We start from the raw sequence: 1,153,433 nt of genomic DNA, 5'->3' as shown, positions 1-1,153,433 counted from the left end.
AAAAATCTAAGTATTAATATGCTCAAATTAAACCTGAGTTATCTATACAAATACTAATGAGCTATGTTTAGGTTTTTCTTATTTACTGTTTTCCATATTATTTGATTTGACCAATTATTATCCCAATACTGTTGGTGATGATGATAATGATGATAGTGATGATGATGATGATGATATTTGCGGTGATTTACACATATGGGATTTACTTTGATAATGTGCAAATCACTATTTAGTGTGTAATACAGTGCAATTTAGGATATAATACAGGCATAATTTCCCTTAATCTTACTGAACAGATAGATCATATTGAGTTTTCCATAAACGTAGCAGTTCACTCAACTAAAGTCTATAGAATAGAATGTAGATTGAAAGAATAATGTACTGTAGAAAATCAAAGAACAAAAAAAGGCTTATACAGAATCAAACAGGGCTAGAGAGTCCTTAGAACAGGGAATTCTCTCCAAGATACCCATAGAAATTTGTTACCATTGTGAATGTATCATTGTTCAGGATACTCCCTTTATTTTGTTTTGAGGCTCACAAACCTGACTTTATAGAAAATATTTTAGGTTTGGGCCAATGTTAATCCAATTTGTGAATTTCGTACAATAAACCCACATGTTTATTTATTGTTTTCACATCAGGGTGTGTTACTGTAGCATGGACTCCAATTCTCATGATGGTATAGTACATTTTTTTTTCCATTAAAAGCAGGATGTGTTGGCTTGAGATCCTCAGAAATGAACTCTGAGATAAGAATCTGTGTATAAGTGGTTATGAAAGTTTCCTAGAAAAAATGAGCCAGGGAGGGAGAAATGGTACAGGGAAACGGGGAGACTATTGATAGTCTCTCAAAGAAATTTGGGGTGTGCCGAACCTCAGAATTGCCCCAGCTGGGAAAAAGGTTTCTGGAGCACCTGTCATTGCACACATCAATCACTAGTTAAGCTCAGACTTGTAAAGATGCAAATTCCCAGGCAATTGTGTTCTCCATTCATACTAATAAGGGCTCCCATGATCCTTGGGCAGCCTTCCAGAAAGAACGAGTTGCAGCTACTGACTGTTGGAAGCAAAATCACGCAGAAGCTCTGGGAGTATACAAAATGATTAAAATGAATCCAAGTGGTCTGGGCAGAGCACCAGTATGGTTCTCGTGCACAGAGGTGTTTAGGAAGCTAAACCATGATCATAAAGTTTTGTGAAAGCAAACTAGAATTAAATTTTACTTACAGACTGGATGATTTCATGTTACCAGGTAAAATAGTCTGGTACATCAGTGTTTACAGGTAGTATAGTCTTTCCCACAGGAAAGAAGCAAGTTGGCAAGGTTTTTTCTCTCCCGAAAAAGTATGCAGAACTAATGGAAAAGTTTGTCTTTGTGATTACATATACTTTTTCTTCTTCTTTTTCTTTTCTTCTCATTTTATTTTTTTATACAAATAATCAATCCCTGTCAGAATATCTTGTTCTTTCTTTGGAAATTTCAATAATCTTAGTCAGAATACAGTCAAGATTATCAGGCCAGCAATTTATCCTATAGTTCTAACAGTTTGCAACACTCTCAGGAGCTTTTTGTTATAATCTCAGACCAACTGGCATAGGCACAAGTCAGGAAGGGACTGAAAAAAGCAGCAGCCACTCCGAGTTGGCAGGTGGAACTTATAATAAGCAGAGATTTTACACAGGTGGCTTGTCTTGGGTAGCAGCTAGATAAACAGATCCCCATATCTGCCCCCACATCTTAAAAGTTTATAAAGAAGCCTTCACTGGTTTTAGTCACCACACACAATGCAGATGTTTTCAACATCATATACCTTCTCAAGGTTCTGTCCCAGAGCAGCCTCTGAGAGTGGGAAAGGCAAAGCAGAATCACATCTCAAGGACAGGGGAAGGGATGGAGAGCCTCTATATGCCCACTAGCAGCACCCAGGTCAATCTGCAATCATCTCTCTTTAACGACCTCTCCCCAAAATTACTGTATTTCTTTTATGTTTAAAGTGTAAATTTCAGAGGGCAAAATTGTTTCCAAGTTATTAGTAGAGGCCTATAGTGTTCAAGTACTAAAAACATATACTGACACTACATGAATTCAATAAAACTAATTTAGTTATTTTACTTTGATCAGAACAAAATTAACCAAATAAGCAACAAATACAGATGATATGAGAATTTTAACCCATGTTGTCATAACATACCTAAAGTTACATTAATAAAGAATACTTCTAAAAAAAAAGCCAAATAGACACTTCCAGTTTCAATTTTCTCATCTTTAATGAGGTGGTTCTAGCTATGATGGCATTATCTTTCCTCCTGCTATAAACAACCAAAGCACTGGGCAAAATATATGATAAAACCTTTTCCATGTGTCAGACAAGGGGCACACAGGACTGAGATCCATAAAGAAGGAGAAGGAAGGGAGCCCACAACAGTGCTGGCTCACTCTCAGAGGCTGCTCTGGGCCATAGGGCAGTATGGGAGAATGGGGGATCCCCAAGGGAAGTGCCATGCTTCTCTGAGCCCCAGAGGGTTAGGGGAGGAGTCAGGGGAGGAGGAGGTGGATGGGATTCAAGTGCTGGAGTAATGAGGAAGGAACTCTGCAAACAAAGAAGCCCAAAAATCTGCATAAAGAACCCTTAATACAGAGTCTCACATCAGAGTGAAACATGTTGCAAGCAAAAGAGGGACAGGAAGTGTACTAATTGCATCAGCTCTCACATCCTAGGGAAAGTTTGTGTTCTGATCAGCAAGGTCAAGACTCCTTGTTAAACCCCTGGGCATTCACTCCAGAACTGTAGTAGCAGGGTGAAATTTCCCTCCCAAAACTACACTGAGAAGCAAGAGTTGTACTCCACTAGTTTACTCTTGCTTTCTTAAGAAGCCCCATGATGTAAAGTCTATGTTACCAATCATTTGCAATTTGTACTAGCTTTTTTGTAATTATCATATCTTTTTATGATTTTACATTTTTGTATTTAATATTATCCTACTATCTAGCCACATTGGCTTCTCTAAGTTATACTAGAGTAATCCTATTTTCATTTTGCCTTTCTACTGTTCTTTTAGTGAAAAAAAAATCTGTATATTTGCCCCTGTTTTATTTAATCTACTTCTTGTTTGCCAAAAAATCAAGTCATTTTGTTTTCCTTAACAGAGCCACATTTGTTTATAATAATAAATGATATATTGTTATCATGAGTACATATTGTAATAAGTCAATGAGTCCGTTTATTTTTAGAATAGTTTTGATCAAACTACTTCCTTTCTGTTATATTTCACATGCATGAACCTCACAATGATATATGAGTTCTTGCCTTAGTACTTAAAATTGCTGGTGTATTCATTACACACGCAGTGTTTTTCCTTATCTCTTTGCCTAGAAAACAATGCAATTATGGAAAATATAGTGTTTGCTGTGCATAGTATTTCCCAAATGAGAGATAAAAGTTTACATTTCTGCCATGATATGGTTATGTTTTCTCTGAAATATTTTCATATTCATTAAGTATTATGTGCAGAGTTGGGTACATATGAATATAAATGCTATATGCCTTTCTCTAAATTTAATGTCTACAAGTAATATAGCTCTTTATTTAAAAAAATATAAAAAGTGAAAAAAATTATAATTTCACCATTCTAAAAACCATTCAAAAATATTTTTTTTCGGGCACCCCGGGTGGCTCAGCGGTTTAGCGCCGCCTTCAGCCTAGGGCGTGATCCTGGAGACCTGGGATCGAGTCCCTCCTCCGGCTCCCTGCAGGGAGCCTGCTTCTCCCTCTGCCTGTGTCTGTGCCTCCCTCTCTCTCTGTGTCTCTCATGAATAAATAAATAAAATCTTAAAAAAATATTTTTTTCCTAAAATATATAACATGCACAAAACAGGAGCACAAAATACAAACATAAAGTCTAAAGAATTATCATCTTAGGAAAACAATATCCTGGCCAAAATATTGGATATGACAGTATCCAGAACTTATCATAAAAATCACTGTGCCTTTGTTTTCCCTGAAAGTACCTACTAATATAACTTCTAAACCTCTATTCTACTAGTTTTGTGCTTTAGCTTTATATAAATGGAACTATAAAGCATATATTATTTTGTTTCTGGCTCCAGAGGTTGGATGCGGCCATGCACACTGCCATCATACAAGTTTGTAAGCCGAAGATCACAGCGTGGGAAGAGCCTCTGTGCCCGGACAACCCAGGGTGGAGCAGAGGGCCAGGTCTAGCGAGCAAGGCCCCTCCAGCCCTGCTCTGCCTCCCACTCTGCCCCTGGCACGCAGGGGTCTTCATGCTCTTCTGCGATGGGCTGGGGGCAGGAAGAGGGCCTTGCGTGGAGCAGTCCCCAGCTCCTGGGACAGGTGCTAGGACAGCACAGCAGAGCGGCCACCCCACCTCTGTGCGGGTCAGGCTCTGGAAGATCCTGGAGATCTGTAGCGCGACCGGCTGGTCCCTGGGTCGTTCATCCACCGGGTGCTGTTCAGGGGGGTTTCAAGCATGTCTTCCAATGCTAGTGACATTCCCAGGTTGGTCAGGCCCCACTGCACCACCGGGTTATCCAGGATGGCTTGAAAGAGAGGCCTGTTGGGGTCGACGTCCAGCTCCTCGGGGAGGGTTCTGGTCTCCCAGCGGCATTCTGCTGGTGGCCGTTCACTCTCAGGGCATCTCTCACTTCCTTCTCATCCAAGCCCATCTCCATCAGGGAAATGACAGCCCGAGCATCAGGCCGAAACCCCCTTTTCCTCTGCATCTTCTTGAAGATCCCCATGAGCTCGTCCCTGGGCTCCGAGTCCCTGCAGCCTTGGGAGCCGCCTCGGCCCGTGCCCCTCCTGGCGAGGCCTGGCCCGGAGGAGGCGAGTCGATGCCCGGGTCTTCCGCGTGCTCAGTTTACCACTCTGCGGCCTGGGCACCGACCCGTGGTTCAGCCGCAGGGCCTCGGCGGCCCTGCTCTCCGGGAAGCCCAGCTCCGTGCGCCCCCGCAGGGCCGCCTCATCCACTCTCCCACCTTCCTCCTTGTCCAGCGTCGCATTCGCCTTCTCACACAGTCCAACGGCGTCTGGGGTCGGTGCTAACAGCATCTGAGGCACCAGGATGTTCTGGAGACGTCTGATGTTGGTCTGGACCTCAGCCCGGTCCCTGTCATAGGACGGCAAGGTGGCAGTCGCTCAGAAGATAGTATCTCCATCTGGGCCTTTCTGGCCTTGCTTTTTCTTCTCTTCTGCTGAGACGTCAGCGCTCTTAGGAAGCGGAGCCCGAGCACACTGCTTTATCGACAATAAGACATCTTGGTCTTGGATTTTCCCTCCCAAGATTGTTTTGGCATCGTTCTGCACCCTCTCTGAAGCAGCGTGTGTCAGTTTGTGATGGGTCACACTTTTGGGGTCTTCTAAGCTCCCCTGGGCACCGTGCTTGGGGCAGCGCTCCTTGAGCTTCTGCACCGACGTGGCCTCGGCTGCCTCCTGCAGCCCCTCGGCGCCGTGGGACGCGCAGATGTGCAGCCGCAGCACCTTTGCCCGCGAAGATCTTCTCCTGCACGAGCACCGCGCCTGGGCCCTGAAGGTCACTGGGCCCGGCCAGGCCGCCCCCGCCCCGCCCCGGCTCCCCTCGGCCAGCAGCCCGTCGCTTGCGGTCCCGACTTTAATATTTTAAGGCAGAAGAATCACATGAAATGCCACAATTCTGGTGATCATCCAAAAAGTGGGATGGGAAATGAAAGCACCAAGAATGGCACCTTTTAAGAAGATGGACATTGGTAAGGGACATGGAGGTGAGGAGGCAAATCTCCTGGGAAATCCAGGAAGCTAAGTGAGAGAGCTTGGTCGCTAAACTAATGTGAGAAGTATTACGGTTTTTAATCTGAGCAATTGATACTTTTAATCATGACTAAAAGCATAGTAGAGGGGAAGGGGTAAGGTATGAGAAATAGAGCGTTCCATCCAGATTATATAACATATAAAGTACTTGTTCAACTTCTAGTTGAAGTAAGGTATAATAATAATAAGCATAAAAATATGTGTGCAACCATCATAATAACCCCCTCAGGCAAGAAAAATGCCAGCTTTCTAATTTTTCCAATAAAAAGCAGAATTAAGAATGTCTCCATGACTTATTTTCAGCCGCATTTCTATAAAGACTTCCAATCCCAAACTAAAATTGTTCTGCCTGATAACTTGCCAGTGGGCTTAGGGATTGCATGGCCTTTGGAGGCAGCAAAATGACTTTCACATACTGATCAGAGAAGTGCATTCTGCTCTTCCATGTCTGTACACATCTCTTGGTATTCTCTTTCAAGTCTGGGCTTGAACACCGTAGTCACTTTACAGTGAGTAACTATATCTAATCTTATACTTCTCCCTTCAGCGGTTCTAGGCTTCATAGATATATCTCTAATGGTCTACACGATATCTTCTTTCGTACACTACTTCAGTTAGGCTTTATTTTCTTATAATTTGCAGAACCATCAACTTCAGATGGCTTAGGCAATAAAGGACTACGCATCAGAGTTAGAAACAGCTTCAGGGTTGGTTTGATTTAGCAGTTCAACAGTGACATAGAAACCTAATTTCTTTCCATATCTCACTCAGCTTATTTTAAGACTAGCCTCCTCTCAGGGTCACAAGATGAATGCTAGCAATTACCTTGGCTTTCTACTTTGTCTTTGGGGAGAAAAATCTGCATTTATTCTCTCGGACAGCAGTGGAAAAGTGCTAAGGTCTTTGGAACTTGACTTTATCTTCTCCTATTTCAATTACTCTTGGACAGGTTCCCAGTCTGCCAGCAGTCATGCTTCTCGGACAAATGAGAGCTTTGTATTCCTGAGAGGAAGATGCTTCAGTAGACACTCACTTGCTGATATTGACCATCTACAGGTCATTTACATGACAGACATTAAGACTGCTCTTTAGTCTTTGCTAATATGTGATGACAAAGATTTAGTATAAACATTGTTCTCTGACAAAATTTAACTAAATAACATGAGTAGTTCTGGTAACACTTTTCTTCATCTAGAGAGATGTAGAGTAGCTTTGGAAGCTTTCTCAGACAGGAAAGGAAGTATCATTCCCTATAAACCGTCACTAAAAGTTTTCTCCAGAGGGGCACTGGGTGGGCTCAGTCAGTTAAGCATTGGGCTTTTCCTTTCAGCTCAGGTCATGATCTCATGGGTTATGAGATGAAGTCCCACATACGGGCTTCACACTCAGAAGTGAGTCTGCTTAGAGATTCTTTCCCTCTGCTCCTTTCCCCCCTCATGTGCTCATGCACACACACACACACACACACACACACACACTCTCTCTCTCTCTCTCTCTCTCTCTCTCTCTCTCTCTAAAATATATAAATAACATCTTTTAAAACAAAGTTTTCTCTCTGCTCATTGGTTAAAAATGGGCTCCTATCCAACAATGAAAGAATAAATGGTAGCAAGAAATGGGAGTTTCTGACTAGAGTGGGTCTGGGTTACATCTTGGAGCCAGAAGTAAGGATAATTTCTTGGAACCATTTGAGCTGTTGTTAGGGAAGAAGGGACCTGATCAACAATTTAGGATCCTTATGAAAGAAAGGGATTTTTGTGTTGAGAAAATAACACCCAAACAGTAAAAAAAAAAAAAAAAATAGACAATTCTTACTTTATAAATCTAAAACAGGATGTTGCATTTTTTCCCACAATTAGTCTTTCTCATCTCAGTTAATGGTAACATAACCTAGTGCCAATTACAAAAAAAGAAACAAAGAAGGGAAAAGAAAAGACAAATAAAAATGAAAATCCTAAGAGACACTCTTTTACTTTTGTATCATTAATACCCCAATGTGGTTTAAGCACATCCATAGGGCTCTAGATGAAATCTAGTGTTCTCTCTCCATGCTCACTGCAGAGCTTCTTTAACAAGATCTTTCAGAGGCCACCCTAGTATGCCTCCACATCTGCTGCTTTGTAGTCCACTCCACAAGTGAACATAGATTCTTTTCCTACCTCGGGCTCACGCACAACAGTAGGATCAAAATGTGGAAATATAAGATGTATAGAAGTACACTCGAGATATGAATTACAAATTTACCTGCTATTCCATCATTTCTCATGCAATAAATAAAAATGGCATTGTCTTCTGTCCTCATGACTGACTTCTCACTCAAATGAAAATCTGTCAGTAAATATATTCCACCTGATGGGAGCTGTTCAAGTTATCAATCAATATATCTAGGTGATTTATTTGCAAACTTTATCAATGATGAAAGAAGGTCTCTTTCTTAAAAACAGCTTAGCCATTACCTAACTGTGAAGCCATTCAGAAATATTTACTGGGTTTTAGTTGTAAATAGAAAAATAATTAACTGTAGACCTCAACAATAATTACACAAGATAACAACTGTTATCAAGGTAGATAATAAAAGGACATCAATACTGACTAAATCAGTAAGATAAGTTTCAAACTAATATTACAGTAAGTGAAACTGACTCTGTTTAGGAGGTGAATGTGTATTTCAATGATTTTACATCTCTGTATATTTAACAGTGCTGTAATGATTGCTTATGCATCTATATTTTAATGACTATGTTGTTATTCATCACTATTTTTTATGTCACTTAGAATTCTAACCCTGGCTTTGTAAATACCAAGTGGGTAATTTAGAGCAATTTGTTAAGCTTTTCTGAAATTCAGCATCTATAAATGCTTAGTTTCCAATGTTGTTGGGAGACAATAAATATCTATTATGTTTAAACCTAAGCAAATACTGAAATTACTTTGAAATTAAAGTTTTCATATTATACCAAAATTAGAATTTTTGATAATTTATATCATTTTTTACTCTTCAGGTTTTTTTTTTTTTTCTGGTTTTTCATCCCTAATCTACTGAGCACATTTTTGTTAGATTATTCCCCTTACTAGCCATAAACAATTGGATGAGGAAGGGGAGGCAGAACTAGGTGGGGTCCCTTTACCTTATGGTCTTTTAATATGCAACTAAGAGAACTTCTTTTAGAGGTAATTCCAGTGTGTATCTTCAAGCAACTTTTTTTTTTCACTTCTATTGCAGCTGTCATATTTATGTTATTATGTAAACAATGACTTTCATTTTTTTGTGGTTAAAAAAAAAGAATGAGAAAAAACCTGTTTGTGGGTTTACTAATATGTTAGATGTTTCTTTTTTCTTTTTTTTTTTCTTAATTAATTTTTATTGGTGTTCAATTTACCAACATACAGAAAAACACCCAGTGCTCATCCCGTCAAGTGTCCCCCTCAGTGCCCGTCACCCATTCACCCCCACCCCCCGCCCTCCTCCCTCTCCACCACCCCTAGTTCATTTCCCAGAGTTAGGAGTCTTTATGTTCTGTCTCCCTTTCTGATATTTCTCACACATTTCTTCTCCCTTCCCTTCTATTCCCTTTCACTATTATTTATATTCCCCAAATGAATGAGAACATACACTGTTTGTCCTTCTCCGATTGACTTACTTCACTCAGCATAATACCCTCCAGTTCCATCCACGTTGAAGCAAATGGTGGGTATTTGTCATTTCTAATGGCTGAGGAATATTCCATTGTATACATGAACCACATCTTCTTTATCCATTCATCTTTCGATGGACACCGAGGCTCCCTCCACAGTTTGGCTATTGTGGACATGGCTGCTAGAAACATCGGGGTGCAGGTGTCCCGGCGTTTCATTGCATCTGAATCTTTGGGGTAAATCCCCAACAGTGCAATTGCTGGGTTGTAGGGCAGGTCTATTTTTAATTCTTTGAGGAACCTCCACACAGTTTTCCAGAGTGGCTGCACCAGTTCACATTCCCACCCCAGTGTAACAGGGTTCCCTTTTCTCCGCATCCTCTCCAACATTTGTTGTTTCCTGCCTTGTTAAGTTTCCCCATTCTCACTGGTGTGAGGTGGTATCTCATTGTGGTTTTGATTTGTATCTCCCTGATGGCAAGTGATGCAGAGCATTTTCTCATGTGCATGTTGGCCATGTGTATGTCTTCCTCGTGAGATTTCTCTTCATGTCTTTTGCCCATTTCAGGATTGGATTGTTTGTTTCTTTGGTGTTGAGTTTAATAAGTTCTTTATAGATTTTGGAAACTAGCCCTTTATCTGATAGGTCATTTGCAAATATCTTCTCCCATTCTGCAGGTTGTCTTTGAGTTTTGTTGACTGTATCCTTTGCTGTGTAAAAGCTTCTTATCTTGATGAAGTCCCAATAGTTCATTTTTGCTTTTGTTTCTTTTGCCTTCGTGGATGTATCTTGCAAGAAGTTACTGTGGCCAAGTTCAAAAAGGGTGTTGCCTGTGTTCTCCTCTAGGATTTTGATGGAATCTTGTCTCACATTTAGATCTTTCATCCATTTTGAGTTTATCTTTGTGTCTGGTGCAAGAGAGTGGTCTAGTTTCATTCTTCTGCATGTGGATGTCCAATTTTCCCAACACCATTTATTGAAGAGACTGTCTTTCTTCCAGTGGATCGTCTTTCCTCCTTTATCGAATATTAGTTGACCATAAAGTTCAGGGTCCACTTCTGGGTTCTCTATTCTGTTCCATTGATCTATGTGTCTGTTTTTGTGCAGGTACCACACTGTCTTGATGACCATAGCTTTGTAGTACAACCTGAAATCTGGCATTGTGATGCCCCCAGATATGGTTTTCTTTTTTAAAATTCCCCTGACTGTTCGGGGTCTTTTCTGATTCCACACAAATCTTAAAATAATTTGTTCTAAGTCTCTGAAGAAAGTCCATAGTATTTTGATAGGGATTGCATTAAACGTGTGCATTGCCCTGGGTAACATTGACATTTTCACAATATTAATTCTGCCAATCCATGAGCATGGAATACTTTTCCATCTCTTTGTGTCCCCCTCAATTTCTTTCAGAAGTGTTCTATAGTTTTTAGGGTATATTTTGAGAACCATTTGAATGGTAAATGGTTCTCCAACCTTTTATTTTCAGGTTGTAGGTGTCCTTCTGTCTAAAATGAGTCTCTTGTAGACAGCAAATAGATGGGTCCTGCTTTTTTATCCATTCTGAAACCCTGCGCCTTTTGATGGGGTCATTAAGCCCGTTCACGTTCAGAGTTACTATTGACAGATATGAGCTTAGTGTCATCATGATATCTATTTAGTCCTTGTTTTTGTGGATTGTTCCACTGAACTTCTTCTGAAAGGGGAGTTTTAAGAGTCCCCCTTAAAATTTCTTGCAGAGCTGGTTTGGAGGTCACATATTCTTTCAGTTCCTGCCTGTCTTGGAAGCTCTTTATCTCTCCTTCCATAATGAATGAGAGCCTTGCTGGATAAAGTATTCTTGGTTGCATGTTCTTCTCATTTAGGACCCTGAATATATCCTTCCAGCCCTTTCTGGCCTGCCAGATCTCTGTGGAGAGGTCTGCTGTTACCCTAATACTCCTCCCCATGAAAGTCAGGGACTTCTTGTCTCTTGCTGCTTTAAGGATCTTCTCTTTATCTTTGGAATTTGCAAGCTTCACTATTAAATGTCGAGGTGTTGAACGGTTTTTATTGATTTTAGGGGGGGATCTCTCTATTTCCTGGATCTGAATGCCTGTTTCCCTTCCCAGATTGGGAAAGTTTTCAGCTAGGATTTGTTCAAATACATATTCTGGCCCTCTGGCCCTTTCGGCGCCCTCGGGAACCCCAATTAAACGTAGGTTTTTCTTCCTTAGGCTGTCATTTATTTCCCTTAATCTGTCTTCATGGTCCTTTAATTGTTTGTCTCTTTTTTCCTCAGTTTCCCTCTTTGCCATTAACTTGTCTTCTATGTCACTCACTCGTTCTTCCACCTCGTTAACCCTCGTCGTTAGGACTTCTAGTTTGGATTGCATCTCATTCTATTGATTTTTAATTTCTGCCTGATTGGATCTAAATTCTGCAGTCATGAAGTCTCTTGAGTCCTTTATGCTTTTTTCTAGAGCCACCAGTAGCTGTATAATAGTGCTTCTGAATTGGCTTTCTGACATTGAAGTGTAATCCAGATTTTGTAACTCTGTGGGAGAGAGGACTGTTTCTGATTCTTCCTTTTAAGGTGAGGTTTTCCTTCTAGTCATTTTGCTCAGTGCAGAGTGGCCAAAAACAAGTTGTATTGGGAAAAGGAGAAAAAGAGAGGAGAGAAAGAAGGAAAGAAAAAGAGAAAAAGAAAAAAGAAAAAACGAAGAAAAAAGAGAAGAGAAAGAGAAAGAAAAAGAAAGGAAAAAAAGTGTGGGGGAAGCAAACAAATCAAAAAGAAAAAAACGCAACAAAAACAAACAAACAAACAAAAACCACGGGGGAGTATCTTCTGATTCTGTAGACTTTAAGTCCCTTGACTTCCCCTGGAACTGGTCCGTCCAGCTGGTCTTCTGGGGGAGGGGCCTGCTGTGCTGATTCTCAGGTGTTAGCACTTGGGGGAGCTGCTCTGCCCCTGCCTGTTGCAGGGCTCAGTGGGGGTTGTTCACCCCGTGAGGCCCCAGGAGGAACAGCCCCAGTGGTTACGGCAGCTCTGGAAGCCTGGAGTCAGCCCCCGCAGTCACCACGGGGCTCTCCGTCCGCAGGGCCTGGAGGCTCCGGGGTGGGGCCGCTGATCTGCTCAGCTGGGGCAGGAGCGTCCTCGCTGTCCTGGGCCCTCCCGGCCCCTTCCTGTCCCGGGGGAGGCCGGATCCTGGGCTGTGTCCCGGCGCCCTGTGCTCCGGGGCCTGCGCTGTGGGATTCGCGCTCCCGCCCTGCAGCCCCCTCCGCGGAGCCGCCGCCCGAGCCCCTCCGAGCTGCTCCGGCCCCGCCGTGCGCGCTGCAGCCCTTAGGGAGCTCGTTGCACTCTCCCGGGGCGCAGGTGTCTGTTAGTGTCCCCGGGAGCCCGAGGGCATCCCCGCCCTCCTGGGTCCTGCTCCAACTCCCTGCGGGCCCCTTTCCGCCCGGGAAGGTTGGTGCAGCTCCTGCTTCTCCGGGACGGGGCTCTCCTGTCCTGGGGACACTCGCCCCGGCCTCAGCCCGGCTCCTCGCGGGGCCCCTCCCCCTCGGAGGCCTTTTGTTCCTTTATTTCTTTTTCCCCATCTTCCTGCCTTGATAGAAGCGCGAACTCTTCTCCCTGCAGCATTCCAGCTGGTCTCTCTTTAAATCTCAGGCCGAATTCGTAGGTTTTCAGGATGATTCGAAGGTTATCTAGGTAATTTTGGGGGGACGGGTGATTTGGGGACCCTGCTCTTCCACCGTCTTGCCCCTCCTCTGTTAGTTGTTTCAAAATATTTTCTCATACAAAATAATTGAAATGTTCTAGATAACTTAACAAATCATTGTTTTTTTTTTCTCCTAACTTTTTCCATAACTCTGAACTAGTGTTTTTTTGTTTTATGTGTTTTTTTTTTTTTAGTTTTTGACTTGAATGCAAGAATGCTTTATCATTTTTTATGATTCTGAGAATTTCAAAAATTATAATTGGCACAGGCCTTCAAAAACACAAATATTCATTATTATTTATTAAGTGCTTATAATATGTCAAGTATCATTTGATATGACTTAAATGTTTTATCTTGTTTCATTTTCAAAATCAACACATTAAGGGGGTATTGCTTTTCTCCTTATTTTGCAAATGGTAATGATTTAAAAAGTAAATAAAAGAAAAAGTCCCAGGGTGATTGGGTGGCTCAGTTGGTTAAGCATCTGCCTTCAGCTCAGGTCATGAGGGTCCTGGGATCGAGCCTCACATTGGACTCCCTGCTCAACAGAGACTCTGCTTCTCCTTCTTCCTCTGCCCCTCCCTTCTGCTCAGGTTCTCACTGGTTCTTCTTCCTCAAATGAATAGATTAAAAAAATAAAGAACGAAGAAATGAGTCATGTAAATAATATAATCTATTCAAACTCATATATACTCTGAATGACAGTGCCATGCTGCCAACAGTAAATGACTGTATTTTCTTATTTTCAGATTTTTTTAGTAACTAGAAATTCTATTTTATTTATTTACAGTCCTACAGATAACTATTAAAATCCGTAAAATACGCTATCCTATCAAAGACAACAACAAAGTAAAAACAAATAAAAAAAGAAACAATACTACCCTGCAATTAAGAAAATTTCATAATCATCCTACTTAGGCAGTAAAAAATAATGGGAAATAATTGCTTTTGTTTCATTAAAATAAAGAAGCTGGCCGGATTATGTCTAAAGTCCTCTATTGCTCTAAAATTTAGGATTCTCTCTTTGAGCCATGAAAATTATGTAGCTTTATAGAAATCCAGTATTGCTAAAAAAAAAAAAAAGTTATCCATGTAACCAAATAGGCATTTCATCATCCCAGGAATTTCCCCTTTATTGTCAATCACCAGCCCTCACCATTCTCAATCATGCTCTACATACTCTTTTATGTTTGGTTTATTTTACTCAACATTATTTCAGTGACATTAGTCTATGTTGATGCATTACCAATAGATGCATTGAAATATATTCTGGCCTATTTATGACAGTTTATTTTTCTTTTTACATCTTGTATTAGCTCAGGATGCTGTAACAAAACACCATAGACTGGTTAACTTACACAGCAGAAATTTAGTTTCTCAGAATTCTGGGGGCTCAGAGTCTGAGATCAGAGTGCTAGCATAGTCAGTTCCTGGCAGAATTTCTTTCTGGCTTACAGATGGTTGCCTCCTCTCATTGTTTGCTCACAAAGCAGAGAGAGAATGAGATCTCTGGTGTCTCTTCTTAATGGACATCAAGGACATTGGAAAAGGTCCCCCTCATATAAAACCCTCATTTCCTTAATTATCTTCTTGTTTGCCCTACCTCCAGATACAGGCACATTGGGGGTTAGGGATTCAACAAAACTTGGGGGACACAATCCAGTCCATAACATATTGACCAACAGGTGGTTTCTAGTTTGTTTTTTGTTTTTTTTTATAAATTATTTTTTATTGGTGTTCAATTTACTAACATACAGAATAACACCCAGTGCTCATCCTGTCAAGTGTCCCCCTCAGTGCCCGTCACCCACTCACCCCCACCCCAGCCCTCCTCCACTTCCACCACCCCTAGTTTGTTTCCCAGAGTTAGGAGTCTTTATGTTCTGTCTCCCTTTCTGATATTTCCCACACATTTCTTCTCCCTTCCCTTCTATTCCCTTTCACTATTATTTATATTCCCCAAATGAATGAGAACATATAATGTTTGTCCTTCTCCGATTGACTTACTTCACTCAGCATAATACCCTCCAGTTCCATCCACGTTGAAGCAAATGGTGGGTATTTGTCGTTTCTAATGGCTGAGGAATATTCCATTGTATACATAGACCACATCTTCTTTATCCATTCATCTTTCGATGGACACCGAGGCTCCTTCCACAGTTTGGCTATTGTGGACATTGCTGCTAGAAACAATGGGGTGCAGGTGTCCCGGCGTTTCATTGCATCTGAATCTCTGGGGTAAATCCCCAACGGTGCAATTGCTGGGTCATAGGGCAGGTCTATTTTTAACTCTTTGAGGAACCTCCACACAGTTTTCCAGAGTGGCTGCACCAGTTCACATTCCCACCAACAGTGTAAGAGGTTTCCCTTTTCTCCGCATCCTCTCCAACATTTGTGGTTTCCTGCCTTGTTAATTTTCCCCATTCTCACTGGTGTGAGGTGGTTTTGTGGTTTGTGGTCATTGTGGTTTTGATTTGTATTTCCCTGATAGCAAATGATGCAGAGCATTTTCTCATGTGCATGTTGGCCATGTCTATGTCTTCCTCTGTGAGATTTCTGTTCATGTCTTTTGCCCATTTCAGATTGAATTGTTTGTTTCTTTGGTGTTGAGTTTAATAAGTTCTTTATAGATCTTGGAAACTAGTCCTTTATCTGATACGTCATTTGCAAATATCTTCTCCCATTCTGTAGGTTGTCTTTTCGTTTTGTGGACTGTATCCTTTGCTGTGCAAAAGCTTCTTATCTTGATGAAGTCCCAATAGTTCCCACCAAAACGGAGAATTACAGGCCAATATCCCTGATGAGCATGGATGCAAAAATTCTCAACAAGATGCTAGCCAATAGGATCCAACAGCACATTAAGAAAATTATTCACCATGACCAAGTAGGATTTATCCCTGGGACACAAGGCTGGTTCAACACTCATAAAACAATCAATGTGATTCATCATATCAGCAAGAGAAAAACCAAGAACCACATGATCCTCTCATTAGATGCAGAGAAAGCATTTGACAAAATACAGCATCCATTCTTGATCAAAACTCTTCAGAGTGTAGGGATAGAGGGAACTTTCCTCGACATCTTAAAAGCCATCTACGAAAAGCCCACAGCAAATATCATTCTCAATGGGGAAGCACTGGGAGCCTTTCCCCTAAGATCAGGAACAAGACAGGGATGTCCATTCTCACCACTGCTATTCAACATAGTACTGGAAGTCCTAGTCTCAGCAATCAGACATCAAGAAGACATTAAAGGCATTCAAATTGGTAAAGAAGAAGTCAAACTCTCCCTCTTCGCCGATGACATGATACTCTACATAGAAAACCCAAAAGCCTCCACCCCAAGATTGCTAGAACTCATACAGCAATTTGGTAGCGTGGCAGGATACAAAATCAATGCCCAGAAATCAGTGGCATTTCTATACACTAACAATGAGACTGAAGAAAGAGAAATTAAGGAGTCAATCCCATTTACAATTGCACCCAAAAGCATAAGATCCCTAGGAATAAACCTAACCAAAGAGGTCAAGGATCTATACCCTAAAAACTATAGAACACTTCTGAAAGAAATTGAGGAAGACACAAAGAGATGGAAAAATATTCCATGCTCATGGATTGGCAGAATTAATATTGTGAAAATGTCAATGTTACCTAGGGCAATGCACACGTTTAATGCAATCCCTATCAAAATACCATGGACTTTCTTCAGAGAGTTAGAACAAATTATTTTAAGATTTGTGTGGGATCAGAAAAGACCCCAAATAGCCAGGGGAATTTTAAAAAAGAAAACCATAGCTGGGGCATCACAATGCCGGATTTCAGGTTGTACTACAAAGCTGTGGTCATCAAGACAGTGTGGTAATGGCACAAAAACAGACACATAGATCAATGGAACAGAATAGAGAACCCAGAAGTGGACCCTGAACTTTATGGTCAACTAATATTCGATAAAGGAGGAAAGACTATCCACTGGAAGAAAGACAGTCTCTTCAATAAATGGTGCTGGGAAAATTGGACATCCACATGCAGAAGAATGAAACTAGACCACTCTCTTGCACCATACACAAAGATAAACTCAAAATGGATGAAAGATCTAAATGTGAGACAAGATTCCATCAAAATCCTAGAGGAGAACACAGGCAACACCCTTTTTGAACTTGGCCACAGTAACTTCTTGCAAGATACATCCACAAAGGCAGAAGAAACAAAAGCAAAAATGAACTATTGGGACTTCATCAAGATCAGAAACTTTTGCACAGCAAAGGATACAGTCAACAAAACTCAAAGACAACCTACAGAATGGGAGAAGATATTTGCAAATGACCTATCAGATAAAGGGCTAGTTTCCAAAATCTATAAAGAACTTATTAAACTCAACACCAAAGAAACAAACAATCCAATCATGAAATGGGCAAAAGACATGAAGAGAAATCTCACAGAGGAAGACATAGACATGGCCAACAGGCACATGAGAAAATGCTCTGCATCACTTGCCATCAGGGAAATACAAATCCAAACCACAATGAGATACCACCTCACACCAGTGAGAATGGGGAACATTAACAAGGCAGGGAACCACAAATGTTGGAGAGGATGCGGAGAAAAGGGAACCCTCTTACACTGTTGGTGGGAATGTGAACTGGTGCAGCCACTATGGAAAACTGTGTGGAGGTTCCTCAAAGAGTTAAAAATAGACCTGCCCTAGACCCAGCAATTGCACCGTTGGGGATTTACCTCAAAGATACAGATGCAATGAAATGCCGGGACACCTGCACCCCATTGTTTCTAGCAGCAATGTCCACAGTAGCCAAACTGTGGAAGGAGCCTCGGTGTCCATCGAAAGATGAATGGATAAAGAAGATGTGGTCTATGTATACAATGGAATATTCCTCAGCCATTAGAAACGACAAGTACTCACCATTTGCTTCGTTGTGGATGGAACTGCTAGAGGGTATTATGCTGAGTGAAGTTAAGTCAATCGGAGAAGGACAAACAGTGTATGTTCTCATTCATTTGGGGAATATAAATAAGAGTGAAAGGGAATAGAAGGGAAGGGAGAAGAAATGTGTGGGAAATATCGGGGAGGGAGACAGAACATAAAGGCTCCTAACTCTGGGAAATGAACTAGGGGTGGTGGAGAGGGAGGAGGGCGGGGGGTAGGGGCGAATGGGTGACGGGCACTGAGGGGGACACTTGTTGGGATGAGCACTGGGTGTTATTCTGTATGTTGGTAAATTGAACACCAAAAAAAATTAATTTATTATTAAAAAGAAGGATCTTACTGTCTGTAATTCCTTTTAGGATTTTCATGGTTTTCGGTCTTACATTCAAGTGTGTTATTTATTTCAAGTTATTTTCTGCATATGTTTAATGAAAGTGCTCTGGTTTCATTCTTTCTCATTTGGCTTTTCATTTTTTCCTGCACCATTTACTGAAGACTCTGTTTTTTTCTCCATGGTATATCATTGTCTCCTTTGTCATAAGCTAATAGTTTCTATATGTGTGGATTTATTCGGGGGCTCTTAATTATGTTTTATTGGGCAGTGCTTAATGCCACTACCATACTGTTTTGATTATTGCAGTTTTTTAGTATAGTTTGAAATCAGGAGCATGATTCCTCCATCTTTGGTCTTTCTCAAGATTGCTTTGGCCATTTGAGGTCTTTTGTCATTTCATACAAATTTTACAATTATTTTTTTTATTTCTGTGAAAAATGCCATTGGGGTTTTGATATATATTGCATTAAATTTTTAGATTGTTTTGGGTACTATGGGTATTCTAACAATATTAATTTTTCTGATCTATGGGCACAAAATATCTTTTTGTTTATGTTTATCTTCTGTAATTACTTTTATCACTGTTTTATGGTTAAGTGTTGATGTTTAAAACACAAAACAACTAGGGGCGCCTGGGCAGCTCAGTAGGTTGTGTCTGATTCTTGATTTTGGCTCAGGTCATGATCTTAGGGTTATGAGATTGAATCCCATGTCAGGCTTCATGATGAGTGTGGAGCCTGCTTAAAATTCTCTCTCCCCCTCTTCCTCTGCTTCTTCTCCTCCTCTAAAACAAAGCAGCAGCAGCAGCAGAAACAACAACAAGCCCTGAAAGTGACATTAGTAAGATGATAAAATAGAAGCCCAGGTCCTTGTACCTCCATGGAGAAGCCGACTTAATATCAATATATGGAATGAATTATCTTTATGATATTTCCAGAAATAATTTTAGAATGTGTAGCACCTCAGGCAAACACAAAACCAAAATCCACATCAAAACAGATAAGAAAGTTTATTGCATTTGCCAGCTACAGCCCATTCCTCTTCCCTGGAAAAGCATGGCATGACTGAGAGAAAACTACCAACCCCAGGAGGGAACAGAAAAGTGAAATGTGCATCCAACTTTCTGGCTTTTAAGGGGGCTGCCTGAAGGACTTGTTTCTGCCTTGCCTGACTCAAGCACTAAGGGAATAGTGGTATTAGTTGGTCACCCAGGTGGGGGCCACTGAGAACAGAGATAAATGTGACAGCTTAGCATAGCACCAAAAAGTCTGCAGTACTCCAGAGAGACACCAGAGGGAATAAGAAATTATGGGCACTTGGAAACAGAGGCAAAACTCCTTAAGTAGGAAGTTAACTGCATAAGCCCAAAGAATGTAGGCCCATAGAAAAGGTTTGAAAGGACTTCAGAATCTCTAGTTAGTCTTAGAGACAAAAGTAATTACTTGTGTGAAGCCAATCCGTAAAGACTGAGAAGAGCAACTATCGTTCAAACAATAAGATTTCAACAACAACAACAACAACAAGAGAATATCAACATAGAGAAACCATTTTTAAAAAAGAGTCATAAAGGGGATCCCTGGGTGGCTCAATGGTTTAGTGCCTGCCTTCAGCCCAGGGTGTGATCGTGGGGTCCCAGTATCGAGTGTCATGTCAGGCCCCTTGCATGGAGCCTGCTTCTCCCTCTGCCTGTGTCTCTGCTCCCCCCCATATATATCTCTATCTCTATCTATCTATCTATCTCTATCTATCTATCTATCTATCTATCTATCTATCTATCATCTATCTATCTATCATCTATCTCTATCATCTCTATCTATCTCTATTTCTATCTCTCGTGAATAAATAAAATCTTTAAAAAAGTAAAAATAAAATAAAAAGAGTCAAATGAAAATTCAAAAAAAATACAGAGACTTAATTGAAAAATTTACTAGAAGCATTTAACAGCTGACTTCATTAAGCAGAAGAATTGGCAAACTTAAAAACAGGTCAATCGAAATTATTGGTTAAGAAGACTACAAAGGAAAAGAATGAAGAAAATTGAAGAGCCTGAGGGACTTACAGGTAATTAGCAAATAAGTCACTTATGTGTTATAGAAGTTGCAGATAGAGAAAAGAAAGAGAAAGGGAAGAGAGCCCATTTGAGAAAATAATGGCTGAAAACCTCCTAACTTTAAGGAAGGAAAGGGACATGCAAATTCAAGAAGTTCAATTAGCTCTGATGAGGATAAGTCAAAGGGGCTCACACTGAAACATATTTGCTTTTCCAAAGAAGAGCACAATTTCCTAAAATAATCTTTAAAATGTGAGAGATTTTTATGAATAGTTGCTAACATCAACCAAATCTTTACTGATTACCTTAGTTAGAATGTTAATATCACTATCTGCTACAATTTAATATTTATGGTTTCTGTGCTTAGAAAAATATTCCAAAAGGATAATACATATTTTTAAAAAATAAATAATAGCTTTATATAGTCTATTTTTAATCTAATCATATAAAGTTATAAATTATTCAGAAATAGAGTAAGTATTATCATTCTAAATTCCCTTTGAAGATAGCCACCTTTGCTCCACTTCCTCTAGGTTACTATTAAATTAAGATAAATATTTAAATAAATTTATGTTATTTACTAAGTTTGGTAATAAGGAAAGTATTGAAATTTCTATAGATCTGTATGACTAATTACATGAGAATAACAGCCAATTGAGTAACATCTTTTGCTTTTGACAAGTTATCCTGTCCCACAATTACTAATAAGAAAATTATCTACATATTCTTAAATTAGATTGTAAAATATTTAGCCAACTTCTTGATGAACTCCATAGCAGGCGATTTTACAGATTGATGAGTATGAGACTTAATTATCACATTTTAAACTTTATATTTAAAATATCTCTCATTGTTAAATGAAGAAAAATGTGCCTTCTTTTACTGTGTTATCCTTTTTTTATTATTCTTTATAGTATGTTACAGATACTTTGCACATTGTTCTGATAAACATGCCTGGATCCCACATCAGTTTCCCCACATGGAGTCTGCTTCTCCCTCTGCCTGTGTCTCTGGTTCTCTCTCTCTCTCTGTGTGTCTCTCATGAATAAAAAAATAAAATCCTAAAAAAAAAGAGACATGTGTAACTTGTGCATTTTCATTCTCACATATGATAGAGAAGTTTCAGTGTTGGACACATAAAAGCACAAGTTTGGTTCCACGTAGCCTATAGGAACAGTCTAATGCCATCAGTTTAGCAAATTTCTACACAGGCTGATCAAGAGGCTGGCAGCTGGACAAAACGGTAGCAGCAAGCGGTGGAGAGCTATCACAGAGTATCCACTGGCATTGTCCTCTTTATGAATGATTTCCCATTCCTTAAACCAAAGGATGCTAGCTTTGACATTGGTGTATTTTTACCATTTTAGCCAGAAGTTGGCATAGATGCTACTGTATTAAGGTTGTCACTAATTTTCTTAAGGTAGATTCTGAGTTCCATAACACTTTATTTGTTTTCTTTGTCCCTGAAGAATAGAGTGATTCAATGGAGTCCATTTTGTTAACCTCAGCAATTAGTTGTTTTATACCCTTTGTGGAATCCATAAGAGCATGCTCACAGATCAGCCTGTTCCTGGGGAGGCTATCTTCAAATTGATCAACATCAGTTGTAATCTTTTTCCTGGTGAAGGGTCTTGCCTCCATGTTGATAGCTGCTGACTGATCCAGTGGTGGTTGCTGAAGGTTAAGGTAACTATAACAATTTCTCAAAATATGAAAATAGTGAAGTTTTCCACATTGAATGACTCTTTTTCATGAATGATTTCTCTGTAGCATGTGATGCTGTTTGCCAGCATTTCACCCAATAGTAGAACTTATTTCAACACTGGAGTCAATTCTTTCAAATTCTGCTGCTGCCTTATCAACTAAGTTTATGTAATATTATAAATCCTTTGTTGTCATTTCAGTAATCTTGACAGAATCTTCACCAGGAAAAGTAGGAGTAGAAGTAGATTCTACTTCAAGAAACTACTTTCTTTCATCATCCATAATAAATAGCTTGGTCTCCACTAAAGGTTTATCCTGAGACTGAAGAAATTCAAATATAATAATAATGAAAAAGTTTGAAATATTGTGAGAATCACTCAAATATGACACAGAGACATATAAGTAAGCAAATATTGTTAGAAAAAAATGGTACTGATAGACTTTCAATGCAGGTCTGCCACAAATCTTCAATTTCTAAAAAAACACAGTATCTGTGAAGTGCTAGAAAGTAAAATGCAATAAAATGAGGTATGCCTGTACTTCTGCATATATTATAACTAGAGCACACAATGCTCTTGTTTTATGCTTTCAGTAATCAGGTATCTTTTAGGAAAACTAGACACGGTGGGAAAATCTTTTCTCATTTCCAGCATTTTTTTTCTTCCTATAAATTCATTTCCTTCAACCCTAAAAACATCTTTTAGTTTTTATTTTGTTTTTGTAATGTAGGTTCATTGAAAAGAAATCTCCATTTGGTTACCAGAAAGTGTGTTTATCTAACCTGCATTTTGAAGTGCACTTTCCCTGGATATGGAATTCAGTTTCTTTCCTTCAGTCCTTTGAAGATGTTACTCCATTGTCTGGCCTTTACAGTTTCTATTGACAAGTCAACTAAAATGTATCATTATTTCTTTGTGTATAATGTATTTTTTTCTCTAACTGATGTTAACACTTTATCTTTTTCTTTGTTTTAAATCATTCTATGTGTTTATTGTTACTCTTTCTTTTAATTCCTTAATTATTTTTTTTCTGTTCATTCTATTAGTTATTATGAAAGGATCCACTATGTAGGTTTATTCTTCTTAGAAAGAAACTTCTGGTATGTTCCATATGTAATTAAATCCATCTGTTAGCAAAATCAATTTCAAACGTATTTTTTCACTTCTAGATTTTTCTACAGATTAAGATTCTATGGTTAAGTTCTCCATTCCTTTATCTATATGGTGTATCTTTTATTTTCATGAACATATTAATTATATAATTATAGTTAAAGTTTTTATTTGTTAACTTAGATACCCAGATTGGTGGTGACTCCTCCTATTTTCTGTTTTATTCTCTTACTATTGATCACTTGGTCTTTCTTCTTTTAACGTCTATTACTTGTTTTTTCTTATATGCTAGACTGTGTATCTGTAGGTGCTTCAGGTGGCTAATGCCTGTCTCCTTCTTCCTTTGGGGCTAGTCACCTCAATCCAGTTATCGATTTGGTTGGATGGGGATGCTAGTAGCTTTGCTAAAACTCTGTCTTCAATAATTCTGGATTCTATAATGCAGCTTTCCAGGTCTTTTAGTTGAGAGTCTGTCAAGTTTCATCTAGTGAGCCTTAAATGTCTGTAGAGGAGACTTCTTCCTTTCAGAGAAATTCAAGTTAGCTCTTTAAGCTTCTATTTCACATATCCTTTAGTTTTTCAATTGTCCTGAGTGGAAAAGTGGTTTCATGTGTGCCTCCTTAAGTGTCTGAGCTTCCCACTCTGGCCCAGATGAATATCAGTATCGTTGTTCGTTTTCTGTCCTACAGGGATGCCTTTTACTCAGAGCTGAAAGCCATCTTTCCTCTTCTAGCTATACCCAGAATTCTTAAGTTCCTCTTGGTAAAAGTTAGTATAGGTCCTCAGTATAATTCACCACTCCTTAATGATTTGCCTTATTTTGTTTCAGGATCATGCTTGTGTTAAGTCTTTGTTTTCTGACAAGAGAATATAAGAGGCTTCTCTCTGATTCCTGGAACTTTTCAGGCCAGCAGTGGAGATCTCTGTATAGTTTCAGAGTGCAGTAATGTTTTATGGTGAAATGCAATGCTTGGTAGAGGTCCCTCAAAATTTCACAACCAGCCAGATAACCTCAAAAAGTTGGATGGCTTGTCTTCTCTATAGTAATGGTCCTTTCCCTGAGCCAACTCTTGATCCTTGCACATTAGCTAAGAAACTAGCTGTCTCCTCAGCTTATCTTGGAACTGTTCCTGTTTTTCTATAATCTAGTCTATCTTGTCTTCATAACTTTTAAAGCTCTTTCAAACCTTCAAATAAATTATTTTAAATTTATCTGGCTTTTCTCTTTGATGTTTATGGAAACATTGACCTTATTACTTCTTACCCAGAAGCAAAAATCCCTGATCTGGAATGTATTTCATTTGAAATTAGCATTGATACTGACATTTTCATGACCATCTGAATTTAGAGGGAAAAATTAAATTTGTAGAAATGTATTTTTTTCCCTTGATTGCAGCACTCTTCCTTTCTGCTCCCTGAAGAGGAACTACAAGAAGGTACTACAAATTCCCCTTAATTTGCAAAAGGTTACAAGGCTCATTTCAATAAGTTTATTTGGGAAATTGAAACTCAAAAGTGAGTCATAGTTATTTATTTTGAAGACATTAAAAGAATCCCCTCACTTTTGGAAAGAGAGCAGAAAAGTTCCAGTTACACTTTTTTTGGCCAAGGAAACTGAATATCTTTCTATTTGGTACAATATAATGGTTTTCACCAGTGATTGGCAAAAATTTTAAAATAGATGGTAGATTAAAAAAATAGATGTAGATTTTTTCCAAATGGAATATTCCAAAACAGATTATTCAATAGAAGGAAAAAATGTGGTGGCCTGAGCCTGCACTGTTCTTTCCCATTTACACTGCATCTGGTTCTTTCCTACTTGCTTCCAACCACATTAACCATAAAGGAGTTCCAAGCAATAACTTTGAAAAAGGCTGCCTAAAACTATTTTGATTTTATGTTTCATTTATTTTTATTTTCCTTTTACTGGAAACAAAGAAAATATTGGTTGTGTTATGTTATACCTCAAGTTCAATCAATGCTCAGAGGAAGTAGATGAGAACTTCTGATTCTTGAGATTACTATCTTCTCTCCTCCCCAACAGTTGTTTTGGTGCTAAAGCAGTTTAGAGCCAACTTTAATTTATATGTTAATAAGATTAGATTATGGGTTAATAAAGCCACAGGCAACCATGATTAACCTAACAGTTTCAAAAGAATTTTACATGCTTATTTAAACTGTCTTACTACTTCAGGTAATAATAAATGTTAAGATGACAAGAAATGGCTATTACATTTTTTTTTTACTATTGATTAAGAAAACATTCAAGTCAAATACTAGAGAAAATTCACTTGATTCATGATATTTTTTTTTAAATCTTAAGTTAGGTTTGAACAGAGTATTTTTCTAATAAGGCACTTTAGCTAATGCTGAAGGCAGTATTGAAATGCAATTTGCCTTGTCTCTGAGGATCCTGAATATCTGACTTCTATTACACCTTCTATGCTGTTGGAGGAACTCTGGGAGGAGAGAAATCACTGGCAAACACACTCTATTAGACTTTTATCCTGGATCATCACATCCTCCTTATAAGTCACAGTGGGAAAGGGCTACATGTTGCGGGAAATCCCAAAGATATTAATAAAATATTTTCCCTGTTCTTTTCTCTTATGCCCAAATTCTTTTATCTATCCAATAGCATGGAAGTTAACCTATCAGAATAAAAAATTATGCCATATGAGAGCAACCAAGGGAATCCAAGTGTCTCTGCTTGAGGCTCAGGAACAGCTAGCCTACTTTTCTGTTTTCTTGTCATTTGTAGAATGAAGTACTAAATTCTCAACCCCACCAAAGCTTTAGAATATGAGCCTCTAAAATTATTATTTTTCATCATGCCTATCCCAATAGGGATTGGACTTCTTTTCTTAAACTTGAACCAGTTAGATTCGGAGGCCCAGATAGTTCCTCCCCAGTTGTGGTATGGAGTGATATGGTCTGAACTCTCTGTCCTTGGTTACTGACTGATTCTGAGGATTATACTATCAATGATAACCCAGAATCATGCTGTTGTGCCCCCTGCTCAAACAGGATCAAATGTGTTTGTACGATCATGCTGCTAACAAAACCCACACTCCCTGTGTCCCTTTGAACATTGTATTTTACTGGTAGGTAATGGGAGTAAAAAGCTTCACAATTTCAAATGTTTAAATGAAATCTTAGAAACTGCAAAAACAATTGGATTGTTATAAGAAAAAAAAATGTTCTAACAACAATATTGACCTCAAAATATGCAAAATCACTCAAGCCACTACAGTGTTCACAGCTCACTAAAGAAGTCCCCCAGTTCCCTGTCTTCCCACCTATTGACTTATGTTATTTCTCTCATTAATAACCTAATGTAGAATACAAACTTTTTTTTTTGCAAACAAGTCTCCTAGTAGAAGCTAAACAGTTATTTCTTATTAAATTGCAAAAAAAACCCACATAGACTTATAAAGACTTATCAATTTCATATTTATACAAATAGTCATGTACTCTTTAGAATCTTTGAAATATGTAAGAAAATAAAAAAAATAAATTCAATATATAATTATGCTAATACTATTTAATTCTCAGCTAAAATGTTGTATCTATTATATCTTCCATTATATCATCCAAAAATATAGTTAAGAGTGTCATGTTTGATCCGGTTGGTGGTGAAATGAAATAGAGAGGCCAGACATAGGTGGGTGGAAGCAAGCTTTTAATGGAAGCGCTCTCAGATGAGGTTCCACGGCCTGCAAGGGAGTGAGATTGGGGAAGTCACAGGCTGGGGAAGTTGCACTCGGGGATGATACTGGCAGGCTCTTATAGGGAAGGGTAGGGTGGTGCCAGTTTAGGGTGATAGCTGCTTATGTCTATATATGGTAGGGGTTAGGCAAGGTTCAGTTTCTGTTTTCTGCATAGGTCCTGTTTTCCCTTGATGACGTGTCCTTGGGGGGTCCGCTAGTGGCGGGAAAGTCCCAAGGCGAGGGTGACAAGACGGATGTTGGTGGCTACCGATCCCCTTGATCCTGCCGGCCCAACAAAGAGATTATTCTTCTATTTATATATTTACTCTGACATTGTATTTAGTGTATATTTGATTACTTATCTAATGTAGACTTTGATATAAGTGATCTCAGTGCTTCTGACAAAGCAGTTGTCTAAAACATAATTAATTAATTAATTGTAAAAATATTTATGGAAAGAAAGAGGAAATTAATTCTGTTAAATGATTTAAATGAGACTTATGGATTTTTTTTTAATAATATACTTAAGTACATTTCTATGAAGGCTCTTTTCTTTCCTGATGGCTATATTTAGGCAGAATATCAATAGGACACTTCTCCATAAGGACAGCCTATCCTAAAAACAGAATCACAAGAGATCAATTCTTTAAAACTTCTAAGGATTTCTGCCCGAAGTCATTATAACACAAAGAAATTTTATCTTTATTCATTCAATTTACATTACATGGAGAATTACATTATTTTAAGAAACAAGTATCAGTGGTTTTCTTATAACCTAAACATTGAGTGTGGCCAAGAAAATGTTAATAAAATCTGTTCTTCATTAGGCTTTATATCCTTCCTAATTTTTCCATAAAATTGTTCTCTGATAATCATTTTTAATATGTTTAATTATTCTAGCAAATATATCCTCCTATAGCTAGAAATTAATAGAAACAGAATTAATAGAAATCAATTGGATTGCAATCCAAAGTATAAAATTTTTAAAATATTTAATTGTATTAAATAATGAAAGTTTCATAGGATAAACTGCACCATATACAACTACAACACTCAAGAAAAGGATATTCTAAAAACAGAGAAGAATATACCATCAAAGAGGAGCAGAATGTGCCACCTCAAAATTTGTCAGTTTGGCATAAGAATTATTTTGAGATGATTATTTTTCTAAGAAACTACAGACTCAAGAGAAGCTCTGAAAACAGAAGTTACCTTTTTGTAAGAGAAATCTACAGTTATAAACAATTTGCATTAGGAAAGGAGAGAGCAGGGGGATCCCTGGGTGGCGCAGCGGCTTAGCACCTGCCTTTGGCCCAGGGCGCGATCCTGGAGGCCCGGGATCGAGTCCCATGTCGGGCTCCCGGTGCATGGAGCCTGCTTCTCTCTCTCTCTCTCTCTGTGTGTGTCTCTATGAATAAATAAATTAAAATATCTTAAAGAAATAAAAAAGTAAAAAAAAAAAGATACTCAAAAAAAAAAAAAGGAGAGAGCTATTATCAGAGATAACTTTTTCATTTATCTGTAAGACCTGCAACCTTTGTTTAGCACTCTTCTCACCTTTGTGAATTGCCTTCCGCACTTTGAAATCCAGACCCTTATCTCTTTCCTTAGCTCAGGATGGTATATAAGTCTCAATAATCCACCGCATTTTGAGTCTCATAACTTTGTGAGGCTTTTATAAATACGGAATTTTTTTTCTCCTGTGAATGTGTCTTTTATTACAGAAGATTTCAGCTGAGAACTTTCTAGAGTAGAGGAAAAATTATTTTTCTTCCCATACTCTGTGCATGTCCTAAATCAGTTGTTAATACGTTTAACTAAATGAGCCTTTCGTTTGCCTTCCATGTATACAGATACTTTATGTGTCATGTCAGCATTTCACCAGCAATTACTGCTCTAAGGGAAAGCCAGTAATAATATTCTGAAAACAAGCAAAATAAAAATGCCTTTCGATCTTATGGAACAATATAAAATACTTTATGTGAATTATAGTATAAACTGATATTTGACTTTTACAAAATTATGAAAATATCTATAAATAAAAATGATGTTAGACTTTTAAAGGTATAGCAAATAAAAATGTGCTGAATATTATTATTAGCAAAACAGTGCTACAAATGTATAATATAAGGACTTACATGTAGATTTCATCTCATTTCAGATTTTTGAAAATGTACAGAACTATGATTTTTATCTATAGTTACAAAATTTCTGGCTAAAAATTCTTTTTTAAAAAGATTTTATTCATCTGACAGAGCCCGAGAGAGAGAAGCACAAGCAGGCTGAGCAGCAGGCAGAGGGAGAGGGAGGGGGGAAGCAGATTCCCCACTGAGCAGGGAGCCCATAAGTCAGGATCCCAAGACCATGGGATCAAGACCTGAGTGGAAGGCAGACACTTAACAGACTGAGCCACCCAGATGCCACCTGTCTAAAAATTCAAACAATTGTCAATTCTGTCATAGAAGACAAAGTACTTCAAACTGAGAGATGCATTTCTCACAAGTTCAGCAGGCTCTGTACCAATAGCACTCATTAAGCAGGTTTTGGGAAAACCCTACATCCTGCTTCTTCCATGTTGCTGGTTAATTTCTCCACCAAGAAGCTTCATGAAGAATTTCAGAGATTTACTCTCTTTTACTAAGAAATTCACTATTTCTTCACTTTAATTTTTTATACCTGTGGTGATAATGTTGTTTTAGAAAAAAACATTTATGAAAAAAACAAGACTCTTTTGGTAGGATAAATTGAAAAATAGAGTAGAAAATGAAAGCCAGAGTTTTGTATCCCTAGTTCAATCTAATTCTGGCAAATAAACACTGCTGATGCATTCAAAGGCCTGCAGCTATGTGTAGATGCCAAGTACCTGCTGTCCATGTTGAGGTCACTTTTTAGGAGGGGGACATAGCATTGTCACATATCTCTTTTCTCTCCTGTATATATGACTGCTCCCTGTACTCTGGTTTGTTCTGATGAGAAAATGCCTTTCCTGAAGATTTTTTTTTCTTTCAATGTATATAGTCAAGGACTCCTGATTCCTTTATCTTCAGTATAAACCTCTCTCTAAATTCCATACCAGAATGGCTACATATCTACTGGAAATATATTCTTGCACATTCTACAAAAACATAAAATTTCCAAAATAGACAAGAGTTAAGATTCCTCATCTCACCCAAAGTTATTCTTGCTACTGTAGACAACATGCATCCAATGAATGGACCAGTTGAGGTCTGTCAGATGATACTGCAGAAAAACAACCTCAGAATTTCGGTGACTGAATGCAACAGTTTGTTGGTTGTTTATGTGAATAGTCCCACACACAAGACATTCATAAAACCTTCAGTATAAGTTTACTGAAGTCCAACTTCTCTTTTCTTTTACAAGTTCCAATCATCACTTGCAAAAAGATTCACATGAGGTGGACAGGACAGAATTCCACAAGGCAGGATTCTATGACTTGTAATAGTTGACATTTGACAATAAAAGTCAGAACTATGGTAAAACTTAGCATGGGAAAGTTCAGAGATTAAATTCCAGGCACAATATTGAAGGATGTACTGTAAAGGCATTTAAAAGAGCTTTTTATTTGAAAATAGTTTTGAATTTACAAAGAAGTTGTGGAAATAGTGCAGAGAGTTTTCACACACCCCAATCTAGTTTCTTGTGTTTCTACCATCAAAATATACATTGTGGCACAGTTGCCACAATCAATGAAAAAAGATAAGCAAACAGCTGAGGAAATGAGAATGAAGTATGGAATGTCACTGGCATATTCCAGGATCCCATCCAGGTTTTCACAGTACATTTAGTCATCATGTCTCCTTAGGCTCCTCAAGGCTGTCACTTTCTCAGACTTTCCATATTCTTGTTGAGCTTACCTGTATTGAGGGTTACTGGTCAAGTATTTTGCAGAATGTTCCCCAAATGGGATTTGTCTGATGATTTCCTCATAATTATACTGGAACTATAATGTTTTAAGATGACTAGAGATAAGGGCATTTTCATCACATATCAAGGGCACACTCTATTGACATGACTTATCACTGTTGATACTGACCTTGAACAGCTGTCTGGGGCAGTGTTTGTCAGGCTTCTCCACTGGTAAATTACTCTTACCTTTTCTCTGTCCATGCTGTATTCTTTGAAAGGAGTGTCTATGTGCAGCCCACCTTCAGGAGTGGAGAATTATGATCCCCTTAATGATCAAGGATAAAATTATTTGGCAATCTTCTGTATAAGAGATTTGTCTTTTTGTCCCTATTTATTTATTCAATTACTTATTTACATCAGTAGGAACCAACAAATATTTATTTTATACATTTTGTTATAATTCATAGTTCTTTTCAATTCTTTTCTTTCTTTCTTTCTTTCTTTCTTTCTTTCTTTCTTTCTTTCTTTCCATTCTTTCTCCTTCCTTCCTTCCTTCCTTCCTTCCTTCCTTCCTTCCTTCCTTCCTTCCTTCCTTCCTTCCTTCCTCTTTCTTTCTTTCTTTCTTTCTTTCTTTCTTTCTTTCTTTCTTTTCTTTCTTTCTTTTTCTTTCTTCTCAGATGTTCCAGTTTCGTCATGGGGAGCTCTTTCATTGGCTCTCATATTCCTTTGACATATCCATCTTTTTTTCTTTGTTTGTTTACTGCCTTACCTTCTGGCACTACAACACTCCACAATTACCTTGTTCTCTGTCCCAGACCTCAAGTGAACCATTTCTCCAAAGGGCCCTGGCTTCCTTTATTGGTGAGTGATATTAAAAACCAAGATATATAAAGTAGATGGACTTATCTACTGTGGTATCATTGCTTGTTAGTCTTTCATGCTGATAGAGCAAGAAAATATACGTGTATTTCCAGACTTGTGATTATTTATTTATTTATTTATTTATTTTCTTAATGTGTATTCACCTATATTTATGTTGGATACACAGGTGTTCATTATGTCATACACAGCTCTAATCTTAGATACATGGACCAATCCAGACTCCCTTTTGTATGTCTAGGATTTCCCATTTCAATAATGAAAATCTTGACTTCCACCATCTGCCATCCAATTACCTAATTACTTTACATTATAACACTATAACACTATACTATAACACTTTAACAATTCATCAGAAGCAACTTTATCTACTATACTAAAGTGGTTATAGGTAGTTTCTCTTGCCTATAATTGTATAGACTACACTCATTTCCTATGCTACTTAGGTCAGCCCCATCCCCCACTCCCCTTACCTTGGGTGAGGTAGTTTCATATATTTGTATTATAGTTAGATTAATTGTCACATCTGCATTCCATCCTGGAATTCCTCAACATCTTAAATGTCTTTTTAAAAATTGTGGACATTAAGGTTCCTACTTTGTGCTTTCTATGGCTTCTGAAAAAAAATTGAGTTCCTGCCATTTACTTCAGCAGTGAAAGTTCATACTAACACTCATCATGTTAGTGAATGAACTGCTGAATTTATCAATGAAAATCTACCTAACAAAGCATCTAGTGGTGATTGCAATATAGACAAGTGTAAATTATCTGCCAGTATAATCTATAATGTGAGATTTCTGATATAATACTAGCTAACCATCTCTATACTATGAATTTTTTATTAGTAAGATGGACTTAGGTTGGGGCCAATTAAATAATAAATTCATAATATCACACAGTATAATGCAGTATTCTAAATGAGAATTAGAGACTACGTAACATATTCTCTAACATTTATACAGACTTTCTTCCAAACTAGACATTTCATAATAATTGAAAATATTTAATATCTGACAAAAGTAAACAACGAGCTTTATAGTCCATAAGAAATTTTAAAGCAAATGAATTAATTTAAAATGGATAGCCTGAACAAAATATTTATTTTTATTTTTATTTTTTATTTTTTTAATAATAAATTTATTTTTATTGGTGTTCAATTTGCCAACATACAGAATAACACCCAGTGCTCATCCCGTCAAGTGCCCCCCTCAGTGCCCGTCACCCATTCACCCCCACCCCCCGCCCTCCTCCCTTTCCAACACCCCTAGTTCGTTTCCCAGAGTTAGGAGTCTTTATGTTCTGTCTCCCTTTCTGATATTTCCCACTCATTTCTTCTCCCTTCCCTTCTATTCCCTTTCTCTATTATTTATATTCCCCAAATAAATGAGACCATATAATGTTTGTCCTTCTCCGATTGACTTATTTCACTCAGCATATTGCCCCCAGGACAAAATTTTCCATCATAATTGTTCACCAAGGGCTGTGCTACTTCAGTAGAGACTGGTGTTTGGTAACTATAACATATTTGCTGTCATAGAAACCTGAAGTGGTGTTTTAAAAAATAATAAATATATCCAACAATTCACTCTACAGTAAAAATTACTATCTTATAAATATAGTGCTTTTCCCTTTCTGAGTTTCATGAGAGACAAGCGATTAGGCACATTGTTATGTTTCATGACATATGAGTGAAGTAAAATTTTTCATGAGTTTTCTACTTTAATTATGATAGATAGCATTGCAGGGGTTTAGATAAGATATTGAAACCTGGGCATATTGGAGATAATTTAACTTTTAATTGAAAATTTTTTTTAAAAAAATAGAAATGTATGTGAGTTAGGTTTGAGGCATGTACTGCATGTAGAAACTACTTGATGTATTTTGAGTCCCTAAAATAAAGGCTATAATTCTTTAAATCAATCTTCTTTAAAATTTACATTAAATTTTCTATCTAACATTAAAAGATTACCACCCTTTTTACATTCTGATAACCTAAGGGTGGTAAGAAAGTTAAGAATATTAATTAGGTGTGATTTCTCATTTTCTTTTCCCTTACTAGGTACCTTCTATTGCCGAGAAACCATAGGAATCCATAAAAAAACCATCAGGAGAGTCCTTCACTTGGGCAAAAATTTATTATCAGGTGTATTTTAGAAACGTGGAATGTGGACCAGAAGATAGAGGAGTTAACTTTTTGTTTCATTTGTTTTTGGATACATCTTAATATCCATCTTTTCATTAAATATTGATGAAATCAGTGTTTGTTGCTTTGGGTCAGTAAAGACATGAAACCATTACTACCTGGAAAAGCTTATGGTATATTCTATTCAAGGACTTTCTGTAAGGTTGATATTGATCTGCAGCTTGTTCTGTCTATAATGAACACATGATCACAATTCAATTTGCAAATAACTATACTCTGCACTTTTTAAGTATAGAAATACATTACACAGTGCTGTTAAGAGAAAAAGAGAAAAATCAACATGTGCTGAAATTAAACATGACTTTTGAATGTCAGTGTAGAATTAGAATAGCAAAATTATGCAAATTTAAATAATCAGGAACAAACCACCCTAGGAACAGTTTTTGAATTGTTTTATTGCTAACAATACATTCTGCATGTATACTGTAGTTATTAAATTGCAAGTCTGCATTACTAAAATGGAACTAGAAATGTGAATGTGTTTTATGAGGCATTTTAGCCCTTGGATTCAGAAAGGTATACAATAGTTAATTACATGAAAGGTCGGATTGTAAATTATACAGGCTGAAAACCGAGAGGCATAATATGAATACTTTAAAAGATGTCTCATTTCAAGGTACCTGAGAATCAAAAGTATAAATTATAAGAGCATTCCCTCCGACACTTTAATCAAAATACTGCTGCAAAGGAAGAATTTGTAGCACAGAAAAAGGGCTTAGAATGGAACAGAGCGTTACTGAATTATCTACTACTTTAAAATCAATATAAAGTAAGGTGGGAATCAGTATGAAAAATGTGGGTGGCATGGTTTCAAGGTAGTGAAGTAGTTCCCACAGCTGTGATGATCCCAGAAGGATGGAAAGAGTTTCAGAAATAAGGCATAGATTCTGTGTTCAAAGAAGAAGAAAACAGAGAACAGATGGTTCTCTAGTCAGCTGGTGCATTTTGAACATCATGCTTCCTGTTGTGTGATCTTGTCGCTGTGTTGAATTAACTGAAAGCCAGTGATTTAAATACAGGACATTTTGCAACCTTGGTGCGGGCCCACCAGTGGTCAGTAGGTCTCCCAATCATAGTGACAAAGTGGTCCCTAAACATGAGCACAGGAGTAGGTAGGAGCCTCCTTAGATTAGGGCTGCAATGCAAAGAAAGCAAACCAAAATGTCATACTTAGAATGAACATATTTGCTTTTGCATTTTTAACTTTTTAGTTTTAAACAATTTTTGATCATAGGAAACTGCCAGACAAAGTCCAGAGGGGTCTCATATGCCCTTTACCTAGTTTCCCAATATGGTTACATTATACATGATTATCCCCAAACCAGGAAAATGAAGTCCGCATGATGTCTGTGCTTAGTTCTATGTCATTCTTTCACTTGTATAGATGTGTGGAAGTACCCTTGAAATCAAGATACGTATCTCCTTTGTCACCACAAGATTCCCTGGTGCTAGCCCCTCAGTTACACATGACTCTTTCCCCCAAATACCTACTCATTGGCAATCACTGTTTAATTTTCCATCTTATAATTTTGCCATTTCAAGGTATTCTCAGTATAAATAGAACCATACATATGTGACATTTTCATGTAGGCTCCTATTATTCAGTGTAAATGCCTTTGAACTCCATTCGGGTTAGCATGTACAAACATCTAGGTACTTTTCATTGCTAGTAGATTCTGTGGTATAGATGTGCCACAGCTTGCTTATCTACTCACCTTTAGACAAATTTTGGATGTGTCCACTTTGGGTTATTACAAACCGTTGATATGAGTAGTCATGTGAAAGTTTAGTACAGAAATAAGTTTCCATTTATCATCCAGTACTGTGATTGCTGGATCATGAGAAGTATCGTTTCTTAAGAAATTGCCTATCTATCTATCTATCATCTATCTATCTATCTCAATTTGGCTTTTCCACTTTACATTACCATCATTTATTGTAAGCACTATTTTTTTTTAGTGTTAACTAAACTGTTCTAATAAGTGATATTTCATTGTACTTTGCCAGGTACTTTGGAAATATTTTTCCTCAATGTTATTCTGATTTTTTTATCCTGTTAACAGCTATTTTCATAATAAAAGTTTTAAATTTTGTGCAGTTCAATTGAAAGATGGAAAGGAAAAAGTAAAATTCTATTAATACATGATGTAATTGTCTATGTAGAAAATCTTAGGGAATTGACAAAAAATACCTAGAAAAATAAACAAATTTAGTAAATTAAGAGATTGAAATGTTAAAATACAAAATTCAATGCAAAATATTGGAAAACTGAATTTTAAAAATGCCATTTACAATTTCATGAAAAACAGAATAATTAGGAATTAATTTGATAAAATTTTGTAATATGTCTGCACTGAAAACATTCATTAAAATAGTATCTAATAAAAAGATGTATATTTTGTTGATAGATTGAAAGATTCAATATTGTTATTTTGTCTGCTGTCCCAAAATTGATTTAAAAAAATCAACGCAATCTTGATCAAAATCCCTACAGATTTCTATCTTAGAGGTTCACAATGTGGTTTCATAAAAATAAAAATTTTTAAATGGGTCTCTAAAAATTTTTGTTCTCTGTTTAGTTTGTTCTGTTTCCCTTTTTTTTTTTTAGTTTTCTGATTTTTTTGGATTATTTTTTATAAATCCCTTTATGTCCTTTTTATTTTGCTCTTATTTGCTACAACCCTTTGTGTATTATTTTAGAGCACTCTTAGTACTTGCCTTCTACACATTTAACTTATTAAGATCTACAATCAAAGATATTATGTCACTTCGCATATAACTTACAAAATACATTTTCATTTGTCTCCTCTTGGCCTTTGTGTTTTTATCGTCATAGACTTTACAGTTATCTCTATCATAAACCTGACACTGCACTGTTGCCACATTTTGCTTTAAACAGACAATTATCTTTTTTAAGATTTTATTTATTTATTCATGAGAGACACAGAGAGAGGCAGAGACACAGGAAGAGGGAGAAGCAGGCTCCATGCAGGAGCCCAATATGGGACTCGATCTCAGATCCCGGGATTATGTCCTGAGCTGAAGGCAGACACCCAGCTGCTGAGCCACCCAGGCATCCCAATAATTATCTTTTAAACAAGTTTAAATACTCATTTTTATCCAAGTAATCACCATTTCAGTTGCTCATCATTCCTTTGTGTAAAACCAGATTTCCATAAGGTATCATTTTCTTCTGCATAAATGGCTTATTTTATTACCTACTAAAATGCAAAAAAAAAAGTCTTTAATTAATTCAAATTCTTTTTTCAAGGATATTTTGTTGGGTGTAAATTTTCAATTGACTATTTTTGTCTGTCATTGCTTTAAAGATGCTCCAATGCCTTCTGGCTTATACTCTTTTTTAATGATACTCTACTGTCATTCTTATCCTTGTTCTTTTGTATATAGTATGTCTTTTTCCTCTGGCTACCTTTTATTTATTGCTAATTTTGAGCAATGTATTATAGTTAGCTATGCTGTATAGTTTGTCTCCATGTTTCATCTGCTTATATTGCACTTAGCTTCTTGAATCTATACGTTTTATACCCTTTATCAATTTGGAAAAATTTTACCCATTATTTTTTCAAATATCTTTTCTGTCTCTTCCTCTTTCTATCCTTCTTTTGAAACTCTATGCACACAAATTCTGATTTTCTTGATCTTTCCACAACATATTGCTGCTGTTTATTTTTCCAGAATTTTTCTCTTATTTTGGATTAGTTCTATTACTCTGCTTTCATGTTCACTACTCTTTCCTTATACAATGATCTAATCTAGTGTTAATTTTGTTGACACAAATGAACAAATCCTTTTTTTTATTAAAAAAATGGAGAGTTTTATATGAGCCCAAGTTAGGACAGCTGTCTAGGATATACACTCTTTATCAAAAAAAGGAGTGCTTTGGGGAAGGAATATTTAGAAAAGGGTTATATAAATTTTTTCATTAAGAGTTGCAAATCATGACAAAAAGCATTCTAGAAATTACAGATCTTATAATAAGCTTTTAGTACATGAAGGAATGCCTGGCTCCAATCTTATGGGGACTAGGAAGGTTTTACTCTTCATGTTTGGAATGTTTCTTTTTAGGTTATTTGTTAATGAAGCATATATATAATACGTCCTCAGGGCAGAAATAGAGGCTATGCTTTGAGGTTTTCCTGACTCTAGTAATGACTGAAGTACGGCTTCCGTGAGGGTCCGTGAGCAGGATCTACAAATATTAGAAGTCAAAAATTTTATCAATTCCATTCATCTTTTTTATTTTTAATGATCTTACACGTGTTAATATCTCAAGAAGTTAGTATCTCAAGAAGTTAGTTCAACTTGGTCTTTTATATAAGTTCCATGTGTGTAAATAACATTATTTCCTCTAACTTCTTCAATATGTGAAGCAACATGTGAACATATGAAGAATAGACACACATGGTAGAAGTAATTGAAAGATTAATTATAATGATATTCTTTTAACTAACTTTTCAATTATTTCTACCATGTGTATCTATTCTTCATCATTTTGTAGTAACTGATTTTCCTTCCTATTATTGATTGTGGTTTCTAGCTTCTTTGTATGCTTAGTAGTTTTTGCTTAGATCCCAGATATTGTCGATTTAAATTTTTGGTAGTTTATGGTATTTTTGTATTTCTATAAATACTCTTGATGATTTGGCTTGTCCTATTTGTATATTCCATGAGTTAAAAATAGTTTTTTTATATATTTTTAAAGGTAGGCATAAAAAAGACTACAGCTAGCCCTCAAGATATAAAAATATTTACTGGATGGCCATTTAGAGAACAGGTTTTCGGAGTCCTGCTCTACCCGATGCATTACAAATTTGAGGTTTTCCATTATGGCTGGTAGAAACATAGTTTTGTTTCTTTGTTTTGTTTTGTTTTGTTTTTAAAACATATATTCCTCATTCTATCAAAATTGAAAAAAAAACAGCTCTAAGTAATTCAGAATCACTTTTGTGGCACAAAGACAGTATTGCATGGATTGTTATTGATGCACAATATTTTTTCCTTCTAATTCTCTAAACTGTGTTTGCAAATTTCTATAACATTGGCAAAAACACTCAGGTCATGATAAACTGGCATATTTTTCTTATGGCTGATCTTAGGGGGTGCTTCTATAGTTTCTTCCTCAGCTGAAATTCTCAATAAAGGATTTTGGTATATAATCTTTATAATACTAGGATATTCCCTCTCTGCTCCTCATTTGGTCAGAAGGTTTATTATAAGTATTTATTGAATCTTATCAACTACTTTCTCAGTCTATTTGACACTGTCTCCTTTGATACGTCAGTGTAGTGAAAACAGTGATTCATTTTTTTCTGCTCATGTTCTTGAAAACATGCCTTTAAAGTGGAGACTTTATTAGGACTGGGTACAGATCATGGTACAGTAGTCCAGGATTGGTGGCAACAACAATGCCAGGACTTAGAGATGAGGAATTCTGGAAGTCTTATAGAAGAAATTGTCTACTGATGGTTACCATTAAAGAGTTTATGAGTCTTTCCTGAAATAGCTGGTATAAACAATAAAATCATTTGCTTAAGCTACACTGAAAAGAAGTGCAATTGAAGACATCTAATAGCAATATCAAGTTAATGTAATCAGTAAGGTGTGGTTTTGGCATTTAGTGTCCAGACTGAGTGAGAATGATAGTTTTGGTCCTCAAATTTATTCCCTTATTGTTACTCCATATCAATGTTTCCTCATGTCAATATACCTTTTATTTCAGAGTATAGCAAACTCACTAGTCCTTAAGTTTGATTATTTCATTATACAGAGGATGTTAATTCACTCAGTAATTTTCTCTTTTATCTTGTGCCTGCAGACCTAGAATTTTTATGTGCTTTGTCACACAGGAAGAAGGCCCTAGAGTAAGACACATATCAGGCTACATTTTTTTTTCAAGCTACATTTTTTATGCAAGTCACCTAATGTACATATAGATGATCTCCATACACTTGTTCCTTCACTGGTTCCTGAATACATTGATCACATGTGAGTTCCCTGTGGTGACTTAGTTTCTGAACTCCTGGTCCATGCCACAGGAGTCACCAGATGACTCCGGATCTTTCACTTTAATTTCATACTAATTCCTTGATTTGCTCTGTTGGATTCCAGTGTTTCATCCACAATTTGTTCTCTTCTATTATAATACATATATATCTGCTATATCCATTAAATTCCATTAGAATTATACATGTTTGTCTTTTGCCCTAATTTTCTGGATTCTGAGAGTTATTGCACACTCTGAACAATACTCTACTACTGTTTCAAGGAAGACATTATCAGCTAACTCCGAGAAATATTTTCTTTTCAGGGAGGGGAGAAACTCTTAAATGAATTGAAAGTTTTTGTGATATTAGATGCTGTTTAAATTATTATTTGCTTTAGTAAGTTTTTCAACTTTTAAATGAGTCACAGTAGTTTGTCAATATCAGATATAGATAAGACTGTTTACTTGTTTAGTCTTCACATCATCTACTTAACAAAATGCAAAAACACATTGGGTTTTTTCCTTAAGATTCATTTATTTTTGAGAGACAGAGAAAGGGAGAGCACATGAGCAGGGGGGAGAGATTGTGGGAGGGGAGAGAGAAAATCTCAAGCAGACTCCCCACTAAATGCAAGGTCTAATGCAGGGCTGAATTTCATGATCCTGAGATCATGACCTGACCTGAAATCAAGAGTCAGACACTAAACTGACTGAGCCACCCTGGCAATGTTGTTGAGTTTTCTTAATCCATCATTCTGGGATGCTCAGAAATGTATTTAAAGCTTTATTTTTATAAAAAAGACAGAAAAAGATGTCTCCTTGTACTCTGTATCAAAGAAGTACTTGTTTATAGAAGCTTATTGGAGCTCACACAGTTTAGCTCATTTGTTCTCCATCACAGCCTTTTGAAGCCAAGAGGGTATCATGACCCTCTTCATGTGACAATTCTACATACAAACAAATAAGCCTCTACAAGTAAGAGATTATGTGTTTTGTCTTAACTCCCACAATAAATGATTTCCAAAGCTAGGACTGTGTGTTAGACACTAATTTTAAAACTTAAACACTGCACAAGATCAGGACCATATACTCTTCCCATTGGAAAAAAATGTTTTCCAAATTTCAAAAATTTCCTTTCACAGGTAAAAAAATAAAAATGAGCAATAAAATCTACTTAGTAAGATTTAGATTATTCTAATTTGAGAGGCTTAGACAATGTTTAGAGAAGAACATAATTTCCCTTTGTTAGATTAATGGCTCCATTTAAAATCCTAAATTTTGAGCAAATGCCTTCAATTCTGCAAAATTGCAAAGAATTAAAACAATTAAACTCTTTAATCCACTGCCAAGCCAGAATTTAACATAAGGCATTTTAAATTCTACCATTGTTTACTGTTGCTCAGATATTTTAGTATCTTCACTTCTAATTGCTATTGCTTTACTCAGAGCACATCACTCACTTTACGTCCTAACATAATCAGCATGGCATTTTCCCTAGAATGTGCTAGGTTACATTAAAAAGCAATGATAGCAACTATGTGATAAATATTCGATACTTTAGTATCATATATTCATAGCATTTATCTAAAAAGCTGTTATAAAAAATATATGCCTCTCAAAGTATATCACTTACAATTTAAAAAGAGTATCAATTTATCCTGCTGCCCATACATTATTCCTAATAGTTATGCACACCACTCTGTAACTATGACTGGAAGGTAAGTGCAACTATAAATGACTCTGGGTACTTAAAAATATTTCTGTAGAAGTTAAAACACTTAACTTTTTTTTCCCCTGAAAACTTGTAAATGTGTTATTAGAGTAGGATTGATTATCTGTAGTTTGAAAGTGTGGATTATTATAGATAAGAGGTATCCACTATCAACACTAAAATTTAGACTGGTATTATGACTGCTAGCATTGATTGTGAAGATGTGCATCTTCCAGGAGACAGATCACTGGTATCTCTTCATATTTCCAGCAAAAAAGATTTGAGGACAGCCTTCCATGTTATTTGAGAGAGAGGAAGTAATCACCATGCAGTGAACTTGCCCCATCCCTACTGCACTGTCCTCCTCAAGGCTAACTCTATTAGTCCTGGGACATAGAAAACCATCGTTCAGAATATGAAGAAGATGCCCAGGAATACGCCTCATGTAGTTTGACAATTTGGGGCCTAGTTAAAAGTTGAACTTGTAAAAAAAAAAAAGTTGAACTTGTGGTTCAAAGGGGGAAAAAGGGGACCAAAATTGTTTTCAGTTCACCAAGTACTTTCACATTTTTCCTCCCACTCATCTGTCTCATTGGTGATGCTGTGGAGAGGCTGAGAGGGAAGTTGAAGGGAGCAGACTACATTTGACAGGCAGAGAAAGTATGGAGTCCTGGGTGCCCCAGAGGAGTTTGCATCTATTCTGAAGCAAAGGTGGAAATAAAGCATTATTCCTCCCTCATCCGCCACCGGATTGAACTAATATGCTTCCCTAAATGTCTACTCAATTTCAGAGTTGTGACTCAGCCACCAAAGGTAATGGACTCAAGGACATTTTAAATCAAGTTTATTGCTTCAACCTTTAATTTTACACTCTAATAACATTATCTTTTACTTGCAGAGGTAAATATCTTATTGATTCTCTTCAACAACTTTACACCTTTAGTTTACTTCACCTGTATCTACAGATGAGCACAGAACATAAAGTGATTAAAAGTCAGGACATATGACTGGATGAAATAATCTGATGTTCAATTGTGTTTCACATGAAATAAGTTAAAGCCATCGATTTTACCATGAGTTCTTATAAAATATTCATTAACAAAGTTCCGGATATGAAGTATGCCATTGTCAAAAAAAAAAAAAAGTTTAGAGAGTGCAAATTCTGTTCTAACTAGTTACTAAGAACATCTTTGGGGTATCTTGTTTGTCTGAAATCACAGGGCTAGCTATGCTTTCCATGCCGACAGGATAAGGCTCTGACCCCTGATTTTGGCTCAGATCATGACCTCAAGGTTGTGACATCAAGCACCATCTCAAGCTCCACACTGAATGTGGAGCCTGCTTAAGATTCGCTCCCTCCATCTCCCTCATCCTCTTCCCCCCCTCTAAAACAAACAAACAAATAGGAAAATATTTGCTTTATTCATTAGCTTTTCATAGTGACTAGGTTCATATCTGGAACAATGCAATAAGATTTTGTATGATGCAGCCATGTGTTGAGAAATACAGCTGTAGAATGGGAAATTGAAATTAAGTTTGTAAAATGAAGTTTTCAATGATTCTGAAACAGGAAGAAGAAAATAATAAGCAATAATCCTACTTACAGTTTTTTCAAATGAACATTCTTCTCTAGATATGAAAAAGACACAAATAGGAAAGGACAAATCTAGAAAATATTTTTTAGTAAAATCTTGAGAATGAATGTTTGTCTATTTACATCCTTTCATTATTATCTTTTATTATCTTCCCCAGAAAGTGTCTGGGGATTTTATTTATCATGTCACACATGCTATATTTTGTACTTCTAGGAATATTTTTCCTCAATAGTGCTCAGTGGAGAGACAGTAAAATGAGATTCAATATTTTGGAGGTAGTTCCAGGAGATTTGGATGTAATGGGATGAGATTTGGAAGAAAGTCAGGCAGGGACAGGGGAACCCCGTCCTGAGAGGAAACCACCCTTAAAAGGATTTTACACCATCTTGGAAGGAGCCCTCCACCCTTTCCCATATGTAGGTAGATGACAAAAACCTGAGTGGCTGACAGGCTTTTGGAGGGTTAATCAGATTAAATAGCCCACCAACAAGCCCATAAAAACCCTTAGATTTAGAAACTCCCATACAACCCTTTCAGGTCCCCTCCCTCTTTGGGAGTTTTATACTATCACTCAATAAACTTTGCTGGCCATCACTCTTCTTCTGGTCTACCTCTTTGTTCTTTGAAGCTGCGGGACCAAGAACCTTGGGCACCAAAGGAAAAGAAATCCTGTGACAGTTACACAGAAGAAAGACAAATGGAGGCTTTCATAGAATTCATGAATTTCATGAATTTCATACAATTTCATTGTAATTAAAAATGTGACTTGTCATGGCAATATGTAGTCCAATAAATAGAAGTTATTTAAGAAATACAAAACTAAAGTGAAAAAAGGGAAGGAACGAATCACTAAGATCTGAGAACCTGTTAAACATTTGCAGAGTCCCCAGCATCAGTGTGAATTACCAGCTGTGGTTGTTGTTGTTAAAGGCCTCTCTTCCAGTCACTAACGCAATATGATTGATGTCTCTTCTGTTGACAGTTTGCTTACCACCATCACACATTTGGTTCATCCGAATATATATTCCCTTATAGTAAAGATTTGATATCTACTATTCTTCAAAGAAACCATGATTCATGGCAAAGAAGGCAGACAGAAAAGTAAGCTATTTTTGGCCAAAAGCAACAACATAATTTTCAAATTGGAAAACGATGATTACAAATGAGTGGAACACATATAACAGTGGCAAGATGTGTGAGCAAGGTTGATTCAGGATATGATGGGTTGGTTGTGAAATAAATATGAGTTTCTAATTTGGGGGTATATTAAAAAATATAAACTATGCAAAATATCTAGTGTACTATTTATTGAGTAACTATTAGTATATAAAAGGCCAAAATCAAATAGGCTGTTCCTATAAAAAGAAAGTATAGTATTCATGTAACTGGTATATTAACATATCATATTTTATTGCATTTAACCATGAATACCAACTATTTTTCAATAACTACACCCCTAAAATGATGTATGGAAAATATTGCCTTTCTCCTATTGAGTAGTAGCTCACTAAAAAGTTAATTGCTGGAATCCATCAGCTCTTAATCAGTTTTGATTATTATAATTTACCATGTAATTAATAACTACACCATTTCAAGTTTTAACTCCAAATTTGCTTCAAACCTTGCCTCTTCCTCTTTACCTTCTCTCTTTTTTCTTTCTTTCTTTCTTTCTTTCTTTCTTTCTTTCTTTCTTTCTTTCTTTCTTTCTTTCTTTCTTTCTTTCTTTTAGAGCGTGAGATCATGAGCAGGAGGCACAGAGATAGGGAGAAGGAATCTCAAGCAGGCTCTGAGTTGAGCATGGAATCCAACCTAAGGCTCAGTCTCACAACCCTGAGATCATGACCCTGAAATTACAAACTAGCCAAAACCAAAAGCCGGACACTCAACTTCCTGGGTCACTCAAGTGCCCTTTCACCTCCTCCTTTTTAAACAAACCTTCTAGGCATTAGGCATAGGAGGAGAAGCTTGACCATATAAAAGAATATATGTTACCTTCACATATGATATAGTCTTATCATTAAAAGGAGATGAGTTTAAAGACAAATCCAAACAAGAAATTTTTATTCTTTAGGGAATTATTGTTATCTTATATAAATGTTCCTTTAAATTGAGCATATATGATGAAATTAATGAAAGGACAATATTTTTATTTATATTTTTATTTTTATTATATTTTTTAAAGGTGTTCTAATTTTTTTTTAATTTTTATTTATTTTTTATGATAGTCACACAGAGAGAGAGAGAGAGAAAGAGGCAGAGACATAGGCAGAGGGAGAAGCAGGCTCCATGCACCGGGAGCCCAACGTGGGATTCGATCCGGGGTCTCCAGAATCGCGCCCTGGGCCAAAGGCAGGCGCCAAACCGCTGCGCCACCCAGGGATCCCTTTATTTATATTTTTAATACCCAAACCACATATTTAAGTAGCATTGTATTTCTAAGTATATACAGCCAAATACCTTTCTGTTTAATTGAAAGATGCAAACATCAACTCTAACAAACCAAATAAGTCAATAATAATCAACCAATCAATTGTACCTATATTAACTTAGGTATTTTTATTCTATATTTTTGCCTATTTAAAAATCTTAGAAAACAATATATACATATTTTTTTCTTTTTTTCTGTACATTTAATGCCCTACCATATCAACATACCACATTTTATTTATTCTTTGCCTACTAGCCAATTTTTTACTATATATGCTCCTTATCTCATGTGCCCTTAGTGCTTCTCTAGGGTAGACACAAGAATTATAAATATGTAGATACAGGATATGCCCAGTTTCAGTGTTACTACATTCTTCTAAATTATCCTTCGAAGTGATATACCAATTTATATCAAAGGCAAAAGTACCCATTTTCTCATCACCAGTACTTAATATTGTTAAAGCATTCATTTATGTTGACAATAGACGGAAAAAGTTTGCTCATTACAATTTTATTTTTAAAGACTTTTTAAAAATTTATTCATTCATGAGAGACACAGAGAGAGGAAGAGACGTAGGCAGAAGGAGAAGCAGGCTCCCAACACGGAGCACGATGTGGGACTCGATCCCGAGACTGGAATCACGCCCTGAGCCAAAGGCAGACGCTCAACTGCTGAGCCACCCAGGCATCCCTACAATTTTAATGCCTAATATTCTTGTGTATAATGAAATCAAGCAAAAAATAAAAATAAAAAATGAAATCAAGCAACTTTTAATTATAACATCAGCTATTTAAGAGCCATTTTGTTCTGACTTGCTTCATCATAACATTTGCCCACTTTTCAACTTATTTTAATTTGATTGCTTCTAATTAACTTGAAATGCTATAAGACAAGTTTATGAGTTTTTTGAAGTATTTATGCTCTTGTTTTGCTTTATTTGTCTCTAATGCATAAGTCTGTGTGTCTTCTGTATTCATGTGTGTAGTTTGTTCAGTATATTTAGTGTGTGTATGTGTAGTCTATTTAACCGTTTTCAACATAGTTTTATGAATAAGGTATTCAATTATTTCAAAATGATTTATTGGGGAATATCATTCTATTTCTTTAAATAGATGCAAATTCCTGCTGCAATAGATAGGATTATCAAATCACTCACCCTACCTGTCTTTATTTAACTTTGAATTCAGCTTATCCAAAATGAGACGAAGTATTTGACTGCATAATCCTTGTGGAATCAATGCTAAGAACAAATAGAACTGCAAAATAATAATAATAATATAATAATAATAAATATTTACAGTAATCATATTGTTAGTGGTAGCATTGGTATGTTTGTTTTCATTCTTTGATTTATGATTTTTTGGGATAAAGCAAATTTAGTAATTATCCTATCATCATTGAGAATGATAATTTTCTGCAGAGGAGATGAGAAAGGTGTCAACTCAAGGTGGGTGAGATTATGCGAAAATACTCTAGTCCTAAATTTGACCTAGAAGTGTCATTATGAACTCATGATGTATAATATCACAAATATACATGCACAGAAGACTTTCACTGATAGGAGGGAGAAGTCTTTGGCAAGCCAACCATTATACCAAGGATAACTCAAAAAGTAGAATAAAACACAAACATGTTTGCAAATGTACAAGATTTGCTGAATCAATAAATGCTAAAGGGCCAAGAATCTACAGGGAGACCAAGCTGAAAAGGTGAGATCACAGTCTTCCCTGCTTTTCCCTGAGGACATTTGCTGACATTGATCACAACTAAGCAGTTGAGCATCCAGATTTTCACTAATTTGTCCAGGAACAGTCACTGTTGGAAACAAGAAACCAAAAAAGAGTTTGACCATCTCTCAAAGAAGAAAGACAAAGATGAAGACCTGGACATTTCCTCTGAGACATTTGCCAAATTCTGTATTCTCTAAAAAAAGATCAGGGCAGCCCTGGTGGCTCAGTGGTTTAGCGCAGCCTTCAGCCCAGGGTGTGATCCTGGAGACCCAGGATCAAGTCCCACATCGGGCTCCCTGCATGGAGCCTGCTGCTCCCTCTGCCTGTGTCTCTGCCTCTATCTCTCTCTGTGTGTCCCTCATGAATAAATAAATAAAATCTTAAAAAAAAAAAAAGAAAAGAGGTCAAAGCTTTGTGGATTTGGGTTAGGGTTCAAGGTTTCCAAGGGAAGGGGCTGATGTGAGTAGCAAGAGGAGTAAATCAGCCTAGACTGAAATTAGCTAAGTCATGAAAACATTTCTAAGACTAACTTGACTGGACCTAGAATGGAGAATTGTGTGCCTACCAATCATGGTCTTCAACTAGACACACACTTTTGATTCCTAGTCATGGGGCCAGTGCAGTATAAATCAGGCAATGTTTCTATGATGTGGATGCCTTAGGAACTTGTCTCACAGTTACTTGGGCTTTCATTGTCCCCAAGGCCTATTGTAAAGTATTCAGTCATTGGGCCAGTATCCTAGCCAAATTAATTACAGAACAACTGAAGTTTTCCACAGAGTTTTACCATTTCTCAGTCTTGTTATAAGCCATGAATAGAGTAATCCAAAGTTTGTTCTGACATTTCTTCCATAGAAGAGGGTTTCCTCTCTCAGAAACACTCTTGCATCTAGTAGTTCACCAGTCTAGTCTGAGCTCAGACTCTAAAGTTTGGGTCTTATGATCCTAGAAACCAAAAACACTAAGCAGTGGAGGGCCAGCCCTATTCAGGGAGAAAGCATGGTTTTCCATTGTTGTTAAAAATGTTAGCATCTGGGCAGTCCACGTGGCTCAGCGCTTTAGCACCACCTTCAGCCTGGCCTGATCCTGGAGACCCAGGATCTAGTCCCATGTCAGGCTCCCTTCATGGATCCTGCTTCTCCCTCTGCCTGTGTCTCTGCCTCTCTTTCTCTCTCTCTCTCTCTCTCTTTCTCTCCCTGTATCTCATGAATAAATAAAAAAAATGTTAGCATCTGTCTTTGTCATCTTGGACTGCTGTAATAGAATACTATACACTGAGTAGCTAATTAAAAATAGAAGTTTATTTCTCACAGTTTCTGGAGTCTGGGAAGTTGAAGAGCAAGGCATGAACCAACTCACAGATTGGGTGTCCGGTGAGAATCTACTTCCTGATTTATAGTTTGGCTGTGTCCTTACAAGGCAGAAGAAACAAGGGAGCTCTCTGGAGTCTCTTTTATAAGTCACTAATTCCATTCATGAAGGTGGAGCCATAGATTATCTTTCATACAGTTCATATTGGACTTTATCACATGAAAATGTTATATATAAGCTGTGTTTGTTGATCTGGAATTATTCTGGTATTGCAAGTATTTTAAAGGAATTAAAGTGTTTCAAGGAACTAAATATAGCTGTTCATCTAAAACTCTGAATTTTAAAGCTGAAAGAATATTAAAATTTCAACTAATACCTGCATAGTAGCCAGCACCAAACCAGGATGTGTTCTGGAGAGTGTCAGTGAAGGCCATGTGTCTCTTGCTCTGTTGGAATAGCTTGATGCAAAATGCTCCCACTAAAAAAGAATAAGAAAAATGAGATAAAATGCAAAGTAAATAATAAAAATGTCCTAGCTATCAAAGATATTGAGAACAAACTTATAAAGAGATGTGATTAACATGTTATAAAAGACAGATTACAACATGAAGAATGTAATAATAAGTGACTCAAAGGATGGATTTCATAGCAGAATGAACACAGCAGGAGAGAAAATTAATGAATTGGAAGATAGGTACTGAACATGTTTCCAATAAAATCTATTAAATTTCTTTAGCTATTACCAACACAGTGAATGTAATTTAAGAAAAATTAACTGAGATTGTGGATTTGTATATTTTACTTGTTTCTAAAGGATTCATATTTATCCTTCTATTGTACTAAATCACCCTGGATTTTTTCAGAAAGTAAAAGCCATACATAATCCTAAAAATAATCATTTGGATGTATATCTATATACAGTATAGATCTTTACTATTTTAAATAATAATTTAATACCAAAATATCATAAAATATGTATGACCATATCTTCTACTTAATAAAACAAATTCAAGTTTGACTACAGGTCCATATAAAAAAGTCAAATTTTTCACTTGGCCACTCCATTTAGTGACTTAGTACATGATTTTTCTGGGTTGTTGTTGTTTGTTGTTTTTTGAGACATCTTTTTTTAAGAATGTATTTATTTATTCATGAAAGACACACACACACACACAGAGAGAGAGAGAGAGAGAGAGAGAGAGAGAGAGGCAGAGACATAGGCAGAGGGAGAAGCAGTTTCCCTATGGGGAGCCCAATGCGGGATTCCTTCCCAGGACCCCGGGATCATGCCCTGAGTCAAAGGCAGCGTTCAACTGCTGAGCCACCCAGGTACCCCTTGAGACATCTTTGAATCCAGTCAAATTATTTACTTTATCTTAATTTTAACTACTCAGCCACTTCAAGGTCTATTTGAATAAGTTGCTTCATTTATTTCTCAGAATTATACTTGTTCTTTTTGTATCTTATTTCCATTTACTTTCAGTTTCTGTTCAACTTATGATTCAAGTGTTTCTCTATTTTAAATCAAATTTAGCACTCTGAGCTTTCACTTTTATCTTTGTGTCTGAGTTCAGGTTGTGTCTTTGTCAGTTTGGCCTGCTACAACAGAGTACCATAGACTGGGTGGCTTAAACAACAAACATTTATTTCTCATAGTTCTGGAGGCGGGAAGACCAACATCAAGGTGACGACAAGGTAGAGTTTACTCAGATGCCTCTTTATCTGGAATGTAAGTGGCCACCATCTCTCTGAGGGCTCATATGACCTCTTTTTTTCTTCTTGTTTAGGGAGAGAGAGAGTGAATTCTGACTCTTGTCTTCTTATAAGAATACTAGCATCATCAAAGAAGTTCTACCTTCAGGACCTTACAATCTCATGACTTCCCAATGGCTCAGTTTCCAACTACTATTGATGTAGGACCGAGTTAGGGGCAGATGGGGCTAGACAGGGAAAGATAGGGTAAAGGCCCCAGAGTTAGGTTTCTGCCCATCCCAAGAAAACACAGATCGGAAAGTAAAAACAAACAGAATAAACTAGTCTCCCTAGCTCCAAAATATTAAGTAGCATCATCCGCCTTTTAATGGCTACTAAGAGATCATGGAAATTTGTCATTAAGGTAATATGAATAGTCCCTACTCAAACCAAGATGACACAAGAATCTCAAGGCCTACCTGACTAGTCTCACAGAAATCCCAGATATAGTAAAGTGTTATGGGGGAGATTTTTTTTTAAAGATTTTATTTATTTATTCATGAGAGGTAAAGAGAGAGAGAGAGAGAGAGAGAGAGAGAGGCAGAGACACAGGCAGAGGGAGAAGCAGGCTCCATGCAGGGAGCCCGATGTGGGACTCGATCCTGGGACTCCAGGATCACACCCTGGGCAGAAGGCAGGCGCTAAACCACTGAGCCACCCAGGGATGCCTGGAGGAGATATTAACCAGAGAGAAGGGAATACCTTGTATGGGCCATTATATTTACAAAAACACCTTGTTTGTTATTATGATAGTTACAAGTCCACAGTGTTTGTTCTAAATATCCACCCTGATATTGACAAGAAATTTACCAAGTGCTCTGGTCAGGTTCCTATAAAAGAGACCATAAAAGCCCTCAGTGGCAACTCTGTCGGGACCCCTCTCACTTTTGAGAGCTTTCTCTGTATCTCTGTTTAATAAACTTCTATTGCTTTGCTCACTCTCTGTTGTCTGCAAGATTCATTCTTCAACTCCATATGATAAGAGCCAAGCTCTCCCATATCATTATCATATTGGGGATTAGAGCTTCAAGATATGAAGAGAGGTGGGGCAAGTCACAAACATTTAGAAACTAGCACACTTTCTCAGTAATTTGGCCTATCCTTCTGAATTTTCTAGATTTTAAATAACTGTCAGTAAATTCAAGCAGTTGTTTCAGCTATTATCAACAATAGACTAAATTTTCTTTAATCCTTCTACGCTTGTAAAGCAAGAAAGAAAATAAGCAGTTTGCCAGTTTAATGTGCCTAATAAAGATAAGTTGGATAAATTCATAAGATATTACTTTGTTAGGAGGCACATTATTAAGTGTTCAATTTAGGTCAAAATTAGCTGGGCTTCAAACATTGTGTGGGTCATTGATCTAGGTAACACTTCGTGTCATTATTAAAGTCTTTGATTCTGTGATTCCCTGAGCACTTATGATGACCACAATACTATGACCCTGGAAGAATAATAGAAAAACAACAAATATTACTAGAATTAAATAGAAGTGTTGAAATGGATGCACACTGGTGAAGTATAAGCATACCTCATTTTATTGTGCTTCACCTTATTGTATTTTGCAGATACTGATTTTTTTTTTATTACAGACTTAAGTTTCAAGACTTCAGTAATTGCAGATGTGATGGAAATAGCAAGAGAAGTAGAATTAGGAGTGAATCTGAAGGTGTGACTGAATTGATGCAATCTCATGATAAAACTTTAATGGATGAGGAGTTACTTCTTATTGATGATCAAACAAAGTAGTTTCTTGAGGTGGAATCTACTCCTGGTGAACATGCTGTGAATATTGTTTAATTGATAAGAAAGGATTTGTAATAAACTTAACTGATGAAGTAGCATCAGAGTTTGAGAGGATTGATTCCAATTTGAAAGAAGTTCTACTGTGGATAAAATGCTATCAAACAGCATCACATGCTACAGAGAAATCATATGTGAAAGGAAGAGTCGATTAGTGTGGCAAACTTCTTTATATTCTTCTTAAAATAAATTGCAGCTTATCTCATGGGACCTTGGGAAAATGTGGAGGAGGAGTACCCTAACTTACCTGGACTCCTGTTTACAACTAGATATCACCTATACCAAAGTCAATAAACTGAAGAGCAATCCAAAGACTGGAAGGACAATCTCCACATCTAAATACAGAGAAGAAATTTCCTCTGAATTATTAAAAGGGAAGGTCAGAAAGGCATAAGGAGGCTTCCCATAAAAGGGAGGGAGTTGCATGCACATAGTGGCAGAAAAATGGGCCCTCACATCAGCATGCTCACAAGGAAGCCTAATACCCCTAATATTCAGCTTTAAAAACCAGAGGGGCTGAATTCTGTGAGTTTGTAAAAGCAGTGGGACTTGGAGCCTGGAACTTTAAAAGTCAGTTGACTCAGCACTGGGTGAGCCCAGACGGTGAGTGGTAGCTGGGTATCTACCATTAAAGACACAGAAGCCTGTGCTGGGAGGCAACATAAAGACTATAATTTACACACCAGGAACAAATGGAAGATAAATCTCTTCATACAGATTTCACAGCATCACAGCATCTTGGGCAGGAGAGACTTTCCTCCCTGCTCCCAGCATAAACACAGAACCACCTGCAGGAAGTAGTGCTGTGCAGACACTTGCTACCTAACATGCCAGCAGTGAGTAAAGCCTATAGATTCTCCTGAGGACTCACCCACTCCGAAAATTACTGTTAGACTGGCCCTGAACTATAGCAAATCTGTTAGTGCTTGCAGCATGCTCTCCCTCTCAGTCCACAGCTGCCTCCATGCAACCTATGCAGTTGCCAATCAGCTCCCTGCCACTGCATCACACCCAGCCTTGCACCCCCAGTTACTCCAGTGCATAGCCCCCAGGAGTTGCACAATTTCAGGAAATCTGGCATAGGACTAGTGGCCCAATGGAAATTTTGCTAATACCACCAGTCTGCTCCCACGTTCCCTGGTGGGCATGTTCCCTTAGAGCTAGCCTGTCTGGGTCCCACTAACACCACAGCACAGTCCATAACAGGTAAAGAGTCACTGCAGACAACTGCACTGAAAGGAAAAGTGACTCAGACACAATAGCAGGGAATAAGCAACAAATGTAGGATATTCTCCTGAAGTGTCAGGGTCTGATGATCAGGGTTATACTGCATTGCAGGGCACTCTAGGATCTCTTCTTCATCAAGTCACCACTTTCAAGAGCAAAAGATAATCTGACTTTCTTTCCAGAGATAAACAGACACAGAGAAGCAGACAAAATGAAGAGACAGAAAAATGTATCTCAAATGAAAGATTAGGATATAGCCAATATCTAAGCAAAACAGATATAAGTAACATGCTTGATAGAGTATTTAAAGCAATATACATAGTTAATGTAATCCCTATCAGAATGTCAGCAGCATTTTTTACAGACCTGGAGCACACAATCCTAAAATTAGTATAGAACCACAAAAGACCACTAGCCAAAGCAATCTTGAAAAAGAAAATCAAAGATGGAAACATCACAATTCCAAACTTGAGGGTATATTACAATGCTGTAGTCATCGAAACAGTATAGTACTGGAACAAAAATAGACACATGGATCAGTGAAACAGAATAGAAAACCCAAAAATGGACCCACAACTCTATGGTCAACTAATCTTCAACAAAGCAGGAAAGAATACCCAATGGAAAAAAAGGACAGTCTTCTACAAATGGTGTTGGGAAAACTAGACACCTACATGCAAAAGAGGAAAACTCAACCACTTTCTTATACCATACCCAAAAATAAATTCAAAATGGATGAAAGACCTAAATATGAAACCTGAAACCATAAAAATCCTAGAAAAGAGCTCTGGTAGTAATTTCTCTGACATCAACAGTCTTTTCTCTTTTCATTTTGGTGAGTCTGGCTAGGCGGGTTATCAATGTTCTTCTTTCAAAGAACCAGATCCTAGTTCCACTGAATCTGTTCTATTGTTGTTTTGCTTGCTTCTATATCATTTATTTCTGCTCTGATCTTTATAATTTCCCTTCTGCTGGCTTTAGGCTTCAGGCTTTAGGCTTTATTTGCTGTTCCTTTTCTAGCTCCTTTAGGTGTAAGGTTAGGTTGTATAAATTTGAGACTTCTCTTGCTTTTTGAGGTGATCACTTTTGTTTAATCCCAAAAATTTGCTGCCTCCCCAAAATTTTGGGCCATCATGGTTTCATTTCCATTTGTTTCCGTGTATTTCTTTATTTCTCCTTTAATTTACTAGTTAATCCATTCATTCTTTAGTAAGATATTCTTTAACCCTCATGTATTTGTGGTCTGTCCAAATTTTTTCTTGTAGATGACTTCAAGTTACATAGTGTTGTGGGCTGAAAATATGCAAGGTGTATTTTCAAAATTTTTGTACTTTTGAGTATTTGTTACCCAGCTTATGATATATTTTGGAGAATCTCCAGTGTGCACTTGAAAAGAATGTGTATTCTCTGCCTTAGGATGGACTGTGAAGTTCATCTGGTCTAGTGTGTCATTCAAAGCCATTATTTCTTTGTTGATTTTCTGCTTAGATAATCTGTCCATTGCTGTGGGTGGGATGTTAAAGTCCCCTACTATTATTGTATTATTATCAGTGTGTTCCTTTATGTTTGTTTTTAATTGATTTGTATATCTGGGGGCTCCCGAGTTGGGAACATAAATATTTACAATTGTTAGACTTTGTTATCCAACCCCTTCATTATGATATAGTTCCCTTCATCATCTCTTGTTATGGTTTGGTTTAAAATATGTTTTGTCTGATATAAGAATTACTACTCAACCTTTATTCTGATGAATAGCCAAAGTAATATTGAAAAAGAAAAGCAAACCTGGCAGCATCACAATTCCAGACTTCAAGCTTTATTACAAAGCTGTAGTCATCACGACACAGTATGGTACTGGCACAAAAACAGACACATAAATCAATGAAACGGAATAGAAAACACAGAAATGGCCCCACAACTATAAGGTCCTTGACAAAGCAGGGAAGAATATCTGATGGGGAAAAAAAAGTCTCTTCAACAAATGTTGTTGGGTAAACTGGACAGCCACATGCAGAAGAATGAGACTGGCCCACTTTCTTACACCATACACTAAAATAAATTCAAAATGGGGACCCTGTGTGGCTAAATGGTTGAGCATCTGCCTTCGGCTCAGGGCATGACCCCACGGTCCTGGATCCAGTCTCACATTGGCCTCTCTGCAGGGAAACTGCTTCTCCCTCTGCATATATCTCTGTTTCTCTATGTATGAATCTCTCATGAATCAATAAATAAAATCTTTAAAGAAGTAAGATAAATTAAAAATGGATGAAACACCTAAATATGAAATAGGAAACTATTGAAATCCTAGAGGAGAACACAGACAGAAACCTCTTTGACATTGGCCATAGCAAGTTTTTACTAGACACGTCACCAGAGGCAAGAAAAATAAAACCAAAAATGAACTATTGGGACTTCATCAATATTAAAAATTTCTGCACAGCAAAGAAAATAATCAACAAACCTAAAAGGTACCCTATGGAATGGGAGAAGATATTTGCAAATGACATATCTGATAAAGGGTTGGTATTCTGATATGCCTGAGTGGCTCAGTGGTTGAACTTCTGCCTTTGGCTCAGGCCATGATCCCAGAGTCCTGGGATAAGTGCTGCATCAGGCTCCCTGCATGAAGCCGGCTTCTCCCTCTGCCTGTGTATCTGCCTCTCTCTCTGTGTGTGTGTCTCTCATGAATAAATAAATAAATAACTTTACAGAAAAAAGGGTTGGTATCCAAAATCTGTAAATAACTTATCAAATACAACACCCGCTAAACAAAAAATACAGTTAAGATGTGGGCGGAAGACAAAAACTGATTTTTTTTTCCAAGGAAGATGTACAAATGGCTACAGACATATGAATAGATGCTCAACATCACTCATGACCAGCAAAATACAAATCAAGGGATGCCTAGGTGGCTCAGTTGTTGGGCGTCTGCCTTTCGCTCATGGTGTGATCCCAGAGTCCTGGGATCGAGTGCCACATCAGGCTCCCTGCATAGAGCCTGCTTCTCCCTCTGCCTATGTCTCTGCTTTTATCTTTCTGTGTCTATCATGACTAAATAAATAAAATTTTAAAGAAATGTTTTTCAAATCAAAACTACGATGAGATACCACCTCAGTCAGGATGGCTAAAATCAACACAGGAAGCAACAGCTGTTCGTAAAGGATGCAGAGGAAGGGGAATCTTCTTACACAGTTGGTGGGAATGCAAACTGATGCAGCCACCCTGGAGAACAGAATGGAGGTTCCTCAAAAAGTTAAAAATACAACTATTCTATGATCCAACAAGTGCACTACTAGGAATTTATCCAAAGGAAACAAATATGTTGATTCAAAAGGACACATGCACCCCAATGTTTGTAGCAGCATTTTCAGCAATAGTCAAATTATGGGAAGAGTCCAAATGTCAATTGACTGATGAATGGATAAAGAATAAGTGATGTATATACACACACACATACATATATAATGGAATATTAAACAGCCATCAGAAAGAAATATCTTGCCATTTGCAATGACATGGATGGAGTTAGAGTGTATTATGCTAAGGGAAATTAGTCAGAGAGGGACAAATACCTTATGATTTCACTCATATGTGGAATTTAAGAAGAAAACCAGATGAATAGGGAAAGGAAGAAAAAGAGAGAGAGATGGAGGCAAACTATAAAAGACTATTAACTATAGAGAACAAACTGAGGGTTTACTGGAGGGGGGGAGTGTATGATGGGCTAAATGAGTGATGGTATCAACAAGAGCATTTGTGAGGAGTACTGGGTTCTATATGTAAGTGATGAATCACGAAATTCTACTCCTGAAACCAATATTACACTGTATGTTACCTAACTAGAATTTAAATAAAAATTTGAAACAATGAGACATGGGTGGTTCAGTGGTTGAGTGTCTGCCTTTGGCTCAGGTCATGATCCTTGGGTCCTGAGATCAACTCCCACATAAGGTTACTACAGGGAGCCTGCTTCTCCCTCTGCCTGTGTCTCTGCCTCTTTCTGTCTCTCATGAATAAATAAATAAAATCTTAAAAAAACTTGAAACAAAAATAAAAATAAAAAATAAGAATGAAAAGTAGGCAGAAGACATGCACAGACATTTCTCCAAAGATATTCAGATGGCCAACAGACACATGAAAAGATATTCAACACTTACCAACAAGAGAAGTACAGATCAAAAGTACACGTGTCAGAATGTCTAAAACCAACAGCACAAAAACCAAGTCTTGCAAGATATTGAGAAAAAGGAACACTCATGCCATTGGTGGCAATGCAAAGTGGTGCAACCACTATGGAAAACAGGCGATTCCTCAAAAAGTCAAAAATAGAACTACCCTACAGATCCATTAATCATACTACTGCATATTTACCCAAAGAATACAAAAATATTAATTCAAAGAGATACATGCACCCCTATGTTTATAACAGCATTATTTAAAATAGCCAAGACAGAGAAGCAGCCCATGTCAATTGATTGATAAATGAATAAAGAAGTATATATACATACATACATATATATATGTGTGTGTATATATACACACACACATACACACACACATATATGTAAAAAGAATGAAATCTTTCCATTTGTGTTGACATGGATGGAGGTAAAGATTATACTACTAAGTGAAATAAGTCAGTCATAAACAAATGCCATATGATTTCACTTATATGAAACCAAGAGAAACCAAGAAACAGATTCTAAATTATAGAAGACAAACTAATGGTTACTATAGGAGAGGGGGTAGGGGGATGGGTAAAATAGGTGTTGGGGACTAAGGTTGGGTTGAACATTGACATATAGAAGTACTGAATCACTATATTGTATACCTGCACTAATATAACCCTGTATGTTAGTAATTAGAATTAAAATTAAAACTTCAAAAAGAGTTTTTCTCTCTTTTTTAAAATTTATTTTAGAGAGAGAGAGAGAGAAAGCATGAGTATGAGGGGTAGAGAGAGATGGAGAGACAGAATCTGAAGCAGACTCTGTGCTGAGTGCAGAGCCCTATGCAGGGCCTGATCTCATGATGGTGGGATCATGACCTGAGCCAAAATCAAGAGTCAGGTGCTTAACCAACTGCATAACTCAGTTGCCCTCTCTTCCCCCAGAAAACACTTATCTCTTCAATGAAGGAAAACAAATAAATAATAAATAAATAAATAAACAAACAAATAAATAATAAAATTGAAAAAAAGAAATCATCATAGCTTCCTCAATCTTTAGCCACTACCATCCTGATCAGTCAGCAGCCCTAGATATCGAGGCAAGTCCCTCCACCAGAGGAAAGGTCACAATTCCATGAGCTCAGAAGATAGTTAGAATTTTTTAGCAATAAAGTATTTTTATTTTTTATTTTATTTTTTTAATAAATTAATTTTTATTGGTGTTCAATTTACCAACATACAGAATAACACCTAGTGCTCATCCCGACAAGTGTTCCCCTCAGTGCCCGTCACCCATTCACCCCCACCCCCCGCCCTCCTCCCCCTCCACCACCCCTAGTTCATTTCCCAGAGTTAGGAGTCTTTATGTTCTGTCTCCCTTTCTGATATTTCCCACACATTTCCTCTCCCTTCCCTTATATTCCCTTTCACTATTATTCATATTCCCCAAATGAATGAGAACATACACTGTTTGTCCTTCTCCGATTGACTTACTTCACTCAGCATAATACCCTCCAGTTCCATCCACGTTGTAGCAAATGGTGGGTATTTGTCATTTCTAATGGCTGAGGAATATTCCATTGTATACATAAACCACATCTTCTTTATCCATTCATCTTTCGATGGGCACCGAGGCTCCTTCCATAGTTTGGCTATTGTGGACATGGCTGCTAGAAACATCGGGGTGCAGGTGTCCCGGCGTTTCACTGCATCTGAATCTTTGGGGTAAATCCCCAACAGTGCAATTGCTGGGTCGTAGGGCAGGTCTATTTTTAATTCTTTGAGGAACCTCCACACAGTTTTCCAGAGTGGCTGCACCAGTTCACATTCCCACCAACAGTGTAAGAGGGTTCCCTTTTCTCCACATCCTCTCCAACATTTGTTGTTTCCTGCCTTGTTAATTTTCCCCATTCTCACTGGTGTGAGGTGGTATCTCATTGTGGTTTTGATCTGTATTTCCCTGATGGCAAGTGATGCAGAGCATTTTCTCATTCCGAATAGCCAGGGGAATTTTAAAAAAGAAAACCATATCTGGGAGCATCACAATGCCAGATTTCAGGTTGTACTACAAAGCTGTGGTCATCAAGACAGTGTGGTACTGGCACAAAAACAGACACATAGATCAATGGAACAGAATAGAGAACCCAGAAGTGGACCCTCAACATTATGGTCAACTAATATTCAATAAAGGAGGAAAGACTATCCACTGGAAGAAAGACAGTCTCTTCAATAGATGGTGCTGGGAAAATTGGACATCCACATGCAGAAGAATGAAACTAGACCACTCTCTTGCACCAGACACAAAGATAAACTCAAAATGGATGAAAGATCTAAATGTGAGACAAGATTCCATCAAAATCCTAGAGGAGAACACAGGCAACACCCTTTTTGAACTTGGCCACAGTAACTTCTTGCAAGATACATCCACGAAGGCAAAAGAAACAAAAGCAAAAATGAACTATTGGGACTTCATCAAGATAAGAAGCTTTTGCACAGCAAAGGATACAGTCAACAAAACTCAAAGACAACCTACAGAATGGGAGAAGATATTTGCAAATGACCTATCAGATAAAGGGCTAGTATCCAAGATCTATAAAGAACTTATTAAACTCAACAGCAAAGAAACAAACAATCCAATCATGAAATGGGCAAAAGACATGAAGAGAAATCTCACAGAGGAAGACATACACATGGCCAACATGCACATGAGAAAATGCTCTGCAATAAAGTATTTTTAAATTAAGGAATATACATTGTTTTTTAGACATAATAGTATTGCACACACACCAGACTGCGGTATAGTATAAACATAACTTATATATACACAGGTAAAGTAAAAAATTCATTGACTTTGTTGTGATATTTGCTTTCTTGTGGTGGTTTGGAACTGAATCCACAATTTTTCAGAGGTGTGCTTTATAGTTTATTAATATAGTTCTAAGAAAACAAGAAATGTTGTTTCTTCAATTTAAAAAGTCTAAGAATAAATTGTTATGTTCCATTGTGGGAGTTCTATAGCTTACACAAATATCAGTATCATTTAATAAAGTTCTAATTTTATTTGATATATTTGAAACACCACATTTGATTAAAAGGTAGCTAGAAGCTAGAACGGTAGCCTTAAATATTAATAAGCTATATAGATGTTTATATGCAGATTTATTGCATACACTATATACTAGAAATAAGCATTCTGGGCCATTTTGTTTTTTTATTTTTATTTATTTATGATAGTCAGAGAGAGAGAGAGAGAGAGAGAGAGAGAGAGGCAGAGACACAGGCAGAGGGAAAAGCAGGCTCCATTCAGGGAGCCCGACGTGGGATTCGATCCTGGGTCTCCAGGATCGCGCCCTGGGCCAAAGGCAGGCGCCAAACCGCTGCGCCACCCAGGGATCCCTCTGGGCCATTTTGTAAGCTTTCCTTGGTGTTAAACATTTAATTAAAATTTATCAAAGCCTAATTAAATGGTTGGATTTAGATGATAAATGGAAATTCAAGCATTATCTCATCAATGCAATTCTGCAAAATTTAATATATGCCCACACAATACATTTTTAAAACTACACACAAGAAAAGATCTGATTTACTTGTTTTAGTCTGTGAAAACTTTAACACACTGTACCTTGAGAGAAGAGACTGGATAAGTAGTAAATATTTTTGTCCACAGATGTCCCCACATGTCTCAGTCATTGGTAGTGTCTTCCTTCATTATAAATGTGATGACCCACGTTTCCTATCCACATTCAACATCAGCAAATTCAAGGTCAGTTTATTCTGAAATAATTTTGAGTTTTCCTCTAGAGCAGACCAGGGAAGGGTATTCTCCTGTTAGATGTGACCTGCCACAGAGGCTGCTCTATTTTCATGGTGGTCTTGGGCTTCTCTTTGATCAGGTCTTTCTCTCCATACTTGCTCTCCATTTCACACTGCTGAGAATTTATCCTGAGCCCTCAACTGTCTATGCATACTCCCCTCATGTCACAATTAACACGTCTGACAACAAAGAAATATTTTTAAGGCGTTTTTAAAGTACTAGGGTAAGGAAGAAGCAGAGATAACAGAAATTATCTATCCAGAGAAGGGAAAACAAATTTAATGGTTCTTCATTCATTCAGTTCATTCTATTCATTCTGCCTCCTATGGGTCAGCACTGTGGCAATAATCTGCCTAATGATGGTCATTATCAACATCTATAAGGAAGAAATTGTTAGTACCACTTACAGTGTTAGGTGTTAGAGTTGTAAGACTTGTGTCAAAAGTTGGGTCTCCCACTGTCAGCTCTTTGACCTTGAGTAGCTTATTTAAAATTCCCAAACCTAAATAATATTTCCCGTATTGGTTAGTGATGCCAGTAAAAGCAATCTTGTAAGAGTGTTAGGAAAAGTAAAGGACATAATGTATAATGTATTCTTAGCAGTGTCCGCAACAAATTAACATTTCATAAATGTTAGCTGTTACTGTTATTTTATTTTATTATTCTAATAAAAAATACAGTCATCATTATATAATAGATGCTGGTGAATTCCTTTTGGTCACTGGTTTTCTACTGTTAAGTTGCATGCATGAGTAAATTGAACAATATTGCTGGCTATGTCAGCACAGAGCTCTAAGAATAGGGTGTCCTAGACAACTAAAAAGCCTTAGGACCTAGCCAAGAATCTTGACTTAACCAGAGGAACTTTCTAAGTTGATCCAGAAAATAAACTGTGCCACAACAGTCCATCCCATCTACACAGGTGAGCTGTAGACATATATGTATCAATAGCAACAGTCACTTCCAACAACCTCCTCCTTTGTTCATGTTCCATTTGGGTCTTTTATTTATCTCTTTTTAGTCTTGATTTTCCCTTCTGATTAACTAGCCACACCAAGTTTTTCTACCTTATCTCTGAAAACTGTCTCTAACTCAAGCTTTGGCTCTTTCAAAGGCAACTTAGTTGCTGTGAGTAGGATGTTTTGCCCTGTTTGAGGTACTTGTTATTCAAATCTTGGTCCTAACTCTTATGAATACAGCTTAGGTCCCTTAGCCATGAATGAAGAGGTAAGGATGGTCAGGCCATAGCCACTGCTTCCAGTGAGATTCCTTTCCAACATAGCTCTGTTTTTATTCAAGAACTAAACCTTTTATTTTTTTTGAACTTACCAATAATTATCTCTTCACAAAATTATCCATAACAATACTGTATATTCTGTGAAGCAGAGACTAGTAAAAATACCCCTTTATAAACTCACCTATGTAATATTTGTCCTTTTGGTAAATGACATACTGTAACATTTGACCAACCATTAAGAAAGTTTGTGATGAATAATAAAATATATACAATTTCTCATGTAAACATTACAATTGAAATACAAAAAAAATAATTTAACTTAAAAAAATTCATATCTTAAAAATTACCAAAACTTGAAGAAAATGTTTGTTGTATACTGTTGGCAATAACCAATTTTTCAATAGACACCCTCTTTGTTTTTTTTTTTTTTCTTACCTTATTTCTTTCATATATGTTTGCCATTATAGGAAGCAGGACTCTAGATTCAAAGTGCTGCTGATTATTATGCTCCACTCTATCAGTTTACATATTCATCAACCTTTCCCTCCTTGTCTTTCATTTCACAGTTCAGGAGAGGAAGCATCCATATACAATGCCCTCAGAGTGCTGGTTTAAAGTTAACCACAATATCCTTCTTTATTATGGTAACTTAATAAAATCAACATTAAGTTTAGCATGGCAACCCTGAGTAAATGACCTGGAGACCCACCTCCTTTGCTCCTGCCCCTGCCCCTCCTGGCACTATTTGTCGCACTGTGGTGTGCCTTTTTTTCCGCATCTGTGCAGAGTAAAGATAGCAGGGTCTGCTCACAGATCCAAATATAAACACTGAAAAGTGTTTGTAGACAGTGCTAGGTTTTCTGGTTGGTGGTGTTATTATAGAAGTGGAATAGAATACAGTTTTAAGATAACCAGCATGATGTCCTCGATTTCTTCAAAGAAACTTGCTATCCAGAAAAGTTCAATGATCTGAGTGTCAGAGGGAAATAAGTAAACTTATGAGTAATGAAAACAAATTATAGTGTTGTTCTCATCTCATGTTACATTTATTTGTGAATCTCTTTTCATCAAGAAGCTTTAAAATGTCATGAAACATTTCAAGTATATTTTATTGACTCCTTACATTTTGCATTAGAAAGATTGACTTGAGGGCCAATTCCTACATGTAAGGAACTAAGGAACTAGCTTCTCACCTAAGGCCATCAGTAGAAGCATTGGGAGCATTTTGGATCAAATGGAAACAATGCAACTATGATATGTTTTGAATAAATGAATAACAACTGGGAAAAATTAAGAAAACTAACTAGCACAAAGAGCTAGAGCTTATGAGAAGTGAATTTGAATGTGCATTCTGACACTAGCTGGTCAGGTCAGAGTTGATATTACACCTGAATACATTCTCAAGATAGAAAAGGAAACTGCCACAGGAGAAATACTCCCATTTCTTGAAGGCTGCTAAATGTTCTGTTCCCTCAAAACAGTATTCTGCAAAGAAAAGCCTGTGTGTGGTAAGGAGAGCAGATGTTGTTGTCAAAAAAAACATCCAATTACATTTCATATGCTCCTGTGTTGTAGAAAATTTGAGACTGTTTTGTAGGTTATGTGGGAAAAAGGAAATAGAAATTTGCTTAACTTACCCTCTGGTCTAATGATTCGAAGTCTACAAGCCTAAACTCATAAGAAAGAAAATTAAGTAAACTATGTATGATAATGATAAATGAACATAATGCTAATTTTCACCATTTAACCAATGTGAATAGTTAAAGACAGATATAATATTTGATGGTTTAGCAGTGACAGAGTCGTTACTTTTCAGCAGATAATTTATGTATACCAGCTAAGTAGGGGAAAAAAGTCATTATTTTCTTTGATGAAAAATCTCATAAAGTCAATATTATACCTTTTACAAAATTAAATAAAAATATTTGAATGTGCCCAGTTTGAAAGTGGAATGGCATATTGCCATTCACATAAAGCACAGTTGTAACTGGCTTTTTAACCAATTGAATGACACACACAAATATTTTTATCTGACATGTGGTTCCTGTGTACCATCACTGACCCTGAATCTTTGATTGTCTGATAGCCACTGAAGACGCAGGGCTCTATTAACACAGGCATGATTATCCCAAGATATAGATTGTGTCTGTGAATAAAAAGAAATAAAATGAACCCCCTTAATTCAAATTAAGATATAGCAAACAAACCACATTAAACTGTCTGAAATAGTTATGAGTAATATAGTAAATTTTGGTTTGGCATGGCAGTCTGTTATGTTATCAATTATAATTTGTGTTTTCAATTAATGAGACAAAAATGCTTTATATAACTGCTACAGATTGAATGCTGTATTAGGTACAAATGGGCAGTATTTACAATACACACTTACGTGTGCACATATCCATACAAGTACTAAAATCCTTTTGAAAAGACAAAATATACACATATTTCAAGTGTTAAAATGATCAAATTACCATATTAATATTGTTATTTCTATATGATTTCACATAGGTTTGATCTTCAAACAAGTAAAGGATCTAACACGAATGCTGTATATAATTAAGTAGACATGTAAAATAAATGCATTTTCTTATTTAATTCAGTTATCTTTCCATGTTAATCTCTGTAATTACTTCCTAGCTGTGAGGAATATCAAGAAACTCAATTTCAGTCATAATTAATTTTATTTTTTCTTTTAAAGGTTATTAGTTTCAAAAAAATGTGTTCCTGCACTGGCCATTAAAAAAAATCAATATTTCACTTTTTAATGTAATATTTTTGGTGTTTAAGCATGTCAGGACCACAAAACTTGAGTCTCCTACATCTGTTCCAGATTGTCATGGGCCCCTGAATCCACGGATTGAGACGTATAGCCTGCGAAGTTAGGAAGGATGCCTCTGCAGGAATTGTACTGCTCCTTGGCATAAAAGAAATAGCAACAACAGCACTGTGGCATCCAGTACTGATTTCTGTTTTGCTTTGGATGCTACACTTGCTACCCCATGTCTTTGCATAATTTTCTTAGCATCTATAAACTTTACCTGTTTCATCTGTAAATGTGAAATGACCTCACCTGCTCATTTTTCAGGGTTTCATGGGTGTGACTGTCAAAGCATGAAAATCTATCTTAAGGTGATTAGTTTGTCCTCAATAGAATGTAAGCCTCACACATGCACAATATGTGGAATATAAATGTTAAATCATCTAATTTATTAAAATTCGAGTCACATGGGAGAGTGGCCTAAACCATTTGTGGATGAGGTTAAGTTTATTAATTTAGTTTAGGATAGGAATGCTAATCATATATCTAAGTGAAACAGTAGAATTTTCTCAGTAGGCAATTGGATGTGTGTGTGTCTGAGATAGATAGAAAGAGACAGAATAGGGAGAAAGAGAGAGAGAGAGAGAAAATGTATACCTGTGTTGTTTGTTCTAAGACTAGAGGCAGACACTGGAGAGTCATTTGCTTTTAAATGATCATTGAAGCTGTTGAATGATATGAGAAAGATTTGGCATAGAACCTTAAGAAACATCAAGACTTATGAGATAGATTAAAAGAAAAATATATGAGAAGATAAAAAAAAGCATGTATATCAGAAACAATGCAAAATTCAAATTTTTCTTAACAAGAACTGGTCTGTAATGTTGAATTTGCTGACAAGTTCTATCAGTGAGGATAGGCCAGGTTATGCTGTGGTAACAAGGAGCATCCAAATCTTTGTGGCACAAACAACGAAGGAGATACATCCATCCCACACACTTACTTGCTGGTAACACAGGCCTGGGAAACATCACCACTTCAATGTTAACTTGTCACCATACCAGAGAGATGCAAATGCTCTTAGGTTTGTGCACAAGAGAAGCTGTTTACCCAGAAACACAAAATCTCTTTAGCACACAAATCACAGAATCCCACCTGACCACAAAGAGCCCTTACACAATCCTGACCACGTTCTAGGAAGCAGATGATGTTGAAAGACAAATTTTTAGCAAAAAACACAAGAACCGTCATGGTCATAGAATAAGATGTGCCCTTAAAAATGTACATTGGATTGAGTGACACGGAAATCACTAAAGACAATGGGGACACGAGTGTCCTTAGAAAACTGTCCCTGACAAGGCTGATGAAGTTGGGAATACATTCCAGGTCACTGGCTAGACTCAGGGGAAATAACCTTGTCTACTGAACCCAGAAGGAAGAAAGAACAGACCTGGTGGCAGAAAATCAAGACCAAGTTTTGCTTATGGATTACATTGTTCTGTGACGTAGATGGTTCCTTGAAAATAAGCAAAAATGATCACAAATCTGAGTATTTTATGGAATTTTGAGTCACGTGGAGGATAGAAGAAAGAGAATAGTAGGAATTGCAATTTGTAAGAATTGCATCAGTCACATAACCTGTGAAATATTGAACAGTCTGGACATAGTGTTCTCTCCTGTTTGGCTTCTCTCAGTTACTTTTTAAAGTTGTTTTCATATCTGCTTCCACAATACTTAGAAAAGTTATTGCATATAGGTTTATCAGCTTTTTTGCAATGGGTGATAAGATTATTTTATGATTACATTTTCTTCTCAGCAATTTTTGTATATGATAAAGTTTTATTTGCATTTCATTTAATATACATATATAAGGTCATATATTAATTCTAATGTTTTTAAACAATTCTATAACTTCTTTTCTTTTTAATGTAAGCTCTACACCCAACGTGAGGATTGAACTCACAAGTCCAAGATCAAGAGTTTCATGCTTTACTGACTTACTGACTGAGCCCTCTAGGTGCATTTCAACAAGCCCTAAATTACCTGACGCAATAGTAATCATCTGAAAATTATAGTTGTGCCTCCTTTCTGATGAATATATCTTTTATTTCTATGTCATATTCTTTTCTACTGCCTGAAATTCTAGGCCAGTATTAAGTAATTATTTGGATAGAATATATATTCTTGTTCCTGATAATTATTTGAATGTTTTCATTAGTTCAGTTTATTTTTAAGTAGCAGGTTGAGGATGTATCATTGTATTCTTAGTAATTCTTAGTAATAGTCATTGACAATGCAGACTAGATTTTATTGCTTTCATCTCATCTCTGATAGTTTATGTGTTAGATACTTCTTATAGTTCTAAATTCTAGTATTTAGTAAATATTTATTACCCAGCTGTATACACATATACCCATTTTTTTAGTATCTTAGAATTATCCAACTATGACCCAAAAATATCTTCCCCTTTGAGATACAAGAAATAATTTGGGGTCACTTTCAATACCTAGATTCCATCAATTTCATCTTTTATTAACAGAGATTTTTATTTCTCTTTCTCATCCCCTCCCTTTTTTCTTCCCCTCCCTCTCTGCCTCTCTCTCTCCTTTCTCATTCTAAAGATGCAGTTTTCAGGTTTAGCTTTGAATTTTATACCCAAGTTTTCCCTGATAGCTAAAACTGTGTCTTCCCAGTGAATTATCAGGAGCAATTTTTGTCAGTGTACCACTGCAATTGTTAAAATGTGTGATAATCAAAAATAAATGTATCATATTCCAATTTTATAAAATTACTTACATAATAAATGATGTTCATCATTACTATGATATTTTGTGTTGCTTGGTTCACCATAGGGAGTATCATTTTTGCACAATTGAGTAGTAATGAAACTTATAAGCTGAAAAATACAGAAGGAGATATCATGTGAAAACTAAAAATGGATTATTTGGTCAAATATTTTGGGAAACACGGGATGAAACAAAATTGAACAGGATTCTTCATCCCAGAATTTCTTAAACCCTTCATGTACCAAGGTGACTTTTCAAGAAGAGAAACAGATTAGTAGGGCCTCTTAGTAGGAGTAGAGATGCTCCATTTTTTTTTCTTTTTCTTTTAAGACCATCTCTAAAAACCAATGTTCTGGAAAATCCACTTAAAAATAATTAGAATGAAACATTTTATCTTATTTAGATATTTTTGCTATTGACTGTGTTTTTCTAACCAGGAGTTGCCATTATTAAATTCAATTATAATTGTTTCAATTATTGTAAAGTCTTTATTTTTATTTTCAAAATGTTACATTTGGATATCATATTTCATCAAGACTGGTGAATTCCGGGCAGCCCGGGTGCCTCAGTGGTTTAGTACCTCCTTCAGCCCAGGGCATGATCCTGGAGACCAGGGATCGAGTCCCACTTCAGGCTCCCTGCATGGAGCCTGCTTCTCCCTCTGCCTGTCTCTCCCTCTCTCTCTCTCTCTCTCTCTCTCTGTGTGTGTCTTTCATAAATAAATAAAATCTTTAAAAAAAATAAAAAAAATAAAGAATAAAAAAAGACTGGTGAGTTCCTTTTTGTAGCAGCAACTTATTACTGCACTAAATTTCTCTTTTGTTATTATTATTATTGTTGTTGTTGTTGTTGTTTTGTCATACGTTGTTGGGAGAAAGTACTTTTTCTTCTTCCCACCTGGGTTCTACCAATTATGGGCCTGCAAATTAATGAGGATGAACAGATTAACAGGCGAAAGGGCAAAGTCTATTTAGGTGTGCCCATGGGAGTTGACTAATGAGTATCTGACTTGCTGAATAGGGAGAGTTAAAGATTTATATGTCAGCTGAACAAGAAGGAGAGCTGGAATTTCAAGTGGATAGCACAGGAGGTTCTAGTGAGCTTTTTTGAGACCAATGGTCAGCTGACTTCTTACTTTTTGATGCTAGGGCTCAGGCTTTTCCCAAATTAGGAAACTCCCCCTCTGGGGACAGAGAGATGTCATCAATGACAGTTATATTTCCAGGAGGCTTTGCTTAAGTATAGATATTTCTTTCTATGATTGCTGATTGTTCAGATATTTTCAATTTAATTTTCATGTCACTTTGATAGCCTTTTATTAATTTGTTTAGCTTACAGATTTTTTCTTTGATGATGTTTTTTTCTTTTAAAAAGTCATCTGTCATAAAATTAACCAATAATCAAACTCAATAAAAACACATTCCAAGAGAACAAATGTAGAATTGAGTAAGTCACTAAAAAATTCACAATTGATTTTGGTACCTTTACCTTCTCAAATTGACATCTGAATGGAGATTATCTGCTCATCGGTGCATCATAGGCTTTTATCTGTAGCACATTAAGGGACTGAAGACAAAGGTTTTGTCCTCATCATCAGGTTCTATGACATAAAGAAGATGATATCCATCCTAGAAAGTCCAGGACAGGTTGTTGTTGCCACTTCCTCCCCAAATTATGGTATTAGTGCCTCTGCAAGCCCATTCCTAGAGTTCCAGAATTCCTTCATCCCTGCTATGATAGGCAGAATTCTAAGGCATTCCCATAACTGTGTCAAAGTGTACAAACCCTGTTAATTTCCTGTCATGGTGTGTAAGGGAAACTTGTAAATAATATGGAATAGCATTTTTATGGTTATGTGATATTATTTGGCAGAAGGGATTTTGCAGATGTAATTAAGGTCCCTGATCAGTTGGCTCTGAGTTAATACAAAAGGAGATTATCTTGGATGGGTCTAACCTAATTCAATAAGGCTTTAAAAGGGGTTGGAGAGATTTGGGAAGTGAAAGAGACTTCCCCTCTGGCCTAGAAGACAAAACCGTGTCATGAGGGGAGGGGCTATGTGGCAGGGATCTGGGCAGTCTCTGGGACTTGGTGGGGTTCCTGGATGGTCATAGCATGAAAACAAGGGTGTCACTTATAAACCTGCAAGGGAATGAATTTTGCCAACCCCCAGTGAGCTTTGAAGAAGACCTCAAGCTTCAAATGAGATCACAGCCCCAGCTAACAATTTGATTTCAGTGAAGACCCTGAAAAGAGCCTTAGCTAAGCCATGCCCAGACCATTGGCCTATGGGAACTGCAAAATAATACATTTGTGCTGTTCTAAAATACTAAGTTTGTGATGATGTGTTATGCAGCAATAGAAAATGAATATACTTCGTCTCTCACCTATTCTTTCTATATCCCTCAGTCTCTGACTATATTCACGTATATTTGAATACTCAAATGGAATGGGAAATTGGTGGTAACAGATTCATATTGCCTCAACATGTATTGCCATGCTTGAAGATGAGGGAGCCAACTGGCAAAATTTTGTTACTTAGAATTGTCAGCTAGTAACACCAATGCAGTTGAGCTTTACATTTTATTTCCCAACTTCTGCCTTCTTAGTACCAATTATATTCCTGAACTTAGACAATGAAGTTAGAGAACATTTTCCAATATTATGACATATAGTCAATCTATTTTTCTATTTTCAGTAGTGATGCATGTGTATACCCATGCATGTGTCTATATGTGTATTTGTCATTTTTAATCAATAGTCTAATATAAGATTTACTTATTTTTATTTTTTCCTTTAAGATGAATATAGAACAGAAGCATACAAAAGAAATGTTCACATCCAAAATTGTTGAAAAACAGCTTCAACCTACCCAGATACTAGGTGTAATAATTATGGAAGTGAGAGGCCATGCTGCCTCTTATTTACATTATACCTCGTTTTTCCACCACAGCAAGCTGTACAAACTTAAAGAGCTTCTTTTCCTTATGATGCTAGTTCATGCCATCATCAGCTTGGTTTTTGTAGGTGGAAGCACCTCCCACATACCAGTTGTCACACTGAACCCATGGGCAAGCAGCTAAGGAGATTTGTCAGTTTTGGTGTGTCACATAGCCCAAATGTTATTTACCTTAATCCTAGTTCACTCTTTAAGCTTACATTTCACATACAATTTCTGGTAGCTGAATTCATGTTGTGATGATTGATTATATGTGTCAAATTGGCTGGGCCACAATGCCCAGATATTTGGCCAAACTTCATTCTAAATTTTTCTATGATGCCATTATTTATTGTTATTCTTTGGATGAGATTAGCATTTCAATCACCAGACTTTGAGTAAAACAGATTACCCTCCATGGTGTGGGTGAACCTCATCTAATCAGTTGAAGACCTGAAAAGATCAAATACTGACCTTCCCCCAAGCAAGAAGGAATTGTGCCCACAGACTGCTTCAGGACTCAGACTGCAACTCTGCTCATTGACCAGTAGGTTGGACAAATTTTGGACTTGCCATTCTCCACAATTCCGTGAGCCAATCCCTTAAATTTGGCAGCTCAACTTATCTAGTATTTAGCTTCTATGTTAATTATAGTAAAACAGAAAATTACTTAGAGGAATATATTGATGAGTATTTTGTCTAATAAAATTTCAACATATATAATATGTAGGTACATATATCCATATATTTTATGTGAATATATAATTTGTGTGAAAATATATACTCACGGTAGCCGCATAGAGCCTTGTGTTCATAATAAATACTGTAACTACGTTTCTGGATTTGAGGAATGTTAGACACTTTATTTTATTTAAAATTTGTATGTGGTAAGTTTTACCTTTATAAATTGTACAGTTTGATGCCTTTTTAAACAAATATTAGAATATCTGCACCACCATCTGAAGTGTGTCTCCTGCCTTTTTCAGTCAAAGCCTCTTACCTAGCCTTGGCCCTCATCTAATACAATATGGATTAGATTTTCTTGTTCTACAATTTATTTAAAATGAAATCTTACAGTCTGCATGTAGTGTGCTTTTCTTCTTTGTTAAGTAAAATATTTGAGTCCTCCATTTTGCTGTGTCCATGGAGTTATTTCCTTTCTTATTCTTGAGCAGTTTCCATCATGTGAACACAGGACAGTTCATTTATTCCTTGCCTGTTAAACAGTTGGGTTTTATTTTCCAGGTTTGGGCTATTAAAATAGAATTCTTATAAACATTTTGTAGAAGACTTGTGTGGATATACATTTTCATCTCTTTTAGGTAAACAGTTATAAGAATTGTTGGCAGCCTGGGTGGCTCAGCAGTTTAGCGCCATCTTCAGCCCAGGGCCTGATCCTGGAGTCCTGGATCGAGTCCCACATCCAGCTCCCTGCATGGAGCCTGCTTCTCCCTCTGCCTGTGTCTCTGCCTCTCTCTCTCTCTGTGACTATCATAAATAAATAAAAATTTAAAAAAAAATCAAAGCCTTATTTCTTAAAAAAAAAGAGTTGGAAGAAGCAAAATTACAACTAGTTTTGCAAAGATAAAGGACTATGTACAATTGTAGGCCAATGAAATGGATAACTTATGTAAAATGAACAAAGTTTTGAAATGCACCAACTACCAAGATTGAATAACAATGAAACAAAAAATCTGAATAAATCTATAACCAGTATGGAGATTGAATAAGTATCAAAAATCTCTCAACAACAACAACAAAAAACCCAAGGCCAAATGGCTTCATTCTACTGAGTTTGAATTCTACCAAACATTTAATGGAACTAAATAGAGAGCCCCAAAATAGCCCCATGCAACATAGTCAAATAATTTTTTAAAAGCAATTTAATAGAGGAAGGCTAACCTTTTCAACAAATGGTGCTGGTGTAATTGAATATCCTTAAGTTTTTTTTTTTTAAAGAGATGATATAAACTTCACAAATTAAAAGGAGAAAATTAAGTTGTTTATAGTTTTATACATAAATGTAAAACTATAGCACTTTAGAAGATAACGGGAAAAATCCATGGTACCAAGCATGTATGGCCTGGTGAAAAGTTCTTAGGCATGACAACAAAAACATAAAGTACATAAAGCAAAACATTTAATAAACAAAAATTCATTCAATTAAAATATTTGATCTACAGAAGACTCTTAAAAAGATGAAAAGACAAATTAGACCCTGAAAAGATATTGTGAAATTACAAATTTTACAAGGGACTCATTTTTAGAATAAATAAAGAACTCTCAGAATTAACCATAAAATAACAAACAACCTAAATGGAGTACTGTTAGATGATATACGTAGGTCACTCTACAGTGTATATCTTATATTTATAGCACATCTCAGTTGAGATTAGCCATACTTCAAGTGTTCAAAAACATGTGTGGCTAATCGCTTCCATATTGTACAAAGCATATTTAGATCTTCCATAAACATAGCCCCCTTCACTTGGCAAACATTTTATTCATGCTTTAGAAGAGCCATGTTTCTCCAGAATAATTGATAACTTCCGCATCACATTCCTCAGCCCCATGCCCATCACAAATGGATCACAACACTCTTTATGCTATGCCAGGATATGGTCTTGGAACCTCTCCCAACTGCCCTCCAGGCAGCAGAACAACTGATTGGTATGTTACTTGGAGAGGAGGCCGTCCTGAGAAGCAATGGAAAGCAGGGTGCAGATGGTGACTATGAACATTTTTCAGGTCTTTTAACTTCAATTGTTTCAGACAGCTGTCTTTTTGTATTCTTTTCTCCTCTCTCATACTTCCTTTCATATATGAAGTGCTGTTGGAAAGGTCAAGGGCTTTTGGGGGACCGGGGAAGCAGAGCACATGTGATTACACGTAGTAAATGACAGGCAGATAAAAAGCCCAAACCAACTGTGTTTAAGCATGATAAAATGACTCTCAAAGCCCATGGAGCTGAAACAACCCTGATTAGAAGTGTTATAATTCTCAGGGGACCAAACATCAACTAAATATTTAGGGTAGGAAACGGGAGTCAGTGAAATTGTATAATACCAATCCATAAGTAAACTTGAAACTTGCTACATAAAAGTACATAAACATATATAAGTAAACATTTGCAACCAAAATTCAAGGTTGTATATGTAAATAATTCATATTTTCCACGGTTCATTTTATGTTCAATATAAATGGCTCTTCCTCCTCCCTTCTCCTTGTCATGTACAATTGGAGAACCCCATAGAATTATAAAGTCAGCATCCTAACTTATTTTCTTATCTCTTGTCTTGCCTCCCCATCCCACTTCCCACTCCTGCTTACCTCATCTTCTCCCCCAGAGAGATGTGAGATAATTCCATGTTGTTATCTTACCTAAAGTTCTTGAAGAAGTCTCCGTTGTCTAACATTTCTACATTAAGTAGCTAATCATTGTAGAAAAAACCTTAGTAGGAAGATTCCAAGTTTCCTTTTCAGTTTTTCTTCTAAATTCTAAAAACATAACTCTACATTCTGCTTCACAGAAATTACCAGTAGCTTTTATGAAAAATGCAGACACATAAAAAGCTCTCAATAATATCTATCTGCTTGTACCTGACATAACTGTATTTCCCTTTAACTTTTCCAGTCTTGAGAAAATTCATTTGTCTGTGATCAAGTACCATTCTTTGCAAGGCATTTCAAGAAAAAGTGTCTAAATCCCCTCCTTTTCTAACATATGCTAGAGCAAAGAGCCAGCTCTTCCTGTGTGTTCCTCAATTTTTTATAGTTACTGTGTAGGAGCAGTTTTAATGTTTAATAAAGTGAGTATTTGAGTACCCTGCACTAAACATTATTAAAGGGTAGGCCATTTCTATTCATATTTTACTTCCATTACCCGGCACACTGTTCAATAAATATTTGCTAAATGAGTAAATGTGTATTGAATATGCCTCACTATGGACATGACATAAATTTTTCTCTAAAACAATATGTAAAAATGACCTATGACAATAAATGCAAGGCCAAGAAATGGTGATTTAGTACTAGGACATATTTTATATCTTGTACAACTGATGTCTTTGCTTCCTTTCATCAATATTGCAATTCATTTAGATGCAATCATATGCTCTATAAATCTTAGTTTTCTGAAGTTCATGTAACAAATCATGGTCTCCAGCTTTAAATATTTTTGGTTTTTATCCCTTTGCAACCATAATTCAAATTGCCTCTTAAAAACATTCAACACTTTGAGGATAAAAATGTGTATTATTAGAAGATTCATGATTACAAATAGTAGCTATGATCGATGTCTGATCTTTCATAAATGAAGAGCTATCCTTACCAAACTTATGATCTAATCATTTCCTAACTTTCAAAATTTAAACCTAGCCACTGATATACAAACACATTTCTTTTGGTGTTAATTTAAGGTCATTTCCTATACCAATTTCGATTATAGGTAACTTAATCATAGCTATTTATACAATTAGCTAATTTTAACATTACATATTTTCTAAATTTCTATAATTTCATATTTTCATTATTAAAATAATAATTATATAATTAATAACATAAAATAATTTAAAATAATAGAACAAATGATTATTTATTTGCAGATTATATATTTAATATGTAGTTTAGATATTAAATATAAACATATTTTTATTTATGCAACTATACATTATAAATTATAAAAATAAAATATATATTAAATTATATATGTTATTTCACATGTTATTCATATGATTTAATATATATTAAATTATATATTAAATATGTAAAATATATTTATGAATAATAATGAAATCATTCAAAATAAAAGTAATAAAGTAAAATAATTATAATAATAATAATTCCATATAATAATCTAAATATAACATAATAATATAAATTATAAATTTTATTAATTATAAAAAAGATTTTTATATTTATATGTAATATGTTATATTATATCTAATATTTCATTTATTATAATATGAAATGTTTATATTTTCATATTTAAAATTATACATTTTATATTATAATATAATGTGCATTATATATTATAAAATATATTTTATATACGTGTAGATACACATATATTTGTATATGTGGATATATACCTATATTTGTACATGTATATGTATATGTGTATATCTATATATATTTTATATTTGTATATATTCATAAATTTATAAATTTTAATTATATATAGTGAATTAATTATAGTTAATTTCAGAACCGAGATTTTTTTATTTGTTTCTGGGGAAATTGTGATTATAATTCCATCATTTTTAGAGCAGAAAAATGCTTTTGTGTACATGGCTAGTGCTGATATCTAATTATCAGGTAAGCAGTGCTTACTAATGAGAAGAACAAATCCATAGCCCTTCAGTGATTGTGGAAGTAAATATGGAAATCTAAAGCTACAAGATAACAGAGTCAGGATGCATGAGTGCACTGCAAATAGTTCAAGATACAAAACCACATAGTAATTCAAAGAATATCAGATGCTTCAAGGGAAATATCAGTACGAAAAGAAGACCTGTGTTTGTTGAATCAATTGACAAATATTTTGGATACATTTTCTCTTTCGAATGTATTTAGAATAATCACAGAATTAGATTATTTCCCATCTGACTGGAGTGGTTTCCTTTCCTTCCTCAGTCTAGTAACATACTGCTTTCCCTTTGCCATACACTCTGAGTTTCTCCATTTCTTTCACTTTCATATGATTCTGTTCATATTTCTGTTATAGCACTTAACACCTTTTGCTGCAAATTATCTGTTTCTATTTCTGTCCCTCCACCATTATAATAAAATCTCTTCAAATTTAGAGACTGGATTTCAATTAAAAAAATCTAAGCAAATCCTAGCACTGTGCTGTTACATTGCTAGCACTTGGTTCTTAATAACACTTTGTATTTTTTGTTCGAAGCAATGATTGGTGTAACTCTGCAAAGTGCACAGATATGGTCAACTATTAGCTCCTATAGGAAGTGAAAATGCCACAGGTTAGCTGCAAGAGAACTCCCTGAATTTCAGAAAGTTCTAGTCACAAGGTGAATACTATATCCAAAAGTCTTAGATTTCTAACACCTGAATTATTAGAACCCAGCAAATTGCAAAGTTTCTTTACTCTAAAACAGTTGTAAAGGATTCCTTTACAATGACAAAGAATCACTTCTGAAATTAAGTGTGAGAACATGCTAGAAGAAACATGGTTGCCTTTTTCAGAGAGAAATTTCTCAATATGAATACATTATAAGAGGATATTAATGGAAAGCAGAGACTTAGATACCAAAAATTCAAAAGAATATGAAAGCTCAAAAGGAGGTTTAAGACCACAAGGCAGAAATTTCAAAGTAATAGGACAGAAACCATTTCATGGGCTATAAAACCCAAAAGGAAGATATAAAGTGGTAGAGAGTAGCACTGAAGGTCTATTCTTTGAAAATATCTCTTTGCTTAAAGAGATAATCTATACCTAAGTCTCCTCTCCTGCCCATCAGGAAGGAGAATAAGGGATTCTGTTCTTTTTTTTTTTCTTTTTTTCTTTTCATTTCAAGTCTAGAAAGAAAATAAGACCACTAGGGACTTATCCCTACAGTTTGGGGAGGTAGTGGACTAATGTGTGACTCACAACAAATCCGAGAGAGCAGGACTAGCCACTTTCTCTAACACCTGAGTATGAGAGAGATGGTTTAGCTGGGATTTTCTTGCACTCTAAATGTTGACAGGGCCAAACACGCATAGGTGTAAGTGGTGTGGGCAAGGAACAGAGCCCATGGACACCCTTGTTAAAGTTTGTATGGGGACTTTCTGAAATGGTAGCATTAAAGAATAGAATGATTGGAAGGGCAGGGGCAAGGGATCCAGAAAGAAACCTCAGGAAAAAAGAAAATCATTCTTGTACCTATAGGGAAAGAATTAAGCTTTGAGCTTCTGCAGGCTGGAAGTGTAGGAACCCATTTTATGATGGGCCATGTCAAGAAAGAATATTCTGACCTTTAATTTAAAGTGGGATTGGGAAAAAAAATAAAGTGGGATTGGGGAAGGAAGTGTGTGAGAATAAGAAAATAGGTAATAATGCTTGTTTCTAGAATTATGTCCCCATTTACAGTAAGCTTCTATGTGGAGAAAGGGAGTCCGCTGGGACAATGAATGTAACTTAAAGCTACTATGGAGCTTTTATTACTTGAAAGCAAGCATAAAAGTAAGTTATGCCACTTCCTGGAACAGGTTAGATGAAGACAAAAATAAAACTAATTTCTATTTACATTTCTCAAGTTGTGCTTTTTGGACACAGCAGGTACAGTTTGCTTTAATAACTAGCTAAGTGATTGTTTAAATACTATTTAGTAATTTAATATGAAATCTTTTATGTTACAGGGAAAGTTGTAATTATATCGTTCATGTGCTTTTGTAATAGAAATTAAATCCAGACGAACATAAGGCATTTTAAAAGGCAAGAGTTTCTAACCTCGGTTTGTCAAGGCTCAGCTCAAGCGTTAGTAGGAGGATGTCAGCCAGGTTTGCTTAAGACTGCCCCCTGGAGAAAGAAACTGCTACATTCCATTTCTCTGGACTCATAGACAAGAGAAAGAAAAAACTTCTGTTTCCTTAAATAATTTCAATTGAAAAATAGTTTATGTTCAGTGAAATTCAGAGATCCCAGATGTACAATTCAAGCAGAAACTGTTCTGACAAATTAAGTAAAGAAGAAAGTAATCTGATCTTTTTTGTGTACCCTAGGCTGCTTTTACTCCACATTGTTCAGTTTTTAAATGTGTTGCTATTCTTATTAATTACTCCCAGAAAGTTCATTGTATTTGTACCAGCAACTGCTCAAATTTCTTAATTAGAAAATAAACATCATCATAATACAGCTGACCTTTGAATAACGCAAGGGTTAGAGGTGCTAATCTTCATCTAGTTGGAAATTCCACATATGACTTTTGACTTCCCCAAAACTTCTAATAGCCTACTGTTAACCAGAAGCCTTACCAATAACTTAGTCAATTAATGCATAATTTGTGTGTTATATTATTGTATACTTTGTTCTTGTAATAAAGGGACCTAGGAAAAAGAAAATGTTATTAAGGAAACCACAAGGAAGAGAAAATACATTTACAATAATGTACTGCTAAAAAATAAAATTTCCCATAACTGTTGAATCACTGTATTGTACATAACACTCTAAAACTATACTAGAATCAAAATTTTAAAAAATAAGAGGCAAAAAAAATCCACCCTATAACTGGACTGCATAGTTCCAACCTCTGTTGTTCAAGGGTCAACTTTACATCATGACAGTATTTACTTGTCAACATGAGTTTAAGTATTGAATAGGGCCAGCCTATCAGTTTCTCTGTTTCTCTTTCTGTTTAGGATGTTAGTGGTATATGTCATATTGAAGCATAACTCCATTATTATATTTTTATAATATTTTTTAATTATTTTATTTATTTATTCATGAAAGACAGAGGGAGGGGGAGAGAGAGAGAGAGAGAGAGAGAGAGAGAGAGAGAGAGAAGAGGCAGCAGGAGAAGGAGGCTCCATGCAGGGAGTCCCATGTGGGACTCAGTCCTGGGACTCCAGGATCCCACCCTGGGCTGAAGGAAGGTGCTAAACCACTAAGCCACCCAAGCATCTACAGGATTTTTTTTTTTAAGATTTATTGACTTATTTATGAGAGAGAGAGAGAGAGGAGAGAGAGAGAGAGAGGCAGAGACACAGGCAGAGGGAGAAGCAGGCTCCATGCCGGGAGCCCGACGTGGGACTCGATCCCGGGACTCCAGGATAGCGCCCAGGGCCAAAGGCAGGTGCCACACTGCTGAGCCACCCAGGGATCCACCCCTTTTTTTAAAAAAAGATTTATTTATTTATTTATGATAGAGAGAGAGAGAGGCAGAGTAGGAAATATTTTTTGATAGAGTTAAGGGTATAAACAAACTTTCCTTCCATTAGGCTAAGATATCAAGGTTACAACAAATTATTTTTGGTAGAAATGGTAAATATAGGCCTGATTGGTTTGGTTTGCTTTTATTTTTTTATTTGCTTTTAATATTTATTTAATATTTAATACTTTATTGAATAAAATGAATAAATTATATGTAATAATTTATAAGTTTAATATGTACAGCATGTTATTTTGATATATTTATATATTGTGATATGATTGCCATGATAGCAATATTAATTATATTATATAATTATAGTTCAATATTGTTGCCTATATTCATTACACTGTCATTAAATTTCTGTGTCTTGGGGATCCCTGGGTGGCGCAGCGGTTTGGCGCCTGCCTTTGGCCCAGGACGCGATCCTGGAGACCCGGGATCGAATCCCACGTCGGGCTCCCGGTTCGTGGAGCCTGCTTCTCCCTCTGCCTGTGTCTCTGCGCCTCTCTCTCTCTCTGTGTGTGACTATCATAAATAAATAAAAAATTTAAAAAATAAAAAAAAATAAATTTCTGTGTCTTATTACTACTCATTACAGTTACACCCTTAAACACCATCAATCTTTCTCCATCCCCTCATCCTCTTTCAACTAGCATTTTACTCTCTGTTTTTTTACAGGTTTTTTTTTTTTTAGATTCCACATATAAGTGATATCATAGATACTTGTATTTTCTAGAGGAAGAGAAACAATTAACAAAAAGCAAAGAATACCTACAAAATGGGAGAAAACTTTTACAAACCGTATATCATTTAAGGGGTTAATATCCAAAATTTATAAAGAACTCATATAATTTAATGAGAACAACAAAAACTTGATTAAAAAATGATCAGAAGAACAAAATAGACATTTTTCCAAAAAAGATATACAATAGCCAACGGGTACATGAAAAAAAGCTCAACATCACTAATCATCAGGGAAATGCAAATCAAAACCACAATGAGGTATTACCTTACACCTGTTGGGATGGCTATTGTCCAGAAGACAAGAGATAACAGATGCTGGTGAGAATATGGTAAAAAGAGAACACTTAAACATTGTTGGTGGGACTGTACATTGTCCCAACCACTATGGAAAATAATATGAAGTCTCCACAAAAAAAAATTAAAGATCAATCTATCACATAATCCAACAATTCCACTTTTGGGGATATCGTCTAAAGACAAGAAAACAGTATTTCAATGAAATATATACGAATGAATCTTTTTTGATGTGCTATATCTATCAATGGAATATTATTCATCCATGTGAAAGGCAGATATCTTGCCATCTGCAACAGTATGGATGAACCTTGAGCACATTATAGAGTTCTCTGGTGGACCCTGAGCTGAATGAGGTAAGTCAGACAGAAAAAGATAAGTACTGATTTATTTTAGATTTTATTTATTCATTTATGAGAGACACAGAGAGAGGCAGAGACATAGGCAGAGGAAGAAGCAGGATCCCTGCAGGGAACCTGATGCAGGACTCGATTCCAGGACCCCCAAGATATACAACATGAGCCAAAGGCAGACACTCAACAACTGAGTCACCCAGGTGGCATATATATATATATATATATATATATATATATATATATATATATATACCTTAGTAATTTAAATGTATAATGTTGATCTTTCTCATTTTAATTTTTCTACCTGTCCTCCAGGGATAAATTTAGACATCATGAAGGAAGCAAATGTCTTGGTGAGTATGACCTAACTATAGTTTGGGGTGAATGGTAATAAGTGTATGAAGTAACAATCTCTATAAAAGAGAATAGAGCTGAAATGATGGGATAGAATCCAGCAATAGAGAAGACTATAAGTCACTAAGCATTCCCACTGTATAACAAGGATAATTGTTGTTTATGAGGTTCCATCTGCTGAACTTTTGGGTGGGAAGAAAGCAATTTAGAACACCAAGTATGTATTAACATTAACACGTTCATATTTCTAATTTCATTTCCTAATGTTTCTTCACAGGTTTTTGTTTTTTTTGTTTTTTTTTGTTTTTTTTTTTTTTTTGCTTCAAACGTCAGCTATATTACACAGCTGACCCTTGAACAACATGGGTTTCAATTGTGTGGGTATACTGATACATAGATTTGCTGTATTTTCTCTTCTTTATGATTTTAATTTTCTTTTCTGTAGCTTACTTTATTGTAAGAATTCAGTATATATAGTACATATAACATACAAAATATGTCTTAATGGACTGGCATCCACCTGAAGCACAAACTATTCTCTGGAGGATAAGACAAAAATGAGTAAAATACGTAAGCTGACATTTCTCAGCAACAGAAATGATATCATCATATAAACATGATTAAAATGCTCAACCTTTACTGTGAAATTATGAACAGAGTAAGATATTATTTTACAACCAATATATTGGCAAAAAAAAAAAAGGAAGCATGGTACAAGTATACATATAAAAACCAATTTAGCACACTTTGCAAAGCATGTACAAAAATAGCCCTAACAGTATTCTTCATAAAGACCAAGAATGGAAAACAATCAAACATCAATTGCTAATCCAGTGTATGTATAATTAATGATACTGTTACAAAATGGCATGCTATAGAGAAGTAAACATTATAGAGAAGCAAATACAGTACAAGTACAAAATAATTGCACAGATAAATCTTTTTTATTATTATTTGAGAGAGAGAGAGCAGAAGTGCAAGTAGGAGGAGGAGCAGAGGAGGGAGGGAGAGGGAGAGAATCTTAGGCAGACTCTGCGTTGAGCATGGAGGGGGCCCAGTCTCATGACTCAGATTATGACCTGACCCAAACCAAGAGTTGGACACTCAATGACTGAGCCACAATGGCTTCCCCACAGCTCACTGGCACAGATAAATCTTAAACATCATATCTAAACAAAAATGAAAACTACACTCAATATGATAGCATTTTCTAATGCTTAATATAACAAGCTAAACAAAGCAATATATGCTTTAGAATATATACATACATGATTGAACTATTTTTTAGCAAGACAAAGAATGATAAACACAAAATCAAGATAAAGTCACCTGGGAAGATAAGATTGAGAACAGCAATCCAGAAGGCCAAGGGAGGGGGTACCATTGTAGTTCTTCAACTGGTAGTGAGTCAATACATGCTCATTTAGATTGATAGATGATAGATAATAGATGATAGACATCGATTATAGAGATGTGTCTCTCCCTCTCTCTATAGAGAATATATGAGAATATATATAAGATATATAATATATATATGTGTGTGTATAAATTACACACTGTAATGTAATGTATCACGTATAAAATTCATTTCTATGTACAAGTTTAATAAGATAATTTTACTAAGAAGGCTTTTAAAAAGATTGCCTTTTTAAAAAGAAGAGAAAGAGAAGGAGTACTATCTGAAGGCACTGCAAGGATAGCAGGTTACTAGAGCTTTCAGATAAACTACTATTCCAGCTGGAAGGAAGAAGCATATCAATAGGATGCACCAGGTTTAACTTTCACTCATGGCCTTCATTTTATTTTCCTTTTCTCACAGAGGGAGAGAAACAGACCCTGGCAGGCATGCCTCCTCCAGTCTGTCAGTTTTCCCTGCAGTTTATGGGGGCCTAAAGGAATGTCCCAGAAGAGAACGTTAGCTACAATGTATGGGAAGATGATACCGAGTGGGAAAAGCTGGAAACTTTTATATGTTTGTAGCAGAGATGAAATAAGCCCAGAGACAGCCATTGTTGCAAACCTCTAAGAAACAAAGCAGCTTGAGGCCGTATATTGCCAAAGCCATTCCTGGAGAAGTAGCTCTTTGAGCACCAGAATGACAGACAAACAGTCACAATTCTGGAGGAATAAAAATGCAGTGAAATTATAACCAAGCTGAAGGTAACACTGTAGGTTTAATTTAAAAACAGAATTGGTATAAGGGTGTATTTGCCAACTTGATGTCTCTCTCTCTCTCTCTCTCTCTCTCTCTTTTTATCTTTGGCATTCTTGATCAAATAGGAAATTTCCTCTGAAATTTTAAAGAAATTTGAGTTATATAACTATTCCAAAGAAACATGCCGACTATAAAAGCTCATTTAAGATTGACAGTACAGGGATGCCTGGGTGGCTCAGTTGATTAAGCATCTGCCTTTGGTTCAGGTCATGATCCCAAGGTCCTGGGATCAAGTCCTGTATCTGGCTCCCTGCTCAGTGGGGAGTCTACTTCTCCCTCTGCCACTCTCCCTCCTTGTGCTTTCTTTCTCAAATAAATAAATATTTTTTTAAAAAATAAAGAAAAAATATAATTTTTTATTTTTTTTTATTTTTTTTTTTTAATTTTTTTTTTTTTTTTTATTTATGATAGTCACAGAGAGAGAGAGAGAGGCAGAGACACAGGCAGAGGGAGAAGCAGGCTCCATGCACCGGGAGCCCGACGTGGGATTCGATCCCGGGTCTCCAGGATCGCGCCCTGGGCCAAAGGCAGGCGCCAAACCGCTGCGCCACCCAGGGATCCCAAAATATAATTTTTTAAAAAAAGATTGGCTATATATTCTGTGAATGGTTATGGAATTTCTAGCTGTCTGGCATAATTAGTACAATGTATAATATACTAGAATTATCAGTACAATCTACAAAAAAAAGTCATTTTCTGGCAGAAGTCATAAACTGTGTCCTTAGAAACTCTCAGATTCTTAGAGGTAGTCTCAGAGATTAACTGAGGGATTAACTTGCTTAAGTATGACCATTCCACCCTTATCGTTTATAATTCACTTGGATGGACTGTTTTGCTTCAAACTAGTCCCCCAAGGAGGAGTCAGGCAGCACAGCAGCCAAGGTAATGACAAACCTGAACTCTTCAAAGAATGTAACGTAGCATTCACTCATTCAATGTAAGCATTCACATTTTTATGGACTGTATAGGATATGTCAGGCAAACTAGTGGGGACCAGAGAAAATGATAAATGTGATATGTTGCATATTAAATGTCATATTATCACTGTGTCTCCGGGAAGATCATACACTATTCTGAGTTTATTTTTCATTATGGTTTTTAAAGTTGGATGTTGATTAAACACCACTGCCCACTACATAGAAATATGATAAAGATAAAAACATCATACTTCTAACTTGCATCAGTTTTAGGAAATGTCACAATAATGAATTTGTTTCTAAGATGTGGAGTAATTTGAGAAGATACAATGGAAAAGATAGGTCTAATGGAAACTTCAATAAAATTTGTCATTTCTCAATCACATAAAAACAAATAAATGAAGAGAATTCATATTTAAATTAAATTAAATTATATTTGAGTATTCAGCAAGAAGTTGGAGACAATGGAATAGATGTAATGCATGTATAGATGCAGAGAATTAATGACTTGCATTGGTGACAGTGTTTACCTAGTTAGAAAAAAAAACTGAATACTGACAGTGATTGCCTTATGACTCCATGCTATGAAGCTGCATGTTAATAGCCAAGAAATTCCACATATTATTCCAGGCAAGCAGAGCAGAATATACCATTTCAACCTTGAAGCCAAGAAGGGCATGTCTTGTTAGGGAAGAGCATTAGTTATTTCATCTTCCACATAGTGTGAGCTGTATATATTTCAAGGTTTCACATTTTTCTGATTGGATGGAAAAAACATCCAATTGTATTGGCATCTGTTTGCTTTTGCATATACTTGTTGATTTGTTGGGGGAAAATAACTGCTTATTTCCAATATTTCTGGAAAATAAACAGTAAACCAGTAGTTAAATTCAGTAAGACCTAGATTATAACATTTTAATGATCCTCCTACATTTTATATTTTAGTGATCCTCCACTTTAGAAAATGTCAATGACAGTAAGTAAATAATGTGAATAGATCTAGATCTTTATTTATACCATTTGACATGTGTGCAATGAAAATATATACAGATGGCCCAGCTGACATTCTAGGTCTAACATACTGCCCTCCTTGCCTCGATATAGTGCTTAGCATTCTAGGCAGATGGTACCTTTGGGTTCTGAGAGATGAATGGACGAAATGGATGCATAAATAGAAAAACTTTAGAGAGAGGAAATTGAACAAAATCAAGAGAAGAAAAAAGAAAAGCATAACTATTTAAAATAAAGTCAGACAAGTGCTAGAGAAAAAGATATGAGTATTAGAAAACAAAGTGACCCCTGAAAAAGCTTTGTGAGCAATATATTGAATGTCAGTCCAGAGCCAGGCTTTGGCACAACTTACTGAGGCAGCTACTGTTAGAGGGTTATCAAACAAGTACCAGCAGGTCATTTTAGAACAGCTGACCTTCCATGTCATCATTTGGGTCCACATTTAAGTGACACTTTAAATTAATGGTCTCCATGTCTCCCCTTAGGTCCTCTGAGAATTAGGAACCCAGAAGATACTCCCTGTGCAAGAGATTTATAGGGAATCCCAGGGTTAGATAAAATGAATGGGAATAGGAGTACACAGGGAACCTGGAGACTCCAGTCAGGTGTAACTCCTGTTAAAGATAAAGGAGAAGAAGGAAGGTATGATAGAGAGATCTTCCCACTGCAATGCCCTTCTTTAAAAAACAATTATTTATTTATTCATGAAAGCCACAGAGAGAAGCAGAGACACAGGCAGGGGGAGAAGCAGGCTCCCTGCAGTGAACCCATTGTGGGACTCTATCCCAGGACCCCAGGATCATGCCCTGAGCCCAAGGCAGAGTCTCAACCACTGAGCCACCCAGGTGCCCCTGAAATGCCCTTCGGAGACAGTTCCCCAGGCCAATAAAAAGTAACCCTCAACGACTGCTGTTGAGCCCCCATGCAGGGCAGAGTGGCCTGACTCTGCCATCCTGCCTTCTTGGTCAGTGCCTAGGAGGGTGGCCTCTGTAGGATCCTGAGCCAGCATGCTCCCTACAGTTCATTTACAGATGCACATGTGCTCTTGCAGAGTGCCTTGGACAGCCCTGGCTCACCCACAGAAAATAAAGACCTTAATGCAAGTGTAATCAGGATGCACAAGCCTCATGAGAAGTGATACAGAAAGGAAACTATTGAGTAAGGAGTTAAGCCTAGATGTGATCTGTTGGTGTTGGTCAGGTGACAGGTCACAAAAACACAATGTAGACTAGTTTGAGGAAGAAGAAGTTTGGTTTGATCATGCTCATGTGGGTTGAGTGGATGGAGGCATGAGAAAATAAATGTGTTTTTCTCCACTTTGGTTACATTTTCAAGTGGGGTCTCTCCATCTATCTCTTGTCTCCCAGATCCCAAAACCTCAGCCAAAGGCTATGCACCACAGGTGGAGTCACAAGCTCATTCCTCAACAATGAGAATTAGACCAGAGTGCTCTGATCACACCACCTTAAGTCAGAGGGAAATATGTAATTTGCACAAAATTAGAGGACTGGGATGGTGACTAGAGGGAAGGGTGTTTTCTCTAAAGAGAAGTTTTCATGGCAAGAAAAAGAAAAGAGTATTAGATATGGAGGGTGGAATGAGGGATTTTTTTTTATTTTATGAACAATATTTGTTAACAGAAATCAAAATTACTGTCCAAAGTGATAACATATCAAAGAAATATATATAAAAATATTCTGCCATTATTAATAGTCTTTAACATCTTTATTGCATTTACAATTGTGGAACATTATAGAGATTTACAGTAGAGGCCAAATATCCCAGCCCTTAAAAACTGAGTAGGAAAGATTGAATGAACCATACATAAATGTCTTTGAACACAAGCATTAGAGACATACATATGATTATAATTTTATAGGCTTATACAAGTAACTGCTACATGTAATATAACAGGCAGGAAGGATAAAACACAGTAAGAAAGTCACTAAGGTGTGAAATAGCTACAGCTAGGCGGTGCTAAACAAAAAGACAACATAGAAAATGTGATTTGTAAAGGCTAAAATGTCCTGCAAAGACAGAGCTATCCCCTATCACAACCATGAGGTAGAATTCTTCCCACCCTGTTTTCGGGTTTCTTCCATCACAGTGAAAGACCCTGAGTACAGGTGTTGTGTGTGTAGAAATCACCAGATACCTGCGGGTGCCGAAATAAAAGGAATGTTGGATGAATAGTATACAGGCTTGAGAATTTTTTTCTGAAGATAGTCCCGGGAGACATAAGGTGGGACGTTGGCTGACTTTTCCCTGAAGTGACCAGTCCTGAGAACACTGCTCAGTGAACAAGATAAACTCCATAACCATTTATTCCATAGGCACTCTTACTGAGTTAATAACTGCAAACATTGCCAGAAGGTGAATCTGTAATCAAATCAAGGGATCTACCCATATCTTACCATATAGAACTATACTCAGGAGAAAACACCATCAGATCTCCCACCTCCAAAGAAAAGTAAATAGAAAAAAAAAAAAAAAAACACTAAAAACCAAGTCCAGATTATAATATTGTCAAATAGAAACAACAAGTCAAAATCTAAATAGAAGACAGGAACAATGCATATGGTTGTATTGTTTGATAATGTGACACACACAAAGAACTAGGAACTTGGTTTTCAGTTTATTTTAACATTGTTATGCCCTTTTGATACTACAGTGATGAGGCAATTGAGCGACTAAACAAAATAGATTCTCATACATAGACTAGATGACTTAGAATTGTTAATTTAATTTTAAGTAGGGAAATTTTGTTCTTAATTTTATAACAATGTAACATGAAAAAAAATTAATTGTGAGAAAACCGTATTTCCCCAAGCTTCAAAAGAACAAATATATGAAAGAAGGTGGAGGTAAACTCAGCTTTATCACTGTGGGTAGCCGTATTAGTCAGGTTACAGGAGACTACACCGCAGAATAAATAAAACTCAGAATTGCAATGGCTTAGTATAGCAAATACTTATTTCTCATTGACATCACAACCTTAAGTAGGCCAGAGACGATTGTCCCTTACAGGCAACTATTTCTTTTCCTCACATGCTTCATCTCAAAGTGTTTTTGTTCCAGCTGTGAAGACCTAAAACAGAGTATATGTGAATTTATATCCACTTCAAATGGGCTTATTCTGAAAGTAACACACATCCCTTCTGCTCATATCCTATTGGCTCAAGGCCTGAACCTAAATGTAAAACAATCTGGGAAATGTAAGAAAACACTAGGGAATCCTGGATCATTTTCCCTGCTGCAGTACCAATCCAGAAAAATTGAGCTTAATTTTTCCATTTGACTGGAAATATAATTAGCAATAAGATGTTTCCATAATGGAATTATTTATTTTCTTGTGCTAGTTTCTTAAGAATGTTTTTTTTTTTTTTTTTTTCGGGATCCCTGGGTGGCGCAGCGGTTTGGCGCCTGCCTTTGGCCCAGGGCGCGATCCTGGAGCCCCGGGATCGAGTCCCACGTCGGGCTCCCGGCATGGAGCCTGCTTCTCCCTCTGCCTGTGTCTCTGCCTCTCTCTCTCTCTCTCTGTGACTATCATAAATAAATAAAGAAAAAAAATATTTTTAAAAAAAAGAATGTTTTTTTTTCTCTGGACACCTGGGTGGTTCAGCGGCTGACCCTCTGCCTTTGGCTCAGGTCATGATCCCGGGGTCCTGGGTTTAAGTCCCACATCAGGCTCCTTTCAGGGAGCCTGCTTCTCCTTCTGCCTGTGTCTCTGCCTCTCTCTCTGTGTGTCTCATGAATAAATAAGTAAAATCTTTTTAAAAAAAATGTTTTTTCTCTGTTTTTTTTTTCACAAAGTGACCTTTGAAATAATATTTTTAGTCATGTGTGTAATTATATATCAAATAAATATGCTATACACAAACATATTCCATAAATGTGCATGCAATATATTGAAATGTAAAGATAAAAAGTAGAATGAAAAAATCCACAATTCTAGTTTGACTCATTTATTTAATTTACTTGAAAACCTGAAGGCTTTTGTGGAAATACAATTCTATTTTTAAAGTTACAAGTCCACAGCTTATTGAAGGATTGGTCCTAGGGCAATTGAATTACTATGAATAAGGCTTGTTTATTGTTTTTATTTAATCTTAATTTTAATATTACACGCATAATTTAACATAGTCAATATGTGTTTTCCAAAATTATTATACTTGACATTTTACATTTTATTTTATTTTATTTTATTTATTTATTCATGAGAGACAGAGAGAGAGAGGCAAAGACACAGGCAGAGACACAGGCAGAGGGAGAAGCAGGCTCCATGCACGGAGCCGGATGTGGGACCTGAGCCGAAGGCAGATGCTCAACCCCTAAGCCACCCAGGTGTCCCTATAAGTATCATTTTAAAATATATCATCATAGAATAAAATGCTGAGACATTAAACTTCAAAAACCATCAGGGTAGACCATACATGCCCTGGTGGGGACTGTCTATGCCATGCCCAATTTCTGTCAAGCACCTATATATTAGAATATAAGATGCCAAACACCTGGGCATTTGGAAACATCAGCGACCATAAACCTTTTAAGTGTGACAAGAGAGAAAAAAGATGTGATAGGGAAAATCATGAAGAATCGTATAAAAATAATTGAGAGAAAGACAAAGACAGAGGCAGAGAATACGTTAGACAATTCTACAAAGCTCTCTGTTTCACCGGCTGTCACTTTAGAGTGTCACTTTAGAGGGTTTGCAAACCCCGACGCGTATCAGCATCTCCTGGAAAGCCAGTAAGAATGCGGAGAGCCAGGTGTGGCAGGAAAGCGTGACCTAGGTCGTGTGTCTCCAAGGTCCTGCAGGGGCCTGCGGCGCACCGCAGCCCAGAGCCAGCGCGTGGTGTGGCGCCGGGGGTGGCCGAGGGGCAGCCCCCAGGGCCTCCTTCAGGGATGGATGTGGCCAAGGGGGGCCCCTGCGGGGCTGCCGTCAGAGCATCAAGAGCCGTTTCAGGGAGTCATGCGTCGATATAAATCTAGTTCATTCATTGTGATTGGCTTTTTTTTTTTAATTTTTATTTATTTATGAGAGAGAGAGAGAGAGAGAGAGAGAGAGAGAGGCAGAGACACAGGCAGAGGGAGAAGCAGGCTCCATGCACGGGGAGCCCGACGTGGGATTCGATCCGGGGTCTCCAGGATCAGGCCCTGGGCCAAAGGCAGGCGCCAAACCGCTGCACCACCCAGGGATCCCGTGATTAGCTTTTAATTATCCCTGTTTGTCTCTCTCTTCATCCCTTCCGTCTCCGTTGGCTTCCCCGTACCTAGACTGTCAGTAGGGGTTCGCAGCTCGGTCCCCGCCTACCCATATGCATAGGACGTTTATATCACATAGTTCGAGATCCTTCAGCTCAAAAAAATCACAATGTCCTACCTAATCAATGTCTGATATTGACTTGATTGCATTTGAAAGCCTCTTGATTGTCTTTGAAGTGTAGAAAATTTTGATTCTAAATTCATAGCTCATTGTAATGCTTTAATAGAAATTACTGGGGTAAAAGTCTGGTAATTACTGGGTGAACTGGCCTATTATGAAGATGGATGTACTAGAAAATCAGGGCATTTTGGGGCCCCTGGGCGGGCCTGCGGGGGGCTCTCAGCTCTTCAGAAAGTTTGCCTCTCCCTCCCCTCTGCCCTTCCCCCACGCATGCCCTCTCTTTCACTCTCACTCACTCACTCTCTCAAATAAATAAATGAAATCTTAAAAAAAAAGTGCATTTCTTTATATTTCACTGTTTTTTTTTAATATTACGAAATTGTTTCTTTTCTCTGGTTGTAGGAAGTTGGTTTCTTACGGTGTGATCTTGGATTGTCTGTGGTCATCACTAAATTCTTGAATAACATCACTGAGTCAGTGAACTCACAGTATTTTCCCTCTTAGACATAAGGCTGAGCTTAGCGTTCTTAGAGTAATATAAATACACAAATAATGCAGATATATCTATCTTTTTAAGTATATAAACTCTTCTACAGCTTATATCTTCATTCTCTGTAATATAATTGCAATGCTAAAACTTACAAACAAAAGTAAAATAGATACTATTAATAATTTTTTTTTTTTTTTTTTTTTTTTTTTTTTTTTTTTGTGGGGCACCTGGGTGTGCTCAGCAGGTTAAGCATCTGCCTTTGGCTCAGGCCATGATCCCAAGTCTGGTGCCAGGCTCCCTGCTCAGTAGGGGAGCCTGCTTTTCTCTTTCCCTTTGCTTGCTGCTCACCTGCTTGTGCTCTCTCTCTTTCTGTATGAAATAAATAAGATCTTTTAAAAATCATAATTATGATATTTCCTTGTTGGCTAGTTGGTATAGTCTGAGTTCTATTTTAAGCCATCCATATACATTATTTCCTTTCTTTCCACAGTCCTGTGAGGTGGGCTTAGAGATAAAGAAAGTGGTGTTGTTCCTACATTACAAACATAGGAAGTAGAAGAGCAGGGGTAAAATCAGGCTTTTGGACAAAATAGCCGCTGCTCCAATCACTGCGGCACATGCTCCAAATCCAAATGTTCATTGAATGAAACAGGCACATCAAGGACATTGTCAGTAAGTGGTAAAAGGGAAATATCAAACTACTCTTGCCTATAAAAAATGACTGGTATATCTACAGTAAGCTTTAGTTTAAAAATTATTAATTAATAAGAATTAAGCTCTATTTATCTAGTGTGCTTAAATGACATGAGTTAATTCACTATATTTGCATTTATATTAATATAAAATTAAAAACCACACATTTTATATATTAGATCTTTATATCTATTTTTAAAATCTGTAAAACTATAGCTGCTCACAATAGTAAATAAGATACTAACACTATAAATTACTAATGAGTTGTTAAAATTTCAGAATTTGAATACTACAGTATGCCATGTTTTAAATAATCATGTGGTCTTTATTCATTACATGGATTTCAAGTACCACAGAGCTGGAAGGTAGACAAAATCATCTTCACAGTCTGATGAGGAAGACTGAACACCTAAAGAAAATGTCCATATGTACCTATAGAAAAACATGCATGATTGTAATGAATAGTGTAAAAGAGAACTCTCTTAACTGGTTTTATAATAAGGATGTCTGAGGAAACAAACTTAAGATAAAATCTTAAGGAAAATCAGGATTATTCAATAAAAAAGGGAGGTGGAAAAGGGAAGTATCATGGATAAGGTTATATTGACAGAAATATTTCAAAATTAAGAAATTGCAGGAAATACTTGTGGCTATATTATTATAAGAAAAATTGTGGATTAGTGGTGGGAGGGACATATTTTAAAATAAAGCCATTTCGGTCACATCAAGAAGTCTGGCAATGAGAAGCCATTGGATAATCTGCAAGATGAGGAATGGCACAAATTCAATGTACTTTTTATAGTGATCATCTGAATGCTCTCTACATGCCTTTGAGGGAAGCTAGACATCGACTGCTGGAGAGGCGGGGAATTATAGCAATGGGAAAAAGCAGTAAAATCTGAGAAGTTTAGAACTCTGGTTAGGAATAAAATATTGTCAAGTCTTAGTTTTAATATGAAACAAAGTTTGACTGTGCCACCATTTTGTTGTCACTAAAATAAAAAGGCAGATAATTATGTTTGGGAAAGATCATAAATTCTGTGGGAGTCTCTGAAGAAGAAAGACAGTAGGGCTGAGTGAGTGGTCCAAAAAATAATGGCTAAAAACTTCTCAAACTAAGTGAATGATACAGACCAACAGATCTAAAAAGCTTAGTGAAACTTGTACAGAATATTCCTAAAGAAATCCATGCACAGACACATCCTAAAGAAATCCATGCACAGACACACCATATTAAACTTCTGAAAAAGCAAGACAAGAAAAACTCTTGAAAACAGGCAAAGATGAATGATATATTACTTATTGGGAAATACCAATTTGAATAAAAGAGAATCTTCATCTGAGGCCATGGAGGCCAGAAAGAAGTACACACGCTTTTTACAATAGCAAAGGAGAAAAATTATTAAACATAAGTGCTTTACCTGCTGAAATTATTCATCAGGAACAAAGGGAATACAAGAAGAAAAAAATGAGGGAATTTGTTACTAATAAAATGACTTTGAAAGATTGGGTAAAGCAAGAACTTCAAATACAAAGTAAATGACTAAAAATAAGAAAAATTAGCAAAGATTACAGTGAAAGAAGGAACAGGTTTTGTTTGTGTTTACCTTTTGACTCCATTTATCTATTTTCTCCCACCTTCTACCTTCACCCCTACCTCTGGCAACCACCAATCTGTTCTCTGTACCTATGATAGTTGCTTTTATTCTTTTTCACTCCATATAAATGAAATCATACAGTATTTGTCTTTCTCTGCCAGACTTATTTCACTTAGCATAATATGTTATTGCAAAGCACAAAATTTCATTCTTTTTTATGGCTAAAGAATATTCAATTATATTCTTGGAATATACATATATATACATAATATTGATATCTGATTTATCTTGCTATTGATATCAATAGAAGTTTTTTTTTTTCCTCTTAAGTTCTAATTTTCTTGGTTCCTCACAAAGGGTGATTTTTTTTTTTCGTTGTACTCTATCACTTAGTCTATTCTGTTTGGAGACTCTGGTCCAATTTGGATCTTTTTATTTTAGCAGGTGCTCATTATGTTTAGGTTCACTCTGTAGTCCAAGCCTTCTTCTGTGGGCTGTGGTTTGGAAAACAACTTAATTTTCAGAAAATTTCTGATTTTGTTTGGTCTGCTTGTATTATCTGGTGTTGTTTAGTCTTCCACTGGTCCCTCTGGCACTACCTGCAGAACAGGAGTTTCCCAAGGAAAGATAGATGAATTGCTGCAATGGGGAATGAGAGCCTTAGACATACAAAAATGACGAGTCTCTTCTCCATGGGTATTTGTAGTTCTTCTGTTTATAGTATCTGGGAGTATTTCCCAGGCCAAGCTGCCTTCTGTGATGGGATTCTTCTTGCCAGTGTTGCTTGGCTTTCCAGTATCTCTTGCTTGAAGGTGGGAAATCTCAGGTTGGTGGTAGAAGAGAGCCATTACCCTTGCCGTTTATTGTAATCAAGTCTCCTAACGGATCTTCCTACTAGTGGTTGTGGCTCACCTGGTGTTGTCAAAAAAAGTTCCATCCTACTGAGAAGGTGAGCCTGCTGTTGCTAGCATGGATGTCAAAAATTCTATGGTCTAGATTGTCTTCTTTTGTGAGTGAAGGGATGAAAGGGAACCTGCTGCATAACTATTCCTCTTCTAGGCTCCCAAATACATTCATCTTCCTCTACCAACTTGTAAGCTTCCCCTTTGATTTCACCCCACGTTATTTCCCGGGTTTATAGCTTTGTTTCACAGGAAGAGCAGAGAGAGTCAGGTCTATGTCATTTTATCTAGAAATGAAGTCTCCAATGTGGCTTTAATTTGCAGTCCAGTATTTAATTTTCTTGCAGACCTCTCATAACTCATCCAAATCCTCTTATATCCTAGTTTTACTCCCTTTTAGCCCCTACCTGTGTCTCTTTTCATAGCTCTTTCTGTTACCTTCCATATTTTACTTCTGAGTCCTTTCTTCCTCACTTCTACTCAGCAATGATTAAGTAAATACCTCCTGGTGCTTCTTGTATTCCATTACCAAGCGATTCCTTTCATCTTCCAAATATCAAGAATAGATTAAGGCATGACATTTTCTATCCAATTCCTAGGTTCTAACTGTACCTCTCTTGTGATGTTCACATACCAGTGTCATTTCCTCCTTTTTGACTTCCTGTACCAGCAATTCTCTCATCTTCCTTCCTAAGTGTTTCCATCAGAAACATTCACCAATTGGAAATCTTACTCTCACTCCCCAACTATTGCACTTTAAGAATAATATTCTCAGATTTTAATTACCAGATTTTCACTAGAGTTTTTTCATTAACCCATTTCTGGGATTGGTAGTATTATCTTGGTTTTGGGAGATGAAAATAATAAATAATGAGATGGAAAAATTGTAATATGTTTTCCAGAGGAGAAGTTCCCATTTTGTTTTGCTGTAAGATATTTCATCTCTAGGCTTATAAAACTGATTTTAAAAAACATGATCTTGGCTGTTTTACCTTTTTTCAGACAATATTGTATCACATATTGAAGATGGGGTTTGCTCTGAGGATGCCTGCATAGATTTATAGCAAAATAATGACAATTGTCTTATAGTTAATACCTTTATCCCAGATATTGTCATTAGTTTATTCATCATTTTTCATGTATAAAAATAAGCGTTTTCATCTTTATTATGTGTGCACAGTAATACAAGGACAAGTTAGAGGAGGTTTCATTAGCAGAGGTTTTATAGGTAGATATTGTTTTGATTTTGAGGCTTTGATATTCATTTTGTAATTATGTAGCTTTTCTTGTTTACTTGTTTCTTTTAATTTTTCTTAGTGAAGTAAACTGGTATGCAACATTCATTAGCTTCAAGTGTACAACAAAATGATTTGATCTTTGTGTACACTGTAAAATGAATACCACAATAAGTCTAGTTAACCATACATGATTACCGACTTTCTTTTATTGTGATAAGAACTTTTAAGATTTATTCTCTTAAAAACTATCAAATGTACGATGCATTATTATTAACTTTGGTCACCACACTATATGCTATGTACCCAGATCTCATTTGTTTTATAACTGGAAGTTTATACCTATTGACTACCTTTACTTTGCCCAGCCCCCCACTCTCAGGCCCCAGGCAACCAGTAATCCATTTTATGTATTTATTAGCTTGTTTTATTTTATTAGATTCCACTTATAAGTGAGATCATACAATATTAGTCCTTATCTGCCTGAGTTATTTTCACTTAGCATAATGCCTTCAAGGACCACCAATTTCACAAATGGCAAACTTCCATCCTTAATGACTGCATAATATTCCATTAGGTACATATCACATATTCTTTATCCATCTGCCACAAGTGAGCATTTGTGGCTTGTTTCCATGTCTTTGCTACTGTGAATAATGCTTCAATGAATATGAAGTAGTATATATATCTTTTAAAGTTAGTGTGTTTATTTTCTTCACATAAATACCCAGCGATGGAATTGCTGGATTTGTATTTTTGACTTTTTGAAGAATCAAAAATCCTCATATTTTTGATAGTGGTTCCTCCAATCTACATTCCAACCCACAATGTACAGGGTTCCCTTGTAAAGAAATTATGAACTGGCCAACATTTGTTATCTCTTGTGTTTTTTTATAATAATCTTTTTAACAGGCATGAGGTAATATTTCATTTGGTTTTGGTTTATATGTTCCTAATAATTAATGATGTTGAGCACCTTTCACATGCCTGTGAGCCATATGTATGCTTCCTTTGGAAAACATCTACTTAGACCCTCTGCTCATTTTTGAATCAATTTTTTTGTTAGTTGAGTTTTATGAGTCCTCTATATATTTTAGATACTAGCCCTTTATCAGATATAAAATTTGCCAATATTCTATACCATTTAGTAAGTTGTCTTTTCATTTTGTGGATGATTTCCTTCGTTGTGCAGAAGCTTTTTAGGATAGTGGAGTTATCCTTACTTATTTTTGCTTTTGTTGGTTTTGCTTTTCATATTGGGTGCAAAATATCATCACCAAGACCTATGTCAAGGGGCTTACTGCCTATGTATTCTCCTGGGATTTTCATGGTTTCAGATCTTACATTCAAGTCTTTAATCCATTTTGGGTTAATTTTTGTGTATGGCATGAAATAGTGGTCTAGTTTCATTCTTTACCATGTGGCTGTCTAGTTTTCCCAACATTATTTATTGAACAAACTATATTGTATATTCTTGTCTCTTTTGTTGTAAATTAAATGACATATATGCATGTATGGGTTTATTTCTGGGCCATTGGATATCATGGATGTGCCTGTTTTGATGACAATACCTTACTCTTTTAAATTACTGTAACTTTGTAACACGGTTTGAAATCAGGAAGTGTGATGCCTCCAGCTGTGTTCTTCTTTCTCAAGATTGCTTTGGTATTTGGATCTTTCATGTTTCCATATACATTTTGGAGTGGTTTTTTCTATTTCTGAGGAAAAATGTAATTGGAATTTTATAGGGATTGCATTGAATCTGTAGATTGATTTTGGGTAGTATGTACATTTTAATAATAGTAATTCTTTCAATCTATGAACACAGAATATTTCTCCATTTATTTGTATTTTCTTTAATTTCCTTCATCAAAATCTTGTAGATTTTAGTGTATAGGTTTTTCATGTCCTTGGTTAAGTTGATTGCTAACCATTTTATTTTTTATGCAATTATAAATGGAATTTTCTTAGTTTCTCTTTCTATAGTTTATTATGATTCTTTACAATTTTTAATGACTTTAGTTTAGAGAAGTTTTAGGTTTATAACAAAATTGGGAGGAAGATCTAGAGGTTTCCTTTATGTCTTTTAACCCCATATGCATTGCATACTCCATCATCAACATCACTCAATAGATGGTACATATGTTATAATGATGAACCTATATTGACACATCATAATCACCCACAATATAGTTTATTGTTTACTCTTGGTGTTGTACATTTTATAAGTTTATACAAATGTATAATGAATGTATGCATCATTATAATATCATACAGAATATTCCTACTGCCCTAAAAATCCTCTTTGCTTCATCTATTCATCTTTCCTCCCCTCAACTTCTGGCAACTACTCAACTTTATATCATCTTCTGTAAGCTTTGCTATTTCTGGAATGTAACTGAGTTGGAACCATACAGTTTTCAGCTTTTCAAATTGGCTTCTTTCACTTAGTGATTTACATTTAAGGTTCCTCCATGTCTTTTGATGGCTTGATAGTTCATTTCTTTTTAGTGCTAAATGATGTTCCATTGTCGGATATAACATAGATTATTTTTCCACTCAGCTACCAAAAGACATTTTGATTACTAAATGTTTGAGTTTTTCTTTTAATTACACTTATGCACATTCACACCACTAGTAGTGCTCCAGCTTGGATTTTAATACAAGGAACCCCATTCTCTTAACTATACAACATACTGCCTCATCCTGGATGTATGAATTTAGGGCCTTGGTAACAGTTTCTTATTTTTTTCCTCTTCTTTATCTTATTTCAAATATTTATTGTAGTTAATTCTACTTTTATATCTCTTTATCTTTCGTAGGTTAGCAGAATGAGGTATTCTAGATTGAATATAAACATAATGAGATGATGTTGTATGGATTTGGAAAGTCTAATTTGTAGGTAAGAGTCCTCATGATACTTATTAGATATGCAATAGTCAGATTTCTAAAATGACTGTAAAAGAGGAATTTGACATCTTTCCACATCAGTTGAGAAATTTCACTCTTTAAAAATTAATCTATAGTAGTCAGTGTTTCCTCTTTTACTTCTCTTTCCCTTCTTTTTGGCACTCTTTCTCTTCTTTTTTTTCCCTTGAAACAAACATTTCTTTAACTATTATCATCATCCCAGAATAATTCTAAATGCTTGTATGGGAAGTAAATATTAAGAATAAATTCTATTTGTCTTTCTCTGACTAATTTCACTTAGGATAATATTGTCTAACTCCATCCATATTATTGTAAATGGCAGGATTTCATTATTTTTATAGCTGAGTAATATTCCATTATATTAAAACAAATGAATAATTGGTGGAAAAAAGGAGAGGAAACCAAGAAACAGACTCTTAACCATAGAGAACAAACTGATGGCTACCAGAAGGGAGATGGGTGGAGGGATGGGTTAAATAGGTGGTAGGGATTAAGGAGGACACTTATGATGAGCACTGCGTTTGAATTTGTAAGTGTTGAATCACTAAATTCTATACCTGAATCTAATATTATACTGTATGCTAATTAGAATTTCAATAAAAACTAAAAAAGAAAAAAAAAAGGAAGAAATCCTAGCTTCCCAAAGCTTTGAATTTTTATGTAGGCAAAAATAATACTCAAGTACATATTAAATTTTTTTGTTTTATTTTTATAAAAAGTACATTAAGGAAATGAAAACAGGAACTTGAGTTCGAGAAGTCAAAGTCTTTCAGAGTATGGTAAAGTGAGCAGATCCTAGAAGAATATATAAAATTTAATTTATACATTAATCTTTTCAAATTTGTTTTAAGTACCAATTATTGAACTAGTTAGCAGAGTCTAACTGCTAAAGACTAGACATACAATCATGAAAACATAGTAAGGTCACAGTTTAATGATAAAAGTAATCCTCTCAAAACATAGGTGAAATGGAGTAGTACTAGTGCTGTTTGGCTAAGATGTATTGACTGAATATGGTCAGAGGATATGCATAGTTGGCCCACAGGTGAATTAGCAAATATTAAATATTTTTCCATAAAGCTACCCTGTGTTTGTTGCTACTATATCTGAGCCTATGATCCTTGTAGGTTTTGTGAAAACATCAAGGGTATGGATATTAACGTTGTTTTGGGAGATAAAGCAAATCTTCACATCTGCACTAGCAGGAGCTGGATATGGAGATGTGCTGCCTAGATCTTCTTTGCTGAAGCCCAGTTCTTCAGAACTGCTGGGAGTGCTGTTTGTAGACAATCTTCAGGGCCAGCCTTTTCTAGACTGTTTGAGATGCAGAGAACTGCCTTGTCCAATGATTGATGACTGACAACTTGAATGACCTGGCCTTCTAGCTCAATGAAGAGCAGCCCCAAGTCCAGGTCTACTCATGGAGTTACACTGCAGTTCAACTTATCCTCTACCCAATCTGGCTGCGTCCTTTCTTCCCTTTTGATCCCAAGGAAATTCTTTAATAAATTCCTTGCCTGCTAGACTCCAAATTGGAATATCACTCTATGGATTTTGGAGTTAGGAAGAGGACAATAAGACAGTCAAAAGGCAGCTGTAATCTAGTCTCACATGCAATGGGAGTTTTGTTTTGCTTTGCTTTGCTTTCCTTTGATTTGTTATTAAGAAAATTTAACTAGTATCTGTGTGCAAGATTAATTAAGTTTAGAAATAATCAATGGCAAACAATGCAAATTATGGAAACATGAGATGATGAAAACCTGGGAAAGTCATAGCAAAAGTAACCTATAAAAGAAGACATGTATGAAAAGGATGACTATACTTGATTTTAAATAAAGGAGGAGAAGATTTTAAAGCTTCCTCTAAATTCATATGCTAAGAAAAAAGAGAGTATTGTCTCTCTGACAGAAAAAAAAATAAACAAAGGAAGTGAAAATCTTATAGCCAAGGGAATTATTAATATATATATATATATATATATATATACACACATACATATATATATATATATGGAGAGAGTGGTATATGCTCAGAAGTGTTTCACTTTCAAGCATATAGAATCAAAAAGTTTGGACATGGATAGTTTGAAGAAGTTTAGATGTCATATAGATTCATGTTTCTCAATAGCATCAGAATTTCCTCAGTTGTTAGCAGAAAAATGTAGGCTGTTGATTCTACTTTGAAAGCTACTTGAAAAGAAAAGTAACCCTAGAATCCTTGCGTTAAAGAAAGTTTGAGAATCACTGCTGAAAAAAATTGAAAAACACATGTTGTGCCTGTCCTTGAAACTGTCTAGTATCCTTGTTCTAAGTTTCTCATAAAGTACACAAATTAAACTTGCAGATAGAGCTTATTACATTTAAATCAGTTCCTTATAAAAACGGTTAACTAGGGAGCAGGAGAATTGGAGCGTTTGTAATGAGACCATTAGAATCAGTTGGCCACCTTGGTGGAAGGTGAATAGGTCATTAACTTGAAAAAGAGAAAAATGAAAGAGAGAGAAGAACATTTTGAGCTTAAGAAATCAGTTATTGAGGAAATCTATGTCTAGACAGACAAAACTGTTTATCCCATTAAGGGAAACATGCATATTATAAATTGAGAGACTTCCCCTGCCTCTTTTCCAGGAGACTAACATGAAAATGAAATGATACTTATAAATTTTAGAAAAGTTCTAGAATATTTTGGTTGAAAAAAGCAAAGATTAACATAAAAGTAATGGCTACCAGAAGTATTATTAGAAAAAATAAACTAAAAATATAAGAAGGAAATAAATGAAACTGAATACTCTTGCTTCATTATTTTAAAATTCTGGCTCCCCAAAATATCACCAAAGCAACTTTGGAAGGATAGTATTGAGGATAAGGTGCTAGTAGTATGTCAGAGTGAAGGGCAAAGTTGAGATATATAAATATGACTTTAGTGTGAGTTATAGTGAGTCTTAAAATGTAGGGATGTAATTAGGATTCACACAACATAGTGAAGATTCAACGGGTCCTTTTAAGATGTCCCTAGAAATTAGGGCACCTGAGTGTCTCTGTCGGTTAAGCCTCTGTCTCTTGATCTCAGCTCAGGCCTTGGTTGTGAGTTTAAGCCCTGTACTGGATTCCATGCTTAGTGTGAAGCCTACTTGAAAAAAAGAAATTCCTAGAATGAACAATAACATTGTTTGCAATGTTTATCTACTGTGTTAAGTATTTCCTGGAATATTAAAGTTACATTGGTGAAGGCAATGGAATAATAAAGTCATGTTAATATAGAGTAGACAATAGAATAGTTTACAAATGGGTTTAGTTTCCATAATGCATAAGAATTTGTAAGCTGGAATTCACCAAACGTTCAATAACTCACTTTGTTGTTAGGGAATGATATGTGAATAGAATAGCATTGTGAATTAGCTAGAATAGAGAAAAGGTCAGATTAAGAATACATAATCCAGTAGGATTTACTGTGAATTTAAAACTGTATCCAAAAAAAAAAAAAAAAAAAACAAAAAAAAACAAAACTGTATCCGAGGCTATGTTGAAGTGGAGCTAATAGTTCTGAAAGATAAAACACATTGGACAATTAAAGAGATGACAACTAAGGCTACAGCAATTTATATTTTTTAATAAAAAACATCTAAAAGAAAAAGAAGTGGCCCTGATTATATAGAAGCAGGTAGTCAAAGTGTCATCCAGATGAGAGTCATAACAAATGATGGAGACTGAGTTTATCTTGCAATATATAGAGGCATGAGTGTCTTTTGTAGTTAGCCATTCCCTGAAACAAAAAAAAAGGGTGGGGGGTGAGGGAACTTATCAACTTTGCTATTTTCTGAAAACACAGGGATCAGGTAAAGTTCACTGTTAGTATACAGTGTGCTTATAAGCAAGGGAAGCAAAATATCAATATTTTGCAATCACTATCTTGAAAGCCAAGTAATTTAGTAAATAATAAACTGTGGCAATCAGAAGGCTGAATTCTGTGCTGACTGCAAAATATGATAATATTCTGAAATCAGAAGCAGAGATGATAGATCTAACTGAATTCAGGTTTGCTAAATGGCAATGTTCGACAAAGAATGGCCATGAAACAATATTAGCCTCTGCATAACAACAAAAAATATAAATTAAATTGTTTTTAAAAAGTCAAAGAGACAGAAGCAATGAATAAAGAAAAATTTTGGAGAAAAAGAAGTGTACATGCTGGGAAATTATAGAGCATCATTAACATTGTCTCAGATACAGACCAGAAAAGCAGGTTCCCTATTCATTTTTAAATGGATTTATAAACTCTTATTAGTACAGGAAGTATCTCACACAGATTCATAAGATGCCCTGCAGCCTGACAATTGAATACGGAACTGATTTCTTACATTTAATTTGTAAACATTAAGTAGATAAATAACGACAAAATTAAATCCTTCAGCTCACCTCCTTCGGATACCAGTTATTCTTCCATAAATTAATAGACTATGTACAATAATAAGTGCTGGGGAACACTATAACTGTCTGCAGTTAGAATTGAAACAGACAGGGGATCCCTGGGTGGCGCAGCGGTTTGGCGCCTGCCTTTGGCCCAGGGCACGATCCTGGAGACCCGGGATCGAATCCCACGTCGGGCTCCCGGTGCATGGAGCCTGCTTCTCCCTCTGCCTGTGTCTCTGCCTCTCTCTCTCTCTCTCTCTGTGTGTGTGACTATCATAAATAAATAAAAATTAAAAAAATAAAAAATAAAAAAAATAAAAAAAGAATTGAAACAGACAGATGAGATTATCTCAGCAAAAGTAGAAGAAAGCTTTAATAAACAATGGAAATAATTCTCTACGTCAGTTCTCTCCTATAACTGAAATGCCTCCTTTATTAGGCAGGTTGATTTTAACAGTGGTCAATTCCTATAATTGTATATCATTCTTCTTATTACCGTACCATTGTGTGAATACATCTCAACTCTATTCATCACTTACCTGGTGATAGGCACTTGAATACTCGAAAGTTTGGGGCAATCATAACTAGCACCACTATGAACATTCTCACATGTGTTTTAGTAAATATATATATATATATATATATATATATATATATATATATATATATATATATATCAGTTTCTGTTGGGTATTTACCTAGGAATGGAATTTCTGTTAGATTGGAGAGTATATTCAGCTCTTGTAGATACTGCCAGCCAGTTTTCTAAAACATGTTACCATCTTACACTCCCACCTGTGGTAAATGAGACTTCAATCCAATCTACATGCTGCAGGATTGGAAGAGTTTATAGTATAAAATTTAAGAGAAAGAAAAGAACATTTCCCAGAGAACTTAATTTTTTAGTTCTGTGCATTATCTGAATATGACTTTATGTTATCTTCTGAGGGGGAAGAATGTGCCTGTGATTTTGTATGAGACAGACCCTCTGTAATACCCTTCCCATATGTTTTCACAGGATTGTGCTCTCTGAAATAGCCCTGGCACTTAAAAAATTTACATTTCATTTTTAAACTTTCAAGAACACACTGAAATACATTATAACGTGTGATTTTCAAAACAGGTGTTGATGTGCCCAGAGCTAGAGAATAAATAGTGTGAAGGACTTCCAGAATAGCAACACAGTCATCACTAGCTAAGACAAGTTCTGTAGATATAGACACGTTGCCAGAACAATTGCTTGATAGTCCATAGAGTATGTGAGCTTCTTACAATAATATGAGAGGACAATAATTCCAATACTCAAGAAGTAGATCATACCTTGAAAAAAGAGGCAGTAAAAATAAATAAATAAATAAATAATAAATAAATAAATAAATAAATAAATAAACAATAAAGAAATAAAGAAATAAAGAGGCAGTGACTAAAAAAAAAAAAAAAGAATAACAAAATAGGCCTATAAAAAATTAGAAATCACAAAGAACAATGACATAGATTATCCTGGCCAGTTTAAACACTACATGCACTTTTGAACAATAAAAATAAATTTTAAAGAATTTATTTGGATTTCAGATAAAAGTTATTTTTACCTGGCAGGAAAAAAAATGTATAGATACTGATGTATTATTAGTTCTGAAAGCTTTTGTAAGATGAGAGCAATTTACTTTTTTTCTGATTAAAACCTAGTTCCACAAGGAAGTGTGAATTATTTAATCATTTAGCCATCCATAGCTTTTGTAGTACCCTTGAGAACTATTTTTTCAAGACTAAATTACCTTAGATACAGATATTTTTCTGTTATCATTAATCTTAAAAGGAAAAATTTATTTCTTTAGCTCTTTTTTCTTGAGGGACAGTTGACAATTGTGTATAAGAATCCCAAAGCTAATATCTAAATCAAAATGGTGGCTGAAAGGACGTTGTGTGAGATTTCAGTGACTTGGAATATTGATATTGTGGATCTAAGGTTTTAAAAATCTATAATGAGCTGCAACATTTAAGCACTAAGTAGTTTATGACTGTTTAGAAGTCACAGAGGTACTTCTGGATATTTAATGACTGACAGACAATTCAGAAACAGAATCTATAGAGAGAAAAGTCTTAATATGTATATTTTTATCATTCATTGATAAAGAACCCAACTGAAACGCATTGTGCTGGTTCATCCTTTAACTTGCTTTTTAAAAATTCAGTAAATATTGGGGCACCTGGGTGGCTCATCAGTTAAATGATTTCAGCTCAGGTCATGATCTAGGGGGTTGTGTATTCAAACCCTGCCTCAGGCCCTGCACTGTGAAGCCTGCTTGGGATTGTCTCTCTCCCTCTGCCTCTTACCCCCCTGGCCCCTACTGTCTCTCTCTCTCTCTCTCTCTCTCTCTCTCTCTCAAAAAAAAATAAAAATTTATTGAACATCTACCAAAAATGCTAGGAATAATGAGAGGAACTCCACAACCCGGATTCTATGAAGAGGTGGTTCTCTACCAGGTGCTAGATGTTTCTAGTAAAAACAGTGTCCTGGGACTTTAAATAATCTTGAAAGCCTAGGGCAACCCAGGAGTCTTAAATGACTGTGGTCCCTATTGTGAACCCCAAACACCAAACAATGCCAGAAATGGATGAGGACAGTAGTCTGAAATAAGATTATAGGATCTAAAAAAAAAAAAAAAAAAAAAAAGATTATAGGATCTTCACGTCCAATCTCACAGCCTTCACCCTAAATATGCACCAGACCAGTTAATGCTGTTAGGATTTCTGAGATATATTCTAAAGCAATTGGTCTCACAGTATTCAATATATTTCCAGACCTAAAAGTAGGCATTAAATTTATTATTTTTTATTTTGATAGAACACATATGTTGATTGGTGAATTTATAAATGCTTCATGGAAAACCACCTAAAAGTTTCTTGAAAAAAGACACCTAGGGGATGCATACAGTGACATCCTAGATACTACTCTCAAGTTGTCAAGCATGTGTCTTCAGAATCTTCTCTTTGCATTGTTTCTTCCCCTTTAAGATAGCACTTTGTATTAGCATTTGTTAGCATGTCTTTAAATACATACACTATGGCATTAGACCACTGATCAATACTGAATCATGCTGAATGTAGAACAATACCCTCACTCCATAAATGGGCAGTAGTGGGACAGAAAAGCATGGGATGCCACACAGTTAGTGAGATACAGCTTTTTTTTTTTTTTTTTTTTTTTTTTGGCTAGATACAGCTTTTAATAGGTAATCTCTAGAAATGACAGCAGACTCCTAAGAACTGAGGTTTTTTTTAATAGTTTTATTAATAGTTGTTTATTTCATGAAATTTTAAATGTTTAGATCTTGCAAGGATCTTCATGATTATTTAGCCTCATCTCTATACAGAAATGCAGTGGCCTGGACATTCAAGGCCTTGTCCAAAGTCACAAGACTTTTTGCTTTTAGGAGAGAGCAAAACCTGCTGCTTTGACTCTGACTCAGGGGTCAGATTAGACCAAAGTTCTTAAAAATGTACTTATTGAACTGAACAGTGGGGAAATGACTTATTACATCTGACCTTGTATTGTAAGCATCTTGCTATGAGAAATGAAAGCTGAAAGAAACCACACTGGTCATAATAATGATAAAAAAATGTTTATGTCCAGATCATGTTCCATTTCTAATTATGATCTTACTTGACCCTTATGTCCACTATTAAGAAGGTCTACTTTTATGACAATTTTACAGATGGGGAAATTGAGGGGCAAAGGCATTAAGCAAGGCTTAATTGCACAGCTATCAAGAGGCAGATCTGAGAACTGAGCCGAAACACTATGACTCCAATTCCTTTGTTCTAATTCACTGCACTATATATTATGGTTTTTTGGTTCTGTTAAAAATAAATAAAACAGTCAAAGACATAAAATGGGAAAGACTATATTACGTTTAAAGAGGTATCAGAAATAGAATGATTTAATTTTAGCATTATATGCAAAACTATTGTTTTATCTTAGCATTTAAGACAGTCTTTTGTATTAAACATATGTTACAGAAATATGATCCCATTGAATTACTATCATCAACGTTGCCCTTCAAATGCTTGTAGATTTTCCCTACATAAATATATCTAGAAACAAATCTTAAGTTAGAAGTCATATTTCCTGTATGATAGATAATTTTTAAACTAGCTTTATTGAGATATAATTGAAACATAACATTATAAAAGCTTAAAGCAACCAATGTGATGATTATATGTATATATGTAGTAAAACAATTATGACAATAAAGTTAGTTAACACCTTCATTCCCCCACATAATTAGTTACTTTTGTGTACGTGTGTGGCGAGAACATTTAAGATACACTCTTAGCAACTTTCTAGTGTATAATGCAGTATTCTTAACTACAGTGTTGACCACAGCATTAACTATGCAATACTATGCATTAGATCCCCAGAACTTATCCATCTTCTACCTGGAAATTTGTACCCTTTGATCAACATTTCCCCATTTGCCCACCCCCTTACTCCTGGCAACCATCTTTCAACACTCTGCTTATCTGAGTATGACTGCTTTTAGATCCCATATAAGTGAGATCATGCAGTATTTGTCATTCTCTACTTATTTCACTTATCATAATGCCCTCAAGGTCTAGCCATATTGTCACAAATGGCAATATTTCCTTCTTCTTTGTAGATGAATAATATTCTGTATATACATACTTTTTTATCCATTCATCTGTCAATGGACTCTTCCGTTATTTCGGTGTCTTGGCTATGGTGACTAATACTGCAATACATGGCAGTATAAATAGCTCTTTAATATCATGGTTTCATTTCTTTTGTACATATACCTAAAAATGGGAATGCTAAATCATATGGTATTTCTGCTATAAATTTTTTGAGGAAATTCCATCCTGTTTTCTATAGTGGCTACACCATTTACATTCTTATCAGCTGTACCCAGGAAAGGGTACATTTGGTGTTCCTCACCAACACTTTTTATGTCTTATCTTCTTAATGACAGCCATTCTAACACTGTGAGGGGATATCTCATGGTGGTTGTGACTTGCATTCCCCTGACGATTAGTGATGTTGAGAATCCTTTCACATACCTGTGATTCATTTGTATGTTGGAAAAATGTCTTTAGAGAAATGTCTTTTCAGGTACTCTCTCCATTTTCTTAAGTAGGTTCATTTTTTAAGATTTTATTTATTTATTTATTTTTAAGATTTTATTTATTTATTTATTCATGAGAGACACATAGATAGAGGCAGAGACACAGGCAGAGGGAGAAGCAGGCTCCCCAAGGAAGAGCCCAATGCAGGACTCAATCCCCAGATCCGAAATCAATGCCCTGAACTGAAGGCAGACGCTCAACTTCTGAGCCACACAGGAATCCCTCTGTCCATTTCTTAATCACATTGTTTGATTTTATACTATTGAGTTATAAGATTGCCTATATATTTAGGGTATTAACTCCTGATTTCACACTTGGTTTGCAAATACTTTCTCCCACTATGTATATTGCCTCATTGTTTCTTTTGCTATGTATAAACTTTTTAGCTTGATACGGTATCACTTGTTTGTTTTTACTTTGGTCACTTTTACTTTTGGTTTGGTTTTGGTTTTTACAAAACCAAATGTAGCCAATACCAATATCAAGGAGCTTCTTCCCTGTACTCCTCTAGGAGTTTTGCAGTTGCAGGTCTTCTGTTTAAGTCTTTTATCCATTTAAAGTTAGTTTTTGTGAGTGGTGTAAGATAGGGGTCCAATTTCAGGGCACCTACGCAGCTCAATGTGTTAATTGTATGATTTTTTATTTTGGCTCAGGTCATGATCTCCAGGTTTGAGATGGAGCCTGATCAGGCTTTGCACGCAGCGTGGAATCTGCAAGAATTTTCTCTCTCTCTCTCTCTCTCTCTCTGCCTTTCCTCCTGCTCTCTCACCCTCTCTAAAATAAATAAAAAATATAAATAAATAAATAAATAAATAAATAAATAAATAAATAAATAAATATTTTTAAAATCTAGAGGTCCAATTTCATTATTTTGCATGTGATTGTTAGTTTTCAGCATCACTCACTGCAGAGACTATCTTTCCCACATTGAGTGTTCTTGGTTCCCACATCAAATACTTGTTGGCTGTATACAACTGGCTTTATTTCAGGGTTGTCTATTCTGTAGCATTGACTATATGTCAGTTTTTATGCTATAATATCATTCTGATTACTATTGTTTTGTAGTATAGATTGAACAGGAAATGTGTTGCCAACAGCTTTGTTCTTCTTTCTCAAGATTGCTTCAGCTATTTGGGATCTTTCATGTTTCCATACAAATTTTAGGAGAGTTTTTCTAGTTCTATGAGAAATACTATTGCAATTTTGATAAGAATTTGACTGAATCTGTACATTGATTAGTAATATTATTTCTTCGAGTCTATAGATATGGGTATTTTTCCATCTGTTTGAACTTTTTTCAATTTCTTTCATTGAAGTCTTGTACCTCCCAGTGTACAGATCTTTCCCCTTTTGCTTGGTTACATGTATTTCTAAGTACTTTATTCTTTTTGATACTATTGTGAATGAGAATGTTTCCTTTATATTTCTTTCAGATATTCCATTTTTAATGTTTAGAAATGCAATTGATTTTATATGTTGGTCTTGTACCTAGACACATTACTAAATTCATTTATTATTTCTAATACTTTTGGTATAGTTTTTAGGATTTTCTTCATAAGGTCATGTCACTTGAAAGCAGGCAATTTCATCTTTTTTTTCTGACTTGTATATTTTTTATTTCTTTGTCTTACCTAATTGCTCTGGCGAGGACTTCTAGTACTTTGTTGAATAGGAATAAAGAGAATAAGCACCATTTATTTTATTTTATTTTATTAAGATTTTACTCATTTATTCATTAGAGACAGAGAGATATTAATGTGGTGTATCACATTCATAGATTTCCATATTTGAATCATCTTTGCATCCTGGCAGAGATAAATTCCATTGATCATGGTATATGATCCTTTTAATGTACTGTTGAATTTGCTCTGCTGGGAGTTTCTTGAGATTTTTGCATTTATATTGATCAGGGAGATTGGCCTATAGTTTTCTTTTCTTGTAGTGTCCTTATCTGGTTTCGGTATTATGGTATGCTGAATTCATAAAATGATTCTGAGGATGTTCTCTTCTATTTTTGAAAGAATTTGAGAAAAAATTATATTAATTTTTTCTTTAAACATTTGGTATATTTCACTAGTGAAACCATCTAGTCCCAGGCTTTTCTGTGTTAGGAAGTTTCTGATTACTGGTTCTATCTACATAGTCATTATTGATCTGTTCAAGACTTTCTATTTCTTCATGATACAGTCTTTGTAATTTGTCCTAGTAATGTATCCATTTCATCTAGGTTGTCCTAGCTGTCCAAAATCTGTTTGCATATGATTGTTCATAAGAATAATAAACTCTTGAGGATCCCTGGGTGGCTCAGTGGTTTAGCTCCTACCTTTGGCCCAGGGCCTGATCCTGGAGTCCCAGGATGGAGGCCTGCATTGGGCTCCCTGCATGGAGCCTGCTTCTCCCTCTGCCTGTATCTCTGCCTCTCTCTCTCTCTCTCTCTCTCTCTCTCTCAGTGTGTGTGTCTCTCATGAGTAAATAAATAAAATCTTTAAGATAAAAAAAGAATAATAAACTTTTATGGTCCTTTGTATTTCCATGGTGTCCTTTGGAATGCCTTCTCTTCAATTTTTAGATTCTATTTATTTGAGTATTTTCTGATTTTTTTTTTTTTTTTTTGGTTAGTCTCTCTAATGGCTTGTCAATTTTGTATACCTTTTCAAACAACTAATTCTTATTTTCATTTTTTTTCTATTTTCTTTCTAGATTCTATTTCAGTTATTTCTGCTCTATTTTTTTTTTTAAGATTTTAATTATTTGTTCATGAGAGACACAGAGAGAGAGAAAGGCAGAGACACAGGCAGAGGGAGAAGCAGGCTCCCTGCAGGGAGCCCGACGTGGGACTAGATCACGCCCTGGGCTGAAGGTGGCGCTAAACCGCTGGGCCACCCGGGCTGCCCTCTGCTCTACTTTTTGTTCCTTCTACTAACTTTGGAATTAAGTTTATTCTTCTTTTTCTATTTCCTTGAGATATAAAATTGGGTTGTTTTTATGAGATCTTTATTTATTCTTAATGTAGGCATTTATTGCTGTAAACTTCTGTCTTAGAACGTCTTTGGAGTATCTCATACATTTTGGTATGTTGTGTTCTCATTTCTATTGGTCTCAAAGCACTTTTTTGTTGTTTTTGATTTGTGTTGTTTTTTAGATTTCTTCTTTCTTCTATTGGCTTTGTGTGATTTTTTTCAGTTTTCTTCCCATTATTAATTTTTAGTTTCATACCCCAGTGGTCAGAAAAATTACTAGGTGAGATTTTAATCATTAATTTGCTTAGATAAACTCAAAATGGATGAAAGATCTAAATGTGAGACAAGATTCCATCAAAATCCTAGAGGAGAACACAGGCAACACCCTTGTTGAACTCGGCCACAGTAACTTCTTGCAAGATACATCCACAAAGGCAAGAGAAACAAAAGCAAAAATGAACTATTGGGACTTCATCAAGATAAGAAGCTTTTGCACAGCAAAGGATGCAGTCAACAAAACTAAAAGACAACCTACAGAATGGGAGAAGATATTTGCAAATGACGTATCAGATAAAGGCCTAGTTTCCCAGATCTATAAAGAACTTATTAAACTCAACAGCAAAGAAACAAACAATCCAATCATGAAATGGGCAAAAGACATGAACAGAATCTCACAGAGGAAGATAGAGACATGGCCAACATGCACATGAGAAAATGCTCCACATCACTGGTCATCAGGGAAATACAAATCCAAACCACAATGAGATACCACCTCACACCAGTGAGAATGGGGAAAATTAACAAGGCAGGAAACCACAAATGTTGGAGAGGATGTGGAGAAAAGGGAAAACTCTTACACTGTTGGTGGGAATGTGAACTGGTGCAGCCACTCTGGAAAACTGTGTGGAGGTTCCTCAAAGAGTTAAAAATAGATCTGCCCTACGAGAAACGCCGGGACACCTACACCACAATGTTTCTAGCAGCAATGTCACAATAGCCAAACTGTGGAAGGAGCCTCGGTGCTCATCGAAAGATGAATGGATAAAGAAGATGTGGTCTATGTATACAATGGAATATTCCTCAGCCATTAGAAACGACAAATACCCACCATTTGTTTCGAGGTGGATGGAACTGGAGGGTATTATGCTGAGTGAAGTAAGTCAATTGGAGAAGAACAAACATTATATGGTTTCATTCATTTGGGGAATATAAAAAATAGTGAAAGGGAATAAAGGGGAAAGGAGGAAAAATGAATGGGAAATATCAGAATGGGAGAAAGAACATGAGAGACTCTTAACTCTGGGAAACCAACTAGATGTGGCGGAAGGGGAGGTGGACAGGGGGTTTGGGTACTGGGTGACGGGCACTGAGGGAGGCACTTGATGGTGTGAGCACTGGGTGTTATTCTATATGTTGGCAAATTGAAAACCAATAAAATAAATTTATAAAAAAATAATTTACTAAAGCTTGCTTTATGACTCCACATATTACATATCCTTGAGAATGTCCCATTTGAACTTGAAAAGAATGTGTATGCTGGTGCTGTTGGATGGAATGTTCTATTTATATCTGTAAAGTCCATCTGTTCTATAGAACAGGGCCTGATTGACCTGAGTTATTCAGGTCTACTGTTTTCTTATTAATTTTTTTATTTGGGGTTATCTACCCAATTTTGAAAGTGGGATATTGAAACAGTATTATTATTGTACTATTATTTATTGCCTCCTTCAGTTATCTTAATATTTGCTTTAAACATTTAGATTTATTAATGTTGGATGCATATATATTTATAATTGCTGTATCCTCTTGATTAATTGACCCCTTCGTCATTATAGAATGATCATCTTTGTTCCTTATCACTGATTTTTACTGAAAATCTATTTTATCTGTTAAAAATATAACCACTCCTGCTTTCTTTGGTTGCTGTTTTTGTGGAATATCTTTTTCTATCCCTTCATTTCCAACATATGTGTAGTTTTAAAGCTAAAGTTAAGTCTCTTGTAGGCAGCTTATTATTGAATCTTGTTATTTTATCTATTCAGACATTTTGTTTTTTTATGGAGAATGTCTCCCAGTCACCTTTACTTTTTAAAGATATTTTATCCATTTATATGATAGAGCAACTGGGTGTAAGGAGAGAGAGAGCATGAGCCATGAGCAGGGTGAAGGGCAGAGGGAGAAGCAGGGAGCCTGCTCATCAGGGAGCCTGATGTGAGGCTCAATCCAGGGGCACTCCAGGATCATGACCTCAGCCAAAGGCAGACGCTTAACTGACTGAGCCACCAAGGTGTCTCATTAAACTAATTATTGGTAAGTAAGGACTCACTATTTTCATTTTTTAATTGTTTTCTTTTATTTAAAAAAATGTTTTATTTATTTATTCATGAGAGACACAGAGAGAGAGACAGAGAAAGAGAAAGAGGGGCAGAGACACAAATAGAGGGAGAAGCAGGCCCCATGAAAGGAGCCCAGTGCGGGACTTGATCCCAGGACTCCAGGATCACGCCCTAGGCCAAAGGCAGGCACCAAACTGCTGAGCCACTCAGGGATCCCTTATTTTTTAGTTGTTTTCTGAAAGTTTTCCTTTTCTTTCTGACATTTTTCCTGTCCTTTTCTTACTGAGTTCCTTTTTGATTAATTGATCTCTTCTTATCTTTTATGTAATTACTATAAGTTACTTTCTTTATGATTACCTTACTAGTAGGCTTACATAAAACATCTTATAGGGATATTGGTCTGTAAGCTGATATTAATTTACCTTCAGTTGCATGTAAAAACTACACTTTGACTTTTCCCCCTTCCATATTTTGTGCTGATGTTATGCTTTACAACTTTTCATGTAGTGCATCTGTTAACAAATTATTAAAGCTATAATTGGTTTTAATATTAGTGTTTCTTAACTTTTATACTAGTGATTGATTTATACAACACCATTACAGCATTATGGTATTATGAATTTGACTATATATTTACCTTTACCAGTGAGTTTTTTACTTTTATATGTTTTTATGTATTACTTAGCATCATTATAACCTGGAGAAATCCCTTTAGCATTTATTATAATACTAGTCTAGTTATTAATTTTCTTAGCTTTTGTTTATATAGGAACGTCTATGTCTTTCATTTCTAAAGGTGGGCTTTGTTGGGTGTAGTACTCTTGGCTGGCAGGATTTTTTTTTAATTTTTTCTTTTACTATTTTGCAAATATCATTCTACTCCCTTCTGGCCCACAAGGCTTCTGCAGAAAAATCCACTTAAATGTTAATGGAAATTCCCCTGATAATTTTTTTTTTCTAGCTGCTTTCAATTTTTTCTCCTTCCTTTTTGATACTTTAACATTTTGATTACATGTGTCTCAGAGCAATTTTATTTGGGTTGATCCTGCTAAGGGTTCTATGGTATCCCTGTGCCTGGATGTCCACATTGCTCCATGATTTATGAATTATTCATCTATTGATTCTTTATATAATCTTTCTGCCCTTTCTATTTCTCTTTTCCTCTGGTACTCCTATGATTTGAATGTTCACTTGTGTGATGTTTTCCTGTAATTAAGATAATTGATCATCTTTCTTCACTCTTTTTCATTCATTTTTCTTTTTTGTTTTCCTAAGTGGCTAATTTCAAATTTCTTTTCTTGAAATGTGCCTGTTTTTAACTTTTCTGAATGATGAAGTCTTTCGTTGAAGCTCTCTTTTGAATTTTTCAGATCTGTCATTTTATTCTTTAGTTCCAGGATTTCTGTTTTATTCTTTTTAAAGTTTATATTTTGGGCATGCCTGGGTGGCTCAGTTGGTTAAGAAGTTGCAATTGTCTCAGTTTGTATTCAGGGTCCTGAAATAGAGCTCCACATTGGGCTCCCTGCTGGATAGGCAGCCTGCTTCTCCCTTTCCAACACTTGTGCTCTCCTGCTCTCTCTCTCTTTCTTAAATAAATAAATAAATAAATAAATAAATAAATAAATAAATTACATTTTTAAGACTCTATATTTTTTATTAAACTTTTCATTTTGTTTATGCATTGTTTTCCTGTTTTGTTTAATTGCCTATGAATTATTGAGATGAATAAATGAAGATTATACAGAAACAGAAACTTTATGCTGAGTGAAGTAAATCAATCGGAGAAAGACAAACAGTGTATGTTCTCATTCATTTGGGGAATATGAATAATAGTGAAAGGGAATATAAGGGAAGGGAGAAGAAATGTGTGGGAAATATCAGAAATGGACACAGAACATAAAGACTCCTAACTCTGGGAGACGAACTAGGGGTGGTGGAGGGGGAGGAGGGCGGGGGGTGGGGGTGAATGGGTGGTGGGCACTGAGGGGGACACTTGACGGGATGAGCACTGGGTGTTATTCTGTATGTTGGTAAATTGAACACCAATAAAAATTAATTAAAAAAAAGAAACAAACTAAAATAACTTTTCTTATTTTGTATTTCATATTTTAGTAGTCTAGAAAGGGCATTAAAATGACATCTTAGAAACACAGTCAGTTGAAAATATAGGTGGCATAGTCATCGTATATTTTTCATGCATGAAAATATTTCTGAAGATAAAGAGAGGCATCATTGACCTTGGTTGTAAACTGCAACAGACAAGGATCAGATCACTAATTGTAGGCTAAATGTCTGTTTCATAAGTAGATGATAAATAAAAGCACAGTAGTTCTTAAAGCTTAGGTTTTATCTGCATTGGATTGGTTCTATTTCCTTTCCTTTCCTTTCCTTTCCTTTCCTTTCCTTTCCTTTCCTTTCCTTTCCTTTCCTTTCCTTTCTTCTTTCTTTCTTTCTTTCTTTCTTTCTTTCTTTCTTTCTTTCTTTCTTTTCTTTTCTTTTCTTTCTTTTCTTTTTTTCTTTTCTTTTCTTTTCTTCCTTTTCTTTTTTCTTTCTTGGCCGGTTACATCAGTATAGAATTCTTTCAGTTACAGTTAATAGACATTATACAGGAATGACTGACTTTTCTGGATCTTGGTTCTCCACTATGTTCCTAGGTAAAGGACATGTACTTTTGAGACCACATCATAGTCCTTTTTATTGTCAGGTACAGTCAAGGGCCAAAGGAACTGCATCTGAAGAAGTAATACCTCACTTTCTTGCAACTCACCATCTAGGAGGTACTGCTGCTCACAGCAGCCACAACTTTATCATCTGTATCCTGTCGGCAACATACTACAATGAGTGTCCTCAAACCAAAACAGCATAACACCATCCCTAAGCATTAGTTACAGAGGAGACATTATACAAGAAGGACCCCTTCCCTAGCTAACTCTTCCAAAGACTTATTTGGTAAAGCTGTTATATCTAAAATTCCCCCCAAAAAAACATAAATATCAATCTCCATTTCCCTTAAATGCTTCATAGCAGCAGCACCACCAGAAAATCTCATGTAAATTCTAGTCACTGACAAACACATTTTTATCATCATTTCCTAACAAATTTTGTTCTCTTTTAAAGATTCTAACAGCGATTTACTGAATGACCTTTTGTAATTTCAAAGATCTTATTTGAGGCAGTCAGTGTTCAACATATTCTTTCTCTAAAGCAAAAGAATCTGTTTTCTAGTTTTGCTTTTTTAACTACTGTGTAGCTTACTCCATGCATAGCATGGCCTTAGGAAATAACTTGTATTTACCTCAACTGTCAGTGTTTAGTGAGAAAATGTAATGTAGAAACTTATACTCTATATATTGAATTAGAGCACATGATGATACAGTTTACTGGTTTTGAACTAACGAAAGGTATTTCTCTCTTTATCTCTTTATTCTCACACAAAAAAGTATATAATCACACATATAAAAATTAGTACATTAGTGAAAGAATATATTTATCAACAATGGTTGATAAAATAGAAGTGATTCAGAAACAGACCAAAGAGTATATAGTCAACTAATTTTTGACTAAACACAAGCAATTCAATGAAGAAAAGATAATCTTTTCAATAGTGTTGAACAATTGTACATCCATATGCACAAAAATAAAACTAGATCCAGGCTTTACATCTTATAAGAAATTTAACTCAAAATGGATTTTAGATTTAAATGTAAAATGCAAAACCATATAACTCAAAATAAAACACAAGCTCAAAGCAATTTTGGATTTGCTGATGAGTTTTTTTTTTTAATTTTTGTTTATTTATGATAGTCACACAGAGAGAGAGAGAGGCAGAGACATAGGCAGAGGGAGAAGCAGGCTCCATGCACCGGGAGCCCGATGTGGGATTTGATCCCGGGTCTCCAGGATCGCACCCTGGGCCAAAGGCAGGCGCCAAACCGCTGCGCCACCCAGGGATCCCCTAGTGATGAGTTTTTAACTACAACACTAACAGCACAGTCCAAAAAAGAAAAAAATAATTTTTTATCAAAATTAGAACTTCTGCACTGTAAAGTCTCCATTAATAGAAAAGATAAGTGACTTACTGAGAGGAAATATTAGCAAATTATATATCAATTAAAGGGCATGCATCCATAATATAAGAACAGTTAAAATGCAACAATAAGAAACTAAATAAACAAAATAGGCCAAAGATCTGAATGTCTATCTACCAATGATGACAGATTATATAGATGATAGATAGATGATAGATAGAGAGCTGACAGAAAGATAGCAAATTAGCATATAGAAAGATGGTTCCTATCATTTGTTATTAGGAAAATTAAAATTCAAACAGTTTTAAGATGCTAATACAAACCTGAAAAAATAATTAAAGTTTAAGACTGAGAATACTAAATCTGGTGAGGATGTGGAAAAACAAAAACTCTCATTCATTGCTGGTGGAAATGTAAAATGGTACCACCACTTTGAAAAACTATTTTAGAATTTCTTACAAAGCTAAACACTGTCTTACCTTGTACTCTAAAAATGACATCAACATGTATTTACCCAACAGATTGGAAAACTTACCAGAACAATCTGTGCAAAAATATTAATAACATCTTTATTCATAATTACCCTACCTAAATGCAACCAATATCTTCTTCAATAAGTGAATGAGTAACCAAACTGTGATCATCCATATTATTATTCATCAAAAAGAAAAATAAACTATTGAGCCTCAGAAAAACATAAAAGAATATTAAGGAATCTTAAATGATTATTGATTAGTGGAGAAAAATCTAAGATTTATTTCTATTTATGTGGTGTTGTAGAAAAAAGGCAATAAAGATTTAAAACAGGTCAGTGGTTGTCAATGGTTTACAAATAGGTAAAGCACAGATTTTCATTAGGGCATACAGTGTAATGACATTGTAACGATGTGTATATGATTCAATGAATCTCACAAAATCCATAAAACTTTACAGATAACAGTGAACTTTAATGTATGGAACTTTTAAAAATAAACTAGTGCAAATGATCCCAGAATGGAATATAGACCATGAAAAAGAATCTCACTGTGCTACAAATGTATGATATAATCTCTCTGAAGCGGTTGGGGAAAAAGTGTGGTGCTGACTTAAGTGACTTTGGATATGACTGGAAACTCTAAGGCCAAAGACAAAAGGGTTTGTATATAAACATTACACTCTAGTTGATAAAGTTGTTTCTTACCAGGATATGTTAAAAACCTCAAAACTTCTGTATATGCACACTGTAATTGAACACATAAATAAGTGCATGATTGATAGTGATGGCCAGGTAGTGACAGAAAGAAAGTGCTTTAAAAAACAAAATAAGCAAAACAAAAACATACAAGGATAAGGATGTGTCAAGGAGACATAGGAGTCAACAGGGAGAGTTACCTATGGACAATGTTGGAATAAATTGAGCAAGAAAATAAATAATATTGTATTGGAATATAACTCAAGTTACAAAATAAAATCCATGTGTACATAGTGATATAGATAATTGATTGAAGAAAGAAATAATGGGAAAGATGAGATGTATTCCATGGTATAGAATATTTCCAAATAACTATTGTTGTTTCTAAACCCTCAAGGGTGGCACTTCTCCTCACCCCTTACATGTGAGCTGTTCTAATGACTTTCTTCCAAAGAGTAGGGTAAAGAGGAAGAAAAGATTGATTTTATAGAAGACAAACCTGACAAACCTACCTCAGCCAGGTGGCCAAAATTAACATCAAGAGTGAGAAGTCATATTAATAGCATGTGTCTTGGCATAAAACTATGATGAGAATGACACTTTACTTTTGTGGCCTCCATCCAAAAATCCATAAGCCTCCATCTAACCTTGAGAAAAATATCAGACAAACTTAAATTGGAAAACAGTCTACAAAATATCTGATCCATATTCCTCACTACCATCAAGGTCATAAAAAAAAAAAGAGAGAAGTCTGAGTAACTGTCAAAGCCTACAGGAACCTAAGGAAACCTGGTGAATAAATGTAGTATGGTATTTGAGATGTGCAGCTGGAACATAAAAAAAAAAAACTAGATAAAAACAAGGGGGTTTGAATAAGGTATGGATTTTAACTGTTAGTAATCTAGTTGCTTTTTTGAGACAAACATACCATTAGTAATACAAATATTAACAATTCAGGGACATCTGGGCGATTCAGTTGGCTGAATGTTTGACTCTTGATTTCAGCTCAGGTTCATCTCAGGGTTGAGCCCCACATCAGGCCTAGTGCTCAGTACAGAGTTTGCTTGAGATTCTCTCTCCCCTCTCTCTCTCTGCCCATCCCCTTGCTTGTGTCTCTCTAAATAAATAAATGAATAAGTGAATAAATAAATAAAATATTTTAATATATGTTAATAATTGAGGAAACCAGGTGTAGGATGCATGGGAGCACTCTGTACTATCCTTGTTACTTCCTATAAGTCTAAAATTACTTTCAAATGAAAAGAATTATTTTTAAAATGCATGCATAATGTTATGAATAAATTCAAAAGGAAAGTGATGATTTGGAAAATTAGTTGGTTTCCTGTGCAAAAAGTTGAAGAACTAAAACAGTAATAAATTAATGTGTTTAAAAAACATAAATTAATTAATTAATGTGTTTTTATTGTGGTAATTGGAAGATTAGGGCAGATGTTAGTATGTTCAAGTTCTTATAGAAAGTAATTGAATGATTTTAGTGAAGAGCTCAGCTATATCTGAGGAACTCTATTCTTTGAATGATTTTAATGTCTACAAAAAAGGACCAATTTTATTTTTGTTCTCTAGAAAAACACATATTTTTAATTTTTCTAAGGCAATGTCTCAAAATAATTTTCTTATCCCTATACACCTAATCCTTTTCCCAATATTTTTCATGTGCCTTCCTAAAGAGAAGGCTTCAGAAGTCCTTTTTAATAATTAATTTATTCTAGAATGTTTAGGGGACCACTGCAAAGTGACAGGGATTGCTTACACTTTTAATATGATTGCATGATTGTATCTCAGCAAGGAAAATTCTGTACAAAAGCAAAGTATTTCTTCTTCCCTAAGTGATCTCAACTTAGAATGCTCCAGTTGACATACCACCAAAGGTTATCCAGAGATTTCCTTTGTTTTCAGTATGTAACCAGGTTTCTGGATTTTCTCAGACAGGATTACCACACACTTTTAGTTAACATCTATCGCACTTAGTTATATTTTTTTCTTGTAATGTGAACTTTTAAGATCTACTCTTTTAGCAACCAGACAATGTTATTATAAATATCCTTAATTCATTGTGCTACTCCTATAACTATTTCATGCTCAGTTCAGGTATTTGCTTGAAGTGTGAATTAGCTCTACCACTTCTTGTTAGTTACATTGGAAGGGGCACTGAGAACCATTTTGAAGTCCCAAACCTACAGATCATTAATCAATGGTAACGAAGCCTCTATTTAACCATTCTTTTAACTTATATTTATTGAGAAAATTCAGGACCAAAAACAAGGACTCAAAAATAAACAGTGCAAAATTACTAAATCTAGAAAAGGATAAGGTTCATAAAATAGAGTCATAAGAGGCTATGCAAATGTTTACCTAAGAATAAATACTGCTTCAGTAACATCTCGGAAAAATAAAATAAAATGGCAATACCTAATCTGAATTTTTTTTAATTTTATACTGAAAGTAGAGACATTTTAAAAAGAGAGAAGAGAAAGAGTATAATAGAGCAGATAAATGCGATGTGTAGCAAAGATAAGGCTGAGGCACTTGACTTAAAGAAACACACAAGCCAGGTCCAGGAGTTTGGAATTAGCCTGCATATTCACTTGCCAGGGCTACCACAAAATAGTACCATAAACTGGGACTGGGTGACTTAAACAAAAGAAATGTTATTTTCACAGCTCTGGAGATTAAAAGTCTGAGATTAAGGTGTCCAGAGAATTGGTTTCCTCTGAGGACTCTCTCCTTGGTTTGTAGAGGCAATTTTCTCACTGTGGCTGCACCTGGTCTTTCCCCCATGTATGTCTGTGTCCTAATCTCCCTATAAGGACAATTGTATTGGACACCCTAATGACCTCATTTTATCTTTCAACATCCCTTCCTCCGAATGCAAGCACATTCTGAGGTACTTGGGGTTGCTATTCAACATACAGAACTTTGGGGTGGGGTCGCAGTTCAGCCCCAAATAGCCTGAGAGTAGAATTAGGAAAGAAATGAAAGCCCCATGAAGGAATTTGCAACTCAGAACATACAGCCCCATCATGGTAGGGAGGATGAAACTGAGATCAGACTTGATGTGCTACCAATGTGATTGAGGCAAAAACAAAATAAATAACCAGAAACTAAAAACAGTTAGGCAGCGGTAATTTGAGACTCATATTAATAGTTAATTATCATGTCATGGTAATTCATTGGGTGTGGAGGTGTGGAGAAATGATAGTCTTTAAAAGAATCAGTAAAGCTAGTGTATGAAAAAAAAAAAAAAAAAGATCAGGAGGTGGGAAGAAGCAAGGATACCAGAAAGGAAATTGTATTAAGAAATACCTGATCTGAATTCATTAAATATTGACCCTGCACTACCTAATTTTGAGTTTAATGAGAACTCTCAAACATTAAATGCGTTTATTTATGTGTGAACTTTCCTTTGTGTGGTAGTCTGAAACCTAACTGAAGATGAAGCTTATCATGATTTAATAGATTTATTTTGGCCAGGAATCTCTTTTGTGATAATTTGCATGACATCTTATGAATATTTCAGTTGACTAAGAATCAATACAACAGCTGCATATGATCATCTCAAAGATATCTGGTTATTGTGTCTTAAGGAATTCAGTTTTCCAGGGGAATATGGAGCTATCATCCAAATGCAAAGTGTTACTTTTGTTATTTCCACTACTACAGGGGATATGCTTCCTCTAATTATCCACTACAGGTTACATTTTTATGAGGAAAAAAGAAAACAGGACAATATTGTTGAAATCACTTTACACTAAGCCTTTGGCATAGGCTAATGTACAATTTATACATCACAAACATAGTCTAGAGATGTATGCCAGAGTACAGAATTTGAATGTTCAGTTCATAATACAGTCCCTGGTTATTAATCTTCTCCTGTGGTAAGTGGTTATTCCATTTCTAGTTAGTATGCATTAAAAAATGAATTTCTCTCTTTTCCAATCTTGAAAATAAGAATTTATACTTTCATTGTGTCATGACTGACATAATGATAAAATATCATGAAAGTTTAAGTCCTAGGTCTATTAGGATTAACTATAATGACAATGAAGCAAAAAAGTTTTCTCTCCCCAAAATATTGTAATGTACTATTCCAAGCCTATATAATTTTCTACAGATATTTTAATACCATAACCTTTAGGCATGAGACATTTAATAATATGCATGTTTGTGAGTATTAAAAGTTACAACACCATTTTCCAAAAAAAAAAAAAGGAGTTAATTTTCCCACATCTCTTTAATGTGGAAGTGTAAGACTTAAAGGAAAATAATAAAAGAGTTTATAACTAGAACTATAAATGATATAAAAATTATTCTGGCAAACTGTTCTCTGCCCAGAGCACAAAAGTAAACCTTGAAAGTAACATTAAATTCTCCCTCTCAAAACAATGACTTTAATTGTGAAAACAAGGCATTTGATTTCCTTATGAAACATCAGTAGTATTTAAACCTAACATATATGCCTAGAATACAAAGCTGATTTAATTGTCCAGTCACATTAGTTGTTAGAAGCAGAACCATGAGTTATGGATTATGTTTTATTAGTTAATATTAAGAGCCACAGTAATTTATCTGTAAGCCTCCACAGGCACTGATGTATCCAATAACAGCAAGGAAAAGAAGAGTATGCAAAGCTATTGTAGGTGATCATTCATACTCCTAGAAGAGCTCAAAGATGTTATTCTTTATGAATATTTCACTAACTAGGCCAAAGATCACCACGTTTTTCCTCTCACTTTACAGAATTACAGGTTTTCATATATACATGTGCATTACATACATGCATGTTATAGACCTGGAGATAAATATACTGTTCTGATTGTATTCAGTGAAGGATGTGCCTTCAGTAGACAGCCTTCAGCTCTCAGCTACTTGAGGATCTGCCTTAGCTGCAGATTGCTGTTCCCCAAGCTCAGTCCCCTGAGCAGCCTGCATCAGGGGACCATGCAAGCCCGCATGAAGGCCTGGCCATTTCAGTCCTATCTGGCCATTCTGCTGGGCTGCACTCACACCACATTGGCTGAAGCCCTTATCGGTGCTGCTTTTCAGACTGACACTGGCTTCCTTTATCTTCTCTCTCTGCTTTTTTCGGGCTTTGATACCTAATAAACATCTTACACCCTCAACTCCAACTTGGTGTCTACTTCTGGAGAAACCAACCTGTGATATACACAGCCAAATAAGCACAGAAATACTAAATAAGAATCCATTGTTTTAAATATTAAAAATAATATTTTGAAGTCAATTGAACCAAGGGGAAATAAATTGCAAATCCCAAAGATTTAATATTTATGTAGAACATAGTTGACCAACATGGCGTGTATATATAAAGAACTTTAATAGATGAGTGTCCAGTTAGAATCAAATCATAAACCCTGTTACCATTCCAGACAAATGTATAAGAGAAGTCATAAAGTAGGAATGTGGAAGGAGGGATAACTGATGAGGCTCCTTCAGAGATAGAACCTAAAAAGTCCAGTTGTTTCTGTACAAGAGACATGTGTGGTCTAGAGCAAGTTACCACACCAAATACACTGTATTTAAGCTTTTTAATCACACCAGAATTCAAACTCTATTCTGAATTATTCCAAAGCTCTTAAGTTTTCATCTCGTTATGCTTTGCCTTTGAAGAGATTGTGTACCCCAGATTATAGAATATTCAAATGCAACCAAGATGGTAATAGAGTAGAATCCCATTGCAGCCACATTTGGACGAGATGTCTGGAGCATCCTATCTTGCCAGAAGCAAGGAAGTGCTAAAAACAAACAAACAAACACATGGAAATATGTCAAACACAGTAGGACAAGTAGCCAACTGAAGAGCTCCCAATAGCAAAAATAGGAAAACATTTTTTTTTAGCTTTATCCTCAGTGAATTGTGTTTTTTTTATTGTTTCCATAAGATTTTTATTTTAATTCCAGTATAGTTAACATACAATGCTATATTAGTTCCATGTGTACAATATAGTGATTCAACAATTATATATATTACTCAGTGCTCATCCTAACAAGTGTACTCTTTAATCCCTGTCACTTATTTCACCCATGTCCCCTACCCACCTCCTCTCTGGTAACCATCAGTCTGTTCTCAATAGTTAAGAGTCTCTTTCTTGCCTTGTTTCTCTCTCTCTCTCTCTCTCTCTCTCTCTCTCTCTCTCTTTTTTCTTTGTTCATTTTCTTGTGCTTATTAAATCCCACATGAGTGAAATCACATAGTATTTGTACTTTTCTGGCTCAATTATTTCACTTAGTATTATACTCTCTAGCTCAATCCATGTGATTGCAAATGGCAAGAGATAGATAGATCGATAGATGATAGATAGATAGATGATAGATAAATAGATAATAGATATAGATATAGGTATATAGATATAGATATATAGAGATAGATATATATTGCATCTTCTTTATCCAGCCATATATTGATGGATACTTGGGCTGCTTCCATAATTTGGCTATTGTATAGCCAGGGGAGAGTGAAACATACCAAATGGGTGATGTCAGTCAAAAGACAAGGTGGCACAGAGTATTAGTATTCCGACCAGGTCTCAGAGATGTGGCATATTAGTATGTGAAAAAGGGGTCCCGAATTTATGTAGAAGGGAAAGTAGACTACGGTGAATACACAGACAAAAATAATGTGAGGCAACAAGCAACAATAATCATAGCTGATAACATTATATTTCTGAGTGACCAGACCAAAAAAAAAGGCAGAGAGTGGACGATTCTCCTTTGGCCGTTATTTGGTATAGCCTCATTTCCAAATCATGTATAGTCTTTATAGTTCCTAAGGTCAAGAATTAAAATATAATACTGTTGTAAATAATACTACAATAAACATAATAAACTAATAATAAACTAATAAACTAATTCCCTTTAAATTAGTACTTTTCTATTTTGCAGGTATCTAGTAGTGTAATTGCTGCATTGTAGTATAGTTCTGTTTTTAACTATTTGAAGAACCTCCATAATGTTTTTCCACAGTGGCTACACCAGTTTTCATTCCAACCAGCAATGAACAAGGATTCCTTTTTCTCCACATCCTCACCAATATTTGTTTCTTGTTTTTTTTTTATTTTAGCCATAAAAGATGGAAAAATAATCAATAAAATAATGTAGGATGACCAAAGTATAAAATAAATATCCATTTATATATTTATATAAATAAATAACTGAATAAATTAATAAATAAATAAGACAAATCTCCTATGTAGAATTCCAAATAATTAGTATAGATGTTCCATTTTCAAGGAGGTAGGGTATTAATGCTTTATCCCTTAAATATTGGGGGAACATAATGACTTCACTCAATAGGAAATGATGTGCATAAGAAGGGAGTGAGGAAAAACAACTTTACAGTGAAGAGAGCTGAAAAAAACTATCTCAGGTAAGCAAAGTCAAAATCAACAGTCATAAGTCATGTTAGTAATTGGTACCTTTATAAAATATGACAACATTGGCATTTTACCTCTATGATCATCTTATGAAGAATCTCTAACTTTAGTATAATCATGATAAAAATAAGTCAGACAGATCTCAATTGAAGAATAGTCTACAAAATGTATAACACATACTCCTAAAAACTATCAATGTCATCAAAATCAAGGAAAGTCTGAAAAAAGTATCACAGTTTAGAGGAGCCAAAGGATACATGGAGAATATGTGAAATATGGTATCTTAGATGACATCTTGGAGCAGAAAAAGTATATTGGGTGAAAGAATAGACTTGTTTTTTGTTTGTTTTGTGGCTTTTTAAAAGATTTTATTTATTTTTTTTTGAGTGAGTGAGAGAGAACAGGAGAGAGAGAGAATGAGTGGGGAAGAAGGGCAGAAGGAAGGAGAAACAGGATCCCCACTGAGCAAGGAGCCTGATAACCCCAAGATCATGACCTGAGCTGAAGGCAGACACCTAACTAACTGAGCCACCCAGGCACCCCCAAAGTTTAGACTTTGTAATAATACATCATATTGATTCACTAGTTGTGACAAATGTGTGTTTGTAATATAAGATATTAATAATACTGGAACTTGGGTGTGGGTATATCAAGTACTCATGCTATCCTTTTAACTTTTGGTAAATCTAAAACTATTCTACATTATGAAAAAATTTCTTTAGAAAAGTGAGCATTAAAACAAAACAAAACAAAACAAACAAAAAAACACATGCTCACTTATATGGTCACTTGAAAAGTGTTCCAAGATTACACAATGGGTAAAAGACTGTTTCTTAGACAAATATGCTGGAAATCAGGATATTCACATGCAAAAAGAATGAAACTGGATCTTTGCCTTAAATGATATACAATAATTAAATCAAATGGATCTATGGCAGAAACATAAGATTTAAAACTATAAATCTGCTAGAAGAAAATATTAGAGAATGTTTCATGTTAGATTTGACAATGATTTCTTGATGACCCAAAAGCAAAGCAACAGAGGTAAAAATAGATAAATGGGGCTTCATCAAAATTAAAAATTCCCAGCACCAAAGGAAGCAATCAATAGAGTATAAAGACAACCTGTGGGATAGGAGAAAATATTTGAAAATCATATATCTGATAAAGAGTTAATATCTAGAATATACAGAGAATTTCCTATAATTAAACAACAACCAAAAAAAAACAAAAGCAAAAAAACAGATTTAAAAATAGGCAAAGATCTTGAATAGACATTTATCCAAAGAATACATACATAATGTCAACAAGCATATGAAAATGTACTCATCATCACTAATCATCAGGGATATTCAAATCAAAATCACAATTAGCTACCTTACATCTGTCAATATTACCACTAACACCACCACCACCACTGACACCACTAACAACAACTAAAACAGAAAACAAGTATTGGTAAGGGTCTGGGAAATTGAAACCCTTATGCACCATTGGTAAAATTGTGGAAGTGCTATAGAAAAATATGGAGTTCCTCAAACAATTAAAAACAGAATTACCACATGATCAAGTAATCCCACCTTTGGGTGTGTATACAAAATAATTAAAAATAGAATCTTGCACACCTGGCTGCTTCAGTCAGTACAGAATGTGGGTCTTGATTTTGGAGTCATGAGTTCAAGCCCCACACTCAGTGTAGAGATTGCTTAAATAAATAAACATTAGAAAAATAGAATCTTGAAGAGATATTTGCATACATGTTTATTGCAGTGCTAGTCACAATAACCAAGAGGTAGAAGTGACCTAAATGTCCAACAGATAAATGGATAAAGAAAATATGGTATACACACACACACACACACACACACACACACACACACACCAGAATATTATGCAGCCTTTAAAAAGAAGAAAAGGCCATCATACATTACAACAGAGATGAAACTTGAGGACATTAAGTGAAATAAGCCAGACACAAAAAGACAAATACTGCATAAATTCCACTTATGTGAGGTACCTAACACAGCCAAACTCTTAGAAACTTTATAGAAAGTAGATGGTGATTGTCAGGGGATAGTGAGATAATAAAAATAATAATAGTAATAGTAATAATAGTAATAATGAGAAGTTCAATGGATAAGAGTATCAGTTTTGCAAAATGAAAGATCTAAAGTTCTAAAGATCTTCTCTACAACAATATGAATATAATTAGCCTCAATTTCATTAAGGGAGTGGGCTTTCCCCCCAAAATCTGAGAAATCTATTTTGACATCCTACCTTGCAGAGCCTAAAGACTTGTCTCCTGTCTCAATCATAGTGGTTGAATCAAGAAGCTCTACTTTGTCTGATACCAGCAGCTACCATTACAGTATACTCAGATGCATTCATTGCACATTATTCTGATTTTCTATTTTTAATATCTGAGCATATTCCTTACTATCTCTCAAACTCAGCTGTGATGCATATTTTATTTATACTTGATCTATAAGTTTTTGTTATTTCTGCTGTGAGAGTTCTCTAGCTATCCAGAGCAACCCATATTGCCAGAAATATAGCTCCTTTGAAGTCCTAGTCTTCAACAAATTATTTGCAACCACTTTTGTCACATTCTTAATTTCTTCCCTTTCTTAAAGCATGTCTGAAACCTAGGATGTGCAATTTTTAGCATGTCTAAAGGGTTTTTCTTCTATCATTAACTGTGTTTGGATTATGAAAACTACTGTATTCATTACAGTAATCACTATTTTATTTTTAATTATATATTTATTATGTAGTATACATTTATAAACAATAAAAAATTGTTTTGTACGTCTAAAAACACAGACAATTCTATATTGTCAGAAAGCAAATGTCAGGACTTCCAAAGTAGAACTGTTGAAAGTCGAAGTGAGCCAAAATTAATTCAATGATAATTCTTTAAAAAGCAAATCTAATAAAGCAAAACAATTCAATCCAGGGGAAAATAAAATGAATAATGGGTATATTTGACTATACTTCACTCAACCAACACGAACACATTATGCCAGTCAATTTTCTATATAATTTCTAAATATTAACTGATTCATTTAACAACTCAATGATAAAACTGAGTCTCAGAGAGGTTCGATAACTTGCCCCAAATCCAGGAGTTCAGGTAATATATTTAGGGTTTCAACCTGTCTTGTCTGGCTCTAGAGTTTATATTTTCACCTCTACAGCATGATATCTCTTATGTATAAAAGTTTTATCTAGTCTAATTCTTGAATCTTTATGTTTCCCTTATGAAAGCACTTTCAGCATTTAGAACAAAATACATTTTGATTCCACTCATTTTATTTTAAGAATAAAATGTCTTTAGGCTTTATAACCATATTTTGGTTTAGTTGTAAACAGGAAATGACTAACAATGAATCTGATATCTTACAACATTCAAACGTTCAAAAAGGCTTGAAAAGAACAGCTTATAAAACAGCTGTTAGACTGTCTAAGGTAAAACTCATGGATGTATATGATTCTTTGCTATAAGATTACTTATAAATGAAATAGTGCTAGGGAAAATAAGTGGATGCAATAAAAGATAAATTAAAAATCAAAGTGAAAGGTACAATTTAAACAGCTTGATATACTTGAATTCCTAAATAATAAGATTTCATTGACTACAGTTGGTGTGTTTGGTGTACTGTAAACAGCACTGTCATCTCTGCCAGTTGGGTGATAGTGGTCCACCAGTATGGACTGATACTAATAAGGCATCAAACAGAAGCCTTTTTCTAGACATGTTCATTTGGTCCTTCCCTAAGGTTACAAATTAATTGGCAATTATGATACATGGAAAATGACAAACTGTTGTTAAGATGTCAAATATCTTCCTAATGCAGAAATTTCTCTCCAACAAGAATGGAAACCACATTTAAATGAGATTTTTTTCATGAAAGATCTCTTGTGGCTTAATGAAAAAAAGCATTTCAGTTCAGTATGAGAAATTCAGAACATGATGACAAAAAATAACAATTATTCAGTCACTGAGAAGCAAAGAATACTTTTTCATAAAAATGTTGAGAGGTGTGAAAATAAAAACTATTCCTCGGAAACTACACAAAAAATATTGAGCTTTATATAAACAAAGCATATTATCTCTCACAATTAGTTTGATGTTTGACATCCTTCCTGAAAAGTACTGTTTTGCATTTTAAAAAGTGATTGAGTTGTGTTTTCTTTAAAAATTACCCTTCTGAAACTTGCAATTTCTGTGATTTTGTAATCTTCTATGTATTTATATATAAGAATAGTCTTATCAATAAACCCTAATAACTTAGAATGGGAAGACTTTCTCTTTTACAATATAATTTTCCCCCTTAGTCCAGAGATTGATATTTTATTTCTGAAATTGTTTATTATAAACACAAATTGTTTGCCAATTAGTCTCTACAAATACTGTGTTTCGATTATGGTTTCTACTCTGTCTAGGTGTTTAGAATAACCTAAATTGGCATTAACTTTCTAAAAATTTTCTATATGATGAGACATTGTTTCATTGGCTCTTAATATTCCTACCATTGCTATCTCGTATACATCTCAGGCTCAAGGAAACACCTAGTGTTTGGAAATAAATAATATATATGTACTGTATAGAGCAAACCAAAAACTCCATGAGTATCCACACAGGGTATCAAAATGAACTTTGTTGAACATTCCACATTGCTTTGTGTGCTTCTAAAACAGGTCCCTCATGGGTGGCCCAGTCAGTCAAGTGGTAGACTCTTGATCTCAGATCAGTTTGTAATCTCAGGTGGTGAGATCAAGCTCCAAGTGGGACTCCACACTCAGCACAGAGACTGCTTAAGACTGTCTCCCTCTCTCTTTGCCCCTTCCCCTGAGCTCTCTCTAAAATAAATAAATAAATAAATCTTAAAAAATAAAATAAATAAAAGAAGACCCATGAGTGTATATGGCAACAGTGTATAATCTCTATACACTTGGAGTTACTCTGCGTGAGAAAACTTGTTTTGGTCATTTAGAGGACACAATATAGTAATTTAAATAAAGGATTTGAAGAAAGTCCACTTCCTTAGAGAGACTAACACTCCTTACCAACTTTCTCCTCCCCTTCTTCCAGAAAACGTCATAGAACACAGCTATTTTTTCTGCTCTTTCTCTGTGCTTTATTTTCACCATATCTTCTAGTAGATTCAAGTAAAAATCAATAAATTAGTTTAACACTATGTACTGTACTCAAAAATATAGCAACACCTCTGTTATCTGCTGAGGCTATAATATATATGGAGGAAATTATGATGAACAAAATTTGTTTAGTAAGCAATAGTTCCATTTTGAATAGACAGTCTCGTCACTTTTTCTCATAGCATCAGCAACTGTCAGACTTCAAATCATTGCGCACTCAACCCTCTTATATCACAAAGAAGTCCATTTCTGCTCCATTCTGCCACTCCTATTTTCCTGTCCAGACACTATTTGTCTTATAAGACAACTCTTATGGGAGTATTTCCTGATTTCTGTTTCCCATCTCCAGTAAAATGGACTAGTCACTATGGTACATGTTTAGGTGTATTATTTTACATATTATACTTTATATTTACTCAAAATGTATTTGCTTCTAACCACTTTTTCCTAAAAATCCTATGTTAAAAAGTTCAAAACTAACCTGAGAAAAGTTACAAGAATAGTACAATGAAAACCCATATAGGCAAATATAGCAAATAATTGCTTTATCTCTTATTTGTTTCTTAATATTATGTAATAATTATAACTATAATAATAACAGTTATTATTATTACTATTATAAAATCAGCTCCCTTAAAGCATGTCTCCATTTTTCTGATGGTCCCTGCAATGGTTAATTTCATATGTGATCTTGGCTAGGCTATGATGCCTCAGTGTTTGGTCAAACACCAGTCTGGATTTTGTTTGAAGATATATTTTTAGATGTGATTAACATTTCCATCAGTAGGGGAGCCTGGGTGGCTCAGCAGTTGAGGGTCTGCCTTTGGCTCAGGGTGTGATCCCAAAGTTCTGGTATGGAGTCCCACATCAGGCTCCCTGCAAGGAGCCTGCTTCTCCCTCTGCCTATGTCTCTGCCTCTCTCTGTGTGTCTCTTATGAATAAATAAATAAAATCTGAAAAATAAAATTTCCATCAGTAGACTTTGAGTAAAGCAGATTACCATCCATAACATAGATAGGCCTCATCCAGTCACCTAAAGAGCTTAAGAACTAAGACCAATGTTCTCTGAAAAAGAAGGTCTCAAGACTGCAACATGGAAACACTGCTTCAGTTTCCATCCTGTCATTGTGTGGAATTTACACTTAGAATTGTGATATTGACTCTTACAAGTCTCCAGTCTGTCAGATTGCTCTACAGATTTTAGATGTGCTAGCCCCCACAATCATGTGAAATAGATAGATAGATAGATAGATAGATAGATAGATGATAGATAGTAGATAACCGTATAAATATAAAATATATTTTATGTGAATATACATATATGCAGAGAGAAAATATATAATCATCACATATTTATCACACTATATATTACATATATTTTGTATTATATATAAACACATTGTACTATATACATTGTATTAGTGAAGGTTCTAATCCACACTCACACCTGCATGTCATATTTTCCTTGTTCCTCTGAAGAGCCCTAACTAATACAATTATATTACATACATATTGTGCACATACATGTACAATATTTATATATTTTATTAGATATATATTTTATATATATTTATGTGCATACATATCTTGTTGCTATTGTTTCTTGAAGAGCCCTAACTGATACCATCTTTTTTTTAAGCTTTTATTTATTTATTAATGAGAGACGCAGAGAGAGAAGCAGAGACACAGGCACAGGGAGAAGCAGGCTCCTCACCGGGAGCCTGATGGGACTTGATCCTGGGACTGCAGGGTCACGTCCTGAACCAAAGGCAGACGCTCAACCACTGAGCCACCCAGGTGTCCCCTAACTGATATGATCTATAAGCCGTTATTATGTTCCCAGGAGACAGTCAAGATATTGGCACATATTAGGAATGTAACAAATACTGGTGAATTAATTACCTGCTTTTTAGTTGAATCTTCTACAAGACTTGAATCTTCTGTAAATAAAGCAGGTAGGAAGAGTAGAGCTAAAATCTGTGTTCTATGGTACTCTCTGGAAGATGTATAGAAAAAGGAATAAGAGAAATGCTAAGAGATGTTAAAAGGAAGTGTTTTGAAGGTACTAGACTTAATTTCTTTAAAGTCCTTTATGATTTATGTTCATTCTTTGCTTACTTTTTATTTTTCTTGCTGCTACATTTGTTTCCCCATTCTTTCAAATCTGTTTGAAGCCTAGCTTTGTGTAATAACTACTCAAGGTTTCTTTTATTTTATAAACTGAGTAAAAGACAAACCAGAAATCTGTATACAGAAAAGCAAAAGTGCAACTGTAATAAGGCACTTGGAAAGATAATACATTTTCATCACTTATGTGACAAAGTATTTCCTGAACCTCAGTTATTCACTATGGTAAGATAATCAGAATCAGCATCCAGACCAAAACACAGACACCAAGAAAATGGAGTATGCAATCAAGATATGGATACTGTACTGTGTATGCCGATTGGTAATTGTTCACCAATTAGTCTATATAAATATTGTGTTTCAATTATGGTTTCTACTCTGTGTCTCAGTGTTTAGAATAACCAAATTGGCATTAACTTTCTAAAAACTTTTGACTAGATGAGACATTGTTTCATTGACTCTTAATATTTCTACCATTGTTATCTCTGTGTCAGCAATTGCATGAGAGAAAAACAAAGAAAAAGATGCCTAGAAATCAAGTATGGAAGGGTTTTGAGAAGACGGGGAAGTTGGGAGTAAAAGGATTCTGTCTCCCCACCTAGACAACAATTGCACTAGCAGAATCCTTAGGTCTTAACTATTTTGGAATACTGGAGTCTGTTAGAAGGCTTGCAACCTCCAGGAAAAGGCTTGAACAGTAAATGGCAGTTGATTTCAGTCAAAATCAGTTCAGCAGTGGCTACCCATTCTCCACTCCCCCACCCCTGTGGCAAGCATCCATCCATGTTCTCAGAGCAGCTTCCACATAGCTAGCAGTATTCAAGTTAGGCATAGGAGACCCTATTCCCCAAATATTAGAGATCTGTGTTCTCATTTCTGATTGTTGCTTCTGAACACAGAGGTAGGCAGTTGTCACAACCGTCTTCCTGCTGTTGGAAATCTCTCTCAGTTGGACTGAAGTCACTTTCAGGGGGATTTAAAAAGCCAGCTTCTCCTCCCTCCTCTCATTTTCATTTTATTTTTTCCTTTTCCATTTATTTTTCTTTTTTCCCTTTTCAGGGACTAAATATTTAAAGTGTAGGACATTAAAAAGCAACCATATGCACAGGGAAATTTAGAAAGTCACTGCATATGCCTAGAGAAAGAAGCCCAGTACCTTAATTTTACCCCTCAGACTGATACCCAGTACAGAGATAGCCTGCAATAATGCAAACACAAGAACAAAAACCAGTCAACATGAGAAGGGGGATAATCTGATTTGCAGAGCTACAAAATTATTTGATACAAATATCCAGTTTTCAAAAAGAGATAAATCACAAAGCATACAAAAAACAGAAAAGTATGGCTCATGCAAGGGAAAAAAATTAAAACAACAGAAAATATATGTGAGAAAGACCAGATGGCAAGCCTAATAGAAAAATACTTTAAAACAACTGTCTTAGGGATGCCTGGGTGGCTCAGTCAGTTGAGTACCTTCAGCTCAGGTGGTGATCCCAGGGTCCTGGGACAGAGCCTTGCTTCAGGCTCTCTGCTCAGTGGAAGCCTTCTTCTCCCTCTCCTCCCCACTTGTGCTTTCTCTTGCTACCTCTGTTTCTCTCTCAAATAAATAAATAAATAAATAAATAAATAAATAAATAAATAAATAAAATATTTAAATAATTTTCAAGAATAAAACAATTCTCTTAAATATGTTCAAAAAACTAAAGGAGGATGTGGAGAATGTCAAGAAAATTATGTATGAATGAAATGGAAATACCAATAAGGAGATAGAAAACCTTATAAACAATTCTAGAACTGAAAATAATAGTAACTGAAATGAAAATTTGTGATAGGGATTCAAAGGCAGATATGACCAGCAAAAGAATCAGTAAACTTGAAGATAGGACAATGAAAATAATCAAGTTGGAGGAACAAATAGAAAAAAAAAAAAAGAAGAAAAGTAAACAGAATCTAGGGGAACTGCGTGACACCATTAAGAAGACCACCATGCACATTGTGGGAGTTCCAGTAGAACAGAGACAGAAAGGGGCAGAGAGGTTATTTGAAACAATAAAGGCTGAAAACTTCCAAAATTTGATTAAAGACATAAAAATAAATATCCAAGAAGCTCAAAAAACTGTAGGCTGAGCTATTATAATCAAACTGTCAAAAGACAATGACAAAGAGAGAATCTTGAAGCCAGAATGAAAGAATTTACTCTTCATGTACAAGGAATCCTAGATAAGAATATCAGACAATATCTCATCAGAAACTTTGAAGGCCGGGAGGTAGTTAGCCAATATATTCAAAATGATGAAAGAAAAATCATCAATCAAGTATCCTATATCTGGCAGAACTATTCTTCAAAAGTGAGAGAGAAATTAAGATATTTTCAGATAAACAAAAGCTGAGGGAGTTCATCACCACTAGACCTGCCCTCCAAGAAATGTTAAAGACTCCTCTGTAGATTGAAGTGAAAGGACACAGACAGGTTACTTGAAGCCATACATAAAAATAAAGATCTCAGTAAGGTAAATACATGGGCTATTGTAAAAGCTAGTATTTTAACTTCAATTTCTACCTTAACTTTCTTCTTCTTCATGATTTAAGATACTAATACATTTTTTGCTTATGTTGTTTTTTTCCCTAACTTTTTTGAGGTATAATCAACAATTAAAATTGTATATATGTAAGGCATACAATTTTATGATTTGGTATATACTGTGAATTACTACAACCAAGATAATCAACATAAATATTACCTCATATAATTACTATCATTTTAATATATTTTTCAGCATTGTTGAGATATAATTGTCATATAACACTGTAAAAACTTATGGTGTAAAATGTGAGGATTTGATATACATATAAATTGCAAATGTTTACCAAAGTGTGGTTATTTATCACATCTTTCACCTCATAATTGCCATTTCATTGTTGTCGTTATGTCAAGATATTAAAATTTTCCTTTCACATCATCTTTTTAGTATACACTACAATATTGTTAACCATCATCACCGTGCTGTACCTTAGATCTCCAGAACTTATTATTTTATGACTGAAAGTTTGTATCACTTGATCAACATTCCCCCATTTCCACCACCCCTAAATCCTTAGCAACCACAATTCTACTGTCTTCCTATCAATTCCAGCTTTTAAGATTCCACATATAAGTGATATACAATATTTGTCTTTCTCTATCTGATTAATGTCACTTAATCTAATGCCCACAAGTCCATCCATGTTGTTGAAAATGGTAGGATTCCTGGGGCACCTGGGTGGCTCAGTGGTTGAGCATCTGCCTTTGGCTCAAGTAATGATCCTGGCATCTTGGGATTGAGTCCCATATTAGGCTCCCAGTAGGAAGCTTGCTTCTCCCTCTGCCTCTTTCTGTGTGTCTCTCATGAATAAATAAATAAAATCTTAAAAAAGAAAATGGTAAGATTCCCTTTATTACTTTATATGAATAATATTCCATTTTATATGTTAACCACATGTTTCTTATCCATTCATCCTGCTATGGACACTTATGCTGTTACCATGTCTTGACTATTGCAACTAATACTGAAATAAGCATATGAGTACAGATATCTCTTTAAAATTCACCTAAAATTTAATTTCCTTTAAATATATACCTAGAAATGGGGTTGCTGCATTATATAGTATTTCTATTTTTAACTTTTTGAGGAAACATTATACTGTTTTCCATAGGGCTGTATCAGTTTACATTCCCACCAACAATAAATCAGAGTTCCCTTTTCCCCACACTTTTGCCAGCATTTGTTTTATATTGTGTTTTTGATAATATCTATTAAAGCAGGGGTGAGATGATATCTCATTGTGGTTTGGATTTCCATTTCCCTGATGATTAGTTATGTTGAGCACAATTTCATATATCTTTTAGGATTTGTATGTTTTCTTAGGAGAAATGTCAATTTAAGTACTCTGCTCATTTTTTAAATTTTTAAATTTATTTTATTATTATTTTGCTGTTGCTCTGTATGAGCTCCTTGTATATATATATTAGCTATTAACCGTTTACCACATATTGCAACTATTTTCTCCCATTTTTTCTCCCATTTTTTAATTATTTTGCTGTTGCTCTGTATGAGCTCCTTGTATATATATATTAGCTATTAACCGTTTACCACATATTGCAACTATTTTCTCCCATTTTTTAAGTTACTTCATTATGATGATCATTTCTTTTGCTATGCAGAAGTTAGTTGATGGAGTTCAACTTATTGGTTGTTTTCATTGATTTTGCTTTTAGTGTCATATACAAAAACTTATTGCTAAGACAAAAGACAAGGAATATTTCCTATCTTTTAAGCTAGAAAGAAAGAATTTTATAGTTTCAGGTATTACCTTTAATACTCTAATCAACTCTGGGTTAATTTTTATAAGTAGTAAATACAGGAGCCCAATTTCATTCTTTAGCATGTGTGTATAATTTTCCCAACACCATTTTTCCATCTTTTCCCCATTGAATATTTCCAGATCCCTTGTGAAATATTAATTAACTACATATGCATAGGCTTATTTTTTTGTTACAATTATGTCCCATTGGTCTATGTATCTGTTTTTCTGACTGTATCAACCATATTGTTTTGATTACTATAGCTTTGTAGTATAATATGAAATCAATAAGTAAGATGTCTTCATCTTTGTTCTTCTTGCTCAAAATTGCTTTGGCTATTTGGTGGTTTTTGTGGTTCCATACAAATATTAGAATTTTATTATTTCTGTGGAAAATACCATTGGAATTTTTATAGGGATTTCATTGAATCAACTGATGGCTTTGATTAGTATTTATATTTTAACAATGGGTAGGAAATATTAGAAAGGGAGACAGAACATGAAGGCTCCTAACTCTGGGAAACGAACTAGGGATGGTGGAAGGGGAGGAGGTTGGGGGGTGGGGGTGAATGGGTGACGGGCAGTGAGGGGGGCACTTAACGGGATGAGCACCGGGTGTTATTCTGTATGTTGGCAAATTGAGCACCAATAAAAAATTATTATTAAAAAAAAGAAAAAATAATTCTTCTAATACTTGAATACAATGTATCTTTCCACTTATTTGTACCTTCATCAACTTCTCTCATCAAAGTTTTGTAGTTTGGGGATATAGATCTTTCACTTCCTTGGTTATTTTTAAGTATTTTATTACTTACATTGCTGTTACAAATTGGATTACTTAATTTATTTCTTTTTAAATAGTTTATTTCAGTACATAGATACACAACTGATCCTGTCGTGTTGATATTGTAGCCTGAGGTTTTATCGGATTTGTTTATTAGTTCTAATATTTTTCTGATGGGGTCTAAGATTTTCTATACACCAGATCATGTCATCATGATTTTTCCCTAATTGTTCTGGTGAGGACTTCTGGTACTATATTGAATACAAGTGATGAGAATGGGCACCCTTTTCTTATGCCTGATCTTAGAGGGAAAGTTTTCAACCTTTCACTATTGAGTTTGATGTTAACTGAATATTTTCTTATTTATGTATTTTATTATTGAGGCATTTTCCCCTAAACCCAATTTCTTGAAAGTTTTTACCAGAAAGGCATATTGGATTTTGTCAATGCATTTTTTTTCCCTGTAGTATCACCAATCTGTTCTCTCCTGGTAATTATTTGCATAAAGTACCTTTACTTCATGAAGTAACCAGAAGAGAGCAGGGTAGTTACACTAATATAAGACAAATAGACTTTAATTTTAAAAGATTTACAAGATGCGTGCCTGGGTGGCTCAGTCAGTAAATATCTGACCTTTGATTTCAGCTCAAGTCATAGTTTTAGGGTCATGAGATTGAGCCCTGAGTCAGGCTCCCTCTCTCTTCATCTCCCTCTGCCCCTCACTCTCTGCTCTCAGTCTCTCTCTAAAAAATATAAATAAATAATAAATAAATAAATAAATAAGTTTATAAGAGCTAAATAAAGATTATATTTTTATATAAGTTTTCATACAAGAGTATATAAGAATTATTAACAATTATACCCATAATATCTGACCATCAAAATATATCAGGCAAAAATTTATAGAATTAAAGGGAAGTAGATATTTTTACAATAATAATTGAAGACTTTAGTACCTCACACTCAATAATAAAGAAATACACAATAAAGCAACTAGATGTAACAGATAAATAGAATGCTCTACCCAACAAGAATGGTATACACATTAGTTTCATGTACGCATGAGATACTCTCCAGATCTCCAGACTCTATGTTAGGCTAACATTTAAGCCTCAAAAGATTTAAAAAGATAAAGTAGCACAAGACACATGAGTGGCTTAGGAGTTAATCTTCTCACTCTTGATCTCAGCTGAGGTCTTGATCTTGAGATTGTGAGTTCTAGCCCCACACTGGGCTCCATGATAGGTGTAAAGCCTACTTAAAAAAAAAAAAAAAGATAAAGTATCTTTTATGATCACAACAGGATTGAAGTAAACATCAGTAACAGAAGGAAAACTAGAAAATTCACAAATTTGTGAAAATTAAACTACATGCTTAATCAACTAATAAATCAAAGGTAAAATCACAAAGGAAATTAAGAACATATTTAGAGATAAATGAAAATGAAGTCACCACATACCAAACAGTATAAGCAGTGCTAATGGGGAAATGTATCGCTATATATATTTCAGCTTTATTCACAATATCCAACAGATGAAAGAATAAGTAAAATGTGGTATATACATACAATGGAATATTATTCAGCCTTAAAAATGAAATTCTGACTTATCTTGCAACATGGGTGAATATGACACTAAACTAAGTGACATAATCCAGTTAGAAAAAGACAAATACTGTATGATTCTACTATGAGGTACCTGGAATAGTCAAACTCACAGAAACAGAAAGTACAATGATGGTTGCCAAAGGCTGGAGGGAAGGGTGAATAGAAAAATATTATTTGATGTGTATATAGTTTCAGTTTTGCAAGATGAAGAGTTTTGGAGATGGATGGTGGTGACAGTCACTAATATAAATGTATTTATTACTACTGAACTAAACCCTTAAGAATAGTTAAGATGAATTCTATACTATGTGTATTTTACCTCAATAAAAAAAGTTTTATTTAGGGGCACCTGGGTAGCTTAGTCATTAAGCATTTCCTTTGGGCTCAGGTCATGATCTCCAGGTCCTGGGATCTAACCCTCTATCAGGCTTCCTGCTCAGCAAGTAGTCTGCTTCTCTTTCTCTCTCCCTCTTCCCCTCCCCACTGCTCATTCACTCTCTCTCTCTCTCTTTCTCTCTTTATCTCTCTCTCTGTTTCCTAACTCAAATAAATGAATAAAATCTTTATTTAAAAGGAAAGAATAAAAAGGGAAAAAATTTATTCTAAAATTACTCAGGCAAATTCTGAGAATAAAGTTAGAAAAATAAGGGAATTACCTACTGAATGGGAGAAGATATTTGCAATGACACATCCAATAAAGGGTTAATATCCAAAATATATAAAGAACTTATAAAACTCAGCACTCAAAAACCAAATGATCCATTTTAAAAATGGAAAGAAGACATGAAGAGACATTTTTTCAAAGAAGACATTCAGGTGACCAACAAGCACATGAAAAGATGCTCAACGTCATTCAGCATCAGGGAAATCAAAAACACAATGAAATATCACCACACACCTGTCAGAATGGTTAAAGTAAAAAACGTAAGACAGAACAAATGTTGACAAGGGAGAAAAAAGGAACCATCATGTACTGTTGGTAGTGCAGCAGTGTCAAAATGAGTGTCAATATGTGTCAAAATGCAAAAATAAAAAAATATGCAGCACACTGGTGCAGCCACTGTGGAAAACAGTATGGAGGTTCTTCAAAAAATTGAAAATAGAACTACTATATGATCCAGTAATCACACTACTGGATATTTACCCAAAGGATGTGAAAACACTAATTTGAAAGGATTGCACCCCTGTGTTTATTGTAGCATTATTTACCATAGCCCAAGTATGGAAGGAGCTTAAGTGTCCATCTACTGATGAATGGATAAAGAGGTGTTATATATGTATATTATATATTTATATATATCACTATATATATTCTTTTATATATATAAATATATAATACACATATATACCACTTCACATATATATAGTGATATATACCACTATATATAAATATATAATACACATATATGCATATATTGCACATATTTTACACATATATGTATATATACACATATTATGTATATAGTGATATACATAATATATATACATGCATATATGTATATATATAGTGATATATATTATAAATATATATAAACATATAATTCAGCCATAATAAAGAATGGAATCTTGTCATTTGCAATAACACAGATGGAACTAGAAAGTATAGTGCTAAGATTTTGAAATAAGTCACTCAGAAAAAGATAAATACCATCTGATTTCATTCATTTGTGGAATTTAAGAAACAAAACAAATGGACAAAGGAAAAATAAAGAAACAAACCAAAAAAAGCAGACTCTTAACTATAGAGAACAAACATGGTTACCAGAGGGGAGGTGGGGAGGGATGGGAGAAATAGGTGATGGGAATTAAGGAGTGCACTTATCCTGATGAACACTGAGTAATGTATAGAATTGTTGAATCACTACACCTCAAGCTAATATAATGTTGTATGCTAATTATTTTGGAAGAAGAGGAGAGGAGGGGGAAGGGAGGAGAAAGAAGGCAATCACCACCTGACCTTCAGGTGGATTATATACTTATGTGTCAATACCCACTTTGTTCCCAGCATTGTTTCTTAGGACACATCCCTTCCAAAGGTTTGGGTAACAACACTGTACTCAGGGCCATAGTTTTTTAAGTGTCTGAGGGAAATTCCAGTGCCAAAATACAAACAGAAAACTGCGAACAAAATCAGTACATAGTAAAATGTCTTTATTATAATTCATTATATCAACTAGTCCCTGTGACAACTCCACTTATAACTACCAGCATATAAAGCATAGCTGCATGTGGGATGGCATGGATTAAAAAAAGTTGATGCCATGGGACAAAGTTCCCAGGAGTAAGGGTCCAAATATCTACAGGGTTCCTGAGTCTGTCTCAGAGACCAATGTCCTCATGTCTGGTCCTGCTGCTTTCCTATAGGCACTTACAAGTGTAGCTCTTTGTAAATAAGAAGACAAAAGTGAGATGAAGAAGAGGAAGAAAGAAGAAGAAAAAGAAGAAAGGAAGAAGAAGAAGAAGAAGAAGAAGAAGAAGAAGAAGAAGAAGAAGAGAAAGAAGGAGAAGAAGGAGGAAGAGGAGGAGGAGGAGGAGAAGAAGAAGAAGAAAGAAGAAGAAGAAGAAAGAAGAAGAAGAAGAAGAAGAAGAAGAAGAAGAAGAAGAAGAAGAAGAAGAATTAGAGAAATCAATGCTTATTCTTATGTTATATAGGTGAAGTCAAAGCCCTTGTGCAACACAATGTTTCCAGATCCATCAGTGCTCCTGCCAACTATGCAAGATAACTTAAGATAATTGGACTTTTGCATTCTTTAACACTATCAACTCTTAAACTTTTAAAGAGAGCTTTGTGAGGATAGGCCCACATGTAAATTAGAAAGATAAGTTCATTTGCCTTATTTCCTGACTGAATGTCTGGATGAACACCAAAGAAAGGAAACATTGAAGAAGCGACCACGATTGTGCATGCATAGGTGAAAATGAACTAAGTAGGTGTTTGATGAATGTGGTGCTGATTGTCCAGCAGGACAAGCCATTTTGTTTATTTGATAGTTTGTACAGAATGTATTTGCCTTTGAAATGTTTTTAATTTTTTGGCAGCTGGAGCCTCTGTCTCTTGCCTCTAATCCCAAGCATTTCAATATGATCATTTAAAGATGGGAGCCAAGATAAAACAGGCATCTTTGGGATAAAAATTAGCCAGCTGCCAGGAAATAGAGGGTTTTGCAATAAACAAATGAGAGTGCTGTCACTTGCACAGCCTGGAGACTGTTCAGTGAGTCTGTTAATCATTTTCCCAGCCTCTACTGACATTGTCCCCTCTATCCGGGGTGGCCATCTATGAATTCCCTGAGGAAAAGGGGAAAACCAACATTCCATACCACTGTCTAACACTGTTCAGTCTCTGTGCTGAAAATGTTAGAGCTTCTGTCAAATTATATTGATTAAAGGCATAGCACTTAATATCACAATTACATTTTGTTGGGAAACGAACCCTTTGATATAATCAAATGAATAAAGTGGCACTGAGTGCCAGTGAAATTATGTGATATCTGTGAAAATACCTCAAAACCTATATTCTTTAATTTTTAAAAAAGCATATTCTACAAATAAAAGTATTTTTTCATATTAATAGGATCAAAAATCTATAAGAGGCACAGGCCTGGAATTATGGCTTCAGTTTTGTTATTTTATATTGCATCTACATAGATAATAGATAATGGTTAACACCCTTTAAAGGCATAGATAAAAGAAACTATTACAATAGAAGCCATGATAATAGGTTATAAAAATAGTTCTGTGAGAAAGAGCAATAAATATTCCTAAAATAAAAGCATTAAGATTTACCGGATATATCATTAAATTGCCTTCCAAATGACAATAACATTTCTTATTTTATTAACATACTTTCCAACATAAAAATATTTTATTATTCAACCCACAAATTTCACTCTGAGGTATTAACTCAAGAGGTTTAAAACACACAGATATGTGTGCATGCTTTCAGATCACAGGTGCACACACACACACACACACAGCTTGTAATGAATACTTATAGAAGTGCTTTGCATTATAATTCAGAACTGGAAACAAGACAAATATTCACCAACAGGTGAACAAATAAAAAAATTGGTATAGTCATAAAATAGAATACTATTCAGTGATAAATAAGAATAAAATATAAACACACATACACATGGATGAATCTCTAAACATATTGTTAAAGAAGCCAGACACAAAAGACAACAAATGACTTCATTTATATGAATTCCTAAAATAGGCAAAAGTAGCCCACGGTGACAGAAGGCAGGTCAGTGCTTGGAGGCAAGGAGGAAGAGACTGACTTCTAAGAGGCACAGAGAAACATTTGGTGTAAGGCAAATGTTGTATATCTCAATTATGTGATGCTCATTACTTGGGCACGTATTAGTATATTGGTGTGAACAACCCTAAGATTAAAGGTTCAGCAGTTAGGTTAATAGTAGTTTTGGTAAATTTCAAAAGCTCATTGGAAACTTGAGAAACTACATATAGCTAATTCGAATTATCTAATCTACAGAGCAATTTTGGCAGAGATTATCTCAAAACCATCCTGTGGCATGTCCCCAAAACGTCCCTTAGTCACCCATATGTTCTCAGGAAATGCAGACCTCTGCTTGTTAAAACCTTAAAGGAATTATAGGGTGAACTTAAGTGGGGGTCCTCATTTTATCCTGCCAGACTATTACGACTTAGACAAGACCCATCTTTGGCTAATAGGGGTGATTTGGATTCTCCCAGTGGCTTGCAGAAGTTTATCTTCATCATGAAGAATTGTTTTTTTCATATAATTGCTTGTGATGGATTTATTCCTACTCCATGTCATCCTGTCCAGTAGGAAAACTGCCTATCTCACCACATGCTGATGTGTATGCTAAAAAACACCTTGTTGTTTAAGCCACTTTTTAAAAAAGTCACACTCTCTTGTTAGAGCTATGCTGTCAAATACAGTAGACACCAGCCACATGTGGCTATTTAATTTAAACTAAAATTAAATAAAATTTTAAATTCCTTAATTGTGCTAGACACACCCCAAGCATTATGTGTCTAGTAACTGCCCAATAATGGTGAAAATATAAATAATTTCAACATCACAGAAAGTTCTACTGTAAAATGCTCCTCTAGCACATGGATGAAGACTCTTCAAAACTTCTTGCCTTTTAAGATTATCATCATTGAATTGTGGTGCCCAAGGTCAACTTCAGGATAATAATATTCTAGATTTCTAATTCTATCCTTTTCACAGATCGAGTATTCTAGGTATAATTTTAGCTATAATTTCATAGAAAGTAAATTTCTTACTCCAAATATTTTTAGACCTTAATCTTTTATTATCTGAATTTAGTGTATCACCAGTTCTCTCTAATTGTACATTTTTCAGTGCTAAGTCTGATGTGATCCTCATGTCTGTGCAACAACAGGAATCTTACAGAGGGATAATTCCCTCTTTCTTCAATACCAGCTGGTGAATAAAGGCTGTTGTACAGCCCTGAGTTCACCATAATTTCCCTCCAAGTTTACAATAATACCACAGAGACTTTGCAATTTTTAGGAGCGAGGCAGAAAATGTCAATTATATCAACCACAGTGGATGACATAGAGTAGAAAAAAATACTTTTTATTGAAAGAATGAATAAATGAATGAATGATCAATTCTTATTGTGTTATGACTGTCCAATACACATTATGAAGACTTCCAAATATGTTTTTAATGAAATCTTTGTTAAAATCTTGTAATTAAAGAATGGGATCTTTTCCACAATTATCAGCTTATGGGTGTACGCACACACACACACACACACACACACACAGCTAACTTGTACAAGTTTGTATGCTTTCATATCTTCTGTTAGGAGGAAAATATTAAATTATCATTTGGATTTTCCCAGGAAAATTCCTATCCTTAATTTGAAACTGGCTCCCCAGCCAATATTTAAGAATTTATAGTGGTAAAAATTGAAATGGACGTGACTTCTCACTTTTACAATTGTATAACAATGATAAAATCCAATCTTTGGAAAAATACATTAATCTTTAAAAGCAATTTCAATTTTAATAAAGTGTTCCCACCATTATCATTCTTCTCACATGCAATATATTTGCCAACTGGTGGCTTTAATAGTTTGTCAGATAATGGAGTAATTTATATGTTTTATTAATATGTAAATTAATCCTGATGTGCTCCAAATTAGGAAACTTGGTAATACAGAACTTCAAAAGAAAATCTGACATTTTCAGGTTGAACTCATACTATTTCTAAAATGTTACTTAAAACTCAATTACTTCAGATCAAAGCAAAGACAACTCCACATATACTTGAAATGTTTGCCATATCAGAAATTGCATATCTGGACTGATAAACCCACGGTTTTTATAATTTACTTTTTAAAATATTATAATTTTAAAAAATACAAATTAATTGAATTATTTTAATAAGTCCATATTTTTATCACTAAAGGTTTACAAGGTATAATTTGTACATGTAATAACTCAATCCAACAAGTTTTTAGTGAGTAACTATTTACTGCATAGTAATGTCCTAGGCCTTGAGGAAGGGGTCCAGTAAATGAAAGACGAAAATCCTTTCCAGAGAGTCCCGTGTTCCAGTAGGCAGGAATTGGAGGTGGTTTGGGATCCAGATGGCAAAAGGTAGCTTATGATATATTTTTACCAACATATCATGTATTTCATAAATAAGATACATGTTCAGATTTTCCACTGAATAGCCAAAAAGAAAATCAAAGATATTGCTATTTTTTTATTTTTATTATTTTTATTTTTTTTAAAGATTTTATTTATTTATTCATAGACACAGAGAGAGAGAGGCAGAGACACAGGCAGAGGGAGAAGCAGGCTCCTTGCAGGGACCCCGACGTGGGACTCGATCCCGGGTCTCCAGGATCACACCCCAGGCTGCAGGCAGCGCCAAACCGCTGCGCAACCGGGGCTGCCCGCTATTTTTTTATTAAAAGAAGCAAATCTCTAAACAATTCTCTAGGGAATTCAAATCTTGTTAATAGTATTTGCTGAACTTAACTGAGTTTTAGATGACCCTAGCCCTGTAGTGAAGAGATCAGAAAAAGAATGCATCCATGCATCTCTTCCCTCACTGAAAGATGTCAAACATCATCAACTTTCATAATCTCAGAAACTGCCTCAGGTTTCTCTTCACTGACATGGGCTTGTCTTGCTTCCATGACCACATGAGGAGTTGGATGATATAAAATGTCATTCAACAAATATTGTGATTCTGAATATTTTAAGGGTAAGTTGTATGTGACCCGATAAAAACAAAACAGCCATAAAGAATTTCATTTTTATCTTAGGTATGGTCCAAACTTAATATTGAATCTATAATCACTGCTATTTCAGTAACCCAAGATTCTTACTACCTCTGGGCATGCAGTCCCTTCACATCTACATTATATTCTTCTGCTGATGGCTGATGAGATTGAACTGTGACCATAACACAGCATTTACTATTAACCAAAAGGGGATTTCAAGAGACAGGTTGACCTTTGGAAATATCACTGGCTTAGTACCTTTTAAAATAATTTGATCTTACAGTTTTGTTCACAATATATAGGGGCCACCTATAAACAGAAAACTGTCACCAGTCTGCCTCTGTAACCAACATACCCAGACTTGGGGTGTTTGAGCCATTGCTTGCTAATGATATTGCCTGTCTAAATAACAAGATTTCAAAACGTATAATTGAGACTCTATTTATTAAAACCTATAAATGAGATGCAGCCTGCAGATAGGAACCTAGAAAAACTGACAGAAGCTGGCAAAAGGAAGAACACTTTTATTATTATTATTATTATTATTATTATTATTATTATTATTATTTTAAGATTATGTTTAGTTATTCACAAGAGACATGGGCAGAGGGTGGAGCAGGCTCCCTGTGGGGAGCCCAGTGTGGGACTTAATCCTAGGACCCCAGAGTCACGACCTGGGCCGAAGGCAGATGCTCACCACTGAGCCACCCAGGGGCCCCCAAAACTATGAATTCTTAACAAGACTAGTGCTCCCAGGAGTCTGTGGGGCCTCAGCGAGAGAGACAGTGTACCTCATGGATTGCCTGCACCAGAGCTGGACTGCCCCATGCCTCACCTTTGACTGGCCTCTACCAGTCACTATAACATTCAAATAATCCTGAAAACCTACAAATTTGGCCTGAGATTTAAAGAGAGAACAGCTAGAAGGCTACAGAAAGAAGGGTTTGCACTTCTAACAAGTACAACTTGCTTTAGCCACTCCGCACTGAGCAAAATGACTAGAAAGAAGAACTCACCACAAATGAAAGAATCAGAAACAGTCCTCTCTCCCACAGAGTTACAGAATTTGGATTACAATCCAATGTCAGAAACCGTTCAAAAGCATAATTATAAAGCTACTGGTGGCTCTGGAAAAAGTCATAAAGGATTCAAGAGACTTCATGGCTGCAGAATTTAGATCAAATCGGGACAAAATTAAAAATCAATTAGATGAGATGCAATCCAAACTGGAAGTCCTATGATGAGGGTTAATGAGGTAGAAGAACAAGTGAGTGACATAGAAAAGAAGTGATGACAAGGAGGGAAGCTAAGGAAAAAAGAGAAAAACAATTAAAAGACCATGAGGAAATGTTAAGGGAAATAAAAGACAGACTCAGAAGGAAAAAAATCTACACTTAATTGGGGTTCAAAGGACGCTGAAAGGGACAAAGGACCAGAAAATGTATTTGAACAAATCATAGCTGAGAACTTCCCTAACTAGGAAAGGGAAACAGGAATCCAGATGCAGGAGATAGAGAGATCCCCCCCTAAAATAAATAAAACCCATTCAACAACTCGACATTTAATAGTGAAACTTGCAAATTCCAGAGATAAAGAGAAGATCCTTAAAGCACCAAGAGACAAGAGATCCATAAACTTTATGGAGAGAAATGTTAGGTTAACAGCAGACCTCTCCACAGAGACCTGACAGGCCAGAAAGGGCTGGCAGGATATATTCAGGGTCCTAAATGAGAAGAACATGCAGCCAAGAATACTTTATCCAGCAAGGCTCTCATTCAGAATAGAAGGAGAGATAAAGAGCTTCCAAGATAGGCAGAAACTGAAAGAATATGTGACCACCAAACCAGCTCTGCAAGAAATATGAAGGGTGACTCTATAAGAAGGAGTAAGTCCAAGGAAACAACCCACAAAAACAGGGACTGAATACGTATTATGATGACACTAAATTCATATCTTTAATAGTAACTCTGAATGTGAATGGGCTTAAAGATCCCATCAAAAGGCACAGGGATTCAGACTGGATAAAAAAGCAAGACCCATCTATTTGCTGTCTACAAGAGACTCATTTTAGACAGAAGGACACCTACAGCCTGAAAATAAAAGGTTGGAGAACCATTTACCATTCAAATGGTTCTCAAAAGAAAGCAGGGGTAGCCACCCTCATATTAGATAAATTAAAGTTTATCCCAAAGACTGTAGTAAGAGATGAAGACGGACACTATATCATACTTAAAGGGTCTATCCAACAAGAGGACCTAACAATCATGAATATTTATGCCCCGAATATGGGAGCTGCCAAGTATGCCAATCAATTAATAACCAAAGTTAAGGCATACTTAGATGATAATACACTTATACTGGAAGACTTCAACATGGTGCTTTCTACAATTAATAGATCTTCTAAGCACAACAGCTCCAAAGAAACAAGAGCTTTAAATTTTACACTGGACCAGATGGATTTCACAAATATTTATAGAATTTCACATCCGAATGCAACTGAATACACATTCTTCACAAGTGCACATGGAACTTTCTCCAGAATAGACCACACACTGGGTCACAAATCAGCTCTTAACTGATACCAAAATATTGGGATTGTCCCCTGCATATTTTCAGACCATAATGCTTTGAAACTTGAACTAAACCACAAGAAAAGTTTGGAAGGAATTCAAATGCGTGGAGGTTAAAGACCATCCTGCTGAAAGATGAAAGGGTCAACCAGGAAATTAGAGAAGAATTAAAAAGATTCATGGAAACTAATGACAATGAAGATACAACCATTCAAAATCTCTGGGATACAGCAAAAGCAGTGCTGAGAGGGAAATGTGTTGCACTACAAGCATTCCTCAAAAAATTGGAAAAAACTCAAATAGAAAAGCTAACCTTGCATGTAAAGGAGCTGGAGAAAGAACAGCAAATAAAACCTGCACCCAGTAGAAGAAGACAGTTCATAAAGATTCGAGCAGAACTCAATGAAATAGAGACCAGAAGAACTGTGGAACAGATCAACAAAACCAGGAGTTGGTTCTTTGAAAGAATTAATAAGATAGATAAACCATTAGCCAACCTGATTAAAAACAAAAGAGAAAGTACTCAAATTAATAAAATCACAAATGAAAAATGAGGGATCACCACCAATACCAAGGAAGTACAAACGATTTTAAAAACATATTATGAGCAGCTATACACCAATAAATTAGGCAATCTGGAAGAAATGGACAGATTTCTGGAAAACCACAAACTACCAAAACCGGAACAGCAAGAAATGGAGAAACTGAGCAGGCTGATAACCAGGGAGGAAATTGAAGCAGTCATCAAAAACCTCCCAAGACACAAAAGTCCAGGGCCAGATGGCTTCCCAGGGGAATTCTATCAAACGTTTAAAGAAGAAATCATACCTATTCTACTAAAGCTGTTCTAAAAGAAAGAAATGGAATACTTCCGAACTCGTTCTATGAGGCCAGCATCACCCTAATTCCAAAACCGCACAAAGACCCCACCAAAACGAGAATTATAGACCAATATCCCTGATGAACATGGATGCAAACATTCTCAGCAAGATACTAGCCAATAGGATCCAAGAGTACATTAAGAAGATTATTCACCATGACCAACTGGGATTTATCTTCAGGATGCAAAGCTGGTTCAACACTTAAAAAGCAATCAACGTGATAGATCATATCAACAAGAGAAAAACCAAGAACCATATGATCCTCTCAATAGATGCAGAGAAAGCATTTGACAAAATACAACATCCATTCCTGATCAAAACCCTTCAGAGTGTAGGAATAGAGGGAACATTCCTCAGCATCTTAAAAGCCATCTATGAAAAGCCCACAGCAAATATCATTCTCAATGGGGAAACATTGGGATCCTTTCCCCTAAGATCAGGAACCAGACAGGGATGTCCACTCTCACCACAGTTATTCAACATAGTACTAGAAGTCGTAGCCTCAGCAATCAGGCAACAAAAATAAATCAAAAGTGCATTCAAATTGGCAAAGAAGAAGTCAAACTCTCCCTCTTCACAGATGACTTGATCCTGTACATAGAAAACCCAGAAGACTCCACCCTAAGATTGCTAGATCTCATACAGCAATTTGGTAGCATGGCAGGATACAAAACCAATGCCCAGAAGTCAGTGGCATTTCTATACACTAACAATGAGACTGAAGAAAGAGAAATCAAGGAGTCAATCCCATTTACAATTGCACCCAAAAGCATAAGATACCTAGGAATAAACCTAACCAAAGAAGTAAAGGTTCTAGACCCTAAAAACTATAGAACACTTCTGAAAGAATTTGAGGAAGACGCAAAGAGATGGAAAAATATTCCATGCTCATGGATTGGAAGAATTAATATTGTGAATATGTCAATGCTACCCAGGGCAATTTATGCATTTAATGCAATCCCTATCAAAATACCATGGACTTTCTTCAGAGACTTGGAACAAATCATCTTAAAATTTGTGTGGAATCAGAAAAGACCCCAAATACCCAGGGGAATATTAAAAAAGAAAACCAGAGCCGGGGGCATCATAATGCCAGATTTCAGGTTGTACTACAAAGCTGTGATCATCAAGACAGTCTGGTACTGGCACAAAAACAGACACATAGATCAATAGAACAGAATAGAGAATCCATAAATGGGCCCTCAACTCTAGGGTCAACTTCTATTTGATAAAGCAGGAAAGACTATCCCTGGAAAAATGGTGCTGGGGAAATTGGACAGCTATGTGCAGAAGAATGAAACTAGACCATTCTTTTACATCGTACACAAAGATAAACTCAAAATGGAAAGATCTAAATGTGAAACAAGAATCCATCAAAATCCTCGAGAACACCAGGCAACACCTTTTTTGAACTTGGCCACAGAAACTTCTTGCAAGATACATCTATGAAGGCAAGGGAAATAAATGCAAAAATGAATTATTGGGACTTACTCAAGATAAAACCTTCTCCCCAGCAAAAGAAACAGTCAACAAAACTACAAGACAACCTACAGAATGGGAGAAGACATTTGCAAATGACGTATCAGATAAAGGACTAGTATCCAAGATCTATAAAGAACTTCTTAAACTCAACAGCAAAGAAACAAACAATCCAATCATGAAATGGGCAAAAGACATGAAGAGAAATCTCACAGAGGACGACAGAGACATGGCCAACATGCACATGAGAAAATGCTCTGCATCACTTGCCATCAGGGAAATACAAATCAAAACCACAATGAGATACCACCTCACACCAGTGAGAATGGGGAAAATTAACAAGGCAGGAAACCACAAATGTTGGAGAGGATGCGGAGAAAAGGGAACCCTCTTGCACTTTTGGTGGGAATGTGAACTGGTGCAGCCACTCGGAAAACTGTGTGGAGGTTCCTCAAAGAGTTAAAAATAGACCTGCCCTAGACCCAGCAATTGCACTGCTGGGGATTTACCCCAAAGATACAGATGCAATGAAACGCCAGGACACCTGCACCCCGATGTTTCTAGCAGCAATGTCCACAATAGCCAAACTGTGGAAGGAGCCTCGGTGTCCATCGAAAGATGAATGGATAAAGAAGATGTGGTCTATGTATACAATGGAATATTAGAAACGACAAACACCCACCATTTGCTTCGACGTGGATGGAACTGGAGGGTATTATGCTGAGTGAAATAAGTCAATCGGAAAAGGATAAACATTATATGGTCTCATTCATTTGGGGAATATAAAAATTAGTGAAAGGGAATGAAGGGAAAGGAGAGAAAATGAGTGGAAATATCAGTTATGGTGACAAAACATGAGAGACACCTAACTCTGGGAAATGAACAAGGGGTAGTGGAGGGGGAGGTGGGCAGGGGTTGGGGTGACTGGGTGATGGGCACTGAGGGGGGCACTTGATGGGATGAGCACTGGGTGATATACTATAGGTTGAAAATTGAACTCCAATAAAAATAATAATAATTAAATTCAAAAAATAGATTTTCTAAAAAGTTAAAAAAAACAACGTATAAATGAACTCTGCAAAACTGAGGGTTATGTGGTAGAGTAGAATTTCTTGAAGTCTCTTATCTAAGAACATCAGCATCACCCAGGACTCAGGCAAGGCACATTCTCACATCCCACTATGGTCCTACTGAATCAAAACTTCAGGTCTACCAAGAGTGTAGGTGATTCTGATACACACTCAAGTTTGAGAATCACTGGACATCATAAGTGTCCCAAATTTGACACCCATCCAATGCTGGGGTGTGTTCAGGACAATTCCTCTTTCTTTGCTATTGCTAGACATCTCCAGGGATGTGGAAGTCACTGTGTCCAAAATAACTCATTGAATCACGGGAGTACTATTAAAAACATAGAAAAGCTTATTCCCATGAGCCAAAAATCTTTATAACCCAAGTGAGGATCTAGTCATTACAGTTCCATTCTTAGGTGCTTAATTTTAAACAATGTGTTCTTAATTCTAGTTGAAAATGATTACCGAACCCACCATTCTATTTTAATTACCTCTCTCGGGCAGCCCCGGTGGCGCAGCGGTTTAGGGCCGCCTGCAGCCCAGGGCATGATCCTGGAGACCCTGGATCGAGTCCCACGTCAGGCTCCCTGCGTGGAGCCTGCTTCTCCCTCTGCCTGTGTCTCTGTCTCTCACTCTCTCTTTTTCTCTCTGTGTGCTTCTATGAATAAATAAATAAATAATATTTTTTAAAAAATAATTACCTCTCTCCTTTTAGAAAATATTTCTCACGTTACCTTTTTAGAAATATGTCAGAAATTCACTCCATTTGCAAATAATTCTTGGTCTTCACTTGACCCGTGGGTGGCCTTAGGTAATAACAACTTTAGGGCTACCTTGGACAAGACTGAAGAAGCACAACTTTCAAGGTCATTGGGAGGACTAAATGAGGTGCCACAACAGGGAAGTTGTTTAGTTCTTGACAATAACAGGGTGCTATTTCCCAGTGTGTTTACCTTCCCTGGCTTCCCTCAATTACTTTTCTTTTTAATATTCCCACCAACTCCAAGAAAAAAAAAAAACACCTCTATTGTTTTCACCTTCTTGATGCTAATCTAAGTTTCAAAATCTCTCTGGCATTTTTGGGAAGTATAAACTCATTTTTTTTAAATTTCGTTATCTGATAAACACTACTATGTAGATGAAACTTGAAGACATTATGCTAAGTGAAAAAAGGCAGTCACAAAAAAGACAAATGTATGACTCCACATATATGAGGTACCTACAGTATCAAATTTATAGAGACAGAAAGTAGAATGGTAGTTACTAGAGGCTGAGGGAAATGGGGAATTACTGTTTAATGGGCACAGAGCTTCAGTGTACAAAGATAGAAAAAATTCTGAAGGTGGTGATAGTTACTCAAAAATGTGAATATACTTAACACCAAAAGCTGAACACTTAAAAATGGTGGAGTTTTTGTTATGCATATTTTACCACAATAAAAAATTTAAAAATTAAAGAAAATATAATTCATGTATTTCATGTAAATATCTGTGAATTATGTTCCCCTGAAGCAAATACCACTTAAAGGAAAATCTTATTTTTAAGGAGAAAATAGTATTGAATATTTTATAAATCACCCAAAGGCAACTGAGGTGAATAAAAAACAGATAATCATAGCTTTTTCCAACTGTTTGTTCATAAGGATTTTTAATATGCCTGTACATTACACAATCTAACTTTGAAAGGAGACAATATTTGCAAATATTTATTCTAGTTCATACTTTCCTTTACAGGTTTAAATATGGGCTTAAAAGAAATATTAAATTTATACCAAAGGGACCTACATGCTCAATTAATTGGCACACCTTTTGTCAGAGGGGGAGAAGCTGTCTCACAAACAAGCCAGCTCGAATTGGCTCTGCAAACTAACCAAACCAACCAAGCTCCTGCCAAATGCTCACCCTCTGTCACTAGCATTAGCCATTGTTTCGATGCATTTCAATCAGCTTTACTTTGCCATTATAAAAATATTTTTAAAGCGAAATAATGAATTTTAAAGCATTTACTTGGCAACTCTACTCAGAGACCCATACTTGGGCTATGGTCACTCCTGTATGGGTTTGTTTCCTTCACCAAGAATTTATTCTTCATTTTATTTAAATTTGATATACAAGCATAGAAAGGACTACAAATATAGATATATTTCTGCAAGCACAATACATAGAAGTAATTAAAATATTTAACTTTCAGATAAAATATTACGCTAGCATTAAAAGGAAGCTAGGAATGCATTGTTGTATTTACATATATGTGTCACATTAGTATAACAATTCATTGAAAAAAATAGAGCAATAGTCTACTTTTATAAATTAGCTCCGGTTACAACACTTTATGTAAGTGGAACTTTTGTATAAATAAAGATTTTAAAATATCAAGAATTAATTAAAAATTATTTATTGGGGTAGCAAAACTGAGATTGAACTTTTTTTTGAAAACCAATGAGAAAGCACCCTCGCTGAACCAGTGCTATTTTCTTAGAACTGTAGATACCCATGCATTCAATTTTCCAGGACTTTGTGGGCTGTTTCACATCACTGGTAGGAGCTTTCATGTGGTCCTGGATCCCCTGCGCTCTGTGTTTCTATCACAGTTCCACAGCCAGAAACCTCCTAGTGGGGATGATGCTGCCTGCTCAGAAAAGATGTGAATGTCACCAGTGTGCAGAGGCTGATAGTCTGCACTTGCTGTGCTGAGGATCATAAGATGGCCCGCCACAACCTCACCGAAGCCGTGAGAGAAGTTGTGCTCTGTGGAAAGGAGATCCACTTTGCAGTATCATGTCACATTTTCCATTCACACTATAGGCTTCTATTTCTGTGTTACCAGACTTTACCCATTTTCCAAATCTAATTAAATCTTGTTAAATGTCTCTGTTTTGAAAGCAATGTATATGAAGTAGGATTTGTGTGAGTGCAATATTGCATAACTTCATAAAGTTCTCTATTTACTAATTAGTACTATTTTATTCTGTTCCTCCTGTACTGGTCTTGAATAACTAAGTTATTGGTAAGTTTATTGGGTGTGACAGACATCTCTTCCTAGAACGATGCTCTCTTTCCAATTCTGTGACTTTAGTTTCTATTTTGGGTGACTCTCACCTGCACTGTGAAACTTGCCATCCAGACATGCGTTCACAGCCACAGCTTCAAATCTTCATGAGTGAGCCTTGATTCAGAGAAGTGATCTATATTGTCTATGGCTATTAGACAATAGCACCTCCATCCCATAACTACCCAATGCACAAATTAGTTCATTTGAGGAGTGATAATGATGTGCATTACATCTAAGGCTCTTTTAAATCTTCAAAGCATTTCACAAGTACTAATTAATTTTTCTAGAATCCCTACCAGGTAGGTGTTAGCATTGAGTGTCACTTCATGCAGTGAACTATGATGAGTCCACAATTAACCTCAGTTTGCAAAGCAAACATACACGAAAATTGCAGTGGGTGACTTGCACTGAGGATACTGGTAGCAAGTAGAGAAAGAATGACTTGTTTTTTAAAGATATTTTTAGCTAATGGTTCTGCAATTTTTATTATGAACTTAGAAATCACTTCAATAAGTGTCAGCGATAGCAATTATGGTAAGAGAAGGAAGTTTTCTATTAAACTGAATTACTAATAAGGATGTTTTACACACTATTTATATTTCTTATTTTATCTTATCTTTTTCCTTTGGTCCTTTCCAATAATGTGAATTCAAACTGTTATTTACCATAAGAGTATAGAAGTTTAAATGAGACTAACTCAAATGTTGGTAGAATCTAGACAGTCTTTATGTAGATCACACCCAATCATTTTCTGGGCACCTGGGTGTCTTGGTCAGTTGAGCATCCAACTCTTGATCTCAGCTCAGTCTTGATCTCAGGGTTGTGAGTTAAGGCCCCACATTAGGCTCCATGCTGGACATGGAGCCTACATTAAAAATAAATACATACATACATACATACATCCATATATAAACAAACTAACTAACTATCATTTTCATTTTTCACCTAAAATATATTGCTACTAGTAGGATGCTTGATGGGCTTTTTAAAAATAGTTTTCTAGGGGAACTTCTGAAATTAGTATCATCTCATCTGTAGAACACAATTAAGTAACTATCAAGCAATTCTAAATACCCATAAAATCTATCTGAGGACTGACAGAACAAACTGCACACCTAGAGGGAGAGAAGGAGCCGTATCAAGAAAGGTAGGAAGTGTGGAAGGTGGTTTAGAAGAGAAACAGATCACAGGTGCTGTGAAGAGGAGAGAGTCCTGGTCAAGAAGAAAGCCGAGAGTAGAGCACACAGATATTATACACACAAGGACACACAAAGAGAACATTTCCCCAAAGTCATTGGCTGGAAAATTAGAGGGGTTGATTTTTGTGAGTTTTTGTAACCAGTGGGTCTTGAAGACTGGAGTTTTAAAGGTCAGTGCCTTGGCTGGGATAGAGCCTTGAGGGTGTTGCCCTACTCCTGCAGAGAAGGCGGGCAGGTAACCTGAGGACAGATGGTGCCATCTCAGGAATACTTAAAGAGCATAGCCTGGAGACTGTTCGCTTTTCTTGGAGGGGGTATTCACAAAGGTGCATCTCAAGGAACAAAAGAGCCAGCGGACACCATTTCCCTCCCCTCCCCCTCAGCATAGACTTGAAGACAGCATAGACTTGAAGCCACACCTTCTGAGGGTGGCTTACCCTGACACTGCTTGCCTAACCTGCTTGCTCCAAGTCCCACACCCTTGTGCTCTGGCCCAACTGCCCTTTTCAGTCAAACATGATGCATCCGAGCACTGCTAGACCCTCCCCCAGAAGACCAGTAAAGGCCCCACTGCAGCATATCCCTAAAGTTTGGAGTTTTAGAAGTCAACAGGCTTGACTATGATAGAGCCCAAAGTGCATTGCACTGCTTCAGGCAAGCAAGCAACCCCGAGATTGACAGCATGAAAATGGTGATCTAAGAAATGCCTGGGATGCAAAAGAGGTAATTATTTGCTCCTCTGGGTGTGCTTCCCTGAGAGCAACAAGAATGGAAACGCCTCTCTGGGGACAAAGGAACTTGTTAGTGCCATTTCCCTCCCCTCTGCCCCTAGGCATAAACACAGAGCCACCTGTGGAATGCAGCTGAGCCCTGTCTAACCTCCTTACACAAAGTACTACCCTCCCACACTCTGCTGGTACTGTCCTTCTTGGTCAAATAAGCCTAAATCCCAGTGGAACAGGCTCCTTCCCCAGGAGACAGGCAGAAACCCCTGCATGCACCACATCTCCTGAAGAGAGTTCTTCAGGGCCTCAGTTCTGGTAGAAGTAGCATCAGATCTCATTTAACAAGCCCATACTTAGATAAAACTCAACACAAACTGACCAAGGTCTAAACACTGATGAGACAAGGAGGGCCTGATGACTGGTCCAAAGGATAGATCAGCCAAAACACGGTGGCAGAGTGCACACGCATACCAGAAACACTCCCTGAAGTGCCATTTCCTGGAAATGACACAACCCCTTCATATAGCCATTACTCTCAGGAGCAGGGAACATAATAGGCTTTTCTAACACAGAGAAGAAGAGAAAGACAAAATGCAAAGATGAAGGAATGAATTCCCCCCCCCCCCAAAAGAACAGGATAAGGTCTGGGCCAGCAAACTAAATAAAACAAAAGTAAGTAATATGTGTGATGGAGAATTTAAAGCAACAATCATAAGGATGCTCACTGGGTTTGAGAAAAGAATGGAAAATTTCAGAAGATCCTTACAACGGAGATAAAAGAGGTAAAAAAATCATTCAGAAATAAAATCAGTGAATAATTTTCTTAATGTGTTGTTGGATCCTATTGGCTAGTATCTTGTTGAGAATTTTTGCATCCATGTTCATCAGGGATATTGGTCTGTAATTCTCTTTTTTGGTGGGGTCTTTGTCTGGTTTTGGAATTAAGGTGATGCTGGCCTCATAGAACGAATTTGGAAGTATTCCATCTCTTTCTATCTTTCCAAACAGCTTTAGTAGAATAGGTATGATTTCTTCTTTAAACGTTTGATAGAATTTCCCTGGGAAGCCATCTGGCCCTGGAGTTCTGTGTCCTGGGAGGTTTTTGATGACTGCTTCAATTTCCTCCCTTGTTATTGGCCTGTTCAGGTTTTCTATTTCTTCCTGTTCCAGTTTTGGTAGTTTGTGGCTTTCCAGGAATGCATCCATTTCTTCTACATTGCCTAATTTATTGGCGTAGAGCTGTTCGTAATATGTTTTTAAAATCGTTTGTATTTCCTTGGTGTTGGTAGTGATCTCTCCTTTCTCATTCATGATTTTATTAATTTGAGTCTTCTCTTTCTTCTTTTTAATAAGGTTGGCTAATGGTTTATGTATCTTATTAATTCTTTCAAAGAACCAACTCCTGGTTCTGTTGATCTGTTCCACAGTTTTTCTGGTCTCAATTTCGTTGAGTTCTGCTCGAATTTTAATCAACTCTCTTCTTCTGCTGGTTGCAGGGTCCATTTGCTGTTTTTTTCTCTAGCTCCTTTATTCACCATGACCAAGTAGGATTTATCCCTGGGACACAAGGCTGGTTCAACACTCGTAAAACAATCACTGTGATTCATCATATCAGCAAGAGAAAAACCAAGAACCATATGATCCTCTCATTAGACGCAGAGAAAGCATTTGACAAAATACAGCATCCATTCCTGATCAAAAGTCTTCAGAGTGTAGTGATAGAGGGAACTTTCCTCGACATCTTAAAAGCCATCTACGAAAAGCCCACAGCAAACATCATTCTCAATGGGGAAGCACTGGGAGCCTTTCCCCTAAGATCAGGAACAAGACAGGGATGTCCACTCTCACCACTGCTATTCAACATAGTACTGGAAGTCCTAGCCTCAGCAATCAGACAACAAAAAGACATTAAAGGCATTCAAATTGGCAAAGAAGAAGTCAAACTCTCCCTCTTCACAGATGACATGATACTCTACATAGAAAACCCAAAAGTCTCCACCCCAAGATTGCTAGAACTCATACAGCAATTTGGTAGTGTGGCAGGATACAAAATCAATGCCCAGAAATCAATGGCATTTCTATACACTAACAATGAGACTGAAGAAAGAGAAATTAAGGAGTCAATCCCATTTACAATTGCACCCAAAAGCATAAGATCCCTAGGAATAAACCTAACCAAAGAGGTAAAGTTTCTATACCCTAAAAACTATAGAACACTTCTGAAAGAAATTGAGGAAGACACAAAGAGATGGAAAAATGTTCCATGCTCATGGATTGGCAGAATTAATATTGTGACAATGTCAGTGCTACCCAGGGCAATTTACACGTTTAATGCAATCCCTATCAAAATACCATGGACTTTCTTCAGAGAGTTAGAACAAATTATTTTAAGATTTGTGTGGAATCAAAAAAGACCCCAAACAGCCAGGGGAATTTTAAAAAAGAAAACCATATCTGGGGGCATCACAATGTCAGATTTCAGGTTGTACTACAAAGCTGTGGTCATCAAGACAGTGTGGTATTGGCACAAAAACAGACACATAGATCAATGGAACAGAATAGAGAACCCAGAAGTGGACCCTCAAATTTATGGTCAACTAATATTCGATAAAGGAGGAAACACTATCCAGTGGAAGAAAGACAGTCTCTTCATAAATGGTGCTGGGAAAATTGGACATCCACATGCAGAAGAATGAAACTAGACTACTCCCTTGCACCAGACACAAAGATAAACTCAAAATGGATGAAAGATCTAAATGTGAGACAAGATTCCATCAAAATCCTAGAGGAGAACACAGGCAACACCCTTTTTGAACTCGGCCACAGTAACTTCTTGCAAGATACATCCACGAAAGCAAAAGAATCAAAAGCAAAAATGAACTATTGGGACTTCATCAAGATAAGAAGCTTTTGCACAGCAAAGGATACAGTCAACAAAACTAAAAGACAACCTACAGAATGGGAGAAGATATTTGCAAATGACGTATCAGATTAAGGGCTAGTTTCCAAGATCTATAAAGAATTTATTAAACTCAACAGCAAAGAAACAATCCAATCATGAAATGGGCAAAAGACATGAAGAGAAATCTCACATAGGAAGACATAGACATGGCCAACATGCACATGAGAAAATGCTCTGCATCACTTGCCATCAGGGAAATACAAATCCAAACCACCATGAGATACCACCTCACACCAGTGAGAATGGGGAAAATTAACAAGAGAGGAAACAACAAATGTTGGAGAGGATGTGGAGAAAAGGGATCCCTCTTACACTGTTGGTGGGAATGTGAACTGGTGCAGCCACTCTGGAAAACTGTGTGGAGGTTCCTCAAAGAGTTAAAAATAGACCTGCCCTACGACCCAGCAATTGCACTGCCGGGGATTTACCCCAAAGATTCAGATGCAATGAAACGCCGGGACACCTGCACCCCGATGTTTCTAGCAGCCATGTCCACAATAGCCAAACTGTGGAAGGAGCCTCGGTGTCCATCGAAAGATGAATGGATAAAGAAGATGTGGTTTATGTATACAATGGAATATTCCTCAGCCATTAGAAAGACAAATACCCGACATTTGCTTCAACGTGGATGGAACTGAAGGGTATTATGCTGAGTGAAGTAAGTCAATCGGAGAAGGACAAACAGTGTATGTTCTCATTCATTTGGGGAATATAAATAATAGTGAAAGAGAATATAAGGGAAGGGAGAAGAAATGTGTGGGAAATATCAGAAAGGGAGACAGAACATAAAGGCTCCTAACTCTGGGAAACGAACTAGGGGTGGTGGAAGAGGAGGAGGGTGGGGGGGGGGTGAATGGGTGATGGGCACTGAGGGGGACACTTGACGGGATGAGCACTGGGTGTTATTCTGTATGTTGGCAAATTGAACACCAATAAAAAATTAATTTATTAAAAAAAAAGAAATAAAATCAGTCACAGCATAAAACACTCAAATTTGTTTCTAACTGGAATAAAATAGTAAGGACTACATCACTTGCCTTCATTGGTATCACCTGTCCCTTGAGCTAAAGGTCACTGTGGCCTTTTGGCCTAGTAAGTGTCCTGTGTTCCACCTTGTTTAAGCAACAAGAAGGGCCTGCTGAAGGATGTCCTCAATCTCCCACCACCTATTTATTTGTACACCCACTCATGGCCACTAGTTTTATATTGGACTCAGACACTGTCAGTTGGTAAATCAGGTCAAATTATTGATTTCATTCATCTTTTTTTGTTTAAAGCTACAGAAAGCACAGTTAAATAGTGTGCTGTGGCCAAGAGAGGTTTCTTATGGAACAATTGGTTCAACTTCAAGCCTCAGTTCCAAAGAGCATTGATCAACTGACTAACACAATTTGGGAAGAATTCACTAGATGTGAAGAATGTAGTGAGATTGCTTTATATTTTTGAAAAAGGGGTGTGATAACCAGGAACCACATCAGTCCATCAAATAAACTGTCATTGTAACATAGGAAAAGTCATTATTTATTCTATGTGTGGCTTTATGTTTCTAACAGGAAACAGATTGTAAGGTGAAACACTTTCAAATATAATTGTACACTGTCCCTGATTATTAAAGGCCCTGTACGGAATGCGGCAAACTTCTCAAATTTAGTTTAATCCATCAAAACTAATGATTTAAGTAGGAAGCCTATGATAGCTATTTACTCTCTAACACCATACCCACTTTTCTGAGGCTTCTGCTTCTGATCTTATTTGTATCTAAATAGACTTTGTGAGTTGATTAAAGTTCTAGAGATCTGAAAATGTCAATTTGGAAATATTTCTTGGCACACAACTTTATGCTGACTCCTAAAATGAGCATACACATTTAAGAATCACACAAAGAGATGGTAGGTCGTGATGTAGAAGAAGAGAATAAAATTTATTAGTGAATGATTACAAACAGATTTGCATATAAGGTAGAAAGAAAGTGCAAATTTAGAACAAAACCTCATATGTTTGTTTGCTTGTTTTTTTAAAGATTTTGTTTATTTATTCATGAGAGATACAGAGAGAGAGAGAGGCAGAGACACAGGCAAAGGGAGAAGCAGGCTCCTTGCAGTGAGCCTGACGTGGGACTTGATCCTGGGTCTCCAGGACCAGGCCCTGGGCTAAAGGCGGTGCTAAACCGCTGAGGCTCCCGGGCTTCCCAAACCTCACATGTTTGATACAGGAAAGCAAAACAAAGAATGACTTTGTTGTCTCCTCTGTTATGTCTCTTGTACATCTCCTGAGACACCCTAGGCTAATTCCTGAATTGCATTTTTTACCTATTTGGTCTGTGTCCTTGGAGATACCTCTAAATTGTAAAAACTGGAGACTAGGCTTAATCCGGGAGATTTATCTCTATTCCAAAGGTAAGTGTAAGGACTCCAATTCACTGTTTCTCTAAGGAATCATTTGAATAAAGAGGAGAAGAAATCATTTCTTTGCCCTTTGAAAGGGGAAAAATAATTTTCATTTATCATTAATCTTCCTTGTAATTCATTTTCTCTAAAATGTTGCAGTATTACTGTCCTATTATATACCAATATTCTACTTCTATAATTTATTTTGCAAATAGAACTTAAGTTATATACAACTCAGCCCAGTTATAGTTGGAAGATAACTAATATGAAGAGCTTTGTTTTCAAACATATAAAAGAGAGTTTATTTCTCAATTAAGAAAAAGTCAATATTCTATTGTAACTGATGATTAGCTCAGTAAAGAGTATAGATTTTTTTTCACATTATTTTTCTGCAAATGGATATTCAGTTTCAAGGAAATCACAATATTGAGCCCCTCATTTGCTCTCAGTCACAGTGCTTTAGATATGGGGACAAATTCTGGTGATCAGCAAAAATGGTTCAATTCTAGGCCAAAATTAATCTTATAAACCCTAGAGAAAAGATTTATTTCTAAGTTAGCTGAAAAAAATAATTTACTCTTTTAATCAAGCCTCTAGTTTGAAGCATATTTTAGAACCAGTCTTACTTCTCTTGTCCTTTCATACTGAGAGACAGAACAGTAAAAGCAAGAGATGAAATTTTCTCCCATTTCTTTTACTCTCTCATACAACTCACAAACATCAAGGTAATAATTTAATAAATTATTGATCTTGAGGTAGAAGCATGAGATATATAACCTAGCTTCTTCCTGCTATTTACCTCTTTATTCATATATTCATCACAATGCAGTTTTAAGAAGAAAAAATAATCTCTCTCTCATTCTCTGTCTCTTGGTCTCTGTCTCTGTCTCTCTGTCTCTGTCTCTCTCTCTTTCTCTCTCTCACACATGCACACAACCTTAATTCTATCTGCAACAATAACCAGGACGCTTCTGTTATCAAAATATTCTTATTAAACTGATGTCAGGGAGATCTCAAGAACTAGAAAGTAAGGTAATTTCTAGAATCTGCCTGGATGGGTATATTTCTATGGAAAAGTATTAAATGTGAACAATTATTAAAATATTGTATGTGGACCACATGCTCCCAGTGGAAAGTTTTATCCAATTGTAGGACTGAAGTACTGGGTTTGTGTGTGTATATAGTTGGTTTATGGGGGTGTTTTAAAGCAGTGCTTTTATGTGCGGATATTCATCTGTGTTTTAATTAAGAACATCACATGAATCTTTAAAATAATTGTCAGAGAGGAAGTCTTACTTATGTCAATTCTATCTAGATTTCAAATTAAATTCCTTTACTTTAACTAATGATCATTATTTAATGTAATCTACCTGATAAGTTATTAGCTATGGTGACTATGTTACCTTCTTTATTTTTTATTATGTACATAATATTCTCAAACTTAATCTGCAAAACAATTTCCGTTGGTTGATTATAAAATTTTATCTGCACTAAAAATGAAAGCCAAAGAGATTTCCAATTTTCCTCTACTAGGTAGAAAAATTAATAACTTTTATTTCCTAACTGAAATATATCAGACATTCATAATTAACCAAATTAAGTTTGATTCATATCATATTTTATACGGCAAAATAACCATAGCTATTTTATAGCCACAATACAAAAGAGTTAAAAAGAAAAGGACACTGTCAAAGAGTAAAGAAAGATGACTAGTATTTTATTGTTTTTAACTCATGCAAAAAAATATAGGCTGAATTCAAAACAGAGGCAACCATATAGAAGAAATAAAAAAGACTATCTAGCACTGTCTAATAATACCCTATGAAATACAATGGTGGAATCAGCTGTTAAGTGCAAGGATCCTTTTTTTTTTTCAGGAAAATGTTCATAAACATAAAGATTAGATATATAGATATAGATAGATGATAGATGATATAGATATAGATGTAGATGCCTACACTCTAGAAAAGACAGACTTTATTTAATTGCTATAGTTCTAAGGAGAAACCTTAGGTCTATATGAATTCTAAAAGGAGGAGATGGGCAATTCTGTAAAGCATTGTAAAGCATTTACCATGAGCTTATCATTTACCCTGGTTACATTTCTAAGGTAATTGATCTGTGCAATATGAATGTGGCAAATTGAAATCACTTGACTCAGCATTGTTTCACTAAAAGTACGTTAATAATTTTCTCAACAGGAAGAATTTTGATGACCTGAATATCAAAACATTTGGATTGGCTCATAGTTAAAGTAGGCTTGCTGACCATAGTTCTACAGCAATGAGGAGAGGTTTCTTTCTAGTAATGGAACATGAGTGCCATTCCTGGCCATATCCCAGTCAATATTTCTATAAATGAACTAAATGAAGATATTCATCAAATTTATGGAAATAAAATAATAAATTGTATAGCAATATCAGAATTCAGACATTTTAAGCCTAGAAATGTAGACAGAAAGATAGTATTTAATCAATATTCTGTATTTACTAAGTCTCAAAAACTTTGTAAATCTAAATCTAAGTGGTAGGGGCATATCATTGGTGAAAACACTTTAAGAGTTTAGTATAAGCAAGCTCAAGATAAAATAGCAATGGATTTTAGCTGCCAAAAACTAACATGACTATAAGTTACATTAGTAGATGTATAGTCAGTTCCTATTATTCACAGTAGTTAAATCCTATAAAGTCACCATGAACACTGAAATAGTGAACACTGAGCACTGTTCTCAGGAGAAATATGGGATTAAATTCCTGTGAGTAGAATCTAGTCACAATATTTTCATCAACCAATAAATATATAACTTTGCTTTATGTGTTTGTTTCTTTAAAGACAGCTTATTTAATTTTCATTGTTGAATCATTAACATTGAACTCAGGGACAACAGCACTGTAACTCATTCCTGAACAAAGCTTATCTAATCCATGTTTTTTCTCTGTAAACTACATCAAAGCCTTCTTGTGCTTGCAAACACTAGACAGTACTTCAGCACTGTGCTTCCAGGCCATTTTAAATGAGAAATTGACAACAAAAAGTACAGAATCATGGCATTAAAAAGGATACTTATTTTAGATACGATAAGAAGGCAGAGCATTGCCTTGTTCTCTACCGGAAGAGGGAACATGCATACCAGGCAACTCAACTTTTTTTTTTTTTTTCCACTCTACACACTTCCACAAAAAACCATGAAAGTGCTATGAGTATATATTTGAGGATTACAAAAAGTTTTGGCTACAGGAGAATTCATAAATACAGAATCTGTGAATAATGAATGACTATATGCAAACACACCTACTTTTACTTTCTCTTTGTTTCACCTTAGAAAAGATGTAGATAAAGTGCAATCAGAAGAAAATGGTGAAGATGATAAAGTTCTGCAAAACATGCTTAATGTACAACACCTAAAGGAAATAAGAATGTTTAATCTAGAGAAAAGATCTGATAGGAGAAAAAAAGGAAGGAAAAATAGATCTGTTTCCACATGTTAAAATCGTGCTGAATGCTTTCTTACTGTTCTCTGTACCTGAACTCAGGCATGGTCTCCTGCCAACAGTTCCACCCCACCTTCATCTACTAAAAAGGATCTTCACATCAGGCTGACAATCTTTCCAGCTGGCCTTTCCACTGTGTCCCCAGGGATGAGCAGGACCTATGACCCAGCGGGTGGCTAGGACACATCCCTTCCTCTCTAACGATTCATTACAAAGTTTATGGGGCTAATCCTAAATTGAAAATCTGCTTCTTGATATTTTATTGCAGTAATCACTTACATTCCATTGAATAAATTCTGAATATATTCTGAGTATATTAAAAAGCATATATTACAAATTATAGTAATAGAATTATCTAATTTTTATTTTTTTATTTTTCTAATCATAAAAACAAATATATTCATTATAGAAAAGCTGGGAAAGAGGGGAGGTGGGGCAAGATGGTGGAAGAGTAGGATCCCCAAGTCATCTGTCCCCACTAACTTACCTAGATAACTTTCAAATCATCCTGAAAACCTATGAATTCGGCCTGAGATTTAAAGAGAGAACAGCTGGAATGCTACAGTGAGAAGAGTTTGCGCTTCTATCAAGGTAGGAAGATGGGGAAAAAGAAAGAAATAAAAAAGCATCTAAGGGGGAGGGGGCCCTCGAGGAGCCCAGCTAAAGCCAGGCAGTGAGTGCCTCCAGGGGTTCCCGGGGTCACTAACCGAGGAGGTGCGCCTGGGGGAGAGCTCGCCACACACCATGGGCGGAGCTCTCTAAAGGGCTGGAGCATACCTGGCGGGGCCTCGGAGCAGCTCAGGTGTCAGCTCAGGCGGTGGCTCTGCGTGGAGGGGGCTCCCCGGTCCCGGGAGCACAATTCCAGCAGCGCAGACATCAGAGCCCAAGGAACCAGGGGACACAGCCCAGGATCCGGCGCTCCCCTAGGGACAGGCAGAGGCTGGGAGGACATAGGCAGCGAGGACGCTCCTGCCGCTGAGCTGCTCCAAGCTGTGCAAATCAGCATCCTCCGCCCCCATAGCATCAGGCCCCTGTGGACTGGGAGCTGACTCCAGACCTGGAGAGCTGGCCGTCGCCACTGTTGTTGTTCCTATTGGTGTCACCTTGTACCTGGGACTGAGCAGGGGCCTCACAGGATAAACAGCTCCCAGTGAGCCAGTGCACCTGGCAGGGGGAGGGGCAGCTCCTCTAGGAGCACACTCCTGAGAATCAGTACACCAGGCCCCTCCCCCAGAAGACCAGCTGGAAGGACAGGGGAAGAGCAAGTTCTTGAGCAAGCAGCCCTGGAACGTTCCAAGGGAAATCGAGGGATATACAGTATACAGAATCAGAGGATACCCTTACTTGTTTTTTGTTTTTTGTTTTTTTTTCCTTTTTTCTCTCTTTTTCCTTCCTTTTTCCAATACAACTTGTTTTTTTTAATTATTTATTTATGATAGTCATACAGAGAGAGAGAGAGGCAGAGACAAGGCAGAGACATAGGCAGAGGGAGAAGCAGGCTCCATGCACTGGGAGCCCGATGTGGGATTCGATCCCGGATCTCCAGGATGGCGCCCTGGGCCAAAGGCAGGCGCCAAACCACTGCACCACCCAGGGATCCCAAAACAACTTGTTTTTAGCCACTCTGCACTGTGCAAAATGACTAGAAGGAAGAACTCACCACAAGTGAAAGAATCAGAAACCGTCCTCTCTGCCAGAGAGTTACAGAATTTGGATTACAATTCGATGTCAGAAAGCCATTTCAGAAGCACAATTATAAAGCTACTGGTGGCTCTGGAAAAAAGCATAAAGGATTCAAGAGATTTCATGACTGCAGAATTTAGATCTAATCAGGCTGAAATTAAAAATCAATTAAAACAGATGCAATCCAAACTGGAGGTCCTAACGATGAGGGTTAATGAGGTAGAAGGAAGAGTGAGTGACATAGAAGACAAGTAGATGGCAAGGAAGGAAGCTGAGGAAAAGGAGAGAAACAATTAAAAGATCATGAGAAAAGGTTAAGGGAAATAAATGACAGCCTCAGAAGGAAAAAATCTACATTTAATTGGGGTTCCAGAGGGCACCGAAAGGGACTTCCATAACATGGGAAGGAAAACAGGAACCCAGATCCAGGAAATAGAGAGATTCCCTCTAAGATCAATAAAAACCATTCAACACCCCAACATTTAATAGTGAAACTTGCAAATTCCAGAGATAAAGAGAAGATCCTTAAAGCACCAAGAGACAAGAGATCCATAAACTTTATGGAGAGAAATGTTAGGTTAACAGCAGACCTCTCCACAGAGACCTGACAGGCCAGAAAGGGCTGGCAGGATATATTCAGGGTCCTAAATGAGAAGAACATGCAGCCAAGAATACTTTATCCAGCAAGGCTCTCATTCAAAATGGAAGGAGAGATAAAGAGCTTCCAAGATAGGCAGAAACTGAAAGAATATGTGACCACCAAACCAGCTCTGCAAGAAATATGAAGGGTGACTCTATAAGAAGGAGTAAGTCCAAGGAAACAACCCACAAAAACAGGGACTGAATACGTATTATGATGACACTAAATTCATATCTTTAATAGTAACTCTGAATGTGAATGGGCTTAAAGATCCCATCAAAAGGCACAGGGATTCAGACTGGATAAAAAAGCAAGACCCATCTATTTGCTGTCTACAAGAGACTCATTTTAGACAGAAGGACACCTACAGCCTGAAAATAAAAGGTTGGAGAACCATTTACCATTCAAATGGTTCTCAAAAGAAAGCAGGGGTAGCCACCCTCATATTAGATAAATTAAAGTTTATCCCAAAGACTGTAGTAAGAGATGAAGACGGACACTATATCATACTTAAAGGGTCTATCCAACAAGAGGACCTAACAATCATGAATATTTATGCCCCGAATATGGGAGCTGCCAAGTATGCCAATCAATTAATAACCAAAGTTAAGGCATACTTAGATGATAATACACTTATACTGGAAGACTTCAACATGGTGCTTTCTACAAGTAATAGATCTTCTAAGCGCAACATCTCCAAAGAAACAAGAGCTTTAAATTTTACACTGGACCAGATGGATTTCACAAATATTTATAGAACTTCACATCCAAATGCAACTGAATACACATTCTTCACAAGTGCACATAGAACTTTCTCCAGAATAGACCACATACTGGGTCACAAATCAGCTCTTAACTGATACCAAAATATTGGGATTGTCCCCTGCATATTTTCAGACCATAATGCTTTGAAACTTGAACTAAACCACAAGAAAAGTTTGGAAGGAATTCAAATGCGTGGAGGTTAAAGACCATCCTGCTGAAAGATGAAAGGGTCAACCAGGAAATTAGAGAAGAATTAAAAAGATTCATGGAAACTAATGACAATGAAGATACAACCATTCAAAATCTCTGGGATACAGCAAAAGCAGTGCTGAGAGGGAAATGTGTTGCACTACAAGCATTCCTCAAAAAATTGGAAAAAACTCAAATAGAAAAGCTAACCTTGCATGTAAAGGAGCTGGAGAAAGAACAGCAAATAAAACCTGCACCCAGTAGAAGAAGACAGTTCATAAAGATTCGAGCAGAACTCAATGAAATAGAGACCAGAAGAACTGTGGAACAGATCAACAAAACCAGGAGTTGGTTCTTTGAAAGAATTAATAAGATAGATAAACCATTAGCCAACCTGATTAAAAACAAAAGAGAAAGTACTCAAATTAATAAAATCACAAATGAAAAATGAGGGATCACCACCAATACCAAGGAAGTACAAACGATTTTAAAAACATATTATGAGCAGCTATACACCAATAAATTAGGCAATCTGGAAGAAATGGACAGATTTCTGGAAAACCACAAACTACCAAAACCGGAACAGCAAGAAATGGAGAAACTGAGCAGGCTGATAACCAGGGAGGAAATTGAAGCAGTCATCAAAAACCTCCCAAGACACAAAAGTCCAGGGCCAGATGGCTTCCCAGGGGAATTCTATCAAACGTTTAAAAAAGAAATCATACCTATTCTACTAAAGCTGTTCTAAAGACAGAAAGAAATGGAATACTTCCAAACTCATTCTATGAGGCCAGCATCACCCTAATTCCAAAACCGCACAAAGACCCCACCAAAACGAGAATTATAGACCAATATCCCTGATGAACATGGATGCAAACATTCTCAGCAAGATACTAGCCAATAGGATCCAAGAGTACATTAAGAAGATTATTCACCATGACCAACTGGGATTTATCTTCAGGATGCAAAGCTGGTTCAACACTTAAAAAGCAATCAACGTGATAGATCATATCAACAAGAGAAAAACCAAGAACCATATGATCCTCTCAATAGATGCAGAGAAAGCATTTGACAAAATACAACATCCATTCCTGATCAAAACCCTTCAGAGTGTAGGAATAGAGGGAACATTCCTCAGCATCTTAAAAGCCATCTATGAAAAGCCCACAGCAAATATCATTCTCAATGGGGAAACATTGGGATCCTTTCCCTAAGATAAGGAACAAGACAGGGATGTCCACTCTCACCACAGTTATTCAACATAGTACTAGAAGTCGTAGCCTCAGCAATCAGGCAACAAAAATAAGTCAAAAGTGCATTCAAATTGGCAAAGAAGAAGTCAAACTCTCCCTCTTCACAGATGACTTGATCCTGTACATAGAAAACCCAAAAGACTCCACCCTAAGATTGCTAGAACTCATACAGCAATTTGGTAGCATGGCAGGATACAAAACCAATGCCCAGAAGTCAGTGGCATTTCTATACACTAACAATGAGACTGAAGAAAGAGAAATCAAGGAGTCAATCCCATTTACAATTGCACCCAAAAGCATAAGATACCTAGGAATAAACCTAACCAAAGAAGTAAAGGTTCTAGACCCTAAAAACTACAGAACACTTCTGAAAGAAATTGAGGAAGATGCAAAGAGATGGAAAAATATTCCATGCTCATGGTTTGGCAGAATTAATATTGTGAATATGTCAATGCTACGCAGGGCAATTTATGCATTTAATGTAATCCCTATCAAAATACCATGGACTTTTTTCAGAGACTTGGAACAAATCATCTTAAAATTTGTGTGGAATTAGGAATGACCCCGAATACCCAGAGGAATGTTAAAAAAGAGAACCAGAGCCGGGGGCATCACGATGCCAGATTTCAGGTTGTACTACAAAGCTGTGGTCATCAAGACAATGTGGTACTGGCACAAAAACAGACACAGAGATCAATGGAACAGAACAGAGAATCCAAAAGTGGACCCTCAACTTTATGGTCAACTAATATTCGATAAAGGAGGAAAGACTATCCACTGGAAAGAGGACAGTCTGTTCAATAAATGGTGCTGGGAAAATTGGACATCCACATGCAAAAGAATGAAACTAGACTATTCTCTTACATCATACACAAAGAGAAACTCAAATGGATGAAAGATCTAAACGTGAGACAAGATTCCATCAAAATCCAGGCAGAACCCTTTTTGGACTTGACCACAGCAACCTCTTGCAAAATACTTCTATGAAGGCAAGGGAAACAAAAGAAAAAATGAACTATTGGGACTCAATCATGATAAAAAGCTTCTGCACAGCAAAAGAAACAGTGAACAAAACTAAAAGACAACCTACTGAATGGAAGAAGACATTTGCAAATGACATATCAGATAAAGGGCTAGTTTCCAAGATCTGTAAAGAACTTATTTAACTCAACAGCAAAGAAACAAACAATCCAATCATGAAATGGGCAAAAGACATGAACAGAAATCTCACAGAGGAAGACACAGACATGGCCAACATGCACATGAGAAAATGCTCTGCATCACTTGCCATCAGGGAAATACAAATCAAAACCACAATGAGATACCACCTCACACCAGTGAGAATGGGGAAAATTAATGAGACAGGAAACAACAAATGTTGGAGAGGACATGGAGAGAGGGGAACCCTCTTGCATTTTTGGTGGGAACGTGAACTGGTACAGCCACTCTGGAAAACTGTATGGAGGTTCCTCAAAGAGAAAAAATACAACTGTCCTATGACTGAGCAATTGCACTGCTGAGGATTTACCCCAAAGATACAGATGCAATGAAACGCCGGGACACCTGCACCCCAATGTTTCTAGCAGCCATGTCCACAATAGCCAAACTGTGGAAGGAGCCTCGGTGTCCATCGAAAGATGTATGGATAAAGAAGATGTGGTTTGTGTATACAATGGAATATTACTCAGCCATTAGAAATGACAAATACCCACCATTTGCTTCAACGTGGGTGGAACTGGAGGGTATTATGCTGAGTGAAATAAGTCAATCGGAGAAGGACAAACATTATATGGTCTCATTCATTTGGGGAATATAAAAAATAGAAAGAGAATAAAGGGAAAGGAGAGAAAATGAGTGGAAATATCAGTGAGGGTGACAAATCATGAGAGATACCTAACTCTGGGAAACAAACAAGGGGTAATGGAAAGGGAGGTGGGCGGGGGGGGTTGTGGTGCCTGGGTGACAGGCACTGAGAGGGGTACTTGGCAGGATGATCACTGGGAGTTATGCTATATGTTGGCAAGTTGAACTCCAATAAAAAAGAAGAAAGAAGAAAAGAAGAAAGGAAAGAGAAAGAAAGAAGAAAGGAAAGAGAAAGAAAGAAGAAAGAAGAAAGAAGAAAGAAGAAAGAAGAAAGGAAAGAGAAAGAAAGAAGAAAGGAAAGAGAAAGAAAGAAGAAAGAAGAAAGAAAGAAAGAAAGAAAGAAAGAAAGAAAGAAAGAAGAAAAAGAAAGAAAGAAAGAAAGAAAGAAGAAAAAGAAAGAAAGAAAGAAAAAAGAAAAAGAAAGAAAAGAAAGAAAGAAAGAAGAAAGAAAGAAAGAAGAAAGAAAGAAAGAAAGAAAGAAAGAAAGAAAGAAAGAAAGAAAGAGAAAGAAAAGCTGGGAAAGAGAAAGCAAATCTTAAGAGCAAAATATTCCCTCCTGATCTCACCACCTACAGGTAGCATTTTTTTAAATTGTGGCAAAAAACACAAAATTTACCATCTTAACCATTTTTGTGGCATTCAGTACCTTGTTGTGTAACCATTGCCTCCACGCATTTTCAGAATTCTCTCCATTGCAAAACATGAAAATCTGTACCCAATTCTCCCCTCTTCTCAGCCCCTGTCCTTCTGAAAAGTAGCAAATTTTGACATGTAGCCATTTACCAGGTAATGATTGCCATTTGATGTTTCTTTTTTTTTCTTTTTTTTTTAAGATTTTATTTACTCATGACAGAGAGAGAGAGAGAGAGAGAGAGAGAGAGAGAGAGAGAGGCAGAGACACAGGCAGAGGGAGAAGCAGGCTCCATGCAGGGAACCTGACATGGGACTCGACCTGGGTCTCTAGGATCACACCCTGGGCTGAAGGCAGCGCTAAACTGCTGGGCCACCGGGACTGCCCTCATTTGATGTTTCTTAAGAGCTGAAAAAAGATTCCTCACATTACAGAAAGATCTAAAGGGATAGGATACAGTTTTGACACTGATTAGTATATCATGATGCCCATGGTTAAATTCTGCCAATTTATGCAAAAGTTATTTTTGACACTCAGCTTGTGAATTATCATAATACCTGATGTCAATTAGTTGTTTTTGAAAACTAATAGGAAAATGTTACATATTTATGTTTAAAAAATATGTTCAAATTTTCTGAAACTCTTCATTTAGAAGAACTTTAAGCTAAAAATTTCCATTTATAATTTTTGAAATTTTACAAATATAAAATATTGTGTGTGACATTGTTTACACTAACAAAATCACAAAATAAGAGAGATATTTTTTCAAGGGGCACTTGGTTAGGTCAGCTAAGTATGGGACTCTTGGTTTTGGCTTAGGTCATGATCTCTGGGTCCTGAGATCCAGGCAAGTCATGCCTTCTGCTCAGCAGGGGGTCTGCTTCCCCTCTCTCCCTTCCCCTCTCCCCTTCCACCTACTCACACACATGCTCACACTCTCTCTAAAAATATATAAATAATTTTTTTTTAAAGAAACACTTCTAAACCTCTATAATTAAAAACTTTCTCCGTATCATGACCATTTCTCTCAAAAGCAGTGATTAGCAAATTAGTAAATTTTTTGAATAGCAAATTAGTAAATCCTTTTCTTTGAGATTTTCCTTTTTCCTCATTAGTGAATGACAGCCTGATTTTGTTAAGCTTGAATGAGTATTGATTTAACAATGAATAATGATCTACAACTAATAAGATAATAACATTGAATGTCAAGATCATTAGAACAGATGGAAATAAACTTGTAGATTCTGGTCAAATTTGATCTAGATAGTATTAGAAAAATTCAAATTATAGTATTTATGTGAAATTTGAAAGATTATCTCAAGAATAGAGGAAGTATAATGTGTAACATTCAGATAAGATTAGGATAATTAAAACAAACGCTAGACCAATATAAAATTGTAATGAAATATTGATCATAAAATGACTTTAAGATTTCCCAGAGGATCCCTGGAAAATGCCAAAGGTTTATTTTTTTCAACTTGTAAAATGAGAAGGTTCAGATAATTAGACTTATTCGGGAAGTTGAATTGTATGAAAATCATTGTCAAGTAACAAGAGATGCCTAATATGTTCCTAAATTTCATATTAACTATTAATATAAATATTTCAGGAATTACATGAAATTCCTAGAAATCTGTGTTCTCTATGTCCATATGTCCTGATACTTGCTTGCATAATGTAAGACAACAGTAATGCTATTAGTCATAATTGCAGTTATTATATAAAATGTTGTATGCTTCAAAAGCCACCTAATTTTATTGTCAAATTGCATTATTTTTAAAAATGAACTCTCATCAGATCTTTAACCATAGCTAAAAAGGATTAAGCCTGACTACTCAGATCCTTATTGGCACTCTAGGTTAATGCAGTTGCCCTTTTCCTAAACACATGTGAGCTAAAATTGGGTGAATTGATACAAACTGGAAAGGACTCTTCACCACAAGGGTCTGGCCACTCAAGAAGTTCTCCAGAACACTTGTATCTTCTATTCTCTGGAAAATAACCATGATTGTAACATTGATGTTTATGCCATCACCAAATTCATTCAAACTACAAACCAGGAAATCCTGCAAACTGCAAACCACTGCCATCTTCACACCAGTCATCTAAAAATACTTTGAATCCATTCTTAAAAAACTATTTCGACTGGGCTTAACTCTGGACCCAAAAACTGGATTTGTAGTCTGCTCTGACTATTCTTTATTTTTCTTTCTTTTTCCATCAAAATATTCCTCATTAAATTCCTCATTACTCTTACCATCCAGTAAACACCCTCTACTCCCAGACCTTGAAGACTGATTCATATGTGATAATGAATATGTGATAATGTTTATAGCTCTGGTCTTCCCTGCTTATTCATCTTTGTTCTAATTTACATTCTTATTTCACTTTGCAGGTATCTTACTTCTGAACTGAATCTTCTCTGTAAAAATCGATCCAGATCCTTCTTTGTAAAACTTTTTGGGAAGTCTTAAATTTAAGTCTTAAATTTAAGCTTGTGCTTGAACAGATTAACAGCCCACAAGAGTAGTATGAAAATTACTTTAAGCTGAAAATGTCTGAACAAGCAGCAGCCACAAAAAGAAACATCACCTAATCTTGAGCAGAGCCTCCCAAAAATATGCCTGCCACTGATGCCCCTCTAAGGGAGTTTTCTGTTTAGAAGAAGATTGACCCTTATAACCAGGAAGTGCAAATTCAACTACTTACTAGTATCAATAAGCCAAATAGAACCTTCCATACTTTCCCACTGAAGCCATAAACCCCTCTCCTGTTCTTCTGGTAAGTTTATGTATAAACCTTTACTTCTGGCTATTCAGGGAGTCATTACTGAGTATTCTCACATGCATGTGTAAATAAACCTTGTCTTTTCTCCTATTAATCTATTTTCAGTGAAATCCCCAGCCCCCCAGCCAGTCAGACCAAAGTTGTCAGAAAGGTTTTTCTTCCAACACACAGTTGACGACCAGGTGGAACAGATGGGGTACTCAGGAGGGGAGGGAGTTCTCAGTCAGGACTTGGCTCTAAAGTCATGTCAGGCACAATCTCTTTTGGCTTTGTCCTGTGTTTTCAAATCCTCTTCCATATCCCTTACCCTTTATCTAAGAACTTTCTAATAAGGAATTTAATCGGTTGCCTTCAGTATATTTTGGTCTTCCCCAATTCATCCATCTGCCTTTGTTGTGTGCTTTCCCACAAATAAAAGCAATTAATTCTGAAGGGCAAGGTTAAATCCCAAGCCTTCAAAGGGAGGGCTTCATTCAAAACTGAGTTGACAGGGAAATCCTCAGACTCCTTTGTTCCTGGTCTTCTTGAAGTACTTAGTATCTGCATCATATATTTTTACCCTTAATTACGTTTCTTCCTTTATTATTCTATTTTCTTTAAAGCTGTCCAATTTCCTTCTTAGTTTGTGTTTTTTAAAAACATTGACCTCAATCACAATGATTTCTCTCCCCCCATTCTTTTGTCATCTCTTACTTCCCCTTCTATCTCCCTTTTTTCAGTTCTCCTTCCATCACAACATAACTAAATGTATTTCTGAAACCATAGGAGTAAATTCACAACACCTCTTAAAGGAAAGTGTCATTATTACAGTATTATGTGATGAAGTTTTGGAAGTATAGGTGAGGTCTGGAGCCAATGACCAAGAAAGAATTCTTGAGACATCTTTGGTGCAAAATGGTGGTGTTATTAAAGCTCAGGGACAGGACCTGTGGGCAGAAAGAGCTGCTGCCCTAGGCCTGTAAGGGGCAGCTAATTATATAACTGGGAGTTGGGAGGAGTTTGAGGACAGCTGTACTCTCTAAGGACTTTTGGATGCAAGGCTTCCAGGACATTGAAGGGGCTAGCTATTGCTGGGAAAAGGTCACTTATTACCATTTAATAAAACCTGAGTCATGAGACCCTTCAGATGCAGATGGATGGGCCATATGCTTGGGGGATGATTGCCAACACATATCTTTGGGAGTAGAGATAAAGAAAATCTCTAAAGGAATTTTTATATGTTAAAGTAGATTTACAGACTCCTGGGGGTCTGGCTAGGATTGCCTTCTGCCCTTAAAGTATGAACATCCAGGTAGCCAAGTCTGTAGAGGAAGGTCCCTCTGCCTTTTTCAAGAACTTGTTAATGTGCTTCCCAGGCTTGTGCTTTATCCTCAGTTAGTCCTCTGTTCCCCCATCATTAAGTGTATGGTAGTGTGATGATATATGAAGAAATGTACACTTAAAGCTGAGGTCACTTACTACACAGGTAGTAAAACATGGAGTCAGTATGTCAACCCAAGCTGATCTGATACAAATCTTTCTCAAAAGCCACTCGTCTTGACTAATTTCTATTAATGGATTAAAGACATTCAAATGCCAAATAACTTAAAATTTTCCATACTAAACTGCTGACTATATGCTCATATTTCAATATGCACAAAATTCTCATAATCAACATTCTCATTTTAGACAATAAAAAGGATTTGTTAGTTTAAAGTTTGTTTACATGATCATGTAGAGAAAAAATGTGCTTCATTGTTTAAAGCATACTCTATGGGGTTATTTGTTTTTTATTCTGATTCTAGGGGGCCTCTGTGTCTTTCACTGCCCTGGAGCTATTTTGCAACTCTGTAAATTATAGACGGAGTGAAGGAAATGCAAATGAGGCTTGTCTATTGACATGCAAATAATTTTCCTTCTGGATGACGTTCATTGACTATCCTCCCCACCCCTTCTCTGGAAAAGCGAATTTTATATCCATTTGCAAAGCCTTTCAGAATTTGTGATCTATATATACGCTTCTATTTTGGTTTTCTCCTTTAAACTAGTTGTCAAATATAATAGATTCTCTCATTAATAGCAAATTGAATAAAATCTTAAATGTGTTAGTTTCATATCTATATGAGAATCACATTTTATGCTTTAGAAATTATGTTTAACAATAAAATTATAGAGTAATAATCCTACTTTAAAACACTCTTGAGGGATGCCAGAGTAACTCAGGGGTTGAGCGTCTGCCTTTGGCTCAGGTCGTGATCATGGGTCTGGGGATGGAGTCCTGCATCAGGCTCCCTGGGAGGAGCCTCATTCTCCCTCTGTCTATGTCTCTGCCTCTCTCTATGTTTTTCATGACTAAATAAATAAGATCTTTAAAAAAACACTCTTGTAATGATAAATTAGAAGAAATTTGAGAGATTTATTTAATACCCTTTAGATTACTAAACTAAAACATAATGCATTTGATTTGTCCACCTACCTTCCCTTAACTAGTTAATACCATAGCTGCAACCAAATATAGGTCCTCTGACTAGATACCAAAATCCAGTGTTTTTCCCACAGTTGTAACAAACCATTTTCTTATGAAATAATTCCCTTAAGGAGCCTGTCTTGAGAAAAAAAAATAAACTGTCAATTCATGAATAAAGACATTCATAGAAAATAACATATTTTTGAGTAATTATTCAATTAATTTTTAATATATTCCCTAAAAAAAGGGAAGGGAGAAGAAATGTGTGGGAAATATCAGAAAGGGAGGCAGAACATAAAGACTCCTAACTCTGGGAAACGAACTAGGGGTGATGGAAGGGGAGGAGGGCAGGGGGTGGGGGTGAATGGGTGACAGGCACTGAGGGGGGGCACTTGACGGGATGAGCACTGGGTGTTATTCTGTATGTTGGTAAATTGAACACCAATAAAAAATAAATGTTTTAAAAGAAAAAAAGCACGAGTTGCAAAATTATATCCAATTCTGATTGCAGCTACATAAATAATATAATTATATATGAAGATAGACTATATAGATTCTATCAAAAAACTTAATAATGTCGCAACAGCAAACTAACAAAAAAAGATGTGATAACATTTTAGTATTACTTGCAGTATCTACTTATAACTTTTGTAAATCATGGTGATGAATAATTTGGGGTAAGAGGGAAGCTCATCTGGGTTTATCCCTTTCCTCTAGGTACTAGCTGTATAATCAGAAATTAGTTATATAGAAAAGAAATTAAAAAAAAAACATCTACTGTCTATCGCTTATCATTCAAAGTTATCAGATTCTGCAGATTCTGTCCTGTCTGGTAGCAATTTTAACTGATTTTCCACTTGAGAAAAAACAAATTTGTTCCATTTGTAATTTGTCTCAACATTTCCTTACTTCACATAAATTTGTGCTAATTTTTACTTTTCCTTTGAACAGGCTATATCAGCTGCCTGGCTTCCTTAAACTATATGAATAAATTCTTTGACATTCACTTATTTATATCTCAATGAGAATCATAATTTTACCTTTTCCTGAAATTTCTGTTTAATAATTCCTTACTCTTAGCCTCTAAAAGATTTTGCAACTGTTAAATTAGATAATGTATTCTATGTTTCTGGCATAATATATGTTTCTGGCATATATTTATATGCTCTGTTAAATAACAAAAATTCAACTGAGTAAAATTAAAAAATCTAATAGGCTTTATTGGACAATTCTCTCAGCTAGCTAAATAGAAAGGAGGCCCTAAGGGTTCTAGAAAGGAAAAGGTTTTTAAAAACAGGACAAGGAAGTCATAACCAAAACAAAACAAACAACAATAACCAAAAAAAGAGTTATTTCAGGCAAGATCATCTCCCTTTGGAGACAAAAGTGTCTTATTAGCTGAATAACCTCACCAGTGCTAACCAGGAAATTCCAGATTGACTGGTTAGGATGCCATTTCTGTGAAAGATTAAAACCTCAATTACTTGGTATTAAGCTCTGGTTTGTTGATATGGGCCTAGGATAAGTAACTCCACTTTGGATCTATGGCTTTTTAACAAATTCTAGTTTCCTTTACAGTATAATTAAAGATATCTCACTTTTTTTAAGATTTTATTTATTTATTCATGAGACACACACACACACAGAGAGAGAGAGAGAGAGGCAGAGAAACAGGCTGAGGGAGAAGCAGGCTCCATGCAGGGAGCCTGATGCCGGATGCGATCCCTGGGTCTCCAGGATCACACCCTGGGCTGAAGGCAGCGCTAAACCGCTGAGCCACCGGGGCTGCCCAAGATATCTCATTTTTATCTGTTAATATTACTCAGCAGAAACACCATTAATGGATGAGCATTAGATAATATGATATTTATATAAATAAATCACATCATTTCTTAGCAGATCCATTTATCAAATTTTATTTTATTTGTTGTTTCCTTCTACTAGCTTTGAACTATGTGGTCAGTTTTAACAGGAAACTCCTTAATTTGATTATCGGAGCAGGTAGTAAAATATAATGCCAGTAAAGTCCACATTCTTTGGAGAAATACTAATTCTAGGAAAAGGCTTTGCATAGTCATGCCTCAAGCTTGCAGGTTTTGGACCTCTGGGCAACATAGGCTAACAGGTTGACAGGCTTTAAGCCAATTCCAAAGCATCAAATAGTTCTAGGGAGTGATGGTTATTTGTAAAGCTGCTTAGAATACTTTCCTTTATCAATCATTTGGCCCAATCAAGGAAAACAGCAATACAAATTTACAACAGAGAAACCAAAAAACTTATTTTCAATACCACTTCATGATCATAGAACATTAGGACATGTCTTGAATTCTTAACTCTAGGAAATTTTTGCTTCGTTCATTTTCCTCCCCAAATGTTCATCATCCAATCCCATTCTGTTTCATGAATATTTCCCTTGATGCCTAGAAAATATTTTGATCTTAAGCCTAGTTGCTATTTCTACATCTTTTCATCATACTCAGCAATTTAAAAATAAACATTTATTCTCAAATTTAAAATCAGTAATAAGAAAAGACAAGTATTTATTCAGGATTTTTAAGAACTCCTCCAGATAACATTCTCAGTCTCAAGTAATAAAAATGGAAATAAAACTGAATTTCTTCCAACATGCTTAGGATCTAGGGGTTGGTCCATATTGAGAAATCTGTTTCAACGGTGAAGACGCAAAGTTTGGAGATTGGGAGGGGAAGAGTGAAGTTTAGGATTGGCATCAACGCTTCTAAAAATATATGCCCATAATGCAGAAAAAAAATCTTTTTAAAGCAGCAAGTATTTCAGATTATCAAACACTCATAGGCTGCTATGAAATAAAAACTGAAGCCCAGACAGGTTATCGAACTAGAAGAGGCATTGAGTAGCATGTTCCAGAAGCCCTCAGCCATTCATCCTCAAAGAGTAGAAATGAGTGACAGAACCCTGAGTGGTCTTGTGGACAGGGAGTGATGTGGTCATGTGATTGAAGTTCAGATTGTTTACTCCTCAGAAATCAGAAAGATATTAAGACAAGTCAGAGAGCTGTGTGAAATTCTTTGCGAATGGTCTAACAAGGAGGGCTCCCCACTAGAGCCCTCCTTGTTAGACCTAAAAACTAAATGCAAATTTTCAATATTCAGGAGATAGGACCATTTAGACTTGAGGGTGTTTTGTTTAGATATTGGTGATGGTGTGTGTGTGTGCACACTCGTGCGCACGTGCACATCAATCTAAGATCCCCAGTTTCTTGAGATTGAAGAATAGAAGACATTTGAGGAGCCTGTGGAACATCCAAATGATGGTGTCCAAAAAGTCTGGGGATTTGACGTCTGAAGACCATACCTGGCAGCAGGGATCTGGAAGTCATCACCATGTTGTCATTTGTTAAAACTCAAAGATTCAAAGAGATTATTTAGAAAAGTCTGAGTCTATAACCCTGAAAGAGAAATACAGTTTCCAATAACTATTGCCTAAAATTTAGACTGTCCCTCAAGTAACATGTTATTCAGCCAAAGCATTTAAAAATAAACTTGAATACCTTTATATAATTATTTAGTAAAAAAAACCTTTGTCACTATTGTACAAAAACTTCAAGATTATTCTTCACATTCTAATACAAGGTCAATAATTAAATTTGCACTCAGCACACTTGCCAATTATGAGTCTTAAACATTTGCAAATTTAGCTATTGTAGCTCCTTGATAAGCAAAGGACAGAGAGAAAAACTTGCCCTTTAGGGAGCTGTTAAACTTTTCCAAGTTCTTCAAGTAGTCCCCTGTGGAGATTGTTATTGGAATACAGTAAAACTGTTCTATGTGAAAGACTAATTTTCTTGGTGGTTAGAAAAAAATGATGTCCATGACAAATATTTCTTCTGCCATGAGACATAGAATGATTTTAATTTACTCCTGATAACAACTTAAGTAATAATATCAGAATGATAGAGCATTAATTCTGACATTTGGATCTTAAACAAATAAATATTAAAATGAACATCAATAATTTAGAGACACCTGGGTGGTTCAGCAGTTGAGCTTCTGCCTTGGCTCAGTGGGCAATCCCAGAGTTCCAGGATTGAGTCCTACAACAGGCTCCCTGCATGGAGCCTGCTTCTCCCTCTGCCTGTGTCTCTGCCTCTCTCTGAGTGTCTCTCATGAATAAATAAATAAAATCTTGAAAAAAAATCAATAATTTATATCTTTTCCTGAATTGAATCTGTGTCAAGGGAAGCCATTTTCACAGCAAGAACCTGTATTTAATGATGTGGTTGATTATGGTAAATTATTTGTGAAATTGCTGTGTCTTTTTTTTTTGTATAATATTTCTGTAATTAATGCCTTGGACTGTTGAAGTTTAGGGCAATGACTTCTATCATGTTTAACTAATTAAATTGTTACATAACTTTGAAGAAGGACAACATATTTTCACTTCAGGTTTGCAGCAGTGTTTCACATGATAACTTGGGATTTTATTATATTTTGTAAACATCAGTTAGGTACTTAGTGTCTCCTCAATGGTATGTCTGCATTGTTATCCCCATTTCAGAAATGAGAGAACTGAAGTGCACCAAGAACATGGCACAAAGTCCTGTTGAAGTTTACTTTTCCTTTACTCACTTAGGACTCTCCTATGCACATAGATTCTATTTAAGTCTGCTACCCTGGGACCCGGAAATGGGCTATTGATTTTGTTCTCTTATATGAAACTAAAAGCACAAGCATTACTCCCTCTCTATAAGAAAGACATTTGGTAGGGAGCTTGGGTAGCTCAGTCAATTAAGTGTCCAACTCTTAATCTCAGATCAGGTCTTGATCTTGGGATTGTGAATTCAACCCCCTACTTAAGAAGGAGAAGGGGGAGGAGGAGGAGAAGAAGAAGAAAAGAAGAAAAGAAGAAGAAGAAAAGAAGAAGAATAAAGAAGAAGAAGAAGTAGAAGAAGAAGAAGAAGAAGAAGAAGAAGAAGAAGAAGAAGAAGAAATAGGAACCTCCGAAGAAGAAGAAGAAGAAGAAGAAGAAGAAGAAGAAGAAGAAGAAAGACAGATGATAAGTTTTGAATTAGATGGTGTAATAGGAAACCCCAAACATGTTTTCCTTCAAAGACACTGACTTAATGATAATATGCAGTACAGAAAGCCTTCATAAATACTCCAGAAACAAGTTATAAGGGCCCAGTACTCCAGAAAAGTGCATAGCTGCACTGAAATCTGTTGTTATGTTTCATACCAATAGTCACACACACACACACACACACACACACACACACACACACAAGCTGGCACAGCCTAGTATAATTAGGAGAAAACACACAGCTCATGGTGTCTCTTTTAAGAAGAAAAAGTGTAGAACATACACATCCAATATGTTGACTTTTCAGGGAACTGACCAAGACTGGTTTTTGCCTCACCTGATGCAGAATGCTAACTGAAAATTAGAATGTCTGGGGTCCACTAAAAACAGGAGAGTTCAGTGGCTTGTTGCAGGACCAAGGAACCTATAGCACAATGGACAGAAAACAGAAAGAGCAGGAGATTAAGAATTTTTAGAAAAAAGAACAAAAAACTAAAAACTAACAAACTTCTCTACTTGGGAGATTGTTTGCATAAACTCAGAAAATATACATCCTCAGAAAGTGTTTGAAATGCCTCCAGAATCTCTATCCAGGTTGATTGATGAAGATCTTCCCCTATACAAAGATGATCTTTAAAGACTAGGATAGGTGATGTTTTTCAAATATCCAAATCCTAGCAAAAAAAAGAAAAAGGATTATGAAGAGAAACATGACCCAATAAAAGGAACAAAATAAATCTCCAGAAAATGACCATAAGGAAATGATGATTTTTTTAATTACTTGAAAAAGAATTCAAAATATTTTTAAGTTATCTTAAAGAATCTCAATGAGCTACAATTGAATACAGGTAACAAAATGAAATCAGGAAAATGAAAACATCAACAAAGAAATAAAAAACTGGGGAAAAAAAGAACCAAATAGGGATCCTAGAGCTAAAGAGTACAATAACTAAATTGAAATTTCATTCTAAAGATTCAACATCAGACTTGATGCAACGGAAGAATCAGTTCAGACAAGCCATTTGAAATTATTTTATCAGAGGGAAAAAAAAGAAAACAGAATAAAGAAATGTAAACAAAACCAAAGAGAGTTATGGGGCATTAAGAAAGGATCAAGTTAAATGTTATAAGAGTCTTAAAAGCTGAAGAGACAAAGAAAAGCACATTCTATAGTAGAATGAACTCAAAGAGCTCCATACAAAACTATATTGTAATCAAAATGCCTGTTATAGACTAGGTTTGTGTCACAGGGACACAAAATTCATATGTGGAAAACCTGTCCCCAGTAGAATGATATTAGGAAGTGGGACCTTTTAGCACTAATTAGGATTAGATGAAATTTTATAAGTGGATTTTAAAAGTCATAAGAAATCTTGCTCTCTTTGCTCTCTTCCATGTGAGTATACAAGAAGTTGACAGTCTACAACCTGGAAGAAGTTACTTAGAACATCCCACCATACTGGTACCTTCAACTCAGACATTCAGCCTCCAGAATTGTGAGAAATAAATCTTTGTTTTTTATCCACCCAATGTGTGGTCCTTTGCTATGGCAGCTCAAACTAAGACCAAAGACAAAGAGAAATTCTTGAAAACAGCAAAAGAAAGGTGGCTAATCACACACAAAGCTACATTTATTAAGATTATCAGCAGAAACATTATAGGGTTGAACTCCAATTTAAAAAAATTAAAAAAAGAAGAAAAGAAACATTATAGGGTATAAGAGAGTAAGATTATAACTTAAAAGTTCTGAAATTAAAAAGCAAAGAAACAAAAAATGTCTGCCAACCAGGAATACTACATCCAGCAAAACTATTAATAAATAATGAATAAGCTTATCTTTTCCAGATAAGCAAAAACTGAGGGAGTTCATCATCATTTTATCTGCTCAACACACACTGCTAAAGGGAATCTTTCAAGTGTAAATGAAAGGGGACCAGACAGTATCATGAAGGCATACAAAAATATAAAACTCTCCACGAAAGATAAATATATGGACAAATTCAGAATTTCATAATATGGTAATGTGTGTGTGTGAATTATTTTCACCATTGGTATAGAACTTAAAAGATAAAAACATGCATAAAATGTAACTAAAAAATTTCACACGTTAGTGTGAAAAATATTTTATTTATTTATTTTTTATTGAAGTTCGATTTGCCAACATATGGTATAATTATAATACTCAGTGCTTATCCCATCAAGTGCCCTTCTCAGTGCCCACCACCCAGTCACCCCATTCCCCCTCCCGCCTCCTCTTCCACTACCCCTTGTTCATTTCCCAGAGTTAGGAGTCTCTCATGTTTTGTCACCCTCTTTAACTTTTTCCTCTCATTTTTCCCTATAATCCCTTTCACTATTTCATATATTCCCCCATATGGGTGAAACCATATAATGATTGTCCTTCTCCGACTGACTTACTGCACTCAAATATTTTAAAAGATAACATTGATAACATAAGTGGAGTGGAGATAGATGTAAATTGTAGTGGATTTGGTATGCAATTGAAATTAAGCTGTTGTCAAGCTAAAATTATATTGTAATAGCTATAAGATGTTTTATATAACCCTCACAGTAAAAAATAAATTAATAAGTATAGAAGACACACAAAAATATGAGAAAATAATTAAAGAATGTCATAAAAAGACTCATGAAGGCCAGAGGAAGACAGCAAAAGAGGTAAAGTGGGTCAAAATAACTATAAAACATACAGTAGACAATTAACTAAATGGCAATAGAATGTCCTACCCTTCCAGTAATTACTTTAAATACAAACAAATGAAGCTCATCAATCAAAATATAGAGAGTGATTGAATGGATGAAAAAACAGCCAACTATGTGCTAGCTACCAAAGAGTCTCTTTAGATGTAAAGACACACATAGGCTAAAAATGAAAGGGTAGAAAGATGTATTTCATGAAATATTTATCAGAGAGCAGCATTGTACATACTTATATCAGACAAAATACACTTTAAGTCAAAAACTGTCCCAAAAGACAAGGAAGATATTATAAGATGATAAAAGTATCAATTCACCAGAAAGAGATCGCAATTATAAATATATGTGGACATTATAGCAAAGGACCCAAATATATAAAGCAAACTTTAAAAGAATTAGAGGAAGAAATAGACAGTATACAAAAATAGTAGATTTCTGTATCACACTTCCAATAACAGAGAGAACAATCGAACAAAAGATCAAAAAGGAGAGAGAGAATCAGAACAGCACTTAGACTAAGTGGAACATAACATATATATATATAAAGAACACTTCATCCAATAACAACAACCTACTCATTCCTTTTAAGGAACATGAAACATTCTTCAGGATAGATTACACATTAAACCACACATAACACTTAACACATTTAAGAAGATTGAAATTATAACAAATATCTTTTCTAACCACAATAGAATGAAACTAGAAATCAATAGCACAACAAAAATTAGAAAATATGTGAAAATTAAACAACATACTCTTGACAATCAATACGTCAAAGAAGAAATCACAAGGGGAATTTAAAAATAACCTGAGACAAATGAAAGTGACAACATAGTATGCAAAAATATATGAGATAAAGCAAAAGCATTGCTAAGAAGGAAGTTATAGCAGAAAACATGTACATTAAAAAGATACATCTGAGATCAACAACCTAACCTTATACTTCAGAGAACTGGAAAAAGAACAAACTAAGCCCAAAGTTAGTAAAAAGTTACCTGATCTAATAAAGATTAGAGTAGAAATAAGTGAAATGGAGAACAGAAAACATTAAAAACAAAAACAAAAACAATGAAACAAAGAATTATTTTTTTAAAAGATTCACACACTTGACAAGTCTTAAGAAGACTAAGAGAAATGCCAAAAAGAGACAAAAAAATCAGAAATGAAATCAGAGACATTCCAGTGGTCAAAAATAAGAAAGGTCACAAGAAACTACTATGAACAATTACACACCAACAATTTGGTTAATCAAGAAAAATGGATAAATTCCTAGAAACATACACTCTCCCAAGACTGAATCATGAAAAATTAGAAAACCTGAACAGATTGAAAACAAATCAGGAGATTGAATCAATCAAAACCTCCTAACAGAGATAAGACCAGGACCAGATGACTTCACTGCAGAATTCTACCAAACATTTTTTAAGAATTAACACCAACACTTCTCAAACTATTCCAAAAAAACTGAAAAATAAAGAATACTTCCAAATTCATTTCATGAAGCCAGACTTACACTGATACCAAAACTAGAAAAAAATATTAGAAGAAAACTACAGGCCAGTATCTCTAATGAATATTGACATAAAATTGAGGAAACTGACATCTGCAGCACATTAAGAGGATTATATACCATTACCAAGCGTGATTTATTCCTGAAATGTAAAGGTGATCCAATATATGAAAATTGATCAGTATAACATACAGAAGAGAGGGCAAAAAGTGCAGTCATGTGCACTTTTTTTTTTAAAAGGGGTTGCATGGAAGAGTTTTATTTTTTTTACAAGCTTAGGGGACTGATGACAAGGCCTCGTTTTCTCCACAGCCTCAAGGGGTCTCTCTGTACTGTCTATACAAAGTAAATCCAGCTATGCAGATAGGTATTTAGCTTACATTACTATGTCTTTTCCTTTCTCTGAAGTCAGAGATTTTATGGCATAACAGGATAAGGACAGGGTATGTTTGGGTCTCTTGGAAAGAACAGGGAGATAATCTACCGTAAATCAGCTCTGTCCTTGGTCCAGTTGGGCTCCAGCTTTACCCCTAGTGCAACAGTGACACTGGCCACTCACCCCCTTACCTCAGCTTGGGAAGAAGTCTTTTCCCAGTAGAGGGAACCTAGGTACCCTTCTTTGTAATAATGTTGGAAGGTTATGGTTCAGGCTTGGCGTGTATGAGAGCACACAACCTCCCCTCTCATTTTTAACCCTCAGAGTGCCCTGTTTCAATTGCTTTGTCTCAGGCAGGGACATACTCTAGTATGCAGAAAATGCACTTGACAAAACTCAATGTCTTTCAGAATAAAAATACTCAAAAAAACTAAGAACAAATGGAAATTACTTCAACATAATAAAGATCATCTATCAATAATCCACAGGTAACATCACATTTAATTGTGGAAAACAGAAAACTTTCAGGACTACAAGGATGCTCACTCTCCCAACCTCTATTCAACATAGTACTGGAAATCCTAGCCATAAGAGTAAGGTAAGAGAAAGAGAAAAAAGGAAGGCATTCAAGTAGAAAAGTAAGTAATAAAATCACATTTTTTGAAGATGACATGATCTTATATGAAAATTCTACAAAATAAAAAATAGTTAAATCTAATAAACACATCAAATTTGTATGTTACAAATCAGCACACAAAAAATCAATTGTTTCTGTGCATTAACAATGAACAATCTGAAAGACTAGAAACTTAAAAGCATTGCTGAAAGAAATAAATACAAATACATGGAATGAAAGTCTGCTAATGGATTAGAAGAATTAATATTGTTAAAATATAAATATTACTCAAATCAGTCTAGAGATTCAATGTATCAATCATTATCCCGGTGGAATTTCTTTACAAACATTTTTTTTTAATTCTAAAATTCGTATGGAATCTCAAAAGACCTTGAAAAGCTAAAAGAATCTTGAGAAAGCAAAAGAAAGCTGGTGGCCTCACACTTTCTGACTTCAAAGCATATTGCAGCTAATATTTGAATATTGAAAAGGAAATCAAGGACACTGCATGGACAAAAGACAGTCTCTCCAAAAATTGGTGCTGGGTCAGCAAAGAAAACAGTCAAGAAAACTAAAAGGCAACCTACAGAATAGAAGAAGATATTTGCAAATTCTTATCAGATAAAGGGCTAGTATCCAAGATCTATAAAGAACTTATCAAACTCAACACCTAAAAAACAAATAATCCAGTCAAGAAGTGGACAGAAGATAAGAACAGACATTTCTCCAAAGAAGACATAGAAATGGCCAATAGACACATGAAAAAATGTTCAACGTCATTTGGCATCAGGGAAATACAAATCAAAACCACAATGAAATAACAAAACCATTTACAATGGCTAAAAGTAATAAATCAAGAAACAACAAATATTGATTGGCAAGGCTGTGGAGAAAGGGGAATGTGAACTGGTGCAGCCACTCTGGAAAACAATATGGAGGTTCCTCAAGAAGTTAAAAATAGATCTACCCTATGACCCAGCAATTGCACTACTGGGGATTTACCCCAAAGATAAAAATGTAGTGTAACGGTGGGACATCTGCACCCCAATGTTTATAGTAGCAATTTTCACAAGAGCTTAACTATGGAAAGTGTCAAAATGTCCATCAATGAATGAATGGAGATTATATATAAAATGGAATATTATTCAGCCATCAGAAAGGATGAAATTTTACCATTACCTTGATGTGGATAGAACTGGAGGGTATTATGCTGAGTGAAATAAGTCAATCAGAGAAAAAGGATTATATTATTTCACGCATATGAGGAATATAAGAAACATTGCAGAGGATCATAGGGGAAAGGAGGGAAATCGAAATGGGAAGAAATCAAAGAGGGAGACAAACCATGAGAAGCTCTTTACTATGGGAAAGAAATAGGATTGCTGGAGGGGAGGTGGGTGAGAGGATGGAGTAATTGGGTGATGGGCATTAAGGAGGGCACGAGATGTGATGATAACTGGATGTTATATGCAACTGATGAATTACTGAACTAATGTTCGATATATTGATTGAATTTATTTTTTTAAAGAAAAAATGGTGCTTGGAAAATTAGATACTCACTAATTTTCATTCATTTAAAAGAATGAAACTAGACCCTTCTCTTATGTCATTCAGAAAAATTAACCAAAAATGGATTCAAGATTTAAATGTAAGATCTGAGACAATAACACTGAAAATAGGTGGTAAACTCTGCAAACAATTAAAAATAGAATTATGATATAATCTATAATCTGGTAATTCTACTTCTGGATAAATATCCATAAGGATTGGAAACAAGAATTCAAAGATATATTTTCATATTCATGTTTATTACAATATTAATATCAAGAGTTGGGAAAGGATAACAATCTAAATGTGTATTGATGGGTGAATGGATGGAGAAAAATTAGTATATACTTACAATGGAATATTATGTAGCCTTAAAAAAGAAGGAAATTCTGTCACATGTTATAACATGGATGAAACTTAAGGACATTATGCTAAGTGAAATAACCCAAATCCAAAGAGGAAATACTGCATTATTATACATATATGAAGTATCTAAATTAGTCAAACTATTAGAAACAGAAAGTAGAATGAAAGCGGCCTGAAGATTGGGGAGGGTACAAATAGAAGCTTCAGTTTTACAAGATGAAAAGCTCTAGAGATCTGTTGCACAATAATATTCTAATATAGTTAACATTACTATACTATACACTTAAAATGGTTAAGATGGTAAATTTATTTCACTTTTTACCACAATTGTAAAAAATAAAAGGTAGTTATTGGAGCTTCACTTATATGTTCTTTCAGATTATTAAGAATGACTCTTGTCAGGCACATAACTTCAGTTTTATAAAACTATGTTTATTAAGTTATGTTTTGATGCTTATAAATTATGAGGATCCTCTACTAAACTCATACCAAGGCATGTTCTTTTTTTTTTTTAAGATTTTATTTATTTACTTGTGAGAGACATACAGAGAGAGAGAGAGAGAGAGAGAGAGAGAGAGAGAGAGGCAGACACAGGCAGAGGGAGAATCAGGCTCCATGCAGGGAGCCCGAAGTGGGACTCAATTCCAGGTCTCCAGGATCACGAGTCACCCGGGCTGCCCCCAAGGCATGTTTTTTTTTTTTTCCAAGGCATGTTCTTGATGCCTGCCTGTTACCACTCAGCTGGGGGACGGAATATATCTTTGTGAATACCAAATGCTTAATAATAATAATAATAATAATAATAATAATAGCAAAGCAAGTAGTAAAACACTTTTTTTTTTTTGTAAAACACTTTTTAACATTTACTTAGTGCCACGTACAAAAACTTTATGTATATTTTCCCATTTAGTCCTTGGAGCGTCATTTATCCCTCTAACAAGCAGAACCATTATAACTTCTCATCAACAAATAATATGTTTATGTTCAGAGTAAAATATGTGGCAGCAGGTTGTGATACACATTACTTGTAATTCTTTATTTGCAATATCTTTTCAATCACATCACACCTAGACTTGTCCTTATTTAAAAACAAGCCTTCTAATTAAAATATATTTTATTCCTTTAGGCATAATCAATGTGACACCTTCTGAATATCCAACTATTGTATTTATATATTTGTTAGGACAAACTTACTGTGTGAGCCTGAAAAGAGCTTACAGACAGGGGTAAGGTTCTGTTTATTTCCAAATCCCTAACACACTTGGTAAGAGAGCAGAGAATATTATTAACATTATTAATGTTTTCATTATGAATGAATATATTACATGAAGAATGGCTTCTAGTTTCAATGGGTTTAGAGAAAGTAGTGTATGGCCATAAATGATGAAATGATAAAACACACAATACTAAGGGCCAGATACACCTAACTGATACAGTGTCCATGGATACTACCACCAGAATAGAAATAAGCTTCTAGTTTCACAAGAGTGGGGGTTGTGGCAATAAAAGTGTTGGAAATAATGAAAGAGCAAAAGCATATGAATTGGCTTTTAAAAGGAGGGTAAGTGATCTGGAAATGAGAATGACAGGATTTCAATTAGAGGAAAGCAGTGTGAGTAGAGGTACCGGAGAGGTATGCAATTGTTATAGGTTAGGGACAGTGGATGAATATTTTTGCTAGCTTGCAATGTCAGTATGGAGGGATAGGGATAATACAGTGTAAGGTTGGAGATGTATAACTCATTTATACCCAGATTCTAACTTCAAATTGTCCATCCAAAACACTCCACTACCAACCTATTTTCTTTTTTATATCTAAGATAAGTGCATTTCATTATGTGCTTTTGAGTGGGCATAACTAGCCCAGTTGGGAGCCAGAGACAGTCTTTAAGATCGAATCAGGATTACACAGTTAACAGGCTATTTGTTTTTTAGGAATTACTTATAATTACAAAACTTCCATTTCTTCAGCCACAAGAGTGATAAAAATACACTTTTATAATGATTGCTGTGAAAATTACATAAAATAAGGTGTGTAAAACTTTTGGTACTCTAGCATATATTAGATACACAATAAATATTACTTGCTTATGTTTTTCACATTTATAACGTAATAGACTTAGGAGTAATTATGGATGAGCCTTTATCTAATTCTCTGAAATTACGTAGATCTGCACCTATAGTATGATTCAGAAAAGGGCTGCAGATAATATTAACATTTTAAGAAATTAGTTCTAAAATGGCTGATGATTTTATGTCTAGTAGTATCCTCACTCCCAAAAATCTCTAGCAGCCATGAAAAGAAAGAGTGATCCATCTGTGTGGATAACTGAATGAAAGAAGGCTAGATACCAAGAGTGTGGCTAATGACAGTCTAGCAGCGTACAGAATGAGGCATTTGGTTTTCTCTCTTCTAAACTCTGAGCAGAAGTCTAAGATATATGGCATTCGCTACATTGTTCTGTGACCCTTATAATTTTGAGAGTAGTAATGTAAGCTAAAAATAGAATGGCTAAAATAGAAGAGGGTATAATTGTTGATTACTACTAATATTCAGGAATAAAAGTTGTAAGGCTCTTGTAAGATTCATTTTTGTTTAACTGTTTATTCCAAAATATTTTACTGCAACTATATACTTGTCCTTCCCTTCCTTTTTCTTTTTTATCAGATACTGTTCTGGTGCTATTCTGATTGCCAGACATTTTATTATACTATTATAAACATTTTAGGGATGCCTGGGTGGCTCAGTGGTTGAGCACCTGCCTTTGACTCAGGGTGTGATCCTGGAGTCCCAAGATCGAGTCCCACATCAGGCTCCTTGCATCGAGCCTGCTTCTCCCTCTGCCTATGTCTCTGCCTCTCTCTCTCTCTCTCTCTCTCTCTCTCTCTCTCTCATGAATAAATAAATAAAATCTTTAAAAATTATATGTATTTGTTAAAGATTTAAATCAGGTTAATGTTTAGGCACAAATATAATGAGCAAATAAATCAACTAAATTTGAATTAATATGCCTATCACAAGGCATAGTCCTGTGTTAAAGAAAGCATTAATTGTGGCTGTTTTCAATGGCTGCCTGGGTCCACCAAAACAAGTGTGCATTACAGAATGCAAGATATTTGGAAATGCAAATATAGTTTTTCATGTTTTTATTAAATTAAAGCTTTGATCAAAATTGAACAAATTAAAAGTAACACATGCTAAGCCTTGTAAATTAAGGCAGAAACCAAATTTACTTATCTAGTGTTAGTTATTGTATCCTCTTCAGATATTAGCCAAGGTTTATTTTTGAAACCAGGAAACTAAACAGGTTGACCCACTTGCAGTTATATAGCAATAGCGTAAATCTGAAATAAAATAAAAGCTCAACAAAGGAATTCTTACAGTCTTTTCTGGTGGTATGTTTAGCAAGCTCTGATTGTTTTCTAGGAGTGGATTTCCAGACACATTATCTTTGTTTCAATATCTGTAATAGCTACTATGTGGGTTTCTCAGAGTTTGCTTCTTAGGATCTTAAAGTGAAGGAGACTATCTCCTGCACTTCTAAAAGGAGATTATAATATATATATATATATAATATATATCATAAATATATATATGGCTTCCCATCTCATAAAATGTTTTATATAAAATTTAAAATGAATACTCGTCATCTCATGTGCAGGATTTATTATATATGGCCTATTTATTTGACAGATAGGACCAGAATTTATGGACAGGTATTTGCATGAGTGGTGAAACAGTCTGGCACAATTTTTGCTATTTTACAGGAAGTGTTTGTTTGTTTTTTGTTTTTGTTTTTGTTTTTTTTAACTACAGGAGATTGAATGAGAAGACAGTGTTTTTTTTTTTTTAATTTGCAATTGATTGTTGGGTAGTTCATCCAATTATCTATCAAATTTAGTACCACTCAGATATCCTATATAACAAATATGTTTTGTATTTCTGACAGATAACTGCAAGCAGCATCAAGATCAAGAATATATTGATTTTGAGAGTTTACACACAACTTTACACTGGAAGCCAAGAAACCTGAGCTCTGCTTCATCTTGTTTACTCACTTGCCATGTGATGGGTTGAAGGTGTACCCCAATAAGATATTTAGAAGTTCTAACTCCTAGTACATTTAAAGAATCTGACTTTATGTGGAGACAGAGTTTTTATAGAGTTAATCAAGTTAAAATGAAGTCATTAGTGTGGACTGTAATCCAATATGATTGTTGTCCTTATAAAAAAAGGAAATTTAGATACAGACACACACAAGGGGGAGGAGGCCATGTTAAATGAAGACCAAGGATGGAGTGATGCATGTATAAGCCAAGGTAAACAAACAATTGACAGCAAACCAGCTGAAACTGGAAAAACACAAAGAATACTTCTCCTCCAGGTATCCAAGAGAGCATGGCCCTGCTGACATCTTGATTTTAGATTTCTTTTCCCCAGACTGAGAGAATAAATTCTGTTGTTTAAAGCCACTCAGGTTTTTGGTATCATGCTATGGCAGCCTCAAGAAACTCAGATACCATGTGAACTTAAATAACATTTCATTTTTGAGGGGTTTTTAATCTATAAAATGGAAATAAGATGATGATAGCTATAATCATTTTTTAAAGAGTTCTTTGGAGAATTAAATGAGACATTATGTGTCAAAGTGATCATGTGTGTATGTACATTCTAAGCATATGTATTTGACAATATGTGTCAAAGTTACTGGATAAGATAGATACATATTTCAGCTTTAACTGTATGTATATATGTGTAGATATATCATATTTTAATATACAATACCTGAAGAAATTTTCCTTATGAGTTCCTAGAAGGCAAAGATAGAAACCTTTTCATTTTTATATCACCATTACACACCATTGGGGTCATTTACCTGAGTGGAAATTGGGTGCAAATTCAATACATTATGGTTGAATTATATCTGTAATATTACCTACCTACAAATAGATAAATATTACAAAACTTATTTTTCCCCATAATTAATGCTAAAGGTATTAAAGATTTAGAGCTATCATTAGAGAAGAGCATATATGAAATTAACATGAGTATGACAATCCTTAAATAGAAATATTTTATTTACATTAGGGTTGGAATTAGATTTTCAGTACTTTTTCACTACTGATGTAGTAGAAATTAATTAATTTGCAGATAAAATTGTCAATAACCTCACCGAAATAAATTTCCTATCTTTGGTTGCATGGTTATCAAAAAAACTCCACAAAAAATTAGAATTACAACTTAAATGATCATGTGTTCTTTAATATTAGTTGCACTGTTAGTTATTAAACATTTGGAGCTTTTAAACTATGTGAAAATTATTATGATTATATTTGTTATTGTTTATTTTGGCTTTGGTGCATTCTTCATCAAACTGGAATTTAAGGAGACTGTAATTTATAAAAGTATGATGATACTGGCAATATAGAATCTACTTCATGGCAAGAAGATGTAATAAGATGAGATGTAATTTTATTATTAATCTTATAGGTCTTTGTGTAGAATTTAGTGAGAACAAAAACAGAGTGAGTGATCTTTATCTCATAAATAAATATTATTTTTAACATAGTTGTAAAAGAAATTATTTTCAGGCTATCATAATTAAAGTTACCCTTAACTGTAGTAAAGGTATAATCAAGAAACATATGTATGTAATATAATATCATTTTAAGTATCTTATTTTCTTTGATTTTTTTTAGTTTTAATTCCTCTATGAATGGAAATAAGGTTTAAAAAAATCAGAAAAATATAAGTACAATGGAAACATGTTAATGATGTCCGTCTTTATCATACGATTCCATTTCAATATACACAACAGCAACTAAAGCCATAAATTATAAATAATATAAAATATATTTGACAGACATAATACATTCCTCTCTTCTTAAATGAAATATCTTTACTGTTTTGTAAGATTGAAGGCGTCCTTCTTTTTGTAAAGAAATTAAAAAAAAGAAGAAGAAAGAAAAAGAAATTGTTGATTACTATTTAAGTAATGTCAATTTGAGAAAACATATAAAAATGAGAAAACAACTACAAAAGTGTAGCTGCACTGTCAGAATGAGTATTTTACACCTTTTTTTCATGTATGGTATTGAATTACTTCTCTGGCTTTCTAAAAGTGAATCCAGGGCAGCCTGGGGTGGCTCAGCGGTTTAGTGCCTGCCTTCAGCCCGGGATGTGATCCCGGAGTTCAAGGATCAAGTCCCACAACAGGCTCCCTGCATGGGGCCTGCTTCTCCCTCTGCCTGTGTCTCTGCCTCTCTCTCTCTCTCTCTCTCTCTCTCTCTCTCTCTCTCTGTGTGTGTGTTGTGTGTGTCTCTCATGAATAAATAAAATCTTAAAAAAAAGAAAGTAAAAAATAAACTAAAAGTGAATCCAATAAATTATTACATTGAAAAATGCCTCAAATAATTAATTATGAACTGCACAGTGTCAATAATTTTCCTTTCTTGGGGATCCCTGGGTGGCGCAGTGGTTTAGCGCTTGCCTTTGGCCCAGGGCGCGATCCTGGAGACCCGGGATCAAATCCCACGTCGGGCTCCCGGTGCATGGACCTTGCTTCTCCCTCTGCCTGTGTCTCTGCCCCTCTCTCTCTCTCTGTGTGTGTGACTATCATAAATAAATAAATAAATAAATAAATAAATAAATAAATAAATATTTAAAAAAAAGAAAATTAAAAAAATAATAATTTTCCTTTCTTTGCATTTTATTTTATTGAGGTATAATTGGCCTATATCTTATTAGTTTCACATGTACAACAAAATGATTTGGTATTTATACATATTAGAAAATGAACATCACAGTCAGTCCAGTTACCATTTGTCACCCTACATTGTTATAAATTTTTGCATGTGTGATAACTTTTAAGATTTACTCTCTTAGCAACTTCCAAATATTCAGTATAACTATAGTCACTACTATCTATAGTCATTAAGTTGTATAGTATATCCCCAGGACTTATTTACTTTGTACTTGGTAGCCTGTATCTTTTGAACTCCTTCACCCATTTCACCCAGCTTCCACTCCCTATCCCTTCTAGCAGCCCCCAGTTCATTCCTTGTATCTATGAGCTTGAGTTTTGTTTTGTTTTACTTTGATTTGATTTGTTCATATGTTTTGTTCTGTTTTTAGATTTCACTTATATGTGAAATCATACAGTGTTTATTGTCCTCTAACTTGAATGAAAGATCTAAAACCATAAAACTCCTAGAAAATAACATGGGCAGTAAACTCTTTGACATCAGTCTTGGTGATGACATTTTGGATCTGACTCCAAAAACAAAGGCAACAAAAGCAAAAATAAGTGGAACTACATCAAACTATAAAGCTTTTGCACAGCAAAGGAAACAATCAACAAAATGAACAGGCAATCTATTAAACTTAATATCCAAAATATATGTAGGACTCATACAACTCAATAATAACAGCAACAAATACAATTTAATTAAAAAATGAGTAGAGGACCTGAATAATCATACAAGCACAAGAAAAGATTCTCAACATCACTAATGATCAGGGAAATGCTGATCAAAACCACAATGAGATATCATCTCACATTAGTAAGAATGTCTAAAATAAAAAGCACAAGAAATAGCAAGTGTTGGCAAAGACGTGAAAAAAAAGTTATCCTGGTGCCCTGTTGGAGACATAAATTGGTGCAGCCACTGTGCAAAACAGTATAGAAGTGACTCAAAACATTAAAAATAGAAGTATCATATGACCCAGTAATACCACAGCTGGATAAATATCCCCAATAAATATCCTAAAGAAAATGAAAACACTAATTCAAAAAGATATATGCATCTCTGTGTTTATTGCATTATTTGTAATAGCCAAGATATGGAAGCAACTAAGTGTCCATTAGTAGATGAATGGTTAAAGAAGTGTAGTATATATGTACAATGGAATACTATTCAACCTTAAAAAATATTGTAATCTTGCCTTTTGCGACAATATAAACAGAAATCGAGGGCATTATGCTAAGTGAAATAAGTCAGATGTAGAAAAGCAAATACTTCACTCATTTCTGTTTGGAAAAACCTTACAGTCTTGCTCTATAAATCTTGGAACCAGACATTTTCCTTTAAAAACAGAAATCAATATTAGGAAAGTCATTATGTGGATAAACATAGGTGGATAGAGTAATAAGTGACTTCTATATTGAACATCTTTGGCACTGACCAAGCTTTCTTTTAAATTACACTAAATACAGTTAAATCATGCATAACATCTTGACTTACAAGACATTTTCGAATCTTAAAACGTTATTTGAAAACTTCAAGTGGATTTTAATGTCTCAGGCCAAATATATAATATGACTATCTAAAACTATAAGTGATAATGTTAATTTAATTGAGCTCATACAATTTGAGCCTGATTATCCCTTTTAGCAATCTATGTATACATCAATTTAATAAATGTTAAATGCCAATGTCATGATGTATTTATAAAACATCAAGTAATATTTTCCCTTTAGATTTTTTTCCTGCCCTCCTTCACTCTTCAGATTCATTTAAAATTTTTTTCCTTTTAAATTAGTATTTTGTATTCTATGGGTAAATACCTACTAATGCAATTATTGGACCATAGGGTAGTTCTGTTTTTACTTTTTTGAGGAGACTCCATACTGTTTTCCAGAGTGGCTGCACCAGTTTTCATTCCTACCAACAGTGCAAGACAATTCCTCTTTCTCCATATCCTCATCAATACATGTTGTCTCTTGTGTTGTTGATTTTAGCCACTCTGACAAGTGTGAGGTGATATCTCACTGTTGTTTTGTATTTTCCTGAGGATCAGTAATATTGAGCATCTTTTCATGTCTCTGTTGGTCATCAGTATGTCTTCCTCAGAAAAATATGTATTCATGTCTTCTCATTTTTAAATTGAGTTGTTTTTTTTGGGGGGGGTGTTGAGTTTCATAAGTTCTTTATATTTGGGGATACTAACCCTTTATCAAGTGTGTCATTTGCAAATATCTTCTCCCATTCCATAGGTTGCCTTTTAGTTTTGTTGATTGTTTCCCTCACCATTCAGAAGGTTTTTATTTTGATTAAGTCCCAATAGCTTATATTTGCTGCTGTTTCCCTTGCCTTATGATACATATCTAGAAAGAAGTTGCTATGGCTGATGTCAAAGAGGTTACTGCCTGTGTTCTCTTCCAGGATTTTTATGGTTTCAGGTATTGTATTTGGGTCTTTAATCCATATTGAATTTATTTTTATGTTTGGTAAAAGAAAATGATCCAGTTTCATTCTTTTGCATGTTGCTGTCCAGTTTTCTGAACGCCATTTGCAGCATTATCTACAATAGTCAAATTATGGAAGCAGCCTAAATGTCCAACCACTGATGAATGGATAAAGAAGATATGGTACATATAGTATGGAATATTACTCAGCCATAAAAAGAATGAAAGCTTGCAACATGGACGGACTTAGTATAATACTAAGCAAAATACGCCAATCATTGAAAGGCAAGTACCATATGATTTCACTCATATATGGAATTTAGGAAACAAAACAAATGAAAGATAAAAAAAATAAGAGGGGGTGGCAAACCGAGATACAGAGAACAAACTGATAGTTACCAGAGGGGAGATGAGTGAGGGCATGGGTTAAACAGGTGATAGGGATTAAGGCGTGCACTTGTTATGATGAGCTCCAGGTGTATGGAAGTGTTGAATCACCATATTGTACTCCTGAAACTAATATCACACTGTATGTTAACTAAACAGAATTAAAATGAAGACTTTTTAAAATTTTGCAACTAAAAAAAAGCTTTCTTGTGAGTATTGGGATTCAAAGTGTCAGAGAAGGTGGTCAACACCAAGCAAGTGAAAGGAGATTATACGTAATATTATAGAAAGTCTAAAGATATTCTGTTTCTCATAATAAAGCTGTTGCCCTTAAAAATATAATATTCATGTTAGTGTAATGAATCAATAGCATTCTCATTTTAATGTTGCTTATCCTTAGCACATTTTCTTAGTGTTTCATTAGTTGTGCACTGTTTGAATTGCATGTCACCAGTCCATTATTAACATTTTCTCAGAAGAAAAGTAGGCTTTCCCACTTTCCCACCTCCAGTTTCAGCGGTCATGGTAGCAAACTAACTTCTTAAGCCCACAATGCCAATTGTAACTGCATTGAAATTGCAAAATAAAAAAGGCTGTGTTTGCATATTCATTAAAATAATTTAAGTCTGAGTTATTAAATATAAATTGTAATCATGGTCATAGAGTATAAGATCGCAAAAAATAATTTGATCTTCTGATCATAATTGCTCTGTCCCCTGGATTCTTTCTTGGGATATATTAGCTTCTCTCATTTTTTATGAAGCATTGAATCCTTCTTTTGCATATATGATAATATATGCAATTTGTATAGTTAGCTAACTAATTAGCATTTGTATTCCAACTTGTGTTCATTTATATGGAAAATTTGAACTTTCTGGAACAATAATGCTTAATAATTCTTGCTTCTTCATGTATAGACAGTCACCTGTCAGTATTTCTAAACTCCTTGTATGTGTGTGAGGTTATAACACCAGCACATATAGAGCGAACTTCTCCAGAGGACCTGAGGCCAGCTGGAATTGGACTCTCATTCCTCAAGGCCCATGCGCAGAGCAGCCACTTCCCCCAGGTGACCCTCATTTCATAGTGATGGCATTCCCAAGGAGCTCTGCACCTCTGATCATCTCTCTGTTCCATGCCCATCCCCTTTGTCAGATACTCCTGACAAATCCTGCAGAGCAAGGCTGTCTCCACTCTCATCTTCAGTGAACACTCACAGCAGCAGTCCCAGGGAAGTGAGTGACATAACATGTCTTTTCTGCTGTGCAGTATACTTAAAAGTGCTCTTTGTATCTTAATAAAATCGTCCTGCATTATTTTCCTCTAGTGCCTCCCATCACAGCACCCACAGATCACAGCCTGAGTAGAGTACCAATTGTGAAGCTGATCCCCTTTCTCTCTGGCCTTAGTCTCTTGTTGAACATGAGTTTTTGTGTGTCTTCCCAGTTTGCCAGACTGTCCATACATTTATAGGCCTGAGTTTAAGTATGTTAGGAACTTATAGCAGACCTATTTGTATATATTTTAAAACAGACTCACTTGGAGTCTCCTGGGTGGCTCATTCGATTAAGCCTCTGATTCTTGATTTTGGCTCAGGTCATGATCTCAGAGTCCTGAGATAGAGAGCCCAGCTTTCTGCTCCTTCCTAAGAGGGGAGTCTGCTGGAGATTCTCTCCCTTTCCCTCCCCCTCTGCTTCTCTCACCTGATGTGTACACGTGCTGTTTCTCTTACTCTCTCAAATAAATATATTTTTTTAAATAGCTTCACTGGGTTTTCTTCTTCTCTCTTCATCATAGTACTTAGTCCCTTTTGTTTTCTGCTTTAAAAAAGAGAAGAGCAATGAAGGAAGAAAGGAGGGAGAGGAGGAGGAAGGGAGGGAGGAAGATATCATTTGATATACAAGCAATCCCCAAAATTCATCTGTATTTTAGCATTCCTCATGTCCCTTATCTTCTTTTTTTAAAAATTTTACTTTTATTTAGGCTTTTAGCAGCTTAAACTTACAAAGTAATTCATTCAGATACTGATCCTTTCTTGTTTGCTATGCAGCAACAGATAAATAGAAATAGAAAGGCTTTTCCTGGAAAAAAAAAATAGAGTGTTAAGGTTCTTCGCCCCAGTGTAATTCCCAAAATTTGTATATGCTCCTTATTTAAATATTTCCTGAATGTAGCCACCTTGGAGGATTTGGTAGGGCAAGCCTAAGATTTCATATCAATCTGGTGGATGGAGATAAAGCCAAATTTAATTAATTTAAAAATATGATGGTCCCTGACCTTGGATAACAAAGAAAAAAATCTATATCCAATATCCTATATGACCAATTAGCTTCTTAAATCCTCTGGCCTCTAACAATTATGCACATTATATAACTAACAGAATAACCAGTTACTTGGCTTTTCCAAGACAGAAAGGCCACACCTACTCTGGACAGGAATTTGTAGTTCATGGGAAGAGTGAGATTGAGAAGATCTTAGAAGCCCACAGACTAGATATGACACACTTTACCACTTCAACTTCATCATCCTTAAAATGGAATAAATGTTATTTATTTCATATGATGATTATGATAATGTAATTAGTATATGAAAAGCATTTAGAAAGTGTTTGTTAAATATTAGTTATTAACTTGATTTAGAATTCTTGATTTTCCATATTTGATTCTAGCCATGTTTACTTTAAACTTTCCTTAATTACACAACACTGATCTATTTCTCTTGTTTTATTATTATTCATTATAGTACATCGTTTTCCACTTTAAATAGTAATCATTGGGGATCCCTGGGTGGCTCAGCGGTTTAGCACCTTCCTTCCGCCCAGGGCATGCTCCTGGAGTCGTGGGATCAAGTCCCACATCAGGCTCCTTGCATGGAGCCTGCTTCTCCCTCTGCCTGTATCTCTGCCTTTCTTTCTCTATGTCTCTCATGAATAAATAAATAAAATCTTAAAAAAATAAATAGTAATCATTATTATTATTATGGTAATGTGCTAATTATGTTAATAATGAGTCATTGTTTTCTATGAGTTCCCTAAAGTCTTTTCATTAAACAAGTCAAAATGTCAATTATGTCTGTTGATTACAGCTTGCATTTATTATTAATCGTATCCCTTGATCAGTGTTCACAGTAAACTCAGGAACCTTTTAAAACTCTAGCTAAAAAAAAAAAAAAATTAAAATTAAAAAATTAAAAAATTAAAAAAATAAAACTCTAGCTAAGAATGCTATCCCATCCATTTGGGCTCATTACCATCATGAGCTCACCAGTGCTAAGGAATTGGCTATCTTATGAGTTTGTACTTCCAAATATGATGACCATTTATCAATAAATCAAAAGTTAACCAAAGGGGACACCTGGGTGGCTTAGTGGTTGGGAATTTGCCTTTGGCTCAGGGCATGGTCCCCAAGTCCGGGGATTGAGTCCTACATTGGGCTCCCCTTGAGGATACTGCTTCCCCTTCTACCTATGTCTCTCCCTCTCTCGCTCTTTGTGTTTGTCATAAATAAATACATTTTTAAAAATATAAAAGAAAGTTAACCAAAGGATAAATAAAGAATAAGATCTTCCAGATGAACGTTAATTTGCTGAGATACATATGGCATACAAAATAGTATTAGAATTATTTTAGACTATATCAGCACATATTTTAAACTATTGTGTATGTGTGTAAATTGTGCAATATTTCTTTTTTTAAGATTACATTTATTTACTTATTTATTTTTATTTGAGAGACAGAGGGAAAGACAGCTCCCACAAGTGTGAGATCAGAGGGAGGGGCACAGGGGGAGAGAGAGAGAATCTCCATCAGACCTCCCCCCCACTAAGTGCACAACCACCTAGGGGTGACCCAGGTGCCTCAGTTGTGCAATTTTTCTATAAAACCTATTTTTTTCAATGTCATTAGGTATCTACACATGGTCACTTACAGGATCTTTAGAAAGAGACTTCTGGCAGATTTAGAAGAGTATTTATGGCCTTAAAGTTTTGCCCTCCAACTTTTTGGAGTATATATGGACCCAGATGAGCTAACACTTTCTTATAGGCAAAATCACTTTCTAACCCACTACACACAGTTTGAAATTGTAATTTTTCTAACAGACACATCTTTTTTTAAATTTTTTTCAGACACATCTTTTAAAGTATGATCTCACTTACTAATCCTAATCATAATACATACAACTACAATTTCTGTCTATCTGGTTTTCATTTTCCTAACCTATTTTGAAATATTTAATTTTTAAAACTTAAAATCCTATTCCAAAGTAGGTCTACTTTTATTTCTTTTCCTTCCTTTCTTTTTCTTTTTTCAAATTAGTGAAGTGGAAAGAATAGAGACAGTGTCATCAGAATTCCAATATCAGCACTCATTCAATATGTGAAATTAGGTAACCTACCTGGCTTCTTGTGACTCATTTTTATTCTCTATACATGGGGAATAATTCTTTCTACCTTCCAAAAGTATTACAGCTGGGCTCTAAGAAATGTATGTCATGAAACTTTCATTATTCTTATTTTTACTGTCAACTGTCAGTATTTAGAGGGATGACAATAAATACTTGATAATCATGCAGTCACTACTGCTAAGTAATACTGAATATTATTGAAATATGTCTAATGATACTTTGAAATTTTGTTATTTGTCCATCCTTTTTGGGGTATCTGACTCATTTAGTTGGTAGGGCATGCAACTCTTGATCTCAGGTTTATAAGTTTGAGCCTCACCTTGAGTATAGAGATTACTTAAAAATAAAATTAAAAAAAATCTGCTTTATAGTGTATGCTTTTTTATGTTAGTAAACTGTCCTAAGTTAATGCTGTTGTCCCATATATTATAATCAGAACATCTCTGACTTCTACTAGTGTTTCCATTTGTTCAACATTTATTCACTGAGCAACATTTATGTTCTTACACTCCTCTAGTTACACAAGTGAGCCAGAGAGGTCTATACCCTTGAGGATGTTAAATAAACTCTTTGAAAATAAAAGGAAGGTAAGCAAAGAGAATTTCCTTTTGATTCCATATGACAGATACAATGATGAGGTAAATAAAGGATAGTAAGGAGCTATAGAGAAACAACATTAGGATTAGCCAGGTTGGGGAGGAGCAAAGGAACCCTGATGGGTGGATGTAGATGATGAGAATTTTCCAGGAATTTACACCAGCACACCTTACCTGGGGAGAGTGGGACTAGGCATGACTTATGGGAGGTCATACAATAGAACTGAGCACTCTAAAAAGTCCACTTTCACACAAACAAAATGATGATCCTAATGTTGCACTGCACGATAGCTTAATTTTCTTATTAAACAATCACAGTATAGACAGGCATTGCTTCCAGAGAGCCACCGTTAATTAGGAATGAATGACATGGAAAGTAAGAATTATCTCTGGTTGATGGTAAGTTATTTCTTTTTAGTTAGCATTGTGATCAATTTTTAGATCAGCTTCATGGAATTCAGAGAACACCCAGAAAGTTAAACTCATGGCAAATCAACATCCATGTATCAAAGAACAGATTGGCACAAGAAGCCTGGGGTAATTGGTGCATCATTTGACAATGTAAGCACAGTACAGATGCTTGAATAATCTAGGGAAGTAGGGGAGAGGAGAGGATAAATAAGGGACAAAACCCCTAAAATGCACAATACTATTGCTGCAAGATATTTGAAAATTACACCGTCTGTCCTTGAAATCAATTTGATTTTTATCATTCTATCAATTTCTCCTCATACCTATTATAACATCCAGATTTCAAATGTTTGTGGACAGGAAAAATCTTGTGTGGTGGTGAAACTAATAAACCAAATTCACTAATTTCTATGATCAGTTCCACTTTTCTTGTAGATAAGCTTATTATGTGGGATATTAATACCTATTGAAAGGAATGGCAATTGCATTGATTGCTAACCTGAAAAAAATGTACTCATATATCTCTTTTCTCTGCAATACACAACTAGACAATATAATCAGTTTGAAATTGTGTGAAGGCTAACAAAAAGAAAACTCATGGATGATGTTCAACAATGGAGTGCCTCAGTTAATCTCAGTTCAAACTGAAGAGTTCCACAGTACCAAAAAGAATGACCTATATCAGGATGAAGCAAATGGAGAAGTCCATTTTCTTAAATAGCCTTTAAACAAGGTTTTGTTCTCTTTATTTTTTCAAATAGAAGCCTTTTACAAAAAAAGGAAGGGGGAGAAAAATGATACATAACAGTCAGTGACTTTAATTTTCAAGCAAGTCTAAAGATGAGATGTAACCTTTTTTTTTTCTTTCACAAAAATGGCATGCTGGAATCCCCAAGATTTATGAAATTCTAAGAATGATTTGTGTTCTATCAAAATAAAATATATATACTTACTTTAAAGAAAAGAACCTTTACCAAGATTATAATGATTTTCTAAAGCAGGAATTTAACAGACTGCTTTTAGAAGGAATCTATAGGGGACATCATGGAGCAGAGTTCAGTTTTCAATATTTTAAAATCTTATTTACATAAGTGCTTTTTCCTGTACTAGCTGGTATCGGAGTCTAACATTACCACTTAAGTGACAGTCCATACAGGAAGCCTTCATTGCACACCTTCTGTGTCCAAAGGCTTGAGTGACCACTCTTCAGTATAAAGCTGGTGCGTGTATCCGTACTGTGTATATGACAATCATCTGGCATATGTGACCAATCCTGTTGGTATGAGGACAAACAGGAGGTTTTTGAATCCACAGTGACTAGTATGTAATAAGCACTCAATTTCACATACATTAAATTCAGGTTTTCTCCAGTGGAAATGAGGCACGCTCCTATTTCAGGAAAAAATGGAATTTTATTAAAATAGAAGCAGAAAGGGCAATTTATCACTTTTTTATAGAGGAGTTGATATTTCAAGTTGATTATTGAGTTAATTTTTATGCATGGATGGCTATTAAAGCAAAGTGAAGGGATAGGCTTCATATTCAAAGTGAGTTTTGCTACTATTCAGTTTTCCGTATTACTTAAGAGAGACTGTTGTTAACAAGACAAGCAGACTCTGTGCCCAAAATAATGATAAAAACAAAAACATTTAGGGATCCCTGGGTGGCGCAGCGGTTTGGCGCCTGCCTTTGGCCCAGGGCGCGATCCTGGAGACCCGGGATCGAATCCCACGTCGGGCTCCCGGTGCATGGAGCCTGCTTCTCCCTCTGCCTGTGTCTCTGCCTCTCTCTCTCTCTCTGTATGACTATCATAAATAATAATAAAAAAAACATTTAATGTTCTATTTCAACTTCTCTATTTTCTATATTCTCTATATTTTCTTTATCATTATTTATAAATATTTATTATTATTTTAGAATCTCATGTACTATTAAAGGTAAGTTTGTGGTTTTTGTAGGAAGGAATGGCTTTTAAAGGTTAAAATTTTCCAAATAACTCACTTGAACATTTTTCCTTCTGACTGTCCAAACAGAATGTTAAAGAGTTCTCCACTCTCAATGGGCTGGGGGAATAATGAGTGTCACCCATGATATTTCCCAAAACATTAAGTGTTCCTTTAAAGCATCACTTGTCATGTACCCAGTATTATAAAGACAACACAAAAATCCCTCCATTATTATTTTTAAGTCATGTTTTGCATCATGATTTTCATAGAATTGAATGGACTCACTTTAAGTGTACACTAAAATTTAACAAATTCATTCTGTGTCACCACTCACACAAATCATGATATGAAATATTTCTATTGCTCAGAAAGTACTCCCGTGTTCCTTAGCAGTCAATACCCCACCCTTGGCCCCAGGTAACCACTCACTTACTCCCTATCACCACGGCCAGGTAACCACTGAACTACCACCTGTCACTATGATTGCCTTTCTAGAATATCGGATAAATGGAATCACCTTTTGGCTTGATTTTTTCCTCTCCCCATATTTTATGGTCCATCCAGATCATTGCAAGTATCAGCAATCATTACTCCTATTGCTCAGGAATATTTTGTTCTTCCTACTGTTTAAGTATTCCACAGTTTGTTTATCCATTCACCTGTTGAAACATTTGCATTATTTCCAGCTTTTGGCTTTTTTTAAAGTGTATTTATTTTTAGTAATCTCTACACCCTACATAGGGCTCAAACTCACAACCCTGAGATCAAGAGTGACATGTTCTCCCTACTGAACCAGCCAGGCACCCCACAGCTTTTAGCTTTTTTGAGTAAAGCTTCTACAAACTCTCTTGTACAAGCATTTGTATGGATTATATTTCACTTCCTTTGGGTATATATTTAAGAGTAAATTTGCTAGATTATATGATAAATGTATGTTTAAACTAAAGAAAGGGATCAGCTGTTTACCGAAGTTTTATCATTTTATAGTCCCATCAGTAATGCATTAGAGTATCAATTACTACACATTCATTTATTTCATATTTCTTTTCTTTTTTAAAAAATATTTTATTTTTTTATTTGAGAGAGAGCATGAGTTGAGGGAGGAACAGAGGGAGAAGGGCAAGCAGACTCCATGCTGAGAGCAAGCCCAGCATAGAGCTCAATCCTGTTACCCCGCGAACATGACCTGAGATGAAACCAAGAGTTGGACACCCAACTGACTGAACAGCCAGGCACACTTACTTCTTTTCTAATGTCTTTGGTGAGTTTTTAACTTTGATGATGTTCATTTTATCATACTGCTAGATTTTCATTTGTTTTTTTTCCTAAGAAATCTTTGCATACTTTATTGTCATGAAATGTTTCTCCTGTTTCCTTTTGGAATGTTACAATTTCAGAGTTAGTTTTGCCTTAAGGTGTGAAATAAGTAGGGTTGTACTTTGTTTTTTCTTACTAATAGGAAGTTATTTCAGCACCATTTGTTGAAAAGACCATTCATTTCCCCATTGTTAACTTTGTCTATTAACTTTGTGAACACTTCATTCCCTATTGACACTTTCATTAGAAAGAAGGTTCTAAAGCAGATAATATATGTCTTTTGTAAATTTGAAAGATCAAGTTACATTCAAGAAGTTTTGGCTATTCTACATTTCTCCCATACAAATTTAAGAATCTGCCTCTCAATTCCTACCAAAAAAGCATCTAATAGGATTGTGTTTGAGATACCTCTAACTCTATTAATGAATTTGAAGACATTTGCCATTTTAAATTATTGAGAGGTATATGAAGATCTCATAAACTTGTTGTCATTCTAGTTTTATTTCATTCTTTAATATTTTGCTCTATGTTTAGTATAAAGATTTTGCACTTTATTATTTTTTCCTAAAAATGATATTTAAAAAATAAATAAATGTTATTTTGCTGCTTATATGTATTTTGGGTTTATTTATAATATTTATACTGCTAGCTTATAAAATATAATTATTTTTATATTATTCATTCTGTGACATCACTAGATTTCCTTAGTATTTCTACTAGTTACTTGGCATATTTATTAGGATTTCTATAAAAATGACTATAACATCTCAAAAATCAAAGCAATTTTATTTCTTTCTTTTGTATTTTATGATTTTTTTTTCTTGGCCTACTTCACATGATAAGTGAATTGCAATTATTAATAAAACTGGTGAGAATAGATGTCTTTTCCTTGGTCCTAACCTTAGTGGAAAGGCACATAGTTATTTCATTAGCTTTATTTTGCTTATTTTTAAAAGTCCTTAAATCTGTCACTGTAATAAATTATTTTGATCAAATATTAAATTAACCTTAAATTTCTTGAATAAAGGCAACTTGGTCATATTGCATTTTAATAAAAATGCATCATAATGCATTAGCAAATATATACGTATAAATACAAATATACATAAACATATATATAATTAACAATATATATAATATTGTTATATATATAATATATATAATATAATAAACATATATATATAATTAACAATAGCCAAATCATGGAAAAAACCCAAACATTCATCAACTGATAAATTGATAAAGAAGTGGGATACAAACACACACACACACACACACACACACACACACACACACACAGACACACACTGGAATATTACTCAGCCATCAAAAAAGAATGAAATCTTCCCATTTGCAATGACATGGATAAAGCTAGAGTGTATTATGCTAAATGAAATAAATCCATCAGAGAAAGACAAATACCATATGATTTAAGTCACATGTGGAATATAAGAAACAAAAACAGATGAACACGGGGGAAGGAAAGAGAGAGAGAGAGAGAGAGAGAGAGAGAGAGAGAGAGAGAGAGAGAGGCAAACCATAAGGGACTCTTAACTATAGAACTATAGAGAACAAACTTAGAGATGCTAGAGGGGAGTTGGGTGGGAGATGGGCTAGATGGTGATGGGGGTTAATGAGGGCACTTGTGATGAGCATTGGGTGTTATATGTAAGTGATGAATCACTATATTCTACTCCTGAAACCAATATTCCACCATATGTTAGATAACTAGATTTTAAATAAAAGCAATATATATATATATATATTATTTTAAATACATATATATATTTGCTAATACATTGTGAAGGATTTTTTTCATATAACATGAATGATAATATTCTATAGTTTTTTTTTTTAATCCAGCAGTGCCTTTGATTTTAATGTGAGATGATGCTAGTCTCAAAAGAGACTTACAAGATATCTTCTACTGTACATTCTGAAAACATTTGCAGTCAATTGATGATACGTCTTAAGTGTTTGACAGAATTTATCATTCATTAATTCTGGGCCTGGAATTTTTATTTGTGAGTGATATATGTGGGCATATATGTGTATTCAGGCTTACTATGTTTCGTAATTTTTGTCTTTCATAGAGTATGTCCATTTCAGAAGTTATCAAATTCAATCACATAAAATTTCTTCTAATATTCACTTATTATTTTTCTGTGCTTGTAAGATCTGAGTTAACACTCTTTCATTCCTAATGTGGGTAAATAGACTTAATTTTTTATATAGATTTAATAAACTTCAAATCAGAACTGCATTTTTATTTATTTTTTTCCTATTTGGGGATGCCTGGGTGGCTCAGCAGTTGAGTGTCTGCCTTTGGCTCAGGGTATGATCCCAGTTCCGGGATCGAGTCCCACATCAGGTTCCCTGTGAGGAGCCTGCTTCTCCCTCTGCCTGTGTCTCTGCCTCTCTCTGTGTGTCTCTCATGAATAAATAAAAGCTTATTTTTTCCCATTTTTATTGAATAAATTTAACATACACTTTGTGTAAGCTTAAGGTGTACGGTGGTTTGCTTTGATACACTTATATGTTGTAATATGATTGCTGATGCAGTGCTAGTTATCACTTAACTATAATAAAATATTATTGTCTGTATTCATTATACTGGTCGTTATGTCTTATTTACTACTTGTTACAAACTTGTATCCTTAAACACCATCACTTGTATCCCCTGCCCCATCCAACGATAGCCACCATTTTACTTTCTGTTTTTTACAGGTTTAGCTTTTTTTAAATTCCATGCATAAGTCATATTATATAGTACTTGTTTTACTCTGTCTAATTTATTTCACTTAGCAAAATGAGCTTAAGCCCATCCATACTGCAAGTGGAAGGATATTTCCCTTCATCTTGGCTGAATAATATTACATTGTGTTTGTGTATTGTGTATATGTAACACACTTTTTTTTTAATCCAACAGTTTTCATCTCTTGGATATTATGAATAATGGTGTGATGAACATGGGAGTATATATATCTCTTCAATATCCTGTGAAATAACCAGAAGTGCCATTGGATTGTAGGGTAGATCTATCTTTAATTTTTGACAAACGCCCACATTGTTTTCATAGTGGTTGGAAAAATTTACATTCACAACAGCAATATACATTCATTGATTTTCATATATTGAAGCATCCTTGCATCCCAGGAATAAATCCCACTTGATTATGGTGTTTAATCCTTTGAATAAATTCTTGAGTTTGGTTTGTTAATATTTTGCTGAACTTTTTGGCATCTATATTTACTGGAGATATCTGTCTCTAGTTTTATTTTCTTAGAGCATTCTTACCAGATTTTGGTGTCAAAGTAATGCTGGCTTCATAGAATGAGTTTGGAAGTGTTCTTTTTTCCTCTATATTTTGGAACATTTTGAAGAGTGTTGGTGTTGATTCTTCTTTAAGGATTTGGTAGAATTTTCCAGTGAAGCCATTTGGGGAGTTTTGTTGTTGTTGTTGTTGAGTTTTTTTTTTTTTTTTTTTTGATTATTGATTCAATCTTATTACTCCTATTTGTTCAGATTTTCTATTTCTTTATCATTCAGTCTTAGTAGGTTGTGTGCTCACGACGTGTATTTATTTATTCTAGGATATGTCATTTGTTGTCATATAATTGTTCATAGTAGTCTCTTGATCCTATGTATTTCTGTATTTTTGTAGTATCAGTTGTAATGTCTCCTCTTTCATCTCTAGTTTTATTTGAGTCTTCCCCCTTTTTTTTTCTTAGTATTAGCAAAAGTTTTGTGAAGTCTTTTTGTTTTCAAATAACCAACTCTGAGTCTTGATCCTTCTTATTGTATTTCTGATCTCTATTTCATTTACTTCGACTCTGATTCTTACTTTCCTTCTTTCTTTTACATTTGGGTTTCATTTATTTGTTTGTTTGTTTGTTTGCTTTTTCTAGTTCCTTGTGTTATAAATTTAGGGTGTTTATTTGAGATCTTTCTAGTTACTTAATATATGCATTTAGCTATAACATTTTCTCTCAGAACTACTTTTGCTGCATCCCACAATATTTGACATTTTATGTTTCCATTTTCATTAGTTTCAAGAAAATTTTTTATTTCCCTTTTGATTTCTTGTTTGAATCAAGAAATCTCTCGTTTGAATCCTGTTTGAATGGTTAATTAGAACTGTGCTGTTTAATTTCCACATATTTGTAGATCTTTTTACTTTCCTCATTATTGGTTTCTAGTTTCATACCATTGTGGTCAGAAAAGATAGTTAGTATGATTTCAATCTTTTAAAATTTGCCAATTTTTGTGACCTATTATATATGATCCATTATGGAGAATGTTCCATGTGCACTTGAGAATATTTATTCTGCTGTTATAGGATAAATGGTCCATGTTGGCCTATTAAGTCTATTTGTTCTAAAGTATGAGTCATTCTTTGTTGGTGCTTTGTCTGGGGCTTTTAAAGTTCCCTATAATCACTATATTGTATCTATTTCTCCCTTAAGACCTGTTAATAATTTGTTAATATACGTCAGTGTTTGGGTGATGGGGGAAGGTATATTTATGATTGTTATATCTTCTTAGTGTACTGGTCCCTTTATCATTATATAATGACTTTCTTTGACTTTTATTTCCTTTTTTTGGCTTGAAATCTTTTTTGCCTGTTGTAAGCATGGCTAAACTTGCCTTCTTTCATTTTTCCACATATATGGAATGCCATCCATTCTTTCACTTTGAGCCTATATAAGTTTTTAGAGCTGAGGTGAGTCTCCTTCAGAGCCTATAATTGGGTCTTTTTTCTAGCCACCCAGCTTCTCTAAGCCTTTTAATTAGTGAGTACATCCATTATATTTAGGGTAATTATTGATATGTAAAGTTTTAAACTGCCACTTTATCTTTTCCTTCTGGTTATCTTGTTTTTCTATTTTTTCCCCCTTCTGCGTCTGTTTATCTTTGTTAGTTGATGGTTTTCCATTGTGAACTGCTCAGTATCTTCTTTTTATATGTTTTGTGCCACTGCTCTAGATTTTGCTTTGTAGTTACCACGGAGTTTACATAACATTAGACAGATAAAATAAACCTTTTTTCTGATGATAAGAATTTATCTTAATTTACCTATAAATCTTCCATCCTTTTATATTTTTGATATCACAAATTACCTTCTTATGTTGTGATTTTATTAATAAGTTGTAGTAGCTATAGTTATCTTTAATGTTTTTTTCTTTAAGTTTTATAAAATAATTAAGGGTTTAATAAACTATTCTGAAATAAAGGTAAAGTTTTCTAGTTCTATTTATCACCTTAATCAGTATTTTGTGTGATTTTGCCTTTTCACCTCAGCTTGAAGAATTCCTTTCAACATTTCCTGTAAGGCAAGTTTAGTGGTGGTGAATTCCCTAGCTTTTGTTTGCCTAGGAAATCTTTTATTTCTTTTTCATAACTGAAGAATAACTTTGTCAGATAGTATATTCTTGGCTGGTAGTTTTTAATCTTATAATATTTTGAATATGTCATTCCACTATCTCTTGGCATGTCTCAGTTTCTGCTGAGAAATCTACTGGTAGCCTCATGGGACATCCTTTTTAGGTTACTTTTCTTTTTCCTTGGCTGCCTTTAATATTGACGTTGACAGTCTTAATACGTCTTAGAGAAGGTCTTTTGGCACTGAGATAATATTATATTAGCTTTGTGGACTTGAACATATAGTGTCTTCCCCATGTTTGGGAAGTTCTCTGCTATTATTTTTTTTTTAAGATTTTATTTATTCATTCATGAGAGACACAGAAAGAGAGAGGCAGAGACACAGGGAGAAGGAGAAACAGGCTCCATGCTGGGAGACCGACGGGGAACTCGATACCGGGTCTCCAGGATCACACCCTGGGCTGAAGGTGGCGCTAAACCGCTGAGCCACCCGGGCTGCCCTGCTATTATTTTTCTAAATCATCTCTCTGCCTTCTTCTGCTTATTTTCCTCTGCTGGTATACCCATTATTCTTATGTTGGTTTTTCTATGGAGTCTGATAGCTCTCATAAAGTTTCTTCACTTTTTAAAAATCTTATTGTTTCTCCTATTTCGCCTGAATTTCTAGATTCTTATTTTAGAGATTGCTAACTCTCTCTTCCATTTGATCTGCTGTATCACCAGTACATTCTAATGACTACTCATCTCATTTATTGAGTTCTTCCACTCCAGAATTTTTGTTTAACTCTTTAATAGAATTTCACTCTCTTTGTTAATACATTCTTTTTGTTCATTGATTTTATCCCTGAGATCACTGTATTGCCTGAGTTCTTTTGTAGCAGGTTGAATTTTTTCATAGCAGCTATTTTAAATTCTTTATTACAATATTCCATATATTTGAGTTAAGTTGCTAAAAATTGTCATTTTCTTTTTATGATACCATATTACTGTGATTTCTTTCATAGTTTCGATGAAAAATGTTTCTGCTACTTCTTTTTGAAGTAGTCATCACTTTTCTCACTTAAGGCAAGGTTTTGTGTACTTTGATTCTGACAGTTGAATAGATTGATAATTAGGAGCCTTCCTATTTTTCCCGAAGGTGGCGCAAGAGCACAAGTTTTTGGTTTCTCTTACCAGCGGACTTCCCATTAAGGTTAGGAGTGCACATTTCAAAAAAATGGCAGAGGAAAAAGATGGCAGGAGAGTGGGGAGAGATTTGTATTTAGCACTTGGGGCTTTGAGTGTGCCCACCTCCAGCTACAGAGGTTCTGCAGTGGGGATCCCAGAGGTCTGTGAGCGGTTCTATTTCCAGAACCCAAGTACAGAAGACAGGAGACACTTTTCTGAGGTGCCCTTGGTCTGCCTACTTTCCTTTCATTTCCCTCCCCCAGTCACTGTGGTTTCTTTTCAGAGAGAGCAACAGGTCCCTCCAGCTGCAGAACAAATGCCCAGCAGAACTCACTCCTTCATGCACCACCTTCTCTGCCTCACCCCCTGTGCCACCACCAGCTTGCCACCACTCCCCTTGGCACTTCTCCGCAGGCCCATCCACCCAGTATGGGGGACACAGAAGACTGGATCTTCAGTGTTCTGGCAAGCCCTGCATGGTCACTTTTCTCAGTTATGAACATCCCATTAGTTGTAAGTGAAAAGGGAAAGAGAAAAAGGAATGACTCAGGCTGACTCAGCTGCCATGATGTCATGATGTCACTCTCCAAATTTACTTTTTTATAAATGAATCTAACCAGAGTTACATCAAGTGCTGTATCTTTTCAAAAGATTAAAATTTTATTTCATTGATTTCTTCCACATTTTGTCATTTTAAATTTCATTGATTTCACCTTTATTTGAATCATGTACTTCATCATACTTACTCTGGATCACTTGACTTTTCCTTACTTAATTTCTTTAGATAGTATAATAGAGCATTTAATTGATTTTAGACCCCTTCCTTTTCTATTATAAATGTTTAAAGATCTAAAATTTTGTCTCAGCACATTTAGCTACACTCTTCCACCTAATGTCATTTCATTTTATTGGTTTTCCCTGTGATCTCTTCTGTGAGTCATAGTGGGAATGTGCATGTAAATTTGTTTAGTAGTGTGTATAATTTACAAATATGTGGAGATTTTCAGATATCTTACTGTTTTGAATTTATATCTTATTTCAATTTTGGTCAGATAATACTCTGTATGATCCTCGTTCAATTATTATCGAGTCTGCTACTTGGCCCAGTATAGTCTATGTTGTTAAGTATTCCATGACCCTGGAGCATATGAACTCCACTGTTGTATAGAGGTCTCCAATACTGTCAGTTAGCTCAAGATTATGTAATACTGTTCTAGTTTCATATTTTCATTCTAATTTTATGTCCACTTTTTAATCAATAACTGAGAGAAGAGTTTTGAAATCTCAAATTAAAATTGTAAATTAGTCTATTCTTTTGCTTTTGATACTTTTTGCTTTATTTATGTTTAATTCTGATTCTGTTTTTTTTTTTAAGATTTTATTTATTTATTCATGAGAGACACAGAGAGAGGCAGAGTCATTGGCAGAGGGAGAAGCAGGCTCCTTGTGAGGAGCCTGATGTGGGACTTGATCCCAAGACACCAGTATCATGACCTGAGCCAAAAATGCTCAACCACTGAGCCACCCAGGTGCCCCTAGTTTCTGTTATAGATAAATTAATAAGTGTGATGTGATGTTATATATTCTTTTTAAAAATATATTTATTTATTTGACAGAGAGAGGGCACAAGCCGGAAGAGCAGAAGGCAGAGGGAGAGGGAGAAGCAGGCTCCCCACTGAGCATGGAGGCCAGTATAGGACTCAATCCCAGTACCCTAGGACCATGGCCTGAGCTGAACGCAGACACTTACCTAAGCCACCCAGGCGCCCCAAGATGATGTTATATATTCTTTTTTTTTTAAAGATTTTATTTCATTATTCATGAGAGATACAGAGAGGCAGAGACATAGGCAGGGGGAGAGGCAGGGTCCTCACAGGGAGCCGGATTCAGAATTCAATGCCTGAGCCAAAGGCAGACACTCAACTGCTGAGCCACCCAGGCATCCCATTGTTATTTATTCTTAATAAACTTTTCTTTCATCATTACAAAATATTCCTCTGTGTTTTTCTTTACATTTCTTGTTTGGAAGTGTGCTTTATGGATATTAATGTAGCCACTTAAGCTTATGATTATTATTTTTGTAGTATATTATTTTCCCTTTTTGTTTTGACCTATTGTGACATTATATTGAAAGAGCATTTCTTTTAGACATGATATATTTGAGTCTTGATTTTTTTATATCAAGTCTAATAACTTTTGCCTTTTATTTTATTTTTTTAAGATTGTATTTGTTCATGAGAGACACAGAGGGAGAGAGAGAGGCAGAGACACAGGCAAAGGGAGAAGCAGGCTCCATGTGGGAGCCAGATGCGGGACTCAATCTTGGGACTCCAGGGTCACGCCCTGGGCCGAAGGCAGGTGCCAAACTGCTGAGCTACCCAGGGATCCCCTAGTTTTTGCCTTTTAATTGGAGTCTTTAGATGGTGTACATACAATGTCATTAATAATAGTTGGGTTTAAGTTTGCCAATTGTAATTTGTTTTCTATCCAGTCTTTGTTTCTTCTTTTTTTCTTTTATAAGTGTTTTGATTAATTATGTTTTTAGTATGACATTTGATCTCCACTTTAAATTGCCAGATAGATATTTCTGTTCTATTGCTGGTTTTTCTGGGGTTTATAGAATGAACCTATAACATCATAGTAACATTTAAATTATATTATACCATTTCACATATAAGAACTTAATCACAATATATTGTCATGTCTCCTCTCTTCTTTATTATTTTCATATATTTTACTTTAATATATTTTATTAACCTGATGATATAGTTACTAATTTTTGCTTTAATCATTTTTCTTTTAAGTAAAACTTTGAAAGTGAGAAAGCAATATTTACTCATGTTTCCATTTCCAGCGTTTTTCATTCTTCTTGTAAATCAAAGTACCCATCTGGCATCATTTCATTCAGTCTGATGAACTTCCTTTACATTTTTTTTAACTCATGTTGCTGACAAACATTTTTCTTAGCTTTTACTCAGTTGAAAAGTCTTTATTTTGACTATATCACTTCTCAATCAGAAGTAGAATTCTCAGTTGACAACTGAAATAAGCAAAAAATGACATTTTTACCTAGAATTACAGCTCCCCAACTTTTCTATTTTAGGGTTTACATTTTCTCCTTAACAGTGAAAGATGTACAAGTTTATGAAAACACTAAATCAGACACTTCTTAGTCAAAGGCATACATTTCCCAGGTTTTTCAAGTTCTTTTGAAAGGTCTCCATATATTGATAAGACTTTTTCTTAATTGTGTGAGAGTTTGATGTTTTCCACTTCAAAACTGTAGCACATTCTGAAAAACTATATGAGCAAACATTATTTTCCTCCATACTGTTATAACTTCTGTACCTACCCCTCCCTAATTAATTCCCACTGTAACAGAACAAATTCTAGTATACAAAATACAAAGCATAAAAACATTTTCAAGAAAAATGAAAGCTATAAAGGCCATAGAACATATCTTATTCACATATTCTTTGTTTTTAAAAGGGAAAGAGTCAGTTAAACCAGATGCGCCATACTCTCCTAGTAACTGGGTACCTAGTCCCTATGTTCATGGTGAAGAAACCATTATCAGATAGCAAATTGCCACCAAGTATCCTTGGCCTGCTGTGTAACAAAGGATCCTCTTATAACTAACCCAGTTTTCAGTAGTTCCAGAAAAGTTTTCTACTTTTCCTCCTTCTTTCGATATTTCCCACATCTATCCATCCTCTTCCTTCCCTTTTATTTTCCTTTTATATTTAATTCCTTTCTATTTAAACTGGAACTGAAACAAGAAAATAAACAAATATCCAAAACAAAAGATTTAAAGCAAAGGTACACAGCTTTTATTCAATGACTCAAATCATCCAAAATTTTTGCAAATATAATTTTTTTAAAAAATACAATAAGTCCCTTAAATTACAATGTATATTCCAGTAGGATACCTAGTATAAACACACACCCACACACACACACCCACACACATATACACATTTCTAAGGACTATATGCCATCATTATGGTAGTGCATACTGTGTAATTTCTGTCCCTCTTTTTACAACTAAAAATTGGCAGCCATGCAAAAACAGAAACAACTCTGTGGGAGTTGTGGAATCTAGCACTATATGTCAAGGAACCTGAGAAGAATCTTGTCCATCTGTGTATTGAATAGTGAGCAGATGGAACTTAGTGTGTGCTGTGAAATCGGCTGACACTGGCAAACTGGTTCCATCCTTCATGACTACAGTTGGAGAAAACATGGCGAGTGCTGGCTTGGGCAGAAACCCATAGATAAGAAAGACTATAGAAGTGTAGCTTTCCTGGGAAGAGACTCCAGCACTCTGTTAGAGAACATAAATAAATAAATTTATACACATTGTTTATATATGTGTATATACACAATAAATATATACACATATAAATAAATTTATACGCACTTACACACATTGGAGAAGGGAAGAGGAACTTTGCCAACACTGCTCTATTCCCTAGGGGCATAGTGTGGGACTGAACTAGCCAGTGGTAGACTCTATCATAAGGGAATGGGGCAGTAGTGAGAAAATATTTGGCTTCCACTATTTGGAATGCTGATAGAAACACTGGAGGAAGAGAGATGGGCATGAAAGAGACAGATATGAATATCAAAGTGCACTAAAGAAACATGGTCCCTGACGACTGTGTTAAGCAATCCAGCAGGAACCCTGCCAATGAGCTACTGATATAATATCACTTGAAGATTCCCTCCACTTGGCTCAGCGGTACCCCCACACCCCAAGTGCTAGACCCACACTACCCAAAATTCTGAGGCAAGGTCCTTGTGCACACTCACAAGTGTGACAACAAGAATGAGCTCTCTTGAGATGTACTCAAAATTCAGTCCAGGGTCTGTGGGTAAGGGAGCAATCATCTTCTAGAAAACAAAAAAAAGATGTTACTAGCTCTAAGAATAAGAGGGAACAAACAAGTTTAATAATTTGTCCACAAGAGGGAGCAAGAACTGGAGAGCAGGTGAAATCATAAAAGGTTGGAGAAAATGTCAGAAATAAACAGGAACATCAAAAAATATCCCCAACTTAAAGACAACTAGTTAAGATCTGCAGAAATAACCACCACTTCACATGTGAAAACAGCAATGCAAAATTCAAACATAAAGACTCAAGGAAACATGTGGTCACCAAAAGACAATCATCATTCAGTAACAGAACTCAAAGACACAGAATCTTATGATTTAGTTGATAAACAATTCACAATTGTTTGGAGGAAACTTGGCAAGCTATAAGAAAACATAGAATAGAAATATACTTCAATGAAATCAGGAAAGCCATGCATGAACAAAATGAGAAAAATAATAAAAAAGAAAGGTGAAGAATTTAATAAATAAAATTTAAAATTCAATAAAGATAATATACAACATAATAGAACAAATGGAAGATAAAATGAGTGAGCTACAGAATAGGACTTAGAAATAATCCAGTTAGAGAGGGACAAAGAAAATGGATGAAGAGGACTTAAGAAAGCTTACATGATCTATGTAACATCATCAAGCATTCAAACATTAGAATAATTGGAGTTCCTGAAGGAGAGGGTAGGTAGAAAGGAGTGAAGTTTTCTTTAAAGAAATAATAGCCAAGAACGTCTCCAAGCAATGGTGGAGGGGAGGAGAGGACTTCGATATTCATGTTCAGAAAAGTAAAAGGTCAGCTCATCATCTCAATGCAAAACAATATTCTCCAAGACACATAAATGAAACTGTCAAAACTCACAAAGAGAGAACCCTAAAAGCAGAATGAGAATAAAATATTGTAATTTATGATGGAGCTCTATTAGTCTAAGAGAAGAGTTTTCAGCAGAAACTTCACAGGTGAGGAGACAGTGGAATGATATAATCAAAGTGTTGAAAGAAAAAAAATGCTGAGAATATTCCATCTGGAAAAGTAATGTTTTATATATGAAGGAAAAATAAAGACTTTCCAGTGAACACAAACTGAGGTAATTAATCACCACTAGACCTACCTTGCAGGAAATGCTGGAAGGAGTTCTTGGAGCTAAAATGAAAAGATGTTGCTGAAAAAATAGAACACACTGGTAAAGGTGAATATATAGTTAGATTTACAGAACTCTGATTCTGTAACAGCATATTAACCACTCACATATAGTGTAAACTTAATACTTAACTATAGTATAAAGGTTAAAAGGAAAGAGCAATACAAATATTTATAGTTAGTATAATTTGTTTAAAAATACACAAAACAAAAAGAGGTAAATTGTGGCATCAAAAATATAAAAGAAAAGTAGAAGAGCAAACTTTTTGTATGGATCAAGATTAAGATACTTTCAGCTTAAAATGGGTTATTCTGTTTATAAGATGTTTTATGAAAGCCTCATGGTGATCACAAAGAAAAATTAAGTACAAAAAGAAAAGAAAGGGGAATCAGAGTTACCACCTTGGAATATCACCAATTCATAAAGGTAAGAAGTAAAGAAAAGAAGAAATGATGGAAGTGCAAACAGCTACAAAACATTTAATAACACGGCATTAGTAATTCCTTACATATTAGTAATTATTCTAACTGCAAAGGGATTAAATTCACAATTAAAAAACACAGAGTGTCAGGAGGATGAAAAAATAAGACTCACTGTATGCTGCATACAAGAGACTCACTTCAGCTTTAAGGACACATAGTATCAGACGAGATCGGGCGCGTTCAGGGTGGTATGGCCTTAGACGGACACATAGTATCAAAGCAAAGGGATGGAACAAGATTTTCCATGCAAGTGGCAGCCATAAGAAAGTGGGGATAGCTAAAGATATAAGACAAAATAGATATTTAGTGAAAACTAAAAAAAATAAAAGAGACACAGTAAGTCATTGTGCAATGGTAAAGTGATTCATTTATTAAGAAGATAAGTATAGGGATCCCTGAGTGGCTCAGCGGTTTGGCGCCTGCCTTTGGCCCAGGGCGCGATCCTGGAGTCCCGGGATCGAGTTCTGCGTCGGGCTCCAGGCATGGAGGCTGCTTCTCTCTCCTTCTGTGTCTCTGCCTCCCTCTCCCTCTCTCTGTGTGTCTATCATAAATAAAATAAATAAATCTTTAAAAATATATATAAATCATTAAAGAAGATAAGTATATATGCACCCAATATCACAATACTTATATATTAAGCAAATACTGATAAATCTGAAGGGGAAAATAGGCAATGCAATGATAAAAAGACTTCAGTAACTCTTTTTCTGCAATGGATAGATCATCCAGATGGAAAATCAAAACAGAAACACTAGACTTAAACCATAATTTAGACCCAAGGGAATAGACATTGATAGGACATTACATCCAACAGAAGTAGAATCCACATCCTTCTCAAGTACACATGGAACATTTTCCAGGATATGATTGGCCAGAAAACAAGTCTTAGCAAATTTAAGATTGAAATCATATCAAATATGTTTTCTGATTATAATGGTATGAAACTAGAAATCAGTAACAGGAGGAAACCTGTAATTCACAAATACATGGAGATTAAACAACATGCTCCAGAGTAATCAATGGGTCAGAGAAGAAATAAAAAGGAAGAATAAGAAATATCTTGAAAAATAGATTAGCCAAAATACAATACCAGAGTGCATACAGTATACACTGAAGATACTACCTGAAACATTAGGCCCTGGGCACTACACGAGCTCTTTTTCATAAGGCCATTACTTTCAGGAGCAGAAGACATAACTAGCTTTTCTAACACAGAGAAGAAGGCAGAAACTAGACAAAATACCAAGACAGAGGAACTTATCCCAAATGAAAGAACAAGATAAAGCCACAGCTAGAGAAACAGATACAAGTAACATGCCTGAAGGAGAATTTGAAGCAATGATCATAAGGAGACACATTGGGCATGAGAAAAGAATAGAAAACATCAGGGAGACCCACACCAACAGAGCCTAAAGAGTTAAAAAAAGAATAAATCAGAGATGAAGAATGCAATAAATGAGATAGGAAAGAGTCTTGATGCAATGAACAGAAGGCTGGAAGAAACAGAGGAACAAATTAGTGGCCTAGAAGACAAAACAGTGGAAAATAACGAAGTTGAACAAAAGAGAGAAGTCCCAGGAGTTCCAGAAGAAGAAGTCAGAGAAAAGGGGGTAGAAAATTTATTTCAAGAAGTAATCACAGAAAAAATGCATCCCTAATCTGGGTAAAGACATCCAGACATCCAGATGCCTGAGGGACAGAAAACTCCCATCAAAATAAACAAAACCAATACCAAACCATTGTAATTAAATTTGAAAAATATAGCAACAAAGAAAATGTCTTAAAAGCATCAAAACAAAAGAAGTTCCTAACTTACGAGGAAACATCCATTAGGCTAGTTGGAGATTTCTCCAAAGTACTTGGCAAGCCAGGAGGGAGTGGCTGCTCAATGGGAAAAACCTGGAGCCAAGAATACTATATCCAGCAATGCTGTCATGCATAACAGAAGAAGATAGTTTCCCAGATAAACAAAAACTAAAGGAGTTCATGGCCACTAAACCAGCCCTGCAAGAAATATTAAAGGGACGCTTCGAGTAGGAAAGTAGGAAAAAAATGAAAAGACTAGAAAGTAACAGAGAAAAACTCCAGAAACAACAAAACAAATAATTAAATGACATTAAAAATATATCTGCGAATAATTACTCTGAGGGGCTCCTGGGTGATATAGTCAGTTAAGAGTGTGACTCTTGGTTTCAGCTCAGGTAGTGTCTCAGGGTCATGAGAACTAGCCCTATGTCAAGCTCCATGCTCAGTTCCTGAGTCTGCTTAAGACTGTCTCCCTCTCCTTCTGCCCTGGTTGCCCCTCTTCTTGTCTAAATCTTAAAAAAAAAAAAATGTAAATAGGAATTGTGAGAGTGGACATCCTTGTTTAGTTTCTGAGTGTAGGGGAAAGACTCTCAGTTTTTCCCCCCTGAGCATGATATTAGCTGTGGATCTTTGGTATATGACCTTTATGATACTGAGTACAGGAGAGGAGGGGCAAGACGGCGGAAGAGTGGGGTCCCCAAGTCACCTGTCCCCACCAAATTCCCTATATAACCTTCAAATCATCCTGAAAATCTATGAATTCAGCATGAGATTTAAAGAGAGAACAGCTGGAACACTACAGTGAGAAGAGTTCGCGCTTCTATCCAGGTAGGAAGACAGGAGGGGGGGGGGGGGGTAAGAAATAAAGGAACAAAAGGCCTCCGAGGGGGAGGGGCCCCGCGAGGAGCCGGGCTGAGGCCGGGGCCAGTGTCCCCAGGACGGGAGAGCCCCGTCCCGGAGGAGCAGGAGCTGCACCAACCTTCCCGGGCGGAAAGGGGCCCTCAGGGAGTTAGAGCAGGACCCAGGAGGGCGGGGATGCCCTCGGGCTCCCGGGGACACTAACAGACACCTGCGCCCCGGGAGAGTGCGCCGAGCTCCCTAAGGGCTGCAGCGCGCACGGCGGGGCCGGAGCAGCTCGGAGGGGCTCGGGCGGCGGCTCCGCGGAGGGGGCTGCGGGGCGGGAGCGCGAATCCAACAGCGCAGGCCCCGGAGCACAGGGCGCCGGGACACAGCCCAGGATCCGGCCTCCCCCGGGACAGGCAGAGGCCGGGAGGGCCCAGGACAGCAAGGACGCTCCTGCCCCGAGCTGAGCAGATCAGCGGCCCCGCCCCGGAGCCTCCAGGCCCTGAGGACGGAGAGCCCCGTGGTGACTGCGGGAGCTGACTCCAGGGCTGCAGAGCTGGCCCCGCCACTGGGGTTGTTCCTCCTGGGGCCTCACGGGGTAAACAACCCCGCTGAGCCCTGCAGCAGGCAGGGGCAGAGCAGCTCCTCTAGGTGCTAACACTTGAGAATCAGCACAGCAGGCCCCTCCCCAGAAGACCAGCTGGATGAACATGTTCCAGGGGAAGTCAAGGGACTTACAGTATACAGAATCAGAAGATACTCCCCCGTGGTTTTTGTGTGTTGTTGTGTGTGTGTGTGTGTGTGGTGTGCTTTTTGATTTCTGTTTGCTTTCCTCATCCCCTATTTTTCCCTTTCTTTCTCTTTTTCTTCTTTTTTTCTCTTTTCTTTCCTTCTTTCTCTCCTCTCTTTTATTCTCCTTTTCCCAATACAACTTGTTTTTGGCCACTCTGCACTGAGCAAAATGACTAGAAGGAAAACCTCAACTCAAAAGAAAGAATCAGAAACAGCCCTCTCTCCCACAGAGTTACAAAAATTGGATTACAATTCAGGATCAGAAAGCTAATTCAGAAGCACTATTATACAGCTACTGTGGCTCTAGAAAAAAGCATAAAGGACTCAAGACACTTCATGACTGCAGAGTTTATATCCAAACAGGCAGAAATTAAAAATCAATTGAATGAGATGCAATCCAAACTAGAAGTCCTAACGACGAGGGTTAACAAGGTGGAAGAACGAGTGAGTGACATAGAAGACAAGTTGATGGCAAAGAGGGAAACTGAGGAAAAAAGAGACAAACAATTAAAAGACCATGAGTATAGATTAAGGGAAATACATCACAGCCTGAGGAAGAAAAACCTACGTTTAATTGGGGTTCCCAACGGCGCCAAAAGGGACAGAGGTCCAGAATATGTATTTGAACAAATCCTAGCTGAAAACTTTCCCAATCTGGGAAGGAAAACAGGCATTCAGATCCAGGAAATAGAGTGATCCCCCCCTAAAATCAATAAAAACTGTTCAACACCTCGACATTTAATAGTGAAGCTTGCAAATTCCAAAGATAAAGAGAAAGTCCTTAAAGCAGCAAGAGTCAAGAAATCCCTGATTTTTATGGGGAGGAGTATTAGGGTAACAGCAGACCTCTCCACAGAGACCTGGCAGGCCAGAAAGGGCTGGCAGGATATATTCAGGGTCCTAAATGAGAAGAACATGCAACCAAGAATACTTTATCCAGCAAGGCTCTCATTCAGAATGGAAGGAGAGATAAAGAGCTTCCAAGACAGGCAGGAACTGAAAGAATATGTGACCTCAAACCAGCTCTGCAAGAAATTTTAAGGGGGACCCTCAAAATACCCCTTTAAGAAGAAGTTCAGTGGAACAATCCACAAAAACAAGGACTGAATAGATATGATAATGACAAAAAACTCATATCTGTCACTAGTAACTCTGAACGTGAACGGGCTTAATGACCCCATCAAAAGGCGCAGGGTTTCAGACTGGATAAAAAGCAGGACCCATCTATTTGCTGTCTACAAGAGACTCATTTTAGACAGAAGGACACCTACAGCCTGAAAATAAAAGGTTGGAGAACCATTTACCATTCGAATGGTCCTCAAAAGAAAGCAGGGGTAGCCATCCTCATATCAGATAAACTAAAATTTACCCCGAAGACTGTAGTGAGAAATGAAGAGAGGGACACTATATCATACTTAAAGGATCTATCTAACAAGAGGACTTAACAATCCTCAATATATATGCCCCGAATGTGGGAGCTGCCAAATATTTAAATCAATTAATAACCGAAGTGAAGAAATACTTAGATAATAATACACTTGTACTTGGCGACTTCAATCTAGCTCTTTCTACTCTCAATAGGTCTTCTAAGCACAACATCTCCAAGGAAATGAGAGATTTAAATGATACAGTGGACTGGAGGGATTTCACAGATATCTACAGAACTTTACATCCAAACTCAACTGAATACACATTCTTCTCAAGTGCAATGGAACTTTCTCCAGAATAGACCACATACTGGGTCACAAATCGGGTCTGAACCAATACCAAAAGATCGGGATCGTCCCCTGCATATTCTCTGACCATAACGCCTTGAAATTAGAACTAAATCACAACAAGAAGTTTGGAAGGACATCAAACACGTGGAGGTTAAGTACCATCCTGCTAAAAGATGAAAGGGTCAACCAGGAAATTAAGGAAGAATTAAAAAGATTCATGGAACCTAATGAGAATGAAGATACGACCCTTCAAAATCTTTGGGATGCAGCAAAAGCAGTCATCAGGGGGAAATACATCGCAATACAAGCATCCTTTCAAGAACTGGAAAGAACTCAATACAAAAGCTAACCTTACACATAAAGGAGCTAGAGAAGAAGCTGCAAATAGATCCTACACCCAGCAGAAGAAGAGAGTTAATAAATATTCGAGCAGAACTCAACGAAATCGAGACCAGAAGAACTGTGGAACAGATCAACAGAACCAGGAGTTGGTTCTTTGAAAGAATTAATAAGATACATAAACCATTAGCCAGCCTTACTAAAAAGAAGAGAGAGAAGACTCAAATTAATAAAATCATGAATGAGAAAAGAGAGATCACTACCAACACCAAGGAAATGCAAACGATTTTAAAAACATATTATGAACAGCTCTACGCCAATAAATTAGTCAATGTAGAAGAAATGGACGCATTCCTGAAAGGCCACGAACTACCAAAACTGGAACAGGAAGAAATAGAAAACCTGAACAGGCCGATAACCAGGGAGGGAATTGAAGCAGTCATCCAAAACCTCCCAAGACACAAATCCAGGGCCCGATGGCTTCCCTGGGGAATTCTATCAAAGGTTTAAAGAAGAAATCATACCTGTTCTACTAAAGCTTTTTGGAAAGATAGAGAGAGATGGAGTACTTCCAAATTTGTTCTATGAGGCCAGCATCACCTTAATTCCAAAACCAAAGACCCCACCCAAAAGGAGAATTATAGACCAATATCCCTGATGAACATGGATGCAAAAATTCTCAACAAGATACTAGCCAGTAGGATACAACAATACATTAAAGAGATTATTCATCATGACCAAGTGGGATTTATCCCCGGGATGCAAGGCTGGTTCAACACTCATAAAACAATCAATGTGATTCTTCATATCAGCAAGAGAAAAATCAAGAACCATATGATCCTCTCAACAGATGCAGAGAAAGCATTTGACAAAATACAGCATCCATTCCTGATCAAACTCTTCAGAGTGTAGGGATACAGGGAAATTTCCTCGACATCTTAAAAGCCATCTATGAAAAACCCACAGCAAGTATAATTCTCAATGGGGAAGCACTGGGAGCCTTTCCCCTAAGATCAGGAACAAGACAGGGATGTCCACTCTCACCACTGCTATTCAACATAGTACTGGAAGTCCTAGCCTCAGCAATCAGACAACAAAACGACATTAAAGGCATTCAAATTGGCAAAGAAGAAGTCAAACCCTCCCTCTTCGCCGATGACATAATACTCTACATAGAAAACCCAAAAGCCTTCACCCCAAGATTGCTAGAACTCATACAGCAATTCGGCAGTGTGGCAAGATAAAAAATCAATGCCCAGAAGTCAGTGGCATTTCTATACACTAACAATGAGACTGAAGAAAGAGAAATTCAGGAGTCAATCCCATTTACAATTGCACCCAAAAGCATAAGATACCTAGGAATAAACCTAACCAAAGAGGTAAAGGATCTATACCCTAAAAACTACAGAACACTTCTGAAAAAAAATGAGAAAGACAAAAAGAGATGGAAAAATATTCCATGCTCATGGATTGGCAGAATTAATATTGTGAAAATGTCAATGTTACCCAGGGCAATTTACACGTTCAATGCAATCCCTATCAAAATACCATGGACTTTCTTCAGAGAGTTGGAACAAATTATCTTAAGATTTGTATGGAATCAGAAAAGACCCCGAATATCTAAGGGAATTTTAAAAAAGAAAACCATATCTGGGGGCATCACAATGCCAGATTTCAGGTTGTACTACAAAGCTGTGGTCATCAAGACAGTGTGGTACTGGCACAAAAACAGACACATAGAACAATGGAACAGAATAGAGAACCCAGAAGTGGACCCTCAACATTATGGTCAACTAATATTCGACAAAGGAGGAAAGAGTATCCACTGGAAGAAAGACAGTTTCTTCAATAAATGGTGCTGGGAAAATTGGACATCCACATGCAGAAGAATGAAACTAGACCACTCTCTTGCACCAGACACAAAGATAAACTCAAAATGGATGAAAGATCTAAATGTGAGACAAGATTCCATCAAAATCCTAGAGGAGAACACAGGCAACACCCTTTTTGAACTTGGCCACAGCAACTTCTTGCAAGATACATCCACGAAGACAAAAGAAACAAAAGCAAAAATGAACTATTTGGACTTCATCAAGATAAGAAGCTTTTGCACAACAAAGGATACAGTCAACAAAACTCAAAGACAACCTACAGAATGGGAGAAGATATTTGCAAATGACGCATCAGATAAAGGGCTAGTTTCCAAGATCTATAAAGAACTTATTAAACTCAACACCAAAGAAACAAACACTCCAATCATGAAATGGGTAACTTTTGTTTTTTAAAAATATCTGATCAGTTTTTCCCAATTAGGTGTGCATATAATACTATTTCATTTTGATCTTGATTTGCATTTTTAGTCATCTGTGTTTGCTGTTCCATGAAAAGTCTGCTTGTTTCCTTTGGTCATTTTTCTAATAGGTTACCATTATTATTTATTAATGGTCTCACTGTAAAATGGATCCTCATCTTGTGTCAGTTATATCATTTCCAAATATCTCCAAATTTTGTGGCTTATCATTTCACTTTCTTTATGATGTTTCTAAGATCAGTAATTATTAAAACTGTCTAATATTTCAAATATTTCCTTTATTATTTGAAATGAAGTGGGGAAGGCTGTCTTGATTTATAACTTAAGGGCTAAGTAACCCCTTACAACTGGCAGTAGGGGTGTTTCCAGAAAGCAGTGAGGGACAGTTCAGCTCATCTACTTCTCTTCACATCCCTCCTTTTACCAGTCTGATTGGTTTCTCTTCTTCCCCTTACAGTATTAGAATAATAATAGTAATATTTTAATTACTCCCTTCCCTTTACTTCTTTCATATCCTTATTTTGTTAATTTCACCTCCTGCCCATTCCATGGCATCTTCTGAAATCATAACTGGATGCACAGCATTAATTTTGTTTTTGCCTTTGTTTTTATAGAGTGGGGATTTTAATCTGGTATTTCCTAAGCAATTTATTTATTTTTTCTGTGTTACACTGTTATTTATCCCAAGCTCAGTGCGAGTGTATATGCATGTGTGCATGTGGACAAAGAAGGTCGGGATCAGTTCCTTCCCTCTCCATAGCTCAATGTTCCTAATAACTCACTCATAACAGGGGAAGATTACAACTGGGGTCAATCACATCTTTAAGCTTGCTCATGAGCACATACTTAGAATGGTAATTTTTCCTGAAAGCAAATATAAATGGGAGTAAGAAAAGATAAACTACATGTACTTAGAATATTGATAAAACTAATTATTAGGGGATCCCTGTGTGGCTCAGTGGTTTAGTGCCTGCCTTTGGCCCAGGGCCCGATCCTGGAGTCCCCAGATCGAGTCCTGCATCGGGCCCTCGGCATGGAGCCTGCCTCTCCCTCTGCCTGTGTCTCTGCCTCTCTCTCTCTCTCTATGTCTATCATGAATAAATAAAAAATAAAAAAAATATTTAAAAACTAATTATTAGACTGTTATAAATATCTGCTTGACTAAACAGTGTCTGAAACTATTAGATTGTATCCACCTTGATTATCTTGCCTTGATTATCTTGTGTGACACCAATACTCCCAAGTGATTCAAAACCTCAAATGTGGGGCACCTGGGTGGCTCAGCTGTTGAGTATCTGCCTTTGGCTCGGGACATGATCCCAGGATCCATGATTGAGTCCCACATTGGGCTCCCTGTGAGGAGCCTGCTTCTCCCTCTGCTTGTGTCTCTGCCTCTCTCTCTCCCTGTGAGTCTCTCATGAATAAATAAATCAATCTTGAAAAAAAACTCAAATGTATTTATCCTAATCCAGTCTAGTTTTAAAAATTAATCTTTTTGCCTAAATTCTGGTTTATTGTGTCACCATGAACATATCTGAATTACTTTTCTCCAATTGTAACATGAGAAGTTCTAATCAGTACATTTGATGCTATTAGAGTCCAAAGATTTTTATTTTCAAAGAAGTGTGAATAAAAAAAAAAAAAGTTCAGGGGGATTCCTGGGTGGCTCAGTAGTTTAGCGCCTACCTTCAGCTCAGGGAATGATCCTGGAGTGGGACTCCAGGATGAAGTCCCACATCAGCCTCCATGCATGGAGCCTGCTTCCTCCTCTGCCTGTGTCTCTCCCTTTCTCTCTCTGTGTCTCTCATGAATAAATAAATAAAATGGTTAAAAAAACAAACAAAAAGCAAAGTTCATATGGCCCTTGTTCAGAGGCCCTTCAGTGAAACCTCAGTGAGTGTCCTGTTTTCCTAGTTAGATTCTTCATTGACATTGTCTCAACACATTGGCTTTCAATTCACCTTTTCCCATTATGACATGATCTCCATCCTGATGCCCCCTGCAGGCCCAAGTTATCACCTGAGTTCCTTGTAGCCCTCTGGCTAACATATCACCTTTCCTCCCATCAGGGTCTTGTCAGCCACACTGAAACTGAGCAACCCTTAGGCCCAAGCAATATCTTGGCAATTGCCATTCCTTCTGCAACTGCTTTTTTTGGAGGTAGTAGATGTCCAGTTTCCATGCTTTCTAGGAAAAAAATGTTTCAGAAATTTGCATTCTGTTTTTTATTGTTTTTACTGAAGTTCAGTTTACCAACATATATTTAACACCCAGTGCTCATCCCATCAAGTGCCCCCCTCAGTGAACATCACCCAGTTACCCCATCCCCCTCCCTACCTCCCCTTCCACAACCCTTAGTTCATTTCCCAGAGTTAGGAGTCTCTCACGGTTTGTCTCCCTCTCTAATTTTTCCCACTTATTTTCTTTCCTTTCCCATTTATTCCCTTTCACTATTTTTTATATTCTCCAAATGAATGAGACCATATAATGTTTGTCCTTCTCCGATTGACTTACTTCACTCAGCATAATACCCTCCAGTTCCATCCACGTGGAAGCAAATGGTGGGTATTTGTTGTTTCTAATGGCTGAGTAATATTCCATTGTATACATAGACCACATCTTCTTTATCCATTCATCTTTCGATGGGCACCGAGGCTCCTTCCACAGTTTGGCAATTGTGGACATTGCTAGTATGAACACTGGGGTGCAGGAGTCCCACCATTTCACTGCATCTGTATCCTTGGGGTAAATCCCCAGTAGTGCAATTGCTAAGTCCAAGGGTAGCTCTATTTTTAACTCTTTGAGGAACCTCCACACAGTTTTCCAGAGTGGCTGCACCAGTTCACATTCCCACCAACAGTGTAAGAGGGTTCCCTTTTCTCTGCATCCTCTCCAACATTTGTGGTTTCCTGCCTTGTTAATTTTCACCATTCTGACTGGTGTGAGGTGGGATCTCATTGTGGTTTTAATTTGTATTTCCCTGATGGCAAGTGATGCAGAGCATTTTCTCATGTGCGTGTTGGCCATGTCTATGTCTTCCTCTGTGAGATTTCTCTTCATGTCTTTTGCCCATTTCATGATTGGATTGTTTGTTTCTTGGGTGTTGAGTTTAATAAATCCTTTATAGATCCTGGATACTAGCCCTAGCCCTTTATCTGATATGACATTTGCAAATATCTCCTCTCATTCTGTAGGTTGTCTTTTAGTTTTGTTGTTTGTTTCATTTGCTGCCTGGAAGCTTTCTATCCTGATTCAGTCCCAATAGTTCATTTTTGCTTTTGTTTCCCTTGCTTTCATAGATGTATCTTGTAAGAAGTTACTAAGGCCAAGTTCATAAGGGGTGTTTCCTGTGTTCTCCTCTAGGATTTTGATGGGTTCTTGTCTCACACTTAAATATTTTAAGCATTTGTTTATTTTTGTGTATGGAGTAAGAGAATTGTCTAGTTCGATTCTTCTGCACATGGCTATTCAATTTTCCCGTCACCATTTATTGAAGAGACTGTCCTTTTTCCAATGGATAGTCTTTCCTGCTTTGTCAAAAATTAGTTGACCATAGAGTTGAGGGACCATTTCTGGGTTCTCTATTCTTCTTCTTCTTTTTTTTTTAAGATTTTATTTATTTATTTATTCATGAGAGACACACACACACACAGAGAGAGAGAGAGAGAGAGAGAGAGAGAGAGAGAGGCAGAGACACAGGCAGAGGGAGAAGCAGGCTCCATGTAGGGAGCCTGACGTGGGACTCAATCTCAGGTCTCCAGGATCAGGCCCTGGGCTGAAGGCAGTGCTAAACCGTTGAGCCACCCAGGCTGCCCTGGGTTCTCTATTCTGTTCCATTGATCTCTGTGTCTGTTTTTGTGCCAGTACCACACTGTCTTGATGATCACAGCTTTGAAATACAGCTTGAAATCCGGCATTGTGATGTCCCCAGCTCTGGTTTTCTTTTTCAATATTTCCATGGCTATTCGGGGTCTTTTCTGATTCCATACAAATCTTTTTAATAATTTATTTTTTACGATTTTATTTATTTATTCATGAGAAACAGAGAGGAGAGAGAGAGGCAGAGACACAGGCAGAGGGAGAAACAGGCTCTACACAGGGAGCCCGATGTGGGACTCCATCCCAGGTCTCCAGGATCACACCCTGGGCCAAAGACGGCGCTAAACCTCTGAGCCACCCAGGCTGCCCTGACTCCATACAAATCTTAAGATTATTTGTTCCAACTCTCTGAAGAAAGTCCATGTTATTTTGATAAGGATTGCAGTGAAAGTGTAAATTGCCCTGTGTAGCATAGACATTTTCACAATATTAATTCTTGCAATCCATGAGCATGGAATGTTTTTCTATCTCTTTGTCTTCCTCAATTTCTTTCAGAAGTGTTCTGTAGTTTTTAGGGTATAGATCCTTTACCTCTGTGGTTAGGTTTATTCCTAGGTATCTTATGCTTTTGGGTGCAGTTGTAAATGGGATTGACACCTTGATTTCTCTTTCTTCAGTCTCATTGTTAGTGTATAGAAATGCCACTGATTTCTGGGCATTGATTTTGTATCCTGCCTCACTGCCAAATTGCTGTATGAGTTCTAGCGATCTTGGGGTGGAGTCCATTGGGTTTTCTATATATAGTATCATGTCATCCGTGAAGAGGGAGGGTTTGACTTCTTCTTTGCCAATTTGAATGCCTTTAATGTCTTTTTGTTGTCTGATTGCTGAGGCTAGGACTTCCAGTACTATGTTGAATAGCAGTGGTGAGAGTGGACATCCCTGTCATGTTCTCGTTTTTAGGGGAAAGGCTCCCAGTGTTTCCCCATGGAGAATGATATTTGCTGTGGGCTTTTCGTAGATGGCTTTTAAGATGTCGAGGAATGTTCCCTCTATCCCTACACTCTGAAGAGTTTTGATCAGGAATGGATGCTGTATTTTGTCAAATGCTTTCTCTGCATCTATTGAGAGGATCATATGGTTCTTGTTTTTTCTCTTGTTGATATGATCTATCACATTGATTGCTTTATGAGTGTTGAACCAGCCTTGCATCCTGGGGATAAATCTCACTTGGTCATGGTGAATAATCTTCTTAAAGTTCTGTTGGATCCTTTTGGCTGGTATCTTGGTGAGAATATTTGCATCTGTATTCATCAGGGATATTGGTCTATAATTCTCCTTTTTGATGGGGTCTTTGTCTGGATTTTGAATTAAGGTAATGCTGGCCTCAAAATGAGTTTGGAAGTATTCTTTCCCTTTCTATCCTTTAAAACAGCTTTAGTATAATAGGTATCATTGCTTCTTTAAACGTTTGATAGAATTCCCCTGGGAAGCCATCTGGTTCTAGAATTTGTGTCTTAGGAGGTTTTTGATGACTGCTTCAATTTCCTTCCTGGTTATTGGCCTGTTCAGGTTTTCTATTTCTCCCTATTCCAGTTTTTGTAATTTGTGCATCCATTTCTTCTAGATTGCCTAATGTGTTGGTGTATAGCTATTCATAATACGTTTTTAAAAATCATTTGTATTTCCATGTTATTGGTGTGATCTCTCCTCTTTCATTCATGATTTCATTAATTTGAGTCTTTTTTTTTTCTTTTTAATAAGGCTGGCTAGAGGTTTATCTATCTTATTAATTCTTTCAAAGAACCATCTTCTTGTTTTGTTGATCTGTTCTACAGTTCTTCTGGTCTCTATTTCATTGAGTTCTTCTTGAATCTTTATTATCTCTCTTCTTCTACTTGGTGTAGTCTTTATTTGCTGTTCTTTCTCCAGTTCCTTAGGTGGGAGGTTAGCTGGTGCATTTGAGTCCTTAGGTCTAAGACGTCTCTTGTAGATAGAATATAGATGGGTCTTGCTTTTTTTTATCAAGTCTAATACCCTATGTCTTTTGATGGGATCATTTAGCCCATTCATGTTCAGAGTAACTATTGAAAGATATGAATTTAGTGTCATCATAATACCTATTCAGTCCCTGTTTTTGTGGATCATTTCTTTGGACTTCCTCTTTCTTTTACAGGGTCCCTCTTAATATTTCTTGCAGAGTTGGTTTGGTGGTCACATATTCTTTCACTTTCTGCCTATCTTGGAAGCTCTTTATCTCTCCTTCTATCTGAATGAGAGCCTTGCTGGATAAAGTATTCTTGGCTGCATGTTCTTCTCATTTAGTACCTGAATATATCCTACCAGCCCTTCTGGCTTACCAGGTCTCTGTGGAACGGTCTGTTGCTAATCTATTATTTCTCCCCATATAAGCTAAGGATCTCTGGTCTCCAGATGCTTTAAGAATTTTCTCTTTACTTTTGAAATTTGCAAGTTTCACTATTAAATGGCAAGATGTTGAATGGTTTTTATTGATTTTGGTGGGGGGGTGTCCTCTCTATCTCTTGAATCTGAATGCCTGTTTCCTTTCCCACATTTGGGAAGTTCTCAGCTATGATTTGTTTAAATATACTTTGTGGTCCTCTCTCTCTCTCTCAGTCTCTTCTGGAATCCTAATTAGAGATATACTCTTCCTTCTCAATCTATCATTTATTTCCCTAAGCATTCCTCCTGGGCTTTTGATTGTTTTTTTTTTTTTTCTCAACTTCCTTTCTTTCCATCAACTTGGCTTCTATGTCACTCACTTTCTCTTCCACCTCATTAATCCTAGCAGTTACAACATCCAATTTGGATTTCATCTCTTTTAATCTATGGTTAATGTCAATCTGATTAGCTGTTTCTGCAGTAACAAAGTCTCTAGAGTCCTTTACACTTTTTTCCAGAGTCACCAATAGCTTTATAATTGTACTTCTGAATTGAATTTTGACCCAAATTCTGTAACTCTGTGGCAGAGTATTGTTTTCGGTTCTTTCCTTCTAATGATGAATTCTTCCTTCTAATCATTTTGTCCAGTGCAGAGTGACTGTATGAGTGGGCTGAGCCAAAAATATCAACTATGACCTAAATAAAATACACCCTAGATGATTCTGAAAAGGTCAGAGACCAGAAAATAAAAGAAAAAGAAGAACAAAACAAAATAAAACAGAAAGGACCACTAAAATGAAAAACAAACTTTAAAACAAAGCAGTAAAAATAAAAAGCCAAAACCAAAAAAGAAGAAAAAAGAAGAAGGAAAAGAAAGGAAAGGAAAAAAAAGAAAAAAAAAAGAAAGGAAAAGAAGAAAAGAAAAGGAGGAAGGAGGGATGGTTGTGATGAGGAAATGGTAGTGGAGAGAGAATGTAGTCTGAGGGGTCCTAAAGTGTGGTCCTCTTGGTTCTGAGTGTATTTTTTTTCTGTATGTTAGAAATGCTCAATCCAAAATTTATATAAACTAATAATACTTGTATAAAGTCCCAACACTGACCACAAGAACATAAACAAGATAAAAGAGGGGAGCAGAATGGGAAGGAAGAGGGATTATAATCTTAGAGAATGAACCAACACGGTATTCCACTTGGTTCTGGGTGTATTTTGTCATGTGTTAGAGAGTACTAACTTCCACTATTGTAAAACAAAATGAGGAAGAAAAAAAAAAGCAAAAAACAAATACCTATATATCTACCAAAGCTAAATTGAATGTGTTGAAGGGAATCCAAAAGTGAAAATTATATCTAAGACATGTAATTGTAGAAATATGTTAGTCAAAAAAGGAAAATAAAACTTAAAAATGAAGAGCTGGTACAATATTGTAGTTAAGTTGATAAAAGAGAAAAAATATTGGAAATTTTTAGTCTTATATAAAAATGAGTTGTGAAGGAAGAAGAACAAAATTTAAAAAAATTAGAATAAAAAAAAAGGACCCTCTAGTTCTATATACTATTTTCCCTCAGCACTGTAGCTTTCCAGTACTTCTTGTTCCTTAAACTTGCTCTTCCCTTGTACTTCCAGCAGTTCTTCTGGAGGAGGGGTCTCCTGCCCTGATTCTAAGGTGTGTGTGCCTGGGCAGAGATGCCCCACCCATGTGCTGGGCTCAGTATGAGCTGTTTACCCTGTGAGGCCTTTGTTCCCTAGAGACCCTGCCTCTCTCAGGAAACAAAGAAAAAAATGGCAGGGCCAGCTCCTGAGCCCTGGAGTCAGCTACCCCTGGTACTACTGCAGTCTCCCAGTCCGCACTGGCCTAGGTGCTCCTGGGGCGGCACAGGTTCACTGATCTGCACAGCTTACGGGGTGCCCAGTGGCGGGAGAGTCCTCACTGTCCTGTGCCCTCCCTGCCTCCGCCTGTCCCAGGGGGAATGAAGGATCACCGGCTTTGTCTGCTCCGGTGCCCTGGGATCCAGGGCCCTGTGCCGCTGGACCCATGCTCCCAGGGGCCGCCTCTCTTGCAGGAAACAGGGTACAACCACCTCTGCCCGGAGCCTGCCGCCTAACAATTGACTTTTCCCAAATTTCCTTCACCTTCCTACCTTGTTAGAAGCGAGAACTTTTCTCTCTGTAGTGTTCTGGCTGTCTCTCTTTAAATTTCAGGTTGAATTCGTAGGTGTTGAGGATGTTTTGAGGCCAGGGTTAAGGACTCCTACTCTTCTACCATCTTGCCCCTCCCTCCTAGAAATTTACATTCTTATCAAAATAAAATCTAAGTGTGTGCTGCTATAGAAGTCGGGAAGACAGAAACCACATAGAAGCACGCAGCCCCAGGTCATCAGCAGGGACACAACTAGTCTATACATTCTGATCATTGAAATGTTGCTTATGAGGGCTGTAATCACGAACAGGGGTGATGATGGCTACGTTTCTATCTAGAATCATCTTGGTGCTACATGCCTGGTTACTGTCCCAATTTTCACCTCAAACTAAAATTAAACACCATCCGCGATAGAATGAATTGTGCTTCTGCAAAATGCACAGGTTGAACTGTAACTCTCAGTACCTTACACTGTGACTGAATTTGGAGATGGGATCTTTAAAGACGTAATGAAATTAAAATGAAGCCATTAGAGTGGGCCCTAATCTGCTATGACTGGTGTCCTGAGAAGAGAAAATGAGGACACAGACATGTAGAGAGGAAAGACTATTTGAAGACACAGATAGGAGATACTATCCACAAGCCAAGTAGAGGAGCCTCAGAAAAAACGAGCCCTACTGACACCTTGGTCTTGGGCTTGTGATCTCTAGAACCATGAGAAAATAAATGTCTGTTGTTTAAGCAACCCAGTCATGGCAGTTCTAGCAAACTAAGATAGCATCTCAGTAGCTAAACAGGGCCCAGTTTGCAGCTCAGATTTGCAGAGGTCTCCTGATATGATTCCCCTTACTTTCTCCTTAAGCATCTTGGGGCCATCTTACTGCAAACTGGTTCTGTTCTGTTTATTGATGTCTCTGCCTGAGATCTGCTGATGACCAGACAACAACACAAATGCTACAGAGAGTCTCGCATAGATCTGAATGTTCATATTTTCATATAGGATTTTTGTCTTCTAAATTTGTTTTCCTAGTTACATGATTCAATCAATATTCCTAAAAATTCACATTTTAAACTTCTAAGCACAATTTTATAGACATAAACTTTCCCAGGCCCCAGTGTAAAATATTCCAAACAACTCTGTATGCCCATAATATTTTCACTTCCATGTTAGACTTTACTTTTTCTAAAATCATATCAAGGCTTTTTTTTTTTTTTTTTTTTTTTAACAGCCAGACATTGCTTCTCTGTGGTTACAAGTCAGTATCACATGCTTTGTTTTTTGCTGAGCTGGCCTTAGGTTTTCTTGATTCCCTTTAGGGTTTCCTTGGAATTTAATCGTTGAATTTTGGACTTTTATTACCCACCTTTCTTCATTATTATGAATAATGTTCCTGTCTACCTATGATCTTTCCTCAGTGACTGACTTCAATTCAGGGGAATTTGGTATAAGTTAATGTTATCTATTAATTTCTCAGAATCTCTCCACCTGCTCCCATCTTTCTACTATAGAATTCAGCCTAAAATATTTTTAATTTTCTTCTAACAAAATACCTAAGCATTTATTTGGCATTAGCAATGATTCAAACACTGTGATAAATGCTATGATATGTATTAATCTCTATGTTCCTGATGAGGAAACCAAGACTCAGAGATTGAATAATTTTTCAAAGTTCATGCAAGTATTAAGCGTTGGAAATATTATATAGGTATAGGTCTGTCTGATTTTAAACTAAGCTTAAAGTGCTTATATAGAGATTACTTTTAAAGACTCTTAATCTTGGATTCTGTGTACTCTAAAAATATGATCTATAATTCTCATTTTTTAAAAGATTTATTTATTTATTTTAGAGAGAGAACATATGCACAAGAGCTGGGGGGAGGGGCAAAGGGAGATGTAGAGAGAATCTCAAGAAGACTCTCTGTTGAGCAGGGAAGCTGACACAGGGCTTGATCTCATGATCCCGAAGTCATGACCTGAGTCATAATTAAGAGTCAGATGCTTAACTGACTGAACCACCTAAGCTTCCCAATATATATTTCTTTCTTAAAGAATTTGTTTCTTATAAGATCAATTCATAGTAACTTATGCAAAATATGAGTAAAAACATAAAAGAAAATTGACGTAAAAAGGCACCTTCATGCTCATAGACTAAAGCATTCAATTTAATATTTTATGTACACCCCATTAGGCATCTCTCTCTGTCCCTCTCTCTTTTACTTAAGGAGGATCTGAGCTTCTTGTGGATTCTTTATGTAAATGTATCATATTGAAACTATTTCCATTTAACATTTTAACATAACTATTTCCCATTCTTATATGAACATTTTGAGTATATTCATAATGGCTGCATAATATTCAACTAAGCGGATAAACTCAAGTATAATTTTAAATTCCCATATTCTATGTGGGATATGATTCTTGTTTTTGTATGTCAGAAACCTCTTGTTCTTATCCTTATAAATAATGAATTCAGTAAGTATCTGAGGTAAACTTTCAATTTTTAATAGGTTTTGATTTACAGGAAAGTTGAGAAGATACTATAGTTTTCATATATTCCTTATGCAGTTTCCCTTATTATTCAAATCTTACACTAATAAATTACATTTTTCACAATCAGTGAACCAATATTGATACATTATTATTAAGTAAAGTCCATACTTCACTGAGATTTTCTTAGTTTGCACACGATGTTTTTCTTTTCTTTTTTTTTCTTTTCCCAAGATCTCATCTGACATCCTACATTACATGTAGTCATCATATCTTCTCATATTCCTTTTGATAGTAACAGTTCATCACACTTTACTTGTCTTTGACAGTTGTGAGGAGTGTTGGCCAGGTTTTTGCAGAATGCTCTTCAATTGAGATTTATCTACTTTTCCTATTATTAGGCTGGGGTTATAAATTTTGGGTTGAAGACCATTTTTATCACATCCTTCCAGAGAAAATACTATCAATATGACTCATCCCTTTTGATGTTGACCCATTCACCTGCCTGAGATAGTGTCTGCCAGGCTTCTCCACTGGGAAGTTATTCTTTTTCTCTTTCCCATACTGGACACTTGGTAAGGAAGTCACTGTATGGAGCCCATACTTAAGGATGGGGAATTGTACTCAGCCTTCTTGAGGACAGAGTATCTTTATAAATTATTTGGAGTTATTCTGCACTGGAGATTTGTCTTTTCTCCCCCGTTTATTTATTTATGCAATTATTATATAAATATGGGCTCATACTTTTAGTTATGATCTAAGCTATTTTATGTATGTTATTCATTCAAATTGGCCCAGTTGGGAGATCTTTCAATTGACTCTTTTGTCCCTTTTATACACTCCTTCCGTGTGTGTGTGTGAACATTTTCTTTGTCGTGGCCTCTCCCCTCTCTTCTGATAGGTCAGAGAAGCATGAAAGATGTTCACTATCACTCATGCATTTCCACATTATAAAGATTCTAGGTCACTGACAATGCCTTGAAAGTCAGTCTTGTGGTGTGAAAATTAATAAAGGGAAACCTCATTAAGTGTTCTTAGGAGGCTAGAAGGGATTGTTGGGGTGGGAGCAGTAGTATTCAATGTCAGTTACAGGAGGAAGAGTCAGTTACAGACCCCCAACAGAAGAATCATCAACAGGAAAGAATGACCCATTACACGTTCCAACTGAAAAAGATGTACACTGCATCTCCTACAAGACATCCATCCCTGTAACTCAGCCAATGAGAAAGTCATCATCACTCTGAACTGTTGCTTTTTTTCCAGCAGATTTTCATTCAAACAACCCCACACAACTTTCTCTTTCTCCATAAAATAACATTCCTCTCCTTTATTTGTTGGACTTACCTTTGGTTTTTTCCATAGCTTGTGTGTTCTGAATTGCAATTCTCAATAATTCCTGAATAAATCCATTTTTCTTCTGGGAAAATAACTGATAGTTGTATTTTTAAGCTTATCAGTGGTGACAGAAGTATATTCAGGAGTGTTCTACTTTGGGGTGAATCAATACCTTCCTGTATTAATATGCTGCAGCAGCATTTTCAAGTTTCACACAGTTCAGAGCCTGCAGGGTAAGAAAACCACACCTAAAAATAGGCCTTTACAGCATGTCAATAGGCCAAGCAAGCACCATGCTTCCCATTTGCTCCACTGACCAACTTTTGGGCTGTTATGCATTTAATAGCAGGAAGTCTACCCTCAGTTTAGTACAAAATGAGTAGCAAATGTTAACTTTTAGTGCCACTCTGCCTGTTTTCCTAATAGAAAAGGGAGACTTAAAAAAAAAAGAAAGAAAAGGGAGACTTTTGGAAAACAGAGAAGCAGACAACTTTTCAAGGGGCCTAATAACCAGATGATACATCTTCAGACAGAGTGACTTTGGGCTACCACTTTGGGTTTCTCTAACTCATGAAAGGGGTTTGAAAAATGGACTAACAGATTTTGAATTAAAGATTACTAAAGATAAAAAGGAGATGGAATGCCTGAGTGGCCCGTGGTTGAGCATCTGCCTTCGGCTCAGGGCGTGATCCTGGAGTATTGGGATCAAGTCCCACACTGGGCTTCCTACATGGTGCCTGCTTCTCCCTCTACCTGAATCTCTGCCTCTCTCTGTGTCTCTCATGAATAAATTTAAAAAATCTTTAAAAAAAAGATAAAAAGATAAAAACAACATAATTCCTGAAGCCAGAAATTTCTTATATTTACAGTGTAAAGTAGGAATTTGTTTTCCTCAACTCTCCACCTCTCCCCAATGTCCTGGAAAAGACAAGTTTTTGGAGAAGCCCCCTCCAATCAGTTGTGTCATCCTGAGAAATGATACATAAGGAAAGCAGTTTCACAAATGCTTTGGCTTCTTTCAAATTCATACTTTTTACCTGTGGGAAAGGGTCTTTCAATTGAAGAGTTGTTAGCATCATTTCAAACTCTAAATTTGGAAGTGTCCTCTAAAATGCTTTATGTGGGCAGCCCAGGTGGCTCAGCGGTTTAGGGCCACCTTCAGTCCAGGGCATGATCCTGGAGACCCAGGATCAAGTCCCACGTCGGGCTCCCTGCATGGAGCCTGCTTTTCCCCTCTGCCTTTGTCTCTGCCTCTCTCTCTCTCTCTCTCTCTCTCTCTGTGTGTGTGTGTGTTTCTATGAATAAATAAATAAAAGATTTAAAAAATACTTTAAATGTAAAATAACTATAGTAAAATATTACTTAAACTTTAAAAATACAAAATAATCCATTGGCTAAGGAGTTAAAATTTTAAAATTGTGGTATCTCTCCCACTTTAGTGGTCTGTTTCTTTCCTTCCTTTTCTGGTTCTTACTAGGGAGAGATGTGGTGTGGGGAGATAGAGAGGGTGTGTACATTGCAGCCAGGCTAGCTGTGAACTTAACCCCGCTGAGGACCAGCAGGAAAGGGAAAGTACAAGTGTGTCCCCCTGAAACAGCCAGGAATGTCCTCCCTGTCATAGAGGATCAGAACATCAAGTAAGCCTTCTTCAGCTCGAAAGTGGCACTGAGCATTGTGTCTGCCTATGTCCTTAATAGTAAGCACATTGTTGATATTTCTAAGGAATCCAGAAACTTCATTCTTGAATTGTTTACAAATAGAATTTAAACTACTTGTCCCCCAAAAGCTATTTGTTCTGAAACAATTGTCTTAACTTTGGAGATTACATGTAAAATTTATATTTTATTCTCAGGCTGACCACTGAAAAGGTACATCTCATAAGCCATTTGTGCAAGAACAACCAAATTATCAAATTATCAGATGTTTAAAGATTGCATTTTTCACCTGATATATAACAGATTTATTTTTACTTCACCTTAACTGTGAAATATGTTGACTGTCTTTTATAGCAGTACCTTGACAACCACTAAGGCCACTTAGTACAAGCTGTCACCTGGTGACACACCAGAGCTGAGGCTGCTAATTCTCTGGGATGTTTTACTGATAGCACACACATTATTTATCAGTCAGTACAACTGATGCACACTCAGAGTACTGGGGAAAGTTGATTGTGCCTTTGTTGACAAGATAGATTATCCATGCTAAGCTTGAAATTTTTAATTATGCGTGATTAAATGCAGTTCCCTTCTTTATAATTTGTATGTTTATACCCTTTTAGAGTTAAAAGAATATGTATGTGTATATATAGCAACTGGAGAGAGAATTGTTAATGCAAGTAGGAAACCCAATGGAATACATATGAGTTACACATTTAATAGCAAATATTACTCTTCTCTTTAGGAAAAATTAATATACAAAGTATTTTATACTAAAAATGATACCTTCTGTTCCAAATGTGTCTGCTACAATGACTGCATTTTTCAAATATTGTAGTAGAAAACCAGCTTATATCCACCGTCTATAGTTTAGAATGTGTTTAGGTAGACGCTGCTTTCCTTATGATGCCATTTCATGATAGTTTATTCAATTTTTTCAGTTACAGAATTTTTCTGCAAAAAATCTACCTCTTTACTGATTCTGGAATTCTGAAATTAGACCAGAATCAAAACTTAGGTTTACATATTAAATAGCAATATGGTATGTATAATGGCATGAAAGGTAATCAAATGTTCAGAAAAATGAAATATGAAAGTCTGATTCTCCTTTAAACTGGGATTTTAAATCAAACAATTTTGCTAGTGCTTAATTCAATTCAGGATATGTCTCTGTTTAAAGATATTATATAGACAAGGAAGTCAGAATACCAAAGAAAAATGAGTATTAGTCTCACACTGAACAGAAAAATATATACATTCCCTAAGTTTAGTTTCTGCTTTAAAAACATGTGCTATGTAGCATTTCTAGTAACTTATTGAGGAAGTCACCATTGTGCAAATTACTATCCTCCTCTGACTTCCCTGATTTGGGGACTTTTTGTAACTTGGTCACATGGCACTTTCCTTTCTTACCCACTATCTACGGGGAGTATTTAATACTCAGTTTCTACTCAGCTCACAAGGATATGGAGAGGGTCAAAGTGATTTGGGCCTCCTTGTATTCACACATGTTTATTGTTTCTGAGGCTTTGAAAATTGGGTCAGGATGGAGAGATGGCTCACATTCTTGTGTATAAACTGAACTTGTCCTTAGAAACATTTTTATCATCAAATGAGAAGAAATGGTGGGTTTGCCATGACTGTGGTGGAGATCGATTTTGCTAGCTGGGTAATGAGGAGGAAAGTAGGGCTTTGTGGCAGCATGCACAGGACAGAAGACAGACCTGGACATGGCAGTTCTGCTCTAGTTTGGCAAAAACAGTGTCTTCAAAAACCAATCATGACTTTTTTTTACTGTGATAAGCTATTTACCATAATGCAGATGCTTCGATTAGCATGTAGTAAATTCGGTTCTTAATGAGGGAGTTTGTGAACTTAAATAAGAAAAAATACATCTTTAGTTTCACTGACTTCTAATTGATATTTATCAGTTTCTTCAATTATGAATATAGATAAAAAGCAATGTGGCTTTGGACATACCAATATAAGTCATAGCCATGAGGTATCTGGGTGACTCAGTCAGTTAAGCCACCAACTCATGATTTCAGCTCAGGTCACTATCTCAGGGTCCTGGGATGGAGCCCAGCATCAGACTCTGTGCTCAGTAGGAGTCTGCTTGTCCCACTCCCTCTGCTCCTCCTCTCGCTCATGCTCTCTCCTTCTCTCAAATAAATAAATAATTTTTTTTAAAGAGAACCCATAGCTATTTTAAATATTTATTATTTATATACAACTGTTACAGATAACTCAGAAATACTCTTTCACTTATGACTATAATCGTGGTATTTATTAAATTACATGGCCTTTATTAAGTCATGGTATTTATTAGTCCCACTGTCAGATCTCACTTAATGTGATTAATATAATTTATAATCATATTTCGATATAATTTGTTTTGTGAATGCATGTGTTTTATTTTATGTTTTTGTGTGATTCTTCTGAGAAGGGTTAATAGGCACACCTTGCCAAAGAAAAACAGGGCAAAGTAGAACTTTTATTGTGGCATGGTTTTCAGTGGCAGGGCAGAAAGTGAAGGCTGTTGAAGGGGCTCTCCTCCCCATTTCAGTTCCCTGAAACTCTGACAGTCCCCAGGAGATAAATCTAAAGGACAGTAGTGGAGAAGGAGATAGGACTGGGAAAGAAGAGGCTTAATGACAGCAAGGACCATGTTTTGCTAGATGATGTCCTGCGGGAAGGTGGTAGGTCCTCTGCAGGTGCTGGTTTAATGCAAAGTTTGTCCAGAAAAGTTGTACCTGGGGCACTGGAGCTCCCGGAATATATAAAAATGGCCAATTCAGCTTAACTTGGGGTAATGGAGCCCCTAACTTCAAAGGAATATATGGATTTGGCCAGAAGAACAACCAGTGGTGACTGTGGTGAATTAGAGCCTGTACCTTTGTTTTCTGTACAACTGAAAAAAAAAAAAAAAAAAAAAAAAACAAAGAACAACTCTAATACCTGCTCAGATAATTGTTCAACCTTGAGGAAAGACATGTAGCTCAAAAATTATTGCAATTGGATTTACTGCCATTTCAGCAAAATGCTGACATGGAATCAGATTTATTTTGATCTAAAGAAAAATAAATATTTTATCTTTATTCAGGTTTGTGAAGAATCAACCACGTTGATTACATTATCATTATGCTTATTATCACATTAGCATTTTCATTATTACCATTTTGTGAGTATAGTGAATATTATTTCAAGTCCTGACATTTGGGAAAAATGATGAGGCTTAATTTTTAATAGTTTTTGAAATTTATACTCCGATTTGGAAGATAAGTTTGGGGGACTATTTCATTACAGAAAGAGGCATTTTGTAAGAAATGATCATGATAACATCTAAACATGATTTTATGAATATCAGATTTATTCTTTCATTAACAAATAATTGTAATGTGTGTGATATAGAACACACTGGACATTATTTGAAGCAGCAAAACCATAGTCATGGACAAGAGATAGTTCTAAATTCATTGTGTAACAGGCAGAGATAGCTGGCAGATCGCAAAACTTTAGCTGATGGTAAGTGCTGAGAAGGGAGAAGATGCAGCGTACAACAGACACTGGTGCGTGATTGGTGAGCTATTTTTGTTAGGTGGTGAGGAAAGGCTATCCATGGAATTGGCATTTATTTCAGGACATGAACACTGAAAAAGAACTAATCACAAGGAAGATCTCCAAGCTCAGAAACAGGAACATGCAGAGGCTTCTGGGATTAGTGCAGAAGTGCAAGGATTGAGATGTGTCTCTTAATGTACTTAACAAGAACAAAGAGAATAAATATGCAAGCAACCATAGCAGGGATTTTGGTTTTTCCATGTGATACTACCTGCTTCAAGGAATGTGGTCAACATTTGGTAAAGACCACTGTGGATGCTTTGAGATTGAATGCAGAGTGAACAGTAGGTGTTCAAGAAGACATGTTAATGACAAAAAAAAGGGAAAGGTGGACAATTAGAGATATGTTTTGTAGGTTGTTCTAATGGCTTATTGAAGGAAGGATTTTAGGAGACAAGATAGAGTAATTGTGTAATTTACTATCCAAACTAGAATGTTCTTGAGAGTGAAAGGGAGTAGTTAGTAATAAGGCAGGACAGGAGATGTAAGCCAGGACTGTCCCAAATAAATCATGACATATATTTATCCTGGATTTAAGGAAGAAGAGTCACGAAGACTGGAACTGTGGTTTTGGCTTTGGTGACAACATAGAAAAGTGATGTGCTATTAGGAGGAGCAGCAAAGCCTGTAGCAAGACAAATTTTGGAGAAGAAATCAATTGGTCCTTACTATATGTTAAATCTTAGAAACCTATTTTTTTAATCATTAGACTCTAAGTAAGGAGTTAGGAGTTAAAATGACCCTTAAAATACCATGTAAAGTTTTGCTATAATTTTGTTGCTTAATTTTCTAAGACAAGTAGGCTGCACTTCATAATGTCACATTCCAAATTTGTTGGGAAAAAAAAATCAGTGAACCAATTTATTTCATAAGAGGTTTTGTTGAGAAACTGATGTTAGCATCAAATGTTATCATCAGATATGTCAAATTGTTTCCTTTATGCTATTCTACTCCTTTATAATTTGTTTACATAGGCCTGGGCTCACCATTTCAGAATCAGAATAATGAGAGCAAAGTATAATGACTCTTAAGATTGAATTTTTTGGAGACTCCAAGATACTTGTAAACCCTTTCAAAGTAACACTTCTCTTTTGAAGATAATTAAACACATCTACTCTTCAAGAGATAGGCACAGAATTGAGAAAAATGTACCTAATCAAGAAAAAATATGGTTTTTTTTTGCTTAATACACTACTATGAATTGTGCACATATATTGTAGATTAAGACTGCATTAAGTCCTGTAACAATCATTTCCAAATCTAGGCTGGACACTCCAGGAATACACAAAATGATTATTTGTTACAGGAAATAGATGTATATTCTTTCTACCTAATCTGTAAGCATTTTATTATTAGCAAAATATACTGGCACAGTAGTACATTTATAAGATAGAAACACAAAATCAGTGCTCAGGAAGTATTTTATTGATATAACTATCAGAAATATATGGGGGAGGGGCGCCTGGGTGGCTCAGCGGTTGAACAGTTGAGCATCTGAGGGGCACTGTCACATAGTACCAATGATAACAGGACATAATTTCACCCATTTGGAATTTTTGCTTGATGGAGTGGGCTCTGAACCTGGCCAGACGGTCACTTGACATTTGTCTGGGCTCACACCCACCCTGAAAATTTTTAGGTTGCTGAGTGTCTCCTGTTCTCACCTAAGGAAAAGTCACAATTCTGACTGGCCAAGAATTTATCACTTAACTTCAGGCAAATCACGTTTTCTATCTTAATCGCCTTATCTGTGAACCAAAATTTGGAATTAGTACCTTGTTGAATTAATGCACGAGCGAATAAATGATGACTGTTAGGATGGAAGTTGTACTTAGGTTCTGTCTAGGAGGAAAAATTCTTCCTCTATCTTCAAGGTCATTCAGCTGGACTAAGAATTAGATCAATACGAGACGCATTAACAGGAGAAAAACACCAGTTTTATTATGTGCAGACAGAGGCCCAATTGTGAAATTGAGACCTAAAGAGATGACCAAGGAAGGCAGGTATTAATCATTTTAGACAAGAAGATGAATTTCTGAGGAACTGACAGGACAAAGAAAATAGGTATGCGGGAGCTTTAATTTGTGAAGATTGTAATTTAATTTGTAAAGAATTCTAAGCGGAATTTGGGCTGAGGTAGTAGATTAGAAAAAAAAGTAATGAGGTATGTTTCCAAAGCTTTCTTGGCTTTTAGTCCCTATCTCTGGTGATAAAAGAGTGTCTGACTTCTAAGTGTGGGAGGGCATTTCTCATATGGGAGGTTTGTTTCCTGCTTTCAGGAGGACAGAAGAAGGTCCTTGCACCAGCTGTTTCTTAAGTAACTTTCGTTTGAAATAATCAGTATGCCAAAGTGGCACATTTTGGGGCAGCCTGCCTTTGGTCCCTGCAGGGCCCTGGCATTCACTTCCTCTCAGATGCTCATCTTCAACACTCTGAAGTAGGAGGAAGAAATCTTAATCTCATCTTTAAAGTTACTGCAACATAACATTGGATATTTCATACTTTGTTTGCAAATACATCTACACATTTCACATATTTTAAGAGTAAATCGTAAATGATGCTACTTAAATTGGGCAATAGGTAAAAGTAAATCATCATGGACAACAATGTAAAGTTATTTTCTCTTTCCCGACTTATGGGAGGGGGTGGCAAAGACAAATTTAACTAGTTCATGTTCATGGAGAGAATAATTTTTTAAAGCAGTGGAAATTTTACTCAATGGATTTTCAATTTAATGTTGGTGAAATGTCAGAAATTATATATTTGCGTATCTTCCGGGATTCCTCCTAAATTAAAGTATTTTGGAAAATATTTATAAAATATGCAACCTTATCTTGTCTTATGGCATCAAAACTAATAAATAAAGTAGATAAATAAAGCCCTGGAACCATAAATTTTAATAGAGTAAGCCTTCACATAAACAATAATGTCTACCAAAAATGTATTTACAAGACATGGTTGCCACTATGTTTCCATAACATAATTTATAAAATAATAATGAAGTACATACTTCATAATATGATTATAAAACTAAGGAGGCATTTCTCTATTTTATAGAAAATAAAGTAATTTAGATGAACTTCAATTTTGATTTCAAATGTCATAACTCTTTCTACGATTTATCAAAAATGCCACATTCCTGTCTCTATGATTTGTTAAAAATGCCATCTTCCTGTCTCTAGTAAATTTGCACATCTATATTTCATCACCAAGATCATCAGTTGAAAAATATTTCTAAGGACTACTTTCCATTGAAAAACCTCTTCCTGACATTTACTGCATAATACTTGTAATACGTACTAATACTTGATAAATCAGTGTGTCTCCATAGGGCATCTCCACAACAACTAATCCAGGTAAAACTTGTAAAATCCAAGTCCAATCACTATGCTTTCCACTACATCACCATAAACAAACAGCAGCAGCAGGAACCCCAAAATCTCCCTAGAATTCCAGGAAGGAGGACACTAGAGGCTGTAATAACGTTGTTGGAATGGGAAAAGCCAGAAACATAGGTTACAGCATACCACTTAATTTACAAATCATCTGGGAGAAAATGCTGAGAAAGTTTAAAACAAGTTCTTCCTGACAAGAAGTAGTTTTCATGTGATGATCAGATAAGAAATCATTATATAGAGAAAGCTGGTAAGAAATTGGTGGGCACAGTGTGCCAAGAAGGAGCCACGCATCCCAAGTTCTGATCAGAGCTGTAGCCCATGCCCTGCCAGTCAGTCTGAGGGCTCCTGAAGACCTTCCAAATGCTTTCCCACTTATGTGTTAGTCTGGTGAAAGAGCAAGGATCCCAGGCTGGGAAGAACATAAGCCATAGGTGTGTTTTGGATCTGAGTTTGGTTGTCAATTCTAGACATTTCTCATTCTTTTGCCAAGTGCCTGCAGCCAGTGGAACCAATTGGATAACGTCTGCAGTGTGGTTTGGGACTTCTTTACTAACAGTTTATCTCCTAAATTGGATTCTTGCTTTTTCACAGGTTGTCTGAGCTGCTTAATATCCTATAATAGGTTCCTTCACTGTTTAAACTACTTAATGTTTTACTCCTATTTGTGGAATAGCTGTGGCAGATAGAAGCCTATGGAGACAGGTGTAAAGAGGCTGAAAGCTTTCCTAAAGACAAGGGGAGCCCTGTCACCAAATGTGTTTGCTAGGGAGCCACAGGGTGAGTTAATGGAGGCCGTATTGTCAGAAGGCAGGCCAGGAGGTAATGCAGCTTACACACCCAGTGTGGAAGGAGCAGAGGCACCAAAGCATGACTAAGCTGGGCTATCGGTCATAGTTGACAAGCACACAGGGAGCAGAGGTTCCTACCCCACTGCGGTCATTCCTCTGGGCCTCTCTCCAGGACAAATCCAATCTCACATATTGAGATGTAATAAAAAATAAATGCTTGGTCTCTGTGCCTGGTTCCTGTCACACATTTTCTAAAACTCTTGGAGCCTCCAGAGTAGAGTAGTAAGAGTGTCTTTTTTTATGCTAATGAGATGACTAGTAATTGGGGGCCCTACAAGTAGCTCCAGGATAGAGGCTGGTTACCAGAAAGACTCAGGCATGATTATAAGGGTGGGACTTTCAGCCCCATCCCCTGACCTTAAGGGAGGGGAGAAAAACTGGAGATTGAATTAATCACTAGTGACCAATGTTTTAATCAATCATGCCTATCCAATGAAACCTCCATCAACACCCCCTACCAACAGAGTTCAGAGTTCAGAGTCAGTGAACACATCCACATGCCAGGAGGATCGCACACCCCAGCTCCCGGGGGATGGAAGCTCCTGTGCTTAGGATCCTTCAGGACCTTCAGGATCTCTGTCATCTGGCTTTCATTTGTATTCTTTATAATAAACCAATGACATTAAGTATATTCCTGAGTTCTGTGAGTCATCCTAGAGAATATCAAACCTAAGGAGGGGGGTCATGGAAACCTCTGATTTATAACTGATTGGTTAGAACCACAGTTGGGAGTTTAGGACTTGCAACTGGTGTTTGAAGTGAGGACAGTTTTGTGGGACTAAACCCTTCAACTCTGAGGTCTGTGTTAACTTGGGTGGTTAGTGTCAGAATTGAATTGAATTATAAGACACCCAGGGCTTCCTGGGTGGCTCGTTGGTTGAGCATCTGCCTTCGGCTCTGGGCATGATCCTGGAGTTCCAGTATCGAGTCCCACATGGGGCTCCCTGCAGGGAGCCTGTTTCTCCCTCTGCCTGTGTCTCTGCTTCTCTCTGTGTTTCTCATGAATAAATAAATAGAATGGTTTTTTTTTTTTTTTTAAAAAAAGAACTATTAGGACACCCAATTGGTGTCCAGAGAGTTAAAGAATTGACTGGTGTGGGAAACAATCCCTACACGATGGATGCCCAAAATTTCTTAGAGACTTACACTATCCCTAGCCCTCTCTCAACTTGAAAGTATATAATCAGCCACTCTTAATGCCTCAGTGCAGTTCTTTCTACCCAAAGGTCTTGTCCCCATGCTTTACTAAAACCACCTTTTTGCACCAATGACATCTCAAGAATTCTTTCTTGGCCATAGGCTCTGAACCCCCACAATTTCCTACATCATATACCAGGCCAGAAGATAGCCTGACCAAATAAAGACAAGAAGTCAGTGGTAAAACTCCTGGTGCTGTTTTAAAATTAAGTATTGACCGAGTGCACACTCTTGAGTCAATTTTACAGGATTTAAACCACTTTGAGCACTCAAACACAGGACTAACTGGAGCCAGAGAACTGTTGATGCTGACCTTTGCTGGCCCTGTGACTTCAATCAACTAAGATCTGAACTCTCTTAACTCAGGATGTCTTTTGCCCCAATTCTTCAATGAATTTTCCCTTGCCAAGTCTGTCCATGAATATGCACGCACCCTTAGCTTAAAACTATCCCCAATTTTGTGTTTGTTTTTGTTCTGTATTTGTGAAAGTGGGACATTGCCTTTGGAAATATCAGTAGTACTCTCCTTACCTGTTGAAAGTAAAATCTCTCTTTTTCCCACTCTTTGGTTTGGTTGTGTCTTTTGGTTCCATGCCCACTAATAAGTGAACCGAGTTTTGAGTTACACTGTGAATGAAAATAGCTCATACTTGATGTGAGAAACAAAGAAAGAAGGAAATGTAGATAAAATTAAATGTCCTTATAACCTGCAGCCTATTGACAAATAAGTGTGGCATGCAGAGTATTCATGACAGGCATTCCTCCATCTTAGTCCGACCCCCAGGATCCTGTAAATCTACTTTAACATATAAAAATTCCTTTTGAAATTTCTCTCTATCTCTAAACCCCCAAGATACATGTTGTCAGTCTTCCCCCAAGCATATGGCCCACCGATACAAATCTGAAGGGTCTTATGACTCAGGTTTTATTAGATGGCAATAAGTGACTTTCCCCAACAATAGCTAGCCCCCCAAGGTCCTGGAAACTTTGCTTCCAAAATTCTTTAGAGAATATCTTAGAGAATATGCTATCTTCAAACCCCTCACAACTCCCAGGTATATAATCAGTCACTCCTCACAGGCAGGGGGCAGAACCACTTCCTACGCACAGGTCCTGTCCCTGTGTTTTAATAAAACCACCATTTTGCACAAAAGACATCTCAAGAATTCTTTCTTGGTCATCAGCTCTGGACCTCACCCCACCAAACTTCACCTGTATTCCAAAACTTCATCACCTTGAAACAGGTAGAATGACATTCTCCTAGGGATTCAACTGTCTGGATGTTAACACTTTGTTAAGGGCAAAAGGCAATCTTAGCCTGACCCCCAGGATCTTGTAAGTACTTAAATATATAAAAGTTCCTTTGGAAACTTCCTTTATCTCTACCCTTCCTCCCATACATGATGGCAATCATCCCCCAAGTATAAGAACCACTGATATTTGTCTGAAGGATCTCAAAGAGTAAAGGTCTCATTGATAGACAAGGCTAGGTAGGGAGAGATAGGTAGGGGGTTACCTGATTAGGCTCACAGAAATCCCAGAAATGCTGAGGCGTAATGAAACAAAAAATAAGGAAACTAACCAGATCACCCTGCCCTGGGGGTCAGAGGTGGGGTCTTTTTATGATAGTCACCTTGTGACCAACAGAGAATAACCAGACCCCAAAGAAGAAGTAAGCCATTAAATATATTATCACCAGTCCTTACACAAATCAAGACATCATAAGGATGTTAAGACCACATGCAACCTGGTCAGTTCTAAAAAAAAAAAAAAAAAAAAAAAAAAAGCTGTCAGTGGAGGCCGACATTGGCAACCCTGTCAGGACTCCTCTAACTCCTGAGAGCTTTTTCTGTGTCTCTGTGTAATGAAATTCTATTGCTTTATTCACTCTCCTTTGTCAACGACGTTCATTCTTCCACTCCATGAGACAAGAACCTCACTTTGCTACTTCACTCTTATGTGAGAAGGCATCAACACCAAATAGAGTCCTTTATTTCCCACCCATGTGGGAAGTTTGCAGATGATTACTCTTCCTGGAATCAGGGATTGAAGGACTTTGTCTGAGGAGGTCAATTACTGGATCTACATCCTAAATCAGAATCCTTACTTACCCTGATGATATAATTTATGGATGGAAAATTAGGGTACCTGTTGATTCCCATACAGAATACAATTAGGTTAAATGTTACATTTCATCATGATTCAAATTCAAGGTGCCCTAAATTGGATTTCAATGATGCATTTAAATACAGAATATTATCAGATATCTGTGGCTTAAAAAGATAAGGGGAGATGTATAGGATTTTCTCCACAGTTTGAAAGACAACTTGGAATAATTCTAGGCCTCATCACCTCTCAGTGGATAGTAATGATGATAATAAAAATAATAATGACAAATATTTTTGAGAACTTACTATGTGCTAAGCATAGTTCCAGGTTCCAAATATACATGACCTATTTTAGACATTATTTTCATCCATGAGTCGTATTTTTTCTGCCTTTATTATATCTTTAAAGTCATTTCTTGAATTTTTTGAATTTGTATATAGTATGAATTTTAAGTCTTTATCCAAATATTTTTGCAAAAAATTGAAGGAATATGTTGAAGGTAAGCAAAACAAAGGAAAGAATTAAACAAATTTATTTTTTTATTTTTTTTAAGATTTTATTTATTTATCCATGAGAGAGACAGAGAGAGAAAGATGCAGAGACACAGGGAGAGGGAGAAGCAGGCTCCATGCAGAGAGCCTGACATGGGACTCGATTCTGGGTCTCCAGGATCAGGCCCTGGGCTGAAGGTGGCGCTAAACCGCCGAGCCACCCAGGCTGCCCAACAAATGAATTTAAAAGGTAAATACATGTAATCTATTTCAAAGTATTTTCTCTTTTCTGTTTCTAAAGTATTCTGCTTTGCCAATTGCTTATTTAAAATACCTCAAAGCCATGATTATATCTGAGATCCTAGATGCAGCTAATACTGAATTTTATGACGTGGACTACAAAATTTAGTTATATCTAGCCCAACTCTGGCTTGCTGTGGTGGCCACACAAGGGGGCAGTTCTTGACGCCTTAAGCCTCTTTTGCCGACCATAAATTGGATTTGCCTGGTCATGTGATCTCAAAAGAAGCCAGACACATCGAATCCAGAAATAAGTTTCATTTGGGGGAGAAAATGCCTGTAAATATCATTTACTTTCCAGGTTGGGATGCAGGAGTTTTCAGTATTTTTTTTTAACACTGATGATCATTGAAGAGTATTTATGTAAACATATAATGGGTGGGGGTTCTGATCAGGGTGACGTATGGGATGGGTTCTCTTGCTGTGATGCAGACATGTAAAATAAAGATTCTCTGACAGAAAAAAAAAATATGCGTGTAGTCCTTGGCTTAGCTGCTCCTCAGTTGGATGGTTTGGCTACTTTGCAGTTCAATCCCCTAATCTTCTGGTTCTGGAAGAGGTTTGCGGTTTTATCACAGGGGGTCTAAATACTACTACTGCCTTCCCACATCCCTCCAATGGTGAGAATTGCAGGTCCCCAGAAACAATGCACAAGGTGAAATAACTCAAGGGACAGATTCGCAAAGATTCACACATCTTGTTTTCACTCTCTCTGTAAGGCCTTTTGGAAAAGTAAGTATTCCTCTGGGTACTGGTTATGTATTTCATATATCACAAGGAAGATTATATTTTTAAAATAAATGTGTACTTATTCAAAGCTATTGTAGTTTAGTTTTATGAGATTATTAAATAAATTTAAACAAGTGATACAATTTTAGGTCTATTTATATCTTCTTGAATATAACATGCTATTTTGATTATATTATTATAAACATAAGGACTTTCCATAAAGCAGGAGAATACTTATTGATTATCCTCTGTAAGAGTAATCAGTTTTACTTTGAAGTTACTGTTGACAAGCTTTCATTGTAACACGTATAATTTAAAAGGTGTGTATAGATAATTCTCATAAAATAAGAAGTTGAGGAGGTAAGGAAAGATTTCCAAGTACTTTTTGGGGGGTTAGATAGATAGAATGTAAGTGAACACTTTTGTCTTAAGACTTAATGTGTCAGGTTCCTGTAGTTACCACATCTCATACCTCAAACTCTCTTCTGGGTATAAGATATAAGTGGTTAGATTTGGGAAATCATATGATATTAAGAATAAGAAGCAAGAAAACATGATTTCTCAAAAACTATCTAGTGTCCAGGCCAAATTCCCATACAACCACACTTGACTGGAAAATTCAGACAGGATATAATCGTGCAGACTAATTCAAGCAAAGGTATGTAATATGCTTTCTGTATGGGTGTTTGGAAAGTTAACAAGTCTGGGCATTCCCAGGAAAGGCTTTTACAGTCTAGGAATAAAAAGAACATCGTTAATGCCTGCCTTCTGCCTGGGTCATCATCCTGGAGTCCCGGTATCAAGTCCCATGTCGGGCTCCCTGCATGGAGCCTGCTCCTCCCTCTGCCTGTGTTTCTGCCTCTCTCTCTCTCTCTCTCTCTCTCTCTCTCTCTATCTGTGTGTGTGTCTCATGAATAAATAAATAAAATCTTAAATAAAATAAAATCTTAAAAAGAACATCATGGAAATCCTGGATGGCTCAATCGGTTAAGCATCTGACTCTTGATTTCAGCTCAGGTCATGATCTCAGGGTCATGAGATTGGGCTCCACACTGGGTTTTTAAACCTGCTTAGGATTCTCTCTCTCCTTCTGTCCCTCTCATTTTCCCTCCTTCTCTGAAAAAGAGAGAGAAAGAGAGGAAGGAAGAAAGAAAGAAAAGAAATAAAGAAAGAAAGAAAAAGAAAGAAAGAAAAGAAGGAAGAAAGGAAGAAAGAAAGAAAGAAAGAGAAAGAAAGAAGAAGAAAGAAAGAAAGAAAGAAAGAAGAAGAAGAAGAAGAAGAAGAAGAAGAAGAAGAAAGAAAGAAAGAAAGAAAGAAAGAAAGAAAAAGAAGAAGGAAGAAGAAGAAGAAGAAGAAGAAGAAGAAGAAGAAGAAGAAGAAGAAGAAAGAAAGAAAGAAAGAAAGAAAGAAAGAAAGAAAGAAGATGAACATTAGATTTTTCCAAAGCTATAAGACTTCTGGGTTCCTTTGTTTGAATTCAAAGGCTAGCAAGCACTTCCTAGCCCAAATCAAATAAGTAGCCTCTCCAGTGTAGCAACTCCTCCTACTACTATGAACAAGGGAATCTTGGGGACAACCCACAGCCTGGAAAGCACCTGCTGTTTGTTGAACTGAGATGTAAGGAAACTTACAGTCTTTGAGGATGGCGTGGAGTATGATATAAGGTGATTTTGAGGCCTCAATGACCTGTGGTGGACATCTCAAATAAAAGTTCTATTCAGTTGTGTATATATTGAACTTAATTTGGGGGCTAGTTTAGGAAATTAGTGGGGGGTAGACATATTGGTGGGAATAAATACTATTTAATCCCTAAGGAATATTCTTCAACACCACCACCATTAGTAGAGAAGAAGACACTCTCAGGGAAGGGAAAGAAAGATATTTGGCAATAGACATTACAGTATTGCAAGGTTAGTGAGGTAAATGAAGGCACACTGGAAGGGTATGAAGGATTATTAGTAGGTTATTTCTTGTGAAATACAGAAGTTGGTGCTAAGCCAAAAAGCAACAGTTCAAGCAAAATAAGGTAGACTTATAGAATTTAGAAGACCTTCTGCCTTTTGAATCTAAGGTTTTCATCCTCTAGGATAGGAAAGTGGAAGAAGTTATCTGGAGATAGTGAGCAGTTCAGAGTGATTCATAATCAGACATATCCCATCTCATCTATGACATCAAATGCTACTTGGTCCTTTACAGAGGTGTGTGTGTGTGTGTATATATATATAAAACATTTCCAGGTAAACTAAATTTAAAAATGACGAGACAGATAATGTGGCACAGAGATGAAGGACAAACAAGGAAGGGAGGAAGAGTGTTCCAGGACTGCCACATGCAAGCTGCCTTGAGAAAACTTTGATTATACTGCCTTACACCCAGTGGACAAAGAGGAAACTGCAGGAGGATCCTCAGAGGAATCAAATAAAAATAGAGGGGGAAAATATGATATTCCAAAAAGTATAGAACCACTGGAGTTGTCTCTGCCAGGGACAAATGCCAGTCCATCAAACTGTTTGAAGCATGGAGAGATTTTTGTTGCTGTTGTTTTCTGTCTTTAAAAACAGCACCATAATTGTGCAACTAGCAAATCTGTGTTGGAAGACACCATAACTTCTCCAAATAATTATTTTTCTGGTGGTAAATAAAAGCCTAGGAGAGAGAGAAATTGAAGACTTTTGATCCACATGGCACTATATGTTCATCCTTCAACAAAAGAAACAAGGTTAAAATCAACTCCATTCAGCAGAAACTAAAGTGCCAAATTGAAGTGGGAATGCAGCTGTAAGCAGTCATACTAGAGTTGGATGTAGGAAGTAAGGAAATAGAGGAAACAAAAGGTTCCTCTACAAGAAGGTAGAAAGAATCCATCAATTCTTTTGAACTGAGTTTTAGCTTCCCCACTCCTGAACTGAGAACACAACTACTAGGAATTTGTCAATTAACACTTGTTAAGTGGAGCACAGGACACCAGATGGTGAGTCACTGTCAAACGATGGATCACAAGAGAAAGTGAAATGGAGTTTACTATTCACAGGTCCTGGAGGAAGTACTCTTTATGCCTCCAGTGATCACATGGAAGGTCAAGGCAGAGTGCAGAGACACAGGCCTTTATTAGGGTCTATGGGTGGTGTCCTTTGGGCTTCCCAGGCTAAGGCCAGATTGATCAAACAGTTGGGGGTTTTTGGTAAGCCTTATGAGAGTCTTATATAAGGGGTCCAATAAGAGTAAAGCGTTGGGAGGCAGAGGAAACTGTTGCTCACAATAGCTGTAGAGAAAGTCATATTAGGAACATAGTTACTGGTGACTCTGTGGGCTATGATCTAGTGTTAGTGCTCCCTGCAGGTCACTTGGCCTAACAAAATGAGTACCAAGGCAACACTACCTTGGAGGAGCCTTGCTCAACTCTCAACATCATTTGTGTAAGACTAATACTGGGCACCAGAAAGGATGAATGCCCCCACCCCCCACCCTGCAGTCCTGATTCCAGAGGCTGGGCGAAGTATAATGACCAGATCATACATTCCCAAATCCCAAGGTAATATTGAAGTGCTTAAGAAGATAACCTCTTTTTTTAAAAAACATTTTATTTATTCATGAGAGACACACACAGAGAGAGAGGGCAGAGACATAGGCAGAGGGAAAAGCAGGCTTCATGCAGGAAGCCTGATGTGGGGACTCCAGGATCACGTCCTGAGCCGAAGGCAGGTGCTCAACCACTGAGCCACCCAGGTGTCCCAGAAGATAACCTCTTGAGAAAGAATGCCTAAGTTCAAATCTTGACTCAATATTTATATCCTATGACCTTTGGCAGGTTACTTAAACTTTAAGTATCTTACTTTTTTCATCTATAAAGTGGGAATAAAATTGATGCCTGTGTCAGGGAGCTGAATGTGATGTGTCAATATTAACAAATCATTTGGAAGGACACTTGCCCATTGCAAGTACTCAGTAAATGATAATTATTGTCATTATTACTGTGGGACAGAAGACCAAAGCAATCACTATAGAGAATGAGTCTGTACCAGTAAGAGTCAAACAGGAAGGTAGGAGATAGGTATGAATAAGTTAACTTATGGACAGGGTAAGTCAGCAAAAGAAAAAAAAAATCCACTCAGTATGAGTCTAAAACCACCAATTCCAAAAACCAGAACAACAAAAACTATTGCTAAAAAGGCAGTTAAAAAATCAATATCAGGTATATGAAAACATTCTAGATAAAACTATTTAATGGATTCATCTGAAAAGGACTGAAGCATATTTAAGATGTCAAAAAGATTAATTGTGGAATTATATCTATCAAAACAAAATGAGGAATTCTGACCTTTAAAAATGGGTAGAAATGAGGCACCAAAAAAGGTCTAGAAATAACTAGAAATCTTTGAAATTAAAAATATAGTCATGTAAATTTAAAAAAATAAGATAAAAACCTGGAGTGATCACAGTTAAGGAAACAAATTGGAGTATTGGAACATAAACCTGAAGCAGTTACCAGGATGCAACAAAGAAAGACAGACATAAAATGCACTAAAGGACATTATAAAACACAGAAATTAGATTGAAACACTCCAATTTGGGTTTTCTTAGAGTGTTGGAAGAAGGATATGGAGAAAATATGAGAGATATCATATATGAAGAGATCATAGCAGAGATTTTCCTAGAAATAAGGATGTCTTCCAACCAAAAACAAACCAAAAACCTTCTGATTTCCAAGCAAGATAAGTAAATATTAGTCCAAACTTAGGAACATTATAGTAAAAATGGCAAATATAAAAAAATGAAGAGGAAAATAAAAGCTAGCAGAGAGAATATTTAGATTATAAAAGACTGAACACAGTTTACTTGCCAGCCATGCAGATATTGGAAGACAAATAACTCCTGTCTTCCAAGGGGGCTGAGAAAAACAAATAATAGAAATTTATGCCAAAACAAACCATCATTCAAGAGTACAAAAGAGAAGATATTTACCCAAAAAAGGCAAAGATATTTTACCACCCTCAAGCACTAAATATATAGCTCAAATGATCTACTCAAGAAAGGACAATAATCCAGAAGAAAGATATGAAAGAAAAGAAACCATGAAAAACACAAATATTAGTAAAATGTCAAAATACTTTGCAACAACTATAGTAATTAATGTTAAAAAGGTAAGCTAAAAAAAAACATTTGTACATGATATTAAGATGGAGGGATTTGGAACTTGATACCATAAATATGTGGTAAAATTACTCTAAGTTCCTTATGCTCTGCAGGAAAAAGGAAGTCTATACCTGCAACTTTTTTAAGAAAAAAAAAAAAGATAGTTAAAATTCACGTAAAATCAAGAATACCTGTAAAAACCATAGAAATACATTCTGTAACCTAGCAGCATTGTGTGGTTGAGGCATAGACATGGCACTAACCCCATGAGTCTGAATAATGGCTCTTTGATTCATTAGTTTCATGATGAAAGGAAGGCAAATTTCTGGATCTTTCTGTGCCTCAACTCCCTCATCTTTATTTGATTATTTTTTTAAAGATTCATTTATTTATTATTTGAGGTGGGGAGGGGCAAGAAGAGAGGGAGAGACTCTCAAGCATCCCCCTTTCTGAGTGTGGAGCCCAACAAGGGTCTCATTCCCACAACTTGAGATCATGACCTGAGTGAAAATAGAGTCTGATGCTTAGCTGACTGAGCTAACCAGGCACCCCTCAACTCCCTCATCTTTAAAATGGGCATTGTATGAGTCCTTACCTCTAAGCTTAATATGAGGATACAATGAATCAATGCGAATGAAGCTTTCTTTACCACACTGTATTTCAGAGAAATTTCTTGTGCATTTCTTCCAGCTTGGTGATTCTCTCTGTAGATGTGTCTCTCCTGTGCTCTCCCACCCACTGAGGCTTCCTTTCAATGACTATACTTCTCAGAAAGTTATAGTTTGTTATTTTTAAAGTCTGCCTTTATAATCAATCTAATGCCGAATCTTTTCCTTTTAATTTTTTTAAAATTATTTATTTATTCATGTGAGACAAAGTAAAAGGGGCAGAGACATAGGCGGAGAGAGAGAAGTATGCTCCCAATGCAGGACTCTAATCCCAGAACCCCAGATCACACCCTAAGCCAAAGGCAGATGCTCAATCATTGAGCCTCCCTGGCATCCCTCCTTTCTATAAATATTTATTTCATGTTTGTAACCACTTAGCCATGCATTTTTTAAAGATCTTATTTATTCACGAGACACACAGAGAGGCAGAGACACAGACAGAGGGAGAAGCAAACTTCTCTCAGGGAGCCTGATGTGGAACTCGATCCCAGGACCCTGGGGTCACGTCCTGAAATTAAGGCAAACACTCAACCACTGAGCCACCCAGGTGTCCCTTAACCATGTATTTCATACTCTGCTTCACAGTGTTATTTAAACAGCTTATGGGGATCCCTGGGTGGCTCAGTGGTTTAGCGTCTGCCTTTGGCCCAGAGCGTGATCCTGGAGACCTGGGATTGAGTCCCACATCAGGCTCCCTGCATGGAGCCTGCTTTTCCCTTTGTCTCTGTCTCTGTTGCTCTCTCTCTTTCTGTGTCTCTCACAAAAAGTAAGTATCCTAATGCAATTTAAAAAAATCATCCAATTTTAATAACCATTGCAAACTAATTATATGTTGCTCAAATCACCCTTGCATACCAGGATAACACGTTTTCAAATGAGTATCTGTATGTTGGATAGAGAATAGTGATAGATTGAATTATTGACCTGTTTCGTCACCACACTGAATTCACACCCTTTGCCTTTTACAGTTCTTCCCACTGGGGAAACAATATTCTTTTCACTTCAGAAAAGAATCTTTTTGGGCAAAAAGGTTTTGACTGAAGTAACACAGGTACAAGCTTGAAATATACCTGAAGTGTTTTGCCTTTGCCATTAGAACAACATTCTCCACTAGCCCACTGGTCCAGCAGGTCCATAGAGAGCAAATACACAGGAGCATCTCCAACCAACCTGCAGCTTAGAGCCAGGCCCAGCTAGGCTCATCTCCAGACACATGGACCAGAATAAATAAATATCATTTTAAGTCATTAAGTTATAGGCTGGTTTGTTAGTCAGCATTACTCCTTCAATAGTTAAAATACATAATAAAATATACCTAATAATTTTGATTTTGATGCATAATTGAATTTATGCACTTAACATATTTATTTATTTTCACCAACAGGTTGACTTTCATGAGGTGTTTTTATGATTCAATTAATATGAAACAGGGTATTGAAGCTAATATACCCTAAAATTAGACTATCCATTATCTATATTAAAAGTCACTGTAAATCTTAAAATAGCTGAGTAGAAAATTTATTCTAGTACTAGTAGGCTAAATAATTCAGACCAATTCCAAAATAAGACAATGGAAAAAGCTACAGGAAATTCACAGACAAAAATTTACCAAATGCTTCTCAAAGCTTTTCAAAAACTAACAATATGGAAAAATTATAAGGCCAAAAATTTGTGGTAAGAAGAAATCCCTAAGATTGAAGGCCAGCACTCAGGGCTGCTTTTTGCCTAAAGCATTTGCTAATGCAAAAGAAATGGCTAAAACTTTAATAAATAGGTATCCATGTAGATGAAAAAGAAAACCCTTACTTTGTAACATATGCATAAAAGCACTTGCATATAGATCAAAGATCCAATTATGTCAGTCAAAAAGTTAAAATTAATATTAAAGAATATCTTTGTAGCCCAGTACATAAATGATCACAGGATTTGAAAAATTACTTACCAACAAAAGGAAATCAGATGGTATTTCATTTTATTTTATTTTTTTAAGAGATTTTATTTTTTATTCATGAGAGACTGAGAGAGAGGCAGAGACATAGGCAGAGGGAGAAGCAGGCTCCCTGTGGTGAGAGCCCCATGTGGGACTCAATCCCAGGACCCTGGGCTCACACCCTGTGCCAAAGGCAGACACTCAACCACTGAGCCACCCAGGTATCCCCAGATGGTATTTTAATGATATTATTAAGTGTGCTATCTCATCAGTAACCAGGTAAGTGCACATTAAAACCTCACTGAAATACAATTACATTGCCACTACATTGTTTATTTATCCATTTTTATTTTTCTTAAGGATTGTGTTTATTTGAGAGAAAGAGAGGTAGAATGAGCAGGGTGGGTGATAGGAAGGGGCAGATGGAGAAGAAGCAGACTCCTCCCTGAGCAGGGAGCCCAACATGGGTTCCAAGACCCTAACCGACTGAGCCACCTTGGCTCCCCACCACTACATTGTTCAAAGTTAAGAAGCCTAGCTGTGCTCAATAAAAGTAATGTCTTGCAGTAAAGGAGCTTCCATATAATCACTATACTATACTGGGGAAATAACTGTTGTATTATCTAATGAACTAAATATACATATATCCTATGGCCCAACAATTTAACCTTGAGTACATGTCTGAAAGAGATTGTTACATTACTTACTTATTGTTGCATAAAATTTATCCCTAAAAGTAGAAGCTTAAACCTACACACATTCATTATCTCACATTCTCTCACTGTCAGAAATTTGGGAGAAGTTCAGCAATTGTTCTGGCTTAAGATGTCCCACGATTTTATAGTCCACATTTCAGGCCAGGGATGAAGACATTTCAAGGCTCAAATGGAATACCTGTTTCTAAGGCCATTCACATATTTATTGAGGGAGCTTAGTTCCTCAGGAACTACAAGTCAGAGGTCTCAGCTCCCTAACAGATAAGCCTCCTCATAGGTTAACTCACAGCATATTAGTTGTCTTCCTCCAGAGCAAGAAATCTGAGGAAGGGGGATGCCTGTGTGGCACAATTAGTTAAGCATCCAACTCTTAGTTTGGACTCAGGCCCTGATCTCAAGGTGGTGAGATAGAGACACGAATCTGGGCTGTGTGCTTAGTGTGGAGTCTGTTTCACCAAGACTCTTTCTCCTCTGCTCCTCCCAACATGCTCTCTCACTCTCTCTCTCTCAAATAAATAAATAAATAAATCTTTAAAAATAAATACAAGAAATCTGAGGAAAAGGGAGATAGAGATCCTCACACACATACACATACAGAGGGAGAGAGAGTCAGATAGAAAGACATGAAGACAGAGACAGAGGGAGCCAGAGAGAGCAGGGCAACAAGCGGCCCTCAAGAAGGAGCTACAGACTTTTATAACCTAATCTCTCAAAGGCCATCCATCCCTTCACTCATGCCATCTGCTACCAACCACCAGAGCAACTATAATAGAAACTGAGAGGGAACTACAGAGTAAAACAAAGTGTGAAGATCAAAAGGCAGGGATCATTAGAGACAATGTAATGAGCCCCTGGCAACACATACATGGATCTTCCCTAACCACATTGCTTATCATACGTCCCAACTAGAAGGAATCCAAATGTTCATTGTTAGGAAACATAAATAACCTTTGGTATATTCTTAAATTGGAATGTTATATAGAAGTGAGAATAAATGAACTATAGGAACAATATAGAGATAATTTATAATATGGAAACAAAGGAATATGGCATAATAGAATCATTATAATTTGATGGCAACTACGTAAGTTCCTACACTGGCAAAACTAATTGAATTTTTATGAATGTATACATTGGAGGTAAGACTATGAAGAAAGACAAGTTGATTGCAACCTAAGTCAAGATAGAGTTTATAACTAGTGGAGTGAAGGAGTATATATTTGGAAACACCACCGGAGGGTTTGGTAAAGAAACACTAGTAGTGTCTATTTCTTAATATGAAAAGTAGGTATGAGTGTTTTCTATGTATTCATTATAGTCTACATAGATTTATTTGTTTACATTTTTATCCATGTGTAGTATAGTCATGTTTAATTGCCTAAATATTACATACATTTGAGTTACTTTCTTTTTTCAAGATTTTATGTATGTATGTATGTATGTATGCATTCATGAGAGACACAGAAAGAGAGGCAGAGACATAGGCAGAAGGAGAAGGCAGGCTCCATGCAGGGAGCATGATGTGGGACTCGATCCCAGGACCCTAGGATCACAACCTGAGCCAAAGGCAGATGCTGAACCACTAAGCCACCAGGTGCCCCAACCTGAGTTAGCTTCTTAAGTGAAACCCATTCCATATGCATTGTTTCATTCTTAGATCTAATAATTGCTTACAAGCAAGTGTCTTAAACATTAGGGAAAATAAATTTGAACATTCCTAGAAATATACATTGTGTGTCTCATGGTCAAACTCAATAAAAATTGCTCCTGTTCCATTCCTTGTTCAAGGGCATTGTCGGGATCCCTGGGTGGCGCAGCGGTTTAGCGCCTGCTTTTGGCCCAGGGAGCGATCCTGGAGACCCGGGATCGAATCCCACGTCGGGCTCCCGGTGCATGGAGCCTGCTTCTCCCTCTGCCTATGTCTCTGCCTCTCTCTCTCTCTCTCTCTCTGTGTGACTATCATAAATAAATAAAAATTTAAAAAAAATTAAAAAAGGGCATTGTCATCTATTTCTTAAATGCCACAGAGAGGTCTCAGAATTGTCATAAATAATGTGGATATTCAGAAAATATTAGAACAGACAAGAAGAGCAGAAGAAAAACCAGAAGAAAATGGAAGAGGAAAAGGCAGGATCTGGGATAACGGGAGGAAAAAAGACAGTAAGATAATAGAGGCTTTATCTATGGGGACAAGGAGATTTAGGAAGCATTTGGTGGTTCAACCAGTGTTGGTTACCCAAAATGTGACTGAGATTTTCCAAAAACACATATTTTATGTCTTTATATTGGTTGATTAATTGGGTTAAATTAATTACTAGCTGTGAAATAGACTATCAGTTTCTGTTCTATTTTTTTAATTTATTTTAATTTATTTTTATTTTTTTCTGTTCTCTCTTTTAAGGAAAGACATGAGAAAACAGGAAAGAGGTTGCTAAATTATAAGTTTCTTTCTGAACATTAGTTATTTTTGTGATCTAATATCTCCAGTAATGTATTTTGAATTAACAAATTCCAAAGCATTTGAAAAAACTCATAATAATTAAAAAAAAAACCTAAGCTTATCATTTAAACATTTTAACATTTCCAGTATATAGTTTAGCCCTACACTGCAATTATAGATAATGTTACCGTACGGACATTTCAAAGAGCAGAAATGAACAACGGCACCCACTAATGCTTCTGAGTTCAGACTGGGTGAAGTCTAGGTCAGCGATGTGCCAGAGCCACCCTCCTACATTGCTCTCCTTAATTGACTTCGCAGCTCTGATGCTCACTGTGCAGATTCAAAATCTGAGCGTTAACACAGCACAAACCACTAAACTTCCTAGAAAAAAACTTTGGAAGGTTCTCTTTCGTGTCATGTCAATAGTATTTAGAATAGCCACATGTATTTAAATTAAACACGAGTTATGATTTTTAGAATTAAAATCCAAATGCTATAAACGGTGTATCATATTGTCCTCACAGGGCTCCTTATTGCTAGGTACCTTGCTTATTCTCCTCCCCTTCCCACACCAGCTCTATTAGGGACAGACTTCTTTATGGTCTTTGTCATTTGTGAGTAGATATACAAAAATATCATGTAGTGTTTTAAACATAGCCAACTAATAAAAGCACAGCACAAAATACAATCATACAAACAGCATTTTAGGAGAAATATGTGCTATTGTATTATTAGATATAAAATTTAAGTAATAATCCCAATAATGTGATAGCTAAAACAAAATAAGTCACTTCCATTGGCCTTCTGTGTGGACTGCTGATCTGTTTTCCCAAACAAATTCTTTTGAAGGAAAGTAACATTTTATAACATCAATGTCTTGGGAATTCATATGCTAGCATATCTGTTCTCTATGGCTTTTGATTAGTTTTTGAATCAACTTCTTTTTCCCTTCAATTCTAATATAAGCATAAAAGAAAAATGTCTATTATAAATGCAACAAAAAATATACTGCTTTTTATATCCTCATGACTCCTAAGTCTCTAGCTTTCTTATGTCTCCACAAGCTTGAGGATGCATTCCACTGTCTTCTAAGTAACTACTTGAAAATCCCAAAGTCCTCACCAACTTGATGAATGGGAAATGTATACATGTAGATTTGAAGCAGATTTTTTCTAATATCATTAATTTTACTTGAATTTCTACCTCCTGCTTAAAAGGACTTCACATGGCACAGAATAATGACTATTGTCTGGACTCACATTGACAGATATCATAAAGGACTCTTGAAAAAAAATATTCTTTTTCAGGATATTAATTTTACACTTCAGAGCATTATAGGAATAATATTTGTACATAACTGAAACTTCTCTTTCTTATACAGGTCTCACAGCAGGTAGGTCTATAAAATTTTTGTCTATAAAAATTTGATCTCTGAAAATTATATAATCATTAAAATGCAGATGAAACACTGTTATTCAACACATATTTAAATATAATTAAAATAACCTTTAACTTTTCTGGAAATTATGACCTACAGGGATCCTTCACATAATTATTATACTCTTTTGGTTAAAGTCACTGTCAACTCTGATGTATTTTGGAAATTAAAATTAGATCTTGAGTGAACTGTGAAGTCCTAAAAGACTGCTGGAATTTCAGGATGCATCAAATCTTCAAGTTCACCCACCAGAAAGGAGCAAGATGCTCCTATGCTATATTTCCTCACCCTTACTTTGCTCAGCTTTCTGGGAGTGTTGAGGTGTTAAAATTGGATCTACAAGTAATAAAAAATGTATATGAGCAGCTGAAAAGATAGAACACAGAGTCAGGCAGTGAGCTAGATGGAGCCGACGTCAGGGCCAGCACGCACATGCAAAGCTAAACCTAAACTGGTGCCTCTTCCTACTACCGAAACAAAAAACGACTTGTTGCAGTAATAACTGTGGCCAGACAGATTCTCCTGGGGAATATCATGGAAGCCTGCCTGGTGGGAGAGAAGGAATGACTTGGACAAGCCAAACCACACAGCAGAGGGCTCAGATATACTAAGAATGTGGCTTTAAGTTGGGGTTTTTCAGCTGGTAAGCTTTTGCCACTTCACAGAATATTAACTTCTTAGAAGATATTCTAAATCCAACATCAAATTCTCACTGATGTAGTTTTTTAAGTGGTAGAGGCAGTTCAGGTCAGCAGGAGGTTGCATGCCTTTTAGGACATGGCAGTGTGGAGCACACAGACAGGACAAGATGTCAAAGGGGCACAAAACCCAGAGCTAGTAAAGAGGATGTAAGACAATTTTACTCAGTACTAGTGCAGTAGAGGAGAAACTAGCCTAACTTGACCTCTACCACATGGAAAGAAAAGCTGAGAGGAGAGGCCTTCTAAACACTGGGATGTGCTAACATACAAGTCTCCAAAGATTTTAAGGGCTGTGATTAGGCCATCTCTTACTGTTAACTGCTTATAGAAATTAGACTCCTACCCTCTGTAGAGACAGGGAGACAGGGGCCCTATTCTTCATGAAGAATGGCTTCGGAGTCATTGAGAGACACTCCTGGGTGGAAGAGAGCTGTACATCTCAAAAGGACAGAGAAAGGATCTAGGATGTCAAGTTTCCTAAAGTAAATGTTCTGAAAAATAAAGAGAAGTTATGGGCCTATGTCAGGTTTTTGGCTGAAACAAGGAGTAAATTCTTTGGTAGATTTGAGTTTTCCCAGGCAGGGACTAAAAGGAAGCAGGGTGATCCCAGGAACATGGCCTTAAAGTACTAGAAGTTATGCTAAGTTTGGTCATGTTTCTTAGTGCAAGATGCTGGACAGGTGGTTTCAGCTCAGAGTGTTTGCAGTTCTCAAGGGCACGTCTGAGACGTGACCCATTTGACTGGTAAAAGTACAAAGAATCACTTAGATTTAGAGAGAAAAAAGTAGAATAAGCTAGAAGTGCCAGCTCCCTGTGATCCTGCACCACATACCAAAAAAAGGACAGTGAGGAAACAAAAGGGGTCAGCTGTGCAGGAAGAATTACCAGTTGCCCCCCGGGGCAGAGGCGCCAAAGGCTGACTGCAGGGATGTGGACTCCTATTCTGCAGCTCTATCCACTCAGAACTCCTGATGGCTACCCAGGGCAGGGTAAGGCATCCAGACACCACACAGAGGAGCCTTGTGCTGGCCTCCAGTGTGGCGTTCAGCAAACTGGTTCAGCTTTGCCTGGCTGTGGGTGCTGCAAGGGCTCCAGCACCGTGGGGGCCCACCCAGACGTTGCGTCCTCAGGCTCCCCACAACCTTGCATGGCATCTGTGTAGAGTCGCACTGCAGCTTCATTGCTCTTATTGATGTCAACATTAGTAATTTTTCTCTTTTCCTCTGCTTATAATTGGGTGTTACTTCAGTTTGGGACAGGCTCTTACTTTGATTTTTATATTATACACTAACTGCTGGTTATTGTAACATGATTTTCATAATGTCTATAGGCAGGGTAATTTAGATTGGTTTTGTTTCTCAGAGTTTCACCAATTCTGCAAAACTGAATCCATACTGGAAAGGTAGGTGAAAAAAAGGTGATGTTTTTATAGTATTGAATCTTTAGATGCACCCTGTCACAGTCTTTAGTATGGAATTGCTTTTCTCCTTTGAACCACTGAAAATTGTAAATGTGTCAACAATTATGAAATTTCAACTGTTCATGGAGCTCCTAAGGATGATGCATGGATCTCTTAAAGGCAAGAAGCCATTTTTGACATCGTAGGGTTATTTAAATACATACTTTATATTAAATTCAGCATGATTAAATTAGAATCTATTTTTAAAAATGGTGGATAATTTTCATCTAAGACACTTCATTCAAGTAATAACCTAATAAACTCAGTTCATTCTCAGTTGTTTTTTTTTCTTTTTAAGATTTTATTCATTTATTCATGGAGACACAGAGAAAGAGAGAGAGAGAGAGAGACAGAGAGAAGAGAGAGAAAGAAAGAGGCAGAGACACAAGCAGGCTCCATGCAGGGAGCCTGACGTGGGACTCAATTCCAAGTCTCCAGGATCACACCCTGAGCTGAAGACGGCGCTAAGCTGCCAAGACACTGGGGCTGCCCTGATTCTCTGTTTTTTTTTTTTTTTTAATTCACTCACTTTACTCTGCAGATGTGTCTAAAAGCTTATAGATAGACATAGCATTTGATCTAACACTTGAATTTTTAAAAATATATCATTAGAAAAGAATAAAATTTGACTAAGCAAAAATCTATATCCAAGTGAATTATTTCCGATAGTAAAAACTTGGAAACAAAGTATATATCCAGAGAAATTGAATAATGATTATTTTCATAAACTGCAAAAATAATGAACCCTATTTTTCCTCCTAAAGCTTATAGAATAGTGGAAAGGAGGGCATTAGCCAGGAACTGAAGGCTTTGAATTAATCTAAGATTTCTTAGAATCATATGATAGCTGAATATAATGTACAAGTCAGGAAAGACTTTTCCAAGGAAGTAACGTTTAGGAGGAGATCTGATGTCTGATGATGAAACATAGGGCCAGTGGCGTTTGAAGCTTCATGAGCAGAGGGAATGGATCTCGTTGAATTTGTGATGTCTGACACTGCTAAAAACAAGCAGGCAAAACAAAATCAGAACAAAACAATAGCAAAAAAATTTCAACTTTTTAAAATCTTCTTATGCTCATAAACATGACATGAGATTTACCATTGTAATCATTTTTAAGTGTAAAGTTCACTGGCATTGAGTACATTCACATTGTTGTACAACAACTCTTACCATCCATCTCCAGAACTTTATTTAATTTTGCAAAACTAAAACTTTGTACCTATTAAACTAACTCTGTATCAAATGTCCCCAGCCCTAATCCACTTTCTGCCTCTGCAAATGTCTTCTTTATGTACTTCATATGAGTGAATCATAGAGTATTTGTCTCTTTGTGACTACCTTATTTCACTAGCATAGTGTCTTCAAGGTCATCCATGTGCAACGTGTCAGAATTTTCTTCCTTTTTGAGATCAAATGATATTTCATATATATATTTTTTCATTATATATATATATATATATATATATATATATATATATATAGTTTATCCATTCATTCATCAATAGGCATTTGGGTTTCACCTTTTGGCTACTGTGAATATGTGAATAATGCTATAGTAAACACGAGTTTACAAATTTTTGTTGGAGTTCCTGCTTTTACTACTTTTGGGTACATACCTGGTAGTGGAATTTCTGGATCATATAATTCCATTTTTAATTTTCTGAGGAACTGCCATACTGTTTTTCATAGCTGCTGTCCGTTTTATGTGTCTCCCAGTAGTTCACAAGGGATCTAATTTCTCCACGTCATCAGCAACACTTCTTATGTTCTGTTTCACTGATAATAACTACTCTGGTCACTGTGAAGTGGTATATTATGTGTTTTGATTTGCATTTCCCCAATGATTGATGATGTTCAGCATCATTTCATGTGATTACTGGTCAATCATATGTCTTATTTGGAGAAGTGTTGACTTAAAATATTAGCAGATTTTTTTTTATTGGATTGTTTGTTTTTATTGTTGCCGGATTTTAGGAGCTCTTTTTATACTTTGAATATTAGTCCATTATCAGATACATTTTTCTCACTTTGTTGATAGTATCCTTTTTTTCTTTTAAGATTTTATTTATTTATTTATGAGAGGCACAGAGAAAGACAGAGAGGCAGAGAGGCAGAGGTGGGCTCTCTGCAGGGAGCCCAGTGTGGGACTTGATCCCAGGTCTCCAGGATCACACCCTGGGCGGAAGGCAGCGCTAAACCTCTGAGCCATCCAGGCTGCCCTTGATAGCATCTTTTGATGCACAAATGATTTTAATATTAAGTAGTTCAGTTTATCTGGTTTTTTAAAATATATTTTGTTTCCTCTGATTTGGGTGTCAAATCCAAGAAATCATTGCTAAATCAAATATCATGAAGCTTTCCCCTGATATTTTCTATTAGGGGTCTTATAATTCTACTTCTTATATTTAAGTATTTTATCCATTTTGAATTAATAATTTTACGTAGTATAAGCAAGAGTCTGATTTCATTCTTTTGCATTTGTACGGTTTTTATAACACCTTTTATTGAAAAGACTATCTTTTCCCCAGTGGATGGTTTTTGTACCTCAACTGTTTTAGAAGGAGGTAAGGATAGATTGTACCAACAAGAGCTCAAATAAGAAGTCAGTGGCTTGTATATGTTGTATTTCCATTTTACATAACTGCACAAGGTGAGCCTTCTGAGTCATCAGATCTGTATACTCTGTTTTATGGAGATCAAGATTCGCTCCATCTTGTCTTTGATCCTTAGCATAAGGCTTCAACTTCCTTTTGGAAGCTAGACTTTAGGTATCTCTCTGTGGTTTGAAGAAAGAAGTGAAAAGCACTCAGAGGCAAATTTGCTGGGACACCTGGGTGGCTCAGTCAGTTAAGCATTGGAGTTTTGTTCAGGTCAAGATCTCATGGGTTGTGAAATCAAGCCCCAAGTGGAACCCCATGTGGGGCTCCATGCTCAGTGGGGAGTCTGCTTGAAGATTCTCTCCCTCTGCTCATCCCTCTACTTGAATGTAAGTAAATAAAGATTTTTTTTTTAAGAGAGAGGCATAGCTGCTGCCTTATAGTGCCTCCTACTGTAATATCTCACATGTTTCCACTTTTCTTCCATGAGGGAGGCAAAACCATGGCAAATGCTGGACAGCCATACTCTCAACCATCATTCTATACCAGTGGAAATGGGGGATACATTTTGGTGGATAGCCAGTGGTGTACACTGCAGTAATCCTCTCTTGCCACTAAAGAATTATACATCTCCTTTTTATAACATTTGAGTGCACTCATGGCCATAAAGGAGATAATCACAGTCTTATCTATTTATAGCATACAACTATGGTCCAAGATTTTTAGCTGATGTGCCACCTCTTTGGGAGTCTAGTCTCATGATCCAGTAACTTATAAATTAAAAATAAATTTATCTGGACCCTCAGATGCAAAATATAATGGTATGGGTGAAACTCTTACTTGGAAAAGGGAAAAAAAAAGGAAAAATTGGTCTAAAACCATAATTTTACTCTCCAAAATGGGTATTGCAAAGATTCCTTGTCCCAGCAGTGGAAAATTTGGTTGATGTAGAATAAAAGAAAAGCATTTCAGGCAGGCTTGAAGATATATTTTTAAACTTTCTGTTCTGTTCCATTGATCCACAGGTCTTTCTTTACTCAAATACCACATTGATTTTCCAGATTTAGCATAAACTTTGGAATCAGTTAGTTTAGCTTCTCCAATTAAAAACATTGTATTGGGGGCATACCTGGGTGGCTCGGCGGTTTGGCGCCTGCCTTTGGCCTGGGGCGCGATTCTGGGGTCCCGGAATCGAGTCCGACCTTGGGCTCCCAGCGTGGAGCCTCCTTCTCCCTCTGCCTGTGTCTTTGCCTCTCTCTCTCTCTGTGTCTATAATAAATAAATAAATAAATAAATAAATAAATAAATAAATAAATAAATAATATTAAAAAAAAAAACAAAAACATTGTATTGACTATTCGGTCTTTCTTTACTCAAATACCACATTGATTTTCTAGATTTAGTATAAACTTTGGAATCAGTTAGTTTAGCTTCTCCAATTAAAAACATTGTATTGACTATTCTATATCTTTTCATTGAGATATAAATATAAAACTTATTAATTTCTGCAAAACTCTTTCTGTTATTTGAATAGAGATACTGTTGATATTTATAGGTCAATGTGGGGAGCTTTGCCATCTTAATAATATTGAGTCTTCAAATTCATGAATGTCAAATGTCCTATTTATTTAGATCTTCCTTAATTTATTTTAGGAATGTTTTGTAACTTTCAGTGTTCAAATACTGCATTTCTTTAAAAAAAATTTCCCACGTATTTTATTATTGCTTATGCTTATATGAATTTAATTACTTCCTAGAATTCATTTTATGATTGTTCACTAGAAATATAATTTATTTTTAGTATATTGATCTTGCATTCTGTACCTTTGGTAAACTCCTAATTTGTTTGTTATTTTTATGTTATTATTAATAAGGGCTGTCTAACTTTGGTTTTAACATAGCCCAATGGACCTGGGCAAAGGAAATGCCCAAGTTTAGCATTCTCTACCTTTTTGTCTCATCTAAGGCAGTAGGTAAAACTGAGAATCACTTTTGAACGTCATAACCCAGGGATGAAAACCTACTAAAGGACTAAGATCTTGTCATAGCACTAAAAAAATGCTTCTCCTACCCTCACCCTACTCTCCTATCAATAGATGTCTTATATAATAACAGGGAATTAGAACTGAAAAAAACTTCATATCACAGACCTTATTTAAGAAGTTTTTAAAAATATGGGGGACCCTCAAATCCTTATATCCTATATAAAACCTACATAAATATGTTTTTAATATAGGGAACCCTCAACATAAGAGGCAAAACAAGGGACACCAAACAAAGGAAACCAGAGGAAATTTTATTCACTGACACCTGCAGATACATCAAAGTGTAAGGAAAGCATAACCCTTAACCAAACCTCAACTGAGGAAATATTTACCTCAGTTCTTTTATCTAGTACTTTTGTCTGGTTTAAAAATAATTAAAAGGCAAAAAAATAATTAAAAGGCATATTAAAGACAATAAAAGTAAAATGAACAACAACAACAACAACAAAAAAAAAACACAGTTTGATGAGATACAGCAATTATCAAACAGGACTCCAAAATGTCAGGGATGTTTGAGTTACTAGAGTGGTACTTTAAAACACCTATGGTTAAAATACTGAGGTCTTTAGTGGAAAAAGTGGACATCATGCAAGAACAGATGTATAATATAAGCAGATGGATAATATAACAGGAAATGCTAAAAGTAAAATACACTAACAGAAATGAAGAGTACCATTGATGGGCTTATCAATATTTTGAACACAACTAAAGAAAAAATTAGCAAGTTTGACAAAATGTCAACACAAACTTTCAAAAGTGAAATGCAAATAGAGAAAAGAATGTCAAAGGCAAATTAGAATATGCAAGAATAGTGAGAGCATTACAAAAGGCAAAGCATATACATAATTATAAATCAGAATTGAAGAAAAAGAAAAAGGAAAAGAAGAAACATTTGAAACAATAATTGAGAATTCCTAAAATTAATGATAGCAAGCCAAAGTACCAGGAAGCTCAGAGAACATCATAAACACACACAGAGAACACATAAACACACACACACACACACACACACACAAAGTACATCTATTATAATATATTCCAACTACAGGAAAGGGAAAAAAAGAAAAAGAGAAAAGCTTGAAAGATGTCAGGGTGAGGGGGGACCCTTTTACCTATACAGGAGAAAGATAAAATTTCATCAGACTTCTCTTCGGAAACCACACAAGCAAGAAGACAGTGGAATGAAATATTTAAAGTGCTAAAAGAAGAAAATATTAACCTAGAATTTTATCCAGTGAAATTATCTTTGAAAAGTGAAGGAGAAATAAAAACAAAAGTAAAGAGAAAATATAAATAACTATAATCAGAAATGAATATGGATCATTGACACAGATCTTGCAGAAATGAAAAGGATTGTAAAAGAATATTATGAACAGGGGTGCCTGGGTGGTACAGTCAGGGAGGCATTCAATTTTTGGTTTCAGCTCTAGGTCATGATCTCAGGGTCATGGGATAGAGCCCCACATTGGGCTTTGCACTCAGTGCAGTCTGCTTTAGATTCTCTTCACCTTTCCCTTTGTCTTTTCCTCTGCTCATTCTCTTTCTCTCTCTCTCTCTTTCTCTAAAATAAATAAATAAATCTTAAAAAAAAGAATATTATGAATAATGGTTTACCAACAAATGAGATATCTTATGTGAAATGGACATAATCACATAAACACACAATTACCTAAACTAATTGAAAAGAAATAGAAATTCTTAACACAACTCTAATGAGAAAAGTGTTTGAATCATTAGACACATCTAGGACCAGGAGGCTTCACTGGTGAATTTATCAAGCATCAAAGGAATTGGCATTAACCTTCCCCAAACTTTTCAAGGAAAAAAAAAGAAGTAGCAACAGCATAGAGTTTATATCCCAACTCATTCTATGAGGCTAGCATCACACTGATAACAAACAAGATAAAAACATCACAAGAAAAAAATTACAGGCCAATATCTTTGGTGAATATAAATGCAAAAATCCTGGACAACAAACTAGTAAACCAAATCTATCAGAATATTAAGAGAACTATATCAATGATCAAATAAAATTTTATTACATTAAAAAAAAAAAAAAGGGCAGCCCCGGTGGCGCAGCGGTTTAGGGCCGCCTGCAGCCCAGGGCGTGATCTGGAGACCCTGGATCGAGTCCCAGGTCGGGCTCCCTGCGTGGAGCCTGCTTCTCCCTCTGCCTGTGTCTCTGCCTCTCTCTCTCTCTCTCTCTCTCTCTCTCTCTCTCTGCATCTCTATGAATAAATAAATAAAACCTTTAAAAAATGTATTAGATTTACATTACAATCAATGAAAAAGTGGTTCAAAATAAAAAAAAAAAGAAAAATCAATGAAATATACCATCTTGATAGAACGTGGGGGGAAAACACATGATTCTTTTAGTTGACTCAGTAGAGCCATTCGATAAAATCCAACACCTTTTTATGGTAAACATTGTCAGAAAACTACCGATTAAAGAAAACTTCCTTAACATGATAAAGGGAATTTACCAAAAAATAAAAATAAAACATAAACACCCACAAACCTGGCATCAATTCAACAGTGAAATATTGAAAGCTTTCTCCCTAAGGCCAGGAAAAAGATAAAGTTGCCTGATTCCCCCACTACTTTTCAATATTATACTTTATGTTTTAGCCAGGATATTTTTAAAGAAGAAAAAAAATAGAGGTTGGAAAAAAGAACTTCTAAGTTGACATGAAATATATTTTTGTATATATATATTTTAAAACATGAGAAAGCTACTAGAGCTAATAAATTCAGTAAAGTTGCATGTAGAAGATCAAGATATTAAATTTCAATGAGGTTCTATACATCAACAAAGAGAAATCAGGAAAGTAAATGAAGAAAACGTTTCCATTTATAATATCATTCAAAAGAATAAAATACCAAGGAATAAATTGAATCAAAGAAATAAAAGGCTTGTACTCTGGAAACTACAAAGAATCGCTGAGACAAATTAAATAAGACATAAATAAATATAACTCCAACTGAGTCCATAGATAGGAAGATTTAATAAGATGGCATACTACCCAACACAATGTAGATATTCAGCTGCCATGTAGAATCCTTAGAAAGAACCATACAGGGGGAGGGGCAAGATGGCGGAAGAGCAGGGTCCCCGAGTCACCTGTCCCCACCAAATTACCTGGATAACCTTCAAACCATCCTGAAAATTTACGAATTCGGCCTGAGATGTAAAGAGAGACCAGCTGGAATGCTACAGTGAGAAGAGTCCGCGCTTCTATCAAGGTAGGAAGACGGGGAAAAAGAAATAAAGGAACAAAAGGCCTCCGAGGGGGAGGGGCCCCGCGAGGAGCCGGGCTGAGGCCGGGGCGAGTGTCCCCAGGACGGGAGAGCCCCGTCCCGGAGAAGCAGGAGCTGCACCAACCTTCCCGGGCGGGCGGAAAGGGGCTCGCAGGGAGTTGGAGCAGGACCCAGGAGAGCGGGGATGCCCTCGGGCTCCCGGGGACACTAACAGACACCTGCGCCCCGGGAGAGTGCGCCGAGCTCCCTAAGGGCTGCAGCGCGCACGGCGGGGACCGACCGGAGCAGCTCGGAGGGGCTCGGGCGGCGGCTCCGCGGAGGGGGCTGCGGGGCGGGAGCGCGAATCCACCAGCGCAGGCCCCGGAGCACAGGGCGCCGGGACACAGCCCAGGATCCGGCCTCCCCCGGGACAGGCAGAGGCCGGGAGGGCCCAGGACAGCGAGGACGCTCCTGCCCCGAGCTGAGCAGATCAGCGGCCCCGCCCCGGAGCCTCCAGGCCCTGCGGACGGAGAGCCGAGAGCCCCGAGCCCCGTAGTTCCTGCGGAGGCTGAATCCAGGCTTCCAGAGTTGCCGTAGCAACTGCTGCTGTTCCTCCTGGGGCCCCACGGGGTAAACAACCCCCGCTGAGCCCGCAGCAGGCAGGGGCAGAGCAGCTCCCCCAAGTGCTAACACCTGAAAATCAGCACAGCAGGCCCCTCCCCCAGAAGACCAGCTGGACGGACCAGTGATACTCCCCCGTGTTCCAATACAACTTGTTTTTGGCCACTCTGCACTGAGCAAAATGACTAGAAGGAAAACCTCACCTCAAAAGAAAGAATCAGAAACAGCCCTCTCTCCCACAGAGTTACAAAATCTGGATTACACTTCAATGTCAGAAAGCCAATTCAGAAGCACTATTCTACAGCTACTGGTGGCTCTAGAAAAAAGCATTAAGGCCTCACGAGACTTCATGACTGCAGAATTTAGATCCAATCAGGCAGAAATTAAAAATCAACTGAATGAGATGCAATCCAAACTAGAAGTCCTAACGACGAGGGTTAACGAGGTGGAAGAACGAGTGAGTGACATAGAAGACAAGTTAATGGCAAAGAGGGAAACTGAGGAAAAAAGAGATAAACAATTAAAGAACCACGAAGACAGATTAAGGCAAATAAATGACACTCTAAGGAAGAAAAACCTACGTTTAATTGGGGTTCCCGAGGGCGCCGAAAGGGACAGAGGGCCAGAATATGTATTTGAACAAATCCTAGCTGAAAACTTTCCCAATCTGGGAAGGGAAACAGGCATTCAGATCCAGGAAATAGAGAGATCCCCCCCTAAAATCAATAAAAACCGTTCAACACCTCGACATCTAATAGTGAAGCTTGCAAATTCCAAAGATAAAGAGAAGATCCTTAAAGCAGCAAGAGACAAGAAGTCCCTGACTTTCATGGGGAGGAATATTAGGGTAACAGCAGACCTCTCCACAGAGACGTGGCAGGCCAGAAAGGGCTGGCAGGATATATTCAGGGTCCTAAATGAGAAGAACATGCAACCAAGAATACTTTATCCAGCAAGGCTCTCATTCAAAATGGAAGGAGAGATAAAGAGCTTCCAAGACAGGCAGGAACTGAAAGAATATGTGACCTCCAAACCAGCTCTGCAAGAAATTTTAAGGGGGACTCTTAAAACTCCCCTTTAAGAAGAAGGTCAGTGGAACAATCCACAAAAACAAGGACTAAATAGATATCATGATGACACTAAACTCATATCTGTCAATAGTAACTCTGAACGTGAATGGGCTTAATGACCCCATCAAAAGGCGCAGAGTACCATGGACTTTCTTCAGAGACTTAGAACAAATTATTTTAAGATTCGTGTGGAATCAGAAAAGACCCCAAACAGCCAGGGGAATTTTAAAAAAAGAAAACCATATCTGGGGGCATCACAATGCCAGATTTCAGGTTGTACTACAAAGCTGTGTTCATCAAGACAGTGTGGTACTGGCACAAAAACAGACATATAGATCAATGGAACAGAACAGAGAACCAGAAGTGGACCCTGAACTTTATGCTCAACTAATATACGATAAAGGAGGAAAGACGATCCACTAGAAGAAAGACAGTCTCTTCAATAAATGGTGCTGGGAAAATTGGACATCCACATGCAGAAGAATGAAACTGGACCACTCTCATGCACCATACACAAAGATAAACTCAAAATGGATGAAAGATCTAAATGTGAGACAAGATTCCATCAAAATCCCAGAGAAGAACTCAGGCAACACCCTTTTTGAACTTGGCCACAGTAACCGGAGAAGGACAAACAGTGTATGTTCTCATTCATTTGGGGAATAGGAATAATAGCGAAAGGGAATATAAGGGAAGGGAGAAGAAATGTGTGAGAAATATCAGAAAGGGAGACAGAACATAAAGACTTCTAACTCTGGGAAATGAACTAGGGGTGGTGGAGGGGGAGGAGGGCGGGGGGTGGGGGTGAATGGGTGACGGGCACTGAGGGGGACACTTGATGGGATGAGCACTGGGTGTTATTCTGTATGTTGGTAAATTGAACACCAATAAAAATTAATTTATAAAAAAAAAAAAAAAAAAAAAAAAAAAAAGAAAGAACCATACATGATATCTGAAAATTGTTAGTTTTCTTTTATAGAAGAAAAAAATTCCAAAGGATCTTTTCAAAGATAACATGCCACAGATCCTTTTGTTGTTGTTGTTCTCTGTGAGGAGGATTAATTGCTGTTTTTTTAAAACATATAAATGACTTGTTAATCTTCAAATTCTTTCCTTTTACAAATGGAATGAGCTGTAAAACAAACAAAATTATTAAGTAAAAATTTAGAGAAAAAATTTTTCCAAAGTTCCAACAGATTTTTTTTTTCAGAAATAGAAAGGCTTACTGTCAAATTTATGTATAATTGCCAACAACTCCAAATACTCAAGTCAACCTTGAAAAAGAACAAAGGGGAGAACTTACATTTTCCAATTCAAAACAATACAAAACTGTAGCAATTAAAATATGGTACAGGTATAAGACTGAACACATCAATCAGTGGAATAAAATTGAAAAAATCCAGAAATAAACTCACATGTCAATGGCGAATTGTCAAGTCCATTCAAATGGGATAAAAGGGTTTCTTGAATAGATGACACATAGATGACTGGGTTTCCACATGCCAGAGAATGAAGTTGGATCCCTATTTTACACCATACACAAAATTGTCATATTGGATCTGTGACCTAAATATAAGATTTAAATCTTACACATATTACTCAACTCATGGAATAAAATATAGGTTACACCTTCATGATCTTGGATTTGGCAGTAGATTCTTAGATATGACACAAATATCAAAGGTAAAAATAGGTAACTTCATCAAAATGAAAACTTCTGTGCATCAGGTGAGACTATTAAGAATGTAAAGGGCACCTGAGTGAGCTGGACATCTGACTCTTGGTTTCAGTTTGGGTCGTGACCTAAGGGTCATGAGTTTGAGCCCTGCATCAGGCATCATGCTCAGCATGGAGTCTGCTTAAAATTCTTTCCTTTTACTTCTGCCCCTACCCTAACTTGTTCTCAGTCTCTCTCTCTCTCTCGCTCTCGCTCTCGCTCTCTCTCTCTCAACTAAAAAACAAAAGTAATAAAAAAAGAATGTGAAAGACAGCCAATGTCTGACAGAAAACATCTGCAAACTGTACATCTGATAAGGGATATCCACTACATATCAATCAACACAAAGGGATAAGCAATCCAATTTAAAAATGGGAAAATAACTTGAATTTATCTAAAGAAAATATGCAAATGGCCAAAATCACCTGAAAAGATACTCAAAATCTTTAGTCATTAAGGAAATGCAAATCAAAATTATAATGAGATACTATTCTATACCTATGACCTATTTTTAAAAAATGGTAAATATCAGGTGTTGGTGAGAATGTGGAGAAACTGGAATCCTTAGACATTGCTGTTGGAAATATAAAGTGATGCAAGACAATATGGAAAGCAGTTTGATGGTTCATGAAAGAGTTAAACATATAATGACAACATATCCCAGCAATTCCATTCCTAGAGATATACCTCCAAAAATTAAAAATAGGGGCTTGGGATGCCTGGGTGGCTCAGCGGTTGAGCGTCTGCCTTTGGCCCACAGAGTGATCCTGGAGTCCTGGGATCGAGTCCTGCATTGGGCGACCTGCAGGGAGCCTGCTTCTCCCTCTGCCTGTGTCTCTGCCTCTCTCTCTCTGTGTCTCTCATGAATAAATAAATAAAATCTTAAAAGAAAAACAGGGGCTCAAGTAATAACTGTACAGTGATGTCCCTTGCAGCATTATTCACAATAGCCAAAAGGTGGAAGCAATTCAAATGTTCACAACATAACCTTAAAAACATGATACTGAATGAAATAAGTCAGACATAGAAAGACAAATATTGTATGATTCCACTTATATGAAATATATAGAATAGGCAAACTCACAGAGACAGAAAATAGATTAGATATTTCTAGGGGCTAAGGCAATGGGTACAAAATTTCTGTTTGGGTTACTGAAAGCTTTAGTAATGGTGGTCACACAACATCGTGAATGTCATTAGTGCCAAAAAGTATACACTTATGTATTGTTAAAATGGCAAATTTCATGTTTATATATATTTTAAAACAATAAAAAAGCTTAGAAAGTCAGTAGATGGCAATAATAACTAACTTCGTGTGTTCAAAGTACAATAAGGCCAGTGCAAATGGAACATGATAATGATGCAAACAGTGGTAGGGACCAAGCTGGAGATGGAGCCAAGGACGAGGCCATGAAGGATCTTGAGGCCAAGTCACAGGTCCTTATTTGGTTGTAAAGGCAGTGGACAGTAATAAGCGAAAATATTTTAAGCAAGGGAAATCATAATCTGATATATGTTTTAAAGGGATCACTGTGCCAACTGGACAAAGGATACAATTGGGCAATGAGTGGAGAGAGTGACCAACAATAATGAAACAGATGTACACAAAATAGCATTATTCATAATAGCCCTAAAGTGGAAACAACTCAAATATCCATAAACAGATTAATAAATATGTAATATCTATTATCAATTAATTTATTATAAATATTATGAATATTATAATAATTATATAATACATTATATAAATCATGTATAATTATTATATTTATTTATTATTTATTTATTAACAGATTAATACATATGTAGAAAGTGGTACATCCATAAATGGCATATTATTCAGCCATAAAAATGAATGGATTCTATAACATGAATTAACTTCATAGATAGTGTGTTAAGGAAAAGAAGCCAGTTACAAAAGGCCATATACCATATGATTCCATTCAAATGAAATATCCAGAATAGGTGAATCTATAGAAACAAAATAAATGGGTAGTTTCTAGTGACACATAGGTGGGAAGAAATGGGATGTGACTGCTAATAATTATGAGGTTACTTGGGAAATGATGAAAATATTCTGGAATTAGATAGTGGTAAAGGCTGCACAACTTTGTGAATGTTCTAAAAACCACTGAATCCTACACTTTAAAATGGTCAATATTATGGTGTGTGAACTATGTCTCAATTTTAAAAAGAGAGAGACAAAGTAGAGTGAAACCAAAGGAAAAAATAAAGAGAGATTTTCAACTGTACCCTCTTAATTTCCCTGGCACTTCTTTTACTACATATGTTTGTGTTATTTTTTATTGGTTTCTCTGAGAATTACAGTGAATACCTTAAATTATAATAATATATTCCACAGGGGATCCCTGGGTGGCGCAGAGGTTTAGCGCCTGCCTTTGGCCCAGGGGCGATCCTGGAGACCCGGGATCGAATCCTGCGTCGGGCTCCCGGTGCATGGAGCCTGCTTCTCCCTCTGCCTGTGTCTCTGCTTCTCTCTCTCTCCCTCTGTGTGACTATAATAAATAAATTAAAAAATTTAAAAAAATAATATATTCCACAGCAATACCAAATGCATTTTAATAATATATACAAAATATATACAAACTTGGATCCTTTCTTCCTCTTTCCCTTCCTTCTCCTGTGAGCTACTTTCATACAAAATTTCATCTTTACACATCCATGCCTATCAAACTGAATTTGTAATTATTTTAGTGCAGTAGTATTTTAAATCACATGGGATAAAAGTAGTAACAAATAGGAAATGTATTTATATTGTCTTTTATATTCACCTTTGTAATTACCTTTACTACTGTTCATTTCTTTGTTGGATTTGAGTGATTGTCTAGTATCCTAAAGAACTGAATTTCATCCTGAAGTATTCCCTTTTGTGTTTACTATAGGACAGGTATCCTTGTAAAAAAAATCCTCTCAGTTTTTATTTATCTAGGAATGTCTAAATTTTCTTAACTTTTAAAGGATAATTTTGATGGCTATGTACCTCCAAGTTGACTGTTGTTTTTTTTTTTTGTTGTTGTTGTTGGTGTTGTTGTTGTTTTGTTTTTTTAGTATTTTGAATCTATCATCCCACTGTCCTCTCCCTTTCATGGTTTCTGATGAGAAATCAGCCATGAATATTGCTGGGGATCTCTTGTATATGCTTCTCTCGTGCTACTTTAAAATTCTCTTTATCTTTGAGTTTTAACTGTTTGATTATGATGTGTTCAGGCATGTGATTTTCTTTGAATTATACTAACTAGAATATGTTGAGCTCCTTGGAGGTGTAGCTTTTTTTTCTAATCTAATTTTAGGAAGTTTTTGGCCTTTATTTCTTTAAATATTATTTCTTCCACCTTCTCCCTCTCCTCTATTTCTGGGACACCACTTTGTGTGTCCATTGGTATGCTTGATGGTGTCTCACTGGTCTCTGAGGCTATCCTTATTTTACTTCATTTTTTTCTGTCTCTCAGACTTAATGTTAATTATGAGCTCTCCAGTGAATTTTTCAGTTTAATTATTGTACTTTCAACTCCAGAATTTATGTATGGCTGTTTCTCATAATTCTGTGTCTTTATTGATTTTTTTAAAGATTTTATTTATTTATTTATTTGAGAGAGAAAAGAGAGCATGAGCAGGAAGAGGGGCAGAGGGAGAAGGAGGGACACAGGCCAACTCCCATCAAGTGGGAACCCAAACATTGGACTTGAACCCAGGACTCTGCGATCATGACCTGAGCCAAAGTCAGATGCTTAACTGACAGCCACTCAGGCGCCCATTTATTGATGTCTCCTATTTGGTGAAACATCACTGTGGTGTTTTACTTTAATTCTTTACTTTTGTTCTTTGAACAATTTTCAAATAGCTGATTAAAGCCTTTGTCTAGTAAGCCTAACATTTGGGACTTCCTCAGGGACAATTTCTATTCATTTTTTTCCTATGTATGAGCCATATTTTGTTGTTCTTTGCATGTCTCTTTGGGAGCTTGGAAACAGTGTATTTAAATAATGTGTCTGTTTTTGTGCCAGTACCATACTATTTCTATTACTCCAGCTTTGTAGTGTATCTTGAGATCTGGGGTTGTAATACCCACAGTTTTGTTCTTTCTCAAGATTGCTTTGGCTATCATAGCACTCTTGGTGGAAATGCAGATTGGTGTAGCTACTGAGGAAACAGTGTGGAGATTCATCAAAAAACTAAAAATAGAATTACCATAGATCCAATAATTTCACTACTTCAGGTAGATACCCCAGATACTGATGTGTAGATACTGGGTATCTACCTGAAGAAGATGAAAACATGAATTCAAAAAGGTATATGCATCCCTATGCTTTTTCACAGCATAGTTTTCAATAGTCAAGATATGGAAGCAAGTGAAATGTCCATCAATAGATGAATGGATTTAAAAAAGTCTTTCACGCGCGTGCGTGCACACACACACACACACACACACACACATGAATATTACTCAGCTGTAAAAAAGAATGAGATCTTGGGGTTTTTTGGACCTTATTTGGACTTAATCTGAGAATTATTTCTGCCCGGTGGTATGCACCCCCTGACATCTCTGCTTATTATTTTATTTTTTATTCTGATATTGTAGCGCTCAGCTTGATAGTCAATGATTAGTCAGCGGTTATGGAAAAAACACCTCAAATGCATGACGTTTCTACTTTCTATTGGTCTGTATGTGGATTGGGAAGCACATTCGATGTTCTAGAAGGTTACAAGTCTGTCCCAGCTTTTCCTTTCCACTGGATCCTTTCAGGACTTCCTTGAATCGATTATAGCATTTCAAACAGCCAAGAGTATATTGGGTGCTTGTATCCCTCAGATCTCTCCTTCCAAATAGTAACTTCCTGACCAGTAAGGGATTTGTAGAGAGCATAACTATTTCTTCTGTGATTTTCTATTGGTGTATGCTCTTCAGAAATATTTTCCTATCAAGATTTCTATCATTAATGACAATGACAATGGGCATTAGTTTCTGTTCTCTGCTCCAACTCAAACTAGTACCTTCTGCCAGCAAAGCTAGTTGTTTTCATGGCCAGCATCCCGTTAACATTTTTTTAGAGAGGGATAATGATAGACGCAGTTGGGATGGGGCAGAGGAAGACAGAAAATCTTAAGCAAGCTCTATGCCCAGCATGGATACAGGGCTTGATCTCAAAACCCTAAGGTGACCTGAGCCAGAATCAAAAGTCAGATATTTAACCAACTGAGCTACCCAGGCATCCCATCCTGTTGTCATTTCTGAGTGAGTTGAGCTGGGCTGTGGTGGGAAGGGTGGGAGAAGCCCCAGACAAAGACACAGAGACTCATATCAAACTTCAGTAATTTCTTATGAATAAATGTTTTTCTATATGTTGTTTATCTTTGGTCAATTTCTGGAACCCTGATGATATAAAGGAGTTTTTGACAATTTTGGTTAGTGTCATGGTTTGTTTTTTGTGGGAGGGAGTAATGATTTCCTACTTCTTTACTCCATCATGGTTGGAAGTGCCTTCCACCCCTCTCCTCTCCAACAGTCTGGTTGATTTCTGTTTGTCCTTCAGTGCCATCTTCTCTGAGTTGCTTTCTTGACACCTATGCAACCTAGAAGAAATGCCCTTTCTTCCTGTTTCTGTGGTATCCTACATGTTGCTTTAACCTTTAACAGTTTATATTAAAAGATCCTATTGACCTACTTGTCTCTAAAACTAACTGTAAACTCCTTGAGGGCAAGAACTGTATCTTATTTCTCTCTTTGCCACTATTGTTATGCATAGTGCCTTGCACTAAATATGGGCTCTGTAAATGTCTAGAAAATTTTTGTTAGGATTAGTATGATAAAACCTTTTTGTTCTTATGTGTATGCTATTTCTGCAACTAGACTGGAAATTATTGCAGGTAAAAAACAAATTTTCATTCTTTTTCTTTCTTTTTCTCACAGAAATTTGTAAGGTGCTGCATGGAATTGGTGTTTAAATACCAACATTTTATTTATTTGTTAAAGATTGTATTGATTCATGAGAGACACCGAGAGAGAGGCAGAGACATAGGCAGAAGGAGAGTAGGCTTCTGGTGGGAAGCCTGATGTGAGACTTGATCCCAGGACCTCGGGATCATGACCTGAACCGAAGGCAGACATTCAACCACTGAACCACCCAGGTGCCCGCCAAATACCACCATTTTAAATGAATATTTGCTGAACTATTTGTTTCATTCCAAAAAGCCATGAGGTTTCTCAACATCTTGCCTTTATATATTAATTAATTTATGACTGTGCCTGGATCAACTATACCTACTGTCCTTGACTGATTAACTTGTCATCTGTGAAGTCTCAAAGATCAGAGGATATAGGAATCATTTTCTAGTTCATTCCTGCTTCATTATTCAGCTAGACTGTATCTCTGTTATAGTACTTTTCACACTCTATCAAAATTTGTTCTTACTTCACGCCCAGGAATTAAATTTGCTTATATCTTCAGTATCACACACAATGACTAATAAAGAGTAAGCATTAAGAAAAGTCTTGAAATAAATGAATTACAGTATATTCAACTAAAAGCTTAAGAAATATTTAAAATATTAATAAACTCACCTGGACTCAATCTCTTAAGGCATAAACAGTTCTTATATTTTATTTCCTTTTGATAGAACAGTAGTTTGGGTTCTTAGAATCAAGTTTTTTTTAATTGACTCAGATTACTTTTCATTTTCATGTCTGGTGAATTTATTAATAATGGTATCTATTATCTGCCCAAATGCTCTAATTCAGTTTTCCTCAATAATGCAAAAACAGAAAAAAACATGTTTATGTGCAGATTGTACATAATTTTAGCAATTACAGATCTATTATCCTGCCAGAAAATTATTACTTTTCAACTGTTTTGTATATATGTGATTGACATCAATTTATATTATAGAATTCCAATTCAAGAGATGGCATATCAGATGTTAGTTAAATAACAAACTAGCAATCTTCAGAATAAAAGTAGAGCAAGTTAAAATCTGTAATTTGATATTGCCATTAATATAATAAATTCTTGAGAGAAGGTTATTCTCGGAGTGTGTAATAGGAAAAGAATTATAAGAAGGAAAATATGGTCATTTTTACCTTTTGCCCTGCTGAGAGCCTGAGCTGTGAGATTCTACTGCATAGGTTTAAGTAATGACTCTTCATTTCCTAGTTACAGGATCTTGGGCAGGTCACTAATTTTTTCCTTTCCAAACCTCAGTTTTGGCATCAGTAAAAAGGGAATACTAGAAGCTAGGGAAGAGTCTGGCATTCACAAACACCATCAGATGTTAGCTCTTATTACCGTAATTACTATTATCATTATGGTCATCCTTGTGGGCAAGCAGCAATGAAAGGATGTTTCACATCAGGAAAACTTACAAAATTTCAGGTAATGTATGCCTTGGAAAATGATTCTTATACATCACAGAAGTAGATTGCCTCTTTCTAAGTTAAATAAATTCAGGTATGTCAATCCAATAAAGGTACTGATCATAACGTTAAGGAGAATAAACACACATCTGTAAAGCAATAAATGTTTCAATTCACTGAATTTAAATGCCAGTTAAATTACTGCACAGTGTACCCTTTATCAAAAGACATTCTGCCTAAAAGATAATTAAAAATCTTTAAATGTAGATGAAGTGTTTCTCCTTCCCTAAGCAATAGCACTATAATAACTTGCATATCAGAAATAGCATAAAGACAAACATGGTAAGCTCTTAGGCTTCAAAAGTCTGAAATCTTGCAATAGTTTAAACATTAAGTTTCTCTCTCCTCCCTCTCATCCTCCTTCCCTCTCTCTTTCCTTCAAGGTAATCCATTCCCTAGCAAGTATTGTGCTTAGAGTAAACAGATGGGATCAGAGAACTATCAGGTTCTCAAGTCCACGTATAACCTGCAAAACTAGTGAGCTTCCTTCCACAGCATGCTATTGGGCATCACAAGATACCCAAGCTCTGACAACCTGTTACCTGAGTCATGGGGAGCACTTTTATTTAATTATTTAATTATTTAATTATTTATTTTTTAATAATAAATTAATTTTTATTGGTGTTCAATTTGCCAACATACAGAATAACACCCAGTGCTCATCCCGTCAAGTGCCCCCCTCAGTGCCCCTCACCCATTCACCCCCACCCCCTGACCTCCTCCCCTTCCACCACCCCTAGTTCGTTTCCCAGTCAGGAGTCTTTATGTTCTGTGTCCCTTTCTGATATTTCCTACCCATTTCTTCTCCCTGCCCTTATATTCCCTTTCACTATTATTTATATTCCCCAAATGAATGAGACCATATAATGTTTGTCCTTCTCCGATTGACTCATTTCACTCAGCACTTCTAAAAAACAGTATTGAAGCTGCTTGGCCTATTAAGTGCCCCGCCGTTATTCTCAGCAATGCCTTTTTTAATGGAGATTTTTATATAGACAATGGAAACACAGTGAAAGACAAAAATCTATTTCTTCCAAAGCTGTTTAGAAAAGAGCTTCAGTTTGGCAGGTGTGTGAGAGGTGGGGGTGGGGTGGGGGGGGAGAATCATAATGGCTATTTTTGTTTTTTTTTTTTCCTCTAGAAGTTATTGGTCTAAACATAACCAAAAAGAAAAGGGAGAAATGATGTGTTTATATTATATTTCTGCCTATTTACACTTGGAAAAGTTGCCTACTTCCTATATTCTAAATAAATTACTGGGCATATTTGGTGGCCATTCTTTAGGACACAGGCTTTCTCCTCCCCCTCCACAAGTAGAATAACTTCTTTTAATATCTTTAATGGGCATGGATAATTTAGAGATGCTGACATGAACTATAACTGCTCTTACCCAGAAAAATGTGTATATATACAAATTCAGCAATTCAGCACTCATTCATGTGGTCCAAAATTTCAAAGCCTTCCTGGTGTCTGAGGTTGTGTGTAGCATATATATCATGCATAGCACCATGTGGTATAATGTGCCTAAACTTAACTGTAATAAAAGCTGATCAAATTAGGAATAATGTTGACACTTGTATAGCAGCAATCTGTATATTAAAGGCAATTACTGAATAGAATAGAAAAGGTAGGTTAGAGTGACTTTGGGTGCTAATAATAAGCCTTTGACGACTAGTTTTGCTTAATATCAAAATCAGGTAATGCGGATCACTGTCAGATTAAGCATTATAAGCATATTCTGAGCTTTTACAAGGATATAGTTTCACACTGCATCTTGGTAGTGAAAGGGATACCACCCCAAAATATACCATTTTGGCATTGTCGTTATTTTGAGCTGAAGGAAATTGAGAAAACAGCAGACATAGGAGGAACTCACCTCCTCTCTGCATGAAAGCAGGGCATACATTTCCATTTGTAAAAGGAATTCTCCAGTACCAGGAAGGGAACAACTGTTGATCAAAAGACATAACTTATTTCCATAAACAAACCTTAATAAATAAGGCTTATTTTTCATTAGGTACTCCATATATTTACTTTCCCACAATTTATCACACTTCAATGTCAAAACCTCTCTTCCATTGTATGGGCTTTGCAAAAGCTTTTTCCTTCTCTGCAGTTACCAGATATAGGCCCCTTGAAAATGTCAGACAATTACACTTTTACGTGGCTCCCTTCTGTCTGTATTCTCTATTTTACAATTATTTCTCCCTGTGTCTTTCTCCTTAAAGGATCACAGTTATAAAAGTTGTAATTCTGCCTAAGTTGCTGGTGTGAGATTAAACAAAACCAAACAAACAAACAAAAAATGGGCAGCCCGGGTGGTTCAGCAGTTTAGCGCCGCCCTTGGTCCAGGGCGTGATCCTGGAGTCCAAGTCCCACGTCGGGCTCCCGGCATGGAGCCTGCTTCTCCCTCTGCCTGTGTCTCTGCCTCTCTTTCTCTGTGTCTCTCATGAATAAATAAATAAAATTTTTAGAACATAACATCAACAATAAGAACAAAAAAACAGAGGGGCTCCTGGGTGGCTCAGTTGGTTAACCATCTGACTCAGGTTAATGATCTCTGAGTGATGAGATCTAGCCCTACAGTGGGCTACGTGGTCCGCAGGGAGTCTCTTGGAGATTCTCTCCTTCTGTGCACATCCTCCCTCCTTTTCTAAAATATTAATCAATTAAAAAAAAGAGAAGAAACATTGCTAAATAAATATGCTGATATGAACATTTATTTTGAATAAAAAAGATAACTTTTTTAAAGATTTTTATTTATTTATGAGAGAGAGAGAGAGAGAGAGAGAACGAGAGAGAGGTGGGGAGAACAGACACAGGCAGAGGGAGAAGCAGGCTCCATGCAGGGAGCCTGACATGGGACTCCATCCTGGGTCTCCAGGATCAGGCCCTGGGCTGAAGGCAGTGCTAAACCGCTGAGCCACTGGGGCTGCCCTAAAAAAGATAACTTGGACTGGAACTCATGAAAATGAAAAACTAGAAGTAATAAAAATAGTTTTCCTTTCTCTCCTAAATTTATGTAAAGGCACAAGAGAATAAGTTTATTATACAAGGTTGGTGTAGACAGAATATGTAAATGTTAATGAAAATTAGGGAGCATTTTATAGAAGGAAATCAAATAGAGAAAAAGGGGTTATGTTTTTTTTTACGAATCAAATAAGTTGCCTTGTTTTGCATATTCTATTGTGGTAAAAAGGGCATAAGATATAATTTACCATTTTAACCATTTCTAAATAGACAATTCAGTGACATGGGCCTCATTCACATTGTGCAGCCATCAGCATCAATCACCTCCAGAACATTTTCTTCCTCCCCACTGAAACTCTGTACCCATTAGAAACTAACTCCCACACCTCCTCCCCACCAATCCACCCCTAAGAATGTGACTATTACAGGTACCTCATAAAATAAATAAGGTTTGGGGGGGGGTGTTATTTATTTATTTATTATTTATTTATTCATTTATTTATTTATTTATTTTAGAGAGAGAGAGTGTGTGTGCACAAGTGGAATGAGGAGCAGAGGGCGAAGGAGAGAGAGGAAAAACAGACTCTCTGCTGAGCACTGAGCACTGAGCCCAATTCAGGGCCTGATATCACAACCCTGAGATCATGACCTGAGCTGAAATCAAAAGCTGGACACTTAACTGAGGAAGCCACCCATGCACCCCAGGAAATAAGGCTTTATTACATCATTTTATGAAGATATTTTCCCGGATAAGATTACTTTATTACTGATAACAGGATTTCCTATTTGCCTGGGGACCATATTGAAGAGAAGAGAATAAGGCTTTTATTTTAAAAGGCAAATGAAAAATATAAGTTATACCTACCTAATGGCCATTAAAAATGAAAATTAAAAAACCAAATAATTACAACAAAATTGGTTCTACCCGGTTGCAGGGAAAGCAGAATTCTCCAGTTCTATGTGGAGAATTTTCTTTCTTTCTTTTTTTTTTTACAGTAATATGTTCCTTTTTTTAAAATAAATTTATTTTTTATTGGTGTTCAATTTGCCAACATACAGAATAACACCCAGTGCTCATCCCGTCAAGTGCCCCCCTCAGTGCCCCTCACCCATTCACCCCCACCCCCCGCCCTCCCCCCCTTCCATCACCCCTAGTTCGTTTCCCAGAGTTAGGAGTCTCTCATGTTCTGTCTCCCTTTCTGATATTTCCTACCCATTTCTTCTCCCTTCCCTTCTATTCCCTTTCACTATTATTCATATTCCCCAAATGAATGAGAACATACACTGTTTGTCCTTCTCTGATTGACTTACTTCACTCAGCATAATACCCTCCAGTTCCATCCACGTTGAAGCAAATGGTGGGTATTTGTCGTTTCTAATGACTGAGGAATATTCCATTGTATACATAAACCACATCTTCTTTATCCATTCATCTTTCGATGGGCACCGAGGCTCCTTCCACAGTTTGGCTATTGTGGACATTGCTGCTATAAACATCGGGGTGCAGGTGTCCCAGCGTTTCATTGCATCTGAATCTTTGGGGTAAATCCCTAACAGTGCAATTGCTGGGTCGTAGGGCAGGTCTATTTTTAATTCTTTGAGGAACCTCCACACAGTTTTCCAGAGTGGCTGCACCAGTTCACATTCCCACCAACAGTGTAAGAGGGTTCCCTTTTCTCCATATCCTCTCCGACATTTGTTGTTTCCTGCCTTGTTAATTTTCCCCATTCTCACTGGTGTGAGGTGGTATCTCATTGTGGTTTCGATTTGTATTTCCCTGATGGCAAGTGATGCAGAGCATTTTCTCATGTGCATGTTGGCCTTCCTCTGTGAGATTTCTCTTCATGTCTTTTGCCCATTTCATGATTGGATTGTTTGTTTCTTTGCTGTTGAGTTTAATAAGTTCTTTATAGATCTGGGAAACTAGCCCTTTATCTGATATGTCATTTGCAAATATCTTCTCCCATTCTGTAGGTTGTCTTTGAGTTTTGTTGACTGTATCCTTTGCTGTGCAAAAGCTTCTTATCCTGATGAAGTCCCAATAGTTCATTTTTGCTTTTGTTTCTTTTGCTTTCGTGGATGTATCTTGCAAGAAGTTACTGTGGCCAAGTTCAAAAAGGGTGTTGCCTGTGTTCTCCTCTAGGATTTTGATGGACTCTTGTCTCACATTTAGATCTTTCATCCATTTTGAGTTTATCTTTGTGTATGGTGCAAGAGAGTGGTCTAGTTTCATTCTTCTGCATGTGGATGTCCAATTTTCCCAGCACCATTTATTGAAGAGACTGTCTTTCTTCCAGTGGATCGTCTTTCCTCCTTTATCGAATATTAGTTGACCATAAAGTTCAGGGTCCACTTCTGGTTGCTCTATTCTGTTCCATTGATCTATGTGTCTGTTTTTGTGCAGTACCACACTGTCTTGATGACCACAGCTTTGTAGTACAACCTGAAATCTGGCATTGTGATGCCCCCAGATATGGTGGAGAATTTTCAAGCTGAAGTTTCACAGAAGCTGTCATAGTCTTCTTAGAATTCTTCATGTATGTCTCATGGCTTCTCAGTTAAGCCACTGCTAGGATGGTTTAATGGAAATTTTCCATATTTTAACCATCTCTTGCAGAAGAGATTCAGTGGCAATTGTGGACAAGAGCAGAGGGAGAAACCAGCAGTCACATGGGAGGCTGCTGCCAGCACTCATACAGGCAACCTTCAGGGCCTTTCCAGGACAACATCTCTGGGACAAGTGATGCAATTTGGAAGAAATATCTAATATGTTGCAAATCCATGTCAACCTTATGAATTTGCTGCTTAGCAGAGGAATGGAAACAAATGAAACCAGAGCAACAAGGAAATGAGGCAATATATAAATGGATCAAGTGTGACAATGTTCCCTTTTCCACTTCATTGCTTTCCTTTATCTGAGTAAAGTGGTAAAATGCCAACTTTGGGTATTGTCACAAGTTACTGGTTACTTATTTTGAGAGAATGAGACATTTACCTAAGTATATATTTAGAATTATGTTCAGTTGCATTATTACCTCTAGTTACATTGAGGCGACATTACCATCTCTTGTGTTTATCCATGTGAAGTAATATATTTCTTTACACATTGTATTCCAACATAAATTATGCACTCTGTTTTATGTAATTCCATATTTTGAGAGAAAATGCTCAAGTTTATACATTAAATTATTTACTATTTTTTTAGAAAAAAATTATTTAAATAACTGTAAGACACAGGCAAGGAATAAATTTGTTATTAAAAAGGTTTGTTATGAAGTTGCTAGGGAGGAAAATTTTTCTTCTACCATTGAAAGATTTTTCTGGCTGGTCTGAAAATTTAATTGACATGAGACAGATTAATAGGAGGAAAAACAAATTTAATTGTGTTTATATGGGAACCCCACATATATGAGAGATTCAAAGACAGGAAAGTAAAATGAAGTATAGATGTCATCCTGAGCTAAGGAATGGCATAGGGGGCTGAGACCTCAGAACCGTAGAGGACAATTCACAGGGAATAAGAAGAGGGCAGATGTTTGATAGTAAGATATTCGCTATGCCAAATAGATGCATCACTTGGAAAAAAATTATCTCTGGTAAAAACTCATTCTGGAAAGGACCCCGATTTAGATTTTTCTAGGTAGTGAAGGGAGGGGCAAATTTTCTCCTGGGGCCTGCAGGGTCTCAGTTGCCTTCAACTCAACATAGTCCACGTGCCAAAGTACCACATTTTGGGGTGACTTGTTCTGAAAACCTTTGAGGTGTATAATAAACATGATATAAATATTTTTGCAAAAGGCAGAATGCTGAGTCCTTTTAACAGAGGCAAAATAAGTTTATCTTAGTTAAATATATGCAGATATGCAGATATATATGTCACTGTTTTAACACCAAATCCTTTAATCTACTCAATTCATAGAAGACTTGTTATTTTAATCCTCTTTGGTGTCTTCATGTTTAAGGATTACACTGTTACACTTAAGAAGCCAGTAACATGGTTACAAAAGTCAAGCTTTTAATGGTTTTGCAGATAAAACCATACTGGCTGAGGTTACATAGCTGAAAACTCGGTAAGTTAGCATCAGTTAATATTACTGTGGAGGCCGAGAGAATTAGGGCCATTCAAGTTTAACATTGGCACAAGTACAGCCATTGTAGCTTCGGTAGCCACCTCAGGCCACTGTGACCAGGCCCCTGTGACGGTACTGAACTCTACCTTACCCTGGCTACAGAAAAAAACACAAAGCACGCCCTTATAGGATTAAGGAAGCAAGAGCTTGTGAGACTTCTTTACTGGAGATTCTCACACCCCCTCCTTTACTGAAAAACCTCACCTTACCCCTAGGCCAGCCCGTAAAAACCCAGCTGTTAACCCCCCTCGGGGCCCAAGTCCCTGCTCCGCTGTGTCGGGTGCACTTGGACCCAAGCTCGAGCTTGCTAATAAACCCTCGTGTGCTTGCATCGGTGTCGGCTCCTCGGTGGTTTCTCGGATTCGCAATCTTGGGCACAACATTACCATAATATTACCAGTTGACTTGTCTCTTCATTTATATTACAGTAATAATTTGAGTAAAATAATAAATTAAAACTCAAAGCTCTAAATTTGTTTCTCAAGTATTGGTTGTAAAGCACTTTAGATGCTTTTGTTTCCCCTTGAATCCCCACTGCCATGCTCTGGGGGTTAAAATAAACTGGTAGCTGAGGAGCTGATTAACGGTCTTGCTGACTTAACTTCATTTTGTGGGGAAAACCTCATTTTCCCCAGGAACACCATGGGGCTCCTCCAGCCAATTTCTCTGTTCTCTGGTGTCAAGAAATATGTAGGATCTGTGATTTTACTCTACTTATACGCTAAACAAGTTAGCCCGCCACAGTTTAATGTATGCTGGCACAAGACACACGACTCAAGAGGCAGAGACGAAGGGCCTTAGTACTTATGGCATAGCAAGCAGAATGGATGTCAAGTTCACTTCAATTTCTCTTATCCATCAAGCCCCATAGGAATGATGCCAAGGTGGGTGCTGCATACAAAGCAGGTGTGAATCACAGATGAGGAACAGAGTTTAGGAAATCTCCGGTTTTATAAAGGGCGTTGTAAGCAAATCTGCTCAATATTTGACCCATACAGAGATATTGCCTTTATTCTCCTGGTCAGAAAAATATGTTCTCTCTGTCTTGGAAGAAGGTACTCTACTATCTCTATCTTCCAAGGCTGTTTGCTATACAAACATCTTTGAAAAGATAATGCAAGACAGAAACTGTCACAAGACATGTAGAAACTTCATAAAGAATTCCTTATCCCAATATCTGGTTCTTCCCATCATTTATCAGCATGAAAAATATTTTCCTTTTGATATTGCTTAAAACCAAGGGTGAATGGGGATAAGGAAAAAAGAATCAAAGTGATACTTATAAAAATGTTAATGTTATAATATTAATATGTTATAATGTGTTGTAATTTTTAAACACAAAAATTCATATTCATGAATATTTCTATATCACTTCTGACCCAAAGGAATTATCATTAAAAAGTTTTGGTTTTAATATGACATCCTACAGTAAATGAAATGCTTATATGCAATCTTTTCCATTCCATACCATTATTCATTTATTGCATAAACATTCAGAAATAAAGCATATGTGTATGCATATATTTGTCTCCACAACTGAGGTAGTATTAACCATGCTTTAGATGTAAAATAACAACCATGGTTGTGAATATCAAATATGGTATTCTTTATCTCTGTGGATGAATTCTAAGGTTTTTCACTTGATTCTTCAAATATATTTTTTGAAGTGTTAAAAGCACCAATAAAATTTTAAAAAATATCCATTTGGGGGAGAGGCACATGCACATCAGTGAAGGTGGTGGCAAAGGAGCAGGAGGAGAAACAAGCAGACTCTATACTGAGCATGGAGCCTACTGCAGTGTTCTATCTCATGACCCCAAGATCATGACCTGAGCCGAAACCAAGAGTTTGATGCTTAACTCACTGAGCCACCCAGACACTCCACCAATAAGATTTCTTTATGAAAATTTTTCTTTAAGTAGAATATATATATAGCAAAACTGTAAATATTTAATACACTGAACAAAATTTTCTTTAACTTATGTAAAATATTAAAGGATTTCAAATATAAAAAAATGCATATAAAGTTAAAATCCTCAGCACTAATATAGCATCCTTGTAAAATGTTTTGGTTTTATTTGTTTTTAGGTTATTAGTTGATCTGTGTCATGTTCATTAAGGTAGATTTTTTTAAATGCCCTAAAAATGTCATTATTATACAGCTAAGTTGTCCCCAAATATTCTCTAAAAATTTGATAGCTGTATGATTAGAGACAGAAAGCTATGTCATATATGATGATTTTGATAGATTTTAATAAGATACAATTAACTTATTGCATTTCCCAGACATCGAGAAATCTCTCCACCCTAATTCTTATTTTGGGCAGGGATTCTTTCCCAAAAATTCAATACATAAGTGAACTGTAAGTTCAAAATTTTAAAGTTTTCTTTGTTTGTTTACTTTTTTAAATGTAATCTAAGAGCCAGATTGCTTATTATTGTTCTAGGTACAATCTTCCTACATCAAACTTTTAACTACTTGTCATAGTATAAGCTTATTCTCCAATGTGGTGTCTCTCTGGATCAGATGGTGGCCCCCAAATATGGAGCAATGATGGGGTGGAAGCCAGCATCATGGGTGGTGAAAAGACCCACCCAAGGCTGAACAAAGAAGATGGAAGTTTATTGAATACACTGCAAGGGAGTAGCAGGCCGGATGGCAAAGTAGTAACTGTGTGCCATGAGGCAGTGATGAGGCTCTATTTAAAGGGGGTAACTATATCTGGTTGTAAGTAGTCCATTGGGGAGTTAGGGCTATGGATATTTTGAAGTTGGCTGCCTTGATAAATGTGTCTGTATTCAACCCGGCAGTAGCTGTGTGCCCTTTTGCCTTGATCAAGTTTCCATTGTTCAAGTCTGTTGTCTGAAAGTGGCCTCTACATCCAACTGCCTAACTAACTCATTTTGCAATCTTCAGGAGGCTGGGTTCAGTTCTCTCTTTAGGGATAGGTCTGTCCTGCTAGGAGGGTTGTATGGGCTTCACTTTTCCATTCCTCACAAATGGCTACAGGAAACTGAGTGGCCTTATATACCCAAACTATGAGTCTTTCTTTCAGATTTCACCAGCGGCCTTAGATTCCCTGAATTGACTGCCATGTCTGCCATCTTCTCAGAGTTTGAAGAGCTACCTCTGACAGAACTGAGAAGGGTCTTACAGTTCAGTGTAGAGATATTCTGACCCCAGAGTTGGTGATCTTGACCTTTCAAAGTTTCAGCTTCTGTGTTGAGATAAAACTTTCAAGGAACTGGTCTAGAAAGGAGAATACTACAAGTGTATGCTGTATGGGCAGCACTCTTCTTGCACAAGGTTCTGTGTTCTACTACGGAGCACATGAATGATCTGCTGTCTTTGGGTCCTTGCTTGTCCACCCTTCAGGTGAGTAAGAGCCCTGGTGCCAACAGTGAACTCTCCAAGTCTGCCAGGTGGACAGAGTGATCAGTGTGACTCTACTGCATTGCTACACTGACTTGACTTTCTAAGTTATCTGCACTCTCCATATCCTTAATTGGGATAAAACCTTATAAAAATAAAATATAATATTACAGACTTCTTATTTTTCTCCATAACTAAAATGATTCTTATTTAGCTATTTATCCATAAACTCATTTCTACTCTCACTCTCTTGTATGTATTTCAGGTCAATTGAAACCAACATGGACTCATCTAGTGTGGTATTGTTTTGCCACTTAAGCCGTATTAGCTGCTTAAGAGCTGCCAGACTAGCTTTGCATCCTGTTATCACTAGATTGTAAACTCACTGAACTTGGGACAATTTCTTCTCCATGGTATGTTAAGGTTAGCAAAGTGTCTAGCAAGGTGCTCTGCAGATAGCAGGTACCCCAAAACATTTACTTGTAGATTGTTGAATAAAGACATGAAGACACAGAATAAATGAATAGTACATGTGTTCACTACTTGAGTCTAACCACATCCTATTGTTCATTTCCTAGTGAGACAGATATGTAAGTGATTTTTTTTTCTAATGGGCTTGCTAGATAACAGGAATCTTGAGCTATCTATGTCCAACTTTTCCACTAAGTGTTTGGGGACACTTGGGCAACTCAGAGAAAGAATAAGATAGAGGAGTGGCAACACCTGCCCTACAGGTTTAAACTCTAAAATACAAATGTGCATGATCCTCTCTGGGGTTCTCATTTGTTGGAATAAATATATTCTCCTATTTTGCTTTTAAAAATCTCCAAAACAACAACCAAAGGAATTATGAGTCAATGTGAAAAATGCTATAAAATGATACATTAGGCTTTTACATTTTCTTGCTCCAACTGATTTCAGTATAGAAGAAAAAAAAAATTAAACCAGCAGCCAAGCATTACAGAGGCAGGTAGAGGATATGACTAACTTAACTGGGTTGTTTGGAAAAGAATGCATATAAAATGTAACAAATAGGCTCTAAATAAGATATATTGGTTATTGATATCAAACACACTACCCCCAAACTTAGTGTCATGAATCAAGGTCATCTAATTTCAAGGTGGCTTTGCAGATGTGTCTGTGGTGAGCTGGGGAAGGCCAGGAAACGGTTGGGCTAGAATAGTGCCTGCTGAGTTCACTCAGCACTGCCCCATATCATTTCTCTGGCTGGCTTTTCCTGGTTACTGTGGTGAGAGAAAATGTCCAAAAGAGAACCAGAGAGGTCAGGGGCTCCTGAAACCCAGATTTGGGATTAGCACATCGTTACTCCTGGTTCCTTCTATTAGTAAAAGCAAATTTCAAAACTATACTGATTCAAAGGAGAAATAGTTTCTAATTCTTTATGAAAACTGCAATCCATATTGCAAAGTATGGATACAAGGATGCCATTTAATTCAATCAATCCATTAGACAGATAGATGGATGGATAGACAGATATATAAGCTTTACACATATATATGTATCTGAACCAAAAAAACCATTATGCGATCTTGAGTGCAGATAGATTGTAACATAGTATACAGTGGCATCTTTGCCAGAGGGTTTTTTTCTTTTTTTTTTTTTTTTTTTTTGTCTTTCACCTTAGGAGTTTATGACATGGTAATGAATCAGTGTAAAAAGAAAGCAACATTTATGTTATATACAATCCACAGTTAGCAGAACCCATCATAAATTTATACTTTTATACATTAACTTTGGCATTGTGTTTGAATCTAATCTTTTTTTATTTTTAAAGATTTTATTTATTCATGAGAGAGAGGCAGAGACATAGGCAGAAGGAGAAGCAGGCTCCCTGTGGGGAGCCCAATATGGGACTTGGTCCCAGAACCCTGGGATCATGACCTGAGCCAAAGGCAGATGCTCAGTCACTGAGCCACCCAGGTGCCTTGGTTCTAATCTTTTTGAAAAGTAAATATATATATATATAAAGCAAAAGTTCAGGTTTTTTTTAACTTTTCTGTTATGAAAGTCTGAATGAATTTATGTTTGGGTTAAGTTTGAGTTTATGTTTTATGATTATACTTAAAGTATCCACGCTATCTGAAATTTACAGGAGAGGACCCTGGAGAGAACTTCAAAAATATTAAATGGTTATCACCCAGAGAGGCTTGGCTGAGAATGTAATTTCACCATATTCGAATGACATTTTTGAGGTGTTTAGACAAAAATGCATGTTTTGTGGCATTTACAGAATTTAATATTGGGAACCTGGGTGGTATACCTTTAAAAGGCACCCCCTTGAGAGGCTGAAAATGTAGTATTACAAGAAGCATCTAATATTGACAAATACATATTAAGATGTGAAAAGAAAAAAACAGTGGTTGCAAATACAAGCCCACAAAGAGAGTCACAAGGAAAAGTTACACATATTAATTTGAAATCAGGCTGCCTTTCACATGGGAAACTCTATATAATAGTTCTGGGAGAAAATAACATCATAACAGAATTCATTTATCATGGATGAGTGGTTAATAGTTAATGATTATCCCTAGTAAGACAGAGTAGGCGAGGCAATTTCCTCTGTCTGACACACACAAATCATACATTAGAAAGTATATACCTTAAACCTGTATTTCCATTTCTTTGACTCTTCCTCCAAAATAATGCAAACAATAGAAATATTTCCCTGAAACTATTCATGCAAATAATAGCAAAATTAAAAAATAGACTACATGTCATAAAATAAAGACATGACCAATATGTTGCCTCCACATAAGAGTGATATGCAATCTTTAAAAGTGATTATAAAGACTGAATAACACACAGAAAAATCATACATATTGTGTTGAATTAAAAGTATTAGTAAAAATTTTAACTATACTGTGATAATTAATGGGAGATGGTGCAATATATTGAAAAATGTTTAGGAGAAAATACACTAAAATTGTGCTGTAATTGGTAAGGATGTGCCAGATGAAATTCTTCACTCTTTTCTAATTTTTCCACATTAAACCGTATTGGATTTGTAAGAGAAGATGCATCTATACATAAAACAAGCATATACCTATTTTTCCTACAGAAGTGAAGATAATGAAAGTGTAAAGAATGTAGATCAAAGAGAATAAAGGGAAGGGTATAGAACAAAATCTGTGTTCAGGCCCCTCTTTTGTTTTTTCCAGACTATGAATAATTTCAGTAATTTAAAATATTAATATCTAGTTGATTATACAAAAATGTTTTAATTATAGAAGCACACAAGGTGAAACCTTCTAAAAATAAATGCTTATTACAACATCAAAAATACACTCTTAGGGGCGCCTGGGTTGAGGGTCTGCCTTCAGCTCAGGGAATGATCCTGGGGTCCTGGGACTGAGTCACACATTAGGGTGCTGGCAGGAAGCCTGCTTCTCCCTCTGGCTATGTCTCTGCCTCTCTTTGTGTGTCTCTCATGAATAAATAGTAAAATAAAGTCTTAAAAAAAATACACCTTTGGTGGTTTCAAAATGGCTGAGTATATTTTTAAAGAGTAAATTATCATAAGGAGTAACCGCAGTATTGAAGCTCTTTCTTATGCCTGTAAATAACAAATGTTTCCCAGGTTTGAAAAGCAAAGACAGTATTTTGTTTAATCTTGTATACTCTTGACAATTATCACAGTGCTTCAGTCTTCTGATCATTCAGTTACCAACCATTTACTAGCACGCACTGTGTGCTGTACACTGTTCTAAAGAAGAGGATTCATAAGCACATGAGGTTCCTGTTTTCCTACAGTCTGAATGGCAGAGTGAGAGAAGAATCAATAAGAAATACCACATGTTAATAAATTCTGACAGGGATACTTGTTTTTTTTTTAATTTTTTAAATTTATTTATGATAGTCACAGAGAGAGAGAGAGAGAGAGAGAGAGAGAGAAGCAGAGACACAGGCAGAGGGAGAAGCAGGCTCCTTGCACCGGGAGCCTGATGTGGGATTCAATCCCCGGTCTCCAGGGTCACGTCCTGGGCCAAAGGCAGGTGCTAAACCGCTGCGCCTCCCAGGGATCCCAGGGATACTTGTTATAAAGACATTAAAACAAATTGATGGATACACAGAAAGACAATGAGAATTGCTTAAACTGACAGATCAGGGGAGGCCTCACTGATAATGTCACATTCAAGCTGAGATATGAAGGAAAAGTGGGACCAAACATGTAAAGATCTGAGCAGTGAGAGTAGTACTTCAGGTTTAGAGGATGGCATGAGCAAAGTCCCTATAGCAGGACTAAGTTTGGACAATAATGTCTTGACATTAGATAATTAAAGAGGAGAAAGTGATGAAATAAACATCACATTGGCAAAGTGAGACGTTATGCTCAATGCATTAGGAAGTCCTGGGAGGTTTTTTTTAATTAATTAATTAATTAATTAATTAATTAATAATTTATGATAGTCACACAGAATGAGAGAGAGAGGCAGAGACATAGGCAGAGGGAGAAGCAGGCTCCCTGCACCGGGAGCCTGACGTGGGATTCGATCCTGGGTCTCCAGGATCGCGCCCTGGGCCAAAGGCAGGCGCTAAACCGCTGCGCCACCCTCCTGGGAGGTTTTAAGGACCAGCATGATATGGAATGATTTGTGTTGTCAAAAATCCATTCCTACTGCTGTGCAGAGGAAAGATTCTAAGGGAAAACCTGGCAACAATGAGATTAATAATTGGTATGTTACCAATATATCAATTGCACTAGAGTAAAAAAGTTATTCTAGAGAAAGTAGGTGGATTTGGGAAATATTTTAGGAACAAAAAGAAGAGTTTTTCCTTGCTGATCTTTTGCACGTGGTGTATAAGGGAAGATAAATATTGGCATGACTCTTTGGCTTTGAGCTTTAACTGGGTGAGTAGTGATGTATTTATTTGATGAAGACTATAGTCAGAGGAAGAATTTCACTGGGATGATGATCCAAAGTGTTGTTTCAGACATGTTGAGATGTCTAGTAAGCATTCAAGTAGATATGTCAAGCATACAACTTGCATCTACATATATCTGGGACACAATGGAGTCTTTTCCAGATTAAGGTGTCAGTATCATATAAATTGTATATTCAAAGCAATAGGATTTGGGATTGGATGAGATCACTTAAGCAGATAATGTAGAAAAAGAAGGGTAGAGGTCCAAGAATTATGGCCTGGTAATTTCAACATCAAGAGGTTTGAGCTGGTAAGATATCAGCAGGGAAAGCTGAGGAAAAATAGCCATTTATGTAAATAATTTCACAAGAAGGAAGCAGTCATCAAATGGATCAAAGATTGTTCTTGAATCAAGTAAGATGTTGAGTGTGATGTTAACTTTAAAAAGAAGTTATTTTACCACAAAAATGAATTTATTTAAGAGCAGCAGAGAATTGCAGTCTGGGATGTGCAAGCTATGGCAAAGCCAGAGGCTAGTCCAACAAACAAAGGAGAGGAGTCATTTTATGAAGAAGGAGAAACTTGGGAGGCTTTGTTTTGAATGAAAGTCCACTGGATAAAAGTAGGAGTTCAGGGTATTTTTGTTTTGTTTTGTTTTTTGTTTTTTTTTGGCTGAGTTGTAGGGGTAGTCAGTTTCTCATAGGAGATTCAGTCGTTTTGTTTTTGTTTGTTTGTTTGTTTGTTTTTTGTTTTTCCCTCCTGAAGTCATGTAATCGACAATTCTTCCTGTACCTGACATTGAGTGGTACCACTCCACATTCTTGTCTTCAGATTTTACTTTAGTGAGGTCTCCCTTTATTAATTTTCACAAATGTAAGAACAGAATGATGACCACTGGATTCAGAAATAGAAAATAGTTTGTTGACTTTGATAGAGAAGTCCAATTAGATAGGTCTAGAAAGAAAATGATGTAATAAGTGAGAAAAATAAACTAAATGAGACCATTTTAGACAATATTTCCAAGAAATGTTTCTCTAAATAATTGGGTAATAGCTGGAGGTATCAGAATAATGATTATTTATTTTTATTTATATGTGTATATAAACATATGTGAATACACACTCATGCATATACACATGCATGTGCATCCACAGATACACATAAATAAAAGGAGATACTGAAGGATATATGTATGCTTAATATAAAGAATGTATATTACTAGGCATTTTAAAATATTTAATGTGATATATAGGCTAAATTGGCAGTATATTCTTTAAGGATAGCTTCATTTTTTATCATTGGTTAGCAACCTGCTACCATGCAGGACCTGATGACTTGTGAAAGGACTTCCATAGTACTGAAAACATGAAGTGGAATTTCCACATACTTGTATTTAAACTCTATTCACTTTGATGTGTTTTGAATAAAGCAATATTCCCTGATTGATTTTAATGAACAACAACAAAAACCACTCTCCAATACACTGTCTCTGTCAGGGAGGCAGGAAAGAGATGTCCTAGAAATGGATCAGCTTATCATACACTGAGCATTTTGTGAACAAGGCGCTGAGCTAGGGGCTGGCTGTAAACCTTACTAAGCAGGTTGCCTTATTTCTGTTTTAAAATGAAGATACTGACTCAAAAAGGTTAAGTAACTTACCCAAGTAACAAAAGTAGCACTTTTTTTTTTTCTGAGCAACTTACACTCAACAAATAAAGTGCTCAGGGAGTCATTGTCTAAAATGACATCTTACACATGAGGAACCATAGTTTATACAGCCCAATTTCCTAAGTTTCTCTGACTTCTACTTGTTACCTTCCTTAACAGAAAAATCAAACAAATATAACTGATGGATTTTGTACTTCAGCTACTTTGAAGTCATTGGAGTTCTGCAATCCCATCCACCTTTTTCCTGTAACTGAAGTCAATTGAACTCAAGTAATACAAAAACAAACACAAAGTCCTCTAGATTTACCTGATTATAATTCAGCAAATTAGAAAACCTTAGCTGAAGGTGGTCCAGTTGCAAATGACAAAAATCAGAATCTCATGCTATTCCAAGAATTGAAACAGAAGACCTGCATAGTCCTGCCTCCTCAATATCCTCCTGACCCTGTTTTGAAGGACTCTCTTAGCAATGTTTTCTACATTTTGGAATCTTTTTTCCCCCCAACAAACTTAACATACTATTAGGAAACATATAAAAGAACAATTTTAAGTAGGATCCGATTCAGAAATAATTGGCAATAGATAGATAATACCTCGTTGTACTTGACCACAAGAAAATATCAGCTCAATAATCTCAATAATGAGATATTGAAGCCATTGATTGAAAGAGTCAGATGTGGGTATTGGGTTATCTCTAAAAGGAAACATAAATATAACACAGAAATAGTGAGAAAAATATGTTAGTAAAAACCAGAACACCCAAGTTATCTATCCAGTCTTGAAATTAAGGCATAGAAATAGTGATCAAGGGATACTCCATCAATAATATTATGTATTTTTTATAGAAAGATACAAAGGTATTAAGATTTTACATACAGGACTTTTTTGGGTATATGACAATTCAATCAGATTCACATGAATTTTATTATCACCATTTTACATATGATGTCAAGGTCGTTCAAAATAGGAGGCTTATGTAAATTATACAGAAGGTCAGAGTTTCATATATAATGATCATTACTCTAGATCATATTGCATGTAGATTTTGCTTTACATTTCAAACTCTCCCCTTCAAAGGACCTCAAATTATTTTCAAAATGTTCCACAAGCTAATGTTGTCCAAGATTTCCTATACTGTGAGGGATGGGCTGGGTGGGGATTGTATTCTAATTTTAGAAACAGAGAAATTGAATGATCTGGTAACCATTCTAAAGTATTAAATTTTCTTGTGAGTGTAATGCTTCATATACTGTATGGTTCTGATGTTTCATATTCATATTTTACTATTTTACATTTTTGAATTAAAAACAATTTAAAGATTTTATTTATTAGCGAAACAAGAGGAACAGGGGGAGGTGCAGAGAGAGACAGAGAGAGAGAGAGAGAGAGAGGAAGAAGCAGACTCCCTGAGGATCAGGGATCCCCAAGAGGGGGCTAAATCCCAGGACCCTGGGATCATGACCCGAGGGGAAGGCAAACCCTTAACCTACTCAACCACCCAGGAGCCCCTAGGTTTACATTTAAAAATAATAACTTAAAATAATAAAATTTTACATTAAAATTTTTAAAAAAACATCTGCTCCAAGGGTGACATTTCTTAAAACATTTATTTGATTGATCTCCAGCATATCTGCACCTCGGTTTTCGTCATACTTTATTTATCTGTAGCATCAGACGTTAGACAGCATTTAGTTTTCATCATTTTAATTTCTATCACTGGTCACACAACTTGCTGAAGAAAAATATGGAGTGGATTTTGGTTCTTTAAAAAAAGACATCAAACTAACATAATCTTACTGGGACTGACAGTTCAAATTAATCAAATGCTTTTCTCTCTCTCTCTCTCTCTCTTCCTGGCAAAGAGAGAGGGAGGAGGAGAGAGACAGAGAGGGAGAGACAGAGAGACTCTGCATTACTGTCAATCAATGCTTAGAGAATCTGTTCCTCTAGGTCTCAATAATCAAGTGCATATGTTTTTAATTAGTAGCATCTTTGTACTCTGGGACTCATTTCAATGCTCTTATTTGGTGTGTTAAATTTCTGCAATTATTCTTGCTTTTACAAGTCTGGAGAAAATGATTCCGACAATTGAGTCAACTGGAATAAGCGCAGAATCAAATACTGCGGGGAGATGCCTCTTCACTGACAGGGAGAGGGGGCACCTGAGGAGTCAGCTCTGACACAACAAAGCTGATTTTCGTCTTATGACAAAAAAACAGCACTTTCTGAAACTTCCTTGTACGGATGGCACATACTCGTTTGTGCAGACAAAAGAAGCAGGTGTTCCTCTGCATTCGTTTAAGGAAAAGGAACATTTCATCCACCACAATCCTGAGAAATCCACCTACTTTCACACGGATGGCAAAGCAAAACGCACCCTTCCCAGCTGGCCGCAAGTAGCAAACATTCCGGGTGGGTCTGTGCATGTGAGTGACACCGAAATGCTTCATCGGGCACGGCGGGGGCAGGGCTGCGCACACTCGCACGTTTTCCCCGGCCTGTGGGAGTAAGCTGGCCCTGGGCTTGCTTCGGCCGCGCGTCTCCTCCGTGCGCAGCTGCACACAGCGTCGGCGGCCTGCAGTCGCCCAGCCGTGCCCACCGCCTCCTGCCGCGGGAGCCCCGGCCCCGGCCCCGGCCCCGGCCCCGGCCCCAGCTCCTGCCCCAGCCCCAGCCCCAGCCCGAGCCCCAGCCCGAGCCCGAGCCCCAGCTCCTGCCCCAGCCCCAGCCCCAGCCCCTGCCCCAGCCCGAGCCCCAGCCCCAGCCCCAGCCCGAGAGCCCCAGCTCCTGCCCCAGCCCGAGCCCCAGCCCCAGCCCCAGCCCGAGCCCCAGCCCCTGCCCCAGCCCGAGCCCCAGCCCCAGCCCCTGCCCCAGCCCCAGCCCCAGCCCCAGCCCGAGCCCCAGCCCCAGCCCCAGCCGGAGCCCCGAGCCCCGAGCCCCAGCCCCAGCCCGAGTAGCCCCGGGGGAAGGACGGTAGCGCTGCGCAGCCAAACAGTGCGAGTCCAACAAAACCACGGCCTTGTCGTGTGAATAAATGGCCTGTCAGTCTGCTTTTCATCCCCAAGTGGTCCCCGATCAAAGGCGTTTCCGCTCCCGAGGAACACCTCGCGGTCCCCCGCCAGGGCCTAGCCGAGCGCGTCACCTCCGCAGGCGAGGACCGGCCCACCCGGCGAGGGCGAGGACCGCCGCAGACCCACCAGCTAATGCGAAATGGAAGCGCAGGAGGAAGACGCAGCCTTTATGACTTCCTGGGTGCTGCCAGAATCGGAGCAAAAAGGATTCAAGGAAGGGAGGCCAGGGACAGGCGACAGCCCCTCTCCCACCTCCCTAGAGAACTAGTGTCTCGCTCCGCCCCCCCCTCCCCCAGTAATTCTTTCCCTAATTTCCTCCTAAGTCTACCAACAGCCTCCTGGCGCTGAGACCTTCACTGCATTAAGTCCAGAGCCTGAAGGGGTGGGTGGGCTGTGTTGCACCACATTCTCCCTCTTCCAGGGAGAGTCCCAATTCGTGGATGAGATTTTGGCCAGTTTTCCAACAGTTTCGACGTTCTGTATTTCAGTCCCCCAGCCCACAGCACTCGCCTCTGCACCCGGTGCGCAGTGTGGGTGGCGGAGCCCCCGGTGACCGCCCTGGGGACCACCCACGCAAACCCTTCCTTACGCTTGTCATCAGCCGGTTGTTAACAGCGGGTAGGACGGGCAGGGGCGGGGGCGCTGTACAGAGCCAGAGCGGAGGGCCTGGAGGGCCTGGGGAGACTGGACCAGAGGGACTAGGGGGCCGCGTGGGCGCGGAGGGGAAACGCGCTGAAAACCCGGGCAGCAGCCCGGCGGGGTGGGCATTGTCCTGGCTCCAAAGGGGCGGAGAGGGTCGAGCCCGCCCGCTGACTTTGTGCATTTCTTACTCTATCCTTTGCGGAATTAGGCTCTTCCCGCTCCGCTGCGGGAGCCTGGGCCGTGGGCGGCTCTCGAGCCCTGCCCTGGGCATGCAACCTCCCGCGGCTCCCGACTTCTCCAGGCTGCGGGAGCACTGATGCTCGCGCCAACCGCGTCCGGCTGATCCTCTTTAGCTGCTCTGCAACGATTCCGAGCCAATTCAGCAGCGTTTTAAAAGGTAGCAAAGACGAGATGCTTTTTCTCCCCTTTTTCTTCTTTTTCTTCCCCCTCACCCCCCGCCTCGTTCTCTCTTTTTATTTATTTATTTATTTATTTATTTTTAACTAACCTGTCGTTTCTTCTTGGAGGGTCCAAGAAGAACCCACGACCTCTTTACTGTGTCTAACCCAGGGATTTCAAATGGGGCTTTTCAGAATTTAAGTGTGGTCGCCCTAATTGGTTAATCAAGATTGTGGAGTCGTTCAAAATAACCCTTTCCATTTTCTGTAATCAGAGACCAAAAGAAACTCTGGATTTTCCACGATACATCATCTATATTTATTCACATTCCCTCTCTTCCCCCTCCCTTCCTCACCCCCCCCCTTCCTCGTGCGCGTGTATGCGCGCGCTGGTGCGTGCGTTTTTTCCTTTTATTTCTACATTAGGAAACTCGTTCAGGGATGAACTGAACTGAAAAGTCAGGAGAGGCTCAAATCTGATCTCTGACGGATTCCTTCCTCTAATGTCAGACGATGCCCGGAGACGTTGCCACTAAATAAGTATGAGAGCTTTATTTTTGAGAAGCAGTTAACCCCTCTGCCAAAATATAAAACGCCAGAGGAGAGAAGGTGAGACTGGAAGACGAGGAAGCCCTGTGCGGTCGCTGGTGGAGGAAGCGCGACTCTGGGGACGGGCTGGGTTCCAGTCCGTGCGCTTCAGCACCGGGGGGGATGGACAGCGTCTCCGGCCTGGGCTGCTGCCGCCCGGACACAGCGGAGCTGCGGTCGCCGCCACTGCCGTCGCCACGGGCATCTGGGCTCCCTGCTCTTTGCAGCTAGGAGGTGCCGCCTGACACCCCTTGCCCCCCACCCCTTTCCTTGATAGACGAAAACCCTCTTTATGCACCTGCTATAACTACCATACAGGGCTCTGAGGAGTCCTCTTGTTCCACAGATTAAACTCTGAGCAACAACTTCAAGAATTAATCTCCGTAGGGTGTTGGGAGGAATGCAGGCTGGAGAGTGAAGTTGAAGTTCTTAGAGGCTCCGGAAAACCATGGGCTCTGCACAAGGGGTTGAAATACTCAAAGGCCCACACTTCATGAAATAAACAGAATGCTCGCCAGAGGGTTGCAACTATTTTGGAAATAGCTTTGTGAGAAGAGATTTCGGATCTACTCACATCCCCACGTTAGAGAAACTGAACGACTTCTAATTCCTTTACTTGGCTGGTAAGTGATAATACTGTTACTTCTATTTATTTACGACTCTAATGACTTTTTAAATAAAGGTTTTAGCAGAAAGATTGCAATGAGTATGATCTTGCCTTGTGGATTAAGGAGTAAATAATTTTATTTTTAAATGATTGTTCCTGCAGCATGATCTTAGGAAACCTCTTGTCTCACAAAATAGGATATTTTACTTCTCTGAAGCCTCTTATGTGACAAGAATATTAAAAATAATGTGTATTACCTTATATGATTATAGTAAACTCTTGGTTGGGTATTTTACTTACTGATGATCTAATATCTTTTTTTGTATTTGTATGTGTCTTTTTTTTTCAAAACTAGTATAATCTGGCATTTTGTAAAAGGGTTTTTTTTCTTATACATGCACTTTAAAGTGATCTTGTCTGTGTTATGTGGTATTCAAGACCCAAAGTTACAAGTAGAGATGGTTTAGCAACCTTTTTTTATTATATTTTATATGATTATAATTTGCCAAATCGTGCATAAGAACAAACACTTGCATACATACACGCTTGATCCTTCTCTCTTCCCCAGACCCTGAGTATACTTACACCTGTAGAATCTTACCTAAAGAAATACACACATGTTTACTTAGCATAGTCTTTCCAGCCTTTTAAATCTTAAGACTGCTTACTCAAACCAGATCTGCCAGAAGGGAGAAAATGAGAAGCTTTAGAGTCCCTTTTTAGGAGAGCTGGCTTTTGATATCATTCTGACTTCTTCGTTCTACAAGATGCATTTGTTAATGAAATCCAAAAAGCTATAGGCCAATAGGCCCTTGACAAACCATAAACTTTAAAGTGTTAATTAAATCTGTCTTCTGTTGATTCTTACTTCTAGAGTCTTCCCCTGGAGCTTTCAAGTACAATCTTTCACAGTGACCTTGATAAGCATTCTGCTTTAATAAAAAGGGTTCACTGGGTAAAGGCAGTTACACAAATTTATAGTGTATGCCTGACATCTCACTAAGAGATTGATCAATTCCAATGAGAACATTCAATTCAGTGGAAAGTGTTGACTTGGAAGTATGGACTTCTACAGTCATGTAAATACTGGGGATGCTATATGCATGCCTAACACTGTAGAAATAGTTTGTCCCTTTAAAAAATATAGTTCTTTAGGTTTCCCTTTTAATTTCATAGTTCATATATAACTGATGTAAAATGCCTCTAATACATATCCATACCTACACTCCTCAGTTTCAACACAGAAATCAACTGAGGCAGTTAAGATGGTATTTATTGTTTTCCATTGGCTCAGAGTGGCAGTAACCCTCTGAGGAAAAATCATTCTTAGCTGTCACTTACTGCTTACCATGAACCCGCCTGCTTGGGAGAAAGGGAGCAGAGGCATCTATGTCATTGAGCTCCTTGAGGGCTATTTTGTCCTATATAGGTCAGAAATGATAATCTGAGGAAAAGAAAATGTATCATTGGTGTGGATTCCTTCCCAAGAGACCTAAAATGTGCTTCTAACAAAACCTGATTTTTTTTTCCAATCTGAGAGACGTGGAAGTGAAATTACTACGTGGAATGATTAATCATGTTTTAAGAGAATCACAACATATTGTTCGATTTTTATTGTGGTTTTCAATTAACTGACATAGAGACTCCCCTGGTTGGCAGAGCATAAAAAGAAAGCAGAGAATATATTTCAGGAAGCATGGCTGTTGGTTTGTGGCCGCAATACCTTCTTAGTGGTAGAGGGGGCAGGCTTGTCCTATATGTGGCTGAACTGCACAAAATAAAAGTTACCTTTGCCTAATTTCTCTGGAGATTTAGTCAAAGAAATAAATAACTCAAATTCACCCATCTAAGCTCAGGCAATGTGCATGGGAGCTTATATCAATCCGTATTCTTGGGGAAATGTCATTACAGTGAGATAGACTTTTGCAGACCAACTTAATGCCTACCTACATGCTATTATCTAACTGTCTTCTACTCAAAAAAAAAAAAGAGTTGGTGAGCTAATAAATCAAACCTTCTTTTGTACAGAGTCACCTGTCTTTAAACAGAAATCAATAGTTTATTTCAGGATATCCATATTTTATTAAAGTAAGCTGTTTTGATAGTTATTTTGGTCTGTAACAGAAAAAAGATGCATGCGGTTTGGCCAGTACCAGACAGAGTAATTCAACATCCTGTCTCCTTGGGGATAAGAGGGGGTCGGTAGGGATAAGTATTGTTGTCTGTTGCTTAGATTTAAGATTCAAAAGATAAAAGTGAAATAAGACTGCATAATCACAAAAATGTAAAGTGTATTTAGGACAGAAGATAATTCACAGTGAGCCCTGGAATCTGTTTAATTGCTTTCCTTCTTTTAATAAGAAATAGTTGAGAGTCAGACAAGGAGTTCTGCCCTCAGTCTTTAAATTATGAATTACTCTAAAACTACTTCTTGGTAAACTTTTTCTGTAGGCCATCTAAATATTAACTTGCTATCCTAATGCAATTACTGATACCATGATATCATATTGGATTTAAATATCCTTAGTTTGCCTTTGGAATTGCTGCTTGAGTGTGAAACAAGTTATATACGTATTTATCAAAACACATTAGAAGTATTAGATGATTATTATTGGAACTTAAGAAGGCCCCTGGTAATTGATTTTTATTTTTGTACCACTTAAAAGATATAAATTCCAGGCAAGCAGCCACTTATTCATCCAATTCTAACAAGCATGGCAAAAGCCACTCGTGAAGAAAAGCATATTGTAAGTCAGAAATTATTTATATAGTCATCTCCACCTCTCCAGGACCCTGTACAGTGAATTATAGAATAGCACTTAAATGGAAAGAGATCTCTTATTTAGTATATTCTTTCTGTTTGGCTTAGGAGAATGAGTTTTACTTGGCATGTGTTGAAAGAACGAACACACTGCAGTATAAAATATGTTATGCATCATGATGTAGCAGAGCAAACACTGTTTAACAGTTAAAAGATCAAGATTCTTGAACTGCTTGTCATTAGATCTTGGACAAGTCATTCAACCCACTAAAACTTAATTTTTCTTCCCTAAAAGAGGATATTTCACCTACCAGTTAAGGTAAAATGCTTTATGTATGACTGACACCTAAATATCTGTGGAATGAATGAATGGATGTCTACTCTATGAAAGGTTGGAAAGTATGATATGATGCTTTTGAGAGCATTTTGGAAATCTGAGTGCGGTATCTTTGAATTATTATAAATAACCTCTGATAGCATTAATTCCTTCAATCATTGAAAAATCCCCTGCTGATTACTGTATGGTGGGTATGTCCTTTATATTTAAGAACTAAAGAATATTTCCCTGTTAACTCAGCATCAATTTTCATGTATCTTTTAATTGAATCGATAATAGAATGCAGGTAGGACTGGTTTAAACATATTTATTACTCAAAATTGACACCATGTTTTACACTAAATAGTCAAGCCAAGGTCAGCATGACTTGAGTTCATTTTAATTACCTTGATTTTGACCATAAATGGATCAGTCACTGCTTTTGTGTCATCATTTTCTGGTCTGTAAAGGAAGAATGGTATTATTAGTTATATCAATAAGGAAACTCATAGGATTAAATGGACTTTAAAACTGAAAATATAACAATACATATTGAAAGCATTAGATTTGTTTTAGGGCAAGTGAGGATGGAGAGAAGTGTAGACAACTTAGACTAATCCATGGAATTGTCCTGAAAATGCTGTGAAGATTAGTCCAAAGCTTAGATTCTGTTCATGGACGTCTTCAGGAAATCTCAGTTAAGCAACATTTCATTGCTTGTTTTCTTTCTTGGAGTTTTAAAAGTGACTATGATTTTTAAATGCAATTTTTGAATATGTGGTCTTTATAGATTTCTGTAGTATCACTAAAAATATTATGATAGTATGTTTAAGAAATCTAGATTGTTGTGATGAAAATTATGAAATAACCTAATTAGTGATAGACTTTAAAGATTTTTTTTGGTTTTATTTTTTATCACTTACCAAAATGGAAAAAGGAAATAAACAATAAAGAAAGAAAAATGGGCAAAGAACAGGTAACGAATGATCATAAAAATAATCTCATGTGGCCAAGAACTTTATCTTTGAATTATCACTGTGAAGCTTATTGAACATATTCTATACAAAATGTCAGAAAATCATTTAGATTTTCATAAATTTAGTCTTCAAATTATCAACAAACTAAAGTAATAGTATTTTCTTAAAAGAATAATCAAATCAATGCATTAGAATAGTAGCTAATTCTTTATTACTTCATCACATTTAATGCACATACCTGCATAAATTCTAAAATTAAAATTTATAGTTAATTATAACTACATTTCTGTTTATCTAATACATTAGCAGTTACTCAGCATTTCAAAGAGCTGAAGATTTAATTTTTTAAAGGAATAAATGCTTACTTGATAAACTCACTAAATAAATTCATAGATAGTAAGAATCTTTTAGAAATGATACCAGAATTTTAACAATAATGTTATTCATATAAGAAAATTGAAAAAAAATAATGCATTCTCTTTAAATCTTCTCAGTGGACCCATGGTAGGAAATAAGTTAGCATCTGAGATTAAGAAATTTAATAATGTTGATGAGAAAAAAAGTGTAAATTGCATGGTAAAAAATACACTGAGTACATGGGAAGACTAAAATATGGTTTTCTCATCAACTGATTATGTGATCTTAGTTAAATCACTTTATCTTAACTTAATAGATGATCTATTTTCTTGATTCTCTTGGGAAATCATTATCATGTCTATTAGAAAACAAACCCAGGAAAACCTACAGGTTTAGTTGAGCTCAAAACTTTTCTTCTGCTTCCCTCTGATCATTTTTTCTCGAAAACATTCCTATACTCTTATGGTGGAAAGTGCATGACATTTGGGGTCAGTTGAATCTTGGTATAGAATCTCATTAGCTGTACCAGCAAAGGATGTAAACTCTGAGTCTCTTCATTTTCATATGTAAAACAAAGAAAACTTCCATCTCAAAGGTGGTTGGGAATGGGCATAGAGAATGGCTCTACCCAGAAGGAGATTGGTCAAGTTGGTATTTGTTATTACTTAGCCTGTAAGGTCAATCTGCATCTGATGTCTCTCACTATAGCCCAGTTTTCTCTTATTATTTCTCCAAAATAAATTTCCCATTTTATCTTTCAAATTGTAGTATGCTTATCACTACCTAGTTCTTTACTTCATACTCTGTCCTAGACCGTTTCTTTTTCTGTTTATTTATCCAAGCCTACATTTATTTGCATAGATTGTAAAGTAAAATGCCTACTGGGTTTAGGCATGTAAGCTAATGAGTGTGGCTGGCCAGTACAGCCTGCAGCAAACTACCGAAAGTAAGCCCCCCAAGAGGTTCCGGACTCTCAGCAATCGTCAATAAAATCAAGATCTGGGGACTGAAAGCAGAGTTTGTGTGAAATCTCAATTTCAACTAATTTAACTTTTAAGGTTCTTAAATAGAACAAATGTGCTATATGCTGGACTCTGTTCGCAGGATGCCTTTGGTCTTGTGGCTTCCAGAACCATTACTTTTCTGCTTTCAGTGGCATCCGTTAAAGCTGACATTCTTAGAGTCATTTACTAGTCCTGTTTTTATCTAAAAATAGGAGAATGAACCATGACTTGGCAAAAACCCTCATCTTAATACCTTTTAGAAGTTTACAAGAAATAAATATCAAATAATGATAAGTGGCAGAGGTGAAGTAGATACACTCCATTTCTTTTATGGTCAAAAATATTGTGGGGGAAAAATAGTCCATAGAATAAACAGGAATGATGATAGATCAGCAATATTTCATAACGTATTTATTCCAACATCTCTTCTCACCACCATCTTTCTTTCCTCTTATACATGTGACAGCAGCAATAACCCAGATGTTAACCATGACTAAACTGTTACATTCAGAAAAAGAAAGATAATAAATTACTGACTACTATCTGTTAAGTATATAACAGTTCCTCTATCCCCAAGTACAAAATTTGGTGCATTCTTCAGGTAAATGGGAACTATATTATTGGATAGAAAGAACAGCAACTGTCCACTGTAATATTATTAGACAATCTATCAAAGATTTCTAAGTCATTTAATGTATCTAATGCTGACAGAATGCTCAGCAAACGTAGGCTCCTAAGCTTATTGTTTCTCTAAAAGCTTGCTTTTCTAAGAAAACATTTTAGGATGAAATGTACACAATGTGACCTTCAATGTAATTATTGCACCAAAGCTTTGTGAGTGTCCTTTTTACTTTATCACTCAAAGATGTATAATATCAAAAGGATGTAAAAACAGAATAAGGAAAAGAGATCAGTGTGGATAATAGTACTTCTCTCTTCTTGGAGAGTGTTTTTTTTTTTTTCCCCAGCATTTTAAAGTAATATACCCTCATTTATCATCTGATTAGCTTGCTCCAGTTCCACTAGACTATTTATCTTTTTTTCCTCTGGTCCAGTTTTAATATTGAAGAAGTAACATTTCCAAAAGCAGATTAATTGCCTAAATATTGCACCATGTATTATAGATAATATGACCTAGAAGTGATGTGATAGGGCACATTTAGAGTTAAGGTAAATAAGAGTAGGGTAGTTCACCTAATTCATTAAATTCATAAATAGGCCGTTTTTTTTTTTTCTTCTCTGTGGGCTCATTATTTTCTCTACTTGTAAATCCTTTATGTCACTTACCTGTTATCCAGCTAAGCAATTTATTTTTATCTTCCATTTTGTGTTTTCTTTTTGTGGCAGTAAATTTCTGGAAAGCCCCTTGAAATTGGAGTGAGAGTATTTCACTGTTGTATGGAGTCTTCATAAACATAATAAATATGTTCCAGGAATATTTGCCTTCTCCTTTAATTTCCATTCATGCTATGATTCTCTGGCACTTTGTATGATATTGACAGTTTTAAAAAAGTCCCCTTTAGGGAATCTTACGGATTTTCATGACAGATCTGTAAGGCTGTCATTCTTATTTTTCAAATGAGACAGTTGTGGTCTAAGAAAGTTAAATGACTCTCGAGATTAAATCAAAACTACAATTTGGTCAATATTTCATAATTTTCAACATGCTATATGTGATTTGAGAAGAAAACTGCCATCTATTACATGGGTATCTCACCTAATACATGCTTCACTTGCTTCAGCAACCGTATTTTACTGACATTTTAGTAAGTTATGGAAGAGTTTAGATTCTTAAGGATCCTCAGGGGCTCCCATATTATCCTGACCCTCATCTTATACAGATAGGGAGGTTTGTGGACAACATGATGACATGTTAAAGTCATATTTTAGAAGCATCAGGGAGTCAAGAAGGACCAGGGGTTGGTTCTGTTGCATTAATTCACATTGGACGTGATGGGAACTTGACCTAAGGGGATGAAGGCTAAAAATGAGTCAATTAAAACTGGATAATTAGATGAGAGTGATACCACTAACAAACAAAAGGAGAATCAAGAAGAGGAGTCTGAATGAGATAATGCATTTGATACATGCTAGGTAAATGCTAAGTTATAAATGTAAAATGCTGTTCTTTGGAAGGAACCATGTCACATCTGACTTAGGACATGTCAAATGAGTGGTGAAAGGGTGTCATAGCCAAATGGCAGGTGGAGGAGCCATTAGTTTCAGAAAAAGGGTAAAACTTGACATACCCAACTCAGTCATTGCAATAAAGATTATTGCTGAAGCCATGATAATGTATTAACTATTTGACAGAATGAAGGGAAAACATGTTTATGAACATAAACATTCATATTGGAAATGAAAATGTAATAGGAGAGAGGATTATAAAAAAGTACTTAGAAAACGTTAAGGGAAAATATGTAGAATTTCAAGAAAAAAAATAGATGGTTAACACTGTTGGTACTCTGTGGAAGTGCACAGGATTGCCCTTGAATAAGGATTAAAGTTCCTTTGGGTTCACCCAAAAGTAGATCATTGGGGATCATAGAGAATGGTTTTTGAAAAATGATTCAGGTAATCCTTCAGATTGTGAGGTCTTAGGGATCAAACCAAGGGCAAGGCAATGTTAAGATCGTATTTATTATTAGAATGTGGTAGGAAGCAATATAGTTACTTTTTCACTGCCAGTTCACAGACCACATTCCTGGGAAAGTGAATACTTTGTTGCATTACATCAATTTTGCCTGTGGTTATGGAGGTCTGGTGAGAGAAAATATGGTTTATCATAAATCTATGAGAGATACACATAAAATTAAGAAAGAGATCTGCTTAAGTTCTTATTTCCCATTACTTAAATATTTGTTTTAAATGATCACATAAAGTATTCAATAATTACTCTTTTGCTTTAGTTACTGGAAAATTAACTTTTCTCTATTAGTAATATGTAACACGGTTTTGACTTTACTTGAAAGGTTGAAATTCATCTCTAATAGTAATGTCTTTCTTTACTATATCCTCCTTTGTGTTCTTATCTATATTATTAGTTCTTTCTGCTTTCGATATGCAAAAATCTCCATATTTTTCTAAAATAAATTTCTGAGGATGAAAATGGATATAAGAGATTTTCAGACCAATCTAAATCTCTTCTACAGTTTTTATTTCTCATTGAGTTGAATGACTTAGAAAATCACAGTATTGCCAATTCCATAGGAATAGCTGGGATTTCCAAATAAAAACTTTACTCTTGTCTATATCCAAATTCCTTTCGCATATCACTCAAATTCCTCAGACAATTGCCTGGCTTTATCTTGGTACAAAAGGAGTAAAATTATCTACTTTTTTGAGGCCAGTTAAGTTTTCTAAACTACTAGTGTGCCATTTAGCAAATGCATTAAATGCACTAAAAGGCTCCCTAGTAACCCTAAGGGAGTTAATGTGCCATCAAACAGTGGGTGATTTATTCCCTCATCTCTGATGGAATCAGGTGGTTTAGAGTGTCAGTGTGAGCTTTTGCTTTGAATTAGTGAGTCGCAGTTGAGTCAATGTGGGGCATTGAGGCAGTGAGTCTCAATGTGAGGCTAAGCTATAGAGGGCAGAAGGTGTTTATCAACGTGGAGGAAAGAGAAGGGGAGTAGAAAGTGCAGATAATTTTGTCAGATTATCTGAATGGAATTCCTATGCCATTACCTGTATATGATTAGCAATCCATGGGCGCAAGGAATTATCTGGTTATATAGATTTATGTAATAGTTCTTTGTGAAGTAACCAACTCCTTTACTTTTAATTTAGTGATCATTGGCTTTCTTTGTCCTGGTCTTATTTGAGAAACGGAGTAATTTATTTCCTGCTAATTTTAAGTTTCCATGACTTAAATGTAAATGAGCTTACTAAATACAACTCTTTGGTTACAATCTTTCTCATGTTTCTCCATAAATTTTCCAAAAGTTGTGGTGACTCATGTGTACTTTATTATTATGATCATTTTCTGTTACTACTAGTGTTCCATCTGGCATGTCAAACTGAAATTTTTTTTTAGGATTTTTTTCCTTCTACCTAGGGATCATATTTAAAGTGATATATACATATATACTGCATACTGTTTTACTGAATAGGTTAAAGTTGTTCTTATATTATTTTAGGGAGTACTGTGAAAAAATTGAAGAATACTAAATATTTACCAGTGATTCTTATGGATAAATGAAGTTGTTTTGAGAAATAAGCAATTCTAGTATATACAATGAAATTTTTGTGAAAATGAATTTCCTTAAAACATATCCAAACTTTAGTTCTCTGAGAAAATGTTTTATGTATATAAAAGCAGTAAAATCATTGAATTAATCATCAATTAAATGAAGCTTAGAAATCATTTACATTATTTTTACAAGCATGTAAAGCCCCCAATAGGCTATTTTCTCCAAGGGGATAAACAAAATACCAAACGAAATACAGTCTCTTCCTTCAATGTGTAGTCACAGAATATTTGCATAAGAGCTTCACTTCAGTGTGTTTAGCTGAGCCAAATCACTGAACTTTTTCAGGTTTATTGAGGATACATACACATTAAGAGATTGAATCCTAAGAGCAAGATGGTACTCAAATAGATAAAAGTTGTAAGTATCAATTGATACTATATTATAACTATTCTTTATGAGCATGGAAGTTGAGCAGTTGGAAAAAGGCCGATGCATGGCCAAAAAAAAAAAAAAAAAAAAAGTTTGGCAACTGATGAATTACTTAGCATTTCTTTTTGTAAAGAATAAAGGCTCCTTGGCTTCTAACAAAGAGTTTGTGAGCTGTATGGCAGTATTTTGAACAAGGAGATCATTTATAAATGCAGTCTTTATATTTAGGAAATGATTACGAGATGCAGCTGCAGTTTTTAATGACTTTTAATAAAGCACGTTATAAAGTGAATTAGCAATAAATGTTCAACAGATGATACTGAATCAAGACATTATAGAACATCATTAGATCTGTATATTGAATTGTTAAAGCAATCTATGAGTTCCTGTGATACCACTGGGTTTGTAAATTTCTGGGATATTTTGAAGGAATGTTCAAAGGCAGGTTAAAGTTTAATAAATAGGATTAGTGTAGCAACTAGCTCTGCTAAGACAGTAAAAACTTTAGTTGAATAACTGATTAAGTGAAAAATCTGAAAGTTTCTTAAATTTCTATAATATATGAAATTATAAAATAAGATTCAAATGTTAATACATGAAGAAATAATATTTCAACCATTTTAAATTCTTGAGTCTTTCATAAAGAAGGATGAATGTACTTTGTAGAAAGACATAGTTCATTAGAAATAATCTGCGTTCAACACTGGTTTTGCTGGCATTGCGAAAATTCTAAATTTCAATGTTTAGTGGTCAGAATACTGATGAAGCAAGCACAGCCCATAACTTAGCAGTTTCTGTTTGTACAATATTTGCAGACTACCTACTATGCAGAATAATACAGTATAAATTCCTTTTAAAGACTAAGCTTGGTCTCTGACTTGAAGAAGTTTAGAGTCTAAAGATATGAAGAATGGATATTCAGAATCACAAAGTCATTACAAGGTAGAACCTGAAATGTACCCACAGGTTATCAGGTTAGGAAACTGACACTCGGGGAATTTTTGAGATTTGTTGACAGGCTCAAACTAATTCATGCCTGAGTTGAAATGGAACCATAAATAATGGTTTAATCAATGATGATACTCCAGAACAGTAAAAGAAAATTAAATACTGTTTAATCCCCATCATAGATGCAGTATAATGCCTTTGAGATCCATCCAAATGGGTACGTACGTCAGAAGTTTATCCTTTGAATTACTGAATAGTATTCCATATACATTGTACCAGTTTTTTGGCCCTTCTAGTGGTTGAATGACATATTCAAACTTGGTACTACAATAAATAAAGAATGTTATGAACATTCACATATATGTAGTTTGTTTTACAGTAAGGGTTAATCAGAATGTCTTATTAGAAGTACTCTGGATACTTATCAGAATATGTTAATAATACATATTCAGAAAGCAGGTAATAACATGGAGAAAACAAAGGAATTTGAGCAACGAATGCTGTTTTAAATTCTGGCTTTCCACTGATGGATGGTGAATTTATACCAGTTACCAGTGCTTTAAGAGCACTAGTTTTTGGAATGTAATAGATGTAAAGCAATAATATTTGTCTAAGAATTAATGCAAAAGTTTAAATAATTCAATAATGTTCCCAATTACTGATTTTCTAAAAAATATTTTTAACTTGATTTTGTAATTTTTCACACATTCTATAACCAAAAAAAATAAGGCTATGAACAGGTAAGGTAAAAGAAACCTACACACAATGTATACAAATACAGATTATTTGCAAATTACATTATTTAGAAGTTCACAAATACATTTTCAAAAACTTGACCATATATTGTGCCATGTAACAAACCATGCCAAATTTCAAGTGTTTAAAATTCTAAGAGTATAATCTTTAATCAATACCATTCAATTAAAAAAAGGAATTAATTAAAAAATGCTAGAATCTTTTCAACAAATGGTGCTGGAACAACTAGACATACACATGCAAAAAATTAATCTAGACACAGAAATTTCACAGTCTTCTTAAGAATTAATTCAAAATGGATCATAGATCATAGACCTAAATGTAAAATGAAAAATGGTAAAAGACAACATAGGAGAAAATCTAGTTGATCTTAGGTATGGTGATGACTTTTACATACATAACAAGACACAATCAGTTAGAGAAAGAATTGAATAATTGATAAGTTGGATTTCATTGGAACTAAAAATGTCTGCTCTGTGGCAGATTAAGATCAAGAGAATGAGATAATAAACCATAGATTGGGAGAAAATTATTTGTAAAAGACATATTTGATAGAGAAGTATTATCCAAAATATATGAAGAACTCTTAAAACTCAACAATAAAAGAACGAACAACCCAATTTAAAATAGGGACAAAAGACCTAAACAGACAACTTACCAAAGAAGATATACAGATGACAAGAAAGCATATGAAAAGATGCTCAACATCATATGCAATTAAGGAATTACATTAAATAAGGAGATACCACTACATACCTATTAGAGTGGCCAAAATGCAAAACACAGCACCTAATGCTGCTGAGGACATGGATCAAAAGGAACTCTGATTCATTGCTGGTGGGAAAGCAAAATGGTACAACCTCTTTGGAAGACAATTTTGCAGTTTCTTCCAAATCTAAACATAATCTAACCATTCAATCCAGCAACCATGCTTTTTCGTATTACCCCATGAGTAGAAAACCTATACCCCCACAGAAACCTGCACATAGATATTTATAGCAGCTTTGTTTATGATTGCCAAAGCTTGGAAGCAGCCTTGATGTATTTCAGGAGGTAGATGGATAAACTGTAGTACATACAGACAGAAGAATATTATTTATTTCTAAAAAGAAATGAGCTGTCAGGTTATGAGAAGATCCAGTCTCTCTGTTGAGTTTCTGGTGCTTAGCTTACCATATTGTAAGTGATCAAAAATTTTGAAAAATTTCAATCCTACAAAAATGGTTGAAAGATTAGTATAGTACAGTAAGCACCTGTAGATCCTTCACTGAGACTATTTGTTAGTATCATTAACTTTCTTTATGATGTTCAGTGCTGTATTAAGTTATACATTATTTTTTAACTATCCCAAACTAGTCCTTATTTCTGTTTTTTAAATAGTCAGCGCTTCTTTAGATTTCCTAGAAACTTCTGTGTTCACTATTGCTTTTAAAACAGAGATAGGGCAGCTCGGGTGGCTCAGCGGTTTGGCGCTGCCTTCCGCCCGGGTCGTGATCCTGGAGACCCGGAATCAAGTAATCAAGTTCTGCGTCGGACTCCCTGCGTGGAGTCTGCTTCTCCCCCCCCCCCCTCTCTCTGTCTCTCTGTGTCTCTCAGGAATAAATAAATAAAATCTTTAAATCAATCAATCAATCAATAAAACATAGAGATATAATTTCCATAATATAACATCTAACCTTTTAGTATATATAACTCAGTGGTTTTCACTATATTTACATGGCTTCACAACAATCACCATGATCTAATTTCAGAATATTTTCAGCACCCCAAAAGAAATTTGTATCAATTAACAGTCACTCTCTTTCTTTTCTTTTCTTTTCTTTTCTTTTTTTCTTCTTTTCTTTTCTTTTCTTTTTTTTCTTTCTTTCTTCTTTTCTTTTCTTTTCTTCCCTTAGCATTTCCTAGTTTATTTTCTGTGTCTATCTTAGAATGGGCTTCTATCTTCTGGACATTTCATGTTCATGGGATCATAAAATTTGTGTGGCTTTTTCACCTAGAATAATGTTGTCAAAGTTCATGCATGTTGTAGAATAAAGAATTCATTAATTTTCATATTTATATGATATTCTATTGTATAAATAACACCGCATTTTATTCACCAGTTGATGGGCATTTTGGAATTTCCACTTTTCTGACTGTTTTGAATAGTCTGAAATTTGTATTAACAGTTATCTACAAATTTTATGTGAAAATATATTTTCAGTTCTCTTGGGTATATGCCTAGGAGGAAATTGCTTGGTCATATGATTAGCATTTTGGAAACTGCAAAACTGTTTTCCGAAGCAGCTGCACCATTTTATATTCCCACCAACAATGTGTGAAGGTTCCAATTTCTCTACGTCCTTACTGACACTTATCACGTTTGCCTTTTTGATTATAGCCGTCCTAGTGGGAGGAAGTGGTATTTCCTTGTTTTCATTTGCTTTTATCTAGTGATTAGCGATGTTGAGCATTGTTTCATGTGATTATTGGTTATCTATATATCTTGTTCAGAGGAATGTTTATACAAATACTTTGCCTATTTTTTAAGCGGAGTGTTCGTCTTTTTGGTAATGGCTTGTAAGAGTTCTTTTTATTTTCTAAATATTAGGACTTTATTAGATATATGATTTTAAAATATCTTCTACAATTATACAGTTTTTTTTAACTTTGTCAATAATGCCCTTTAAAGCACAAAAGATTTTAACTTTGATAAAATCCAGTTTATTTCATATTTTGTGATATTGTGGCCATAAGTAAGGAAAGGAACCATGATATTTTGCCTAATCCAAGATAAGATTTTCATCTGTGTTTTCTTCCAAGATTTTTACAGTTTTAGCTATTACATTTAGGTATTTGACCCATTTTGAGTAAACTTTTGTATATGCTATGTTGCAGGAGCCAATTTCATTCTTGTGCATGTGTATACTCAGGTGTCCTAACACCATTTGTTGAAGAGACTATTTTTTGTCATTGAATTATCTTGGTACTTTGTTGGAAATCAGTTGGCCACAGATGCAAGAGTTTATTTTTGGCACTTAATCTTTTTCATTGATCTAGATGTCTGTTCTCATCCCATTACCAGTGTTATCTGATACTTTTGTACTAAGTTTCAAAAGAAGTAGGTCAACCCATTCACTATTTCATCTTGCTTGATACCCACTCATTTATGTGATGGTTACTTATTTGTAATTTCCTAAACTCAATTTTATAAGGTTTGAAAAAGATACTATTATATATTGTATTGTCTTTGCTTAGCTTAGAATTTATTTGGGAAAGAGAAGAGGCATAAGCATAAGAAAATAAATACTTGAAAATTATGTCCAAGATATTTACCTTTTTTGTGATTTAGTAAGCTCATAATAGAAATCAAATATGCTTCAACAGAGAAGTAAATGATACAATCTCTGAGACTAGTATCTGAGGCTGCCACTCATAACTTTAACCTAAATTTGACTTAATTATTCTTTAGTTCTTGTCATGGATGATTTAGATCAGCATGGATATCTTCTCTGATTGTGAACACCTTTCCTTGAAGAAAAAACACCTTTCCTTCTCATGGTGGTCTTTCCTAGTATACCTCTGTACCTTTATATACATATAATAATACATGTTGTATATGTATATATATAATATATTGCATTTGTATAACAAAATGTAACATATAATAAGTTACAGCATGTATTATATACCCTATATGTGTGTATGGTACTATGTGATGCATACATTATATATTATATACATATGTATTTTATGTATAACATTATATTGTAATTACATAGATGTAACATACACAAGTATATAATATGCATATATAATGTTATATAAGATATATACTATATAACATATATACATAACTGTATATAAGACAAAATATGTTATATACAATATGCATGTATGTAACATATCTAATAACATGCAACATATTACATATGTTGTATGTATACATATATAAAAAATGTAACTAAAATGTATGGTATGTTATTTGTCACATTGTCATGTATATCTTTGAGAGAAAGCATGATGGAATGGTATTTGCAAACTAGGCAATTTATGGAGGTTTGAGCCCATTACGCTTGAATATTAAATTACTGATTCAAGGAGGAAATGCTGTGATTGAAAAAGGAAAGATTACTGTTTGGGTGGGAGAGACCAAGGGTGAAACTATTCACTGGAGAACATTCCCCTGGAGGGTATATATCTTATGATAGTTTTTCTGCTAGAAAGTGAAATGAACGCAAAGGAAACCCAAAAATAGTTGTCAGTGCTGTGATTATCTATAGTTCATAGGACGTTTCATAAAAAATACGGGTACAAAAATATGTTTGTATATGCCTGTGAAACTATCCTTTTTGAACAGGTAAATAAGTTGATTTAAACTCTAATTTTCTAGGGAAATATGGGTTACAGTATGAAATGCCTAATCAGCCACATAGTTCAAGCAAGTTTATGCATGTGTGCAACAAAGGGATCTTTGACGGGAACAGATAAGAAGCCTGGAGACAGGAGGAGGGGCAGGATGGCGGAAGAGTAGGGTCCCCAAGTCACCTGTCCCCACCAAATTACCTAGATCACCTACAAATCATCCTGAAAACCTACGAATGTGGCCTGAGATTTAAAGAGAGAACAGCTGGAACGCTACAGTGAGAAGAGTTTGCGCTTCTATCAAGGTAGGAAGACGGGGAAAAAGAAATAAAGACACAAAGGCCTCCGAGGGGGAGGGGCCCCGCGAGGAGCCAGGCTGAGGCCCGGGCGAGTGTCCCCAGGACAGGAGAGCCCCGTCCCGGAGAAGCAGGAGCTGCACCAACCTTCCCGGGCGGAAAGGGGCTCGCAGGGAGTTAGAGCAGGACCCAGGAGGGCGGGGATGCCCTTGGGCTCCCGGGGACACTCACAGACACCTGCGCCCCGGGAGAGTGCGCCGAGCTCCCTAAGGGCTGCAGCGCGCACGGCGGGACCCGGAGCAGCTCGGAGGGGCTCGGGCGGCGGCTCCGCGGAGGGGGCTGCGGGGCGGGAGCGCGAATCCCACAGCGCAGGCCCCGGAGCACAGGGCGCCGGGACACAGCCCAGGATCCGGCCTCCCCCGGGACAGGCAGAGGCCGGGAGGGCCCAGGACAGCGAGGACGCTCCTGCCCCGAGCTGAGCAGATCAACGGCCCCGCCCCGGAGCCTCCAGGCCCTGAGGACGGAGAGCCCCGTGGTGACTGCAGGAGCTGACTCCAGGGCTGCAGAGCTGGCCCAGCCACTGGGGTTGTTCCTCCTGGGGCCTCACGGGGTGAACAACCCCCACTGAGCCCTGCACCAGGCAGGGGCAGAGTAGCTCCCCCAAGTGCTAACACCTGAGAATCAGCACAGCAGGCCCCTCCCCCAGAAGACCAGCTAGAGGGACAAGTTCCAGGGGAAGTCAAGGGACTTAAAGTCTACAGAATCAGAGGATACTCCCCCGTGGTTTCTTCTTCTTTTTTTTTCTTTTTTCTTTTTTTTTTCTTTTTGATTTCTGTTTGCTTCCCCCACCCTTTTTTAACCTTTCTTTCTTTTTCTTGTCTTTTTTTCTTCCTTTTTTCTTTTTTCTTTTTCTCTTTTCTTTCCTTCTTTCTGTCCTCTGTTTTTCTCCTATTCCCAATACAACTTGTTTTTGGCCACTCTGCACTGGGCAAAATGACTAGTAGGAAAACCTCATCTCAAAAGAAAGAATCAGAAACAGTCCTCTCTCCCACAGAGTTACAAAAATTGGATTACAATTCAATGTCAGAAAGCCAATTCAGAAGCACTATTATACAGCTACTGGTGGCTCTAGAAAAAAGCATAAAGGACTCACGAGACTTCATGACTGCAGAATTTTGATCTAATCAGGCAGAGATTAAAAATCAATCGAATGAGATGCAATCAAAACTAGAAGTACTAACGACGAGGGTTAACGAGGTGGAAGAACAAGTGAGTGACATAGAAGACAAGTTGATGGCAAACAGGGAAACTGAGGAAAAAAGAGACAAACAATTAAAAGAACATGAGGATAGATTAAGGGAAATAAACGACAGTCTAAGGAGGAAAAACCTACGTTTCATTGGGGTTCCTGAGGGCGCCAAAAGGTACAGAGGGCCAGAATATGTATTTGAACAAGTCATAGCTGAAAACTTTCCCAATCTGGGAAGGGAAACAGGCATTCAGATCCAGGAGATAGAGAGATTTCCCCCCCTAAAATCAATAAAAACTGTTCAGCACCTCGACATTTAATAGTGAAGCTTGCAAATTCCAAGGATAAAGAGAAGATCCTTAAAGCAGCAAGAGACAAGAAATCCCTGACCTTTATGGGGAGGAGTATTAGGGTAACAGCAGACCTCTCCACAGAGACCTGGCAGGCCAGAAAGGGCTGGCAGGATATATTCAGGGTCCTAAATGAGAAGAACATGCAACCAAGAATACTTTATCCAGCAAGGCTCTCATTCAGAATGGAAGGAGAGATAAAGAGCTTCCAAGACAGGCAGGAACTGAAAGAATATGTGACCTCCAAACCAGCTCTGCAAGAAATTTTAAGGGGGACTCTTAAAATTCCCCTTTAAGAAGAAGTTCAGTGGAACAATCCACAAAAACAAGGACTAAATAGATATCATGATGACACTAAACTCATATCTGTCAATAGTAACTCTGAACGTGAATGGGCTTAATGACCCCATCAAAAGGCGCAGGGTTTCAGACTGGATAAAAAAGCAGGACCCATCTATTTGCTGTCTACAAGCAAGAGACTCATTTAGACAGAAGGACACCTACAGCCTGAAAATACAAGTTTGGAGAACCATTTACCATTCAAATGGTCCTCAAATGAAAGCAGGGGTAGCCATCCTTATATCAGATAAACTAAAATTTACCCCGAAGACTGTAGTGAGAGATGAAGAGGGACACTATATCATACTTAAAGGATCTATCCAACAAGAGGACTTAACAATCCTCAATATATATGCCCCGAATGTGGGAGCTGCCAAATCTATCAATCAATTAATAACCAAAGTTAAGTGATACTTAGATAATAACATACTTATACTTGGTGACTTAAATCTAGCACTTTCTACCCTCGAAAGGTCTTCTAAACACAACATCTCCAAAGAAATGAGAGCTTTAAATGATACACTGGACCAGATGGATTTCACAGATATCTACAGAACTTTACATCCAAACTCAACTGAATACACATTCTTCTCAAGTGCACATGGAACTTTCTCCAGAAGAGACCACATACTGGGTCACAAATCGGGTCTGAACTGATACCAAAAGATTGGGATCATCCCCTGCATATTCTCAGACCATAACGCCTTGAAATTAGAACTCAATCACAACAAGAAGTTTGGAAGGACCTCAAACACGTGGAGGTTAAGGATCATCCTGCTAAAAGATGAAAGGGTCAACCAGGAAATTAAGGAAGAATTAAAAAGATTCATTGAAACTAATGAGAATGAAGATACAACCGTTCAAAATCTTTGGGATGCAGCAAAAGCACTCCTGAGGGGGAAATACATCGCAATACATGCATCCCTCCAAAAACTGGAAAGAACTCAAATACAAAGCTAACCTTACACCTAAAGGAGCTGGAGAAAAAACAGCAAATACGATCCTACACCCAGCAGAAGAAGAGAGTTAATAAAGATTCGAGCAGAACTCAACGAAATTGAGACCAGAAGAACTGTGGAAGAGATCAACAGAACCAGGAGTTGGTTCTTTGAAAGAATTAATAAGATAGATAAACCATTAGCCATCCTTATTAAAAAAAGAGAGAGAAGACTCAAATTAATAAAATCATGAATGAGAAAGGAGAGATCACTACCAACACCAAGGAAATACAAACGATTTTAAAAGCATATTATGAACAGGTCTATGCCAGTAAATTAGGCAATTGAGAAAAAATGGAAGCATTTCTGGAAAGCCACAAACTACCAAAACTGGAACAGGAAGAAATAGAAAACCTGAACAGGCCAATAACCAGGGAGGAAATTGAAGCAGTCATCAAAAACCTCCCAAGACACAGAAGTCCAGGGCCAGATGGCTTCCCAGGGGAATTCTATCAAACGTTTAAAGAAGAAACCATACCTATTCTACTAAAGCTGTTTGGAAAGATAGAAAGAGATGGAGTACTTCCAAATTCGTTCTATGAGGCCAGCATCACCTTAATTCCAAAACCAAAGATCCCACCAAAAAGGAGAATTATAGACCAATATCCCTCATGAACATGGATGCAAAAATTCTTAACAAGATACTAGCCAATAGGATCCAACAACACATTAAGAAAATTATTCACCATGACCAAGTAGGATTTATCCCCAGGACACAAGGCTGGTTCAACACTCGTAAAACAATCAATGTGATTCATCATATCAGCAAGAGAAAAACCAAGAACCATATGATCCTCTCATTAGATGCAGAGAAAGCATTTGACCAAATACAGCATCCATTCCTGATCAAAACTCTTCAGAGTGGAGGGATAGAGGGAACATTCCTCAGCATCTCAAAAGCCATGTATGAAAAGCCCACAGCAAATATCATTCTCAATGGGGAAGCACTGGGAGCATTTCCCCTAAGATCAGGAACAAGACAGGGATGTCCACTCTCGCCACTGCTATTCAACATAGTACTGGAAGTCCTAGCCTCAGCAATCAGACAACAAAAAGACATTAAAGGCATTCAAATTGGCAAAGAAGAAGTCAAACTCTCCCTCTTCGCCGATGACATGATACTCTACATAGAAAACCCAAAAGTCTCCACCCCAAGATTGCTAGAACTCATACAGCAATTTGGCAGCGTGGCAGGATACAAAATCAATGCCCAGAAGTCAGTGGCATTTCTATACACTAACAATGAGACTGAAGAAAGAGAAATCAAAGAGTCAATCTCATTTACCATTGCACCCAAAAGTGTAAGATACCTAGGAATAAACCTAACCAAAGAGGTAAAGGATCTATACCCTAAAAACTACAGAACACTTCTGAAAGAAATTTAGGAAGACACAAAGAGATGTAAAAATATTCCATGCTCATGGATTGGCAGAATTAATATTTTGAAAATGTCAATGTTACCCAGGGCAATTTATGCATTTAATGCAATCCCTACCAAAATACCATGGACTTTCTTCAGAGAGTTAGAACAAATTATTTTAAGATTTGTGTGGAATCAGAAAAGACCCCAAATAGCCAGGGGAATTTTTTTTAATTTTTAATTTTTATTTCTTTATGATAGTCAGAAAGAGAGAGAGAGAGAGAGGCAGAAGCAGGCTCCATGCACTGGGAGCCCGACGTGGGATTCGATCCCGGGTCTCCAGGATCGCGCCCTGGGCCAAAGGCAGGCGCTAAACCGCTGTGCCACCCAGGGATCCCCTAGCCAGGGGAATTTTAAAAAAGAAAACCATATCTGGGGGCATCACAATGGCAGATTTCAGGTTGTACTACAAAGCCGTGGTCATCAAGACAGTGTGGTGCTGGCACAAAAACAGACACACAGATCAATGGAACAGAATAGAGAATCCAGAAGTGGACCCTGAACTTTATGTTCAACTAATATTCGATAAAGGAGGAAAGACTATCCACTGGAAAAAAAGAAAGCCTCTTCAATAGATGGTGCCTGGAAAATTGGACATCCACATGCAAAAGAATGAAACTAGACCACTCTCTTGCACCATACACAAAGATAAACTCAAAATGGATGAAAGATATAAATGTGAGACAAGATTCCATCAAAATCCTAGAGGAGAACACAGGCAACACCCTTTTTGAACTCGGCCACAGTAACTTCTTGCAAGATACATCCACGAAAGCAAAAGAAACAAAAGCAAAAATGAACTATTGGGACTTCATCAAGATAAGAAGCTTTTGCACAGCAAAGGATACAGTCAACAAAACTCAAAGACAACCTACAGAATGGGAGAAGATATTTGCAAATAACATATCAGATAAAGGGCTAGTTTCCAAAATCTATAAAGAACTTATTAAACTCAACAGCAAAGAAACAAACAATCCAATCATGAAATGGGCAAAAGACATGAAGAGAAATCTCACAGAGGAAGACATAGACATGGCCAACACGCACATGAGAAAATGCTCTGCATCACTTGCCATCAGGGAAATACAAATCAAAACCACAATGAGATACCACCTCACACCAGTGAGAATGGGGAAAATTAACAAGGCAGGAAACCACAAATGTTGGAGAGGATGCGGAGAAAAGGGAACCCTCTTACACTGTTGGTGGGAATGTGAACTGGTGCAGCCACTCTGGAAAACTGTGTGGAGGTTCCTCAGAGTTAAAAATAGACCCGCCCTACGACCCAGCAATTGCACTGTTAGGGATTTACCCCAAAGATCCAGACGCAGTGAAACGCTGGTTCACCTGCACCCCAATGTTTCTAGCAGCCATGTGCACAATAGCCAAACTGTGGAAGGAGCCTCGGTGCCCATTGAAAGATGAATGGATAAAGAAGATGTGGTCTATGTATACAATGGAATATTACTCAGCCATTGGAAACGACAAATACCCACCATTTGCTTGGACGTGGATGGAACTGGAGGGTATTCTGCTGAGGGAAATAAGTCAGTCAGAGAAGGATATACATTATATGTTCTCATTCATTTGGGGAATATAAATAATAGTGAAAAGGAATAGAGGGGAAGGGAGAAGAAATGGGTAGGAAATATCAGAAAGGGAGACAGAACATGAAGACTCCTGACTCTGGGAAACGAACTAGGGGTGGTGGAAGGGGAGGAGGGTGAGGGGTGGGGGTGACTGGGTGACGGGCACTGAGGGGGCACTTGACGGGATGAGCACTGGGTGTTATTCTGCATGTTGGCAAATTGAACACCAATAAAAAATAAATTTAGTATTTAAAAAAAAGAAGCCTGGAGACAAATGCAGAAATAAAGGAATTACTTCTCTTTGAACTTGTGGGAAAAAAGTCTTAGATATGGTTTTACAGGTCATTATTATGTATCTCTGTGAGAAAGCCTGAGAAATCAATGCCAGCACTCATTTAGCACTTAGGAATTTCAATCCAACCAGTATTAACTTGGCTAGATGACTAGTTAATAAAACTGGCCAAGTGGTTTTGGGAAGCTTTTAAATGTGTGATTAGCCCTTTTCCAGACCTGCTAAATCTTAGTCTTAACCCCATAATAAGGGAGTAGCAAAATAGAAGTGTACGTGTATATTATCGCTTTTCTACATATGTTAATGTTGTCTTCTGAGAATCAATGTTTGTAGAGCACCGGTTAAAATGAGGAATTAGGATATCATCAGTCACCTCCATACTATTTCCTTTATTAAGGGTCTTCAGAGCCATAATTTATTTTTTGGTCCTAAGCATAGGCAGAGATTCTTCAGAAGCTTTTACATGTGGGAAATGTTGGGCCACTGGAAAAAGTGTGTTTATGTGAGGAAGAGGAGCTGAGAAAAGAAAGAATCATCGAAGCAGGGGAGGCAGCCCTGTTTAAACACGTACTGGTCCCTGCCTTCCCAGTCCAGCTCCAGAAAGATGCCAAAGCATTGAACCAAGGTTTGCAGCACTCAGACTGGTATGTCTGTTGGCCGTAGCCTCTCTCTTATACACTTGGCAGAGTTCTTTGTTTTTAATCTGCAGCTCTGGCCCACTAGAGTCCTGACACTCTGGCCACTGCAAAACCCAACACTATAATTCACCAAGGAACCTGACATATGTACTCATTTTAGTCGTTAATTTTTATTTTTACCTCAATTCCATTCACTTTCCCTCCTGGACTATGAAATATGATTGTGCTTTTTCTTTTTAATAAGTTGCTTGCTATAATATCTGTGATCTTTCAATGGCCATGGATACCAATGCTTTGACATTCCAGTTTAAAGTAACTAATCAATAATATGAAAATGAACCCCATGAAAACCAGTTAAAGTGGAGACTAAAAAATTTTTATGACTACTGAACAGAATCCTATTGGAAGGGATCCTGTGGATTTAGTTGGCAAGAGTTGGATTTCCAAAATGCAAGGTCATTCATTGAAAACTAACGGGTATAATTTAAAAGGCTTAGTACTCAAGAATCCTTAATAGAGTTGGCCAAAATTATGTCAGCTAAATTAATACTTTTTCAAAATAAATTTAAAAATTGATTTGGATGAAAGGAACATTTTGTTTTATTTTTTGTATGTGGCTCCTGTAATTACTTGCCTTGAAAATTCAGTGTGCTAAAAGAATTAAGTCCACTTTTCCTACAATTTCCCCATTTATTAGTATGAGTTGATTGCATCGTGAACTTAGTATTCTTTTGGGAATTATTATGCAACTTGCCGTTCTGGAGACTTGTATAAGTGTCATTCACATGTTTGGTAATTAAAATATAATTGTCAAATTGGATCAAGTAAAGTGTTGAGTATCTTGATTGTGGTGATAGTTTTAAGTTGCACGCTTTAAATATGTGCAGTTTGTTGTATGTCAATTATTCTAACTATTCTAACACTGTCAGAAGAATTTCATTTAATCTATTTCTTTGTACCTTTTAAGGTGGTTCTTAGATAATTTACAATGATCTATGTGGCTTGCATTACATTTCTATTGATTGGAAAGTGGTGATCCAGGCCTAAGTACCATTTGGCAGAAAATAATAGGGGTATATTGTATAAGACCACTGGGATTCGATTGGCTATATCCAGAATGGAGAAACTGTACGACAAATGACCAGTCCTTTTCAACTAATATATGGCAAAACAAATCATAGCTAAAAATGGGATTTATGAAAAATAGCAATAAGGGTTAAATGTACCTTTTTTTTAGAGCTTGAGTTTACATTTCTCTTTAGAGATGTTCAGAGCTCTTAAAGACAGTGTGTTCTCTCTCTTCCTCCTTTCCTCTTCTACTACCTTTCTTTCTTTTTCTGGCTTCTCTGTGAAATATTACTCCAGATCCACAAGCTAGTAGTTTGGGCATAGTCATTTACTTTGTCTCTCTGCCTCCTTTTTCATACTCCATCAGTAATCAATCTTAAATTCTGCTTTGTGTTTGCCTTTGATCTTGGCTTCTCCTCTCCTTGGCTATGCTAGCAGTCTCTTAACTGGTCCTATGATCCTTTTAAACCCATACCATTCTCAGGTTTATTTCCAAAATACGGATCATAATCTTTCCATGCCCTTGACCCTTATTCTCACTGTCCACAACTGATAGGGTAGCTCCTTGTCATAATTTGCAAAGCTGTTCACAAGCTGAGCCCACCTGTCTCTCTAATCTAATGTATGGTCATTTCCCATGATACTTTCCAAAAACCAGTATTAGCTGAACATGCGCTAAGTACTTAGCTTGCCATTGTAATTTAATCTAATTTAATCTGTACAAGAGTAATCATAATCTCTGTTTTATAATATTGGATACTCAAGATAAAAACCATGGCTATATGATTAGTAGACAACTACTCTACTACTCTGTCAGTGCCTACCTAACATCGAGTGGAATTCCTCTCTTCTCCCTTCCCCTACTCTGTTGTCTCTCCTTCTCTTCCTTTCTTCCATTATTTTCTTGGACTTTGTGACAGAAGTTAAATTAATTACACCATTTAGTACCAGTGAGTACCTCAGCAGGAAACATTGATCACTGTAAGTAGGTAATCTGAAGGGAATTTAATAAATTCATTATTTCCACAGTGTGGGCAGGATGTAGGGAAACGACATGAGCATGAGCTCTCCCACTCGGTGGTGTCTGAAGGGGCAATTGGTAGAGGATGGGAGCAATCTTCTGGTCTCAGAGAAGGTGAGTGTGTGGACAGAGGTGCTGCCAGGACCTGTGTTGAGGGCCTGAAGAGGACCTTTGCTAACTCAAGGACTTCATAAGCAGGTCACTTGGGAACAGACACCCTGAGCTCTCTTTCCACTCTCTTATCTCCTCTTGGTGCAGGAGCATAGAGGAATGTGTATGAAGGATCTTTAAAATATGAAAATATCCCTATAAAATAGGTAACAGATTTTGTGTGTTGCAAATTCATACAAATGGTATTGTGTTACAAACTTATTATATTTATCACCATTTCCTTCCAGCAATATGTTGGTAAAGATATCACCATGTTGTTTATATACCTATAGTTCAGTACTCCTAGGTACCACACAGTATTCCATACTAGTAAGCTACCATTTTTTAACCTACTTACTCCTGGAAATGGACCCATAGACTGCTTTCAGGCACCAGATAACCATGTGCAGTAGTGCAATAAATTCCTTGCTCCTGTCTTCTATTGACTTAATGAGTTTGCTGTATCAGAAGATTTTCACAATTTCAATTTTGTTAAGTACTGCCGGACTGTTTTCCAAAGTGGCTATTTGGATTTATATTCTCTTTACCAGTGCATGAGGATTTCCATTTTCTTACATTCTGATAACTTTTGGCATACTCTATTCTTTAAATCTGCCATTTTGTTGGGTGAAAATTAATATGTCAACATTTGAATTTGTGTTTCTATCTATATGAGTAAATGTTAGAATCTTTTGAAATTTTTTTCAACCATTAGGATCCCATCTGTACATTGTCTCTTTATGGTCAGCTGTCAGTAAATAGTTTAAATGAATGACAAAGCACCGTGGTATGTGATTTTTCACAGCTTTTTGAAAGCCCCTTGCCCTTGACCACTTAGTAGACACAAATAAATGCTCATTTAATAAAGAGCAGTTTACTATGCTTACTTTTTGTATATAGAATTCCTGCCTTATGTCTTTTTATTTAGCTCCTTTTATCAGTCAATAAAGCTTTTAAAATAATCAGACAGAACAACTTGTTCTCTAACTCCTTAGTATATTCTATGATTATGCTTATGAGTTCTTTTTTTAGAAAGGCCTGCCTTCAGTACTTCTATTCTCCTAGACAGCATTGAATTTCAGAAGAAGTTGCAAACATGAGGTTTCTTGGGAAGACAGCACATCTTGAAAAGGTCTAGAATCCAGTAGGCTAAGAACATCTCCTTTCTGACTTTCATTTTTAAAAAGGAAAAGAGGAATGACAAAATTCACTTTATAAAGTGAAATAAACTAAAATGTGAAATCCTATGAAACATAGTAAATAAAATAATACACTGGAGGTTATTTGGATGTGATGTGGTATGAGGTGAATTCTAGGCTCCTGGGATTTGACTCTGTCAGATTTGGTCTGCATAATCTGAAGTCCTTGGAATTTGAGGTGCTGGGATTGAACCAACCCATTACAGAGAAATGGTGCATTGAATCCTTGAGGAGCGGCAACGACACAAACCAAATGCCCTGAAAGACCCCAGAAACTTGGCCTATAGACAGTGAACTGGGCAGTCTTCAACATATGCATTGAATAGGAGTGAGCAAAAATGTCTTAAAAGACAGAGAATCCCAGGCCAGAGACTGTAATGTAATAATATATCTGAGGAAAGCCTATGTCCACTCTTGGGGTACCTGACAGTTCGTTAATTTAGGAAAAAAGAGATTTACCTGGGAAATATTTTCTAAGTAGAAATAGGCATGCCTGATCCATTCATACTGGCAGGTATATCCTTATTCCAACATGCTTTTTTTCTTTAATATCTTTAAGTTAAAAATGTTTAAATTTAATTGACGTATAGTTGACATAGAATGTTATTGTAGTTTCAGGTGTACAAAATAGTGATTGACAGTTATAAATATTAGGAAATGTTCATTATGGTAGGTATAGTTACCCTCTGTCATCATACAAAATTATCACATTATTATTGAATATTCCCTATTCTATACTTTTCATCCTTGTGACTTATTTCTTTTATAGCTGGAATTTTGTACCTTTTAGCCCTCTTCACCTGTTTTGTCTATCCCCCAACACCCTCACCTCTGGCAGCCATCATTTTGTTCTTTGAATCTATAAGCCTATTTCTTTCTTTTTTGTTTGTTTATTTTGTTATTTGTCTTTCTCTAATTTGTTTCACTTCCACATTGTCACAAATGGTAAGATTTCATTCATTTTTTGGGGGGGTCCATGCTTTATCTCTTTATTTGACTAAATATAATATTTAATTTAGATGGCTAAATCATTGGGTTTGATTCCAGAATTACCAAGGAAAATTTTCTAACATTTGACCTCTCTCCATATTTGCTCAATGAGAGACACTATGTGCAACAGACAACATTTCTGTAGATTTCCTTTCCTCAAATGACATTTTATAAATATGTATTGAGAGCCCGTTATGTTCCCAATATCATGCCAGGGATAGAGAATACAAAACAGTTATGGTCCTGCCTTCATGGAATTTATAATCTGGTGAGGGAGATAAGACATTATATTAGACATATAATCATAAAAGTGAAATATAAAATATGCATGAATACATGAGGGAGAAATGCAGGATGCTACCACTGTGAATATTCTAGCCTAAGATGTCAGGAACAACTACCTTGAGGACATGGTCTTTGAATCAATATTCTAAGTTTAATAAACTTTAACTGACAAGATTAAGATAACTTTGATGGAACAATGTTTAATGCACTGTTGGTACCACCTTAGAGATTTAGAATAGAACATTAAACAGACTGAATTCACCAATAAGAGGTATATCTTTATAGGGTGTATCTGAGTGGACAACCATCAATCATTCCAAGAGAAAAACTCTTCAGGCCCATATCCTTGTGCATTCAAAATTTGAAAAAGTGTAAGTGGAAAAGAAAGGCAATTACTCTCCTGAGTAATTTCATGTGGCACTCTCCTTTGACCTTTCATTCACCTTTCATCCAAGAGTTACAAAAACATCAGTTCCTTGCTTTTCCTTTTGAGGCAATTTAATGTCATCCAGCAGGTTGAATAACTCTTCTGCAATAACGAGGCCCCTCTTCACAGAGCAAGTCATCTTTATATCTCTCCTTTACCTCCTAGAAGTTACAAGAAGGAGCTTATAATAATTGATATTGCTAGTAACAGCCTGGTGTTGCTTCTTACCTTAATTCTGACTTTCCCACTGAAACTCATTAAACAATAATTGCTTATATTAAAACACTGAGGACAGTTTTAATAAAAAGCATTGAAGGTTGGACATGGAGATCTTTGCACATCCTTAAAATTAAAAAGGAGCACAGCTGACAGCCTGAATTAGCACCTTTCGGCTTGGAATGCCCAACCCTACCATGTGCACCCATTTATTTCATGCATCTGGCAGGCATTCCCGAGAGGGAATCTGTGCCATGCTTGGCTACCAGATACCATGAACTCTATAATAAAGTTTATAATGGAAAACTAGGAAGCTTTTGGGATAGAGGCTGGATTTCCTTTCAATTCTACTTCAATATGCCTGAAATTATATAAGTGATTCCTTTCTTCCAAATGCATCTCTGCCTTCCTTTACCATTTTATATTTATTTCTTTATTTTTGGAGTAATAGATTTTTTAGTAGTCTGAGAAACATACTGACAAGGTACTAGGATAAAAGATATGAGAAACATTTAGACTCAGAAATCATATCTTTGCCAGCAAGAGGCTTAAAATCTGGGGGGTTTATGAGAATGTATACAGACGATTATACATCAATATAGACCAATAAGACAAAAGGGGGAAGTGTATACTAAACATAGAAGACCTACATCTATCCATCCACCTTTTCAGTTAGACACTGGTATGAGGGAGTAAAGGAGGGATTCTAAACCTTGACCAAATAATCTAGTAAGAACTTTTCTTAATAGATGCTGTATTTGGCATGAGGGAATCTTACCAGGATTGGGGAAAAGAAAAAAAATGAATGAATCACGATCAAAGCTTTCACTTACAGATCACTTTCCAGCTTAGAAAATCTTACATACAATAAGTTTATTTTTAAAAAATAAACTTTATTTTTTAGGATAGCTTTAAATATACAGAGAAGTTACAAGGATAGTACAGAGAGTCCCCATATACTTCATAATACATTTTCCCCATCATTAGCATCATGGCATATTTGTTACAATTAATGAACTGATATTAACACAATATTTTTCACTTAAGTCTACAGTTTATTTGGGTTTTCTTTAGACTCTGTCTACTGTTCTTCTATGAAGGATCCTATCCAGGATATCACATTACATTTTAGTCATTATGTTTATTTGGGTTTCTTTTGACTCTGATAGTTTCTCAGACTCTCCTTATTTCCTGATGACCTTGACAGTTTTGAGGAGTACTGGTCAGGTGCAGTGTAGGATGCCTCTTATTGGGGTCTGTCTGATGTTTTTCTCTAGGATTAAATTGGGGTAATGGGTTTTGAAGAGAAAGGTTGTGGGAGTAAACTGCCATCTTCATCAAATCATGTCAAGATGCCTAAGATCAACATGACCTTATTACTGTTGATGTTGACCTTGGTCACCTGACTCAAGTGGTGTTTGTCAGATTTCTCCCCTATAAAGTTAACCCTCTGATTGCTCTTTTCCGTCTTACACTCTTAGAAGGAAGTCACTACAGGGAGTTGGGTTCCACCTCCTTGAAGGCAGACTATTTTCAAAAATTATTTGAAATTCTTCTTCACGAGTGATTTGTGTCTTCTCCAACTTGTTTATCTAATCACTAATTGTATTGGTATGGACTCATGGACATTTGTTTCATACTTTTATTTTTAGTGCAGCACTACTTTATTTTTTGTTGTTGTTCAGTAACTTTAAAAAATATTTAATATTCAGGTCCATCCTGTTTCAAAAAAGACAGTATGTGAAATTTTGGGTCAGAGAGATAAAGTGACTTGTTGAAAGGCACACATTCAGGACTGTACCCAAATTGTGCAACTCATGGCATGACTCTTTGCTTGGCAGAGAGAAGCCTCCAAATTAGTGGATAAATTGGCCAATAAAGGAAAAATTGCAGGACTGGGTATTGTAGGATGAAGATGAAATATATGTTCTAGTAACTATTTTATTCAAAAAATATTAACCACCAATTGCATGTGCTGGCATTTCAGGATAACTTTAATGTATTTCAGACTTCTGAAACTGTATTACTTTTCTTGAAATACATTAAAAAAAAACAGGATTACTTATTAAAGCTGGGAATTATAGAGAACCAATTTAGGTTAGAAGCTATGGTAGCATCTCTCTCTCTGGAGGCCTGCACCAACATTGCAGCATTTTGAAATGACTACTATTTTGTCCAACTTGGAAAATTATAATCCTTGCCCCTTTGGCCCTATAATCCATGTTTTTGAAATTTCACTGTGATCCCGACAGTAAACATAAGACTTATTTGGGAAAAAAGAAAAAAAAAGACTTGTTTAGTTGGAAATATCTCTGTGCTCCTAGTCCTCCAAATTATGTTGCATTTCTTCTTCTATTAAAATGGGTATTTATAGAAAAATTAACTTTTGAATCGCTTGATATATTGCATTTGAATTATACTTCCATTTTCTAAAATTTTAGTTCAACAAATATTTTTTAAGCAACCACAAGTTTTAGTTCTTAGTTTTTGTTATAACATTAATTTGGTTAATGAATTTATTATTTAAAAAGATTTTAAAAGGCAGCCTATTCCAGTATTGGGCTATTCTTTTATTTTATTTTTTTTATTTTCATGATAGGCACACAGTGAGAGAGAGGGAGAGGCAGAGACACAGGCAGAGGGAGAAGCAGGCTCCATGCACCGGGAGCCCGATGTGGGATTCGATCCTGGGTCTCCAGGATCGCGCCCTGGGCCAAAGGCAGGCGCCAAACCGCTGCGCCACCCAGGGATCCCGTATTGGGCAATTCTAAATGGTTAGACAGTGTCTGCATGTATTTAATCTATTTCATTGATCTTCTGTTAGTCAACTATTGCTCCAAGAGTGCTAAGTTATGGACAGAGTGGCTTATAATTATTTTACAAACAAGCCTTTATTTTTACATTTATGTGTCTGAAGATGAACCACATTCAGCCTATGTGTGCTGGGGTCAGCCTTGCTCTGTACTCAGGGTAAGTTAGGTCTGTTTCACGGGCATGCATTCTGGGTCCCAGGCAGAAGGGGCAGCGTCTGTCAGGCTCATGTGCTCAGTGATGGCTGAAGCAGGACAAGCAAGCCAGAAAATGCAGGCATGTGTGAGGCCTCTGCTCGCATCAGTTCCCTAATACTCCAATGTGAAAGCATAGCATATGGCTCAGCTAAGCACGAGTGGAGCAAGGATGGGCACTCTGTGCACAGTGGGAGCAGGAGGGTGGGAGCATTTGCTGGACAGTAATTCAAAATACCATGCCTCCTGAATCTCATCTCTGCCTGAAAGCATCCCCTCATATTGCAAATGAAGTGACTGAGGATCAGAAAGGTGAAATATCTTGCCTTGGGTTACAGTAAGTGCAACAGCTAGGAAACTAATTGAGAGTCGAATCCAGAGCTACTTTGCTTTGGACTTTGTTCTTTTCCTTGTGCCCACTGCCTCACCCTGATCCAGCATTTTTCTCTCTTTCTATTTACATACATTAATGTTGAAAGACCATGTCATACTTCCCTAATGATTTCTCTTTTCTAGCTTTACTCTTCTACCTTCAGCATCCTTTTATTTTCCAGGTGAACTCAGGCTCCTAGTATCTATAATCACCATTATCTTCTATTCATAAGCACATTAAAGTCTATTACTACAACTAGAAAAAAATTGAGAATAACTTCATAGATATAATAATTTAGTGTGTGTTTTGACCAGTTTAGGCTTCAGTAAGATTCGATAAATGACATCTTGAAAACTTTAGGAGATGTGGTGGTAGAGAAATATACATACTTACTATCAAGAACATAAATGCTTTCTAAATTTTACTTGAATTCTGAAAAAAATGTAAGTTTTTAAAAAGCACTAATTTTATTTATTTATTTATATTTATTTCTTTTTTAAATTATTTTTTAAGTTTTTAATTTTAGTTCCAGTTAGCATAGTGTTATATTAGTTGCAGGTGTATAATATGATGATTCAACACTTCCCTACAATACCAGGTGCTCATCACAAGTGTCCTCCTTAATCCCCATCACCTGTTTAACCCATCCTCTCCCCCACCTCTGGTAACCATCAGTTTGTTATCTATAATTAGAGAATTAAGTCTGCTTCATAAATTGTCTCCTCTTTTCCCTTTGCTCATTTGTTTTATTTTTAAAATCTACCTTTGAGTGAAACTGTACGTTGTCTGTCTTTCACTGACTTATTTCTCTTAGCATAATACTCTTTAGCTCCTTCCACATCATTGCAAATGGCAATATTTCATTCATTTCATGGTTGAATAATATTCTATTATATACATATGTTATATATAAATATACATTACTTTTTTATCCATTCATCAATCGATAGACACTTGGGCTGTGTCTATATCTTGGCTATTTTAAGTAATGCTGCCAGAAACATTGGAGTGCATGTATCCCTTTGAATCCCAGATTCTTTGGGCAAATACCTAGTATTACAATTGCTGGACCATAGGGTAGTTCTATTTTTAACTTTTTGAGCAACTTTCAAACTGTTTTCTACAGTGGCTGCATCATTTTGCTTTTCCACCAACAATGCACGAGAGTTCCCCTTTTTCACATCCTTGCCAACACCTGTTGTCTCTTGTGTTATTGATTTTAGCCATTCTGACAGGTGTGAGACTTTTATCTTCATTTCCCTGATGAGGAGTGATGTTGAGCATCTTTTCATGTGTCAGTTGTCCATTTTCACGTCTTCTTGGAAAAATATTTATTCATGTCTTCTGCCCATTTTTATTTGGATTATTTGTTTTTTGGGTGTTGGCTTTTAGGGATGGCTGTCAGTGATTTCTTTCTTTTGGTGGTTTTAATGGTTTGGGGATTTTTTTTTAATTCATGAAATAGAAGATAATATTTCTTTTTGGAAGAGAGGTAAAAGTTCCTTAATACTTTAATTAAATCTCACAATGTTTTCATTCAGTCAAATTGGGCCTTCTGGTGTAATCGGAATCTGGTCAGTGTTATGAAAACCAACCATTACATGACACAACTCCTCTTTATATGAACCAGACATAAACCACGAAAATGATAACCTTATATCTCTGTTAAATAGTCTTGAGATGTAACCTTTAGTTGGATTCAAATTCATGTCAATTGCATACCGTTTTGTTTCTTTTTAAAATGAATATATCCATGAATACTTATATTTAAATTTTCTATTAATGTATTCAACATATATGTTTATCACATCTACTAAAAACTAAGTATTCCCTTAGATTAAAGGAGAGTAAAGATACTTCTGTCCTCAAAAGAGTTACAAATTATTCTTAGTGGTAAGATAATTCTGTCAGATGAAGTTGCAGAGAAAATTGCTTTTGTAATAAGACGTAAGGAGAAGGACCTGGGCATGCATTTACCACAGCACTCATCTGTATGACCTCAGGCAAGGCCCTTTCTTCTTCGAATTTTACTTTCTTTGCTTGGAAAAAAAGAAAAAGATAATAATGGAGATGCATTTAGGATTTAGTAGAAATAACATAAATTAATGACTACATCTTTACAACTTACGAATGGTTAATATTAGCTTTTTGCTAAAAGCAGCTTAAATTATGTGTCCTCTGAAATGAAAAGCTAACGGATAGTGATTAAAAGTGTTCAATATTAACAAGGGTTTGATCTTAGCAAATCTTTACATTCTTTTTCTTAAAGATTTTATTTTTAAGATATTATTCATTTGAGAGAGAGAGAGAGAGACAGAGAGAGAGAGAGAGAGAGAGAGAGAGAGAGAGAGAACAAATAGGGGGTGTGGCGGAGGAAGAAGGAAAGGAGAAGCAGATTCCTTGCTGAGTGGGGAGCCTGAGAGGCCCAATCCCAGGACCCTGGGATCATGAACTGAGCTGAAGGCAGATGCCTAACTAATGAGCCACTGAGTCATCCCCTCATTGTGGTTCTGATTTGTATTTCTTTTTTTTTTTTTAAGATTTTATTTATTCATGAGAGACACACAGAAGCAGAGACACAGGCAGAAGCAGGCTCTCTGCAGGGAACCCGATGCAGGACTCGATGCCAGGACCCAGAGATCATGATCTGAGCCAAAGGCAGGTGCTCAACCACTGAGCCACCCAGGTGCCCCTTTAAAAGGTCTTAGATCTAAAGATGCCTCATTCCTAAATCTAGACATGCAATTTACTAGCCATATATCCATCCTCTTATAAGTTATTTGGTACTTTGGATACTCGATTTTTTAATCTATAAAGTAGGAATGACATTTCTGATGCTAACCATATGAGGCTTCTGTAAATTTCAGATGCAGGCAGGCACGTGAAACCACTGAGCAAACCGTAGAGAGCTATGATGCTGAAGGCCTTGTTTTCCTGTCATGTATTTATCAGGGTAGTAAGCAAACCAAGAAGTGTGCTTCCTTCATTTACTGATAAGCACATACATATAAGTTGTATCTTCCAGGAAGATGTTTCTTCTTAGAACATAAAGATATTTTAATCTATAGATGTTGTCTGTTTTAATGAATATATTTGCATTTTCTAACTGATAAAGACTGAAAATGAGTGACAAGATTTATACTGCCAGGAGACTTCTAATTCCCATAGAATGTTAACTCAGACGTTGTTTTTCTGTGATCATAATGACCATCTCCCAACTTCTTCAGAGACCAGGTCACCGGAGCTTAGGATTTTAAAGGAAAATGCTCAAAGATACTTAATTTTTCTCCAAATAAATATAGTTCACCTCTATTAAAACTCTATTAACATTAAAATGTCACACCTTGAAAATAAAATTCTGAAGAGGTTTTGATCTGTGTGATTACAGCATAAACATCTCTGACTCTTAATTATTCTCTTCCTTTTAGTCTCATCGGATCTCTATAAATTAAAATCCACATGGACTCATGCTTATCATTAAAATCTAACATTTATTAAGGTCATACTGTAAGCTGGATCTCCAAAACCTGTGTTAAGTGTATAGATTAACTGTCACGGGTTTTTTCCCTCATTTTGCATTGAGAAGTTGAACTTTAAAGATGTTTAGCTCTCCTTTACTGGATGTAAAGACTGATAGATCTTTTGTAACAAAGACCTGAGTGTCCCCTCCAAATATGTTGATTTTTCCCTCAGGGTTCCTGTCCTGTACGTTTTTTACTACGTGATTTGATAGATTTCCTCAACCTTAACTTCCAAACCATTCAACAATTATTATCTTATTCTTCAATCGTCTACTGAATACTTTCGTTTAGAAGCTATGTACTTCTTTCCTGGACGTTTGAGCATTGTACTCGAATCTCTTTGAGTACTCTTATTATTTTTTCAGATCAAAACATCCTCTGTTTCCTTGAGCAGCTGCATTTAAATAATAACCCATTTTGTTTCTTTTTCCTCTCTCTAGAACCCCTCCCCCCCTTTTTTGCTGTTTATGATTGACATCTAAAGCTCAGATCTGGCTGTTAAGCAAAATCAGTGAAAATGATGGAGCTTCTGTGGACTGGAATGTTATCAATCTTCTGCTGAGGCATTAGGAAGAAGCCATTCTTTCTACAGTTGCCTTAATTACAAATTCTAAAGGGCTTCTAGGTACAGGGTACAGACGAGACCAGTTCATCTGTTCATCTTGCCCATTAGGTCCCCTGAGATGTGTGCCAGTCTTTCCAGGAAGGATGTTTCTTCTTAAAGCATAAAGATATTTTAATCTCCTATAGATGTTTTTAATCTCTTATAGATATTTTAATCTCCTTTAAAGGTTCCAGAGCCACTGAGAATCATATTCTCTACATCATAAGTGGACTGATTTGTACTCAATGGTTTTCACCTCCTGATCTCAGAGCTTCTTGAGATCAAGTAGGAAAATATCTGGTGCTTGTTGTTGGTCCAGACAACCCTGTTGTTTGAAGCCATACTGTCTCCAGGCCTGATGACTCAAGAAGCTCTTCCTAGGACACACTGCTTGTTGGCTAGTGGTTGGTGAGGAGACCTGTTGGAATCCTTTCTACCAAAGACTTACTAATGAGACATTTGAAATGGTAATGTACATTTATATGAATATAGATCAAGAATCAGTGTCATGGGGGAAAAGAAAGATACCTTTAAACTATTTCCACACACAAGTGATTTATGGCTTAATTGCAAATTAAAAATAAATGCTCACTCCTTTTTTTAAAGATTTTATATGTCTATTCTTGAGAGACATAGAAAGAGAGGCAGAGACATAGGCGGTGGGAGAAGCAGGCTTCCTGCGGGGAGCCTGATGAAATGCTTGCTCCTTATGTGTTCAACTACTCATCCCTCATGCTTAAGTGATACAGAGTTTACTGGTCTTGATAAAAGAAGACCACTTAGTTTTTCTTTTATGGGCATGAAGCTCCCCTCATGATATCTTCATTGTTATTTACTTATTTCAAATTGCATGAATCCATGTTAAAATGGTTGGGATGAGCTTTACTATTTTTTTTTTTTTTAGATTTTAAAATTTATTTTAGAGCACTTGGGCAAGGGGAGGGCAGGTGGAGAGGGAGAGAGAATCCTTGAGCAGACTCCCCACTGATCGTAGAGACTTACACAGGGCTCAACCTCAGGATCCTGAGATCCTGAAAATCAAGGTTGACTGTTTAACCAACTGAGCCACCCAGGTGCCCTAAACTTTAATAATTCTGAGCTACATTCAACTCCTCAGAAGAAAGAGTATTATATCATAGATGGACTTACTGGATGTTTTTGATTTTTGTATTTTTCAGTTGTGATAAAGAAGAGATCTGAATTCTGTGCACCCATAGGTAGCTTGTGTTGTCTGAAAGTGTCATTCTTCCAAAAAGTATGAGGGAGTATTGTTGACACACATTTTTAAGTTAATTGAACTGTTTTATTCTAGTATATGTTTTTATTGATGTAACTATTATTCATTTAAATTCTCAAGCATATTTTCATTATTTTGGAACATTAAGACCTTAAAGGACAGTTCAAGGGATAAGCAGTTTCATTGAATCTTTTTTTATAATTTTATTTATTTATTTGAGAAAAAGAGCATAAGTGTGGTGAGGGGGAGAGGAAGAGGCAGACTGAGTGGGGAGCCCAATGCAGTGCTTGATCACTAGACTCCGGGATCATGACCTGAGCCAAGGGCAGACCTTTAACTGACTGAGCCACCCAGATGCCCCTCACTGTATCTTTATAGACTATTTCTCTTTGGATAAATCTTTAATTTACTTAACTTTTATTGAAACTAAATTTATTATTGCCTCAAATGTCCTATGGCATATGATTGATCATATAAATGCCTTATTTGAGTTTTAATTATAATTATAAAGGTTTAGAAAAGTGTTTACGTTGTATATGCTATTCCTCTAGCAGTTTCTATTTGCATTAATATTTAGGCTATTTTTTCCTTTTTATTTATATTTATTTATTTTTTTAAAGATTTTATTTATTTATTTATTTATTTATTTATTTATTTATTTATTTGAGACACAGAAGGAGAGAGAGGCAAAGACACAGGCAGAGGGAGAAGCAGGCACCATGCAGGGAGCCAGACGTGGGACTCGATCCCGGGTCTCTAAGATCATGCCCCGGGCTGAAGGCGGTGCTAAACCACTAAGCCACTGGGGTTGCCCTTTTTTCCTTTTTAAATGAAATCAGGAATTCAGAGAAAATGCTTATTCTTTGCAAATCAAGTAAAAGATAGCTATTAATATCTTGGTATTTTTTCATGAAAAGGATATATTTTGCCTTCTCAAAATGATAAATTTGATCATGTAACAGAGTCTGGCTGGGCAGTTGGTTTTGAGTCGGTATGTAGAAACTGTCAATTTTCACCTTCACCATCTGCCAAATGTGGGTTATAGCAAATGCTCCCCAGGTTTTCTCCATTTCTCAAAGCTCTGAGACATATGAATTTCTTCCAGAATTCCAGAAAATATTGTCACTTTGAAACTGTCCATTTCTTCAGTTGCAAGGAGCTCACATCGCACTTTTTTTCAGTATAAAATGATCTGCCTAGATGATAGCAAAGTTATTTTTCTTTATTCATAAAACCCTTATAATCTTAGAGTTGTCAGGTGGTATTGAGTTATCAATTCCATCACTTTCATTTTTAGGGATTGTGAAATTGAGACAAAGAAAGATTGTCTTTACTCCAATTTTACACAGCTAATTAGTGGTTGCAGTAAGAATAGAAATTAGGTTTGCTGACATCTAATTCATCATGCTATTATGTTAAAATGAATACTTTGAAGGTGAAAGCAGGGATATTTTATCAGAGAAAGGAGAACTAAATAATCAGTGGACTGAGAAGTAAAAATAATAATAATAAATGCCTCGAATGAATGCTTACTGCATCTAGGCTTTAAATGAAATATAAATGAATCAAATTAATCCTCTTAAACCTTCATTTATTTTATTTTTAGATTTTATTTATTTATTCATGAGAGACACAGAGGGAGAGACAGACAGAGAGAGAGAGAGAGAGAGAGAGAGAGAGAGACAGGCAGAGACACAGGCAGAGGGAGAAGCAGGCTACATGCAGGGAGCCCGATGTGGGACTTGATCCCAGGACCGCAGGCCAACCGCTGAGCCACCCAGGTGTCCCCCTCTTAAACCTTTAAAGGCAGATGTAATTGTTCCATTTTCCTATTGACACCACGGAAGCATAGAGAATATACCTTGGCCATAACCAGGATAGTAGGAGTTCTGTTATTGGAGAGTGCAAATCTTTACTAACATCCATTTAACTCCTTGAGGCAATCTGTGAACATAGTGAGTGTGGCAAGGGTAGCCGCCAGTGAATATATCACCTATCTTTTCCTTGTTGTGTTATGAGAATGATTGGAACTGGATTGGTCTCAAGAAGTCTTTAGAGTCTAGAGAAAGATTTCCACCAGAAATATCATTTTAGGTTTAAATGTCTCCACAATGACAGATTTTTCTTACAGTAAACTACTTTTATTGTTTGTCCTTTTTCAGCTATCATGTGCTATACACTATCCTATGCTGTAAAAATGAAATCAGTACACAGATCAGTCTTAACTTCTCTTCTCACAGAGTTTCTGAGGAAACATGAGGAGTTCTATAAAGTAAACATTGCTGGTGTTTTATTAAATGATGTAAAGTCCTGATGAGAATGTGGAGGGAGAAGACTTCCTTTATGAGTGAGAATGGAAGAGAAGGAACCAGCCTTGCACAAACAGTGGGGGAGGCATTCCACATAAGAGAAACAACCCTCATGTAGTCATAGAAATCTTGGCCTGTTCAACAAATTAGAGATTTCTATGGCTGTCACTTAGGAATGAAGGATGATAGTTTAGATTAGGGTGAGAAATAGAGATGTGAGTGGCATGATACATCCTTTGCTGTTACTGTTTTTATCAGTGACTCCCAAGGGATGCCTAACCTGGGAGGGGGAGTGACAGAATCAGGTAGTTCGATGCCACAAAAATATAGGTCTTGTTGATAGATTTGATTTGATAGGTGATAATAAAGAAGGAATCAAGGGAAAACTAGGTTTTTTAATGGGCTAACTGCTTGGGTCCAATTTACTATGATGCATCATACTTTGGTTAGGAACACATTTTGGGTGGTGGGATCGTGAAAATCAGGTGTTGATTATTAGTAATGGTCATGTTTGTAAAGTTGCTACCTTCCAGATAGAGTTGTCAATAACTAGGTGGATAAATGAACCAGAGTTCAGAGGAGTCTCAATTGAATATGCATGTTTAGATGTCATTAGTTAGTCAGTGAGGTTCCTAACAGTGAAAATGGACATAGCCACCATAAGACTGTCTGTCAGAGTCCCAACAGCAAATAAATGGCATGTCAAAAAAAATAGCATGTCAAATTAGGAGGTTTTACTTTCAAGGGGACTAATAACCAGGGTATCACTGCTCCTCATCCATAGGTACAACAGATAAGCTAGTGTGAATATAACTCCAGGGTTTCATCCAGTCTGAGGGGACCGTTGGGAGGAAAGCAGAGGACAAATGCTCTGTCCTCATTCTTCTCCCTCCCTCCTAGCTTTGCTAATGTAGCCTACTGGCCAAGTACACCCGGAAACAAGAGGTTATTACAGCCTGTTGGTATAATCATGTAGGTCAGTGGCCTAGCACAACAGAGAGGGTGGAAAAGGCAGGGAGAGATCTAAGGGAGCGAACACAAAGAGCCTGGCATGTAGAGCAAAGTATTTTAAACTCAAGATTATGGAGCTCATACTCTTTTTTTTTTCTTGCTTCCTTGTAATGGTCTATGAATATAAAGGAAATGTAGAAGATACCTATTTTATTTTCTCCCCGGGGTATGATGAGAATTAAATTACTTTAGACACTGGAAATCACTCTGAAAAATTTAATGCCTTATATTGTCATTAGTATTGTTCTTGCTAAGTCCAAGTCTCCCATAGAGTGAAGGAAAACACCGCCTATATTCAAAAAAACGAATCCAATTTTGTGGAGGCTCAGTTCATTTCTTAGAAAATCAGATCCCTGGGAAAAGGAGCATAACAGCATTCAGTAAGAATTTATGAAATTATTTTATGTAGCAACTGAAACTTGCTACATTTGTCTTCTCCCTCTCTGTTTTATAGGCACTTCTATTATATTTGTAATAAAAATGCTGTGATCAAAAAATAAACAGATAGAAATGCAAATCTCAGAATGTATATTTACTCTATTAAAAATTAAGAAAAAGTTAAGGACTGAAATCATCAGTTATGTTTTCTGTTACAATTAAAATGTAGGGGTAGAATATTAGAATGTATGATTAGAAATGTTATGAGAATTATTTGTATAGAAATCATTGTAATAATTTCACACCATTTTCATTTTATTTTCATCTCCCTAATAATTGGAAACTAGCTGAATACTTTTTAAAGGAATCCAATCAGAAAGAAAATCCCACATGACCAGAAAGCAAAATTTAGATGAATACCACTGTCTTAAAGTGTGGTAATTAAATAGCAGGCCACATTCAGAGAGATGTCAAATAGCTAAATGGCTCATACGTTTGATTAGTAATTATGTATCAGACATAAAAGTCACCAACAGCTCTCCTTAACAGAAATGATTTTGGTCTGTAATGTCTAGTAAGTATCATAAGTTAAAGTCAATTTGTAGATGCTGCTATTTAGAAGGAGAAAGGTGATCAGTTTTTATTTCCTTAATTCTGTTAAGTTTTCAAAGAGAAATATAGAGCCAAAAGCAAAACTTGAAGGAATTATAATGTGTATTTTCTCTTCCTTTTTGCCTAATTTATAGCTCTAATAAAATCTGCTATTATCTTGAAAGTTTATTTTACAGAACCCCTTAGTTAAGTTAGTAGCCCTACCTTCATGAAATACTGAGCCAGAGAATACATGGCAAAGCCTATTTTTATTATAAGTTCAGATTATTTTTCAGAAAGAAGGCTAACAGGTTTCCGTCAATAGCTTTTACTATTCTTAAAAAACAACACAAAAACCTGTTGACTACTGGTTTTCATTATTACTTTATGTCGCATGTGTCTTACTGTTTGCTTCAAAGAAATCAGAACACTGTAATATTTTTAGTATTTCAATATCCATATGTTGTAAGTGTTTATCCAGAATTTTATTAAGCAGAGTGTTTATCAACTGGCACCTCTATAGTTGGCAATGATATTAATGACTCCAAAAATGTGAACAAATTTGCAGCGTTTCCATGAACATCAAAAGAATAATTATGCCTGGTATCATTTTAACATTAGGTATCATTTGTATCTTTGTTTCTTAAAGATTCGTAGCCCACGTATGGTATGAAGGCAAACAGTGTCGCCAGAGTATATGGCATATACTGCCACTTCTGTTAAAGACCAAAGACTGTGTAATGTATCTCAGTGTATACCCAGTTATCTCGTAAATCTGCAGTATGTACCGATTGGACAAATAACTTTTTCTTTTTTAGCTAGTTAAGATCACTTTTAAACTTAAAATAACCTCCTTAGAAAGTGCTCCTGCAGTAAAGTGATAGTCTCAGCAGCGGCCTGGTCTCTGCACCATGGCTCAGTGGCAGGCGTGTCCAGTGCGTCCATTGTCAGGATGGCTAACGGGGAGTGACCCTCCTTGCTTAAAGTGAGCCCAGTGTTTTAAGCTGCTTTTTTGCACATTCAAATGCAGAGGCAAGAAGTTAAGCTCTTAAAATTACAAATGGGCTGGCAAAGACACACCAGTGGCTTTTCATCACTTACTTATCTTTAATGGGAAATGAATTATTGTGGTTTACTTTTACCAGGTACTTACTAGGATTCTTTTGATTTTAATGGACTCTCTGCTTTAAAATGTTGTTAATTCCTTTGGCACCACTCTCTTCTGGAAAAGACCAAGACAAAATCTTGAGGCACTGCAAAACTGCTGTGGTCACCTGCACTGCTGAGCCAGATTTGCTGCATATTCATTAGAGTTTCATCATCGAGATAAATGCCCTTTATAAGCTTTCCTCCGGCTTATCTCGTGCATGGCTGGTAAACTCTGAGACATGCTGGATTCCTAAGCCCTTGGCAAAATAATTCTAGGACCCATATATGTCATCTCATTTTCAGTGTCATTTTATTCTTTTTTTGATTGGCACGTTTCTTTTCTGTGCCAAATTTTCCTTTGATCCAGCTGGATAGATGCTCTCATCACAGAAATGTCCTTTAGTATTACATGTATCAGTTGCTATTTATTTAACAAGAGTCATAGGTATAAAGAACACAGAGATTTAAAATTATCTGGTTTATTTTAATTTTGCAGGGAGAGGTTTTACTCTTTCTTTCTTTCTTTCTTTCTTTCTTTTTTTTTGCATAGACAAAAAAAAAACCCATAATTTAGGAGTTTGAGCAAAAAACATGGTATAACTAGTGAGTTGAAGAATTCCACTGAGCCAATATATGCTGTTGAGGTAAAACCCAAAACATAACCACCCTTTGTCCTTTGATTGAATTACCTGGATTATAAGACCTGATCTTTCTAAGTAACTGTGCATCTCATACTTTGCTTTGCTGTTTTATAAACAGGGTCCTAATATAGCTTATTAACTTGTTTTAAAAGAAATGTCAATGCTAAGGCTGGTGTGGCAATGATCCATGAAGAACCCTAGGCAGTGCACAGCATGGGATAGTTCTGATAACATTGTTACTCATATTTGTCTCCATACACATATATGAAGGGGGATCCCGAGAAATAAAGATCCTAACTTAGACAAGCAATGGCTAATTCAAGTATCTTAAAGGCAGCATCCTCTAGAGCTTTAACAAAAGCACCGCAGTCAACATTATATCCCTATAGAACTCCACCACTGAAGATAATGCAACCCTCACAGGTTGCATTTTATGTGGACTTGTAAGGTGTGTGGGTTGTCTCATTCTCACTCTTTCCAGAAGACAGTGATATTTTGTTAGCAAGAATGGGAACAGCGAAATCAACAACATGCCATTTTTCTGAGCTCATTTTAGTTATGTCTCTCTAATCGGTAGTATACATGTTTTATTATAATTGAATGCATTCATTTTAAAAACTGTGAATATTAGTGTCATTCATCTTTTTTTTCCCTCCATTACTGCTGTATTTTGTATGAAATAATTTTGAGCAACTACATTGGCTTAGCCATATGTTGGAAAGGGGAGAACGTCATGATTTGTTGGTCCCCACACATGGGAGAGAGTAAGAGGGAGGAGAATGCATAGCAAAGATAGGCTGGTGAGGAAGAACATTTTCCAGAAGACAAAGTTCCCCTAATAACTTTTCCGACAGATATCCAGATAAAAATAAAAACTGAAATGTGAGCAGAGACTGAATGAGGTTCCTTAATTGAATCATTACCCTTATCATGCACTTTGGTTGGATTTTGGAAAGTTTGCTGAAAGGGTAGTGGCTTTAAAATTATGCAGATGACATGGGGCCTATAGAGCATGATATTTGTTACTCAAAGAGTATTTCTGTTGTCCTATGTCTAACACTGAACTTCGTCGACATTTGAAGATTCGCCTTTGGGTTTAATAAGAGGTCAGGGATTCAAACTCAGGGAAGATTTGCCTCTGGGTTTAATAAGAGGTCAGGGATTCAAACACAGGGATTCAAACACAGGGATTCCTACCATGGAAGGAAGGTAGATGAAAACGAAGCCAATTGCTAAGGTCCGTGAGACACTGTGGTCAGTCAGAGGGGCTGTGTCCTGCATACAGTTTCACAAATCTGACTTTAAATCCACTCTGGGACCAAACACAAGGCAAACTGCCAGAACGGGGTCCTCCCACCTGCCAACAGTGTGAGAGAGAGGTGATATCATTTATAGAGCTGGACATCTGAGAAGGAGGCATTCCTATAGCTCTAGAGCTGATTTTTGCCTGTAAATGTTTTCTATCTACTCCAAGAATTTACTACTGTGAAACCTAATTAAGATCCTTCTTAGGTGGAAACAGTGAAGTATGTAATCACAGGTGAATCATTACCGGTCATGGAGTAGAAAGATGACACTTTTTATCAGATAAATATTTCTCCTTTGGGCCTCCAAAGTAGAGATTATAGCCTTCATAAAAGTGAAAATATAGCTTCAATCAGAGCTTAAATTATCTCATGGTTGAAAATGTGCTTCTAAACATCCAGGGGCATGCTTTTTGATCTTTTAGTTAGTGTGGAAAATATGATTCTCCTTGCAATATGAAAATTTAATTCATCTAATTAGCTCTTGAATTTTTTTTTGTTACAGTATTTCTTAACTAATAAAAAGTGGGATGCATTCTTTATATTTTTAGTACTAATTATTAAATAATGTTTCAGATATTTTCTGATTTATGGAAATCATGCTCAAGAGAACATGATCTACATCTATGCCAAAGACTCTCTCTCCATCCTGCTGCCCCTGAGATGGATCATGGTGGCAAAGATCAAGGAAGAGGAGGAGAGACCTTTCTTTCTTTTATTATTATTAGTATTAAATATCATTGAGAAATAGGACATCGTTGATCTAGGGCCCCTAATTCTTACTGCCAGAAGGTTAATGTTTTAGTGAACATGTGATTCAGTGTTTCTGGCATCACAGCAGTCAGATATCTGAATTGTTTTTCTGTAGAGATATTCTTTTTTTTAATATTTTATTTATTTATTCATGAGAGACACAGAAAGAGAGAGGCAGAGATACAGGCAGAGGGAGAAAGAGGCCCCATGCAAGGAACCCGATGCAGGACTCAAAGGCAGATGCGCTTAACTGCTGAGCCACCCAGGCGTCCCTGTAGAGCTATTAACACACTACATTATAGTGGAATCTTTATTGAAATATAATTCATGTATCATAGTATTCACCTATTTAAAATGTACAATTCATTGTTTTTTGTATATATATACAGGGTTGTGCAACCATTGTTATAAACAGATTGTAGAATATTCCATCACCCCAAATAGAAAGCTCAGATCCATTAGTAATATCCCCCATTCTTCTCACCCCCAGCCCCAAGCAACCACTAATCTACTTCTGTCTCCATATATTTGCTTATTCTTGGTATTGCATATAAATAGAATAATACAATACGATATGTGTGTCTGTATGTATGTTACTGCCATTTTCACTTATTATAAGGTTTTCAAGACCCATCTATGTTGTAGCATATATCCAGTAATTCATTCCTTTTTATGACCAAATATATTCAGTTGTAGGCAGATATCTCAATAAAACTGGAGAAATTTGTTTTCCTTGACTTTAAATTTGCATAGTTTTAATCTAGCAACATCTATCTGTTGAACATAAATATGAACTTAGTATTAGATATTTTGAAATTCAGGAGAAAACTACAATTATATTAAGGAGTCAAAATAATACAACAATTAATGAACAAGGAAATGAATAATGGAGGGTTAAATTGCATATTCTAAAGTCAAATTTATCAAATACACAGATTTGACTGCTATACAGATTTTGATGATACTCTTTATACCAATTAGAAATAGGACTTTGACAAAAAAGGTCTATTTCCTTGAGCCTAAGTGACATTAACTGTGAGTGTATTGGATACATTGATGTCCAGAATGTCTTATAGCTATAAACTGGTGCCATGAGTTATGTAGAGGAATACAAACTTAGATATAATGGATAGATGTTCAACTATATCAGATGCAAGTGAATGGAAGAACAAAGTCACAAAGTAGACAGAGCTCTAGAAGGAGCTGGGTCTTGTTTCTGCTGTGTTCTGTTGCTATAAGCTTGTGTGACTTTCTGGGTCTATGTCTTTCTAGGTTAAAGATAATAAATGTGCCCTAGCCCTTTATTGGGATGCAGTAAGATATTGGCTCTTCCCTTCTCAGGTAGCATGATGAAGGTCTTCCAATAATCATGGAAGTATGTTGGAATCTCCCAGCCTGGATATGGCTAGGAGCCTTAAAAGGAACAAACCTGTGAAGAGGGGAAAGGGTTACATGTATAGAAAAATAGGCTTTTATTAAAAGACCATCCTAGAAACAGTTTTTCTGTTATTGGGGCTGTCAGTTTCTAGAATGTTAGTTACTGGCTTGAGGAAAAATACACCTGGAAAAGCAGGACACTGCCCTACCATTTGAGCTAAAGCTGTTATGTAGGCTTATAGGGGTCCTGTTTTGGCAGATTCTAGTTTGGAAATACAGCTGGCCCCTTTTTCTGCCTCCCTCCAGAGCTGTGTCTTCTTTAAAGGAAATTTCTATTCACTGTTTGTCAGGCAACAACACTTTTCAGCAATGTTATTGTCATTAAACATTGTATTTAAGATTTGCCATTATCATCAACAACAAAAAGAAAAGTCTTATCTTCAGTAAGAGGTTGAACTCCACTGTCATCCACAGGCTGAGATTCCACCCTGGATGGGAAACTTCTGGTTGTGGGAACCACAGTGGCTGATACTTTCTAGTGGGTAGAAACATGGATTCCTGCTGGGAACACTTGTCACCCCTGCACTCTGACCCACTGTCTTTCTGCAGTAGAATTTTCAATATTGACCCCCCGCCTTTTTTTTTTTTTGGTTGAGGGTCCATATTTGTAACTGTTATCCTGGTAAATGAAAACTCTGTGATAAAGAATATCTACATCACTGCTAAAGACATTATTTTCATGGGCTTCCTTGAAGGAAGACTTTCTGTCATAAATTATTGTAAAAGAATGTGCTTGACTGATCTAAAGGAGAACAATAAGAGTTTACACTGATGGAACTTGTTTGCTGAATCATCTCCCCATCGTGATACTTTTTTTTTGGTCACATGACCTCCATTTATCTCCTGAGCCTTGATCCCCTGTCATCTCCTTCTGTTGGAGGAAGACACTGAGACTCAGGAGAATTCAATGACTTGTTAGAATCACACAATTAATTAGTTCCAAGGTCATTTCTTGATTTTCCATCAAACTGTAAGAAAAAATGACATTGTTTCTACTAGTTTTACAAAGATAATTTGTAATTGGCCTTGAGGGAGTGTGAGAATGGCAATCAAAGCACACCAGTGGCAGCTGGGCAAACCCCAGAATCCCTTCTGTTTCTTGGGCCCTCCCTGAGGTCTAGTCAGGGCGACATTTACAAACAAATGTTAGCCCCTGCAAGATTGCTGAGGTCGGAGTACAGAGGAAGAGGTATGAGGTAGGTTTGGCACTGGTGCCTGGATCTGACTCTACGATGTGCACAGCTAGCCTTAGTGGTCAGACTTGAGCAGTAACCTGGTAGATGTGTGTAGATGGAACCTGAAATCAACAGGATGGAGAGACGTGCAGGGCTGGGCCTGGGCTATTCAAATAGCTAAGTGAGGGACTCTAACGGCAGGCATCTTGGATTGTGTGTAGCAATAAGACAGGCAGTGTCCTGGCAGGAGCAGAGGTACACACATGTGGGGCTCCATGAGCCCTGGGTAGGCAGTGCTCCAGCCAGAAGAGGGAAGCACATACAGGGAGCTTGTGACTCCAGCAGTTTCATTATACCACGTACCGTAATTGTGGTAGATGGAACCTAAGCAGATTAGTTAGAAGAATAAATGAATAGATGAGTGAATAAAGTATAAATGGATGAATAGCTGATCCAACTCCAAATGAGGAAGCCCTCTCCATCATGCCCTACTCTTATTTCCTTGTTTTTTCCATGTCAGGAAACAGAGCGGCCCAAGACATGTGCCCTCAGCTAGTTGAGCATTTTTATTTAAACCCTCTCTCAGGAATCAGAGAGGATATTGGAGACCAGTGCTTGAAAGTGAGTTTTGGCACATTGCCCAGTTCTTAGCTTGACAAGTCTGATCTTGTTTTGGTTTCTGTCTTGGGCTTGCAGTGTCCATTTATATACTACCATTTCACACTTTCATTATTGTCTTTGGATCACCATTTGTAAGGGCCTGGTTTATGTTACCATTTCAATGCATTAGGGTACCTTTGTAAGTATTTACTGTCTCCTTAAAAATTAAGCATCATTTATATTTATTCCTTACCTTACAAGGAACTTTCCTGACCAAGTGGGCAGTGCCTGTACACTTTACTTCTTTTAACTCTGTGAGAGAGGTAGAATTTGGATCTAGAGCTTGTAGGTTGGGGCTTCCTTTACTGTAAGCTACTGGTGTTTGTGTTGTACCTTTGGATGACTGAGCTGGAATCCATGAAGCAATGCTATGAATAGCTACCAATTTATTTCAGTGAATTCTAAAACTTGTTAAAAATAGAACCTTGTAGAGACTTCATTTTCTTCACTGTTTTCCATAGCTGATGTGACAAAACATGTCTTTGTAAATCTTTTCAATTTAGAGAGAATTTTGCTTTGCTTCTCTACTAATGTCTGACTAAAAAAAAAAAAAATTCTAAAGCTCAAAATGAGAAAAATGGTTTGAATCAAATCTGTTAAGTTCCCACAGTTTATTTTCAACTTAACACAAGTTAAATTGAATATATGTGTATTTCACACTTGTCACAGTGCTTGTTCATGATAGGTTCTTACTGTGACCATTAATTTTATGTCAAGATCAAAGTACTTAGATAATTGATTAAACATTATTCTTGATGTTTCTCTAAAAGTGTTCCTTAGGAGCACCCAGATGGCTCAGTTGGCTGGTGTCTGACTCTTGATTTTGACTCAGGTCATGATCTTAAGGTGATGAGATCAAGCTATGCGTTGGCTCCATGATGTGTGTGGAGTCTGCTTAAGATTCCCTCTCTCTTTCCCTCTGCCCTCCCAAAAGTGTTTTTATATGAAATTAACATTTAAATTGGTAGACTTTAAGTAAAGCACATTGCCTTTCATTCTTTGGGTGGGCCTCCAGGCAGTTGAAGGCCTTAATAGAAAAACTGACCTTCTCTTAACAAGAGGCAATTATGTTAGCGAACTGCCTTTGAACTTAAGCTGTAATGTCAGTTCTCTGCTGGGTTCAAGCCTACCCTGAAGATTTAGACTTGCCAGTTTCCAATATCATATGATCCAATTCCTTAAAATGAATCTATTTCTGTGTTTCTCTATATACACACACAGTGCTCTAATAGTTCTGTTTCTCTGATGAACCCTGCTAATACACTTAGTGACATTGGTTTTGCCCTTTCTGCTTTCTCGTGAGGTGGCGAACCTTTGATATAGGTATGGCTTGTTCACCTTTGCAATCTTCCATCTGGACACAATCCTGGCATTAGAGAGTTGCTCAATCATGCTTGTTGAAATAAATTAGATTCCTCCTTTTTTTTTTCATTTTTATTATATTCCTATTTTCTTTTCTTTGTTTAACCAGTATATTTATATTTATCCAGTTCAGTTACAATAAGATTTCATTAGTGATGTCCATGATATAATGAAGTTTTAGAAAATATCTTATAAATGTCCAAGATAGATGGAATTATGCTCAGTACAATTTTGAACATTTTGTTTCTTCTATAACTGGTAGATATATGGTGCGTGAAGTATTGCCCAGACATATTAGTGACGATGTTTAAAATATATTAGAGGTGTTTTTTTTAAAGATTTTATTTATTTATTCATGAGAGTCACAGAGAAAGAGAGGCAGAGACATAGACAGAGAGTGAAGCAGGCTCCATAGGGAGCCTGATGTGGTGGTACTCGATCCCAGGACCCCGGGATCACACCCTGGGCTGAAAGCAGATGCTCAACCACTGAGCCACTCAGGTATCACAGAGGTTTTTTTTTTTTTTTTTGGGGGGGGGGAGAGAGAGAGAGACAGAGACAGAGACAGAGAGAAAGAGAGATTACACAAATGGGGAGGAGGGGCAGCAGGAGAAGGAGGGAGGGAATCTCAAGCAGGCTCCACACCTATCACAGAGCTCAACAAAGGGCTCCATCACATGAACTTGAGATCATGACCTGAGGTAAAGTCAGAAGGTGGATGCTTAATTGACTGAGCCACCTAGGAGCCTTTATAAATTAGACTTTCTATGTAAAGTATTCACTGAAGCAAGTAGAAATTATAAATAGCATGTGGAATATGATAGGACATGGAATTTCTAACTTTGATTTATTTTTTTGAGTCTATTTTTAAAAACTTTATTTAAATTCAATTTTCCAACAGATAGTATAACACCCAGTGCTCATCTCATCATGTGCCCTTCTCAGTGCCCGTCACCCAGTCACCCCATTCCTCCATCTACCTCCCCTTCTGCAACCCTTTGTTTGTTTCCCAGAGTTAGTCTCTCTTGGTTTGTCTTCCTAATTTTTCATTACTCAGTTTCCCCCCTTCCTTTATGGTCCCTTTTACTATTTCTTATATCCCACATATGAGTGAAACCACATGGTAATTTTCTTTTCCCAAATGACTTACTTCACTCAGTATAATATCCTTCCAGTTCCATCCATGTTGAAGCAAATGGTGGGTATTCATCGTTTCTAAGGGCTGAGTAATATTCCATTGTATACATAGACCACATTTTCTTTACCCATTCATCTGTTGATGGACACTGAGTCTTCTTCTCCAGTTTGACTATTGTGGACATTGCTGCTATGAACATTGGGGTGCAGGTGTCCCACCGTTTCACTGCATCTGTATCTTTAGGGTAAATCCCCAGTAGTGCAATTGCTGGGTCATAGGATAGATCTATTGTTAACGCTTTGAGGAACCTCCACGCAGTTTTCCAGAGTGGCTGCACCAGTTCATATTCCCACCAACCGTGTAAGAGGGCTCTCTTTTCTCCGCATCCTTTCCAACATTTGTGGTTTCCTGCCTTGTTAATTTTCCCCATTCTCACTGGTGTGAGGTGGTATCTCATTGTGGTTTGGATTTGTATTTCCCTGATGGCCAGTGATGCGGAGCATTTTCTCATGTGCATGTTGGCCATGTCTATGTCTTCCTCTGTGAGATTTCTGTTCATGTCCTTTGCCCATTTCATGATTGGAGTGTTTGTTTCTTTGCTGTTGAGTTTAAGAAGTTCTTTATAGATCTTGGATACTAGCCCTTAATGCAAGGTATTAAAATGCTATGATTCAATTATTCATCAGCAATATTGGACTTTCATATTTGTTACACTTACAGGAGTGAGAGATTTGCATTAAGTAAATAATGGTAGACTACACAAACTTAGCTGTAAGAAGGTAGTGTTCTTTCTTTCCTTTTTATTTTTTTAAAGATTTCATTTATTTGAGAGAGATCAAGCACTGAAGGAGAGGGAGAAGCAGACTCCTGGCTGGCCTAGCAGGGCACCTGACAGGGTGTTCAACCCCAGAACACCGGGGTCATGGCCTGAACCAAAGGCAGACACTTAACCAACTGAGCCACACAGGTGACGTGAGAAGGTAGTTTTGTACCGTAGGTTATAACATGTCTGGTTACAGAGAGCAAGGCATTTAACAGGTGGTGACAATGGTGGTGGTGGTGGTGATAGAATCCAGTGGCCCTTTTCACATTCCTTTCTTTATGAACAGCTGAATATGCATGTGGTGATCGAGGCCTGAATGTATTTGCCATTATAACAGCTTGCTGGTTAATCAGCTTGTTCTCTTCCTGAGGACTTCCGCTATAATTTTCATGTTTTGTCACCTGAGCAAACAGAGAATGAATTCAGACAATGAATATATTAGGTTATCAATGAGAGCTCAAGAGAGTTCTTGCTCTAGACAGCAGGACAATGATCTCTGTAGAAATGCGACATCTACATATTCAGACACCTGACTTAATTTCTGTAAGGTGGGTGTTGTCAGGATTCCATTAGCATCCCCTACCTCCACCAGGAGGATTCAACTTTTAGATAACAGAGAATTTTTTAATGAAAATAATATAAATAGTTATCACTCTGGCTTGTGTAATTTCAATGATATTTAAAACCAAATATTATGTCACAAAATTTAGCTTATTTCTACTCTCTTTATCTTTCTTTCCTACATATTATGTTTACTAACTTACTGAGTTTTCCTTTGTCATAATATCTTTCATTTTACTTTTTATTTTATTTACATGAATATTAAAGCCAATTTTTTTCTGTTCAACCTTTTATGTTGGGCCTTTTTATTCCTCCTCTTCATCCAGTATTTAAATTTTCATTCATCTTCCTCTATTTTTCCCAGTATTTTTAACATAATAGTCATATCTAAAATATATTTTGTTTTTATTTCTGACTGAATTTTACCTTTTTTTTCTATTTTTCTTGCATCTCAGGAAAATGGTGGGAAAAAATATACTTTGGAGTCTGACTACTTGGGTTTTAATCATTGGTGAAGTTGCTTCTTTTGTGCCTCCACTTATGTATCTATAAAAAGGAACTAAGAAATATATTTATGTTCATGGAGTTGTTATAAATTGTAGATTTGCACTTGAAATATAGTCTGTACTTTAGATGTATTAGTTACCATTGTTGTTTTTCTTTTTTTTTAAACTAGTCTATTGCTTATTCCAGTCCCTTTTACTAACATAGATTTTTGCCTCTGCAAATGACTTATTTTTATTCTACATTTTTCATTCCAGTAGTAGTTAATTTGTGATAAACAAAGGGTGAGATGACTAGTGAAATCATTTTCTTTATTTTATAGGCATATTTTGTATGTACTACTCTGTATGCCTAGCACATAATAAAAGCTCAATAAATATTTGTTTTATGACTGTAATGCAAAGCTAACAGCTGTATTACAGTTTATATAAGTTTGGTGTCATATCATGAATTTGCCAACAATATATTTTTTTGATCTTTCTATAAACAATGTCAGCAAGTGTTTTTGTGTTCTATGTATCATTTGGAGGGCACCGTGCTAGACAATACCATGAATAATAATAAAAGCTAACACTTTCTTAACACTCAATATTGGCTAGCATTGCTCCAAGTACTTAAGCGAATTATAGTCCTCATGATAACCTCACGAAGCTGGACTTGTTGATTTCTATTTTGTAGATGAATAAACTGACTCACCAAAAGTTTAAGTGACTTGCCAATAGTCAGATGGTTGATAAAGTAGCATTAGCAGGGCTTTGAACAATGTCTTTCTGGCTTTGGATTCTGTGCCTTCAATAATTATTCTGTATTTCCACCAAAATGAAAGTTCCTGTTACCAGAGAATTTACAGTCTATCAAATTATGGTACTTGTCACCATGCAACATCTATCTTATTTATTAGACTAGAGTCTACTTTTGTAGATAGGAACCTATGAAGTCTTCTGTATTGGTTTATTTTCTGCTTTGGTCTACAAATTTACTCAGTGCATATATGGTAATGAAAATATTCATTGATACACTGATAATATCTTAACTATTCATCAATTTTTGTTTTCAGTTTTTGCTAATTTATTATGTGTGGACTGGGTTTATGTACTAATGGGTTAATTTGGACAAAAAGGTTCTGTATATGAAATCTTAAAAAAAAAAAAAAAGAAATCTTTAACCTTTTTCAACCTACCTTTTCCATGATAGTGCCAGGTCTTCTAAGCTTTGTCCTTTTTCTGAACTATCTTTCATTTGTAGGGAAAATTGATGTGTTAATTATCACCAAAAGTGAGATTAAAGCAACAAAAATTCCATTAAGCAGAATTAATTGCTAGGCTGGCATTTAACTGAAAGTTTTTAAAGCAAATAATAAGACACCATGAGCATGTATGTCTTACTATTGACATTTATAATTTAAAATAATGGTTATCAAAATAATCTGCTTTTCCAGCATCTCTTTCACTTTCTTCAAGAAGTAAGTGTGCTCCTGTCTATGCCGATAGAGGAGTGAAGGTATTCTCCTCCTCACTGTTTGTCCCATCCTCATCCTGCAGGCCATCAAAGAATTGTTCTACTCCTCTTGCAAGCCCAAATATGTTTCTTCTATACCTGGTGGACATTCTTTGTTTTCTCTGCACAGAAATACAATGGTAATTGCTAAATATATATTTATGTTTATATGTTTATATATACTATTTTTTAAGAGAGCAAAAATTTTGGCAGAGAAGTATAAATATGGGTTCTGTTCTTCTCATTTCTCTCTGTCCAAAACCACTGTTCACATATTTCTTTGGATTTGATGACTTGAAATGTTATCCAAGTTCTATTTGTTAGTTTATGGAATTTTAACATCTTATCAACACTATCATCCTAATTATGCTATATTTTGTCTTAAGAATAGATGTGGTAGTTAATTTTATGTGTGAGCTTGCCTGGCCATAGGATGCCCGGATTAACTATTATTCCTGGTTGTGTCTTTGTGAGTGTGTTGGTCAAGATTAGCATTTGACTGGCAGACTCAGTAAAGTAGGTAGCCCTTCCCAATTTGTGGGCCTCATCTAATCTGTTGAGGGCTTGAATGGAGCAAAAGGTGGAGGAAAGAGGAATTAGCCCCTTTTTTTCTGCCTTGCTGCTAAACTGGGACATCTTATCTCATCTTTTCCTGCCTTTGGAATTGTATTTTCATCATTGGCTCCCCTGGATCTATGGGCTTTGAACTTAGGCTGAATTACATCATTGACCTTCCAGAGTCTCCAGCTTGCAGACAGCATGTCTTGGACATCTACTTCCATAATTGTGTGAGTCAATTCCTCATAATAAATATCTACCTATTTGGCTATCTATGTATCTATCCTTTATCATCATGTCTTCTACTGATTCTGATTATGTCATGAATCTTGACTAAAACAATAGATTTTTTACCTTTTACTTCCTGTGAGTTGAGGGGTAACAGTAAAGAACACATTCAAAAACATTTCCCCAGAAAGTTGATCCAGTACCTGATTTTGAGTTAATCTTTTAGTTATTGAATTTTCACAATTATTTGAAATGGAAAGATTCCTGGATGAGTTACTAAAATAAATATAAAATGAATTAGACATGAGCCTTGCCCTGAAAGGACTCATAATAAAATTAAAGGTTACTATGAGCAGAAAGTGCATTCCTATTCAGAGGAGAAAATATAAAATTGGGAGGATCAAATGCAGCTTCATGATGAAGACAATTCTTAAACTAGATTTTAAAGAACAATGAAGACCTTTCCTCTTCCAGGCTGATGACAGAGCATTTATTTTTCAGTTCAATCACAATTAGAAACTGTATGTATTCTGCTCTGATATCTCAGGAAACTAAAAGAGATGCAACTGGAGATAATAATGGATATTTCCATTGGTTTGGTGTTGAATTGAGGCAAAGGCCAACGTTGAAGGGGAAAGAGCAAAAACTAGGATGCCTCTAAAACGTGACCGGCTTGGGTGCCAAGAAAAGGGACTTGGATGGATTTTGGAGGAATGGAAGGGGAGTGAACATATCTAAGTTTGGATATTTTAATTTAAGAACAGTATGTAGAATGGATTAGAGATTAGATTAGATTAGATTAGATTAGAGGTGGGATGAGAGAAGAATTAGGTGATAGCAAATCCACAACAGGGTAGCTAATGTATTGGTGGCTTGTGTATGCACTACTTAATTCAATTAAAGTTTTCTGTTCTGATTATTTTTTTAATGAGGTGGTTGAACCAATTTATTAGGAGGCTTAGTCCACTTCTTAAATTTCCTTTTTTTTTAAAAAAAAAAGTTGGGGACATTCCACATTTTGATAGTTTTGTCTATAAGAGCTTTATTTATTTTTTTTTTAAGATTTATTCATGCATCCATGAGAGACACAGAGAAAAAGGCAGAGACATAGGCAGAGGGAAAAGCAAGCTCCCTGAAGGGGAGCCTACTGCAGGACCCCATCCCCGAACCCCGGGACCACGCCCTAAGCCGAAGGTAGACCTTAGCTGCTCAACCGCTAAGCCACCCAGGCCTCTCTTAAATTTCCTTTTTTTGATTGATTATGAATCTTTAAGAACTCAGACAAAGGTTTTAATACAATGAAACTTTAGATTTCTTTCGCTTCTGAATTCATATGTCACTTCACAGAGAATTGTATAATGTAGAAAAATTCCTAATAGCAAATTTATTTCATTTTAATTCACTTGATTTTTCAGACTACTTTTGTGGCATATGGCATTTTGCCTTGGGCACATAAGAACACAGATCACTGCACTATCAGAATAATGACACAGTAGTGTAAATTCCAAATGTATAGAACTTGAAAAGTAGTGGTTTCTTCCCCCTCTCCTCTCCTCAACTGCACTCCAAATACTGTTGATGATGCATATACCAATATTTGAGCTTTTTGTTGATGAGATTGTATTTTTTTTTCAGCCTGGTGTACTGCTGAATGCTGACAAAATGATCACATGCTTTTATTAATTATTTTAATCAGCTTGCCATGATGCATACTTATTGAAGAGAACATTTAGATTAACTTTGGGATGATTAGCAGGGGTTGGTTGAAGAATTCAAATCTAGTCTGGTTAATGTCTATTAAAGGTTTTTCAGTGACTGTAAACTCCAGTAATATCTCAGTACCTCTCCTTCTTGCAAAAATTCTCATTGTGTGTCTGGTGAGTAGGATTGACACACAGTTTCATTTATTAAAATATATTGCATTCCTCTAGTAATACATGTAAGTGCTATTGTACAGCTTTTAATTTATTTAACATCTAATATTTGGTGGCCTTGTCAGAGCAGAGTAGTGACTGTCTCCTCAGAACACATGCAGTTGTTTTAGATGGTTATTTCTGCTCTGAAACTTCCAAAATAATTAATAGCAAATTATCCATTTCATTAGAGATATAAGCATTTACTACTCACTTCCAAATTATAGTCAGATGTCTGTCTTTTTTCTTTTCTTTTATTTTTTTAATTCTGTAAGATTCCTGCCTTAGTTGAGGGTCAGAGAAAGGAATACCTTATGCAGTTCTGACTACCATGCCTCTAGAGAAGGACAATTCTGCTGTCCTAGATTCTACAGCTAGTGAGACTGGCAAACATCTTTTTTTTTTTTTTCTTTTTTAATGCTAGAAAACCTCTTTCTCTTACCTTGAACAGTTGGCAGCTGTGGTTAGGGAGTGATGCCAAGTCTAAGCAAAGTTGAGTTAAAGGTGTAGGGCATGGGGGGAACTAGTGGTACTGTGAATACACAGGAGACTTGGCTTCAGGTAGAAATAGGCTGTTTCAGATGAGATGAAGTTCACTGCTTTCATTTGGTGAGTCTTGGCTTTCATAAAATATGCACCACTGTGTTTTAAAAAAAATTAAAAATAATTTAAGCAAGATATGTGTAAAAAGAAGCATAGGATGGAAAAAAGTATCCTTTTAATGTATTTAGTATCCTTTTGATGTATTTCAATATGTAGGTCAAATCAATTGAATTTAGGACTTTTAGAATAAAATTAGAGATGCAGAGACTGAGAAAGGAATATTTGGAGAAATAAAAATGAAAACAACATTGATAATTCTGATCCCATTTGGTAACATTTCATTTCAACAAGGTGATGATATTTTTACAATTAGTCTAGCGATTGCATTACATTCTGTATTTTTATTCGAATTAGAGTGTTCTTGGTGTTATGCACATTATCAACTTAGAGGAGAGGAAAGCATGTCAACATTTTACTAGAAATCCCAATTTTCCTAGTGTTAAACTATTAGGTTGTTTCCTTTTTGAATACACTAAAATTAACTAGTAGTTCAGGTTTTTATTTTTTTATACCAGGAAACATGCTGTTTTCCAAAGTGAATGAATGTAGCTTCCAAAATTTCATATCATCCAGCTGTCTTTTTGTTCCTATCTAAAAGCACAGGCCAGAACTCCATTAGAAAGTCATAGAAACCGTAGACTGATAATTTCTAGTTGCAAAAAATCACCTTTGATTTCCAAGTGGCGGTCGATGAAGTAAAACAATCACCATAACAATATTAATTAATGAGTACTAATACTTCCTTAGTCCCCATATTATATAAGTGCTTATATTTTTTATTTATAAAATTATATATTTTATTAGCTTTTGGACTTAACAATTCTATTAGATAGGTAGATAAATCATTATTAAAATAACTTTTCCACAAGGGGAATTTATATTCCTAAGGACATATATAGTTAAAAAGTGGTAAAATTATACTCAGGCCTTTTGATTTCAAATTTCTTGTTCTTTCAACCATTTCCAGGATGATGCATTAAGGTACCTTTTTTTTTTCTTTTGACTTCTTTAAGAGATAGCCCAAGCCCAAAAATTTGAAGAACACATCCCCCACATGCCAGATCAGCGATTTACTAGCTGCATGACCTTGTGGCTCCTTTCATTAACTATAAATTGAGGGCTTTGAACTAGATAATTTTAAGTACTTTCAGCTATAAAATTTGGTTATTCTGTTTAAAGTGATGTAAGATGGTTCAGAAAAATTATATCTACAATAATATATTTTATTGCTGAAGGTTTCCCAGAATTTATTCAGAAAAACTGTTTCATATATGTTAATACATATTATGTCATAAAAGGGTTTGATGGGCAATTGGTTTTGGGAAAGTCACAGTAAAACAAAATTAGACATCTATTTATGGTAGGACTGACTTCTTGGTAACTTTAGCAGACTAAGTACAGAGTGAAACTAGATAAAAGGTATGCAGAATGAAAATGTCCAGGTGTACATTGCAGGTGCACTTCTCAGGAGGGATGCATGGTCCAGAAAATGCTCCCTAGGGAAATCCATCATAGCCCAAACGTTTAGTGCTTATTCTTAGTCAGCAAATCATCATTGTGTCTAGCTATACTTTGTCTCTTCCAAAATGATTTTGGGGTTGCTAAGGGCTGTGTATTTCAAAACATATTTGGTGAACTAAAATTTAAAGAATAATCTTATTAAATATAATTACAACATAATGTAGAATGTCTTAATTCATAGTGATCTCAGCTGCTGAGATTATTCAGCAGCATTCAAGAGGTATTTTAATTCTTCCATTTGTGGTAGCATTGGAAGAAAGGGTTTCTGAGATTTCTTAGAATTTTGTACTATAGATCCTTGACTTAGTTTACCTTCACGTGCTATTTAATGTTGGCTTTATGATACAATGTTATTCAACTAAGTTTCCCAAGGTTAAGATTTCAGTAAATTGCCACAAAATATATAGCAACATTTGCCTTCAAGATCCTTGTAATTTTTTCTGGGTTGTAGAATTGGCACACGGTCTCTACAGCTCCTGATAATGGCGTTTTTTGTTTCTTTTTTGTCTTGTTTTTGGTGTGTGTTTAGAATAAGAACAATATGAAGCTGAGCCAAATGCTTTGGTCTTTCACAGGCCTTGCAAGATAGCTCTCCAGTAACCATAACAGACAGATTCTCCATGCACATAAATCATAGGTGGTCCACAAAAAGGGACCTGTTACTTTCAGTTTGAGAAAAGATCTATCCTGTGTTACAATAGCATCGTTTTGTGCCTGTAATACTTACAAAAACATATCTACATATTCAACATCTTCATTTGCTGATATATAATCTGAATAACTTTTGTATTTGTTTCTGACGAATTAATGGAGTTGATTGAGAATTTAACTTGGTTATTTCATCATTTTCTCTTTTCTTTCTTTCTTCACAAACTGTATTTTCTCCCTGAGTCATTTATTCTTATTTTATTTCAAAAATTGAGATGGAGATAGAGTTGGAAAGATATATTACTGTTTTTGACAGCTATTATTAATTTTCAAGATTCATATCCCAATGTACTATACAGCAATGATTCACCCAGATGTGCCTTTCAATCAGTAGCAAATATAATAAGATTTTATGTCTTTTTTGGGGGGGGAAAGCAAGGCCTTCTTTGAAGGCTCCATACATACATATTTATGAAAAAATAGGAGGAGAAGCCTTCTTTGTTTTTATTGTATTAGTATTATTTAAGTGCTGTTGAGACAGACAAGGCAAGCCATTCAATTAAATTCTACATTTTTGCATTTTCACATATATTTCTAAAATACTTCACTTGGTTTCTCCCAGGCCATGAGGCTGACTAAGGCAGAGAGTTTTCTGTGTTCATGAAACTCACATGCAAGTGTGTGTGTTTGGGAGGGACAAGGGAAGGAGAAATAAAACATGACGCTGATAAATGTTCACCAAAGAATTTTATGGCACCATAACAAAAGAAAAGTGACTTAAACTTTTCCAGGGAAGCCTTTTCTGAGGAGGTAAGATTTAAACTGAACTATTATCAACAGACCAAAGCTAAGTACATGAAGAGTGGGAGAAGAGATGATGAAGCAGCTGGCAGGGAGTTGCCAACGTGCCTGTTGGAGGAACTAGAGGAGAGAAGAAGGGTGCCATGGCTCCTGGTCATGTGGAGAATTTTTAAAGCCAAAGAGAAAAGTTTCAACTCAACTCTAAGTACAAGAGGAAGCCACCTGCAGGTTTTAAGCCAGATTAAATGGCATGATTCCATTTGTTTTGAAAAGATCAGTCTATATCATGTGCTAAAAAGTATTGCAGAGGCAAGAAGGCAGCTCAGAGACCAGGAGTTGGGCTCTGTTCTAGTGAACCCCAGGACAGATGCTGATGCTTTGCACAGAGAACGCACTGGTGAGGAAAAAATAGATGTATTTGGGACTCTGAACTCATGATTTAATTACAAGGTGTGGAAAAGCATGGCCCTTCCAACCCGTCCAATTCAAAGAGAAGGAAGACCACCCTGAAAGGGAAAGTCAGTGGGAAGTGAAGTGGAGAGCTGAGAGACATGGTTCTAGAGGATGAAGAAAGACCGGATTTCACATCCTTTCAGAATCCCTAATCATAAGAACAGGCATACAACTGTAAAACATCTTTGTACAACTCCTTGTACTACAGCCATAAATATTTTAGAGGATTTTCTTCAGAAATAAAAAATAATCTCATAAAACAAATGATTAAAAAAATGTACATTTTCACTTTGAATATAGAAGTATACAGGATTAGCTTGTAAATAAACCCTTGTGTGATTGAAAAAAAAAAAAGAAGTATACTGAAGGCTGTTGAAATCTAAGCCTTCATTCTGGCAAATGAATATACTCACATCCAGAAAAGATTACACCATAGGTAAGGACACTTGACCAACAGTGTGCAGATTGGACCTAGAGCTTCTTTCTTCTGTGGCCCACTCCAGTGGGCCTAATTATAAACTAATTATATCAGAGTTTTTATACTGAATTAGTAGTTTGAAGTACATGTTTCAAAAGAAAAATTAAGTAGGAAAACAGAGCAGAAGAACAATGGATATGGACAGAAACTTGGACATTAAGGGGCCGAGCCATTTAGTCTGGGTGTTTGGTCTGGGCAGGGTTCAACTAAAGGTAGAGATGCTCATGGAGATGTTAAAGCGAATCCCTTACCTTTCCTCAAAGGAAGACAGAACATACATACCATTTCTCTTCTTGACCATCACGATAGTCTCTGCCACCTAATGATCCCATGCCTGCAGTGCCAGTGCATCCTGTCTTCCATCCTCAGGTGCTGAGGGTCAGAGCCTCCTTGGGATTGTAGTCAGGTGTGCTGCTTTGTGTGCGTGCTGGTTTCTCACTCACTTTGTCTTCTCTGTTAAATGGCGAATTGCTTGAAGGCAGAAACTATGTTAATGATAAACTCAGAAAAATGTTGCAGGTAAGTGGTTGTTGATTCTAGTAAGAAGGAGACCCTGCCCTGGGTATAAAACCACTCCTCCTACAATTTGTCTTTAGAGCATGAATCCTAACTTCCATTCTGCTTTCCTACTGTTTATCATGGCATAGGTAGAAGATGGAAAGGGAGGAATTCACAGCAAAGACTACTCAAAATTAAGATGAGAAGACAAGAAAGCACATACAGTTTCTGAGGTAGACATACAGAGGCAGAAACACTGCTGAAGATTCTGGAAGGTCCTACGTTTCTTTCCTAGGAAAGCAGCTTGTAAGCTTGGTGACCGTGAACACATGAACCTGTTTGAGCTTTAATTTACATACCTTCATAATGGGAAGTAAAAACTGATCATGTTACAGAGATGAATGGATGGTCATTTGTGTTAATATGTGTATGATGCTTCATACAGAACAGCCCCCGACTGCTCATTTTCATCGTGTGTAAATTGTTCATAACCAAGATTCTGTGGTTTTGATGATAGTATTCTTCTTTTTCTAGGCCATTGTCATATGTTTCTCCTCCTACTAAACCTTTGCACTTCCTTCTGGACCCCGTCTCTCTCTTAATTTGTCTACACATGTACATCCTTGGGACTTACTTATTCTTGGGTATTTAGCTTGGTCTGGGTAGGCACCCAATGCTTAGCTTGTTGTGGCACTCTATAGCTGTAGCATCACAAACTGTCTCCAGTTATATAGGCTCTGTGTGGCCTGGGACCATGTTTGTCCTGTTTATTGATGGCCTAGGCATGGAGGCTGTGCAATGCATATTGGCTGAATGTCCAATAAGAGAAGTGTGCAGTGTCTGTATACCTCATGAGTGTGCAAACAACATATGCATGTTATTTCTATCTCTCTCTGTGTGTGTATGTGTGTAGCAAGACCTCCAGGCAGATGCACATAGCTATTTATATCTGTAGAATATTTCTTTGGGGAAAATCCTATCCTAGTAATGGAGCTTGGTGTTAGGAAACAGTCATTGCACCCAGACAGAAGGCACCAAATTTGGTGAATATTGCTTTATAGGCGTACTTCGTACTGTTAGGTAGGGCACAAGGGGGCATTGAGCCTCTTCAAATGCAGTGATAGAGCAAGTGAAGGGAAAATATAAACCAGGAAAATATTTTGTCATTTTGTTCAGTTGTTTGGACAGATGCATTCTGCATCTACATTTTCTAGATAATCACCTTAAACTTTCATTTTTCTTTGCTGTTTTCAGTGTGAACATTGTGTCAGATTGTAAATCACTCTCATTTAAAAAATTCAGCTATGGTAAATTACACATAACAAAGTTTACCCCCTTAACCATCCTTAAGTAGTTTATTTACCACCTTAACCATCCTTAAGTAGTTTATTAGTATTACTTCATACTGTTGGGCAACCAATTTCCAGGACCTTTTCATCTTGCAAAACTGAAACTCCATATCCATTAAACAATGCCCCATTTCATCCCACAACCAGCCTCTGGCAACTGCTATCCTACATCCTGTTTGATTTCCTCTTTGTATTTTAATTAAGCCCTGCTTGACACTGTAAAGAAATAGTGTTTGGCCCAGTGATCATTCTCATATACACACACTGGATCCAGTCACTCTGAAATTCTCATCATTGCCTGAGCACTGAGAAGACTGATCCCTTTGCTCTTCTGACTTATACTTGGGCTTGGTCTCATACAAAATGCCATGCCCGAATATCTGTCTTTACTAGTTCCTCTATATCCAGCCCCAGGGTGCTGATTTCTCCAGCAGAGGAGCCTTTGTCTCCTGACCACCTGGTGCACAGTTGGGGGGACATCTGTGTTGCCCAGAGTTGTCTTGTGAAGTGTAGTGTGGCCTCCCCAATTTTTTATATAAAAACTATGTTACAAATATACTTAGGTGTAGTTGACATAAAATTTAATTTCAGGTACTTTTTCATAAAGTCGTTCTATAATTTGGACTGAAAAATTAAATTCAAAATAAAACAGTCTTTAGGAAAATGTGTCCTAAGACTTAGAAACAATTTAACTTTTGGTAAATGTTCACTCACTAACTGTACACTCAGAGGGTTTCTATTGTGTCTTTCTCAGTCTTGTTTGAAAAAATATATATATATTTTTTCCCTTAGAGAAGACCTGTATTTCTAAGAAAAATGATGTGGATTCCCACTACAGCAGCCCCATCTTTATAACTGCCAGTCGAGAGCCAGTGTACACATAAGACAGTGAAGAGCAATATGTTTGTCTTTAGGGAACTAAATAAGAGATGCTTTTAAGTGTCTAAGCTCTATCCAGGCTGGGTTCCTGATAAGCATTGAATTGAGTCCTCTGGCATGCCTAGGTATTGATCTGGGGAGAAGGAAAGGCATATGAGTTAAAAGAAGAAATATTAGAGAACAAAAGCAAACGACAGTATTTGAAGTAATCTTAGCAATGATAGCAGGAAAGGAAAGGAAGAAAGGGAGAGACAAACCAATAACTGACACCACATCCGTATACAAGTCTCATAATTAGAAAAACCAAATAATACAAATGCAAATAGGGAACACTTGACTCTCCACTGGCTTCAGGCTCAGAAACTTTGCCTGTTGCTTTGATAGACCATGAAAGTCATTGTTTTGTCTTGAAGGCAGGCTAGACTGGAATGATAAAGAGTCTGGACTCTATGACATTTAGGTTTCCAATATTACACTATTACTTTTAAGGGCATTATTGATTAGAATAAGTCAAAAACATGACTGATATCATTTGTTTTCGTGTGTCCTGTATTAAAGTTGGTTGTTTACTTGTCTGCCACTGACTATGTTAAATTTAATTTTAGAAAGAGAAGATGGCCATCTTACCACTACCTCCTAGTATAGTCAGTGAATTTGATTGAATAGCTATATCTTCTTATGGTGATCAACAATAGTTGAAATAATATAATTAGTTCACCTTTTACACATTTTTACTTACGTGTTTTATGAAATGTTTTCCTGTTCCTTAAAACTTCATGAAAATGTTTTTCTTTCAGTTAAGTAATTAAATACATCGTGTGTGTGCGTGTGTGTGTGTGTGTGTATAAAATGACCTAATAATCACTGCCCTCTTTGGCCTTTCAGAAAAATATTTGTAGTGAAATAAGAGTATTAAAAAATAAAATACTACTTTTAGAATATATTTGTCTTAAGTTTATCTTAGTATTTGGAATGAGGATACTACTAATATTTTAACATAGATCTTTTTTAAGCAAAATAAATCTAATCTTTGGAGAAAATAATAGCTTTAACAATAAAAATATCTCTAAGAAAAAATGAATATAATTCTCAAAATAACCTAGTCCAAAGTTTGATGTCTCTTATTAAGTTATAGGATATTAGCCTTCCATTTCCCCATTAAGTCACTTAGAAAAGCAAAAGTGTATCTGTGTTTGGGAAAGTTACCTGAGAAGTATGTGAGGTCTTTCAATCATATTATGAATGGTTACCTCAGTGGTATTCAACTGTTCAAGAAGTCAGCATTTGAGTCCTTCCTTTTAAGCATTCAAAATATTTTGTGAGGTGTTAAATAACAAAAATTCAAACATGTAAATTTAAAGATCAAATTGGCTTTATTCAACAATTCATGAATCTGTCAGTATCCCACCTAGCAATAGAAAGGAGTTCTGCAGAGCTGTAGGTGAGGAAAGGTTTTTGAATACAGAAAGGGAGTGGGAAAAATTATTAGCAAATAGTGCATTGCTTCAGGCAAGACATTATTTCTGCCCTCCTAAAAGGGACAGAAGGAGTCTGTGGGGCAGATTTTGTCACCAGTGCTGACACTGATTTTGTTACCAATCCATGTTGACTGATTAAAAGTTACATTCCTGGGAGAGGTTGACGCTGCAGTTAGGTTAGGTATTAAGTGTTGGTTTGCTGATGTGGAGGTTAGCATAAGTGACTCCATTTTTGGCCTGTTGTCTCCTTTTTAACAGTTTTCCCCTTTTGATCAGTTTCAGCATAAGTAAGACATGTGATCAAAATTTAAGGCATTGGCACCACTCAGCTACTACTCTCTAGTTTTTGTAGATTTTGTTGATCTTATTTGTGGTACTCATAGGTCATGGTGACTTCAGATTCAAAATTTTTAAGTAGCCCATGCTCTTCATTACCTTTCTGAGGTTCCAGTTTTAGGGAGATTATTTGCTTGCCGGTCGGTGTCTGTAAACATGCATTTAAGTTTCTCAGAGAATACAATGTGCTAAGGAGATATTATGATTATTATAAGTGGGATAATTCTCAATGTTTGAAGTGCATTTTCAAGCAATGGTCCCTAAGACTCAAACCAGTCAGAATCAAATAAGTCAAAGGAAGACCCTCCTGAAGGTCTTTTTAAGCCACTTGATATAGATTAGTCATCTTAAGTAACTGAATTTCAACTTCCCCAGTAATATTTTTTTTCAACTTTTCCAGAAGTATTAATCCAGGTGCAACAGATTGTGTTGGCCACAGCACACATACCTCCTTGCTCAGCTAAAAGATAATCAAGGGCTGTTATTCTATTCTCAGAAATAACTTTGGCCAGAGAGTCTAATGGTCTTTGTTGGGCAGCTGTTGTCTTAGCAATGGATTCTACCATATTATTAAGAGTTAGGGAGAGATTTCCCATCATATTTTCATTACATTTACTCCTATCAGGGAAATATGGCCTTGCTAAAGGAAGTGAACCCTGAATTGTGAATGCCTCCTGGTAACTCCTTTCTGACTCAATAATGGGCTAAGTTTATTTGTGGAAAGTTAGGGGTATAGTTAGATAATCTAAGAGATATTTCCCAGCTGTGTCCCTGCTACCTAGGTATTCATAGGCCCAAGGAGAACAATAACCTCACAAAGACAAACCCTATGGGTGCACAAACCATTCCCACTGAGGTTTATTAATGGAGTCATTCACAGGGATTGTTGCATTTACCCATTCAAGCCAGAATCAGAGAGGTTTTCAGTGCATATGGTAAAAAAAAAAAATCTCCTAGCCTGAAATACAAAGTTGTTTTGAATATTTTGTGAAGAGGTGCTGCTGGTGAGAATTTTTGGAGAAAAAGGCATATCAGATCTAGATAATCATGGACTTGTGAGGATGCAGATGTGTTAAGATTTATGGAGGTAAACATGTCTAATTGGGTTAGTACAGTTATCATCAGAGAAAGGAAAAAAAACAAGGCACTGGATGCTCTGGCTATAAGAGTTGAACTTGGTAAGAGAATTCTAAGGGGGTTGACGGTGGTTTGTGGTGACATTGGGAATAGAAGGGTAATTGGTCACAGGGAGGACCAGGGGTCTCTGACAACACAAATAGATGGGAATCTTCAAAGATAAATCCAGCAATCTGAAAGTTTACCCCCCCCACACACACACACACATTACCACCACCCAGCAATGGCCTGCTATATTCATTCAGATGAGAGGTTTTTTTTTTTTTTTTCTCTTTCCAGGCCAAATGCCAGAGTAAAGGAGAAAGAAAAAGGTTTTATTTTCAGTTAGAGTATAAGTCATGACCACAGTGTCTTGGGTGGAAATCATCTATCTTAGTGTCCACTACTTATTTTCCTTGTCAGTTTGATTTGGAGGTCTTCACTGTCTGTACAGGACCAGATGTCAGAAAGAGGCTCTGCTTTAGCTGTGAGAACTATAACCAAGGCTCAGTGCTTTGCAGTTTTGCAGCAGTGTCAGTGGTCAGGAGCACTTGGTAAGGTCCTTTCCAATGGAGTTTGATGGTTGTTTTCCTCTGTTGATGTATCCAGAATACCCAATCACTAGGCTCCAGACTATGACCACTAGGATCTTTTGAACTGACATCCAGGAAAGCTTTTTTAATCTTTAGCATAAAGCATTAGAGACTTACAAGAGCTGGTCATCCTAACATGGGATAATGAGGGATCAGCAGAACATTGTATACCTGTCAAATGGTGACCGTTCCCTGTAGAATTTGTTTCCAAAAGTGGCAACTGGGAATAGTCAGCAAGGTGTGAAATAGTGACATTTTAGGGCAAGGGAATCCGGTCTTTTCAGGAAGTTTAGAGATTTTAAATTGGAGGATCCCATTACTTCTTTGAACCTTGTCTGGTCACTGAGGGTGACAGGGACACGGAGAGAATTCCAAAAGGTTTGCAAAGCTTACATTAAGGCATGTATGATTTTCAAAGTGAAGTGGGCGCCTCATTCACTGCAGATTATGGAAGGTACAACTCAGTGGAAAACATGTTCTCCAATAATCTCTTTGCCACTATGAGGGCATGCCTTGTGGCAAGGGAAAGCTTCGACCCATCCAGAAAATATACATATAATAACAAGAAGATATCGATAACTCATACTGACTTGATGGGACCAGAGTGAGGAGGTCTGAGGCTTCTGGGGGGAAAGGGTGTTTTTCTAGGATTATGGAGTTGACAGGTCAGACATTACTGGTACACTGTTTTCACAGTTCTATAGAAGTATTTCCACTAATGTCTATTCATAATTTGAGTCATCTTAAACATGTCATGGTGGGTGAAGGAATGCAAAAAAATTGAAAAATGGGGCTTGCCTAGGAGCTGGAAAAAACAAGTGTCCATCTTGGGTTTCCCACAGTCCCGACTGTTCTTTGAATTTACAACCATTTTTTGCTCATCTTAATTTCTCTGAATCAGACACAAACTATTGTCACATTATAAGACCATCAGGATGGCAAAAGTCTGGAAGTGAGGGGTCATTTTTGCAGAAGCAGAATGTACTTCATCTACATGTATCACAATCTTTGTAGATTCTGTTAGTGCTGGCATTGCATGAAGGTCAGCCCGGGCATTTCCCTGATACTTAGGTTCAGGCCTTTTAGTGTAAGCCTAAGTTTTGATGACAGCAATTTTAGAAGGTAAGAGAATAGCAGTGAGATTATTTACTTGCTTCCCATGTTAGGTTGAGGTCTCAGAGGGTATAGGAAAACCCCTTTGTTTCCATAACATACCCAAATCACAGAGAGCTCTAAAGGTATACCAGCTAACAGTGTAAACATTGACAGTTTATCCTCCTGAGAACTGGTACATGCCAGTAACCGCCAAGCTCTTGGCAAGAGTGTAGTGCTTTGCTTGTTGGGCAGATTGAGCTTGTAGGAGGGAGGTTTCCCCTTTCAAGCTATTTATATTGGGTAGTAATATGACTACCAGCTTGAAATTTCCCTTTTTATGGTAAAACCCATCAACAAACAAGATTGGAGTTTGTTTCCTAAGAGTAGAGTCCCCAAGTCACCTGTCCTCACCAACTTACCTAGGTGACTTTCAAATCATCCTGAAAACCTACGAATGTGGCCTGAGATGTAAAGAGAGACCAGCTGGAATGCTACAGTGAGAGGAGTTCACGCTTCTATCAGGTAGGAAGACGGGGAAAAAGAAATAAAGGAACAAAAGGCCTCCGAGGGGGAGGGGCCCCTCGAGGAGCCGGGCTGAGGCCGGGGCGAGTGTCCCCAGGACAGGAGAGCCCCGTCCCGGAGGAGCAGGAGCTGCACCAACCTTCCCGGGCGGAAAGGGGCTCGCAGGGAGTTCGAGCAGGACCCAGGAGGGCGGGGATGCCCTCGGGCTCCCGGGGACACTAACAGACACCTGCGCCCCGGGAGAGGGCGCCGAGCTCCCTAAGGGCTGCAGCGCGCACGGAGGGACCGACCGGAGCAGCTCGGAGGGGCTCGGGCGGCGGCTCCGCGGAGGGGGTTGCGGGGGGGGGGGCGCGAATCCAACAGCGCAGGCCCCGGAGCACAGGGCGCCGGGACACAGCCCAGGATCCGGCCTCGCCTGGGACAGGCAGAGGCCGGGAGGGCCCAGGACAGCGAGGACGCTCCTGCCCCGAGCTGAGCAGATCAGCGGCCCCGCCCCGGAGCCTCCAGGCCCTGCAGACGGAGAGCTCCGTGGTGACTGCGGGGGCTGACTCTAGGGCTGGAGACTGGCCGCTGCCACTTTGTTCTTCCTCCTGGTGTCGCCTTGTACCTGGGACTGAGCAGGGCGTCACAGGATAAACAGCTCCCACTGAGCCGTGCACCTGGCAGGGGGCTGGGCACCTCCCCCAGGTACACACACCTGACAATCAGCACAGCAGGCAGAAGACCAGCTGGAAGGACAGGGGGAAAGCAAGTTATTGACCAAGCAGCACTGGAAAGTTCCAGGGGAAGTCCAGGGATTTACAGTATATAGAATCAGAGGATACTCCCCCTTGTTTTTTGTTTTCTGTTTGCTCCCCCCCCCTTTTTTTTCCTCTCTTTTTCTCCTTTTCCCAGTACAACTTGTTTTTGGTCACTCTGCACTGAGCAAAATGACTAGAAGGAAATACTCACCACAAAACAAAAAATCAGAAACTGTCCTCTCTCCCACAGAGTTACAAAACCTGGATTACAATTCAGTGTCAGAAAGCCAATTCAGAAGCACCATTATACAGCTACTGGTGGCTCTAGAAAAAAAAATCATAAAGGATTCAAGACACTTCATGACTACAGAACTTAGATCTAATCAGGCCAGAATTAAAAATCAATTAAATGAGATGCAATCTAAATTGGAGGTCCTAACTATGAGGGTTAATGAGGTAGAAGAACAAGTGACACAGAAGAAACGTTGATGGCAAGGAAGGAAACTGAGGAAAAAAGAGAAAAACAATTAAAAGATCAGGAGGATACGTTAAGGGAAATAAATGACAGCCTCTGAAGGAAAAATCTACGTTTAATTGGGGTTCCAGAGGGCACCGAAAGGGACAGAAGTCCAGAAAGTGTGTTTGAACAAATCATAGCTGAGAACTTCCCTAACTTGGGAAGGGAAACAAGCATTCAGATCCAGGAAATAGAAAGATTCCCCCCTAAAATCAATAGAAACTGCCAACACCTTGACATTTAATAGTGAAGCTTGCAAATTCCAGTGATAAAATGAAGATCCTTAAAGCACCAAGAGACAAGAGATCCATAACCTTTATGGGGAGAAAGGTTAACAGCAGACCTCTCCACAGAGACCTGGCAGGCCAGAAAGGGCTGGCAGGATATATTCAGGGTCCTAAATGAGAAGAACCTGCAACCAAGAATACTTTATCCAGCAAGGCTCTCATTCAGAATGGAAGGAGAGATAAAGAGCTTCCAAGATAGGCAGAAACTGAAAGAATATGTGACCTCCAAACCGGCTCTGCAAAAAAAATATGAAGGGTGACTCTGTAAAAGAAAGAGGAAGTCCAAGGAAACAATCCACAAAAACAGGGACTGAATAGGTATTATGATGACACTCAATTCATATCTTTCAATAGTAATTCTGAATGTGAATGGACTTAATGACCCCATCAAAAGGCGCAGGGTGTCAGACTGGATAAAAAAGCAAGACCCATCTATTTGCTGTCTACAAAACTCATTTTAGACATAAGGGCACCTACAGCCTGAAAATAAAAGGTTGGAGAACCATTTACCATTCAAACGGTCCTCAAAAGAAAGCAGGGGTAAGCATCCTCATATCAGATAAATTAAAGTTGATCCCAAAGGCTTAGTAAGAGGTGAAGAGGGACACTATATCTTAATTAAAGGATCTATCCAACAAGAGGACATAACAATCCTCAATATATATGCCCCGAATGTGGGAGCTGCCAAATATATCAATCAATTAATAACCAAACTTAAGACATATTTAGATAATAATACACTTATACCTGGTGTCTTGAACATGGTGCTTTCTATAACTGACAGATTTCCTAAGCACAACATCTCCAAAGAAATAAGAGCTTTAAATGATACACTGGACCAGATGGATTTTCACAGATATTTACAGAACTTTACATCCAAAATCAACTTAATACACATTCTTCTCAGGTGCACATGGAACTTTCTCCAAAATAGACCACATACTGGGTCACAAATCAGGTCTTAACCGATACCAAATGATTGGGATCGTCCCCTGCATATTTTCAGACCATAATGCTTTAAAACTAGAACTAAATCACAAGAAGAAGTTTGGAAGGAATTCAAACATGGAGGTTAAGGACCATCCTCCTAAAAGATGAAAGGGTCAACCAGGAAATTAGAGAATAATTAAAAGGATTCATGGAAACTAATGACAATGAAGATATAATTGTTCAAAATCTTTGGGTATAGCAAAAGCAGTCCTGAGGTGGAAATACATCGCAATACAAACATCCATCCAAAAACTGGAAAGAACTCAAATGCAAAAGCTAACTTTTCACCTAAAGGAGCTGGATAAAAAAAAAAAAAAAGCAGATAGATCCTACACCCAGCAGAAGAAGAGAATTAATAAAGATTTGAGCAGAACTCAATGAAATAGAGACCAGAAGAACTGTGGAACATATCAACAAAACCAGGAGTTTGTTCTTTGAAAGAATTAATAAGATAGATAAACCATTAGCCAGCCTTATTAAAAAGAAGAGAGAAAGACTCAAATTAATAAAATCATGAATGAGAAAGGAGAGATCACTACCAACACCAAGGAAATACAAACGATTTTAAAAACTTATTATGAACAGCTCTACGCCAGTAAATTAGGCAATCTAGAAGAAATGGGCACATTTCTGGAAAACCACAAACTACCAAAACCGGAACAGGAAGAAATAGAAAACCTGAACAGGCCAATAACCAGGGAGGAAATTGAAGGAGTCATCAAAAACCTCCCAAGACACAAAAGTCCAGGGTCAGATGCCTTCCCAGGGGAATTCTATCAAAGGTTTAAAGAAGAAACCATACCTATTCTACTAAAGCTGTTCGAAAGATAGAAAGAGATGGAGTGCTTCCAAATTCGTTCTATGAGGCCAGCATCACCTTAATTCGAAAACCAGACAAAGACCCCACCCAAAAGGAGAATTATAGACCAATATCCCTGATGAATATGGATGCAAACATTCTCAACAAGATACTAGCCAATAGGATCCAACAATACATTAAGAAGATTATTCACCATGACCAAGTGGGATTTATCCCCGGGACACAAGGCTGGTTCAACACTCATAAAGCAATCAGTGTGATTCATCATATCAGCAAGAGAAAAACCAAGAACCATATGATCCTCTCAATAGATGCAGAGAAAGCATTTGACAAAATACAGCATCCATTCCTGATCAAAACTCTTCAGAGTGTAGGGATAGAGGGAACATTCCTCAGCATCTTAAAAGCCATCTACGAAAAGCCCACAGCAAATATCATTCTCAATGGGGAAACACTGGGAGCCTTTCCCCTAAGATCAGGAACAAGACAGGGATGTCCACTCTCACCACTGCTATTCAACATAGTACTGGAAGTCCTAGCCTCAGCAATCAGACAACAAAAATAAATCAAAGGCATTCAAATTGGCAAAGAAGAAGTTAAACTCTCCCTCTTCACCGATGACATGATACTCTACCTAGAAAACCCAAAAGCCTCCACCCCAAGATTGCTAGAACTCATACAGCAATTTGGTAGCATGGCAGGATACAAAATCAATGCCCAGAAATCAGTGGCATTTCTATACACTAACGATGACTGAAGAAAGAGACCATTTTGTTGTGGTCATCAAGACAGTGTGGTACTGGCACAAAAACAGACACATAGATCAATGAAACAGAATAGAGAATCCAGAAGTGCACCTTCAACTTTATGGTCAACCTCTATTCAACAAAGCAGGAAAGACTATCCACTGGGAAAAAGACAGTCTCTTCAATAAATGGTGCTGGGAACATTGGACATCCACATGCAGAAGAATGAAACTAGACCACTCTCTTTCACCAGACACAAAGATAAACTCAGAATGGATGAAAGATCTAAACGTGAGACAAGATTCCATCAAAATCCTAGAGGAGAACATAGGCAACACCGTTTTTGAACTTGGCCACAGCAACTTCTTGCAAGATATAAGCCTTCCATGAAGGCAAGAGAAACAAAAGCAAAAATGAATTCTTGGGACTTCATCAAGATAAAAAGCTTCTGAACAGCCAAAGAAACATTTAACAAAACTAAAAGACAACCTACAGAATGGGAGAAGATATTTGCAAATGATATATCAGATAAAGGGCTAGTATCCAAGATCTATAAAGAACCTGTTAAACTCAACAGCAAAGAAACAATCCAATCATGATTTGGGCAAAAGACATGAACAGAAATTTCACAGATGAAGACATAGACATGGCCAACAAGCACATGAGAAAATGCTCCGCATCACTTGCCATCAGGGAAATACAAATCAAAACCACCATGAGATACCACCTCACACCAGTGAGAATGGGGAAAATCAACAAGACAGGAAACAACACATGTTGGAGAGGATGTGGAGAAAGGGGAACCCTCCTGCACTGTTGGTGGGAATGTGAACTGGTGCAGCCACTCTGGAAAACTGTGTGGAGGTTCCTCAAAGAGTTAAAAATAGACCTGCCCTACGACCCAGCAATTGCACTGTTGGGGATTTACCCCAAAGATGCAGATGCAGTGAAACGCCAGGACACGTGCACCCCAATGTTTCTAGCAGCAATGTCCACAATAGCCAAACTGTGGAAGGAGCCTCAGTGTCCATTGAAAGATGAATGGATAAAGAAGATGTGGTCTATGTATACAATGGAATATTACTCATCCATTAGAAACGACAAATACCCACTATTTACTTTGATGTGGATGGAACTGGAGGATATTATGCTGAGTGAAGTAAGTCAATCGGAGAAGGACAAACATTATATGGTCTCATTCATTTGGGGAATATAAAAATTAGTGAAAGGGAATAAAGGGAAAGGATTGAAAATGAGTGAAAATATCAGTAAAGGTGACAAAACATGAGAGTCACCTAAGTGTGGGAAATGAACAAGGGGTAGTGGAAGGGGAGGTGGGCAGGGGGTTGGGGTCACTGGGTGATGGGGCACTGAGGGGGCACTTGATGGGATGAGCACTGGGTGTTATGCTATATGTTGGGAAATTGAACTCCAATAAAAAGAATTAAAAAACAAACAAAAACAGACAAGATTGGATCAGAATTAATTAAAAAGGTGTCTCGGAAATCAGGATGTGATTGGTACAAAATGGGATACTATTACCATGGGACTTGTTGGGCTCATCTTCATCCTGAAGGGGTACTGACATAGCAGAATTAAGAATGTTGGGGCATGTAAAATGTAGATTAGTTGGTGACAGCAGAAGGATCTCAGAGGAAGTTATTTTGCTTGCAGAGAAATGTTGAGTCAATTCAGAGTTAAGAAGACTTTGGACAGCGTGAGGTTTTTGTAAATAAACATCATTTGCTAGGGTTAAGTCTGCAGAGGCTTTCTTACCTTTGTGGCGACAGCATATGGCCATATGCTTGGGCAGTTTGGGTGGGCATGAGCAACTGGTTCAAGGTGTATGCTACAATGGACAATGAGCCTAACTTTATTGCCATGTTCTCATATAAGCATTCCAGGGCCTATCTCTTTCATGCACAAATAAAATGAAAAGGTTTTGATTAGTTACATAATTCTAAGGCAGGTGTGGTTTTATAGTTTTAGTCTTATGAAAACCTGCTCATAGGACGCCTGGGTGGCTCAGCAGTTGAGCATCTGCCTTCAGCTCAGGGTGTGATCCTGGGATCCAGGATCAAGTTCCGCATTGGGCTCCCTGTGGGGATCCCACTTCTCCCTCTGCCTATTTCTCTACCTCTCTCTGTTTCTCTGTGTCTCTCATGAATAAAGAAATAAATCTTAAAAAAATCTTAAAAAAAAAACTCTGCTCAGTTTATTTTTCCAAGAAAGTATTTCAGACATCAAAGTTTTAGTAAGTTCATAGATTGGGGAAGCCAATAGAGAAAAATTAGGAACTCATAGTTTGCAATAGCCAGCCCAAAGTCCACAAAGCTATCACACTTAGTTGTGGACCTATGAGACCCTGGATCAGCTTGATTCTTTTTATCCATGTTCCTTTAGCATTCAAGTTATGACTTAGGTCATGAATATTGTCTAGAGATAATTATAACTTCTTAAAGACCTTATGCCCTTTTCCAACTAACTGTTGCAGCAAATAAATGGAAACTTTTATGAACACCTGTTTGGTAACCAAGCCCAGCAAGGGGTCATCTACATTTTGTAGAAGGGTCAATTTCCCTGGGACCTGGAAGGTTCCAATTAAATCTTGGTAGAGTACTTGGGAGAAAGAAGAAAGGATTTCAGTGAATGCTTGAAGCATTACTCTGCAGGTATATTGTTAACTATTTCAAGTAAAAACAAATTGATGTAGTCAGGGTCAGTAGGAATACTAGAGAAGGCTGAGAAGAGGCCACAGCAGTGAGTTATTTTGAGTCAAGAGGAATGCATCAGTTACAGAAGGGTGTTGGGCTTTGGAACAACTGGGAAATGGGGGAATAACTATCTTGTAAGTAATGCATAAGTCCTTGACAAATCAATATCCCTTCCCTTTTGGCTTGTGGATTGATGAGATCCCTATGTTTTAGGGGCTGGTCCTGGGCATGATTAGCCCCTGGGAGATTAGGTCTTCAGTTAACTTGTGTGAACCCACACTTTAATGGATATTAAGGCAATTTAGCAAGACATTCAGTCACATCCATCTGCATTTTTTAAAGGTTTTATTTATTTATTCATGAGAGACAGAGAGAGAGAGAGAGAGGCAGAGACACAGGCAGAGGTAGAAGCAGGTTCCATGCAGGGAGACTGATGCAGGACTCGATCCTGGGGCTCAGGATCATGACCTGGGTCGAAGGCAGGCACTAAACCACTGAGGCACCCAGGGGTCCCCCATCTTTACTTTTTATTCTCTCAATGTCAATATTAGAAATAGCGCACAGATTATCAGGCATCTAGATGAAATTAGAGGACTTTTATTGGACTTCTTGCTCTTCTGTATCAAGGACAGATTGCAAAGAACATAAAAAGTCAGGTTGGCCAGGAAATTCTAAGGTGAAGTCTTCTTTGAAAGCAAAATGTATTAGCCCTTTATTTTAGAAAGGAGATCTTGAGCTAGTAGATTGACTGAGATAGTTTCATATAGCCAAAAAAAAAAACAAAGATGCTTTTCAGTAAAAGACTCTAGAGTCATGTGTACTGGTTGAGATAGAAACTTGCTCTGAATTTTATTAGATACCTGTACTACAGATACTTCTTTTTTTACTCTGAATGATTTGTTGTCTTATGAGGGTAGATTTAAAGTAGAAAACAGCTCTGGTATCAACTAGAATTTGGCAAGGCTTCCCATTGTTATAGCTGTAAACCTAATAGCTTGGCAGATTTTTGTTTGTAATCTTGCTCCAAGGTCTTTTCAAAGTGTTTAGCTATGGTCACGAGTTCTGTTGGGCTTGTGGCCCCCATCCTATTTTCTGCCTTCTTATTAACCCACTAATCTCAGGAGATAGCTCATTTACAAATAGAGCAGCTAGAGCAGGTTGGGTGACCTCATTTATTGTATGATATCCAGAATGCTGTAGGAGGAGTCTCCAAATGTGCTATAAATTCTGCCACATGCGCATCTTTCTTTTGTTTTCGTGTTTGAATAATAGACCTATCAATGTGGCAGGGAGGACTCTTGAAATGGCTTTTAAAAGATCAGTTGCTATACTGTGTGTTATTTCTGGTCCTTTAGAAGACCATGTTGGAAATCAAAGACCTCAAGCCTCATTCTTGGGATTGTGCCATTCTGCTTTCCAAATCTAGTTTTGGACTTTGTCACATCTTATCACCGTGTGCACAAGCTGATACAAATCTTGTAGCCCAGGGTAGTAGATCCCAATTAGAACTGTAACACTTAAAGACACATTTAGGGATCACTTTTGGGCCTAGAAAATCCTTTAACTATGGCCTTTAGTTCATTCCTTGATCAAGGAGTGAAAGATATCTGGGGAGGATTGCCTGCAACCTTGGGTAGTTTTTGTTTGTTTGTTTGTTTGTTTGATTTTTTAAAGTAAACCTTATGCCCAACATGGGGCTTGAACTCATGACCTGAAGATCAAGAGTTGTAGACCATGGACTGAGCCAACCAGGTGTCCCATTGGGTGGCTTTATTTTGAAAGGTAACTATTCAATATTCTCTTCGAGTGGACAGGCAGTTCAGACAGAATTAGTAAATTGTGAGCTATTCAGGTAAGGAAAGGTAGGGAGGAGTGGAAGTCACCTTAGTTCTATCGTCTTTTGTTTTAGGTACCTCTAGGTCTTCAATTTTGCATCAGCCTTTTGTAAAAAGTCTTTAATGAGGTTATTTTGGAATTTTGAAGCCTTTTGGCAGCTTCTGCATACCAATTAAAATAGGTATCACATTTTGTTTGTTTGACTTGGGAACCCTTATTCTGAGGTGCACTTCTTAGATGAATGATCCTAACTGGAATATTCCCCTTAACAGCCATTGTAATTCTAGGCTGTTTTTAGTAAGATTTGGGGAGGGATTCCAATCAAAGGGCAAACCATAGAAAACTAATTAGATCAGAAGCTTCATGCAAAGAGGGTAGAACATGAAACTGAGAATAACTGACCTCAGAAGCCCAGGGAGCTCTAATGGGCTCACACCAGGCCTGTGTTTCTTGTTGTACCTGAAGCTGTTGGAGTGTCCTTTAGCCCTGCTGCTGCCACCAAATCTGCTAAATAACAGAAATTTATTCATGTAAATTTAAAGATAAAATTGGCTTTATTCAATAGTTTGTGAACTGGGCAATGTCCCATGTAGCAATAGAAAGGAGCTCTGAGAAGCTATGGAAATGGAAAGGCTTTTAAAGACAGAAAAGGGCTAGGAAAAGGAAATTATTAACAAAGAATTCATTGTTTCAGGCAAGGATGCCTTCCTTAGGGGAATGGATAAGATCTGTTGGGCATATTTCTCACTTGTACTGACCAGGTGATTCCTCATTGATGGGTTAAAGGTTATATTCCTAGGAAATTGAAAGTTTAGCCATTAATTCTTGGTTTGCTGATGTTGGGTTGAGCACAAGTGACTCCATCTTGGACCTGCTGTCTTCTGTTTTAACATGGGTCAAAGGATTTTGATTCATTCAGGAAGTATTTTTGCATGCTTGTTTTTTGCTAGGTACTGTTTAAGTTGTGTGAATCGGCAAATATGTAAGAAATCCTGATAGCTGAAAAATGTGGATTTATAAATATATGGACATGCACATGTTATATATAGTATAAAATATATATATAATATATATTAGCATGTAAGTTTCTAAAATTATACACACTTGACAAAAGTCTAAGGATTTTACCTTACCTTTTATGTACCTTAAAAAAATGAATGGCTTAATCCAATCTAGTTAGATCATATCTAGTTTTACTTTTTAAAAAATAATCAAATGGCTACTTATCTACTAATATTTATGTCAACATTTCCTACAGTTATTCAGTTGATGTTAAAATACTTTAGAGTTAGTGTTAAATCATGAGAGACAGAAAATACAGTTCACTTGATGTAATTCCAGTCAACTGAGTTGGAAAGTTATCACTTTTTTAAAAGCATTAAATATTATGCAGTTTGTGTATTTTCACTGAAAATGTTTCAAAGGCTGAAAAGCTATCCAAAGTAAGCCTTGTGACCCTTCATAACTGCAGGTTCTTCTCATATTTAACCAAAAAAGTGATGCAGGGATAGGAGGACTTTTACCAAGTGGTTTCATGGACCATAAAACTTCAAGTATAGCTCTATAGTTATGCAGTTACTTTGAGTCTTGGGAATTGGTCTTTTATGGATAATTATATTTTATGGAAACTAAAGGGAAAAAAATTAACACAGAAACTTTCTGATTAATCTTTGTGAAGAGAGTGTTCCCTATACATCAGGTATAAAGTTCAGGTGACTGATTTGGAATTCCAAATTCAAATAACCTCTTTTTAAATTATTCACTTAATGTGACTCCATATATGTGGTATTATTTATCCTGAGTTTAATAAAAATACAAATTCAGTCATTTAATACAAGGACAGTGAACCATATATTTAAGGAACCCTGTATTTTCTATGTTTTTAAATCTCTAAATACTTTATAACTAATCTCATTTGCCTGTTATTATTGAGAAATTTATGAGGTATGAGAACTTAAATAATAACTATTTGAGATAATATATATATAAGGTAACTTGTAAGTGTAGTTTTCAGTTCTGAGAACAACTTACTATTCCTACTGTTTTGCCCTAGCTCTTATCTGCTAAAGCCCCACACTAATCCTTGTCGTGGAGAAAGGCCTTCAACTCAGCCATAGTAGTCAGCAGTGCCCACTGAGGTCACAAGGATTATGCTGTCTCCTTGTCTTGGTGTTTTTAAGGTTTGCAGGAGAGAGATGTAAAAAAGAATCACTGCTAGCATATTCCCATTTAGTTGTGTCTACGCTGTAGAGTATGCAGAGAATACTGCAGATTTCAAAATTTGTGTTTAGTTGTATTCATGAGAACATTTCATCATGGTCAGATGAGTGAGGAAGACAGTTGCCCTGAGACGTGGCTAGGATTTAACTTTTGGGCATCTACAAATTCAGTCTATTTAGGGGAGGCACAATTCTGTCTTGTTCTCTTCTACATGACCATTTTTCTCACTCTCCCTACTGCTAATTTCCTTTGAGGGCAATTGTAGCTTCTAAGTTGTAGATTTAAAAGTAAATTATTTTGAAATAAAACATAAATATTTAAAAATATAATTCATGCTGTGACTAGCTTTTGTTTTTGTTATTTGTAAACAATATATTTCTCTTAGATTAGAGGGAGAACAAGTGTAATTTCTTTCTGATAATATTAAGTGAACAACAAGGGATAAAATTTTCCTAATGTCTTAGACCTAAAGGTTATAACTTATGTTGCTAAATTACTGTGTTTTGTTCCTTTCCCCCCACCAAATCATCACTACATTATATAGGATGTAAACTGAAGAATTGACACTTTGTAATAGGAAGATTACTGTGTTAAAATGTTGTACAGCTTTAAGAATTTCTGCCTTGCTGATTTCATTAATGAAATGGCAAACTTCCCACGCAATACCATTAAATATTTTGGCTGGATATGTGTCATGAAAGGTAAGTTGCTTCTGTAAAGTTCTTAAGCATCTGTAGTACAGCAATCTGTTCTTCTCTTAGAGTACATTTTTTAACTTCTACCTTATCAGTTTCCAGAAGGAAAATTATCCCAAAGGCATTTTTAATTGAACTCTAATTAATCAGTTTTCCTTCTGGTGTCCAGGATTAGGTTCCTATGGAAGTTAAAAATTTAGGATCAGGACTTGGGAATGAAGGTTATAGAATTACAAACAGGGTTGAAAACTACTGCAAGTGTTATAAAAGTGGAAGCAAACATAATGCTTTTATTCTTTTAAAGTAAATATTGAAGTCTTGCTTCTTATTATCTTCCTGGGGAATATCAATGCTAACTTGTTATAGAATTTTCTTCAAGTAGATTACAACTTCTGTTGTAATTCATTGTAATTACAAATATCTATTTGGGATGGCTCTGTAGAGAAATGTTAAGATTTAAAAAAAATGACTGATTAGGATCATTTACATATATGGAAGTGAATGATACATTGATTTCAGTTCTACAACACAATTTTATTCTATAATATAACCCAAGAGCTTCTTTTTTTTTTAACCCAAGAGGTTCTAAGTGAAGTTTGCACTCATCAGATCTACAGACATAATTTTCTGTTATTAGTATTCTACATAAAATAGAAAGTGGAATGAAAGAGAAGGTGGTCAGGTCAATAGAGAGACTATCATAATTTGAGTCTTCATGCCAGTCAGCACCTTATATATTTTACTTCCATTTTCTTAAGAAAGAATCTAATTGATTTAGCTGGTCTTCAGATAAAGAAGTGTTCTAGAGTGTAAAGTGCTCATTAAGACATTGTTTTAATCTGTATGAGGTGCTATAGTAAAATATAAAACAAATTTTAAGTTCCAGAAACACTTTATTTAAAAATGTTGCAGATGCATTAACAAAATAATATAAGTAATAACATATAATGAAAATACATAAGGAGAACAGTATATTTATGCAAAATAAAAATAATCTAGTAAAAGGTCAAATGTTTATAACTGAACAAACTTGTGTAAATATTTTAATGATAATGTAAGTAGAATAGATGATAATATTTTCTTAAACAACTCCTTACCCTCTACTGCCATGTGGAAGTACTTCTTCAAATGGATTGACCCTGTTTTAATATTTCAATTATTCCTTCAAAGCATTTATATATTTCCATCCATGTTTTTTTTTTAGGATTTTATTTTTTTAATTGACATAGAGGTTGAGAGGGAGAGAGAGAAAAGTGTGCATGCATAAACACAAGCATGGGGAGCAGCAGGCGGAGGAAGAGGAAGAAACAGGCTCTCTGCCGAGCAGGGAGCTCAATGCCAGGCTCCATCCCAGAACCCAGAGATCATGACTTGATCCGAAGGCAGACACTTAGCTGACTGAGCCACCCAGATGTCCCTCCATTCATGATTTTTCAAATATTTTCAATCTTACTTTGTTAGATAGAATGGGAAATTTAGCTTTACAAGGAAAATAATTAATTTACTTTTTTTTTAATTTAAGAAACAATATAAGATTATCATATAACAGACTTAAGACTTTACATATCTACAAAAATATTTTTTGCATTTTATGAACTGGCTGAACAGTACATGATTTCTTAACTCTTGTAAAGTTCTGAAATGTACAGAGTTGGCTTGTTTCTTAAAACGGATGTAGCAGAGTAGTATTGCTGAAATATTTAAGGGCCACTTCATAAAAGTTGGAAAAGTTGCAGTTTTAATTGAGTTTAATGGAGTTTGACTCCATTGATGGAGTCAATGGTCATAGACCAGGTGGCTTACAAATAACAGGAATTTATTCTTCATAGTTCTGGAGGCTTAAAATCCAAGATCAGGGTACCAGCATGGTCAGGTTCTGGTGAAGACTCATTTCTGGGTTACAGACAGATGTCTTCTCATTGTGTCTTCACATGGTGGAAGAGGTGAGGGCTCCCTTTCAGGCCTCTTTTGTAGGGCACAACAATCTCATTCATGAAGTCTCCCTCATGACCTAATAATTTCCCAAATGTATCACATTCTAACAACATCAAATTAGGCATTAGGATTTCAATGTGATTTTTGGGAAGCACATTCAGAACATAGCAAATCCCTTCAACATATGACTGGTCTAAATTTGGGTAAGAGGTTGATCCCTGATTAAATCAGCTGTGGATAAACTGGATGTATTACATGGATCAAATTATGGGCACTGTGCATAATTAATCACTTAACAATTTTATGCATAGCAGGTTTCAACAAAATAAGGTTTTCAGTATGGCGCATAGTCAGTATAGCCCAGATTAATAAACTTCTGGACATTGGGTATGAAGACATCCTCTGTAATGGATGTTGGAGATTAAAATTCAAGGTTAGCCCAAAATTTCTACATGAAGTAAGTAATTTCAGTTGGCTTTAGTTGATCTTGGGGGAAAATCAATAATGTTTGGAACAATATGAGAAATTCAATTTGGGGGATGTTGAGTTTGAATAACATGTTGGTATTTATCCTGGACTAATCCAGTTGAGGTACTGTATTGGACCTCAGGAGAGAAGCTGGGAGTTTTCCCTCAATATGATGCTAACAACATCCAAAATACTGGGATTCCAATTTCCTTAGTCTTGGCTTAATAATACTGGTCCAAAATACTGGGATTCCAATTTCCTTAGTCTTGGCTTAATAATTGAGTGGAAGTTCATTGCAGGGAAAGGCAAGCATTAGAGAAGATTAGAGCCTCCTACTCTACCCAGTTCCTGCATGTAAACAGTTATAATTTTAGAAGTTGGCTTCTAATATTTGACTTGAATTATGGAACAGTTACTTAGATTTTCCCAAGAGGAGAGGCAGGCTTTCAGAGAGAGTGCTCCTAAGATTTCCCAAAAGGAAATTATTTTATTTGGAAACAGGTGTGGGAACTTTAAGCTTAAAAGTGCTATTGAAAACAATGGAAATTTTGGTTATAATCAATTAAGAGGAAACTGGTAGCTCCTTGAGAGCAATGAGCTAAACTTTGGTCTATGTAAAAGTTTAACAGAGAGAAAAAAGTCTGCAGAGACAAGAACAGATACATTTAAGAAGAACCTTCCTGGGGCTAGGACAAACCTTGAATTGTATCCTCAGAGTCTACAAAAGGACCTAAATTTAATTGGATCCTATTGTGGAACAATTTCAGATCAGGACACTTTTGAATATAATAAAGCAATGAACCTGAAATTAATGAAAACTTATAGCTAAATGTGACATAAACAGATGTAGACATCTTAACAGAGAGATCAAGGAAAGAGACCATCAAAAGAGCTCTTGGAAACCACTATTATGCCAGCGTGACTGCACACAGGTTCAAGGCAGTGACTTCTGAGAAGTGACACCAGAGATGGCACATGAAGGGGAGAGACGTCAGTGAAATAGTCTAGTCAACTATTGAGACAAGCAAGAGAGCAAAGGCAACAATTTCTTGGAAGGATCAGTACCCAGAATTGTTACAATATTATCTACCATGTCCAATTTTCAACAAAAAATCAGGACATTAAAAAAAAAGGGACCCCTATTCGGGGACAAAAAGTAGAAATTGCCTGAAGAGGGCTCAGATGTTAGATTTAGCAGAAAATCTAAGTCAGCAAATATTAATATGTTTAAAGAACTTATGCCAATGTTACATACAAGAGTAAAGAGAACTATGATGAAACAGGCAATATATAAATATGGTGATAAAATTATAAAAAAGAACCAAATGATAATTCTGGAGTTGAAGACTAATTGAAATCAGAGATCAGTACATTGAAATGAAAGTAAGCAGTAATTGAAATAGAAATTCAGTAGATGGGTCCATCAATAGATTGGCAGAAGGAAGACTCAGCAAACTTAAAGATCGATCAGTAGATGCTGTGTAACCAGAAAAAAAGGGATGAAGAAAAATCAACAGAGCTTCAGGGAATAACCAAAACATGAATAATGGGAGTATCAGAGTAAATTGAGAAGTAAAGGAGTAGAAAAAACATTTGAAGAAATAATGGTGGAAAATTTCCTAAATGAGATGAAAAAAATGAATCTAAACTTTGGAGAAGCCCAAGATACTCTAGTTAGCATAAAAATACAAAGATTCTCAAACCCAGGCACATCATAGAAATATACTGAAAGCCAAAGATAAAGATATAATCTTGAAAGCAGCAAGAGAAAAATAATTCATCATGCACAGAATAATGTTAATAAAATTAATTGCCAACCTCTTGTCAGAAACAGTTTAGGCCAGAAGTCAGTAAGGTGACATACTAAAGGTGTTTAAAGGAAAAAAGAAAGAAAAAATAAACCTCTAAAACAAGAATCTTATATTGAGTAAAAATATATTTAAAATGTTAAGAGAAAATAAATGCGTTTACGAAACAAAACCTGAGAGAAATTGTTACTTCTAGACCTGCCTTCAAAAAAATGGTGAAGTTCCTCAGACTGAAAACAAGTGACCCCATAAAGTAGTTTGAACCTAAACAAACAAAAACAAATATATAAGAATAATGCTAAAGTAAATATGCAATTAAAAGAGTATGATTGTAGATTTATCCTCCTGTTTTATCTTGTCTGATGTGTATATAATCAATTATATTATTGGGCTTATTGCATGTACAAATGTAACAATTTGACTATAATACCACCAGGATGTGATGGTAGCAAAGCTTATTAGAGTTAAGGTTATAACACTAGAAGATAATGTGAATCCACAGGGAACAGAGCCATTTAGGAGTCACATTTATCTATATTACTGGATTAAGTCTGTATATAACTGAAATACATTTTGTTACATTAACATGTACATTGTTAAGCCTCAAAGCAACCAAAGAAAATGACCTGAAAGTATAGTAAAAAATATTTAAAGAATCAAAATTATACAATAAAAATATTCACTCAGTGAAAAATAAGAACGAGAACAACAGAGGTATAAAAAGATATTATGGATAAAAAACAAAGCATAATGTAAAATAAAAACCCAACTGTATCAATAATAACATTAGATATGAATGAATTAATCTACCTAAATCTAATCAAAAGGTTGATCTAATCTAAATCTAATCAAAAGTGGGCTCCAAGCTGGTCTTGAACTTAGGACCCTGATTAAGACCTGAGCTGAGATTTAAAGTTGGACATCAGCTGACTGAGCCACCCAGGTGGCCCCAAAAACATAGATTTTAGGAGCTCTTTGCCAGAAACTGGAATGAATACCAAATATGTATTTCTCATAAATCACCAATCGCATTGTAATTGTTTTTTATTTTGGAAAGATTTTTTTTCATGTTAAATGTAGTTGGAAAACTCATTTTATTGCATAGTAAATGTGGAGTAGATTGCTACAATATGTGGTTTAAAATGTTAACTTTTATATTACTTGAGGTACTTAAAAATAAAGGTAACTTGGTGGGTAAAGGTAATAAGTACACAGACAGTCACAGAAACCTACTTAATTGGGAAAAAATCTCCCACATGTCTGCATTGACAAATAGGTAGTGTTAGAAGAAACTTTAAATTGGCTTTTCGTGGTAGTGCCTAACATCAGCAGAAAAGTAGAATTCTAAGTAGTACCTTTATCCTGATTAAAATACTTTACTATCCCTGTAGGGTAAAAGTGGATTTCATCTAGTAATGGACCTCTTGAGAACAATTAGATTTTACATATTGCTTTAACCAGTAATTTACAGACATAACTCAAGGTGTAATGCTAAAAGTTTATTGATAGTAAATAAAATGCCTAGAGAAATACTAAAATCAGTATTTTATGCATGCAACCAATAGAATTTATATTGTGTTTTTATATACTCACTTTCTTGGCTACAGTTTAAATACATACAGACCTTGAAAACTTGAAAGCAGAGTATTATTTTTGCAGGAATACAGTATCCATGTTTGAATTCTACATGTTCTAAATCTCTTTGTGAAGGAAAATCTAGTCATTGTATTTATGCTTATATATATGTATGCATTTTAAATAACTGCGTTGTTAAGATCAAAGAATAGTAATATGGGAAGGTCTTTTGATTCAATGTGAGAATAGTACTTTTCTATGGGCTGTGCATTTAAAAGAGGGTGGTGTTGATTATTGAATGGAACACCAGATGAACCATTATATTCCTATTGAAGCACCTTTGAATTCTTCTATACCTAAGCATGTGGGGACACTTCTTTTCCTTCTTTATCCTTTTCTACTCTCTACCTATTACAACATAGGATTCTAGTTCCCTAGGTTATCCATTATATGCTCTGTAGTTTATTGAATTTATTACATGCCTTTCTTGATGGTTTAAATAGTAATGAATGTGTTTGTATATGTGTGTCTGCATGTGGGTTTGCATATATATGTCTGTGTAAGTATATGTTTACACTAGTATAAATTGTTTTTATAGTGTAAATGTACTTTTTCTTAGGTGCTATAAATGGGAAGTGAAAAAATAAATTCTTTTCTTCTATCCACCTAATATGGGCCAAAATTCTCCGGTTCATTTTTCTTACTAAGCAACATTATAAAGAGCAGTGCATTGAATTGGGATAACCCAACAAAATAATATTATTTCAAAGCTGAAAAAATTTGTCAAAATTATTAAGTATAATCTCCTATTTTTTAATAATAATACTCATTTTTTCCTCCGAATCTAGAGAGTATCTTGATGAAATGAGATGAAAGATGACAATGTTTATGGTAGAAAAGCTGGGAGCTAATGACTTTGAGTGGGTTAGAGGAGACATCAAAGATACAATATTAAAGATAGTAATGGACATTTCTTGATTTCATTTAGAATCATTTCAGATGTTAAAATATAGTAAATGAAACTTTATTATCTCAAAGCCAATATGTCTTTTAATTAATAGAATGTAAGTGCAAGAAAAATGTAGTAATTGCTTAGCCATATCACCTCATACTTTAAATCAGAATATTAAAATCCAGCAATATGGTGATTTGAATTTGGTTTTTGCTTTATGGTGGGAGAATCCAGAGATAGAAAAACAACAATTGAGAGAGAGATATTAATGAAAAAAAAGTGACATGGAAAGAATCAATTGACAAAATCTCAAAAGTTTCAGACTGGCCACAGATTTATAAGTTTGAGAAGAATGGAGAAAATAGATAATCTATGTGCTAGGAAGAATGGGAGAAAATACTGACATAGAAGGATTGGGGGTCAGAGCTGAGAACCCAGTTGAATTGGAAACTATAAAGTAATGGCAGTACCAGTATATGAAATTGGTGACCTTTCTCCAGTGGCATTCAACAGCTCAGAACTGTCAGGCATATTTATCCAGGCGAGGTTGCCCCCGCCATACACCCATACACACACACACCCACACACCACCACCACGACTCTACCTGTTCAGTGTAAAATAATGCTCTAGTAGTAATGTTCAGGATACTAACAAAATAGATGTTAACACCTTTCAATAAAGAATGAAAATCCAGTCTAGAATACTCTCTGCAGTGTGCTCACAGCTCACCAGTTGGACTGTGTACACAGACATTACTACTTTTCAGTAGATTGCCATTTTCCTGTTTGTGGAACACCATTTATTTGGCTTCATTTTAGTTGATGATCAAAATTCTCTTCTACTCTGAAGTTTAAAAAAATTTTTTTAGGCCCAAATGCCTATTTCTGTGGACATAAATATTTTCTGAGTTACACTAAATCTACAGATGTACGTTGACAATCAAGGAGTATAACTATATGGTGAATGTGTCGATTCTAAGTCTTAAAGCAAAAAAAAGGGACTTAGAAATTCAAAAGGCTAACTGAACAGTGGGAAATATGTACTATTCAGTTTAATGTTTAAATTAGCATTTATTGGTTTGTCTTGTTTTTGCCATTTTAGGAAGCAAGACTCTTAGCTTTTTTCATTTCTTTTATCCTATTTTTTTCTTTTATCCTATTTCTCCAATTTTATACATACAACTAAATGAAATTTAAAAATGTAGTTAATATTTTGCGACTGTTTTATTTATTCTAGGGTGATGTGATTTTTCAAAGGAATAAAGCACATGCCACATTACCTGCAGTATTAAACATCTTGGAAATAAAGACTGTAGAGCTCATTATTCTTGGATAAATGTATCAAGGTGAAAAGTTAAAGCAGAAGCAGTATGGTTTTTTTTTTCCTTCCACAATGCTTGGTGAAACATTCTTCACGGAAAGAGCACTTCATCCTTCACGTCCTTGTGCTTCTCCTCTCCGTCAGTTCTAATTTTATCTGAGAGCCTCATATTACATGTCGGAGAGAATTATTTTGACACGATAAAGCTTGGAAATAAGGATAAGATTAAAACACATACAATGTAGTTTCTAAGACAATAAAACCCCTATAAGTAAATAAGCTGAATTACTTATTAAAAATATTAACCATTAAAAAAATACAATTTTAGTTAATGAAATCACCTAATGATGATCAAGATGTTTGTTAAAATGTGCTCCCTCGGGGGGAAAAATGTGCTCTCTGGAGATGATCTAGATCTACTGTCAATGTTTTTCACTACTTAATACTGTCAGAAGGGTTATAGTTTTAATAACTATCATTTTTCATAAGGCTTGAAGTTTTAATATCTAGGACCTCGATATTAGCAGGGACCTAAGAGATTTTCTTGCTTTCTGATCTAAATTTGAAGGTGGAAGCCAATATTGTATATTTTTTAGATTGCCAGCAGCACTGGAATAATTTTATTTAATGTACTTATTTTACACAGTGTATGTGTAATGGAAGGCACTAAAAATAATTAGCCTTTTTAATGGTAGCCTTCTGTGAGCTACTCACCTACTTTATCACTTGAGAATATAAAATTTAACTTGGATTTACCTGAACTAGGCAATTATGTAAATCCATGAAGCTGTTCTCTGTATAAACTAACACTGTGAAATGAGAACTCCACATTTTATTTTAATTTAAACCTAAATTAAGCTTGAATTAAATTCAAGCCATGGGTTTATCTAAAGCCAAAGCATCCATGTATTTCACTCTATTGCACCACACTGTCTCCTTTCCTCCCTCCAGCCTTTCAAGGGCATCACTCCAGAAATTCTGCCCTCTCTCTGTGTTATCTTTAATCCCTCTACTTACTGGATTATTCCCATAAGCAGACAGATGTACTGTTGTTTTCCATCAAAAAAAGGTAAAAATTAAATTTCTTGACTTTCATGAACTACCCTTTTGATTTCTGTTATTCCTCAATGGAGTTGTCTACAGCCTGTCTCCAGTTCCTTTCCACTCTTGTTTCATTATGATTCCACACAGGTTGTATTTCTCCCTCACCCCATTACTGAAACTTTCCCTGGTCACCACTGAGATTTATGTTGTCAAAACAATAACCAATTCTTAGTACTCATCTTAGTGAGTGCTAGTGAATGAACTATTAGTTCATTTGTCACAGTTGATCATATCCTTATGGAATATTTTATCACTGACTTCTACAACAGAGTGTCCTGGTTTTCCTCCATTCTCACTAGTTATTCTTTCTTAGTTTTTTGGGAGAGGATTAGGGGAAGGATTTGAGGGAGGATTAGGAGCATCCTGATCGTGAGATCTTGAAGTGTCCCAGGGTTTAATCCTTGGGTGTCTACTATTTCATCCTGTTTCCTGCCTCTCAAAACTATGCTAATTCTGAAATTTCTATCCTCAGTCAAGACAAGTCCAGCCTCATGTGTATATGCAGCTCAACATAGTTCTTTGGATGTCCAAAAACTATATTAAAGTTAATATGTCTAAAAAAAAAGTTAATATGTCTAAACTTAATTCTTGATTTTTTTTCTCTCAAATCTTGTCTTCGTATTTAAAAAAAATTGGTTTCCATTTTTCCAGTTCTTAAAACCAGAACCTTTCTTCCTCTTTTTCACTGTACATTTACTCCACTAAGATAGTATCTCTTTTCCCAAAATATATCAGAATTCAACTATTTCACATGACTTCTGCCATTACTATTTCATCCAGGTCAACACTGTCTTGTGCCTGGATTATAATTATAGCCTCCTGACTGGCTATTAGTCCATTTTGTTGTTGATCTGTCTTTGCCCACTCCTGAGAGATCTTATTAGATAGAGTCAGGTCTGATCAATACCACTCAGTGATGTTCCACCTCACTCTTATGACAGCCAAGTTCTTCTCCCAGCCTGTGATGAATCTGTTCTTTTTGGGCACAGATGCTGCCCAGCCCTTCACTCACTTCTAGAACCCCACAGGTATCTTCACAAGGGGCTATTCCATCAGGCATCAGCATTCTCTCCTCAGGTGTTGGCATCTCTCTCCTTCACTTCCTTCAGGACTGGCTCATGTGTCTCTGTCACAAGTGGGCCTTCTCTGCCAGTTTTTATGAGATGTACACTTGACCCTGGCACCATGCCCCTACTTCATGTTCCCATTTTCTGCTTTATTTTTCTCCATTGCACTTGTACTCCATTGGCACACTATATACACTGAATGATTTGTTTAAATTTGTTTGCCTCCTCGGTTAGACTGTAAGCACTAGAAGAGCTGGGATAATTTTAGCTATACTGTTGCCTGCTGCATCCCTGGAACTTAGATCAGATCCTGGCCTAATAAATATTGTTGAAACTATCAGTTAATTGTAGTTAGTATTAATGTCTAATCATTCCTCACTACAGGAAAAGTACAACCTCAGTCTGGAATGGCCAGGAGGAAGCCTGTTCTTTCAGTTAGTACTGACCATAATAACTAGTCCAGGTGTTGCCTCTTCATATTTCAGCTTCTGTGATCTGCCTCTGTTCTTGCCTCTTGCTGTCTGTGTAGATATGATTGATTGCTTAAAGCCAGGCTTTTAATATCTACAGTGCAGAATTTTCAGTTTTTTTCTCACTGCCATTATTTCTAGTTCAGATTTTAAGCCCAAATGTCATCAACTGTGCTTCTAAAAATCTATCAACTCCAATTCCTTCAATTTTTTAAGTCACAGAAATGCAGCAAGAGCTGTGTGTACCCTGGAAGTATCTGCTCTTCCCCCATTATCCTAGAATGGCTTCTCTTTTCCTCCTTTTTGGGTTTTAGCTCTGCACATCTTAATCCCTGTGCATACCTTTTTCATCTATTCTGTGACAGCTTGAGGGGCTTTCCATTTTTGTGAAAAGAAAGAAAGCTTCAGTGGTGAGCCTGACCTCAGAAGAGCTAGCCCATAATGCCAGTATGGCAGACCCTGTGCTACTTTCTGTTAGCACTACCAAATAGTCTTATTGGCTCCAATAAACCAAGCTTTTACTCTTTCCTGCCCCTAATGTCACATGAAATATGAAAAGCAGAAATTGTGGTTTATAAATATAGTCAGAAATAGCAGCTTCCTGCTAGTTATTTCATGTATTTCATTCCATTCTTGCTGGTCTACTGTAAATTTGAACAAGAGGTTATCCTTTGTGTCACTGGCATACTAATTTGTTTGTTTTAGCTGATTGAGGGAAACTATTTCACCATGTCTGAACTTTAGGCCCTTTGAAAGCATTAGAACATAGTTACTAAGTGACGCAGTTGTCACAGTGCTTTTCTTTTTCTTTTCTTTTTTTTTTGTGGTGATTGTTTTTTTGTTGTTGTTTTTTCTTTTTTTTTTTTTCCTTTCCTTTCATTTTCTTTCAGATACCTTATCATCTAACCTAGTTCATAACTCTGACTCAGCATTACTCCTGAAGCACCAATGACTCTTGGGTTTCTTGGGTTTTGAACTCTTCTATATGTACAAGACAGGCCTCCTATACTGCAAACTCAAAATAGAATGTAAGTGGGATAGCTGTAAAACTAGTGTTAGGTTCTCTTTCTGGTCTCAACTTGTGTGAATTGATTATTGTTTGTTGAAGGGTACTGACACCTTCCCTCTCAATGTCAGCAGGCAGCGCTCTGGTGCCATGTGCCAAAACATGTGGTTTGTTCAAGGTTAAACACCTAGTTTGCAGCAAAACATATGGGTTATAAAAAGTAATTTTACAAGTATCAGGTTATTTGATTTATATGATCCTTGTGTGAGGAAGACAGAGAATTGAACTCTGTTTTGTAGATAAGAACTCTAAGCTTAGAGAAGTTAAGTGCTTGCTGAAAGTGACACAGGTGATAGGCCAAGAATTAAGGCTCTGGGGCTCTAAGACCAGTGCTTTTTCACTGGACACCTTGATTCTTATTATGCTTCTCATGTGTTTGGCACCTTTAACACTAGACATTTTATTATATTAAAAAGTTCTGTTACTGAATAATATCTCTGAAAACTATGGCGAAACATAGGTATGAATTGAAATGATGAGATTAAATCGAGAGTGATGTATCATAAAACAGACATTTTTTGAAAAGATGATTTCTTTCTTCTCTGAATATGGAAAAACAATGTCATTACCATTTATCTCTCAAAGTAGTCTACAGCATTTCCCCCCCAAGTGTATCTTCATCTGTAATGTCTTCCCAACTAAAATGTGATTTTTTTAAAGATATGTGTAATATCTCTTATTTGTATGTATTACTAATGGTTTTATACTTTATGGTATATGTGGTCACCTATATAGTGGGACTACAGGATCAATTTTTGATCATGAAATGTATTTTCATTTTTAAAGTCCTCTATACCTTCCCCCTACAAATCTATAAATGTTTGTTAATTTGGAATATGGTTCAGTGAGAAGATTCATTTATGGGAGATAAATGTGAAAAGAGTATATCCAACTTTTTTTGAAATTGAAGTATAGTTCACATACTATATTAGTTTCAGGTGTGTAACATAGTGATTTGGCAATTATGTACATTACATATGCTCACCTCAATAAGCATATTGGCCAACTGTCACCATACAAAGTTATAGTAATTATTGACTTTTCTCTATTCTATACTTACCTTTCCTGTGATTTATTTATTTGCCAGCTGGATATTGGTACCTCTTAATCCCCTTTACCATTTTTACCCATCACCCACCTTCGTGTCCTATGACAAGTACTAGTTTTTTCTCTGTATTTATGAGTCTGTTTCTCTTTTGTTGTCGCTATTTGTTTGTTGCTAATTTGTTCTGTTTTTTTTAGAATCTGCATAAGTGAAATCATATGTTGTCTTTTTCTGTCTTAGTTATTTCACTTAGCATAATACCCTTTAGGTCCATTCATGTTGTTCCAAATGGCAAGATTTAATTCTTCTTTATAGCTGAGTAATATTCCAGTGTGTATATATACCATATCTTCTTTATCTGATCATCTATTGATGGACATTTAGGTTGCTTCCATATCTTGGCTCTTATAAATAATGCTGCAATAAATATAGGGGTGCATATATTTTTTGAATGAATGTTTTCAAATAATCCCATTAAGAATGGCCAGAGGACCTGAATCTTCCAAAGAAGACATCCAGATGGCCAAATAGACACATGAAAAGATACTCAGCATCACTATTCATCAGGGAAATATAAATTGAAACCACAATGAGCTATCAATTCATACCTGTTAGAATGGCTAGCATCAAAAAGATAAGAAATAACCAGTGTTGGTGAGGATGTGGAGAAAAATGAATTGTTCTACACTATTGTTGGGAATGTACATTATTGCAGCTACTATGGAAAACAGTATATAGAAGTTCCTCAAAAAACTAGCAATAGAAGTAACATATAGTCCAGTAATTCCACTGCCGCTATTTACCCAATGAAAATGAAAACTCTAAAAACTCTTTGAGTTATTAAAGAAATAGTAAAAAAAAAAAAAGAAATGACTTGGAAAATTTAGTATTGACCATTTCTCTCTGGGATGTTGGATTATTTTCAGTACAAATGCAATGCAATATGTATTACATGAACAGTCCTTAAGCTCAACAGTAACAATCTATGAACATTATTTTAATGTCATAGTACAATTTTCCCCTTTATTATGGAAAGAAATGCAAGACCATTGGGAGGATTGCTCAGTTCTTCTATTTGTTTTCTGTGAGCTTTGTTCAGGTTTCAATTCTTAAAATTGTTTAAGAGTTTTTGTACAATACCCCCTGAAAATTTGAACATTGTACCTACACTGGAATGAAAACTACCATATGACCTAGCAATTCTACTATCAAGTGTATACCCAAGATAAGTGAAAATATATCGAAGCACTGGGAGCCTTTCCCCTAAGATCAGGAACAAGACAGGGATGTCCACTCTCACCACTGCTATTCAACATAGTATTGGAAGTCCTAGCCTCAGCAATCAGACAACAAAAAGACATTAAAGGCATTCAAATTGGCAAAGAAGAAGTCAAACTCTCCCTCTTCGCCGATGACATGATACTCTACATAGAAAACCCAAAAGCCTCCACCCCAAGATTGCTAGAACTCATACAGCAATTTGGTAGCGTGGCAGGATACAAAATCAATGCCCAGAAATCAATGGCATTTCTGTACACTAACAATGAGACTGAAGAAAGAGAAATTAAGGAGTCAATCCCATTTACAATTGCACCCAAAAGCATAAGATCCCTAGGAATAAACCTAACCAAAGAGGTCAAGGATCTATACCCTAAAAACTATAGAACACTTCTGAAAGAAATTGAGGAAGACACAAAGAGATGTAAAAATATCCCATGCTCATGGATTGGCAGAATTAATATTGTGAAAATGTCTATGTTACCCAGGGCAATTTACACATTTAATGCAATCCCTATCAAAATACCATGGACTTTCTTCAGAGAGTTGGAACAACTTATTTTAAGATTTGTGTGGAATCAGAAAAGACCCCGAGTAGCCAGGGGAATTTTATTTTATTTTATTTTATTTTATTTTATTTTATTTTATTTTATTTTATTTTATTTATTTATTTTTTAATAAATTAATTTTTATTGGTGTTCAATTTACCAACATACAGAATAACACCCAGTGCTCATCCCGACAAGTGTCCCCCTCAGTGCCCGTCACCCATTCACCCCCACCCCCGCCCTCCTCCCCCTCCACCACCCCTAGTTCATTTCCCAGAGTTAGGAGTCTTTATGTTCTGTCTCCCTTTCTGATATTTCCCACACATTTCCTCTCCCTTCCCTTATATTCCCTTTCACTATTATTCATATTCCCCAAATGAATGAGAACATACACTGTTTGTCCTTCTCCGATTGACTTACTTCACTCAGCATAATACCCTCCAGTTCCATCCACGTTGAAGCAAATGATGGGTATTTGTCGTTTCTAATGGCTGAGGAATATTCCATTGTATACATAAACCACATCTTCTTTATCCATTCATCTTTCGATGGACACCGAGGCTCCTTCCACAGTTTGGCTATTGTGGACATGGCTGCTAGAAACATCGGGGTGCAGGTGTCCTGGCGTTTCATTGCATCTGTATCTTTGGGGTAAATCCCTAACAGTGCAATTGCTGGGTCGTAGGGCAGGTCTATTTTTAACTCTTTGAGGAACCCCCACACAGTTTTCCAGAGTGGCTGCACCAGTTCACATTAGCCAGGGGAATTTTAAAAAAGAAAACCATATCTGGGGGCATCACAATGCCAGATTTCAGGTTGTACTACAAAGCTGTGGTCATCAAGACAGTGTGGTACTGGCACAAAAACAGACACATAGATCAATGGAACAGAATAGAGAACCCAGAAGTGGACCCTGAACTTTATGGTCAACTAATATTCGATAAAGGAGGAAAGACGATCCACTGGAAGAAAGACAGTCTCTTCAATAAATGGTGCTGGGAAAATTGGACATCCACATGCAGAAGAATGAAACTAGACCACTCTCTTGCACCAGACACAAAGATAAACTCAAAATGGATGAAAGATCTAAATGTGAGACAAGATTCCATCAAAATCCTAGAGGAGAACACAGGCAACACCCTTTTTTAACTTGGCCACAGTAACTTCTTGCAAGATACATCCACAAAGGCAAAAGAAACAAAAGCAAAAATGAACTATTGGGACTTCATCAAGATAAGAAGCTTTTGCACAGCAAAGGATACAGTCAACAAAACTCAAAGACAACCTACAGAATGGGAGAAGATATTTGCAAATAACATATCAGATAAAGGGCTGGTTTCCAAGATCTATAAAGAACTTATTAAACTCAACAGCAAAGAAACAAACAATCCAACCATGAAATGGGCAAAAGACATGAAGAGAAATCTCACAGAGGAAGACACAGACATGGCCAACATGCACATGAGAAAATGCTCTGCATCACTTGCCATCAGGGAAATACAAATCAAAACCACAACGAGATACCACCTCATACCAGTGAGAATGGGGAAAATTAACAAGGCAGGAAACCACAAATGTTGGAGAGGATGCGGAGAAAAGGGAACCCTCTTACACTGTTGGTGGGAATGTGAACTGGTGCAGCCACTCTGGAAAACTATGTGGAGGTCCTCAAAGAGTTAAAAATAGACCTGCCCTACGACCCAGCAATTGCACTGCTGGGGATTTACCCCAAAGATTCAGATGCAATGAAACGCTGGTTCACCTGCACCCCGATGTTTCTAGCAGCCATGTCCACAATAGCCAAACTGTGGAAGGAGCCTCGGTGTCCATCGAAAGATGAATGGATAAAGAAGATGTGGTCTATGTATACAATGGAATATTCCTCAGCCATTAGAAACGACAAATACCCACCATTTGCTTCAACGTGGATGGAACTGGAGGGTATTATGCTGAGTGAAGTAAGTCAATGGGAGAAGGACAAACAGTGTATGTTCTCATTCATTTGGGGAATATGAATAATAGTGAAAGGGAATATAAGGGAAGGGAGAAGAAATGGGTGGGAGATATCAGAAAGGGAGACAGAACATGAGAGACTCCTAACTCTGGGAAAAGAACTACGTGTGGTGGAGGGGGAGGAGGGCGGGGGTGGGGGTGAATGGGTGACGGGCACTGAGGGGGGCACTTGACGGGATGAGCACTGGGTGTTATTCTGTATGTTGGTAAATTGAACACCAATAAAAATTAATTTATTAAAAAAAGTGAAAATATATCTACAAGAAACCTTATACAAAATGTTTTTAGCAGTATTATTTATTAAGTCTACAGGTGGGAACAAGCCAAATATCCACCCACAGACGAATGGATAAATAAATTGTGGTATATCCCCCATATTGGAACATTACACACCCATAAAAAGGAGTGAGGTACTGATACATGCTACAGCACAGGTAGACTCTGACATGCTATGTTCCATGAAAGTAGTTCTTACAAAAGACCACATCTTATAGGATTCCATTTAAATGAAGTATCAAGAATAGGCAAGATAATAAAGACAGAATTCAGATTAATTCTGAATTAGGGTCTGGTGGAATGAGGGAATGAGGAATGACTGCTTATAGGTATGAGGTTCTCTCTTGGCATGAAAAAAAATGCTCTTAATTTAGGTTGTGATAATGATTGCACAAGTCCATGAATATACTAAAAACAATCAAATTGCATCTCATAAAACACGAATATAAAGATGCATGAATTGGGAGCAAGATGGCGGAATGAGCAGGGGTCCCCAAATCGATGTTCCCCACCAAAATATCTAGATAACCTCAAACCATCCTGAAAATCTACGAATTCTGCCTGAGATCAAAGAGAGACCAGCTGGACACGCTACAGTGAGAAAGTACGCGCTTCTCAAGGTAGGAAGACGGGAAAAAGAAATAAGGAACAAAAGTCCTCCGAGGGGGAGGGGCCCCGTGAGGGAGCCGGGCTGAGGCCAGGGTGCGAGTGTCCCCAGGACAGAGGGGAAAATAGAGAAGCTCCCGTCCCGAGAGCAGGAGCTGCACCAACCTTCCCGTACGGGCGGAAAGGGGATCGCAGGGAGTTGGAGCAGGACCCAGGATGGCGGGAAGCCCTCGCTCCCGGGGACACCTAACAGACAACCAGCGCACCCGGGAGAGTGCGCCGAGCACTCCAAAGGCAGCAGCGCGCACGGAGGGACCGACCTGGAGCACTCGGTAGGGGCTCGGGAAGCGGCTCCGGGGAGGGAGCTGCGGGCGGGAGCGCGAATCCAGCAGCGCAGGCCCCGAGCACAGTGCGCCGGGACACAGCCCATGAACCAGGCCCTCCCCCCGGTACAGGCAGAGGCCGGGAGGGCCAGGAACCCGCGAAGCCGCTCCTGCCCGTAGCTGAGCAATCAGCGCCCGCCCGAGCTCCAGGCCTCCTGCGACGGAGAGCCGAGAGCCCCGAGCCCCGAATTTCCTGCGAGGCTGAATCCATCTTCCAAGTTGCCATATGCAACTGCAACTGTTCCTCCTGAGACCTCACGGGGTAAACAACCCCCGCTGAGACCCCGCAGCAGGCAGGGCAAGAGCAGCTCCCCCAAGTGCTAACACCTTAGAATCAGCGCAACAGGTCCCCGCCCCCTAGAAGTCCAGCTGGACGGACCATGTATACTCCCCGGCTCCCAATACAACTTGTTTTTGGACACTCTGCACTGAGCAAAATGACTAAAGGAAAACCTCACTTCAAAAGAAAGAATCAGAAACAGACTCACTCCCACAGAGTTTCAAATCTGGATTACACTTCAATGTCATAAAGCCAATTCAGAAGCACTATTCTACAGCAACAGGTTGCACTAAAAAAAGCATAAGGCCCACAAGACTTCATGACTGCAGATTTAGATCCAATCAGCGCAGAAATTAAAAATCAATTGATGAGATGCAATCCAAACTAGAAGTCTAACGACGAGGGATACCGAGGGGGAAGAACGAGTGGAGTGACAAAGAAGACAAATAATGGCAAAGTGGAAACTGAGGAAAAAGAGACAAACAATAAAGGACCATGAAGACAGATTAAGGAAATAAATGACAACCTAAGGAAGAAAAACCTACGTTTAATTGGGTTTCCCAGAGGGCGCCGAAAGGGCCAGAGGTCCCGCCCCCAGAATATGTATATGAACAAATCCTAGCTGAAAACTTACCCATCTGGGAAGGGAAACAGCATTCAGATCCAGGAAATAGAGAGATCCCCCTAAAACAATAAAACCGTTCAACACCTCGACATCTAAAAGGTGAAGCTTGCAAATTCCAAAGATAACAGAGAAGATCCTTAAAGCAGCAAGAGACAAGAAGTCCCCTGACTTTCAGGGGACGAATATTATGGTAACAGCAGACCTCCCACAAGACCTGGCGAGGCCAAAAGGCTGCAGGATATATTCAGGGTCCAAAATGAGAATAACATGCACCAAGAATCTTTATCCAGCAGGCACTCATTCAAACGCTTAATGGGCTTAATGACCCATCAAAGGCGCAGAGTTTTATTCAGACTGATAAAAAAACGGGACCCCATCTATTTGCTGTCTACCAGACTCATTTTAGACAGAAAGACACCAACAACCTGAAAATAACAGGTTGGAGAACATTACCATTCAAAATGTTCACAAAATATACCCAAAAAACTACAGAACACTTCGAAAGAATTGAGAAGACACAAAGAGATGGAAAAATATTCCATGCTCAAGGATTGGCAGAAATTAATATTGTAAAATGTCAATGTTACCCAGGGCAAATTTACACGTATAATGCAATCCCTAACAAAATACCATGGCTTTCTTCAGAGACATAGAACAAATTATTTTAAGATTTGTGTGGAATCAGAAAAGACCCACAAACATCCAGGGGAATTTAAAAAAAGAAAACCAGATCTGTGGCATCACACTGCCAGATTCCATGATGTACTACAAAGCTGTGTTCATCAAACAGTGTGGTACTGCACAAAAACAGACATATAGATCAATGGCACAGAACAGAGAACCCAAAGAGGACCCTGAAACTTTATGCTACAACTAATAACGATAAAGGAGGAAAGACGATCCACTAAAGAAAGACAGACTCTTCAATAAATGGTGCTGGGAAAATGACATCCACATGCAGAAGAATGAACTGACCACTCTCTGCACATACACAAAGATAAACTCAAAAATGGATGAAAGATCTAAATGTGAGACCAGATTCCATCAAAATCCCAGAGAAGAACTCAGGCAACACCCTTTTTTTAACTTGGCACAGTAAACGGAGAAGGACAAACAGTGTATAGTTCTCATTCAATTGGAATAGAATAAATAGCGAAAGTGAAATATAAGAGGAAGGGAGAAGAAATGTGTGAAGAAAATTCAGAAAGGGAGACAGAACATAGAAGACTCCTAACTCTGGAAATGAACTGGGGGTGGAAGGGGATGAGGGTGGGGTTGGGGTGAATGGTGACCGGCACTGAGGGGTACACTTGACGGATGAGCACTGGGTGTTATTCTGTATGTTGGTATAATTGAACACCAATAAAAATAAATTATAAAAAAAAAAAAAAAAAAAAAAAAAAAACCAAGAGTCAGAGGCTTAAACCACTTGAGCCACCGGGCGCCCTAATGCATATCTATCTTTAGTCTATTCTCTATATTGTTAATCCTTACATGTAATCAGATATTGCATGTCTCTAACTGCTCTACTTACAGTTTGTCATAAACTGTCATGTTAAAAAAGTAACCCCTCATTTAGTAAAAAAAAAAAAAAAAAAAAAAAACAAGATGCATGAATTATATCTCAAAACTGTATGTAAAAATGTAATGCAAAAAATGTAATGCATGTTATATTTGTTTAAAATAAAGAGCAAGGAAATTATTTCTTCTTATTACTTAAGATATAAATGTTAACAACTGAAGATTAAATATTAGTGCTTTTTCTCTCCCAAACGACTATAGTGGTCTTATGGGAAGAAAAATGCTTTAGGAAAATCTTCATGGAATCTTAACAACATTTACCTTTTTTTTTTTTTGACTAAGTGCTTGAACTTAAAAAAACATCCATTTTATTTAATTTAAAAGATAAATATAAAATTCAAGGATAAAATGTTTCAAAATTTTGATGTTATTATCATGGAAAAGATTTTAAAAGCATGATTATCGTGTGAAATATATTTTCTCCTCTTAAAAAATTCTATGTAGAAGATGGATGTTTTTATTACTGGAATTACTTGATATTTTACATTTTTTTCTCCTGCAAGTGGAGCCATCCTTATTTATATTAAAACATTGTACTAATGCTCCAGGGGGGATAAAAGTGATTTGCCCATTTTCTTTCTGGAAAATGCCCAAATGAAAATTGCTTGCTCACTTGGCATTATGAGTTAGAATTAAGTCATGTTTCCAGGTGTCACCATCCTGTTCCCCAGAGTTTGGTCCTGATCCAGAACAATCCAGGGGAGGTGAATTTCACTGTGGTTGATGTAAGGTTATTGCTCTAGTTAAAAGACTTTGTCAAGGATCCAAAATTATGCTAGGACTTTTTTTCCTGTTAGATCTGCAAAATTTGCAAAAGGGTATACATTATGGTAGTGCTTAACAGCATATATATCAGGACCATGTAATTCTGGGGACATTACTGAATGTCTTTTAACCTCAATTTGTGGTCTTTTATTAATGATTTTTGTAAGAGTTAAATATAATGTACACAATGCTTTAGAATAATAACTTGAGTAGTTTTAATAGTGATCATACAACTGCTTAAATATTGTCTTCTCCCCCATGTGTTTTATTCATACTAAGCCAACTCATTTCACATTAATTGGGAATTGCTAACTTTGAGCTGTCTATTCTGGAATTCTTAGTAAATTAGGGAAAAATTTGTAAATATTTGTCACTTTAAATATTTGTAACAAAGGCTGGGTTCCAAAATCCCAGTAGAGAAGGACAATGGCAAGCCATGTTTATTAAGAATTAAGGTTTTGGGATCCCTGGGTGGCGCAGCGGTTTGGCGCCTGCCTTTGGCCCAGGATCGAGTCCCATATCGGGCTCCCGGTGCATGGAGCCTGCTTCTCCCTCTGCCTGTGTCTCTGCCTCTCTCTCTCTCTCTCTGTGACTTTCATAAATAAATACATTTAAAAAATATTAAAATTAAAAAAAAAAGAGTTAAGGTTTTGTCAAGATCCAGAGGATGTGCTGTTACTATAAGTCTGTCATGGATATTGTGCTTGCCTGCCCAATACCTTCTTCCCCTTCCTTTCCTAATGCTCTCACACCTCCCCTGCACAGCCATCATTTGGTGAAGCAGACTCCATCTTGACTGTACAAAAAGACAGATTGCTCGGTCCTAACATTCTATCCAGTGGCAATATTTGTTATTGGCATGTGACCCCATATGGTTCAACAACATCTATGTAGAAATATCTGGAGTTATTAGAGAAACAAATTTCCCTTTTCTCCTGAAATACCTGACAGAAGAAATGCTCTGTTCATCCTTGGAAATAGATGAAGGAGCAAATAGCCCTATAGCTACTTAGAACTAAGAGGGGAGCCGACATTAGAATAAATCTGATATCACATGATGAAGAGCAGAAGAAATAAATGAAATTGGCATCTTTATGGCATTATTGCAGTGCTGAGCTAAATCATGCATGAAGCCTCCCTCCCATTCACTTTCTGTTATTTGAACCAATAAATTTGCTTTATTGCATAGTCAGAATTATATTTTATTTGTTTTGTTTCTTGCAATAGAAAATATACTGAAATACCACATAGAATCATACATATTTTTTCTATTTCTGATATGAATACCTAGAAAGATACAGTCTAGTAAATGTCTGAAATCTACTTCTTCAAACTGTTACTTGTAATAATTAAAGCATACATTTAGATGAAAAAGAGAAACTTACTTCTAAACTGGGGAACAAAAAGATATAGAAGATGATGTCCTTATCATCATGAGTGTTAAAGAAATAAAAAGAAAATCTTACTTTATTTTGCAAAATGGAATGAATCATCTTAAGGATGATAAAATTGTTAATCTTTAGTGAGGGATGATATATTATGTCATTACAACATGTCTCATATATTATCTTTAGTTAAATGTATGCATCATAAAAAATTTTAAAATTTCCTGTGATGTTTCTCATCTTTGAAAGAAGAGTAAAAATTATTTGAATATGATGGCCTAGTCTACAGCTATTACTGTAAAAATGAAAATGATCATTTAATTTTTTGTATATATATTTATTTTTAAAGATTTTTATTTATTTATCCACAAGACACGTAGAGAGAGGCAGAGACATAGGCAGAGGGAGATGCAGACTCCATACAGGGAGCCCGATGTGGGACTCGATCCTGGGACTCCAGGATCATGCCCTGAGCCAGAAGGCAGGCACTTAACTGCTGAGCCACCCAGTGACTTTTATAAAATTTATAAAATTATGAAATATAAATTTTATATTTAATATAGGACATATTTTAAAAATAGAATTTGAGTAGCTTTCTATCCAAAATAAACTGAAAATATGACATAAGGATTTTGGTATACTTATCAAATTAAAATTGTCTACCTGTTTGCATCATTTTGGAAGTAAAGTGTTGATTTGTATATCCTTAGTTGAGGTATATAATAGTGAATATTTAAAATTCAGACATAAAACCCTCCATAAGATAGAATTAAATTTGATGATGTGTCTGTTGGATATTTTATTGTTGTTCCACAGGTCCTGAAGCTATATTACTGTTTCTTAGATTGAATAAAGTCCTTTGTTCTGTCCTCCAGCTCACTATTCTATCCTCTCTCATCTTCACTCAAAAATTGAGCTCATCCAGAAATTTTTATTTTTGCTATTTTTCATTTCTATAGATTGTTTTTTAAACTTATTCTTCTTTGTTGGAATTTTCCATTTTTTCATTCATTTCAAGAGAATTTGAATTTGCTTGCTGAAATATTTCTATGATGATTGCTTTAAAATTCTTGTCGGGTTACAATATATGTGATTCATCTCATTTTCGGTATTAGATAATAGTCTTTTAACTTTCAAATTGTGATTGTTCTGGTTCTTGGTATGACATAATTTTTATTGCATCCTGTGTTTTTGCTGATCATGTTATGAGACTCTGGGCCTTTTTTTTTCTTTTTTAGCAAGCATTCACTTGATTTAGATTTAGCATACAGGTCCTGTCCTAATTTTGTAGACTGATTGGTGTCATTAGCAGTTGATTTTTTTGATCCTGTGTGTTACTCTTTTGGTTTCAGTGGTTTATCTTGTGTTACTGGAGTATCCACTGGTCCCTGCTGGTACTGCTTGAAAGGATAACAGAAGCTACCCAAAACAGGCCCTTGACTGCCACCAAATGTAGAAAGGGATCCCTTCCTTGTCCAGTGGTGTCTGTGAGCATTTCCGGGCCAATACTTGTTGTGTGGAGTTATCCCCTTTATTATAGAAGAAGTAGGATGGATGAGGTGATCCTCATCAAGAGGCTGCTTGTTAGGACAGGGTTACCTTTGTGGGTCTTCCCCACAGTGTAGTGTCTCTGAGTGGGGAAAGTAGTGTCAGGCCCTAGAAAACTGGCTTTCCAGGTTAGGCACATTTTGTGGCAGCATGCTCCTGCTGGTGACCGTGGCTAGCTGGATGCCTCTAAGTGGGACAGAAGAGTCAGGCTAGGGAAGGAGAGGCCACCTCCACTGGCCACTTACTGTCACATGGTTTCTGATTGGTATCGTTCATCAGTTTTTCACAACATACTTTGTGTTGGTGGGACTCCTTTTCTATGCTAGAGATGCTTGTGAGCCTACTTGGTCTGCTTTTGTTGTTATATGGGGTGGGGGTGGGGGTCAGGAAACCTTCTTCTTCTGATGAGTCGGGGTGGGAGCTGCATGACGCCTGTTTCCTGAGCTGCTCCTCCAGTCCTGGGGCCCCTAATCAACTCCTTTTCATTTTCTACTTTTCAGAGCTCTCCTTTGGTTATCTTTTGCACTTTATCCGAGGATGTCATTGTACTGGCAGGGAGGAACAGGGAGAGATCATCTTCACATTTTCTCTGGACTGGGAAATTCTAACTTATTTTAAAACCTGTTTTCCTTATCCTTTAAGTGACACTGCATTCCCTAGGGAGGAAAATAAATTAGCAAAATTTATGGACTGAATGAGCTAAGAGTTGACTAGACAAAATTTAAAAGTGAAAAAGTGATAACCCGTACTATATATCGATAGTTCTATGAAATGGTTTCTGATCTGCCATCTGGCAGACCATGACTGGTTCCTGAATTCTGTAGGATTTCAGGGAAGAGATACATTACAGTGGGCTAGAGGGTGAGATTTTCCTGAGGGAAGTTCCAAATTTCCTCAATAATAAATTGAGAGAACAGAGAAGAATTTCAAGGATTAGATATCAAAACAGTATTTCTCTGTGGAATGCTATACTTGGTGTTTTAGCATAGGAGCTCTAGAGTCAGTTTTCTGGATTGGAAAATTCACTCTTCTCCTAGCAACTAAGTGACAGCAAGAAAGTAACCAAACTCTCTGTACCGCTGTTTTCTCATAGAAAGATGAGCTAGTAATTAGGACCTCCATCAAGGGACATTTGAAGCAACTATGTGCACATTTCTTTTTTTTTTTTCGTGCACATTTCTTAAATGCAATGTCTGGACAAGCACTTGATGCTTATTTTTGTCTATTATTAGACATATCCTGTCAGAACTATTGTTTTTCTTAGCAGTTGGGTCCAATTTTCCAGTTTCTCTTCATATGTTAAGTTTCCTTATTGTGGGCTGTTTTGTTTCATTTTTTCAGTAATCCCACAAGTGGTTTGTGGCTACCTGGTTGGATGGATGGATGGAGAAACAGAAAAATTTCATCAATCTTATAGCGACTAATGCTAGAGACTGCTATGCTGATTTAATTCTACCTACAGCTAATCTCAGTAAATCAAATGATATGTCAACCACCTGTTGTGTTATATTGCTGATTTGTTAGAACAAGTGAATTAGATTTCTCATAGGACTTATAAATGATTATGTTAAGATGTATTGCTTAATGCATGTTATATGTAGCTCCAGTTAGGTGCTTGTCTGTATTTGCAAAGTTAAATCACTATATTAAAGAGGCATCATTGCATTTCCTCACAATATGTAAACAGTTCTTTCAAGTAATTTTGAATAATTTTAATTTTCACTATTAACCTTACAGTTTTCCTCTTAGAGTGAATCAGCTTCTCTGTCCGGGCTTCAATTAGTTATTGATTTGTTAAAATTTAATTCACTTTTTATCAAATCTTAGATTTTCTATGATTATTTATAAGTATATTAAATGGGCTTGTTTGAGAAGTTGCTAAGCTGCCAGATTATCATTTCTGGGCTATTCTGCACCCTAATTCTGTACGATTTGTATGTTAGTTAGCTGGGAACTGATTTTTATATAATACATAGATCCCACTTAAGATGTTTAATTTAATTTTAGTGTCCATGCTTTTTGAAATTTTAGTTTTAATACTGGGACTATTTCATTGTTCATGGGATAGGAATTCTAATATGAATACTACTCTAGCTGAAATAATTGTTGGTTATATAATTGTTGGATTCCTTTGGGTCGTAGGGGGCATGGAATGTAATTTGGCCTATGCTGGTTTACCTTTTCAGAAATGTATGCTAAGGGAAGAAGGTCTATAATTTGAGAATGAGCCTAAGCATTTTTGCTTGTGGATTTTGTGGAGATATTTTGTCTTATTATGTTCTGCTATTTGAGAACCAATCTTGTTATTGCCACTGTCTATATTTATCTGGAGTAATATATTTAAATTTTTGTTATGGTTGTTGACAATCTCCTAAAATCATTAATAGTTTTGATATTATAAAAATATTTCAAGATGTTAATGATCATTTTCTTAAATAAGATTGCATACAATACTGGTATCCTATTATTTATCTCTTGAACCTCTTTTTTCCCTTTCTATCAAGATTTCTTAATTATAGATAAGAAATCATTTATCCCAGAGAATCACCAACGTAATTTTTCTTCTTTTTTAAGAATAAGAAATTTACTAGGCGAACATGAATGCATTATCTAAAATTCTGGGAGGCTCTCTTAACCGGTAGATTTAAGTATATCTGCATATATACTTACTAAATATGTATATATACACCCACTTGTTAAAAACCTCCTCATATAGACTCAATGTTTTGGTTGCTTGGGAAACCTCAGCTCCTATTCTATCAACTACAGCTTTCAGTAGACAAGCAGGTATCTTTTAGGTATGATGCTTTGTTTTAAGACATGTTTGGTTAAAAGTTTCCTAGTGGGGAGTAAGGGGAAGGTGCTGGTGTCTCTGAACTAAGAGACTAGTTAACTGCAACACCCTAGGGCACAGGCTTCTTTCAAATAATTCCAGTTTTCAGCAGACAGGGGACAAAACAGTAACCAGTTTTGCTGTTGTTTCAAATTCCATTGCTCACTTCAATGGAAATACAGTAGCGTCATTTTCTTTATATTTTATTTCTTCATGTTGTCACACTGCAGCTCATTCATTTTAATAATAGTGAAATATTTCCCTAAATCAATAATATATATGCCACTTGACATGCTGAATATGAATAAAATAGAGACAAATTTAAATGATTTCTGTCATATGTCTGGTTTGTCCTTTTAAATGTGGAACTAGGTGTATCCATGTGACTGCATATGACATTGCTTTGAAATGGGATAGGCTCTACATCAAATAATGAGAGAACTTTTTACATATGGCTTATTGAATAAGTCTGATCATCTTATTGACAGACTGGAGAACCAAAATGAGTGTAAGGGATTTGCAATCTGGCAGACATAATTTTAAATTCCAACTCTGACATTTAAAACTTTTTTACATTAAACAAGCTAGGGAAACTTTCTAAATCACAGTTATTAAATGAGATAAAAATACCTACATTCACGAGAGACACAGAGAGAGACAGAGAGGCAGAGACACAGGCAGAGGGAGAAGCAGGCTCCATGTAGGACTCCAGGATCACCACCTGGGCTGAAGGCGGCGCTAAACCGCTGAGCCACCCAGGCTGCCCATCCCATATTTTTAACTGCAAATATTTCTAACTTTTCTCAAAGATGTGTAACAACTCAGAATTTTGAGGACTTTGATAAAGTTATTTAAATTTATACTATTTTTTTCGCCTTTAAGTATTCCAGCAAAATGCTAAATCTAGTGCTTCCAAGTTTTGCTATTTTGTGTGTGTGATTCCAGGCTACTGTCCCAATGCTAGAAAAGATCTTTTGAGCATTTCTGGTCCTTTTATGTTTCTTTTAGGAATTGTGTTATTAAATCATAGCACAGTTTTGGACAGAGATTGTCAATTCCCTAATGTCACATGAGGAGGAATATATTTTGTGAAATCATCCTGTTTTCTGACCCTAAAAATGGACAAGTTGCTTACTTAGCACCCAGTGCTGAGAATACAGAATTGAACATAGAGTTAGTAGATCTAGCCCTCCTGGATCTTATGTCATGATGACAGTGACAAATTCTCTAACATCAATAAAATGCAGTGCTTGTTTTTTTTTTATGAGAAAAGACTAGTGCTATAAACATTTTCTCGTTTTCATTACCTCTTTGTTAGGATCACGCTATGGCCCACAAAACCCCCTCCCCAAGTAGGACTTTGCATGTAGTGGATTCAGGTTGTTGCACCATAAAAAAAAAAAATAAAAAAAACATTAAATATACTTGTGGTGAAAGATTAGGTGGAATTGGCAAACATAAATTACTTCCATACACACATTAATTTTACCTAGAATGGGGCTTTTTTTGGTAAAAAAAAATTATTTATTTATTCATGAGACACACACGAGAGAGAGAGAGAGAGAGAGAGAGAGGAGAGCCAGAGACACAGGCAGAGGGAGAAGCAGGCTCCATGCAGGGAGCCCAATGTGGGACTCGATCCTGGGTCTCCAGGATCAGGCCCTGGGCTGAAGGTGGTGCTAAACCGCTGAGGCATCTGAGCTGCCCCAGAAGGGGGGCTTTTATTTAAAAAAATATGTATATTGCTTACACATTGTGACCACACTGGCCTTTTTCTGGGGATGTTGCCTGCATTTCATTTTGTTTGCTTTCCTCATGCAAGAAAGTGCAACTGAGACTGTTAGTTAGAATGTTTGTGTTTCAATGGAGCATGGGAGTTGAGCATGGGAGTTTAATGTTCTAGATGGAAACGGAGTCGTGCTCACACATAGAAAGTACTTTCACTATTCTGTGTGCATCCAGAGTCAGAACTGTGGGTACTGGACTACAAAGTTGGTGAGCCACAAAAATTATGGAAAATTTAGGGTCTTGGTATTAATTCCATACATTTATACAAACTTTAAAATTTCAGACAGTCTGTTGGTTAATATCTCATCTTATTGCAGTGACTCTGAGTTTGAGAATTCAGACTATTACACTTACTGGAAAGTTAGGCCCTGTTTTAAAATGTGGGTTATATTATTATTCTGATCTGGTGAGGTCAGCACATCAGGAGATAACTGCCATTGAAAAGATAGTTTGTGGACCACAGTTTCCAAGACAGAGGGGCACAACACCTCATGGGAAGTTACGTGGGGAAGCACCAGTTTCAGCCACCAATGTAGAGGAAGAGAAGGCAACTGTGAACAAAAAAATTTATTGTGGTTTCCATGGGAAATGACAGGTGAGGCAGGGTAAACAGATTTAGATTAAGAAGTTCTTTTTCTTAAAATAGAATCATGTCATGGATTTTTGTTTGCTTCCACATTTCTCAAATCAAATGTCTGTGGAAGGTTTTGCCTGTTGACTCTCTTTAATTTATTAATTTCTCTTTTACATTGTAAAAATTTCTCTTTACTAAAACTATAATCTTCAAGATGCGGCTGAATATATACATATTTTATCAGTAAGGTTCCCCGTGGAGGTAATTATCTGGATAAATATCAGGTAAAAATATTGTTTTTTTAAATAATATAAAATTCTACATGCATTTAACCTATTTCCCTGAGGAAGTTAGAAAGAGAAAAAATAAACATGGGCCCATGGTTTTCTTAGATACCCATGTTGAAGGAGGACAGACCTGGAACCTGAAAATTTTACTCCAGAGAATGAAGTCCAGAATTGCAGAATGAGGACCTCAGTTAACTCAGTCTTCCTCTAAAGCAACACAAATATTGACAAAATCAATTGTGTCAGAATTTGGACAATTAACCAAGGCTACAAAATGAACCAAAGATCATCTATCCAAGAGAAAATATTGAACCACAGTGTGATAGCAGGCTCTGTGATATTGTAAACTTGGGGCTGTTCCCATCTTCTTTCCCCAGCTGCACACACACCAGTTCAGTGACATAGTAACAAAAATCCAGAATCATTGCAGACAATGGAGAGATTTGTGACCATTTTTAGAGCTCCATTAAAGCACCATCCCAGAGAACAGTCCATATACTATTCAAATTTGCAGCTCTTTGGGAAATCTCAGAATATGGTAGCTATTTGATTTGACTCAGAGCTCAGATCAGGGTGGGGGCAGCAAATTAAAAGAAGTCTACCCCCATATTATTACAGAAACAATAGAAGATTGCTGGCAACATGGTATTTATGGATGCCATTCGATCAAGGCAAACAAGAGCCTGGCTATGGATTTAGAAGGACATCAAAGGAACTGCCTAATGACAGGAGCATCAAAGAAGCCTTGATTTTACTCCTGGGCAACTAGAGGATGTGTGCATGTGCAGGAAAGATCTGAGGAAGGAAACAACAGTCACTCAGCGTGGTCTGAACTTGAAGCCCTGTATAAGCAGGAAGTGAGAGCTACAGCTGTCTTATAGATTGTCTGAAGTTGAAATGTATGCTCTCACACACAGATCCCCATGGAAAAGTATAAAAATATATGGGCAAGACACCTAAGGAAATCTGACCAATCATTGACTGTTCACTAAATCATAGTGACCAAGGCATGACTCTTAGGAAACCAAGCTTAAAAATAATAAGAAGAATTTAAAAAAAATGTTAGAGGAAATCTCAATGGCCTCAAACTGCAGAAAATACAGACAGACTCTATATTAAATTAGTCCAGGGAAATTACTAAAAAAATAAGAAATCGCAGCAAGGTGGGGACTGGAAGAGTCTGACAGTAGAGAAGTTAAGTAGGTCCCATTTTCAACAACAACAACAAAAAATTATGAGACAGGAAAAAAAAAGAAATAAAAACAAACAGAAAAATGTGCCATCTGTAGAAAGGAAAGAAAGAGCCAACAAAAAATGTTCTGAAGGAGCTCAGATTTGGGACTTAGTGGAAAGAGACTAAGTTATAAAGTAAAAGGATAGATAAAACATATATTGTATAGTTTAACCGATATGGAACTGGAATAACAATGCTAATATCAGAAAAATAAACTTTAAAACAAAATTTTTATTAGAGATAAAGAAGCACATTTTATAATGACAAGAGATAATTAATCAGGAGTACATGTGATTATAACATAAATGCATCTAAAAATAGATCCTCGGGAAAAAATGAAACAAAACCTGACAGAATTGTTGAAAGATAGTCTGTTGGTGATTCAATAGTGATTTTCAATAATGAGTAGGACTAGACAAAAGATCAACAAAAAAATAGAAGACTTGAACAATACTGTAAAACAAGTAGGCTTAAAAATCTCCATAGTACAACCCTTAACAGAAGATATATTTTTCTCAAGTGTACATGAGATACTGAAAAATAACACAGCTCTATGAAGGAGATTAAGGTAATTCTAAATAAGTGGACAGACCACGCATTTTCATCAATCATAAGACTTTGTTAAGATGACAATATCCTTATATTAATCTGCAGATTCATGCTAATCTTAATATAAATGCTAGCAGGGTTTTTATATGGTAAGTTGCTCAAATTTTTTTTATGAAATGGCAATGACTCAGAATACTCAAAATAATTTTAAGAAGGAATATTGTGGAGGATTCATTCTTCCTGATTTCAAAACCTACTGGAAAGCTACTGTAAAAGACATTGAAGTATTGGCAAAAGGATAGACATCTGGATTGCTGGAATATAATTGAAGAGTCCAGAGCTAAAAAAAAAAAAAATAAAAAAAAAAAGAGTCCAGAGCTAGACATTCACATTTATACTCAGTTGATTTATGACAACAGTGCCAAGATCACTCAATAAGGAGAGAATAGTCTTTTTAACAGATAAGCCTGGCACAATAGGATATCGACTTGCAAAGCATGAGTTTGGGACCCCACCTGTTAACATAGTCAAAAACCAACTCAGAGTGGACTGTAGACCTAAATGTAAGAGCTAAAACACTAAAGCTAGAAAGAAATACACATGTAAATCTCTGTTACTATGTATTAGAGAATGTGTTTTTTACATATGAGACTGGAAGCAAAAACAACAAAAGAAAAAAATAGGTAAAATAAAAGTTCATCAAATGACAAATGGATAAAATAATCCGTTTGTGGTATGTCTATACAATGGAATAATATTTAGTGATATAAAAGAATGAATTACATGCTACAACATCATTGGAACATGCTGATGGAAAGAAGGCAATCCACATAAGAGAATATATTGTCTAATTTTATTTATTTTAATATCCAGAATAGTCAAATACTTAGAGAAAGCAAGTAGATTAATAATTGATAAATTTGGGTCTGATGGGAGGATGAGAGGAAAGCAGGAAAGAGGAATACCTGCTAGTATGTATGGGTTTCTTCTTGGGGTACTGAAAAAGTCCTAAAATTAGTTTGTGATAATGTTTGCACAACCCTGTGAATACACTAAAAACGTTGAAGTGAATACATTAAATGGGTGAATTTTATGGTATGTGCAGTATTTCTTAGTAAAGATTTAGAAAAAGTTTCCATTGTCTCTCTGATAGATTTGAGGAAAATTATATAGTTATCTTATTTGATAATATTCCTAGTCTTCAGAAAGAATAGTTATATGGAGAATAGGCTTATAAACACAATAAATACAAATGAGTGTGCAGGGGTGTGTGTAATGTGTTGTACACTTTGAGATGGAGGAAAAACAGTCTATTTGTCGAATGAAATACAAAGAATCTTCTTTTATATACCTATTTACTCTCATCAAAATCTTAGTTTAACTTGCTTTCTGTATCTAGAAAATTTTATCTGTACGAGTCACTTATCCCTTTATCATCCATTTATGCATCTGTTTGTTCATCCTTCCATCCATGGATCCATCCAATACACTTTATGACTTCTTAGCTCAAAAGAAGAGAGTTCTGATAAAAATGTGTCTTATCCATTCAGTAAAAACATAGGCAACAACAAAAAAATCTCTCAAAATACACAAGGATATATTTAGGTAGCAACATGATAATAAGGAAATGTATGTAAGGCATGGGAATTTGGAATACAACGGTACAAATATTTGATGGACTTCCATCCATGTTGAGATCCCAATGTGTGTAATATATTATGCACATGGGTGCCATGTATTCCAATAGAGTTAAAAGTGTTCTCTAAACATGGATGTTATTTTGCCCCACCTGTCAAAATGAGATGCTATGAAAAGAAAGTAATTGAGAGAATAAAACAGATGGTAATTTGGCAGCAGAATGTACAATTATATTCTTAATCTGTACAAAAGATCAGAAAGCAATCATGTCTTTGTGTCACTGCACTTTGTCATTTAATATGGGATTCCTCTTTTTAAACAGCATCCAACAGGGTGATCTCTTGCTCATGGACAAATCTGAAATCCCAAAGGAAAATATTTTGATCTGATGGAAAGCTATTCTCCTCCTTTTTTGTCTTCTACTCCTCATTTTTTTCACTTTATTAGGGAAGGAAAAACTTTCTACAATAGAGTGAGTAAAATGCCTATACTTTCTTTGGGTAGGTTTTGACATATTTATACTAGGTCTTCTTAGGCATGAAGCAGACAAGGCTTTCTACACAGCTGCCAGCCTGCTATTCATTTCGCTTTTAAATCATTGGGCTTAATGCAAACAAAGCTGGGTCAATTTTATTAATTATCTTGGGTCATAACTTTACTATATACAATGTAATCATTTTGGGGTAATAAACTTTCAATTATATTCTCTTCTTTAAAATATATTTTATCTATAAAGTATTTTTTCTTGTAAATATTGTCTATTTAGGCACACCACTAATCTGTGGTGTGTTTTTTTTTTGATCCACATATCTTTTCTTAAAAGCACTTTTCATTGAAATGAAGATGGTGAAAATATATGCAAATGATATCCCTATGTGGATTGATGATTTGTCTTCTGTAAGCTATAATGGGGAAGAAACTGTAAATGCTTTTCTTTCTTAGGATATAAATATAATATACACACACCTGGGATTTTGACTTCTCTTTATGTAGTATATAAAGGAATTTACTTTTGCAGATTCTAAGAAATTTTGTGGGGAAATCTCTGTTTGGAAGGGATTAAATTATTTGGTGGGGATAAACTCAATTATAATTGGATTCTGTATCTTGTTCTAATGTCTTAGATACAGGCTATAATCCAGGGTTTCTCAAACTGTGGTATAAAGGCCTGCTATCTAGAATCACCCCAAATGCCTTTTAGCAATGGAGATGATTAAGGGCCACCCCTAATCTGCCACAATAGAATCTGTCTGGTGGGAGCAGAGGAGGCTGCATTTTAACTATAGTTCCAGGTAGAGATTATGCCTACAAAGTCCTGAGAATTACAAAGGGCCTTTTGCAGGTTTTCATCAGAGGTGATCACACTTGAAAAAATTGCTGCGATAGACCCTCATGATTCCAGAGTTACTTTTCAAGAAAGAGAGTTGGAAAGGCTATCTAAAATCTTCCAAACTTATAATAGTCTTCCTATTGGCTTCTTTAATTCTGTCTCCACTGTCATCATTTCTCAGCACCGTTATGTGAATTCTGTCACATTTACCCTTCTGCAGCTAGCACTTTGTCAAAACGGGTGCAATCTGTTATCTTTCCCAGATTCTAGATGTCTCTTTATTTCTCCCACTAGTATCACCTATATTTCTTTAAGTCCTTGTTAAATAAGAACAATTTATTTGATAATCAAACTAAAGACCCTTTGTACAGGTACAGTTAATGTAGGAACTCTGGCAATTATGGCAGGCCTGGAGAGTCAGGGTTGTGATCACAGCTGGCGAAGCACATGTCTCCATGACCACCAATTACGCTGTCTGAGCACATTCTGAATGCTGGGTGCTACATTGTGCTCCATGACGAGAACTAATATAGTAGTTAACGCTAAAGAAACTTCACTTCATTCCACTGATGGGAAGATCCACAATGTATGTTAAGGAAGCATGGCAATATCATGCAAGGGACTGGGCTACACGACTTTCTTGTTGTGTCACATTAGCAAGACAGAGAATCTCTGGGCCCCGAGTCCTTATGATGGGGATAAATAACAACCTCTAGAGGCTACTACGCAGATTAATGAGAGAATGGTGCTGCTAAGTGCAACAGTAGAAATCTGTACAAAATGCTTGAGGTTCCAGGGAGTAATATACCTAATTATGTCTTGAGATGTGGTGGAGAAGGGTCTTGGACAGACCTTACCAAGGCAGCTGGGCCAGAATCCAGTGCTGCCATAGAAAGCATGTGTATAGTCTAGCCATGTAGGACAAAAGCAATTGTTATCAAATTCTGGAAAGCCACAGAAATCTTAAATACAGGGAAGGCATGTCCACTGTAGTGATAATGCATCTCCTCTAAGGAGGCTTGCGAATTGGTCAATATCTCAAATATATAATGAATTAAATTGGAAGGAACTGGATTTAATTAAGTGGATTAGATTGCCTCTAGACTGCCTCAAAGTATGAGTCTTTTTTTTTTTTTTTAAAACCTGTTTAGGAACTATTTACTGCCTGTGTTTTTAGGAAGAGCTACAGTAGCAGAGCATATATAGAGTTCAGGAGTAGGCAAAAAAGAAAAAAAAAAACCTCAATGTTTTCTATAAATATATAGTAAGAAAAGAATATGAACACCAGTCTAAGAAGTGTTGCATTTATGGAAGATCAACATGATTAAACAGTAGAATAATAAAGTGAAAGCCTTTGAGCTTGGAAAGAGTTGAACTTGTTTGATATCCATTAGGAAGGAGCCTGTGGAGAGGGACAGAGTCAAGATAGGATGGGCAGGGGTGTGAATCTTAGGACAGGGGTAATGTTAATAAGAATTAGAAGGAGCCAGTGCTCCATATTTAATCATTTTCTATGTCCTCATCACAAATGGAACATTTATAATTTTTTTTAAAGTCAAGTAACACTTAAGGTGGTACTATTTTGTTTATGTTTCCCCAGATACAGTAGAAAACTCCTTAAGTCATCTGTAAGGTCAGAGGGTAGAGATGAAAGACACTTCTGTATTTGCTGCAAAAACCTTTCCCGTGTATGACCTGTGGGTTTCAATAAACTGTGCGTTTATTTCATCCATGGAATTATAAGAGGCTTCTAGAGATTTTCTAAATATTTTTACCTTTAAAACGTTATCTAACAGCCTCTTTATTTATGCTTTTCAACATCTTCCTAGTCTTCTATAAAGACTTCTGCTGCTCACAGCAAAGTAAATGCAGTTTCACTAATGTCCAGCGCATTCAGTGAGTCAGCCTTTCCTAAGCTGGAAGAATGTGTGGCAATATTAATAGCAATAAAATATTTTTAACCATACATTTCCATGACACCCAGATAATCATTGAGATGAATTGGAGACCACAGTGTCTAAGCTCCTTTGTAATCACCAGTGCAAACTTTGGCTAGGTCCACAGGCTTTCGGGCTTCAGGCCTCAACTCAACTAGGACATCACTGAGTTATATTAAGCCATGAGCATGTGTTTATGTAGATGGTGAGGGAAAGCACTTCAGTTCTGTACTTGATTCTATATTAAAGTTGTGTCTTTTGTCAGTCTAGATATAGTTTCTGTGGTGGAAACACAGGAGGGTATTCTCATTTTTACCCATGTGTTCTCCATATGTGATCCCTGGACCAGCTTTATCTGCATCACTCAGAAACTTGCTAGAAATTCAAATTTGGCCTCCACCCTAGAGCTACTGAATCAGAAACTGACAGTATAGCCTAGCAACCTGTATTTTAATGAGCTCTCCAGGTGATTTTCTTGCACGATAAGGTTTGAGAATTACTGTTCAAGGCAGACAGAATCAAAATATAGGAAATGATCATGTACTATAAAAGCAGCATGGCCTTAGACATTAACTAAAGGAAACTTGCAAAATCCTATACAGATTTGTATCAGGAAAGCTTACTTTTTTTAATTTTTTTAATTCTTTTTTTTAGGAAAGCTTACTTTTAAACACATGAAAATTACTTCCTTTTAGTCATCATACTGTTACCCTCTACCATGTTTTCTGTCCAAAAGCTGATATTGTACCATGTTACTTTAATAATACCAGTCGTCTTTTTTTGAAATGTAACCTTTTCACATAAATTCTTTATTTCTTCAGAGCCACTACCCTGAAAAATAAAGAAAACTGAGAAGGCATTTTTAATGAGCTTTTTAAAATATAAAAATACATTTGCTCTGATGCTTTCCTGGCACAAAGTAGAATGCTATTTCACATTAAAAAAAGGTTTATTCATTAATTTCAGTCATTTGTAATAGGGCATCTTATCAGTAATCTGAGTCCTAATTTATCTAAAACTTTAATTACTAGGTATCTTTTTCTCTACTAACTTTACCATGCATTCAGCCATGTCTGTCAAACTATTAATTAGTTTAGAGTGATAAATTTGTCCTTCCAAAAATTAATGGACAGTAAGAAGTCTAGCTCTGTGAGATGATGTGATATCCACAGCATAAGAAATGTACTTTCTTTTTTATAATACTCCTTAGAAGCATATGATAAATCAAAGAGAAGAACTATTAGATGAGAACACTTTCGAAAAGTAGGTGGGATAAAGAAATGGTTTTGTTTGGTAACTCCTTCAGTCACAAAAAGCAATGTTGGTATTTTTTTAAGCCTTGACACAAATTCAGGATTTCAGATATTTAGGAAAATCCCATGTTCTTATAAAATTACATTTTTGGAAAAATATGTATAAATCGCAGCATGCTAAAAACCTTAGAACCATTCAAAAACTATTTTTTTTGCACTTAAAACAAAGTCTTTTTTTAATGTTTTTTTTTTTTTTTTTTTTAAAAAGGTTTTTTATTTATTTATTTACGATAGTCACAGAGAGAGAGAGAGAGGCAGAGACACAGGCAGAGGGAGAAGCAGGCTCCATGCACCGGGAGCCCGATGTGGGATTCGATCCTGGGCCTCCAGGATCGCGCCCTGGGCCAAAGGCAGGCACTAAACCGCTGCGCCACCCAGGGATCCCTTAATGTTTTTTTTTTAATTGGAGTTCAATTTGCCAACATATAGCATAAAACCCAGTGCTCATCCCGCAAGTGCCCCCCTCAGTCTTTCACTCTGCTCTTGCTTTAGGAAATAACTTCCTAATCAATACATTGCAATTCTTTCTCTCTCACGTTTACATGTTGGTATACAGAACGCATCCCACTGGCTATAGTGAAGCAAATAACTCTACTCCTCACTCCTCACATTGATAAAATGCTAGAGCAGCGGTTACATAAATGAACTAGCATTCAGCCAGCAATCCTCCTCAGAGCTCTGTATTTAGGTCTCTGGCCCAGATTTTCTCAACCTTTTAGGCTGCTGTATATTTAGAGTAGAATACAAATGAGTTTCAGAGGAACATAAATTATCTAAAATTGTTCCCTACTGCAAAAAAAGTTCAGATGTTTATTGGTAAAGATTTCCTTTGATCACTTGTATGTTATTTTCCATCAATGTACACTCTATTTCAATATAAAAGTGATCTTTTATTGTTGTCGAGTCCAGTTTTTAGGTTAATTTTTAGTCCATGTATATCTTATAAATAATGATTTTGCTCTATTTGCAGGATTTTAAAAAATGTCCTTGGGCCTATGCAGAGAATAATGATTCTATATTTATCTTAGGCCTCTTGTTCTAGAAAATTTTTGCTATCTGAATTATACATTGTCTTGGATGACTTGGTGGGTATGTATTTGTGAATAACAACCTAATGGATTTTTTCCTGCTCTAATTGTAATACATTTGTGTTGCTAGCTAATCAAGTTAAAGGAAATTGATAATGAGATAAAGGTTGAAGGTTCAAATTCCCTGATGACCAATTATCTTCATTAGGAGAACTCAGTGTCCACACTCTTGTGCTGGAGACTACCATCTCACAAATGCAAAATGTTGCACATGAGTGAAATTTAGGAGTTTAAGGATAAGTTGAACGAGCACAAAACCACTAGTAGAAAAATAGCCCAAATTAAGAAACCCCAGACAGGAGGGGATTTATATATTCATTCAAAAATTACATTTATAGCACACATGTATATATGTATATATATAACCTAGAAAACTATATTGCCTCCATTGAAAGGAATACATTCTGAATGAAAGTCACAGAGATGAGTTTACAGATTTTTGAATCTATAGATTTTGTATTGTTAAAACCTATGTTTTTTTCCCCGTTAAATGTTTTTAACTGTCAGTGGTAAAAGAACATTAAAATAAGCATATAGATCAGAATTAAATGAACAAACTCTGAATTAATTTGATTGACAATGGCTTTTCCTGTAGTCTCCATCTCCATTTTTTAAAACCCCATTGTTTCTCATCTATAGCATTTCTGTGTCTCAACTGATCGCTTACTTTTAGCTTTCCCTTGAGTACATCTGTATACCACTGTGAAACTGATCTTTCTACTGTTATTACTAATCATATTTCTGTGTTTCCAACAAGCGAAAATGGGGATAAAGAGAGTGCTTTGATGGTATAAGGGAAAAGCCGGTAATATAGCAAATTGTAGCCTTATCTCTCAGGGCTCCGTGCTCCCTATACTTTACTTTGTGTCAAGGTTTTATTGTCATTGTCCTCTATCCATGTCTTCATTATTTTCTCTTCAGTTGGCACCAACCCATCCAGAGATCCCATGTGTTATTTTGTTGTCCATCTGTACCGGGTTTAATAGTGACTCCCCACAAATTTCTGCCCATCTGGAACCTCAAAATGTGACCTTGTTTGGAAATATTCTTTGCAGATGTGATTATTAAGATGAGAGCATATGAAGTAGGGTGTGCCCAGTGGGAAGACATGTGATATATGAAGACAAAGACACACATAAAGGGGGAAAAGGCCATGTGACAAGAGAAGCAGCAGTTGGAGTGATGCATCTGTAAGCCAAGGAGTGAGAAGGAGTGCAGCCACCACTAGAACTGGGAAAAGCAAGGAAGGAATCATAGCCCTGCTGTCACCTTGACTTCAGATTTTAAGCCTCCATAACTGAAAGCTTAACTTCCAGAGACAATAACTTTCTGTCCTTTGAAGCCACACAATTTGTGGTACTTTGTTAGAGCAGCTCAAGGAAGCTAATATACTATCCAGCACAATTCATTGCCTACAGCTCCTGCTCACACTTTAATTTTTGCCCCCTTACCAGACTCTCCTCAGTTAATCCTAGCTTCTAATGGATTACTCAGATTTTCATACTTTTTATTTTGGAATAAATATAAACTAACAGAAAGTTACAAAGATAGTAGAGGGATGTCCAGCTTATCCTTCCCTCAGTTTTCTCCAATGATTATATCTTACATAATTAGAGTACAATATTGAAAGTAAGAAACTGACATTGGTACATTGTGTGTATATAGTTTCATGTCACCTTATGACATATGTAGATTCTTGTAACTGCTACTGCAAGCAATCAAGATACAGGACTATTCTGTTACTATAAAGGTTATATATATACACACCTCTCCCTTAACCCCTTGACACCATCCTGTTCTCTATAATTCTGTCATTTCAAAATATTACATAAATGGTAACACATAACCTTAGGAATTGGTTTTCCTTTTCTAGCATAATGACCTTGAGATCCATCAAAGTTGTTGAGTGCATTAATAATTCACTTTTATTGTTATGTAACATTTCATGATATGGATTTTTAAATAAACTTCCATTTATAAGTTTGATATATCTTATATTAAATTAGAATTATACTAAATTATGATTTGGTATAATTTATAAGGTCTCCTTAAGTAAATTTGTTTAACCATTCAATTTTTGAGATACTGAGCTATTTTCAGGTCTTCACTATTAAAAATAAAGCTATTATAATCAATTGTGTACAGATATTTGGGTGGATATAATTTTCATTTCCCTGGGATAAATGCTCAGGAGTATAATTGCTGGATCAGATGGCAGTTGCATGTGTATTTATTTACTTATTTATTTTTAAGAAACTGCCATAATATTTTCCAGAGTGACTGTACCATTGTAATTTCCCACTAGCAATGTTTGAGAGATTGTTTCTTTAAGACCTTGCCAGATTTTATATTTCTATTATTATTTTTAAATTTAGTTATTCTAATTAGTGTTGTAATATTTCATTATAGTGTTAATTTGCACTTCCTTAATAGTTAGAGATTGACTGTGGGCTTATTCAACATCCTTATATTCTCATTAGTGATGTACCTGTTCATCTCATTTGCCCATTTTCTAATTGTATTGTTTTTTTAATGTTTAATTTTGAGAAATATTTGTTGTTTCATCAGATATGTGATTTGCAAACATTTTCTCTAATATGTAGCTTGTGTTTTCGTCCTTTAACAGTATCTTTTAGAACAAAATTTTAAAAACTTTGATGAAATCTGGTTTATCAGAATGTTTCTTTTCTGTTTGTGCTTTTGGTTTTATGTCTAAGAACTTGTTACCTAGCCTTAGATCCGAACAATTTTTTCTTAAGTTTTATTCTAAAAGTTTTACAGTTGTTAATTTTACATTTTAGTCTATGATTCATTTTCAGTTATTTTTTATACATGGCATAAAGATTTAGTTAAAGGTCCTTTTTTTTTTTTTTTTTTTTTTTTTTTTTGCTTAGCGTTGCTCAGTATCTCCAGCACTATTTATTAAATAGAAAACACTCAGTTGAATTGCTTTTGCTCTTTTGTCAAACATCAGTCATCAATACTTGTATGTGTCTGTATCTAGATTCTCTATTTTGCCTTATTGATCTTATGTCAATCCCTCCACCAACATTACACAGTCTTGATTAGAATATAATAATTCTTGAAATTGGGTGTAGTAGTTCATTCATTTTATACTGGTTTTAGCTGTCTGTCTTTGTCTTTCCATATACATTTAAATAATTTTGCTTAAAACTTCTAAAAAATGTGGTAGGATTTTGGTAAAAGTTGTGTTAAAACTGTGTGTAAATTAGTAACAAATTGACATCATTACTATGTTAAATCTTCCAGTCTATCGATGGACATTGAAATTATTTTTTTAGATCTTTGATTTTTTTAGCAGTCTTTTGTAGTTTTGTATCTGATACAATATTTGTTAGATTTTTATTTAAATATTCTTTTAGTGATTGTAAATGGTATTGTGTTTAAAAGTTGTTCCCATTATATAACGTAAAGAAATTCAACTGATTTTTGTATGGTGCTCTTGTATTCTGTGACCTTGCCGAACTTATTTATGAGTTTTAGTCCTTTTTGGATACATTCTTGACATTTTCCACATAGACCATGATGTCATTTGCAAATAAGAACCATTTTATATCTAACTTTCAGATTTATATGTCTTTTATTTATGTTGCTTATCTTATTTGCCTCTGGCTATATCTTTCAGTACTATGTTGCATAGTAGTGATAAGAATAGATTTCCTTTTCCTATTCCCAATTTTAAGAGGAAAACAGTGTTTTGCCAGACTGGCTATACATTTTTTAGGTACACTTTATCCCTAAAGTTATCCCTCCAATTCTAGTTTACTGGGAGTTTTTATTATGAATGGGTATTAAATTTTGGCAAATGCCTTTTCTGCATGAACTTATATGATCATTTGATTTTTTTCTTTAGCTTGTGAAATGGTGGAGTATATGGGTTGACTTTCAAATGTTAAATCAGCTTTGCATCCTTAGAATAAATCACACTTGCTGATGATGTATAATTCTTTTTCTATATTGATAAACCTCATTTGCTAATATTTTATTAAGAATTTTTGCATCTAATCCATTAATGATATTGGTCTGTAGTTTGTTTGCATTTTCTTTGTCTAGTTTGGTATGAGAATAATACTGGATTAATAGAATAAGTTGAGAAGTATTGCCTTCTCTATTTCTGGAAGAGAGTGTAGAGAATATATGATAATTATCCTTGAATATTTGGTAGATAGCTTTATGAAACCACTGAACCTGTATACATTTTTTGAAAGTATTCATTTGTAAATTTGATTTCCTTAACAGTTATAGGGTTATTGAAATAATTTATTTCATCTTTGTTGAATTTTAGTTGTGTACTTTTCCAGAAATTTGTCTATATGGTCTACTTTGTCAAATTTATGTGTGTAGAGTTTTTTGTAGAAATCAGTTTTATCCTTCTGCTGTGTACAGTGTCTGTTATGATGCTCCTTGCTCCATTCCTGATGTTAATAGTTTTTATCTTCTCTTTGTTTTTTTCTTGGTCAGTTTTGCTAGAAATGTATCAGTTTTATTACTTTTTTCCAACGAACCAATTTTCACTCATTTTCTATTTTCAATTTCATTGTTTCATGCTCTTTGTTATTTCTGTTTTTGGCTCATTTTGATCTTCTTTTGCTAATTGCTTAAGAAAGGAGTTTAGGTGATTGATTTGAGACTTTTCTTTTTTCGTACTATAGTATGTAGTGACAAAATTTTCCCTCTAAGCATTTCTTTAGCAATGCCTCATATTGCCTGTGTGTTTATTTTCATTTTTATTCAGTATGACCTGTGAGTGATTTTGAAGTATATGTCTAGTTTCAAAGTATTGGAGATTTTCTTATTATCTTTGTTACTGATTTATATTTTGATTCTATTTTGGTCAAATAATATATGATTTCAACTCTTTTAAACTTCTGTTATTTTTTTAAAAGTCCAAAATATGGCCTATTTTTGTATATGTTCTGTAGGCACTTGAAGACAATGTTATTGAGTGGAATGTTCTATACATGTTAATTAAATACTTTTGTTTGATGGTGTTGAAGAGTTCTTTTTTTTTCATTTTCTCCTTTTCTTTTTTTTAAGATTTATTTATTTATTCATGAGAGAGAGAGAGAGAGAGAGAGAGAGAGAGAGAGAGAGGCAAAGACAAGCAGAGGGAGAAGCAGGCTCCATGCTGGAGCCCGACGTGGGACTCGATCTGGGACTCCAGGATTGTGGCCTGGGCCAAAGGCAGGCGACAAACCGCTGAGCCACCCAGGGATCCCCCCCCCCCTTTATTTATTTATTTATTTTTTGTTTCTGGTTCAATTAATTGGTGCCAAGGTGTGATGTTGTGGTCTCCAAACATAATTGTGGATATGTCAGTTCTGTTAGTTTTTGCTTCACATATTTTGGAAGTCTGTTATTTGTTATTTATTACATACATACTAAATGTCCCTTTCTGCCACTGGCAATTTCCTTTTTCCTGAAGTCTGTTTTATCTAGCATTAACGTAACTATTCCTGCTTTTTTTGGATTCATGTTTGTATGATTTCTCTTTTATCATTGTTTATCTGTGTATATTATTATATTCAAATTGAGTTTCTTATATTCAGCAAACTTACAAAACTTTATTATTTTTATTTTTATTTTAAGATTTACTTTTTTATTTATTTATGATAGACATAGAGAGAGAGTGAGGCAGAGACACAGGCAGAGGGAGAAGCAGGCCCCATGCCGGGAGCTGGATGCGGGACTCGATCCCGAGACTCCAGGATCGCGCCCTGGGCCAAAGGCAGGCACCAAACCACTGAGCCACCCAGGGATCCCTATTATTTTTAATCCACATTTCCAATTTTTGTTTTCTTATTGGTGCATTTAGAAATTTACATTTAATTTCATTGAGCTAAAATCTGCCATTTACTTTAGCTTTTTTGTTTTGTTTTGTTTTTTCTTACTTCTATTTACTTTTTTCTATCTTTCTGTTGGTTAATTGAGCAATATTAAGAGTTCCATTTTAGTTTACCCATAGCATTTTTTATTGTATCACTTTGCATAGAGCATTTTTAGTAGTTACTACAGAAATTACTATACAGACACACACCTGTGTTTTTAAATACACAGCTGTGTGTGCTTACAACATGTCTACAAACATAAGCTCATATATTTACATACACACATCTTATCACAGTCTTCTGGTATTGCTGTTTTACCAGTTCCCATGAAGTTTAGAAATCTTATTCATTTTACATTTCATTAAAATCCCCCATTCATAAGATAATTATTTTATTCTGTATATATATATATATATATAGATAGTATAGAGAGAGAGAGAGAGAGAGAGAGACAGAGAGAGAGAGACAGAGAGACAGAGAGACAGAGAGAGAGGGAGAGAGAGCTCTATAATGACCGCATTGTAATGCCATACTTACTGTTTCAACCCTCAAATGTAATCAAGAAAACTGAAGTGGAGAAGAGAAGTAGATTCTATCTATACATAATTTTTGCTCTATCCATATACTCTTTTCCTTTCTCATTATCCCTTTTTTATTCTTCTTCATATTCTTTATTTTTTGAGAATTTCCTATAGCTTTTCTTTCAGGGTAGGTTGTTATGGTCTGAATATTTGTGTCCCCTTAAAATTCACTTGTTGAAATGTGATGGTGTTAGGAAGTAGGGCCTTTGCAAGGTGGTTAACTCATGAGGTGGATAGGATTAGTGCCCTTATAAGAGACTCACAGAGCTCCCTTACCAATTCTGACATGTGAGGCTACAACAAGAAGTTTGTGACCCAGAAGAGGTATCCCACTTGGCCATATTCACACTGTGATCTTAAAATTCCTGGATCCAGAACCTTGGAGAAATAAACGTTTGTTGTCTATAAAGCACTTAGTCTGTGATATTTTGTTATAGCAGCCTGAAAAGACTAGTATGATAAGTCCACTCGTGACAAATTCTCCTACTTTCCTTTATCTGAAAATGTCTTGATCTTGTCCTCATTCTAAAGGATATTTTCACTGGATATGACTGGATATGAAAATCTGGATTGATGGTTCTTTTCTTTCAGCACCTGAAATATGTTACACAACTTCTTTCTGATTTCAGTAGATTCTGATGAGAAATCTGCTGTCAATTGATTTGTTTTTACCCTGTAGGTAATGCATTGTTTCTCTGGCTGCTTTAAGCTTTTTCTTTTCTTTTTTTTTTCTTTTCTTCTTCCTTTTTTTTTAAGTTTATTTATTTATTTATTTATTTATTTATTTATTTTATCTTTTATTTTTTATTTATTTGATAGAGAGAACACAAGCAGGGGTAGTGGCAGAAGGAGAAGTTTAGCAGGGAGCCTGATATGGGGCTTGATCCCAGGACCCTGAGACCATGACCTGAGCCAAAGACAGACACTAAAGCAACTGAGCCAAGCAGGTGCCCCCAAACTTTTTCTTCATCTTTAGTTTTCTGAAGTGAACCTATGATATGTCTAGGTTTGTTTCTCTTGGTTTGTCCTGACATCTTCCCCCAGCACACACACTTCAGATGCCAGTTGCAAGCCCAGGTTATTAATTGTGCTTCTGTGCAGAGTAGAGGTCCTTATGACCCACTCATTCCTTGGATTTGATTAATTTGCTACAGAGCTTATAGAACACAGGAACTATTTTACCTAATAAATTACTAGTTTATTATATAGGATATAACTTAAAAAATGGCTAGATGGAAGAGATACATCGGACAAAATATAGAGAAAAGATACAGTTTCCATGCCCTTTCCAGGGGTACCAGCCTTCCAGCACTTTTATGTGTTCACCAACCCTGAAGTTCTTCAAAACTGTCCTTTGGAGATTATATGGAAGCTTCATTATATCCTTGGCATGATTGATTAAATAATTGGCATTTGGTGATTCAACTCAATCTTCAGCCCTCTCTCCTCCCCTGAGATTGGGGTAGGGACTGAAAATTCCAGTCTTATAATCACATAGTTGCTTCCACTGGCAACCAGCCCCAATCCTTATGTTCTGGTCTAAAAAGTCACCTTATTAATGTAACAAAAGACACTTCTATGGCTCTTTTACGTAGGACATTCCAAGAATGTTAGGAACTCTGCAAGAAACGGAGACAAAAACCAAATATATAGTTATTATTTTAAATCACAATATCATATTCTTCCATCTGCTTAAGTCATGGGTTTTATTTTAAACAACAGCATAAGATGTTGCAGGTGAAACTTCTTTAAATATTGTCTTGCACAATGATAGGTAGAAGTAATTAATTTTCTTAAAAATCATAATTGATATATATCCAATAACACTCATATTTTATTGGAATAGAGAAGGTGATTTATAATCTCTTGAATCTGTGTGAAGTTATGGGAGGGAAAGAGTGAGAAGAACAAAGGGAAAGTGAACTCTCAGCAACAATTTATTTGATAAAGTTAAAAAGGTATTTAATTAATTGCATTCTTTGTTGGTGGAAGTTACAGCTCAATGAAGAAGAGAGGGCAAGGATGGAAGTTTTACTTCTGTTAAAATAGCAGAAAAATCTGGAGCAGTCAAGCAACAGTTTTTTCTAAGGATCTGTGTTGTGAGAAATTAGAGTGTTTCCCTTCTCAATCTGAATAAATGTAACAATTGGACCATTAAGCTTGTTGGCAGAATGCTTTCAAAGCATGAGAAGGAAGCTGCTAAAGCACATGAGGAGTAATAAAAATCATACTCCTATGTCTTCATTTCATTAGAAGAAATAAGAGATGATGCAATGTGGATGAAGCTTTTCTTAGACTTGCTATCTAGTCTACTTAGAAGGCAAACAAGATTGTTGAACCTCTTAGAAGTACTGACTGTTTTTTTGTTTAGGAAGTTTAAATACAAGACTAATGACAACATTGTTAAAACAAAGGGAATTCTTTCATTGAAATTACTATAGCAGTAAGAGCATAGGTTCCTCAGTGGGGTGAGGTTGGAGTGGGGGGAATCTCAACTTTCACTTGATGTAAGTCTTTGCCTGCAGCCTGGTATGGAATGCTATCCTGGACAGTCTGGTGCTTTAAAAGTTGATGTCATTTTATAAGATCAATAATATTCCTAAGTCTTAGATCACCATGATATAGATTGAGATGGGTCAATCACCAGTATGTCAGCCTTCATCAACCCAAATTCATAATTTCCAACAATGGTAGGACTGTCTTTTCCAAAACTATCTGTACTCCAGGCCTCCCTTCTGGCTGCATTATGGCCTCATGGAGTTTCTCCCAAATATGACTCTTTTATTCTTTTCTACTTTTCTGATTTGAGATTTCCTCCTGGCTGGCTCCTTTCTTAGCATTCAGTATACCAAAAGTCTTACTGAAGCTTCCATTAGCAGAAGCCTCATTGACCCTTCCAAGGACATTTGGACTTTCTGCAATATTTCCTCTTGAAAATACAGCCCCTCTCATAGAGTTGATGTTAGATGTTGAAGATATGAGCCAGATTTTCCATCCTTTTGCTAACCCTGGGAACAATTTTCTACTGGCTTTTCCCACCAAACTGGCTTAAGAAAAAGTTTATTTTTCTTAAACTTTTATGTTGCATGCTGTCTAATCTGTTTGCCTCTTCACTTTCCTATTGTGAACATTCTTTTCCAAGTTTCAGGATATGTAGGTTTGGACCCAAACAGTCTTTTTTCCTGTATCCATTTTACCTAGAGGTGAATAAAAATATGAAACTTTTATAAAGATACAAGTCAAATATTTTGGGAATTGTCCAAATTCCACCTCCTTACTATAAAAATGCATACTGTATCTCAAAGAAAAGTCTTGGTATGTACTCTTGTATTTATTTAGCTCAGTTCAGCTTTAAGAGTCATTTGTCAGTTGAGATTCCAAAATTCAGGCAAAGGAAATCACTTTTGGCTTCTGCTCTATATCACAGATCTTTACAGATAACTTCCTATGTAGACAGTGTCAATAGGTTCTAAACAAGTCATTTAAGGCACAGTGGAATAAAAGGGACATCTGTGACTAGCCTAGCAAGTGCTCACCTGACAGCAAGGAAGGCCAGATGGAGTTCCTTTGAAAAAGATTTGAGTTAATCGTTAGGACAGATGTCCAAGCATGGCCTGCACCTGCCATAATCAAACTAAGGACAAGTTGGAGACCAGATCTAGTGAGGAAAAACAGCAAGTAAAAAGATAGGTCATAAAGAATCAGTATTGCAAAATTTAGAAAATTTGGTCTCTTTTTACCTAGCTTTCTGCTTATAACAAATCCACCCAATCGTACAAAATGATTGAAAAGGGTATATACTGTGTAGCAATATGAATGGAAATTAATTGTGTTTACATATGAATGTGCAATAATATGAACTAAATGTGTCCTATTCCAAATGTGTTCAACACTAAAAGAAAAAAAGCTTCAAGGTAGATAAATAAGATTGTATTGATGGGAAAAAGAAAATTTTGTATGTTTGTGCAATTTTTGTACAACCTTTTTTGTTCTTTTAATGTGCCATTCCCAGTGTCACTCTCAACTCTGGCCATGATCTTTCCTCTATCTGAAAAATCTCTTTCCCACCTTGATTCTCATTGGGTTCATGCTTATTTTTAAGCTTCATCCTACATTCAGTTTTTTTCCAGGATGCCTTCATAGTATGGAATGAATTATTCTCAGAAATACATGTCATCACACATATATTCCATCAACATGGCCTGTTTCCTTGTGCATCTCCTTACTAGATGATGGATTCTCTTTACAGAGGGGAATAGCTCATTCATTAAGGAATCTGCAGCTCCAAGATGTGTGCCAAGTCCACACTGGCAGATGATGATAGTTGTAGAATGAATGAATGGCAAAGCTGATAATTTATTATGTGTGTTTAACATGCTAAAAATGAAGTACCTTTTCTTCAGCCATAATAAACATCTTCTACAAGTTTAGAAGAACTTGTTTTCTTTTCCTCAAAAGTATTATATCATATTTTATTTTGCCTAAAATTTTATTCTAACAATAGATATTGTTCCCAAGCACACAGACTCTTCTGGGACTAGATACTTATGAAATATACAGGAAGTTATGTAAGAATAAAAAAGTTGCCATTATATAACCTGCAGTCTTGAGAAGTGAATACCTCTGTAAATTTCAATGATACAAGTTCATCTGTTTACCATATAGTTACAGCTTCTTCATTTAAACCATATACATAACTGTTTCATAACTCTGTAGCTTTCCAGCATTACGTGGTCTGGATTCCTCTTCCAATTCATGTGACAACTGAATTGCACAGCCAGCACATTTATTTTCTAAGTTTAGGAAATCATCAGCTTTGTGTATTTCCATACTTAAATTAGACAGTTTTGGTAAACTACAGTTTCAAAGTTATTATTTTAATGAAGGGTACTTCTAAGGTTTTTGATGAGTGTATAATAAATCACTGCTTCTCCAACTTTATTTCATATGAATCATCCTCGGATTTTGTTAAATGGAGATTCAGATTCAGCAGGTCAGAAGGAAAGCCTGAAACTCTGTATTTTTAACTAGCTGTATGGCCTGTATGTCACCTGTAGACCAGAACCTCAAAATAGGAGTTTTTTTCTGCTTCAGTCGAGCTTCATAATTCTCAAAATGGAATCAATAGTAAGTCTGGTAATAAAAATACAATAGGCAAATAGTTAAAATGTCAATGCTTCATATTAATTCTGTTAATGTGAATTAAATTATTCTGTTTATGGTAATACCCATTTTATATTATTTTTAAGATTTTATTTATTAATTTGAGAGAGAACAAGAAGCAGATTCCTTGTTGAGCCGAGAGCCCAACTTGGGGCTAAGTCCCAGGACCCTGAGATTGTGATCTGAGATGAAGGCAGATGCTTAATCAACTGAGGCCCCCAGGTACCCCTGTGCATTGTGGGCTTTTTTTTTTAAGATTTTATTTATTTATTCATGAGAGATACAGAGAGAGAGGCAAATACATAGGCAGAGAGAGAAGAAGGCTACTCACAGGAACCCTGATGCAGGACTCCATCCCGGATCCTGAGATCACATGCTGAGCCAAAGGCTGATGCTCAACCGCTGAGCCACCCAGGCATCCCCCATTGTGTATTTCTTTTTAAAGCCTATGTAGCATGAGTTTTAAAACTGAATTTTCAAAATTTGATTTCTGGATCACCCTTTTAGTGGCTAGTCTTTGGGAAAAGTCATAATCTCATAAAGTTATTAACATTGCGTAGGTACTAAACTTAAGATCCCTTTTCTGGGAGTTGTTTTGAGAAAAATAGGTAAATTCACATAAAATAGCAGTAAGTATGAGGTGTAATCATAATAATAATCACCTTTTAGAAACTGATAAAAGAGTTATCAAATTTTAGAGTTGAAAGATTTAATGGTCATCTAACTCAAACTTTCATGTGACGTTTGAATCACATTTGATAAGATGCCCATCCTCACCCAGGAGGATGAAAACCCAATGGCATTGGGTTTAAGTTAATAAGTGAAACTTCTGCACTCAAGCTTCAATCTACCTTCCTGGAACTTCTACTTTGGGGCATCATTATTTCTTATGGATTCATACATAAATCACCTCATCAATTTTCCATGTGCTGATCCTTCAATGTTCGAGTTACTACTAGTTTGCCCCCTCACTTTCACCTTTTTCAGATTGAAAACACAAACTCTTCAATTTATACCCTCTTCCCATCTGCCCCTTAAGCTTATCTATGGTCTTTAAATACTGCTTAAAATAGGCCATCTGTAGGTGAACACCATGTTTCTGGGGTGGACTAATCCAGGATGAGTGCTATAGAATAGGTTCTTCCAAGTTTCCTCTTCTGACTGCAATATTTCTCTCTGTATACCCCATAATCACATAAGCACTATGGCCACATCACAATGTGGACCTAGAATTGCAGCTGACTACATCCCACATTCTCCCATGTGTGACTATGTTACTCTTCTCTCCAGCCCTTCTGTACATTAGGGTTTAGGGGCCTCATAGAGCCACTTACCATGATTCCTGTTCAATGCATTTCTTTTATGTAGGCCTCATTCCAGTAGACATGGACTTGGATAATTTTACCATTGATGAATTTGCTATTCCTCCAATTTTGTGTCAAAGGTAAAAAATGTATGTATTAGCCTGACATCAACGTCTTCATCTAAGTCCAAAGTAAAAGTTCTAAAAGGAAGAGTTCTATAGAAACAAACATAATAACAAAGTGATACTTAAGGAATATCCTTGGATTAATTTTTTATAAAGTAATGATTAACCAAAGAAAGGGTTACCATAAAAGATTTTATTTATAGCTACTTTTCCCCCAGACTGGCATGTTACTGGTATTTTAGTGTTAACAAGAAGATGAAGTATCAGTGTATATTTATTTAATGGAAGATTATCTCATTTATAGGCTAACTGGTCTTGATCAATTTTCCTCATTTTCATCCTACTGCTTGATTCTTGGTTATCTAAGTTTTGCTTTTTTAAAATTTTTTAAATTTTTTTTAATTTTAATTTTTTTTTACTAAATGCCTAAAGAAAACAGACACTAAATTTAAGAGCATCTAATAAGCAAATTTTGTCAGAGCTCTGGAAGAAAAGAGACTGAAGCAACTGCACATTAATTCTAGTTGCTTTTTGTGATTATCTATATATTCTAATATTTTCTTTCCTTCCATATTTCTTCTCTTAAAATTAACTATAGTGATAAAGTATTGACTTCAATATGTCAACCCTCTGAGTGTAACCTATAATCTTAATATATTATTCTTTCTTAATGTTCTGGTAGTGTGAATGGTTTTGTTTGATTTTATGGCCATGACATTCAGTTGCAAACTTTGCTCCTGACTGGCAAGAACTCACTGCTATGAAAAATCCAAGGATAAGAAGATGGATGGGGAAAGTACAATCTAAAGAGAGTTTAAATACAATCCAGGAGGAAGTGGCTGCCACATGTGAGTGGGCTCTACCTATGTAGCAATGGAGACTGTTCTAATCACTCATTTGACATCATGTTATGACAAAATGATACCCTCAGACATTGTGGACAGTCTGCATAGCCAGTACCCAGTAGGAAAGCATGTGTTTCTGTAGATTCAGTTTGGTTAGGTGATTATCAAGTATTTGTCTCCTGCCTGACAAATCAGCTGATTCTGGCCCTTTAGGCTACATATATGTTCTTCATCAGTGGTGCAATGTATTCCAGTGAGACCCAAGAAAGTACTGTGCTTGCAACAGGACATCCCTTTGCTTTTTGTGAGATGAGATAGAAATTTAATAAGTAGTGGGTGCCATTTGCTTAGAATGGCCACAACGGTTCCCTGCATTTATCCAAGTAACTTCCTGGGTATGATTACTGTATCTGATAAATAAATCTTGGAATAAAAACTCAGTTTAATTACCAGGCCATTTCCTTATCTAAAATGGGTATTAGGACAAGTTAGGTCCTCTGATTGGGGGTTTTATCTGATCCCTTTAATCTAGATCTAATGTGGTTGAGCATACTATCATTCCTTGCATCATTTCCCCATAAATTTCTTTAATTAATTATTTCATTTATTTTGTCTGTTGAATATGTTCCCTATTACTTCTTGTCATGGAATTCTCTGAAGTGCTTTAATAGATCTGAATTTTCTAGTTTCTCTTTTTGTTTTATGTCAAATTGATCATATTTATTTTTTTATGGTAAATGGGTGCCATAAACCTCAATCCTAGACCCATAAGTCATGATTCAAAAGATACCAAACTTGCTTTTGTTAATTGAAATGTTAGTTGTGAAGGTGGAGATGACTTTTGCCTATGGTACCCTGCAAGACGTTTCCATGGCCATGGACTGAGCCACACAGTACATAGGAGTACCAGATGTCTGTGTGTGTCCAAGGATTATCCATGGGGGCAGTACACATTGATTCTTGGAAGACACACTTGAGTGTCCAAAATGAGAACTAAGATGAACCATTTTGAGTCAAAACTTGTGTGACCTTTAAAATAGAGAAGCAGAAAAGCAAAGTAAGGGCAGAAGGTGCGCTTATCAGAGCTCTAAACAAATACCAGGAGTCTGCTTGTGCTTCCTGTGGGGTTGTATCTCAGCCTTGCTTGACATGAACAGTGTACTTTACCTTTCAATTCAGGTAGAAATAGACTAGATCTTTTGCACCAAACATTAGATATAATGTTACATCTTTGGTTTTGTTAAATCTGGTATTGGTCAAATATTGTTAGAAATAAATGTGACACACACATCTTTTTTTGCTATGAAGCTTATTATAGCATTTTTCTCTGTCCTGTTTTTGGGCATTCATTGTCTTACATATTAAGCATTTATGATTGGTATAGTTTAATTATACTATAAGTCTTAATTTGTTAGTGTTCACTTGGAATGCCTTTAACTTATAATATTTAAAATTTATCCAAAAAGAGCCATTTGCTTTTCTGATTAAGATTAAGCTTATCCAGGGATTATTCTGTATTTATAAGGAAGCAATCAAGGAAATTGAGATTGTGAGATTCTGCAGGAAAAGCAATCTTATATCTTCAACTAATGGCATGGGAGAAAATGAGAAGACAGTTATGAATAAAAGATTCAGGAGACAAAGCAAATGAATGCAACATATGGGCCTTTTTTAGACCTTGATTTAAACAAAACAATGATAAAATCTATGAAGCTTTGAGGGAAAAGTACAAAATGAATTGGGTATTATATGATGTTAAGCAGTTCTTACTAATTGTATTAGGTATTTTCATGGCATTTTTTTTGTTTAAAATGTTCTAGACATGATAAAAGAGAGATTGACAGTTGATATAAAATGGTATATAAAAATTATTTTAAAATTCAGCAAAAAATAAAGGTGGAAGGAAGATAGAAATAGTAGCTAAAGATTGGTGGCTGCTGGAAATGGATTATGGGTATAGTCTGGATCACTGCAGCAGTCTAGTTCTATAAACTTTTGAAAAATTTCATAATAAAACAAATGTAATACGTTAACAAAGGATTATTATAAAGACTTTTAAACATTTTATAATTTAAGATTGATGTTAAGCAGTGACCTTCAAAATTTAAGGTTTCTAGATGAAGGTAAATAAATCAGTAAATCACTGTGAAGCTAGAGATATAAAACAGGAATGAGAATTGTATTCAATGTAACAAATAAACATTGATTTGGGATTAAAAGGATTAAAAACCTCAGTAGAAGTTTTAATGTCAAGAAGTATTGTTTCCTTTTAAATCATCATTATTGCATTTTAAAACATTTACAGTTTTTTTCATTATTTATACCTCCTTTCATTCAGCCTCAGGAAACATAATGGACTGTGGAACCATATTAAGTGCCATTTGAAAAAGTACAATCTCCTTTTTTTATTCCTACCTGTTTGCTTTGGGATTAGTTCCTGGATTTAGGATCCAATAATCATTGTTATCTAGACAATGGAGTTGATTTTTCCATCTAATCAGTTTGCCCCAGTACATAGTGAAAATATGAGGCAACGCTCTTTCCTGCAGTACAGGCCTTTGCTCCTAACAGGGGAGTTTGTTGACTTCATAGCTGAACCTAGATCTTGCTTTATCAATGTAACGCTTTTGAAAGTCTTTACCTTGTCTTTTATTTTCAATTTTTTATTTTCTACTAGTTTCCTGTTACCAGCATTTAAATATGAAATAATTTCTCTAATCTTCAATTTTCTCTCCTTTGATTATACAAACCACAATTAAATATTATTTACCACCTAACTCTCTTGGTAATCTGCTCCCATCTTGCCATTCCTAGGTCACCTCGCTAGCTACTGCTCACCCTACTGTCTTTCCCCTGGGCAATTGCTAACAAGCCGCAAATCTAATTTCTTTCAAACTGTTATTCATAGGGCATGTTGAAATAACTTTCAAAGAGAAACTATATCCACCATTCTATTGACTTAAAAACCTTCAGTGCTGCCCATTTTCCATTTGTTACAGTGCAAACATCTACATTTGGTGTTATGGGTTGAATTATGTCCCCACAAAATTCGTATGTTCAAGTCCTGACTCCTCCTACCCCAGATGTGACTGTATTTGGAGTAAGGACTTTAAAAAGGTGATCAGATTAAAATGAAGTCATTAGGGTGGGCCTTAGTCCAATATTACTGTAGTCTTTATAACTAAGGCTTTGTAACTATAAGTCTTTATAAAAGGAATTAGAACACAGAGGCAGCCATGTACACACACACACAGAAGACCATGTGAGGACAAGCAAGAAGGTGGCCATCTGCAAGCCAGAGAGAAGCTTCAGAAGAAACCAACTCTGTCTACACCTTGACCTTGGACTTCTAGCCTCCAGAACTGTGAAAAAATCAATTTCTTTTAAGTCAACCAGTCTGTACTTTGTTATGGCAGCCCTGGCAAACTAATAATATGTATAGTTTCCATATTTTGGTCCATCATCTTTCCAGTTTCTCTTATTTCTGTGTTTTTTACATACTATGTTTTAATTTCAATTCTGAAAGTATTTGCAAGCTGCCATGTTCTTAGTCTCTGCACCTCTCTACATGCTCTAGATAGCTCTTCCCATTATCACTTTGTTTAGCCTTCAGGTCTTTGCTTAAATCATACCTCATTAGGAGAGTTGCCTTAATTTCTAAACAAGTTTGGATCTTTCTGATATTTATTACTATAGCATGCCAAACTTCTCTTTTTTTAAATTTACTTATGATAGACAGAGAGAGAGAGAGAGAAAGAGAGAGAGAGAGAGAGAGAGAGACGCAGAGACAACAGGCAGAGGAATAAGCAGGCTCCATGCCAGGAGTCCCATGCGAGGCTCGATACCCGGACTCCAGGATCGCGCCCTGGGCCAAAAGCAGGAGCCAAACCGCTGAGCCACCCAGGGATCCCCTAAACTTCTCTCTCACCACATCAGTCATAATGTTCCTTGTGTGATGATTTAATTAATGGATATTTTCACTGGCTTAGGTTGAAAGCTCAAAGAGATCAGTTCCCTAGGTATTTTAGGACTGCAGAACTGGGATTAATGTTGGAAGGCTATATGTAAGAGATTCATACAAACCAAAATTATAAAACAGTATTTGAAGCTTTCTTAGAGGAAAAGTCCCATAACTGACTCAATGTTTGAATTAATTAGATGCACTTTGTATTTTTTTAAGAAAGCAATGAAAATTCTAGAATCTGATGATACTTTTTATTGAAAGAAGCCCTTCCTAGTGTCATTTCTTAGCTTCCTATGACAAAATATAATTTCCTTGAGATGTGACATTTCATCACTTAACTGAAGACCTCTGTAACTTCAACTAATAACTGGGTTTTACAGAATAAAAAGTCATACTAAAGCTCCATTATTTATGGGAGTTATAACAATTTAATTTCTGTGTCACTTTTGTGGGGCAATACTTTATATTCTAAAATAATTGGAGATATATATATATATTAGGATTAAGAAATTAGAAAACTATATTATCATTGTTATCAGAAATTTAATTTAATTTAGGGATAAATCAAAACAAAAATCTTATAGAAGTGAAACTATGATGATTAAAATATAGTTATTTTGAACATTCACCCAAATTAAATATTTCTGCATTTTAAACTGGCCTTTGCTATTGTAGTTAAAATTCAAGGCTGAAATCCTCCTTCTCTAGTCCTAATATCATAGGGTCTTACTGTCTCTATCCATAAGGTTTCTGTTATTTTTAATCTTAATTTATTGGTATCTAAGCAACGAAGATTTTGAACCATCTTTAAAGTTAACCAATAATTTCATTTTCAGAGATTATGTAATTTTTGAAAATAGACATTTTGAGATTCATGTGTTCATGTAAAGTTTTCATATTAATTGTTACACCAATAATTTTCTATTTAGAAATTAAAGTAATATACAGTCTTTGGTTTGTGATCACATTTGTATTAACTGTTGATTTGTAAAAATACTCAATATTTTTTGCACTTTTTCAAATGTTAATATGGCAAATAATCATTTAGGAAGAGCTTGCTAAAATATAAATGTTGCATTATCAGCAGAGATTCTATATTAGCAAGTCTGGAATGAGGCCAGGAATTTGAATTTTTATAAACACAATGAATGAATGATCTTAATAGATAGTGTCCATTTATAGACACTCCAAAGCCTTCTGAAATTATTATGTAGCAGGAAGTTAAATTAGAATTTTTGACTAAACCATAAGTATATAATATATATGGTATACCAACATGGAGAAGATGAAAATTTTAAAAAGAAATAACTGGAAACTATTCCTGGTACATCTTACTTACATTGAGCATGTAAAAGCAGTCTGATTAATAAATTAGTTTGTGCAATAGATATCTCTTGACAGAACTGCTGGCCTGAACTGAGTTCCTTTACCTTCAAGCTAGTATGAGTGGTTTCAACAGAACCACTTCTAGAGCTGTGTGTCCCCACAATTAAAGATTCATGGTGGACAGGCATTTGACTCATGCTAAGATAGTCTATGAGATGAAACATTGGATGGTTCTTGTTTCATTGGCAAATATGCTCCCAGTGTGTCAGGGAGTGCTTCTTGGAGACAGATAAGACTACTACTTGGAAAAAAAAAAAAAAGACTACTACTTGGGGAGATACACACACACACACTTTTCACCACAAACAACATGGGCTGTGAGGGCAAGCCAGCATCCTGGGTAAAATCCTGAGGAAAATGCATTACCCACATTAAAGTAAGTCCAAGAAATTGTTCTTAGTGAGGATCTTTGAGGAATCACCAGAAAATGAATAAACTTTAAACATTTCCCAAGTTTATGAAATGATAAATAATCTTATGACAACCAGTCACAAAAGAATTTTACTATCCTTCTAACATGTGCCTTCATGCTACTCTCCCCAAATAACACTGAAAGTATTTCTTTAAAATCACAATTTGTAAACTTGGGGTGAGTGAAAGAAGAGAAAGACCTTCTGTCCCTCCAGAAGTCAGCTTACAGAACAACCAAGTGAAGATGATAGAAGATACAAGTTTAAGGAAAGTTCATTGCTTCTAGTATAAGATAGAATCAGACATATTTAATCACTGAGTTGAAAATGTGCTTTTAAGTTAAAGTGACCATAGAATTTTTAACCAAGAATTACCAAATAAGTCATAAAAATGGCCATTGTCTTTATCCCAGAGCAGAGGAGGAACTTCTTCATATACATTTTGGAGTGAATCATACGTGCTATTTGTTAGGCATGCCAGTTATAAACCTTAGTGTCATTTTAAGTCTTCACTGTTTTTTTTTTAATTTTTATTTTTTTATTTATTTATGATAGTCAGAGAGAGAGAGAGAGAGGCAGAGACACAGGCAGAGGGAGAAGCAGGCTCCATGCACCGGGAGCCCGATGTGGGATTCGATCCCGGGTCTCCAGGATCGCGCCCTGGACCAAAGGCAGGCGCTAAACCGCTGCGCCACCCAGGGATCCCCAAGTCTTCACTGTTTATCAAAATTCAACCTCTTCTGCAAAAACAAAACAAAAAATAATAAAAAATTATATGTAATTATGACAATATCCTTTAATGGTAGAAAGAGCTCAGAAACAGAGATTGGTTTGGCCATTCCCTGTTTGGCATATGGATGTCACCATTGGTTTGAATATTCCATATCCTGACATCATCCAGGGGTTCTGATTCAGAGATTCTGGGGCATGAAGCCAGGAATGCTTGATTATTTTAACAAAATATAGGATACTTTACTGCCACAAATGCTGATTGTTTAATTTTTGTGTCATTTCCAATTTTCCTACGTGTCTAACCCTTTTCATGTGTTATAGTTTTATCCTGCCTCTATTTTTACCTAGTGGAAGTTGCTGCTTCTTTATAGTCAAATTATTAGCTTTATTATAATAATTTTTGGATTATTTATTCATATTGATTTTGTGCTAAAATTTTGTGTTAAAATTTACCCTTCTCCTCCCAAATTTTAAGTGCCATTTATCTCATGAAGATAAATTATATATTTCTGAATGTCTTAATTCTAAATTTTTTACTCAAATTCTAATTTTTAGGAATATTAGATTTTGTTAGAATACATGATAAAATGTTAAATGAAATATAATTTTGAGTTTAGCATAGAACTGTAAATTTTATTATTTATCTATATATAGAGCCACTTAAAAATTTTTTTTGTTAAAGAAATTGGCTTCTGTACAATACAAAAAGTAAAGTTGAAGCCCTAAGGAACAATTAAAAATTAAAAGGTATTAGGAAGTGAGGAGTGCCTCTGGATGGTGCAGTTGGTTAAGCCTCCAATTCTGTGTTTCAGCTCAGATCATGATCTTAGGGTCATAGGGTTGAACCCCAAGTCAGGATTAGGGTCAGCACAGTGTGCTTGAGATTGTCTCCCTCTCCCTCTGCCCCTCCTGCTCATTCTCAATCTCTCTCTAAGATAAATAAATAAATCTTTAAAAAGAAAAGATATTAGGAATTCATAAAAAGCTGTTTTAGTCACATGACCAGAATAGTTAAGACTATGTTTCTTGTGGCAAATTGATAGGAGAAATAATTGCCATTTTAAGAAAGCTTCAAGTCTTAAGATTTTAATCAAATAATTATAATTTCTATAATGTACTCTAATATGATGAGCACAAAATTTTCTACCACTCTTCTCCCTCAAAGAAGTGGTGACATCAAAGTTTATCTAGTGTTTCCTACTCTTGTCTCTGATAATGACCTTGAGGAGAATATATTGAAATAGGCATTCTCCAGGCCTTAAAGATTCTCGGCAAGGAATCTGCATTTTAAGAGGTGACTGGCATTATTGTTTTTTAAAAAATTAAATCAGGCACATTTGATAATCCTGGTTTAGTATTTAATAATTAAGGATCAGAATCTTAGTTTCTTCTGTTTTAATATTGGGTAATATCACACATTTCATTGATTAGAGGATTATTGAGAAAGCCCATGTAATGGATTTATTTTAGAACTTGGCACACAGGACACAATAAATCACCCTAATAATCATAATAAAATACAAATAAAATAGTTTTAATCTTGGGATTCATGGGTAAGGGCATTACAGATATACTATTTTATTTTTTAGATAGAATAATTTCCTTTAGATGACCAGCTAGGATGTTTCAATAAAATTTTTAAACTCTCTGAATTTTAATTTATTTTCCTCTAAACTGAGGGGTTAAAATAGTTATGTAAGTATTGGCATAAAGGAAAATTTGAAGTCTGGAAGAAAATTACATTAAGAGACCAAAATAAACAAACAAAAAGATGAAATGCACAGGATTCAGAGTTAAATGTTTGCACACATGAAAGGAAGATCCTGACTTCCCATCTTAGAGTATACTGTTACTGGCAGTGTACAGAACGACACAATGAGGAAAATCTGCAATCTTTGTGTGTAGTATTGCCTGCACTTAATTTATTAAGTCTCACCTCCAAATGTGCCCATTTATTTTACTATATTCTGTTTATTGCCTTCTCTCTTTTTAAAATAGTGCTTAAATACTTAGATGTTTTAAGTTTAGCCTATTTCAACTTTTTATTTATCATAAAATGCAAAGAGTGTCGACTCCTAATAAAAAAAAAAGCAGGGGCATCTGAGTAGCTCAGTTAGTTGAGCATCCAACTCTTGGTTTTGGTTCAGGCCATGATCTCAGGGTCCTGGGCATGATCTCAAAGTCTTGAGATGTCAGGCTCCATGCTCATCTGGGAGTCTGCTTGAGATTCTCTCTCCCCCTCTCATCTGCCCCTCTCCCTGCACACTCTCTCTCTAAAATAAATAAATAAATCTTAAAAAAAACACAAATATTAAATGAAAATAGTGATACTAGTTTTTTCAGTAAATTCATTAATTTTATTTTTGTAGCATATGCCTCATATTTTTGGATATAATTAGGTGAACACTGGCAATATAATAAACTTGCTTTTTTGTTTTTACTTTGATACTGGCTTTTGACTTTAATATTTTATTTCTGACTTAAAACTAATTTAGTGTTATTATAAATGATGACATTGCCAACTAAGTTTTGCTTTCACAGGACTAGCTTACATTTTTATCTATCTATCTATCTATCTATCTATCTATCTATCTATCTATCTATCTATCTATCTATTTATCTAATCTATCTATCATCTATCTTTTACTTAACCTTTACATTGTAGCGGTCTGGTATCTGATTCTCACAGTGTGCCATTTAAGCTTCTTGAAGGCAAGAGCTCTGTCACATAAATTAGCAATGATTAAAGCATACAAAATATTTGTAAAATGAATGAATGCACAGATAATTTTCCCGAATCTCTTTCTGTGTTGTGTGTGTGTAGATTTCCTTTGTGTTTATTTTACTTTTCATTGCCCCCTGCTACTTTCTAACTGGAATTGCCATTATTTACAATGTGCCTTATTGCTTTTAGAAGACTGTTTAGTGTTTTTGAGTATAAGAACTGTTTTCTTATTTATCTCTTCATCTGTAAAGCTTGCCCAAATCTCAGGAATTCCTTTTCTTATTTTTCAAAATAATGTGGAATTTTAAGTAATTGTAAAGTCTGAAGATCCACAAAGCTGTAAGTTGTTCTTGAGAAGATATGTTAAGGGTGGGCAGTATTTTCCAAAGAGTAATCAGTGGTCAGTCACCATTCATTGAATATCTATTTCTTTCCTTATGTGTTGTGTAGTAAACACACAAAAATAAGGCAAGATCCTGTCCTCAAAGAACTTACTATTTAGATACAGAGAAAATAACCACACAGAAACCTGTGTCACACAAAATGATGCAAACCCTGTAAGAGAAGCATTTACATAACATAGTGGGACACAGACACTAAAATGACTACTTTTGTCTGTGAATTTCAAAAAAGGTTTCTCAGAGCAAGTTACACAGTTGCTCAGGCCTGGTAATTTTTGCATGTGTTTAGGCTATACAAGTTAAATTCTTCATATACACAAATAAGAAAAAAATATGTATAAATATATGAAGAATATATTTATACATAGGTATGGAATGTATATGTAATTGGTGAATAAAATATGAATATATAGAAATATATTGTTTGACTTATATTAAATATTAAATGTATGCAACATGAAACATAAATATATTAGATTTCATAAAAATATATAAGTGTAAAAATACATAGAGGATCAATATATATAGAATATAAATTAAAATTTTAAAAATATATAAAAGCACTTCTATAATGGCAAAGTAAAGACCCTCTAAAATCCACTTCCTCATAAAAGGAAGGAGAACTGGAGTGCACTTGCAAAAATTGTCAAATTAACTTTTCTAGAAGTCTGGAAATTAGTGTCTTATACCATTTCAAAAAAAATGATTGACTCTCATCAAAACCTCTGACATTTCTGCATATTAATTTGCCCTATATTCATTTTTTATCCCAACTTCCATGCTACCTAGAAGACCAGAAGCCTCAGAACCATGGTAGATGTGAAAATTCATAGCATAGCTACCACTAGAAGGGAGGACAACAGATTCCTAAGGAAGCCCCATCCATAGAAAACTGCCAATACTTGATTTGTCTGATAACTCCCTGGAAATTTTTCCTTTGATAGGATCTTTTTGTTTTATCTCACTCAAAATTTGCCTTTTCCCCAGGATCTTTGTTGAAAACAATCAATGACATTTGTTTAATATTGTAGCTGCCCATGCCAGCAGAACCAGTGGGGCCAAACAAATGCTGGTCAAAAAACTTAAAAAGGAAATCTGGAAATAAGATGTCTATACGGGCTTTGTAATGGTCCAGCATATTCCTTGAGGTCTAGAATGCTATGTGCATCATTAAAGCTGGCCATGTGCCCAGGAAAGGCCTGAAAAGGGCCCATTCTCTCATCTGGTTGACTTTGAGGCTCTCTACAAGCAGCAAGCGAAGGTTGTGACAGAATTTTAAACTGCCATAGCTTTGAAAGCATGCCACAACACAAATATGTGTGCACATTTACACACACACAAGCACACGCACTGAATGGAGAAATAAGTGGCCACCCACAACAAAGAATACAGACATTGTGTAATTAGTCAAGGAGTTTCCAGAGAAACAATGACAGAATAACAACAGCAAACAAAAACAGCAAATCTTGAAGATACAGGGGGTTAGTTTGAAGTTGCCACATTATGTTATTTTAAATGTTCAATTCTCACCTAAAATTATGAGACATACCAGAAATAAGATTGTATACTCAGTACCAAGAAGAAAATCAATCAATAGAAACCATGCCTGAGAAAGTCCAGATAGAAGTATTGAATGAAGCTTTTAAATCAGCAATTGTAAATATGTTTTAAAAATCTCAAGGATATTATACCTGACAAATTAAAAGGAAGTATGAAAATAATGTCTCATTAACAGAAAATATAAAAAAGACATATAAATTATTTCTAAAGAAACTAATAGGTATTCTGAAATGAAAAGTGGAAATAACGAATAAAAAATTGCTAGTGAGGTTCAAGAGCAGATTTAAATTGGCAACAAAAACAGTGAATTTCAGTATGCATCAACTGAGATTACTTATATGAGGAACAGTAATAAAAAAAATAAAATGAATACAATTGACTGATTTCTGCTTTTGCAAGTTAGAAGCTTGGAAATCATTACTCCCATTCTCATGAGAAAATAATATTGAATAAATTAAAAATTAACAACTATTTTCAGACCTATCAGAGAATTCAGGTCACAGAAAAAAACAAAAAAACAAAAAACAAAAAAACAATGTCCTCTAAATGGGAGAGACAGGCAGATACAGATAATCACAGCTTACCGCAACAGAAGACAAGGAGCAGTAACCTCTGTTGCAATCAGTACTGGGTAGGAAAATTTAAGCTATGATTAATGGATTACTGGGTGATCAGTGAGGATAATTTTGGGTTAAAAATGGTTCAGTGTTGTAAGGGGTCTTAATGTAACTCAATATTTATGTGAGTTTTACCTTGAGGATCCCTCCTAGAGGAGGAAAAAAATTTCTTCATGCCACTAGCAAGGAAGGAAAAAATAGCCATTTTGAATTATGCCCAGAAAATTATGTTCTTAAAGCCTGTTTTCAAGGGAAAGAGTTCTACTATAGACTAGAGATTTACCAGAGACTAACTGACTTGAGGGAAGGAAAATTCCCAACCCTGGCCCCCTTTGGCCTTCCTTTCTACTTGAGGTATGGGGGGTAATAAACTGAGATCACTTTGCAGGTCACACAGCCCAAGACCACAGGCTCACTGAAAGACTGATATCAAATCATAAGTCTGTAGAACATGCTTCTACCCCCACACCTTACCTCCACACCAATAGGGCTGCTGTCTAATAACAGTGATACAACTGAAAGAGCTGCATGTCTGATCTTATTCAAGATTTAGGGAAATCTAGTGATTAAAGGGAAGAGAAAAACAAGGACATCACAGGAAATTTAAGTCACTAACACCAATAGGTCTAACAGTAAGCACAGCTTAACTACCGGCCAGATAAACATAAAATCTCACACTAAAGACCAATTATCTCAGTTCTTTTAAACTTGACTTTCTTTTCTTTCTGTTTTTAAAGCATTGTTTATGTTTATTAAGTAATCTACTGCTTGTGGAATTTTTAAAATTTGTTTTGTTACTGTTGATTTCTTATATTTCTATCTTTGCATGACACAAATCAAGATTCCAGATACAGGTCCTTATCGTGGGAACTTGTATGATTTTATTTACCACTCAATGCCACAGGCACTTTATTATTTAATTTAATTTAATTTATTTATTTATCTTTATTTTTTAAAAAAATGTTTTATTTATTTTAGACAGAGCACTAGTGTGCATGTATGCATGATGGAAGGAGGGATGAGGGAGAAACATACTCTCTGTTGAGTGTGGAGCCCAACTCAGGGTTCAATCCCAGGACCCCGAGATCATGACCTGAGCCAAAATCAAGAGTCTGAGGCTCAACTGCCTGAGCCACCCAGGCACTCATTTACTTTTATTTATTTATTTATTTTTTAGTTATTTGAGAATAGTTGACACAAATGTAACTAACATCACATTAGTTTCAGATGTGCAGCATTGTGATTCAACATCTCTGTACATTATGCTGTGCTCACCACAAATGCAGCTACCATCTGTTGCCATATAATGCTATTACAGTATCATTGACTGTATTTCCCATATTGTACCTTTTGTCCCAAGACTTATTCATTCCATAACTGGAAGCCTGCATCCCATTCACCCATCTCGCCATCCCCTTCCTTCTGACAACCATCAGTTTGTTCTCTATTTTTACATTGAAGAAAACTATCAACTAAACAAAAGGCAATCTATTAAATATGAGAAGACATTTACATATATCTGGTAAGAGGTTAATACCCAAAATGTATAAGAAATTTATACAACTCAACACACACACACACACACACACACACACACACACACACACAAACAGTCTGATTAAGAAATGGGCAGAGGACCTGTATAGACATTTTTACAAATATATACCTATGGCAAACAGACACATGAAAAGATGTTCAATATTGCTAATCATCAAGGGAAATGCAAATCAAAACCACAATGAGTTACCACCTTACACCTGTCAGAATGGCTAAAATAGAAAAGATGAAAGTAACAAGTATTGGTAGGATATGGGGAAAAAGGAACTCTTGTGCATTATTGGTGGAAATGTAAATTGCCACAGCCGTTCTAGAAAGCAGTATGGAGGTTCCTGCAGAAACTAAAAGTGAAAATACCGTATGATCCAGTAATTCCACTACTGAGTATTTACCCAAAGAAAATGAAGACACAAACTTGGAAAAATATATGCACCCTTTTCCTTAATGCAGGATTATTGAACAATAGCCAAGATATGGAAGCATCTTAAGCATACACTGATATACAAATGGATAGGGATGATGTGGTATATATATATAACTCAAAATGGATTATAGACCTAAATGTAAAAGCTAAATTATGTAAGAGTTAAAATTATAAAACTCGTGAAAAAAAAAAAAACCATGAGAAGAGTCATGCCCTCTGTTAGGCAATATCCTCTTACTATGCAACCAGAATCACAAGCAAAAAGCTAAAAAATATATAAGTTGTATTCTATTAAAATTACAAAAAACACTTTTTGCTTCAATGGACACTATGAGGAATATAAAAAAAAGCAAACTCCACAAATTAAAGAAAATATTTGTCAGTTAATTTTTGACAAATGTCTATGATCTAGAATATATAAACTCTTTGAACTCAACAATAAAAAGATAATACAGATTTTAAAAGTGAAAAGGTTGCATATACATTTCTTCAAAACAATGTATTCACATGGCCAATAAGCACATGGAAGTATACTTAACATCAATTACTTTTGAAATGTAGATCAAAACTACTTTGAAATACCATTGAATATCCACTAAGATGGCTACAGTCAAAACCCAGCAACAACAGAAGTTGGTCAATATGTGGAGAAATTTGAATAATCCTGCATTGCTGATGGGTGTGTGAAATGGTGCAGCCATTGGGCAACCTTTTGGTAGTTCTTCTAAGTGTTTGACCTAGAGTTCATATATTACCCCATCATTTGACAGCTATGTATATACCAAAATAAACGAAAACATTTCCACACAACTACTTTTACAAAAGCATTTATAGTAGCATTTTGCTTAAGAGTCACAAAGTGGAAACAACCCGAATATCCATTCACTGATGAAAAGAAAAACAAAATGTGGTTGTCCATGGTGAAATATTATTTGTCAATACAAAAAGATGAACCACTTATCCATGTTAGAATATGGATGATCTTTGAAAACATTACGGTAAATGAAAGAAGCCAATCACAAAAGACCAAGTATTTATATAAAATGTTTAGGATAGGCAAATTTACCCAGTTGCCCAAGCCTGCCACCTAGATATCATTTTTAAAGGCTCCTCACTTCCTTATGCTCTACATCCCATTAACCATTAGTTTCTGTGTATTTTTCCTTGTAAAGAAATTGTGAATCTCTCCAATTCTCTCCCAACCATCCTTGCCCAAACCACTATCTTCTCATACCTACAGTTCTGAGCAAACTCTTAAGTTCTTTCCAAATTTGTTCCCAGCATTTTTCATACTGTTGCTAGAATGTTTATTGTCATTAAAACATCGTTCACTGTCTTTCATTTTTCAGGGTAATATTCAAGTTTCTTGATGTGGTTCTTGAAAAATCTGCTCCCTGCCCTCCTTCCTAGGCTTTAGTTCATTTAACTTCTCTTATTCCTACAGCTGACCCACAATGACCTAACATTCTTCAAATGGGAGGCAAACCTTATCATTCCCAACTTGCCAGTAATTGCCACTGTCTCTACTGCATTGATGTCAACTGTTTCCATGGCCCCAATTAGCTAATATCTACTGAATAGTCAGGAGTTGAGTGAGCTGCTACTGCTTCTAGGAATCTTTCTCTGACATGCCTCATCCTGAATGGATGGTTATAACAAAAGGTCTCTTGTTATAACGCTCTTTAATAAGTTATTGTAATTATGTGTTTAATTTTCTCTATTCCCTATATCATATTGTATCTGGAAGAATATGGCCACTCCTATTTCATTGTAGCTCGCTTTGAAAGACAAAAAAAAAAACAAACAAACTCATGTCTAGTAGATATTTTTGAATGAATGAATGCAATATACTCTCTGAAAGATACCTTCCAGGTTTTCAATAAACTTTGAAAAACATGTTAATACTCCTGTTTCTCTGCTCCTCAGTCTTATAGTGAAGAAATCCATGTCAGGAGGCTCCATTGTGCTGGAAAGTATGGGGTAGGGAGGAAAACATGTTTTTTTTCCTGCATGGGAAGCTTATTAACATCTCTGACTCTCACTTTCTTCATCTATAACAGGAGTGATAATATCTCAGAGGATTGATTGAGGACAAACGAATTTGTGTGTAAAGCATGCCAGTGTAGTAGGCATTTCTTTCCCACCTTTGTTCAAAGAACCTCTCTTATCCTCACTCAGTGTTGAGAAGGGATATATCCAAGGTTTGACAAGGTTCATCCTTTTCTCTTTCATGTAAAAAGTCATTTACATCATTTCTAAGTCAGGGTTAGAGAGATAAGCACATCAATATATTTTGTAACTTTTTAGAAATTCCTTTGTTGATAGTCCCTCTTTTCCTTAGAAAATAAATTTTACTGTCTATTTATTGAAAACAGTGGATAGTATAGCATTCCAGATAATCGCTTTGACTCCATTTTTCTGTTCTTTCTGTATTAAAGGGCTTGGAAGCAGTTCCAAAGAGGGAAAAATGAATCATTGCCTTCCCATACATGCATTTTGGATTGTCAAATTTTATTTGAAAATAGCTTTTTATTGTTTCACTTTACAATAGATAAAGCATGGATTTCCTTCAACCTCATGGTCTTTTTGGTTCTCTGGGTGTACTCCTACTTGACCTAAGGATTCTCTGTCCTTAGGTTTGAATAAGAGCCTATGGAGAACAAGTTAGTGAAAGCCCATGTATTCTACGTATAAGACACTGAGCTCAATCATGAAGGACAAAACTGCATGGTCACAGAGATTTTGGACTTAGGACTAACCTTAGGTACTTTTCAATGAAAGAGAAGAACCAGCCCATCCTTCACTTGGATCTACATCCTCCTCCTTCACTATGGACACTTATATCTTTCTTTTTTTCTTTAAACGTCCAGGCAAGCCATATGACACAACACAAAAGCTATGGTGAATAGTAAAGTCAGGAATTGAGAACCAGCTTTCAAAATACACAGCTGAATGGTTAAATTTGCAGGCCCCAGAGCCTAACTGCTTGGGTTTGAAATTGTTTGCAAGTCATATGAGGCAGGTTTCTTACTTTTGCTGTGCAAGCCATCACATTGCTAGTCAGATAGGGATAGTAATAATAGTGCTTTCTTCCTAAGTCATTGTATGTTTTACCGTAGGTAGGATTTAGGACCTCATGTGGCACATGATCACAGTTGATGTTAGCTATCATCATCAAGCATCTCCTTCCAACAATGTCAAGTAAGACAAATGAGTGAGTGGGTCCCATGGAGCAATAAGGGATTACCCAAACAGTAGTGCATTGGACTGTATGTATTTGGATCGAGGGAAAATGTGTTTTATTTTAAAATAAACAAGTAAACCTATAAATTCCCACTGAGCCTCCAGGCTCAGTTCAAGAGGCTGGCCATGTCAGTTGCACTATATTTTGAGGTTTAACCTAATAAATTTGTTACGTTTAACATCTGTATATTGTCACAGGAGGTGACATTGGCACCTATATGTATTTCATTGTGATGATTCAGCAAGACATAATTTAGAGGAAATATTTAGAACAGTGATTGTTACCAAGGGATTGATTACTTGGGTGACATAACCCTTCCTACCCTCCTTCCCCTGTCTGTCTCACTCTCTTTCCCTCTTCTCCCTTAGGCTCCCCTCCCTTTCCCTTCCCTTCCCTCCTCTTTCTTTTTTTTTGGGGGGTGGGGTGGGGTGGGGGGGGGAATTGTATACCATACAATTGTATATACCATAATGTGGTGTTATTCTTGCCAAAGATAGGTTATTTTGTCATAGGCATTCATTCATCTTTTGTTGCATTAGTCAGAGGAACATGCTGAGCCGAAACGTAGTTGTCAAAAACAAGTTCAGCCCATAGATGGAAGCCAGGATGCATGACAATAAAATGCCCCAAAGTGATGATATCTTGTTGGGACATGTGAATCAGCTGAGTCTGTAGTTTTTCTTTTCCTCCTTTTGAAGCCTTAGTTCTTTTTTTTTTTTCAGTCTTTTTAATATCATATGAACTGCCACAGTGCAGCAGAAGGTCTGTGGGCTCTAAAATTAGAGAGAACTCAGGTCAAATGCAAGGTCTGGTACTTAACTGGGCGAATTATATAAACTTCTCAAGCATTAGTGTCAGTGTCTGTAAAATGGAGATAGTGTCTAATTACCAGTATTGCTTTAAGGATTAAACGCGTAAGGCAGATGCTGATGTCTGTAGAACTATATACATAGGGTAAGGTGAAAACATGTGCTTCCTCCCGTTGTTTTAAACTGTGAAGGACCTGTGAGCTGAGGCTGTGCCCTCCCTGTGATTGTTGCTTAGTGGCATTTGGTTATGTCCCTTTTATGGCCTGGATATTATAGGAATGTCACATCTCAGGGCCGTGTCACGTCTCAGGTTCCTGTTTAAGGATCATGGGATCCATGATCAACTTAGGGAATGATATACACACAAAAAATCTGACTGATGACGTGTATTTTGGATAATAATAGTCTATTTGTGTGTTATAAGTTATTAACTGTGATTTGTGTATAATTTGATAAGGTACTTTCACACATTGGAAAAATGATTCATATGCAAACACTTTGTGGCTGGTGGCGTAAATGTATAGAGTTGAAAAATCTAAATTGGTACCTTGGAATCCTAGGTCTGGAAGAGACCTTTGACATTTTTCATTTTATCTTTTAAAATTTGTACAACATAAACTGCAGACCCCAAAGGGCTGAGGAGCTACAGCAAGGGGCCCAGGAACCACATAGGCTATAAACTTGTCCTGTAGAATACATGAATGATATTTTCATGACACACTACTCTTCCCAGTGTATGTAGATGTTTATGCAATTAATAAAACCACAGAGCACAATTTTTAAAAAAATATTTAAATTTCTACCAGTGGTTCCTAAGTATGGTGATGATCATAGCAGTGGGGGATAGTGGAGAGGGGCCTATGTAATGTTTTGCTGTGTAAAATAATTATAATTATCATATGGCCTGGAAACCATACACCTTATCTAAATCCTTCCTTTTCTTACAAGGAAGCTGGAGCCTAAAACGATAAAGTGAATTTTGGGGGTGGCACAGGTAAATAAGGGGCAGGTCAGAGTCTAGAAAAAATATGGCTTCACACACAGTCCAATGTCTTTTCTACAGCTACCTCAAATTTCTTAAATGAACTTTTTATTTTGAGATAATTATAGGCTGTTATGCAGTTGAAAGAAATAATGTGGATGATCCTGTGCATCCTTTACTCTGTTTCCCCCAGTGGTGACAGTGACAATGACAAATGACTGTCTAATAAAATACCAGGATACTGACATTTATACAGTCAATTGATCTTTCACAGATAATTGCAATTTCGTGTGTATGTGTGTCTTTTGTGCTACACAGTTTTATCGCAAGTCTAGATTCTTCAGTGTATCATCTGAGTCAAGCCCAGAGTTTCATCACTCCATATCCATGCTGTTGTACTTTAATGACCATCCCAAGCTCTTTCTCTCACCTTCCCACATGCCCCCCTAGCAATAAATTCTCCATTTTTATAACTTTGTCATTTCAAGAATGTTATATAAATGGGATCATATGGTGTGCAACCTTTAGGATTGACTTCTTTCTGTACCATCCCCTTGAAACTCATATAGGTTGTCATATGTATCAGTAGTTACTTCCTTTTTATTTCTGAGTAGTATTCCCAGGTAAGGAGTTACCATAGTTTGTTTAACCATCCATTGAAGGACATCTGGATTGTCTCTAGCTCTTGGCTTTTACAAATAAAGCTGCTCTAAACGTGCATTTAATTTTGTGTGTGTGTGTGTATGAATATAAGTTTTATTTTGCCACGTTAAATTTGAAGATTGCAGTTGCTGGATTGTATGGAAGTTGCCTGTTCGGGTTAGTTTTAGTTTTTATTTTAATAGCTTTGAGATATAATTCATATACCATGCAATTCATTCATTTGTCTGAAATTAAAATAAAAAACTTAATTAAAAAACACAAATCACCCATTTGAAACATACAATTCTGTGGCTTTTAATATATTCATGAAGATATGCATTCATCAACACACTCAAATTTAGAACATTTTCATCACCTAAAAAGGAAGCATTGCACTCCAGCCATCACCCTTCAACCCCCACCAATTCCCCAAGCATTAGGCAGCCACTAATACCCTTTTGGCTTTCTATAGATATACCTATTCTGGGACTTCCAGATAAATGAATCATGAGTTATATGGTTACTTGTAATTTGCTTAGTTCACTTAGCTTAGTATTTTCCAAGTTCAGCCATGTTGGAGAGAGTATCAGTCTATAAAGTGATTGAATAACATTCCGTTTTATGAATATACATTTTATTTATACATTCATCATTTGGTTGACATTGGGATTGTCTGCAATTTTTGGTTATGGATAATGCTGGCATGAATATTTGTGTACAAGTTTTGTGTGGAGACATTTTCATTCATCTTGGATATTTCTTGGAATGGGAATTGTTGGATCAGATGGTAACTCTTAGCCACTTTAAAACTGTTTCCCAAAGGACTGGTAACATCTTCATTCTCACCAGAAGTGTGTGTGTTCCAATTTCTGCAGATCCTTGTCAATGCTTGTTATTTCTGTCTTCTTCATTGCAGTCATCCTAGTGAGTATGAAGTGGTAACTCATGGTTTAATTTGCAATTCCTTGATGGCTAATGATGCTGAGCATATTTTCATGTACTCACTGGCCATTTGTATTTATTCTTGGGAGAAATATCTATTGAGATCATTTGCCCATTTAAAGAAAATTGGTTGTCTATTATCGAGTACCAATTATTCTTTATATGTTCTCGGTATAAGTGCCTTATCAGATATATGATTTGCAAAAAATGTTCTCATTCTGTGGGCTATATTTTCAATTTCTTAATGATGTCCTTTGGAGTAAAATGTTTTTAATTTTGATGATGACTTGTTTATCTTTTGTGGCTTGTACGTTTTTGTGTTCTAAGAAACCATTGCTTTATTATCCAAACTCACAGTCCAAATACTTGGACTTTTCTAACCCCCACATCCAACATAGGGCTTGAACTTACAACTCTGAGATCAGAAGTCACGTGTTCCACTGACTGAGAAAATTACCTGCATACCTGGCAGGTAATTTTCAGTTGAAGGAATTAGACTATGTTGCACATCTGATAAAATGTGATAAATTAAAATATTTTGAGATATTTATTTTCTGTAATTAAAAAAGCCTTCTTTCACTAATGCCAGGAAGAAGTTGATATTAAGCATCAAGTTTTTAATCTTTTTTTTTTTAATTTAAAGAATAAAAGCAATTATGATTTTACATTAAAAAGAGCCTAGAGGCAAACAAACAATTACAAAGATGAAGAAATAAACTAAGAAATAAAATGGCAATTAAATTTGAAGTCTATTTTACTGAAACTGAGTTGCAAGGCCGTTGTGGTTATGACTTAGCAAAGTAATAGGTTCTAAGTCCATATAACCTATAAGAAAAATAGGTGACTCAATCATGTTATTTTTAACTGCATGCCATAGGATATTATGAAATCCTTTTTAAAAGTTTGTCATGGGAGACACAGACATATTCAGATTCATTACAGAATATTTTACCATGGGGTAAATAGATTGTGCATTTTGCTGTATGTACCCTGGTTTATTACACATAAATTGAAATGCATGAATATGCTGTTTAGCTAATCTAATCTGGGAAGTACTTTCAAATGAGGGAGTTCATTTGTATTAGTTAAAAAAAAAAACTTTTGTATATATATTTACTCTCTTCTTAACATTTTCAAGGTACAGATGGCTCCCAGGATGCTTTGGCTAGAGAAATAGGTCTGGAATCCAGTTTCTCATATTATTTTCTCAGCTTTAAATAATCCTCATATCACCATATTATACTGGTTCTTTATGTTCTTGGATTCTTTTTAATTCAGTGAACATTTTTTGAGAAATAAAGGTAGTAATAATACTTATAAATACAATAACAACTTGAAAATACTGATTAAATTCCTTTCCTTTTGTTCTTCCCTACATTTTTCAGTTTATTTATATCTATGCTATTGCAATGAAAATGTTTTTAGTCACAAGTAGTGCAGACTTTATAGTAAAAATGTATGAGTCCATAATTCTATTTCCTTACATTCTAAATCGATAGTGAAGGATAAATAGAAGCTGTTTTAGCTTCAATACTTAAAATGTATAAAGGATAAAATGAAAGTACTCTAATGTCAGGACTTTGTGTATCATGACAGATAATCCCTATTATATGTTGACTTTGTCATATTATACCTGTTTAACTACTTAGTCACTAGTGGTTTCTAGCATCTATGGACCAATTTATTGGAAGATCTTTGAATAGAAAAAGACGAACAAAGTAATGAAAATGTTGTACTCTTATGTAGGAAACAGCAGTAGAAAAAACAGAAGAATAAATTTGATTTTACCAATAAATATATATCACTAACCATTGCTTATTCTTTCATCAATTAGTTTTCATTCTTTTGTAAAAGACATAAAAAGCCATTCTGCCATTAACTACATTCATCTTTTATTTTGTTTTAAATGTGTCTCTTCCTAAAAGATGCTAAAGTGCTGCATTATTTTATACTTAGTATTGTTGCTTTCTCCCTTTCATTAGTTTGCTTGTTATGTTTTGGTGCGAGCAATTTTAATGAAGTTTTACAAAGTTGAAAACATTCTTATTTTGCACATATGTGGTTTTTCACCAGTTTATTTCAAAAATCGAAACTAATGCTATTACTTTAAAAATTGAACTATTAATTTACACACCATTTAACTTCCAATTGCATTCTGAACCTAATTTAACTTTACATTTACCTTTAAGCCATTAAGAAAATAAGTTTAGTCGAAATACAATTGCAGGCCATCTGGTTGTTTCAGGTCTTTCCATTTCTGATGTGGAATTTTATTTCAAATAGGCTTGTTTACTTAGCTCAGTGTGAAATTAATCAGTTTCTGGAACTACCCTTCCAGTTGTTAAAATTTGTGAAACTTTCTGGCCTTCTCTTTAACAATTTGTAATTTGTTTTCCTTTGACTTTTCAAAATATATTTCCTTAGTTATATTCTTGTCTTATCTTCATTGGATGAAAATCTGCAGTTGAGCAACATTCTCTCCTTCCTCTTCAACTTTCTCTTTTTGTCAAAGATCAAGAAAGCACACAGTAACTTTGACGTCTTTGGCCTGATGTTTTCAAAATGCACATGTGGAAATTCTGCTTTCCTACCGCTTTGCTTGTCCCCAGTCTTATCCTAGAAGACATCTGATGATGTAGTGTACATGGCTCCAGGTCCTGATCCTCTGCATTTTAGGATTTAGGCACAGACCCTTAGGGGGATTGTCATGGGGCAGGTTCTCAATCAGTAGTTGCTGCATGAATGATTGCAGAAATGTTTTAGACAGATTTAAATGTCCCCCCAAAATCCCACTAAGCGTTTCATTTTGTGCTTATCATGCCCAAGCAAACCTAAACTTTTCAGACACAACAAAAATCAGACAAAATCCACAGGAAAACTTCTAAAATAAATCTAGGTGGCAATATTTCTGTTCTTTCCAGGTAATGGATGTGAGGCACTTCTAATTACAATCTCAGTGGTATTAGCGGCTGTGACTGGGGAGGGGTTCTAGAAATTTTGCTCTTACATTTATCTGCAATTATCTTCAAGCAGATTATCTACCTGCCATATCACCTCTAATTTTTCTTGTCACCTGACTTGTACTTTTTTCTCTCCACCAATGTTGTCAATTCAGACTACAATAGTCACTGCAATAAAAGAGCAAAAAATCACTTCTAAGTGTTTCTAAGGTGTTTGGCAAGAATGGGGCCTGAGGATACGTGCGGTGATTTTTCAAGGACGACTCTCAGTGACCATGGTCTGATCTCTGTAGAGAAGGAAAAATAATTTCCTCTCCACCATTCTTGGTTCTTGGCTAAAACATCCCTGCAATAAAAGACAGATTAACAAGAGAGAGAGAGAGAAAAAAAAAACACCCTTTAAATTATGTATGTATATACCAGAGCCCTCATAAAGATAGAAGACCGAAAAGGCAGCCAGATGATTGAGGCTTATATGCCATACTGAACTAGGGAAGCAAATAGGGGTCTGGAGCTTCAAAGGGGCTAAAGCAATTCCTGGGAAGGTGGGAAGAGGAAACTTTGATAAGTGCCTTGTAAATAAATCCCTCAGGCAAATCAGCTATCTCTGTTAATAGATGTCTCCCTGGTACAGATCTTGTTTCCAATGTGAACTTCTCTTACAAAAGGGTAACTTCTACTCTGTTTTTATAGCTTCTCTGGAGCCTACTTTTTCTTGAAATAATCAGCTCAAAATACTCCTTAGAACAAAGAGGAATATTTTGGGGTGGTACATGCTGCTACCCTTCCCTCCCTGATCTAAAGCTGCAGCCAGACCTCTGCCAGATGGAGCAATTTATGGTCTTCTCCTCTAGCTATTTTTTTTCCAGTAACACTGAGAACTTTGTAACATATTATATACTACTGATTGATCTTATTTATTATCTGTCTCCTCTACTACAATGGATGCTTATATATAATAAATAATTCTTTCTGTTAGCTAATTATTGCATCAGTACTACCCAAAACAATCCCTAATACATAGTACACACTCAATAAACATTTGTTAAATGGGTGTGCTACTGTTGAATGACTGGTTGATTGTTCTTCTCTTGCTGAGTAGACATTAGCTATTCCTTTTCCCTGCTCCTCCTTTGTCCCATTGTCTCCCCATGTGTCCCCTAAATCCATTCACAATTATTGTTACTTAAAACATTACTTATAAAAAGTGCACCTATTCAGTGCAGTCCTTGACAAAATAGAAGAAGCAAAAATGTCATTAATGATTTAAAATTGGTTTGTTTTCTCCAGACTCTTGATAATGGTCACTACCCCTTGCAAGTTTTATCCAGTATTCTTCCTTTCAGAATTAGATGCTAGAGTGACATATTTTATGTCTAAGGAGAAATACATGTGAATTTATCTAAGTACCCAACAACAAAAAAGGTGAAATCAAATTTTGTCTAGCTATACTATTTAGAATAAACTCAATGATGTACTTTAGTTGACTTATGCTAGCTTACAAGAATCTATTCTGTGCATTTCTTCCTAAAGTTACATTCAATGACATCACGTTGGTAGCTTGGAATTGGCCAAAGTGAGAATACTTATATAAGAAAAACTTTTAAGTGCTACAAATCACGGTGTCTTTTTTTCAGAATGTTACTTGTCAAATATTTGCCTCAATATTTACCAGCATAGCAGCAAAAATAATTTAGTGACATCTGAAAGAGGCAATATTAACAGACTTATATCTATTAAGGAGATTGAACCTATAATTAATAACCTTCCAAAACTGAAAGCACTAGGCCCAGATGAATTCACTGGTGAATTCTACAAAACATTTGTCAACAAAATTATGTTAATTCTGTATGATTATTTTTTCAGTAAAGAGGAAAAGAAGAAATATTTCCTAACTCATTTTATGAGGCTAGTGATATGCTAATACCAAAAGCATGCAAAGATATAACAAGCAAAGTGGGGATCATTATCTCTCATGAACATAGGTGTCAAACCTTAACTAAATATTAGCAAGTAGAATTCAACAATATATATGAAAAATGATACACCACAACCAAGTGAAATTTATTCCTGGTATGCAATGCTGGTACAACATTTTAAAATTAATTAATGTAATCCATCATAAAAATAGACTAAAAAGAGAAAAATCACATGACAATGTGAATAGATACAGAAAATCATTTGGCAAAATCCAACACCTATTCATGAAAAAAATTCTCAGTAAACTAGGAATATATGGAAACTTCCTTAATTTGATAAAGAACATTTTCCCCCCAAACACACAATAATAACAACTTATAATTAATATCACATTTGCTAGTGAGAAGCTCAAAGCTTTCCCATTCAGATCAAGGTATGAGACAAAGATGTCTTCCCTCAGCACTCATTTCCAATATTGCAGTAAGCAATAAGCTAATGCAATAAGCTAAGAAATGGAAATAAATATAACAAAATTGGAAAGGAGGAAATAAACTGTCTTTATTCACAGATAACATGAGCAGGTGTCCAAAAGAATAGACAGAAACACTCCTGGAACTAGTGAGTATTTATTGCAAGGCTGCAGAATTCAAGGTTAAAATCCAAAAGTCAGTTGGTTTCCTATGTATCAGCAGTGAACAAGTGAAATTCAAATTAAAAACATAACACTATTTACGTTAGCAACCTCACCATGAAAGCTGTTCATATAAATCTAATGAAATATGTACAAGGTTTATATAAGGAAAACTATTAGACTGATGAATGTAATCAAAGAAATGAATGGAGAGATATTCTACATTCATGGGTAGGAGTCTATTGTCAAGATGTTAGTTCTTTCCAACTTGATCTATAGATGAAGTTGCACTCTCAATAAAAATCTCAAGTTATTTTGTGAATATGATAAACTGATTCTAAAGCTTATATAGAGCGGCAAAACTTCCAGAATAGCCAATATAATATTGGAGGAGAAGAATGAAGTTGGAGGACTAACCCTATGTGTCTTCTAGACTTACTAGAAAGTTACAGTAATCAAGGCAGTGTCATATTGCTTAAAAATTATTAAAAAAAATCAGTGGAGCAGAATAGAAAGCTAAGAAATACACCCCTATAAATATAGTCGACTGAGCTCTGTCACAGGGGCAAGAGCAATATGATGGAGCAAATAGTCTTTTCAACAAATAGTGCTGGAATGACATGGATATCAATAAGCAATAAAATAAATCTAGACACAGAACCTTACACAACTGCACAAAAATTAACTCAAAATGAATCATAGACCTAAATGTAAAATCCCAAACTATAAAACTCCTAGAAGATAACATAGGAAAAAACCTAGAAGTATTTGTATGTCAATGACTTTTTAGGTACGACACCAAAGTACACTCCATGAAAAAAAAAAAACCTGATAAATTGGGCTTCATTAAAATTCAAAAATTCTGTGGAAGACAAGAGAATGAGAAGACAAGATACAGAATGGGTAGAAATATTTTCAAAAGACCCATCTGATAAAGGACTGATAGGCCAAAATATACAAAGAACTCTTAAAACTCAACAAAAAGAAAGCAAACAATCTGATTAAAAAGTGAGCTAAAGATCTCTACCAACACCTCATCAAGGAAGCTATGCAGATGGCAAATACAAGCGAGTGTATGAGAATATGCTCTACCTCATTTATCTTCAGGGAAATGAAATTAAAACAATAAGATATGTTTTTAGATATCATTAGAATGCCAAAATCCAAAGCACTGACAACACCAAATGCTGGTAAGGATATAGAGCAATAAGAACTCTCATTCATTACTAATGGTAATGGAAAAATGGTACACACATTTTGAAAGACCGTTTAGTGGTTTCTTAGAAAATTAAACATATTCTTACCATATGATTCTGGAGTTACACTCCTTAATATTTACCCAAAGGAGCTGAAAACTTATGTTCACACAAAAACCTGCACAGGGATGTTTACAGCTGTCTTCTAGTTCTGAAATTCAATTTCTTGTGTGGGAGGGAGTGTTCCTACAACAAACAATTCTCAGGACGCTCTCTGTGTGTCCTATAATTCAACTAGATTCTGACACTATCTACCTGGAGATAGCATCAGATTCCACAGGTAGAGGGCTCAGTATCACAAGGCTACCTCCCACTGCAGATGCCAGCTGCCAGCTAAGATAGTTACCTGTGCATCTGCCTGACCAGCTACAGACTGGAGGCTTTCAAAACTGCCTCCTTGGATTTTAGACCCTGGTCATAAGTTCAAGCTGCTATCTATACTTCTGACTGACTAGCTATAAATCAAAGATTTCCACAACCTCAGGTTCAGTTTTTTTACTAGATCAGGTCACAGAATTCAGAGACACATTTTACTTACTAGATCACTAGTTAATTATAAAATATGGAAGGAAATAACTCAAGACATAACTCAAACAGAAGAAATGCATAGGGAAGGTATGGGGAAAGGACACAGGGTTTCCATGACTTCTGTAGGTGCACCATTCTTCCAGCACCTCCAAGTGTCCACCAACAAGGAATCCACTCCTCTTGGGATGTTATGGAGGCTTCATTTATGGTCAAGTTTGATTAAATCATTGGCCATTGGGGGTTGGTTCAACCTCTGGCCCCTCTTCCCTTGGTGGAGGCTGGGGTGGGGTGGGACTGAAAGTTTCAACCTTCTAATTACATGATTCATTACAAGAGCAATGAGCCCTCATTTTAGGTGCTTTCTAAAAGTTACCTCATTATAACATAACAAAAGACACCTTTATTACTCTCAGAATTTAGGAAATTCCAAGGATTTTCAGACCTGTGAGCCAGGAAATGTAGGTGAAGACCAAATATATATGAGAAATATATTTTGGTTATTTGAATGACCAAATACATATTTTTCTTATAAATCACAGTATCTCAAGCAGCTTTATTTACAAACTTGGAAGCAACCAAGGCATCCTTCAGTAGGAGAATGGATAAATAAACTGTTGTACATTCAGACAATGAATCATTATTCAGTGTGAAAAAGAAATACGCTATCAAGCTATGAAAAGACATGGAAGAACTTTAAATGCACATTAGTGGGCAGCCCCGGTGGCACAGCAGTTTAGCGCTGCCTGCAGCCCAGGGCATGATCCTGGAGACCCTGGATTGAGTCTCATGGCAGGATCCCTGCATGGGGCCTGCTTCTCCCTCTGCCTGTGTCTCTGCCACCCTCTCTCTCTCTCTCTCTGTGTCTATAAATAAAGTCTTTAAAAAATAAATAAGTAAATAAATGCACATTAGTAATGACTACGTGAAAGAAATCAATCTGAAAAGGCTACATATTGTATAATTCCAACTGTATGACATTCTGGAAAAGGCAAAAGTATGGAGGTGCTTAAATCCTCAGTGGTTGTGAGCTGTTTTGGGGAGGAAATGAATATAGAAGGAACACAGTGCATTTTTTTGGATGATGAAAATACTATGTATGGTACCATAATCATAGAAATAGGTCATTATACTTTTGTCCAAACCCAAAGAAAGTACAAAACCAAGAATCCAGTATAATGGATACTGGGCTTTGGGTGACTATGATGTGTCAATTTGGCTCATCAGTTTTAACAAATGTGTCACTTGAGTGGGAGATGTTGCTGTTGCGGGAAGGTATCTATGTATAAGGACAAGGAGTATATGTGAATTCTCTGTCTTTCGGTTTTGCTGTGAACTTTAAATTGTCTGAAAAAAAATCCCTTAATAAAAAAATAATAATTTAGAGATTATAAAGTTATTTTCTAGAGAATATTTTCTGACATGGAAAAATACAATTTAAAAATATGTTAAAAAAGAAAAGAAAGAAAATTGTAAAAATAAAGAGTACATTTTCTCTATTAAAAAGAAAATAAAAAGAGGAACCTGGATGGCTCAGTTGGTTGAGACCCTGACTCGGTTTTGGCTCAGGTCTTGATCTCAGTCATGAGCCGTGCTGGGCTCTGTGCTTAGTATGGAGTCTGCTTGAGATTCTGTCTCTCCCCCTCCTTCTCTGCTTCTTACCTCCCTCTACCCCTCCCCCCACTCACGTACTTTCTCTGTCTCAAATTTAAAAAAAAATCTAAAAAAATGAAAAAATAGAAATGCGATATACTATATACTATTCATTACTAAAACCTGTATTTTGAAACTCTGCTGAAAATAAGTACTTTTAATGTGATATTAGTGGTTATCTCTGCATAGTGGGATTGGGAGTGAATTTCCTTTTTTGCTTTATTTTCAGTGACAAAATAGTTTCATAATCAGAAAATCTTTTCCTTTCAAATCTTTGCTGCATTCCCCCTCTACCTGACTTCTTCCTGCAATCCTCACAATGGATCCCTGATATGATTCCCTATGCTTTAGCTCCTCCCTGCTGCTCACTCTTTTTTCTGCTTAGTGTACATTCCCTGTTAAAGAGAAACTAGAGATGGGCAGTTGTTAAAGTGGTAAAAGTAGAATATAGTCATGAATATTGCAGTAAGGGAAAGGAGATCTCAGTATAGAACTGGGCTGAATTCCAAATACAACATGGACAAGTGGGGATTTATAGCCAAGGAGCAGAGTGAATGGAAAATTACTAGGGGGATTTTGGCTACGGACTTGACAGGACCCTTGTTGACAGCAGGCTAAAGTAACCAGACATCACCTGAAGAGATGAGGAATTTGATCAGCTATCTAGGGTGATCAGATATTGAGGGTAAAGTTTTTCTCTAAACTGACTTAGCGGGATCCCTGGGTGGCGCAGTGGTTTGGCGCCTGCCTTTGGCCCAGGGCGCGATCCTGGAGACCCGGGATCGAATCCCACGTCGGGCTCCTGGTGCATGGAGCCTGCTTCTCCCTCTGCCTATATCTCTGCCTCTCTCTCTCTCTCTGTGACTATCATAAATAAATAAAAATTTAAAAATTGTTTTAAAAAATAAACTGACTTAGCAGAATTCTTCTGTGACATGGCTCTATAGGACAGAGATAGATGCCCAACTGTGGACTTACTAGAGCTCCTAAGAACCTGAATAAAATTTGGTCAAGGTGGGTATCTTTGGCAGTTACTCCTGTTCAGAGGAAGAAGAAATGTTCTCCTTTCACTTGAAAAATTATGTCAGTATTCTCATTCACTTGCTTTTTGTTCATTAAGGGCTAGCAGAACTGTTGGGACTTGGTGATAGAGGATGTTTGTGAGCAGTCAAGCATTTAATGAGGGGAATTTCTATGGAAATAAAAGAAAGAAAAAAAAAAGATTAGTGTTTGAAAACCCAGTTCCTGAGCTGAGAGAGTAGCCAGCCGAAAAGATTTATAGATGCTGGGTTGGAAGTATCTTCTGATGGTGGAGTGAGGACAGCGCTGATAAGTGGACGGGTGGAAAAAAAATTTGCAAGCACTAATTTGAGAGTTGTAGCCACATATTGGAGGAAGCTAGAAAATTTAGAACTCACCAAGATTCACTATGGTTTTTCCATTCAAACATAAAATTTCTCTCTACTGTGTCCTCCTTTTGATTCTATTTACAAAACAAATCTGGTCTCCTAGATTTGTCCTAATTATTTACATAAGTGCAGCAAGATTGTTAACTGACCACATAGGCCTTTATTTACTCTGCTTTGCAGGAGCTTTCAAAAGAAATGTCGTATTAGACTCTTAGAAGTCCCTAGAGTCTAGGAAGCCAAGCCAAGAATCACCACCAGACTTCACTTTTCATACCTATTGATTTAAGTGAATTCTTTTCTCCTCTAGGTCCCCAAAATACCCCTTCCTGGGCCTGCCAGGAAATGATTTTCCTCACTTACCTCCAAGGCTGGAAATCCTTTAGACCAGATATCAATCTAGTTTTTCTAAAAGGGCTTTGTAAGCATTAGTTCCATAAAGTCAACCTAGTTCCTTAAACTGATTTATGCATGTTGTTCTCAAATATGACACTCCCATCAAAGCCTGAGTTATATAACCAATGTTTCAGATTATGTTGTGTAACCAAGAAAACCAATTCTTATTTAATTTGGGCAAATAGTTATGTTATCATGAAAATAAGAATACTCAATAAAAATTTCCAAATTTTGGCAGAGTATGAAGGGAGAAAATATGTTTCCTTTTTGTTTATAATGGTATAATCTATAACATTGCTATAAATTATTTATAGTGAAGAGAAAAGGGGAAGGAAGTTTTTTACATCCAGAGACTAGATCATTAAAATACCATCAATGTACCAAGTAAAACCATAGTTATCCTTTATCACTTCATTCAGTCCCTATGTAGTTAATTCTTGTTCTTCTTGATCTTAGGGTATCAGTTTCTTGAATCTGTCAGTTTTTCCACTAGAATTCTGGAAATTCTAACTCAGTCCAGTGGTATAGACTCAGAATTATTTAGGCAACACTATCACAAAGCATTGTGGCCTATAGCAGATGACAAGAGCGTTTAGGTAAACATCAAAGTAAAATAACAAGTGTGAATGACAAAAGGCTTAAAATGGCCATGATTAAAGATTTGATGAGAGTGCATTTGACAAAAAAAAATGTAATTATTTTTGTGGCATATACAACATTTTAAATAATAACTGAATTTATAACTGATAACATTATATACCAAGACATACCATGAATAGTAAGGATACTGAAAAATTCAATGAACTTCGCACAATTTCTAGAATATGGATATTAATAATATTTATCTATATTAATTCAACCTGGTAAATGTTAAAACATATTTTCTTATTTGACAGTATCTATCATGTCATTCAACATATCAAATAAACCAAATTATTTTTAACATATCTCTTTTCACAAGGTGAAAGAATAAATCCTTTGAGATTTTTCAGGAACCCTCTAGATGATGTCAATGTTAGTTTAAGAATATGATTTTATTTAGGATTTGATTTTGGGAAGACAAGTCTGTTAAATGTAAAAAATCTTACCTATTTAAAAGTGAAAGTGATTACTATTTTAAGTAATGGAAGATGTGGAAAAGGTTAACATAAAGGATAAGAAAGTAGTCTTATAAAAACATAATCTTCATGTTCTATGGAGGTTACTCAAAAGGTAAAAATATTTTACAAATTGTTATAAAGAGCAGGCCAGTAATCCAAGAAAATTCTGTCATTTTAACTGAATAAAAAAAGCAAATTTGTGTTTTGAACTAGTGTACTTTGATATTGAATATAGAAAAATTAAGCTTATGAAAATCCATTCAGATCTTAGCCAGATTGACCACACATATTTTTTTCTTCAAACTTTCTATAAATTTGTTTAGTTAGTATTTTTTTCTTTATTTTCCTCTGTCTCATTCTGAAATACCCAGTCAAGCTAACTTTAGGACAAATTGACTCTTTTCCCCTTAATGAAAATATATCCTTTAAATACCGCTTATTTTCCTTGCATAGTTTTCATGCAAAATTGTTTCCCTTACTATTTTTGGTAGTTTTATCTTCATATATTGGTCATGCTTGCTAACCATGAGTAAACTTTTCCACAGAAAATTGGGAGTTCTGAACTGTCTACAACATATCAGCATTCTGTAGCATACTAGCGAATTTGATACCATCTCACATTTTTTAGAGGTTTATTGTTCCTTATAGTATAGTTTTCAATGCAGCAAAAAGAACATGTTTCTTAACAGGCCTAAATATATTTAACTTCTCTTTATGGTATAAAGATAATATGCCAAAAGTATTTAATTTAAACTTATGTTCAATAATTGGTGCTGTAAGAGTTTATCTTACTTTGCAATGAGCTAGGTTCTAACTGAATGTTACCTAACGTAATTTAGCCTAGGTCTAAGGGTTCATGTTACCAAAACACTTTGGAAACTGGCTATTTTTTTGCATGTATTTTTTGTTAAGTATAATATTAAACAGACTTAGCCATCATCTCAAGCTATTTCCCAGCTAACTATTTTTACAGCATATGTATATTAGTGTCACAAATACAAAAACCTAAAAGTTAAATACAGTTTTATTGCTATCTCATATGAATAAAGTAACATATCAAGCAGTTCATTTTTTACTCTATATTATTCTTTTCTTCATAAGTTGAATTTATACTTTTCATAATATTAAACAACTAGTAGAGATTTACAAATAAGTTTATTTTGCTAGTAAACCCAAATAGATTAAAAATATATGCTTATATTGTACTTAATGCTAACTCAGAAGATATAGCTATTTTTATTGAACTAACTATGAACCTAATATTACTCACTCAAGATTTCCAAAGTTATGTGAACTTGGAAAGCATTTGGGTTGGGATCCCTGGGTGGCGCAGCGGTTTGGCGCCTGCCTTTGGCCCAGGGCGCGATCCTGGAGACCCGGGATCGAATCCCACATCGGGCTCCTGGTGCATGGAGCCTGCTTCTCCCTCTGCCTGTGTCTCTGCCTCTCTCTCTCTCTCTGTGACTATCATAAAAAAAAATAAAAAAAATATTAAAAAAAGGAAAGCATTTGGGTTAATTTCTATACTTTTGGAATCTTAGGAATAATTAATTTACATAAGTGCTCATTTATCTCTAAGCCAGTTTGAATAGAACTCCTTTAACTCATTTTGTAAAACACTTTGGTAATATTGACCAGAGGTAAGAATATATCATGTATATATAACATACATATTTGATGCCCATAAACATAATGATAGATGCAAATGGTATTCTTACAGCTTTTATTCTAAAATTTGAGCCATGAGTCAGGTAACCTAGTGATATGCTCACATCTTTGCTGTACTTTATGTAGTTTATCTCAACTTTTGGCAAATGGAACAAACTGAGATTATCTCTTCAATGTGAGGGCTAAAGCTTTTTTACCAATATTTGTAGAGGAGGCTTTTTTTTTAAGATTTCATTTTTATTTATTTGACAGAGGCAGAGTGTGCAAGCACACAAGGTGGGGAATGGCAGAAGGAGAGGGAGAAGTAGACTTCCCACTAATCAGGGGGCGGGATACAGGGCTCCATCCCAGGACCCTGAGATCATGACCTGAGGTAAAGGCAGATGCTTAACCAACTGAGCCATCCAGGCACCTCTGTAGAAGAGACTTTTAAGACTTTCTGTGGCTGTGAGCCTCATGGAGGCTCTGGACTGTGCATTTTTAGGTGAGAGATGGAGGGCACAACAAGCAGCTGTCTGGTTGTCTCCAGGCCTCATCTGAGTGGACAAACTGTCCAGTCTACTTCTAATTCACCTTTCCTCCTCCTTTCAGAGTAGGGGGTTGCTTCTGGGGGTCTCCAGGCCCCAGGAGAGATCCTGATGAGGGGAGCAGATTCAGGTGGCTGGAGGGATCTGCGTGGCTGAGAGCATGGATGAAGGATACAGGATGGGGATTGAAGGGGGACCTCATCAAAGAATTCAAGGATGCTAAAGGGAAGAGTAAGGTGGATAAAGGAAGAAGAGGGAGCAGATGTGTGGGAAGGGAGAGACTTTAGAGGAGCCATTTTAAGGAAATTTTAGGTTTCCCAAAGAGGCTACTTACACTCCATACCATTCTTAGTAAAAATGTGCTGATCAGAAAAGAAACAGACAGCTTGAGGAGTGTATAGTAAGCAGAGGTTCACGAAATGGGTTCAGTCAGCCAAGGGGCTCCTTTTCTTTTCTTTTCTTTTCTTTTTTTTTTTCACAATGAATGAATCACTTTTATTTCAGTATGCATCCACATCTCCTCAGCATTTAGTGGTCCTGAACAGAAAAGTGGAAAAATGCAGCAATTTGCCAGGAAGTCAAGCCCGCCAATTTTGGGGACCTGCTGTGCACACTGAGTTCTTTCTCCATCCCTGCTGAGGACCATGAGACGCAGCAGCACCAAAACCAAAGTATGCACCAAATCCCAGGTTCTTTTTGTTCCAGTTGTCAGATTCCAAACTAGACCCAAATGGATTGTAAGATGACCACATGAGAACCCTGTTTAAAACTTCCTCAATTGTTAAAAGCAAAAGCAATTACAAGAAAAGAAAACAATTCATACAGAGGGATCGTGTGTGCTTACAAGTGTCTTCTGTGGCCTTTCTCCAAGTTTATCACCAAGCACTTTGAGAGCTGGCAGGTCTGAGTACGCCTGGTGACTCTTCTTTTCATTTTATCAAAACCTGAGCTAAAAAATGGCATCAGCTGACGATGACAGCAGAGGGTGGCAGGGCTGAAGAACCAATATGCATTCCTAGGCTGGTGGAGAGTGAGTTAATGTGGTTCCAAACTAAACGAGGGAAGTCAGAGACTCTTTCCAACCTTACCTGATGGCTTCTGGCCAAAGCAAGGAAGTATTGGGAGGTGATGGTGCAAAAAGGGACTTGAGGAGGAAGGAAAAAGCAGCACCCCTCGATTGAGGTGGAGGAGAAAATATGGGGAAAGCTCTGAATTGCTCACCAAAGGCCAATTTCAGAGGGGAGCAGAGGGCATTACAATCTATGCTTCGGCTGAAGGTAGTCATGGGAAGTGGAGAAAGGATGATGGCTTGGAGGGAGGAGGACATCATTTAAGACTTAAAAAAAAAGAAACCGGGGGTGCAGCTGGAGCACCCCTGCACACCCAGCAGTAGTCCCACAGGCAGTGACCTGAAACCTTCACACCTATTCTACAAAGCCACCCCCAAGCTGGAGGACTGTTGCAGGGATGAAGGGTTGGGTGGAGGGAGGGAGGAAGGTAGCCAGCAGGAGGAGAAGAGGAGAAGGCAGAGACCCCAGGCCATGTAATCAGCAGCAAGGTGTTTGTGTGATGTGTCTTTTCACAGTTGAGTTAGATGTGCCCCGCCGGTTATGATGGGAATCAATTTAAATATACTTTCTTGGTCCCAGAAGTTCAACTATGTGGACAGTCATTACACTTGGCAGGATGATTTGTTATAGCACAACTTATGTATTTCAAATGGACAAAAAAATTAGTATTGTTTACAGTATCTTAAGATAAATTGCCTTTGAATGGAAGCTTCCTTTCCAGTACTTTTGAGGCCTACAGGACGTATCTAGAAAATGTACTACTGTGGAAAATGACTGCTTAAATCGAATGGGGGGGGGGGGGCTGTGGTTTCTTTTTTTGACTAATTGCTGTAACTCTGTCCTTTGGGCGGCTGAGGGGGTTTCATGTTTTCTTTACACATCATTAGGTGCCGGAGCTCTTGAGGATAACTTTGATGCTATATGAATTCTGCCATTTTGCCAGCACTGATATGGCTCTTGGGTCCACCACTCCATTAGAACTATTAAGTCCATTCATATTAATTTTTGTTACAAATCTTACAAAGGGGGGTGCTTCTGAGTATTTAGGTCCACATTCTATTTTAAGGCTGGATATTCAGTTTTCATAAATTGTTCTTGGAGGCCCAATTATCATCCCTGTCTAACTTTTAAGTGTCATGTCTTCATCATCTTCTAGACCCCAGCTAACTGTGCCATCTCCTACTCCTTTCTGGCCTTCTTCCAGTTCTTCCAACAGTCGAAAATTGTGAGGGACTTTTACTTCCAAGCCCGTGGTGGCTGCCATCTTGTGTTGCTCTCGCTCCAAGAGGCTCTTTTTCTTAAGTAATGGTGCCCTGTGCTTATGAACAGAGGAACTGGGGGCTCCAACCGAACTTCTGAGCCACTTACCAACAGAAGTTTAGGGCTATCCCAGCCTCTGTTAATCTGGGCCTCCAGTGCTGCTTGTACGTTACACTGAGATTCTTAAAGATCAGATTATTTTAAGAATGTCCTACTGTGTTTAAATGGATTACCATCCAGAGCCCTCGGGAGTGAGACTCATGAGCAAAGCCCATATCAGTCAGCCAAGAGTGAAAACAGACTTTTAGAAAGGTGTCCATTTGGGATCCTGGGCAAGAGGTCCCTGGATCTGATTCTAAACAATTCATGGGCACCACAACTGTCAAAGAAAACCATTGCTGGCCAGTAGATAAAGTTAATAAAACAGATATTACTCAGGATCTCCTGCAAAAGAGACCTCAGTATAGAACTGGGCCCAATTCTGAATACAAAGTGGAAAAGCGGGATGTATGTTCAAGGAGCAATGTATCCCAGTGGATGGAAAATTACTAAGCGGAAGTATTAAAGGCAAAAGGGGATTTCTGGCTAACACGACCTGACAGGCTTCTTGCTGAAGGCAGGCTGGAGTGACCAGATCCTCCTGGGGGATGGCAGAGGAACTTGGTCAGATATCCAGAATGAACAGATTTCAAGGGTGAAGGTTCTTTGCACACTGACTTAGCAGAGTTTTTGTTAAAACTGACCTCTAATAGGATTAGAGGTCGGAAGCCCAGAGTTGGTCCTAGTTAAGAAAGGGCTCAGAGTCTACTAAGAACCTGAGGAAAGTTTGGTTGAGGAGAACATGTGTCATCTCCTACATTCCCTTGTTCTGACCCCTTTAGACTTTCCTTTCAAAGGTAGGATGTGGTCAACCTCCTTCAACAGGTATGGTCTGAGGCTGCCCATCCACAGCCCTCCCATCCCTGCCTGAGGCAGATGCTTACTTTGGAACACATCGGGCTGGGCAGCAGGTGCTTTCTAACTTGTCAGTCTCTTCTCTTGTGATCATTTGTGGGATCATTGTGGAGTTTGTATCCCCAGGGAAATACCCCAAACAGAAAACATTCAATAAATTTGTGGTAAAATAATAAAGAGTTAATGGATATCATGATAGTAGAAGTATAATCATCACAATAGTTAATAAGGTGTTATAAGTAATTAACTCTGATAAAATCTAAAAACCAAAGCAAAACATTTATTGATGAATGTCAGAAATAGCTGGTTTTTTTTTTTACTCAAATATGAGGAAAAATTTAAACTATTTATGGAAATACTTGTGCTTTTTCTTTTTGGAAGTCAAGATGAGGAAGAATAGTTCTAATTTAGCTATTGCTCCCATCATTTGAAAATGAAAAATAGCTTTCCTTTTCTTTTACCAACTATTTTTAAATTTTGGAAACCAGATTGGAAATCTATCATGCGCCAAAAACAAAAAGTGTTTTGCCACTTTCTTGTAAAGCTCAACAAGTATACTCTTTCCTCCACCTCCAATGTTTTGTTTTTGATGTCGCATTTTACATCTTTTTATATATGCATCTCTTAATTATTATTGCAATTATTGTAATCATAGTTTTTTACTACTTTTGTCTTTTAACCTTCATACTAGTTTTATAAGTGATTAATGTACTATCTTTGTGATATATTTACCTTTCCAAGGATATTTTCTTTCATAAATTTTCTTGTTACTGATTACTGCCCTTTGTTTTAGCCTTAAGAACTCTTTCTGGGCAGCCTTGGTGGCTCAGTGGTTTACTGCCGCCTTCGGCCCAAGGCATGATCCTGGGGACCCCTGATCGAGTCCCGCATCAGACCCCCTGCATGGAGCCTGCTTCTCCCTCTGCCTGTGTCTCTGCCTCTCTCTCCTCTCTCTCTCTCTCTCTCTCTGTGTGTCTCTCATGAATAAATACATAAATAAATCTTTAAAAAAAAAGAACTTTTTTTTCTGATAAGCCTGGTTTAGTGGTAATGAATTCCATTAGCTTTTGCCTTTCTGGAAAACTTCATCCCTCCTTTTATTCTGAATAATAACTTTGCCAAGAAGAGTATTCTTGGTTGGAAGTTTATTTCTTTCATCACTGAATCTATCAATATTCTTTTGTTCTGCAAAGTTTGTGATGAAAAATCTGCTGATAGTCTTATGGGGCCTCCTTTGTATATAACAAGTTTTTCTTTTTTTTTTTTTTCTTGCTGCTTTTAATATTTTCTCTTTGTCTTTATCTTATGACATTTTAATTATAACCTGTCTTGGTGTGGTCCCGTTGGGCTCATCTTATTTGAAATTCTCTGAGCTTCTTAGATCCAGATGTCTGTTTCCTTCCCCAGGAAGGAAAGGGAGATTTTCAGGCAATATTTCTTCAAACTTGACTTCTGCCCCTTTCTCTCTCTCTCTTCTCCTTCTGGGACCTTAACAATGTGCATGTTGGTCTGCTTGACATTGTTCCACAAGCCCCTGAAACTATCTTCTTTTTTCTTCATTCTTTTTTTCTTTTTGCTGCTCTTTGGGTGAGTTCCACCACATGGCCTTCAGCTGATTCCTCTGCTTCAACTAGACTGCTGTATTTTTTCAGTTCAATTATTTTATTACTCAGGTCCGTGACTTCTTTCTTATATTTTCCATCTCTTTGTTGAAGTTCTCAATATGTCCATCCATTCATCTCCTGAATCCAGTAAGCATCTTCATCAGCTAAGTTACTTATTTCTATTTTACTAAGTTTTTTTTTTTTCCCTGAAGCTTTTATCTTTTTCTTTCATGGAATGCATTCCTTTGTTTCCTCATTTGCTTGGCTCTCTATGTTGTTTTCTATAAGGCAGATTAAAGAACAAAAACAAAAACAAAGAAAACAACCACTTCCAATCTTGAAGAAGAGGCCTCATGTAGGAGGAGCATCTTGTTCAATACTGCCTCAGCTCTTAGTTGTCACTTAGACTTTTGTGCTTGTCCAAGCAGCTTATTATCTTTTCACAGCTCCCAGGAGTTGAGGGTGTGCCTAGACCTGTTAGCGTCCATAAGGGAGAGCATCCTGGCTCCTAGACGGAGACTGAGACTGTTTGGAAGGCAGATTCTCAGCCAGAAGCTTTTAAAAGTATGCAAATGTATCATATGGGGCCATAGATATAACCCTGGCCAGACAATAAATATAACACTGGCCAGACAATCTAGCATTTTCCCCTAGGCAGCAGTCACAAAATCAGGGCTCCAGATAGTGTATACAGCTATTTTCTGGGTGATAACTGGCAAGCTGGAGTAAGGCCAAGGAAGAGTACCAAGATGGTGTCTGCAGCTTACATTCCTTGAGAGTAGCTCTGCAGTCCGTGAGATGTACACCCAACCTAAAGCCTGCCTGTCAATCTAAAGCTCCAAGATATATAAGGAGTATATAAGACATCAAAGAAAAATAGGGTGGTGGGGGGCATGCCTTAGTCTTCTATCTGTAGCACACTGTAGGCAAGTGCCACCTCTCTACATAGATTCAGGAGACCCAGGAATGTAAGGCCCCTGACCACCAAAGCCAGGCAATCAAGGCAAACAATTACAACCCTGCCTCTCGGGAGCAGCTATGATTACTAGCTAATAGGCCTCCTTCACACAAAGACAGAACTCCTGGGTCTATTGCCTCTTTCTATGCCCTAGCAGTAGTAGCTTTTTAAGAACCCTTTCTTCTTTGACTAGAGTTCTAAGGGATCCATAAACATCAGCCCCATTGGCTACCATAGTCACCTCTTGTACTAGGAATGCAAGCTTCCTTGGCCTCTAGAGCCAAGCTGTAAACAGGTGTACCCTGGATAGCAGCAATAAAAGTGATGGCATCAGATATATGTAAAAGCTCTGTTCTCGGAGATACTGGTGCTCTGGACCTGGCAAAAGAGAGTGCAGATATGGTACCCAGGAGTCTCTGCCCCTGGAGAGTGTTCAGTAAGCTCCTAAATGTGTGTGTTAAGTTAGATGCCTGTCCTTAGCCTGACATTTCAATATAAGTAGGTGAGCCTCCTTCACTTTAAGTCTGAGCATGACTAACTTCCTCTGAGCTGGGAATAGGGGCAGGTAAGTACAATTACAGAGCTACTGGTAATATTCACTACAATCTTGTGATTCTCAGGATTTGAGCCTGTTGATTCTCAGTTAGAAGTTTAAAGGGCTCATCTCTCAAGTGCAGGTCCTAAAACTTGAGGTACCCAATGTAGAGTTCAAATCCTTGACTCCTCAGGGAGAAGCTCTAGGGTTTGAGTTTTCTACTACTTGTGCGTTTCCTCAACAAAGGTAGAATTTATGGCAAGATTGTGTTCCACCCCCTCCTGCAATCTTCAATGTGGTTTTCTATTTGCCTGATATGTAGCAGTCAGCCAGCCTTTACATCTTTTTTTTTTTTAAAGAGGCAATTATCCCTTGCCTAGCTGAAGACTCAGTGTGCCCATGGAAAAAGGTGAGTTCACGATGTTATGTAGCCATCTTGAACCAGGACCTGCATAAATGTGTTCTGTAAGTTTTTCCAAATATCCTAAAGGTACAACCTGGATGAGAGCAATTTTGAAGTAAGTGAATGTGAAAATTTTTTGCTGTTCCCAGGTTTGGTACATGATTTAATGACCTAATCCAAGGAAGGAAATAGTTTATATTCCAGGCTCAGGAGTCAAGTTTGCTTTATATCCTCCTGACTTGAACAGGAGATATTTAGTATAGACTGATGCACAAATTATCTAATGTGACAATGAAAGCAACCTAAGAATGAATTAAGCCCAAAGAGGAATAGAGAAGAACAGGAAGAACCTAAGGATTTAATGATATTGAGGTGCTGATTTTATTGTGCATACATTTTTGTCTCTGGCCTTTGAATGCATTAGCTCTGGACTTCCTCAGAATGGAATCTAAATGGAAAAAGTCTTTGAGTTATCCAACACTGCCTCTGCATTGCCTACAGGAGAGCTCAGAGCCTCTGGTACTCACTGTAAAATGTGGAAAGAAGAAAAAAAGGGAAAAAGAGCTTAATTTTATGAATTGTTAAATTTCAAAAGGAGAGTCCAGACATAAGTACTGAGAAATAAACATGTTTTCCAGCGACCAGTGGATTTTTCTATAAAGGATTAGTGCTGTAGATTGTGGGATTATTGATTATTTCCCTTGACTTGTATACATTTTCTGTATTTTCTTAATATTCTAAACTGTGTATAGTTTTCACAATGGAAGACAAGTTATTTTTAAAAATGAACAAAAGACAGTTTTTCTAATTCCCTTCATGATTACTTTATAATAGGGACATTTAGGATCAAAGAAAATGCTGCATGATCATTTCTTACTATTACATTAATTTGAGATTGTACTTTTACTGATACATATAAAAGTTATAAACATGCTCATATTTAGTCATAATTACAAACATCTTAATTTTAATTATGAACAGATTTATAATTAGTAATTTTAAGCATTAAGCCATAATAGTTTACTCTCACTTCAGTAACAAAATAATGAAAGAAAAGATCCATGAATAACGTACACAAAGTCATATAAATTTTGGTCATTTAGATTTTGTCCAAAACAAAAATGTAATATACTTAAAATTTTGTACCAGTACACAATATTTAGCATAGTGTTTTCTCCAAATGAGCCATCCTCTATTAGGGGTGGGGGTGTCTTTAAGAGGTGGGTATGTTTATTCAATATGAAATGAATATGCATACAATATCATGAGTTTGCACATAAAATTGGCACTTAAAGTTTAAAGAAGCCCTAAATAAAAGTTACATCAATATATTAAGTATGACCAATAAAGTATTAATTTACACACTATAGGTTTTTCTAGTAATTATAGATTAAAAAAACCATATGACATTATTTGCAGAACCAAAGATTCATAATTTTGAATAATCAGGCACCGCAAAACTACTAACTGGGTATTCAAGTCAGGAAGCATGATGCATTAAACACATGAAAAGCACAAGCAAACATAGTTCCATCATTCTGACAGTTCATTTTTCCCAATAAGCAGGAATATATCATGACACAGATTCAGATTCGTGTTAGGACAACATTGAACTAGTAACACACGAATTGAATGAGTGCTTGAAGTAGTTGTTTAATCTTACAGCTTATGTGCATCATACACTATCTCTGAGGAATAGAATTCTGATAGTGAAAGAATATGTTGCTTTATATAAAACACACAAATTTAAGACTTAAAAGTGTATGTTAGTAATGAAGTTAGCCCAGGCGTCCAATTGCCTAATTCCTCCTCTATTATAAACCATTTCTCTCACTGAAAGGCTTTGATTATTTTTGCTGTGTTTGGTTATTTGTAAGCACCACAGGATAAACTGTACAAAATGGACTTCAACTCTTGAAAAGAAAAAAAGATGCCTAAGTACACTTAGCACTTTGTATGAGCATTATATAAAAATGCTATTCTGACCTCTGTCATGAAAAGACACATCTGAGGATCCCTGAGTGGCGCAGTGGTTTGGCGCCTGCCTTTGGCCCAGGGCGCGATCCTGGAGACCCGGGATCGAGTCCCACGTCAGGCTCCCGGTGCATGGAGCCTGCTTCTCTCTCTGCCTATGTCTCTGCCTCTCTCTCTCTCTCTGTGACTATCATAAATAAATTAAAAATTAAAAAAAAAAGAAAAAAAGAAAAGACACATCTGTCTCTCAAAAATCAACTAAAGAACTGGTCAAATCAAAATCACCTATTTCAGAGCTCTGATTTTGACCAAAGCCATATAACTAACTGGGAAGTATTTGTTCATGAAGACTACTTAACTTAAGCTAAGAACAGTGAAAAGTTGTGCCCAAGAGATTGTGGCTGTTTTGCCAAAGGCTGTCCCAGAAGTCCCTTGGTTCTGTTGGCACAGTAGCTAAAACAGGATGGAACAGGCTATGAAAAGCGTACCTTCACATCACTTCGGAAAACTCACTTGATTTGGATGGAGCATTGTTAGTTAAATTGGCAATCCTGTTGGCAACTAAAGAACAGCCATCCTGATGGATCCTGATGGATCCTGATGGATGGGAGTCAGTGTGCATGCACAGCAGAGATGGGGATGTTAACACCCCAGGCACCCCTGGCAAAAGGCCTCTGAACGTTGTGCACAGGTGACATGAACAAGTCCATCAGAAGTAACAGCTAGGGATGCTTTAAGATGACCTGGCATAAAACTCTCTCCAAAACACACATAGATCCGACAACAAGGATTAGAAAGCTGACTGAGTTGCAGGTCTTTTGAGTTTATCCTTTACTTAAGATGAATCTGAAACTATTCAAACAGCAGTTTGGAATAACAGGAATTCAGACTTAAAAATAAAACAACACAAATTAGAGTAGAGAAATAACCAGGCATACACTATAGGCAAGGGAGGCTTGAATAAATGAATAAATGAATAAATAAACAAATAAATCTTAAAAAGAAAAGAAATAATAGCCAAAAAACAGTGTTTTATTATATTCAAAGTGATGACAGAAAAGTATTGTCAACTAAGAATGTCATAACCAGTAAAACTCATCTACCAAAATGAAGGCAAAGTATATAGACATTCTTAGGAAGAATCCTGAGGAAACATGTTACTACCAGACCCGACTTACAAAAGATACTAAAATAAATACTTTAGTCTGAAAGGAAAAAAAGGAAATAACAATTAAAATTGACAGAAAGAAATTTTAGGGTACCTGGAATTGCAATTGTGTGTGTTTTTGCAAAAAAATATATAAATATATATTCTCATTTCTTCTATTGACCTATTTAAAATAATAAGATGACATGAAGTAAAAATTATCACATTATGTTTTGGGGTTCATTAATAAATAGATATAATGTATGTTATTTATATTATAAAAGAATAAAATGGAAGGAGAATAAGGAAATATAGTAAATTTTGCCTGTTTTATCATAATTTAACTATTATGGTTCTGAAGTAGACTATAACAAGTTAATATACCCAGTGCAATCCTTAGAACTCATGAGGGCAAGAATGACCCATAGATCAGATTTGGCCAACCACCAGTTTTATAATTAAATTTTTATTTATAAATATTATATTTATATATAAATATAAATTTATATATAAATATTATATTTATGAATATGAATATGTTTGCTCTGCCCACCTCCACACTACAAGAGATAAGCTGATCAGTTGCCATAAAGAACATACGGTCCACAAACTCTCAAGTATCTAGTATGTGAGCCTTTACAGAAAAAGGTCTGCCAACCCTTATCATAGACAAACACCAAAAAAAAAAAAAATTCAAAATAATATAGTGAAAATATAAACAGATAAAATAGCATACTAAAAATTCTTAGCACGAAAGGAGATATTAAAGGGGAATAGAGTGTGTGGGTGGTTTAGTCAGTTAAGCATTTGATTCATGATTTTAGCTCAAGTCATGATCTCATGGGTCATGAGATAGAGGAGCACATTGGGCTCTGTGCTCAGCACGGAGTCTGCTCAATATTCTCCTTCTCCCTCTCCCTTCTCTCTCTGTTTCTCTCTCCCCCCCAAATAAATAAATACAGTTTAAAAAAAAGGGGGACCGAGAAGCTGAAAAGACACAGATAATTAAAAATAGTAACAAATGGCAAGCAAATAGAATATGGTACCAACATTAAATATGAAACATTGTCAGTTCTGATTAAAAATCAAGATGCAACTATACATTGTCAATAAGAAACACATCTTCAATTCAAGGACATAAACAGATTGAGAATGGAAAAACAGCAAGTGATACAACATACAAATATAGAAAGCTCAACTGGTTTTATTAACATCAGACAAAATAAATTTTAAACAAGAAAATTACAAGAGAAAAGTGTCATGTTCCATAATGAAATATTTGTCATTAAACACAAAAAAATTAAAAATATATAATCATGTATACTTAACAGAGTCCAAAATATAGGAAACAAAAAAAGGACATAATAAAGAGGAGAATTAGAAAATTTAACAACCACAATTGAAGTCTTCAACTATCCTTTCTAAACAAGATTAAAGAATCAGGATATCCTCCACATCACTTGCCTTCAGGAAATACAAATCAAAACCACAATGAGATACCACCTCACACCAGTCAGAATGGTGAAAATTAACAAAATAGGAAACAACCAATGTTGGAGATGATGTGGACAAGGGGAACCCTCTTACACTGTTGGTGGGAATGTGAACTGGTGCAGCCACTCTGGAAAACTGCGTGGAGGTTCCTCAAAGAGTTAAAAATAGACCTGCCCTACGACCCAGCAATTGCACTGCTGGGATTTACCCCAAAGATACAGATGCAATGAAACGCCGGGACACCTGCACCCCGATGTTTCTAGCAGCCATGTGCACAATAGCCAAACTGTGGAAGGAGCCTCGGTGTCCATCGAAAGATGAATGGATAAAGAAGATGTGGTCTATGTATACAATGGAATATTCCTCAGCCATTAGAAACAACAAATACCACCATTTGCTTCAACGTGGATGGAACTGGAGGGTATTATGCTGAGTGAAGTAAGTCAATCGGAGAAGGACAAACATTATATGGTCTCACTCATTTGGGGAATATAAATAATAGTGAAAGGGATTATGGGGAAAGGAGGAAAATTGAGTGAGGAAAAATTAGGAAGACAAATGATGAGAGACTCTCCAAAGGATTGCAGAAGGGGAGGAGGGTGGGTGGATGGGGTGACTGGGTGATGGGCACTGAGGAGGGCATTTGATGGGATGAGCACTGAGTATTATACTATATGTTGGCAAATTGAATTTAAATAAAACACAAAACAATAAAAAAATCAGGATATCTACAGAAAACTTGGGAATATCATCAATGAATCTGACCTGGTAAACATTTTTAAATACTCCATCTAACAACTAAATTATAAACATTTTTTAAAAGTATACATGGGATATTCTAATAGCAGATTTTGTGCAAGTCTGGTAATAAAGTGACTTAATAAATGTAAAAAAGATTAATGTCATGCAAAGAATATTCTATGGCAAAAAAAAAAAGGATTTAAGGGTCCACCACAGAATAAAATTGGGAAACCACAAGTCTAGAAATTAAACAATACAGTTGTGATAATACATGTGTCAAAAATAAATTACAAATTAAACTTCTAAAATATTTTCTCTTGAATGAAAATGAAACAATATATCAAGTTTATGAAATGCAGCTAGGCATTATTTAGAGAAAAATTTATATTTTAAATGCTATATCAAAAAAAGAAGAAAAGTAACAAGTTACTAACTGAAGCTTTCATTTTAGGAAACTTTAGGAAAGAACTCAACTAAGCCCCAATCAAGCAGACGGTAGGAAATAATAAACTATAGAGTAGCAATTTAAAAAGAAACCAACAAGACAGAGAATCAATGAAACAAAATGACGGTACATTAAAAGGATTTAAAAAAAAAAAGTCAAATGTAGACTGTCCCTGAAAGTAAGAAAGAGAAAGGAAACATCCCTAACTTTATATCGAAAGCAAAAAGTCTGTCAGGGACAATTAATACAAGTGTATGCCAACAAATTAGACAATGTAGATAAAATAGAAAAATATCTAGAAAGACACCAATTATGCAAACTGACTCATTAAAGTAATAAAGTCATCTATGCAGACCTATTACTTATTATGTTTCTTGCTGGTAAAATATATATAAATAGCAATTAAAATCTTCCCACAAAGAAAATCTTACCCAAGTGGCTTCACTTTGAATTCTATCAGATATTAAAGATATAACAATAACCTTCAAAATGTCTTTCAAGCTTTGTGCAGTGGCAGTATCATAGCCAATGAAGTTTATCCGAGGCACGATTATTGCTAATTCAAAATGTCTTTCAGAAAATAGTGGAGAACACTTCTCAACCTATTCTAGATTCCAGGACACTGTAATGTCAAATCAGACAAAAAGATCACAAGAAAGGATTATTATAGAATATCATTTATCTTGAACATAGACACAGAAGTCTTTAACAAAATATTAACAAATCAAATTTAACAACTTATAAAAAATGTATATATAAAAATCAAGTGGAATTCAAGAATGCAAGATTGATTTAACATCCAAAAATCAATTAATGTATTGATTTAAGTGATAGTGACAAAATGAATGATAAAAACACAGTTACCTTCATAGCACCAAAGAATTTTACAAAATCCAATTCATGACAAAAACAATTTCAACAAACTAAGATGAAAACATAAGATGAAGGCCGTCTTTGAAAAACCTATGATTAACATCAGACTTAACAGTGAAAGAGTGAACATTTTCTCCTTAAATTTAGAGCAAGGTAAGACTATCAATTTTCATCATTTATATTCAAAATTTTACTTTAGATCTGACCAATGCAATAAGGCCATAAATAAGTAATAAAAGAATCCATATTGGATAGGAATGAATAAAACTATCTTTATTTGTAAATAACATGATCCCTTTTGTAGAAAATCCTAAAGAATCCACAATAAAACTAATGCAACAGATAAACAAGTTTAGCAAGGTCATAGGTTAAAAGACAAACATGAGTATAAATTGTGTTTCTATATAATAACATTGGACACTAAAAAATGAAATTTTAAAAATCCATTAGCAATAGCAACCACAATTATAAAATATCTAGAAATAAAATTAACCAAAACATAAAAAACGTTTACCCTGAAATCTATAAAGCATTGCTAAGAAATATTAAAGCCGATAAAAATAAACACAGAGCTACTCCATGGTCATGGGATATAACTCTGAATATTGTTAAGAGGGCAATTCTTAGAAAACTAAATTAATTTGAATTATTCTCAAAAAAGAAAAAAAATATTCATTATTACTCTGAACAAGTTAGAAGATGGGGTTTTTATTTTAGGAGCATCCTGTATAAGAAAATAGGAAATTGTGAAGAAGTAAAATGATCTAATAACTTGAGTGCCAGAACATTTTCCTTTGGATATCCTGCCCTGGATGATAAATGAAATACATGCCAATCAGATGTGGGGAGAATAAACAGTAGATGCAAGGATGATTCTACACAGACACACCAAACTGAATACAGATTAATTCTTTCTGTGACTTTTTTTCTTTGTAGCCAAAATATGTGTTTGGATGTTGTACTGTGCATTTGCAATCTGTCAATCAACACAAACCGGCATTACATCAGGGAGCATGTGTAGAAAGTTGAGCCAGAAGCAGAAAAGGTTATCAGGTCATTTTGTAGAATTTCTGTACTTGAAAAGTGGTGTCAGTGCTAAAATTCCGAAGTTTGTGTCACTGATAACGAAATTGCCTACTCCATATTTTCTCCTTCAAATCAGCTTTAGCTAGTGATAATTTTGATTCAAATATACTCATGTATTTGCCGAACAAGAAAGCATGGTGCTGCTGATCTCCTGAGTCACTACCACTTCAAAATTGTGAATACAGACTACACTATAAATAACAGAGCTATATAATCTGTAGTGATGAATTTGGACATATCACTGAAATTTCCAAGCAAAATGTGGAACACAAAGCCTTCTTTCTCCTTGACGTTTATAGGAAAATATGAGATTAAAGAGATAAACTGAAGATTTATGAGAATTTTATACCATTAGAGACATTTCAAGCCTGGCCTGGAAAAGACCATGATGGGACAAAACAAAGGCAGAGCAACTCTGAGGCCAAGCCAAAGATGCATGGGTTTGAGTTAACATGCCCCTCCTCAGGTCAGGAGAAAAGGCACTGAAACATAGGTGGGCCTTGAAACATCCGTGGGCCTTGAAAGCTAAATTAATGATTTCTGCTAAGTTTTGGACTTGCATGGTACTCATTACACTTTTTCATACCTCTAATTTCTCTCTTTGAGAATGAAAATGCTTATCCTATGCCTCTCCCACCATTCCATTTTGGAAGCAAGTGGATTGTCCAGTTTTATAGGTTCACTGATGCTAAGGTGTAAAGATAAATTATATCCCAGGTTTCTCTCATAACTGATTTAGATGATTTAGAAGACAGTATTTGGGACTTTTTGAGTTGATTATATCTAGGTAAGGTTTTAGACCCAGAGTTGATGCTGGATTTGGCTAATGCTTTTGGGGGGTTGTGATGGGAAAATGTATTTTGCACATGGGAAAAAATATGAATTTTTTAGGGAATCAGAAGGTAGACTGCTATGGGTTGAATTCTGTCCTCCCAAATGTCCTGCCCCCAACTAACTGTGAATGTGACCTTATTTGGAAATAGGATTTCACAAATGTAATCCAATTAGAATGTCATTAGATGTGCCCTAATTCAATATGACTGGTATCTTTATAAGAAGAAAAAAAATACCATGCGAAGACTGGGACATTCAGTGGAACACCAAGTAATGATAGTTTTACCTACTGCAGTGATATAGCTGAAAACAGAATAGGCCAAGGATTTCTGGTCACCACCAGAAGCTGGAAAAAGGCAATGAAAAATTCTACTCAATCTCAGGAATGTGGCCTTGCTGATACCTTGATTTTAGAGTTTCTAGCCTCTAAAACTGTTAAAATAAATTCCTATTGTTTCAGGACACAATTTGTTGTACCTTTTTACAGCAATTCTATGAAACTATACAAGCAGTTAACTCATAAAAAGGGAAGATCCCTGGGCTGCTATTTTCATGTTTCTTGTCAAAAAGACTGAGCCTGAAGAAATTATTAACTGTATGAGGCACAGTTTAGAATTCTATACCTTTCCTTAGTCTCTTACCCTACACGTACTATAAGTTGTTAAAATATATTTATTGAGTGCCTATATGCTCAGCATTATGTTAGGTAATTCATATACATTCTCACTTAATAATCAACCATTCTTGGCAGTAATTACTACTATCTCCTCTATCACAATGGAAGATCATCAAAGTTCTATTACTTGACCAAAAGAAAAGATCCATGTCAGTCTGAATTTATAGCTCGAGCTCTTAACTACGATGCTAAACTGTAATTTTCTGTTATATGACTTTTTAAAATACGCCAACTTTCAAAAATGTATCCAAGAGTGAATTCATGCAAATAAAACTAAGGGGTCAAACTTGCTATACTTTTTCATAGTTTAAGTTTCTAGGACTTATATAAATTTAAGCAAGGACATAATATCATTTTAAAAAATCTGTGTATTTTTAATTACTAAAACATTTTAATGAAATATTCTCAGAAATGTGATAAATATACAATACATATGGTACTTATAAGTCTTTTTTGTAATTTTAATTCCAGTGTAGGTAACATACAGGGTTATACTATTTTCAGGTGTAGAATGCAGTGATTTAACAAGTTGATACATTACTCTGTGTTCACCACAAAAAACCTTCACCCTTTACCTATTTCCCCCATCCTTCCATCTACCTCCCCTCTGGTAACCATCAATTTGTTCTCTATAGTTAAGAGAAGTGTCCATTGATAGATGAATGGATAAAGAAGATGTGGTACACACACACACACACACACACACACACACACACACTGGAATATTATTTGGCAATAATATCATTATAATGGAATAAAACAAATGGATCTGCTTTTATCATTTTTTAAATTTTATCACTGACATTTATCTCTACTAGAAGACAGAAAATTTATTAAGTGAAACTTTACCCTATGTTTCTGAATAATTCCTTAGTTTATTAGTACCTGAACGTTCTCTTTAATTCAGTTTATTATCTCTGAAATGATGTTTATGAATATGTGGTAGATAAAAAGTGTCAACAGATTCTTCCACATTGTTCCCTCAAGAGTTGGGATATAGCTACCCTCCATTTGAATCTGGGCAATCTCTGTGACTACTTTGGCCACCAGAATAAAGAACAAGTGCATTGTACCCATTTCTGTGCCCACATCTTAAAACACTGATAGTTTCTACTGCTTGTTCTCTCCCTTGGATTCCTGAGGTTTGATGTAAGAACAATGGCCCAGATAAAGACCTATATGTAAAGTCTAGTCTTTATAAAGAGGGTGAGACAAGAAGTTTAGCTTTAAGCTATTCCTACCATGGTACCACGCATGTGAATAAAGTCTTCTTTGACTCTGTAGCCCAGCCCAGTCACCAACTGAACACATGGTGATCACAAATGCTAACAGGCCAGGCAAGATTACCCAGTCAAGCTTTGCCTGAATTCTTGAACCACACTGTCATTGGAAATAATAAAATGGTGGTTGTTTTGTTTATTATTTTCTTAAAGGTTATTTATTTATTTATATGATAGAGAGAAAGAGCATATGAGTGGTAGCAGGGGAGCAAAGGGAGACCGAGAAGCAGACTCCCCTGATTACTTGGGGCTCGATCCCAGAACTCTGAGATCATGCATGACCTGAGCCAAAGTCAGACACTTAACCAACTGAACCACCCAGGTGCTCCATGATGGTTGTTTTAAAGCACTAGATTTGAAAGGTAGTTTGTTACATAGCAAGAGATAACCTGAGGTTACTCAAATATAGCTTTCAGGATAGAGTTAAAGCCATTTTCATTTTTTTGGTTTCTATCCTAAATCTCTAACATGGAGGCCCTGTCCAGTCTGCTAATGAGACTTGTCATTTGGCCCGATCAGCAAGTAATTTGTATGTACATGACTGTGTATGTTATCTGATATAACAGTTTTATTCATAATAGGAAAAATATACAGATTTAATTTATAGTTACATCTGCTTACAAGAGATTGTGATCAAACTTAAGTTGTTATCAACTTAGAGTAGCCTGTTATAAGTCCTTATTTGTAAGCCTCATGGTAACCAGAAAACAAAAAGCTATAGTAAATACACAAATATAAAGATAAAGGACTATAAGTATAACACTAAAAAAGTCATCAAATCACAAAGGAAGAGAGTAAGAGAAGGAGAAAGGAACAGAGAGGAACTACAAAACCAGCCAATAAATAATTAACAAAGTGGTAATAAGTACATACTTATCAATAATTGTTTTAAAGGCAAATGGACTAAATATTCCAATCAAAAGGTGTAGAATAGCTAAATGGATTTATAACAAAAGACCCACCTATAGACCGACCTATATGTTGCCTACAAAGCGCTCCGTTTAGAGTAAGGAAACACACAGGCTGAAATGAAGAGATGGAAAATGATATTCAATGCATATAGAAGCCATAAGAAAGTTGGAGTAACTATACATTTATCAGACAAAATAGGCTTTTAAAACAATGACTGAGGATACCTGGGTGGCTCAGTGGTTGAGCTTCTGCCTTTGGCTCAAGCAGTCCCAGAGTTCCGGGATTGAGTCCCATATTGGGCTCCCTGCATGGAGCCTGCTTCTCCCTCTGCCTTTCTCTCTCTGTGTCTTTCATGAATAAATAAATAAAAATCTTTTAAAAAATAAAATAAAGCAAAGACTAATATTAGAAACAAAGATGAGCATTGCAAAATGATAAAGGGGCTAATCCAACAACAGGATATATATTATTTGTAAATATTTATGCACCCAACAGAGGAACACCTAAGTATATAAAGCAAATAATAAACATATATAAAGGGAGAAATAGATATAAATACCAAAATAGTAGAGGACTTTAATATGCAACTTACATCAATGAATACGTCATCCAGACAAAATAAAAACGTATCAGCTTTGATGGGACGCCTGGGTTGCTCAGCGATTGGGCGTCTACCTTCTGGTCGGGACGTGATACTGGAGTTCTGGGATCGAGTCACATATCGGGCTCCCTGCGTGGAGCCTGCTTTTCTCTCTGCCTGTGTCTCTGCCTCTCTCTGTGTGTCTTTCATGAGTAAATGGATAAAATCTTTAAAAAAAAAAAAGCATCAGCCTTGAAAGACGCATTGTTAGATCTTACTGGATTCAGGAGATGAATCCTTATATGTCTTGGAGCTTTAGCTTGACAGGCAGGCTTTAGGTTTATATAATATATTATAGGCTTTAGGTTTATATAATATATATAATTATATATTATATTATATTATATTATATTATATTATATTATATTATATTATATATATTATAGGCTTTAGGTTTATATATAGGCTTTATATATATAGGCTTTAGGTTTATATATATATTATATATATATAATATACATAAAATATATATAGGTTTATATAATATATAATATATTTTAGGCTTTAGGTTTATATGATATACATAATTATATATTATATTATATATATATTATATATAAATATATATATTTATACATATAACTTTCCAGCTAAAAGTAACAGAATACATATTCTCCCCAAGCGCACATAGAACATTTTTCAGAACTGATCATGTTAGGTCACAAAACAACTGAATAAATTTAAGAGGATCAAAAATAAAATTAAAAAAATAATAAAATAAAAGAAAACATTTAAGAGGATGGAAATTATATTGTGTCTTTTCTGATTACTGTGGCATGAAGCTAGAAATTAATTACATAAAGAAAACTGGAAAATTCATGAATATGTGGAGATTAAGCAACATGCTGCTGAATAAGTGATGGGTCAAAAAATAAAAGAGAAATTGAAAAAAAGTACCTTGAGACCATTGAATATGGATACATAACATATCAAAATTTGTGAGATGCTGCTGAAGTAGTTCTAAGAGGAAAGTTCATAGTGATAAATGCCTACCTCAAAAAAACAAGAAAAAAATCTCAGACCACCTAACTTTACACTTCAAAGAACTAGAACAACAGGGACAAATGAAACCCAAAGTTAGTAGGCGAATAGAAATAACAAAGATTAGAGCAGAAATAAATGACATAGAGACTAAAAAACATAGATAATATGAATATAACTAAGAGCTGATTTTTGAAAATAAATAAATAAATAAATAAATAAATAAATAATAACTCAGAAATGCAAAAGATCCTGAGACTACCATGAGTAATTATACACCAACAAATTGGGCAATCTAGAAGAAATAGATAAATTCCTAGAAACATACAACCTACCTAGACTGAATAAAATAGATGATAAAATAGAAAATCTGAACAGATCAATTACTAATAAGGAGATTGAATCAGTAATCAAAATTCTCCAAAACAAACAAAAGTCCAGGACCAGGTGGCTTCAGTGGTGAACTGTACCGAACACTCAAAGAATAGTAGAATCGATACCAGTCCTTCCCAGACTTACCCAAAAAATAGGAGAGGAAGACACCCTTACAAACTCATTTTATGAAGCCTGCATTATTCTGATACCACAAACAGACAAAGATACCACAAGAAAAGAAAATTATAGGCCAATATCCCTGGTGAACATTGATGCAAAAGTCCTCAATAGAATATTATCAACCAAATTCAAAAATATATTAAAAGAATCATACACATTAAAATCAAGTGAAGTTTATTCCAAGGATACAGGATTGTTCAACATCCACAAATCTGCCAGTGTGACACACCACACTAAAAGAACAAAGGATAAAAATCATATGATAATCTCAATAGATGCAGAAAAAAACATTTGACAAAATTCAATATCCATTTACGATAAAAAAAAAGACTTTCAGCAAACTGCGTATAGAGAGAATTGTCCTCAATATGATAAAGACCATAAATGACAAGCCAACAGCAAACATCATATTACAGGGGTGAAGAGCTCAAAACTTTTCCTTTAAGATCAGGAACAAAATAAGGATGCTCACTCTCACCACATTTATTCAGCATAGTATTACATGTCCTACTTAGCCAGAGAAATTAAGCAAAAAACAAAACAAAACAAAAACCAAAAAACAAAACAAAAACAGAAAAAACAACAAACAAACAAAAGGTATACATATATTGGAAAGGAGGAAGTATAACTGTCATTATTTGCAGATGATATGGTATTATATTAGAAAACTAAAGATTCTATCAATAAATAATTAGAACTGATAAATTCAGTAAGGTCACAGGATAGAAAATCAAAATACAAAAATCTGTGCAATTCTATACACTAATAATGAGCTACAAAAAAGAAAAAAAGTAATTCCATGGACAATTGTATCAAAAAGAATAAAATATGTGGTGCATGGGTGGCTCAGTGGTTGAGCACCTAGGTGCCTTCAATTTAGGGCATGATCCCAGAGTTCCTAGGTCAAGTCCCACATCGGACTCCCTACATGGAGCCTGATTCTCTGTCTGCCTATGTCTCTGCCTTCTCTCTGTGTATCCCATGAATAAATAAATAAAATATTTTTTAAAAAAGAATAAAATGCCTAAGAATAAATTTAACCAAGGAGTTGAAAGACTTATATATTGAAAATTTTAAGATATTAATGGAAGAAATTGAAGAAGACATAAATAAATGAAGATTATTCCAAATTTATGGATGGAAAAATCAATAGTGTTAAAATGTCTATGCTGTCCAAAGCAGTCTACAGATTAAATGCAATTACTATCAAAATTCTAACAGTAATTTTCAATGAAATTCACAAATAATTTTAAAATTTGTATAGAACCAACTAACCAAACAACAAACAAACAAACTCAGATAGCTAAAGCAGTCTTGAGAAAGAAAAAGAAAGTTGGATGTATCACACTGCGATTTTAAATTATAGTACAAAGCTGTAGTAATTAAAACAATGTGGTATTGTCATTAAAACAGACTCATAGGGGATCCCTGGGTGGCTCAGCGGTTTATCACCTGCCTTCAGCCCAGGGCCTGATCTTGGAGTCCTGGGATTGAGTCCCACATCGGGCTCCCTGCATGGAGCCTGCTTCTCCCTCTGCCTGTGTCTCTGCTTCTCTCTCTCTCTCTCTCTCTCTCTCTCTCTGTCTCTGTCTCTCATGAATAAATAAATAAAATCTTTAAAATAAAATAAAAATAAAACAGACTCATAGATCAATAGAATGGAATAGGGAGCCCAGAAATAAAACCAGACATAAATTTTCAATTCATTTATGATAAAGGATCCAAGAGCATAAATAGGGAAAGACAGTTTCTTCAATAAATGGTGTTGAGAAAACCGGATGGCCACATGCAAAATAAATGAAAGTAGACCACTATCTTATACCTTGCATAAAAAGTTAACTTAAAATAGATTAAAGACTTGACTCTAGAACTTGAAACCATAAAATTCCTGGAAAAAACATAGGCAGTAAGCTCCTTGACCTAGGTTTGGTGATGACTTTTTGCATCTGACACCAAAAGCAAAAGAAAAGCAAAAATAAAAAAAAATGAAATTATATCATATGAATACCTTTCTGTACATCAAGGGAATGATCAACAAATTGAAAAGGGAACCTGATGAATGGAAGAAAATATGTGAAATCATCTGATAAAGGCATAACATCCAAAATATATAAAGAATTTATACAACTCAATTGCAACAAAACAATGCAATTAAAAAATGAACAGATGTGAATAGACTTTTTTTTTCCAAAGAAGACAGGTGGCCAAAAAGTATATAAAAAAAGTTTCTCAATGTCATTAGTCACCAGGGAGATGAAAATCAGCACCACAGTGAGATAAATATAAACTCACTCCAGTTAGAATGGCTATTATCAAAAAGACAAGAAATAATAAGTGTTGGCAAGGATGTGGAGAAAAGGAAACTTTGTGCACTATTGGTGAGCATGCACATTGGTGCAGCCACTGTGAAAAACCATATGGAGGTTTTCAAAAAATTCAAAATAAGACAGCAATCCCACCTATGGGTATATATCCAAAGAAAATGAAAGCATTAATTTGAAAAGATATGTGCACCCCCATGGTCACTGTAGCATTACTTGTAGCCAATATATGGAAACTACTTAGGTGTCCACTGATGGATGAAAGAAATCATGATACACACATGTGTGTGTACACACACAGTAGAATATCATTCAGACAAGAAAAAGGGAAACAAAATTTGCCATGTGACACTATGGGTGGATCTCAAGGGCATTATACTAAGTGAAATAAATCAGACAGAGAAGGACAAATACTGTACAATCTCTCTCAGATGAATCTAAGAGATTCAAAACAAAACAACAAACAACAAAACAACAAAACAGCAACAACAAACAAAACAACAACAACAAAGGAAGTTCATAGATACAGAAGACAGATTGATGGTTGTTGGAGGTGAATGAGAGATGGGAGAAAGGGTGAAAGGGTCAAAAGGTAAAAAGAAAAATCAGGTTCTAAAATTCTTGAGTTGTTGGAATAATGAGCCAAAGGGAAAAGTAAAATTCCATAGCAATGAATGCAAAGTCCTGATTTTAGGTTAAAACAAACCTTTCAAAAGAAAAGGTTTGTGGATATTTGAATCAGTTCATGTAAGAAACAAAGACAGTCAAACAAAAACCACACTGATGCCCAGGTACCACACTGGATCAATTAAATCAGAATCTTTGATGCTGGGGACTTGGCAGTCACTTGTTAAAATTTTCATTCAAGCCTGAGGACTCCTGGCTTACAGTGAGGATTTAATTTTGTCTTTGGTAGGTGGAAACTCCAGCTTAATTGGGGTTCTGTGAGAAAGGAAGGAATGATTTGGGATAGCAACCAACTATGCCCAAGTGTTTCACACTTTTCGGGAGAGTTTAGATGGAGCTGGTCTGCTGTGTTGTGGGAGGAGAATGCAGAGGGGCAGCCTAGAGGAGCACAGAAAGCTTCAACTGAAGTTTGAAGCGAATCTCAAAGAATAATAAACTAGCAAGACAAGTGTTTGGCATAATCTAATTTGCAGTATCAATTGTTCAATCTTCAGGTAGTGTGGAGACAATATTGGGTACAGAGGAAGAAACTGGAGGCAGAGAGACCATTTGGAAGCTATGAGTATAAGGCTGGTGAGGGAAGACTATGTACTGAATTAAGTCAGTAACAAAGGACCTGAAGACAAGGCTATAGATTCAAGGGATATGTAGAAAAAGGATCTGCAAGATGTATTAACCAGTGTTGTGAATGGTGAGGAATGATTTTTTAGGTTGACAACCAGTTTTCTGCTTAAATGGTCTGATGAGGCAATAACTGATTCCTGAACCTGGAATTATAAATTGTTCCCTGTCTCTGGGGCATAGGAAATATCAAGAGAAAGACAGGCTTGGAAGATAATGGCTTGGATTGTATCTGAAGTGCCTGAGGCATTCCATGGAGCTATGCCCAGGATACAAGTGGGTAGAAATCCTGTGAGTCAACCAAGTGTGTTCATGAATAGAGATACAGATTTCTGTATAGTTTGCAAAAGGTCATTGAAAATACAGGTTTGGTGACCACCACTGGAAGGAAAAAAACCAGAAGCCTCTTACATATTGTGTAACATAGTAAGGAACTAGGATGCAGGTTTTAAGTAATGATGCTAACCTTTTAGTAACTATAATAGTGTAACAAAGGTCTTCTAAGAGTGGAAATGAGCAGTATTTTAGAATACTCTTCTCGAAAGTGATCATGTTCCATGGCTCTCCACAATTCTAAGGGAGGGCCATTGCTCTTTTTTTTTTTTTATGATAGTCACACAGAGAGAGAGAGAGAGAGAGAGAGAGAGAGACAGAGAGACAGAGAGACAGAGAGACAGAGATACAGAGAGGCAGAAACATAGGCAGAGGGAGAAGTAGGCTCCATGCACCGGGAGCCCGACGTGGGATTCGATCCCAGGTCTCCAGGATCGCACCCTGGGCCAAAGGCAGGAGCTAAACCGCTGCACCACCCAGGGATCCCCCCATTACTCTTTTATTGTTCCACCAACGAAGGCGCTTCAAGGTCTTGTCAGGATTAAGCATTTTTTTGGCTTGTGGTATTACACTGTTATGTTCCAGATAGTTTTTATGAAATAAGTGTGAGATTGTCACGTCTATTTTTTTCAATGGGCCTCTTTTATTGAGCTTTTGTGAGCAAGACATGTTTTAGAAATCCTCAGGAATGCCTGACTCATTTTCAGGTTATTCTTTTGTTTATATAATAGACCTCTCAGTTGTGATCTCCTGCAGATTCTGCTTTCCTCTCAGAGGGTCAAATTTGTCTTCAATAATGACAAGACTGTTGTTCAAATATCCCTGAGTTTTGATATCTCAAATGAGAGTTTGCACAGTTTTAGGGGGCCTGAAATTTTTAGTAATATATTTTATTTTACTATGTCATGTAGAAATGCCTTACTTTAACAATTTCAGACATCATTACATGATATCAAATAGTATTAAAAATCCTGTGTTCTCTTACTTAACTTTCCTTCTATTTCCTTTTTGCTTCTAAAATATTTTAGGTATTTTCATGTGAAAGGATGGTATTACATAATTGAACCATAATTTAGTCTATGGAAGTATTCTACTTAATTCAGTGAATATTTCTGAACAAACTATGAACTGGACAATCTTCCCTATTGCAAAATATGTGTGAATAATATTTATTATTTAACTTAAATCCAAATTAGCCAACATCTAACCATGGAATGTCCTATTAGACTTTCAAAAAATTTAGAAGGTATTTTAGAAGACAGAAATTCCATGGTATTGTATGGATCATATGATACTGTACTATGGCAATGATGCTTCTTTGGCTAATAAATAAAAATTAAAACAGCAAACCAGTGTCAACAATTGAATAAACATTGACAACGGTTTGTTATTCTTTCTTTGCATGACTAGTGAATGGTGATTGATAACAAGTTTAGAATTAGACAAGTCATCATAGAAATATGTTTAAATCATCACAATTGCTCAGGACATCGGTTTCTTCCAACCTGTGAAATAAAGGAGTTGAACAGTGTCATATTTACTCTAAAGTTAGCACAATGACTTTCCACTACCTAGAGATCCTTGCTCAGTTTTACACTTGATGGAATTCTTACTCATACTTTGAAAAGCCAACACAAATGCCATTTCCTTTGGGAAGTATTCTCAGTCTGCCAGAAGGTGTCTACTACTTGCTCCCCTGTGCTGCTTAGCAGACAACATAGAAGAATGTTTATTATGGCATCGTTACATTGATTTCCTGTAGTGAAGGCTCTGTTTCTTTTTAAATATTGTAAAGTGTTTGAGTCAGGTTTTTAAGTAAATTCATTTTGCATATTACTCACTTTGTTTCAGTTGCGAGTTATAAAAGTCTACCTGAAATGCTTAAGCGGAAAAGGAATTGATTGGCTTGTTACTTGTAACTGGAGACATAAGGATGGAGCTGGATTTAGGCAAATCTTAAATGAGGGCCTCACAAGATATCACTGGGATCCAGTTTCTTTCTCCATCTCTTATCCTCTCTCTTTCTGGGTCATTTCTTATATGAAATAGGCTCTTCCATCATGGCAGATGGCTTAAGCCTTACAGCTTCACAAACCAGAGCAGTAGATTTGGGGAAGCTTAGATTCAGGGCATCTCCCACAAGTCCTAGAGATTCACTCTGAAAATATCTGTTTGGGTCAAAATTAACCCCCTTTTTTTATTAGCATGGACAGGTGAAGGTGATAAGCAAATTTGGTACTGCGACTCATCTTTCATTTACATTATAATAATATAATTATTCTTAGGGACACATGTTCAGATCGTACTGAATAAGAGTAACAAAGGAGTGTGTGTTGCAAGAAAATCAGGATATGTATACTGGGCAGAAAATAATAACTACTAGGAAGACACATTATATGTCTGTACACATTACATGGATTAGAATCTCAAGAGTATAGTGACTAAAAGAACGTATGAATAAATGAAATATGTTCAATGCTGAAAAAGAAAAACAAATGAAAGAAGGATACCATTTATCTCTACTAGAGTTAAGGCCAAATTCAACGCCCTCTCTAAAATTATGCTTTTGAGGGCTTTATTTAAAAGAGGCTAGTATATTAAAAATGCCCAAAGGTAATAAAAAGATGTGAGACACTCATGTAAATGTTCATGAACCAGATAATATATTTCTTAAATAAATTTTTCGTTCTCATAAGAATGGATGAGAACAGGGTCATGGAAAATCAAAAAGTCTATAATACATATTTCTTTCATAATTTGCATTTCAAGGAAAAATAAATTATATCTTTTTCTTCTTAAGTATGTTTTACTTAAGGTGATATTTATGGCTGAGGGGATCCCTGAAGATTGGTTGTCAGGAAATCAAGCTATAGGTAATTTGCTGGGAGGATAACAAACAGATAACTGTCTCTTTTTTATTTTTTTAAAGATTTTATTTATTCATGAGAGACACACAGAGAGAGAGAGAGACAGGCAGAGGGAGAAGCAGGCTCCATGCAGGGAGCCTGAATGTGGGACTCAATCCGGGGCCCGCAGGATCACACCCCAGGCTGAAGGCGGCACTAAACCACTGGGCCACCAGGGCTACCCACAGTCTCTTTTTTAATTTTAAAATTTATCTGTTTTTAAATGGTCTCTGGAAGCTTGAGCATCATTTTAATTAAAACAGTTTAATTAAAATTCAGTTTGATTGAAACATGCAGCATGACAGGAACTCAGCCAAGAGACCAACACCAATGACAAAACAAAATTTGTCACATAGGAACTCCCAGTCTACATATAAAACTCTATCCTTTTTTCCTACTGTATGGAAAGTATCATAAGGCACTTTTTCCTTGTTGTGACCTGTAACAAAATTATAGTCAATAAACTATTTGAGTACATTTGTTGTTTCATGACCTTCAGCTCTCTAATGGCAGAGACCTGTCCACCTATTTGAATACTCTGTCCCTTACACAGAGACAAAGACACTTCATGAGTGATGAGGTGTCAATGTCAAATGAAATGAATACAAACAGCTAAATGAGGTGCTTATCGAAATCAGTGAACATGCTGTGGACCGATCTAAATAAGTAAACGTTGGTGGGTTTATGAAAACCACTGTGGTAACAGTGAAAGTGCCTCCCAGACTGGTGACTTTAGGGAATGTAATTGATACAGAGCCCCCTCTGCTCTGGTGTAAATTCTATCTCTGTGTTTGCTCCACAGCTGTTTTCTATGGGCTCCTCTCAGATGCTGATTGACTGTGGTAAGGATAAGAGGAAGAAGTGGGATTCCTCTGATCGCTGACTTTGACTACGGACTCCCTAGTAGCCTAGCAGAAGTTTCCTGAGCCTCCTAGGCAGTTTAGGAGATGTCTACCTAGCCTTACCTTTCCTCTTTACCCAGAGACAGCCTTGTATCATGGTCTGATGAGCCAGACCTCCTGGAACCATTTTCATTTTCTTTCACAGACATTTCATGCTCAAAATAATTGTGTACTTAATTCTCATCTGGGCATTTGCTTCTCAAAGGACCAGAACTAATACAATCATGATACTTGACAAATAATTTTATTATTTGACAACATGTGTGTAATATGATGTTACTGTGCTAGATTCTAGAAATACAAAGACAAAAAAGAGAGCAATCTTAATGGTATCTTGCTATATTAGGAGAAAGAGTAATTGAAATACAATAAAAGTGTAATTATTTATGATACAGGAATTTATCACAAAAGGAAAAGGACGTGATTAGTGGAAATGCACCAGTGGATACAATTAAAGGTGAATTCTTAATATCAAAGTATAGGAACAATCATCTGTATATAGATAATTAGGCACATCATTGATCCCAGCTGGGGAACATGCATTCCTGATGATTATGGCTTTATGAGGGTGTGTACGTGTGTGTATACCAAATTTTATTATGCTTCACTTGTGCTTTGCATATATTCTGTTTTTTACAAATTGGTGGTTTATGGCAACGCTATGTCCAGCAAATCTATTGGCCTTTCCCCAACAGCATTTGCTCAGTTTGGTGACTCACATATTGTAAGTGTTTTCATTAATACTATATTTGTTATATAGTGATCAGTGGTTATGACTCAGTGAAAGCTCAGATGATGGTCACCATTTTTTAGTAATAAAGTATTTTAAAACTAAGGGTTATTTATTTTTAAGTTTTTATTAAATTCAAGTCAGTTAACATACAGTGTAATATTAGTTTCAGGTGTACAATATAGTGATTCAGTACTTCCGTACAACACCCATACTCATCACATCAAATGCACCCTTTAATCCCCATCACCTGTTTACTTATCTCCCACACACACCCCCCTGGTAACCATCAGTTTGTTCTCTATAGTTAAGAATCTGTTTCTTGGCTTGCCTCTCTCTCTCTTTTTTTCCCCCTTTGCTCATTTGATTTGTTTCCTAAATTCCACAATATCGTATGGTATTTGACTTTCTCTAACTTAGCATGACACTCTAGTTCCATCCATGTCATTGCAAATGGCTGGATTTCATTCTTTTATAGATGAATAATATTCCATTGTGTATATAGATACACACACACACCTATATCCATTCATTAGTCAGCGGACACTTCTTTCCATAGTTTGGCTACTGTTGATAGTGCTGCTATAAACATTGGAGTTCATATTTCCCTTTGAATTCATATTTTTGTATTCTTTGGGTAAATAGATACTAGTACAATTGCTGGGTGGTATGGCAGTTCTGTTTTTAACTTTTTGAGGAACCTCTATCCTGTTTTCCAGGATGGCTGCACCAGTTTGTGTTCCCACCAACAGGGCAAGAGGTTCCCGTTTTTCCACATCCTTGGAAATACTTTTTTTTTTTTTTTTTTTTTTTGTTTGTCTGTGTGCGTGTGTGTGTGTGTGTGTGTGTAGTTGATTTTACTCATTCTGACAGGTGTGAAGTGACATCTCATTGTGGTTTTGATTTGTATTAACCTGATGATCAGTGATGTTGAGCATCTTTTCACATATCTGTTGGCCATTTGTATACCTTCTTTAGAAAAATGTTGGTTCATCTCTTCTGCCCATTTATTAATTGGATTATTTGTTTTTTGGGTATTGAGCTTTATAAGTTATTTATATATTTTGGATAATAACTTTTTTAACGGAGAAACCTTTCTTTTTAAAAATATTTCATTTATTTATTCATGAGAGACACGGAGAGAGAGGCAGAGACACAGGCAGAATGAGAAGCAGGCTCCCTGCAGGGACTCTGATACAGAACTCGATCCCAGGACTCTGGGATCATGACCTGAGCCAAAGGAGGATGCTCAACCACTGAGCCACCAAGGTGCCCCTGGATACTAACCTTTTATCAGGTATTTTCATTTGCAAATATCTTCTCTCATTCGAATGATAGGTTGTTTTTTTATTTTGTTGTTTCCTTAACTATGCAGAAGATTTTTATTTTGGTGAAGTTCTAATAGTTTATTTTTTCTTTTGTTTCCCTTGCCTCAGAAGACATATCTAGAAAGAAGTTAATATGGTCATTGTCAAAGAAGTTACTGCCTGTGTTCTGTTCTAGGATTTTTATGGTTTCAGGTCTCACATTTAGGTCTTTAATCCATTTTGAATTAAATTTAAATATGATGTAAGGTAGTGGTCCAGTTTCATTCTTTTGCATATTGCCATCTAGTTTCCCACAACATTTGTTGAAGACACACTCTTTTTTTCCATTACATATTCTTGTCTCCTTTCTCCAATATTACTTGACTATATAGTCATGGGTTTGTTTCTGGGGTATCCTGGTCTCTTGATCTATGTGTCTGTTTTTGTGCCAGTACCATGCTATTTTGATAACTACAGCTTTGTGATATAATTTGAAGTGCAGAGACTCCAGCTTTGCTTTTCTTTTTCAAGATTGCTTTGGCTAATTGGGGTCTTTTGCGGTTCAATACAAATTTAGGATTGTTTTTTCAAGTTTTGTGAAACATGCGGGTGATATTTTGATAGGGATTATATTAAATATAGAGATTGCTTCAGGTGGTATAAACACTTTAACAATATTTGTTCTTCCAATTCCATGAGCTTGGAAATTTTTTTCCATTTCTTTGTGCCACCTTCAGTTTCTTTCATCAGCATTTTATAGTTTTCAGAGTAGAGGCTTTTCATCCCCTTGGTTAGGTTTATTCCTAGGTATCTTATTATTTTGGGTTCAATTGTAGATGCAATTGATTTCTTAATTTCTCTTCCTGCTGCTTCTTTTTTGGTGTATAGAAATACTACAGATTTCTGTATGTTGATTGTGTATCCTGTGTCTTTACTGAATTTGTCTCTCAGTACTAGCAGTCTTTTGGTGGAGTTGTTAGAGTTTTCTATATATAGAATCTGTCATCTGCAAATAGTGAAAATTTCACTTCTTCCTGCTTGATTGGGATGCCTTTTATTTCTTTTTGTTGTCTGGTTGTTGTGCCTAGGACTTGAATAAAACTGAATAAAAATGGTAAGAACGAATATCCCTATCTTGCTCCTAACCATAGAGTTTTGTCCCTTTTTGGATGACATTAGCTGTGGGTTTTTCATATATGGCCTTTATTATGCTGATGTATGTTCCCTCTAAACCTACTTGACTGAGGGATTTTATCATGAATGGATGGATGTTGCACTTTGTCAAATGCTTTTTCTGCATCTATTGAAATGACCATATGGTTCTTATCCTTTCTTTTATTAGTATAATATATCATATTGATTAATTTGTAAATATCAAACCACCCTTACAACCAGGAATAAATCTCCCTTGATTATGGTGAATGATTTTTTTATGTACTGTTGGATTTGGTTTGCTCGTATTTTTTTTTAATTTTTTTTTAATTTTTATTTATTTTATGATAGTCAGAGAGAGAGAGAGAGGCAGAGAGGCAGAGACACAGGCAGAGGGAGAAGCAGGCTCCATGCACCGGGAGCCCGACGTAGGATTCGATCCCGGGTCTCCAGGATTGCTCCCTGGGCCAAAGGCAGGCGCCAAACCGCTGCGCCACCCAGGGATCCCGTTTGCTCGTATTTTATTGAGAATTTTGGCATCTATGTTTATCAGGAATATTGGCCTGTAGTTCTCTTTTTTAGTGGTGTCTATCTGGTTTTGGTATCAGAGTAATTCTGGCCTCATAGAATGAATTTGCAAGTTTTCCCTCCTTTTCTTTTTTTTGGAACAGTTTGAGAAGAATAGATATTAACTCTTCTTTAAGTGTTCAGTAGAATTTACCTATGAAGCCTTTTGGCCCTGGAATTTTGTTTGTTGGGAGATTTTTGATTACTGATTCAATTTCTTTGCTGGTCATGGATCTGTTCAAGTTTTCAGTTTCTTCCTGTTTCAGTTTTGGTAGTTCATATGTTTCTAGGAATTTATCCATTTCTTCCAGGTTTACCAATTTGTTGGCATGTAGTTTTTCCTAATATTCTCCTATAATTGTTTATATTTCTGTGGTGTTGTTTTCTTTTGTTGTTGTTGTTTGTTTTCTCCTCTCTAATTTGTGATTTTATTTATTTGGGTCCTTTTTCTTTTCCTTTTGATAAGTCTGGCTAAAGGTTTATCTATTTTATTAATTTTTTCAAAGAACCAACTCTGAGTTTTATTAATCTGTTCTCTTTTTAAAGCTTCTGTATCATTTAATTCTGCTCTATTTTTAAAAATATTTATTTATTTATTTATTTATTTATTTATTTATTTATTTATTTATTTATTTATTTATAATAGACACAGAAAGAGAGAAGCAGAGACACAGGCAGAGGGAGAAGCAGGCTCCATGCAAGGAGCCCAATGTGAGACTCAAACCTGGGAATTCAGGACCATGCCCTGAGCCAAAGGCAGGCACTTAACCACTGAGCGACTCAGGTGTCCCAATTCTGCTCAATTTTTATTATTTCCTTCCATCTGCTGGCTTTAGGCTATGTTAGTTGTTCTTTTTCTAGCTCCTTTAGGTGTAAGGCTAGGGTTTTTATTTGATACTTTTCTTGTTTCTTGAGCTACATATTTCCCTCTTAAGACTGCTTTTGCTGTGTCCTTAACGGTTTGAACCATTGTATTTTAACTTTGATTTATTACCATGTACTTTATAATTTCTTTGATTTCTTGGTTGCCCTATTTATTGTTGAGTAGTATGTTGTTTAACCTCCATGTATTTGTTGTCTTTTGTGACTTTTTCTTGTGGTTGACTTCTAGTTTCATAGCATTATGATCAGAGGAAATGCATGATATAACTGCAGTCTTTTTGTATTTGTTGAGGACTGTTCTGTGATCGAATATGTGATCTATTCTGGAGAATGTTCCATGTGCATTTGAGAAGAATGTGTATTCTGCTGTTTTAGGATGAAATGCTCCATCTGGTACTGTGTTTCATTCAGAGCTATTGTTTCCTTGTTTATTTTCTGTGTAAAAACAAAACTACACAGGGTCTTAAAGTCCCCTACTATTATTGTATTATTATCAATGAAGTCTTGTGTTCATTTTTTATTGTTTTATGTATTTGAGTGCTCCCATGTTGGGTGCATAAATACTTAAAATTGCTATATATTCTTATTGGATTGTCACTTTTATTATTGTATAATGCCCTTCTTTGTCTTTTGTTACAGTCTTTGTTTTAAAGTCTAGTTTGTCTGATATAAGTATTGCTACTCCAACTGTTTTTTGACGTCCATTTGCAGGATAAAAGTTTCTCAATCCCCTCACTTTCAATCTGTGGTGTCTTTAGGTCTAAAATGAGTATTCTGTAAGCAACATATGAGTCTTGCTTTTTTTTTAATTCATTTGACACCCTTTGTCTTTTGAGAAGAGCATTTAGTCCATTTATATTCAAAATAATATTGATAGATATGTATTTCTTGCCATTTCATTACTTGTTTTGTCGTTGTCTCTGGGAGGTTTTCTATGATTCTTTCTTGTCTTTGTCATTTTTGGTCTCTCCTTTCCACTCAAAGAGTCCTCCTTAGTATTTCTTGCAGATCTGATTTGTTGTCACAAACTCCATTAGTTTTTGTTTGTCTGGGAAACTATTTCTCCTCCTATTCTTCTGATTGCCTTGTTGGATAGAGTATTGTAGGCTGCAGATTTTTCCCTTTCAGCATTTTGAATGTATCATGCCACTCTCTCTGGCTTGTCAAGTTTTTGTTGAGAAATCTCCAGCTAGCTTTATGGGTTTCCCTTGTAAGTTCAGGACTTTATTTGTCTTGTGCTTTTAAGATTTTTTTTTATCGTTACATTTTGTAAGTTTTATTACAATAAGTTTTGATGTGGGCCTGCTTTTTTTTTTTTTTAATTTTGTTAGGAGATCTTGTGCTTCCTGGATCTGGATGTCTGTTTCTTTCCCCAGATTAGGGATGTTTTCTGCTATCATGTCTTGAAAAAAAATTTCTGCCATCTTTTCCCTCTCTTCTTTTTCTGGAACTCCTTTAATACGAATGTTATTTCATTTGTTGGAGTCACTGAATTCACTAAGTCAATTTTTATATTCCATAATGCTTCTTTTTCTCTTTTGTTCAGCTTCATTACTTTCCATTACTTTATCTTCAATGTCACTAATTTATTCCTCTCCTTCTTCTAGCTTGCTGTTCATTGCATCCAGCATGTGTCTAATCTTGTTTATTTCACTGTTCATCTCTGAATGACTATTTTATAACTATTTTATCCCTGTTCTATGGGGCTCATTGATGTCTTCTATTCTTTTCTCAAGCCCAGTGAGGATCTCTATGATTGTTGCTTTAAATTCTCCACTGGGCATGTTACTTCTATCTGCTTTGTGTAGATCTTTGGCCTTGTCCTCATCTTATTCTTTAATTGAGTATAAATTCCTCCATCTCTGCATTTTGTCTAAGTCTTTTCTTCTCTGTGTTAGAAAAGCCAATTATGTCTCCCACTCCTGAAAGTAATGGGTTAATAAAGAGATGATGTAGGAAACAGGGCCTGGCACTTCACAGAATATCTCTGATATATGCTGCATGTGCTCTGCTATTGTGTTTTGGCTGCTCTATCCTTTGGATCAGTCATCTGCAGAGGCTCTTCTAGCCTGCTGTGGGCCATTTTTTTTAATGCCTAAATCATGTTGCTATACTACCTACCTTATTTGATGTGGCCTCTTCTCTCCCTTTAGTTGTGGAATTTGTTCTGTCAGGCTTCAGGTTGATCTCTGGGGTATTTAAGATGATTTGATAGTTTTCTAGTCGTGTTTGTGGGACTAGACTAACCTAGTTTCCTACTACTCTGCTGCCATCTTCCTCTCTCCATAAAGTATTTGCTTTTATAAAAACCATAATACAATTGCACATTTAGTAGACTACAGTATAATGTAAGCATAACTTTTATATGCACTGGGAAACTGAAAAATCCATTTGAATCTCTTTCTTGTAATATTTACTTTATTGTGGTGTCCTAAAGATGGACTCTCAGTGCCTCTGAGTTATGCTTGTATATACAAACAACCCAGAGGTCTTGTTATATGTAGCAATCTGGAATAAGGCCTGAAACCATATATATTTTCAACAACAGTTTTACTAAGATATTATTTACACACTGTCAAATTGGTCTTTAAAGTGTGTACAATTAGTAAGTTATAGCATGCTCACAGAGTTGTGCAGTCATCTGTCCTACCAAACAAATGCATCATGTAGACCACATTTTAAATAGCAAAGTGCTAAGAAATCTGGCCACCAGTATCTGATACAAACGAAACTATTTCACCCTTGAATAGTTTCATAAGACTGACTGAAGTGAAAACTAAAATTCCACATGGACTTGACATCATGATAGGTCTGGGCCTCAGTCCTGCCTGAGTTGTTTTTGTTTGTTTGTTTTTTAATAGAAGCTTTATAGAGAGACTTACCCTTGAAGATCAGAGAAGTTGCTTAGAAGTGATGGAAAGGCTTGTCTTTTGAATATGGAAAAGGTATGAGATGAGTTGATTATTAACCCCTGGAGAAAGTATCATGCAGGAGGACACCATGATGTGAAAGCATGTAGTCTTCTTTAAGGACCTACAAAATGTTCAGCACATCTGCAGTGAAGATTTTTAAAATTGTAGAGTAATTGTGACCAAATTATAGAAAGCCTATGTTCCATGTTGGATTCTGGAGGGTTTTGTTTTATTTTGTTTTGTTTCATTTTGAGAGAGAAAGAGAGAGAGAGAGAGAGAGAGAGAGTGAGAACACGTGCACATGCGATGTTGGAGAGGCAGAGGGAGTGAGAAAATCTCAAGCAGGCTCCATGCCCAGCAGAGCCTGATGTGGGGCTCTATCTCACGACCCTGAGATCATGACCTGAGTTAAAATCAAGAGTGGGACACTTAACCAACTGAGCCGCCCGGGTGCCACTGGAGTTTGGGTTTTAACCTGAAGATGAAGAACCATCTAACAAAGAGACATGATTTTTTAAATTAATTAATTTATTTGAGAGAGAAAGAGCACGAGAGAGAGAGAGAGAGAGAACAAGCATGATGAGGGGTGTGCTAAGAGGGGGAGGGGGAAGCAGGCTCCCTGGTCTAGGGGAGGCTTGGTCCTAGGGGCTGGATCCCAGGACCCTGGGATGATGACCTCAACCAAAGGCAGACTGACTGAGCCACCTAGGCACCCCCAAAGAAACATGATTAAAAGCCATTTTAGAAAGGTATTTTTGGTAAAAAGCCTTGAAGATTAATTTGAAAAATTTGAGGATGATTGTAAGTGACCAATCAGAGGGATGTTCCAGCAACTGAGGCAATAATTCTTAAGGCCCCAAATAATTCATTTGCAGTTAGAATAAGAAGTCAAAAACAAGTTAGAATAATGTAGAATAATGGTGCATAGAACTTTGTGAGAATTCAGATAGAAATGTGGGAGGTATAGGATCCCTGGTTGAAACCCAGGATTTTAGCTTCAGTGACTTGAGGTGCTTTTGTGCTTATAGCACTACAGTGAATTTTATATATCCATAGTAGTTCTATGTGAAAAGACAATACAATAAGATAATAGTGATGCAAGTTACTACTGTTATGCACTGTTTATTTCCCCTTAGTAATCAGAAAAGAATGTAGAGCAATGGTACACTGAGAGATTTTTTTGGAGGGGGTACCTTTACATAATAGGTTAAGTGGAAAAAACTCTGAATGAAAATTAAGATCACATATTTTGTTTTTCAGAATCCCCCTTTGTGGGTCGATTTTTCTTTATGGACTGTTTTTCTCATTCTTTACAATGATCCTGAGTCTCTTTTAGAAATTTGTAGTAAAAGCCCAAGGCTGTAATATATGCATGTTATTCTGAAATATGGTAAGTAATATAGCACTGTAAATTATTATCTTCACTACCATTATTTAAATGTAAGAAATAATTTCTTGGATGACATGCCTATTTTAAAGGACAAAAGAGCCCCAGTCAAGTTAAATACTAATAGGTGGAAATTGCACTTCACACTGAAGTACAATTTAGTTATGTTGTACAGTGGACTGAATTTTGCTTCCCCAAAATTCATATGGCGAAGCTTTAATCCTACTGTAAGGGTATTGAGAAGGAGGTCATTTAGAAGGTAATTAGATCATGCAGTGGAGCCCTCGTGAATGGGATTAGTACTCTTCTTAGGGAATTAGTGCCCTTATAAGAAGAGGTCCCAGAGAGCCAGCTAGTTTTCTTACCACCTTGTGGCAAAACAACAAGAAATCAGCTGTCTGCACCCAAGAAGAGAGCTCTCACAAAACTGGGCCATGTTGGCACTCTTTCAGAGTTGCAGCCTCCAGAACTGTGAGAAAAAAAAAATGTTGTTTTTAGTTAGATAAACAAGTTTATTTGTAAATGTAGTAAACACATATCATTAAATTCAATGAAAGGATACATTTTAAAATCATTCAGAAAGCCATCTGTAAATTTCCCAAGACTGTATGGTTGGATGTAACCTAACCTGATGTCATCTTAACTGGCATAGTTTGCTTAAATAGGATAGAAAAAAATAACAATATAACTGAGGAGAATTTAAGCAGATTTTAAAATTACAGGGGCTCGAGTTTGTTCCATTGAATTTTTCATCAAGGTTTAACTCTTGAAATCTTTGAGTTTCTTCAAAACACCAAGAAACTTGTACAGAAGAGTCTAATCATGAAGGAGGCCTTGGGGGGTTTACCTACAGGACAATGAAATCTAAATGAGTCTGCTTTTGAAGTAAATAAAGGCCTTTTCTGAGCTTACAATACAATTATAGTTGTACTGAAAACTGAATTATAGATGAAGTATTTTCAAGTTAATGGAACAGTTTTTATTTGTCTGTTCACAATATGACCCACTGTTGGTAGAAATCATAAAATGTACTTTAAAATGTATCAAAATGTGAGAACATAAGATATTTATCAGCTAAAATAGAAGATACATATTGCAAAAATAAGGTCTTTTTTTAAAAGAAAGATTAGTTGACTGTTAAGTTTGGTTTCATTTTTTGAAGGGTACATGGAGAAGATTGGTGGGATGGTGCACAAAAGTTAAGAATGGATCCAACTGACTTTTGTGCCAGAGCCTGTAGTCATATTCCAAGTAGTGTTTAGAATATATATGAAAAAATTTTCTCAAGAATTTCTGTCTAAAGATGAAAGAAATAGTAGTAGTGTTTATGGAATAAGTAGCATAGAAATGACTGAAGGAAACATGAAACATTGAATTCTTACTATAACTTGTTTGAATTGCTGGTGTAATATTCAACTAAAAATTACCTGTAGAAATGGTTATGAATTTGGAGTGTTCCATGTTGAGGAATTACCTCATGCTAGGATTTATTTATTTATTTATTTATTTATTTATTTATTTATTTATTTATTTTAGGACCCAATAATTTAGATCAAACTGGTATTACCAGAAATTTAAAGTTGAAATAATCTCTTTCCCATAGTCAATTTTTTAGAGAATTATAAATCACACAATTACAACTTTTTTCTCTTTAGAATTTCTTGGTTCTAAAGATAAATTATGACTTGATGACAAGAAATGTCCTTCTTTTATCAACCAATTTCAAAGTTAAGAACGGTTCTAAATATAGTGTGTGTATATATATGCATGTGTGTGTGTGTGTGTGTGTGTTTGTAAAGAAAAGTTTATTTAAATTCTGATTCAGAGTGGAAAATTTTAAGAGAATTTCCACCCATCAGGAATTTTGGCAGATATCAGAGTACAAAGAAACTTTTAGATAAAGTAGATATTTGTTTTAAATATGCTATATTTTGTTCAGACTTGTTTATGTTGCAGTATTTGTTTCAGTGATTATCCTTAGCATACTTAAACTTATGTGTTAATTTTTATGTGAATGCTTTGAATAATTTAAATATTACATTTTGGAAAAAATATTCCTTTCTGGTATGTGAAGAGCTATTGCAACTCTTCTTCCTTCTCCCACATCCTATAATTGTCATTATTTTTCTTATGGGAATAGGAATTTCAGATTAATTAAAGCATACCATTAACCTCAGGCAAGGCGACAGACTTAATCTTTGTTGTCTCCTGATACTCTTTTAAATTATTTTCATGGCTTCAACATCTTTCTAGTGAGCTTAAAATGTTTCTACTGATTTGATCTTACTGGTCAAGAAAAGGGCATCTGCCAAACTAATTTACTCTAGAGGATTTAATGAACAATACATACTTTCCAAAGGACTGCATTTCAAGAAAGAATAAAATAGTGCTTCTTAATATAGTGGAGAAAGCGTGGATTTGGGATTTAGACAAGTGATTTTCATAATGAGATCCTCATTATGTGATCCCGAACAAGTTCTTTTTTCAAGCCTTAGTTCATGTTTAAAAATCATATGATTTGGGGGAGAATTTAACAAGGATATATTCATTCATCTGTTTCTCAGGAATTGTGCTAGGTTTTGGAGTTTCTATGAAACAAAAGCCTGTTTTCACATAGAATTCATAGTCTAACATAGGAGATAGATATGCATTATAGCTCTATATAAAATAATAACCAAATCATAGTAATGTGCTTTTGTAGGGTGTGTATAATGAGCCACATGCATATTAAACAAAAGGCCACAATGTATTTGAGGGTTATGGGGATTTACTGATATTTTATACTGAGTGGGTTTTTTTAGAGATTTTATTTGTGTATTCATTAGAGACACACATTGAGAGAGAGGGACAGAGATGTAGGAAGAGGGAGAAGCAGGCTCCATGCAGAGAGCCCGATGTGGGACTCGATCCCGGAACTCTGGGATCACGACCTGAGCCCTGAGCTGAAGGCAGACACGCTTAACCACCGAGCCACCCAGGCGTCTCTATACTGAATTTTACAAATATATAAGGATGCTTCACACAAAATTAGTGACTCATCTGAAAGAAATATGTCTCAAATGGCAGAATATTTTACTCTTTGTTATCTGTGTGGGAGAGAGTAGTGTCTGTCACTGAAACACACACATAGCTACACACACACACACACACACACACACACATACACACACCCTATATTATAGGAACCAGAGTTGGTTCACTGAGAACATTGGTTAAAAAGGGAGATCTTTAAAAATGACATAGTCTCCTAAATATATTAACATCACTGTTATTTGTATATTTACTTGTCAATCTTCTAATAAAGGCAAGGCCTTTTCTTTGATTATGAGCTTGCTGATTAGGGTCTTATTTTTTCCCTTGCATGAATGGTACCCAGTTTGCACTTTCTGTACTGCATTTCCATTTTTGGGATTTTCTGAGCATAATAATATTTAGATTCTTGATAAGCAACTTGAATGCAGAGCTTTCTTTCATATATTTATGAGTTTTTTAAACTTGCAAGGTTGTCTTACTTTAATTTTGATAACATTTTTGCTTAACAACTCACCTTTATTATTTGTGTCCAAACATGCATAGATTTCATAGCCTCAATTTTGTATTTTGGCATGGATATTTCAACAATTTATGTACGTTTTTCAATATTATGTTAGGTAGTCACACTTACACGTCATGCTGGAATAAACAGGTTTGGAGACAAACACAGTTGATTGACTCATGATACCAACATGAGTTTTTCTGACTGGCAAGAGAAATGCATGGGCATCCTGTAACCTGCTGACAACATGCACATAGAGCACATAGCAACAGTCACTATAATTAAAAGACTTCTCCATTCCAAATCAGGACAGTGTCAGAACTTAAATTTTCACTGTATATAAAGACAATATTGTCAATACCATTAAAATAATTGTAAGGTCCTTTAATACTTTCATCTTCTAAATATCCTTATATTTTATGGAAATCCCTCAAGACTGTTATAATTTGCCACAAAAAGGAGCAACTTGGTCAAACTGGAGAAAGAATACCTGGGCTCCTCCCTCCATGTTACATTAGAATTCTATACAGAATATCAACAACATAAACAGGTGGATAGATACATAGGTAGGTAAATAGATAAATGGGTACAGAAATCAATTTGTACCCATGGATGTTATTTAAAGGTCAGTTTTTAAATGCAAATTGTATTTATTATTTTTAAAGATGTATTTATTTATTTGAAAGAGAGAGGGTGGGAGAGAGAGAGAGAGTGGAAGGGAGGGTGGATGATAGAAATTCAAGCAGACTCCACACTGAGCAGGGAGCCCAATATGGGGCTTGATCTCACGACCCTGAGATCACCACCTCAGCTGAAACCCAGAGTCAGATTCTCAACCAGCTGCACCATGCAGGCACCCTGAAATTTAATTTATTTTTAAATTTTTAAATACCTCATAATTATTAGCTTATTTTTAATAACTCTACCTTCATTTTATTTGAGATTTAAGAGTAAGTCACCTAAAAGCTTATTTTAAGGTCTAAAGTAGCTTAAATTAAGAATCATGATTTTAGAAAGAGAAAATCACTAAGGAAGTATAAGAATAAAATGAAGATATGTTTAAAGTATTTAATTTTAGCATTTCACAAATAATTTTCCTTGATAAGTGCTCATTACTTTTTCTTTGCCTTGGATGTTCCTAAAACCATACGTTAAATGATGAGTCACTGTCCATATCATTGATCACATCCAAACTGCATAAGCCAGTATACTAAATATTTGCATTATATGAGATTCCAGATTCAGAGACTGTATTCCTCCATGCATTCGCAAAAGCCCTGCCTTGCAGAGTTTTCTGTCTTTAAGTGCTTGGACCAATATCATGTACCAACTGGACAGAACTTTTTAAAAAAGGTATTGACACAAAACAGAGTATTTTTTTAATATTAGGGCACTGTTATTTATTTGACTTGATATGCTGAGTTAAGTCAAGCTGCCTTTGGGAGAATGAAGAAATGTTACAAAATACAAGACAGGTTATAGTCTTTTATTTCAGAGGACAGGTCAAAGAATTTTATACTGAGAGTAACATACATTTGCCATCCTTGGCAGTAATTTCATAAGGAATTTTGATTGATTTGATGTCAAAAAACAATCATAGGAAAAAATGTCATCACTGTTATAAAGATGGTACTCTATAATAATCTAGATTTATATTGTAAGTGGCTATGAAGGGGGAAAAAAAAGCCAAGAATTATACTTAAATAAAACAACAACAAAAAGTGTGATTTGGTAGTTTACTTTTGTAACATTATTAAAGCTAAAAATATTTTATATATTTTGATCTTTGTTGAAAACCTACTATGTAGCAGGTTCCTTGTTAATTTATTTGTGAATAGTCTGTACAAATGTTTTTTATTTTTCTTCCATCCAATACACTACTCAGAGAAACTCACCATTCAATTTCAGATAAATGCATTTAATTTGTTTTAGCATAAATATATCCTAAACAGTTATTTTTTATATGAAATTCAAAGTTAATCGTGTATCTTGTATTTTATGGCAACACTACCTGTAGATTATAGTTTGATGATCTCTGCTTTACACAGATTTTATTTTTTTAAGATTTCAGTATTATATCAAGACTTCTAGAAGAATCACCTCTATTGGTTATAACACTAACACTAATAAATACACATCAGTTTTGGTGGAGCTCTTTTTCTTTTTTTCTTTTCCTGTTTTACTCTCTAAACTCCCTCACGTTTGCTTTCTGGGATCTTCTCCTAAGTAAACTTCTGCCTCCTGGCTATGCCCTGAATTGTTTCCTCCCTACAGGGTTAAAGCCTCAACCCCCAAGGTGACTATTTATTTATTTATTTATTTATTTATTTATTATTTTTTCAAAGCGACTATATTTAAACAAAGGACCTTGAAGTGTGAATTAAGGTTAAATGACATCATAAGGGTGAAGTCTTAATAGGATTAATTTCCATATAAGTAGAGACACCAGAGAGGTCTCTTTCTCTCCTTACCTGCACAGAAGAAAAAACACATGAGGAATTAGTGAGAAGGCAGTCATCTGCAAGCCAGGAAAAGTCCTCACCAAAAGCAAATCCAGAAAGTAACTTGATCTTGAAGTATAATCTTCACTACTGTGGAGTAAATAATTTCTATTGCTTAAGTCACATAGTCTATGGTATTTTGTTATGACAGCCCTAGCAGATTAATACACTCACCCTCTCTAATGAAAAAAAAAATTAAAGATTTTATTTGTTTATTTGAGAAAGAGAGGGAGAGAATGAGTGATAGAAAGCAAGATATGAGTGATAGAAAGATAAAAAATGATCATAGGTGAAACTGCATTACCATTTGCCAAGGCCCAGTGGGGGACATCTGCCATAGTTCTAAGCAAAATCCTAGGGCATGGAAATCATGATTGATAAATGAGACATGGCGGTAATTCCATGGAAATAAAGGAAGAAATAATAGGAGTTGAAATGGAAAGAAAGAAAAAAGAAAGAAAGAAAGAAGAGAAAGAAAGAAAGAAAGAAGAAAGAAAGAAAGAAAGAAGAAAGAAGAAAGAAAGAAAGAAAGAAAGAAAGAAAGAAAGAAAGAAGAAAGAAAAAAAGAAAGAAAGAAAGAAAGAAAGAAAGAAGAAAGAAAGAAAGAAAGAAAGAAAGAAAGAAAGAAAGAAAGAAAGAAAATGAGTCTAATAAAAAATAATGAAAGTTTCCAAGACTTAGGAAGAAAGAACCCACATAAGGAGGTATAAAAAAGCAATCATTTAGGCCAAAGCAATATAGTCATAATACAGATAACTCTATGGTGAGACATTTGAGAAAGAAAATATATAATTTATATATCATAAATATATATTATATATTTATATATATATATATATATAATTTGTCAAATTCTGTTGCAAAGAGGAAGAAAACTTGAATAATTCAGTAATACTGTAAAAAAGGTAAAACACAAAAGACAGGCATTAAACCTTCAGAGAACAGATGACTTAGTTCAACATTCAAGGAATTTGAGATTTCAGAAAATATATTGGCATATATTTCATATGAGAATGTTATTTAAGATATGACTATAAAAAATTTGACCTAAGAATATAGATATAATTATTCTAATTATAATGCTAGTAAATTGAATCTAAGATACCAAAAGAATAAATAGCAAATCAGGTAGGCATGCAATTCAATTCTAAATATATTAGTTAAAGAAAAAAAAGAATCAAGTTAATATAATCCTCAAACCAGGATTTTACGACAGCATAAAATAAAGCATCAGACTAATTGGACCTAACACTGCAGGAGTAAAAATCTTAATTGAAATACTACTTAATAAACTAAAAAAATACATATTAAAAGAGTTATGCAGCATAACCAAGTATTTAATTTTAAGTATGCATGAATGGTTCAACTTTACATAAATTATTTTTATTATTTATTCATAATAGGAAAAAAAAGCCCTCTCAAAATGACATTTGATAACTTTAAATGACCATTTGTCTTAAAGAACAATTAAGTAATTAAGTAGATTCAAAGTACTTAGAGATTGTAAATCTTGCTATTTTCCTACAGCAAATAGCTAATACATTAAATGTTGAAACACTAAAACAGCTATTATTGAAATCACTACAACTCAGGTCAGAGTGCTATCCCCTCTACGGATAAATACTAAATTATTTTGGATATGGATAATACTAGATACATCATAGATATATAGATATCTGTATCTATATAAATAATACTAGATAGTATCTAGATACTAATACTAATAGTATCTAGATAATACTAATATAATACTATAGATAATACTAGATTATTTTGAAGATGCTAACTAGTAAGAGTTACCCAGATCCCCAGACCTGAGATTGCACCCTGAGCCAAAGGCAAATGCTCAATGGGGGAGCCACCCATTTGCCCCTATTTCAGCATTTTAAATGGAAAAATTTGTATTTCACTTACAGAAGACCAGAGATTCTGAACCATTCTGAGACCAGAGATTCTGAACATTTAGGTATATATATTTTTTAATGCTAAAACTCATTTTCTCAGTGGAGAATGAGGCACAGCACAGCAGGAAATATATTATGGTTGACAATGTTTTAAATTAGACTAATATTGTAAAACACGCTTTAATAGTCCTGGAACCAACATATTTTATTCTTTCTGCTTGACAAAGTTCTGATCATTCAGCTGAATGAGAACTGCTGTTCGTTATTATTTTACATATGTGTAAAAATGTTCAAATACCTTTTTAGATATCATTGTACACAATTTGGACTTGTTATGGTATAAAAACAATATAGGTTAAGAATGGATGCAATTTATTATTGTAACTTTAGAATCCAAAATTATATTTCAGCATATCATAAAACACAAAAGTTAAGGTTACTGTAAGATTAAAATGTACGTGATTCTTTAGAGTTTCAGAACATTTTGGAAAAATAAGACAGGAAGAATTACCCTTATATCTAAGACTGATTCACAACTTCAGCATGTGTCATATTTTCCCTTCTTTTCCTTGTAATAAATATAAAATGTAAGGTGTTTGAATCACATGAAGAAAAGCACCAATATCTCAGAGTAAACTGGTAAATACTTAAGACTAAGGCACTGTGCCAGTCTTCACGTCTCTCAGCAAAATTCTCTCCACTGGATTGCTGTCTGAATCCTTGAGTTCATTTCTAACAAGTAATTTTTCCAAACACTAATTTAGCATCACAGATACAGCTCTCATTGAACTTATGAAGTGAGAGACTAAACTTGCTCTCCGTAGGTCACTAAGGTCAGTCATTCTCTATGTTGCCTCTAGACTAGAATAGGGAGCATTTACCAGTAACTTAACAGTCTCAGGAACTAAGAGGAAGGTAATGTTTCCTGCAGTCACTTTTATGCTTTCCAGAGCAGCTCTCAGATTATGTTTCTGTTCCCTCTCAAAGTCTAATAAATATTGGTTGGATTTTTAATCAGCAAAACTGAGGTCTCCTAAATCCCTTGGTAAGAAAAAGCTAAGTTGGTACTTGAAGAGGAAGGAGACCCCTGCACAAGCTTTAGTCCACCATGTTTTTTGAGGTTGCATTTACCATAAAGCCTCTAATTGTTTCCTTGTTTTTCAAATGTATAGTTTAAATATTGTCCTGTGAGTATGAAGGCTATGACTGCACACTTGCAACTTGGAAACATGATTTGCTGACTTACTGGTCCACTTGGAATTTCCTAGTTGTTCAGATATTTGAGGTTTTTGAGACACTAAAAGGCCACTGTCAATAGACTCTACTCCAGAGAAGAAACCATTTTTCAATGGCTGGAGGAGGTAATTCAGTTCCAACAAACAACAGTTTGTTTTACTTCCCAAGTTTTTTTTTTAATTACATTTATCATAATTTCCTATATTTTATTTCAAATAATGATAGTAACAGCACTTAAGATTTATTGTCAAGTACTGTTCTCAGTTTTTCACTGCTTTGCTGATGTAGTCATGTAATCCTTACAATATCCCATGAGGTAGACACAGTTGTTCTATGTATAAAAAATAGAAGCAAGGGCAGCCCAGGTGGCTCAGCGGTTTAGCACTGCCTTCAGCCCAGGGCAGGATCCTGGAGACCCGGGATCAAGTCCCATGTCTGGCTCCCTGCATGGAGCCTGCTTCTCCCTCTGCCTGTGTCTCTGCCTCTCTCTCTCTCTCTCTCTCTCTCTCTCTCTCTCTCTCATTCTCATGAAAAAATAAATAAAATATTTAAAAAAAATAGAAGCAAGAGGATTTTTACTTATTTTTTTAAATTTTTATTTATTTTAGAAAGAGAGAGACTGTGCGCATGCAAGTGAGAGGAGGGGCAGAGGGAGAGAATCTTCAAGTGATTCCCTACTAAGCATAGAGCCGGAGGTGGGGCTCAATCCCAGGATGCTAAAATCACGACCTGAGCTGAACGCAAGAGTCGGATGCTTAACCAACTGAGCTACCCAAGTGCCCCAAGAGTAATTACTATTTATTCAGGGCTGCATAAGTAGTGAATTACTGAGCTGGGTTATGTAAGGAGGCTGACTACAGAGCCCCGTTCTTCATCTTCTTCCATATGATCTGCAAAAAATATGGGGAGGTTTGAAAAAAAGATTGAATAATTATTTTATTTTTATAGTTTATAAAATTGAAATTCATTCTTAAATTCCATGGATGCTAGTTTTTCAAATGACAAAAATGCATCTACTTTTCATTATTCTAGAGAGATGGGTATAATATTATGTGGATTTTAAAAACAAACATCAGACTTTTTAACAGAATTGGAAGAAGAATAATGAAATCTAGAACCACAACGCATTAGTCTTGAAGAGAGATGTACTGTATTCTAGTTGAATGACAGACTCCTACCTCTGACTACCTCAGGAAAATACAGGGGTTAGATTGGCTAAGGTAATGAAGAGTTAAAACCCCAAACTGCTAGGATTCAAGGCACACAGCTAGCTTCAGAAACATCTGAAGCAAACAGACAACCAAAAAATCCCAAAAACAACTTTCTAGCAATCCTCCAAAAAACTTTCTAGCAATTATTTTCCATTTATTATTTCCTGATTTTTCTCTTGAGTTAGCCTTTTTCCTCCTCTCACTAGCTTTCTCTACATAGTGGAAAAATATGGCCAGTGGAGGTGCTCAGTTTTATACTTTATCACCACTACAACTGAGACGACAGATTCCCCTTCTCGGTTGCAATTTGAAAAATTTCAGGAAAGCACTCAGGATGCCATTCCTGGAGAGTGGCCACTTTGGGCCAGTCACGTGTCTCACGCAGCATTGCTTTGTTCCATAGGGGCCTTCTCCACAAATCCGGTTTAGACAATCAGCGCAGGTTAAGTGATGGGAGGATGGATCTGAACAGACCAGATCCACGAAAATGACATGATGCAGTGGCAGGAGCAGAGAATTTAAGAATGAAAGAAATGGTAATTCAAACCCCGGTCCAAAAAGTCACTACTTAAGTGATTCAAGTTACTTTGTGAATCTCTTTTCACATTGGTTCATTTATCTAAACTATTATGATAAATAAATGAGATAATATGTAAACAATAGCTAGCATTAGACTAGCTTGGTATCATTTTTATCTAAGTCCTTGTATTGTCCACGTATTACCTAAGCCCTTATTAGTCTGTATAAGTTTACTCTGTAAATCAGGTTAATAGTGCCTTTTCAGATGAGAAATTGAGACATAAAAAAGTTTAAAAAATGCTCTATACTCATATTTAGTAAATTTGGGAGGCAGAATAGGTAGATTTTCAAGAAACATCAATCCTTTATAATATGAGCTCTAAGTTTGTTAATCTTCAAGACATGCTTGCTCTTCCAGGAAAGCTCAATGCTCAGAGGTAGGGCTTGCACTACGTACTTCTGTGAATCTGACTCAGAATTGCCATAATTATAAAAATATCCCTCATTCTTCATTAATGAGTGCTCATCACTAGTCTTGTGCATAATTCAGTATCATACCTTGAGAGGCATAGTGAGTAAGAGCATGGACTTGAGAGCCAGTCTACCTAGGTTAGGAGTGTAGCTTTGCCATTTTTACTAAATGTAGAGCCTTGACCATGTCGCTCAACATATTTGTGTCTTGGGTTTCTTTCCTGTCAAAAGTTAATAGTACTGTAGCTACCTTTCAGATGCATTATAAGGGAAATCATGAACAAATCAGCACTTTGTAAGGTCTCTGAATAATACCTGACCCTTAGTAAGCACTCAAGAAATAGCTGCTACCATTGCTGCTAACTACTATAATCTCTACTACCTCCACCACCATTAATACCATTAAGGAATGTTTTCATCTTCTGAATCCACTGTTTCTATTAATCACATTTTAATTTTTAGTTTCTACTTAATTTATTCATGTCATAATTCATGTAGTCAAGAAGTATGTATCAAGTTCTAACCTGTGCTAAACTGGTAACGAAATGGTATATAATATATTAAGGGAACAAGTCATGTAGCTCTGGAATGAGCACAGTTACACGAGACAACTGGGTATATTTATATGACAGCTTGCTAGATATTTTCATAAACATACTTCAGGAAAACTCAACTTATAGGAAACAGAAAAGTTATTTTTTTCTCATATTGCCATTTTCTTTTTGTCCATAGTTCCTGAAGACAGAAAACTGAACCAGGTATTGAAAAGTTACTGTTATGTATTAGACTTATTTTTACTTAAGACTGTTAGAATGTCTTCTGTTTTTATTGCCAATAAATACACACTTGCAACACACAAAAAAGTAGTCTCTCACTGTTATTTTTTTAAATTACTTTTCCTACATAAATGGTTGTGAATATAGTAACAGCAATTTCAATAGAATCAATTTTTTTTTTTTAGAATCAAAATTTATTGTAAGAGATGCCTGACTAATTTTGGCTTTTGACTTGATTCTGTAACTTATTATTTTTGTGAATTTAGACAAATTACAATCACTGAGCCTAGCTTCCATATCTTTAAATAAAACACCTTAACTACCTGGTATCTAAGCTCCCTTGGAGTCTGATATTCTTAGTTCTACATGGAAAAAGAAACTGAAGTGCGGTCTAGGGAAGGTAAGCTCATCTATTTATCAGCATATACCGAATTTTATATACAAATAGAAAAATAATTTTAAAGAAAAGTGCCAGAAATAATGTTTATATGCTTTGGAGGTAACAGGCTGTCAGATAGGTGTGTGAAATGACATGATTTGGTCATATAAATATTGACTAAACTTACTTTAGTTGTATTTTGCAGAGTATTTTAGAATAATTAGATGTTGAGAAAGCAGAAACACAGATACAGAATTTTTCCAGGATTTACAGGATATTGTGACCGGACCAAAAGTTTGAATTTTAAATCATGAAAATAATGCAGTTTGAGCTTAAAACTAAATGATTAGCAGAGGCTGAGGGGTGGTACAGAATAAGAAAAGCATATTTATCTTAAATCTCAATCTCAAGTTTATGTTTGTGGATAGAAAAGCTAATAGTAATGGCCCTATATATTGGTGGTACAAATACTGAGGAGGATACTAACCCTGAGTAAACAGGTGCTGTGTGCATGCTGGCTTTTCATCTCAGTCCCAACACTACCCACCTTCCAGTGCTTGTTACCTTTGATCAGGGCCCCTTCCTCTGCCACACAGACATGCACACCTTAAAGGCTGTGCCTCCCATGTTTTTCATACTTTTGAATCCATGCTTCCTTTGGGTAATTATTTTAAAAATTCAAGACACATACACACATTTCGCAATGTCACCCTCCTCCCCTTACCCTTGATTTCTACTCGTTTTGCAAAACAAATAACAAGATGACAAGTATTTCCTGGTTTATCCCAAGCAGAAGGTCCAGTGTGCTCATGTGCCTGGAGAGAACGAGGGGGATGGGAGAGGCAGAGAAAAGAGGGAGTGAGGGCATTTTCAGGAACTAAAGTAGTTTACAAAGCCAGGTATACTGGAAGGACGTGGAGAGAAGCAGGCTGAAGAAAATCAGAAAAAATCTACTCCTGCACAGGGAGTATATTTAAGTAAGGGCCTCGTAAACTACACTAAACTGTTTGGCCCCATCCTCAAAGTAATCAGTAGAATTTGAAGTCTTTTGAGCAGGTAAATTATACTTAGATTCATATTTTAAAAAGACCTTTCTGTGTGTACAATCCCAAGAAGTAACAAGGGGGTAGATCAGGAGGGAGATTGTTGCATTCTCCCAGTTGGGAGGAAGTGGCCTGGGCAAAAGAGGGTCATGGAAATGGGCACAAGAAGATAGCATGTGGAAGCACTGCTGATCAGCTAAGGGAGAACAGAAGTAGTAGAGAGAAGACATTTCAGAGATATATCTGATAAAATACAATATCAGTACTTCTTTTCATAAGAAATTGAATTTCTGAACTCCCACAGGGAAGAGTATACCAAATGAATAGAGAAGAGAAACTAATCTCTTTGCTTATAACCTGGAGCTGGCTGTACATATATTTAACACCTATTTATTGAGTATCTGTTAAGTACTAAATACAAATACTTCACGGACTCCAGTGGCATACTTCCATTATTGTGGTAAAGATTGCAGAATTATGTGGGAATGGGTGGCAAAATAAGGTCATAAATACTCAATATTAAAATGAGATCACTGAGATATAAAACCTTAGATTCATTTGCTATAGTTGCTACATACTTCTAAGAAATCATGAAACTCTACTAAAACCTAATTTGCCAGTTTGTGTCTAGGCATTGCAGAGGTTTATATGCAGAAGACAGCCAGCTAACGGCAGTAATTGTGCTGTTCCATGCTCCAACACTCAGTTGTGTTGACATATAGGAGTGTACAGACTTAATTATGAGACAATTAATTTAATGAAGCAAATGAATTCACTAGTTTCAGCATTTCTGAAAGGTGAGACCAGGATACTGAATAAGCATTATATGAATTCCTAATAAGGAGTAGATAAACTAATTGTACAAAAGTGAAAATAAGATACAGTTACACTCAGCTCATTTTTATGTTACTCCCAAAAATATAAAGAGATCAGGTATTTAAGAATATCTTTATGTTAAGAAAGTAAAAGTGGAATCTTTTCTCACATACCTTAAAAATGTTGAAATGGCAGGCTGCTAAGAAATTCCTATTATAGCCCTTCATTAATTCTCATAATTATCACATAAAAACTTTCTTCCAAGATAAAATTTACCTTTTAGGTGTGTCCAAAAACGCTTATTTTCTTTTCTTCCTGGGAAATGGTATTATCATGGAAAGCAAAGAAAGAAACACTTTAAAGGTCAAATACTTAAAAATGCATATTACCAGTCAAGATTGCGAAAGTCCTGGTCATGATGATGAGCAATGGCAACAATCGTTCTTACCGTTCACTGACACTTATCACAGCACACTTGTAGAAATGTGAAATGAGGGCACAGAAAGGTAAGTGCAGGCAAATGTCCAGAGAAGAGGGGATGTATGTCGGGGTTTTCTAGTCTTTCTGATTCAGAATCAGTGTTTCAGAATCCTATGGGAAGGGTACCTGGGAAACTGTGGTTGATAACACTCCCTACTGCCTTCCCCAAGTACTTTTAATTGGGGTCGGTTTCCCTGGGAAACAGGTCTTTATGGGATACTAACTTTAAGGAATCCTGCATAAAGAAGAGCCATATAACCCACAAGTACACAGTTTAAAATACTCAAAGGTCATCACGTATTTGCTTTCGTAAATGATTTTTCTAAAAATGGGTGGGTAGTAAGTAGCAGAACTTGGATCAAACCATTGCCAGAAGTGGTTATATTTTCAACACAACTGAATATGAATAAATATAATTCAGGGTTTTTAGTCCCTTTTTCTTAGCATAAGAAAAGTACCTTTTAACTTTCAGCTGAAATGCATCGCCCCAAATTTATGATGAAGTGCCAACCCTCTGAGGGCACCTGGATCTCAGACTTTAGCCTCCAGGACTGTAAGAAATAGATTTCTGTTATTTAAGTCACCAGTCTGTGGCATTTTGTAACTATAGACCTCGTACTTTTTTATTATGACCATAGCATCCCTGCTAAAGAATGGGTATGACAAATAATTGTTTAGACATTTCTTATAGATTGTTTAAAGTAGTATTTGTCTGATGCTTCTGAAACATAAAAGTCATTTAAAAAATTAAAACTACATATTGGTAAAACTGACATCTAAACTTAAGATGATGAAAAGCAATATGCTCCTCACAACATGAATGAAACAGATTGGAGCTTTATTTTTAATCATCTACTTATAAATTATTGATATAGCTTCAAAATATGAGTAAATAAGGCATAAAATTATCCCATTTACATGCCTAAATTACTTCCAAGGAGCTTTCCTTTTTCCATTTGTGCTAGGCAGCAGTGGATAAAATTGTTGCCAAATTCCTGAAGAAACTGGCCCTACATGTTGAAGCTTATTGCTAAAATTGGAATGTTAGGCTGAAGAAAGTGTGAGAATGGGATTTATTCTTAAAGATGGGATTAAATACTTCCTAGAATTTTCCAAGTATTTGCTTTGTCAAAGGGTTTGTAACTGGATTACAAATTTTATTTGCTGATATGTAGTTGCTTGCCCTGAACATAAGTTATTTTATTTTCATGGTCTATCATCTCATAAATGATACTATAAAATAATTACTTACCTACTGGTAGAGCCTACCTGAAATTGCTCAGACTGTTGCTATCACTTTGCAAGAGTCCAATTACTTATTCTTAAAAGCCATATTTTGGTTTTTGGCTTAGAGTTCTTAAAAGAGATGTTGTGGATAAAAAGTAAATTGCAGAGGTCTCCTTGAATGGGAAGTGGAGTAGTGAGGGAGCGTATGTGTTTTAATGTCAGGAACTCAGTCATCAATTTCCTCTAACTGTGAAATTAAATCCTGACTAAGAACCTAAGCCCTGTTGGAAGCAATTGCATGTGAAATTCTAAATACAGGTGTTATCATCTCTTGTTTTTCCCTTTTCTAAACAGTTGCAAAATAACTTCATCATCATTATAAAAAATGCATTATCTAAACTGAGGGGAAGGTTAATTTGGTCTAGTATTATTATCTTTTATTTTTGTTTCTTATGTAGGCATCAGGTTTTTTCTTTATTTACTAATGTGTGTCACATAGTAATCACTCAGATATCTATTTAATTAGTATCTAGTATGTTTAAATACATATATTAGGACATGAATTTTTCTGTGAAAAGCACATAAAACATAAAGGATTTTTTATTTACTACAAGAACTATTGTACTAAGTACTATTGAATTCATTCTCTGTACTAAGTACTGTAGAAAGTGCTGTGGCTAGAAGGATACGATGCAAATTTTCTCTCATGGGGCTCATTTTTGGTCTGATAGAAAGGTACCATTTATAATGTATTGTATCCGGGCAGCCCCCGTGGCGCAGCGGTTTAGCACCGCCTGCAGCCCAGGGCGTGATCCTGGAGACCCTGGATCGAGTCGGGCTCTCTGTATGATGCCTGCTTCTCCCTCTGCCTGTGTCTCTGCCTCTCTCTCTCTTTCTCTCTCTCTGTCTCTATGAATAAGTAAATAAAATCTTTAAAAAATAAAAAAAAATGTATATATAATGTATTGTATCCTTAGTGGCCACCATATGATTGCTATGTGCCTATGGTAAGGCACGCTAAATGCCCACTGTGTGACATACAGAATGCCCTTCATGTAGTATCCTAGTAACCACTGTACAGTGTGTTAAGTGCCCATCATACAGCATGCAAAGTAACCATCATATGGTGTGCTAGGTGACTTTTTACCCTGTGCTTAGTGCCCATTGTATGGTATGATGAGTGTCAATCATTAATTGTGCTAAGTGTAATGTATGGTTGCTAAGTGATCATCAAAATGTCAAATGATGTTACATGTTAAATGCCCATCGCATGATGTGCTAAGTACCATTGTATGGCTTGCTAAGTTCTATTGTGTGGAGTGCTATGTATGGGGGCCCATGGAGGGTAAAAGCCTATTAATCTTGGGGAAATTAAGGAATATTTAAAGTAACATTGTAGTTGACCTTTAAATGATGAATTAAAGGCATAGGATTTAGTGTCAGACAGATCTAAGTTGTCTCAGCTCTGCATATCAGTATCTGCTATTGGTCAGACGATTCAGTATGTCTGAATCTCCATTTCCTGATCTGCAAAATGGGGCTAATATTATGTGATCCATATTGTTTTGAGAATGAACTAAGATGCTGTCCACATGACCCTTGAAAACCTGGCTCTAGAGTTTAGTCGTGAATCCATAGCCATGCTAACTGGTAACCTTGGACAAGTTATATGATTTCTCATTGCAGATGAGTTATATATAAATTGAAGACCACAGTTTTTAGTCTCAGGGCTAATATTAGATGAGCACATTCAGGTAAATATGTTTAGCAACATTCTTTACACATAGCAATAATTGTTAATAAATATTTGTTATTCTTGATTTGTGGCAAATGTTCATGGTTCAGTAACTAGCAGCCATTACCCCTAGATATTCATTTAGAAATGTTCAAAAATATTGGTGAGTAGCCAGGCAGAGAAGCAAAATATACTAAGTGAGAAGATACATGGAATAGTTTGACTCCGTTTTTATTGTTCATTTTGAGCATATTAGGACATAAGATAGGAATAGAAAATAAATGTAGACAATAATCATTATCATCATAACAATATTAAATGATTCTTAGTGTTATTAAGCCATTTTGTTTTAGTATGTCAGATCTGGAGGGTATGGAAAGTATATTTTGAAGTCGCACTTTAACAGATACTTTTTAATTACCTACCTCCAAATTAACCCTCACTCTGATTTGAAAGCATTTTTTTCTTTTCTTTTTTTTTTTACTAACAGGAATACTATTTTGTTCATGTGGCGGTGAGCCTCTCCCAGGGAATACAAGACAGTCAGCCCAAACTAAACAGAGTCACAGAATTCCCTATGGTAGTGACTGACCTAGAAAAGAGCATGTAACTCAATTCTGGTCAACAAGATAGGTGTTAAAGAATAAAGGATCATAAGAAAAACTGTCTCTGGTTCCCCTGATGACACTTTGCTGCCATCCTTTTTTTGTTTCTTGTTTTTTTTTTTTTTTTAAAGATTTTATTTATTTATTCAGGAGAGACACAGAGAGAGAGAGGCAGAGACACAGGCAGAGGGAGAAACAGGCTGCATGCAGGGAGGCCGACAGGGGACTGGATCCCCGGACTCCAGGATCACGCCCTGGGCTGAAGGCGGCGCTAAACTGCTGAGCCACCGGGGCTGTCCATGCTGCCATCCTTTGAACTCTGTTGCATGAGGGTCTGATGGCTGGTGCTGAAGCAGCCCTCTTGAGTCCAGAGACCCACAGGCAAATGGCCACATGCTGAGGAAGCTGCAGTGAAAGAACACTAATCCAGGGCAGGGATGTCCAGGGATATCACTTATCTATATTACTCAGTAATGAAAGGAGGGATTTTAACTTCTGAAAGGGACATGTGATCAAATTTGGACACAGAGTGGCCAAGTTAAATGGGCTGTCACATCATATAGTTTTGTGATAACAGATACAGGAGAGGAAATAGATTTGAATGGAATAAAAATGAAGTTTTTAAGAATTATTCATTAGAATGTTCATAAACTTAATTAAAATAAGTTAATAATGAATACTTAAACAAATTAGATTAGTGTATCCTTTCAAAAAGTTTAGTACTGATGGAACAGAAAATGATGGTTATTAATTTGATAAGATAGAGGCTTAAGAACTGTTTTCCTTATATCACACAGACCCCAATGTTGGTGATAATCAAGACATTATTGTCAAGGAAGGTGTGGAATCATTGTTATTGGTGAAGAAATGTGAAACCATTCAAAATAGTATAGGTTAGGCAGAAAAGCAAGTGAGAGCCAAAGAAGTTCCATAAGCCAGGAGGACCAAAGAAGGCCTGTCTCCAAAGTGATGAGTGCCAGTGTTGTCCTTAGGAATATAAGATCCTAAAGTAGAATGTTTTTAAAGTTATCAGGCAGCCTGGGTGGCTCAGCGGTTTAGTGCCGCCTGCAGCCCAGGGCATGATCCTGGAGACCCGGGATGGAGTCCCATGTTGGGCTCCCTGCATGGAGCCTGCTTCTCCCTCAGCCTGTGTCTCTGCCTCTCTCTCTCTCTCTCTCTCTCTCTCTCTCTCTGACTATCATAAATAAATAAAAATTAAAAAAAATTATAACTGAGTCAGGGAAATTAAAGGGGTTTAGGACTTGCATGGTCAGAGATAGAAATACGGATTGTTAAGTCATTTGATGAATAAGGACAATGGAATGGTGAAGGGATAGAAATCTGATGCATAATCGAGAGGATGTGGTGTGTTTCAGCAGGTGGTAGATTATTTAAAAAATAGAGAATTCCAGAGAGATGGTAAACAGAGGTTCTTTGGATACAGATGTGGACATGAGGCTGGTGTCCCTTCTTCAAAGTGTGAAGTGTATGGTCTACATGAGAGTCACTTAAGGAAGCATTTTATTACTACTTTTAAAAAATATTTTATTAAGTTATTCATGACAGACACAGAGAAAGGCAGAGACATAGGCAGAGGGAGAAGTAGGCTCCCTGCAGGAAGCCCGATGTGGGGACTCGATCCCAGGACCCCAGGATCATGCCCTGGGCTGAAGGCAGGTGCTCAACCGCTGAGACACCCCGACGTCCCTATTATTTCTTTTAATAGCAAATGGGTGGTACTAATATTGCATTAAAATACATTTTTAGATTACCAAACAGAACATGAAGTCATAGTGAACTTACAGGCTTAATTAATAATTTTAAAAATAAAATACACCAGACTTAATTGTCTTGAATGATAGGCAAGGGTTTGATCATAACAGGTGGTCATTATTTTCATCAAAATAATTCTTCTGGTTTCCAGACAAAGAGGTGGAGGCTCCCTGTCTCCAAAAGTCTCAGAACAAGTCTCAGAAGCTTTTCCAGGCCTCAGTCCTCTTATATAGTTGTTTCTGGGCCTGATAGAGAGGCATCCTGGTCTAAACCCGAGTTTGACCAGGTTCAATTCAAGGCATAAAGTGAGCTTTCTATCACTTTTAATGCTATTTTGATTAGTACTCTAACAGTACTTCATACCAAAATGCCCAAACCTAATATCTTTATATTTTCGGTGTTAACCTATGAACACTGTGACCAAAAATATACTATTAAAACATATTCTCTTAAATAAATAAAATGTTATCTTCATTTATTTTTATTGGATTGCCTTCAAGTATGTTTTGTAAGTCTAATTGTGATGATCAGACCATGACTGCCTCTGTATGGCCACACACCACTGCATCTAAACACAGCTTCCAACATCACTTCTGTATTCAGAGTGTATTCAGTGTAGGTGGCTTGCAAATTTCTGTGCATCATTATCATGCTAAACTGGTCATTAGATTGGGGAGAGAGCCTAAAGAAATGCCTTTTGCTGCAAACAAATGCTAGGGATCAAATTTTAAATCATTTAAACTGGGTAGCACTGCATATTAAGTTTCTAATGTGGAACTCTAATTACCCTCTAATGAGGAATCACAACTCACAGAAGCAACTAATATATTGAGGGGGGAAAAGATTTACATGGAGATACTATTTGCTTATCTCAGTATCAGTGCGGATGTGTTAAGTTTATCACTCTCCATTACTGACAGTGAAGGAAAATGAAGGCAGAGGCATATACCAAGCACAAAGTGAAGGAAACAATGCCTGTGATTAAGGGAGAAGCAAGGAATGCTTTGCTGTATCTCAATGTATCACTCATAACAAGAGCTTTTGGTGTTAGCTATGAGCCTATAGAAAGGAGTTGTAGAAATTTAAAAGGAAACTTATTTTATATCATTAAAAACATTTTTGAGAGATGCATTTATGCCTGTAGCAAAGATTCTAAAATTCACAGATCCTAAAAGCAATAATAATAAGTATTTATATTCTTTCCAAAATGCCTGCACAAATAAATGTTCACTTAAACAAATGAAATGCATATTGCTCCCAGTACTTTATCCTAGATTCAGTTCCAACGCTATGACTTCCGAATGGTATCATGTGGACAAATTACATTTTTTGTTTCTTCTTCAATAAAGTGAAGGAAATAATTGAACCTGCCTTATGGAGTATTGAAGAGTAAATGAGATAATAATGTGCTCAGTTCTTATTACAGTACTCAGCCCATAGCCAGTGCTCAATAAATGTTAATTCTAATTACAATTACAAAAACTTTTAAATAGAGTTTTCTCCAGTCTATCTATATGTTCCTCCCATTTTTTAAAGAACACACAGTTTTAACTCTATAGCATTATGTAGTCATGAGTTGCAAAATACATGTTGCATCCATATCTCAGTTCAGTAACTGTGACCGTACATCCACTTAACTGCAAGCATGACTATATCAGTCAGAAAGATAATGAAATCATGAAGAAAACCAGTGTGACTAGAACTGATGTGACCAATATTGAATCAAAACAAAATGTCATTTCATGAAAAATTGAACATAGCAGACAACTCTATTCTCTGAAATTGCATGTTTCTTAATGGATAGCACTAAAGTTATCTATTCCTGCAACTAGCATTTATTGGGTACTTACTATGTACAACCCACTACCCAAAATATTAGGGACACAGGAATGAATAGACTAAGTTCAAACTCTTCTCTGCTACTGCTTATATTTGTATGATTAATTTCACATATAGGATGTCTGATTACAGAGCACTGAGCATTGTGCTGACAGTAAAAGAATAGTTAAGGCAGTTCTTGTTTCAAGGGTGTTTTGTTTTGTTTTTTAGCATTAAAGAAAGGAGATTTATTTATTTTAGAGATAGAGCATGCAAGCAGGGGGAGGAGCAGAGGGGACGGAGAGGAAGGGGGAAATAATCTCAAGCAGACTCTGTTTTGTGTGTGAAGGCCAAGGTGGGGCTCAATCCCATGACCCTGAGATTATGACCTGAGCTGAAACCAAGAGTTGGGTGTTCAACTGGCTGAGCCACCCAGGTGCCCCTCAAGTGTTCATTGCAGAAGAAAGCCTTGGCTTTTCCTGTCCAAGTAAAAGATGGAAGGCAAGTGTATTAATCTTCTCAGGATGATGTAATTAAATACCACAGATTGTGTGATTTAAACAGTAGTTTATTTTTCACTCCTCTGGTGGTTGGGAATTCCAAGACCAAAACTGGCAAAGTAGATTTCATTCTGGGCTCTTCTCTCGGCTTCTGGGGAGTCTCCGTCTCACTCTGTGCTCCCATGACCTCTTTTTTGTGCATTCACAGAGAAAGAATGTGCCCCCACCTTCATGACCTCATCTAAACCTAATTAGTTCCCAAAGGCCTCATCTCCAAATACCATCATACAGGGGAGGAAGGGTTTCATCATACGAATTTTCAGTGGACACAATTGAGTCCTAAGAACAACCAAAAATTATGTCACATTTTCACATAATCAACAATTATAAATTACAGCCAAAAACAGACTTCTCTTATTAAAGATCAGAGAAAGCATAAACATAAAGCAATACAGTGTGTCAAGAATTTCACCCCACAGCACCTGGCAACCACCATTCTATTCTCTGCTTCTATGTGTTTCACTTTTAGATTATACATATAAATGAGATGATGCATTCTTTCTTGTCTTTCTTTTTCTGTCTAATGTCCTCCAGATTTATCAAAGTACTCACAAATGGCAAAATTCTCATCCTTTTTCTGGCTGAAAAATATTCTGTTGCATGATTATACCACATTTTCTTTATTGATTCATGCAGCAACAGACAAGTAGGCTATTTTCATATATTGGATACTGTGAATAATGATACAATGAACATAGGCATGCAGATATGTCTGTGAGGTCCTGACTTCATTTCCTTTAGCTATATAACCAAAAGTGAGATTTCTGGATCATATGGGAATTCATATTTTTACTTTTTTGAGGAACCTTCCTACTGTTCTAGAATGGCTATACCAGTTTATATTTCCACCAACAGTGTATAAGTGCCCTTTTCTTCCTACCCTCAACAACTGTTATCTCTTGTCTTTTTGATCCTAGTCACTCTAAGAGGTGTGTGGTGATAATTTCATTTTGGTTTTGATTTATATTTCCCCGATGATTAAGATGATTAGTAATTTGAGCAACTTTTTATATACATCTTGGCCATTTGTATGTCTTCCTTAGAAAAAAATACCTATTCAGGTCTTTCACTCTTTTGTGTTTTGCTTGCTTGTTTCCTTTTGTTTTCATGGTTTTTGTTTGTTTGTTTGTTTTTGTTTTTGTTTTGTTATGGAGTTGTAGGAGTTCCTTATGTATTTTGGATATTAATCCCTTATCAGATAGCTGTTTGCAAATATTTTCTACATTCAATAGGTTGCCTTTTCAGTTTTTGAATAGTTTCTTTTATTGTGTAGAGGCTTTCTAATTTGATGAAGTGCCACTTCGTGTTTTTTGTTTTTTGTTTTCTTTTATTATTTTTGCTTTTGGTGTCAAATCCAAAAAATTATTGCCAAGACCAATCCCAAGGAGATTTTCCCCATGATTTCTTCTAGGAGATTTACACTTTTAGATCTTTCATACAAGTCTTTAATCCATTTTGAGTTAAATTTTGTTTGTGGTATAAGGATCCAATTTGATTCTTTTGGATGTGGATATCCAGTTTTCCAACACTCTTTATTGAGGAGACTATCCTTTCTACATTGTATATTCTTGACACCTTCATCAAGGATATTTTGACAATACATTCAGGGATGAGGGAAATGGGGGCATGTTGGTTAAAAGGTATAGACTTTCAGTTATGACATTAATAAGTTGTAGGAATCTAAGGTGCAGCACAGTGACTATAGTTAATAATGTTGTATTGCATGCTTGAAATTTGCCAAGAGAGTAAGTCTTATGTGTTCTCACAGCATATAAAAATGATATTTGAAAAAAAGGGAAAATTATATATGAGATGATAGATATATTAATTAACTTCATTATGGTAATCATTTCACAGTATATATATATATATATATATATATATATATATATCACATCATTACTATGTTGCACACCTTAAATACATGTACAATTTTTATTGGTCAGTTATACTGTGGTAAAACTAGGAAAAAGGACACATTAAATAATTAATGAATTTAATTTAAAAAGAATTTCAGATGTTGAGTGAACAAATATAAACTGTTATATGTAAATAATTGATATTTTTCAACAATAACACTAAATTAAAATTGTTCACACAAATTTGAAAAATAAGAACGTGAACTGCCTGGGAAAGCAATGTTCCAAGTTAAAACTTTGGGGATAATTAATAAATTATCACAGTCAAAGAAGGAACTAATAACTTATAACATAAGAACTTATTCTCAATATAAAACTGAAAAGTGGAAACTGAAGTTAAGAGAGTTTACGAGTCCTAGAAAAAAAAATGAGATGCTCTCACATAGAAATTTTGTGTCAGTGATAAAGATTAGTGTAAAAGAAACGTTATTTGGCTTTTTTTTTTTTTTTAGAGTTGAGGAGAGAGAAAAATCTTCTAATTCAGAAACCACAGTATTAAGAAAAATAAATAAAGGGAAATATGCATTTAGAGTGTTTTATGGGGTTCCAGAATGCCAAAAGAAAGGAGAAAAATAAATTAGTAGCCAGAGAAAAAAGACCACACATTTTATAATAATAATGGAAACCAGATATATTTTTAGGTATTTGTTTTAGGTAGTTGTTACATCAGTACTGCACTTTCCAGTGCCAAAAACTATATTAGTTTCCTATGATTGTCATAACAAAGTACTACAAACTGAGTGCCTTCAAATAACAGAAGTTTATTCTCACACAGTTTTGGAGGCTACACGTCCAAGATCAAGATATCAACAGAGCCAAGCTTCATTTGAGACTCCCAAGAGGAATCTTTCCTCTCTCCCTCCCAGTTCCTAGTAGTAGCTGTCAGTGCTTGGCGTTCCCTGGCCTGCAGCTGCATGGCTCCTATTTCTGCCTCCATTGTCACGTGGTGTTTTCCCTGTGTATCTCTTTTCCTATAAGGGTATCAGTCATGTCGGATTAAGGGCTCTCAACTCTAGTATGATTTTATCTTAACTAATGATGCCTGGAATCATATTATTTCCAAAATCTAGCATAATCTTTTGGACACAATTCAATTCCTAAAAAAGAAGTGTCAGTATAATAGAGGACATTATGAGAGCCGAGAAAACGGACAACTGTTCCAAACTAGGGTGCATTGGAAGACTGTGTTTGAGAAGGTGGTGCTTAAATAGTCTACATTGTTGAGTAAGAATTTCTTAAGGCCAATATAAAGAAAATAGGTATTTTTTTCAAGGTTCAGTAGATTCTATAAAATATATGAAACTCAACCTTGCTGATCGTGGATTGAATGTCAGGTTATCTTTCACAGATGTTATTCTTGAATAGATGAGAACATGTGGAGTTGTTCCAGCAATTATTATAATAATAGGTTATAGTGGAACCATTGCATGTGAATAAATCTCCCAGGTTAATCAGACAGGCATGGCTGATAAAAGAAAAGAAAGAATGGAATTCTGGAAATTATCAACATCTCTGGAAAGTGCAAAGGAAGGGAGACTTTAAAATGGGGCTTAGAATTATCAGAGGGGATAAAAAAGATGGGTTGAGTGTGAACTGTCATACAGAAAGGTTAAGCAAAGGAAGGACGTGTTTGTCACTGGATTTGGCAAACAATCTCCTCATGACTTGTGGAAAAGCTGTTTTGGTGGAATTTGGGGGAAATGTGCTCAGCAAATGTAGACAACAATTTCAAGTATGCTTACTGTGGTGGGAAGGAAAGATGGAATGTGATAGGTGATTTTTTTTTTTTTTTAATGAAAGACAGGGATGCCTCATTTGGTTAAGCATTGGACTCTTGGTTTTAGCTCGGGTCATGATCTTACGGGTCGTGAGATCTACCTCTCCCTCTGCCTCTCCCCCCCATGGCATGCCCCCACTCATTCTCTTTCTCTCTTTCAAATAAATACATAAACCTAAAAAAAAAAAAAAAGGAGAGAGACACTGAGGTATGTGCATGCACTTAAAAAGAAAAAAAAATTGTGGGAAGATTCAAATTAAAGATAACAAAGAGGAGATATTTCTTCTTTTCCTTGTTTTTATTTTTAGTATTTTTTTTAATTTTACTTTTTTAAGCAGGCTCCACACCCAGGATAGGGATCAAATTCATGACGCTGAGATCAAGAGCTGTATGCTGTAGTGACGGAGCCAGCCAAGAGAGGGGATATTTGAATAACATATGGAGTATGTTTCCTGGAAAATGGACATTCAGAGCATAGATTGAGGGATTCACTTTGGGTGGGAGACTAAAATGACCCACACTTACTATAAAAAAGAATCCAGCTCCGATGATGCTCTCACAGTGATTGCAGGAGTAATTTAAGTTCTCTCTTGTTCTTTACAATGAGAAAGGGATCAAAGAAATAGAAACGATGCCACAGATCTGATCTTAAGTTGGTTGTTTTCTGTGATCCCAGTGAGAAACAACTTCACAGGTTCCCTGATGTCAGCCCAGTAGTCAGCCTAGAAATGAACATTACTGTGAGGCTCAGACTTGCTTTGCTGCCTGGCTGCATATTGAAGCACAAGAAAAGTTTAGCTTTTCAAAGCATTACCCCATCAGCAAGAAAAAATATCAAAAGTGACTGAATCTTTTTCATAGTTGTTCACTCCCTTTACCAAAAATCTGTCCTCAACGCTTCCTGAATGAAGTCTGGTTTTATTTTATCTTACCTGCATTAATATTTAAATCTGATTTTATACCCAAATACTGACAGTTCTTAAATAACATTCCATCATGTGTTATTAAAGAAATAGAGAAATCAAAAGTTAAAATATCACATAAAGGAATAAAGCTGTAGTTCTCTTTTATGTTTCTTTTCATTTTTTGTAGGCATTTGTCATTATTTGAATTGATATATTCTATCTGCATATTTAATAACAGAAATTTGTTCATAGTCACCAATAATACGTAGCAGATGTTAAAACAATCATAGGGAAACAAGAGCAATTCTCTTGTTTTTCATATATCTGTTCATGAATATATGATGCTTTCTCATTAAACTCCACATGGTCTTTCAGAAATTTTTGGCTTTCTTTATAATGTTCCTTTTTAGACAAAACAAAAACATTAAACAAGACGTGGAACACTTGGAAAAGAGGTTTTTACATTCCATCAGAATTAGAGCTATCTCAAAATCATTAATTATCTTTAAGTGCCAGAGTTAATTTCCAGGTGTTTCCACTACAGGATTAGTTTTTCTCTCTGAATTATGTGATTAAAAAATAATCTGGGGATGCCTGGGTGGCTCAGCAGTTTAGAGCCTGCTTTCAGCCCAGGGTGTGATCCTGGAGTCCCAGGATCGAGTCCCGTGTTGGGCTCCCTGTGTGGATCCTGCTTCTCCCTCTGCCTGTGTCTCTGCCTCTCTCTCTCTCTCTCTCTCTCTCATGAATAAATAAATAAAACCTTTAAAATAATAATAATAATAATAATAATAAATAATAATAAATAATAATAATAATAATGTTTGGCCACAGGTTCCACCATCTTGGCCAATTTTTATTTCTTTTTTGAACTTTACCATGATCTGACCTCTCATTCTTTACCAACTCTGTCAAGGCCAGGACTCTCTGGAGTTAACTTTTATTTGCCTTGTGATCTACATATTTTGTGAGGATTACTCCATAAACTTCACACAATTTCAACTAATCCCTTTCTCCTCTCTCATTTTCCTTGTTCTTTTTCATTTTTCATTTTGCCACCTCTTTCATTAAGCCACACACACAAATTGTCATTCACTTACTGGAGTCTTGATTCAATATTCATTGAATATTTTAGATTTCAGCTGCAAGAAACACACAGACAAAGAGACTTACTCCTATGCTCTAGGAGCTCATGTGAAACAGACCTATAAACCAACTGACAGATCCCGTGGTGACTGAGAGAAGTGCACACAAGTCATAGGGTCAGGGACAGGGGAAATAATGGTCACTACTGCCTCATTGATTTGAACTGTTGAATAAAAGTAGGCTTTTCACCAGGAAGAAAGGTGGACCCATGGTACTCTTTTGAGGACCCATGGTACTCTTTGGAAAGGGATATGTGGAGAGCAACCTAAAATACCGCACATTTGGGGAAAAAAATAACTGCTTCAGAATGACTTAAGTTTCAGCAAAATAGCACCATGGAGGACCCTCCAAAATACTACTTCTTACACAGTATCAATGCACTGTATTTAGAAATCCTCCCAGGCAGTGTGAGGTGGGGGTGGAGAGAATTGGGGAGAAGGGGAGTGGGAAGATGTGTGAGAGGCTCCTGCATTCATTAGAATAATGAGAGAATAAAAGGAAGTATAGCTTAGGATAGTGTTTTCAGTCAACCCACTCATCTTCATTCCAGTGCAGATGACAAGATCTGAGCCCCCATCTCACGATGGAAGGTCTCCACATCACAACTGCTCCCTGCTGCTTCCATTCACTTCTGCATTCACTCAGCAAGTGTTTATGTGAGGATTACTCGTCCCTTGTGCTGGTGTAGGTGTGGGAACATGACAGTAAACAAAACAGACAAGTACTAAACTAGTCTATCCTCTAGCAGGGGAGGACAGTCACCAATTAAGTAAACATGTAAATAGGCTGGTGGAGGCACTTCAAAGTATTGAGAACAAAGAAATAAGGGTGAGGACAGTGGAGTGAGGATGTGTTGTTTTACATGGGGTGGTGAGGGAAAGCCTCACTGAGAATCTCATGACCGGCAGTGACCTGGAAAAAGTGATGATAAATGAACCATGAGGGTCTGTGGAGAAGAGATCCCAGGAGAAACCTGAGGCAGGAGGGGTTTTGTCCTGAGGCATCATCAACACAGTGATTGCATTTGATACTTAGGTTAGACAGTGTCACCTTGAAAGTGACTACAGAAAATAGTTCTGAGGACTAAGTCTCAGTGCCTTCCAGCATATGTGGGTTGCTGAGCTAAAACTAACAGAAGAACAAAAAATTATCAGCACTGAGGAAAGAGGAAGCCAAGAGAAGGGAGTTTTCTGGTAGAGAGATAAAGAGTGTGCTTCCGCAAGAGAAGAAATGATCAGCTGTGCTGAATTAGTTCTCTATTGCTGCATACTATATGATCACAAATCTAGTGACCTAATATAAAATACACTTATTGGGACGCCTGGTTGGCTCAGCAGTTAAGCATCTGCCTTTGGCTCAGGGTGTGATCCCGGAGTCCTGGGATGAAGTCCCACTTCCGGCTCCCTGCGTGAAAACTGCTTCTTTCTCTATCTATGTCTCTGCCTCTCTCTCTCTCTCTCTCTGTCTCAAATAAATAAATAAATAAATAAATAATAAATCTTAAAAAATAACATAAAATACACTTATTATCTCATAGTGTCCATGGGTCAAGAAGCTGAGCACAGATTAGCTGGGTTCTCTGTTTCAGGGACTCGCAAGGCTAGAATCAAGGTGTTGGCCATGGTGCATTCCCATACAAAAGTACAATGGTGAAGATTCTGTCCTGAGTTCACTTAGGTCATTAGCCAAATTCAATTTCTTGCAGCTATTTGACTGAGCCTCTCAGCTTTTTGCTGGGGGTCAGATGAAGGCCACCTGGAGTTCCTTATGGAATAGCCTTCTGCAACATGGCCACTCACTTGTCAAGTCTATAGGAAGAGTCTTCAGCTTCAGTGTACTAAGTTGAGATCTTGTACGTACAACACAATTACAGCAGTGACATCATCTTTGGCCTCTACTGTAGGTCAGAAGTAACTCTCAGATACTACCTGGTCTTGAGGAAAAGGTGTTGCACTAAGACATTAATATCAGAAGCTTGGGACTGTCTTCCTACCCCCATAGTAGGGTCATCTCTGGGTCTATCTGGCATACATGCTAAATGCTGCTAAGTCTGATAAAATGGAGGTTGAGAAGGGCTCATTGGATTATCAGTGAGGGAGGAAACATTGACATTGACAAAAGCTGTTTTATTGTTCAAGAAAGAATGGATGAGAAGAATTGTATAACATACAAATCCAAACACCTTAAATCTCTGTTTCAAAACCTTTAAAACCTATCTATTTCCTGGAGGATAAAGTTCTAATTCTTTGGCGTGGCCTTCAAAGAAGGTTTTTTCATCCCCTCTGCGTTGTAATAGATCCCAAACTCTACTTGTCAGGCTCCTCTGTCTTTTCCCTTTATGTCCCAGGCAGGAGTGACTTCTCAACACTCCCTGAACACATCTAGTACTTCATATCTACATGACTTCACTCAGATATGCCTTTTCCTCTAATATTCTTTTCTACTTGGAAAAATACTACTAATTTCTTAACAAATGATGCATATATCACTTCTTTTGTGAATTCTTCCACAACTCACCCCGGCAGAATTGCTCATTTGTCTGTATCCATATTGTAAGCCATACGCAGATTTTTTTTTCATTCATTCACAAACACTTGAGCATTTACAACAATAAATTGCATTTAGAATAAAAAAGAGGCATGACCTTATCTTGTACAGTGTAGTTCTCTATCTTAGTAAAGCATTTATAGAGCATTCTTTTATTTTATGTTTGTCAGTTAATTTTTTGAAATATGTCTGCATGTTGTAAGGTTTGACACCTCAAACAAATGTCATGACACCTCATGTCAAATTGTGACATGAACAATTTCTAACAGATCTGTATGCTTAAATCTAATTACAAATATTGACAATTAATAGGTCCTTTAATAACTATTAAATGGATTAATGATAAATGTTGATTGATTTATGGGTACATTTATGTTTCTTTTCATGCCAGATAGACCTAATAGTAAGGTGAGAGCTAAGAAATACTTAGATAGAATAAAAAATATAATATATTTTTACATGTGCACACCAGGCCCCACACATATGAAGTTTGCAGCTAATAACTTTTTTTTTGAACTGAGAGAATCTGGAACATTTTAAGATGTCATTTTTAAAAATATTTTATTTATTTATTCATGAGAGGCACAGAGAGAGAGAGAGAGAGAGAGAGAGAGGCAGAGACACAGGCAGAGAGAGAAGCAGGCTCCGTGCAGGGAGCCTGATGTGGGACTCCATCCCAGAATCACGGGACCACGACCCGAGCCCAAGGCAGATGCTCAACTGCTGAGACACGCAGTGTCCCTAAGATGTCATGCTTTAAAGATAAATTAAATCAAAGCTATGAAGGCACATAGTAGGGCAAACAGCTGGATTTTCCTTAGCATTGTTTTAGAAAACCTTGCATATCTCTCTAGACTTAAAGGTAATTGGCAAAAAGAGATATTCTTAACCAGCTTCTTTTTATTATTATCATTTTTCTAATTCTACTTGAGATGTCATTGATGTCTGCCATTTTTGCTTCCCAACATTTAAACACACTTATTTACTGGAGGAATCTCTATAGATGAGACCCACAGTGCCACCTCCAGATATAGAAACTAGGAAGTACAGACATGCCCCTTCCTAGTTTCTCAGAAAGTCATTGCTTTCCAATATGGACAAGATCTCAAAGAAAAAAAATCATTTTTAGGATTTGGGATCTAGGATGAGTGACAGAAATGTAAGGAAAGTTGAGATCATTTATAAATACTGAGCCACAGATAAGAATTTAGCAGCATACCATTTAATAGCCAGAAGTGGTAGTGCCTACAGTGGCCCAGTGACCACCAGTGCTTTGCTAGTATGGACTCCTTAGGACAATAATTTTGTGCCAAGATGCCAGTCAGGCACATACTTAGTTTTCTGAATCCAATTCTATAACCTTTCTGTTAATTATGGAATCAAATCAATTATCCATCCAATAAATGCTTTTTCTGCTTAGGTTCATTTCTGTTGTCTAAAGCTAACAAGCTTATCTAATAGAGGAAAAAATTATAGATTCTGATAACTTCTGACTTTATACAAACTTTATAGGTAAGCATTAGTCTGACTACCTTATTGAACATTCTGGGAATAAGGACATTGGGACAAGTCACATGCACACACTCACATAAATACACACACATGACATTTACGTATATATTTTTCCACTGGTAAAGAAAGCATTGAAAATTTCTGTCTAGGTAACCAGCAACTTAAATAATCAGAATGATGTCAATGAAAATATAACTTATGCACCAATTTTGCCTCAGTGGACATGCAGCAGATACTTGCTAGTAGGTGTTGTATAAAACCATTTGTGATTTTTTTTCTTTTGTTAATAAAATAGCTATAGATTTCAAGAATGGAAAATCTTAAATTATTTGAATAAGAAATAGGATTTCAAAAAGAAGTATTGATAGTGTAGAGTTTTATGAGCAATTAAAATCATAACTATGTTTGGCAGATATGGAATATATCATATTGACTTTTTTAATTCAAAAACTTTTTTGTGATAAAATTATTAAACTCTGAAATTTTAAAAGTCACAGGAAAAAAAGTGGCAAATAAAATAAAATTCATGTATAATCCTGGTCTGTACAAGTGCTGTTGTCATTTTGATGTCTCCATTTCTAGAATTTTTCTCTACAATTGTGTATATTTGCATCTCTGTGTTTGGATTTAAACTCATATTTCAAATGACAAAATTGAAGTTTAATTAACATTATATTTTGTAATGTACTTTTGATGTTATATTAGTCTGTTCCTGATGCTATACCAAAATATCACTGACTGGATGGCTTAGACAAGACTTATTTTCTTACACTTTTGGAGGCTGGAAGTCCAAGATCATGATTTGACTGATTTAGTTGATTTAATTTCTGGTGAGAGCCTTCTTTTTGGCTTGAGACAGTTCCCTTCTTGCTATATCCTCATTTGGCCTTTCCTCACTGAATATGTGAGAGAGTGAGTGATATTGTTTTCTTATAAGGACCCTAATACTAGAGGATCAAGGCCCCCGTCTTATGACCTCATTTAATATTTTTCAAAAAATATTTTATTAATTTATTCATGAGAGACACAGAGAGCCAGAGACACAGGCAGAGGGTGAAGCAGGCTCCATGCAGGAAGCCGGATGAGGGACTTGATCCTGGAACTCCAGGACCATGCCCTGAGCCAAAGGCAGACGCTCAACCATTGAGCCACCCAGGCATCCCCTCATTTAATCTTAATTACCTGCCAAAGACCTTTTCTCCACATACAATCATGTTGGAAGTAGAGTTTTGACGTACGAATTTTGGGAGGACATAATTCAATCCATAGGAGACAAATACTGTTGGAAAATTATGTAGAAAAAAAAAACTGTTTTATTTGTTTATTTTAACTCTATTCTCGTATTTTTTTTCTTTTTTTTCTTTTCTTTTATTTATTTATGATAGTCACACACAGAGAGAGAGAGAGGCAGAGATACAGGCAGAGGGAGAAGCAGGCCCCATGCACCGGGAGCCCGACGTCGGATTCGATCCCGGGTCTCCAGGATCGCGCCCTGGGACAAAGGCAGGCGCCAAACTGCTGCGCCATCCAGGGATCCCTCAAGTCTTCTGTTTCATAGTCTGCCTCCCCCATGAGGAGGACTTAAATATAGTTAATTATATTTAATTATTTAATATTTATTAAATATTAAATATTAATATTATATTTATTTATAATTTATTAATATTAAATTAATATATTTAATTAAACTTAAATATAGTTGACATACAATTTGAAATTAGTTTCAGGGGATCCCTGGGTGGCGCAGAGGTTTGGCGCCTGCCTTTGGCCCGGGGCGCGATCCTGGAGACCGGGGATCGAATCCCACGTCAGGCTCCCGGTGCTTGGAGCCTGCTTCTCCCTCTGCCTGTGTCTCTGCCTCTCTCTCTGTGTGTGTGACTATCATAAATAAAATAAATAAATAAATAAATAAATAAATAAATAAATAAATAAATAAAAATTTAAAAAAATGAAATTAGTTTCAGATGTACAACATAATACCTTTTATGTCTATCCATGTTGGAAATGCATTTTTCAGTAATATTTCATTGTGTATATATACCAAGCCTTTTAAATTAAACTCTTTATTAAGAGATTATTTATTTATGTATTTATTTATTTATTTATAACATTTTATTTACTTATGAGAGACACACACACAGAGATAGGCAGAGAGGACATAGGCAGAAGGAGAAGCAGGCTCCTCGAGGGGAGCTGGATGTGGTACTCAATCCCCAGACCAAGATCACGCCTTGAACTGAAAGCAGATGCTCAACGGCTGAGCCACCCAGGCGTCCCTATTAAAGAGTTTTAAATGGCAGCAAAATATTATAGTGAATGCATATACCACAATATATTTAATCAGTGATTTATATTTGGACATGTATTTAATTGTTTTTACTATAAATTTGTTATGGACATTCATATGCATAGTATCTATTGATATGGCTTACTTCTTCAAGTCCTAAATGTGTACTTACCAAATCAAGGGATGTAGACAATTTAGGCTTTTATATATATTGCTGAATTGCCCTCCCAGAAAGTCTGCAATATATGAGAAGATGTCATTGTCCTAGAAAACTGGACATCTGTGCCATATCTGCCAACATTTGACTCTGTTAAAATTCCCAAACACATACTAAATGATTCCAAATTATTTTTTACAAGTCCATTAGTGAAGACCTGAGACACAAGAGCATAGTCATTAGATATGTCATTTTACAGACTGTTTTTTGAGAGTTCTGCAAGGGGAAAAAGGAAGAGCCCTCTTCATTTGTAGGACTCAGAATTATCTTAATGTACTACACAATGGTACTATTTGAAGAAACATCTAATTATCTTGCATGTGCCCCAATGTGCACATTCCCCAGATACCTGGCAGGATTGCAAAACATCAGAGCCAAGAATGAGTCGCTGAAAAGTAAGAGATGAGACAGTTTGCAGGAAGATTCACAGTGGTTCTTGGTGATGAGTACCCTGAAATAGCTCAGTAATTTAGTTCCGTTTGGATCCGTCTTTCCAAGTTCAGTTGATGTTTTAAGATTTTCAGAAAATGGTTGTAGTTTGGATTTATATTGTAAAGAAAACAATGCAAAAATTATTATAGGGACCCGAGTAAAATGTCACACAACTCATAATATCATTGAGATGCTACATTACTCTATAAGGTCCCAGTATAGATGATCAGAAATCTTTGTTCTGTCCAGCTAGAAGTCAAGAAGTGAAGAAGGCCCACCTAACTAACTCAACAGTTGCTACGGTAGTCAAGAAGAAGGGTATTTGGAGGGGAACAAGAGTCTCACTTTCAGAATCGCATTGTTCAGTTGTATACATGTTTACAATATTCTGAGTCTAATTCAATGCTACAGGTGATATTTTTTCCTCAGCAAATTCCCTGTTCTTGTTCATCTTGAGTGTGTTCATGCACCTGTGTGCATGCACGCATGCATTTTTGCGTGTGTGTTTATGTGTGTAGATTTCTATATCTTAGGCAAAAACAAAACAGAAGTTTATTTCATTTGTATTAAAATTCCAGAACGCCTTTAGGATATATTTTAATGAAGGCCATTTGTGAATACATTCCCTTAATTTTTTTGTATAAAAAATATTGCTTGTTTTTGTTAAAAAAGAATTTTTCAGGAAATTCAGGTTTGACAGCTATTTTTTTTTCAATACTCTGATGACTTAATTCCCCTTTATGGCTTTCATACTTTCCATTAGGAAGAAGGCTATGTTGTTGGTATTGTTTCTTCCCTGTGACTGATTTAATATTTATTTTTGTTAATATGAAATTTCACTGTGATGTTTTAAGTATTGATGCCTTTTTAATTATTTCTATTATTTTAATTTTCTTAATCCTGAAGGTTGACTATTTCAACAATTTTGGAAAATTATTCACCATTATTTCTTTAAACAGTGTCTCTTCCTTGTATTTCTTGAGATAAGATGATCCTCTTGAAAATGTGACTTAAACTTCTTAATTGGCTCTAGAAATGTCTTACTTATCCTTCCAAATACTGCTTTTGGCCAGTCTGTTTTTTTTTTTTTTTTTGGTTTGTTTGTTTTTAAGGATTTTTAATTTTATTTAATCATTTGACACACACACACACACACACTCAGAGTAAGCACACACACAAGGAAGGGGAGTAAAAAAAAAAAAAAAAAAAAAAAAACAAGCAGGCGGAGTAGCAGAGGGAGGAGAAACAGGCTCCCCACTGAACAGGGAGCCAATGAAATGTTCGATGCCAGGATACTGAAATCATGACCTGAGCCAAAGGCAGAAGCTTAATCAACTGAGCCATCCAGGCACCCCTTGACCAGTCTGTTTCTACCCTCCAGAACTCAGATCAGTTGTATGTTAGTGCTTAATTAACCTTTCATAACTTCAGCATATATGTTTTTTTATTTGGTGTTGAGTATTTACTTGAGATCTACCTAATTTGGGATCCCTGGGTGGCTCAGTGGTTTAGTGCCTACCTTTGGCCCAGGGTGTGATCCTGGAGTCCTGGGATCGAGTCCCACATCGGGCTCCCTGCATGGAGCCTGCTTCTCCCTCTGCCTGTGTCTCTGCACCTCTCTCTCTCTGTGTCTCTCATGAATAAATAAAAAAAAAAAACTTTAGAAAAAAATAAGAGACCTACCTAATTTACTGATTCTACTGTTCAACTTTTGTTTAAGATTTGATTTAGTATGTGTTCATTTTTTCCATTATTTGAACATATTGTATCTTTTTTTTTATAAATTAATTTTTATTGGTGTTCAATTTACCAACATACAGAATAACACCCAGTGCTCATCCCATCAAGTGTACCCCTCAGTGCCCGTCACCCATTCACCCCCAACCCCCACTCTCCTCCCCCTCCACCACCCCTAGTTCATTTCCCAGAGTTAGAAGTCTTTATGTTCTGTCTCCCTTTCTGATATTTCTCACACATTTCTTCTCCCTTCCCTTATATTCCCTTTCACTATTATTCATATTCCCCAAATGAATGAGAACATACACTGTTTGTCCTTCTCCGGTTACTGTGGCCAAGTTCAAAAAGGGTGTTGCCTGAGTTCTCCTCTGGGATTTTGATGGAATCTTGTCTCACATTTAGATCTTTCATCTATTTTGAGTTTATCTTTGTGTATGGTGCAAGAGAGTGGTCCAGTTTCATTCTTCTGCATGTGGATGTCCAATTTTCCCAGCACCATTTATTGAAGAGAGTGTCTTTCTTCCAGTGGATCGTCTTTCCTCCTTTATCGTATATTAGTTGAGCATAAAGTTCAGGGTCCACTTCTGGGTTCTCTGTTCTGTTCCATTGATCTATATGTCTGTTTTTGTGCCAGTACCACACTGTCTTGATGAACACAGCTTTGTAGTACAACCTGAAATCTGGCATTGTGATGCCCCCAGATATGGTTTTCTTTTTTTAAAATTCCCCTGGCTGTTCGGGGTCTTTTCTGATTCCACACAAATCTTAAAATAATTTGTTCTAAGTCTCTGAAGAAAGTCCATGGTATTTTGATAGGGATTGCATTATACGTGTAAATTGCCCTGGGTAACATTGACATTTTCACAATATTAATTCTGCCAATCCATGAGCATGGAATATTTTTCCATCTCTTTGTGTCTTCCTCAATTTCTTTCAGAAGTGTTCTGTAGTTTTTAGGGTATATTTTGAGAACCATTTGAATGGTAAATGGTTCTCCAACCTTTTATTTTCAGGTTGTAGGTGTCCTTCTGTCTAAAATGAGTCTCTTGTAGACAGCAAATAGATGGGTCCTGTTTTTTTATCCAGTCTGAAACCCTGCGCCTTTTGATGGGGTCATTAAGCCCATTCACGTTCAGAGTTACTATTGACAGATATGAGTTTAGTGTCATCATGATATCTATTTAGTCCTTGTTTTTGTGGATTGTTCCACTGAACTTCTTCTTAAAGGGGAGTTTTAAGAGTCCCCCTTAAAATTTCTTGCAGAGCTGGTTTGGAGGTCACATATTCTTTCAGTTCCTGCCTGTCTTGGAAGCTCTTTATCTCTCCTTCCATTTTGAATGAGAGCCTTGCTGGATAGAGTATTCTTGGTTGCATGTTCTTCTCATTTAGGACCCTGAATATATCCTGCCAGCCCTTTCTGGCCTGCCAGGTCTCTGTGGAGAGGTCTGCTGTTACCCTAATATTCCTCCCCATGAAAGTCAGGGACTTCTTGTCTCTTGCTGCTTTAAGGATCTTCTGTTTATCTTTGGAATTTGCAAGCTTCACTATTAGATGTCGAGGTGTTGAACGGTTTTTATTGATTTTAGGGGGGGATCTCTCTATTTCCTGGATCTGAATGCCTGTTTCCCTTCCCAGATTGGGAAAGTTTTCAGCTAGGATTTGTTCAAATACATATTCTGGCCCTCTGTCCCTTTCGGCGCCCTCGGGAACCCCAATTAAACATAGGTTTTTCTTCCTCAGACTGTCATTTATTTCCCTTAATCTGTCTTCATGGTCCCTTAATTGATTGTCTCTTTTTTCCTCAGTTTCCCTCTTTGCCATTAACTTGTCTTCTATGTCACTCACTCGTTCTTCCACCGCATTAACCCTCGTCGTTAGGACTTCTAGTTTGGATTGCATCTCATTCAATTGATTTTTAATTTCTGCCTGATTGGATCTAAATTCTGCAGTCATGAAGTCTCTTGAGTCCTTTATGCTTTTCTCTAGAGCCACCAGTAGCTGTAGAATAGTGCTTCTGAATTGGCTTTCTGACATTGAATTGTAATCCAGATTTTGTAACTCTGTGGGAGAGAGGACTGTTTCTGATTCTTTCTTTTGAGGTGAGGTTTTCCTTCTAGTCATTTTGCTCAGTGCAGAGTGGCCAAAAACAAGTTGTATTGGAACACGGGGGAGTATCACTGGTCCGTCCACCTGGTCTTCTGGGGGAGGGGCCTGCTGTGCTGATTTTCAGGTGTTAGCACTTGGGGGAGCTGCTCTGCCCCTGCCTGCTGCAGGGCTCAGCGGGGGTTGTTTACCCCGTGGGGCCCCAGGAGGATCAGCCGCAGTTGCTATGGCAACTCTGGAAGCCTGGATTCAGCCTCCGCAGGAACTACGGGGCTCGGGGCTCTCGGTTCTCCGTCCGCAGGGCCTGGAGGCTCCGGGGCGGGGCCGCTGATCTGCTCAGCTCGGGGCAGGAGCGTCCTCGCTGTCTCGGGCCCTCCCGGCCTCTGCCTGTCCCGGGGGAGGCCGGATCCTGGGCTGTGTCCCGGCGCCCTGTGCTCCGGGGCCTGCGCTGTTGGATTCGCGCTCCCGCCCCGCAGCCCCCTCCGCGGAGCCGCCGCCCGAGCCCCTCCGAGCTGCTCCGGTCGGTCCCCGCCGTGCGCGCTGCAGCCCTTAGGGAGCTCGGCGCACTCTCCGGGGCGCAGGTGTCTGTTAGTGTCCCCGGGAGCCCGAGGGCATCCCCGCCCTCCTGGGTCCTGCTCCAACTCACTGCGGGCCCCTTGCCGCCCGCCCGGGAAGGTTGGTGCAGCTCCTGCTCCTCCGGGACGGGGCTCTCCTGTCCTGGGGACACTCGCCCCGGCCTCAGCCCGGCTCCTCGCGGGGCCCCTCCCCCTCGGAGGCCTTTTGTGTCTTTATTTCTTTTTCCCCGTCTTCCTACCTTGATAGAAGCGCGAACTCTTCTCACTGCAGCATTCCAGCTGGTCTCTCTTTAAATCTCAGGCCGAATTCGTAGATTTTCAGGATGGTTTGAAGGTTATCTAGGTAATTTGGTGGGGACAGGTGATTTGGGGACCCTGCTCTTCCGCCATCTTGCCCCTCCCCCTTCGAACATATTGTATCTAATGAAACATTCTGTGTTTCATAATTGCTAATTTTAATTTTGGTGGTATTTACACTTCTGATTCTGTAGAACTTCCAATGGTAGTTTCGGTATTGCTTTTTTAGGCACATATTTCTCCAATAATTTCCTTTACCATTTGTGTGTGGTTTTGATTGCGTTCTCATTTTCTTTTTACCTTTCTTTCTGGAATTTGTGGAAGCTGGTTTGGTAAGTCAGTAGAATTGCTCAGTAATATTCTGTTGACCATCCACCAAGAGTTAGGCATGTTCATAAGATTGTTTTTTATCAATGGAATGCAAGTAGAGAAGGTTTTAGAACCAATGTGCATTTACAGTACTCTCTTTTTTCTGTGTTTCACTAAGAAACAATCCACACAGAAGCCAATCAGTAGTATGAGTTCCATAACTTCAACTTAAATGCAATGCATTTATTTATTTATTTGCATTTATACTATAAACATGAAATAAAGCTGTTGTTTTAGGTTAATGAGATTTACTTGGAAGGATGCTTTTAATACCAATGTAACCTAGCATATCCTTACTGATAATCCTGAATTTAATATATTTAGAATATAAATATAATTTTTGCAGATATTTATGTTTACCTGTGCTGGGTACACTTGGGCATGTTATAATAACATTAGCTTGAAATTTTTCAAAAAACATATAGAGTATGAATTGCAGCTCCAAATCCAGGTTATTATAGGATAATATATAGCTAAAAATTCTCAGCATTCACTTTTTCCCTTGTTTCAAATAAATAATAATTAGTTTTTAAAATAATTTTAATAATTATGTGTTAAGTTTGTATTCAATAATATGTTCTATGAAGGAGAAGGTAAATTTTGGAAAAATTAACAAAATTAATTTAAAATATAGCCAAATGTGGCTATAATGCCCTTAAATATTATACCTTCTATTAAAAAGATAATTTTCATTATTTTTAAATTTGTTCTTCGCTGAAATGTTTTCCTTTTAATTCATATTTTTGGTAAGACTTGTATATGCTGGGCAGCCCCCGTGGCGCAGCGGTTTAGCGCCGCCTGCAGCCTGAGGTGTGATCCTGGAGACCCAGGATCGAGTCCCACGTAGGGGTCCCTGCATGGAGCCTGCTTCTCCCTCTGCCTGTATCTCTGCCTCTCTCTCTCTCTGTGTGTCTCTATGAATAAATAAATAAAATCTAAAAAAAGAAAAAAAGGCCTGTATATGTTTTGATGCATTAATATTCATAGGTGCTAAAATATACGAATGTAGATTGATGTCTTCATATTGACTATTGCATGTGAAATGATATATTCCTTTATACAACTAAAGGATATCTTTCATCAGATATAAACTTTTTTTGATAATTGTTCTCAAGTTGTTTGCTTCTGTATCCTTGTGCTCACAATATTTCTAGACATATACCTTTCCCCCCTAATATCTATAATTTTGAAAACTTTCATTAAGTATAGTGCACTAAATCAAATTCAGATTTAAGTGACTCCAAATAACTAATGATTGATATTTTATTTTTCCAGCTTTCTTGAGATATAATTGACATGTAACATTGTATAAGTTTAAGGTGTACAGTGTGATGATTTGAAACATGTATATATTGCAAAATGATTACCACCATGTTAGTTAACACATACAATCACCTCACATAGCTACCTTTTTTGTGTGTGTGTAGTAAGAACTTTTAAGATCTACTCAGCAACTTTCAAGTATATGATACACTATCATTAATTATAGTTATGCTGTTTATTAGATCACTAGGGTTTATTCATCTTTCAGTTAGGTGTTTATACCCTTTGACCACCTTTAGCCATCCCCTCCCTGTCACTCTGCCCCTGGCAACTACCACTCTACCCTCTACTTCTATGAGTTCACTTTTTTTTTTTTTAGATTCCGTATATAAATGGGATCATACAGCACCTGTCGTTCTTTGTATGACTCATTTCATTTAGTGTAATGGCCTCAGGGTTCATCAATGTCACAAAAGGCAGAATATCCTTATTGTTTTATAGCTAGATGATTTTCCATTGTATGTATATATTATTCTTTTTAAAATCAATTTATCTGTGACAGAAACTTAGGTCATTTCCATGGCTTACCTACTGTAAGCATCTGAGGAATGCAGATATCTTTTGAGATTGTGATTTCATTTGTTTTAGATATATGCTCAGAAGCAGGATCACTAGATCATATGGTAGTTCTGTTTTTAATTTTTTGAGGAGCCTCTATTCCATTGTCATAGTGCCTATACCAATTTACATTTATATCAACAGTGTACAGGGTTGAGTTGAGAACCTTTTCATGTGTGTACTGGCCATTTCTATGCCTTCTCGGTAAAATGTCTACTTAAGTCCTGTAACCATTTTTGAAATGGATTATTTGATTTTTTTTTTGCTATTGAGTTTTATGAGTTTCTTGTTTATCATCTCACTTGTTTATTTTTGCTTTGTTTCTGTGTTCTTGCTGTCAAAAACTTCAAAAATCATTGCCAAAATCATGTCAGTGAGCTTTTTTCTTGTGTTTTCTTTTAGGAGATTTATGATTTCAGGTCTTACATTTAAGTATTTGTTCAATTTTGAATTGATTATTGTGTACTGTATAGGATAAAGGTCGAATTTTGTTCTTTTGCATGTAGATATACAATTTTCCAAGCACCAATTTCTTGAGGAGACTATTATTTTCCCCATTGTAAATTATTGGCATATAGTCTAAAACTTCATTGACAGTATGGATTGTACAGTTTTTCCTATATAAACCTTGATAGTAGTGAAGATAAAAGATGTAATATAATTTATAATATAATGTTATCCAATTTATAACAGAATTATGAACAATGAAAGTTTTGAGAACAGAGTAGGATATTGGAGGATGGTTCACAATGAATATACATAGCAAATATGAAAGTTTTTTTTTTCCTTCTCACCAAAATACTAGCCAATAGGATCCAACAGTACATTAAAAGGATTATTCACCATGACCAAGTGGGATTAATTCCTGGCCAAGGGTGGTTCAACAGCCTCAAATCAATCAATGTGATACACTACATTAATAAAAGAAAGGACAAGTACCATATGGTCCTATCAGTTGATGAAGAGAAAGCATATGGTACAGCATCCTTTCTGGGTTAAAAGTCTTCACAGTGTAAGGATAGAGGGAACATACCTTAATGTCATAAAAGCCATATACAAAAAGCCCACGGCAAGTATCATTCTCAATGGGGAAAAACAGAGCTTTTCCCTTAAGGTCAGGAACATGGTAAGGATGTCCACTCTCACCGATGCTATTCAACATAGTACTAGAAGTCCTAGCCTCAGCGATCAGACAACAACAACAAAAAGAAATAAAGACATTCAAGGGTCTGCACTGGGTGGCGCAGTGGTTTGGCGCCTGCCTTTGGCCCAGGGCCGATCCTAGAGACCAGGGATCGAATCCCACGTTGGGCTCCCAGTGCATGGAGCCTGCTTCTCCCTCTGCCTATGTCTCTGCCTCTCTCTCTCTCTGTGACTATCATAAATGAATAAAAAAGAATCTTTAAAATAAATAAATAAATGTTTTTTTAAAAAAATAAAGACATTCAAATTGGCAAAGAAGCCAAACTCTCATCTTTGCAGGTGATATGGTACTCTATATGGAAAACCCAAAAGACTCCACCCTAAAATTTCTAGAACCCATACATGAATTCAACAACATGTCAGGATATAAAATCAATGCACAGAAATCAGTTGTATTTCTATACACTAACAATGAGACTGAAGAAAGAGAAATTGAGTCAATCACATTTACAATTCCACCCAAAACCATCAGATATCTAGGAATAAACCTAACCAAAGAGGCAAAGGATCTGTACTCAGAAAACTTTAGAACACTCACGAAAGAAATTGAGGAAGAAACAAAGAAATGGCAAAACATTCCATGTTCATGGATTGGAAGAACAGATGTTGTTAAAATGTGTATGCTACCTAAAGTGATCTACACATGCAATGTAATCCTTATCAAAATAACATCAACTTATTTCACAGAGTTGGAACAAATAATACTAAAATATGTATGGAAGCAGAAAAGACCCTGAATAGCCAAAGGAATGCTGAAAAAGAAAACCAAATCTAGTGGCATCACAATTCCAGACCTCAAGCTCAATTACAAAGCTGTAATCATCACGACAGTGTGGTACTGACACAAAAACAGACATATAGATCAATGGAACAGAATAGAGAACCCAGAAATGGATTCTCAATTCTATGGTCAACTAATCTTTGACAAAGCAGGAAGGAATATCTAGGGGAAAAACAGTCTCTTCAACAAATGGTGTTGGGAAAATTGGACAGCCACATGCAGAAAAATGAAACTAGACCATTTCCTCACACCATAAACAAAAATAGACTCAAAATGAATGAAAGACCTAAATGTGTGACAAGAATTCATCAAAATTCTAGAGGAGAACGGGGACAGCAACCTTTATGACCTAAGCTGCAGCAACTCTTTACTAGACACATCTCCAAAAGCAAGGGAAACAAAGGCAAAAATGAACTCTTGGGACTTAAGCAAGATAAAAATCTTTTGCACAGCAAAGGAAACAGTCGACAAAACCAAAAGACAATAGACAGAATGGGGCAAGATATTTGCAAATGCCTTATCAGATAAAGGGCTAGTGTCCAAAATCTATAAAGAACTTGTCAAACTCAACACCCAAAGAACAAATAATCCAATCAAGAAATGGGAAGAAGATATGAACAGACAGTTCTCCAAAGAAGACCTACAAATGGCCAATAGACATATGAAAAAAATGCTCCACATCACTTGGCATCCGGGAAATACAAATCAAAACCACAATGAGATACCACCTTACATGAGTCAGAATGATTAAAATGAACATATTAGGAAATGATAGATGTTGGCTAGGATGCAGAGAAAAGGAAACCCTCTTACAGTTGATGAGAAGGTAAGCTGGTGCAGCCACTCTAGAGAACAGTATAGAAGTTCCTCAAAAAGCTAAAAATAGAGCTACCTATGACCCAATAATTGTACTACTGGTTATTTACCAACCTGTGGAAGGAGTGGAGATGTCCATTGACAGATGAATGGATAAAGAAGATGTGGTGTATATATTCAATGGAATACTACTCAGCCATCAAAAAATGAAATCTGCCATTTGCAACAATGTGTATGAAACTACAGGATATTAAGCTAAATGAAATAAGTCAATCAGAAAAAGACAATTATCATATTGTGGAATTTAATTTAAAAAACAGAGGATCATAGGGGAAGAGAGGAAAAAATAAAACAAGATGAAATCAGAGAGGGAGACAAACCATAAGAGACTGTTAATCCTAGGAAACAAACTTAGGGTCACTAGAGGGGAGGAGTGGGAAAATGGCTTAACAGTGAGATGGACATTAGGAAGTACAGATGATATTATGAGTAGTAGGTATTGTATAAGATTGATGAATCTTGACGATTCAATAATACATTATATGTTATTGAATTTAAATTTAAAAAATAAAAAAATTGCCTTTCTCTTCTTAATATACCTCTCATTCCTTTGAATATTTGGGGTGAATGAGGTAAATGATTAGCTATATAAGGAATTTTATTTATTTATTTTAAATAATGGTAACCAGAAAGAATGCATGCCTATAACATTGTACTCAGGTTTGTTTGGGAAGAGATATGCTTTTATTAATTAAGTTAATGGTAAATGGAGTAAATTTTTCTAATAACCTGCATTTTTATTCCATGAAAGCATGATATACTTTATGAATACATGTTAATAGGTATAACTCACTTTTGTATAACCTTTCACTGAAGTTTTGCAAAAACAAGACAGTTTAAAAGTCAAGTCCATGGTGCATTGCTATACACAGGACAATGACATTAAATTACCATGTGCCACCTTCTGCTAGAACTTTTCCTCTGATAGAAAATTTGTTTATGTGCTTCTTATGCTCTTATAATAACATCACTTTTTGTCTGAGGCAAAAATTTTGCTTAGTTTTCAGGTTTTGCTTTGCTATTTTTATATCATTAAATTATATAGTGAAGACAAAAGTTGGAATTGCTCCTTTTCCTCCCTTAATAGTGAAATGCTGAATAAAAGAGGAGTAAAATCACATTTTGATAATGGATGGGATGATCCTAAGACATTTTTCCCCTGATGAGTTGACAACTAATCAATGTTGTAGTAGAAACTGATTCTGTGTATTTAAAAACTTATATTAGGGACAGAACTTTAAAACCATCTGATGGAAACCATTTTCCACCAAATTTTCTGTTATTCTCTTATGTTTAAACATGCATGTGTATAACTTTTTTTAAAAAGTTTTATTTATTTTTATTTTAGAGAGAGAGCAGGGGTGGGAGAAGGGGGAGAGAGAAAGAGAGTCTTCAGCAGACTCTGCCCTGAGTGTGGAGCTGTGGGGGCTCAATCTCACAATCTGAGATCATAATCTGAGCTAAAACTGAGTCTAATGCTTCCTGAATGTGCCACCGAGGTACCCCACATGTGTATAACATTCGCTCAGTTGCAAGTTTGGATAAACCTTGCTTAGGAAGCAATGTGTAAAAACACTTTAGGGAGAACCAATATACTGTTTTGACATACGATTCCAGTTATGACCTGGTTTTATTTGGGGGTACATTTTAACATAGATGAAAAAATGGACATGTCACACATTCCTGAGTAAAACCTCAAAGGAAGATGCTTTTCACTTTATTGGTAATGGGAGTAAATAGTAAGGCTGGCTTGCTAATAGTTAGAATGCAGCTATTCTATGTTGCCATAAACAGTGACATTATACCTTAACCAATATTCAAAATTGGAATTCCTCTTTGACATGAGGTAACTGAGATGCCTAACAAGAGTCACCAGAAAGCTTGCCATTCTCTTCTTCTTCTTCTTTTTTTTTAATTTATGTATTCATGAGAGGCACACAGAGAGAGGCAGAGACATAGGCAAAGGGAGAAGCAGGCTCCCTACTGGGAGCCTGATGCAGGACTTGATTCCAAGACTCCGGGATCATGCCTTGAGCTGAAGGCAGGCGCTCTACCACTGAGCCACCCAGGTACCCTTGCCATTTTATTTTATGAGGACTTAAGTCAAAAGTGTACCTTGGAGAGCAAGACCAAATCACACCACGCTTCATCAGAAGCATTGACAAAAGGATGTAACCACACATGTTGAATATTAGCCTAGAAAATTTTCTCAGATAGAACCAGATGTCTACTTCATCCATCACTTTGAACATTACTACTCAAGTTATCATACTGAAATTTTTAAAAATTTGAAAGGACCACAATTGTTACTGACGGAGTCAACCTCCTTTATTTAACAAATTATTTAGGTTGCATTATATGTTGGATCTCCACCAAACAGGTAGTGGGTAAAATCAATTAGCTGGGAAATACACAAAGGAAAATGATTAGTTCTACATAGTGGTAATCTCTATAAGAAAAATAAAATATATTGACAAGATAGAGATGGATACAAGGCCAGACACTACCTTAGCTAGGTTATCAAGGAGTAGTGTTACTCTAAGCAAGAAATATTTGAGCCAGGGAATATTGTAGGAATAAGGAGCAGTAAGTGCAAGGGCTTGAGTTAAGAACATCATATTTAGGTAAAAGATGTCCATTCAGTTAACCAAGTGGGAATGATGAGATAAGGATTAGTGGTTTAAGCAACATCATGCTGAATGGGTTAATTCATTTAAAAACAAATGATTATATGAGACTTAAAAGAGCTTCCAAATATATAATGCAAAAATTTGAAAGAAAAACAGGAAAAAATGGAAAAATCCATAATTGTATTTGGAAATTTTAATGTCTTTCATTAATTCATGGTACAAGTAGTTTCCACAAAAACTAATAACACATCAATCATCTTCATCTAATAGACAGCTGTTTTAGCAAATAATAGCACAATATACATTCTTTTTCAAGTGCACATAGAACATTCATAAAAGAAATGAGATGGCCAAAGAATGTCTCAATAAACTAAAAAGACTGATTAAATGCTGAAGTACTAGAAATATTAGAAGGAACAGTCCCAACTGTTTTTTTGAGGCCAGCATAGCCCTAAATCTAACTCTTGAAAAACACTACAGCAAAATGGAAAAGTGATAAAATTACTTTTATTAAAAAGTAATAAAATTACATTTATGAGCATGAATATCAAAATATTTTATGAAATACTGTCAGATCTTATCCACAATATATAAGAATTAGTGGAACTGCTGGATTACGATGGTAGTTCTGTTTTTTATTTTTTGAGATGCCTCCATCTCTTTTTACTAATGGTTATACCATTTTACATCCTTACTAACAGTGCATGAGGATTCTATTTTCTCCACATCCTCAGCAACATTTCCTATCTCTTTTTGTTTTTTTTTTTTGTTTTTTAAATTATTTTATTTATTTATTTATTTATTTATTTATTTATTTATTTATTTGAGAGAGAGAGCACAGGCAGGGGATGGGCCGAAGGAGAGAGAGAAGCAGGCTCCCGGCTTAGCTGGGAGCCTGATGCCATGCAGGGCTTGATCCCAGGACCCTGAGATCATGGCCTGAGCCAAAGGCAGACACTTTGCCTGACCTACCCAGGAGCCCCTACCATCTCTTTTTGATAACAGCCATTCTAGCAGCTGCAAGGTGGTATTTCATTGTGGTTTTAATTTGCATTTCCCTCATGGTTAGTGATGCTGAGCACCTTTTCATGTACTTGTTGGCCATTTGTGTATCTTGGGAAATATTTCTATTCATTTACTCTGCCCATTTTTAATTGGACTGTTTTCTGCTATTAAGGTTTTTGAGTTCTTTATATATTTTGGGTATTAACTCCTTATCTAATATATGTTTCAAATACTTTTGGCCATTCCACCAGTTGCCTCTTTACTTTGTTAATGTTTTCCTTTGTTGTGTAGAAGCTTTTTAGTTTCATGCAGTCCTACTTGTTTATTTTTGCTTTTATTGGTGTCATATCCAAAAAATCATTGTCAAGATCAGTGTGAAGGATATTATATTTGTTTTCTTCTAGAATTTTTATGCTTTCAGTTTTAATATTTAAGTTTACAATCCATTTTAAGTTGATTTTTATGATTGGCATAAGATAAGGGTCCAGTGTCATTCTTTGGTATGTGAATATCCAATTTTCCCATCACCATTTACTACAAAGTCTATCCTTAACCCACTGAGTAGTCTTGGCTGTCTTGTCAAATATTGGTTAATGATATATGCATGGATTTATTTGTAAGCTCTAAGTTTTGTTCCATATTTCCATGAAAAATGCTATCAAAAATTTGGTAAGGATTGCATTGAATCTGTGGCTTGCTCTGGGCAATACAGACATTTTAACAATATAAATACTTCTGATAAATAAATATGGTTATCTTTCCATTGATTTGCATCTTATTGTATTTCTTTCATCAATGTCTTATCATTTTCAATGTATTGATCTTTCTTTGATTCAATTTATTCCTAAGCATTTTGTGTGTTGCTATAGTGAATGAGATTGTTTTTTTTTAATTTCTCTTTCAAATAGTTTGTTGTTAGTGTATAGAAATGCAACTGATTTTTATTTGTTGATTTTGTATCCCGCAACTTTGCTGAATTCATTTATTAGCTCTGTTTCTTGGTAGAACTTTATTTTTTTATTTTAAAGATTTTATTTACTTGTTCATGGGAGACACAGAGAGAAGGCAGAGACATAGGGAGATGGAGAAGCAGGTGCCACCCAGGGAGCCTGATGGGGGATTCGATCCCGGAACTCTGAGATCATGCCCTGAGCCAAAGACAGATGCTAAACCGCTGAGCCACCCAGGCGTCCCTTGGTAGAACTTTACATATCAGATCATGTCATCTGCAAAAAAGAGATGGTTTTACCTCCACCTTTCTGTTTTGGATGGGTTTATTATTTATTTATTTATTTACCCAACTGCCCTTTATAGGACTTCCAGTACTTTATTGAATAGAGGTGGCAGGATTGGGTAGCTTTATCTTGTTCCTGATCTTAGAGTAGAAACTTTCAGCTTTCCATCATTGAGTATGTTAGATGTATGACTATCATATATGGCCTTTATCATGTAGGGTTATGTTCCTTCTATACTAAATTTATGGAGAGCTTTTATCATGAAAAGGTATTGAATTTTGTCAAATGCCTTTTTTTCTGAATCTACTTGAAGGATCATATGATTTTTATCTATCATTCTTTTAAAGGGGTATATCACATTGAAGTATGTATGTTGAGACAGCCTTGTGTCAATCAATCCGTCAATAAATCATGGTGTATGATCCTTTTCATGTGTTGTTGAATTTTGTCTTCTAGAAATTTGTTGAGAATATTTGCATCTGTATTCATCAGGGACTTTGGTCTGTAATTATCTTTTCTGGTAGCATCCTCAACTGGCTTTAGTATTAGAGTAATGCTGGCATTGTAAAAAGAATTTGAGAGCGTTCTCTTTTCAATTTTTGAGTTTGTGAAGAATTGATATTAATTATTCATTTAATGTTTGATAGAATGCACATGTGAGACCATCTGGCCCTGGCCCATCTTAGTTCAGGAGGGTTTTAATTACAGTTTCAATGTTCTTAGTCATTATTTGCTATGTTCAGATTTTCTATTTTTTCATAATTTAGTCTTGATAAATTCAATGTTTCTAAGAAATTTATCCATTTTTTCCAGGTTATCTAATTTGTTGGTGAATTAAAGTACTTAGTAGCCTCTGGTAACCCTTTATATTTCTCATTTTCTGATTACTTTTATTTTTATTTCAGTTGTAATAGATCTTCTTTCATTTATAATTTTGTTCATTTGCGTCATCTCTTTTTTCTTGTTAGCCTATCCGGTATTTGTCCATTTTGTTTATCCATTAGAAAAAAACAACTCTTAGTTTCAATGATTTTTTTCTATTGTTTTTCTATTCTCTATTTCTGTTTACTTCTGCTTTAATCTTTATTGTTTCCTGCACTCTGCTAACTTAGGGCTTAGTTTGTTTTTTCTTTTTCTAGTACCTTGAGGTGTAAAGTTAGGATGATAACTTCTATCGAGCAGTAAATTGTTGTTTTTCCACCCTCAGAGACACATTATAGTGGCTCTGTGATATCCAAGGCTATAAATGTAGAAAATATAGAATCCCTGAATTTACATGATGTCTATTTATCTCTTTCATATATTCTTATTTTTAGTATGTCTCTAAGGACAAAAAAACACCTTTATTAAACTGATTACCAGACTGAGATTCTTTTTTTCTAACCATAGATATGTTTAGTTTATTAACAGCAGTAATATTAATAGTTTTCATATTCTGAGAAGCACTTATTCTAATGAGAAGTATCAAGAGTTTAATTAACTCTTACTAAACTTAAATGACTACATGGATGCCCCCTACCATATCATACATTTGAAGACTCTATCTAAGTAAATTTATTTATTTATTTATTTATTTATTTATTTATTTATTTATTTATTTATTTATGTCTTTATTGGAGTTCAATTTGCCAACATATAGCATAACACCCAGTGCTCGTCCCATCAAGTGCCCCCTCAGTGCCCATCACTCAGTCACCCCAACCTCCCGCCCACCTCCCTTTTCACTACCCCTTGTTCGTTTTCCAGAGTTAGGAGTCTCTCATGTTCTGTCACTGATATTTCCCACTCATTTCCTCTCCTTTCCTCTTTATTCGCTTTCACTATTTTTATATTCCCCAAATGAATGAGAACATATAATGTTTGTCCTTCTCCGATTGACTTATTTCACTCAGCATAATACCCTCCAGCAGTTCCATCCACATCGAAGCAAATGGTGGGTACTTGTCGTTTCTAATGGCTGAGGAATATTCCATTGTATACATAGACCACAGCTTCTTTATCCATTCATCTTTCGATGGACACCGAGGCTCCTTCCACAGTTTGGCTATTGTGGACATGGCTGCTAGAAACATCGGGGTGGGGATCCCTGGGTGGCGCAGCGGTTTGGCGCCTGCCTTTGGCCCAGGGCGTGATCCTGGAGACCCCGGATCCAATCCCACGTCAGGCTCCCGGTGCATGGAGCCTGCTTCTCCCTCTGCCTGTGTCTCTGCCTCTCTCTCTCTGTGTGTGTGTGTGTGTGACTATCATAAAATAAAAATTAAAAAAAAATTAAAAAAAAAAAAGAAACATCGGGGTGCAGGTGTCCCAGTGTTTCACTGCATCTGTATCTTTGAGGTAAATCCCCAGCAGTGCAATTGCTGGGTCATAGAGCAGTTCTATTTTTAACCCTTTGAGGAACCTCCACAGAGTTTTCCCGAGTGACTGTACCAGTTCACATTCCTACCAACAATGCAAGAGTGTTCCCCTTTCTCCACATCTTCTCCAACATTGGTTGTTTCCTGTCTTGTTAATTTTCACCATTCTGACTAGTGTGAGGTGGTATCTCATTTAGGTTTTGATTTGTATTTCCCTGATGGCAAGTGATGCAGAGCATTTTCTCATGCACTTGTTGGCCATGTCTATGTCTTCCTCTGTGAGATTTCTCTTCATGTCTTTTGCCCATTTCATGATTGGATTGTTTGTCTCTTCGGTGTTGAGTTTAAGAAGTTCTTTATAGATCTTGGAAACTAGCCCTTTATCTGATATGTCATTTGCAAATATCTTCTCCCATTCTGTAGGTTGTCTTTGACTTTCGTTGATTGTTTCTTTTGCTGTGCAGAAGCTTTTTATCTTGATTAATCCCAATAATTCATTTTTGCTTTTGTTTCTCTTGCCTTCATAGATGTATCTTGCAAGAAGTTGCTGTGGCCAAGTTCCAAAAGGGTGTTCTGTGTTCTCCTCTAGGATTTTGATGGAATCTTGTCTCACATTTAGATCTTTCATCCATTTTAAGTGTATCTTTGTGTAATGGTGTAAGAGAATGGTCTAGTTTCATTCTTCTGCACGTGGCTGTCCAATTTCCCCAGCACCATTTATTGAAGAGACTGTCCTTTTTCCAGTGGATAGTCTTTCTTGCTTTGTCAAATATTAGTTGACCATAGAGTTGAGGGTCCATTTTTGGGTTCTCTATTTGTTCCGTTGATCTGTGTGCCTATTTTTGTGCCAGTCTCATACTGTCTTCTTGATAATCACAGATTTGTAGTACAACTTGAAATCCGGCATTGTGATGCTCCCGGCTCTGGTTTTCTTTTTCACTATTCCCCTGGCTATTCAGGGTCTTTTCTGATTCCTGATTTAGATTATTATCTGATTCTTATCAGATTTGATAGTATCTGATTCTGATTAGATTATTTGTTCCTACTCTCTGAAGAAAGTCCATGGTATTTTGATCGGGATTGCATTAAATGTGTAAATTGCCCTGGGTAGCATTGACATTTTCACAATATTAATTCTTCCAATCCATGAGCATGGGATATTTTTCCATCTCTTTGTGTCTTCCTTAGTTTCTTTCAGTAGTGTTCTATAGTTTTTAGGGTATAGATCCTTTACGTCTTTAGTTAGGTTTATTCCTAGGTATCTGATAGTTTGGGGTGCAATTGTAAATGGGATTGACTCCTTAATTTCTCCTTCTTCAGTCTCATTGTTAGTGTATAGAAATGCCATTGATTTCTGGGCATTGATTTTGTATCCTGCCACTCTGCCGAATTGCTATATGAGTTCTAGCAATCTTGAAGTGGAGTCTTTTGGGTTTTCTATGTACAGTATCATGTCATCAGCAAAAAGGGAGAGTTTGACTTCTTCTTTGCCAATTTGAATGCCTTTTATCTCTTTTTGTTGTCTGATTGCTGAGGCTAGGACTTCCAGTACTATGTTGAACAGCAGTGGTGAGAGTGGACGTTCCTGATCCTTGGGGAAAGGCTCCCAGTGTTTCCCCATTGGGAATGATATTTGCTGTGGGCTTTATGTAGATGGCTTTTAAGATGCTGAGGAATGTTCCCTCTATCCCTACACTCTGAAGAGTTTTGGTCAGGAATGGATGCTGTATTTTGTCAAATGCTTTCTCTGCATCTATTGAGAGGATCATACGGTTCTTGCTTTTTCTCTTGTTGATATGATCTATCACGTTGATTGCTTTACAAGTGTTGAACCAGCCTTGCATCCCGGGGATAAATCCCACTTGGTCATGGTGAATAATCTCTTTAATGTAATGTTGGATCCTATTGGCTAGTATCTTGTTGAGAATTTTTGCATATGTGTTCATCAGGGATATTGGTCTATAATTGTCCTTTTTTGGTGGGTGCTTTGTCTGGTTTTAGGATTAAGGTGATGGTGGCCTCATAAAATGAGTTTGGAGGTATTCCATCCCTTTCTATCTTTTGGAACAGCTTTAGTAGAATAGGTATTGTTTCTTCTTTAAACACATGATAGAATTCTCCTGAGAAGGCATCTGGCCCTGGACTTTTGTGTCTTGGGAGGTTTTTGACGACTGCTTCAATTTCCTCACTGGTTATTGGTCTGTTCAAGTTTTCCATTTCTTCCTGTTCCAGTTTTGGTAATTTGTGGCTTTCCAGAAATGTATCCATTTCTTCTAGATCGCCTAATTTATTGGCATATAGCTGCCAATAATATGTTTTTAAAATTGTTTTTATTTCCTTGGTATTGGTTGTGATCTCTCCTTTTTCATTTGTGATTTTATTAATTTGAGTCTTTTTTGTTTTTAATAAGGCTGCCTAATGGTTTACCTATCTTACTAATTCTTTCAAAGAACCAACTCCTGGTTTTGTTGATCTGTTCTATGGTTCTTCTCATCTCTATTTCATTGAGTTCTGCTGGAATCTATTTATTATCTCTCTTCTTCTGCCTGGTGTAGTTTTTATTTGCTGTTTATTCTCCAGTTCCTTAAGGTGCGAGGTTCACTTGTTTATTGCTCTCCCCTGTCCTTCCAGCTGCTCTTCTGAGGGAGGGGCCTGCTGTGCTGGTTCTCAGGTTGTGCACCTGGGGGAGCTGCCCCACCCCCCGCTGGGTGCTGGGCTCAGCGAGACCTGTTTATCCCCTGAGGCCTCTGTTCCCTGGTGGCCCCGCCCCTCCCAGGCACAGGGTGACACCAGGAGGAACACCACCACTGGCAGCCGCCAGATCTCCAGCTCTGGAGTCAGCTCCTGCAGTAACTACCACAGTCTCCCAGTCCGCTCTGGCCTGGATGTTCTGGGCAAGGGAGTTGCTGATCTGCATAGCTTGCAGGCTCCCGCAGCAGGAGAGTCCTTGCTGTCCTGTGCCGTCCCTGCCTCCGCCTCTGGGGGAAAGGAGGGGGGAGCGCAGGATCCACAGCTGTGTCCCCCTGGCACCCTAGGATCCCAGGTCTGCGCTGCTGGAATCACGCTCCCGGGGCCGGGGCTCCAGAAGGCAGCAGGACGCAGCTCCCTCCAGCCGCATCCACCACCCGCACTTCAGCTGTTTACCCAGCTCCGCCCACAGTTTTGGGGGCACTATCCCCCAGGTGCACTTTCCCTGTTAGTGACCTAGGGTATCTGGAGGCTCCACTGCCCCTCCTGGGGTTCTCCCCGAGTTCCCTGCTGAGCACCTTTTCCTCTGGGAAGAATCTGGTGATGATTTTTAAAGTTCCTGCTCTCCAGGACTGGGCTTTCCTGTCCCTGAGGCTCCTGCCGCCCGGCCTTAGCCTGGCTCCTCAGGGGGCTCCTCCCCCACTGGATTCTTATTTATTTATTTATTTATTTATTTATTTATTTATTTATTTATTTTCTGCCTTCCTACCTTGTTAGAAGTGAAAACCCTTCTCTCTGTAACATTCCAGCTGCTCTCTCTTTAAATCTCAGGTTGAATTTGTAGGCTTTCACGATGATCTGAAAGTTACCTAGGGGAAAAAAAAAGTTATCTAGGTAAATTGGTGGGACAGGTGACTTGGGGGCCCTACTCCTCTGCCATCTTGCCCCGCCACCTACTTAAGTCCAGACTGCGATTCTTCAACTAAATACAAATTATTTTTTAAGGGTAATATACCCATTTATCACTATTGTATACATTTTTGCTTAGATTTCCATATTTTGCATCTCAAAAATGAAGGCTAAGCATAACTAGCTGTTTCCTAAATGGATTACTTTAGTACTTTTGAGCTCAGCTCTAAAAATAACTTTGATCCCTAAAGAAATGGGAGAAAGAACAGAAACTAAAATTGGCCATTGGCATTACTGGTTTGAGTTGACCCCGTCAAAAGTTGAGCAAGCACAATGCCAGTTACAATGATACCTCTGCCTTTCAGTTCACAAACTATTCACTTTCTCATTTGCACATATTTGCTCCTCTGAATTCTGTGGGTAGAGAATCAGTCTTTACATCTCCAAATTTGCTAAACATTAACTCCTCTAAGGAGGGTTTTCCTGGGACCCTACAAAGAAAATAATTTCACGTGAATCTGAATTCCCACAGTGCTTTGGATTTTTATCTCATTTATTACTTTCTGGTGTGTAGTATTTTCCTCTTCTACTTGATTATAATAAGCTCATTCATGCTGTAGTTCATTTTAGCATTGTTTGCCGAAGTGGTATCTGCAGAATTTGAGTTGAGTGTTAATCTGAGAAATCAAAACTATGTGTATTCTTATACACATATGTTCTTTATTTTCCTTTTCTGCTGTTTATATTTCCACAGTTCAAAAGCACTAGTGGGTAATACCAATGGGTAAAACCACTGGTGCCTTAGCACCAAGGTAGTGGCACCAAACCACAGAGTAGTCACAATATCCTTCACCACTGCACACTCACAGTTAGAAAATGATGCCCTTTTATACCTAAAAGTGTCACTTATGAAACAAAAACAAAATTACTTTATTAAATCTCCACCCCTGAGTACACATCCTTTTAATATTCTTTGTGAAGATGGGACATATGCATAGAACCCTCTGTAGTATACCAAAGTACATGGTTATCTCAAGACAAAACACTTGGGAGATTTAATTGTGGCCTGAACACTTTTTTCATGGATCTCTGCTATTACTTGCAAGAAAAACTGACATATGCGATGTAGTTATTCAGGTCTTGGATTTTGGCAGACATTTTCTCAAAAATGAATGAAGTGAGTCTATTATATCAAAGAAAACAAATGACAGTATTTGTTATCAGTGATAAAATACAAGCTTTCAAAAGAAAATTAGAATTGGGGAAACATTTATTTCATCTGCTTCACTCAGGACAACATATCACAACAGCTACAATGCTGAAGCAAATAGGACAGTCTAGCTGTTGTTTCATAAGATAGACATTAAAGAGATTTACAAAAAAATAGTAACAACAGTGACACTCTTCAGTAATTTATCTTGTGATAGAAAAACAGTTATTTTTATAAGAAGATGATATTTCAGTTAACATATAATTGGTTGAAAAAAAACATATAATTGGTTGATTGTTACTTTTAACCAAACTGATAGATATTTTTTTAATTTGTTTAATTTCAAATATAATATTTATTGATAGAAGTGACCCGCATACACAGTAAATCCTTAAGTTCTGAGAACCTTTTAAGGGTATGAAAGTGTCCTGAGGACATGCAAGAGAGCAGTGGGCAAATTCTTTGATGATTAACAATGTTCAGCAGATGGTATTCCCATGAAAATGGATCATGAAGAGTACTTCTGTTTAGCAAAATTAACAGAATCCAAAACACAACATGAAATAGGAAGTTAAAGTTTAATTCTTCAACTGCACGATCGAGTACTTGACAACATTTCTAAGCTACCCACATTGGTTCATATAGCTATAGTTGATTCCTTTGCATTGTTATAACCAACCCTCTGTTGCAGTAATATTGTACAATTTGTTTTTCGATTCTTTTTGTTTTCTCTCATGGACATGTCTTTGTTTTTCTTAAGTGTTTTGCTATTATAAAAATGCATTTGGTGGACACTGTTATGTTTTGATTCTCATGTGCAAATGTGCAAGAGGTTTTTCCCCTTTTTTAAATGGGTATATATATAATATATATATTATATATATATATATGATAATAGAATTGCTGAGACATCAGATATAGACTTCTTCAAGTTTAATAAATACCAGACTATTTTCTATAGTGATTTACCAGTTTATGTTCCTACTAGAGTGTAAAAATCAGTTGCTTCACTTAGTCATAAACATTTGATGACAGTATTATCAGTGATAACAAAAACAAATTATCTATTATTTTCCAATTTGATGGTTGCAGATGACATTGTGTTGTGAATATTATTTGTCTTTGCCTGATTATCAATGAGCAGAAATGCCTTTTGATGATTACTGGCCATTTGAGTTTCTTCTTTAAAATTCTTGTCTTGGGTTCACTTTTATACTATGTTATTTGTCTTATTGATTTTTAAAGAGTTTTCTAAAACATACTTTAAATATTCCCCTTCTTCAGTTGTATTTTGTTACAAATATATTTAAGGTATATTTTTGACTTAACTTTTCAGATACCCTATAAATCAATCTTCTTATCTAATTTCTACATTTTCCTAGGTATTCTGCAATATAAAATGTCTTATTTCTGTTCTTGCCAAATGCTGGCTTAGGACAGCTTTAAGCATTCTTTGGTTTTCTATGCAAGGTACTCATTATCCATCCAAATTTTAAACTCCAAAATTTTGTTGTTGTGTCTTTTCCTGTTTTTTTTTTTTGTGGTTTTTGATTTATGTTTTTCTAGTATCTTTACTGTAATCTCAATGGACTTTTGGTTAATGGAAGAAAACAAAGTGTGTCTTTATTGTTATACCAAGCTTAACTAGAAAAGATTTTCAGTATTTGATATGGGAATTTAAAAAGTAAGTAAAACACTCATAATTATTTTGAAGCTTTGGTGAACTAAAAAGCATCTGCTTATATTTGTTTAACTGGACTCTTTCAGCAGTTTTATTTGATAGTCTTGTGTTTCCAGGATACTTTCACATATGTGTTCTTATTCTGCCCTCAAATGTATTATATACAACTGGTCTTACTAATTCCATCACATATGAAAGGGTACCACAGTTCAGAGGTCTAAATTAGCTTGATCAGGAATACCACTAGAGAGATAAAACAAGGAATTAAACCCTGTTTTTCAGAATCCACCTGCAGCCTCCTCTAACAACAGAAAAATAAACCCAATTACCTAAAATAGGCACTTAACTCAATAGACTTAAAACAATAAATCATCTGGGAGCTATTTTAATTCAGAACAGGAAGAATGTAGAAAATGCTGCATGTTTGACATTAATGCAGGACATATTGAACAATACATTTTCTGGTTGCTCTAATAAAAGGAAAACATGCTCTTGAGCATTGCATTTAATTTTTGATTCAGTTTGTACCAAGTCTTTTGAGAAAAATTTACTAATCCTTAGGGTTGGAACAAATGTTTTTAGATAATCCTGACTTGAGCCTTATGGGATTGAATTCAGTTTCTGACACATAGATTTTGCTACTGCAAATTGATTTTCAATTATTACTGAAATTTTTGTGTGAAAGAGATGATATAAACAATATCTATTATAATGATAACTGGTAACATTTTGTTGACTTCTGAGATGAAATACAATGGGAAAATGCTATTGCTTTCAAACAATCACCTCTTTCCAAGATGAAAACATCACAGTTTTCTTAGAGTTGTGGGATTGCTCAAGATTTGCACTAGCAGGTAGCCTGTGTGGCTCAGTGGTTTAGCACAGCCTTCAGCCCAGGATGTGATCCTGGAGACCGAGGATCGAGTCCCATGTTAGGCTTCTTGCAGGGAGCCTGCTTCTCCCTCTGCCTGTGTCTCTGCCTCTCTCTCTCTCTCTCTCTCTCTCTCTCCCTGTGTCTTCCATGAACAAATAAACAAAATCTTAAAAAAAAAAAAAGATTTGCACTAGCCATTTCAGAGGCTCCGACATGCTTTTCCCTTTCGTGCTTTGATTTTTGTATTACCAACTACAATGATTCATGGTGAATTCATGATGAATGAAATGTAAACAAAATAATATGTTATTAAATTTCTTTGAATAATAGCATCTGTAGTTTGCACTTCCTGAATGTACATGGACTTTTCCTTAGTAACAAATATGTGTAGTTTGTAATTACTTTGTAATATATCTGATGCATTTTGAAGTTGACTTCATATTTACATGTATTTTTTTTTATATTCACAAGAAGCTCTTACACAAGTAGGGTTACCTAGTGTATATCTCTGGGAGTGTACAACTTGAGCATGGGATGTGGGATGAAGAGTACTTTCCGTAAGAGTTTTGGAGAACAAATGGGAGCAAGCCCATTTGCTTCCTGGCAGAAGAATATGAGGCAAAGGGTCCCAGACAAAGGAGAGTCCAGGGTGATGCAACCACCAATGGAAAGTAATACTAGTGCAAAAAGAGGAATTTGCACTTGGAGAAAAAGACAATGACTATGGAATAGTAAAACTTAGGATAAGATGAAGTTATAAAGTCAAGGGTTACAGATATATCATTAAGGACAAAGAAGATTCTCCTGAGCAGTATCTTGTTCAGAAGACAAGAGAGATCCATGAAAGGACTGGAAACTGAGAAGTTGCCTGATTAGACATTTGCATTTTTAAAAGATTTTATGTTTGTAATTCAGAAAAATAACATAAGCATCAAGGGACAGGATAAATCAAGTTTTTTTTTTTTTTTTTTTTTTTTTTTTTTTTTATGTGGGACACCATGTGATCAGTGTGGTTATGGACATTGAAGCATGGAATAATAACAGAATAAACCAAATAGAGACCAAGGAAGATGGGAAGACTTAGAGGCTGTGTAAGTTTAGGAAGTAATAGGAGGGCATTTTAAAAGCACAAAATAGCTCACTGAATGTGGAAGAGAGAAGTAAAGGAAGAAATCAGTTTCCTGGGTTAGAAGACTGGAGTATGACAGTACCATGGAAGGAGACAGGCTCTGTGGAAAGATGGGTGTGTTTGGGGTGGGCAAAGGCTAACTTCCAATTTCAACATGTTGATTTTGAAGACTACATAGAGGAAACATATGGTAGGATGTTGTATATGTTTGAATTCAAGAAAAACTGTAGCCTAGAGATGTAAAATCAGTGATTGATTCTTGACTGGATATGGCAAAATAGTCTCTGGACTTGAAAGCACTGGTATAGTGAGAAGAGAGTTCCCAAGGGGAATAGCATAGAGTGATTTGGAAAAAAAAAAAGTTGACTAAATATTTTGATGTAGAAGACCCTAAGTTACATCAAAAGAGAATATATTATTTTCAAAAAATGCAATTTGTTTCTCATTGTGCATTGATAAAGTATATATCTTAGCTAGACATTCAAATCCTCTATAATCTGGCCTCACTTGCTTTGTAAGAATGAAGTAAAGAGGACGAAACTCATGGAAGGAGGAGACAGAGGAAGAAGAAGAGCAAGAGGGAGAGAAACAATGTTATGTGGTTGAATTCAGTGATTTGTGGAAATTACACACTGAGAGTTGGAGAGCTTGACTTGGCTATCCGTCACTTGGGAGGAAAAATAACTATTGGGGAGAAATACATTAGATGAGAGAATCTTCACCCTGGCTCTTGTCACGGCAGTGCTGTGAACAGCCTTTGGGTGGGAAAGTAGTGCAACAAAGCCAGAGGGAAAATGAGACAGCACCAAGAGTTGACCCTGAAGTCAACAGATTGTTAACAACCACATAGTAGCTAATAGAACGTTATCGTCCATTATAGCAGCTGTCTTCAGTACTCTAACGCTGTATTTTATCCAGAGGGCTGGGATGTATAGAGGTATCTGAGGCAAGTCTGTGAAGCCAAATCATCCTAGTGTGATCTCTATCTGCTGGGTTACCTGTTTATAATGACACAGCACTCTAATTCTGCTCCCGCCATCTGACTACTCTGGGAATTCCACTGGGGAAATGTTCTAACCTCCTGACTTTGGTGGATGCCCCCTTTACTACCTAAGTGGAGCTTGAACACAGATCTTTTCTCTCAAACACCACTGCAAGGCACAGCCGAAATCATATTGGAACATTTAGGAAGACTACTAATGGCTTAAGGAAAGTAGAAAGAGATTACACTTAGTGTAATTTGGCTGCTTTTGAGGATCATAGTTCCAGCCTCTTTCTCAAGGAGTTTTTAACATAGTTCCGCCTCTTCCAGAGTTTCTAACCGGATACCTTGGCCAGTTATTCTACCTCCCTTTTGATGAGAATCATTTCACCTGCAGCTATTGAGTCTCATATTTTCTAGCTTTAAATTTTGACAAGTATCTATATTATCATAATATCAACTATATTAATTGAAAGACAATTTCTCTTTTACTGTTGCTTCTGAGTACTCAGAAATATAATTTCTCAGAAATGTGGGTCTTCCTATTTTTACAAATGTCCTATAGAAAAGAGTTAAGTATTAACAATTTATCCTCAGAGATTTATTCAACTTTCAAAGTGTTGCTACTTATGTGCTCTTATAATAGCAGATTATTGCAGTTGTAGTTTAAAATTCAAAAGAGCAAACTGACAAGATTAAGACTTCAAAATTATCACTTATATTGAATTCTACCTTTTCAAGATGACTGTATCTTTACAATTGTATCCTTTAGCAATACAAACTATTGAAATGAAAGATGTAAATTTGTGAGTTTGAGCTACCTTTTGTGTTTGCTTTTTTTCCATTTTCTTCCCCTCCCCCCCATTTTAATGTTCTCCTTGATCTCAGAGAACCTGAGAGAAAAAGACTCTTCTTTGAGCTTTATATCACCATGGGCTGGCTGAATCTGCTTGAAATGTGGCCACATTAAAATGTGGTAAAAAATTAACAGGAAATTACTTTTTGTTTTTCGTATACAAGCTTAAAATTGTTAAGGAGAATAAAATATTACTCTCCTGCTATTCAGACGTTTTACCGTGGTTGATGTGACATGATGAACAATTATGAAGGACTTTGCACGTGAACACATTTGTTCCAGTATCAAGTTCACAGACCCTAGAACAGTACTGGGTTCTTAGTGGGCACTCAAATATTTGGTGATGTGTAAATAGATATAGTATTATGAAATATATAACCTTATACCAACAGTTAGAAATAGTATGTGTTTTGGCCATCTTAAAAAGTATGGCTATAAATCAGAGGATAAACTTTGTTCTTATGAATACTTCTCTAGCATTCTTGTCCAAGAATAAGTCATTCCTTATTTACAGGTTTTTGAATTTGCCTGAAGATTATTTCATGTTTGTCTGAAATTAAGAAAACAAAAAAACCCAAAACCCGTAGAAACTAACCTTTTTTACTCCATAAGGAAAAAAAAAATTAAAGAAATACTTGAACTTTGAGTCAGGTGTTTTTAATAATTAGAATAGAACAGAGAGTTGCATTCTGCAGTGATGAACTTCACAAAAATAGCTTTGTTTTCTGAAAGGAGTACAGATGGCTTAATATTGCTGTATTTATTTAAGTGAAGTCAGTGTAATGTAAATATTAGTCTCCATTCCCAACCAGGGACTCTGATTCACTTTGCTCTAGCAAATTCTCTACTTGGAAAGGTAAACAGTTTATATCACAGTGCAGTCAGTGATAGTAATGAGATATTAGAAAACTGTTGTATGTATAGAAAACATTTTGCAGCCTAGTGATTTATTCAAAGCAAAGACCAAGAAAAGCATGCTAGTCAAAATCATCCAAAAGTCCTTTTGTGCTGTATTGCTGATGTTTTTTCTCTTGTGTCTGATCTTTGTTCTCATCTCTAGATAGTCTTTTAAACTGGAAAATGTACAATCGGCTTAGTATCGCTTAATTTAACTAAGTGAAGTAATTAAACTTATATGATAGTTTTCATGCCCATCCAGGCACACCTGTCCAGCTTGTACTGGCTTATTATCTTCCAGCCAGTCAGCAGGGTATGTCACCCATTTAATTAAGTCCTCTCTGAATGATTTCATCAACAGTTACACAAGTAACTCTTGCTATGCAGGTACTATGCATGTTTGTTATATTTATGTCAAATATTTATTTTTCCTTGGGTAATCCTAAATAGCATTGCATTTCTAAATTTGGTTCCTGTTTGATGTTAGTATGTAGAAATGAAGTTGAATTTCATATTTTGACCTTGTATCCTGTAAGTTTACTAACCATTACTAATAGATCTTTTGAGAAACTCTTTGGGATTTCCTATACAGACAGTTATGTAGTCTGCAATAACAGTTTTACTTTTTCCCCTCCAATATTTAGACTGGCTAGAATTTAAACTATGTGAAAGAAAGAAGAAAGAAGAAAGAAGAAAGAAAGAAAGAAAAGAAAGAAGAAAGAAAGAAAGAAAGAAAGAAAGAAAGAAAAGAAAGAAAGAAAAGAAAGAAAGAAAGAAAGAAAGAAAGAAAGAAAGAAAGAAAGAACAAACTGCTATCTTGAATGGAATTATTACAGCAGGCTTTATTGTCTTCTCAATATTGGGGGGAAACATTCTATCTTTTCACTATTAAGTCTGATGTTAGCTGTGGTTTGGAGGTTTTATTATTTATTAAAAATTATTTATTTATCTATTTATCTATTTATTTATGAGAGAGCACTAGTTGGTGGGGAGGAGCAGAGGGAAAGGGAGAAGCAGACTTCCTGCTAACAGGGAGCACCAATGCTGGGCTTGATCCCAGGGTCCTGGGATCATGACCTGAGTTGAAGGCACAGGCTTAACCAACTGAGCCATCTAAGTGCCCCTGGATTTTGTTATTGTTGTTGTAAATGAGTCTTTTTATTTGTTTTTTGAGAGTGGCTGTTGAATTTTATCGAATTATTCTTCATCTATTAATGTGAGTTTCCTTCTTTAAAAACAGTGGATAACACTGACTGACATTCAAATATTGAACTAGCCTTGTATACCTGGAACCATTGTTTGATTTGGTTTCCTAATTTATTTTTGAGGTTTCTTACCTCTAAGTATATTAGAGAAATATCCTTCTTTAGTATTCTTCTCTGTATGTGTTGTCCTTGTCTGCTTTGGGCATCACTTGATACTGGATTCATAAAATGAGTTGAAAAATGCTCCCTCCTTTTGTAGTTTTGGGAAAATATTATATATAAAATGGTCTCAATTCCTCTTTAAATATTTGGCAAAAGTCTTCAGTAGCCATCTCAGCCTAGAGATTACTTTCAGAAGATTTTAATACAAATGTACATTATTTAATCGTATTAGACAATTTGTTTTATCTTTTTTTTCTTTTCTTCCAAGTTTAATGGTCTGTTGTCCACAGGAAATGATTCCATTTCTCAGTTTGGTGAATTCAAAATGGAAAGTTTTTTTATAGTAGCCCCTTACGATCCTTTCAATGACTGCAGGAGCTTTGTTGATATTCTCTATTTCATTCCATACATTTGAGATGTGTATTTTCAGTGTTTTTATCTTTGTCATCTTGATAAAGATTTAATGTTTTATTTTGTTTTTAAGAAACAGATTTTACCTTGCTAATTTTTACTAAAGGATGCATTGACCTACATTCTGATATTTATCTTCTTTTGGCTTACTTTAGATTTATTTTGCTCCTTTTCTAGTTTTTTGATGTGGGAACTTGGATTATTGATTTGAGATATTCAGTCTTCCCTAACATAGGCATTTAAGTGCTATAAATTTCGCTCTCAGAACTGCTTTGTGTGTATGCAATAACTTCTGATGTTGTATTTTCATTTTCATTAAATTTACCGTATTTTTAAATCTCCTTTGATGCTTTCTCTTAGGACCAAGGAATATTTATAATTTTGTGTTTAACTTCTACATCGTTGAAGATTTTTCTCTTGTCATAAAATTTGTTAACGTTTGTTTCATGATCCAAAATACAATCTGTCTTAATGATTGTTCCACAGACACATGAAATGAACATATATTCTAACTTTGCTAGGTGGAATGCTCTCTAAAATCCATTAGATCTTTTTAGTTGATGGTGATGTTAATTTCTGTATCTTTGCTGATTTTTTAGCCAATATAAACTGTTGAGACTGGAGTGCTTAAGGCCTCAACTAAAATTGTAGGGTTGTCTATTTCTTCTTTCAAGATCTCTTGGCTTTTGTCTCATGTATTTTCAAGTATTATTTGAAAGATAAAAGTTAGGGTTGCTATATATTCATTCTTGGTCAATTAATGTTTTTTATTAAAATAAGTTTTATTTTTAAAAATAAATAAATATTTATTTATTTAAGAGAGACAGAGAGTGGGGAAGAGTAGAGGGAGAGAGAGAATCCCAAGCAGACTTCCCACTCAGCACAGAGTCTGGGGTGGGACTCAATCCTAGGACCCCTGAAATCATGACATGAGGCAAAATCAAGAGTCCCTGCTTAACCAACTGAGCCACCCAGGAGCCGCTTTTTCACTTAATGTTATCATTATACAGTGTTGCTCTTTGCCCCTAGAAATCTCTTTGTCCTAAAAACTATTTTACCTGAAATTAATGTAGCTATTTCTGCTTTAAAAAAAAAAAGAGAGAGAGAGAGAGAGCAGCACAGGTGGTCCAGCAGTCAGCAGTTTGCGCCTTCAGCCCAGGGTCTGATCTGAAGACCCGGGGATTGAGTCCCGCAATGGGCTCCCTGAATGGAGCCTGCTTCTCCGTCTGCCTGTGTTTTTGCCTCTCTGTGTGTGTGTGTCTCTCATGAATAAATAAAAATAAAATATTCATAAATAAATAAACAAATAAATAAATAATTTAGTATTTATTATTATAAAATAATAAATCTTTTATTTATTGATGACAGAGAAAGAGGCAGAGACATAGGCAGAGGGAGAAGCAGGCTCCATGCAGGAAGCCTGATGTGGGACTCGATCCCCAGACATGGGATCAAGCCCTGAGCCAAAGGCAGATGCTCAACCGCTGAGCCACCCAAGCATCCCTATTCCTGCTTATTTTGCTTAATATTTAAATTTTATGTTTTCCCATTCTTTTAACATATATCATTATGTTTGAACTAAATTTCTTTTGGAAAGGTTACAGTTCTGTTGGGATCTTTAATCCATCAAACGGTTTCTTTTAATTGAAATATTTTGATCATTTCCATTTAAATAAATGACGTTAGAGCATAAGTCTGCCATTTTATTTGTTTTATTATATTCTTCATGTTTCTCATTTCTAGTTATTTTTTTTTATTTTCCTCTGATTGGTTACTTGAACAGTTTTAGAATTACATTTTGAGGGATGCCTGGGTGGCTTAATGGTTAAGAGCCTGCCTTCAGCCCAGGGCATCATCCTGGCATCCAGGATCTAGTCCCGCATTGGGCTCCCTGCATGGAGTCTGCTTCTCTCTCTGCCTTTGTCTCTGCCTCTCTCTCTCTCTGTTTCTCTCATGAATAAGTAAATAAATAAAATCTTAAAAAACAAAAATGAAAAGAATTCCATTTTGAGGGACACCTTGGTGTCTTAGTTGATTAAGCAGCCAACTTTTGGTTTAGGGTCAGGTGGTGATCTCAGGGTCCTGGGATTGGTCCCATATGGGGCTCCATGCTCAGTGGGGAGTCAGCTTGAGGATTCTCTCTTCCTCTTTCTCTGCCCTTCCCCCAGCACACGCATATGTTCTCTCACTCTCTTTCTCTAAAATAAATAAATAAATCATAAAAAAAATCCACTTTGATTCTATTTTGATTTATTCATGTATTTGACTACATTACTATTTAAATTTTCCTTGGTAGTTGTTCTAGTATTATAATATAGTTATGCAACTTATCACAGACTACTGGTATCAACATTTATCACCCTAAACAAAGTATCAAAATTTTATGGTTATCTTATAAAACTGAAAATCTATATTCATTAAACAACTTATCATTCTCCCTATCCCCAGACTGCCTACTACCAGTCTACTCTCTGTCTCTGTGATTTTGACAATTCTAAGTACCTCATATAAGTGAAATAATACTATATTTATATTTTTGTGACAGATTTATTTCATTTAGCATAATGTCTTCAAGTTTCCTCAAAGCTGTAGTATATTCCAAAATTTTCTTCCTTTTTAAGGACAAATAAAATTTTATTTTATATATATATTCACATTTTATTATATATATATATATCACATTTTTTATACCCATTCATCTATTGGTGGACACTTAGATTTCCTCCATGTTTTAGCAATTCTGAATAATAGTGCTATGAACATGGATGTACAAATACATCTTGAAGATTCTTCTTTCCCAGTTTTTTTGATGTATCTCTAGAAGTGGAATTTCTGGGATGGTAATTCTATCTGTATTATTTGAAGAATCACCATACTGTTTTCCACAGCATCTATACCACTTTACATTCATACCAACAATGTACAGATAGTCCAGCTGTTTCACATCCTCACTGTTATTTTCAGTTTTATTCATTATTATTTTTTAATACCAGTCATCCTGACCGGTGTGAGGTTGTATCTTATTGAAGTTTTGATTTGCATTTCCCTGGTTAGTGATGTTGAATATCTTTTCATGGGCATATTGTTCATTTGTGTATCTTCTTTGAAGAAATATGTTTTCAGTGTCTTTGCCCATTTTTCAATCAGGTTGTTTTGTTTTGTTTTGTTCTGTTTTGTTTTTTAGTTCTCTGTGTATTCTGGATATTAATCCCTTATCAGAAACATGGTTTGCAAATATTTTTCTTTCATTCTATGGGTAATCTTTTTACTCTCTCAATAGTGTCATTTGATGAACAAATTATTTTTAATTTTAATGAAGTCCAATCTGCCTACTTTTTTTTTCTTTTGACTATGCATTGGGAATCATATCCAAGGAATCATTGCAAAATCCAGAGTTGGGAAGCTCTTGCCTTATGTCTTCTTCTAAGAATTTTGTACATTTTAGGTCTTCCATTTGAGTCTTTGATCAATTTTGAGATTTTTTTTTTATTGTATTAGGAAAGGGTCTGAATTCATGCTTTTGCATGTGAATATCTAGTGTTTTCAACATCATTTGTTGTCAGGCTGTTTCTCCACTGAATAATTTTGTCACTTTGTCAAAAATGATTTGACCATGCATGTGAGACTTTCTTGCTGGTCTTCCTATTCCACTCTATCTATCATCTATCTATCTATCTATCTATCATCTATCTATCTATCTATCTATCTATCATCTATCTATCTATCATCTATCTATCTATCTGACTTTCTGCAAGTGCTACACAGATTGTTTTGATTACTGAAATTTTCTAGTAAATATTAAAATAAAGACCTGTGTGAGTCTTTTAGCTTTTTTTTTCAAGTTTTTTTTTTCATTTTTTTTTTTTTTACTAGTTGGGATACCTTCAGATTCTATATAAATATTGGGATGTAATTTTTTGTTTTTGCCAAAAAATTCCATTGGGTATTTTGATAGGGATTGCATTGAAGCTTTAGGTGATGATGAGTATTATTGACATCAATATTAAGTCCTCCAATCCATGAATATGGGATGGGTGTCTGTGTATTTATATTATCCTCAATTTCTTTCAACAATATTTTGTAGGGTTCATCATACAAGCCTTTAATTTCATGATTAAGTTAATTTGCAAGTATTTTATCCTTTTTGATGTTATTGTAAATGGAATTGCTCTTGTAATTTCCTATTCAGATTGTTCATTGTTAGTGTATAGAAATGACTTATTTTTGTCTTTTTCTTTTGTATCCTAGTTTACTAACTTGATTTATTAGTTTTAACAATATTTTTGCATGTGGAAACTTTAGGGTTTTTACATATAAGATCATATAATCTGCAAACGGAATTAATTTTACTTATTCCTTTCCAATTTAGACACCTTTATTTCTTTTACCTAATTTCTCTGGCTGGAACATTCAAGACTACATTGAATAGAATTGGTGAAAGCAGACATCCTTGCCTCCTTCCTGGTCTTACAAGAAAAACTTTCAGTCTTTCAACACTAAGTATTAATTTTGTTATGGGAATATGTAGATTTTATTTTATTGAGACATTGTTCATCTATTTGAGCTTGCTGAGTAGTTCTATCAAGAAAAAAGTTTTGAACCTTGTTGAATGCTTGTTCTATACCAGTTGAGACGATCATGTGGTTCTTACCCCTTTATTTTGATAACATAATATATTACATCAACTGATTTTATTTTAAGATTTTATTTATTTATTTGAGAGAGAGAGAGAGCACAAGCAGGGGGAGTAGCAGGCAGATAGAGAGGCAGAAGCAGGCTCTTCTTGGAGCAGGGAGCCTGATGTGAGACTTGATTCTAGGACCCTGGGATCATGACCTGAGCCGAAGGCAGGTGCTTAACCAACTGAAGCCACCCAGGCACCCACATCAACTGATTTTTACATGTTAAGCCATCTTTGCATTCCACAAATAATCTCCACTTGGTCATGGTGTAAAATCCTTTTAATATGCTGCTGAATTTGGTTTGCCAAAATTTTGTTGAGGATTTTTAAGTAATTGTTCCTAAGTGATATTGATCTATAGTTTTTTTTTAAAGATTTATTTATTTATTCATGCAAGACAGAGAGAGGCAGAGACACAGGCAAAGGGAGAAGCAGGCTCCCTGTGGGGAGCTCGATGGGGGACTAAACCCCAGGACCCTGGGATCACACCCTGAGCTGAAGGCAGATGCTCAACCAATGAGCCACCCAGGCATCCCTGATCTGTAGTTTTTGTAGTGTTTTTATCTGGCTTTGGTATCAGGGTGATGGTTGCTCATACAATGAATTACAAAGTGTTCATTTCTCTTCAATTTTTTGGAAAAGTTTAAGGATTGCTATTAGTTCTTACATTTAATGTTTGGTAGAATTCACCAGCAAGGCCTAGGTGATCTCTCTTTGTATCTCTACTTTGCATTTCCCTAATGATTAGTGAGATTAAATATCTTTCCAGGTGCATTTTGACCATCTGTATGTCTTTTTTGGAAGAATGTCTATAAATCACTTTTTTCCCCTCTAAAAAATTTTTTTTTTTTTTTTTTTTTTGCTTTTGAGTTGTGTGAGTTCTTTATGTGTTTTGGATACTAGGCCCTTATCAGATACATGATTTCCAAAAATTTTCTCCCATTCAATAGGCTGTCTTTCATTTTGTTGATCATTTTCTTTGCTGTGCATAGCTTTTTAGTTTGATTATAGTACCACTTATTTTTTTTTTGCTTTTTATTTTATTTTATTTTTTTTAAGATTTTATTTATTTATTCATGAGAGACAGAGACAGAGAGAGAGAGAGAGAGAGAGAGAGAGAGGCAGTGACACAGGCAGAGGGAGAAGCAGGCTCCATGCAGGGAGCCTGACATGGGACTCGATCCCAGGTCTCCAGGATCACGCCCTGGGCTGAAGGTGGCACTAAACTGCTGGGCCACTGGGGCTGCCCTTGCTTTTGATTTTAATGTTACATTAATAAAATCATCACCAACATCTATGTCAAAGAGCTTACTGCTTACTTTTTCTTATAGAATTTTTATGGTTACAAATCTTCTTGGCTTCCTTGTCATAAAATAGTTGACTGTATATGTGTGGATTTATTTCTGAGTTTTTTATTCTGTTCCATTGATCTCTTTTTTATAACTATGCCATACAGTTTTTAAATACTGTAGCTACTTAATACAGTTTGAAATCAGGGAGTGTGATGATTTTAGATTCTATATTTCCTAGTGATTTGGTCTTAGTTTTTTGTTTCTAGGAATTTGTCCATTTCATCTGGACTATTCAATATTTTGACATATAATTCTTTATAGTACTCTCATAATCTTTTTTAGTTCTATTGATTTGGCCATAATGTCTCCACTTTCATTTATGAATTTATGAATTTGGGTCTTCTTTCATGTTCTTTTCTTTTCTTTTCTATTTTTTTTTGTACCTGTAGCTAAAATAGTAAAATTTTGTCAATTCTCTTGATCTTTTTAAATAGTTTTTGGTTTCATTGATTTTCTCTATTGTTTTTCTAATATCTATTTTTTAGAAGATTTTATTTATTTATTTTGGGGGAGATAGAGGGAGAGAATCTCAAGTAGACTCACCACTGAACATTAGGCCTGACTTGGGAGCCTAATATTACAACCCTGAGCTCATGACCTGAGCTAAAATCAAGAGTTGGCTCTCCTAATCAACTGAGTACCCAGATGTCCCTCTAATATCTATTCTGATTATCTCTGGCATAATCTTTATTACTTCCTTCTCTCTTCCAGCTTTGGGCTTATTTTGCCATCTTCCCTCCATGTCCTTAAGTTGTCAAGTTAGGCTGTTGATTTGAGATCATTCTTGTTTTTAATGTAAGAGTTTCCATCTATTGGTTTCCTCCTTAGCATTACTTTTTCTGTGTCCCATGTTTTGGTGGGTTGTGTTTTGTTTTCAGTTAACTCTATGTATTTCCTAATATCTCTTGTGATTTTTTTGAACTATAACTTGTTTAAGATGTGTTGTTTACTTTCTGTACTTTTTAGGTCTGATTTTCTATCCATTATTCAGAGTGGAGCAGTGAAGTCCCCAACTATTATATACCTGTGTACATCTCCCTTCTGTCAGTTTTTGCTTTATATATTTTGATAATCTGTTACTAGATGCACAAATATTTATAATTATTTTATCTTCTTCATATATTACACATTTTATTAGTATACATTGTGACTCTCTGTCTCTTATAAACATTTTTTATTTAAAGTCTATTTTACCTGATAATTGTATAGCCACCATTGCACTTGTTTAGTTACTATATGCATGGAATAAATTTTTCCATTTAATTTCTTTGTGTCTTTTCATACAAGATGAATATCTGGTAGATAGCACATAGTAGAATTATAAGATTTATCCACTCTGCCAATCTCTGCTTTTTGTTTTTAGAGTTAAATTCACTTATACTTAAAGTAATCACTGATAAGCGACTTAATTCTGTCATGTTTCTATTTATTTTCTTTACCTCTTATAGGTTTTTGTTATTTACTACCTTCTTTTCTATTTAGTTGATACTTTGTAGTGAAATGTTTAAATTCTCATTTCCTTTTATGTATATTCTATTGCTAATTTATTCATGGTTACTATGGGGATCACATTTAACATTCTAAAATTATAACACTCTAATTTAAATTTATATTAACCTAACTTTAATAATATACAAAAATCCTGCTTCTTTACACTTCTATCTATATTGTTTTTGGATTTTGATGTCACAAAATTACATCTTTATATATTCTATGCCCTTAAACATGAACTAATAATTCTTTTAAATGTATTAGTCTCTTAAACTAGGTCAAAAACCAAATGTGGAGTTATAAACCAAACTTATAATAATACTAGCTTTAGATTAATAATTTAAAAAATATATTAATCTCTTAAATTATGTAGAAGACAAAAGGTTGGGATGCCTGTGTGACTCAGTCAGTTATATGTCTTCTTTCAATGAAGGTCATGATCTTTGGCTCCTGTGATTGACTGTCGTGTCAGGCTCCCTGCTCAGTAGGGAGTCTGTTACTCTCTCTCCCTTTGCCCCTCTCCTCCTACTTGTGTTCTCTCTTTCTCTCTCAAATAAACATTTTTTTTAAAGGTAGCATTATAGTTACAATAATACTAGCTTTTTTTTAAGTTGCCAATGTATTACCTTTCTTGAGAATTGGTTTGTTTGTTTTTAAGATTTTATTTATTTATTCATGAGAGGCAGAGAGAGAGAGAGAGAGGCAGAGACACAGGCAGAGGGAGAAGCAGGCTTGGTGCAGGGAGCCTGACATGGGACTCTATCCTGGGTCTCCAGGATCACACCCTGGGCCGAAGGTGGCGCTAAACCGCTGAGCCACCCAGGCTGCCTGAGAATTGCTTTTATAACTCCAAATTATTATGGAATATTCTTTCATTTCATCCAGCAGGACTCACTTGAGCATTGTTTGTAGGGCTGGTTGAGTCTAATGAAGTCTCTTAGCTTTTGTTTTATAAAAATGTTCTAATATCCCCCTCACTGTTGAAGGGAAGTTTTGCCAGATATAGGTATCTTGGTTGACATTTTGTTTTGTTTTGTTTTCCAGTTGCACTTTGAATATATTGCCTAGTGCTTTCTGACCTCCACAGTTTCTGATGAGATAACTGCTGATAATCTTATTGAGGGTCAATTGTTTATTAAGTACCAATTTTCTCTTGCTGCATTCAAGATTTTCTCTTTGTCTTTGGCTTTTATTAATCTAACTAAAATTGGCTTGGCGTGGGTCTCTTTATGTTCATTTAGTTTGGAGTTCTTTGAGCTTTTTTGATGGATGTATTAATGTTCATGAAACTTAAGATATTTCAGCAATTATTTCTTCCAAAGTTCTTTTTGCCTCTTTCTCTTTGTTTCTGCCTTTTGGAACTTCTACCATGTGCATGCCTGTTTTCTAGTCCCATAAGCCCCTTAGGCTCCATTTACCTTCCTTCAACATTTTTTTTTTCTTTCTGCACCTTGGACTTAATGCTTTCCATTGCCTTTTCTTTTTAAGCTTTCTCTTTATTAAAATTTTCCTTTTTTTATACATCAACTCCCTGAATGTTTATATGGTTGACTGTGAGTCAGATTAGCACATTTGGTGACTTCTCAAATGTCGAGGGGCTCAGATAGAACAATTAGTTCCACCTCTGTGTGAGCCCTCATCATTTAGTAGGCTCTTCTGGGCTTGTTTTTGTCACTGGAAAAGTTCTGAAAGAACGTGGAAATATGAAGAGCTTCTTGAGCCCTGGTTCCAGTACTAGCACATATTTCCTTCCCATGGAACCACTGATCAAGCCCAACATAGATTTAAGTGAAAAGGAACTAGACATTCTTACTGGGAGAGGCTGTGGGCCAGTTGCAAAGGGTTTGGGACCAGAAAGAGTTAAGAATTATAAACATTTTTACAATCTCTGTCATGGTTTTGAAAGATGTAATTTTTTCCCTGTCCCTATTATCCTAAGCTGACTGGACAAATCAACTCATTGCCTTGGCACAGTGATATTATAAAATGTATTTTAAAATGCAAGCCAAGAAAACATCATCGAGTCACTATTTTTTGATAAGTATTATGAAAGTAATTAAGTAAAAATTATTTTGGCATTCTTTTTAATTTTTTTTTAATCTTGGCATTCTTGAAGCAAAACTCTAAAGTGTCATTAATAATATTCATAGTGTGGAATGCTTTCTACTAGCCTGCAACTTGAATGTAAATCCTGACTCCTATGTTTACAGCACACTGCAGTATGCATGTTTTTAACTACTGCTGGCAAGTTTAATTTGAGGTTGTCATTCTCTTACAACATATTTCATTTTATAACAAAAGACTCATGTTTCAAGGACACAAAATGTCTTTTGTTAACTAACAGGGTGCTGGAGTGAGTTTGGGCAAGAAGAAAGCTTACTGCAGTTCTGTGGACATCAATTGTAGCAGAGTTTTTTTTGTTTTGTTTTGTTTTGTTTTGTTTTGTGTTTGTAACATCAAAGCTGATAGCATTTTTCAAATAGTGACAGATATTCCATTTTAAGAGCTCTGACTTGTGAAATTCTTATTGTTCATTAAATGGGAAAAAAAGGTTCCTTTGAAAACACATAAAAATTTACTCTCCAGTCAAATGATGATGCTTAGTCTTACAAGTCAATGAAGAAACCCTGTGTTGAAACCCAACTAGTATTTGGTTAATGTCAGACCTCATTAAATAATATTTGCTTAAAATGTCTATAGAGATGAATAATGTTGCAAAATACTTTAGATTTCATCTATTTAATTTTCTTTCTTTGATTTTTTAATACTTATGCCTGAATTTGTTTTCTTCAATGGTATTTGTGTTACAGTGTTTTCAGTGAATAACATTTTATTTATTTTATTTTATTTTATTTTATTTTATTTTATTTTATTTTATGAAAATCCAGCATAGGGCATACAGGTAATATATTCATATCTATATTAAGTGACATACCTTGAATGTGTTTTTTAATGTCATGAGTATTCTCTTAAATTTCTCATTTAAAATATTTTCTATTGCATTCTTAAATCAAAAAATAGTTGGATTTCTGGTTCTAAAGAAACTGGAGTAGAGTAAGTTTTGTTTATTTCTTCCACTTAAGTAGCACTTAAGGTGCTGGACATCATATATAAAACATGCATATTGTAACCTAGAAAGACAGATAGAAAGGTAGATCAGTCAGTGAATTTAGAACCTGAGGTTCCCCTCCATACCCACAGAAAGCAGGTGTGGAGCCTCCTGAGTGATGACAGCGCACTCTTCTCTAAGAAATTCTCCTACTCTTACACCTCAACAGGGACCTGTTCAACAAAGACAGGCCCCTCTTTTGTTTCATTTGTTTGTGTTTAATTGGAGAGGTTTTGGTGTATATTTATTATATCTGAAATAAAACCCATGGAATACATCTTATAGGAAAAAAGAAAGGCAGAAAATGGGATCAGGTTAAATAGTTCATGGAAAACATTTAAAGCAACAACAAAAACTTAAATTTTATGTACCTTGAGATACAATGTTAAGAACTGTACTGCAACTGGTATTATTTTCACTTAATACATAATTCTCTGTCATCAAATTTATGAAATAAAAACTAACCCTAATCACACGTGTACAAGGTTTCCCAAGGCTGCGATCATGTGTTAACTGGGGTGTGTTCTGATCCCAGGCTCAAGGTCTTTTTCCAAATCCATATATAAGTCATTGGCAGAATCCAGTTTTTTCTGTTTCTAAGATTGATTTCCCTATTTTTATGTTGCATGTCAGCCAGCAGTTGCTCTGAGCTCCTACTAGCAGCTTTCTGAAGGTCTTAGGTATATGGTCTTCCCCTAGCAAGGCAGCTTTACTTCTTCAAAGTCAGGAGGAAACTTCCTCCCAGTTTGAATCTCTGACCCTTTGTAGGACCTTTCCTCCCTTGGCCAAGTCTGGCTACCCAATATAATCTCCCTCAGACTGGTTAACTCAAAGTTCACTTATTTGGGAGTTTATGGCAAGAAAATTCCTTTGCCTTTGTCATCTAATGGAAACACATCACAGAACTGAAATATATCGTGGTCACGAGCTCAACTCATAATCATGGGATCATGGGGAAGGGATCATACATGGTCTAGGCCAGGGCATGGGAATCTAGGAGCCAGCCCAGAATTATTCTTACCATGTTTCAGAAGCTTATATCCTTATTTAGGGTTCTCAACATGGCTAAGGTTCAGATTTCTCTGTGGAACCTATAAAAAGTCATATATTCATATTCAGAAGCCTCTGTATAAATCTAAATCAGATTCAGAATGGGATGTATCTATTGAATTAGGTATGTATCTTTGACAAACTATGCAAGCAATTTCTATGCATCCAGCTGTATGCTTCTGGAACTTCTGATAACCACTGCTCTATTAAATATGATATTTTACCTGCCTATCATTTTGATAAAGTATTAGAACATTTTAAAAAGTATGATTGAGTTTGTGAGAGGACAAATAACATAAATGGGGTTATTAAAAATGAAGTGCCAAAGGCAGAAACATCATTCTAGCCTTTGCAATTAGCAATCTGTTGCCAGGCCTTGATGTATAGAGGCTAACCCCCTCTCCCTCAGTATAAAACTGAGTTAATAGCTATGTCTCATTAAAAATAATGGCATCAAATCAATAGGCTATTCCTCACAAGGAGTGCTTTTAAATATTATCAGTAATTTAAATGTGGAGTCTAATTCTAACGGCTGTGGTATAGGCAGCTCATATCTAAATGCCAACTACTGGTAGATACAATTTGGGCAGGTTACCAAATATGCTTTTGTACATTTTTTTTATAAGCCAATTTTCCCCAAGTGTGTTCTGCAGAACTCAGTCTTATGAAATTAGCCATTTGGGAAATACTCATCATGTATTTTTCCTCTTGATAATTCACAAAGTTTTGAGTTACTCCTAGAAATTCACAAAGAAACTGTGTTTAAAAACAAATATGATATAAACATACATGGGGTGCATGTTTTCTTTGTGGATACAGTAAATACATTTCAGTAGATAGATTATATTGCTTGAACTTTGTATACTTATAGGGACTTTTCATTTTTGCTTTCTGTATCCAGACTATTCTCCAGAATGTTGAGATTGCCAGAGAAGTGACCTCTGAAAAAGGAAAATATTGCTCTACCTAAATTCAAGTAAGACCATTACTTTTCAATGAGTCATTGTGAGTTAAATTGAGTGAATTTAATTTAAATCATTTACTTATGATTTAATGAAATTTAAATCATTAAATTAAATTAATGAAAAATAATCATTTTTCTACATTTCTATTACAAATTATTTTCTTCAATATTAAACTTTATTAAAGCTTTTTGCTCTAGGACAGTACCAAAAAAACATATATTTTTAAAAATTTCCTGGTGTGGGGAGGGGAGCAATACTCCAAAACACATGTCAACATTCAGTAGTTAGATTGCATTTGGATGTGTCCTTACACCATAAGTATTTAAACAATTATATTAAATTTGTGTTGTTCCTTTAATGAACATCCTACAGAGGAAAGAGCAATATGTTAGTTTTTCTAAAGCTTACTTTATGACATCAGTCCTCATCAAGGAGAGAATTGGTATCATGCACTTCTGTGAATGGTCCTGGAGAAAGAGTAAATATGTGACTATACAAGGGAGGCCTTGGCAGTGTTTTAAAATGCTTCACAACACTAGAACATAGGGAGCTATCACATTCTCTGTTGTTTATTCAGAACAACGGATGATAAAGTGCAATGAAAATTAGTAAAGTAAATCAAATATGCCTTCAGAAAGGGAGCTTGAATCAGCATAGGCAAAGCAGGTGCAAGATGAGTATAAGTCTCTGACTTAGGCACCAAGACAAATATTACCTTTGAAGGGATTCATACTCCATTTGCTAGGAATAGCAGAGCCTGGTCACCAAAGTTTAGGATCAAAGTCACTAAATCTATTTTCATAATAAATTTTCACAGTATTTTTGAGTTCTTAATTCTGTCATGCAAGGACTTATGCAACGGTTTTAGTGAGAATGATGAAACTCGTCATCTGTTAAGTTTAAAGGAACATTAACACTTAAAAGTGTGTTGTGTACATATTGTTATATTAAATTACACTTAAAGGTAATATGAAAATGGGAGGAATTCTTGAGTATATATCTGTGCTATGAAAATCATAGAGTTCTAGGACTAAATGCATCCATGCAGATGGCCTATTAATGGATTTCCCAGACAGGTTTCTTGAGGAGTATGGCAAGGTTCAGAACCACTTAGGATTATAAGCAACTAGATCTAAAGTTGTTCTGGTTATTCAGTATTCTAAATATTTAATCAATAAATGTTGTTATTTAACAAATGTTTTTTTGTTATTTAACAAATGTTGTTATTTAACAATAAATATTTAGAATGGAAGCCATATAGTGCTATATAGTAGCATAGTAGCACTCAGCTAGAGATGGATTCTAATAGATCCATTATTCCTTCCTTATTGAATCCTGATCCCCAACCACCTGAATGCAGGTAGTTTTTGCCTTATGCTAAAACACAAATAATTTTCATCATTGGAATAAACTTAGAAAATTCTAAAGCACATTTTCCAAGTAAGCAAAAATAACACATTCCAATGCATCACAAAATTATTATCCAAGGTTTTCAAGTGATTTTTCATCACTGGAGCATTTTTTTTTTTTCTGACTATTGGCATACTGGAGCATTTTTATAGTTAGACCCTTTCTTCAAATAAAATATCAGAGAGAAGACCAAAAGATAAAAGAGAGGGGTAAAAAATGTGTTTGAAACAGGAGTGCATGTTCTAGAACCACTTGGCTTCTCTACCTCTGCCTTTTCTTACCTCTGCATCCATTCCTCATTCCCCAAAACCATACAAACCTGACAGACATTAATATTTCCTGGAAGCTATGATTCTTTGTCTTCTCAGTCCTTGATTTTGAAGCTCATGTGAAATCATTAACTTAAACAGAGATAGAAAGTGAAACATAGAGTGGAAATTACCAGAATTATGTATACTGTGCTAGCCAGAAATGGAAAAGTGATTGCTTTGCAAGAAAGATCATTTATTACCAACTTAGGTTTCCCAGTGTCAGGTGTTGCCCTGTGTGTTTTCACTTCACCATTGTACAAAGCTCATTCTACATGATTTCAAAGTATCCTACATGTCAATCCTGTCAGAAGTCCAAGAGAAGTACATATTTATAAATGAAAACAGGGAGAAAGACAGTCATAAGAAGAATAATGGAAATTCATTTGAGGACAGCTATTCCTCACATCCTCAAAGCACCTCACAAAGAATAGTTAATATTTTATTTTAAAAACTATCTCTAGATGCATTCAAACATGTCTTTACAAAGACATGTCTAGGCAAAGATATATATCTAAGAATCTTTGCCTCCCATGTTTGTTTGTTTGTTTGTTTTAGTTTAACATACTCTATTGACAAACAACATGTCTGAATTGGTATTGCTTTTTTTTAAAGATTTTATTTATTTATTTGAGAGAAAGAGAGAGAGAGCGGGAGAGCACAAGTGAGGAGGAGGGGCAGAGGGAGAGGAGAAACAGATTCCTCACTGAGCGGGGAGCCTGACATGGGGCTTGATCCCAGGACCCTGGGATCATGACCTGAGATGAAGGCAGACACCCAACTGACTAAGCCATCCAGGTGCCCCTGAATTGATATTGTTTTGAGACAGGTTGAATAAAGAGGAGAAATACTAAACATGCTCAAATAACACATAGCCTACCCATGTTGCCTATTTTCTGATATTTTGTACATATGGAATATCTCAAAAACTACATGTCTCTGCATATACTGTTACTGAATTCCTTATAGGCTCTGATCTGACCTGTAGAATTTTACTTGTGCCTCCTATGTTTTATTTAGGCTATTTTTGTCCACATTTAAAGTGAAACTGCCTTAGAATGTTTGGATGGAAAATAGCCTCATGAGCAAGAGCAAACTGAATGTCCCCTGGGTGAGCAGCTGTCCCAGCTTGATCACCTGCCCCTACTTTGTTGGCTACTCTCTCTACTTGGCTAGAGGAATTTTCCTAAGCTTTCTTCTTATTGGCAGAATACGATTACTATAATATGAACACGTAATATTTGAATAAAGTGTTTATAATATAAACACTTAATTTTATGCTCTTACTGCTTCTCTGAACTTTCAGGATGTTTGAGTCATCTGATATTGTACTTTGATTGGTGTTCTGTGGTCTGTTCCTTTGTGGTACACACTGCATCTGCTACTAGGATGCAACTTCTATTGGCCCATTTTCCACCAGGATTGTTATTCAAATTCCCAGTGCTTTCAGGACATTTGTGGGTTTTGTCATTGGCTCCAATGGTAAAACGTCTCTATTTTTGGTTTTGCTGGCTCTATTGTCTGTCCTGTGTAAAGCGACACAATTATCAAAAGCAAAGAAGCTTAGCCGTGAGCACGGAACTTGCTTCATGTTCTAGGCAACCTAATGTTTTTTGACTGAGCCCCATTCCCCATCTAACCTGAAATTTGACTGAATAAGTTGCCTGTGGGAGGTGTAGCTCCTGGCCATGGTACAAAGAGGGGTGCAAAGAGCAATGTTGTTCCCTGCTGACTTATGTTTTGGTTTTTGCTTATTTTCTGTTTTCATGAGAGTTTGAGGAGAAAACTATAGTTTCTCTTTGTGACCCCAGGATCTACCATCATGCCAAGATGTATAGGGTTCCAACAAATATTTCAGAAAAATTAATAAATTGATGAAAATATTTTTGGGGTTGCATTCTGTGCATTTTATTTTTTAAAAAAGATTTACATATTTATTTTAGAGTAAGAGATAGAGTATACATGAGCGTGGATGGAGGCAGAGGGAGAGAAAGAGAGAATCTCAAGCAGACTCCCTACTGAGCGTGAAGCCCAATGCTGGCTTGAGCTCATGATCCTGAGATCATGATCTGAGCCATAACCAAGAGTTGGCCACTTAACTTACTGAGCCACCCAGGCACTCCTGCATTCTGTGCATTTTAGACATTCGCCCATAGTTGAGAAAGTCTGGCTAATATATATACACACACACACACACATACACACACACACATTTACTGATTGCTCTCCTTTCCATTTCCCAGTCAGAGTAATTTTGGCAGCTCTTTGTATTGCTTTCCTTTATGGACATATTAATGTAGATTGCTTTAGTCTTGATAAATCCATTCCAGTTTCCTCTATTCTGGAAAATTCACTGAAAAGAAGACTGGATAATTCTGGCTGGATGAAAACTATTGGCAGCCTCTCAGGGCTCAAAGTATGTTCTTTATTCATATATTCATGTATCTGTGTCCTGGCTGTGAAGAAGATTCACAAGAAAATCTTTAGGTTACCATCATATACCTTTGGTAAAAAGGAAACAAAAACAAATAGTTCTAAAGAAATCTCATAAATATTATTTGCTTTAAATTTTGGACAATGTATCATAGCTACAGAGAAGAATTGGAGAAATTCCTGGAGTATGGCAACTGAGATGATGGAAGTGTACAATGTCCTCATGAGAGAATGGACCTAGTTCATATGCTGTCCACATCTTCTCAGTCCTGCCCAGTTTTTCAGCTTTAGTCGCTTTCCTTGCTTTGTGGCTGGAATATTCCCAGTTATCACTTACACCATTCCCATGGATATAAAGCCTCTGTTGCAGTCAGTGACTTATTTCCTGCCATCCCTGACAGTCTCTTCTACTGCTATACAAAGTGCCTGTCTTTAGCATAGCCTCTATTTTTCCCAGAGAGGAGAAAGTACAATACCTAGAGGACTTGATCCAACCCAACTGGACCCATGGAGTCTCTGATTCCCCAGAGTCTGCTCAAAGATACTGGTTGTGCTAAGAAGTAGAAGGGATTATAAGTTCACTAGGCAAATATGTACCAATGAAGCAGGATCAGGGATGACTTTGTGGGAGAGAGAAATATGCACTCTGAGGGGGCCCTGCACACAGAGGAGCCCCACATTTGATTTTATTTCCATTGTTTCACTGTGTGCTGAAGTCATATTTTTTTTTCAATGATAGAGTGTCATGTATCTATTATTAGAGTATCATTCAGAGGAGTTTCACCACCCAAAAGTATTCCCTGTGCTTGGCCTGTTTAGCCCTCTTCCTTCCATTCTAAATTCCTGGGAACCTTTTGTTTTGTTTTGCTTTGTTTTTAATCATCTGTAGAGTTTTGCCTTTTCCCAAGTGTTATGTAACAGGAATCATACAGCGTGTAGTCTTTTCATCCTGGCTTCTTTCACTTGACAATATGCATTTAAGAGTCATCATGATTTTTTTTTGGCGTTGTTGGTACTTTTTATCTGAATAATATGCCACTTCATAGAGGTACCAGTTTGTTTATTCAACTTACCTACTGAAGGAAATTATGAATAAAGCCTTTATAAAACTTCCTGTGAAAGTTTAAATACGTTCTTGAATCAGTTGGCTGAGTATCTAGTAATGCGACTGCTGTATCTCATGGTAAGAATATAGATAGTCTTGTAAAAACCTACAAATCTTTTACCATTTTGCATTCCTACTAGCAATGAAGGAGAACTACTGTTGCTCCACATCCTTGCCAGCAAATGATATGATCAGTTTTAATATTTTATGTCTTTTTTTTTTTTTTGGTACACCTAGATGGCTCAGTTGGTTAAGCATCTGCCTTCTGCTCAGGTCATAATCTCAGGGTACTGAGATTGAGCCCTGCATCAGGCTCCCTGCTCTGCAGGGAATCTGCTTCTCTCCTCCCTCTCCCTCAGTGCACATTGTCTCTTTCTCTCTAAAATAAATAAGTAAAACCTTTGAGAAAACAAAATAAAATGTTGTTTTTTAAAAAATATTTAGGGCAGCCCCGGTGGCACAGTGGATTAGTGCCGCATGCAGCCTGGGGAGTCCCGTGATCGAGTCCCACGTCAGGCTCTCTGTATGGTGCCTGCTTCTCCCTCTGCCTGTGTCTCTGCCTCTCTCTCTCTCTCTCTGTCTCTATGAATAAATGAATAAAATCTTTTAAAAAAATAACTTTTAGAGGATCTTTTTAGAAATTAGGAACCAAGACATTAGCACATTTTTAAAATATACTCTTATAGTAAAGTAGAGCCTTTTCCCTCTCAAAACAACAAAGTTTATTAACATAGGATCAAGCAAATGTACATCATGGTGGGGGACATAGGCATTAAAGAATTAATAAAAAGATAAAGTAGCTATAAATTCAAAATGAATTAAAGACCTAACGGTGAGACTTGAAACCATAAAAATCCTAGAGGAGAACACACAAAGTAACCTCTTTGATATTGGCCGTAGCAACTTCTTTCTAAATATGTCTCCTGAAGCAAGGGAAACAAAAGCAAAAATAAACCATTGGGACTTCATTAAATTAAAAATCTGTACATTGAGGAAAGCAGTCAACAAAATAAAAGGCAATCTATGGAATGGGAGAAGATATTTGCAAATGACATACCTGATAAAGGGTGAGTATCCAAAATATATAAAGAACTTACAAAACTCAACATGCAAAAAAACAAATAATTCAATTAAAAATAGCAGAAGAATGGACATTTCTCCAAAGAAGACATACAGATGGCCAACAGATATATGGAAAAATGTTCAACATCACTGATCATCAGGGAAAACAAATCAAAACTACAATGAGATATCACCTCATACCTGCTACATCATCAGGGAAATACAAATCAAAACTACAATGAGATATCACCTCATACCTGCTAGAGTGGCTAAAATCAACAACACAAAAAATAATAGGAGTTGGCAAGGATGTGGAGAAAGGGGAACCCTCTTGCACTATTGGTGGAAATGCAAACTGGTGTGGCCACTCTGGAAAACAGAATGGTGGTTCTTCAAAAAGTTAAAAATAAAACTACTCTATGATCTAGCAATTGCACTACTAGGTATTTACCTAAAGAATAGAGAAATAATAATTCAAAGAGATACATGCACTCTAATGTTTATACCAGCATTATCTGCAATTGCCAAAGTATGGAAAGACCTCAAGTGTCCATCAGCTGATGGATAAAGAAGAAATAGTATATATATATATATATATACATATATATGAAAAACTCAGGCATCAAAAAACGAATGGAATCTTGCCATTTGAAATGGCATGGATTGAGCCTAGAGGAAATCAGTCAGAAAGAAAATAATTATACAATTTCACTCATATGTGGAATTTAAACAAATAACCAAAGAGTAGAAAAAAAAAAGTCGAGGCAGACCAACAAAGAGACTCTTAATGTTAGAGAGCAAACTGATAGCCACCAGAGGGGAGGAGCGTTGAGAGATGGGTTAAATAATATTAAGGAGTACACTTGTGATGAGCAGAGGGTGTTGTATGCAAGTGTTGAATTGCTAAATCATACACTGAAACTAACAACACCTGTATGTTAACTAACTGGAATTTAAATAAAAGCTTTAAAAAAAATTCAAAATAATAAATCTATGTATCATAAACAGAAAAAAAGTAATTATAATTAGTTGGAAGTTCTATGAAGGAAATGCTAAGTAGCTATGGGAGAAAACAAATGAAATTTCTTATTCTATCCCTTCCGTTCTTGCCTCTCCTCCCCCTTGTTTTCCTCCCTTTTCTCCCCTCCCTCTTCATTCCCCAACTGAAAACTGTAAGGACATTTTAGGGGGTTACCTAACATTTAAAAGTTTTGGAAAGAACAAATCAGAAAATGCAGTTAAAAGCAACACAAATTAATGCATGAATGAACAGATACAATATGAAGCCTCTTCATCAGCTCATAGTGTCTCTACCTAGTCAGTACTTCGTCAACAACATCCTCTACCTCTATGCAAAATGTAGGCATATAATTGGACATTTCTTACTCTTGAAACACCAGTTATTCATAACATCTGCAACCATCCATTCTTCCTGTCTTTTCACCCATTTTCTGCTGATTATTTTTGTTCTCCCTATCTTGATCTATTTTTGTTTTATACTTAAATCTCATCTTTCTTCAATACTGTTAACTCTGTATGTACTAATTCTTTACAGGAATATCCTTTCCTCTAGTTAAAGTCTTTTTATCATATAAGAACCAAACACACACACACACACACACACACACACACACACAAGAACCAAACACAAATCTTACCACCTTCTACAAATTTTGCAGGTGCTTCAATCCTAATTGATTATTCTTTTTCTATACATATATGATGACATTTTAGACTATCTTTGTCTGTTTCCCTACCAAATTATGAACTCCTGAAGAGAATGGATTTACTCTATTGCTAATACTTGGTCAATCCTGCTCATTTCATCTAGCCCGTCAGAACCAGGAGTCTCGGGATCCCTGGGTGGCGCAGCGGTTTGGCGCCTGCCTTTGGCCCAGGGCGCGATCCTGGAGACCCGGGATCGAGTCCCACGTCGGGCTCCCGGTGCATGGAGCCTGCTTCTCCCTCTGCCTGTGTCTCTGCCACTCTGTCTCTCTCTGTGTGACTATCATGAATAAATAAATAAAATCTTTAAAAAAATAAATAAAAATATTTAAAAAAAGAAGAACCAGGAGTCTCCAGTCTCTGTTGGTGGAAACTGCCCTGGGCATGATTTCCAATTAACTAAATCTGGCTCAGATTCCATATCCCTAGATATCTTCCAGTCTCCAAACTCATTTTTTTCATACCTTGCACCTGTCAGAAGCTGCATCTGGCTGTTTGGACTTGATCTTTGTGTTTGATTTTTCTAATGGACTTTAACATAAATGTGACCCCTGGTTCTTTTAATTATCGTCATATAATTCCAACATTCTTGCCTTTGCACAAACTAAAGCTCCAGGAACAAACATTTGGCCAACATATTCATGATTCCAGCTCCATAAATAGGAAGAGAGGGAGGCATAGAATTCAGAAGGTACTATTTGCACATTGTACATTCTCTTTATTTTTTTAATTGAATTGAGTTTAACTGGTATTTACAACATTCATTGATTCAACAAGTTAACATTTTGAGTATTTAAGGAAGAAAATAACACTAGTATAATGGATAATGGCTAACAGGTTTTTAATTTCTTTTTAAATGACTATGATTGCTTGTGTAAGTATAAAAATGCTTAAAGGTGAGAATATGCAAAGTTCCATCTGTAAGATTTTTTGGTGATGGATAATACTCAGTGATGGATATATAAAAAATGAGGTGCTTTTGAATTATATTACCTTTTAGTGTTTTAGAAGTCCATTTAGGATGTTTCCACATACTATTTTTTGAATAATACTGCAGGAAGATAAACATTTTGAGAAGAAGCCATTTGGCCAAATGAAGAAACACAGTTCCTTTTATATGAATGTCATGACACAATACAAGAACTACTAGACTATTTAAAAACCAACCCAAATTTTCGAAATTATCCTACACCTGTATGTAATTCCTGAACTCTGTGTAGCAAAAGGGTAAAATCTGAATAAGAACATAAGATTAGGGGATCTCTGGGTGGCTCAGTGGTTTGGTGCCTGCCTTCAGCCCAGGGTGTAATCCTGGAGTCCCAGGATCAAGTCCCACATCAGGCTCTCTGCATGGAACCTGTTTCTTCTCCCTCTGCCTGTGTCTCTGCCCCTGCCCCCTCTCTCTCTGTCATGAATAAATAAATAAAATATTTTAAAAAGAACATATGATTATTTTCTAAAGTTAGATCAAAATTAACAAACCCTAAAAAAACACCCTAAGAAATAAAAATAAAATAAAATAAAATAAATTAACAAACCCTTTACTTTAAAAAGAGAATGACATTTACAAAGTGAGAATCCTGGTCTAAATTCTTACGTATTGAAGAGACAGAGAGAAATGAATATATAATAATAACCTGTCATTTGTATAGTATTTCACATCTTTTGTTGTGATTTTTTTTTTAATTTCAGTGTAGCATCTAGCTTTTGATATATGAATGGTGGGTTCTATTATTGCCAATTCCATTTCTCCTAATTTGTATATTGTTACAATGACAGATCAAGAATTGCCTCCTTGGAATTCAGTGAACTGATCCTTTTTTTTTTTTTTTTCACTACATGGCCCAACTCAATTTATTAGTTCTGAGTATAAAGAATCTAAGGAATGAGTCTTCAGTTAAGTAATTAATAATTAATGAAGATGAAATGAAGAGAAAGATATATATAAAATATGGATAGATGTTACTAAATGAAAATTATTTTACCATTATGTCTACGGATGACCCAATGTATTAGTGATAATAATAGCCCCGATCATAACAAGAAGCATTTTTCAAGAAAAAAAAAATGGAGAGTGTGCGTGTGCATCCATGCATCTGTGTGTCTGTGTATCAGACATCTCTTGAGAATTACTCTGCATTCTCTTAGTTTCACCAATCTCTTGGATCACTTATTCCAATTTTATCACTCCTACAGTGGTCAGTTCTACCTGGTTTTGAAATATTTTATGCAGGCCCACATCACCAGTTCCTCATCTTATTTCTATATCTCATACCCCTCAGTTATTTTCCCCTCCTTGGAAATTTCTGATTAAGGTGAGACATCAAGAAACCCAGAAACACTATGGAAAGATAAATCTGTGCTCACTGGGAAACCAGAGTCAGTGGATGGCTTCTTTTCTCCTCTTTCCTCAGGGGCACTGCCCTGAGAAACTGAACATTTGCAGGAGCTTTATACGAAGCGGTGGCCAGCTCTGAATGACTTCCTTTCATCCTTTCATCCCATAAGGTTGTAACCTCTAATCTGACCCAGTCTGCCATGCTTTCTGATCTCCTGAAACTTCCAACTATTGTCTCTACTATTCACCTTTACCATTAGCAAAAGCTTAATCTCTTCAAGTGACATGAATATTCCTTTTACCATCTCGCTCTAATCCAAATTTGGACGTCCCCTAGGGACAATACTTTTTCTCCAGGCTTCTCAAATGTGGTTGCCTTTTGTACAACTCATGAACCACTAGATCTAGAGGTGGGCATGTGTTCACTTTGCCCCTCTTTGCTTTCTGCTTATCTAATTCATCTATTCTTTTTGTTCTCGTAGACTACTGCTCTTTTGCAATGCATTCCATCAGATTTTTTTGCTCATATGGATGGCATCATCTACAGAAACATGGACACTCTTGCTCATTTCCTAAAGATGTTAGCATCTGTCTAGAGGTGTTTTTCTACACTACTTATGCAGTTATTATGCTTCAGCATTTATGTAGGAGATTAAAAGCTCTAAGCTTTCGGGTCTATACCCTTTGAGTTGTTTGTCCTTTCATAACCATTACAGTTAATTTCCTAAACTATATTATTGCCTTTCAGAAGTATCTCCAAAGTCTATTTTTTGGCTCTATGTGCTATATTTATAGTTCCCTTACTTTGGTTATTCTACGTCAGAGCTCATAGAGAACTTTTTATCCATTAATGCTTTACCCTCTTCACCATTTATAACCAGTTATGTCTTCATGCTCTTCTTATATAACTCAGATTCCATAATGCATCAGCATATTACTATCACACATACATTTTCTTGCCTTTCTTTCCTTTTCTAATATTTACCTGGAAAAGCCTTAACCAAAGTTAAAACATATTTCTATCTCCTTGTTCAAGTAGCAGAATCAAGGAAAATATACAATTATTCTGATAAATCCATTTTTAATTTTTTTAAAGATTATGTATTTTTAAAAATGTATTCATGAGAAACACAGAGCAAGAGAGAAAGAGGCAGAGACACAGGCAGAGGGAGAAGCAGGCTCCATGCAGGGAGCCCGATGTGGGACTCGATCTCGGGTCTCCAGGCCCTCCCTGGGCTGAAGGCAGGTGCTAAACCGCTGAGCTACGTGGGCTGCCCCATTTTAAATTTTTGATCCCAAACCTCAATCAGGTCATCACATTACTTGTTAGTAATCATTTATCTTAGTTGGCTATTTATATCTTCATCATCGCCAAAACTTTCAGCAATCCTCCCTTCTCCATCATTTATATCATGCTTTTACTTTACTACAACAGAAACAGTAGAAGCAAGTTACTTTGTCTATTTATGAGGAAATCTATTAAACTACCTGCATTCCGGGGAGCCCGAGTGGCTCAGCGGTTTAGCGCCGCCTTCAGTCCAGGGCCTGATCCTGGAGACCGGGGATCAAGTCCCACGTCGGGCTCCCTGCGTGGAGCCTGCTTCTCCCTCTGCCTATGTCTCTGCCTCTCTCTCTCTCTCTCTCTCTCTCTCTCTCTCTCTCTGTGTGTGTGTGTCTCATGAATGAATAAATAAAATCTTAAAAAAAAAACTACCTGCACTCCTATACAGACCTCTCCTGTTACTGTGAGCATGGAATGTATATATACTCCTATCTTAGCCAAAAACTCTTCACTTTCTTATTAGATTCCATCTTTCTTCACCCCACTTAAGGACTTTCCTCCTGAAACTGTAACTTATCTATCCTGGTATCATCATCAATTTGTCTCTTTCTGTTCTATTCTTTATTTCCATCAGAAACATGGTTATGTCTTAAAATTAAAAATAAAATCCTTCCTTTAATTCCACTTATTCCTCTAGCACAGTCTGAAATTTCTGTTTTCTTCAATGTCAGACTCCTCAAAGTAGCTGTAAATATTCCATGTTTCCAAATATTCACATCTTAGTAATTCCTGAAACTGTTACTCACTTGTTCACTCCCGAAACACCATTTCACTGAAAACCCGTCTTATTGAGGTGACCAGTGATTGTTCAATATATATTTTTGCCTGTTAGTCTCCATTTAAAAATATCCTCCTTCATATCCCATTAACTCAATACTATTTATATTGCCTTTAAAAGTTGTTTAAACAATACATATTGGAGCTCCAAGGGCCTAAAAAAATGGTTATGATTGCTGTATTATTTTGAAAAAATTATTAAAATGTTCCCATCTCAGATTTAAGTATCCTTTTCATGGAATTTATGAATCATTTTTTCATTGCAGTTATTTTTTCTCATGAGGTTCAAACTTTTACCAATATTTTAAAATCATGATTTTTCATTTTTAGCAAAACAAAGAAAAATTTGAAAATTTTTTATTCATGTGGTTACTTTGTGACATTAATTTCTCTGAGGATGATCAATGGCTTTCATAAAGTAATGAAGTTCTAGAGTATGCAACCATTTGCAGGTTGGTGCACTGGGTGGTTCAGTCAGTTAGGTGACTGACTCTTGGTTTTGGCTCAGGTCATGATCTCAGGGTTGTGAGATGGGGATGCCTGACTCAGTGTTCCATGCCTTGGGCATAGTCCGCTTGAGATTCTTTCCCTGCCCCTCCCCTATTTGTGCTCTCTCTCTCTCTCTCTTTCTCTCTTAAATAAATAAAATCTTAAGGAGATACTTGCATGCTGTGTTAAAAAGTTGTATCTCTAAATTTAGATTGTAGAGGTCAAAAGTTGATGCCATCATTCACCAGCTGTGAGACCCTTGACAGTTTCTTAAACTCTCAATCTCAGTTCCCACATAGATAATAGTGTTATGGAGGAAATAAATGGATAATACATATGAAGTGCTTAATATCATATCTATAAAATAAGCAAATAATGTTAGTAAATGAATTTCAAATGTGAAATCTTTATCTCACTTTAAAGTTTATAAATAATTTTTAAAGTGCTGTATTTAAAATTTTATTTATTTTTTGCAGTAGCCTTGTTAAAAGGATCATTTTATAGCTGATAAAAAAATAAGAAACATCAAATTATATAAATCATTTTGGTATAAACTCAGAATGCAATTGTTACACAAAATTCATAAGTTTAGATCATTTGCTGTGAAATGAGCTCCATGGTCAAAAAGAATGCTGAATAATACCATGATCTTTGAGAAGGCATTTTATAAGTTCACGAATGGTAAATTGACAAAAGCACCATATTCAGGGAAGGTAAATTAGTATGTATTCCACAAAGAACCCAATGCTGCCCCTTCCATAATGGCAGCAATCCAATCTAAGCAATCTGCCACCAGGCAGCTGGCTGATCATAGCAGGAAATGGAGCCATATTAGCAGTAGTTGTATCCAGTTCAGCCTGGAACAGTGGAACCCCATTTTGCTTAGCTCACGCATACCCTCCATCACTGTCACCATGGCCATTTTGTTCACCAGCTCATGGCTGGGGAAAGAGGCTGACTGATATCAACAGATTGGGGCATCCTATCCTTATTTAAATATTCTTCTGCTGAGGTCACTTGTTGGAAATTATTTGCATATCTTCACATACTATGCCGATCTGGGTTGACTACCCACATTCCTCTTTCCTAGACTCCCTTGTCACCAATATTCCTGTCATACTTCTTCAAATTCTTTTTTTTTTTTTTTTTTTTACTTCTTCAAATTCTTAACCATTTACTCAAGCCATTAGCCCAGGACACAAAGCAGTCAGATCATAAATCGTCTCTTCTTCCAGGCAGAGTGAACAGCCAGGTAGTTATATTGATCCAAATTCTGCCAACAGGTAGTATTTTACCTCATAATTTTCTTTAGGACTGTCCTGGAGTGAGGCTATAGTGCCCCATCTGTCCACCTGTAGGTGGTGCCTGTAATATCACAAAGCTACATCTGTATACTAAGCCTGAGTTTTTTTCATTATCAGCCAACTAGTCAAAGGAACTCCTAAAGCCATAGATGCAGGCTGGGAGACGGAATGCAGTGTACCAGGATGGGACCCATGGGCATGCAAATCCACTTCTTTATGCTATCTCAAAGCTATGTCCTTGGAACAACTCCCATTGTGGGAATGGTGGAAAGTGCATTCCAAGAACAGAGAAGAAGGTGGGGAGCTTCCAATAGCACGAGTTCAGCTTGCAGGCAGATCAACTAGCCCTCATGTCCTCCAACACCCAGGTACACTATAAGACCATGCAAGAATTCTTGTGTTAATTCTTCTTGCATCTAGTTACTTTGTGACATTTACACAGCAGAATCAAATATTTAACATATCTTAGAACAGGAACAATTTTGAGTAAGTATGAATATTGAATATTCTAGTCATAAAGTACATTATCTTTACAAAAAAAAAGTATAAAAATAAAAAAGAGAAATGATCTTAAGTTGGTATTGGTAGTAGATCTAAGGATTGACATTCTTGGGATCCTCATCCTAGATTCCAATCTACATTAAATTCTAGTCTAAGTTAATTTACCTCTAGAGCATGTTTGATTGGAGGTTATTTTGTGAACAATAGGGAAAGATTTGATCATGTTATGGGTGTTTCGGGTTTTGTATTTGAAAATTAAGTTATCCATAACAGTTATTTGGTAGCTTTCATTCATTCATCCATTCTGCAAGTATGTGTTAAATACCCACCAGGTATACTAGGTTCTCCATTAACACCAGGTATTCAAACATGAATAAGATATAAATCACTGCCTTTATGGAGCTTGCAGCCTAGTGATTTTAACTAAGTATTTACAGAGGAAGGCCAGCTTCCTGATACTGATTTTTCCTAGAACCATTTTATGTTTCGTTGTATAAGATGACATATCTAGTGCAAAATTCAGGTGTTAACTGTGTTTTACAGTCTTCACCTTCCTAGATTGAGGAGACCAGTCAGAACAAAGAAGAGTAAGATGCATGTTGTATCTTTTCTGCTCTTAGATTTACAATCTACATTGATTTTTATTCAATGTGTCAAATTAAAAAATAAAATGAAGGGCACCCAGTGTGGCTCAGTGGTTTAGTGCCACTTTCAGCCCAGGGTGTTGTCCTGGAGACCCGGGATTGAGTCCCATGTCAGGCTCCCTGCATGGAATGGAGCCTGCTTCTCCCTCTGCCTGTTTGTGCCTCTGTGTGTGTGTGTGTCTCATGAATAAATAAATTAACTCTTTAAAAAATAAATAAATAAATAAAATGAAGTAATATTTTCAGTTATCTTTAAAACATATATTCTTATGTCACAAACTCAAACCCATCCTACCTGCTCTACTAAATTAAGGGGTATGGAATATTTTTCCATCTCTTTGTGTCTTCCTCAATTTCTTTCAGAAGTGTTCTATAGTTTTTAGGGTATAGATCCTTTACCTCTTTTTTTTTTTATAAATTAATTTTTATTGGTGTTCAATTTACCAACATACAGAATAACACCCAGTGCTCATCCCGTCAAGTGTCCCCCTCCGTGCCCGTCACCCATTCACCCCCACCCCCCGCCCTCCTCCCCTTCCACCACCCCTAGTTCATTTCCCAGAGTTAGAAGTCTTTATGTTCTGTGTCCCTTTCTGGTATCTCCCACACATTTCTTCTCCCTTCCCTTATATTCCCCTTCACTATTATTCATATTCCCCAAATGAGTGAGAACATACACTGTTTGTCCTTCTCCGATTGACTTACTTCACTCAGCATAATACCCTCCAGTTCCATCCACGTTGAAGCAAATGGTGGGTATTTGTTGTTTCTAATGGCTGAGTAATATTCCATTGTATACATAAACCACATCTTCTTTATCCATTCATCTTTCGATGGGCACCGAGGCTCCTTCCATAGTTTGGCTCTTTGGTTAGGTTTATTCCTAGGTATCTTATGCTTTTGGGTGCAATTGTAAATAGGATTGACTCCTTAATTTCTCTTTCTTCAGTCTCATTGTTAGTGAAAGATGAATGGATAAAGAAGATGTGGTTTATGTATACAATGGAATATTCCTCAGCCATTAGAAACAACAAATACCCACCATTTGCTTCAATGTGGATGGAACTGGAGCGTATTATGCTGAGTGAAATGAATCAATCGGAGAAGGACAAACATTATATGTTCTCATTCATTTGGGGAATATAAATAATAGTGAAAGGGAATAGAGAAGAAATGGGTAGGAAATATCAGAAAGGGAGACAGAACATAAAGACTCCTAAGTCTGGGAAACGAACTAGGGGTGGTGGAAGGGGAGGAGGGCGGGGGGTGGGAGTGAATGGCTGACAGGCACTGAGGGGGGCACTTGACGGGATGAGCACTGGGTGTTATTCTGTATGTTGGCAAATTGAACACCAATAAAAAATAAATTTATTATTAAAAAAATAAAAAATAAATTAAAGGGTAATAGTGATGTACAATTAAAATTAAAGACATACTGATTTAAGCTGGGTATGAATAACATCAGCAACATTAGTAAGGGTATGACTATTTCCTTTTTTTTTTTAAAGACTTATTTATTCATGAGACACACAGAGAGAGAGAGAGAGAGAGACAGAGACAGAGACAGAGACAGAGACAGAAGCAGGCTTCATGCAGGAAGCCTGATGTGGGACTCTATCCCAGAGTCCTGGGATTATGCCCTGAGCCAAAGGCAGACGCTCGACCAATGAGCCATCCAAGCATCCCGGGTATGACTATTTCCAATCGGTTTGAAGTGCATAGCTACATTTTTGATTTAAAAATTTTCTGTTTGAGAAAAGAAATAGAGAACTGGCTCTAACTGACTAGCAGGTCATAAATCAAATGGATGTTCTTTTCCATTTGAAAACCTGAGAAAGGTATGGTTACGGCAAGTACTCATTTCCTTTATTTGCCAGTGCCTTTTAAAGGAGTATTATTTCAATGAAGTTTCTTTCACACTCTTATAGTTGATAAACATGGCAAGATTCTGCACACATCACCGAAGTGATATTCTTGGTCATTTGGGGCAAGAGCTATTATTAGCCAGGCAGTATATAACAGGCTCCAAGTGATGAAGCAGCCACCTGCTCACTCTTTCAGTAGATGAAGCAAGGTGGCTAGAATATCTGTAGGAAAAAGGTGCAATGACAAGATAATAAGACTAAATTGGGCTGAGATGGAATGGTGCAATTACACTAAAAACAGCTTGTTTTTCGTTGCCAATAAGCCATGCTGAGTTAGAGTATTTTCTAGATAGGCAGCTTATTTTTCTGTTACCACTCTTGTTTTCAGTTTTTTACCACTTTGATATTTCCTGTTTTCATTTGTCTTGCCACATAACAAAATAGTTATTTCTTTGAAAGCTCACAGGTTTATGGCACTTTTTGTCAAAAGCATTAGGGGATTTTATATTACATATTAGACTGTGATTTTTTCAGGGGACAAGATTTCTCTGATGTCAAACAAGCTGCATTATATGTAGCTGTTTGGTGATGGTAAGAAGACCAAGGTTTTGTTCTAAAAATTATTTTTCTTATCATTTTTATTTCACTGGAATCAACATTGTAGGACAAAGGGAAAAGAATGCTTTGTAAATTTTTATTTATTTTGAAACAGTGAGTTCCTGGCATAGGTTGTTCTAGTATGCCAGATCAATCAGTATTACTCAGTTTATTCACAAGAGCAATTTGAGATGGCTTGGCAAATCACCTACTCCGCTGTCTTTGGTTAATTAGCTGCAGATGATATTGACAAAGCCAGATCTTAAATGTAGAATTATGTGGGGAAACCATTCTTTAGGTGAGATGAGTGATACAAATTACTATTAAAGTTTGTCCTTTCAATAAATTAGTATATTATGACAGGACAATAAATTTAAAAAAAACAGTATTTCCACATTTTGCTGCATCATTTTACCTCCCAGTGATACTGGATTAATGAAGTCAGAGAAGCCGTGGAGGTGGCTAAATGTGCACAATTTATCCAGAGCTAGCAGTCCAGACCAGGTCATGGAGAGCCTGACAGAAAGTATGATTGTCACACAGAGCATAGCAGAAAATCCCAACAAAAAGGTTTTGTTTGTGCTAGAACAAAACCAGAAACTATATTCCACGGGCCTGGGATACAGGAATCTGGCTCAACTATCCATCTACTTTGTCAATTTGAGAAATTATCTTCCTTTCTTTGGGCCTTGGTTATATCATCTGTAAGATAAAGAAGTTAGTCCCATGCCATTGTTAGGTTCTAATTACACTTAGCCCAAGGATTAAGGTGTGCTGCCTATAGGCATGGGATTGCCTCTGACAGAAATATATACATTTAATTATGTCTTCCTCTGTACTGTGCTCTCTTGCTTTGTTTATTTACCATATTAACAAAACAGCTAAATTTGTACTATGTCTCATATACCTATAAGCAGGTAAAGTGAGCAATGAATGCAAAATTAGTTTATCTTAAAACAGAGCTTCATTTTAATATTTAAAAAATACTAAGATGTCAGTTTTAATTAGGAGACTTTCCCTATGGTTTCAATTTATCCTTTGTCATTTGAAAGCTCATTTTTTTCTTAAATATAGATTCTATTAGGACAATGACATTATTTTAAGTACTTTGGTACTTAAAGGCTTTGCTACAAAAGGCTTGACTTTGGTAAAGCCTTTGGGTACTCTATCTTCCTACTTCAAATATAAAGATAAAAACCCCTCAGTCAAGACATACATCAGTATAATTTATTAAAAAAGACAACTGTTCCAATTTCAGTGCTGTTGGAGTTTAGAGATAATTATCTTTTTTTCTAAGCTACAACATAAAACCCTAAGTTTCTATGAGTTGAATCTGTAAGATAGGATTCTAAAGTCTTTAGTAACAAAAATATATAAATTATTATAATTATCTTTTACGAATGCAGTTTACTAGTTGCTTTCTGTATGATATATCATTTGATCATCTGAAGATGAACAAGATGGCACAAATGAAAGTCTGAGAAAAGATTGCATAGCCTTTGGAAAATAGACCACAGTCCAATAAATAAGCAAGATCTGTTTTCAGATTGACTTTTATGCCTTTGATGTTTAATTAAATGCAGAAATGGCTTAAGAGATTTATAAAGCGTGACAAAGAATATTACCCAAAAGCATCTAGAAACTTTATTTTCCACTTCTGTCCTAATTAAATATGGTTACAAGTGTCTTAGTTACGTATGGTTATAAGTTAGACTTGTCTAACTTCTATTGAGTTAGAAAAAAAAAAAAACATTGTTTACACTGAGATGGGACAAATACCACACCACGAACCAAAATTTGTTAGTTTCTCTCAGGAAAGAGAGAGTACCAGAAACCAATTTGGTGCTTTAAATTTTGACAATCTATTTAACTGAACTCTATTTTTGGAGAATGACCTCATTATAATCTACTTTGTCTCTTCCCTTAAGATTATTCATTGAATACCTATTACTGTTAAATTTGTTGCTTGAATTTAGACGATGAGCGAAAAGATGTGCTATAGGCTATTCTTTATGAGATTAAAAAGAAAATGCTATTTATTTTAATGTGAAAAAAGGTAATGAAAATCTTGCTGTTGACTTTAAAACAGTATTTATTTCTAAAATATAGGTCAGATTCCAATTTGATAAATCCTTCAAGAGGTATCCATGAAATTTCCAGAATAAGGAAATTTTATTTTATTTTTTTAAAGATTTTATTTATTTATTCATAGAGTCAGAGAGAGAGAGAGGCAGAGACACAGACAGAGGGAGAAGCAGGCATCATACAGAGAGCCTGATGTGGGACTCGATCCAGGGTCTCTAGGATCACGCCCTGAACTGCAGGCGGCGCTAAACCGCTGCACCACCGGGGCTGCCCCAGAATAAGGAAATTTTAGTTAGAAAAAAACAGATTCAGCATGCTGAAGACATAAATATTTGAATCTTTGGTTTGCATTCCTTTATTATTTTATATGACCTTCTTAATAACAGTAAGTTTCTGTTGCTGCCATGGCAGTAAAATCTTGTCTATACTTTTATTTTAGGACTTTGTTTTGTTACCCATTGCTGTGTAATAAATAAGCACAAATTTCATGGCTTAAAAAGGCACATATTGATTATCTCACAGTTTCAGGAGGTGGGGAATCTGACAAAGCTTGGTCCACCTGCTTCAGAGTAATCACAAGGCTTGGGTTTCAGTGTTGACCAGGGCAAGTGTCCTGTCTAAAGCTCGCAGCCTTGTCCCTGAGCTCCTTTGTTTCTAAGTTACTCACTCAGGACCTCTCTCTTTGAACAAATTAGATAAACTTAAGAATAGATTAACTAATTTAAGACACTTAAAAGTATAAGTAAGAAAGACAAAGGGAATTCATTACACTGCAGATGATTGATATTGGAAATATTTTGACAGAATGTAGAGGTGGCCCTGGTGAACTGCATACGTTACAGCTGTTTAAGGAAAACAGCAAACAGCAAAATGTAGGAAATAATGCAAAAGTGTTTATTGTGGGGTACTTTGTTGCATTCCATAACTTCAAAAATGCTGTTAGCTTAATAGTTTTGGTGTTCGGACTGAGATTTTCTACTGGTCCATCAGAAACTCTATGTTCTATAGCCATCATGAAGTCTTGATATCGTCATCCCTTCAGATCAACTAAGAGGATCAACTCCTATAACATTATTTAGGGTTTCTAATAATGATAGTCAGTATTTTTAAGAGTCCAATCCTACCAAGATCACAGGTATAATCTCAACATCTTTTGCAGAGTGTGTGTGTGGGTGTGTGGGTGGTGGGGTGGGGGTTGGCCTATACTATCTCTGCTTATCACAGCTACTCATCCTTGGAGCCATTGTGTGTGGGTGCAATCTGAGATACTTTGTTGGTTGAAAATTTCTCCTTTTTAAATGCATGCCACTATACTTTTGAACCCAAACCTTTCCTCTCTTTTCTCAGTCTAACACATTTAAAACAATTAAATAAAACACTTGTCTAACAAGTGGTGACATGGGAAGTTGAAGGGTGGAAATTTCATACGGATAGAGTGATACTAAGGACCAATAAACTCAGCCTATTTGAAAATGTAAAAGGACTTAGAGGAATGCACGATGGCAACACAATGCCCTGGGCTCCTGTGGATTGATGTCATGACCACCTATACATTCAGCAATTCCAGATGGCAGCAAAAAGTCATCACGGCACCACGGTGATTCATTCTTTTCTGAAAGTGGCATGCTACTAAGTTAACCTTCTGAATTACCCTTGTGCATCCAGAATCTACTGAATCTATACCACATATTTTTCAGTTGTATGCTTAAAAAGTTTTAACTCCATAAAAACTTTACTCCAAAACAGGGTCAGATCCCACCTATGTCAGAAAAATGGGCTAATCATTTTCCGAAATATTTACAGATATTTGATAAAATTTTATTACCTAATAGTGTGTTAACATTGTTTATGATCTTCGTCACACTTGTTTTCTCTTTGAACTTTAGCAACCTACAATGTCATTTAAAGGACAGCACGTCGCAAACATCAAAGTGTAAGAATGTGTTTCTGTGCGATACAAGGTCATGTCATTATTCATATCTAGGATGAGTCTCCTTTAGCATGAATCATATAATACTGTATGTGTCTGTGTGTGTGTCTGTCCATATCAGTGTCCTCAAATGTGTTTATATGGAACGGTGGGACAAGTAACAGGTGAGGGTTGTGTTAGCTCACGAGTCAAAATTAGGCTCAGAGTGAAAGGAAGGTTTTAATTTGCTACTGTTCAAAGATGACCTGAGGGGTATTAGACATTTTGAGTTTACGTGAGCAAAAATTGATTCCAGTCAGGCACTGCCCAACCAGAAGTGGCTGGAAGCACTCCACCAACAGGAATTAGGGGAGGATTTTTATAGAGAGGCAGAAGCAAGACAAGGAAACTATTTGATTGGTTCTAACTTAAGCAGTTGCTTTATTTGGGAAAATCTAGCTAGGTGATCATGATTGTCCTTAGTTTTTGATTTTGTAAGCTTGAAGTGTTAGGGGGTTAGGCTTTGGTTAGTTAAGTAGGCTGCTAAGACATTAATTTAAAAATTAATTTAACATTTCTCATAATAGGGCTTTGATTTTCTTTTTTTATGATTCTCTGGACAATATCTTTAGTCCAGAGAGGCAGTTGATCATTAATTATTTTGAGCACATTGAGTATGGCTGCCATGAGAAAATATTTTTTTTTATAAATTAATTTTTATTGGTGTTCAATTTACCAACATACAGAATAACACCCAGTGCTCATCCCGTCAAGTGTCCCCCTCAGTGACAGTCACCCATTCACCCCCACCCCCCGCCCTCCTCCCCTTCCACCACCCCTAGTTCATTTCCCAGAGTTAGAAGTCTTTATGTTCTGTCTCCCTTTCTGATATCTCCCACCCATTTCTTCTCCCTTCCCTTATATTCCCCTTCACTATTATTCATATTCCCCAAATGAGTGAGAACATACACTGTTTGTCCTTCTCCGATTGACTTACTTCACTCAGCATAATACCCTCCAGTTCCATCCACGTTGAAGCAAATGGTGGGTATTTGTCGTTTCTAATGGCTGAGTAATATTCCATTGTATACATAGACCACATCTTCTTTATCCATTCATCTTTCGATGGACACCGAGGCTCCTTCCACAGTTTGGCTATTGTGGACATGGCTGCTAGAAACATCGGGGTGCAGGTGCCCCGGCGTTTCATTGCATCTGAATCTTCGGGGTAAATCCCCAGCAGTGCAGTTGCTGGGTCGTAGGGCAGGTCTATTTTTAATTCTTTGAGGAACCTCCACACAGTTTTCCAGAGTGGCTGCACCAGTTCACATTCCCACCAACAGTGTAAGAGTGTTCCCTTTTCTCCGCATCCTCTCCAACATTTGTTGTTTCCTGCCTTATTAATTTTCCCCATTCTCACTGGTGTGAGGTGGTAACTCATTGTGGTTTTGATTTGTATTTCCCTGATGGCAAGTGATGCGGAGCATTTTCTCATGTGCATGTTGGCCATGTCTATGTCTTCCTCTGTGAGATTTCTCTTCATGTCCTTTGCCCATTTCATGATTGGATTGTTTGTTTCTTTGCTGTTGAGTTTAATAAGTTCTTTATAGATTTTGGAAACTAGCCCTTTATCTGATATGTTATTTGCAAATATCTTCTCCCATTCTGTAGGTTGTCTTTGAGTTTTGTTGACTGTATCCTTTGCTGTGCAAAAGCTTCTTATCTTGATGAAGTCCCAATAGTTCATTTTTGCTTTTGTTTCTTTTGCTTTCGTGGATGTATCTTGCAAGAAGTTACTGTGGCCAAGTTCAAAAAGGGTGTTGCCTGTGTTCTCCTCTAGGATTTTGATGGAGTCTTGTCTCACATTTAAATTTTTCATCCATTTTGAGTTTATCTTTGTGTGTGGTGCAAGAGAGTGGTCCAGTTTCATTCTTCTGCATGTGGATGACCAATTTTCCCAACACCATTTATTGAAGAGACTGTCTTTCTTCCAGTGGATCGTCATTCCTCCTTTGTCGAATATTAGTTGACCATAAAGTTCAGGGTCCACTTCTGGGTTCTCTATTCTGTTCCATTGGTCTATGTGTCTGTTTTTGTGCCAGTACCACACTGTCTTGATGACCACAGCTTTGTAGTACAACCTGAAATCTGGCATTGTGATGCCCCCAGATATGGTTTTCTTTTTTAAAATTCCGCTGGCTATTCGGGGTCTTTTCTGATTCCACACAAATCTTAAAATAATTTGTTCTAAGTCTCTGAAAAAAGTCCATGGTATTTTGATAGGGATTGCATTGAACGTGTAAATTGCCCTGGGTAACATTGACATTTTCACAATATTAGTTCTGCCAATCCATGAGCATGGAATATTTTTCCATCTCTTTGTGTCTTCCTCAATTTCTTTCAGAAGTGTTCTATAGTTTTTAGGGTATAGATCCTTTACCTCTTTGGTTAGGTTTATTCCTAGGTATCTTATGCTTTTGGGTGCAATTGTAAATGGGATTGACTCCTGAATTTCTCTTTCTTCAGTCTCATTGTTAGTGTATAGGAATGCCATTGGTTTCTGGGCATTGATTTTGTATCCTGCCACGCTACCAAATTGCTGTATGAGTTCTAGCAATCTTGGGGTGGAGGCTTTTGGGTTTTCTATGTAGAGTATCATGTCATCGGCGAAGAGGGAGAGTTTGACTTCTTCTTTGCCAATTTGAATGCCTTTAATGTCTTTTTGTTGTCTGATTGCTGAGGCTAGGACTTCCAATACTATGTTGAATAGCAGTGGTGAGAGTGGATATTTATTATAAAAATTTTCTTAATGTTTTATGAAAAGGTCACTTTTAGTTATGTTTTTCCCCTAGTTTATAATATTATTTTATATTATCATTATTGTAATATTATTTTTGCTTTAGGATGGAGAATCAATATAAAGACAATGAGAAATAGGTTGAGGCCAAATAACGCAAAATAAATTATGTAGTTTCATCCTGACTGCAAGTGGGGATAAGCTATTCTCAGATACCAAAATGATGCAAATTAGAATTTTAAAAATAAATACCTTAGAGGTTAAATGTTTCCATTGCCAAAGAACTTGCTGTAATATTCTCCGTTTTCCTAAGGTGATACAATGTGTTATTTTTAATTATTTGAACAAAGATTTTAGAATCTAGAAGCATACAAAATATGATTAATATTAGATGTCAATTAAAATTAATACCAATAAATTTTACTCTATTAATAATAAATACTATCAAAAATGAGAAGAAAGCTATCATTTTCAGAAAACACTGTGTTTGAAGACCTCTGTTATGTTAACATACTTGTAGAATTGGAAAAAATGTTTCCCTCCAGTGATAATCTTAGTTCTAAGGAGAATAACACCGTATGTAAAATAGAACTTTTCCTAAGCTGGATATCTAAATCATGGCTTTGCTTTAAGATCATATTAATGTAGTTCTCAGTGATTATAGAAATTGAAAACACCAGGCATTCTTTTTTTAATAAAGATTTTATTTATTTATTCATGAGAGACTTGAAGAGAGGCAGAAAGACACAGGCATAGGGAGAAGCAGGCTCCCTGTGGGGAGCCCAATGTTGGAACTTGATCCCAGGACCCCCATATGCCAGGATCATGACCTGAGCCAAAGGCAAACACTCAACCCCTGAGCCACCCAAGTTCTCCTAGGGATTCTTTTTTTTTTTTTTAAGATTGTATTTATTTATTCATGAGAGACATAAGCAGAAGGAGAAGCAGGCTCCCTGCGAGGAGCCCAATGTGGGACTTCATCTCAGGACTCGGGATCATGCCCTGAGCCATAAGACAGATTCTCAACCACTGATCCACCCAGGTATCCTGAGAAAGGCTTTTTTATTGACATATAGTATTGCATAGCTGTAAGGTGAATACTATGATAATTTAATATATTTATATATTACAATATGATCACAAATGTGTCATAAGCTAACACAGCCATTACATCACATAATTATTTTTTTTTCTGTTGTGAGAAGATTTAAACCTAGTGTTTTATAACTTTGGGGTATACAATACAGTATTGCTAAATATAAACACAACACTGTGCATTCTATCTCTGGAATTTATTTGTCTTCTAACTGCAGGTTTGTACACTTTTATCAGTATCTCCCCATTCTCACACAGCCAGCCCCTCGTAACCACCATTGCACTATTTCTGAGTTTAGCTTTTTTAAGATTTCATTCATAAGTAATAGCACACAGAATTTGTCTTTCTCTGATTTACCTCACTTAGCATAATGTCCTCATGGAACATCCATTTTGTTGCAAATAGCAGAATTCGTTTATTTCTCATTGGTGAATAAATATTACATTGTATTTATAAAAATCATCTTCTTTATCCATTCATCCATTGACAGACACTTGGATTGTTTCCATATCATCAGTATTGTAAATAATGCTTCAGTGAACATAGGATATCTTGTTATCCATTTACATTTCCTTTGGATATATACCTAGCTAGGACTTCCAGTACTATGTTGAATAAGAGCAGTGTTAGCATCCTCATCTTGTTCTTGACCTTGGAAGGAGAGTTTTCAACCCTTCACCATTGAGTAAGACAGCTGTGATTTTGTAAAAAAAATGGCCTTTATTATGTTGAAGTTTGTTCCTTCTTTACCTTATTTGTTGAGAGTTTTTATCATGAAAGGATGTTGTGTTTTATCAAGTGGCCTTCCTGAAGTAAGGTTGAACTCCAATATTTCCTTGTTGGTTTTCTGTCAGCTGTGCATTGTGGAAAGTGTGTTATTGAAATCCCCTTCTATTATTATTTTGTCTATTTCTCCTTCCTATTATGTTAATATTTGCTTAATATATGTAGGTATTTCAACATATCTAGTTATATATATATTTGTAATTGCCATATCTTCTTGACGAGTTGACCCTTTTATCATTCATTATATAAAGACCTTTGTCTTGTTACATTTTTGGCTTGAAATCTATTTTGTCTGAAATTAGTATAGCTATATTCACTTTTTCTTTTGGTTTCTTCTTGCATGGGGTGTCTTTTTGCATCCTTTCACTTTAAGCCTACCTGTGTCCTTAAATTTGAAGTGAGTCTCTTTTAGCAGCATATTATTGGGTCTTGTTTTTTTTTTAATCAGTGATTCTGTGTCTTTTGATTATAGAATTCAATCAAATTACATTAGAGTAATAATGGATATGGAAGGACTTATTAGTACCATGTTATTAATTATTTTAGGATGTTTTGTTGTTCAGTTGTTCTTTTTTTCCTCATAATGCCTACCTTTGTGATTTTGTGATTTTACACAAGAGTGATTGCAATTAACTACAAATAAAATTGACTTAACAATTGAGGAGCAGATAGATACATCTCTGTATCTATCTATATATGTGATATATATATATATAAACACATATCTATCTATATAAAGAGATAAACTATATATGTCTATATATAGATATATACAGATATATCTATATATGTGTGTTTTATATATACAAAATGTAGTTATAAAAATATAACCATCATTTTTGCTAAAGTAGGCTTTCTGCTAATTTCTGCTCTTTTAAAACAGCATAGTAGAATCTTTCAAATCTTTCAAATAGGATCTGTCTCTCTCTCTCTCTCTTTGCTACTTATATATGCATGCATCAAGCATTTTCACATCTACTTGCCAGGTATGACCCCAAAATCTTTTTTCCTTCCTCTTTATTCTCTTCTATGTTGAATGAAATTTTTTAAAAAAGATATTTTGATCCAAATTAGCCAAAACAGATTATTGTTAGTTTCTTCAACCAGCCAGACTTGGAGTAAAGGGGAAGTAGAGTAGAGATAGCTCAAATAGGAAGAAAAGAGCTTGAAAGTTTCTTCTATAATAGTGCTAAAGAATGATTATGATGATTCCTATCTTTACCACCATGATAATACTTTCCTAAACAGTTTTGCATTCTGGTTTCATAAGTTGGTCTCATTAGACCTTCATAAGAACCCCATATCCTTGTTAATTCTATGAACATTGTATAGTTCAACAACTAGATATTTAGTTAGCTATAAAATGGCAAATCAAGTTTCTGTCCTGGCCTTCTGTCCTTTCTTTGACACTAAATCAAAACCTCTTGTGAATATTGGTCACCTCAGCTAAGGTGTTCTAAGATTTTACAGAGGTGATATATCAGGAGAATTTCACCAAGTACAGCAGTCTTAAATAATAGGGAATTAGGAAAAAAGAGTAATTTTTGTATTGAGCTCAGGAAACTCATGAAATTAACTCTAGTTAAACCACCTCCATATACTTAAATGGATATGGATCTGCAATCAAATTATTGATATTAATATTGTCTCTCAAAATATAAGTGGACTAGACTCTTTTTTAAAATTAATGCTTTAATAAAATATATTTATTGGTAAGTTCTGAGTATTTAGGAAGAATCTTCTCATGCTTTGTGTACACATACATTTGGTTAGAGATGGATTTATTATCTGATTTACATTTTTTCATTATGCCTTCAGTATTAAGAATTTTTGAAATTTAATAATGTGCTAATTTTAAAATCTGCAAGAAGCATGTAGATAACTTTATTCAGTGGAACTATGAGAGGCAAGCAGGTGAGGCAAGTATTATTTTTGTAATTCCAATTTTACTTGTCATTGAAATTTTCTTCTGATGTATTCAAATCATTTTACTGAATTATTTTTCCATCTCTTTCAATACCATGGAATAAATGTGAAATATGTATACTATTATCTGATTTACTTCAAATTGAAATTCAATGTATTTTCATTATTTATAGACACAAGTATTTCATTTCAATAGGATATATGTACTATACCTATAACATAAAACATAATGGGAAGTCAAAAAATTTCAATTATGAGAATTTTGATTCTTTGTAAGAGAACATCTTCATATTTTTTATCCAGGATCACATTTTCTTTGCCCTAAGGGTTGCACATACATAATTAGACTTTGTATTGCCAGATTAATCTTCAGGATGGTGGATGAAACTATCACTGTGGGGAATAAAAATATTCTATTTCATTATCCCCTATTATCTTTATTGTTTTATCTTTCACATTTAGGTTTCGATACATCTGGTTTCAGACTTTGAACATGGAATTATGTGGGGATACAGTTTTAACTTTTTCCCTAATAGAACATTTCCTAAAACCATTTGCTAAACAATCTATTTTCCCCACTGATTTTAATGGCATCTTTTCTGAATATTTAGTTGCCACTTACAAATTGCTCCATTTGAAATCTCCCCATGGTGTTCCTTGGGTGTATTACAGCCCTACCAGTACCACTGTATCGATTTTATAGTTTTGTAGTATATCTGTACATTTGCTTACTTTTTAGAATGAACCATACACCTGATTGCAGCACACACCACATAGCACTGCAGTGCGCTCCCCTGTTTACTGGCCAGTCCTCCTGTCAGATGGACTGGCCAGTCCTCCTGACTTTAGATGCTTACAGACTACTAGAGAGGAGCAATCCAGAAGGAAGCAATCTCCTACTTTTAATCTGCCCGCTATGAAGGTGAGAAGGAGGAGAAATTAATGCACTTTGGTAGCATCTAACACCTAAGAACTACTTAGTATCCTGAAAAGCATGCCATCCTGTTGGCCTGAACAGCTACTGATGATTTCTCTGGAGATAGGACAGGCAATAATTGTACTAGACAACAAGTAGAATGGCACAAGTAGAATCTCCAGTCAGCTGCAGAGCCCACTCTACCTCAAATCTGCAGGGGTTCTGCAGGTCCATGCCTCCTTCTTGTTTCCAGAGTTTCATAAGGCAAATCTGAGTGCAGTCCTGGACTTGGTAGTTGACTTTTGTGACAGATGACAGATATTAAGGAAGTATTTATAACAGAGAAGACAAAATTATAGCCAGAAACAGTAACCATGACTTTTACAGTAAGGCATCCATTTCTGCTTTTATACACTTTATCTTCTTTTAACTAATGATATGAAACTCTGTAGAGTTTTGTTTTAGGTTGAGAAGATAGTAAAAACAGCTATTCAGCTATTAATGTTGCAATTCAAGGAATCAAAAGTTATTCTGTGGTTTTCTGATATCATAACCAAGAGGAGGTTCAAATCTTTTAGCAGACTATAAATAGTATAGTGGTTTATGAAGTGATTTCAAAGCAAAACTACCCAAGTTAAAGTTTATTTCCAACACTTGCTTAATGTGACTCTGGCAAATTATTTTCATTTTTATGAAAATTTTATATAAAATACTTAATAGAGAAATCTATCACTGAATATGATGAGGATCATCTCACCTGGAAAATTGAAATCAAAAGGAACTTAATAATGCTTAAGTTTGGAATGCTCTCTCTGGGTGAAAGTAGGAAAAACACTTTTATTCTAATTTTTTTTCTATTAGTGTTAAAAAAAACCTCATTTTTATATATTTAATTAGGTAAAACTGTTGAAACACAATGGATCAAGACATAAACTTTAATGTGCTCCTAAAAAAGCAGGTCAACTAATTAGGAATTAAGCCAGCAATTCTGAGTAGCACAATTCTGAATTGGTCCAAGAAAACCAAACCCTGTTTGTGTTATGGATTCTGAGAAACTATTAAAGTAATGAATGCAGGTCACCAGCTGTATGTTGTAGTACCTGGGTATCATAAGATGCTCTTCAGTGTCTGGTGAGGATAGGGGGCTGGTCTGTCCAGCGGCCATTCCATTGCTCATGCAGTGTGCCTGTTATAATTACAGCAAAAGATGGAAAGCCATATAGAGTTCCCAAACCTCTTATTTACGATTTAAATTTTATCAGTCCACTCATATTTATGGGGAACTTTGATTCCGAACTGAATGACACAGATAAAGAAACAAGATCTGGAGACTATTGTTTTGTTTGGCACAGATGTTAGCAAAAGACTGAGTAAATAATAGAATGATAGACAATCAACTATTCTTTTTTGGTTTAAGCAAATATGTCTACTTTATTCTTCCTGGTGGTTACTGCAGTGAATACTGTACACATATCATTATTTCCTGTCAGTCAGAAAAAGTGTTGATATTTATAAGCAGCTTCCTCATTCATCATCTATTTGACATGATTTTAAGCCTTAGAACTAAAAAAAATAAAAAAAAAATAGAAAAGAAAGAAAAGAAAAAAGAAAAAGAAGAAAAAGAAAAAGACGGGGATCCCTGGGTGGCGCAGCGGTTTGGCGCTTGCCTTTGGCCCAGGGCGCGATCCTGGAGACCCGGGATCGAATCCCACGTCGGGCTCCCGGTGCATGGAGCCTGCTTCTCCCTCTGCCTATGTCTCTGCCTCTCTCTCTCTCTCTGTGTGTGACTATCATAAATTTTAAAAAAAAATTAAAAAAAGAAAAAGAAAAGCCTTAGAGCTTTCTCTAGTACCATGGGTTACATTGAGGTATGCTGATTAGAACACTTGAAGAAGACAAGTAGACGGAAACAATATATCAGTTCCTCAAGATAGAAACCAGAGGTTCAAAACAGTTAATATGTATTTTAAGGGCATAAACCCAAGGGCAGAAAATAAATAATTGGGATTAAAGTTTTCTCATTTCTATACCATTCCCAGAAATTTATGGGGCATTTTGTTAACTAGATGGCTTCGAGATTTCTTTTACCCAAGAAAATTGAAAATAAATGGGTTGCAGTTGTGCATAGAATGCAGAATGATTAGTCTAATTTTATGTTTTTGGATTAGGGGAGAAAAATGAGTGTTATTCAGATTAGGGTTGGACATCTGTGATGTTCATTTTATCCTTTTTACTGTGATTTTTAAATAGATTAATATTAAGAATGGTTTTAAATTTATAGAAATATTGAGACTATAGGACAGAGTTCCCATGTATTCCCACACCCAATTATTAGTATATAATATGGTGAATTTGTTACCACCAATAAAACAATATTAATCCATTATTTTAACTGAATTCTACTACTATGGACTATACAATAGAATATACTTATTCAGATTTATATTTTACATAATTTTCTTTATACATAATGTTTTTTCTCATCAAATGTGTCATATTAATTTTAGTCTTCATGCCTCCTTAAGCTCCTCTTGGCTGTAACAGTTTCTTAGACTTCTCATGATTTTGATGACCTAGACAATTTTGAGGAATACTGGCCAGGTATCTCATAGAATGCCCCACAGTTGGAAATTGATTTTTTTCTACTGATTACATGGGGTTATTAGGAGGAAGATGGAAAAATATAAATGCCATTTTTCATCACATCAAATGAAAGGCATATACCATCAACATGATGTATGATTCTTGGTGTTGATCTTGATCACCTGGCAAAAGCAGTTTCCCCACAGTAAAGTCACTTGTCCCTTCTCCACATTGTACTCTTGAGAAGGAACTTTCTATGTGCAGCCTGCACCATGAGTGTGAGAAGTTATACTACCTTTTATTTAGGGTAGAGCATCTACAAAATTTATTTGGATTTTTTTTTTGCAAGGAAATTTGTTTCTTCTCCCCATTTATTAATTTACTCAATCCTTTATGTGAGTATGGACTCATTTTTATTTTGTATTTTGGGTTTTAATTCAATAGTAATTTATTTATTTTTTTAGTTCAAATTATTTCACCTTCCACCATTGGGATCTCTTTTCAGATGGCTTCTGTGCTTTTGACATACCCTCATGATGATGAGGCTTTTATTTTTGTTCTGTTGTTAAGGAACTTTGTTACTTTCTGATATCATAAGATACTCTAGGATCATCTTGTATATTCCTTGTCCAAATTCTGTAATTAGTCGTTTCTCCAAGGAGAAATGGTTCCTAATATGTATTTATTTTTGGGGGGGGTCTTTCTTTTTTTTATAATAAATTTATTTTTTATTGGTGTTCAATTTGCCAACATACAGAATAACACCCAGTGCTCATCCTGTCAAGTGCCCCCCTCAGTGACAGTCACCCATTCACCCCCACCCCCTGCCCTCCTCCTCTTCCACCACCCCTAGTTCATTTCCCAGAGTTAGGAGTCTTTATGTTCTGTCTCCCTTTCTGATATTTCCCACACATTTCTTCTCCCTTCCCTTATATTCCCTTTCACTATTATTCATATCCCCCAAATGAATGAGAACATACACTGTCCTTCTCCGATTGACTTACTTCACTCAGCATAATACCCTCCAGTTCCATCCACGTTGAAGCAAATGGTGGGTATTTGTCGTTTCTAATGGCTGAGGAATATTCCATTGTATACATAAACCACATCTTTATCCATTCATCTTTCGATGGACACCGAGGCTCCTTCCACAGTTTGGCTATTGTGGACGTGGCTGCTAGAAACATCGGGGTGCAGGTGTCCCGGCGTTTCATTGCATCTGTATCTTTGGGGTAAATCCCCAGCAGTGCAATTGCTGGGTCGTAGGGCACGTCTATTTTTAACACTTTGAGGAACCTCCACACAGTTTTCCAGAGTGGCTGCACCAGTTCACATTCCCACCAACAGTGTAAGAGGGTTCCCCTTTCTCCGCATCCTCTCCAACATTTGTTGTTTCCTGCCTTGTTAATTTTCCCCATTCTCACTGGTGTGAGGTGGTATCTCATTGTGGTTTTGATTTGTATTTCCCTGATGGCAAGTGATGCTCTCATTCAGAATGGAAGGAGAGATAAAGAGCTTCCAAGACAGGCAGGAACTGAAAGAATATGTGACCTCAAACCAGCTCTGCAAGAAATTTTAAGGGGGACTCTTAAAATTACCCTTTAAGAAGAAGTTCAGTGGAACAACCCACAAAAACAAGGACTGAATAGATATCATGATGACACTAAACTCATATCTGTCAATAGTAACTCTGAACGTGAACGGGCTTAATGACCCCATCAAAAGGCGCAGGGTTTCAGACTGGATAAAAAAGCAGGACCCATCTATTTGCTGTCTACAAGAGACTCCTTTTAGAGAGAAGGACACCTACAACCTGAAAATAAAAGGTTGGAGAACCATTTACCATTCAAATGGTCCTCAAATGAAAGTAGGGGTAGCCATCCTTACATCAGATAAACTAAAATTTACCCCGAAGACTGTAGTGAGAGATGAAGAGGGACACTATCTCATACTTAAAGGATCTATCCAGCAAGAGGACTTAACAATCCTCAATATATATGCCCCGAATGTGGGAGCTGCCAAATATATCAATCAATTAATAACCAAAGTGAAGAAATACTTAGATAATAATACACTTATACTTGGTGACTTCAATCTAGCTCTTTCTACCTTCGATAGGTCTTCTAAGCACAACATCTCCAAAGAAACGAGAGCTTTAAATGATACACTGGACCAGATGGATTTCACAGACATCTACAGAACTTTACATCCAAACTCAACTGAATACACATTCTTCTCAGATTCCTAATATTTATTGGAGAATGGTATTAGAAACCAGTGCCTGGGGGATCCCTGGGTGGCTCAGCGGTTTAGCGCCTCTCTTCTGCCCAGGATGTGATCCTGGAGACCTAGGATCGAGTCCCATATCGGGCTCCCTGCATGCAGCCTGTTTCTCTCACTGTGTCTGTGTCTTTGTCTCTGTCTCTATCTCTGTCTTTCGTGAATAAATAAAATCTTTTTAAAAAGAAAAAAGAAACCAGCGCCTGAGTGCTATGTGTCCTCATTGCTCCCTTTAGGTAAGCTCTCAGCTGACAGAGCAAATAAATACATGTGTGCATACTTACCCTGGCGTGAACATGGATCTGTCTGAACTATGTTATCTATATCTAGTATACACTTGTGTCTATACCAGTATCTATTAAGGTAAATGTGAGTGGATACTAATTATTCCAACTCTCAAACTGTTGCCACACAGATCATTTTAGCTTTCTCCCTTGATTATTTGTAAATTCTCACTCCAAATGTTGAAAATTTGCCTCCTACCATCAGACATACATTTACTGAAATACTCAATTTCAGAATAGCAATGTCAGGATTCTTCATCTATATTCCCATGCGAAAAACCTTTATCAACGAAAGCTACAGTGCTTATGTGCAGTTCCCTTTACCTGTAGCCTTGTAGATGCTACTCCTTTCCAAAGTTACATGTTACCTTTTGTCCCCAAGCCTGTCAATAAAGTTCCTTAATATATATTCATAGTACAGTTAGAGTCTCGACACCCAATTCCTCCTTGGGATCCCCTAAGGTACTAACTTACTATTATTTGTTTTTAGTCTGTATGCAGTAAGTTTCACTCTTTGTTCTGAAAGTTCTGTGGTTGTTAAATGGATACTATCACACTGAATGGTTTTAGTGGCCTAATTTGCACCCTCCTGCCTTTTCTCCGTCTCCCTTGTATCACAGACCTTTTTTAAATCTAACTGTATCTTTGCCTTCTCCAAAATGTGATATAATTGTAAACTTGCAGTATATACTCTTTTCACACTGTTCTCTTTCACTTAGCATATGCTATTGTTTTCTTGCTGTCTTTTTATGGCTTAATAGTCCATTTCTTTTTGTTGGTAAATTTTGTTTTATTCTACATATGAACTACAATTTGTAATTCATTTACTTATCGAAGGACATCATGATTGCTTCCACATTTTGGCAAGTATGAATGAGTTGTTATAGACATGTTGTGTGCGCCATTATCTGTGGAAATAAGTTTTCAAATCAAATGAGTAAATACTAGACTAAATTTAGCTTTAGAAGAAACGTCCAAACTGTCTTCCAAAGTGGCTGTACCATTTTGCATATCCACTGGCAATCAAGGAGACGGTACAGTTTTTGTTGTTCTGCATCCTTGCCAGCAAATGCTATTGTCCATTTTGAGATGTGAGCCATTACAATACATGTGTAATAGTAACTGTGTTTAATTTGGAATTTTCTGCTGACAAATGATGCTCAGTAACTTTTCATATGTTTTTTTAGCCATCTCTATGTCTTCTTTTGTATATGTTCAAGTCCTTTGCTTATTATTTAACTAGGTTATTTGTTTCTTTACTGTAGAGTTTTAAGGAGAGTCTATATTTTGGGTCCAAAAACACATATATAGGTTTTCAATTTTTCCCCCTAGTCTCTGGCTTGTATCTCCATTCTCTTAACAGTGTCTTCTGCAGGGCAGAAATATTAATTTTATGTAAAGTTCCAATTTATCAATTTCTTTTTAATTCCATGTTTACGCTTTTTAGTGTTACACCTAAAATCTCATCATGGACCCTAAGGTCACAAGGATTTTCTCTATATTTTCTTGTAGAGACTTTATAGATTTGAATTTTACATTTAGGTGTATATTTTGTCTCAATTTACTTTTTATGAAATACAATGCATCTTTCTAGTTTTTTGTTTGTTTATTTGTTTTGTTACATGGATATTATAGTGTACCAACATCATTTGTTGGAAGAACTATCATTTCTTCTTCAAATTGCTTTTGCTTCTTTGCCAGAGATTCATTGACTGTATTTTTTGGGTTATTTTTGAGCTCCATATCTAGTCTATTGATCTATGTGTCTATTTATTTACCAGTACCACACTGTCCTGTTTACTGTAGCATTATATTAAATCTTGATATCTGTTAATGTAAATCTTCCAACTTTTCTCTTCTTTTACAGTCTTCTGCTGCTTACTATATAAATAGATCTTTTACTTTTCCATATACATTTTTATAATCAGTTTGTAACTATATAAAAAGTAGGCTCCTCAAATATTAAATAGGATTGTGTTGAATCTATAAATAAATATGGAAGGATGCACATCTTAGCAATACTGAATCTTCTAATCTATGAACACAGAGTTTTGCAGATTCTCACAACTAGATCAGTATATTTTTGTCAGAATTATACCTATCTATTTCATTTTGGGGTGATTTTTTAAATGGTTATTTTTTTATTTTAAATTTTAGTTGTTCATTGCTAATATATAACAAAGCAATTGGCTTTTGTATATCAACTTTGTATCCTACGACATTGTATTTCTCACTTATTGGTTCTAGGAGACTTTTAAAAACACAATTCTGGTCAATTATTGTTCAGCATTTGCTACATAAATAACCATATCATCTGCAAATAAAAATATTATAAAAATAATCATATTATCTGCAAATAAACTCATCTGCAAATAAAATTGAAAGTCGTTTTTTTCTTTGTAATCTTTAATGTTTAATTTCCTTTTCTTGTCTTACTGCACTAGCTAATACTTCCATTACGAGGTTAAATCAACAGTGGTGGGAGAGAAGATCACTGCTTTTTCCCATAGTGGAGGGGATCTAATTTCTCATCTTAAGTATGCTTAAGTATTTATCTCCTTTGGGTAAATACCAAAGAAAATAATTGCTGGATCTTATGATAAGAATTGTTGAATTTTTTAAGAAAGCCCCAAACCATCTTTGAAAGTGACTGTACCATTTTGAATTTCCACCAGCTATGAATGAAAGCTCCTGTTGCTCCACATCCTTGCCAACATTTGATATGGTCAATGTTCTGGGTTTTGGCTATTCTAATGAGATAAGTAGTGCTACCTGATTTTAATTAGCATTTCTCTGATTTATTTCTGTTTTTATTATAATTGGTGTATTTAAGTCATTCAATTAAATATGTTAATTAAAAAATCCATTTTCAAATTCAAAGTAACTATTGACAGTTGAATTAACATCTACTGTGCATACACATGTTTACTATTCACTGATCTTATGATTTTTTTCTTGTTCTTTCCCTCTTTTTCTACCTCTGTGGTTTTAGTCAAGAGAAGACATGCATCCTGGATCTGTAGTTTGATGTGCCATCATTTTGGAAAGTCCTCAGCTACTATTACTTAAAATACTTCTGCATCATCTCTCTTTTCTTATACATATGATACATCTTCAGAATTATCTCAAATTTCTTGTATATTTTGTTCTTCTATTCTTTTTTTCCCTTTGTATTTCAGTTTGGGAAGTTGACATATTGATATATCTCCAAGCTCATGTATTCTTTCCTTAATCGTGTCTAGGCTTCTGATAAGCCCACCGAAAGCATTCTCCATTCTCATTACAGGTCTTTTGGTTTGAGCATTTCTTTTTGATTCTTTCTTATACTCTCTGTCTCTCTGCTTGCCTTGCCTATCTGTTCCTATAAGCTCTCTGCTTTGTCCAGTAGAGTCCATTTATGGCTCCAGCAGCTTTTCCTTCATTTAAGGTGATCTCAGCTCTTTCTTTGTATTCACCTCTCTCTCCAGTTTCAGGTTGGCAGTTTGCTTTCAGACCTTGCTTCTCTAAGGCTTTCAGTTTTTTCAGTTTTTTTTTTTCTTATTGTAAAGAAAGAAATGCCGGCTTCCAAGCTCTTTGTTCATCAGAACTGAAACAGGAAGACTACCATGTTTAAAGTACCAGTATTCAGACTGTTTTACACATGGAAAATCACACATGGATTTTTTATGGTTTTACCCTCTGTGCAGAAAATCAGGCAGAAAGTAAGAAATGTATACCTTTTACTTATTTATTTACTCACTTATTTTAAAGTATAGTTGACATACAATGTTACATTACTTTCAGATTTTCAACAATTTTATAGATTAGGCAACTCTCACCACAGTAAATGCAGTTGCTGTCTATCACCTCTAATATAATGACAGTATTATTGACCGTATTTCTTATGCTGTACTTTTCATTCCTGTGACATATTTATTTTATGACTGAAATTTTGTACCTCTTAGTCCCTTTAATGTATTTCACCCAACCCCTCACCACCCTCTCCAGTGTCAATCACCAGTTTGTTCTCTGTATTTGTGAGTCTGTTCTGTTTTGTTTGTTCAGTTATGAATTTTAGACTCCGAAGATGAGTGAAATCATTTGGCATTTGTCTTTCTCTATATGACTTATTTCACTTAGCATAATACCCTCCAGGTCCATCTGTGTATGTCTTTTATTTGGGCATTCCAAATGGTTCTTGGGACCATAGAGGAAGGTTGCAAAAGTTCATCCATTGTACTATCTTCCCATGCTATTTGGTTATTTTAAAAAAGCACATGCATTTGCAATAAAATCTGATTATATTTGTAGTGAGGAATAATGTAACACTTTTCATTTAAAAAATAAAAATTTATAAAAGGAATGTAAGATGCCTTGAAATAGCTAGACAATACCAATGCAATTTTTATAGTAAATATATAATTTTTAAACCTAATAATTTTGTTGTTATTGATGAGCTCTGCAAAGGACATCCTTGCCTCAGAGACCTTTCAGTTTTATAAGGTTACGAAAAATACACAGTGGTATTTGCTGAAAAAAAAAATTAATGGATACATTTTGTGTACAGAGAATTTAATCTAAATTCAATAGTTTACTAATTCATTAAAACAGGAACAGAAATGTTTGATTTCCTCAAGTTAGGGTGGCTGCTACAGCCTAGCTGTCTATCTTGCAACCTTTGAAGTATATCTGCAAATGAGATTTATTTTCTTAAAGTGAAGAACTTTTAATTTTTTAATATTTTAAATTACCTTTACTATGCCTACATCTGTTGTTTTCACTATACCTACATCTGTACTATGTATGTTTTTGTTGCCTAGTGAATGTGGTACTGAAATGGATAAAAACAATACTGAATTATCTGAGCATGAATTGTGCTCACAATGGATTTTCCTGACAGTGTTTTTTTGTCTTGTTCTTGCCAGTCAAAATCTCTTTGGTCTAGATATCTTCGAATAAACTACAAATTTTATTCCTGTAAATATTAACCTAGAATTGACATAAATGCAAAAATAAATCTTTGAAAATCAATTTAATTAATTGTAAGATGAAATAGAAATACTTTAATGGTAGCTCCCATCATTGCTAAATAGAGTGAGACAGTGATTAAACAATACAGTGATTTTCACCATTTTGTTTGTAACACTCAAGGATTTCTTCAGATATCTCAAAGGAATATTGTAATAATACCAACAAATTTATTTAAAAAAAAAGATTAGTTACATGGTACTTTAGCTCTTAAAAGTATCACGGTGTAAAATGAACACAACTAGAAGACAGTCTTTTTAAAAATATATATATTTATTTTAGAAAGACAGAGAGAGATTGAGTGAGGGGAAGAGCAGAGGGAGAGAGAGAGAAAGAGAGAATCTCAAACACCCACTCCCCACTAAGCCCAGCCTGACAAGGGGTTCAATCTCAGATCCCTGATATGATCTGTGCTGAAGTCAATGGTTTAACACTTAACTAATTGATTTACTCAGGCCCCACCCTTTTCATTTTTTAAAAGATTTTATTTTTAAGTAATCTTCATTCCCAACATGGGACTTGAACTTACAACCCTGAGATCAAGAGTCACATGCTCCACTGACTGAGCCAGCGAGGTATCCCCAGAAGCTAATCTTAAATGTGCATAATCACTAGTTAACTTTACTCTTAAGATACGTTGTGAATCTTTTCAGATACTGTCTGTTGTATAAGACTCCTGCAATGACTGAAATTCACACATGGATAATTTATGATTGATTTTTTTTCAAGACTAGCATTTTAAAGTCTTTGTTGTTTAACAATACAAGTGGGGAAACAGAGTGTTACAAAATCAGACCAAAGAAATGTAACATAATGCAAATTAGGATAAAATATGTTGACTATAAAAAAAACTATGAACAAGAGATCTTTTTATCACATAGTGATATTGAGATACATTTCATAACATTGTACAGAAATCTGGAGCTTTATTGTTTAGCACTCATATCAGGAGAATATAAGAAATCTGTTCTACTTAATATGGAAACATTTAAAGGATGCATTTTAAACATATGCCATCTGTTGAGCACCTGGGTGGCTCAGTTGATAAACATCCAACTCTTGATTTCAGCTCAAGTCATGATCTCAGGGTTGTGACACAGATGGAGCCTGCTTAAGATTCTCTCCTTTCCCTCTCCCTCCATCCCTACTCCACCTCTCTCTCTATCCCTCTATAAAATAAATATATATATATATATACACATTATATATGTTATCTGCATTATTTGAAAATGATTACTATAGATAGAAATATTAATAGAAATGTAGAATAGTAATAGAAAGCCATTTCTAACATTTAAATTGATTTTTATCAGAACTTTATTATCAGATTATATTTTATTTTCTCCGTGTAATTATATTCAGTTAACAATAAGGAATATGTAAAAAAAATATAATGGCTATGTTTCATACTTACCTTGTTCCAGGCACTGTGTTAATTCTTTAATGTCTTGACTCTTTTAATCCTGATAATGCTATGTAGTCAGTAATCTTTTCTTCTAATTCACCTTGAAGTAACAGATGTATTACATTCAGAGCTAGAATTCCAAGCCAAGCAATGTGATTTCAGAACTTGAATGTGTTACTACTTCTCCATTAAGAGAATGTTAAGAAAAAAAAGAGAATTTTAAGAGAAAAATAGAGAATTTTGAGAGAAATGAAATAATTATCAAAAATAAGCTATAAGATTCTACCTCTGATACTTAAAAATATATATTATTTATTTATTTATTTATTCATGAGAGACACAAAGAGAGAGGCAGAGACATAGGCAGAGGGAGAAGCAGGCTCTCTGTGGAGAGCCTGATGTGGGACTCCCTCCCAGGATGCAGGAATCACAACCTGAGCCAAAGGCAGGCGTTCAACCACTGAGCCACCCAGGGATCCCACCTCTGACCCTTTTTAAAAGAGAGATATCAAGTATTTATAAAAGGCATTTTATTTTTATTGGAAATGCTACAATTACAAATATAAAAAATCATTTTGTTTTAATAGGATTAAAGAATATGACATTAGATAATGTCAGGCACCGAGCTTCAGAATTTATTTTCCTGTTATTCGGTGTCTTCCAGTATATGAGTCAACCTCTGTAAATAAGGTCAACAAGATTTCCCCTCTCAAAATACCCACAGTTCAAAAGGACAGATAAATGAGTAAAAAATAAATGGCAAACTGGATATGTGCTCTTCATTAAACCGAATTTTCTCAGGGATTTCAATAATAGTTTTTACAGAATAAAATGTATGAAAATATAATCCAACACACTGAAAGAAGTCTAGAAATTTCACACCTGTCACTTAAAAGCAATAGTTTCTCTCTTATTTTCTCCATCAGCACACTTATATACAAACAGTAATTTTTTGAACATCGTCTATTTTAACTTCCATTGTGATAATAAAGAAAGTCATTCAAACAAAGCAGCTCTGTTGCCTGGGCAACACTCTTCTTTCCTATATTCATCTGGTTCCAGATAGGAACCATTTTAGCCATCAGTAAAGACATGCAGATTATATCCCCTTCATAATGAATGACAGGGATTCTATCCAACCTGAATAATGAAATTCACCTGTAGGAGAAATACCTCTCTATAAAATAATATGAAATTTAGTGTTGAGATGCAGGATGACATGGAAGCTAGAACATAATCGCTCTATACCTGTTAGACTTCCATTAGGCAAACATTGTCTACACTGTGTGTGATACAGATAAAAATAAACACAATTCTTGCCCTCCAAGAATTCATGGGTTAGTAGGAAAGACATATGAGCAAACAAAAACTGAAGTGACAACAAAAACCCCAAACCAAATACTTTAGCATAAGAAAAATAGTATTTTGTTTTTCTACTACAATGTGTCACAGGGATATGAGATAGTTAATTCACATTGTGTCAAATGGTCTATTCACCAAGGCTCTGTCTATATATACTCAGTAGCAGAAAAATTCAAATTCCAAATGTGCTATTGAATGGAGCAGATCAGATACCGTTTGTCCATGCGGCAGTGTGATTGGCAGGAATTCAAAAGTAACATTCACTTCCTTTGAGCAGCTGTGTTTTAAGATCAGGCTGACCAATGTGAATGGAAGTTTTGGTTGGAATGTTTTTCAGAGCTGTTCTATCAGAGAATATGTGGATGCAGTTACAGCACAATTTAGGTGTACCTGTGCAATGGTGAGCATTTCTGTGATGCTTCCCCCAATAACCTCCACCTAGAAACATCTTTTCTTATGCCTCTAAACTACTTAACAATTTGCCTGTCCCAGTTATAGGGCGATTGACATACATGCGCTTGTGTCTTTGAAGTATGCATTTATGCATCCACATAGCATTCAAATGTTCTAAAAAAAATTTAGGAGATTATGAGTGTGATTAAATTTATCCCAGATGACCATTCACATATTATTTGCCACAGAGTAATAAGAATCAACAACAAAATTCTTATGAGCAATATCTAGTCAGGTTGCAAAATTGAATTAGTGATCAGTCTTTTTTTAAGATTTATTGATTTTTTTGAGATGGAGAGAGAGAGAAAGGGAGCAGGGGTAAGAGGCAGAAGGAGAGAGAAAGAGAGTCTTAGGCAGACTCCTGCACTGAGAGCAGAGTCCAACACTGGGCTTATTCTCACAACCCCAAGATCAAGACCTCAAATTCACGTTCTGAGCCAAAACCAAGAGTCCACTGCTCAACTATTGTGCCAATCAGATGCCCCAAATTAGTTATCAGCCTTAATCAAAATAGCTTATTTATGGAAAAATATATTGGCAAACCCATTGACAAGCATTAACTGTAAAAACAAAAATTTTTTGTTGTTATTGTTTTATTTTGTTTTTTAAAGAAGGAGAGATTCTATCTCCATCAGGAGAATAGCTCAGATGTGTCTTCCTTTCAGACAAATGTCTACTTCTTTGGTGCTGACAGAAGCCTGGGGCATCTGTCATTCTATGGATTGTTTTAGATGAGGAAGCTTATTTCACTAGTTGGTCTTCTTTTTTATCTTTTCATGTAGGTGCCTTCCAAAGCTGTAAAAGTTGAGAGCAATTTAAAATCCCCTCCTTAGATTCATTGATCTGTTTTTATTTTAGATTTCTTAGCATTTATTATTTGTGACTCAACATGTTTTAGCACTTCATTATATATATATATATATTTTTTTTTCTCAACTGCTTTTCAAATATGGAACTCCTATCCCTCCACTAGGACTATATTGATGAAGGAAAATATGTGCTACTTATTTGTAAGTAATAAAACATATACTTACATGTATATATATATATATATATAGTATACATACTATTTTCAGTTTTTTTATAAGAATCTGATGAAAGGAAAATAAGAAAATTCAATAAAGTCACATCTTAGAGTGGTGATTGCCTTGGGAGAAGGTAGTTGCTCTGATCTGTGGTATCTACTTATTTGAAATTACTTTGACAAATCTGTTTCAGATTTTATCTGAATTGGTGTTTATTAGCCTATTATTAAAATGATTAATTTAGGACAGATGAAATAATTACAGCCTCTTTTAAATTGAAGTACAATACCATGCAGTGTTAATTTTTATTTCAGATATTCAATATAATGATTCAAAAATTCTATACATTTCATAGTACTCATCAAGATAAGGATAATCTTAATCTCTTTTATCTATTTCTTCCATCTTCCTACCCACATCCCTTCTGGTAACCATTAGTGTGTTACAACTCTTTAAAAAAAATGGAAAGAATTTGGGTGTGAGGATGATCTAGCTGCAATGTTTATCCCACTGATTGCCAGGGTTGATTTGGTTGCTCTGGCTGGCTAGGCCAGTCCCCTTACCCTCTCACTGCACCATAGACATTAGTAGAACAATGGGGGTTGTCAAACTTCCAAACATCCAAATGAAGTACTGTGTGTGGCAGTCTGCCTTTCTACACAAACAAACAAAAAATTGTATATTCATCAATCGTGATATTTGAATGTTAGAAAAGGAATCATGGAATTATTTTAATAAGAACAAGAAAGTTGTTAAAATTGTATGTCAACAATAAATTGGAAAATATAATTTAATGAATGTTTTTAGAGAATATTAGATGTATTTACCCCAGAATACATGTCAGAAGAACATTTGGAATACCATTACTACAAGGTTTGTTGGGACAGAGATTAGTCAATACATCAGGTATTCTGTTAATATGTAACAGAAATAAAAAAACTTATTTATTGAATTTGGGGGGGAAAAACAGGTAAAGGGCAATTGCAGAAAAAAATTTTTAAAGCTTATTATTAAATATTATTAAATATTATAAATAAAAATATATCAATATAATATAAATATATTATTAAATATATATTATTATTAAATATACTGACACCAAAAGGAAGTTGAATATTAAGGCTGTGATTCAACCTGGTCCAGATATGTTAATTTAATAAAAAGAAACTTTATCATGATATGAATGTTTATGTACTTAAATGTTACTGATTTAAATATGATTGGTATATTGATAAATATAACATTTCATGTTGCTGATGTATACTCATATGTAGGAAATATCTAATAAAATGGCTATGATGAGAGTTGTATTAATGGGAGTAGAAGTAGACTTTTTAAAGCCAGTAGAAAGATGGTCCAGAGGGCTAAGGAATGTTACATCTATTATATGTCTAAATCAATTTTTTAAATGCTATTTCCTGACCTTGGTAATTGCTCACTTGTATTGTAATTCAACACCTTCATATTATGTAATAATGTTCTTACCTCATTCCATAAAATGAAAATAAATCAACAGTAGATTTAATAGAAAAAAAAATCAAATGGAGGCACACAAGGCCAACTCTATATACAATTTAATTCTAAAATCTAGAATGGACTTATGATAAAGCCACTTACATTTAATGTCCTTTACATTCTACAAAGCACTATTTTCATGTCTAATAAAAATATACTCATCATGACAACTCTACAAATTTTGAGAGTAAGAAAGATTACTCGATCTTCAAATGGCCCTGAGAGTTATTAGGAAAGCTATTCAAACCCTGTTACTCTGATGTCTGTTCTTCGCTGTTATGGTGTCATTATCAGGAAGAATCGATGGACTTGAAGATGAAGGAAAGACTAGAGACTGAATTCCACGGAGATCCACTGGGAAAAAAATAAAAGGGCATATCGGCTCAGTTGGGGGTTTTGATTCCTTTTCTTAATTTTGTGTTGTCAGCAACTTCTGCTTTGGTAATAAAATCAAGTATAACAGAAATAACCTATCATGTCAGACCTTGAGATAGGACATCATCATGTATGTTCACAAATGCTGAAATATTATTCTCTGCTATATTATTATTCTCTGCTATGAAATTTGAGTATGTGCCTTTGTTCATTTTCTCATGGTAGTAAAAATTTGGACTCTTAATACAAATACTATTTTATAAAATAAGAACAGTATTTTCTGTTTAGCAGCATGAACAGTATACTTACTACATCCTCTATGGCATATAAAGGGTTTAAGGAGGATAAACAGGAATTACAGGATCAAAAGTATGAAAAAATGTTTAGATTTGTGTGCAATTTTTTTTTTTGCTTCTAAACACCCTCAACTGTTCCAGATATTTATGGTGAAAAGAACTGTAAAAATTCACACACAAAAAAGACTTCATCATACTCAACTATATTATACTGCAGTACATAAGAATACTTCTTGGTTTTTATTTGTATGTGTGTGTGTGTGTGTGTGTGTGGTTGTTATATATTCAGATGTACTTAATAGTTGTAAGTACCTGTATTATATATTCTTAGAAATAAAAAGAGCTATTCATCAGTTGTAAGTACCTGTGTTATATATTCTTAGAAATAAAAAGAGCTATTCATCTTTAGAAGTATAAGAACTTATAAACTACTTGACAGTCACAATTACATTGTTCCTATACTTTCCTTGCAATATAGGGGATTAGAGTGAAGGTTTCAATTCAACAAATGCTATTTTGCTTGAAATAATACTTTACCATCATAATAATATGTTTTAGTTATGGAAATTTTAAAAATACAGGACTAATGTTAAAGAGCGACAATATTCCAACATATATACAGCAGACTAATTTCCTGAATAAACTTTGCAATACGTTATGTATAAAAAATTAGGTACAGGGACGGGTGTACCTGGTGGCTCAGCAGTTGGGCGTCTGCCTTCAGCTCAAGTGGTGATCCCCGGATCAGGGATAGAGTCCTGCATCCGGCTCCCTGCAAGGAGCCTACTTCTCCACCAGTCTATGTCTCAGCCTTTCTCTCTCTCAGTCTGTGTATCTCATGAATAAATAAATAAATACTTTTTAAAAATTAGGTACATATACCCCCTTTATGTGCACATTTGATTGGGCAAGAGAGTGAGAGAAATACCAAAGCCTGAAACAGCAAATTGGAAGGTAATAAAGCACCAAACCTGAGGGCTGTGTGAGAGCACTTGATCCTCAGTGGACAGAATGTTTCCATTTGTAGGGATTCATGACCAAGAAAGGAGAAAATGCCCAGTCCTGCACAAGATGGGAAATCATTAAGAGAATCTCTTACAAAAACAGACTCTGGAAGGTATTTTTGCCAAGAAAGGGACAAGTTGTAAAAAGAAGAAAGGTGCTCAAAGGATAAGATGAAGGTAAAACTTTTATGCTATATATAGAAGGAGGAAAAACAGTTTAACAAAGAATTTCTGATGACAATCTGGTTATATCTTTTAGATTAGAATCCAGTCTACTACTATAGCCCTCAAAGGACATAAACCAGGCATTTATTTTAAGAAAGTCCCAATTGATGACCCATCCAGGTACATGATGGAATAAATAAAGGGAGTCCACTTTAAACCAAAGCTTCACAAATCCCACAAATAAAATTTGATTGATTATGATCTCATAATCCTCAATAACATAAGCTTTAAAATATGTAAAAGCAAAAGTGAATAAACTACAAGGAAGAATTGACAAATCTATAGATCTTTGGGAAGATTTTAATAGTTTTGTCTTCAAAATTGATAGCATATATATATATATATATAGTTTTTTAAATTAATTTTTTATTTTAATTCCAGTATAGTTAACAATGTTAGATTAGTTTCAGATGTACAATACAGCAGTTCAACAGTTCTGTACATTACTTAGTACTCATCAAGATAAATGTACTCAATCTCCTTTACATATTTCACCCATCCCCCCCATCTCTCTTCTGGTTAATTATCAATTTACTCCTTATAGTTAGGAATCTGTATCTTGGTTTCTCTCTCTCTCTCTCTCTCTCTCTCTCTTTCATTGGTTCTGTTTCTTAATTTCCAGATATGAGTGAAATCATATGGTATTTGTCTCTGACTGACTTCCTTTACTAGCAAAATGTATATAAGATTTGAACCACATAAATTACAAGGTGAAAATGAAGGACATTTAGATATTTCTGCTCTATAGGAATATATGTCCTAAAAAATAATTCTATGCTGTAAAAATATACACAAAAAAACAGCAAGTCTTCTGAGAAAAAGAGGATTGGAGAAGACGGTATACAGCTATGTGGCTTTGTAAAAATCTCACAAAACAAAAAATAAGTAATTAAGACTTCAGCGGATAATTTGGACTGCCCATGCAGATGCATTAGTGTCAACAGATGCCGCCACAGTGGTTACTAAAAATGTACCAAAACAATAGAGTGTTAATGATGGCAAAACTTTATTGGGACCATGGCTGGTGGGTGCTGAGACAAGACAGATGGAAAGGAGTGTAAGCCAGTGTGATCCTGTTAGGATGATCACAGGTGGCAGGATGATGAGCAACAGCCACGCAGAGCAGGAGTGAGGAGTGTGCTTCTCTAGGATGCAGCCCGGAATGCCGGTTTCTAGGGTGGGGCTGTTCCCATCATCCTCAGGTAGATGCTGAAGTGCTTTTCCTGCTGGTATAGCACCAATGTTGAGCATTTTTTCCATTTCTTCATAAAGATCATAATTCTGCTCTCATTCTGCTTCCTCTTATCTAGCATGTGCTGTAGATGAATGAATCAACACAATTTTCACTCTATTCCAGAATAATTCCCCTATTAATGTATCACATGTGAGTGGATTTGCTTTAAAGAAACACATGTTGAAAAAAAAAAAAGAAACATTTTGTGTTCTAATAGGCTGCACGGAGAACCTTGCATCGGGTTACTGGAGAAAACATCCTCCTTTCAAATCAAGTCCATAAAGCAAGTTTGGGTATCACATAGACTATATTCTCTGAGTATAGCACAATTAAGTTAGCACAACTAAGTAAACAATAACAAAAGAGAGTCATTAAAACTTCCATATATTTGGAAATGAAAATCTTGGTGATTAAATTTAATCTCCTAAGTACCTCATACTTAAGAAGAAATCATAGTGGAAATGCTTGCAAATATATACAAGATGGTAATATAGAAATGACTAAATATAAGAATTTGTACACAGAGAAACATTACAACCCTTAATGCATTTATTGGTAAAAAAAATCCAAGACTAAAGATTATCTTAAATATTAAGAAAGTGCAATAAGAAAGAAATAAAAATGAGAATTACAGTGGAAAGCAGAGAGTCAATAGAGACCAATGAAGCTGAAGTGTCAAAAACAAAAGCTTAGAAAAGCAAAAGATTAAAAAAAATACAAACAATTCTTAATACAAGGCTTTCCACTTTTGCAATCCCTGCTTACCACACACACACACACACACACACACACACACACACACACACCAAAAAAAAAAAAAAACTTAGGAGTTATAAGAACATATATACTCAAAGGCAGCAAAAGAGAGCTAACAAGACCAAGTAGGATTCATCCCTGGGACTCAAGGCTGGTTTAACACTCGTAAAACAATCAATGTGGGGATCCCTGGGTGGCGCAGCGGTTTGGCGCCTGCCTTTGGCCCAGGGCGCGATCCTGGAGACCCAGGATCGAATCCCACGTCGGGCTCCCGGTGCATGGAGCCTGCTTCTCCCTCTGCCTGTGTCTCTGCCTCTCACTCTCTCTCTGTGTGACTATCATAAATAAATAAAAATTAAAAAAAAAAAAAAAAAAAAAAAAAACAATCAATGTGATTCATCATATCAGCAAGAGAAAAACCAAGAACCATATGATCCTCTCAATAGACGCAGAGAAAGCATTTGACAAAATACAGCATCCATTCCTGATCAAAACTCTTCAGAGTGTAGGGATAGAGGGAACATTCCTCAACATCTTAAAAGCCATCTATGAAAAGCCCACAGCAAATATCATTCTCAATGGGGAAGCACTGGGAGCCTTTCCCCTAAGATCAGGAACAAGACAGGGATGTCCACTCTCACCACTGCTATTCAACATAGTACTGGAAGTCCTAGCCTCTGCAATAAGACAACAAAAAGACATTAAAGGCATTCAAATTGGCAAAGAAGAAGTCAAACTCTCCCTCTTCGCCGATGACATGATACTCTACATAGAAAACCCAAAAGAACAGAGGATTGAGAAAATACTTTGAGACAAAAGAAAACAAAGACACAACATACCAAAACTTAAAGGATACAGCAAAAGCAGCACCCAGAGAAAAAATTATAACTACAAATGCCTATATTAAAAAAGAATAGCTCAAATCAATACCTAACATCAAACATTAAGGAACTATAAAAAGAATGGCAGGCTAAATCGAAAGCTAACAGAATGAATGAAATAATAAAGATGAGTAAAGATAAATAGAGAAAAAAAATAAACCAACAAGTCAAAGGTTGATTATTTGGTAAGATCAAAATTGACAAAGATCAACTAGAAAAAAGACTTAAATTACTAAGATCATGAATAACAATGATTTTGTATCCTGCAACTTCGCTGAATTCATTTATTAGCTCTACTAATTTTTTACATGTCCTACATTTTAGGGTTTTCTATGTATAAGACTGTGTCATCAGAAATTACTTTGTCCTTTCAAATTTGAATGTCTTTTGTTTATTTTTCTCAACTACATGCTCTGGCTAGAACTTCCAGTATAATGTTGAATAAAAGTTGTAAAAGTGAAAAAAAAAAAAAAAAAAAAAAAAAGAAAACCCAAAAGACTCCACCCCAAGATCGCTAGAACTCATACAGCAAATTGGCAGTGAGGCAGGATACAAAATCAATGGCCAGAAGTCAGTGGCATTCCTATACACTAACAATGAGACTGAAGAAAGAGAAATTCAGGAGTCAATCCCATTTACAATTGCACCCAAAAGCATAAGATACCTAGGAATAAACCTAACCAAAGAGGTAAAGGATCTATACCCTAAAAACTATAGAACACTTCTGAAAGAAATTGAGGAAGACACAAAGAGATGGAAAAATATTCCATGCTCATGAATTGGCAGAATTAATATTGTGAAAATGTCAATGTTACCCAGGGCAATTTACACGTTCAATGCAATCCCTATCAAAATACCATGGACTTTCTTCAGAGAGTTAGAACAACTTATTTTAAGATTTGTGTGGAATCAGAAAACACCCCGAATAGCCAGGGGAATTTTAAAAAAGAAAACCATAGCTGGGGGCATCACAATGCCAGATTTCAGGTTGTACTACAAAGCTGTGGTCATCAAGACAGTGTGGTACTGGCACAAAAACAGACACATAGATCAATGGAACAGAATAGAGAACCCAGAAGTGGACCCTCAACTTTATGGTCAACTAATATTCGATAAAGAAGGAAAGACTATCCACTGGAAGAAAGACAGTCTGATTTTTATTTCATTCTGTTTGTCTTTTTGCCTATTCATGTATCAGAACTACACAGCTTTAATTTAAAATTTTTGTAATAGGTTATAATGTCCTAATTACTTGTCTTTTCCAGAATTGTCCTATTTTTGCCTCTTATATCTTCCAAATGAATTTAGAATTTACTTTTCTAGACCAAGAAAAAATAACCTCAAAACATTTCATGGTATGTTTTATTAAATTTATGAATTGACTTCAGGAATTTCAATATCCTAGAATAGATTTCAAAATAGATTGTCAATAGATTGTCTAATAATTTCAAAAGATTTGGAATAATGTTGTCTTCCTACCCTTCTACCCAAGAATATATGATTTTTGTACAAGTCTGATTTTATGTTTTCCAGAAGTCTTTCTTCATATAGATGTTAATATTTTATACTTGTTTTAGTGTTGTTTTTTGTATTTTTGTTTTGTTTTGTTTTTTTTGGCCTTGAATTAGTACTTTACATTACTTCTTTTTTTTTTTAACTTTACCTTACTTCTTCACAGTGTTTCTGTTTGTTTATATTCAACTATTGATTTTTGTATGTTGGTGCTCTCACCTCCCATCTTGCTTAATTCTCTTACTAGAATAAAATTTCCCATTTTTCCTTTGATTCTTTGTTCCCATTGTCAACTTTCCATTGATTCTTTCCATTATTCTAGATATGTGCATTTCCCTTTATAATTTGTATGCCTCAATTGCTGTGTCTTGTCCAGCTCCAGTTGTTCCTACTTTAAAGCAGTGGTGATATGGGTGTCTTTATTATCCTTTTGACTCTAGCATGAGAATATCCAGTGTTTCCTGTTCAAGGAAGATGATAGATATATCTCTACGTGTACCATGCAGTTGCTATATTAACATTTGAATCTTGATAAATCTCTACTTGTGGATGTGATAACATGAATTCCTCCTTAAATATATAAAAATGAAAAAAAAGAAAAAATATAAAAATGGCAGATTACATTAAAGTACCTTATAATTTTAAAACAATCTCAATTTCATAAACTACAAATGTTGATCTTGTGAAGTATTTAGTATGCTTAAACTTTATAAGAATGTTTGCTTAAATTAAATGATTCTTTAGTGTTATTCTTTGTGCAATTTGTTAGACTGGTAGAACTCTGTTATCTTATTCAACAGAATGGGATGGAAATGGACATTTTCCTCCATTTTTTATGCTCAAGAACAGTTTTAATAACATTCATATCTGATTTTTAGATGTTTAGTGCGAGTCTATTGTGAAACTATCTGAATTTACTGCTTATACAGAAACTCGTCAACTACTCTTATTTCTTCTAGGATACTTAAATTCTGTTTAGTTTCTGTATATACCAGTTTTATCATGATTTGTTATAGTCTATTTTTTTTTACTTCATCTAGGTTTAAAATGTATTTCTTAGGAATCTAAGGTTTTTAAAATTTCCTCTCTTAATAGTTATTCTTTTTTTTTAAATTTCCAATTAAATCAGTTGAGCTTTCTCTCTCTTTTCTATTAGATTGGTTAGATCTTTTCCTATTTTATTGATTTAATTAGTGAATCCATTTTTGGATTTATATATTAGTTCCAATATTTTTGCTTTTTAAACTTTTTTCTTTCTGACTTAAATTTATTAATTCCATTCCTCTGCTTTTTAAAAAATCTTATTTTACTTACTTTTTATTTAGTAGTATTTAATTAATTATTTTCATTTTTAAAGGCGTCAGTACCTTCTGTCATAAATTTCCTCCTCAAGTCTCCTTTAGCTGTTTCGTACACAGTCTGAAATACTATGTAATATACCATTATTTTAAAATTATTCTTTCATTTCATTTTGCATTTCTATTTAATATGAAGTTATGGAATAAAACCATTTAGTTTTGTGTTTGTGGTATTTTTACCTAATTTATTGCAATAACATTAAAATTGTGTTGTTAGCATTATTTGTATTTTTTCACAATTATTGAGATCTTTTTTGTGACAAGACACAGAAAATTTTGCCAAGGTTCTATGTGTACTCATTTTTCTTTTAGGATTTTATTTATTTATTCATGAGAGACAGAGAGAGAAGCAGAGACATAGGCAGAGAGAGAAGCAGAGTCCATGCAGGGAGCCTGATGTGGGACTCTATCTGGGGACTCCAGGATCACGCCCTGGGCAGAAGGCAGGTACTCAACTGCTGAGCCACCCAGAGATCCCTCTTTGTGTACTTAAAATGAAGAGAATATTGTAAGTCATCAGGCCTTGGTCAAAGCTAAAGCCCGCAAAGTCCATCTTTAGCAGCTGTTAATCTTTTCATACTGTGAGGATGCTAAACTGTAAGGTGAGGAACAGTTGATAATTCAATTTCTCGTACTCTCAACACTATTAGAATAGTTTTTATTTCGTTAATCCACCCAGTCCTGCAGAGCTGCTGACACCACCCAGGTATTGCTACTGAGTGCAGTTAGGCTCCTGTGGAAATATTTTGGGTTTGTGAAGATACTTTGTCAATATTATTCTAGATATTGTCCATGGTTTTATTCATTCGTTTGTTTGTTTCACATGATTTGCTTTGCTGTTTAATTTTATTTCAAGGCTTGGGAGAGGGTTAAAGACTGGAAAGTATGTGAATCCATCAATATCTTGACCAGACCTTGATCTTAGTCATTTAATTTGATATTTTGAATAGTTAGAATAGCATCAAGTTAAAAACTCCCAATCTCTCCCTTTAGGAACAAGTACAACCTTGACTTCTATTACAACTTGAAACTGTGCATTATAATTTATAAGTAATTATTGTATTTTGTCTTCTACTACTGGGTATAAAGCTGTAGGAATAGCTGTAGGAATAGTCAATACTAAGGGTATTGACCAGGGTTAATGGAAAAGCAAGGTGAAGACTTTCAAGATTTGCAGAGGGCAGTCATAAATATGTCTGCTAGACTTTTGCAGCAGATATGCCCAAGTCCAGGTGTTTCCAATCTGGAAAGCAAGTGAACAACAGTGAGAGAGAATGACAAATTCATGATTTTGAGGTATGGACAAAGTTTGTGTACTGTTTATTTTAACAATGAGCCAAAGCATTTTAATTTTACTGTGCTGGGTTTGTAATTTTAATTTCAGCATAAGGTGATGATAGTTTGAACTGCTTTTACAAATGCTGAAAGTCACACTTCTCATTCTGATAATGTTTGTGGAATAAATGAGATTTACATAGTTAGAAGAATTAAAATTCCAGTGAGTTCCCTTTAGTTAATACCTGAAGTAATTTAAATTTTATGAACCATCATTAATCTTTCATTCTACTTTTGTTTTGTGATTTTATTTAACAAATTTGTTTCAAAATCTTACATTTGATATTTCATCCCAAAAGAATGCTCATCTGTGGTAAGCAGAGAAAACTGGAAACAAGCCGTGAAGATACTCTTGCTTATGATAGAACAGAATCAAGTTTAATTCTCAAAATTGTCTCAACTGATGGGTTAGCAATATATTTTATTTATATTTAAGTCTATTATCCACAAGTGAAATAATTTATAATATAGTGCTTAAACAAACAAAAAGTTTAGGTCTCAATAATTTTGATTACCAATTTTTTAAATAGAACTCCTTCTCACTAATGAGAGATTCATATTCTGAATTCATATTTTTTAACTTCAAGCAAGTGATACACACTTTTCCATTTTACTTTTTCTAGCAATGAAGGATGAAAAGAGAAAGAAAGATTGCTTTCTTTAATGAATTAGTCTTGGTAGAATCAAGAAATATCAATTTTAAAAAGCCATCCCAAAATTCATGAAAGCATAGGATAATTTTCTCTTTTTACTGGAAAGTTGGAATAAAAAAAAAAGACTGTTCTTTTTTTTTCTTTTTTTTTTTTAGTAAAAACCCTATTTAAAAATGAAGTAAAGGAAGAATTAAATGATTTCCTTAGTGATGGGCAAATGACACAAGCATTCATAGGTTGCTTAATACATACTCAGAGAGGATTCACATCCAGAGGAGCCCAAACATCACGTTCTTTATGGGGATTGACACTTGAATTTTCTAGCCTAAATTATTCTTTCCTAAAGGGACTGGTGCAGTTAAATGTGAGAGCTAGTTTATCTTTACTTGATGGATCTGAATTCCTTTTACAAAACCTACAGTGACAAAGTGAAATTATGTTTGATTGAGAATAGTTAGAAGCTGAAGCAGCAGAGCCTTTACAAAGAATGCAGAGCAGTTTCAGATTTTCAAAGGAACTTCAAGTCAGAATTTTGAACTTCAAGTGACATCGAAAAGTAAAATGCATCTGGAAGCACCAATGGCAGAAATACATTTTTAAAAAATCCGGTGGTTATTTTTTAACATGAATTTCTCTTTCACATTTACTCTATTGGTGTGTATGTTTGGTTTATCATAAGACAATCTCCTCTAAATCTTTGAGTAAGGCTGATGCTCGAAGATATATCCTATTTGTTCTGTAGTTCCTTCTACCATTTGGTATATTGACATGAACCTTCTAGGAATACATATACTCCACTTTGTGAGGTTGGTAGTGTATAGACATTGTACTTCCAATAAACCTTTTGTTTACCTATACTGAAGTGTATACAATCTTTAATTTAATTGTTTAGAGAAAACAGATAATTATGTCTGCTTATAGAATAGTACTGCATAAAAGTCATAGAATTTACTTTGACTCTTGCAACTATCACTGTAGAGATCAATGGGCTTGTCTACTGTTTCTACTGAAGTGTTGGACTCATTAATTAAATGTTGACTTACATAGAATTAAATTCTACTTCTGATAGTTAAAAGATTAACATAAATATATATATGAATTAGCATTCTGTTCAACAAAAAAAATACATCTATAAATATTTAGTAATTGACAGATAATGAAACGTGTACCAGATAAGTCAGTGTTGAACTGTTATCTTCACATATATTTTAAAAAACCAGCATGACAATTATTTAGTTTCAGTGTTGTGACAGTTTGGTAAAAAACTGTAACAACAGTCTTTGATATTTCAGACTTTATAAGCAATTTCAACTATCACGTAGGGTTTTATATTAGTACAATTCTTATGAGTCTGTGGATATTTTTGCGTGCTTTATTTATGAGTATTTTTGTCTTGTCTTCCTTTTTATGTCTACTGCACCAATACTAGAAATCAAATCTCTGAGGATCTGAATGGATTTTAGAATGCAAATATCCAACTGAAGTTTTACCAATCCTATGCCATTTTTATTACATTATTGACCAACCACTGTTGAGCATTTTCAGGGATAGTGAATACCAGATTTAGCACAGCATTTCTTGGGACTACTCTAAGAGAAGAGAAGCCGTGCATTTTAAGGTATTTGTCTTCAGGCCAGATGTCAGTGGAAAACTTCCATTCCTTTCTGTTTTTCTGTGTTATGCCAAGGGCATACATTCAGATCACAAGCTTTAGAAGGTTAGATTGGAAACTTGAACTCTGGCAGGTTTCTTCTTCATTTTTCAGAATCACAAATACACAGTGCAAGAATCTATGGATATGAAAAATGGATACATTACCGGATGCTTCCTTTTTCTTACTGAGATAAACTTGAAGGGGTCTCAGAAGAGTGAAGAACTAGACTCGGTGGCAATGAGCTGATTTCCAGGGTCAAGGGGGAGGCTTTTGGGAAGTGGGGAGATTTGTGTTATGATATAGTCACTTATTTCCACATTCTGTTTTCCACTACCAACAAACTACTCAGTGTCAAGGCAGCAGGCCTATATCCTCTTAATATGCTCAATATTGTTTCATGTTTTTCTCTTAAAATAGAAAAGCTATGGAATTCAGAACTAAGTCCATTTAATTCTAAAATGTAACCCCTCAAGTACATTTTTCAATTTTAGATGAAACATGCTGAATCTTCTGTGTTTCCTTCGGGAATACTACAGGCATTCTAAATTTCAATACGAAAGGCAGGTCCTCTGAAGCTGGGAGCTGTGTTAACACACCAGACATTCTCAGGGGCTTCATCCTATATATCTACGGCATACACAAACATGCATATTTATCAATCCTTTGCTAATACAAGATCACATAATGAATGGCCAGTTCAATGTTGAGACATACATGTCTCTCCTTTTTTTTTTTTTTTAAGAAAAACCGGTAGCTTCAAATACGCTTGGTGATCACAGAATGGATGGTAGACTACTATTTCTGTCATATAAGCCTATAAGCTTAACTCATAGAGAGAACGGGTTAGAAACAGACATTCTACAAACCTAGAGCTTATTTTCCTTTGAAAAATTGTACTCTGACATTTAAACTGTTATGGTTTGAATAAACCTGAGCAAATGGGGTTTTTCCAATTCTTTTCTATTTTCATTCTTCAAACAAAGTCTTTAAGTCTTCTTGGCTTGTCGGCACTTTTCTTTTTTTATAAATTAATTTTTTATTGGTGTTCAATTTGCCAACTTACAGAATAAACACCCAGTGCTCATCCCGTCAAGTGTCCCCCTCCGTGCCCGTCACCCATTCACCCCCACCCCCCGCCCTCCTCCCCTTCCACCACCCCTAGTTCGTTTCCCATAGTTAGGAGTCTTTATGTTCTGTGTCGCTTTCTGATATCTCCTACACATTTCTTCTCCCTTCCCTTATATTCCCCTTCACTATTATTTATATTCCCCAAATGAGTGAGAACATACACTGTTTGTCCTTCTCCGATTGACTTACTTCACTCAGCATAATACCCTCCAGTTCCATCCACGTTGAAGCAAATGGTGGGTATTTGTTGTTTCTAATGGCTGAGTAATATTCCATTGTATACATAAACCACATCTTCTTTATCCATTCATCTTTCGATGGACACCGAGGCTCCTTCCACAGTTTGGCTATTGTGGACATGGCTGCTAGAAACATCGGGGTGCAGGTGCCCTGGCGTTTCATTGCATCTGAATCTTCGGGGTAAATCCCTAACAGTGCAATTGCTGGGTCGTAGGGCAGGTCTATTTTTAACTCTTTGAGGAACCTCCACACAGTTTTCCAGAGTGGCTGCACCAGTTCACATTCCCACCAACAGTGTAAGAGGGTTCCCTTTTCTCCACATCCTCTCCAACATTTGTTGTTTCCTGCCTTATTAATTTTCCCCATTCTCACTGGTGTGAGGTGGTATCTCATTGTGGTTTTGATTTGTATTTCCCTGATGGCAAGTGATGCAGAGCATTTTCTCATGTGCATGTTGGCCATGTCTATGTCTTCCTCTGTGAGATTTCTCTTCATGTCTTTTGCCCATTTCATGATTGGATTGTTTGTTTCTTTGGTGTTGAGTTTAATAAGTTCTTTATAGATCTTGGAAACTAGCCCTTTATCTGATATGTTATTTGCAAATATCTTCTCCCATTCTGTAGGTTGTCTTTGAGTTTTGTTGACTGTATCCTTTGCTGTGCAAAAGCTTCTTATCTTGATGAAGTCCCAATAGTTCATTTCTGCTTTTGTTTCTCTTGCCTTCGTGGATGTATCTTGCAAGAAGTTACTGTGGCCAAGTTCAAAAAGGGTACTGCCTGTGTTATCCTCTAGGATTTTGATGGAATCTTGTCTCACATTTAGATCATTCATCCATTTTGAGTTTATCTTTGTGTATGGTGCAAGAGAGTGGTCTAGTTTCATTCTTCTGCATGTGGATGTCCAATTTTCCCAGCACCATTTACTGAAGAGACTGTCTTTCTTCCAGTGGATAGTCTTTCCTCCTTTACGAATATTAGTTGACCATAAAGTTCAGGGTCCACTTCTGGGTTCTCTGTTCTGTTCCATTGGTCTATGTGTCTGTTTTTGTGCCAGCACCACACTGTCTTGATGACCACAGCTTTGTAGTACAACCTGAAATCTGGCATTGTGATGCCCCCAGATATGGTTTTCTTTTTTTAAAATTCCCCTGGCTATTCGGGGTCTTTTCTGATTCTCAAAGTGCCTAGGAATATTTTCAGTGCATGCATATGGAGCAAAAAAACATGTTTCATACACTGGATTAACCTGTCTTCCTTCCCCCAAATGGCCTAACAAGTCAGCACACCAGACTGTGACTCCAGAATCTTTCCTGGGTCCACTCTCTCACTCCTGAGAGCAGTAATCTGGGGTTTTCAGAGTCTCAGTTTTGCCTGATTTGAGGCAGAATGCCAGACCACAGACCCTGGTTTCAGCTGCTCTTTTGAGCTTGATGGCTAAATAAAGGCAACACTAGGTGTAGAATCTTCTGTTCACTATAACCTGGGGCTTTTCATTTATCCATCTGCCCTCAAGTTTCAAAAGGTAAGACCAGAGGGATGAGAGCACCCTCCTCTTTTGGATATTATGAAATGCATACAAATAAAGTTGGAAACTAAAAACTGTGTGAACTATTAAGTATTATAGCAATGATCCATGTAACTTATCTTCTTTTTTTTGTTTATTTTTTAAAATATTTTATTCATTTATTCATGACAGACACAGAGAGAGGCAGAGACCTAGGCAGAGAGAGAAGCAGGGTCTCCCTGGGGAGCCTAATACAGGACTTGACCCAAGGACTCTAGGATCGTGATCTGAGCCAAAGGCAGATGCCGAACCACTGAGCCACCCAGGCGCCCCTTGTATAACTTATCTTTAAATTGGGAAAATGCTACACAATTGCAGTCTTAAAGCCGGGATCAATATGATAGCTTGCTGAAGTCCTTACAAATTGAGTAATTTAAGAAAGAGAGTGAAAATCATTAAATATTTCTTATTAAAAGGTATTAAAATGATTAATGCATAGAAATAATTTACACCTGATATTAGATGCATTAATTAGTGACTTTTTAAACTGAATAATTAGGGATTATATGATCTTTCAAAACTGATACAAAAACATAACATCTTTGTTCTTCATTCTCTGCATTAGTTTGCTAGGGCTATAGTAACATATTACCAATCGGGTTGCTTACCCAACAGAAAAGTATTGTCTCAGAGCTCTGGAGACTACAAGTCCAAGATCAAGGTATTGATAAAGTTGGTTCCTTTTGGGGGCTGTGAGGGAGACTGTTCCAGGGCTCTCTCCTTGACTTGTAAATTATTGTCTTTATGTCACATCTTCCTTCTATGTATGTCTGCTTCTGCATCCAAATTCTCCTTTTTATGAGGACACCAGTTATAGTGAATTAGGGTCCATCCTACTGACCTCTTGTTTTAACTTGATTACCTTTATAAAGACCCTATCTTCAAATAAAGTCACATTCTGTGGTACTGGGTGCTAGACCTTCAACATCTATACTTCACCCTATCACATAGTCTCTGTTGAAGAGGATAGCCCTCAAATCAAAGCTCCTTCTTTGCTAGTTATACAGCCCTGCCCTCTTGACTTATCAAATAATATTGACAACTCTTTACCAGAATGCTTTTTTTAAGGTTTGACTTTCAGCTCTTCTCCAGTCATGCTCTTAGACACAATTCCCCCAAGGACAAATATGCCGTTATTTATCTCTGCATTTCCAAATGTTGATTTCCTTTTTCCCAAAAGCTTTTTCTCTGCTTGTCACCTTCATAAATTTCTCCCCATCTTACTGGACTCGTCAGATTGTCAATTCTACTGTAAAGCTCCTTAAATTTTATTTCCAAAGCCCAACATAAAAGTAAGGTATGTAAAATACAGCAACCACTCAGTTTGGGTTAAAACAAATAAAGAGTGAATGGCTGGAAATGAAAATAATGGTACATTATTCATACTATCAGTAAATTCATACTATCAGTAAGTCCTTAGATTTATTTGCTACTTATCATGCTATATATGCATTAATTGTTTTACAATTCTATTCTCATTTTACAAATAGAAATATGATACAAGGAGCATCTAGGTGGTTCAGAGGTTAAGCATCTGCCTTTGGCTCAGGTTGTGACCCTGGAGTCCTGGGATTGAGTCCTGCATCAGGCTCCCCACAGGAAGCTTGCTTCTCCCTCTGCCTATGTTTCTGCCTCTGGCTGTGTGTCTCTCATGAATAAATAAATAAAATCTTTAAAAAAAGAAATATCATACAATGTAGTTAAATAACCTGTCTCAGTTTATAGTCATTAAATGGGGATACCAGGATTAGAACCATGGTGATGAGCTTCAAAGACTGTATTTTCAACTAATACAGAATATTGCCTAGCAAAGAATATAATCGTTGAGAGATCTTTGTGTTAGATGATGTCATTTGTTTTGCAGAACCTCCTTTCACTTAAGTTAGCCTGGGTTGTAATTATCATGGAAACTCCTTGGTGATTTCTTGCACCTTCTCTCTTACTTGAGTCTTAGATTCCCTTTCAGTAACGTCAAGATTAAAAAGATGTGTGGAAGGACAAACTGGGTGTTCCTATTCTGCAGGATTTTTGCTGCTGGGTAATTGATGGTCTCTTTCATTTTTACTGTTTTGCTCTGAACATTTTTGTTATCTAGCAATTCTCATGAAGTTCATCTCAATCTGAATCATAACCTTTCTGATAATATTCATCTTTGTGGCTTTATTTTCTATAGTTTATTCAGTGTAATTTCTGTCCTTTTTAATTGACCCTTTTAGATCTGAGCTCACCACAGAGCAGAGAGCAATCTTTGCATCTGTAATTAGTCTTTAGAAACCCTTAGTTTTCTTTCTCATCGGGGTCATTTGTAATTATAATGTCAGACTTGTATATTTAGAATGGGGAATAGGTGTTTATCACATTTAGCCATGATTATTATTCTTACCACTTAACAAGTTTCCTTGCCTCTAAAACCTTCTTTCTCTCTAATTCATTTTATAAATATGTCAGATTTCTATTGTTTTGAACTAAATTCTAAAGGATATCATCACACTTTGTAACCTTCACCGCCATCACATGTATTAGCTAGGGCAGCTGTAACATATTACCACAAACTGGACGGCTTATGCAGCAAAATTTATGTCCTCATACTTATGGGTATGGGTAAATCCCCAGCAGTGCAATTGCTGGGTCGTAGGGCAGATCTATTTTTAACTCTTTGAGGAACCTCCACACAGTTTTCCAGAGTGGCTGCACCAGTTCACATTCCCACCAACAGTGCAAGAGTGTTCCCCTTCTCCGCATCCTCTCCAACATTTGTTGTTTCCTGTCTTGTCAATTTTCCCCATTCTCACTGGTGTGAGGTGGTATCTCATTGTGGTTTTGATTTGTAATTCCCTGATGGCCAGTGATGTGGAGCACTTTTCATGTGTCTGTAGGCCATGTGTAGGACTTCTTTGGAGAAGTGTCTGTTCATATCTTCTGCCTGTTTCTTGACTGAATTCTTCGGGTTTTTTTAGATGTTGAGTTTTATAAGTTCTTTATAGATCTTGGATACTAACCGTTTATCTGATAAAAACTTTTATTTTATTTTTTTTTAATTCTCAATTGAATTAACAGGTAATAGTCTGTTCAAAATAATTATAGTAGCAGTATATTCAGTGGATATAGGTAATGGATATGTAAAATGAAGACAAGAAGGACAGACGGGATCAAAGTGATGAATTAGAAATACTCTCTTACAAGGTACTTCTACTACTCATAAAACAGTGTAGAATTGTTTGAAGGTAGAATTTGTTACATGCAAATATATAATGCCAATCTAGGACAACTAATAATAATAAAAAGATGTATAATTGATACGCTAAAAAGGAGAAAAAATGGAATCATATAAATATTCAATTAAAATCAAGATAGCAAGAAAAATAAAGAACAGAAGATAAAGATAAAAACAAAGAACAAGGGCCCCAGATAACATGATACTCAATGGTGAAAAGCTAAAAGCTTTCCCTGTAAGATCAGGAATAAGACAAGGATGTCCTTTCATTATTTTTATTCAGTATAATAGTGGTAGAAGTCCTAGCCACAGGAATTAGGAAATAAAAAATACTGAAGTCACAAGGAAGAAATAAAACTGTCTTTATTTACAGATGACATAATATTATACATATGAAAAATTCACACGAATCTGTTAGAATAAAGGAATTGAGAAAAATTTGAAAATACAAAAATATACAAAAATCAATTACATTTCTATGTTCTAATAACAAAGTATCAGAAATAGAAATTCAAAAATAATTTCATGTATTATTACATTATAAAGATTAAGATATCTAGGAATATATTTAATTAAGGAGGTGAAGAGTCTCTACACCAAAGCTTTTAAAATATTGGTAAAAGAAATCAAAGAAGACACAATAAGTAGAAAAATATCTTGTGTTTATGAACTGGAACAACCAAGATTGTTAGAATGTCCATCCATCCAGCTCAAAGCAGTTTGTGGATTCAATGCAATCAGTATCAAATTTCAAATGACATTTTTCATAGAACTAGAACAAACAACCTTAAAATTCTATGGAACAACAAAAGACCATAAATAGTCAAAGTGGTCCTAAGAAAGAAGAACGAAGCTGGAAACATCATGTTTCCTGATGTCAAACTATATTACAAAACTATAGTAATCAAAATACTATGGTATTTCACAAAAACAAACACATAGATAGGGATCCCAGAAATAAATCCTTGTGTACATAATCGATTAATTTATGACAAAGGAGCTAAAATATAAACGGGGAAAGTATAGTCTCATCAATAAATGGTGTTGGGAAAACTGGACAGCCACATGCGAAATAATGAAACTAGACCCCTATCTTAAACCATAGACAAAAATTAACCAAAAATAGAAACAACAAAACAAAACTATGGATCAAGGGCAGCAAATGAAAAGCAATAACATATATAAATATATATATATGTAACAAATACAAATCTAAAAACATCAATAATCATTTTAAACATCAATGTTCCAAATATTCCAATTAAAATGTAGAGACTGTTGGACTGGATCCAAAAACAAGCTTCAACTGTATACAGTATAAGAAGCCCACTTTAAATATAGAGGCACAGTAGAATACATATAAAGGGATGAAAAAAATGTACAATTCTAACACTACTCAAAAGAAGCTGAATTCATTTTTAGTAGTTTTTGTATTAAGCAAACTGTAGAGCAAGGAAATTATCAATGATATAGAAAGGTATTACATAGTCCTAAAGGGTTCAGTTCTCCAAAAAGATTTAATAATTCTTACCATATATGCATCTAATAAGAGATTATCAAATTACATGAGATAAAAATTCATAGAACTGCAAGGAAATTTAGATGAATCAACTATTATAGTTGGAGACTTTAACACCCCTCTATAAACAATAGACTGACCTAATAGGCAAAATCAGTAGGACAGTTGAATTCAACGCCACTGTCAGCCAAATGAATATACCTGACATTTGTGGAATACTTTACCCAAAACAGCAGAATACAAATTCTTCTGAAGTTCACATGGAACACTCACCAAGAAAAAACACAATCTTGGCAAAAAAAAAAAAAAAAAAAAGGAAAGAAAAAGAAAAAGAAAAGAAAAAAAACCCACTTTAATGACTTTAGAGAACTACAAATCTGTAATGTCTGCTGCAAACCACAATAGAATTAAAATGGATATCTATTACATAAATATAGATTTAAAAAATCCCCAAATACTTGAAGGTCAAAAAATATTTTTTCTAAATAACACCATTAGTCAAAGATGAAATCTTAATAATTTTAGATTATTAATCTTTAATCTTAATAATATTAAAATATTTTAACTAAATGAACATACAATTTCTTAAATCTTATGGGATGCAGTAAAAGCATGCCTTAGAGAAATTTATGTTAAATGCACATATTAGAAAAAAAGAAAGATATAAAATCAATTAAGTACGACCTTAGAAAACTAGAAAAGGAAGAGCAAATTAAATCCAATATAAGTAGAAGAAAAAAATGATTAATAAACATAGCAGAAATCAATGAAATATAAAACAAGAAATCAATAGAGAAATCAATGCAACAGAAAGTTGGTTTTCTGAAAATATCAAAATATCAATAAAATCAATAAACCTTCAGCCAACCTAACTACAAAAAGAGAGATGATATACATTGCTAATGTCAGAAATGAAAAGAAGCTATTATTAGTGATCCTATTAAAAGGATAGTAAAGTTAATATTATGATCAACTCTTAAGTCCACAAATTTGGTAACAGAGATGAACAATAATTTCTAGACAATATGAATATGCTTATATATATAAGGAAATGCCATTAATTATTAATAACTTTCCAAAAAAAGAATGCACTACGTCCAGATGAGCTCACTAGTTAATTCTATCAAACTTTAAAAAGAAATTTATACCAATTCTATAAATATTTCCCAGAAGATAGAAGCAAAGGGAATACATCCACACTCGTTCTATGAGACAAGGGTTACCCCAATACTAAAACCATACAAAGACATTAGAAAAAAGAAGAAAACTACAGACCAATATCTGCCATGGATATAAATGCATAAATCTTGAAATTGTTAGCAAATTGAAAATAAAAATGAAAATAAATACAATCATAAATCAATGATGAAGCAGAAATTTTCCTAAGTATGCAAGGCTGGGTATTTAAAACCCAGTTATATAATCCCTCACATCAATAAGTCATGGAAGAAAAATCTCATGATTATAAATTAATAGAGTCAGAAAAAGTATTTGACAAATTTCAAAGATTTTTTTAAAGGTTTTTTGTTTTTTTAAAGATTTTTAACAAATTTCAGCACTCATTCATGATAAAAACTCTCAGGAAACTGGGAATAGAGGTCAACTCCTCAATTTGCTTAAGAACTTTTACAAAACCCTACAGATAATTATACTTAATGAGGAGAAACTTGATCCGTTTCCAGTAAGATGAAGAACAAGGCATGTTTTTTCTCACTACTCCTATTCAGTATCATACTAAAATTTCTAAATAAAACAATAAGTCAAGAAAAGGCATAAAAAGTATACAGATAGGGAATGAAGAAATAAGACTGGCTTTGTTCATAGATGACATGATTACCTATGTAGAATGTCCCAAAGCATCAGTAAAAAAAAAAAAAACTCCTGGAACTAATTAATGATAACAGTGAGGTTGCGCAGTAAAAGGCTAATAGGCAAAAGTAAATTGTTTTCCTATATACCAGCAATGAACAATTGAAATTGAAATAAAAAATACAAGACCATTTTTTAAAAGATTTTATTTATTCATTCATGAAAGACACACACAGAGAGAAGCAGAGACACAGGCAGAGGGAGAAGCAGGCTCCATGCAGGGAGCCTGATGCAGGACTCGATCCCAGGACCCTGGGATCATGCCCTGAGCCAAAGACAGACTCTTAACTGCTGAGCCACCCAGGCATCCCTACAATACCATTTATATTAGCACCAAAAATTAAAAATATTTATATATAAATCTAACAAAATTTGTACAGGATCTATATGAGGGAAATTAGAAAAATTAAGTGAAATTAAAAAACAAAATAATAGAGAAATATATCATGTTTATGGATAGGAAGACTATGTTGTTAAGATATTAATCACTCCTAACTTGATTTATAGATTCAAAGCTATCCCAATCAAACTCTACCAAGATCAGTGGGAGGAACGGGGGGATGATACATCAGGTAACAAGAATTTTTAGAGTAGGGAAACTATTCTCTATGATACTTATATTGTATATGTTTGTTATGCATCTGTCAAACCCTATAGAATGTATAACAGAAAGTGAATCCTAATGTTAATGACGGACTTTAGTTGATAATGATTTGTCAGTACTGGTTCACTGATGTAACAAATGTACCACAAAGACACAGGATGTTAAAGGCAAGGAGGTTATATGTTTTGGGGGAGGAAATATGTGGAAACTCTCTGTGCTTTCTGCTCAGTTTTGCTGCAAACCTAAAAATGCTCTACAAAGTAAAATTTATTATTTTTTTAAAATAAAAATAACTACTAAAGTTAGATCTTCAAGCTAAAAAGCAAACAATCCCAGACAGTAATTCAAATCCATGTAAAAGAAAATCGAACAGCACTGAAAAAGATAATCAGTTAGGTAATTATAAAATGCAGTATTATTGAAAATTTATTCCTTTTCTTCTAATAACTGATTTAAAAAATAAACTGCATGACACAACATGTATATAATTGCATTGTTGAGCCTATAACAACAGAAATGTTTGAGTGCAATAGTACAAAAAATTGGGATGATAATAAGGAAGTATTATAGTAAGCAAATGATATCAGAGGGTATGAAAATTCACAAAAAGAAGAACGAGAAAGGTAAAAAAGAAGTTTAATATTACAAACTCTAAACATATATACTTGGTCTTCTTCCCTTAGCATCTTTTCTCCCTGAGCATTTAAAAAATTGTACAAAGTAATTTTTTAAAAAATGTATTATTTGGTTTGTAATATAGAGAGATATCACATGTATAACGGTAACTTCAAAATAAAAAGAAGGATGGTAAATAGGAAAAACATTCCTGGATTTCTTATTTTCTCTGGTATTCACATCAAACATTTCTGTTAACAGATGTGTGGTGTTTTTCCCCCTGACAGAACAAATCTCTGGTAGCAGTTGGGTGACCTACAGTATAACTCAATCCTGACAACTACCTGGAGACATATCAGACCCCACATGTTAAGGGCTCAATTCCATGAATCAGCCCCTACTTCAGATACTGATCTGAAATCCAGATTGGAGTGTGAACTCAATCCCAATCTCTTGTCCCCTCCCCAGAGGTTGTGGGTGGAACTGAAAATTTCAACCCTCTAATTATATGGTTGGTTCTCTGGGAATCAGCCCCCATCCATAAAGCATTTCTGAAAGTCATCTTATTAATATAAACTCAGAAGTGGTTGAAGGGGCTTGTTATGAATAACAAGAAATCTTTCACTTATGAAATTGTAAGAATCTGGGGACTCCTGTGGCAGAGACAGGGACAAGGAATAAATATATATTTATTATAAGTCACAATGTCACAAAGAGAACTGGGTTATATAAAATATAATTTCTTTATCTCACTGGAATTTGGTTAATATAAATGTGGTATAGTTAGTTAACATGTATGTTGTAAGCTCTAGAGTAAACATGAGAAAAGTGCTCAACAAATATAATTAAAATAACTAGAAGAATTAAAATGTTATAATAGAAAATAACACTTAATCTAAATGAATGGAAAAAAGAAAAGAAGACAAAACCAGATAGGAGGTATATAAAGACAAATGCAAAACGTCAGATGTAAATCCCACTACATCAATGATATTATTAAATATAAATGAGTTAAACAATCTAATCAAAATAGAGAGATAGTAAAATTGGATCAAAACAGCTTAGATTCAAAGATATATGTAAATTGAATGTAGAAGGACAGAAAAAAGTATATGACATCAACAACAATCATAAGGCATGGCTATATTACTAATATCCTGCAAAAATGCTTTAAGATAATCATTTTCACTACCAACAAAAGATGTTTTATCCTGAGTTTATAATACTTCAAGAAGAAGAGAAACACATGAAGTAAAACTGATAGATTTAAATGAAGTAATAGATAATGCAAAACAGTAGTTGGTGACATTGGTACCACACTTTCAGTATTGGATAGGACAAGAAGCAAGAGCACAAGGATATAAAGTCAGAACAACACTAAAAGTTAAACCTAACAGGAAGGTGTAGAACCACCCTACAAGAATGGAATAAGCACACATGGAACATTTACATGATAGGTTAAATGCTAAGCTATAAAAGAAGCTTCAATCAATTTGAATACAATGGAATTAAATTTTAAAAAGAATAAAGAGAGAGTTTGGAAAAATTATAAATATATGAATATTAAACATGCCCATATAATCAACACATCAAAAAAAGAGGTTACAAAGGAAATTAGAAAATACTTGGAAAAGAATTAAGAATACAATATACCAAAACCCATGGAAGTAAGCTAAAGTGATGTTTACAAGTGATGTTACAATATAGCTATAAATGCATATATTAAAAAGATAAAGATATCAAATAATATAACTTCCATCTTAAAAAACTAAAAAAATAAGGCAAAGTGATTCTAAAGAAAGCAAAAGAAAGGGAACTATAAAATAAAATTATATATATATATATATATATATATATATATATATATATATATAACAGAAAAGAAGAAGAATAAGGAAATCAATGAAAAAAACTAAATTCTTTGAAAAGATCCACAAAATTATAAAATCAATAATTAGACTGACAAAATAAGAAAGGTTCAAATTACTAAAATCAGAAATTAAGAAAAGGACATCAGTACTGAGCTGACAAAAATGAAAAGGAATACAAAGGAAACTATGAACAATTTCATAACCTTACAGTTATGACAAATTGATTTTCAACAAAAATGGTAAGAGAATTGAGTAGGAAAGGTAGTCTTTTCAAAAACTTGCAGTGGGACAACTGGATGTACACAGAGAAAATAACCAAATATAACTTCATCACACCATAAACAATAGTTAGCTTCAAATGGATTATATGTCTGAACATATAAACTAAAACTATAAAAGTCTTAGACTAGAAAACTGAAATAAGTCTTCATGAAATTTGGTTAGGCAGTGGTTACTTATGATAGGAAACAAAAGCTCACATAACAAACAAAAAGTATATAACTTAGTAAAATTAATAAAATTTTGATGCTACATATGATGCCACTAAGTGTTAGACAAAAGATTTCACAGAATGAGACAAAAGATTTCAAATCATGTCTGATAAAGAAATTGCATTCAGAACATATAGAAACTCTTATATTTCAGCACTAAACATTTTTTTAAAGATTTTATTTATTTATTCATGAGAGACACACAAAGAGAGAGAGAGACACACACAGACATAGGCAGAGGGAGAAGCAGGCTCCATGCAGGGAGCCTGTTGTGGGACTTGATTCTGGGTCTTCAGGATCACGCCTTAGGCTGAAGGTGGTGCTAAACTGCTGGGCCACCTGGGCTACTCTATATCTCACTAATAAAAAGACAACCCAATTGAAAAATGAGTAAAGCATATAAATAAGTGTTTGTCCAATGATGGTATGCAATTGGCCAATCAATGTTAAAAACACACTTAACATTATTAGGGAAATTAAAGTCAAACCACAAGGAGGTATAGTTTCCTCCCCCACTAAGATTGCTGTAATAAAAAAGACAGACAATATCTGGTGCTGGATATGAAGATTGGAAGGAACTGGAATGCATATGCATTGCTGGTGAGAATATAAAATAGTATAGTCACATGGAAAGACAACTTGGCAGTCCCTAAAAATGTTAAACACTAAATTACTATATGCAATATTCAAAAATCAAACTGTGTAATCTGCCATATTAATGGGCTAAAGTAGAAAATATATTCCCATCAATTGATGCAGAAACCATAGTTGACAAAATCCAACACTTATTCATGACAGAACTCTCAACAATATAAGAATAAATGGAAGGAAACCAACTCCTGTTGAGAAAGAACATCCATAAAAACCACACAGCTAACCTCATATTTACAGAGGTGGAATGAATGCTTTCCTCCTACTTTATGAACAAGGCAAGTATACCCACTCTCATACTTACTCCACACAGTATGAGAAAGCAAATGTCATATGTGGTGGAAATGAAGAAATAAAACTATCCCTATTTGCCAATGACATAACTGTAAAAAAAAATCAAAATGAATCTACAAAAATCTCTTAGAAATAATGTTTGAGTTTAGGAAGATTATAGAATACTAGATCAAAACAGAAAATTCATTTGCATTTCTGTATACTAACAATAATCATGAGGAAGCAAAAATCTTAAAACAATACAATCAAAATCTTGACAAACAAAAGTAAATATTTTGCTTAAAAATTAATAAAATTTTTAGGATCCATATGCTGGAAATCAGAAAATGTTGCTGATTCCAATCAAAGAAGCCTTATATATATAGAGAGAAATAATGCATTCAAGGACTCATGGACTCCATGATCTTAGAAGACTCATCGTAGTGAAGAGGCTAGCTCTCAGCAATATTGACTGTAGATTTAATGTGATATTCATCAAAATACTAACAACTTTTTATAGACATAGATGAGAATATTCTAATATTCTAAAACAAAGGTTCTGGTGTTAGAATAGTAAAAGTAATCATAAAATGCATGAGCGTTTCAATTCCTTCACATCTTCATAGTCAGCACTGTGCTTTTGTAGATGCTCTATATCCAGTTGAGTTAGCTTCTATTCTTAAAAGTTGAAAGTTTTTTATCAGTTATGATATTGTACTAGTTTTCTAATGTGTTACTATTGAAGTGTATTGAAGGTTAAGAATTTTATCTTTGTCTTATAGGTTGTTAGAGTCATCAAAGGTGTTTCAATAAGGCTACATAGATATAAATTAGGCAATCTGATTTTAAAAAATGAATATGTGAAAACTTTCAATTTTATCATAAATAAAAATCAAACAAAATAAAACAAGAAATATGAAAAAAAGTTATTTTAACAAATAACTGTTATCTTGTGAATTAAATTCCAAAAGCCTCTTATAATGGAAGAATAGAGAAGTCTTCTGTAATTACACTGTTGATATATTCCAGGCCAGAGGAAATGAGATTTGCATGGTCTTTAAAAAACTGAATTGAAGGGACTCCTGTGTAGCTCAGCAATAAGTGTCTACCTTCAGCTGAGAGCGTAATCCCAGGATCTGGGATCGAGTCCAACATTGGGCTCCTTGCAGGGAGCCTGCTTCCCATGTCTCTGCCTCTCTTTGTGTGTCTCTCATGAGTAAATAAATAAAATCTCAAAAGAAAAAAAAAACTGAGCTGAAGAAACTGTGAAAGGTGAAATGCAATGGGATCACCTATGTCAAAGGGTTTAAAAATGGAGCTCAGAAGCCATCGAAGAGGTGGACCTTCTGCACATCCTCACTACTGGAACCATGCATGAACTTTTGAACTCAGCCAAACTACAGATGCTTCAAGGACTCTGCCCGAAAAACCTGCAACTTACTAGAGTAACAAACTTTTGCATAGTGATAACCCTAAGACCCAATTAGTCTTCTGCTGCCAACACCAACCAGAATTTCTTTGTAAACAACATATACAAGTGTTTCCTTTTGTCTTTAAAAACCCCTAATGCCAAATAAATGTTTTTGTTTCATTTCAGTTCTTTTCTCAGTCAAGATGGATTCAAGAGCTCTCTGTCCTAAAAGCTCAATGAGGGAAGGACCCATAGTCTCTGTCCAAGGCTTTAGGCTTAGCACTTTTCATGGTGATTGGAGTGCAACAGATTGGTATATATTTTATTTAGTTATTATTTTTAAAAATATTTATTTATTTATTTATTTATTTATTTATTTATTTATTTATTTATGAGAGAGTATGAGCAGGGAGAGGGGAAGAGAGACAGAGAGAGAGAACTGCAAGTAGACTCCCCACTGAGTACAGAGCCTATCTTGGGGCTTGATTTCATCATCTGAGATTATGAACTGAGCCCAAATTAAGAGCCAGGTGCTTAACTAACAGCCACCTGGGCACCCCTCAATATGCATTTCAAATGAATTATGAATGCACACATACATTAACTAGAATCACTAGGCTTAGTGTATAATGATTTTGTGTGTCAAAGAGAAAGAGAAGACACATAAGTAAAGCTGTTGAGGCACTGGCGTCTGTGCCCTGGGAGTTATGAGGCTATCACAGCTCAGCTGTTTGCAGTGCCTTTGGGCATAGCTGGAGTAAGGTGAAAGTACTCTGAATATGCTCTTCCTGCCTCTGTTATTGCTACTTAGAAACACTCAGTCAAAGTCAGAGAAATAGATGGCCCTGGTTATTTTTTCTGAGGGAGAACATGAGATATTATGTACCAAATTGAAATCAACAAGTGCTTTGAGATTGGATGATTAAATGGAATAACAATATCCCTGGCAAACATGATTTGAGGTGAGATTATGGAAACATGAGAAATGGAAAGTATTAAAAATGTGTTCGTTTTGGTATTTCATCCCTAACCCTTTCTGAAGATCCATTATTATGCCAACAAACTAAGAATAATGATGGCGACATTTACTGAACAAGTACAAATAGTATAACTTTCCATTTTAATACACCATCTTTCTCATGTTTATAGGGAATGCAGAATTTTTATGTCCAAATTTATAATTTATAATGGTTTTTTTTTCAACTCTTTTTAAAATAAATACTTCCTTTTGTCATGCACGTAAAGTCTGAAGGCCTAGGAAGCTTTCTGATAGTCAATAGGCAGTGACATCATTTTAATCAGTTCTAGAAGAACTGTTTCTATTACTGATTATATTTACAGGGGTTTGTTTTATACCTAGATAGATTTCTTATAGCAATTTGCTTTCCAGGATTTAAATTGCAGGGTAAAAATTTAAGGTATAATTCAGTTTTCTTTCATCAGGATGATTCAACTGAACTTAATTAGGAAGTTAGTCCACATATTTGTACTCGAGCTTACTTTCTAAACATTTTGACCCTGGAAATACTATAGTTAAAATTCCTTGGGGAGCCACTTGTGTTTAAGTTATATATATACTAGGTATATACTAGGCATACTCAACTATAATATTATACATCTGTCAATTAATTGCTGTTTGTTTTAGCTTTCTCAAATGTTTACTTACCTAGTTTGCACTATATTTCCCTGAATTCTCCTTCTATATATTTCTGATGTAGGGTGGGCAGCAAAGAATACCCTTATGCAATATTTGAGGGGCAAAGATGAAACAATGACTACTGTGTTGTTTGCTTCCCTACTGGATGATTGTGCTGGCCTGAATTAGTGGCCAGGCTTACAACTGCCATCTTCCCCTGAATCCTTTAGCATTTTTGTTTCCTTGCCAGGTGTGTATACTTAGCCCGAAGACAAAGAGCCCCAACTTCTGCAAGGCCTCCATACCATTAAGATTATATACAATAAAACCGACACAAGTTTCCATCCTTCCTGTGGACATCAGCTCACACTTGACAGTTACAGCTTCTCTTAGTTTCCCTTACTTTCCGTCTGTCATTCCCTCTCACTGTCTGCCCTGTAGACTTTAACTGCCAACACCAGATACAAAGACAAGAGCCTTGGGACTTAACTGGTAAAGTGATTATGTACACTATGTGTCATTTAGGCTAGACAACTGGTAATTCCATATATTTTAAATTTTTTAATGTTTATGCAAATTTTCCACAATGAGAACTGAGAAATTGTCTCAAATTCTTCTTGGAATGAGGTAGAATTTGCATCAATATGGAAGATGATTAGTATTTGGAAGTTGAGAATAGTTCCAGGATATTTTCAATGAATAATTCTCAAGGTGGTCATATTATGTTATAAGGCTGTTGAGGGAAATAAAAGCAGCATTTAGAATGCAGGTGTTTATTTTCACACAAAGAACTTTATGCACATACTTAATCCAACAAAGTTCAAGTGGTTTCTGAAGAACAGGTCTAATAGAAGCTCTGCATGCAACAGCATATCTGATCATTGTTTCATTCCTTCACTCCTCATTTCACATATTTACATTTACATGGTACCTCGCCAGGCACTGTCCTAGGTGCTGAGATACATTAAGGACAAAGCAGAAAAATAATGCCACCCTCTTGGACTTAGACTCAGGAAAGAGGGAAAAAGCAACTATAACTGTAATTAAAAAATGATAACGTACTATGTTAAATTATATTAACTTTTATAGAGAAAATTGAAATATGGATCAGTGTTATGAGGTTAAAAAGTACTGAAAGAGGGTAGATGCACATTTTAATTTCAAACAGAAAGGTCAGTGTGGGTCTCCTGGAGCTGACATTTAAACAAAAACTTGAAGAAAGTGAGAGGATTAGCAACATCAGTGAATATTTTATATCCTGGGAACAGCCATGCCAAGGTCTTACAGTGAGTTCATGATTGATATGGCTGAGACATGGCAAGGAAGCCAGAATGGTTGGATTGAAGGGAGAAAGGAGAAGATGAGAAAGGAAGTCAGAGATTCAATGGGGAAGAACCAGGAAGAGTATTACCTGAGGACTAGGCATCTTCTATTAGGGACTGGGCTTATAGTGGAGTAAGGTGGCAACTATCTTTGGGTTTGAATGGAGAACTGACATGGTCAGATCAAAACATTTTAAGAAATGCATTCTACCTGTTGCAGGAAAAATTGACATTAGTGGATAAAGTCAAGTCCTAAAGACCAGTAAAAGGCATATAGTACCTATGTGAACATTATGATGGTTCCTGATGACGGAGATAGCAGAGGAGATGGTGGGAAGGAGAGGTTAGTATATGAATGTACTTTACAGTAGCGCCAACAGCATTCCTGATGGATTAGATGTAAAGTTGACGGAGACAAGTCATGGATGACTCCATAGCTTTAGCCCTGTGAATCAGGAAGGACTAAGTTGCTATCTGGGGAGATAAGGAAGGCTCTGACTGTCCTATTTTGGCAGTAATATCAGGTGTTTATTTTTTGATGGGTTGAATTGAAAATGCTATTAGATATCCAAAGTAAGGTTTCTAATAGGAGTGAAATATAATTTTTCAAAGAGTACTAATTAGTTTGAATAACTGCCCATTGGAGAGTCAGAATACAAAGAGGTTCTGAAAATTCTTAGATAAAAAGCCTTTTAGATTTTAAGGAAAAGTGTCTATAAATTGCCTGGCCAAAGCACAGGTAGATAATACCTATTCATGAAATTGTTCCATGGAACAATTTGGCAAGTGATGATAACTGATACCACATATGATATATATATATGATAAGCCAAGCAAATTTAGGAAAACCCAGATTTACAAAATTAATACTGAACCGTTATATGTTGGAAAGTATTATTTAAAGAATTCACATGCCCTTAACAAGTAAGTCCAGTTAGTGTTTAGCATTCTTTTAGCCCAATGAGCTATGTGGTTATATTCAGTCCTAGAACCTTTTTTCAGACACAGGAGAATCATATGTAGTTTTGAGAGAAAAACCATGAGATAAAATAATATTATATGTAACATTAGGTAGACTCACATGATTTTAATTTTTGAATGGAATTTAAAATGAGACTAATAGATGTTATAAAATGGAATTTAAAACACCATTAAACAATTATGAGATATGGGCCTATGTTGATATAAGTAGTTTTTGTACTTAGTAGTTTAGTATTTTTTGTCCAGAGGTATATATATTTTATAAACTTTTCCTAAATCCTATTTCAGAATTATATAGTTAATGCATCAGGAAAATACTAAACATTTCTGTAAAATGATCCTGTTTTTAGTCTTATTTTTTTATTTTTATTTTTTTTTAATTTTTTTTTTATTTATTTATGATAGTCACAGAGAGAGAGAGAGAGAGGCAGGCAGAGACACAGGCAGAGGGAGAAGCAGGCTCCATGCACCGGGAGCCCGACGTGGGATTCCATCCCGGGTCTCCAGGATCGCGCCCTGGGCCAAAGGCAGGCGCCAAACCGCTGCGCCACCCAGCGATCCCTGTTTTTAATCTTATTGATGGTTATGGAAGAGACCTCATCAGGACCTATCTTAATTAGCAAAAATTAACTTTATGAACTATTCTTTCTCCAAAATTTAAAAGTATGATTTTATACACAATTGAGTGTAATATTTTCCAAAGACAAGGTATTCCTCTATCTGACAACTTAGTCATTTCTACCCATTCACTCCTTGAAATTGCAGTTTTATTTTATTGGTTTTGCACTTTGTCTCTTCTTGTTGACTTTGACCTTATAATGTATTTTCTGTTTCACTAAAAGTCTGATAATGAGATCTGCCTAATTGAAAGGGAAATCTCCTCAGAACTCCCTGTGATTGAATTTATTGTGAACCATAAATAAGAATTATTTAATATAAACAAACTTTGCATGTTGATTCATAGTTAAATGCTAGGGCTGTTAATGGGTTACTTATTTGTCCAATAAACTCAGTTATATAAAACCTTCTGGGGAAACATCAGTGGACTCTAAATCAATAATCTCAAGCATGAAGAAAGGGAGAAAAAATAAGAAAGAAAAAATGAATAGAGAAAAATGTAGAACTTTTTAGACCTATGTTGAATAAAATTGTTACGTAGCTAGGGAAACAAATGGCAGGCACCTCTCCGTTAGCTACATGTTTCAGGTAAAATAAATATGCTTTATTTTTAATCTTTAATCTCTGTTAGAGCAGTTTTAGGTTATTAGACTGCCATTTTCTGCTACAGAAATTCCAGGAGTATTTGTAACATTCTTGAAGTCTTATGGATCATTTTTATCATTCTTACTATGTTATTGCTATAAAAGCTAATATGGTATACATCATAATTTATAATACAGTATGAGTTAAGGACATGAGAGAGTACTTTCAAGCATTCTTACATATCTGTTCTTCATATTATTGTTTAACCACTATTTACTGGAAGCTTAATGGATGAGTAAAAACCATGCATGTTTCCTTAGCTAAATAATCTGTAGTCTAACTGAGAAGCATATTTGGTAAGATTAGTAAGAGTGTGTATAAAGCAAATTAAAAAGCTCCAAAAAAAATCTATGAAATCAGATGGTATGAAGAAAACTCTTTAAAGATGCTGTGATTTCAGTATGCTATTCCTACTTCTTTGGTTCTAAAAGAAAAAAAATGAGAAAAGCATTATAAAATTTTGAGTTACTATTTTTAAAGATCAACATAATGAATTTTACCAAAATGTTTTTCTACTTATTCAGATTAATGGAATTAATCAATAGATCAAAATGTATTGACTATGATTAGTTTGCCATTTTAATCACCTTTGTTCATGCTTTTCATATATACGTATTTGTGTTTGTTTTGAAAGGTTATCATAAAAGATGCAATCATGAAGTTTTGAATATTCCATTTATTTAATGCAAATTCATGTTTTACTGTGTCATCACAACTTTCAAAGTCTTTTGACAGTAGTTCTCTGTTTATATGGATTCAGTGCTCACAACTTTTTAGTACCTTAAGAAGGTTTTTTTACTCCTGAGAACTTTATTTTGACTCAGTTCTCAATTGAAAACTTTGAATTGTCAAGCAACTTCTTCAAGGTCACATGATTTCTGTATTTCCCAATCTTTTCTGGTTGAGAACGTTTGTAGTTTCCTTGATGTATATGTATGATAATTTGGGTTGCATATATTTTTGTTTTTAATAAACTTGCTTTTTTAGAACAGTTGCAGACTTAGAAAAACTTCAGATACAGTATAGAGTTCTCAGAGCATCCCCTGTTATTAATAGCACCATTAGCATGATGCACTTGTTAGAATTAATGAACTAATATTAATATATCAGTATAAGCAGAGTCTGTAGTTATTTAGATTTCCTTAGTTTTAACCTAATGCCCTGTACTGTTCCATGATCCTCTATAGGATACCACATGGCATATATTCATCATGTCTCTTAAGCTCCTCTTGGCTGGGACTGTTTCATAGACATTCCTTATCTTTGATGGCCTTGAAGTTTGAGGAGTACTGGTCAGGTATTTAGTAGAAGCCTCTCTACTGGAACTTGTTTGATGTTTTGTTCATGAAGAGAATAGGTGCATAGGTTTTTGCAAAGAAGACAACAGAGGTAAATGCTTTTTTCATTACATCCGATCAAACACACGTATTATCAAATGACTTATCACTACTGATGGGTTATAATATATTGAATTTGTTATTTTATTGCTCACAGTGTTCCAGTGTTGACCACTGGGAACTCCTTTAGTTGACTCCTGTGTCCCTTTGGTATCCCTCCAACCAGTGTATGTGTGTGTGTGCGTGTGTGCATTTTAGCACTTCCTTACTTTCTCCACTATAAGATGCTCTGGTCTCATCTTGTATATTTCTTCCCCCAATCCAATTCTCCAAGGAGCCCTGGTTCATTTTATTGGAGAATGGTATTAGAAAATGAGGTCTGAACATTAAGTTTGTTCATGGCTACTAGATGCCATTTCATTAGGTCCTTTCAGTAACAGTAAAAGGATTGTATTCATACACAATAGCTCATATTATCTGTATTTGTATGGAGCTAAATGAGATCTTTAGATGTCTCCACTTCTATTCTGTTACTACATGAATATCTGTAGCCTCTAGTCACCTTGTTATATGTAAATCCTCTCTCCCAGAGTGAGATCTGTCTCCTACCATTTTCTGACTTATTCAATTCTTATATACATTCACAGCAGTATCAGAATTGTTAAGCATCACCCCTGGGGCAAACATTAATGATTGCACCATACTGCTTATGTGCAGGTCTTTTTGCATCTTAAGCTTGTAGTTGAAGACACTCCACTGGCATCCAAAGTTTTTTAAACCTGCAACTTTTTCCCTGCAATCCTCAGTGACATCATTGTCACATTTTGGATCTCATCCTAGTTTCTCCTGACCACTAAGATGATTTTAAAACATTTTTGTACATTAAAGTTCATTTTTTAACTCTTAACAAACTCTAAAGTGTTTGTCAGTAAAGAATGTGGCCTCATTCTAATAGGAGTCTGGTCTTTGTCCAGTCTTCTGATAGGTAACCTCTAAACCCTTGGAATATTCTGAGTGATAGGAATATCTTTGTTATCAATGACAAACTCCTTTGAGCACAGCTGATAGTTTAAGCTAGGAAGATAACTACTCAGTGCAGCCTGCTACTACACTCAACATTCTTAGGATGGGAAGTGCCAGAAAGGCCAATCATATGGTTTGTAGTGGGCTTTGGGTAACACAATATCAGTTCAACCTAGATTCTAGGCTCAATTGTAGACAATCAACCAATCATGCTTAGGTAAGGAAGCCTGTGGACACTGAAGTACAGGTGAGATGCCCAGGGTGGCGATACTCTATGCTGTTTGTCACACATCAATACCGAGAGAGAAATACATTCTGAAAACAATGCAAGCTTCATATTTGGAACTTCTGAGTCTTTGCCCTATGTGTCTCTTTCCTTGGCTGATTTTAATGTATCCTTTCTCTTTAATAAGTGTATTTATAAATACAAGGGGTCTCAGTGACATATGTGTAACTTGCTAACAATTTTTGAGAAAGTCATTTTGGAAACCCCGAATGTAGTTGGTATCAGACATGAGAATGGTCTTATGTGGAAACTGTGCCTTCAAACTTGATATGTGGACCTAACCTCTTGCAGTTGGGGCCAAAAATCTTTGGTAGACTTGGCAACCTGGAAGGGTGTGCCCTGACATCACAGTTTTTCCAACTTGGGGAAATGCTCTACTGTTCTGTGAATTTCGACAAATGCATAGAATCATATATCCATCAATATCATATCATAAAGAGTAGTTTTGCTGTCCTAAAATATCCCTTGTGCTTTGCCTATTGGTAACTTACCCCTCTGAGCAAATCCCTGGAAATCTCTGATCTTTTTACTGTCTCTATAGATTTTGTCTTTTCTGGAATGTCATGTAATTGGATCATACAATGTGTACCTTTTGCAGACTGGCTTCTTTCACTTAGCGATAGGCATTTAAGATTCTTTCATGTTAAGGCACCTGGATGGCTCAGTAGTTGAGGGTCTGCCTTTGGCTCAGGTCATGATCCAAGGGTACTGGATGGAGTCCCATATCAGGCTCCCCACAGGGAGCCTGCTTCTCCCTCTGCCTGTGGCTCTGCCTCTTTCTGTGTGTCTCTCATGAATAAATAAAAAAAAAAAATCTTAAAAAAAAAAGATTCTTTCATGTCTTTTCATGACTCGAAAATTTTTAAATTACTGAATAATAATGCACTATATAGACATATATTTGTTTATCCAGTCATGTATCAAAGAACGTGTTGCTTTTTATTTCTGGCAATTATGGGGAGGAGGGGAAAGACGGCGGAAGAGTAGGGTCCCCCAGTCAGCTGTCCCCACCAAATTACCTAGATAACCTTCAAACAATCCTGAAAATCCACGAATTCGGCTGAGATTTAAAGAGAGACCACCTGGAACGCTACAGTGAGAAGAATTCGCGCTTCTATCAAGGCAGGAAGACGGGGAAAAAGAAATAAAGGAGCAAAAGGCCTCCGAGGGGGAGGGGCCCCGCGAGGAGCCGGGCTGAGGCCGGGGCGAGTGTCCCCAGGACAGGAGAGCCCCGTCCCGGAGAAGCAGGAGCTGCACCAACCTTCCCGGGCGGAAAGGGGCCCGCAGGGAGTTGGAGCAGGACCCAGGAGGGCGGGGATGCCCTCGGGCTCCCGGGGACACTAACAGACACCTGCGCCCCGGGAGAGTGCGCCGAGCTCCCTAAGGGCTGCAGCGCGCACGGCGGGACCCGGAGCAGCTCGGAGGGGCTCGGGCGACGGCTCCGCGGAGGGGGCTGCGGGGCGGGAGCGCGAATCCAACAGCGCAGGCCCCGGAGCACAGGGCGCCGGGACACAGCCCAGGATCCGGCCTCCCCCGGGACAGGCAGAGGCCGGGAGGGCCCAGGACAGCGAGGACGCTCCTGCCCCGAGCTGAGCAGATCAGCGGCCCCGCCCCGGAGCCTCCAGGCCCTGCAGACGGAGAGCCCCGTGGTGACTGCGGGAGCTGACTCCAGGGCTGCAGAGCTGGCCCCGCCACTGCGGTTGTTCCTCCTGGGGCCTCACGGGGTCAACAACCCCCGCTGAGCCCTGCAGCAGGCAGGGGCAGAGCAGCTCCCCCAAGTGCTAACACCTGAGAATCAGCACAGCAGGCCCCTCCCCCAGAAGACCAGCTAGACGGACCAGTTCCAGGGGAAGCCAAGGGACTTAAATATACAGAAACGTGTTTTTCTGTTTTGTTTTGTTTTGTTTCTTTTTCCTGTTTGCTTCCCCCACCCTTTTTTTCCTTTCTTTCTTTTTCTTTCTCTTTTTCGTCTTTTTTTTTTCTCTTTTCTGTTTCTCTTTTCTTTCCTACTTTCTCTCCTCTCTTTTATTCTCCTTTTCCCAATACAACTTGTTTTGGCCACTCTGCACAGAGCAAAATGACTAGAAGAAAAACCTCACCTCAAAAGAAAGAATCAGAAACAGCCCTCTCTCCCACAGACTTACAAAATCTGGATTACACTTCAATGTCAGAAAGCCAATTCAGAAGCACTATTATACAGCTACTGGTGGCTCTGGAAAAAAGCATTAAGGACTCACGAGACTTCATGACTGCAGAATTTAGATCCAATCAGGCAGAAATTAAAAATCAGTGGAATGAGATGCAATCCAAACTAGAAGTCCTAACGATGAGGATTAACGAGGTGGAAGAACGAGTGAGTGACATAGAAGACAAGTTAATGGCAAAGAGGGAAACTGAGGAAAAAAGAGACAGACAATTAAAAGACCATGAAGACAGATTAAGGGAAATAAACGATAGCCTGAGGAAGAAAAACCTACCTTTAATTGGGGTTCCCGAGGGCGCCGAAAGGGACAGAGGGCCAGAATATGTATTTGAACAAATCCTAGCTGAAAACTTTCCCAGTCTGGGAAGGGAAACAGGCATTCAGATCCAGGAAATAGAGAGATCCCCCCCTAAAATCAATAAAAACTGTTCAACACCTCGACATCTAATAGTGAAGCTTGCAAATTCCAAAGATAAAGAGAAGATCCTTAAAGCAGCAAGAGACAAGAAATCCCTGACCTTTATGGGGAGGAGTAGTAGGGTAACAGCAGACCTCTCCACAGAGACCTGGCAGGCCAGAAAGGGCTGGCAGGATATATTCAGGGTCCTAAATGAGAAGAACATGCAACCAAGAATACTTTATCCAGCAAGGCTCTCATTCAGAATGGAAGGAGAGATAAAGAGCTTCCAAGACAGGCAGAAACTCAAAGAATATGTGACCTCCAAACCAGCTCTGCAAGAAATTTTAAGGGGGACTCTTAAAATTACCCTTTAAGAATATGAATAATAGTGAAGGGGAATATAAGGGAAGGGAGAAGAAATGTGTGGGAGATATCAGAAAGGGACACAGAACATAAAGACTTCTAACTCTGGGAAATGAACTAGGGGTGGTGGAAGGGGAGGAGGGCGGGGGGTGGGGGTCAATGGGTGACGGGCACGGAGGGGGACACTTGATGGGATGAGCACTGGGTGTTATTCTGTATGTTGGTAAATTGAACACCAATAAAAATTAATTTAAAAAAAATTACCCTTTAAGAAGAAGTTCAGTGTAACAATCCACAAAAACAAGGACTGAATAGATATGATGATGACACTAAACTTATATCTTTCAATAGTAACTCTGAACGTGAACAGGCTTAATGACCCCATCAAAAGGCACAGGGTGTCAGACTGGATAAAAAATCAGGACCCATCTATTTGCTGTCTACAAGAGACTCATTTTAGACAGAAGGACACCTACAACCTGAAAATAAAAGGTTGGAGAACCATTTACCATTCAAATGGTCCTCAAAACAAAGCAGGGGTAGCCATCCTTATATCAGATGAGCTAAAAGTTACCCCGAAGACTGTAGTGAGAGACGAAGAGGGACACTATCTCATACTTAAAGGATCTATCCAGCAAGAGGACTTAACAATCCTCAATATATATGCCCCGAATGTGGGAGCTGCCAAATATTTAAATCAATTATTAGCCAAAGTGAAGAAATACTTAGATAATAATACACTTATACTTGGTGACTTCAATCTAGCTCTTTCTACCCTCAAAAGGTCTTCTAAGCACAACATCTCCAAAGAAACGAGAGCTTTAAATGATACACTGGACCAGATGGATTTCACAGACATCTACAGAACTTTACATCCAAACTCAACTGAATACACATTCTTCTATTTCTGGCAATTATGAATTAAAAAATTTCTGTTCCTGGCAAATATGCCATAAATATTTGCACTCAATTTTTTGCATAAGCATAAGTTTTCAACTCAAGTGGATAAATTGCTCAATCATGATAAGACTAAGTTAGACTTAGTAAGGAACTGTCAAACTGTCTTTTCAGGGTTTTTGTGTGTGTGTGTGTGTGTGTGTGTGTGTGTGTGTGTGTGTGTTGGTCATTCTAATAGGTGTGTGGTGGTATCTGATTATGGTTTTAGTTTGTAATTGCCTAATGAAAAAATATGTTTAAAATATTTGCATATTTCTCTTTATTTTTATTATGATTGGGTGCTGTATTTTGTCCATTGTTATTTCTAAAGATTTTATTTATTTATTTATTTATTTATTTATTTATTTATTTATTTGAGTAAGAAGGAGAGAGAGAGAGTGGAGGGAGGGACAGAGGGAGAAGGAGAAAGAGAATCTAAAGCAGATTCCCTTCTGAGTGCAGAAGCTGATGTGGGGCTTGATTCATGACCCTGAGATCATGACTTAAGCTGAAGTCAACTGATTGAGTCACTCAGGCATCCCTGTCCACTGTTATTTCTGAATTTTAATGTGATCATATGGTTGTTCTTTAGTGTGTTGATATGATGCAATTATATTAATTTTTTTGAAGGTTGAAGAAGCCTTAGTTATTTAAAGAATAATAAAACATAACTTAGTTATGTTAAGAAGCCTTAGTTAGTTAAGTGTCTGCTTTTAGCTCAGGTCCTGATCTCTGGGTCCTGGAACTGAGTCCCCTTTGGGGGGTCCCTGCTCAGTGGGGAGTCTGTTTCTCTCCCTCTCTCTCTACTGCTCCTTTCTGCTTGTTCTCTCTATCTCAAAAAATAAATAAATAAAATCTTTTTTACAAAGTTTCTTTATTATGTTTATTTGTCTCATTAATAACATGGTTCTTATATTCTGTTGGTTTTCTACTTCAACATTATGTTTGTGTAATTGCCAATTTCTTTAACTCACCTTTGTTAGCCTTCTGTTCAGTACTTTCTTTTGTTTTGATACAGTATGACAGATTTCTCAGTTCTTTTCACACTCTATACATGACTTCCTTTCCCTCTATCTGACGCGTACCTGAAAGCTTGTGCTGTGCTCTTTTCTATTTACTTTTACATACCTTGAAGAAATGATTGAATGGGGGCAATAGAATGGGGGATTCAAGTGGAAGTGACCACATAAAAGCATATTGTCTTTCGTAGAATGACAGATCTTAACTTTCCTTCTGGTATTGTATTTTTAAAGTGCTCCTCCTAGTATTTTTTCAACATATATGGAGTCTATGTCTGCTTCAATGTGACAAATAACTTGAGTTTTGATTTTCTAACTTTGCTTAATGTCAGTGTGTATTATAAGAACCTTTGCCTCTATAATCATTCTTGGTATTTTTAATCTCTAATTTACCATTTTCTCTCCACCAGGAACTTCCTTTACACTTCCATAAAAAATAAGAAAATATAGTAATAGCCGCCAATTCTGTTCTCTTGAGATTTGGAGTATTAGAAGTAATTCCCTACATTGCTACCATACACCTGTATCACAATTGTAGAGGAAGTGTTAGGATCTGAGCTGAGCTCGGTGTCTGCTTAGTCCCCCAATTTATTTTTTCCTTTTTTATTAATTTCTAATGTTAATTGCATTGTGTTAATTCTGATATCTGGGTTGGGCTGGGGAGTTTTGGACTTTTTTTTTTTAAAGATTTTATTTATTTATTCATGAGAGACACACAGAGAGAGGCAGAGACATAGGCAGAGGGAAAAGAAGACTTCCTGTGGGGACCCCAGGACCCTAGGATCACGCCCTGAGCCAAAGGCAGATGCTCAACCATTGAGGTACTCAGGCATCACTTTGCGTTATTTTTAAATAAATTTTTGTTAATTTATAATTGATGAAGAAAGTTTGCAATGCAATTTTAACCTATTATTTTAATAAGGAACCATCAGTTTATTTTCAAGCTATATACTCTTAGGCTTCTGTCCATTACTCAGCTACATACAGCTCTAATTGAGGTCATCAATGATTTCTTCCTTACCAAATCCAATCACCTGTTTTCAGAGCTAATTTTATCACATCCTACTCAAGCATTTAATAAAATCAATTTATTTTTCTGTCCAGAAAATCTCTTCTTTCTCATCAGTTAACTCATTCTCTCCTACCTTGTTCTAATTTACTTATCTCTTCTTCCAATTATATTAACATGCATTTCTTCCTCTGACTTCTATTGAAACATGGTTTTCCTCTTAGTTCTTTCTGTCCCTAAATAATCACTTCCATGCATACTGTCTCAGACATGTGTCACGTTAAAGTTTCTGAAAATCTAAGCCTACTGTCCACTTCCCAGTGAAAGATACCATATGGGACCTTATTGTTGTATTTTTACCCTTTTATTGCTCTCCCCCTGTTTTTTTTTTTTGTTTGTTTGTTTCATTTTTGTTTTCTGTGTGTGTGTGTGTGTGCTTGTGTGTGTGCATGTGTATTGGTCTTTATGAATGAAGCTATTCCACCAAACACTCTGAAAGGTGAATTTATTCCATCTCACCCTTGTGTAAAATAATGCCAGTCACTGACTGCAGAACAACACATAGTCCAGAAGACTGGCTTGGGCTCATTTTTCCTAGCAAGCACAGAGATGCCATAGTCTAGGTATTGAGTGTCTCCACTTACAAAACAATGCCAAACAACTTTAACCATGAGATTCATTACAAATCTGTGGTCAGTTGCCTCCTTTCTGCTTCTGCCCAAGTTTATAAAATCTTCATTTAACTTGTCTTTGGGCTTCCAGAATCATCACCATTTGATTCATCTTCTACATTGCTTGAATGATATTTTTAACACATACTCCTGAGCATACTATCTTGCCTAAATACTTAACTAACCTCCTACCATTATAACCTGATTCCAGACTCTATCAAAGACTTTAAAAACCTCCTGTTCTCCCCACTAATCTTTTATTCCTCATTGCCTGCTACAGGCCTGCAACAACAAAATTCTGCAGGAAATTCAAAAAATCATTTCATGCAAACTTCTGTTATGCTCATTGGTGCTCCCAATATCTGCTGGATTCTTTCTACTCCTCTATGTCCATGTGGCTGTCCCTTGTTTATTATGGTGCCAGTCTCATTGTGCATGTCATCTCTATACTGCTTTTTCTGACAGTCTGCCTGTTACCCACTTTCTCCTTTGCCCCCCTCCCAGTGTGGTATTTATATTATAGACCTTCAAGAGCTGTAAACCCCTTTAGGAAAACAGAAAGATGTACTTGTTTACTTATATAATTTTCTTTCTAGTATTTAAATGAGTGACAGTCATACAGTAAGACAGAATGGAATGATATTAATGAATAAAGTATATATTCTAAGCTCTAAATAAATATTCTTTTTAAAATAGTAACAATTTGGGTTTCTCAAAGAAACTAAGATTGCACATGCCTAGCTTTGTCATATTATCTAAATACAAAGCACCTCACATTTTGAATTGGTTTAGAAAAAGAGAAAAATAACCTAGTCAAGTAACAAGAAATATTTTCCATAGGTCTAAATGGTATGCTGTTGATTTATTGATTTAATTGGCTTAAATATATTAGTCAGTGATGTACACTATTTGTTTCCCCATACTGAAAGGCATATCTTCTATAATAGGGAAATCTACTTCTTTATACAGCCTTTGAGAACAAAGAAAATCTTTGGTTTTTCCCTCACAAACCAGAGACTTTACCCAGTAGGTACTCACTGAATTAAATTGCTCATTTCAAGACAATACAACTGTCTGGGGACTCAAAGGTTCAGAAACATTGAAGATTTTAAGAGATAAGTTTTGCTGTAGAGTTAAAAAATATTGTTTAAGGTCTTCTGGACAATAAAAGATAGGATAAACAATGATTCAAGTTATACAATGAAATGACATTGAAATATCGGGCTATTTTTATCATATCACAAGTTAATGTACTTAACACTTTAGTCTTATGCCAAAGGGGATAATTTATCTTTTAATTACTACCCAAGTATCACATGTTATAGGTTGCTAACATCAATTTGCATTGTCTCTTCTTTTTAAATTAAGCATGGAAATTTTACCCTTCTCTTGTCAAAGGAACAAGATAAGGTTCAATCTATTTAATAGGAAAATACAGAGTTCATGAATGTGACCAACTGAAAAATAGAATTTGATTCTGGTGCTGTTCTAAATTTCACTTTGGAAGATTTTTTGAGAGGGGCAAAATTGTAAAATTCATCATTTAGATTTATTATAATTAAAATATAATAAGCCTAGCTAAATGATTCCTATATAAATATCTCAGTCTTTTGTTCTATGGGATGTGGAAAATAAAGTGACATAAAACCTACTTGTGCTGTTATGCTTATGGGGATCCAGGTAAAACTGTGTCTTCAATAAATAATACATCAAGTTTACTGAATCTTACAGCATTGTCTCCTAAGTTATCATTGACTAGCATGTACAAGTCTTTAATTCATGAATGCTTCAGTGCCCATGACTCCTCTGCAGAGCAATAAAACATAACAGCCTCAGAAAGTGCAGATGTGCAGTCAGTGGCTAAAGTTGATGTGTTTCCTCTGCTACTTTGGTTATGGTGAGATATTGTGCACCATTAAATAGTTTCTGTACATCATTGCATCACTGATACCCCTGAAGTTATTTAATATTTATTTATTTGGACTTAAATAAATATGAAACTAGAATGTAAATGATGCCTGATAGGAAACTTTGTCTGTTTTGTACTTTGCTGTATTCTCAGTGACTCTAATAGCAGAATAATGAATAGTCATTGAACAAATATTGACTGAAAGGAGAGGCCAAATAGATTTACCGTGGTTACAGTCAGGATTGGTACCAGAAAAAAACTAGTGGAATTCATTGAGCATTCGCCTTCCCATGAGATATGTACGCTTCTTCCTTTTTATAGAAAAGGAATACATAGTATATACATCTAGTGAGTTTGGGATTCCTCCAGATGTACTCAGAAATTTAGATGACTGTGAACATTAATCCTGTAGAGTGTGTGTGCATGCAGGTGGTGTGATTAAGATCCCTTCAAACTTGTAACATCTTTTAGTTCTTTCACTGGTTGTAGAACCCCTTGGTGTTTGGTGTACACTTTGACCTCTCACAAAGGGAAGCTTTCTACCTCAGATGAGGTTGAGGACCTTCTCTGACATATTCTCTCAACCTCATGTCCCTCTAACCTCTCCTGTGCCAAGGTTTCTCCAAATCCTGCTTATTTTAGGCATCTGGAATTACTCTAATAAACAAATCATCCAATATGCTTTGTGAGTTATTACATTATATTTCCTTAGTCATCACAGCTTTTTTAAAATGTACCCTAATTCAGATTTCAGAATGCCATTTTGAATGCCAAATGTTTCTCGAGAGAGGATTTTTCTTTTTGCTTCCTTGTAATCAAAAGAATTGTAGGGTGACTTATACCAATGTTAAATGCAGTATTTTCCAAATGATGTTATTGCAGGAAAACCATTGTTTGGATTCCTGGGGCTATAGAAAAGTTACTGGCTAACTGTGCAATTTCTATTTTCCAGAAAATTTAGAGTTGCAGTTTTCAAAGATACATAAAGTTCTTTCAAGTTCTAACATCCTGTGTCCCTAAAAATAATCATATTAGCACATATATTACTCCATTGCTTTTATTTGTTCACATGTTTGTCTATTCTTTTTGCTCTTCTTGAGATCAGGATCTAGGAAGTTACTTATTCATTCACTCATCTATTATTTTCTGCATGTGTGCACTCATTCAAGTAATAACTAGTTAATGTTTGCAATGCATTCCTCCAGACTCTGAGGTTTGAGGAGAGAACAAAAGGTCCAACTATCTTTCCTCAGGTGTCTTACATACTAGAGATAGAGAGATAGAGAGACAGACATAAAGTAACAGGACTATGAAGGATAAACAGAGTAAAGGATAGAGTATGCATGGTACTGTTTTTAAAAGTGTGGTCAGTGAAGACCTTTTTGAGACATGTGATTTGAGCAGAGACCTGAATCAAGCAGGGGAGCAAACCTTGTCAAGATATGCGAGAAAATTTTACCAGGTAGAAAGAAAATCTTGTATATATATCATGTGGTAGAAAGTTTGCCTTGTGGTTTGAGGATCAAGGATATGATGAATGAAAAGTGAAGTAGTAGAAATGGCATTGGAGAAGATGCAGGGCCAGATTGTGGAAGGCCTTCTAGAATATGCTAAGGATTTGGAATTTTAATGTGTGTGTGGTGGAGAGCCAATACAGGTTTTGAACAAGATGTAACACAATAAAATGGCTGATTTTCATTTTGTTTTGTTCAATTACTCTGGTTATTGTGTGAAGAATAGGCTGTAAAAATGGAAGAAAGGAATCAGAGAGACCAGAGGGAGAAAAATAGAATAATCCAAGGGATAGTTGCTTGTGTGCTAGACCACAGTGTTAGGAATAAAGTTAAATAGAAGGCATGGTTAGGATATATTTTGAAGATTAAAAAGATAAGATTTGTTGATAGGTTGGATCTAAGAAGTGAGAGAAGGGGAGGTATCAAGATGACTGGTCAATGACAGCGACATTTGTTGAACTGGAGAAAGATGCATGGCAGAAAGCAGAATGGGGGATGTTTTATGTTGTTTTGAATGCTCAGTTTGAAATGCCTATTACATAAGCAATCAAAATAGGTGGTTAACCTGAGTCTGGAGTTCATGGCAGAAGTTGATCCCAGGCATACAAATGTGGGAGATGCTGGTGAATGTAGATGGCATCTAAAACTGTGGACATGGTTGATATCATTCAAGGAGTAATGTTGACAGGAGAGGAGCATCGGGTCAGGGAAAGAGTGAAGGAGAGTGGTTACCAGATTAGGAAAGTAGAAGGGAGATTCCAGGATGATGTAACATAACAGTGGTAGTTGAGCCAGGACCCTTTTGAAAACAGGACAGACCAGTTTGAGTAAACTATAGGAGGAACAGAGAGTGTGATATGAAATAAGCAGAAGGAAGGAAGAAGCAGGTGCTAAGTTGAGATGAGGCTGACTAGCCATGCTAGTCATTCTAGTCATGCTAATAACTGACTGAAGAATGTTTTCACTGGCAATTACTAACGTATTCAATTGTTTCTTCAAAATCTATCTAATTGAATTGTGAAGATTAGGTTAGAGAGCTAAAGAGAAAAGGCAGATAGACTGAGCATTCAAGAAGTGCAGATGAGAGGTGGTTGATCTTGGGCCCAGATAGTGAAGGTGGAAAGAAAGAACTGAATGTATTTGAGAGAAAATTAGAAGATTTGGGTCAGGTTGCTAGTTTGAGTGCTTGGATGAAGTGTTAAAATCTGTTGAAATGGAAAAAACTCATACATGGAAAAGCATCACAAATTTGATGTGCTTCTTGTCAGGTGGATGTTTTGATATTTGAGAGCAAAATTAGGATGCATGTTCTGATTTTTAGTCATCTACAACATACAGGTGGCAATTAAAGCCAAAAGAGTAAATGAGTTTCTCTATGAGTGCATGGAATAAGGGGAAGTAAGAAGCACTGGAGAAAAAGCCATGTCCACCAGCATTAGAGACAAAGAACAAAAGTTGGAGAAGGAGCAGACAGAGATCTGAGATAAAACCCAGTGAATATAAATAATAGTGAAAGGGAATAGAAGGGAAGGGAGAAGAAATGTGTGGGAAATATCAGAAAGGGAGACAGAACATAAAGACTCCTAACTCTGGGAAATGAACTAGGGGTGGTGGAAGGGGAGGAGGGCGGGGGGTGGGGGTGAATGGGTGGCGGGCACTGAGGGGGGCACTTGACGGGATGAGCACTGGGTGTTATTCTGTATGTTGGTAAATTGAACACCAATAAAAAATAAATTTATTATTAAAAAAATAAATAAAACCAGGTGGATTCTGACCACAGAAATCAAACAAACAAACGACATACAGGAGACACATCTTCAAGGCATTGACTGTAGGCAGTACCTGTGAGGTCCCAAAATTGTGCTCATACCAATTTGCTCTTAGAACCTCTTATGTATGAGAGTCTACTGTGCAGCCTGTAAATTGATTGTGAAATTGGGACATCCAAGATGTTTTGTTAGTGTACTGGTTTGCTAGATCTATGGTAACAAAGTACCAAGACTGAGTAGGTTAAACATCGAAAAAAAAAAAAAAGTATTTCTCGCAGTTCTGGAGGATAGAAGTCTGAAATGAAGGTGTGAATGGTGTTGATTTCTTTTGAGGCCTCTCTCCTTGGCTTGTAGATTACCCCCTTCTTTTTGTGTCCTCATAGTGTCTTGCCTCTGCTCTCATCTGTCTTTATCTCCTCTTTTTTATAAAGATGCTAGTCGTATTGGATTAAGGTCCACCCTAATAAACCTTTTTAAGGGTTAAGTTAGTTACATATTTAAAGACCCTATCTCCAAATATATTCACATTCTGAGTGATTTCAATGTGGGGTTAAGATTTCAAAACATGAATTTTAGGGAAACATAATTTACCTCATCACAGTGAGATTACATAAAATCCAACATTTTTAGGAATTATGACTTGAAAAAAAACCTTAAAGCTTCTTCAGAAGTAATTTGATATGTGGCATCATACAACTTCACTATTCCTAGAGAAAAACAAAACTATACTGCTATATTAATGGTGAGAGCATTTAATCAAGAAAAAATTATGACATAATTAATGATACCTTAATTTAAGATCTACCATTAGGAAATGTGGAAGAATGGATCAAACTGTGGGAATAGGTGCCCATGATATCTCCCCTTCTACCCCAAATCTATAAAATAATGAGAGATAAGTTAGATGATTACACCTGTAATAACACATTAGTAATTACATTGGTAGAGTTCAGGTAGTGCTAATCCAGATTCAATAGATACAAGAGGGAGAAAGAGCCCAGGAGCTATTGAATAACCTTCAAGGAGCAGTGTTTAGTACAGGTAGTATGTTTAGCAACTGCGGAAAAGCAGAACGAATTGGGTGTATGTAAATATAATAAACATATATTTAGAGGAATGGACTCCTGTGCTTATGGAGATTAGCAAATCTGAAACCTGCAGTTCAAGTGTGACGGCCATTAGACTGGAGACCCAGGAAAGAGCCTGAGTGGCAGTTCTAGTCCAAAGGCCATCTGCTAGCAGAAATCCTTATTCAGGGAGGTCATTCTTCTGTTCCAGTCGCACCTTCAGCTTACTGGAGAAGGCACACCCACATTACACGGGGAGATCTGCTTGACTCAAAGTCCACTCATTTAAATGTTGATTTCATCCAAAACGCTTTTCACAGTAATTTCAAGAATAATGTTTGACCACATATCTGATCATCATGGCCCGCTTGACCCATGTAATTAACCATCACAGCAATCTGTCTCTCCTATACCTTTGCTTACTGGTGGCAAGGCAGAAATCAGGGAGGATGCAAGTGAGGCTGATACACATCAGTGGTTCAGGTGGTCACTGCCCTGCTAAGATCTCCCCTGCCTCAGAGCTGGACAGTGGCCACTAAATCACTTCTCTTCCAAATACATCATGTCCTTTCCCTTAGTAGCCAGGTGCTGAAGAAATGATAGAAATCAGGTAAATAAAATATTTTTATAAAAAGCATTTTGTACAGATCATATGTTCATGAATGTACTAGATTCTAAGAAAGAAACAGTTAAGACAGCATCAACTTTCAGGGCATTTTGAAATGTTACAGAAAAAGCAAAGGCAATTAAAATCAAACCTAGCAGTTAAAGTACATTTTTAAAGGCTGTGATTTAAACACTAAATAATTATACACTTTTTTATGATAATCCGGCTCATGGTAAAAGAATGAAATACTAATAATGTTAACATTGGTAGGCAGTTGAACAATGGAATTGATTCGTGCTTTCTACCTCCATTTCAAGCACTCATAAGATTCCCACAATCCTGCTCATTCAAAAAAAATAATAATAACCCATATATATTTTTTATTGTTTATGTACTATACTAGCACACATACTATATGTGTATGTAGTGTTTACAGGTTACCTCAAAAGATTTATTTATTTGGGCTGCCTGGCTGGCTCAGTCGGTTGAGCATCCTACTCTTGATTTTGGCTCAGGGCACGATTTTGTGGTTGTGGGATCAAGCCCTGGGTTGGGCTCTGAGCTCAGCATGGAGTATGCTTGAGATTCTCTCTATTTTTGTCCTTCCCGCACTCATTCTCTCTCTCTAAAATAAATAAATGAAATATTTAATTTTTTTTCATTTAACATAATAGGTGGATAGTTTCCTTGAAATAAAAATTCCACTCTGAACCACTGTGTTATTGACAGGATTTGCAGTTTTAACTGAGAAGTAGTTTCCCAGCTGCCACCACAGATATATTGATCTGAATCACCTGCATTATGAAATCATAGATTCTTCATTTTTGTGATAGGTTAAAGGGAGAAAACAGTACTGCCAGTGACTATTGATGCAAATAACTTTTCAGAAGGTTAATTAATTCCTTCTGTGGATGTTCTTTAATTGCCACAGTCTTTGCGTGGCTATTCAAATGGCAATTTAAAGAAAATTTAGAAACTGCAAGAATCCCATATACTCTTCAATAGAAAATAAAGCACTAAAGACATTAATATCTTTAGACAAATGTCTCCTGTTGAGTTGAAATCCATTCTAGAGATTTCGATTCCTGATTGTTAATAAAGAAACTCTCAATCTACAAATTACATCTAATGCATGTAGATATTATGATGGGATTTGAGCATGTGCATATATCACTAATACAATCTGAAACAGGGAAAATTTATTAAAGTGTTTGAGATTTCAAAATCTGAAGTTATTTAAGATTTAGTTTGCTCTCCTCCAGACCCAAGCACAGCACCATCTTTTGCAAACTAATTAAAGGAAAAAACACTAGTAATGGAAAGTGTGTGTTACAGGCAGCAATTAAAACAAACTTCATGTCATGCTTGAGGAAATAAGCAATCCTGCATCTTAAACAGTACGTACAAGAAGTACTGCCTAAACACGTGCCCCAGATACCCCATAAATCCATCTCGAGATTTGTTCCTCAACTTGGACTCTGAGTTCCTTAAGAGCAGAGTCCACTGTTATTTATCCCTAGTCATTAGTGTTTGGCATAGCTCAGATGCCAAAACATGCACTGTTTGGCAGTGCATGTTTATAGTTTTCTACTTCATAGATGCAATATTTCATTGAATTAACATCAGAAATTGAATGGGAAGCTTTTGAACAATTCATTATTGAGCTTAGGAGTATTGATTGCAGTAGCAGCAGCACAGAGCTACGGGAAAGAAGTGGTTGGTATACCTGGCTTTTTTGACAACAACTATTCAATCAAGAGCCAAGTGTCTGCTATGGGAGGGCACTCTGCTAGACAAGGAGAAAGTGATTTTAAGTAAAATATTGCTTTTGTTGTCAAAACAGGGTTATGGAGTAGGGTTGGGGAAGGAAGAGGATCATTATCCTTTTCGAAAGCTACAACATCCCTAGCAAGGACTGGAATCCCCTACTTGTTGGCCAGCTTTATAGGTGCTCATGAATTTCACTCCCTTACTTTGGGTTCTTCTGACACATTGGCCATTTTTTCCATTCCTTTCCATCTCAAAGTCTACCCATATGGTTCCTTCTGCCTCACATATTTTTCACATCAACTTCTAGTGCTTCCTCGAGAGGACACTCCTTCTAGCTTCTTTTAAATGGTAGCTTCTTTTTTCAGGTCTCATTAAAAAAGTTATTTCCTTGAGGAAGTAGATAGTAATTCTAATTAGGAATTAGAAGTGAAATAGCATATGTCCTGTTACTCTTAATGCTTCTTACTGGGTTCATTCCTCCTGTTCATTACCTCCTGTGTTTTTTCTTTCAGAGAAATCTGACAATATTAATTATTCAAGTAAATAATTATGATATATTTATTAAATAATAAGTTCTAAGAAAGCAGAGATCAATTTATTATTCTTACATTTCTGCTATACTTACCATTTGATAAATGTGTAGGTGTGTATGCCTATACACGAGAGATCAGAGCATGATTAGGGCATGTATTAGTGTAAGGATGGTCATGAATACAGAAGTGCAGAGGAAAGGCATTTTCATCAGATTAGGCTATCAGAAAAGGCTCTTCGAGATAGGAGGTTTGGATAGGAGAGTAATAGTTTTGTATGTTGAGACAGTAGTTAACAGTTTTGTCTCTAGAATTACATTACCTGGGTTTGTCACTTTACTATGTAATATTTGCAAGTAATTTTTCTAAGCTTCAGTTTCTTTATCTGTAAAATGGAGGTAATAAAGACACCTCATGCACTGAATAGCTATGCATCATATTTATATGCAAATGCAAATCACAAACTTACCTGAATCCGGTATAACAGCTAAATAATGGAATAAGAGGGTGGTTCAGGCAAAGGAATTGGTATGAACAATGAAAGGATGAAAGCCAATAATTTATAAATTACATGATTTTTTTCCCTAGCTCTAAATGAGATAGTTCAGTGAAAAGCGGAAGCATAGAATCAGTAGGAAAGTTTGCCCCTTGAACAGTGTGAATTATTTTTACTTTGTGTTTTGATGTTTCATTTTGCATGCAGTCACATTCAGCAATAAAAATATCAAAGTTTGCATAAATACAGAATTATGTGGCCAATACAGAGTAAACAAAGCTGTGAATTAGGTTTCAACAATTGGTTGAAAGGACATGCTGAGAAGACATGTATTGAAGTCTATTATGTGTATAATATTCTTCTTTTTAAAATAATTTTGACCGTTCACATGAAGTGTTCTGGATCAAAGACAGATTTCTTATTACTTCAGAGTAAATAATAATTTGTTGACCTCTTTCCCCATGCCTTAATCTTTATCTTGTATCATGAAAGCCCAGGGGAATTTTCCTGCATGAACAGAAAAACTTCATAGGTGAAGGGTGAGGAAAATTATATTTTTCTACTTATAAAGGGGAATGAAGCAGTCTTTTGCTACCTTCTTAAGTCTCCTCCAGGGAAATATAATGGACCTGAGTCTTAATTCCAACCTTTAGTAATGTAAATGAAGTCTCCCCAGGAGCCATGTAGCCTTATGTATCTGGACTTTTACAACCTAGAGATGCTTCCAAATCCCCAGGCTATCATTTCTCTTTGAAATATAAATTCCTAGAAAAAAACTTTCTCCAGTCTTCTGGTATTTTGGGGTGTATCTGAGAGCTAGTCTGGACTCTGACCATTTGTCCATCTCAGGGAGATAAGAGGAATTTTATTAGCCTTTTGGGTCAGAGAAATAAACCTGACTAATGACTTGGCATCTAATCCTCCTGTGAAGAGTGAAATGTTTTTAAGGGAAGTAAAGGCAAACATTTCCACATTTCCTATTTTACGTTGTATTCATTTCCACGTCCCAGAAGGCTAAGGTCTTGCATAAGCTCTGAGAATTCCAGGGAAGATTTATTTTCCACAAAGCCTTTATTCTTTTTTGTTTTGTTTTTGTTTTTTATCGAAGTATAATTAACATGTTTCATATTAATTTCAGGTGTACAGTATGATTCAGCAATCCTATACATTTCTCTGGCTCATCAAGATAAGTGTCCTCTTGATCCCCTTTATCTATATCACCCATATCCCTCCCCCCCCAACCATCTGTTTGTTCTCCTTATTTAAGAGCCTATATTTTCGTCTCTTTTTTTCTTTTTTCATTTGTCTGTTCCTTAAATCCTATATATGAGTGACATCATATGGTATTTGTCTTTCTCTGATTATTTCACTTAGCATTATATCCTCTAGGTCCATCCATGTTGTTGCAGATAACAAGACTTCACACTTTCTTATGGCTGAGTAGTATTCTACTGTATATACACACACCTTCTTTATCCATTATTTAATTGGGTTGCTTTCATATCTTAGCTATTGTAAATAAAGATGCAATATGCATAGGGGTGTATATATCTTTTCAAATTAGTGTTTTCATTTTCTTTGGGTAAATATCTAGTAGTGGAATTACTGGATCATATAATAATTCTATTCTTAAATTTTTAGGAACCTCCCTACTGTTTTTCACGGTGGCTGCCCCAATTTACATTCCTACCAACAGTGTAAAAGAGTTCCTTTTTCTCCACATCCTTGCCAATGCTTGTTATTTTTTATTATTTTAATTTTAGCCATTATGACAGGCATGAAGTGATATCTTTGTGGTAATCATCAACAAAACAAAAAGGCAACCTAATGAATGGGAGAAAAAAATTTACAAATGATATCTCCAGTAATGGGTTAATATTCAAAATGTATAAAGAACTTATAAAACTCAAAGAATTAAAAATAGACCTGCCCTACGACCCAGCAATTGCACTGTTAGGGATTTACCCCGAAGATTCAGATGCAATGAAACGCCGGGGCACCTGCACCCCGATGTTTCTAGCAGCCATGTCCACAATAGCCAAACTGTGGAAGGAGCCTCGGTACCCATCGAAAGATGAATGGATAAAGAAGATGTGGTTTATGTATACAATGGAATATTACTCAGCCATTAGAAACAACAAATACCCACCATTTGCTTCAACGTGGATGGAACTGGAGGGTATTATGCTGAGTGAAGTAAGTCAATCGGAGAAGGACAAACAGTGTATGTTCTCACTCATTTGGGGAATATGAATAATAGTGAAGGGGAATATAAGGGAAGGGAGAAGAAATGTGTGGGAGATATCAGAAAGGGACACAGAACATAAAGACTTCTAACTCTGGGAAATGAACTAGGGGTGGTGGAAGGGGAGGAGGGCGGGGGGTGGGGGTGAATGGGTGACGGGCACGGAGGGGGACACTTGACGGGATGAGCACTGGGTGTTATTCTGTATGTTGGTAAATTGAACACCAATAAAAATTAATTTATAGAATTAAAAAAAAAACAAAAGCATAGATAGAAACTATAATAAAGAATCAAAAATAAATGCTAGAAATGAAAAACATTGCAATGGAAATGAAGAATGTCTTTGATGGGATTACCAGTGGCTAAATAGACCCAAAGAATGAACCAATGAGCTTAAAGATATATCTTTGGGTATTTTCAAACTGAAAAATGAAAGTGAAAAAAGGCAGGGGCAGGGAAAAGAAAAAAAGAAACAGAGTATCCCAGAACACTGGAACAATTTCAGAAGATATAACATACATGTAATGGAAATACCAGAAGAAGACACAAAGAAAGGGACAGAAGAAATGTTGGAAGTAAATGATTGAAAATTTTCCAAAGTTAATGACAGACATAAACCACACATTCAAGAAGCTCAGAGAACATCAAAGAGAATAAATACTAAACAAAACAAAACTATATACCTAGGCCCATAACTATAAAAAAAAAAAAACAAAGACAAGTCAAAATCATGAAAGAAACCATAAGGAAAAACAAAATAAAACCAAAACAAATAAACAAAAACAAGTTTTTCAGAGAGAAGGAAAATTATATAATCAGAAACTTGGATCTATATAAAGAAAGGAAGAATACTAAAAAAGGAATAAATGTAAGTGGGTAAAATAATTTGTTTTCCTTACACTTAATTGATCTAACAGATATCTATTCAAAATATTAATGGCAACTATATATTTGGTGATAATAGCTTATGGACTAGTGAAATGAATGACAATGCTTAAGAAATGAAAGGGAGGAACTGGGAATACCTGTTGTAAGTTACCTGTATTACCCATGAAAACACGTAATGTATTCCAGAGTAGATTAGTTGTAAATGAATATTGTAAACATTATGGCAACCTCTGAAATAATTAAAAAATAAAATAGTTATGCTAAGTGATAAGATATGCAATTGTATAAAATGCTTAATTGAAACCAAAGAAAACAGAAAAATAGGAAAAGGCAAAGAGGAAACAAACAGCAACACATAGAAAACAGTTACAAATGTGGTAGATAAAATCCAATTATGTGAGCAATGACTTCAAATGCAAGATGCAGCAATTGAAAGGTAGAGCATCAAAGTGGGTAAAAAATCAAGAAAACCCAAGATATTTTGACAAAGTCTTAGAAAATAACCATACTCTTACCATACGATCCAGCAATAGTACTCTTCCAATCTACCCAAATTAGTTGCAAACTTACTTCCATACAAAAATATGTAGACAAATGTTTGTATCAGCTTTATTCATAATTTCAAAAAAACTGTGAGCAACCAAAATATCTTTCAAAAGAAAATGAGCAAACAAAATGTGGTACATTCACAAAATGGGATACTATTCAGTGATAAAAAGACATGCTCTGTCAGGCCAAAGAATTACTTGGAGGAACTTCTAATGTGTGTTGCTAAGTGAAAATTCAGTCTGTAATGGAAACATACCATATGATTCCAAATGTAAAAACTATACAGACATTACAAAGTTCTGTGATTTACAGGAGTTTGAGGAGAGGGAAGGAGGGATGAATAGGTGGAGCACAGGGGGTTTGTAGGGCAGTGAAACTATCCTGTATGACAAGGCAGTGGTAAGTATATGACATACTGCATTTGTCACAACCCATAGACTCATACAACACAAAGAGTGAACCCTAACCTTGATATAAACTAAGGACTTTAGTTGATAATGTATTGATATAACATTGACTGTGACAAATAGGCCATACTAATACAGGTTTAATAAGAGGAAATGCTGTGTATGATGAAGAGGGGGTATATTGAATCTCTCTGTACCTTGTCAAGTTTTCTGTCAACCTAAAGCCTTTTATCTCTTAATCCCCTTCTCTATTTTGCCCATCTCCCTACTTACATCTCCTCTAACAACCACCAGTGCGTTCTCTGTATTTAAGAGTGGTTGTATGGTTGTATTTGTTTGTTCATTTGTTTTGTTTTTTAGATTCCACATGTAAGAGAAATCATGTAGTATTTGTTTTTCTCTATCTGACTTATTTCCCTTAGCACAACACTTCCTAGGTCCATCTTTGTTGCCACGAATGGAATAAATAAATATACCATTATTTGCACACACCCTTCAGACATCTTCTTTCTTTATTCATCTACTGATGGACATTTGGGTTGCTTACATATCTGGCATATTGTATATAACATTGCAATAAACATAGAGCTGCATCTATCTTTTGGAATTAGTGTTTTCATTTTCTCTGAGTAAGTACCAGTAGTGGAATTACAGATCATAGAACACTTCTATTTTTAATTTTTTGAGGAACTTTCAGTTATAAAATAAATGTTAAGGAGATGAAAATTACATCATAGGGAATATAATCAACAAAATTGTGATAAAGTTGTATGGTGGCAGATGATGACTATACTTAATCATGGTGAGAACTGTACAGAATTGTTAATCAATATGTTATAAATAAACTATTATGCCATTGCATGTTGATTATATTTCAATAATAAATGCTGAAAAAAAGTCTAATAGTTTAAAAAGAAGACTCTTAAATTAACTTACATGTCTAGTATGTGGCAGAGCCATGATTCTGGCCCAGTCCATCCTACTCAAATACTTTTATTTTTTAAAAAAATTAACATGTCTTCTAGAATGACATTAAGCCACCTACTAAGGATGATGACTGCTTGGTTATTAGCACACAAGGAAAATACTAACAAGATAGTTATTAGAAGTGTTATTTTTTAAAAAAAATATTGTTCTTAATATATGATTGACTAACAAAGTAATTTTGAGCAGCATTTACCTGTGTTTTGCCATAATTTTTGAGTTGGGTATGTTTCACTCAAAGAACAAGAAGATACTGTTAGCCTTTTAGAATCTGTGATTCTATAATTAAAAGTATCCATGAAGGCCTTGAAACTATTTTATGTGGGGATCCCTGGATAGCTCAGTGGTTTAGCACCTGCCTTCGGCTCAGGGCGTGATCCTGAAGTCCCAGAATCAAGTCCCACATCAGGCTCCCTGAATGGAGCCTGCTTCTCCCTCTGCCTGTGTCTCTGCCTCTCTCTCTCTCTCTCTCTCTCTCTCTCTCTCTCTCTCTGTGTGTGTGTGTGTGTGTCTCATGAATAAATAAAATCTTTAAAAAAACCTATTTTATTTGTTTCTGATAAATTTCTAGCATATGACTATAATCACACCATCTCTTTTGTCTTCATTAACTAAGAACAGATTTTTTTCTAAGAGTTTAGCCAGTGTTTGTGTTAGCAAATCCCACTGGGCCTTTGATTACAGGCAGATTAAAAATAACATACTATGTAAGGCAGAGACATTATTTTCATCTTTGCAGTATCTCTAAAATGTAAAACACTCCCTGCTTCAAAATAAGGGCTTAAGTTGTTGAATGAGTTTGATTATAGAGTATCTTTCATTTTGATGTAGAAAAATTACTTGACTTGTTCACAAAAGAATGACATTTTACTCTTGAATTTGAGATTTAACCCTATTCCAACCTTTAAATGTGGGACAATTGTAGATGGAAGCAAATAGTTATTTGAGTTTTTATTTCTGGAGTTTTTTGTTGTTGTCTTCCTTTGTTTCTGGCTAAATAACAGTTGGGCCAACTAAGTGCAGTGTAGCCTAGGTAAGAGGTGTAAGCCCAAGCTTCCTTGGAAAGATTGCTCGCTCGCTCTCTCTCTCTCTCTCTCTCTCTCTCTCTTTCTCATTCTTTCACTATATAACCAAGTACTCCACATGGCACATTGAGAAGTCATCAATACTATAAAAATAGGCAGCTAATGTATTGGAGTTCAAACAAGAAGTAATTAAGAGTTGGAAGGACTGTCCCTAATGTACTTTTTCTCTCTGTTTCATAAGTGGGGCTTTTTCCCCTCCATCTGTATAAACACACTTTAACTTAATGAATATTTGTTATTTTCATTTCTATGCAAATATTGGGACAATCTGACATATTATTTATTCAACAAACATTTGTATTAATTTATTCAATAGTGTTTATTAGAGTTATCTACTTTTTGCTACTGCTTTGAATACTGAATGCCAATAGATATAGAAAATGGAATTAGGTGAATATTGATATAAGAAACAAGACTCACAGCTGGGAATAATTTCTTTCCTTCTTCCAATCAAAATTTAAACAATTGGAAAGAAAACACGATAGTAAAACAACTTAATCATTGCATTCTGTTGCTCAGATTAATGGAATTTAACCTATTACTAGAAAACTAATATTAGTATGGTTGGGCTCAAGCATTAGATTGGTACCACTTTGGAGATGACAATTGTCATTTTTGCTTAGTAATTGATACTGGAAGTCTGAATAACCATCTGCAGGTGACAAAATCATTGTCCTTATAGAAATAATGAAAGGTGAAATGTAAATCCCCTGGGGTTTACATTAAAATTGTTATCTTTTTATTCATTCTTAGTTATGCTAAAAAACAGGCAAGTAATTGACCATTTTCCCCAAAATAATTTTTTCATGGCTGCCTTTTCCTGTATTCTCAAATTAAATGTACTATCCCAAGTATTGTGGTTTTCAATCTTGCTTCCTCTAAGATCTTACAGTCTGGATGACCATAAAAATGGCATAATCACAATTTGTACAGTGGCAATTTTGTCATTACTTGCAGAATGGCAATAAATTTATAACTTGTTTTTGTTCCAAAGAATTAGTAGGCAGCTATAAAAGAGAGGTTTTTTATCTTCTGCTCATTTTAGTTCTGTGTGAATAAAAGCTTCCAGAATAATACCATGTACCCTTTTAACATCACAGACTGCCACCTACTGGAAGATAAACTAAATATCTAAAGACTCCTGTGAAAACACAATATTTATCTTGTTGAATACACACACACACACACACACACACAAATTGAAGAGAAAAAAAACATCGGTATGCTTTATGCAAACAATAATTGGTCTGCTTATTTCTAGATTTTGTTTTAAAGACAAGAACTTTTCATAGCAAACCAGAAAGTGATTATACTCTACACATTAGAAAAAATAGTTCTTGACCTGCAAATCAATAGATAAGAAAAAAAGTTTTACTAAGGTAGACAAACCAGAAATACATTTAGAAAGAGGTGTTTCCCTCTAAAAATTCTATTACATCCATTGATTTAATCTGCCAATGGCTCAGTTACATCATATTCTGGATTGCCTTAAATCTGTCACCTACATTCCCCAGGCAATATTGAAGCCAAATCAGTTGGGAGAAGAACCTAGGAAACCACATGATTATTAGTGAAGAAAAACAACTGTCCAAACTAGTTAAATAAGTCTAAATAAGTTAAAGTAAGTTAAAAGTAATCTTACTTGTCTTGACAATATATATATATCTCAACCTTCTAGTAATTAATTATAGGATTCTTATAATGCATGTTATTGATGCAAAAATAAATGTAGTTTTTTCTCATTTGTCATTATTGACATGCTCTTAGAAAACTGGAAATGAAAGTTGAGCTATTGTTAAACCAGGGCCTTGCACAAATGGGGGCTTTCTGTACAAATTAAACATAAAACAAGTATGAGGCACTATGTGTATTTCACTATCCTTACTTCCTCCTACTTCTGAATAAAAGTGAATAAAAACTGGTAAAACTAGTAAGATCCACAGAGGCAACAAGAAGACCACATTTAAGTTCAACTAATGTTATCACCTTGCCCTTGGAATCTGAACCTATCCATCTGGCAAAGCCTGAAGGACTGACTCAAAAGGCAGCTCCAGGAAGTGCAGAAAATGCAGAGAAGCAAGTGAATGCTGCCCTGAGCTTTCTTCCAGTGGTGGAAATGGAAAATCATGGCTTGCTTGGTGTGAGATCAATGCCAATCTCACACAAGGAAAAGCTTGGTCTGATTCAGTTCTGCACAGTTCCCTGTCTTGAGTAATGAAACTAAAGTCTAAATTTAGCAAACAAACAAAACACCTGTGCTACAAACCTCTTCACGGTAAAACAAAATTTTATGTAATCCCTGGAAATATATTTCTATAGGACAAAATTCTTCTTGAAGACAGAGACTATGTTTAGATCTTTATACCTATAATGTCTAGCTCAGAGTCTAGTGCATGTAAGTGCTTAGTAAATGTTTATTAAATCAGTGACCACTTTTGAGTCACAAGGCTTTTTGGTGAAAAAGTTTTCTTATTCTATAAACTGGGAATGGCTCCCCACTCCTATAAATAACTGAACAACAAAAAAATATTTTTACTCCAGACAAAAATCTGGAAAAACTGGGACAGGCATACTTGTTTGCCCTTTTCTAATTTTAAGACTGTATGTGAAAACAAAAGTAGGATTACCATAAAGATTTTCTCTACCTGGAAGCTGAGTTTGTCTAGTTGGCCATGGACATCATGATATAGTGCTCTTTGTAACTGTATGGTGGGGCAGTGATGGATCTGGAATTATCAGTGAGCCTTCTCCAGTTGCATAGACCTGTCAGTTCCTTGAACACACTCAACTTACCTGCCTTTGGATCTCTGCAAATGCGTTTCCCTTTGCCTAAAGTCATTGTATCCCAGATTTTCTTAAATTCATTTACTTTCTGAAACTCACTCTCTGTACTTCTTTTCAAATATATTTAGAGACATTAGTATTAGCAATGTATATTTCTTTCTTATGGGATCACTCAAAATATTTGAAAGATGCTAATAAGAATTCAAACTATCCATGTATTTTTGCATTCTCTTAGGTTTAGGCAAAACTCTTCAGTCTGGTAGTTTTCATTTAGAAACATAATAGAATTCAAATTCATTTCTCAAAATATACATGATGCGTTTGTATTTTGGCCTAGTCCACATTATTGGAATAAAAAATAATACTGTTTTTAAGCACTTCACAATCTACAGGTGGATAATTTGCAATTTTTCTCTGTGTTTATGTGTGTGTGTGTGTGTCGTTTTAGATACATATACGTATTATATATGTATTTAATTAGAGAGAATATGAGTGGGAGGAGGGACACAGAGAGAGAGAGTGAGATTCTCAAGCAGAACCTGATGTAGGGCTCAATCTCAGGACCCTGAGATCATGACCTGAGCCAAAATGAAGAGTTGGACACCTGACTGAGCCACCCAGGCACCTCTGTGTGTGTGTTTTAAAATAAAGCCAAAAACTACTGGAAGGTCATTTTATGGTGAGATTGAAACATAAAATTGTCATTTTTGTGGTGCTTAAAATTCTATCAACAGTTTCATATTAACCTAATACTTATAAACAAAATTGGCTCTTAATTTTCAGTTAAGGATACACTTATATTCTTAACTTAAAAAAAATTCTGTTAAATGGCAGTGCATTAATAGTTTTCATGTGATAGTGAGCCAGTTCTGTTACCTAAACGGCATATTTTCTGGTCCCTTCTAGGCCTGGTATTTATTAGTCTGTGACTGTGATAATTTGTAATAAACATAATCAGTAAGAGAAAAGATATGAATTTTTTATATATGTATGCATGCTGTCATTTAGACAAATAGTTATATGAGAGATTCTAAGTAAAAAGTCTTTATTTTGCTTTACTTTTTAAAAAGAAAAAGTGGTCTTCCTTTTATCTGATATTCTAATTTCCCAATCTATACAATCTCTATAGACTATGTTTAAGACATGCTTTCCATAAATATGTTACTTTAATCTCTGGTATTTTCTCTTTTCATATTTGCAATTAAACTCTCTACATTATATTTTCTAAAGGACTATTAATGTCTTAGTGCCTCTGAACAAATATTTTCCAATATATATCATATCTTATGATTTTGTTACAAACATTTATAATAAGGAATAGACAAGCAGAACTCATCCTCCCAGATTAAATACAAGAATGAAGGTACAGAAGCTTATTTAAATGCTCAGCGTGGATGGAAGTGTGAAAACAGAGAATAGGGTCATGTCCACATATTCAAACAGGGTTTACAGGCTCTGTAAATGCTCAATGCTCACAGAGCATTGAGGAGCCTTGGTATTGTGAAATTGGAAAAGGACTGACATGTTATCTGGTCTCATTCATCTTTCTCAGAGCTGAAGCAAGTTAATTCCAGACAAGTCAAACAATCTTTCTGGAGCTCTTGGACACATCCATCAGTATACAAGCTCTACGCTATTAAGTCAAAGTTCTTTTTTAGGGAAAACTAGGATTTTATTTGTAGGAAACAAAATTGAAACCAAAACCAGAAAGCAAAGAACCATAAAAATCAAACATAATTTTGTCACTGAAAATTTCCCTGTCTTGCTGTTGAACCGACATTAATTTTTAATGGGTTTATTTCAGTCAGTCCAGACTGCACTCAGTTAAACCTGAACAAGCTTCACTTCCCAGTGAGTAAAGATTTTTCAAACCTACAATAATAGCAAGTAGGAAAAATAGGAATGCCATCAGCATTTATTAAATAGATTACATGGCATTAATTAGAAAATTGTTATAAGTCTACTACTAAATGGATAACCTTTGTATCATTACCATGATTTGCAAGTCAAAGTCTCTACTTGAGGTTGTGAAGAAACCTCTTAAGGCTAGGATAATAAAGTGAAATATTTCTATAAGAACCATCAATGTGTCATGAATATTACAATGATTGAAAGCAATTAACAATGGATTTGCTTTGCAAAAATATTTTTAAAAATATATTATTTATTCATGAGAGAGACACAGAAATATAGGCAGAGGGAGAAGCTGGCTCCCTGCAGGGAGCCTGATGTTGGACTTGATCCCAGGACCCCAGGATCATGACCTGAGCCAAAAGCAAACGTTTAACCACTGAGCTACCCAGGTGCCCCTACAAAAAACATTTTAGAGGATTGCAAAGAACAAACAAAATAAAGTCAAGAAAAATATTTTTAATTGATCAGATTGGATTGCATTTGATTGTAAATGCAGAAATGTAAATAGCAAATAGTAAAACAGATCAGATCTAGAACTAATTTCTTTTGTTGTATTTTATCTGTATTTGTATAAAATGAATTTAATCATTTTTATTATGACTCTTGTATGACCACCATATCCACTTAACATAGTGAGGTTGTCAGATAATGAAAACCAAGACAATGTTCCTATTGATCTTTGAAACAAAAAATAATAATGACATATAAGAGGTGCACGTTTTTCATCAGATTATGTTCTAGGCCTAATAGAGTTGAACCCTGGGCCTTAATATGCTCACAATAAAGATGAATATGGATGCTTCTCAGACCCAGTAGACTCAGAAAGAAGACATAAATCTATAGAAGGAGAGACCAGGATGGCTGCTATTAGTACCCTGAGAAGATGCTAACGTCATCCTGCAGCTGGTTCTTCTTCTCCCTGACAGAACACTGTTATCTCCAGTGAGTCTTCCAAAAGACCATACATAAACTACAAGGTCAAACATTTTGCTTTCTGTTTGAGAAGCTTTACATTTGGAGTTTACTATTTATTAATCTATTGGTTGATTGCATTTTACTTAGAATTTATTATGGTTTTTCTGTGAATCTTTATATTCGATCATTTTTGAAGAACAACAACAACAACAAAACGCAGTGTTCCAGTTTAGTATGACTCATTACGAAAAGTACACATAGGGGATCCCTGGGTGGCTCAGCGGTTTGGCGCCTGCCTTTGGCCCAGGGCACAATCCTGGGGTCCCAGAATCGAGTCCCATGTCGGGCTCCCTGCATGGAGCCCGCTTCTCCCTCTGCCTGTGTCTCTGCCTCTCTCTCTCTCTCTCTCTCTCTCTCTGTGTGTGTGTGTGTCTATCATGAATAAATAAATAAAATCTTAAAAAGAAAAAGAAAAGTACACATAGACTAGTGGATTAAAACAACACTTTTGTCTCGTGCTGTATTAGCCAGGGCATGTTGAAGTCTGGCCTCTGTGCTTATCTAAAGGCTCATTTACTCATTAGTACGATATACCAGTATGGCCTGTCTATGTGGCCCGAGCATCCTCACAACATTGTGAATATATTCCAAGGGTAAGTGGCCTGACAGAAGCCAGAGAGACTGAGGGAAAGACAGAGAGAGGGAAAGAACAAGGATGAAGCCACAGTGCAGTTATAATGTAGTCTTGGAAAGCATGCATGTTACCTCTGCCTCATTCTGTTCCTTGAAGCCGTCCCTACATTGTCACCTAGTTTCAAGGGCAGTGAAAATGGACTCCACCTTTTTTGATGGATGGTGGCAGGGTTCTAGAGGAGCACATGGGAACAGAAATACTGCTGTGATCATTCTAGATGATACCATATTCTGCCCTTTGGTCACCACAATTCCAAATGTTTTTCATATACAAAATACACTCTATTCTTCCCAAAACTCTGAAAAAGTTTCATCTCATTATTGTTCCAGGATAAGATTTAAACCTCCAGCTCAGACCTAGGTGCATATAAAGCTCCCCATGTTTGATTTCTTGAGGATAGCACCTCTGGTTCTAAAGAAGGTTGCTTTGTATTGTTGCTTTGAATTGTACCCAACCCATATTCATATGTTGAAGCCCTACCTCCCAGTACTTCAGACTATGACTGTATTTGCAGATAGGTTTTTAAGAGGTGATTATGTTAAAATAAGACTGCTAGGGTGGGTCTTTATCCAGTCTGACTGATGTCCTTATAAGAAGAGGAGATTAAAACACAGACATGTACACACACAGAGGGAAGACTGTGTGAAGACAGGAAGATGGCAGCCATCTGAAAGCCAAGGAGAAAGGTTTCAGGAGAAAGCAAATGTGCTGGAACCTTGATCTCAGACTTCTGGCCTCCAGAACCTTAAGAAAATAAATTTGTTGTTTAATCACCCAGTCTGTGGAATTTTATTATGGTAGTCCTAGTAAACTAATATAATTTTGCATCAAGGAGACAAGTTATCTTCTCCTCATCCACAACCATTATACATTGGTGGAACAGGAATAGACTGGGCATGAACCTTCTGTTCAAGCAGGGGGGATATTAGAGACCTACAGCTATCATTGCTCATAGCAATTCTGAAGGCCAGCAGGGCAAACATTGTCAGTTCCTTAATTAGGGCTCAGTTTCAGTGCCTGGGTATGAACCACTTGGCTCTTGACTTAGTCCTTTGGGATTTTGACTCTTTTCTGTGATCTTGTTTCTTACTTCTGACCTCTTGGCTCTGCCCTGTGGGATCCCAGTTCTGCCTTTTGGAATCTTGGGTTTGCCCTCTAAATCATACTGCCAGTGTATCATACCTGGAAAGTTAAAATATGTATTGGTTTATAGGAAATTGAGTGTATTTTAATATATACCCAATATTCACATGTGTATTCAATATATATGTTTAACTAGAAATTGCTAGGAGATATTCATCTATAATTTATGTTTACTTATTATATAATTGACTTATCAAGTTCAGAAAAAAGTCAAAGGATGTTATTCTTTCAATTTTTAAGATATTTCATATAAGATTGTTTTCTTGGATTTCAGTGTTACATTATGGTACACTTTTCTCTATCTGTCCATATATATGTGTGTGTATTGTGTGTGTGTGTGTGGTGTGTGTGTGTGTGTGTGTATATAATATATATAAAACTTAAATTTTTAATTTTTTTTTTAGAGAGAGAGAGAGCACATGCATGTGAGTGGGGAAAGGGCAGAGGAAGGGAGAGAATCATAAGCAGGAATGGAATTCTATGTTATTTCCAGAAGAACCTATGATGTATTAAACAGATATCTATGATGTATTAACCACAGACAAGTAGGCATTTCCTTCTAGCTAACATCAATAAATGACATTAGACATAGTTGTTCTGTATTGGTACTTGTTAGACTTCGACCTAGAATCCATTGATATTCTGAGCACTTGCTCAGAATATCAATGGATTCTAGGTCAAAGTCATTTATTGAAGTTAGAATTCCATTTTGCTACTCATCTTGTCAAATAATATAATAATAAAGCACAATTAAATTAAAATAGAATATTTAACATACTACCAGTAAAGTCAACTAAATCCAGTTAATGAAATCAAACCCAATTATATTTGGTAAAGTAAGAGAGTTAAACTATAGCAAAGATGGTTAAAATTAACTGAATGGAAAAAGATACCAAACAAATGCAGATAAAATGAAAGAGGGGTTAAAAATATCAACTAAGAAAGTATATCTGAATAAAATGCAGCATGAAAATAAATTTTAGGGTTGCCTAAGTGGCTCAGTAAGAAGAGACTCCAACTCTCAATTTTGGCCCCGGCCATGTTCTGAGGGTCATGGAATCAAGCCCTCTACTGGGCTCCGTGCTGGGCATGGATCCTGCTTATGATCCCATATCCTAATGGAAACATATAGAAAATTGAAAATATACTAAACTGTGAGCTCCTTGAGGGTAAGGACCACACATTGTTCATCTGTGTATTCCTTGAACCATTCTAGTGCTTAGTCCATAACTAATTGAACAAATATGCCTTCCTTCCTTCATTCATTAGAAGAAAGTATGAAGTTATAGGTCCCTGAAAGAGTTTTCAATTGAATTGCATGGATAAGATATCCAGACATAAATACCCACATATACACCCATACTTTAAAACAGATTGTGGATTTCCCAGTGAGCCTGTAAAAACTCTAGCATCATGAGACATGGAAATATAAGTTAGAGAATACTTGCTTTCACTTTCCCAAGAAACTCTCTTACATATCACAAGGATCAGATCTGTAGCCAGCTGTTTCTCTATTAATGGACTTCATTGCTGTGATGCAACAGGACCCAAAAGATAACTGGATACATCCTGTGATAGGCACTTAGATTAGCTGCCAAGGTGGCAGGGTGGCTGAAGACTTATCTTTCTAGCTATTCACATGTTAAAGAGAAGTAAGGCCAGTAAACTAGATTATCTCTAGGTCTTAGAAGCAGAGACAGAGGGGTTTCTCTGGCCTTTGGAAGGTATATATATATATTCCAAATGTTAGAGTAAACTCCAGAGTCCTTCCCATCCACTCTCACCGGATCAAAAGGGTCCCCCTCTCATTCTTTCTCCTTTAGGGGAGATGGAATGATGCTTTCTCCTGTGTAGAATAGAATGGAGAAAGTCCATGTTCTTCATCACTTGCATTTGAGTGTCCAGCTACTAATGTAGGACATTTGGCTTTGTTTTTGTTATGCTGCCCTAAGGGTATAAAGTCTGAGGCAAGGAGAAACAATGCACTTAATATTTACTATAAGGCAATTAATCAGAAATCTTTCAGATTCAGAATACCTTGTGTGCTCAGCCCGAATAAAACTAATGAAGATGAATATTAAGTGCCCCACAAGTCTATAATAAATGTGGCAAATATAAATAGCACCCTATGGAATTAAGATAAACAGCTCTTACACTGATTTTTTTCTTCCTCAAAGGAGGGAAAATAAAGGCAAAAGGCAATCTTTCTATACTTCCATCATCATGTCTACCCTGTGGGCATCTGGTATAGATTAAGTTTTGCCTTTTAATAATATTGCTAGGCTAGGACTTTGTAGGAAGCCTCTCAGTACACTTCCTATACATGTATATTATTACAACTATCACCCCTGAGGATTTAAAACTAATTTCATTCTTTAGTATGTATTGCTTAACTATTATAGGTATGACATCAAAAGAGATATTACATAGTATATAATAACTTGAAAGAGTCCCCACATAGAGGTTTTAATGCTTCTAACCTGTGTAGTTATTTAAAAGGTGATGAATTAAGCTTTTAAGAACAAAGAAAGTTTATAGTAAAATGTTGAATGTATGGTAAAGTCTGTAAATTGGCAGTATTTTCTGTTTTTTAAGGGTCAAGTGCAGAATGAACATTTATTTTTTAACTGCATTTAGCCATTGAGGTATGTTTGTATGTGTGCACATCTACAGTGTGTTCTTTCGTATCATTTATTGATAATGCACTAAGGCCTGAAACTGTCCTTTTCTTTCACACAAGGTAAACTTTAGCCACAAAATCCATGTTCAGTATGATAACAGAAGTGATGCTTTCAGTAGAAATGTGAATGAGTGAAGAATTGTTACATCAAAGTGAAAAAAATATCTGAGAATGCAAGGATGAAAGACTTCAGTCATGAATCACATGCTCCTAGTGTTTAGTATTTTAACTGGTCCCAAAGAAAACCCATGGCACTTTAGAAGAACTAATTGGTAGTGTGTATCTTATGCTCAGAGAGAGGACATATAGGTCCTCAGCAGGGAGTGGGCCTATCTAGGAAGGACAGACTGAGTGAAAAATGCACTCAATGATTGCCAAGGCAGGATTTTCCATTTCAGGGAACTCTGTCCCTCTTGTCCTTATCCAGAAAGCTCCATTTGTCTGTTTTCACGGCATTCCTGCTGATACAAACCACCTTTATGGGTTTTTATTAAAGAAAGCTGTGACTTTTCCCCTTAAAAGTTATAGAGAGTTCTTTAAACAGCTTAAGCAGGAGCAAACAGTCACGGACCTACCATTTTATTAAAAGGAACTATTGACTCTGCAAACTGAAACATGGCCAAGCTTCCTTTAAATTAGATTCTATCAAAAAGCTTGGCAACGTTGTCATACCTGGCCTGGAATACTCTGTATACTGGAATATTCTGAATAATACTGGAATACTTCATATAATATTAATAATAATTCCTTTCCATTTTTGTTTATAATACACGTTTTAAAGATTTTATTTGTTTATTTATTTGAGAGAGAGAGGGCAGGGGAGGAGAGGAGGGAAAGGGTCAAGCAGACACTATATTGTGTGCGGAGCTGGACTCAGGGCTTGATCTCACAACTCTGATGTGACCTGAGCCAAAACCAAGGGTCGAATGCTCAATTGACTGAGTCACTCAGGATCTCTGTTTATGATACTTCTTATGGTCAAGAATCATATTTTCTTTGTATTGTGTCACTACTGAATCTTGCATGCAGTGGTTAAAAATGAATTAGTGGTAGTTATATGTTTCATCTTGTCCTGGTAACCTGTAAACAAATTTTGCAAACTCAGGGTTGACCTAATCGTATCTTCTGGGTTTTTTTAGGATTTTATTTATTTATTCATGAGGGACACACAGAGAGAGAGAGGCACAGACACAGGGAAAAACAGGCTCCATGCAGAGAGTCCAACACAGGACTCTATCCCAGGTCTCCAGGATCACACCCTAGGCTGAAAGCAGAACTAAACCACTGAGCCACTTGGGCTGCCCCATATTTTCTGTTATATTAGTTTTCTATTGTTGTATAATAGATTACCAGAAATTTAGTGGCTTAAAACAGCATTTATTACCACACTTTCCATGCATCAGGAGACCAAGCATGGCTTAGCTGGATCCCTGGTTCAGGATCTTACAAAGCCACAATCAAGGTGTCACACTGCATCCTTTCTGGATCTTGGGGCTTCTTCCCAACTTACATGGCTGTTGGCAGAATTTAGCTCCTCACAGTTGGAGCACTGAAATCCCCATTCTCTTTCTGGCCAGAGTGAAACAATTACATGTGAAATCAGCACACAGAAATGTATGCCTAGTGTGTAAAATTGGACTACAAGTTGGATGTTATTAAGCCTCTTGAAAGTGGAAGGATATACGGAAATGTAATTAGATCTAATACTCAAGTATCTATTAATAAAAGAAAGCCTGCCATTCTTGAGAAGTATATGTTATTTTCAACAGGGAGACTGGAAGTCTGAAAGTCATGGAAGAAATTAAAATGCGAGGCTGTTGATTTTCAACACCTTCACTATTTCCCTGAAATCATTGCTGCTTTACAGAGAATTTTAGTTCAAATATTTCATTTTGCAAATGAAGAAACAGAAAACTAAAAGCTTTGAGAGTTGAAGAATTTAGAGTTCATTTTTAAGTATCATTTTTCTTATTAATTAGATTACCAATTTTAATCAAAATAATATGCTCACATCTCTAATTTATGATGTATGATGATTAGGTGTTATCAAGTGAAGGAAGAAAATTGAGGTTATTTATATTGCCTCCTCATGCTGCCCACTACCTCTGTCGAATCTGAGAACTCTTATTTTGGATTCTATGGTAGTCTTCGATATACTTCTTTATATACTCCCTTTCGTTATATCCTCACTTGCTTTATGTGAGAAAGGATGCATGAAAGATAAAATGTGTAAGTCCTTTAAGATCCAAAAATGTTTTTGTTTTGTCTTAGTTGAAGGATAGTTTGCACAAATTTTGCCCCAGAGCTTACTCCATTGTCTTTTAGCATCATTGCGGCTGCTGAGCAACCTGACCCCCCAAATGTTTCTCCTTCACTTGAAGAATCAATCGACCTCAATTGGTGGGATTCCTTTACTGTATGAATGAAGAGGTTTTATTTTAAGACAAGATTATCTTCATTTTTAGCCTTACCTATCATGAGAATAAATTTAATCTGGTCTTTGAAAAAGCTTCTGATTATCTGTCTGGAGTTAATCACAGCTTTTAGGCTACTTGATTTCAGGGTTCAGGTGTAACTGCTGATTCTGAACTCAGAGAGTTGTCCAGCCCCAGAGGAATAGTCCACCCACAGCATTTCATGCAATTTTATCATATTTTATTTTAAGCTATAGTTCCACTACTGTCAAAATTCTTCCACCTCTTTTTTTTCTGTCTTTTAGTGTTTTTAGGAATCGCCCTTGCCATGCTAATTCTTTATCTTTGTGCTGTCCTCATTGGAGAGGCTTAGTTTTCCCAGACTTGCATGTGAGGGTATGTCTGAGGGGTTGAAAGTCAAATACCTGCTCAGTTCACCACGCTGAAGGCACTACCTAAAGTCTTTTTAAGCCAAACTACTGGATTCATCTTCCTAGGGAAGGTGTGAAATCAGCCCAAAGAAGCACAGCAGGCTTCTGTCAGCCTGGGTTTCTGTCTTCCCTCATGAATCTCAAATAAAGAAGCAGAGATCTGAGTGCTGCTGTAGACAGAACCAGAGATTTATAGTCCAAAAGAAACGTATAATTCTACCATAAAAATAACTGCAGTGTTACATTGGGCAAATGTTCTGTACTCGTTGTGTCTGTTTCTTTATCTTCATAAGTAGAAATAACTCTTATGAGAACTCATTAAGATGGTGTTTGTACAGTGCCAGACCCTACTGGTCCCCAGCCATCCAAACACTTTCGCACAACTTAGGGTCCCCTATGAGCCAGCCCCCGCTCTGCTTTTCCTGCCTTAGTGAATCATTGTGCTTGTGTTATCTTCAGAATCACCCTGCCTGGCCTGTAGCATGTGCACTTTCCCATCTCTGGACAGCCTTACCTCCAGATGCAGCTTGAGAAGCTGCTCTGCCTATGAGATTTGGTTTCACCTTCTCATTTGGATTGCTCAAGTCCACTACCATATCAGTCATACTCTCTGTCCAGGCTGTTACCTGTTCCCCTTGGCAAGCAGGGTACAGGGCTCTGTAAACGTGTCCCCATCACAGCATGGCTCACACCGCTGGATAATTGTTTTTCTTTCTTGGGTCCCCTTAGTCAACAGTGTCAGAGGACAGGGATTTAGTCCTCTACAATTCTGTATTCCTGTGTCTGTTGTTATCCAGGCATGCAGAAATCAATCAATAAGTGCTAAGTTAAATTGAATTGAAATGAAAGACTAAGTATACATATTGTTTCTTAGACATGCTTTATTACTACTTTGAAGTGATGTGAATTCTCAGAGCATCAGACACTTTCATGTTCTAGGGGAAGCTCAAAATTACATTCCAAAATCAATATAAATGCTCCTGGCATTAGGGAATTATCACTATTACTCCTAACACCAAGTTGAATAGATTTTATGTTATATTAACATCATTTTCTGTGGAATAAGACTGAACCTTAGAAGAAATTCACTATCCTTGATGTCGAGGCAGGTTTAATGCCGTCATCTCTTGATTGCTCTTGTCAGTACACTCATATTTTTTTAATAATAAATTTATTTTTTTATTGGTGTTCAGTTTGCCAACATACAGAATAACACCCAGTGCTCATCCCATCAAGTGCCCCCCTCAGTGCCCATCACCCATTCACCCCCACCCTCCACCCACCTCCCCTTCCATCACCCCTAGTTAGTTTCCCAGAGTTAGGAGTCTTCATGTTCTGTCTCCGTTTCTGATATTTCCTACCCATTGCTTCTCCCTTCCCCTCTATTCCCTTTCACTATTATTTATATTCCCCAAATGAATGAGAACATATAATGTTTGTCCTTCTCCGATTGACTTACTTCACTCAGCATAATACCCTCCAGTTCCATCCACGTTGAAGCAAATGGTGGGTATTTCTCATTTCTAATGGCTGAGGAATATTCCATTGTATACATAGACCACATCTTTATCCATTCATCTTTCGATGGACACCGAGGCTCCTTCCACAGTTTGGCTACTGTGGACATTGCTGCTAGAAACATCGGGGTGCAGGTGTCCCGGCGTTTCATTGCATCTGAATCTTTGGGGTAAATCCCCAGCAGTGCAATTGCTGGGTCGTAGGGCAGGTCTATTGTTAACTCTTTGAGGAACCTCCACACAGTTTTCCAGAGTGGCTGCACCAGTTCACATTCCCACCAACAGTGTAAGAGGGTTCCCTTTTCTCCGCATCCTCTCCAACATTTATGGTTTCCTGCCTTGTTAATTTTCCCCATTCTCACTAGTGTGAGGTGGTATCTCATTGTGGTTTTGATTTGTATTTCCCTGATGGCAAGTGATGCAGAGCATTTTCTCATGTGCATGTTGGCCATGTCTATGTCTTCCTCTGTGAGATTTCTGTTCATGTGTTTTGCCCATTTCATGATTGGATTGTTTGTTTCTTTGGTGTTGACTTTAATAAGTTCTTTATAGATCTTGGAAACTAGCCCTTTATCTGATATGCCATTTGCAAATATCTTCTCCCATTCTGTAGGTTGTCTTTTAGTTTTGTTGACTGTATCCTTTGTTGTGCAAAAGCTTCTTATCTGGATGAATTCCAAATAGTTCATTTTTGCTTTTGTTTCTTTTGCCTTCGTGGATGTATCTTGCAAGAAGTTACTGTGGCTGAGTTCAAAAAGGGTGTTGCCTGTGTTCTCCTCTAGGATTTTGATGGACTCTTGTCTAACATTTAGATCTTTCATCCATTTTGAGTTTATCTTTGTGTGTGGTGAAAGAGTGTGGTCTAGTTTCATTCTTCTGCATGTGGATGTCCAATTTTCCCAGCACCATTTATTGAAGAGACTGTCTTTCTTCCAGTGGATCGTCTTTCCTCCTTTATCGAATATTAGTTGACCATAAATTTGAGGGTCCACTTCTGGGTTCTCTATTCTGTTCCATTGATCTATGTGTCTGTTTTTGTGCCAGTACCACACTGTCTTGATGACCACAGCTTTGTAGTACAACCTGAAATCTGGCATTGTGATGCCCCCAGATATGGTTTTCTTTTTTAAATTCCCCTGGCTATTCGGGGTCTTTTCTGATTCCACACAAATCCTAAGACCATTTGTTCTAACTCTCTGAAGAAAGTCCATGGTATTTTGATAGGGATTGCATGAAACGTGTACATTGCCCTGGGTAACATTGACATTTTCACAATACTAATTCTGCCAATCCATGAGCATGGAATATTTTTCCATCTCTTTGTGTCTTCCTCAATTTCTTTCAGAAGTGTTCTATAGTTTTTAGGGTATAGATCCTTTCCCTCTTTGGTTAGGTTTATTCCTAGGTATCTTATGCTTTTGGGTGCAATTGTAAATGGGATTGACTCCTGAATTTCTCTTTCTTCAGTCTCATTGTTAGTGTATAGGAATGCCATTGATTTCTGGGCATTGATTTTGTATCCTGCCACGTTGCCAAATTGCTGTATGAGTTCTAGCAATCTTGGGGTGGAGGCTTTTGGGTTTTCTATGTAGAGTATCATGTCATCGGCGAAGAGGGAGAGTTTCACTTCTTTGCCAATTTGAATGTCTTTAATGTCTTTTTGTTGTCTGATTGCTGAGGCTAGGACTTCCAGTACTATGTTGAATAGCAGTGGTGAGAGTGGACATCCCTGTCTTGTTCCTGATCTTAGGGGAAAGGCTCCCAGTGCTTCCCCATTGAGAATGATATTTGCTGTGGGCTTTTCATAGATGACTTTTAAGATGTCGAGGAATGTTCCCTCTATCCCTACACTCTGAAGGGTTTTGATCAGGAACGGATGCTGTATTTTGTCAAATGCTTTCTCTGCATCTAATGAGAGGATCATATGGTTCTTGGTTTTTCTCTTGCTGATAATGATGAATCACATTGATTGTTTTACGAGTGTTGAACCAGCCTTGTGTCCCGGGGATAAATCCCACTTGGTCATGGTGAATAATTTTCTTAATGTATTGTTGGATCCTATTGGCTAGTATCTTGTTGAGAATTTTTGCATCCATGTTCATCAGGGATATTGCTCTATAATTCTCCTTTTTGGTGGGGTCTTTGTCTGGTTTTGGAATTAAGGTGATGCTGGCCTCATAGAATGGATTTGGAAGTATTCCATCTCTTTCTATCTTTCCAAACAGCTTTAGTAGGATAGGTATGGTTTCTTCTTTAAACGTTTGATAGAATTCCCCTGGGAAGCCATCTGACCCTGGACTATTGTGTCTTGGGAAGTTTTTGATGACTTGGTGGTAGTAGTGATCTCTCCTTTCTCATTCATGATTTTATTAATTTGAGTCTTCTCTCTCTTCTTTTTAATAAGGCTGGCTAATGGTTTATCTATCTTATTAATTCTTTCAAAGAAGCAACTCCTGATTTTGTTGATCTGTTCCACAGTTCTTCTGGTCTCGATTTCGTTGAGTTCTGCTCGAATCTTTATTAACTCTATTCTTCTGCTGTGTGTAGGATTATTTGCTGTTTTTTTCTCTAACTCCTTTAGGTGTAAGGTTAGCTTTTGTATTTGAGTTCTTTCCAGTTTTTGAATGGATGCTTGTATTGCGATGCATTTCCCCCTTAGGACTGCTTTTGCTGCATCCCAAAGATTGTGAACAGTCGTATCTTCATTCTCATTAGTTTCCATGAATCTTTTTAATTCTTCCTTAATTTCCTGGTTGACCCTCTCATCTTTTAGCAGGATGGTCCTTAACCTCCACATGTTTGAAGTCCTTCCAAACTTCTTGTGATTTAGTTCTAATTTCAAGGCATTATGGTCTGAGAATATGCAGGGGATGATCCCAATCTTTTGGTATCGGTTCAGATCCAATTTGTGACCCAGTATGTGGTCTATTCTGGAGAAAGTTCCATGTGTATTTGAGAAGAATGTGTATTCAGTTGAGGTTGGGTGTAAAGTTCTGTAAAAATCTGTGAAATTGATCTGGTCCAGTGTATCATTGAAAGCTCTCGTTTCTTAGGTGATGTTGTGGTTAGAAGACCTATCGAGTATAGAAAGAGCTAGATTGAAGTCACCAAGTATAAGTGTATTATTATCTAAGTATTTCTTCACTTTGGTTATTAATTCATTTAAATATTTGGCAGCTCCCACATTCGGGGCATATATATTGAGGATTGTTAAGTCCTCTTGTTGGATATATACTTTAAGTAAGATATAGTGTCCCTCTTCATCTCACACTACACTCTTCGGGGTAAATTTTAGTTTATATGATATAAGGATGGCTACCCCTACTTTGTTTTGAGGACCATTTGGATGGTAAATGGTTCTCCAACCTTTTATTTTCAGGTTGTAGGTGTCCTTCTGTCTAAAATGAGCCTCTTGTAGACAGCAAATAGATGGGTCCTGCTTTTTTATCCAGTCTGAAACCCTGTGCCTTTTGATGGGGTCATTAAGCCCGTTCACGTTCAGAGTTACTATTGAAAGATATAAGTTTAGTGTCATCATCATATCTATTCAGTCCTTGTTTTTGTGGATTGTTACACTGAACTTCTTCTGAAAGGGGAATTTTAAGAGTCCCCTTAAAATTTCTTGCAGAGCTGGTTTGGAGGTCACATATTCTTTGAGTTTCTGCCTGTCTTGGAAGCTCTTTATCTCTCCTTCCATTCTGAATGAGAGCCTTGCTGGATAAAGTATTCTTGGTTGCATGTTCTTCTCATTTAGGACCCTGAATATATCCTGCCAGCCCTTTCTGGCCTGCCAGGTCTCTGTGGAGAGGTCTGCTGTTACCCTAATACTCCTCCCCATAAAGGTCAGGGATTTCTTGTCTCTTGCTGCTTTAAGGATCTTCTCTTTATCTTTGGAATTTGCAAGCTTCACTATTAGATGTCGAGGTGTTGAACAGTTTTTATTGATTTTAGGGGGGGATCTCTCTATTTCCTGGATCTGAATGCCTGTTTCCCTTCCCAGATTGGGAAAGTTTTCAGCTAGGATTTGTTCAAATACATATTCTGGCCCTCTGTCCCTTTTGGCGCCCTCGGGAACCCCAATTAAGCGTAGGTTTTTCTTCCTCAGGCTGTCGTTTATTTCCCTTAATCTATTCTCATGGTCTTTTAATTGCTTGTCTCTTTTTTCCTCAGTTTCCCTCTTTGCCATCAACTTGTCTTCTATGTCACTCACTCATTCTTCCACCTTGTTAACCCTCGTCGTTAGGACTTCTAGTTTGGATTGCATCTCATTCAATTGATTTTTAATATTCTGTGTGATTAGATCTAAATTCTGCAGTCATGAAGTCTCTTGAGTCCTTTATGCTTTTTTCTAGAGCCACCAGTAGCTGTATAATAGTGCTTCTGAATTGGCTTTCTGACATTGAATTGTAATCCAGATTTTGTAACTCTGTGGGAGAGAGGGCTGTTTCTGATTCTTTCTTTTGAGGTGAGGTTTTCCTTCTAGTCATTTTGCTCAGTGAAGAGTGGCCAAAACAAGTTGTATTGGGAAAAGGGGAAACAGAGAGGAGAGAAAGAAGGAAAGAAAAGAGAAAAAGAAAAAAGAAAAAAGGAAGAAAAAAAAGAGAAGAAAAAGAGAAAGAAAAAGAAAGAAAGGGAAAAAATGGGGTGGGGGAAGCAAACAAATCAAAAAGCAAACAACAACAACAACAAAAAAAAAACAAAACACGTGGGAGTATCTTCTGATTCTGTAACTTTAAGTCCCTTGACTTCCCCTGGAACTGGTCCGTCCAGCTGGTCTTCTGGGGGAGGGGCCTGCTGTGCTGATTTTCAGGTGTTAGCACTTGGGGGAGCTGCTCTGCCCCTGCCTGGTGCAGGGCTCAGTGGGGGTTTTTGACCCCGTGAGGCCCCAGGAGGAACAACCGCAGTGGCTGGGCCAGCTCTGCAGCCCTGGAGTCAGCCCCCGCAGTCACCACGGAGCTCTCCGTCTGCAGGGCCTGGAGGCTCCGGGGCGGGGCCGCTGATGTGCTCAGCTCGGGGCAGGAGCGTCCTCGCTGTCCTGGGCCCTCCCGGCCTCTGCCTGTCCCGGGGGAGGCCGGATCCTGGGCTGTGTCCCGGCGCCCTGTGCTCCGGGGCCTGCGCTGTGGGATTCGCGCTCCCGCCCCGCAGCCCCCTCCGCGGAGCCGTCCGCCTCCGAGCCCCTCCGAGCTCGCTGCAGCCCTTAGGGAGCTCGGCGCACTCTCCCGCGGGCGCAGGTGTCTGTTAGTGTCCCCGGGAGCCCGAGGGCATCCCCGCCCTCCTGGGTCCTGCTCCAACTCCCTGCGAGCCCCTTTCCCCCGGGAAGGTTGGTGCAGCTCCTGCTTCTCCGGGACGGGGCTCTCCTGTCCTGGGGACACTCGCCCCGGCCTCAGCCCGGCTCCTCGCGGGGCCCCTCCCCCTCGGAGGCCTTTTGTTCCTTTATTTCTTTTTCCCCGTCTTCCTACCTTGATAGAAGCGCGAACTCTTCTCACTGTAGCGTTCGAAGCTGGTCTCTCTTTAAATCTCAGGCCGAATTCGTAGGTTTTCAGGATGATTCGAAGTTTATCTAGGTATTTGGTGGGGACAGGTGACTTGGGGACCCTATTCTTCTGCCGTCTTGCCCTTCCTCCAGTACACTCATATTTACCTGTATTCCCAGAATGATTTTCTCTTGTCACCTAGAATATTTCCAATATATTAATAACTGCTTAATGATGGGATTTTAAAGAATATAAAGTAATTGTATCTTGGATTACTTTAAAAATGCTGAAATAGTCTTAATAAGAAAAAAATATTTTGAGCACTCCAAAGCAAAATGTAAAAGATTGTTGGGTTATAGTGGCCCCCATTTCCCTTAATGAGCCCAGGTGGCTGGTATTTTGTGTCCACACTATTTATATAATTTATGTAGTTGAAGTTATTTTCACTCTTTTTGTTGCTTTAAGCACTCCCTAAGTCTTTTAACATCGAAACGGCAGCTTATTTATAAAAGCCTTTTTCCAGCCACTCTGACATAATGAAATCTTTTTCAAATATTTATTGTGTCTCCACCATATGGCAGGTACCCACATGTGCTGGGTGTTGGAGATCCTATGCCAGCCAGTGGGGAGCAAGCCTCCTCTAAGGAGTCCGTGGGCTATTTCCAAAATGACTTTAAACTTTATAGGAATGAAAGTTAAGGAAACATTAGTTTTGCTCTTCTGCTCCAAGTCATTCCCAGTTTGTATGGAAAAATGCTCACACTTTTATGTTTCCTTAGTGTTTGTTGGAACACATTTCTTTGTTTTGTTTTTATCTTTTTAAATTGTATTGACTAATGGAGGATAAAAGCAAAGGTTACGATTCTTTATCTCCTTGTGTTCTCAGGAAATCCTGCAGACAGTCTAGGGAACCAGTTCCATGTTTAGATTTGACCCACTGAAGGAGAGAATTGAATTTAAAAAGTATGGATAGTTCTGGAGACCTTTGCACAGGCCCCAGTTCACAATTCAAGATTTCTGAATAGTTTTGCAATGATTTTGGCTCTAGAAAACATTGACCTAATAATAATGCATTTAACTTTCATAGCTTCATTCTTTTAAGAAATTCCTCTATGATTATTGGGATAATTTGAATCACTATAAATTGCCAAATGGCAGTACTGGAAGTATAGAAAAGATAATTTACTTTTAGCAGCATTGGGATTAGCACTATGCTATTTTTCACAGACTTCAAATTCAGTCAATAAATTAGCATCTTGTGCTATGGAATATTACCACCTTCTATGCAGATATGGTAGAGTTTTTTAAACCTTGATTAATCAGGTGAAAACCATCAAGTGTGACAACAGAACATTTTCTTGCCTGACATTTGTTTTTCTTCTTATTATATGTGAATTTGCACAGAGTTGGGTATTTCTTTGTCTCTAAATGTTTAAAGAATTTGCATAGAGGTAATCTGTGACCTCAAAGAGTGGTCTTTCTGAGATCCTCATTGTGGAGCATCCATAGACATATCACCTTCCTGCCCTGCAATGTCAGTGAAAGTGACCATTTCTGCCTTCTGGCTGCAGAATGTCCTTGTTTTCCCTTTTGCCTTTGCTGTCATAACTGAAGCTGCCAGCTAGTTCTTTCCATGGGTATATGAACATCAAAATTTCCCAAAATAGGCAAGCCTTTTATTCTTCACAAGGCTCAGTGTTCATCTGAGTTTGCAGTCTCCGTCCATGAAATTGTTCCCTACTCAAAGGGGCCTCTGATTTCTGACATTTTTACTTTTCATACTTCCCAATTCATAGGTATGTATTTGACATCTGGACTGAGCTGGGTCTTACACGTTCTACGTAACTTGCTTTCTGGGGCTGTATGTTGTAAACTGGTGGCATTAAAGTGGTCCAGAATTTGCTTGCCTTGCATGTTATAACACAATATAAACCTGGCTTATCTCCAGTTTTTGCATCTCTGTTTTCCTTGTTGTTCCCAATGTGATAATCTTTTTCAAGAAAGTTGCTTTGAGCTAGTCTTGCATCAATGATAGACAATGCAATGTTTTCCAGTCTCAAAGTGATTTTGTGAATCTGTCTAAAATGTGCTATTGTCTTGCAAGTGAAAACAAATGTATGCTAAATTAAATGTGTGAAAAAAGCTGGAGTAGGTTGTCAACTTCCCCACCCTAAACTTCTTAAAACATCGTTCAGTATGATAGGAGTAAATTTTAAGGTGGAAACCTTCAAGATTAAAGATTTTTTTAAATCTTATTCCAGAGTATTTTCTTAGTCTTTTTTTTTCCTTTCAATTGGCTTCTTTCAATCCTTTTTCCACATTTAAACCTGCAGTATTTCATTCTTTTACTTCTGCTTTCCCTAATGTGATGCTTTTCTTCTCCCTTTCCACATGAATGTATTTCAGATTTTTCTGACTATGTTGGTAACCAATAATTCACTAAATGTTCATGTTAAAAAAACAGATAATTTTCCTAGAAATATAAACCTTTATATGAAAGAGTTGTTAGCCACACAAATGACTGGGCCCATTCTATATTTCAATGAATGTGATAATCAACAGCTATTATTAATTAATGTTACTAGCCATGCAGAAATACTAAACATACACCCACATAGATAGAGCATCATTGCTATAGATCTTTCAGGGTGTTTCCTCTGATCAAACTAAATTGTCAACAAATTTAGCAGTTATTTACATTTACTAGGCAATCCATCACCATTTCCAAAATATCTGCTACACAATTATACATACATAGATACATACCAACCCCAGACACCTGGATTGTTTAGCATCTACTTGGTAATCAATCAGTTTCCTATCAACATTGGACAGACAGATCATGTCTCCCCTTCTCCCTTTTTTTTTTTCTTTTGGAGAAAGGCATTTATCAGTTTTATCATTGTGGTACTAGTTTGGTATTCTGGAAAGCACTGGTGTGCTATTATCATTTTTTTCTGACACATCTAAGTAATAGCATCTTCTTTCTTTCTTATTTATCCCAAAGTGCGCTCACTACACTTCACCTCAGGTGTCTTTCCTAGGGTATTTGTATAGCAAATAGCCTTAGAAAAAAGGTATAATAACTCTCTCCAGAGCAAAGGGCGGGATGCTTAATGTCCAGCATAAGAAAAGTAATGTCTTGGGATCCCCGGGTGGCTCAGCGGGTTTAATGCCTGCCTTCGGCCCAGGGCATGATCCTAGAATCCCCGGATCGAGTCCCACATCGGGCTCCCTGCATGGAGCCTGCTTCTCCCTCTGCCTATGTCTCTGCCTCTCTGTGTCTCTCATGAATAAATAAATAAAAATCTTTAAAAAAAAAAAAAAAGAAAAGAAAAGTAATGTCTTTCTATAGAGCAGAAGGCAGGGATGTTTCACATCTGTAATATAATATTTAGGCTCCCTAAGCTCAAGATTTCCTACCTATGATGAAGCCCACTTCTTGCACTGTCACCCATCAGGACCCTTTTCTGCCATCCCCATGGGACATTGGTACAAGAACTGATAGAACCTTGTGAACTGATAGAACCTAGATGCTTGTGAAGTTTGTTGCACTGTGAGTGTGTAATGAAGTTCTTAATCTCTGACCCAGGAATCTCATGTATCCTATCAGACACTTGAAACTGAGACAGGCAAAATTGTTATCTTGCAAGTAAGTTACAAGCTTGGGAAATCTCAGACTCTTCACAGTTCTTTACAGCAGATTATGGGCTGTTATTGTCTTATTGATTATCTAAATCAGTGTTAATTTTTTAAAATTATAAATATTTAGTATTACAGATATTTTAATTAAAATTAATTTTTTCATGAGTGTTCTATTAGTCACTATTGTACTTTTGCTTAAAATGAATGACTTATATATACACATAGGCCCCATTTTGTTTGTAAGGGATTCTTAAGCAGAAAGTATTTTAAAAATGAAAAGATATTTTCCATATATTATATATTAGACCCCTTAGTGCTTTCGTATAAATACATTTTATAAACTAAATCAATTTTGTAAGATTGTATTTTAGAGAGTTCTTGATGAGTATGTGATTTATGACTAAATTTGCAGTTTGAGTTTCACATCTTGGTAAGATATTATTCAACTATTGGTTCAAGACAATACAAATTTGTTAACTAAAAAACCCCACCAACACCAAAACCAAACAAACAACAAAAATTAACTCCAAATTTCTGATGATAGAATATCCGTAACAATAGAACAAAATAAGGAAATCACTGTTTGTTTCGAGGTCATTCATTGCCTTTGTTCACAAGTTTCATTTTTCATGACCTCAAAAAAGCAATGTAGAACTCAAGTTTAATAGGGGAATAAATGTGAACTAGGGCAATGGTCTCAAGAATTTCAAGTAGAATCAGAATACATTATAATTGAACAACCTGAAAGAATAGTTTAGATCTCTTCTGGTTTCACATTTTTCGTGTATTTTTGCTCATAGCTTTATACAAATATCAAAGATATCTACTGTTTATATTTATTTTGATAATACAATTGCACATAGTGAAAACATTCTAGGAAAGTAAAAACCATTTAACAAATGTAAAGCACGGATACTAACCTTTACTCTGAGATGATCATTTATTACTGCATGATCAGTACATCGCAGAATTGCATATTTATTAGCAAAAGGACTCTTCAACCAACAAAATGTTTAAAATATTTTTTATCAAAGGTTATTATAGTAGTAATACATAAATTATTATAGATAGTAATGTATATCATATTATAGATAGTAATACGTACTTTACTATCCAAAAAGCTATGTATTTATATAAAATATGTCAAATATGTTTACTTCTCAAAAATGCATATGTGTGTATATATATATATAGTAACAATAAATATCTTAATATAGGTTATACATACATTGCTGTCACCTTTTAATGCACACAAATACAAAAGGTATGTGTGCATCTCAATTTTTTTTGATTAAAGAAATAAAAAAAAGACAATAGATTCTTATTACCTCCAGTAGCTTTTTAGTTTTGATAAGAACCCTTTAATTTCAGGTCTGTAGTTTATGTCACACTTTCCAGAACAGGTACTTTTTTCCTTGGTTTGGGGTTTTATAAAACAATCACATCTGTAGGACTTGAGGTGAAATGTATTTTGCCAGCCTTGCCAGAACTCACCCTTCTTGAATGATGCGGCATGATATCAAGAAGTCAGATCTCCCACTGTACGAATGGTACTCTATGGATTAAAATAACTTATGGCACTTATTGCTGGTATCTATTAAATGACAATCTCTGGCATGTGTAGCCAGCTTGAATTTTGAAAACTGTCTTTTCTCCTGGGTAGATGTGTATAGGAAGAATCTGAATTCTTCATTTGTACTCAAGAAATGAAAATGGCCTATTCTCAAATCTTAAAGAGGGGGAATTCTTTTGAACCTGTCCAAAGTTTCTTACCTTCAGACTGCATAGTTAGTTATTTACACACATACAATTATATACAGTGGCTGACTCTTATTTCAGAATGTCTGAACATTATTGACTCATTTCCCCTGTGACACAAAGGAGAAATTCGGAGTTTTTGTTGAAATATATTTACACCACACATAAGTGAATTATAGTGATATAGATTATAAAGGTAACTAACTTGTCAAAATACAAAAATCATTAAAAAAGAAAATCTAATAAAATAATGATTAAGATTTTAAGTTATATCTCTAATCATTTAATATGCATATGAATTTTAATTTTAACATTTTTATCTGAGATTTCTTATGGGATAAAAATATGAATATAACTCCACATATTAAGGATAAAAATAATTTCAAGCACCTTGGTGCACAAATGCAGTAAGTTGTAATATTGGAGCTTTCCTTTATAATTGTCCTGTTTTTATTTATAAAAATTTTCCAAGTGCACACAAGATATTTCTTGAAAATTAAGCTATTTTATGTCCTTAAGGAAAGATAACTCTATCATAATGATATGACCTTTTCTCTAATTATAACCATGATAAGTATACAAATAATATAAATTGACTATTGCTGAAACTACTCCCTCCCCAGATGTCAATACATAGGGTTTTGTTATTTAAAAAAATTCTTCTTGGACTTAAATAGCACAGAAGTTGCTTCTCCTCCAACTGCCATTTTCTGGTCATCTTGACTTTTCTGCAACAATGCACAATGCTGACGTGTGCTGCAATCATTTGTGTGACACTGTCTTCACTCTACCTTTCTAACACGATTTCAAAACTCATACTTAAACCATCTTCTTCCAGTCTTCATCTTCCATGGTTAGTTCTCTTTAGGACTAGCTGTATCCATCAGGATTCTTTATATTTCAGGTGACAGAAAATCAAATACAAATAGTCTCAATGACCTGAGAAATTTGGAGGTAAAACTAGATCAATTATGCAGCATGATAGAGAGTCAAGTTTTCTGCATTCCTTTGCATTAGTTCTGCTCATCCTCCAGCTCCGTATGTCAACTTAGGTGCTTGTCCTGAGTCTTCAAAAGCTGCTGCAGCCTTGAATGTTTATGTATTGTTGGGGCCAGTGATTCTCAGACTTCCGTGTGAATCAGTGTGAATCATCTTGAAAATTAAACTACACTTTGCTATGCCTCACCACCCAGAGTTTCTGATTAAATAGGTTATGGTAGTGCCTGAAAATGTGCAGTTCTAACAACATCCAAGGTGATGCTCATGCTGTTGTTCTGCCTTGAAAATCACTGGTCTAAGTAAAGTGTTTCTTAAACTTCAATGCACTTCTGATTCTTGAAAAACTTGTAAAATTTAGAATCAAATTCAGTAATCCGAGAGAAGGTCCTGAAAGTCCTCATCTACAAGCCTATGGATATTTCTGATGCTTCTGCTCCAATGGAATCATATCATGAGGAACAGGGATCACTGTAGGCCAATGTTTTCCAGCTTTGTGACCTTTTAAAAATCTTCTGGAAATATTTTTACACATGTGGATTTCCAGGATCCCCCCCATGAAGATTCAGGTCAGAGGGTCTGGAGTGTGATCCTGGAATCGATGATTAAGAAATGCTTCAGGTGACTTAAATTTTGACAAGTTTAGGAAGTACAGAAGAAGGAGAAAGCCTCAGTGTGGTCTTGTTGATGAGAGAAATGATTTTTTCCCAAAGTCCCAGCAAACCTTGTCACAGTTTCTCTCTAAGTTTCCTGATGTTGGATAACTGAAAACACACTGAAGATGAGGATAATCAGAAACAGCACATCTTCAAATGTTGTACCCACAAGAAGAGTGACAATAAACAAACACAAAAGAAAAATGAGTCTAATAAACCAAAGTAGTAGCCTTAATATGGTCAATGAAGGTTTTTGGAAGTCTTTTAACAAGGGAAAGCAGAAATATTGGACACTTTCACATCTTGTTTTTCTCTTATCTACTTACATGTTTCATGTTAAGGGTAATTCATTTTCTTTTTTTCTCTTCTCCCTTCTTTCCTTCCTTTCTCCCTCCTCTCTCCCTCCTTCCTTCCCTCCCTCCCTCCTTCCCTTCCTTGCTTCCCTCCTTCCCTTTCTTTCTTTGGAAAAACTATAGAAGTGACTTAGTACACCTTTAATTTTCTTCACATGAACAAATCAAGAGCCTTTTAAATTACTTTGCCAAGGTCATATAGACATTAAACGGTCATTATAAAGTTAAAATTTAGTGTTTTCTTCCCAATTCTATTTCTACCACACAGAAGCAACTTGTATGTATTGAGATTTTTAAACATATTTTACTAAAATTTAGTAATATGTAGGAGTTCAATAACTTTACCATATAAATAGTCTAATTTCAATAAGGCATTGTGCTTTGTTATATATATTTTTATGGATAGTGTTCTTGCACTCTTGGTGTTAAATAAGGCTTCGCTGAGATAGATACAAATACACATCTAAGAATGAAATAAAATTAAATGTACAATCAAATCATAAATGAACCATATAACTAAAATCTGTGAAGATCTAATTTTCATTAATACATATTAGAAACTGGTTTGCCAAGAGAACTATAGCCACTGGAGAACAGAAAGGATGACAAATGAAATTAATAGAGCTTCCTTTCTTTAGGCTTATTAGGACAGAATTTTTAAGCCTATTTGTTTTATTTAAGACTAATCAAAAGTCTCTTTTTCTTATCACAGTGCCAAATCCAAGCAGAATTTCTAATCATAATTTTGCTGCTAAATAATCAATTTATAGTTAAAAACACTTTTGGTCAATTTCTTATCTATTTACTTAACAAATACTTATCAAGAACCTATTAAGTGTTAGGCTTTAAATTAGGAGCCGAAAGTAAATAGGACTGGTCCTTGCCCTACCTGAATTGACATCTCCTACTTCTTTTTCAGTAGAGATTGCACTGGTGATCCCCCTGGGAGGTGAGGATGGTGGTCAGACTGCGAGCAATGGCCATAGTAACAGAAGGTGCTATGTGGGGATTAGAATTCAAGCTGAATCTATGTGACTGCTGGCATTAGCATCTAGTAGTTCACCTTTAGAAATTGAACTTTGTCTTTGAAGCTTATGGTTGGGAGAAATCTTTATGGGGTGTGTGTGTGTGTGAGAGAGAGAGAGAGAGAGACAGAGAGAGAGAGAGAGAGAGAAATAACTCTAGCTATTCAATTGTGATCAATTATGATGTTAGTGATTGGTAAAGAAATCAGAAATTCAGAGGCCCATAAAGTGCATTAGATTTCAATTACTCACACATATTAAGCAAGCTGTATCTATTTTATTCAGGTTGGAATGAGAACATTTTTTCTCCAAAAATTGACATGTTATAGTTATTATAATATTTATAAAGATATAGTCATCTTAAGAAGAGTTTTTGTAGGTCTAAATAAACTCAGCCATCTCCAGATGCAGGTCCTTTGGGAGGGAATGTCTGGAGAAACTCTCATAAGTATTTGCATACTGGTCTACCCAAGGATGAAAGGATGGTCTGAAATTTTCTTATTGGTATTGATATTTTGGTCCACTGAAGGATAGAGAGGTTATTAGAGAAACTCCTGTAGGTATTTATATACCTTTCTAGCCAAGAACAGTTCTCTCTCTGAGAGTCATGCCTTACAGTATGAATGAGGTCTTGCCATAATGCAAAACTGATGGAAAAGTAAAACAAATTATGACACTTTCAACATTTATATCCTCAAAAATATTTTGTTGCATGTTTGTGGTTTTAAAAAATATTTATTTGAGAGAGAGAGAGAAAGAGAGTGAGCATGAGTGGGGACAGGGGCAGAGGGAGAAGGAGAGAGGGAATCTCAGGCAGACTCCTCACCCTACCAGGAGCCCAAGACAGGACTCAATCCCACAACCCTGAGATCATGACCTGAACTAAAATCAGGAGCTGGAGGCACAACTGCCTAGTTACCCAGACGCTCCTGTAAGTGTGCTTTTTAATGATATGGCTTATATATATTTTGAAAGTAACCAGAAATATAGACAAGATCAAATTTAGACTATTTCCTGCATGATTTGGCAACACCTACAGCATGTTTATTAATGCATTTTCTCAGAGACACAGTATCTTAAAACTGTAGTAATTATAGTACCTCTCATTATCTTGGATGTGAAAAAGGTTATGATGAGTGATTCACTCATATTCAGGATTCATGCCTGCATTTGCTTTTCTATAGTCTTTGAACTTTGATGAAGCCGTTTAAAATAAATTATATTCAATTCTATCTTACTCATCATTTGCAGGTCAGCAAAATATTTTTGGTTCTATGTTATTTTAGTAAACATTTATCATTTTGTTGAGTTCTTACAAATCACAAAACTTAAATAATAGTAATAATGTGTTTCTGGAAAAAAAACTAACTTAAAGCAATGAGTAGTTTTACAAACAATAAAATATCACTTGAGGCTTTTTATAAATTGAATAACATTTTCTTTTTACTACTGCTACTATTACAATTGCTACCATAATCGTAATTTCTATTTATTAGGCTCTGATTTTGTGCTAGGTCTTATGTTGCATATTTTGGATATATTACTGTGGACTCTATTTCTACAATTTCAGACTGCATCAAAAGAAAACTAATTTCCAGCAATATGGTCATAGTTGCATGAGAAATAAAGGAAAAAGACAAAAGGAAAAACTGAAAATATAAAAGATCTCTAAAATTAGATTTCTTAAAGTTTTTTATTGAAATATAATTGACATATAACATGGGGGAGTTTGTATACAACGTGCTGACTTGTATACACTGTATACATTGCAAATGCTTACCACCACAGCATTAGCCAGAATCTCTATCATGTTACATAATTGCCATTTCCTTTTGGAAATGGTCTGAACAATAAAGTTCTAGTGTCTTAGCAACTTTGAAGCTTATCATACAGTGTTATGGACTATAAATGTTATGCTATGCATCATATCTCTAGGGTCTTATTTACATACTAGATCCCGTTTGTACCCATAAACAATATGTCCCAAATCTCCGACCTCCAGACTCTGGTAACTACCAATCTACTCTCTGTTTTTACAAGTTTTTTTTTTTTTATATTCCACATATAATTGATATCATACTCTATTTGTCTTTTTCTGACATCTTACATAGTATAATGCCCTTAAGGTTCATCCATGTTGTCTCAAATGACAGGATTTCCTTTCTCATGGCTGAATAATACTCTGTTCATCTTCTTTATCTATTTATTCATTGACAGACATATAGCTTGTTTCCATATCTTGTGAATAATGCTACAGTAAACATGGGAGGACATAGAACTTCTCAAATTCTTGTTTTCATTTTATTTGGATATTTACCCCGAAGTAGAATTTCTTGATTATGTGATAGTTCTATTTTTTAACGTTTGAGGAACTTCAAACTGTACCAATTTACATTCCCATCAACACTTTTCAAGGGTTCCCTATCCTCCACATCCTTACCTACATTTATTATCTTGTCTTTTTAATGATCAAATTCTAATAGATGTTAGATGATGTCTAGTGCATTTTGGATTTACATTCCCTTGATCGTTAATGATCTTGAACATCTTTTCATGTCCCTTTTTGTCACTGGATATCTTATTTAAAAAAAATGTAGGGGATCCCTGGGTGGCGCAGCAGTTTGGCGCCTGCCTTTGGCCCAGGGCATGATCCTGGAGACCCGGGATCGAATCCCACATCGGGCTCCCGGTGCATGGGGCCTGCTTCTCCCTCTGCCTGTGCCTCTCTCTCTCTCTCTCTCTCTCTCTCTCTCTCTCTGTGACTATCATAAATAAATAAATAAAAAAGAAAATCTATAAATAAATAAATAAATAAAAAATAAAAAATAAAAAAATGTCTAATTAGTTCCTCTTTTTTATCAGATTGTTTCTTTGTATTGAGTTGTATGCATTTTTTTAAAAAATATATTTGGACATTAATCCATTATCTGATAATGGTTTCCAAATATTTTCTCCATACATTGCCTTTTCAGTTTATTGATTGTTTCTTTTGCCTTGCAGATGCTTTTTTTTAGTGTTTTAGTCTAGCTTTTAGTTTGATGTAATTCCACTTGTTGATTGTTGCTGTTGTTCCTGGTACTTTTGGTGTCATATCCAAAAAATCATTGCCCAGCCTGATATCAAAGAGCTTCTTCTTTTTTTTTTTCTAGAAGTTTATGGTATCCGGGTTTATGCTTAAGTGTTTGATTGATTTTGATTTACTTTTTTCGTGAATGATGTAACATGGGGGCCCAATTTCATTTTTCTTCATGTGGTTATCTAGTTTTCCCAGCACTGTTTGCTGAAGAGACTGTCCTTTCCCCATTGAGAGTTCTTGTCTCTTTGGCCAAATAGAAGTTGGTATATATGCAGGTGTTTATTTCCGGTCCTCTATTCTGTTGCATTGATCTGTGCGTCTATTTTTATGTTAGCACCATACTTTTTAAACTACTATAACTTTGTAGTAGGTTTTGAAATCAGGAACTGATACCTTCAAGGATACTTTTGATATCAAGAACTGATATCCTTCTTTCTCATGGTTGTTTTGGCTATTCGGATCTTGTGTGGTTTCATACAATTCATATGAATTTTAGGATTGTTTATTTTATTTCTATGAAAAAAATGCCATTTGAATTTTGGTAGGTATGTGTTGAAATGATAGATGGCATTGGGTAGTGTGGACATTTTAATAGTATTAATTCTTCTGATCCATGAAGACAAGATATCTTTCCATTTGTTTATCCCTTCTTCAATTTCTTTCATCCAATTCTTGTCTTGAGTTTTCATTGTACTGAATTTTCACTTCCTTGGTTAAATTTATTCCTATGTATTTTATTGTTTTTAATGTTATTGTGAATAGAATATTTTTCTCTATTTCTCTTTCAAATGTTTCATTATTAGTCTATGAAAATGCAACTGACTTCTATATGTTTATATTCTGCAACTTTGCTGAATTCATTGATTAGCTCCAACAGAGTTTTGGTTAAATCTTCAGAATTTCTGTATATAAGATCATATCATCTGCAAATAACAATAACTTTACTTTTTCCTATCTGATTTTGATGTATTTATTTATTTGTTTTGCCTAATTGCTCTAGCTAGAACTTTCAGTACTATATTTAATAAAAGTGATAGGTGTAGGTATTCTTGTTCTGGTCCTTATTTTAGAGGAAGAGCTTTCAGCCTTTTGCCATTGATTATGGTAGCTGTGGATTTGTTGAAAATGGTCTTCATTATGTTGAGGTATGTTTCTTTTATACTCAGTATATTGAGAGTTTTAATCATGAAAGGATGTTGTATTTTGTCAAATGCTTTTTCTGCATCTATTCAAATAACCATATAATTGTTTCTTTCATGCAGTGTGTGGTGTGGTACATCACATTTATTGATTTGCATAGTTGAACATTCTTACATATTAGGGACAACCCACTTGTTCATAATGTATAATTCTCTTAATGTGCTATTGAAAAAAATCCGAACGATTTTCCGTTTCTTCCTAATTTGGCCTTGTTCAGCTGTATGTTTCTAGGGTTTATATCTCTCCATTTCTTCTAGGTTGTCAATTTATTGGCATATAATTGTTCATGGTAGTCTCTTATGATCTTATGTTTTTCTATAGAACTAGTTGTAATCTCTCCTTTTCATTCTGATTTTATCTTTGTCTTTATGTTTTCTATGTTAATCTAGTCAAAGATTTGTCAGTTTTGTTTATCTTCTCAAAATCCCAGCTCTCGGTTTTGTTGACCTTTTTCCTACTGCTTTTGTGGTCTCTGTTTCATTTATTTCCAGTTTGATCATTGTTACTTACTTCCTTCTGCTAAATGCAGACTTTGTTATCTATTTTCTAGTTATCTCAAATACAAAGTTAGTTTAGTTGAGATCTTTCTATTTTCTTAATATCTGCATTTATTACTATAAATTTCCTACCTCAAACTGCTTTTGCAGCATCCCACAGTTCCTGGTGTATTATTTCCATAGTGATTTGTTTTGAAATATCCTTGATTTTGCATTTGATTTCTTCCCTGACCAATTGCTTATTCAGGAATGTGTGGTTTAATTTTTAATTTAATATGTTTCAGTCACCCTATGTTAGGTACACATGTATTATTATTGTTATATCTTCTTGATAAATTGACCCCTTTATCATTATATATTTTCTTTGTTGCTTGTTACTATTTTTGGCCTAAAGCCTATTTTCATTCAATGTAAGTATAGCTCTCCTCTTTCTTTGATTCCCATTTAACATAAGTTATCTTTTGCTTTCCCTTCATTTTGAGTCTATATTTGTACTTAAAGTGAGTCCTCCATAGACAACATATAGTTATGTCTTGTTTTTGTTTTCATTTTTTAATCCTTCCAACTACTCTCTCTGCTTTTTCATTGGGGTATTCAACTCATTTACATTTAGAATAAGTACTGATATGTAGGGTTTTACTAATGCCATCTTATTTTTTTTCTAGTTGTTTTGTGTTTCTCTTGTTTCCTTTTCCCTTTGTTCTGCCTACCTTTGTAAATTGTTGATTTTCTGAGATGGTATCCTCTGTTTCTCCTTTCTATACCATTTGTGCATCTGTGGTAGGGTTTTGTGGTTACTTGAAGTTTACATAAAACAACTTATAGATAAAATTGTCCATTTTAAGCTGATAGTAACTTAAATTTAGTTGTCACAAAATCTTCACTCTTTTACTCTTCCTTTTTAAGTTTTTGATGTCATTATTTACATTTTTGATGTCATTATTTACATTTTTTATCTTGTATATTTATTAACACATTACAGAGGCTATAATTATTTTAATACCTTTTTTCTTTGACCTTTACACTACAGTTAGGTGACTTGTACACCCTCCTATTACAGATTTAGAGTTTATATCTGAATGTATATTTACCAATACCAGTGTGTGGTATAGTGTTATATGTTTTTATGTCACTAATTTGTACCTTTTCATTGTAGCTTGAAGAGCTTTTATCAGCATTTCTTGCAAGGCAGGTCTAATGATAGTGAATTCCTTAACTTTTGTTTGTCTGGACAAGACTTTATTTCTTCTTTATATCTGTAGAATAACTTTGCTGAATAAAATATTCTTGCCTGGCAATGCTTTCCTTTCTGTATTTGAATACGTCATTCTACTCTCTCCTGGACTGTAAGGTTTGCAGGGAAATCTGCTGATAGACTAATAGAGATTTTATGTTGTATTTCATTTTCCCATTTACTTGATTTTACAGTTTCATTATAATGTGCTTTGGAGAAGGTCTCTTTGCAATGAGATACTAGGATGATCTATTAGTTTTATGAACCTGGATGTCTAATTTGCTCCCCAAATTTGGGAAGTTCTCAGCTATTAGTTCTTTAAATATGTTCTGCTCCATTCTCCTTCTGGTTCCTTGATTATTTGAATATTTATTCTTTTTTATGAATTCCTGTCAATCACTTATACTTTCTTTCCTTTTTCATTCTTTTCTTTTGTTCTCCTATAACTGGGTTATTTCAAAATTCCTACCATCTAACTCACTTATTCTGTCTTCCATTCACGCTACTCAAGCAGAGTGAAATTTTTAATTTCACATGGAGTTCTTCAGCTCCAGAATTTCTATTTGGTTCTTTTTTATGATTTCTATCACTTTGGAAAAAAATTCATTTGATCTCATATTTTTTGAAAGTTCATTAAATAGTTTCCTGATTTTTCTCATAGCTTGTTGAATTTCTTCAAAGTAGCTATATTCAAGTCTTTATCATCCAGATCACAAAATTCCATGTCTTTGAATATGGTTATTGAAGAATTATTATTTTCTCTTTTTTTGATTGCACGTTTCCTTGATTTTTCATGTTCCTTATAGTTTTGCATTGATGCTTTCACATTTGAAGTAGCAGACACCTCCTTACATGTTTCCTGGTTGCCATCAAATAGAGTATTCTGTTGATGTTAATATCTCTGGTTTTATCTATCTTTGTATCAATACACCCATTCCGCCCTTTTGATCTTTCTGGTAGCAAAATTTGTAAGTTTTTATGTCTTCTGTGATTCTTACAAACTACCAGACTGGCTATTAGAATCCTTTTGTCTTTTTTTTTTTTTGAAGGTGTAATCATAGTTCAAGTTTGTAGTTTCTTCCTTACTCACAGACTGAAGCCTGTTTTCTCAATGCACTCTCTAACCAAATTTTCTCTTGCTGCTGCACATGGAAATGCACGTAAAAAGATGGTTGCATTTTGGAGGGAGGTATGGATTTAGGGGAGCTGGGCATACCTGTGGACCTGTAGGGGGATCCCCAGGTGTGCTACTGCCACAGGTTTGTGGGACTTTCTTCTGTGTGCAGTCATTAGGAACCATGTTTCTTATCTTCCTCTTTCCCAGTCTTCTCCCTCTCTCCCTCCCTCTTTGGTCATGGAGGTACAGCAGTACTCAGAGTACTATAGAGTACAGAGTACTCAGAGTACTGCTAGAGAGAAATGGATTTCTCCAGCCATGTCCCATACAACTGGATTAGCTGGGCACCCACTCACAGCTGTCTCTTCTCTTTTGAGAGTGGTCACCACTGTCAGATAAATCACCCAAGTGGTGTTTCCTTGTGGGATGAGGCAGCCCTGAGAAAGTTTCTCACTCATCATTACCTCCTCTGTGACCAAGATCACATTTTTTTTTTCTTTCTTTAATGGCATGCTGGAATTCCTTCTCAACAAGGCTGAAGTTCTGCACATTCTCTTATTCATGGGTACCTGTCCAGTTTAGCACTCTCCAGGTTTTCTCCCCAACAGCAGAGGGGGGGCGGGGGGCCTGGGCAGTTTTTCTGGCTTTCCTGGTTCTATGTCTCTTACAGAAGCATCTGCCTATTATCAGATGCACAGGTGAGAGAAACTCCTCCTGGGTTCCTTGGTGTATGGTGCTGGATTCCTCAACATCCACAGGTGTGCTTCTCTGCATGAATGGATGGATATCTTATCTGTTGTTAAAAAACAGGAAGATAAAAAGGAGGAACATCTTATGATACCACAATACTGTTGTAATCACCGAAATGTTTTATGCATTGATTTTCCTCTTAGAGTATTTAAACTTTTGGTGGTGTCATTATACTATCTGCAAAAGGACATAGTGATATGATTATCTGAATATCTCACCAAGGCAAAATAAAACAAATGTGAAGACAATGAGAGTTAAGTGCATTATATAGGTTATTTTTTAATATGCTTTTTAACACTGGTTATTCATATATATATTTTTGAACTTACACATCTTAAATGTATATATTAAATGAAATTAATATATTATGTTATATATTATATAAGTATATTCTATGTTATAATTAAACATACATTTACATCTATGAAGTACTATATGTCAAATATATTTTGTGTATTATATCTTTAAATATGTAAATATATTACATATATATTTGAAAGTGAATATATATACATGGAATTTATATATTTATTCATTTTCCCTTTGAGAGTTGCTAGTCAAACAGTAGGCTTTGCCATATCTGAACTAAAATATTTATGAGAAGACTTTAGAAAATCATCCATTCTTAAAAATCTTGCAGAAATAAATGAGTAAATGCTTTTTAAAAGTCATATGTAGTCTATGAGATTAGAAAAAAATGAATATAGCAATTCAAATTCAATCACTTTGACCAGTTCCTTCAATTTATTATGTTCTTATTTAATTCAATAGCCTGATTACTTTATGGTGTCTTCATAATTATGGCTGTTGATTAAGAGCTCTTATAAACATAAATTATGAGAGTAAAGTACAATTGTTCTTGCTTATTCATTTTAAATTGCACAAAATATGTCAAAAGCCTGTTGATCTCTAATTGTTAACATAAATCCTTTTGAGACCTTTCTATTCCAAAAGTCGCAAAACTGTTTAAAATCTAGTTTTAGGTCTGGGCACCTGGCATAGAACCTATTTTCTGAGTATTTTCTTGATTTCCTAAAATACCAATTGGCTGTATCTAAAATAGTTAAATTCATTGCCATGACTATTGATCTGTTAGCATATCATTTATCATCCAAGCATTTGAGTAATATCGAACTTTTATCATGCAATGTTAGAAATTTCCAGTGAACAATGATAGAATGAGAGCTAGATTCTACCCAATGGATAAAATCATTCCCAAATGCATTTCCACTTTTATATGGCCTCATGAGCTTGAGGTATGGTCAAGGCAACACACCACAATAACACACAAAGGCATGCTTCCAGGGCCTCAAATCCAAATAAGAGCAGAGCTCAGTTCTGGTACTTGGAGATGACTAGACAAAAATCAAAAGATGTTACATGATTGTGCCCAAGATCACAGAGTGAGTCAGGAGAGAATTATATCTTAACCCAATGATTTTTCTGCCACACTGTGAAATCATATTTAAATCAGTATTTCCAAAGTGTGATCACTTGAATCTAAATTATTTGGATGCCTATGAAAAAATTCATATTCCTGAATTTTTCCCCAAATCCACTGAATCAAAATAGTGACTAGGAGTTAGCAGCAGGATCTACATTAGTTAACAATCAACCTATAATATTTTCTTATGCACATCAATTTAAAATATATACATATATGTGCCCAAATATACAAACATTAAGGAGTAAAATATAGATGTAAACAACTTGTCAGTATCATTGAGATACTAATACCATCAAAATAACTGGGAGAAAATCTCAATAACAATAATTTAGGTTCCTAGAATCTAATCCAGATATGATAGCTATGCTGGTATGAACAAAAATGACTATCAGAGACTATCATTTTTGGAAAACATTTCTCTGTGCGATGACATAATTTCTTTTCCCAAGTATATTAGCTAGGCATTGGAAATTTATAGTTCTTTTTTCTTAAGCTACAAGTTGGGAATTAGTCACTTGACCACCGGTTAGTTTACTGAAGCACATGACATTTCCTAGTTAGCTGTATTAAATTGTACATAGCTGTAGAATTCATAAATCTATAACAAACTTAATTAGCAGCACATTAATTTTATTTGTGTTTATATTAAATGCTGTATTATAGTATTAAAAGATATCAATTATATCCTAAGCCTATATGCAAATTTCATTTGTCTTATTTTGTTTATAGTAGTAATAGAAGTATGTGTTTTCATGCATGGTCTTTCAAGAAATTAATACTTTTGATAATGACTCTGTTGAAAATACAGAATATATATTTTAACTAATGTAGAATCCTTTCCAATCATTATCTATCACAATTTGCCAAAAATATTAATGCATTCAATCATGACTTTACTGGCAGATAATATGTAGCAATTACCTGTGGTGGTTAATTTTAAGTGTCAACCTGATTGGGCTACAAAGTGCTTAGATATTTGGTCAATTATTATTCTGTGTGTGTCTGTGAAGATGTTTTTGAATGAAATTAACATTTGTATGAGTAATGTGAGCAAAGTAGATTGTCCTCCCTCCTTGTGAGTGTTCCTAATGTCATCAGTAGAATGCCTGAATCAAAAAAGGTTTACTCTTACACACAATGAGTGAACTCCTTCTGCTGACTACCTTGAGTTGGAGCATCAGTCTTTCCTTGAGTTTTGACTTGAAGTGAAACACAGGTTCTTAGTTCTATAACCGTTTACTGGCTTTCAGATTAGAACTTACCTTTGGTTCTTCTGGGTCTCAGGCCTTTTGACTTAAACTGGAATCACACCATTGGCTTGCTAACTGCAAATCTTGGAATTTCTCAACCTCTGTAACTATGTAGGACAATTCTTTATAATTAAGGAATATAATTTTATATATACTATATATACACGTATCTGTGGGGATATATGTATGTATGTATACATATATGTACACAGTATTTACACAAACACATACATACATACACATATGTACATCTTTTTGGTTATGTTTCTTTTGAGAACCTTGAACAATATATCCCCTACTCTCCTATGTAAAATACAGCTCAGCTTTATTACAGAGAACAAAAAGCACAGATCTACTTTCTGCATATAATCTTTAATGAAGTACATATGCTTTGCCTTCACAGAAAACTAGATTCTGAGATCATATCGGAACACTGTTAGTCAGTGATTTCTTGCTAGAACAGATGTAACATAATTATATATTTGGGTAAAAATCATACAAAATAGATTCTTGTGTTAGAGAGACTTCACATTATATTTTTATTTTGCTTATACTTAGAATTATCTTTGTTCCCATTTGAATGAAGCTAACTGAAGCTGGTAGAATAACTCCCACATTGTACTATCTGTCCACTAAGGGGTGAGTAATACAGGAACAAGTAAATAAATATACCCATTTTATGCATTTCCTTATCATTTTCCTCTTTATGTGTATCTCTGACTCCCCTCATTTTTGAGAGTAAGAAAATTAAATTAAGCTGTGGAAATTGCATGGCCACATGTATTTTATATCCTAGTTCTACCACTTCTGAGTTTGGCTAAGTCCTTTAACCAAACTGACTTTCCTGATCTTCCTCAAAAATTTTGTTCTATGTTATTAACAGCTTAGATTTGTAAAATTTCAAGCTATGTAAGTCATTATTTGTCATAATATACGTAATCTAGTAGACTTTCAGTAAATATTTATTAAGTAGAAATTTATACTTGTTTCACAAGGCCAATACATCATTATTTTTCCCTATTTTAGAGGGATACAAATGTAAAATGAGGGACAAAATAGGTTGTCCAGAGGTCGCTGTTGAGAAAATGTTAAAAAAAACATAGATGTTTGAAAGTCTCTAGTTGCCAAATTTATATGATTTCAAAGTGGAAATTGATCAGAAAATATTTGATAATGAATTCATTATACATATGTATGTATGTGATGAGGTTTTGCCTCTTTCATATTTTGAAATAATTTTTTTAAATAAACAATTCTATTAAATTTAATCATGAAATTTATTTTATAAATAAATTTTAATTTTGAAATAATTATAGATTCAAAGAAATTTTCAAAGAAATGTACAGGGAAATTCCTTGGACTCTTTACTCAGCCTCTTGCAATGCTAACATCTTCAATATCAAAGGCAGGATACTGATATTGATACGGCCTTGTGTGTTTGTATGTACAGCATTGTGCATTTTTATCACATGTGTGGCTTCATGTAAATACCACCACAATCAAGATGCATGTCAATACCACAACACAAAGCTCATCTTTACTTCCCAGTATAGCCCCCTTCCCATTTCTTTCTTCTTCTACTTGTTTTTTGACATTGAATTATCTTGGTGATTACTAATATCATCATCAAACAATATAGGACATTTTTTTAAAGTAAGATCCATGTTTAGCATGGAGTTCAGCATGAGGCTGAATTCATGACCCTGAGGTCAAGACCTGAGCTGAAACCAAAAGTTGGATGCTCAACTGACTGAGCCATCCAGGCACCCCAACATCAGACATTCTTAAAGTCCACAGTTATACTCCGTGTTACATCTCTTCCAAAATTCCCCGTTTTCCACTCCTACCATTCCTAATTTTGGGACACAGCAATAGACTATCAGAACTTGACCTAACATGACTCTATTGTTCTTTTACCATCTTCATCAATTTTAAGTGTATAGTACAGTAGTGTTAACTACATATACATTATTCTGCAATTGTCTGTAACTTTTTATTTTGCAAACTTGTTGAACAACACCTCCTCTCTTCCCCAACTTCTCAGACACTAGGAACTGTGACACCCCCCCCCCTTTATGTCTCTAAGACTTTGATTCCTTTAGATATCTCATTGTAAGTAGAGTCATGTAGTATTTGTATTTTTGTGACTGGTTTATTTTGCTTGGAATACTATCCTCAGGGTTCATCCATATGATAGCTGATGACAAGGTTTCCTTCATTTTTAAGGCTGAATAATATTCTATTATAGGTATACACCATATTTTGTTTATCCATTCATCCATCAATGAACATTTGGGTTACTTTCATCTCCTGGCTATTATGAATAATGGCTGTAAGGAACATGAACGTGTAAATATCTCTTTGAGATTTTGTTTTATAGTTGATGGTTAATTATAAATGGAATTCTTTTGAATATATACCCAGAAGTGGGATTGCTGGATCATATAGTAATCTCATTTTTAATTTTTTTGAGGGATCCCTGGGTGGCTCGGTGGTTTGGCGCCTGCCTTTGGCCCAGGTCACGATCCTGCAGTCCCCAGGATCGAGTCCTGCATCGGGGTCCCGGCATGGAGCCTGCTTCTCCCTTCTCCTGTGTCTCTGCCTCTCTCTCTCTCTGTCTCTCTCTCTCTCTCTCTCTCTCTCTATGTCTATCATGAATAAATAAATTTTAAAAATTAAAAAAAATTTTTTTGAGGAAACTCCATACTGTTTTCCATAGCAGCTGCACCATTTTACATTTCCGCCAACAGTGCACAAGTGTTTCAATTTCTCCACATCCTTGTTGTCACTTATTATTTTCTGAGTTTTTAAATTCAGTTCTTCATTTAACTCCAGTATAGTTAACAGACAGTATTACATTAGTTTCAGGTATGCAACATAGTGATTCAAAATTTTATCCATTACTCAGTGCTCGTCATAAGGGCATTCTTAATCCCTGTAATCTGTTTCACCTATTCTCCACCCACCACCCTTCTGGTAGCCATCAGTTTGTTCTCTATAGTTAACAGTCTTTTTTTTTTTCTTATTTGACTTTTATTTTTTCCTTTGTTTTGTTTCTTAAATTCTACATATGAGTCAAATCATATAGTGTTTGTCTTTCTCTGACTGATTTTGCTTAGCATTCTATCTTTTAACTCCATCCATGTTGTTGCAAATATCAGATTTCATTCTTTATTATGGATGAGTAGTGTTCCATTACATGTACCACATCTTCCTTTTCTATTCATTTATCAATGGACACTTTGCTTCCATAATTTGCTTATTTTAATAATGCTGCAATAAACATAGGAGTACAAATATCTTTCAAATTGGTGTTTTTGTAGTCTTTGATTGAAATACATAGTAGTGTGATTACAGGATCATAGGGTAGTTCTATTTTTAATATTTTGAGGAGACTCTGAAACTGTTTTGTTTTGTTTTGATAGTGGAGAGTCTTACAGGTGTGAAATAGTATCTACTTGTGGTTTTGACTTGCATTGCTATTATGACTACTGATATTAAGCATCTTTTCCTGTGCCTGTTGACCATTTGTTTATCTTCTTTGGAGAAATAATTATTCATTATTCACATCTTTTCCCAATATTTTCTTTGAATTTTTTGTTGTTTTATTTTTGTGTTGTATGGATTCTTTATGTATTGAAGATATTAACCCATTATTAGATAAATGGTTTGAAAATATTTTTCCTATTTCTTAGGCTGCTACTTTACTATGTTGTTTCCTTTCTTCAGCAAAAGTGTTTTTTATGTTTTATGTAGACCCATTTGTCTGTTTCTGTTTTTGCTACCTGTGTAAAGAAATCATTGCCAAGTCTGATGTCATGAAGCTTTCCTCTTTGTTTTCTTTTAGGAGTTTTTTATTTTCAGATCTTTTTTTTTAGGTATTTTTAACATTTTTTTTCAATGTTTATTAAAGTTTCTTCTATAAGTTTGCATTTATAGTTCTTTAAAAAAAAAGTCAAAGTGTATTAACATTCCTATGCCAGTTCCTTCTTAATATTTCTTTTTTCCCCATATGTTTTTATTTAAGTTCCAGTTAGTTAACATACAGTGTGATATTCGTTTCAGGTGTAGAATTTAGTTTTTAACACTTGTATAGAACACCACTGGCTCATCACAAGTGCCCTCCTTAATACCCATCATCCATTTAACCCATTGCCTCTCCCCACCCCTCTGGTAACTATCAGTTTATTCTCTTGAGTTAAGAGTCTGTTTCTTGGTTTGCCTCTCTTCCCTCCCCATGCTTGTTTGTTTTGTTTTTAAAATCCTACATATAAATTAAATCATATGGTATTTATCTGACTTTTTTCATTTAGCATGATACTCTCAAACTCCAAACATGTTTTTGCAGATGGCAAGATTATGTTCTTCTTTATCAGTAGAACACTTGGGCTCTTTCCATAATTTGGCTATTTTAGATAATGCTGCTTTAAACATCAGGGTGCATGCATCCTTTCAATTCAATATTTTTTTGTATTCTTTGTAATAAATACTTAATAGTGCAATTGCTGGATTATCAAGTAGTTCTATTTTTAACCTTCTTGAGGAACCTCCATACCATTTTCCAGAATTACTGCACCAGTTTGCATCCCACCAATAGTGTAAGAGGGTTTCCCTTTCTCTACATCCTCACCAACACCCGTTGTTTCCTGTGTTGTAAGTTTTAGCCATTCTGACAGGTATGAGATGGTGTGTAATCGTGGTTTTAATCTGTACTCCCCTGATGATGAGTGATGTTAAGCATCTTTTCATGTCTCTGTTAGCCATCTAGAAGCCTTCTTTGGAAAACTGTCTATTCATGTCTTCTGCCCATTTTTAAATTGGACTTATGTTTTTCAGGTGTTGGGTTCTATAAGTTCTTTATAGATTTTGGGTACTAACCCTTTATCAGATGCATCATTTGCAAATATCTACTCCCCTTCCATACATTACCTTTTAGTTTTGTTGATTATTTCCTTCACTGTACAGAAACCCTTTATTATTTATTTTTTTAAGGATTGTATTTATTTATTCATGAGAAAAATAGAGAGAGACACAGGCAGAGGAAGAAGAAGACTCCTCACAGGGAGCCCAATGTGGGACTCGATTCCCAGACCCTGGGATTACACCCTGAGCTGAAGGAAGATGGTCAACTACTGAGCCACCCAGGCATCCTGAAGAAGCCCTTTATTTTGATGAAGTCCCAATATTTTATTTTTGCTTTTGTTTCCCTTGCCTTGGAGACATACCTATGCTAAGGCTGATGTCAAAGAGGCTACTCCCTGTGTTCTCCTCTAAGATTTTAGGAGTTTTCTGTTTTACATTTAGGTCTTTAATCCATTTTGAATTAAGTTTTGTAGATGCTGTAAGGTAAGGGTTCAACTTCATTCTTTTGCATATGGATATCTAGTTTTCCCCACATTTATTGAAGAATGCTTCCTTTCCTCATTGTATAGCCTTGATATCATCTTGGAAGATCATTTCACCATATATGTGAAGGTTTATTCCTGACTCTCTATTTATTTCATTTGGTCTATATTTATGTCTTTATGCCAGAACCACACTATTTTGATTACTGTGACTTTGTAGTAAATTTTAAAAATAAGAGTTGTGAGGCCTTCAGTTTTGTTTTTCTTTCTCAAGACGCTTTTGGCTGGATGAGGTTTTGGAGATTCCATAAAAATATAGATTTTTTTTTCTATTTCTGTAAATATTATCACTTGGATGACAAAATCCACTGGTATTTTGATAAGGATTTCATTGAATCTGTAGGTCTCTTCGAGTTGTATTAACATTTTAACAACATTAAGTCTTCCAATCCATGAATAGAGTGTCTTTCTATTTATTTGTGTCTTCTTTCATTTCTGTCAGTAATGTTTTGAAGTTTTCGTGGTACAAGTCTTTTGCCTCCTTGGTTAAGTTTCTTGCGATTTTATTCTTTTTGATGCTATTATAAATGAAATTATTTTCTTAATTTCCTTTTTTGATTGTTCATTGTTAGTGTATAGAAATGCATCTGATTTTGTGTGTTGATTTGAATCCTGCTGAATTTGTTTATTAGCTCTAGAAAGTTTTTTGTAGCATTTTTATGGTTTCTTTATGGTTTTTCATATGCTATAGATTGGTTGGGGATTCCAATACTATGTTAAATAGAAGTGACAAGAGTAGACATCCTCACCTTGCTGCTGATCTTAGAGGGAAATTTTTAGTTTTTCCCATTGAGTATTATCAACACTGTGGGATTTCATCTGTGGCCTTTATTATGTTGAAGTAATTTCCTTCCTTTCTTAGTTTTAGTATTGGATTTTTTTTTTTATCATTAAAGCAAATTGAAATTTCCCAAATCCTTTTTCTGCACCAATCAAAATAATTACATGTTTTTTGTCCTTCATTCTGTTAATGTGGTGTATCACATTGATTTTCATGCCTTGAAACATTCTTGAATTTCACTTAATTGTGATGTAAAATCTTTTTAATGTGCTTTTCAATTTGATTTGCTAGTGTTTTTTTTTCCTGAGGATTTTTTGCATCAAAATTCATAAGGAATAATTTTCTTTTGTTATTATTTTTTGTAGGATCATTGTCTAACTTTGTTTATCAGTTATGTTGCCCTGTGAAATGAATTTGGACTTGTTCCCTCCTCTTCAATTTTTTGGAAGAATTTGAGAAAGATTGGTGTTAATTCTTTACATGTTTGGTAGAGTTCTCCAGTAAAGCCATCTGATGCTGGACTTCTCTATGTTGAGAGGTCTTAGATTACTAATGCAATTTCCTTTCTAGTTAATAGGTGTGTTCAGGTACTCTATTTCTTAATAATTTGGTCTAGGTAGGTTATATGTTTCTAGAAATATATCCATTTATACTAGGTTTCTACTCTGTTACTCTATTATCTTTTTCTAAAAAAATTTTTGTTGCATCATTCTTAAATATCACCTCTTTTATTTCTGAGATTTATTATTTTAATCTTTTATTTTTTTCACATTTAATCCAGTTAAGATTTTTCAATTATGTTAAATTCTTAAACTCTTATTTTTTTCTGTTTTTCTAGTCTCTATTTCATGTATCTGCTGTCCTCTGTTTCTTTCTTTCTGCTAAGCTTAGATTTAGTTTGTTCTTTTTTTTTTTTTAGTTCTATAAGGTATAAAGTTGTGTTGTTGATTTGAAATCTTTCTTCTTTTTTAATGTAGATATTTACTGCTATAAACCTCCCTCTTAATTCTTTTGCTGCATCCCGTAAGTTTTGGTATGTTGCATTTTCATTAGCCTTAAGATAGTTTATAATTTCTCTAGTGACTTCTACTTTGACCCATTGTTTTTTCAAGTGTTTTGTTTAATTTTCAAATGCTTGTGGATTTTCTCTTTTCCTTTTACTATTGCTTTCTAACATCATTCCATTGTAGTCAAAGATAGTTTGTGTGATTGGAATCTTCTTAAAAGTGTTAAGTTTTTTGTGACCTAACATTTCATCTATCCAAGAGAATGTTCTGTGTTCTTAAGAAATGTGTATTCAGCTGTTGCTGGGTAGAGTATCATGTATACGCCTTTAACTTCAGTTGCTCTGTAGTGTTTATTCAAGTCTTTTATTTCCATTTTGATCTTCTATCCGGTTGATCTATCCATTACTGAAACTGGAATATTTCAATCCCCACTTCTACAATTTTTATATTACTACCTATTTCTCCTTTTTATTTATTTATATAAATATTTACTGTAGGTATTTGGGTTGTCTGTTAAGTACATATTTATACTTAGCATATAAATTACCCTTTTATCATTATTTATCATTTTATCATTATATATTCTTGCTTATCTTTTATGACACTATTTGATTTGAAGTCTGTCTTGTCTGATAGGAGTGTAGCTACCTCTGTTCTCTTTTGCCTTGCCATTGAACCAAATGTTTCCATCCTTTTACTTTCTGCCTATGTATGTCCTTATATTTACAGCCAGGCTCTTGTAGGCAACATATGATTGAATCCTGTTGTTCATCCATTCAGCCATTATACACCTCCTGAATGGGAGGTTTAATATATTTACATTTAAAATAATTACAGATATGGAAGTACCTACTATTGTCATTTTGCCCATTATTTTCTGTATGTCTTGTAATTATTTTGTCCCCTTATTTCCTCTCTTGCTGCATTCATTTGTGTTTCATCATATTTTTTATGATGTGTTTTGATTCCTTTATTATTTTCTTTTTGCATCTTCAATAGGTATGATCTATGTGGTTACTATAGGGATTGCATAAGACATATAGCAATCTATTTAAACTGAGAACAACTTAAGCTTTATCACATAATAACTCTATTTTTTATTTCCTCCCACCTAATTTATGTATCAGATATTATCATACTTCAGTATCTCTTTGGGAAAATAAGGGCTGAGGTTTCTATTTTGCCATCTTGCTAGTGTAGCTTCCCTTTTGCCTCTATTTTTGAATGGACAAATAAACTTTTGTAATCATTATTTCCTTTTACAAATAAGTCTAACAAGCAAGACATGATCATAATTTAACTTAATATACTTTTACTAAATATCTACTCTGTGCTAAGTTCATTGGAAAGTCTGGGAATTCCAAGAAAAGTAAGACAAATCCCTGACTTCATGCAAAGGGAAGGAATAACAAATAAGAAAAAAAATCATTAAAATCTAGTGTAATAATTTAAATAATGAAAGCCTATATAGAGTGAAGAGTGAGGAATTTATTCTCTCTAGAGAGTTATAGAATCCATCCCTAGAAAATCCATACTGGCTTTAATTATGGGAGGCAGGCTGGTAGATATATATGTCTACCAGTATTTATATATAAATCATAATATAAAATACCCATTTTTTTAACTGAAAAGTTTCCAAGAAACAATGGAAAAAAATAACTAGTTTAAGATGTGATGGTTACATTGAAAGTGATTTCCTAGGTCTATCTGCTCATGGAGTAGATTTAAATGTAAACATTGATCCATTCTATATATTTATAAATGCATTTTTCCTACAGAATTTTCAAAAACCTTATTATTTCATGTTTCTTTTTACAAATGAATTTTACTACTGTCTCTGCAGAGAATGGAGGTAGTAAAAATGCTAATGTAGGTAAAAAATATTGTACTACTATTGCAAGTCACCTTAATGAAGTGTATGGTTAATTCTAGTTTGTAATATAAATAAGCCTTGTTTTTCCTGATAATAAATGAGCTGGAATTCTCTATGATTGTAGATTATTAAATTCAAATATCACATTATTTAAAGAGTACAAATGCATATTTACAAACTATAGTTGTTAGTTTAAATTCATAAGTTTGGAATCCCTGGGTGGCTCAGCAGTTTAGCACCTGCCTTCAGCCCGGGGTGTGGTGTGATCCTGAAGTCCCAGGATCAAGTCCCATGTCAGGCTCCTTGCATGGAGCCTGCTTCTTCCTCTGCCTATGTCTCTGCCTCTCTCTCTCTCTCTCTCTCTGTCTCTCATGAATAAATAAAATCTTTAAAAATAAATAAATAGACAGATAAATAAATAAATAAATAAATAATAATTCATAAGCACAAGTATGGTAAGTTATGTTTAAATTAATGTGTAAATCTCATCTTTAAGTCTACTACTATGTGGTTAAATGGATATACCTAACTTAAAAATTTATTGAGTAGTTAAAAATGTATAACATATGTCTGTCTCTAACTTCTACTTTTATATTGAATAGAAATGGCAAGAGTGAGTATCCTTGTCTTGCTCCTCATCTTAAAGGAAAAGCTTTTAGCTCTTCACCTATGAGTATAATGTTACCTTTAGGCTTGTCTTCTAAACTCTTATATTCATTTTGTTGAATACTTTTGCATCTATGTTTATCAGGGATATTGGGCTGTAATATTTTTACTTGTGTTGTTCTTTCTGCCTTTGGTATAAAGGTAGTATTGATCTCATAAAATGAATTTGGGAGAGTTATTTCCTTTTTAATTTTTGGAAGAGTTGAAGAAAACTTCCATTTATTCTTCTTTAAGAATAGAACTCACCAGTAAAGCCATCCAGGTCTTACAGTTTTCTTTGTTTTGACATTTTTGATCACTGATTCAATCTCTTTACTCATTACTGGTCTGTTCAGATATTCTCTTTCTTCATGTTTCAGTCTTGATGGATTCCATATTTCTAAGAATTTATCCATTTCTCTAGGTTGTTCAATTTTTGTGATATAATTTTTCATAGTTGTCATAAAAATTTTTCATAATTTTTAATTTTTAATCATGATATTTGAAAATATGAAATAAATGTTGATTCTAATGATTTAAAAAGAACATTATTTTATTATTATTTTGCTTATTATATTTAATTCATGATTACTTTTAGTAAGATTGGGATTACATTTTTTAAAATGGTTTTGAATATCTTTATAAAATTAAATTATTTTCTTCTTAACATTGTTGTTTCATGTATGTGTTTCCATATACCATATCTGGCTCAAAAATATGTGTTTTTTTGGTTTATTCACCATTGTCTTTGAAATATAAAGTAAATATCAAAATCTATATATTGAGATTTGACATTATAATTAGATTTCCAGAATTTCATTTTTCTTTCTTTTTTCTTTCTTTCTTTCTTTCTTTCTTTCTTTCTTTCTTTCTTTCTTTCTTTCTTTCTTCTTTATTTCTTTCTTTCTTTCTTTCTCTTTCTTTCTTTCTTCTTTCTTCTTTCTTTCTTTTCATTTTCGTTCTTTTTCTTTTTTTCTCTCTCTTTTTTTTTTGTAGGCTCCACACTTAGGTGTGGAGCCCAAAGCAGAACTTGAACTCATGACTCTGAGATTAAGACCTGAGCTGAGGACAGCCCAGTTGGCTCAGCAGTTTAGCGCTGCCTCCAGCCCAGGGCCTGATCCTGGAGACCCAGGATCAAGTCCCATGTCAGGCTCCCTGCATGGAGCCTGCTTCTCCCTCTGCCTGTGTCTCTGCCTCTCTTTCTCTCTCTCTCATGAATAAGTAAATAAAATCTTAAAAAAAAAAAAAAAAAGACCTGAACTGAAATCAACGGTTAACCAACGGAGCCACCCAGGCGCCCTGATTTCCAGAATCTTTGATAAAATTAAAACACCATATTATATTCTGGTATAACAAGAGTTTATCAGATCTTAGTACCAACTCTTCCCATCAGTTCAAAATATATATTAATTTAATGATTTCTGCCAGTTTTACTTAATATATTTAGGTATTCCAATGTTGGGTGCATTTATATTTACAATTAATATGCCCTCTTCATGAGTTGACCTATCTAACATTATAGAATAACTTCATGTGCCTCTTACTACAGTTTTTGAATTAAAGTCCATTTTGTCTGAAACAAATGTATCTACTCTTGTTCGATTTCCATTTACATCGAATTTCTTTTTCCATCCTTTCACCTCGAGCCTGTGTGTGTCCTTGAAGTTGAAGTGGTTCTCTTGAAGGGAGCAGATAGATGGGTATTTTTAGTATAATCATCCAGGAACTATATTCCTCCTTTTTGGATAATTTAACCCATTTACATTTAAGGTGATTTTTGATAAGTAGGACTTACTATAGCCTTGTATTGCGTATTGCCTGTTTTGTTGTTCCTGCTTCTTTTCCCTCTTCTGCTGCTTTCCTTCATGAATTGATGGTTTTCCATAGTGGTTTGTTTTGATTCCATTATTTTATGTCTTGCATTGCACTGTAGGTTTTGCTTTGTGATTTCCATGAGGCTAACATAAAACGTTTTATAGTTATAACAGTTTATTTTATGGTGATCACAACTTAATTGTGATTATGTGAAAACTTTATTCTTTTACTCTTCCTTCTCACATATTATGTTTTTGGTGTCACAATTTACATCTTTTAATATTTTATGTTCATTAACAAAATTATCTCTGTAGTTAGTTTTTAATACTTTTGTCCCTTGATCTTTATAGTAAAGGTAAGTGATTTGCACATCAATATATTAGAGTATTCTGAATTTGACTATATACTTACATTTGTCAGTGTGTTTTATATTTTCACATTTTCATGTTACTAATTAGTATCTTTTCAATTAAGCTTGAAGGATACTTTTTTTTAGCATTTCTTGTAAGGCAGGTTAGTGGTGATGAACTCCCTCAGCTTTTGTTTAATGAAACAAAAATGAAAATTTTATCTCTCACTCATTTCTGAGGGATAACTTTATCAGGTAAACTATTCTTGGTTGGTGAGGTTTTATTTTTTTCAGTACTTTAGTAAAAGATGAAAGATATATTTGACCTGAAGAGAAACCAGACTGTATTTTCATTCAGCACTTTAATATTGCCTCACTCTCTCCTGGTGTGTATGGTTTTTGCAGCAAAACCCACTGATAGCCTTATAATTTTTGCCTATGTAAAGGACTATTTTTTCTCCTGCTGCTTTTAAAATTCTTTTTTGGTTTTCTTTATTTTAAGCAGTTTTATTATACATCTTTAATAAGATCATCTTGGGTTTAATCTTCTTAGGAACTTATGAGCTTCATAAATTTTGGATGTTCAAATGCTTCCTTAGTTTGGAAAGTTCTCAGTCATTATTTCTTTAAATAAGTTTTTTGCCCATTTCTTCCTCTCACTTCCTTCTGAGACTCCTATTATGATGTGTTTTTGTTTGCTGTTGCTTTTGTTTTCAGCATTTTGTTTGTTTGTTTATTTTGGTTGGTATCCTATAGTTCACATGGGCATTCTTAACTCTCTCTGTTATTTTTTCTTTGTTCTCCTTTGACTGAATGATTGCAAATGAATTGTCACAGATTCTTCCTTCACAGATTCTTCCTTCTGCTTCATCAAATATGCTATTGATGCTCTCTATTGTATTTTCAATTCATTAATTGTGTTCTTCAGCTCTAGAGTTTCTGTTTGGTTTTTTAAATGATTTTTACATATTTGTTAAACTTCCTTTTGTTTATGTGTTGCTTTTTTGATTTCACTGAATTGTATTTTTGCATGTATTTTATTTTTCTATAGCTCACTGAGTTTCCTTAAAACAACTGCTTTTAATTATTTATCATGTAAGTTGCATAACTCCACATATTTTGGATTAGTTACTGGAAAATTATTGTTTTCCTTTGGTGATCTCATGTCCTTGATTTTTTATGTTCCTTGAAGCTTTATGTTGGTGGTCATGTTTGATGAAGTAGTCACCATTAACAATCAGTAAGGGCTGACTTTAGAAGAGAAAACAAAACAAAAACAAAAACAAACAAACAAAAAAATCTTGTCAGCCCTGCCAGAGATACTCAGGCTTTCTTAGACCTTTTCTATGAATACACATACTCCACACTTCTCATTTCCTCTTTTGGGTAAATTCTTAAGATTGTGTGCCTTCTTGGGGTACTTGGTGGTTCAGTTGTTTAAGTGTGTCTCTTTGGCTCAGGCCATGGTCTCAAGGTCCTGAGACTGAATCCCTCACTGGGCTATGTCCTCAGCGGTAAGTCTGCTTGTCCCTCTCCCTCTCTCTGCCTCTTTCACCTTCATGCTGTTTCTATCTCTCTTTAAAATAAATAAATAAAATATTTAAAAAAAACACCTAAAGGGACCCCTGGGTGGCTTACTGGTTAAGTGTTTGCCTTTGGCTCAGGGCATGATCCTTGAGTCCTGAGATTGAATTCCACATTGGGTTCCCAGCATGAGGCCTGCTTCTACCCTCTGCCTGTGTCTCTGTCTCTGTCTCTCTCTCTCTCTCTCTGTGAGTCTGTCATGGATTAAATAAATAAATAAATAAATAAATAAATAAATAAATAAATAAAACTTAAAAAAAAGAAAAGATTGTATGTCTTCTCTCAATCCTGGAGAGTCAAGTCAGGTGTCAGAAGTCTCCCATTCACCTCCATGTAGTGGGCTGAAGCTCAATTTCTGTACTTTCTTCCAATTTCAAAGTTGAGATGGCTTTCTATATGTACCCATTAACCATCTGCAAAGACTTTCACTCACTGCCCCCCAGAGGCATGCACAGAGAGTCTATAAGATGTGAGGATGTGTGGATGAAATACACAAAGTTTTGGGCGTATCCATGGGCCATTTGGGGGGACCCACATTGGAAGTGACTTCCATGGTTTATTGATGAGCTTCCTGATAAATCCTCAAAGTGATTAGTAGGATCCATGAGAGCTCTGGCCAAGTATTCCCACCCTCTGCCCTACCAGTCATAGAGCTCATCTCAGTATTCTCAGTGGGGCAAGGAAGAAGATGGCCTCTTTGGCAGTGTCCTGCACATTAGGGAAGCCAATAACTCATTCACGCACTCTCACTTTTCTCTGTGAAAGAAATTATGAGCTGAGAAGGTTTTTTTGACACTAAGCTGTTCTGCCTTGGGGGTGGTATGATGTGGTAAAGTAAACCTCTTACCTTTACCCCCTTCAATGTATCCTATCTTATGTTCTTATCTCCTCCAATGGTTTGTTGGAACTTCTCCACTGAAGTCCCAGATTTCCACATAGGTATGTCCATTCATGAATGATTGTTGAACTTGGTGTTTGGGGAGAGAATAGTAGGAAACACCTGCTCTGCCATTTTGTTTTTATCATCTGACCTGTAAGCTCTTGTGTCAGCCTCTACTTTCTGAGGTGAGACCAAGTGTAAGACTTTACTGTTCAGTCTCCAGAAACGACTTTATTCCATGAATTTTGCAGGTCACTCCAGTGCAATGATATATTCCTGTTTATGCTGTTTGGGAGTTAATCTAAGCAGAAATGTGACATATTTTTATTTGTATTTGTTACTATGTAAAACATATGCCATTCCCATTACCACTATTGACTGTCTACTATGTATGGGCACTTGAGTAATGTCTTTATATGTGCTATATAGCTGAAGTCTTCCCACTTACCCTTTTAGGTGGTGATTGTCAACTTGAAATTTATAGTGGAAGAAACTAAGATTAATAGAATTTTTAAATTTTGACAATTTCTTATAGCTAGTGAATGAGAGGCCTGAATGCAAAATTTTATCTCTTTTACTACAGGTTAATATATCTTTTCTAATGTTGTTTATGCTTTTTCTTTCCAAGTACAAATGTGACATATGTCTTCTCTTATTTCACCCTAAACTAATCACTGTGCTTCTATAAACATTCAAGTTACAATGGGATGAACAGCTCAACTGGGTTTTCAAAATATTGAATTCTGTATTAAATTTGGGTACAAAACTGAAGGATCATAGAAAGTTATATCTTTTTCAGAAGATTCCAGAGGGACTTCTCTTTCCTTAATGATATAAAGAGGAGATTATAATACAATGATTGTCAAGGCAGTACTTACTTTTTTTTTTTAAGATTTTACTTATTTATTCATGAGAGACACAGAGAGAGAATGGCAGAGACATAGGCAGAGAGAGAAGCTGGCTCCATGCAGGGACCCCGATGTAGGACTTGATCCTGGGACTCCAGGATTACACTCTGGGCTGAAGGCAGGAGTTCAACTGCTGAGCCACCCAGGCATCCCAAAATTTTATTATCTTTCAATCTAACTTGATACTCGATGAATTCATAAAGTGAGATAATGTTTAAGAGGCTTGATTATTAATAATCTTGTTTCCAGAAGTGATTAATTTTAATTATTACCATCAAACAGATTCTCCCATATTTAAGCATTGTATCCTGCATCTTTTAATAATATCAATAAATAATAATATTCTTCCTTATAAAATTGAGCTGAATACATGTGTTCCCTGCTGTGAACCATGTTATTTAACGATTTATGTTAAAATGTATGGCTTTTGAGAGGACCTATTTTGATGGCAAAGGACTCTGTGAAAAGGAAGTTGCCAATGCTATTTGCTGTATTTTGGACTGCCTTTTAGGTATATGAGCCTTCTCCATTTTCTACTAAAATCATATGTTAATTTGGACCAAATTGATAATCTGTAATCTTGCTAATAAAATAGAGAACCAAAAAGGCTTTGGCCTTTTTCTGGGAGCCTGACCTCCCTCAAGGGATCTACTGAATTGAAATCTGCATGTTAACAGAATTCTATGCTGATTCGTTGCATAATAAATTTTAAATTGCATCTTTGAAATACAACTCAACTACTCCCTCAGGCCACATAATGAATGAATGGAGTCAAAATATCAGAGTTGTTATTTTCAGAATCATGGGAAAAGATTATAATAAGTAATTAAATTCTGTCTAACAAAATTATACCAGCTCTTTCAAATTTATTCAATTTCATTCTTATTCTTCAGTGTATTATTACTATTTTGAGTGACTTATCTTTTGAATTTTGTTGTTTTATTGAAATGTATATGACATATAAAATTGTGTATATTTAATGTGTAAAGCATTTTGATTTGATACATATTGTAATATACTTCCCACTATACCAATAATTAGTACCTTTCTCACCAATAGTAAAATAATTACTATTTATTTTAGTAGATAGAATAATTAAATTCTAGTCTCTTAGCAAGGTTAAAGATTATAATATAGTATTACTATCTATAACCACTATACTCTGCACCAGATCTCTAGGAATTATTTACTACTTGTTGCAAATTTGTGCCATTAATAAATTAATGGCAAGATCCATCCTATGTTGTTACAGTGGTAGAATAGTCTTCTTTTTCATGGTTGAATTATATTATATTGTGTATATATACCACATTTTCTTTATCCATTTATTCACTGATGAGCACTTAAATTGTTTCCATATCTTGGCTATTGTGAATAATGCTGCAATGAACATAGAAGGGTTTATATTTCTTCAAACCCTTATTTTCATTTCATTTGGATATATACCCAGAAGTGGAATTTATGGATGATAAAGTAGATTTACTTTTAATTTTTTGAAGAACCTCCATACTGTTTTTTTTGTAGGGGCTGAATCAATTTACATCCACAACCGACAGTGTATAATGTCATTTGTGATTATACAATATTGTACAATGGTTATCTTTTCTCTACATGTTCAACACTTGTTATCTGTTGTCTTTTTGATGATAGCTATTCTAACATGTGTGAGGTGATTTTCATGTACTTGTTGGCCATTTGGATGTCTACTTTGGAAAAATGTCTATTATCTTTTGTTTAGGTTGTAATGCAAGGTACATTTTCATACAGACAGTGTCACTGCAATAAGGCATGGAAACAGTCATGATTTTCTGGCCACTCTGTGTCAGGCCTCATCTCAGATCACATACCCAAGTCATAAGGGTTGCAGGGACTATAGGAATTACCTAGCACAATGGTCCTTAAGCTTTGCCTTGCAGAGCTCCAGGGTGTGAGAAATATGGTCTAATTTTCTGTAGAAAAGAAAACAAACCTGAGAACTGGAGCTTACATACACTCCTGCCCATGTCAATAGGAACTGCTCAGCACTTACGCATTTTTCATACTGAATTTCTACATAGCATTTAGATGGAACATATCATTCCTTGGCTGAATAAGTAAATACAATTCCCTAGTTGATTTTTATCTTTCTCTTAGCAGATAAAAAACTGTCTCAGGTTGGCATTTTTTTTTTACATAAATGAAAATGTTTTCATTGTGAAGAGCAAAAGTCATAAGTTCAAATGCTTCTGGCCCTGGGAGATGAAAGTCTAATATATTCTAGATAGAATATAGAAAGTTCAAATGCTTCTGCCCTGGGAGTGAAAGTCTAATATGTTCTAGATAGAAGCAACCTGTAATCAATTCATTGAAGATGGAATGTCTTGCCCAAGTGGAAATTTGATATACAAAAAAAAAAAAAAAAAAATCTGTCTACAAGCCATACTTGGTGCTTGATTTATTATTGGAGATCTCTCCTGTAGAGGATACTTGAAAATGTAAGGCAGATGATGTGTTCTAAAACAAAATCATTTCTGAAATGCATAGCATGCTGGTGATAGAGTATGCTGTGCTCATTGCTGACTTCTGTGGGCATAGAGCCTTGAATTTTTAATGTAATCAGATCCATTTCAAGCATGTGGTTGCAGAATGGACTGACCTGGGTGGGCCTGGCTGCTGTGCTGACCTGGCAGATGCTGGGGAACTGGATGGTAATAGGACAGCCTGAGTGACAAGGTCCAGAAATGTATAGTCAAGAATTTGTGCATGAAACAAATATGACTTTTTGAGGAACCAAGTGAAGATGAGTGAATGAAAGGGACTAAATCAGAGACTAAAGGGAAGGTGGTAGGTGACAGTGAATGCTATATTATAATAGTTATAGTAATCAAAAGTGAGAGCAAATAGTCCAGAACTGTAGCAGGGAAAGGGAGAAGTTTGGATTTAATCACAGAGAATAATACCAACCTCGATTCTGACATGCACTACTTTGGAGATATTACCCCCATTTAAAGGGAACCAGGATAAATTTATTGACCAAATCCTCTAAAGCAACAATAAGCAATTGGAATTTTATATTACTATGACTATGTAAGATCATATACATCATTCACTTCATATTTAAAACAAAACTTGCAATTATTAAAAATTGAGCCTCATTCTTGCTGTTGAGTTTTAAGTGTTTACATGTCTTAGAATGGGTAAAATACTTACCTATATAATCTTCCTGAGTTTTCCTTATACTGGTAATAATGTCTTTTTTTTAGTAATAATGCTATTGACTGGCTTTTTAATAATAATTTACAAGTTTTTCAAAATACTTACACACACTGTTTTTCATTTGAACTTAAATCATCCTTGAGTAGGAGGACAATAATTACTTTTCTCTTTGGAAAGAAAAGGGTATTGAAAATTGGACCATTTAAGTACATTATTCAGTAATTAAATACCATGGTCAATAGAGTGTGCTTCCCGAATGCCTTCTGATGTTTTCCACATTGCACCTGTTTTCTTCTGAATCCTCATCAAATTGGATACTTGTTTTTACCTGCCTCCATGTATCCTAGGGCTTCATTTTAATCTGTTTTATCAACACATATATTAGTGTTTCCCCATGGGTTTAAAAAGAACATTACCCCTTAACTCTATTTACCCCTTAACTCTATTCATTTTCATTTTCTGTTTTAAGTTACATATGTTGATCATTTTTCCTGTTTTGTTTACATATACATTTAGAATTTACTTTCTAAAGGTTTAAAGTCTTATGGTTCAAAGGTGAAACTTCTATCCAGAACTACTGAAGATGAAAATAGAGACTGTCAGACAGTGTATTCTATAAATTGTCATGTAGAGGAAAGGTTTTGAAAATAGCATCAAAATGATTAACTCCAGAGTAAATATGTCACCATAACTTGAAATTTTCACCATCAGAGATGTCTTCCTTGTGTTAAGACTTTGAATCTGTAGAGATCTTGATGCCCTAATCTTTCTACAGATATGAAATGTACTCCTGGATGAGCCAGCCTCTGAACCAAACAATTACATAAATTTTGAGAGAAACAGACCTGCTCTGGGGAGTCCCTTTCCTGCCAGACACTATGAACCCCATGATCAAACTAAGACTAGTGGCATGAAATGTTCCTGAGTCATAGCCACAAAATAACCACATTTATAGGAGATGCTTCTTGGGAATTGTGGAGGTTTGATAGTGCAAGCAGAATGAGTGTCCAAGCACTCTAACTGTCCTGATAAGTCCACCCCAGTGTTCCCCAGGCCCTGGCTTATTCTAACCCCAGCTGTTCAACCTGCATCCCCAGCAAGGTAGCCCTTGCATGGCATACCAAGGGTGTTCCTTACCTGCACTCACTCCAGCTTTAGCCATCCTACCAAGAAAGCTCTGGCACAGTGTGGTCCAGAACCCATCCCACCCTGCACTCAACCCACCTCTCCTACTAAAGCAGCCTTGGTGCAGCCTATCTCAGAAAACCCCCAACTGCCTGCTGCAGCTTTGGCCATCCCACTAGGGCATCTCAACATGACATACCCTTGACCCACCCCACCGTAGTTTGCACCCAATCCAACTACCCTACAAAGGTGGCCCCAGTGTACAGCACACCCCAGTACCCACTATAGCCTATGCCTACTCAAGCTCTAGCCATCTTACAGGAGTGGCCTTGGTAAGTAAACCCAGAGAGCTTCCAGCCTGTGCCCACTCTAACTCCAGCAAGCTGGCCAAAGTCACCAGCCACACACAGTGTGCACAGGAGACACTTCTCTACAAGGTCACTCTTTCAATACTGGGAGAGGTACTGCTCTGTCTAATGCATAGAAACAAATAATAAGGTTAAACAAAATGTGGCAACAGAAGAATATGTTCCACATGAATTAATAAGATAAATTCCAGGTTGGGGGTACTAACTGATAAAATGGGGATAAGTAATTTACCTGTTAAGGAGGTGAAAATAACAATTATAAAGATGGGCCACCAAACTCAGAAGAATGAAGGAACACAGTGAAAACTTCAACAAAGAATTTAAAAGTATAAGAAAAAACAAATGGATGAAGGATATAAATCAGAGTGGAAAGTACACTGGAAGGAATCAACATCAGGTTAGGGCATACAGAAGAAGGGGCCAGCCATTTGGAAGAGAAAATAATGGAAATTACCCTATCAGTACAGCAAAAGAAAAGAAAGGAAAGGGGGACAGAATACTTATTTGCAAAAAATAACAGCTGAAAACTCTAATTTGAGGAGAAACAGACATCCAGGTCTAGAAAACAGAGTCCCAAGCAAGATAAATCAAAAGAGATTCATTTCAAAACATATTATAATTAAAATATCAGTAAGATAATGAGGGAATCTTAAAGACAGCAAAAGAAAAAAGTAGTAACATACAAGGAAAAGCCTGCAAAAATATCTGGTAATTTTTCAGCAGAAATTTTGCAGGCCAGAAGACAGTGGCATGATATAATTAAAGTGCTGAATGGGGAAAACTTACTGGCAAGGCTATCATTCAGAATTGATTCAGAAAGAGATAAAGTTTCCCAGATAAAAATAAAAACCGAGGAGTTATTCACTACTGAACTTACCTAACAAGAGATGTTAGAGGTTTTTCTTAAAGCAGAAAAGAAAAGGCTATAACTAGATATACAAAAATATGTGAAAGAAAAAAATCTCAAAGGTAAAGGCAAATATATAGGAAAGGCAGTGGATCAGCCACTCAAAATCTAATATGAATGTTAAGAGACAAAAGACAGTAAAATCAACTATCACTACAGTAAGTAGTTAAGGGATACACGAAATAAAAAGGTGTAAAATGTGATGTCAAAACATAAAACATAGAAGGTAGAGTAAAAATGTAGCACTTTTTGAATGCATTCCAACTTAAGAACTATCAACTTAATAGGCTTAGTTTTTTAAAGAAGGAACATAAAACCCTCTGCATAAAATTCTGTTTTGATGGGCATTATTGTTCTTTTTGCTTTTAAATTGAAAATAACAATAATTAAGCCCTTAAAGCTTCCATAGATGAAGCTTTTTTCTCCTATTAAGAAGAAATCAGGCTGTTTGTACACAGGACCTAATTAATATAACTAGTTTCATCATAGTTATCAACCTCCTACAAATTTTGTACTCTAGATGTACAATCTGCATGGAATTCCCTGAATCTTCACTATGGAGAAAATTACTGGTTACAGAGCTTACCAAATAGAACTATAAAGAAATATACCTATCAGAATGACAGGTTTCATTTACCAGAAAATTTCAAAATATTGTCAGTATGATATCCATTAAGAAAGTTTTCAGTGAAATAATAAAAAAAGGAATGAGGGGAAAAACAAAACACAAAAAAACAAAATCCATCTATATGGTGTCTACAAGAGACTCACTTCAGATCTAAAGACATAGACTAAAAACAAGGGGATGGAAAAAAGATAATTTCATGTAAATGGAAATGAAACAAGAGCTGGAGTAGCAATGCTTCAATCGGATGAAATAGACTTTAAAACAAAGACTGTAATAAAAGAAAAAATGCATTACATAATGATAAAACGGCCAATCCAAGAAGAGCATATAACATTTTAAAAATTTTATTTAAATTCAATTTGCCAACATAAAGTACACCACCAAGTGCTCATCCCATCAAGTGCCCTCCTTAGTGCCTGTCACCCAGTCACCCCATCCCCCCACTCACTTTCCCTTTTGCAACCCTTTGTTTGTTTCTCAGAGTTAGAAGTCTCCCATGGTTTGTCTTCTTCTCTAATTTTCTCCACTCAGTTTCCTTCCTTCCCTTACGGTCCTTTCACTATTTCTTATATTTCACAAATGAATGAAATGACTTATTTCACTCAGCATAATACCCTTCAGTTTCATCCACATAGATGTAAATGGTAGGTATTCATCCTTTCTGATGACTGTGTAATATTCCACTATATATATATATATATATATATATATTCCACTATATATATATTCCACTATATATATATTCCACCATATATATATATATATATATATACATATATATATATATATATATATATATATATATGTAAATGGTAGGTATTCATCCTTTCTGATGGCTGGGTAATATTCCATTATATTATTTATATATATATATATGTATATATGTATAATATTATCATATATATATAATATATCACATCTTCTTTAGAGGATATAGCATTTGTAAATATTTATGCCCCCAAAATAAGAAAACCTAAATATCTAAATATCTAAAGCTAGTATTAACAGATATAAAGGGAGAAATTGGCAGTAATACAACAGTAGGGGACATTAACACCCCATTTAGATCAAGGGATAGATCCTCCAGACAGAAAATCAGTGAGGCAACATCAGCCTTATATGACACAGTAGACCAAATGGACTTAAAAGATGTATGCAGAATACTTTATCCTAAACAGTAGAATACACATTATTTTCAAGTGCACAGAACATTGTTCAGGATAGATCACATGTTAGGCCACAAAACAAGTCTCAATAGCTTGAATAAGATTGAAATAACATGAAACACATTTTCAATCACTATGATATGAAACCAGAAATCAATACAAGAGGAAAATTAGGGGCAGCCCGGATGGCTCAGCAGTTAGTGCTGCCTTCAGCCCAGGGCATGATCCTGAAGACCCAGGATCGCTTCCCACGTCAGGCTCTCTGCATGGAGCTTGCTTCCCCCTCTACCTGTGTCTCTGCCTCTCTCTCTCTCTCTCTGTCACGAATAAATAAAACTTTAAAGTGAAAAAAGAAAAAATTAAAAACCCACTTAACAATTGCATCAAAAAAAAAAAGAAACATAAAATAATAGGAATAAATTTAACCAAGAAAGTGGAAGACCTATATTCTGAAAACTGTAAGACATTGATGAGAGAAATTGAAGATGACAAGTGAAAAGACGTCATATTCATCTTTGGAAGAATTAATATTATTAAAATGATCATGGTACCCAAAGCAATCTACATATTCAGTGCAATACCATCAAAATGACAATGGTATTTTTCAAAGAACTAGAACAAAGAATCCTAAAACTTGGATGGAACCACAAATCCTAAAATTTGATGGAATCATAAACAGCCTTAAATACCTAAAGCCATCTTGAGAAAAAAGAACAAACCTGGAGTTATCATGTTCCCTGATTTCAAACTACACTACAAACTACAGTAACCAAAACAATATAAACTGTCTTGGTAACAGACACATAGGAAAATAGAACAGTATAGAGAGGTGAGAAAGAAACCGACACTTATATGGTCAGTTAATCTATGACAAAGGAGGCAAGAATATACATGGAGAAAATATATGGTGAGATAAATACATAGAGAAATACATGGAGAAATAAGTCGTGCTAGGATAACTGAGTAGCTCCACACAAAATGAAATTGGACGAGTATCTTGCACTACATACAAAAATAAACTCAAAATGGAGTTTTTCAAGATTTGAATGTAGACCCTGAAACCATAGCCTCCTGGAAGAAAGCATAGGCAGTAAACTCTTTGAAATTAGTCTTACCAATATTTTTCTTACTAGTATCTCTTCATCAAGGGCAAAAAAAAAAAAAAAGCTAAAATAAATGAGATTACATCAAATTAAAAACTCTTTTGTGCAGTGACAGAAACCAACAAAACAAATAGCAACCTACTGAATAGGAGAAAACATTTGCAAATGATACATCTGATAAGGTTAATGTAATATTCAGAATATATAAAAGTCTTATACAACTTAATATCAAAAAAGAAAACAATTCAATTAAAAAATGGACAGAGGGGTCATCTGGGGACTCGGTGGTTGAGTGTCTGCCTTTGGCTCAGATCGTTATTCCTGGGGTCTGGAGATCTAGTCCCATATCAGGCTTCCTGCATGGAGCCTGCTTCTCCCTCTGCCTGTGTCTCTGCCTCTGTGTGTGTGTGTGTGTCTCTTATTAATAAATAAGTAAAATCTCAAAAAAATGGACAAAGGACTTGAATAGTATTTTTCCACAGAAGACATACAGATGGACAATAGGCACATGAAAAGACACTCAATACAATTAATCATCAGAGAACTGCAAAACAAAACCAGAATGAGATAGATATCTTTCTAACCTATGAGATTGATTATTATCAAAAGATTTTTAAAAATAACAAATCTGGGCAAGGAGTGGAGAAAAGGGAACCCTCCTACCCTGTTGGTAGAAATGTAAATTAGTACAGCTATGGAAAACAGTATAGAGATTACTCCAAAAATTTAAAATAGAACTTCCATAAAAATCTAAATAAACTCCACTTCTGGATATTTATCCAAAGAAAACAAAAAGATATATGCAACCCTATGTCCATTGCAAGATTATTTATAGTAGCTAAGATATGGAAGCAAGATACCTAAGTGTGCATCAACAGATGAACCAATAAAAAAGATGTGATATATACATCTCATATACATAGATATATGTGTGTTCACATGTATATGTATGTAGGCAGTAGAATACTACTCAGCCATAAAAAAGAATGAAATCTTTCCATTTACAACAACATAGATACACCTACAGCATATTATGCTAAATGAATTAAGTCAGGCAGAAAAAGACAAATATATGATTTCACTTATATGTGAAGTCTAAAAAGATAAAACAGAAACAGATTCATAAATGCAGGAAATTCTTGGATACCAGAGGAGGTAGGGTTGGTGTGCAAAATAAGTTAAGGGGATTAAAAGGTTCAAATCTTCAACTATTAAATAAAAAGTCATGGGTGTATAATGCACAGCATAGGAAAGAGTATTATTGTAATAACTTTGTAGGGTCACAGATGGTAACAGGATTTATTGTAAGAATCATTTTATATGTATGAAAATATCATATACACTACACTACAGTGTACAAACAAAAGTAATAGGATATTTTATGTAAATTGTACTTCAACTAAAAAAATGATGAAAGATGCATAAATAGTTGCTTCACAATCCTAAATGAACTAAATATTCACTAAAAATGAAACCCAAGTGACTGCAGCTGTCATTTTCAATGCTATTGTTTTAACCAGTTTTAAGGGGGACCAATTAATTAATTTGCGAACAGACACAGCTGAAGATATGGAAGTATCTGGAGAGAGTATATGCTGCGGTTGAGTTTGGAATACACAAAAAGATGAAATATAAATTTTACGTATGTTATAATTTTGTCTAGGGCAAGTTCTATAAATACATAACATTTTTCCCTTCAGTAAACTGAACTGTCATAGTAAGCAGAGTATTATAAAGACTTTTTTTTTACACTAAATAAAGCATTCTGGAAATTATCTAAGTAATTTAAGTCCAAAATATTTTTGTACCAATGCTTTCTATTCTACCATATATAACTACCAACTCAGTTTTCCATTTCAACATTTTTCTGGGTGTGTGCTGTTATAGAGGTACATTCTTTTTATTTTATCAGCCACATACCAAATGAACCATTCTGAAATTTTATATGCAGCATGAATGAATTTGACTATATTTGTCTAATTTTGCTTTCCCTGGTTGTGGTTACAAAGATGAGTTAAAATCAATAGGAATTGGTGCTATTCTTAGCATAGTTGAAGATAATAATTTGTGTTAATTTCTGGATATTAGATTGAACCATGAGAGGCAAGCAAGACCTCTGGACAGAAGCCAAGTCTATTGAACCATGCCATATAACTGGGACACTGTAAACTCTCAAGAAACACTCATCTCCATCTTCTCTCTCTCTCTTTTTTTTTTTTTTTTTGGCAGAAACCATGCTTTCATCTCTTGTTGTTGGGGCACTTATGGAACACTAGTAGAAATTGGTTTCTGTTAGGCTAGGGCTTTTCCATGCAGTGTGGCTTATCACTGAGATGGTCATGTGAAATCTAAATGGATCACAAATGAGGTAGATCATATTTAAATATTGTGATTCTGTAATTTTATCATTATTAATTTTATCATTATTCACCCAAGCTATTTATGCATTGCTATTCTCATCTTCATATTTTAAGTGATGAGAGTTTCTAATAACCATATTTTAAGAAGTGAATTTCTATAAAGGCTTTGTTTTTTTTCTTAATCCAGCTATACTAGATACTAATAAATCAATAAACTATTTTTTTCTTTATCACTGGATATAGAGATGAGAGCATTTGGAAATTATACATTTGTTCTTGCATTATATCTTAATACAGATCAATTCATTTAAAACAATTATGGAAAGAAAATCTTAAAAATTTCAGATGTGAATAGGAAAAAGTAGTATGGAGATAATGAATGTGTCTCTAGATTTAAAAAAAGTATTTTTTTAACAAAAATATTAAGCATGAAATTTTCAATTAAGATATTGTTATTATGTTAGTGGAGAAACTGCAAAATGAAATGCTTTTCTCATAGTTTTTTTATAGTATAACTTAGAAATATCTGTACATATTTTGAAACTCATATTATTCAAGGTTCTGGTACTTATTATTCTTGATGGACTTTCAGAAGTACTTAGAGATATGCTCTTTTAGTCAATTATTGTTACAATAATTCTGCATAATAAAATCATAAATCTCACTGGCATTCACAATTGTATGAGTCAGGATCCTCCAGACAAAATCCAGTTTGATACCTATACATCTGGATATATACAATGAAATTAATTTCAAGGAATTGACTCACACTACTGTGGAGGCTAGCAAGTCTGATCTAAAGGATAGGCTAGAAGTCTGGAAATGATGCAGAAATTGGTCCTGCAGTCTTGAAGCAAGTGCTCTTTATCAGAGAAATGTCTGAGTTATCTAGAATAACCTTATTTGTTTAAAGTCAACTGATTGTAGATGTTAGCCATGTCTACAAAATACCCCCACAGCAATACCAACGTTAGTGTTTGAGTGCATAACTGCATACCAGGTTGAAAAACTGATTTGGCCAAGTTGGCACACAAAAATGAACCATCACAGTCCACTCCTTGTCACCTTGGCACACAAACACATCTCAACCTACTTTAGTTTCCAAATAGAATCCAGAAAGTCATACTTCCTACCAAGAAAATACAACTATCCTTTCGGCAACCTAAAGTACACTAATCACTTCCTTTGAAAGGAATGCAGAGTCTATGAATGATATTCATTCTTCTCCTTAATATACTGTAACCTAAATGTTGTGATATAAAAGTTTGTATTATTAATAAATTATATGTTAGATGAGAGGGGAATAAGAGAGGGAAGAAAATAAAGACATGTGATACACATATGCACACACACACATATATATATACACACAAATATATACACATTTATATTATATATACATATTTAAACACATACATTAATGTATAGTATATAATACATTATGTATGTTATACACACACAAATTCATAACAAAATGATGAAGAAATACAAATTACAGTCTTCATTTCTGCCATTGAACAACATGGTTATAGCTGTTATTTATCTTCTTCCACTATCCATTGCATATTCCTTTGCCTCAGCAAGCACCTCAGCTGGTTGTGGTTCTTTATCTCATAGAGTGATCCATACTTTCATTCCTAGAGGGTCTGGCCCATTAGCAATTGTGTTTTAATTATTTGTTTGTTTTTTTTCCACAAGCCATAGTAATAGTAAGAGAAGTCCTAATGTACCTCCTGTATTTCACACAGATTCCTCATTACTTTATTGTGAAGTATCAGTCCAATTTCCCTTGGAGGTCAGGATCAATCACCCCATCTGGTAAAGTAACTCCTTCTTTGCCTGTTGGTTCAATCATGAGGAGCCTACAGTGGATAGGCAACAGTCTTATTTTCCAGTTCAATGGAATCATTGTGTCTCCTGCTAGAAGCATTTCTCTCTTTGGAACAAAGACTTCTAGACCAGCAGAGCCAAAGTTCCCAAGAATAAGAAGTAAAAATTTTGCTAGTAGGCCACTCAGGATAATAGTGAGTGGTGCCACATCCATTTCCTCTTTTGACTCTTGGACCCATCAATCCTTGCAATGGGAGAAAGAGTATCACATATATGATGCCAATTCAGAGCATATACAGCCTTTGGAGAACCTTATCCAGGTCCTGCAAGATATTGCTAATTGACACTGTAATTAAGTCTTCTTAAGGCCATTACATTGTTCTGTCAAGCCAACTGTTCCAGGATGGTGAGGCACATGATAAGATCAGTAAATTCCATGATCTTGAGCCTATTCCCCACTTCATCTATGGTTAAGTGAGTTTCTTGATCAGAACCAGTGCTGTGTGGAATACCATGACAATGGTTAAGGCATTCTGTAAGTTAGTATGGTAGTTTTGGTAAAAGAATTGCATATAGGATAGTCAAGTCTGTATCCAAAATGTTTACTCCAGAAAGAAAAAAACATTTCCCATTCTAATATGGAAATAGTCCAGTGTAATCAAATTGTCACCCGAAGCTGGCTAGTCATCACAGGGAATGGTGCTACATTGGATTCAGCATTGATCTCTGTTATTGGAAGATTAGATGTTGAGCAGCAACTGTAGCCAAGTTGACCTTTGTGAGTGGAAGTACATGTTGCTGACCCATTAAGGTACTCTATCTCTGCCACAAATTGCACTTTGTTCATCTGTCCATTGGGCAATGACAGGAAAAGATGGGTAAAAAAAAGGCTGATTGGTATCTGAAGAACAGCCCATCCTACTATTCACTTGATTATTAAAATCTTCCTCTGTTTAACTCACCCTTTAGTGAACATTTATGTGGGATACAACTATCTTTGTGTTTTTTGTCCATTTCAGAGAAATCTATCCTCATAATTGTTACTCAGACCTTCTTGTCACTTATTTTACCAGTCACATTTTCCCAACTCCCTGATCATCCATCCAAATTATAGACCATAGTCCATTAATCCATATACACTCATAACTCTGTCCATTTTTCCTTCTGAGCAAAATGAACAAACAAGTGCACTGCTTGAAGTTCTGTCAAATGAGAAGATTTCTCTTCACCACTGCACATCAGGAGTATTCTGGAAAGGGGTTATAGGGCTACAGCTGTCCACTTTTAGGTGATGCCTATGCAATGTGCAGAATTATCTTTAAACCAGGCCTGACCCTTCACTTCCTCAGTCATCTGATTGTAAAGAACTCCACATGAGGCCATAGCCACAAGCTGGAAGAGAGAAGTCATGTGGAGCCAGGAGGCTGAGCCAATGGCATTTGAACTACTTCTCCATGCAACTTACTTATGCATTTATATGGTTTGGTGAGTTAGAAAACACCTAATTCAAGATAAGCATCTCAGGTCACATGATGAGTTGGTGGCCCATGGTCAAGCAATCAGTCTCTACCAAGGCCCTGGAGGAGATTAAGAGCTGTTTCTGAAATGGATGCATGCAATGCAGAAGATGGCAAAGCTTTGCTCCAGAATCCTTATGATCTGGATTGAAATTCACCTATAGGAACCTGCCAAACTCTGCAAACAGCATCCTTAGGTGCCGCTGACACTTTAGGCACCTTGGATCTGACAGGTCATAAGACCCAAATGGTAGATCAGCTTACACAGCAGCCTGGAAATGTTGTAGAGCCTTCTCTTTTTCTGGGACCCACTTAAAATTGGCAGCTTTTTTAGTCACTTAGTAAATTGGCAGTAGTAGGTTACCCATGATGACTGTTGCCTGCAAAGTCCAAAGAAGCCCATTGGGCATTTTGCCTTTTTTTTTTCGGTTATAGGAAAGGCCATATACAACAACTTATCCTTCACTTTAGAAGGGATATCTCAATGTATCTCATACCACCTGACCTCTATAAGAAAAAGATCATCTACGAGTTTTTGTTGGATTTATGCCCCACTCTCTAACACTTTATCTTACCAGTAAGTCTACAGTTGGTGCTTCTGTTTGCTCACTAGGTACAATCAGCATAATGTCATCAAAGCAAAGGCCCAGTGTGAAATCTTGTGGAAAGGAAAGAAGTTCAAGATTCCTGTGGCCTAAATTATGACTTATGGCTGGAGGTTAACATATCCTGAGGTAGGACAGTGAAAGTATATTGTTGGTTTTCTCAGTTGAAAGCAAACTCTTTTTCATGAACAAAGGATAATTATTGAGGAGAAAAGCATTTGTCACATCAATAGCTACATGGCAGGTACCAGAAGATGTGTTAATTTGCTAAAGAAATGAAACCATATCTGCTACAGCAGCTGCAAGTGGCGTCATCACCTAATTAAACTTATGATAATCCACTGTCATTCTCAAGACCATCTGTTTTTCTGCACTAGCCAGATAGGTGAGTTGAATGGGAATGTAATGGGAATCATTACACCTCTGTACTCTTGAAGTTCTTGATGGTGGCACTAATATCTGCAATCCCTAAAGAAATGCAGTACTGTTTTACTATTTCTCCGGGTAGATACCATTCTAGGGGCTTCCACTTGGCCTTTTCTATCGTAATAACTCTCACTCCCAGAATAAGAAAATAAGAAACAATGTGGAGATTCTACTAGTTGCTGAGTTTATCTATTTCAATTCTGTATTCCAGAGCTCTGGCAATAACCACAGGATGGATTTGAGAGTCCCCTAAATTCACTGTGAGATGGGTCTGAGTCAAAATTCCACTTATCACCTAACCTTTGGAAGCCCCAGTGCTAACTGAGGGAACACTGTGATGTTTTTGAATCTCCTGGAATTAGTGTTATGTCAGTTAAGAACGAATATGCAGTCGTCCCTGAAAAGTCTGGTTATTTCCTTTTCCTCAATGGACAGTTGCCCTGGTAGGAGGCCATATATCCTTGACCTTCTAGGAAAGCTGGAGAGAGATTAACCAGGGTCTTTTTTCCAAGGGAACCCATCCTTCCCCCATTCATGGGTCTCAGGACCTACAAACTGGTTCAGGTTTGGGAAGTGATTGAAGGCCCATGACTGTTTTGGTGGTTCAGGATAGACTGTTCACTGGACCTATAATTCTTCTGCTTTTTTAGATCAAGTTAAGAAATAAATAGGCTTCCCATCTATTTCACTTTTAGGAAGGCATGATCAACTTGTCAATGTCTGAAAATCAGACTATTCTGATTACTGCTTTGAAGATTGATGTCCATTATGGTAACTATAGCCACTTCATCTTTGGTGATTAAGTGCTGCCACTCAGCCCCTGCCATCCCAGGATGCAATTTCTCTCCTGCATTTAAGGACCCCAGTGCAGTGGCAACACTTCTCACTTTAACTTCTAACCTACAGAAGTGACCACAGAGTTCTTCAGTTGTGTTTGGTTCCTATAACAAATCCTTGCCTCACAGTCATTGTCAAAGCTGTGAGTGAGCACGTTTCACATGATAAACCCATTCTGACACCCCAATCTCTTTAAGCCTTTGAATATCTTTATCTACCTTAAATCAAAGCAGGTCTGGCATTTCTAACTCTCCTATTGTGGGCCATGTTTTGGTCTGTGTTTTAGTCAATCAGACAAACAAAGTGGTAGAGCCCTCCTAACCCCACACAGTAAAACATTAACTGTAAAATCTCTGCTTCATTAGGCCATGTAGGTAAATCTGTCCTAATTCAACTTTATGTCTTTCCATCATTATCTCATATTCTTTTTTTTTTTAAATCCCACATCCTTAAACTGTCATCACATCTCCTTATGGGTCACATTTTGATTAAGAGTATCCAGTGCTGATATTTTATATATTTCTATAGCTATATTAGTGCTTTCTTTCACAGTGGAAATAAAATCACTGGTGCCTTTAAATTTAATCAGATTAGGGAACCAATTCTGGAAACCCCAGAACCAATTCAGAAAACTCCTTAAGGTTCTAGTAAATTGTAGATATTATCCACATTTACAAAGGTTTTCTCATGGCAGAACCTAGATCAGATTTTGACTAACTGAGGACTATACCACAGTCAATTTGACACATAAAGTTACCCATTACAAATTCTAAGCCTTTATTTCATTCCAGAGTATGCAGGTTGGCTCTAAGTAAGTCTATTTAGGCAGGGATGTGAGGGCAGCTCAGCTTCACCCCATGTTCTGTGGGCCGTTTAGGAAAGTGTTGCTTTATGTATGTCATTCTGGGGCCAGACCAAGTGGATGGCAGCTTCCTGAAGAGGCTCTTCTAATGCAACAGGTGCAAGAGAGCAGTGGGAACATATGAGGCCATTAAAGAAATCAACACATTATCACTTCAATGGTGGCAGGAGCAAGTCACATAGTTAAGTCTAAAGTCAATATATAGCAAAGCCACTCTCTCCATGATAAATTTATGGATTGGAAGTGGATGCCAGAAAAGATAGAGAATCTGGGTCAATCATTCAATTTTCCACAAGTGTTTACATATTGTAGCTTATGGTTGTTTTCAGACTTGACATCTCTCATTGCATCTGTAGAGAACCAAAAGTTATCAGTATAACCTGTACCTAAATGATAGTGTTCATCTAAAAGATATTCTTTTGCCCTGGTGTTTTATTTTTTAAACCTCTCTTTATTTGTTACTAACTCAGATATATTATTACTGATATATTTGTTGTTTGATAAAGGCTTCCCTCAAATATGAATAATTTATTTCTCTTTTTTTGAATAACTTATTTCTAACACCATATGCTGTCTGAAAAATATAGATATAGGAACAAATACATATTTCTATTTCTATAAATGTACATGGAAATAGGCTAAAGGGATCAGATAGAATTATATATTTTCTTTTATTGGGAGGTGTAGTGTAATTTTGCATGGATAAATGTTACTGTGGTACATACAGCCTTACAACATGGCTTATTATATGCATGTATATACTTCCTTGCTCTGTCAGCTGACAAGGCCTAAGTAAGTGGTTGAATACATAAATAAATGGGGGAAGAGCAGGCAAATATTCTATCTAGAGCAATTTCAAATATTCATGTAGACACTTTACCCTCATTGAAGGGAAGTGTAACTTCCATTCCTTAAGTATGAGCTGCTCATAGTGACTTCTAGTCAAAGAGCAAAGTGTGGAGAGAGACAGAAAAAAGTAACTTACCAGTGGGGAAACCTGACAAACACTATCCTAGTCAGGTGGTCATAGTCAGCCTTCACAATGGTAAGTCTTGTTGACAACGTGGACCTCTGATACAATGTGAAGAAATGGTACTAATCTCTGTGGTATCCTCCCCAAATCTCATGGCTCTGTGGTATCCTCCCCAAATCTCATGGCTCTGGTATAATCATGAGAAAAACATCAGAATAAGCCCAGTGTAAGTACATTCTACAAATTACTGATTAATACTCCTGAAAACTGCCAAAGTCATTTTAAAAAAACAAAGTCTGAGAAACAGTCACAGCTAAGAGGAGCCTGAGACATGGTGATTAAATATAATATGGTGCCCTGGATAAGATCTTAGAACAGAAAAAGAAAGTGAGAAAAAAAACCAAGAAAATTGGAATCAAGTATAAATTTAATAATAATATATTGGTATTGATGTATCAATTTTAACAAATGTGCATACTAATGTAAGATGTTAATAATAGAGGAAAAAGGAATGTGGGGTATATAGGAACTCTGTGCTATTTTCACAATATTTATGTAAATCTAAAGCTGTTCTAACATAAAAGTTTAGACAAAAAAGACTCAAAAATTTTAAATAAAAAAACTGAACAGCTTTTACTGCAATTTTAAAATTTATAATCACTGAAAATAGTTTCATTGTAGTATGTAATTTATTCTTACCCAGCAATTATGTCATTTTAAATCTCATAATATTTTTTTTTCTAAATAAGCACTGATATTATTACCTAATATTTTGATGAAAGATAATGGAAGATTCAGGAAAAAGAAGGAAAATGTTAAAAATGGTACAGATGCAGGCACAATGTGTCGTATTATTAATGATGTATTAAAATGTATGAAGTAATATTCAGATTATGGCACTAAACATGAGCTTGTGTTTAGACAGATGGTTAAGTACCCTCATGTCTATTTCTCTAGTTGCTTTTTAGTAGCAAGAAATTGCTTCTAGAGATATTATGTTTTTATATGATCAATAAGTATTGAAATTCCACTTTTATATAAAGGAATAACTTTATGTCAAAGTTGGAGATAAACAGATATTTATAGTTTTTTCCAACACAGTCTTTAAGAGCAATTTTGAAAAATAATTTTTAAAACTAACAACAATTTCCCTTGGATATCAAAAAATTAAGTGATTTAAATAGAGAAGGAGATAAACTAGAAGAGACTCTTTTAAGATAGAGAACAAACATGTTTGATGGAAGGAAGTAGGTGGGTGATGGGCTAAATGGGTGATGAGCATTAAGGAGGGCACTTGTGATGAGTACCGGGAATTGTATGCAAGTGATGAATCACTAAGTTCTACTCCTGAAACTAATATTATATTATATGTTAACTAACTAGAATTTAAATAAAAATTTGAAAAAAGATTACCCTCAAAAAATAATTTAAAAAAAGAAAAAACTGATTAAGTAATTTATATCATCAAATTTTAATTTTTATCATCAAATCCCCTTTTATTTGCAAATGACTTGTTGTTACCTAGGTTTACTATAATCAGCTTGCTTATGCATTCCAATAAAGTAAAACCCATGAAACCTATTTAGGGAAAACACTCAATATTTTATGCAGCATGTTCAATTAACTATTGAAGACAGTCAATCTCTTTTCTTGCAGGGGCAATAGTAATAATCCAGTGACAGCATAAGTGAACATCCTGCTTTATTTCACTCACATTTATTTGATAAACACTTACTGTTTATCAACCTAATACAACAGAAAATGACAAAGAAGAACAAAATAATTTACTGTCCCAAAGACTGAGAGGAGGATTAATCTTGAGTCCGATCTTTTACTGTGGAATTCACCATACATTTTACTTTGAGTCTCATTTATGTAAACTATATTATATATTGGCTCTGCAGTTTTTTCATAGTGTCAGGGTGTCAATTTTCTAAGACCATTCTTAGTTTTATTAAGTTTATCATATAACTAAAATGAAATTCTCTAAAAACATTAAAAAAACAAATATGCATTTGTATGCATTTAAGTTTATGTTCACCATTTAGATATTATAATCACCGCAAAATGAATCTGTATTCAGTATTTCACACATCGATTTATCTTAATATTAAATAGTTTGTTTCCTTACATCATACTGTTTGTTAATAAAATTTTAAGTTCCAGAGAGAATTATTCATGCATGTAGCTTTTTAATTAAAAAAAGGAAGATTAGTCAACCTTTTTTCAAGAGATAACCATACGAAAGGCAACATTTAATTAGTCCTTTGAAGTTTCTTTCCCAGTTGCAAAGTCAGGTTTGACAAAGAGCACTAGGAACGCGCCCTTATGGGAAGGGTGGACTCTAACCCAGACCCTGCCTGAATGCTCAGCGGTGCACGGAGATGCACCCACTCAGCCACGCCGCACCAGGACAGTAGGCCTATGCTGCACCAAGGCGAGAGCTAAGACTTTTCTCTTTTCCTTCCACTCTCTTCATCTTGCCCTGGGAATTCCTGTCCTGTCCAGGTGGCTGTGAAAGGTGTGCCCACAGGGTCTGCTCCCTAATTGCTTATGCTTTGCTTTATCAGCGTTCCTTATCCTTACATTAATATAATATAATTATATATTTTTATATTTATGCTTTAAATAATAAATAAATATTAATAATTATAATTATATAGTTATAATAATTATAATAAATAATAAATAGTATATAATTATATATAATATAATATAATATAATATAATAATATAATATATAATAATATAATATAATATAATATAATATAATATAATATAAGGTGCTGTGCTTGATGGCTTACCATTTCTCTGTCTTTTCAGACATCCTTTACGGTGCCTTAGCACATGGATTTCAGGACTGCCTGTGAAGAGGTATGTTACATGGCTTTCGGCTTTTTGAATAAGGAAAACAGGTTATAAAAGGGACACACTTAGCTCTCCTTTGTATAAGTGGGACACTGCTTTTGGCAGAGGAATGAGTGGCAGGTCCATTTCATTCCCAGGGTATGAACTATTTCTGCAAGACTAAAAAGCCAAAGAGTGCCTGGGGAAGCCTTGGATTTTCACTCTTTCTCAAGAAGACTGGAGCATATTTGAGTTGATTAAATTTCCCTTCTCCATAAACTGTACACTCACTGCGTGATTTCAGGTAGTAGAAGTGTTAGAAGTAATTCTTTGCACATAAATAGTTATAAATTAGAAGACCTCTCAGTCCCTTTCAGCACAAAATCCTATGATTTTATGATTCCTATATTATTTAACTGTTTCAATATTATTTAAGTATTAATATATGGAAATTCAGATTCTCCATAGAGCTGTCTTCACACTTTGTTATGAGTTAAAGAGATACATTGCTCTTTCAAGGATATTGAAGGCCATTCAAGTGTGCAGTCAGTAGTGCATAGAGTTAGGCCCCAGGGGATGTAACCATTCTATTTTAGGAAAAAACACTCTTTTACTAAAGATACAACATTCGAAGCATTCTTTCATTCTTCAGGCAAAATGCAAACACTCATAGGTTAAAATATTTTATGTTTGCTTAAAAGGTTTAAAATATCTTTATTGTAAATGCAGATACCTCAAGAAAAACAACCATAACTAGATTATCGATGATACAGTTAAAAACAAACCAACAAGAAACTTATTAACGTTTGTAAAGACTGTTCTTTTAATGAGATGTCATATGTTAAGTTTCCTGCATAAATACCTACTTTTAAAAAGTGATTTGTTACAATTGGTTCAAAGTTTAGAACATTACTAAGATCTTTCAGGAAATTAATAAATTCCATATATATATATATATATATATATATATATATATATATATATATTAAGGATTTATTCATTTGAGTGAGAGAGAAGGAATAGCATGTGCATTGGAGAGTGATGGGGAGGGACAGAGGGAGAGAACTGCAAGCAGACTCCCAGCTGATCTTGGAGCCTGGTGCAGGCTAATCATACCACACATGAGATCAAGACCTGAGCTGAAACCAAGTCTTTTGCTTTAACTGAGTGATCCACTCACATGCCCCACTTTTATATATATATTTTTTAAATTCTTATTTATTTATGATAGTCACAGAGAGAGAGAGAGAGAGAGGCAGAGACACAGGCAGAGGGAGAAGCAGGCCCCATGCACCGGGAGCCCGACGTGGGATTCGATCCCGGGTCTCCAGGATCGCGCCCTGGGCCAAAGGCAGGCGCCAAACCACTGTGCCACCCAGGGATCCCCACTTTTATATTTTTAATACTTAAGCTTAAACTTCTTATTTTTCCAAAAGATTCTCTCTACACTAGCACTTTTCAAATTACATTATATTTATTTTATATTTATTTATAAATCTCTCTTATGTGCTATACTAAATACTATAATGTCAGAATGTATAATTTATTCATCCTTCTAACTTAGCACCTATCAGTTCATACTTTTAAAAAATGAGTTAATGCTTTAGAAGCTTCAATTTAGAAACATAAATTTTAATTCTGTGCCATGTCTAGTGTTAAATACATAGTATTATACTCTTAATTTTGGATGTAGTAAGCCTACTATTTCCATCACAGTGTTTGTTATTTTGTTTTGGGTAATAAAGCACCATTGAATGGATATTTGCAGGAATGAGATAACAAATGAAAAACCTGTCAGATTCATGAAATCCTTAGAGACAGGATAGTGGCCAAATACTGTTTTAAAACATGGTTTACCTTGGGCTTCAGAGGCTGATATAAGATTGATTTCTCAGACCTTTTTTCAAACAAAATTGTTTGATTCATTGGTTTGGAATATATATCAAGTATTATTTAGAGTTCAGAGATTTATTTTACGATGGTGATATAAACCAAAATTTACCCTTGCTTCTGGAACAGAGGTTCTTGTTCTCTTGCAATGAGCTATTTGACAATCTCTACTATTTTAGACTGTCCTCAGGGTGGAGTAAAACTGTCTCAGAATTGCTCAACACTGAGATGGCTCAGTGGTTGAGTGTCTGCCTTCGATTCAGGGCATGATCCTGGGGACTTGGGATTGAGTCCCATATCAGGCTCCCCACAGAAGCCTCCTTCTCCCTTTGCCTATGTTTCTGCCCCTCTCTCTGTATCTCTTATGAATAAATAAATAAAATTTTTTTAATAATAAATTTATTTTTTATTGGTGTTCAATTTGCCAACATACAGAATAACACCCAGTGCTCATCCCATCAAGTGCCCCCCTCAGTGCCCATCATCCATTCACTCCCCCCCCTCCCCTTCCATCACCCCTAGTTCATTTCCCAGAGTTAGGAGTCTTTATGTTCTGTCTCCCTTTCTGATATTTCCTACCCATTTCTTCTCCCTTCCCTTCTATTCCCTTTCACTATTATTTATATTCCCCAAATGAATGAGAACATACACTGTCCTTCTCCGATTGACTTACTTCACTCAGCATAATACCCTCCAGTTCCATCCACATTGAAGCAAATGGTGGGTATTTGTCATATCTAATGGCTGAGTAATTTTTTTAATAATAAATTTATTTTTTATTGGTGTTCAATTTAAAATCTTTTAAAAAAGAAAAAATAAGAACAGCTCAGCAGCAACAGCCATGTGTCTTCCACACACTGGCTAGGTTTGCAAGAATACAGAACTCTAAGATACTCTGAACATGATCAAATTCCTCTAGAGATGGATCAAAGTCAATTAGTTTGCCTGAAATTTACAGTCTTAAAACATTTTAGTGGACAGAAAGCATAAAGATAATTTAGCTTAACTCTCTCACTTTGCAGGTGAGGAAATTGAGAGGTTTTATGAAATGCTAAGTGCCATTTAATTAATTAAAAGTAAAACCATAATGTGTAGTTTGGAACTCATGAGTCCAAATTTGAGCCTCTTTCTAAATTATGTTGCTGGAAATTATAACATAGACAAATCTATGTTGAATAAAACTTATTTTCTCTTGACTGCTAATAAGCTGTTAAAGATGCAACTCTGATATCCATATCCATTGGACAAATCTAGCTAGATTATAAGCATGCACAAACCAGGAAGTCTCTTTTGTGAAAAGAAATGGAAATATATATAGTTCTATGTAAAATATCTTAATTTTCTAATGCATACCCTTTGCAAAAAAAAAAAGGTTTATTAATTAAGAAGTTTTTCCTCTTGAAAAGAAAATACTGCAATATTTTTAAGGAATTGGGATTTAGAAGTCATAAAATGCATAAGTGAAGGTAGAGAATACAATTGGGACAACATAAAATCCACAATTTAGGAGAAAAAGTGCATGCTATGTGCAGGTAAATTACTGATTTTCCACTTTTAAAGATATCATCAAAATAATAATATATATTAGGGATTCTTAGGCGGCTGGTCAGTTAAGCATCTGCCTTTGTCTTCGATCATGATCCGAGTCCTGGGATTAAGCCCCAAGTCAGGTTTAGGGGATTCTGCTTCTTCCTCTCCCTCTGCCCCTCCTCTTCCTCCTCCTGCTTGTGCTCTTTCTCAAATAAATAAAATCTTTAAAAAAGAAAAAAATAACTATGTGTTCAAGGAGCAACTATGCTATCTTTAGTGTAGGTATTCCTCATATTTCATTTTCACATCTATATATGAACCATGTTTCTGTATGACCATGAAAAAATATATTTTTCCATAACATATTTAATAATTTATAATTCATTTACATATTTCATTTTAGTCCCTCATATAATAGGATAGAATTTGACTATGATTCTATTGTATCTAATGGCATTCAGTGCAATGTTGCTATAATATGGTAGGATATAAGAAATTACACATCACTTAAAACTATAAGTTTACAGAACAAATTAAGTTATATTTGGCAACCAAAATATGGAAATAACAAGGACATCTGCAAAACTATGTACAGGGCATGTCATGGTCTCTGCCCAGTTCCTTGTAGTTTTTTATGTCTGATATCACAAATTTTATGTTTCAAGGTTAAAAGGAACATAGATTCTAAAGTTTCATGAAAGCAGAGGTGCCTGAGTGGCACCATCAGGTAAGCATCCTACTCTTGATATTGGCTCAGTTCATGATCTTAGGGTCATGAGACAGAGACCCATGTTAGGCTCCATGCTTAGGCAGAATCTGTTTGAGATTCTGTCTCTCCCTCTCTCTATCCCTCACCCTGCTCACACACTCTCTCTAAATAAATGAATAAATAAATAAAATCTTAAAAAAAAAAAACAAAGTTTCATGAAAGCACATGTTTCATTCTTTCAGGATCTAGAATCTATATTAAGGAGGCCTTAACTTTTAAGTATAAAAGAAAATATAGTCGATTTTTTAAAGTTCCAAGGTACTAGATTTAAGCTAAGCATAAATTATTTGTAAGTTTAAATGTGAGGTCTGTTTGTTTAAAACAGAGTAAATCTGTGTAAATTCATAAACACACCTCATTGATTTACAGAAAGCAAGTCAATGACTAGATTTTTTTTTTAAGATTTTATTTATTTATTCATGAGGATACACAGAGAGGAGAAAGAGAGAGACAGAGACACAGGCAGAGGGAGAAGCAGGCTCCATGCAGGGATCCTGACATGGGATTTGATCCGGGTCTCCAGGATCAGGCCCTGGGCTGTAGGCGGCGCTAAACCGCTGAGCCACCAGGGCTGCCCAATGACTAGATTTTTAAAAAGTATTGCCTGTTAAATAATTAAGAGGCCTCCTTTATTCCTCTAAGCAAACAATGTGGATTTTGTAAAATCCCCCTGCAATATAATATTATCCACCAGGCACAAGGAGACATTTGAATCTGTATCATTTTTTTATGAATCATGCCTTTAAAATTTCAAGCATTATAATTTACATAATATATTGTACATGTCTACATAGAGCAATACATTTCTTTACTCATGTGCAATGTGTATGCAGTCCATGAAGTTTAAAGACAAATGATTGTCATGTTAATAAAGAAATGAGTGCAAGACCTAAGTTTATACTAAAATGTACAGCCAATACTTATTTAGGTGATTTTTTATTTTTCAGCAATCTGGGTGCACAAATGTAAAGACCACAGCCAGATGCTTTTTGTTGTACTGCCCTAGTGGCCACTCTCGCAGTCCTGGTTCCCATTCTTAACCCTGAAGCAATCTACGAGGCTGTGCAGATTAAGCCTCTCCCCATATCCTCAGAAGCTTGTATTTAATGGGAAAATCATCACATCAGAGTGGTTTCATTCACTTTACCCCCCAGTGGCCATTGTTTTGACCAGGAAAAACAGTTGGTTCAAGATGATGACCTTCTCGGAACACTTTGCACTCCCATAGGAGATTCTTGGTGACCAAAGTGCTACCTCCTGGTGAGAGACACTGATGGTCATGTCATTGTTTACAGGAGGATTGGGAGAGGCATCCCTCATAGAATTTGTGCATGAGGGAAACCAGAGCAAGTGGTAGAGTGCAGAATCTGGAGCAGCTTGGGTTCAGATCCTAACTTCCATTTATTTCTGCTCCTCTGTTCTTTTCCTATCTATGAAAGTGGCTGTACTGGGTTGTTAGGAGGATCAAATGAAATAATATTGCAGGAAACACAGTAAACGTTATGCAAATGGTTATTAAACAACAAATAAACATATGACTACATTTCACTAGCAATGATACCAGTCCAGCCAGCAGTGCTGTTGTGAGTCAGAGGAGTGCCCTGAAACGAATTTTATCCGTTTTTTAATCTACTGTACCAGCTCTGATTCTAATACAGTTGTTTACTAGCTCTCAGCATTTTCTGCTCAAGATTTATTCTGTTATCAAAAACTATGTTGTAGCTTCCCCAATTCCTATCCGCCTCCTGCTCTAAGAAATATATGTATAAATCACTGTTTAGATTTCTCTAGGGCATATCCAATATCTTTAAACTCCTGGAACATCACATAAGGGCCCTGACATTCCTCCTCTTCACCTAACACCTCTCCTCCCTTGGCCCCTGCTACATCATGCAGACTTAGCATTGGAATGTACTCATGCTTCTCTCTTCTTGTATCATGTCAACTATCCATCTTCATACTTTCATATCTTTACTTATTTTACCCTCTTGGAATAAAATAACTTTTGCCTCCTCTAATTATTATTTCCTCAATCTTTTAAAAAGATATTTTATTTATTTATTCATGACAGACAGACACAAAGAGAGAGGCAGAGACACAGGCAGAGGGAGAAGCAGGCTCCATATGGGGAGCTCGACGTGGGACTTGATCCCGGGACTCTAGGATCACTCCCTGGGCTGAAGGCAGACACTAAACCACTGAGCCACCCAGGCATCCTTCCTCAATTTATTTTTTAAGACAAACCATACATTTTTCTATCTACAAAACTTTCTTTGACAACCCCCTCATTCAAGAATATTTAACTCTTCTCTCCATGCTGTTCCTACATCAGATATCACATTGTATATTTGCACATTTTTGTAAGTAAGAGTACTCTGAGGTCAGAGACTGCTGTCTGATTCATGTCTGAATTAATTTCAGATTATTTGGAAAATTGATGTATGTATGGGATTTTATTTTATTTTATTTGTGCGTGTGTTTTTTTAAAGATTGTACTTATTTATTCATGATAGACATAGAGAGAGAGGGAGAGGCAGAGACACAGGCAGAGGGAGAAGCAGGCTCCATGCAGGGAACCTGACGTGGGACTCAATCCTGGGACTCCAGGATCGCCCCTGGGCTGAAGGCAGGCACTAAACCGCTGAGCCACCCAGGGATCCCAGGATTTTAAATGTATTTTCATGTACATGGCTAAGTCTTTATAATAAAATATATGTAACATCTATAACCTCTAAAGAATGAATTTAAGTAGAATTTGTTGTAAGCTTCATTAGTGCTGTTTTTCCAAACAGCTATTTGTTGGCATGTGTGTATGTGTATTCATTCTAACCAAAGGTACTTCTTTCTTTATTTTCTTTAATTCTGCCTTCTTAGGACCCAAATGTGAGCTCAAAGTCTGTGTTCTGTTTTGCACACAAATCTCTAATAATTAGGGGATATTTTATACATTATTTGAGGGAATGGAGATCTGACCACGTCGGATGTAACAAGAGAAGTCTCATAGCTGTATTTTTGTGCCTCAAACTTTCCCTGGATGATCTTTGATATCTCTTTGATGTGTAACAATAATGTATTTATGGGCTCTCAGGGAAAACCCCTCTTTCATCATCATGCTGAGACAGGGCATTATTTGTGATTGCTAGCTATTCCATTACACTTCTGGGAGAAAATTGGCCCAAATGTACTGTACATTAAAAAATCAGCAAATGTGCTCAATTATGTTCACTTGGCTTTGATATTATTTTATACCCTCCTCTTCTCCATGCCACCTCAGAGAGTCTTGATGTTGGCTCCTAGCCAAGATCACATTGTAAGCATGAAAGACTCTTCTCTGTGAAAAATGTAGAAAATTATGTTCTATATTAAGAAAATATAATTTGCCTTTGCTGAAATATTTTTGTTCTCTGGACCTATTCACTTGAGTTGTGCTCTAGAATAGATTAATTGACACAATTTAGTGAATGCCTGCTGTGTGCCAGTCTCCTAAAGGAAGAAAGAATGCCATCTATGCTCCTGGAAAAAAAACAAACTAGCTTTTCCTTAAAAGATATAATCCTTACAAAATAATTACAGGCTAATATAAGACCATGGTTATAGAGAGTATAATGGTACGTATTAGCACATGGAATAAAGCAGTTTACAGAAAGAATGATCTTTAGAGGCATCAGTATCTAATTACATTCCCATTTACATAATGAAACATTTTTTTAAAGGAAGAAATTCCTGGTGGATCCACATGTAAATTTATATCCCAAGAGAAAGCCTAGTATTATTGCCTGGAATTTTGTGCTCATTAAATACTAAGGATAAATACATATTTATGTATGTTTATCCTTTTATCAAAATTAAGAATGGCTTCATAATTATTAAATGAAAATGTAATTGCCAAAGTAGTCATTGTTCCTGTTGACTTTATGGTGCGGAATGATGGCCAGAGATCATTTCCTGTCTCAAAAGAATTTCCTTTTGTATTTTTAACAAATGAGGACCTTAAGTGTACTTGCTGAGAAGCACATTTTTATTTATCTGGTTGAATATTATATACTGACGGGTATTGGTGCTTCAGGAGTGATGAGATTTGTGGGCTTCTTTGATGAATACTGAGGTACTAGTGTAAAGCTATATAGTACAAGTTCAACAGTCTTCATGGGCTGTGTTTGTAACTCCCCAAAACACATGAAGCAAGAACAATGGGTCGGGAATCACAAATCTTGGGTCTTAAGCCAGGTTCTGTTTTTAATTAACTAAATTTAGGCAGTTCTCTCCCCCCTTAATCCTCATTTTCTCATCTGTACAGTGTGTGTGTGTATGTGTGTGTTTGTTGATTAGGAATGATGAAATCATTGAAAATAGAAAAGATGTTAAGCAGGTATGGTTTCAGATTTAGAATTCTATGATAGAGGCAGAACGTGGATTAGTGGTTGCCTGGGGCTGGGGTGAGGAGTGGAGTGATGCACATAATAGGTTTCCTTTGGAAGTGATGAAACTGTTCTAAAATTTACTATTAATGATGCCTACACAACTTTGTACAAAAACCATTGTCTTGTGGATCTTAAAGAGGTGAATTGTATACAATGTGAATTGTATCTCAATTAGTTTAACATAAATTTTATATTTAGATCATAAATATTAAACACATTTTTCATTATTTTTCAAATATAGTGTATAAACTATACTCTTTATTCTCCTAATCTTATGTGGATTTTCTGACATAATCCCCATTACCTGAGGACTATTTCACATGAAATGGTTAATCTTGTCTCTGCACCTATATTAAGTTCCAGATTCATCAGAATGTATTTTCTTTAGCTCTCAAACGCTCTTCATCATGTTTTGCTATGAATAGGACATAAAATTATATTCTATAAACTAAGTATATTTTTTTTCTCTATTTTGTTCTTTTCTTGCCTGAAGACAAAGACAGGGATCTGTTTGCTGCAGGATGGTAATCAGGAGCCTTTCAAAGTTCGGCTGCACCTAGCCAAAGATATTTTGATGATCCAGGAACAGGATGTGATATGTGTGTCGGGTGAGCCTTTCTATTCTGGTGTAAGTAGCTTTCCTTCTGTTGAAGTTTTTTTTTTTTTTTTCTTTTTTTCTTTTTTTTTTTTTTGGTTTTTGGTTTCTTTTGTTGTTGTTGTTAATAAAATGTTTAATTACAGAAAATTCATAATACAGTTTTCTTTTACCTCAGTGTAGAATGAATCCTCCTGCATGTAATATTTGTTGACATTATTAAGTAAGCAGTGCCCTTGTATATGTACCAAACCCAGATCCACAGCCACTCATTAGGGCCCATCCCCACACATGAGGGCATCTCATTGACTCCCAGTTGTTAAGTGGCTGCAGTGACACTTTTATTATCTGATCTTGAGAAAATACATTTTACTTTTTCATGCAGCTGACTATCTGAGAATAGTGCAGGGTAGTTTCCCTGTCCTGGTCTTCTTACCTTGCATCACATTGAACTTTTGGAGTTTGTGCACAGGTGGAGCCTAAATCTTGACATTTGAGAAGCATGAGGCTTTAGGTGGCAGTCACTGGACTCAAAGTCAATGCTTTTCCCCAGGAGATTGTGCCTAAATGATTCCACGGACCTCCTTGATATAATTATGCCCAAATGTCATAGCAAGGTCTATCTGATGCCCTAACTGGTTGGCATATTACCCTGCTACTAATCCAGCCTCTGAAAGAGCTATAAATTATCACTCAAAGGCCACTGGTTTACTTAGTAGTACAGCTGTGGAAGACATCTTTAGGATAAATTATATTATATTCAACAAAACAATTTTAGCATTAAAGAGGACAACTTTTAGAGTTTATCATTTATTATGTAATGGCCTTAAAGACATTATTTTAATAGTGTTGCCAAATGTGATTTCAGAAGAAAATTACAGCAAATAACAAACAGTAGGACTCCTGGATTCCCTAGACATCTATCCCTATTTCGGAAAAAGATTTAATTTGTAGCTTATTAACAGACTTACCTTGGAGTTCTGTTGGTGGTGAATAATGCTGAACTTGACTTTCCACCTCGCTTCTCATCAGCATCCTATGGGAGTCACACAGGTCCTAAATCAATAGGCCCTTGCTAACTAAAGATTATGGACATTTTGCAGACTGTTAACTATCTTTTGTCACAGACCATTTAAATCATTCTGAATCATGGGTCTGACTGTCAAAGCTAATTAAATTGTTCCTATGGAGTGCCCATTCTTCCTTTTAGTTAATAAAAAATAGTGGTCAATGATTCTTCCTTTTTTCTTTCTGTCTTTTCCTTTTTTCCTTCCTCCTTCCTTCTTTTCCTCCTCCTTCTCTCTTTTCTTTCCTTTCAGTGAAGTAAAATGATTCGTATAACTCTCTGGAATGAATATATTTCACAAATTCTAGATCAGTAAAGTGTTATAATTTGTAAAATTCAGTCTATCAATTGTATGTTATCAATTTTAAACTATGCAGTCAAAATAGGTAATGCACAAAAACCTAATCTCTTTTTTGAAAAGAATGTTAGGAAGAACTTGACAGAATTAAGGAGAAATATCCAATGATAATGTCGACAAATGCAAAAAAAATTGACAAAATTTGACATCCATTTATAAGAAACACTTTCAACAAATTCTAGATAGGACAGAACTTCCTTCATCCAATAAGCCTCTAATGAACAATTCTCACTAACATTATAGTTTACGTTGAAGATACTTCCTGACGTTAAAGTGAAGGATCATCACTTGCCTCATTTTTACTCAATATTGTCTTGGTTATACAGTAAGCCAGAAAATGGATATAAATGACCTAACAATTGGAAAAGAAGATTTAAATTTTGTCTTTATTTTAACTGTCATGATGGTGTATGTAGAAACCCCTTAGAATTCTACAAAAGATAGAATAGAATAGAATAGAATAGAATAGAATAGAATAGAATAGAATTCAGCAAGGTTGCTGGAAATAGGGACGATGTCCAAAGTTAATTATATTTCTGTAGTTTGCAACAAACAATAAAAATGGAATACACAATACATCATAGGGATAATTCACTTAGTAATAAATTTAACAAAATGTGGTCAAAGCTTTTACCTTGAAAACCACAGAACTACGATAAATGAAATGAAAATAAACAAGTAATGGAGAAATGTAACATGATCATCAATGAGAGACTAAATATTTTTAAGTTTTCAAATATTCCTAAGCACTCAATATCAATTAAAATCCCCAAAATGTTTTGGTAGACCATGACAAGTTGATTCTAAGATTTACATAGAAAGACAAAGACTCAGTATAGCCCAATCTTTAACAAGGAGTACAAAGTTGGAGTGTTTATACTTCCAAATTTCAGAACTTACTATAAGATTATTATAATGAATACAATGTGATATTGTCATAAACACAGGTACATGAATCAAATGGAACATTATAAAGAGTCCAGAAACAGAACCACACTTACATGGTCAATTGCTTTTTTTTTTTATTGTGATGAACTGTACATAACATAAAATTGACCCTTTTAACCATTTTCAAGTGTATGATTCTGTGGCATATTCACATTGCTGTGAACTTATCACTGCTATCCATATCCAGAATTTTCATTATCCCATAGTAAAATGCTGTACCCATTAAATAATGACCCCCCCATATCCCCTCCCCTCAGCCCTTGCTGATCTCTCTTCTACTTTCCATCTTTATGTATTGATTCATAAGTGGAAGCACAGAATTCATCCTTTTGTGTCTGGTTTATTTCATTTAATATAATGTCTTCAAGGTTCACTCATTTTGTAGCATGTGTTAGAATTTCCATCCTTTATAAGACTGAATAATAATATTATATATATATATATATGGTATATATATATACCATATTTTCTTTATCTTGCTTATCCATCCACCCAACAGTGTACATTCGGGTTGTTTCACCTTTTGGCCCTTTAGAATACTGTTAATAGGACCATGAGAGCATAGATATCTGAGTCACTGATTTTCATTTTTTTGTGTATGTTCCCAGAAGTAGAATTGCTGGATGAAATGTAATTCTGTGGCAGTTTTTTATTTAATTTCTCATCAGACGTGATTTGCAAGTAATTTTTTCCCAACCTATGGGTTTTTTTTTTATTCTGTTGCTTCCTTTGATGCACAGAGATTTTAATTTTGATGAAGTTCAGTTTGTCCATTTTTCTTTTGTTGGCTGTACTATTTGGTGTTATATCTAAATCATTGACAGATCCAATGTCATGAATATTTCTCTACATTTTCTTCTAAGAATTCCTAGTTTCAGTTCTTACATGTATGCCATGTACATCATGTAAAATGATTTATGTTGATTTAATTTTTGCATATGGTATTAAGTCCAGCTTCTTTCTTTTGCAGATAGGTATCCAGTTTGCCTGAGATTATTGTTTCTTGGTACCCTTGTAAGAAATAATTTGGCCATGTATTCAAGGGCCGATTTCTGAGCTCCCTATTTATAGTATTGGTTTGTCTGCCCTATACTGTTTTGATTACTTTAGCTTTGTGGTAAATGTTGAAATCAGGAAGGGTATACCATCCAGCTTTGTTCTTTCTTGAGAATGTTTTGACTACATAGAGTTCCTGGAGATTTTATATAAATTTTAGGATGTTTTTTTCTATTTCTGTAAAAATTAACATTGGGATTTTAATGGGGATAGCATGGAATTAATAGCTAGCTTTGGATACTACTGCCATTTCAACAGTATTGAGCTTTCTAATCCATGAACACAGGATGTTTTTTCATTTATTTATGTCTTTAATTTTTTTCAGTAATGTATTGTGGGTTTCAGTGTATGCCTTTTACTTTCTTGCTTAGTTAATTCCTCTAAGTATTTTATTATTTTTATGTTATTGTTAATGGAGTTGTTTTCTTATTTTTCTTTTCTTTGTTCCATCGATTTTTGTGTATTCACTTTGTGTCTTGCTACTTTGCTGAACTTTTTTTTTTTTTTTTTTAGCTCTAATGGTTGTGTGTGTCTGTATGTTGGTAGTCTTTATGTTTTCTGATATGAGATCATATCATCTGTGAGCAGAGATGATTATACCTTTTTCCTTCCAATTTGGACATATTTCATATCTTTTTCTTGCCTAATTTGTCTGTAAGGCTTCTACTACTATGTTTAAAAGAGGTGGGGGTATCCCTGGGTGGCTCAGCAGTTTGGCGCCTGTCTTTGGCCTGGGTCTTGATCCTGGAGTCCCTGGATCAAGTCTCATGTCGGGCTCCCTGCATGGAGCCTGCTTCTCTCTCTTTCTGTGTCTCTGCCTCTTTTTCTCTCATGAATAAATAAGTAAAATCCTTAAAAAATAAATTAAATTTAATTAATTAATTAACTAATTAATTAATTAAAATAAAATAGGTGGTAAAAGTAGGCATCCTTGTTTTTGATGTTAGAGAAAAAACTTTAAGTCCACCTCTGAGTCCAGTCTTATCTATAGGTTTTTCATATATGTCTTTATTATCTTGAGGTAGGTTTCTTCTGAGTTTTTTGAGTGTTGAAAGGGTGTTGAATTTGTCAAATACTTTTACTGTATCAATTAATATGATTGTGTGTGTTTCTTTCATTCTAGTAATATGGTATATTACAATGATTGAATTTCATATATTGGATCATTCTTGTATTCCAGGAATAAATCCCATTTAGTCATGATCTGTAATATATTTAATATGCTGCTGAGTTCAGTTTGCTGGTATTTTGCTGAGGATTTTTGCATCAATGTTCATAAGAGTCAAGAGTTTCTTTTCTTATAGTCTTTTTCTGATTTTGTATCAAGGTAATTGTCACCCCTTAAGGATGAGCTAGAATGTTTTCCCTCCTTCAGCTTTTTGTAAGAATTTGAGAAGAATTGGTATTATTTCTTCTTTAAATGTCTGGAAAAATTGATCAGTGAAATTATCAGGTCCGAGAATTTTCTTTGTTGAAGGATTTTGGATTACTGATTTATCCTCTTTACCAACGTTATATTTGTTCACACTTTCAGTTCCTTCATGATTCAGTCTGAGTACATTTTGTGCTTTTAGGAATTTGTCCATTTCATCAAGGCTATCCAGTTAATTCATATTCTCTTTGGATATTTTTAAAATTTCTGTCAAGTTGGTAGTTGCTCATCTTTATTTATGATTTTAGTCACTTCTTTAGTCTTTAATATTCTTTTTTTTTCTTAGCTAATCTAGGTAAATATTTATGATTTTGTTAATTTTTTCAAAGAATAAATTTATTTCATTGATTTTCTCTATTGCTTTTCTATTCTATTTTATGTATCTCTGTTCTAATCATGTTATTTCCTTCTTTCTGCTAGCTTTATGTTTAGTTTGTTTTTTTTCTTTTTTTCTTTCCTAACATGGTTAAGGTACATTGTTGGTTTGAGATCTTTTCTTTTAATGCAAACTTTTATAGCTAAAGGTTCTCTTCTTGGCACTTCTTTCATCTCAACATTTTGATATGTTGTACTTACATTTTCATTCTTCTCTAAGTATGTTCTATTTTCCTTTTTGATTTCTCCTTTTCCCATTGGGTGCTTAAAAGTATCTTAATTTCTAGAAATGTGTGTATTTTCACTTTTCCTTCTGTTACTAATTTCTAAATTCTTCCTGTTGTGGTCAGAGAAGATACCTTGTGTTATATCTGCCTTCTAAAATCTGAGACTTAATTTGTGGCCTAACATATGTATCCCAGAAAGTGTACCACATGCATTTCAGAAGAATCCTAGCTTTTGAATGGGCTATACTATCTGTTTGCATGTCTTGCATTTTTTGTTGGAACTTAGACATTTGATTCTTACAATGTGGCACTCTGGAAATCAAATTCTTCCCTTTCTCCGGGGTTTGCAGTTTTTATTTGTTTCTTAGTCTTTAATTTTTGTAGGCCATCTCTATGCCGGGGATTAACTGCAAGTGTCAATTTAAGGTCTTCTCAGATCTTGCCTGAGCCTATATCTCTCCTTGTGTATGCATTAATACTTTGTAAATTTCCCCATACATATATATGGGGAGCAAAAAAAAAATATATATATATATATATATATATATATATATATATATATTTGCAAAACCTGTGTATATGTATATATATATACACACACACACACACGCACGCATATATATGTGTGTGTGTGTATATATATATATATATAATATATATATACACAGTTTCTTTTAAATATCTTAATTCTTAAGTGTTTGACTCCCAGAAGAGGAAACAGGGAGAACTGAAGGGAAAGGAAGTCTTTGGTTCTTTAAATCCCCTGGAATTTGCTTTAGTCAGTGGGTGTTGCTACAATGGCACTTGCCTGTCTGTACACTTCTACAATCAAAAGAAGTTATCAGTGATCAGAACTTAGGTCCCCAATATTTGGAGTTTTCCATAAGCCACATGTAAGCTGCTCCAGAAACAGGTATTCTATCACTGGGCTAGTGGGGGGATGGGTAGTTAGTTGCCACTGTTCTGAAAGCATAAATTGATTTAAATTAGCCATGATTTACCATCCAAAACTTCTCTGAAAGTTCCAATCTTTACAATAGACTCCAGAATTCAAAATTAACTATATTAGACAGATTCTACCAGTGCAATTGTCTAGGTGGAAAGAATTCTTTGTTTCTTATTCCCCTATCTTCTTTAATGCCACTGGTCAATTGTCAAATCAGTTCAAAGGAGAATAAAAATATTTTCAATAAAAAACTCTAGGACAGTTCAATAAATATATGGAAAAGTAAGATTACACCTGACTCCTACTTTATATGATTTACAAATATTTTAAGATTGACCTTAGTGTAAAGCATAAAACTGTAACAAATAAGTTTCTGGAAAAAAAAAAAACATAGGAAATGGTTTTGTGTTCAAGGGTAGACGATTTTTTTTTAAGGTAGAACAATACTAATAAAATAAAAATGAAAATGGTCATGTGAAGCCATCATGTTTTTTTTTTTAATTGATCTTTTTAAGACCTTTTAAGAAAATGAAAAGACAAACACCAGATTAGGAGAAAATATTCCCTATATTTGACACAGGACATCTGTCCAGAATATATAAAAAACTATCACAAATCAAAAAAAAAAAAAGGTACAAACAGCCCAATTAAGAAAAACAAACAACAATAACCGAGCAAAAGACCACAAGTAAGATATGCAACTAAGGAGAGCATAAAAAGATGTTCCAATTTATCAGTCATCAAGGGATTTCAGATCAGATTAAAATCCCATACTATACAACTTCACACCCATTACAATGGCCTAAAAAAAGATTTGGCAAAAATGTGGTTCATTTAAAAATCTCATGCATTAGAGTACCAATTGAGAACCACTCTGGAAAACTATTTGGCAGTTTCTTATAAAGCTAAACATAAACCTACGCTAAACTAAAAAAAAGAAAAAAAAATCCTACTCCTTGGGATTTACCCAAGAGTAATGAAAAGAAATGTTCATAAAAAGACTCGTACAAGAATATACAAGTTGTGAACAAAAACAAGTTGAAAACTGATGAATGGATTCTGATACATTCACAAAATGGATTTATATTCACTTATTCTTTCAATAAAGAAATACATAAGCTTCTGGTTCTACATATAGGAAGAAGTCACCACTCAGTCATAACAAGTAAAATCTGAACAGACTGGAAAATCATCAGCTCTCCTTGGATCCATAAAAGAGAGGAGGATACAGGGCAAACTGCTGCCCCAGAGACTGCATAAATAAGACAGGCAAATACAGGAAGTCACAGCTTACCAAATCAGAGGCTCACCCACAGAAACCACTTTGGCCACCAGTGCTAGGGTAGGAAAGCCAGAACTGTAATTAAACCACTGGGGGCTCCCTGTGGACAAGTCTGAAAGTTAAAGATGCAAGGGGACTTCTGGTTTCTGGTTCTGCTTATGAAGAGCTTGGAAGTCATCACTCCTTCCTCAAAAATGTAAAGTTGAACAGCCTGAAAAATGATCAACTCTTCTTGGACTCATAAACAAGAAAATACAACAAACTTCTGCCTTCATGATTGGAGAGACAGTTGAATATGGAGAGTTTTTGCTAACCAGAGCAAAGACTCAAGAGCAGGCAGTGGGAGCCAGAACCAGGGTAGGGAGACCAGAACTGTAATTAATGAATTGTTAGCCATTCAATGTGGGCAATCTGAGAATTAAAAACCCTAGGGGGACCCAGTCATAGGGGCCAACATAATGGTGTGAAATTTACCTCCAGGAGTTCTACCAGTTTCTCAGAGTAAAGATTGGAGAAAATCCCCCAGGTATCCCCTGAGGGGGAGGGAGCTATGGAACCATCTTGAAATAAATGAGAACACTCTGTTTTTCTTACCAATGTCTGCCCTCAGGGGAAGCTAGTTAATCAAGCCTAAACTATTTGGCTGTCTTCAGACCCTAACTGACCTAAGGAAGGGAAATACCCAACTCCAGAGCCAACACCAGGGCACTGTAGCCATCCTGTCCAACTCAGGGGTAGGAAGAAACTGAGAAGTACCTGTGAGGTTCACAGTGGATAATCATAGGCTTATCAAAAGACTGAGACCTAATCACAGGACTGTAGAATGCTTCTCCTCCCCCGACATTGCACCACCACATTATTAAATGCCTATTGACAGTAGTAGTTCCTTTTACCTAGTACATCATGGGAAACTACCAAGAAAATATTACAAGGGATACCAAGAAGGCTACGAAGCATACACACAAAATTTGGAGAGACAGAACAAACACCAGAACCAGACATGTCAGAGATGCTGGAATGATCAGATCAGGAATTTAAAATGACTATGATTAATATACTAAGACCTCTACAAGATAAAATAGATAGCATGGGAGGAGATATGGGTAATGTAAGCGAAGAGCTGGAAATCCTAAGAAAAAAACAAAAAATTCTAGAGATAAAAATGTGCGAACAGAAATGATGAATGCTTTTGATGGGCTCATTAGTAGACCAAACATGGCAGAGGACTGAATTTCTGAGCTATAGGATTTATCAACGAAAGCCTCAAAAACTGAAAAACTAAGAAGACAAAGACTGAAAGGAATAGAACAGAGTATCCAAGGACTGTGAGATAGCTACAAAAGGTGTATCATATGTGCAATGGGAATATCAGAAGAAAGAGAGGAAAGAACAGAAGAAATATTTGAAATAATGATGACTGAGAATTTCCCCAAATTAATGTTAGACACCAAACCACAAATGCAGAAATTTTAGAGAACAGCAGCAGAATAAATGCTAAAAATCTACACCTAAATATATGAGTAACAGAAAAACAAAGATAAACAAAAAATCCTGAAAAAAGCCATAAGGAAAAACACACATCACCTATAGAACAGAGATCAGATTTATGACTATCTTCCCTTTAGAGACCACACAAGCAGGAAGAGAGTGGAGGGAAATGCTTATTTATTTATTTTAAAGATTTTATTTATTTATTTATTTATTTATTTATTTATTTATTTAAGCCACAGAAAGAGAAGTAGAGACACAGGCAGAGGGAGAAGCAGGCATGCAGGGACCCCGATGTGGGACTTGATCCTGGGACTCCAGGATCATGCCTTGGGCTGAAGGGGGCTCAACTTCTGAGCCATTCAGGTGTCCCAAGAGAGTGGAGAGAAATGTTTAAAGTGTAGAGAGGAAAAAAATCACCAGCCTAGAATTCTGTACCCTGCAAAATTATTCTTCAGAGGTGGAGAAGGAAAAAAAAAAAAAAAGAAGTGGAGGAGAAACAAAGACCTTCTCAAACAAAAATGGACAGAATTTATTGGCAGTACACCTGCCTTCTTCTAATAAATGATAAAACAAGTTCTTTAGAGAGAAGGAAATTAATAAAGGTCAAAAACATGAACCTTCGTAAAGAAAGGAAGAGTAATGAAAAAATATATAATTGAAAGAAAAATAATACCTTTCTTTTTTATTCTTGTCATAACAAATAGCAGTTTGTTCAAAATAATAACAAAATGTTATTATGTGCATTTATGAATGCTATATACATGCTTATGAATGCCTATTGTAAGTGAAGTGACTGACAACTAGACAAGGGAATGGAAAGCAGGATTAGGATTATTTGGTTATTATAATATTCATACTACCTGTGAAGCAGCGTAGTGTTATTTTAATGTGGATTTGGCTTACCTGCAAGTATATGTTGCAATCTTTTGGTCAACTACCAAAAAAAGTAAAAAAAGGAAGTATAACTCATGCTTAGAAAGGAGAAAAAACAGAATCATACCAAATATTAATTTTAATGACAATGGGAAGAAAAAGAGTGGAAGACAAAAATAGGATAAAGTACACGGGCAACAAATCCAAACAATAACAAATATGGTAGCCATTACTCCAATTATATCAATAGTCACTATAAAATCAATAGTTTAATAGTCCAATTAAAGGACAGAGATTATCAGAGTGGATCAAAAATCCAGACCCAATTAATTACATGTTGTCTACAATAAATCCGTCTTAAAAATAAAGACACATATAGCTTAAAATTAAATAGGCTGATAACAATATACAGAAACTATAGACTAATATCTTTAATGAACATAGATGCAAAATCCTCCACAAATCACAAATCAAATCAATCATATGAAAAATGAATTGTACACCCAGACCAAACAGGATTTATCCCAGGTATGCAAGTCTTGTTCATAATTCAAAAATCAATTAATACAATCCATGACATCAAGAGGCTAAAAAAGAAAAAAAAAAAAAAACTTCCTAGTAGAAGAACCCTGGGAGGGAAGCCCCATCTCCTCTTGGCACACTGTCACAAACAGACCGGTCTCCTTTCATACATACCTTACTACTAGGCCAGATGAATTTGGCCAGGAAAACATCTGGTTGCTACTGCTGCTTAGATAATCCTTTCTTCCTCTCACAGAATCACTGGAACTCATGAAGCCCCAGTTCTTTCCTCCTGAAAGCAGCTGCAACTGCTAACAGGTATTCCCTTCCCTATGTGTAGCTTGTAGACATCAGAAGGGTCTAGAGTAGCCACTGTTCTCAAATCCCACTCCCCCCTCCCCCCCCCCAAAAAAAAACGGGTAACTAGTCTCTATCTTTAAGGACACAGCAACATTTCAGGCCTATATGTTTATCCTATCCCTTGGTGGATCCTCCCAGAAGGTGGAGGAGACTGTGCCAATGCTTCAGGGATCCGCCCACACTCCTGTGGTGCACTGCTTTCTACACAATGGTGGTTCCTTACCCAGCCACTGGCCACTCTTGGACTCAGGACTTTTTCTGTCTATGAGAGTGCAATAGCCTGTGCACCCAACAAGGAAAGATGCTGAGAATTGCCTCCCCCAGGGCCAGCCCTCAACCAATCACCAACAGAAGTTGGAAGGGGGGCACAAGCTTCTTCAATTTTGGTGGGTACTTGCTGAGACATTCTGACTTCCCTTAGGATGGGACCAGCTACACAGAGAAGTAACCCACCTGAAAACATTCCTTGCATTCATCTCATTTCCTTCTGCTCTCCAACACTCTTCCCTTCACCTGAGAGCATGTCTTGGGACCCATCCCAAATGAAATTCTACCTTCTATTTCTATGTCTGAGGGAAACAAACCTATAAAAAAGAATGTAGTGCCTTATGCTCTCAGACTTAAACAGTTGTTCTCTGGAAAAACTCTGTCTGCTTTTTAAAAGCTCCCACTTCCAAAGGCCCTTAGACACCTCTGCATTGAAAACTAGACCCTTTTTGAATGTGACCTCCACAATGTATGGTCTTCATGCTCTCTCCACAATAATAGCTCGAGTTTTTCACTTAAGATGAGTTTGGGAGGGTGGAGGATATGGGCTAAGGTATTGATCCAACTTGTGAGAAAGTAAAGTCACATCTGTGTTTAACAACTGATACATTGTTGATATTTACTCTCCTTAACGTAGTGGAAAGGTTAGGAGAACATTTTTTTTTAAATGATCTTTTTTTTAATTTATTTATGATAGTCACGGAGAGAGAGAGAGAGAGAGGCAGAGACATAGGCAGAGGGAGAAGCAGGCTCCATGCACCGGGAGCCTGACGTGGGATTCGATCCCGGGTCTCCAGGATCGCGCCCTGGGCCAAAGGCAGGCGCCAAACCGCTGCGCCACCCAGGGATCCCATAGGAGAACATTTTTATGGCACAGCCTATACTAGATGGAGACTCCAGGAAAGGATGCCAGGATGAAGTCTGGGGGGCAGTGTTAAGAAGCTCTGGTTGGAGAATCCAGGAATAGAAAATCCATGGGAGGCCTCCATGAGAGAGGTCACCAAGGGAGCTCATAACAGCCTTGTCCTCAGCCCATTTACTCATGAAGGAAGATGAAGCTCTGTTCTGCAGAAAACTCCAGGAGAATACAGAAATTTAAGTTTAAGCTTCCTTATACCCTGACAGTGGGACAGGAGGAGCTGAAATTTCTATTCCTAGGCCCATTCCATTAGTTTAAGCCTGTTCTTGGAGTTGTTACCTCCTGACACTTCTGGTAGCTCATCCCCACTGCGAAAGCCCTGGAACAATGAGATTCAGAAGCCACCATGGAATGAGTCCTGAACTGGAGAGTTTGGTGGAGCCTGACAATACCTGCACTTCTGTGCCACGCATGGAAGGGGGCCCTGGGACCTGGAATTGGCCCACTGACCATGGAGCACAGATATTGGGGCATAATATCTTTTATCTTTTTCCTGGAAAAAGGCCTACTTGAACAGATGAGACATGGGGATGAGTGGTTTCAGAACTTGAATTAGACAAAAGGTTAGTATCTGAAGGTCAAATAATGGTAGACTGGCCAAAACCCAGGCATCAATGGTAAGTGAGCTTCTTAGCTCCTTTCCCTGAAGGCTCTGACATAAGATAGGGCTTGGTTTAGTCATAGGAATCAGGAATTGGAAAATTCATAGTAACTATGTGAGGAGATCTCCCATGGGAAGGCAGGAAAGTTATTGGATTTGGATGATGAAGGAATACCTGGGAAGTCTTTTATGGATTGAGTATATGCTCATCCTCAATTTTCATAGATTAAGGCCTCATTCCAAATGTGTCGGGACCATTGGAATGTAATTAGGTTTAGATGAGATGATGAGGATGGATTCCCTGATGGGATAAGCACCCTTACAAAAAAGAGGACAAGACAGCAGAGATTCCTCTTTTCCCCATGTGAAGATACAAGAAGGCAGCCATTTGGAAGAGAGGAGGTAGGCCCTCATCAGAATTCATCCCTGCTGGCTGGCCTCTGATCATGGACTTCCAGCCTCCAGAACTGTGAGAAAATAAATGTCTGTCGTTCAACTCATTCAGTCCATGGTATTTTGTTGCAGCAGCTAAAACAGGACTTTTGTTTCAGGAATGGAGTGTGGAGTTTGAGGGAGGAGGGCAACATGGGGAATGCCACATAGGCTACAGGTCAAGATGAAAACACCATAGCCTGATGAACTTTATCACCAAACTAAGGTGAAGTTGAGCTCCAGAAATGCCATCAGTGTGAGCTTAGTAATGAAAATGATGGAATAATCACCTTCATCAGACAGGGGCTTAAATCCACGTCATGACTCCCTGCTCAGAGAGTTTGAAAGTTTACAACAAAACAGCCATAGACTGGGGCAAAGGAAAGGCATCTTGGCATAGTATGTTAAATATCTGACACATGTATTCTAGTTAAATGCATAAAATTCAGCAAAATGTTGATCATTTGGAAAGTTTGGAAACATTTTCAATTATTGGTGACAGATAAATAAAGCTCAAATGTCTAATGTAGTTACTGTGGCTTCTACCAGCAAACAGGCTAGGTTTTTGTCCCAGGACTTTGTATTAGCTACTTTTCTGGAACCTTCTATGATTTGTTCAAAGATGATATCATTGACAGCATTGAGTTCATATCAGATAAGGCATGTTCCATCTGTGATAATTTGGAAATAGAAAAATGCTGACAGCAATTACTCAAGAACTTTTAGATGTAGATAAGGCAGTGACTGCTGACCAGAATGATACATAATCATTGTCAAATAGATATGTTGAAACTTCAGTTAACATAACAGAAAGCGATCATCTTCCTTTGTGCTCAGAAATCATTCAATCCCTGTCACCCTCTGAATGATCTAACACTCTTAAGTCAGAGATAGTTGGGGTTGACCTAGTGATATTACCCTTCCAATGTTGCCCTGAAGGAAAATCAAATTTAGTCTATGCTAGTTTCAAATATTGACAAAATATTTTCAGAAGGCCAGTGAGGCTAAACTCAATATGAGATAGCTACATATTTCATTATGAAGATGCCAGTTTCAAACAAGTAGCAAGTAGAAGGTAAGACAATTTTGGAGATTAAATTCTAGATATGATCACTCTACCAGATAGATATATAGCATCAATATCAAGTAGCCCCACGATCCATGGAGGATACAGTCCAAGAGCCCCAGTAGATGCCTGAAACCATAGATAGTACCAAACTTTATATAAATTGTGTTTTTTGTCTTTTTTCCTGTACATGCATACTTATGATGAAGTTTAATTTGTAAATTCAGCACAGTGAAAACTTCCTCTTGTATGATGTTCATAAATCACCCAGGGCTTAACCTGCAGGAGATACGGCAGCTCTAGAAGAGAGGATTGTGGTTGGAGAAAAAAACATTGTCTCTAGACCTGTAGTGGTGGCAACAGTATTAATTGGACAGAGACAACTACAATGATGTGGGCGACAGCATCAATGAAGTTTGTGATTACTAGCAGATTATGACAGAGCAGGTGCAGGGGGAGATTTTGGTGTTGTTAGTTGAAGGATATTCCAAATGAAAAAGAAAGTGAATGATAGCATTGATGACAAGAAAAATAATAACACTGGTAGAAGTACACTTTATAAATGGAGTCAGTTTTTCTCATTAAATCATTATTAAGGATATGATGCATATTAAGAATATTGTGCTTAACATGCTCTATTAAGTGCAGATTTTTAAGGGCAATTTTCTATAGCATATTGTGTTTTATTTTACCCTTAAAACAATTTTAATGTATTTTTCTTCTTACATATAAAACTAATGTATTGACAAGTCTTTAATATTTTATTTTAAGGACAAAAATGTAATTTATTTATCATACTACTTTTGCAGCTTATTTCCTTTGAGTCTATAAGAAAGATCCAAATGATGCCATAATATTGATGATGGTATGCATAATTACTGAAATATAGGTATGTAAGAATAACAAAGATATTTTTCAAATATATGAGTCAAATACTTGAACAAACACAATAACAAGTCATCACCATAATATATGTTGAGTTATTATAATCCTATGATTTTTTTCGTGTATTGGGCATATACCATGGCTCATCAATTAGATTGCATATTAATCCAGATTGCAGATTTATTTGGTTTCAAATGTAGTTTACCTCCCAACTTGGATCACCCTACAATCACCAAAGGACTTTGGGTATGTCCTTTATTGATAATGTATTTCAAAAGCTCTGTTATTTTGTGTTCAGCATTTTCAAATATCTTATAATAAAATAATCTTTTTTCCATTAATCTCAATGTTTTTTATTTATATGAACAAAGCTGGTCTTTTGGATTATTGCCCAATATGTATATGTCACCAAATCACCCAAGAAGAGAATATGTTTTTGAAGTAGAAATGGTATCTAATCTCTGGCCACTTATCTTGTAACAGTTGTCATAAGCATAGGTATTAAGGACTCAAGTGTAAATAAGCTGTCCCATATCTTCTACAGTCTCACATGCTAAATGAATTGTGCATCCATATACAAAGACAAAGCATGGGTGTTGGAATGAGATTAGTTCTAGGCCAGATTTGTTTGATTATTTCAGTTTCCTTATATATAACTGAGGAAAATAAGATTTGCCTCACTTCCTTACATGTAAATCATATAAATGAAGGTAATAGTTTCTACTGGTGAGGATTAAATAAATTAATGCATGTAACACAGGTAATGCAGTCCCTGGCACATAGTAAGGGTTTAAAAATAATATCTTCATAACATGGAACGTGACATAATATAGGTAGGTATATATAGATATGATGATAACAGAGTATAGAGGTCTAACTCAGGGATTGCTCCCAAAGAATGTAATTAAGGAAACATACCTTATTATTAGGCAGAATGCTGAAAGATATACATGGAGAGCAGAACTTCTAATCAAAGGGGGAAATGTGTGCAAAATCACTAAGATATGAAAAAGCATAGTAAGCAAGGATTGAGAGTCGTGGGACAGGTTGCTTATGGGATGGAGTTGGAGTGGGGCAGGATTTAAGGTGAGGTACAAACTCATTAGAAAAGTAGCTGTTGGGCAGCCTGAGTGGCTCAGTGGTTTAGCATCACCTTCAGCCCAGGGAGTGATTCTGGAGACCTGGGATCAAATCGCACATTGGGCTTCCTGCCTGGAGCCTGCTTCTTCCTCTGCCTGTGTCTGCGCCTCTCTCTCTGTGTCTCTCATGAATAAATAAAATCAAATCTTTTTTAAAAAAAGTAGCTGTTATGTTGCCATTAATGAAGACAGATATGTGAGAAGATATGCCAGATTTCAGACAGGAGTAAGATAAAAGTTGATTTTGACACACACTTAGGAAAAATTGCTCATAAAAACGTTGGGGCTAGCCTCAGAGAATGATACATGGGTACAGAGTACAAAACAAACAAACAAAACCAACATTGACTTTACACATTAGAAATAATTGGAGTTTTCACTGGATCTGTTTATATTTCTTTTTCTGCCTAATGTTATTTTTATTGCACTTCTCTGTTGACGTAATTTCTGCCACCAAAAGACTGTGAGTCCCTGGAGAGAAAGAAGTTTGTTTTAATCATCTTAACAACCCTTGCACTTACAAAGTGCATACCTTGAACACTACGTGATAGGAGTTTTAGTGAGAGGGTGAATTCAAGATAGTGAACAGAAGAGCCAGTCTGCTCAAAGTATTATGGTCTAACACTAGTCTGTTCCTCTTAGGACTATTTCAGAAATGTGGTAAAGCCTGAAGCCAGAGCAGAATAGTTCAAGCAGCATTTGAAAAGTGATGTACTGACACTTGTTCTGAAAGAGAAAGAGGGTGATTACAAGTAAATATATAGACTAAGGAGAAAAGTATTGTTTTAATTTTTTTTTTCATTCCTTGAGAGTTGAATATGTCAGTTGACCAGGGAGAAGCCAGCAAAGGAGACATGTGAAGATACAAGGGAGAAAGGGAAAAAGATTAGTCTCAGGATCATTAATTAGAAAGACTTATTTAGGAAGAATGGCATTAAAAGCCACAGCTTCTGTGGTCATCAAGACAGTGTGGTACTGGCACAAAAACAGACACATAGATCAATGGGACAGAATAGAGAACCCAGAAGTGGACCCTGAACTTTATGGTCAACTAATATTCGATAAAGGAGGAAAGACGATCCACTGGAAGAAAGACAGTCTCTTCAATAAATGGTGCTAGGAAAATTGGACATCCACATGCAGAAGAATGAAACTAGACCACTCTCTTGCACCAGACACAAAGATAAACTCAAAATGGATGAAAGATATAAATGTGAGACAAGATTCCATCAAAATCCTAGAGGAGAACACAGGCAACACCCTTTTTGAACTCGGCCACGGTAACTTCTTGCAAGATACATCCACTAAGGCAAAAGAAACAAAAGCAAAAATGAACTGTTGGGACTTCATCAAGATAAGAAGCTTTTGCACAGCAAAGGATACAGTCAACAAAACTCAAAGACAACCTACAGAATGGGAGAAGATATTTGCAAATAACATCAGATAAAGGGCTAGTATCTAAGATCTATAAAGAACTTATTAAACTCAACACCAAGGAAACAAACAATCCAATCATGAATGGGCAAAAGACATGAAGAGAAATCTCACAGAGGAAGACATAGACATGGCCAACATGCACATGAGAAAATGCTCTGCATCACTTGTCATCAGGGAAATACAAATCAAAACCACAATGAGATCCCACCTCACCCCAGTGAGAATGGGGAAAATTAACAAGGCAGGAAACAACAAATGTTGGAGAGGATGCGGAGAAAAGGGAACCCTCTTACACTGTTGGTGGGAATGTGAACTGGTGCAGCCACTCTGGAAAACTGGGTGGAGGTTCCTCAAAGAGTTAAAAATAGACCTGCCCTACAACCCAGCAATTGCACTGTTGGGGATTTACCCCAAAGATTCAGATGCAATGAAACGCCGGGACACCTGCACCCCGATGTTTCTAGCAGCAATGTCCACAATAGCCAAACTGTGGAAGGAGCCTCGGTGTCCACTGAAAGATGAATGGATAAAGAAGATGTGTTTTTTGTATACAATGGAATATTCCTCAGCCATTAGAAATGGCAAATACCCACCATTTTCTTCAACGTGGATGGAACTGGAGGGTATTATGCTGAGTGTTCTCATTCATTTGGGGAATATAAATAATAGTGGGAGACAGAACATAAAGACTCCTGACTCTGGGAAACGAACTAGGGGTGGTAGAAGGGGAGGAGGGTGTGGGGGGGTGAATGGGTGACGGGGACTGAGGGGGGCACTTGACGGGATGAGCACTGGGTGTTATTCTGTATGTTGGTAAATTGAACACCAATAAAAAATTAATTTATTAAAAAAAATAAAAAATAAAAAATAAAAAAAATAAAAGCCACAGCTTCTCCTCATTCTAACATGGAGGCATCCCTTCTCTAGGCATTGTATAACAGTGATGATGTACAGAATGAATCTGGACTTGAGGCTAAGTAGGAGCAAGGAAAAGGAGATGAGAGATATGGCAATAATACAATATTGATTGGATATCATATTGGAAAAAAAGATATAGAATACTTTTGGACCAATTGGAGACATTTAAATATACGCCATATATTAGATAATATTTTGATGGCAGTTTTTAATTGGGAGTGATGATGATATTGGAAAGATATTCAGAAAAAGAGCACGTTCTTGTTCTTAGAAAAAATATATAGGAAAATTTAGGTGTGAAGTGTCAAGAGGTGTGTAACTCACAAATGCTTCAGTAAAAATAATACCAAGAACAATATCTAGAAAACAAGAAAATATTTGTAAGTGTGGCAAGTATAAACATCTGGTTAATTGTAAATTAAGAACCTAAAAATGCACATTAGCCATTGCAATGTGTTATAGATTTGATTTTTTTCTAGTTAAAAACTGTGGAAAGATGACCATCTACTAGCGTTTTAAAATATAAATGTATAGCATATTTCCAAAGCTAAACCTAGAATATAGGTCAGATCTGTAATTTTAAAAAACAAAAACTGAAATTGGCTTATTAAAACAATGATGCTTAGTTAATTTAATTATGAAGTATATTGCTCTTATTTATGAACTTTCATATACAAAATATATATCATATTTACATAATTTAATTTTTATAACATATAATTTGTATGTGAAAAGCAAGAAGGATATGGTCACCCATGTGCCCATCATCATACCCCCAGTGCTCCCCTCACTGGTACATTTCTCCCCCTCCCATAGAGAGAAACTGATTTGCATTTTGTGTTTATGATCCTATTAATTTTCTTTATTTACTACATATAAATACTATAAGTCTATCCCTAAGATTTATCCATATATGGGTCATATATATATATATATGTGATGTGTGTGTATATAGATGGTAAATAGATGGGTAGATGATAGATAGGTACATAAATATTTAAAATTTTCTAGTGTTTATTTTTCTTCATTTTGTAGGAAGGTTGACATTTTTGCTTTATTTTATTATGTTTTGCTTCCCCCACTCTGAATTTGAGTTTGAAGTTTTGGAAAGTCAGCCATCTATCTAATTATACTTTCTTTGTAGAGAATCTGTCCTGTTCTTCCTGAGTGCTTTGAAAGTTTAGGAATCCCTGTCTGTGGTTACTTGCAATTTCACTCTGATGTATTTATGAAAATTTCTTTTTATTTACTTTGCTTTGGAGGCATAGAAACTCTTGAATATGAGGATTTATGTTTTTTTTCAATTCTGAAGAATTATCAGCAATTATTTATAAGGAATGTATATTTCCCAATCTCTTTTCTTTCCCTTCAGTAATATTTTTAGGTGGATGTTAGTTCATCTCCCTTGATTCTTCATTCTCTTACTTTCTTGTATTTTACTGTTTGTCTCTCTGGAGCACTGACAGTAACTCCTCCAGTGTCTCTTTCACTTCATTAACTCTCTTTCTGGCTAGATTTACTCTGTTATTTAAACTATTTATTGAATTCTGTTTCTAATAATTATGCTTTTTGCTTCTAAAAGTTTTATTGACCCATTTTGTTTTTGCCACATAATATTTTAAAGCACTGTCATACATTTGATATCTCTTCTTGTTCTATTAATCATATTAAAAATCCTATCCATGTGGTATGCTTGGAATTCTAGCACCTGTAGTATTTATAGATCAAAATATGTTATCTGTTCCTTGTTTGTTGGTTTGTTATTCTGCTGACTCATTCATTGTGCTCTATTTCCTCCTGTGATTTTTCACTGTGAGCTCAAGTTTTTTGGCACTTTGTCAGTATTTCTTGGGGTTCAGCTTTATAATGTGTCACAAATACAGAATTTGTATTTGCATTTGCTTTTGCCAAGTCCCAAAGACACTATGGGATGTCCTTTAAACTAAATTCTCTTTTGGGATTTGAAACCACATAGGTAGTGTGAACCTCATCTCAAACCCACCTGAGGGGCAGTAAATATTCTATCTAGCACTCTTGTTCTATTTTGCATGCTAACACATGACAAAATAACTTATGAGTCTATTAAAATGCACATTATAAGCATCCCCCCGGAGAGAAAACTATTAATAATTTGGAATAGATGATAGATATTTACAAATTCTCAGGAGAATTAATTTGTAATTCTTTCAGCCAGAGCCAAATTCAAAATGAACAAGTTTTCTACTATAGCCCTTTGGATGGTAGAAATGTTTTTCATACACTATTTCAATGGCACTTCTCACCTTGCCAGTCACAGGCCCAGGATGAATGCAATCAGGGCCACTGCTTTTGCAGAGCCTTTTTACTTATCCCTTGATTGACGCTTTGTTATCATTCTAACAAACAATTGAGAAATTTTTTCTCTTACCTTATCACTCTGGCTATGCGTTGGCATTATTTTTTGTTTATTCATCTTTTTTTGTATGTTGTCCTGATAAAATATTGTAGTATATCTCACTCAAAGGAAAGCCATATCTAAGATTAGTTTTGGTGTGTGTGTGTGTGTGTGTGTGTGTGTGTATCTGTGTTTTATGGTATAAATCTCTTGGCTTTGAAATCAAGCCGACTTGGCTTGTAATCTCAGCCTTACTACATGCTAGCTTTGTGACCCTATCTGAATTACTTACTTTCTCTGAATCTTGGTTCCCATGAGTGAAAAAGAGAAACACCTAATTTAAATGATCTCTTGTCACGGCATTAAATGAGATTGCAGAGCCTGCCAGTGTTGAAAACTAAAAGTTGACACCTTTCCTCTCACTTTCTGTTTTTTAACTACTTGTGTTTGTCTCAGTTCCAAAACTTTATCTGAGGTCATAATTGATTCCAAAAACAATGAGTCAATGAATGAACTACTGATCTGGATATTTATTCCTTTCTCTAGTTCACATTTCCTATAATTTTGAATGATTATCTTGGATGGACAATTAAAACAATTTAGATAGTAGCTTTTCTGTATAAAAGTAGAAAAAAAACTTATCACCTCAAAATAAATGTTCTGTGAATGAATGAATGATTTTTAAATGACAGGAGTTCCATTATTATTGCTTCAAACCAAAGTGTCCTTAATGTGATACTAGTGAAAAGAGCCTAGGAATATTCTAAAGATTATAGATTTATGAAGGTTGTATTGTTTTCATAGAACTTTATTTTAATTAAATATGTAATACTTCAGTGAGATTGAGTAGAGATTATTAGGCTAACACCTAGATTGTTTTGGAAATGAAGAATCACACACACTGATGAAATGAAATAAGTTATACTGTGAAAACAAGGTCTCTACAAACTATGTAATTGCTACTCTACATGACAACATAATAGATTAAAGAGTGAATTTTTTTGTTAAAATTGTCATTTTTGTTAATGACATATTTACCATTTTTCTTCCTCAGAACTGACTTCTTCTGTTATTTTGTATCACACAGAAATTTAGGCTTCAAAAAATGTTTTCTTCCTTACTTCCCATTGGAGAAGTACAAGAGAAGGCTTTGTGGAATCTCAGGATTTTCACTGCAGCTCATTGAGCCCCCCTCCACTGTAGGGTTAGCTGTCAACTCTTGGAGCAGTAATGAGGCATTCCTGTGCCTCCAGCCATGGTCTGTCATTGGAGGCCTGGAGAGCACCTAGATTCCACCTATGGCCAGCCATGACAAGAAAATTCTCACCTTGAAGGAGAAAAAGCAATCAACAGATGCCAACCCTGGAAATGATACAGATGTCACAATTGCCTAATAAGGATTATAAAGTTGCATCATAAAATTGCTTCATGTTTCTTACAAACAGGATCGAAACAAATGAAAAAATAGAAAGTCTTAGCAAAAATGGAAATTGTAGAACTGGAAATACAATTGAAATAAAAACAACTCAGTGGATGAGCTCAATAGCAGAATGGAGAAAACAGAGGAAAACATTAATTAACTTTAAGATAGAAAAATAGAAATTATCTTTTTTGAACAAAAGAGAGAAATTGAACTGGAAAAAAAAAAAAACCTATGGGATCTATGGGACTCTAATAAAAGGCCTAACATTTATTTCATTAGAGTCCCAGGAAAAGAGAACGATTTCAGAGCTCAAAGAGTGCTTGAAGAAATATTCACTGAAAAACTCCCTAAATTTTGTAAAAGCTGTATCTCTACACATTCAAGAAATGGGGGAGATCTCAAAAGGATAAACTCAAGAAATTCATGTTAAGACAAATCCTAGTCAAATCCTGAAAGCTTGATGGGATGAGCACTGGATGTTATTATGTATGTTAACAAATTGAACACCAATAAAAAATAAGTTTAAAAAAAAATCCTGAAAGCTAAAGTTAAAAAAAAAAAGTTAACACTTTAGAAATAGGGAAAAGGGGCAGTCCGGGTGGCTCAGCAGTTTAGTGCTGCCTTCAGCCCAGAGCCTGATCCTGGAGACCCTGGATTGAGTCCTACATCGGGCTCCCTACATGGAGCCTGCTTCTCCCTCTGCCTGTGTCTCTGCTCTCTCTCTCTCTCTCTCTCTCTCTCTCTCTCTCTCTCTCCCTCTCTCTCTCTCTCCCCCTGTATCTCTCATGAATAAATAAATAAAATCTTTAAAAAAAATAGGAGGAAAAAATCAACTGCAAATGATAGCAGATTTTCCCCCAGAATAAATTTAGTGGCAAAGTATTTTCCAATGGCTGAAAAGAAGCAACTGTCAACCCAGATTTCTATGTATGTCAAAAATATCCTTCAGGAATCAAGGGGAAACAGACATTATCAGAAGCAAGAAAACTAAGAAAATTTGTTACCAACAGACATTTTCTAAAAGAATAATCACTTTTAGAATTCTTATAAAAAGAACTTTATAAGCAGAAAGTAAATGATGAAGAAAGAAACTGAAATAACACAAAGGAAGACAGAACAATGGAAAGAGCAAAAATATGGGAAGTACAATACATTTCCTTCTATTGGATTTTCTAAATGATGGATGAAAATTCAAGCAAGAATTGTAGTGCTGGGATCCCTGGGTGGCGCAGGGTTTGGCGCCTGCCTTTGGCCCAGGGCGCGATCCTGGAGACCCGGGATCGAATCCCACATCGGGCTCCCGGTGCATGGAGCCTGCTTCTCCCTCTGCCTATGTCTCTGCCTCTCTCTCTCTCTCTGTGACTATCATAAAAAAAAAAAAAAAGAATTGTAGTGCTGTCTAATATGGTTTTCGGTGGTGATAGAGGACATATTAAAGATAATTATATTAGAAACAAAGCGAGGTAAAGGGACATAAGTGAAGATAGGTTTCCTTCATCTCCTTTGAACTAGTAAAATGTTGGCACCAGGAGACAGTGATATTATGTATACCCAATGCACTGCCTTAGGGTATAAGCGCTAAATGTTTTATACAGAGACACACTCCAAAGCACTATAGATAAATCAAAATGTAATTCTAAAAAATATACATGTACCTATAGAAAAGCAGCAGAAGGGATGGGAGAAATGAAGAACAGAGAGAACAGACAGAATACAAAATTAAAAAAAATGCCAGAATTATTAAGTTAATAAATCATTAGATTAAAGGTAATTATATTTTATTGTTCCAAACTTATAAATCAAAAGGTAGAGATTACAAGTGTGAATTAAGAGAAAAAGTAAGTCCATGCTATACTCTCTACAAGACTTATATGGAGTAAAATTATATAAATAAGTTGAATAAAATTATGGGAAATGGTATAAAGATATACCATTAATGAAACCATTAATTGAAAAAAACAGACCTCAGATAAAGTAGATGGTAATATCATATTGAGTTGACTGTGGAGCAAATAAAATTATCAGGAGGAGAGGAATACATTACATAATGATAAAAGAATCAACCTACCAGATATATATAACAATCTTTAATGTGTATGAACCAAACAACAGAACTGCATAATACATGAATCAAAGAAGAAAGAAATAAAAGGAGACATAGAGAAATTATATTATATTCGAAGACTTTGACATCCTCTCTCAAAAATTGATAAGCCAACTCAACAATATATTTGAACTCAATAATACCAATAACCAACCAGATCTAATGAACATTTACAGAACAATAGCAGATTATGTATGTATTTAAAGCATGAACAGAGAGTATTTATCAAGACAGAACACACTGGGAGCCGTAAAACATATGTCAAGAAATTTAAAATACTTGAAATATGAAGCGTGTTCTTTGATTAAAATTGAAGCAAACTAGAAATCAAAAATAGAAAGAAAGTAATCACCAAACAACTTGGAAACTAATCAATGCAATAATAAGTCAAATAAGATGTCTCAAGAGAAATTTAAAAATACACTGAATTGAATGAAAATACAGCATACCAATATGTGTGGGATTCATCGAAAGTAGTATTGAGACAGAAATAGCATTAGATGCATACATTAGAAAAGAAGAAAATCTGGAGTCAATAATAAAAGCTTTTGGGCAGTCTGGGTGGCTCAGCAGTTTAGCACTGCCTTCAGCCCAGGGCCTGATCCTGGACCTGGGATCGAGTCCCACGTCAGGCTCCCTGCATGGAGCCTACTTCTCCCTCTGCCTGTGTCTCTGCCTTTCTCTCTCTCTCTCTGTCTCTCATGAATAAATAAATAAAATCTTAAAATAATAATAATAATAGTAATAGTAATAATAATAATAATAATAATAATAATAATAAAAGCTTTCATGCAGAGGACCTAGAAAAAGAAGTGCAAAATAATCAAAAAGCAAGTAGAATGAAGGAAATAGTAAAGGACAGAAATCAATGAAATAAAAACAGAAAAATTGAATAGAGGAAAAATCAAGAGAGGAAATAAATGTAACAAAAACCTGGTTCTTAGAAAAGATCAATAAAATTGGCAAGTCCCCAGTGAGACTGATGAGGAAAATAGACTGAAGATACAGGTTTGGTTCCAGATCACCACAATAAAGTGAATATCACAGTAAAACTAGTCAAATAATTTTTTTGGTTTTCCCTTTGTGTAGAACCTAGGTTTACACTCTAGTGTAGTCTCTTCAATGTGCAATAGTATTCTCTTTTAAAAACCAATATACATACCACAGTTAAAAAATACTTCATTGCTTAAATATGCTAACCATCATTTGAACTTTCAACAAGTCATAATTTTTTGTTGATGGAAATCCTTGCCTTAAAGTTGATGGCCGTTGACTGATTAGGATGGTGGTTGCTCACGGTTGGGTGGCCGCGGCATTTCTTTCAGACACCAATGAAGTTTGCTGCATCAACCGACTCTACCTTTCATGCATGAGTTCTCAATAGCATATGATGTTATTTTATAGCATTTGCCCACAGTAGAATTTCTTTCAAAATGGGAGTCAATCTTCTCAACCCTGCCACTGCTTTATTAATAAGTTTATGCAATATTCTAAATCTTCTGTTGTCATTTCAACTATACCCACAGCATCTTCACTAGGAGTATATTCCATTTCAAGAAACCATTTTCTTTGTTCATCCATAAGAGGCAACTCTTCATCTCTTCAGGTTTTATCAGGAGATTGAAGCTATTCAGTAACATCTTCGGGCTCCACTTCTAATTCTAGTTCTCTTGCTATTTCCACCACATCTGCCATTACTCCCTCCAATGAAGTCTCAAACCCTTCAAAGTCATCCATGAAGGTTGGAATCAACTTCTTTCAAATTCTTGTTAATGTTGATGTGTTTACCTCTTCCCACGAATCGCAAATGTTCTTAGTGACATCTAGAAGGGTTAATCCTTGCCAGAAGGCTTTCAATCTACTTTGCCCAGATCTATCAGGGGAGTCACCATCTATGGCAAATGCAGTCTTACAAAATGTATTTCTTTTCTTTTTAAAGATTTATTTATTTATTCATGAGAGACACAGACTGAGAGAGAAGAGGCAGAGATATAGGCAGAGGGAGAAGCAGGCTCCTAACAGGGAGCCTCATGTAGGACTCGATCCTGTATCTTGGGATCACAACCTGAGCTGAAGGGAGGCACCCAACTGCTGAGCCACTCAGGTGTCCCACAAAATGTATTTCTAAAATGGTAAGCCTTAAAAGTCTAAACAACTCCTTGATCCTTGGACTGCAGAATGGATGTTGTGTTAGCAGGCATAAAACAATATTAATCTCATTGTTTTCCAACAGAGTTCCTGGGTGACCAGATATTGTCATGAGCAGTAACATTTTAAAAAAAATATTTTTTCTAAGCAATAGGTCTCAATAGTGGACTTAAAACATTCAACACACCATTTTGTAAGCAGATATACTATCATCCAGACTTTGATGTTCCATTTCTAGGACATAGATTAGATTTAGTATAATTTTGAAGGTCCCTGGGATTTTTGGAATGATACATGAGCATTGGCTTCAACTTAAAGTCACTGGCTGCATTAGACCTTAATAAGAGAGTCAGCCTGTCCTTTGAGGGTTTGACTCAGACATTGACACCTCCCCTCTAGCTATGAAAATCCTAGATGAAATCTTTTTCCAATATAAGGCAGTTCATCTATATCAAAAATCTGTTTTTTAGTGTAGCCACCTTGAAGCATGAACTTCATTACGTCTTCTGGATATGTTGTTGCATCTTTTACATCAGCCCTTTCTTCCTCATCTTGCATTTCTGTTATAGAGGTGGTTACTTTCCTCATTTCACATGAACCAGCCTCTGCTTCAGAGTTTTATTTCTACAGCTTCCTCACCTCTCTCAGCCTTCATAGAATTGAAGAGAGTTAGGGCCTTGCTCTAGATCAGCCTTTGGCTTAAGGGAATATTGTGGCTGATTTGATTTTCCACCCAGACCACTGATACTTTTTCCATATCAGGATAAGTTTGTTTCACTTTATTATCATTTGTGTGTTCATCGGAGCAATTCTTTTAATTTCCTTCAAGAACTTTTTCTTTATATCCACACTTGGCTAACAGTTTGATGCAAGAGGCCTAACTTTTGGCCTATCTTGGCACTCAACATGACTTCCTCACTAAGATGACTCATTTCTGGCGTTTGATTTAAATTGAGAACTATGTAACTCTTCCTTTCACTTGAACAATGAAAAGGCCATTGTAGAGTTAATTGGCTTAATTTCAATTTGATTTCAATATAGTTGTATCTAAGGGAAGAGAGAAGCCCCAAGAGAGGGAGACAGATGGAGGAACAAATAGTTGGTAGAACAGTCAGAATGTATACAATATCTGTTGATTTAGTTTGCTGTTTTATATGGGCATGGTTTGTCATGTCTCAAAACAATTACAACCGTAACATCAAAGACTGTGATCACAGTTCACCATAGTAATAAGGAAAACATTTGAAATATTGTGAGAATTACCAAAATGTGACACAGAGACTTGAGTGAACAATGGTGCCTACAGACTTGCTTGATACAGGGTTGCCACAAAACTTTAACTTGTAAAAAATCACAGTATCTGAGAAGGGCAGTAAAGTGAAGCACAATAAAACAAGGTGTGCCTATACTATGAACAACTCTACACACATAAGTTTAACAAATTAAATGAAGTTGGCTAATTCTTCAAATAACACAGCCTATATAAAATTGATTATTTGATAATTAAGGAAGTGGAATTTGAATTTGTAATGAAAGAACTCAAAAAAAAAAAAGTAATCTTAGGTCTCAGGTGGCTTTGTTGGAAAACTCCACGAAAGAATAATAAATAAAAATTCTATAAGATCTCCCTCCAGAAAAGAGAAGCAGAGATAATACATAACATCTCATTTTCTAAACTTACTATTCTGATACCAAAACCAGAGGCAGTACACAAATGAAGACTATGGATCGTTATCCCGCATGAATATAGACACAAAAATTCTTGGAATATTAACAAATAGAATTCAACAATCTATATAAAAGGAACTATAGACAATAATCAAGTTGGTATATAGGGATATAAGATTGATTCAAAATCCAAAAACCTATCTCTGAACTCAGTTTCTGATAAAAACTCTCAGAAAACCAGGAATAGAGGATCTTCTGCAAATTTTCAAGAAAATATCTGCACAAATTTATAGTTAAAACATACTAAATACTGAAAGATTGAATACTTTCCTCTAAATTTGTGAATAAGGGAAAGATGTCTGTTCATACCACTGCTATTCTATGGAATATTGGAGGTTTTAGCCAGTGCAGGGAGGCACTAAAAAAGGAATTAAAGGCATTCATATCAGAAAGAAAGAAACTCGTCCCTTTTATACCAGGTAAATTTCATCGTAGGGTTTTTGTGTTGGCCTTTCGTGCCTGAAATACTTTTCATCTGGGTATCTTATCACTTATTATCTTCTTACCAAGACCACTTGTGCTCAAATGTCATCATCTCAAAGAGACCGTTTTTTCCCCCTTTTTATTAGTATGTAAGTTCTATCTCTCTGGCATTATTTTTCTCCAAAGCACGTATTGCCCTTAACCTGTCTCCCAGTTAGAATGTGAACACCTAACAGCAGGAATTTTTTATGTTTTGTTCTCTTTTTTTAGTTATAACAAATAAAATAGTGCCTGGTATGTAGTAGCCATTTATCAACTATTTGAAGTATTTATCATTTCAAAAATAAAAATAAGTAAGAAGCTCTTATCTCTCTTGGTTTTGAATTCTGTATTTAAGCTATATCAAATAATTATCCTTTCATTGTCCCTTTACAAAAGTTTGACTCTCTTAATATTTTTGCCTTTAACATTTCTATAAAAGTTTAATTTTTAAAAAGATTTGTATTTATTTGAGAGAGAGAGAAAAATGGAGAGAGAGCACAGGAGTGGGGTGAGAGGAGAAGGAGACTCCCTAGTGAGCTGAGAGCCTATTTTGGGGATTGATCCCAGGACCAGGAAATAATGATCTGAGCCAAAGGCAGGCTCTTAAATAACTGAGCCACCCAGGAGCCCCATCCTATAAAAGTTTTAATTTTAATGGAAGTTTATTTATTTTTCCCTTCCTCTTATGTGCTTGCAAAACTCTCCATCCAAAAGCCATGGCATAAAAATGCCATCTCACGGAGAAACATGGTGATTGCATGCACAAAGGCAGTACTTCCAGTTTGAATATGAAGAAAAGATGTCCTATGTGGAAATCAGTTAAGTAAAACTCAGTGAATGAAGACTTTACTTTGAGCAAGTCTATAAATTATTTCTAAGACAGACAAAAAGCAGGTGAGAATGAAAAGAAATTCCGTTTGGAAGTTGACAACAATTTTGTGGGGTGAGAGACAGCTGACAATAGATTAGAGAACACTAAAATCTCAGTGCCTGACATGGGCCTGGAAGGGTTAATTAACACAGGCAATGTGAAGTAGTCAGACCCTAACTTCAAGCAACAAGAAGCTCAAGAATTTCATTTGGGGAATAAAAAAATTAGTGAAAGGGAATAAAGGGAAAGGAGAGAAAATGAGTGAAAATATCAGTGAGGGTGACAAAACATGAGAGACACCTAATTCTGGGAAACGAACAACGAACAGTGGAAAGGGAGGTGGGCGGGGGTTTGCGGTGACTGGGTGATGGGCACTGGGGGGGAGGGGCACTTGGAGGGATGAGCACTGGGTGTTATGCTAAATATTGGCAAATTGAACTCCAATAAAAAAAAAAAAGAAGAAGAAGAAGTTCAAGAATTTAAGGGCCAAGGTTCCTGTGAAGTCCTGGATTCAGGGAAGGGCTAAAGACAGAAACTGAAGCTCTGTGTGAGGCTTTGGAGAACTGAATCCCTTTCTTAGTTCACAGCTCCTCATTTCCCAGTTTGTCCCTAATGGTAAGTAAAGATGACATTTCCTTTTGGAGATGGTGAGCCAGAAGCTCAACTGATATGCCGTGGTGGGACATTTCACTGAAAATGATGGGGGTAGAAACTGAGATGAATAGTGGAGTACTCCAGTGACCCTTTTTCACATCACTTCTTTCCCAGAATATACAGGGGGAGCAAGGTAAGTCATTGATTAGTTTGAACAATTGCAGCAGACTTGAGGCATAGGCAATTCGTAGTTGTTTGGTGCCTGGCCATGGGTGGTTTGTGAACGGAGTGTGAAAGCCCAGTCAGGAATGTGTTTGGATGTGGACTCCTTTTGCTATTCTGGAGGGGAACTGTCCAGCTTCTAGCCAGGGTCTCAAACTGGGTCAAGACCAGCAATTTAAAAAACAGTATTACAGGGTATTGTTTCTTCTAGGCTCTCCCAAAAAAAAGAATGAGATTATGTATATGTGTGTATGTGTGTGTGTATATAAACCAACCCACAATAAGAATCTCACTGAAAGCAAAAATCAAGATTAATAATATTACTGTCAAAAAATAATAATAATATTACTGTCATTTCCCTCTATATTAGCATGATGACAAAGGCAACTATCTCAACCATTATTTCATGATATTATAAAATTAAAAGCTAATTCCACTGACATAAAATATCACAAAAACATAATCATAATTATCATTAATATCAATATTTATGTGTATAAATCCCCTTTTTTGAAAACTAGACTATTGAAAATATAAAAGAAACATTGGTTATATAAATATTCAAAATATTTTCATATCATGATTCAAACATATTCTAGGACAAATAACTTACTCAAATGTTCTTTTAATAATCTGCCAAGTTTTGTGGGGATGACATAGTTAAACACCATTTATTCCGTGATTAAAAGTGAGTGAATCTTTGTTTCACCATGACCTTTTAAATATATATGTGCCTGAAGCAATTAGAAATCACATTGTAAATTTTTCAGTTAGGGGAAAAATAGATTAAACAAAAGGCAATGGCATGCTTAATATAGGATTTCTCAAAGCTATCATAATAGCTGCTTGAAAACAGGAGACAGAATGGAGCAGGGGACAAGCACAAAGTTGTAGTTCACAGTGCCTAAATTTCATTTTTTTTATATATAAATTAATTTTTATTGGTGTTCAATTTACCAACATACAGAATAACACCCAGTGCTCATCCCGTCAAGTGTACCCCTCAGTGCCCGTCACCCATTCACCCCCACCCCCCACCCTCCTCCCCCTCCACCACCCCTAGTTCATTTCCCAGAGTTAGAAGTCTTTATGTTCTGTCTCCCTTTCTGATATTTCTCACACGTTTCTTCTCCCTTCCCTTATATTCCCTTTCACTATTATTCATATTCCCCAAATGAATGAGAACATACACTGTTTGTCCTTCTCCGGTTACTGTGGCCAAGTTCAAAAAGGGTGTTGCCTGAGTTCTTCTCTGGGATTTTGATGGAATCTTGTCTCACATTTAGATCTTTCATCCATTTTGAGTTTATCTTTGTGTATGGTGCAAGAGAGTGGTCCAGTTTCATTCTTCTGCATGTGGATGTCCAATTTTCCCAGCACCATTTATTGAAGAGACTGTCTTTCTTCCAGTGGATCGTCTTTCCTCCTTTATCGTATATTAGTTGAGCATAAAGTTCAGGGTCCACTTCTGGGTTCTCTGTTCTGTTCCATTGATCTATATGTCTGTTTTTGTGCCAGTACCACACTGTCTTGATGACCATGGCTTTGTAGTACAACCTGAAATCTGGCATTGTGATGCCCCCAGATATGGTTTTCTTTTTTTAAAATTCCCCTGGCTGTTTGGGGTCTTTTCTGATTCCACACAAATCTTAAAATAATTTGTTCTAAGTCTCTGAAGAAAGTCCATGGTATTTTGATAGGGATTGCATTATACGTGTAAATTGCCCTGGGTAACATTGACATTTTCACAATATTAATTCTGCCAATCCATGAGCATGGAATATTTTTCCATCTCTTTGTGTCTTCCTCAATTTCTTTCAGAAGTGTTCTGTAGTTTTTAGGGTATATTTTGCGAACCATTTGAATGGTAAATGGTTCTCCAACCTTTTATTTTCAGGTTGTAGGTGTCCTTCTGTCTAAAATGAGTCTCTTGTAGACAGCAAATAGATGGGTCCTGTTTTTTTATCCAGTCTGAAACCCTGCGCCTTTTGATGGGGTCATTAAGCCCATTCACGTTCAGAGTTACTATTGACAGATATGAGTTTAGTGTCATCATGATATCTATTTAGTCCTTGTTTTTGTGGATTGTTCCACTGAACTTCTTCTTAAAGGGGAGTTTTAAGAGTCCCCCTTAAAATTTCTTGCAGGGCTGGTTTGGAGGTCACATATTCTTTCAGTTCCTGCCTGTCTTGGAAGCTCTTTATCTCTCCTTCCATTTTGAATGAGAGCCTTGCTGGATAGAGTATTCTTGGTTGCATGTTCTTCTCATTTAGGACCCTGAATATATCCTGCCAGCCCTTTCTGGCCTGCCAGGTCTCTGTGGAGAGGTCTGCTGTTACCCTAATATTCCTCCCCATGAAAGTCAGGGACTTCTTGTCTCTTGCTGCTTTAAGGATCTTCTCTTTATCTTTGGAATTTGCAAGCTTCACTATTAGATGTCGAGGTGTTGAACGGTTTTTATTGATTTTAGGGGGGGATCTCTCTATTTCCTGGATCTGAATGCCTGTTTCCCTTCCCAGATTGGGAAAGTTTTCAGCTAGGATTTGTTCAAATACATATTCTGGCCCTCTGTCCCTTTCGGCGCCCTCGGGAACCCCAATTAAACGTCAGCGGCCCCGCCCCGGAGCCTCCAGGCCCTGCGGACGGAGAGCCGAGAGCCCCGAGCCCCGAGCCCCGTAGTTCCTGCGGAGGCTGAATCCAGGCTTCCAGAGTTGCCATAGCAACTGCTGCTGTTCCTCCCTGGGTCCCACGGGGTAAACAACCCCCGCTGAGCCCTGCTGCAGGCAGGGGCAGAGCAGCTCCCCCAAGTGCTGACACCTGAAAATCAGCACAGCAGGCCCCTCCCCCAGAAGACCAGCTGGACGGACCAGTGATACTCCCCCGTGTTCCAATACAACTTGTTTTTGGCCACTCTGCACTGAGCAAAATGACTAGAAGGAAAACCTCACCTCAAAAGAAAGAATCAGAAACAGCCCTCTCTCCCACAGGGTTACAAAATCTGGATTACAATTCAATGTCAGAAAGCCAATTCAGAAGCACTATTCTACAGCTACTGGTGGCTCTAGAAAAAAGCATTAAGGCCTCACGAGACTTCATGACTGCAGAATTTAGATCCAATCAGGCAGAAATTAAAAATCAATTGAATGAGATGCAATCCAAACTAGAAGTCCTAACGACGAGGGTTAACGAGGTGGAAGAACGAGTGAGTGACATAGAAGACAAGTTAATGGCAAAGAGGGAAACTGAGGAAAAAAGAGATAAACAATTAAAGAACCATGAAGACAGATTAAGGGAAATGAACGACACTCTAAGGAAGTGCCTAAATTTCAATTCAAGGATTCACCACTGATGATCTTGGTCAGGTTACTTGACATTATCGTACCTCTTTTTACATTACGGATTCTCATTAGTAAGAACAAAACTATAAAGATTTCAATTTTGTAGGTGGTGGGGAAAATGAAGGTGGAAAGGTGCTATTCCCAATTCTCTGCAGTGGTAATTTTAAAAATAAAGAGGAAATATTTAAATTTCAAACAACTTGCGTGTCTAACAATTAATTCGGATAGGAAGGACTTGCTACAAATTATATTTGCCAGCAGGCTTAGGGGAACGTAAGCCTCCTTTTTCTCTACCACTAGTATAGCAGGAGAATGATCCTCAGGGGCTGCCAAGGAATAAAACCAAAGGGAAGGTAGCAAGGTACTCGAAATGTCCTGTAAATGTGATCTCTAAAAGAAACCATAGAATTGAACATATTAAAATGTATTCTCCTTAACTGCTTAGATTTTGTTATCTAGGGATATGAGTTTAATGCCTAAGCCCTCTCAGAAAGAATGCTATTTCTTCCTTAGAACAAAGGAGTTGTAAACTCTAATGTTATTCATTGAAAATAGAGTAAAGAAGATTGAAACACTTAGGAATAAATTTGTAAAAGTACAAAGTATATATTCCGTACACTAACAACAACAAACAGATAAATTAAAGAAGATCTAAATAAATGGAAAGACAATCTATTTTCATGGGCCCAAAGACTTAATGATATGTTAAGATACTAATGATTTCTATGTTGATTTATAGATCAATCTCCATCAAAATTCAAGCTAACTTCTTTGCAGGAGTAGACAAACTAATGGTAAGATTTATATGAAAATGCAAGGGACTTAGAATAGCCAAAACAATTTTGAAAAAGAAAAAAAAGTTGAGACACTCGCACTGCCTGATGTGTGAGAAATGTAATCTAGACAGTGTGAGATATGTCCACATATGACATATGGATAGTGATATAGTAATTGAAATAGAATTGAGAGTCCAGAAATAAACCTTCACATTTATAGTCAATTGATTTTCAAGGGTGACAAGACCAATGGAGGAAAATTTTCTCTTCAGCGAATGGTGCCAGACTAACTATATATCCACACGCAAAATAATGAATTTGAAAACTCACACCATATACAAAAATTAACTCAAAATGGATCAAAAACCTAAACATAAGAGCTAAAAATATAAAACTCTTAGAAGACAACATAGGTGTAAGATATTGTGACACATTCAAAGAGCTCAAGTAAACATTTCTCCAAAGAAGTTATATAAATGACCAAAAAGCAAATTAAGAGATGCTGGTCATTATAAGCCCTCAAGGAAATATATATCAAAGCCACATGAGATACTTTGTAGTCACTGGGATGGTCATAATCGTAAAGATAGATAAGGACAAGTATTAGTGAAGATGTGGAGAAGTTGGAATTCTCAGACACTACTGGTGAGAATGTAAAATGGTATAGCTGCATTGGAAAACAGTCTGATAGTTCCCAATTTCACCCATTAGTAGAGGCTCAAGGGAAAAAAAAACACGTACGTACACACAAAATTTGCACACAAAAGTTTATAGCAGTATTATTTATAATAGCCAAACAGTGTAAATAACCTAATTGTCCACCAGTGGAGAAATGGATTAATATAATGAGACGTAACTGTGCCGTGGAATGTTATTTGACAAATTAAAAAATGAAATATTGATACATGCTACAGCATAGATGAACCTTGAAAATATCATTGTTCAAGCCAAACACAAAGGACCATATACTATGTGATACCATTTATGTGAAATGCTGCATAGTTGAAAATCAAATAGATGGAAAGTAGATTAGTAGATGCTTAAGGCTAAGATGGGCTTTAAGGAATAAAGGATATGGGTTACATTTTGAAAAATGCAAATGTTTTAAATCAATTATGGTGATGGATGTATAACTCTGTGAGTATAACAAAAGCCACTAAATTATATACTTTAAGTGGTTGGTTTTGTGGTATATGAATTGTATCTCTATAAAACTATTTTTAAAAGGATGAAAAATAATCTGTATATATTCACATATCTATGGATATTTCTGTATGTAGACATCTGTATCTACATTACACTAAGCATGAGTTCATACTGCTATCGTTAACTGTCTTTCATTAACCGATGGACTGTTTTAGGTTTCTTCTCTTGCTGCAAATCCCCACTCCAACACTGAGAAACTTGTTTTTCCCATCCATTGTTCACTTTCTTGTTCAATTTCAAATATATGTATAGCAATATCAAAATTATAAACCATATCTTCATGTGAAAGAACTTTATCAACTAGAATACAGTACCGTGTGCAGTTCCTTCTGCCTTTGTCTTACAGACTCCATTCATTTCCAAAGTTACTTAGGTCAGCACCTTTCCTCCTATTCCTTTCAAGGAGATGGTAAGAGACATTTGTAATGCAATGCGATAGTTTTGTCACAGCTGCATTCCCTCTGGATTCTCTAACTTCCTAAATGACTCTTTTAAGTGTGTATGTGTGTGTGTGTGTGTGTACACACACACACAATTTTATTTATTTTTAATGAATAAAATATAATGTATAAAATATACGTATTTTATGCATATATATGTATATAATATATATATATATACATTCTTTGTTCTCTAAAGTTTTATGTGTTTTGACTAAAGCCAGCATGTACCCATTATTGTAATATCAAAAAGGAATAGTTTCATTGCCCTATAAATCCCCTGTGCTTCCTTTGTTCAACCTTTTCTCCCTCTCCCTGCATCCCTGACAACCACTCATCATTTCATTGACTCTATACTTTTGCCTTTTCAGAGTGTCTTGTAAATGGAATCAGAACAAGTATTCTTTTGAGACTGGTTTCTTTTACTTAGAATTTATATTTGAGGTTTCTCCATGTCTTTTTGAAGCTAGACAGTATATCTTTCTACTAGTGAATAATACTTCCTTGTATAGATGTATCATAGTTTTGCTTTTTTTATCCATTCTATAGATGAAAAGCATCTTTAAGTTTTTGACAATTAGGAATAAAGCTACTATATATATTTTCATGCAGGTTTTTGGGCAAACACAAATGTTAAAATTAGTTGAGTAATCTTTTCAGACTGTGTTGAACCTTGTGAGAAACTACCAAACTCTTTTTTGAATTCCCACCAGCAAGGAGGGAGAATTCTTATGATGATATATCCCACTTGATAGTATCAATGTTCTAGATTTTAATCATTCTAATAGATGTGCAATGTTATTTGTTTTAATCTGCAATTCCCTAATAACAAATGATGTTGAGCATCTTTTCATATGCTTACTTGCCACCTGTTTATTATTTGATGAGGTGTTTGTTCAAATATTTTGGAAACTTTTTAATTGGATTGTTTATTTTCTTGCTCAGCGTTAAAGAGTTCTTCATGTATTTTGGAAACAAGTCTTTTATCACAATGCATTATGCAAGTATCTTCTTTCAACCTGTGACTTTTCCTTCTTTTAACAGTATCTTCACAAAGTAGAATTTCTTAATTTTAAAATACTTTAACATCAAGGTGCTTTGCTTTTTTTTTTTTTTTTTTTTATGGATCATGCTTTTGGTACTGTATTGAAGAGTGCGTTGCCAAACCCAAAGTCCTAGAGATTTTCTCCTGTTTTCTTCTAGAAGATTTATAATAATTTTGCTTATGTTTAGTTCTGGGATCCATTTAGTGCTAATTTTCATGCAAGGAATGACATCCATGTCTAGATTCCTTTTTTCTTTCTTTCTTTCTTTCTTTCTTTCTTTCTTTCTTTCTTTCTTTCTTTCTTTCTTTCTTTCTTTTCTTTCTTTCTTTCTTTTCTTTCTTTCTTTCTTTCTTTCTTTCTTTCTTTCTTTTTCTTCTTTCTTTCTTTCAAAATTATCCTTTCTTTTCACCATTAAATTACCTTTATTCTTTTGTCAAAGATTAGTTGACTGGATTTGTTTGTTTGCTTTTGTTTTGTTTTGGGGCATTCTGTTCTATTTCAATAATTTATATGTTTAGTCTTCAAAATTTTCACACCGTTTTGATTACTGTGTCTTTTTAGTAAGTCCTCAATCAAGCATCCTGAGTCCTTCAACTTTTTCTTTAACTTCAGTATGTGGTGGCTATTATGAGTCTTTTGGCTTTCCATGTTAACCTTAGAAACCTTTTATTAATATTCACAAATAGCTTGCAGAGATTTTATTGGGACTGCATTGATTCTATAGATTTACCAGAAAAGAATTGACATCCTAAAAATATTGAGTCAGAAGAACATGAACATGAACATGAAATAACTTTCTTTGTTTTGGTCATCTTTGATTTCTTTCCCCAGAGTTTTGTAGTATTCCATATATAGGTCCTTACTTATTTTGTTAGATTTATACCAAGTATTTCCTTTTTAGTGAGCTATTATAAATAATATGATTTTCATTTCAAATTCTAATCCCTCATGGCTCATGTGTAAGAAAGCAATGGACTTTTATATATTTTTTGTTCTCCTGTGACCTTGCTAGAGTTGCTATTATTTCTTGGAGGTTTTTGTTGATTCTTTAGGATTTTCTACATAGACAATGCCTTTTACTTCATATTATTGCCTTATTACACTTGCTGAAACTCCAAGCACAATGTTACAGGCGTGATGAGAGGGGAGGATCCTTGCATTTTCCTCAGTTTTAGAGGGAAAACATTCAGTTTCTCACAATTCCCTCTCTTTTTATTACATTTTACCTCGATTTTCCAGTTTCTTTGTTTCTTTCATCTCAATTCTCCATCTCATCCCAGTCCTGTTGTTATAGAAAAGACAGTGGGAATCAGAGATAGTTTCATTTAAATCATAATTTGGATCTTGGTCAAGTTAATTTAATCCTTTGTATTTAGTTTTCTCATTCTAAATTAGGAAAATATTGCCTATCTCAAGTGCTGTTATGATGATTACTTGAAAAAATACTTCCAAAAGACTTTTTTTTTTCATGAATACCTAACTTTGACATAGGTCCTATGCTAAATTCTTGGGATTTGACTGTGACATTGACTCAGCTCTCAGAAAAATTCATGGAAAAAAAAGTCACGGTCACAGTGCATTTTAAAAATCATATGTGCTATGAGACCTATCAGTTTACATTGTTGATTTTCAGAACCTGGAAGCTACCATCTTTACTATTATTCCTTTTTGAAATTTAGTCACTCTTCCTGAACTGTCAAAAGAACTAATACATTTCCTGTCTCTTTTTTTACATATCTTCCTTGTTTCCATCCTCACATAATAGGTACAAATAATTCTCCATTTGATAATTTCTCTATTCTCTACATGGTTCTCGCTTCATTCTCCTCTTTTCACCTACATATCTCAAACATTTCTCTTTTTTCTTATTTTTAAGATTTTATTTATTTATTCATGAGAGACACAGACAGAGAGGTAGAGACATAGGCAGAGGAAAGAGCAGACTCCCTATGTAGTGATGGATGCAGGACTGGATCCCAAGACCCTAGAATAATAACCTAAGCCAAAGGCAGATGCTCAGCCACTGAGCTACCCAGATGTCCTCACATCTCAAACATTTCTAAACTTCGGATATATAATGGCGACATTTTGTTTTTGGTAACATATATATTTTGGTTATAATTCCCACATAGTTCATACAGCATACATAGAGTATTTCAAATATAATATTTCAGAGGGCAGTGGGGACAGTAAAAATAGATTTTTACATAAAGCAAATTAAGCATTTTAAGTAGGTTTTTTGTCATAATATTAACACTGATTATTGAGGTGTACTGCACAAAATTTAAAGTCCAATATTATTCTTGGGCTTTATGCTTTACATTTTATAAGGAATAGGATGATTAAAGAAATATTTTTATATATGTGAGTATAAGGGCACCTGTTTTACTTTTGTGTTGTGTGTAAAGAATATAATCACCAATAATATATTGGTTTCCTGAAGGACAGTGCTTTGTTACTTAAGCAATGGACACCCAAGATATAACTAAATAAAACTTCAGATCAGCTTCCAAATATTCTCTGATTCTCAGGCGAGCGGCTAAAATAATTTATTATATTGCCTTTTAAAAACATTGTTTTGGAGGCAGGATGGAAGAACAAAATGTGGAGAGTTGGAAAGGGATGGAGGCTATAGCTTACACGAACATACGATGGGGAGAATATTAGGTGCTATACTAGGAACAGTTGTTTGCCATTCTATACTTCCTGCAACCTGCAGTGACAAACTTAAAATTTTGGTTTTAAAACATGAAGTAATTTGTCTTGCTTGTTTCTCCTTACTTTCTTAAAAGCAAGCTAATGAAGCAATAGCATATAGAGATATTGGCTGGGGTTTACATGTGCGTGAGCGTGTGCCTGTCTGTTTAAAATACATTAACATTTTCAGCAGTTACTGCTGACTCTTTAGTTTCTCCAAAGTCCTCTTTGCATGAGCAATTTTGTATTTGATTTGGAACATGTTCTAAATATTCTCCACCAAGTGTTGGAAAGCAGTCTTGTAGAGAAGGAGTAAAGGCATTGCATAGACCTCTAATAACCCTGGCATGCTTGCTGTCCCTTCAGAGAAAAATGGTATGGTTTCAGCGAACACTTGGCTGGTTAAAAGAATGTATTCACCAAGTTGTCCTTGTGACTAATAACTGCTGTGCAAAATGTTGTAGAAAATTTAGGTGATGTCATTTACTAATTAATGAAATACTTTCTTTGATAGATTGAATTCTTTACCTTGAGAAAATAAAGATGAATCCTTAAAGACTCAAGAATTTGTTCCTTATAGAAATGGAATTAAGAAAATAACTACCATCTAAGAACCTATTTAGTTTGATAGGAAGTATTGTGAAAGTAGTGTGCCTGTCTGTTTTATGAGTAAGGATAACCATTTAATTGGCCTATCCTTGAGTTGAGTCTTCTAGTATTTGAGTTACTCTGTGATGTAACTACTGAAATAAAAAATAGATAAATATTAATCAGATATTTAAGTGACTATTAAGTAAGAATTTGTTTAGAATAACAGATTGTGTGTATCTGTGTGTGTGTGTGTGTGTGTGTGTGTGAGAGAGAGAGAGAGAGAGAGAGAGAGAATATTCACTAAGTTTTTACTATATGCTGGGCTCTTTCACAAACATCAGTCCTCAAAACAAAGTTGTTTCTATATATTATTCATCACCATTTTACAGAGTTGGCAAAGGAGATTCACAAGGCCTGAGTAATTTTCCAAACATATTAAATTGTGAATATTTGAATCATTGACATATTCTTTGATTTCAGTTCCATTATTTGCAATGTACAGCTTTAATTAATCCTTTAATGAGAATTAATCAAAGATCCACTTCCCATACTTGTGGCTCCACAAATGAGGAACAATATAATAGTTGGCTTAAAATTAAAAAAGTGGAGATGGCATTATTTAACATGAATAGTGTGTTTTATATTTCATGTTACTTTGCATAAATTGTAATACATCTATAAACTTAATTTGTGTAAGTAATTTACTGTTGGTTTGAAAACAAAATTAGATGACAGGCTATAAGAGTAAAATCTGTAGTTTTAAAATAGGTCAAATTACTTAGGACATGATAAAAAGGAAGGAAATCTATACAATTAAGTACTATTCATTTGCACTGATCATTTTTTCTTAATAGGCACCAATCTCCAACCACAAAGGTTTATGTTTTAATTCAAAATAACAATTAATATACCTCAATTTCTGGTATAGTGATCTTGTTCTTTAAGTTTTTTTTTTTTGCTTTTATTTATGAAATTTAAAATTTGACTAAATGAAGGTACCTTGTAACTGTTCAAATGATGATTTTTTGTGGTATCTTAAAATATTTAGGAGGAGCCATCAGAAGCACATGTTTCCCAGATTTTTTCTTTGTCCTTTTAAAATACTATAGTCTGTTCCACACATCCCCTCGAAAAACAGGGAGCAAAGAAAAGAATCTATAAGAAAGAGAGCAATAGTCAGACTTAAAGATTGGTAATTTAGTCAAATAAGTAGGGCTTTTGTGGGGACCAGATAACCAACATCTATCCTTGGTACAGCAGGAGATGGTAGGTGGTCTCAAATCATTATAGATGGAGGGGGTTCAAAACATGAGGAAGTTGTAAGTGTGGAGAAAGTTATAAATAAAAGCTTTCAACCTTTCAACTCACTTCCAAAATATGCATTAGGTAGAGATGATTGCCCTAAAGAGAGTAATACTGATTTTTTTTTTTTTTTGAAATTAAAGGATCTGTCCAAATGTCGATCTTTGTGACTTTTGTTTCATACACCAATGATTGTTTCCATTGTGGAAGGAAAAATAGAATTGATTTTGAAAATTGATGATTCCAGTGTCATTATTAGTTAGGTGTAGAATCCATTCCTTTTTCAAAAAGCAATCATTTTGAATCTGGCTTATCCAGAGTTTTCAATCCTAGACACACACAAGAATCATTGATGTGCTGGGAATGGCAGCCTCCCAGCTCAGCTCTCAAATTTCCGCAAGCAAGATGACTCAATAGTGATGTTGATGACCTTGCTTGACAAAGATAATATTTACCATCAACATTGAGTTATTTTTATGTAACCCAAACTTGTCATTTCTTAGACAACAAGAATATATATATGAAAATGAGAAGAGGCTTAAAAATTAAAATTCCAAAATATGTCCAAAGAGCATTGAAAGTAACCTAATTTGGGGGAATTCAGTTTAATAACAGTACAGTCCCTTTTATCTTGACAAATAAAGTATCCTTTGCTTTGAGAATTACAAAATACTCTGTTTATTTCAAGAACCAGAACCAGTATGCTGTCACAAAATATTTCTTCTTTAAGGAACAAAAACAGAACCCAGAGGAGGAAAACGGCATGTAAGTATAGTATTAGGAAATGCTAACCACTTTTAAAATCCTGTCTTTCAGGAAAGAACGGTGACCATTAGAAGACAAACTGTAGGAGGATTTGGATTAAGCATAAAGGTAGCCTGTCTTTCCAGTCTATCCTTAAAGGCCATGCTATATTGCCTGCATTTTTGTGTATTTTGATTTTTTGCTGCTTAATAGTTAGATAAGAATGGCAATAGCAAACTCCTCAATATTTGGAGTGAGATACACATTAGGTAGGTTCTCATATTTGGAATTTTACCTGGCATTGAATATAAGTTAATAATTTTCTCCATCGGGTGTCATCTAAAATATCAGATATAGTATTATAGTATGCATGTCTTCCTCTATCCAGCCAGAGTAGGAACTCCTGTCCCCTCAGTGAATGGAAAAGAACAAGCTTTACACTAATAATAGTTCAGTATTAGGTGGGTTTTATTCATCTTTTTCTTTTGTTTAGTTTTCCTTTTTTTTTTTTTTTTTTGGAAACCAGCCATGGCACAATGCCAAGTATATATAATGAACAGAATTTTAGCATCTGATTTATTTTAAAAATGACCGTACTGGAAATGGTCACTTCCATTTATTATTAAATTTTAAAGGCAATTTTCCCTGTATATGGTTGACTAGTAAAGATGTACCACACCTGCAAGTTATCGTCACTGAAACAAAATAAATTTTAAAAGGATGAGAACTTATATAAATATTGGAAAAGTTAACTCAATGTCTTTAAAACCCTTTAGAAACCTACATCTCTGCATAGGTAAATGAAATTTAACTTTATCTTGACCATTGGGTTAGGTATTTTGCCTGTGTATCATGAAAATCATACATCTCAGGTATATCATGAAATTATATCATGAAATTTAACATAGCTCAGTTTATATATGCTTGGAAAGTGGAACTCTAAATTTTGACTACCAGTTCTGGCTGACATTATGAAAATGACTCAGAAAAATATACCAGTGTGGAATAGCATTGTGTTGTTAAGTGATAAGAATATTACCACATGAAATGTTAGTTTTAAAACATATATTTAACTTTCCTTTATCTACCATCAGCTAAAACCAGGGAGATCTGTAGACCAAGTTATAGAATGTGGAAATGAGTTTTGTTTTTGCTCTGATATTTATTGGGACTGTTTGGAGGCTTTAAGGGTACCACGGAAGAGGGACATTTGGGTGGCTCAGCGGTTTAGCAGCTAATGTCACGCCCAGGGCCTGATCCTAGAGACCCCAGATCGAGTCCCACGTCCGGCTCCCTGCAGGGAGCCTGCTTCTCCCTCTGCCTGTGTCCCTGCCTCTCTCTCTCTCTGTGTCTGTGTGTGTGTGTCTCTCATGAATAAACAAATAAAATTTAAAAAAAAAAGATACCATGGAAGATAGTAAAAAGTCCATAAGAGAGAACAAACGCTAAGTGTGAATAAAACCCAATCTAGAGAGCTGGTTTCATTTGAGATAAGCACTTTCACCCACCAGACCTAATTCAATTTCTTTCTTTTTTTTCTTTTTCTTTTTCTTTTTCTTTTTCTTTTTCTTTTTCTTTTCTTTTTCTTTTTCTTTTTCTTTTCTTTCTTTTTCTTTTTCTTTTTCTTTTCTTTTTCTTTTTCTTTTCTTTCTTTCTTCTTTCTTTTTCTCTCTTGCTTTCTTTCTTTTTCTCTCTTTCTTCTCTCTTTCTTCTTTCTTTGTCTCTTACTTTTGTAAAGATTTATTTATTTATTTCAGACAGTGAATAATGGTGCGGGGTGGGAGAGAAGCAGACATTCTCCCGCCCACTAAGCAGGGAGCCCAACATGGGACTCCATTTACTACTACACATTTGGAGATCATGACCAGAGCCAAAACCAAGAGTCCATCACTTAACTAAGTCACACAAACACCTTTGACTCTATTTCTGATGGTGGAGCTACACTAGTTTTGTGCAAAATGGAAATAGTCTTTTCTATCTTTTCTATTTTCATTTATAATTTAAACTCAATAATCCAATATAATTTATTTTTACTAAGATGACACAATTTTAACCTAGACAGTTTTTAAAACATCAAGAATTTAGCCAAATGAATTATGACTATTTAATATTTTCATTACTCCAATCCAAACTCTTACACAAAAATAAATAATTTTCTATCAAATCAATGTGTAGTTTCCATTCATAATATTAAACATAAGAAGCAGTATTTGAATTGCAATATGTGCCATATATTATGACCAAAAAAAGGCAATTATGTTACAATTCTTATAACGTACTAACCAGAAATACAAAAATTAATACTTATACTTAGAATATTATCCAATCATTTGAAAATTTTCCTTTTAGGGTTTTCCACTTTGCTTTTCTCAGTACTTATCTCTGATATTTGCTTTTTAATTTTTAAACTGTCTTTGATTCTGTTAATGTGTGTACATATATATGTCATGTTATATATATGTATCATGTTATATGTATGTGTATGTGTATATATATATATACTATATACATAGTGAACAGTTTAAGAAATTGTTTTAGCCTATGCAGAATTAATATTTTAATGTTGACCATTTATTTATTTTTCTTGTGTATTTATTTGTTTGTGTACTTATTGCTGGAACAATTTGTGACAATAATATAATTACTTACATAAATATATAATCATATATCTTATCCTTATTTGCTTCAGTTAAGTAACCAGTGCTCACACACACTGGAGATTTTGCAGTGAGAATTATTGACTTAAACCTGGAATATCTCAACTGGAGATAACAGAAAGAAGAATGCATGTTGGACAATTAAAGAGGCATTAAACGATGTAGTAAAACTCTTACAGGTGCTCCTGAATTTCATTGTACTAAGAACATATGGTCATGTTATTTCAATTTTACCTTCTAAAAAATTATTTGTAGAAACTCAATTAAAGGGTAACAAAATGTATTTTTTTTTTTTTTTGGTCAGATAACACTAAAACACTCCAGCATGTGCTGTTACAAGTCAAAGCCAATTGGCCATGCCCTGTGCTCCTGACAAATCTTGGCTCCCAGGCCTTTCAGGCCCCTGTCACCATCACGCATAGTGGCAACTCCTTGGTTTTCTCGTGTGGTAGTCTGTGCTACAAAGTTGGTGAACAATGTCACAGAGAGGCTTCTTATATAACATGTAGTCTTATGATTGATTTATTAATGTACCCCAGTGGCTGTAGACTGTGGGCAGTGTGACATCCCTGAAGCTGCCAGTGTCCTTTAACCCTTGATGTCATGTGTCCATGTAAAATGTTCTTGTTCCCCAATGCTCTCCAGGCAGAGTCCCCTATAAAGGTGGTGAAATAAAAGTGAGCCTTTACCTCCTTTTATTTTCTCTACCTTATTGTTGAGACAATGTTAAAAGTTCTGGGACAAAATTGTGTGTATTAGTCACAGGTGGCTTAGAGGTTGGGGTGGTCATATGTCTGAGGTAGTGCACATTATGGAATGTATCCATCTCTAAATTTCCTGAAATTCTAAGGAAGAAGAGAAAAACATAAATGTATTAGATATAAATCTTTTAAAATATACTTTATGTCAATTTTAACTTATTTTCTTTTCAAACATTATTTCCCCTTTTATTATAGTTTTGTTTTATTCATCTTAAGAAAATTTTTGGTTTGCATTACTAGCACTTCTTATAAAGTCTGAGACTCTCTTTGAAAAGTCACAATTATTTTAAATCATATCCAAAGATACTAGACCCTCAATGTGGAACACAGTTACCCAAAAAAGAGCTTTGGCATCAATTACATTGATATTTAATATACAAATCAGATATATCTCCAGAGATAAATTATTTTTTTAGATTCCTAAAATTCCATTTTTTCATGAGTGCTTTTTTAAAGATTTATTTATTTGTTTTAAAGAAAGAGAGAGAGCATGAGTGGGGAGAGGGGCAGAGAGAGAGAGAGAGAAGCTCAAGCAGATTGCCTGCTGAGTATAGAACCCCACCCTGGGCTTCATCTCCTCACCCTGAGATCATGACTGAGCAGAAACCAAGAGTCAGTCACTTAACCAACTAAGCCACCCAGGTGCCCAATAACAAAAGTGTTTTACTGTGAAAAAGTAGAGACCAAAATTATCTGTATAACCATGTTAATCCTACATGACAGCAAAAAAAAAAAAAAAAAAAAAAACCCACAATGCAGAACCACGGATCTGTGGGCACTTGACAGACTTGTGCTAAACATTTGTCTTCAGCTCCTAAAAATGAAAGAGATTCTTTTTAACCTTTGAGGAGTGTCCGCATCCCTGGGTCCTGGCTTGTTCCTGCTTTGTTGTCCATGTTACAGTTATTTTCTCACTCCAGAGTAAATCGAGTAGGAGCAAATTGGTAACTGAGCCAGGGTGCAATGAGATGAAATTTGGAGGCATGGCATATACACCTTTATAGCTGGCCCTGCCCCATGTTGTCTTAAATGGCACTTCTCTACAAGCCTCTACTCCAGAACCTCAAAATAGAAATGATGCCCATACTTTCTGATCAGAAACTTAGTCATGAACCACTGCTAGGGTTTTATGCATTGTGCTCATTCCTGTGCTGTCTTCCAGAAATCCTTGCTCATTCAAGCTATTTTTGCCGTTGTGTTATTTTTTTTCATTGTGTTACTTTTTAGAACACTTATTGCATCTGCTATAACTTTGATCTTTTTTTGGCACTTTTTGCAATTCTCCCTGGCTTTTATAATTATTCAATCTTCCTCTATTTAAACATTCTTCAGAAGTCTTTGTGTGTTTTTTCCCTTATATCACTTTTTGTTTTTAGCACTCAATAAAATGTCAACCTCTTCTTTATATTTTTAAATATCCAAAAGATCATTCTCCAAAAACTGAACAAAAGGATCACTAACCCTTTCATTTATAATCACATAATCTTCTCTGTCCCCAGACTGAAAGTGTTTCTTTTCATGAAAATTTCAGAAATTAAAGAAGTAAAAACAATGAATCCTCGAAGTAGTAATTAGTAAAACTTAATTGTCAAGAGACCAAAAAGACAGTTTGCAAAGCAAGAGCGGTCAAACCAAAACATGGAACGAGGCTCAGGGTATATTGTTATAAAGCAATGTGTATGTGGGAGGGTAGGGACTGTTTATTCCTCACAGGGATTGGTTATAATATCACAATTTTCTTAAATGATAAGGAATTTTTTATTGGTTACCTCATATCAACCTTGGAAATAATTCAAGTTTTTCTTATGATTTCTAGAGGCATAAACAAGAAATGACTTGGGTCAGGCTAGCCTTGCAAAATAAGCTAACTGTAGCTTTGTTTGTATGACTCAGGTGGTTTTGTCTGATCAGAGAATTTTCAAAGCTGGTCTCCCTTTGTGTTTGATTTTTACACCTTGACGGTCTCAGATTCATCAGGCTAGCTAATGTATATTCTCACTGTTCCTACAGGACATTCCAATCTGCACCCTTGTCTAGTTTTCCAGAGTTCCTAAATTCCTATGGTCTTTTCTGTCCCAGCTTTTTAGTTCCAGCCCCCTTTCCCTCACACCTCACCAGGCTTCTGGCTTTCTGGTAGAACCTTTCGTTCAAGTGCTTATCCCTCTTGTGTGGACTATCTTGATACTTAACTGTTTCAAAAAATAAGTTAATGGTCTCCTACACCTACATTCCCCAATAATCACTGAAGTTTTGCATCATAGGTCCCAATATTCTTCTATTTTTGCCTCATTCTTATGAAAATCCACCATATGGATAATTACCTTAAAGTGAGTCACTATCTTATTTATCTTCCATATCTTTGAAAATACAATATTATACATTTGCATATTATTAAATCATACCTCTGGTGATTGTCAGTTAACAAATCACCTTTAGAGAAAGGGTGCCAATTATTATTACTGGAAAAGGTTCTATGGAGTTATTTTCCAACAGACAAGGCTATGTCATCTCTGTCCATTAAGGAAATATTTGTAATCAAAAGTGATTTTTTTTAAAGATTTATTTTTATTTATTTATGATAGACATAGAGAGCGAGAGAGAGAAAGGCAGAGGGTTCAGGTTCCACGCCAGGAGCCCAACGCGGGACTCAATTCCAGGACTCCAGGATTGCGCCCTGGGCCAAAGGCAGGCACGAAACCACTGCGCCACCCAGGGATCACCTCAAAAATGATTTTTATATGAAAGCTTTAACTTTGCAGCAATCAAGAATGAAATTATAATTATTATTAAAACCTTATCACTTATAAACAATATTGCAAGTATATATTAACTAACTGCTCTTTAAGTGACAGATGCTAAATGCTTTATATTCAGTTTCATTTGCCCTTTAGTATCCAGCAAAGTAGGTAACTATTGCTATCCCTCTATAGACAGTGCAGTCAAGTATTAAGAGGTTGAGTAATTTACTCATTGCTGTACTTGGCAGAGCTGGGCCTAACCTCACATAAAGCAAATGATGTAGTCCTTACTCTTAATAACTATGCTCTGTAGCTATAGAAACCAAACTAAATTATCTCTAAACTCTATACTTGGGAACACAAATAATGTTTCCTTTCTAAATTATCTACATTCTGGTTTATTCAAAACTAAACTAAAAGGATCAGTAAGTCCAGGATCAAGTAAGCAATTTAATATGAAGGAGTTGGTATTGATTGTATCAAATTTACCAAATAAAAATATATGTCTTCATAACAGCTATAATAAATTTCTACCTTTTAATTTATTAGTGGGTGATATAAGTATGCCCACATTTATATACATTTCTTCTCATTCTCTTCCCTGTTCTTTTTTTTTGATTCTCATTCTTCTGTTTCCACCAGAGACAATATGGACACATACCATTACATTTCTGCCAAAATCAAACTAAGTGATATTAGCAGGTAGGCATGGCACTCAAATAGAGCATATTTTCCCATGTCCTTTCAGATCATATTATTTTAGGTGTTTCTTCCATGCTTGTTCATTAGGCTCTTGACCTTAATTACTGTGCTGTTATTATCTGTTTACAAATATTTTCCTTGTTCTAAATAGATATATAATGGTGGGGTTTATGTATCTTTTCCCCCCAGAGGCTAGAATATAATTGATTAATTGATTAACCAGAATAATGACAATATTGGATCCAAAATATTTATTCGGTTAAGACTTCCAATGCTCTAAAAACATTCTGGGTTGGATTTGGCAGAATTTTAGTTATACTGGTAAATTCTTTCTATAGAGGCCTACTTAAAATGTATTAGATGGGAAGTTATATCCTGGTTCCTGTAAGACTAGTTTTAAACTTAATTTTGCATTGAATGGTAACTATTTTAATAATTTTTGGGATGCACCGTAGAATATTGCCTCACTTTCCCTAGTCTTGATTTTATACTGGAGCAACAAAGCTCAGTTAATTCATTTATTCTCTAAACCTGGAGCACAAGTCTGCACCCTGGCTGGTCTAAGGGTGAGTTGGGGCGAAGCCAGTAAAGGAAGGTCTGCCTCGACCTCCTGCTCTTTACAATCCAGTGGGAAAGTCGACATTGATCAAATTGTGAGGTAAATAAATGTAAATAATAACCTGGATCCAGTGTTACAGAAGTGAATTATATCAAGTAAGGAGACACTGATGAATGGGGTCCTTTAGCTGAAATTCTGAATTTGAGTAAGAGTTTACCGGGTTAACAGTAAAAGAAAAACAAAAAACAAAAACAAAAACATCCAGGCAGAAGGAATAGTGTATAATGCTGCCCTGTGGTGCTCAGAGTGACAAAGTTCCTGGATGAAGATGGAGAGAAGGCTGAAGTCACCAGACAGCCTGCTGAGGATTGGGGTTTTTTTTCCACCTGTAATAGGAAGCCTATCACCTGTTTTAAACAAGATGAGTTGCATTATGTGATTCTTGACTGGAGAACCTTACATTTACCCATTTAGGTACAGAACTAAATCTAATTAACTTTAGTAGAGCTGGACTGCTCTCACAATTCATCTAGTATATTAAGGTACAGTAAGTTTAAGTTCCAATTTTGTCTCCTGAAAATTTGCTAATTAATTAAATAAAGTAATTTTCTGCAGTTAGTTTAGGAATTCTTTCAAAGCCCCTAATGTCTGATTCAAAACAAAAACAAAACAAAACAAAACAACAACAACAAAAACAAAATAAAGAAACCACCTTTGGACTCAAACCATTCAAATATCAGGAGAAATTTTACATACAAAAAAAATGTTGAAAAAATAGGAGTTAGTTTTATCCTGTCCTTTAAACATAGTTCCAGCACTCTGGTCTTGAGGGAGGAGTTACTGAGTTGGCCTTCAGAAATTGCTATTTCAACAGTGTTTTTCTCTAGACAGATCCCAGGGAGAGTTTTCCCACTGTAGTACCATGGTAACTGGCATGAAAAGTCTGAGCACTAAGAAAATCTTTGGATAAGTAGTTAAAGGAGAGAAAACTGTGAAAAGTGAAAACAGCTGATGACAGCCATACAGACAAGAGTGACATAAACAACACTTTCTGTCCCAAAATATCTGAACCATATAATATCTGGATGAATTTGTTTCTTCTTTTTATGCCACCTAAAACTTCATTGGTGGATGATTCATCTCAGTTAACTAGTTCTTTCTTCTAAGAAATGGAGATGTATTCCTAAAATCCTTTTCAATTTCCAAATATCTCTAGAAACTAACTGTAACCATGGGCATTTAATTTCATTATACATTCTTAGCTTCTACTTAAAATCATTTTGCAATTTTTTTTAAGATTTTATTTATTTATTTGAGAGAGAAAGAGAGCATGAGCAGAGAGAGGGGCAGAGGGAGAGGAAGAGGGAGAGGGAGACACAAACTCCCTGCTGAGCAGGGAACCCAATGTTAGGCTTCATCCCAGGACCCTGAGATCATGACCTGAGCCAAAGGCAGATACTTAACTGACTGAGCCACCCAGGTACCCCTCATTCTGCAATGTGTTTTAAAGAATGGGGCTATCTTGGGCCTGGGAAAGCTTTTGACTTATATTTGACTTCATTTATTCTATTCACTCATTCATCAACAAACATTTCAAATATAAAAAAGAAACACATTATTCCATTCACTGAGTTTACACCAACATATGAAACAAACTACCAGAAAAATTTAATGCCCTATTGGAACTTGCATTCTAGATACGAGTGGTGGAAGGAGAATGAAAGCAAATAATAAGTATAAGAAATGAGTAGAGATAAGAGGAGATTGGAAGCTGATAAGTATAATGGTAAAGAAAGAATAGAACAGAAAAAGAGAATTGGGAACTTAAAACTCTAAGTAGTAAATATTCAGTCTTAGAATGGATTAGTGCTAAGATTATTTACTACCCTAATGCCATATTATTTTATTCATAAATCTTCATCAACAGACTTTATAGAATAATAGCTGACTTGTATTTATTGTGTGCTAAATAAGCACTCATTTCAATGATACTATCAGTCACAAATTACTATCTTTTGATTAGATGAGAAGTCATTTTAGAATTTGTGCTTGTTATGAACATGCTGACCGAAAGGCAAAGCAGAATTAGAAGCCATGTGGCTAAGGCCAGAGACCACAGAGCTAGTGAGGGTAGGTAGATGAATATTTTGTTGGTAGCAGTGTGTTTGAATTTCAATCTAAGATAGTTTTCAATATTTTATTTATCATGTCTCTAATATTCTAGAAGTGCAAAGGACTATTTGCCAAGAAAAAGTTGAATATTACTACTTTTCTCAAAAACTATTGATCACCTTATATTTAAATATAGTGATAATTCACCGTTAAAAATTGATATTCATGGAAAAAATACAGTTCTAAAATAACTTTTGTTATGAAGATAGAGAAACCCAGTGGAATTTTAGATTGTCTTTTCAACTATCCTATGTTAACAGTGCTATACTTCTTTTATGCATGACATTTTATTCTTTTTATTTTTATTTTTAATAATTTTTGAAAGATTTTATTTATGTGAGGGAAAGAGTGAGAAAGAGAGAGTGAAGATCATGGAGCGAGGGGTGCAGAGGGACAGGGAGAAGCAGACTCCCCCCTGAGCAGGGAGCCAAATGCAGAGCTCCATTACAGGATCCCAGGATCCTGACTTCAGCTAAAGGTAAACACAACAGACTAAGCCACCCAGAAACCCAGATGTTTTATTCTTTAATGCATTTATTTGATTTTTCAATTACTGTTTTCAAACCTCTCAACTCTACAATATCAAAAGAGAATTTTTATGCACTTATTTCAGCAATTTATTTTATTTGCTTCCATATGTTTCACTTACTTATTTTTCATTTTTTCATATCTCATTTGGTCAATTAGATTAAGAATTACTACAATGTTTTTGTCAGTTTATTTTATTCTGTTAATTATGTTGTATGTGCTTTCATACAAAGGAATCTAATTTTAATTAAAGATTTGTGGATGATTCCTTTTTCATCATGCACATGCACACTCTCATTTTTTTGTGCAAGTAAAGTTCACTTAGCATATCAAAGGATCTGTGCTTGGTCACCACCATAGAACAACTTTGCTAGTTAATGGAAATACAAAATTATCTGGTATTTAGGACTCTAAATAAGAATTTCTACAATGGACAGCATGCTACACATTGAAAAGAATGCCTATTTAAGGCATTTCCAATCTTTATTTAAAAACAAAAACTCTCAAAATCAACTGTTATTAATTACTAGATGCACAGTGAAATTCTAAACTGGTAGATACTTTTTTTTATTATTATTATTCATGAAAGACACAGAGAGATAGAGAGAGAGAGGCAGAGACACAGGCAGAGGGAGAAGCAGGCTCCATGCAGGGAGCCTGATGTGGGACTCAATCCTGGGACTCCAGGGTCATGCCCTGGGCTAAAGGCAGACGCTAAACCACTGAGCCACCCAAGGATCCCTGGTAGATAAGTTTTTTGGGAGCCCTATCTGCTGAGTGGAGAAATTCCATGAGTTTATTTAAATTATAGCTGGTGTCCATTAACATATTATTCATGGCATATATTGTTTCCTAATTAAAAGCTGTATTTTTATTTTTTGCAATTAAAAAGCACAATATATGATTTTCTCTTTTTAGGGGGGAGCAGAACATAATATTCCAGTTGTCATTTCAAAAATCTCCAAGGAGCAAAGAGGTAAAGTGTTAAGAGAATTACATGGTAACTATTCCTTTGTAAGCCATTCTTACTGAAGAATTGGTTAGTAAGAATTAGTATGTGATTGACTAGCTCCAGGATCCCCATGACCAGAGAGTAAGTGGCCAAGTCAGATTGCTGAGGCCATCCGTTTATTACTCCAGAGAAACGTTTCTCTCACAGGAAAGCATAGATGAAAGATGAGAGCATGTGACTATGTATAAATTAGGGACTGCATAGCTAATTAATTGTTTCATTAAACAAGCAAACATATAGACAAATTTAATGATAACAAATAAGGCAGTTCCTGAAACACACATTTTTTTTCATTTCTTATATGCAGTTTAACTTAATCTGCCATGATATTTCATCCAAAGATGTAAAACAACTGTTTCAATGACTGAAATCAGTAAGAAAATCTAATGTTTAAAAAGAAACTCAGAGTTGATCTCATAGCTGATGGATTAATGTCTAGATAGAAACTATCTCACAGATACTTTAATATTATAAGTACATGAGAAACTTTTGTAGTCCATCAAGAAGAGTAACAAGTTTTGGGCAACTGTAAGATTTGAAGTGAGCTGATTAAATGGAAATAGGTGTTCCAATATTTGGGCAGAATCATACAGTTGCTTTTGCATTCCTATTACTTGTGGATCTTTTAAGATGCTATCTGTATAAAACATTTAATATTTCCCTTGTATCAATTTTTATTTTACTTAATTATAAAACCCTTTCATCTGTATGAAGAAAATAGTCAATGCATAATCATTGCCTTTCTTCCTTCACAGCGGAACTTTCAGGACTGCTTTTTATAGGAGATGCAATTCTACAGGTATACATTTTACCCTTATTTTCTATGTGCAACCAAAACATAAATTCAATTCACAGTATTCCACATGAAACCATAATTTTCTTTTCACTGCAGATAAATGGAATCAATGTGAGAAAATGCAGACATGAAGAAGTGGTGAGTTTTCTTTACTTTTTCTTAATATCATAATTTTCCCCATGTGCAAATAAGGATCTACTGCATTGCTAAACACTGTTTAACTTACTCCTTAGGTAGATGTGACATTGGTCCAGTGTGCTAATCAGATTTTCAGATGATCTCTTCATTGGTGCCCGCATGTGTGTTTCATATTAGAAACAGGTCTGTGAGTAGTAAGTATCCAGGACAAAATGTAATTCAAAAAAATACTTTGGCAGGGATTAATAGAAGAACTGGAAAAAACATAATAAGCAACCCTCAATGTCCACTAAATATATCTCTAGGTGAAATACACCTCTAACTCCTTGCAAATGTTTAAAAGCATATAAATAATATGAGGTGCCTGGGGGGCTCAATTCATTAAACATCTACATTAAGTTCAGGTCATGATCCCAAAGTCTGGGATTGGAGCCCCATGTTGGGCTCCCTGTTCAGCAGGGAGTCTGCTTCCTCCTCTCCCTCTGCCACTCCCTCTGCTTGTGCTCTCTGTCTCTCAAATAAATAAAATCTGAAAAAAAATGAATAAAATCTTATACATAATAGAATTTTTGTTTGCAAAGTCTTACCCAGTAGCAGAGTCAACTGGAAGAGCATAGAAAGTATGTGTGTATGAAAGAGAGAGAGAGAGGAAGAAAGAAAGAAAGAGAAAGAGAAGAGAAAGAGAAAGAGAAAGAGAAAGAGAAAGAGAAAGAGAAAGAAAGAGAAGAAAGAGAAAGAAAGAGAAAGAGAAAGAGAAAAATTTAAAGGAGTTTAATCTCAAGGCATCCTGAATTAGCACGGGGCAGAATGGTCATCAATTTTTTGTTTTTGTGTTGTTGTGTTCTGTATGTATGTATGCATGTATGTATTTTTGGGTGTCGATAAATATGCAGATCTGAAGGCCCAGCCTCATATGTTCTGATTCAGTCAGTTTAGGTGGGCCCAGGAATTCAGATTTTAACAATCAGGTCCAAGTGGTTCCATTGTAGGTGGCCTATAAACCACACTTTGGGAGAAGCTGGAAAGTGGAAGGGCTTCTGATGGGGATGGTTAGAAGACATAAAACGTGGAACTAAAAGATTAGGACTGCATTAGGCATTTGGGAAACATTTGTCATGGTTGATTAAATAAGATTTAAAGAGCCTTCCGTGAATTTCTGTAGTGGCTCACATAAGAAGGGATAGAGGAGAAATTATGTCTAAAAGTTTATGTTCAAGGATTGCATTTGAATACATTGCTCCTCTGTTAAAAGCTATTTAGAGAAAACTATTCTGATACGTTTGTGTATTTCAATCCTCAGCAAGGCACCTGTGAAGTGTCTGTGAGAAACCACAGTTCCACAAGTAGTGATACAGGAGGGTTCTCAATCTTGCATGCTTGGACTAACTGATCCAGTTTGTTAGTATTCATCACTTGTTTTGTTCTTCTCCAAAATCTTACTTGGGTTACTGTGTTGCCACTCTGCGGTGAACATCCTATAAAATATGTGTTTCAGGCCTTGAGTTTACTACAAATATGTACAGAAAAATCAGTGTTTTTGAACAGGTTTTAGAAAAATGAGAGAACGGCACACAGCACTGCAGATTCGGTCACAGTCACAAATGTTAAAGATAGCCATGTAAGCAAAGATATTTTTAACTTTAGTCTTTTCTCAAAAACGTAAGTTGATTTTAAACTCATTGTACAGAAAGCAAAAATAAGTGCATTCTCTTTTAAAAGCACATGCTGTTAGATGGAGTTGTGTTAGCAGTTGGTCCTTCCGAGGCAGACAGCATGCTCACACAAGCTGTGCTGTAGTTTTGATTAGACAGATTAGTGTGGCATGAAAGATTAGCTTGTGCTAGTAATGCCACTTCCTTTTTTTTTTTTTTTTTTGTAATGCCACTTCCTAATGCTGTTCATTCTGCTTCAAAGGAAAGGAATTTAGGATTGTAATGCAAATTATATGTGGCTCTTCATGATACACTTATTTTTTCAAGAGGCTTAACATTATCAGCTTTGAATTATGGGCACTAATATTCTTAAATTCCAATCTTTCACTTTCCAACAGTGATTAGATGCTTTTGTCTTCATTGCTAATTACCTAAGCAACTAGACTGACTTGTACCTCAGTGGGGCTGAGATATTAATTAAATGTTTAAGAATGTACTTAAATGGGCAGGAAAAGGCACAACAAGCTTAGAGGATATAGATGGTTTTAAAATAGCATGCTGATGTATCACGTTCAGTATTCCAAATCAGTGATTCACACAGAGTTCCAAAGTCAGAAACAAATTGAGTAGGTCTGACAGTATGTTGTGGGTGCATGTAACTTTCCTCTAATTCATCTACATTACTCATTGACATTGCTAGAAATTTTGTATTTGGTCCCTGATTAGCTTCACTCTTAGCATGCCTTTCACAATATAGCTGCAACTTCTGTGTCAGAGTTACAAGGCTTACTCTATGTAGAAGGGGAATCCCACGGTATCTGCTATGGGTGCCCAATAGAACTGTTAAGGAATTATTTAGCCTAATGCCTAGAATTAGATTGCTGAAGCATTTGTGTCTGTGTGTTTCTCATGTTACTAGTGTGGACATAAAATAAGTCCATTCTGGGCTGCACTTGTACCATGCAAGGGATAAAGAAGATTGCTGAAGGGGAGAATCCTCCAAAGTTTCCTCATTAAGAAATACTAGCATGAGTGCCAAGTGTTGTTTGGCATGTGAGGCCTTGGGAAGGTAGCAGGGTACCCAGTTGAGAGGGCTTTCCCACTCACGGACAATTGTACACAAGTCCTAGCTGAACCATTTATTAACATTGTAATTTCAGACAAATAAGCTTACTTGTTCTGTCCCTCTCTTATTCATCTGTAAAAACAAATTATTAATTACCTGTATAAAGATCAAATTGTAGTAATGTATATGAAACTCCTAGCACAGAGCTGACAATTAAGACAAATTAGGTATTATTTTGTGCCATCAAATAATATTGCTTCACATTTGACACTCATCTCCCTGTTTAATCCCAGTGGTTACTACCTGTGTCAGTATTGGTCGGTGTCTTGTTGAGATCCATCTTGCCCCTTAGAGCTTCCATACACAGAAGGTCCTAATGCATGCCTGTCTGCACCTCAAGCTCCTTCTACCACACCCAGTTGGATACCCATGCCTGGAGGGACAGAGATATTTGAAAATGAGGGCTCCTTGTTCATTGTAGTAGGTGTTTCTTTTTGTTTTTGATGTGAATTGCGTTTTGTAGTCTATGACTTATACTCTGGAGATACCAAAAGTCCCTGATGTACCTTTTTTTTTTTTCAAGGAAACCTAGATCCATTACCACTGTTGATATTAAGATTGATTCTATTATTGTTCACCTTACCACTGAACCCTAGACACATTAAATTGATTGTCATCTATCTATGTATCATCTATCTATCTATCTATATCTATCTATCTATCTATCTATCTATCTATCTATCTATCTATTTTATTAACAGGTAAATTGATCATATCAAAATCTGAGTACCATCTATATGAAATACATTGAGATGGAAACTTTTTTGAGAAAGAATATACAAATAACTTTGTCTCTAAATTTATTGCTAGGAGGATGTCATTTCTGTGGAGTTTATTAAAAGACCATATAAAAATTATTAGGAAAGGTCATGTTGACTTATCCCAGTCTTCAAAATATAACAGTGGTCTATTTATGCTCACTAGAAATAAAAGGACATAAGATCTAGCTATAGTAGAAAAAAATGCATCTTGAGTCTATAATCAAGATAGAAATGAGACTCTATTAGTAGAATTGAAATTTCCATCTAATAAGACTTTCAAAATAGAATAACTCATCACTAGGCAAAGCCAAATGCATGGATAGAGGATTCCAGAGGTTTCCTTCTAAATTATTTCTGCTTTCATGTTTGAGATTTATGGGTTCTAAAAAGGAGGCTCATTTGCCTTTTGTTTTCATGGTTTTACTGATAGAAAATATTAGATAATTAGAAATGTAAATAATTATCTCGTTCCGAATTTTTAATTTTAAACCTAACTCTGAAAAGTTGTGTAATTCTTATAAAAGCAGAATGAATATCTCAAATTGTGCAAGTTAAAATGATACATGCATTCAATATAAACAAATTTTGATAAAACTAATATAAGATCTTATTTAATAGAATTGTAATTGTTCTGATATACTTAATTCAGAATTTCCATTGGAATAAGATGAATATTTTTTAAACTTAGATTAATCAGAAAATAACTTTAAAGGGTTTATATCCTATTATCTGAAAATAAAGCAGTAATTTACACATTGGAATAGCTTACGAGGTTTTGAGTTACCAAGGAACATATTTAGGATGTGATTTGGGAACACACATCATTTTACACCATGGCAAAAAAGATTGAAATGTCACAAGAGTTACAAATAATATTTTACCTAACTGCTAATAATTTTTAATTTGTTCTCAGTTTGGAAATGGGTTTTGAGGTCTAACTTATTAATGATTTCCTTAAGAATTCTAATCATGGTGGACTCTTTTTCTTTGAATTAACTACCACCAAGGAAAGCCATATGTGAAAGAATTACACTTTTAACATTTCCCGCTGATTTTAGAAATGTTTAATGCAAAGACAAAAAAATGCAAAATATTGTTTATGCTATGTTTGATTTTGGAAAGAAATAAAATACCAGGAATCTGCCTTGTCTACATATTTAGCTTTTTATTAGAACTGTTTGGAGTTCCTTCTCTGCTAAACCCACAGGTCTGTCTCTTCATTAGGTATAAATATAGATAGCACAGGCCACACTTTAATCAGATGCATGCACTTCACTCTTGGCTACTGAGTCTCATCAAATCCTTATTTGCTTTCTAATATAGCTCAAAGACCCAATTTTGCTGCTACGCTAATAATGAGACAAAGCCACCCCCGATAAACCAATTCCTTAGTGGGGGTCCCAGCCAATTTTTATCTAGAGGAATGGACATAGAGAATACATAGCAGCAGGCACGAGGAGACCTGTCATCCTAGGGGGCAAAGTGACTCTTGAGGGAGGAATAAACATGTTGATTGTCCCTCTTCATCTTCTGCAAAGACTCTGTAGTCATTACGACTCTCCAGGTTAGAACAATGAGGGTAGATGTGTGTTATAGAGCTCATACACTTTTCACAAAACTGACATTAATTTTCAAAATGATTAAAATCACCCAGGTGGAGGTACTGGGTGGTTCAGTCAGTTAAGTGTCTGCCTTCGGCTCAGGTCATGATCCCAGCGTCCCAGATTTGAAATACATCCATGTTAATATCTTTTTCAGCTAAAAAGTTCAATTACTTTAAAAGAACACATACTTTGTTAAACCTGTAGAACTATAGAAGGCAAATAGTGAACTCTGGTGGATCTAACTATGGGCCTTAGTTAATAATAATGTATCGATATGAGCTTATCAATTGTAACAAATTAATACACTGGTGTAGGATCTTAATAATAGAGGATACTCTGTGTGAGAGAAGATGGGGAGGGAACTTTTTGCATAATTTTTCTATAAACTTTAAAGCATTCTAATGCTTTTCTTTTCTAAAAAGTAAAGTCCAGGGATGCCTGGGTGGCTCAGTGGTTGAACATCTGCCTTTAGCTCAGAGAGTGATCCTGTAGTCCCAGGACTGCGTCCCCCATCGGGCTCCCTGCATGGAGCCTGCTTCTCCCTCTGCCTCTGTCTCTGCCTCGCTCTCTCTCTGTGTCTCTCATGAATAAATACATAAATAAATCTTTTTTAAAAAAAGTAAAGACCATTAAAATTGAATAAAAAGGAAAAAATCACCCCACACACATTTCTGTGCTTTCATGAGTGAATAGATATATGCCAAAATCATGGCATTTATAAATTAGGCATATACAAAAATCATGAAAATTGGGAAGTGATACTGAGAGTAGTCATAATTACTCAGATTAGTTTTTCTTTTTGGGGGTATCCATTACTCCTATGGACTTAGCCTGTGTCCCTGGAGAAAGCTTATTAGATTCAGGGAAAAAAACCCTGAAGAAAAATGTTTTGGAGAAAATGACTAAAATATCAGAGTGTGAGGAATTATGCCTTGCTGTCTCTAAGAAAATGTCTCTCAGAACACTCCCTACCACTATGTGATAAAGGAAGTGGTACCCAGTAGAAGCAGCCACTGTGTCCGGCAGAAGCAATAATGTCATCAGTGTCTGCCATAACGAAGAGAGTTTAACAGAAGTGAACAAAGAAGAAAGAAAGACGGAGCACTGGACAAATGGAAAGACTAATTTGTAAGCACATGGACACTCAGAATCATTAGGGGATAAATAATTTTTATTTATTTCTGCAATTTTAGGGGGGTAAAAAATAAATGAGTCTAGAGTTATGCATTCATCTATTACTCTCCAAGTGGGTAGTTCTTACCAAGGGCCTTCTGGAGTTCTATGTTCTGAAGTAATTCTGAGACATCTCAGGATGCTACAAGCTACTACTGAAGGTCATTGGGGCAATACCCATGATTCTCTGGATCAGAGATCCGAGAGTTAGAAAGGGAAAAACCCAAGATCTAGTTAAAGATCCAAATACCTGTGGTCACCTGGATAGGAAATGACTCTGGGTAATTTTAAAGCAGAAAGATATCCTATTATACATGTGTTTACTTTTAAGACATAAAACAGCTGCTATAGATACTATCACACCTTTACTCAATAGTTACAGTTTTATGTATATAAACAAACTCTTAAAAAACTTGCTCTGGTTCCTAGTTTGGGATATTGAAATGGCATAGAAAAAAAGTATATTTGACCCGTTTAGGATTATTTATCAAAAGACAAATCTGCTTTGGTCTGAATGTCTGTGTCTCCCCAGACTTCATATGTTGAAATTCTAATGCCAGTGTGATAGCATTGGGAAGTGATTAGGTCATGACTGTGGAGCCCTCGTGAACAGGATTAGTGTGACCTTATAAAAGAGGCCGAATGAACTACCTACCCACTTCCCTCATGTGAGAATATAAGAAGTCTACACCCCTGGAAAGGGCCTTTGCCTACCATATTGGCGCACTGATATCGGACTTCCAGTCTCCAGACTGCAAGAAATAAATTTCTTATGTTTGGAAGCTACCCAGTCTATGACACTTTGTTAGAGCAGGTGGAACAAACAAGGACATCTTCCCACGTGGTATATGTGCGATGTTAAGCAGAGATTTGGAGTTAAAGGAAATGTTTTTATTTTTCCCCTCCTGAAACTTTTTTTTTAAAGATTTTTATTTATTTATTCATGATAGACATGGGAGGGTGGGGTGCAGAGACACAGGCAGAGGGAGAAGCAGGCTCCATGCCTGGAGCCCGGTGCGGGCCTCGATCCGTGACTCCAGAATCACACTCTAGGCCAAAGGCAGGTGCCAAACCGCTGAGCCACCCAGGATCCCCTGAATCTCTTTTTAATGAAAATAAACAGAGTCATTGGTAACTTTTTTGAAAATGGAAAGCAGATTTTCATTCATGGAAACTATCCTAGGTGGTCTGACAAAGCTGAAACAAAAGCCAATGTTTAGCAAGCATTCACATAGCAGAACTGAGGAATCAGAGCGAAAAAGGGTGTTCAGCTAAAAACAGGAGTTGAATTAAAATTCACCAAGAGTGAGTATTTGGCTCCAGGCCTACCAGAAGGCATAGGGGAGGTTCAGCACTACGATAAAGTAAGATACGTGTTCTGAACAGCAAGTTTCTCTGCTTTTCTCCTTCTTTAACTCTTAGAACACTGGCATAGAGGTGGTGTTTGTTTTGTTTTGTTTTGTTTTGTTTTTACCACTAAGAGGGGAGGTGAAATTTACAGTGAAATTGACTTAAGAGAAACAACCCACCAATAATACATTTGGGCTCTTCTACTGCTGGCTGAGTTCCCACCAAAAACTCCACAGGAGAGCCCAATAGTGGAATGTGCTGTTTCATCTGAAAGTACTATTTGCGGGCTCACATAACTTCAATGAACGTTCATTCTTCTTAAAATCTCTAACAGAACATAAACCATTTCAGTTTTGTGTTTTAAGTGAATGGCCCATAGAGTTCTGAAATTGACATTAATTTACGTCAATTCATTTAAACAGATAAAGTTTAAATTCCTTGTTGCTAAGCCATTTCTATGTGGCCACACAATGATTCCAGATGCTCACTGACAAAATGCAGTTTTAGGAATTTGAGGGGCCTAATAGACTGGCACCAAATTATGTCTAGCAAATTGCCATTGATGTGTTTACCCTTTTCCTGGCAGTTCCTTAGGATTGAGTCCAAAACGCATGTGGTTTGGAGAGGAATGGGGATGGGAATGAAGTGTGAGTGTGACAGAGTGCATGGATGCAGAGAGATTTCCCAGAGTTGTTTCCTTATTTTTGTCATTCAGGTCAGGAAGGTCCTTAGTGACTCTGTTGGAAAAGAAGTAGGGTTTAAAGTAGAAAAGTAGACTAGAGAGATGTCCGAGATGACAAAAGAGAAAGACAATAAATTTATAATTTTGCTGAAGTTCATTCTTATATATTATCAGTAATATCCATATAACTAAGATGAGGACATGTATGTATCCCATAAAGTATATGCATCCTGTGCAATTTGATAATGGCTTTTAAAATTGTGTGTGTGGTATCTCCAACATTTTGTGCATGATAGAGTTCTTTGAAGACTGAAATTTGAAGTAATTGTCAGATAATAGAAGAGATGTATTTTTTCTTCATGCATTTAGCAACATATAAGGCAGATTATTTTTCCCTATTTATTGAATATATTACGTTTGAAGCATACACATCTATTTTCAAGTATTTGAAATTACCAGACACCCAAAGAAACCACTGGTTTCCCAAAGCAGTACAGCTGTGTTTCTCCCTGTGCAAACCAGTTACCAAGGAAATGCAGCACAGCTTACTCTGGTGGCCCCAAAAATGCTGCTAATGGTATCAGAGTGTTTATACTGTACTCAATGTGCATCACAGGGGAATGGCGTTTAAAATTTAGAATAACATATTTAAATGACTCACGCAATAGGCTGAAATGACAGTGTATGGCAGGAAACAGTGCAAGCGGTTGTAAAATATTTATTTCTTAGTTCTATGTTGTGTAAACATGTTATAATAATATGCATATACAAATATTTAGCAACTGTATGATGCAGCTGCAAATCTAATGTGGGTATGATAATGTTTAGCTTTGTTTTTCAGATTTTTTTAAAGATTTTATTTATTTATTCATGAGAGACAGAGAGAGAGAGAGAGGCAGAGACACAGGCAGAGGGAGAAGCAGGCTCCATGCAGGGAGCCCGATGTGGAAATCCATCCGGAGTCTCCAGGATCACCCCCTGGGCTGAAGGCAGCGCTAAACCGCTGAGCCACCAGGGCTGCCCTGTTTTTCAGATTTTAACAATTCATTTTGTGTGAGATAATTTTATGCATAATTTATGAAAATAAGGAAAAGCATTATGATTTCTCTTTTCCTTCAAGAATTTGACTTAAATCTAGAACACTACACTAAACATTCATATAACTATGGCTTTAATAAAAATTTAGAGTAAGTATGTGCATTAGATATTTCAATCTAATATGATTATAGAATATTATCATCCTCATGAGACTTTGTTTAAAATTTAAAACACTCTGAACTTTCTCAGATAAATGTGAAGATGCTCTGTATCTTACTATTCTGCCTCAAATATATTATAACCATGTATAAGAAATGTTACAGTATTTTTATTTGTAAAAGATGTCTTTTCTTTCCCTTCCCTCAAGATTTGAAATGATATACCTTATTAATATATAGTGACTGTGTTTTATAAATATACTCTCCATAGTTGAAAGAAGGTAGGGAGCCGTTCAAACACAAAGGTCTGATTTCAAGTTTCGGGGCCTTGGTAAACACTTGATTACATTTGGTTTGGTAATTGAAACTTTGCTCATATTTAACATATGAATGATGATGTCTGAGTCATGACCAGTGGCAAAACTGGTGGCAAAACTTCCAAGACCTCCACATTGTGAGGGCAAACATTGCACCAGTTTTTGTTTGTTCTTGTCATGTTAAGGAATGAGAAGAGTGTGCAAACTTCAATGATAGCCATATTATTAGCAGAATGGGTAGAAAAAAAATCCTGTGATACGTAATATGCTAAGTATATTTGGGTCTGAGTAATTTACGTATGATATTTACTTTTAAAAACCTTCCCTGTAGCATCTTTCCCCTTGTAATCTATTGTGAATACTTGTCTTCTCACTAGTTTGATAATCTGCTGAATTAAAGGCTTTGCTACCTTTATTTAATACTGCAGATTCTGTTTTATAAAATATGGTGTTTTGAATTTGATAGACACTCCATGTATGTGTGTTGCATTGATTTAAACTCTACACTAATTAACGCCAAGAGGAAAATATGCACAAGAAAGTAATTTAAACAAATGTAGTTTTTACTAATTTAGAGGGAAGTTACTTTCTCCATTTTATCCTGGCTCCTGATACCAGAGGGGCTGTGTCTTCTATCTATCTTCTTCTCAGAATTAGTTAGGGCAGTGAGGTTGTGCAGTGTAAATGGACTCTAGATATAAGGGGTATGTGGAAGCTGAGAGGTCGTGACTGTCATCTCAAAATCACTATGAGAGTCAAATATGTTTTTTAAATGATTACTTAAGATTTGCCATTAACCTCTTTGGAAAAAGGCCCAGTGAAAAAAAATAAGAGAACTCACTTATACATGTAATTTTACTTGTCAGTCTGTCCATATATTAGCTGATATATTTGAACAAGTCACCTAACTTAATGTTTTCAGATTCTCATTTGTAAAATGAAAAGTAAGAACTTTTGTCTTGCTTACTTCAGAGGCTTTATTTTACAAATCTAGGGCAGCAATGTAACTTGCATACTTGGTAAAACATTATTCATTTATATAACTGGATTATTAAATATACAACTGTTAAGACTTTCAGTAGAAATGAATTAACAAATCATAATAATTTTTAGTCAGATAATGTGGGCCAGTATTCAGTAGATACAATATTGTCATACTCAATTATTGCTGAGATTTTTGACAGTGTTGCATTAGATTGCATTGTCATCTCTGAAAACGTAGTATTTAAAGAACCATTGATGTGTGTATCAGGTCATTGGGAATGACAGTGATCTTCAGGACACGGATGGCTGGTGCCCCAGCTAGCCTGCAGCCACCTCTTAGCCTGCTCATCTAGTTTCGTTTCTGTATTTAATGAGATGCAATATTCAAGCTTACTATTCTTTGTGCTTTTCTCCAGCAAAAGAATGAAATGATGAATCTGAAAGCTGTTGTCTATTTGTTGGTCTTTTCAAATATATAAACCTTTGAAGTTTCCTTTTGAGATCTTTTGAAAGAATAATGTCAACTTAAATTAACAGGGGCCTTATGTGGGAGGTACTTATAGTAATTGCAACCAAAACAAACAGAGAAACAAAAGGAAAAAACAATTGTCTTCATATGTATTTGAAAGAAGTGACTAATTCAGCTGAATTTGAAGAACAGGCAAAACTGTTGCAATATTTACATTTAAATACATTGCTATCTCTCCATATGAGGCTTTACAAATGTAGGTGTGTCCTTTAAGTTTTGCATTTGTAATTGAGTTTAACAAGTTCTTTTCACCCCTAGATTTTACATGGAATCCTACACGTAATTTCTTACATTATATTGCTAGTAGTATTTACATTTGACTCTAATTCATTGACTTACCATTAGTATGTTCTTTAAAATTGTGTCCTATTTCATTTTCTTCTGAAAGGATAGCCAGATGTGTTTGTACTACTTATTTTAATCAGTCTTTTAAACACTAAATTTAAAAAGTCTCTCATATATTAAAAGTTCAAGTATATTAAAATCCATTTTGTAGTTTTTATCGATTTCTATTGATTAGTCTATTTGTATATCAATAATATACAGATTTAATTAAATAACATAATAATATATTCAGACAAGGAGAACTCAATTCCTCCCAATCCCTGATGCTATTCTTTAAGCATAAAATATTTTTGGATATTCTGGAAATGTTGAGCTAATTTGTTCTTACTGAAAATTTCACCAAGTATATGGTATATCCTTGCAAGGCTTTAGATTTTGATTTCTATCCTTCAAAAAAAAAAAATACAATTTACTTTAAAGCAATCTATGCTTTGAAAAATCTAAGGATTTTATGGGCTTTTTCTCCCCAGATTTTTAATATTTTTTCCTGGTTCTTATGGCTAACACAGGAAGAAGATATTTACATTATAATGATCCTCTATGAAGCTACCTTAACACATTATCTTTTAAAATCCAATCAGTGTTTTAGTGGGGAATTTTTTTAAGTACACAATTATATTTTTAATAATGAGTTGGTTTTATTTTAATATTCATGTAGGTTTATTTTCTTATTTTACTGTATTTGCTAGAACTCATAAAATATTTTTGAAAAATAATGGAGACAGTGAGCATCTTTATCAATTACCTGATTTTAATTAATATAGTATCTTTGAAAAAAATAATATAGTATCTTTGTTTTAACATCTGGGATAATTTTTGCTGCTTTTTTAAACAACTGTAGTAAGTTTACCCACCCAAAATTCTATAATGAAGACTTTTTATGAGATGTGTTATGCCAGACTCTTTGAATGTGAACAAGATATATAGCCTGTTATCCTTGCATAGCACACATTTTCATGGTACAGAGATAGAAGAATATTAGACACGATATGTCAGTGCAGTATGGAGTATGTAGGAATGTTCTAATAGGTATGAAAGATGACAGAACAAGAAACTGAGGACAGCGATATGTGGAGAGCTATAATTTTAAATAAGTTGATGAAGATAGGACTTATTGGGATGACTTTTGAAGTAGGCGTAAAGGAAGTAAGGATGTTAGCCATGCAAATATTTAGGGAGAGACCATATTAGGCTCAAGGAACAGCCAGGCATATTCAAGAAATATCACAAGATTTTCTTCTGTTCCTATTTTTCTCAGAGCTTTTATTAGAAAGTATAGCTTAGTTTGACCAAATGTCCTTTCAGACTCTAATGAAGAGGATAAAATTTTCTCTCTCTAATCTACTTTCTGAATGTATTAATAGATAAGTTATATATGTTTAACTTGATTAAATTAGTTACGTTGTTAATAACCTCGATATTTATCTAGGCTTGTTGTTTTGAAATAAAGCCTATTTGGTCATGGTACAATTTCATTTGTCATTTGTAGGATTCTATATGTGAATAGTGTATTTAAATTATTACATCTGTATTTACATTAACAGTGGTCTTTTGTTTCTTCATATGTCAGCACTCATTATTCATTTTCATTTTAGTTTTATTTAGTGACATGAAGAAGCTTTAATAACTTTATGCCGGAAAAATTTCTTCTTTAAGAATTAGATAAAACTTAGCTTTGAACCCAAGTGTTCCTGATCCTTTTGTGAATTAAAGATTTCATGAATTTTAAAATTTAGTTAAACTGGCTTAATAAAACATAAACTAGGCAATTGGGCATATGACAATAAGAAGATAAAAGTAAAATAACACTTGAATTATTGAGGAAATCATCTTGGAGTTAAAATAAATACTATAACAGCATTTTTATAACCATGGGAACTAGCTAACAATATATTCTGCTTGTTATGTTGAAGTTCAATATATCTATCATATGACTTTTCACCCACTTTTGTTATATAGAATCTTGCTCTAATGGAGTCTTTGAAAGTGATAGAATTATTTTTAGTCATAGTTTTAAATATTCTAGGAAAATTTGCTCAAGTGTTTCAACATTCTTTCCTCACTAAAGTTAAATGGTTCTTTTGCCTATTGAAATTCACTGATATTATTACATCCTGATTTTAAGAACTTAAATTTACTATCCACTCAAACTTTATTCTTGATTGTAATATTTACCAAAACTCAAAAATTACTGTATACTTGAACACTGTTTTAGCCTGAAACTTTAGGAATTCAGAATTATTAAAATGTTAGTAGTCCTTTTTTAAACATATAACCAGATATACATTGGTGCCTGTGACTTTTTATTTTAAAATAGCATAAAATTTGGACTAGAAATGCCTGTATACTTGTATTCCTTTGCATATATATGGAGCGTTTTCATAAATTAAAATGCAGGAAATACAAAGAAATGAGTGAATGCATCCTCAGGAATGTCACATTACCTTTTTGGAACTGCTTTATCCATGATAATTCTGGTCCTCATGCCCTATTCCATCTACTCCTGGCTCTTCTAGCACCGTTCTGTATCTACTAGTTATAGTAATAAAAGGTGAGAGATGACAGTTTTAAATATTCCCAAATCTCTTCTTTCTTTCACATTGCTTCCTCTAAATTCTAAATTATAGTTGATTTTTCACAGGTCACCCACTACTTCCAATGGTGATGTGATATGATCTTCCTAGATATAGTTCTATACCCTATTTTCCAATTGGATAATCTCTGCTACTCCACTTGATTTACTATCAACCCAGTAGCACCAATTCTTGCGACTATTGTGGAGTCCGTTCTTTGTCAAATGTCTCTCTTAAAAGGCTCTATCTCCTGCCCTGAAAACTGGCAGCCACTGTGACCCCAGGTATAATCTGTAGGTATGAATGTATTCACCTGCACTCACACTACAGAGAGGATAGTGTGCTCCTCATTTGCCACCCTGCAGATTCCTCTGAAACCTGAATGTGAATGCAGATGGTCAGGGCCAGAGGACCCTCTAACTCCACTAATGAAAGCTTTTAAAATACAATTTCCTCTCACACTCTTACTCTATAATACATGTTTTATAAATAAAATTTTTATAAAATAAATTTTTATAAAATAAAAATCAAGGTTTTCCCCACAATTAATATAAACAAAAAGTGATTACATAATAATATATATAATAAAAAGTGATTTTTTTTATTCCATGTTGACATGTAATTACTAGTTAACATCAGCAGCAAAGCATGTGATTGTATCTAGTGTTAGCCTTGTTTTGTCTGTAAGGCAACCTGTTTAAAACCATTACTCAAAGTCACATCTAATTTCCTTTTCAGCTAGAGTCAGGGCTTTAAGAAAATGATGTACTGCACTTAGCAATATGTCAAGAAAGAGAAGTCAAATGTTAATGTGGAATTTTACGTAACTGTGTTCCATCACTGTCATCAGTAAGCGGCAGTCTTGCTCTCTGGAGATCTAAATCTTACTTGGTAGTTCTAGCATCATGCTAGGCTACTTACTATTATCCTCACAAACTTTCTTATTTCCCTTCTTGCTACTTTTGCCCACATACACAGCCAAGGCAGTAATGATAGAATAACTGTGATAATTACTATTAGATCAAAATGCACATTTGATTTGCATCATACAATGTGAGTAAAAATGAAAAAAAATAGCTTGATTTATTGGTGCAGATTTCTGATTTTGCAGGAAGATGACATTCATCATTACTCATGATGTAGAACCTGTATTTTCCAACCTGACAGTATCAAGCTGATGAAATACGCATTCAAAGCAATAGTAGCAAAGCGGAGAAAATTTTGAAAAAAAAAAAAAAAAAAACCCTCAATCATGTTCAATGAAAAGAAATGAATATTCCTGCATTTATTAAGAAATGCATATGTGGCAAGGACTTGAACTTGTTACTCGGTTCTCAGAAAGAACCATAACTGAGCTTTTAGTAAAAAACAAACCTAAGTTATCTATGGTGAGATTTTACAATTAAAATTATTATTTTTATTTTTCTCAATTACACTTGAATGAAAACTTCAAGACTGAAGTACATATGTAAAGCAGTTGTCCATTGCCTATTTTCGAGGGAACCATATTTAACTTCTTCATGTTTATTCTCATATTTACCCTTAAGATACTCATACTGTTATTTATTATTTAATGGTAGAAATTATTTGCTGTACATTTACTATAGAATGTAACCATTGGCCTATTGTGTTCCACCGTCCCATATATTACACTGACTAACAAATTCTCAATACAATTATGTAATAATGATTATATCAGTGTTAAGTGCTAATACAAAACATAAGTTCATAAGTTCATACTAAGCCAAAAATTGAATTAAAAAAAGACATTGGTACCTTGAATAGGATTGTCTTGCATCTATAGAAAAATAGGAGAAAATTGTTATCTTTACAGTATTACACCTAGTGATCCATGGCATAGCATGTCTTCCATTATTTAAAAATTAATGTTATATTTGTTTGTTGATATTGAATCAAAACCAGTTGACCCTTGTATTATTCAAAGACAAAATTTAACCAAGTAAATTTGAAAGTCTAATGCACTTTGTTAAGCCATTTATGAATCAGGCAGTATCCCATCCAACAAGTAGAAAGGAGCTCCAAGTTTCTGTACAAAGTGGGAGAATTTTATATGCACACATGAGAAGGGACAATTAGTCAAAAAGAAAGAAAGAAGAAAGGCAAGGGCAAGAGGCCCTCATAGATGGATTACTTCATCTTCCTTTGGGGAATGGAGAGCACCCATGGGACAGATCACCTCCTTGGTGCTAACCAGAAAACTCCTGACTATTTAAGACTACATTTCTGGGAGAAATTGGAACTGCAATTAGATTAGGTATTAAGCCCTAGTTTGGTGACAGCCTAACATATATTACTCCATTTTGGGCCTATGGTTTTCTTTCTAACAGCTTATTACTTTGTATCTACACTATTCTATGCTAAACACCCTTAGTAACTCAACTAGTAATATCTAATGTAATGATGTCTACAGGTTCCCAAAGATTATTTATGCTCAAAATTATTTTATCTCTGAATAATGATAGTTTTATTGCTTCTTTCAATTTTTGTGCATTTTATTAGCTCTTTTCTTGCCGAATTGCAGTAAGACCTGAAGAAAGATTAAAAGAAACAAGATGGTGGACATTTTTGTCTCATCTCTGATCTCAGAAAGAAATGTCTCAATAAATAACCATTAACAATGACATTTCTTCTAGAAATTTCTATATCCTCCTTATTTTTTTAAAAAGATTTTATTTATTTTTTATTAATGAGAGATACAGAGAGATGCAGAGACACAGGCAGAGAGAGAAAAGCAGGCTCCATACAGGGAGCCTGACTTGGGACTCGATCCCCGGTCTCCAGGATCACACCCTGGTCTGAAGGCAGGCACCAAACCGCTGAGCCACCCAGGTGTCCCTATATCCTCTTTATAATATGAAGATACTCTTTTTTATATGCAGTTTTCTGTGAATTTTTATCAAATGTATTTTATTAAATGCTTCTTTGCATCTATTTAAATTATTACATAATTTTCTTCACTTTTAAACTTTTTTCCACTTTTAATGTGATAAAATATATTACTTTTTCCTGCATGTGAGTGAATTTTATTCTGTCCTCAAGTTTGTGAATTCTATTTTTTGTCATTTGACTGATTCTATCTTCTGTCATTGAGCCAAAAACTTAAAAATAAGTTTTTTTTAAATTTATGTTAATGTATTTTTTAGTTCATTAGTTTTCATTTGGTCCTTTTTCAAAATTTGTATTTCTTTGCTGAGATTTTGTAATTTTTCATTTGATTCAAGGGATTTGTATTTCTTGTTGAAATATTTTTATTAAGGTGGCTTTAAAATCCTTATCAGATAATACCAGTTTGTAATTCATCTAGTTGGAGTTAGCTATCTTTTATCACTCAATTTGTGATTTTCCTGGTTCTTAGTGAGACATGTTATTTTATTGTATTCTAGCCACTTTCTTATTATTTTGAGCCTATGGATCTTATATAAGATTTTTTTTTTTCCTTTTTAACAGGAATTCACTTTATTTACCATACAGGTCATAGCCTAATTTTGTGGACTGTGGTCCCATTGCCAATATACTTATTTAGAACAGTGTTTGGCTTCTTTGATCAGATTGATTTCCCACTGTTCCCTGCTGATGCTGTTTGAGGAGATGGAAACAGTTTTCTCAGGCTGGGCCCCTGGAACCACTAAGTAAACAAAGGGATGCTTTTTTTTAACATTTTTTTTAAGATTTTTTTTTATTTATTCATGAAAGACACAGAGAGACAGAGAGAAGCAGAGACACAGGCAGAAGGAGAAGCAGGCTCCATGCAGGGAGCCTGACGTGGGACTCGATTCCATTCCGGGTCTCCAGGATCACACCCTGGGCTGAAGGCTGTGCTAAACCGCTGAGCCCCCAGTGCTGCCCCAAAGGGATGCTTTATCCAGCAGTGGGTAGAAGTTGCTCTGTTGGGTGAGGGCATAGAAAACATCCCTTCTCTGTGCTATTCCTTCTGTCCTGGGATCCCTAACAAGTTCTTTTTTCTTTCTACCTTTCAGAGTTTGATTTGCATTTCAGTTGTCTCTTGCAGGTTTTTAGGTGTTTCTAGTTACTGAGGGAGAACAAAGATGAAGTCATGCCATCTTCTCCAGACCAGAAGCCATTCTAAATCATTTTGATAGCTAATTCTCTAATGACTGGAGGTTGAGCATTTTTTCTAGATGTTTAATCACAACCTATGTTCCCATGTTTATTAACTGCCTTCGCTAATTATTCATAATTCTCCTTTTAGCTGATGTGAGATTTTAAAATTATAAATATACCTATATCTTTTCTAATATGTATATTACAGATAACTCCTCAACTTCTTGTACTTCTTTTAGTATTTCTTATGTTTGTCTTGATACAATTTTTGAAGAAATTGGTGTTATTTTAACTAGTAGAACTAGGCCTATTAATCTATAATTTGACAAGTGTTGAGAGTTGATGATAACAGTCTCCACCATTATTCCAAGTCTGCAGGGAAAGGAAAATAAAGTATGCAATGATATAACAAGAAAATAGTATCTATTTATTTTTTGCAAAAGTCTTGAATGAATTGGGCCAATTTTGTTTAATTTGGATTAGACCTTTCATTGACATACAGAGTCATTTATTTTTTGTCTGTAGGTGGTATATAATACAGGTTCAATAAATACTATTAAATTAATGACACAGTGGCTTGAGCACCATATCTTTCTGTAAATGTCATAATCTCTCATATTGCCTAATATAGACTATATACTAAGAGACCTCTATAAGTATTAAAGGAAAATGATAACATCGTGAACGAACAGAGAGGACCACCAAATGGTGGGAAGAGGAAGAAGTGATGGCTGTATTCCTACAATGTTACATAATTCATTCCTCCTATCTTTAATGAAATGTTCTGACCACTAGGGAAAAAAGAGAGGTGGAAAAGACAGCAAATCACTTCAAGGTTTTGCAATCATATAACATACTTTGTGACCACACAAGTAACAGTATTATTTCATTCTTTTTTGTATTAGGTTCAGGTGCTTCGGAATGCTGGAGAAGAAGTGACCCTAACAGTGTCATTTTTAAAAAGGGCACCTGCTTTCCTCAAACTCCCACTGAATGAAGATTGTGCATGTAAGCATTTATGAAGAATAGGTAAAATGCTCACATCATCATATTTACTTTCTAAACCATTATTTCCTGACAGTAATTGGTAATTTTCTTAAAGTTGAGATTTCTGCTTGAATACAAATATTTTTATAACACAAAACATTCTATGAATACTTATGCAAAGGGAGCAGATGTTATTTTTGTTTTAGAATGTACTCAGCACGTTTACAGTTATTTGCTAACCTATAATTAGAGGCATAGTATTTATTGTAAAAATAGTATCACATCAACTACACACATTTTGTATCTCTATTATATTTCATTCATAATAATTGACTAATATATTTTCTCTAACTATGAAATGATATACTTTCATTTGTCTACTGGACTTGCTAAACAAGCATTTACACATAAGTTAGTCCTGCTGAGGCTTGGAAGATTGAAGGAAACCAGTTCATGTGGAAACTCATAAGAGTAACTTTAAAATCTCTGTATCAATTTATACATTAAGAAATAAAATAGGGCCGCCCCCGTGGCCCAGCGGTTTAGCACTGCCTTCAGCCTGGGGTGTGATTCTGGAGACCAGGGATCGAGTCCCTCATCAGGCTCCTTGCATAGAGCCTGCTTCTCCCTCTGCCTGTGTCTCTGCCTCTCTCTCTCTCTGTGTGTGTCTCTCATGAATAAACATAACATAAACAAAATCTTAAAAACAAAATATCATCTAACATTTTTGCTAAAAATCAAAGAATATATTTTTGAGGCATAATTTGCATGTAATGAAATGCAAAGATCTTGAACAATTGGATTGGTTCTGACAAATGGACACATTTGCTTAATCCACATGCCTTTAAATCACAGAAAGTCTCCTCTGTGCCTCTTCCCAATAAATAACATCCTCAGAAACAGCCATTAATTTGATTGCTTAATATCATATATTCTTTTTGCTTCTCCTAAGACTTTTTTTAGAATGGAATCATGCTGTATTTACTCTTGTGTCTGGCTTCTTTCATAATGAAAAATCACATATATTTCAATTGTTTTTTCTTTTACATTGCTGTGTTATATGCCATTAAATGAATATGTGAAAGTTTGCTAATTGTTCATCTATTGATGGATAACAGAGCCGTTTCCTGTAATTTGCCACCATAGATAGAGCTATTATGAACATTTTTGTAAAAGGTTTTTGAAAGTCTTCCAGTTTTATGTCACTACCATAAGTACTTAGGAGTGGAATTGCAAAGTCACCAGGTAGATGTATAATTAACTTGTTACCTAACTGCCAAAAAATATTTCTAAAACGGACTATATTTCTAGACCTCTTACTCTCCACTCCAGCAATGTATGAGAGTTCTGGTTGCTCTGCATTTATCACAATATTTTATGGTCACAGATTTTTTTAAATTTTATTTATCCATGAGAGACACACAGAGAGGAGGGGCAGAGACACAGGCAGAGGGAGAAGCAGGTTTCTTACAGGGAGTCTGATGTGGGACCTAATCCCAGATCCCCAGGATCACGCCCTGGACTGAAGGTGGCGCTAAACTGCTGAGCCACCCGGGCTGCCCACTTTTTTTTTTTTTTTTTTTAGATATTCTATCAAGTGTGCAGAAGCTTATTATAGTCAAAATTGCATTTCTGTGAAGACTAATTATGATCATCTCCTTATGATGTATCATTTGCATATATCATTAGTTTATATATCTTATTTTGTAATGTGTCTGCTCATGTTTTGCCTATTTTTCTGTTAGTATGTCTTCATATTATTGTACTGCAGGAGTTTAAGATTATATTCTGTATACAATCATTGTTGGCTATATGTATTACAAAAATATTCTCTCAGTCTATAAATACTGTATTTTACCTAAAACTGTCTTAAGTTTGCAGAAGCTTTTAATTTTGACAATATCTAATCTACCATTTTGTTGTTCTTTTGCATATGGTTATTTTTTTCTGTATCTTCTTTAAGAAATATTTGCCTACCCCAAAGTTGCAAAGAAATTCCCTACATTTTTCCTAGAAGCTTTATGTCATTGGGTTTTAAGTTTAAATTTAAAGTCCACCTTATATTAATTACTTTTTATGTCTGAGCTAGGAATTTATAATCAAAAAGTTATTTTATTTCCATTAATTTTGGGGTCTGTTTTTCACCATAACTACCATGTTGATGACATAGGATAGGTTTTCCAATTTTGCGATTTTTCAGTATTATTAACTCTTCTAGGCTCTTTACATTACTGTACATATTTTAGAAATAACACATGGATTTTTACAAAACCCAATTATGATTCTGATTTATAGATAATTTTGAGAATTAACACATTAACAACTTTAAATCTTTCAATCCATGAACATGATATAACTTTCCATTTATTTATGTTCTAATTTTCTCAGCAACATTTTAATGCTTTCAGTGGGAAAGTCTTGCATATCTTTCATTACATTTATTTCTAGGAATTTTTTATTTTACCATAAATGATATTTAAAAATAGTTGTCCAGTTATTGTTGCTAACACATAGACATAGTTTATTTTTATACATGCACATATTCTGCATCTATTAGTTCTGTAGGATTTCTGGTATATTCTTTAAGGCTCTCTAATTATATTATCTGTAAATAATGAATTCTGCTTCTTTCTTTCCAATCTATATTTTTAAAATTCCTTTTTCTTGCCTATTGCAATGGCTAGGACTTCCAGAAAATGTTATACAAAGTATTAAGAATAAACATCCTTCTCTTGCTCAAAACATTAGAGGAGAAATTTCCAGTTTTATATCAATAAATATGATATTAGCTCTAGATACTCACACATGCCCTTTATTAGGTTGAGGTACTGTTCTTTTATTCCTGGGTTACTGTGCATTTTTCTTTTTTTTTCTTTTTAACATAAGGAGATATTCAATTGTCACAATTTTTTTTATATTCATTGAGATATATTTTTCATCTTTTTATAATTCTGCTGATATGGTGAATTTTAAAATATTTATTTTGAATGCCAAATTAAACTTGTATTCCTAAGATAAACACCACATGATCATGAAATGTTAAAGTATATTTAATATATTACTGGTTTCAATTTGTTAATATATTAAGACTTTGTAAAAAATATGTTCATGAGGGATATCCATATGTACATTTTGTGATGTTTTAGTGGATTTTGGTACCTGAGTTTTTGATGTTTTCAGGTAACCATGAAAGGAGGTAACAACCCCTCCTTTATATTCATAAAGAATTTTCTTACCAGTAATAGTATATTCTTCTTAAATAATTTAATAAATTCACCAAAAAGGCAACTTGACCCTAGAAGTATAGTTTTTATTTTGTATAAATTAATCTCTTGAATTCTTACAGGATTTTTCTAATACTTTTCTTCTTCTTTTATAAGTTTTGGTAAAGTGTTTTTCACGATTTTTTCCATTTTAGTTATGAATTTATTTGCATGAAATTATTCATCATATCCTTTAATTATTCCTTTTGATGTTTGTTGGCTTGCAGTAATAGTATCTTCACATTCTTGATATTAATAACTTGTGTTTTCACACTCTGTTGCTACATCATTTTTGCTATGTGTTTTACTAATCTTTCCAAAGAACCTATTTTTCTCTTGACTAATTTTGTCTATAATTTTGTTCTAATCTTACTATTCTCAACTTTTATTTTTATTATTTTCTATCTTCTACTTACTTTGATTTAATTGGCTCTTTCATATCTAACTTCTTAAAAAGAAAGCATAGATCACTGAACTTGTATCTTTTTCCTATGCATACATTTAAATCTTTGAATTTCACTCAAAAGACTGCTTGGATCTGTCACAGAATCTGACATATAATTTCATTCTGTTAAAAGTGGATATAAATTTTAAAGTAAAAAAAATTTAAGTAATGTTTTTATTCATTAAAATGTTGTCTCATAAAATACAATGCAGATAAACATCAAAATAAAAATTAGCTAAAACAAAGTATGAAATTGTTAACATTTAAAAGTGGAAAAACTGTATTTATGCTAGTTTGGTAGAGAGACCTACAATCCCCTTCTTAGAGCCAGGAAAGCTATGGAACTTTAAAGTGATAAAAAAGAGAACAAAATTATTTGGGTTTTTTTTTCAACACATTAATATTAAGAGTGTTACTTATGACCTCTGATGCTTGAATATAAGTATAATATTTCAAGTAAAAAATGGGAGTCAATTATATTAATAGTGCATATTTATCAACATTAGCACCTTCAATATATACAATGTTTTCCCCCCACAAAAAAATCAAAAATTTTAAAAATGTATTCTAATCTTAACTATAAAAATTTCTGAATTGTGAAATCTCGGTTTAAGACATACATTACTCATATTTAGAGAAAGATATTAGTAGGCTTCTCATGAGAATCTGATATGAAGTTTTTTAGTTTGTTTCACCAATTTAGATGGCATCAGTGAAGGTACTTCCAATTATAACATATACCAAGAGCATTTATAAAGAAAGATCCCATGCAAACTTATTTTGCATCATGGAAAATTATGGTATCTAAAAATATAACTTGCTGGTAGGTTGAAACATAATGATAAATAGAATTATGTAGACAACTCAAATCCTGCACCGTTATAATTATGGATCATAAGTGTAGGTCACTTTGGATAATGAAATGAAATAATAATTTTATAAGATTATATGTTTTTAATAATAAAGCCTTGCAATATTTCTGAAATCAAAGATAAATACATGAGTCTCTTTCAGGGTCCCACTTACCTTATTTGGCAAAACTCTGGCTTTGATATAAGTGAAATAATAATTTATTTTACTACCTGATTTTCTTGACATTACTGAGTATATGGAAATATATAATGTAGAATGCATCAGCTAGAATATTTGGGTGTTCTAACCTTTGGGGTGTTGTGATATTTTTCCTTGCAGGTGCTCCAAGTGACCAGAGCAGTGGCACCTCCTCACCTCTTTGTGACAGTGGCTTGCATCTCAACTATCATCCCAACAATACAGTAAGATGATCAAAGCATGGTTCAGATTAATAAGGACATAACACAAAGAGAGCAGAAGAGTAAAGTATATATGTGTCTGTATATATATATATACACACATATATAATATGTATGATTATATAATATATATGTGCATATAGATGTATATTCATAGTCTCCAAAAACTGCTAATGAATCTCATTGCTCTGATACAGTTGAAATACTTGTTTGCTTCATCCTTTAAGAGTTAGTAGTTAAAATGAGCCAGGAAGGAAAAAATTCATAGGTCAGTTATTTTTTAATGTCATTTTTATCCTTTCATGTCTGCATTAGGCCTTTTGTTAAGCTATAGGGACTTTGTGAGATCACACATAACATCATATAATCACCTTATAATAGTGCATATTGTATTTAACTTCATGCTTTATGAGATTTGACATGATTTTTGTCATTTTTCTTTTGAAATCATTTAGCTAGAAGTAGGGATCTAATTTTCCATTTGGTAGGATTTCTTATCAATCTGCAGGCATACCAGAAAACAATCTCACCCACAAAGTGAGAATAATCTAATATCATGTTAAAATGTCACAAATGTTAAACTATACATATATTTAATCATTGATAAAATTGGCATGCTTGTTTTTTTTAAAACATTTAATAAAATGTTAAAGTTTCTTCTCCACTTGAAATTTTGAGTAAACAAGTTTTTGTTTCTTGGATTTTGGTTTATAAATATGCTTGAAACTCTTTATATTTCATCCTCTAAAACGCTCACACATGCTAAAGACAAAACAGTTCTCTCAGGTTATATGCGAGTCTAACAAATTTCCCCTGGGATCACAAAGAAGAGTACAGTTAAGTAGAATTTTATTTTTCTATTCCACGTCTTAAGATATAAAACATATATAGCTTCTAACTTGTAAAATTCATCTTTCATTTGAAATTCTTGACCTAATTGTGGCATTTTACTTAAAGTACTCCTTTTGAGTATCTCCAGCCTTCATTGTACCTCACTGCACCAGTTCTGTTCTTTACCTGTGTGCCTTAAGTACCTACATCCTTTTAAATATTATTATTTATTTGTTCCCAAAGAGGAATCCTTGGCAAGACCAAAGGTTATCTCTGCCTGCATACACCAACCACCTCCTGGTGTATTTCATCTGATCTTTTTTATTTTTGTTCCCAAAGAAATAATTGTCACATTATAGATAATATTTAAAACGCTGATCATCAGAAGATGGCAAGACTGGAGTGATTTAAATACCTAATGAATCAATGAATATATACATTCTATGTTGCCATTAGCAATTCTAATTCTAATTCTAATAATTCTAATTCTAATTAATTCTAATTCTAATTAATTCTAATTCTAATTCTACAGACTTTTTACAATCTCCAACCAAATCTTTACCTATTACTTCAGAAACCGCTCACCTTCTTTCCTTACAACCTAGATGCTCTTGATGCTTTCCATGTCCTACCAGGCCCTTTACTGGGCTGGAGCATCTACCCCCAGTTGCTGTGAAAGCTGGTTACACAGCTCTTCTCCCCAACCCACTCCATTCACTGCTGACTTTCTTAGAGCCTGGGCCTGAGAATCTGGAATCACCACACCCTCCCAGGGTATGGCTGTAGCCAACAAATTGAGGACTTCAAGAGCCCACATCTCTGGCAAGGTTGTTACCTGTCTCATCCATTGCTTCCCTCAGTCCTCACAGGTTTTTCCTAAGAACTTTCCCTTCACATATCATTGACTCAAAAATTCCCATCTCAGCTCTGTTCCTCAGACAGGAAGGAAGAGCTCTTTTACTTCAGAGTGGGAGGAAGCTGTTTTATTCTAATTCTTGTCTATTACCTGTAGACTTCTCTATAATAATGAGAAGTAGAGAAGTGAGCATGGAAGGGCTATGGCTAAGAATCAGTCTGGCTTTTTAACTCATCAGGTTGACGTACTAAAATATCTGTGGATTGAATTTCATAAACCATGCTTCTATGTTGTTGCTTACTATCATGTTCTCCTTTAGAAAGATATAATTAAGCAATAAAATCACTGAGTGATTCTACAACATGACTGTTCCAAGTAAATCCCTCTAACATAAATTTTTTAAAAACAATTGTAAATTTCCCTTATAGGAATTATGTCTTTCCATTTTCAAGAGGGATTTTTATTTTCATTTTTAGCATTAAGATTGAACATTATTTTGATGAATTCTGAAGGTATTAAGTGCAGAGTAATGCATGATACTTATGATTTTAGAGAATAAGAACAAAGATGTATAAATTGAAATAAAGTATATTAAAAATATTTTAAATTGTGAAATAATCAAGACAAAAACCTGAATTATTCTTTGCATAGTTTCACATCTGATTGTGAATGGTAAATGTTGTGCTATGATAGATATGGTCCTAGAATCATAAAGATGTAGGTCTGGGGACGCCTGGGTGGCTCAGTGGTTGAGCATCTGCTTTCAGCTCAGTGTGTGATCCTGGGGTCCTGGAATCGAGTCCCACATTGGGTTCGCCGCGGGGAGCCCGCTTCTCCCTCTGCTTATGTCTCTGCCTCTCTCTGTGCATCTTTCATGAATAAATAAATACAATCTTAAAAAAAAAAAAGATGTAGATCTGAGTGAATCTGCCTGACACTGACATTTGCAGGCTGGCTGACTTGAACCAATTATTTACTGTAAAATTTCTCAGGAGAAAACCATGTGTACTGGGGCCCTTTGAGTTGGTTCTAGACATACACTGATGTGTGCTTAATAGTTATAGGGCAGCTTAGTGGCATCCACGACACTTGAACTTGCTCCAGTCTGTTCTGGTCATAGAAACTTAGTGTGTTTACCCTAGTGCATCACTCGGGATTATTGTTTTTTTAAGTACCCTCATGCAGAAAAGGTGGGAAAGCAATAATTTACTGCACCTAAAAAAAGTTTTAGGTTTTTCTTTTGTGAGAGGAAGCCTTGTGACAGCCTTATCTTTGGACATGAGCATAATAAAGAGCAGAGAGTTTAAATTGTCCCTAGGTTAAAGAACTAGTCAGTTGGGAAATTGGCATTTTTTAACACAGATATTCTGATTCTGATTCTTTACCCTGTGGCACTGTCACCTAATTGATGCCATTTCATTGTGTTGACCATCTATAACACGTGATATTAAGGCCAGAAGAAAAATTAATATGAAACCTATGTCTGCGCCTTTGCAATCACCAGATAAGCATGAATGGCATCCTTGTTGCATCAAAAGCTAGGTGTCTTGGAGACCAATCACCAGTAGGGGCCCCTCACTAGATGGTCTTAGCAAGTCTGCTCCTGCCTTCCTACTCTGCCTGGTATTCTCAACAACTGGAAGGATTTAGTAGATTTTTATTAGCAGAGTTGGTACCAGTTAACATAATAATGCCAAAGAGCACTCAACTTTTAGTGAAAATAATGGAAGTTTTTTCCCCTAAGCAATTTTGAAGAAATTAATACCTTAAAGAAAATGTTAGGGATGCTACCTGGCTCAGTCGGTAAAGCATGTGATTCTTGATTTCAAGGCTGTGGGTTCAGGTCCCATGTTGGGTATAGAGATTACTTAAAATCCTTAAAAATAGAAAATGTTAATAATAATATTGAGACTAATGGAGTTTCAACATCTAGACTAAAATAGGATCTCCTTCTAACATCATCACTCAAAAATTATAAAATCTATAGAATATAAAGAAATCAAATTGTGATTTGGCCCCTTACTATCCCTGGAAACTTAAATAAAACATTTTTACATGTACTACTGCCAGGAAGAGATATTGAGGTAAAGCTGAAATAATGAAAGAAGTGTGAATCATCATCAAGTGTGAAAAGCCCAAATTTTATTCAAATCTGTCTCTTCTTCTTTTTTTTTTTTTTGTCTCTTCTAAATTTAAGGGAAAAGACCCAAACTTCTAATGAAAGTTAAAATACATGTAATTTTAAACCAGCACTGGTTGATTTAACACGACTTTAAAGCAATGTAAGAAAATAGAAACGTTATATAAAGTTAAAGCAATGGACACAGATTTCCTTAAAAAGTTTTTTAAAAATGTTTTATAAGAATATACATTCTATTCAAAAATATTTACCAGTAACAGATAAATCACAAGCACTTGTATAATATTGTTTAGTGCTTAGCAGATACTCAGAAAATGTTGGCTGATGGAATGAACTACGATTTATTTTTATATTTGTCACTTACTACTTCATTACAGTTACAGCTTGCCCCATATTTCCTGTTCCTGAATGAATTCAGTTCTGTTATTGTTCTATTTTTTCTCCCTTCTCCCCACTCCATTTTTTTTCATATGCTTTCTCTACCATTCTTAATCTTAATGGTTCCCTCCTTACTTTCCTATAGAATTCTATTAATAAGAAAATTAACAGATACAACTTCATTGGCAATGAATATGGATCCCTTTTTGAGGCAGTCTATAAATGTCTTTTGATTATTTAGGGGAAAAAATGATCCCCCAAATGAAAAGTATTTGTGACAAAAGAACTCAAAACACAGAAATGGAAAAAAAGAATATTGATTTGTTTGTATTCTTTTCAGGACACGTTGTCATGTTCTTCATGGCCAACATCTCCAGGCTTGAGATGGGAAAAGCGATGGTGTGACCTTAGGCTGATCCCGCTGCTTCATTCACGTTTCTCTCAGTATGTTCCTGGGACGGATTTGAGTCGGTGAGTTCATGCTAATAGGGTCTGATTTTCTGTACATTGCACAGAGGCCTGCAACCAAATTTTGAACATAATATGATTTTTATTCTCAGCATATTTCTAATAGTAGAAAGAAGAACTATGAAAACATAGTATAACACAGTAAAACATTTATGAATCTGATGACACAAACCTTAAGTTAAAGCCCTGACTGTACTAATTTGCTATAATACATTCAGTGTCTTTAGTAGATACATATTTATTTTCTTTACCTCTTATCTTAGTTTTAGTAAGTTGCTTTTTCTCAAGGAAATTATATAGTTTATTTAAATGGCAAACTTTATTTTCATGTACTTGGTAATATTCTCATGTTATCTTTTTAAATAAGTGTGAATCATTAGCAATGTCCTGAAGCTCTTCATTATGTGTATGTTTTATAAATTATGAATTTCTCCCTTATTCTTGATTGTTTTCATTCTTAAATTCTTTAGCTTGACTTTTTGTTCTTATAGTTCCTTGAGATTGATATTCTAAGTATCCTAAAACTTCTCTGTAACCAGTGGTATTGTAAATATTTTAGGCTTTGTGGGCCTATTGTCTCTGTCACAATTATTGAATTATCCTGCCTTTGTTTCATGAAAATGGCCATAGACAGTATGTAAATGAATGAGTATGGCTGTGTTCCAATAAAACTTTATTTATAAAAACATGTCAGGTGAGATTTTTTTGCCAACTTTTGGTTTGATCATTGATTTTTCAGACATCCTTTGCTAATATGTGTAGTCAGAACTGCATTTCCAACAAAGTCTGCTTTAGCTATACCCAGAAATTCAGGATTATATCTTGATTTATTTACATAGTGTTTGAGTATATCATTTGATATAGTTTTCTGAGTGGCTGCTCAAGACACTACAATATACATACATATCTTATCACACTGCTGGTATTGATGATTTATCACTAAATGAAGTATAGAAACATTACTTTCATTTAGATCCCTTAATCCTCCCTTACTTTTTAAGTATAATTATCTTAATTTCTTCTACATATTTCAAGCACCATATCAGGTGGTATTATGATTTTCGTTTTTCTCTCCTTCTGTCACTTTGTTAATACAATGTTAGCTCTTATATTATTCTTGCACATATCCCTGAAAATTTATACCTGTGTTTTTCAGTTTTCCTTCTGCTATAAGACTGAGTAAATTCTATTGATCTATCTTAAAGTTCTCAGATTTTATCTTTTCTTGTTTCCATTCTGTTGCTGAGCCCATTTAGCATGATTTTATTTACTTTGTTGATATGTTTTTCAGCTCTTGTCATGTCCAGAATGTGGTAGAAGCTCAGCTCTCCATAGTGAGATCCTGCTGTCAGGGAAGAGGAGATGGAGGGAAAGCTAAGAGCAAGGATTCCCACCTCCCATCACCTCACTCCACCTTGGTGATGACAGGTGGGAGTGGAGGTAGAGCTTCCTGCTAAGCCATGGTGGTTAGCATGGGAGGAGAGGCAAAGTACTGACTAAGTCCATCTCATACCACCTCACTCAGTTTAATTGCTGCAGGGTGAGAATGGAGGTTAATCTTCCCACTAAACTTTACTGCCATTACCCCAAGGGGAGAGAGAATATTGCCTTGGTTCTAGGTGGGGGGATGGAGGATCAGCTTCCTGCTTGGCCCCTTGAACACCACTAGACAAGGGAATCAGAGGATGTGTGAAAGATTATTTCCCTGCTTGGCCTGGTTGAATCCTGGGGGAAGGGGACAGTGGTTCCATTGATGCTTGATTGGATAAGTGCAAGTTTCCAAAAAAGATTGAATGTGGTTAGTCGACTTATTTCTTAGTCCATTAGGGAGAACAACATTTCTTGGAACCCCCCCCCTTTTTTCTGTCTTGCTGTTAGTGATTCTGAGTTGCAGACTTCTAGAGCACAGTGTCTAAGATGTATGGAAGGCAAGACTTATTACCTTGTCATTCCTCAAGTCCAAAAATCCCTAGGCAATTAGCCTTGTTCTTTTACTTTCAAGCGTTATCTATACCTGTTGTTGGATTATGTCCAAGGTTCATTAGTTGTCTTGGGGAGCATTTGAGAGGAATTGGACTACTCTTTCTTAGCCAGAATTGGAAGTCCACAAAACTTGATATTCATGAGGTTTTTAAAAAGTATTTATTTAATTATATTTTCTAATTTTTGTTATAATTACTTCTTTGACTCAAGGACTATCTAAAAGTGTATTGCAGAATTTCAAAAATATTTTGGGATTTTTCTAATTGTCTCTTTTGTTGTTGCTTTCTAGTATAATTTCATGCAAAATAATTTCAAGCCTTTGATACTTGTTGAGACTTAATTTCATCCAGTGTATGAATAGTTCCAAATGTTCCATATGCACTTAAGAGTATTGTCATTTTCTTTAGTGAGGTATCATACATATGTCAACTAGATTATATTTGTTCATTAAGTATTCTAATCCTCTGTATCATTATTGGTATTTTTGTTTATTGTATGAGATATTGAGAAAGGTGCTTTTCAGTCTCCTACTGTGATAGTGACTTTGTGTGTTTCTCCTTTTAGTGTGTCAATATTTGCTGTATACATTTAATTTTATATTATTGGATATAAATAAATTTGTAGATTTATTACTTTTTTATGTATAACCCACTTATCATTATGAAATGTCCTATATCTCTGAAATTGTTTCTTGCTTTTGAGAATTCCACCAAATATCTATTAGCTAATATTTACATTATATATTCTTTTATCCATGTCTTTCAACTTTTATTAGTCTTACTCTACAAAATGTGTCTTTTCTGAGCTAAATCTATTTTTCTTTTATTTCTCTTTTTAAATCCAAAATAACTTAATCTTCCACTTGGATTATTTAGTCTAGTACTTGTCATTACTATTATACTTGGGATTATATCTATCATCTTAGTATTTTTTTTTTATTCAACACTTTAGGTTTTTGTTTTTTACAATTAAATATTTTATCTTGAGATAATTGTATTTTCACATGCAATTATAAGAAATAATATAGAGATTCTGATTACCCCTTATCCATTTCCCAAATGGTAACTTCTTACAAAACTATAGTATCATACCACATTCAGGAAATAGATAAGAGTGGATTTCACCACTCATTCAGATTTCACATGTGTGAATGTGTGAGTGTATAGTTGTATAGAATTTTTTCTCGTATTCAGTCTTTTATCCACCATCACAACCACAAGCAAGAACAGTTTCATGAAAACCATAAGAACCTTCCAGTTGCCCTTCTATAACCATTCCAATATCCTTCCCCTCCAGCATGTCCCTGACCTCTGACAATTTATTAATTTTTTCTTCATCTCTATTATTATGTCATTTTAAGAATACTATATAAATGAAATCTTACATTATGTAACCTTAATGGATTGAATTTTCTTTTTTTGGGGGGGGGGATTGAATTTTCTTACTCAGCATAATTCTCTAATAATTCTTCCAAGTAGTTGCATTTTTCAATTGTCCATTGTTTTTAAATTTCTAATAGCATTCCATGATACGGATATACCACATTAAAAATATTCACGCCTTGAAGGATATCTAGGTCGTTCCAGTTCGGGACTATTTTAAATTAAGATGCTATGAAAATTTATGTATGTTTTTACATGAAAATACTCTTTCAATTTTTTGGTTAAATGCTCAAGAGCTCAATTGTTGAGTTGTATGCTAATGACATATTTACTTTTGTAAGAAACAGGTATACTGTTTTTTAGAGTGGTTGTATAATTCTACATTCCAACCAGCATTGTATGAGTGATCCAGTATCTCTACATCTTTGGCAGTATTTGGTGTCATTGCCGTCTTTTTAGTCTACATTCTGATAGGTATTTAGCAATATATTATTGTGACCTGAATTTGTGTATCCTAATGATATTAAACATCTTTTCATGTGCTTCTTTGTCACACAAAATCCTTTTTGGTGAAATGTTTTTTTATTATATTTTAATTAACTTATTTTTTGTTTTCTTATTTATTTTTACTATTGAGATTTGAGAATTTTATTTATATTCAAGCTAAAGTTCTTTATCTCAAAACATTGGTTTTTTGTATTTTTGTATTTTATTTCCCTTAATTTGTTAAGGTGTTTTTGGCAATAATTAAAAATTATTGTTTTTATTTCCTTTTATATACATATATATAATATATATATTTAAGTTTATACTTTTTGTTTGTTTTAGTTATTACCTAAACATTATACCATATGTCTTAGTCCATAAGTCCATAAGTCCTAAGACTAAGGAAAGAAGACTAAGTCCATTCAGACTGCAATAACAAAATGGGTCATTTATAAACAATAGAAATTTATTTCTTATAGTTCTGGATGCTGGAAGTCCAAGATTAAGATACTATGATGGTAGAGTTCTCTGATGAAAGTGATCTTCCTTATTCATTATCAGTCGTCTTCTCTCTATGTCCATATAAAGTGGAAGGGCTAGGGATTTCTCTGGATCTCTTTTATAAAACTCTAATCCCAATCATGAAAGCTCCACTTTCATGATTTTAGCATCTCCCAAAATTTCTACCTATTATTGCTCTCACGTTGGTCATTAAGATTTCAATATATAAATTTTTGAGGTGAAGGCAGCGGGGAGATAAACACTCAGATGATAGCATCGTACAATTTAATACAATTTACTAATTTTGTCTTTTCAGAAAATGCTAGAAACTCAGAACACTTTAATTCTTTTATTCTTTTCTATCTTTGGACATATTTCTGATATGATAATAATTATATATGTATCTTAAATTCCTCAAGAAATTATGTTATTTTCACATAACTCTTCATATATATCCCACATTTAATCTTTCTGTTTTTCTTTCTTTCTTTTGGTTTTATTTTCTTCCACTTTCAGAACTCTCTTAATAATTTTATTAACAACATATTTTTTAATTTTTTTTTTATTTATGATAGTCACACACACACAGAGAGAGAGAGAGAGAGAGAGAGAGGCAGAGACACAGGCAGAGGGAGAAGCAGGCTCCATGCACCGGGAGCCCAATGTGGGATTCGATCCTGGGTCTCCAGTATCGCGCCCGGGGCCAAAGGCAGGCGCCAAACCGCTGCGCCACCCAGGGATCCCCATTAACAACATATTTTTAAATGCATATATTTGTTTTCTTTTTATTCAAAAAAAATTACACAGATAGATGATGTAGAATCACTTAGTTAAAACAATTTATGAGAAAAAAGAAATTGTTTGCATGAGTCCAGATGACTCCCCACATTTTTATTTTTATGGCACAGCAATACATCAACAGCTTTTAGCAATTGAATTAATTACACTCAATAAATATTACAGTAATAAGCAGTTATAAACATAGCACTATTCAGAGTGGATTGCACAGCAATTCAGATTCAAGAGCTAATTTATTGTTCATTCATTCACTCAATAAATATTGATTTAATGTCTGTAAGTAGGAGGTGTTGTGTTTGGTTCTTTCCCTGAAGGAGCTTATAGGACAGAGGCAGTTGCATCAGTGAGGAGAAATAAATAAATAAATAAACGGATAAATTACTGGCCCATGATGACAAATATAGGAAATTACTTATGTTGGTTTCAAAACCTAGGATGTTATTCTTTGGTTGGTTTTCACAAGGCCTGTAATTTTAACTTTAGTGATAAATTACTTCTCATATTTAATTGCAACAAAGATTGTTACTGTCATATACTATTGTGTAGGTATGAATTAAAACATCACAATTTTTTTTTCAGTGATAGAAGAGTTTATGTTCATCTATGATAATGACCTTGATTTAGAAATATATATCGAATTTCAATTCTGAAGTGTCATAATATTGCAGAGCATTGAAGTGTTAGGTTATTAGAATGGGAAGTAGAGATTGTGGGAATTTTGGCTATTTTTTAATTGCTAAGCTTAATTTTACCTATATGAAAAATGAATATATAAAATGTTATATGTATAATTGAGTAGTGGTATCACCTACTGCATGCTTTTCAAACAGTATGAAAATCAGTAGTGTTGAAATAAAATCTACTGATTTGCACTATTACTTTTAGAAAATTCCAATGACAGCAGAATCCCTAGTGCCTTTCCAAGAGTGCTCAGCCTTTTTCTCCTGAGGTGAGGACATATGAATTGGTATCTTTTTTTTTTTTTGGCACCTGTGGATGAAGTTTAATACCTGAACAGAGAGCAAGGATGGTGATTGTGAGAAATGGAGAATATTGTAAAATGAATTCTAATGATGGAGACAAATATGAATCTAACTCATAAGAAACACTCAATTCATTGTTGCTCATTGAAGAATGGGACTTTTTAGAAATGTATAGTTTAGGGGATCCCAGGAGGAAGTAAAACAGGTGATGGTATGAAATAGAAAAGGAGTAAGTAGGTGGGGGAAAAAGACTGACTATAATACTATAAAAACAATCTATTGTAAGCAGGGGTTTAAGGTGAAGAAAGTAGTTGATTGTATCAACTACAGAAAAGAAATACTGAAAGAACTCAGAAACCCATTAATTTTGGAGTGACTTAGGGTACGATAATTTTTGGAGTGAATTAAATTGAAAAATAGTTGGTTATAATAAGAATATTGACAGGGGTGCCTTGGTGGCTCAGTTGGTTAAGCATCTGACTCTTGATTTCAGCTCAGATCATGTTCTCGGGGTCACAAATAAGATCTTAAAAAAAAAAGAAGCTTTAATTAGGTTCAGTCATGTATACCATCCAGATGGTTTCAAGAGCACCTTATTCTTTCAAGGTGATGTCCTTGGAACAGCTCCCACTGTGGAAATGGTAGGCAGAATGCACATTCTGAGGTCAGAGCAGGTGATGAGGATCCTGCAATAGCCGGGTCTAGCTTGAGGATCAACTGGCAATCATGTCTTCTCCATTACCCCCTCTAACATTTGTTCCTTTTTGTTTTAAGATTTTATTTACTCATGAGAGACACAGAGAGGCAGAGACATAGGCAGAGGGAAAAGCAGGCTCCCTGTGGGAGAGTATGATGTGGGACTTGATCCCAGAACCCCGGGATCACAACCTGAGCAAAGACAGATGCTCAACCACTGAGCCACCCAGGTGTCCCTAATTCTTGTTCTTATACAGTGGTACTGTGGGGTTAAGGGAGAAAGTGTCATAACTTCCTTAAGATATACAAGCCTAACAATTACATTTTAACATTTTCTGGTACCAGAGAAGGATAGAACTTGAGTATATATGGGAATTGAAAAAATGAATAAGGAATAAACTTATTTGTTAAACTTAGTTGTGTAAGATAAGTAAGATGACTGCTGGGTAAGTGAGTGAATCTGCAATATATATAATGCTGGCTGCAGTGAGGGTAGAAAGATGGCAAAGTGTCATAGCACATATGCAGAATACAAGGTTAATAGACAATAGTTAATCACTTTCCTATATATCAGTAATGAGAATGGGAATTTAATATTTAAAATGAAATGCCAGGGGCACCTGGGTCGCTCAGTGGTGGAGTGTCTGCTTTGGCTTAGGTTGTGATCCAAGGATCCTGGGATGGAGTCCTGCATCAGGCTTCCTGTGGGGAGCCTGTTTCTCCCTCTGCCTATGTCACTACTTCTCTCACTGTGTCTCTCATGAATAAATGAATAGAATCTTTAAGAAAATACAATGTCATTTCCACTAGCATCCAAATAAATGAAATGTTGATCTGTAGGAGGAAAATTATAAAACTCTGGTGAACAAAATCAAAGGAAAACTAAATAAATGGATAGATAGTCCACGGTCATGTATAGGAAATCTTGATATTGTCAAAATGTCAATTGTTCCTAACTTGATCTTTAGATTCAGTGCAATCCCAATCAAAATCCTAGCTAGTTATTTTGTGATTTATTTTGCAAGAGTCAGAAGCTCCAGAATAACCAACACAATACTGATGAACAAGAAGAGTTAGAGGACTGATACTATCTGACTTTACGATTTAGCAAAGGTGGGACAGGAAGCCTGGGTGGCTCAGTGGTTGAATGTCTGCCTTCAGCTCAGGGCATGATCCCGGGATCCTGGATCAAGTCCCACACTGGGCTTCTTGCATGGAGCCTGCTTCTCCCTCTACCTGTGTCTCTGCCTCTCTCTCTCTCTCTCTCTCTCTCTCTCTCTCTCTCTCTCTCTCTGTATGTCTCTCATGAATAAATGAATACAATCTTAAAAAAAAAGACTTAGCAAGGGCTGGAATAATCAAGACAATGTGGCACTGCAAAATACTAGACAAATAGATCAATGGAGCAGAATAAAGAGTCCAGAAATAGACTCTTATAAATGCAGGCATCTGAGGTTGACAAAGAAGCAAAGATAATACAATGGAGAAAAGAATCTTCTCAACAAATGATGGTAGAACAACTGACATCCATATGCAAAATAATGAATCTAGAAATAGACCTTATACCCTTCATCAAAATTAACCTCAAGTAGGTCAGAGACCTAAATGTTAAGCACAAAATTATGAAACTGCAAGAAGATAACATAGGTGAGAACCTGGATAAATTTGGGTGTGCTGATGGTTTTAGATATAACACTGAAAGCATGATCTATGAAAGAAAGAACTGATAAGCTAGACTCCATTAAAATTAATAATTTACATTCTACAAAAGATAATGTCAGTAGAATGAGAAAATAAGCTATGAACTGGGAGAAAAGATTTGCAAAGACATCTGATAAAGGATTATTATACAAAAAGAAAAAAAATGAAAGAATAAGAAAGAAAGAAAGAAAGAAAGAAAGAAGCAAAGAAAGAAAGAAAAAAAAAAACAACTCAACAATAAGAAAGCAGCCTAACCAAATAAAAAAAAAAAATAGACCAAAACCTTAACAGACACCTCGCCAAAGAAAACATGCAGATGGCAAGTAAATGTATGAAAAGATGCCCCATATCATATGTTATCAGGGAAATGTAAATTAAAACAACAGTGGGATACCAGCATACCTATTAAAATGACCAAAACCCAGACAGTGACAACACTGAATGCTGAAGGAGGTATGGGGCAGTAAGAATTCTCATTCACTGTTGATGAGAATTCAGATACTTGGTCCAGACACTTTGGAAGTCATCCAGCAGTTTCCTACAAAACTAAACATGACTCTTACCATGTGATCCAGTAATCATATTTCTTGGTATTTACCCAAAAGGAGACAAAACTGCACACAGTGCATTTTGTACATTCAAAACCTGCACACGGAAGTTTATATAAGCTTTATTCATAATTGCCAAAACTTAGAAGCAAGATATCCTTCAATCGCTGAATGGATAAACTGTATATTCCATGTAATGGAATATTATTCATAACTAAAAGGAAATGAACTATCAAGTCATGAAAAGATATGGGAGAACCATAAATGCATATACCAAATGGAAAACATCAGTCTGAAATGGCTGCATACTGCATGATTCCAACCATATGACGTTCTAGAAAAGATAAAAATATGGAGGCAGTAAAAAGATCAGTGATTTCAGGGGTAGGGATATGGAGGGACAGGTAGAGGAATAAATTAAGAAGCTGAGCAGAGAGGATATTTAAGGCAATGAAAATACTCTGTATGATATTATAATGATACATACATGCCATCATACGTTTGTCCAAACCCAAGGAATACAGAACACCAAGAGTGAACCCTAATGTAAACTATGGACTTTGAATACTAATGATGTGTCAATGTAGGTTCAATGATAACAAATGTACCACTCCAGCTGCAGAATGTTGATAATAGGGAAGGCTACATATGTTTGGAGTCAAGGAGTATATTGGAAATCTCTGTTCTTCCCCCTCAATTTTCCTGTGAACCTAAGCCTGCTCTTTAAAAACATCTTAAAAATGCAAGATACAAAGGACAAATATTGCTATCTTTATTTTACACAAAGAAAAATTAGAGGTCAGAATGTTATGTAAAATTGTTTGCAATATCATTGCAGATAATAAATGGAGTGGGATAGAAGGGTTTTTTCAGACAAAGGGAATACTGGGGAGGGGAAATATAGAGGGCATAAAATTGTAGGGCTTATTTAAAGAATTATGAGTTATTGTGTTTCAAATCATGAAATGAATTGGTGATTTAAACTTCAGAAAATAGGTAACAAAATAGTTTGGAAGAGCTCCTCATATACCTCACCAAAAAGATTAGGTTTTGAGCCTGAACAATAAAAGCTGTGATGAGGCAGTCAACCATGATAGGAAGCCCAGTGCAGAAATGATCCTGAACCTGGTGAATGTGAATTGAACTCAACAAGAAATAGAGTAAATTGCTGGAATCACTAACCTAAGTGGATTTTAGACTTTTTGAGAAAGGATCACTTTCTCAATTAATTACTAACCAAATCAATTAAATGGCCTATTTTCAATACCATCTGAGTCAATGTTCTCTCCTATGTACACATTAAACATTAAGCCACTATCTCAAAACAGACTCTTATCTTTGTTCATCTTGAGTATTGCAATGCCCTCTTCGTTTTTTCATTTTCCCCATCTTTAACCACCACAGAGCTCTCTCTAAAATACAAACATGAGCCTTTCATTCTAATGTTTGAATGTTTCCATGGCTCCCTCTGACTTTCAGGATTAGGTAGAAATACTAACATGCTTTGCAAAGCTCTTAATGATTAGACTTTAGTTTATTGCCCACTTCATGACTTGCCACTTCTCACATGCACACTGTCTAAGCCAGATAGCCCACATTTCTCCTAACATGCTGATGATACATGGTTTTGGATTATCTATCTCCTATCTACATGCTTTCCCTTCTTCTCTTCATCTAAATTCCATTTTAAAAAGGTGTTACTAAATCAAATCTTTTCCAATGACTTTATAGTGGAAAAAATAATCTGAAATTGAAGCTTCAGGTTATTTAATTCTAATACTGTAACTCTTTTTTCAGCAACTGTGTGTGTGCCTACGTGTGTATATTAAGAATCAAAATTGTGTCTGAGTATCTTCAGGACTACTACAAATATTGTTAAAGTTTAATGTCTCACAATGCCAAATATGGATAATGTAGTCTATTGATTTCAAAACAAATACCATCAAATAAGATAAAATGAAAAATATTTACTTTCCTGATTATCTCTAATCAGAGAAATACATTTTCGAAAAGCTAAAAATAAAAGCAAAAGCACTATACTTCTTGCTAAGTGCCTAATGAAGCAATAAGTTCACTAAACATTCACAAATATTACAGTCAAGATTACATATTAATAGATTATTCACAGTAAAGTTATTCATGGAGCTTCAGTGATATGTGAAAGTTATCTGGATCTCATCAGTTACTCCATAAATACTTGTTAAATCTATAAAGTAGATTATTCTCATTTTCCTATAGAGAAAATTGTGTCCCAACTAAGTGGACTAATTTGTTAATACTCTCATTTATTTAATAGCAGAGGAAGAAATATGACCCATACTATAATCCTAATGATCAGCCTATTTTGCAAGAGGTCATATATAAGCAAAGAAACTGGTTAAGTATTTCACTTACATTCATTAAGGGGTTTTCATTAAATCAACCTGGAAAGTTTAAACTGAATGTGAAAAGTGATATAGGTTAACGTATATGCCTGGATTTATAAATGATTAGTCCCTCAGAATTATTCTTTCCAGAGACTGTGTAATGTATATGATTACAGAGATTGCAAATTTGATCTAAGCATATTAACTTTAATTAGCTAAAAATACCAGAAACTGCCATGATTCATTTAAAACAGAGAGGACAAATATGTTCAGGACATGCTTTAACTTATGATACATGAAGAAATGGTTATGATCATCAGAGAGCAGAAAGAAATGTATATTACTAAACTCAAATTAGTTCTCATTTTCCGTGGATGGTTGAACTCTGGATATTTTAAATGTCTTCCTCACTGCTGAGTATCAAAATTAAAGCTAAGAAAGACTTGAAGTTACAATATTCTTTTCGCTATACATATTTTTTTCTTGTCACAAATTCAAAAGAATGTTACTTCAAAGAGAAAATAGTTGTACTTTCTAAGGTTTTTTCATGTATTTTTAAGAGAAAACAAAAAAGTATATTTGAACACTTCTCTGTTATCAGTTGAAAGGACTTGGTGAAGGGTATAAGAGCAGATTTCTCTAAAAATATTAATAACTTGGATGCAGAGTGCCTTAAAAGTGAAAGCTTTAGCATGCTTCCACTTATGAGCTATGTATGCACTAGTGTCATGGGAAGGTAGGGTGACACAGGTGCTGGAGTTGAGGCAAACATTGTGCTCTGTGGGGTGTACTTTCTCTGATGGGAGAAGTGAAATCATCCCTACTATCCACATAGCCCTCGTTACAAAATGCAGAAGACAGAAAAGGTATTTATTAAGAGAAAAAGATACAAATTTGTATAATGTATAAAGCCTTTGAATGCTGACCTACAGAACTTTTCTATTTCTTCATAAGTAGCTGAGATTTAAATGTAGTTTGTGCATTTCCAAAGTGTATAATGTAATAATGTCATTACATTATGACAATAATGTAATGTCAGGTAATTCTCAAGTAATTCCAAAGTGTATAATGTTACACAACAGAGTAATTCTCAAGCCCATTTTGCTAGCTTCCATTCATTTTGAAAATTTTATCAATTCTTGTCCGTTAAGCTCATATCTAAATTTGCAAGAACTTGATACAGAAAAAAAAAGTCATTAAAGCTGTAGGGAGCCAGTTTGAATTCTATAGCACTTTGGTAAACAATTTAGGATGGCGTCATTTGATTTCTCTAGCAACCACTACAACAAATTAACAAATGACCAAAGGATATTTATACTGGCCATTGGAATTTAAAGTTTGGTTGTTACTGAAATGCACAACATGCACAAAAATTCAGAAAAAATTTAGACCTGAGGAGGAGCTATGAACCTCTTGTCCAAACCATCTTTGAGAGAGGAATAAACTGAGGTTAAACATGATTTACAACTAACAAAATGCTGCAGCTGATGATTAGGTGATTTTACATATGATGTTTAATTTTTGCATGTCTTTTTTGGTGATCTTTCCATTGTCAATCAGAAAATGCATTGAAAAACATAAAGAAGAGATGATGTTAACCAAAGTAATAAATAAACTAATATGTATATTTTTCTGGTAAACTGGGAAAATACCTCTAAAATATCTTAGATAGTTTTCCATTTACATAATATATATTTTACAACTCAAATCTCCGAATTTATCTGAATCTCAAGACACTTTCTAGTTAATCAGAATTATACCTTGCCTTAGTTTATCCTTAGTGTTCCATTTAAAAACAGCGATATTGGCATGCCTGGGTGGCTCAGCAGTTGAGTGTCTGCCTTTGGCCCAGGGGGTGATCCTAGAGTCCTGGGATCGAGTCCCACATCGGGCTCCCTGCATGGAGCCTGCTTCTCCCTCTTCCTATGTCTCTGCCTCTCTCTCTCTGTGTCTCTCATGAATAAATAAATAAAATCTTAAAAAAACAGATATTTATAAAGAGAAGCAAATATGAATTTGAAGCTGTATTAGTATTGTGTAAAAAAACAGCTTTCAACGATACTATTTCAAGTTGCAAATAGATAAATGAGATGATGTTTGATCTGATTTGTTTTGACATGTCTGCAGGCAGAATGCTTTCCAAGTCATTGCTGTGGACGGGGTCTGCAGTGGGATTATTCAGTGCCTCTCTGCTGAAGACTGTATTGACTGGCTACAAGCAATAGCAACTAATATTTCAAACCTCACAAAGCACAATGTAAGTAGTGATTCAAGGGATATCTGGTCATAGAGTTTCTCGGCTGTGTTAAATTTCTTCAGTATATATGTAACTTTACAACAACAACTTGGTGTTTACCTAAGAGTGAGCCACTTTATAACCATCATGACAACTATTCTGGAATACTTATTTAAAGAAAATCACTTTATCTTGAGAGTTTTAGCCCAATGTATAAGTTCTAGAATACTTACACATTTAAGTTTTCATTCACAAACATGATAAACCATCAACGTGAGTTAAATAAGTAGAAATATTTAGCATGTAATGACTAGACATATGTGTATATATAAGTAAAAGTATTCTGAACTAAAGCAGTACTGAATTTCAAGATAGCATTTTTGAGTTTCCATTAGTGATTTTAGAATTGTAGCTGGAACTGTTTTATGGTATAAGAAGAGAGGGTGAAAGAGCATGCAGACTGAAGGTCCCACCTAGGACAATGCTGGCACAGGAATAATCAAAAGATGCATTGTGCGATCCAGCAACTCACCCCTTAGAGACATGTCTGTATTACAAGGAATGGCTTCTCTACATTTTCTTTATTGTTCTACTCCAACCTTTCTTTCCCACTCCGATTTCTTCATTATCTTTATCTTCTCACTATCATTATTCTTTCATAACCTAATCAGTCTTTACTTCCAGCAGAAGTATAGTCTAACAAAATATGCAAAATTATAAACATCACTTCATTAAGTACTGACATAGATCATTAAGGATTATTTGATCTTAATGAAAGATTGCTCTGTTTCAAAGACAATACTAGATACCATCCATACTTATGTCTTAATATACTCCTCCAAACACAATTCTATGCCTCATTTGAGCATTTCAGCCCCAAGGAAAGTTCGGAGATCTATTATGTAAACAGTCAAGCATAAATATGTAACTCTTTCTCCAACTCATTAATGTACAAAACTCTCCTCACATGAATGACCCTACAGATCCAAGTATCTTTGCACAGATTTTGCTTTGAAATCTAGGAAAGAGCAAGGCGATGCACGTGTCATTTTGAAGGAATTGCCTATGAGTGGAACTGCTTGGGATGGGACATGTGCATGTTCAGCACTTCTTGGTAATGCCAAATGTTTTTCAGATGGCTGTCCAGTTTGTTCTTTTCACTCTATGGCTGTGGGTCTCTTTCTACGGATCACCTCAATATTTGGTACATGTGAAATTATGTCTCATTGTGGTACTAATGAAGGGAAGCAACTTTTTTTCATGATGTCTAAATGGGTACAGATACACCATGTCTTGCCCAGGGATGTCACCCAACAAGGATGCCTGGCCTGAGCACACCTCGCTTGAGCAGGAGTGACACTCTACAACACCAGTCTTTGCCAGGTCTTGGTTTCATCATATAGGAATTCAGAAGGTGATAAGAGATTTAAGACAGGCAAAAAAAAGAGAAGAAAGAGAAAGAGAAAGAAGAAAGAAAGAAAGAAAAGAAATAAAGAAAGAAAGAAAATGAAAGAAAGAAAAAAAATGAAAGAAAGAAAGAAAATGAAAGAAAGAAAGAAAGGAAAGAAAGAAAAGAAAGAAAGAAAGAAAGAAAGAAAGAAAGAAAGAAAGAAAGAAAGAAAGGTGTTCTCTGAGGATCATGCCTTTCCTCATTCTTGACATCTTTTTTAGGGATGTTTCTAGGGATAAAGTATATGAAAGTACTGACTTTTTATTTCATTATATACAATAATTAGAATGCCTAAAAACTGAGCCAAGATCTTATGTTTGTGAGAAAAAAAAAAGTATTTTTAAAAGAACAGAATGTTAAATTTTAAATCATTTTTTTTCTCTTACTACATCCAAATTTACATTGACCCCATATCCTAGGAACATTCTTATGAAAACTGTTTCTTTGGAATATATATTTAGTTAGAACGCTGGGACCCAGAAGACAAGCATATGAGAAGAAAGTGAAGATGCAAATGTTTCTATCTCTGTATAGCCAGATTTTACTGCTTGTTTTTCACTCTTGTGATGAGTACTTACCACAAGAGAGGAAAGCAGACTTTATTATCCTATACTGAGAGATCCATATGTCTAGTATGATAATGCTGTCCTACTAAAGATGTCTAATTGTTCTTACGTACCTTTGTGATCACATTCTAACTGCATGTCCTTTTCATCTTGTAATCAGTTCTCACTCAAAAGTATTATGATAGCAACAAACTCCCACCTACCTTATAGTGCTACATAAATGTTGAAAGGTCATTGGGCATAATAATCATATGTGAAAGTTAGATTGACTTTCATGAGGATCAATGGCTTCCCTGATGATACCATTGATATGGTTGGTTCACATGAAGAAAGAAATGATACAGATTGAGAGCAGCTGGATGAGTTTTGTTTAGATGAGTTTTGTCAGATCATTCTAGTTTTCTTAATTTTTTATTCTAGAAAAGATAGAAATAATACTTTGCAGAAGGACATAGAAGTTTTTTTTTTCTCTATATCTTCAAATACTGTGAGGATGTGCAAGCTTTTGGAAGTATAATTCTGAACAGTTTACCTGCTATTAATAGACTCAAAAAGGAAATAGTTAGATACCTCAGGAAATTTAATCCAAGAGATTAGCATAAATAAACATAATATGAAAACAAGATCATCTGGAAAATGCATATAATTATGTTAAAAAGTAAAAACAAAAATCATATTATCGAAAAGAAATAAAACATATATGTAATCATAATGACTAGAAGAAAAAAAGAAATATTAAAATCTCATAGAAACTTTTTAATACTGAATCATATTTTAGCAATTGAAGTAATTATAGAATATATATAGAAGATATATAGAAGATTAAATGAAAGCAAACAAAACAAAAGCTGTATACAAGAATTACTTGAGTGATATGTTAACCATTTGCTAATTCTTTGATCACTGATTTCCATCAGTAATAATTTTGTTTAATAGGGGTATTTTCATACCTGTTTTATGTGGAAATCCCATTGTATTTGCTATCCAAAAACATTCTTTTTCCAGAAGGTCATTGAAAATAATGGTTAAAAATATTTAAACAAACACTTACTATTTCAATTTAACACTGTTCAAGGTGACTTCAAAATATTGACAGTGCACTTTAGTAAATGGCAGAGAGTAGAAGAGGATACTGCAGGGATTTGCCTTAAAACCATGCTTGCACAGAAGCCCATTCATTCTACTTAAACAATATGCTCACACATTGGAAAGGAAGGAATGGCAGAGGCTATAGTTTACTGGGTTAGGTTCCAGCAGGCCTAAACCAGCTCTATTAGGCATTTTCTATTATTTTGGGTAAAGTAGACTTGAATAGATTTGTAAAGGTAAAACTCATGAATTGTAAAAAACAATTAATACTTTTTAAATTCCTTTTTCTAACCTTTATTATGTTACTAAATACATGATCAAGTATCGCTAGAAAGTTATTAATTTTTATTCCATGATCACATCATATTAAATAATTGAAGATCTTAAAATATAGTGACATTGTAATGGGATGTCATGGGATGAAACTCTTGGGAAATTTAGAGGAGGGAATGTATTTTGCATGTGGAAGGAATGTGAGTAATTAGGGGACAGCTGGCAGGCTTTAATAAGTGTGTTTCTAAGGTGACTCCCAATTTTCTCAACTTTCTGCTTTTCACAATATGTGCAGTCCTCCTCCTTCATGTGCAAGCTGGATAGTGAACTGAGAAGCAGATGCTTCCCTTTCAAAATTTCATAAGACACTGCAGTTTCAGTTGACCTGACTACAACCTAGTGACAAACCCAGAGAGAGAGGACCCAGCCAGCCCCACCTGGATTCCTGACTACAGAAAATATAAGATGGTAAATGTTTTGTTAAGTCACCAAGCTTTGGAATTAATTATACAGTAATAGGGAACTGCATTTGTTTCCTAGAGCTGTATAACAACTACAAACTTGGTAGCTTAAAATGACATAACTTTATTATCTCACAGTTCTGGAAGGCAGAAGTCCAAAATCAAGTTGTTATCAGGACTACATTTGGAGGCTCTAGAGGAGAATCTCTCCTCTTCCCTTCCAGCTTCTGGTTGCTGTCAGTATTTCTTGCCTCCAGGCTCAGGGCCACATTACTGTAATCTCTGCCTCCATGGTCACATCATGTCTTCTTCTGTGTGCCTGTTCTCCTTTCTGTGTCTCTTAAAACACTTTTCATTGGATTTAGGATCTACTAGATAATTCAGGATAATCTCACCTTAAAGTCCTTAATTTAATTACATCTACAAAGATCATTTTTCCAAATAAGGAAACATAACATTTGCAAGTTCCAGGACTTTGATGTGGATATCTTTTATTTAGTGGGGGAAGGGCAGTCGTTGTGTAGTATACTGCAAAAACTAATATGGCAGACAAACAACTTAGATAAAATTCCAACTACAACCTTAACTCTCTTTGCCATGTGAGATAACATGCTCGCAGGTTATAGAAATTAAGATGCAGACATTTTTAAGAGGCCATTATTCTGCCCATCACAAATGCACAGAATAAAAATCTCATAAAACAAAACCAAGTTTAAGTGGTAGTTTAAACTACTGATTAAATCATATTTCCAAATTTCAGCTACTCTTCGTAACTTATAAATTAAAAATTAGGAATTTTTAAAACAAATGCATGGTTACTTTTTTTTTTTTTGTAGGGCAGTTAACATTTAAAGGGTATATATTGGATGGATATTGATAGTGAAAATCTGAGAAGGATTATTTTGGCCTTAAGGAGTCCCAGTGAGAGAAGCTGATAGGTTTTAATAGAAAGATAACTACAGGGTGCTCCACTCCCTGGGGTTGGAGCTGGGAGGCATCCCAGACTCACTTAGTGCTCAGTGAATGGTATACGGGAGATTTCCACCTGTGTGTGATGGGAAAATGTGCTAATGACTCTCTACAGGTTAAAATGAAGAGTTTCAAGAATCTGTCATTTTCCTCTTATGATTTCATGACCATAATATTTTTTCCTCTTTGTCATAAATATATCTTAACTATTTTGTGGTTCGAGCTCTGGAATTGCACTTTTTTTTTTTTGTCTTCAACCTGCTTTTTCAATCCCAGATAATAGGTACTTCTGATTCCATGTGACATCAATGTTTGCATTTAATTTTGCTAATCAGCTGACCTTCAAATAAATTGATTAGGCTGGATTATCCATGATTGTCCAATGTTATCACTAGTGTCTTTAGCAGTGAGAGATGAGGGGTACCTGGGTACCTCAGTCAACTGAGTATCAGCTCAGGTCTTGATCTCAGGGTCATGAATTCAAACCCCACGTTGGGCCTCACACTGGTTGTGAAGCCTACCTTAAAAAAAAAAAAAGTGGAAGAAAGTAAAATGAAAGAACTATGGAATGGCAATGTGAAGTGTAGGTCTGATGTGGCTAGCCCTGAAGACACTTAGGAAGGGACCAGAACTTCAACAAAGCCAGGAGGCCGGTAGAAACTGCAAAGACAAGGGGATGTTGCTCCTTCAGAGCCTTCTCAGAATAGCCACAAAATGCACTTGCATATAGCAGAACACCAGCCTTATATGCATATTATTAATTAATTCAAGTGCAAAGAAGCATATAATAATGAGTCCCTACATCCTTCAAAAACAGCTAACTTGTAATATTACAACAAATATGCTCATAATTGTTGAGGTAAAACACTCTAGCAAAGATGTCTTTGGAGTTGGGAAGATCTATATTTATCTGTGCCTTGACAGATATGACTAAAAGCCTTCAAATACTACAGAAAATGAAGCAGAAGAAATCTTCTGAAGGCTGTGAGAACTGTCGATGCCGGAAGAGCAAGCATGGCTGGTCTCGTCTTTTGGACAGAGGTCAGAACTGAAGTCAGAGGGAGTCACTGTGAAGGTGTGATGTGGGGTACTTTGTCTGACTTGGGGAACAATGGTAGCAAAGGCCCTAAGTAAGAACAAGTCAATCAATCAGTAGTTGTTTGAAGTAAAGATTACTGTAAAAGTGGGGGGAAAAAAGAGAGAAAGGGGAAATTGATTGAGCTACACTAGGCACTGCAGTGAGAACTTCTCATTAAATTCTTATAGCTCATTAAATACTACTCATTAAATGCTTACAACTTTGGAGGCATCGTCTGGTTTAGAATAGCTGTGGAGAAGAGGCCCTGTCAGTGTTGTCCACCATAGATGATTCCTGTGGACTGCTTATTATCCGGACATATTTTCCTGTTTCTCATAAATCTCTATCTCTCCTAATAGGAGTTTAATAAACAAGTGTGGTATTTTTTCTTTTTGAAATAAACCTTCTTCATATACTCACTGAATGACTTACTACAAGGCAAGAATAGAAGAATACAGTGGGCCAGAGTGAGGGAAAATGGACTGTAATGCATATATCAGATTGCAAATCAAGGCAAAAACTTTTGAACACCTCTATATTGCACAAAAGCCATGATTCTCTTATGAACATTTTTATGTATGTTCCTCAAACCTTCTTGTTAGAACAGACCATGGAGGTCATCTAGCCCCATTTTCTTGCCAATTAAGAAATATCTCCTGCAAAAGTCCCTTCAGACAACTCTATTCTGGAAACCTCTCAATGACGAGAAAACCACTGTTTCACAATGCAGCAATGGATTTTTTGACAACTTAGTGTCAGGAGATGCTTCCCTATCCTGAATAAAACTCTCCTGTAGCTTTCATTCATTTGTACTAGTTTAGCCTCAGGAAAGACGCACAATAATTTAAACTTCTGTTTTCCTTGACAATTCTTCAAATATAAAGGGGCAGGCAGATATTATATGGCACAGCTGGTTTTTTTCAATGGAAATATCACTGATGCCTTCCTCCTTGAGTTTTCTTCTTTACTCCGTCATCAATCAATGAATGTTTGGGCTTTTTCCAAATTTAGCTATTGTTGATAGTGCTGCTATAAACATTGGGGTGCTCATGCCCCTTCAAATCTATATTTTTGTATTCTTTGGATATCTCCTCCTTTTTCTAAATTCTTTCATATGTATATGTGTATAAATGTGTGTGTATATACTTTTTTCTCAACATGCATTTCCTTATTGGACTTAAATGTGTAACTTGAAAAGTTTTATTTATGTGTGTGTGTGCAGATGATAGGGATAGATGATAGATAGATAGATAGATAGATAGATAGATAGATAGATGATAGATAATTATGTTTCTATCCTCAAAAGTTCATTGAAAATTGGTATTACCCTAAATAAAAATATGTGATTGCACATTGAGGATCTCAAAGTATATAATTTACATTATAATATGTAAAAGAATAGAATAGATTCTCTTCCCTAGATATCTGTATCAGTTAAGAATCTTTCAGACAACTAAGGGAACACTAAGTACTGATGGAGTAAATAGTCAGGGTTTTTTTGTTCCCAACTGACAAGGATTCTGGTTGGTGACATTTACTAGCTTTGTCTCGGTGGTTCAGGGAAACCACCAAGAATCCATCTTCTATCTATACATATTATTGCCCTGCATTACCATTAGAATGTTGACTTTTACCTTGTTTGTACCTCATGGTTACACAAGGGCTTCAACAGTTCCAAACATCACTTTAGTGTTTGGAACAGGAAAGAAGGATACATAGTACCAACTACACATGTCTCTTTTTATCAAGCTAAGAGAAAAACTTGATAAAGGGGGGTGGGGCAGGGAGGTGAGGGTGGCTAGTGTCTACCATTTTTGGTGTCTACGGTGGGAAATGACTGAGAAAAAAAAGATTGTGAACAGCTTTTGAGACAAATAACCAACAATATCTACACGTTACTTAATATTAAAACCATAGTAATCCTAAGGTAAATGTGTGTAAAATCAATACTCTCTCTGATTTTTGTGAGATAATCACAGCCTTTCTGGATTCTATCTCTCTGTCTCTCTGTCTCTGTCTCTTTCACACACATACCCCCCCACACACACCTTTAATCAGTCATCTGAGTGGACTCAGCAGGTATTTTATTCATCTTATGTCTTTTACACATTTACCTTCAGAAGTGAAAGCAAATTCATTCAAATGTTTAATTCATAGGGATCTGCAATATTAGATGGCAAACACTTGCAAGTTGAAAAAATAGAGGGATCCTTGGGTGGATCAGCGGTTTGGTGCCTGCCTTCAGCCCAGAGCGTGATCCCGGGGGCCTGGGATTAAGTCCCACATCTGGGTCCCTGCGTAGAGCCTGCTTCTCCTTCTGCCTGTGTCTCTGCCTCACTCTCTCTCTCTGTCTCTCATGAATAAATAAATAAAATTTAAAAAATAGAATATTTTTTTCCCTAAAAATGTGGGTTGTGAAAAGCTAAAGGAAAAACTACTATGTCTGCCACGTTGAAAAGGCTTGACAAAGCTTGTAGGTGAATTGAAAGTCATGACAAAATAAAACCTAGTACAAAGAAGATTTACTGACAATGAACTAAAGGCTGTGATCAGAGGTTGCAGAGTGTGGTTCTGACAGGCATAGGCGTCACGTAAGTAGACTTTTTCTTCCTTTTTATAGCTGCTGATGTTTCTGAGTCCTTAGATGTACTTTTTAGTGCTAGCTTGTTGTTGTTTTCTACATTGTTTTGAAGTCTTCATGCACCAAAATATGAACGTCAGACATGGAGGTGTCAACTAAAAATGGGTTATAGGGAGTGAAATCAAACAACTGCAGAGTCAGTAATTTAAATCAGAATAAAACCAAGGGCAAGTTTGGGCATAACACTGTGTGCATAATTTTGACAATCATATTTTTTCTTTTCACACAATTAGAGTTTATTTTGGCATGTTAGGTCAGGAGAGATCTCAATAAAATAGCCTACTTTGTGTCTTGGAGAATTACTAACTAAAACAAATAAAGTTCCTAAATTTTTGGTATTGAACCATATTAGCTGATTTTCATTTGTACAACCCAAAATATCTGCTTTGATGTTACCTGGATAATGCAATCATTATAAAATGGGGCAGTGTTACTGGACACAATCATATGCCACCCTTGATCCATCTGGCTCTGCCTGCATAACCCAATCCCCCTTGCCCAGCAGGACTTATTCTTTTGCCTTTCTTTCTGGCCAGAGCATTCCCAGTTCTTAATATTCTCTAGTTTCAGAGCCAGGAATTTCCCAGGCGACCTCAGCTTAACACACTCACAGTTTTAGCCACCTGCAGTGCCTAGGGCTAGACTTCAAGATGGCCTTCATCTTGCCCAAAGTGACAGGAGCCAATCCCATTGGCCCCACCAGCTGCCCCCACACTGATGGTAACTCAGTAGGGTTGTGCAGCAACTTATCCCCATGGGACATACATTATTCAATGAGAGACAAGGGGCAAAAAGGAGATAGCTAACAAAGTACTTGTCCTTCACCAATGCATGAGCTATTTGGAAATGCAGTAATTGCATAAGGCTCTACAGATGTATCACACTCCATTGAACACCAGCAATGTTTCAAGAAGCTATGGCCAGCCCAGTGACTCAAGCAACTCACCACCTTGTATTTGCATTCTGCTGTTATGCTGTTCCTTTTACCTTTCACTCTTGCTTCCTTGGGATTGAACATTCTCCCTCAATAATGGTTTAGCATATATGACTTCCTCAGGCTATACTTCTAAGGAAGTCAGACCAAGGAAATACATTTTACCTCTAAATGCTCATTATAGGGTATTTCATGGGGGCTGCATTCTTACCTACTAGCATTCAATATGGCAGGGAAGGTGTAAATGAAGTGTGCTAAGTAGGTAGATGAAAGGCCATTATGAAATTATGCAAGAAATCATTTTGAGTTTGCAGTTGTCAATTGAATACATCCTAAAAGACCCATTGTTCTAAGATGGAGCTTAAAAGCTGAGGACACCTAACTATGGTGCAGAGGTGGCTGAAAACAATTCCTGAGGATTGAGTCTGAATTATGTATAAACCCTGCATTCTCTTCTTTAAGAGTCCTGCCTACTTATTTAGCAATGGTAAACCTAACTTCTTCACCTATGATTAAACTGACAGAGCAAAAAGTTTCATCACTTCCTGAAACCCATGCTTCCTACACTGTGCAGACACACCTACCCTGCAATTTTACAATTTTCTCCTCTTTTTATAATGTCTTATAGTACCTATTGTAACACTCATCTCAAAAATTTAGAATTATTTGTTGCATGTTTGTTTTGCCAGCTATATCAGATAATTCTTGAGGATAGGAATCCTATATCCTTGGCATTCACTTGATGTCGGACATACAGTCATGTCTGAAGTTTAGTGAATTCGTGGAAGAAAGAATAAATTTGCCCTGAATGAATAAACATATCCATTTATAAATGGTTGCAACCCACTTTCAGCTTTTAGGATTTTAATTCATAGAGAGATTAGATAGATGATATAGATATTGATAGATAAAGATAGGTCTGTGTGTTATCTACATGGTATTTATCATATATATGCTAATATTAAAGATGATGACAGAATTGAAAAATTCTTGTACTAGGAAAAATAAAGTTTAAGAAAACTCATTTGCATATAATACCCAATCATCCTGAAATATTGATTTATTGTTAATAGATATGTTTTTAAACGCAGCATGGCATACTTTTAAAATTATATTCATAGAGATGGAGAGTAACTAAGGTAGCAATGGGACAGAATCCATATCCTGAAAAAAATGGATGAAAAATATGAGCTGAAATATGAGCTCCTGAGACAAAACTCATTTTTTGATTCTTCCCTCTACATGGTAAAGGTAGACTTTTATCAGCAGCTGCAGAATGGATATATTGCCTTATGTGCCCACACACTAATATCATTAGTCGTCAGGTGGATTTATATCTATAGAATAAAGATCTCTCTTAGTCCTCACACATCTGTTAAATAATATTGGCCACAAATCTCTAAGGGAATTGGAGGACTATTTTTTGCTTCCATAAGAATGATTTGCTTGGGTAAATCTTCAAAATTGATTTTCATGGGAAAATACACCTTGATAGCAGGGTCCTGCAGCATCTGTTCTGAAAACACACAACTTCACCAAAATCACCTTGTTTATGAAATCTAAAAAATAAAAGATCAATAGAACTTGGACAGAAAGTTTTTAATGTAAGATCTTCACTGATTTTCAAACATTTAATTGGAAGAAACCATCCCTAAAGACATTCAAATTAGGAGGAGAGAAATTTTTTAAAGGATTATTTTAATATCCTATTATATTTCTTTTTTGGTCTGAAGAGTAGTCAAAAGAGGATATTACAGTTTTAGTTTCTAGATACATTTAATGATGCTAAAAATGAATATGCAAAATTAAGGGATTCAGAAAATAAGAGTGATATTTAAAACAAATGGGCAATACTATTACACCAAATTTTATTTTTAATCAGTTCCAAACAAATCTTTACTAGAGCCAATTATGTATTACCTTTATCTCAATTTAACAGATTTGCTGCAATAATTAAGCTTCCATTAAGGGGTTTTCATCATTAACATTCAGTGAAATGTTGTCAAATAAAAAGGAAGACACATATTTATCATTTATTCCATCATTTAGTAAAAATACATATTATTCCTTAAAGTACAATTCATACATTTATTTTAGCAGATGTTCACTTTTGATGTCAGGTAAGTTAAATTGAATTAACCATGACTATTTTCATTTCTTTAGTATAAGAAATTTATCTGAAAAAAAAATTGTAAAGTAAGCATTCAATGACTTTTTATTTATCCTCCGAGCTTTTATTTATTTATTTATTTATTTATTTATTTATTTATTTATTTATTTATTTATTTTTATTTATGATAGTCAGAGAGAGAGAGAGAGAGAGAGAGAGGCAGAGACATAGGCAGAGGGAGAAGCAGGCTCCATGCACCGGGAGCCCGACGTGGGATTCGATCCCGGGTCTCCAGGATCGCGCCCTGGGCCACGGCAGGAGCCAAACCACTGCGCCACCCAGGGATCCCTCCTCCGAGCTTTTTTAAGTTTCAAACTTAAAATCTAAAGTTCTAATGAAAAGTCTTTAATGAAAAGGCTATGAATTTAAATTAAACTTTAATACTATAGGACTATGGTATTCTTGCATATAATAGAGTTTCAAAATACTTATTTCTTTAAATGTAAGACTTCATAAATTCCAAAGATTCTTACAAGAAAAATATCCCTAATGTAATAGAGTAAGGAGACAGAATAAATGGTAAAAACATTTGATAAATTAGAATGCCTCATTTTTCTTACATTATTTAGCATCTATAAAAATAAGTACATGATATGCAAAAAGTAGAAGTTTTAGTAATTAATTATAAGATCTAGAAAACAACTTTTCTATTATACTTCATTCAGAACATGAAGATTTTTCTCATGTTGTGCATTTAATGATTCTTCCCCTTCGAAAAATCTACTCAAAATCCTCTTTCTGCAAGAGTTTATCTATATTACTGACTTTTATATTTCTTGAGCATACTACTTTCTAAAAAAATCAAGTACAAAACCTCATTTGCCATTTGGTGTATTAGTATTGATACAAAAATATATATTAAAATATGTCCTTTCATTTGTTTTTAATTTTAGATTTTTATTAAAGTGCAGAAGAGTTAAAATGAAAATTTATTGCAATAACATATTACTAGTGTTTTTATTAGTATATTATTACAAATATATTAAAATATGTGGGTTTTTATTTACACATATAAAATAAAATTATCATCCTCTTGTGTACATTATATTATCCTTTGTTCAATTAGGATTTAATCATAAGGGGTGCCTGGGTGGCTCAGTCGGTTAAGCATCTGCCCTCAGCTCAGGTCATGATTCCAGGGTCCTGGGATCAAGCCCCACATCAAGCTCTCTGCTTGGCAAGGAGTCTCCCTCTCCCTACGCCTACTATTCTCCTTGCTTGTGCTCTCTCTCTTTTTCTCTGTCAAATAAATAAATAAAATCTTTTAAAAAATTAATCATGAACATTTTCCCTTGACAGTAATTATATTCTGAGATTACCCATTTCTAAGGGACTAATAGTTATTTAACTTTGTATGTATCATCATTAAATGGGTGATTATTACTTGAAATAGAAATCATTTAAAATATACCATTGAATAATAGTGTGCTTTGGATTTTTTGGGCATATTAAATAGTTAAAACTGCTGATTATATTTAGAAAAAGAACCAAAGTATATGAACAAACCAAGATTGATGTCTTAATCAAATCAGCTGGATCACGACTGTATTGAAGGTTTGTAGGGTTCTGTTTACTTCTATTTTTTTTTTTCCTTTTCCAGTGCTATAGCCCTCCAGGCCTTTGAACTGAGAGTATAGTCTATTCCTGGGAGCTCTCCTTAGCTGGCTCTGAATTCACCTTGCTTACTTCTCAGCACAGCAGATTTCTAAAACTGTTTTCTGCTTTTGCATAATTTTCAGATTAATATTTTTAACCTTTTGTCCTACCTTGATTCAGAACCTAGCAAATATCTTGAAGTGAAAACCAGTTTTGTGTTCAGAGCCCTAGAGATCACAAATCCTGCCAATATTATCCTATGAGAAAATTAAATGTTCTGCTTCTTTCTCTGTCTGGGCAATTTATGCTTCTGACTCTCTTCCAAGTGCCGATCCAGTGTCTGCAGAAGACCAGCTCACCTCTTTGTACTCATCAGTCTGGAACCATACTTATACTACCCCTTGTAAGTGTAGGTGCTCTCACATGCCTTCAAACAAAATGCTTTTAGTCAGTTCACATCTCCGTTCTAGTTGTCATCAATAGGAAGGTAGCTGTGCCTCATGCTTTCTCATCCCATTTAGGAGCCTAATGATTTTGCTTTCTTTCTTAAATATGTCTGCGTTAAATATGGACAGTGTTGGACACTAGTGGATGATACTAGTGGATGATTCGAGTAATTAACCACTTGTTCCACTTTTGCTCTCTATTGAAATTTAACATACAATCTTTCCATTAACTCAGTATATACATTTTAGGTGCAACTATTCTTCTTATTATATTTTATTCATATAGTTTAATTAGTATATTTATATTTAATACTATGTATTCAATTAATTATGTGTTAAAAGTCATTGGTTCATTTAGTTTTTCAGTGGTAAAACTCTGTTTCAATTTTTGTAATTTTACATGCACTTGAAATTCTAAATGCATTTAACTAGCCTCAGAGATTAACCTTAAATACTCTCGAGTGTGTTTGGCCATTTATTCTTGATGGACTCATAAAAGTCTAAATATAGTTGCTCTTAAATAGTATCATCAGAAATTTTAATTTGGAAGAAATTTGACATATAGATTTCTTTTTTTTTGACATATATATTTCTATATATAATCTACTTTTTAGACTAATTGTTACTAATTTTTTTCTTCTTCGAGTGATCAAAAACATTTTGTCCTATATCTGTATCTTTTATTTTTGAAACTGAAGAAGACTATTGATTTGGATATACATATATGGTATTCAAGCAACTTAAAATCTTAGTCATTCTTAATCTAATTTTCTTGGGTATTTATTATACAGTGGATTATCTTCCTCTAATGGCATATGCATCATGCCCTTTTTAAATAGATACATTTTTTACATTCTTTTTTTTACCATATTATCTAGGCTATAATTCTTTAATGCCACTGTTAAATAATAATGATAAGAGCAATTATTTATTTTTTCTGTTAAATAGATTGCTTTCTCTTTTTTTTTTAAGTTTTATTTGTTTATTCATGAGAGACACAGAGAATGTCAGAGACATAGAGGGAGAAGCAGGCTCCCTGAGGGTAGCCTTGTACGAGACTTGATCCCAGGATCCTGGGATCATGACCTGAGCCAAAGGCAAACACTCTACCACTGAGCCACCCACATGTCCCTGTTAAATGGATTAATTTTAATCAGAATATTTGTTAACTTGAAATAAATGCTGATCCTATATGATATAAAAGGATAATTATATTCTTATTTTACTTATTCTACTTCCTTTACCATTACTTTTATAAATATTGGAATTGCATTTTAAAATTAAATTTGCATATCTATTTGTGATTTTAATTTATTTTTCTTCTTAACATAACCATCCCTTAGATGTGTTTCCATAAACCATACCTGGCTTACAAATAGGTTTTGATGCATTGTCCTCACTGTCTTTGAACATTAAACATTAAAATTTACATATTGAGATTTGTATTTAAAATTAAATTTCCAGAATTTGTGGTAAAATTAAAACCCATGTTATACTTTGGCAGAACAAGAGTATGTCAGTTCTTTATACCAACTGTTCTCATTAGTCCAAAACATATATTAATGTAGTGATTACAAGGTTCTGTAATAAGTAAAATTACAAGATTATACTAATAAATAAGGTTAAATCAGATCCTAGTTAAAGAATTAGGATAGCTAAACCAGTTACAGATTTTCAAATCAGAAATGAGAGCCTCACACTGAGCCCTAGTGATGACCTGCAGAGTATCACCAACAACAGAAGGAATTGACATTATTTTGATTCAGATTTAGGATTATCAATGAGGTTAAGAACGTAGGAGCAGCATGCAATATGCCCCATAAGATAGCTAACGGTGATTGACCATCTTTTTTAGATAGTTGGTCACACTGCAAGGCTGAGTGAAGATAAAGGCTGTGCAAGTAATGGTTATGGTGAAGTAGAGGTCAGTGAGCACATGCAACAAGAACAATGTAAGAACTACGCCCATGGGGAATATTAAAAAGAAAGTCACTGGTGGATTTCACTAGGGTTTTCAGAAAAGTTTTTATGGTGGTTATGGTTCTTGATCATGTAGTACAATAACACAGCCTCTCTGGGCAGACAGAACCAGACTGCCACATTTGGATGAATTTAAAAACTCTTTAATTTCTGTGCACCTCAAACACACACACACACACACACACACACACACACACACACACACGAATAGATTCTTTGCAGGTGAAAAACAAAAAAGAGAGAGGGAGTGAGTAGGATGCAGAGAGGGAAAAGGACAGGAGACAGAGCATGCAAGTGCAAGTGAGCAGGTGGTGTGGCAGGGAGAGGGTGTGTGAGGGAAGGCACAAGGTATGTATGCAGTACTTCTGGACAGACAGAGACCTATTATACAGGTAATCATGGAGGGGTTTGAATGGTATAGCATTCTGCCAATTTAAGATTTGCATTTTTAAAATAGTGTCTTGTAAGTATTATAGAAGGGCAAACCTGAAGCATTGTTTTTAATTAACTCCTTTTTATCAAGAACATAAAATTACGGAAATGTGCACCTTCATCTTTGATGTTCTTTTTTGTTACACGAGAAACTGGATGACTAAATTCCAAAATCCCCTCTACAAATTAATGGATGCAGGTCACTATCAAAAGTCAGGAAAAGAAAAAAAAAAGTCAGGGAAAGCAGAGATAGGAAATCCTACGGAGAAGTTAAACAATAATTTACTGGCTAAGCACTATGCTCAGGTTTCATAACTTTTTTTTAAACAGGAACTTATTTAAATCTCACTGGACCTCAGCCTGCCATTTCTACTAATGCAGTAAACTCAAGCTTGGTGCTTCTTAGCATCTCAGTCACTTCTAAATTAGAATTCACTCTTTTGGGGTAAATACTCAAATTCCAGTTCTCCTTTTTCCTTTTCCTCCCTTCTCCCTGCAGGAATAATGTATGACTTCAGCCTTGGTCTCTGGAAACTCTTCTGTGGGGTTCCTCCTCTGTGTTCTTATGTGATTCCTGGTGTGTGTGATCCTGCCAGTATCTCCAGCTCACATGTCACAAAGCTGCTTCTTATCTTCCAGCACTTGTGTTATTTTCTCATCAGCCTAGCAGGCATGAGAATCTCAGATTCTGGTGTTCACATTCAAACATCTCCTCTACCTACAGGTTTCATTTTGAAACCATCTTTGATACGGAGATTCAGGACCTGGGGAAGAGAGTCCAAATCTCTCCACTGGGATTTCCCAAGTTAATTTGTGCTTTCTAAAACTACTTCCCCAAACCGTCACCTGCCAAGCAAACTGCAGGAGACCCAACCACTCCCTGCTCACCATCTCTCTCTCTCTCTCCCTCTCTCTCTCCCCCCCACCCCCAGGCTGCATGCTTATGTCTCAGTCCACAAACTATTCTTCCCGTGAGATGAATTTGCTTGTAATCATCAGGCATTCTTTCCCACTCCCATGTATGTATAAACTCTAAGTTTTGAAGCCATTAGAGTTCCTATGGACATTCAAAGTTAATAATTTAAAAACTTATTTTCTTCTGCACTAACTTGCTTTCAAGACTAAGTTAACCTCAGAGAATTTGATTTTTTGTTCTGAGATAGTCTGTCTTTTCATTTATTCAGCAAACATTGAGCACCTTACTAGGTGCTTAGTAGACTTAGTAGACCCAGATATCTCTTGCATGTAAGAAGTAATGTATTTTTTTTTGAATTTTTATTTATTTATGATAGTCACACAGAGGGAGAGAGAGGCAGAGACACAGGCAGAGGGAGAAGCAGGCTCCATGCACCGGTAGCCCGACGTGGGATTCGATCCCGGATCTCCAGGATCACACCCTGGGCCAAAGGCAGGCGCTAAACCACTGCGCCACCCAGGGATCCCAGAAGTAATGTATTGAATAAAACAGAAACCTGTGACATCATGAACTTTTTTCTAAAGGGAGAGGGCAAGCAGATCATAACACAAAAAAAATATAAAATAAATGGTATTTGACAATGTTAAGTGATACAGAAGGAAAGAAATAAGGCACTATTTTAGATCTTTATTCTGCTACTTCTAAGCCTAGAGGTTTATAATGAAACATCAACTTTCTTCTTCACATCATGGTGACATGAAAGGATTCATTTGGTTTTATTTATTTATTTTGGTCCTTTCACCCATTTTAATGAAAAATTTTGTTCAGGTAACTATTTGTTGATCTCAATTTAAAATTATTCAACATATTCCCTAGTTAGACCATACGAACACAGATTAACTAGGAAATCTTTGCAGCTCTCTATGGATTGTCCACATTGTAAAAACATGGCATGCTCCAGGTGTATGCACGTGCACTTGTGTTTGTACTGTAAACCCGACAATATATGTCTATCTCATTTATTTGAGGTGTTGCAATAGTCTATTTAGAAGGAAATGTTCCAGCGTGATTCTAGAGAAAAATAGAAATTAAAGTACTATATATTGTTTTCCTGAACAAATCTGAAAAAGCTTATGCAATGGCATAGGTTTGATTTTGAATACTGATTTTTATTAAATACTATTTTAAGTAAATACTATGTAAAGAAGTGTCATTTGTTTAACATCAGTCATGTATTTTATGTCATTCATCGAACTAAAATCACATGTTGGGGGAACTAAAAGAAGAAGGCAGAATTTCCATTCTCAGAGGGTTTTCAGTGTCCTAGGAATGAATGATAGTTCCAGAAACATTCCACTGAGTTGAGCATTATCTTACCATGATTGCACAATAAAACAAAAATAAGTTGATATTTGATTTTAAGATATTTGAATTTGATACCATATTTTTATAAGACTTATGTTCTCAAATAAAATAAGAAATTTTCACTACCTAGAGTTTGTTTCTTTTGAGTAGGTCATACCATCCTGAATCTAGATATTGTCTTTCGAATATGTAGAAGTCATTAAAACAAGTAATACGTCTGTGAATAACTGTGGTATAAAAAGTATTGGAGATGCAAAGCCTCTTGCTTTGTCCATAGCACTCTGAGTCTCAGGGCATCTTCTGTAGGACAACCGTGCTTTACTACCTGATAGAAGGCTAAATCAGCTGTTTCTTGAGCCATTGTATTAAATCTCCTTCTTTTCTGGAACTCTCTATAAAATTTTAAAGTATCTATAAATCCTCTGGAAGAGGTCACACAGTTTCAGCAGATTTTAAAGAGGTATGTGGCTAAAAATGATTTATAGAAATACTTTGCTGTCTTTGAAATAAATGTCTTTCCTTAGGGTAGCCATAAATTCTAATTCTATACTCATCCTCGAAGGTAGAATATCTACATAAATAAAATTCTTCCATCCGGGAGATTTATTTATTCTTCCTTCCCTCACTCCTCTTCTTCCTCCCTACCTTCCTTCCTCTACTCTCTCTGTCATCTTTTTATATTATGAGTTCCAATTCAGGTATGCTTCCTGTTTTTATTAAGATGTGAGGGGTTCCTGAAAAAAATATGCCATGTAAATTGTAACTTCTCATACTTTCACATAGACATTATATTCCACATTCTCAGCTTACATCAATGTGATGTTAAAACATTAAGTGTTTACAGATTTATCTTTCTCTTTTGGGCTAAAAGCTTTAATAGGGATTTCCTTCATCCAAATGCACTGTACTTGGTAGTTGTGTATGTCACTTGCTGTTCTTGTAGAATGACAAGGCATTCCAGCTGAAAATCATACTCTGCTTCCTTTACAGCCATAGGATTAATAGCTTAAGTAATCCTGCTCCATAAACAGCTAGTTTGATGTGACTGCAATTATTTCCTTTCATCTCTTCAAGCCACTGATTCTTTTTGTTCAAGATTATATTAAATTTTCAGCTTCTCATAACACAAATTATTGGTTCTGAAAACAAATAATTAACATTGGTTTCTAAGAAGTTTGACATTAAAAACATCTTTCAGACAAATTTTAATTTTCCTTATTTGCAGAGCAGTCTAAAAATGATGCAGAGAATTTAGGATTTCCATTATTTAGAATTAATACTGTTGCCAAAAGTAGACAATTTTTAAAACTTTGCTCTAAGAATGCATTTAAGAATATATTATTTATAGTTTGATATTTTATTACATTTAATACATTAAACATTATTTCAACCATATGACATACAGCATTATTTTTAAAAATAAACTTAAATTGTCTTTAATGTTTCCAATAGTTTTATCTTATTAAGCTATTTTAGTGATATGGTTTCTTATGACTACTAAATGCGTAACCTAAAACAAAGTACTTCTAGCATTTTTTACATTGAGTTTATTCATAATTTAGGTTTCCTAAAGTATGTTTGTAAATATAAAAGTGGGCACACTGTTTCCAATTGATAAACACTTTCACACCTGAGGAAGAAACTTCCATTGATTCCTTATCCCTCCAACCATGGGCATGCCTGCAAAGTGATTGAGGCTCTGAAGGTGAACAGCTGGCAACCTCTACTCTGGGACCCACTGTGGTTCACACATGGTTGTCACTCACTTGGTGCTTGCGTATATAAATCCTAATCTAGAGTTGCCAAGAAAACAATAAAGGCACAAAGGATAGTACAAAAAGGACATATTTGCTTAGCTTCCTTAAAATATTCTCATTGTCTTCAAAGGAAATCCAATCTTCTTTTACATTAATTTTTGTCTTATTATTTATTGTATTAATAATCATCACTTATTGAGCTCTAACCATGACATTTGTTTTTTCATTTAATTTTTCCAACAGATATATCTGGCTAATATTACTATGGACATTTTACAAAGGATGGAAATTAGACACAGGATAATTAATAACCTGTCTATGACTGCAAAGCTTGACAATGTTATTTTATGTCTACATTGTAGCTTCTGCACTGAACTTAAGTTCATTTCACACTGCAGACATTTGGACTCTTCAGACTCTGTAAACTAGCATTATTGTGCTATTTTCACAGCATAGTTCCACAAAGTATTCAATATGGATTTTTAAACTGATTAATAAAAGATGTTTAAGAGGCATTTTTTTCTGTCTCTAGACTATCCTGATTTTAGCTGAAGATACCAGTAGTTTTAGAGATTCTTTAGCTGATTCCTCACCAAAACAAAAACTATTTTGAAATGACTATAGCAATGTAAGAAAGATATATGTTTTTTTGTACAAGCCCCTGATTAGATCACATGAATCTTCTAATGTTTTCTTTTCTTGTATACGTTTCCAGTAAGTCTTTTCTTGTACATAAGCCATTGATGATTCTCCAACTCTGTGTACCTTACCTACTAAATTTCCTGTTAGTTCATATTTAGCAGTAAGACAAAGGGAACCAAAACTAACAAGGAAAATAATTCAGAAAAAATAGTTTCTAAGTGAAAATAGTGTTTAGTGTGGTGTAGATTATACCATACAGAGTTAGCATTAAGGAAGTTTCTCTAGGAAGCCAAAGAAAAATAAAAATTGGTTTTGATTACTGAAGATTCTGTTGAACAAAGACTTTGTCTGCTATAAGGTTATTTGTCTAAATCTGATGTTCATTTTAAGTTGGATTTTGAAGTTTGTTTATATGACAATATAGAGGAAATTTTTTCCTCTGAAGATTAATTTTAAGTTGTTATGAAAAGTCACTCATTAAATTATTTAAAGTAAATGTTATACTTTATTTGGAGTCCTGAATGAAAATATTTTGACACATATACTTTTTTATCTTTTAGTATTTGAGTATTTCATTTCCTTTTCTCTTGAATGTTAAAAGAAATTGAAAATAATATTTCAAGATAAAAAAATAAATTACAAAATATCACTCTATATTCTCTGTAGATTCTCGTTTAACATTATATGGAAACACAGGCTTTTAATATCTCATAAATGAGAAAAGTATTAGATGAAAATCTTTTTCAAAATGTTTCCTTATCATTTTGGTAGCCAAAATCTTTTAAAAAGTTGTAATTGGTGTTTGATAGGCAATGATTTTAATATGACAATTTAGAATGTTAGTATATATCAATGTACTAAAAATAGATTCTCATAAGTTTGAGGGCTCTTGTGTAACTTTATGTTTATTGTTCTCATTTTTATTATTTATTTATTGTTGCAGATTAAAAAAATCAACCGAAACTTTCCTGTAAACCAGCAGGTAAGAGGAAAAATACTTGGAAAGACAAACTATATATTTCTTTCATTTTATCTATTACAGAAGATAATCCTGATTCATTTAATTTTTATGTGGAAATAATTGGCACTCTCATTTGCTCTCCAGGAAAATACATAATTTATTAGATTTCTTTCATATTATGTAATATATCTGTTTCTCTCATCATATTAAAAGCAATTTAAAAATTATTTTATCTAAGTAAATAATCAAAACCTAGTTTTGTTGTATGTATTTGACAAAATATATATATTTATTTTTATTTGATTATAATATTGGAGAACTAGGAGAGCTATTTACATAAAATAGCTTGTATCTTAGTAGATCTATTTTTTTTATTTAAACTCAAGTTGTTTAATATATAATATATTATTTGATTCAGGGATAGGATTTAGTGATTCATCAGTACCATATAATCCCTAGTGCTCATTGTATCAGGTGCCCACCTGAATGCCCATCACCCAGTTACTCCATTCCCTGACCCACTTCCCTTCCAACAACCCTCAATTTGTTCCCTATAGTCAAAAGTCTTTCATGGTTTGCCTCCCTTTCTGTTTTTATCCTATTTTATTTTTCCATCCCTTCCCTATGTTTATATCTGTTCTGTTCCTTAAATCCACATTTGAGTGAAATCATATGGTACCTGTCTTTTCTCTGACTTAACATAATACCCTCTAGTTCCATCCACATTGTTGCAAGTGGCAAGATTTCATTCCTTTTAATGGCTGAGTAGTAGTCTTCTACTTTATCCATTGATGGACATGGACATTGCTGCTATACACATTGGGGGTCCATATGCCCCTTCAGATCACTATTTTTGTTTGGAATATCTATGTTTAATTGATCTAAAAGTTAGAAGGAATTTTCAAAATTAGAAGACAATATTTAACATGAGTCTAAATGAATGCATAGAATGAAAATGTCTAACTAATCCAGCCAAGAATTTATTTATTAGATTAATAATTGATTATAGAATAAAATAATTGATTATATAAAATAAATAATTCTATTTATAATTTTATAAAGCTGCAGTTAACTCTTGCATTGCCTTCATAAACATTATGAAAACATTCATTTGAATGAAGAAAGTAAGTGTAGGTTCCATTTTGGACTGATGCAATCAGTTGTGTGTCAGGTTTGTGTGATGGTAGAGAAGCAAAGGCCAGCCATGCATTTCTTAACCTTGACATCAACCTCAATGTGTAACTATTGATCAACATCCAAACATCTATCCACTTATAAATAGGAGGTCAATCACAAGTTAATTTCAATGGTAAAAATTTTAAAGAACCAACTTAGGAAAACTAAGTTGCTTTTTTTTTTTTTAAGATTTTATTTATTTATTCATTAGAAACAGAGAGAGAGGCAGAGAGATAGGCAGAGGGAGAAAAGCTTTTTTTTTGTTTTGTTTTTAAGACTTTATTTATTTATTCATGAGACACAGAGAGAGAGAGAGAAACAGAGACATAGGCAGAGACAGAAGCAGGCTCCATGCAGGGAGCCCGATGTGGGATTCAATCCTAGGACTCCAGGATCACGCCCTGGGCTGAAGGCAGGCGCTCAACCACTGAGCCACCCAGGCATCCCTAAGTTGCTTTTCTTATCTAAACCTCAGTTCCTTCATTGGTAATATTTTAAAAGTGCAGCTACTTTACATGTTTATTTTTAGAGATTAAATAAAAAATGTAAAATTCTCAGTATATGCCATTATTATCATTAATATGTTAAAATTTTAAATTTGTTCTTTAGAATACAGAATTTATGGTATTGTATAAATTATATTATTATTGGTGCCACTAGTCCAGACTAGCCCACAAAGTTACATGTGACTGAAATACTAATGAAAATAGCTCTGGAAAGTTCAGTGTGTCTACAGTGCTCTGAACTATGTCTTTACAGCTATCGGCATATCTTGTTTCTGAGCCATGTTGATGTTTTAGGTAGATGCAGAAGTTGGAGAGCTGTATGTCATGTGTCTCACTACATTCCACTGTGGTTACATCTGAGGCTCTTGTTTGTGGTGCCGAGACCAGAGCTCTAGCCCAGAGCTACTGATTCACTAGCTCTGCAATGATACCTGGGAAACTCTTCTGTGGCTCCCATTCCATCCCAGATACTTCTGATGCCAGTAGGACTTTACTTAGAAAGTACTTTAACAATTTTATAGGGCTATAGTGGAGGAAAAATTCATTAATGAGAAATTCAGATAGAAAGGAACATCAGCCATCATAGAAGGTTGTAATGCCCATCAGTAAACATAGTCATTTTATAGTCAGATACATGAAATTTAGATCTATTCATTTGGGGAATTTTTGCCAAAAATATAATTGATGAATGTTTCTTTAAGATTGACCCTAATATCTATGTTATTATCCTTCTTTGCCCTTTCTAACCTCGACATATGAAGTATTAATAATTAGCATAGTTTATATTACTATAAATATTTCATAATCCTAATAACCTATGACTATTCTTTATTTACAATGACAACTATATTCAATGCTCCCTACATTTTCCCTGCAATGACTGGTGGCATTCTTTGCCACCTCTGCATTTACCTATGTTTTGAATAATAGTAAAGTAAGTAAGAATCTGAAAAAACTTACATATAAAATAAATAATAAAAACTATTCCATATGCCAAGCCACACATATGTTAAAAATGTAGATAAACGTTAGTATTCATAGCTTTTTATTTGATAGCCTTATAATATTATTATACTGAAATTTTATTTCAAATCTCTTAGCATTTCACTTTTTTAAAAAATCCTAATGAATTCTTGACATTTTAAAAACTGAAAGCATCGGGATCCCTGGGTGGCGCAGCGGTTTGGCGCCTGCCTTTGGCCCAGGGCGCGATCCTGGAGACCCCGGATCGAATCCCACATCGGGCTCCCGGTGCATGGGGCCTGCTTCTCCCTCTGCCTGTGTCTCTGCCTCTCTCTCTCTCTCTCTCTGTGACTATCGTAAATAAATAAAAAACCTTTAAAAAAATAAATAAAAAATAAAAAAAATAAAAACTGAAAGCAGAGTTAACAATTTTTTTATTTACTTTCCATCATGGAAATGAAGACTTCCGGGAAATGGGATTCATTTATAGTCCAATATTCATATATACACACCATTGGAAAACTCACTTGCATAATGTGATAGCAATGCATTAGGAGGCCAAGGTACATTCCCTACTTAATAAAATGTGAGCCACCTTAATGAATAAGAATCCAAAAACAGATATAATCTCATCTCTCCTTCAGATTTAGCATGAAAAAAAAAAAAAACCCTCAATCCTGTAAGCCATAAAGAACATGCAAATTTAAAACATGGTGAAATCACTACATATACACTAGAACAGCTAAGAATTTGCACGGAGAACCTGGAGTTGTTATACACTATTAGCGGAAATGCAAAATGGCACAAACACTTCAAAGAGGCTGGGAGTTACTAAAAGATCAGATCTACACCTACCAAGTGATCCAGCCAGTCCACTCCTAGGAAGTAAAAACATGTGTTCCTACAATGACTTGTTCATGAATGTCCATAGCAGCTTTGTATGTTAATAGCCCAGTTAATAACAGGAAACAACTCAAATTCCAACAGGTGAATGGACATACAGTATCATATCAATACAATGGAATGTTACTTAGCAGTTAAAAGGAACACACTCTTGATATGTGCTACAGCAGAGATGAATCTCAAAATGATTGTGCTGAGTGAAAGTAACTATGCACTGTCCCCTCCAAAAATAGAGTATATTCTGTATGGTTCTATTTATATAATATTCTAGGGATTGAAAACAAAGGTACAAAATCAGAAAGCATATCAGCAGTTGTCTGGAAGGGAAGGGAAGGTGGTAATAGAAAGGGAGTATAAAGGAGCATGAGGGAATCTTTTGGTGATGGATATGCTCATTATGTTGATTATAGTGATGGTTTTATGGGTGCATAGATATGGCAAAATTTATTAAACTTTACCATTTAAATATGTGCCATTTATTTATGTCATTATACTTCAATAAACTCTAAACCATTTATTATTAAAACATCTGGGAATTGGGGGCACCTGGGTGGCTCAGTAGTTAAGTGTCTGCCTATGGCTCAGGTCATGATCACGGGGTCCAGGGATTGAGTCCTGCATCAGGCTCCCCACAGGAAGCCTTCTTCTCCTTCTGTCCATATCTCTGTCTCTCTTGATGTGTCTCTCATGAATAAGTAAGTAAAATCTTTACATAAGTAAATAAATAAAACATCTGGGAATCAAATAAATTAAAAATTATATTAAACCAAGGCCATTGGGATTTGCTTTAGTCTTAATTATTGTCTAGACTTGAAATTATAATTGTATATCTCTTAATTCACTTTTTGTTAGGAGTAACTTTCTCCTTTCCTCTGTGCATCTAGAACATAACCATCTGTCTTCTCTGTCATAATTTTGACCAGATTTATTTATTTAAAAAAATGCAGTGAAATTCAGTTTCAATTGATATGTTTCCTGAAAATCATGGAAAGGGGGGACAGTGGTCTTGCTGCTCAGTATCTGTTAAGCAGTGGTACTCAGCTAGGTGTTAAATTATGCTGTGATAATTTACTCAATGAATTAGAGATCATTTAGGCAAGCAGACCTATATCACACTGCTGTACATACATAACTCCATTATGTAATAATTTATTGTTTTTCATTTTTTATTATTAACTAAAATTCCTCCATTGTGAAGCATACCTCATTATTTTCATGAAAATAACATTTTACAATGAATATCTTCAGTGCTTACCAATGCGAAAGGTTAGGGAAGATTAATTCATCATGAAAATATTAATATAATGAACTTCCTTTATATCAGGCACTATGCAAAATAGAATTATTAAATTACAATAGTTTAAACACATAAAAATTATATTAATCTGAAATAAATAAAATAGTACTTCAGTTTATCTTATAGAAACATTCATTTTGTCTAGTTACAATAATTTGGATACATTATTATAGATAGATGTATTGAATATATAGAATGCCGGTGACAACAGAGAGAAAAGTGACTAGTTATCTCTAATTGTGTTAGGAGAGCTAAAAAATTCAGAACACTTTAAAAATCCATTTTTGGAGTAGCATCAAAGAAGATACGGGAGTAAGAACCTACAAAACTTTGGTTTTCTGTAAAAACCTGCAGAAATCGTCCCAGTAAACTTTTCTCAACTTTGAAAATTCACCAAAGGCTTACTGAACCCAGGGAGCATTTACAGGCACACCCTGAAATATTTCAGGTTCAGTTCCAGACCACCACTATAAAATAACTATCACAATATACTGATTCAAATGAATTTTTTGTTTCTCAGAGCATATAAAAGTTATTTACACGGTACTGCATGTCTAAAAAAAGTACATACCATAATTTTTTTTAAAAAATTTGTTGCTGGGGATCTCTGGGTGGCGCAGCGGTTTAGCGCCTGCCTTTGGCCCAGGGCGCGATCCTGGAGACCCGGGATCGAATCCCACGTCGGGCTCCTGGTGCATGGAGCCTGCTTCTCCCTCTGCCTATGTCTCTGCCTCTCTCTCTCTCTCTCTCTCTCTCTCTCTGTGTGTGTGTGTGTGTGACTATCATAAATAAATTTAAAAAAAAGATTTAAAAAATTTGTTGCTAAAAATGTGAACTATCATCTGCATTTTCATCATTTTTTTTCTGGTGGTGGATCTTGCCTTAGCGTTATGGTTGCTGACTTATCAGGGAAAGAATGTTTGCTAAAGGTTGGGGTGACTGTGGTAAGTGCTCAAAATAAGACAAGGGTGAACTTCGATCAATGAACTGACTCTTCCTTTCATGTATGGCTTCTTTGTTACATGTGATGTTTATGTGAGTGAAATTCAATAGCATTTCACCCACAATAGAATTTCTTTCAAACTTGGATTCAATCCTCTCAAAACCTTCCTGCTGCTTTATCAACTAAGTTTAAGTAATATTCTAAATCCTTTCTTGTTTCAACAATTTCCATAGCATCTTCACCAGGAGTAGAGTCCATATAAAAAAAAAAAAAAAAAAAAAACACTTTCTTTGCTCATCCATAAGAAGCGATTCCTTTTCTGTTCAAGTTTGATTATGCGATTGCAGCAATTCGGTCATACCTGCAGGCTCACTTCTAATTGTAATTCTCTTGCTATTTCCATTCCATCTGTAGTTTTTCCTTCCACTGAAATTTGGAATCTCTCAAAGCCATCCATGAGGGTTGGAATCAACTTCTTCCGAACTCTATGTTGATATTTTACCTCTTTCCATGAATCACAAATGTTCCTAATGGCATCTGGAGTGGTCAGTCCTTTGGAGGAGGTTTTCAATTACTTTGCCCAGATTCATCAGAGGAATCACTCTATGGCAGCCATAGCCTTATGAAATGTGTTTCTTAAATGATGAGACTTGAAAGTCAAAATTATCCCTTGACCCAAGGGCCACAGAATGGATGCTGTGTTAGCAGGCATACTAACAACATTGACTCCATTGTACATCTCCATCAGAGCTCTTGGGTGACTAGATGTCAATACTTTGAGAGGAATATTTTTTTCCTGAAAAGTAGGCTTCAACTGTAGGTATAAAATAGTAAACCACATTATAAACAGATATGCTGTTGTCCAGCTTTTGTTGTTCCACTGATAGAACACAGGTAGAATAGATTTAGCATAATTATGAAGGGCCCTAGGATTTTCAGAATGGTAAATGAGCATTGGTTTCAGCTTAAAGTCACCAGCTACATTGTTCCTTAACAGGAGAGTCAGCCAGTCCTTTGACACTTCGAAGCAAGGCATTGACTTCTCCTCCTTAGCTATGAAAGTCCTAGATGGCATTTTCTTCTAATAAAAGGCTGTTTCATCCACACTAAGAATCTGTTGCTTTGTGTAGGCATCTTCATTAATAACCCTAACTAGGTCTTTTGAATAACTTGCTGCAGCTTCTACATCAGTGCTTCCTACTTCATCTTGCATTTATATATTATGGAGATGTCTTCTTTCCTTATACCACATGAACCAGCATCTGCTACCTTCAGACTTTTTCCCCTGCAGTTTGTTTACTTCTCTCATGTCATCAAATTGAAGAGAGTTAGAGACCTCCTCTGGATAAAGATTTGGCTTAAGGGAGTGTTGTGGCTGGTTTGATCCTCTCTTCAGGCTGTTAGAACTTTCTCCATATCAGTAATAAGGCTGTTACACTTTCTTATCATTTGTGTGTTCACTGGAGTAGCACTTTTATCTTCCTCCAAAAACTGTTCCTTGGGATCCCTGGGTGGCACAGTGGTTTGGCGCCTGCCTTTGGCCCAGGGCCCGATCCTGGAGACCCGGGATCGAATCCCACAAATGGGCTCCTGGTGCATGGAACCTGCTTCTCCCTCTGCCTGTGTCTCTGCCTCTCTCTCTGTGTGTGTGTGATTATCATAAATAAATGAAGACAAAAAAGTATTAAAAAAAAAAAAAAGCCTGTTCCTTTGTGTTCACAAGTTGGCTATTTGGCCTAAGAGGCCTAGTTTTCAGCCTATCTCAGCTTTTGAAATGCCTTCCTCATGAAGCTACTCATTTCTGACTTTTGATTTAAAGTGAGAGATGTGTGACTCTTACTTTCACTTGAACTCTTAGAGGCCATTATAAGGTTATTAATTGACCTAATTTCAAGATTGTTGTGTTTCAGGGTGTAGAAAGTCTGGAGAAGAGGGAGAGAGGTGGAGAAATAGCCCTGATCAACTGAGCATTCAGAACACATATAACACTTACTGATTAAGTTCTCTGTGTTATAGAGGGACACTCTGTGGTGCCCCAAAACAATTTCCATAATAACATCAAAGCTCACTGATCACAGATCACCATAACAAATATAACAACAGTGAAAATGATTGAAATATTGCAAGAACTACCAACACTTGACAGATACACAAAATGAGCATATGGCACTGATAGACTGGCTCAATGCAGGGTTGCTGCAAAACTTCAATTTATTAAAAAAAAAAAAAGTGGCACCTGCAAGGCAAAACATGATACAGCAAAGCACACACACACACACACAAAAAAAAAAAAAAAAAAAGAAATGTGCAGGTATTCAAGAAAAACAACTGAATCTTGATAAAACAGTCAGTTTCCTGGCATTTTATCTTGATCTGGTGAATCTCCCCCCAGCAACACAGGGACCCTGAAAGCAGCAGTTCACATTCCCAGGGCAGCCTGCCTAGTCCAGGCATCATTTAAACAACTAGTCCTATCTACCTGTTAGATTAGGCTATAATCTAATGATGAGAATTCCCTTCACTCGTTTTAGCTTTATTGAAATGTGTGCATCTATGTGTCATTTTTAAGCAAAATATTCTATTAATGAGATTGGCAAATTGTCTTGGTTTTTATTTTGTATTTCAAAACTCAGGTTCTTTTCAATGGGAAAAAAGACTTTTATAAATACTGACGCCAAATTGAGTCACATGATCTGGGAATAATGAACCTGTTATTGTTTTAGTCCATTTTATAATACTTAGTGATAAAATATGGTGGCATTCTATGCTTTAAAACAGAATCCTCTTCTAAATTAGTATTTCCCTGTATATGGATTCTCATAAAAGGAACTAGCTTATAAATCAGTGTGTAAAGGTAGTGGAAGAGGCTTCATAGAAAAAAGAGGACCAACTAAAAAGTACTTTATAGGTGAGCACACACTAAATTAGGCACAAAAATTAGTTATTATTATAACTAAAAAATTAACTACATTTTAGAAATCTTGGAAAAGAGTTCTTGGAAAACTCTTTTCTTGGAAAAAAAGCATTGATGAATCAGGAGATAGAAGATAGGAAAAGATAAGATATAGTATATAGTGTATACAGAATTTTATATCATGGAGAAGGCACTAATGGGAAATCAGTGGAATACTGAGATATGGAATGGGATCGTTTGTGCAGTTATTTTTAAGGATGAAAAGGTAAAAGCCCAAGTTTCCATGAACTTTCTTTGCAGCAATGCTTCACCTGTAGAAGTTGCTGCAAAAAAAAAAAAAAAAAAAAAAAAAAAAAAAAGTTCACAAAGAACTCTCCTCAGGATTTACTCTCTATTACTTTTCTGGACTTAAAATGATATTTAGATCCTTGCACATATCAATTTGGGAAAAACAAAATCCAGCTTGAGAGGTGATAGCTTGCACATAGCCACTGAAGTTGCCAAATCTTATCCCCTTCAATCCCACACTTACTCCAGCCCCAGCCTGCTTTATGCCACTACATTTTCCAGAATTTTATATAAATGAAATCATACAGTTTGTATGGTTTCTTTCACACAGCATAAAATTATTTTTAGTTTTATCCTTGTTACCTTATACATCAGTTCTTCATTCTATTTATTACTGAATAATATTTCATTACTGGCTATACCACCATTTGTATAACCACCCATTCACCTGGTAATGCACACTTGTGTTGTAAGTTTTGATGTATAGCAGATAAAGCTTCTATAAATATTTATGGACAAATCCTTGTTTTGACATATGCTCTTATTACTTGGGTAAAATCCTGGTTACAGAATAGCTGGAAAATACTGAGCTGCATGTTGAACTTTTTGAGAAACTCAAAACTATTTTTCTGAGGGGTTGGCCTTTTGGCATTCACACAAGCTGTGTAAAGAGAATTCCTGGTATGGTCAGTTTTTAGATTTAGGCATTCTAATAGACCAGTTGTGATCTTTCATTGTGGTTTTAATTTGCATTTCTCAAATGACTAATAATGCTGGGCACCTTCTCATGTGCTTACTTGCCATCCATATATCTTCTTTTGTGAAGTGTCTGTTCAAATATGTTGCCCTAAATTAGAAGTTCTTAATTATGATGAAGTCCAATTTATCATATTTTAATGGATCATGCTTTTGCATTATACTTAAGAAATCTTTGCCCAATCTAAAACAGAAATTTTCACCTCTGTTTATTCTTAGATTTTTGTTTGTTTGTTTTATAATATTCTCTCATGTCTGATCCATTTGGTGCTAATGCTTGTTTTAGGAGTGAGGTAGAGATGAAAGTTATTTTTTAAATGAATACCGAATTGTTCCAGTGTTTGTTGAAAATATTATTATTTATCAACCGAGTTGTTTCATGCTCTTATCAAAAAATAAATTGATCATATATGTGTGGATCAATTTCTGGACATTCAATTCTGTTTATAGATTTTGACACTAATATCACACCATCTTGCTTACTGTAGTTTTTCAATGTCTTAAAGTCAGGAGTTTAAGTCCTATAGCTATGCAACTCTTACATGAAATTATTTTAGCTACTCTAGGCTCTTGTCATTTCTGTGTTAAAAAGAAAAAATCAAATTGTCACTGTACTTATATTTGTAGGGCTATTTGGATTTTTAAAAATTTATTTATTTATGAGATACACAGAGAGAGAGGTGGAGACACAGGTAGAGGGAGAAGCAGGCTCCCTGCGGGGAGCCTGATGCAGGACTTGATCCCAGGACCCGGTGATCACAACCTGAGCCAAAGGCAGATGCTCAACCTCTGAGATACCCAGGTGCCCTGGGGTATTTGGATTTTTACTGTGATTGCTTTGAATCTGTAGCTAAATTTTGGGAAAGTTGACATTTACCAATATTGAGCTTTGAGATCCTTCGACCTGGCATACCTTTCAATTTTTTAGTTTTTTTTTTTTTTAAATTTCTCTCAGAAATAGTTTTTGGTGTTTAGTGTATAGATGTTGTATACATTTTATCAGATTTATCCCTAAGTTCCATAATTTTCAGATGGTATAAGAATGAGAATATTTCTTAAATTCAATTCCTAGTTTTTCTTTGCTAATATAGTAGAGATACAAATGATTTTTATATTGATTTTGTGTTCTTAAGAGTAATAGTAGCTTTAGACATTCAGTTGGGAAATATTCATTTTTCTTGAATTTTCTGGAGAATTTTATGTAGCACTAGGATTATATATTCTTTAAATATTTGGCAAAATTCTCCCATTTATCTAGACCTGCATTTTAATTTATGTGTAGGTTTTCAACTAAAGTTTACATTCTTTTGAAAGTATGGGACTATTCAGGCCACTTACTTCATTTTGAGTAAGATTTGATTAGTTAGATCCTTCTAGAAGTACATGCATTTTATTTTAATCTAAGTTGTTGGTGTAAATGTATTATTATTCTTAAAATGTATATTTTAAGAGCTATAGATTTTTCTCAAATACCGTTTACCTAACTGTCCTCAAGTTTGATATGTTGTATTTTCATTTGCCATATGCTCAACAATATTCTGTCACTTTATTTGTGATTTATTCCTTTAGTCATGGTTGTTTTGAGGAATGTTTAATCTCCAGATGTTTTTGAATCTTCCATACTCTCTTTTAATTTCTAATTTAATATTAATTTAAACATAGAAGATATTTCATGTGATTCCAAATCTTTAAATCTCACTGAGATTTATGTTATCGTTTAATCTGGAACATAATGCCAATGTATTTATAAAAAATATGCATATACTCTGTTGTTTTGAGATAAAAAATGGTTTTCAAATATCAGGCATGCCAAAATGCTTGACAGTGCTATTCAAATCTTCTATATTTTACTGGCTTTTTGATTAGTTGTTTTACCAAGAATTAAGATAGTAATATCTAATTCTCCGACTATCATTATTTAAATTTTTTTAGTTCTGTTATTTGTTCTATTGTATACTGGGTTTCTACATTCATAATTGCCATATATTAGATATCTAGATATTAGATATTTTTGTCATGTCTTTTTTTTCCTATATTTCTTGGCCTAAAGATTCTTAGGATTCTTTATTCTTTAGGTTTTAAAATTTTTAATTACTGTATAGTTAACATACAGTGTTAACTTAGTTTCATGTGTATAGTAATTCAACAATTCTATACACTATTCAGTGCTCATCATGATAAGTCTACTACTCATCAGTCCCCATCACCTATTTTGCCCATTGCCCTACTCATCTCTGGAAACATCTGTTTGTTCTCTATAGTCAAGAATCTGTTTCTTGTTTCTCTTTCTCTGCTCCCTTTGTTCATTTGTTTTGTTTCTTAAATTCCACATATGAATGAGATCATGCTATTTGTATTTCTATGACTGGCTTATTTTGCTTAGCATTATACTCACTAGCTCCATTCATGTAGTTGCAAATGGCAAGATTTTATTCTTTCTTATGGCTGAATTATATATATATATATAATGTATATAATATTTAATATAAAATTTATATAATATATAATCATATATTAATCATATATAATATATTTCTAATATATATATATTTATATATATAGGCTTCTTCCATAATTTGGCTGTTGTAAATAATGCTGCAATAAATTAAGGGGTGCATTTATCCTTTTGAACTAATGTTTTTGTATTCTTTGAGTAAATACCCAGTAGTGCAATTACTGATAATAGGAAATTTCCATTTTTAATTTTTTTAATATTTTGATTCTAATTTTCTTAGTGAATCCTGTTCTAATCTTCTACATTCCATCTATTCCTCATTGGTGAAGTTAAAGCATATTTATTCTAGAAAATATAAATTTGGGTCTTGCTTTTATATCAAAATCTGAGTGCAAGATTGGAATCCATGAGTAAATGTCTAATGCTAATGATGGAAAATGGAAAAATTGCAGAGTTTCAGGTGATTCCCAAGGTGTTAATCTAGTGAATTCAAATCCACACTTTCTATATGCAGAATGTATATGAAAGTCTTAACTTGGTTGAAGTTAAGCTTGTTGTGACAAGAAGTGTAGAGTGGTATCAATAGCTCAAAATTTCCTGAGTTTGGGTAATCTTGATTTTGAGATTGGAACAAATGAATGGAGTCCCATTTACAACAGAAGAGTATCTTCCTTGAGCTTGTATATTTATCACCAAGATCGTATTTCTTGTAAGAGTGCAATTAGTTGCAATTATGTATTTGAAAATCAAAATGAAAATGTATGAATTCAATGATTTATTATTTTAAGTGAAATACATGGAGACAGAATATGTAAGAAAATACATTTTAGCTATATTATCTCATACCTTAATGAACTGGTGAGTACAGATATTTTTCGAAGCAAAGATACCATCAGTTAACTGACATATTTATGTTTTTTAAAAAAAATTTACTCAAATGCAATTAAATTCAGCCATTCTTATACTAATGGTGAGAGTATGAATTATTATATTTTGGAGGGTGGTTTTGTATTGTGTATCAAAATATAAATTGCGTATATCATTTGACTCAATAATAATCATTTTTAAAGTGTGTTGTGAACAGAAAATAATTACATGTAATAGAAAAATTAAGGCAAGACAATTGTGACATCAAGTAAGTAATGGTTATATAAATTTTTACAATCATTCTATGGATTATAATATTAACAATCTCAAATAGTTCTATACATGTGGAAATAAAAGTTCAAAAATAAAACATTCATACACAGGGTGTGTGAGGGTTTTTTTTTCTCAAGTTTTAGGATGATTATCTGTTGAGATGGTTAATCTTTAATGTCCTCTAAAAAAGACATTAGAGCTGAAGGAGAGATGCCACTTTCAAGTTTTATTTTATATATTTTATATGCTTGACTTTTTAATGAACATTATTTAGATGTTATTTGTTATTTGTTATTTTTATTTATGTTATTTGTTATTTTATTGAACATTATTTAGATGTTATTTGTTAGCTTAATTTTTTTTAATTTTATATTTTTTTATTAAAAATAGATATAATTTATATTTTGTAAAATACCAAATAATTCTGAAGTACAGAAAAGGAATACTTGAAACTATTGAACTTGAAGGAGATTAATTCTTTCTAGATTACAGTGCCCACAATCCTCAAAGCAGAAGAGTCATGCCTTTTACACTAACAAGGGATTGAGAACTAATTTTCTTTCACCAAATATGAAAACTTTCTTGATTTGTTAGTTTTTATTTTTTCTAAGAAATAAAATTAGAAATCTAGTGGAAGAATTAATTTGTAAAGCCTCAAAATATATTCCAACAAATTGACATACAGCAGAATGTCATGATAACATTTATAGTTATTTTTAACTACTCAATGAGCAATGACCTATACTGAAATTTGCATTTTAATTACATAATCTTACCCACTGAGGCATGAGTGAACTTTATACACAGTTTGAACAACAGACAGATTTAGGAGACTGACTAAAATGGGTATGCTTAATATTTGTTTTATTGATTGAAACTAAAATTTTTTGAAAATGAAATTTGTTTGGATTTCTTATGCTCTGTATGATATTTTGTACCATAGCAAAACAATAAATGCAGCATATGTATCAAAGCATATTAAAGTATAAACCAATATTAATGATTTCATAATTAAAAAGCTTAAAAATTTATGATAATGTAATATTTTAAGATAATCAGAGGTGTTGAGGAACAGTTATTTACACTAGAGAAAATGATACAGTACATTTACGTTAATAAATATTAAATAGTCTGTGATTATATATAAAAAGAAAGGGATCTAGATGCAGAATAGAACTATGGCTGGAGGAAGAAAGACAAAAATAAACACCTATCAGTTAATTCTGACATTTTATTCAAGTAAAGCTTCTTGGGGCTTCTGTGTGGAGAAGCTCTTCCACTATACTTTTAATAAGGGACTTGAAAAGAGGCTGGAGGAGAAAGTATGGACATGCTAAGGGGATGGACAATAGACACCACAGTTTTGAAGGGTGTTAGATTTCTTGTTAGAGATAGAGGAGAAATTGTCATTTCATAAGATCTTTCCAATAACTTCCAATCACTCTGAATAATACCTACAGTCTTTACAAGAAAGCATCATTAGGAGTCCCATCAAGAGACAGAAACCAGACTGGTTATTTGAACAGAAAGAATTTAATGTAAAGAACTAGATATAAAGTATTAAGTAACAGAAAAAGTGTAAGGAGATTACACAAAGGTTATCACAGAGGTAGGAGACAGCATCCCACACATCTAAGGCTGAAAGAAAAAAGGAAAAAGACAGTATGTGAGTCAGGGTACCTTAGAAAAACAGCAACAACATAATATATATTTTTATTGAGTTATCTGTGTATCTCAATGGCATAAATATATAACAACATATAGCTATATATTGAGATATATAACACAAAACTCAATATATATATATACATAAAACATAAAAATAATCACGTATTACATACAATGTAATAAGAAGTAGTTGAGAACAAACAAAAAAAAAACCCTTTTTTATCTTTGCTCTCTTTCTTGTGTCTGTCTATCCATCTATTATCTATCTATCTATCTCTCTATCTATCTACCTACCATCTGTTTACACATAGAGAGATTGTAAAGAATTGGCTTATGTGGGTGTTGGGTCTGACACCTCTGAAATCTGTAAGCCAGGCCAGCAGTCTGGAAACTCAGGCAGAATTTCCATGTTACAGTTTTAGACAGAATTTCTTTTTCTCTAAGAATTAAGATTTTACTCCCTCAATAACTGGGAAAGCCCCACATTATGGAGGGTAACCAGCTTTATTTAAAGTTAGCTTATTGTAAATGTCAATCACATTATAAAATAGCTTCACAGGTAGGAATAATTAAAATATAAAAGCTTAGATGGTATTTTAAGCTTTTAAAATGAAATTCAGAAGTCTAGGGAGAAGAGGGTATTGCTTGGCTAGTGCTGGTGTCTCTAAGCTAGAAGAGGGATCCAGTGGAATGGAGCCCAGTGAATCTGGTCATGAAAATGTTGGAAAACCTGTAAACAGGATACAGTTGCTGTTACAGGAGGGCATTGCTGCTGCCCAGGTGAAGAAGCCTTTCTGATGCTCACAGGAAACATGAGCAGGCAGTAAGTCCACCAGCAGTAAATAGGAAGCAGGAGAGAATAAACAACAAAGTCCCTCGTGACCTTGCTATTTCTTTCTTGAGCCCACCTCCTCTGCTTCCCAGAGCACACAATGCTAGAACAATTAGCAAAATTTCATCAGTGTAGTAGACGTGTATCATACTGTGCAGAATGTCAAGATAAGTAAGCTCTCTGAGGACTAGAGCAGGAGTGTTGGCATGCACTTGGGACAAGTTTGTGGCAAATAATGACCTACCACTCAAAATTATTCTTCAACTATTAATTCCCTCCTCCATGCAGTTCTAGCTGTGCTGTTTTCTTGCTTCTTATCCAACTTCCCAAGCACACTCCTAACTGAAGGACTGGTCATTTGCTTTTGCTTCTGTCCACATGCCTTTCTGTTAAACACTTAGCTGAGCCACCCGCTTCATTTCAATTTGATCAAATATCATTACTGAGCATATTTTTCCAGAATATTAAAACTAATATAGCAACCCAATCACTCCGTGGTTCTCTATGCCACTCACCTTGTTTTATTTTTCTGCATGTCACTTATCACTGCATAAAGTGATATTATACATACTATACTATACAAGTGATACCATACTATTCATCTGTTTACTTCTTTATTATACACCTCACCTGAAATAATACAAACTTGTAAGAGTAAGCCTTGTCTGTTCATTGATCTTTCCCTCACAGGTATCACTGTACTTGACATATTGTCAAATCAAAATAAATTTGTTCAATGAGCAAATGAATCTTGGCATACATAACCCAAGGGTCGATGTGACTATGCCAGTAAGCAACAGTAGAATTTCACAATGTGCTCTAAAGAAGGAAAGCAAGGAAAAAACTGAATTTGTGACCCACTGGGAAAGTCAAAGTAATTTAAGAATATAATGCCCATAAAAATCAGGGGTTTTGCTGTTCTTTTATCATTGTACCCAGAGATACTAGAACTAAGTTTGATAGATAGCAACTTCTTATTGATTAAATTAATTGAGAAAAGATAAAAGCAAAGAGAGTACGTCTTTGTGCTAAGCTGCTATAATGTTTATGTAAAATTATATTTATAACTTCCTGGGTTTTATTGTAGAGTTGCAAAAAATCATGAATAACTGGAAAATAGTCAACAGAGAAAAATAACACCACCACAACAATGATAATAGCAACAAAACACCTAAATCTAAAACTAATAATCTGTTGTAAATTATTTCCCATGCATTTCCTTTTTGTAAGCCAAAGAATTTTACTTTTCTATGTGTTCATTTCATGTCATTGCCATTGTTTCATTTCATTGCCATTGGCAGAGGAAGGAGGATAGCCTCTAATGGCAGGAAGATAAAGAAATAGGCTCTTCCTTAGAGCTTCTGTAAAGAGTACACCCTGTTGACACCTTGACTTCATTCCAGTGAAACCCATTTCTGACTTTTGGCCTCAAGAGCTATAAGAGAACAAATGCGTGTTATTTTAAGCCACCAATTTATAACAGAGCCATAGGAATGCCATTCATCTGTCAATGAGAAAAGAACTATGAAACACTAAAATTATTTAATAAACAGCAAAATGATTTTGGGGTTATTTTTGAGTGTTTGTGAATTTTTCATTTGTTTTCTGGTTAATACATACACAGGTGACTGCCAATGAATTATACATTCATATGCTTATAAAATTTCCTACCTTGAGGGAACTGTGACTTGCTTCTAACCTATTGAATATTTGGTTAGCAAAAGTTCATCTTATTAGCACACTCTAGAGAGAATTCCCTGCTGGCCTTGAAGAGGCGGACAGACATATTACGAACATGTGAACAGCCTGTGAAGAGGGCCACTTGGTAGGGGATTGCAGATAGGTTTTAGTATTTGAGATCTCCAGCTGACAAGCAATAAAGAGCCAGGGCTCTCAGTCATAGAGCTACAAGAAACTGAATTCTGCTGCTAACCTAATGAGTTTGGAAGTGGATTCTATCTCAGTTGAGCTCCAGATGAGCACACATCCTGGCTAAGAACTTTACACCAGCCTTTGGAGATTCTGAGCAGAAGAACAGCTAAGCTATGGAGGAATCCTGGCCTAGAGAACTGTGAGCTTATGTAAAGTATATCATTTTAAGTTGCTTACTTCTGGTTAATTTCCCACATCAGCAATGGAAAATTAAAATAGGTTTCTAGTTCATTTTTGGGAGAAACATCTTATCATAGAGAAAAATCTATTAAATGATGAGAAAATGGCATGGATATTATATAGATTGTAAAAATAGCAACCATTTCATGTCTTAAGCATTTTTTTTCCTATTATGTTCATGGTTGCTATTTTCTCTCTGCTGAGCAAGGAGCCTGATGCAGGACGTAACTCCAGGACCCTGAGATCATGACCTGAGCCAAAGGCAGACACATAAATCAACTGAGCCACTCTGGTACCTCCATAGTACATAATCTTTTAAATATGCTGTTGAATTCTATTTGCTAGCATTTGAGGATTTTTAAATCTATATTCATCAGGGAGATTGGTTTTAAATCTATATTCGTCAGGGAGATTGGTTTCCCTGATGAAATCTTTCCTGTAGATTTTTTATTTAGATTTGATATCAGAGTAATGTTGACCTCATACAAGAAGTTTGGAAATTTTCCCCTTCTTCATTTTTTGGGGAATAATTGGGAAGTATTAGCATTAATTCTTATTTAAATGTTTAGTAGAATTCACTGGTGAAGCCATGTAGTCCTGGGCTTTTCTCTAATGAGAAGTTTCGATTACTAATTCAATCTCCTTACTACTTATAGGTCTCTTCAGATTTTCTGTTTCTTCAAGATCCAATGTTGGTAGGTTGTGTGTTTCTAAATTTTTTTCATTTAATCTAGGATATCCAATATCTTGGCATATAATCATTTATGGTACTCTCTTATAATCTTTTCTACTTATATAGAATTAATAGCAATGGCCTCTCTTTTATTTCTAATTTTAGTTACTTGGGCTTTTTTCTCTTTTTTCTTAGTCAATCTCACCAAAAATTGTTATTTTTTAAATCTTGAAGAACCAACTCTTGCTTTTATTTGTCAGTTTGCTCTTGCATTTTCTATTTGATTTGTCTCTGCTTTAATCTTTATTATTTTCTTCCTTCTGCTTATTTGAGGTTTAATTTTTCTTCAGGGTGTAAAGTTTTATTTGCAGTGGAATTCAAGAAAAGTGTAAGTTTTAATATTTATTAGAGGATCCATTTTTATAAGGAATTCCTTTACCTATGTTCATCATCTTAAGAGCAACTTTAATGTAATTTATACCTCTTGGGTTCCATAAAATAAGACAATGAGATTATAGTCGATGGGTTAATTTTAACAAGAAAGGCACCTAGTAAATGGCATGCCTCAAATACAACTGTAAGTGAACACAGTTTTCTACAATAAACTTTAAAAATATTTACAGATATAGTTTCCGGTCAAAAACATTTATAACCTAAGATTTATAATTCAAAAATCATTGAAATTACTAAGTCAAGTATCTCAAGGTTTTTGCTTTTATTAGTAAACAGAATACATAATAAATAATAATTTAAATTAAATTTTATGACAACTTATATGTGAAAAATATAAAATATAATAACTCTTATGTGAATGAAACTTTTATCTTATCTCTTAAGGCTAGTTGCTAATCCAGTACATTTTTGTGTATATATCATACATTATGTGACTTTTACTAGAGATATTATTTTCCTTAGCATTATAATTTAAAAGTCATACTCAGTTGCTTTATTGTGAGCTTTCTCTCATATTCCTTTAAAATCTAAATTTTCATAGTTGTATCAAGGTATATAGATACAATCTTCTATTAACATAAATTTATTTTTTCTATTCTTTACACTTACAAATATTGATTCAATAAGTAGCATATGTGTGCTTCTTTGTGTGCATTTCTGATCATTTCCTTAAAGAATTCCTTACAAAATTATTGAGTTGGAGATGATTTTCATGACTAGGGTTATATATTTAGTTTTACATCTCAAAATTGCCCTCAAAAATGTTTAAAAAATATTTTTCTACAGCCACATTACAGTGGCCACTAGTACCATTTTAATTTCAGGACGTCACACTAGAACTCATGTATTAACTTTGCTTTTGTGTGACAATTTATTTTTTTCACCTCTGGCAGAAAATTACTTCTATTTGTGAATAATAGTGAGTAACTCTGATAATCTTATTTGGCAGCTCTCATGTAATGTTTTATCTGCTCGCATATCGGGAATTTCTGTTTGTTGTTTGGGTCACTCTGGCCACACATCAACCGTAGTCAACTTTGCTAAAATGAGCAAAATTGCCCAGGAGGTCATTTTAAGTTAGAGGAAGCACAAAGAGAATGTGATACTCTAAATTCTCTGAGAGAATGAGGTCAAGACCAGCTTAAAGAGTTATCACGGTAGTAGTGCTCTTAGAAAACATGATAGTTTTGAGCTAAAATATTCTGAAGCCGTATTGTCACCCCTTTTTTGAATTAAGGGATTCAAAGTCTCAAGCAAGATCTATGTTCTACAACTTGACCCTCCATTTCTTAATATCACCATCTTTCTGTCAGTACTTCATTTCTGCAATATACTTTCACAACAGCCATTTCTTTTATTTGTAAGTTAGTCCTTTCTATTTGTGGAAAGATTATTGTTTAAAACTCTTCTTAAAATGACACGAAGTCATGTTCCTGGCAATATCCATTCAATAATATCACTGTGTTCTATAGAGAAAACCAAGAAAGGTTACTCTCTACCATGTAAGACATTCAAAGAAGCAAATAACTGTTTCTTCCTCTGTATCTTCTCTTATATTATCTAAACATTCTCAATTTCTTTACCTGGTTGTTTGTGGGGTTTTTTTGGCACTTGTTTTCCAGAACCTTCAACATTTTTATTGAACTTCTTTGAGCATACTTTAATTGGTCAATTTCCCTATTAAAATGTGGTTCCAGAATAATGATAATAATGATGGGCTTTTACTTATATTATCCCATTGAATCCCACATCACATATAAGTGCTTAATTCTATTACCTGACATTCCAGATGGTGACTCTATTGCTCTTTGGGAGTAAAGGAGCTTGACCAGATTATGTAGCTAGTTGTTGACATGATTAGGTGTTGGACCCAAAAAATGCAACCCTACCCAACTTATTTTATATGCATCACTGCAGATATGGCAGTCCACGTAGATCACAAAGGGTTATTGCTTCCTTTGTAAACACTATATTAAATGAATATTGTAGACACTGTCTGACAGTTTTATCAAATCATCTACTTATATTGATCTTTCAGGCAACTACTATTTTTAAAAAATATTTCCATCATAGATTACCCCATTCATACTCACATAGTTAACATTCTGAAAGTAAATGAATACTTTCACATTTAATCCTCTTAAATTTCATTGGTTTCTTTCAGTCTGACAAAAAGTATTTGGAGCAGTTTTTCTATTCTGGGGGATTAGCTAGCATTCCCAAATTCATGCCACTGCAGTTCTGAGGAGAGGACTTTTTTGCTTTCTCTACATTAGTCATAAAATTATTAAAAATGACCAGAGTTTTCTGATATGTTTGGATATGATTCATACAGCGAGGAAGGGGACAGAAATACATATTTATTAAATTATTTTTTAGGATGAGCACTGGGTGTTATTCTATATGTTGGCAAATTGAACACCAATAAAAAATAAATTTATAAAAATAAAAAATATATTTTTTAAAACTTCTTTTAGAAGACAGACACCTCATATCTGCTTTCCTTCCCAGGGCTACAGTGGCTGAGGGATTACATATACTTCCTTCAGCTATATATACATTTTCAGACTAGTTACATAAGGTGTTCAAAGTCTCTTCTTATAATAGAACTCAAATGTCCTTTTGCCCATCTGAGAACATATGCTTTTTCAGATTATTCTTCTAGATTCAGGAACTTCTTAGATATGTTTTAGGACATTACCACACTTACAAGAATATGTGTGTTAAAAGTTTACTTTGCTCAAAACCTTCCGTTACTATGTGGTTTTTGTTAGAGCCTGTTTAAGTATATAAAAAGCATACTGAGAGTATTAATTGTACACTATTGTTAATTGACTATACATTGAGATAAATAACAAAGATGATAGATTATGTATTTCAGTTCAAGAAATTAAATAAAACATGTTCCTGTATTAGAAAGAACATAATCTTCTATGTCATTACTTATGCTTTATCTATTCGGTCTGTCACTGAAAAAGAAATGCAAATAAATTTATTTCTCATTACAATTCCCATTAACTTTCCACTATTGATTTTGATGTTTTGTTACTTGTGTACTGATATTACAGATGGCAGGTTTTATTATTACAAAGTGTCTTTCTTAGCCTCACTTAATGCTTTTTCCCTGAGTTCTATTTTTTTCTAATATGAATACTATCCCTTCCATTTCATTTCATTTGCCTCCTTTTTATTTCCAACTTTTCTGAGTCACTTTGTTTCACATGATATCTGTAAATATTATTATAGTTGTGTATTTCTTTTTTTTTTTTTTTTTTTTTTAAATTTATTTATTTATGATAGTCACAGAGAGAGAGAGAGAGAGAGAGACAGAGACAGAGACAGAGACATAGGCAGAGGGAGAAGCAGGCTCCATGCACCGGGAGCCCGACATGGGATTCGATCCCGGATCTCCAGGATCGCGCCCTGAGCCAAAGGCAGGCGCCAAACCGCTGCGCCACCCAGGGATCCCAGTTGTGTATTTCTTAGCATATTAATATGAAAGATTTTTAATAAAAAATTACTTCATATATGCTAATTACTATTATTTTTTAAAGACTTTATTTATTTATTCATGAGAGACACAGAGAGATGTAGAGACATAGGCAGAGGGAGAAGCAGGCTCCATGCAGGGAGCCCAATGTGGGACTCGATCCCAGGACCCCAGGATCATGCCCTGACCCAAAGGCAGACACTCAACCACTGAGTCACCCAGGTGTCCTCATTTATTCTAATTAAATAAGCTATGTGTGGTTTAGTTCTATAATCATATTTTATCAATTTTAACAAATTGTCTTATTTCATACTCCCTATTTGTGCTTTTACTTGAGGTTTACCTTTTATAATCTTCTAATTTATCATTTTCCACTTCCTTAGTTTTGAGCTATAGAATCCCTAACTTGAAAAACAAGAAAATGTATACATTCATTCTTCCTTTTTCTTTTCCTAATGTCCCATTGCTTCAATAAATTATTTCTATATCTTTAATATATTTACTTTCTTATTTCTTGATTTTTTAGCTTGAATGATGTATTTTGATACCTGGTTATAAAGGATGATAAAGTTAACATAATCATGCTACTGGTGGTTTCCTTTCTCCAACTGCTCCCAACTATTTTAATTTCTCCAGCACAATAATTTGCAACATTTAAATCTTCTTTTGAAAAAATAAGTGCCAATTCATGTTTAGTCTTGCTTTTTACTGATAGTATAGTTTCTACTATCCAGTATCAAATTGATTTATTTATTTTCAACTCATCTCATTTCTCCGCTTGGAAAAAATTTGCCCTCTTTTATTTTTCTTAAGAAGTGCTCAGAGAAATAGTGTTTCCATTTGTTTTTACATGTTCAGAATTTTTAAACTGTGTTCTTTACTCTCGAATACCATGTTCGTATTAAAAGAACACTCATATTTTCTTTCTCTTAGAATATTTTTTTACTATCTTGTTAAATTTTGTAACCAAGATGACTGAAATTAAATTGATTTTTTCCCTCTTAGGAGGTTTCTTTATTGACGTAGCCTTAGTGACCAAAAGATTCTTTCCTTTTCTTTGGCTTAATAACTTGATTGATTTTGGCTTCAGTATTCTCTCTCATGTTTCAATTATTCCTGGAAGAGTATGTGTCTATATAGGTTCAAATAATATTATATTTTGCAAATTTTTTCTTTATATACATCTTTATGTATTTTTTCTTTCAATTACTAACACACTATTATGTCTTGTACATAGTGAAGACACCAGTTTTATTCATATTGGGTGTACTTTACTTCTCTTCTGTAGATATGGTCTAGTGAATCTTTTTACATTCTTCATCTATTTGTTTTGTTCCTCTCATTTACTCAGGCCTATCCTCTATTCTTAATTGAGTTCTCAGTGTGTCTTTTCTAATAGTTTCTTTCAATTTCACCTTCATTTCTGTGAATTTTAAAATTTTTGTTTCTATTTCTCTTCTGATCTGAAACAGTTCTGTTTCTTCTCCTTTTTGCTTTAGTATCTTTCTTGTGGTCTTTAGTACAGGCTTTGTTTTCTTATATAAGAGGGGTGTTTTTCAAATTCTATAATTTATGCAAATTTTTATCATAATTTAATTTTGTTGCAATATTTCATATTTAATATTCTTTGTAATGAACTTTCTGTTCATCTTTTCTCTTATGTTATAGTAAGTTTAAAGAGCAACTATGCATATTTATCCAAATGAAGTAAATTTTTCCTGGTCAAGGTTGTAGTATAGATGCCATTTCTATTCAGACACACAGAAACTTTCCTCAAAAAGATTTAACCTAACAAATCTTAACTAACCATAGTAAAATTCTGGTTATGAAATAAAAACCAAATTCATATAAAATTCTGGTTATGAAATAAAAACATATGAAAATATTTTCCCTGAGTTATATAATATTTGGTAATCCTTTATGCTTTTCTTGACCAGAAGTTATTTAAATGTCACCAGTGATGTGAAACATTGTTATAAACAGAGAATAATTTGAATCCTTAAAATTGGACATAAAGTCCCTGTTCACAGAAGATTCACTTTAGCACTCATCTACTGTTTACACATCTGTGAGACTTACACAGAACACTATTTTATGATTTCAGAGTCATACTGATTGGGTCATCTCATGTTCATATAAACTGTAAAGCTCTTATTATCTCTGTTTTTTAACTTGCTATTATTGTTAACTGGCCCATCTCATAATCTAAAAGTGTTGGGAAGAAATGTTGTTTGATGGATTTAGCTACTGTATCAAAGGAAATGTGTAACAATGCTCTTCCAATATTAATATGTATGACCTCATTACTTAGTCCAGGGACTATGCATGGGAAATATTTGATTTTCTTTCACTCAATAAACCAGTTGATTTTTCTCTAATATCTGAATGATTTTATAATTACTTTCATGATTTGATTTCCATTGGGCATGTTGGTGAGATATCAGAGATGGCAAAAGTTAAGAAGGGATTTATGAAAGGCTTAAATTACTTATGTAATTTCATATATATGTAAGATCATGAAATATAAAATAAGGCTTGAAATTATATTTTATTTCTCTATCTGTATCTTACTATAATTGGGTAAGAAAAAAGGAATATCGTATTTTAAATTTCCTTAGAAACAGAGTTAGACTTAGTTTAAGATTTTAAGAGGAGAACAAAAACTAGAAATTATCTCCTTTAAGCTTCTAAATCCTTGTTGATACCAGGCATGATTAAGGAATGACAGTAAGTAAGCAAGTTTGGAGTTCTACAAACCAAATTTATCTCCACACTTCTTCCTGGCTGAATTAACGTCCTATAGTTGTCCTAAACCCTGTCTTCTAATTGCCTTACCTATAAATGGATTGTTTTACAGTGGCATTGATTTTATAGATGTAAATAGCACAGTATTATGTCTGTCACATAGTAAATACACCAACTTTGTCAAGAACTGAAAAATGTCTGAGATGTTACCCCAATTACAAGATTATGTACTATATACATAGATAGGTAGGTAGATCAATAGTTACTATTATATATATAATATATATATATACTGCAGAAACATGAGGCACCTGGGGCATGAAAATAAGTACTTTACTAATTCTCACAACCAGACCTACACCCAAAGTACCATCAGTGTCAGTCACCACACTCAGAACTGCAGAAATACAGTGAGAACTGATGTGATTTTCTACCTGAGTGTCAAGCCACGTACCTAGAAGAGAAATGAGTGAGAACACTATCTCTTTGATTATGCACAGACAAAAGACAACTTTCCCCTCTGAGAACAGATAGACAACTTGTCTTTATGAGACAAGAAGAAAAGATGCTGGGCTCTCTGCCTAAAATTTGGGAAGGTCTCTCCAATGGCCAGGTAAATCTAGGTGTCTCTGGACTTTCTGACTTACAGATATCTTCAAACTCTGAGCTTTTATCTTTTATTAAGCATTTTATTTCTGTGTAACTACTACACCCAACATGGGGCTCAAACTCACGACCTAGAGATCAAGAGTTCCATGCTCTACCAACTGAGCCGGCCCAAGGCCTTTTTGCTTTTTGAAATGTATGTACCTAACCAGAGAACAATTTACTTTTCCTGAACCTTGTGGCTTAGCCTGTGAATATCTGAGCTGTAACCATTTGGCCTTCTTAGATTAAGGAAAGTTTTATTATCCCTTCAGTTCAGATTGGAATAATTAGCTAGAAAAACAGTTACAGATTTAATTCTCCTGGTATGTGAAAAGAAAAATATTTCTAGTAGAAATAAAGGCAACCATTCTGCTTTTTTTTTTTTTAAACATGCATCCTTTCCATCAGGAGGCTAGGGCTTTTAATAAGAGCACTGAGAAATCCAGATTCATTTCTTCAAAGTCAGCACGGATATTTTGAAAGTTAACATGACATTTTCTTTAAACTTGCATTTTCTTTAACATTGTTTCTCAATAATCATCAATCATGATTCTGATTATATTATAATACTGGAATATGAGTCTAGTTTAACATGTTTTGTATACTTGCCTGCTTGTAGCAGTCTTTCCATGTTTTGAAATAGTTTTTAACATTTCACTGACTTCATCAAATTAATGATGAATAGGTTTGAATCATATAACCAAAAGCTTTATTCAAGGGGATGATTACACATTAAGTAGGCAAATTGGTGAAGGCTAAATAAAAACAAGCCCCCTAGGTGAAAGATTGATGTTTTTAAATAATGCATGGGTAGGACAACTGCTATATTTTGCTTCCTTTATCACTTTCTTAAGTGTGATTTAATTGACCAAACCATGTAATCCATTTCCCTTGACACATGAAGGAAGATAGACGTGATTAGTGTCACAAAAGCATAGTAAGAATGTTTGGCTTAAGAGACCATTTCATCCCATTTGGGGTTTAATGGATTGACCCTATGTTCCATAGTGCATACCCTGCAGAAACTTTATTGCCAGGATTCTCCTTGCACCAGTTTTGATGATGGAGGCACTAAACCAATGTTCATGTCTGCTATATTTTACTAGACTAGTTTTTAGTGCTATTTGAAGCATTAGAGTATAACTCAGACAATGTGAGTATGACTAATCTGTTAAATGATTTGTCATTAAAAAATACTTCTATAAAAAATAAATTTATTTAAAAAAAAGAAAAAAAGAAATACCTCTACAATTAACTGATGGAAAACAGAAATACTGCCCTGTTTAGGAAACACATTTTTCAATAGTGGTTATTTTTCACAGGTACGGTATATGCTATTAACTGAAGGAAAAAGATAGCTCAAAATTCAGAACTGTATTAAATTATATTTAATTCTACAGTTATCTTCTACCAGTAAAAGATTGGTATAAATTTAAGAGTTAGAGAAATACATTGTAAAATGATAAGTGTTATGTCATAGACATTTTATTATCTTTTATTAACTTAAAAATATATTACGTGTACTATTACTATAATGATATAATAAACAAGTAAAAGAGCTAAATCATGTATAACTGAAAGCCAGATATTATAAAACTAGTAGAATATTTGCAAACCCAAAGCCAAAACTATGGAGAAGACTGTCATATTCAAAAAGAAATTGTGAAAAAATAATAAATAATAAATAAATAAATAAATAAATAATAAATAAATAATAAATAGTGGTTATATGACAAATGAAGGTTGAAGCTATTTGTTTGCACTTGCAGACCCAAAATGAGGTTGGTGGCAACTGTACCATGCAAAATCCCTAAATAGGAGGTCTCCAAACCCATTAAAGCTAGATGGGCATTTACCTGCAATATCATAGTTATTCGTGACAAATACTGCTAACAGATAAATGTGAAAAGTGAGGTAAAAGTTGAACATTTAAGTATGAGAAGCAAGATGTCAATTGAGTAAATTGGTGGAAGATGAGGTGTCTAAGAGGAAAGCTGTGAAGTTAAGTTGTCTATGGAGTGTGTACCCTGGAGTTCTTTATCTGCAGAAGATAAGGAAGGATGGCTTCCAAGGTAAAAAGAACTGTGCATGACAGGACAAATCAGTAAATGAAGGGAAACCTTTTATACTAATGAACACAAAGACTTGATTCTCAAATGAAAAGTGATCATTGTGTCAGGCATCAGTAGGACCCAGTAATACGGGAATGAAATGCGTATTCAGCATAAGACTATAGCCCCATGTCATTTTTCCTTTGAAGAATTACAGAAATAGATCTTCCAGACCCTGTATGATCAGGGAAAAAGAGGAGTAAGAGCATCACTAAAAAGGTGCCCAAGCATTGGAAAACATTTCTCTATGACACTTTTCATGTCTTCTAAGAAGAAACACTAATTTACAGACTATTTTTTCAAAGATGTTTACGTAGCAAACAGCCCTAGACAGTAGTGTTTCTCTTCAGAGCAAAGGGAAGAGTTGCTTACAGTCTTAGAGAATAGAGACAATATCTCCCTCCAGAGCAAAGGGGAGGCATGCCTACTGTCCGTCATAAAAGATTTAGTTAGTTTCCCTAAACTCAGGAATCCTTTCATGGAATGTCATGAACCATATGTGCAGATATACATGATGTTTGCTGTGCCATGATTAACAAAGTTTTGTCTATGAACCAAAAGTATCAAATTTTTGACCAATTTCCATAGTAGCAACTGTTTCCTGCCAATAGAATTTAGAGAATACAAGAGCCTCCTTTAATTTTGTGTTCTTTCTGTCCCTTTTGTAGTTCAAGCTAACAGTGTTGCTGCTGAAACAGTTTTCAATGTTTGGGAGTCGCTCACAGATATCAAATGTATTCACTCCATTAGAAAAAGTTAATCTTCACAGACCTTTCTGATATAATGCCCTTGTATCTTGGCCTCCTGCTGAGAGGCCTGGGAATAACATCCTTGAGATTTCTAGAGATCCTCTAGCTTAATTGAGATCTCTGAGTCATATCCTTAAACTCTTAGAAGGATCCTAAATCTTGATCTTTCTGGGATTTGGGGGCAAGTTTGTGTAGTCATATACATAGGCTTTCCACTTTGCTAACATTTCAGGAGCCACACAATTCTTGACATATTTTGACAGCTAGAGAAACTGAGAACATTTAAAATCATCAAACCCCATTTCATTTGTATTGAATAGTCCTTCACCAAGTTTTCCCCTTCCTTCTGTCCTCTCACATTTTGACTATTTGCATGAAGAAGAAACCAGGCAGTACCTTCAGCATTTTGATTGGAAATCTCCATAAGTATGTAACCAGGTTCATTCTTTACAAGTTTTGCATTCCCCATAACTGCAGGAGACACTTTTGCCAGGCTTGTTGGTACTGCCTAGCAAGACTTTTCTTCCAGTTACAAGTAACATGTCCCTTCTTCCCTCACTGGTAGGTAGCACTCCTAAAATCCACATTCCTTCTAATCATCAGTTCAAGTTAATGTCTTTTTGCAATGTGTTTTAAGTTTGCCCTATCATGCATCCCTAAAACTTTTCCAGCCTCTGTCCACTCACTTCCCAATTCCAAAGCTGTTCACAATTTTGGGGATTTATTAAAGCACCACTCTACTTCTGCATTTATTTTCTATTGTGGCATAACAAATGACCACAAATGTAGTGACTTTAAACAACACACACTTACTCTTTTACAGTATCTGTTGGTCAAAGGTCCAAGCTTGGTTTATGTGGGCCCTCTACTCAAGATCTTACAGGGTTGCAGTCAAGGTTTTGGCACTAGCTACTATCTTACATGAGGCTTGCAGTCCTCCTCAAGGGTTTGATTTAGATTGTGGGACTAAGATTCCTGACTACCAGGGGCTGCCTGCCATTTCCCTGCCTGCCTTCTCCACGACATGATGGTTTGCTTCTTCAAGAACAGTCAGGTGTTCCTGCCATTTCCAATCTCCTTTAAATGGCTTACTTGAATAAACCCCACCAAGATAATTTTCTTTTGATTAAATTAAAGTTGTTATTAGAGACTTAAATTACATATGCAATACCTCTTCACCTTTACCATGTACCATTGCATAACCAATGGAATGACATCTACCATACTAATGTGCTCCCACCTACATTTAAGAAAAGTGGATTATGAAAGGGCCATTGGGCATAATGGTAGCATTCCTATTTATTTATTTATTTATTTATTTATTTATTTATTTATTTATGCTTTTTATTCTCCTTAACAGACTTATTAGACCTTCAGAATTTCTAAACAATTTGTAGGTATTCTTTTAAAACTTTTTCATGATCACCTAGAATAATGTCTCATGATAATCTAGAGACTCCATTAGTACTTGTTGCATGGGTTAACCTCTTCATTTCTCACCTCTTGTATAGTACCTGATAAGTTTAGGCAGCCAGTAAAGATATGCTAACAACTAAGAAAGAAAGAATGAAAGTAAATTCATTCCCTTCTAGTTGTATAAGTGAAACATTAATCTTTAAAGAGATATCACTTCTTGGTTCCTGAGATAGACCAGCATATCATTATATCATAAAAGCATTTTTAAAGCGCTAAAATAATGCTTCTATTTTTTGGAAAAAAAAACTAATGATAACTATACTAATTTCTCTAAGTGTTATATTAGTTGGGTAAATAAACTATCATAACAAATAGGATCTCAAAAGTATAGGGTCTCAAACATGTGAGTTTAATTTTTTCTCACCGAACAGTTTAATACAGGTGTTCATAATAGGCAGGCAACTTCCCTCCACACTATGATTTTGAAACTCCGCCTATAGATCCACCATCTGTTAGGGACTTAGTATCAAAATGCATGCAGTTGCATTTCTCTACCATATTCTCTTCAAATAGTGAATAGTATAGAGAAGCTACCTAAAAGTGGCACACATCATCTCAGCCCATGTTCCATTTGGTAAGTTCTAGTCATATGGCCATACCCACCTGAAAAGAAGCCTAGAGAATGCAGCCCTTCTGGATACCTCACTGTATTTTTCAATTTCATTTGCTAACATGATCTCTAAGCCTTGGCATTTTATCCTTGCTTGTTTGGGTGCAAGTGTCTTATGGTGAATAGAATATGTTTCTTGTTATACAATGATATTCATTAAAATTGTGAAATCTTTTTAGATTTAGCTTTAGGAAATCTTGAGTCTGGTTTTCTCATTTTACAGAGAGTAAGCCTCCAAAGGTTAATACAATTCAACATGTTTTTTTTTTTTCTGTTATCTCTGTAAGATAACTTTTTTTTTAAGGTTTTTATGGTCCATTATGAATAAGTTATCTTATTAGCCTTGGTTACATGACTTATCCAAGGTTATAAAGAAGTGAATTTTAGAATTAGATTTAGGATGTAGGATTCATAAATATTTTTTACTACAGTATTTAGTATAGTCTTTAGTTGCTGACTGGCTTTCATTTTATTTTTGATAGAAGCAAGACATAAAATTGGATGCTTTATGTTTTTGACATAGGGAAAATCTCAGGATTAATTTGAATTGTTTGCTACTTTATTTAAATGAGTCATATCAACATTGATTTGATTTAGTTTTTCAAAGAATTTATTCAGATCTATCTGATCTGAATCAGATCTATCAGATCTATTACCTAGATATTATTTTCTTGTTTAATTAAAATATTTTAAAGTACAAGAGTTAATTAAAAATCAAACACATAATTCTTTGTAAAATATTTCCTTTAATCACACTAATATATAAGGGTAAGTTGCTTGAGCACACTTTCTCAACACATTGATTCTAGGTTTCTTTCCAAAAATGTGTTACCAATAATATGATAGGCAGAGTAATGTCCACCAAAGAGATGTCCATGTCCTAATCTCTGGAACCTATGAATATATTACCTTATCTGGAAAAGAAGTTTTTTCAAGTAGGATTTTGGTTGAGGACATTGAGATAGAGACATTATTCTGTATTATCTAGGTGTGTCCAATCAAATCATGAGTCCTTAAAATCTGAGAACCTGTGTGGGTTCAGATAAGTGAATGAGAGAGAAAGATATTGAAGTGATAATGTATGGAAGAAAGGCAGAGATATTTTGCTGTTGACTTGGAAGATGTAGGAAAGGCGTCCTGTGATACAGAGTATAAGTAGCCTCTATAAACTAGAAAAAGCAAGGAAATAGATTCTTCATAAGGCCCCCAGAAAGCAGTACAGCTAACTGACATCCTCAAATATGTCATTGTTCGTAAATTAGGTAGATTCAAAGATCCATATGGCAATAATGATTTTACTTATCTGCCTCTGCTACACTTTTTGAGTAAAAAGCAAGGGTAGAGTACCAAGATTTTTTTATGGAACATTGGTTATTCCAATTGAAGTAGGTGGAACAGGATAGCATCTCTCCTCAGAGGTCTGAGTAGAAAATGCCTTCCAGGGTACTGAGATATTCAGATTAGGAAGAAAAGCTGTTATTCTTGAGGTCTTGAGTTATTCCTAAGAATCTTCTTGAGATTTTATGAATACCCCTCTCTACTCCAGAAGGGGAAATAACCATAGTGTACCTTGGTAGACATATTTTCCAACAAAGGAAAACCCTGTCAAGTTTTCCACTTTAGACTATTTCACTTCATTTAGAATTTGTTTGATGATTAATATTGGAATTTAGAATAAAGGATGCTCTAACAGTAACTTTTCCTGTACCAACAAAATAATCAGATGTCTACAAAGTCGTAAATATTTACTGTAGTATAGATTCCCTCTGTCTGGACTGAGATTCATGATTGATTTAATTAACTGAAATTAGCAAAAAAGATCATTGTTAAGCTCAAAAAGCTGAAAAATACTCATTGCTATTGTTCGTTTTTTAACTATTCCATTGTTGAAGTGTATATAATACCATTTCAATTGTGTAAGAACTTAACTACGGCCTACATATTAAGAAGAATGTATTATTTATGCAGAAGTAGAAACTAAAAATATACTAAGTGGAAATGCAAATTTAAAGTTCTATAAAAGGAGAAGCTAATTATTCTCCATTACAAAATAAGATGCTGTTAGTGACAGAAATGCTTTTCAAAAATAAAACTGTCACCTTATTTCAATGGTTCATTTATTTTCACAGCATTCTTTTAGTCACTGGCCTTTATCACAATGGGAAATTATGGCCAATGCCTCACTGAGCTCTCTAAATTTTTACTAATTTGATTTCCTTCATATGTTTCTTTTATATGTGGAATTTATTGCCTTTTTCTTCTTCTCTGATATTACACAGGAGAAAAAAATTGTAATGCAAGCATAGCAATGAAATTAAAATGAATTATAAAATGTGTTATTTGATTTGATTGCTTCCATAGTAATTTCAAATACTTATGTATTTTCTTATGGCACTAAGACATACATTGTTGATCCCAACAGATTCCTCTATAATCATGCCTGAAATATCCTATTTGTAGAGTTTCTAGAGTTTATTATTGAGCAAAAAAAGTCAATTACACCTCTGCTATAGTAATATATATTTAAAGATATATTCAAGTAATGTATTAATTAACCCCTAGTCCAGGCCTGAATATTTATAAACTATAATCTGTAACTATAAACAAATCTTATCTTTTTGTGTATAATGATAGGAGACTTTTGATCTTTTCTACAAACCAACAGAAGCTTTCCCATCTGAAATCACTATTTATTAAATTATGTGACATACTCAATTTTACTTTTTTTTTAAGATTTATTTATTTGTTTATTTTAGAGAGGGTGAGTGAGGGAATGGGTGGAGGGAGAGAATCCTCAGGCAGACTCTGGCTGAACAGGGAGCCCAGGGTGGGGCTCCATCCCACCACTCATGAGATCAGGACCTGAGATGAAAACAAGAATTGGAAGAACTAACTGAGCCACCCAAGTGCTCCTGGATTTTACTATTTCATGACCAATCATGTTGTGTCTTCGTGTTTCAGTGGTTCAAAAGTCTTCTGTGATCATGAAATTTTGCAATTACTATCATTGTAGTTTGAGAACACTTTAATCTCACCATCAAAAATGAATTTGCCCTCCTGGGCTACTTGAAACCTGGCTCTCCTGCAGAGAATTGTTTGATCCTGTAGTTTTCAAATGGAATCTGGCTCCTTTCGCTAACTGTTCATCCTGCTAAACTTGGAGAGACAAGGCAGTCTGTCTGCTCCCTCCTATTGCCCTGTCCCTCTAATCTTTTCTCCATCTCTGTCTCTCTTTCATACTCATTCTTTCCACCATTCACTATACCAGATATCTGCCCAGCCAGGTGATAATTTTAGTGCCTGAACCATTACATCTCCACAATAAGTTCCTCAGTACTTTTTTCCATATGAAGAAAGATATCAGAGAGTGTCCTGGTTGTTCAGTTATTGACCTGCTCTTATGCAATTGCTTTGATGTTCATGCTTTCTCAAAAGTACACCTCATCTTGGTTATTCCCTGCACCTTGTCATTATGAGTACCTACAGTGTGATGAGAAATCCCAAACATTCTGCTCTAGAGTGATATCTTCTACCTTTCCACCTCAGCCCTTCAGGCACCCCAAACTCCATGATACTTCACACTAAAGGACTCTTAACTGTTTGGTCCCATCCTTGTATTTTATGCCCTTACACAAAGGAAATTCCATGATCTTTTAGTATTGTCATTCTTTCACATATATCTTCAGTTCACTTGCTTCCTTATTCTCTCTTGAGGAAAATCATTCTGATTAAATCCAACTCTCCTTTTACTCTTTCACTATTCTCAGTTAACTAAATATAGCTAAAAAAAAAAAAAAAAAACAAATACCCTTGGTGACATTTTACATTAAATTCATGATCACTGACCCAAGTGAACTCCTAAGGCAGCATGGCAGTTATTCTACCTCTCCAGTCCTATCATTCTCTCATTTAAGTGGATCTGTGTTATCTCTTTAAGCCTCCAAACCACTCCCCTTATCTTCAGAATAAAAAGGCAATTTTGCTCCCTGCTTCACTGAGAAAATTGAAGCAATCAGTGGAGAGCTGTGCACATCTGCCCACTCTCTGCATCTGTGCTCTGCGGTTGCTCTACAGGAACCTTGAGCACTGAGCTCTCCCTGGTGCTCCCTGTGCCCTCGCGCAGCCTCTCCTCTCTCCTATGCCATTGTCTTCCACCTTTTCCTCTCCATCCAAGATTTCTCAGGACCGCTCTATTCTTTGCTCTCGTTTAGAGGAAACCTCCTTGAAAGAGAGGCTCTATTCCCTACCCATTTTCTCTTGGGTCTAACCCAACTACAATTTGTCCCAAGGTCACAAAGGAGTGCTGTTTTACTAGATGAATGATCAATTCAGTCTTCATGGCATTTGAGTCGTCAGAGGAATTTAATACAGCTGATCACCCTCTTTTTGCTTGTCTCTCATGATGTCAAAATTGCATGTGAGTTTTCTCCATCTTTGTTGTTTCCTTCTCTTCTCTGTCACCTCAAAACATTTGCTGTTTCAGAATGCTATTTTGAGTCTCTTCTCTCTTCTGTACACATATATCCAGCTTCAAGCCATTAAATATCAGTCTTAACCTGATGAATCAAGATTTAAGATTTGACAGCTCCCTTGAACTCCACAATGGTTTATACAGTTTGTCTCTTGATATGCCTACTTTAGGTCTAAAATTATCACAATCTTAAATTGTCTAAAATTAAATTCCTGATTTTCTCTCCAAAGCTGATTTTTTTCAAGGGCTTTCCCATCTCACAATATTCATCACCATTCTTCTGTTCATAAAGGTCAAAAATCTGTATCCTCCTTAACTTAATTTTTGCCTTCACACCATATAATGAAATTCAGCTTTCAAAATATATCCCGAGTCCAAAACTTCCTAAAACCTCCTCTGCTGCCAATCTTTTGCATCTTCTCTACTATCTCCCAGGATCACTGCAAATCTTCCCTACCTCCTTGCCTCTCATCTCTCTTCTCATTCTGTCAAGTAGTACTTTTCAAATACCACCCAGATTCTGTCTCCCTTCTCCTCAGACCCTCCAATGACCTCCCATCTCAGAGCAAAAGCCAGAGTCCTCACAGTGGTCCCAAGGGCATGTACATCTGAGGTCACCTTCCACTTTATCCTCTGGCTGTCAAGGCCACACAATCCCCCAAGGTAAGCCTTGCATTCCAGTTTTTGCCTTTGTTGGCTTCTCTGTCTTAATGCTCCTCCCCCAGACATCCATATGAGGAACTCTCTCAGTTCCTTTAAGCCTATACTCAAATGTACTCCCCTCCACCCCCCCCATGAGACCTCCCAGCAATCTCATCCAGAATCTCAGCCTCTTTTCATGTCTTCCCATTTTCCCTTCCCTCATTTATTTACCTTGTTTCCCTTGGTCCTGACCTCTTACTCCTTGACATAACATATATTTAATTTTTTAATCTTTTCATTTTCAGTCTTCCAAAGGGGAACCTAAGTTATATTATTGCAGTGTGTATTTAGTCCACTGCTGCATTTCCAGTGCTTACCACAGAAACTTGACTGAATTACTCTATTTTGTGAGTGTGTTGGGGAAAATGTTCACAATACCAATCATCTGAAAACATTAGCTTTGTGTGTAGAAATTTTAGATGGTATTATATCTGATACATCTCCTAACCAAAAAAAAAAAAAACAAAACAAAACGAAGCAAAACAAATTTTGAGTTTTACTTTCTAATTGTGAATCAAGATGGCCTAGAATTATTTTAATTATCAGAGAAAGGTCAGCCTAAGATAAACAATGTACTTCGGATAACACTGACTCGTTGCCAGAAAATCGCCGTCCTATTTCCTATTAATATACTCAGCCTCTGCTCCAGGTCTACCTGCTTTCTTGTGCTGAGAAGGGTGTCTCCTTCTTCTTTACTGATTGCTACTCTCCAAAATACCCTGGCATAGTCCCAAACTGCTTAATTTCAATGTCTTGAAAGAAGCCTTTGTAGCAAACCCTTTGCAGTAACAAATCAGGGCAATTGCCATGGTCCCCCATTTGAGGGGCTTTGTGCTGCTACAGTAATTGCTAGCTCAGCCAGTGGTTTTCAGGGAAGCAGCTGGCTAGAGGGAAAGGAGATGTTTTTTTACAGCTGATATAAAAATAACAATAGGTTCATTTGTAAACTCACAATCAACCATGTGTCCTTTTACCAGAAGTGAAGATTACTTCTTTCTGCTTGTACCAGAGCACTCTGAATACATTTAACTCATTTGGTAACTTCCTTTTCATTTAAAGCTCTCCTTGAGATTCATTTTACTGAGATTTCTCTTAGATAAACATTAACAAGGCAAAAGTCTTGTAAAATCCTCACAAAAATAAAACTACCTGGTGAAATATTTAGCAAACAGCAAGAAATTGACATTACAATGGGATTGGGCAGAGGGATGATTTCCTAAAAGGGACAGAAGGAGTAGCTTTCATTGCTGTCCCGGGGACCTGGAAGCAAGCTGCCTTCTGGGATGAGAGGGAGGGTGAACTTGATGCCAAATATATCAAAGGCTGTGATGACACAGTCTAGTTTGTTACTTGCACTGAATGGCTTCCACTCCTAGGAGTGGTGTCCGCTCAATGTGAAGAACAATCGAAGGAATATAAAGGATGTATTTATATTAGAAAATGGGTAAGCCAATCCATGGTGGTACAGCCGGTCCATGGTGGTACAGCCTCAGTGCTCCACAGAAAGATTTTTCTCCTAGAAGCAGCAGGAGTGGACACTGGGGGCAGTACTTTGAGGTACACAGTAGTGGCCGTAGTGCATGGTATGGCCAGTGTAGGTCTTGTTTTCTTAGATATCTGCAGGAAACATAATTAAAAGCTGACATATTGGATTTGGTAGGTGCTGTTGACATTGCTCTCTTAAAGCACAGGAGGCTGGGTGGAAGTAAAGATGATTGTATTTGGGAAATATGTATCTCCTCTCCCTTAATTTAGGAACTTGTAATTAATTCTAACATGCTGCAGGGTAAGACGTGCTCTGAGATGAAGTTCCCACCAAAGTGGGATTCTTTGGTAAATAATTTTAAAATTCTTATTCTCTTGCCTTCTGTAGGCATTTTGGATTGCTGTGGCTTTGAGAAACCTCTGTTACTCCCAGGTGCTTTTAGTTGTAACATGTAAACTTCTGCTTATAAGCTGTGTGCACACATGTGTATGTGCAATGTGGGCAGGCACACACACACATCAAGGCTAGAAAAATGGTCTTTTTAGTGTAAAACAGGTTATGCTGATTTTGGATCAGTGACTGTTAAATTCACTGAATTCTGTAGTCCTCTATTCAGCTGTATATAAACCTCTAGCAAATCCATATATTGAATTGCAGTTATCCTTATTTCATTTCCAGATACCATTTTATTATTTTGTAATTTCCAGTTACCTCCTATTACTGTTGAACTAGTCATTTTAATTTCAAATATATTGAGCATAGTAGTTTTAAGTTCTTGGTCTGATACCTCCAAAATCTGAGGTATGTGTCTTTCCCCTATTTACCATGTCTTATCTTCTGGTTTTCTGAGCTTTACTTATTTTTCTCTCCTTTTATGGTTTCTAAACATTAATTAAAAAGAAGATATTGCATATAAATATTATAGACATAATTCGAGGCTTTGAGTAAGGTTATCTTCCTCCAGGGAGGATTTACTTTTATTTTTGGCAAAATAAAATCAAAAGTATAGTTTATCTTATCTCAGTCAGGATTGAGTGTTTCTGAACTGGGCTTAGTCTTTGTAAGGCTAGGCCTATTCTTCATTTATTTTTACTTCTATGTTGTTATATTCTGCTGACTTTTTTCTTGCCAGGCTCTGAAATCCAACATATGTTATTTAAACCTTTGAATCTGCTGACACTTACTGTTTTAGCCTCTCAGCAGTTGGTTTAAATGGACAAAGGCTAGGGGTGAGTAGCGCTGAAGGTCACTAAAAGGCAGGATGCTTAGGTCTTTGAGCCATGGTAACATGGCAGTACTTTCTAAATGCTTTTATCCTCTTTTAAAAATTTTTTGCTTGTTTTATTCCAGTGGTCCTATGAAGTAGAATTGGTCTTAAACAAACTTACTTATCATTGTTCTATTTAGAAATACCTATTAATCAAGAACCCGTATAATTTTTCTCTTTCACGTACTAGAATACTTTCATCATGGTTTCTTCTGTCATAATTAATAAACCCTGTTCTCAATAATATGCAGACTTACCACTTATTGGATCTACTTCTTGATTTAGGGATAAAAATGTCCAAAGTCGAGATAGCTTTCACATCAGAAGGGTGTGTTAACACAGAGAATGCTGGGTCCCAACCCTAAGGTTTCTGATTCAGGAGGTGTGTGATAGGGCATGAAAATTTGTATTTCTAACAAGTTGAAACCCAGATGAAACTAATGATGATTGTCCAAGGACCACTCTATCACAGGGAGATCAGATGACCATTCTGTCCATCTTCACTTTGGCTGAAAAAAAGACAAATTTGTAGACCTATGTTAATAAATATAAAAAATTTAGTTTGCTATAATTATTCTGCTGCGAGAATATACTATTTGTCTCAGTTTTACTATTCATTATGAGTATACTGTTACCTATTGTATCTTCTAAAGTTTTTTTTTTTAATTTTTATTTATTTATAATAGTCACAGAGAGAGAGAGAGGCAGAGACACAGGCAGAGGGAGAAGCAGGCTCCATACACCGGGAGCCCGACATGGGATTCGATCCCGGGTCTCCAGGATCGCGCCCCGGGCCAAAGGCAGGCGCCAAACCGCTGCGCCACCCAGGGATCCCCCTATTGTATCTTCTTAAATACCTTCCTTTCCCTTTCACCCTCCAAAAACTGGAGATGTATATTGTTAACCTTAAATAATACAAATGGGAATTTAACTAAACAAAGATGAATTTATTCAATAATAGCAGGGGAATTGGCATTTGGGACAAGCAAGCTATGGCAAATCATAGGCAAATCCTAAGAGATAGAGGAGGCTAGCTTTTATTAGGTGCTGGGAGGAAATTGGTGAGTGTTGTATTGAACAAAGTTACTTGAAGAAGAATAAGAGTTTGAGGTTGTGACTTTTACTGAGACATGTGGAAATCTTCGTTCTTCCTGCTGGCCATGTATACTGAGATGAGTGTATGTGCATGAGAGCTCTCCTTTCATGGTTTCCCAACTCCATTTTAAGTCAGGTTTCCTCTATTCATTTTTATATTCCCTCCTTTTGATCCAGATATTTCTCCAAAGACATCATTGGTAAAGCTACCAAGTTGTCCATTTCAGTTGAGATATTTCTGTCTACATTTGTCCCTCAATGCTGGAAAGAACCTTTCCCAACAGTCATGTCCCATGTTGGAGGAGGGAGGAAAGAATAAGGACTGACCAGAAACCATACAGCCACATTTGAGTTACAGGGGAGATAAACAAAGAGGCTATCAGGCATTTCCCCTTCTAGAGCTCAGGTCTTGTCAAGGTTTGAACATTGGAGACCATCTCAAAGCACTTCACTGATGTTCTGTTTCATTTATCATTTTCACACCCTTCAGAATTGTCAAGAAAGACAATGAACTCAAAAAGTGGTTCATGGGTACCACAGCTGTGTTTCTCATTATCCCCAAAGCTGTTGGATAATGTCTTTTAGTGCTACTCCTGGCACAAAATCTCCAAGCCTTTCCAGAAATGTTAATTCAGCTACAGCAAGTAGTGTTGACCATGGCACAGACATCTTATTGCTCAGCTAAAAGATAATTAAAGATTATCTAATTATAAAAAAAAAACTTAAGACAGAGTCTAAGAATCTTTGTGGGACAGCTACTATCTTAGAAGATTCTGTAATATCTTTAAGAATTAAGGAGAGATTTCTGATCATATTCTCATTTACATTTACTCCTCATCAGTGAAGTGTGGTCACAAAGGAAATGAAACCCAAGTCACTAAAGTTTCTTATTAATTCCTTTCTAACTTAATGATCTAAATCCAGGGGAGTCAACCAACAAAGTACATTTGTTGTTGGAAAGCTAAGGTTACAGGTAACTAAGAGGCATTTCATGGTTGTGCACCAGCTATCCAGGGATTTATAGTCCCAAAGAAAATGGTAATCACCACAGATGAAGATACATTCTGTCAGGTTATCAATCATTCCTGCTAAGGTAGCACTGTTAATAGACAGGTGGGAGTTCTTGATGACAAACCTAGCAGTCTGAAAGGCAAAAGTTACCTGCCTTAGTAATGGTCTGGGAGAAACAGATGAGGGCATTACCTCTGCAGATCAATGCCAGAGTAAAGGAAAGAATAAGAAGAAGAAAAAAAAAAGTTTCAGGTTCAATTAAAGGATGAAGTTTTGATCTGAGGCTTAGAGGAAGCAGTCTACCTTAGTTTCCAGCTATTCTCTTCCTTTTCAATTTCTTTGAGAGAACTCCAATGCTTGTGTAGGACCAGATGTCAGGACCTTCTTTAGTTGTGAGATGCATATCCAAGATTTAAGCTCACGAAGTTTGACTGTCATCTGGGTAATAAAGAAGACCTGATATAGTCTCTTCCAAGAATATTCAAAAGCACTCTGTTCTTAGTGATTCCAGATCAGAAGAGTGGAAGAAAATTGGAAATATTAGTTTGGAAAGTAACAGCCAGATTTTTGAGGAAACAAAGAATTCAGGATCCAGTCCAATTTACAGGTATATTAACAGAACCTCAAAGACAATTAACAGGATTAGAATCTAATACAAAGGTAAAAACATAATTTCTTTTCCCTTTAAAATTACCCTCATTTTTAAAAGTAATATTAATTTGTTTGCATTAAACTTTGGTTATTTACATAAGTGCAGCAAGAATAATGATTGATGATATAAGCTCTTTTTAAGACTGCTTTTCTGGAACTCTGTAAGCAAATATCCAGGTCGATTTTCTCCAAGGGGCTTAATGGGTCTGAAAAGTCAACCTTACTTTCTTTCTTTTTTCTATTTTTTTCTTACTTTCTTAAAAATGTCTGGTCATATCTGATTGTATGCACATCTCTCTCAAATATGATATTCCAAAGCCTTGGTATATGACCAACATTTTCAATTGTGTCTTCTTACAAGGGGAATAAATTCTTATTGAACCTTTATAAATAACTATATTTTCATAAAAATAAGAATGGTCACTAAAAGTTTCTTAATTCTGGAGGGAGCAGGTGGGGAGAAAAAAAAATTCACCTTTGTTCTTAAAGCTATGTCTAACAAAATTGTAGTCTAGACAAAATAAGAAAAAACTTTCCCAAAATCTGGAAAAGAGAAAATTAGAGAACCAACAATATTTTAAACAGGCAGTAATAAAAGTTATAATCACCCTCCTCAGTTAATTCAGTTCAATGTTATTGATTCTTTTTCTGCTTGAATCCAGTTTTCCCACTAGATGTGGAAATTTTTACACAGTTAAGTTTTATGATTTTAAAATTACCTGAAAATACTACTTGTCAAAAGCCATTTCCTTGAATCTTCTTAAAGATGAAATACTTTCAAGGGAACACTTTTTGTGAAACATCAGAATAAAACAGTAACTGTGTATAAATGACAAAAGACTTAAAAATGGCATGTTAAAGATATAATAAGAATTTATTACAATGCAGTTGACAAGGAAATTTAGTTACCTATGTGAAATACATTTAAGATAGTAACTAAAATTACAAGTGTTAATATTACATTCGGACATATCAAATTTTTAGGAATTTCTTACATTTACTGCAACACTTGTTTTAATAACATATATCCACATAAATATAATCAAAGAAGGTTTAGAATCACTTATTTCACAATGAATAAGTTAACATGCCAAATAAGCCCATTTAGTTTCACATGTCCCCCTTTGACGTTTTTTTTTTTTTTTTTTTTAATTTTTTATTTATGATAGTCACAGAGAGAGAGAGAGGCAGAGACATAGGCAGAGGGAGAAGCAGGCTCCATGCACCGGGAGCCCGATGTGGGATTCGATCCCGGGTCTCCAGGATCACGCCCTGGGCCAAAGGCAGGTGCCAAACCGCTGTGCCACCCAGGGATCCCACATGTCCCCCTTTATTTATAAAGTGAGAGAACAAATTTTTTGAGATGGCCCAGGGACCCCCTGAAAAAAAAACAACAAAACAAAGAAAGTTACTTCAAAGTGGAAAAGACTTTAGAATTTGATTTGGGGGAAGTTTATAAAAAATGTCAAAAGACTTGCACACTTTGTCAAATAGAATTAGGTCACTGTGAAACAATACTTAGGTCCCTATTTAGCCAAAGTGACTATTAAAGATTTTACAAGCAAATACAGAAAGTTAGGTAGTTATAAAAAGCCTTAGTTCTTGTAGTATTCAGTTTTTTCTTTTCCAAGTAACCAAAGACCTGACTTTTGGAGATTGCATTAAAGCTAAAGAAAAACCTTTGTTTACAATGTTGTATTAAGAGCTGACCAAAAATCTAAGAAAACTTTGTCCTTTTAACAGAGAAAAACTAAATTCTAATTTGGTTAGCCAGTGTACTTTTTTTATTTAAGTTTTTTTTTATTTTAATTCCAGTATAGTTAAAATACAATGTTACATGAGTTTCAGGTATAAAATATAATGATTCATTAATTCTGTACATCATCTTCAGTGTTCATCCTGATAATCTCCTTTACCTATTTCACCCATCCCTCTACTCATCTTCCCTCTGATATGCTTTATTTTAAATGAGTACTCTCAGTTATTTTTTAAATAAATTTTTTTACATGAAACATACTTCAGAATACATGGTTCTAAAAGATATATATATAAAATATTCCATATAAGAAAAATAGAATACACATTTTTTTCAAGTATACACAGAAGAATCCCCTGATTAAATTACATAAAAAGAGATTTAAGGAATATTACCAATTTAAGAAGCCTAAAATCCTACCATGTATATTTTCCAACTACTCTGGTACAAAACTAAAGTTCAACAATAAAACAAAGCTGGAAAATATACAATGTAAATATTAAATATTTAATATATAAATATTAAACAACACACTACTGCACAAGTGATGGGTCAAATAAGAAACCAAATAACACATCAAAACATGTCTGGAAACAAAAGAAAACTTGAATATTACAAAACCTATGGGAAGCAGCAAAAGCAAATGTTAGTGAAATTTATGTTATAAATGCTTGTATTAAGAAAAAAAATTCAAATAAAAAATTTAACATTCACCCCCAAAGAACTGGAAAAAGAAGAAACTTATCTAAAAGTTAGTAAGGGAAGAAAATAACAAAGAAAAATCAGAAATAAATAAAATAGAGAATAGAATAAACAATACATAACATTGAAAGAAATGACCAGTTTTTAAAAATAAATAAAGTCGGCAATGTTTTAACTACATTAACTAAGAAAAAAAAAGAGAGTACTCAAAGACCAAAGTGAGAAAATGGAAGAGAAAACAATACAACAGATAACCACAGAAATACTTAGTGTAATAACAGATCACTATAGAAAACTATATACTAACAAATCAGATAGCTTAGGGAAAAAGCAGAGAATTCCTAAAAAAGCACAAGTTATCAAGGTTGAATAATGAATCTTGAATCCAAGAAATAGGAAATCTTTTTAGACCAATAACAAGAAAGTTGAATTAGGAATCAAAACTCTCCCAGCACAGAAAGCCTAAGCTCATATGGTTTCATTAGTGAATTCTATCAAACATTAAAAAAAGATAATTAATGACAATCTTTATCAAAATTTTACAAATAATAGAATAGAGGGGTCATGTTCAAAAGCATTCATGAGGCCAGTAATACACTGATACCAAAGCAGGATAAAAACAATACGAGAACAAAAAAGAGTCTAGTTTGTCTAAGTATTGCCACTTGGACTTTCTTTTGACATCCATTTGTCTGATAATGTTTTTCCATCCACTCACTTTTAATCTACAAGTGTCTTTAGGTCTAAAATTGGGTCTCTAACTCGTTCCTCTGCTTCTTCCAGCCTACTGTCTGTTGCATCATGCCTGTTTCCAATTTCATTTATTGCATCCTTCATCTCCAACTGATTCCTTTTTAACTCTTTTGTCTCTGTGTGTATGGGTATCCCTGATGTCTTCTATTCTTTTCTCAAGTCCAGTGAGTATCCCTATGATTGTTGCTTTCAATTCCCCATCAAGCATGTTACTTCGATCTATTTCATTTAGGTCCCTGGGTGTGGCCTTATCTTGTTCTTTAATTTGATTTGATGTTCTTCCATCTTGTCATTTATCTAAGTCTCTGCCTTCTTCTCTGTGTTAGAAAAGCCAGTTATGTGTCCTGCTCCTGAAAGTCAAGGCCTTATGAAGAAGAGTTCATATAGTGCTCAGGGCCTGGCACTTCAGTGAGGGTCTCCAGCAAGTGCTGCATGCACTCTGCTATTGTGTTTTGGCTGTTCTGTCTTCTAGGCCCGTCCTCTGCAGAGGCTCTCTTTGCCTGCTATGGACTGTGTTTGGTTCCTGGCCTAAATGTGATGAGTTTTAACTAGGTGTGCCCTGATCTGCTTGTGAAATGAGACCCGGCACCACTTCAGTGAGAACTGAGGCCTTGCAGAAATCTCTGGTTAGGAGATGTGGTTGGGACTGGACTTGTGCTGGTCTTCTTGGGGTGGGGCCTACCATGCTGGACTGAGGCAAGCTTGACTGAGAAGGGTTGTCCCACCAGAGCATAGGAGGTGGCGCCAGGTGTAAGCAACCTAAGCAGACTTGTCTCTGTGCTGTGACCCCTGGTGGTTCTATATTTATGCTGAGGGGTGGGGGAGGGAAATGGCACTAGCAAGCTCCTCTGTCCAGAGAGGTGTATGCCTCAGATGCCTCCCAGGGACACTCTCCAAGACAAGTAATCTCCCCACTGTGTGCCCTAGGCATTCTTCAGATCACCATTTCCATACTAGTCTGCCTCTTAAGGTTGTTTACCCTGCTTTATCTCCAGGAGTAGGGAATGGCCACAGGGCTGTATCACAGCAAAACCCACTGACCTTTAAAATTATAGGCTTTAAGCCAAATTGGTTGCAAGAACTCCTGAAATTCAGCCCGTCTTGTTTTCTACGCCAATGGCTGTGAGGAGACATTCTCCTTGTGCATTTCCCTGTGTGTTCCTCTTTCTCTCACCTCTTCTGGGACCAGAGCTCCCTCACCTCTGGAGCAGCCACAATCTGTTCCTCCCCTAAATCACATCTCTGCACTTCCTACCTTCTTTGCTGTGTCCTCTTTTCCCTTTAGTTGTGGAGTTTCCCTGTCAGACTTCAGACCAATTTCTGGGGTATTTAGAATGATCTGATAGTTATCTAGTTGTGTTCTTGGAATGAGACAAGCCTAGGGTCCTCTTACTCTGCCACAGTCTTGGGACCAATCTGCACCAGTTTACTTTTGATATTAAAACTCATTTTAAAATAACTTCATTTTAATTTTAGCCAGCTTGACCACATATTAAAATTCCTTTTCAGAGATTCATTTTCTGCAAATACTCTACAACTTTCTTAACATTCATATTTTATTCTACTTCTTCCCTCTTGAAATAGTCAGCCTCAATTTAGCACAAAATTACTTTTTTTTCCCTCAACAAGAAAGTATTTCCATCCCTCAGACTTTTACCTAAAGCACATATCCTACTTTTCTTGGATACAGAGATGCTTTCTATTATTTCTAGTAGCTTTAATCACATATATTAATTAGAATTCTTAACCCTTAGGAAATTTAACTAAGAAATAAACAATTATGAACTCTCTTTTACATTAGCACTCTGTGAAAGTATAAATACTCTCTGTGATTCCTGAAACATGTGCTTTTTAATAGAACATTTCTCAGCATAGCATAAAATGTGTTTACTAATAGATTCAAATATCCTCAGTTCCTCTGTAAAAGGAAACCAAAAGTGAATAAACCTGTGTTTAGTGACTTATATTTATATAAATAAATTTATTTATAGGATAGTATTTTATCCTATTTGAAATTATCTGAATAGTCAATTAATTTAACTTATTAATTAACGTAGTAAAACTTTAAGGTTTCAGGTTACCCAAAAGAGTTGGGGAAACCATTTTAAAAGTTCACATAAAAATATTTTATCCTACTTTCATCTGTTTAATTTACTTATTCACAGTTATTATGTTTAGATTACCCATAAAAATTTCATGACAAATTACAGTCAGCCTTTGTTCCAAGCTATTTTCCTTCTCTCTAAGGGGACATTCTGCAAGATTTTTTTTATTTTGTTTTTGTTTGTTTGTTTGTTGTTGTTATTTATTTAAATTAAATTTGCCAACATACAGTATAACACCTAGTGCTCATCTCATCACATGCCAAGCTATTTTTCTTATTGACAAATTTTTTTAACAGAAATAACACAACCTTATTTGATTAGTAACCCTAGGTAGAAGTGCATGTCTGCAATACATATAATGCTGATACTCTGAATACACACTTATTTTAAGCAAAACAAATTTAAACTAGCTTTTGTTACCAAAGATTATCCCACATCATGTGAACCTGAAAAACATTTGGATTAGTTTCTATTATATTTGAAACTTTTTATGAATAATTCATAAAATGCTTATTTGTTTAACTCAATTAAATAGAGATCTTTTACAAATTACATGTAATAATACAATCCAGAAGTAGAAAATACCACACATCTATACTGACATGCTTAAACATGCAGACAGATATAAACCAAAACCTTACAGCTTCTATTTTACTAGTTACAATACAAATTGTTTCTAGGTTGATTTTCTAGTAAATGATGCTGCCTGTTCCAATGGCTAAAACCTTTTTTTTTTTTCAAACTTATACTTAAATTCTAGTTAGTTAACATATATGGTCAAATTGGTTTTAGATGTTGAATTGAGTGATTCATTGCTGACATATAACACCCAATGCTCATCACAAGAGCCCCTCATAATACCCATCACCCAATTAGCCCATCCCCCCACTCACCGCCCTTCAATCAACCCTTAGTTTGTTCTCTGTCGTTAAAAGTCTCTTATGGTTCCCTCCCCCTATATTCATCTGTTTCGTTTCTTAAATTCTACATGTGAGTGAAATCATATTTGTATTTGTCTTTTTCTTACTCACTCATTCAGCACAATACACTCTATCTAGCTCTATCCATCACCAAAGGTAAGATTTCATTCTTTTTGGTGGCTGAGTAATATCCCATTGTGTGTGTGTGTGTGTGTGTATATATATATATATATATATATATATATATAACCTATTCTTTATGCATTCATCAATTGATGGACATTGGGCTCTTTCCACAATTTAGCTATTGTCGATAATGCTTCTATAAACATCTGAAACTAAGTTCAAGTGATCCTTTTCTCTTCTGTTTCTCTAATGGTAAGAATTACCTTCCTGAGGTTTGTACTTTAACATTTATATTTCAGGCACAAAGAAGAATGCAAGGTATAAGTCTTTTAAGATAAACAGGGGATGTTTAGGGATTGAGAAAAAAGAAAAAGGAACAGATGAACTTTGAACTGCTTCTAGAATTGCATTTCTAGTTTTGCAAAGATTTTTAAGATAAAGAGTTGATTTCAATCAAAGAATTGGATTGCAACTTAAGTAGCACTGGAAATTAATCCACCCATCCAACTACATTATCTTCAATTTGTTTAAAGGAAAAGGTCTAAAAAAGTCCTATCAGGCTCTGAATAGGAGCTCTGGTTACAGATTCAGTCAGACTGGTGGTCTCCCATCTTATTTTCCTTTCATCTAATTGCTTATCTTAGGAGGTAATCCATTTATGAAATTTTGGGGGACCCTTTCCAGATGGTCTTTTCTTTTACTTTTTTTTTTTAAGATTTATTTATTTTGGGAAGCAGCCCCAGTGGCATAGCAGTTTAGCACTGCCTGCAGCCCAAGGTGTGATCCTGGAGACCGAGGATCGAGTCCCACATCGGGCTTCTTGCATGGAGCCTGCTTCTCCCTCTGCCTGTGTCTCTGCCATTCTCTCTCTCTGTGTTTCTCATGAATAAAAATAAATAAATAAATAATCTTTAAAAAAAGATTTATTTATTTATTTATTTTTTTTTTTTGAGAAAGATAGTACACAGGGCAGGGACAGAGAGAGAGAAAGAGACACTCTTATGCAGACTCCACACTGAGCACAGAGCCCAACTTGGGGCTCTGTCTCATTATCCTGAGATCATGACCTGAGCCTAAACCAAGAGTTGGATGCTTAACTAACTGTGTCACCCAGGTGCCCCTGGGTATTCTTTTCAATAAATGGTGTTAGAACAACTGGATATCTATATGCAAAAAAATATATTTACATATCTAGAATAGACCTTATATCCTTCACAAAATGTAAACTCCAAAACCATAATATTTCCAGATGATCTCATAGGAGAAAAATCTAGATGACCTTGGCTATGTCTATGACATTTTAGATGTAACTGTAAAAGCATAATCTGTGAAGAAAACCATTGCTAATACGGAATTCATTCAAAGTAAAAATCTTTGCCCTGCAAAAGACAATATCAATAGAAAAAGACAAGACACAAATTGGGAGAAAATATTTGCAAAACATATATCCAGTCAAGGACCATTATCCAAAATATTCAAAGAACTCTTGAACTCAACAATAAGAAAACAACCCAATTTTAAAAATGTCTAGTATATTAATAGATATCTCACCAGAGAAGATACACAGATGAAAAATAAACATATGAAAGATATTCCACATTATATGTCATTTAGGGAGATGAAAAAAAATAAAACAAGTAGTATATCACACTTACTACAATAGCCAAACCCAGGAATCTGACAATGCCAAATGGTGGCAAGGATATGGAGAAACAAGAACTCTCATACATTGCTAGTGAGTATGAGAATATGAGAAATGGTATAATTACTTTGTAAGACAGCTTTGTGGTTTCCTACAAAATAAGTATACTTTCATCATACATTTCAGTGATCACACTCCTTGGTATATACCTAAATGGGTTGAAAACTTATGTCCAGACAAAAACTTGCACATTGATGTTTACATCATCTTTGTTCATAATTGCCAAAACTTGAAAGCAACTATGACAGCTATCTATAGGTGAATCAACTGTAGTATATCCAAAGAATGGAATATCATTCAGCACTAAAAAGAAATGAGCTATCAAGCCATGAAAGGGCATAGAGAAACCATAAATTTTTATTAAAAAGTGAAGGAAATCAATCTAAAATGGCTACATAGTATCTAAATCTAAACATATGACATTCTAGAAAAGATGAAATTGTGTAGAAAATAAGAAAAATAAGTGGTTTCTAGAGATTAGGGAGGGAGGGTTGAATCAGCAGAGCGCAGAGGATTTTTAAGGCCGTGAAATGATTCTGTATGTTATTCTAATGATGAATACATTTCATTATACATTTGTTAAACCTATAGACTATGCAATGCCAAGAGAGAACCATAATGCAAACTATGGACTCTGGGTGATAATGACGTATCAATGTAAGACCATCAATTGTAACAAGTGTATCACTCTGGTGGGGGATGCTGATAGTGGGAGAGGAGAGGTGCACAGGCTGTGTATATGGGAGCAGGTTTACAGGGAAATCTCTACCTTCCTCTCGATTATGTTAAACTGCTCTAAGAAATTGGTCTATTTAAAGGAGGCAAAATAATAATGTGAAAATAAATTTTATTTATTTATTTATTTATTTATTTATTTATTTATTTATTTATTTTTAGATTGTATTTATTTATTCATGAGACACACAGAGAGAGGCAGAGACATAGGAAGAGGGAGAAGCAGGCTCCCTGTGGGGGGCCAGATGTGGGACTCGATGTCCGGACTCCAGGATCACACCCTGAGCCAAAGGCAGACACTCAACCACAGAGCCAACAGACGTCCCTGTAAAAATAAATTTTAAAGTAATAAAATGTTGCTGTTGTAGTGCAGGCTTTGCATATCAAGTGTGTTTTCAGATAATTACACGTCATTTAAAATAAACAAATTTATACAAATCAAAACCACAATGAAATATCACCTTAACTTACACCTGTTAGAATGGCTATCATCAAAAAGACAAGAAATAACAAGAGTTAGTGAAGAAAAGGGAACACTTTTGGTGGAAATGTTAACTTGTGCAGTCAACTGTGGAAAACAGTATGGAGGTTCCTCAAAAAATTAAAAATATACCCAATATATACCATAATACCCAAAGAAGAGGAAAACAGGGCCTCAAAGAGATATTTGCTCTTCCATGCTCATTGTAGCATTATTCACAATAACCAAGATATGGAAACAAAGTATACATCAACAGATGAATGGATAAAGTAGAAATAAAATACATTTTATATTTATCCTTGAGAAGGAAGGAAATCCTGTTGTCTGTGACAACATGGGTGGACCTTGAGAGCATCATGCTAAGTGAAATAAGCTAGACAGAGAAAGACAACAGCTCATAGTGTCACTCATACGTGGAATAGAAAAATAAGTCAAACTCACAGAAGCAATGAGTCAAGTGTTTGCCAGGGGCTGGAAGAAATGAGGAGAGGTTGGTATAGAGGTATAAACTTTCACCTAGAAGATGAATAAAGTCTGAGGATCTGATGTAATAACATGGTGACTGTAGTTAACACTATATGACATAACTTAAATTTTCTGAGTAGAACTTTTATGTTCTTATCTGTATAAATAAAATACATACATATGTGAGGTTCATGAAAGTATTAATTAGATCTATTTTTTCACAATATATGTGTTCACTAAATCATCACAGTGTACAACTTTAAATATCTTATAATTTTATTTGTCCATGTATACCTCAATAAAACTGAAAAATAGGCAAGTTTTTGAATTATTTATTTGTCTTAAAATTATACATTTTGGAAGTCTTCTTGTTATTTCATGTACAAAATAAACCATTTCCTTTTAATTATCCTTATTTCTAAAATATCCCATTTGAAATACTCTTAAGCCTTTATTGCCCTCTTGGTTTTTAATTTTTTTTTAGGATTCAGTGATACAGTTGGATTTTTTGTTTTTGTTTTGATTTTATTTGTTTTAGAATTATCATTTACTGTGACATGCATGGGAATAATTTATTAAAAATGCTTAGGTCTCCTCAACCATATAATTATTTCACAAGAGTCCTGATAATGATGAAAACCAAAGAATACCTTTTGACATCTCTGCACAATTGAGAACCTCTTTTCCTTGTTTTGAAACAGGAGATAATAAGAGCAGTCCTTGGCCTGGAGAACAAGAATGAAGAAATATCACTTACAAATCTGATAATCCCATTTTTATTAGGTATATCCTCAACTCATCCCCAAAGCTACACTCGGTTCAAAATAATAAAATTGTATTCAATTCTTGAAAAATATGTCTATCTTTCTTAATGATTCAGCTTCCAGCAACTTATAGTGGCAGGAAAAGACAACAAACTCAACTTTCATGGTCTTAAGAAACTTAAATATTTCCTTCTTATAATTATGTATACCACTCAATTATTTTTTTCTTCCAATACAGAGAAGTCATAAACATAGAGTAACTATAAGTTTTACCAAACTGAGTTCAAATGAAAGATTCTGACCTAATTGGGAAGTGATATAATGATTCAATAATTTGCAATAACTGAAATTTCTTCTCATTGCAGTGGCCCAAGAAGGACTGGACAATTTAACTATATTTGTCAGAATATTTTTTTCCTATAAAACTCACAAAGCTCTGTTATTTTAAGATTGTCATAAGGCTATTACTAATAAAACACACTGTATGCCTTTTTAAACGGGTTTTATAAAATAAAATGAATGTAAAGAAAGTTCATAAAACATAGATTACTTGATCATTAAAAAGCCAAACCCCTGCATAGCCTCAATCCAGGTCAAGAAAAGCAGATTGCTAGTAACTCACATTCTCCCAGAGTTTCCCAGAATTAAGAGTTTCTCATGGTTTGTTTCCCTCAGTTTGGCTATTGTGGACATTGCTGCTATGAACATGGGGGTGCAGGTGTCCTACCACTTCACTACATCTGTATCTTTGGGCTAAATCCCCAGTAGTGCAATTGCTGGGTGTAGGGTAGCTCTATTGTTAACTTCTTGAAGAACCTCTACACAGTTTTCCACAGTGGCTGCACCAGCTTCCATTCCCACAAACAGTGCAAGAGGTTCCCTTTCTCCACATCCTCTCCAACATTTGTTGTTTCCTGTCTTGTTGATTTTAGCCATTCTCACCAATGTAAAGTGGTATCTCATTGTGGTTTTGATTTGTATTTCCCTATTGACAAGTGATGTGGAGCATTTTTTCATGTGCTTGTTGGCCATGTGTATGTCTTCTTTGGAGAAATGTCTGTACATGTATTCTGTCCAATTCTTGACTGGGTTGTTTATTTTTTGGAGTGTTGCATTTGATAAGTTCTTTATATATCTTGGTTACTAGCCCTTTATCTGATTTGTCATTTGCAAATATCTTCTCCCATTCTGTAGGTTGTCTTTTAGTTTTGTTGACTGTTTCCTTCACTGTGGAGAAGCCCTTTATCTTGATAAAGTCCCAATAGTTCACTATTACTTTTGTTTCCCTTGCCTTCATAGATGTATCTTGCAAGAAGTTGCTGTGACCGAATACAAAAAGGGTGCTGCCTGTGTTCTCCTCTAGGATTTTGATAGATTCCTGTATCACATTTAGATCTTTCATCCCTTTTGAGTTTATCTTTGTGTCTGGTGTAAGACAATGGTCTAGTATCATTCTTCTGCGTGTGGATGTCCAATTTTCCCAGCACTAATTGTTGAAGAAACTTTTTTTCCCATTGGATAATCTTTCCCGCTTGGTCAAAGGTGAGTTGACCATTGAGGGTCCATTTTTGGCTTCTCTATTCTGTTCCATTGACCCGTGTGTCTGTTTTTGTACCAGTACCACACTGTCTTGAGGATCACAGCTTTATAATATAACTTGAAGTCAGCATTGTGATGCCCCCCCCCCCCCCCCGCTTTGGTTTTCTTTTTCAACATTCCTCTGGCTAATCAAGATCTTTTCTGATTCCATACAAATGTTAGGATTCTTTGTTCCAACTCTGTGGAGAAAGTCCATGGTATTTTGATGGGGGTTGTGTGGAATGTGTAAATTGCTCTGGGTAACATATATATTTTCACAATATTTTTTTTCCCAATCCATGAGCATAGGATATTTTCTTTTTGTCTTCTTCAATTTCTTCCATAGTGTTTTTGAGGGTTTAGAGTAGATTCTTTACCTCTTTGGTTAGGTTTATTCCTAGGTATCTTATGGTTTTTGGTGTAATTGTAAATGAGACTGATTCCTAAATTTCTCTTTCTTCAGTCTAATTGTTAGTGTATAGAAATGCAACTGATTTCTGTGCATTGATTTTGTATCCTGCCATATTGCTGAATTGCTGTAAGAGTTCTAGTAATTTTGGGGTGGAGTCTTTTGGGTTCTCCATATACAGTATCATGTCACCTGCAAAGACTGAGAATTTGACATCTTCTTTTCCAATTTTATGCCTTTTATTTCTTTTTGTTGTTTGAGTGCTGAGGCTAGGACTTCCAGTACTATGTTAAATAATAGTGGTGAGAGTGGACATCCCTGTCATGTTCCTGACCTTAGGGGGAAAGCTCTCAGTTTTTCTCCACTAAGAATGAAATTGACTGTGGCCTTTTCATAGATGGCTTTTATGATATTAAGGAATGTTCCCTCTATCCCTACACTTTGAAGAATTTTAATCAAGAAAGTATGCTGTATCTTGTCAAATGCTTTCTCTGCATCAATTGAGAGGATCACATGGTTCTTGTCTTTTATTAATGTGATCTATCATGTTGATTGATTCATGAATGTCAAACTGCCCCTGCATCCCAGGGATAAATACCATGTGGTAGTGGTGAATAATCCTTCTAATATACTTTTGGATCCTATTGGCTAGTATCTTGGTGAGTATTTTGGCATCCATGTTCATCGGAGATATTGGTCTGTAATTCTTTTTGTTGGGGGTCTTTGACTTTGGGATCAAGATAATGCTGGCCTCATGGAACGAATTTGGAAGTTTTCTTTTCATTTCTATCTTTTGAAACAGCTTCAGTAGAATAGGTATTATTTCTTCTTTAAATGTTTAGTAGAATTCCCCTAGGAAGTCATCTGGCCCTGGATTCTTGTTTCTTGGGAGGCTGTTGATGACTGTTTCAATTTCCTTGCTGGTTATTGCTCAGTTCAGGTTTTCTATTTCTTCCTATTACAGTTTTGGTAATTTATAGGTTTCCTAGGAATGCATCCATTTCTTCCAGATTGCCTAATTTGTTGGCATATGGTTGCTCATAATATGTTCTTAAAATTGTTTGTACTTCCTTGGTATTGATAGTGATATTTCCTCTTTCATTCATGATTTTATTAACTTGAGTCTTTTTCTCTTTTAATAAGTTTGGCTAGGCATTCATCTGTCTTATTAATTCTTTCAGCGAACCAGCTCCTCCTAGCTTAATTGATCTGTTCTACTATTCTGGTGTCTATTTCGATGAGTTCTGCCCTAATCTTTATTATTTCTCTTCCCCTGCTTGGTTTAAGTTTCATTTGCTGTTCCTTCTCCAGTTCCTTTAGGTGTAAGGTTAGCTTGTGTATTTGAGATTTTTCTAACTTTTTGAGGGAGTTTTGTATTGAAATGTACTTCCTCTTAGCACTGCCTTTGCTGTTTGCAAAGGTTTTGAACAGTTGTGTTTTCATTTTCATTAGTTTGTATGAATCTTTTTAATTCTTTTCTAATTTCCTGGTTGACCCATTCATTTTTTAGTAGGATGCTCTTTAACCTCCAAGTTTTTGACTTCCTCCTAATTTCTTCTTGTGATTGAGTTCTAGTTTAAAGCATTGTGGTCTGAAAATATGCAGGGGAAGATCCCAATCTTTTGGTATTAGCTGAGACCTGATTTGTGACCTGGTCTATTCCAGAGAAGATTCTATGTGCATTTGAGAAGAATGTGTATTCTGTTGCATTAGGATGGAAAATTCTATACATATCCGTGAAGTCCATCTGGTCCAGTGTGTCATTCAAAGCCCATGTTTCTTGTCAATTTTCTGCTTAGAACATCTGTCCTTTGCTGACACTGAAGTGAAGTTTCCTACTATTAATTTACTATTAGCTATGTGTTTCTTTACTTTAGTTATTAATTGGTTGATATAATTGGCTGCTCCCACATTAGGGGCATAAATATTCATAATTTTAGGTCTTTTTTTTTTTAGAATTTATTTATTCATGAGAGACACACAGAGAGAGGCAGAGAAATAGGCAGAGGGAGAAAACAGGTTCCCTGTGGGGAGCTTGATATGGGACACAATCTCATGACCCCAGGATCAGGATCCAAGCCAAAGGCTGATAGATGCTCAACCACTGAGCCCCTCAGGTGCTCTTGTTAGGTCTTCTTGTTGGATAGACCCTTTAAGTATGATATAGTGTCCCTCTTCATCTCTTTGACTATAGTCTTTGGTTTAAAATCTAACTTATCTGATATGAGGATTGCTATCCCAGGTTTCTTTTGAGGTCCATTTCCATGGTAAATGAGTCTCCTGTAGACAGCATATAGATGGCTCTTGCTTTTTTATCCAATCTGATACCCTGTGTCTTTTGATTGGATCATTTAGTCCATTCATGTTCAGAGTAACTATTGAAAAATATCAATTTAGTGGCATTGTATTGCCCTACAGCTCCTGTTTCTGCAGATTGTGTTTCTTTGGGCTCCCTCTTCACTTACAGGATCCCCCTTAATATTTCTTGTAGTGCTGGTTTGGTGGTCATATATTCTTTCAGTTTCTGGATACCTTCATCTCTCCCTCCATTCTGAATGACAGTCTTGCTGGATGAAATATTCTTGGCTGCATGTTTTTCTTATTTAGGACCCTGAATATATAATGCCAGTCCTTTCTGGCCTGCCAGGTCTCTGTGAACAGGTCTGCTGTTAATCTAATATTCCACCCACACACACACTTATATGTTAGGAATCTCCTGTCTCTAACTGCTTTCAGGATCTTCTCTTTATCTCTGAAATTTGCAGGCTTCACTATTATGTGTTGGGGTGTTGATTGGCTTTTGTTGATTTGGGGAAGGATCCTCTCTACCTTTTGGATCTGAATGCCTGTTTCCTTCCCCATATTAGGGAAGTTCTCAGCTATGATTTGTTCAAATATACCTTCTAGCTGCTCCTCCTGGCAGATGTGGAGGGTCATCCTGCCTGTCCATTGCAGGGCCCTGGCACTGAGAGTGTTCACACTGTTGACTGGGCACCTGCTCCACCTCTCCCAGATGAAAGTGAAGGGTTGCTTTTTTCCAGTCCTTTGCAGAGATCCAGCATGGAAAGCAGTCACTCAATCTGTCCCATTGGAGGTTTACAGTTTATGGCATGCTGAGTCTTCTTCTAGGCTCACTGACCTAAACCTGTCTCCCAACTCTAATGCTTGGGAACTCTGCTGGCTCAGGCTCCCATTCTTTCTGTGTCCCTGGGAATATTGAGATCCCACTGTCTCTCCTACAGTTCTGTCCCTGCTTCACCACTGAGCACCTTTCAGGCCAGGAAGTCTCTCACAGGAGATTTCTAAAGGTCCCAATTTTGAGCCCCAAGGCTGTATTACTTTCCTATAGTCAGCTTACAAAGGATCCCTCCCCCCACCATTATTCTTTCAATATATCCCCTCCATTTCTCTTCTCTGCACTTCTACCTTGCAAAAAGGGGTCACTTCTCTATTTGTAGAGTTTCAGCCATCCTTTCTTTACATCTCAGATTGAATTCATAGGTGTTCAGGATGGTTTAATAGTTATCCAGCTAAATTTGGGGGACCATATGAAATGAGGACTCCTACTCTTCCACCATCTTGCCTCCTCCTCTAGTTAGTATTTTAAGATAATTTTTCTATTTCTGTAAGGAATGCCATTGGAATTTTGATAGGAATGGTATTGCATCTATAGGTCAATTTGGATATTATGAATATTTTTTACAAATAATTATTTTAACCCATGAACATGAGAAGTCTACTTATCTGTATTTCTCTCTGCAAGTGAACTGGTTGTTTGGAATTAGCCTCTAGGCTGGATTTGGCTAAACTTGGGTCCAGGAGGTAGTTTCAACTCTGGTCAGTTCCATATATATATATCTTGAGTATGCTTTTCCTATGATAATGGTGGAAGCACAAGATACTAAGTCAGACTCTACATGTGTCATGTGCATTAATATCCCATTAGTCATAACAGATCTCATAGAAAGAAAGAAAGAAAGAAAGAAAGAAAGAAAGAAAGAAAGAAAGAAAGAAAGAAAAAGTTCTGAGAGCAGAAAAGAACATTCTGTCAACCATAAAACCAAAGTAAGTTACATGAGGTGAGAAATATATCCTCCCAGATATTTCTACCACATAAGAGTTTCAGTAAGAGATAAATGACAGATGAATACATTGTCAGGAATATATAACATTAAATAAATGCTTATGTTTATGTTTGAGCTTCACAAGAATCAAATAATTGAATGAGGAGTGTCTTATCTCACATGATTTCCTTTAGGAAATTGACCCACTATCATTTAAGATCTAGAGACAAAAGAGCTGTTTTCATTGCCATTTAACATATGAATAATATTTGAATAATCTATATTCCTCTTAGATCTGTGACTAAAACAATGGTTATTATCCCATCCTGTCAGGTAGAGGGGAGATGCAATATACCACAACAGTGGTAGTCACACAGGGTACCTGTCTTTGACTCATCTCCTTAAATATTTTATCCTGGGAGCACATCCCCATAGTAAAATATCACTAATTGGGAAACTGATAAGACAAATCAATAAATTTTATTATGAAGAAACATCTTTATGGTATGAATGGTAGAGAGTGGGAGATATAATTTACACCAAGTTGGATCACATAAACAAACACTTGATAAGTGCTGATGGAAATATAAACTCTTAGGAGTGGTTCACATTCACTTATTGGAAGTTATGTCTGACTAATATATTTTTTGCATCAATTAATTTGATAATTTTATGAGAATTAAAATACCGAAGATATAAAAAATACACAACGGTAATGAGACTTTTTTGACTGTTAATCATATTCAATTTTCTTGCAGATAGTCTATATGGGCTGGTGTGAAGCACGGGAGCAGGACCCTCTACAAGATCGTGCATACTCACCAACATTTCTAGCCCTAAGGGGATCATGTCTTTACAAGTTTCTGGCACCTCCAGTAAGTGTCTTCATCCAATGTTTTTTACTTTTCCCATATTATCATGACAGAGTGACATCAACTTAATAGTAGTAAATAGCAATTTATCAATATATTTTTAAAATAAAATACAGAAAAAATAGAAAACAGTCCACATGTTTCTGAAAATATCTTCATAAAGATATATGTTCCAGCATTAAATATTTACTTTATAATCCCAGAAGGTATTTCTGCTTAGGCACTTATGACAGTCAAAATATGTTTATCTGTGTGACTGGTCTGTCTAGATTAAAAAACATATATTATTTTGCTATCCTGTTGTTGGATAGTCGTTGGTCTTTGTATTAAATATATATGGTTACCTATTGCACCTAAGGTCTTTCTTTTGGAAACATGTGCCTTACACAATATAGATTCTCAATAAATATTTATTGAATATAAATTTCAAATGCCAGAGCACTCACTTACAGGTCTGATGTTACACAGGATCTTGGAAATATCAAGTCTGACCTGCTGCTATTTTGAATGTCTATGTCTACATGAAGTTCAAAGCACCCAGAAAACAGGAAAAAAAACATTAATACTTATGTATTTAACTATAATCCTACTCTGAGTAATTTCTCATGACTAGACAGACAAATATGTTTTAAACATAAGAAAGTGAAATAACCTCATTATAGTGTTTAGTGTCTTCACGATGTTATAAGGTGTTCACATCTTGAAATAACTTCCTGATACAAATTATGTCTTTTTTAAAAAATTAAAGCCAGCATTAAGGTGTATTATTCTGCTTTGTATGTAACCAGTAGTAAAATTATTACATGTGTGAAATATAAATATGTAGCATTTATGTAGATAATACATTACTTAAAATATGTAAGTACATTGGACAAAAGGAGATTTTTACCTATAACATAAAACATTCAGTGAAAGAGGAAGAAATGGTGAAAAAGCTTAGAAGAGAGGACACCAAAATACCACACATGAACTCTATAAAAATAACTCCACTACTGAGATTGTATAGTACATATGGGAAAGTTTCATCATGCACCATATTATGTAAGCAAAATAAAAAGGGAAATAGGGGTTATCTTTCTAAAACAAATGACATATTAGTCTCTCATCTTTTAAAGGTGACAACATGGGACTGGACTCGAGCAGAGAAAACATTTTCAGTTTATGAGATTATGTGCAAGATTCTCAAGGTATGAATAATAAGTAGTGAAAATTTTCATGGCTTTTCCTTACCAATTGTTCTGGGTTCAGAAGTAGCTCATGAAAACAAATGATGCAAGTATATAAAAGATAAAGAAAAGGAAAAATATGTATAAAAGATAGAATGCAGAGAAGTAAATAAGCACACTCATATCAGTTTAAGTAATTACTAAGCAGATTCTGCAGTCCCTCCACCTGGGGAGAGGACAGGAAGAAGCTTAGTAGAAGTTTATTGAGGGACAAGTAGAAAGTCAATTGAAAATAATCTTAATTTAAACCTCAATTAATACCATATTTGCTTTGTTTGTTTTTCCTTTTTTTAAGGAAAATGCAAAAGAAAAAGTCTTGGAAAAGATGTGGAATAAGAAAATGCAGAAAATATAAAGATGTGCAAAGAAAGATATTTTTTTAATCTCAAAGTTTACCTGTATTTGTAAAATAATTATCATAAATCAAAGTTCTGTTATATACTAGATAATTGGAATTAGAAGTCATCAAGAATTCTGTGAGATTTCAAATGGTTTCTGTAGCCATTTTTAAGAATCAAAATGGGAATAATTTATAAAACCTAAATAATAGTCTACATTCAGTTTTTACTCTGAGGTCTGTAGGCTTGGAACTACATGATATAAATCCTTGGTAAGTTGACCGTGTTTGTGTAACCAAGGAGAACTAAGTTCCCTGCATTTTATGCCTATTATTTTCTTCTAGTTGAAGACTCAGTAGAAAATGCTGGAACATTTACAGCATAAATGAAATGTATCAAAAGTATCTGAAGGCAGAGAAAAAAAATGTGGTAACCTCAATGTGTTCAAAATTTTTCTTTCCTATAAAATAATCCTGTATTAAAACTGACATTCACAGTAGCACAAGAGCTAAATAAAAATATAGGTCATTGTTTGCTCATCATCATGTATGTGCTTAGTTTAGTTCTATTTAAGAATTTATGGAAGAAAAACTCTGATATACTTGAGTTGATTGTTAGTAAAGAAGGGCCTGGCAACTCCCAAAAGATGTAGCAGAGAACATACCTAACTCCGTTAAAAATAATAATAATAATTATCAAAACGGCTAATGGAATTCTAATTGAATCTAATTGAATGAGATTCTAATTGAAATTTTTAGCAAAAAAACTGGTGGAATTAAGAAGAAAGATACATATACTTAAAAACTTTGACCTTTTGGTAGATTTAAAATATCCTATCATGGCCATATTTATTTAGCTGTTTAGGTGCTTCCTCATTTGTCCTATCAGACATCACAATAATGACTGATTTATATAATAGATAATGGTTGAATATTTGACATATACCAGGTAATCTGCTAAGTGCTTGTTAAATGGCTAGGGTAAAAAAGCAGTAAAAGTCCTTGCTTTCATTGAGCTTACATATTTTTAAAATGACACAGACATAAAGTTAATATGAAGGCACACACACAAAAAAATAGGTAGCAAAGAATTAGTGTTTGCCCACAGACTTTGATGTAACTTTCTAGTTATTTCCTTTGATCTAAATTCTGAGTTTTTGAAATCTTGGGTGGAAAATATTTCAACATATTAAGGATGTTAGGTTTAGCTATCTAAATTCCTTCCTAGAAAAGCCATATCAATTTACAGTATCATTACAAATATCTAGAAGCATCCATGCATTTGCACTCTGCCCAAATTAAAATCAAAGAGCGCTTTTCATTTATCTTTTCCCATAAAACTTCCTATAAGCTCATTAGTTGCTTTGGGAAAATTTTTACATAAGTTAGTGAGTCTTGGAGATAAATATTTTTAGACAATAAAATATAATTCTACTCTCACTTGTGATATATAAATAAGAAAACGCTCCTGCTATTAATCAATACAACACTAATATTCTGTGGCTCTTGGATTTACATTTGACACACAAAATTGTCTACTGAGGATTTTTTTTCCCAAATGAAAATTTCATATAGCACAAGAATAGAGGAGTGGACATAAGACTTAATGTTCAGTGGATACTTTTCCTGCACTCAGATCAGTGCTTGGAGGATGAGTGGCTTGACAAGGAGTCCAGACTCAGAGAGTTGGGTCGGGGAGCAGTTCTGAAGGGAGTCGTCTGTAACTCAGCCATCTACTATCCTGTGCAGATGTATGGATTGTAGACTTCAATTTCCAGAAAAGAATCTCTCAGAGAAGGCAAATTTAAAGGCACAGTTTAATGATCTGGACCACAGAACATCTACCACTACTCTTTCTTCTCTCTTCTGATATGAAGATATACTGGTAATAAGAAAAATGAAGTAATAATAGTTACCCAGTATATATAGTTTACACATATGTGCCAGGTACTGTTCTCAGTTTCTTGATATAGTAATGTATTTAATCTTTACAATACCACTACGAGGGAGTTATTCCTATTTCACATACATGGAAACCAAGGCAAAGTTTAAGTGAATAGCTCAAGGTCACAATCTCTAGTAAATGTTAGAAGTAAGGATTTGAATTTTGTAGTCGGTCTCAAAAATCTGTGCTCTTAAATATTATACTGTATTACCTTTTTCTCTGTCAGTATAAACATTGATAAGTTGGAAAGAAATAAGATGAGAAAGCCAGCCAAGTGATGAGAGAACAAAATTTTCAGAACAAGAGAATCTTAGCAGAAAATTACAACTCTGTTACTAAAAATATTACCCTTTGCAAATATATTAGGCACTTTAAACTTCTGTTCAGGGGAGCTAATCACAGCATCCTATGTTTTGTTAGCAGTTCAGTGCAGCTAACAAAGCATAGGATGCTGTGAAGGTTAACACTTCATTAATTGATATGTGAATGGAATTTTATTAATTAATTCATATTGCAAATACTCATGAAGTATTCTCTCTGTGCCAAGCACTCAACTAAGTATTAGAGATTCAGGGCAACTCTATGGGAGGGCTGAACTCACAAAAAACCTAGCTGACAAAGGAATTTAGGGAGGGCATTTTGGAGGAGGCCTTAAATAAACTTAAAATATAAATGATCATTAAAAGGTTCAGATGATGTGTCATGGTTGGGATTGGAGTTTGGTGAGTGGGAGAAGAAGGAGGATTGTGGGCATAGGAAGTAATGTGCAAACTTGTCCAGATGTACAAAGAAAAATGTGTCATTTAAGCAACTAAAAAATGTTCCGCATATCTGTAATTTGTTTTGATATGAAGCTAATGCTGGTGTTTGCATGGGGAGGAAGGAAGCTGTTGAAAGACAATAACAAGAATATAAAACTTATCTGAAGAACAAAAGAGCTCCCTAATGATTTCAAGCCTGAGCAGTTAACTGAGTTTGCCTTTTTCAAAATAGTCTTATCACCACAGTGTGAGAGGAGATTGGAGGGACAAGTAGGGGTGGGAGGAATGCTCCAGAGCTGCTGCAAAGATCTTAGAGACAATCCATTCCAACAAGGCACAAGCAGTGGCCTGGAGAGGTGCAGGGTGAGGAAAGGATCAGAGGAGAAGATTGTACAGGGGCCTGAAGTGCTCTTTACCCTGATGACAGCCACATGCCTATGGAGGCCTGTCCTCTCCCACTGCTCTGGTTTATCTGACTCTGGGCAAAATAATTGCTTGAATTCCAACTCAAAGGCTGAACTGTAGCTGTATGCAGCTGGGAAAAAACTCACAATTTGTTGTTCTCTGGACTTGCACTTCAAGAAAACCTTTAATTCTATCTCAGAATTCTGTCCTCTTGCCTAATCTACCACAGCCTAGGATAAACCTTCTTCCTTTCCTTCAAAATTAACAAATACTTCTCATTCTTAGCCTTAGTTGATAATCCTGGTTCCTATTTACAAAGCCTGTCAGCTCTGCAAATACCCCTTAGCAGCCCTGACCTAGAGATGTCTGTCCTCCCTCTTGTCTGAGGCCAGCTTTTCCAATTTAACAGGTCTTACCCATCTGGCACAGCAAGGGCACCAGCATTTCTATCCTGATAACCCCTAGTGCACATATCCTGCCCAGATCCTGTTGCACTTGTCTACTGGCATGCATAATGGAAATCTCAGATGTTACACGTCTCAAATTTAGGAAGGGCAATTGGTGAGGAACCTGAAACACCATGGAGAATTAGAGAAAAAAGGAAAAACAAAAACTAGAATCTTGTTATATTTTCTGATACTAGAAGAAGAAGGAATGACCAAGAGATACTTTATATGAAGTGGCAAAACCAATACTCTAGACAATTAACTGATGGCATACTGATTCTTAGTTTTGGGTACTTTGCCATTAAAGGACCCCATGTGCAGTGTGTCCAGATATCCTGGGACTTCTCACTTATTCAATTTGAGGACCTCATTACTAAAAAGAAATGTAAAACTAGGAATATAAAATTGGGCATGAATGTGAATATTTAGAATGAGAAAAAAAATCACAACACAGAATAATTTTAAAAGTTGAGAAATACCACAAACATTGGGAAATTTTAAAAACGTTATATTTTCTATTAACTAACACATTCTTTAGTACTTTTCCTCTATGATTTTGAGGTACTATATATTTTTTGATTATCTCTTTAAATGAAAACAACTTTATATCAGCTTCTATAGGAAAAACAAGTTACTCCCTGTGTTTTGTCTGTACCTAACTGGACACTTGTGTTACCTCCCACCTGGAGAATACTCAAAGTTCCACGCTCAGGCACCACTCCTCAGGCAACATGGATCTTATCCTACAGCTGAATTTAGGAGTTCAATTCCAATGATCAGATTCTTCCCAGTGAGAGAACAACGGGACATATCTGCATGATGTGAAAGCCAAGGCACAGTAATTGTCCTGTCAACCCATCAGACATGGGGAAACACAGGAAGTGTGAATGGAATATTTAACGTAGTTAAAAATAGTTGAATTGCATGCTGTTGTTAAGAGAAACAAATAATAACAGCTGGCTAGCAAATCCTGCAAAAGAGGAGGACTACTTGGTTTGTAGATATTTAAAGCCTACCCCTTTCAGAGCCAGCATTAGACTGAGGAGGAGCAAGCCTTTTTGATGACCATTTTTCTTTTTTAATTTTTAGGACACTGCTTTACAGACTAATATTATATATATTAAGTTTAAATTCTTGATGAAATACACTAGTGATCAGTATAGTCACAGTGATAATCTTACAAAATAATTTTCAGAAAAAAAAATTATGGCTTGCTGGGCCAAGTGAGGAGAGCTTTCATATGTGTGTTGGTGAGAGATGAGGAAAGAGAGAAAGGGATGGATCAACTAGTTAAATATGGGGAATGGGGGGCCTGATTTCTCACTGCCAGATATGAGAGTTTCATATATGACAGGGCAGACTAGAATAAAACCAAAAGAGTTGTATTACAATTAGAAATACTGGTATGCAATTGTTTTTATGTGTGTGTGTGTGTGTGTGTGTGTGTGTATGTATCTATAGTTGGCTATAAAAATAAATACAGGTGTGTTTGCACAGATTTATACATGTGTGTATGTGTGCACATATCTTAGCCTGCCTCCTGAAAGTACCTGGATCAGAGAGTCCCCAACAGAAAGGGGCACACCCAACACCCAGCTGTCACTTTCTTAATACCATCCTCTACTACGTGGAGCCAGAATTCTGAGAAAAATTGATCATTTGTGGCATAAAAGAAAGATAAAGTTAAATTATTTTATTGTCTCAGAAAATCAGAAAGTGCTCAAAGAATGATGGAGAAATGTCAAAAGACACAGAAGCTGCTTCACGGGTACCCACATGCAAATCTGGGACAAATTGATCTTCAAAATATGAAACCATGAATCCAGCATCCTAAATAAATAAATAAGTGGAAAATTGAATGAGAATCAGAACACTTATATAGTTTCAAAGTACCTCCCTACACAGTACTTATGATAATTTCAAAAGAAAAAAGAATAACTCTACAGGGGACTTCACAATTTTAAGTTGATCAAAATGAGCATTTGATTAATGGAACATATCCTGATAATATAGTAGTAGAATATCACAATTAGAAGAAGAATTTAAGGTCTGAAACATTCTTCCTAAAGCTGAATAATAAACCTAATCTAACTATTAGAAACATCTGATTTAATTTAATGTAATAATGGGGAAACCCAACAGAATTTAATCTAGTGTGATATGATCTAATCTGTTCTCATCATGAGGAAATATTAGACAAACCTAGGTGAAGCACAGCTACAAAATAACTGGCCTGCAGTCTTTAATAGTGTCAAAGCTATTATGGGCATGTGGGTGGCTCAGTGGGTTAAGTGTCTGACTCTTAATTTCTTCTTGGACTATGATCTCAGGGTCATGAGATTGAGTCCTGCATGGGACTTTGTGCTGGGCCTGAAGACTTCTTAGGATTCCCTTTCTCTGTCTCTCCCCCACTTTTTCTCCTGCCTCCCCCCAAAAAAGAACATTATTAAAAATACTGTCAAAACTATTAGAGGCAGGGCAAGACCAGGACTCTTATCATTCAAGGCAACCAAAGAGCCATGGCAACTCCATACCAAGATGATTCTGAACTGCTGAATTATGAATGAAATATAAGGACCAGAGATCAATATGCAATGGCAAATTCCTTGTTTTGATGGTTCTATTGTAGTGATATTTGTGAGTATCCTTAATGTTCTTGTTTGTTAAAATTACATGGAAAATTATGGGGGTAGAGGGTGATGAGGTATCACATCCACAATTAAATGGTTCAAGAAATAAGTCTTTGTAATTCACATGCAAATTTTCTTTGTGTGATTGTAATAAAAATATTACATTTCAGGATTTGCTAAATAAAGAGAACTGCAAAATGAGCATACAAGAAAAACAAGCCTGCCTCATGTAGAGTAGATGCAGCAAATCATGCCTAAAGGCAGTCTGGCTGGTAATGAACATTCTAAGACAATGCTGATTAAAATTGTGCTCAAATACAGAGTAGCTAAAAAAAGAATTATTAAAATGAGTAGAATAAAAAAGAGATAAATGGAAAATATAATTTTATCAAATTAAAATAATGGAATAATCCCATATTAAAGAAAGAGTTATTTAAAAAGTGAATTTTTTCATGCTTTTCATATTTTGATATCAAATGTTTTCCTATACCTTATAGTTGTTGATTAAAAAGCTAAATCCAATATTCTCATTCCTTTTATTCTCACTACTATCATTTTGAACAGAAAAGAGCTGCTCCAAAATTTTTTATTATCTGATTTAAAATAAAAGCAAAAATTTTATAAATCACAATATATTTACAAATATTATTTGTAATAATATTTGTATAATATAATATATTATAAATAATATACAAATATACAATATATACATAAATAAAGATATTACAAGAAACAAAATATAAAAGATAGTAGGTGGCATCAGTGTATTGATATCATTATTAGCCTAGCAATAATGGTTTGTTAGAGAAAGCAATTCTTCCAAAGACTGTAATTTAGATAAAGAATTATCTTTTATTAGGGTTTTATGTCAATGGCATGTATTGATGGAAAGGACACTATCTGACTCTAAAGTTACACTTTTGAAAAAAAAAACTATTTCTTTAAGGAAACTATCTCAGTAAAAAAGATGTGTCTGAATTTTCTGAATATTTTTCTTAATTTTCTGAATAAATTTGTATCAGTTTTCATCTTTTAAAGGATATTATTAAAAATATATCAATTGTTTTGCATTTTATTAAGTTGTTTTAAAATGATTAGGGTTCATAGTTTTTTAGTGTATCACTAGAGAATTAAATTGCCCTAAAATGTACAATCACTTCCTTAATCTAATCTTCTTAAACTATATTTTATTTATTTTTTTTCCCCTCTACATTGGCCTGGTGATTTTTAAGAGGCTTTACAGACTATGAATTAAGGTAGTGCTACTGCTCTGGGTAGGAGCTATGGTTTCTCTAACCCTGATCTCTGTCCGTGGAAATGCAAAGACAGGGTGACTTCTTCCACAATGCCAGTGCCATCTACTTCAAATCCAGCCTCCTTTCTTAATAAAATACAATGATCAGCATTGATAAAAATTGACTCCGTTTTTTTTATTTGTAATTTTGGAATTGTCATGGATCTATTAATGTTTTAGAATGTATCTGCTTTTCTTTTAGAATTCCATAAATTTACAACTGTTATATAATTACTTCCTATTTTGCAAAAATTTTTCAAGCCCCAGGATATTAATTAATTAAATCTCATTTTTAGAAATTTGTTTTATTGACCTTTATATGCTCTTGAAAGCTCAAAGTCATAGTTTAATACTCTTTCACTGCTTTGTTTTCTTTTCAGTTATGTTTCTCATCCTTTTGTTTGTTCAATGTGATGACACACATTTCCCTCTCATTCTTATGTTATTGCTTTTCTCCAGGTTATACCTGCTTTAGGGCAGGCAGGAGTGCCAGGGGAATGTCATACATATCCCACTTGGGGGTAGGTGGGTTGCAAGGTGCCACTTCTGCATTGTCTTCAGCTTGCCTTCTGCTCCCGTATCAGGAATGCAATACATTTTTGATTGAACGTCAGCTGAAAATGTACTGTGGGCATTGGTATAGGTCAAGGGTAAAATACATTCTAAGACAGCAGTAGGCACATGCAATATTGAACTCTTCTTGAAAAGTTGAAATAACTTAAAAGAAATAACTATAGATTTTTTTTTTTTAAACAGCAACTAATGGTAGTGGGATGTAAATAGCACTCTGTTTTATCTTGAACTGCTCTTTAGAAGATCCCTCAGAAGCCAGGAGTAAGATCATATTATATATACTCGTGAGTATTAATTGAGCAGTTTGGCCTCAAAACTTCCCCTTCATCTGACAAAATGTGCTGGTGTAATTGAACGTATTTTATGAGAGGTTTGGTAACCAGATACCACTTCCCGTAATGATCTGCACTTTTTATATCTGCCCAGACATGGTACTAATACAGTATACTAGGGTATATAAGCAGAAATGTAATTTTAGGAGACACAGGTAGTTCCCTTTATATCTCATGTTGGTCAGATCCATATGAGTCCATTCTGGCTGCTTGATGGCTTTTACTACTTGCGGGATTAGAAAAAGTTGGAAAGGTTGCTGTGGAGAAACACTATGATAATGAAACAGCTAAAACAGCACCTATGAGTAAAGGTAAAAGAACTCTCATAATTTGGTTTTATGAAGGAAAAGCTAAGCTGTGACTTGGTAATTATCCTCAAGGATATAAAAGGTTACTCTTTAAAAAGTGGTGACCACCTGTTTTTAAACACACCTGAAGAAAGATTAAGGGAAAAAACTAGTATTTGTTGGGTTGGCGAGACTAGAGACCTCAAAGCGGCCAACCCCAGGCCAGCAATCTCCCAATAAGGCAGCCTTGCCGCCCTACCCTAACTTAGCTTACAAGATCTGTAACCCTTGCCCTAATCGGAATGCTGCCCTGTCCCCATCTTCCCGCCAAAAACTCTTTATAGACCCCCCTACGGTTTGCCCGGGGTGACTTCCCCCGGCCTTGACTTCCCTGCTCTTTCCCCTGTGGGCCGTGGAACCTGGCCCGAGAGCGTGTCCCATTAAAAGCCTGTTTCGACCAACTTCTGCCTGGCCTCTCTATTCCATTTCACTACGAATCAGATTAAACCTGACATTTGGTGCCGAAACTCGGGAGGAGATCGAGGCCCCACACTGGTGGGGAGCCTCTGTCCTCCCACCACCAGGACCTTACTGACCCCAGCGCCTGGAAATGCCCGAGTAGGCTCCCCTGATTCCGGCCTCCTCTGGATGGTCCTGCCTGAAGCCAGGGCACCTCCACCAAGCCACCAGGTGGCTCGCTGCCAGTCCCTGAGGATCAGGAGATGCCCTCATCCTCATAATGACCTCCTTTCTGTCGTGACCTGAGCTGCAAACGGGTCACCTGTTTTCAGCCTCTGGGTTACCCGGCGGGAATCCTAGGAACTGCCCAATCCAAATTGGACCCCGAAACTCCGTTGGGTGGTCTACTGGCCAATTTCAAGACTCTGGGCCTTGGCCAGGACCTGATAAGGCGCCGCCTCATTCATTACTGTATGATGGCCTCGCCCGAATATTGCCTAGACAATCAGTCTCGATGGCCCCCTGAGGGCACTTTTGACTACCCAATTCTCACGGACCTGGACAATCTCTAGATGTCCCGGCAGGTGGACCGAGGTCCCATACGTGCAGGCTTTCTGGGCCTTCCACTCATACATTTGCCATCTAAAGAGTTCTGGTGTGATGGTTCAAAATCAGTTACTCCTTAGTTTTCACTGGAGACTAAGGTTTCTAAGAGTGAAAAACTGGAGACGCTCGGCAAGATGGCGGAAGAGCAGGGTCCCCAAATCACCTGTCCCCACCAAATTACCTAGATAACCTTCAAATCATCCTGAAAATCTACGAATTCGGCCTGAGATCTAAAGAGAGACCAGCTGGAATGCTACAGTGAGAAGAGTTCGCGCTTCTATCAAGGTAGGAAGACGGGGAAAAAGAAATAAAGGAACAAAAGGCCTCCGAGGGGGAGGGGCCCCGCGAGGAGCCGGGCTGAGGCCGGGGCGAGTGTCCCCAGGACAGGAGAGCCCCGTCCCGGAGGAGCAGGAGCTGCACCAACCTTCCCGGGCGGGCGGAAAGGGGCTCGCAGGGAGTTGGAGCAGGACCCAGGAGGGCGGGGATGCCCTCGGGCTCCCTGGGACACTAACAGACACCTGCGCCCCGGAGAGTGCGCCGAGCTCCCTAAGGGCTGCAGCGCGCACGGCGGGACGACCGGAGCAGCTCGGAGGGGCTCGGGCGGCGGCTCCAGGGAGGGGGCTGCGGGGCGGGAGCGCGAATCCACCAGCGCAGGCCCCGGAGCACAGGGCGCCGGGACACAGCCCAGGATCCGGCCTCCCCCGGGACAGGCAGAGGCCGGGAGGGCCCAGGACAGCGAGGACGCTCCTGCCCCGAGCTGAGCAGATCAGCGGCCCCGCCCCGGAGCCTCCAGGCCCTGCGGACGGAGAACCGAGAGCCCCGAAGTTCCTGCAGAGGCTGAATCCAGGCTTCCAGAGCTGCCATAGCAACTGCGCTGTTCCTCCTGGGGCCCCACGGGGTAAACAACCCCTGCTGAGCCCGGCAGCAGGCAGGGGCAGAGCAGCTCCCCCAAGTGCTAACACCTGAGAATCAGCACAGCAGGCCCCTCCCACAGAAGACCAGCTGGACGGACCAGTGATACTCCCCCGTGTTCCAATACAACTTGTTTTTGGCCACTCTGCACTGAGCAAAATGACTAGAAGGAAAACCTCACCTCAAAAGAAAGAATCAGAAACAGCCCTCGCTCCCACAGAGTTACAAAATCTGGATTACACTTCAATGTCAGAAAGCCAATTCAGAAGCACTATTATACAGCTACTGGTGGCTCTAGAAAAAAGCATTAAGGACTCACGAGACTTCATGACTGCAGAATTTAGATCCAATCAGGCAGAAATTAAAAATCAATTGAATGAGATGCAATCCAAACTAGAAGTCCTAACGACGAGGGTTAACGAGGTGGAAGAACGAGTGAGTGACATAGAAGACAAGTTAATGGCAAAGAGGGAAACTGAGGAAAAAAGAGACAATCAATTAAGGGACCATGAAGACAGATTAAGGCAAATAAATGACAGTCTGAGGAAGAAAAACCTACGCTTAATTGGGGTTCCCGAGGGCGCCGAAAGGGACAGAGGGCCAGAATATGTATTTGAACAAATCCTAGCTGAAAACTTTCCCAATCTGGGAAGGGAAACAGGCATTCAGATCCAGGAAATAGAGAGATCCCCCCCTAAAATCAATAAAAACCGTTCAACACCTCGACATCTAATAGTGAAGCTTGCAAATTCCAAAGATAAAGAGAAGATCCTTAAAGCAACAAGAGACAAGAAGTCCCTGACTTTCATGGGGAGGAATATTAGGGTAACAGCAGACCTCTCCACAGAGACGTGGCAGGCCAGAAAGGGCTGGCAGGATATATTCAGGGTCCTAAATGAGAAGAACATGCAACCAAGAATACTTTATCCAGCAAGGCTCTCATTCAAAATGGAAGGAGAGATAAAGAGCTTCCAAGACAGGCAGGAACTGAAAGAATATGTGACCTCCAAACCAGCTCTGCAAGAAATTTTAAGGGGGACTCTTAAAACTCCCCTTTAAGAAGAAGTTCAAGTAACTCTGAACGTGAATGGGCTTAATGACCCCATCAAAAGGCGCAGAGTTTCAGACTGGATAAAAAAGCAGGACCCATCTATTTGCTGTCTACAAGAGACTCATTTTAGACAGAAGGACACCTACAACCTGAAAATAAAAGGTTGGAGAACCATTTACCATTCAAATGGTTCTCAAAATATACCCTAAAAACTACAGAACACTTCTGAAAGAAATTGAGGAAGACACAAAGAGATGGAAAAATATTCCATGCTCATGGATTGGCAGAATTAATATTGTGAAAATGTCAATGTTACCCAGGGCAATTTACACGTATAATGCAATCCCTATCAAAATACCATGGACTTTCTTCAGAGACTTAGAACAAATTATTTTAAGATTTGTGTGGAATCAGAAAAGACCCCAAACAGCCAGGGGAATTTTAAAAAAAGAAAACCATATCTGGGGGCATCACAATGCCAGATTTCAGGTTGTACTACAAAGCTGTGTTCATCAAGACAGTGTGGTACTGGCACAAAAACAGACACATAGATCAATGGAACAGAACAGAGAACCCAGAAGTGGACCCTGAACTTTATGCTCAACTAATATACGATAAAGGAGGAAAGACGATCCACTGGAAGAAAGACAGTCTCTTCAATAAATGGTGCTGGGAAAATTGGACATCCACATGCAGAAGAATGAAACTGGACCACTCTCTTGCACCATACACAAAGATAAACTCAAAATAGATGAAAGATCTAAATGTGAGACAAGATTCCATCAAAATCCCAGAGAAGAACTCAGGCAACACCCTTTTTGAACTTGGCCACAGTAACCGGAGAAGGACAAACAGTGTATGTTCTCATTCATTTGGGGAATATGAATAATAGCGAAAGGGAATATAAGGGAAGGGAGAAGAAATGTGTGAGAAATATCAGAAAGGGAGACAGAACATAAAGACTTCTAACTCTGGGAAATGAACTAGGGGTGGTGGAGGGGGAGGAGGGTGGGGGGTGGGGGTGAATGGGTGACGGGCACTGAGGGGTACACTTGACGGGATGAGCACTGGGTGTTATTCTGTATGTTGGTAAATTGAACACCAATAAAAATTAATTTATAAAAAAAAAAGAGTGAAAAACTGTGCTAAATCTAATTAAGACTTATGGCAATAAATGAAGCAACTCTGTATGTAGAAAAGTAGGAGATGTGTAAGAAAAATATAAGGATTGGGAATATATTTTTGTTCAAGGTAAAAGAAAGAAATTTTGTCCTAAATGAGACTGACTGGAAAGAAATGGCTTGGGACAAATTCTCAATGCAAGGGAAGGTGTAGAAGATTTGTGAAGGGAAATCCTTGGAAAAGAATTTAGGTGTGGTCAGGACAGACTAAGATGGAAGTGAATGGATTTTAAAGTACAAAGGTAGTAAGATTGAAAATCTACTTTCTGTTCAAAAGTCTTGATTTGTTGGTCTGCTCTCCATAAGAAAATATAAAGAGTTGTTTTCTCTTTGCCTGCCCAGAAAAAACAGTTTCTATGTTTTGCCTTTATCAGGTCTTTAATCCTATTTTGGTGTGTTCTTTAAAACTTTCTAAGCTTTTAGCAAACTTCTCCAAACCGTCCTAAGTAACCAAACTCACACCATACATGCACAAGAACGACTTCTCCAAACCCACCTACAGGCTAACCCAGCTCAGGACCAGGGCCACTTCTCTTGGATAAAACTTATCCAACAAGGCACTTCCCTTACCAACCTTTCTGGCATGGGCAATCTGTCCCACTGTTTTATCTGTGCTGCCTTGGGCAAAGCCCCCCTGGTGGCTGTTCCCCTCCGCAATGCTTTTAACTGCACCAACCCCACACCCACACCTCCGGGACCTTCTCCGTCTCTGCACAACATTCCCTTATTCACTGAACCCCCTCAACCACCAATTCTCTTTCTGTTATTCCACCCTTAACTCTTCCCTCTGCAATGCCACCCTGTCAAATGTCACCTCTCATCACGCTCCTATCAGCGGTTTCTTTTGGTGCAATGGCACCCTATCTAAATCTAATACCTCTGCCTCCCTCCTGTCTGCCTGTCTCCCTGTTCCATGATTAACTATCTATAGTCAAGCGGAAATAGCCCTCCTTAACGGCCCTCCCCCAGAAAAACAAAAAAAGGGCAATCTTTCTCTCACTGGTTAACAGGGTCTCCCTGGCCTCAACCCTGGTGGCCACAGGATTGGGTATGGGGGCCTTAATCCACTTTGTAGATTCCACCAGAGACCTATCTGAGAGGCTTCAATTGGCCATTGAGGCCTGGGCAGAGTCTCTGGTCTCCCTACAACACCAAATAACCTGGGTGGCCCAGGTGGCTCTTCAGAACCAACATGCCTTGGACCTCTTCACCGCAGACAAGGGCAGAGCCTGCATGTTTCTCAATGAAGAATGTTGTTACTACATCAATGAAACAGGTGTAGTTGAGACCAATCTCCACATCCTCACCACAGTTCGTGAGTCTCTCCAGGCCCAGTACCACACCAGCGGCCCAACTACACCCCGATGGTGGCAGACCCCACTAGCCACACGGCTCCTCCCCCTCCTAAGCCCGCTCCTAATCATTGTCATACTATTAATGGTGGCCCCTTGCTTTCTCTGATTCAAGGAAGGAATCCGCAAAATATCTCAGGTATCAATCAACTTCTTTTACACCTCTATGTTTGCCTGCCCACCTCCGACATGCCCCATGATGCCCCTATATCAGCAGAAAGCAGCCAGATGTGAATCATCGCCCCATTATAACAACAACAAAAAAAAAAGATTGGAATGTTGGGTTGGTGAGACTGGGGACCTCAAAACGGCCAACCCCAGGCCAGCAACCTCCCAATAACGCTGCCTTGCTGCCCTACCCTAACTTAGCTTACAAGATCTGTAACCCTTGCCCTAATCGGAATGCCACCCTGCCCCCATCTTCCTGCCAAAACTCTTCATAGACACCCCCCCCCCCGCCCCCGTATGGTTTGCCTGGGCCCGACTTCCCCTGGCCTGGGACTTCCCTGCTCTCTCCCATCCCTGCGGGCCACAGAACCTTGCCCAAGAGTGCTTCCCATTAAAAGTCTGTTTCGACCAACTTTTGCCTGGCCTCTCTATTCTATTTCACTACCAATCGGATTAAACCTGACAGAATTAACTGCAGTGGGAGAGATTCTGTTTTTAAAAAAGGAATACCAGAATATTACAAGATGATTTTTCATACAAAAATGGTAGTATTATAAGATACCATGTATGAAATGCTAAGAATTAGAATGTCATTCTTTGAAGATATTTGGATTGTTTGGATTATTGCTTGAAGGCAGGACCAAATGACCAGCCACAATTCCTACTGTTTAGGACCTAGTATATCCACATTTATAGTAGTAAGAAGTACATTCCCATCCTCCCACAGCCTCCGCCCGCCGAAGGTTGTTCTCCAAAAATACTTATACTCTTCTGATGGAAGCATGGATTTCTAAGCACAGATCTGAGGATCTTTTTAGTATGATGCAATTATCCCCAGAAGCAGAATATTATAATTGAAATCTAGAAGATGAATCTTCATTAAAGTCATTAATTTCAATAGATAATTTTGAAAGCCATCTTTTTAAATAATATTATAAGAAATTAACCATGTCTCATGTGTCTCTTGCTTGTTTGCTTTTCTGGTTTTAGTAATTGTAGTTTATGGTAGTAATGTTTCTACTTATTTCAGTAGCAATGTCTTAGAGAAAATGCTGATATCAATCAAAATAATAATGAAAAAAGATTCAAGTGTATTAAATAAGAAATCAAGAATGCATATCGAACACAAAGATTAAAAGTTCACTTTGGTAGTTATATGCCCTTTATATGCCATACACTTTGTAAAAACATTATCTTACAAAAAAGCATTTTTCCTTTAAAGGTGAATAGCATTTTCCCACATGGGCTAGTTGACTTTCCTGAAACTTTTTTCTTCAGGTTGGGCTTTGCTTCCCTAAATTTCCTATAGCAAGCCAAGTCTAAACATATTATGCCAAAGAAGGAGATTAAGTCCTGCAGTGTGGATAGATTTAAACAAGAGGATCCTTATAAATGCTGTAAATGGAGGGGCTTGTTGCAAGGACAGGAAAATGCTGGCAAGCAGGCAGGCAGATGTCTAAAGACCATTTCCCAGTTTCTGGACTAAGAGGGGATGAGCTGTTTAAAAGGGAAATTTAAAAGGGTAAGAGATTATATGCATATTGGTGAAAAGGGTGGGGAAACTTACTTACGGCTATTCATGAGGAAAGAGGAGCATGCACATTGAGCAAACATTTATGTAACATACACCCCCGTCACTTTGAGGGTGGAAACTTAATATTAGAGCAATGTGCTTTCAGAGTAGTGTTATTGGGGTCTGGAGCTGATAGTCAAGAAAGACTTCTTGAAATATGTTCAGTGCAGAAAGGTGGTGTTATTAAAGCATGGGAACAGGACCCATGGGCAGAAGACAGTGCTTTGGGGTTGGGGGAAATAAAGGGAAGGGAAGTTCCTAAACGATTTTCATATGCTAAAATGACTCGCAAGATTATTTTTCCCTCAAACAAGACATTAGCATTAAGACAGTTGGAGTTTCCTGGAGGAGCATAATACTTTGCCTGCCTCACCTATTCATCAATGGGCTGCAGGTTATAAGGACAATTAATTTTATCTACATTTTCTTTTCCCTTTATTTCCCACATCAAGAGCAGGGCAAAATTCCGCCCCTAACATCAGGAGGTTGTCTTAGGACAAAGAGAGGGTTCTACACTTGGTCTTTGGGCTTCTTATCTCCGGTAAGGAATGCAAGGGCTTGCTTGTATCATAGACTAGAATCAGTTGACCTTGAAGAACCAGGCTTCTGCAGAGACGGCCAGGGGGGTTGTTAGTGGTTCTGAAAAGACACAATAGCTGAATAGAGGAAACAAATCTCTGAAAAACAAGCTTTAAACTTTAGCCTAGTTTCAACCTCATTATCTGTCGATAATGGTTTCAAAATCTCTGAATTTTCAGTATGTATACTTGTTTAAGTTATTTGACCTTTTCAAGCCTTAGTGTTTGCAAATGCAAAATGGAAATGGGACCATGTCTATAAAAGGATTTTATAATATATGTAATATTTTTCAAATGGAAAATATTAACAGGAACGATAAATTAATATCTTGAAAGTATCCAGAAGACTTGAAAAAAATGTAAAAATCTACAGGATACTTCTGAAGAAGTCGTAAATGAGATCAATGCACAAAATTGGTGCTCAAGATGTGTGTAGCTATTATTTTTCACTAACTAATTAAGAGATCCTTTCAGTGAGCTGTGTTATTACAGAGGCTATTGTTTCTATTGGGGCCAAACTCACACTCTGACTAAAGATAAACAAAGTGAATAGGAAGCAAGTTAAAGAAATAGAGATTAGGGAATGACATATATATTTATTTTATTGAATATCAACATTAAGAATAGAAATTTTTAATATTAATTAAAAACTACTATTTGTCAGAAAGCGTGCTAGAATTTATCTGCATTATCCTAGTACATCCTAATAAATGAAAGAGCTAAGATTTGAGTCCAGACAGCATCTGAGGCTGCAGCCTGTGTTCTTATCACTACAGCAGATGCACTTGAGTAGACAGCATGCGGGAGACTCAGAGGAGGATGTATATTTGTTGTGCCCAAGATTGCGAATCCGAGAAACCACCAAGGAGCCGACACCGATGCAAGGACACGAGGGTTTATTAGCAAGCTCGAGCTTGGGTCCAAGTGCACCCGACACAGCGGAGCAGGGACTTGGACCCTGAAGTGGGTTACAGCTGGGTTTTTTATGGGCTGGCCTAGGGGATTTTCAGAAGGGGTGGAGGAATTTCTCAAGTTCTGTTTACATTCTGATATGGGGCTTTCAAGGGCATTGGGCTCTGTTCTCATTCTATTATGGGACTTTCTACCACGGGCTTGGGCTCTGTTGTCTTTCTGATATGAGATTCCCTGCCGAGGACATTCTGCAGTTTTTCCTGTAAAGTTCTGCTCTTATTCACAGGGGCCTAAGATAGCTGTACTTGTGCTAATGCTAAACTTGAGGTGGAATGGCCTTGATTTTTCTCGGCCTCCACATATTTTGATGATTACTTTTATTTTTTTAATTTGTTTATTTATTTTTTTGAATTTATTTATTTATTTATTTTTTTGGTGATTACTTTTAAAGTAGCTCTTTCAAATGCTTGGGCTATAATCGCTTTAAACTAAATTTCTAGAAAAGGATTTCAACATGCTACTTTTTCCATCTTCTGCCTCACCTGCTCTTCCTTCTCTAAAGCAGTGTATTCCACCTCTTTCTTGCCCTCTCACCCTCCAGGGTGTTATGGCACAGGTAGTCATGTGCATTTCTTAGCAGGAGGACCTGAGCCCATTCAGGCTTGCAGCTGATTGCTCTTGCAGGTATCTCTAAGTCCTTGGTGATAAGACAGTCCCTTCCTAGAATAAAACTTTCTCCTTTACACTCTCAAGAATGATTTATTGCTCCTTATGCTTTTTCCTTAGAGTTTTAGCTATATAGAACTGTCATGAAGCTTTTAAAATTATTTTTACATATTTGTCTCCTTCAGTACACCTTGAGGCCTGAGTACCCGGATGCCCATAACAGTTGTAGCTTGAGTCAGTGCATGAGGAGTGTCCTACAAATAGCAATAGCCAATGACCACAAGTGTTCATAGATGTCAAACTTATATTTTGCAGAGTTGAATAGAGAATTCTATCTTTGAGAGCTTTGGTGCTTGGGTAATATAATGGAAGATGCTAATTCAAATTTTAAAAGAGAAAGGAGTTAAGCTGCCAAGAAAACAAAATCTTAAATGATTATTTTAAGATTCCGTAGCAACATGCAATTTATGAGAAGGAAAAATATCAACAGGTTTCTGGTTATTAAACCTGACATTGATTATTTTGTTACACTTTCATATTCCAAGGAAAATTAAGGCCAATTGAATAAACCATAAAATTGGTGGGGTTTCCAGAAATTCTTTAATGGTTAGTTACAAGTTTTGTGCCAATGTTATCAATTTAAATAAGTAATATAGAAGTTGAAATATTTACAACAGAGGATTTGCTGATTTTTTTTATAAAGTGACTTGTCATAACACTTATGTTAGAGTCTAAGATTCATGACCTGTCTAGCCATCTTCTTTCCCAGTGTTGTCTCTCAGTCTCTCTCTCTCATCTGTTCTCTGGATCTCTGGAATATACCTCACACTTTTGCTTCAGGCCTCTGCCAATACCAGCCCCTCTGTCAGCAAAAGTCTTCTTCCTGTCCATTCTATCTTTAATCTTTCCACTCATCTTTCAGCCACTGTTTAAAATTTACATCATAGAGGACATTTCTCTGACTTGCCAATACCATTCGGTGTAAAATGCTTTCTTACTCCCTATAATGGCACTTACAATGATCTGTCCCGACATATTCACTAGTGTAGTAATTTATTTAATATCTTTCTTTGCCACTTCCCTAGACATTATAAGCTTTAAATGATTAAAAAGTACTTTTCAATTGCTTATCATTGGACTATATTTTTGAAGATAGTATGTTTTCATTTCTTCCCTTAAGATGGTATAAGAAAATCATAAATACAGAGAATGTGACTTCCTTTAAGCTTCTGAATATCTCCTGACAGCAGTTATCAAAACTAAATTCTACAACCAGAAGTAACTGCCATTCATCCACTCTCCTCTAGTATTTTAAGCATCCAAATGCCAAAAAAAAAAAAAAAAAAAAAAATGGATTCATTGATAAACTAGTTAATTGCTTTGAAAATACTTGCCAAAGCAGAGAATTCCTTCTAATATTTTGGGTATTTAATGATGCTACCTTTATGTAGCTCCATATAAGAAATGGTGGAAAACACTAGTAATTATCCTTTGACTATTTTCAGTACACTCCTCATGTAATTCAAAGGCCATATCTGACATATTGCCTGGGATTACTCTATTCCATCAATTCTTAGCTGCATTTTCTGTTAACATCTCTGAGGTTACAATACACATAGATGTGTGAACACTTGAAAACTTCTAGTAAGACCAAGAAATTGCCATGTGAAAGTCTTTTTGACTCAATAAAATAGAGTTACATAAGTAAGGTAAATATGTATTTTTTAAAAGCAATAAATGTCTTTTAGACAACCTAAACTCATTTTTTTCATTCCTTGTCTAGATGAATATTTTCATGATACTTTCAGGGTTGAAGAAATCAACTCAATAAAAATACCATGCTTATTAACCTTTTTAAAATTTTCAAACATATTAATAAGTATTATTTAATTTCATCATCTTGACAGCTCTGTAAAGGAAAAGGGAAATTGTGTGTGTTGTTCCTTAATACAGTAAAGAACTGAATCTCATATGTTAAATGCGCTGGTAGCTACATTGCTAGTAAGTATAGAAACCAGAAATCCTCACTTCTGTTTCATGAGCATGCTTCAGTGTTGATACAGAAAAGAAATACATTAGTTTTGGACTTTGAGGCATGGAGTTTAGGCTGCTATGACCATTTTTAACGAAGATTTAGCAGTAGCATAAAATCTTTATGACTATGGCGTCTCCACCATGCATTTAGACAACATTGATTCAAGGTGTGACCATGTTAGCAATATGGATTGATGTATGCCAGCCTGTGTAACTCCAGGTTTTCATCAGGACAGTGACCTACTGGACCGGCGGAAACACTGCTTCACCGTGCAGTCCGAGTCTGGGGAGGATCTCTATTTCTCTGTGGAGTTAGACTCTGACCTCGCCCAGTGGGAAAGAGCCTTTCAAACAGCAACCTTTCTGGAAGTGGAACGGATACAGGTGAGAGTCTATGAAATTTTAGGATTTGTGACTCCTAAAAACACGTGATTGCTCCCTAGAGTTTAAATCTCTAATAGAAAATGCTGTGATTTTGATTAATTTACAAAGTCATTTCCTGTTGTCCAGTCCTGACCACCTCACTTTTAACATGAATGGCTTCATTCTCTTGCAATGCTAATATAGATTAATAGAGATTCATAGAGCCAAGACCTAAATAGACATATGGGCACTTAATTCAAAAGCAAACATATGATGATGATAATATAGCATTGACTCCTCTGGAATGCTTGGCTGTAATAGGAGATTTGATGTACATATTTTCAATATGCTGAACTGATTTGTAACATATATTAATTCTCTTTATTTCTGACTATAACTTTCTATATTGAACATATCAGTTTATACCAGTATGACATGGTATTTCCCCTGATTTTCAGGGGAAAAAAAAACAGGAGAATTTCACTTTTTTCATTGCTCAGTTGACACTTTCTAATAGTTCTGCTGATCTGCATATATCTTAAAATGTTAATGTAACTGAGGAATATTGTTTCAATAACTTAGCTGTAAAGAACCTCAATTCAATAGTTTAATATCAAAAATGGGAACATGAAAAATATCTTCAATATTATTTTATTCTAAGTGCCAACATCTAAGACCACTTTAAGTACTAAAATATGTTAGTTGAATAGTTGAAATTTTTGTTATTTATACCGATATTTTTGTTTTCCTAATTATTATTTCTTTAGAATATCACACTTTACTTGTAAACAATTACATGGAAATATCTATCTGTTGGTCTCAATTTAAGATTTCATTTGAAGTCTCTTGAAGTTTAGAAATAAGACAATATTATATTGTTGTGATGTATGTTAACATTGTGTGTATGGTTTTTGTTTTGTTTTGTTTTTTGAGTCTGGGCTTCATATTCTCAAAGCTGATGTCCTAAGCAATGCATTTCTTTGGGCTATCTCACAATACTTATTTAAGATGCATATAGCAAGTGAAAAGTAAAATACTTAACGCTTTGTTAGCTTTTGATTGTTTTATAAGTCTTATAGTTTCCCTTTGTTTACTGCATTAGAGATCAATATGCAGTGACTGAACACCTTGGTGGTATTATTTTCAAAATTCAAGGATGTTAATATATTTACATGAAGATGTTTATGTATTTTTCTTCTATGTCCTCAGTATTCCCACTAGCATTAAAGTTGTTAAGAAATAAATTAGAGGGAACATATGTTATATTGTGAAATAAGCAGAAAGAAAATTAATGAATTACTAATACAAATTAATGAATTAAATAATTTCTTTTGATTTTGAAATTGGTTTTCATTAATGGGATTGCCCCCTAACATTTTCTAGCTTCTAATCTATTTCTTTATTTTTTAATAAAGATTTTATTTATTTATTCATGAGAGACACAGAAAGAAGGCAGAGACACAGGCAGAGGGAGAAGCAGGCTCCATGCAGGGAGCCTGATGTGGGACTTGATCCTGGGAATCCAGGATAACACCCTGAGCCAAAGGCAGATGCTCAACTGCTGAGCCACCCAGGTGTCCCTCTAATCTATTTATTTATCTATTTATATATTTTTGGATCTCTAATGTACTTAATATTGACATAATATCTACATATTTAAAATGTAATCCATTAAAAGCAGGTATTTGCAAAGATTCTACATTGTTATTTAAATTAAAACCTTAAAATTTGGAGAATGTAGTGAATATTGAAACAGGAAATGACAATTTATATGAATAAAATCTCACTACATATACTTAGCATTCCAAGTACCAGTATTGGGCCTAATTCACTTATAGTATTTTTAGCACCTTTATTTTTCCTTTTTCTGAAAGATTTTCCCAGAGTAAGTAAATAACACTGGTAAAGAGCAGACAATTTATTTATTTATTTTTACCTTACAATAATTCAATTTGAATTAATATAGCTCTTTTAAAATAGGACTTCTAATGAAAAAGCACATCATTTACAAAATTGATTTTCTTTAATTATTAATATTGGTTGAAATTCATATGTGTTTAATTCAGGTGTAAGCATCTAGCTATAATTCAAAAGGATATATTAAAATGTGTAGAGATGCCTGGGTGGCTCCGTAGTAAAGCATCTGCCTTTGGCTCAGGTCGTGATCCCAGGGTCCTGGGATTAGGTCCCACATCAGGCTCCCTGCTCTGCAGAGGCCCTGCTTCTCTTCTCTGTCTCTCTGAATAAATAATAAAATAGTTAAAAATAAATAAAGTAAAATGTATTTTATGTGTGATGTATCTTCAAATGTTATTTCATAATATAAAATTCTACACAAATCTTCCAAATGTTTCGAGTTATCCCTAAGAAGTATAATTTCTTGCTTTTTCTAACTATAATTCAATTTTTATTATAAAATAAACATAGAAATTAAACAAATCTAATATAGTATTAAAACATTAAGTATAAAAAAACATTAAGTATAGTCATCATATATGTTTATTAAAAGATGATAAATCATAGAATTAAACTCAGTGAGTCTCCATTTATATCATATCTGCTTCAATTTAATGATTATTGATGAATTAGTTTCATTTGTAATTCTGAACTTATTGAGATAAGTTTTAATGTTCTGGACTGAAGTTGTTTTCATCTGATATATTCTTTTAAATTATAGTAATTGAGAAAAGCAAACAAATATGTCGAAATTAGAAGGAATAAGCCTTGAACATTTCTTGCTATCGACTGTAGTTTTAATAAAATAGTGATGGGTAGATAAAAGCACAGAAGATAGCCTGCATTAAATCAATAAAATTACACCCAAACTGAACTTAAAAGGCCCATTAAGTAAGTTTTTTGAAAAACTTGACTCCAAAGGAATAATTTAGCATGGTTATAACTTTTCTATGCAAAATGGGCTGAAAGCCATAGCTTTTGGTGAAGGCACCTTGATGCATTTAGCCATCATTATAGTCAGAATGTCATTCATTTAATGTACTTTTATATACAGTGTTATAAAACAAATATAAGGATTAGTGTTGAAAATTTGCTTGAAATCAGTTTATCTCTTTCTCTTCCTCCCTTTCTCCCTCCTTATTTTGAATTATAAGGGTTTTTTTTCATTTAAATATCCCATTACAGTTTTCAATTAAATGGAAATAAAATTGGCCTGTGGACATATAAATGCATTATGTGGCATATAAGTCCTGAGTTTTTATTTCATATTTGTTATTGTTAAATTTCAGTATCTTTATTTTAGTAGTCTTTCCAAAATATTCATATAAGTAAAATTATAATTTAAATTGATCTCAGTGTTAAAAGCCATTGTTGATTTTTGAAGAATCAGTAGGTTTATATAAATAACAAGCAACTGGTTAGTGTCTTTGGGAAACAGCTTGTGCCACATGGATGAAAATTATATGAGAGATTCTTAAGGTAAAGATATTCTTATATGTTTTAGCTTGGTTACTGAATCTGTGTTTGTGTGCCTGAGAGTTCTCTTTAATAATATCCATGAAATTGATATACCAAGAATTGAAGTCTTGAAGAACTGAAATCTTAACCTTTAAGAATTCACTTTTGGTTTAATGAAAATGCAATGATATTTAGCTACAGAATATAACAACGTAACATAATCTTGCCTACACTTAAACGTTTTTATACCAGTATTGCCAATATAGTAAAGGGTGTCAGTGTAGCACAAGGTAAAGACAAGTTTCCACGGAGCAGGATTGGAAATGTGGTCTTGCATACCCCTTGGTAGGTGAAAAATTATTCAGCTTGTTTTGTCAACATTAAGACATCAATAATACTATGTATCTTATAAAGTTATTGCTGATATTAAGTTAGCTATTGCATAAACAATTTACTACAGGAGCTATCATTCTTTGATAAATGTTGGCTATTAATACTGATATTGAATAAAGCACACGAAAAGTAACAGTATTTTCTGTTCTGTCTAGTGCAAGACCTATGCATGTGTGTTAGAAAGTCATCTCATGGGACTCACCATTGACTTTAGCACAGGATTTATCTGCTTTGATGCTGCAACAAAGGTAATGTGTTCAGGTCAGCTCTGAGAGATGTGCTGCAGACAGTGTAAATTAAGAATGATTCAAAAATAATTTCTAACTCCTGTCAACATTTTAATTGGTTATCATGTATCAAATGTAAGATCCTCATTTTTGTTAATAGAAAATAAATCATGCTTTATTTTGTTTATAGAAAAACAAAAGTTTGATTTTTTTTAAAGTTTGAATTTTTAATAAAACATACATTTCCACAAAATATTATAACTATAGAAAGTGAAAATATATGTGTAATATATATACATTACAATTTATAATATATGCATAATATATATTATATATTCTCTTTTACCAAAAATTTAATTAACGGGAAATTTTTTTCTCCCAAATTTTTTTCTCTCCAAATTTGTTTAAACTAAGTGTTTTTTTTTTTCTTATTTTTTCTCCACCAATATCTCTAATATCCAAACAGGGAAAACATTTTTCAGAGTTTAGTTTAGTTTTACAGGTAATATGTTAGAATTATGGTATGGGGAATTTGGGGTTTAGAATTTCTAGCCAGGGAGTATTACCCTTGTGAACCCTTACTGGACTTAGTAAGGTCTTGTACTATCTGATTGGGTTCCTTTTCCACAAGGATCTTTCTCTGAGATTGATATATATTGAATGATAAACAGAATCTTCTCAGTTGGTCAAATATAAGAAACCTTAAAACACAACTATCTCTTACCCATCACTAATTTCCTCCCAGTACTGGAGTCACTGCTGCAGTTTCTGACTTGTGGCTCTGTTCCCTATGGAGGACATTCTTTTCCCTCCCATGGCACATCAATACCTCAGATCCACTCCACTTTTCCCTTTATCAAAGTATGGCCCAAGAAATAAATCCATGTTTCTTCCCACTAATTTTAAGGATTAATGAGTAATTCCTTACCAGGAAACTTATATGTTACTTAAAAATTAAGCATTGTACAAAATTTTCAAAGACAAATACAAGATAATGATATAAGTGTATGAGAAAGGCAGTGTACAGAAAGGGAAAGGGTTTGGATCTTGGGAATGATGGAAGTCCATGGTGCAGTCCTGCAGCTCACAGCCAACTATGATGTGGGTTGATGTCTGAAGATCTTATGATTTTCCATGACTCAGCAATTGAGATTGTGACATAAAAGCTCACATTATTTAAAAATGGCCTTTTTTTTTTTTTTTTTGACATAGTGAAATTAAATTGCATGCATATGCTGGTCAGATTGATTTAACTATCCAGCACATTGCCTTTGCATAATGCCAAAAGAATACTTTTCTAAGTATGGAATTTCCAGTGCCATGGCTCTTTTGATGATTTTCAAATGAGACTGCCGTAAGCTTTTCTTATGACCAAAGACTTTCTTTTAAATAAAATATTCATTCAACTCAGGTTAGGCTCATGAGTATTAAATTAATTTAACACAATTTAATTTAATTATTACTCAATTTCATTCATTAAATCAATGTAATAAATAACTTCAAAAATAATTAAAGTGAGGTCACCTGGGTGACTCAGTAAGCTAAGTGTCTGCCTTGGGCTCTGGTCATGATCCCAGGGTCCTGGGATTGAGCCCCACAAAGGTCTTCTGCTCAATGGGGAGTCTGCCTCTCCCTCTCCCTCTGCTGCTCCCTCTGCTTGTGCTATTTCTCTCTGTTGAATAAATAAAAAATCTTAAAAAAATAAAGTGGTTAGAAAAAAAATAGTGATTTTATAAAGAAAATATTACAGCTATAATTGTCACCAAACTATCACATGAAGATGAAAGATCATACCTCCTAAATGAGAGGGAAAGAAATAAAATTCATCTAAACACATTTCTGAATGCCTGAATTTAAGAGTTTTTCTTTAAGGATAGTGTAATCTAAAGCCATGTCAGGGTCCTTTTTTATCTCTTTGTGTGCTCAGGGAGAAAATCCAGGAGTGGATGTTCTATATGAAATTTCAGGTATCCCTTGCCTGGGTGTGCTGGGAAGGAATGAGTGGCCAGCTAACCCTAAGCAAATTGTTATAGTGTCATCTAGGGCATATAATTTAGCAAGAATGAGATTTTAGTCACTACAAGCTTGATGCAGAAAAAAAACAAAGGCCTTGGGGAGTGGTAATCACCATCTTCCTATTTTCTGATTGTTATTAGAAGTTCCTAACTTCAAGGCCATCTGAGAATTGGGAAGGAGGGAAAGACTTTGTCTGCTTATGATGAACAGAGTATTCATCGCTGAAACTGTGACACTTGCACAATAATAGGGAACTATTAATAATGATGTCAAGACACCAGACAAACACCAGAAGAGTACTGGGCAAACCACTGAGCTGGTGTTACTGCAAGAAGGAGACCTCACTCCATGGAATGAGCCCAAAAGTTATTTTTAAATTAAAAAAAAAAGCTATAATTGTTATATATAAATTAAAACATGTTTTGTTCCAATATTTTATCAAAACAATTAAGTAATATTAAGTTATTTTCTCTACTTGGTATGCATGTGGAAAGAATCCTTAAGAATATATGTCCAGCAGATTTTTTAAATGTTTGGTTTTGGGAAGGCCATAGAAGCCATACAAGGATACCCTTTAGCTGTTCACATTTTGTCTGTCTGCACTGCATCTTGATCAGGTCCTCCAGCTTTGAAGTGATTGGAAGCAAACCAAAGGTCTTATGATAAAGTACAGATTCCAAGAAAGGGGAGGAGGGTGTATGGAGTAGTTAATTGAGCTCGATTTAAAGCAAGTTCTGTACCATCAGTACCTTGGCAAAGGGGAGAATTGCTGCCTTGATATATATATATATATATATATATATATATATATATATATATATATTTTAAAGCAACCATATTTATCATTTTGTACAAGATATTTTTGAAAATGAAATAAACAATAAGGAAAAATTAAATTAGAAGACCATATCAGAGACTCTCATGGTAGGGAAGAGAGTCATCATGACCTTAGTTTACACTAGACTGCTACAAGTTTTGAAGCAGTGAGGTCTGGGAATGTCAAGCTAGTTCTTGTTACTTGTCCCTTGTGCCTGAAACTCTGCAGGGAAAACTATTTCTCTGTATTTTCCAGACAGTACAAGACACATTAATAGTACTGTATTTCCCATACTTCACTTTACATTGGCAACATAGCAAGAGGCTATACATTCTTCTGTTTACCTTAGTGTTGTTGGCAAGATTCCCTCATAGAAGTTTGTTGCTGTAGAGAACAGCTCAGCTTATTCTTTGTAATCTTCATCCTTATTAAAATGTAGACTTTTGAGCATTAGAAAAGGTTTTCTTATTAATATGTCAAAGTATGATATTGCAGTACTAATGATTCCCATAGCCAAAAGGAGATTCATTGTCATTATATCCCTTTAAACATGCATATATGTATTAATTACTTATATCTATTAAGAGATTCCCCATAAAAACAGAGACTTCAGCAGTAACATTTGTTAATATATAGTTATTGATATTTGCTTTTTATTGAAAGATACAGTAGGGGTATAAATACACACACATACACACACACACACCAATCTTGGGTCCTCAAGGAAGGCTTCCTGGAAATTGAAATATGAAAGGTAAGATTATCCAGACAAATATCTGTAAGTAAGGAAAAATATTGAATTTGAGATCAGACAAGATGAGAGATCAAGTTTGTGGGCAGCCAAAAAGCCAGATTATGAAAGGGAACCTAGTAAGGAATTTGCATTTGATCCTAAGAATAGAAGAACCTTTGAAGGGTTTGAGACCTATGAAGGAAATGATCAGAAATGTGTTTGGCAGCACAAACCCAAAAGAACAGCAGATGACTGAGATGGAGAAAACCCGGGCAAAGCCGGGTTCTGAATTTGCAAAATTGGCCCTCCCCTGGACATCTACTACCCAGTGACATTCTAGTGGATTAGCTCTGTCATATTTTAAAAGCTACTATAATGACTTTATATTTCCTTCTTGTACTCATTACTAACTTTATTATAGTTTGAAAACATTATCTGGAGGAAATTTATAAGACTCACATGTATGCCTGGTGACCTACATTTTAAGGAACTTAAATTCTGTGTAGTAAAAGACAATGTCACCCTAATTGAAATCACTTCCTTCTTGGTTTAGAAATGTTCTTTATAAAATTAGAGGAATTTCTCTTCCCAAAGAATCGTGCTTCAGAATTAAATTCATTGTTAATTTATTAATTCCTGAAGTATCTTAATCTCCATAATCCATTTATACCTTTAAGTACACTCTGGTTTCTACAGTGTTTCATGGTAATATTTGAAAGGAAGTGGAAATGATCTCTATTTACACTTTTCATTTTCAAGAGTCTTTGATATATACTGGATAATTTGAAGGTCACTAATTTTAAGGCACTTTGAGCTATTGTTTCTCATAAAGATATATGTTCTTCATTTACACACACACACATTTCATTATATGTTTGACTTTTTCTAAAATGCATTTATATAACTATAATATGAATTCTATGGGTCAAACCTCTCAAAATAGAATTAAACCTTTATTTTTTCTGTTTATGCTGTTTTTCTCTAATATTGCAACTATGTCAAATCAAAGTAGATATTAAAAGCCCAAAAGGAAAGCTTGAAATTATTAAAATGAATGTTTTCTTGAAATGTCTCCTACATAAGTAGAAATCTGAAATATATATATGCTATTATGTAATTACAATATTCATATAAACCTTAGCATTTTTTCTTTTTATACTATCTTTCAATCATTTTGCTTCCCCAATTGTGTAACTTACAGCCCCCAAACATGGACAAAGACATCAAATTCTATTTCATGGAATTTTTACATTCTTCTTCAGAGAAATTATTTCTTCTTTGCTTTTAGGAGAATGAAGAACATTGCATTTATTGCAAAACAAACTCAGACATTTAGGGAAACAATCCATCAGGTAAATTTTTTTTAACCCTCAAGCATTTAAAAGATAGCCCTAAAGGAAATGTTCAAAAGAGAGATATTAACCCAAGTTTTCATGCCAGCAGTATATTAGCCAGATGCAACACAATGATAAAATCCTGGGTTTTTCATTTATTTCTTGTAATATAAAGACAGGATAAAGTAATGTGGGAACTAACACATACTTTATTGCCTATATTTATAATTCAAAGTACATAAAGAACGAAAACAGGTAAGAGTCAAAAATTCTTTGCCTAGTATGCTTTATATACTTTTTCCATTTTCTTTTTTCTCCTCTTCCTCACCCTTTTAAAATTTTAAATTTTAATTCCTTTCTGAGGCTTTTGATATATTTTATTTTCTCTGGATTAATTTTTTTCATTGTTAAAAATCTCTGCCTTAAAACTTTTCTCACTGTATTTTAGATTGTCTTTCCTTCAATCATCAGTTTTGGTTTTTATGAAATTTTTTGCTGATATAATATATTAACCTCTGTAACTATCACATAGTAAATGAAAATAATAATAGTTGTGTGTGTCTATCTTGCAGCATTATTCTAAAATTAAATGAGATAGATTTTTGAAAGATAAAAACATAGTAAATTGTCAAATATGGATTCTGAAGTCCTTAAGCATTATTTCTGACCAGCCCATCTTTCAGTGGGTTTTTTTTCTCTTTTTTTTTTCAGTGGGTTTTATCTCAACCACAGACCTTGTCTTTTTATCTAATCCCAGGAATCCATCACATTTTCTTCCTATTTCAAATTCTCTTGAATTCATCAATGAGCTCCCTTTCATCCTTAACACCTGCAGGACCTTTGCAAATCTCATAGCTGCTGTAGCCTACTTTCCTCACCTCTAAAACAGATACGCAAAGGACATCTTCCTCATAGGATTATTGTAAAATTTAAATAAAAAGTATATGGAGAGTGTTGCACAGTGAGATGGATACTTATATTTCTCCCACACTGCTTGGGTAGTTCTGCCCACTGCAGGGCACCAGCACTAGCACCATCTCACTACTGTGCTGCCATTCTCAAAATGTCACGGTGGCACTGTGTTTTCTAGAATTTTGAATCAATCAGTCAACACATATATCCACTACATTCCAGTTCTTGTGAGTCTCTGCTTTCATGAAGGTCTGTTTTCATGGCACCTAGTAGAGAAGACAGACATTAAGCAAGTAGTCATAGGCTTAATGGCTTTCAGCAGAGGGGATTCAGGGTGACTCAGAAGCATATAAGGTAGGGTAAGGACCTATGATGGTACTTGGAGAAAATTACATTTCACCTGAAAACAGACAAGTCATGAGTGGCTAACAAGCCACACAATGGAGGCAGATGTAGCGGCATATGTGAACACCCTGAGATGTGATTTGACTGACAGCTTCAGTGTGGCAGGAGCGGGAGAAAGAGGGGATGCAGTGGTCAAAAGGGGTAACGCACCAAATAATAAGGAGCCTTGGTCTTCACAGTAAAGATTTGGCAGTCCCCTTGGTGAGCTGTGGCCACAAAATTGCCATGTAACACACAATGGCAACACTCACTGTCTCACAGCAGCAAATGTTTGTTTGTTTTCACAACTATGGGATCAGATTACTGATCTGTATAGGGCTCCTTTGTGATTCTGCAGTTTGGATGGTTCCTTCAAGCATTGTGATTTGACTCACCTCTAGTTCCTCATTCTTCTCAGAACTGGGACATTAGTCCTGGTACATCCTTTTCCTGTAGATGACAAAGGCAAAAGAGAACAAGCCTTAATAGGCAAGTCCTCTTTAGCCTCTGTGGCTGGAACTGGTGACAGCGCAAGGCCACAACCAAAGATAAAGACCAGTTACACAGGAGAGCACCTCAAAGTTACACCGCAATAGACCTGGGTACAGGGAGGATGCAGATTGGGGATGAAATTCCCCTAGTGCCAAGGGCTATGGAAATCCACTAACAGATTTTATTTTAGTAATATGATGCATAATGACTCCGACACCCTTGTGGAGAATGCTTTGGAGAAGAAGAAGAGTGGGGATTATTACGGTAGGCTTTGAGGATGCACAGCAGCAGGGAATCGAGTCATAATAAGGATGCACCGTCAGTAGTGCTTAGAGAGAGAGGGTAGAGCTAACTATAGCACTGAAGCTTCTCACCCGAGCAACTGTGTAGGGAAAAAAGAAATACACTGGCAAAGGAGTGGATTTGCAGGACCTCTGTTGAATTATTTTCATGAAAGTAGCCATGGAGAAGTCACTGTGTGGTTATTATGTTCAGTGTAAAAATGAGAAGGATACTTTCTTTTCTGGTGCTATGTATTTTACATGGGTTAAGTGACTTTTCTACATTTCTTGGAAAAACACACTCCCATGTCCTGTGATACACCATGGGATTCAGATACGGTAAACAGACAATGTATATTGGGAACTTAAAATGCCAAGGTGTAGTTCTGAACAGCTTTCCCTGTACCATGCAATACTGTGTAACTGCTTTTACTCATCTCAGAATGACTTTTATCTTGAGACACTTCTTGGTCTCTAATACAGACAAATTTCTGGCAGGCAAGCTTTATTCACCAGTCAACTGAGATAGGAAATTATTATAAATTCATCAGGTAAATACAATTTAGGCTCTAGGGGCGATCTTCCATACATCCCATCCTACGTATATCCATTTAAGCATTAAACTTACATATGCCCTCTCTAACCTTGAGTAGTACAGACTCTCTTCAACTGCTTGCAATATTGTATGGCCCTTTTACCTAAACCAAAATGTTTCAATGCAAAAAAAGAAAGAGTATGCATCCCAAGAAATTCATCATGTTGCTAATTTAATGAAGGCAATTGTTTCCCAAGTGATGACTTTGACATTTGAATCAAAAGTAAACTATAGGGGGCAGCCCCTGTGGCCCAGCGGTTTAGTGCCGCCTGCAGCCCAGGGTGTGATCCTGGAGACCCGGGATCGAGTCCCACATTGGGCTCCCTGCATGGGAGGGAGCTTCTCCCTCTGCCAGTGTCTCTGCCTCTCTCTCTCTCTCTCTCTCTGAATAAATAAATAAATAAATAAATAAATAAATATTTAAAAAAAGTAAACTATAGGGATTAAAATTAAAAATTCAATACAATTTTTTAAAAAAGTAAACTATCAATTCCTAGAAATAAAAATTTATTTGAAATCTTGGGATTTTTTTTATACTCAGAGAGAAAAAGAATAAATGATTGGTCCATGCCAATAAAGTTCTAAATTAAATATTAGAAATCAAATTAGTTAATGTGAAGAATGGTGCTGTCTCAAAATAAAGATATGCAGATACTTATGTATTAATTTAGCAGTTCTGTAATAACATGCTTCATTTCTGCCAGCGTAGCAACCTGTAGGAGATGAAACTGTAAAGTCTTATAACATTGCACAGACACATTACCTTGGATGTAGCCTCTCAGGAAACTCCTTTCTTTCTTTTTCTTTTTCTTTTTTTAATATTTTATTTATTTATTCATAAGAGACACAGAGAAAGAGAGAGAGGCAGAGACAGGCAGAGGGAGAAGCAGGCTCCATGCAGTGAGCCTGATGCAGGACTCAATTCCTGGACTCCAGGATCATGCCCTGAGCCGAAAGCAGGTGCTAAACCGCGGAGCCACCCAGGGATCCCCTGGAAACACCTTTCTTTTACTCTCTAGAGCTGCTACTATCCATTGAGCTGGCAAATGTGTATGCATATGCTAAAAAAGAAATAACTAGAAAAGAGTTCATTTGTATAGAGGATTGGAAATATTAACTAAAAGTATGGCTGAATTCTATCATGTTGCCACAAAAAAAGCAACAACAATAAACAAAACAAAAACAAAGCCCTAAGGATTTGAGAAATTCATACCAAGAAAACCAAATTTTCTTGCCCTTTCATATTATGTATGTGACATATAAGATTCTCAAAATAAAATTAGTATGTTAATAATAACAAATAGCTATACCATGTCCAGTAGCATGTGGAAACATGTTAGTACATCCTTTCTCACATACACTGTGATTATTCTTTGGAAAAATTTTATGTAGATATGATTAAAATAAGTACTCGGTGTACATCAACTTACTAAATTGATGACTTCAATCTATTACAAAATAACCCACAAAGTCTGAGTTTTAAAATACTTTTTCTGGTTTTTAAATTTTTTTTTAGTTCTGTTATTCCAAATAAATTCTTCAAGTGAAAGTTTGTATACTCCTCTTTGAATATTCCATCTATGAGATGGAAATATATATACATAGATCCCTATATGTATAGTCCATTCAAGGGAATAAATTTAAATGAGATATATTTGATAGATAATTCTGAGTTTGGGCTGTTCCAGCCAATCTTTAATTTAGGAGCTGGCCTGATGATAATGAATTTCTGTTTTGTTAACTGCAGCTCATATAAGCATCTTGCTCTCTAAGGTTACATGTTAAAAACATCTCAACACATTGTGTCCAGCACTGAATTTTGTTGTCCATTTTGGTCTGAGTCCTTTGCATTCCTATCTTAGTCATTAAAAGAAGTCTGAATTGTCTTCTATACTCCTGTCTCTTCCTCAACAATGCCTTCTAAATAAATCCGGAAGATGTTTGCTAGCTAACTTGGGTAATCCCTTCTCATTTGAATTTTTGCAATATTATCTAAATAGTCCTTTTTGATTTATTTATTGAACACACTCTTTTTATGCATTAACTATGCCTTGACCACTGATATACACTAGAAATTTACAGTTAAGGAAGTCTACAGTTTAGTGAAAAAGAAAGATCTGGAACTGGCTACTTTAAGATACTGTGGCAAGAAGCCAAAGCATTATAAAGACATAGAGTTGCATCCCTCTATGGTCCATCTTTCACGACGTTGCTAGGTTAATGATACTTCTAAAATGTAAATTCAGCCATGTCTTCAGTTTCTCTAGTTAAATTACTTTAGTGGCTCCCTACTGCCTTTAAGACAGTATTTGTAAGCATATATTGAAGCCTTTTATGTTCTGGTTTCTGTCTGCAATTTAGCATTATCTCCTGTATCTCCTGTATCTCCTGCAATGTTTGATGACTCAGCCATGTTCCATGTTCCAGGGTTTTAGACATAATACTCCCACAGTTAACATTCATCTATGAGTGCAAATCTTCATCCAGAAAGCCTTCTTTCACCCATCTGATTTACATGTCTCTTCTTTGATAACAAAATTGTAGGCATAGCCCAGCATAGCACTTATCATAATATATTACAATTAAGTCTGGTGGAGGTATTAACTCTAATCTCTGATCCAGACTCAAGCACAGTTCAAAGACAGAATTAACTCAATGACCAGTAATGAATATATTGATGAATATAATACCACCTAAAGAAATAAATGAAAGCCATAAGCTTTCATCTAATTCTGTGATCTTTCGATATTGCTGTTTTTATCTCTCTGTTCATCACTGTTCAAACTTAAAGATTTAAAAATTAGTATAGAACTGAAGTAAAAATGCAATTAGGCCCAAAGACATTTAATTTGGATAAATTTTACACGAATGAAGAACAGATGAGAAGAATAAAGATATGTTAAGAAAAATAGTTTTAAAGAGAAAATTTCTTCTGGTTTTCCACCAAATAGGACCCCTAGCTCATCCACAAAAAAAGAGAAGGAAAAAGATTCACTTTTAGAATACAAAAAAAGGTGTGGGAGGGTGGACAGAAGGAAGGCAAGAGGTGATATGTATGCTTGGGCTTCTTGCCGAAGTCGTAGCATGATGCAAAATGAAAATACGGCTGAATGGAAGGTTTGATTTACTGCTTCCCTAGAAGATCCATCGAGGCAATTTGCAAGGAAAAAAAATGTATTTGTGGTTATTGCTAGGCCAACATGAATTAAATGTCAAGTACCAGGGGTTTGGTGTTATGGGAGGAGTGAAAATAGACCCTGGCTTCAAAGCATTGTTTGTTGTAATTGTTAACATGGTCTATGCAATACCTTGTAATACATGTAGATTATTCTTTCTGGTGTTTTTCCCTCTGTGTTGTAAAATATCCTACATCTATTACTCATAAGTTAGATGACATGATGCTTATATTACCTTCTTATGTAGAGGTTGTTTTCTTTTTGTTTTTTAAGAGAAATTTTTCTGTGGAGCATGAAAAATTGAAGCTGGCAAACAGTGGAAGAAGAAAACTGAGAAAGTTTGTTTTTGAGACTGTTTTGTCTCTTTTTGTTCAATAGGCCAGTTTTTCATTATTATTTGCATATCTTCATTTTCCATTTATATGTAATTAATGAATTATACTTTTGAATAGTCTGCATCTAAGACATTCTTGATGTTATACAAACATGAATTCATTCACTAACCTGAGTTGTTTAGTTATATTCAGCTTTGAATCCTGTTTTTTGAGGGATTACACAAATGTAGAATGTTCTCTCAATCACTAAGTTTCCAAATTTTAAGTCAATTCTAGCAATTGGTCTTAAACAAATGAATACCTTATGCAAAGCTTTGGACTTGGAGGGGGAAAATGTTAAACTAGCAAAGTATTATAAAGAAGAAACAATGACTCAGAATACACTATCTGAGAAAATCAGCAAATTACCTTCCTTGGTTTAGTGTCCTACACTAAATGGACTCTAGGTCTTTCCTCTATTTTAAGAAAGGAGTCAGGCATTTGCAATGAAAGTTCATTTATTACTGATCATGCTCAGTAAATGGGTCTGTGATTTTTATTTAGTTGGGTAAAGAATTCTAGCAAATCAAAGATGCAGCTTGGGATAAAAGCAGGAGTATGAACCATGGAGAATGATGTACTTAGATTTGATTTCCACTTAATAGCTGTGAAATATTATGAATGGATATGCTGTTTCTTTAATTGTATTATCTGGAAAATGGAAATGCTCTGGCTGTGGCATCACTCTTGCAGGCATGAAAAGGCACACGTAGAGCAATGCTATGTTCATTGTAATAAGATGTCCATTGACGGACAACAGACACACAGCATACTTCCCAGGCACTAAGCAAAGTATTTTTAAATTACTTAAGATCTGTACATGTGTTCACCCATCATATGACTTAATGCTATGTGCCTCATTATCTTCGTATGAGATACTCTGCTTGATAATAGTTCAACATTTCATCTTCAATCATCATTTGTAAGCACATTTTATAAGGATTATGCTCTGGTTTAAGAACGATGACCTTAAATTATATACCCCAAATGGCATTGAACCAAGGTTTTTTCTTAGCATTTATGTCTGCCTGTATTGTATTGTTTAAAATAAAATGTATTAATTATAAAGTGTAGGTCAGAGGCAAATAATTGCTTTGCACACTTTTGGTCATAATCTTTAATTGAGAGAACACTTTGGTCAATAAGTTTTACCTATATATTTTCTTACTGCCTATTTTTGTTTTGGCTATCTTCAATGAATTTATCACTACAGTATTGCAAATGCTGTGATTCACTGTGTTGTTCTTTCTTCAAATATATCAAAACTTGCAGCTTTTATGTGCCTACACTTAAAAATATTTAATGCATGTTCAAAATGCCACATTCATTTTATATTTTTCATTCCATATAATCAAAAAATATGTTGAGTTAAACACTGATTTTGATTATCAAATGTTTTAATAAATCAACACGATATTTCAGATACCTTGTTGCATTAAATATTTTATAGTGCAATTTTTATTGTTTTTTGAAATATGTTCCATGAGAAAAACTACCTGGTTAAGGTTAGTTAGATGAGTTTCACTTCTAAAAATGTCCTCAGACTTTATTGTGCTAATGAAGCTCACCATGTATTTGACCTCACCATGTATTTGACCTCACCATGTATAATGAACCTCACCATGTATTTGACCATGTTTGACCTCCTTTTTCTCCAGGAGCAAGTAGAAGCAGTCATCCATGGAAAGACTTGGGCAAGTGAAAATCAGTCTGTGATTATTTATAATGAAGTCTTTGGTTCAAATTCCACATTTTAAAAATGTTCAGAAATGTCTTTATATATTGTTAGTAGTTTTTTTTTTAAATTTTGTTTTCTTTTCTTTTTCTTACTCATTTTGTACTTGATGTCCATCAAGTTCAACAAATTAAGTTTATTACTGGTGGCAAGAATTTTCCAACCCCAAACAGATCCCTTTGGTTAAAATTATCCAGAGAAGATAGAGACCACAGGCTTGCCAAATCCAGATAAATTATTGCCTGCTGGCCGTTAGAGTGCTGCCTGTTCTAAGGTTGGAAATTTTATGTTTTTTTTTTTTTTAAATGAAATTCTCATTTTAGTATGTTTTCCCCACCTCTCCAATAACATGACAACCACATAATAAAAGGAATGAGAAGGAATTTTCTTTTTAAATATTCACTCTCTCTTAATGCATATATTTCACAAAAGTTAGATTCATTGTGTCAACTGTATACCAGCTACTCTGTTAAGGAATGAGCTAGTTAGACCAACTACTTATAGACTTGAAGCTTTCATTACAGTAAAGAGAGAACAGGATGATCACAGACTACAGTTATGTCTGGGGAGAAAATGAACAAGGTATTGAGAAACTGAAGACCTTAGAAGGTCTTTTAATAGTTTGAAAGGAAAGAGCTTTTTGAAGCCTTGATAGTTCTAGTGGGACCTAGATGGTAAGAAGGGACCAGCTACAAAATGAGTTGAGGGAAGAGTTTCAGACATACAATAAAAAAGACCTCTATCTATTCAAATTGGTGTCTAAAAACCCCACAGAACTCCCACTTAACCTCTTTTTCCTGTGCATCTTTCATGTACATACGATCTAGAGTTTCCTGTTTCCCAATGACCCCTCGAACAAATTTCCTGACAATTTTATTCTTCTCAGATACCAGGAGACAAATTGCAGTATGCATTCTGTTATATCAACCAGCTCATGAACATGGAGATAATGAGTACTTACCTCCTCACCTCATGACACCTGAAGAAAGAAGCTGTCATTAGCACTCCTTGTCCAAGTGCACTTAACTTTATTAGCAAGGACCCTGCATGTTCCATTTGTGCTGACCAGGAAAATATTCTGGTGTGGTATTCCCATATCAGCCAGTATTTCAGTGTATCAGGACTCTGGAAAGGAGGGTGGTGAAAGACAAACTTGGTTTTCTCTGTTGAGTGTGGATCCATGGAGAAGGCTAATCACATACTGAAGGGGCACAGTTGGATGGACGCATTAAGCAACATGACAAAAAATACTGTCATTAAAGGTTTAAATAAATGAATAAGGGGTAGTCCAGGTGGCTCAGTGGTTTAGCGCCACCTCCAGCCAAGGGCATGATTCTGGAGATCCTGGATCGAGTCCCACGTCAGGCTCCCTGCATGGAAGCCTGCTTCCCCCTCTGCCTGTGTCTCTGCCTCTCTCTCTCTCTCTCTCTCTCTCTCTCTCTCTATCTATCTATCTCTGTCTCTCTTGAATAAATAAACAAAATCTTTAAAAATAAATGAATGAATGAATAAATAAATATAAATATATTTAACATATGTTTTAAACAAACAAATAAATAAAGTGTCTCAGCACTCACAATCAAAAATTCTTTCTTTTTCCCCTATTTCTACTCTACTCTTCTACTACTCACTACCCTTTTTGTGCTGAATTTAGGAGGATTATATGCTAAAACTTTATGCAGAAAAAAAGGAAGAAACACAAGGAAGTCATAGAGCAGATGGAGAGGGAGGAGATTTTCTAGATCTGGTATAATGTAGAATCAGGAGTCTATGCAATATATACCATTCATAGCAATGAGAAATCATTATGACATTTACTGGGACTTGCTTCCTCAAAAGGCAATGTATTTTATGACTTATGGTTAAGATAAAATAAATTTTTAATTTTAAAACTGAATATAAGTTTCTTTTTTTTTTTTTCATAGAAGACTACAGACAGGTCAAGAAGGCAGTCTTTGTCTTCTGAAAGTTCTCATATCTACTTCCGTATTCTCCCAGAATTATCACTATTATTGCTACTTGTGTTCGGGGGCCTTCTCACATCAGAATTTGCCATATTCTACTTGTCTATTGGAAAAACTACTAAGTTAATTTTAACTAATAGGGAAAAAAAACCCCTACTATTTACAAAGCAATTTCATGAACATCACCATCTCATCCATTTTCACAGTAACACTTTAAAGTAGGATAGCCAAGTATCACTACTTCTAATTTACAAAAGGATATACTCAGACTCCAATTAATTAAGAATCTTGCCCAAGGTCATGTGGTTTATAAGGTCTAACATTTGGTTACATCCCAGTACTTATAGCGCTATGATCAGGATTTATTTTTATTTCACTATGTTGTCAAAAAAATTCATTACCTTTTCTGAGATATATGCTTTATAATAGGGAAAAAGATCTTAATATCTTACTAGTAATGGAAATTAGGTCAGTGTATGGGGAAGAGTGCACCAAAAATAGGTGATCAGGGAGGAGGTAATCTTTATAATTACCCTCATCTCATTCTATACACACACACACACACACACACACATAGAATTTTAAATTGAAGACAGAATTTTAAAAATGGAGACAAAAATTTCATATATTTTTTAAAGTTTTATTGTGGGATCAGGCAAGATTACTTTTCCAACAAAATTCTGCATGTATTTTATAAAGAACTTATAACTGCATCTTAGTTACTTTCTATCCTGTTTGGAAAGCTCTTGAGGCAAAGAACACCACTTCTGTCGGTTTTCACTAGCAGCTTATTCCTAAGAACATCAGAGTCTGTTAAATAACCCCAGACAATCCAGCTCTCCATGCACATCTCACCAACATCATTGTCCTAGTTCAGTGTGCCTCAGAGCCTGCTGCAAGGAACCTACCATTGTACTCACCATAGCAATATAATAACATGTTATAAAAAAGTGGTGTTTACTCATCTTTTTCATCATTAATATTCTTAATATAATTGCTATAATGTTTATCAGAATCTTAAAAACAAAATATTGGATTAAGAAATAGAATTGCTGAAGAGTTCTTGAATTAAGCCCCTTTTTAGACCTGTGAAACTTTTGCTGGTAATACTTTCAGATTCAGATTCTTCCAAATTGTCCTTAATGAATTTCTGTGAGAATTACCAATTCACACAGTTTATCAAGCCTGTTCTAACTCTCTCTCATTTGCTGTGTTACTTTTGTTTGTTTTAACACGTATAAACATTTATTGAATACTATTTCCAGGTACAATGATAAGTATGTTAAGTGCATGCTTTATTTTGCTACTGATTTACCTTTTCTATTGTTTTCTATTGTTGTTTAAATGCAGTTGACATACAATATTATGTTAGTTTTAGGCATACAACATTCATGTACATTAGGGTGTGATTACCATGATAAATCTAGCTACCATCTGTCACCAAAGTTGTTATTATATTAATTTTGTATCATTACCTCTTAACTGACAAATCTTTCAGTCTATCATTATTAGATTCATTAACTACTTTATTATCTTTGAAGTATTCCACTCACAGCCAAGGATTGATGCTCCATATTTCAGTTTCCAAACCTCCTTCATATGTCTATAATATGCCTTCTTTAGCCAGAGTAAGTTTGTTGTCACTCTTTACTTAAATTAGTGAGCTTTTAAAGTCTTTTTATCCCTTGAAAAGTCATCTAGTTGAAATGATAAATTCCAGTTTTACACTGTAATGACTAAATATGAAATATTGTCTCAAATTTTTAATTATAATTTGAGAATGTCAAAGCCTTTCATTATATAGCTAAGCAAGCTAAAAATAAAGGTTTTTTTTTTTTTTTTTTCAATACCACATAGTAGGTTAATGTCAGGCCCTGAGCTACAGAAGATGCTATATTTTGCAGACATTTTCCCTCCAGCCTTTTGCAAGCTACTTTGTTTTAACATGGGTATCTCATCTAATTTCATGACCTTAAGTTCTTCCTTACCATTATATTATTTGCATTTTTCTATGTAAATATATGACTCTTATGAACATTATTTTAAGCCAAATGTTCAGAATTTCCATTTTTGATATTTACTAACAATGTGTTTAACCCTTTCCTTTGTTTTTCATACATCCTATTTCTTTACAGTTAACTTTTAGAAATGGAATTTCTCAATCAAATAATATGAATATTTGAAAGGTTTAAAATACATATTAAAATTATTATCCTAAAGAATTTACACTGTTGCTAGCAATTTTATGCAATATTTGTTTCAACATAACCTTGCTAGCTTTAGTTATTATCATTTCAGTTATCTTTACTAAATATTTGGAGAAAGCTAAGTCATTTTATTATTACACTCTATTTCTAGTAAAATTGAACATATATTTATTAAAATAATATTTGTTTTTCCATTTTTTGGAATGACTTCTGCATAATATTATTTGCCTTTTTATTTATTATATGTTTAGAATTTTCCTTACACTATACCATAAATCCTACATGCCACTAAGTTTATTGCTTTTCTTTTCATTTTGGTAAATATACATTACTTGTACCTATGACTATATAATTTTTTGTTACTTCTAAGTCTGGGACTTCCTCTTTTTGAAGTTATTCAATATTCACTTATATTATGTACTTTTCCTATAATCTGGCTTGTTTAAATTATTCACTTTTTAAAACGTAAGGAATTTTACTTAGAGGAACTTACGAATTAAAAGTTTAACTCGTATTTTTTTTTTCCAGAAAGTTAGTAGTCCCAGGTAATTTTATTGTTAGAGAATTCTGTATATTAATAGATCTAAAGAAACATTTAGACAATTTAAATGTAGATATTGCTTCTTTATAAATTGTATAGTCTCATGAAAGCAAAAGCAAAATGCTAAATATAAGTAGCCATTTCCCCAAAATGTTTGATGAATAAGTAGATAAACAGTCAATAACATTCTGTGTAAATGCATTATGTGTCATTATTATTGATAGTTTTGTCATCCTTATTTTTAAGGAATTTATGATTTTGCTATTTCATTATACCTTTTAAAGTGTGAACGTTTTAATCAACATTTATCTTGAGTGGATTTTGGAGATACATTGTTTCCAGAATCACTTTTTAAACTTTTGTCTCTATCGTGTTAAAATAATATAAAATTTTCTATTTTAGCCACTTTTATGCATACGATTTGGTGGCATTAAACGACTCACGCTGTTTTCAAAACTTGTCATCACCCCAGACAGAAAGTCTGTTATCATTAAGCAATAACTACCATTTTCTCTTCAGGACAAAATAGATTTAAAGAATATGCTCCAGGTATATGCTGTCTACAAGAGGCTAACTTTAGATCTAAAGACTCAAGTGGGTTAAAATAAAAATGACATGAGAAGATATTCCATACAAATAATTACCAAATGAGAGCAGGTGGCTAAGCCAGTATAAGAATATATTTTATTTCAGGGCGCCAGGGTGGCTCATTCAGTTAAGTGTCTGACTCTTGATTTTGGCTCAGGTCATGATGTCAGGGTAATAATCTCAGGGTCAGGAGATTGAGCCCAGCATCAGTCTCCACACTTACTGGGGAGTCTGCTTCTTTCCCTCTGTCCCAACCCTACTTACTTGTTCTATCCCTCCATCCCTCCTCTCTCTTAAATAAATAAGCCTTAAAAAAAATGAATGGATTTTGTGTTACTATTACAGAAGACAAAGACGAGTGTTATATACTGATAAAAGGATTAGTTCAAAAAGAAAATTTAACAATTATAAAAATTATAAGCAGCAAGCATCAGAGCCCCAAAGTGTATTAAACAATGACAGAATTTGTTCTGACTTTGTTAACATTTGTTAAGTAAAGCACAGGATGCCAGATGGTGATCCACAGTTCCACAACAGACCACAAGAGAAATTGAGATACAGGTGTTTATTATTCACAGGTCCTGGAAGAAGGACATGACATGCCTTCAGAAGCCACATGGGGTGGTCAAAGCATAACACAGTGAGACAGGACCTGGGGCACATGCCTTTTTTAGGGTGCATAGGTGGAGTGCTTGCTGTTTTAAACTCCTGAGCTAAGACTGGACTGGTCAATTCATACTCAAAGAGCAAGGTTTTGGTAAGCTGCATAGGGTTCTTATCTAAGTGATGCACAAGGCATACAGACCCTGGGAGACAAGAGATTCTATTGATGAGAAGGGCTGTTGGGGAGTCTTATCAGGAACTTACATGTTTGTGACTGTGACTGCTCTCTAGCTCATGCACTTGCACAAGGGGGCTAATGTCAGTTTAAGGTTCTACAGGTTACTTGGCCAGACTAAATGGATGCTGAGGCGACAATAACATGCAGTGGCTTTGCTAAATTCTCAACATTCTAGAAAATCTTTAATCTAGTTATGAGAAATACTTCAGACAAATTCCAGTAGGGTCAAATACCTGACCACTACATTTCGAGTTGTGAAGGACAGTCTGAGAAGGATCTGAGAAACTGTCACAGACAAGTAGAGCTTAAAACACAAAAAAATAAAAGTAATGTGGTGTCCTGGGTATAGTTCTGTACCAGAAAAAGTCATTAAGTTAAAACTAAGAAAAACTGCATAAATGATGGACCCTACTAAATAATGATGTGCCAATATTAGTTCAGTAATTGTGATGATGTACCATATTTTATGAGATATTAAAATTGAGTAACCTGTTTGATAAGAATTCTTTGTACCAGCTTCTTAATTTTTCTCTACAATAAAAAAATGGATACTTCTCACAAAAGTATCTGGATTTGTCATTGGAATTCCATGTCATTATATATTCAAACAGTAAGTGCCTAGTCATGTTGTAAGGAATGTTTGGCTCTTAACATAAATTTCATATTATCTAAACTTGCCCCTGCAATATTTGGAAGATGGCTTTTAGTCAAATAAACCTATTCATTAAGATATTATGGATTAATGGATTAGTTCTGTAAAATGCTTATTCTAGTTTGGTCTCATGAGGATACCATATAAATTTTTGTCATAATTATTTACTCAGGCTGGTCTTTTAACCTGATAAAGCTATAGATTATTAGTTTGAGCTTTAAAAGAAAGTACTATAGAATACCTACAGAATTATCAATTCAAAATCACTTTACCACTTCTATTGATAGAAAAAAGAAAGAAATAATAAATGTCTTTGCGTATTACTAACAGACATATGCTTTAACTGAGTTTTTTTTGGTTTCATGATAATATATAAGCAGGATATTCAAATTGATTTATTTGCATATATATTTTGAAATAATTATTTCATGGATACTGAAGTTATTTCTGGAAACTAAAAGATATTTTGAATACTAAATTACAGCCTTTGGTAAATACATTTTAATTTACTTTTTAATACTGGGATATAGTACTAATTTAATATGATTAACTTTTACCAGGTAAAAGAAGACTTTCTTGGTTGAATGTAGATATTAATTGTGCTGACTTGTGTGTTTCTTTTTCTTTTACCCTTTAGGCTATACTTTGGAGGTATAAGTTTTCTCAGCTTAAAGGTTCTTCAGATGATGGCAAGAGCAAAATCAAATTTTTGTTTCAGAATCCAGATACTAAGCAGATTGAAGCAAAGGTAAATCTAAATTCATCATATAAACCACCATTATATAAATCAACTATATTAATGCCATTAATAAGCAAAGGAGAGAATATTTAGGAGAACAGAAGAGCAAAACCACACATTTTTTGTATACTTTGGAATATTCCTCAGGACCAAAAGAATAAAATCACTTTGAGATTTTAGTGGCAAAATTTCACTGAAAGGCATAAATCAGAATAAGTTAGACAGAGCTAATTGCATTTCCTAGTTTTAATTTCTTATGAACTACATTTGTGTCACACTAAAATAATATTCTGAGAATTGAAACGGTCACTTTCTTGGTCTTTTCACATTTTAAATAATAATTTAAAATAAAAATTCTAAGTGTATTTTGCTATTATCTATATCCTCTCTGGATATGAACACAAATCCCTGAAGAAAAATATTCTTTAAACCAATTGATGTTTTCCTCATGTTATTTTATGTTAGTAAAATGGTTAAATGAATGAATTTTTTGCTTTGCTCATGCAAATATTTTCAATATTCTGAAATATATTAACTATGTTGCTTTAAACTCATCAGAAAGTTTCACTACCTTTATTTTTATTAATACATATATTTGTATATATTCAAAATTTAAATTAATTATTCTACAATGAAATTCACAATAATAATGTTTAGGGTAGAATAAACTATAAATATTATTCCAGTGTGGAAGAAAGGATAAATAATAAACACCAAAGTGGAAAATTAATTGTATGGAAATGCAAACCCATATATAATTTTCCAACTCTGGACTAAAATTAGCATAATTCTATTACATTCCAATACTTATTAAATTCAGGTGTTGAGATTAGTCTGACAGTCAAATCCTTCCAAGGAATGACCTTCTCTGACATCCTATAAACATCTCCTATAACACTGCTTTAAATCTACATCAGAGCCTCTCATTCTTTTAACAAGTTGACTTTTTTTTTACCTTATATTTCTGTTCATGCTTCTCCCATAACCTTTCTCCATAGCTTTTTGTTTGAATTTCTCTGTGTATACTCCATTTTTGTCTTAGGTTTATCTTTGGACTTGCCTGACTACCTCTGCCTGTGGTTGTTTAAAGAGGGAACTGTGGATATAATCCCTTTCTGCTGGTCCTTTTCCTGATGCATTTCTCTAAAGCATCGGTGTTACATGTGGTCTTGCTTTATGTTTGTCTCCCATCAATTTAGACATATAGCATCATAATTTCACCCACTCCCTTTATCTAACTTGCTTCATAATTTTCAATTCTAAAATAATAATAATAATGAATTTTCAATTCTACATTTCCATCACTGCCTTCTCCCTAAATATAGATGTCCCCAAAACAGGGACAGGAACATCTTTGTATATTATATAACTCTTCTAAGTTTTTGTATACCGTAATATTGATAACCATCCTGCATGGAAATTGTTCACTAGCAGTCTTCCTTCACTGGATTAAGAACTTTTAAGCACAAAATATATGTCTTACAACATCATATTCCTAAGGCCTAGACTGATGCTTGCCTGGGAGCAAGATAATTTTTTAAATTACACTAGATCATTGTTTAATAGTTGCGATTGTAAGCACTTTTCTCAACATTTTATTATGAAAAATTTCAAGCATACATCATACTTTAAGTAATTTACAGTAAACGCCCTCTACACACTAAACTCTATAATTCACATTCCTCTATACTTCTTTATCACATATCTATGTATCCATCCCTTTCTCTGTACATCAATCCATCTTATCTTGACACATTTTGAAGTAATCACAGACATCAGCATGGTATTAAGTAATTCTCAAAATGTGTTTGTGGGATGCTGTCTTTGTCCCTCTAATTCCAAATTCCTCATTCATTGTTTTTGGACAGTTCTTCAAATTTATAGTTGTTTTTGATAGTTGACAGTTGTACACTTTTAATTGCATAATCTAAATAAATAATAAATTAATTATAACTACTGAAAAATAATTTTAGTAAAATACCAAAAATCCTCAGCAAGTGAAAGCATTATATTTGAGTCCATAGATTTTTAAAAGTATTTCATTTTATAAAGTAAGTTGTATATATACAATTTTGACAAATTAGCAGAGAGCTAAAGCATGAAACAATTTGATATGACTGATAGTTTATAAATATTTAGTAAAAATAGAATTTTATCTGATTTCTCACATCATTTGTTTAAACATTCTTATAATAGAGAAGAAATGACATAGCTTCAAAAATAATCAATGACATAAAATTCCATGTTATTTGAGGAAAATTTTATCTTACCTAGAAACATCAGCCTTCTTATGGCTTAGATCAACATAAAATAGATCAAAATGACAATTTCTACTCACAGTGTTTTGAGAAATATTTGGAAAGCTGTGTGTCAAGAGGTCTCCATGCACTTTTATAAGTACACTGTAAAACTTTTGTGACTTTTGAGAACAATTTCTGAATATTTTCTTTATAATCATTAATGTGTGAAAAATTTACTTTTAGGTTAAACATAAAGAACACATTGGTGAATAAAGATATGAAGAAAATAAGTTATTACTTCACTTGTCCTAGGTTTAAGTAAATAAAGCAAAACTAAACAAATATCAATTAAAATTTTTAAAAGCCTATAATGCAGTTTATCTTTATGTGATCCTTACCATTACCTAATTTTTATACAAGTCATTGTCCTATAGTAGTAGGAATATGAGCTTAGTAGTTAACAAACTCTGGCTTCCACATATAAATATGATGTTTGTTATCTAGGGTGAGTTATCTAAGTTCAGGCTAAGAATCCTCCAGTGCAAGACAGAGGTTTTTGTAATAATAAGAGCATGTGTGCCCTTCTCAGGAGACGAGAATACCAACATACTTCTGTTACACGTTCATAAATATCCTAAAATTGGCAGAAAGTTACAGGTAGAGAAAAAGTAGAAAGGGAATTTTTGCCATCAGCCTAAAAGTAAAAAGATGGAATCAATGCACAGAAGAACCCATAACCCAAAAATGGTTCAATTAAATTAATTCAATTAAATTATTCCCACTCAAGAGGTTCTCCAATATGAATGAGTAGGGAGTGAGAATGAACACTGGTTCAATTGTCAGGATGATTATTTGGAAACTCTCTTTGATTTCAAGGGCTAGTCAATCCCTCCTTTCCCATGAGCTTTTGTTGAGGTAGAGATAATAGGGGTTTATAAGGGGTTAATATCTCATCTTCAGCAACCATCCAAGACAAGTACCCTAAAACAGGATATATATTAATCCCCTCAGAATGCTTAGAAAGACTTGCAAGTAATTTTTAAAAACTAGTTCTTATGAACTAGAATAGTGATTTTTATGAAATGTGAATATCACATTTAAAAGAAAAACTCTATAGCAGAATAGAAACAGCTAAAGCTGGAAATTATAGCTAAAGATTCTCTCAAAATGCAGTAGCATAAAATATGGAAAATATAAGATGAAAGATAGTTGTATGAATCCACTACTGGAACAAGTAGCATTCAAGATGAGTAGAAAAGGGTAAATAAAGGAGAGAAAAAAATAGAAAATTTACCCCAAAAATTCCCTAAAATTGAATATGTACTTCCACTTTCAGAGTGAAAGGGAAACTGAGGTCTGATTAGTTAAAAAAAATCAGTAAATCAATAAATCGCACTCCAAAACTTTCAAAATCCAAGGGTACATCAAAAATTTAAATCATCCGGAGGGAAGTGTCTTGTGGAATAGTGGATAGATGGTCTCAGTGAACTTACCCTCCCTCAAAAATGGTGGAAATACCTGCAAAGCAATTGAAACCAAGCATCTGTTTTCAAGCACCCTAAAAATTAGCCAAATTGACAAGAATGAAAAATAACCAAAATCACAGAATGAATGGAGAATTATCTCTGCAAGAGAAACTACTGGACCCCATTCAGTAACATAATGGGGTTCATCTTAAAGTTTTAATTTAAAAATATTCAAATACTCTTCCCTTCCCAGACAGTGGCTTTAGAGACAAAAGCCAGTATCATTGCAGAAAATTGAAAAGTCTGACCTCATCCAGAGCAGAGTCGGTAATTTGTTTTACTTTGCAGCTTCCTGAGAATTCTCCATTCTTAGTGTGGTGGCTATGTGACTCAGAGCATAGCTCAGCAAGGGGAGGGGAAAAAAGAGAAGAGGGGATCTACCCCAGGACATAACTAGAGTACAGGCAAACTGCTGGCAACATCTTGACTACCTAAGCTTTAAGTTTTAAGTGGAACAAACTAAAGCCTGGCCTGGAATTTAAAAGAAAATCTCTTAAAAAAACAGGAAATGATTGTCAATTTAGGAAAAACTCTGATGTATTCTTGGAGATTTGTGGTGATATGTGCATGCCCAAGAAAGGAAAAGGCACCAGTTGCTTAACTCTGAACTGGAGACCACACACAGGCAGGAGATTAGTTAATTTTGTTTTGGAAATGTCCTGAAATTGGAACATGTGCCTTCATGTGCAGATTTCCTTGGTAAAGAATAACAGACTTATAGGTAACACATAAAATGAAATTGTCTGACCAATAGTTGGCTGACCCAGATGTGACCAAGGGGCAGCTAGGCTTAAAAATTTAAAAAGAAAAAATAGAAAAAAGCTAAAACAAACTAACAGAGAACTTAGTTATCAACACACTACAGGGAATACAAATTCTATAGAATTAATGCAAAACAGTGCCAAACAAAGAAACAGCAATATGAAAATCAACAACAACAAAACACCAACAATAAACCTCTGGAAAGTGGCAGAATCTAAAACCAAAGTTGTTACAAGATATTATCTAAAATATATAGTTTCCATCAAAGCAGAAAAGTATGTACAATAAACAGGATAAATACCAACAAACAGATTATGTCTTGAATGGGATTCAGATTTTGGATTCAGTAGTAAAAGGCTTTATTTAAATTTTTCTTTATTTACTCATGAGAGACACAGAAAGAGAGGCAGAGACACAGGCAGAGGGAGAAGCAGGTTCCCTGCAGGGAGCCCAAAGTGGGACTCCATCCTAGGACCTTGGAATCATGCTCTGAGCCAAAGGCAGATAATCATCCATTGAGCCACCCAGGTGCTCCAGAAAAAGACTAAATCAGATATAATGAATATGTTTAAATTACTAAAGAAAACAATGTCTAAAGAGTTAAAGGAAAATATGACAATGGTGTCTTAATCAAATAGAAAGTAACAATAGAGAGGTTATATAAAAAATAGAGTATCTGTAGTTGACATACTTATTAACTGAAATGAAACATTTACTAATGGGACTGAGTAAGATTTGAGTTGGCAGAAGAAAGAATCAATAATCTTGAATATAAGCCAATAGACATTATCCTATCAGAGCAACAGAAAAATGGCAAAGAGTAGTGAAAAATGACCAGGATCTCAGAAACCTGTGGCATGCTGGCAAACATACCTGAATACATTTAAAGAGAATTCCATATGTGAGTTAAAAGACAAATAGAAAGAGACAGAAATATATTAGAAGAAATAATAGTTGAAAACTCAAAATAGGTAAAAAAGTAATCTACACATTCAGTAATTCAGTGGGCAAAATATGTGAAGGGAAGTAAGAGATACAAGTTTCTAGTAATGGAATGAATAAGTCATGAGAATAAAATATATGGCCTAGGGAATATATCTAATGATATTTTAATAACATTGTATGGTAACAGATGGTAGCTACACTTGTGGTGAGCTTAGCATAATGTACAGACTTGTTGAATCACCATGTTAAACACCTGAAACTAATGTCACACTGTTTGTCAACCATCAACTATACTTAAAAAAAAAATCGTACTCTAAGTAGAATAAATTCAAAGAGAACTATATTCAGACTTGCCATAGTCAGTTTCACGAAGATCAAAGGCAAAGAGAAGATCTTGAAAGCAGCAGAAGAAAAGGAAGTATCACATACATGGGATCATCAATAATACTCACAGATGTAAATAATAATAATAATATTAACAGTTGATTTGTTATTAGAAACTAGTAGGCAGTGAGATAATATTTTCAAAGTATTGAAAAAAGACTGTAAAAAGACAATTGTGTGAAGCAATAATTATAAAATTGTATTGATGTACTTGAAATGTATAAATATGTAATTTGCATGGCAAAAATATTAAAAGGGGAAGTGAACAGAGGCTGTAGTTGGAGCCAAATTTTTTCTAAGTAATAGAAATTGAGTTAGTATTAATAAGAACTAGATTGATTTAAATTATGATATTAGTACTAATCCCAACAGTAATCATTGACAAAATAAAATTATGTAATAAAAGAAGCAAAAGGAATTAAAAATCTGCATTAGAGAATTTCTATTTAACACAAAAGAAAGCAGGAATCAGAAAACAGAGGAACAAAAGAGCTAATAAACAGGAAAAAATAAGTAAAATGGCAGATTAAAATCCTCCTTTTATAGTGAATTGCTTTAGATGTAAAAAGTTTAAAGATTGAAAAAAAACATTGTTCAATTAAATGCTGTCTATAAGATAGAGATTTAAGGCAGAGATTGAAAAAGAAACATTGTTCAATTAAATGCTGTTTATAAGAGGTACGATTTATATTCACAAACAGATTATAAAAAAATATGCCACAAATATACCATAGAAGCAATAATAAAACAGAACTAAGTAGCTACATAAATATCAGACAAAATAGACTTCAAACAATAATTGTTAATTGAGAAAAACAATAGTTGTTAATTGAGAAAAAAAGGACATTTTATAGTGATGAAAAAGTGATTTTGTCAGAAAAACATAGGAATTGTAGATATACACGTACCTAATAATATTAGTTCAAATGCACGAAGCAAAAGCACACAAAATTGAAGGGAGATGTAGACAAAAATAATAGGAAACTTCAACATCTCATTTATAATTATGGATGGAACAACTGGGAAGAAGATAAATGAGTAAAGAGAATACTTGAAAAACAAGAAAACAGTTAATTTGAGCAGACATCTATAGGACATTCCATCCAAGAGTAGCAGAATACATTTTTTTCCAAGTACTTATAGAATGTTTTTCAGGATAGACCTGATGCTATGACATACAAAAATCTCATACCTCCAAAAGGATTGAAATAATATAAAATATATTTTCCATTAAGTATGAGATTAAATTACAATAAAGAACAGAAGAAAATTGGGGAACTTCATAAATGCAGTTGATTCTTGTTATTTGTGATGTTTATGTTCTATAAAGTCATCATGAACAGTAATTCAGCAAATACTGAAATATTGCTCCCAGAGGGAAATACAGGGCTGAGTTCCTGCAAGTCACAGCATTTTCATTAATTAATTAATGTATAACTTTGTTTTATGTGAGTTTTTGTTTAAAGACAACTTATTTAATATTACTGTAGAGTCTTTAACATTGAATTCACAGTCAGGAGCACTATAACTCATCTCTAGATGAAGCTTATCCAACATATGTATTTTCTCTTTAAGTATATTACAATGTTATTTTTTAAAAAGATGTTTAAAATTTATTCATTTGAGAGAGAGAAAAAAGAAAGAGCAGAGCAAGCGAAAAAAAAAAATGAGTAGGGGGTGAGGGGCAGAGGAAGAGGGAGAAGTATGTGAGCTTGATCTCAGGACCCTGGGATCATGACCTGAGCTGAAGGCAGACACTTAACCAACTGAACCACCCAGGGGCTCCTAATAAATATACTGCAAAGACAAGACTTTTTTGTACACATTTTACAGTATGAGAGCTGAAACAAGGAGTATCACCTTGTTTGACCTCTGCTGGGAAAGTGCATGGTGTGTTACTAAAATTTTTCACTGCTAAATATATATCCACAAAGACTATGAAAACACCATGAATAGTGGTTTTGGAATTAAAAATAAATGTTAACAAGTAGGTAAATTTGCAAATACAGAATCCACAAATAATGAAAATCGAATGTATGTGATGGAGAAAAGGAAAACTCTTAAACTGTCTGAGTCTAAGGTTAAATTACAAGAGATATTAGAAAATATTTTGAGAGAAATGAAAACAAAAACAATCTTAAAATTTATGAAATGCAGATAGGTCAGTGATCGAGGAAAATTCATATCTATAAATGATATTAAAAAAGAAAGACTCAAATCAGCATGCTAAATTTTCGTGTAAAGAAATAAATAAAACTAAATTCCTGCACAGGGCCTGATTCTCCCTCACCTGTGTCTCTGCCTCTATCTCTGTGTCTCTCATGAATAAATAAATAAAATCTTTTTTTTTTTAAAGAAAAGACTCAGCTTGCTAAAATCATGAATGAAAGAGAGGACATCATTCCTGATGAAAGAGATTAAAAAGAAATACAGAAGCAACTTTATACCAACCAACTAGATAATTAGATGAAAGGATGAAATTTATAGAAAGACACAGAACACGAAGTGTGACTCTAGGAGAAATAATAAATTGGTTAGATCCTCTGGAAGTAGAGATTTAATTAATAATTTGAGGACTTCCCATAAAGAAAATGACTTTACTAATGAACAAAATACTAACAATTTTATTATACAAAATATTATGGTATTAATATTATTAATACTAATACAAATGAAATCCAGCAATGTTTTAAAAGAATTATAAAAGCTGTGACCAAGTTGGATTTATTACAAAAATACATGATTGATTTACAAACCCCAAATCAAACAGTGTAATACACCATATTAGTAGAATTTAAAATACATGTATGGTCTCACCAGGACAATTAGGCAATAAAAAGAAATAAAACTACCTCAGTGCATACACGTTGATCTTATATATTGAGATTAAACACAGAACACTCTGAATATTATTTTCACTAATGATTTCAGCAATGTTGCACTATACAAACCCAACATACAAATATCAATTATATTTATATATACTAGCCATGAACTTAAAAAAACAATTCTATTTTTAATAACATCTAAATTAATGAAATAGGAAAATATAATCAAAAGAAGCTCAGACCGAGATACCTGGTGGCTCAGCAGTTGAGCGTCTGCCTTCAGCTCAGGGATGGAGTCCCACATTGGGTTCCCTGCAGGGAGCCTGCTTCTCCCTCTGCCTGTGTCTCTGCCTCTCTCTCTGTGTCTCTCATGAACAAATCAATAAGATCTTTAAAAGAAAAAAAAATTCAAACTTGTATACTGAAAATAATATAATATTGTTATAAGAAATTTAAAAGATTTGAATAAAGGGAAAGATGGCTTATATTCATTATTTGAAATGCAATATTGTGAAAAAAAACAATTTCTTCCTAAATTAGACAACACATTCAATAAAAACCCAATCACAAAATCCAGCTGCTTTTATCATGGAAATTGACAAGCTAATCTTAAAATTTTATGAAAATGCAAGGTATCCTGATTAGATGGAATTCCAAACACCTGTCCATGATGTGTGTGTATATGTATATTTTTTATTTCATTAAAATTAAGAATTTTGTGTGTCAAGAAACCCTCAAAGCTAAAACATAACCTACAAAGTGAGAAAAAATACTGTTTCTTGATTATTGGACTACTAATCAAACTTATCTTTCACGTCTTCTAAAGTGATAAGAACACAAACTGGAAAAAATATTGGCATTTTTCCTTGAAAACAACATGCTTATAGAAAATTGCATTTGAAATGCACATGAAAAAATATAATAATTTAACAAAAATCAAACTCTACTGATTCTCACAAGACCACAGTTGTAGATAGTGCATTATCAAGATTTATGTTTATTTGAGTGTTTCTGATTTCACATAGTGATGAGTGATCGAGGGTGTAAGCAGACACTGCTAGGCATTTTAGCAGAAAAGATCTTTATTCTTAGACAGAAGGTAATAAAGCACTGAAGTTTTTTCATGCAGATTTATTGCTTAGTATTATAAAACTATTACTACACATTTAAATAGTAGTATAGCCATTACCAAACCCTTTCATTGAGGAATATAAATTCCAAGAAGCTATAAAGATGATACAGAAATACTCTATACACTCTTCATCCTGTTTCACCCAATAGTTAAGTCGTATGTAGCTGTAATATGATGTAAAAAATAGGAATTTGACATTTGTGCAATATGGTAGCAGATATGCATTTGTAGAACCATTTCCTTGGTCAAGATACAGGACTTCCTTCATTATATTGACGCATCTCTCACTTCTACCATTTCTAAGTCCTAGAAATGACTAATCTGCTTTTTATTTCTATAATTTTGTCATTTTGAGATTATATAAATTAAAGCATGCAGTATGTGACATTTTGAGATTGACTTTTTTCACTCAGCATAATGCCCTTGAGATCTGTCCAAATTGCTGTGTTTATCAATAGTTTATTCTTTTTTGTTGCAGAATAGTATTCCATGATATGGATATCTACATTTGTTTAACCATTTACCTGCTGAAGGACATTTGCTTGTTTCCAGTGTTTAGTTATTGAAAATAAAGCTGTTATAAACAATAGTGTGAGATTTAATTTCTCTGTGATGTGCAGGAGCACAGTTGTTCAGGGGTATGGGAAATGTTGAGAGTGGCTGTAATGTTTTACATTTCTAATAGCAGTGTATGAGGAATCCAGTTTCTCTTCATCCTCACCAGCATTTGGAATTGTGATTACTTTTCTATATATGAGGCTTTATTAGATATGTTGTTTGCAAATATTTTCTTCCAAAGATCCTTCATCTTAAATGTTATCTTGCAGAGAAAGCTTTAAAATTTTCATTTGTAAATTATTTCTTTCATATATTAGGCTTTTGATGTCATGTCAAGAATTCTTCAACACATCCCAGGTTTCAAAGATTTTTCCCCTATGCTATCTTCAATTTTATTACAGGCTAGGAGCACCTGGGTGACATGGTCAGTTAAGTATCTGACTCTTAGTTTCCCACTGGGGTGGGGATTTTAGGGTTAGGAGAGTGAGCCCACATGGGGCTCCCGCCTGAGTAGGGAGTCTGCTACAGTTAATCTTTCTCTCTCCCTCTGACCCTCCTCCATATGCACACACTCTCCTTCACTCTCTCTCTCTAAAAATAAACAAGTCTTAAAAACAAGTTATATAGGCTTGCCTTTTAATTATATAATACATCTGAGTTCATTTTTTTTTTTCCTGTAAGCTGTAAGGTTTAACTGATTTTCACTGTTTTGTCTATAGATACCCAATTTTTCAGCAACATTTGTTGTAAAGACTATTTTTCCTCAATTGGATTGCTTATACAGCTTTGTCAAAAATCAGCTGGTCATACTTGTGTGGTCTTATTTCTTGGTTTATGTACCTCTTTGTGAATATCTTATGATCCTGAATACATTAGCTGTATAATAATACTTGAAATCAAGAAAAGTGATTCCTTCTATTTTATTCTCATTTTTCAGAATTGCTTTAGCTATTCTAGTCCCTTTGTCTTTCCATAGACATTTTATAATTGCTTATCTGTATCTATGAATAAGCTCACTAGTATTTTGATAAGGATGGTATAAAACATATATAAATCTGAAAAGAATTGACATACTATATTGATTTCTTAAAGCAGTGAAAATTACTTTCCTATTTCTTATCTTTTTTATTTAATGATTCTGCAGTGTGTACTTTTCATTAAACAAATTCCAGCATGTATCATTAGATTTACATCTAGCAAAATCATTTTTAAGGGACTATAATTGGTGTTGTTTTTCAAAATTTTGTTTTTCAATTATTAATGTTACAATATAGAAATATAATTAATGTTTTCACATTTACATTTTATCCTGATTCCAGCATAAATATACCTACTAGTTCTACATGTTTTTTGTTTTTGTTTTTAAGATTCTTTAGATTTATCTACATAGATCATTAAGACTTGCAAATTAAAGAAATATTTTTTTCTGATCTGTATCTCATTGCTTTCATTTTTTTGCCTATTGTATTAGCTACAAATTTAAATACTATATTCATATGAGTGGTAACTGGACATTCTCTGCTTTCCTTATTTTAAGGGAAAACATTTAATCTTTCACCATTAAGTATGATATTAGCTTAGAGCTTTATTTTTTTCCCCCTCAGGTTGAGTTCTCCTCTATTCCTATTTTTCTGAAATTTTTCATTGTGAATGGGTATCAATTAATATGATCATGTAATGTTTTTAGCTTATTAATATGGTGGGATATAGTAATTGATTTTGAAAGGTTGAATCAATCCTACATTCCTAGAATAAACCTTACTGATAATGATGTGTAATTCTTTACATATGTTGATGAATCACATTTGTAGATTTTTAAGTATTTTTGCTCTTATGTTCATAAGAGATACTGATTTTTAAAGTTATTTGGTGTTTTTGTTTGTTTTTACACTGGGTTTTGTATCAGGACAAAACTATCTTATAAAATGAATCTGGAATGTTTCCTTCTCTTCTATTTTCTGGAAGATACATGTAGAATTGTTGATTATTCTTTAAAGTCTTTTTTTTTTTTTATAAATTAATTTATATTGGTGTTCAATTTACCAACATACAGAATAACACCCAGTGCTCATCCCATCAAGTGTCCCCCTCAGTGCCCGTCACCCATTCACCCCCACCCCCCGCCCTCCTCCCCCTCCACCACCCCTAGTTCATTTCCCAGAGTTAGGAGCCTTTATGTTCTGTCTCCCTTTCTGATATTTCTCACACATTTCTTCTCCCTTCCCTTATATTCCCTTTCGCTATTATTCCTATTCCCCAAATGAATGAGAACATACACTGTTTGTCCTTCACCGGTTACTGTGGCCAAGTTCAAAAAGGGTGTTGCCTGAGTTCTTCTCTGGGATTTTGATGGAATCTTGTCTCACATTTAGATCTTTCATCTATTTTGAGTTTATCTTTGTGTATGGTGCAAGAGAGTGGTCCAGTTTCATTCTTCTGCATGTGGATGTCCAATTTTCCCAGCACCATTTATTGAAGAGACTGTCTTTCTTCTAGTGGATCGTCTTTCCTCCTTTATCGTATATTAGTTGAGCATAAAGTTCAGGGTCCACTTCTGGGTTCTCTGTTCTGTTCCATTGATCTATATGTCTGTTTTTGTGCCAGTACCACACTGTCTTGATGAACACAGCTTTGTAGTACAACCTGAAATCTGGCATTGTGATGCCCCCAGATATGGTTTTCTTTTTTTAAAATTCCCCTGGCTGTTTGGGGTCTTTTCTGATTCCACACGAATCTTAAAATAATTTGTTCTAAGTCTCTGAAGAAAGTCCATGGTACTCTGCGCCTTTTGATGGGGTCATTAAGCCCATTCACGTTCAGAGTTACTATTGACAGATATGAGTTTAGTGTCATCATGATATCTATTTAGTCCTTGTTTTTGTGGATTGTTCCACTGACCTTCTTCTTAAAGGGGAGTTTTAAGAGTCCCCCTTAAAATTTCTTGCAGAGCTGGTTTGGAGGTCACATATTCTTTCAGTTCCTGCCTGTCTTGGAAGCTCTTTATCTCTCCTTCCATTTTGAATGAGAGCCTTGCTGGATAAAGTATTCTTGGTTGCATGTTCTTCTCATTTAGGACCCTGAATATATCCTGCCAGCCCTTTCTGGCCTGCCAGGTCTCTGTGGAGAGGTCTGCTGTTACCCTAATATTCCTCCCCATGAAAGTCAGGGACTTCTTGTCTCTTGCTGCTTTAAGGATCTTCTCTTTATCTTTGGAATTTGCAAGCTTCACTATTAGATGTCGAGGTGTTGAACGGTTTTTATTGATTTTAGGGGGGGATCTCTCTATTTCCTGGATCTGAATGCCTGTTTCCCTTCCCAGATTGGGAAAGTTTTCAGCTAGGATTTGTTCAAATACATATTCTGGCCCTCTGTCCCTTTCGGCGCCCTCGGGAACCCCAATTAAACGTAGGTTTTTCTTCCTTAGAGTGTCATTTATTTGCCTTAATCTGTCTTCGTGGTTCTTTAATTGTTTATCTCTTTTTTCCTCAGTTTCCCTCTTTGCCATTAACTTGTCTTCTATGTCACTCACTCGTTCTTCCACCTCGTTAACCCTCGTCGTTAGGACTTCTAGTTTGGATTGCATCTCATTCAGTTGATTTTTAATTTCTGCCTGATTGGATCTAAATTCTGCAGTCATGAAGTCTCGTGAGGCCTTAATGCTTTTTTCTAGAGCCACCAGTAGCTGTAGAATAGTGCTTCTGAATTGGCTTTCTGACATTGAAGTGTAATCCAGATTTTGTAACTCTGTGGGAGCGAGGGCTGTTTCTGATTCTTTCTTTTGAAGTGAGGTTTTCCTTCTAGTCATTTTGCTCAGTGCAGAGTGGCCAAAAACAAGTTGTATTGGAACACGGGGGAGTATCACTGGTCCGTCCAGCTGGTCTTCTGGGGGAGGGGCCTGCTGTGCTGATTTTCAGGTGTTAGCACTTGGGGGAGCTGCTCTGCCCCTGCCTGCTGCCGGGCTCAGCGGGGGTTGTTTACCCCGCCAGGCCCCAGGAGGAACAGCAGCAGTTGCTATGGCAACTCTGGAAGCCTGGATTCAGCCTCCGCAGGAACTACGGGGCTCGGGGCTCTCGGCTCTCCGTCCGCAGGGCCTGGAGGCTCCGGGGCGGGGCCGCTGATCTGCTCAGCTCGGGGCAGGAGCGTCCTCGCTGTCCTGGGCCCTCCCGGCCTCTGCCTGTCCCGGGGGAGGCCGGATCCTGGGCTGTGTCCCGGCGCCCTGTGCTCCGGGGCCTGCGCTGTGGGATTCGCGCTCCCGCCCCGCAGCCCCCTCCGCGGAGTCGCCGCCCGAGCCCCTCCGAGCTGCTCCGGCCCCGCCGTGCGCGCTGCAGCCCTTAGGGAGCTCGGCGCACTCTCCCGGGGCGCAGGTGTCTGTTAGTGTCCCCGGGAGCCCGAGGGCATCCCCGCTCTCCTGGGTCCTGCTCCAACTCCCTGCGAGCCCCTTTCCGCCCGCCCGGGAAGGTTGGTGCAGCTCCTGCTCCTCCGGGACGGGGCTCTCCTGTCCTGGGGACACTCGCCCCGGCCTCAGCCCGGCTCCTCCGGGGCCCCTCCCCCCTCGGAGGCCTTTTGTTTCTTTATTTCTTTTCCCCGTCTTCCTACCTTGATAGAAGCGCGAACTCTTCTCACTGTAGCGTTCCAGCTGGTCTCTCTTTACATCTCAGGCCGAATTCGTAAATTTTCAGGATGGTTTGAAGGTTATCTAGGTAATTTGGTGGGGACAGGTGATTTGGGGACCCTGCTCTTCCGCCATCTTGCCCCTCCCCCCTATTCTTTAAAGTCTTGATAGAATTCTCCAGTGGAAATATCTAGGCCAGGAGATTTCCTTTTTGAGATTTTTATGATCTGTTATTCTCAAATGGGTTGTGGTAATTTTTACTTTTCTTTTTTTATTTATTTATTTTTTTTTATTTATTTATTTACGATAGTCACAGAGAGAGAGAGAGAGGCAGAGACACAGGCAGAGGGAGAAGCAGGCTCCATGCACCGGGAGCCCGATGTGGGATTCGATCCTGGGCCTCCAGGATCGCGCCCTGGGCCAAAGGCAGGCACTAAACCGCTGCGCCACCCAGGGATCCCTAATTTTTACTTTTCAAGGATTTGGTCAATTCTACCAAAATTGTCAAATTTATGTTTGTAGACTTTCTTATAGTATTTTCATATTTCTTATTTCTTTGTTTCACCTTATTTCAGTATTTCACTTTGAAGTCTGTAGATTTTATAAAGATATACCTCTATACCTCTTTCATTTCTGTGATTAAATCATGCCTGTTCTCTTTTCTGTTAGTCTTCCTAGAAAAATTACAAAGAACCAAAATTATTTTCTCATTGATTTTTTCTGAGTTCTATAATCAATTCTGTAAATTCTACTCTTAGTTCTATTAATTTGCTTTTTTCTGGTTGCTTTGATCTTATGTTGCTCTTATTTTTCTAATTTCACAAAGATCATTGATTTGACACTTCCTTATTTCTAATACAAATATCTAATTCTATAATTTCCTTCTTATCACAGCATTTACTGCATTCCATAATTTTTTATAAATTGCATTTCTTTTTAATTTAATTTTATTTATTTATTCATGAGAGACACAGAGAGAGAGGCAGAAATACTGACAGAAGGAGAAGCAGGCTCCTCTAGCGGAGCCTGATGTGGGACCTGATCCCTGAACCCCGGGACCACCCCCTGAGCCAAAGGCAGAGGCTCCAACCGCTGAGCCACCCAGGCATCTTGATAAATTGCATTTCTATTTTAATGCATTTCTGTTTTTAATTTTCTTGAATCAAGGTTTCTTCTTTGATCAATGTAATTTTTTTAGAAGTGTAATATTTAGTTTCTATGTATTTTGGGATTTTCTTTTATCTTTCTAGAATTGATTTCTGGTCTGATTTACTTGCTCAGAGAACATAGTCTATGATTTCACTTTTTTTTTAATTAGTTGACGATTTCTTTATGGCCCAGTTTATAACCTCATTATGGCTTGGCAAGAGTAGGAGTCTAGATCTTTGCTGGTGGGAATGCGAGTAAGGACAGTTTTTCTGTAGCATTTGTCCAAAGTAGAATAACTAATGGACTACGTTTTCTGGCTGGCTAGACTGCCCTTTTTCAGGTCATACAGCTAGAGAGAACAGATATTTGTTGGTTTTTTTGTTTGTTTGCTTTGAGTTTTTGTTTTTTCATTTGCTTGTTTTGCCTATAATCACTGGTGTTTCTGGGTTTAAAGCTGTCCACTCTCTTGTTTGGAATGTATGATGCAAAAACAAAACCTCAGAGTACTTACCACGGTATTATTCCTCAGTTCCTTAGGTCTCTGGATTGCTAGCCTATCTGCCCTGTCCTCCTCTTTTGGAATGTCCTTTTGTTTGTTTTACCTCCAGAGCTTTTTATTACACTTAGGATAAATGGAAACATATATCTATTTCACCATCCTAAAAGTAGGACTGTAAATTTTAAAGTCCGTTAATGCCACATCTAAAGAAATACAATGTCTTAGTAAGTCTGATTCTTAGTTTATCACCTTTCATAACTCCAATGAAATAATGACAGAAACATAACAAAAATTCAACAGTGAAAATTTTGTTATGGATATGGCTATTATTATGGCAATAACAAACAAGGAGATTGAATTAGTGATCAAAAACTTCCCAACAAAGAAAAACCCAGGATCAAAAGGATACATAGGAGAATACTGACACACATTCAAAGAATTAATATTTACCCTTTTTAAACTCTTTTACAAAATTGAGGAGGAAACATTCTCAAAATGATTTTATTAAAACCCACAGCTAACATCATAGTGAATATGGAAAAACTGAAAGCATTTCTTCTAAGATCTGGAATGAGGCAAGGACTCCCGCTTATACCACTTGCTATTCAAAGTACTGAAAGTGCTAGCCAGGCAATTAGGCAAGGACAGGAAATAAAAGACATCTAAATTGGAATCAAAGAAGTGAAATTATTTCTGTTTGCAGATGACATGATAATATGCATAAAAAACCTGAAAACACACACAAAAAAATCATTAAACCCATAAATTCAGTGAATTTGTAGAATATAAAATCGACATAAAAGTCTGACATAGACACACCTGGGTGGCTCAGTTGATTGAGCATCTGCCTTTGGCTCAGGTCATGGTCCCAGGGTTCTGGGATGGAACCCTGCATCATGCTCCCTGCTCACTGGGGAGTCTGCTTCTCCCTCTGCCTCTCTCTACTTGTGCTAGTGCTAGCTCTCTCTCTGTCTCTTAAATAAACAAATAAAATCTTTAAAAAAAGTCAGTAACATAAATATACACTAACAACTTATCTGAAAGAGGAATTAGGAAAACAAATCTATTAACAATAAAAACAAAAAGAATACATTACTTAGGAATTAAAGAGATGAAAGATTGTATACTGAAATTTCTAAAACATTGATCAAAGTTCTAAAGGACACAAATAAATGGATAGACACCCCATGTTTATGAAATGGAATAATTAATATTGTTAAAATATTTATATTACTCAAAGTGATCTGTGGATTCAACACAATACCTATCAAAATCCCAATGATATTTTTTACAAAAATATAAAAAATCTTAAATTTATATGGATTCACAAGACCCCAAGTAGCCAAAGCAATCTTAAGTAAAAGGAATGCTATAGGATCACATTTCCTAACATCAAATTATATTACAAAGCTATAGTAACCAAAACAGTATGGTGCTGGTAAATATAAACATACATATCAATGAATAGAATACAGATTCCAGAAACAAACCTACACATTTATAATCTACTGCTCAGGCAGCCTGGGTGGCTCAGTGGTTTAGCTCCACCTTCAGCCCAGGGTCTGATTCTGGAGACCCAGCATTGAGTTCCACCCAGCATTGAGTTCCACTTTCCCTCTGCCTGCGTCTCTGCCTATCTCTCTCTTCTGTGTCTCTCATGAATAAATAAATAAAATCTTTATTAAAAATAAAAAAACTTACAAATATATATATATATATATATATATATATATATATATACACAACTGCTCATTGACAAGGGTTCCAAAGGCACACAATGTAAGGATAGGTTCTTCAACAAGTGATGCTGGGAAAACTAGATATCTACATGCAAACGAATAAAGTTGCATCACTATCTCACAGCATACATAAAAAGTAACAGAGAGGATTAAAGACTTAAATGTAAGACCTGAAACCATAAAACTACTGAAAGAAAAACTAACAAAGAACTTCTTGACATCAGTCTTGGTAAATAGTTTTTGGATAGGACATCAAAAATATAGGCAACAAAAGCCAAAATGGTCAAGGGGGACCACATCAAGCTGGAAGGCTTCTGTACAGCAAAGAAAATAATCAAGAAAATGAAAGGCAATCTACAAAAGGGAAAATCATTTGCAAAGAATATATCTAATAGTGAATTAATATCCAAAATATATAAAGAACTCATACAACTCAATACCAAAAATACAAATAACTCTATTTATAAATGGGCAGAGTATTGTATGAAAAGATACTCAAGAGAAGTATGTATGAAAAAAATATCTCAAAAGAAGAAATTTAAATGACTAACAGTTGTATGAAAAGATACTCAACATTACTAATCATTAGGAAATGTAAATCAAAATCATAGTGAGACATGACCTCACACCTATTTAGAATGGCTATTATCAAGAAGAAGCAAAAGATAACAATGTTGGCAAGAATGTGGAGAAACAGCAACCCTTGTGCACTGCTGGGGGCAATCTAGTTGGGATAGCCAATATGGAAAACACTATGGACATTTCTCAAAAAAATTAAATAAGATTATCATATTATCCAGCAATCCCAATCCTAGGTATATTTCTAAGTGAAATGAAGTCTTTATCTTGAAAATACATCTGCAGTCTCACGTTCATTGCAGCATTATTCATAATAGCAAAGATATGGAGCAAACCTTATTGTCCATTGACAGATGCATGGATAAAGAAAATACTATACCCACATACATTATGCTAAGTAAAATAATCAAGACACACACACACACACAAAATAATACATGTGGCATCTACAATAGTCAACCCTGAGGCAGAAATAGAGTGGTGATTGTCAGAGGCTTAGGGTCAGGGAAATGAGATGTTGGTCAAAGAGTATAAAATTTCAGTTGTATAATGTGAATATGGGTCTAATATGTAAAGTGATTGATGATAGTCAACAACACTATATTGTATACTTAAATTTCTCCTCTTCCCCCCCAACACAATGGTAGCTATGTAGAAGTGATATGTTAATTAGCTTGATTCTGACACTCTTTTCACAATATATACCTTAAAAGCATACAATTTTATATACCAAAGATATTCCAATAAAACTACAAAGAAATAAAAAAGTCACCCAGCATTTAAAGTATGGGTCAGAAAACAAATGGTTAAATATGGAAGCTGTTCAAGTGTTTCTTTTCTTTTGAAAATGGTTTATAAAGTGATTAAATGGTTTAGACAGTAGACTCATATCTTGTCATATATAATAAATAATAAAGCAATAAAATGTGCTTTAACTTAATATTATATTGTATATTCCCAGTTTCAAGGCAAATGCATTACTACCAGTGCTTATTAAATAAGTAATATTGTTTGTTAGGAGGACATGATTGAATTACCATATGTATGACAGAATTAAAAGTTCTACATAGTATTTAAGTTTTTGGTTGTGAAAAGGTCTCAGAGATACTGAAAAAAGTCATGTGGATTTACCTGGGAGTTGGGGAATTTACTTTGCTTTTGTTTTTTGTTTTGTTATTGTTTGTGGCTACCTGAGAACAATGTCATAATGCAAAAGCCCATTATACTTTTTTTTCTCTGAAAACAGAAACACATAAATTCTCACTTCATTATTCAGAAGCTTAATAAATTTGCCATCTGTTTTCCAAATCATCATTAAACTTCTCAGAATTTTCCTAGTAGAACAAGGGAATGGCTCCCAGTTGGGTCAGGAGCAGTATTGCAGCTATTTGACAGTTTACCAAAAATCTCATTTTATTACTATTAGGAACTTTAAAAAGGTGGCTTACCTCTGATGTTATACACACTAGTATCAAGGATTACTAACATATTCTTATAGTCATTCCTACTAAATTTTCTAACCATATATATATATATATATATTTTTTGACCACTTCTAATATCTTGTTTTTATATTTATGTATATGTAATTTTAAAATTGTAATTTGATATAATATAGCCAGACAATCTTCTGACTTCAAAACAGGTCATCTTCAAAAAAACATTAATGAAGATTTATTCATTGAAATTCATAACAATTATTCCAAAAAGAAACACTTAAAATTTTTCCTAGCTATTTCCTAAGTATACAGCATATTAATCCCAAATTACTTAATTTGAGATCTGGAAGCCAAAGTAATGCTTTTATGCACAGTACAGTAAGAAAAGGGGAAAAAAAGCAATTGCTTTTCTATTTAGTGGAACAGTGCAGAGTATAGAAACATATTTACATTGATTTGGTCATTGAAGTCTTTTTTTCCCCCTGAAACCATTTCCTGCTCCCAATCTCCATAGTCTCAGAGACTCTATGCTGCCATGAGATATTTTTTCACAAATATTAGGTACAGTAGAACTTAAATAAGAAATCAAAGATTGACCTCCAGTAATGCCACTTTCAGCTAATCTCTATATATCTTCATTTCCTCATTATAAATTGTGGATAAAATTCCTGCCTTAACAGAGTGCTCTAGGAACAACTTGTTCTGTGGTTTTGATGGTAAGGATTGAATATAAAACACAATAGATGGAACATTCTGTATGCTCATTGTCATAGATGCCTACTAAAGAATTAATGATGTGTTAGTTTGTCTTTTGGAGAATGACTGGCAATTTAAGTGAATCCATATTTAGCACTGAGGTTTCATAGATGAGGAAGTTTAATATTCACAAACTTGGGTAGGTATTTGGGATAAAGGATTTCCTCTGTATTGGAAATGAAGTATCATCTTTCCATTCTGCTTTTCACAATTTATGACATTTTTAGGCATCTGGAATCAAAGATTTTATAAAATTCTAAGATCCTCTTCCTTTCGCTGTAAATTGTTGACAGCATCAGCTGTTTAGAGTATGGACTAAAAAAAATGAGGATAGGGCAGGGACACCTATTTATTAGTGCAGGTCCTGCATCTATTCATGTTTTGTAGTGTTTCATACTATAAAATAAACTGAAGCATCAGTAAACAAATTGCAGGGAGGGGGGTATTGAAGTAGGTTTTATGTGCGTGAGTATATAATTTACGTTACCCATTGTTTTATCAGACATGTTATTTCCAACTATTGATTGGATTAGGAAAAGAAATATGTGATAAAGAAGATATCTGGGCAGCATATGCTTCCACTTTTAAAAGAACTTCTGAGCTGACATTCCCATTGTTTTATCAGACATGTTATTTCAAACTATTGATAGGATTAGGAAAAGAAATATGCGATAAAGAAGATATCTAGGCAGCATATGCTCCTACTTTTAAAAGAACTTCTGAACTGGGAATCACTGAAGATTCTGAACTATTTTTATTTCTCACTGAGTTTTTTTTTTATACATAATTTATTTTTCAAGTCCTCTATTTTCTCTGTAGGGATATTGAATTTTATTTGCTCATGTGTATTAGGAGTCCAAAACATTTTTTAACTTGCTAAACTATAAATTTTAATTGACATTTTTAAGGTAAAACAAACATACTAACTGCCTCTAAAATAAGTAATTGTTGAGGGGAACGTGTCCATGGTATGATATATTTTTTTTCCTTTTTGCCAAAGGTCACCATTACAGAAGAAATGTAATTAGATTTTTATTTTATTGATGTAAGTAAACACATTTTGAAAATCAAAATTTTAAGAATATACACTTGAGAGCATTTTCCAAGGAGGTAAAGTATCTTAAAATAGAGTATAGTAACCAGGTACTTTATCTTCTTATAATATAGAAATAGCTGCAAAAATTACAATAATCATGAAAGCATTTGAAAATGGGAAAAATCAAATTTTGACCTGAAAAATTAATTATTTTATTATGAAAAGAGGTACCATAGAATTGTTCAGAATAATTACATATTTTATTTAGAGTCTTTTACATTTGCATTAGGATCAACTGGTTAAATTGTCTCATATGAGTTTCTTAAGTGCATCAGTATGTCTTTTTCAAATTTATGGTTCTGGGTATCAAGACACTGTTTGGTATACTGCCATTCACTAAATAACTTAATATTAGAGAAAAGGTATAAATAGGATATTAACATATGTCAGTACCTTATTTTTTTAACATAAAAAATGACAAGATATTAAGTAAGACACTATTACATCAAGATCCTAGAAGTATGTAAGCCTTTGAAAGTAAATAGATTAATATAGATTGACAATTAAATGAGTTTTTAGTTTTATTCACCAAGCCTTGTAACAGAAGACAGGAAACCAAGGTAAATAATAAATCAATAATCCAAACCACATAAAATTTGCAAATCACTGTGCCTAAAGGAATCTTATAAAATCAAATGTAAATGTGGGTGGGACTTCCAGGATGGCAAAATAAGGGATTCTAAAATGGCACTTCTCTGAAAAAACAATGAAAAAGCAGTCAAAATTATCAGAATTTACTTTTTCAGAATTTGAAAGTAACCATATGTTTGCAATAACTAGAGTATTCATTACAGACAAAACAAACATAAAACAAACAGCCTTAGAAGACATGACAGTTGTGAAAAACAGCAGCCCAGAAGCCACTGGAGAGTATAGACTGGGTTTGGAGCTCCTCAAAAAGCCCCATCCCCAGAAAACTCCAATATCTTCCTGAGAACCTAGAATTATATATTGATAGGCAGGACTGTGTGTAGGACCTAATGTCTCAGCTCTTTGTCACACCTTTGTAAGACTGGTGACCACTAAGAGACTTTACTAGCAACAGTGATGGGAAATACAGTCTTTACAGAATTACGAATTATTCCAGGAATGTTACTGAAAAACAGAAATTAAGGAGGAGGAACAGTAACAAATTTTATCAATAGCAACAAATCCAAGGGAGGGATGAGAATCTTATTTCCAAAGTATGTTATTTGAAATGTCCAGTTTTAAACAAAAAGTATGAGACATTTAAAGAATAAGGAAATTGTGGTACTTACATAAGAAAATGATTGCCAGTAGGAACTTTCCCTGAGGAAATCCACTATTGGACTAAATAGACAAAACCTTTGAATTGTCTACCATGTTATGTTCAAAGGGCTAACAGAAGCCATGCTCAAAGAATTAAAAGTATGACATATCTCATGAAATGGAGAATGTTAATAAAGATATAGAGATAATAAAGAGAATCAAATCAAATTTTATAGTATAAAAGTGGAATAACAAGTAAAATATTCCCTGGAGTTATTAAACAAAAGATTTGAGCTTTTGAACAGAGAATGAGTTCAATACATGTCAATCTCATTAGGTCAATTGAGATTATCCTGTCTAGGGAACGGAAAATGAACAAATGAGTAAAAATGAACAGATCCTCAGAAAGTTACATGTATTACAGCATCAATCATGTACATAATGGAAATACAAGGAAAACAGGGGAAAAGGGGGCATAATGATTATTTGAAGAAATAAAACAACTGAAAACTTCTCAAATATGAAAAACATTAACCTCCAAATTCCAGAAGTTCGATAAACTTCTAAGTATGATAAGCCCAAAGAGAAAGAAACCTTGTAATTGAACTTTTAAAAACTTAAATAAAGAATCTTGAAAGCAGCAAGAGAATGATTCCAGCAGTACTTGGGATCACTCATAAGGATAACAGATGATTTCTAATGATAAGTGATAGAGGCCACATGGCACTGGAGTGACATAGTTAAGTCCTGAAACAGATGACAGATATTTTTTGTCTATCTGCCTTCAATTTTGACTTACCAAATTTTTGTATCTCAGCCATATTGAGTTTTCTAGACATTGTTGCAGAAGAAACAGAGCAAGTGTACAAGCAAGGACAGTTGACAGTTTTACTTTACATAGTTTAAAATATATATATATATAATAAAGCATGAGTTAAAATTCTGTTAATTTTTATGAAGTTATGAAGTCAGTAAAATGTTTTTTTTTAAATTGAGGTATAATTGGCATTATATTTCAGATGTATAACATAATGATTTGTTATTTGTATATGCTGTGAAATGACCACCACAATAAATCTAGGTAACATCTGTCACTATGCATTTACAGGTTACAGGTTTTTTTCTTGTGATGTGAATTTTTAAGAATTGCTCCATTAGCAACTTTCAAATATGCAAGACAGTATTAACTATAGTCACTATATTGTACATAAATCCCCATGACTTATTTATTTTATACCTGGAAGTGTATAACTTTTGATGACTTTCCTCTATTTTGTCCCTGTCTCTGGCAACCACAAACCTAGTCTATCTATGAGCTTGCTTGCTTTTATTATTCCACATGTGAGTTAAATCATACTGTATTTGTGATTCTTTGTCTAACTTATTTCACTTAAGCATAGTGCCTTCAGTGTCCATCAGTGTTGTCACAAATGGAAAAACTTCATTCTTTTTCATGGCTGAATAATATTTCCGTGTGTGTGTGTGTGTGTGTGTGTGTGTGTGTGTGTCACATTCCTTTATTCATTCATCCATCAACGGACACTAATGCTGCTTCTGTATTGTGGCTATTATAAATAATGCTGCATTGAATGTGGAGGTGCATGTATCATTTTGAATTAATGTTTTTGTTTTCTTGGCTTCAATACCCAGAAGTAGAAATGCTGAATCATATGGAAGTCCTATTTTTTTAATTTTTGAGGATGCTTCATACTGTTTTCCATAGTGTCTGAAACAATTTACATCTGTACCAACAATGCACAAGTGTTCATATTTGATTACTATATCTTTGTAATAGAGTTTGAAATCAGAGAGTGTGATACCTTTAGTTTTGTTCTTTCTCAAAATTGTTTTGTCTATTTGGGATTTTTTGTGGTTCCATACAAATTTTAGGATTGTTTGTTTCATTTTTATCAAAAAAACTATTGGACCTTTGATAGGGATAACAATATTGCTTTGGGAAGCATGGACACATTTTTTTAAATATCTTATTTACTTCGAGAGAAAGAGCACACACAAGAGTAAGCACAAGTGAAGGGAGGAACAGAGGGAGAGGGAGAAACAGACTCCCTGCTGAGGAGGGAGCCTGATGCAGGGCTTAATCCCAGGACCCTAAGCTGAAGGCAGACACTTAACCGACTGAGCCATCCAGGTGCCCCATGGACATTTTATCAGTATTAATTCTTCTAATTCATGAGCATAGAATATCTTTCCTTGTATTTGTGTCTTTAATTTATTTCCATTGGTGCTTTTTGGTGTCTAATGTACAGGTCATTGGTCACATGTATTCCTAGGTTTTTTTATTATTTTTGAGTCAATTGTAAATGAAATTATTTTCTTAAATTCCCTTTGTGATAGTTCATCTAATAATGAACTACTAACGTGTATAGAAACATAGCAGATTTATGTATATTGATTATGTATCCTGTGATTTTATAGAATTTGCCTATTCTAATATATTTTGGTAGTGTCTAGGATTTTCTTATAAAATATCCTCTTATCTGCAAATATGAATATGCATATATTTGTAGTATCAAGCCCATCTGGTCTAACATGGTGTTTAAGGATGATGTTTTCTTGTTCATTTTTGTCTGGATGATCATTGATGTAACTGAGGTACTAAAGCCTGCTACTTTCATTATATTGCTATTTCTCCCTTTAGATATTTTAATATTTGCTTTATATATTTAGGTGCTTCCTAACTTCTTAATTATTAGATAAACATTATTAATCTCACCTACTGATTCATTTCTCTGCTCATTTAAGAAAGAAAAACAGACTTCTCCAAAGAGTTATCTATACTTGCTCTATTTTTTTTTTCACTCAATCACTCATGAACTGCTTCTTATGAGTTCTTCGCATCCACTTCTCAATAAAACGTTTTTGTCAAGGATAAAAATGACCTCCATATTGCTAAATCCAAAGCCAATTTCCAGTTCTCATTTTACCAGACTCTCTGTTTTGTCTGTCTCTCTTCTCTGGCAACTACTGTTCTGTTTTCTTTGCTGGTTCTTCCCTATCTTTCCTATATTTTACACTGTAGGATCCCCAGGATTAGTCCTTAATCCTTTTTTTCTACATACCCTCCACACATTAATCTTGTCAGTTAGACCACAGGTTTATTCTTTATTTTATCCATATACCAGTGCATCCTAAATTTTATGCCCAACTTTGATTTTTCCCTTGTCTGCACTAATATATACAGTTATATACTTATCCTTGTAATTCTGATATGCTCTCAAATGTAACATTTCTAAACCAAAATGGTGTTTTGGTATTTCATGTCAAACCTGCTTTTTTCATAATTCCTCCATTTTAGTAAATGACAACCCTCTCCTCACACTTTCCTCTATCAAATATTTTGGAATCATCCTCGAATCAACTTACTTTCAAATTCCACACCTTTCCTTATTGAAAACATTATAACTTCTCTTCTTCTTTCAATCTTATTTCCAAAAAGCTCAGAATTATGATTTCTCTGAATTATAATTTTAGGTCTTATGTCAATTCTTGTCATTTCTCTGCTCAAAAACCTCCTGTGGTTTTCCATATCACTCAGAGTAAAACTCATTGAATAGTCCAATGGGACTCCAAATTCTGACCTGCGTTACTTCTTTGACTTCATTTCCTATTAATTACTCCTTAATTATTTCTAATCCACCCACAATAACCCCTTGCTTTAACTCAAACTCTCCTAGAATGTCTTTATGTCAGGCAGGGCCTTTGAAATTACACATCTGCCTGGATTTTTTTTTTATGGACATTCAAATTATTTATTCCTTTGTCCATTTCAAATTTTGTACACATAAAAAAAAAGATTTTGTACACATACAAAGATTTTCCCATCTTGCACTCCCTTCTACACTCTTTTCTCTCTTCTCTGTTTTATTTTCTTGACTGTACTTATAAATATATTAAACAATATTTAATTTATCTATACCCTTATATTTTGTCTTTTGCCACTAGATTTGAAGTCCTGTGAGGACTCTTTTTTTTTTTTTTTCTGTTTTGCTCACCACTTATGTCTTTCTGGTCAGAATAAGACTAAATGCATATTAAGCACTCAATAAGTATTCATTGAATGAATGAATGAATGAATGAATTGATTGATTACATTTTGAAGAGAGTTTATATTTAGTTAGATTTATAGGGTTGAGAAGAGCTTTATTACAAGGAGATGGCAAATAATTTGATGGATGTCATTGTGGATGCTCAGCAGATGGACAGGTAGGTCTAGGAAACATTTTAAAATGTAATATATATGTGATATATTCAAATGATTAATACATATTCCTCATATATATGTCACATATATATGATATAATAATATATATTATTCATTTTTATATCACGTGTATATATTTGATAATTGAAACTCCAAGAAGGGGTATAGTTGCCAAAAATGACCGTTGAGACAGGAAAGATGAGTTGACATTGGAATCAAGTACCAAACTTGAAGACATCTCTGCCTCCTTTCTTTCTTACCTATTATTTCCTGTCTACCACTAACTCCAGTGGGGGAAAAAAAAAAAGTGTAAAAATTTTACAGTGCCAATCTATATAATGTATAAGGTATGAATAATTGAAAATATAATCTTACTAAAAAATTATATGTAAGTTGATACCTATTTTGATAACTAAGGTATAATCTCCAAATTAATAAAAATGTAGCAGATTTTTTTTCTATTTTTTAAAAATAAATTTATTTTTATTGGTGTTCAATTTGCCAACATACAGAATAACACTCAGTGCTCATCCCATCAAGTGCCCCCCTCAGTGCCCATCACCCATTCACCCCCACCCTCTGCCCTCCTCCCCTTCCACCACCCATAGTTCGTTTCCCAGACTTAAGAGTCTTTATGTTCTGTCTCCCTTTCTGATATTTCCTACCCATTTCTTCTCCCTTCCCTTCTATTCCCGTTCACTATTATTTATATTCCCCAAATGAATGAGGACATACACTGTTTGTCCTTCTCCGATTGACTCATTTCACTCAGCATAATACCCTCCAGTTCCATCCACGTTGAAGCAAATGGTGGGTATTTGTCGTTTCTAATGGCTGAGGAATATTCCATTGTATACATAAACCACATCTTCTTTATCCATCATCTTTCGATGGACACCGAGGCTCCTTCCACAGTTTGGCTATTGTGGACATTGCTGCTAGAAACATCAGGGCACAGGTGTCCCAGCGTTTCACTGCATCTGTATCTTTGGGGTAAATCCCCAGCAGTGCAATTGCTGGGTCTTGGGCAGGTCTATTTTTTATTTTATTTATGATAGTCACAGAGAGAGAGAGAGAGGCAGAGACATAGGCAGAGGGAGAAGCAGGTTCCATGCACCGGGAGCCCGACGTGGGATTCGATCCAGGGTCTCCAGGATCGCGCCCAGGGCCAAACGCAGATGCCAAACCACTGTGCCACACAGGGATCCCTGGCAGGTCTATTTTTAACTCTTTGAAGAACCTCCACACAGTTTTCCAGAGTGGCTGCACCAGTTCACATTCCCACCAACAGTGTAAGAGGGTTCCCCTTTCTCCACATCCTCTCCAACATTTGTGGTTTCCTGCCTTGTTAATTTTCCCCATTCTCACTGGTGTGAGGTGGGATCTCATTGTGGTTTTGATTTGTATTTCCCTGATGGCAAGTGATGCAGAGCATTTTCTCATGTGCGTGTTGGCCATGTCTATGTCTTCCTCTGTGAGATTTCTCTTCATGTCTTTTGCCCATTTCATGATTGGATTGTTTGTTTCTTTGCTATTGAGTTTAATAAGTCCTTTATAGATCTTGGAAACTAGCCCTTTATCTGATATGTCATTTGCAAATATCTTCTCCCATTCTGTAGGTTGTCTTTGAGTTTTGTTGACTGTATCCTTTGCTATGCAAAAGCTTCTTATCTTGATGAAGTCCCGATAGTTCATTTTTGCTTTTGTTTCTTTTGCCTTCATGGATGTATCTTGCAAGAGTTACTATGGCCAAGTTCAAAAAGGGTGTTGCCTGTGTTCTCCTCTAGGATTTTGATGGAATCTTGTCTCACATTTAGATCTTTCATCCATTTTGAGTTTATCTTTGTTATGGTGCAAGAGAGTGGTCCAGTTTCATTCTTCTGCATGTGGATGTCCAATTTTCCCAGCACCATTTATTGAAGAGACTGTCTTTCTTCCAGTGGATAGTCTTTCCTCCTTTATCGAATATTAGTTGACCATAAAGTTCAGGGTCCACTTCTGGATTCTCTATTCTGTTCCATTGATCTATGTGTCTGTTTTTGTGCCAGTACCACACTGTCTTGATGACCACAGCTTTGTAGTACAACCTGAAATCTGGCATTGTGATGCCCCCAGATATGGTTTTCTTTTTTAAAATTCCCCTGGCTATTCGGGGTCTTTTCTGATTCCACACAAATCTTAAAATAATTTGTTCTAACTCTCTGAAGAAAGTCCATGGTATTTTGATAGGGATTGCATTAAACGTGTATATTGCCCTGGGTAACATTGACATTTTCACAATATTAATTCTGCCAATCCATGAGCACGGAATATTTTTCCATCTCTTTGTGTCTTCCTCAATTTCTTTCAGTAGTGTTCTATAGTTTTTAGGGTATAGATCCTTTACCTCTGTGGTTAGGTTTATTCCTAGGTATCTTATGCTTTTGGGTGCAATTGCAAATGGGATTGACTCCTTAATTTCTCTTTCTTCAGTCTCATTGTTAGTGTATAGAAATGCCACTGACTTCTGGCCATTGATTTTGTATCCTGCCATGCTGCCAAATTGCTGTATGAATTCTAGCGATCTTGGGGTGGAGGCTTTTGGGTTTTCTATGTAGAGCATCATGTCATCGGCAAAGAGGGAGAGTTTGACTTCTTCTTTGCCAATTCAAATGCCTTTAATGTCTTTTTGTTGTCTGATTGCTGAGGCTAGGACTTCCAGTACGATGTTGAATAGCAGTGGTGAGAGTGGACATCCCTGTCGTGTTCCTGATCTTAGGGGAAAGGCTCCCAGTGCTTCCCCATTGAGAATGAAATTTGCTGTGGGCTTTTCGTAGATGGCTTTTAAGATGCTGAGGAATGTTCCCTCTATCCCTACACTCTGAAGAGTTTTGATCAGGAATGGATGCTGTATTTTGTCAAATGCTTTCTCCTCATCTAATGAGAGGATCATATGGTTCTTGGTTTTTCTCTTGCTGATACGATGAATCACATTGTTTTACGAGTATTGAACCAGCCTTGTGTCCCGGGGATAAATCCTACTTGGTCATGGTGAATAATTTTTTTAATGTATTGTTGGATCCTATTGGCTAGTAACTTGTTAAGAATTTTTGCATCCATGTTCATCAGGGATATTGGTCTGTAATTCTCCTTTTTGGTGGGGTCTTTGTCTGGTTTTGGAATTAAGGTGATGCTGGCCTCATAGAATGAATTTGGAAGTACTCCATCTCTATCTTTCCAAACAGCTTTAGTAGAATAGGTATGGTGTCCTCTTTAAACGTTTGATAGAATTCCCCTGGGAGGGATCCTTGGGTGGCGCAGCAGTTTAGTGCCTGCCTTTGGCCCAGGGCGCGATCCTGGAGACCCGAGTTCGAATCCCACGTCGGACTCCCGGTACATGGAGCCTGCTTCTCCTTCTGCCTATGTCTATGCCTCTCTCTCTGTGTGACAATCATAAATTAAAAAAAAAAAAAAAAGAATTACCCTGTGAAGCCATCTGGCCCTGGACTCTTGTGTCTTGGGAGGTTTTTGATGACTGCTTCAATTTCCTCCCTGGTTATTGGCCTGTTCAGGTTTTCTATTTCTTCCTGTTCCAGTTTTGGTAGTTTGTGGCTTTCCAGGAATGCGTCCATTTCTTCTAGATTGCCTAATTTATTGGCGGATAGCTGTTCATAATATGTTTTTAAAATCATTTGTATTTCCTTGGTGTTGGTAGTGATCTCTCCTTTCTCATTCATGATTTTATTAATTTGAGTCTTCTCTCTCTTCTTTTTAATAAGGCTGGCTAATGGTTTATCTATCTTCCTAATTCTTCCAAAGAACCAACTCCTGGTTTTGTTGATCTGTTCCACCATTCTTCTTGTCTCGATTTCATTGAGTTCTGCTCGAATCTTTATTAACTCTGTTCTTCTGCTGGGTGTAGGATCTATTTGCTGTTTTTTCTCTAGCTCCTTTAGGTGTAAGGTTAGCTTTTGTATTTGAGTTCTTTCCAGTTCTTGGAGGGATGCTTGTATTGTGATGTATTTCCCCCTCAGGACTGCTTTTGCTGCATCCCAAAGATTGTGAACGGTTATAGCTTCATTCTCATTAGTTTCCATGAATCCTTTTAATTCTTCCTTAATTTCCTGGTTGACTCTTTCATCTTTTAGCAGGATGGTCCTTAATCTCCACGTGTTTGAGGTCCTCCCGAACTTCTTGTTGTGATTTAGTTCTAATTTCATGGCATTTTATCTGAGAATATGCAGGGGACGATCCCAATCTTTTGGTATCAGTTAAGACCTGATTTGTGAACCAGTATGTGGTCTATTCTGGAGAAAGTTCCATGTGCACTTGAGAAGAATGTGTATTCAGTTGAGTTTGGATGTAAAGTTCTGTAGATATCTGTGAAATCCATCTGGTCCAGTGTATCATTTAAAGCTCTTGTTTCTTTGGAGATGTTGTGTTTAGAAGACCTATCGAGTGTAGAAAGCGCTAGATTGAAGTCACCAAGTATAAGTGTATTATTATCTAAGTATGTCTTGACTTTGTTATTAATTGATTAATATATTTGGCAGCTCCCACATTCAGGGCATATATATTGAGGATTGTTAAGTCCTCTTGTTGGATAGATCCTTTAAGTATGACATAGTGTCCCTCTTCATCTCTCACTACAGTCTTCGGGGTAAATTTTAGTTTATCTGATATAAGGATGGCTACCCCTGCTTTCTTTTGAGGACCATTTGAATGGTAAATGGTTCTCCAACCTTTTATTTTCAGGCTGTAGGTGTCCTTCTGTCTAAAATGAGTCTCTTGTAGACAGCAAATAGATGGGTCCTGCTTTTTTATCCAGTCTGAAACCCTGCGCCTTTTGATGGGGTCATTAAGCCCGTTCACGTTCAGAGTTACTATTGACAGATATGAGTTTAGTGTCATCATGATATCTATTCAGTCCTTGTTTTTGTGGATTGTTCCACTGAACTTCTTCTTAAAGGGGAATATTAAGAGTCCCCCTTAAAATTTCTTGCAGAGAAAGAAATTGGTTTGGAGGTCACAAACCAATTTGGTTTGTGGTTTGGAGGTCACATATTCTTTCACCTCCAAAGTGGTTTGGAGGTCACATATTCTTTCAGTTTCTACCTGTCTTGGAAGCTCTTTATCTCTCCTTCCATTCTGAATGAGAGCCTTGCTGGATAAAGTATTCTTGGTTGCATATTCTTCTCATTTAGGACCCTGAATATATCCTGCCAGCCCTTTCTGGCCTGCCAGGTCTCTGTGGAGAGGTCTGCTGTTACCCTAATACTCCTCCCCATAAAAGTCAGGGATTTCTTGTCTCTTGCTACTTTAAGGATCTTCTCTTTATCTTTGGAATTTGCAAGCTTAACTATTAGATGTCGAGGTGTTAAACAGTTTTTATTGATTTTAGGGGTGGTCTCTCTATTTCCTGGATCTGAATGAATTTCCCTTCCCAGATTAGGAAAGTTTTCAGCTACGATTTGTTCAAATATATGTTCTGGCCCTCTGTCCCTTTCCCACCCTTGGGAACCCCAATTAAAGGTAGGTTTTTCTTCCTCAGGCTGTCGTTTATTTCCCTTAATCGATCCTCATGATCTTTTGTTTGTCTCTTTTTTCCTCAGCTTCCCTCTTTGCCTTCAACTATGTCTTCTATGTCACTCACTCGTTCTTCCACCTCGTTAACCCTCGTCGTTAGGACTTCTAGTTTGGATTGCATCTCATTCAATTGATTTTTAATTTCTGCCTGATTAGCTCTAAATTCTGCAGTCATGAAGTCTCTTGAGTCCTTTATGCTTTTTTCTAGAGCCACCAGTAGCTGTAGAATAGTGCTTCTGAATTGGCTTTCTGACATTGAATTGTAATCCAGATTTTGTAACTCTGTGGGAGAGAGGACTGTTTCTGATTCTTTCTTTTGAGGTGAGGTTTTCCTTCTAGTCATTTTGCTCAGTGCAGAGTGGCCAGAAACAAATTGTATTAGGAAAAGGAGAAAAAGAGAAGAGAGAAAGAAGGAAAGAAAAGAGAAAAAGAAAAAAGAAAAAAGGAAGAAAAAAGAAATAAGAGAGAAGAAAAAGAGAGAAAATGAAAGAAAGGGGAAAAAAGGGTGGGGGAAGCAAGCAGAAATCAAAAAGAAAAAAAAGAAAAAACCACGGGGGAGTATCTTCTGATTCTGTAGACTTTAAGTCCCTTGACTTCCCCTGGAACTGGTCCGTCCAGCTGGTCTTCTGGGGGAGGGGCCTGCTGTGCTGATTTTCAGGTGTTAGTACTTGGGGGAGCTGCTCTGCCCCTGCCTGCTGCAGGGCTCATTGGGGGTTGTTGACCCCGTGAGGCCCCAGGAGGAACAACCGCAGTGGCGGGGCCAGCTCTGCAGCCCTGGAGTCAGCTCCTGCAGTCACCACGGGGCTCTCCGTCTGCAGGGCCTGGAGGCTCCGGGGCGGGGCCGCTGATCTGCTCACCTCGGGGCAGGAGCGTCCTCGCTGTCCTGGGCCCTCCCGGCCTCTGCCTGTCCCGGGGGAGGCCGGATCCTGGGCTGTGTCCCGGCGCCCTGTGCTCCGGGGCCTGCGCTGTTGGATTCGCGCTCCCGCCCCGCAGCCCCCTCCGCGGAGCCGCCGCCCGAGCCCCTCCGAGCTGCTCCGCCCCGCCGTGCGCGCTGCAGCCCTTAGGGAGCTCGGCGCACTCTCCCGGGGCGCAGGTGTCTGTTAGTGTCCCAGGGAGCTCGAGGGCATCCCCGCCCTCCTGGGTCCTGCTCCAACTCCCTGCGAGCCCCTTGCTGCCCGGGAAGGTTGGTGCAGCTCCTGCTTCTCCGGGACGGGGCTCTCCTGTCCTGGGGACACTCGCCCCGGCCTCAGCCCGGCTCCTCGCGGGGCCCCTCCCCCTCGGAGGCCTTTTGTTCCTTTATTTCTTTTTCCCCGTCTTCCTACCTTGATAGAAGCGCGAACTCTTCTCACTGTAGCATTCCAGCTGGTCTCTCTTTAAATCTCCGGCCGAATTCGTAGGTTTTCAGGATGATTTGAAGGTGATTTAGGTAATTTGGTGGGGACAGGTGACTTGGGGACCCTACTCTTCCGCCATGTTGCCCCTCCCTCCAGCAGAATTATTTTTGAGAAAACTTTTTATACTTTTGCCTCCTTGCAATATTCCAAATATTTTCCCCTTTGCCAAGAATGAATTGCTAGTTTTTTTGTAGTTTTCTTTTTTAATAGTACATAGACACATCCCATATTTTCCAAAACCTTACCACCCTTTTCATATCAAGTGGATTTATGGGCTGATATCAAAAGTAATTTGAAATCTGCAGGTGACATCAACTGGCAGAACAAAGAATGAAGGGAGAATAGGGGCCTTCAGGGCTTGGGTAAGAGAAATACTGCTAGTTGACAAGTAACATATACTGCCACTGACGTGGGTTGTCAAAAGTGAAGCTCCTGAAAACATTATGATGGAATAACTAAAATCATGTTTAGACTGAAATATTTTAGGCAATCAGAATAGTTAAATCTTTACTGCTCTCTAGAATAAGTCAATATTTGCTATAGGAAACTATAAAATACTGATGTTCTGAAGGGGATTACTGAGACAGCATAAGTATTTTATCTATATTGTACAGAACTGTGAGTGAATTTATGCTGTGCTCTATTGTACTTTTATTGCATGTTCTGAGAAAATATTCTGAAGGTGAATTATTTTACTTAGTTTCCTGGTGCATTGCACATACTGCAATATGTCCCAGTTGAATGGATATTTTATATTGTTTTCCATTGTGACATATGAGATTGCAAACACTATTACTAATGTACACATCAAGTGTCATTCTATATGGTTTATTATAAATATGAATGATATAGCAACAACTTTGTCAGCAATTTCACATGGTTTATTACCCTCTGGCTATCCTCTTTCTGATATGTTTATCATATAGAGTTCATTAAGCACATGTATGTGTCTTCTCTCAATCCTCTTGGAATTAAAACATTTTATGGGACTATTGATGGTTTTCCATACCTCATCACCAAGGAAGAGGTCATCTTTTAAAGTCTATCCTGAGCATCACCTCAGGATATTACAGCTAGTCTGACATCATTTGTGGTTTGAAAAAAACAAAAATCTTTCCTATTTTTTTTTTCAATGTGGGCTACAAATTTCCTTAAGGATCCAAATGGAAAACCTATTTCAAAAAAATCCATTCAGTTTCCTCTCCTTCTCTTATGGTCCCTTGCACTTTTTCTTATATTTCACATACGAATTAAACCATATAATTGTCTTTCTCCAATTGACTTATTTGACTCAGCATAATGAGAGAGTCAACTCTGGGAAACAAATGATGGTTGCTGAAAGGGGGTAGGGTAACTTGGTGACAGCCATTAAGGAGGGCACATGACAGGATGAGCTTTTGGAGTTATACACAAATGATGAATTATTCAAAATTATATCTGAAACTAATGATGTACTATATATTGGCAAATTGAATTTAAATAATAATAATAACAAATCCAAACAATTAGTGGGCCTTGGTTGATTTTTTTAACCACCAAGTACAAAAAATTTAAACAAATACAACAATTAAAATTAATTACATTTAAAATTAATGTATGCATTATACTTTAGAACTGAACCATTTGGCTCCTAGTGCCATAAACATTCATAACTCCCTGCTTTCAGCATTTCATATTCAGTGTCTTATGATAAATTGTAACTTATTCTAGATAATAATGAAGAATATTTTTAAAATTATTTCAATCCAAATTTATCATTTGAAATGCGTATGAAGAGATTAAAAATAGGCTTAAGCTACTCCCATTTTTTGTACTTTATCAATAATAAAATTTTATTCTGGCCAAATATATTTCTATCCAGCATTTATCAATACAGAAATGATAATACGAATGCTTAGTATTTCTAGCTCTTAGACTACCATGTTTTGAGTACATCTGCAATACATATGAAATTTACATATTGAACAAAATGCCTACAGTTTCTGTAATTTGATATAATTAACTGATTTAAATTATGTTCATTGAGCTTGAAAAAATAACTCATTATTAATTGTCTAGTTATTACCAGTTTTTAAAGAGAATTTGACTTTTATTTTATCTGAAGCATTTCTTTTTCTCTTTCAGGAGCTGGAGTTCTCAAATCTGTTTGCTGTTCTTCACTGCATTCATTCATTCTTTGCTGCCAAAGTAGCTTGTTTGGACCCTCTTTATTTAGGCAATCAGACTGCTGCTTCCACTGCTGCCAGCTCTGGTACTACAAGCAGAGCAAAGTATACAACCTGACATTCTGAGCTTGCATTGCCACTTACCATGACTATAGAAACAGAATAAACATAGTCTTCAGTTTAGACCCTGGAAAAACAATGGTATCACCAAGTCAACAGTGAATTCAGTTTGAAATTTCAGCAGAAAACAAGGTCATAAGGAATCTCAAAAGCCCTTCTCTTTGGGAAGACAGTTGTGAATAATTTTAAATGAACATAACAGCTTGTTCTCATTCAGCCCATTTGTACCAGTATTTCATTGAAAGTGAAGACAAAAGAATGAATGATTCAAAGTATGTAAATAATATAAAAATTGTAAGCTACCTATAAATAAAAATACCACTTAAATGGTTATTTCTGTATTTTAGATTATTTTGTATGACAAATACATGTTGGGCCAGATCATGAACTAATGCCCTATCATTGAATTATGAGTGATATAAAGAAGGCAAAAAAAAAAATACAACAAAACATGGCAGCAAGGAAAAAAGCATGCAGAAAGTTCATCAATGAAGAAAGCACTTTAATTTGCTGATGCAGATTTTCTCCTTGTATTCTCATTCTGTGATATGACACTGGCACTCCAATTTTGTTTATCTTATTGTCAGCTATTCCTAACATTTTCAAAAGAATAAATATATCAATTCTATGATAGTCACAATGTAAAATGTACTACTTTTCCTTAATCATTGATACCAATGTTTTATCGCTGCTACTGTCAACCAAATATGCTGAAATGTGTTAATTTAACCACAAAGATAACATTCATGAACCTCTTATTCTTTCCTTCATTTAAGGAGATTTCTACTTACTTAATGGAATTTATTATCAAATTAAAGTTTCATAAATTTTCAGTGACCCCAAAAGCTTTTGTAGTGAAAATAATATAAAAAATGTGATGTGAGAAACAATTCTTTGTAATCCTAACTCTACTAGTTAATCATGGACTGAAATGATCTTAGAGGGTAGTCTCAAAGTTTTACTTATTTCAGGTAAATGACATTTTCCCATTTTAGTAATATTTTATGAGAAAATAAGGTGAGATATGAAAATAAAATTTTAAATTTCTAACTTATCATATCATAAAAAGTGATTCTATAATGGCAACCTATGTGGGTCATTTTAGTTATCTTGTCTTAGTAAATAAAAAGAGCCTGGGAATTTGAAAGCATCAGAGGTATGTATACATGACTCAGATACCAGGTATTATGTAACCATTTGTTTAGTGTGGAAAACATTCTCAGTCCTTTACTACAGCTGTACTGAGATCTACTTTTAAACAATCAGCTACCTACTAAAAAAAAAAAATTACTTTATTGTTGTTATTAACACAGGTTTCCAACTTATTTTTTTTTAAGATTTTATTTATTTATTCATGAGAGACACACACAAAGAGAGGGAGAGATTGGCAGAGAGAGAAGCAGGCTCCATACTGGAAGCCTGACGTGGTACTCGATCCCATGTATCCAGGATCACACCCTGGGCTGAAGAGGGCGCTAAACCACTGGGCCACCGGGACTGCCCACGTTTCCAACTTAAATCAAAGATTGGACAATTCCTTGTGAAGATAATGAAATATCTAATAAAGTGGCTTGATTTTCTTTTTTAAGTAGGAAAAAAAAAGTTACTTGAGAAGGAAACAAAATTATTTGCCAAAAGGACACATGATCAACATACTTGAAAATTTGTCAAACTATTTCCATAATCACCATAAATTATGAATTCATGTTGTGTCTGGTTAATTTTTAAGCATGTTAAATTGAAAAAAAAAAAAAAAGCGAAGGTTCATAATTGTACCTGGCAAGAGTTAAGTTGGGTCTAGGTCACCTTATTCAAGAAACTATGGCTAATTGGACACGACATACTTTTAATATATTTTATCTTGATCATAAAATTAATATATATTCTTAACTGGGATGATACTGTGGAATTATTGTTTACCATATATTCACCAAATAGAACAGTCATTCTAAAGTCAGAAGTCCACCAAAAGCAGGCTTTAGTAAGCCTCTGTTGAGTCTACAGGGGAAAAGCAAAGGGAGGCAGGTACCTTAGGATCAGAAGGAGTAGTAGCTACTTCATTATGGAATCTCTACTATGAACTACAGCCGTATTATGGTGCCCCACATTGGGGCAACATTTATGTGTCCGCAGTGTGATAATCTAGTCTACAGTTAATACGAAATGGGCTAGTTAGCCAAATGGAAAAAATAGTTTTAAAATCTTATATATGTGTTACATAATCATTTTTAATAACTAATGTCAGATTTTGTAAAAGCTCCATTTTAAATACACAAAAAAGAGTAATTAAATATCCTTTTTGTTATATTATAAAAATCTTCTAGCTGGGTATGATGAAGGAAAAGGTGCACAATGAGATACGTATGGGTATATATATCTCCTTGTACAACACATACACACACATACATATACGTGTGTATATGTATATAATAAAATGCTACTCACAAATTATATTAGAATAATATATTTAAAATACATATATTTAATACACTTTACACTGTAAATTGTAGCTTGAATTAAAATTTACGGTAATATATTATGGTGTTTATTTTTGATACCATTGATAAAAAACTAACAGGCCTAAATTACTACTTAACATTAGCAGAGCACCTATCTATTAGAAAAATATCACTCTGATGCTCATCAGTTACCAAATAGTATTTAACACTTTCCTTTGCAGTGGAATGATTAGCCACTGTCATTTGTTATAACTTGGAGTATTTGAATGAGAAAGATTAAATATGAACAAAACATTCAGATAAATCTCTATTTCTCATGTAATTTATGTTTAGCTGCATGAGATTTATTCATGAAATCCTAGTTTGTACTAGAGCACATTTTAATAGCAGAATGCTTAATTATGTGTTAACCCCTCCAGTGCCTTGGGATATGTGTGTATGTGTGTGTGTGTACACATTATACATATATACATATATATATATATACACACACACACACATATACACATACACCTGTGTGTGTATATATATATATATATACACATATATAAATGTATATACGTATATATATGTATATATATACACACACATTAAAGGGTTCATTATAGTGTACATAGTGCAAGATCAAAGGGAATATTATATTATAGGTACTTAGGTCAGAGAAGGAAGTTCAAATATCATTTGAAATATTTGCTAACTACTATAATAATGTATTTTTCCTGATAAAGAATAACAATTCATTTAAGCTGAAGTATATTAAAGCAGGGGCATTTTTAATTTGTTATACTGCAACAAATATTTATTTCAAAAATACTTTAAGATAATGTAAGTGTAATGTGTACCCCTCCATTTACCATCCAACACTCTTTTAAAGGGAAAATAATCAACTCATCATCCTTGCTCATTTTTCAGGCAGGTACCAATTTAGAGTTTTAAAGTCTTTGCTCACAAAACTGTCGTTAAGCTGGAAGAAAAGTAATTACTTGGAAATAAATATCAAGTTCATATTAATTGTGTAAGAGAAATTTTCCTTTAGGTGCATTGGTTTATAGATCAACATTTCCCTCATTTACAATGACAAAGCTTGTTATATAAACTTTGTTTACATTGAATGCTGGGTTTGAGAGAAGCTTGATTTATTATTATGGAAAAGTAATAATCCTAACAATTATTTAGAATTACTGCTAGAAATCAGCAAGTGGAGAAGCTTTAAAAGTACAAGGATGATCTTTGTGCTTAACTTTTAAGGTAAGTGTGTATGTTCCAATATTAGTAACAAACATTTTGCTACACTTAATAGTGCTGTACTCATGAGCTCTTCTTAAGGAATTGCTTTATTCATACCTCTAAAACTCTTATTTATGATTTATTCTTATTCCTTAATACTTTAAAATCATAATTCACTTATTTGCGCATTTGAAGTTGCTTTTGAAGATAAATAAAATATGATAAATGTTATATATTTTATATATATTAAAAATGCAATGAAAATACCAGAAATATAAAATGTAAATATATTTATTTCATTTTTAATTGTTTTGGTGTATGTTTGTAAAATGTAAATTAATATCTGTGACACAAAATTTTCACTTCATTCTTTAAGTTCATTAATGTACTACTAATAAAACTACCTTTTTTAATGAAGCATATTGGAAAATAAAAACAAATACTTTTTACTATTTGCATTTTTACTTCTTGGGTTTGATTTATAATTTTCACATGTGTTTAGAGCATGATTCTGAGGATCTTAACCGCAACAAACGGGCAAATAAGAGCTGTCAGCCCGGGGTGCAAATCTTTGGGGATGTGATCTGCTCTGGTTCGTCAATATTTACGAAGATTAGACATTTGGCCCCTAAAGGCCCTAAAGATGGAAGAAAGATGCTATTTGCCAAATTACTTAAACAACCAGACTTACATATTTGAAAACATGACAGCTTGGATATTTTCACAGTGGTCTACTGCAAACTGAAACTACATAGAGAAGACTGGTCTCACAGGGCATCGTCATCTGCCTGTTTGTAACTGAGAAGACCACTGAGAACTGGTCTTTCAGGTAATTACAGTGCCATAAAAGAGAGTGATTACAGGAATCACATTAAAACAATTCTGATATCTAAACTATACCACTTGTTAAATGAACATCTCTCTCATTTTTTATATCTGTTTTCATGTTTTGAAAAAACAAAACCTCTGCAGAAAAAAATAGTACATGCCTGTCATTAATAAGCAATTAAAAGAATGTTAAAAAGTAAATACTATATTAAAATTTAAAACCACAAAAATAAACACAATTCATTTATTATAAACACATTTTCATTTTATGTATATACATAAATATTTTTATAGATCCATTTTTATATAGAGACAAAAAGAAATATAATTAGTTGATATACAGACATACAAGTTCATGGATTTAAATGCTTCTATAAATATATTCCTTCAAAAAGCACAATATAAAATTAGTAGATAACTGTGTTTTGTGTGAATGTATAAAGAATAACAGCAAAATGTGGATTTTTAAAAGTTAACTACCTATTAGCAATGAGTAGAATTATGTATGTATCTTAAAGGGATCATGAACTCAAGAATATTCTTTTTTTAATTTTTAAGATTAATTATAGTTTAAATACAAAACTATCAACTTTCCAGAATACAGCTCTGTACTTTTTGATAAATGGATATGATTGTGCACTACTACCAAGATGAAAATACGGCATAGCTCAATCTCACCAATAAATGCCCCACTGCTCCTTTGTAGACAACATCTTCTTCTAACCCGAACCCCTGTACACTGTCAATCTGTTTTCCATCTCAATAGCTTTCCTTTTTCAAAATTGAATTGTACAGTATATAATCTTCTGAGATTATTCCCTCTCTTTTGGGAGATCACTTCTCTGCAAAACATCTTTTGGGTATGTTCTCCTTCAAGAAAATACCAATCTTGATCCCTTTCATTGTGTCCACACAGGTTCTATGACTATCTTTGCCCTTTGTCCACTGGATCCCACCTTTTTTCTGTCAGAGACACCTCTAACCAGCTTTAGAGTTTTCTAGACATATAACAGGGGCTACGTCTTACATGAGCAAGTATGGAGGGATGGAGGAAACATATTTTTATAATGTGGATTCCATTTAAGGAAAACACAATAATATTTTTTTAAATTTAAGAGTTGCCATGAGTTTACTTTTTTCTTTAAATTTTATTTATTTACTTATTTGAGAGAGAATGAGCAGGAAGGGCACAGAGTCTGAGATCACAACTTGAACCAACCCAACTGACCCAACCAACCCAACTGAGCCACCCAGGTGCCCAAGTTTACTTTTATATGAACACAAGTTTGTAAATTACTTGAGTAAATACCAAAAAGGGTAGTTCCCATGTCATATGGTAAGAAAATGTTTAATTTTATAAGAAATTATTAAAATTTCATTCAGAGTAACTATACAATTTTGCATTCCCACCAGTAGTAGATGTGAAGTCCTCTTGCTTCACAACTTTACCAGTGTTTTAGCCATTCTAATAGTGGTATCCTTATTTAATTGTAATCAGAATAAGATTCTTAGTTTTCAGTACCCAGAAGCTCCTAATTCATCCAACTCTTTCAACTTGAAATATCTCATCATTTTTCTATTTGTTTGTTACAGCTGCTGTGACGAAATACCACAAACTAAGTGGCAAAAACAACAGAAGTCTATTAACTCACAGGTCTAGAAGCTAGAAATCTGAGATCCAGGGGGTCAGTAGGACCATGCACCCCATGGAGGCACTAAGGAAAGATCTGTTCCAGGATTCTCTCCTAGTGTCTGATAGTTCCTTGACAGCATAACTGCAGTCTTCATGTGGTAGTCTCCTTGTGTGTGTGCCCTTTTTATAGACATCAGTCAAATTGGATTAGGGGTCCGCCAAACTCCAGTATGACCTCATCTTAACTCACTAAATTTGCAATGTCCTTATTTCCAAATCAAGTCACATTCTGATGTCTGGGGGTTAGGATTTTAACCTATTAATTTTGAGGAAAATACATTTCAACACATAACAGTCCTTCAGATGGTAGCTTAAATGCCCTTTACCAATGAGAAGCTTTTTTCCTTCTCTTTATCAGAAAAGCTGAACTTTTGCTGCCATGTACTTACACCACTTGGCAACTTTTATTGCTATGGTTTAATTTACTATCTTCCCTAACAAACTTTAATTTTTATGAAGGCAGAGACTAGGTCTATTTTGCTTACCTTTGTATATTTCCCACCTAGCATTATGTTTGGAACACAGAGGTACTTAATGAAAACTGTTATTGTTGAGTAATTTTAAGAAAGACAATAACCAAAAGTAAGGTTTTGTTCAGAATTAAAGTGGATGGCATTACAAAAGTGACTACATTATGCTATTTTAGTGATTATCTTGACATAATTGCTTATTTTTCTAAGAAAATAGTTAGTTGGAGAATTTGCTTATAAGGAACTGCTAATCATATAAATAATAGCTGCCAAAATAAGAAAACAAGAGTTGATATTCCTCTGTACTTTTTCTCTTTAATTTTTTAGGTCTGATGTTTCTTGTCTTGCATTATAATTTTATAAAAAACATCTTCTAGTTAGTTATATATATATATATATATTATATATATACACACACATATATACATGTTAGTAAACTATAAATAGTAATCTATAATAGTGGCCTATATCTACAAATATATGAATACATTTTTTAAATTGTCAAATTTTAAACTGAGTAGTACATATCTATACTAAAACAAGCTATTTAGAAAGAATTTTTCTAAAAGTAAATATAAAAGAAAAATTTCAAAATTAAGGCATTGTAAAGTAAACACTGAAAAACATATATAGATATAGTACTATGCAGTAGAACTTAATTTACTAATTCTGTGAAATGCACTCAGAAAGATAAAAATCATTATAAAATAAAAATAATCAAGATGCAGACAGCCTGGGTGGCTCAGCTGTTTAGTGCTCCCTTCAACCCTGGGCATGATCCTGGAGACCTGGGATCAAGTCCCATGTCAGGCTCCCTGCATGGAGCCTGCTTCTCCCTCTGCCTGTGTCTCTGCCTCTCTCTCTCTCTCTCTCTCTCTCTCTGTGTGTGTGTGTGTCTCATGAATAAATAAATAAAATTTAAAAAATGATCAAGATGCATCAGAAAGGATAAAGATCTCTACTATCTGATAAACTGATTAGCTTTCTCAAGAATACTCAAGATGAAAAAATCTACTTCATCTCCTCTTTTCTGGAGTTAGTGATTTTATTCAATAAATAAGTGAAACCAAAGAATCAAAGTCAAATAACCGTGAATATGTTATGTTGACATTTCTAAATGACTTTGAATGTGCAGTAATGGGATTTGCAGATCTGCTTTATGACAGTTCCCACAAAATGATTATGTGGAACAAAATTATGTCATTCCTAAAAAATGATTGTGTTGCCATGGTCACTTCTGTCAGGAATATTCTATCTAATCTCTTATATACCAGGCACTTCCAGTTTCATGATTGTTATATTCTAAAACTTTAGTGTCTCATAATTATGTATAACTTACTTTATTCTTTTCCATAGAAAGCATTGCAAATTATTATCAGCTTAAAATAATTACTGAAAAAATAATTTATTAATGTGAAATTTACGTGTCATAAAAATAACTATTTTAAAATAAACAATTCTGTGACATTCAGTATATTCACAGTATTGTGCTATCACTGCCTCTAATTCCAAAACATTTCCATCATTCCAGAGTAATATCATTATCCATTATGCAATTTCTCCCCATTCCCCTTTTCCCACACCCCCTCACAACCATCTATATGCATTTGTCTTTGTGAATTTATCTATTCTTGATATTTCATATAAGCATAATGACACATTATGTGCTGTGTCTGAGTCCTCTCACTCAGCAGAATGTGTTCTGGGTTCACCTTTATTGTATAAAACAGTTCTTCATTCCTTTTTATGGTTGAATATCCAGCTACTCTGATAACACACAAACAGAAGGTAATAATTCTGTTCATTTGAGTTCCAGGTCCCACTCAGAAAAGTCAATAGTGCTGGGGTCAGAGGAAACAAAGAAGAATCTAAGTCCATTACTGGATTCCAAATGGGCTCTATAAATATTTAAATGAACACAGTTTGTCTTTGAAAGTGGGCCATCTTTTCTCCTACACCTCATTGCATCTTTTCTGCATAATGTGAACAATTTATGTAGTGCCAAATGTTCCTCCTCAAACCTTCCTGGCTTAGTGTTGCCTAACATGCTCCAAAATACAGATAAGAATATCATAATTTATCAAAATTCATATTCCCTAAACTCCATTAAGCTAAGAGAAATATGGAGAATAAAATCAGAATGAATTCAAATTGCTGACAATAGATATTGTCTTTATAGCATTTACTATGTGTCCACCCTCATTCTAAGTTATTTACATGCACTAACTCATTTAATGCTCATGACAATCTTGAAGGTAAGTACTAATGTTATTCCCATTTTATGGGTAAGAACATAGAGTTTAAACAAATTTCCCTAAATCCTCTAGCAAGTTACAAAAGCAGGAAAAATGAATAAAATGTTGATGGTATTTATAAATATATAGATAATACATATATATTTAAATAGAATTTCAGTCCCAGTAATCAATGAAAAGTTGAGGGTGTTAGAAATTTTTACTTTTTTTTTTTTACTTGTTCGTTTTTTATTTGTTTTTTATTTATAATCAGACATGGGAGTAAAGGTCAACAATATTCCCAATGATTGGATGTTTGGCCTTATGGATTGCTCCAAGGTGTTGTTCTGCTTCAGAACACACTTTGTTAGAGATCCCTGATATCTCAAATTCATGAGATTACAACCAGTGTATTCACAGTGGAATCTATGGTAATGAAAGTAGGTAACAGGATCATCCCTTTAGGAATAGATGTTTTTTATAAATTGAGACTGTATTACACAGAAGCTGTGTAATATAGGGGCAGATGCTATAACAGTGGGACCTCCACTGACGTGGGCCTTATCTCTATGGCTCCTTTGTGAAACTCCAAGTTCCTTTGTGCCAAGACCACTTGGTTCCAACTTCTCTAAACTTCTTTTAGATACCTATTGCCCTATTATTCTTCCTGCTCAGAATCCTTGAACCTAGAGTGATCTCTACCTGGAACTCATTCACTAGTTTGCATACATAACTTCTACTGACTCCAGGTGTCATTTTGTCACTTTTTCCAGTGAAACTTTCCTTTAAGCCAGTGACCTTGTTCTGCAAGGGAACTTGTGAAAATTGAATTAATACAACAAACAAACAGTTTTGCCAGTTTTAGAGCTGCTTCTCCTGCTGTGCTCAAAGACTCTAATTAGTAGTTATGCTCATCACTCAATGCAGCTTTCAGCCTGTCTGACCAGGGAACTGAACCAGAGCAAACAAGAAAATTTAACTCATTCAATAGCCTTAGGGACAGTGGCACTTAACACAGAGCAAAGCCTTTCCATGGTTGTGGCTTCCCTCATCTGTAAAGTAAAGTCAGTGACCTTACTTAACCAGGAAATTTAGTGCACACTCTTACCTTATTTGGGTCCCCAGTGAATCATATGAGCCCTGAATCCTGTCTTGGTGACCTCCCAGAGCAAGAAAACTAATTCATACCTCACCTACAAATGAATCATCTACTGAGCCTGACAAGAGTTCAGGCAACTGCAGATCCTACCATAGAGCTTCATTTGGGTGGGGAATCAAGCTAGTCATCTTATCTACCTGTTCTCAAGCAGTGCAACAATCCCCCACTCTTTCCAAGCCTCACAGTTTGAACAGTTACCTCCCTCCCAAATAGTCATACCCAAAGACATAACCAGCAGACACATCCAGAAATCCAAACTGAGCTCATTGTTGAAGATCTGCCTCTGCCAAAACAAATATCTAAGGTCTGGAAGAGGAATCTGATTAACTCAAATGTGCAGATGTCAATATAAGAAATCAAGGATTATGAAAAATCTGGTAAATAAGACTCCACTAAAGGATACTAATATAGCTGTAATAATTGATCACAAAAAAATCGGGGGGGGGGGGAATGAAATGGAGATCTATGAACTGTCAGGCAAACAAGTCAGGATAATCCTATTAAACTAGTGTAATGAACCATAAGAACACACAGACAACTAAATGAAATTGGGAAAACGTTTCATGAATAAAACAAGAAGATATACAAAGCCATAGAGACCATTAAGACAAACTAATAGAGATCTTAGAGGTAAAAAATACAATAACTAACCTGAAGAATTCAATTCTTCAAAAGCAGAATTGAACATGCAAAAAAAAAAAAAAAAGAATCAGTGACCTGATTATAGGACATTAGAAATTGTGCAATCAGAGGAGTAAAAAGAATAAAAAAATGGAAAAGAGTGAATAAAGTCTAAGAGACTCATGGAACACAATAAAAAGGAACATTATTTGCAATATGAGAATTCTAAAAAGAAAAGAAAAAGTCAGGAATAGAAAGTATATTTAAAGCAATAATGACTTTAAAAAAAATTCTCTATTTATTTGAGGGGGAATGGAGCAGAGGGAGAGGTCAAGAGAAACCCAAGCAGACTCTGTGCTAAGCACAGAGCCCAACATGGGGCTTGATCTCATGACCCTGAGATCACAGCCTGAGGTGAAACCAAGAATTGAATGTTTAAACCTACTGGACCACCTAGGTGCTCTACACATGCTCTTCAGGTGCACATGAAACATTGCCTAGACTAGACCATATTTTGGCTACAAAATGAGTCTTAGCAAATTCAAGAAGATTGAAATCAAACCAAGTGCCTTCTCTGATCACAAATGCATGAAACTAGAACTCAATAATAAGAGAAAAACTAGAACATTCATGAACATGTGAAAAGTAAACAACACTCTCTTGAATAGCCAATGGTTTAAAGAAGTTAAAGAAGAATCTAAAGTTTCTTAAGGTAAATTAGAATGGAAACACAACATACTAGAACTTGTGGGCTGTAACAAAAGGAGTTCTAAGAGGGAAGTTCACAACAATAAAAACCTACATTACAAAACAAGAAATATCTCAAATAAATGACCTGACTCTATTCCTTAAGGAAGTAGAAAAAAAAAACACACTGAACCCAAAGTTGGCAGAAGAAAAGCAATAATAAATTTTAAGGAAAAAAAATGATATAGAGGACAGAAACAGAATGGAAGAAATTAGCCAAACTAAGAGCTGGTTCTTTAAAATGATAAACAACATGTTATCAAATCTTTGAAGAAGAATTAACACTATTCCTTCTCAAACTCTTCCAGAAAATTGAAAAGTAGGAACACTCCCAAAATACTCCTTTTAAGAGCTCAGTTTTGTCCTCATCCCAAAATCAGATAAGGACACTAATAGATAAGAAAACCACAGGCTGAAGAAAAAGAAAGAAAGAAAGAAAGAAAAAGAAAGAAAGAAAGAAAGAAGAAGAAAGAAAGAAAGAAAGAAAGAAAGAAAGAAGAAAGAAAGAAGAAAGAAAACCACAGGCTGATATCCCTGATGGATATAGAGGCAAAATTTTTCAATAAAATAGTAGCAAACTGAATTCAGCAGCACATTAAAAGTATCATTCACTGTGATCAATTGGGATTTATTCCTGTGTTGCAAACAGATCATTCAAGATACACAAACCAATCAATGTCATGTATCACCTTAATAGAATAAAAGCAAAGAATCATGTAATCACCTCAATAGATGCAGAAAAAGCATTTGACAAAATTCAACACCAATTCACAATAAAACTCTTTAATTATTTAGGCATAGAAATAACATATCTCAACATAATAAAGGACCTATAGGACAAGCTGACAGCTAACATCATGTATACTCACCAGTGAAAGGTTGGAAGCATTTCTTTTATGACCAAAAACAAGACAAAGGTGCCCACTCTACCCACTTCTATTCAGTATAATACCAGAAGTCTTGGCTAGAGTAATTAGGCAAGAAAAAGAAGTAAAAGGCATGACAATTGGAAAGTATGAAGTAAAACTGTCTTTATTTGGAGATGATATGATTTTATATGAGAAAATCCTAAACACTCAACCAAAATCCTATTAGATCTCTTTTTTTTAATTTTTATTTATTTATGATAGTCACACAGAATGAGAGAGGCAGAGACATAGGCAGAGGGAGAAGCAGGCTCCATGCACCAGGAGCCTGACATGGGATTCGATCCCGGGTCTCCAGGATTGCACCCTGGGCCAAAGACAGGCGCTAAACCGCTGCACCACCCAGGGATTCCCCCAAAAAACCTATTAGATCTAATCAATGAACTCAGTTAAATTGTAGGATACAAAATCAACATAAAAAGTCAGTAACACTTCTATAACCTAACAATGAATTTTCTGAAAGACAAAGATATTAATACCATTTACAATATTGTCAAAACCAGTATAAACTCAAGCATGTATGGTTAACTAATATTTGACAATGGAATCAAGAACCCTCAATGGAGAAAAGATTATCTCTTCAAAGTAATACCCAGTACTACTTTTGTTAATTTGATATTCACATTTAAAAAAAATGAAAGTGGACAGCTATCTTATTCTACTCAAAACATTAATCAAAATAAATTGAAGACTTAAATGTTAAACCTAAAACTGTAAAACTCCTAGAAAAAAATAGGAATAAAGTTCCTTGACATGGGCCTTGTCAACGATTTTTTGGATATAACACTTAAGGCACAAGCAACAAAATACAAAATAAACAAATGGGACTACAACAAATTAAAAAGCTTCTGCACAGCAAAGAAACCATCAAAAAAGTGAAAAGACAACCTATGGAATAGGAAAAAAATATTTGCAAACTGTATATCTGATAAAGGTTTAATATCCCAAACATATAAAGAACAAATACAACTCAGTAGCAAAAAACAAATAGCCGGTTTAAAAAAAAATAAGTAAAGGACCTGAATATATATTTCACCAAAGAAAATATATAAAATGTCAGCAGGTACATGAAAAACACTCAACATCACTAGACATTAGGGAACTGTAAATGAAATCCCCAATGAGATAGCTCTTCATGCCATCATGCCATGATAGTTGAAACAAAAACAATAACACTAATTAATCTTTCAATGCTATATTGTGACTATGACGGTAATACCATATGCCATAAAAATTATAAAAATTCATTAGTGTATAGGCTAGGATACTGTAAGCAGTCATATTGATTACACCAGGCTGCCATAAAGTTAAACTTATTGCTGTTTCCTTGTTATCACTAAATGAATCATTATACTTGTAAATAAATATATATTTATTTTTCACATTATATTTTCTTTTTTGAAATCTAATGTTAGTAATATGTAAATATATACAATGTATTGAATCATATAAGTCAATATTACTGTAGGAACTAACAGACAGATGAATAATCTTGTAAACACATGATATAAACTTATGGTATCAGTGAACACACTACAGTGTTGTAAATGTATTTTCTCTTCCTTATGATTTGTTAATAAACTTTTCTGATCTGTTAAGAGAATACAAAAAATGGAACTCTATAAACTGCTTAAATTAGACAGAATAAAGAGGGCAAGATAAAAAGGGGAAAAAGAGTAACTGCATATTTTTTTTAAAAAATACTCTTACATACATTGTAGATATTAAATCAACAATATAAATAATGACACTAACGTAAGCAATATAAATATAATAATACAAGACAAAGTTTTTCAGAGAGTATTAAAAAAAGACCCAACTACGTGTTATCTTCAAGAAACTCATTTTAATTGTAGAGACACAAAGAGAATTGTGAAAGATATTCTATGCTCACACCAATAAAATGAAAGAGGGAGTAGCTTTCATACTTTGAGATAAGGTAGATACCAGAATAAGGAGACTGGGATAAAGAAAGGCATTATACAATGATAAAAGGGTCATTTCTTCAGGAAGACACTACAGTCCTTAATATTGTACATGCCTAGAAAGAGAGTATCAAAATTTAGGAGAGGAGTGTTAAAAAGCCCTGGGTAAAACTGCAAGAAGAAACAGGTAAATTGGCAGTTATACATGGAGACTTCAATATTTTTCTTTCAATAACTGATAGATTTTGCAGGCAGAAAAATGAAAAGTAGTTTAACTGAATAGCAACATTAATCAAATCTAATTGACATTTATAGATTAATCCACCCTCCACTAGCAGAATTTTCCTACTCATTATTTTCAAGTTCATGTGGAAAATTTCTCAAGTTAGGATGCATTTTAGGCCATAAAATACAACTTACCAAATAAAAAATAAATAGAAAACATGCAAAATATGTTTTCAGAAAACAATGGCATTAAACCAGAAACATGTTGCAGAAAGATAGCTAGAAAATCCTGAAATACTTGGGTATTAAACAACAAACAGTAACACATAGGTTTAAGAAGTCACAGATAAATTTAAAATATCATTAAAAGTATAAATAAAAATAAAATAAATAATAAAAATATTTTGAAAGGTATGGAAATGAAAAAACTAATTATAATTTGTAGGATGTAAGAAAAACGGTAGTTAGAAGTAAATACATAGCATTGAGTGCATACATGGAAAAGAATATAGAATTACACTTCATAATCTAATCTTTCACTTCAATAATAAAAATAGGAAAAGAGGTTCAAAGGGTGCCTGGGTGGCTCAGAGGTTGAACATCAGTCTTTGGCTCAGGTCATGTTGCTAGGGTCCCGGGATCAAGTCCCACATCAGGCTCCCTGCAGGGAGCCTGCTTCTCCCTCTGCCTATGTCTCTGCCTCTCTCTGTTCTCTCATGAATAAATAAATAAAATCTTAAAATAAAAAAAGAAAAGCAATTCAAGTCTAAAACAAGAAATCAATCAATATTAAAACAGAAATAATTTGAACCTGAAAAAAAGTAATCAATAAAGAAGATTAAAGAAATAAAGCTGATTCTTTCAAAAATCAATAGAATCGACAAACCTGGAGCCTAACCAAGGAAAAAAGAGAGAAGCTACAATTACTAGTATCAGAAATGAGAAAAGAGTTATTACTACAAATTCCATAAATATTAAAAGGATAATAAGGAATATTATGAACAACTCTACACTCATGAATTAGATTACATAGACAAAATTGACCTTGAAAGACCAAAACAACTGAACTCACCAAGGAGAAATGGTAATCTGAATAGGCTTATATATATTAGAGGAATGTAATCAGTAATTAATAATCTTCTGAAATAGAAAGTTCCAGGCCCAATGGGTTTCAATGGTGAGTTCTACCAAACATTTATGGAAGAAATTAAATCAATTATCTACAATCTGTTCCATATAATAGAAACAGGAGAAATTCTTTTCTAATTCATTATATGGACAATCATTACTCTAATAACAAAAGCAGGTAAGACACTTCAAGAAAGGAAAATCATAAACCAATATCTCTTGAAAACATAGATCCTCAATAAAATATTATCAAATCACACCCAACAATTTATAACAAAATTATACACTATGACTAAGTGATATTTATTCTAGATATGTACAAATGCTTAAGAACTCATAAACTGATATAAACAAATTACCAAGAAAAGGGAGATCATATGATTATATTAACAACTACAGGAAAGAATTTGATGAAATCCAACAGCATTTATAACAAAAATTCTCAGTGAATTAGAATTAGAGGAGAACTTCTTCAACTTGATAAAGAACATCTATGAAAAACTTCAGTTAACATCATAGTTAATTGTGAAAAATCATATTTCCACCTAGGATAAGGAACAAATTAAGGATGTCCCCACTCACTATGCTCATTCAACAAGTGCAATGAGACAAGAAAAGTAAATAAAATGCATACAATTTAAGAAGGAAGATACAGTTTCTTTTCATCCACAGAAGGCATGATTGATTATACAGAAAGTTCCCAGGAATTGACAGAAAGTCTTTGAAAACTAATAGGAATTATATCAAGTTTGCAGGATACAAATTTAATATATAGAAGTTGATTGTAATGAACAAATAGAATTTGAAGTTAATATGACAATATATTTTAATAATTCCAAAATAAATGAAATGCTTAGTTATAAATCTAACAATATATATCCAAGTCTATATGAGAAAAACTATAAACTTTGATGAAACAAATCCAGAATATCTAAATAAATTGAATGATATTCTGCATTCATGGTTTGGAAGACACAATATTGTTGTCAATTTAACTAACTTGAGCTATAGATACAAAGTAGTCCCCAATTAAAACTCCAACTAGCTATTTTATGGATCTCCACAAACTGATTTTACAGATCATTTCAAAAAGCAAAGAATCAAAAAAAAAAAAAAGCTAACACAGTACTTAAAAAGGACAAAGTTGAATGATTCACATTATCCAAGTTCAAGACTTTATGTTACAATAATCAATACCGCATGATATTGGTAAAATAATAGATTAAAATAACAGTGATTAATGGAACAGAATTCAGTGCCCAGGAACAGATCTACACAGATAGAGTCAATGAAACTTTGACAAAATAACAAAGATAACTATGTGGAGAAAGGACAGGCTTTTCAACAAATGGTGTAGGAAAGCTTGTGGACACACACACAAGCTTTCTAGAAACAAAGCTTACATTGTTCTAAAAGTTAAATTTAGGGGTGACTTGGTGTCTCATCTGGTTAAGTGTCCTCCCTCAGCTCAGGTCATGATCCCAGCATCCTGAGATCCAACCCTGCATCCCCACATCTGGCTCCCTGCTTAGTGGAGAGTGCTTCTCCCTCTCCCTCTGCCTCTCTCCTGCTCATTCTCTCTCACAAAGATAAAAATAAATATTAAAAAAAAAGTTAACTTTAAATGGATCACTGACCTAAATGGAAGATGCAAATCTATAAAAATTCAAGGAGGAAATATAAGAGAAAATGTAAATGGCTTTGTGATTGTTAAGTTTTTTGATATAATGCAAAAAGCATGATATATTAAAGATAATTGATAAATTAGACTTTATTGAAAACTTCTGTGAGTGATACTGTTAAGAAAAAGAAAAGACACAGACTGGGAAAAATTTTTGCTAAACACATATGGGTTAGAGGAATGTTATCCAAAATATACCAAAAAAAAAAAAAAAAGAAAGAAAGAAAGACCTCTTAAAACTCAACAATAAGAATACAAGCAATTGAAAAATGGGCAAAACATCTGCACAGATACCTCATTAAAGAAGGTCTACAGATGAAAAACATATGAAGAGATATTCAGCATCATGTTTTAGAAAATTGGAAATTAAAAAAATAGATATTTTAATACACATCTATTAGAATTGCTAAATTTGAAACACAGCACTAAATTCTAAGATATGGAGTAATGGGATCTTTCAAAACCCATAGAACTTTTAGTACAAAGAATGGACCTTAATGCATGCAATTTAAAAGGGCCATTTCAAAAAAAAAAAAAAAAAGGCCATTTCAGAAGTGAAGGATCCCAGGAAGCAATGCAAACTGTGACAAGATCATTTAAATATATTACAAATGTATTAAATATCCTCACTAAAGGAAAAAGGAGGGGAAGGTGCTGACCTAAGTAACTGGAAACAAGTAGACTCTGTAAGTATAAGGAAATGAGGTGCTGGACATAAGCAGTGTACTCCTTGGTAAAGTTATTTCCCACGGGAGCAAAGGTCGACACTCAAATGCTGTTACATTTGTATGCAGGAATAAAACAAGTAAGTAAGTGGATGGCAAACAGTGGGAGCCAATTTTCTTACTGCTACAGTGGGCAGTTATAGATAAGTAAAGAAAGAGACTAGATATAGTGGTGGGTTAGAGTGGAGAACATCAGTAAGAACTCATTGTGAGCTTAAAATAAATGCAGATGATTACACATAGAGATCAGTTAATACATTTTTAGAAACATGTATATATATAGTAGGTAATATACACACATATTTCTTTGCTGTGCCAATACAAAGTGCTAAAAGAAAACAATACTCTACTAGTAATGAGCATACATAGCACCCAGATCTTAATTTTTAATTTCATCGTCAATAAAAAGAAACAGGATCCTTGGAGAGATGGCTGATACTAGGATTAAGGCAGGAGGGGCGCCTGGGCGGTTCAGTCAGTTAAGCGTCTGCTTTTCAGCTCAGGTCCTGATCCCAGGACCCTGGGATTAACGCCTGCATCAGGCTCCTGGCTCAGTGAGCAGTCTGCTTCTCCCTTTCCCTGCAGCTCCCCCTGATTGTTCTCTGCCTCTCCCTATCAAATAAAATCTTAAAAAAAAAAAAAAAAGGGAATGAGACAGGAAGTGTACGAGATGAGATTGGAGTACCTGGTAGTGCCAGAACGTAAGTATGCTCAAAAAACAAAAAACAAAAACAAAAAAAACAAACAAAAAACCCCCATAAAACCCAAATGATGGGAACATATCAAAGGGACATTAGGAACTAAATTAATCATCTTCCATTGACCAAAGCTGGAAACTTTGAACAACAAAATAAATACTATCAGATTATAACTCAATGTGTAATATAAATATAATAAATAAATATTCATTCATACTGATATAAAAAAAATTTGTATCTCAATATGACTGGCCATGGGGTATACAGATTAAACTTTATTTCTGGAGGTGTCTGTGAGTGTGTTTCTAGATGAGATTAACATTTGAATTGGTGGATTCAGTAAAGATTTCCCTTCACAATGTGGGTGGGCATTATTCAATCCAATGAGTATCTGAGTAGAACAAAAAGCTAAAGATGGAGGAATTCGCCCTTTTTTCCTGTATCACTGAGCTGGCATATCTTAGCTCATTTTCGCTGGCCCTTGGACTGGCATTTACACCATTGACTCTTCTGGTCTTGGGCCTTCAGATGTGTTATGAATTACACAGCTGGTTTTCCTAGGTCTCCAGATTATGGACAGTAGATCTTGAAATGTGTCACCCTCCATAATAATGTGAGTTAATTCATCAAAATAAATTTCCATTATATGCTTGATCCGTTTTTCTGGAGTACTTTGACTTGTACGTAGGTTGTGTCTAGCAACTTCCTTTGGTAGAACATAAAGTATAATAGGGAAAGGAAGGGTAAAAGAGAAACTCTGCAATGGAGAAACTTCAACTTCATGACATCAAAGTCATGAGTGATAAGTCATGTTGGAGTATGTACACTTAATATAATTTGATGAAAGTGGCATTTTACTTTTGTGGTCCTCTTCCCTCAAACCAATGAACCCAGTTTAAAAGAAATGAAAACATTAAAAGTCTGAGAAACTGTGACCTCCAAGAGAGGCATGACCATTAAAAATAATAAATATTGAAAAAATTATTTTAAAAAATTAAAGGGGGCTAATATCTAGGTCTCTGAAATTTTTTGTAAGGATGTCTTTTTTTTTCAGAATATTTATCCCAGTTAATAATTACACAAGTAATATTTTTTATCAAGTTCAACCATCAAGAACTTTAGGGGTATTTTTCACAAAGTTTGCCATCTAGATAACAATGTATCTTCAAACAAGCAGTGGTACATTTTGTAATGCTGACTTTCATGGAAGTCAGTGATGCCATGAACAAAGGTGTCTGGCAAAAATCAGGCTGCATTTACTTTTCCAAAATGCATACACTAATGTAGATGGATACCCATGGAAAAAGGAAGAATATTCTTCTAATATGGGCAAGGCAACATGATGACATTTCTACTGCTGTTTCCCATCAATGAAGAATATCAGCAGTTCAGCTAAGCCAGAAACTGTCTATTCTTTGACTTCAATCACTACCTTATTACACAAATCCAATTAATCAATTTCTTTGCCTCTACTTAATTTGCATCAGTGACATATAAATACTTAGGTCACATTCCTATAAAGTTGACTTAGAGACCGAGATTCCTGTGCAAATTACTAAAAAGGCAGTGTTCTTTAGAGAAATCAGAAAAGCAATCAAGCAGGACAGGCTAAGGGAAAAAGAGTAATGAAGATGTGATTATAATCAAATACCAGCTTTAGTGTGAATCCACAGGGGAGCACTACTTAGCTGGAGACAAGGAAGATGGGCTGTCACTCATACTACCAAACTAGGGAATCAGTGGTTCCAAATCCAGAATCTCTGTGTATGCTGTTCCATTGGAACAGAATTGTTTTATATGTGAGCCTTAGAATTTAAGAGTGAACCCAACAAACAAAATTACATAGAAAACAAAAGATGGGCTCATAGAAATGGTCAAAGGAATGTGACGGGAATCTGGGAGAAGCATCAACTTTCATAATCCCCGTATGTTACAATTTTTAGCCTACTACCACCTTTTGCCCAGAACATTTATTTCCTCCCCATTCTGTCTCCTTGCTATAAGTTTTGACCTGTTGTAAAAATCCACCATGCTGCAACCATAGCAACCTTTCAGAAACAAAGATCTAATTTTGTTGCCTCCTATTTGGTACTTTTCAGAAATTTTCTACCACCTTTATTTTGAAGTCAGTTATTTAATATGACACAGAGAAAATTGCATGACCTGGATCCCCCTGGCATTTTCACCTCTTCCCCTTTACAACATATATTTTAATCATATTAAACTATTGGTTATGACTTGATATGTCAGATTCTATTTTACAGTGGGTCTTCACATATATCTTTTTTACCTGAAGTGCCTTCCCCTATACCTTATTATTCTTCCTATCCTTCAGAGTTAACTCAGCTGTTGCATTTATTGAGGAGGCCCTTCCGACTTCTGTCTAAACTATAACTCCTGCTGAAAGCTCTTTTTGTGTCCTGCTTTTGTATCTCCATAATAACCTCTGTAATGCCACACAAGAGATTGTAGAATATATTTTTAATTATTCATGTATTAGTATCCACAAGGAGATTATGACTGCATAAATCCTGGAGTTGTTTAATATGCATTAATGCAAACTCTGTGTAAAAACAATACTTGATGCATTATAGTAATGTAATAAGTACTATATGCTAATTAAATATTGAGAATGAAATGTTGAAATAAAGATGTGGGAGACTTCATATCACTTTGTCCAACATAGCTCTTTTCAAATAATTTTCACCCTACATAAATTTGATAAAAGTTGCTTATGGTGAGCTTTTATTTGTAGCTCTTTTGTGTTATAAAACTTGCATAAATGTGAGCAATAAGAAATAATTTCTTGATTTCATTGAGAATAGATATGTTATCAAAACATCATCCAAGTGCAATTTAATTCTAAATATAAAAACTACAAGTAAGAAATACTCAGCAGCATTTTATAGAATATGTCAAGCTTGATAAATGCCTACTGCAGGCAATTAATTAATTGTTATCAGGGAAAACAAATATTTAATGAAATAGTAGAACCTCAAGCAAGTGTGGACATTCTTTGAGATTACTTTGATTGAAAGAAGCATTCAAATAAATTTCAAACCCATGTACTCAAATTCATCAACTCCATCTCTCAGAAACAGCTGAAGGTAACTGACATTAACAAGCTATGCTAAAGGTTTCATATTTACCAAAGTATTTACAAGATCTAAAGGTTTATAAGGAAATAGAACATCTTAAGAGTTTATATAAGCAAGAAGTTTGCTCTGGCTTATTAATTTTACAGATGTTCACTTGTTTCCATGGAGAGCAATATTCAGGTGGAGTATACCTTGATGCAGCTTCTAGGCAGAGTGCTGTGGATTTAAAGATTCTTGGGAAAATAGCCAGAGAAGCGATGTGTGGATTCAGGCCATTTTTTCAGTCATCTCCTTCTCTAAGGAAGGGGGCATCCACCACAGAGAACATTTGTATGAATTAAGCACTTTAGCTTTCATTTTAAAAGGGTACATTTTTTATACATGATTCATTTTAATGATTGTTTAGCTAATTGAGCACACAGCTGTACTTGTTCAGACACTAATAGTTTCAGCAAATGGTATGTTCAAATCTGAATTTTTGGAATTTCTAAAATTATTATGGCAACAGTGAAATGAAAGATTTTGAGAATGACCTTTTAATTCTGCGAGTGTGAATTGTTTTGTGTATGTACAAGATTATTGCTTCTTTTAGCTTAATTTCCATAATTTAGATTCATTTCATATCTTTTCTTATAAAGGTAGTTTAATAAATGACATCTTTTAATTTTCTACCAGTCACAAATATTAAGACTTCCAAATTTGAAAACTCACTTTTTACACCTGATCTAGCCAAAACTATTTTTATTCCTAAATTTATGACTAAGGCAAAATAGAAACCCATTTTCAAATTTGATGACATGAAGAGTTAAAGTGACCTTTTAAGGTTACTATAAGAATATATTTATCTACCATATTCAAAGAAAAAGCTTAGTTCTTTATGCTTCTTTTTTCCCCAACAATGAAGTTTTAACAATTTTTCTAAAAACTCTGTCCCTTTATTCTAGTCATATTTTATTGCTATATTCTATATTTGCAATCATACACCTAATCATTTATATTATGCTGTCAAATGACCCATAAGAGGGTTTTTTGCTTTATTTTGTGTAAGTTCATACTTTCATATTCCCATTCCATGGATTTTTCTATGAACTTTGTAGTCACTAATAGAAAGAACTATTATTGGGCCCTTGGGTTTCTCAGTGGTTGAGCATCTGCCTTTGGCTCAGGTAGTGATCCTGGGCTGGAGTCCCATATTGGGTTCCCTATAGGAGCCTGCTTCTCCCTCTGCTTATGTCTCTTTGTGTCTTTCATGAACAAATAAATAAAATCTTTTAAAGAAAAGAACTATTATTGACTGACAGTGACTACAAGAAAATTTTTTTAATTGCTCAGAAAATTTTTAACTGTTTTCAGTAATTAGATAAAAAATTCCATTATATTCCTCCTAGAAAAGTCACTGATTAAGAAACAAGCAAACAAAAATACTGCTGGAAACAACTCTTTTATTGGATGAGAGATGAGTTCATTGAGAATGGATAATTCCCTGTAGAAAAAGTGGAGGTATGGAATAGAGACAGAAGTGAAATATGATAGAACACTATAGTGTTCTAAAGTCTGGCTAACCCCTTGGTAGCCTGTAGATGATCATTATATTCATTATACATCATTTACACATACAAAGATTTTAATAAGTCAGAACTGACAGTGCCTTTAGGATTTTTTTGTGTCTAGTTACTGGACCAAAGACGTGCATGTTGCTCAGTAAGTATACAGCACTAAAACAGTTTCCTAGATGTGCAAATGGCTGACCACTTCTTATTAAAAAAAAAATGTAAAAAAATGTATAGCCAACAAAGTCCTGGTTTTGGATACAGGGACACCACCTCTGTCCTCTAATATGTGAAAGAAAAGTCATGAATAAAATAAGATTGTTCCTCAAGAAATAATTTTGGGCAATCTATAATATTAATAAAATTAGTAAATAGATAACATCTATTAATCTAAACCTAGGTTATTTACCTAAAATTATTTTGGAGTAAAAGTATAAAAAATTATATAAAGTGCCCATTTAGTCATTACTCTGCTAACATATAAATTATTACCAATATAATGTTAAAGCCACCTTATACCCAGTCCTATAATAGCATTCCACTTATCTGGGACACCTACTATTCTGAGTTTGTACTTATTATTATAATTCCCTTATTTGGGGATCCCTGGGTGGCGCAGTGGTTTAGCGCTTGCCTTTGGCCCAGGGCGCGATCCTGGAGACCCGGGATCGAGTCCCACGTCCAGCTCCCGGTGCATGGAGCCTGCTTCTCTCTCTGCCTCTCTCTCTCTGTGTGTGTGTGTGTGTGTGTGTGACTATCATAAATAAATAAAAAATCTTTAAAAAAATTCCCTTATTTATTTTTTCATATTATGCGTCCCTAGTCAAGATATTTTATAGGTATGCATGTTTTAAATCATTGTATAAGTATATATAGCAATATAAGCAATACTGTATATATTATTTTGCAACTTGTACTTATGTTTAAAATAAAACATTTGGGATTTACTCATGCAGAATCATGCAGGTCTAGTTTATTTTTATTCACAAATAAATAAGTGAAAATATATACACACACAAATGAGTAATTAACACATACTGGATATAACTTGGAACACTTCAGATGTATTAATTCATTCAATCCTCACAACACTTATAAGATAGTGACATGATAACAATATCTGTAGTGTAATTTATAAGTCAAGAATCGCCTCAGAAAGTTTATATTAATCCACTTTATCAATTTTCCACAAAGTAGTTATTTAATTCCTTAATCCCCTATTGATACACATTTGTGATTTCTTTAAGTATTTACTATTTTAAAACAATGCTACAGGAGCATTCCAGAGTAGATGTCCTTGTGTATGTGTGGACTATGCAGATGGCTGTAGATTTGTCCCAAAGTGATAGACGGTCATGGGAACTTATTTGGGTTTTAATTGGTACTTCCCTAATTAACTTTGCTTAATGTTGTTGACCATCTAGTTTTCCTCTTCTTAAAAACATATTTTCATAGCTTTCATGTGTTTTGTAATTTTTTTCTTCAGCAATCAGCCTTTATTTTAATTGGAATGTCTTAATATTTTGAACAACTGCTCCTTGTTTTATATATGTGAAACAAAGACTTCCCTGTGATTTATTTGTAACTTTAATTTTATGTTTATTTAGTGAACAGTTGCTTTATTTTTTATGTAGTAATATTTATCAGTAACTACTTTTATGGTTTATGTTTTTTGATTTTAAGAAATTGTTCTCTACAGTATAGTTATTAAGATATCATCAAATATTTTCCTCTGAAATGTTCTAGAGTTTTTTTTTTATTATTATTTCAAGAACATGGAACTGGTTTTTATGGACTGCATGACATGAAAATTTTTTTTAAAGATTTTTTTTTCTTTAATTCATGAGAGACAGAGAAAGAGAGAGAGAGAGAGAGAGAGAGAGAGAGAGAGGCATAGACATGGACAAAGGAAGAAGCAGACTCCATGTAGGGAGCCCGAGGTGGGACTCGATCCGGAGGCTCCAGGACCACGCCCCAGGCGAAGGCAGTGCCAAACCGCTGGGCCATCGGGGCTGCCCTAGGCCATTCTTTTCTTATGGATACTCTGTGCCATCTCCTCTGTATATTTTTTTCCATATGTAGATTTCTGTGTGGCTCTATTGTTTTATTGGTACATATCTCTCCCAATTTGAAGGGTTCAATTAATATCATTTTATAATAGGTATCTGGTAAGTCAAGTTACCCATGTTGTTTTCATTCTTTATGATTTCCATATATCCTTCCTTTACATGAAGACTTCTTAGGATTAGTTTATTACTCACAGTGATAGTAATCACTACAGTTAGCAACTTGTTCTCATTCCCTGAGCTCCAGTCTCCTCACAAGGTAGGTGATGAAGGCCAGGCGTTCCCTGCAAATACAGTGGGGGGTATTACAAGGAGGGAAACCCTGAGATTAGGAGATACTAATCTCATATACAAGGAGACTAACAAACCTGCCAAACCTCTCCTCTAGACAGATATATTGTCTTTCTTAACCCAGAGTGGAAGGAAAGCTGCTCTAGGGAGGCGAAGAAAACATCTACCTTGAGTTTTTCTGTGAAGACAATTTGAATTTAATGTTTTTAAAAAAGGCAAACCTGCATTCTAATGCTGCTAATTCACTGGTGGTTTGAATTTAGCAACTAATTTTGTAAATTAGGCAACATAATTTTGTATAAAATCATGGTTTGTCACATATTACACATAAGACAAATGTGCAGCTTTGTCCTCAATTTTGTTTTGTCTTCAATTTTCTCACCCGTAAAATTATAATGCTAATATTTAACTGTGATGATTAAATGTTAGTATGAAGGACAATGCTTGGAACACAGTAAGCACAATAATATGTTTGTGGGGTTTTTTTGGCATTTTAAGGCCATTTTTACCATCACTTTATTGATTAATTGATTTTTCATAAATGATTTACTGACAACTTTTTTCCTTTTTATAAAGATGTTATATTTACCTGTAAACACTCCCCCTTCCATTATTTATTATGGTAGAGTATACAAAGTTTACCATCTTAACCATTTGTAAGTTTACAATTCAGTGGTATTAAATACATTCATGGCGTGCAGCCATCACCACCATCCATCCCCAAAGTTCTTTTCATCTTGTAGAACCTCAACTCTGTACTGAAGAGTAGCAGAATACATTACCCTAAAGCATGTCATTCTAACAGATTGATTATTTTTGCGCCATAGGTACTTGAAAAACAGCAAATGCAGGGAGGGGCTTTCTCTGAACTCCCCTGATCTCTCTTTATCTGCCTCCAACAGGTACTCCATTGTCGTAAATCCTCTCCCAGGAGTCATCAACCAGAGACAATTATTACCACAGAAGAAAGAGACAGGAAGTCCATACCACACCCAGACAGACTTATCACAAATTAACTCCCATCTGTGTTTTTAAGTGCTCATTCATCTCCCCGCCCCCAATTATTTACACTTCCTCAGTGGCCTACCTCCCCCTCGCTAGTAAAAAGAATAATATTCCACTATATGTATAAACACATTTTGTGTATCGATTTATCTGTTGATGGTTACTTAAGTCGCCACCACATTTTAGCTATGGTAAATACTGCTACTTCTAATTTAGATGTACAAATATCACTTCAATATTCTGCTTTCAAATTTTTGGATACATAGCCAGAAGTGCAATTGCTGGATTTTATGGTAATTAAATTTTCAATTTTCTGAAGAACAACCACACAGTTTTCCATAGCAGCTGTCTTATTATTATACATGCCGATCAACAGTGCATAGGGTTCCAGTTACTCCACATCCTGTATTTGTTATCTCCTGTTGTTGTTGTTTTAATAGTAGTCAATCGACGGAGTGTAAGGTGGTATCATGTAGCTTTGATCTACATTTCCCTAATGACTAATGATGAGCATATTTTCATGTGCTAGTAGACCTTTTGTATATCTTCTTTGGAGAAATGTCTTTTTTTAAGATTATTTATTTATTTATTCATGAGAGACACACAGACAGAGGCAGATACATAGGCAGAGGGAGAAGCAGGCTCCCTGCAGGGAGCCCAATGTGGGACTCGATCTCAGGACCCTGGGATCATGACCTGAGCCAAAGGCAGATACTCAACCACTGAGCCACCTAGGTGCCCCTGGAGAAATGTCTTTTGTGAATTTTTAAAACAGGTTGTTTTTTCATTATTGAAATTAGGTGATCTCTATATATTCTGGATATTGAAGCCTTATCAGATAGATGCTTTGCAAATATTTCCTACCATTCTGTGGGTTTCGTTTTTACTCTCCTGATAAGAGTTTTCTGATGCACACATTTTTTTTTTTATTTTTAAGAACCCAGTTTGTCTTTTTTTTCTTTTTTTTTTAAATCATTTTTTTAAATTTTTTATTTATTTATGATAGTCACAGAGAGAGAGAGAGAGAGAGAGAGGCAGAGACACAGGCAGAGGGAGAAGCAGGCTCCATGCACCGGGAGCCCGATGTGGGATTCGATCCCGGGTCTCCAGGATCGCGCCCTGGGCCAAAGGCAGGCACCAAACCGCTGTGCCACCCAGGGATCCCCTTTTTTTTTTCTTTTATTGCCTATGCTATTGGTGTCATATTCAATAAATCATTGCCAAATCCAATGTCACAAAGCTTTTGCTGTATGTTTACTTACAAGAGTCTTATATTTTTAGGTCTTACATTTAGGTCCTTGATCCACTTTGAGTTAATTTTTGTATATGATTTTTAAGGAAGGGTCCATTTCATTCTTTTGCATGTAGATATCCAGTTTTTGGAGCAGCTGAAAAAAAGAGAGAACTGTCTTTTCCCGTTGAATGAATTTCTTACTCCATCAGAAATCATTTGACCATATATGCAAAGGTTTATTTCTGCGCTCTCTATTCTATTACGCTGTTCTATATGTCCGTCATTACATTAGTACTGCACTGTTTTGATTACCATAGCTTCATAGTAAGTTTAAAAATGAGGAAGTGTGATTCATTCAACTTTATTCTTCTTTTACAACTTGTTTTGGTTTTCCAGGCTCCTTTGAAATTCCATATGAATTTTAGGATGGGATTTTTTTATTTCTTCAAAAAATATCATTGGGTTTGTGTTAAGGAATGCATTGGTGAAGTTAATTCCTAAGACTTTTATTCTTTTTGATACTATCATAAACTGAATTGTTTTCTTAATTTCCTTTTAGTATTGTTTATTGTTAGTGTATAAAAATGCGACTCATTTTTGTATGTTGACTTTGTATCTTGCTACTTAGTTGAATTCATTTATTCTAAATTTTTCTGTGGATCTTTAGGATTTTCTACATATACAACGATATCATCTGCAGAGATAATTTTAGTTTCTAATTTGGGTTCTTTTTATATCTTTTGCTTGGATAATTGCTATGGATAGAGCTTTCAGTATTATATTGAATAGAGGGAACAAAGTGAGCATTCTTGCATTGCTCATAATCTTAGAGCAAAAGCTTTCAGTTTTTCACAAGCAAGTATGATATTTGCTGTGAGTTATTCATATACGGTTTTTAGTATGTCAAGAGCTTTTATTCCTAGTTTGTTGAATGTTTTTGTTATGAAACAAAGTTTGTCAAAGGCTTTTTCTGTTCCACTGAGATGATTTGTGGTGGTGTTTTTTTTTTTAATATTTTATTTTTTTTTATTCATGAGAGACACAGAGAGGCAGGAACATAGGCAGAGGGAGAAGCAGGCTCCCTGTGGGGAGCCTGATGAGGGACTCAATCCCAGGACCCCAGAATCACAACCTGAGTCAAAGGCAGAGGCTCAACCACTGAGCCACCCAGGCATCCCAGTAATTTTTTAATTCATTTGGTTTTTAATTCATTCTGTTAATATGGCATTTACTAATGATTGCTTTTGTATTTTAAACCTATCCTTACTTTGCAAGAATTAATCCCACTTGGTCACAATGTATTATCCATTTAATATACTACTAAATTCAAATTGCTAGCATTTTTTTTGAGGATTTTTGCATTTATCTCTATAAGGGATATGGATCTGTAGTTTTCTTTTCTTGTACTTCTTTGGCTTAAACATGAGGGTAATGCTGGCCTCAAAGAATGTTACAAACTGTCCTTCCTCTTCAATTGTTTTGGAAAAATTTGAGAAGAATTGCTTTTAGTTCTTCTTTTAATGTTTGGTGGAATTAACCAATGAAGCCATCAGATCCAGAGACTTTCTTTGCTGAACATTTTTTTTAAAGGTTTTATTTATTTATTTATGAGAGGCACAGAGAGGCAGACATAGGCAGAGGGAGAAGCAGGCTCCCTTTGAGAAGCCCAATGCGGAACTCAATTTGAATTTATAAGTTCAACCTCAATAATATACAAAACTCTGCTCCTTTACAGCTCCATCCTCACCTTTTAAGTTATTATCATAAAATTGTATCTTTATACATTATATGCCCCCAAGCAGAAACCAATAACTATTCTAAATGAATTGGTATCTTAAATTATATAGAAAACCAAATGTGGATTTCTAAACCAAGGTTAAAAGAAAGCTAGACTTTAGACTACTGCTTTCCTTAAATGTATTAGTATCTTAAATCATGTAAAAAAAAAAAGTGGAGTTACAAACCACTGATGCAAAAATAATCGCTTTTATAGTTGCTCATTTATTTACCTTTATTGAGATCTTCATTTCTTCATATGGTTTCAAGTTACTGTGTAGTTTCCTTTCATTTCACTCTGCCCAAATTTGCTTGAGCATTTCATGCAGAAAGGTCAGTGGAAATAAACTCCTTCAGCTTTTGTGTATGTAAAAATGCTATAATTTCTCCCTTATTCTTGCAGAGCAGTATTGCCAGTTATTTGCTAGGATGCTTCTTGCTCACCAGTTTTGTGTTTTGTTTGTTTTCTTGGGCACTTTATTTTTGTTTATTTATTTTTTTAATAACTGAAGATTTTATTTATCTATTTATTTTCAAAAACCCCATTCATTTATTCATGAGACACACGAGAGAGAGAGAGATTGGCAGAGACACAGGCAGAGGGAGAAGCAGGCTCCATGTAGGGAGCCTGATCCGGAATTCGATCCCAGGACTCCAGGATCATGCCCTGGGCCGAAGGCAGGCACTTAACCATTGCGCCACCCAAGCAACCCTTGAGCCTTGAGCACTTTAAATATATCAGCTCACTGTCTTTTGGGCTCCAGTTTCTGATGAAATGTTCAGATAATCTTATTGAAGATAACTTGCATATAATGAGTTGTTTCTTTCTACTTTCAAAATTCTATTTTTATCTTTGGCTTTTGAAAGTATGATTCTGGTGTGTCTCTGTGCATCTCTTTGAGTTCATCTTTCTTTGGGTTCATTGAGATACTTAGATGTTTATAAAAATGACTTTCATCAAATTTGGGAAGTTTTCAATTATTTCTTCAAATATTCTCTCTGTCCTTTTCCTTTTCTCTTCTCCTTCTGGGACTTTCACACTGCATATGTTGTTCTGTTTATGGTCACCTGGGTCCTTTGGCTCTGGTCATTTTTCTTCAATCTTTTTTTTTTCTTTTTGCTCTTCAGGCCTGATAGTTTCCTTTGTCCTATCTTCAACTTTACTGATCATTTTGATTCTCAAATCTTCCTTTGAATGCCTCTAGTTAATTTTTCATTTTAGCTCTTTTACATGTTGGCTCCAAAATTACTTTTTGGTTTCTTTTTAGGTCTTCTATCTGTTTTTTTTATATATTCACTTCGCTTGTACATTGTCTTCTTGACTTCCTCCATGCCTTCCCTTTGTTTTTTGACCATATTTAAGACAATTGTTTTTTAAAAATTTGTCTAAAAAAATCTGCTGACAGATCTTTTTCAAGGACAGTTTTTGTGACTTATTTTTTTTCCTCTGAATGGCTCTTGCTTTCCTGTTTGTTTGTTTTTGTTTGTTTGTTTTTCTTTTTTTTGTAATGCCCTGTATGTAAAAGATTATCCTTTCATTGAATTGCTTTTATAGCTTTGTGAAAAATTAGTTGGCTATACTTAAGTGGAGCTAATGTTTAGTCTCTAATCTATTCCATTGATCTATTTGCCCATCACTAAGACAAAACTACCCATTCTTGATTAGTATTTCTAAATGATTAGTTTTGAAACTGAGTAAAAGGATTCCTTCTATTTTATTCTTATTTTTAATAATTAATTTAGGTATTTTAGTTTACCATTCTATAGAAAGTTTAAAATTATTTTGCTTACATCTAAAACTGCTAGACTTTTGATAGGAATTGTATTAAACCTGTATATAAATTTATGGAGAATTACATTTTTCTTTTATTGACTCTGAATCTATGGACATTCACTATCTGTCCATATATTTAGTCTTACTTCAGTCTCTTTATTTTTGGCTATTTATATTTTTGTATATAAGTCTTATGCATTCTTGTTATATCATACATAAACATTTCATATTTTGAATACTTTAAATGATATTTTAATTTGAGTTTTCATGTATTTATTGCTAAGATACAGAAACGTAACTCATTTTTGTAAGTTGATTTCCTGTCCTTTGGCCTTAATTCACTTATTACTTTTAGGATTTTTTTTTTTTTTTTTTTTTTTTTGTGGATTCTTTGGAATTCTCCACATCGGCTTTTGTAAAACCTGAAAAAAATGAGCAGTTTTTCACCCTGATTTGTATGTATTTTATTCTCTTTTCTTGCTTATTGCATTGGCTAAAACGTTCAGTTTAACAACAATTGTGAGTGAAATTGCCCTGGATCTTAGGAGGAAACATTCAGGTTTTATAACTTCCTAAGAATGTATAATTATTTTAAAATCAAAAGTTAAAAAAAAAACAATAAAAATAAAAAGTTAAATAAAAACAAAAGACAGTATGTTTTTATTACCAAATACATAATCTCTATGATAACATGCCCCATCCCATATGCTCTTTTAAAAACTCACCACTTCTCTCTTAAGAAGGAGAATCTAGGGATCCCTGGGTGGCGCAGCGGTTTGGTGCCTGCCTTTGGCCCAGGGCGCGATCCTGGAGACCCGGGATCGAATCCCACGTCGGGCTCCCGGTGCATGGAGCCTGCTTCTCCCTCTGCCTGTGTCTCTGCCTCTCTCTCTCTCTCTCTCTCTCTCTCTCTCTCTGTGACTATCATAAATAAATAAAGAAAAAAATATTTAAAAAAAAAAAAAAGAAGGAGAATCTAGTTCCTGTCTTTTCGATTTAGGCAGGTTTTTTTTTTTTTTTAGGTTTTTATTTAAATTCCAGTTAGTTAACATACAATACATACAATGCTATATTAGTTTCAGATATATAATGGAGTGATTCAAACATCCATACAACACCCAGTGCTAATCACGATAAGTGCACTCTTTAACCCCCATCACTTATTTCACCCATCCTCTTACTCACTTCTCCTCTAGTAACCACTAGTTTGTTCTCTATAGTAAAAAGTATATTTCTTGGTTTGCCTCCTTCTCTTTTTTTCCCTTTGCTCATTTGTATTTTTTCTTAAGTTACACATATGAATGAAATCATATGATATATGTCTTTCTCTGACTGACTTATGCTTTCTCTCTCTTAGCATAATACCCTCTACTTCCATCTATGTCATTGCAAATGGCAAGATTTCATTCCTTTTGATGGTTGAGTAATATTCCATTTTATATACACACACACACACACACACACACACATCTTCTTTATCTTTTTTATTCATCAGTTGATGGACACTTGGGCTGTTTCCATAATTTGGCAATGGAAGATAATGTTACTGTAAACAGATTTTTTACTTGCTTTTAATCTGGAGAATGCTGTCAAATTGATGCTTTAATTTCTGAGGTAGCTCATAATGATTAATGCAGCTTTCAACATATGAGCTATAGAACTCATTCTTTAAGTCTCCAGCAGTCATATGAATAGTCTGTTATGAAGCTGCATTCTGGAGGAGGGGCAAGACGGGAGAAGAGTAGGGTCCCCAAGTCACCTGTCCCCACCAAATTACCTAAATCACCTTCAAATCATCCTGAAAATCTACGAATTCCGCCTGAGATTTAAAGAGAGAACAGCTGGAACACTACAGTGAGAGAAGTTCGTGCTTCTATCAAGGTAGGAAGACGGAGAAAAAGAAAGGAACAAAAGGCCTCCAAGGGGGAGGGGCCTGCGAGGATCCAGGCTGAGGCAGGGGCGAGTGTCCCCAGGACAGGAGAGCCCCGTCCCGGAGAAGCAGGAGCTGCACCAACCTTCCCGGGCGGAAAGGGGCCCGCAGGGAGTTGGAGCAGGACCCAAGAGGGAGGGGATGCCCTCGGGCTCCCGGGGACACTAACAGACACCTGCGCCCCGGGAGAGTGCGCGGAGCTCCCTAAGGGCTGCAGCGCGCACGGCGGGACCCGGAGCAGCTCGGAGGGGCTCGGGCGGCGGCTCCGCGGAGGGGCCTGCCGGGCGGGAGCGCGAATCCCACAGCGCAGGCTCCGGAGCACAGGGCGCCGGGACACAGCCCAGGATCCGGCCTCCCCCGGGACAGGCAGAGGCCGGGAGGGCCCAGGACAGCAAGGCAGAGGCTGGGAGGGCCCAGGACAGCGAGGACGCTCCTGCCCCGAGCTGAGCAGATCAGCGCCCGCCCGGAGCCAACAGGCCCTGCAGACGGAGAGCTCCGGAGCTACTGCGGGAGCTGACTCCAGGGCTGCAGAGCTGGCCCCGCCACTGCGGTTGTTCCTCCTGGGGCCTCACGGGGTCAACAACCCCCAATGAGCCCTGCACCAGGCGGGGGCAGAGCAGCTCCCTCGAGTGCTAACACCTGAAAATCAACACAGCAAGCCCCTCACCCAGAAGACCAGCTAGACGGACCAGTCCCAGGGCAAGTCAAGGGACTTAAACTTCACAGAATCAGAAGATACTCCCCCGTGGGTTTTTTTTTTTTTCCTTTTTGATTTGTTTGCTTCCCCCACCCCTTTTTTTCCCTTTCTTTCTTTTTCTTTTCTTTTTCTTTTTCTTCTCTTTTTTCTTTTTTTCTTCCTTTTTTCCTTTTTCTTGTTCTCTTTTCTTTCCTTCTTTCTCTCCTCTCTTTTTCTCCTTTTCCCAATACAACTTGTTTTTGGCCTCTCTGCACTGAGCAAAATGACTAGAAGGAAAACCTCAACTCAAAAGAAAGAATCAGAAACAGTCCTCTCTCCCACAGAGTTACAAAATCTGGATTACAATTCAATGTCAGAAAGCCAATTCAGAAGCACTATGATAAAGCTACTGGTGCCTCTAGAAAAAAGCATAAAGGACTCAAGAGACTTCATGACTGCAGAATTTAGATCCAATCAGGCAGAAATTAAAAATTAATTGAATGAGATGCAATCCAAACTAGAAGTCCTAACGACGTGGGTTAACGAGGTGGAAGAACAAGTGAGTGACATAGAAGACAAGTTGATGGCAAAGACAGAAACTGAGGAAAAAAGAGACAAACAATTAAAAGACCATGAGGATGGATAAAGGGAAATAAATGACAGCCTGAGAAAGAAAAACCTACGTTTTATTGGGGTTCCCGAGGGCGCCAAAAGGGCCAGAGGGCCAGAATATGTATTTGAACAAATCATAGCTGAAAACTTTCCTAATCTGGGAAGGGAAACAGGCATTCAGATCCAGGAAATAGAGAGATCCCTCCCTAAAATCAATAAAAACCATTCAACACCTCCACATTTAATAGTTAAGCTTGCAAACTCCAAAGATAAAGAGAAGATCCTTAAAGCAGCAAGAGATAAGAAATCCCTGAATTTATGGGGAGGAGTATTAGGGTAACAGCAGACCTCTCCACAGAGACCTGGCAGGCCAGAAAGGGCTGGCAGGATATATTCAGGGTCCTAAATGAGAAGAACATGCAACCAAGAATACTTTATCCTGCAAGGCTCTCATTCAAAATGGAAGGAGAGGTAAAGAGCTTCCAAGAGAGGCAGGAGCTGAAAGAATATGTGACCTCCAAACCAGCTCTGCAAGAAATTTTAAGGGGGACTCTCAAAATTCCCCTTTCAGAAGAAGTTCAGTGGAACAATCCACAAAAACAAGGACTGAATAGATATGATGACACTAAACTCATATCTGTCAATAGTAACTCTGAACGTGGACGGGCTTAATGACCCCATCAAAATGCGCAGGGTTTCAGACTGGATAAAAAAGCAGGACCCATCTATTTACTGTCTACAAAGGACTCATTTTAGACAGAAGGACACCTACAGCCTGAAAATAAAAGGTTGGAGAACCATTTACCATTCAAATGGTCCTCAAAAGAAAGCAGGGGTAGCCATCCTTATATCAGATAAACTAAAATTTACCCCGAAGACTGTAGTGAGAGATAAAGAGGGACACTATGTCATACTTAAATGATCTATCCAACAAAGAGGACTTAACAATCCTCAATATATATGCCCCAAATGTGGGAGCTGCCAAATATATCAATCAATTAATAACAAAGTCAAGACATACTTAGATAATAATACACGTATACTTGGTGACTTCAATCTAGTGCTTTCTACACTCGATAGGTCTTCTAAACACAACATCTCCAAAGAAACAAGAGCTTTAAATGATACACTGGACCAGATGGATTTCACAGATATCTACAGAACTTTACATCCAAACTCAGCTGAATACACATTCTTCTCAAGTGCACATGGAACTTTCTCCAGAATAGACCACATACTGGTTCACAAATCGGGTCTGAACCGATACCAAAAGATTGGGATCGTCCCCTGCATATTCTCAGACCATAATGCCTTGAAATTAGAACTAAATGACGACAAGAAGTTTGGAAGGACTTCAAACACATGGAGGTTAAGGACCATCCTGCTAAAAGATGAAAGAGTCAACCAGGAAATTAAGGAAGAATTAAAAAGATTCATGGACTAATGAGAATGAAGATACAACCGTTCAAAATCTTTGGGATGCAGCAAAAGCAGTCCTGAGGGGGAAATACATCACAATACAAGCATCCCTCCAACAACTGGAAAGAACTCAAATACAAAAGCTAACCTTACACCTAAAGGGGCTAGTGAAAAACCAGCAAATAGATCCCACACCCAGCAGAAGAAGAAAGTTAATAAAGATTCGAGCAGAACCAGATGAAATCGAGACCAGAAGAACTGTGGAACAGATCAACAAAACCTGGAGTTGGTTCTTTGAAAGAATTAATAAGATAGATAAAGCATTAGCCAACCTTATTAAAAAGAAGAGAGAGAAGACTCGAATTAATAAAATCATGAATGAGAAAGGAGAGATCACTACCACCACCAAGGAAATACAAACGATTTTAAAAACATATTATGAACAGCTATACGCCAATAAATTAGGCAATCTAGAGGAAATGGACGCATTTCTGGAAAGCCACAAACTACCAAAACTGGATCAGGAAGAAATAGAAAACCTGAACAGGCCAATAACCAGGGAGGAAATTGAGGAAGTCATCAAAAACCTCCCAAGACACAAGAGTCCAGGGCCAGATGGCTTCCCAGGGGAATTCTATCAAACGTTTAAAGAAGAAATCATACCTATTCTACTAAAGCTGTTTGGAAAGATAGAAAGAGATGGAGTACTTCCAAATTCGTTCTATAAGGCCATCATCACCTTAATTCCAAAACCAGAAAAGACCCCACCAAAAAGGAGAATTATACACCAATATTCCTGATGAACATGGATGCAAAAATTCTCAACAAGATACTAGCCAATAGGATCCAATAGTACATTAAGAAAATTATTCACCATGACCAAGTAGGATTTATCCCCGGGACACAAGGCTGGTTCAACACTCGTAAAACAATCAATGTGATTCATCATATCAGCAAGAGAAAAACCAAGAACCATATGATCCTCTCATTAGATGCAGAGAAAGCATTTGACAAAATACAGCATCCATTCCTGATCAAAACTCTTCAGAATGTAGGGATAGAGGGAACATTCCTCGACATCTTAAAAGCCATCTATGAAAAGCCCACAGCAAATATCTTTCTCAATGGGGAAGCACTGGGAGCCTTTCCCCTAAGATGAGGAACAAGACAGGGATGTCCACTCTCACCACTGCTATTCAACATAGTACTCGAAGTCTTAGCCTCAGCAATCAGACAACAAAAAGACATTAAAGGCATTCAAATTGGCAAAGAAGAAGTCAAACTCTCCCTCTTCACTGATGACATGATACTCTACATAGGAAACCCAAAAGCCTCCACCCCAAGATTGCTAGAACCCATACAGCAAATTGGCAGCATGGTAGGATACAAAATCAATGCCCAGAAGTCAGTGGCATTTCTATACACTAACAATGAGACTGAAGAAAGAGAAATCAAGGAGTCAATCCCATTTACAATTGCACCCAAAAGCATAAGATACCTAGGAATAAACCTAGACAAAGAGGGAAAAGATCTATACCCTAAAAACTATAGAACACTTCTGAAAGAAATTGAGGAAGGCACAAAGAGATGGAAAAATATTCCATGCTCATGGATTGGAAGAATTAATATTGTGACAATGTCAATGTTACCCAGGGCAATTTACACGTTTAATGCAATCCTTGTGAAAATACCATGGACTTTCTTCAGAGAGTTGGAACAAATTATTTTAAGATTTGTGTGGAATCAGAAAAGACCCCGAATAGCCAGGGGAATTTTAAAAAAGAAAACCATAGCTGGGGGCATCACAATGCCAGATTTCAGGTTGTACTACAAAGCTGTGGTCATCAAGACAGTGTGGTACAGGCACAAAAACAGACACATAGATCAATGGAACAGAATAGATTATCCAAAAGTGGACCCTGAACTTTATGGTCAACTAATATTCGATAAAGGAGGAAACACTATCCACTGGAAGAAAGACAGTCTCTTCAATAAATGGTGCTGGGAAAATTGGACATCCACATGCAGAAGAATGAAACTAGACCACTCTCTTGCACCATAACAAAGATAAACTCAAAATGGATGAAAGATCTAAACGTGAGACAAGATTCCATCAAAATCCTAGAGGAGAACACAGGCAACACCCTTTTTGAACTTGGCCACAGTAACTTCTTGCAAGATACATCCATGAAGGCAAAAGAAACAAAAGCAAAAATGAACTACTGGGACTTCATCAAGATAAGAAGCTTTTGCACAGCAAAGGATACAGTCAACAAAACTACAAGACAACCTACAGAATGGGAGAAGATATTTGCAAATGACATATCAGATAAAGGGCTAGTTTCCAAGATCTATAAAGAACTTATTAAACTCAACAGCAAAGAAACAAACAATCCAATCATGAAATGGGCAAAAGACATGAAGAGAAATCTCACAGAGGAAGACATAGACATGGCCAACACGCACATGAGAAAATGCTCTGCATCACTTACCATCAGGGAAATACAAATCCAAACCACAATGAGATCCCACGTCACACCAGTGAGAATGGGGAAAATTAACAAGGCAGGAAACCACAAATGTTGGAGAGGATGTGGAGAAAGGGGAACCCTCCTGCACTGTTGGTGGGAATGTGAACTGGTGCAGCCACTCTGGAAAACTGTGTGGAGGTTCCTCAAAGAGTTAAAAATAGACCTGCCCTATGACCCAGCAATTGCACTGTTGGGGATTTACCCCAAAGATTCAGATGCAATGAAACGCCAGGACACCTGCACCCCGATGTTTCTAGCAGCCATGTCCACAGTAGCCAAACTGTGGAAGGAGCCTCAGTGTCCATCGAAAGATGAATGGATAAAGTAGATGTGGTTCATGTATACAATGGAATATTCCTCAGCCATTAGAAACGACAAATACCCACCATTTGCTTCAATGTGGATGGAACTGGAGGGTATTATGCTGAGTGAAGTAAGTCAATCGGAGAAGGACAAACATTATATGTTCTCATTCATTTGGGGAATATGAATAATAGTGAAAGGGAGTAGAAGGGAAGGGAGAAGAAATGGGTAAGAAATGTCAGAAAGGGAGACAGAACATAAAGACTCCTAACTCTGGGAAACAAACTAGGGGTGGTGGAAGGGGAGGAAGGTGGGGGGTGGGCGTGAATGGGTGACGGGCACTGGGGGGCACTTGACGATATGAGCACTGGGTGTTATTCTTTCGGCAAATTGAACACCAATAAAAAATAAATTTATTATTTAAAAAAAGAAAAGAAACTGCATTCTGTGAATATGCTCAAGCTAACATATATGAAGGGGTCATTTGGAGGGGCCCTCTGATAATTTGAAAAGCTAGGTGGCTGGCTGTTCCATTGCCCCACTATTACAGCATTAGCCATTCTAATGAATGGCTGACTGAATGAAAGACCGAGCAAGTGCTGAACTGAGCCCATCAGCCCATGTTGCTGACCCACAGAAACTATGAGAGATAATAAAATAATTGCTTATTTTGGGATGGTAAATTTTGTGAGGTTTGTTATATGGTAATAGTAACCAGAAAACTAATTATCAAGTATCTGTTTGGGTACTAGATATAGTTTTATTACTGATTTCACACAGGTCTGTGTAAACACAGGTGATTTCATTCTGAACAAATATTAAATGTGTAGGGCAGTCCAAGTGACGCAGCGGTTTGGCGCCGCCTGCATCCTGGGGTGTGATCCCGGAGACCCAGGATCAAGTCCCACATTGGGCCTGCATGGAGCCTGCTTCTCCCTCTGTGTCTCTGCCTCTCTCTCTCTCTCTGTCTATGAATAAATAAATAAAATCTTTAAAAAAATTAAATGTGTAATATACACATATTTTTGGATTAGATCATAATTACTCACTGAATATGGCATACAAGCTGGACATTTTTAATGCAAACAGAATTTGACTTCAGTAATTTTTAAAAACATTTTATTTATTTATTTATTTATTTATTTATTTATTTATTTATTTATGAGAGAGGGGAAACAAGAGATAGTGCATGAGTGGTGGGGAGGGGCAGAGAGAGAGAGAGGGAGAAGCAGACTCTCCATGAAGCAGGGAGCCCAATATAAGGCTCCAATACCAGGACCCTGGGATGATGACCTGAGCCAAAGGCAGACACTTAACCAACTAAGCCACCCACATGCTCTTATCTTCAGTAGTTTTTTATTAAGCTCACAAATTATATATTCATAGCTAGCACTATAAGTTACCACATATTATTATTATTACTAAATGAAGAATTTTGAGAGTGTGAACTATAGGAGTTCAAAAAGGGACTTATTCTCAAGTGCTTTGGGTAGACAAGTCTGCAGGAATGCTGAATTACAAAGGATTTAGAAAACATATAAGTAGGGAGAAGAGAACACTCTAGAGAGAATCAGTAGCATACCATGAATTTCCATGGGTATTTTGCATAATCACAAGTAAAATGATTGAACAGGAGCATTATTTATTTGAATATCAGCAGGAAATAAAATCAATAGGTAATTAGAGGCAAAAATGCCCAGCAAATAATTATGCATTCTGATCATAAAATGTAAGAAATAGGAACATTTAAAGGTGCTTAAGGAAATAATTGGTGGTTACAGAGTGGTGTTTTAGAAAACCTGAGTACAATACATGTGATGAAATAGTACCAAAATCTCAGAAGAATGATGTTCATAAAAACATTAAACACAGGAAAGAAAAGAACAGAATAGTAAAATTACATATAAAAATAGTTTTTCACCCATTACAGAGTAAAGTGTTTGTATTGTAAAACAAAACATTACGTCAGAGTACTGGGGTATCTCAGTCCGTTAAGGGTCCCCCTTTTGGTTTCAGCTCAGATCCTGATCTCGAAGTTGTGGGAGGGAGCCCCACATCAGGCTGCCTGCTCTGTAGGAGGTCTGTTTGGGATTCTCTCCATCTCCCTCTTCCACTGTCCCTGTTCACTCTCCACCCTCATAAATAAATAAATAAATAAATAAATAAATAAATAAATACATACATACATACATACATACATGCATACATACATACATAAATAACACAGTAAGAGAGGATTTCTGCTTCTGGGAAGATTGGTACACCTTTTAATCTATTCCTTCAGTGAATTAGACTAAAACCACTGCACATTATATAGAAAACAAGCATAAGAAAATTCTGAAAGATGGAAAGAAGAAAACAATTTGGCTAAAAACATAAATGGCACATTCCTTGTGTTTTCTTTTTGTCCCATTCATCTCAGACTGGGTAAAGGCAAGGCCAAAAAGCTGAGGAATGGAGGAAGTGGAGAAATCCTCGCAAAAGCCTGGTTTTTCAGGGATCCCTGGGTGGCTCAGTGGTTTGGCGCCTGCCTTTGGCCCAGGGCGCAATCCTGGAGTCCTGGGATCGAGTCCCACGTCAGGCTCCCTGCGTGGAGCCTGCTTCTCCCTCTGCCTGTATCTCTGCCTCTCTCTCTCTCTCTCTCTCTCTCTCTCTCTCATGAATAAATAAATAAAATCTAAAAAAAAAAAGTCTGGTTTTTCTAACCAATGTAGTCTAGCAGGACAGAAATTTTAAATAGCAATCATACTATTCCAGCAAAAGATGACTAAAAAGACTGGAAGTCTGTAACTAGGTACCTTGACACCTTCCCTTATCCTATGTTCCTCTTAGTGTGTGTATCAGACAAGGCTGAGTGGGGAGCTGAGACTTTGATCATCACTGGGTAGTAATAAAGCTTCTCTTCTGCTTTTCATTGGAGACCCATGGGGAACCTCCACCCTCATTGCCACCAGGTAATAAAAAGGCATGCTCCCATTGCTTACTGAGATTGTGATCAGAGAGGCCAAATGAAGAGTCAAGACTCACCAACATCCAATAGTAATGAGTTCAACTATTCCTGGTGTTAGTGGGCATATGTGGGGAACAAGCCTCTTTTCTTCCTTTCAGCAATATGCTATCAGTGGAGACCTAAGGAAGAGCTTGAACCTCTGTCCAGGTATTAAGAAGCCTCCTCGTTTCCAGAATATCAATGGAGACAAGTGAACATTTTAGACTTCCACCCCATGAGTAAGGAGTCAACATTCTCCTTCACCCATTGGAGAAGTGTTAGATGACCCCTGTTAAAACACAAAAGTTAAATAAAATCCAGAATCTTGTAATATAATAACCAAAATGTACAGGTTTTAATAGAAAACCATCTGTCATAACAAGAACCAAGAAAATCTAAAACTGAATGAAAAAAAAAATCAGTATATGCCGATAAAATCCTGAAATACATATTAGAATTATATGATAAGTATTTTAAAGCAGTCATGATAAAAATGTTTCATTGTGAAATTATGAAATAACAAAGAAATAATAATAGAAAAATAGAAATAATAATGATAATAGAAAGTCTCATCAAAGACATGGAAAACTCTGGAAGAAAGAGAAGATATAAAGATCCAAATGGAAATTTATTCATAAAAAATACAATAACAAAAAAGTCCTCCAATAAATTGCTTCAAAAGTAGAAGAAAAGGTGAGATAATCAGCAAATTTAAACATAGAACAATTTAATTATGCATTCTGGACAACAGTGAGAAAATTGATTTAAAAAAATGAAAATTAGGGATGTGAGGAAAATAGATCAAATAGCATACTTTAGAGCCTCCAAAAGAGAGAAAAAGATGTAGCTGAAAATGTATTCAAAGAAATAACAAATAAAAACTTCTCATATATGGCAAAATATATCAACCTAATGACTCAAGAGGCTAAAGGGATTCCAGAGGGGATAAACCGCCCCCAGAAAAATAGAATCCAAGGTACATTATTATCACACAGTTGAAAACTAAAGACAAAGAAACAAACAAGAAGCACTCTTGAAAGCACATAGAAAAAAATAACACATTAGTTATAGGGGAAAAAGAACTTGAATAATTGTGGATTTCTCATCAGAGATTGTAGAAGCCATGGGGTATTGGCAAAATAGTTTTTGAATGCTGAGAAAAGGAGCATCTTAGAATCCTATAGGTAGAACTTAAAAGAAAAAGTTGGAAACTTCAACACTGCTCATTTTAGTTATTGCCAGTAGATAGAAATTCAGCAAGGACATAGAAGAACCCAGTACGATTAAATAATATGATTTAATTGACATTTTAAAGCACTTTACCCAACAATAGAATATACATTGTTTTCAAGCACTCATAGAATATCTGCCAAAATAGACTATATCCTGGGACATAAAAGAATGTTCAACAAACTTTAATAATTGAAATCATAAGGTATGTTCTCTGAGGAAAATGAAACCAAACTAGAAATCAATAACAGAATGAAAACAGAAATATCTTCAAACACTCGGAAATTAAACTGTATACTTCCAAGTACATAACTAACAGGTCAAAGAGAAACTCTGAAGGGAAATAAAAATACATAAAATGAATAAGAATATAAATACAACATTATCAAGTTTATGGGACGTATCTAAAGACATAGAAGGGCAATTCACAGCCATAAATGCTTATATTACAAAACAAGGAAAAGTTTCACATCAGTAGTTTAAGTTTCTATGTCAGGAACCTAGAAAAAGAGCAAAATCATCCTCAAGCCATCACTGGGAGGGAAATACATTATCAGGAATGAAATAAGGGATATCACAGCAATCCTCAACGGGGAGCCTGCTTCTCCCTCTCCCTCTGGCTGTGACTCCCAGTGCTTGTGCTCTCTCTCAATCAAACAAATAAAATCTTTTTAAAAAATTATAATAAATTTAAAAACTCCATACAAGAGAAAAAAGAACAGCTATGTGCCCTTGGTTTTGGCAAAGAGTTCTTAAATAGGACATAAGTATTACCATGTGTATATGTATAATATATATGTATACATATATACTTATACACACACACACGTATGTTCCTAAGTGTGGGAGTGTGATGTGCCTTACAAAGAAAATGCAAGTATTAGATAAGCTTTGTTTAGTCATGAGTTATTGTGTCATTTGCTGTGAGCTCAGTGTTAGAGAACCAACAATATACAGCACATTAAATAAGGTACTTCAAAACTGAATCATACCCAAAAAGATTGTGTATTGATCAATTGACAAAAGTGTTGTGACCAGAGTCTTGGAGGAACTTAATTTTTTATTATCACTAGGAGAAATGCTTCAGTGTTTGCTAATTTATGCTTGGAGTGACTTTATAAAGCCACAATAATTAACTGTTACAAATAATTAGATTCAAATGTGCGTATGTGTATATTTGAATTCTATAAATCAATTATTAAAAAAGCAGATAGTGCTCCTTTTTCTTTTTAGTGAATAAGATGTCTAAACAAAACAGGTACTTTACAAAAGACAATACACAAATAGCTGATTGACAAGGGTTTTCAGAAAGCCTGTCAGAAATAAGAATGGCTCCTCACTTTGTCCTGTGTTCCAGTCAAGCCCGTTCCTTCCGCTGGCCGACCTTAACAGGAAGCCAGTTCACAGGGGAGTTTACAGGCTTCCTCTCCTCACCACAGAGAGATGGATATAAAGGGCCTGAGATACACACATACTGTTCTGCAAACATATTAAATGGGAAACACTGGTTGGGGTTGAAGTTCCCAGTGGTAACCATAGATGATGGTTGCTAGATCGTGTAAATCCCATGCTGCTTTTATTATCCCCAGGAATATGTAAGTGATCTCAAATATTGAGTGTGATGGACATTTTTGCAGTCTTCATGTTGGGGGCTGAGTTGGATTTAATTTGACTTAGGAGAAAATCAATTTTCTTCCCAATGAAGACTGTTTCAAAGGTAGTTGGAGAAGTTTTGATCTTGACTGTAGAACAAATTGTGCAGTATGGAAGTTATCTAATTCTAATTTGTAAAAATTTGACCATAAAACTGCCTAAGCACAGTCATTATATTTTCAGTAATATTTCAAAATTCAAAATCTATTCTATGATTGTATTCATCCATTTATATTTGCTTGGGAGAATTTAAAAATATATTACCTTCTAATGATTTTAATGTATTAGAAAAGTATGGTAGATATATAATTATTTATCTCTGTGTGTGTATTAATTTCCTATTTTTGCCTACTTAATGTTTTATATCTTCTCTCTTAATTTAATTTATTATTAATTATTAATCTAATTGGAGCTATCAATTCCATTTTCACTTTTCTTATTTTGTCTATTTCTCACTTTATTACTGTCTCCTTTTTAATAATTTTATATAACTATTCCTTTTATTTCTTACTTTGATTTTAATTTCTTCCTATATATTTAATGATCAAAACATTTAATCCTATAATTATTGCTAAGGGTAATATTTTGACTTTCTCTCAAAGTTTGATACTTGATATTTTTAAATGTTTTATGATTTGAACTATTTTTGAAGTTTTATAGCTTATCTCCAGTTTATTAAGATGCATCAGAAAATGTGGCCAGTTAAATTTCTACTTTTTACATTAATTGACATTCTCTTGTGGCCCAAGTATTATATAAATAATTTCAAAACTATTTAAAGTATGTAATTTTTCAGCTTTATTGAGATATAATTGACAAATGAAATTGTAAATTTCATTTTTCATATTTAAAGTATACAGTATGATACAGTGTGATGATCTGCTATATGTATACATTGTGAAAGAATTTCTACCATCAAGTTAATTAACACCTCCATCACCTCACTTTATTTACTTTTTCTTGGCAAGTTCTACTCAGCAAATTTTAATTATATAGTACAGTACTCTCAACTATGGTCACCATGTTATACAATGGATTCTCCATCTTTATCTTATAGCTTTAAAGTTTGTACCCTTTACCAGTCTCTGCCAATATCCCCCACCTCGAGCCCCTGGCAACCACCATTCTACTTTTTGTTTCTATGAGTTCTACTTTTAAAAAGATCCTACATAAAGTATTACCATTGCATATTTATCTTTGTCTGGCTTATTTTACTTAGCATAATGCCCTCCAATTTCATCCATGCTGTAAAAAATGACAGAATTTCCTTTAAAAAAAAAAGATTTTATTTAGTTATTTGAGAGAGAGAGAGAGAGAGAGGAGAGAGAGAGAGAGAGCACATGAGCAGGAGAGGGAGAGGGAGAGGGGCACAGAGAGGGGCCAGAGGGAGATGGGCAGAGGGAGAGCATGGGTTTTTGACAGGGGTTTTCAGAAAGTCTATCAGAAATAAGAGATGGGAGGGAGAAGGAAAAGCAGACTCCCCACTAAGCAGGGAGCTGGATATGAGGGCTCTATCCCAGGACCTTGGGACCTGAGCAGAAAGCAGATGCCTAACCAATGGACCCTCCAAGGTGCCTCAGGATTTACTTTTTTTTAGGGCTGAATAATAATTTACTACATATACACTGTGTAATAAGTATAATATACATAAACACACATATATATACATATCACATTTCCTTTATCCATTCTTCTGTCAGTGGACAATTAAATTGTTTCCCTGTCTTGGCTATAGTGAATAATGTGGTTACAAAATGGCAATACAGATATCTCTTTGAGATAGTGGCTTTGTTTCTTTTGCATATATACCTAGATGTGGGATTACTGGATCATATGGTGATTCTATTTTTTACTTTTTGAAGAAACTATATTGTTTTCTGGTGGCCGTACTATTTTATATTCCCACTAGCAATATACAAGGGTTCCCTTTTTTTTCCACATCCTTACCAGGATTTGTTATATCTTGTGTTTTTTATAATAACAATTCTAACAGGTTGAGACAGTATCTCATTATGTCAGGTGCTTTTGATTTGTATTTTCCTGATAATCACTGAATTAACATTGAATAAGTTTTCATGTACCTGTTGGCCATTTCTATGTCTTCATACAAAATGTCTATTCAAGTCCTCTGCCCATTTTTAAATTGGGTCACTTGCTTTTTTCTATTGAATTATATGGATTCTTTATATATTTTGGATACTAACCCTTTATCACATATGTGGCTTATACATATTTTCTGTCATTTGATGGGTTGCCTTTTTATTTTGTTGATGATTTCCTTTATTGAGAAGAAACTTTAGTGTGGTGTAGTCTCACTTATTAATTTTGGTTTTGCTGCTTTTGCTTTCAAATAAAAAAAAATATCAAGACCAATATCACGGAACTTACCCACTTTTTTCATGGTTTCAGGTCTCGCATTCGAGTCTTTAATCCAGCTTGACTATTTTGTGAATGGGGTAAGAAAGTGGTCTAGCTCCATTATTTTGCATGTGCCTGTCCAATTTTCCTAAAACTATTTTTTAAAGAGATCATCCTTTCTCCATTGCATATTTTTGGCTCCTTTATTCTAAATTAATTGATCACAAAAGCATGAGTTTTTTTCTGGGCTCTCTCTTCTGTTCCATTGGTTTATGTATCTGTTTTTATGTCAATAGCATATTATTTTGATTACTATAGCTTTGTAGTATAGTTTACAATCAGAAAGTGTGATGCCTCCCACTTTGTTCTTTTTTTCTCATGATTGAGTTGGCTATTCAGGACTTTTCTGGTTCCATATAAATTTTAAGATTGTCTATTCTATTTCTGTGAAAAGTGGCATTGGAATTTTGCAAAGAATTATATTGAATCTATAGATTCCTTGAGTGGTATGGATTTTTTAAAAATATTAATTCTTCTAATCCATAAACACAAAATGTCTTTGATTTATTCATGTTATCTTCAATTTCTTTCATCTATATTTTGTAGTTTTGAGGATACAAATTTTTTCAACTCCTTGGTTTAATTTATTCCTAAGTATTTCATTCTTTTTGCTGCTACCACAAATGGGATTGTTTTTTAAATTTTCATTCTGATTGTTCATTGTTGGGATATAGAAATGCAACTGATTTTTGCATATTGACTTTGTATTTTATAATTTTATCAAATTTGTGTATTAGTTGTGACAGTTTTTAGTGGAGTCTTTACAGGTTTCTATATACAGTATCATTTGCAGATATTGTCAGTTTTACTTCTTCCCTACAAATATGGATATCTTTTTATTTTCCTTATCTGATTGCTATGACTAAGACTTCCAGTACTATATTGAATAAAAGGGTGAAGAATAGACATCCCTATCTTGATCCTGATCATGCAGGTAAAGCTTTTAGCTTTTCACCATTGAGTATGATTTTAGCTGTAGGTTTGTCATATATGCCCTTTATTTATATTGAAAGATGCTCCTTCTACAACAATTTGTTGAAAGTTTTTACTATAACCAAAATTTACATTTTTTCAAATGACTTTTCTGCATCTAATGAGGTGATCACATGGTTTTTATCATTTTTTAAAGCATGATGTATCACTTTGATTGATTTGTAAATGTTGAACCACCTTTGGATCCCTAGAGTAAATCCCACTTGATCATGGTGAATGATCCTTTTAATGTACTATTGAATTTAGTGTGAATATTTTGTTGAGAATTTTTAGATTTATGTTCTTCAGGAATATTGGCCTGTGATTTTCTTGTGACACCCTTGTCTGGTTTTGATATCAGGGTAATGGTGGCATCATAAAACGAGTTTTGAAGTGTTTTTCTCTTCTACTTTTTGGAAGAATTTGAGAAATATTGGTAATAGTTCTTCCTTAAATGTTGGTAGAATTCACCAGTGAAGACATCTGGTCTTAGAGTTTTCATTCTTGGCAGCTTTATTGATTATTGCAATTTCCTTACTTCTCCTTAGTCTGGTCAGATATTCTATTTCTTGATCAATCTTGGTAAATCATACATTTCTAGAAATGTATTCATTTCTTCTAGATTATTTAACTATTGCCATGTAATTATTCATAGTAGTTTCTTATGATACATAGTATTTCATCAGTTACAATGTCTCTTTTTCATTCCTGATTTATTTCCTCCTCTCTTTTTTGGTTACTTAGACTAAAGTTTTGTCTCTTTTGTCTTTTTTTAAAAAAGCTTTTAATTACATTAATCTTTCCTTTTGTCTTTTATTCTCTATTTCATTTATTTCTACTTTAATTTTTGTTTTTTCCTTCCTTCTACTAAGTTAGAACTAGTGTCCTTTTTTTTTTTTTTTTTTTTTTTTTTTACTTCCATGAAATATAAATTTAGGTTGTTTATTTGAGGGTTTTTTTTTTCAAGTGTTGTCTAATCCTTTCCTCTTCTTCTTACTACTTGGTATCCACATTCTCAGGTATACTGAGAGTGCAAAGAAGATACTGTTTAAATTTACCTTTGTGTCCTACCACAAATCTTGCATAAAATTTAACTTTTGCCATTTAAGGCTATAACTATTTTCCCTTCATATTTCAGATGCTATATCTTCATGGATTCCATATGTGAATTGCTTACTTGGCTGCTGTTGGTTGATCCATCAATGATTAGTATGTTAGCGCTCTTTGTATTTGAGTAGATTCTCTTCAGATCTCCCTTTGGATCCTATTAGAATCATTTCTCAGAACTCAAGTTAAAGATCTAGAAATCAATTTACTTTGGGGAGAATGGGAGTAAGTTATAAGAGATGGATGATGACAGAGAAGAAAGTTACAGAACAAGACTGTGTGCATCTCTGGCAAATGCTTCCCCCTTATCCATGTTACAGCACCCCTACCTTGCCCTCAGAATAAAACTTGCTTCTTGCTGTATTATGTTGCCCTAATAACCTGAGCTACTCAGGAACAGCTGCTTTTAAATTCCTCTTATCATCAGCACTGTGGAGCTTTCTGTGATGTCCCACAACCTGCCTTTTTGCTGCCACTATCCCAACAGGAAACATTCATGTGGTCCCAGAGTATTGCATCCTCACTTCCAGGAGGTCACACTCCTTTCTCAGAGAAAAGATTTATATTCCAGCCAGAAAAGTGCTTCTATTTAATGCCCTCTCATCATAGTAAATGGAGTTTCTGCCATCTTGATTACTGTCTTTTATGGCTTCCAATATTGCTGCTGATGCTGTGGCTATTATTTCTTTTATTTATATATTTATATTTACTTTTTATTTATATATTGATAAATAATATATTTATCATTTGATGCTATTTTACTAAATATAGTTAGAATTTTTTAAGAGTTAACCAAAAGTTTTCTTTCTTCTTAAAGAAAAATGCATGACTCTATTTACTTATACTTCAGATATCAACTATTTTATTATGCTGTGACCTCAGATGACCCCCATGAGCTTTTGAGATATTTGGAATTCTTTATTAAAACATTACTAGAAGGGCACCTGGTGTCGCAGTCAGTTAGTTAAGCGTCCAACTCTTGATTTCCAAGCCATGATCTCAGGGTTGTGGAATTGAACGCTGCAACAGGCTCCATGCTCCGGTGAGGTCTGCTTTCCCCTCTTCCTCTGCTCCTCCCCCTGCTTTCTCTCTCTGTCTCTCAAATAAAACAGATTTTTAAAAACCAATTGATATGCTATGTATTTTAAGTAGAATCATGACAAATGGCATTTTCTACAAATATGCTTCACAAGAAATCATCACTTTTGTGACTTCTGCTTTGAGTTTTAAGATAATTTTTACTTCTTTTTCAGTTCGTGGCAGTATTTAAGACAATTGAGCTGTCAGATAAGTAACTCATGGGGAGCAGCTTTACACTAATTTACCTATGTTTAAATAGAAATAGAATGGGGGACACCTGAGTGGCTCAGAGGTTGAGTGTCTGCCTTCGGCTCAGGTGGTGATCCCGGGGTCCTGGGATCGAGTCTCACATCAGGCTCCCCTATAGGGGAGCCTGATCCTCCCTCTGCCCATGTTTCTGCCCATCTCTCTGTGTCTCTCATGAATAAATAAAATCTTTAAAAAATAATAAATAGAATGGCATCTGATACTAAAACTACTGAGAACTGATACTTATATCTTTCCTTAAATAAATAAAAAGCCTATATAATCTCTCGGAAGGTAAACACCTAATTTTTACCTCAAAAGTCACCTTTTTTTCTTAGAGAAAAAGAATGTTTTTCCCATTCAAGCATGCTTGTCATACTAAGTAAGAAACTTTACACACCTGCTTCATGCTCTGCCACTGCCTAATCACATTCATTGCATTCTGCATTTTACAGATATTCCGTAGAGTTACACTAAGGAATATATACTAATCATTAAAGAGAACTGAGAAATGGTTCTTTCTCCAAAGTCATGTAACAACATAAGCAATGATACCCTGAAGACCTGTCCCTAAAAAGTAACTAAAATTTCGTTTCATGCATTATAGATTTGTTATGATAACCGATTTTTAATTTAAATAAATAAGAAAAAGAGAAATCAGAACTTCAAACAGGAATTTCATACTCCAAACTGTGCAATTCCTCAGATGCTTCAATAAAGAACTAAAATGATCTTATATACTATTGATCTGTACCTGGGGAACATTTTCCCCTCTCCAAATTGTAAAAGCCAGGCATATACAGAAATAGTAAGTGGATGATTTTATACTCAGCACTTGAAATCAAAGTAAATAAAAAATAATTTGCTCAGCAACCACATGACCAGGGAGTGTATCATAGACATGATTGATATTTCTTAGCCACAGCTATCCTCATTGATGGTGATGTATGGATTGTCATACTTGCCTTTGCTGGTTTTGAGTGTTCTCTTTTGAGGGTCTTTACCTTATATAGGTCTAAATGTTACAGTATTGCCCTTAGAATAGTGGTTCCATTTTATTCTCTCTCTCTCTCTCTTTTTTTTTTTTTTTGTACAGGTAACAGGTAACACTTATAGAGCATCATAACTTGTGGACTAGTCTTATAAGCTCTTTATAGGAAACTTATTTCTTACTCATGCAATTCTATGAGATATTGCTAATATTATCAATGGACATTTTTACAGATTTGAAAACTGATTCTCCAAAGTAATTGCCTATAGTCACTAGCCAGCAAGTTATAGATCTGGACAGGGCAGGGTGAATCTGGTTCTCAAGCCTTTAGCTATTGAAAAGACACTCAAAAGATCTAAAGAACTGAGATGTAAAGGGAAAATGGAACTTTTTCCAGTGATGGTATGCATCTTAGTAACAATTATTTCAATTTTATATACAAACAAAAATGTTACTTTTAAACTATGTGCTGCACTCATTTATTTGTCACTTAAATAGGAACTGAAATGGGAGTTTTAGTAGAGATTTAGCAGAGACCCATGCTCTGCCATGATAAAAAAAGAGCCATGTTAGAGTGGAATTCTTGTTATTCTGGATAACTAATAGCACTATACATCCATTCTTTTTTTTTAATTTTTTTTTTAATTTTTATTTATTTATGATAGTCACACACACACACACACAGAGAGAGAGAGAGGCAGAGACATAGGCAGATGGAGAAGCAGGCTCCATGCACCGGGAGCCCGATGTGGGATTCGATCCCGGACGTCCAGGATCGCGCCCTGGGCCAAAGGCAGGCGCTAAACCGCTGCACCACCCAGGGATCCCTATACATCCATTCTTGAATTAAATCTCTTCAACAGTGTACAAAGCCAACACACTGTCCTCAAAAAGCTTACAGTTTAGAACACTCCAAGGAACTTCACCTATTGACATACTCTGCTCAGTGATGATGTTGGGCACTATGTCTTTTTTGCTAATATTCTTGCTATCATTTGCTTGAACCTGCTTCTGTATTGTGGTAATGGGCATAATGATATGTCATTAATGATTTTCTGCTTTCCTTGGCAGTTAAGGACCTCAGTTCTAGAATAATTGTGCAGACTCAAGGCAATTAGAGACATCCTACTGAGAGTCTACCACGTCAAGCCACATTAGCCTTATCCTAATGCATATTATCATTTTTTATTTGTTTCATCAATGACAGTGATTAGAAGGCTTTGAGACATTCAAATAACTTGTCTCCTATCATGAACAAAATTTTATAATCAATGCCAGAAATTTTCTGAATGTCTCTGAATTCTAAGGAAATAAAGACAGTATCAGGTTTTTGAAATATATGGGAGAGCTAGGCTTTTAGAAAGTCTTTATTAGTCAGTGTTCTTTGGGGAAAGAGGATGAACAGGAAGTCTAAATATGGGGAGATTTGCTTTAAGTAATTAGTTCATGAGATTATGAAGGCTGGCAAATTCAGAATCTGTAGGCGCATCAACAGGCAGGAGACCTAGGAAGAGTGATAGTCTGAGTCCTAAAAGTCCTCTGCTCTTAGATTTCCTTCTGGTTCAGAAAAAGTTCTTGTTTAAGCCTTTAACTGATCGGATGAGACCTACTCACATTATAGAGAATAATCTGCCTTACTCTAAATCTTCCAATTTAAATGCTAATCTAGTCAATCGGAGAAGGACAAACATTATATGGTCTCATTCATTTGGGGAATATAAAAAATAGTGAAAGGGAATAAAGAGGAAAGGGGAAAAAAGTGAGTGGGAAATATCAGAAAGGGAGACAGAACATGAGAGACTCCTAACTCTGGGAAACAAACAAGGGGTGGTGGAAAGGGAGGTGGGCAGGGGGTGGGGGTGACTGGGTGAGTGGCACTGAGGGGGGCACTTGATGGGATGAGCACTGGGTATTATGCTTATGTTGGCAAACTGAACTCCAATTTTAAAAAAAAGAAAAAAAATGCTAATCTCATTCAAAAACCCCTTCACAAAAAGATCAGAATAATATTTGGCCACATCTGGGTACCATGGCTTCACCAAGTTAAAAATAAAATTAACCATCACATCATCCTATTTAGTTTTGTGTGTGAAGTATGAGACAGATTTATTGAATATATGTCCTTAGCTCTTCCTTAGATGAGCCAATTTGTAATAATCTTATTCCTTCATGATTACAATTTAGATGAATTTCTAAATAATTATGCCAAGTGAAAAAGGCCAACCTCAAAAGTTTTGATTTGTATGTGAAGTTGGTAAAATCTGAATTAAACTCTGATTGTACCAATGTCAGTTTCTGGCTTGCATATACATATGCAAGATATTACAATATGAGGAAACTGGATAAAGAGCACAAGAAATCTATTCATACATTTTTTTCCAAGTTCTGGGAATCTATGATTATTCCAAAATAAAAAGTTAAAGAAATTTAATATTTAACTACAAGTTAAAACCTTACATCCACACAAAAACCTGTACACAGATGTTAATAATAGTTTTATTCATAATTGCCAACATTTGGAAGAAATTGTGAAATTTTCTAGTAGGCAAATGAATAAATAAACTGTATTCCATCCAGGCAATGTATTATTATTCAGCACACACACACACACACACACACACACACAAGAAAGAAAATCATGAAAATACATAGAGGAATCTTAAAAGCATAATATTAAGTGAAAGAATTATGATCCAATCTTGAGTCCAATAATATAACATTATGGATAAGGCAAAACTATGGAGACATTAAAAACATCAGCAGTTGCTGGAAGTTAGGTGAGGAGAAAGAGGTGAATACCAGAGCATAGAGGAATTTTAGGGCAGCGACTCTACTCTGTGTGTACCACAGAGTAGATATAATGGTGGATACATGTTATCATACAGTTGTAAATCTATAAAACCTGGAACACTAAAAGTGAACCTTAATGTAAATTTTGGTCTTTAGGTTTATGTAGGTTCATAAATTGTAGGAAATGTATCATCCTGATGGGGGATGTTGATAATGGGTGAGCCTGTGCATGTGTGGTAAGGGGACATATGGGAAATCTCTGTATTTTCCCAACTTTTCTGTGAACCTAGAACTACTCTAAAATATAAAGTCCATTTTATTAAGAATTATAGAAAATTTAAAAAAATAAAAAAGAAGTTATAGAAAATAAAGGAATGATAAAACACTATACATGACTAATATTAAGAAAACAAATGACTATATAAGAAATTGACAAGAAAAGTTATATAACCTGTGAAGAAGGGTTATTTCATAATGATAAAAGGGCTATTCAATCAAAGAGACATAATCTTAATTGTATAGGTGACTATTAAGAAAATCTAGATTTATGAAGAAAAACCAAGTACAGAAGATATATAGATAAACCTAGATATAAATACATCAAAAATTATAGTTGTGGATTTTTAGACTCCTCTAGAAGTTGATAAAACATGTAGACAAAAGTTAATAATAATGTATAATATTTCTACAATATTTTATCCAGTGAATTATTAAATTTATAGAAAACTACACAGAATGCAGAATTCACATGCTTTTCAAGGATACATGACTTACTAACAAAACTAGGCCACCTATGGGCTATAAAATACATTATATAGTTAAAGCTAAATAAAATTATACACAGTATGTTCATTGTTCACAGTAAGATTAAGTTATATAACAAACAGAAAATATCTAGAAAAGTCTAAAATATGTAGAAATCAAGCAATACATTTCTATTTAACTCATGATTCAAGAAAGTATAAGAATATTTAGAAGTATTCAAGTAGAATGATAAAACAAAACAAAATTACAGAGCAAGATAATAGATCAATGGAACAGAATAGAGAGAAAGTAAGAGATGCACACACACAAAAAGGAACAATGGAAATTCAGTGGAGAAAGGACAGTTTTTAATAAATGGTGTTACAACTGGACTTCTACATGCAACAACAAAAAATGAATCTAGACACAAACTTTCCATCTTTCACAAAAAATAACTAAAAGTGGATTATAGACATAAATGGAAAAATGGAAAACTATAAAATTCCTAGAGGATTATATGGAAGAAAATCTTGATAACCCTGGGTTTTGAAATAGTTTAAAGCATCAGAAGTATGTCCCATCAAAGGAAAAATTGATAAGCTGGACTTCAAAGAAATTATAAACAAATTCTTCTCCGTGAAAAACATGGTTAGAAGAATGATGAAAAAAGTCACATACAGGTAGAAAGATTTATAAAAACAAAACGAAACACAGCTGTTAAAGGACTGGTATCCAAAATAAACAAAGAACTCTTAAGACTCAACAATATAAAAAAAATTAAAAATGAGTAAAAGATGTGAGCAAAGAAGACATACAGATGGAAAATAAGAATACTAAAAGATGCTCACCAGCATATGTCATTAGATAATTGACAAATCAAAAATGAGATGCACACTACATACTTACAGAATTGCTAAAATTTGAAACATTGACAACATGGAATCCTGGTGAGGCTATGAAACAACAGAAACTCTCACTCATTGTTGATGGGAATGCAAATGGTATAGCCATTTTGGAAGACCATTTGTTTCTTGTAAAAAATTAAGTGTATTTCTACCATAACATCCATCAAGAGTGTTGACCGGTATTTACCCAAATGAGTTGAAACAAGTCCACAAAAAACGTCTGCACATAAATGCTTATAGAAGTTTTATTCATAATTGTCAGAAGTTGGAAGCAACCAAGATACATTTCAGTAGGTAAATGAATACAGAAACTGTGGTACATTCCTACAAGGGAATATTATTCTATGAAACAGCCCAAGTGACCATTGACTGACAATGAGATAAAGATGATGTGGTATATATATAACGGAATAGTACTCAGTCATCAAAAAGAATGAAATCTTGTCATTTGCAACAGTGTGGATGGAGCCAGAGAATATTATACTAGGCAAAACAAGTCAATCAGAGAAAGACGAATACTGTATGACTTCTCTCATATGTGGAATTTAGGAAACAAAATAAACAAGATGATAAAAGAGAGAGAAGCAAACCAAGAAACAGACTCTAAACTATAGAGAACAAACTGATGGTTACCAGAGGGAAGGTGGGTGGGGGATGGGGTAAATAGGTGATGGGAATCAAGGAGGGCACTTCTTGTGATGAGCACAGGACATTGTATGGAAATGTCTGAGAGGTGACATAATTTGGGATAGAATATGAGGATTTTCTAGAGGTTACAAAATATTTTATATTTTGATTAGGATGTGGGAACTTGTATATTCATCTGACAAATTTCATTATAGTGTATGGTTAAGATCTATGAATTTCAGTGCATATAAATTATTTCTCAATAACCAAAAAAAATAAAAAATTAAAAATTAAAAAAAAAAAAACAAACACACAATACAGAAAATTAGCAAAGCCTGGAATTGGATCTTTGAAAGTGAAACCCAGAAAAAAAGGTCCCTGTTACCAATATCAAGGAAATGATGCCACAACTACTACTATATTAAAAGGGAAATGACTGGATATTATCAACAACTTTTTGCCAATAAATTTAAAATTTTGAATAAAACACAAACATTTTATTTATTTATTTTTAAAGATTTTTATCTATTTATTCATGAGAGGCACAGAGAGAGAGAGAGAGAGAGGCAGAGACACAGGCAGAGGGAGAAGCAGGCTCCATGTTGGGAGCCTGACCCAGGACTCGATCCCAGGTCTCCAGGATCACACCCCGGGCTGATGGTGGCACTAAACCGCTGAGTCACTGGGGCTGCTCAAACACAAACATTTTAGAAAAAAAATATTCAAAAGAATCTAGGCACACACAGCAAACATACTAAGCAGTTTCATCACCCCAAATCTCTTCACCAAGCTTACCATTTTAATCAAACCTGCCCTCCACATGTGACCTCTGGCAAACACTGATCTGTTTTTCATACATAATTTTGCATTTCCCAGAAAGCCATATTAGTGAATACATATACAGACTCTTGGAGTCTTATTTCTTTCACTTGCCATAATGCATTTGATATTTATCCATGTTGTTTCATGTACCAATATTACTTTTCATATTTATTGCTGGAGAGTATTCCATTGATGTACCACAGTTTGTTTTTCCATTTTATACTTGAAGAATGCATGAATTGTTTCTAGATTTTTCACTGTTACAAACAGCTGTTATAAACATTAAGTAGAGGATTTTGTGTATGCATAAATTTTTACTTCTCTGGATTAAACTGAAGCAAAATTTCTGTGTTATATCATTGTTTATCTTTATAATAAATCATTTTCAATTTCATAAGATACTGCCCATTTTCATTCATTCAGTAATGCATGTATATTTCATTTGCTCCAGTGTCACCAGCACTTGGTATAATCAGTTGTGTAGTGCTAGCTGAATGTGGTTTTAATTTGCATTTCCCTAATGACTAATGATGTTGAGCATCCTTTCATGGTCTCATTTGCCCTTACCATTGTAAGGGAAACCATTGTTTTGAGACCTTTGCCCTTTTTGGCTGCATTGTTTGTTTTCTTATTGTTGACTTGATAAGTTATTTACCTATGTTGGAAACAGATTCTTTGTCAGATATGATTTGCACATTTTTTTTCATAGTGTATGGTGCTTTTTTAAAGATTTATTCATTTATTGAGAGAGAGTGTGTGTCTGTGTGCATGGGGGCAAGGGCAGGACAAAAGAAAAGGGAGAGAGAACTTCTAGCAGAATCCTGCCTGAGCTTAGATCTCAACACAGGGCTAATCACAGGTCCCCAAGATCATGACCTGAGCCAAAATCAAGACTGAGATGCTCAACAGACTTAACCACCCAGGCACCTCATGTGTGGCTTATTTTTAATCATTATCTTAACAAATTCACAAGTCAAAAGTTTTAATTGATTGAATTCATTAATTTTTCTTTTTTAATGGACTGTGATTTTGGTGTTGCATCTGAAATCTTGGTATAAATTAGTCACAAATAGATTTTCCTGTCTTTTTCCTAAACAAATTTCATAGTTTTCTATTTTGCATTGGTTCTAGATCTGTATTCAACTACTATTTTACAAGGAAACTGGATAAAGAGCACAAGTAATATATACATATATAATTGGTATTAGGGGGGATTTTTTTTCTTTTTTTATGTGTAAATGTCCAAATGTTCCAGGACCATTTCTCCATTGAACTGTCTTTCTTTGCATCTTTGCCAAAAATCTGTTGATATAACATTTGGATCCTTTTTTAGACTCTATTATGTTTTACTTATATATGTGTCAGTCCTTTTATAAATACCAAGCTGTCTTCATTACTGTAGCCTTAAGATGAGTCTTGAAATCTAGTATTGTTTGACAACTTTGTTCTTTCACAAAATTGTTTTGACTGTCTTAATTTCTTCTGCCTTTTCATATAAATTTTATTTTTCATGTCTCAGTAACTGAAGGAGTGCTGCTGTGATTTTTAGAAGATTGCATTGAATCAATATATTGATTTAAGGATAACATGCAGCCAAAAAATATTTAGATTTTCAATTCATAAATGTGATATAGTGCTCCACTTACTTAAATTGTCTTAGGGTTTTTTCAACAGTGTTTTATAACTCTAAACAATAAAAATCTTATACATAGTTTATAAGTATTTTTGTTGCTTTTGTAAATGGTACTTTAAAATAGATTTCTAGGGATGCCTGGGTGACTCAGTGGTTGAACTTCTGCCTTTGGCTCAGGGCGTGATCCTGGGGTCCTGGGATCGAGTCCCACATCAGGATCCCTGCAGGGAGCCTGCTTCTCCCTCTGCCTGTGTCTCTACCTCTCTCTGTGTGTCTCTGGTGAATAAATAAGTAAAATCTTTTTAAATAAATAAATAAAATAGATTTCTAGTTGTATATTACTTTGCAATAGTTTTGTATATTTATCTTATATCCTCCCACTTGTTAAACTCAAGTTTAGAAATATTTTTTATGGATTACGTGGGATATCCTATGTAGATAATCAGGTCATTTGTGAATAAATACAATTATAGTTATGCCATCTAAATCTTTCACCTTTAATTCTTTGTCTTGCCTTATAGCACTGGCTTGGAATTCAGGTATGATGTTGAAAGAAGTGTTGAGGGCACACATTCTTGCCCACTTCTGATCTGAGGAGGGGGTATTCAGCCTTGCACAATTGAATATTATTTTATCTGTACTTTTTTTTGGTAGATTATCTTTTTAGTGTAAGAAAGTTCCTTTCTAATCTTAGTGTATTGAGTTTTTATTACAAATAGATATTAATTTTTTCTAATTTTTCTTCTGTAGCTATTGAGATGATCGTGTAGGGTTGTTTTTTTTTTAATTTAGTTTGTTAATATGGTGAGCTACACTAATGGATTGTCAATTATTGAATGAGCTTTGCATTTCTCATCTAATGCCCACTTGATTATAGTAGACTTTTAAGACTATCCATTTTGGGGCACCTGGGTGACACAGTTGGTTGCATGACTGACTCTTGGTTTCAGCTCAGGTCATGATCTCATAGTCATGAGATCAAGCTCCCCTATTGGCTCTGTTCTCATCATGGAACCTGCTTGAGATTCTCTCCCTCTCCACCTGCCCTTTCCATTCCTATCCTCTCTCTCAAATAAATAACTAAATCTCCAAAAAAGAAAAAAAAAAAGACTATCAATTTCTTGGGTGCCTGGGTGGCTCATCTGGTTAAGCATTCAACTCTAAATTTCATCTCAGGTTGTGAGATCAAGTGCCACATTGGGCTGCATGCCTAGCACAGAACCTGCTTAAGATTCTCTCTCTCTCCCTCTCTCTCTCTCTCTCTCTATGCCCCTCCACTTCCCACCTTGTCTTAATTTTTTTTAATAATATCAATTTACTCACAGTGTAATGTTAGCTACATCTCTTTAATTCCCTTTCTTTCTATCTTTCTGTCTCATTCTAGGAAAAGATTCCCAAGACCTCTAAGTTGTTAAGTACATTGAGGTACTAGGAGAGTGGTATATCTAGAGAGGACAGGGAAGCTTCCTGTCCCCACCTTCCACATATTCATTTTTTTCCATCTGGCTGTTCCTGAATTATGTTTTCTATAGGTAAACATATAAAAAAATAAATTTGTTTGAAGGTAAGACAACTGAAAGTGACTTTCATTAGGTTGAAGAAGAGAATTCTGGCCTTACATAAGACATCATTTTAGAAAATTTTAGAGAAACTAAATGTAGAAGTCAATTTTGCAAAGTCCCTTCTTCCTATGGCAGCTGACAATAAAAAAGAATTTTTGATTGAGCTACCAGAGCCAGGTTTCCAGGACCTAAATGAAAAGGCACAAATAATCAGTAAGATTTCAGTTGATATCAATGACAAAGTGATGTTTCTGCAGACAAGGATTTAAATAGTGCAATAAAATAACTTTTTGATGTAGTGAATAATGTCTTCAGAAAAATCAAAGCAGAACCATAAGGAATTTGAGCACAAAAAGAAAAAAAATGTAAAAACTCAAAAACTTCAGTGATACCCCAAAAAATGTATTTTAAAACTGGAAAAGCAATAACATTTTCAAAAATGCCTATTAACTACTACATTAAACCAACTCAGTACTTCAGATTTTCAAAACCGTGGCCTGAAACTTGAATGTTAATAGGTATAGTTCTCAGTGGTGGTATTAAGCTGCACATTTTAAAATCTGTACATTTTAATGTTTGACTCTAAAAATTATTAATCCTTTCTGAAGAGATGGAATCCAGGATTTTGAATGGCACTATTGCTCTTTTATACCACATCTTTGTGAAATCTACTTTAATCATAATCTCATACTGAAAATTTTGCAATACTTTTAGTATGATCATTCTTTTAAGAATTATAGGCCAAAAGAAGAATCTATGCCTTAATGTGTCATTGTATAACATTCTTAAAAGAATTGGAAATATTGATGTTTGGTTCTGACATTTTAACTTGAGCATAAATTGTAAGATCATGTATTTAACAATAGTTGATAATATTCAATAAATAGGCTATATTTGTTTTATTTATTTATTAAATATTTAATTTATTTATTCATGAGAGACAGAGAGAGAGAGAGAGAGAGAGAGAGAGAGAGAGAGAGAGAGGCAGAGACACAGGCAGAGGGAGAAGCAGGCTCCATGCAGGGAGCTTGATGTGGGACTCAATCCCTGGGACTCCAGGATCACGCCCTGGGGCAAAGGCAGGCACTAAACTGCTGAGCCACCCAGGAATCCCTGCTATATTTGTTTTAAAAAGATAACCAATCAAAACTGGAAAAGAATAATAAGAAAATCTATCTACTACTACTCTATTAAAGAATTTTTTTTCTTAAATTCTATAATGGAGTCTATTGGAATTCACCTATCGCAATTTTGGGAGCCAGGAATGAATTCTTGAGAAAGTTACAGATATCCTGAAACCTGAGGATAAGTAAGATTTAATCTGTTGAAGTCGGGGTAAAAAGAAATAGAAATAATATTACTCTGATAGGAAGATTTACTGACAAGGTTTTAGTCTATGTTGCCAAAACAAAGAGATACTAAAAAGATTAATGTTAATTTCTCTCTATGAGAGTTTGGAGGTAGTTATATGGCCCAGAGCAGATAGGCAGCTCTAATACATGAAATCCTTTTCATCTTTTCTTTTATCATTTAAGAGTTTTTGCCATGTTAGCATCTACGATGGCTCAGATTCACATCCAGGTGGGAAAAAAAAGAAAAAATTTTCAGACTAACTGAATTGTATATATATTGGAAATAAATTGGAAGCTGTATAAATTCTTCTCTTTGTATTTCATTATAAAAAATCTAGTGCATGTTGGCATATCTTACTTATTATGTAAGATAAGTTATATGGGAGAAACTTTGGAAGCATGGTGATTAAAACAAAACAAAACTGGAAAGATTTGTCAAGAGAGTCTATGAAATGCCCATATGTCTGTATTTTCACTTGTTTATTTTGGACCACTTTTTCCTTGGAGAAGATTAGAAATATAGAAATCCATTGAAGCTATTTTTTTTCTTTTCTTTAATGTCCTCTTTTTTTTTTTCTAACCATTGTTTCTGATAATAAATATTTGGCATGAAGATTTAGACCAAGAGCATGTAGTATTTTTTTTTCCAACACACTGTGATTTATTTTGTAAGACTGAGAGTAGAAAAGAAGTTAACTCAATCAAATTCAGGTTGTAGAACCAATTAAATTAAAAATATATTTAATTTGTCTATAAAAATGCTTAATACTGCTTACATATGTTAGTATAGTTTTTAATTAAATTTCAGCATATGCATTGAAAATTATATGAAAATGATTTTGTTGATATTTAAGGAAAAATGATATTTAAAGGAACATTTATTGCAAAGTGCTTATCAAGGGGTATTTAATTGTAAATAATTGTGAGTACAAACACATATGCTTAGTAGAAATGTCAACTCACTTTTTCATTATTTCTGTTTACTGATGAACTTTGGGTTTATCTTTGTGACTTTAACTCCTTTATTCCTTTAAAAAGGAATATCTGTTATTTGAATCCCATGTGAAGATATCTTGCCCATAAAATTATGTGAAGTGAAAGGGAACCTCCTCCCCTCTACTACCAAATCAGTATGTCCATATTTCATAGCTTCTATTTCCCATTATAGGCTTCATTCCAATTTTTATGATCAATTTTCAGTGAATATATATGAATATATATATATGAATACATATATATTCAGCTCCTCTAATCATATCCTTGGGGACTATAAAATTATTGTGTTAATTTCTTTTCCTACAGACTGCTTTAAGGTATCCCTTTGCATAAATTGTGCAAAGCTTCTTGAAAGTCACCATAAGATTTGCCTTATTTTTCTTAGTTTTACCAGTCCAAAGTGCCCTTGTCTTTACTGTAATCTGTGCTGACAAAAACAAATGTATCTCTAATTGCCTGGTGTCAGCAGTTGGAATTAAAATTATATGGTATAAAATGAGCTAAGTGGCCACTTTATTATTTGCCTTTGGTTTTAAATGTCATTAATAGTTATGAACTGCTCCATTTATACTGAGCTATTTTCCCTCCTGGATTTGACAATTCCAGGGATAACAGGTGAAGTTCAAGGAAGGGAATTAGAGAAACTAGTGAGATGATAAAGACAATGAATGACCCTACCCATTTGCATTCTGAAGCATGTAGTTTCCTTGTAGCACTAAGAGCACTTATTAATGACTCCAAATATGAAGAATTTTATTTCAGAAAGCAAATACTTCTGGCTTGTGAAATGTTTAATTTCAATTGAGTAGATATTTATTGAACCTATACAACCATGACTCTGTTCATTAAATGATCTCTTGGGCAACTGAAAGAGAATACAACCAGTACCATTAGTCTAATGTCATTTATTCTAAATGCACACTTTACTGACACTTGATTACTATCAGAGCACGTCTATTAATTTTGAAATTTTTAAGTTTTAGTGTTACACATTTTCAGTACTTCAGGATACGTCATCTTGGCAACATCTAGCATTAATGAATTATAGGCAAAAAATGAAAGAACAAAAATTTAATAACAAAAAGAAGCAATTTGTTTTTCTAGAGACTTTTCTCCAGATACCTAGGCTTTTTTCCCATATACTGATAATTGACTTCTAAAAAAATAATTCAACTGCTAAGAAAGAAGCTTTAAAGTATGCTTATTTAGAACAAAATTTTTATACACTTATATGTTTTAATAAAATACACGGGATTATCTGAGCCCTTAAAATTGGTTTTTAAAGAGTTCTCGAATTCAGTAAAAATGTTAAGGCAGATGCTAGATAACTCTGAGAGGCTAATCAGTATCTAGGGAGCTTTGTATATGAAGCTATGATAAAATGCTACTAATTTTGGTTTCCTGCCATGTAAAATGCATATACCTCTTATTTATTTAAGGGAATAATGCAGCAGATTTTGGTGAATCTGAGATTGTGTCAAAGTACCAGAGCAGAATGAGCAGAATGAGGAGGCCAGGCCCAGCTTTAATTACTTCATAGAAGCAGCTGTTCTCCCGTTATAGGGCATGAGTGTCATTGGCATCATCTCTGTCCTCACCCCACAGATATGGACATAATGTCTCCAGTTGATGGAGCACAGCTGTTTTGTGGGCTATCCATCCCTAAAGGAGCCAGTAAGCTGCCTGCTGCTATAGAACTATTGCGTCTGCCAGGCTGCCCTCAAGCACTCTTGCAGGGGGATAGTTATATTCACTTTATGGCAAGTATATTTGCATAGCTCTCCCAGGAGCCCAGTAGATGAAGAATGCCTTTCATGAGTCATTTCCCCCTCTGCTTGGGTTTACCAGTAGACAGGATGAAAAACATCTGGGTGGTCAGTTTATAAATGATCTTATTTATCCAGGAATTTATTTTTCTGAGATTGTAAATAATAATGTATAGACCAAAGTAACTTCTAAAAATTAATACAATTATTAGAAAGAAACAAAACATTTTTGTTACCATATTGGGACAGGAGTAGTCTTGTCTGGAAAATATATGTAACTGTAAAGGAAAAATAGGACAAATACAACTACTAATAATTATAAATGCTTATAAGGTGAAAGTTGTATTAGGTAAAGTTTAAAAAAGAAACAAGAGAAAAAGAGAAAATGTTTGCAAGTAATATGATAGATGAAGAATTTAGTTTTCCTAATATGCAAAGACTAGGTTAGTAAGAATGTTAACAATTCAATTGATATCTAGACAACTGACATGTACAAATGGCCACAGTATATTACACACCCTTCCACCACTACATAGAGACTATGTCCCTAATGTTGCACCTTGCCTGGCTTTGTGACTTGCTTCAACTAACAGAATAGAGTTCATGGCCACATGATGCAGGTTCTAGCAGAACCCTTAGAACACATAAAAGCAGCTCTTCAACTACTATGGTTAGCATTTTTACTTTTTGAACAGAAACCATTTGTAAAGTATCCCAGACTCATCTGCTGGCAGGTGAAAGGTATGGGACAGAGACATCACAATCACCCAGTGACATGCCAACCTCTAGACATGTGCTATAAGAGCATAATAGACCAAACAATCCCTGGCAGGCCTCCAGAGGACCACACACTGATGAAAATGACCATCATTGTTTTACACAAAATTAATTGTTATAGGGTATTACCAGGGTCTTTATGAAGAAATGTAAACAAACAGTAAACACAGGTTGTTATACAACTCCACCAATAATTAAGGAAATTCAAATATACAAATATTAAAAAGGAAATACAATTCTCTTTTCATTAGATTGAAAAAATTACTTAAGATTGGAAAATATCTAGTGCCAGCAAATATGTGGGAAATGGGTACATGCACAATTACCTGGAGTGTAAATCAGTATAAACTTGTTGAATCTCATTTTGTAGTCCAACCAACTACTACCATACTATAGAAATTATGACACAAATGGATAGAGGTTTTTGTAAAACTTCTCACTGCAGCTTAGTAATGAAATAAAAAGAAACATTGAGTTAAACTGTATCTCACAGAACACCAAGGTAGGGAGAGTTTATACAAGATAGTATATTTCTTTACCATGTAAAATAATTCTAAAGAATTCTAGAAGTTGTCCAAAACTGATATGGTTCACACCCTGAGCAGAGGCAGTTGCTCAACCACTAAGCCACCCAGGCATCCCTTCTCCAGTCTATCACAATGTCTTCAACATGAGACTTATACCTTATTGTACAAGTTATGTGGCACATTCATATAATAGAATGCTATTTTCTATGAATAATAGTATTAGTGAATAAACTTGATCCACCCATATGGACTATCTTGGAAATTCAATGTTCGAGATATTTCTAAGAAATAAAAGGAAATAGACAAAACAATGTGTACATGTATATGGAATGATATAGGTAGAATTAGATATATCTTTAGAAATTTTGATATAATTATAACAACATAAAGAGCAGAGTATTGTTCATGTTTTTATTGTGGTGAATCATGAAATTTACCACTTTAACCATTTTATAGTATATGATTCAGTGGAAATTATTAAATTCACAATGTCATATGACAATCATCATTATCTACTTCTGGAACATTTTATCATTGTGCCCCCAAACTCCATACTCATTAAGTAGTCATGCTCTTACTCCTTCTCTGTCCTCTGCCCAACGTCCCTGGCAATCACTAATTTGTTTTTTGTCAATATGAATTTTCTTATTCTGGATATTTCATATAATTATAATCATATAATATGTGGGTTTTGCGATTGCTTCCTTTCACTCAGCATAATGTTTTCAAGATTTATCCACATTGTTGCACATATCAGAATCTCATTTTTACAGCTGAATAATATTCCACTGTACAGTTGTTTCACATTATATTTATCAGTTGATGGACATTTAGGTTGTTTCTGCCTCTATCATTGTGGATACATAAGTTACAAATATTCTTGTACGATTTTTGTTTGAAGACTTGCATTGAATTATTTTGTGTATTAACTAGACGTGGAATTGCTGGTATGTCAATTCTGTATTTAACTTATTTAGGAATTGCAAAAGTGTTTTCCACAATGCTGCACAACTTTACTTTCCAAACAGTGATGTATAATGTTTCCAATTTCTACACAGCCTTGTCAATGCTTGTTATTTTCCATTAAAAAAATTATAGCTACCTCAGAGAGTGTCAGTTGGAATCTTATTGTGCTCTGATTAGTGATTTCTTAATGACTAATAATTTTGAACATATTTTCATGTGCTTTTTGACTATTTGTATATCTTCTTTGGAGAAATGCATAATCAAGTAATTTGCCCATTTTTTTGTTTGTATCTCTGTTTGTTAAGCTGTAAGAGTTCCTTATATATTCTGCCTAATAAGCCTCTACCAGATATACAATTTGCAAACATTTCCCCCATTCCATAGGTTGTCTTTTCTCTCTCTTTAAGATCATCTTTGATGTACAATTTTTTTTATTTTGATTAAATCTAATTTATCTTTTCAAAATTTATTACTTGTTCTTTTAGTGTTATATCTAAATAGCATTGTCAGATCCAAGGTCATAAAGATTTTTAGCCCATGTTTTCCACAAGAGTTTTTGTTTTCATGCTTATGTCTTTGATTTTGTGTTAATTTTCCTATAAATTGTGAGGTAAATATCCAACTTCATTCTTTTGCATGTGACTATCTAGTTGTTCCAACACCATTTGTTGATGAGACTATTTCTTTCCCATTGAATGGTCTTAGCACCTTTGTCAAAAGTCAATTGACCTTAGATGTATGGGTTTATTTCTGGACTCTCAATTTTATTCCAGTGATCTCTATGCCTATCCATAGATCAGTACCACATTGTCTTGAATATTGCTGCTTTGTAGAAAAGTATGAAATGGGGAAATGTGTCCTCCAGCAATTTTCTTCTTTTCAAGATTCTTTTTGCTATCCAGTGTGCCTTGAAATTCCATAAGGATTTTGGCATCAAATTTTCCATTTCTATAAAAAGGACTTTTGGAATTTTCATAAGCATTACTTTAAATCTGAAATGGCTTTGAAGAATATTACTATCGTACCAATATTAAATCTAATCTATGAACACAAGATATCTTTCCATTATCTTTTTTAATTTCTTTCTGCAGTATCTTCTAGCTTTCCAGTGTATAAGTCTCATACTCTCTTGGATAAATTTATTCTTGAGTTATTGTGTTCTTTTTAATATAATACACTGAGTTGTTTTCTTAATTTCTGTTTTTTATTGTTTACAAAAAGTGAACATTTAAACATAGTTACCAATGGGATGGAAAAGGAAGCTTGGAAATGGAGAAAATTTTTACTTCTTATTTTATATAGCAAAATAGGCAGTGGAATCATATTTTCTTTTTCTCTCTCTCTTTTTTTACTTTGTCTTCTGTGATTTTATTTTTCATACAAAACTTTAAAGACAAGAAAATTACACACATATAAGCTTTACTAACATAAAAACGTCTCGAGATGCCTGTCAAAGAGTCCTACATGTTTGTACTATAATTAAGCCATAGGACTAATTTTCAAGCCCAAATTTGCTTTGCTGCTTCTCTTTCTTTGCAACAAACCCCAGAGACCCAGTCAGCCTTCCTTTTCTTTTAGTAATTACAATCTCAGACTCAATAAATGGGAATCCATCTTTCTCTCTTTCTCTTTACAAATTTCACTTTTGATTATAATACTACAGAGAGGCAGTAAACATTTCTTAACTCTTTGTTATAAGAACTTTTTTCAGATGGTTCTAACTCAGATGTGAGTGCTTGGAAATTTAGAAGCAGAGTGCTCATGGAAAAGGAAAAATCTGGGCATTATTTAAAGTAGGAAACAGTTAATGGAAAGCATTTAACATTATATTGCTACTGATAATAAATTTGAATAGAATCAGGAAATAAAAACAAAACATTTGATGTTGTTTTTGCTTCCCCTCTTCTGCACTTTCCACTTACTGTTCTCTTTGTTTCTCCTGTAATGAAGAGTGATTTTCAGGATTAAACCCTTTAAGAAGTCTTTAATCACCTAACAGCAGCCAAATATTCTTATCTTAGGTAGACTTCTGTTCTAGAAGAAATTCTTTTTCTAATATAATTGTATTTTCCCTTTCATTATCTTTTTCAATGTCATTTTTTTTTCTTTTAAAATTCTTTTTTTCTTAATATTTTATTTATCTATTTATTTGAGGGGCAAGTAGAGGGAGAAGGAGAGAGAATCGGAATCAAATCTGCACTGGGTACGGAGCTTGACCTTGGGCTTGATCTCATGATACTGAGATCAAGACCTGAGAGAGGGATCCCTGGGTGGCGCAGCGGTTTGGCGCCTGCCTTTGGCCCAGGGCGCGATCCTGGAGACCCGGGATCGAATCCCACGTCGGGCTCCCGGTGCATGGAGCCTGTTTCTCCCTCTGCCTATGTCTCTGCCTCTCTCTCTCTCTCTCTGTGTGTGTGCCTATCATAAAAAAAAAAAAAAAAAAAAAAAGCTCTAAAGACCTGAGAGAAACAAAAGAGTCAGTTGCTTAACCAACTGAGCCACCCAGGTGCCCCTATTTTAAAATCCTTTCCTTACCTCCAGGTTTAAGGTTAAAACAAAACAGGTATTTTAATAATTTAAAGACTTTTCTTTTTCTCCTTAAAGGAACTTTGAAGTTTATTATACTGTTTGTCACATAGAGAGAATATAGGCAGCAATGATTGCAGTAGGTTTGCCTGGGAATTTGAAAGGGAGTCTGGAAGCTGGCTGTCAATGACAGAAAGCTATTCTAGTAGCAAGGTGAGAAATGAAGAACTTCTCCGGCTACCCAGGAAAATTAATATTCTCCTAGAGAAAGAATTTTTTAAACTACTTAACTCACCATAATTGCCATGATTCAATGGTAAAAGTATGTGTGCCAGAGTAAAAGACAGTTCACTTAGCTTTCAAAAGCATAAAAGTCAGCCATCACCATAAAAATTAATGTTTTAGGTGTGCTTTCTGTAAAGTTTTTATTCTCAATGTATTTTCTTTTTCTTTTCTTTTCTTTTCTTTCTTTTTTTTTTTTTTTTTTTTTTAAGCAGGTGGGTTGGGGAAGAGAGGCAGAGGGAGAAGAAGAGAAAGAATTTTTCTTGATGTAGGACTCAATCTCACTACCCTGAGATCATGACCTGAGCTGAAATAAAAAAATCAGATGCTTAACTGCCTGAGCCACCCAGGTGCTCCTTTCAATGTTTTTTCTTAGAAAAGTATTTATTATTAGCTCTATTACCTGCCCACCTCTTTAGAAATGGTCTGCCTTACAACATCCATTCATATCCTGTCCATCTTCTGTCTTAGAAATTTTTATCTAGTTTCATTTTGTTTCAGAGATTTGTAAATTTTTCTTTTTTGTGAACTTGAGGTTGATTTAAAATGCAAGATTTCTGAAGTATGGAAAAACACTTGCCTGTGATAGTTCAAATTATGAACAACACGTATAAGAGTCAAAGAATTCTTTAAGTATTCTGTGGCTTGATAAGTAATAAACAAGAGCAAACCTTAAGTACTTCTGAAGAGGTGTGAGAGAGTCTAATCATGCTGTGGCATACACCTCCAGCCCTTTCCAGGACATCAGATGTGTTCAGAAAGGCAGGGAAACATTCAGCAGCTCCTCTTGGATCCATAGGATATTGACTAAATATAGAGTCAATCTGCAGCTCTCAAAAAATGCTACTGCAATCAGGTAACAGAAAATGATGCAATAGAGAATTCAAAATTGACTCTTCGAATGATTATATTTATTTTGAAAACTAATCAGATCAATATCATCTGAGATATAATTAGCTGTGTGTATTCAGTCTCAGCCTATTTGAATTAGGCAGTAGGTCTTGTCTACTTTCAACTGAAGTTGGTTCCTATGACATTTCTAGACTGATCGAGGTACTCAAACACAGGAAGAGAAATATAGAGAAACATTCATAGCCAGAAACAAATACTCCCTAGTATGATTACCTGTGCAGCAAAGCCATGGAGAATTTTGGAAAAGGAACACAGGTAAGAAAGAGCCTTCAGAACAGCTGTTGGTATGTGAAAGAAATGAGGAAAATGGAGAGAGAAAGAGTAAAAAAGAAAATTTTAGAGATTATGTGACTATCTCCTAGTCTTTTAACATCTTTGGAAGGGAGACTGTCAGAATGGAGAAACTTTTAAAAAGTTTATTCAGATAAAGGTATAAATGGCCACACAATTCCTGACTGGCCCATCCAGAATGGTAATTTAATTTAATGTTTTTTTTCTTCACAATTTTTTACTTATGACATGTCTCTCTAACTAAAAAGGGCAATACAGGGAGATATATATGTGAAAGGTTCTCATACACAATCTTAGAGATCTCATACAAACAAAATTATATTTTTGGGTGAATTTGGGACAGTATGATGCTAAGAGACCATTCTAAATAATGAAATTAGAATAAAAAGACAAAAAAAAACCATTAAAATTTATTTGAAAAATCAGTACTGCCTAAGTACCCCAGAAGGAAATGATGAATATTCTCTTTTCACCACATTTTTATATTAGAGGTTGAAAAGTAAAAAAAAAAAAAAAAAAAAAAGGTAAAGTAAACAGATAACAATTCTAGTACTTCAATAATCCTTTGTAAAAATGGGGAGGCTCAGTGGCCTTTCTCTTACTGAAGGCTTTGTTTTTTTTCCATTCAGTAATATAGGCTATGAAGGGATTTAATAAAAAAGAAAAAGAGAACAATTTTTAATCATCTCTAGGAGATGAAATTTTGTGTGAGAAAGAGTAGCTTTAGTCATTTTTATGATCCATTCTGTTATAATACAGTGGAACATTAAGTTATGTTAGAATTTCTTATTTTAATTCTATTAAATCATAGACAACAAGGCACCTAAGTGATGTCCAACTCTTAATTTCAGCTCAAATCATGATATTCGGGTCCTGAGATTGAGCCTCACATCGGACTTAAGAATCTTAAGATTCTCTCTCTCCCTCTCCTACTACCCCTCCCCTAACTCTTGCATGCACACATGTGCTCACTCTCTCTCAAAAAACCAATCAACCATAGACAACAGTCCTCAGTGGTTTGTTTGTTCATGCCAAAGCTTCTGTCATATACGTTATAAAAATAAATTATATTAGCACACAATAACACAGGATTTGGGTATTTAGTGTCTTTAAACATATTATGGGAGTCATGTTGCTTTTGAAACAATAAGCATAAGAGAAGTGTAACTAAAATAGTTATTGGACATAGCTTCATAATCACCTACTTTCGATGTCTTTGTGAATATATTAACTGATAATGGTTTAAATATGAAAAGCCATGCATTGTTGGCAATTAAACGAATACTTAGAATCTTCTAGTGCAGTTTTACATATTATGGCACCGACTCATAATGGTAAAAAACTTGTTCAAAATAGTATGACTGTCTCTGTAGAGAAAAAGTAGATGGAATTCTTTTGGCTTCCACTCTAATAATTTTTATATAACCTCTTATTTCTAATGGATTTGATTTCTTACCAACTATGTCAATTCCAGGAACCAGGTGGCTCACTTGAATGGACTGAACAATCTATGTGTCTTGTTTCCTTATGGCTATTTACTAGAATCAGTTCTTAGCAAGATTGTAAGTCAAACTCTCATCCATGATCCATGCATAATTCAATATAAACTAATTAGTTGATAAAAAGTATTTTTTGTATATCTGTAAAAAGTATTATCTGTATATCTGTAAAATGAGAGGCTTGAACTGAATTATTTATAAAATTCTTTTTAGCTCTAAATGTCTATTACAATACATACTTCATTTACTCGAGAAGAGTTTCCTCCGCCCTCCCCCTTCTAATTCAGTAATCAGTTTACTTAACTCAAGTGAAATGATTTAAAAGTAATAGTATCAAATTCATTATATGAATAAAAGAGGATATTATCTCTAAAATGAAAGATATAATTGCTATCATTAGGCTAATAATAGCATATATATTTATACGCTCATGTAAGTATCCATTTATCCAATTATTTTCTACTTATCTACATGTCACCAACTATTATATTAGTTGTTGGGGTTTTCTTTTTCTTTTTTTAAAGATTGTTTTTATTTATTCATGAGAGACTCAGAGAGAGAGAGAGGCAGAGACATAGGCAGAGGGGAAAAGCAGGCTCCATGCAGGAACTGATGTGAGACTCAATCCCAGGACTCCAGGATCATGCCCTGTGCTGAAGGCAGGTGGTAAACCACTGAGCCACCCAGGCGTCCCAGTTGTGGGGGTTTTCAAATGAATGTAATTTTTTTTTACCTTGATAACACATTGAAAGATTTAACTTTAGATTTATGATTTCTTTAATAAAATTGTTACAATGATAACTGAGACATTATCATGATGTGTCTACATGGAAAATAGGATTTTCATTAAGATCTAATGCCCAACAGAAGGAAGCAAGATGGATTATCTAAATATTTTCTTTTTGTGATAGATGTTTAATTAAAGAATCCTCACTTAATAAAACTCTATCATAAATATGAACTATTTTCTAAATTTCCTCTTTTTAAATTTCTTTAAATATAAATTTTAAAGCTTATTTTTGTAGGATTCATTTTAATTATTATATTGATTACCATTGAAAACTAGTAATCTTTCTGTAAAGTATTTCTTTCAATTAGTTTTGAATTGCTTAAAACAAAATTGTTTTATAATATCAATTTAAGTTGTTTTTCACACCTGTATTGAGGAAGTCGAAATAACAGCCTTAATCTGCTTGGTAGACAAAAAATCAGGAGAAAAAAAGTAAGACTGGACCCCGTTTTGTGAAACAAGATCAAGTATGCATTGCCTGCTTAAGGACAGCAGGAACCATCTGCCTTGAGACCTTTAAAGACTTCCCTCAGATGGGGCGCTTTACCTTAAGAGACGAGGGTAAAACCATTGCAATTGGGAAAGTTCTGAAACTGGTTCCAGAGAAAGACTAAGCATTTTCTTGATGACCCTGCACAATACTGTGAGGAAAATTGACTGCAAAAGCCTACTTCACACCGCCTTCTCTTATTTTCTGCCCATTGACAAACTTCTCCCCATATTTTGCAAAGACAAAATCCATAGCAAAAGTCCACATTATGTCAGCTTTCTCATATTGAGAGCTCTGCTATGCCACTGTTGAATTTCCCCCCAGATTTTTTTTCCTTCCCCTCCCAAACTCTGCTTCCTTGGACAGATTTGGCAATAGCTTTGTAAGTGATGTGGACACAATTGTCTACAATAATGAAAACTTACAGGAATTTTTTTATTTTTCATTTTCCCCTTAGGCATACTTAGTCTTTTTTCCCCCCAGGCAGATCATTCTGAGTGTGCGAGTGTGTGCACATGTTATAGAGACAACTACCATGTTAATAAAATATTCAATTTGAAAAAAAAAAAACCTGTCAGGGACAGGTTTTGCGGTACAGAGGGGATGGATTGAAGTATATAACAAACATGGGTGGAACTTAGTGAAAAGATTGAATTTTATAACAGATAAAATAAGAATGTAAGAAAGCTGTAATATGGGAACTATATAACATTTTCGCATAATGGGAAGTGGTTGGTATGACTAATATGTTGCATATGAACATATGGGTATAAGTCAAACATCAAGGGAAAGGTTGCCTCTATATTATTGAAGCTATTTTGTAATATATTTTTGTTTTATAATTACAGAATTAGGAATTTCAACATTATGCCAAGAGCAATAAACATAAAATAATGTTAGGAAAGCCCTTGGAAATTAACCTGATGTCTATTTTGCTAGCTTAAGATAACAATTGTTACTGTTCATAATAACAAAGGCCAATCAATTATTTTAATTATTAAATGTTAAGAGTAGTTATTTAAAGTCTAAAATCATGGTTATAGCTATTGGTGGATGAAACTGGAGAGAGGTCTGGTAAATATTGGTCACTAGGTTTCTCCGTTTGAACAACAAAATGCACCACAAAATGTCTCATTTCTTGTCTTAGAGAATTAGTCTGGACATGCAGGTCATAGGCACTAATTTTTGGTTCCTGGAAATCCCATTTCCTCTTTTGTGAGTTTGCCTAGTTTTCCCTTCACCATTTTCTTTAGCAGGTGATTATGGCTAGAACAACTAGCCTCTTAATGCCTAACATTTTTCAGAATAAATGACAAAGTTATAAAAATACATTAACAGTAATCCAAGACAATGCTTTCTCTAATCCACATTGATCATACTATATTATAGTCAGAGAAATTTAAAAAATCAGCTCATAATCTCATAACCAAATTCATGTTTGCTCTTGTTAAATTATACCTGTTTTGAACTCTCAAAATATATTCTGTGTTAATGCTCACTATTTTCAGATTGCTTTAAGCATTTTTTAAAAAATATGTTTATGTATTCATGAAAGACAGAGAAAGAGGCAGAGACCCAGGCAGAGGGAGAAGCAGGCTCCCCGCCAGGAGCCTGATGCAAAACCTGATTCCAGGACACTGGGATCATGCCCTGAGCCAAAGATAGATGCTCAACTACTGATCCACGCAGGACCCCCTCTTTAAGCATTTTAAAGGGAAAGATTACCTCTAAAATCTTTTGTTTAAATTTTAAAAATTATAGTAGTTTAGGTATTCATTAAATTATAAGTAATGAGTCATGAAAATATGTTAACATTAATAAATTCATTTACAAAATTTAAAGCTAGTGTTCTGAGTTCTGGGTTTTCACTTAAAATATAGCACAAGATCAATAGAGTTGTACAATCATACATATGATTTTGATAAGTAATAGCTGGAAATCAAATAGTCTGACTTCAAACAAATTACCAATCCTCATTCCAAAGAGAAAGCTAAAAAAAGAATTGGCCAATTATATTTCAGTAGTATGAATATTATTTATTATTCATTCCTATTATAGATTCAGTCCACTCTAGATTTTATATGCTAATGAGTGGTAGGAGAGAAGTTGACTTGTATGTAAATTCAAAAGATGATGATACAAAACAGTATTTAAATTTAAATTTGGAATGTCAAATGTGCAGTAAATTTTGATTTATGATATAAAAACAATGAAAATGAACACAATGAAACAATGAAAAAAGACACAAAAACCACAGGCTGATTATTTGGGTTTTAAAATTATTTTTATTCCATTTCCATTTATGATTAACTGCTTGGAATCACTCTTGATGCTCTTCTGTACTGTATATATAAATATATATATAAATATATATTTCACTCAATATTAATTTTCTAGTGACATATTACTGAACTAATACTTCCACTTTTTTGAGTGGTGCTTTTATTAAAAATAATACTTTATTATGGGCCTACATTTATAATATACTAAATAAGTAATATCTATCTTAGAAAAGTCTATTTTTAGCAACCCAAAACATTGATTTGAGATGACCAGATCATTTAAAGTTGTTTATATAGATATTCTTTATTGATTGTTTCTACCAAATTGCACTGCTTAAATTATGAACAGTTTCCTTAATATTCCAGTACATTATATTAGGTTCTCAGGAAAACATATCACTACATCATTAACCTTAGCAGTAGCTACAGCACTGTCTACAATGAGAAGTTGGCACTCTTTCTTGGGGTTCTTGGGTGAATACCTCAGCTAGGTACTCCTTTTCCACTCCCTGATGTGTCACAGGGCTCTAAAGCATAAAAAGCGTGTATTCTACATCACTTGATTTTTTCCATGATGTACAAAGGTGAAAGATTGATTTTATCCCAATAAAATTGAACTTGGCTTTGACTAGTCATCTGCTAGTGGTCTTTTCCCCTTATTAGATGGATCAAACCCCAATCCCTTAACCTTAGAGTAATAGTCATCTTTGATGTCAATCATTGTTTTAGTTAAAAATCTTGAATATTTCAAGCTTTTTACACGAGAAATAAGTTCACCTCTTCTCTGTCATTAATCATTTTAAGGCTATGATCAGATCTCTCAGCCTTCACCAGAATTTTCATCTTTTAACCTTACCTCAGAACATATTTTCATTTTTTAAATTATTTTAGCTTTCTATTTTTGACTTGCCAGAAATATGTATAAAGACTCTTCTTAGACATACTAAGTTTCCTGGACATAATAACATTTTCTCTCTTGCTTGTAATAATGTCCTAATTGATCTCTCTGCATGTTTGACTAGTTGCATCAGCACAAAGTTAATATATTGTTAATATATTAAATCTTTGGGGAAAAAAGGTATAGCATTTATCATATTCAATTATAGTTTGAGGTTATAAGACTTTTTATTTTTACACCCACATTTTTAGAGATAAAATAGAATCTTGCTTAAAATGTTTAATTAGGTATCATGCAATGGTTTATTTCTCAACTATAGATATAGTTAAATGGAAGATTCTTTTTAAATTGAAAAAAGAAATGGTAAGTAACATACTTCTAGGAATAATGACCTATATGTTATATAATTATTTTTATTTATCCAAAAGTTTTGTATGCCTCCTATTCTTTAATCTCCATTCAGCACTATGCTGCAGGAAGAGTAGAAATGTTCATTTTACATTTATTCCTCATATGTATTTTTTACCTTATTCATTTCAACTGGCTCTTTTTTAGTTCCCTTAGGATGAAAACTTGCTACCCTCCATAAGAAAGGAAGGAGTAATTATTACCATTGCAGATTTCTTAGGATTAGAAAAAAAATTCATTTTTTATAATCCTTTTTGCAGGACTGGGGAAGTGCTGTCAAATTTAAATTTTTTAACTCCTTCTTTTGCTACTTAGAGATAGAACACAACAACAGAACAAAATAGACACTGGCTTCTTCTCTCTTTCTTTTTTTTTTTTCTTTTTTTAATTTTTATTTATTTTATGATAGTCACAGAGAGAGAGAGAGGCAGAGACACAGGCAGAGGGAGAAGCAGGCTCCATGCACCGGGAGCCCGACGTGGGACTCAATCCCGGGTCTCCAGGATCGTACCCTAGGCCAAAGGCAGGCGCCAAACCGCTGCGCCACCCAGGGATCCCCTCTCTTTCTTATTGAATTCATTCTTATACCCCAAGACCAGTTGCTCCCCTTTCACTATGCAGAACAGCTCTTCTTGGCTCCACTTAAAGCCCCAAGTTTTATACTCCAAGATATCATGATACACATTATACAAAAGTTCTCACCCTTATGAGATAAAAGAATTTTATGTAAAAAGAAAAACAGTCAAAACCATGTCATGAAAGATTTAGAAGCAGATATCAGTTAATTTTGTTACCTATGTCTTTCAGAAAGCTACATCTACAGTTAGTATTAGCAAGTAAGACTTTTCACTGGAGTCAGAAAAATGTAGGGTAATGTTCAAGAAACGGCAGGTGAGGATCATCATGCCCGCCCCCACCCTGCCACCCATGCCACTATGGTCCTAGTATTTTTTTTCTTTCATGCCTGCTATTCAATTTTAAGGCTCAATCAATGGATGGCTTTCATTTCATATACTGCAGAACAGGTACATATTCTATTGTCCTAAATATTTCTATGACTTCTTTGAGGACAAAAAAATCTTCATAATGAAAATTTCTGTATATCTAATAAACTCAACGTCCCTAGTTGTATAAATAAGTAGATTTGCCCTTGTTTTGTCCTTAATATAGAGGAACAGATGAGCACTGTCTCTTCCGTATTAATACTTTCTATCTAGAAACAGTTCATAGGACTTTATTAGGCTCACTAAGTAATCCTAATTACTTTCCCTTTCTCTTGTGTTTTACAAAAGTCATATACTCATGTCTCATTTCCCTAAATCCTAAATCACTTTTATTGTTTTCTTTTAGAACATTTCTTCCAATTCTATTTTTAAAAGGTATGAAAATGTATCCAGTAAAACTGGATTAGGACTATAATAAAAACTAGAAATGATAGGCTGAAGGATGGAAGAATCTAGGACATCAAACACTATGCCTCACTGAATAATCTCTCTGCCACAGAGTTCTTCATTAGCCTAGTGTTAAATTATTTTTTTCAGATGCTTTGGAGGGCTGCATGTCACAAAACAGTAAAGGTGGAAATATAAGTAGAGTTTTACTCATCAAACTGTATAAAAATCTTAGGTTAATTTACTTAGTCATAGTAAATAAAAAGAAATTATTATATGACATATATACACTCTAGATTTTTTATTTATATTTTTTAACAAGCAAGAGTATAATTATATAACCTTACTGCTTCATCTAGCAGTAACTTAATCTGTATTGTTTCAGGTTGTTATACTAATTATGTGCCACTTAGTTGTACATAAGAATCATAAATAAATAAATAAAATCTAAAAAAAGTAAAAATAAAAAACAAAGTAAAATACCATAATTTTTAAATTTAGCATAAATATTATAAGAACAAAATATATAAATAAAATATCTTACAGAACAATAACTAATTTCAAAGAAATAGTGAGATGCATAGTGGCATTTTTTACAAGTTTATAAATTCTTTCTAAAAATTTTTTAAAGATTTTATTTATTTGAGAAAGAGAGAGAATACAAGAGGGGGGATGGGCAGAGGGAGAGGGAGAGAGACAAGCAGACTCCTTGCTGAGCAGGGACCCCAATGTGAGGCTCAGTCTCAATCCTAAGACCTGGACTGAAGTCAGACAGTTAAATAAACTAGCCACTCAAGTGCTCCACAGTTTTATAAATTATTAATGTATAGCATAAAGAGTATTCTATTGGATTCTGCATTTAATGTTTTATCCTATGTTTGGTTGAAGTATATGAGACTCATACAGGTATATAAATGGAAGACAGTGCTGTATTTTAGTAGGATTTTCAGACCATTATTGATATTCTTCTTTAATACTACCCTACAATGCAACAAGTAGAAGATTTTTAGTATTAACATGGATTTTGAGGCCATACTAATGATTTTTTTTATTACACCAAAATGCATCATTCTAATGCTATTTGTACACATTAATCAATTATGTGTGATTCTGTAACATCATGTACTGACCATTTGGAAACTGCTGGCGCATATTTCAAAATAATGACACATTTCACTCTATTACATTAAAAAATCACCTTCATAATGTCATTACCAATCTCTTAAAAATATCTTTGCATATCAGAAAGCTGCTTAGATGTTGGTAGATATAAATTTTCAAAAATTTTAACACTACTTGAATGCTTCAGGTTGGCCAAAACAAATAACACACACACACACACACACACACACACACAAACCCAACCTGTCAGTGACTTTTCTTAATGGAGTAGTTTCACTTTTTCCATTTTTGTGAAGATGTTTTCCAATTGTCCAAATCTGCCTAAAGCTAGTGTGCCTGCTAGTTATTCTTTCCAGTCAAACAGTGTTCCATAAAGAAAGCAATTAATTCAGCTCACAGCTCACAGAATCCCCAGGCTGCTTTTTCTCAAGACAACTATCAAGGGCTTAATGTGCACTTTCCCCATCATGCAAAATACTAAATATGGGTATGCAAGGGATGAGCTTTACTAAAACTAGTGGTTTTTCTTAATTAGAAGGGATTTTTTAAAGTGAAATTGCCTTCCTTTATTATTTTTCTATAAGCATGTGGTAGTAAAGTCTGATGCCAATGCTTTAATTCATACTAAGGAGCAAGTAGTTTTAGCAACATCTGTGTGTATGTTAACCCAGGGCAAGAGGCAAATAATATTCTATTATTATGAAAATAGATTTTCCACTTAAAAAGACCCTCTGAAAGGATAAACTCTATGGGAGTATGAACTGCACTTTCATAAGCCACTGCCTTAGAGGAATATGCAAAGAGAATTTTGAAATACAGAAGACAATAAACTATAGAAAAGAGAGGAAATAGTCTACTTCCAAGCATATGAAGAAGAGATTTATAAATAAGATTTGTAAGGCCAGCATGGAGGGGTATGGAAAGGAACTTCAGTTTTAGTTGTGCATTCTTGTGGAGCTCTGACAGCACACAAGTCTCCAGATCAAATAATGCTGGTGCCTCTGTGACACCAACATCAAAGGAGGCTGAAATACTACTCAGTTATTGCATGGTAACTACTTCTCCTTGAGGATAGTAACAATTTTAAAAAATTAAAAAAGACTTTAATGATTTTGAAGATCAAATCATTCAACCTCCATATTATAAGACCTTTTTATAGAATTAGAAATTCTGAGAATTTTTAAGCAAGACTTAGCTTGAGATAATCAAATACCTTGTATTTCAACAGAACTCATTTTACAAATGATAAAATAAAGGTTCAGTGAAATTCTCACTTGAACATTTTGTAGCTTGTCAAAGACAGAACCAGGCCTAATACTTCAATTTTTGGATTTCACACTTCTTTCTATGTTTACTGACTGCAAAATTGTTGTTTTTCACCATGTCATTTAGTTATACTCTCAGCTAATAGTAATAGAAAACCCAATTACATGGACTTAAAACGTTTTATTTTTCCTACATTATAAAGAATCCAAATGTAGTCAGCCATTGGAGTTTTTTCAGGGTCTCAGTGATAACAGATGTTGTTGACTTTTCTGCTTGGATACGCAATGGGTGCTGTGAGCAAGCTATCATGCATACTCTATAGGCAGGATTAATGAGGAAAATAGGAGGGCAGCACTAAAGACTGATATTTACATCTCATCAAAGAACTATGCATGGGAGGACACATACAATGTGTTGTAACTTCCATCTCCTTCCAGCCCCTAGAATATAATCAGGGAAGAAAGCAAGATTTAGCATAATGTGGACCATCTAGGATGTCTGTCTCTCAGCAACCACTTTTCTTTTTTTCCTGCAGACCCATTGCCTCTCAGGAAATTGACTACTTCCATAAATCCTTGGGTGTGTTGATGGTTTAAGGGTATTTTATCCCCTTGTCTGCAATAGGTTTGGTGACCCAGGCAAAACCACTCACATAGCAATTCATTTGCAACAAAGATCAGAATCAGCATTGGAATTGTGCCCAATTTTAGTCAATACATTTTAAGGAACTTATCTGAATCTTTCAAGGAAGGAATTCCTTCTGCTTTGAGGAGTAATATAACAAAAAAGACAATCTCTATTGCTCTGCGTGTATCCAGATGTATTTATCAATCCTGGACTTGTCAGAGTCTAAGACTAAAATGTACTTGGAATATGCAGAGATAAGACAATTGCTTGATATATGGAGCAAGGACACTATAAATCCTTTCTTCTTCACAGTCTCAGACTTTATCAGTGTCATAAACAAATGCATCTTTTTTATATTTTAAGCCATTTTCAATTTTCTATTACTTGTAACTTAACATGAACTATCATTGACTGGCACAACTAGGAACTAAATGGATATGAAAATTGATTCAAGTTTCTGTTCAATCTATAAATGTTTGCTGAGAAACTATGGCATTGTCTGGGAGGTAGAGGAAATCACAAGAGACCAATATTTCTACTAAGGTTTTTAGTGTGTAGATAAAAGGGTAAATTAATTACTAAATAAGAAAAAATGTATGCTAAAAGAGTGGTCTTTGGTCAAGAATTTTTTATGAAGCCGAATTTATGTATGATTTTAATATTTGGGCAGAATTGGTCAGATGTAGTTGGTTGAGAAAGAATACACATTCTAGATACAGGAAATAGTGTGATCTAAGACATGAGGATCCTAATATATGGGAGGATAATTGTGAAGTAGCTGCTATTCAGTTTTCTGGAAATTCAGTGTACACAAGACAGGTGAACTTAGAATTTGCAATTAAAAAGTAAGGCTCAAATGATATTGTATACCGCACTGAATTCTGGTCTGAAGCGTACAAAGAACATTTAATAAGTCATGGAGAGGCCTTGCAAGTTTTTGATTAAGTTATATTATCAGTCTTGATTTTAAAATGCCACTCTGACAGTAGTATGCTGGATAAGCTGAACAAGATAGATCAGGAGACTATTGCAATAATTGATAATAAAGGCTTGAATTTGTAAGGTCATTGTTGAAATGAAATGAAAGTCATTATGGAGGAACTAGTTTGATTTCTGGTCCCAATGTTTTCCACTATTCCATATAGCTATACAGTCGGAACCAATGAAGGGCCCACCAAAAGTGATGGGCACAGCTGTCACAGCATTTTATGTTAGGATTTTTGATTTTCTTTTCCTTTTTTTTTTTTTTTTTTTTGGAGCTGCAAGTAATGAAATGGACTCTGATTAAGGCAAGAAGGGTTGATTGGATGGACATTTGAGTATCTCAGAGAATGAAATAAGTAGTTTCAAAATCACACTTTAGCAATGACAGACACACACAACTCTGGAGCGGTGAACAACATCTAGAGATGTTGCCTATCTATTTTGTTCTAATCATTCTCTACTCAAAATTCACATTCTTTGTAGAGTAAATCTGACCTTTCTCACGTGGTTTCACAGCCCTGTTAGAGAACTGCCAGAAGATTACTGGAAGTGAATAAGATATATATAATCTCACAAATTAGAAAATTCTATAAGTGCATCTACAGAATTTCAAAGATTGGAAAACACTTCAGGATTTCAATTTCATTTCAGTAAAAAAAATATTCAGGTAACACATTGATATTGAATCTATATATTATGGCAAGGAATATTTTCATTTTTTTAAAGATTTTATTTATTTATTCATGAAAGACACAGAGAAAGAGAGAGAGGCAGAGACACAGGTAGCAGGAGAAGCAGGCTCCAATGCAGGGAGCCTGACGTGGGACTCAATTCTGGGTCCCTGGGATCACACTATGGGCTGCAGGTGACACTGAACCGCTGTGCCACCAGAGCTGCCCAAGGAATATTTTTATTTTTTATTTTTTTAAGTATTTATTTATTTATTTATTTATTTATTTATTTATTTATTTATTTATTTTTATCCATGATACACACACAGAGAGAGAGAGAGAGACAGGCAGAGGGAGAAGCAGGCTCCATGCCAGGAGCCCGATGGGGGACTTGATCCCGGGACTCCAGGACCGCGCCCTGGGCCAAAGGCAGGCACCAAACTGCTGAGCCACCCAGGGATCCCCCCAAGGAATATTTTTAAAGTTAAAAGAGCTCTTGACCTGAGTGCTCACCAGAGTTTCATTGAGGGCCCGCAATTCAATGTAAATTTGCTTATGCATTTTGAGGATCTATAGCACAAAGGATATTTGTAATTATTATTGAGGTAAATCATGATTTTCAATCAAAACAGTTAATATATCAATCCACATAATAGTTATTAGGTATTGAACCATGTCACCTGCAAAAATAAATGTTGGTGTCTTGACCATGTTTGCTTTAACAACATACAATCCCATGATATCAGTGTCTTATAACATATTATTCTCATTTTCCTCATTCCAAGACACAAACTAAAGGACTAAAAACTTTCTGGGACATAATCTTCTTCTAACACATGCCAGAGAGAGATGGATAGAAACATCCACTGTGTTTTAGAGCCTCTCTTTAGAAGTGGAACTTTTACCTACGTTATAGCTCCATGAAAAAAAATCTCAAAGCCTCCAGGTAGAGATATATACACTGCTTATTTAAGGGCACTGCAAAGGAAAAGGCATAGAACTGTCTCATACAGATACATGAGAATTATTAGAAATAATATCTCAATCCATCTAGTTGGTCATGAGTATTTCCTTCAGATACACAAAATATACTCAGTCTAACCCTCCTCCTTAGTAGTTTAAGGCACTTTGAACATCAGACTCAAAGCCCCAAAATTCATGACCTACATTATGTCCAAATCTGACAATTTTGAAATATCATTCTGAAAATGTTATGAAGTCCTGGTACTTTGTAGATAGAGAATATATTTTGATTAAATACTGATTGATATCACACACACACACACACACACACACAACACAATTACTGATTGTATTTGTGGGGCATAGTGACTTCCAATTCACTGTATCTCTACTCTTAGTTCTACCCTTGTGAGGTTCTTTTTTTTTTTTCATTTCCTTTTTGTCTACATATAAAGAGGATAACGGAGACAATACCTCGTGTTACAGTGAGGAACTTCCTCAGCTAACTTACAGGTCTGTAGAAAGTTGGGATCAAAGGTGATTATATATATATCAGTCACCAATAGTCGTCATCTCTTTTGGTCCAAGCTAGGGGTGTGTGAGTATATGTTTGGTCCAAGCTAGGGGTGTGTGAGTATATGTTTGATTAATCAAAGTAATCTTGAGTAATCAAGATGCTACAGCAACTTAGTAATTGAAAGTGGTAAGTGGGTCCTCCACACAAAAAAAACTTTTGAGCTGATCTGAATTCAGCAACCTTGGTAAACTTATTTTTTACTTTAAATAATTTATTCAGAGTTTTATTTTTAGACATGTACAATAAATCTATATGTAAATGATAATTGGAAATGATTCTTTTGCTGGCTTTTTACTATGTGTACTTTTCATATAAATATATTATATATTTTATTACTAATTTGTTAAGGGGTCTAATTTTATAATGACTAGATATTGAATTTTATCAAGTATTTTATACTTTTGAGTATAAAGAAAAATATTTTGAGACAAAAGAAAAATTTATCCTTTAATATTTTAATAAAAAATTATACTGACTGACTTTAAAATATTAACATATACATGCATTCTTGCATCATTACACTTTGGTTCTGATATACAGTACTGTTTATATATTGGCAACTTCAGTTTGATATTTTATTTAAAATTGTGGCATTTCTGTTTAGGAGTAAGACTGGGTTGTACTTTGTCTTTTTTGCAATGTCTTTGTCATGTTTTGATATAAAATATTATACTGATCCTCATGCAAACAGTGGGAGTATTCTTCTTTCTTCTAATCATGGCAAATTTTGCAAGGTATCAATCTCTTTTTTCCCTAATGTAGAGCATCTACTTTCAAGAAATGATTTTTTTTTTACATTTTAAAAATATAATTTTTTTTAGATTTAATCTTCTGAAATCCAGCTTTAAATGTTTTCTCAAATTTTACGTGTACCAAGCAAGGAAAAATAATAAAACATCAATGACCGTTTAGCAGACTGAAACTGACCAAGGTAATGATGTTTAATTTTGAAAGAAGTAGGTATTAACTGGCTATGGAGGGGGTGTGGGAAAAGCAGAGAGCAGCTTCACAACAAACCTCTATTTTCAGACTTTTCTCCTGGTCCCTTTCTATGAGTCTCTTACTCTAACCAAATGCACATTTCTTGTGCTGCACACACTAGCCCATGGTGTCCCTTTCCATAGTGAGTTCCCATTTCCTCTCCCTAAAGTGTCCTTCCATCTCTCTCCACCATTTTGCCTCCGGCAAAGACCTGTCCATATACTATGACTTAATTCTAAAGCCATGATCTCCAAAAAAGCCTTCCTAAACCTCTCAGGACTCTGAGCTTGCCTACAACTCACCTCTCCTGGTGTGCATATCATGTTCTATCTTGTGTTGTAGTTATTTGTATTTTTTTTCTTCTCTCCTCTACTTGGTTAAAAAAAGAAAAGGAAGGAAAACTAAAGCAACACTAATGACCATTTAACAGACTGAAACTGACTGAGTTACTAATTATTCAAGGTCCTATATCTTGTTTCTAACAGTGTTCATAACAAGTCATTGCCAGGTGACGCTGTGCAGTGGCATGTTTGACAACTATTTCATTTTAAAAGGAGCATATAGTCAGGTTCATATTAGCCTATGTGAAAAGGTGCTTTATGTCTGCAAGTAGAGTGATTAAGATCAAGCTGGACCTCCTAGTACATTGAATACATTTGGTTTTCAAAAACAACCTTTTTTTATTTATTTATTTATGATAGTCACAGAGAGAGAGAGAGGCAGAGACACAGGCAGAGGGAGAAGCAGGCTCCATGCACCAGGAGCCCGATGTGGGATTCGATCCCGGGTCTCCAGGATCGCGCCCTGGGCCAAAGGCAGGCGCCAAACTGCTGCGCCACCCAGGGATCCCCTTCAAAAACAACCTTAAGGGGTTGTACATACCGGTTTTTCTGTATGTATTCATTGTATATAATTGGTTCTAATTTGATTGCCAGAAGTCTGCATGGGATGTTATTACCACAGCAAGCTGTATCTGGGAGTAATAAATAATTACCATAGCAACATCATCCTGCACAATGGTTGCAATGAAATTGACAGTAGGGAAAAAAAAAAAGAAATTGACAGTAGGAAGCATGGGAAAGACTGCCAAACATTTTTTTGCACTATATATATGTATATATATTGAATGAGGTGATGGTTTTACAAAACCAACTTCCTTTTTCTTATTGAAAGGACCTCATGGTGATTGTAGGCATCTGTCACTCAGGCATATGTGAACATTTGTGCTTTTCTGTTATTTCAAGTACTAACATTAAGAAATGCAAACACACATTTGTTGCTAAGGAGTTTCCAAATCCTGTATTTTCTTACTTAATAATTGGGGAAATAAACATACTGCTTGACATTGTCATAAATAGTAAGGAAATTCCCTTGTGAACTGAATCTACATAGAACTATTAACCAAATGAATTATCTTTCAAGAGAACACACAACTTCAACCGAGCATACCCAATTTTATATGGCAAGAAAATACCTTCTTTCAATAAACATCCTAAAGAAATATCCTGAAGAAAAACACTCTAAAATGAAAGAAAAAAACCTCTGAATTTGAATATTATGAGAATGTAGTCTATTTGTTTATAGAAATTTACACTGAGTAGCAATAAATGAATTTGAATATTCAATTTAGAAAAATTTCATAGCAGAAAAAGTAATTTTAGTTATGCAATATATTGAATTATTAAGCATAATCAGGATGTAAATCTATGAAACCAAATAGAAAAGAATCATTTAGATATTTTTCCTCTGAAGAAACATATTAAACAAATGTGCCTTTGTAATTTTATGAAAATATTTAAATTAACAAAGTCATAGAAGGAAAATTTATAGTAAAAATTCTTAAGCTTCTTCTCTTCCAGGAACAGAATTATATTAATCATGATGCATATTAAAGTAAAAAGTGTCTACTCCTATGGAGAGGGTATGGCAACTGATTTGAGAGGCTGTCACCTATTTCTTTTACTGAGACAAATACATTTTACATAAAACAACTTTGAAGAGACTGAAATCTGTTGTAGCCTAGCAACAATAAAATAGGGTATGGTATTAGGGAAGAAAATACTTTTTTTTTTCCTGTATAATTCTCTAGCAATGGCAGATATAGGGCAGAGGAAATTATGTGTCATATAATAATCTTTTGAAGAAACATTAAAACATTAAATTTAACATAAAATGTGATTGTGAGACTTTAATGAGTAGAGTTGTCTTATTTACATCTCACTATGCTTACCTTTTCTCATTTAAAAAGTTTCAATTATTAGTAATTTACATTATTACTAATAATTGTGGCAGCAAGACATTATTTAGCTATTTTAATCCAACTGACTACATCAGATACCCTCATTGGAGTTACATTAAAATTTAAGTACTTAGGCATCATTCACCTTCTTAATTTACTACAGTCTTAAATAAACATAACTATGGTAAAAGTAATCTTATTACAAAATAAGTTAAATATTGAGGGATAAAGACTAATTAAAATGTGAGAATATGTTATGTTAAAATATACATTATAAAATTAGTTTTTTTATGTTACACATAGAGAATGTAAGAATTGGATAGAAGCACAAAGACCACCTCATCAAACATATTTGGTTCACAGACCATAAAATACACAATTCACCTGATCTCATATGAGGTTACAAGTACAGATTCTTACGTGCAATTTAAGAAAATGCATTTCAGAAAAATATGCTCAGAAACAGATGTACCAAATGTGATTAACATAAAGATGTCATTCTTGGTTTAATACAAGAATTCACTATGATTTAATTAGAATTCTTAAGTGATTTTGATATTGTAATAATCATTACTATACATTCTATAGAAAACATTACTAGGAAGAATTTATAGACAAAATTATAATAAAATTTAGTTCAACTTCTGCTTTCATCAAAGAGAGCATCTGATATCAGAATCACTGTATTTCTTTAAATAGCTATAAAACTGCAAAAAAATTATGAAGTAACCTATTTCAGATATTAGGTAAATAGCCACTGGACAGTTCCTGAGGGAAAGGAAATTCACAAAGAACATCATATAATCCCTGGTTCTTTGCCTGGGAATAATGTCATACTGCAGCCAGGAGGGGAGGCCGACATCACTATGCAGCATCCAAAGCTGTTGGACATCCACAGGCAGAACCACTTCCTGACCTGTGACCTGTGCAATTATACTGGCCCCAAACCCCAAAGGGCCTCATTCTTGCTATAATCCTCTGTGAGTGTCATCTTAAAATGATCATTACTTTTGTCTTTGACTTTGACTTTATGTTTTGTAAATGCAGTCCAATGGGATAACATATCAAACATATGAACAGAGGAGCTATTCACAATATGCATGTCTTCTGTTCATGCTGTGTCATACATACATACATACACAAACATACAGGTTTGTGATGCCCCATGGGCATAGAATTCTGGTTGGCTTGTGGCGTAAGGAGTTCAGTGACAAAGTGAGCACAGACTGAGCATACCTCTTCTATGACTAAGATGACCCAAGAAGTTGGGGTTTCTGTTCCATTTAAAACTACTTCAAACACAAAAACAAAGAATGTTCTAAGGAACTCTATGATACCCTTTCCTATTCATATTATTCCAGGTATTAGCCATACACTTATGCTAAGAAATGATGACATAGAAGAGACAGTGAATCCCTACTTTCCTTTTAGTCCTTTCTAAACAATCATTAATCCAGAGGAGATCAAGTCAAATTAAAAGTAATCTTCGGTTTTGGTAATAGGGATATCATGGGTGAAGGAGACAGTGATGTTAGCACAATGCAAGATATTGATTCCCCTGTACCTATCAATGGGACTTTAAAGCTGTATTCTGAGAGTAATAAGATTGTCATTGCTGACATCTTGTAAATATAACTTTTAAATCAGGAAAAAATGAAATAAATGAAACTATTGAAGATAGATGATGGCATGTTCAGATAGGGATTGAGAGAGAGAGAGAGAGAGAGAAGATAGAGAAAAAAGAAAGCAAACTAAATGACAGCTAAAAGATGGAGATATATCTCCAAATAGACTGCTCTCAGGAAAATAATTACAATCATAATGCAAATCCCCAAAAACTTTGGCTAGATTGGAATTCCTGAATAAGATTTTTGTGTATTATGCTTTAAAATGTCCATAACATTATGTTGCCAGAATCCAATGAATAAATGTATGTTTGAAGCTGAGAAATTATGCATTTTATATGAAAATATATGTATCAGAATCTTGGTCAAAATTCAGAAAAGTAGCCAAAAAGTAAATTAACTGATTTTGCAAAATCCTAAGCTATAGCAATTTGAAGAAACTTTAAAAAAAATTAAAGTATACCTAAGATAGAATTTTTTTTCTGAGTGCTAAATATGAATTTAATCTTCTTTTATAGTTAGAGAATGAAAGCTGAGAGAGTAAATGTACTCATAAAATGTTTATAATTTAGTTTTTAGTTAGGAGAGTCACATTTTAAAGGAATTACCAGTACTATAATTTAAAAGAACTCTACTGCAAACCATCTAGATGTAAACATTTTCCTCTGATGAGAATTACTACAAATATAGCTTTATATATATATGTACATGTGTATTTCCTATATGCAAAGAGAATGAACATTAAGTAATATTTATAAGTGCAAACAATGGTGAAAGACATAGAAAATGTTTTTAGTATACTTTTATTTTCCAAGCTTTATGTATAAAATAGACTTATTTTAATCTGAGCTCTATTAAAGTATTTTTAGTTTGCCATAGTCAATATTTTTGCTGAAAAGAATGAGTTCATCAACTAACTCCAGTTTATAAAAGCAAAGTTCAACGATCCAAGCCCTGTGATTACCACTTAGTCTCTTAAAAAACAATGTAACTTGAATTGAAATGTGTTTTATTTGTTAAATTATTTTCTGCCTACGTCTCTGCCTCTCTCTCTGTGTGTCTTTCATGAATAAATAAATAAATCCTTTAAAAAATATTTTTTTCATATTCACACACTAGAAATTGTTTTTTAAAGAATTTTTGTTGATATACCTTCTGATCTTACAATTGCTTCTCCTATTGTTACATTCATTTTAAATACAATTAAGATGCCAGAAATTTATCTGGGCTATAGGCCCTGGGAGGGTGTGGAAAAAATGAAGTTTTTTTTTTTTTTTTTTTCTTAAACATTTTAACAGAAATATTTTTGTATTAGTTATATGCTATTATTATTATCATTATCATTATTATTATTATTATTATTATTATTATTTCTATTTTAGTCAAAGAGAGGATTTCCATTTTAATCTCATCAAACAAAAACATTTTTTAAAGGTTTATTTATTTACTTGAGAGAGAGAGGTTGCATGTGCGTAAGTGGGAGGAAGAGCAGAGAAAGAATCTTCATGCAGACTCCCTGCTGAGTATGGAGCCCCATTCAGGGCTTACTGAGATCATGTAACAACCCATGAGATCATGACCTGAGCCCAAATCGGAAGTCAGATGCTTATTTTACTGAGCCACCCAGGCACCCTGCCCAAATAAAAACATTTTAATGTTGAATTTATGTATAATTAGTTAATTCTTTGTAGCCTCCAAGAATAAATATTCACAGGTAAAAAACTATGAGAACAATACATAAAAACACAAAAACATAAAGTAAAATAACATGATAAAATGTTGAAAAATAAATGAGAGGACCTTTATGAAATAATTTATAATTCATTTTTAGGGATCCCTGGGTGGCGCAGCGGTTTGGTGCCTGCCTTTGGCCCAGGGCGCCATCCTGGAGACCCAGGATTGAATCCTACATCGGGCTCCCGGTGCATGGAGCCTGCTTCTCCCTCTGCCTATGTCTCTGTGCCTCTCTCTCTCTCTCTCTCTGTGACAATCATAAATAAATAAAAAATAAATAAAAAATATATATATAATTCATTTTTATTAACCCAATACAAGGAAATATACGTTATACTCTATTAGACTTTTATCAACTTGTTTAAAAATACTAAGAATTCTATTTCCACTTAACAGGAAGAAATAATATCAAATGTTTGGTTCAGTGGTATAAGCCGTTATTTAATTCTTGACTTTGTAGTGTTTATGAGATGCATGTTATCATGTACTGTGGTATGCTAGTTTAAAGACTCATGTAATAGAAGTCCATAGAAAGAAGTTTTAGAATCAAGTTCGCAAACATGTCTTATTTCAAGATCTGATACAGTCACTCATTAGCTCTATGACTTTAGCAAATTATTCTATTTCTGAACATTATTTCTATGTCCTATAAGTGGTGATGATAGATTTGCTTTGTCAGTCAAGTAAGAAAATATTATGTCAGGGATCTAAAATTTATAAAGTGCCATGTTAAGTAAAGTAAGTAGTTGTGAACCACAAATGTGAGTATTGGTAAAGATCATAATCTTTGAATAGAAGTTATCTAGGTATGATTTCCAGATCCATCACTTAATTTTGTAAATAACTTGGATAAATTAAATAATCTCTTCAAATACCACTTCTCCTTTTTGAAACAGTAAAATAAATAATAAATAGTCTAATTTTTCATATTTAATTTTGTAACTTTATTCAACGTTACAAATATACACTTTTTAAAGCTTGGGACTAATATCCCAACAAACATGTTTTTTTAGAAATTAAATCCATGAATGACACAGTATAAATGGTGTTTGGAAGATTAATTTCATAATGGCAATAGTAAGGATTTAAGATTGAGAAATAAATATAGGAATCTGTAAATCCTTACAATATTCTGGAACTAGGCATTAGATATAAAACAGGTGATGGCAAGGAGAATAAGTGGGTATAAGTAACACGATTGGGAAAAAATCAGTATAAAATAACTTGCATAATCAAAATTTAGATAGCAGCACAGATTATTTTTTAAAATACTGTATATTTTCCAGTAATGCAGAAGACAAAATGACCATATTCTTAAGAGAAATAGGGCTTTCATAGGAGTTAGGGAATTTTTTTCATTTTAAGGAAATAATTTTCAGACACTGAGAGTAGATTACCACAGGTGAAATTCCCCAAGAGACATTTAGAAAGATTAGCACTTAATTTTAGGGTTGTGAAAACACTAGAGTACCATATGCTCAGAGCCAACTAATAAGGTCAAGAGATGGGACATGATCTCCTAATAAGAGAGCATAGGGGAAATATCTTTAAGACTAAACTTTAAGGAGTACCTACTTTTGTAACCAGAAGAATTGGAATAAGGGAGGAAGGTATGCCTGGAGAAGTCAGCATTTCAAAAAAAAAAAAAAAGAAGAAGAAGAAGTCAGCATTTCAAGAGGACTGGGCATTTATCAAAAGCCACAAGGCAATCAAGTAAAATGACAAATGAAAATCTTTAAATATAAAATTAGGAAGTCAGTGATCCATCTTTGGAATTTGATTTTAACAGTATACAGTTTGATTTTAAGAATTCAAACTTTTGTTTTCAATGATTTCACTTGCTTTTAAAATCTCATAGGAATAATTAATAATATTTTTGTAAAGTAGGTTACAGAAACCTATTTTTGTAAAGTAGGTTACAGAAAAACATAACCAGATATAGTGCAGAGATAAAATGCTAAAAGTAAGACTAAGGGCATCAAATCTACAAGGAAGCAGGGGGAGCAGGGGTTTCTGTCATCTGTAGAAAGGATAGATGAAAAATTTTCCAATGTAAGGTAAGGAATAGGAACAAGGTGAAAAACCAGAGATTTTTGCAGAGCAATAGGTTATAAAATACAATATACTTAGTGATGTTATGAATGCCATTTCCACATACTTAACAATATAGGAGCTTGGAACTGCAAAAGTAATACCTGATTCTGTACTGATTATTCTAAGGAGTCAGATGAATTCTACCTTAAATTTGCTGAACAGAGAGAGGCTGGGGACAAGAGAGAGGCGCAAAATAGAGCTAATTCAAGATAAAATTGAGAGATAGAATTCCTAAAACACATAAAAATAGCTGATATGCATCATTATTAACAGTAGCTAAGATAAGGAAACAACCTAATTGTCTGTTAATGGATGAGTGGATAAAGATGTGATACACACACGCACACACACACACACACACACACACACACACACTGGAATATTATTCACCTGTGAGAAAGAAGGAAGTCCTGCTCTTTGTAACAACAGGGTTGGAACTTGAAGGTGTTATGCTGAGATAAGCCAGACAGAGAAAATCAAATACTGCATGGTTATCAAACATGTGGAATCTAGAAAAAAAATTAAAATCATAGAACAAAGACTAGAAAACTGCTGTTAGATGAATGAGGCTTGAGGATCTAATGTGAAACATTGTGCCTATCATTAATAACACTGTTATTGTATAATTGAAATCTACTAAGAAAGTAGAACTCAAATATTCTCACCAAAACAAACAAGTTCCCCAGACCCCTCATAGAATCGCCAAATAGAAAACATATTTATATCATACAAAATAAAATGGAAGAATAAACTTCAAATTATACTAAAGAATAAGTAAAAAGATGTTTAGAGAAAGGAATGATCACTAAATAGTCACTAAATTAAAACTCTCATGACCTGGCATCAACTCTATGCTTGAAAGAGTTAGTTAATGGAAACAAAGTACTGTGGAATTCACCCAGAATATAGCCCAGAAATATATAAAAAAAGATAGAAATATATAAAATGTCAATTATAAGCTAAAGAAATACAAATTAAGAGACTTCAAGTTATCACTAAAAGAAGCTTGACAAGAAAGAGATATAAAGAATGCCAGGGGAAAGTATATAAAGGGATAAAGCTGGAACATTTTTCAGAATTAAAGATATGATAGCTCATGCTAAAAAAATATAAACAAAAGTTCTGACAAGAATAAATTAAAAAAAACTCTACACCTCAAAATACCTTAGAAAAACAGCAAAATATCAATGATAAAGATAAAAAGCTTTTGTGCCATGAAAAAGAAAGAGAACAAATACCGCAAAAGAACAAAAACTATAAGAACAGATTTCTTGTAATCACAATGGAAATCTAAAAAGAATGGAAAAGTGTAAAAATGCTGAGAACAAATAACTTCACATTTTTTAATTCTTCCCACAGAAATCCTAATTATGAATTTATAAGTATGATGACTGACACTGATTTAAATCCAAATTCAATATATTTCAAATAAATGTTTTACTTTACAGTAGAATGTAAAAGGAAGGTCCTTCTAGTAGAAGGGGAGTAATTATTAACCTCCTTTGTTCGGACAAACTCAACTTTGTATCAGTTTAAAAAAAATAGTTCCATATTATTTCAGGACATGTGAGTTCCTGGTCAGAAAACATTAAACATACAAGGAAATAGCAGTACTAGCAGGAACCAGTAGTAAAACTGATAGCAAAACAAGATCTACAAATATTTTACACTCTGGCTTATTCAGAGATTATAAAGTATAAATATTTGACATATAAATATAAAGAGCAAGAGAACTGTTAAAAGATAAACTGAGGCACATTGAAAATTTCAAAATTTGTTTGAACACGCATCAATATGAATCAGGCAGCTCCAAACTAAAAGTGGTTAGAAGCTGTTCCATGGACAGAAACTAAGGGAGAGGTGTCTATAGAGAAGATGGAGAAGTAAAGCAAGGAAATTATTTGATTGGCTAAGTGATCAAACTTAAGTGGCTTCCTTATTCAGAAAAAGCCTAGTGTGCTCTTTGTGATTTGTTCTCCTTACATTTTATTTCTTCAGGTTTGAGTGCATTGACTCTGGCTTGGTAGGCTCCCAAAGTATCTCAGTCTAATGGCCTCCTTGTCTAATTACTTTAACAGAACATAAAGAATGAAAAGCAGGTTCAGGAAGAAGCAAATGAATCTTGTATAAATGAAAAATATATAAACTGAAAATAAGAATTTAATAAATCATTTAATATTAGGATAGCTATTAACAGCTGAAGAGAATTTTAAAAATTGGAAGATTTTATAGAAGAAATCATAGAGAACGATTTCATAAATCACCCCATAGATACAAAAACAGAGAAAATATGAAAGAGGTTAAGAGACTTGGAAGAAAGCAAGAAAATGTCTAGTGAACATTTAGCTGAAGTTCTCAGAAAGAATGGGAAGAGATTGGCACTAGGGATAATTTGAAGAAATAATAGAAAAGACTTCCAAATTAATGAAATGTACTATTATATAGACTTGAAATGCTCAGTAAAATATATAAAAAAAAGAGAAATTGTAGTAAAATGGTAATTAGTATATTTTTAAGTAATAAAATCAGTAGAGATAGAAGAAGAAAGAAGACTTCAAAAGAGTAAAAATTTTACTGGTAATTAGTTTAGTTCTCAAAAACAATACTATAAGACTATACTTCTTTCATTACTTCTTCAACAAATATTTATTGTTATATACAGTTTTAGATGGTAAGAATTAAAAGTGAACAAAAGATATATATAGCCAAATACATAAGCAAAAATTATAGTATGTCAGAATATTTCTGCTTACTTCAGTGATGGGAGTAATAGTGACTATACCTTCTCACTTAAAAAAAAACTAAAAATTAGACAAAATCTATGGAATAATGGTTTGCAAAACACAAATATCAAACAAAGACAGTGACACCCCTGGTTATCCCAGTCTACTATCCGGAGAGATTTTGTAAGCTATAGTGTAAAAAGAAGATCCAGGTGGAGCCTCAGGGTGCCAGAATTGACTAGAGAGAGCTGGGACAGTCAGCACAGTTAAAATATGCTGGGAAAACTAATGGAGACAAGAGAGCTCCAGAGACAGAGCTCCAGATTTTCAGTTGCCCCTCAGTACATCCTTCAGTACTTAGCTGAGTGTGGATCGGTGCATACACATGACAAAATTACATAAGGCTGCAGAATGAACTTCCCCAAACGAGCCTAAAAACCCAGAGTTCAGGTAAGATTTATATAGTTCCTGTCCCCACATCCCAAAGGAGAAAATATCAGAATACATGGAGCATCAGATAGAATACTCAGAAGAGTAATACCCATCAGCAAGGCCAGAGTAACCCTAAATTAAATGCTGCTCTGGTGTAGTCTAACAAAAATGAAAAGCAAGTCCCAAGAGCATCAGAATTACTCTAAGTGACATAAATGTGATCATAACAAATGTGATCACATAACAAATGTTATCAATACAAAACAATTTAGAATCCAAAAAAACTTAAATCACAGTATTTAGTAAAAGAAAATATTTTCCAGACAAGAAAAGTTGGAGAAAAATATAAATTTTTAAAAAATGAGTCAAATGAAACTGTCCCAGAGATGAGAAGTGTGCTATAATTAATGTATAGAAACATTAGTTATTATAGCCTACATGCTAAGAAAAATAATTGAACATGTAAAGTTAGAGACTTAAAAAATTAAAAGATTTTAAAAATTAAACTTATATTAATGAAAACTATAATGTGTTATCTGAAACTTATACTGAAAAAGATTAGTGGAAAATTAGATATTTTGGAAGAAAAGATTAGTTAAATTGAAGACATCAGAACAGAACTATCTAAATTGAAGCCTAAAGGAAGAAAACAATTTTTAAAAATCTGAACAGAACATCACTGAGAAGGGAGACAACTTCAAGCAGCCTAATATATATGTAATTAGAATATTCAAAGAAGAGGGGGAAAAAGGTCAGAAAGATAATTTGAAATAATGGTTGAAAATTTTCCAAATTTGATGAAAATATAAACATAGATCCAAGAAGTTCATATACACCAGATACATTAAGAAAGTTATAGAGTTACATCATAATCAATGTGCCTAAATTCCACAGCAAAGTGCCTATCTTAAAAATACCCAAAGTAAAAAATAAACATTATGTACAAGGAACAATGATATAAATGACCATACATTTCTTCTTTGAGGCAGTGGAAGCCAGAAAACAGTTTAGCAACATCTTTAATGTACTGACAACCTGGAATTCTGTTCTCAGAGATAGCTATCTTTCCAAGACAAAGAAGAAGAAAGACAGTCCAACACAAGAAAGCTAACAGAATTTATCACTAGCAGAATTGCATTATAAGAAATATCAGAGGACCTCGTTCAGGTAGAATGAAAACAACCCCAGATGGAAATGATCTAGATAAAGGAAAGAAGAGCATCAGAAATGACAACTACATGAATCAATTAGATTTTTTTTCTTTCATTATTAGTAAATCCCTTTATAAGATACTTGTCTATTTAAAGCAAAAATAGTCACCCTCTATCTAGGGGTTTATTGCATATGTGGATGACACCAATGGCACCAAAGTCAAGAGAAGAGAAATGGAAGTAGACTATTGCAATGGGAAGTGGTATTATAAATTGAAGTGCTCCTTCACTTGAAGGTAGATTGTGGTAAGTTAACAATGTGTGCTATAGCCCTGAATGATCTGAAGATATTAAGAAAATGATATGGTTAACACATAGTAATAAAAGATTCCCAGTTAACCCAAAAAAGGGCAGGTATGGAGTAAATGGAACCACTGCTTTATTCCATCTCATTGACACTGGGTGAACTCAGAGACTCAGCTCTCTAAGGAGGTCCTGCTGACGTGAGCAAGGAAGCTGGGATGCATTAGGTGGGGACAAAATGTAATAGTATCCCAGGGCCTGCGTGGTGTGCCTCTTTTTACATCTAGTCACTATTTGGTGGGGATGAAGGCTCAGCTGACACTCACCCCCACCTGCTTCTCTGTTCAAGAGCTTGTAGGATCAGCTCCCAACTTGGCCCTTCAAAACCATCTGGTGCAGAAATTAGAAGTCCAGGCCCCTGCTTCTGTCAGGTACACCCAGAAGTGTAGCTCCTGAATGGCTCTGGATTAGAGTCGGGTGCTCTCTCTGCTTCTATTGTGCAGTGAGGTGGGGATAGAAAATCAACTTACCATTCAACTCTGCTAAAACTCGTATGGGAGTACAATTTTTCTGTTGTTATTTGACTGAAATAGTATGAATATTGTCAAAAATATTTTCTAGTTAAAATACACTGGGAAAACTAATGGACACAAGACAGCTCTGTTTTCTGTTGTTACCTTTAGCCAGGGTAGTAGGATTTACTTGCAGCTTTTTATCTGTACCTTTTAGAGTCCCGGGTTGAAGTTTTCTGTAGCCCTTTTCCCAAGATTTATGGGATGCAATAAGGAAACCTAAGGAACTCAGTTCTGTATTCTCAAGACCCAAGGTCATAAGTCAGCCAGCTTTCTTTATTCCACCCTTCAGTCTTCCTATGCTTATTTTTTTGTATTATATCTAAAATATTTTAATTGTAAGTGGGAGGACTTGGATGGAATAGGGCAATCCATCTTGGTGGAACTGGTAGAGCTTTACTTGAATTTTTAAGGAGTCATGTGATGGCCACAGGAGGTCAAGGATGACAGGCGGACATTTTACTATTTTTCAGGGCCCTATGAATTCAATGGATAGAATGTGTCTAATAGAGGCAGTGGTCAGGTGGCACCTCTTAACCATCAGTGACAAGGTAGATGTGGCTCCTTTTTGAAATGGCGATCAATGCCCATTTGGCATTTGTTAATTTATCATAGTATTTCTGGAATTAAAATAAATGGACAGTCTATAAAAGCCTCGTTCGATTTGAGAAGCAGAAAAACCGTGGTCTGGGGGAAAGAAGTCTCATTTGAATCATCACAGGTGATTCATGTTCCCTCAGCTGGTTCTGACTTGAGCTCATTCACAAACCCAGAGCTCCTCAAGAAAGAGAGATCAGGACTTGGAGCAAGAACCCTGTACATTATCAAAACGGTATACTGTAAACTAAATGTCAGAGAACTTGTTCTCTTCAGGCCAAGGCGGTGAGTATTAGAGGTTTTGTGCCAAGTACTCAAGACTGAAATTCGGGAGCATGCAAGCAGCTATAGACTATGCAAATGAAGGACATGCCTGTGTTGAAACAAAATTCTATTTACCAAAAAATGTCACTGGGCCAGATTTGGCTTATGAGCCATTGCTTGCCAATCCATGCTATAAATCATACTAACTTTCATCCAAAGAACCCAAAGCCATTTACCATGGCAACTAGGCACTGAGGAAAAAGAAATAACCATACTTTTAAATATTATAGGACACTGACTCTGAACTGTCACTAATTCCATATGATCCAACAGTTAGTGACTCTTAAAGGACAAATGATTAATGAAATTTTGTCCCTGTTCAATCTTAGAGTAGATATATATCCTTGGATCTACCCAATAATTTTGTCCCTCATTCTGAAATGCAAAGTTGAAATATTCACATTTAGTAACAAACAGAACCTCACTCTGGCTTTCTGACAAGTGGAGCAAAGACTATTATTGTAGGAGGTGCTAAGTGCAAGCCACTAGACAGGTTTTAAACTAAAATGTAAACTGGAAGCAATATGGAATTTCAGAGAAGCATTAATCACTAATTCCCAGAAAGATGCAAGTGTGGTTATTTATGCCACAACACTATTCAACTTATATTTTTGGCCTCAGATACTGAAAATGGATTCACATACATTTAAGTTGTTTCTGTATATAATTGCTATTCCAGATGTGGTTTTGCAGCTCAAGCAAACCAACATATGCCATGGCACCTGTCTGCCCTATTGAATTGATTAATTTGCCCTATATCTCTTAGTAGATAAGAGATATCCACACTGCAAACAGTTTGGCCCAGGCAGCAGAGGCAACAGTGAATTGTTGCTGTCCTGTCTTAGGTAGCACCCTCTTTCCAGCCCTCTGCTATAATTTAGTCTTCTGGAACTGCGAGTTCCACTGTATCCCACTGGACATCACCTTAATCCACCACATAGATGCCATCATTGAGTAGAAACTATTTTATGCATTTTGGTAACATATATATGTGCTAGTGGTTAGGAAAATTTCCACTAAAATTCAAGGACATGCCACCTCTATAAAATATTAAAGCACAGTGTTCTCCTCTTGCAAGGATAAACATGGTTGGTGCATCTGCTCCCTCTTTTCATTAAGAAAAGGGTGTAACCCTTTGTGGACCTCTCTGGATTTTTATTTTATTTTATTTTAAGATTTTTTATTTATTTATTCATAAAAGACAGAGAGAGAGAGAGAGAGAGAGAGAGAGAGAGAGAGAGAGTGAAGCGGCGCTAAACCGCTGAGTCACTCAGGCTGCCCCTCTTTGGGTTTTAGAATCAACATATACCTCATTTGAGAATGTTATTCCAGTCAATTTAATAAGAAGGTTGTAAGTTTGCACATGGCTTGGGAAAAGAAGACTCTGGAAAGGTTGTGACTGCTGTTCATGTCACTTTGTAACTTGGGTATTTGAAGTATCTATGGGCAGACAGGATTCTGCAAGGAATCTTTTGTAGACTTTAGGGCTGAATCACAACGCACAACTTTCGTATAGCTATGCCAATGACTATATATCATTATTTTTCTTTTAAAAAGAAAGTTTGGGTATGCCTGGGTGGCTCAGTGGTTGAACATCTGCCTTCAGCTCAGGCAGTGATCCTGGGGCCCTGGGATCGAGTCCCACATCAGGCTCCCTGCATGGAGCCTGCTTCTCCCTCTGCCCATGTCTCTGCCTCTCTCTGGGTGTCTTGCATGAATAAATAGATAAAATCTTTAAAAAATAAATAAAAAGAAAAAGAAAGTTTGACTATAACTATTGTACCTAGAATAGGGCCTAAAGCATAGAATGTACATAATACAGACTAGCTGAAAGAAGGCATAAGCTAGAGTTAAAATGAGTTTTGTTTCTACAATTTAATAGGGTTAGTAAATTGCTCAGTTATAAATTTAATTAAATCATTTGCCAAACTAAATAAAATATGGAGTTTATGTTTCTAAGGTCTTTACTTAGTGCTTTTTCTTGACTTTCCATAATAAAATTTCAAAGCTTATAGCAGTGTGCAGCATGGTCTTCAAGCACATATTGTTTTTAATGCACATTTCCTATGAAAAGGCACTGGACAACATCTAATTACGTTTCTTTCTAAATAATTCTCCCAAATGGTACTCAGCATACTGTTATTTCAGCAAAGATAGCATTGGCAACTGGAATTGACTCTTGCTTACATTAGTGTTGATATCTAATCTACAGTATGGCGTTTACCAAAAATACAAAGCTTAGTTCTCAAAATTATGACCATTGATTTTCACATTATAATTTTTTGACACATAGATTTTCTTTTTATTTCATCACTCTTTTCAGTTACTTTTTATCAATCTCAGTATCTTTATATAATTAGTCATAAATATCAACAACTGAAATCTCCCATATATTGATGATGGATTATATGACAGTCCTTTTTAATTCTTTTGATTAAAAATTCCCACAGAATACACTAGGTTTCAAATGCCTTTCAAGATGAGTTTGTAATTGAAATTTGCAAGCTGGAACTTAAGGGGTAACCAAAAAAGTAATAAGCTGATGTTACTATTCATTCTCCTCGGTTGTTCTTCCCTGTTTTTTTCCAGTTACCACTATCTTACATATACTTCAATGCCTGATGAAGAAACATTTCTTTTTCATGTTTTGCCTGGCATTTTAAGTCAGTTAAGATGTTTTCTTTTTTATAATTCCTTTAAAAAAATCTCATTATCATTATTATTATTTGAGAGACAGAGAACATGACAGGATGGAGGGATGGAGTGGAGGGAGAAGCAGGCTCCCAGGAGAGCAGGGAGTCCAATGCAGGTCTTGATGTGAGGCTCTATATGGGGCTGTATCCCTGGACTTGTATCATGACTTGAGCCAAAGGCAGATACAAGTAACTGAGCCACCTAGGTGTCCCAAAACTGGTTTCATTCTTGCTGTTCTTCATGATGGCATACTGCTTCTCTCATTAGTGTCATATACAGTTTTGACATTTATAATCCTTTCCATGTAAATATAACTACAAGATAAATATTAAGCTTACTTTTAAGTTTTGTCTTTCTGTGGAATGCCTGGCTGGCTCAGTCAGTAGAACATGCAACTAATTTTTCTCTTTCTTCCTTTCTTTTTTTCTTTTCTTTTCGTTGTTTAAGCATGTAACCTTTGATCTCAGGGCTGTATGTTTGAGCCCCACTTAGGTGTAGAGATTACTTAAAAATAATATCTTAAAAAATAAAATAAAAATAAAAGCTTTGTCTTTCTACTGTATAAAATTCCAATACCTAACACATAGCTGAAATCCATACATCCTAGGCACTAAATATATACCCATTCAGTATTATTTTGAGCTCTTTTGAGAAAACAGGAATGGTGATATCCTGTGGTAAAGTAAAATAGGAAAAGAATTCTCACAGGTTGTTCAAATAAAGAGCAAAAAAAAAAATCACTGCAATTGAATTTAAAATACAGTTATGCCTTATACCATTGTTCTCTATGTCATGGATTCAGAGATTTTGATGTCTCAAAATTAGATGCAGTTTAAGTCATGTCTTATTATAGGCTGTGAATGTTGCCTCCTAATCTCAGCATCTAGTGGGGCTCCCCAGCATTAACATGGTATCCTAATAGGTGCATTATATGCAAATTGAAGTCAGAATTGCTGCTAGAAAAGAAATAGAAGAGAGTATCTTTGAATTAATTTTCTACTGCACATGAAAATCAGAGATTCTCCCATAATACTTCATGAAGGTATCTAACAAAAATCTATGTGATAGTGTATCTGCCATCAGCAAAGAATAAATCATCAGGTATAGGATTTGCTAAACATCTGAAAAGGGTTAATCCAAAGAGTAAAATCAGACATAGTTTCCCATTGTATAGTTATAAAAGCCAAAGTTGTTGAAAGATTTGTTCCATACATATACACATGCCTTTAAGTACTAGGTACATTTCAAGCTCTAGAGGTGAAAATATGACTAATTTTTGCTTTCATGGAGTTCATAGTCTAGTTGAGGACACAGAATGGAAAATAAATAGCAGAGACTGCATAGTGACATAAATGAGGTACTGTAAGGTGTAGTGATAGAAAAGTTGGTCATTCTTGCCAGAGAATAAAAAGAGATAGGAACTACTTAAACTACTATATCAAAGGGGAAGCATAATATAATATTTGGCACAAGAATTTGAGTTCTATTTATGTATGCTAACTTCTAGCCTTACTGTGAATGCCTCTTACCACATGATTTTCCAGAAATGAAATAAATTTCCAAATAATTAAAAACATTGTAATTTATGTTTTATGAATAGATAAACAAAATATATATATAAATGAAAATACTTTCTGTCTTTACTAAATGAATATCAAACAATTAAAACAAATAAGACATGCTTGACAAAGTGCCAGTTCTTTTTTTTTTTTTTTTTATGTGTATCACATTTATTCTCATGGCAACTCGGTGCATGTGGGCAACAGGAAGGTGCTGGGTGAAGTTCTGTAAACATTAATTAGTGTGATTATGGTAATTGTCCCAGGGTTCACAGCCCAGTGGGCATCTGCGGGCCTCTTCATTTCAGAGCTCTCTGGAACCTCTCTTCTGGGCTGAGATCAGCCTTGCGTCCAGACACCTCCAGAAGTGGAGTTCACTAAATTTTTTTTTTAACTTGGCTCTTAAAGGAACATACACTTAAATACATAAATTAATGCTGGGCACTATGCTAAAAGCTTTATGTGAATGATTTACTTTAGTCCTAACAACTTGAATGGAAAGTCATTCTGATTGATCTCATTTAGCAAAAAGGAGGATACAGAAGCCAAACAGGTGATACAACCTGCCCAAGTTCTGCAGCAAGGAGCAGCTGACCAGAGAGTACCTTATCTCAAGTCTCACTCCAAAGGGTGTGCTCCCAGATGATATTCTTTGGGGCCAGTTCTTTTTTGAACTGAAAGATAAGATTTGAGCAATGGAAAAAAAGTGAGCATCTTAATACTCTAGAAAGAGTGAATCTCATTAAAATAATATATTCTGCTGAACTCACAGGGGACATTCTTTAGAATTTTCCAGAAGAGTTATTCCTAATTTTTCACTCTGATCCAGTCTGTACTTAAAACTGCAACCTTGGATTTCAATCTGAGAACTTCTCTTAAATCCCTTATCTTTTCTGGCCAAGAATATGGGTATAGAATTCTTGGCAGGCAGTTTTTTTTTTTTCCCCTCTCAACTCTTTAACTCTATCACCCTACTGCCTTATGACTTCCCTTATTTAAAAATTTGGCTGTTAACCTCATTGAGAATCTCTTGTAGGTGATGTCACTCACTCTTTGTCTTCTGACATTTTTACTATGCTAGGTCTAGCTATATTTCTTGAGTTTATGCTCCTTGGAGTTTGTTTGGCTTCTTTGAGGTATACATTAATGTTCTTTATCAAATTTGGAAACTTTCAGGCATTATTTCTTCAAATAAACTTTCTCTCCTTCCTCTATCCTCTCCTTCTAGGACTATGACTATGCATATATTAGAATAATTAATGGTGTTCCACAGGTCTCTAAAGGATTCATTTATCTTAATTCTTTTACTTTCTTTTTCTTTTTCCTAAAGAGATTTTATTTACTTATTCATGAAAGACACAGAGAGAGACAGACAAACAGAGACACGGCAGAGGGAGAAGCAGGCTCCATTCAGGGAGCCCTATGTGGGACTCGATCCTGGGTCTCCAGGATCATGCCGTGGACGGAAGGCAGACGCTCAACCACTGAGCCACCCAGGCATCCCTCTTTCTTTTTCTATATTGACTTATCTTCTAGTCCAGTGAGTCTTTCTCTTACAGTCCAAACAGGCTATTGATCTCCCTTCAGGTGATTCTTAAAGTATAATTGTATTTTTTAATTCCAGAACTTCTAGTTTTTAAAAATATTATTTTAGGGATCCCTGGGTGGCGCAGCGGTTTGGCGCCTGCCTTTGGCCCAGGGCGTGATCCTGGAGACCCGGGATCGAATCCCACGTCGGGCTCCCGGTGCATGGAGCCTGCTTCTCCCTCTGCCTGTGTCTCTGCCTCTCTCTCTCTCATTCTATGTGACTATCATAAATAAATAAAAATTAAAAAAAAAATTTTTAAAAAAAAATAAAAAAAAAATAAAAATATTATTTTAATCTCTTTATTAGTATTCTCTATTTGGTGATATATGAGTCATTCTTTCCTTTATTTCTTTACACATGGTTTCTTTAGTTCTTTCTTAAAATCACTGATTTAAAATTTATTCGTAGTAAATCCAACACCTCAACTTCCTCCAGGACAAGTTCTATTGACTGGTCTTTTCTCATTTATTTCTTATACTTTCTTTCCTTATGACTCTCATATTTTTTTTGTTGCTGTTGTTAAAAATGGAACCATTCAGGTAAAATAATAAGGCAGCTCTGAGAATCAGATCACCTTACCTAATGGTTTATCTTTTCTGTGTGTGTGTTTCATCTCTTGGTTGTTGTTAATGGTGTTTGTTTACCAAATAACACTGTTGGACTAACTCTTTAAAGTATATATTCCCTATATTGTTAGGGATCCCTGGGTGGCGCAGTGGTTTGGCGCCTGCCTTTGGTCCAGGGCGCGATCCTGGAGACCCGGGATCGAATCCCACATCGGGCTCCTGGTGCATGGAGCCTGCTTCTCCCTCTGTCTCTGTCTCTCTCTCTCTCTCTCTCTCTCTCTCTGTGACTATCATAAATAAAGAAAAAAAATTAAAAAAAAATAAAAATAAAAATAAAAAAATAAAGTATATATTCCCTATATTGTTGGATACTGAAGTCTCCTTGCAGTTGGGTCAGTGGTCAGCTAATAATTGGTCAGAAATTACCCTAAATTCTTTGAACTTTTAACCTCCCTCTTACTGTGTTCTGTGCTGGTTATAGGGGCACTCCAACTCTCAAGCAGTCTGAAATTTTACCTTAACTTTTAATTACTGCTTGCATTGAAACTCAAGATGAGTCAGAGCTGAGAGACAGGGTTCTTTCTGTTTTAGACATACACACAACATTTTCTGAAATACACATTCATGTAATTCAAACAACATTTTCTGAAATACACATTCATGTAATTCAAACTTCTTATCCTGGTCCCCAAATTCCTAAATGATCTACTCATGAATAACTCTTATCCCACTCTATCCTTTGTTATTACACTGAAGAGTAATATGCCCCTAGGTTGCTCAATCAGTTGGGCATATGACTCTTGATTTTGGCTCAGGTCATGATCTTAGGGTCAAAGTATCAAGCAGCACTGCATCAGGCTGTATGCTTAGCATGGAGTCTATTTGTCCCTCTCCCTCACCTTCTGCCCACCCCACCCCCATTCCCCTCACTTGTGTGCTCTTCTTTCTCTTTCATATAAATAAATAAAATCTTTTTAAAAAAGAGAAATTCAACTTTTCAAGAACTTATTTTTCACTTAGAATCTTTGATATTATGATCGCCCCTCTAAGAATGTTCCTTATACAACTGTTTATTCATATATGAGTTAAATGTTTTTGTAATGATTTCTTTATTCCAGATACTGTTCTAAAAGTTTTATATGTATCCATGATTAAAAGAGAAAAAAAGCCTCATCCTTAAGAAATCTAGATTTTAGTTCCTCTAAAAGAGAGTAATCAAATTAATATGTATGGCATAGGATGATACACATTAGGAGAAACATAAATAGGATAAGCAAAATAGAGTGTCCATAGGGTAGAATGGAGCATTATTAATTACAAAGCAGAAGGGTAAGAATGGCTGTGATAAGGCAATAGAGACATGAGAAAACTGATGATGTGATCCATCTGACAGCATTACAGGCAGAGGTAACAGTCAATGCAAGGCTCTGAGGTGAGGATAGGTTTGACTTACTCTAAGAACAGCAGTAAACCAACGTGTTTAGAGCAGAGAGAACAATGGGGAAAGAATGAGCTGTAATTAAAAATTTGTTTATTACCAAAAAGTAAAAGGGAAGTCTGTGGAGAGTTTATGTTCAGAGAAGCTGCCATGGACTGAATTGTGTCCCACTTTCCTAACCCCTACTCCCACACATTTATATGTTGAAGTCTTAATCTTCATTATTTTGATGGAGCCTTTGGGAGGTAATTAGAATCAGATAAGGTCATGAGAGTGGGGTTCTCATGATTTAATTAATGGATTTATAGGAAAAAGGGAGACAGATTATACTCTCTGCCATGTGAGCACACAGCAAGAAGGTGGCTATAAACCAGAAAGAAGGCTCTCCTCAGGTATTGCATAGGCCTGCATCTTGGTTTTGGACTCTCCAGAACCGTAATAAATAAACGTCTGCTTTTAAGCCACATAGTCTGTATTATATTGCTATAGCAGCCCAAGCAGACTAATACAAAAATGATATGTTATAATTCCTGTCAAAAGAAATATTCTAGTTGCTGATTAAAGAAAAGATAGATTGGGGACTTTCATAATAACCCAAACAATGAATCTTGGTGGCTAGGGCTACATCACTAGTGAAGAAGGTGATGAAATCTATTTGGATAGGCTTTCCTTTGAGATACCTTAGCAATGTGTACAGCAAAAAGTCCATGAGGCTAATGAGGAGTGACATGGGAGACACAAATTAAAAAATTCCCAGAG

At 35.5% G+C, this 1,153,433-nt stretch overlaps 1 protein-coding gene and 4 pseudogenes across 1 annotated transcript; 3 read left to right on the top strand and 2 right to left on the bottom strand.

Moving 5' to 3' along the window:
* Positions 1 to 4,062: 4,062 nt before the first annotated feature.
* On the bottom strand, positions 4,063 to 31,117 carry LOC129505260 (ubiquitin-associated domain-containing protein 1-like; annotated as a pseudogene).
* Positions 31,118 to 313,266: 282,149 nt separating this feature from the next.
* SNTG1 (syntrophin gamma 1) lies at positions 313,267 to 1,045,300 on the top strand. Its single transcript, XM_055318336.1, has 18 exons — positions 313,267 to 313,397; positions 774,062 to 774,112; positions 783,189 to 783,323; positions 826,032 to 826,088; positions 836,995 to 837,052; positions 837,844 to 837,887; positions 837,981 to 838,022; positions 857,303 to 857,405; positions 862,284 to 862,366; positions 866,909 to 867,039; positions 880,608 to 880,737; positions 902,425 to 902,463; positions 961,352 to 961,468; positions 962,581 to 962,652; positions 983,425 to 983,577; positions 987,519 to 987,611; positions 1,007,870 to 1,007,980; positions 1,044,751 to 1,045,300. Exons 2-18 carry the CDS (start codon positions 774,086 to 774,088, stop codon positions 1,044,907 to 1,044,909), a joined length of 1,554 nt encoding a protein of 517 aa, XP_055174311.1. The 5' UTR covers positions 313,267 to 313,397; positions 774,062 to 774,085; the 3' UTR covers positions 1,044,910 to 1,045,300.
* Positions 483,526 to 483,968, bottom strand: LOC129505330 (ubiquitin-conjugating enzyme E2 variant 1-like; annotated as a pseudogene).
* Positions 494,719 to 494,845, top strand: LOC129505422 (U4 spliceosomal RNA; annotated as a pseudogene).
* A 47,770-nt stretch (positions 1,045,301 to 1,093,070) lies between the features above and the next one.
* Positions 1,093,071 to 1,106,192, top strand: LOC129505259 (programmed cell death protein 10-like; annotated as a pseudogene).
* Positions 1,106,193 to 1,153,433: the final 47,241 nt, after the last annotated feature.

The sequence above is a fragment of the Nyctereutes procyonoides genome, unplaced genomic scaffold, assembly GCF_905146905.1.
Source record: "Nyctereutes procyonoides isolate TBG_1078 unplaced genomic scaffold, NYPRO_anot_genome, whole genome shotgun sequence".
NCBI lineage: Eukaryota > Metazoa > Chordata > Mammalia > Carnivora > Canidae > Nyctereutes > Nyctereutes procyonoides.
Note: the sequence above shows the minus strand (reverse complement) of the source record. Positions and strands in the feature narration are given on the sequence as shown.

What these genes read in the sequence shown, in the direction of transcription:
- SNTG1 (XM_055318336.1), top strand. Translation starts at nt 774,086, where the DNA reads ATGGATTTCAGGACTGCCTGTGAAGAG. An exon ending in GTGAGCCTTTCTATTCTGGT is followed by an intron (nt 783,324 to 826,031) that starts GTAAGTAGCTTT and finishes CCTGTCTTTCAG; the next exon opens with GAAAGAACGGTGACCATTAG. An exon ending in GATTTGGATTAAGCATAAAG is followed by an intron (nt 826,089 to 836,994) that starts GTAGCCTGTCTT and finishes TTCTCTTTTTAG; the next exon opens with GGGGGAGCAGAACATAATAT.